General features: G+C 47.5%; 1 protein-coding gene across 1 annotated transcript; it reads left to right on the top strand.

Annotated features, from left to right (window-relative positions):
• The first annotated feature begins 43,842 nt into the window (after window positions 1-43,842).
• Window positions 43,843-824,560, top strand: CLINT1 (clathrin interactor 1). The gene is made up of 12 exons (XM_069653921.1): window positions 43,843-44,004; window positions 182,614-182,718; window positions 183,665-183,761; window positions 220,635-220,743; window positions 252,275-252,439; window positions 255,754-255,931; window positions 368,946-369,186; window positions 428,759-428,837; window positions 541,705-541,767; window positions 607,888-608,165; window positions 752,899-753,103; window positions 822,855-824,560. Exons 1-12 carry the CDS (start codon window positions 43,964-43,966, stop codon window positions 823,184-823,186), a joined length of 1,893 nt encoding a protein of 630 aa, XP_069510022.1. The 5' UTR covers window positions 43,843-43,963; the 3' UTR covers window positions 823,187-824,560.
• The last annotated feature ends 328,873 nt before the right edge of the window (window positions 824,561-1,153,433 follow it).

The raw sequence follows: 1,153,433 nt of genomic DNA on the forward strand, positions 1-1,153,433 counted from the left end.
GAATTGATCCCTCGACTTCCATAGTTGCTACCTTCCTTTAATTCTTAATAGACCTTAATGATCCTTTCTCCAATGCTTCCTGCATCAAAGTTTTCTTCTTCCAATACTACTCTAGATGCCCCTGATGTAGCTTCTTTTATCGGAAAGAACTCTTCTGTTCTATCCCATCGTATTGCTGGGCTTGGCCCTACTGGTTCCTTAAGAACGACACTGGTATCGAGACCCCACTGTCTTCTCCTTTGTTCTATTTCTTCATCTTATTCTCATTGCTTTCTCAACTCCCTTCTAAATCTTTCTTTCTCTGGTCTTCGTTCTTCTCTCCTTGCTCCTTCCCTTCTTTCCTCTTCTTCCCTTCATCTCTGTATTCTTTTGTCCCTTAATTTGTGTGCTTCCTCCTTTGCTCTCTGTCTATTGTTGTACTTTCTTTGTTCTTCTGACTGTTCTTCTTTTCTCTCCTTCTCCTCTTGATACATCTGCTCTCATCGTTCCATATTCTTCCTTTTCTGCTCATCTTCTTTCAATCTCTTCTCTCGTTCTTTGCCCCTTCTTTCTTGTTCATCCTTATCTTCTCTTTGCCTAATTTCCTTGGTGCTTTTCCCATCAATTTTAAGTAATATCTGTCCTCCCATCCATTTGTTCTACACGAGCGCTATCTCATCAGCTTTATCCTTCTCTCCTTTCCATATTTTAATCTCTCTTTCTATTTCTGTCGATATATTGGACAGCTCACTCTTTTCTTCATTGTCTTGTATGATCTTACAGATCTCTTCTTTTCTCTTATTCTCCTCTGGACTATCATCGCTAGTTTAAGCAGGAGGATCATATATTGGGTTACTATACCCCGTCACCACTTTCAATTCATTTAGAGGATACAACCCTATGTCTTTCGTACTTGTGCCTTTTTCTTCAGGCGAGGGAAGGGGAGCTGAGGGCTCGACACCTTCCTGCTTTCTCTGACTAAGTATCCACTCCTCAGGTGGCTGATCTTCCCTCTCTTCCTGGTACATTTTCCAGAGCTCTAGAATTGCTAATCTCTTCTCTAATTTCTTCCCTGTGTACGCAGCCTGCATGTATGTGGTCATGTGTTGCAATACCGCCTTTGACAGCGATCCCCCTTGTGGACACGGCATGGACATCTTATCTGCTGTGCCTTTCACCCATTCCGCACTATATTGTTTTAGCTTGGGCATGTGCTTTGGCCATGTCTAGAACTCAGCAAACCACAAGCATCAACCATGGAAGGAGCAGATCTAGACAAAAAAGTTGCCCTACTTCATACCTGGATCGCAACAACCCTAGACGACATCGCCAAAGAAAAGCCCTTCACCCCATCACGTAAGAAAACCACAGCAAAGTGGTTCACCCCACTACTCAATGCCATGAAAAGAAAAAAACGAAAACTAGAAACTGAATGGAGGACCAGCAACACCTCCGCAAACAAATTGAAATTCCTACAACAGATCCGCTCATATAAAAAGGAAATACAAAAAGCGAAGTGGAAACATTATGACAACCGAATCCTCAGAGCACCAAACGCCCAGAAAGAACTATTCAAAATCATAAACGAAATAAAAAACCCACCGGGCTGCAACAACACGCCAATTCCATCGATGAAACTCTGCGAGGACCTTGGAGACCACTTCAAAAACAAAATAACCTCCATCCAACACACCATTCAAAACAGACCAAGCGATCACAGCGCAAACCCCACCGACACCGACGAGGAACACGCAAACAAGCTACGAAACTTCCCAGAAATATCAGTTCAGTTGAGGCTTTCGTCAAACTGGTAAACCAAAGCAACAAATCAGGCTCTCCTGAAGACCCCTGCCCCCCGGACATATACAAAACAATTCTCAAACAAGGAACCCCCATGGAATACCACAGGAACCTCCTCAACCTCTCAATCTCAACAGGTAAAGTACCACAGGCCTCCAAATCAGCCTACATCAAGCCGCTACTCAAAGACACAACAGGAAACGTAGAGAACTTATCCAACTATAGACCCATCTCCAACATACCTTACATAGCCAGACTGCTAGAAACGTACGTCTACCAAACAACCCAAGAATTCATAGAAGAGCATTGCCTACTAGACCAGGCACAAGTTGGTTCAGACCCATGAGAGGAACAGAATTAGCTCTCCTCTCAATATGGGACGACCTAGAAACAAATGCAGACTCGGACAACAGTACCGCCCCGATTCTCCTTGATCTGTCTGCAGTATTCGACACTTTCAACCACACCATCCTCATAAAGAGATTACAAGGACTAGGGATAACAGACACTGCCCTACTATGGATCAAATCCTTCCTAACAAACAGAACAGAAACAGCGGGAGCGGAGTACCACAAGATTCATCCTTCTCCCCGCTGCTATTCAACATCTACATGTACCTACTAATCAAACTCATCAAAAAACACGGCCTCACATGCTACAACTACGCTGACAATACTCAAATAATCTTCAACATACCAGAGAAGAAAACACCACACAAGAATTGCCTTCGTGACATATTCAACTGGATGAACCTCAACCATCTCAAAATCAACCCAGGCAAAACAGAGATAATGCTCATTTCAAAAAGGGAGGAGACAAACTACATCCCCTGGCCAAGAGAGCTCGGCACCACACCAGAACCATCATCAACTGTAAAAAACCTAGGGGTCCTGATGGATAACGATCTCACCCTAGAGCCACAAGTAAACTCGGTAATCAAGAAATGTTTCTTCCTCCTGCGAGCAGCAAAAAGGATCCTACCGTTCCTGTCGTTCACCAACAACACACTTACCATCATCGCTCTGATCATGTCCAGAGTAGACTATGCCAACAGCCTATACCTGGGCATGCCCGAATGACTTCTAAAAAAAACTGCAACGCATACAAAATGCAGCAGCCAGACTCCTCCTCAAGCTACCCCGAAGAGAACACATCACACCCGCGCTAAAAATACTACACTGGCTACCACAAAAACAACAAATAAAGTTCAAGTCCATGTGCATCACGCACAGAGCAATACACAAACAAGGCGCAGAATTCCTAAGCGACAAACTACGCCTACATCAACCGACAAGAACACTAAAATCAAGCACCGACATACGTCTGGAACCAAAACCCTACAACAGAAAAAAACTCGGAGGATCCTCTTTCTCCCACCAGGCACCCAAAACTTGGAATGACCTACCTATGAATATACGGAACACAAACCACCTAGCATTCAGGAAACTCCTCAAATCATGGCTCTTCACAGGGTAACCACAACGGAGACGCACCAGAATGCGCAGACATTAAAACGACGATGAAAATAACTCCAATCCCGGCCACTCTCAATCTGGACAAACACTCAAACCAAAGAACTAACCATCCGACAGAGCATAAGATATCATGAAAAATAGCCACAAAAGGAAGGCTCCAGAGACTGAACACATAACTAGACACAGACGAAAGCCCTCAAGTGACTCGCCCACTCGCACGTACCGGACGCACCATATCCAGACCGGCAGACGCATTTAGACAGAATTGAGAATATTAGCATGGCCACACTTGGATGGAGTTGTGGACATTGGCCTGCGTCGCATCTAGAGGGGACTTTGAATGCTAGCATGCCCGCCCTTAGATGGAGTTGTGAATATTAGCGTGTCTACATTTGGACAGAATTGAGAAGGTCAGCCTGCACCGCATCTAGATAGGACCATGAGTATTGGCATGCCCGAACCTAAGTGAAAGCTGAATGCCAACATACCCACACCTAGATAGATTTGTGAAATATTAGCATGCGTCGCATCTAGATAGGACTTCGAGCGTTAGCATGCCCACACCTATGCGAAACCTGAAGACTAGCACAGGCCACACATAGAATTGTGGACATTGGCCTGTGTCACATCTAGATGGGATTGATTGAAGGATAGCAAGCCCGCGCCTAGATGAAACTTGAATATTGGCGTGTGCCACACTTGGAATTGTGAACACCAGCCTGTGCAGCATCCAGATAGGGTTGCGAATGATAGCATGCCCACACCTGGACAGATTTCTAGACGCTAGCTTGCGCCGCATCTGGACGGGACTGTGAATGTTGGCTTGCCCACACCCAGATAGAATTCTAGACATTGGCCCGCGCCGCATCCAGATAGAGTTGTGGGGGTCAACTGGTGCAACACTGGGACAGAACTGCAAATGCTAGCATGCCAAAGGTCAGGTAACCCACTAACCAATATAAGCGCAAACTCTGCATACTTATCTCACTCAAACTCACACAACCATCTCTCGCACAACAAGCCGCACGCACTTCACAACACTGCAACAACACATAAGCCGGACCAACAGCACACGCGGCCTATCACAGACCCGATACCCGCACCAAAGCTCAGCATCTGGTGAATACCGAGTTGAAGCTGCCAACAGAACACCACTCCTCTCACCATCCTAACTCCCTCTTCACCTTACTAACCCACCCCACCTTATCATTTACAGATCCGCCAGAGCACCAGGGGACCAATTCCGTTGGTGACGGTGCGCGGTACAAATACCTTTAACATTTAACATTTAACATGTCTTACATAAGTGCATCAAAGGAGTATCTCCCATAATGACAAGTCTCAATTGACTGTCAATACTTGCCAGACTTGTAAAATAACCTATATACTTTTGCATAAATCACCACTTTTTCAACGCCTTAAAACAACAAATATGAGCGTGCCTCTAATTTATCAATGAGCTACCTCTACCTTTAGATTGTACCAACTACTTTGCTAGGGTAGTCACTAAAGCTTCTCAACTTATTCTCAATGACTTCACAACTTTTATCACTCTTCGATTTTCTACTAAACAGACAATATATATACTAGTTGACTGTAAACAATAATAAACACTGATCACCTTTTTTTTCTGTCGCCTTTACTTAATACCATATACAGGGTTTGAGACGTCACCTTACGTAAACATGTTTACGCGTTATGTATTTCACTATACTCCTATTGGAGTTTGAGACGTCTCCTTCTGAACTCCCTTGAGTTAGGACTCTAGGCACCATTTTTCTTCACACAATATTTCCTGTTACTCAAAAATTATCACAACCCCATCCCCTTAATTTGCCATTCCCCTTAGTCTAATCACCATTTGTTTGTTAATCGACTCAAGGCCTTCGGTATCGACTCCTCCTCCAAACGACCACTTCGCCTTCCATCCGCAGAGCACCCGTGGAAACCGGGCATGGATTTCATCAAATGGGGACCTGCCCGCCGTCTCGGTTCTTCTTGAAAGTTTATTTCTATCGGCCCCTCTCCACAGGAAACCCTGCGACCTTCTGGCTAATGGCAGAGGATACTCGATCATCCGAAACTCTGGAGACAAACCAGTTTGGATATTGAACCATCCATATTGCTACCACGTGAGTTTAGAGCCTTTGGGTACGTGCATGCAATGGATGGGGATGCAGAATAGCTCTGACACCAAATAATCGAACCAACTCAGGAAGATGTTTTAATATCAATTGTCTAAAACAGGGAGTTACAACGGACATCAACCGAGGTTCACTCGAGTTCCATGCATTATCTTCAGCCAGTATCCTCATTGCGTCACATTCATCTCTTCTGACGTCTGCAGCTCTTTTTTTCACTCTTTTAATATTCCTTTGGGGAGTTCCTCCCTCAGATTGTCATCTCTTCGGGAATACATTTGATAAAGTTTTCTCAGAGGGTACCTTTATTTGAATATTCGTTGTGGTATGGTCACAACCGCTAGTTGCAAGCATGGCACAATCTCAGGCTTCCAAGATCCAGGAGGTAGGGGGGCAGGATTTCCAGCAGAGGCATGCAGCTGCCCATCTATAGGAACCCGGACCAATAAACAGTGTGGGGAGAGCATAAGGCCACAGACAGACTAAGTGAGGACAAGGGTCAAGGATCACAGAAGTGTAGGAACAGCTTGCAAAGCGCAGACAACGTTACTCCATACACGCAAAGGCTCAGGGACCTCCCGGCACGAAGGAAGGGAGAGCTGGCGAGGGCGTTTACAGCTACCAAAGACACAGGGAGACAGGACAGAAAGACTGGACTGACTCAATGCCCATTATTAGAGAAGGGAGGGGGTGACCTCAATACATACAATGGCAACAGACAAGGACATCCTGAGGTGTGAGTTACCCTTGTTGACCGTGGGTGCAGGAAAGTGGATATATGAAATAGACTAACGGCAGGCACGTCATTAGTGGTGGGTGACATGAAAAGCGTACTTTCGGCTATTCTTGGGGAGGTTGCCGACAGCGTATGGAAAAGGTCCAGCTAACCAGGAGTAACCGCACAAAATACGGCACACAATGGCTCACCGTTTAACAACTGTCGAGCAGCCGTGTGGCACGCTCTGCGGGTACAGTACCCAGACACCTCAGACATTAGTGAGATTATGGCATGCAAAATAGGGGAAGACGAAGACCCCTTGCAGTATATTGAACGAAGGTCCATTGTCTCTAGATCGATCCGGACGTCGGAAGGGGCTGTCAGGAGGCAGTGTGGCTTGATGTTCCATTCTGTTAGGACTTTGAGTCCTTTCCTCTAAACTAAAATGTGTGCTGGAGGCCACTGCACAGAGAGCGCGCAGAGCTGGGGCCGATGACGACGGGGGCTGCAGCGGCCCACCAACTGGGTGTGACTGGCTGTGCCTCGCGCCGCCTTTGGTGCACCTGGTATTTGGGAAGAGGCTGTGAGTCTCTGACTCGGAGGTGCTCGCCCAGCAGCTGTGGGATGCTGAGTCCCTTGAGGTACTGTCCTTGTGGATAGCGAGGTCTTATTGTTACATTTTGCACACAGTGTGCGCTGCTCCTTGGATACTATGCCATCCACAAAAAGGAAAGCTACTCATAAAAAGTCATTTACCTCCCAGGTAATGACTAAACATGTTCTGATTTCTCCTAAGCATGGCTGTGAAAACTCAGCCACTTCTCCTGTGGCCACTCCTCCAGTTCTTACTGGGGACTGAATAGTCGAGCTTGTTGAGCTCATGCAGGAGGCAGAGATCACGCTCTAAGAGAACAAAGACTTTCCCCCTAATACCACTGACATGCACAATGGATTTAAAGATCTGGCCTGCCAAATGCATGTCTTGTTAAACACAGGGGCTGTCAACCTCGACAATCTTTCAATATATAAAATGGTATAATGACATCCCCCACCCTCTATAGTACCATCTGCTCCTTTTCGTGACATAGGTGTTAGGTCTAATCCTGAACTACATTCACCTACAAAAGCAAAGCTTCTACCCGAATCTGAGATTAACCCTCAGCATCACTTTACCCCGAACAATGGTCACAAGTAAAGGCCAGTATGTCCTAGGAGTTAAACATGTTCAACAACTTCACCGATTTTGTACATGGATGGATTCATTGGCTAAATGTATGTAGGAACCCAGTCTGCTAAAAATAGATAACTCTTCTCAAACAGACTTCCTACATTTGCCCATGGAAGTCCAATATTTGGATAAAATGGACAGTGGTTGCCAAACTGATCGTCAACTAGGGAAAGTGATCCTGCCCCCACAATCCATACAGAAAACATCTCACAGGTTGGGCCTTGAAATCGCTCCCATTTCTAGGGTCATGTCTTTGTCTTCACCTTCTGAAGTAAGCAAGCGATTGCTGGTGCCTAATACGTTACCCCCAACTACCGTAAATAAATCTAGTTCCATCAGGGGCTCATAGATCTGCAAACGCTCGTACACTCCTGGCTATGTCTAGAAGTTTGCGAGTAAGAAAATCCCTAATGCCGGCTCCTGAGGAGAAGAATACTAGAGACTTTGGGCCTCATTCTGAGTGTGGTGGAAAAAATCTGGTCTTACCGTGATGGCGGTGGCACCGGTTCCGCCACCGCGGGGCACCAGAAACAAGGTAGGATTATGCCTTGTCAGCTGCACGCATCCCCTATCTGCAGAACCAGTGCTACCGTCATCACGGTAACACCGGTGGAGATGGATGTACCACCACCAATGTTGGCAGTGCATCCGCCTCCGATGTGTGGCACCACAGACACGGAGCCGGAAACACCAGAACCGGAAATAAAGTGATCACTGGAACTGGAAAGGCAGCCATTACAAAAATCACAATCCACTGCAATCTAGCTGTGCCTGAAGCCATCCACCCCTTCGGAGTGCCTGAACCTATCTAGGGATATGTCAGCCAGGATTCCCCAAACCCGCCAGCGAAAGCCACGCTTTGGTGAGGCTGAGCTGAACATGCTGGTAGACCACATTGTTCAAATTCCTGAGGAGCTTTTCTCAGCTGCCAAGCGTGCAGCACGCAGTTCCCAGAGGAAGGCAATTTGGGCGGAAGCTGCCCGTCACGTGACTGCTGTGGGGGTGACACCACCCAGTGTTAAAGACTGCCATAAGCAGTGGGACGACCTGCACCTGAGGGTGCGCTACTTTCTTGCTGCACACCGCAGGCACTGCACAACTACAGGTGGCGGACCACACTCACCCATTAAGTTGCTGCCCTGGGAGGTGAAGTGCAACAGTGTGCTGCATTTGGAAGGAATAGAGGGAGTCAGTGCAGTGGAGGCGGGAGCTGTGACACCTGTTGATGCTGGTGAGTACAGAAACCCAGCACTCACATGCGCCCCCCCATAGTGAATGTTGTGCAAAGCAAATCACATACCCTGCCTCCCATGCATGCCCCATACCCAACCACATGACAAGGCACCACACATGACTGTATGTACTGAAACAAGTGTGTCTGTAAGTTCACCGGAACACATGTCACTGGACTGGCACACACATGATGATGCCCCATTACAATGGATGCCAGGGCTGGAGCACCCAACATGCCTTTCCCTGGCAGTTGCGGCAGCCCTTCCATGTGGAGTTGCCAGGGAAGCACCGGCACCATCAACAACTTTGCTGCTGCTTCCGTCTACCCACTCCCATAAATTCCTATGGGATTCCATGGCAATGTGGATCACGAACATTTCCGGCAACTGACTTCCCGGCCCCTGGACCTGTAATAGGCCAGTGGCACCGGGAAGTCAGGCACTGGTAATTGTTAATGGGTCCGGTAGCAACCCGCCGGTAGCACTGGCAGGGTTAACACCAGATCCATAATGAGGCCCAGTGTCACCTGCACGCTGCATCACACACCCCCTGCAGGGACACCCATACACACCTGCATGTACAACATGGGTACGGCGTTGAGCACGCACCCAGGCCCCCCCAATAACCCACCCAATAACCAGCACCTGAGAACACTGATGAACAACTCATACTCAGCCTCTACTGACAATTGAAAAAGAGTGAATTCACGACGCAGACACTGTGAATCCTGGCCACGAGTACTGCATGTGTGTCTGCTGTGCTGCAACTGCCACCCCTTCACAACACTGCTAGGCCCTCACCTGCACGTACACATAGGCACCCACCCAATGGGGAGTGCATGTCCCTTACATGACCCTGCCAGCCCTACCACAAAACCCCACACACTTCCTGGCCATGCAACCAGGTCACACATCGACTCCAGGCACGCACCCCCAAACACACCCACAACACATCCCAACTACCTACACACGGGCGGACCGGCATTCCACTACCCACAGCCAAACGCGGTTGTACATGTCAGAAGTCCCAGCAAAGCTGTGTTTCATGTGCTGCCTGCACAGTGCCTGCAGCTGTGGCTACACAACACATGCATGAGTTAGACATACCATGCAGCACTGCATGCCCCCACAATGTAATTGTGCACGATCACCATGTTGCATGTAACTGTACAATTGTTAGCAAGGCAGCTCACTGACATCATGCCATTCAGAGACTGACAGGAACATCATCGGACACGGACAGAGGCCACCCTGAGCCATCGAGGGCCACCGGATGTGCAAGGGGTATGTCACAACACCTGACAACATCCCATGCCAGCACATCTGGCAGGGTGCAAGTGACAACTGCCACTGTGCACCAGGCAGCCCTGGCTGATACCCCAGCTGCCCCTGTGACCCAGGCAGCCCCGTCCGATGCCCCAGCTAGACCTGTGACCCATGCAGCCCTGGCGGATACTCCAGCTGCCCCTGTGACCCAGGCAGCTCCTGTGGCAGCTACCCTAGCTGCTCCTGTGACCCAGGCAGCCCCAGTGGATACACCAGCTGCCCCTGTGACCCATTCAGCCCCTGCATATACACCAGCTGCCCTGTGACCTAGGCAGCCCCTGTGGCAGCTACCCCTGTACCCAGGTAGCCCCGGCGGATACACCAGCTGCCCCTGTGACCCAGGCAGCCCCGGCAGATACACCAGCTGCCCCTGTGACCCAGGCAGTGCCTGCCCCCCAGCTGTGCAGACTACCTGGCAGTATCTGCAGTGCCACAGGTACACACAAGTGGAATGCCATTGGGACGTGCACCACCCCCACCCCAGCAGTCCCACTCCCATGTCACTGCCACCAGTGATGGGGATGCAGCTTGAGAGGCTGGTCTTAACACCAGGGACGACACAGATCACACCCCGGATATGTTAGGCACATTCAACCCCATGCCTAACAAATCCACAGCGCTCACCCTACCCCTCTGTACGAGAGATGAATCCACGTTTCAGACGCATGGAGGAGCGTCATGACACCCTCACTGCCCTGGTGCAGCAGCACTTGGAAGAGTCCCGTCTCATGAGGGACAGTAACCAGGCAATTGAACGGCGGGTTGCCCGTGCTATTGGGCGGTCAGCTGGGGTTACAGTACCTTTGGGTAGGAGGGTTTGTGAGGGAAATAGCATACAGTCCACTGTTGCCGAGACAATGGCACTGGCCCTCCAGACATGTATGTCCCAAATCACCAGCAAAAAACACACCGTTGGCCTCCACCAGCTCCACGCCTGCGAGCTCCCAGACAGCCAGCCCTAGGAGGAGATCCATGCGTCTGTCTGGCTCCTCACACAAGCACACACATGCCGCCAAGTGTAGCCGCAAGTATGGCGAATCCATGGACACTTGCTCCACGTGTGACTAGTTAGGGATGGGGAGGGTAAGTTGGGGAGGGGGATTTATAGTTGGGAGTGGGAGGGGGAGGGTAAGTTGGGGAGGGTGAGGGGGGTTCATAGTCGGGAGTGATAGTTGGGGAGTGGGAGGGTAAATTGGGGAGTGGGAGGGGGGAAAGTAAATTGGCGAGGGTATCGATGGTGCACCTGTTTTTCAAATGCTTAATTAACAATACACTTGGTTCTGGATACAAATCACGACTGGACATTCTATTTCTGCTTGAGTATTGAGTGTTTAATAGAAGTGCTAAATAATACCTGCCACCAGTGGTGCACCATGTGCTTGTGAGTAGCGTTCAAAAGAAGTTCTGTATCAGTGCATCCCAGAGGCGTTGCTAGTGGGGTGGAGGCTGAGGGGGCTATAGCCCCGGGTCTTTTGGTTGTAGCCCCGTATAGAAGCTGAGGGGTTACAACCAAAATGGCTAGCTAGCCCCCAGTCCCGACAGTCCCAAAATGAGCTTAGCCCCGGATCTTTTCCAGACCTAGCAACTGCCCTGGTGCATCCCGTGCATGTTGCCCATCCATGGCCTCCCGCCGGGGTTGCAATGCCATCCCGTCATCGTCGTCATCCCCATCGTCCTCCTCAGCAGGGTCCATGTCCGCGGGCAGTGCACTGTTGCGTTGAATACACATATTGTGCAACATTGCACAGGCCAGGACAATCTTGGCACCCTTGATGGGGCTATACATACGTGCACCGCGCATCTGCTGGATCTGCGGAACTTGGCCTTGAGTAGTCCAAATGTCAGTTCAAAAGTGCCCCGTGTACGGATATGTGCACGGTTGTAGGCCTCTTCATGCATGTTATGTGGCCGTCTAACGGGTGTCATCAGACATGGCGTGAGGGGGGATCCGGCATCACCTGCATGGGAGTGACAGAATGGGGATTGAATCATTGTGGTGTCAATCTCACGTCAGTGAGGTGTGCATGTACACATTTCCCACATTTAACTAGCACAAGACAAAGCACATGCCACAGATGACCCTAGTGATTTTTGAAATGTCACATGTAATGCCATGACCATATTCAAATGTTTGGTCACTCATTTGATCTGAGACTGTTTGGCGTGCTCACTGTCTGCAGTCATACTATGATATGGCCTTCAATGCTTCTACATTTTTTTTGGGAGCCTTGTATCTTGCATGGTGCTAACAATCTGCCTACCGCACCTGCAGCGCCCAAGAGGCATGACAATACTGTGCGCAGCTGGCCCAGTAGGCAGTGTGCTCAGGGGAGCACCAGCTACTTTTTCAACTGTGACAATCCTCCGATGTACATATCCCCATTGCATACTCTGGCACTCCATGGTTAGGGGACTTGCAATTTACCGGCACCTGGCTTCCTGTGCCCCAGACACCTGTAATGGCCCTGTGGCTCCGGTAAGCCAGGTGCATGTAAGGTGTGTGGTATACGGCACAACCCCAGCAGGGGCAAGTTGGAGCTTTCCACAGGCCTACGGATGTGGCCCATGTGTGTTTTGGCTTTGATGTCTCTCACATATTGATGCACAATCCCACTGCATTGTTCTTGAATTCTGTATGTTTTGCCTGCTTCACCATGCTACTCAACATCTTCTGAGTACTCTTATGTTAATTTTTATGTATGCAATCACAGGTCCAACTTGTATCATGATGGCACACAGATGTGCATCGATTTGTGATATATTTGTGCTGTGATACGTTTATCGTTCCTCACACATAATGCAGCATGGGTGTGGTTGTCATTCATTGTCACAATTGTGTACTGTTTGAGGTGGGTGTATGCACTGTAATGAGAACTTGGTGCTTGCTTAACAGTTGTGTAGGCACTGGATACCTGCTGTGGTGTTCACTGATGATGGTGTGCAGGTTTGCATTAATTTGACTTGTCTGTGAAGCAGGCGGTGGAGGATGTGCACAGTTTTTTAGCAGGCACCTTTGTAGGTTGTTTGATGCATTCTGGTGCATGTGGTACTTTTGTGTTGCCTCATTTGACTTATAATTGATAGGTATTTCGGTGTGATCCATATGCCCGTTTCGTACATGTGTTCCATGCCTTTGGAATAAGGGAATCAATGTATTTGTGTTAGATTGCATGTGCCATATGCACTGCTGAGTGTGCTTCAACCCCCCCCCAACTAGAAAGAGGTCATTCATTGGTCATTCTACTCACCCAACAGCTAGGTGTGCTCTCCGATGTGCCGTGCTATGTACCCTGGCAACGTAGAGTTCTGCAAGATCATTGAGTCATGGGTGGATCCCGGAAACCGTGCGCAACAATGGGTGATGAGGTGTTCAGCGTCACAGACCATCTGCAAATTGAGGGAGTGGAATTGTTTCGGTTTATATACACTGCATCAATGGCATGTCTGGCCACCAACTCCACATGGGTGCAATCCAACGCACCAATGCAATTGGGCATGCATGCCAGGGCACGGAAGGCCACTTTGGTGGCATTAACGAGGGCAAGCGATTGTGGTAGGGTGATGTGGTCTGACACATAGCGCAGCAGTGCATCCAGTACCTGGAACAGGACCCTGGATAAACAGGGTTGTGATAGCCTGTGCAGCTCACTCACGGTGTGTTGGTATGTTCTGGTTGCAAGGAAGTGCAGTACAGACACTACCTTAAGCAAGGGGGGGGGGGGAATTGCAGTCCAGATATTTATCAGGCTGCTGATGTTGTCATGAATGAGGGTGACTATATTGATGTTATGGTCTCCCTGTCAAGCCGGTACAAGGTGTGGATTTGGCTTGAGGTCAGGTTCCAGGGTGAGGCCATGATGCAGGGTATTGGTGGAAGCCTGCAGGGTTCTACCTGCTGGACATTGATGTTAGACATGGCCAACTAGTTCCACATTCGTCTCCTGCGCTTATGCCACCTCCTCTGCCTCTCAGCTGCTTCCTCCTCAATCCCTCCTTGCAGGTTCCCCAGCCCAATTGCTGCTACAGCGACTGCCAGCATGGTTGTGTTGGGAGGTGGGTTGGGTGTGGTCAGTGTTCAATGGTGTGCAGCTAGGCAAATTTTGTACACCTGTGGCCTGTTTGCCAGCATGGTTGTGTGGGGAGGGGTGTTTGGTGTGGTCCTTGTGTGCATTCACAGTGCTCAATGGTGTGCAACTGTGCTGTTTTTTGACACCTCGTGCCTGTTGCTGCTCACCTGGCACTGTTTAACGCCTGGTCTGCGGTGCCGGTATCACAGTGCGGTGTTCATGGTGCCACCAGCATTTTTACGGCAGTGTTTCCATGTAGGCTGGACACTGAATGTGTCTGTACTACCACCGTGAAGGTAATTCAGGCACGTCCGACGAGACTTTCCGCAGTTTACGGTCATGGTGCTACCGGGTGCGGTAGCACCATGGGTGTCACTTTGCAGTGACAGTGTTTCCACACTTGCGACTCTGAATGTGCCAGTCTGGAAAACGGTGCCGGTACGGTGCTACCGGCTCTGCTCTTTCCGGACTGGCATACTTGTAATGAGGCCCTTCGTCATGGACCATAGATATTTCATTATTACCCATATTGAGAAACCTGGTGGAAGAGAGAGGAGAGAAGCCTTATGGAAAAAAGCATTGGCTTGGCTTTGCCAAAGAAATAGGCCTGGAGTGGTTAGAAGCTCTAATTTACTCATCCTACGTAGACTCGAGATAGACTATTGGTGTGCTCAGGAGAATAGAGACTGTGGGCCTCATTACGACCCTGGCGGTAGGGGGTTAACAGCGCCGGTAGAGCTGCTGGCGCTGTTCACCTCGTACACACACACAAGAATACCAGCCTATGATGCAGATAGTCCATGTACAGGGGCCCGCACAGCCATACTCGCAGGTACCACCTGCCCTGCAGATGCACAACAATACTCAGTCACTATACACGACAGAACACTGACACACACAGACTCAATGGGAATGACTCCCATTCCAAAGTTGAGAGGGTGACTGTGGTGGGGGGCAACCCGTTCACAGGGAATGGAATGTCATTGTACCCACAATAGGACAGCCCACAGACAGACCTGAGGTGTTCCATCCTATCGATTACAATCAACTCGGCAGCAGAACCACGTATAGGTGACAATACTATTTCCTTTCTCGTAGACAAAAGGCAACTAGGTCCTTCATCAGGGAGGGAATGTATCCAATATCAGGCAAAACCATGAATGTGCAGGGATTTTCTGTGGCAACAGATTTGGTTCCTTTTACTGACAATCTTACACTTTCCATAGGGGAGCGTGACTTAGCTCTAACACTGTTGTATTTCCGACAGACACCAGTAAACATAATGGGGAGAGACATCATGAGCAAACTCAACATTCACTGTCTAAGGAATAGTGTGATCCACACGTGGGATTCACCTTCTAAATGTGAGAGAAATTATTCAAGCATATTGCAGACGTACAGTACAGAGGGGGGTCTCCCAGCAGATGAAGAACTGTTCCAATATGGAGTTGAAGTAATAATAGCATGGCTCTCAGGGATTCAGGGAAAATTGTGGTGGCTTCCAAATTAGTACATATGTAGACCAGAGCTACCATTGGACGAGCCAGACAGTGAACCTGCTAGAGCTAGAGGCAGTAATAGTGGGGGAAGACAGTATACCCGTGCACGGGACAGATGACACCGGACGAGCATGGAGGACAATGATTGCAGTGGGAGAAGGGTACAGGTTGACCACTGTGACTGATAGAGAATTGTTCAAAGACAGCCGCTCGGATCACAAGATGGTGTTCGACATTAGCATTACCTACTGGGTGAAAATACACTACAGAGAAGTACCACAGAGAATGGCGATGATGGTACAAGCACCGCCGTCATTTCTCAAAAAAGACTTGCCCAAGGTCCCCACGGTTTTATGGACGGTTTTATGGACCACAAGTCCCTATGGCGTGGGGCTTTTGAAAGGAATAGGAGCAGTGAAGATAAAGCTTAAGCCAGGAGCAATTTTACAGAGAGTAAAGCAATACCCCCTATTGAGGTAGGCAGATGAGGGCTTTTATGAGCCCATTGTGGCCCTAGTTAAACAAGGCATTTTAATCCCATCAGAATCACTGGGCAACATGGCTGTGTGCCCTGTGAAAAAGGCAACAGGGGGTTTGTGGCATTTTATACAGGATTTACACCCTTTGAACCATATTGTCAAGGCAGAATTTCCTCTAGTTCCAAATCCAGTGACAATTCTGTGTAGCATGCCTACAGAAGCTACCCACTTCACGGTTATAGACTTGAAGAATGCCTTCTTCTCTATACCATTCCACCCAGACTCACAGGATTTGACTTCATTCCTATATAGAAATAAAAAGTGGAAACACACACGGCATCCACAAGGGCACTGCGAGTACTGTTCCATTGTCAACAGAGTACTGCAGATGGAATTAGTCAATGTGCAATTGGAAAGTACTGTAGACATCTTGATTTGCAGCAAAACAGAAATACAGTGCAAATATGACTCAGTAAACATGTTAACTGCGCTTGCAGAAAAGGGGTATGAGGTAGACGGAGTATGGGTTTTCACCGAATCCACTTCATCTAAATGTGAACTCTTCACCAGCAAAATTCTTCAAAAAAAATGTTCTTCACATTTTTTTTTAATTATACAGGTGGGGCATTTGAGAAGCTGAAGTTAGCAATATGCACAGCTCCAGTGTTAGGGATCCCAGACTATCAAAATGAATTTTACTTATTCTCACACTCCAATGGAATAGTAATGACCGCAGTACTGACACAGAAGACAACCATGGGTCACAAGCCATTAGCAAGTATTACTATGGGATGCAGCACTACTCTTTTTGTGGAACATGCTCTCTTCACAATACTAGAATGACCCAAAAGTACACTGACTACATAAAGGGCTTTAGGGTATGAGGTGATACTATGGTATTTATGGACCTTAAGGTTTAGTCAGTTGTATGGGCTATAACTCGTCGTTGCCTGGGGATGGGCCGGGTCATGCTTTGGCCAATGTAAGATAACATGCACATCAGGTGCAGGTCTGTGACGACAGCCTTGTAGGGCACATTCCTCTAGAGTAAAAAACATATCTTTGCAACACTGTTAGAACAATGAATAGGCATTGTGGCTGTTGGGGGTGTGGACTGTCCTCATGGGAGTTTGGTCATGGCTAGAGATTTCCCTTGTTTCGCAATTTGGTGCTAGTGCATACAATACTGCATTCGCTGTGCAGGCCTTCCCTTCTACCTATGGTTGACAATATCTATGCAAAATACAATGCTGCTCGTGCCCTACGCTACACTATGTGCGTTCATTATATTTGATTATATTGAAGTGGGGTCCTTTGTATTCGGAGGTGGTCCTTTCACCATCCCACCTGCCCCCTGGCCCATCATAGTGCTGTGAATGCATCCTGCCTCACTCTAAAGCCCTTAGGAGGTGAGACGTGCTGTCCCCTTCCCGACATTCCCCCTTTCATTACTTCAACAGTAACAAACTCTGGGATACCTCTGCGCTCCCGCTTCCTCCTCTCTGCTTCCACATATGACTGGATTCCCTTTATTGGCACCCAGGCCCTACACACTGACCGCAAACTCCCCCCTATGCGCGTACTCTTCAGGTGAGCAAGTCATATAGATGCATCCCTCCTCCCCCACCAGGTCCACCCAAACCTCTGTGTAATTTTCTAGATCGGGGTGGAGAAATGAGTGTGCGATGGGGAGCATTTCATACTCAGGGCCACTTTGTGGGATATCAGTCTGTACTTCAATATCTTTTGTGTCGCAAGGTGCTTTTGAAACCCCAATTGGTACTATCATTCTTGTGCTGTTAGGTGCCACATTGGCACAACATCGAAGACCCAGTTGACAGGTGCAGAAAACAACAAGGATGAACACAATGATGGGCAACAACATCTTCATGATTGCTCCAAGCCATGACTGGGCCCAAACGAATGCCAAAGTAAACCCATCAATGTGCTGTACTCCTCCCTCCTTCTTCGTACTGTTCCTATCTTCATGTCTGTGATCAGGAGAGTCTTATTACAACGTTCGTTCTAACCGACAAAGACTGTTCCCTTGCTGTGGAAACAGAGTCTATATTCTTCTTCCTTGTGCACTCGCACCAGCATTTCCATTGTTGCAATCCACGTCAGCTTTGTGATATGGTTTGTCCAGATTTGTGCACAGAAATTGTCCACCCGTGCTATCCTTTCCTTGCTGTGTGTTACCAGTCCTTCTGCCAAGCAAGGTAGTGTGGTGTCCTGCCAGTTGTTATTGACATGTTTACGCCCTTTCACCGTCAGATAGGGTAACTCCACACACTTGATGTTTTTTTCATCACTGCTGCATTGTACAGGATCTGGACCCACCATTTGCAGTTGCACACTATGTGCCTGGACTATTCCTTTTATTCTGCATAGAGCAAGATGAACTAGGCATTGTGCCTCTATAATTGGGCTGCTTGCAGAACCAACAGCCTGGGATCCCCTGACACGTGCAGAATGAGTGAACACACATAACAGCTTCTCATGTCAGAATACCAGGAGTTGGTAAACTCGGGATGATGGATATCCTTAATCACATCCAAACCTAGCCCTTGATACGTATCATATTTTCTTTGTACTTCTCTTTTCATTATTCTATACACGCTCTCAGGGATGGCAGCTTTAACGGTACTATCGAAAATAAAATTTGTATTTTTTCAAATTGGTAGACAATCCCCTAATTACTGAGAAAAACCTTTTCACTGTTTCCCCCACTGTCATATTGTATCTGTTATAATCATCAATAACACTTGTATCAGCACTATTGCTACTCCTATATTCATTTCCATTTTTATTATTAGTATTCACACTATTACTAATATATGTATTAACATGTATATGTACTGTCCCATTTGGATAATATACAATTCCATTCGCCCCCAAACTAATTACCACTTTTAAATCGTCAAACTGTTTGATCATGTCTGCCATCCACTGTAACTTATGGTCCTTTCTTTTTTGTGCTTCCGTAAGGGCCTGCAAAAGTGGCCTTGTGCATGGCACCTGATCTAAGATCCATGCCGTACAGTAATTGCACAGGCCCAAAAACGTATGCATTTCTTTAACTGAGGCAAGTCTGAGGGTGGCTCGTACTAACGCTGCCCTATCTGGTAGTATCCTTTTACCATTTGCTGATATAAACTGTCCCAGATAGAGAGCCTCCTGTTGGCAGTATTGCAACTTAGCCTTGTCAACCTTGTGCCCCTTATAGGCCAGCAATTGTAAGGGTGCAATAGAATCCCTTTGGCAGTGCTGTTTACTATCACTGCATACTAACAGGTTGTCTACGTACTGAATAATCATGCTACGCATCTGAATATTCCCTAAATCAGCATGCAGTATTCTGTTCAATATGCTCAGGCTCTCGCACTACCCCTGAGGTAACCTAGTATGTTCAAATTGCATCTGGCCCTGTGTAAATGCTGTGAGGTACCTCAACTCAGGATGGAGTGGAATCGAGAAGAATGCATTTTTCAAGTCCACTACAGTGAAGTATGTGCCTTCTTTGTGAATGCTGCATAAAAAGGTTGCAGGATTTGGGATGCATTCTCCAATTGCCTGATGTGGATTTCTCAACAGGGTATATCGCTCTGTTATATGGAGATGTTGATGGCACAATGATCCCCTGGTTCAGTAGGGCCTGTATTGTCTTTCTAATATCCTCCTTTGTCTCCCTCGAGAATGGATATTGTCTTACCCTGGGCAGGACTGCACCTGGCGTCTTTCAGTAATCCTACATCATGCGGATTTGTATTCTACAACTGTGAAGGCACGTGTTGTAAATCTTCGTCAAGAAATAGGGGTGGGGTTAATACTGCCATCAGGGGACACTGCACCCTTCGGTACTGTATCATGTCACAGGGGATACAAATCTGTAATATTATCTCCCCATCTTTGTCATTGTTCTCAATCAACTCGTCATCCGTCACTTCATGTAGCTGTACTGTTGGATCTATACAGAGCACTGTGCGCCACTCACACCTGTCCCTGTCAATTCCTAACACTACAACCCTTTTGTCAGAGACCAACAATCCCTGTAAATCCAGTGACAATATCGTTCCCGTGACCCCCTCAGGTGACACAGCTGGACGAAAGATGAAATCTGTGGGCATTCGCCAACACTGTTCAGCAATCTGAGGCACTGCCTCCACGAGCACAGTAATACCATAAATGAACATGTCAGGATCCACGGGAGTCCCGCGGACCACCACCTCCCGTGTCATTGTGTGTCTGATCAACATTGCTCTTATAGCGCACATCCTAGGCGTGGAGAAAACTATACCACGATCTGTAAATGACGTTGTCATGTTTAATTTGCTAGCAGGTCCCTGCCCAGTAAATTAACTGGGGAACTTTCAGAATATAGTAAGGGCACTCGTATTACCTTCTCTCCCACCTTTACGTCCAGCTCCTCAATGTATAGAACCTTGGAAATAGCCCCAGTGAATTGCTGCGCGTCAAGATATTTTCCTGATAAGGAAAATTTCCCTACATGATACATGGCTTATTTGCACCTGAGTCCACCATAAATATGAACTTTTTGTTTCCTATCTCTGCCCCCACCAAAGGTTCCTCTTCAGGGTAGATGGTCGTTGACGAGACCGGACATGCGAGCGCTCTCTGTGGGCTGTCCTAATCAGGATATGTGTTCATTCCAGGGAACGAGAAGGTGTTACCCTCATCACTGCTGCTCCTCCAAAGGGAGCGGTAGCCCCACTCGGTACCCTGCTAACTGAGGCAGCACCGCCGTACTGTTGCTGTGGAAGATGCCGCACTTGCATGTAAGCTGCCTGACGCTGCTGATTATATGTTTGGTGTTGCCCCTGTCGACACCCTTGATTATAATATCCTTGACCCTGTTGCGGATGCCCTTGTCCTTGGGGCCCTTGGCCCTGCTGCTGTAACCCATAATTTCATCCATTGCAGACCTGCTCCTGCATTCCCTTGCAAAATGCCCCCACCTTAAACATTACCAACATTGGGATGGTCCAAACCCACCACCTATCCCGCTCTTGCTCCTCGAAACCCCCTTCTTCCTCGCTGTGCTCCTCCTTGTTGCAACTGTGGGCCGGGATACTGATGTCCCCTGCCCCACTGTCCTTGTCCCCCTACACCCCAGAGTGCAGTAATAGCTCACAAATTGTTGGGTACTCTCTGTCACCTCCACCTGAAAAGGCGTTGACACAGGACCCACACGTCCCCAGTCTGGTCCCCAATTATAGCAACCATCAAGCTCTTGATATCCCCTATTGCAAGGGGCACCCCTGCTGTTTGCTTTTCAAATTCGTAAATCCACTTGTTCCCCCCTGCTGTGAGCTGTGGGAGGGCCTTAATTAAATCATTATTCATCTAGGGCCCGAGCACATACTGTGTTTTCCCCACCACCGTATGCATCAGGGACATCTGCATCTTTACCCCACTTCCCATACCCTTCTTCACACTTCCACTTTTTCTTACTAACGCCATCCGGCCGGTCCTACTCCTCAACCTGCCCCTCCCCACGTGTCTGCTGCTTGGGGGTACTCTCAGCCGTCTCTTCACCCCTTCCATAGTCTTCACCCTGTTCCTGAGCGAACAAGTCACTATCGTCCTCCCTCTCGACATCTCCCACCACCGTATCTAATCCAAAGAGTGTCCACTTACCCCGCCTCCTTCCTTTTCGTCACGTACATTTTTTATTCCTCCCTTATCCATTCTAAACAAAACATCTCCTGATCTCCATTCTCCTGATCCATCTTTCGGTGCCCCTACATCCCTCACCTCTCTTGAGGATGCTTGTATCCTGTTCAGTTCTGCTAACAACTCTGACAACCTGTCTTCGAACTCTCTTGACCTGACAACCGCGGATGCGAAACTTCAGGCAGGTTTGCATATGGGGGTCAGGGGAGTGGTAACCTGTGGTGTTACTGGTGCTGAAGGGGTCCCTACAACAGCAGAAGGGTTCCCTGTCACGACGGGTATATAAGTCGGATCTGCATATCCTTCTGTGGGACACGCTGTCAAGGGATATACTCCCCACGCTCTGTTGGCACCCCGCCCTCTCCTTCTCCCTTCCTGCACTTTCCATCTTTCTGTCTCTGTGCCCCTACTCTGTCTCCTTGGTCTTCTGTGTCTTCAAACATGCGCCAGAGGTCTAAGATTTCTTTTCTCTTTTGTAGCTGCTTCCCCTTATACTTGGCTACTAAAAATGTGGACATGTGTTCCAAGACGCTCTTAATGTGTGAGCTCTGCTCTGGCCACGGGCAGGGCCCCCCCTCCTCCTGTCTCCACGATCCACTGCTTATGGTATTTCTCCACCCTGTCACGATACAGTGGCAGGGCCTTGTACATGTACTCCATTAGTGGTCCTCTCCCATGCTAGTGATGTCCATCTCTTAGTGACCCTGCAAAGTCCTGCTAACGTGCAGCGCCGTGTATGCTGCCGCTTGTTTGTGAAAAAAAAGAAAATCAACCCCCACCTTTTTCTGTCCCCCTTCCTTGCACACATACACCACTCCACAAAACCATCCAATGCCAAACCAGACAGCGGCACACACAATTACCGCCCCTCCTAGGGCCAGTTCTTTATCGTATTTAACACAAATACAATACACTAAAATAAGCTAAAATAACAACCACTACTTATTCGAGGCCTATTATGAGAACACTACTTTTATTTCTGTATTCCTCCTTTAAATAATATACTTTATTGTGATACCACCTTCTTTCACCTTCAGAGGAGGGGCTCCCTGCCTTACCTTTGCCCTACCTTATAATGCCTTACCAAAATAATCTCTTCACAGTACAAACACCAACAAGAAATAACATAAACCTCACCCACGTCACATCAACGACCTCGCTCTCCACGCAACACCTCTCAAACTTCCCCATGCATCTGTCCCCTACTTGTTATCACTTGCAAAAGTCTACTCACATGTGCATGCTCACCGAACTCCTCTGTCATGGGGTTTCAAAACCGGTCTGCACACTCCTCAGAGCCACGCCCGCTTCAAAAAGCAGAGAGGACTTCTTTTAAAATGGATCCTTCTAAACCACTCGGAACATGTGTTTTTTCAGGACCAGTCGATGTAGGTGTGCACGGCTCCTTCTGGAGAAGCGGCCTGGAAGCCTCCGCAAATACGGGGGTGCTGGGATCACCTAGGGGTCACCAATTGAAGGCACACCCCTAAACACTCACACCAGAGAGAATATAATGCGCTAGGGAAGAATGGCCCAAGTCAATCTTGTAAGGATGACAAGTTTTAATGTCACACGCAGATGAGAGCAACAGCAAAGAACTCTGCTGCTAAGAACGTTCTGCTGAAAAGTAGTACAAGCAGAATCTTATCAAGGGAAACATTGTCATAGATGGCGCAATACATACAGTAAAAACCTGCACGGCTGGTTGGTGTGCGCCTATACATGATCTGCCTGCTCCGTAAGAGATGTCATTGGTTCCAGCCCAGTCTGTCCGTCTTACATCACGTGGGTGCTGCAGTGATCATTTTCTTCTCACGTCGAAGGTCAAAGAACAAATTAATTGCACATAATGCTATTTTATCACTATACTGTGCACCTGGCAGGCCTTAAGACAGGCACAAAGGAGGTTCTGGCAGACTCTAACCTTCACACAAACAGTTCACTCACTCCCTTCCACGCCATCCGGCTCCTGTCCATCCTCTTTGAAAATGTCAGGACTTGTTACTTTGGGGTTGGTGGTCAAAAGGCACCTGGTGCCATGGAATTCAGGGATTTTAAGGTTTAGTCAGTTATATGGGCTATAACTGGTGATCGCCTGGGGATGGGTCGGGTCATGCTTTGGCCAGGGTGAGATAACATACACACCAGGTGCCGGTCAGTGATCACGGCCTTGTAGGGCACATTCCTCTTGAGTAAAAAACACATCTTTGCAACACTGTTAGAACAATGAATAGGCATTGTGGCGGTTGGGGGCTGCCCTCATGGGAGCTCGGGGATGGCTGGAGATGTCCATCGTCTCGCAATTTGGGCCTAGTGCATACAATGCTGCATTCGCTGCGCAGGCCTTACCTCCTACCTATGCTTGCTAATATACACGCAAATTAGCAATACTGCTTGTGCCGTGCACTACACTATGTGGGTTGATTATATTGAAGTGTGGTCCTTTGTATTGGGAGGTGGTCTTTTCACTGTCTCCTTGCCTCCTGGCCCATCATAGTGCTTTGAATGCAACTCGCCTCACTCTAAAGAGCTTAGGGGGTGGGACAGGGCTGCCCCCTTCCCAACAGTACTAATGCCCTTATCATTGTTGAACACAGCACTGACACAACTACACCATCCTACCCATATAGGGAAGGATGTACTTACTGCTCATATTGGAGAAGATTGGTTCTGCCCAACCTGGTGGAGCACGTAGCAAAATGTATGACTAACTGCCTTGTATGCAGGCAATTTATATCAGGCCATACACTAAGGGTAGTGAAAGGAGCCATACATCACCCACTGGGTCGATTCCAACACCTTCATGTCGGTTATGTAGACATGCTCCAAGTATTATGTCAGGCCTACCGCTATAGGATAGTGGTTGTATGCTTGTTCTCCCGATGGATCGAAACTGGTCCTGTTTCTATCATGATGCCCTTCGAGTGCCGAAATTCCTGGTTAGAGAAATGTTCAGAAGCTGGGGCGTATGTGAGGTCCTGCGGTCTGACAACAGCCCTCACTTCGCCAATGAGATGTTCCATCACATTACTGCTTTGCTAGGAATTCAACACAAATTCTCCTGTATGTACCACTCGCAGGGGAATGGGATAGCCAAACGCCTCAACGGCTGCTCAAAGAGTGCATTGCCAAGTTAAAAGTGACCTTAAATAAAAGTTGGCTCCACTGTCTGCCTTTAGCATTGTTCACACTCCGCAACAAACCAGGGTGCGACCACCACTTAACCCTGCACGAGGTGGTAACCTGGGGGTGCATGCAACTTCCCTGGCTCCTCCCATTAGGGCTTTGACAGATGTAGAAACAATGTCTAATGGAATGGGACAAGAAATGTATGATTACACTGCTGCCTTGATGGCTAGTGCCTCTTATTTCTCACCAACTGCAGGCACGACGGGAGAGGCCCAAAGGAAAGGAAAGAGGTAATGCTACAGAAACCAACAAAGAACGTCTCAAACCATCAAAAACGCTACCCTGCGGATACTGTACTCCTCCGGGAATACAGCAGGACCTGGTTCAAGCCCATATTCACGGGTCCACATGAAATTGAACAAGTAACAGATAGAGCAGTGAAGATAAAGGGCAAGAAGGCTTGGAATTTCCTCAGTGACATCAAGCCCTGTCGAGCAGCGACCTCTCCCAGCAATGACAGCAAAAGGGCCAAATTCCTGCAAGGAGAAGAACAAAATGATCGACAAGGAGCATTAAAGCCCATCAGAGGCGAGCCTATGATTACTCATTCCCGAGCTAGAGAGACACAGAAAGGACTTACTATACAACCAGAGTGAGGATACACTGTTTATTATTTTCCTTTTCGCAAACTGACAGCATTTATCATGAAAGCAGCGACTGTGATTTCTCCATTGTCCCATGCTTCCACAAGACCCTCAACCCATGACCTTTCAAAGCCAATTTGTCCATTTCATTAGGAGATCCACTGTGTAAGAAGGCCCTCTCAAACTTTATTCTTTCATACTTTCTGTGTCTATTTGTCCCAAACATACCCAACACTGCTTCGAGGAAGTCCCTCAGTGATTGAAGTTCTTTGTGACACTAGAATACGGATTGTGTGGGAACAATTATTCCTTATTGCAGTAGAACAACAGCGCGCCCGTGGAGCTTAAACTAATATGTACTAACACCATAATAATGCATTTCTAGTGCACTGCAGGTGGTTCATCAGTATCTTCAGTGCTACACAAGGTTCTGAAGCGGAGTAAGTGATGAATGCCATTATTAAAAGTGTGATAATGTTGACTGGTGTTCTTTTTTCACTTGCCATCTTTGCCCTCATTTTTTGGCGAATGTCTTTCGTTGTAGAAAACAAAGCTGTGACCCCTACTAACATAACCCCAATACCAGCAGGTGTGGCTACCATGTCAGGTTGGGAGGTAGGCACTGACAGACCAGTAAGGAGAGATAAACACAGTGTTGATGGAGATGTACAAGGTGTTGATTCCTATCTTACCAATAGTGTTAGAGTATTCAATAACAGGTGGTACAAGCATGGGAATAAAGTAGGTAAACAGAACACTGGAGAGAGCTGCTATGTCTGCTCTCTCATCCCCTATGTCATGAGTGCCTCCAGAACATTTGTGGCAACTGGAATACCAGCAGCAAGAGCACAGTGCCTCATGTACCTATCAATGTGTACCACCCGAGGAAGATTCCAAGGGAACACGGCAACCATGAGATGGATGTCCAAGACAACTTTTCCCTATGAAGATAGCTATATAAAAACACTAGACATGACGGACAGTTATTGGAAAAAGAGCCAAGCTATACAATATATCACTGACAGCCCGCAGAAAGGAGAGACAAAAACAATAACATTCAAAGAATGACCTTGTCCCAAGAAAGGACCAGTAGAAATAGGACGAGAACCAGGATGCTGGGAAAGACCACAAATGCTTGTATATGGCCAAGTATACACAACTGAAGGATAGAAAGAAGGAGTGGTAGGGAGCAGAGCACATACGCTCCTAATCGTTCCAGTTTGTAGAGTGCAAGAATGACAAATGCCTAAAAGAATGGGAAGCAAGTGCAAAGGCACTAACATGAGTACACAAGGAGGATGGTCCCATCCCATAGTGCCACTGAAAGGAGCAGCATTATGTTTCCAGAATGACGGAGCAGTAGAAGTTGGAGAAAACAAGGTATGCAAGCAGATAGTGAAAGCTCCAAGCATGAAAGTTGGAACGGCAGTACTAATGGATCACTATTGGGCTTGCGTTTCCAAGGCCTATAAGAAACTACCACCGAACTGGGAAGGAGTATGCTCACTGGTACACATTAACACACCAGCATTAGTATAGCCACAGAAAAACATCAAGAATTTTCTAAAATGGACTCTACCAGAAGAAATAAGAGGTCTGTCGATTTAACAAGCGTGAAAAGAGAAACTACATATCGTCACCAATGGAAGACTCTCTAGACGACATACCACCCGAGCATCGATTGTTCAGCAGGACAGAAATGCTCTTTTCACGCATTGTTTCAACAGTCCAGGTATACACAAATGCAAAATGGCTTCAGATAACGAGATGGGAGCTGATGCAAACAATAAACTCAACCGTTTACAGCTTCAACGCCATAATAGAAGAGCTCCGAGCAGTGAGTTTAATGGCCCTTCAGAATAGATATTTTCTGGATCGCCTCACAGCAATGTAAGGAGTGTGCGCCAACATCAGATCTTCTTGCTGTATGTTCGTTCCAGCAAATGATGAAGCCAACAGGACACTCAGTGAGGCAGTTACCAAGTTATCAGAAATGCATGCCAAAATAGAGGAAGAAGCAAAGGGTGCAGAGAAAGATGAAGGTTGGTTATCATACATCTTCTCATGGGTACCTACATGGATGGCCAACGGACTGAGGGTGTTGCTTGCAGCATTAGTTCTAGTGCTGTTGCGCATATGTGTGATCAGAATATGCATCACACAATGCCGAAAGACGACGGAGAATACTGCAGGAATGAAAATACTAGTAGAAACAACTTCTGAGGAAGACAACATAATAGAAGCTCCAGATACCCTAACAACAAAAATCAAAGGGTGTCCTTTGTTCCTGACCAGAGTCTTGTTTGAGTACCCCAACGATTACAAAGAATATTGGCGAAAATAGATGTAGTGTAACCCTGACGGAGATTGTTGTAACGTAATATTAAGACGGATTTCTGAAATCTGACCTGGTGGGCAGAGGTTCAGAAGGCCAGCCTAATTTCTTGGAACAGGGTAACATTCTGGACAGGCCAGACCAATCAAGGTAGCATTGGCGGCGGTCAACACTAGGTCTCAGGTGGCGTGAGGGTGACTGAAAGACCTCAATGAGGACACTTACAAATCACCCCCAGTCAGCTGTATATATATTAAAAATACAAATTCATGTATTCAAGGCCTTTGAGTTTCAACACAATAGTTATTAACAGGAACACTTTTAAACCAACACAATCCTACTAAAATACATACATAGTTATTAACAGGAACACTTTTAAACCAACACAATCTTACTAAAATACATATATACAAGACCAAGTGGCCTAAAGGGTTAATGCATGAAATGGGTCCACAACCTAGAACGGGAAGGCAGCAGGTAGTGCTTTAGGCAGTTCTGCAGTAATCACAATCCTATCTGAAAGGCAGTCCAGTCCCTAAGAAGAGTGGAGCCTATTGCTCAAATGTACTTGCAATGCTGGCGCACGCGGTAGTGCCGATGGGCGAAAACAGGGTCTCTTGTAGGGTCTGTAGCAGTTAAGGAAGGTGGGTGAGGTGATGCAGAATATGTTCCCACTATTCGTAGAGGGTCTACCCAAAGAGGCAGAGCAGGTTTCAGAAGTTGGCCCTCGGGGGCCACTTGTGCATAAAAATGGATGGATGTGCTAGGGGCCACTGGTAAGGGTTGCAAGTACTCACCAACCCCTGGCGCACTCCGGACCAAACTTCGGCAGTCAAGTCCACTTCGGTTGCAGGTTCAAATGCGCCAATTGTGCGGCTCTGCGGCTTTCAGCTGCGAAGTTACAGCGATGATTCCCAAACGGGACAGTGGCCATTTCTCCGCTACTGGTGGATGGATTTCTCTGCTCCTGGTGGATGGATCAGGCCAGTTTCACTGGAGCAGGCTTCAGGGCACAGGGGGGCACAGCAGCAAGGCACCTGCAAAGTTTCTCACCATGGCTGGGCGACACAGTAACCGCGTGCACTCGGGTTTGGGCGCTCTCTTTTTACTTCACATCTGGGAGCGCCAAGTGTACGAAATTCGGTGTGAGAGTGCCGTGAACACAGAGCTTGCGATCTACCAAGTTTCAAGGGTCTCCTCGAAACGTCAGCGGTGTCAGAGCAAAGGTCCTGCGCAAGCTAGTCAGTCCACTGGTTGGCCCAGGGACACTTCCGAGAAGGCTTACTTGCAGGATTTGATGAAGGTGCTGCGACTAGTTAGTCCCACTATTCCAATGGGTCGAAGCGTCTTCGCAGACCTTCTAGTTCGATCAGCTGCAGAGGGGTCCAGCGGGATGACAGCAGGCCCAGGGTGCCAAACTTTCCAGCTGGTCACCAGCAGTTCCTCGACTAAGCTTCTTTGTTTCAGGATACTTGGATCCTATCCTTCGTTCAGTGAGAACTCAAGAGATCGACATTCAGAATCTGCTTTGCGCCAAAACGAAGAGGACCCAATGGGAGATCTGCTCACATACAGGCACACCTTAACGTACCAATCACGGACCATAGTGGTCCCAGGCATTCACAGCACACCAGACTCTCTGCCACCCAGGATGTGTATTGGAACCAGACAGTCCAACCCACATCCTGGAAGCACATGCAGAAGCCAGCAAAAGCTTGGCGTTTTGCGGGAGAATGCATGCCCAAATAAGGACTGACCCGGGTCGGATCGACCTGGGGAAGTTGAAGGGGACAAAGAACCTCGTGGCATGGCCATTTTGGAGCCAGGCCACCTATTCACGGTAAATGCGGTTTACCTGGCAGGAAAGGGTTAAAAATATATGAAAACATAAGCTGCCACCAACCCTGTCCAAGGCACATCTGCATTTCTCCCAAAAAATTCTTTAGAAATTACAGAAAGACGCAAGTGCACTGTACTGTAAGGTGTGCGCTTGCAACATGTTGCAGAAAAGTTGCACCATTGACAACGACTAAGGGAAACAGAGTCTCCGATTACTGACTGTCTTTAAGGGCATGTCAGTTTCCCCCATAACAAAGTGAGCAAAAAGCCCAGAGGAGTGCGGCAGAAGGCTGTGCTCCACTGGCAAAGTCAGACTATGGTATAAAACAGCAGCAAAACGTTGGAGGGTACACAACTGGAGGGAAAACTTCACATAAATGGGAATCTTCCCTAACACGTAACATGGAGTTTGGATGACCATGGAAGATTTTATGGGTACTTAGGAGCAGTAACAAAGATTTGGCTGCCGAAGATGAAGGTGAATACATTTGGAGGAGAGGTCAACAAGCGCCCAGAGGGGGGACTGAAGCGAGTGTCCCCGGAATGGCCCTCATGTCCCCAAGGCACATATCAGCCAGAAGGATAAGAAACAAGAGAGGCCACTCGCTGTTTGCCCAACCACTAGGTGAACCAGTGTATCCCATGTATGATATGATTGGTTTTATTTTATTTTTTATTTTAAGAACAGATATTGGGCCTCATTATAAGTTTGCTGGTCCGGTAACAACGGTACTGGTAAGCTTGCCAGTACAGATGTTACCGGACCACACTACAAGTTCCGCGAGCAGAGCATGTTGGGTGCACCGGCACCATTCTGAATGGTGCCGGTGCATCCAACCTCCCCATTCTGGGCTCCCCACTCTGGGCTCAATGGGAATGGGGAGCATTTCTTCCTCATCACTGGATCAGGTTGATAATAACAACCAGCCATGCTGACGTCACTAGTGACAACACGACATAGCAATGTTAGCCACAAAGTAAATTTGCACGCCGGCACAAAGTTACGCAGACACAAACACGATGAACATGCTTACACTGTTCTATAAATAGAGGACAGACACATAATACATACTGTCAAGAGCTTTTCCTTTTCACTAGCCAAATGCAGAAATCCAAGACAGCAAAGCATACATGAAGCCCGCTTGCAGTTGCTTCATCACAACTAACCATAAGGAGCTACGGGGCCATATAAGGAACCTATAAGGGCTTGATCAACACTCAAGTCTAAAAAGGAAGTTCTAGAACGTAAAGGGAAAAAATAGAAAGACTGTATTGAATTTGCATGAAGCCACAGGCCTCAAAATAGGGAATAAGAGATGCAGATGCTGCAGCGCAAAGCACAGCGCCAGTGTTCGCTGCCAAGGACAATGGAAGGTGGAAAATTCCTGATTTCTGAGGCAGTGAGCCACCTGCGAAATGCAGAATAAAATTCCCAATAATTGCAGACCAAAAGGCTCCGGTTTGTGGTCCTTACCCACGTGAAACAGCTGAGCCGAACAATGGCCATATACTCATGGTGGGAAGAGGAGCTGTTCCCAGCGTAACAGACAAGACTGATGTATGTGTTGTCCAAAGAACATTGCAACCTGCAGGCACTCTGCCAGGCTAGGTGGCTATATCAGTGGCAACAATGGGGACACACAGTCTTTCCAATTACCATGAAAAGGTATACCGAGCGCTGTGAACAGAACAGGGTCCCAGGCCTGGGGAGACCCGCTCCATCCAATCCAGACACTCCAACCCGGGGCTGTTGTATAATGTTGCAGGGGCCAATGGTCATTGTGCGACCCTGAAACAAAGTAGTAGATCATTTTTGGGGATGTCTCAGGTGAACCCACCCCACATGGGAAGACCAATGGAACAACTCACATAGGGGATTTCCATAGGTGGTATCACCCAAGCTACCCAGCTGATACGGGCCTTAGGTTTTTGGGATGGGTTGCTGGTTGTGACATCACTAAGAAACAAACCCAAGTGACGCGGGCTCAGGAGCTGTGATCGCCAGAGATTTTAAGACGGTTTATTTGCCGCATGGCAGAGTTCTCCATTATTATTTCTGGGGGGAAGAGTTCGGATGGGCCCCAAATACTCTGCTAACTCATGCAATTATTGGTACGAAAATCCCCCGTCCTCTGTTTTAATGTTACACTGTCTATTCACTTAATTTCTAAGCCACCGTAACTTCACTTCCTCTTCCTCCGCTATCCTCAGCGTGCTTCTTTCAATTTCTTCTGCTCCTGTGTCTCTACTAGCATTTGCAGCATATCCTAGCAGTAAAAAGAATAGTCTCCACTTTTGCACTAATTATCAATCCTTCATCTGCTCTTCTGACTGCCGGCCTCACTCTCTGTCATTCCTCCACTCTCAATCTCTCTGCTAACCTAGCAGTCGGGGGAATTAGTCCCTTTCCACTCTCCATGCTCAACCTTTCTCCAGCCCTAACCATTGAAGGAGTTCAAGGCTCAAAATTAAGATTTGATAAGTAGAAGCTACAACCAGCTTCTGGGTATCCAGCATAACCCAGTGACCAGGAGCTACCACTGGGAAACAAGGAGCTAGTACATAGCGTTGCACAAATCTAGCTTCCACATAAGAAGCAAACTTACAATTGTGCTCATTATTTATGACCCCTTGTGCTTTCAATGTCATATAGATTTGTCCTACTGTTTATTTATAGATTGTCCCAAAGGCACTGCGTTAATTCACATAGTTGGGTTTGTCCAGCATCAGTTGGCCTAGGGAGACAAAGGTAGCTCCTGGTAGCTGTTGGCGTCAAGCTGACCAGGCTCTTCTAGACTCCAAGCAGGAGCTAAATAGCTCCCAGCTCCCCTCAATTTCGATCACTGGAGTTATCCTTCCACTTTCCTCAATAGCCAATTTTCTAGGAATCGTAGCTGATGGAGGCGTTACCTGTGGCTGTCTCGCAACCACGGGAGTGGCCACTGGAGAAAATGGAGGTTCGAACTCAGGGTCCGTATACTCTTCTGCGTGCGACACATATGGGGGCGGTGCAGTAGGAATTCCTGCACCCTCCTTTTTCGCCCCTTCCTCTGAGACTTTAACATTATGGGCCGTGCCGCCTTTTTCATACATCTTCCATAGCTGTAAGACATTTAACCGCTTCTCTAACTTGAACCCTTGTGCCATGTAGTTAAAAAAGTATGCAGGTTTTCCAATATACCCTTATTATAGGTCCCCTCAGCAGCCCAAGAATTAAGACTTTTACCCTTAGTTTCCCGCAGCCATTTGCAATGATATTTTAAAATCTTTACCATATAGCCAGGAAGTACCTGACACAAATGATTCAGAGGAGTCTCCATACTCCAACCCAATTTACCCAAAATAATGTCACCAAAAATAACACCGAAGACGAACCTGCGGCACAAAACGTCCACCCAAACAATCCCACTTTTTACTCCTTCCCGGTTTCTTAGTCTTTCTCCACAATCACTCACCTTACTTGCTTTGACCGCAATCACCTCGCTTAACTATTTGCTTTAATTATGCTTCTCAATCTTACACAAAAGACAGCATATTTATCGTAAAAACACATGCTGGTCAATATCTCTGAGATATCGCCTTCACTCGAGCATAGGAGCACAATGTTTTTCACAACAACACTGCTGCGCTCGCTCTCTTTATCGCTCGTACTGTAATCTCTACTACTACACCGTCTTTCCTAACTACAGGAAGATACCCTTCAATACTTCGACTAACCAAGAAAAGCAAGGTGAGGGCTCTGTCCGCACAGTCAATACAAAATGAAGGGTGCCATGGGTATACTTCAGGAATGTATATATGGCTGGACTTACCATAAAATGGCACCTCACCCTTAGGTGAGGGCTCCAGCCAACCAGACAGGCAACCTGAAGGGTATCTGGACAAACCTCCCAATGGACGTGCTGGGTGGGATACCACCTCACACCTTTAACATAACAAACTAGGTAAAAATATATACAAAGGACTAACAACACAAAACAGTTCACTCACACCTTCAAAGCACTCACTCTTTCAATCCCTGTGACCTCTGCTAACTCCATGCCCTCACTCCGATTCCACCCTTACCAAACCCCTTCAATCAAAGAAATAACCCTTGTTTCCCCTATTTCCTCTCTTGCTTTACACCCCAAAAGTGCACTCACGTGAACCCTGAAGCAATCTGAAGTGGTGCTCCTTCAATTCGCCCTCATAGCTGGACCACGGAATCATGTCTCTGGGGAACAGACACACCTTTAACCAATAAGGTGTCCGTAAACCTCTCTTTTTCACTGTGCACGGAAGACTGATCCCCGCTGAAAGGCGCCACAGACGAGTTCTGTGTACAGGAGACCACCAATTTACCAGAAAGCCTGGGTTCCCTACATGGTCCCCAAATGTGGGGATAGGCTTCTAATCACCTTAACCCAAAGCAGGCCCATCACTTAATAAGCAAGTGCATGTTTGTACGTAATACAAGTTTATGGTACAATCATCAGCGGAGGGGCTAGATGACGCTGTAGAGTCCAACTGACCTGAGTCTCTCCGAACCACATACGTTGACACATTATATACATTTTTGCAACAGTTAAAACACTCCCATGCATTTTATTACAATCCGCCCCCCCCACATGTGATTGGACAAGACCTATACAAAAGAAATCCAATCTTTCTCCAACTCTCCCACTCTCATTGGTTGCAGTTATCTTAATTGCCATTATCAGATCTTGTGCACAACAAGCCCTCTTTTAAAATGTGTCTGTTGTAGGTCATGACATCATCACATGGTTACACATTCACATACGACCATAATTCATTGCAAGTCCCAGCTGGCCTGAGACCATTTAACCGTAAATATAACTCACATGCCGTGCACAAATACTTCAAACATGAGGAGGAGAATAAACAGGTCCCCTTTGAACTGACGCTAACCATCTCAATCACCCCAACTTAGTGGCGTGTACGGAACATTCTAATCTATACAACTACCATTTCAGCATGCATGGCACATCCTGAGAAAACAATCAAAACCCATGAGCATCGGTCACTCTGGCCTCGAGCGTCACTTCACCCCATGTTTATTGTTGGTCAAAAGCAAATGGCCGGATCCCTCTGAACAATAAATAACAAACTCCCATGCACTTAAAAAAGATTACATCTGACTTCTGTGAATCTTCCAGGACATAAAACTCCTGGCTGGTTTGTTAGATGACCATCTGCTAAGGTCGTAGTTACTCATTACCTGTCCTCTGGCCTCTTAAACGCTGCAAAACTAGTTGTTCCTAGACACTCAGAATTCACATGGCATACTCCTGACTGCAGAGTTTAATCAACTTATAAAAAAGCACCCTACATGCAGATTAAAAAAATTCCCTGTGCATGCATATCAGTCTGTATGTATGTTTAATAACTACCGTCTCTTTTTTACAGTGGGTTCTTCATGACAAGTCCCCTTCCTTGCATGCACATTATGAAACCCCCTTGTGGCCCAGCTTCTAGGCTCTTTGTAACACACCAATCTGGATAGTGTTTATATTTCATCTGGCGATTTTTACATTTATCTTGCTGCGTGTGTGCAAATCTAATATCTATCAACTTGAACACAAAGTAAAACTTGAAGTAATGCATCCCATTCACACTTAACTTCACTGGATACATATAAAATTGCAACATCGCACCAACTTCGCCACACCCCCAGTCACAAATATGGCGCATGGAACATTAACCCCACCAGGTACCACAGTGGTGTGGAATTATCGAGATATTGGCAATCACCCCACTACCTGAGAGGCTGTCATTGGCAGGTGCACTGGCCACAGGAGTATGAATGGAGAATAAGGGGAGCTATGAGAGAGCATGTTAGAGGCGGGGGCTAGAGGAGTAAGGAACCTGTATGCCAGTCGGACCCAGATCAGGACAGAGCCGCATCAAGGGAGACTACGCAAGCCGAGCGCATCAATTCAGGCTAAAGATGCAAACTAACCAACCCTACTAACAATTTCCTTTTCTGCATGCACCTCTCAAACTCCAAACCAAACACAACCAAAACCTACAGCACAACAAACCGCACAAACTTCACTACATCGCAACAACAAAACAAAAACACACATAGCCTTGCACAACAGTAAACGACGACTACCGGCCGCAAACAACCCAGGCCCATCCAACGGACCCACCGGGCTGAGGCCGCCGACAGCACATCACTGCTCTCTTGCACTTTTCCTGCTTCCGCCCACTAAGTCAACCTCCCCTTCTCTTTCAGAGCCGCCAGAGTGCCAGGGGACCACTCTGGTGGTGATAGTGTGCGGTACAAATGTCCTTTAACGTTAACATTAACATCATTGGGATCTTTCCTGGCCAGCTCAACACGGGTTTGAAAACAGGAACAAATACAAACTCTCTCAAGCTACTGGGAAACTGACCATCCTCATAGGCCTCTTCAAATATCTCTAGGAGTCTAGGCACCAGCGCCACTGCATATGTCTTATAAAACTCTCCCGGGAATTCATCCAGTCTGGGGGTTTTGCCTGATGGAAAGGACATAACTAACCTGCTTTCATTCAAGGTGGGCAGAGCATCCTACATGTCTACCTGCTCCCTGTCAAGCCTGTGCAGTTTAATCTGAGCCAAGGCCTCCCTAATGTTGGCCTCATCTCCCTCCAACCCCTCCGAGTACAGGTGTTTGAAGTATTTGGAAAAAACATAATCCCACTCTTGTCACAGCAATGCCTTCCATATCTTTGATGTTGCAGATCCTCTCACAAGGTTTCTCCCACTGCACAGCCATGCCGGCAGTCTGCCCAGCCTGTCCCTCTCTGTGTGCACACGCTACATGTATTTAGCAAAGTCAAATTTGCCTTGTCATTCCGATTCGGCCAAGCATTTTTGGCGCACACAGGTTAAGCCTTCAGCTTCCTCTCCTGCCCCTTCCGCGCCTCGTTCTGCTCTCTCAATCGCTGCTTCCATATTTGTGAGAGCCTCTAGAATGTCCTTCCTGAGTCCACCCAACTTGCCTATCGCTTCCCCTCGCAATACAGTCTTAAAGGCATCCCATAGAATACTGGTTTTCTCTACAAAATACCCCTAAAAATACCCCTCTATCTTATCTTTACAGTAATCCCTAAACGTACCGTTGATCAAGGGATCCGCCCTTATTCGCGAGGTGGGGATAGGTGGTCTGGCGAGGTTCTCTGCCATGTTACCAGCGGGGCATGGTCTGAGAGGGCCCTAGCTTTGTATTCTATGGCTGCAAAATCCCACAATATCTCCTGCCACTGAAAAGGTAGTCAATGCGGGTATGCACCCTGTGTGGTACTGCATAGTGCAAATAGCACCGAGCTCTGCGTGTGTCTTCCGCCTACGTTCCTCAGCTGGGAGCCTAAGGCCTTGGTTGGGGATGCAGGTTTCCGATATTTATCATCCGATCTGTCCACCAGGGGAGTGTACAGTTGAGGTCCCCACCTAATTCCACATAGGCTCCCTGTACTCAAACAATCTAGTGTAGAGGGAATTTAAAAAGGCTGTGGTGTCATTGTTGGGAGCATAGTTATTAATAATACGCACTTCCCCGTTTTCAATAAACCCATGCACAAACAACATTCTGCCCTTGTCATTATGTTATACTCTATCAACTGGAAGGGGACCAATGGCGCAACCCATGTATGGACTCCTCCACCTTATGCCGAAAATGGAGAGCTGTACAGTTTCCCACCCCTATTCCTGGCGATCATCTTTTGCCTGTCCGCCATGAGATGCGTCTCCTGTAGTAGTGCGATTCGTACACACAGAATCTCTTTAGGTAGCTATTGAGGCCCCAGACATTCCAGGTGACCACTTTCCAGTTACTAGCCAGCCGTCAGCCCACCCGTGGTCCCGTCTGTCACAGCAGACCCGCCACACCGCCCATTAATGACACTCGGGTCCTCAGCCCCACCATAACCGTAACCAGCCATAGCCTGCACATACTGCCATTGCATATCTAACAAGCGCGTTGTAGCCATATGGGAGAAGCCACTGCCTGCCAAAGTGGTACCCGTCAGTCAACATGGGTAACATTCAAACTCTCCAATAAACAAGGCAACTTTACCCAACAAAAGGTGTTGGATAAACGTAACAAAAGAAAACAATAAGGTGGAGAAAAACCAAAAACTGTCCCCCAAACCATAACCCAATAGCCCAGCAACATATCTAGTGCTCGGGCCAGCTGCCTTTCCTGCCCCCTTTGCTTCCCCCCTAGGGTGGCGTACAGCAGCGTGATGCCTTAAAACAGGCATCCTAAAATACAGTGTCAATTGGGGTGCTGCAGCCGTCGATGGAGACAGCCGCCCAAACTCCTGCTCTTGCTGAAATGTCTCTACGTGTCCTGTTCCCACATTCTGCTACTCCAACAGTGCCCTCTGATGCTTGTGTGAGGAAAGGTTTAGGACCCTGCTTGTCATTCGGATGCTACGGTGCGTAGTTCCCTTTCGGGAGCTGCGCAATTCCTAGCGTAGCCATCCAAACAGGCGCCTATGCTGTGTCATCGAAGAAGTGCAACCTCCCGTTTGAAGCACTTTGAGCCGTGCAGGGTAAATTAGCATGTATCTGATGTTTGCTCGGCGCAATTGTTCCTTGGTAGGACCAAACATCTCCCTTCGCCTCTGCACTAATACTGTATAGTATGGGTATATCGGCATCTTCACCAATGCGTGCACATAACTCCCTCAGTTCCTGGGAAAGGCTAAGATCCTCTCTCTGTCTTTATAATTCATGATTCGCGCAATCAAAGGCCTTGGTGGGGTTCCCAGCGGAGGCCTTCTTGCCAGTGATCTATGTGCCCGTTCAAACGGGTAGCCCAGCATCAGCGTGCCAGGGCCCACTTCCTGCAGGAGTAGATTTTCAATGTACGACATTGGGTCATTGCCATCTTCACCTTCAGTTAAGCCAAGGATGCTGATGTTATAACTCTTAGCTTTTCCTTCCGAGTCCTCAACTCGATTATCCAGTACTCGCACTTTGTCGATTAAATCTGTCACCTGTGATTGAGTGCTGGCGATATTAGTCGTGTTTTCCCTCACTTAGGTTTCTGCAGTGCCTACCTGATCTGACAGTGCGTGCACATCCTGACTCAAGAGGCCAACGTCCACAATGACTGCATCGATTTTCTGTTCCAAAGATGTCTTCAATGCTGCAATTGCTGATAGAATATGGCTTTTCCGCTTCCCCTGCTGACTCATGGGTGGTGAGGAGGATGCCTATGCAGTGGTTGTGGATGGCTGTATTGTGCTTGCACCGTCTTTTCTAGTGAAGGCCTCCATGATCGTTTGCTTGGCCATGCCCCTGTGGTGTCTATCAGGCATTTACCTAAAGACGGGAGCACAATCTGTGGGTGAGCAAGTCTGGACCGTGCGGTGACAGCTGTATATCTGTGAGCTGTATTATGAGGGAAGCATGAACTTTTGGATTGGGGGTTGTCTGAATCTCACCACAGGTGGCACCTCGTCTTCCCTGTGAATCCACCTTGAGGTCCACCCCTATCAATATCACTGTTGCAAAGTGGTGCTTGCTACTCAGTTTAGTCCTACGGTAGACAGCCAGGGGTCACGCCAACACAGTGCCATGCTAGACCACCGGGGTCAGAGGCAGTGACAGCACTGACACAAGGGAGCTCTCAATCACCAGCCAGCAGCATGTAGCCCTTTCCACTGCCACCTCCTCAGGGACTGCCACTGTCCCAAGGCCCGATCTGCTGCCCACCACCACGACGGAGCATCGGGGCTTGCCCCAGGCCCATGTGCCCAGCGGGCAATTGGGTGAAGTATAGGGGCACTCACTGTTGTTTAGCGTGCGGCTGATATTCTTGTCCCGATGGGACTGTGCACTCCAGATCCGTCCAAACAAGCTCTTGGCGAAGCAGCTTCTGTGGGATCTTCTAGCTTGCTCTCAATGCACTTTCAGGACCGCGCTGCCATCCAGGGGACAGCACACCCTACCCTATGGCGGTACACAGTGTGCGGCACTACCAGCCCCACGACCTGGGATCCAGCTCACTGCCCCATGCCTTCACTCCTTCTTGCCTATTAAGGCCTCCCTGCCATGCTCCTATAATCAGGTCTCAGCCATGCTGTCAGCAGAGCAAAGTGGGCGAGAGGGAGAGTAGAAAGAGAGGAGAGAGGAAAGGTAGGATGGAGCGAGACCATAGAGAGATTTAAAGACTAGACAGAGGAAGTTGAATTTAAGTTAGGAATTAAAGGAGAGCCAGCCCAGTGAGAGAAGTGAGGAGGAGATGTAATCGTGAGGAGAGAGAAGGCAGAGAGAGCAGATGGCCGAGTAGTAGATGGATTTCCCTGGTGTACCACTGTAATTCTGCTCCCTGGTGCACAGTGCAATTAGTGCCTTACTGTGATTTTGTTTCCCTATACCCAATGTAATTCACATGTGTGGCTTCTACATATCCAGTTTTGTTTTCTAAGAATACTGAGCTGTTCTCTGAGAACTCACCATGACTATCTGCCCTCACTAGAATCCTTACTATGAACTGCCCTTGGGAACTATTCCCGCCCACTGTTTAATTGGTTCCCACTGTTGCATGTTATGTCTTCAACTCCTCTGTGTCCTCACACTCTCATCCACGAGCAGTTGCTGCACATTGTCCACTACCAAAAATACCATCCCACACACCAGGGTGCCGGATGACATCTTCAAGTAAGTACCGTACCGGAAGGGCACCCCTACCAAGAAATTGCCCAAGGAGCACCCCTTCCAAGACATCACCATATAGAATGGATCCTCCCATTTGTTTAGGATGGCTGATCCAATTTGCCCAACAAGCCCTCCGCCCACCTACTTGCACTAACATTTGAAATCTCTATGCTCAAGCACAATATAATGTACCACCTAAGCCACTCACACGTAACAGCAGAATAACCCTCCCAAAACACATAACACAACAGAAAGTTACACCTGTAAAATCAACTTGCATATCAGTCTAAGGCCATGCATTCAAGCACCAAGCTCACACGAAACAACCCCCGCACACAAATTACTCCAAGCTTTTTACTCAGAATGCCTAGAAACAGACCTACAGGCAGAGATCAGGGTACTTTTGCCCTGAACGCATCAATCAACACAACAGCAGAGCTTTCTTTTGTTTTCCCTCTCTCCATTAACCCAACCCCTCTCTTTCAGATCCAACAGAGCACCTGGAAAACATTCCAATGGCAATGGTGTGTAGTAGAAATTCCAGTAACCTGACATGACATTATATAGTGCTTTAAGTGTGATGTGAAATCAAGGGAGGGCTTTAACATTGCGTGTGCGGCCTACGTGCTGATGGGGGCTGTCGGCCTCAAACAATACATCATGGGACCCTGAAAACATGTGTTTGGATAACTTAAGCATGGCCTCAGGTGGTCTTCTTTGCATCCAGTCTGCATATTGCAAATACACATCTCTTGCACAATTTGAAAATAAAAAAACTCACTAATTATAAACAATCCAGACAATGTGTAAATCACCCTGTCTGTCAATACATCACCAATGAGAAAGCTGAGTGACAAAAAGCAAAAAAATTGGTTCATGGCTGCTTTGCATAAAATCAAAGAGCATTTTAGGAATATAACAATAGCCACTGATTTTTATATTTGACCAATATGTCCAGGATTTACCATGCAATCTTTCGGAGCATGTAAGACACACTTGGCTTTGTGCTCATTTCGTTTGTCAAAACATTCACTGCAACAGTAAAATGCCTGAAATCCATGAGCCAAATACAATCCTTTGAACAGCTTCATAGGAGTGTATTTTTGAATTTGTATTTATTTTATTTATATAGCGCACCAGGCCCGAGGACAACCGGGCGCATCACTTAGTTACAGGCATGGTACAGATAAAGCATTTGAATAGAATATACATAATATACAAGTTATACAGGAAATATACAATGTACAAGAACAAGTAATAACAGTAAGTCATTGACGCTATTGTTATGACTCTGGGGGCCATAGGATAGGAGTCACGGCAAGTCTTGGGCAGACAGCCAAGCTGAGACTTTGCGCTTGAAGGCCGGGAAGGAGGATTCAACTCTAAGAGGATTAGGTCGTGAATACTAAAGCTTCGCTGCTAGGACTGGGAAGCTGCGTCCGCCAGATCTCTGAAGGTTGAAGCGCGGGATAGAGAGGCAGTTGGTTTGGGCACTTCGGAGTGGTCTCGCAGTGGTGTGTAGTGAAAATCTGCTGGCTAGGTAGCTAGGGGCTTGGTTGGCAAGGCTTCTGTGTGTGAGCGTGAGTGCTTTGAGAGAGACTCTTTGGAAGATTGAGAGCCAGCGAAGACTTCGTCTAGAGTCAGAAATGTGGAGGTTCCTGGGAATATTAAGCACCGCTCTAATGGCGTTATTTTGGATGATTTGAAGTTTTTTAATATTGCATTGGTTAGTACCCAGATAGAGGGGATTGCAATAATCAATTTTGGATAGGACCAATGTCCTGGCTAGTGTGGTGTAGTTGGCTGGTGAGAGGAAGGGGTGGCATGCTGTGATAAGCTTGCAGGTGTATGATGCCGCCGATCATACTGCATTTGTTTGCCTGGATAGTGAGAGAGTGCAATCGATGTCGATACCAAGCGTTTTTGTATCCTTGGCCACTTTGATGGTGTTGCCATCAATGGTGAAGGATTTAAACGATGAGTCAAGTTTGCCAAGTCGTTGGTGGGAGCCAAGGATGATGAGCTCTGTCTTTTTTCGGAGTGAGGCTTTTCAGAGTGAGGCTTGGGCTACCCGAGGACGAAGGCTCAATTCTCTAAATGGATTACTTTCAAAGCTTGTCAATGGATTGCTGCATGCTGGGCCCTACAAAATAAATTACCAGTCTCCTGAAGCATGTCTTCAGATGCACACACAGGAAAAACAGTCTTGGATGCTTGATAGAGGATGACGGGAGCCCTGGCAAAAATGCCAAGAAATAACATATATGAGAACCTGGCCCTAGCTTCCATGAACATAGAACCAGAGGTCAAAGTGGGACAGAATTAAAGGGTATGAGGTTCCCTTACTTCTGAAGCAAATCTGTCATAGTTCTCTTACTTTATGTGACCTGGTGTACAGTGCTCTGCCGGTAACACTCCTGTGTCAAACCTCATAGTACTATCTCAAGTGCTAGCTAGGCTTTGATTATTTCAATGGATTGCTTGTGTATGACACCCGTTCCCAAGCAGTCCGGCAGCCATCTGAGAATTGCTGCTGTACTGCGTGTGTAGGCACAGAGGTGTTTGCAGGTAATGGGAGAGGTGTGTGTGTGTGGCTGCAGTCAGGGGCATGTCCCTTAAGAGCTGCTAATGGTGGGTGATTGGAAGGGGAGGCTGCATAAAGATACATGCTAAGGGGGGAAATGACACAGTAATGGTGGTCATTTAATGCATATTTTTTCACCATGTTTTGCTCAGTCTTAGGAGAACTGTTGTAGAACAGTGTTGTGGAATGGAGGAAAGGAAGGACCCAGGTGGAGGGTGGGAAGTTGGAAGATGATGGTATGGAAGAGTGAAGGGAGCAGAAAAGGGGGCAGGGCAGAGGGAACGTCGTTCCACTGCAAATAAGTTACATTACAAAACGATGTTTATTTTTTACTCCCGAATTCTAAAAATAGGTAGTACAATATACTCCCAACTCAAAATCTTATCTGGAGACCTGGGTACGAAAAATGGGAGCGATAGGAAGGGGGAGAGCTGAAAAATCGCAGAGGGATAGAAAAGCAAGAGGGCCAAAAGAGGGCACAGGGTGAGCGGCGGCGACAGAAATAAGAATGTTAGAAAACGCGAGATGTAGAAGAGGAAAGAAGCAGCATCTCTGCATCTCCATAGTTCCCAACCTTTTTGTCACCAAGGCGGGTGAAAACACACGATTTTCTTTTTGGCAGGTGAGAGGCCCATAGAACTGAATGGGCGTTTGAGGGACTTAGCGGGTGATCCATCTGCTTTCAAGGCGGGTGACACCCGCCAAAAGCGGGTGAGTTGAGAGCTAGGCATCTCATTTAAATGTATTATTTGTTACCGATCCCACTTCTCTAACAATAGATGGAAGGACGAAGACCCGTAGGGCTCCGGAGGGTTTCACCGCAGGAGATAGGATTTTTTTTCTGCAAACGTAGGCAGCACCAAGAAGATCCGTTAAGGAATATGATTGCCCATTAGTCAACTCACAGTGACCCAATGCGCTGAGAGAGAGCGAGTGAGGCCACTCCCTATTCCAATGCCTCGCCCACAGAGCACGCCGCCGCGTGGCGTACCTGACGCACACACGTAGAACGTCACGCGGTGTTTCCGTGACCCGGCTCTGAGTGAGCGGGTGCGCGCGCAGCACTGGAGGCCAATAGATAGCAACTGGGACGTAGTCCGTGCTTTTGAGGAGCCCCTCTGTGGTCACATCTGTCACCATGCTCAACATGTGGAAGGTGCGCGAGCTGGTGGACAAAGCGTGAGTACCGACAGTGACGTCACCGGGGAGTGGGCAAGGGGCGCAATACTATGGGAGGGGCATCCTCCACATACATTGAAGGAGAGAGAACAGAGGTTTAACCCCGAAAAAGTCCCTCCACGCATTCCTAGGAACACCCCTCTACTTGGGGCGCACATACCTTCGAGATCGTGACGAAAGCAATCACACCCCGAATATCAAGGTTCTCTTTCTACACCTTGAGATTAGAGACCCTAGTTCCCCTGAGAGAGACTGTTCACCCATACCTGTGATCTAGATGAGCAAGGGGGAGTTTCCATATGCCCACAGGAGGTACATCAATAGAGACATACTGTGATAAGGGGTCCGGAAAAGACAACCGCACACACTGAAGGAGGACAGATGCAGGGAACAACCCAAGCTGAGACCCTAATTTGAGTAATGCATGTAATTTGAATTTTTTTTTTTAATGTTGGCTAATATGCACCAAATTTTTTGTTGTTGCAATAATGCATTCTTAGCTGGCCGCACCTTTTCTATTTCATGGCCCAGTAAACCGTCTCCATCCTCCCTCATATCTATGGGCTCAGGGTTCTGTTCCTTGTCCTCTTTTCGCTATTCCTCTCCTGTCACTTGTATGATTCTCCTGTCGCTTTTATCCCGATGATCCCAAATCTTCTTCAATTGCTTTCCTTAACTGACTCGCCCCATTTCACTCACTATCGGTCTTCTCACTGTACGGTCTTGGATGCATTCTCCCTATTTCCAGCTTAATGCATCTGAAACGGAGGTTGTTTTCAATCCCACTGTAAGTTTATCCTTATACTATTTTCTTTCACCTCACTTTGCTTTCTCCCTTCCTCTACCTGTAATCTTTGCGGATCATCGTTGATCAGTGTTGGACTGACATCCAAAAGAGGCCCAGGAAATGGTCCCATCTAACGCATTTTCAGAAAGCCCAACTCTATTTCTATGAGAACATTTGGGAATAAAATGGGTTACCACACAAGAGCACCAGGGTGCAGAGGCCTACTAGAAAAATCTCCAGAGTTCCTTGTGCGCCACTCCACCCACCTTTGATACTTCTCATTGTTCTCTTAACATTTCCAATATTGCTAATGCTTGTTGCTATGAATATATACTCTTTGCTTCCTTCTAATATGTGCTAAATTAGGTGTTTTCTCTCCTTTCATGCTACAAAACGATTTCTTCTCGTGCTTTCCATTTTTGACTACTGTACTGCCCTTCAGAGCAGCCTTCCAGCTTGCTCCAGTGCACTCGATTTTCAAACATGCTAACTGCACTCTTTTCCCACGTGTACAACAATATCTTCTCTTCTTTCTATTTTGACTCCTTTTTAAAATTTCAGTTCCATTATTTTTCAATGTATCCATAGCCTTGTGTCTCTTATTTTGATCTGTTCACTCGCATTCCTGGATCCTACACTCTCAAAACCAGTCCCTTCTTGCTGTTCCCAAACCACCATGTGCCACCGTAATTTGTGTCCTTCTGTGGTAGCTAAAAGAAATTGGGGATGACTACATTCAAATCATGTACAATACAAAAACATTTAAAAAAGGGTAACACACAAACATATATCACAAGAGGGGGATGTTGTGTCTTGTTTTCCATGCCTTGGTCCTGCATGAATGCTTGCTTAAGAGAATGCCTGGTGGAATGTATGCCTGTGAATATTGTGGTTTGAGTGCCCCCGGTAAGTTTCATGAATTGTCAGTTGGCGTGAAGCAGCCTGTGAGAGTGGAGGCCGGTGGATGTCTACTTACCTGATGTATATACCTGGTCACTGGAACTTAGTAAAGAAGTTCACTTCCCTTACTGCCTTACGCTGGCGACGAGCTGACTTTAGGGAAGGGCCAAGAACCTGCAGCGGTCCAGACTGAGCAGTGCCTAGAAGCCAGGAAGGAAACAGTTGAGACAACAGGAGGGCACATCCACCGGCCCCCAGACCGCAGAGGTGAGCTGACCCCTGTCCCTTAGCCCAACTGCTGTTGCATGGCAGGAAGGAGGCAGCTGGGTCTGGGAGTTGACTGCAAGTAGCAGTTGGAGCATCAGTGGGGCCACCTTACAGTTTTTGGCCCCTGGAGCAGCACTTCCCAGTGGGGCCACATTACAGCATTTGGCCACTGGAGCCATCTGGCAATTGCAGCCTGGGAGATATTAACGAGTTGGAGCACCAGTTACCAGTGGGGCTGCTTTGTAGCTTTTGGCCACTGGAGGCGGCTGGTAATTCTAGCCTGGGAGAGAGCAATTGGCGGCCAAAGGGGCCTGGGAGAGAACTGTGAGGGCTCTGTGATGACAATGGGCAGTCCTGCAGTGGTAGGACAACGAACAGGGCTGCTACAGAACCGGTGTTGCAAGATTGTGAGAAATATGCTGAGGGGATTTGAGAACGCAGGAAAGACAAGTGGTGGAGTATGTTGCAGAGACTGCCTGCTAGAGCCTGGGGGCATTCAAGAAGTTGGGAGAGCATGGAAGGAGTGCTGGGAAGGGGACCACCTACCCAGCAGTTGTCTGCAAAGGGGGGGTGCTCAGATGGGTCTGCTGTGCTCAGTCCTGTGTGGCACACAACTGTTGGAGATCAGTTTGTCCGCCATTGGGAGCAGCGGTGGAGCTCTGTACCCCCTGCAGGCTCAACAATGATGACGTCAGGAGAGCTCTGTGTGATGATGGTGATGCCGGCGAGTGTTAAGACGTTCCGAGCTCGCAAGAGATTTCATTGGCAGTAACTGTTTGTATTCTGCAAATACTTCTCTGGATTTAGAAAAGATAACCCTGCAAAGTGCTGCCAACGTTACTACGTCGTTCAGGGTTCATTAGCTCTTCTTCCCGCTACAAGGTGTTTGGCAGCGTTAATTTGCAGTGGCTGGCAGAGGTGATGAGGAGCAACAAGGACTGGCGATGCTGGTGTTGCTTTGGTTAGAAGATTAACTTAAAAAAGATATATTTTTTAATGTGTCACTGTAAAAAATGCATTTTATCGTGTGGCCTGTAATGCAGATGTTGGATGGGAGCACCGGTACAAATGTTTGGTTTGGATCCATGGCTGTTGAAGGAGAAAAACGCATGGGGTGGCCTCTGTCAATAGTGTTGGCCTGAATTTTAGTATGTGATTCATTAATGGCTAATTTATGTGTTATGTACATTTTTGTATAACTAAATTTTGCCTCCACAGGACCTGGCTTTTGCCCTTGCTGAAATGCTCATAACTTCAATTCCAAAATAGAGCATTACTGGGGACACACCGTTGTGGACTCACAGTATTTCCTCACATTAGTGTTTTCCAATATTCGAAGAAGAGTACAGTTTGTAGCCTAAAACATTTAACTTCCACTGAGAAGGAAACGGCCCAGCATCAAACACTCTCATGCAGGGCATCAGCAGATGGCCCCATAACGTTTCTTAGCATTTAGTGGTTTCCAACTGGCCGCAAAGAGTAGCCGTAGATGGGGCCAAACCTTCACATCTTCAATAACTACCTTTCTAGCTGTCGTTCAGACATGTTTGCTGTACCCATGGTGCACTATTTCTGGTTTTTTGAAAGATGTTAATTAAGCCTATGTGCTTCAGAAAAGCTATTTGCCTGATTAACCACTCGGGGTCGGATCCAAAAGGGCAGTTTCATCAGCATACAGCAGTGGTCTAACTAATACCTTTGATGACGAGTTAGTCACTGAGTGTGAAATATCCTTCTGAAAGTCCCCTCGAAATAGAGTAACGAATAATGGAGCTAGAGCATACATAGCCCTGCCTTACCCCCTTGTTTGTACTGCGTGGCCTAGTACACATTCCATCGATATTGTAGACCTTACCCATTGTCCCTGAGTAAATCTGCTCTAGAAGTTCTAATGAACATCCTGCTACCCACAGCATATAAAGAGAAGCATGCTATGGGCAAATATCTATGGACTCAAACGCCTTTGCCTAGCTGAGAAAGGCAACAGGTGAACTCCCCTGATTTTGCCATATTTTTCAATTCACATCCTCAAAACCACGCAATGGTCAATTGTGCTGAATCCTTCTCTAAATCCCTCGTGGTTCACTGCGATAATATTGTTCACTGATTCCAAATCGTCGAGCTTGATCTTTGTGGCAGATATCTTGGATGTTATATCAAGTACCGTACTGAACGATGGCAGGGGGGCGTGCGGGATTGTTGCAGGTCCCTTTTTTAAAAAAAAAAAAAAAAAAAATGTAAACTGGGCTACTACTGAATGCCACAATGAAAGTGGCGTCTTCCTTTCAGAAATAATCTCCACAGCCGCCTTTGCACTAAGTCTCACTACCATTTGGGATTCCTACCAAATTCCGATTGAAGGCTATCCAGACAGGCAACATTTCCCGCATAATGTATTTGGCATTTTACTGACTGGATTAGACTCAAGTGCAACTGCTTGAGGATTAAATTGTGTCTTGAAAGTGAGAGTTCCATTTGCTCGATGGTATAATACCCCCACTCCAACTGGTACATAGCTACTTGTATCTCTGGCCACCAGCCTCCAGAACACACTTGTTCAAGATTTGCTGCTGATGTCCCACTACAACTTTCTCACTGTTGTAGGTCCCACTGTTACCTTACTCCCCGGTGTCCCACTGAGATTTTGCCCCACGGTGCCCAGCATAATTAATGCTTTTCAATGTTTTCCTTCATGCTGCTGGCTCCTATGTAACACATTAATCTTGTATCCTATTGAGTTGTCCATAGAAACCCCACTATGACTTGGTACTCTCTGGAATTTCTCAACCACTGTCTAGTTGGTAACCGCTGCTGCATGTTTCCCATGTCCCCCCTACTTTTATCTAGGACCAGCAGCTTAACACTGTCCAATGAGAGACATATCAGCCTAGACAAGAGTCCCTTGGGAAGTCCCCTCGTAAGTTTGTTTATTAATTTAAATAGCGCGCCTAGTCCGTAGGTATTTGGTGCATATGCAAGGCTACATTTGTAATACAATACAGTTACATTTATGTTATAATAAGACATCAAGATGAGCAATCACTTATTTACATTACATTAGTATGCGGAGCACCAGCACTCTATATTACAAGATTACAAGTATATACAAGAATAATCTGGGGGTGCAGCAATTGGGCTTCCCGTGAGAAGAGCTGTATATTTTTTATTTTTTCTGAAACCATGGAAGGAGGATTCAGATCAGTGTGTGGCTGGCAAAGAATTCCACAATTTAGCTGCCTGTACCCGAAAGCTACTACCCCCCTGCTTTCATGAGCTTGTATCTGGGTACCCTAAGGCAAGGTTCTGGTCGGCCGAACCAATGTTTTTTTTAGAGAATTTGTCTGCTAAGTATTTCGGGGCGGAGTTGGTGAGGCATTTATAGGTAATGGTTAGTGATTTGAAGTTGATTCTATCCTTCACAGATAACCATTTGGTCGAACGTCTGATGTCTGAGATGTGTTGTGTTCTGGGAATGTTTAATGCTGTTCTTAATGCATTGTTTAGCAAGATTTGCAGTTTGTTAACATTGTGGTTACTCGAGCCTAGCTATAAGGCTTTGCAATAGTCTATTTTAGACATAATCAGTGCCGTGGCTAAGGTAATGCAACTAGTTGTAGAGGGAAATGGTTTGCATGCATTGATTAGCTTGCAGGTGTAGGCTGTGGATGAAGCTGTGGCATTGACTTGTCTTTTTAAGCTTAATGCCGAGTCAAGATAAAAACCCAAGGTTTTCACCTTAGATTCTTTGATGTTGTTCCCGTCGTTATTGAAAGATGAAAATTTGTTGCTAGTTTGTTTAGTCTTGCTGTAAATCCAATGAGCAGGAGCTCTGTCTTATCATTAAGACAGAGCCCATGAATGGCCATCCATGCTTGGGTAGTAAAATGCATTTTGTTGAGTAGGGTGGAGTCAACGTTATGATCACCAGTGATCGGGATGAGAATCTGGGTGTTGTCAGCATAATTGGTGTAGGAGACACCCAGATTTTCAAGGTCATCGAAAAGAGGCTTGGTGAAAATATTGTGCATCGTGGGGGAGACACACGATCTGTGCGGTACTCTGCAGATGGTGAATACAGGATCGGCTGATGCAGTGGGAGAGAAGACCCACGTGGTGCGATTTATCCAGGAAGGATTGTATACAAGCAGAGCCTTAGCAGAGAGATGGGCAGCTGAGTTTAGGTGATTGCATAAGACATTGTGATCCACTAGGTCATATGCTGCTGAAAGATCTAAAAGGAGGAGGGCAAGTTTTCCTTTATCCATTATGTTGTCCATTTGGTTTTTCAGGTTAATTAAAGCCGAATCAGTTCAGTGTTTTGGTTTGAAACCAGTCGCAGTCCAAGGAGGTCATTAGTTTCAAGGAAGGCTTGTATCTGTAGATAAGCCGCCCTGTTTAGTTTTTTTCAGGAGAAATGGAACAGTCGTTATTGGTCTGTAGTTAGTTGGAGTGTTTGGGTCCAGGTTAGGTTTTTTTCAAAAGTGGGAGGACCCAAGCATCTTTTAGATTTGTCGGGACAGTACATGTATCAAAGGAAGAGTTTATTAATATACCAATGAATGGCGCTAGATCCCTAGCTGCCCCTTTGACTATTGGTACCGGGCAGGTGTCACCCTGGCATCTAGAAGGTTTGAGAGAGGCTATTATGCCCTCAACTTCTTGGATAGTGACCTGGGAGAATTTGTAGTGGTTACAAGGTTTTGTTAGGGTCATCTGTGTCTTCGGCAAAGGAAAGTCCCCTGATAGATTACGTTTTTTTTTCTTTTCAATTTTCTTTTCAAGGAGATCAATTTTGTTGGAGAGCGCTGCTTGAATATTTGTAAACCAGGATTTGTCCTTAGTGCAAACCTCTGGGGGACGATTGGAGGACTCTAGTTCTCTTAATATGATGAAGAGTTCTCTGGTATTTGAGTTGGCTTTGTTGATTCGATCGTAGCTGCCTCTTTTGGTTTGAATGATCTCTGATTTATATCTAGTGGCGATTTTGGAGAGTTTTTCCTTATGGTCCATTGTGGTGTTATTTTTCATTAAGAATACCTTGTCCATGTGGCCCCACTATTAAGATGTTGTCAGAGGGGCACCCCTACTGAGATGTTACCATGGGCACACTGGATGGATGCTGAACATTTCCCACCGGGCACTCCACTAACCTTCATGTAAACGCAATTTAATAATCTTGCTGGGAGGCTACACCAACAACCATCTTACCTAAAAGTCCCGGCCAATGTATCCTTGCACCACAGGCTCCCATCTGAACACGTAGAAACAGGCCTGCACCTGGAGATCCAATATATCCGAGCTAGCTATCTGACATTTTCCTCCTCTCTTCCCACTAACTTGATTTCCCACCTTCTCCAGAGTGCTGGGAGACAATGTAAATTGCAAATTGCAGTGATGTGCGGTATACATTCCAGTTACATAACACATGACAATAGTACTATGTGCATTACCAAGGTGTAGTAATGTTTTGGCAGCACTTACTGCATTTTGCCTTTTTTGTACAGGCCCTTTCAAATGTATTTTTGTTATTGTTTAGACCTAGATCAAGAGCAGCAGTGTGTGTGAGTAACCAGTGTTTGGGATGGCGTCTTTTACAGTAGCCCAGTACTGTCTTGTAGTTTGTGCATCCATTGACATTAGTTGTTGGTCAGGGGGTGTTGAAAAAGTAATGTTTTTAGAGATTTGTGAAACTAGCGATTTGAGGAGACATTCTGAGCCAATACCGCAATAGAGTTCCTGAGGCGGGGGGTGTGTGACACCAGAGGGATTGTTTGCGGGTTCTCTTTGCGGACGAGTTGTGATTCCGGCTGTTTGGCTGATTTGCTGCTTGAGAAGAGTGGGCCATCAGATATGTGGAGATTAACCGCCAGGTATGCTGCTATTTGTGACTGCCTCGTAAATGATACACACAGTCTTGAATGGTATCCTAGCCTGCCGAGAAAGCCAATGTAGTACACAGTGATGTGGTAAAATTTCTGCACACCTGTAATAAGACGTGCTGCAGCGTGGTGCACTGCTTTTAAGGGAGCCAAGTGAGCCGCTAGGAGCCCAGTCAGAAGAGCATTTCCCTCATCGATGTGTGAGACCACGAGAGCCTGAACTATGGTCTGAAAGTCTTGCAGCGGGATGAAGTTTCATTGTGTGAAGGGTGGAGATTTGGTGCGAGGCTGTTTGGGCATTCTTGGCTGTGTGGTTCTGAAAAGACACACTACTGTTAATGGTGAGGCCTAAGGATTTTGCTGAATACAAGAGCTTCTCAGCGCATACCATTGAGCCATTGTTGGACATGTTGTTTAGCGCCGGGACCGATAAGGTCTTGGATGGGTTAAGTTTGAGGTAGGCAGTCAACATCCAGGAGTGGATGATGACTAGGTAATCAAACACACTGATAGCCGGGGGGCTTTTTACTCTCATGTACAACTAATTATTGTCCACGTATTGGTGGATGGCTATATCTGGAGCTTTGAGGAGTGTACCCATAGGCTCCATGTACAGGTTCAAAGTGATCCCTGAGAGGGTGGAGCCTTGGGGGACTCCACATGAGACTGGTAGTCGGATAAAACGCAACATCTTCATCTGGACGGCCTGGTGCCTGCCTGAAAGGTAGGAGGTAAAACAATTCAGCTCAATGCTGGGGAAGCCCATCCTGGCGTCGAGTAGGTTGCAGTGGTTGACTGTGTTAAATGCAGCCAATGGATCAAGGAGGATGAGAAGGCATGAGTCACCCTTAACCATGATTTGGAAGACATCATTCACCACCTGGAAGGCAGTGGCTGTCTTGATGCTGCACCTGGGGGCAGAACCCCAGAATGAAAGTCGTTTAGGTGGGGTAATTGTATGATTCTGAGGAATAGTTGTGTAGCGACACATTTTTCTAGTATTTTGCCAATAACCTGGAGGGTCTAAATGGGCCAGTAGTTGCACAGGTCGTCTGGGTTTAGATTGTTTATTTTCGAAGGAGGTCATATGAGACCAGTCTTGAGGGTGTCTGGGAATGACCTTTCTGTAAAGGAGGAATTAATAATGCTGTGGTGTGTGTGTTGAGCGCCGGACCCAATAATTGTTTATTGATGGAGGTTGGGATGATCTCTTCAGAATAGGAAGTAGGCTTGAGGGAGGTGATTGTTTTTAGGTGGTCTGTGGGAGACGTGGAGAAAATTCGGGTCCAGAGGGGCAGCGCGCGTGCTGCAGTGCAAGGGTACTGGGGAGGGGTGGGGGGGTGCTAATGCTGTGGGAGGTTGATTTGTTTATTCTTCGGATTTTATTTATTGTTTTTTTTTTCAATTTATAAAAAGGTATTGATTCTATTGAATTTTTCCTGAGTTGCTAGCACCTTGACTGCCGCTAACCTTTAAATCCTGTACTTGTGTTGTTGGGCAGCAGAGATAGTATGTGTAAAATGTCTCGCAGTGAAAGCGCCGTCAATTATTTATACTGTGAGGGTACACCCTCCTCTTTCCTGCCTCCGAGCATGCACATCCCAACCCTCCATACTGTGTGATTCCATTTGCAATGTTTAGTTTGTATATGTTAGGATGTACACATCATGACATGTCTGGAGTGTAGTGATTTCCAGCCAATCTCTTCAGCCATCTATCATGTGCACGACAATGGCAGTTGCATCCCTGACCAGCTAAAATGAATACATTAGTTAGCTTTGTCTGGTTTTTCACAGGCCAGTGGTTGTTGTAGATTATAGACATACCTCTACTTTGAGCATGGTCGGGTGTCCTCTCATCATCTTGTGGCTTTGTCCACAACATAGTTTAAACGTGCCAAGGCCAGAGGGACACGTTTCCCAATCATTGCCACTAAACATTGGAACTCCCTCCCTCTTGCAATTGGAGCAGAGGAATCCTACTCGGCCTTCCGCAGAGCCCTCAAAACTTGGGAATCCTACTCGGCCTTCCGCAGAGCCCTCAAAACTTGGGAATCCTACTTGGCCTTCCGCAGAGCCCTCAAAACCTGGGAATCCTACTTGGCCTTCCGCAGAGCCCTCAAGACTTGCCTGTTTGCCTAAACCTGCTCAACGTGTAGCTTCTGCTGAATGATGCCACGATGCACAGCATATTCTTTATGTAATCATTATGTATGTAACTTCGTGATACTTGAATATTCATCGCATTGACTGCCTATCCTGTATGTAATTACTAAGTATGTAACTTGGTGTACCTGATGTGCCTCTGGGCTTCAAGCAACAGCGTCTCTCCAGCGCTCTGATGCCTTATTGTTTTTGCGTGCTATACAAACGTAAATAAATAAAGTCCATTGAATGTCCGTCAACCCCCTATCCAGAGTGATGTAGGGCATAAACCCCCTCTCATCCAAACCAGGTGAGCAACTGATTCCCACTTCTTCCAGACTCCATAATTTCAGCTCTGCCCATTGTTTTTATTTTATTTTAAAATCAAACAAACACACTACAACTGTTTCAAAACATAGGAAGCATCATATTGCAGCACATTTTCATCAGAACTCCCCAACTCCCCCCCACCCTTAAACTAGAGCCGGTTCTCTCACATGCCGTTTACGGGAGCATCATATTGGGTAGCACAATACTTAGGCAGTCATCATCCGGGTCCTCTGTTTCGTTGTCACCCTGGTGAGGGTTTGCCAATGAGGCCACCAGTTGCCGCCAGGCCAGCAAGGGCCCTACTTCCTCCTCACCCCCCCTGGTGACCGCTTCAAACCAGACTACAGATTCAGCTTCCGCCCACCTCAAGGGGTCCGTCCACCATAACTCCACCCTAGGTCTGTGGGCCGCCTTCCAGCCCATGGCAATCCTATGTTTGGCCAAAACATAAGCCAGGTCCTTCATCTTGCTTATGTGTTTCAAATGCCGGGGTCTAGGAAAAAGCCCAAGCATGCATGCCCAGGCCGATTCCACATCCAGCACCACCCCCCCACCAGCCAGTTTCGTCTTGGACCTCGTCCCAAAATCTATGCACCTCCGGGCAATCCCAAAACATGTGTAGCAGTGCCGCATTCACCTCTCCACACCTGGGGCATTGCTGCATAGCTGGTCCCCCAAACTTTGCAATCTTCACGGGGGTTAAATAAGCCCTGTGGGTAACATACAATTGAAGCTGTTGGAATCTCGCGTTTCGGGACACCTTTTTGTGGTACCTCTGGGCCCACTGCCCATCCGTCATGGGTCCTCCCACCTCCTCCTCCTCCTCCCAATCTTGTCTCAATTGGAGCAACTCCTTCCCTGCCCTTACTCGCAGGAGCTCATATATCCTCGATATTTCGTGCCCGCCCTCTGATACATCATACATGGTTTCCAGGGAGGCGTCTGGGTCTTCTGCTAGCACTGTCTCAGGCCATCTTTCTCTAGTCTTTCTCACAAGCCTAGTGTAGGTTATATATTGGCCACCATGTACTCCTGTCTCTTCCTGCAACCTCTGAAAGTCCACTGCCTCCCCTTCCTGCCATATGTCCCCGAGGGTGGCTAAGCCTACCTGTTCCCAGTATCTGCAGACCGATTCAAGTAGTTGAGGGTCGCTCCCGCACAGCGCCGCCAAAGGGGCCTGCTGGGAGTATGGCTCAGAGTCCCCCCCCAAATCTTCCATGTCCTGTGCCAGATCTCCCAGCCCAGCCTCAGTAGCCGCCCCTTGCCCACCAGTTTGTCTCTGCACAACCACACCACTTCCATCAGAAAGTATGGGGCTGTGTCTCCACGCAGGAGCCTGGCTTCCACCGAGTCTTCAGCCGAGAGCCACCTGGCCACGTACTGCAGCTGCCCCGCCAGGTAATAGAGTTCAAAATTAGGCAGGCCTATCCCCCCCCCCTGTCACATGGGTTCTGGAGCTTCCACAGAGCAACCCTATTCCTAGAGCTTTAGTTTTACAAAGGTAGCGGGCGCGCCTCTCTCGCAAGAACAGACATGATAACCTGTTCGGTGGTTATTAACCACTTGAGAGTTCGCAGCCACTGCTTTTACTCACTGTGCCTTTCACAGATGGGAAATATCCATTTGCATATCAGTCTTTGTCCCGCCCAGGGGCAGTCCAGCACCGAAATACAATGGCAATTCCAATCTGAACGAGAGTACCACCAGCAACCCCATACACGTGTTTCACCCTTGTTGGGGATCATCAGTGAGGTGAAGCTGATGCCTCTCTAAGCACAGTGAGAGGGAGACCACGTCTGGTTGCCCCCAGGAGACCTAGGATTACCAATCCCAGGTTCCTTAACAAATAGTTATACAAAGGTAGCGGGCGCCCCTCTCTCGCAAGAACAGACATGATAACCTGTTCGGTGGTTATTAACCACTTGAGAGTTCGCAGCCACTGCTTTTACTCACTGTGCCTTTCACAGATGGGAAATATCCATTTGCATATCAGTCTTTGTCCCGCCCAGGGGCAGTCCAGCACCGAAATACAATGGCAATTCCAATCTGAACGAGAGTACCGCCAGCAACCCCATACACGTGTTTCACCCTTGTTGGGGATCATCAGTGAGGTGAAGCTGATGCCTCTCTAAGCACAGTGAGAGGGAGACCACGTCTGGTTGCCCCCAGACTGATATGCAAATGGATATTTCCCATCTGTGAAAGGCACAGTGGGTAAAAGCAGTGGCTGCGAACTCTCAAGTGGTTAATAACCACTGAACAGGTTATCAGGCCTTGTTCTGTCGAGAGAGGGGCGCCCGCTACCTTTGCAAACTATTCCTAGAGCTGCCCCACACGAAACCCCTGCACACGCTATGAAGTTTCACGAATAGGCTCCTAGGTATCAGAAACAGGACTTTTACGAAGAAGTGCAAAAGTCTAGGCAGGACCACCATCTTGAGCAAGGCCGCCCTCCCCATCATGGTCCGGGGCAATCTGGACCAAAATACCATGCTGTTCTTGATCCCCTCTATCGCCTTTTCCGTGTTGTGCTTGTGTTCTGCCTCGACCTTGTGGTAAATGTTTATTCCCAAATACAAATGTCACGGGCTGCCATGGTATTGGCAGGACAGGCAGCCTCTGCACCGGGACATTCGTATATCTGCCCAAAGGGAACAGACTGGACTTTCCACTGTTCACCGATATGCCCGAGAGGATAGCGTACCGTTCTATTACCTCTAGCACGTACTGTAGGTTTTCCTCTGGGTAACGCAAATAAAGGAGCATATCATCCGCATATAATGATATCAGATGCTCTCCACTGGCAGTGCTTATACCCACCTCCCCATATTGTTGTCGCAGGCATATTGCCAGCGGCTCTAATGCCAGTATATATAGCATGGGTGACCAGGGGCATCCTTGTCTGGTCCCCCTGCAAAGTTGCCAAGAATCTGAGACTGTGGACCCTGTCTTGACCCTCGCCATCGGGGTGCTATAAAACAACTGGACCCATCTGAGGTATCCAGGTCCCATTCCGTACCGCTTTCAGCCAGGGCCATCGTACCGAGTCGAAGGCCTTGACCGCGTCTAACGACACTATAGCCAGCTCGCCCGTGTCTTCCTCAGTTTGGTCTATGACATGGTGTAGCCTCCTGTGGTTATCGGTGATGTTCCTACCTGGAACATATCCCGTCTGATCTGGGTGTATCAGTTTCTTGATCACCCTCTTCAGTCTATTAGCCAGCACCACCGTGAGTATTTTGCTGTCCTGGTTGAGCATGGACAACGGTCTGTAAGACCCGTACTCCATGGCTGGCTTGCCTGGTTTCAGGAGTGGGATGATTACAGCCTCACGGAGGGACAATGGGAGTTCTCCCTGCTCATAGGCCTCGTTGAAAGTGGCAAGCAGTGGCTGAAGCAACTCTTGCTGGTATGTTTTGTAGAACTCGCTGGGCAGCCCATCCGAACCCGGCGCCTTGCAAGTGGGCAAGTTCCGAATCACTACCTCCAGCTCATCCGAGGTGACGGGTGCATCTGACTCAGTGCGCTCTAGATCATCCAAGGTGGGCAGCTCAATGTCCCCCAATGTGTCCAGTATGTCTTGACACATATCCTCCCCGTGTCCTCATACAAGTGTCTGTAAAACTTAAGGAATTCCTCATTTACCTCTTTCTGGGTGTTGCATATGCAACCTCTCTCGTCCTGGATCTCACTTTTCACCGAGCGGGGGGGTCTCACTCTTATACAGCGCGGCCAGCAGCCTGCCTGGCTTGTCGCCCCCTGCGTGTTTCCTCTCCGTATGTTTCCTGTAGTTGAGCCTGCACAGTCTATCCCAGAGTGCGCTGCAGGACAACTGTAGCTCCTCTACTTTGGTTCTATTACCATGAGCGGTGCTCTCGCAACGCGTGAGATCCTCTAGCTCCCTTTCCACCTCCTGAAGTTCCCTTTTGACCCCCCCCCTGTAGCCTCTTAGCTTGGGAAATAGCTTCCCCAAGCACCACCACCTTAAACGCTTCCCACAGTGTGCCCACAGAGCTTACGCTTCCCGTATTTATATAAAAAGTACTCTTCGATGGCATCCCTCAGGCCCTCCCGAAACCCCTCGTCCTGCAGAGCTTCGGTCCTAAGTCTCCATGTAGGGATCCGCGGTCGTGGGGGCTGGTGTCTCCAGTCTACCACCAAGGGCGAGTGGTCCGATAGTACTCGGGCCTTGTATTCCGCCCCTTCTATGTCTCTCAGTATCTCGGCTGTTACAAACATGTAATCTAACCTTGTGTGCAAATCATGTGGCGCTGCGTAGTGTGAGTACGGTCTATCCGTGGGATGCAGCCTTCTCCACGCATCCTCTAGGCCTAGGTCTTTCAGTAAGGTACTCAGCGCTTTAGCCGCCGGTGCCGTTTTTCCTGACCTGTCCATTCTGGGATCTACGGTACAGTTGAAGGTCCCCCCCCCCCCCACACACTACCATACTCCCTGCCAGGGAGCCAAGTTTACCATAGACGGTCCTAAAGTAAGCCGCTGTATCAATATTGGGGGCGTACAAATTTATGATGTGTACTTCCCTGTTTTCCAAGAGACCCGTTACCACCACCATTCTACCCTCCGGGTCCACCGTAGAATCAAGCACCCGAAACGGTACATGGGGCGCCACCCAAGTAATAACCCCTCTAGCATACGCCGAGTACGCCGCCCCCACAACAGTGCCCTTCCATTTCCTCCTGACCACCTCCAGCCTTTCCGAGGTGGGTCTCTTGCAGCAGGGCTATGTCTACGCGCATCCTCTTTAAATACAACATCACTTTGTTACATTTAAGGTAGCTGTTGAGGCCCCGTACATTCCAGGTCACAATTCTGAGATTACCCGATGCCATCTGGTCGGGGTATCTCCATCCCATCGCTTCCCATAATGCTCCCTGCGTAGGGTCGTTCCCTGGCTCTTTCCCTTCTATTCACGAACGGTGCCCTCCTCCCCCTTCCCCAACTTCACACAACTCCCCCACCCCATACCCCGCCAACCCCCAACAATAGCCCAGCTTCATCCGTGGATCTCAGGCCTACCCACTTCTGGACCCGTCTCGTGCCTGAGAACGAGGACCCTGCGGGGTGTCACCAATCTAACAGTGACCAACTAAATATACTACTATTGGGTGCAGAGGTTGCTCCCCAGGAGCTCCCAGTCGTCTGTTTAGGAGAAGTGAATTCAACGGGACCCGCCGGCAGATACCGTGACTCCCCCCCCCCCCCCCCCCCACACAAGCACAATATCATACTATATTCCAGTCCCAATGTCATAACTATGGCCTCACGGGCGCCTCTGCAACGTGCTACTTATCTCCAGCCGCTTCTGTCTGGGCATCCGATTCCTGAGGTCGACCTTGCATGTCCAACCATTCCATCGCTTCAGTCAGCGTCTCAAAGAAGAGGGATCGGTTCTTATGAAACACCTTTAACCTGGCAGGGTAGAGCAACATGTAGCGGTGGCCTGCTTCTCTAAGCCTCCTCTTCACCGTTCCAAAGTTCATTCGACTCCATTGTACGAGCAGCGTATAATCCAGATACGCCGTTATATTCGCTGACCCCCTTTCTATCGTGCCTCCTTTCCGGAAAAATTCGAGAATCTTCTCGCGGTCACGATAGTTCAGGATCTTCGCGATCAACGGCCACGGGGGGGGGGGCTCCTGGGGCCGGTCTCCTGGTCAGGGCCCTATGCGCCCTTTTGACCGCGAACCCCTGGGTCAGCTCCCCGCCTGTAATCTCCTGCAAGAGCATAGTTTCAACGAAATCCGTGGGGTTCGATCCTTCCATTCCCTCCGGAACCCCCACTATGCGAATGTTGTTGCGCCTGGCGCGCCCCTCTGCCTGCTCTGCTCTGTCCTCCAAATTGCCCACTCGTTGCACGAGGGCATGAAGCTCCTTGGCGTGAGTATTGCACACCTTCGTGGTCGGGGCCAACTCCTTCTCCAGTTCCCCAGTGCGCTCCGCGATCGTTCGCACGTCCTGGCGCAACAGGTTCACTTCTTCTCGGACCGCTCTGATCTTAAGGTTTAGGCCCTCTTGCAGCTCTTTCATGGCCAGGCCCAGCTTCGTCTCCCAGGCCACCTTCAAGTCAGCAATTGCCGCCAGCACCTCCTGGATAGTACCCGGTGGGTCTATCGCCGCCGCGGGGGTGTCTTTGCTCTTGCCCCCTTCCGCGCCCGAGGGCGACCTAGCATAGGCCTCCGTCGTGGGCTGTTTGATCTGGGGTCGCACCACCTTGGAGGACATCCTGCTGCGTCGGTTGGGCCCACGCGCCCAGCTGTATCCTCGGCGCTGCAGAGTACCCCACGAGGTTCACTCACCGGCCCCTTCACAGCGAGGTTCTGCTGGACCCGGGTTCACTTTGCTAGCCTGCCACGATCCAGGGCCTCCTTAGTGGGGGCTCGCCCTTATGTTCTTGCCTTCAGCCGGAGGCGCATGCGACACGTCTATCTGGTTGGGCTCGCCCACGTTCCGACCAACTTTGTCTTCCTCAGCTCCATGGATCATTTATGGCCCTTTGTCCGCAGGCGGCCATCTTGGGTGCTGCCCTTCCATTGCCCGACCACCACCTTCTTCGAAGTCTAGTTCCGTAGATATGCAGTCTCGCTAGTGGGGAGGGCACTCACCATGTGCCCCCCACTTTCATGCGCCCTTGGATGCACCGTGTACTCGAAAGTCCGCCAATAACCATCACTTCTTCTCAGGATCGGATCATCGGGAGCTCCTCCAAGGAACGTCCTCTCACGTAGCCATCAAGCCACGCCCCCTCAGCTCTGCCCATTGTTATGGACCAAATGATCACTCTAAAATAACACAGGCCAACTTCCTATGGCCCCGGCTAATATTTTCTGGTTATTTTTGTAAACTCTTTTTGACCTTCCCTGCAGATACGGGGGCTTAAGCTGTCATGTCTTCTGCTCCGTGTGTTTGGTTTTACAGCTTTGGTTTTCGTTCCACAATCACATGTGCTTTTAAGTAGTTGGATATTTCACTGTTCTTGACTTTCTTCATGTCTGGTAGATTGTTTCTAATATCATGCTCAAATGTGCTTTTTGAGGAGCACCATTCCTGTACTTGATGCTAAAAACCAGGACTCCTTTGCAAAAAAAAGCATGAAAACATTCCTCTGGCTTCTGGAATTTCATGTTTAAACCGTCGGGAATAATCTATTATAATACATGTCTGTTCTTGCTGACGAATTACATTTATACGGTCCCTTTTTCTTACAGTAAGCAATAAAGGCATATATATCTCGTGCACAGTAGCTAATTTTGTAGGTATTAACATTTTCACACTCTGATAAGTTTTCAGAAGTGGATTGCAGTCCTGGGTCTGCCCGTGCTTTTTTCGTTTACTCCACCTCTTGAAAACGACACTATTTTAGCACTATGCCAGGGCAAAGTCTGGAAGTCTGAGTGGATTACCCATTAAGGGGATTTGATACCACGCTCCCCAGTTTGTGCTGATTCAAATGACTCTTGGGTTGCGTCTGTTAGGCGATACCTATACCAGTTTAGGACAATGTGCCCTGAACTTCACATGGAGTCCTTTGTGTTTCATGTTGCTCTCCACGGGGCATATGCATCTGAGATAGCTGACCAGGTGAGGTGCTAATATTTCATTTTGTACTCTTTAAAGATATGTTGCAGTGTCGAGGTCATGGGTGAAGCTCGATTTTCTGCATTAGAAATTCTTTACCCCAAATGTCTTTGATTAAACAAGTATTCATAGTTTTTCGCTTAATATCTTAAGCAATTTACTGTTCAAAATACAAGTATTAAACTACTCATTGGCTTACATAGGACATGTCTGTGCTCTCATATTGGTAGCTCTTAATAAGTGTAAAGGTTAATGAGTGTAAAGGTTAACTAATTGGTGGGGTTAAGGTTTGGAAGCTTTTGCAGATTCAGAAGTTACATTTGGTTGTGTAGGTGTAATAGAAGAGTTGCAGTGATAATGCGGTAGGGCCCAAAGTACTGGGGTATGCTGTTGAGCACCTACAGACCCCATACAGCAGTATTCGGAAGCTCCTATCATTTAAAAGGTTACACAGGGAAGTTTAGAGATGTTGTATGCTGGTTTCAAGATAACGTGGCCAAGTGAATGAATGGTCAATAGGTAGCAAAAGGGTGATGTTCCAAGGTCGTCATAGTGGACACCCGACGTGTTGTTGATTCAGTATTCAGTTTCCTTCTAGTGTTACATCCATAGTATGCTATACACAATCCCATGATAGCAGTGAAGTTGGACCCTGTATATTTAGAGCCTTTTTTACTGCTAGGCATGGAGCACATGACTGCTTTTGAGAAGATGATTATGACCTAGTCCAGGGGGCAAAAAGTCAAGCTGCTAGCCAGCCATAAATGGTCACTTGTCCCCTCCATTCTACATTCACACATAGCACACCATTTCTTACTAGCCAATGGCTAGTGGCGAGTACACATTTTGAACCCAGATAGTCTTAACACGGCGCAGGGATATAAACTTCATGTTGCAACCTACTCTCAGGCATTAAGTAAATTGCTCACCCCCTGAATTCTCCACATGCACACAGTGCACCATTTTATACTTGGTATGAGTCAATTATCACTCGCTATAGCTAGTGGTGAGTGTACATTTTGAGCCCCGCATGGAGGTTTGCATGAAAGACACAACGAGATGCATGTTTCTAGATGAGCAGTTTCAGAAAGGAGTGATTGTCGCATATACCCATTCTGTCTAAATATTCAGCCCATTGAGGGAAGATCAACGGGCACAACCTTCAGAGGTTGGTCTGGTGGGTCATCTCAAAGACTGCAATGACCCAAGATAGAGATCCTCAGTTAACTTTGCATATTGATCAAAAGACACTAGAGCGGACATTAAGAAGGGTTTCCTGCTTTACCAAAAGAGGTTCGTATGTCTTGCCCTCGTTTCTTTCAAAAGAGCCCTGCTTAGTATTTTCTTGGAGCTACATAGTTTGGTGTGGTAATATGGAAACATAAGTTCTTAAACTTCATCTCATCTGTTGCGCACACACACAAGAACCTGGATCAATACTCCCTCCAGGGCACATTTTGAGAAGAGCTGCAATTGACAACTGTCTTGCATCAGGTGTTCATAGATCAGGTTTGCAACCCTTATAAGTTCCGTCATTTTTCCCAATCAAAATCGTTCTCTATAAAGTCGCTCATACTCTTTTTGTTATAAAAAGCGTGTTCATGTTAATCATCTGGGCCTTACGCCTTTGGATGGGAAGAGCCTCTTCCAGTAGCAGTATGATCTCTCAAGGAAAAGAACGGGTTGCTTCCCTTATGATACCGCTGGAAGCATTGAGAGGCCAAATGTGGTTTCTCCTTTGCAGACTTCGTGAAAACCATTGTGGTCCATAGATACTTAGGCCATATTGATTCGTAAATTCGAAAGAGCCTTCACTACAGTCTCCTTCATGGATTTGTCTCCAAACATGGCTTGGGCTGTGGCCAGCCACAGGTTTTCCATCATCTCCTCCAGTTTTGGGACAAATTTGTTCCAATGCTATGGCATAGTTTGTATTGCCTAACTCACGAAAGAACCGAGCCCTGAAGAAGCTCCTGACAGTGTTTTTAATATCCGGGTACTCCACTGTGTGAAACACTGTTGGCCAGGCTGTATTTGCACATATTGGTTAAAACTGTTTTAAATACATAACATTACATTTTTTGACAATATAAGGATTTTGCCTAAATTTTAAAGCATTTGGATTTAATGATGCAATTTTCTGAATTGTATGTAAAAGATACTTTTGCACCCCAGGAGATCTATATGGCTCTGTCCCAGGACTCTTCGTCCCTTAAAATTACCTTACAAAAGTGATAGAAATCATCACACATTTTAAATGCGTACATGAATAAGCTTATCACGGTTTCCCCAATAATTACACCTATTTAAATGATCTCACATTTAGTATAAACATGATTTAATGTCAACAAGTGTTCATTCAAAAAAAGCCACAAACGCTTAAACGTATCCAGTTTAAGAGCAAATACATCTTGATTGTTATGTAGGTATGGGTACATTAATCGGAGTTGTATATTCCTACCCGAACTAGAAACTTAAAATTACTGCCAGCTCAATCTGTCTACATTGCTTACATGTGTGCAGAGAACTCCTATGCTTTGGGTCCCTTCTCTAATGTATTGTCCGTGTTTTCTGCGGGGTCCTGTGCAGGTGTGGGCACACAGATATCCTTGGTTTTAGTACGAGAGAATGACCTGTTTAAGGTTGCACGTGGTCTCCTTGGACCTGAGCGGTACTGGCCACTGAACGTCCGTCTTCCCCTTTCAGCAATAGCCAAGATCCCTGAGGGACCACTGCTCCTGGGCAATGGCTGTTGAGAGTATTCAGAGGCTTGACTTGCTACTAACGGCCAACTGGCCCTTGCTTTGTGCTGGAATTGCTTAGTCTCTAAGCCGTTTGGTGAATAGCTGATGAAGACGTCTAAAATTGTGTAATGATGCTCGTCTGGTATTCTTTACGTCTTGTCATGAATGTACCTCCAGGTGCGTTGACGGTCGTCCCTCTCCCAATGTCAAGCTCTATAGTGTAGTTGGTAGTAGCACTTCAGTTTCTAATGCCAAGCAGCCCTCATCAGAATTGTTGCACTACAGTTTACTGTAAGGTTTTCCACGAATCTAAAATGAGCTATAGCTATGGTTCTCTATCTATTTGCATTTACTTGGTAACCAGGTCGATCACGTTTCTAATGGATCTCTACCTGCCCTCCGTGTGCACAAACTTCCACTGTGCAGCGAGGGTTGGGCTTCCAAGAGTGACTGGTGTATGTGCTGCAGTTCCCACAGGCTTGGTCCTTGTGCTAAAACCACACCGTTCTCCCTTGAAGCACAGGATCACCACCACTGCTTTGTGAAAGATGTCAAACCCATGAAGTGCTTTGTCAGACACAGGGTGAAGGAATGAGCAGAAATCCTTGGGAGAATAGCTCAGCGGCAACATGCTCGCCTTGGAAGCAAGACGACACGGAGCACCACAGGTTCGATCCCGGGTCTGCGCTTGGAAACCTCTGGGTATTAAGCACGATATTAATAACCTATCATATCATATGCCAAACCCAGGAAGAATGCACCAGTGTGCTCCACCATTTCTTGGTAGCTGAGGTGCTGTAGCACAAGTACTCCTATCGGTAATCCCGTACTAACCTGACTGATCTCCAGCGCTCATCTGCCAGAAATGGCTTTGTGTTGTTGACAGCAAAGAAGCCGGTTGTAATGTCAGTGGGTGGTGCTGATGTATTTTTGTTTATTATGCAGATATTTGCTGATAGTAGAAATAAAGGCAGATTTCTGTACTAGGAAGCCTCCGTTCTTGACATTTCATTATTGTTTTCTAAAGGGTGCTTCGCTGTCTATGAGATTTAGATCTCATGTGTTGAAGCCCACCATACCCAACTTCTCAGGTTATGCATGGAGTTTTATAGAGCTCATGTACCCCAACGGATGGCTTCCTGGCGCACTATATGGGGTTAGCATGTAGAACAGTTGTGCGGCTATCCCTGGCTAGCTAGTGTGTACTTCACGAATATATGGGGTGGAAAGATGACTTCCAGTAAAAAAAAAAAAAAGAAAATATATATGTATATATGTACATTTTTAACACTTTTTAATGTTTTTGGTTCCCTGAGAAAGGAAGGCAGTATATTCTGCAGACAAGGGGCAGAGTAGCGAAAGGCCCTGCGACCTGAAAGATCTGCTATCCAACCTTGACTCTAACATCCCCTCTGTCCTCCTCCTACTCGATCTCTCTTCTGCCTTCATTGTCTCCAGTGGATGCAAAGATTCAATTCAAGACCCCCTGCATTGTCCACAATGCTTTCTGGGGCATGGGTCCCAATACCTTCAACTCTAACTCCGTAAATACCTTCCTACTCGAGCTCTTCGATCCTCCAACTCCCTCAGGGTCAGTCACTTCTCCAAGCAACGAGTTGGGGGTAGATCTTTCCTCGGTCTGGGCCTCCCTCTGGAACAGCCTCCCTGTCTCTCTGAAACATGCTGAGAACCATCTTCGGTTCCGGAAGCACCTAAAGACCTTCCTCTTTGCTTCTGCCTTCGCTCTTCCTCTCCCCTGCTGATCTGTCTGCTTTGGCACCGGGCACTTGGTTACCCTCTTATTTTCGGGCCCAGGTCCCTGCCCACCCAGCCACTCACCCACATTTCCTCCTGGCAACTCCTGGCAACCCTGCTGGCTCGATCCAGAAAAGGAAAATATGTTTCAAGGAATAGAGGGAAGTGAAAGCGTGTGACTGATGACATTGGGCATTTAGAGTGAGTGTCACATCAAACATTACTTCTATCTTTCTTCCTGCACTGACGATGGGTAGCATCCCAGTTCTGGAAGATATCTGTAATTTCGCAGATGAATGTCCTGACCGATAACTAACAGTTTAGACTTTTAAAAAGTTAAGCTTTAGTGAATTATCACGCATTATCAATTGATTAACGCCTAGTCGGCATGGTTGAAATGTTGTAATGGGTGCTTCGGTGTTTAGTGAATTTTAAAAGCAACTGCATGTCTTCCCGATAACTAACTAATGGACAATTCCAAAGCTTTTAATTCTCATCATGAGTGTGTGTAAAGCAATAGGGACATGGTCGAGCCCTATGGAACTGCACATTTTTCAGTCGAAATGATTAATAAAAATGGGCTAAACGGATAATCGCAGATCCGATGAAGAGGCTTCCCATTCAAGTGCGCTTACAGAGATGCCAATATCCTTTAGTCTGTGCAGCAGAATAGCAATCCACTTTGTCAAAATAGCAATCCACTTTGTCAAAGGCTGATATATCCAGCAGCACTACTGCAGTAGTCTGGCCTTTATCTGTTATTTAAAATGAACAGTAGCGCATATTCCGCACCACAAACCAGTTTCTGTGATCCAAAATGATGATCGCGCCATGCTCCTGGATCTGAGCAACAACGTGGCCAACAATGACCCTCTCCAACAACTTGGCCATGAAAGGCAAGTTTAACATGGGCCTGTTTGCTTGTTTTCTGAGGTTTAGGGTACCAAACCCTCAAGTAGTTGTCACCATATTTGTTAGGCTTTGAGAGGCAATGCCTGATAGTAGTGAGCAGTTTATAGCATCATGTAAAATTATTGCTAATGAAGTTGGCAAATTCTTTGAAGGTAGGTGGACATGGATCTGGACTGAATCAAGAGTTCTTACTTTTTGTTCATTTACTGAAGCCTTCAATTCTGAGAAAGTTACTCTGAGCTTCAAGTGTTTGGGGGTCACGTTATTGTCTGCAAGATCCGAAGGAGCCACTACACTGGAATTGACTTTAATTCCATTCCATTGTATTTTTTTGTAAAGATTAGTTATGTTGCCTCGATCACCCACGACCCTTTATGGGTCAGTTTTGGAAGACTGCACGGTCATTGATTATGGCCGATTGCTAGATTATTGTGCTAAATAGGCTACAGAACATTTTACACAATTCATGTCGATGTTTTGTGTCTCCTTTTATTTGCTACTTTAAGTCAGAGGTCCTGGGTAAACGACTTTTCTTTTTGCTTTTTGCTTTTTCCACAAGTATGTAAAACTGATGTGCAAATAGAAATTTGAATTGTACCCATGCTTTTCTTTTTAGGCACGATAATGTGAGAGCAGGTTTACTAATTAATCTCCTATGGCAATCGTACAATAAAGTGCCCACTAAATACTATATATTGCACTGATGCCTGGAGAAAAATAGAATCGTGAATGTACATTAGATTTTTGGGTTCTCTCCGTAGAGAAGTGATTTTCTCTTGTGTGGCTATTAAATATGATTAGAGGAAGGGCCATCAACCTGCTGCCACCCACATGTCGCTTTAAAAAAATAAATAAGTTATTTGTATTTTTGTCTGAGATGACATTGATATTTTACATTAAGGTACTAGCTGCAATTTGCTTATGGCATACGTTTCTCACTGTCTTGTCCTTCTCAGTGCCATTCGCAACAATCAAAGGCCTGTTAAGCATATCCCAAACATGGCCAACATAAACAAGTAAACTCTAACCTTCACTTTGCCTTGGCGGCACAGGATGTTTCCAGCCGTGTTGGCTGGTGCACCGTTTTTCAGTGCTTGTAATCCTTTTACCCCCCCTCACACACATCCTCTTTTTGTCCAAAGAAAGTGTCCCATGTCCCAATAGCGTGCCGTCTTTCTCTCTATGGCATACTTAATCCTTACTACTTTTGGCTGGCTCCTCTGATTGTCTGACATATACAATGTTATGCAGCAATTATACCTGTAATAAATAGGCTGCGATTGGGGTATCCTGTTCCAAAAACCTCACCTGATTGTAGTGCTGTGCCATGACGGGATCTCATGTACTGCGTGCATATATACAGTGCTTTTCTACCCAGCCCATTCAATAATAGTCACTGAAAGGGCGTGTTAAACGTCCATTCTGCATTGTACACTGCTTGAGTGTGTGGTGGCCCAGGGGGAAGTGGTGTGGAGGGCAGTGGCAAAGGAGGCAAATTTGTGGTGGTTGGGGAGCAAAGTCAGAGAGAAGATAGAGCTTGTTTGCCAGTGGTGCCCCCTCTATGAGGGGCGAGGAGAGTGACTGGTTGATGTCCAGTGGGTGTCTTCGGATTAGGGGAATGTGTTCAAGGTGCTAGTTCAGCACCAGATAGGATCATTATCTTAATGGGTATCGTGTGAATGTCCCCTTTCCCACCAGCCGCAGGGTGTCTTGTGTCCCGTTCTCAATGGTGCTGACCAATGGCAGTGTATTAAAGTTCCGACTGTCACCACAAACGTTGCTTCCTTAATGTTCTGCGGTGGCTAATGAATAAAATGTGGTACCAACAAATGGGGCGGTAAGATGATGGGGAAACAAATGAACTGTTTGCTATAATGACGCTTTCACTATTTAATGCAACCATCGAGGAGGAGCAGATTGCAAACCAATCAAATCCCTGGAAGCTAATCCACTGTTCTGTTTGATTTGTGCTCACCCAGCTGTAATAAACAGCTTTGCTTCTTGCCCGGTTTGTGCTCTAGTTTTTGGATTATGTGGTTTTTATTATGCACTAACTAGCGGACCCCGACCACAGGGCAAAGGATTCTTTTGCAGCGTTTCCTTTCCGCAGAATCATTGGTGAAAAGTCCAAACACCAATGCTCCTAGCAAACAGTACCATAAGCACATGCATCTTAGCCAATCCCTTTTACTAGGGCAGTGTCCTTGGACCTTTGTTTTTGCCCCTGAAGGTGGCACATTCTTTGTTGGTTTCTCTTAACAGTGGGTGTCCTGCAAATCTTCCACCAACAAAATTTCCCACAAGCCATGAAATTGCGACATGTCATTACTTTGATGCACTTGCATCAAGGCGCTTTTACATCCATATTACTAATTTTCCTGGAAAAAGAACAATCATAGGAATGGGAATAGTTTTTATAAAATTAAGGGGGACTGGTTATTGGTCTCTGGCCCCACTTTTAGAAACAAAAAAGGCATATTTACATTGGGGTTTCCAGGGAACAAGCACAACAGATGTAAAAAATAAAGTCGGGCTATAGGGGGGAAAAAGGTAGTGTGGAAGTGGATAGAGTTTATTAAAGGGTGGATTTCAGTAGAAAATACAATGCTAAAACATTGGTGCACGTGTATAACAATGCACATGTTATGTTATACTTGTATACTTTTACTCTGCATGGAATAGCCACCGAAGTAGTATCAGAGCGCCTAGGCTTGTCATTGAATGGTGTACTGTGCCACCGCCTGGGGTATCCAGGCTTAAGACTGCTGGAGGAAATAAAATGAGCAAGGGGAAGATGGGAGGATGTGAAATAGAAGCTGCGAACACAGGGAGGGAGGAAGACGGCGTGAGAAGAATGTTTTGTGATAGCATGGGTGCATGTCAGTCCTGTTGGATGGACCATGGTTCTTTAAGAGTATGCAGATGTGTTGTGAGAATTGGGTCGTCATATTTCCAAAGCCAATTTGGCGAATGGTGAGTTGGTACACAATGTCAATCATCAAACTAAAGACCGAGAACCCTCTCAAATATGTCTTACTGTATTACAAAGTATGGGCACACTGGGAAAAGAAGTGTAACCGTAGCTCAATGGCTAGTGAAACCCATAATCATTGCCCAGCCAAAGAGCAATAATGAGATTGGGCCAGGTTAGCAAGAAAAATGCTTTTGGAAATGGAATAAGGGCGTTATGCACAATTTGAAATATTGATCAGCAAGCAAGAGATCAGCAATCTGGACTTGCGTGTAATGTTACCAATAGTGGTGAGGGCATGGGATTTTAAAGCATGATAAACTGACAGTTTATTAGAAAAAAAAAGAACAGAGGTTATTAGCAATCTAGGCCTTGTGCAGTATTAAAGCACTAACCCTAAGGCAGAGAGTGTGGGAGCGTTCCTGGTCAGTAACGCCCCAGGGACCATGTTACGTGGTCACTGGTGCTGTTATCAGCAGGTAAAGCCACAACCCCCTCTTCCCCTTTTGAGGCGTTACAGCTACTACGATGGCTGTTTTCACAGGTTAAAAAAAACTATGAAGGAAGATGGCCATCAAACAGACTGAAGGGTGGGAAATCCCAGTCACTTTCCTTGATGGCATTTGCAAGGGGAGATGGGCACTGGATAGAGCGACGGGAGGCTTGTTGGCTGGATGGAAGTTATGTTAATGGTGGCACGTGTGTGGGGAAGGGGTGAGGGGAAACTAACATCCCAGGGAGACGAAACGCTGGCATTGGGCTGATCAGTGGGATTGTATTGGAGGCCTTATCATGATTGGTGAGGACGCCACTCACTTCACTGAGCCTGCATTATTAAAGGCCACCTGATTGAATTAGGAACCTTAATCTCATGGAGGATTAGCAATAATTAAATATCAGACAGCGTGTTCATTGTATTGCTCGGGTACCCAGCCCACCCTGATCCTCAGACATGACTACACTCGCTGGCACATCCCCACCCTCCTTCAACAACCCCACATCTCTGCATGCTTTCCAAATCACCGCTGCATGAACACATTCTAACAGTGCAACCACTTCTCTGCTCGTGCATGCAGTTCCTCAATATCCTGGCCGAGGGGGAGCCCAGGAGACTGAAAGCTGAAGCCACTGCAATCATCAATACAACATTGTATGTATGATTTCTGTTGTTTTCTACAATCATAAATGCAACAACGTTGTATTTATAATTGCAGCGTCTTTGCTTGTAAGCAAGTCCAGGCAATTGTAAGTACTTCGCCGGCATCCGCCAGAGTTTTCATAATTGCTGCGATTTCTTTTCTAGTTTCCCGAAAAGAAAGTGGCAGCAATTATGAAAACTCTGCCGCCAGCCGGCAAAGTATTTATAATTGCTCTGACTTATATTTTACATTTTCTGTGCTTCCCTGGGCTTGGGGAGCACCGAAAACGTAAAATGAAAGTGAAGCCAGCCTCCTCTCCATGTTCAGCTCTGCTCTGGCTGCAGTAAGCAAAAGCTCCCAGTAGGGGGCTTTTTCTGCATGATTAGTGCCGCAAGAGCAGAGCTTAAAGTAATAGTTCACCCTAAAATGTTATTGGCTAAAAAGATGGCCCATAATCAAAAATATATGTAAAAATATTTTTAAGCTAAGTTCCTATGTAAAGTTTTGAGCAAATGAGGCTCAAACTCATAAATGTCAAACACTAGGAGGCATCCATTTTGTTACCGTTGTATTTATGACTGCCGTGGTTTCTTTCTTTTCCTGGGCTCCCCGACCCGGGGAAGCCTGGGAGACTTGAAGCTGAAGCCACCGCAATCATAAATACGACGCGTTTGTATTTATAATTGCCATGGTTTTCTTTCTAAGTTTCACGGGCTCCTCCGGCCAGGGGGGGCCTGGGAAACTTAGAAAACCAAGCTGTAACACAGGCCAGCCAGAGCTCCAGGATGGTCAGGGGTGACGTCCCGGCCTTGGGCGGCTGTCTCCCATGTGGGTCGACTGTCCCCAAGTCCAGCGGCAGTCCCAGGTTGCCCCGCCAAGGTCCCCATGCTCCCTGGGCATTACCTCCACACCACTGACACTTCATCTAAAGTCCTGCCAACCACACTAACAATCCGCCCACCAACTATAAAATATAATCACAAAAGGACATTTCGTACTACTTACATAAGCCAGCAAAATCTTCAGCCTGCCACAACTGTAAACAAAACCAAAAACATTCTTTATCTGTGGTAAGTCAGCAAAAACAAATGCAAACTATCATGCTCCTATCGCCACCCACCCCTTTCATACAAGCCATCCCTGGTGGTCTAGTGACCACCCCCCCCCCAGAGCACAATATACCCCTTCCTAGGGAAGATTGCACTGCTAATCTGCCCCCCAGGGAGGGCTAAATCACACACCCTCCATTTAGGGTAGGATGGGGAGAGGGACACCCCTCTCTCCTGTGCTCTAGTAACCCCCCCCGATCAGTAACCATACATACATATTTTTTAAAAATGTTTGTTTGCCCCTTTCCTAGGGGCAGATGGGCAGATTAGTGTGTCTATCTGCCCCCAGGGTGGGCAAACCGTCATGCCCCACCCTTTGGGGTCCAAAGGGGGAGAGAGCTGCTTATAAACTAAACGGCCCTTTAAATCCCCCCCACACTTCAAAACAGATCCCTGGTGATCTAGTGGTGTTGCTGGCCGTGGATCGCGCGATCCTCGGTCAGTAATGCTTCAAGGTAGGAGCTGTTGGAAAGGGAAGAGTCGCCCCTTTCCAACGACACCTCGCTCGATCAAAACGGCATGGAAATACCAGAGATCGAAGGAGGAACCTACCTTCCTGTTCGCCGCCGCAAATTACATTCAGTCTCATGTCCGCGCGCTAGGGTGGTGGGTGTACCCCAGGCAGTCAACCCAGTGATAAACTATGTTCCACTTCAAGAGTCAACGACATATGTTAAACAAAGTGTGCATTGAACGTATGCCTGGTACGAGTGCCCAATTATAGCCGTGCAGTGAGCATTGTTTCATTGCTACTAATTATGTGATTAATCTTGGTGTGTTTGCTTAATGTTATCTAACTGTTTAAACTATCGTTCATGTCCAACGTGCCATAAACACTTGAAACGAACATGCCGGCAATGGTGCCATTTGCGGCTGTGAGACCCAGTCCTCATACATTAAGGAAAGTGTCTAAAAAAGGCATTACTCTAACACCTGCGAGTCAGAAAGCGCTCGCCATGGCCGACATCCGAGAATACTGTTATTCCGAGTCAGAATAAAAGGACTCTAAAACCGAATGCAAAAGTGGCTGCTGAAAGTCAGCAAACACATGGTGGAGTGGGCGAAGATGGCGATCGGAAGCTAACTCCAACAGATGTAGAACGGATGGCATGTGACAATGAATTAGAAAAGGGAAAAGACCTTGCACCAAGAACGCCAAGTCCACCAACCAACCATCCTAGGAAAAGAGGAGAAAAACATAAGAGAGCACAAACAGATAAATCTGGAATATCTTTGTGAACCTTACTCAGTTGACGAAACTACAGAGGTTACTTCACCAATGGGCAAAAAAGTGCCTCCTATGCTTGACCTAACCCAGACTACATACTCTGACCTGTCGTTACACGCAAGTTTTTCAGAAGCATTGCATGAGCAGGATCTACTAAGCTCATTGCGAATCTCGCAGCAGAGGGAGCCTCAATCACCCTCAGTATCTGTTTCATTTGTTGCCCCCACTCCGAGGTGACCAATATCATTACCGCCGGCTACGGAGAACAGCCCCCAACAACCTTTGCTGGAAATTACACTCTCTGCGATCAATATGGCGTTAGTGAGTTTGGGGCGGCTGTTTGAAACCTTGGATGCAAAGATCACTCAACAATCCATGCAAATAAATCAAATCATTGAATGGATGCAAAGAGAAAAACATTTTTTTTTAATACTAATCACGACCAGTGCCAACAGAAAAGAGTCTCGGAGAACGCCCACTGCGCAAGCTCCGGCGTCGAGCAGTGAGATAACCTTGGTTCCATATTTACCGATCTTTGACAAGGTGATTTGCCCAATTGAAGAGTGGACCATCTAAGCTGACAATGAAAAAGAAAGTTCCATTGTTGTGGTCGAAAATGAAACCCATCAAAAATCTTTTGCCATTTTTCAAACAGATCAACAAGCAAAATATACCTCCAAAAGGACGAAGAGCAATTCAGAAGCTGAAATGAAGAAAAAAAACACAAGAACATAAAAACCGTGAGTCCATCATCTACGAAACAGTTCATCAACATCGTACTAGTTCAAAAGCAGAAGGCCAGTTTGGGAGTTATAAATAAATATAAAACCATGCGAAAAAACAACAAGGAATTCGAACCAGAAGATTCAGCCTTGAGTCAAGTTCCTAGCTACGAACCGTTAGACAAACTGGTTGACGAAATAACCAAACAAAAACTTTGGCCAGTACAGGAATCCAGAAGTGAGTCGCAGCATGCACAAAAGGAGCACAGAGATGGAAGCAACAGTAAGGAACTGGAAAAACTAGTGACAGAATCCCGTAGGAAAGAAATTTGTGAGGCGGTTGATGCTTACCTAGACTCCCAAATAAATGAAAACATTCAAGAGAGGACTCAATCTCTTGAACGTAATACACCAGTCTGTGCTACTACTTCCCGGACTTCGGAATGTAGCTGCAAAGTTACAAGTCAGTCGAACCAAATATGTAGCCAGCAGCTGCAGGGAGATAGAAATAACATGCTGCTCATAATTCCGGCGATTCAGCCCAACAGTGGGCTTCAAATTATCAGTGCTTGTAATGCACCACCCTGTGTCGGCATCCCGCAGACTTCGAAATGCAGTTGCAAACTTTCAAACCAGCCAGGCCAATCATATAACCAACTGCAGCAGGAAGGAAGAAATAACATACTGCGTAAAACAACGGCGAACTTGTACAACAAGAAGCAAGGAACCACCAGCAGCCTTGCTGGAAACTATAAAAACACAAATCATATAAACGCTAAAACCAAACCAGCTCAACACACATTATGAAATGTTGTCCATCTCCATATAAACCGTTCACGCTGTGCCGTGCAAATGTCTTGAACATCTTTAAGGACACTTCTGTATTGAGCAGCATCACTACAGTTGCTATTGCACAGGTAGAATTTCCCAATTTATATGAGCCAGAGACTGTTAGATTGTGGATTCCATCAGGAAATGGTGGCCCAGGCGATTTGGAATGCAAACCCAGAGCTGTTCGAGCTGGGCTTCATCCTTCTGCAAGACAATCAAGTCCATGAATCCTCAAATGTGGTGAGACTATCAACAGAAAAATATGTCAGTGTTGGACAATACACATGTACACGGCGTGGAACTTACCTAGCATAACTTCAGTCTCATAACCCAAACGACCGAGACAACAACAATAGGTCGTAACCGACCAGCTTGGTTAGCTGATTCCAGGTATTCACCCACAGACATTCTCATTTTACAAGCTAATTGGGAAACCAACTGGAAGACTTTGATATACTTGCATTTCAAGCAACCTGGCTACTAAATGCTGCAGTGTGGAATGACCATGGCATTCTGTTACTCCCTGCAATTGCTGCTACCAAAGGCCGACCAACAACCGGATTAATGGTAGCGACTAAAATCAGTGCCGGGTGTACTTTGCGACCATGGATAACACCTAATAACTACATACAGCTAGTAAAGGTTTTTCATCGTGATAGTATTATTAAACATCTATAGAAATCCTGGCGGTATTTCTGAATCTAAGTTCTACCAAGATTTGACAAACATGCTAGATGAAATCGCCCTTGACACACAAGTCACTAATACCATTCTGGTGGGAGATTTAAATCTACGCTGTCTTGATGAAGCCACTCAAAAAAGAGCAGATGTGTCTAAGTGGACCGCTTTAATGGTAGAACGATGATTTATCACGATCAATGGATCGCTCCCTGGAGTTCTACATCCACGATCTACGTGGTCCAGGGGACAGTCAAACAGCATAATTGACTTTATATACACCGACAGAGCTTTGTACAACTGGACCGACAGATTTCAAGTGGTAGAGCAGTCATTCTGTGACCACAACATGCTAACGATGTTTTTGAATTCGAACTTTAAGAACGCCTACACATACGGTTTGGAGGTTAATAGTGCAAAAATCAGATTTCAATGGAATGAGCACAAGTTGCGGCAATTCAACGAAATATTATTACAGAATCTATTGCACTATGCGAACACGCCCTATACCACAGCGCTTCTCTCATTTAGATTTAACAGGCGGGCTAGTGATCAAAAGTTGTAAAAGCCAATTGTTTTGATTTGGATCAAAAGAACAAGAAGGCCCAAATGCGAATAGACAAAAAAGCGACTAGCCTACTACCTGAGGCTGATAGAACCGCTTTAGGCTCTATAAAGTGTCGATATTTCAACGCACTTCTCTCGCGTGTCCAGTTTCTATATCAGCGAGATGGTGAAATCCTGCTGCGAATGTGGACATTGAAACATACAGCTTGTATGTGGTCAATTCTTAGCAAGACCGTGAGAAATAAAAGGCTGGTTCAAATCAATGGAGTTACGGAAGACCGATGGCTACAACATTTTCATGAGTTATATAATATAACTAAATGGAACATAATACAATCTCCAATCACGACATGTATTGTTTGGCAGTTAAACATCTCTGTAGACGATATAGAGGTCTTTTATTAAAAAGTCCTCCAGTTCTCGGGCCCTGGGCCCTGACGGCTTAAGCAATACTATGCTCAAGTCATACCCTCACAGCTGGGCGAGGATTTTACATATCTTTGTCAATGTCCTGAAAACCTCATTCCGAGCTTGTGGCGTAAGGCGGTTGTAGTCCCGATTTACATAAGCGGTGATCGCCTGCTTGAACGCAACTACAGACCGATATCGTTGCTTGATGTCGCAGGAAAAGTCTTCTCACGTTTTGTACTGAGAGATCTCAATCTGTGAACCGCTCAACATCCTAAGCAAGACTCGCACCAAACCAGATTTGTCCCTGGGATGGGAACAAGCATTAACTTAATGTCATTATTTGCCATTAAGCAACGGGCCCATACCTCAAAACAACCGCTGTATCTTGCATATATAGATTTCCATGCAGCGTTCGATTCCGTGTCCCGTGAGCTGTTGATTTTGAAACTGCAGAGGGCAGAATGCCCAAACACTATTGTGGACATTATACACACCGAGACCTCCCTTCAGGTGAGATTGAATATGAAGGAACTGTTATCAACTCCATTGTGAACCAAAAGAGGGCTGAGGCAGGGATGTATCCTTGCCTCTGCCCTCTTTTATTTCTTTATTCTTGATTTGCCGGAGATCTTTCAGAATCTAACTTCAGATGCTCCAAGCTTGAGTCAGGAGAAATTGCTGTCGTTATTATACGCCGACGATTTGCTTCTGATCTCCAAGACACCTACCGGCTTACAAAACCTATTACATGCTTTGCCCACTTACATCAATGCTAATCGGCTTACAGTGAATGGTAAGAAGACTAAAATCATGGTCTGTAATGCTCGAGAGAAGAGTTCCAACAGATACAAGTGGGTTCTGCAAGTCTCCGAGATAGAGGTCGTTACCCAGTACAGATTTAGGAATGCAAATTGATAATCGGCAACTCAACAGAGCGTACTTGGAAACACTGGAACAACGATTATCAACCTCAATTTTGCATTCGAAACTGATATTGCGTAAATATGGTAGATTTTCTATAAAAGCGGTCATCACCTATTACCAGTACTTCTGTATGGCCTAGAAACATGGTCGAGAGTGGACAAAACCATTCTACAGAAATTAGAAGGGAGATATTGGAGGAAAGTCCTTAATCTTCCCCAGTGTACGCCAATCGTACTCATACGGCATGAAATTGGTCTACTATCATTGTCCATTAGATACCAGTGGCAGCACTGTGCTCTGTTGAGAAAATGTGTTCTGGCAGATAACCCTAACACTTTACTGTTCTCTTTTGCGTCATACATGTTGAAATCGGTACATTGTTTTCCGTCTTAACTGGTGTAAAACTGTTTATGATGAGCGCAACCAAAAAACGATATCTGTAAGACTGGATTCAAACTAGAGAATCATTGGCCTCATATAAAGACCTTAGGGATAATCCATTTGTGGTAAAAAATGTTGGCCAATGTGAACCTTATCTAATTCGATCTCCCTCTGTTTCACTTCTTCGCTCAGCCATATTGAGATTCCGATTTAATTTATGGCCCACTCGATCGTTAATGGCTAAGCGAAAATGAATTACAAAGTCATTAGACTTCTGTCGCTTTTGTGGAAATCCAGAATTGAAAGAAACTCTTCGACATGCCTTCATAGTGTGTCCAGGGGTGTTGAGAGAGCAAGAACTATTCCTATACAAATACTGTCAGCAATATCGAACCCTTGACCAAGAAGACAGATGGAATTTATTCTTTTCCACAAATCAACATCTGTGCACGTGACAATAAAAATATTCTTAGAGGCGTTGTTCACGGTTGATGTAATGTAAGATGTTTGAAATATTTCATTTCTGCTTCCCATTCTCTCATGATTGATAGATGTAACTATGTTCTTTTTTTTAAGCTTAAGGATTCTGTATATTGCTGTGTAAAAGTTTCAAAAGAATTCTTTTTTTTTATTCGGTTGTGATATTCCTTAAATGTGTACTTTTGTGTATTCCAATTCTCTAATACTCAAGGTAATGTGACACACATGTTTGTATGGTACCAGTTGGTCCGGGGAACCAAATGTAGCTGCGGGTGTGAAGCTAACTAGGCTTTAATAGGTCTCAGCAGTTTCAAACACTGGATTATCGGTAATTGATGCACACCCAGGCTCTATGAAAGCCTTAATAGATTACTACCGTCATTTGAAGGAGTTGCCACAGTAAGACCCTTCCAAAAGACATTCTCAGCTGATTCCACTGCGAATACCCGAGCAAATGTGATTCCCTTAGAATGGAAGGAACTTAAAAAAATCGAAATGTCTCACTTCATGTGAAAACTATACCCTAGCAAAGTCTTTCAATGATGCAGAAGAGATCAATTCTCTTGTATAGTTTGGCTTGCATACTATTTCTGTCCACACAGGATTCTATCCCAAGAGATACAGAAATTGCATCTTGCAGAAATTATGCAACTGAGCAGGAACAAGTTGCCAATTTTCAAGCACAATAAATAACCTATCATATCATTTGGGAGCAACCACACTTTTTCCTCTCCCCTCACTAGCCATATCTTGATCATCCCATCAGTAATGATTAGAAAAAGAGGGAAGAAGAAAGGCAATCTTTTGGGCCATTTGGGAGTCTAAGCTTCTCATCCCAAAGTCAGACTATGTAGAAACCTTGTACAACATCTGCTCAGATGAAGTTTCCCAAAACTGCAGCCAGATCCAGCAATGGCTCTCCAAGACTCTTTAGGCCAGAGCTTTTTTAAAGCTGCAAAAGTCCTGCTCAATTAGTCTGCTCTGACATGGTTAGCACGCTTTTGTTTCAAACTCTTTCAGGGATACCAAGTTTATTGCAAGTTTTTCCAATCTTTTTAATCTGGTGCCCCCTTTGCAGTTGACATGGGACATTGCTACTGTTTTGCCTGTGTGTAGTCTGTCTTTATTAGCGAAGTGAAGGCCATCATGGCTCAGAACATTCCTTCCATTGTTCGGCCTACTGGAAGGAGATGGGATTCCTCAGTCTTCATTTTTCCACCTGCCTCCTGGTCATCCAATGAGACTTCACACCCTTGACTACTCACATCATGAGCAAATGAGGTAGGAAGATTTAAGAAATTATTTTCTTCACGATCCGGTCTTTGCCATCACAAAAGAGCGAACTTGTTTTTCCTCTGATACCACTAGAGATGCTTCAAAGTCCTGCAGGATCGTAACCCAGTGCGCTTGTAGGTGAGCCACCAAAGGCTGCAGATGTTTTATTTATTGTTTTTATTGTTTGTCTTGGTTTGTTTTAAACCTTTACAAAATAGTTTTATCAAACAGAATACAAATTTTAAAAATTTAAGAACATATCAATTTAGACATCAACATATAATTAATACATATTAAAATTACAATTTCATAGATAAGATTTTCATTCTATGATCATCCTGTCTGAGTCCAACATAAAATCACAAAACAATTCCAGTAAAACAGTACAGTGTGATGAAAAATGGATTTCTAATGGTTGTGATAAATCACAGAATTTATTTTGAAAGGCAGTGACTTATTTTTAAGATAGTAGAATTGCTATGCCTTATTTGATGCCACAGCTATTCTCGGTTTACACAGTGTAAATGATGAACAAATTGCTGAAAATAAAAAACGTTGAAGTAATGCAGGACTTAAAAGTAAAATATGTTGTAAGGTTTCTTCAGTACCTTGTTTTTTACAATATCTGCACCAACCCCATGTATCGTCATTAAGCATATTCCATTTTTTCAGAATATAATTTATTTTCAAAACATTTAGCCTGAATCTCATGAATGTGTTTCGTAAATTACATGAAGGATATTTGTCAAGACAATTCCTACCGTCTGCTGCCAATCGTCAAAATCTTTTTTACCTTTAGCGGATACCACAAGTGTCTCAATTGAGATACCTAAATTATCCAGAGTTTCTTTAATTCCAGATTTCAATTGTTTACAATAGTTATTAGCACAATCCATCCCTGCAACCATATAAAGAGACTCAGGTGGGTTTATCAGACATTTTCTCCATAATAACATTTTCTTCCATAGTACGAAATTTCAGTGATTGAAGGCCAAGTTCATATCTGATTTGCCTCAATCGGTACGCATTTAGGTATGAAGAATAATAATACCCTTCCATATCACACTTTCTAAACTTTTTATGAAATCTGTGTTCTCGAAGTTGTAAAACTCCAAACCATACATAAGATTCGGGATTCCTTTCATAAGATAAACATTTCTCAGTGGTATCATTGTAAATTTACAAAATCTGGACTCTATTCTACGCATCTGCCTCAAAATCGTCTCAGCTTTTGTTCTCAATTGATTTTTTTTGTAGCTATCGTGGAGCCCTTTCATGTAAAATAGTAACCTAGATACTTAAATGCATCTTGACATTTTATACGTTTCCCCTCGCAAAGCCATGTAAGATTAGATTGTTTGTTTATTTTTTCACAGTCGTATAATTGTTGTTTTGGATGCATTCATTTTTAAATGTATTCCAGAAATGAAAGAGGTAAAAGCATTTATCATTCGCTGTAGACAAATTTACAGTCTAGTAGTAAAAAATCGTCAGCGTATGCCAACCATTCAATGGAAGTATCTCCTAATATAGGGGTAACCATTCCTTTATTCTTCAACTACGTGCCTGCTCTGCAAACATATAAATTAAACAGAGTAGCTGCCAACTTACAGCCTTGTCGCAATCCATTAGATATCATGATCTCGGATGTAAGTCAGCCCTTTGTTCAACCTCACCTTTATCTTTGAATCAGAATAGAGTTCCATAATTATCTCTAATATATATGTTTAGGCATGTTTAATTCTCTCACAGTTAACCAGAATGTAGGTTGATCAACTAAATCAAACGCCTTACTAAGGTCCATTGAGGCAACAAAAATAGAAGACCCTTCTTTAGATAATGCTTTTGCTTGTAGGCTTTTCAATATTAGTCTGCCACAATCCGTACCTGTGCCCTTTTTAAACCAAATCTGTTTGCAATCTAATATATAACGACAGCTAAGCCAGTTTTCTATTTCTTCTAATACAATAGACGCAAAGATCTTAGACTCTGGGTCGGAAATGGCAATGGGTCTGTAGCTTTCCGGTAAGATCCTTGGTCCTTTTTTATATATCGGAATAACAAGCGCGACTCTCCATGACACTGGTATATTCTTGGTTATTTGGTTATTAATATATCTTTAATATATTTAGAATTTTTGCCCACAATATTGTGTCGATTTTCAGTATTAGATTTGATAAGTTATTGGGTTCTGGTGCAGCTGAGTTTTTTGCTTTCCTAATCATGCGAAAGATGTTACTAACAGAAATGTCTAGATACCGTGATCCATCTTTACTATATTGACCCATATAGTTGATATTTTTACTGACATACTTTTTAGTAAAGTGTTCCTTCCATGATCTTTCGCTAATTTGAGTAAACGGGATCTCTTTTTGCATCAGCTCAACATTATTAATCATTTGCCAAAAGTTAAAGAGATTTTTTCCTTTGATGGCATTAAGCATTGTTTCACCATCTAATTTTTATAATGTTTAATCTTTTTGATCATTTTTATTGAGTCATCTTCAACATGTCGAGACTTCAGAATAGCATGGATATCTCGCTGCATTTGTTTTTTCTGATTAAGTGTCTCTATATCAAAAGCATGCACATGTTTACAGCTACATTTGGTGGTATCATTCTTACCCTTAACTATTTTCAATCTTATGCCATTAAGATATTTAGAAAAGGGAGTTGTAAAAAGTTTGGATATACGTTCTTCTTTGGACATCGCATCAAAATCCTTTAATAACACAGATGTAAACCTCTTTGTTTTGGGGAAGGTCCATCGTATTCTGTTACCGCTAGCATTGACCATCACTCCTTCATTATACCTTGATGTTTTTTTCTGTTAGTTTTGTGTATATAATATCAATATGCAAAAGGTTGTGGTCACTAGTAGGCATTTCTACAACAATGAGTTTATGAATATATTTATCCAATCTATCAGTCACAAAGATGTAGTCTAGAATTGAACTACTTCCTCTAGCGTTCCATGTATGGGTAGAATTTGCAATTTTAACCAGCCCCATAATTTCGCAAAAAATGTAACCATATTGCTCCCCTTAGTTTGGCACTAGCGCCACATTTCGTGCACTGCATTTACCAGATTCAATATTTCCCATTAAGGCATCAGCCTCTATAAGATCAATCTAACAATCTGCATTTAGATCGCCTGCTATAATAATCAGGCTGTTTGCATGAATTCCTCGCCATACATCGATTTTTAGAGTTGCATTATTCAATTCTTTGACCAACTGCATATCTTGTATTTTAGAGGATTCCAATAAACATTAACAATGCAGAAGTACAAGTCAATATCGCCAGTTTTGATCTTATATGATACAGATAACGTAGAATACAGACTTGACCATTAATTTATTTTGACCGCTTGCAAGGTCTGTTTACATGCTATCAGCAAACCTCCCATTGGTCTGCCTTTGGCACCTTTGATGGCTGGCAGTTGCAAGATATCAAAATGTTCCCATAATAGACTCGTAGTCGCCCATGTTTCTTGTACTAATACCAAATCGTATGATTGTAAAGTATTCTTGGTCAGATGTAAATATCCTCTCGAATTCCAACTTACTGTGGCCAGTTTCCCAGTCTTGCTGGAGGGGTTTTCCTAGATCTCCCAATGTGTTAATGGATTCTCTAAGGGAAAGAGCCAACCATCTCCATTCTTTATCAATATTATCATTTGTCACAACGTTAGAATCCACCTTGTATGACTCAACGGCTTCTTTTTCTACAATATTAAGCGATGGATATTTTGCATTACTTTTTTTGTCAGGCGGTATGTATTGGTCAGGTGGTATGTATTGGTAAATATCGAAACCTCTACACTGTAGTAATTCTGCCTCTTAACAAATTTCTAACCAGAGGCGATGGAATCACCAACCGCACATATTCTATCCTCTGTGTATGTATAAAGTCAATAAGGGTAATGTCAGCAGATGTAATCAATGAAAGTTCAGGTCTGGCTGCAAATAATGAAAGGATATATGGCCGATTCATGGGTATTTGCTTACTATCCCTGAATAAGGTTGTCAATATCAGTATAGGAAGTTAAATCAAAGCTGGTTTTCTCAGCTCTTGAGTAATTTCGACCCACCCAGGACGTTCATGTATGTTTTGGTTATTTGTTTGTGTCTCTATATATTTTATGGCTGTTTATTCAATGCTTGCCATTCATTCCCTTTAGATGAAAATTTCTCTTCCAGAATTTTCTTAACAATATTCACTATGTCATCTTTCTTAGTAGTCATATTTGTATCATTTGCAGTGTTATTATATGATGTTTGTAGTTCCACTACTTCAGCAACTGCAAACTCAATCTCTTTTGCATCCAATAATGTGTCTCCCATATGCATCATATTTTGCTCAGACCTGGGCAGATCTTTAGTAACTAGGACTGGCAACTCAGTCTCTGAGAGAACAGTAGAGAAACATCCCGCATAAGATATATTGACCATATGTTCTTTGTTGCATCGTTATCACCCAACCCGACATTCACCATCTTTATCTTTGGTCTTTTATCTTGACAGGGGACATGTTTAGTTGTCTGTGTGTTCCTACATATTTTATCTTCGATATTTTTTGCCTTAGGTTCTTCTAAATTAGTTGACTCTTTAGCAGCTATATCAACCACAAAGTTATTATTGAATTTGCTTTAAAGATCTCAAACATGTCCACTATCCCAGATTTCAGTGATAACTGTGAGGCACTATCTAAAGTCATTTTTCTTTTTCATCACTTCAGAAATAGTGTGTTCAGCTTCACGGTAGCCTTCTTGTGTGGACTGGACCACAGGTCCAATTTCCTTGTTTTCTTATTTTTTTCGCCATTATGGTTGTGTCCCTTCTGGATCGTCATTACTCGCCATACCTTCTCTGGCTTCTGTAATTATGTTTTTGTATGACACATCTCTTAGATACTTACGAGATAATTTGGCCAGATTTTTCTCTTTGTTCAAATTTGTCTGTTGCCCTTTTTTCTTTTTTCCCTTTTTATTATTTAAGTTAGTATTTATTTTGGGTACAGTCATTGCTTATCGTACAATTACTTGAAGTTCATGTTGCTCTGGGTTTTCAACAATGTCAACTATATCATCTCTCCTTATGTCACTCTTTTACGTGATTTTGGGAGTCGAATAGTAATTATCTCCTTACTGTGCTGAGATTCATTAATCTCAATTGTATCTTTGGGGTTCAGGGCTGCTGCACCGGTTTCTTCTAATGTTGTTATTTTCAGCCTAGTAAGTGGACTCAATATCATATCATTCACTTGCATTGGAATCTGCTGAACAGAGGAGTTGATTTGCGTCAAAATCTCTGTTTGGAGTCTTAATTCATTAAGAATTAATCTATTAAAAATCCCCATCAGGGTACATATATCTGTGTTGGTCGAGTTATCTACGTCAGTATCTTTCAGTGTTTCACCATTCAAATTAGGTTGTGGCTCAAGATTATTGACTAATTGCAAACATTTCATATCAGCAGTGTGAAAAACACTAGGGGTATCTGCAAAAGAGTGGTTACCAATGTGTATGTCTCTCTGGATATCCGTCATCTTTCCCCATTGTTGTTTCAACTCTTCTTTCTCTGGCTGAATAATATCTTCAGCATAGAGTGATTGGGAAAATTCATTGGGTTCTGTGTCAATATTCGATCTCAATTGGTTTGAATGGATTTGGGCGCATTGCAGTAGCTCCTCCTCCTCAATACATTGAGGTGGAAGAGGTAGGGCAGCTGCCCTTGCCAAACTTGCTCTACGTGTAGTTACCGCGGAAAAGAAATCTGCACGCGGATCCTTTATCATATTTGGAATTTTGGTACTTTTACCCATTGTAGTGGAGCGTCGCACAACAAATTACGATAGGAAATTACGGGTGTTATCACATCCACTAATAATAGTTGTTTACAATAAAGACCAGGTTTCACTTACTGACATGTCACAAGAAACTTGCTTTAGTACCTATCTATCCATAAACGTACACAACGGTGGATAGGTATCACCCACCTCTCACACCCCACAGGCTAACAGCTCAATAGCGTGCACTTCCGGATGCGCGCGCGTGATGTGCGTGCCCCGGATAGATGTACTGGTGTCAGGTCAATAGGCTGTGGCTGGAGGTGGGTCTCAAATTGGGTCTGACGGGAGAAACGGAATTCACAGGTTGGTAACTTGATTTCCCATCATGCACGAAATACTTGTATTCGCGCGCCCGACCTTTGTTTCACAGATATTTACTTGTGAGTTTGCTTGTGTTGATTCCACAAGTTTCAGAGACGTCGTGCTTCACCTTGCCTATTAGTGATCTTGTCGCAAGAAAGTAACAGTATTCATGGGTCTGGTTGTTTCCATATACAACTGAGTAGAGACGCAGCGACCAGCCCAACAGCGTGCACTTGCGGATGCAGATGTAGTTGTGCCCATGGAGCAACAAAGATTGAGGCTGCCATCTTCCCCTGAACTTTCAACCTGTGGCAGAGCTGTGTGCCCTCTCCTCTGATAGGAATGTACACCTCTCTTTGAGCAGGACCTTGCTCAAATAAATTTTAAATCCCCTGTGACTTGTTTGGTTGCTTAATAGAACATGCTGTTGCTCGTGCACACCACCTTCCACATTCTTCCTTGTCTGCACATGCAGTAGCCAATTGTCCAGATGGGGTAGATTGCTATCCCCTCTGATGGAAGCCTTGCGATAATGAGAATTCCTTTCTTTGTAAAAGAAAAAACACTTGGGGCTGACTTCTTAACAATGAACTGTAATAACGCTTCCATGTGCGTTCATTATCGGGTAATGCAGAGAAGCTCAAGGATGCCATTAAGACCACCTTCTGCTCTCTGTGGGGCTGTCTGTTTTCTGTTGCCTACTGCCCCAGCTTGCTACCAATATTTAAAAACCTTATGTATCTCTTCCTCCAATTCGTCTCTCAATAGCATAGTCCCTTGAAACCGGATTTTGAAGGATGCATTCTATTGTAATTCGTCCATGTTCCAGTACCTCACATGGATTGGTCATCTTGCCAATATGTTGGCTCCGAAAGACCCAAATGCTGCTCTAACTCCATCAAAGGTTTTGTCAGAAAGGACTTACTTTTACATTCCTTCCACCAAAACTGCATGTTCATATCCATCAAAGTGTTTCTTTGGTCCATGGAAACCCCCCAGAAGTGACTGAGCAGTGTAAGGGGCACTTGCCCCCAAATTACTGTGGGTCTCGACTAAGTACTATTCATAATTTGTCTGTTGCATCTCTTCAGATGGAATCCTCAGTGGACATGGGTGGCTTGCCTGACAAGCTATGCAAGTGCGACTTGATTTATAGCATATATGGCAAACACATTTTGACAAGAAGCAGGGTATTTATTTTTAGGTACTAGCCACATCACCTTTTTTCCACTTCGTTTAGAGCAGTTTCATTAAATTGTTCCAGGTGTTGAGCCTGTGTTTGCTCCAACATCAGAGGAAAGTCCATCCAGAGAAACTGGAATCCAGACAATGTCAATGGGAGGATTGCTTTTCTCCATCCATGCCTCCTGCATGTCCCAATTAACAATATCTCTGGACCAAAAAGGGGACCTCTGCGTCCCGAGCATGTTTTGCCAGTTCTTTGTCTCTCTTTGTGACCTCCTAGTCAGATGGGGAATAGCAGGAGGAAGGAGGTCTTCTTGTTGCATGAGCCAGTTCTCAGGCAGAGGTCCTGCCCATATTGCTGAAATCCACCAAGCACATTTTTCATTAGGGCCAAGAAGCCACATACGCCTTAATACCTGCTTGGAAGCGGCCCAAATACCAATTTGGAACCCATTTGCCATCACCATGCTCTTGATGCAGAGCACCTGCCCCACTTGGCAGACCCGCCCAATTTCTTCGGCAGTATCAGGCGCTGTTCGTTCGAACCTGACCTTAGGGGACTGTGCGTTACTTGCTTTCCACACCAATCTGTATGCTACACCGTTCAACAAGCACTATTCCTGCTTTTTGGGCTGTGCCTGCCTTGTGGCTGCTCAATTGGGACTTTCACCCAGCAAGGTCACGGGAGCCATCAAACCAACCTCCACATGCCAACCCCTTGACATGCAGGTTGAGGTTTAAATCTTGGCACTGCAGACTAAATCGCCATATCTGGGCTCTTCTTTACCTCGCGACAGGAAAGCAAGAAGAGGTGGATTATGGTGTGAGGTGGAGTTTATATCAGGAAGGTTAGTGTATTTTCACTTTATTTGCACACTGGGAAGGGCATCCAGTCAATCGGGTGGTTGAAAACACAGGTGGATACTCTCAGTGACTGCATTGTGCAAGCCATCCGCGCCAGTTCCCCAGGTGCTGCCTTCTTTTTTTTTCGGTGCCTCGTGCCCCCATGCCTCCCCAAGCCCCTTTCTTCCTGCCGCCCTTGCACTTTCCCACATAATCATTGTAGCACTCCACTGCCCCTCTGCACGGCTCCGGCTGCTGCGCTCCTTCCCCTGTCAGCGATGGGCTACTGCAATAGAAACATAAAGGGGACTTGGTCCCTTTTCTATATACTATGGTGGCGCTCATCTTGTTTTTTGTATGGGAGACTGGGCATGTCGAAGACAGCCCATCTCCTGTAAACAAAAATGTAAACTATTTGCAGCCTGGGGTGCGAAAAGCAATCACCCCTGTCAGGGTCGGTCTGGGACAGGAAATGGGCCCTTGACCTCCTGAAGACATCACCGGAAGTGATGTCATTTGACCCCACCCCAAAGTGACATCCCAGGAAGCAATGAAACATGACCTTTCACCCCTTGACAAAACAAAAAGTGACATCAAATAGATTTGTTCCTAAGTCCACTACGAAAAATATGGTTATGATTTCACTAATGTGATATACATTTCAGAAAAAATGGATCGCCATATTTATCATTAATATCTGTATGTATAGATCCATATTGTCAAATTACTGTGAATGCAAGCAGACGTCCAAGGCCAAATGATATGTTATTTTATAGCACTTATTTATTTAGATTTATAAAGCGCCCAGTGGCTGAGGCATCGTGGCGCGGTTACAGTATATTCACTTAAACAGATACTTCAGAAGGCAGAATTACAGGTACAGGACAATGTTGTGGAGGTGTTCCATGGTTACAGAGGAACAACCATAGAAACAATCAGGTACAGTCTAGTTGAATAGCTTGGTTTTTAGCGCCTTTCTGAACGCTGTGAGGGAGTCTTCGTTTCTTAGGCTGAGTGAGTGGGCGTTCCAGGCTTTTGGGGCTAGCACTTCAGATCTTAAGCTCTTTTTTATAGAACAAATATGCATACAATATCTCCCAGACTGTGTTGGAACTAATCGACCTAAGAAGGATGAAAGGCTGAGATGGCCTTGCTGGGATTGAAACCTGCAGATTTACACACATCGCAGCAGTGAGCGCGCAAACCGTTGAGCTATCAGATCAGTCGGCTATAGTAAAATTAGCAATTCTGTAGTGGATACCATTTAACTGGTACCTGAGATTTAACAGCAGACCAGTTAAGTCTGGTGCAAAGTTGGCCGTATGCCAAGCCTGCATGCATCTACTTTCAGGCTTCAGAGGTTGGCAAAATGGGGAAATCGGCGAACTCTCTGGACATCCCATACCCTGAGCACACGTTACCTCATATATGCAAACAAACATCCTGAAAAGCATGCTAGGGAGATGGGAACGATAGATGCGTTGGGCCTCAGTACAAGTTTGGCGGTAGCCTTGGTGGTAAAACAGGCAGGCTGCCTCCAAATGTGTGAATGATTCCGGTGCCCGGGAATGGGCAATTACTGGGGTATTACAACCCTGGCGGACCCAGTAATTGCCCATTCTTCCCCATTCCCATTTGTGCCACATAGGGCTCAATCGGAATGGGGAGGCCGGAGGCACCATCACCATTCTTGAATGGTGCCGGTGCATCCGACATGCTGTGCTTGCGGGTGGCGGTCCACCGCCAGGTCAGACCCGGCGGGCAAAAAGGCACCTGTGAGCAGAACTTGTAGTTTTCCGGTACAGTAACAACGGTTCCGGCAAGCTTACTGGCAGCATTGTTACTGTACCGACAAACTTGTAATGAAGCCCATTACAACAACACATTAATTGTGGCACAATCAAGTCAATGGCCACTTGATGTGCTATGGTTGAATATTTCTACACTGTACAGAAGCTTTTAGGCGCAAGGATTTTGTCAAGTGACCGAGGACACCGAGATGGAATGTCTTGTGGTGATCGTATCCGACAACGGCAGAAAAAAACATGCTATTACTGCAACTTGCGAAAGGCAAAATAGTCCGAAATGGATGCTTATTCTACAAAAAAATTGGTAGTTTACCCTAATATCACTAATACATATTTATCACTAATACAACCGCACAGCAACTCCAGGGGGTACTTTGCCCCCTGGCGTGGCGGCACGGGGGACAGCGGCGTCCCCAACCCCTCAACTTTGCATGCTGCAGCAGCATGTGAATGGTGCATGCATCCTAATGTATGATGCACACATCATGCATGCAAATAAATCATCAAAGCAAGGTAACGTGTTACCTCGCTTTGTTGAATTATGCCGTTTCAGGTGTTAATAGAAAAATAGAATTAGTTATTTATACTTTTTTTTTTTTTTTTTTTTTTTTTTTAAACTGGCCCAGGCGTGGGCAGAAACCGGCCCCCACTCCCCAGGGACGATTTCGGCCCGAGGGTCCAATCCGACCCTGGCCCCTGTCTGGGGGCGTACAGGGCAGGTAACGGTTCTGAACCCATGACGAGGCAGAGGTGCCATGTACACGCCAGACGCAGGGGTGATGGCTCTATTGGTTGGAGTTCCTGTTGTGAAATGGATAACTAATTTTTACGGATTGGGTGAGGAAAAGTGATGTTGAGTTAATCTGCAGTGAGATCTGTAAGTAAATGAAGCGAAAGGCTATAAAGATTGGCATTCACAGGTCTTAGAAATGACCTGGTTAGCCCTGCCACACATTAGCACCCGGGGAAGTGGTGCCAGCCAACCAGGATGCTAAGAATGTGTGCTATATATGTTGTTCCATCCTTCCACCTGAGCTACTACCCCAGTATTCTTTTTTTTTTTTTTTTATTTTCTTCCCCAGCTTTCGACCGGTACCTGCAGTTCACCCCTGCCAAATTATGTGCTACGTCAGGCGTTGTACTCTTGATCTTTTAAATTGTCCACATCTTTTCTTTATCTAATGTTGGTGATACTAGGAAAGCAGTTTTATAGTTGAGTACAAAATGGCTAAGCATACCTACCTCATTTCTCAAACCGCATTCACTGGAGTATGTCAGTTCAGTGTCTTGGGAAATTCCATTTCGCTCTCATGAAGCCCCAATTGTACGAGCCGAACTAGGTCATTGCTCAGGTAACCTGTTCCAGGCCAGTACTTTGAACTATGTAGCACAGCAAGTAATTTCAAATTCGGAGGTGTGGCAGTCCCACCCAGTTTCTGTTGAATTGAACAATGATGGTGTAATATAGCCTCGTCTGCTCCACTGTTTTCACATCCAGATTGATTTCACCGGCACTGAACGCTTGCACCTAAAATCCATTTAGTTTTTCGAATTCGCAGAGCGTTCTTGTATGTATTCTATCTAGTGTAATGACTGGGATTGATTTCTATAAGGAGCTTTTTTCATTTAGTGGTCCTTTCACTGATCTTCGTGGAACTCTGTGCGGGGTGTGACTCCTGCCTCCCCATGCCATTTTTCTTTAACACAAACTCCAGAATGTTAATTCTGGAACTACCACGAGTGTCGTTGTCCAGAATAGACTGTGTAAAGGTGAATGTTGGCAATAAAAGCTGTCATGGAAAAGATGCCCAGAGATGAGGAAGAAAAGAAAGGAGTGGTCAAACTTGTACAGTAAAATCGAAACATGCCTGTAACCTTCACGTCAAAAAGTATTAGGTTGTTCCAGTGCAATTTCATGCTTTGTGATGAGACCGTGTTGTGGCTTGCTTGTGAGTAGTTTGTCTTAGTACAGTAATGCAGTTATCCATAGTGAAAATATATATCCTGAGTTCTATTGTTTAACATATTTATTTTATATTCATATTCAGGAAAGAAAGCTCTTTTGATCACAATAAAATGTTCTTTTGTACTCAAAGACGTTTGCAGAATCGAGTTTTTCTTTTTTATAAGGCTGTATGGTACTTGTAATCTTCCATTCAAGATCGGTAAAATAAAACTGCCATTACTCTTTTCGACTTACATATTTCTGTCAAGATGTTTTCGTATGCGAGATGAACACTTCAAGTCATCTCTATTAAACGGAGTATTGTTGAAAGGCAAACATTAACCCGGGTTTCCACCATCTAGATCTGAGAAGATATGTAGTCCAGCGCCTAAATTTTAGACTACTCATTGACTTTGAAACTTAACTAACGTGTGTGATCATGTGCATATCTCACTGTGCCTTACTGTCCACAATTGAAAGTATTCTGAAATGATTTAGTTAACAAAGTAATTTGCTTCTTGGCATTCTGGTGGCAATTTCTTGTGATGTAACATCCTACAATACACTCGAATATCATGTACTGATGTCTCTCACTGTAACCGTTTTTTATGGCATCACCTACAGGGATGTAAAAAAAAATGGAAATTAGAGGCTCAAGTCTTATTTTGCCATACGTTGCCTCTCATCCCTGGGGTTTGTGTTGTGTGGTTGGTAGGCAAGGAACCATAGTCCTTTTTTTTTTTTTTGTTTTGTCGTTGTTGTGGGCAACTAGGACGCCAGTTAGTGGATTTTGTGGGAGTGGCAGACACCTATTTTTGTTTTCAATTTTTCTTTGGTGTTACCCCCTATAGTTCTTAAAGAGTATGTTGCTGTTTTTAGGGAGAAAAAAGTGGCTTGTCCAGTGCGTACCTGTAGTTGCGCATGTTCTGCCATGTGAACACCTCTACCTAGGAATCTTCTCGTCTGGTCAATGAAGACTGATAACCAAAGGACAATTTAGACCTTTTAGATCTGTGCCCCTGTTAGCCAAGGCGAGTGCTGATTAAAATTATCAAAGAAAGGTGGGAGTGAATAGCGGAATTGGTGGCTATTCTGCCTTCTGCGCGGGTGTATTGTTTTTTTATTTTTTTTATTCTGGGCTGAAGTCTTCCCTTTTTAAAAGCGAAAATCCCAGTGGATTTTTGCTCCGAAATATGGTAAAACACACGGCATTGTGAAATTCATGCGTCTGCATGAAGCGCACACAAATATTTCAGTATCTGTGCCACCAGTTTTGGCTTCGGACTTCAATTTTTACTACGAAAAGGCCTAGTGGAGGGTTGCCCAGAGCGTTGCCAGTGGTTAAGATTAATTCTAAACCTTCCAGCCATCACCGCTTTGTTTTTGCTATGTCACCCCGAGTGGGACGGGTATGCCCAGACGTGGGTCCCGTGCCTGCTGGGCCTAGAGACCCAAGCTACTCCTCACTGATGAGCCCCAACAAGGGCGAAACATGTTTGGGGATGCTTGTGGTCTCGTGCAGAAGGGATGTGGCCTAGCAGTTCGGGCTGGACTGCCCCTTTTGGGGTGGGGCCAAGCCTGATTTGCATATGGTCTTTCCCTTCTGTAATGGCTTGGCAGGCGAAGAATGGTGGTCTGGAGGGTTGCCCAGAGCGTTGCCAGTGGTTAAGATTAATTCTAAACCTTCCAGCCATCACCTCTTTGTTTTTGCTAGTGAAATAGGCAGAGCAGTGCACCTATTTTGTTTGCTTTGCCTGCGTTAATTTCGCCTAGACTTGGTGTGCCCCTATAAACTATTATAAACTTATAAATTGGATCTAGCCCTTTGCCTTGTAAGTGATCAGGCACCTTTGCGCTAGGGAGATGTACTGAAGCTGTTCAGTTCATGGAGCATCCATTATCATGTAAGGTGCCTGTTGGTAGGAGAGCAGTCCTTGCCTAGAGATTCTACAAACCAGAAAGGTTCGTTTATTTTTGAAATTCATATGTCACTTTCGCCAAAGTTATGCACATAAAATTTACAATAGTAGCGGTAACATATTAATGAGTGAAGAAGTGGATATCTAACATGAAGTCAAATTTACTTGAAACAGTTCAGAGGCAAAAGTAGAGACCGAACATATAGAGAAATGAAGAGCATTCCAAAGTTCAGGGGCAAGAAGCACAAGGGAACACAAACGAGATTGTCAACACTGGACACAGAGGAAGAGCTACCAGTGCAAATGGGAGTATAAACCAACACCAAGGCAGAAAGATGAGGGAATGGGATCATGAACACACTACATAAGTAACGGAACTGGAACAGAGTAGGAAAAGAACCCAATTGAAATGAGATGGACAAAATGTGGGAACAGCAGAATTAAAACCCGACCCAAGAGGAGTACGAGCCCAGATAGGGAAGAAGAGAACAGTAATCAAGTCTGGAAAAAAAACCAAAGTAATCAAGAAAGTAAAACCTGGACATGTACAAATATTCTAAAGATTAGAACGAAAAGATACTAGCTTGAGAGAGACTACTAAGGGAAAGTGAGTAATCCAAAATAATGCCAAGATTACACGAGGACGTGAAGGAGATAAAATAAAGGCAATCGTAAAGAGGTAAAGTATGAAATATGTGAATGTCAGTTTTGAAAGGGTGAAGATGGAAGAAATGAGAGCATTGATAGCCTGGCAGTAGGAGATCGTCAAAAGAATGACGGTAATCAGAAAAGGGGAAACATCAGGGGAAAATCGACATGCACATTTCAGTGAAAGCAAAAAGACTTGGACACAAAAAAAATAGTATACACCGAAACGAGCAGAGGGCCATGCGCAAAGGAAGACTCAGCTGAAGAAACCAAATACGTGTGATCTGGGAAGTAAGATGAAAACCAGATATAGGTCAAGAAGGGAGGTGGGGTCATTTTGTAGAGGTAACGTTTCTGGGACAGTAAATGGTATGCTAACTCCAGTTGTGATGCTTTAAACACTCCAAACGAAGATTGAAAAATAGTGTCGAGTGAACGGCATCAGTGGAAGACTTTTGTCATGGTATTATTTGCGACTTTCTATGCTTTGACGACCTCTTTAACTCCGTATCTGCTACCCCTGTGGTGTGCTCTCCTGCCCCCACCCTCCGCGTTGCATATTCGCATGACGAAGTTTTTTTACTTCCTTGTACCTGTGAGTTCAATTGTGTTCTCAAATAGCTAGTGTGCGTTTTTCTTTTGCTCGCTCCTCTCTAATTGCCACCATCGCAGAGTTCACTGGTTGTATTCCTCAAATTACCCTGCTACCGCCTTTCACGTTGTAGCTGCAAGTAACCTGAACAATGTACTGGTATTTCCAGTTTATCGAAGTTTTGCTTGTTTTAAGCACTTGTTGCCAAGCCGTGCTTATCGCTAAGAGCGATTAAATGCGTGGACGTGGCTCTCGGCATGCAGTTGATTATCCGGGGCTCAAAATCTACTACTAACTCTACGAGAAACGCCAGTAATGTTGTGGACCCAAAAGCTTTTGTCGTAATCAAAGGGCTCGACCAATGTGGTTCACTTCCGACTCTGCGATTAGTTGAACATTCTTTGCCTTCACGAATCTTTTACTCGTGGCTCATATCACCCGAGGCTGGTGTTTGATGACGTGGGAGAAAGGGCCGTGTCCTTTGTCGCCTTATATTTCTTGTTGTGCTATGCGCCGCGCCCGTTGTGGAAAAAGGACTTTGGTTCACTGTGCTACTTTCCTGGACCCACTTTTATGGATATGAGGTGTATACTTTTTGGAGCCTCTGCCTTTCTGCTATGTGTGCTCGATGGGCGGCCTGACTGCGAAGAACTCCGGCGTAGCAGTTTGATGGCACTGTATGGTTATTCTAGCTTCGCGGACACTAATGCCACCACACCAGTGAAAAGAACCAATTGGCGAAATGTTGTGTTCGGGACATTGCTTAAGCTCGAAGCACATCCCGGTGACGCAGAGAATTGAATTGTACTATAATAACCTTGACAGCAGAAAGGGCACCAGTACACGAGGTTTGCCTTCCCAGGCTGTGCTAGGAGTGGCCGTGCTGTAACATTTTTTTATGTAGCTTAAAGTAAGGGTTCTAAATGCATTTTTTGAAACAATATTAATTCTCGATACCAAAAAACACTTCCCATGTATTCTACGTCTTGTCTAATTTATGAATCTGTCCGGTCCTTATATATTTCGGGAATTAGCTGGATGGTGTGCGGAAAGCAACCAAGAAATCAATATAGTTTCAAAAATGTTATTTATTCCAGCAATTTCCCTTTGTACCCCCATCTCAGCTAGCCACTTGAGCTTATCAACCCCAGAAGGAGGAAGGGCTGAGTGGATGGCCGGAATTGAAACCTGTGACCCCGAGGTCAATCACAAATCCATGTAGGGGATGTTAGGCCACAGATCAGCGCTGCATTGGGTACTCTTGATGGTTCCATCCTGCACAATTCGCTGCCCCACCCTGCACTTAAGATTGGCCCATTTTCTACAAACCAACGGTTGTGCCTTCTGCACCCTTCTTTCACCTAGCCGCCTTTTCTGTTCCCTCTTACCAAAGGCTGCACGCCCTTCCGTTGTAATAGATTAAATACGTTATGTGATTCACCTGGATAAAAACTAGCCTCTGCTGTTGGGCCCGACTTTGGAAGCTGTTGGAAAGATTAATGTACTTTGTGCTGATTTCAACGAGGCTGTGGTGAGCATTTCAGGAGGGGAATTAATTGTGCCTTGCGTCAACTTTCTGTGCATAGATAGTGAGCCAATTATGCCATTCTCCGCACATAAATGCATCGTTCCCTGTACTGTGGATTTGTCAAATGATTTGACAAATACACTATTACATTTTTTTTTCATGCAAATTCCAAGATATTTAGGGCAACTTTGAGAGATATTGTGGGTAAAACACTGCTTTGGCAATCTGTCACCCCAGTAACTTAACCGCTTGAACATGTCTCTTAAAACGTGGGTTGTACATTTTCTTTAATATTGCAATGCCTGAATTTGTACGATGTAAAAGCAATCAAACCCGAATTAGAAAAAGAAATACAACTACTTTCTGATCTATTGGATACTGTGACAAACCTTGTTTAATGATGGCGCTGGCGGGTGGTTCTTAACCATTGGTTGTAACCCTGAGTTAATTAAGTTGCTGGATATTTGAAATAATGGAGAAACTCCGAACTTGTCATCAGTAGAGGCTTAATGTTGTAACATACATAGATCACAGGCCTAACACCGAACCATGGAGCTGTTTTCGCCAAGATACAGATTGGCTAACCAGCACACCTAAGTACTGGGAGGTTCTCTCCAGAAGCTGCAATCCTATACAGGATCACCTACCACTGTCCTGCCTTGATGTAGACTATAGGGCTGATTCATGGAATTATTTGTGCCGAAAAACGGGGATTTTTGCGCCATTCTGCCGCAAATCCCCATTTGTTTAACAGGGATTTGCGGGCAGAATGGCGCACAAATCCCCGTTTTTTTCCCGGCGCGAATAATTCCATGAATCGGCCCCTATGGTCGAAGCGCGCGTTGGCTTCTTTTTTTTTTCACCTGTACCTAGCATGCCTTCCTAGGCCTGTGATCTATCTGGGTTTATGGTCATTCCATCGAAGTTTTACCATCGAATGACCATTCCATCTAAAAAAATGCATAAAAAAATTACCATTGAATGCATGTTTTTTTTTTTTTTAAGTGGGGGTTCCCCTCAACTCCCGTCTTTTTACCCTTTAAAACCCATTATAAATAACACTAAACCCTTTACCTTGAAAAAACATGCATTCAATGCATATTTTATTCGATGGAATGGCATTTGATGGTAATGCTTTAGATAAAATAACCAGATACCATCTATGTGTGTTACAACATTAAAACGGCACTGATGACAACAAGTCCAAGAGTTTTTCTACCTTATTTAAATAGCCAGCAACTTGAGTAACTAGGAGTTACAACCAATGGTTAAGAACCACCTGCCAGCGCCATCATTAAACGAGGTTTGTCACAGTATCCAATAACTAACCCACTGGGAACGTTGGAGTTTTGGTTCCCTGACAAACCATGTGCCAGGTTATTATAGCAACCAATTAATTCTCTCCGTTAGCGCAGGGGACCGCTATCCTTCCAACTGAACCTACTTTTAATCTATGCAGTACCCAGTCCCCTTGAACCCTCCATTTTTGCTGAATTTGTATACACTAGTATGGAACGAGTTTGCCAATGGTGATAGATGAATAATTCCTGCACATGTTACAGAGACTCTCTCGATTTATGTACACGCAAGGGTCTTCGATCCTTATAAAACTAGTTATCTTGTATTCAAGAAACGATTAAAAAAACACAATACTCCTACGTCCTGTCCCCTTTCCTCCATACTTATGGGACATTCCTCCATCCTGTGGGACGGGACCGGAGCACTTTGTAAAAAGCATCACTTTTTCAAAAATGTGTCCTTGAAGTACCGCACGCGGCCGTAACCCTGCCCTTCTCAGCTCCGCCCAGCGCATCGCCCATCAGTCCTTTTCTCCTCTCGCTCAGGACTGGACGCACTTGCATCTTTGGAAGATTTTTTTTCTTTCCAGTTCCTCCTCTCTTGCTCTGGCTTAGCGGTCGCGTGGTAGTCCGTCTATGCTGTTTCAGCTAGACTTTCCTAATTGTTGTTCTTGTCAGCAACGCTTCGCTAGGGTGGATCCCCATCCCCTGTGCTTAAGAGTGTTTGGGTCCGGACCACCGGTGGGACTCGTGCTTTTATTGCGACTCCCTTTCGGTCTGGGCACTTCAACGTCGTTTAGAGTGGTGGGAGGAGGTGTTTCAATGTACTCCCCTGGCGCACTTTCAAACTTTCATCGACTAAAAAAAGAAACGCCCAGTGAGTTCTTTACTTTTTAGGGTACCCCGGCCGGAGGACTCCTTCCCGGGATCTTCCTGGTTCGGGAGGAGCATCAAAAGCTCTATTAACGGGGCTAGCCCTGAGGTGCCTTCCAGGCCAAAAAATTCTACTGGAGTTTTCTCCGAGGGCATCCGTAAGGGGCCTATTGATACCAGATTACATTCCGAGGCCCCTCCTGTGGGGGCTGTTTGTGGGCCCAGTTCAACTGAGGCATCGAGTACCGGAGCTTGCTTGAACGTCTCCTTACTTGGAGCTTCCTGTAAAATCACCGGGGTATGCCCTGAGACCTCAGTTGAGGTTGTTGACACCGAACGAAAGTTTGAGGCCCCTTGTGAGGGTTTTTCACCAGACTCTGGTCCGAGGCCCGTTATTTAGAGGCTAAGGTGACCAACAGTTCTGAGAGACCGGTTAAGGTCTTGCAGGTGATAGGTGTTCATCATCGTTCCCGCTCTTCGGAGACCCCAGTTCTGTTGAGGGGGCACAAAGTGAGGTCTTAGACCCTAATCCCTCCGCTATCGGCAGTGCTGAGGTCCTTCCTTTTGAAGGCTAGTTTGGCTGTTACGATGTCACAGAAACATTCTAGGCCACACAGTACCGGCTCGGCTGAGGTTCCTTGTGTTAAGGCTAAAATGAAGATCCCTGACCCACCTGTGGGGACCCCTGTTTCACTTCCACACGTGTCGCAGTTCTCCTCAGGTGCAGACAAAATGGCGACTGTTCCCGCTAAGACCACGGTGGCCATTTTGGATACAACCCTTACAACTACGCCATCGGCCCTAGGTGTAGCGGGTACTTTTTCAGGTGAACGTTTCCTTGTGCACATCTGTTTCGTCTAGTTTATGACTGGAACGCTCGGATGCCTCTACCCCACAATGTCTCGCTGCCGGCGGCATCAGCGCCCTTGTTGTATGTGAACAGTTGGGAAGGGCCCTCTTGGCAACCCTCTCCCTTACGCCCCTGGAATTACTCCCCTCATGAGAGGCCTCCTCCTGTCACGCCTAAGTCATCGGCGGAGGACGCCTTTTTCGGCAAGTTTCAAAAACTGATGCATTCTGACCCCATGAAGGAGTACTTTCGGGGCTTGTTCAGGGAGATATGCCCACCTGCGCCAACGGTCCCGGCTGCAGTGCCTGTGCCTCTGCCGGTGCCGCCTTTAACGGCTGGGCCTCCTCCTACTCTTCCACCCCCGCCTCCGTTGTCCCCAGTGGACAAGGCTGTTGTGGTGCCTGATGTGACTCAACCTGATCCGGACCTGTCGGACGATCTACAGGAAGATCAGGACATCGAAGACCAGCCCCGCTCTGTTAGAGCTTTTCATGACCGGGTGCTGGACATGTGTATGTTGGATGTTCCAGTACCTGAGGCACCTGCTCCGCAGGAGGGCGTGCTTTCGGGGGCGTTCACCTTATCTCCTTAGGAGCGTACCGGCTTGTTCTTGCAGAAGGACGTTTTGGGCGAGGTCCGTAAAGTTTGGGAGAAGCCACACTCTGGACTGTTTGTCAACAAGAAGATTTACACGCGCTACAGGCTCCATTCTTCAGAAGAAGTGGCCTTGGCGTCGTGTCCGCCCCCTCTCCTCCACGGTAGCGGCGGCACCCACTTTGCAATCCAGACCTGCGTCATCCTCCTCTTCGACGGCTACACAGGTTCTGGCCAAGGAAGATGATTCCCTTGGGAGGAAGATTTTCACTAACTCAGCTTTGCAGCTGCATCAAGCCAATGCAGAACTGGTTTTAGCGGGGGCGAATATGAAAATGTGGAAAGGTCTGTTGGAGTTTGAGGAGTTTATTCCCGCTGAAAAGTTGGAAGATTTCAAAGCGGGGTTGTCAGATGCCAGAGTCTTGGCGCAGGATCTCCTGGAGGCTGCGGCGCACCATGTCGACACCTCGGCCCGAGGCCTTATGCTTGGTGTGCATGCCACCAAGTTCTCTAAGGAGGTGCAAGATGAGGTTGTGGACCTGCCCTTCGATGGAAAGGAGCTCTTTCACTCCTCAACAGACGTGGAGCTGACCAAAACTAAGGACAGCACTCAGACTGCCAAGTCCTTGTCTGTCCTGGTTAAACCTTCCTTCAGGACACGGAGGTCGTTGGCAAACCCTCGCCCTTCCTCTGGTTCCTGGGTTTTTTTAGATCTGAAATCCCGCAGGGTTGACACTCCTTCGGGAAACTCCCACCGAAGGCAGCAGCGAAGTCCGGTTTTTCTCCCGCTCTTCAGCCGCCTCCTCAGGTTTAGGTGGTGCTTCCACCGACAAACCAGCAAAATGAGGGTTTTCTGCGCTCGCACGAGTCCCCGGTCAGAGGACTCATTGGGAGGCGTGGCAGACTTTCCCCGAGGACCGGTGGTCTTGTCGCTCGGGCGGGCTTCCGCTTACCCCTTCTCCCTACCCCGCCCTTCAATCCTCCCTTTCAGCAGTCTGCATCGCCCTCCCTCAGAGCCGAGATTCAGAAGTTGCTGGAACTCTGGGCGGTGGAACCCATTTCTCTAGGGGAGCGAGGGGAGGGCTTCTATTCCCGACTGTTTACGGTGCCCAAACCCAACCAGGCTGGCCTGCGCACCATCCTAGACATTTCCCAGTTCAATCTCTCCCTCTACCCCAAGAGGAATTCAAGATGATCACGCCTGGTCAGATGAAGTCCTTTTTACAAAAAGGAGATTGGCTCAGCGTGGTGGACCTCCAGGATGTGTATATGCATATCCTGATCTGGAATCCGCATCGGAAATACCTACGGTTTTCTGTGGGGGAGGAGCACTTCCAGTTCTGAGTGCTCCCTTTTGGCATCAACTCGGCACCGCGTGTCTTTACAAAGATGATGTCGGTTATCGCAGCTTATCTTAGGCTACAGGGTATACATGTGTATCCGTATTTGGACGATTGGCTGCTGCGCAGTCCTTGTCCGCTGACCGCCTCGAGCAATCTTCAGTCTCTCCTCCAGCTCCTGTTTCGCTTCGGGCTGTCGGTGAACTGGCAGAAATCTTCCATGATGGTCTCTCAGGACCTGACTTTCCTGGGTTTTAGTTGGAACACGATCGACTGCAGAGTTTACCTGACCGGGGACAGAATGGCGGATCTGTTGGCCACGTGTCAGATGTTTGCGCAGTCGGAGAGCATGTCGGCCTGGTGGTCCCAGAGGCTTCTGGGCCTCATGGGCTTGTGTGTATTGGCTCTTCCCCTTGCTCGACTCAAGATGAGGCAGACGCAGATGGCTCTTCGGAGTTCTTGGCGTCAGGCTGTGGATCCGGACTCCAAGATGATATCGTTTCCGGCTTTCATGAGAATGGACCTGGTGTGGTGGTCATCTCTCAGCAACCTGTCGCTGGGTGGGGGTTTCCAGGACCCCGCTCTGATGTTCAGGCCAGTCATTGCCAACAAAGTGGTTTGTGTCCGCACGGACAATGTGGTGTCCATGTTTTACATCAACAAGCAGAGGGGGCGCCAAGTCTCCTCCTCTTGTGGATCTGGCCATTCAGATTTGGGAATGGGCGGTTCAGCATGGTGTCTGGCTGGTGGCAGTACACATCCCGACTGAACGTCAAAGCAGATGCCCTCAGCCGACAAACAATGGTCAGTTACGAGTGGGAATTGAAAGCGGAGGTCCTCTTGCAGATATTCCTGTGTTGGGGCACTCCGGAAGTGTACCTCTTTGGGACATCGGAAAACAAACGTCCTCTGTATGCCTCCAGAAACGGGCTGGGAGCTTCCTCTCTGGGAGATGGTACAACATGAGGGCCTATGCTTGCCCTCCTCTGCCTCTGATTCATCAGACGATTTGCAAGCTGAAGAACATGGTCAATTGTTCTCTTCTCCTCATAGCTCCATAGTGGCCAGACAGGTTCTGGTTTTCAGAGCTTCAACATCTGTCGGTGTGTGCACCGATCAGGCTTCCGCTAGTTCCCGATCTGCTTCACCAGAGAGATCGACAGCTGTGGCACCCCTCCCCACAATCGTTCAGCTTGGCGGCATGGTGCCTGAGTTCAGATCTTTAGAACATCTCAACCTGTCTGCTGACATGCGCATAATTCAGGCAGCCAGGAAGCCTTCGACGAGGTCGCAGTATAAGAGCAAGTGGCTTCGGTTCTGTCACTGGTGCTTAGCCAAACAGCTGGACCCCAGGGTGCCTACGATTGACACAGTGTTGTCTTATCTTGCAGAGTCGGGCATTCATGTTCTGTCATGCAGGACTTATCTTTCGGCTGTGGCCGCTTACGTATCCACGGACCAGTGCTCTTTCTCACTGTCGAACCCAGTGATTAAACAGCAGTTTGCGGGTTTTATGCGTCTTTTTCCTCCTGTTCGCAAACCGCATCCGACGGGGGATCTGAACGTGGTTCTTACAGCCTTGTGCCATAAGCCTTTTGAACCAAGGGCTACGGTAGATCTTAAGTACCATTCATGGAAGGAGGCTTTTTTGGTCGCAGTGACCTCGGCAAGGCGAGTGAGTGAGCTCCAAGCTTTGTCGGTGGAGCATCCCTTCTTGGTTTTCCACAAGGATAAGTCCTTAGGACAAATCCTTCTTTCTTGCCAAAGGTGGTTTCTGATTTGCATCTAAATCAGTCAATCTCGCTGCCTGTCTTCTTTCCAAACCCGGCTTCGGAAGTCGAGAGGGTTTTGCATTGCTTGGATGTGAGGAGCTCTGAAGTTCTATCTAGACAGAAGTTCCTCTCAACTTTTGGTAACCCGCAGGGCAAGCAGGCCTCCAAAGCTACGATCTCCAGATGGATTGCTGCCTGTATTACGGAGTCTTACATTTTCCAAGGTCTACAGCCTCCTAAGGGATTCATGCTCATCTGGTGCGGGGCAAGGCAGCTGCTGCTGCCTTTCAAAAGTATGTCCCCTGGGAGACCATTGCGAAAGCGGCTACTTTGGCCTCCCCACCGGCTTTTTGTAAACATTACTGGTTGGACTTGAGCTCCAGATCTGATGCTCAGTTTGGGCAGGCTGTGCTGAAAAAACTTTTTCAGTAAGGGGGTTTCCATCCACCCGTAGTTCCTGTAAGGAGTGCTTGGGGAAACTCCCATAAGTATGCAGGAAAGGGGACGGGACGTAGGAGTATTACCAGGTTACTCACCGTAGTGACCACCTTACTCCTAGTCCATAGTCCTCTTTCCTCCATACGCCCGCCCGCCGTACCCTCTAAGGTTCCTCTATTATTGCTTAAAGGTCTCTGACCTGGCGATAGAAAAGGACTGATGGGCAATGCACTGGGCGGAGCTGAGAAGGGCAGGGGTACCCCGTGTAAAAAGAGAGGAAGGACACATTTTTGAAAAATTTGATGCTTTTTACAAAGTGCTCCGGTCCCGTCCCACAGGACGGAGGAATGTCCTATAACTATGGACTAGGAGTAAGGTGGTCACTACGGTGAGTAACCTGGTAAATGTTGTCAACTCGGTCTGTGCTTTTTTTGTGATCTAAAATGCACATAACATTAAAAAAAAATTGTCTAAATAAAGGTTTACTATTCAGATTTTTTTATATCTGGATTCAGTGGAACTCACTTTGAATCTGAAGGCTAGCAGTCTGCTCAGGAATATAGATGGCAGAGGAGATGCATAGCATGTGCCCTAAAATTGCAGCTAGTCAGCCTTTCCGCTAACCCCACTGAACCTACTTTTTCACCCGACATTTGAACATGCAGCTCATTTGTTCCACCGATGTAAGACTTGTGAAAAAACTCATTCGAGCACACATGGACATTTGAAATCTTTAAGTCATCTGGTCCTTTGTCCAGACAAGGAAGTTGTGCATCAGTTCTTCAATATTGAAACTTTCCTGTGGCACCCATTCCCACCCGCTTTGATAAAATTCCTCCTGCAAACCTTTGGGCTTTGCCTGGGTTAAACTTTGCTGCAACATGTGGTACGGGTCTTCTGGAATAAGGGGAGGAAATGCACTACTCAAGCTAAGGTTGAGATTGTAGTATTTGCTTTTCATATTTATATTCCAGTGAAAATATCTAGACATTTGTAATGCTTTAGTTGAACATTTAGTATGTTCAGCTGCCAATTCACTACTTTTATCATTGCACTATAAAAACGCTCCTCGGGAAGCAATGTTATTTCTGGCCTGCACATACGAGGAGGAAAGGGTTTGGTCAATAATTCTTAATCTATCCTTGCGCCACCTTCAATCAATCTGTGTCCATACCAAGGTACTTTGCAGTGTATCCATGCTAACGATGCAATACACACCATAGTTGACGTTTTCAGATTTCAGTAATTCCTGAAGAAAATGAAACCAGGGCTGGGGACACTTGTGCCAAGGAGGTATTAGAATAAGCTGTGATAAGAGATTGGTTTGGAGCAGAGGTGCCCGAGAATGTATACTCTGGAGTAACATGAACGTTTTCAACTGTAATGTGTTAAATATGGGGACGTGCATGCCAAGTAGTTCCAGATGCAAAACCTAACACCCAAACAAGTTGAACAGACTTGCTCGAGCAGAACAATTCCCCCCCTGTATTGGCAAGTTGGATTCCACTACTAGACAAAAGGATAATATAGTTTTACCTGATTTTGTAAAAGCCATAGTTTAGGGGGTTCTGTTAATTGGGTTCACCCGTCTTTGCTTGTTCCTTCACCTTTTGTAAATTTGTTATGTACTAGTGCCCGATGATTCCGTTGCACTGACCGAAGGTTTTGTAGGCCTCCCCAGAGGCACTAGCAACTGAAAACTCAAATATGATGGTGAATTATGACTCATTTAGTTTCTACTATTCACCGTACATGGCTTGCTGCATTTGTCTTATATTGTACCAGTTGGTTCCCCATGTCTGCCCGTGTAGGTGTGCTTTTTCTTTTTAATTGAATAGAATAGCCGTGGAAGAAAATCTGTTGAACAGCTTCTACTCCCTTATTGCTGACTGCTACTTTATTGGTTTTGTGATGCCAACCATGGTGCTGCATGACTTTGTTTCCCTCCTATGTAGAGGGAGTCCAAAGTTGCAGAAAATTGGGAAAATATTCGCATGGGGGAGACGTTGGGAAAATATTCTGCAAGGGGGAGACGTTGGGGAAAATATTCTGCATGGGGGGGATGCAGGGACTACAATTTTCTGCAGAAATGACTGAATATGCTTATTCCTATTTCTCAATTTATTTTTAAAAATGACATGAGCTGCAGAAGTGCTGTCTCCTTGTTTTTGTTCTAGCGTTCCTAAATGATAACCCTGGTACAATCTCAGCAATTAAGCTATCAAATTGAGGCCTTCTGTGTTGCTAGCTTGTATCTATATCGTCTGTCGGTCCTGTCCCACCTTCTTGGCTCTGGTAATGCTGCCTTTCTTTATTTTGCAGTCTGATCATCAAATGTCCATAATCCATAGACAGAGAGCCTGCAGGAGATTACCTAAAATTTCCATATTTGCTGAGACTTAAAGTTGTGTACTGATTATGGAATGTGTATTTTCCACAAAGGTATTTGCTACAAATACAGATTCTCTACTTGTGTCACATTGGAGCCCCCTTTCCTTTTTAGGAGTATTCCTTTGAGTTCAGTGTATAGGGCTTACTTGGTCGAAGGGAGGGTCTTTAGAACGGGCCTTGCAAAATTCTGATTTCCCTAGGATCTGTAAAGCCCACATTTGCCTCTAGCTGCCTGTGGGCCTTCACAAGCCTGGGACAGGTTTGGACAGACTGACCCAGAATGTTTGAAGAGTTTTTTTTTTTTTCCTGGTCACACCTTAGATGTGACCGGACTAACTACTTTGAAAACCAGAACTGGCATTGCCCCTTGGTGCTGGGAAGGGCTTCTTTTCACTCGGTCTTGCAGCACAGTTTGATATGAGCCATGCCGCGTGGCTCTACATGGAGCCTTTCATCTCTCAGCTATTTCCTTTTCATGAACATGAAGCCTTTGTTAGCAGAGAACACTTGCACAATTTAATGAAAGTGCACCAAGCATAAGGAAAGTGTTCTCTTAAGAGGGCAGGCCTTCTCTAAGTGGTAGAAGGTGGAAAGGCAGTGTAAGTGAAATTGGAGCAAGGGGCAAAGTGTGCCTGCACTCTGGAGTTGGGCATTCAGTTAACTTGATATTAACATTTCGCCCCAAAAGGGCGTTTTAAAAGGCCTAACTGCAGGAATTGCTGTGCTCGGAGAATCCGTTCGAGAAGCCTTTTAGAACCCACCACAGATTAAGGGAGGCACTCGGGCCTGGCAGAGCAGTTGGGCTAATGAAGATTATCAGAAAGTAATTGAAGATTTACAATCCTTGTATGTCTTCCTCGCAACAGTCCTTTCTGTATATGGAGATAGGAAGCTGTTACACATTGGTTGACGCATTAGTAAACCTCGTCCTGTTTAAAGACACGCAATATAAGTGCACACCAATGCATTTATTTGCTTCACCACAAATACAAGCTAGTGAGAAAAATGATCCCCCAAGACCGCATTTATCATGTCACTGAGAAGACCGAGATGGCAGTGTGACTGCCAGGCCGAAGAACGCACACTTTCTGGTTGGATGCGCGATTTAAACATGATTCCTGGTTGAAGTGCAGTGAAATTAGAATATGCACTCTTTCTAAAAGCGTCACTTCAGACTATTTTAGGCATATTATGCTGGACATTTATGAGAATTGGTTGCGGCATTATCAAGTGGGAGTTACAATTGATTTCTTCTAACCCATGCGACTCCACCCCCCCCCATTGACACTTCACAGATACCACATTGCAGGCATATATATTTTTCTATGCCCATGGAAGCAGCAGCTGATTTCTTGGTATACTATTTAGGATTCCCTGATGAAGACGCAGAGTAGATTATTCCAATACGGCGAAACCGCGAAACCGGTCGGAAACTGAAGACTGTTGGAGATGTGATCAAATGAATTGCAAAAATTATTTTTGGATCCATTCCAATATTTGATGACATGTTCTTAAACTGTTGAAACGTTATGAAATTTTCTTCATGTGGTCATTTAAATGTTTTTTTTACATATAAAACAAACGTTTGTGAATGTATTTTTGTATGTAGATGTGTGTATGAGAATGTATGTTGATGAATGATGGAATTGTTCATTGCAAATGACCAACCTCAATTCTGCAATGTTTTAAATCTTGTTCTTCCCGCAACTTAAATGTGATTTAGAGTGTTGATTTATACATGATTGATTCATCTTTGCAAATTCTGGATCAAGTGAAATCCTTATTTTTGATACGTTATATCTGAATAGAGTCCTGGATATTTTTTCAGTTCACACTGAGAAGACCATGCCACATTTGACACATTTCCCTAAGGGGAGGCCCTTGTACATTAGACTGAATGCACACATTCCCTGTGTAGATCTTGCTTAATTTAATCTCTGGAATGTCATTATTTGAGTGCTCAAACACTAGGTTGCTAGCTAGCCCGAGGTTTGCTGTCAATGGTAATTTACAGAGTTTTATATATGAACTTTTCTGCGCAAAATATTTTTTCATAGGTCCGAACCATTCAGGTGGCAGAAAATCTCTTCCTGAGATGAAGATTGCAAAGGAAAACTAGACTGGAGAAAAGTGCCCTGATTTTTGTGCGAAAAGGTGGATAAGAAGGTCCCTTTTTCCCAGCCTCGGGTGAAGTCATGGCTACTAGGAAACTGACCATAGTCAACAAGTGGTGTTGGGAAACCACACCCAAATATGTTTTTTAATTTTAAATGATATAGTTTATACATAAACCTTTCATTTGGGTTTATAAGAATATATCTCATGATCGGCTGAATATTTCTGTCTGTTGTTTTCTCATACAAGGAAAGTTCATCACATGTTACAACGGCAAATTCATTGAATATAACAAAAGGGAGTAGGGAACGGCAAAGAGAGAAGAATAAAGAGAAGAAAAGAAAAATAAAAAATAATTTTCTTCTATGTATCATCTATGGGTTTGGTTCTTTTGTATAGTCCAGAATGTCAGTGGGAAATTGAACAACTGTATATATCAATTTCTTGTCCTCTTAGTATCTTTGTCCACCTGGAGTCCCCTTGGTATTGTACCCAGGTATTTGTAATGGAGCACTAGAGGGCTTGAAGTTGAACATTCCTGGGGGTGGGGCAGAGTGGTCAGGAAGGTTCTACAGTGACCTAACCAGTTTCAAGCATAACCCAAAGGGTCTTTCAAAGCTTTCCTGGTCAACAACTGAACACTTTATGGTGACACACCCAGCAAAAACCTAAACTGATGGATCAAGAATGAATCCCCTCTAATTAGTCTAGTGTATTGGAGTCCTAAGTGAGTGAGCAGAGTGTGTTTGCTGCTCACTAGTTCGTTTCTACTGTGGAATTGCTGCCGTGCCGTGAAGTGTCAGACTGGAGTCTGTCTTCAGTGGCCCTTGAACTCACCAGGCGGAGCCATAAATCCTCACCTCTCGGCAGAGCCGAGGCGGAGTGAGCAGAGTGTGTTTGCTGTGTTCGCTGGGGGAGCACTAAGCAACACACTCCCGATATGTGGCCGACCTCTGCGCTTTCCAATGTGCGTTCCGTCACCTCACAGCGTTCCAAATCTGAGACGGTAATATCACGATTGCAAGTCCATGTGAGTCCCTGCTCGCTACACATAAGTGAAACTGGGGGAGTGGGTTTGCCTATATTTACCCAATGCAAACTATGTCATGTGCTTTCTGATAAGCCCGCAAATCCAGACGTACAATCCACTCAGGCAGACCTAAGTAACGAGATAAACACAATAATTGGAATGCCTTTGACTGTATTACACACTTCCAAAACCCCACATGTTGCCTTATGTATTTGCTTTGATGAACCTGGTGTTTGTTCGAGTGAACCAACCTGCAAAAACATCACGGACTCAAAACAAATCTGTTAGTAGCGCCTGTGGCCAAATAAGCTTACTCCACGAACTGGCTCAAAACGTCTTATTGGATAAAGCAAAAACAAAGTCAGTGGACTTGGAAATCATTGATCACCTTGAGGCTTATTATTATAACCCCAAGCATCTTACAAGCGTTCGAAAATCAAACGATCAGTTGCCACAGGAGGTACAGATATTAGCGCAAACAAATGAGGAGGTTTTTGAGGATGAAATACAAAATATCTCTGAAGGACCAATGTGGCCTACAAACACCACCATACATCTCTCTGATGTACAAACTCAGAAACCTGAGGATTCTTCAAAAAAACGTTGTGATTCACCGACTGTAGCAGATAAACTGATTGAAGATCTAAGATTAATGAATCGGACAATGGCGGCTGCGCAAACTAGACAAAAACAAAATATATCACAAGTGCTGGAAAACTTGGATTCACAGACCCCCGCAACCACTGATCAAAACATATTGCCAGTCCAAACTGAAATGTCAAACCGTGACCATGGGTCTCAGATAAACTTGTTTCAGCAACCGAAACGTAGTCGAATGGGCTATAGCTTTCACGAGATAATCCCTCTATCCCAAAAACGTCTGTGTACAGACGTTGGACAAACAGGAAACTCACTACCAAAAATCACAGAGAGACCCCAGACAAAGTTCTCCATCTAGTTCTGATACAAGTTCCTCTGACTCTCAAGGTTTTACGAACCAAAAAGCAAATGGATGGATGACTCAACAAAACACTTACAGACCCAGCAATCGTGCTGTGGCTGACAAAAATGGGCAACAATGCTTTAATTTGATTGAACAAGTCATCAACGAACTTCAACCTAACCTCGGCCCTGACAATCACAGTCGCACCCCTAATCAAACTCTAGGAACAGTTGAGCGAAACGTGCCGAGATCAAAATGTGTTGTTGGCTTTGTTAAATTCAAAGATGATAAATTGTGAAGACGAAATCAAAGGATTAAAAAGTCATATGAAAAATGACACTAAGGCATGTGGCTCATTTATGGAGATAATTAGAGAGCAGTTAAAAACAAATGCAGACGATAAACACCTGTTGGCGGAGGTGGCAAAAGAAAGTCTCAATGATAAAAAACTATCAAACAACAAATCTTACCTTACATCAAAATAGAGATGACCAAATGCAAAAAGTTGGCTCGCAAGTAAGTAATGATCCTATATGCTCCAAAAAACAAAGGCAAGGTGTATCGGGTGATGTTGTATCCTCAAACATAGAGGACGTTGTGGACATAGTCACTACTTCAGAAGTTTCATCGAACATGTCAGCAACAACTCCAGACAAACCTCCTAATAACACAGCTGTAACAAATGATACCTCCCATCTAAATTCTCAATCGAACCCTGATGTGCTAACGGTACCTTCCTATGAAAGTTTGCCTTCAACCTCCGCTCAAACACTTGGGCCCTCCCTGCAGCCAAAAGAGATTGAGACCCAAGTAGAATCTTGCCTCGACAAATCAATAGAGAAAAGTCAACTTACCTTTCCAATCTTTCAAAAACTGTCTCAAAGTGCAACGGACGTAAATGAGTCAAGAGGGGCTAAAGTCTGCCAAAAACAACGCAAAACTAAAAACATTACAAAACGAAAAAATCCTCAGACTCGAGGCTCTTGTAAATTCCTAAGGAATGTGAAGACCCTAAATGCCTTGTTACAGACGAGACTAGAAACGGAATCCGTCAACACCCCAAAATCTAATGTTCTTTTGGAAGTGGGTGAACAAACTGGTACATCTGGAGAAGGTGACGTCCCCGTTGCAGACCCAATCGAAATTATAGACGATGAACCTACAGAAGAGGATGATATCGCTGTACTGGCAAATTTATCCACATATGAAGACGATCGGGTCGAACCAGTTGAAATACGGCCAGCTTTGATCCAACCGGATTGAGATCAATTGCCTCCGAAGACATCAAGACCGTAGAATTCGTTAATGAGAATCTAATGGATGTTGTAAAACTTCATATCCACTCGAGAATTGTGAGAGACCTGCTGCTGTCGAACAGCTCTGACTTGAATTGCCTAGGCTTCGATCTGTACGAATCCTATGACTGGGATAAGGACCGATCGTATATTCCTAGTGTGAGTTCTGAAAATGACTGTCCAAAAAAGTCTAATGATCTAGCTCAGACGTTTCGGCAATGCAATACTCATGGTCAACAGGGGAAACCGGAACCTTCTGATAACTTAATGTCTTTGAATGAAAGCCAAACCCTTTACGAGATGCGTCACAGACCAGAGGAACGTGATGTAATTAAAATCACTTTTGCACCCGAATTGACCACTGAGATGAAAATCATAGATGCAAACAAACTAGATGTCCCCATGGAGAAAGACTCCTGGTCTTGGCTAGCAGGTGCGCTAAATACCAATCTTGACACATAATGCCGGAAGCAGCGTCCAGAACAGACCCTAGGGATTGGATCTTGGAACACCCGAGGGTTTGCTCACCTCTTTAACACATTCCCAAATGAACTTAAACATCTGGATGTAATTTGTATCCAGGAAACATGGGTGATGGAATGCCCAGTTGTTACAAATTACGAAATTGCCTTTAATCCTGCAGTGAAACTACCAAAAGGACGACCAAAAGCAGGCTTAATCACACTAACCAAGAGCGGAACACATTTGATTGAGATCTTCGAAAATCATTTCACTGTATATCCAAGTCACTACGATTGAGGTAGGACCCGAAGAAAATTGTAAAAAAGAGCAATTTGCCATTATAAACCTTTATTGGCAACATGACGCCTCAGACGAATCAGACTTCCTTGATCAAATATGTGATCTGATCGACTCCTTACAAAGTGATGAAGCAAAACTCCATATAATATTATGTGGTGATTTAAATATGACCTCCCTTCACCTTGCTGACGCCAATCAAACTGCCATTAAAGCAGCTGTGACAAAAGATGTACACATGATAAAAATCTCATGGGTTGAAGAAATGGACATAAGGAGAATGTCTCTCTTGAATGGAAACATAAGTGGGCACATACCTCCGCAATTTACATGGAGCAACGGAAAGCACCATTCAATCGACTACTTCTATGTGGCAGAATAAATCCTGACAGATCACCTTTTTTAACATCGTTTAACTGAAACAAAGCGATCATAATCTGGTGATAGCCACTATAGATGGAATTGACCGAAACATCAGAGATCATTGGCGAGTTCCAATTACTGTTGAACCAGGTAGAAACAGAATTCGATGGAATAAAGGAAAAATCACAAACCTGTCTAAAACCCTGGAAAACATGTATAAAGAAGGCATGGACACAAACGAAGAATACACCACATTGTTTGATCAATATTCAGAGAACATGCACGGTCCAACAAAGGCCAAGCTTATCTACAAACATAAGCATGATCCAAAGATAGTTCTAAAGAAACGAGAGCTGCGAAAAATCCAACGACAACTAAAAATAGAAGGGAAGCCAGAATTGTGGATTGAATTTAATAAAATCAAAAAATCCTATAAAAATTGGCTAAAATTACACAAACAGAACATGCTACAAGAAGATGCTGAAGCAATCTTAAATCTTATGACAAACGGAAATCTAGCCCAATATTGGGAGGCTATAGTTTAGTACCAGAGGCTCTATGGATAAAACATTTCTCAGACTTGTTCGCAAAACAAAGTAACAGCTACGAACTAGCAGAAGCTAAAAAAGATTGGGAGCTTCAAATTACCGAACAAGAGCCCCAGGTCCTGATGGGCTTACCAACTACCTCCTAAAAGAATACCCTGAAGCTTGGTCAAAGTTCTGTTTTAATCTGTTCCAGAACCTACAAATGAAAAAAAAGAGTTCAAACTTTGTGGAAGATGAGCATCATAGTGCCCATATTTAAAAAAGCAGATAGAAGCCACCCAGGAAACTTCAGACCAATTGCTCTCCTGGACGTACTAGGTAAAACCCTTGCAACTCAGATTTTAAATCATTTAATTAAATGGATAAATGATTCAAAGAATTTTGATATCAGACAAACAGGGTTTGTGAAAGGAGTCGGTTGCTCCTTAAATCTGCTGATGCTTAACATTTTGAAAATGGAAGCAATTAAGAACAACAAGAAGGTGTATGTAGCATTTGTTGACTTGGCCTGTGCCTTTGACAGTGTGGATCGACAGATCCTATGGAGAAAACTCGAGCACCAAGACTGTCCAGGAAATCTTTTAACACCAATACACGAACTACACTCAAACATCAATTCGCATAAGGCTAAATCAGGCCGGGTTGCTCTCCTCTCCAATCTTAACATCACGAGGGGTTAAGCAGGGTTGTCCGCTGGGGGCAACTCTGTTCAATTTCTTAATTTCCGACGTAGACGAAGCTTTGTCAGAAGGCCGATCCTTTCCTCCTAAGATAAATGAAAGAGCTCTTCACTATATGGCCTATGCTGATGATATGGTTATCTTAGACCAAACACCGATTGGACTGCAGCGAAAGCTAATAGCATTAGAAATCTACATGGAAAGAAACAGGCTAACAATTAACCCAAATAAAACCGAGATCTTGACCTTCCAAAACCTAAGGACAAAGACGAGGAAAAAAGAACCTAAATGGTATATTGGAAACAAGTTAATAGCCCGAGCAACCCAGGTCCAGTACTTGGGAGTATCAATCAACTCAAACATAAATGACGATCCAATGACCCAAAGGGTAAGGCGAAAATGTAGAATGCCAACAGCCCAAGGAGCTGTGATTAACAACATATATGGGAAGTTTAGTCAGAAACCTGTCATGGACTTTTATCGAGCCAAAGTAATACCGTCGCTAATATTTGGAGCCGAAACCATGCTTGGATGCTCGCATACAGTCTGGCCAAGGTGCGAAAATACTTTCTGGTCTAAGATTTTGCGATTACCGAAAGGGGCACCAGCTGCGTGCCTTCGCTATGAACTTGGCATGATCTCAATAAACGCTCAAATCCAATGGAGCACTCTAACCCTATACTGGAAAATCATGGGAGCGGATAACTTTTGTCAGTTCCAAATCTTAAATTCTGGACGTTTGGAGCAGAGAAAGTCTATACTTGGTATGTGGAAGGAATCATGTGCAAAAATACTAAGCGATTTGGCATCGGACCTTCATACATTAATCCACAACCCAAACATAAAAAAAAAAAGCTATGGGACCAGGACTGGTTTGAAACTGGTTTGAAACATCACAACAGCGAACAGCTCACCGCTGCATGAAGAATGCTCCTATAGAAGCACGAGAATGCCAGAAACTTCCTAAATATCTTGAAATTTTCCCTTCCAACTATAAAAGATCATTTATGATGTTCTGTCTAAATCTGTATCGAACCAAGGAAAAAATAAACATCTGGAACAAATCTGTAATAACGGATGATCAGTGCCGTTTCTGCAAAAAAGATAAAGAAACACTAAAACACCTTGTCCTGACTTGCCCAAAGTTTAACGAAATAAGACAAAACATCCTTAAGAGTAAACGTCTTAACAACATGCCGAAGCATCGAGAAGGCTTGGAGCTTATTCCATGAAGGAGACTTCAAACAAGTAACTTTTGCCCTAACATTCTTCTTGGAGGCTATGGAAAAGTCCTTAATCAGTGAAGAAAAATATGTGATACTGGAAGGAGGGTTCCCTTTCCATTTTTATTCCATTTTCTTCCTTTTTTCTTTCATTTTTTATTATCTTTGTCTCCATAGATGATAGAGACTGATGTCTGAGAAACCCTTGTGATTCCTTTTTTTTGTTTTGTTTCATTCTTCCTGACTTGTTTGTCTCCTTTTCTCTTGGAAAAATTGTATTTTAAAAGTTTGTAATGAAATAATACAAAAAAATAAATAAATAAAAATTGGAGTCCTAATGAGACCAAAACATGCCTACTGCGGCCCATAAGGGCAGCACGTACACAGTAAGGGTCCACAACCTGTAAAGAAAGGGAGCATACCGTGCAAATATCGTTCAGGCAGTCCTTCAAACCCTAACTGAGAAGCAGTCCAATCCCTAAAATGAGTGGAGCCCTGTGCTCAAAAGTACTGGTGCATGCAATTGTGCATTTTAGCCAACACCGGGTCTCTTGCAGGGTCTGTAGCGACTCGGGAAGGTGGGTGAGGCAGTGAAGAATAAGTTCCCACTGTTCAAGGAGGGTCTCCGCAAGAGGGCAGAACAGGATTCAAGAGTTGGGAATAGCTTGGTAGCACAGGCTACCTCTGTAAAAATGGATGGATGCGCCAGGGGCCACTGGTAAGGGTTGCAAGTACTCGTACCTCGGCGCACTCCAGACCAATCGAGTCCATCTCGGTTAGAGGTTCATATCCTGCAATTGCGCGGCTCTGTGGCTTTCAGGGGCTGCGTTTCAGGGATGATTCCCATGCTGGACAGCGGCGATTTCTCCGCTCCTGATGAAGGGATCAGGCCAATTCCGCTGCAACGTGTCTGAGGACAGAGGGGGGCACAGGGGGGCACAGAAGCAAGGCACCTAATGAAGTTTGTGACCACAGCTGGGCAACAGTGTCATCGTATGCTCTGGTTCAGGCGTACTCTTAATTCCAGACCTAGGAATGCTAGGTGTTCAAAACCCGGCGGGAGTGTGCCTTCTACCCAGAGTTACAGTCTCCAAATGCTCAAGTGTCAACTTGAGAGGCGGCAGATCCAGGGCAAAGGTTCTGTGCAAGCTAGTCAGTTCACTGGGTGGTCCAGGAACACTTCAGAGAAGGCTCGCTTGCAGGATAAGTTGGAGGTGCCGAGAAAAGTTAGTCCCACTATTCCAATGGGTTGAAGTGCCTTTGCAGACCTTCTAGGTTCGATTGGAAACGGGGGGTCCAATGGGCTGACAGCAGCCTCAGGGTGCCAAAACTGCCAGCGGTTCCTCGGCTCTGCTTCTTGGTTTCAGGATACTTGTCTCCTTTCCTACGTTTGGTGCAAACTCAAGAGATCGACCTGGAGTGGGTGTAAGATTCCTTCTCTTATCCAGAATCTCCTTTGCTGCAAAATGAAGAGGACCCAATTGAGATTTGCTCACATACAGCCATCCCAGATGTGGCCAATCACTGACCACAGTGGTCCGTCGTGCCTAGCACACACACACACACGCGCACACACACACGCTCTGTGCAAGGCACATTTGTACATCCTTTGAGGATGTCCAGGGCCTTGTAAATGAAAAGGGGACCCCAGCGCACTGTACTGTAAGGTACTTTGTGCACTGATAAAATGTTGCTAAAGAATGGCAACTAAGGGAAACGCAGTCTCCCAGTACTGACTGTCTTTAAGGGCATATCAATTTCCCCATTGACCAAAAGCCTAGCAGAGTACAGCAGAAGGCTGGGCTCCACTGGCAAAAGTCAGGCTAGGATGGTCAGACGGCAGCAAAAAGTTGGGTTCACAACTGGAGTGAAAATTGCACATAAATGGAAATCCTTTCCTAACAATTGGTGACCAGGGCCGTTATGTATCCTTCGGGGTCCTGGCCTCCGACACCCAATCGCCCCAGTCTCTGCCTATCTCGCAGCACCTGCCTCGGCATCCACCGGCCTTCGCCCTGCAGGCTTGCACTATCCACCCAATTTGGCTCCAGTCTGCATAGCACTTACCATACTATGCGATTCATCTGCTGCTCACCCACGAGCACGGACATTCCAGCATCCCCACCCGACTCCCCTCTTCTTGCTGCACTTGCACGTTCTGAATACTCACAAGGCATAGTAGGTTCGTCTTTATCTTCCGCTGTATTGTTTTCAATCCCAGGTTCCCTTCCTGTTGCCTTGTTAGCGTTTTGAAACAGAATTAATTTACTGTATAAATGCCTAACAAATGCACAATAAAAATAAAAAAATAGTTCATTAAGCAGCTGTACATGTGCTGCACAGTGCAGATTGCCAGTTGAGACCAGGCCCATGCATAAAGGGCAAAAATATGCACATTATAAAATGCAAGACTGAATACTGCTGTGAAACTTAATTAATGGCTGCGACGGAAAGCTCCACGAGTCATAAAAGATATACCCTTGAATAATCAATGGATACATGAATTATACAGACCCCACTAGGTTCACAGCAATAGATGATTTACTGGTGCATATGGAACCTACAAGGAATCGAAAACAAATGCCACCAAAATTTAAATTAAACCAGCCCTAATAAAATATAAATGAAAATAAACACCAAAGAAGACATGTAACTCCCCAGAGTGCATATACATGTACATCATAATTTCGAAACCCAACACAAACTAAGACTTGTGGAATCTGCTTAGATCACATCCTATGCAGAGGCCGACATCTAGTGGAGGCTACAGATTATTAGTTGTTTTCTAAACTAAAGGGATGTCGACCGGGCGTGCCAGTAATACCATCCCTAGTGTGACCCATGATGCTTCACGCTTCGAGGTCCCTCAGATTATTTTTTTTTTCTACCATCATAGTTGGTCGCATATTGCGGAGTGTCTTCTGGTTATTGCCTTTGCTTAGAAAAATGAAATGTAGTATATTCTTTCTGTCCTTTGTTAGCCGTTCTCCCGTAAGATCTTCAGTGACAGCATCGAGGACGAACTACAATCGTCAACGATTGCAACAATTCGTCTCGACAAACCTTTCATACAACCTCGGAAGGCCTTTCCTCACAGTAAACAGTGGGGGTGGGGGGGTCGTGGTTCATTCTTTAGTCTCCCTAAGAGCATGCATATTCCCTTCTCCACCCACTTATTTCACCAGGCTGCCTTCCCCATACACAATGGAGAATACACCGTTTAAGTTTTGCCTATCCTGTAATCATAAATCCCCTTGGAAAGACTTGCACCAGGTGTGCAATCTGTCTCCCAAGGGATCACGTCGAGGGACAGTGCAAGTCTTGCAAACTGTTCAAGCCCAAAACACTTAAGGACCGCAAAACGAAACAAAACGCTGGGCCCACCAGCCATGCAGGACGAGGCCGCCATGGACGTCGAGGGAGCATCCAGCGATGGCAGCATCGATGTCTGCAGTGACGTTGACGGTGAACCGGATTCCTTCGGATACCCATGTGCAAGGCCCGGACCCCAACAGCCAGGCCGGCGGTTCTGCTACGGGGCTAGCACGTCCAAAGCACACCTCCCCCGGCCGAAATCAACCTCGACTGGAAAGCCACACACAGCGTCAAGGGGGAGGTCCGAAAGTTCCCTGTCCTCTGGACCATCATGCTCGTTGTCGCCTCGCAACAGGCCACTGAAACCGACAGGTAAGTCTGTTGCTTACACTCTGTCTAAAGTCACAAGCTCCTCTCGCGCTGACGACCAGGCGTTGAAAGACGCGTCGATTGTCCCCTCGCATGACAAAAGAAGTCTGTCGAAGGACACGTCAAAGTCCTCTTCGAAAACTACACCGAGCTCGAAGATGAGCGAGCTTGTTAAGAAACACGTCCCAGACACGCTATTGAAAAGCCAGACGCTGAAGAACCGTACGTCTTTTATAACTGTTATATGAGGACAAAGACAGTGAATATGGCAAGGGAAATGTACACAAGATCACACAGTGAATAGCTTTAAGTCAAACAACATGCACACAGGAACCAAGACAAATGTACACTAAAACCCAGGAGTGCAAGTAGAGTGTGATAACAATACAAATATATGAAAAGGGATGTGGGGTAAGCACTTGGCTCCTTATGATTACAAGGAAAGTCGGCAAGCTCCTTACCCACAATTGCTGTTACAGGTCCTGACAGCGCTAAGCCCACGTACAGGGCAAGCAACAACAGCTAACATTGTGAGCTAACATTGAGGGTATTGAATAAGGCAACTTAAAAACAGTACTCACGAGGACGAGAAATACCACTTGAATGTCAGCGAAGCCCACGAACCCCGTTGATCAAACAGGGACCCAGAAAGGCTATAACGGCAATGGGAGGATAACTAAATACATAAGACTCAAGACAAGGGGCAAGTAGGACTAGTGATTACAGAATAGCGCGACAAACATAGGTATTCACACAGGAGCCAGCTACAACTGCACACCACACCTAATAATCTATGGGAAATAATTGCAGAATTGCAAGGGAAAACCTGGAATAGATTCCAAGAGAAGGTAAGGGAACAGGAGCAGAGAAAACGAAATTACAAAGGCAAACCTCCCCCAGCCATCCAAGGAAAAAAGGCAGGAAGCTAAATCTATAGAGGAAAGACTAAAACATCAAGGTTTACAGCAGCAAAGGGCAAAGTCAAAGAAATATAGAACACAGGCAAACTGGGCTGCACCAAAAAGGAAAGCACTGAGAAATGCTGCCTGCAAACTGAGGAAGACACAGAAAGGGAATCTAGGAAGCAGAAATAACAATTAAGCACATTAAATTCGAAATCCAGGGATAAGGAACAAGAAATAGAAACTAAGAACTAGGCACAAAGCTAAGAACAAGGGACCAGTCACAAACAGGAACACTGCATCAATGACCAGTGCTGTACTTAAGCAAACTGAGGCTTTTAAAGCTGCTTAACGAGCACACGCCTCAGGTGTGCTGCTTGCTTCACCTGCAACCACAGGTGTTGCCCATCTTCCACCCAACCTTGTCCTGCAAGGGTGGAGATGAAGCAGTTGGCCAGGCATTCTGGGAAGCATAGTCATTTGATCAAAGCAGCATGCTGGCTGCCAAAAACCTGGAATGGATCCGGAAGGTAAGTAGCTTGGAAAATAAGGATTTGGAGCTCCCAATTCACCTTGGTACTGTAGCATAAGGTTCTGAAAGAAGGTCCAGTAAGGAATAAATCCCAAATCATGCCCCCCAAGTGGTGGGATTGGGAGCAAAGGGAGTGAATCGTGACACACGGGGAGAGGGCTCTATTTTTGGGACTATGACCCAGACGGAGGGCACATTTCGTGGCCTATGCGTCATTAAAAAAAAAAAAAGAATATACCAGAACCAACACCCACCCCACCTGCCTCTGTTTCCCCATGATCCCAAGTTCATCACAATGGACCGCAGAAATGACTGATGGTCATGAGACAAATGTCTTTCCTAGCTAATTTCTTTGATGTCCACCCCGAGGTCTTAGTAAATCTTCAGGGAGACCCACAAATCGGGCCAGCTACTACTAAAAACGGGGCAGCAGTTACCCAGCCCCCCTCCAAGAGAGCCTGCACAGACCCCACACAAGCTTCCACCTCGCAGCAGGACTTAGGACAGCTTGCTTATTGTGACACCATGCAAGACTTCCAGGACCCTGGAACTTGCACTGACCCAGAAGATCAAGGGGACATAGGTGATGTTGACCAATTTTATGACGACGACGAGGATGTCCTACATTCACCAGATCACTCAGACCCACCAGTAGATAAGCAAATACAGTAGAATAACCTGCTCCTAAAAGCGGCAGAACATTTTAAAATCGATACACAAGAGACACAGGTGGACAAGGACTTTGTTGAGGGCATATACTAGGTGATACAAAGTCTGCTACCCAATTCATTCCCCTAGTGTCAGTACAGAGGTGCATCCAACCCTCTTGGATTACTCCAAATTTAACACAGGCAGTTAACCTGCACACTGAGAATGTTTTCTGGCCAGCTCCCTCTGACCCCCTTTACATTAGGGGACAATTAAAACCAGACATTTTGGTGGTAACAACTACTAGAAAAAGAGCAGGAACACCTCTGGCCTTTTCCAAAGACCCTCCTGATAAGACCCTACTGATAAGGGGAGTAAAAAGATTTACACTTTTGGAAGAAAGGTAGCCTCTTCAGCAGCTTGCCAGGCTAGAATAAGTAAATAACACCATCTTGGTGGCTAGTTACAACTGTCACAAGTGGGATGACATGGCTGAGCAAATGGATTCAGTCCCAGAGCCCCTGAAAACACAACCGTCACTCTCCATTGCAGAGGGTAAACAAATGGCAAACTGCGTCCTCAAGAACAACTTGGATGCAGCAGACAATGCAGGAAGAATAATAACAGAGGGCACGTTGATAAAATGCCACGCGTGGCTATGCCATTCTGGCTTCGAGACTCAGGCTAACCTCCTTAATATGCCCATAGACCCCAACTTGTTTGGCAAAGCGGTGGAAGATGCGTGAAAGAAGAGCGACACCCGAAAATCATTAGGGCAACTCGCCAATATAAACCCTCCGGACAAAGAGGGGGGCTACAATTTTTGCTGTTTTCGAGGGCAAAACTCTCAACATGCATCAGGTTACAACCAGGACCAAAGCTCGTCCTGGGGTTCATCAGTGACAGCCCTTGTAACAAGGGTTTGAAAGAGGCCAAAGAAGGTCTCACAGTAGGGGTAGATCCTCCAGAGGCGGCTCAACACCCCCCAAGCAATGACCACCCGCTACACGTTCCATCCCATGCTACTCCATTCATACTTTACCCACGTATGGGAGGGAATCACCTCGGACAAGTGGGTACTTTCGACTGTGGTGGGCGGTTAATGTATAAAATTGTTACAACAACCCACCAAGACAACAGAACACTTCCAAGGAAGAACAGCGTATCCTGTTGGAAAAGGTGATGGCGCTGCTCTTAAAGGACGCCATAGAAATCGTCCCGGCGAGCCAGGTCAACAAGGGTATTTATTCACTGTACTTCCTTGTGCCAAAAAAATACCTCGCAGTGTGCCATGTCTTAGACCTGTGCCCTGCAAACACCTATGTCAAGCCACAGAAATTCTGCATGACAACGCTACTGGAAGTAATCCCGCTGCTAAAGTGGGGAGAACTAAATGGCATCCTTGGATATGAAAGATACATACTTTCATATTTCAATGGTCCCAGCACACAGAAGATTCTTGTTTCAAAATGGCAAACCAGCACTACCAATTCAAGGTGCTGCCCTTCGGCATAGCATCCACTCCAAGGGTATTCACCAAGGTACTGGCGGTGGCGCATCTACGCAGGGAGTCCATCCCAGTGTACCCTTACCTGGACGATTGGCTGATCACAGGGGAAAATCCCCAAAGAACAATCTACTTTTTCAATTGGGTTTCTCAATCAACTAGAAAAAGTCAAGCCTTGTACCAAACAAGACCAAACAGTTTGTAGGAGCTGTCATAAAAACAGAAGAGGGTCTAGTCTTTCCGTCAAATGAAAGGGTGCAAAACATACTGCTGCAAATACCTCAGTATCTAGCCGGTCGCCAGATAACCATATGCAAAGCAATGTGCCTGCTCGGGATGATGGCGTCATGCATTTACCTGGTCCCACACGCATGATTGCGCATGCGCCCAATGCAAGAGTGTTTGGCGAAACAGTGGTCTCAGGCAAGCGGTCAGTGGGATGATCTAGTGGTCGTTCAGCCAACCCTAGTACAAGCTCTATGCTGGTGTACAAAGGAAAACCTGTTAAAGGGGAAAGAACTTTCCACGACCCGGCGGTGCAAGCGGTTGTTATAACGGACGCATCACTCACCGGGTGGGGAGGCCGATTACCTTCATCTCACATGGCATGGTCTGTGGACTTAAATCACAGCCCAGAATCACATCAACCTTCTGGAACTTCTAGCAGTGCTCAAGGCATTACAAACCGTCCAACCACACCTGACGAATCAAACCGTTCAAATACTCGGACAGCATCACTGCAATGTTTTACATAAACACGCAGGGGGGCACACATTCTCCCAAGTCTGTCGAGACTAGCACAAAAAATATGGAAGTGGGCACTCAAGCGGGGCATGTTCCTAACATCGCAGCATGTTTCTGAGGAACGCCATACTCTAGCGGATTCACTAAACCGAGATCTTCTACCAGAAGAGCACGAGTGGCAACTCCACAGAGCAATCATAGACTACATTCTCACACAATGGGGCTACCCCCCCCGTTAGACTTGTTCGCAACAAGAGGAAACAAACAATGCCCAGACTTTGCATCCAGGTTTCCCCAACACGACTCAAGGGGAATGCCCTGTGGATGAACTGGTCATGGACATTTGCCTACGCTTTTCCCTCCAACTCCTCTAGTGAACAACGTGGTGAACAAGATGCACAAAGAACAAGTGACATTCATCCTAGTTGCTCCTATGTGGGCGAGACAACCTTGGTATACACATCTCCGCAAACTGCTGATGTGCGACCCCGATCAAACTCATGTGCCCCTTCAACATACTCACATTGCACGGAGGACCACATTAAACTTCAGTCTGTGAATTTGGCAGCTTGGCTCCTGAAGTCATAGTTTGGCCATTTAAATCTACCTCGAAGGTGTATGGAAATCATCAGAGGCATGTAAAAAAAGTGGAAGAGATTTGAAATTTGGTGGCAGTGAAAATGAGCACAATAGAATGTACTCCCATCACACATTCTTCATTACATGCTTCACTTCAGGGCTAGTATTTAACTCATCAAAGCTCACCTAGCGGCTCTATCCACGTACACCACTTCTCAAAGTAAGTTGTCCTGGTGGAAAGTCCTGGTCATTAAGGCATTCATGGAGGGAATAAAAAGACTCCACCCTCCTAATTCAAACCCGACGCCAGTGTAGGACCTAAATGTTGTACTTGCAAAGCTCATAGGACCCCCTTTGAGCCTATGCATAAGTCTAGCCTTAAACACCTCACATACAAGACTGCTTTTCTGGTGGCTATAACCTCCATAAGGAGAGTCGCTGAATTGCAAGCTTTGTTAGTGCAAAACACCTTCTTTGTTATCCACAAAGACAAATTGGTATTAAGAACGCACCCTAGGTGTCATGATCTCTGCTTCCAAAAGGTCAGGGTTTTCCCAACTCCCTTGGAAGCAGATCCATAACCCAGGTTCCGAGTGCCAACCAGTCCCAATTGGGACCTTTTGGACCCAGTCCTGGCGCCAGTGGCACCAGGCTCATAAATATGCCCAGTCCCAGAGCTGGAAGCGCCGGGCTCATAATGCTTGGGTGGATTTACCTGCAGCAGACCATGCTGCTTACTTGCCTGCCAGTTGAGCCTCTGATCCTCTTCTGTTTGGAACTACTTTTCCTGTTGGGTGGGGCAGGAGCCACTCCCTAGATTCAGAACACTGGAACTCTTCTGGAAAGCAGGAACTCTTTTCTTACCTAGGCGTGGCTGTGGAAGGAGACACCTAAGCACTACAGGAGGCTATTTAAACCACACCCGATGGATGAATCTTGCTTTGCGTTATTCTGCATCCTCTGCAGCAGAACGCTCATCGTGTCTTCTGCATCTGATCCTGGGCCTAAGGAAAAAGGCTTACCATCCTGAATCCAGTCTTCAGCAACACCTATAAAGACAAGAAAGAACAGGTTAGCATTACGGTCTTCAGTGACAGCTCTTCACTTACCTGGTCCATCGGCTGTCACCAACGCCTCGCGCTGCATTCCGGCATCTGAAAGACAAAGGCTTACCTACTCTTCGTGCGCTCCGGAGGTCTTCACACTGCATTCCGGCATCTGAAAGACAAAAGCTTACCAACTCTTCGCACGCTCCGGAGGCCTTCGGCGCTGCATCCCGCATCTGAAAGACAAAACAAGGTGCGTTTAAAGACATTGGGGCACTTTAATACTCACGTGCCATTACTCCTTTCCACATCTAACCCAGTGGGTATTCCGGCACCCTGCAGCAGCTCCGAACTTGTACCTGCAAAATAAAAAGACAGTTAGAGCGCATCGTGAAGCAGGCAACAAGCGCTTACTTACGTGCTTCCAGGCGCTTCTATTCATCACACGGGCTCCATCTTCAACTCACTTCAGCCCGTCATCCGCCATCGCCGGAACCCTGCAAAACAAGAAACATCATTACTAAAGACTTTAAAGACATTAGAATTACTCGAAACTTACCGTTCGTGCAGTAAACGACGGACAGCAGTCCTCTGAAGTCAAGAGGCCTGCTCCCCTTATCCAGTGAAGAAACTGGTTACAGCACCCTGCCCCGAGGCAGATGGAGGGCACGGCGTTCACTTACCTAAGGTGAGAGCGTTGACCTTTGGGGTTCTACAGGAGAAGAGAAAGGGAAGAAGAGAGAGACATTCAATAACCCAGTTCCTTAATCCCATATTTTCTATCTGCAGACATCTTACCCTTCAAGTCAGACATACAGTGCACAGAGGTCCAGCCCAAAGAGCCAGCCGTGTGTTACACATCACCTTTGCAGATACGGTATACGCCCAGTCAAGACCGGCGCCTCTACGGGAATCAGGTGAGCGTTACAGAACGCAAAGCCTACCACAAAACTCCCGTCCAGGCGCTATGGAAACCTCGGATACCGACCAGCTAGCCCAGTTACTTGGGGAACTAAGGGCAGAAGTGCATGCAGCCCGTCAGGAAACGAACGCTCTAAGAAGGGAACTGATTATTTCCAAGGAGCGAACAGATGATCTCGCTAGACAATTGCTACAGTCACAAGCCGGACAGACCCCGTTACCCGCATCTGGGGGAAATCTTCCTTCTACATCCTCTATGAATCCAGTGCAGATCAACCTACCTGGGAATGTACCTCTGGCTCCGCCCGAACGATTTTCTGGTGACCCAAAGAGGTTTGCAGTATTTATCAATCAGTGCCGGTTGCATTTCTTATGCCGGCCAGCAGCCTTTCCAACTGATCAAGCTAAAGTAGCTTTCGTGCTTTCGTACCTTAGTGGCAATGCGGCAGACTGGTCGATCCCTCTAGTAAATCAAGATGATCCGGTCCTCCATGATTTTCAAGCTTTTCAGCTCAGTATGGAAAAACTGTTCGCAAGACATTCACAGGGGCAGGCCTTGGACAATGAGCTTCTTTCGTTGCGACAAGGTAATCAAGACCTTTTGGCTTATATTGCGTCTTTCAACAGACTGATAGTGGAAACTCAATGGCCTGAGGACAAAAGGATTACGCTGTTTTATAGAGGTCTACGTGGAGAGCTCAAAGATGTGTTAGCCCAAGTAGTGAATCCCCCACAAGATTGTTCGGACTATATAGACTTAGTCGTTCAAATAGATCACAGACTGCAGAACAGGAAGGCCGATCGTTCCAAGTTTGATGCTTGAGTATTTTCCAAACCGCCAACTCCTTCCAAAGGAGTAGACTCCGGGGAACCCATGCAAATAGGGGGTCTGAAAGGTCCTCTAACACAAAAGGAGCAGGAAAGGAGAAAACAGTTGCAATTATGCCTCTATTGCGGAAACTCGGGGCACTTTCTTCGAGACTGTCCGGTGAAACCTGCCAAGAAGGCAGTAGGAGCTGCAGTTACCAAAGTTACAAACTCTGAGCAGGGAAACGACCTCGCCCAACAAGAATAGAGGTCCTCTTGCCGAACGTGAAAACCAGTTCCGTGACCTCGCATTTCGTGATACCTATGGTCCTCATTAGCCCTGATAATCCGGATCGATTACATGCAATTGAAGCTTATGTCGACAGCGGTGCCATCGGCAATTATGTGGATCATGAAATGGTTTTGAGGATGAATCTAACTTTGTCCCAAGGCTGTAAAGGACGTCATTACTACAGTGGATGGTACGGAGATAGCCTCCGGGCCAGTAACGCATACCACTCAAGAGGTGACGCTAGTAAGTCAAGATGGACACCATGAGAAGATCGTGTTCGATGTGATCAAGGCCCCTCAGTTTCAGATTATTCTAGGAATACCTTGGTTAGAGAAACACAATCCTCTGATCGATTGGCGAGCAAGAACGGTCCAGTTTCCAGAATGTGTCTCTACTTGTCACCCTCCACCTGGTGTTGCACTGGCAGCAATTTCTTCAGAGACTCCCCAGTTACCTCCCGAATACCTAGAATACCAAGATGTTTTCCGGAAGGATCAGGCTAACTCTACCTCCTCATAGGTCTTATGACTGCCAGATAGACCTGATACCTGGATCTACTACTCCTTGTAGTAGAATTTATGCCCTCACCGAGCCTGAGAACCTTCACCTTCGACAATACCTGGATCAATACCTGGCAAATGGGTTTATTCGTCCTTCCAAGTCCCCTGCTTCTTCAGCTTTGTTCTTCGTTCCAAAAAAGGAAGGAGACCTTAGAACTTGTATAGATTATCGCTCCCTGAACCAGATCACCGTTAAGAATAGATATCTGTTACCTTTGATCCCTGAACTCCTGGACCAAGTCAGAAAAGCATGCATATATACAAAGCTGGATCTTAGAGGAGCGTACCACTTGGTACGAGTAAAAGAGGGCGATGAATGGAAGACGGCCTTCCGCACCAAGTATGGACTATTTGAATATCAGGTCATGCCCTTCGGACTTTGCAATGCCCCGGCCGCCTTTCAATATTTTATGAACGATGTCCTCAGAGAGCTCATAGATGTGTGTGTTGTTGTTTACATTGACGACATCCTCGTTTATTCTTCATCGGAATCTGAACATCGGAAACACGTGAAAATGGTCCTCGAAAGATTGCGTCAACACAAACTTTTCGCTAAGTTGGAAAAATGTGTTTTCAACGTGACTGAAGTTGAATTCTTGGGATTCATATTATCACCTGGCGGAGTGCGTATGGATTCAAAGAAGGTCGATGCAGTTCTCAAATGGCCATCACCATCCTCTGTAAAAGGTGTGCAAAGCATGTTAGGCTTCGCTAACTTTTACCGCAGGTTTATCCCCGAATTCTCTCGAATAGTCCAGCCCATCACTGCCTTGTTAAAGAAAAACAAACGTTTTGAATGGTCTACTGAGGCGGAACAAGCTTTCCAGGATTTGAAGACTAAATTTATTTCTGCACCAATCTTAAAACACCCTCGCCCCGAACTCCCCTACATCGTGGAAACTGATGCTTCAAGCCTTGCCATGGGGGCAGTTCTATCACAAAAGGACCCGGTAACCAATCAGTTGCATCCCGTGGCATTTTGGTCCCGCAAATTCTCGCCTCCTGAAATCAATTACACGATTACTGACAAGGAACTTCTGGCTATCAAGTCTGCCTTTAAGGCTTGGCGGCATTATCTGCTGGGGGCCCGACACACCGTTACTGTGATTACGGATCACCGAAACCTGCAATATTCTAAAACCGCAAAAGCCCAATCCTCTAGACAACTCCGTTGGGCATTATTCTTTGCCGAGTTTGACTTCATAATTACCTATCGACCTGGTACAAAGAACGGTAAAGCTGATGCCCTTTCTCGGATGGGAGTGGAAGAACACTTGATCAACCCTAAACCTGTACCAATCATTCCCGAACAAAGAATTCTGGGTGTAATCGCCACATAATCCATAGAGGAAGTTAAGCATAAGGCCAGGCAACTTGTAACTCCAGCAGACATACAGAATTGGCATCTGCAGGGAAAGAACTTTGCAGTAAAGGACAACTTATTGTATTTCCAAGAACGATTATACCTACCCAGCACAGATTTACAGAAAAAAGTAATCTCTTGTTATCACGATTCTTTAATGGAAGGACATCCCGGTATGGCCAAGACCTCAGAAAAGATCAAGCGCTACTTCTGGTGGCCGTCTTGGAAAAAAGATATCAGAGACTTTATAATGTCCTGTGGAGTATGCGCCCAAAACAAGAGTCAAAAGGAAAGACCAGCAGGCCTCTTACGCCCTATTGACATCCCACCTCGCCCTTGGCATACGCTTTCTATGGACTTCATCATCGATCTACCTCCATGCTCCGGATACAATACGATTCTAGTAATCGTGGACTTATTCTCCAAGATGGCGCATTTCATTCCGCTCAAAGGCTTGCCAACAGCAGCAACTCTGGCCTGAGAATTTCTCGAAAACATTGTCCGACTGCACGGTTTTCCTTCGGTTCTAATTTCGGATCGAGGTAGTCAATTTATTTCTCATTTTTGGCGAAGTTGCTGTCGGTCGGCTCAAATTGATGTGAGACTATCGACCAGTCACCACCCTCAGACCGACGGACAAACCGAGAGGACCAATCAAACTCTGGAACAGTATTTACGCTGCATGCTGCAACAAACTGAAAAAACTTGGAAAGACATCCTTTGGATAGCCGAATATGCCTACAATAACTCAGTCCATTCGGGAACTGGGAAAACCCCGTTTTTTCTTTTGTACGGCAGTCACCCTCGAACCTCGGAGTTGGATCCCCTCCAAGATCTTGAAACACCAGCAGTAGACTACCTGCATTCTACAATCACCCAAGCCTTTAAGGAAGCTGTTTCTCACCTTCAAAGGGCTAAAGAACAATACAAGAAAGGAGCAGATCAACATCGGAAGGAAGCCCCTCAATATCAAGTAGGGGATCAAGTCTGGTTATCCACCAAATATCTACCTCTAAAAGGGCCACGCACATTCAACCCAAGATACCTTGGTCCCTATTCCATCACTACCATAGTAAACCCAGTAGCGGTCAAGTTGGACTTGCCCCCGCACATGAAGATACATCCGGTCTTCCACGTCTCTCTATTAAAACCCGTGCAACCTCAAACCCGACTAACTAATTCTCCAAAACCTATCCTAGTTGATGGAGAACTCGAGTTTGAAGTCAAAAGCATTCTGGACTCCCAAGATCTCCAAATCTAAACTATTTTACCTAATTGACTGGAAAGGCTACTGCCCCCAAGAGAGATCCTGGGAACCTGCTGAATATGTCCACGCTCCTCGCCTAATCAAAAGATTTCACCGAACATTTCTTGACAAGCCAAAACCCCCGGAGAAGCCCGGTTTGGGAGGGGCCTTGAGGGGGGTACTGTCATGATCTCTGCTTCCAAAAGGGTCAGGGTTTTCCCAACTCCCTTGGAAGCAGATCCATAACCCAGGTTCCGAGTGCCAACCAGTCCCAATTGGGACCTTTTGGACCCAGTCCTGGCGCCAGTGGCACCAGGCTCATAAATATGCCCAGTCCCAGCGCTGGAAGCGCCGGGCTCATAATGCTTGGGTGGACTTACCTGCAGCAGACCATGCTGCTTACTTGCCTGCCAGTTGAGCCTCTGATCCTCTTCTGTTTGGAACTACTTTTCCTGTTGGGTGGGGCAGGAGCCACTCCCTAGATTCAGAACACTGGAACTCTTCTGGAAAGCAGGAACTCTTTTCTTACCTAGGCGTGGCTGTGGAAGGAGACACCTAAGCACTACAGGAGGCTATTTAAACCACACCCGATGGATGAATCTTGCTTTGCGTTATTCTGCATCCTCTGCAGCAGAACGCTCATCGTGTCTTCTGCATCTGATCCTGGGCCTAAGGAAAAAGGCTTACCATCCTGAATCCAGTCTTCAGCAACACCTATAAAGACAAGAAAGAACAGGTTAGCATTACGGTCTTCAGTGACAGCTCTTCACTTACCTGGTCCATCGGCTGTCACCAACGCCTCGCACTGCATCCCGCATCTGAAAGACAAAACAAGGTGCGTTTAAAGACATTGGGGAACTTTAATACTCACGTGCCATTACTCCTTTCCACATCTAACCCAGTGGGTATTCCGGCACCCTGCAGCAGCTCCGAACTTGTACCTGCAAAATAAAAAGACAGAGCGCATCGTGAAGCAGGCAACAAGCGCTTACTTACGTGCTTCCAGGCGCTTCTATTCATCACACGGGCTCCATCTTCAACTCACTTCAGCCCGTCATCCGCCATCGCCGGAACCCTGCAAAACAAGAAACATCATTACTAAAGACTTTAAAGACATTAGAATTACTCGAAACTTACCGTTCGTGCAGTAAACGACGGACAGCAGGCCTCTGAAGTCAAGAGGCCTGCTCCCCTTATCCAGTGAAGAAACTGGTTACAGCACCCTGCCCCGAGGCAGATGGAGGGCACAGCGTTCACTTACCTAAGGTGAGAGCGTTAACCTTTGTGGTTCTACAGGAGAAGAGAAAAGGAAGAAGAGAGAGACATTCAATAACCCAGTTCCTTAATCCCATATTTTCTATCTGCAGACATCTTACCCTTCAAGTCAGACATACAGTGCACAGAGGTCCAGCCCAAAGAGCCAGCCGTGTGTTACACATCACCTTTGCAGATACGGTATACGCCCAGTCAAGACCGGCGCCTCTACGGGAATCAGGTGAGCGTTACACTAGGTCTTCAGCTAAATTCATTTCAAAGTTCCATTTCGATTAGGCCATCGAACTACCAGATTTCTTCCAAAATCCGTCAAGCTCGGCTGAGAAAAAACCCTATACACTAGATTTAAGGAGGGCGGTCCTTTACTATATAAACAAGACGAGACCGATAACAAAAACAGACTAGCTTTTCTTCTCCATAGCTCAAGGCAGGGAAGGAAACGTGTGTCCAAAAACGCCATCTCCAGATGGATAGCCACATGCATACAGCTCTGCTAGTCTCCATCAAATAAAACGCTGCCTTTCACACCAGAAGCTGACTCCACCAGGGGTACCGGAGCTACCTTGGCTTTTATCGCGAACATCCCGCTGGACGCCATTTGCAAAGCAGCTACATGGATCTCTATCCACACTTTTACTCGGCACTACTGCATTGACCCTCACTCTAAAGCAGATTCCCAGGTGGGACAAGCAGTGCTAAAACATCTATTTGCTGCTGTACCTTCTCACAACCCACCACCTTCTCCAAACACTGTTCGCTAATCTATCCATAGCATGTGATCCAAACAGATTCCACAAGCCTCAGAAGGGACACATTATTCACCATAATCGTATTTCTGATGCTTGTATCTGGTTAGATTCACATGCGCCCACCCTTCCTACCCTTGTAGTACCAGTTGCATAGATGTTTTCTGGGCTTTATCTGATACCTAATCTGCTTTACTACACCTGTACTCGCGCTACACTTCATGCAACCTCATGTCCGAAACAAAACAATCTGAGGGACCACGACGCGTGAAGCACCATGTGTACAGTAGATGTCACACGAGGGATAATATTACTGGCACGCCCTGTCGACGTCCCTTTTCGAGTTTCGAAAATCAACTGTAATGCTCTGACAGCTTCCACTAGATGTCGGCCTATGCATAGCATGTGAATCTAAGCAGATACAAGCATCAGAAATACAATTACGGTGAGTAAGGTATCCTATATTGGTGAGATAACTGAGGATTATTACAGAGTCCTGTATGATGGAAGGAATTGGCAAATGAACTGTGAAATGTCCCTCATGGTTGAACACCAATGAACGTATAAAGCTCTTCATCAATATTGTGTCCTGAAGGATATTTAGTTTGAAAATCAATAATCATTTTGGTCTGCAGCTGTCTGAGTCTTAATGTCCTGTCACTTCCTCTGGCATATTTCCTGATATGTGCAATTTCTCAAAAGGAAAATGCGTTCATCTGTCCTTTGTGATGTTCAGGAAAATGTTTGGCAATTGGATATGAAAAATCCCTATTTTTAATCGCCCAGACATTTTGCAAAATCCTGAGTTTCAATTTACATGTGGTACTCCCGACATACTATTTGGAACAGGAGCAGCTGAGGACATAAACAACAAAATCAGTGTTAAAATTAATGTTGCCCAGAATAGAAAATGTAGTCCCAATAAAAGGATGTTTAAAAGATGACACGGACGTAGCAAACTCGCACACCTTGCACTTGGTGTACTTGACAAACCCTATTGTATTCTGTGCCAGCCATGCATCTGATTTGAGTGGAACCAGAAAGCTGGAGACAAGTTTATCCTTTAAGGACACTGCTCTGCGGAAAGTGAGGCAGGGGCAGAGTGGAAGGACTCCTTTTAAAAGTCTGCTCCATTTACATCGGCACTATGCACTTTCTAGCTTGCTTTTATCTTAAATTTGCATTCTGCATTTTATATCTGCATGATCGGCTTATAGATGTGTCCAGCATGCCGATTTTAAAACCTTTGTTTTAAAATTAACTATTTTGATTACTATGTTCTGGAATATAGTGTGGGATACGTGCTAACATGTATGCTTTTATATATTGCTAATCTCTTCATAGCTTTTACTGCATTGAATTTTACCCAGGGGGCAGATTTTAAAGTGTCGCTGCTTGTTCTATCGTGCTGCATTCACACTAGTTCCCCCTTTGAGTCATTGTTCAATTTTGCATTCTGTCTATCATTTGTAAACCAGATCGGGACACATATTCCCCCATTACCTTGGACCCAGTTGCAATTTTATCATATTACTCGGCACGGAAGCAGTAATATGTACACTTATCTGTATATATGAACATGTGTATGATACTTGTAATTTGGGACCGTTTACATCATGTTCAATATTTATTGTATTGTGCGATCGATTGATTTACCCATTTCCCAGCTTTGGGATAGGGTATGTTTCACTTTAAGATGGCCGTCCTATTTTTTCAAACATTTTTACTAGGTGGTCACAAAAACCAGAGTTATAGTGTGTTCTACTCTTGTTAAACACGGCAGGTGCATTGCGTTACTCTGTGTGAACAAGTGCCCAGTGGAGACACGAAACCCGTTTTTGTGCTCCTTTTATCGTTTGGACATTGGTCCTCATTAAACACGTTTTTCACATTCCACGGGTCGGTCTGGTGCTTTACATGTGCGTACAGTGCGACCCATGCCTCCTTTTGGATGCTGTTTGTTTATTTTGGTTCTGTATATATATTATAAGGGCGGCGTCCCAATCTACACATTAGCGCAGAGATCAGTCACACAGTGAGAAGATACTGTCAAGCGAACGGACATGGCGAAAGTACAGCTGAGAAACAGATGCGCATTCGGATTAATAGATAATGTTGCAATCATTTCTCACTGTTTATGTAAATGTACGATTAGACGGTTTCCACTGCCAGTTGGAGCAACTGTGGAATTATCACCTTAGTAAATTTGAGGGCAATTTTCGAATTTTCTAGTTTGTCTCCTTTTACATAGTGCTCTTCATGATCGTGATGACGTTGTGAATGAGATCTGCGCATGACTATTAGCACTGTGACCGTTACTTTCATTTTACTTTATTTATGGCGAAGGTAGCTATATATATATATATATATATATATATATATATATTTTTTAGTGAACCATGATTTCACGGGTGCCATTATAACATAAGCATTTTTATTAAAGAATGTTGTTGCACCCAAAATGGTGGGAGCACTTTCTATACAACATAGCTTGAAATTGGCAATTTCATTTTTGAAAATACAGACCTGGAGAAATCCAATGAATCTAAAGATCTAATTGTGTCAGCCCCAGTTTTTCTTAGATAAACTAAAATTGTTGGAAAAGTTACAAAGATGTGAACTTTAAAAATGGTTGAAATCCACCACATTACAGAAATATATTGATTCCAAATTGATTGCCAAAGGCTTGTGCATATTAACATTTCCAAGCTACGAGGAGAAAAATCGGGAACTGTTACATGAATGGAAGATTGGTTTTACAGATTGTTCTTTTAATATGGTTCATACTTTGATTAAATATGTGAAAATTAGCCATGCACAATTTGAAGGGGAGATTAAATCTCTTTTAAAGAACTACTTCAGGGTAAAGATTCTGATCAGTTTGTTTTATGAAACAATTTATCCGAAGTTACACAACTTTCAAGATGAAATATGTCAACGAAAAATAAGGAAATTGCAGAGGGACAAGGATGAGTATAACAATTGTAGAATATATACCTTTGCCAATAAGTATGATTCACCATATACAACCAGAACATATGTTGGTCTTCTAAATCTCCTTACAAAACACCAGAACTGTTATTAATAAAAAGATTATTTTAGGAGAAATCTGAATTTTGTACTCTGAAAGAAACAACTCATTTATCGATCAACGAAGGCATTAACAAAAAGAGTGGTGGCAAGAGGAAGAAACCGAGCTAGATGGAGGAGTTCCCAAAGACTGGGCTAACACACAACCTTAATATTGACCCGGTATCAGATGGGCCAATCTAACAGTCAGAATTGAGTGTTAACATCTCTGAAACATCGGCATCCCAAGAAGTAATCAATCTACTCCAAAAAGGACGATAATTTGTGCTGGTACCAATCTTGACTTGTGTGATGTGGATATTGACCTCTTTGTTTTGTAGAAAACGTAATCACACAAATACTTTTCTAACGCCCATTCTAAAGAACAACATACAGCCCTTACAATAGAGAGCGTACGCATTAGGTAAGCAGAAGCCTTACAATGTTTAGTTGTATTAAAACATGAATCATTAGATTAGGATGTTGATGTACGCCGAGAGAACAGGATTAACCGGACCTATAGTAGTCATAGTAATTTTAAACCCAAATCCATTGTCATTCCTTCAATAATGGATGATGGCTATATTTCCCAATTCGAACATGCAGTCAAATCTGCAAAGAATTGAGATGGCATAATACCTCCAACATGACATCTTTAGAACAAAGTACTTTGAAACAACTTCACAAAAATAACCATTGGGTAATTAAACTCGTAGGTAATGGTGGCAATTTTCTTCTGTGGGGAAATCAATTTTAGTTTCAGTAGGTACAAAAACAACGTTCAAATCACAATTGCTATGTAGAATGGGAACAATAATGTGAGCCCGTAGGCCCTTTAAGATGAGGTAGCGCTTTCTGGGATGTAGATCTTACTCTGACGCCAATAATCAGACCGACTCAGGAAGTTGGCAAAACGCAACAGTTTTAATTGCAATTGTCTAAAACGGGGAGTACAGCGATCATCAACTGACGCTGCACAAGCATTCTCAATGTTTCATATGAGAAATCACATATTTATAACAAAAACATGTCGTAAGCGAAGTCATACTACCTGGCAAAATAAAACCTTCTGGGGGATGTGATAGGCTTAAGGGGAACATCCAAGTATACTTCCTATGGAGGACTGGACTGTGACTCTAAGGTCAGCTGGACAGCTATGCCCACCCCTAATGCAAGTCATCTTCCATGTCATAAAAGTACACAACGTTTCATTGGCTTTCAAACTATAGGGCTCTTTGCTACGTGGCCCTCTACAATTGGGTAGCACGCTTGTACCCAAATTCCACTTGTTAGCAGCATGCAAGCTGGTACCCCAGGTACTGGAGGGTTGGACTTGACCATACCTCCCCACCCAATTAGCCCAACATCCATCATCACTCATACTGTTTGCCATTCAATTAGTCCTTTAAACTCAGCCTTGCAAGTGTCGCTCTGCCTGAGAATAAAAGGGAGTGTGACCATGGTTTTATCTTCTGGTCTTGGTTTAGCTCGCCCCAAGTCTACTTCTAACTTGACCGTGTTTTGAGCTCCTTCATTTCATTTAATACTATTAAATGAATAAAACTTGGCACTTGTAGTATTTTTCCATTACACCTCAACAAGAGCCTGTCTTGCTTCTCACGTTCATTGTATATTCTCAAATAGATAACCAGTTTCTTGGCTGCCCCAACCCTTGACAGCGAGTCAGACCAGCCTTCTCGAATAGTCCTTCGCCGTCAGCTGTTTTATTCTACTGCGTCACACTTGCAGCCCTTCTATTCATGGGGTCCTAGTTTGCTAAAATGCGTTGTGGAACATCCAGATTCTATACATATATATATTGGCAGCGCCGCCTGCAGTCTATTCCCTACATATAGCCAACGTTATGATTACTTAGTCTACTTGCGTTTCAGGATGTGTACAATTATAAAACTACTTTGCACTTGCGGAGAGCACTGAAGAAAATGCAATCTTCATTTTGCTCATGAAATGATGCTCAATTCTTTACTTCGCAATCAGATTCTATAAGGTCTATTCACCTTCATTGGCATCTCTTCTGGGTGTGTCATTTCTGCTTCATGTAACCTCACCAGTCTTCTCTTTCACTCATCTTCACACTTCTTCCGTACTTCCTTCAGAACACTGCCATTTCTTCGCGGATACATCATATAGGGGTTTTTCAATGGATACCTTGTTTCAAGGACTCTTCGCGGTATACTGGCGTTGCGCATGTTGCAATTTCCAGTTTCCAATATATAGGCAACTATATATAAGGGACTTTCCATAGAGGCACTTGGCTCCTCCTCTACAAAGGTACAGTTCCTTGTTAAAAGTGAAGCTATGCCATTGGAAAAATCCAGGCTTACTGAATAAGGATGATTTTATTTGTTAAACATCGTACTGTACCGACCTTTATATTTATTGCCTAAAATACATAAAGATGAGGAAATCAACTAGGTAGCCTGTAGTTTGTATAGGTTCAACAACAGTGCCTATTTCAATTTTTGTAGATTTTTATTACCAAATCGTAATTGGGTTTTCTCTCATATGTAAAATATATGTTCGCAATAGATTATGCACTATTCCTTGGGAGCTAATATGGATTTTAGTAACTTTAGATGTTTCATCACTATACTCCTGAATCTCCCATACTGATGGTTCAAAAGTCTCTGAATATTGTTTGGGATCTGACAAGCTGTCCATAAGGAACCTACAATTCTCCAGCATGGGGTCTGGCATGGATTCACATGCTCATGAATATTCCCCGTCGTCAGGCTGGGAATCCTTGGTAAAGAAAAAATCTGTTTCAGTTTCATTTCTGAACTGTCTTTCTACTAGTAACCAATCACTGGTCTCTGGGTCATACTGCCCTCAGCCAATGACTGCCCTCTACCTAAGCCCCTCCTCTGGCAGCCATCTTCAGATTTTTACCGCACGTTCAAGTGTTGGGAGTCCTTGTGCTTTAGCTTTCGAGCTTTTACTGCGTTTTGCATTTTTTCGAAGAGTTTACTCTTATATTTTCAGTCAATTGAGCCTCAAGCTCTGCCGATTCTACCGTTTTCGGAACTTCCTATACCCCTCAAGGGCATCCTTTTGAATTTCCACTTTTCGGAGGATTCCAGAAGATCTTTGAGGCCTACCCTGCGGCGTCATGGCCCAGGACAAAGGAAGCATGACGCCAGTTGGACCCAAGCTGTTCAGGAGTTGCCCTGGATGCGGGCTACAGAACGTCTTTAAGGAGGATGAGCACTCTCGGTGCTCTGGCGACTGGGGCCCAACAAAAGGCAAAGCACAGCGAGTCCGCGGGCACCGGGAGTGCTGATCGGTCAGGCTCCTTGGCTGCCAGGCAGGGCGCATTATCACTGACGCCATCAACCACGAGCCAACGCTCTGGCTCGGGGAAGAGGAAATCGGAGAACCCGGGTAAGCTTTGGGAGAAGTCCTGGTCTATCCCGACAGACAGCCGAGGGGGAACGAGGCGGTGACCCCCCTCCCCCCCCCAAGGTGAAGGCCTCAGGCTCGCCCAAAGTCGCAAAGGCCCTGATTCACCCGGCTAAGGCTTCGATCGAGGGAGTCGTGGCGGCCCTGGTGAAGCCTGCGGCCAACGACCTCTCGATTGTGGCATGCTACGACAAGGAGCTGTGGTTTAAGATCGCTCCCCTGTTGGACTTCCTCCTGGACGACAAGAGGGCTGAGGCCCTGGAAATTCTACAGGAAGGCGAGGTGGCTTCGGACCACAGCATTAAGGTGGCCACGGACATCACTGACACTGGCTTCAGCCAGATGGGCAACGGCGTTTGCCTTCGGCGCGGCTGGCTCAAGGCAACCGACTTCCGCCAGGACTTGCAGACCAGGGTTCTGGACATGCCCTTCAACGGGTACAACCTGTTCGGCAAGACAGTGGATGAGTCACTGCAGGCCATCAAGGCGGACACAGAGATGGCTCGGGCCTTGGGTGTTCTTAAACGACGACGGCCGTCCTTTCGGAACTCCGGAGGCAAGCAAGGTGCCTCCAAAGGATTCGGTGGCGGTTCCTCGTCGTACCACCAAGCGGCCCGCTCCTCATTGCAGGAAGCCTACAGAGGACGCTGCAAGACAGGAGGATCTCATCGTCGCCAAGGCAGCAAGGCCGCTGTCAAGCAAGACTGAACCGGCCATGGCGTCGGGCCCCCACCCAAGCACCCCGGTGGGAGGCTGCCTGGCGAAATTCGTCAGCGTGTGGGAGTCCATATCCATCGACCGTTGGGTGCTAGATGCCCTGGCCCGCGGGCACGCCCTGGAATTTCAGAGAAGGTGTCCCCATATACCACCCATGGCCAGGAAGGAAAACCACGTCCCACAACTCCTTCTGGAGGTATGAGTGATGCTAAAGAAGGGAGCAATAGAACTCGTCCCTCGTCCGGAAGAAAACCGGCGGTTGGCGACCCATCCTGGACCTTCATCGTCTGCACAAGTACATCAAGTCTCAAATTCCGGATGATCACCCTCCAGCACGTGCTGGGACAGCTGGAGGGAGGCGATTTCCTATCGTCGCTGGACTTGGAGGATGCCTACTTCCATATCCCCATTCTAAAGGGACATCTCAAATTACTATGATTCGTGGTCCAGGGGCAGCACTACCAGTTCAAAGCCCTTCCCTTCGGATTGATGTCGGTGCCCAGGGCATTCACCAAGTGCCTGGCACCAGTGGCGGCGCGGCTGCGCCTGCAGGGATTCACGTCTACCCCTACCTGGACGACAGGCTCATCCGAGCAAAGTCAAAGGAACTCGCCGTCGATCACACAGCAAAGACCGTCCAACTGCTCATGGATCTGGGATTCTCGATCAACTTTGTGAAATCCCACTTGGTACTGTTGCAAGTCACCCTGTTCCTGGGAGCCAGACTCGGCACAGTGGCGCAATTGGCCTCCCCATCGGAGGAAAGGACGAAGGCCATCCTGGGCAAGGTGCAAAGGCTGTCGACCATGGAGGTGGCCAGGGTGAGGTCCATCAAGTCCCTACTCGGCATGATGTTGTGGTGCATCTATCTCGTGCGCCTATGCAGGCTGCGGATGCGACCACTGCAGGAGTTCCTCGACGCCAGTTGGATGCAAGAGGCGGGCAGTTTCGAGGACAGGATATCACTCGAGATTTTCCGCCAAGCGATCCGGTGGTGGGCACCCGAGCGCATCTAGCGGCGGGCATGGACTTCCAGACCCCGGCACATCAGAAAACTGTGACGGACGCTTCACTGGAGGGATGGGGAGCGCACACCGAATATCTCCACGCAAGTGGCCTTTGGCTTCCGCAGGAGACGTCCCTGCACATCAATGTCCTGGAGCTCCGAGCCGTGTGCTGGGCCCTCGGGTCATTCCTTCTGTCCCTCAAGGGCAAGGTGATAAGGATCTTCACCGACAAAACACCACCGCAATGTTTTACATCCGGAAGCAGGGGGGCACCAGACCCCCAGCCCTATCCAAGGAAGCACAGGATCTGTGGCACTGGGCCGTCACCCAAGGGATGTTTCTGGTGCCCTTCCATCTGGCAGGAATGAAGAACACCATCGCCAACTCACTCAGCAGGGAGCTGCGCTCGTGCCACGAGTGGGAGCTGTGGCAGGATCAAGTGGATCTCCTATTTCAACGATGGGGCAATCCCCAGATTGACCTGTTCGCGACGGCGACGAGCGCCAAGTGCTGGAGGTTCGCCAGCCATCAAGTTTCCCCAGCCGGGGAGCATGGGCGATGCCTTCTGATTCCCCTGGGACGGCCTATTCCTGTATGCGTTCCCGCCGGTGCCATTGCTGCTGCGACTCATCAGTCAACTCGGACGGTCCCGGTGCAGGATGATCCTCGTCGCACCAGCGTGGCCGAGGCAGATTTGGTTCCTGGACCTTCTGGACATGTCGGCGTCCCCCCCCCCCCCGCCCCCTCAGTCAAACTGCCGACGGACGCAGATCTTCTCGCCAGAGAAGGTGGCGCCATCCTCCACCACGACCCGGCGTCGCTGAACCTGCAGGCCTGGCTCCTGCAGCACTAGAGTTAGGAGCGTATGATATCCCGGCGAACTGCAAGGAGGTGCTTGCAAAGGCCAGGGCGTCCGCGACTCTCGTGCTATGGACACAAATGGAAGAGGTTCTCTGTCTGGTGCCGTGCACAGAAGATTAACCCTCTGCGAATTACGGCCCCTCAAGTGCTGCCGTACTTGCTATCGCTGGCCAAGGCGGGGCTGGCGTATGCCTCCATCAAGATCCATCTGGCGGCTATCCCGCGGTACACCAGAACTCCTGGGTGCTCGTCGTTATGGTCCCATCGCCTGGTGAAGGAGTTCATGAAAGGACTGTTCTGATCGTTCCCGCTGGTGAAGGCTCCGGCCCCGGCGTGGGAGCTCAACGTGGTGCTGACCAGGCTCCTGGGGCCGCCATTCGAGCCGCTGCATTCGGCACCATTGAAGTTCCTGACGTGGAAGACAGCGTTTCGTGTGGCCATCACCTCCGCACAACGAGTGGAAGAGATCCAGGCCCTCTCATGTAAACCTCCATACCTGACTTTCCACGAGACGAGGGTGGTGCTGAGGACGCACCCCTCCTTCATGCCCAAGGTGCCGTTGGACTTCCATCTCAACGAGCCCTTGGTGTTGCCTGTTTTCTTCCAGTCGCCTTCGTCGCCTTCTGAGAGGACTTTGCACTCGCTGGATGTAGCTAGAGTGCTGAAGTTCTACGTGGACTGCACAAAGAGCCTTTGGAAGACAACACAACTGTTTGTGAACTTTGGACCTGTGAACCAAGGGAAGGCCCTCTCGAAGGCTTCCATTTCCAGATGGCTCTCCGGCTGCATCATGCACTGTCACCAGTTGGCAAACCGACTGTTGCCCGGACGTCCGAGAGCCCATTCAACCAGCGCGATCGCTGCTACCACAGCGTTCTTGTCTGGTGTGCCCCTGCTGGACATCTGCAGGGCTGCTGCGTGGAGGTCTACTCACACCTTTACGAGATTCTACTGCATCGACCGGGATTCCAGGGAGGAGTCCAGGGTCGGCCAGGCAGTGCTGCGCAACCTGTTCGCCTGAAGGTGGGCAAGGTAAGAGTTGCTTAATGTTGAGTTGATGAAATGCTTAATGTTGAGCCTTGCCACCTCCCGTGGTTGTGCATGTGTGTACTGCTATGTATTCTTATATTCATGAGCATGTGAATCCATGCCAGACCCCATGCTGGAGAAGGAACAAGTTACTTACCTGTAACTGTTGTTCTCCAGCATGGGTCTGGCATGGATTCACATGCGAACCCTCCCTCCTACCCCTCTGCGGCTCTTCTCTTGGTCCTACTGCCACTTTACGTGCTACCAAATCTGAAGATGGCTGCCAGAGGAGGGGCTTAGGTAAAGGACAGTCATTGGCTGGGGGCAGTATGACTCAGAGAGCAGTGATTGGTTACTAGTAGAAGACAGTTCAGAAATGAAACTGATTTTTTCTTTAGCAAGGATTCCCAGCCTGACGGGGAATATTCACGAGCATGTGAATCAATGCCAGACTCATGCTGGAGAACAGTTACCGGTAAGTAACTTGTTCCATGTGCTTTTAGAAATGCTAGAATTCGTACTTCAACATAGCTATTGTTTATTTAACAAAGCATATTTTTTAGAGACCATGGGGACGACCTTTTCCCCATCATATTCCAGTGGGCTATTGGTATTTATTTATCCTGTGGAAAGGTCATCTTAAATTTGACCATGAACTGTAGTACTAAACCCATTGCATTTTTCCGACTTCATTAAAGTGGAAGTTAATTCTGTTACTGCTACAATGCCTCGAAAAAAAATAATAAAAAAAAATAAAAAAAATGGCAGTTCATACTATGTTGCATGCCTCCTCCGAGTTACTCAGAGGAAGATGAAATTGCTCTATAGAAAGTGAGTTTGTCCAAGTGTGTGAGCAAATGGGTAAATGTTTTCTGCAAAGAGGTTAATCTAAAAAAATATATATATATTGTTGCAGGCATATGACCAAGCCAAAACTAAAACTAGACCGACTTTGCTTGAACCTAAAGTAAAAAACAAACAAACAAAAAAAACATGAATACGGTTACATTAATAATCACTTGGGGAATACAATCATTGGTATAGTTGGAAATCATTGGCATTTGTAGTTAAAAGATCAAACAATTGTTCCCATAGTTGGGCAAATCCCAACAATAAATTAGCTAAGGGAAAAATCTGGCACATCTGGTCACTTAACAGTCTCTGTTCACCATCCAGTAGAACACATTGGCGACACACACACACGCTGCTGTTTATTATTTGTAGAGTGCACCTAACCCTAGGGTTCATGGGCAACTAAGCTGAGGAACATGTTACAGTACATCCATAAGACAGTTTTGGACATGTTTGTGAGCAAGGGTTACACGCAGGACAACAAATAACCATCAATGATAGTTTTGTTGACGGGGGTTACAAGTTAGTCAACGTACCAATCAAAAAGAATTACCAAATTGTTAAGAGGTTACAGGTTAGACAGCATACCCGACTCGGCGTATAGCAGGGCTGTAGCAAAGTTAGAGCGTTTCTCAGAGGTCAGTGGAGATTACAATAGGTGAGCGTTTTTTTGTGAAGCTGTGCAAAGAGCCAAGTTTTCACTTTAGCTCTGAAGGTCCAAAAAGAGGGTTCGGCCCTGACGGCAGTGGGTAGAGATTTCCAACATTTGGCAGCTAGCACTGGGAAGCTGGATCAACCTGCTGTTTTCAGTTTGTACTTGGGGTTGTTAAGACAATGAGAGTAGCAAGAGATTGTGGGTCTAGATGGTTGGTTCTAGTATTTAGGAGCTGTGTTTGTCAGACATTTGTGTGTGATGACGAAAGTGCGCAGCGTAATCGTGCCGTGCACTGGGAGCCAGTGCGCGTCCCGTCTGAAGGCAGAGATGTGAGATGAACGTGGAATATTTAGTGCAGCTCTGAGGGCGTTGTTCTGAAGAAATTATTTGTTCAAGTTGCGTTCAGAGCAGCCTAAGAGTAATGTGTTACAATAGTCCAGTTTAGGTAAGATCAATGCCCTAGCCAGCGTAAGGCAGCTGTTGGTGGACAAGAATGGTTTGCAGGCGTTGATCAGTTTGTTAGTGTAAGCTGTAGTTGAAGCTGTTAACTTGTTTTTGTAGGGAAAGCACAGAGTTTAGGTAGACGCCTAAAGTTTTGACTTCGTTATCCACTTTAATGTTTCCATCAATGTTGACATTTTTGTATCATGCGTCCAGTTTGTTTATATGAGTGATTGATCCAATGATAAGAAGCTCCTTCTTATCGTCGTTTAAGCAAAGGCTATGTGTAGCCATCTACGCCTGGATTTCAAGGTAAATGTAATTTAGCATTTTTGAGTCTTCTTCATAGCAACCAGTGAGCTTAATGAGGACCTGGGTGTCGTTTGTGTAGGTGACACCCAAGTTATCAAGACGATCAAAGTGGAGCTTTGTGAAGATGTTGTACAGTGTAGGAGATACACCTGAACCCTGTGGAACTCCACATGAGATTGGTATTGGATCCGCAGACGCCGAAGGTGCAAAGACACTAGTTGTTCTGTTTGAGAGAAAGGAATGGATCCAACTAGCTGGATTTGGTGAGAATGATGCAGCAGTGGTCGGATGTTTAGTGAGGATCTGATGGTCAACCAGGTCAAAAGCCGCTGAGAGGTCCAGCAGTAGGAGAATGGCCAGGTTGCCTTTGACTTCATCCATCTGAATTGTCAGATCCAGGAGGGCCGTTTCTGTGCCGTGCCCAGGGTCTGAAACCAGACTGACACAGGACCAAGAGATTGTTGACCTGTGTTTGTATTTGCAGATAAGCCGCTCTATGTAAGGTTTTTAGGAGGAATGGAACAGTTGTAATGGGTCTATAATTAGTAGGTACGTTTGGATCTAGAGTAGTTTTTTTTAGTAGAAGCATAACCCATGCTTCTTCGAGGTTGTTAGGGACTGTGCAACTTTTGAAAGAAGCGTTAATCAAAGCGGTGATAAAAGGAGCCAGATCATATGCTCCTTCCTTGATAACTGACGCTGGGCATGTATCTCCCTGGCATCTTGAAGGTTTTAAAATAGTGATGATGTTTTCTACTTCTTTTATGGTGACTGGCCCAAAGTGGAATGGGTGGCACGGATGAGAACGGAGGTCAGGCAGTTTGGGCAAGTGGGAATTTGTAGTAAGGCTGTTCTTTTTGGTCTCTATTTTGGCTTGCAGTAGGGCAAATTATTCAGTAAGGGCTTTCTGAATATTGGAGCAGGAGGTCACGTCTTTAATGCAAGCTTCTGTGGACGGTGCCAGCGCTTCCAACTCCCTTAGTATAGAAAAAAGCTCTTTAGTGCCAGATTTGGCATTTTGGATTCTGACATTGTAGATCTCCCTTTACGTGTTAAGTATAGCTGCTTTATAAGTGGAAGCGGCCATCATGAATTTTTCCTTATTAACGGTAGGTTTTTTTCTCCAGATGGCTTCAGAAGATTTTTTTATATAAGGTTTTTAGGTCCGCCGTGAACAATTTAAGTGGGCTGAAGGTTTGGCCTTTCTTAATTTGAGAAGGGCAATTTTGTTTAGAGTTTCTTCTAGGATGCAGTTGTGGATGGATTGTTATCTAGGTTGTTATAGGGTACAGTAATCAGTTGTAGCAAGGGTGATAAGTTATCAAGTGTTATATTGCGAGAATTTCTGGACAGTGTTTTCGGGATGATCGCTGTATTGGTATCAGGTCGGGTGCTTTCCTGAATACTGGAGGTAATGCAGTGATGGTCTGACCAGGCACAAGGTTAATTGTTGAGTATAATAGTGGTACAGTTTAGGACAGCCAACCAATCCAGTGTTCTGCCTTTGTTGTGTGTAAGCTCATTGACGCAATGCTTGAACCCCAGTTGAGATATAGTTTTCTAAGGCAGTGGCATTGATGTCATTAGGGTCATGAAGCTCTAAGTTAAGGTCACCCAACAATGTCATTTGGGAACCAGGTTTGGTGTTTTGGGTCATGAGCAGGGTGATGTCTTTCTCGAAGGAGGAAATGGCACCAGAGGGTTGGTTAATGAGATGGAATAGGAGTGTGCGGGTGGCTGAGAGGGAGTTTAACCGACAGAGGTTCAGCCGATGGGAAGTTAGCCTTTGCTGTTAGCTCTGTCTGCTCTGATGATTGTGTAATTATCTGAGAGGGCTAAGCACATTTTGGGTCCTGCCGCTGGGTATAGCCAGGTTTTTGCAATGGCCAGAAAGTAAAGTTGGTTAGCTGTGATGAAGCAGGCTATTTCAAGGGTGTGAGCTGGTAGAGATCATGCATTGAGAGCCCCTTTGATTTCTGGCACCCCAGGCACTCCAAGTACTGGTACACACGTGATCTTATTGAAGTCTAAGGGCATAGTAGTAGTAGGTAAAGGCTTGACAGGTAAATTGGCTGGCAGTGAAGCATGGGGTCTGGTTGACATCTAAAAGCCTAGAATATGGGGGCCCAGTACAGCATTCCTAAGACTTACAGGACACAGGATCAGCGGTGTAGGTGAGGATGCGAATCGATTGATCCATTAACCCATTTAAAAAAAAAAATTATAATTTTATTTGTATTTGGCAAAAAAACCTTTACAAATATTACAACATAGTTTATGTTCTTATAAAAAATACAATCTAACATCCATTGTTTCTTAAAATCATTAACACAACAAAACGCATGACAAAACAATTTGTATATTTACATATTTACATTGAAGCATAACCTTGTCATCTTCATAAGTCTATCAACCACAAACTAATACAATGGAAATTCATTTAACACTATACTGTGAATAACAAAATTATAATCCCTACTATCTTATTTCATTCGCTTTGCTATCGTAAACCTCTTACAATATTCACATCATGGTTTCGATTCCATTTCATCTGCAAATTATTCAAGAAGTGAGTTAGTGATAGAATCGGGGCTTGCCTTGCGCCCCACATACATTGTGCCCATAACATTTCTCTTGACAAGTAGAGTTCTGCGTTATAATACGGAGTGAAGTGCATCAAACGAAGACCTTCAAAGAATTCACAATAGATCACCAGATGTTTCAGTGTTTCTTGTTTTGTCTCTATTTCACAGAATCTACAACCTTCGGAACGTATCACATTGATACTCTTAATCCAGTGCTTGGTCCTTTCGTTAGTGTGAAAGAGGTCTAACTTGAATCTTAAATATACTTTTGTTGCTTTACTGCACGGAAAGATCAACAAATATTGCATCCTTGGAGTGTGAAAGAGGTCTAACTTGAATCTTAAATATACTTTTGTTGCTTTACTGCACGGAAAGATCAACAAATATTGCATCCTTGGATATTATTTGTGACAGAAACCTGTAATATCTGAGTAAGATATATAATAATCATTGCGCTCAATAATTTTATCCAATCGTTCTGCATCCATCTCTTTTTTTACCTTGTTTACTCGTTCATGTAACTTTTTGGGTTCATTAGCAATCAATTTTAAGGTAAGTGTTCATTTTATTAACACTCTTTAATGAAGGGGGATATTTTTTTCCAAGCAATTTCGCAACATCGTCATAAAAAGCAGGTGGACTAATCATTTTCCCATAATTCACTAACATTCTCCACACACATTTAGCTGATAAAGAATTTAACCCCAGTTCGTGTAGAATCATGGTATTGGGCAATGCTTTTGGTAATCCCAGCACCTCTTTCCAGATTCTTCCTTGTATTTTGTTTAACATTGTTATAGATCTAATAAGCAAAGATCTAAACCATACAAGATGATGGGCTCTATTTTAAGAATGTAGAAGTCTAAAACCGGGATTAATGAAACTTTTGCATGTCTGATGTAAATTATTTTCATTTGAGAAATTGGGTGAATTATTTTTGTATTCAGGGTTCTGTTCCACATTGGAAGGGAGTTTACATCCGTTAGATTGTATCCCACGTATCTTATTTGCAAAACCCGTTGTATCATTGCTCCCTCCAAATTCCAGTTGAATTTACACATTCTTTTTATTCGATCTGATTGATCCATTTAGTAGAGGTGAAGGGGCAGTGGTCATAGTTAGATGGTACTGAGTTGGTGTCAAACTGCCACTGTGTGGATGGATGGATGGGTGGATGGATGGATGGATGGATGGATGGATGGATGAAGGGAGGGCAAGAACCTGGTGGGTGCTATTGTATGAAACGAGGGCGGAAGAGTAGCCATAGTAAGTGTGACTCTTCATAGGGAGGCCATGTGTGTGGTGAGGGTGGCTAGTATGGGAGATCTGGCGTTATCTGGACAGGTAATGAAGGGTTTGGTGCCGAAGTAAATGTATAGTCGCAAAAATGTGGAGCTATTCTCTAAGATGTGTCGCAAGTAAAAGGAGTTGGTAAGTGTGACTATCGGTAGAAGCTGTAAGCACGGTATCCATGAAGTTACCAAATCCGGTAAGAGCCACAGAATACGGTAGGCATCAGGGTGCGACTTTTTTAAAAAAGTGCGACTTTCAGTAAATGCAGCAGACTAAGGATCAACAAAATGCAGATTTCAGTAAATGCATCAGATATGAGTAACCACAAGGTGAAACTTTCAGTAAATGCAGCAGAAAAAGGGCAACAGATATGGGCAGCATCAGGGTGCGACTTTCAGTAAATGCAGCAGAATCAGGATCAACAGAAAATGCAGTGTTTAGTGGGTGCAGCATTGATATATGGGTGCAGCCTTGTAAGTTCAGTACATGCATACTATAAGAAGTAATCACACAAGGTTGTGCAGTAGAGATCTAAAGTCAATACGACCGATACGATCAGCGACGCAATACAACTGTTCGAGTCGTCACAAAACCCTTATGATGTTGAGATCAGACTACAGCATACTGTGATTGATCTTTTACGGCTAGGCGATGTACGATGGAACATCAAGTGAGATTAATGCGTACGTCGTTAAGGAATGAAAGTAACAAGCATGGGCTCTGGGGACAGTGGAGTAGATGTACTGAATTAAGATACCAACAGAACTTGCCGGGAATGTTTTGATGACCAAAAGGTCACAATTGCAAAGTTTGCGGTCGACTATGGTAATGTCAGTTGGCCTGAGGAGATGGACGATTGGACGATGCACACAGCAATGTTTCAAGTCCTTTAGTGAAAGGGGAGTAAGCATGCCAGATGGCGCTTACCTGGGCTGTGAGTACTTTCTTCTAGGCTCCACTGCACAACGCTAACCGGTGCAAACGGGGCCTTGAGTGCAGGCCTTGAGTGCGGGCCTTGGGTGTGGAGCCCGCTATGCCTGCCGGCTTCATGATTGGGCAGCTGTGATCAGCTGTTGCCCAATCTGGTTCACTCGTCTAGAAACGAAGAGTAGCTTGGTGGACATGAAACTAGTATAGAGCTATGCCCTACCACGGTGCTGCACTTTCAGGATAGTGCTCTGTTGCATTACTGATACAGTGTAATAGATAAGGCAGCAATCAAATAAAGCAGAAAATAAATGTTGAGCCGGGTCGCTGGAGAAAGCTGCGCTATTTCAAAGGATTTTGCCCACGAGGGCTTACCTTTCTTTTGGAAATGAGCAAAGGTGCCCTGGCTCCTGCCAGGGGCTCCGCGCCTGGAATCAGGTTGCTTCTTTCTTGGAGGTCCGCGTCCCTGTGATTACCACCAATACATTTGAATCCATGCTAGCCAATTGGACCCATTACATTAAAGACAGAATTGACTGTAATACACCTTTTGTTATTGATGCTCATGCTCCAAGTTATACATCAGCAGTACCAGCCGTAAAGTTAAGAATATTGGAAGGTATCTGGGCCAAAAATGCAGATACCAATTACCCTATTGCCACACACTTTTTTCAGAAAGTCATGGTAGAAACATTTATCTTCTCAAATGGGTAGGATTAAGTAAGGTGACTTAACATCCGAGATGAGGAAATGGAGAATTGATTCTGAGAAATGGAAACCAAACTTATCATTAGGTTCAACAGTATTACTCCTAATGGATTGAATTCTGTGGAGGGTTACCATGCATTTTGGTAGTTATTCCATGGCGTTCAAGATTGCTAACTTTTACTAAACCTACTGGTCTCTTAGAAGCATATACTCTAATATCGTGATATACTGATAATGAGGATTCTGTTCTCGTGACACCCTCTTGCCTGCCTTTATTACATAGAATAACATACTGTGCACTTTAAAGGATAACGGGCATAGTTTTTTGCCTCTGCCATTTTTACCTGTGTGTAGAGTATGATTGCAGTATACTTCTTGATATCCTAGGAATTACTTGTCATATGGTTACTATTTATCAGTGTTATTGGACACAAATACCAACTTGGAATTACTGTAATTACCTATGTTTTTGGTAAATTATTATGGTTATGGGCAGTTTACTGGTGTAATTTGAATAATTCATGAAATATGTGGAATTTGTACAATGCACTTAAAAGGACAATGTAGGTTTCTTGTTGATGTCGCATCACATTAATCTTCCCTTTATGATTATATCTGACTGGTGGCATGTACACATTAAGGTCTCCTTGTTTAGGTCTTTAAGTCCAGGATGATGCTTAATTAGAAGCTCTGGAATATTCTACTAGGCAATGCAGATGTGATTTTAAGCACTATGCACTTAATGGGAGCGGATGTGTTTGTATGTGTGACATCGCATCAGTCCTCTTATTACTATGATTCACTTTAAGATATGTATAAAGTTTCCTTTTTTATCTCTACATAACCATGATTAAGCCGCAGCTTTTTTGTTTTTTTTTGCATATGCATGGTTATAATGGCTTTTCTGTCTAGCGGTCTTGGATGCTTGCAGATCACAGGGTCCATTACGCTAGAGCCGATTTCTATTTTTTATTAAGACTGTCAATGGTGCAATGGTAGAAAATATAGAATAGTGTGGCAGTTGCTGAACCATAGTTGAGTATCGAGCTACATAGGAAACCGAAAAATGAATTTCTTATAACTTCTGACTCGCTTTATGGTTTTGGCTAACATGTTGCATATCACACCCCTCCTCCGACCCCATACTGGACATTTTGGGAAAGATCAGTAAAAAAAATAAGTTATTAAGAAAGCAAGCACACACCTAAAACCGCTGGACAAAATTGGCCAAGGTACGAAACAAACACAAAGCGTTGACTCGATTTCTGGGAAGGGGGCTGGTCAAGGGGAGAAGTGAAGGGGTGGGGGGGCTCTTGGGCTATTGCATCCAGTAACTTTCAGTGTTATACGGATGACCCGCAGCTATCTTTCAGGATACCCTCTGCCTTGTCCTCGCTCATCCCCCGTCTATCCGCTATTCAGGATTGGTGCACCTCTAACGTTCCCTCCCTTAATTCCAGTACGACTAAGATCCTTTTCATTGGGACCCTTGCTGCCACTTTTCCGCCCTCACTCTGGCTACCCTGCTTGGGCCCTCTACCCTGACCCTCTCGTGAGGCAAAAAACCTTGGGGTCATCTTCGACTCCACTCTCTCCTCACATCAGACCTTGCCAAGAAGGCCCATTTTCAGCTGCACCTCCTGAGAGGTATTTTCTCCCTTTTCTCACCTTCCCCAGAACTCATGTTCTCTCTAGATTGGACTACTGCAACAGCCTCTTTCTCAGTCTGCCTAACTATTCGCCCTCTTCAACTCATGCAGAACAGGACTGCAAGACTTATCCTTGACCGCAAGTCCAGGGACTGCATCTCCGGCCCTGAAATCACTCCACTAGCTACCAGTGGTTGGAATGATCAAGTTCAAGACCCTTTGCATCGTCCACAAGGCTTTCTGGGGCTGCGGCCCTCACTATCTTCAACTATCTCCTTCCTAAATAACTTCCTTCTAGACCCCCCCCCACTCATCTACTCGAATTCTCTGCAGGTCAGTCGTTTCTCCAAGCATAGAATGGGGGATAGATCTTTCGCCTCTGCAGGTGCCTCCCTATGGAATGGCCTTCCTGCCTCTCCGTCATGAGCCGGATCTCCTTAAGTTCCAGAAGCTCCTCAAGCCCTTATTTTACTCCTCCTATTGCTCACTCCTTCTCCCCTGCTAACCTACCCTTGCTCCTCATCTGTCTGCTGACTGGCTGCTTGGTATCCTCCAAGTCTTACAGGGCATCACCCCCCCCCCAACACACCAGTCCCCATGCACTTGCCCCTTGGCCCACCTTGCACTGCCGACTGGCTTCCTTGTATTACCGGGCTGCTCCCTGTAGTCCCAGCCTTCCTTGCACTTAGATGCTCTGGGTGAACATATATATATATATATATATATATATATCTCCCCCCCCCTCCCCCCACGCCCCCAGCCACACCATCTGGGGATCGCTCCTGAAAGACTGTAGTTTCTGCCTTGAGGCATGCTTGCATGATTGTATTGTTTTGCTTTAGCGTCCTCAAAATACTGTTAGGTTAATTTTGACATATATGCCTTTAGTACTGCCTGGTGCATAGGGCAGTTTTGTAAATGTTCTAGCTTGTGAATATAGAGGTTATTGTGTCTGAGTGGTGCCACGTTCTATACTTAATTTCCTCAGACTTGGTTTTAATGTGCTTCCTCAAAAGCCAGGTCCTTAGTTGACTGTTGTGTATCAGGGATCCATTTCTGCATAATACACTCTGCACCACGTCATTGCCTTATTCAAGCGCAAATGTTGCCTTGTAGATCTGTTGACTGGTAGTATACGACTCCAATCCAGACAGGTGTTGGGACCTTCAAGGTGCCATCCTAAAAATTCAACTACACCAGTTTCCTTCCTTATGACTGCAGGAAATACAGAAAATTGCAACTGTTTTACAAGGCTAAGGACACTGCAAAGCACACTCAGGAGGGCTCGGCCCCATCTAAAACAAAGTCTAATAAGAATATCTGACTTTGAGGTTCTGTGCTGAAAATCTTGATTTGTGGTGCCCATCTTGTATTATTTCTGTCTGCCTGCTTTTTTTCTCAGGGACAGTATCCAAGATTACCAAAGTGTCAGACCTTCTGAAAGACACTGGAGTTTGCTAGTTTTTCCTGGTTCTGCATAGTCTGTGCATAAACCTCCAGTGAAAAGAGATTACAGGACCAAAGACTGCAAAGGAAGTGTCTATAGTGATGAACTGCCGTAGGAAGCCCAGACCATATTGGCTTTTTTAAAAATTCCTTTTATTACAAAGCTTACATAGGGCTTTTATCCAAAGCGCTCAACACTAACATTCAGTACATTTAATGCAGAAAGTGATGGCATGAACCAAGCAACACACCTTACAACACAAGTCTTCAAAATCAAACATTGTTTACATGACATGGACTGTTACAAATTACATTTTAGATGTTTCTTAAACTAGTTGGGCATAGGAATTAATCTCAAAGGGTAAAGCATTTCAAAGATGGGGGCAAGAGGTTGGTAGGAACAAAATTGAGAAGCAGCACAGCGTGCGCATGGAACAGAAAGGAGGAACTGAGTAGCAGATTGGCGTTCTAGAGTGGGGATACAAAGAGATCAAGCAGCTTAAATAAAGGCTGGGGGGATGGAGCAAGACATGGATATTCTTAAAAAATAAACTAAGAGAATTAAACCCAAACATTTTGTTTAATCTGACGCAAGCGAAGACGTGCCAAGTAAGAAGAAATGCTACATGGATAGATTGCATTCAATTCTACATCCTGCTGTGAGAATTTTGTTTAGAGGAAGAATAGCATGATTGGGAGGAATGACCTATAAAGAGCAGCAGTAATAAAATTCAGAATCTCCTTGATATTCAAGAGATGGAACCTGCAAGATTTAACAACCTTTGAAATGTGAGTTTGAAGATGAAAGGAAGAGCCGAAGACCAAGCCAAGATTGAACACTTGATGACCGATAGGAAGCTCAAAGCATAAGAAATGGAAGAAGCAGGAAGTTAAGATTTTTTTTAATGATTTATGCAGAAAAACCAATAAATGTATCCATGACATCCATTTAATGGTAGTGAGACTAGAAGAAAGAAGTTGATGAATAGAATCGTGAAACAACGGAAAGTCTGTGTACAAACTCATCTGAAATCCCAAATCAAGACTAAGGGTAGCCAAAGGAGAGTGAAAATGAGGGGACCTAGGGCAAAACCCTGTACAACACCAAAAAGAGGATGTGACTGAGCAGTGTAGCCTTTCTGAGAAACTTTGAGTGATCGGACAGATAAGATGAAAAAATGCTTGGAGGGTAGTGTTTGAAAATCCAAGGGATGAAAGTGTAGAAAGAAGTGTTGAATGTTCCATCTTGTCAAAGGCTACTCCAAGATAAAGCGGAACAAGAATAGAGTAGAAGAGTTTACCGTGGCATGCATGAAGGATAGAGTTTGAAACAGGAAAAAAAGCAGTTTTAGTGGAAAAACTTTAACAAACACCAGATTGGTGTGATAGGAGATGGTTTTGCAAGTTAAAACCGGAGCTAAGTTGAAATAAACAAGTCGCTGACGCATTTTTGAAAGTTAAGAAAGGAGGATGATTGGCAGGAAATTAGTGTTTGGCAGGATCCAGAGAAGGTTCTTTAAGAGGAACTACAGTGGCTGCTTTGAAGGGAAAGGGGAAATCACCAGAGGTCAAAGAGTAATTGGAAAGCACAACTAAGGAAGAATAGGTTTAATAAGCTGGGTAGAAAGAAGATCGGAAGGAGCAGCAGAAGGAGGAGGAGATGGAGGTAACCTTTGACATTATCTGAAATGCAATTAAAAGAGCATGATCAAAAACTAAATTGGTAATTGACTTAGAAAGGTCCACCACCAAAGCGAAGGAAAACCGTGGAGTGAACACTCTGCTATTCTCAATTTAGAAAGAAAAGTTGGTAAGGGAAGAGGAGACGGAGGGAGGGATCAGGAGAAGGGGGAATGAGAAGTTTAAGGTAGAGTGAAGAAATTTAGAACAACTCTGAAACCGAATTAGAGCTTGAAAGTAATTGGCCTTTGTTTAAGAGGGAATGAGCGCTGCAGTGTGAAAAATGATTGATAGTTACAGTATTTATACAGTTCAACCATTTGCGCTTGGCTGTATGACTTTGAACCCTCAGCTGTTTAAGAGAATCGGAAGGGCAAAGAGGTTTACCTTTTTGTTGTAAATTTTGACAGTGGGCAGAAAGTGTCAAGAGACCCAGAAATGGCACACAGAAAGGGAAGATGTGAGTAAGTGGAGTATGAAAGCAGAGTGATCGAGATTCCGAATATCATGTTGCAAAAAGGAAGAGTTTGATGTTTGGCCATTGGAGAAGCAGATGGAGTGAGATTAAAGGAAAAGGAGATCATAAAATGATCAGCAGAGGGGATAACATGAGCCTGAATAGGATGAAGGACAGTATAGTAAGCAGAAATAAAGACCCAGTCTAAAACCCTGACTTTGATGGGAGCAATTGAACAAGAACACAGTTTAACGTAATAGAAAAGAGTAGAATGCAAATCAAAGGACAGGATATAGTCATCTTGAAGGTGAAGTCTCCAAGGACAATGAAAGGGGAAACTGGGACCGAGACTAAAGATAGTAGGGAGCCCAAGTTGTTGTAAAAAGCCTCAACAGGGCCTACAGGACGCTAAGATTACCAATAAATTAAGATGAAAAGGGGCAGAGAACAAAAGAATGGTTGAGAAAAAGTAAGAAGAGCAGTACTCCAGAGAGGAGGAAATAACTGACCAGTCCCACCTCCAGAACTAATGGTTTGCGCAAATGGAAAAAGGAAGAACGGGAGGAGGTTAAAGCCACTTGTGTGACAGAGTAAAGCTGACAAGTTTCTGTGATGTAAGGAAAACTAAAAGAAACCAATCCAAAACTAAATTAGTAACAATTGAATGAGCATTCCAAAGTCCTAGACTAATGGGCAGAGGAATTGAATCAAGAAGTTGGGATATATGAGATTAGAATGACACAGGACGCAAGGCATGTTCTAGCAATCGAGATGACCGCAGTGTTCATGGTAAAGAAACATGCAACAAAACAAATTAATTACATGTCGAATAAGATGAAAACCATGCAGGCAACCGGACTAACTGATGCAAATGGAGTAATGCTGCCCTTAGGAAAGACCACTCTTGGATGAGGATGCCTGGGCGATGGACACTCTGCCAAGTGATCTTATCAAGAGGAGGGCGACTAGCTTTCTGCTCACTAAGGCACAGGGTGGGGGAGGGAGCTACATGCCGCAAGATGCCAATGGCACCTGCCATGGTGCTCTGAGGAACACAGAGTCCACACCACCCAAGAATGCAGTGCTTCTATTGTTGCCCCTGCTTTTTACGTTCCAGCTTCTCCTTGGAGCAGGCAATACAAATGGTGTCCTCCTGTGACACTTCATTACTAGGACCAATGATTCCAACTGATCAGTATCAGTTAAGATGTGTGAGTAGAAGAAGGGGTTCAGGACCAAATGTATGCATTTCTTTTTTTTTTTTTTAAATGTTGGGAGTATTTTTAGTACATATTTTGTGGCAGTATATCTGTTTTTATGGAGTCAAAGTGGCTGGTGTGCCACATGCCTCTGGGGCTAGTTCAAGGTATTCTTTCGAGAATTGTGATCTGGATTTCCTCTGCAGGTGTATTTCGTTTCTGCGTTTTGACGCATCTGGTAATTTCTTGTGCTTTAAACTATTTTTAAATTATTCTTGCTGTATGCTGGCGTTAAAAGATTGTTGGGAATTACTTCTTTCTGGGGTTTTCATATTCTGTCCTCCTTGACTCGACACCATCGTTCCATCCTCAAGTACCAAACAGTCTGCTGTGTGCAAGTAATCCAGTACCTCAAGATTTAATAACTTTAAACAATTCATGGTACTCTGTCCTATCTGATTCCTAAGGAATGACTCGCTGAAGGGTTTGTGGAAGATGCCGGGACTAGGAATGGTATTTTACTGATGGTTTTACCTCTGACTGCAACACTGAATCGCAAACCTGCCAACTGCGACACTGAGATTCAGTGTCGCCGTTGGGAGGTTTGCGTCTGCTATCACTTGACTTCATAATGAATAATCTGTCTGTTGGGGAGAATTCGCAAAATGTGCTCATTTCCCTTACCTTTTGAAATCCCCAGCAACTTTGCTGGATTTCTAGGATTTGATTTGTGTCTTTCTGACTCCCCAAGGTTTAAATGTCTTCTCTCGGGACTGAGTACTGTCTCCCAGAGCATGTAAAGTTAAATTGGCTTAACTAGTCTTTTTAAATTTACTGACCCAGCACACCCTATCTTCCTATAGAGTGCTGGAGGGGTTGCCTAGTTTCATGTAACAGTCAAATGTTACCTTTTCCTACTTTAAATGGATGGTTGCAGTGGTTTAGGACAACTACCGTTTTTCCCGACCGCTAACAATGGTGGCTAAAAATCGGGTCAGCCATGTATTTCAATATGGCGGCCAAGACCTATCTGTAAAAACAGACTTCGGTCATCTTCTTTCACCATTTCTTTTAGGAAAAGTCCTTCTTGTGTTTGTCTTTGCGTGCCAAGCCAGGTTTGGTCCCTTTGTTCGTTGGCCTTTGGCGGGCTTCAGTGCTGAAGCCCTCTTCTGGCGTCTGAGTGTCTGGGGTGGACAGGATGTGAGGGAGGTGCACGAAACTTCCTGTGCTTCGTCTCCTAGGAGACCTGAATGCACTCTGGCATGATTGGCCGGCTGCCTGTCCGGCAAGGACAGCCACCCTGCTGTGCGAGTGACACCCAAGGCTGGAATGAATGGGGGAAAACTGTTTAAAAGCATGTCTCTGGGACTTGGAAAGCAGAATCGACCAATGGAACGAAAGAACCGAAGACGAGCTGAAGGAAGAGGACTGCTGCAACTCCTGGACGACCGGTGAAGCCCTGCTGCAGGTCCGAATTGCCTGAAACTCCATCGACAGAGGAGCCCTTCAAGGTTAACTTCTTCCCTTGAGTTTGGTGGGAACAACCAACTCGCAAGCCAAATGGACACTGTCCCCATCTGGTCGAATTTTGATCAGAGTGCTGTTGAAAACTGGATAGCCAGAGGGAAGGAAACCAGCTCGTGGACTTTAAGGCACTCGCACCTTAAACCAACATCTTGCTAAGCTTTTGGCCTCATCCCTGTGCAGTGCAAGAACCTCCCGACGTCATCCTTGTCCTCACGACTGAAGCTCAGGAACAGCGAGATCTTCTCCAACTGCCTCAGCTGCAGCTTTTCTTCACTAACAGGTTACTGTGCAAACGCGGTCCAGAAATCTTTCCGGCCACCGAGAAAGTGCGTGAAACTTTCCCTACTTCGAAGGCTTGTCCTTCCCTAAACATTCGTCAAACTTTTCACCTAGCAAAATTCTAAAAACCGTGGCAAAGACCTTACCGTTACTGCCAGAACTGTGCTATCCAATAAAAAAGAGAATGAACCATTTGACTTTGGCCCAGGCCTATGAGATGAATTGCTGGTTGTAGTTTACTGAAACCCTGTGTCCTCCCTTTGAATACATTTGTGCTGTTGATTCTTATAACCTTGTCTTTTTACCCCTTTTTAAAAGTATATGAAGTGCCATTTTGCTCCTGTGATGCTGGAAATGCATTGGAGGGACGGGGCCTCCCTGTCCTTGTCCTGTAGTCCTTTTTCATTTGTGTTCTGTATTGTCTGACCAGGAGTCCATGTGGGACTTCTGGCAGTGCAGCTCTTCCTGTTTTTGGTTTGGTGTACAGACCCATGGGATACCCTTATGGCACCCATGGGTGGGGGTGCAAACCTGTGCCCCTAGTGTATGTTTTTGGGCACCTGTGTGTGGCCCGCAGGGCATGGGCTGGTGGCAGCTCCATGCTGAATTTGACAGGTGCTCTTGAGTATCCTCCATTTTGGGATACCCAGGCCCTTCCATTGGAATCAGTTGATTCCTGATGGGGAAACAAGGTGGCCCCTGTGGCCTCTTGCTTTCTATTGCCTGTTACCTTGTTTTCCCAAAGTCCTGGGAAGCCCTGACTCTGTCCCTTCCCCCTGACTGGCTGTTGGGTGGAAGTTCCATATATGGTGGTGTTGTGAAGCCCAGGCCAGACTGGCTGGAGCCGTCCCAGTGACTGTATGTTGTGGGTACACCCTGTGGGTGGGACCTGGGTGAATGGAGTGTGTGACCAATATGCACTTCTTATTGGTGATGTCTGGTTTCTGGTATGAGAGACAAAGACTGAGACAGTCCTGCCCAAAACTGGCATGAATGCAGTGTGTAGTGTTGAATGGCTGGGTACTTGTCCCAATCCACATTACTTGTTGTGAGTGTCTGAAAGGGAGGAGTATGGCCTGAATGCACTGTATGCCTGATTGGCTGACTGACTGCATGAATGGCCTTCTGTATGATTGGCTGCTGAGTGTGACCCAGCAGTGTGGATGAGAGACAGAATAGTATACCTGGGGACCTCTTACCACTGGAAATTGTTCAGAAGCTGAGTCAACACTTGACGAGTAACTGGAACTGCTTTTCCTCGATGCCCAGCTGGAAGAAGACCTGCTGCTGCATTTGCTTCGACCCGATCCGAAAGCTGCTGAGTTCGTCGAGGACTGATCCGAGAGAAGACCTAGCTAGGCGCCCTCTTCCCGTGCTCTGAGGGACCATCGAGCACCGCTAACCTTCGCCGAAACTCCCTGGAAGTCAGACCCTCGAAAGGCTGCTGACGGGGACCGCCGAGGAGAACGAAGTGAAGCACCCGGACATCAACGCCGTCTAAGTCCATTGCCGTCGACCAGGGTTCGGGGTATCGCCGTAACTGCTGGAGGCCCGTCGAAGCCGTGTTGCCCAGAAGAGGGGGCCACTTGACGCCATGCTGCTGACAACCGGAGCCACCCGCTCCTTTGCCTAAGACTGTTGAATCAAAGGACTCCCTTGTCTGCACCGTCGACCGCTTTATCCCGCCGGAGAGTCGGACGCTGAGGCGCTGAGGAGAATCCGCCGATGGGTTTCCCGCCACCTGAAGACCACAAAGACTTCGACTCAATGCACTTGTCGGGCCACAGTTCTTCAGAAATTCTTTGCGCTCCTGAACTATCAATCGCCAAGGTGCCCCGCACACCTCATCCTCGCAGGACGTCACTGATGAGCACCGCCTGGATCGACGCTGTGGTCTCTGCACCCTCAAACTTTCCATCATCGACGCCAAGTTCACCTTCTTCGACGTCTCTCGATGATCCGTGGCTTCTGCTTTAATGGGAGTCACTCGAGAAGGATCCATCAACGCCTCTTCGAAGAACTCTGCTCTACAAGGTACATTGGAGGGGGGCTAGACACATTCTAGAAGGAAAGACGACTTATAGAACAATATATGGACTGGGCTCTTTACTTTACCGGTTGCCCAGGTTGGGGGCGGGGGAGATCTCCACACAGACCTGTGTCTAGGTAACGGGGCCAGTATTCTGCCAATTGTTCTAACCAACGGCTTTCCTCCTATGTCTATTGTTGGTTGCCTTTATTAAGTGATCTGTGTGATGTTTGACCAGAGATGCATTTTAATGAGATCTGATCATAATTGTGGTACCACTTTAGAACTGAATATATTTACCATTGTTGATTTTCTAAGCACAAAGTGAGTTATTGTCATAGTGTACATAACCTTGAATATTATATAAAGACTGTGTTTTAACTAATCTAGTGTGTGGACATTCCTTTGTGGGGGCTTGGACTACACTGTACTTAAGAACCAGCCTGCATCACCTCCTGAGAAGCTAGGCCTTGATTGCCCGACCAGCGCTACCCTATAGAGAATCTTGGCTGGGGTCCTCTGTGTCTCTCCTCTGCCATATAGAGAGCAGAAGTACAGACATCCCCCTCCAGTCTTTACAGCTCCCACTTCAGGAGAGCTTAAATGAACAAGTTTCTTACCGGTTGTGTTTGTGTGGTTTATTAGAGTGTGATATTGAGCTACTCTTGCTAGTGTAATGTTTTCAAACTGACTGAGTAAATAAATGTATATTCTTTTACCTAATATAAATATAATATATATATAATGGCAAGAAACCTTCACTAAGTGTTTGTTTGAATTACTGTATTAGTTGGTCCTTTGTGTAACTTGTTCTACTGCTCACTTAAACTCTTGAGATAAGTCTGGCTGCTCAGCCATTGCTACCACTTTACTGTGTAGAACAGGCTTGTACCAAAGGTGAAATTGTGCTTACACTTGTAGTCTTAATTGCATGTTGTGTTCCCAAAGGGTACTGCATGTGATTCTGCCTAACACTGTCTACTGCAGTATTAGAACACTCCCTTGCAGCGTGCTGTTGAAATTCATGCACAGCTAATGCACAACTTAAACAGAAGGATGCTCTTGAGTGCGGTGGTATGATACATGATATGATATGGCATTTATAACGCACCTATACACAAGTGTTTCAAGGCGCGACAAGGCAGGGGAGGGGGAACAGAGGGGAGACCGACCGTGATCCTACTAGGCCAGGTGTCATTCAGATTTCGCATGGGATGGGGGAAGGGGGAAAGTGCAGAGGGTAAGGGGGACAGTGCAGTACATGGGGATAATAGAATAAATAACAATAAGTAAAAAGTATGGCCAGCAGGTGGCAAGTGCAGACATCCGGTGTCAAGTGCTGGTAGTGGGACTGTAGGGAAACAGAAAACAGTCCCCAAGTGCGGGGATTGCCAGGAAGGCAGTGCAGGTGTGAGTGACTGGCAGGGGAGGGACCAGGGCCCGAGATCAGAGGGTGGCCAGGTAACCAGTGCAGTTTCAGCCAGGAAGAAAGGAGGAGGAGGAGGAGGAGGAGGAGGAGGAGCCAGCCAGCCAGAGAGTGACAGGAAAGGAAGGAGCAGGTGTGCCGATGAGGACAATCTGTGTTACTGGCATTAAGGCAGAGATCATTGGCAGCACACCACTCCTGGATAGCAGACAGTCAGAGATGAGAGAGGGCAAAGAGGTGGCTGAGGATAGCCTGAAAATAAGCGGAGTGTCATCTGCATAGCACTGGAAGTTGGGGCAGAGAGTGGCAACGTGGTGGGCAAGAAGTACCAGATATTGGTTGAACAGCCAGGGAAGGAGGTTAGACCCCTGGGGAACACCACAGATAGAGATGGAGGAGAGGAAAGACCCAAGTTGCAGGCACTGTGCAAGCAGCAACAGATACCTTTCTGCCGCAAACAAATCATTGATTCAAGCTAGGCTATAATGGCACCCCAACCCTCGCCCTAGACAGGAAGCTGCTGGAAGACAAATAATGGAGCTTAGAAAAAAGAAACATGTTCCAATTTCTTCAGGTTTTTCATATGACCGGGAAGTCCCCATTCCCTGTAGTTGGCTGAAGCCAGCGCACAGAGGTGCATGTGCTTTGCCAAGATGCTATCTGCTATAGAAGGCCACATTCGCAGGGCACTGTTTTTATCTGCCGGAGTTTCCAAGTGTTCTTTCTGTTCACACCACATGGAAGATTCGCCATGATTCCCCTCTGTACAGTATTGTTTCATGGCACAGGGAGAGCAAGTAGACCTACTTTAAACAAAAAAAAAAAAGGGAAGGGTGGATTCCTTTCCTTTCTTGAAGAAATTTGGTTTATGCAGCAAGCCATGCTTTAATTGTAATAAGGTACATGTGCAAGTTGTCAGCTGCTAGCCAGGCGCAAGACTAGTCATATGCCCCCTGACATGAATGGCAGTTCTTTTCTTGCACCCAGTATTCCATTCTTTACTCACTTGCCAGTCTAATTAAGCAAACACTGCAGTGATCGTTCTTTTTGGGTGTAAACTGTTTTCGGGTGCCCTAAGGAATCACAATTCAGAAACTGCGTGGTTATATTTGGAAGATTCTGATGTGAACTCTTGCTGTTGTCTAAGTGTACTATGTAAAACCATAACTGGTTTGGTCATGGAAAATCTTTAATATGAAATTCAGATAACCAGTTTTCAATTCACATGACTGCATAAGGTGTGGGAATGCTCTACGAAGTCCATTCGGCAATTGGTAGAACTTAAAACTGGCCTAACTCTCCAGTATATCCAGTTGTGACCCTGACCCAGCACAAACTTGCCCAGAAGTGTAACTGTCCACCCAGAAGCAATTGACGCTTCTCAGTGTTGCGAATCGGCATGCTTTATTATAAATATAATTGCTGAATATGGCTGGATCGCATGTAAAAAACACCGGAAATTAATAAACGCCTGCTGCCTTTTAATATCCCTGCAACAATGTTTTCATCCTCCTTTTATTTGCGTTGTTTTCTATTGTTTAGAATGGTTAGTTTTGGGGTTGCCACTGCTAAACAGTCCCCTCTCATCAAACACATAATGATCACATTGATGAGGAACAGGGCCTTATAAAGCATGTTTTCTTTTTGCTTAATGAATACATCTTTCTTAAATTGGACTCCACATTTTCAGATTATCTTGCAAAAGATCATAGCGAGCACAACCCCCTCCCCCCCACAACCCAACCCGCCTCTTCGGGTTATAAGACATCATGCAATGGTTACACATGCCTAGAATCACAAGGTCACATTTATTGGAGTCATAAAAATGTTTGGGGGGGGTGCGGTCCCAGCCCTCAGTAAAGTTACATCTCCTTTTGACTTGTAAGGTAGCCCATTGGTTTTCCGGGCTTGTCATTATCTTATTGTTTCCAGCGACACTTGCCACTTCCGGTTTGGAGGGTAGCGGACGGCTCCACTGATTATAAACTGCCAAGCAGTAATTCTTCGTTACCACTGAATCTCGTTGACTAGGAGTCTCAACTGTCCCCAAGGACTCGGTGCCTGTCATCAGAATTTGGCTCTAGTGTGGCCATCGGGAAACCACCCACTGCCAAAAACGCAGCGCCAAACTCGCTCCTCCCCGGCTAGGATTGCCCCGTAACTCTGCCACATGTTGGGGGTGATCCCCTCGACGCCCCCAATACCCCTACAACTTACCGACCTGCATCTACACTCCTCGTCTCTTATAAGCACATCCTGCCCATTTTGGAGCTGTGAACACAACCCAGCGGAAACATTTGCCTTATGCTGCCCGACTGCCAGGTCGGCCATTCCAATTACCTTTGTATGGATCACTCGGTGGCTGTTCTTGTGCAAAGCCTGAAAACAATGATTTGGTTATAACGAGCTTATGCTTTTTGTCCGTGTACCTTCCAGACCTATGTCCTGTTATTTTAATTCCTTATGACTGGACGCAAGGTATTTCACCCTGGCTTTGCTTGGCCTACTGTATTTCATACTTCTAATTATGCATATGCCATATTTTGATTACCATCCAATCTTACTGCTGAGCCTGTAACCCGGGTGAGTCTCACACACCTTACCAAACTTTTGGGTCCTTCTGCAGTGCCCAAGGCCATACTGTAGAGACAAACCTGAGGCGATCCTCGTCGTCCTCCGATATCTCCATCCTTATGACAGCATGTAAACAGTCTTCAAACCACAAAAATGCAGGACAAAAAACATTTAAACAGTAACTCACTCTTTTGTCCTTTGGATACAACTTAAAAATATTCTTGCTGCACCTTTTTTCCTACTGGGGAGTCATTTTCCCACATTGATCTATTCAGTCCCTTCGTGTTGGAATTCAAGGATCTTGCAACTGGGTGACTCCTCCCACTCCTGCGCCCCAACTGCACAACCCCTTGTTAAACTAACTGCAGGCCTGTCTGGAACCAAAACCCCTGTGTACCTGATCCTTTCGCCTCTGTGCTGAGGGCCTTGTTGAAAGGGCCGCCAGTCAGCACCCTGGTTGGGCTCATCCTTACTGTACCACGGCTTCTGCGTCTCCTTTGACACATCAACAGTTGCCTTACTGGCCCTGTCCCTACCCTTCATAAATGAAACCCAGCCCTCTGTGTCCTTCTGGTCCCATGTCATATCTGGCACCATTGACATCTTGGATCTAAAATCCCTGTCGTAATCTATCCATCCTGTGGAGCCATACATCCTTACTCATTCCCAATAGTATCCCTGTACTTCCATAAAGCTGGACCCTGCACTGGGTATCTCACCATAACTGCTGCTGTGAACAAAGAGAATGCCTTGTTCCCGTTTCCTATGTTCTCCTCGGGCCTAGTTCTTTTTTGCCTCTTCTTGTCCTCCTGTCTCTACCGCCAATAATGATATGTCGAAATATTCCCTTTCCCAAATCCTCTTTCACATGCCTGGGAATATGCCTTGCTAAGGTCGACCTGCCAGATAACAAAGGTATGATAGTTGTTAAGGAGGTGCCAAACACCTCAGGTGCACGTCCCACTCATGGCAGCAGCTGCTATCCCTGAACGTCCATCTGGTTGCTGCAGAGTGGGTACCTCCAAAGCCAATGTTGAAGGTGCTACCCCTTTCCCACCTTAGCGCTGCACAATCAAGTCCCCCAGAACTGTAACCCCCTGCTGGCATACAGGTGCTGCAGACCCTGGTGTGACAACCACTCCTCCTAAACCAAAAAGCCTGTGCCCCCAAAACCCCCATGATAGTAGCAGGCTCGGAGGGGCCCTCCCAAACTCTTCTAGCGGTCTCTTGGGGCCCCTTCCCTAGGTACCCGCACCACTTCCCGTGGTAATCTTAGTATTTCTTCTAAAGCTTTACACATTATTTCCTTTTCACATTCTTTAACTGTCGACTGCTTACCAACTGCCCCACTATCGGTCATTAACCGTTTGTGGGATCCCCGCCCCACATATCTCTTCTCTCTCCAACTGCTGGAAGAACCACCTTCTGCACTTCGACAGATTGCCCGGCGGTATTAACTGCCACCTATACCAACAAAGGTTCCTGTGACGTGACCGTTGCAACCTTACCCCTCGGGTTAATGCACTGGCTGCTTCCTTTTCGGTGGTGGTTTGGTAGGCAGTTCACTTTCCAGGGGTGTCTACAGCTGCAGTGGAGGGGGGAAATGTGGGCCTGAACAACCTGCTGGTGTGTGGGCACCTCTATCTCGTCCTCCACGTCTCTCCCTTTTCTGCGCAATTGTCAATTTTATTTATAGCACAGAGTACAGTGCCTTACATCAGACACATTTACATGCATTACCATGACGACCCGGTCTGAATTGCTACTTATTTATTGACCTCGAAAGTGGACCCTGCTGGTATCCAAACCTGTGACTTGCCGAGGTTAATAGCCACCAATTTTCATGAGGCGGCCAGCCAGCCGGGAGCGAAAACACTAAATGGCCACTGAAAAGCTACAAATAAAATGTTTGTCAGCAGGTGGCTGTCGTAGAGGAACTTGCTGTTAAAATGCAAAAATGTGGATGGTAAAATTGGTATACATAAGCACAGCGGCCCTCTGAAGCGGGTTTGTACCAAATTAGAATGCAGCCAACAACCGCCGGTACATTTAAGCATGATCCCTCTGCAGGGATTCTTCTGTGTTTGTCCTGGAACCTTCTCCCTTGTGTACATACAGGTAAATTAAATCAGTTGTCACCGCTGTTAAGTACCTGGCTGGTTGGCTGAATTAACTGTATTGCTTGCTCAACTTTAATTAAAAGTGGCCTCCTGTTACAAATGGCTATTGATCCCTTTTCAGCATCACCCACTCTGGACGCCTAAACTTTCTCGCAACCTTCTCCCTAGGCGCATCTGGCTATATGGCTGAACGTACTGCAACGCTTGTTCAACATTGTCCATGCCAGTTTACCACACAACTTAAATATCAAATTGCGACCCTTAAATTCAGCCCCTAAATATGAGTGCCACTCGACATTGCCGTATTTATTCGTCACCTTTTGAATACGCAAAAGATTCATAATGTTGAGCTCATTAAATTCGCTGCAGGAACTCTCCATTTTGAAATTGTAATTGGCGCGAAAGGCGCCATGGCACTTACAAATTAAACGCTCCTAGCGCGACAAGAGATCCGCTCAGCAAATGCGTACAACTCGGCTCCCCAAATTGGGAAGCCATAATTTCGAGACAAATGCTCAGAGTTATGGTTCTCGGGCGGGGCCTCGTTTAACACACCTCTGTTGTCACCATATGGCCAGTTAGTAACATTATAGCACTGCCTGGAAAACACGTATCCCATGCCTTCACAAAAGCCCAAACTCTTGGTTTTGCCAATGCTTATTTTAATCGCTCCCAATTATGCCTGACAAGGTAAAGGGTAAGGGATAGAGTGACTTGCCCAGGATCATATATTTGTAATTATTTCACATCTGTTTTCGCCTGAACATAAAACAGTAAACCTGTTGATTAAAACATCAGCACACTACTTAGCAGTTTGGATAAGAAGCGAAGCTGGGAATAGAACTCATGTCTGCGGGTCCCACAGTGAAAACCTACATAACGAACTACATCAAAAAACAGTGCTTTCTGTTTTAGTTCCCCTGACAAGAATACAAAGTGATGCAAAACACAGAACATTACCATGCATTCTGTAAAAACCAATGTGGCCTAATTATAGACCCGCCTGCGGTACAGGCAGGTGCATCACTTGCAGTGAGGGCCCTTGTGATCGCGACACGGGCTGAAACAACCATGTTTGCACTGAGGAGCCCTCACATCGAATTCTTTGTTCGGATGTTATGTCTTTGGTTCAAGTGTCTCACTCGAGGTTAAACCAGCCCTCTGCACACCTCTCGGACAACCCAAGAAAAGCTGTCCCTCCAAAAAATGGCAAAATCGAAGCATGGCGCAACAAAAGTAAAGAGCTGCGAGAAGCACACGGGCCAGCGGAATCGGCTGTTTTTAGATAAGCCAATTGCCGTACAACCTTCAGAAAGAAAAAAGCCCCATAAGGTCCTTTAATCTAGAATAATGGCTGCATGGCAACATTTGTTTCATGAATTCAGTGAAACTTTAAAACCATGTTCACCAAGAGAACATGTACTAGCTTCAATAGTTGATACATAGGAACGGCTCCTAGGCGAGTCCGTCCTCTAACACATACAGAAAAGCACCCCCAGAGTGACAAACCCTGTATGTAAATAGTACTTCAAGATATCATTAACGCATTTTTGATGGGGACTGCATATAGTTTAGTTTGTGCGTCAAGTATTCATACATGAGGGCGCCAAGTCCGCTACTCCTCTTTGTGGGTGAGTATCGAAAATACTACGATGAAATTCCAGCACTCTCTTAGGCACCATGCAAAGCGGATTCCGCGAAAAGCATGTCTCTGCGTTGGAGCTAGTCAAAGTAGAATTAAATGTGAATAAAAAAGCATTCTAACCTTGCCGTTCGTTCTGTTCGTAACGGTGCATGCATCAGCGTGCAGCGTCCCGGCTGGCATTCATAAACATTGCCTGGGGCGTTCATCGAATTATAGATGCGTAATGCTCCGTGACTGAGTCACATGAGAGCTCCAAAGAGGGAGCATACGTGTATTCCCGAGTTTAGCTGGGTAATGTAGTCCTATTTACGAAGTAGTGCATCAAAAATACACACCAACATGTTTCCACAGCAGAGCCTGAGACAACGATCAATAAATTACTCCACAACTGAACATTACATGGAAGATCAGAGACGGAAGTGGCGAGATACGGCAAAGTTCAGGATGTAACAAAATGTAATGTGATATAATGTACCGGTACATTATATTATATTACATTTTGTTACATCCTGAACTTTGCTGTATAGCTGTAATATAAATGTCTTCTCTCCATAGAAACTGAATAAAGAATAAAAGAATGTTTCATTTGGAAGGCAGTCTTCATATGGTATAAAGGCAACAAACGAAAATCAAATATTGATCCTCCAAAAACTACTAAGTAAATGAAATCATCTGAATCAGAATGTGGGACTATTATGAATGAGGGAAGATTCGGGTGTCAGACTACCCTCAAGGTCCAACACGTGGACACATGAAATAACAAACTACACACACATCAAAGGATGCAGAGAGAAACAACCAATGGAACAATGACTCAGCCACATACTGACCGCACAGGGAGCACAACATTTAAATCGTGCCCCAACTGCGGCTCGGTGCGAGACTGCACACACACTGGGAACAAATACCATGCAGAGCAGCCCAACCAATAATAACGCACAATTCGTGGCACAGCGACCGCCAAGGGGAATCTTCACAAATTTGTTCAGAGCAATCTTGCTAAACCCCGCAGACCTGCAGCCCGCCGCTCCATTCCCTGCCCAGCAAAATGTTCGCCCTCCATTTGCAACACGCATACCAGGCCGGTCCTGCTCGCTCTGAAATACTGAGGACGAGTACCACCATACCACAGAATATTTACCTGGATATCCCACGATTATTTCAAGAAAGCTTCATCACACGAACTAACTCTGAACTACTTCAGGCTGGGGGCTGCAAAAAGAGGATGTGCTGAGCAGCCCCATGCCTTATAACTGCTTCCTGGAGCCAGGCTAGATGTGGCTGGGCCCGGGGATGCCCTTTCCTCCCACGGCGGATGCGAGGTGAGTACCCTGGGGGTGGGCCTGCTATGCAGGCTGCCCCTCTAGTGCCCAGTCCGGGGTCTGGACAGTCTGAGCTATTTGCCTGCAGGCATTCCCAAAGTGTTGCTGAAACTAAGAGTGGTGCTGTTGATTAAGTAGCAATGATTAATCCCCCTCACTAACGTGAGAGGGGGGTTTAGATTCTATTAGACATGAGGCGAATATTGTGCAAAACAGTTTTTACTACTGACACATAGCAGTAAAGACATTTTTTGTTGTAAAACAAATAGCTTCAAACAAGTAAAACAGGAAAAACACAGTATTCCATTAGAACCAAAGGGAGGAATCCCAGTCCACGATGGGGCTCAGGTCAAGCCCTGCCAGTAACCAATAAGCAGAAACCCACCCCATATAAGTACCTTTCTCTAATAGCAACTCTTCTTCTGAAGCTGCTCTATGATGCCATCCTTAAGAGAAACAGTAACACGAACACTCCAATGGATGACAAGCTCGGCGATCCTCATATGCCACACCATGCGGAGGCTCTCGAGAAACTTCCTTGTCTGAATCTTCTTAATCCGAAGCAGCATGTAAAACAAAACCCAATAGGATGGGTGGGTGTTCTAATACTCGCCTCCTTGTCTTTAATAGAATCTAAATCCCCCTTAATCATTCTATGTCAAGACAGGAGGCTTCATATTATGTAAGTTTAAAGTCCTTGCATTACATTAAGAGCCACATGGTCAATACGCTTGATAAAATGTCTTGAATGTGGACTCTCAGGAAGAAATGTCAATCCCAGCTTCCTTCATTACCCGCCTAATCCATCTAGCCAAAGTGGCGGGGAAAAATGGCTTATAGGGTTTCCTATAGGAAATAAGCAGCTGAGAGGTAACGGGGGTTCTAAGCCCCTCCTAATTGAAAACATTTTAAACATTGTAAAACAGTTAAATGTTTTCTGGAAGTGCTGGATATGAAATGGAAGAAATCATACATTTAGTTCTTCTAGACATAAAGAAAGTCACCCCTTGTGGGGGAGAAAACCTTATTGTCAACATCCAGAGCTCTGATATCCGACACTTTTTTAATTGAAATGAGATACAGAAGCATGGTCAACTTTGTGAAAAGTTGTTGCAAGGATAGATCGCCGTTATGGGGCCAAGAGTGAAACAAATCCTGGACCCTATTGATATGCCATAGAACTGAATATCTGGCTTCAGGGTGAACTTTAACGTCGGTAGACTTAAGAGCCTTACTCACCAAGAAGTGCCTGCCCACTTTTAACTAGGACGTGGCCAGCTGAAATGGCTGATCTGAACCTATGAATAGTTCTATAAGCCTTGCCCTCCAACAGCTCACCTAAAAAATTAACTACCTCTACAGGAGGAGCAGAAATGGGATTAAGGTGCCGCGCCAAACACCAGCCCACCCAGCGGCTACATGCTGTGGAATAGCCTGACTTGGTGGAGGCTGCCCAGGAATCCTTGATGACACTGATGAGTCCTGTGAAAGCCCTCGAAAGCCCTTGGAAGCACCAGGAAGAGCTGAAATCTTCCAAGCCTTAAGTGAGAGATGCCCTGAAGGACCAGGTCGTGAGGGTGACCCGTCAGGTCCGTTAGGAGCCGAGGGTGGAGGAGAAGACGAGGGACATCCACCGCTAACTCTAGGAGAGCGGGAAACCACACCTGAGAGGGCCAAAAGGAGGTTACTATTATCAATGTCGCAAACTGTCTGCGTACCTCCACCCGGACTCTGGCAATCCTGGTGAACGGAGGAAAGGCATAGGACAGGGAACCTGCCCAATTTTGGAGAAAGGCGTTGGTCGCTAAAGCCAAGGGATCGGGTCTCCAACTGTAAAAGAGAGGGACTTGACAGTTGAGATGAGAGGCAAAAAGGTCTACTTGAATTGGACCCCAGAGAGACAGGATATTGGCAAAGACCGTCCTGTCCCGCATCCAATCGCTCCTGTCCTGGAGGTACCGGGAATTCCAGTATGCCACAGCATTGCTGGCACCTGGAAATATTTTACCTTTAAGAGGATGTTCCTGTCTAAACAAAAGGGCCAAAACTCCCTTGCTAGACCTGCTAGGGCCTTCAAGCAGGTTCCCCCCTAGGTGGTTTATGTTTCGTACCACTGATATATTGTCTATCCAAAGAAGGACACAACAATTCCCTTGGTTCTTGAGGAGGCTCTTGACTGCAAAGGAGCCCACCAGTAACTCCAGACAATTTATATGAAGAAACGTCTCTTGAACTGACCATTTCCCTCCAGTGGAAACCTGTCCTATCTTGGCTCCCCAACCTGCCCTGCTGGCATCGGATTCTAGAACTACATCGGGAGACGAACCAAAGATCGCCTTGCCATTCCAGGCGGTCATATGTTTGAGCCACCATAGGAGCGCCAACCTGGCATCAGGGGACAACACCACCATTTGAGAATACGACAGATTCTTGCAAAGATGTTTCCCATTTAGGCGTTGTAACGCTCTGTAATGTAAGGGAGCAGGAAAGATGGCTTGAATGGAGGCGGATAGCATCCCCACCACTCTTGCTAACTGTCTGATAGATGTCATCCCTTTTTTTAGGAGGAGGCAGATTTCCTTCCGAATCCTTAAGTCTGCGGTCTGGTAGAAGGATGCATTGCCTGGAATCTATATTGAAGCACAGAACCTGGATGCACTGAGTAGGTTGGAATATGGACGACTTCACATTTATTACAAATCCTAGGGCTTGCAACAGGGAAATTGTCAAATGTAAGTGGCCTAGGTGAACCTGGAGATCCTGTGCCAGGGGCATGTCGTCCAGATAAATGATGCCCTCCATCTTGAAATGTTGGTAGACTACAAAAGAGTTGAGGGCTCGTAGATTTATGACAGGTTCCCTCCTCAGGTTTTGGTACCAGGAAAATCGTGCTGATGAATTGAGTGGCCCTGAAGGTGGCTGGGACCACTGCACCCTTGAAGATGAGATCCCGGACCTCTGCATTCACTAACTTCTGTTTGCCCTTGTAGAACAAGAGGAGAGGGGAAGGAGAGAGTTAACAGGGAGGGGGAGTAAAACTCAATTTGAAATCCCTGAACTGTTTGTAATACCCATGGATCTTAGGTGAGCTCCTCCCACCGATGGAAGAACCTTGCCAGCCTGCCCCCCCAAACCTCTCTGGGAAGAAACCTTGTGGTCATATCTGGAGCGGATCTTGCTCTACCCGCACCACTGCAGGCACGTCCTCTCCATTGAAATCCCCTCTGGGGGTAGAAGGCAGCTTAGGATCCTCTAGCAGAAGAAGAATGATGTGCTCCTCGAGAAGCATACTGCTGTGGGCGGGTAGAACTCCGGAAGGAACGGCCGGAAGAACGGGCTCTACCTCGTCCGGCCTTATCAAAAATTGTAAGTTGAAAAACCTTCCTGATGTTGGTTTGGGCCTCATCTAGGGCAATGAAGATGTGCAGATAGGTAGAAAGATCTTTAATAAACCTGTCGTCGAACAGGTTGCCTTGGTCCTTAGGGCCCACCTCCCTTCCGCATATCCTGCAGCTTCTAGTCAGTGCGCTTGAGAAGGGATTTGTGCCTTTCCCTGTAAATGCTTGCATTGGCATTGCCGAGCAGGCACACTGTCCTCTGTACCCAGCCTCTGAGAGCTTGGACATCAACTGGGGTATTGGTGAGCACAGCGTCTTTGGCCAATTCAAATACTTGAGTCAAGGGTCCCAACATGTCTAGCAATTTATCCTAACAACTGCGAAGGGCCTTGTCAACCCCTTTTTGGGGTCCTTTCCTCTTTGAGAGAAAAAGGACACCATTGATTGATCCATATCCGGGGTAAAGGCCACCTTATCCGGAATAACTGGTCTAGGGCATTCGGAATGTAACTTGTTCATGTCCTCCTTGGGAAGCGGTCTTCTGACCCAATGATGTATGAAAGAAGAAACAGCCTCCGAGGGGTGCCATTCCGCAGACCTCGTATGTTGGAGAGGGGGCTAAAAAAAATGGTACCCCACTATCATCCAACAGTGGACCCTTAGCTCCCTGGGATAAATTCACAGGGGTCCCCTTCTTCTTACGCCTCTTAGGTGGGGCGTCTGAATCATCCGAAGTATTCGGAGAGGATAAGGGAGTTGAAGTGGAGAGAGCCGGAAGAATTGGCTGAGAGAATACCCCCCCCCCCCCCTGCTTATGCTTCAGGACCCTACTAGGGGAATTAGTTGGAGAGTGGGAACTAGACACAGGACTTAGTTGTCTTTTTAAATGCTTAGATTTCGCTGTTCACTTCTTAGGGGCTAAAGAAGGACCCGGGTCAGAGCTTGGGTGAAAAATCAGAAATTATATTCCGCCTATCAAAAGCCGAGGCTAGGGTTGAGTTCAGATTTAGCAGGGCAGATTCCATGGAATCCTGAATAGTTCTAGTGACTTAAGGGGGGGTGGCTCCCTCCGCCCCCCCAACACCACATTATTCCCCAGACCTAATTTTTCTACGAAGGCCTAACTTGGGTACTGAGTAGAGAACAAAATGGGGGAGGGGGCTCGAACCACATGTCAAATGCTTAAACTCTAACCTTATTTGGAGTGTTTACTGTGCTGTAACAGTTTATCATTTTCAATTAGTGCTTCAAAAGTAAGCTGAGTATCCAAATAGTAGGGTTATTTTACTCTGGATTTAGGTTTCATACACATATCCTGAGACATTGCTTTCATGCTCAAAAAGGGCTGCTTTTATTCAGCAGGTCCAGTCCTCTGACTGGATTTACATCTAACATATTCATATTTCAACAAATGAACAGAGTATGGATATTGTAGTGTTCAAAACAGTACTAGACCACATCACAGCATATAAATCAAGGGTGTGTTCATACTGCTTTGTGAGGTATATATTACATCATATTCACATTTTTGTAGAACAATGACCAAAAGACAAAGTAACAGTGTTTACACATAAAGGTAGTGTTCTGCATAGCTTCTACAGTATTACTATACTCCTATTCCCTTGTATTAATCCAAAGTGGGGATGTGCTCATGCACTTTGTCTTCAGGAAGAGAAAAATAAATGAGTAAGGAATACAAGCTAGTCTAATATTTCTAGGTTAGCTGTAGAGCTGGGGCTAGTTCAAGTAGCCAGTTCTGAAGTGGGTTAAAAATATTTCCAGAGTACCAAACAGACACTGCAGTAAGCTAGTAGGGGCTTTTTGTTCCCTGCCAATGTTCTGGGTCCTTCAGGGCTGCTGACCCATTACTTTGTTGTTCTTTACTTGGTTGTTCTTATTCCTGGTCGTTCTTATTCCTGGTCTGCTGGGATAACCGCCCTCGGCAGTCCTGTCCATCCTGCCAGTGGTGTACTTAGTAGTGGTAGCTCTTCCCTCGCTCTCAGCCGTGTTCAGCAGCTGTTGGCGTCCGCCCACTGCTGTCTCGTGTGATCACTGCTCCCTCCCAGGGTTGCTCTGTTGGTCAGTCCATCACACTCTGCTTTGTGTTGGTTTTGTAGTATCAGCCTTTGATGAACCACCTGTTAAACACTCCTCTTACATTGCACATTGCTTTATTTCTCTGTGGAGTTCAAAACTGATCAGTAGGAGCTGCATTTTGTGGATTTGATTGGGCTTTACAGGAACCAACCCCGTGAAATCCTGCAGTTTCCCACCCACAGCAATAAGTGTCTGGAAAGAACAAGAAGCTTGGGGGTTCAAAGGTAGGCGTGTGGCAGCCCCCTGAGATCTCTTGCATATATTGGGCTTGGGTTAGCTAAGAAAAAGTCTCTGAAATATTCTCTTGAACCAAGTAAATAAGATTGAAGCATGCTTTTTCCTTAGGTTCCCTGTGATAAGTGAGCAACATTGGTGGCTGAACAGTACCTTCTGTCCACACCAAGAAAATAGCAAGATCTTCATTAGAGTAGCTGAAGTGGCGGATGATGGGTTGATGCTGTAGTAGTGTCCGAAATGGCACATTCCGTGGAGCCTATTATGGAGCCTCGAGCTGCTAGTTCAGATGCCTCTTTCTAAGGAGCTGGCTTGGGTTGTCTTCTGAGATTTGCATTTTAACCTTGCAGGACTTTAATTTTCTGAAACACTTGGTTCAACACCTTACGCTCACTCTGTAATTCTTCTGGAGAGGATTGATGGGTTGGTGGAAGTCTAGCTATGTTTTTCAGTTCTAAGCAGTCACTTGGGTCTGGTAAGGAAACAAATTGGGTGGTAGGCAGTGTCGCTGTGTTTTACAAAGGTGCTGATTCTACCATTGGATCTGCATGCCTCCTGTAGTAAATCGATTGTATTTTGTTCCCAAATGCATAGTTTTTATCCTATTGTGAGTAATGTGTTCCTTCAGTTAAAGACCCACAAAGTAATACTTGATTATCACAGAGTGACGAAATTGGGCCTCATCCTGAATTTGGCAGTGCAGGAAATAGTGGCAGTAATTCCGTTACCGCCAAAAAAGTGGCGGCATCTGAAATTAACTCAATTTTTCCCACACCGCCAAGCTACATGTTTTTTGTGGAATTGCCACTCACGGAATTACAGAGTGGTAGAATGCTAGAGGTAAATCCTCCACTTTTCCCCCAAAAATCAGCAGAATTACCACTCTGTAATTCCACCGGTAGTAATTCCGCCAAAAACTCCAGATTTCTTAAATGGGGACTAACACTGCCCTATCACCACTTGTAATCCCGTGGGAGCAAGTGGTGGTAATAGATTTTGGTGGTAATTCGGAAGAATAACTGTCTGAATGAGGCCCATTGTCTAGAAGACCTAAGGTTTTCAAGTAAAACAGCGAGGGCGAACCAAGAAGCTGTTACTTTGACTTTAGCACTCAGTGAGTGACTCAACACCATTCCTCCTTACCCCAGCCACAAGCATGGCGATTAAAGAAAGCATCATCCTATTACCCATACATGTAAGCCACAGTGCTAGTTAATCAGCATTGAGTCCATCATATTCAAAACTACCTGGCTTACAATTAACAGATGGAACTTCAATCTGTGCTGGTTGTATTTCAAATTATTTGTTCTACACCTAGTCATTATATTTGATAATGCTGTATTGTCATAGCTGTCCAGCTATTCTCTTGAGGACCTGGGCAATCGGGATAACATTGTTCAATGTTGAACGTTGTGGAGTTGCTGAATGACCAGATTTTCTTTTTCTTCTGCAATTCTTAGAATTTCCCCCCCAAAAAAATAAATAATAATTCTCATTCTTGCACGATCCTTTCGCGTTAGTTGGTCTCACCTGCTCCACAGGTCATTGCGTTTTAGTAATCTCGTCTCCTTGGATATGGAAAACGGCCCGTAGTTAAAATCATAGGCACGAAAATACCTTATATAGATCTCTTTTTGAATAACCTTCAAGTGTAACTAAAGCATGAAGGCCTGATGCACCAACACAAACAATGCCCACAAAAGTGCACCATGATCTGCCTTCATATGAGGACTCTTATAAGGACTCCACCCTTATCATGCAGTTGCTATGGGACAACCTTACACTCTGGACGAGTGACCAACAGGATGAAGTGGGAGAAGGCAACAATTAAGTGGCTTTGCCTTGCACCACTTTCCTTTGTCCAATTCATGATCGCCCTTCCCATCACCACCAATACCTTCTTGTCAAACACAAAATGTAATAGTGTTAAATATATCCTTCTCGCTCCGGAATTTTTCAGCTGATGCCCATCCTCCTACAGTGACTTTTCTTGTCCTGTGTTATGGCTGGCTACTGTAGAAGGAAGCAGCGATTCCCTAGTTGTACCCACTGTGGTTGTGCTCCTGCAGCAGGTGAATGCACACTGGAACCACTCGTAAACCTCTTACCACGATTACTGTTTTCTATCCCAGCATTTGGTGATTCCTGGGATAGCTTCCAGTAAGGACTAGTGAGAGTGCTCCCACTGGCCACAGATGGTGTCCAATCCTATTAAACCCCTATCAATCACAGGAAATTGGCAGTCGGGCTACAAAAATAAATCTTTTCACATTTGGCTGTAAATTATTTTTCTGCTTAGAGGTCACAGGAACCCTGGGGTAGGTTGTTGAAAGAGGGCTGGAAAACATGGAAAGGGAAGAAGGAAGCTAGCCCAATTGGCTGGAGTCTTGCCAACCTTTTTCTAAAGTTAACATTGGTTGGAATAATGTTGGTATTGGTCTGTCAGTTTGCATCATCTGATCCGTTATGGATATATGCGAGGATCTACTTGTTTCGGTTCCCTGAGACCTCTTTTACTTGGTGATGCAGGCTGTGTCCTGTTGTCGGCGTGTGGGAGTGGTGTGGATCTAGTGTGTTGTTCTGTTGTGCACTGCTGGAATGTCTGGTATGAATGCTGCTCCATGTTTACCCATAGCAGTTTTCTGAAAGCCAACTAGGTTGGACTTCTCAACTTTACTACCAGCTGGTTCCGAATAAGTCTGTATTTTGGAAGCACACTAATGCAGCTATGACAGGGAAGCGAAGGTGCAGTACAGTAACTATAGTAAAGGCATACCTATATTGCCTTATAGCAGACCCACCTAGTTCATATTTGCTTTTTCGTATCCCTGCTTTGCACAGTTTGAGCGATACTTTGTTGGGATATATTGATGCTAAAGCCTCACAATGCAGTTTGTGTTGTTGAATGGAGTAAAGCCTACAATGTGTCTAATGTGTGACAGTGCCATGTTGTTTAGGCGTGTGGTAATGTCTCTTGACAACATTGTAATCACCATGGTGCAGTAACTGCATTGCAGAGTTAAAGCAAATCTAAGCATTCTAATGGATCCATAGAGCTGTATGTTGTGCCCCATTTCCCCTCCTCCTTCAGGCCTGCTACTGCTCACCTTGCAGCCCCTCTTGGCACCAATCTGCTTCTTGCTCACTACCCTCGTCTCCCCTAAAAAAAAAAGGTGGTGGTGCTAGTCTTATTTTCTGCAAGGACACATTGGTACCTCGTCCCCATTTGACTCCAATGATATCTCAGTCCAGCTGCTTGTGCCGATGTGCCACATTTTGCAATACAGTAGGCTTGTGTTGTGTGGAGTCGCTGTTTCCAGCTGAGCTCAGGGAGCATCCAGTATGTATTTTGTTGGAAATGTTTGTCAGGGCTGTTGATGGGAGGCCTTGTGGATGAAGCAGAGGATAATGTGACAAGGGTGTTTAACAGAGAACCTGTGATTTCAAAATTTTGGGACATAGATTCCTCTGGCTTTATTCCACCTAATTATCTTTGAACAGCGCTGAGAACAATCTGGAGAAGGGAAAAATTAACAATTTGGTTTGCTACCATGGCAGAAGTTTGCAAAATCTTTTTTGGAAGGGATATTTCTGGGGTTTCCCTTTATGAAGCTGGTAAGGGGGGGGGGCAGGATTTTCATGAAGGAAAGCAAACCACAACAGAAGGGGGGCATGATGTTTGACTCTACGGCCTATACATTTGGCACCCCTCTGTCTCCTGCTGGGGATTTTCTATGGGTTCCCTGATCTACCACTTCCCTGGATTCTGAAAACCGGAATGAATTGCGGATGTGCCATATTGGACACACCCTGCTTCATCCTCTCCCTCAATTGTTCCCTTTCTCTCATTTTGCTGGTCTTCAGATCTCCTCTGTTGTACTCTCGCCTGTCCTATCATTCCCTCCGATATTCTTCCCACTCTCTTCTGTCCCTCCATGGTCCACTCTTCCTTCTCCCCTCTGCCCTCCTCTCTACTCAGCATTACTTTTATTTTCCTCTACCTTACTCGCCTCACCCTTTTCCCCTCGCCCCTTTCCCCCGCTGCCCTTTCCTCCTCATCCTCAAACCCCCCCCCCCCCCCCCAGCACTGCCGTTCCATCCCCCTTGCCTTGCCTCACTGTTCTCACCTGTCCCGGCCCTGACCCCACCCCTACCCCCCCAGCCCCCCCTCCGCTTCCCAGCCTGAATTGTTAGACCCCCCCTCTTCCCAGACCCGGTCCCCATGTCTCCTCCCAGCCCCCTTTTCAACCCTGTGGCCCAGCCCCCTTTTACCCTGGTCCAGACCTTCCCCGATGCCTGGGCACCTTTTCTCCTGAGGTGCTTGTAAAGACTGGAGGGGGTGTCTGTACTCCTGCTCTCTATATGGCAGAGTAGAGGCACAGAACACCACAGCCAAGATTCTCTATTTGGTAATGTTGGACGAGCCATCAAGGCTTCAGCTCTCAGGAGGTGATGCAGGCTGGTTCTTAAGTACAGTGTAGTCCCCAAGCACCCACAGAGGAATGTCCACACACTGTTACTGAAAACACAGTTCTTTATATAAATAGGCTCAAGTTATGTACACAATCACAATAACACACTTTGTGCTCAAGTTAATCTAAAATGGTAAATTATATACAGTTTCTATGTGGTACCACAATTACTCTTTGATTCTATTTAACATGCATCAACTGTACTCAGTTCAAATGTCATACAAATCAGTTAATAAAGTGAACCAACAATAGACATAGGAGGAAAGCAGGTTGGTTAAAACAATAGGCAGAATACTGGCCCCTACCAATAGACACAGTTCTGTGTGAGTATTCCCCCCCCAAACCTGGGCAACTTGTAAATAAAGATATAATACAAGCCCAGTCCATATATTGTTTATACGGGTCTTATTTCCCTCTAGAAAGGTTCTACTACCTCCATGTACCTGGAATAGCAGAGTTAGACGTTGGGTTGTCGACAGATCCTTCTTAAGCGGCTCCCTTTAAGGCAGGAGCCACGGATCGTCGAGATCCCTCGAAGAAATGGTGAATAACGGCGTTGAGGCAGCAGCTTCCATCCTGGCGGTGCTCTTCGACGTTCAGCCGTGGGTGTCCTGCGAAGATCAGCACCTCGGATGATAATTTGTTGCCGCAAAGAGAGTCACTGAAGAACTTTGGCCCAGCAAGGGCGTCGAGTCGTTGGCGTCATCTGCGGTCTTCGGGTGGCGGGAAACCCACCGGCGGTTACTCCTCGGTGCGTCAGCGGCCGTGACTTTCTCCGGCGGGACAAGGCGGTAGATGGTGCTGCCGAGAGCGTCCCTGAGTTCAAAGGATCTTAATCAATGGAGCGTTGTGGCTCCGGTCGTCGGCAGCTCGCCTTCAAGCGGTTCCGCTTCTGGATAACACAGCTTTGACGTGCCTCCAGCGGTTATAGCAAGCCTGCAAACCCTGGTCGTCGACGGTGGATGGACTGTCTGGTGCTTCTCTTCGTTCTCCTCGGCGGTCCCTGTCTCTGGTAGACAGTCTTTTGAAGGCTGGCTTCCAGGGCGTTTCGGCGAAGGTTAGTTGGGGCACGATGGTCCCTCATAGCTCGGGGAGAGGTCTCCTAGCCAGGTCCTCTCTTGGACCAGTTCCTTGAAGGCACAGCAGATTTCAGATTGGCAAAGGACAGCAACAACAACTCTTCTTCTTCCAGTTCTTCCTGGCCCAAGGTTAAGCATCAAGTATCAAATTCAGCTTCTGAACGATTTCTATCAGTGAGAGGCCCCCAGATATACTGTGGATCTCCCATTCACTATGCTGGGTCACACTCGGGCAACCAATCATTCAGAAGGGCATTCAGCAGGCAGGCAGCCAATCGGGCTCACAATCCATTCAGGCCATTCTCCTCCCTCTGACACTCTCAACAAGGAATGTGTATTGGGACAAGTACCCAGCCATTCAGCACTCCACACTGCATTCATACCAGTTTTGGGCAGGGCTGTCTCAGTCTGTGTCACATACCAGAAACTAGACACCCATAACATGAAGTGCATATTGGTCACACACTCCATTCACCCAGGTCCCACCCCAAGGCTGTACCCACATCATACAGTCACTGGGAAGGCTCCAGCCAGTCTGGCCTGAACTTCCCCACAATACCATATCTGGAACTTCCACCCAACAGCCAGTCAGGGGGAAGGGACAGAGCCAGGGCTTCCCAGGACTTTGGGAAAAACAAGGTAACAGGCAATAGAAGGCAAGAGGCCACAGGGGTCATCTTGTCTTCTATCGGGGAATCAACTGATTCCAATGGCAGGGCCTGGGTATCCCAAAATGGAGGATACTCGTAGCACCTGTCAAATTCAGCATGGAGCTGCCACCAGCCGATACCCTGCTCTGTGGGCCACACACAGATGCACAAAAACATACACTAGGGGCACAGGGTTGTACCCCCTACCCATGGGTGCCATAAGGGTATCCCAAGGGTCTGTACACCAAACCAAAAATAGGTAGAGCTGCACTGCCAGGAGTCCCACATGGACTTCTGGGCAGAAAATAACACAGAGCTTACATGAAAAAGGACTACAGAACAAGAACGGGGAGGCCCTGTTCCTCCAATGCATTTCCAGCATCACAGTGCCTGCCTTTTCTCCCTCCGCCCCAGCCCCCTTTCTTTGCCCCTGGCCCCCTTTTCCACCCTGGCCCAGAACTGAAAATTATGGAAATTATATAAATAAGATCTTTAAAATATCCATCAATCCATGGTGTTGTCTTTGGCTTCCAGTGGCACATTAGATACCATGTAGCAGTGGCCGCTTTTTGTCTCGTCACAGCACCAAAAGCTTATTTTTTGTGCTTTTCCTTCTGTAGCCTTTTGAAACAGCAGACAGCACAACATTCTTTACTGGTGTTTCGCATGACGTATCGTTAAAGGATTTTTGGCAGAATGGGGTGGGCTAAGAATCGTGGCAAGAAAGGACAGTCTACAAGACTATCACCAAAGTAGTCAACAATATAAGAATGCCATTGAAACTAGAGTGTTAGCAGAGGGGCACCAGTCTGTCCTGCAGGCTACATGGTTTCTGATGCGTCGTAATGAGACTTGCCCAGTCACAGACTGTGAATATACTCTTCCTTGAGGCAGGTTTTTGGAAGCATTGCCGATCTTACCCGAACATTTACCAACTACCTCATTTTACGTCCGCTTCTGACCCTTGCACCCAACATTTCTGACGCCTCGCAAATGATGCGCCATCTGTCAGGTGGTAAGACATGGCAAAAGATGACAATTGCTGAAATATGGTGGGTGTGTAATGGCAACGGCTTGTGAATGTTCAAATGTTGCAGTATATGATGGCAATAAAACGTACGTGCATCCATACTTTTCCAATAAAAAAGCCACAACTATTAGGTTTAACACTTGTTCTTAATTGATGAGCTTCATATAATATATTGCCACAATTTTTAATAAATACACTTCAAAGATCTCACTGTCAGGCTAGTGCTGTCACCCAGGCATACTGTGCAGTAGTGAAAAAGTGGATTGATGGGAAGCATGAATTGACTAGATGGGCGTAGGATAAAGGTTAAGAAAAATGTATTGTCTTTGTGGGTGTTTGAAGTGGGTACAGTTGTGCTCTTGCAGCCATGGCTTGTGCAGTACCAGAGGGTTTTGTACATGGCGAAATGTTTTTCATGCACCCTGCTTTGATTCTCAACTGGTGTTTCTTTTCCCCTTCCAGCACCAATGTAGTCATGAATTATTCAGAGATCGAATCAAAGGTTCGAGAAGCAACAAATGATGATCCCTGGGGACCTTCAGGGCAGCTCATGGCTGAGATTGCCAAGTACGTATATAGACTGTGATTTTGATTCGAACTGTGTTTGGGGGGGGAGAGGGGTGTAAGTGTGTGCCTGTGTTTGTAAGCAAGTGATCCTAAATGATCAGCCCAGTGCCTCAAATGGTCAACTGTCAAATTCACACAGGGGAGCCAGCAGCCCTATTTCCTCTGGGCTAATATTTCTCCTGTTATTTTCATGGACCCGGCAGCCCAGTTCCTTGGGGGGTGCAAGGGGGGGGGGCATTCTCATTGAATAGTAGCTCGTTTCTAGACCGGTTCTATTTGAGGGAAATTTGCATTACACATTAGCAGAACAATTATTGATTGTACATGTGCTTATGAGCTATTGATAGCAATATTGACATAAAAGGAATTTGCTAAACCCAGCATTCATTGCTTTATTCTATGACTTTGTTGATTTGCTGTTGTAATTCCTGTCCAAGCATATTTGTTAACAAGTACTTGATTTCGGGTTTGGCCAAATTATTTCAGGTTGATGTAGCAGTGCGCAGATATTGAGTGCATGAGCAGATTCGTGTAGAGTACTGTTCAGTCGCCTGCTGCCTTACGGGCATATTCCCCATGCTGCTGTAGACTCCTTATTCTTATTATATGCACTCTGTGCTGAACTGTGTTGACAGAACAGTTTGATACAGAGTCCATTTGTGTGCATCAATTTTAAGGGAAGAGGGGCGGGGGCAAAAACGACAGTGTTACTTGATCTCTATCCACATTCATACTTTCATAATCAGAAATGGAGCACTTGTTTTGTGATTGGCTTGTGCGAGTTCTGATAAGTTGAAAACATTATTTAATGGTGGCTTTGTGTTACTCTATAGTGTATTCTGGCCATGAGGCGGTGTTGGTTACCATTTCTCATTGTACGTCCCAGCCTGCCATCTAGTGTTGAGTTGCCATCACATTACTTCATGTCTCTGCTTTTCGTTCCCAGGGCAACCTTCATGTACGAGCAGTTTCCTGAGCTGATGAATATGCTCTGGACAAGGATGTTAAAAGACAATCGGAAGAACTGGCGAAGAGTGTACAAGGTGAGTGGCACATGATAGGTATTTGAACATTTACATGATATGATATGGTATTTGTAACGCGCCTATACACAGGTGTTGTCAAGGCGCGAGTATGTGGATTTTTGGATTGCAACAGGAGCAGCTTCCATGTATTTTTGGCATCAAAGACTTAAAGATTAAAACCCTGATGTCAGCCCCCCGAAACCCCCACCCCCTAAACATTTTGATCTAGGAATGATGGAGCGAAAGAAAGCTGCGCTCTGCTCCGTGATCCGCATTTCATGTAAAACCGCATGATGGGCCCATTGCACCATTAATAATTGGTAGTGTGCTCGTGGAAATTACTTGCATTAATTGGAAACGACATCCTTGTGATCACGAGGACCATATGTGGAACACCTGTGAAGTTTGACATGCCCTGACCATGCTTAATTAAGGCGGGCAGTCCAATTTTGGAAGAATTGTCACTACATATTGGATTTCTCCATTTTAGGAGTGTCTGCAATAGATTGTTGTGCGGCATGCCATTTGTAACATTTCCAGTGAATAGAAAGTCCATTAAGGGGATTCATTTAAAAATAAAAAATCCTCTTAAGAGTGTTCTAACTTGGCACAGAAATATGTCTGGGCTTAAAAGCTTTGAGAAGTAGATGATAGGCAGCAAAATATCTGCCAATAGTTTTTTTTATTAATTCACATAAAGGTATGGTATATTTTTGCTAATAATGGTTGATTATTTTTGATTGAGGATATATATATATATATATATATATATATATATATATATATATATATATCCCAGTTCCTTATGCACTGAGCTACTCCAGCTAATTTTCAGGCACACATCTCCCAAATGCCCCATGTGTTTTTCTATTATTTCTTGGATCTTTGTTTGGATTGAAATTGCTGGGTTCTTATGTTGCGAATGGCTGGGTGATTACTCTTGCATGGTAAACCTTATAGTGGAAGTGGTCTGTAGGTGCTGATGTAATCCCACTGCTCCACTAAATAGTTTGTCTGAAGTGCAAGACCGGAGTTGTGATCAAGATCTCATGAGGAAGCAAATTCCAAGTTTTGGCTTGTGAAACAGTAGTCTTCTAACTAGTAGCCCAGTGTAAAACTCTGAAATATGTGGAAATGTGTATAGCGCTTCAAAGTTGGTGTTACATGCAGATTTCTTTAGGTGAGGAGCTAGGGTTAAGGCATTTTAGCATTTGAAAGCAGAGCAGGCACTCACTGACAACCAGTTTAGAGATTCCTTGCTTCCTGTCAATTGCATCCTTTTTTACAGATCAGACCAAGAATTTTGGATCAGTTGTGGTATATGAAGGACCGAAGCAAGACAAGCAACTTAATGAAGACTTGATTTTATTACTACACTAACCAAAGTTGTACTTCGGTTTAGAGTAAGCATTGCCATACCACTTTGAGGGTGTAAATCTGAAAAAAAGGAGCTTGTGACACTGGCTTAATCTGGAGGTAGCAGTGCGGAGCAGTCTGGTGTGTCGCAAGACTTCTATGGAACTCCCTGAGCTATGTGCTTTTCCATTCCTTCCTGTTTAATCCTCCCGCTTTATTAGTTTCCGATGTACTGCCGGCTCCTTCTTTTATCCTTCCTTGATCTCTGCTCTGGATCCTTCCTCCCTTGTCTCTGTTCACTTTCATCCTTTGATATTCCATTCAACTTGACCTCTTACATCCGCCACTTTCCCATTTCCACCTGCCAGATCCAGTGTTGTCCACTTATAATAGCACTACGTTTTTCTTTACTTTTGCATTCTTTACAAAAAAAGACCTCTGTATTACCTCCCAGACATGTTTTACTCTCAGGCAGCTGATCAAGAGATGACTAATCTTCCATATAGCCCAAAGAATCTTAATTTAAACATTTCTACCATTGAGTTTCAGGCAAATGGGCTGTGTTCAGAACTGCTAAAGATCAAGAAAGTAGATTTGCAGGTCAGATACCAGCCTGTGTTGTAACTTGTAGGTATAGCTGACATTTGTGCTGTCCATAAACCTGTACTTGCCAGCCAAGCTCCCTGCAGTGAGATTGTAAGCGAAGGACTCTTTGTAGTGGAGCCCCTGGAGTGTTACCCTCAGCAACTGCAGAACCAAGAAGGGACCAGTGGCTCTCCCTGCATCTCTGAACTACCTTGTCGCTTGTTTGGGCTCCTTTGGCCCTCCAAGTTGCTGCATGCAAAGCAGCAGAGTACTCTTTGACCTCAACACCCAACTATCTCTGCATCTCAAAGTTCGCTCAATGCCAAATCTCTGCCGTCTGCGCATCTGAGACTCGCTGATCTTCTAGCGACCCCAATATGACCAGGCTGCCTGGTCTTTGTACTTGTAGCCAATGCTGCTGCAATACCCTGATCCAGTGTTGAGCCAGCCGAGCCCGATGGCTGCTGAAGACCAGTCCCTCCTCTGCACTGGAGGCCATAAGCCTTCCAGTGCCACAGACCCGACATCGCCCACTGTCATTAGCACCTGCAAAAAGATGGAGCTACTGCACCCTGACTCTACAGCAGCCCTTCCTTCCTGATTGAATGCTGAAAGTCCTGGCTCAATGCTGTTCACTCCTAGGATGAAAAATAAGGTTCTGTGACAACGCCCTGTCCCCCTATGTCTGCTTTTGGGACCATTGTGACTTTTAAGCCCCCTTCTGTACGTTGTTCTGCCAAGCCATGATCTTGGACATTGACATTGTGTCAATGAAATTCCTCAACACGCCTGCTTATCTACAAAGTACAATTCTATAACAGTCTGAATTTTGTGTTCTCTTTACAGAGGTGGCATATTTGCTAGTGTTTTAGTAGACTGATTGCATCTTATTGTTTACCATATTTTTAGACAACCTTGATTGGAAGTTCTTTTGTTTCAGAATTTTACTCAAGTTATTTGGTTTGCTTCTGTCATTAGCTCACACCCCTCATGAAGAATACAGCCTGCTATCTGCCTGCGCTGCCACAAAAGGCAAAGGAGTTATACTTCTTGAGCTGTGTTTGTTTAATCTTTGATTGGCATCACTTCTGGTTAAGGTGTTAGTAGTGTTAGTAGTGTTGGGAGGATTATGAGGTTTAACCACTATTATCCCTGTACTCCTGCCGAGCATGCACTTGCACCCACTTGATTGAAGGCCTGTGGAAACATGGAGGGGGTATCGGGGGGGGGGTCTTAATAGGCCAATGCTGCCTCAATTTCTGCTGATGCACAATTGCTTATTGAACCAGTTCACTTTAAAGGCTGCATTTTTTTTTATAGCAATCCCTTCTAAAGGGTAAGCAAGTTACTAGCCTGCTCAGTAAGGAAGCCTTTCCTTTTGATGGAGATAAGGTGGTAGATCCTAGATTCTCATGGCACTTCATATCAAAGTGCTGTTATAATAGAGTTCCATTTATTGTTTTCAAACAGTAGCTATCTACTGGGGGGAGAAAGCCTACTCATCCTAGATGTGTGCAGAACCGTTATTTTAGGCTGGCAGAACAAATTGAATCGGAAAACATGTCCGTTCTTTGTGCCTTTCAACATCGTTCAAAAGGCTAATCCTATTAACAAGGAGGGAATTACAAAATGGATTTCATACGTTCTACAGGAATGCGGTCAGTTAGCAAACAATTGTCAAACACGCACAGAGAAAATTGTAGAAGATCAATAGGTACAGCACTTGCTTCCCTGTCGAATGGGCCACTTGACTCCATATGTAAGCATTAGCATGGAGCTCACTGTACACTTTCACAAACCATTGCTGCATGCACAACGAGGCAAGGGTAGTCTCCCAGGTCTGACGAGAAGTACTGAGTAATCTGTTTTCCACTGTCCCTATGACATCTCCTCCTCCAGGAAGGAAAAGCTGCTCACTGATCTACGAACAACATCTGAATCGAAAACTGATTGCAGACCCCAGCTGCTGTGAGGGATGACCGGAGGACGGGGGGGGGGGGATAACTTGATGTGTGCAATACGTGTGTTCAATATGTGAGCTCGACATTCAGTGTAAGGCTTATAGATGTGAAATGGGTATTGTGCTTTTAAATGTCAAAATAACATCAAACAAGAAAAAAACGATTGTAGTTTACTTTAGCACATGTTGACACAGGGGTAAACAAACGTAGTGTGTCTACTGTAAAATAATTTCTAGTAGCAGACTTCTCTCCTTCTGTTCCTTTTTTCAAGAGCAGAACAGGCTGCAGAAATACTATTACTGATGAGTACGATTTGTATTATGTGGGGGACCAGCAACTTGAAAGCATATACTACCTTTGACCTTAACATACTTTGTAGGACTGAGATTTGTGGCACCTTCAATGTCCATTTGATGAGAGCCTAGCCACAGGCACCCATCTGCTGGTCTTATGATGGACCATATGCAGCGTCCGAAGATGCTTCCTACAAAACAGCTCCACCTTGGTTTCCTTGAAACGGGAGAGTCTCCAGAGAGAACACCTGTGCACACAAGGGCACGGTCTGAGGAAAAACTGCCCTCTGGGATGGAAGAATGTGTGAAAGGCTCAGTCCTGGCCCCCGGGTACCTGATACTGCTCCTTTAGAACAGTCCCTGTCATTTGGAGACACATTTGCTAATCTTGTCCACAGCACAGGTTTTCTCTGACAGCACATCATTGTGTGTACGGATTGTGTAGAATAAGCTGCTAGCTAACAAGTCGTCAAAGACCTGGCATGAGGACCACTTGTCCACAAAGACATCACCCATACACCAGTCTAAGACCCCCATCTACCGGTATCTCGCATACAGCCTTCAGTGACGTCCTCCCTCTGCCACCTGCACCGTTAACACTGACCATGGCCACACCAGCAGCTTTGTCAATGATGGCACAGTCTGCAACAGCCAGAACTGTCAATGGTAGAAATTGCCTAATCTGACAAATGGGCTAAGAAAAAGGCTGAAATGTTGGTCCTAGAGCCTTCTAAGGTGCTGGCAGCTTCAAGCTCTTCATATGCGTGACGTGTCCCTGCCCAAAGTCTTGAGAGCCTCCCAGAGTAGATCCTACAGCACTGTATTGATGCAAACCTAGAAAGAGTGCAAGAAGTTTCTGAATCTGGCCATACTTTGTTAGGTGATTTTGATCTGGGCATTACAACAAGTTCTTGAAAGTCTATTGCAATTAGGGCCTCAGTCTCAGCTGGCCTCTCAACATAAGCCCGGCGCTCTGGCTCTACAGATCATGTAATTGCAGAAGAATTGTCACACAGTTGGACAGCAGACCACCTCCCTGAAGGCCTCTAACACTTGATGAGCCATCTGCTCCTTGTGATCAGGTCAGCAGCCTGACCCAGTTAAGAAGGGGGTGGGGGAACCTCTCCCCCTGAGGTGGGATGCCTACCATGGTGGAAGCCAGAGGCAGCCCTACCCCAGAGGGGGGAGGTGAAAGTTTGGGATACAGTGCTACCGTCAATCACCCCATGTCTTTCTAGCATGATACTGGCCAGTCTTTTTCTGTTTTCCAGAAAACTTTATATCCCAACATCCCCACAAAAGAGAATCCCTACCAGCCATACTGCAGCTACCCCGAGTGACCGGGAACCTGTGGACTGCAACAGGCCATGCTTTGAAGAGGTTGCTACACAAACCAGCGAACTGCAGTTGGCAACCTATTGAAGAGAGGCCTTTGCGCGATGCAGAGGCACGGTCAATAACTGAGGACCGTGCACACAATGAACACTCCAGCAACACGACTGAGTTGCGGAAAGCCCCTCTGCCCCCCTCCCTGTCAAATGAGTGGAGTGACGGGCCTATGAGTCCCTTGCACAAACTGGGACTTGGATTCCATAACTAGCCACCGCGGCCACCATTGCAAAACACTGGCAGACCTGCACCTGGTAAAGGGCCAGGGCATAGACCCTTTTATGCATTTTTGATGTTTGCACCACCTCCTGGGAGGGAAGAACAGGGCAATAATGGCCTGGGGAACCATTGAGGAGGGATAGCCAATGGGAAGGAGGGAAGTATACATTGAGACCTGGGAGTGGTGGGAAAGAGTAGGGAGTGAATGAGAATGTGAGTGGGGTATAGAATAAGTGAGTTTAAGAGAGTAGGTGGGAGGAGTAGTGCTGTGGAGAGGAGCGGTGGAGAGCATGGTGGAGCTGTGGGAGGGGAGGGTTGTGGAGTAGTGGGGAAGGCAGTGGAGGTGTGGCAAGGTTGTAGAGAGCAGTAAAGAGAGAGGTCAATTGAAGAGGCAGTAGAGAGGGTGATGGGAAAGACCGTTGGAGTACTGGGACAGAACATAAGAGGGTTAGTGGTAGAGCGATTTAGGTAGAGGATATAATGGCGTGGAAGGGACTGCAAGGGTCAATACTTAGGTGACTGTAAGGCACACCGCAAGGGTCAATACTTTGGTGGCTGTAAGGCACAAAACCATACATCTTTCCTGTGGGGGGGGAAACCGTAAGACTAGGAAACCGTAGACTGTTCCCTCAGGAAGCTTGGATCCAAAAGGCATTCGCTTTTAGGCCATCACCAAATGACAGGTTTATTTTTTGTTGTTGTTGAAGAAAGTATGTGTTCCCCATTTCTAGTTACCACTTCAAGACTCTAGTTAGCAGTACAGGATCAAGGGACACCTGAGTTAGTGTGGGACTGCCCCTTCCTAGGTGAGGGAAGGATGGGCAACTAGGCCCATTGCTGAGTTGAAAATAAAAACCCTTGAACCATCTCTGGGAAGTGGCGTTACATTCTTCATTGGGACCCAGTGCTCTATATGCACACTCACAAGGGCGCCCACTCTCTGGCATACAATTGTACATGCCGCCACACTTGTCTGTTTGTCTACATGCCCATTGACCCACACCCGCTCACTCAAAGGTGCAAGAGTGAGTGTGTGCATGCTCTTACACACACAATTGTTTTCAAGTATTTCTTTCTTGTTCATGTCCTGTCCTCTTTTCCTCCTGTCTAGCTCTCATTGTGGCAGGTGATAGCATAAAAGGATGATGGGATTCAGATGCTTCTGTTCAACATTCTGACTCCAAGGCAATCAGATTGGCAGTGAAAGGGAGTGGCGATTACCTTTTTTTAAAAAAAAGATGTATTTTTATTTTTTTGTCCAGCAGGGCTGTCATTTTTAACTACCAATTTTACTCCATGAAGATTGAGGTTGCAACTCTGTCACTTTGCTCTGTATAGCAAATGCGACACTTACTCCTTGTTGCAGCGGACATTTAGTCTTACAGGACCTGCCAGGTGATGAAAAGGGGAAGGTTGGTACCCTGCTTCCCACCATATAGCAGCCACCCCTGCAACTAATGGGAATATTGGAAATCTGTGGATCTGAGAACGATACATAATACAGCTGGTGGAGTTTGTGATGAGCACACTATTTATTGCTCTGGTTTATAGAAACTGATATTCAAAAATTAGTTTGTTTTGCTTGAAACTGGATTTGTGGCATTTTTTTTGTTGTCTTGGAGTGAGGGTCACTTTCTGTTTTGACGTTTTCTATTGTGTTCTGCAAATAAACACGTGTATTTGTAATTAAAGCAAATGTTCCCTTTAGAAAGATGCCCAGGAATAAAAATCCTTAATTTGGGGCAGTGACCTGGACTAATCGCGGCTAAAGCCTGTACACAGTGGCGTCTGCTTGTATATATGTCAATTAAGGGTTGACTGGCTCTGCTATCCTTGGCCTACTTGTCCTCGCGCTTACATGGCAAACACTGGGTTCATACTGCGTGCAAAGACACTATTGGCAGGAAATAAATATTTTGTAATGACGTTGTCTGGGGTCATGTAATCACCCCAGAACTGCTACTGCTTATCGTGTTGAGACAGCACCAAGCAATTCCTACAGGAGTGACTTTTATTCATTGGCTTAAGGAAACGAAACTTTCTTCCACAAGGCCACTTGCCAAGAACAATAATCTTTGGAAGTGTTTGTTTCTGCACACCATGCTTGCTTGCAGTTTGCTTCTTCTGCAAAGCCCTTCTCTCCATGTACGTGTCATTTTCAGAAACGACCTTTTTATACAGTATGAAGTTGGGCATGTTGGTAGCTCGGTCAGTTAAGTGATTTCAGGTAGTTAATGTGTACCACCTGCTGTTCATCACGGATTTGAATCATCACGCTGGGGCTGACTCAACCCTTTTTTCATGTTACCCAAAGTAATGGTACTCAAGAGCTGTTATTTACAGAGATTCAAAATGTAAACATTTTGTTAGTAAGGACTATATAGAAAGCAAGACAATAAATCTTACTCGTTTTACCCAAAATGTTCAATAAAGATGTTATGTTTTCAAGTTTATTTTAGAAAGTAGTTTAGTGTTTTGTACAACCACTTTATGCATAAATTACCTGTTCTGCTAATGAAAGAAGATAGAAGACAACTTAGTATGGTAGTGTAAGCTTAAAGGTGGGATTGCAGTAGATGTGTTCTGCTGGGTGAAAGGGAGACTGAAACTAGGGCACCTGGCTTGAAATCCCAGCTTCTCCACTTGACTAAATTGTGTGTCCTATTCAAATCACTATAATTTATTTGTCATTTGCACATTTTACATAATAAACACAAAGCAAAGGAACAAAAACAAAGAAAACAGTCCCCATCCCCCAACCCCCGACTTGCCGGGACATCCTTCTTTACTTGCTTGATATTGTCCACACGACTAAGGAACGTCCCGCCCTCTACATTATGTCCAAGATTCTCAGGTTCTGAGAGCACCACTGTATCGTATAGTCACCTTTAAGATAGATCATTCCCCAATCTGTCCAGAGCCTACTGCCTCCCCTTGTATTCTATATGTAATCCACTCCATTGCCAATATTCCCTACAGTTTATGCAGCCATTCTATGTTCGTGGGTGGTGCTTTCTGTTTCCATTTTGTTTGCTATTACTGGCCAGGCTGCTTTTATCTGTATAATAGCTTTACCTTTTTGGTTTCACAGGGAACTGTTTCTCAGGGTCAAACATCCCACACATCCATTCCTGTGGCGTACACACTGCTGAACCATCCACCATCAGGGGTATCTGTCTTATGATTTCATCCCAAAATGTCTTCAGTTTTGGGCAATCCTACCAGATATGTCTCCAGCCTCCCCTACCTGAGCATTCCCGCCAACATTCTTGTGATGTGGTGGGAAATGTGGTGAAGTCTTTCATGGTTTATACCACGCTTCCCTGATCTGGATATCTCGTCAGCTTTGGTATATTTGCCCAGAGGTTTCCCCAATAACATTCCGAGATATTCTCCCCCAGGATGCTTTCCCATCTCTGGATGTAAGACCACTTACTATCCGGCTGCAGATCTATTACGATATAATAGAGTTTTGATACCAACTGTTTGTCCCCTTGTGTGTGGTAATAAAATGCTCAAATGACTTCGGGGCCCTCTGAGCTGCTTTTTTATTATCACATGGTTTCAACCAGTGACACAGTTGATGGTATTCCATTCTGTCTCTGTCTAGCCTATGACCGTTTTGCAATCTTCAAAAGTTCTGACCTCCCCTTCTGATATCATATCTCCCATTTTCTTACGTTCCTTTCCCCTCCACTTCTTAAGAGCCCTTTGCCATCCCTAGTGTAAAGTGTGGGTTTCTAAATAAATGGGTGAATAGACATGGGTGGCAAGAATATCACAGCAATTATAAACCTAGATCTGGCACTCCGGGACCACCCAGGAAACCAACCCCGAACAATAACATGAACAGTAGTGAGGTAACCAGCGGTGAATTAGAGGAACATCCAAGTAAGAGTTCAAACATTGAAACCATCCCAGCAGCCATTGATTTACAAATGGACCAACCAAGGATTACCAGTGAAACACAACCTACAGCCCTACCTTTTTCAGGAGGAAGCAAACCGGACGAGGGCAAAAGAAAACCCAGGCAAAAGAACAAATAACATTGCCTTTAATTACCAGCATTTCATCGAAAGTATTATCTAAAGCCCAATTGGACACACTCAACCTTGGAATCTCATTTATTCCGACTAATGCCTACATCATTGTTTGAAGAAGAAGTGAATCTGTTTAAATTAATCTGCTAAATGGAACTTAAGATTTTTTTTTGACAATTTAGATCTTGCACCTGGCAAACCACATGACTACCCGGAGATGAAAAACAAAAGCAATTTTCACCCACAAGTCAACAACCCCTTGGTAAACCTGTTTGGTAGTTTTGGTTTTAAAGACCTAAGGAGAATTAAATATGAGACATCACGGAAACGGAACATCCGGAGACATCAACCGAAGATTATCAAAGATTTAGCAGAAGATATTTCACTGACCATTAAACAAGCCAATAAGGGCGGTGCCCTGGTCATCATGGACACAACCTTGTATAATGCTGGGTGCTTGAAACTTTTGGATGACAGACAGCCTCACCTCCTATTGGATAATGATCCTACCAATATGATCATGGACTTAATCAAAAAAGTGGTTGACCAGGCAAATACTTCGGATTGGATTTCCGACAGCACAGAATAATTTTTGAGCACCAAATTCCCAGTAATTCCTGTGTTTTACGGGTTACCAAAAATTCATAAGACCCACCATTCAGACCTATTGTTGCTGGAACAAATAGTATTTTTCAACCACTGGCAGTGTACTTTGATGGTTTGTAGAAAATGCGTAGTATCTTTAAGGTAGGTTGGTATTTTTTTGAACCAGTGGTTGCAAGGCTGTATCCAAGCATTAGACATTAACTAGTCTAATCTACTCTTATTCTCCATGTATGTAAGCAGTTTATATACATTCATCCTGCATGACGAAGGCATATCGGTATTCGAATGATTTCTACTGAGACATGAGGAAATTTCAATACACAAAACCTTCGTAATTGAACTAATCGACATCCTCTTGTACAACAATTACTTAAGATTCAATGATTCTACCTCCAAACATCTGGCACCTCTATGGGCTCTGCGGTTGCCCAATCGTACTCCAGTATTTTCATGTTCCACTTTGAGAATACCTTTGTCCTAGCGCATCCCCAATGGAACAACAAGGTCTATTGCTGGTTGAGATATATAGACAACATATTTGGCATCTGGGATGGAACAGAACAAGAATTACTTGAATTCTTTAATTATATCAACTAATGTCATGCAAGGATAAAATTCATAATCAAAATTGGCAAACCAAAATCTAACTTCTTAGACGTCACAGTGGAATTGAACAGCACTGGTTTCAACACATCAAGCTTTAGAAAACCAACGGATGTCAATAGCTCTCTCCACTTTAACAGCCTCCATCCCAGGCACTTAAAAGATCATTTGCCTTACCGCCAGTTACTACGAATGAAACGTATTACCTCGAATGCATCGAATCTACAAACTAATATGAGACCATGAGATCAAGATTTGTCGATAGAGGATTTCCGGAAGAGGTTGTGATATATTAACAACTGACGCACAGACACGTGAAAGCCTACTGGGAGAGAAAACCAAGAAAGACAAAACAAATCTGATCTACACGTTGAAATATTCAGCCCAAAGTTTTCAGATCAAGAAAATCATCCCCAAAAATGTGATTTGATAAAATCTGACCCTAACATGCATCCTCTGTTCCCACAGCCGTCTATGTGGGCATACAAAAGAGGTAAAAACATACGAGACAAATTGATCAAAGCTGAGAGATCTAAAAGATCTGCACAAAGGAGCCTAACTAAACAAAAATGTGGCACTTTCCTGTGTCTTAACTGCTAGCACTGTTCGCACATTATTAAAGGAGATCATATTCGGCACCCTAATACAGGAAAGAAGATTCTACTGACGAACTATGCCACCTGTGAAACCAAGAATGTTATTTATGCAATAAGGTGCCCATGTGGTAAATACGTGGGAAAAACTGCCAGACATGCCAAAGAGCGCTGGACTAAACATAAATTGCAAATTAGAACCTGCAATGCCAAATCTCCAGTGTTTCGACACTTTAGAGATAAGCACAACATTTCCCAAATGAGGTTTGCCATACTTGAAGTAGTACACCCTCTACCAAGAGGTGGCAACCCTGCTAAACTACTTTCTCAGAATTCTTATGGATAGACAGATTGGATGCCATGGCACCCTTGGGCCTGAATGAAGATTTCTATCTAGGACCATTCCTTTAAATACACACATGCAAAAACTTTTGCCTCTTACTACATAAAAAACAGGGCTAAATATGAGTAAACCGTAGACTTGATCAGAATGTGAACCCTTGTAGGGACAGATGGTGTCATACAATTATGTTGAATGCTAAACATCATTTCTGCACAATATTATTTTTGTATGTTCAGTAACAACCCACAGTAGATTGTTGGGCCGAACCATGGTTAATATCAATGTGGCAAACAAGATCTTTGTACCTATACATAGATTGTATACTTGGGATGCCCTAGAAAACTTCTTCGGAGTATGATTCTGCTTAACAACATTTTATCTTGCCGATAGCACACCCAAGTTGGTTGACAATCCCCATCTTACTAAGATGCTTAATGTTTAATTTAACCGACTATCCAATATCCCAGTGATAGTGCATCAACATGAGTAAATGATTAGTTCTTACCGACTAAACACTACCACTATTGGACTATGATTAGACCTAGATGACCTGTGGATCTCCTCTACAAACCATACCTAGATGCATTTCTTGCACATTTATAACTATTGTTAATATCACGCGCGAAGCGCATAATGAAACCATCACGTGAGTTAATTGTCCAATACCAGCTTCCTATGGACAGATGTTTCACTTTAGGAGCAGCCACAACTAAGAGTATTCCTCTTACTGTATTGCCATGAGATAGACTTACCCACTTTTTTGATCTCACACAACACATGCTGTGGTCGCTGCCTCGTGCTCTTGTAATTACCACCACACATGTTCGGGGGTGGTGCATCGGTGTGGGTAGGTGACTTTGATGAGTTACTAATTACACACTACCACTTTTGGATTAGGATTGGACCCAGTTATCCTGGTGACCTCCTTTTCAAACCATACTTGGATGCATTTTTTGCACACTCATAACTACTGTTGACATCACACGCTCTAGCGCATAATGAAACCACCATGTTAGCTATTTATCCAATACCAGTTCCTTTTGGACAAATGTTTCACTTGCGTAACAGCCATAAGTAAGATTTATCCTCCTACTGGATTGTCATGAGATAGCTTTACCCACTTTAGTGATTTCCTACAACACCTGATGATGACGTCATTCGCGCATGTGCACGATGTCATCTCACACGAAATATGAAGACGTTCCGAGCCTCGATTTACACCAAGCTCATTGGCCCTATCCTAGTTAACAAAATCCAGGAGCAGCAATAAACAAGAGTATTTCTCTGAATTTTTTGTCTGATCACCCTGAACTTTCCGACAGAAGATGTGATTCGCGCATGCGCGCGATGGCGTCATCACGGCTGCAAACGGAATATATGTTTGAGCCCGTAATGGCGTCCACAACAACGTTGGATTAACCCGGCGGGACAGCAATCCTGGTAGCTCACAGCAAAGCCTAATAGGTAAGTTTCTACCGTAGCACTCAAGCCACATTTTTTGCTATACTACTAGCATGCTATTCGTTATTACAGCTAGTAAACGAGACCGTTTTTATAACTCCCACCCCTTCCCCGCCCCCTCCCCCTGACTAGTCGCTCATATGTTCTGATGTCGGTCAAGATTCGCCATAGTTGGAACAAATATCTACTGCCTGCTGCACGAAATTTGCTGCAGTAAGTTCATTTGTTATACCTTTTTCAACAAGTTTGCGTTGCTAGAATGTGCTATTGGTTCTTTCTGAGCAGTTCCTTTTCTTTGTACTTCCCTGAATGCACCCAGCAGGAGTCCGCCTATGGACTGAGACTAACCATTAAACAGTGATCGGGCTCACGCCTATACTCCAGCACCCACTTAGCTGGTAAGATCTGAAGTCTTTAAACCTATAAGTCCCCATTCCCTTGTTTTATTACATTGCTAACGACAGTGAGGCTTTCTAAATCCCCTACAGCTTATGCAGACTAACAAGACTAGGCTGCTGTTCAGTAAGAAGAACTCCAACCCATACCCCCTTTGCGGGTTTGTGTCCCCTGAAAATAACACAAGGTTAGCAATGTATCCTATTCTTTCAAACCACTGGTCCCTTAGATTGTTCAGACATTTAGAAACTTGGACTTACCTTGAGTAGACTACAGGAAGTTTAGGTTATATTTAAATAGGAATTGTGACCATTTGATTTCTAACCATGAACCCACCTCAAAGAAAGCGGAATTCTGAGTATATACATGTAATGTATGTTGGTACTACAAAGTTGCAGCATTTTATTTCCAGCTAAAGATTTTCTCGAGATATTGTATACGGACATGTAATGTTAGTTTTAATTACAGTGCTACATATATGAGCTCTACTAAAAGATATTTCATATGTACTTTTTCTATAGCATCACATATGATTCACCCTGGTGAAGAGTGACTTTCACTCGAAACACGTTGGGCCCTCTCTGCATCATCACCATGAATAAAAAAGAAGATTCTTGTGATAATTAACTGCTATATTGTCATTTTTGATTTATGTAATTTCAAAAAGACCACATGTCTTATTGTGAATGTTTATTTAAGACCATGTAAATATGACCAAAACTATACCCTAAATTACTAGTCTGGCTACCCAGACAACAGATAGTGTGCAGGGGACGCGAGTTCCCGAAATGGGAACTTTTCCTTTGTTCATATATGTGGTACAACCTAGATGTCAAGGTTGTCTTTCTCTCCTCTGCACCTCAAACTACACTTAAATTGACTCTACTCTAAATATTAAACACTAACCTACATCTATATATAATAAATACAATTGAACAGGGAGGGCATAGTGTTCGAATCACTTCAGTTTGTAAATCGGATCACCAGCCATTTTCTTACTACCCGCCATTGGGCGGCTTCATAATATTTGGAGATGTTGCTGAGTCCATCCCACCCCTGTCTAGGTGCCTCAATGTTGCCAGTGCAACCCTTGGCCGTTTATTCTGCCACACAAAAAGTGATATGATCTTATTTATATTCTTGAAAAATGATGGGGGTAACCATACTGGGAGTGCCTGGAAGTAATGCAAATGTCTGTGTAGCATGACAATTTTGACTGTAGCTATCCTGTCCAGACTCGATATACACATTGGGGTCCATTTATTTAAGTCAATTTTTATTGTTTTTATTAATGTTGGGTAATTTGCCTCATAAAGGTTTGAAATCGAATTACTGATCAGTACCCCCAGATACCCAATGGTCCCTTTTGGCCAAACCAGCGACAAATTGAGTATGTCAGCCCTATGCACAACAACTCTTATTTAGACACATGTATCCTCAACCCCGCCACATTTTCCATCTTTAATTCCTTACTTGGAGCCGGGATAGAAATCTCAGGGACGGTGAAGGTCATCATGTCATCAGCAAAGGCTGTTATTTTATACTCTTCCACCCCAGCCATATTCCCCTTATCTCCTGGTTCTGTCCAATTGTAGCTAGCAAGGGTTCCAGGTATATGGCATAACGGAGTGGGGATAGCGGGCAACCCTGTCGCGTCCCTCTTGTAATCTGGATTTTTTCTGATAAATGAGAGTTAATAAACAGCCGAATTGAGGGATTGGCATAATTGGCCTGGACCATTCCAATAAACCTGGGACCAACCCCCATTTGCTCCATAGACCTAAATAAAAACCGCCACTCGACGTGGTCAGACGCTTGTTCCGCATCAGGCAAACCCAATATCAAAGGGACCTGTCGAATGGCCGTTTTCTCAATTTTGTGTGCCAGCTTCCTAGTATTCTCCAGCATGGGGTCTGGCATGGATTCGCATGCTCATGAATATTCCCTTTTGTCAGGCTGGGAGTCCTCGGTAAAGGAAAAAGCTGTTTTCATTTTCACTTAAACTGTATTTCTCCTCTAAACCAATCACTGTCCTCTGGGTCATACTACCCCCATCCAATGACAGTCCCCTCCCTGAACCCCTCCTCTGGCAACCATCTTCAGATTTTTGCTGCTCGCTTCTGTGTTGGGAGTCCTCGAGTTTGCTCTCCGAGCTATTTGTATGTTTTTTCGTGTTTTTGATGGGAAAAGTTGTATTTTTGCTCCAAAGGAGCACTTGTGCTCTTTTCTTCATCTGCAGACAATGGAGATCCATTGTCAGTTAAGTTTTGCGCCCCTCAAGGATGAAGATCGTTGAAGATTCTACAAGGCCTTTGGGCCTACTTCGTGCCCTCTGACCATGACTGAAGAGGAGGCGGGAAGATCCCTCTTCAGGCCTTGCACCAAATGCGGGCTTCGGAATGTATTTGTGGAGGACAAGCACCTGCAATTCCTCTACTCCCTGCAACGTGAACCAAGGATGGGTTCCCAACATGTATGTGCAAGTTCCAGTAGATGGAACGTGCTTCCGAAGCAAAACTTAGGCTGAGATGTAAAACTCCACCATCCTCCGCCTCAAAAAAAGTGAAAAACTAGAGACACTAAGGACCTGTATTCTAATTCGGTCCTAGAAAGCATTCTTACAAATATACAATTTGTCTAGAAGATAGTTGCTGAAATGAAAACAAGACTACATCATTGCAATCTTTACAAAAAATTTTTTTTCACAGATATGTTGTATATCATTGAACATGATTCATATATCAATGCATAGTCAATTATGATACTAAAAACATACGAAAACATCAAATATTTATATTTTACACAAAAATGTGAATAAGTCAAACAACCATGTGAATCAAACCAAAACTTGTATGTTATAAAACAAACCTAGATTCATAGCATAATTTGCATGACATAGGTACTCTGTGTATGGTTGAGGCTGTGCAGACAGGGAGGCTGTAGACCACTATTTGCCAGCTCAACTTTAACATAAATCTATGTGTGGGTCTACGTCAGGAAGACCAAAAATTGTCTGCAATATTTAATGTTTTGCAAGTCCTTGTACGGTGTCACAGTGATGAAACAGTGTAGTGGGTGCCTATTGTAGAAATGAGGTAGGCTCTACGTATGGTAAATTGACGTTTCGGCTGATGTTTTAACTTCTGTGACCATAGCCTTCTTCAGGACCCATAATTGCTTTGTGGGAACCCTCTGCACATCTCTGGGCTAGTCTGTAGATAAAAGAAGATACAGATGGGATGTTGACAGGGTAGGTACCTGCAGCCGAACTGTAATCCAAAAACTCAAGGGATAGCGAAGGAGAATCTGAAGGTGGATTGCTGCTCACAGAGGTAGTTGTGGTCATGTTCGCGGGCGTGCCTCTGTCCATTCCCCACCTGGGTACCAGGCCTGCACAGTGGAGGGCGGGGAACTCGGTCTGTTGGGCAAAGCGTGACAGAACTACACTAGTAAAGCTGGATGGACGATGTCCCAGGACTCGGATGGAACTTGGCATGCAAAGTAACTGCCGCAATGGCCAAATGAATGGCGTGCTGTCAGCATGAAAGTCGGACAGAAAAGCAACGCGAAAAAGCAGAGCAGCCTGCACCTGGACCACAAGGAGGTAGAGTGCGAGATATGCCTCGGTTTATCCAAGAAAAAAAACGAAGGACAGGCTTAGTAGGCTGACTGCGTGGCTTAACACCAAGGCCCTGACCTGTGCTCCGAGCAGGCTCATGCCCCACTCAGGAGCTGCCGGTCCGAGGTGCACTCTTCCAAGTCGTTTGAGGGCGCCTCATCCGTGGGGGCCCAAGATAAGGACAAGAGCCGCAAGTCCACGTCCACCGGGTTTGCCGCGGAAGCAGGTCTCAAGTGGATAGGGCGCAATCAGCATCATCTTCCACCTCCATTGCCATCCTACAACTGAGCTCCTCTTCGAAGAGGAAGTCATCTACCCTGGCTAAGCTATGTGAGAAATCTGAGCAGCTGCGGACGGAGGAGACTAAGTCGAACAGCCCAAGCAGACTCAACCGGCACAGCCTAAGATCTCGTCAGTAACTCAGTCGACGACTGCTACTGCAATGACAGCTAAGGGTGCTGATCCTGCGAGGGTAGCTCCCACAGATTGGGTGACCCTGCCACCACGGCGCGACACTGCCACAGTGACGTTGGCAGTCACGCCAGTAGGGGTGAAACCTGCTCAGACCCTAGTTCAAGAACCTCGGGGGGGGGGGGGGGACGGAGGGGAGGCAAAGAGGCCCCGAAACAGCCCTCCCAGGCCGTCGCCCAAACCATGGAGGCCTCATTCACGGACAATGAAGATCTGGAGTCCTTGCATAAGGTCCACAAGGATGTTGAATAGGACGATGGCGACAGGCCTAGTTTTCCTGTTCTGCCTTCTCAGCCGAGACATTTCCTTGGATATTCTGTCAACTCTACACACCTTGGTGTCAGAGATCCAGATGAGGATGCCTCCGGCTCTGGTACCTGTTGTCCCCCAGGTCCCTGATCAGCCTCCAGCGAAGAGGTAGCGTTATCCAACACCCCCATTTCAGCCTCCGCCACCACGTCGGGTCCCTTCTCCTGCAGCAGACATGGGTACGGGAACGGATACAGCCACGACGACGCATGATGCCGAGGATATCGTCGAGCGAACGGTGAATGGCCACATTTGGATGCTCCACATAGGATGTGCCCACTGGATGAGGTGGGATCGTTCCACTCCATGATCTCCTGAGCCTCCGAGCTCTTCCAGGTGGTGCCCGAGGAAACCAAGGAGGGCTTCTTGTACCAGAGGCATAAGGCCAAGAGGAAGATGATCTTGGCGGTGCCCCTTCTGGACGATGTTTGGGAAGAGGGCCTGGCCCTCATTAAGAACCCTTGCACGGCTCCAGCCAAACGGGATAGGCTGGAGAAGAAATATAGGGTGCCGGACTGCGCACCCAAGTGCCTGAGGCAGCCATCACCAGATTCAGTAGTATCAGTCGGCCAACCTGTTCTAGTCTTCGGTCCTGCCAGACAGCGAGGGGGAAAAGGATGGACGCCATGGGAAAGAAGGTGATTTACACTGTGGTGTCCACTATCAAGGGGGCCAACGCACTGACAAACCTTGCCCGGTACGACAGGGAGTTGTGGTACAAACTGGGGCCGATTCTGGAGTTCATCCCTGACGATAAGAAGATGGAGGCAATCGCTCTCTTCGGGGAAGTGGCGTCTGACCACACCATCACAGTGGCATTGGACGTCGCCGACACAGGCTTCCGGAAAATAAATGGAACAGTGTCTGCCTTTGGCACCAAGGTTTGATGAAAGCCACACATTTCCATTGGGAGGTCCAAGCGAAGGTGCTGGACATGCCCTATGACGGAGAGAATCTGTTTGGGAAGGTCGTCGACGAGTCCCTCCAGGCCATCAAATGGCACTATCCAGGAGCACCGCTCTTCTTTTCACTCCTTCAGGGGAAAGTCGAGCAGGTCTTCAAAAGGTTTCTCCACATCGTACCGACAGCCTTCCAGATCCACAACACAGGAAGCCGACAGAGGCCATTCTCAGGCCTACGGTAGCGGAGGACAGTGTTGCCATTGTCCGCAGGGCGCTGAATCGACCGGGACGTCGGGCCCCCACTCGTGCACCCCAGTGGGAGGCCGGCTGACTAGGTTAGTCAACGAGTGGAGAAAGATCTCCACTGACAGATGGGTGCTGGATGCTCTTGCCCAAGGACACACCCTGGATTTTCAACGCAGGTCTCTGCGGATCCCTCCGGTTACCCATCAGGAGCTGCACATCCCTCAGCTCCTGGAAGAGGTACGGCCCATGCTGCGAAAAGGTGCGATGGAGCCAGTTCCCCAACGGCTCTGTGGTTCCAGAGTCTATTCCAGATACTTTCTTGTCAGAAAGACCAGGGGGGGGGAAGAGAAAGAGAGGGAGGGGAGGAGCAGGAGGCCCATCCTAGACCTACGACGCTTGAACAAATACTTAAAGTCCCAAAGGTTCAGGATGGTCACATTGCAGCACGTGCTCGGCCAACTGACGTCGTTGGGCCTGGAGGACCCCTACTTCCACGTCCCCATTAACAAGAAACATCAGAAGTTTCTACGCTTCGTGGTGCAAGGACAGGATTGCCAGTGCAAGGTTCTTACTTTCAGCTTGAAGTCGGCCCCCAGAGTGTTCACGAAATGCATGGCACCAGTGGCAGCCCATCTACATCTACAGGGCATGCTGTCATGGCCCCTGCCCCTGGCCTTATCAGACAGGCCATCTGGGCTGCACCACGGTCTTCCATCATGGCCTCAAGGGCCTCATCATCTCGCCCAAGACTCTCTTGGAGTCAGTCCTGGCGCCTTTGGTGCCAGGCTCATATGGGAAGTCGGGGAACTGGGACTTAAAATATCTTTTGCACAACATGGATGCCCCCTCATAGCTCCGTTCCAAAACTGAGCTATGCGGTCTAGCATTTTAGGTGTGGTCAGGCCTGGGGGCACCTGGGATACCTGCAGGCTGTATAAGCCACGCCCAAGCTCTGGAACACGCTTTGCGTTACTCTGCTGGTTGCAGCGTGACGCTCATCACGTTCTATTGGGATCCTCCTCTGCATTCCTGGCCCGGTTACCTGCAAGAACAAGAACACCATTAGTATTCACTTACCTGCGAGTGAGCCTTGCTTCTGTCCCCTGCTCCTGAATCCCGAACATCCAGCATCTCGGCAAACGATCTCTTGATCGGAAATCCGCAACCTGGGAAGAAAGAGAACGGAAAAGCAGCAGTAGTAAGTGTTCTTCAATCTTGAAAAACAACCAAAATAAGCGCACGCTTACCTGGATTTGACTTGCCCTTGGCCCACTTCCATCCTAGGACGTTTAACGCCCTGCAAGAAGAAAGAAAAAGCTGATTAACACGCAGAAGTTTAAGAAGGCGGCACATGCAACGCTTTACTCACCATCTTCTCGGCAGCATACATCCAGGGACAACGCGGCGACCTGCAAGAAAGGGAGAACAAACCGGTCAGCACAAGAAAGGCACATAGCGCCGCACTTCGCGCTTTCGATTACCTCCTCGTCCTTAGCCGAACAAGAGTCCAAGGGAGTGGTTTCAAGGTCAGAAGCAGTACAGCCAGACCGAGTGGCGTCCCCGTGGATATCAGGTGAGCGTTGCAGAACGCGAAGGCTCACAAACTACAATCCACCTGGGCGTTATGGAAACCTCAAACTGATCAGTTAGCTCAGATGCTGGGACAGTTATGTGCTAAGGTGCCTTCAGCCAGGCAGGAGACAAACGCCTTGCGGAGGGAATAGATGGTGGCTAAGGAATGCACTGACGACTTGAGTAGACGGCTCCTCCAGTCACAGGCCGGACAAGCCCCATTGCCTGGGAACGTTTCATCAATGTCTGCGCTGCCAACCAATCCGGTACAGATAACTATTCCAGGAGCAGTTCCTTTTAGCCCCTCCTGAGCATTTCATGGGAGATCCTAGCAAGTATGCAACATTCATGAACCAATGTCGCCTCTGTTTTCTTTGCAGGTCTGGGGCCTTTCCTAACAACCAGTTGCGGGTTGCCTTCGCATTGTCTCATCCGAGTGGCAGTGCTGCAGACTGGTCAGTACCTTTCGTTAGTCGGGATGATCCACTGCTACGTGACTTCGGGGGCTTCCAGCAGGAGATGGAAAAGCTCTTCGCCCGTCGTACCCATGGACAGGCACTAGACGACAAACTCTTGTCCCTCCGTCAAGGAAACCAAGACGTATTAACATATATAGCGACCTTCAACAGGCTCATGGTCGAGGAAGGGTGGCCAGAGGAGAAGAGAACCACACTATTCCACCGGGATTAACATATATAGCGACCTTCAACAGGCTCGTGGTCGAGGCAGGGTGGCCAGAGGAGAAGAGAACCACACTATTCCACCGGGTCTACGGGGGGAGCTATCTACCAAAAGACTGTGCAGAGTTTATTAACCTTGTGGTTCAACTAGATCACAGGTTTCAAGACCGAAGGGCAGATCGGAGCAGACTAGACACTCGCCCTATGTTCGTGCGGTCGAGGGACAATGCCCCACGGGTGGCAGACAATTTGGTGGAACCAATGCAACTGGGAGGGTTAAGGCCCCCTTTAACCAAAGCTGAAAGAGACAAGAGAAGGGAACAGCAGCTATGCCTATACGGCGGAAGGGCTGGTCATTTCCTCAGAGTGTCCAGTAAAACCACCGAGGATAACAGTAGGAGCCACGGAAAAGGAAAATACAAATGAAGAGTCGGAAAATGACCAAGCCCGGCAAATGTAGGGGTCCGTTTGTCGAGCGATGAGTCAATTACAGACCTCCCATTTTGCATTGCCCTTGATCCTGATCAATCGCCAGCAGCCGTCTAGGATGCATACCGTGGAAGCATACATCGACAACGGAGCAGTTTGGAATCCCACTGGGGTGCACGAGTGTGGGCCTGACGTCCCGGTCGATTCAGCGCCCTGCGGACAATGGCAACGGTGTCCTCCGCTACCGTAGGCCTGGGAATGGCCTCTGTAGGCTTCCTGTGTTGTGGATCTGAAAGGCTGTCGGTACAATGTGGAGAAACCTTTTGAAGACCTGCTTGACTTTCGCCTGAAGGAGTGAAAAGAAGAGCGGTGCTCCTGGATAGTGCCATTTGATGGCCTTGAGGGACTCGTCGACGACCTTCCCAAACAGATTCTCTCCATCATAGGGCATGTCCAGCACCTTCGCTTGGACCTCCCATTGGAAATGTGTGGCTTTCATCGAATCGGAGCAGGATCTTGCAGCAGAGATGGGGCTCTCTCTGTGCCCTAACTGGACCACCGAGCTAGTCACCACCGTTAATGGTACGGAAATAGCTTCCGGTCCAGTATCCAGATGCACAACCGTCTTTAACCTTTCTGTGTCAGGATGGTCACCGGGATCTATTGCTTTCGACCTCATCAAGGCGCCTCAGTTCCGGTTGATCTTAGGGATGCCGTGGTTGGTCGCGCACAATCCGCATATTGATTGGCGTGCAAGGGAATTGGTCTTTTCCAAAGGCTGTACTCACACTTGCTACTATAAAGGAAGGAGATCGACGAATACAAACCCATCTGTCCATGGAACAGCAGCAATAACCCTGGGTGTGATCGGTATCCTACCAAGTGAATACTAGGACTTTCAAGATGTGTTTCAGAAAGAACAAGCTAATACCTTGCCGCCACACAGGCCCTATGATTGCCAGATTGATCTGGTACCTGGTGCACAAGTCCCTTGGTCGAATCTATGTGTTTACAGAACCAACATTTGAAATCCTACTTAGATCAATACCTGGCTAATTGTTTTATCCACCCCTCGAAGTCACCAGCAGCATCTCCCCTATTCTTCGTGCCGAAGAAGGAAGGCGATTTGAGGACTTGCATAGACTATCGCTCATTGAACCAAATCACCATTAAAAATCGCTACCCCCTGCCACTTATCCCAGAGCTGTTAAACCAAGTCAAAGATGCACAAATCCACACTAAATTGGACCTTAGAGGAGCATACCATCTTGTTAGGATTAAAAAGGGGGATGATTGGAAGACCGCGTTTCGTACCAAATATGGCCTATACGAATACCAGGTAATGCTGTTTGGACTTTGCAACGCCCCCGCTGCATTCCAGTATTTGCATTCCAATATTTCATGAACAATGTCTTGAGAGAGCTGATTAACGACTGTGCCCTACTCTATTTAGACGATATCCTAGTATACTCGGCTTCAAAACAGGACCACCTTAAGCATGTTCGTTCTGTTCTTATGAAACTCCGCCAACATCACCTCTATGCCAAACTCAAAAAATGTTAATTTCACGTCACTGAGGTAGAGTTCCTCGGCTTCATCCTCACCCCAAAAGGAATCTGAATGGATTTGTACAAGGTCGACGCCATTCTAAACTGGCCAGCCCCAAGTCCATTCAAAGGGATCCAGGGCATGTTGGGTTTTGCAAATTTTTACCACCGATTTTATTCCGGGATTTTCTCATTGCATCCACATCACTATTGTGGAAGTGCAACAAGAAATTCCATTGGACACAGGAGGCAGAAAACGCCTTCCAAGAACTCAAGGTGTGAGGTTCACTTCTGCCCCGATCATTCGACACCCTCGCCCAGATCTTCCATATGTGGTGGAAACAGACGCCTCCAGCATGGCGATGGGTGCTGTTCTCTCGCAAAGGAACCAACAAACCGGTCGGTTACATCCTGTAGCCTTCTGGTCGCGCAAGTTTTCACCACCTGAACTCAGTTACGCTGTCATGGACAAGGAGCTCCTAGCCATCAAATCTGTCTTCAAGGCCTGGCGACACCTTCTTCTAGGTGCCAGGCACACTATCACCCTGATAACTAACCATCGAAATCTACAATATCTAAAAACAGCGAAGGCTCAATCCTCATGACAGCTACGCTGGGCCCTTTTCTTTGCGGAATATGATTATGTGGTCACTTTTCGACCCGGGGTCAAAAACGGAAAAGCTGATGCCCTTTCCTGCATGGGTATTGATGAACTGGTGTACACAACCCCCGACCTGTGGCCATCATCCTGAGTGACAAGCTCCTGGGCATTACAATCACAATGACTCAGGATGAACTACAGCAAGAGATCCGACACGTGATGAATCCCGAGTTGTTACAAGAATGGAATACACGGGGAGAACACTATAGAATCAAGGATCAACTACCATATTTCAGGAACCGTCTATTCTTGCCCAAAAAGGAGCTTTAGGAACAAGTCATCTCAGGGTACCATGACTCCCTAATTGAAGGCCACCCTGGAATTGCTAACACTCTAGCCAAGGTAAAACAAAGTTACTGGTGGCCCACGTGGCATAAGGACGTCATTCAATTCATCCTCTCTTGCGGCGTATGTGCTCAAAATAAGTAATCTAAGCAGAAACCAGCTGGACTTCTTAGACCACTGGAAATTCCGACGCCCTGGCATACATTATCTCTTGATTTGATCACCGACCTACCGCCCAGTTAAGGATACAATACCATTCTAGTGGTCGTAGACTTGTTTTCTAAAATGGCTCACTTCCTGCCGTTTAAAGGTCTCCCAAATGCATCTAGCTGGGCAAAGGTATTCCTCGAACACATCATACAACTTCACTGGTTCCCTTCAGTCCTGATCTCCGATCGTGGTACTCAATTTGTATCCAACTTCTGGAGACAATTCTGTTCTATGGCTCAAATCAATATCAGACTATCCACTAGCCACCACCCCCAAATGGATGGCCAAACTGAGAGGACGAATCAAACGCTCGAACAGTACCTGCGCTGTATGCTACATCAAGTGAAAGGAAATTGGAAAGACTTGCTGTGGATAGCTGAATATGCTTATAATAATTCCCTGCACAGCATTACGGGACAAACCCCATTTTACACAATATATGGCAGACATCCATGCACCTCCGAACTGGACGTTCCCACTACTCTGGAAATGCTGGCTATAAAAACCTTGCACACGATAATTTCCCAGGCCTTCACAAGAGCAGTCGAACATTTACGTCAGGCTAAAGACCGCCAAACGAAATACGCAGAACAGCGTCGTGAAAGGGCTCCCAACTACCAGGTTGGAGACGAAGTTTGGTTAACGTCAAAACATGTGCCTATAAAAGGAACCCGGACATTTCGCCCACGATATTTAGGACCTTTCACCATCAAATCTATTATAAAACCAGCAGCAGTTAAACTGGCCTTGCCTGCCAACATGCATCTTCATCCTGTGTTCCATGTGTCTCTCTTGAAACCAGTCCAACCTGTCTATACTATACCACCCGAACCAGTCATGGTCGATGGAAAACTGGAATTCGAGGTCAAGAACAAGAACAGTGGACTGGAAGGGGTATGGCCCGCAGGACAGGACATGGGAACCCTGTGATTATATCCATGCACCACGTTTGATACAGCGTTTCCATCACGATTATCCAACCAAGCCAAGCCAAGACCAGATGGGAGTACCACCCTGAGATGGGCCTGGGGGGAGTGTTGTCATGACCCCTGCCCCTGGCCTTATCAGACAGGCCATCTGGGCTGCACCACGTTCTTCCATCATGGCCTCAAGGGCCTCATCATCTCGCCCAAGAATCTCTTCAAGTCAGGCTCTTATGGGAAGTCAGGGAACTGGGACTTGCAATAACCTTTGCACAAAATGGATGCCCCCGCATAGCTCATTTCCACAACTGAGCTATGCGGTCTAGCATTTTAGGTGTGGTCAGGCCTGGGGGCACCTGGTATTCCTGCAGGCTATATAAGCCACGCCCAAGCTCTAGAACACGCTTTGCGTTACTCTGCTGGTTGCAGCGTGACGCTCAACACGTTCTATTGGGATCCTCCTTTGCATTCCTGGCCCGGTTACCTGCAAGAACAAGAACACCATTAGTATTCACTTAGCTGCGAATGAGCCCTGCTTCTGTCCTCCGCTCCTGAATCTCGTACATCCAGCATCTCGCTGAACGCTCTCTCGATCAGAAAGCCGCAACCTAGGAAGAAAGAGAACGGAAAAGCAGCATTAGTAAGTGTTTATTCTTCAATCTTGGAAAAACAACCAAAATAGGTGCACGCTTACCTGGATTTGACTTGCTCTTGGACCACTTCCATCCCGGGCCATTTAACGACCTGCAAGAAGAAAGAAAAAGCCAATTAACACGCATAAGTTTAAGATGGAGGCACGTGCAAAGCTTTACTCAACGCTCACCATCTTCTCGGTAGCATACATCCAGAGACATTGTGGCGACCTACAAGACAGGGGAAACAGGTCAGCATAAGAAAGGCACATAGCGCCGCGCTTCGCGCTTTCGCTTAACACCTCATGCACAGCCCCAAGCAGCACGGCATCACCAGAACTCCTTTGCACCTAAGAAAGGAGGAGACACATTAATAGGGGCAATTGCAAATAAAGGACAAACTGCCAAAACATCAGACTTACCTGACGAACGGAGTCGCAGCAGGTCTGGACTCTGAGGGGCACGTACCAGTGAAGCAACTGGGTTGAGACGCGACCATTCCTCAACGCGCCCCTGCACAGAACAGCAGGACTGAGAGCTCACCATACCAAAAAGCAAGGTGAGGAGAGCACTAAGGGGGTTGTGGGGCCACAAGGGAGGTGGCCTCCGAGCTAGAAGAGACAATAAAGCTCAACCCAAACTCCTGTTTTCAGACCTGGTCCTCAGCCGAACAAGAGTCCAAGGGAGTGGGTTCAAGGTCTGAAGCAGTCCAGCCAGACCGAGTGGCGTCCCCGTGGATATCAAGTGAGCGTTGCACATACACGTATCTGGACGACTGGCTGATTCGCGCCCACTCGTGGGAGATGGCAGACACATGACCGTCCGGCTACTGATTGGATCTTGGATTCTCTGTCGACTATCCAAAGTCCTCCTTAACACCATCAGTGAATGCGCTGTTCGCAGGTGCTAGACTCAATATGGTCTCTTGACTAGCGTCTCCCTCTGAGGAGAGAATAGCAGCCATTCATGGAACGCTGCAACGGCTGTTATCGACGAAGACGGCCAAGGTGTGGTCCATCAAGTCGTTACTGTGCATGATGTACTGCATCTACCTTGTCCGACTCTGCAGGTTGAAAGTGCCTGGACACCCGCTGGATGCAAGTGTCCGGAAGCTCCACTGATGAGATCTCGCAACGACTAGTACCGTCGAGGGATAGGATGCTGGGGCATCGGCTCCAACATCGACCAACTCACAGGATTTCAAACCCCCCCCCCCCCCCCTTAACAGGAGACAGCCACAATGAACGCCTCCCTGGAAGGCTGGGGAGCGCACACCGGACGCATGTACGCCAGAGGCCAGTGGCTGACGGAAGAGAAGGAGCTTCATATCAACATCCTGGAGCTATGGGCAGTGGGCCTTCAAGTCGTTCCTACCGTTTCTGAAAGGCAAGGTGGTGAGGATCTTCACGGACATCACCAAGCAGGGGGGCACTCTATCCTCGGTGCTTTCCAAAGAAGCGCAGGACTTGTGGTGCTGGGCTCTCGGGCAGGGGATGTTCCTCGTCCCTCTCCACTGGGCATGAGTAAATAACACCATTGCAAACTCGCTCAGCGGGGAACTGCGCTCCTGCCACAAGTGGGAGCTTCGTCTTGATCAGGTGGACCGCCTATTCGTCAAATGGGGCAGGCCCGAGAACAATCTATTTGAGAAGGCGGCAAACTCCAGTGCCGGAGGTTTGCCAGCATATTTCATCAGCCCAGGTGCCTGAGGGGATGCATACTCTTTCCCGTAGGAAGGGCTGTTCCTGTACGCGTTCCCTCGTTTTCTCTCCTGCTACGAGTCATCAACACACTCAGTGTGCATTCAAAATGATACTCCATGCCGCGGCGTGGCCGAGACAGATTTGTTATCCGGACCTTCTCAGCAGAGAAGGAGGTGCAATCCTTCATCACTACCCAGGATCACTGAACCAGAGGGCTTTGTTCCTGCAGCCCTAGAGTTTGGAGGATATGATTTGCCTGCTGACTGCAGGGAGGTCCTCAAAGGCCAGGGCGTTGCTGCGGTCACAAGTGGAAGCCTTTTGCTATGTGGTGCTGGTCTCAGATGATTACCCCTCTGAAGGTCACAGCCCTGCCAATTCTTCAATACTTGATATCCTTGGCCAAGTCCACACTGGGTTACACCTCTCAAGGTAAATCTGGCTGCGATATCCCGCTACACCAGGCCTCAAGGAAGATCTTCACCTGGTCCCACAGACTCGTCAAGGAATTTCTCACAGGACTTTTTTGATCTTTCCCGCCGGTGGAGGCGCCTGCCCCTGTGTGGAAACTCAACATGGTTCCGACTAGGCTCATGGGGGGAGGGGCCCCTTCAAGCATATGCATCGGCCCCTCTCAAGTACCTCTCATGTATAACGGCCTCTGCTAGAAAGGTAGGTGAGATCCAGGCCCTATCCTGCAAGCAACCATACCTGACTTTCCACGAATCGTGGGTGGTCCTGCCTACGCACCCCTCTTTTAATGCCAAAGGTTTAGTCGGAATTCCACCTCAACGAGCCTTTGGTGTTACTCGTTTTTTTCATGTAACCTTTGTTACTGGCCGGAAAGGGCCTTGCATTCGCTGGACGTTGCTCGTGCCCTGAAGTTCTACATCACACTCACAAGGAGTTTTCGGAAGACCTCACAACTGTTGTGAACTTTGGTTCTGTGAACCATGGGAAGGCCTTGTCCAAGGATTCCATTTCAAGGTGGCTCTCCGGCTGCATCACGCATTGTCATCGGTTGGTGAACCGACCGCTGACCGGCCGTCCGACAGTCCACTCCACTAGAGTGATCTCTGTGACGACGGCGTTCTGTCTGGTGTACCACTGCAAGATAGACAGGGCTGCCACGTGGAGGTCCAAGCACACCTTCACAAAGTTCTACTGTGTCGACTGGGAATCCAGGGAGGAGTGCAGAGTGTGCCAAGCAGTGCTACGCGACCTGTTCGCTTGAGGTGAGAATGTTCCGGAGGTAAGCGTTGCTTCTTTTTTAGCCTTTGCCACCTCCCGTGGTTGTGTAATGTTGTACTGCCATGTATTCGTTATTCATGAGCATGTGAATCCTTGCCAGACCCCATGGAAAAGGTATATTATTATTATCATTGAAATATTGATCCACTGCCTGTCGTCCTGGATCATCTGATATTTAAAGAGTCCCATAAAATTCTTCAAAGGAGCGCAGTATTGATTCTGAATCTGTCACTATTGTACCATCTTGTTGCTTAATGCCCCCAATTACACGTTTCGCTTTCGCCATTCTAATATGTCTGGCCAACAGCCTATCTGCTTTCTTGGCACTTACATAATACTGCTGCCTCATATTTAGCAGTGCCCTTTCTGTGTTTTGCGTTCACAATAATTCCAGTTGGGCTCTTAACTTTTATTTTTACGGAACTCTATGCTCTTTCGCTACACTAGATCTCGCTGGGTCACCATCAATTGGTCTAGTTTCCAGTGCTAGCCTTATTTTCCTTTTTTGCACCTGGGTCACTATAATCGCTCCCCTAATAACCGCTTTGAATGCCTCTCTACACCCTTCAGTTATTTCCGCGCTTTCATTATTTGAGAAATAAACATCTATTTTGCTAACCACCAGTTCCGCCGCCAATGAATCTAACAGTACTTCCTGAGGACATATCCATCCCCAAAACCTCCTAGGACTTCCACGCCCCTTCACTTCCACCATTAGCGGGGCCTAGTCAGAAGTCAATATTACCCCTAAGTTCACATTATCTACCTCCCCCATCAAGGTGGCCGTCATCCATATGTAGTCTGTCCTTGACAATGTTTGGAATATGTGGGAAAAACATGTGAAACCACTCGTCGCCCTTCTTTGAGCGCCATACATCCTTAAAGGCTAGGTGTACAAAATGTTCCTTTAGATGCTTAGAAGGGGTACCCCCGCTGTCGATTGTGCATGCTCCTATTTAGGTTTGGGTCCCATGCCAAGTGAAAATCTCCAGTCAACATGATCTCCCCTTCCTGCAAATCTCCCCAATTTCAACAAAATCCCCCTCAGAAATGCCTCCTGACCAGAGTTGGGTGTGTAGAAAAGTCACCTTAATGTGTCCCAAGAGAATCTGTAAGAAAAGATATATGCCGTGTTTATCCACCATTTGCTCTATTTTAGCTTAGAGAGCGTCCTTTAAACCTATCAATACCCCCGCCATCCTCCCCGGAGCATTAGCTTGATAAAGATGTGTAAATTGATGGAAGTGGAATATTGATCTCTCGGTCCTCTTTATGTGGGTTTTGTGTAACATTATTATGTCAGCCTGGAAATGTCTAATTTGCGCCTTCACTTTTCAGCATTTAACAGGGGAATTCATTTCCCTAACTATATGTGAGTAAATTGTTAGACATCATTTATTACATCTATACAACCATTAATTATTAAAATGTCTAGATGATGAAGCACTCCTATTTCCTGAATAATAGCATAGTCAGTTCCCCCTCCCTCCTCCCGTTTCACTCGTCTCCAAACTACCCCCTTCCCCAAACAAACTGGACCTGGTCCCTACCTACATCCGCCCCCACCCCACATATTTTCCCCCCACACACACCCTCTCCTAGTCAGAACCAAAGATCCTACAAAAACCCTGAGATACCATCCTGGGGCTCTGATCCTGACACAACCCTGAGAACTTCCCTAGCGAGGGCAAACTCCCCCACCCCCTCCCCCCCAGTGATTCTTCAATGCCCTCCCCTTACCCCTACCTCCAGTGAGCCCGTCATCTTGTCACACACTCCACTCGCTTCACCGCCGCTCTCCCAACCCCAACGTTTCTTTCCTGTAACTGCAGTTGTTTAGGTAGATCATATGTAGGGCCAACTTGATCTGCACTCAAATCCCTCTTGCCGGCCTTGGCCTGCCTGTTTTTCCTGAGGGTCCTCTGAGTTTTGTAGCTTTGCTGCCTTGCCTACCACGGGCCGCTGACCATTCCGATGGACGATTACTGTTCGAAAGGGGTAGAGTCTTGTGGTTGCCCACTGGGTCGTTCTTCCTCAGATGGATAATCCCTCCTCGCACGTCGTGGCCCTCTGTCTGCCTTGTCAAGTAAATGATCCAAAAGGAAATGTCAGTTTGTAGGAATCTTCTTAGCAATTAATTCCTTGGTCACTGCACTCCTGGCCCTCCTTTGTTGCAGTGTTGATAATGCCAGATATTGAAAGAGGTGTATTTGGGTTCCATTAACTCTCAGAGTAGGCTGTGCCCTAGGTGCATAAAAGAATGTCCTCTTTCATTGCATATGACCAGAGGGCCATCAGCACGTCCCTTGGCCTTGGACCTGATCTCTTGGGGCCCATCCTGTGGACACGATCAATCCTCACATTTTAAGGGGCCATTTCTGAGAGAAGGCTCCCAAACCACTTCTGGGTTGTAGTCTTCAAGTCTGCATCCCCTATGTCCTCTGTAAGGCCTTTCACCCTTATGTTTGATCTCCAGGGCCGGTTTTCCAAATCTAATTATGGGTGACCCTTGCTAGTTGTTCCAGGGGCTCGCTATTACCGTTAGACCATGTTACGTGATATGAACCCTGGCCCCAGTTTCATCAACCTCCTTACGCACTTGTGTCAGCGAGCTCTGTATGTCTTCTTTCACCTTTTCAAGCTGAACCTGGAAGGTGTTCGCCATCGTCTCTTCCATAACTTTAACGCATTCCTGGAGATTTTCATTGATTAGGCCATTTTGACTGGCTCAGATTCTTTTTCCCCTATGACTTGCTGTGATGTTTCATCTCCCTTCGCGGTTTCCCCGGTGCGAGGTCGCCAACAGCGTTCCTGCTGACCTCCGTGTGTATTGATGTTTTAGATTTCGAGGGGGCAGCTTTCCCTTTAAGCCCTGGCATCCGGAAGTGCACACTTTAAGCCAGCTTGGGGGTTACCGTTAACCTATAACCAGTGTTACTGTTAGGCCAGTTCCCCGTTACGCCAAAGCCATACAGTTCTTGGCCACTTCCCACTCTTCTTAGCACATATTGCTCTCGTGCTTCACACCGCCTTTCAGCCTTTTATTGTTATCTTGCGGATGAATATTCAAGGAGTGGCACCAGCATTTCCCCTTATTCACTTTTAAGTCTCACTTCCTCTGGACTCCAACCGTGTCTCCACTTCGAGACCAGCAACCTCCTTTGCCTTCACATATAACCAAGCAATGTCACTCCACACACCGATGGTTGAACCTACTCCTTGTGCCCCATCAATGTTTTCAATATCTGGGAACAGCACCTTTTTATTTCCCCTCCCAGATCTTCAATCTTACTCAGCACAGCCTCCCAATTACATCCAGCCAATACTGCTTCAAGGTACACGCTGCACTTACTACTGGCTGCCTCGTGCCCCTTTTACAGTCTCCATGCACTCCGCGGTGTAATATATCTAGCTTCGGGTCCCCGTCTCTCTGGGAGCGTTGCAACTTCCAGATGCATGGAGGTAGCTATCAGTCTATTCCGTTTGCAATCCAACAATCGGGGGCTCCAGCCAGTTCTCTGTTAGGGAGAATTCTCTGTATAGGCTAATTTCCCAAACCTAGTGAGTCTCCCAGCAGCTTTGCTGGATTTTTGGGGTTTATTTTTTTCTCCTGCTAAAAGAGACTTTTTTTCTCCCACTCTTAGGCATGATTTGATAATGTCCTTTGACTTTGTAATGTGTTTGATGGGCTATGGGGTCTTTTACTTCATAGGGCTTCATGTGTTTTTGGTAAGTGTGTTACACTGCACTGAGGGTGCTGTGTAACACAGGGGTGTCGTAGTGACCCCCAAACATAGACTCCATACCCTGGGACTGACTACTGTCTCCCAGGGCATGTAAAGTCACCATTGGGTTTGCTAGTCTCATATTGTGAACAGAACCAGTACAAACCATCATTTCTGGCTGGTGGCAGTGGATACCACGCGAAATATTCCACCGGAATATTTCCTATGGGATTTTCCCATTCATTTTAAACGCACCACTTTTTTGGTGCAATGGTAAAGATACCGTTGGGTTATTTATTTAATATTTATTCCCCGGTTGGGTCTTTTTTGCCAGGACTCGGTTTTAAAATGGCGTTTTTGTTCGCCTCTGTAACTCCAACCCAAGTCGAGCCTTTTGTTCCACTTTTGGTGGGCTTCTGCACAGAAGCCTCCAAAGGTGGTGCCACTCTGTCTGGGTCTACAGGATGTGTGGGAGGGGGGGAATAGGCACCCTGGACTGAGTTGCCTCGGCAACTCATGTCGCACTCTTGTGTGATCGGCCCAGTGGTGAGCCGCCCGGCTCACCACTTAGCATGTTTGAGTGACAGCTAGGACTGATGAATGGGGGTTTTCTGCATAAAAGCAGGGCTTTGAGGACTGGAACTTCAGAAGTCGCCACAGGACCTAAAGAATCCAAAGAGGGAGAAGCTGAGCCGACCTGCAACTACGACACCACCGGTGGAGCCCTGCTGAACCGAACTCACCACTTCCCAACGACAGAGAAGATCTTCCAGGAGAGTCTTCTTCCTTTGAACTGGTGGGGTTAACCAGTTCGCCCTTTTCCGCCTTCCTGGATCGTCTCGTGGTCGAATCGCCCGTGCCAAGCACCCCGGCGGCCGGATAGCCACGCTTCACCACTACTCCGAATAAAAGGATAGTACCTTTTTAACCGGGAAACTCCGTGGCTGGTTTCTTCCCTGGCAGTGCAACGAACCCCAGCTTTCCTCCACGTCGAGATCTTGTATTCTTCCCCTGGACGAAGCACCGACTTGCACCCGCTGCCAGGAACTGGCGCCCCCGCTGGAGCCTTCTCACCATTTCAGGTACTGTGTCCCGCCTGGTCTCCCTTGCAACAGACTGTTCAAGGTGTCCCGTAAATCCTTGACTCTCTATCCTGGGGTGACCTCGGACCTGTTAACTAACTTTTGTGACCTGGTCTAACTCCTTTTTGAACTATCTGCAAAGACTTTTAAAGTGTACTTCAACTGTGTGATCTTGGGCACATTCCGCCTTGCTCTCTCAAAGAGTGGGACTGGCCTATAAACTTTTTGCTCTACAGTAGACCCTGCCTTTCTTGACTTGCTGTGGTTCTTTAAAAGTGTTGGTATTGTGTGTTTTCCTATTTCTGCCTTTTCTCTCCCTTTTTAAATAATTATTGGAGTGCCATCTTGGTTAAGCGCTCACCTCGGTGTTGATAATAAGTGTTGTTCTTTTCCTAAGACTTGTCGAATAATTAATCGGGGAGGTGTATATATTTCTAGTGACTGTGTTTGAACTTGCTTGAGATATTCGTGCCAGTGTATTTTTACAAGTGTGTTTTTAAATAAATAATTATATATTTTTATACCAAAGCTCTGGTCAGTGTTTGGCTTGTGCTACTGTATTTTTGTACCTAATGTGTATACTCTATATACTGCCTAACTCTTATTGAGAGAGGTGTGACTGCTCAGCCACAGCTACCAGGTAAATCTTGGTGGTGCAGACTGCTACCAATTGGGTTTACTGCTAACACCTGTAGTCTTAAACTTTTTGCAGTGGTCCCTAAGGGAACTGCACAGGTTTCTGCTTAACATTCTTCAGCTACAAGCGCACTGTGGGTGGCGCCCCTCCAGTCAGCGTGCCAGCCTGTATCCTCCGCTCCTCCCTCCAACGCGCCTCCTGCTGCTCTTTTTGCAGTGGGTGTGCCGCCGTTTTGTCCCTCCAAGGTTCGTTGCGGCGAAGGCTTAGCCCTTCGAATCTGGAGCCACTCTCCACAGGGTCACGCCCCTTCGTATGCTAGCTAATTTTTAAACACTCTTCTGCGTTGGGCGGAGGCGATCCGTAATCATCGTCCTTTACTCTCTACAGTCTACATACATTATTTCGCAGTGTACAGCAAGGCTATAGCTCTTCTTTCCAGTCGGCCCGCAGGCCTGCTACATGCAGGCCACGCCGGAGCACGGGACCCTTACACCACTGTGGCCATCTTGGAATCCCAAATCACTTTATCTTGATGTCTCTTGCATAATTGCATTGAGATGATCTGGAAGTGATTTAGTTCAGCTTTCAGTATTAAAAAAAGCAAATCATTAACAATTAACGTTGCACAAATCCATCCATCACAAATTGCAAATGTCACTCTGAGCCCTTTTTTTTGACGTTGACTAGTCAATTTCGCTGCCACTGCATATATTTGCACACATCCGCATGCCCATACTACATACACTTGCATCTGTGTGTGTGTGTATATATATATATATATCACACGCCGCAACCGCCACGAAGCAGGGTTGGGGGAGGTCTTGGGGGCGGGGTCATCGTTCTGAAACCAGCCTAAGAGCTGCAGAAGGAGGAAGATGTGAATAGGCACGTATTGTCCTCGGTGGGATGGACTTTCCAGCACCCATTGAGGAGAATGAATGCTGTGACATTAGGCCGGTGTCCCAATTGCCTTTCATAGCGCTCTGTGAGTCGGCCTGGGCACTGATATAACCTGGCTCTGGCTCATGTGCAACGATGCGCATGCAGGGCGTTGGGAACACCACGGGTCTTTAGATTCCCTAGACTGCAATAGCATTATGCAGTGGAGTTTGATGCCAAGACAATCTGGGTCCCAAAAATAGGAGGGATGGCACCCTAGCGCCCCCTATTGGCAAGCTGCTGCTGGTTTAATAAAAACATATCTTCTAAATCTTGCAGCAGTGACAATTCAATACATTGGCGATACTGGTAGAGGGGATTTGCAGGCTTTACCAGTGTTGGGGTTATCGATTTATTCGATGTATCCATGTAACGGAACGCGTTTGTTTACAGACAAATCCCTATCTTGAGTTCAGTCTTTAATATGTTCAGTAGACTTGTTACTGCAATGGAAAGCATGAATTCCGAGGGAAGAAAGTGTCTACTTTCTGGACTAATAGTTCATCTGGGGCTTCCCATCTGTCAATATTTCAAAATGCAGTGCTGAAGCCTTTCTAGAAATTACTTTCGGGGTTCACAGCACATTTTCCCTTTGCTTTCCCACATTCACTGCTTGTGAAGGGTTTGTCTGTCTATTTGAAGTAGTTAATGGAGGATTGGGCTTCCGATCCCCGTGGGCATGTTTGGTATTTATGTTTTGATTGTAATGTGCTTCAGATTGAAGCCTCGTTGTTGGCATTGCAGCCCAAAAATTATACATTTGTGCGTATTCGGCGAGTGTTTGGGGCAAAAAGAGATGGATCATCTGTGTAGAATAGGTCAGTCCCTCAGAGTACATGGATGCTCACAATGGAAAAGCTGTATTACGAGTCATGCATGAGCTGTTCTGTGACGAAGAAAGTACATTTTGTAGATTGGAAGGAACGAGTCCTATCATGTATTGACATTAAGGCCTAATGATAAATACTTAGTAACCAGAGTCTTGAAGCTTCCTGTAACCTACGCAGTGATACCTCTGGGTGTATAACAAATGTATAAATAAATGAAAATGGTCTAGTGTGGAATATTCGGTATTTGGCTCCCAAAACCCTGTTTTGGTATTGAAAAGTCCTGAATTGTTTGTGTGCTTCAGTCTGAACAGTGTCTATGCAAAGTTTCTACATTTGTAAACAATGCTTTCTCATGTTCCATACCATTGTCTTTGCCCACCCATTTTCTCTTTGCAGTCGTTGCTGCTCCTGGCTTACCTCATCAGGAACGGATCGGAGCGTGTAGTCACCAGCGCCCGGGAGCATATCTACGACTTGAGATCCTTGGAAAATTACCACTTTGTAGGTGAGCATCAGGCTTTCCATCAGCCAATGAAAGCTGGAGCTGCGGCCACAGCTTGTCAGTCACCAGCAGAGGCCCTGGGAGCCTCCATGTGCTCATTAGGAGGCGGCTACATTTCTCCACGAGTACCGTGAAGATGCCAGCACCGTTTGCCCCAGAGTATTAATTAGCACAGGCAAGACCTTTCGGAGCTGCCTAGTTAGCGGAGCCCAAGTAGCATGAGTACAGGCCTTGTATCAAAATATGCACTGATCTGGACCTCCTGGGGCACATAGAGGATGCCTTTAATTATACAGGAGGCTCTAAAACCTAAACACACATTGCTTTCAAGACGCTATAAAGTGGCAATGGAGGCTGGTCAGCATGGCTGCTGAATTGTGGGGTGTGCTGAATGTTGATAGACTTGGTATGGGCATTAAGCAGTCGTGTGTTGAATGCGGTGCTACAGGGCTTGTGGAACAAGTAATGGTGAAGTGCCACCTTGTATCCAAATGCTGCCTCGTTGCGAAGAATTGAGCACGGCCTTAGAGTTCTGTTTTGTAGCAATAGTTGATCCTTAGTTATTAGGTTAGGTCGTTTTTACATGTGTAACTTTTTTAATTATGCCACCTAGTATAGTTGCCTTGACGTTTAAAAAAAAAAAAAAAAATCAATGGATTGTGAATTGGATGTGTGTTCACTGTTTTGCTGTGATTGGGCCTCATTCCTTAATTAGTACTTAACCTGTTCATCCCGAGAGTGGGAATAAAACGAATAATTTCTGAAAATGTCAACTAAAGATGATTCTGTTACAACGCCCACATGCTTAGGCCTTGCTTTTATGCACACGATCGTTTCATGTAATATAAGCCCCAGAGTATGTTCCTAGAGCTCAGCTGAACAGTGAGAAGGGGCCAGTGCAAGGCTGAATTGGAGTGGGGGCTATGGTGTCGGAGTATGGGTGAAAAGCTGGAATATGGTGCACTGAATTTTTGGTGTTTTTGCCAGTAGTAATTCCCTTGAAGGCTGACTTTGGAGTTGTGAAGAATATACCGTAAGCAAGGTTGGTGTATTGAATGTTAGGGGATCGAGTGTAATGCTGAAACGGGCTAGGGTGTGTTGAATGTGGATGCCCGGGAGCCATCCTAGAGTGTGTGCTGACTGTGGTATGTTACCATTCTAACTGCACTTGTCCTGAGTTTAGCTTCTTTTCTACATTATTTCGTTTTAGTCCTGCTGCACGTGGCAGACTTAATTCTTGTATAATTAGCACTTCCAAAAACGGAGGCCTGGGAGCTGACAAAGCAGGGCTACTTAAAAAAATGTGTTAATTTAGGTAAATGTGTGGGCTCCTTAGTGTGTGAAAGTGATGTCTTAACGAGGAGGCAGCAGCGGGTTGGGATAGGCTGGCAAGTCCTTGCCATTATTATGCTTAATTGTATGAACAGAGCATTTATGGATGCTTCAAAAAGCAAAATGATCCCTTGGTGCGAAATTACCAGAATGTGTTTGGGAGTAAGTGGCCTTTTTTAACAACTCTGCTCTTATTCATTTGCTTTCTGGACCTAGACGTGCAGTGCACCTTTCTCTGGGGACCCTGGTAATGTGCTGGGCTAAAACAGGATCTCCGTTTGCAGGGATTTTAAAGACGATCTTGTGGCAAGATGTTTTTCTGCTGCAGAGATCTTCAAGAGGATATTGGAGAATTGACAGAAGTTAATATATTGGTTAAGATATTTCGCCCCCCTTTAAGGACGGAGGGTCTGTGTGGGACTTTAGATCCTCCAGTTAAGTTCAGTGTCTAGTTCAAAGTGCTCTCTGCTGAGTCTACACTAAATTCAAGTTGCCAAGCTGATCAATGCAAAAACAAATATGCACAAAAGCATTCAGTTGGTTGGTGAGTTAGCAGATGTTTTATGCTGTCCTGTTCATTCTACAAGGTGCAAGCTACTAAAGAGCAGTTTCCACGTGTTTGGAATTAGAGAGGAGGATTTTACTTTCATTTGGGCGAATAACAATTGGGCTCAGTTTGCAAGTTCCTATGCATTGCATGAAGGGAACTTCAATTTGCACTTCCATGCAAGCTGGGTCCTTAATACACGTATAGTTATTTACACTTTGACGTGCAAAACAAAGGTGTAAACGCAGTGTAATCGCTTATATGACTTGGTTTTTGCACTTCAATTAATATGGCCAGTTAAGCATGGAACCAGCCTGCTTTACTGTAAGAATCAAAAGCATTTGTCCAGCTTGAAAATGCCTCGCTGGCGTAAATGATTGCACATTTGTATGGCAGAGTGGATGGTGTTGGTGGGAATGGGAGTTCCGCTCTGCGGCCCTGCTTTACCCTACAAATATTTTAAAATGTGGAGTAGAGTAAAAAATAGGCCTATGATTTTGCTCTACTCCTCGAACATGATCGCTGTATTTCATTGTTGATGAAAATAAATGAAAGCCGAAAATGGCTTCTTCAAGGGTAGGGGGGTGGGAAAAGAATGAAGTGATAGGGAAACAATCTTAATTTTTAATTATTAAAAAATCCTTGGAGATACCTTATCAATTTACAGTGCGAGAGGTTTTATGTGTGCGTGTTGGCAGGCTTTGTGCAGACTCTTGTTCTGTAAAGGTACTCAATTGTTCACTTAGCAAGGGCAAAGGGTCTGAATCCATTTAAGGGAAGTAGCTCAGGAGGTCCCCCATCCACCTCTAATATGTCAGCAATGTAGCCATTTAGAGTCTATACAGTATCCTGTGATATGTTGCAGTGGTGAAATTGTCATTGAACTAATGTTAAAAGTTTTGGCCATTGGTTGAACCCTAGAGGTGTAACAGAACCTTTCTCTCTGCTGACAAATGGGAGCACTGTCCATATGTGTTTAGCATCCTTATGTATCCAATAGGTCAGGAAGTAAAACTGTACCTCCTTTCCTGGGTAATCTTTAGCTGTCCGAAGTTCTCCATCTAGACCTGGACTCTTGCAGAATGTTTCAATTAGGAGCAGCTCTGGTAAACGTGTATTTGGTCTGCCCCATGATTGATAAATCTCAGCAGTTTTGTATTTGATGCACATTTACAGCGCCCAAAGCCAATTTGGGAGAATCCTAAATTATATGAATGCTCGCCTCTCTTCTGAGTCAATCATTGAAGCTTTTCAAGATGCTTGTTTATAGATTATCAGTGCATAGGGGTTCTAGCTTGATTTATTTATTTATTTTCCCCTTTGCCTCAATTATGTGTTTTAGGATTTTACGTGGTATTTCAGTATACTAAAACATGTAGGTAGCAAACCTATGTGGTTCCTACTTTTGTTCAGTAGATTGCTTTCTCATTTTCTCTGGGAGATTCTGACAGCCTTTTCGAGACATTTTGGTTGAGCATACTTGAGGATCTCAATGGTTTTGAGCTCTGCAAAAGATAGTCATGTGCCCTCTTCATATGTCCACTAAGGCATTGCCTTTGCAGTTGTGCTGGTTAAAGGGACACCCACACACACATTTTGTTTGGCTTTATTTCAAAGTGGTTCGACCATCAATGTAATTCAGTGACAAGCATTTGGTGTTGGTTCTTTCAGCGCTCTCTTCAATAAACACCAGTACCTGTATCCAATAGGCCAATGGTTCTTTCCATTGTGAACCATGCAGAATTCTAGATCATCCTAGCTCAACCAGTTGAGCTGCCTTAAAGGATTGGTGGTATAGTTTTATGTCCAAGTGGTTATTACCCCCTGCCTGAGTCTGAACTTGATACTTTACAATTTCGAATCTTGGCCTAGTGCCTTCCCAAACAAGTGATTTGATAGACTGGTAAATTGGGCTGCTGTCAAACATTTCTTTATGCGCAGCCGCAACATACTGATCATTAAAGCTTTGGGGTTGGATTTAGTTAAACTTCGTGATATTTGTGGCCTACCTCCTCGCTCAAGGGCCTGTGAGACTCTATCACAGAGTGCATCAACACTAACATTGACCTTGTCATTAAGGCCAGTCTTGATTTTCAAGCCTGGATAATTTAGATTCTTAGCCAACTGTTTGTATGCGTTTCTACCTCTACTAGGGTTAGTTGTGGTGTAAGAGATTGGTAGTGCTTCCTGTGTTAACTTGTTACCTTTTATCCCAAGATGAGGGAAATGCGGTCCACAATGCATATTGGCTCTTCCTAGCTATTTGAGTCTTTTATCTGCATAGAGCATGATTTTCTTACTGCCCAATGGGTTGCCAACACCTTCAATGCTGCCATTGCCTTTGATCAACACATAAAGTGATTCCAGAGCCAATTGGACTGGAGTTGGGGATGTGGTGGGGCCGTGGGGAAAGGGGGGTTCTCTGTGAATCTGGAAAACCGCCTGACCTTTGCAGATAACATTGGATACGGGGTTGCTGGATTGTTTTACAGTTTTAAAAGGGGAAGTACCACGGCAGGGTCATGAATAAGAACCCAATTTCAATCTGTAAAAGATATTCAGTGTCTAGTGACAATGGGCCATTATAGGTTTAGTTAAGTCTTTTTCCTGATAAGGCACATGTAGTAATATCCTACTGTTACTTCATTCATCTTGGCTAAAACCGTGCCTGCTTTTCTTGTATTTAATGTTAAATTAACTACTTGAGCCCATTCAGTAGAACTTTGACGAACATTGGTGTTTTATCGTTAGCAAGGATTTGTAAAAAGGATTAGCTGTTTTTCTTAATAGAACTACACCAGGGCCGAATGAAAGGGGGATACGATTTTGCTGAATTTAATACAGTGCAAAGTGGTCTTAAATAGAGCAACACCAGCCATATTGGTAGCCTCTTGGCGCCTGGTCGGAATCACGAGGAGGAGAGGCAGAGGCTGGTGCAAAATGAGTTGTTGATGATGCCTGTAGGCCGGTATTACTGGATTTCTGTATCCTGGTATGCTGTGGGGGTGGGAGGGGGGGGTTTGCCATTGAAACTATTGTGTCGGTCTATACAGAAGGCAAAGCCATTATCACATAGCTACTTGTACTGGTATATAAGGAGGGCTGCTGATGTGGAAGTATGTGTGATAGGTGGGTAGAGGTGTTGGGGACCTGTGATGAGGGCACTAAGTGGTGAAGAATAGTGATAATCGTTTAAAGTCAATGACCTGAGTTTATGGAATATGCAGTTCGCATCTCTACTTCAAGATGCTGCAAGAATGTTTCAGACTGCAACACTCTTGTTAACACCAGGTTTAATGATCTGTGTACTGAACCTCTTCACAAGCTCATCAATAAAATGTCTGTTTTGAAAAAGTGGAGAACAAAGCACACAAATTAATAGGTTCAAGAACACTGCGCTCATACAAAGGAACTCCCGCAGTTTTTTTATAAACTCTGCACTTGTTTAGAGAAGAAATTACTTTTACAAGTTAAATCATAGAGAGAAAAATCTCTCAGAATTTTTTTAATGTTAGAATTGTATGAGTCACAAACATAAAAGCACAATTCAAGGAGAAATCGGACATTAAAATGGTTTGTTGGACCACAACAGAAACAAACAAAGATATGTTTTCAACACACTGTACCAAAACATTTTTGGGACAATATCACAATAGTGTGCATGTAACAAACCGAACCTCTATGAGGGTTTGTCAAAGTTGCACCAATCAATAGTGTGAAGATTCAGAACAGGATTCTTCAGACAACATAGAACAACTGTAAGGACACAGAGAATTTTGCATGTGTGGACAGCAATGGATGTGCTATAGTTTCTTGGAAGTAGTGCGTCTACACCAGGTGTTTCGGCCGTTTGGAGTTGGGCTAGATGAGCCTCATCTTTAACACGGCCATCATCAGGACGGGGTTCTGTGTGAAATGACGTCTGTGCTATGTCGAACGCTTGGCCGACAGCTCTCTTCAGTGACTCAGCACCTTGAGGAGACGCTGCACGCTGCACGCTGCTCGCTGCAGGCAGACTGCCTCATTTTGGTGCACCATCTAAGCCGTGCATCTCATGGTTGATAGCTTTTTGACACCACATTGGACCTCTTCACCTAGATCCCTCCGGTGAGAGGATCACCTAGAGACCAGCCAATGTGGCTAGTGGATCTCTAATACAGTGCCTGTGAAATTACACAGACGACGTCATTTCACACAGAACCCCGTCCTGATGATGGCTGTGTTAAAGATGAGGGGGAGGGGTCTCTCTCTCTGCCTCAGCCTTACTCAGGCTTCTGATACAGTTAATCAACTGCTGGCGGGACGTTTCCCTTCCCTAGCTTTCCTTAGGTTTAAAACACAGTTCATCAGTTGGTGGGGGAATGTCTCCTTTTCACAACCAGTCTTTCTCATGCTTCCCCAAAAGCTAATGGGCCCCCAACCGTGGTTAGCAGACCTTGTTGCCTTCTACCAGGCACTGCGACGAAGAGGCGTTTGGATGCTTTTCCAAACTGTTGAGGCTCCCTGACCGTGGTTGGCAGACCTGGTTCCCTTCTCTCCCAGGACTCATAGGCTCTTTAAACACAAACTTGGTTTACCCTCCTGTCAAGCACTGTGTTCATATGTTTCAAGTTCATATTTCTCTCCAGTCCCTGGACCTTGCATACAGAATTGGTTTAATCTCCTGCCAAGTACTGTCTTCATGTATTCTCACGGTTCTCTTTGCCTTCTCCCTTCTTAATTGGCAACCCGTGGTTGTCTTCCCTCCATTTATTGCCACAAAGATGATTAGGTATTGTTACGTGATATGTCTTTTGCATGTAAGGGTCCCAGACCCTTTTCTTTTATATTGCTTTGCTTGTGCTTCTCTTAATGTCACATAGGGGTTATCCGCCTTTCCCCACTTTTCCTGTACTGTTGACTTTAGGGGACCCTAACCATAGAATACCTTTTTGGGTCTTGGCTGTAGCCTTCTGGTCGGTTGCAGGCTTCCCTGTTCCTTTCTTCAGCTCGCTGGCTCTCTTCTCATCCTACCGCAGCGTCTCTGCGGCTTCTGTCCCTGTTCACCGCACAACTTAGTTGTACTGCGTGATCCTGCAGTGTTGCGCTGCTGGTGCTCTCCCCATCCGGCTTTATGCTTCTCCGGCCATGTCCCTGCGACACAGTGCTTCTCGCCGTTGGGCGTCATGTTCTTCCCCTGATTTTCTCTGTGGTGACCATTCACCACGCCCTCTTCCTCCAGGGAGGATCTGACAGACTGGTAAATCTGTCTGTTTTTATGTAGGCATTCAGTATTGTCTGTAGTTGAAAACTAGACCGTTCACGTAAATTCCTCTGTCTGATCCTCGCAGATCTGCACTTCGTCACAGTCCTTTGGCTTGTACCTTCATAACGACTACCTCCACTCTTCCTTGTCTCAGTCCTTTCTACTTCCTGAGTTCTACAGAAGTATATTAGATAGTAGAATAGGGATGTAGAGAAAGGGGGGTTGAAGGGGAGGTGTAGGTGTTTTTGCAGTTACCGCCAGTGCTCCAGATAAGATTTTGAGGTGGGAGTATTTTCCGCATGATTTTTCAAATTGGAGCGTAAATGCAATTTCAAGAGAGTAAAAATAAGTTTTCTCCTCTGCAAGAGAGTAAAACTTATACAACACATACGTTATGGGTATGAACACATTTTAAAATGGTGCAGGCTTTATTGTGTTGCTCGCTTAGCTGTCACAGATTTGGTCTTTCAGTTGGAAATTCACCATCATGCATAAGAAGGCTATGCTGCTGACAAAAGAAATGCTACATTGCCATCTAGTGGTGGAAAGTATGTTTTTTTAATTAATAAATCAAAGCGTACACGGTACGCAGTACAAAATTAAATGGTCCGTATTTGCCATATTTACATGCGTAAAAGGGCAAGATACGCACGTTAACTGGTAGGCTGGTTACCGCCTTTTTCTAGAATGGTCATCATGGTCATCACTGGTCCCATCGGGGGTTCCCCTCCCATGGGATCCACCCGCTGAGTACCAGCGCCAGGGGGACTATCGGGTAGCGACCTCACCTCCCTGGCCTCATCAGAAGGGGCTCCCCCTATTGAAGCAGTGACAACATCCTGTGATTCTTCAGATGCTGTTTTAGGATAGTAAGTTGCTGGGTGCTCTGATGGGTTCACAACCCAACACTCCAGATTCAACCTGTGCCAGTGTAGCACTTAAAGGTGCTTCACAATCTCTCAGGACAGACACCATTGGCCAGTTAATTCAATCTCCTCCAACAACACCACTTACACCTCAAGCGTCCTGCAGCATTTTCACTCTCTGGTCCAGAACTTGGATGAGTGTTCCGGGCATAACCTGCACCTCCGTCGACCACAACTCTGCTCAGTCCGAGTCCTGTACAGTTTTGTGAAATGCTTTTCACCTCTGAGGTATCTTGGTACTGAATGAACTTGCTTTTCTACCTAGGAGGCTCAGCAGATACTTGATAACGTTGTTGGGGCCATTAGGCTGGGAACATGGGTGTTCTTTATAAGTTGGCGTCTTGCCTAATTCTCTGCTTCAGGATGAGCCTGGGTTTAATGTGAGACGTAATGTTCTTCATGCACTACTGAAGCAAAGCCCTGAGTATTTTTCTGATCTGTGTGGCCTGGTTTATCCATCTGTACCCGGTTGAATCAAGGACTCAAATACCGATTTGTGTGAAATTAATTTAAGTTTTTGGTCGAGGGTTAGCCCCACTACTTTCTTGATGTCCATTTCTTTGTGGTTGTCTCCTTGCACAACTGGCTGAATGAGCTATGCTGATCGGTGGCATCTTTGATTCTAGGAACCCTTGTGTCGATCCAATACCAAATCCAAAGTCCAGACATTGTTCCTACAACAGTGGCATACACCATATCATGCATACTGTGTGCCGTGAAGTGCGAGGGCTACAGTTGCCCAAAGCAGATATTTCCCATTTGTGAATGGTGTTTTGATTCAAGGCGCGAATTTAGAGAGTGCGCGCCGGAAGATGAAACCTGTGAAAGTTGAATGTGGTTGTCCCCAAGTTAATATGGAACCACCAAAACTTAATGCAACCTTAGTTTGGTAGCTGAGGTACCCCCAAATTTTGATGCTATAAGACATAGACTGTACCCCCACTGAAATACTTTATTTTTTCCCCTCTGATTTACCAACCGTTTTTCTCCAAGGCCTCAGTTCCCTTCAGGGGCATCGTCGGGGATGGCACCCTGTGATGTGCCCCTCAGAGACCATTGGCCTTTGTTTAGGATGTCTCCAGAACACCCTATAATGATCACACATTTGCAAGACGGCTCACTCAGTAAGCTATGTTTCACAGATGGCTCAAAGAACACTTCAACTCCCAGAGATGGTTCAAGGGTTTGCATTGACGTTTGTCAGAGCGCTACTGCTGTCCCTCTCCCTCATTCAAAAGCACCACCACTCCCACCCTAACCAAGGTTTCGCTACTGCCCAGGTTAGTACATACTGCTGCTTTTTCCCTACAGTCTAGGTTCAAACTACTTTAGAAGGGGCAACCTAAAGGCCAGTGCTTATCCGTCTAAACCTGCTAAACTAGCAGTGTTAGTTGACCAAAAGACGTTATAGGACGTGCCTTCCAGACTCTACCCGATGTGGTCTTTTGCCAACAAGGCCCACGTATTCCTCTCGCTACTCTCCAGCTCTCAACCCCATCAACCTTCACTCCTCCTTCGTCTGATCTCACTCCTCCTACCACTTGCAGCCACCATTTGATGTTATGGCTCCCTCCTTCACTCTCCTCCACACTACTACCACCATTCCACCTCCTCTCCAGTCACCCTTTTCACTCTCAGAACCACGTTTCACTCCTTCTGCTACTTGCACTCACCAGACTTGCATACACAATCACAACACAGTACCACTTGCACCCCCAACCAATATCTCGCCTTCGAAGGCTCCGCCACACTCCAATCCACCATTCTTCATTATGCTGGTCTGTCAGCCACCTCCTCCTCCTCCTTTGGCCTCACTTGTATAACTTACAAGTTCCTGCTGCCTTTTTATTTTTATTTTTTACCCCCCCTTTCCCATGCTTCTTCCTCTGATTGGTTTACTGTCCCTGGCCAATCTGGTCTTTTTTTCCCCACCCGGCAGGAGTTGCACACAGTTGTTTCAAATAGTGGGTAACGCCCTGCCCCTCTTCTCCTTGTGGGGCAGCCGTAAGGTAGCAATGGCAGCCCGTGCTGCACAGTGTCCAAGTTCATGTTAGGAGGCCTTGGTGTGGCTTCCCCAGGGAACGTACAGTCTTGTCTATGGTTTGCCGCTCTGAAAGTCCCTGTATTCTAGGATGACTTAATAGCTTTGCTGTTGCGCGCACCAGCGCTGGGGAGCAGAGTGCGGCCTGTCAGGCAGCCTCGTGAGCTCTCCTTTCTGCCTTCTGCTGCCCCTCTGTCTGCTTGCTGGTTCAGAGATTCCACCACTGAACTGTAAGTAGCATGTGGTGTTGATGGGTTGTGCTCCTAGCTGATCTCCCCATACTGCTGCACTGTTGGCTTTGGATCCAGAAAAAGACATCTTGGCCAGCATTGATATCAAGAGCCATGGGGTGACGTATGTGGATACTGCCCATGTATAAACTGCCACTTGGGAGGGACAGAAATTGGGGGGGTACCTTCAAATTCCACTGTCCCCCTCTGGAGTAGGACTGGCTCTGGCTTCCACGTTGGTAAACCTCCCACCCCAGGCTGAGTGGGGGTCGTATCTTCTCAAAACATGGGTAGGCTACTGGCCTTGTCAATTATGATTGACTTAGTTGAGGCTATGCAAGGGAAGCCCTAGAGGGTGCTTCTGAGTTTGAAGTCTAGTGAAATTCACAGCTAAACCATTTTGTGTGAAAGGAAAGTCATTAAGCTATGCGTTTTTCTTTTAATTCTATCTGCCCCTGAACAGTTGGGGAGGTAGAAGCTAACACTAGCTCAGGTTGTATACTTCAATGAGGTCTTGGATTCCTGAGTAGAATCCACATTTTGCATTTTGAGCTCTGTACCAGGAACAATATGATGTAATGACCACCAGTGGTTGTGTGCCCCAAAATATTTAATGGATATGCTCTCCTCTATTCCCCCAGTAGGAAGCAGAGTTAACACTCCAATCCCAAAAGTCCTTTTTTATTCTGGCAGCCTACTCCATTATTTTCTCAAACTCACTTAGCACGAAAATAATGCCAAACTGAAGATTATCGCAAGGACGCCTTACTACTGCAACTTGCCACAGCCAATCTCAGCCGCTATGCATGTATAGGACTTTGCAAGACATCTGGGGGAACTGTAAAATCTGTGCCCGATTCCTCTGATTTAGGAGAATTGGGGGGGGGGAGCGCTGGGTTGAAAGACGCAAAATACCCTTGTTCCCAAGGTAGCTTGCTGCTCGACCCTGCTAAGACGAATCTTGGAGTACTAGAAATCCCTAATCACCAATAAAAGATAACTTCAGAAAGAAAGGACTACATAGAGTTCTAGGTGTTTTGTTGGGACTCAAAAGATCACTTTTTGCTTAAGTGGTGACCTCTGGACACACTGTCCGGTAACCCAACAGTGCAGACTCTAAACACTACGGCTGCATTTTATTCTAGCTACATCACTTCACTTGTCCTATTCAGTGCATTCTCCAGTGAGCTTCGGTCATCCTGCTTCTCTGCAACACTTTGTTGCTGAGGAACTGGAGACCAGTGCTGCCACTAGTGAAGTCTGAATTTTCCAACTGTTTAGCAATTAGCATTAACCTATCCCAAATACCTGTCTAAGCAATTGACACATTGATAACAAAATTGATGTGTTGGGATGAAAGGCTTGTGTGAATCAGCGAGTTCTCAAGACAGTTTTGCTTTTCCCTGCTTGTTCACAACCTTTCTACTTCACCCCCCCGAGGATCTCATTCATGGCCTCACTGGCAATATAGCAGTGTCTTCTCCCTCTCACACTTCTGACTCGCTTGCTGGCCTAGTGCTCCCCCTCTTCCTTTAGGAGCCCCTAAGGCTCTGAGGTCAGACTTCCCCCAGAAGTTCCTGGTAATCAAATCCCTTGGTCTGTAGTCTTACTCGTCTCCTTATGCAACTCGCTCGCTGGTGGGAGCACTTTGTTTCAGAAAGCTGCACACTGCTGCAGCCATATTGTGATCCAAAAACCTATCCGCTGCACATTCCCATTAAAATAGGCACCTTGTGTTAGAAGTCAAGCCGGACCCCAAAAGAAGGCTCTGTTCACCTGGTAAGCCTGGAATCAAGAGTGTATCATTTATGGCCTGGTCTTCCTGAGTTGCCATGAACATTGTTGGCCAAATGTTTGAATGGAGTGTCTGAGTTTCTCTGCTGAATCCACAGCTTGAGTGTTTTCCTGGGCAAATTTGAATTTGGTTATCAAACCCCCAATTTGGTTGCTGCCAAATGTTTGAATGGTGCTGTGGGTCTGATTTGAAGCTGGGTGTGCACCTAGATTCCAAGTACTGTATATGAATCGTGATATCTGCACCTGTTACTATCCTCTATGACCCTGACTCTCCCGGAAAAGTACTGGCAGTAGGAAGTCTGTGAAGTACAACTGCATGTTGCCGCCTTTGGTTGCCAGAGCATCGCATACCATAGCCCAAAGCAGAAATGTCAGTACTGAAGAGGCTGCACTTTACCAGATCATCTGGCTCACCCTTTTGCACTCCAGCAATGTATTTCGGGTACTTGTTGGGGGGGATTTTCTTCTGTACCCTCATGAGGGTTTCGGAAAACAAACCTATAGTGTGGACCAGGGTAGGGTCTGATTCTCACCTTGGTACGTGATGGAACAGCCAGACTTCATTTCGCTCTTAGGAGGGGGAAGTAGGGTGGCCATAAAGTATAGTCGGCCAACTCACAATCGCACAATTGATATTTTCCACGCAATATGCTTACTGAAAAATATACTTAATCGGAGAAGTAACCGTTTTTCTGATGCTTGTTAATCTGCTTAGATTCACATGCTGTGCATATTGTCTGACATCCAGTGGTAACCGCAGAGTATTGCAGCTTGTCTTTCGAGAATCGAAAGGGGACGTTGACATGGGGGTACCTGTAACACTATCTCTATGTGACGTGTAGTGTACGCAAAATCCCTCCCGCATCGAGGTCCCTCAGATTGTTTTTTTTACGCCCAGCATAATACCGGTCGCCTTATGCGGTGCTCGTCCAGAGACATTGCTATGGTTATCCTCGACCGTTGGTCGTATATTTTAATTATCCTACCATCCATTCCATCGACGGCTGTTTCCTGATCTATGCTGAAGCTTGTTCGACGGTGAGTGTTCCGGTTGGCGCTGCCGACCACATTGCCCGGGCCTTCTGGCCGGCCTACACAGTAGGGAGAGTGGGGTCGGGATGGACATTTCCTTTTCCGAGAATGCCTTTCCCTTTCTTCATTGTTCCTTGGGTCTCTTCGTCACTATATTTTTCCTCAACTACAGAGAGGACTCCGTTTAGTTTTTGCCCTTCTTGCAAGGCCAAATTTCCTTGGAAGAACAAACACCGTAAGTGTAATAGGTGTTTGCCCCTGAATCACGACGAGACGGCGTGTTCGGCTTGCAAGCTCCTGCGTCCAAAGACACTAAAGGAGCATCGTGTTAAGTGGTGGGTGGCCTACGGAATGTCGCAGGCCGAGTCTAGTTCTCCCGCTGCCACAACTGCCGATTGTGACGAGGGGCTAAGTGACAAACAGGCCTCTGATTCGGTGGCCATTCGCGTCGTCCACCCCCAGCCCCATCAGGCAAGACTCAAGTCCTGCTATGGAGACTGTACACCCTGGCGACAAGGGCACACACACTCTACACACTAAAGACACAACCACTGGGACGTCTTCGACAAAACAGTCGAAACGACCTATCGCGCCAACAGGCACCCTGAATGTTTCGGTCGTGCACACTGGTTGTCGCGATCGGCAGCCCTCCCTGCAACCGCAGGTGTCGCTTGCGACCAGGCATTCTAAATCAAAGGGCGCAGCCCCCAATACTCAGGAGACCGTCGAGACTCATCGGAAGGAAGGCGTCCACGGTCGAAGGCCCCAGTTCTGCCAAAAACAACCGCAGGACCGTTCTAGATACCCTTCCGCCTCTGAAGAGGTTGCCGAAAGCATCGCTAGGATTATTTCGGCACATACTCTGAGGCGTCGATACCTAAGAACAAATCTAGGGATTTGTCCAAATCCAGGGATAGAACGAATGATTCATCGGAACCCACGGAGAAGCCTAAGGACAGACAAAAGGACTTGCATCAACCGTCGGTCCCCAGAAAGGGCTTTTCGCAAGGCACGGGAGGGATTTCTTCAACGTTAAAGGAGAAATCCGTTCTGCGGCGGGAAGATCCATTACAAGAGCCTTTTCCACCCCTAGACGACTCTGGTGCATCTATTTGGACCAGGGAGAAATTTGAGGGATGTATGGATAGGTTAGAGAGGTATGTACAACTCTGAGAAGTCCTCGCCCAAGAGGCCTCGGGAAGAGAGTCCCTTTCCTCCTTTGGCTAAACTTCAAAAAGTCTTTGATCCTTCTCAGGAAGAAGAAGAAATATATACTTATGATCTCATTGAAGATGAGGTTCCTGTGGACCAATGCAATCAGAATGAATATCCCTTTGCTGACACTGAGGATGCTCAGATCGACCCCACAGAGGGTTGGGGGGGGACAACCCCGACCTGGGTGATACTCAGCCTTGGCAGTCACCTACTCCAACACCGAACCTGATGCCTTGTGCTTGGATTCCCCTCAACCACCCACTCGACCGGCCTCCCCAGTTGACGACCAAATGGCATACAACGCCATATTAAGGAAAGCAGCAGAACATTTCCACATTGCTACCCAGGAAGCTGTACCAGAGACTGATTTTGTCGAGGACATTTTAAAAGAGAAACCAACGGCCAGCTAAGCTATTCCTCTGCTAAATTCGATCAAAAAGCAGTTGGCCCCTTCTTTATTGACACCTGCCCTAACTAGAGCAGTAAATCATAGAGTAGAAAAATAGTTTGACCCTCCCTCTGCGACCCCCTTTACATCAGGGGCCATGCTACTCCAGACTCACTGGTGGTAACTACAACCAGAAAGAGTGGAGGGTTCCCCTATCAACCGAGGAGGCACCCCCGGACAAGGAGTGCAAGAGGCTTTATGCTCTGGGGAAGAAGGTCACGGCCGCCGCAGCTTTTTCCACTCGCATCGCAACTAACACGACTATGTTGGATAGTTATGCCGACGCACAATGGACCATGCTACAGGAGGGCCTACAAGAAGTCCCTGAACCGCTGCGGGCTCGCTTGCTCTCCACGGTAGCAGAAGGCAGACAAGTTAATCAGAGTATTTTAAAGAATACTTTTGATGCGGCAGAGACGGTTGGCAGGTCCTTGGCTCAAGGTTCCCTTCTCGAGAGACACGCATGGTTACGAAACTCTGGTTTCAAACTAGAAACTCAAGCTTCACTAATAAATAAGCCAGTGAAAGACTAATCTATTTGGAAAAGCAGTAGACTAAGCGCTCGAGACTGCTGAAAAGAGCATGACACCCTCCAGATCCTGGATCAGATCACCCAGAGGCCTTCCCCCAAGGCGGGGGGGGGGGAGCGGATCGAGAGGTTCCTTTTTGTGGCCAACATTTCCCTTGGAACCAATACAGCTCGGGAAATAATTGGTCCTCTCCCCAAGGAACCACCAGTTACACCACACTGTATCCTCCAAGAGGTCAATGATGTGGAAAAGGAAGGGGCCGGAATTCTACCCATCGAGGCTCCCTGGCCTCGGGCTAAAAATGACCCCCCAGATCCGGGTCCCCTCCCAGGTCTGGGGCCGGCTAACATAATTTCCTCAAGCATGGGAGGGGATAACTACAGACCAGTGGGTACTAAAGACCGTTGCCCACGGGTACTGTATAGAATTCTGCCGGGCCCCCCAATTCAGACCTCCACGATCGAGATGCCTGACGCCAGAACATCTGCGCATCCTGCTACAAGAAGTCGAGACCCTGCAGGAAAAGGGGTGCCATTGAACTCGTACCTCTACCACAGGTGAACAAGGGTATTTATTCAGTGTACTTCTTGAACCCAAAAAGGATCTGACCATGCACCCTGTACTAGATTTGCGCCCAGCGAACAAATTTGTGAAACCTCAAAGGTTTTGTATGGTCACCCTGCAGGAGGTAACCCCCCCCCCCTTGCTCACAAAGGGGGCTTTCATGACAACAATGGACATGAAAGATGCATACTTTCATATTGCCGGCGCACAGAAAATACCTCCGGTTCATGATACAAGACAAGCACGATCAGTTCAAAGTACTACGCTTCGGCATAGCCTCAGCACCAAGTGGCAGCAGCACACCTGCGCAGGCTATCCATCCTTACCTCGACGACTGACTCATAACAGGGGACTCTAAAGAGACTTGCCTGTCCAATTCCTTTAAGGACTATAGACCTTTTATTCAGCCTAGGATTCTCCATCAAAAAGAAATCCAGCTTAAACCCCAGTCAAGTCAAGCAGTTCCTAGGGTCTCTAAATCGAGCAAGGGATGGCCTAGTCTTCCCCTCCAACGAGAGGGTCCAAAACATGTTTCAAATCCCTCACTATGTAGCCAGTTGAGAGGTGACGGTACGCAGGGCTATGCGACTGTCAAGAATGATGGCGTCATGCATTTATTTGGTCCCTCACGGGTGCTTGCGCCCAATGTAGGAGTGGCTCAACAGCCAGTGGTGTCAGGCCAGCCGACAATTGGAAGATCTAGTGGTTGTCTCACCAACCCTCGTTCTCTCGCTGCTGTGGTGGTCAAGAGAGAACCTCTTGAAGGGGAAAATCCTTCACCACCCCCGCAGTGGAGGCCACTCTCACTACAGACGCATCTCTCACAGGGTGGGGAGCTCACCTGCTTCAACAAACAGCGCACAGTTTGGTCGTCAGATATAGCATCCAACCACATAAATCTGTTGGAACTGTTGGCAGTTTTCAAGGCACTGAAAGGTTTCCAGACACAACTGCAAGGGAAGACGACGGTCCTGATCCTCGCAGACAGCACCACCGCTATGTATTATCTAAACAAACAGGGGGGGGCACTCTCCAGGGCTGTCCAAACTGTCCCAGAACATTTGGAAGTGGGCTCTCAATCACATGTTCTTGTTGTCTCAACATGTTCCATGGGAACTCCATCTTCTGGCAGACGTACTCGGCAGAGATTTCCCACTACCCATGGCATACGAACGGCGATTACATGAAGACATCGTCTCCAAACGTTTTTGCAGAATGGGGTTTCCCAGAGATTGACTTGTTCGCAACTCTGGAGAATGCTCAATGCCAAGACTGCGCCTCCAGGTACCCCCAGAACCGTCCAAGGGGAACAGGCTCTGGATCACATGGTCAGGGAAATTTGTTTACACCCCATCCCGACTCCCCTATTCAACAAGATGGTGCACAAGATGCACCAGGAACCAGTCACTATGTTATTGGTGGCCCCCATGTGGGTCTGCCAACCCTAGTTCGCTCATCTGATGGAAATGTCGAACTCCCCCAGTGAAGCTACCGTGCCCGTACAACATGTGGCAGGACAAGGGGCAGACACACTACCCATGCCCGCAAACATTGAATTTAGCGTCCTGGCTCCTGAGAGTTCAGACACCTGCAACTCCCATGGACATACTTAGGGAAGCAAGTAAACCTAACACCCGATATTGCTATTCCAGCAAATGGAAGCGCTTTATCTGGTGCAATTCCAAGGGCGTCAATCCCATTGACTGCTCCCCCACGCACATTATATTGTGCCTGACTCACTTACTAGACTCGGGCCTGGTTTTTAATTCCCTTAAGGTTCATTTAGCTGCTCTCTCAGCCTACATCACATCACAACAGAAGGTGTTGTGGTGTAAAATACCAGTTAAGGTTTTCATGGAAGGGGTCAAGAGAATTCATCCCCCCCCCCAATTTCTAATCCAACTCCCGGATGGGACCTGAATGTGGTATTAACCAGACTTATGGGGTCTCCATTTGTACCTATGCATAAAGCAAGTCTCAAGGGTCTTACCTAGAAGACAGCCTTCCTAGTGGCTATCACTTCTATTAGAAAGGTTTGTGAACTACATGCCCTCTCAATTCTAGACCCTTTCGTTACAGTTAAGAGATAAGGTGGTTCTGTGCACTCACTCTAGATTTGCGCCTAAATCTATCTCCAAATTTCATGTGAACCAATCAATAGAACTGCCTACTTTCTTCCAGAACCCTACCCACATGGCCAAAAGAAGCCTACATGTCCGTAGGGCAGTCATGTTTTACCTGGACAGAAATAAACCACTGAGCAAGACGAACCAATTTCTTTGTTTCAGTGGCAGTTGGTAGAGAAGGGGATCCTGTCTCTAAATCAGCAATCTCAAGGTGGATTGTCAAATGCATCACACTCTGTTACACTCTTGCTAAGAGAGAACTGCCCTTCAAGCCTACAGCGCATTCTGGGCTTCCATAGCATTCATTGCAAATGTTCCCTTAGAGTCCATTTGCAAAGCGGCAACCCGGAGTTCTGTACACACCTTTACAAAACACTATTGCCTAGACACTCATTCTAGGTCTGATTCTCAGGTGGGACAAGCAGTACTAGGACATCTTTTCAATACTGTTCCTTCTCACAACCCACCTCCAACTCCGGGTACTGCTCTCTAGTCTAATCGCAGCATGTGATTCTAAGCAGATTAACAAGCATCTGAAGCCATGCATTACTTACCGTAAAAGCATTTCTGATGATTGTATCTGCTTAGATTCACATGCGCCCACCCTTCCTCCCCGCTCGGATGGAAGGAACATAGACGTCTTACTACTTTCTCTCTTTTCTGTACTCACTCACGATAGTCATAGGCTGCCTCACGGCAGAAAAAATACAATCAGAGGGACCACGACGTGGGAGGGATTTTGGGTACACTACACATCATTTAGGGATAGTGTTATAGGCACGCCCATGTCGACGTCTCCTTTCGATTCTCGAAAGACAAGATGCAATACTCTGCGGTTACCACTTGATGTCGGACTATATGCACAGCATGTGAATCAAAGCAGATACAATAATCAGAAGCGCTTTTACGGCAAGTAATGCATGTCATCCAGAGCCTTGGCCGTTTCCCGCATATGAGGCGCCATGTTGAAAGGTCACTGAGGCTGCGAGAACTAGACTTCTGCTCTGCTTAGTGGCAGATGGTGTATTGGGCCCCCTGCAAAGCCCTGGTAGCAGGGAACCATGACATCTATTGAGCTGGAACAGACTGCACAGCTGGGACACATTTTTTTCATTGGACTCTGCTGTATTCTATGGGGGAGGAGCACTATGTGAGGAAAGGAAGAAGGTGCTACATAGACCTAGGGCAACTGTCTAGAATTGAAAACTCTGATATACTTTGCATGCAGTGTGCAAGCAGATGGTAGCAGCTGGGAGATTGCTGGACCGAACTTCTGTGGGTTTTCTGAGAAACCGGAGGGTATTTTCACTCCTTCGCCTCTATCCTTTGCTCAGGTGGCCAGGGAAAGGCCGTCTCTCATCTCTCTTGGATCCCGACCCTGGGGGTGAGAAAGCGAGGGAGGGTCACCCGGGTGGAGGGTCTTTGGGGATTGTGAGTGGGGTGCCCACAGGAGAGAGATGGCATCCCCTTTTCCTGTTTAGGGCCAACCTAACCATTCCCCGACCTTTATGGGTTCCTATAAAGCTGTTCTCCTCGTTTCCCCACATGTGACACTTGACAGTACTAGGAAAAAGTGACTGAACACACCATTTCACCACTTTAGTACTGGGACGAGGAAGATGCCTACAAAGTGCTTTGAGAGTCAGGCATGTCCATTTTAATTATGGCCAGGCAAGCCTAATTAGACATCCACACCTGCAGCCTGTCGGGGGTTGCAGGTGTGTAAAGGGAGACCAGAGGTGCCGAGAGAAGGAACAGGAATCCTGTGTGGGAGAAACCAACAGGGGACCTGGATTGAGAGGGGGCAGCTGTGTTGGGACTGGAGAAGGAGCCAGGACGCAGGGATATATCGTAGAGGACTTGCAGGCCCAGAGCAAGTGGCCCGTGGACTTGCCGCAGCTCTGGGATCCTCCATGACAGAGAGGGCAGCACGAGCTGCGAGACAGCCCGAATTGCCGGTGTGCAGAGGGAAACACCAGGCAGGCGAGTGGAGCTCAGAAAAGGAGAGGCAGAGAGACGTTACGTGTCGGGGAAGGCGCTTTAACACCGGGGCGCTCCTAGCGGATCTCAAATATGCAACGGTCCTCGAATGTAGGCAAAACACATGCATATTGAATACCGAATTGAATGGAAACTTAAAATTAAGCAAACTAAATCCATATTGAATAACAAATTGAACAGAAACTTTACATTAAGCAACATGAATGCCTATTGAATGTGACCCTAAAGTTTAGCAGGTTAGCTACTGAATGGAATAAAACTTTAGGGGCCAAAAAAATAGAGGACATTGTGAAAAATGCGGTGTGAGAAACGCCCCGCCCCCCTCAAAGTGAACACTTATGAGTGAATGCATTGCAGCAGGGCCAAAGACTGGCAAGAGTTGTGTGACGTGATGGCAGAGCCAAGAGGCTGACAAGGAAAAGCCAGAGGAGTGTAAATCTGTACATAAAAGCCAAGAAGCTGATAGAGGAACTAGGTGAATGTGACTTGGTACACAGGGGTAAATGCTGAAGAAACGTGTGGTTGGAGAGCCCAGCGATCCTGGTTGCATGACATGTGATGGGTGGACTGTGCTGTCGAACAACTGCGTCTAGACCAGTGAGCCCTGAATGCTGAAAACCAAGGACATTGTGAAATGAAATTAATGAAGAGCACTCTAATGAACTGGTGAGGCAGGCCAGAAAGCGGGTCGACCTGCAGCTTTGTTAAAACATTTTGAAAAGACTGAAACAAGTACAAGTGGCAAAGCTAAAGTCTTGGGGAAGGGAACCCTGAGGCTTAAAATTGCACACGTTGTCTTGAGGATGGAGCCTCAAGACACTTTTTGATTTTGAACTGTGTTGCTTGAAACCTGGGGAAGGGAACCCCGAGGAGTGTTTGAAACTGCATCACAGTGAACTTGAGAAAGGTAATCCTGAGAATTTTGTGTAACTTTTATTGGGGAAGGGGAGCTGGAAGAAGCTCAGAACTTTAAGTTGAACGCTATTTCTTTTATTATTGACATCCCTAAACATTCTTTAGCTTTAGTTGTGAGGCCAAGTAGGTTTTGGACACAGACCGACTTTGTTGAACTCTTTGACTCAGATTTTCCTTAGTTTCGTTCAGGCAGGGAAATCCCACCTTAGCAAAGGGCAAGTTAGGCCTTCTTCCATCCTGACATTTGATTTAATAAGATTTTATTTTGAACTTTAGGTCTTTTGTCTGTCTCTTGCTTCATGATGCCTTCAGTCTCCACAGCGTGTCAACAGTGTAGCACTAGAGGGAAGGAAGCTGGATGGCCTAGCCAATGAGTGGTAGACCACTAGAACTGGAGCGTGACCTTGGGAGAACAAACAAGGGTTGTAGTGACATGAGCTGTAAAGGAAATTGAATCCTGTAGCAACCGGGCGTTAGATGGGCGGGTCCTACAATCGCCAGCAGGCTGCAATTCAGGGCCTCTGCAAGGCTCGTACCCCTGAACCTGGGGTGACCCAGACAAGGCGGGCGTGGCGGCTCCTCTAACCCCCACCGATCAATAGGATCCGGCTGACTTAGTCTCCCCTCCCTTTATTTCTATACCCCCTCCCTTTATTTCTATACCGTGGCAGACTTCTTTAAGTGTAACTCTATACAATCTTCGCAAGGACAGGGGCAGGTCCAGGCCTTAAGAGCAGACACGAGTACCCATGAAACCCGGACACTAAGGTGTATTGGACTGAAATGCTATCAATCCTCTATGCAAAGCATTTGATTACCAATGCCTTTCCCATTGCAAAAGTAGCTAATGGGATTAAGTTTAGTTTAGTTTATTATTTGTATAGCGCCGCCTGGCCCTAGGGCATCCGGGCGCTTGCGATGAATACAACAAGAATAATGAATACAACAAGAATAATGCAGCAGAAATGTACAAATCGATTACATATTTACAAATTTACAGTCTTGGTGCATGCTAGTGCGGTAGGGCTAGGCAGTTTCTTTGGATAGAAGCCAAGTTTTGGTGTTGTGTCTAAATCTGTGAAAGGACGGTTCTGATCTCAGCTCGAGTGGAAGTGAGTTCCAAAGTTTGGAGGCAAGCACGGGGAAGCTGGAGCTACCTGCTTTTTGGAGCTTAAATCTTGGGATATTTAAGCAGTGTGTTTGAGCTGATCTGGTAGGGCGCGCTGGGGTGTGGTGCTTGAGGTTGTCGGATAGGTATCTGGGTGCTTGGTTAGCTAGGCATTTGTGTGTGAGTGAGATGGTTTTGTATTCAATTCTTTGTGGTATGGATAGCCAATGGCAGGTGCGTCTGGCGTCCGAGATGTGTTCTTGTTTGGGTATGTTCAGGGCTGCTCGCAAGGCGTTGTTTTGTATGACTTGTAGTTTGTTGATGTTTTTCTGACTGGTTCCCAAGTATAGCGCATTGCAGTAGTCAACTTTGGAAAGGACTAGCGCTCTGGCTAAGGTGATGCAGTTGGATGGTGAGAGGTAAGGTCTGCTGGCGTTGATAAGTTTACAAGTGTAAGCAGTGGCTGATGAGATGGAATTGATCTGTCTTGTCAGTGTGAGGGAGGAGTCGAGGTAGATTCCTAGGGTTTTGACGCTGTTAGAGACGGTGATGTTATTGCGGTCTATAGTGAATGCTTGATAGAGTTTGTCGAGTTTATTAAGTCTGGGTTGGGAACCTAGGAGAAGAAGCGCGGTCTTGTCGTCATTAAGGCATAGGCCATGCTTGGCCATCCATTCTTGGATAATGGAATAAATGTTGTTGAGAGCAGTGAGGTCAGTGGAGTAGTCGCCTGTTAAAGGGATCAGTATTTGGGTGTCATCTGCGTAGTTGGTGTAGATGACACCCAAGCGGTCCAGTATGTCAAAGAGGGGTTTCGTGAATACATTGTATAGAGTGGGGGAGACGCAGGAGCCCTGGGGGACACCGCAAGTGACTGGGGATGGGATGGCAGAGGCTGTGGGTGCGAAGACTCTCATGGATCTGTTGTTAAGGAAGGAATGGATCCATGCGTTGGCGTTATCTGAAAATTTGGCTGCTGAGGATAGATGTTTGCAGAGGATGTCGTGGTTGACCAGGTCGAAGGCGGCCGATAAGGACCCTAATTTCAACAAGTAACATTTTTGTGACAATTGGTAGGCACAGTACACACAAAAGGGCGATATAACAGAGGGAAAGGACCAAATGGCCTTTTTTTTACAAGTTTGACCAATTTATTGAAAAGGTGGATAACTATAAACTGCAGATCCTTCCTCCAAAGCTGGAACAACGTGTTCCCACCTTGCCCCAGTAGTAGAACGTTTGGGAAAAGAACTGGAAACAACTATTATGGAGAACAGATCCTTGCAGAACAAGTTTGAATATCTTTGAAACATGTTCCGAGCAAAGCAGTTTAGGATTATCGGCCTGCTTTCCGGTATAAAAGGGATGACCCGATTACATTCACTTCCTCCTGGATTCCAGTGGTGCTTGGTCTGGAAGCAGAGAAAGACCCTGTTTTTGTTGACGGATGTTATAGAATCAAGGCTTCTAGACCTGGCAAACCTCCATGATTGGTGTGAAGCCCAACATTTATTGTCAAATTTGCCCATGCTCAAGACAGGGAGAGAATGCTAAAAGCGGCTTCTACAAAAGGTTCTGTGTGTTTCAGCAACATATTATTTGCTTTTGCTAGATTTGCCACCTGTAACGGTGGATAAAAGGAGAAGACTGAATGCAATCAAGAAATCGTTTTTATATCGTGGGGTGAAAGCAGGGTAACTGCGACCTGGCAAACTTAGAATAACTTGGATATATTCTGGGATGCTGAGAAAGCAGAACTAATGAAAACAATCCCGGAAAGGGAATCAACTGATGGCGATCTAATCTGAGACAGGAGGAGTTTTTTTCCCAATAGGATGTTCGATGCTTGACTAGAGGAATACGAATGCTTAACTTTTGGATATGGAACCCAAATATTCTTCTTGGAGTAGGGGATCCATGAACACTATTGGTTATATGGGAAGCAACAATGGGGGCTGATATATGCTGTGAACCGTTTGTTTTAATAACACAAGTATTTTTGGGGTAATGAGTTGCTGTGCTTTACCATTTAATTCACATTGTCTGGTCAAAAGAAATAGGCAACAGGACTGCTTTGTTTAGTGTAGTTTTGTGTTGAGCCCTAGAACGGCAATGTTCACTCCGAAAGAGGGGGGGGGGTATTGATATTGGTATGATTACACATGGGCAGATTATGTGGATGATTAAGACCTAAAACGATTCTTCCTGGAATGGAGATTCTACCCTGATTCCATAAAGGTTTTGTATTTTATTGATGAAGAGAACTACCAGAATTGCCAATGGAGAGCACAACTGCATGGGAGGTTAGATTGCAAATGGATCTAATTAATCTTAAACCTTGAATATCATTGGGTAATATGCCACCAACCAGTTGGGACTACTCCCACAAGATGAAGCAGGGTGCTCTGTGTATTCTGACCCCCATAGACATAGGGTCTTTAAGGTGCACACCAACAGCATTTGTGTCTCTGCTGAGTCCTGGATTAAGACTCATCAGGGAAAAATTGAGAAATTACTCAGGATTGATATGAAAACCCACCATGCTCCCTCAGAGTCCCATTTTACGACTTTTGACCTAAATCAACAAGAACATATAATCCACCATTGCCAAGTGTTTGGCAAGATTTCCATTTTCATTACTTATTTAGCTTCACCTTGAGATCCCCCTTGTATTGTTTCTGGCTTTCCTAAATTTCTTTTGAGTAGGTGGTTCTTTTAAATGTCTCTTAACACTAGTTCATTTCTTATTCATTTTTCTTGTTGCTGGGTAAGCTCACTCAACTAGGCAATGTGTTTAGGACAGGCTATAGGCAGTTATTTCACATTTAAAAAAAAAAAGCTTTACATGATGGGACCTAACGTGCCTAATTTTTCTTCAAGGTTCCCCCCACACCCTTGTGCTGTGCAGTAGGCAAAATGGCGGCCCCATTTGTTTTAAGCCCTGCTCTTTGTACCACCATTGTTGCTGGTGTTAGTACTGGAGTGTGTGGACAGGAATGACCCTATATGTTCATTACCTTTCACAGGCTCTGCACAGATCCTATAAAAAAGGCAAAATGAACTAGGTCCAGTTTTAGCTTGATAGGGGTGTGCCAGATATAAGTTGACAACCTCCAGGTTTGGATTGTTTCAATTTTGCACAGCCAGTGATTGGCAGGCTGGTGTACACCCTAGTGTGTTCAATGAGAATTTAGAGCTATCTTTTAGTTGGCCACTGGATTTGATCCTACTGAAGCCAAGAGATCCTTGTGGGATACGGAGGACTCCGCAGACTGGTATGTGGCTGACTATTTCCTCCTTAAGGCAAAGCTCTGTCCCTCTTGGACCAGAGGAATCGTCTTGTAGGCGATTCCTCTCACTTGAACCAGTGGGTATTATCGACTCGCTGCCCTCTGCAGCTTGCTGGGGGCTCCCCTGAATCTTCTGGTACAGAGTTTGCTTATCCTGAGAAAGCGCTCCTGTACATGGACCAGACTTGACGTTGCATGTTGCTTGCCCTATGTGCCAACAACTTCAAGTAACCTCCTGTCCCATGGCCCTACTACTGCTCTTAGTCGTTGGACTGAGCCTTTTGCCTCATCCGGGACCTTGTCCCCTCCTCATCACCTTTTGGCCCTTTGCAAGCATCACCTGAAGACTTTTCAGCATTTTTATCTTCTTTGACGTTCAAGCCACTTGCGAGGAAGTCCATCACTGTGGATTTGGATGTGCCTGCCGTGTCTGTGATCTAGATATCGAAAACCAACACTTGGCAAGATCTTATCCTAATGCCAAAACTGACGCCTGCACCATTTCCCTTTATGGTTTCTCAGCAACCTTCCTTAAGTAGTCTACCCTGGGTTCTTGAACCTCCATCCTGTCATCAGTCTTTCTGAACTGGGCCTCTTGCGCTGTAGTTAATGTTAAGATAGAATTCAAATTCCTTTGTTAGGGAATTCTAGGGCTCCTCAACATTTTGCTTTTTCTGTTTTTTTTTCTCCATTACTGTCCTAATTTTGGTGGACCGAGGTATCTTCTGATATTCACATGTCATTGCATCTATTAGTGACTTAAGGTATATGGTGTTGGGTCGCCTCTAAAGCTCTGTGATGAATCAACATCGGGGCACCAGTGGTCCAGGGATGAATATCGGTTTCTAAACCATCAATCTGTCCCACACCTCTAGTACACCAGAAGGGAGCTGAACAGATTGGAATACGAGTCAATTATAAACCTCCTTATCCAATTTTTTTGGTAACGTGAACGGAATGGCAGGTTTATCTCTGCAGTCGTGGATCATTGCTTATTTGCAACACAGCGAAAATACAATTATTACCCAATGATAAAAGGGACTGTCCAGTCAAGGTTCTATACAAATATCTACTTTATTATTTCTACAACTGACAGTTCTAGCACACTACAAAATACAACCCACTCTTTGAAGCAACACAGAAGACAGTTTCACGAGGGGAAGAGATGCACTTTAGATACTGAATGGGTAGTCTGTAGTCTGTAAAGTAATCGGTCTTACTGTTCAAGGTTATTCGGTTCCAGCACTAAGGGTGCAAAGGGTCATAACTGTCTCTAGGGGCCTTCGGAGAAAGGACCATGGGACTAGAACCACAATGTACCTGGTGCTGAAAGTTATTGGTGCTCGACAGCATCGAAGCGGTTCCATGGCGCTTCACATCTCTTGGGACGGAGTTGGTGGCGGGAAACAGCTGCGGGTGCCAGGCGGCAAGCAAGGCCGGATGACTTTTGCAGGCTGGCCGGCGCGGTGGCTCTGGGCCAATAATCGTTATATCTGTGCTGGTTGATGGATCTGGAATGCTGGTTGAGTCGTTTTCGGACGGCTCTGGTGACTGCGGCGCGACAACAGTCAGTGGTGCAGCCGGATGCGGTTTAAGGATTCGACTGTCTCAAATGTCCTTAAAAGATGGACACTGAATGATGCTGGTGTGGAACTCCTCCTAGCTTTTTCGCAAGGCTTGTGCCCTTTCAAGGCAGATGGCCCAAAGCTCAGGAGAGTGACTACAGGCAACGTCCTGGTCCTTTGTTCAGAGACTCTCCGGCACTTCCCACCTAGGAGGCTTACTGGCAGCACCTAGCAGGGTATGCTGCGTGCTGGCTGGGTACTGGTTCTGGAGCTGCTGGACGGGTCCTCTGAGCCCGGTATCTCCCTCTGTTCCCTGGGAGATGTTTAGGGGACGGATCTTGCTTCCCTCTTGGAACACCTAGCTTTACTTCACTGGCGGAAGATGTAAGGTAGACTGTACCTTGAGCCCGGGTCCAAATGTGTCCTCCTTACTCCTTCTTACACCTTTCGAAGCCGTTGGATGATCTGTCAAGTGTGGGGTTCAGCCCTCTCTTAAAGCCAAATGGGCCCAGTGATTTCTGCAGGCTAAGGTCCTCCTAGATGTTATCCCTGAGCTGGGATCCTTTTCTGTGGGCTGCCACCCTTTGTCCTCTGACCCACTGGAATCTTCACTGGCTCCCTCGCCTTGCCACATACTTATTCTTCACTCCTGGCTTGAAGTGCATTGTCGTGTGACGACTGTTTGTTCTTCTTTTCCTTCGTGGGGGGTCTTCAGTGGAGGATGGTCGCAAGCCTGTGTGCCCTGAATTCTGTAAAATGCATCTAGGAAAGAAAAATAATTTGGAACTTATCTGCGTTGTTTCGTCGTGCTGAGCCATTTTGCCGAAACTGCAGCTGTGAGTAGTGTGTGTGTTTCCTATTGACTTACATGAGGGTCTTGCTTTTGTAAACCTCTGGATCTCTTCATTGAGATCTACTCTGGTCCTCCCTAAGGTTGTTTGTGACTGAATCTGCATCTGTGGGTTAAAACTGCCATAACTTCCATTTCCTCATACACTAATCTGGTCTATTGACTTTACCCCAACTCTGGGACTTTCTATCGGTCCTCAAGGTGTTATAAAGAGCCTTCGGGGGTACATAGCTGCCTTTGGCCTTTTGCAGGAGTTTTGGGAGTTCTAAGCCAAGAACTAGATTTTACCATCTATCTGGAAGTTTTATTAAATATTTAAAAGCCTACTCTTTCATGTACCTGTGTGTGAGGGCTTGCTACAACTATTTTTAGTAAATGTGACTATTTGTCTTGGGATTTTAACTGTACTGGTACTTGTTGATAATGCGTATCCTGATTATTGTGTGGAAACATTATACTGTGCAAGTATGCTTTTCCTTCTTCTAGCCTTGTTATTGATCAACATTTGTGCATTTAGATTATGTTAATACTTTGACCTAGGGGGCTAGAATTAATGTGGATTATTTGTGTTGACCTTGGGGCTCTTTTAAGACCATTTTCCCTGCTGGCTAAAATGACTGGTTCCCTTTTTTCCTACTCTTATGTGTGCTGGGGTTCTGACCACCTGGTCTAGGACCTACCACAGGGTTTGAAATTGCTACGAGCTGGGAGTCATTTAGCTCCTGCTTCCATCCTACTAGAGCCTGGTTAGTTTGAAACCACCACTAACTTTAGGCTACTTTTGAACCCCCAAGCCAACTGGTATCTTACAAACATATGTCCTATTAACCTTGAGTATTTGAGAATGATAATAAAGAGGAATTAGGACACATTTTATTGTAATACATAATGGACGAAAGGTTAAAATGTGTGTCTCCTTTTGAAGTTAGGTTTGCAGTGATTTGTGTACTCGCTCCTGATTTCGCACCAGTAGGTCATGTCTACTTGTGACACCCAGGAGCTGGTTTGGCTACTGCTCATGAAATCTTAATTTCAAACCCTGCTACTAAATATAAAATAGGTTTGGCTTCCCTTTTATGTTGCATGTTAGACCTCCATTAAGGTCCGTGGTTGTTGATTACTCAACAGAGATCTGCATAAAAACTGCCCTAATGGCTGTGTTCCATTTTTTGTGTGATCCCTTGACCGATGTTTTTTTAATAGGACTTGTGGTCGCCTCTGTGCAGCCATCCCTCTTAATTGTGGTATGTAGCATAGATTTGTCTCTTCAGTGGAGTCCTCCTGACTGCCCAGCTGGATGGATGCCTTTGTCTGTTGCAAACCTGTATTTGCCTATGGTGTCACAATAACTGTGACTTGATTGTTGCTTTGTCCCATTGGATCCTTCAGAGAAACGTTTCAAATTTTGTTTAACCTTTGAAATAAATAAAACGATTTTGAAATCTGTCCAGTGACTTTAGTTGGACGTTTGAAGAAATGTACTTGCTTTATACCACTTGACCTTTTTGTTTTCACTAGTTTGAAATACATTTCCCCACATTAAACAAGTAATTGTTAAGATAATGTTGTGAATATTGCAGCTGTTACCTTTTGATTTAAAGTATTGTTGGGTCCCTTTTAGACACCTTTATTTTTATATCTATTCTGTTTTTTAACGGAGTACTTCGTTTTCTGTACATACTGCTTGAACAATCTTTTATTTCACTTTACTGCATGTTATCTGTACCTTTTTACTAGTCTCCTGTTCCTTGTGTGAAAATTGACTACTTTCACATTTATCAGTGAGATTGGACTAACCTATTGAAAACCCATGGACACACAGAGACACACACACAGAGACACACACACAGAGACACACACACAGAGACACACACACACACAGAGACACACACACACAGAGACACACACACAGAGACACACACACACAGAGACACACACACACAGAGACACACACACACAGAGACACACACACACAGAGACACACACACAGAGACACACACACAGAGACACACACACAGAGACACACACACAGAGACACACACACACACACAGAGACGCACACACAGACGCACGCACACACAGAGACGCACACACAGAGACACACACACACACACACAGAGACACACAGGCACACACAGAGACACACAGGCACACACAGAGACACACAGGCACACACAGAGACACACAGGCACACACAGAGACACGCACGCACACACAGAGACACGCACGCACACACAGACACGCACGCACACACAGAGACACGCACGCACACACAGAGACACACACGCACGCACACACAGACAGACAGACAGACCTTGCTTCTGGTACATGGCAATAGTGACATCCCATCCTCTTTTTTTCTTTCTTTAATGTAGATGTTTTGATGCCACAGAGTTAGCTACTGTTGGTTCAGACTTCCACTTTAATCATTCATGTCCCTTTCTTTCTAATTCATCCCAATCTTGGATGGTAAGACTTTTGTGGCATATGTGTCTTTTATGGTAAATCATGTCTCCGAGCAAGTCATCGCCAAAATATTTTGGTCCTGTACACATTACATTTATTAGCTGTTTATTGCCCCTGCATCAGGTTTGGCTGGATTTACTTTATCTAGAGAAAATGCCCTAACCTGCCGGATTCTTGGCTAATAATCGAGCTATTTTCAAAGCGTCTAAATGGAGATTGATACATTTCTTATGTAAGCATTTGGCTTTGGACTCCAACTAAGGTGCTCTTCTCCAGCAGGGTCAAACCACATTTGTTTTTTTTTTCTGGATGATTTTATCATTAACCGGTGTTAGTGTTTCATGCCTTTTTAAAGATCTCATGCCAAAGAGGGAAAGGCTATTTAAATGTAAAAATAATTCTCGTACTTGCATACCTTTAAGATCACAGAACCACCTCCTCTTCCCATTTTCAGAAAAAAAGTAGTGTCCTGCTCTATATCAAATCTAAGATTGAGCTTTGTGGACAAGGGAATATTATCACAGGTTCAATATGATTGGGGACCTGAGCTGGCTACAGTTACTAAAAGAAGTCTAAAGTTGGAATTAAAATGCGTCTTCAGCATCTTCTAGCTCAAAGATCTGAAAACTCTTGTTGCAGACTAGCAGTTTTTCCTTTTTGCTGCTGTATACCAGTTACCAGAATACCACCAGTGTGATTCCTAGCTGCAGTTTTTGTGAAGAATTCCAAGTTCAAACTGTTGCTCAAAGGTAGCATCTCGGTAGTATTTAATTCCTCCACTTTGTACTTTTCCAGACAAAGCCAGTCCTAATTTGTATGTGAAACCTTAATCAGTTGAGGTTATTCAATGCTGCACCATTTCAGAATTGAACTCTAGCTTTGCATTTTTCAATACAGTTAACATGCTCTGCCGATTGGTTACCTCTCCAGGTACACTGACTAGCATTGCTAGTTTTGGCTGCAAGATCTAAATCTTTTAAGGTTTGTTTGACTGCGGTGGCAACTTCTTGTCAGTAGAACAGATTCATAGATTCATTATGGAAACGCTTGAGTGTAACCTCCTGTTTTTAATTCTGGAAAAAACCCTTTTCACAACCTAGCTATACAATGCTAGCACCTACCCCTTTCATTCCCTTGAGGTGATTTCTTTATATGAAGATGGTTTGGTGTTCTAGGGGATTTCTTCTCTGCAGAATGTTTATTGTGCCTGGATTGTTTAAATGTTTATATATTGTCGCTGATTATGACTGGCTGGATCATCTGTTGATTTCTTCCACAACCTAATTGTTTTTCTTTTCCTTTACAGATGAAGGTGGCAAGGACCAGGGAGTGAACATTCGTCAAAAGGTCAAGGAAATGGTTGAATTTGCCCAAGACGATGACAGATTGCGGGAAGAGAGGAAAAAGGCCAAAAAGAACAAAGACAAATACATAGGGGTGTCCTCAGACAGCGTTGGGGGGTTCAGATACAGTGAGTACTGTGTGTGTTGGACAGGGAGGTCAGAAGAATACTCGGCATGTGGTGATTCTGCTTCTGGGGCATCTGCAAGGAGAGGGTGCAGAGCATCCTCTGAGCCACCCATTTTATGGGTTGTGGGGACCTCATCCTCTTATTGCTAAGTGGATGTTGACCACTCTGATCATTTGAATGGTTAAATACGGCAAGCACACCTTTTGAAGTGATGTCAGTTTGTGCTGATTGACTTACCACCTGGAGGATATACATGAGTCCAAATAGCTGGTCACATTTTGTGATTGCCGTGCTTTGTGAGACCTGCTAGTTCAACCACTTAAATACTCATGGAATAGGTGAAATGATCCTTGAGCTTCTTTTGCATTGCTTTTGCACTACGTTTAGTTCATCTAGTTTTTAATACAGGATTGTTAAACATTCAGAGGGCAAACCTGATGAGTGACACTCATTTTCATTTGAACCTGGGACAGTGGCATTGTTTCATTGGCAAACCTTGCAATCGTTCCTGCTGGACCAGTGAATCCCATCTTCCTGATGGCCCCAATCTCAATCCATTTAGCTGTGGCCTTCTGTAAGCCAAACTGCCTAAAAGGGGTCACAGAGAAATCCATTTCTGGGGACCTCTCAGCCCTCCATGCTCCAGGTCAGACACGCCTTCTGTATTTAGACTGTGCACAAAGCTGCGCTCATGGTAAATCGGTGTATTCCAGCATACCAATGTCACTGCACTCCACGGTTGATGTAAAACAGACATTCAATCATGTGTAACAACTGTTCATGTAAGAGAAAAGCTTTTTCCTAGGGTGTACAATGTAGGCATTCACACTGTGCTCCTGGGAATAATGTAATACGAACATTCCCTTAGTGTCTGTACAGTACTCCTTATCACAGTAAAGCCACGGTGCAAGACTTGCACCTTTTTATCTTTTCTGGCATGGAGAATGCTCTACCTTGTAGACAACGATTTGCTTGATGAGGCCTTGTATCCATCTATCCTGCTCGTCTGGATGGTCTCTTCATTTAGGTTAAGTCATGTCAAAAGATGACTAATAAGATGCTCTTGCGCTATGAAATACTCTGGAATTTCATACTTTACAAGCATGAAATATATTATGGTCCAGGCATCTGGAAAGATTATGCTTGTATCTCTGATGCTTGCTGGCTGGTCTTACAGGGGGTGGTCTACAAGAAGAAATTTTCTTGGGCCCTGGATAAATGTAAGATTGGCTTGATGGTTTTTTTATACCAGAAGTAGTACTTTCTAATTGACACATTTCTCCTAGATGAGTTTTTCAATCTACCAAAACCCCAGCAAGGATCTTCCTTGTAGCGAATGCACCATGCCATGCAAGCGCCTATCTCCCCAAGTGTCATTGGCAGGTTCATATCTAAGTGCCAGACTGGATCCTTTTTTTTTTTTCATCTTTCCTTAATGATCTTGCATCTCTGGATGCCTTTGGGATGTTCTTACAAGACTACTCCTTGTCAGGTGAGCTAATTTTTCCAGGCATGGTGACCAGCTTGTATGTTCAACATGGCATTGCTTGGTTGTCCTTCTAGTCTCAGATCAAAGGAAGTTACTTCATTGTAGATGTTTCTGTGGGCATTCCTTTACATGTTACAATTCCTGGTCAGGTTTTTTCTTGTAGCACACTCAGCTACAGGATTTGCAATTCTCCACACCTTTAGAGGAGTAATCCTTCTACATCTTTACCCAGGACTGCTTTTTGTAGGCCTCAGCAGTTACCTCCTGGTGAAGGCTCCTCCCTTTTTTGTTTGGGGTCTTATTTCCCCAAGTTCACCAGGAAGCTTGATCTTAGGGATGTCTCATTGCTGGATAGGCTTTCATTTTTTTCAAGCGCCAGTCAGGGTTCCTCTTTGCCATCAATCAAAGGCTTGTTTTTTCCATGCACCTGCAGGGTTCCTTCTTTTTGAGGCTCCCCATTGACACATGCTCTAATTTCTCCAAGTTCCCAGCAGGTTTCCTTCTTTGGACCTCTAATTTCTTGGTGATTTGTGCCTCACTGAAGGCCTGAGGCCCGTTCCTTCCTGATGAACAACCTTGTGCATTCCTGCAAGCACCGAAGGCCCCTCCTTGCAGTGCCCCCATCTGCTTGTGCTCCCCCCAGTGCTGATGCTGCTTGTTCTTTTTGGGCTGCCTGTGTGGCACACACACGGGTCACCGCACTTGCACCTCCCGACGAGTGTCTGCTTCCTTCTGTGCATTGTTGACTTCTCATGCTCTGATGCTCTCTGAGTAGTAACTGTGGCTTCCTTAACACTCAATGGTGTGCTATTCATTCACATGTTTAACCAGACAATTGGTTCGGATGTCCAGGAAATATGGAACTCTTGGTTGCCTCCCGTCATGTCTTCTTTCACATGTCATCTTCAAACCTCCTTTGTCCTCTCCTCCCATGCCCCCAGTAGTCATAGGGTGACACGAAAGGCACAGTTGATGCAGAGCGAGCTTCTATCTGAAGTATGAGAAGCCAGCAATGCATTGATTCCTTTTTGGAGCTGGCCGTAATCATGTAATCAGCTTTGTGCTATTTGTGGTGCTTTTTTGTGATGTGCCATTATGCCGGTGCCCCTCTATTCTTTAGTGCTTTTTGATCATAGATTGGAAATGATGATACCCACCCCTTCAATGTATGTCCTACTTCCCCCAGGCTTTCAAGAAAGTCTTCCACCCCAGACTCTTTACCTTAGCAGTCCCCACTACCATGGCCTATCAAGTGTTGGTTTCCCACACCCAGTCCCCTCAGATGTTGGGCATTCTTCCCATTTCCCTCTTTTCTGTAACCCCTTTCCTATGAGTCTCTACATCCCCCCCTTTTAGCAATTGCCCCACATCCATCCTCCAGAGCTAGTCTTCAAGTATCTGCTATTTACTCTTGGGTGCTCTGTCCCCTACCTCCGGTGACAATTTGTCTCCCCTCCTTCACTCAAGTCTCCTGTTGGCTACATACACAATGTACTGTGAGCCTGAACCCACCTAAATGCCCTGTCCATTTGTTGGCCACCGTCCTCACCAGAGAGGTGGTGTAATACCCTTTCCTCCTGCCAATTAACCCATAACTCACCATGCACGTACCACTTTTTCCTACGAGATGCTTTAAATCACATAGGAATGTCTTTCCACAGAAGTTGTCCCTTGTCTCCTTTCCAGTTACCCACCCTGGCTTCTAGGCTATCCTTTTTTAGCTGGTCGACTCCTTCTACCCAACTTGCATAATGGCCTTAGAAAGGTTGGGCACTTTCCTACATTGTTTGTCATCAGTTTTAACGTTTTTTGCTGCCTACTGTAGGTGAACGATATGATTCAGAACCCAAGTCGAAGTGGGACGAAGAATGGGACAAGAGTAAGACTGGATTCCCCTTTAGCGACAAACTGGGGGAGCTAGGGGACAAAATAGGCAGCACCATCGACGATACCATCAACAAGTTTCGGAGGAAAGACCGTGAGGATTCCCCAGAAAGAGGCAGGTGCGTCCATGGAAAACCGGAATTGTAATATGCATTTTGTTTTACACAGACTAATTTTAATTTACAGTTGAACCCGTGCGTGTTCTCTCCCCGCATGTATGCCCCTGCATTGTGTGTGTGTGTGTGTGTGTGTGTGTGTGTGAGATGTTCCCCACCCCTTGCGCATACACCAGTGTGGCACCCCAGCACTGATGCATGCCCTCTTGTAGATGTGGTTAAGCCTGTGCCCGTGTGTGTACGCCATCTTACCTCATCTGGCTGAGGTGCAGTCTGGAGGGTGCCCAAAGTAATGGCAGAGGTTAGGATGAAATCGAAAACTAGCCATCAACCTTCTGTTTTCTCAAAACATATTCTCCATGAAAGGACCAGCATTGTTTATTACTCACACTACAGAAGTTGATGGGTAAAACCTCTCCAAGGTCAAGAAACTATGTAGTCCATCGGCTGTCCCTGAAAAGGCCAGAGTTTTTTTGTTGAAAATTAAGGGTGTGAAAGGCCACTTTCATGTACCTCATCTTTACCTTCCCATAGGAGAGCATGCCCATCAATGGGATTTGAATCTCTTTCTAGGCTTGCTAATGCTTAAGCACTTGTGGCGGTAACATTTATCTGGCAAATTGATGTTCTTTGTTCAATTCAGCCTTTTGATGCATTCCACAGCGTTTGGGAGGTTTTCCTTGCTGATGTTCTCTGGTGAGTGGTTCAAGGAAACCAAATTTGTACAGCCTGCACCAAGTCTGGCCATCCTATCTAAATGTTTAAACGTGATGGTGCAGTCTGGCTTCCTTCTTAGAAATGGAGATGGCTTGTACCAAGGTACTGTTGGGCTCACCCAAGCATACAGCAAAATCATTTGTACAGTATATACTGAAAAATATTTTCTAATGGATTGTGTCCTCTGACATATTCCTCATCTTACGATAAATATCTTTCCCGCTTCAGCTGCTTTGGAATTATTTTTCAACAGGGGGCACTGTGTGCCTTCTCGTCGATTCAGTGTCCCTCGAGGGCCTCCGTTCAACTGTCAACGTCATCATTAGTATAAGTAGCGCATGCAGCGCCCTTTGGCTACAGTTCATTTTTCGAGCAATCGCTTCGACAAATTCCGGCACGCTTCGGTTCTTTACTGAACTTCGCCACTAATTTTATGTACGAAAATGCCTGCACTGTTGGCTCCATCAACACCTAAAACGTGCTTCATGAAATGTCAAGACTGCAGTTCGAAGATGTCAATCATCCGACCCCCACCGCATATGCCTGTGCTGTCTCAGAACGGATCACCGTGCCTCAGAGTGCAACTCCTGTCAGGTGATGACCGAAAAGGCTCTGAGGGAGCGTAAAGGTAAATTGGTGGTGGGTAGATTACCTTTTGAAGAATTCAAAAAAATAAATAAAATGAAAATCTGAAGTCAAGAGATTCTCCTCGACGGAAAAGGTCTAAAAGATCTTGATCGAGAAGTTGGTCGCACCCATCTTCTTCTTCTCCTACTCCTCCTCCTCCTCCTCCTCCTCCTACTTCTCCTCCTCCTTCTTTTCCTCCTTCTCCAAGAAATGACATCACAGGTCACCCTTAGCCTCTAGTGATTCCTCACCCGAGGTAATCGAATGTCCAACCAAGTATGACTCCCCAACACAATGGGACGCATTTCGAATAGAAATGTTGCAAATCTTTGAGAATGCGGCCCGACCCCTTCAGAGAAGCAGGAAGTCCATGCCCCTGCCGATCTGCATCAAGACAGCAAAGGGAAGTCGAAGACTAAACCTTATAAATCTTCCGGTCCGAGGCATAAGACGGAACTACAAAATGGAGAGAAATCGACAAGCCAGGAATCAGTCCTTCGAAGAAACATAGAAAGTCGGCAACTCCAACCACGCAAATGCCATCGGAGCCGTCGCAGTCGACTCCAACTTTGAAGACGTTATCGACGAGTTCTTCGAAGTTGTCAAAGCCCGTGGTTACGCAGGAAAACGTTTTCAAACCATTACCAAAAAATGATTTTTTTAAATCTTCAATTTATGAAGACAGTGAACCCTCAGATAACAATACACCATTTGGCATACAATGTGGTACCCCAAATGTGCAGAGGAGTTCATTTCTGAAAAATCTAGGATACAAGACTTGTATGAAAACCTGAAAACAGCCAGTGGAATAGATACCTTTCCAGAATTGGAATTTGTGAAAACAGATCCTTCGGTCCACGCGGACTCCACATACAGACGACTAATGAGCAAGGTGGTTGAATGTTTGGGTTGGAGCAGTCCTGCACCTTCTTTCGAGCAGGATGACCTAACCGATATATTGGATCAGGTTCCCCAGAGATTCAATATTGCCCTTTTATACAAAAAGGGTCTCTTCTAATTGGGAAACACCAGAAACTGCAGCTGCAGTGAAGAAGAACTTCGCAAAAAAAAAAATATAGGCCATCCAGCAGTGACCATGAATATTTAACAAAGCGCCCAACACCAGAGAGTTTGGTGGTTCAGGCTGCTACGTCTACTAAACAAGCAGCATATCCTTCCAACCCCCCCAATAGGGATGACAAGCGAGTGGATGCTTGGGCTAGAATAATATGTACTGCTGGAAGTATAGTTTTAAAATCATCAAACAAAACATGTGCCTTGTCAAAATTCAAGTTTACCTTTTGGTACTGCGTTGCTATGGCGGTTGACCACATCCCAGAAGGAGAAGAAAGAGATGGCTTCCTGGATATCATCAAGGATGGTAAGGAGGCAATGTGTGAATGCCTCCAGTCGGGTCTGGATACTGCAGATAACATTAGCAGGTCCATGGCAACTAGAACCGTGCTGTGTACATTTGCGTGGTTGAGGAAGTCCGGATTTGCACCGTATGTGCAATGTAGACTCCTCAATATGCTTTTTGACGGCTCAAGGCTGTTTGAAAGCAAGGCTGATGAAAGTCTGTAAAAGCTGCAGACTTCAAAAGTGGCGGATAAATCTTAGTGCCGCCATTAGACGGCCTCAACAGTCCTACCACGGTACATCATCTTGGAAGGGTAGGTCCTTTCGATTCTACTCCTCAGTTGCTCAGTTGGAAGAGTACAAGCCAGACATAGAGGTCGGAGAAGATTCCCTCGAGGTGGACGAGGGAGAGGTGCCAAGTCAGCCCAAGCAGCAGCAGTTTTACCCTCAGCCGCTGCTTCAACCGCCTCAAAACCACTCTTGAGACCTTAACCCACAAGACCCCTTTGGGAGGCAGACTTTCACAGCACCTGAAAGAATGGTGGGGCATTACTTCAGATGCTTGGGCACTGGAAACGGTATCCCAGGGTTACTGCATTCCCTTTCTAAAAAGGCCCCTGGTTTATCCACTGGGGAACAGCTTTCAAAATTCCAGATCTGCTCCTTTTGCAGGAAACTTTGACCTTGCTAGAGAAAGGTGCTATAGAACCGGTACCTGTGGCGCAGAGGAACAATGGTTGGTAATTCCTGTAATTTCTAATGTCCAAGAAGGGCTGAGGATTGAGACCCATCTTGGACTGAAGAAACCTGAACAAATTCTTCAGGAAGGACAAGTTAAAATGGTTACTCTTTCCCAGATTCTTCAGGCCCTCCAACTCCAACATTGGATGTTATCATTGGACCTTTCGTGTGCCAATCCATCACAAGCACTGAAGGTAGCTCAGGTTCGTGGTTGGCGGCTCCCATTATCAATTTCGAGTTCTGCTATTCGGGGCTGACCTCCGCCCGAGTGTTTACACCAAGTTGATGGCAGTGGTGGCAGCGAGTCTCCAGAGAGGGGGGATTTGGTCTACCACTACCTGGACGATTGGCTGATCAGGGCACGTTGAGCCGAACAAGCCCGGTAACATCTCAGCGTAACCTGCCACTCTCTCCACAGACTGGGCTTCTCCCTAAATCACAAGAAGTCCCACATGATACCATCACAAAGACTACAATTCATTGGAGCAGTCCTGGATGCTTCCTAGGGAAAAGCCTCACTACCCTTCCCTAACAGATTCTACAGAGGGTCTACCCCTTATACAGAAAACTCTCCCCTTCTTTAGCAAATTAAGTCCATCTAATCGCAATCAATGCGTGACAATCCATGATCCAATGTTTTAACGTTTCCATAGTATTGTCAGTGTTACAGAAGTGACAGGTCAGAGACTGGTCATCTACAGGAAAAGAACTTTCCAAGTGTTTAATAAGTTCCTTGGACTTTATTTGATTTAACCCAAAACATAAATAGATCTTGCAAAACCTCTGACATGGAAAAAATTTGAGATAAACAGCGAGATTGCCAAACCTTGGAGTGAACATTGCATACTCACAAAAGGAAGAGTATAAATCCAGAGCTTCCAAAGTCCGTCTCCAATCATCCCTGAATAGTTTAGTTTTTACTGCTTCACAATTACCCAACAATTCCAACGACCCAATTCTATCAAGCAGATTACCCATCAACCCCTAAATTCAATGGATAATCCTTCCCATCGTAGGTCTCCGCATCCTGTCCACCATTCCCTACCTTCTTCTCGCATCTTGTCCCCTTTGCTCTCTGACCTATTCCGACACCCCGTGGCATGCTGTTTCCCTGGCCATTCCTTTGTTCCGTTTCACTGTACCTTTTGCATTGCCTGCATTCCTCTGCTTCTAAGTTCTTCAGTTGTGTACTGTGTGCCTTGGTGGGTTGGGTCTCTGTATTGTATCTTGACACTGCCACCATTTCTTCTCTACTTTATTGACATTGTGTTGTGCTCTACGGTTTTGGCATTACATTGCATTGCCTGCATTCTTTACTTCTAGGTTCCTGGTTGTGTATTCTGCCTTGTTGATGTTATTAACATTGTGGTGTTCTCTATGGTTTTGACATTGTGGTGTTTTCTGCGGTTTTGGTATTACCTTGCATTGTCTGCACTATTTACTTCTAGGTTCCTTGTTGCATATTGTGCTTTGTTGTTGGTTCGGTATTGCATCTGATTTCGTAGGTCCGGCATTCTTCTGTGTTGTGCCCCCTCCTCTCTGCCCCCAGCGCTACCCCTCCACCCCTAATTGGGATCGCCTCTACCTCCCCAACCCTCCCTCTTTCCGCACGCACCCTCTATGGTGCTCTGTCTCACCTATCTTCTCTAAGCTCAACAGGGACATCCTGGTCTCCAACCCAGGCCTCCCCATCGCTGATACCTACACCAGTGCTTCCTCCAGACAGACCCTTACCAACATCATCTTTGTTGTTCCCTCTCCAGGCCTATGGGACCCACCCCCCCCCCAATATGGTCTCTTCCCTCTCCCGGTGGGAGGCCCTACTAGCCCCCTTCCACTCCTCTAAGACCATCATTTATGTCTACTTAAATGGCACAGTCTTGGTCCAGGGCCCTCTTGCCAATCTCCTCCTTTTCGAAAGACGCTTCCGTGCCTTATCGACATCCTTTCTTCTCCTGCAATCCCTACTTACCCCTCTCTTGCTCCTCTGCCGTCTCCTTCCTCCGTCAACTCTCCGGCACCCTCTACTGCTTCTCTAGCCGCCCTGTTGCCTCCTTCCTCCGCCACCTCTCTGGCACTCTTCTTCCTCTGACTACCCTGCCTTGCCTTTCTTCTCCTCTCCCCATCCTCGGACACCTCCAACACTTCTGCAGGGCGTACCTCTGGCTTGTACTCCTCCACATAAATCCTTCAAAGGTGACAACCTGCTCCACATCGCTACTCAACTCTCGCTCTGTCAAATGTTCCTCTGACATCTGCCGTCTCCTGGAAGAGCTTGATTTGGATGTACTCTGTCTCATCAAGACTTGGTTCACGGCCAGCGCTGTCACAAGTGTTGACACACTCCTTCCCGATGGCTGCAAGATATTCCCCGAACCCATAACCAACAGTCCCGGCGGGGGTGTAGCCTTGATTTTGCCAGAGGATCTGCTTTCATTCCAATGCAGGACTACTCCTCCTTTGAATGACTGGTCTGCAGGCGCTCTCTCTGTCTCCTGGCCTCTTTCTCACTGTGGCCACTATCTACAGGCCACCTGGCCAGGTCGCCCCCTTCCTCTGAGTGGGGTGACCTCTCCTCCTCCCTCTTTGCCTCTACCTCTCAACCTCTGAGACCTGAACATCTACCTGGTTGCTACAAGTCCCTCTTCAGGGCTCTTTGGCAACCTCTCGCTCCCTCCCCTCTCCCTGCCTCTGTCTCCCCTGGCCCGACTCACTCTGCAGGGCACGCCCTGGATGTTCTCATGTCCGCAGGCTTCCCCCTCTCTAACCTTCTCACCGCTCCTCTCTTGGAGTGACCACTTTCTTCATTCCTCCCACCTTTCTCTCTCTACCCCTCGGGTCAAGCTGACTCCAGCACTGCCACCTAACTTCTCGGTCATCCGACCCATGAAGCTTGTGTCAGTTGAGGCTTTCGCCGCCACTTTCTCTCCTCCTCCTACACCTTTGGCTAACTCGCACTCTGACACAGCCCTCTCTAACCTTCATCTCTCTATCGCTAACACTTTTGATGTCCTTGCCCCTGTCATGAGGATCCGTCTGAAGCCCACATCCAAGTGCAACTTTTGGTACGATTCTGACCTCGTCAACCTTAAATGCAAGTGTAGGGCGGCTGAGCGGATGTGGAGGGCATCAGATGCACCCTCTGACAGACTGGCCTGCCGCCTGCTCCAAAGGCAGTACAGACTCTGTCCTCTGTAAGAAGAGAGCCTCTATCCAACCCTGTGTCACTGCCGCCGGACATTTCAAAATCTGCAAGGAGCTAGCCAATCCTGTTGCAGTCTCTACCTCTCCTGTTCCCTCCCAGGCCCTCTGCACGGCCTTAGCTTCTCATTTCACCACTAAAACTCAGGACATCTTGTCCTCTCTCTACCTCTACCACCCCGTGCCCGTCTTGGCCATTTCTCCTAATTTCTCCTCCTTTCCCCTGGTCACCCAGGACAATGTTTCTAGACTAGTCCGATCTATGAAGTCTCGTCAAAGCAGGTTCTCCCTTGCTCATCCAGAACCATCAAGGACCACATCGACACTCTTGCTCCAGCCTTTTCTGATTTCTGCAATCACTCCTTTTCCCCTGGAACCTATCCCTCCTCATTTAAGCACTTACTTGTGCACCATCTTCTAAAGAAGCCCTCTGCCGAACCTTCCTCTCTGGCCATCTATCACTCGATCTCCATCACTCCTTTCCTGGGCAAACGCCTGGAAAAGCTGGCCATCTCCCAGCTTAATCTGTATACTGAATCTGTTGGTTGTCTGCATGACCACCAGTCTGGCTTCAGAGCTGCCAGGTCAAACCGCTCTCCTGAACACCTGTGAAGACCTGCTCTCAATCTTGACTCTAATCTTCCTTCTGTCCTCATTCTCCTCGATCTATCCTCTTCTTTTGACATGGTCAACCATGCCATCCTGCTCAATCGCCTCTGTGACAACACAGGTATCACTGGTCAGGCCCTGGCCTGGTTGACCTCTTTTCTCACTGACCGACCCGTTCATGGCCAACTGGTGTCTTTGGTCTCTTAACACTTTCTCTACTTGTGGTGTTCCCCATGGGTCTAACCTCTCTCCCTGGCTTTTCAACCATTACTTGATACCTCTTGCCCACTGCATTGCTACTTTCTGCTACAGTTTTCAGTGTTATGTGGATGAAACCCAGCTCTCTTTCAGACTCCCCTCAGCCACCTCCTCTCCTTCTCTTATACCAGACTGTCTGGCCGCAATTCAGGAATGGTGTGCTACCAATGATCTCTGCCTTAATGCCAGTAAGACTGAGATCCTCCTCATCGGGACACCTGCTCCCTCCTTTCCTCTCTCTGGCTGCCCAACCTGGGCCATCTTCCTGGTCTTTCCTGTGAGGCTAAGAACCTTGGTGTCCTCTTTGACTCCGCCCTTTTCCTTCTCTCCTCACATCTCCATTGTCGCTAAGAATTAACACTATCAGCTGCATCCCCTCAGAGGTATTCTGGCCTTTCTCAGAAGAACACTGTTTCCAGAGCTCTGGACTACTGACAGTCTAAATCTGCCTGACCTATATCTCCAGCTCTACAATCTCTTCACTGGCTCCCTGTGACTGCAAGGATCAAGTTCAAGACCCTTTGCATCGTCTACAGGGATTTCTGGGGCCTGGGACTCACTACCTCAAACGTTCTCTGCCTAAACATCTTCCTTCTTGAACACTCCGCTCATCCACCTCCAACTCTCTGAGGTTCAAATGCTTCTCCAAGCAGAGCGTGTAGGGCAGATCTCTCCTCAGCTGGGGCCTCCCTCTGGAACACCCACCCACCCTCCCTCTCTCAAACTTGAGCAGAACCACCTTCCTTTTCGCTTCCACTTTCTCTCATCCTCTCCCCTGCTGATGTCCCAGACTGCTCCGTACACTGGTCACACGCACTTGCGGGGTCTGAATGACACAAGGCCTAGTAATATTGTTGTTTTGTCCTCCTTCTGTTCCCCCTCCTAGTCTTATTTCTCCTAGAAACACTTGTGTACAGGCGCATTATGAATGACTTATCATATCATGGTCACAAAATTCCAAATTGCCCAGCGTCTTCCGGCCTTCGACATTTTGAAGTTGTTCGTCCTCATGGAATCCTGCATTTTTCTGGTGCCAGAGGCTCACCTCAGAATGAGATCCCTCCAATGGGCTCTCAGGACCCAATTCTCAGGCAGAATGTCAGACACTCTTCAGGTTCCAAGCAGAGTCGTACAGGATCTTCTGTGGTGGGATTGCGAGGACAACAATCTGAAGGGAGAATCCTTTTGGCAGCCACGGCCAGAGATAACCGTAGTGACGGATGCCTCATTCATGGGATGGGGAGACTATACCAATGATCTGACAATCCGCGGTCGTTGGTATCCATCACAGTCCAAACTACATAGTAATCTTTTGGACCTGAGGGCAATCAGACTAGCGCTGAAGCCATCTCTGCCCTCTGTACAGGGAGAGCATGTCCTGATAATGACGGACAACACAGTGGCCATGTACTACCTCATCAACAGAGGTGGTGTAGGGTCACTACCACTGTGCACAGAGGCAAATCAGCTCTGGTTCTGGGCAATTCAAGAAGGAATCTCCCTATCAGCAGTTCACTTAACATGAGAGGAGAACACGGCAGGGGTGCTCTGAGCAGGCAGAGCACAGTCTCCCACGAGTGGGAACTAGCGCAGGAAGTCCTTCAAGAGATCTTCGCCCTTTGAGGAACATCTCAAGTGGATCTCTTCGAGACCAGTGTCAACAGTAAGTGCGAACTGTACTGCTCCAGGCAATTTCCCCCAAGAGGAGCTTTAGGGGACGCATTCGTAGTGGACTGGGAATTTTCTCTTATACATGTTTCCTCCAGTCTCCGTCATTCCTCATGTTATCAGGAAAGTTTGTGAAATCCATGAGCCTAATGTTTCTGGATTGGGCCAGGAGGACGTGTTACCCGGACCTTCTGGACATGTCCGTCTGCCCTCCAATACGTCTTCCACAAAGAGAGGGCCTTCTCTCACGAGAGGAGGGTGTGGTTCTCCATCCAGGGGTCAAGATACTCCACCTTCATGCATGGTTTCTGAGAGGTTGAGATGTAAGGATTGGGACCTCCCGGGTGACTTAATGGAGATCTTGCTTTTGGCCATAAGGCCAGCAACAAAATTGTTGTACTGCTGCCGTTGGAACAGGTTCAGCAGTTGGTGCATCGATAAAAATGTGAATCCTTTTCTTATGGTGCTTTCTTTACGTGGCGCTGCTGTCAATTTTCAAGCGGTTTTCAGAGGAGGATTCGGATTTTAAATTCCCTCTGATTCTTCAATTCCTAAAGGGTCTTGCTAATTTATTTCCAACAATTCCATTCCAAGACCCTATATGGGATCTTAAACTGGTGTTAAAATTTCTAACATGCGTCCTTCTTTGAGCCAATACACTCATGCCCATTGAGACTGTTAACTTTGAAAACAGTTTTGCTAGTGGCAATAACGTCAGCCTGCAGGGTAAGCGAGTTGCAGGCACTTTCCTGTAAACCCCCATGCACTGTATTCTATAAAAACAAGGTTGTTCTCAAGGTGAAACCTTAGTTTATTCCAATGGTAGTCTCCGACGTCTAATTGTTTGCAAAAGGTTATTTTGCCATCTTTCTACCCACCTCCTCATCCTGGAAGGGAGGTGTAAAGATTACATAGGCTGGACCCAAGAAGGGCTCTCAGCAAGAATGTGCAAAATTCGACAGAATGACACATTATTCATTAGCTATACAGGTCCTAAATTGGGTTTTAGCTGTGACAAAACAGACCCTATCCAGATGGATCATGCCGGAATGTTTGAGAGCACTTTCCACAAGGGGCATAGCCACCTCTGCTGCTCGTCCGGGAGGTGTTCCAGTAAAAGACCTGTGCAGCGGCCACTTGGTTTTTCACACTTTTGTAAAACATTACTGCTTGGATTCATCTTCCAATCGAGGACAATTTTGGAATGCTGTCCTTCATTCAGTCCATGATAACATTTAAGGACGAAGTAAAATTCATAATTCAACCACCAAATTATTGCTTTTGTCTATCATAAAATGAGGAATACATGGGAGGACGCAATCCATTTGAAGAACAAGTTTCTTATCCGTGGTAATGTTCTTTCAATTGGATGTTCCTCCCACGTATTCCTCATCACCCCTCCCAGCATACCCCAGCGTGGAATGTACAGGTCAACAATTTGTGCTTTCTTGGAGCCTGCGGTCCATGGTACGCCTGGTAATTCCTCTACAGGAGGGGAAAAACATAACTGAAGCAAACAACCACTGTGTGCGCTACTTATACTAATGATGACGTTGACAGTCGAACGGAGGCCCTCAAGGGAAATCGACGAGACGGCACACAGCGCCCCCTATCAGGAAAAAGAAAGCTGAAGCAGGAAAGATATTTATCATAAATTAAGGAATATGTGGGAGGAACATCCAATCGAAAGAATGTTAACACGGGTAACTGACTTGTTCATCTTTGGAAAGGTCATGTCCGAGCATCCTAACATCAAATTAGTTGGCTGCACTGGTTCGTCCCAAGCCCCCTGCCTATCCTTAAACAGCAGTAGCGCATTCAAAAGTGGTCAAGTGACCACTTACCTTCTAGACCTTGAGCCGGACACTTCTAGGTCTGCCACGCCTGTCCCCGACCCCTAAAGGCCTGCCGCAAGTCTCGCTTCAGGGACAACACCCTGCGACAGGGGTGTACAAAAACCACAACACACTAAGCACACAACCCCACCACCGATTTCGGCGGTTCCGTTGAACAAGGTGAAAGCGCCAACATGGCTGTCGAAAATTTCAGCAGATTCCTCTGATCGGGTAGATCAGCAGCATTCCCTGCATCCGCAGCAGCGTCTTGCGACTAGGCACTCCAAAAACAAGGGTGCGGCCCCTAAATCGGGTTTACACGTCGAAGCGCAGTCTTTTGATGCTCTGACGGTCCCTAAAGGCCCAAAACCTACTACTAGGCCTCCAGGTGAAAAATCTACTGCTAGGCCCTCTAACGCCGCGGTAGGCGGTAAATCTACTGTTGGGCCTTCGAACCCGTTAACTCACGCCGATTCGGCGGAGATTGAAGACCGTATTGAGAGAATTACTTCGGCAGTTGGGCTGGTACCTACACCGTCGAAAGGAATGGGGCAGGCCGCGGACAAGTCTAAAGACACGCCATGGTGCCCCGTTACTCGTGAAACCTACGAGGACGGTCGGGAGCCTCTGTCCAACACCCTTGGAGACAAATATTGATGCCAAAGGACGGAAAATGATGTTTTCAACCTTTTAGGTTGCTCTGTTTCCTCTAAGTGAATAAGGGAGAAATTCGAAGGGTGCATGGATCGTCTTGAAAGGATTGTCTCGCTTTCGGAGCATCAGTCTCCTAAGAGATCTCATGAGGACCCTCTTTTAAGATCAGCTTCACATTTCCAAGAGAATCTTGACTCTCGGCCCTTGGTTCCTGTCCACCATGAAGATGTGGTCCAGATGGGCACTTACCAAGACACCTACAGCGAAGAAGACCCTTTCTTCCTGGCGGACTACACTGAGGACCATGCGGATGCCATGGACAAATGGGAGGAAACCCCGCAAGTGGAAACCGAGCCATGGACGCTCCCAACGCAAGATCAGGACACTGATGCTCTATGCCTGGCCTCGCCTGTAGACGACCAAATGGCCTTCAATGCCATCTTGAGGAAGGCAGCAGATCACTTTCAGATTACTACTCAGGAGGCGGTACCCGAACAAGACTTTGTGGAGGACATTCTCAAGGAGAAACCCCCCCCCTCAAGCCAAGCCATTCCCCTCCTATCTTCTGTTAAAAGAAGATTGGCCCCCTCCCTGGTGACGCCAGCTCAGACCTGGGCAGTGAACCCAAGAGTGGAAACACTATTTCGGCCAGCTCCTTCGGACCCTCAGTATATTAAAGGCCACACCACCGCCGACTCATTGCTAGTTACTACCACCCGGAAACGGGCAGGAGGCACGTCCGGATGAGGAATCCAAGAGGTTGTACACCCTAGGTAAGCGTTTTACCTAGGCAGCTGCATAGCGAATAACGCCACGCTGCTGGCGAGTTATGCAGACGCACAATGGAACCTTGTACAAGAAGGTCTCGAAGAGGTTAATGAACCCGTTGGGTCCAGGCTTCTCACCATCGTGGCCGAGGGCAGGCAGGTAAATCGGAATGTAATCAAGAACTCTGGACACTTCTGAGACAGCAGGCAGGTCTCTGGCCCAGGGCACTCTACTCAAGTGGTACGCTTTTCTTTGCATCTCTCTGTTCAAGCCTGAAACACAGGCCGCTCTGATCAACAAGCCCTTAGAAGACACCAATCTATTTGGGAAAGCGGTCGACGATGACCTGGAGACGGCCAAGAAAGAGCATGAGACTCTTAAGTCCTTGCAACAAATAACTCGGAAACCTTCCCCCCCCAAAGGGGAGGTGGTTCACATCAGTCCTTTCGAAGGCAGTCCTGTGCATGTCAGAACTACTACATCACGGGGAAACTATAACTCTGGACAAACATCAGGAATCCCTGCCTACTACCCACCTAGGGGTCAGCGACGTAGCAGAGGTAGAGGCCACAATCCCAGAGGAGCCGCAGCCTATGGTCAGAAATGAGCAACAGATCCAGGTCCCCTCCCACGTCACCCCAGTCGAGGGGGGTTTAACATCTTTCCTCACTGCATGGGAGGGGATAACTTCAGACCAGTGGGTTATAAAGACGGTCGCCCACGGGTACTGCGTGGAATTTGCCCGACCACCACAGTTCAGACCACCACGCTCACAGCGCCTTTCACCGGACCATCTGCAGACCCTGAATCAAGAGGTGGAAACGCTGCTGGGAAAGGATGCCATAGAAACTGTCCCTATTCTTCAGGTAAACAAGGGTATTTATTCATTGTACTTGTACCCAAAAAGGACCTCACCATGTGCCCTGTTCTAGACCTGCGCCCAGCGAACACATTTATAAAAAATTTCAAGTGTTGTATGCTAACGCTACAAGAGGTGATCCCACTGCTAAAACGGGGACCAGATGGCAACATTGGACATGAAAGATGCATACTTTCATATTTCAATGTTGCCAGCGCACAGGAAATATCTAAGGTTCATGATAGAGGACAGGCGTTAGCAATTCAAAATGCTCCCCTTCGGCATCGCCTCGGCACCAAGGGTGTTTACAAAGGTCCTGGCAGTAGCGGCAGCACACCTGCGCAGACGGTCCGTCCCGGTTTACCCTTACCTCGATGACTGGCTCATAACAGGGAACTCTTACGACGAATGTTTTTTAAACACCCAGAAGACTGTAGACCTTCTGTTCAGTCTGGGATTCTCCATCAACGAGAAAAAATCCAGTCTAGTCCCTAGTCAAGTAAATCTATTTCGAGGGGATTGGGTCCTCCGACGTATTCCATATCTATGACATGTAATCACCACAGCTGTGCTGCTTCGGAAACTTTTTCGGCTCCTGCGTCGATGACGTCGATGCGCCGTCGTCGAGGACCTCCTCCGACGTCATCCGATGTGATAAGTAGGACGCACGACGCCCATAGCCTCAGTTCCGTTTTTTCCGCGAACGTGTTGCTTCGTGTTTCTCGGTTCTAAGCCTCGACTCTTTGGAGTTCTGTTCTTTCTGGTTCTTCGAACCTGTTCGTTTGTGAATTTCCTTCGCCGATGTCTTCCACTTCGTCTTCAACCCCGCGTCCGGGCTTTAAGAAGTGCGGGGAGTGTGGGTCCAAGATGTCGGTGACTGACTCGCACGACGCCTGCCTCTGGTGCCTCGGGGAGGCCCACGACACGGATGACTGTATCGACTGCTAGTCGCTCACGTCCAAAGCCTTACGCGAACGTAAGAAGAAGTTGTCGGTAGGTCGGGTGTCCAAGCCCCGGAAGTCGAAGTCGGCGGGGCTTTCGACGGATGATTCGAGGGGTGACTCTCCGCGTCATCGTCGGAAGTCTCGTCGGTCTTCTTCTAGGAGTGGGTCTCGCCACTGCTCAGCCTCTTCGAGGCATTCTCGGAAGCGCCGTCACCGGTCGCCTTCCAGGTCCTCTTCCGAGGATTCTGCACGGCACGTCGGTTACCCCACCAGCCGTGCGACACCGGAGGAATGGGCTTCCTTCGGGAAGAAAATGTTGGCGATTCTTGAGTCGCAGGGTACTCAGCCGTCCGCGCCCCCGAGTGGGGTCGGCCGTGTGAGGTCGAGAGACGCCGCTCGCAAGAGTGGTCGGCACGAGTCACGGGAGCGGTCCCGTTCGGACAAGGAGGCTTGTTCTCGCCGTACCCGTTCCAGGTCCCGGTCCTCGACGCGTTCGAGACCGTGTGCTCCTGTGAAGTCTTCGAGGAAGACATCGACGTCTGAGGCGTCGAGGGCGTCGACAGGCTTTCTCGAGGCTCCGGCTTCGAGGACGTCGTCGAAGCCGTCGACGATCAGGTCGTCGAGGGACACGCTCGGAGCTCCGGCTTCGAGGGCTGTGTCGACGCCGCCGATACTGGAGGCGCTGCATCTGACGTCGACGCCGATTTCCTCGACGCCGATTTCCTCGACGTCGACGCCGATCCTCTCGGCACCGTTGCCGGTTTTCTCGGCGTCGGCGCCGATTCGCTCGACGCCATCGACTCCTTTCGTGTCTGAGGTGCCCCGTGTCACGGGTGTACCCCCTAGGAAGGCTCTGGTTAAGAGCAAGCACTCTCGGGTGCCTTTTCGCCACCTGGAATATATTTCGGAGGCGGATGAGGATTCTGATGGCCTGGTTCCTAGTCAGGTGCCAGATGAAATTGTCTCGGGCCATAGTCAGTTTGACGATTTGAGGCAGTCACTGCATGATGCCAGTGGACTGGACACCTCTCCGGAGGTGGAATTTTGTAGGCCTGAGCCTGGCTCCCATGCCGATTCCTCGTACCGGCGCCTTATGGCTAGGGTGTCTGAGTATCTGGGATGGTCTGCTCCCCCAGGGGAGTTTGTGCAGGATGATCTGACGGACATCCTTGATGTTGGTCCCCCAACTGACCCGGTACTGCCGTTCCATATGGCTTTACAGAGAAGGGTGGCGGCGGCTTGGACTGCTCCGGAGAGTCTCCCGGCGGTGGGCAGATCCTTGTCGCGTAAATACCGTCCAGCCGGTAGCGACCCCTGCTACTTGACCAGGCACCCCACTCCGGAAAGTTTGGTGGTGCAGGCGGCCACGGCCCCGGCAAAGCAGGCGTCGTACCCTACCATCCCTCCTGATAGGGACGACAAACGTTTTGATGGCTGGGCGAAGAAAGTGTTTTCTTCTGGTGGTATGGCGCTTCAGGCGGCCAACTCCATTTGTGCCTTGTCACGTTTCACGCACACTCTGTGGAACTGTGTTGCGTTAGCGGCTGAACATATTCCCGAAGGGGATGAACGGGATGGTTTCCTTGCTATGGTCCAGGATGGTAAGGATGCCATGTGTGAGTCCGTTCAGTCGGGTCTGGACTTGGCTGAATGCGTCAGTAGGTCCATGGCGGCGAGCACCGTGATACGCAGGTTTGCGTGGTTGCGGAAGTCGGGGTTTGCTCCTGATGTGCAGTCCCGGCTCCTCAACATGCCCTTTGATGGTGAACACCTTTTTGGCAGCAAGGCTGACGAGAGCCTTGAGAGGTTGCAGACCTCAAAAGCTGCAGCGAAGTCGTTGGGCGCTGCGGTTCGCCAACCTCCGCCTTTTCGTCCTAGGGGACAGCAGTGGAGGGGTGGTTCCTTTCGCCATTACTCATCCTTCAGTAAAGCGAGAGGAGCTGGCAGTCAAAGAGGCCAACGCAGGGGTACCAGAGGTGGACGACAGGGTACCCGTGGTGCCAAGGCCGCTCGGGCAGTTGCCTCTTTGCCCTCAGGTAACGCCGCAGCCGCTCCCACTCAGTCGTGAGGCCATGTCCCATGGTTCGCCGGTTGGGGGAAGGCTGGCGCAGCATCTTGTAGAGTGGCAAGCCATTACTTCAGATGTGTGGGTTCTGAAGATCATAACCCACGGCTACTGTCTTCCTTTTCGGCACAGGCCTCGCGACAATCCACCGGGGATCCTCTCTTTGCAGAGTCCGGATTCGCTCCTTGCGCAGGAAATTCAAGCCCTGCTGTAGAAAGGCGCCATAGAACTGGTGCCTGTAGCGGAGAGGAACAAGGGATGGTATTCCCCTTATTTTTTGGTTTCGAAGAAAGACTGGGGATTGAGACCCATCATGGACTTGCGCGGTTTGAACAAACTCCTCAGGAAGGACAAGTTCAAGATGGTTACTCTCTCTCAAGTCCTCCAGGCCCTTCAGCTTCAGGACTGGTTGGTGTCACTCGACCTCAAGGATGCTTACTTCCATGTGCCGATCCATCCCAAGCACAAGAAGTACCTGAGGTTCGCGGTTGGCGACTCGCACTTTCAGTTTCGGGTCCTGCCGTTCGGATTGACCTCCGCCCCGAGGGTTTTCACCAAGCTCATGGTGGTGGTGGCAGCGCATCTCAGGCAAGGGGGGATTCACGTCTACCCCTACCTGGACGATTGGTTGATCAGGGGGAGCTCTCCCGAGCAAGTCCTGGATCATCTATCGATCACCTGTCGCTCCCTTCACAGGCTGGGCTTCTCCCTCAATTTAAAGAAGTCCCATTTGACGCCAACACAGCGGCTCCAGTACATCGGAGCAGTGCTCGACACTTCCCTGGGGCAGTGTTTTCCTCCCCGGGTGAGGGCTCTTCACATTCAGCAGATGGTGCACAAGTTTCAGCATGCCCAGACGCTCCCAGCGTTCGAGTTCTTGAGGTTGCTCGGCCTCATGGCATCCTGCATTCTTCTGGTGCCAGAGGCTCGCCTGCGGATGAGATCTTTGCAGTGGGCACTCAAGACGCAATGGTCGCAGTCCTCCGGCAGGATGTCGGACTCGATTCAGGTGCCGTCCTCGGTCGCCCGGGACCTTCTGTGGTGGGCCGTCGAAGGCAACTTGATGAAGGGGGCTCCATTTTGGCTTCCCTGGCCGGAGGTGACGATCGTGACGGATGCATCCCTCACGGGATGGGGAGCTCATGCCAACGGGCTGACAGTCAGCGGTCGTTGGTCTCCGTCGGAGTCCAGACTCCATATCAATCTGTTGGAGCTGAGGGCCGTCAGGCTAGCCCTGAAGGCTTTTCTGCCGACTGTGCGAGGAAAGAATGTCCTGATCCTGACGGACAACACAGTGGCCATGCACTACCTCAACAAAAAGGGGGGGGCAGGGTCACTTCCTCTGTGCAGAGAGGCGATGCAGCTCGAGTTCTGGGCCATCCAGCAGGAAGTTTCGATCTCGGCAGTTCATCTGGCCGGAGCCGAAAACGTGACGGCGGACGCTCTGAGCAGGCAGAGCGCGATCTCTCACGAGTGGGAGTTGGCTCAGGAGATTCTCCTGGAGATCTTCGCCCTTTGGGGGACCCCTCAAGTGGATCTCTTCGCCTCCAGTGTCAACCGGAAGTGCGAAAGGTTTTGCTCGCGGGAATTTCCTCCAGAAGGAGCCTTAGGAGACGCGTTCGTGGTGGAGTGGTCATTCCCGCTGCTGTACGCGTTTCCTCCAGTCCCCGTCATCCCGCAAGTGCTGCGGAGGTTACGGAAGTTCGGTTCCCGGATGATCCTCATTGCCCCGGCGTGGGCTCGGAGGACGTGGTACCCGGACCTTCTCGACTTATCCATCTGCCCTCCACGTCGTCTTCCCTACCGAGACGATCTGCTCTCACGGGAGGGGGGTCAGGTTCTCCATCCAGAGGTCAGATCCCTCAACCTTCACGCTTGGCTTCTGAAAGGTTGAGGTATAAGGATTGGGACCTCCCTGAGGACGTGATGGAGGTGTTGCTTTCGGCCCGAAGGCCGGCAACAAAGTCTCTGTACCGTTGCCGTTGGCGTAAGGTCTGCGACTGGTGCAGAGTTCAGAATGTGGATCCTTTTGCATGTGACATCCCCATGGTTCTGTCCTTTTTACTTTCTTTGGCCCACAGGGGCTTGCAAGTGGGTACCGTTAAGGGTTACCTGGCGGCGCTGTCCATCTTTAAGCGCTCGTCTGAAGAGTGTTCTTACTTTAAAATCCCTTTGATTTCACAGTTCCTGAAAGGGCTCACTAATGTGTTCCCTCCGTCACCTTTCCTGGTGCCCGGTTGGGATTTAAACCTGGTTCTTAAGTTTCTTATGGGTGCTCCGTTTGAGCCTTTACATTCTTGCCCTTTGAGGCTGTTAACTCTGAAAACTGTGTTTTTAGTTGCGGTTACTTCCGCTCGCAGAGTGAGTGAGTTACAGGCACTTTCAGTTAAGCCTCCCTTCAGTGTATTTCACAAGGACAGGGTTGTCCTTAGAGTTCGTCCTTCTTTTCTTCCGAAGGTAGTGACTGAATTTCATTTGGCCCAGAAGGTTGTTCTTCCGGCATTCTATCCTCCTCCGCATCCTGGTAAGGAAGAGGAGAGGCTCCATAGGCTTGATCCTAGGAGAGCTTTAAGCTTTTATGTTTCACGCATGTCCCGGGTCAGAGTGGATGATCAACTCTTTATTGGTTACGCTGGAAAGCGTTTGGGGCAAGCTGTGACGAAACAGACTTTGTCTCGCTGGATTATTTTGGCCATCTCGGAGTGCTACCGTTTGGCGGGTAAGGACCCACCGGCTGGCTTGCGGGCCCATTCTACCAGGGGTATGGCTGCGTCTACTGCCCTGCAGAAGGGTGTTCCTATTCGCAACATCTGTGATGCAGCCACCTGGGCTTCAGTACATACATTTGTACGTCACTATTCCCTTGATTCCATCCGAGCACAGGATCTGGCCTTTGGCAAGGCGGTCCTTTGCTCTGCTATTTGATTGGCTATTCTACATTTTGATTCTAAATTCTTTCCCTCCTCCTTGCTTTGGTACTGCTTTGGGAGTCTGTCATAGATATGGAATACGTCGGAGGACCCAATCCCCTCGAAGAACAAGTTACTTTCTTACCTGGTAACGTTCTTTCGATGGGATGGTCTGACGACGTATTCCATATCGCTCCCGCCCGGCCTTCCCCGCTGCAGAATTTCTTTTGCGATTGCAGCTTACTTTCCGCAAGGCTTTGTGTCTGACTGGCAGTTGACTTATGTCACACGTTCTGGGGGAAAAAACTACAACTACAACTGAGGCTATGGGCGTCGTGCGTCCTACTTATCACATCGGATGACGTCGGAGGAGGTCCTCGACGACGGCGCATCGACGTCATCGACGCAGGACGCAGACGCCGAAAAAGTTTCCGAAGCAGCACAGCTGTGGTGATTACATGTCATAGATATGGAATACGTCGTCGGACCATCCCATCGAAAGAACGTTACCAGGTAAGAAAGTAACTTGTTCTTCTGGGGCCTCGTCTTCCCCTCCGAGAGGGTTCAGAACATGCTTTTTCAGATCCCTCAATATGTGGCCATTCGGGAGGTGACGGTACGCGAAGCCATGCGCTTGCTGGGTATGATGGCGTCATGCATATACCTGGTTCCCCACGCGCGGCTGCGCATGCGTCTCATGCAAGAGTGGCTCAACAGCCTGTGGTGTCAGGCCTGCGGACAATGGGAATATCTGGTAGTTGTCTCGCCAGCCCTTGTTCTCTCTCTGCAGTGGTGGTCGTGGGAAAACCTCCTGAAGGGGAAACCTTCACCACCCCTGCAGTGGAAGCCACTCTCATGGCAGACGCATCTCTCACAGGATGGGAGGGGGGCGGGGTCTCACCTGCTTCAGACGACAGCACATGGAGTGTGGTCTCCACAAGCAGCATCCAACCATATCAATCTGCTAGAGCTGTTAGCGGTATTCAAAGCACTGAAAGCCTTTCAGACGCAACTATAAGGGAAGACAGTGCTGGTTCTGACAGCCAGACCTACAACCATGTATTACCTGAACAAACAAGGCGGTACACACTCTCTAGGTGTATCCAAGATGTCTGAAAACATCTGGATGTGGGCTCTCAAACACAAGATGTTGTTTTATTTAGTTTATATTGCGCCAAAGCCCGTAGGCATCCAGGCTCCGAGAGACAGGAGTACGAGGCACAAGGTACTAATAGAATCAATTGTACTAGTTGAAAAGCACTGTTTTTAGCTGCTTTCTAAATTCAAGACGATTTTCGTTTATTCTTACAAATAGTGGCAAAGCATTCCAGGCTCTTGCCCCCTGAACATGAAAAAGCCTGATCAAGGCCCCAGCACTTTTAACCTGGTGCTGTTTCAAGAAGAAGCTCTCAGCAGATCTTAAATTTCTTTGGGGATGATATATGCTTACTCTAGCTTTCCGGTACAATGGAGCATTCCCAAAAATACATTTATAGCAAATCGATAACAACTTAAATTGAATACCAGCTGTCAGTGTAGTCTTTTCCTTGCCGCAGTAGTTGGTTCAGACCGTTTCATCTGAAAGATGATGCGTGTAGCAGAGTTTTGAATTTTGTGCAGCTCTTGAACATCTGACCTGTTTGCACCTCACAGTAAGGCGTTACAGTAATCCACACGCAAGAGGATCTCTGCCCTCACCAGTTTGGTTTGATTTTCTATTGAAATCAGAGGCGCAACCTGTCGAAGCAACTTGAGGTGATCGTGTTTTTGTGATGGCAGCTACATGGGCATTAGTCTAACCTTTCCTCCATGTGAGTGAGTTTTGTCCAAACATAAACTCTGTCTTGGTCACGTTCAGACACAACCAATTGGTTGACATCCATCCTTTGATGGTAAAGTAGGTTATTTCCAGCAACAACTGATCCTTTTCGTTGTCCCCAGTGACTTCCAGGACAAGTTGGAAATCTGCATAGTTGCAGAAGAAAATATCTTTCAATTTCAAATCATTACACAATAGTTGGATGTAAATGTTGAATAACAAGGGGGAGAGGTAGGCCCCCGTGGCACTCAACATGTGATGGTTTCTACCTCGGAAGCATCGTCACCCCAATAAAATCGCGAGAGGCAGCCCTCCAACAAGAATTTGAGCCATGTAATTGCCTCTATCGAGAGTCCTCCAACCATAGCATACGTTCGAGAAGAATTTGATGGTCTAGCAAGATATTTCTGTTGTCCCAACACGTTCCAGGGAAACTCCATCTTCTGGCAGATGTGCTCGGCAGAGATTTCTCACTGCCCATAGAATACGAATGGCGTCTGCACAAAGACATCGTGTCAACCGTTTTCGCAGAATGGGGCTTCCCAGAGATCGACCTGTTTGCAGCTCAGGCGAATGCCCAATGTGAAGACTATGCCTCTAGGTACCCCAGAACCGCTCCAAGGGGAACAGACTATGGATAACATGGTCAGGGAAATTTGTTTACCCACGCCACCCATCCCCCCACCCGGACTCCCCTTCTCAACAAGATAGTGCACAAGATGTATCAGGAACCAGTCACCATATTGCCAGCCCCCATGTGGGCCCGCCAACCCTGGTTCGCTCATCTAATGGAAATGTCCCTCTCCCCACCAGTAAAACTACCCTGCCTGTACAACATTTTGTCTCAGGACCGGGGGGGGGGGGGGGAGACCCTACACCCATGCCCACAAACTCTGAACTTAGCAGCATGGCTCCCGAGGTCATAGTTTGGACACCTTGAGCTCCCTCAGAGATGTATTAACATTCTCAGGGAAACTAGGAAACCTAACACCTGCTATTGCTATTCCAGCAAATGGAAACGGTTTTTGTCATCTGGTGTAATACCAAGGGCGTCAATCCCATTGATTGCTCACCCACACACATTGTGCTGCACCTAACCCATTTGTTAGACACAGGGTTGGTCTTCAATTCTCTAAAGGGTCATCTTGCTGCTCTCTCAGCCTACACCACGTCACAACAGAAGGTGTTGTGGTGGAAGATACCTGTTATTAAGGTTTTTGTGGAAGGGGTTAAGGGGATTCATCCCCCCCCCCATTTCTCATCCTGGATGGGTTCTAAATGTGGTTTTAACCAGACTCCGGGGATCTCCTTTTGAGCCAATGCATAAAGCAAGTCTAAAAGACCTTACTTACAAGACGGCCTTCCTAGTGGCTATCACTTCTATTAGAAGGGTTAGCGAACTACAGGCCCTTTCTGTTCTAGACCCTTTTGTTACAGTCCACAGGGATAAGGTAGTTCTGCGCACTCATTCCAGATTTCTGCCTAAATTCATCTAGAAGTTCTATGTGAACCAATCGATCGAACTACCTACCTTTTTCCGGAATCCCTCTAGCCTGGCCGAAAGAAGCCTACACACACTAGATGTGCGCAGGGCAGTCATGTTTTACCTGGAAAGAACAAAATCACTGCGGATAAACAAACCAATTTTTCATTTCAGTGGCAGCTGGTAGAGAAGGGAATCCTGTCTCTAAATCGGCTATCTCAAGGTGGATTGTCAAATGCATCACACTGTGTTGCGCTCTTGCTAAGAAAACTTCCCTTCAAGCCTAGAGCACACTGTACTCGGGGCACTGGGGCATCCATAGCATTCATTACAAATGTTCCCCTAGAGTCCATTTGCAAAGCGGCAACCTGGAGTTCTGTACACACCTTTACCAAACACTATTGCCTAGACACCCATTCTAGGTCTGATTCTCAGGTGGGACAAGCAGTACCAAGACATATTTTCTCTGTTCCTTCTCACAACCCACTGCCAACTCCGGGTACTGCTCGCTAGTCTGTGCACAGCATGTGATGATTCTAAGCAGATTAACAACCATCAGAAGACATGCATTACTCACCGTAATGGCATTTCTGATTGTATCTGCTTGGACTCACATGTGCCCTCCCTACCTCCCCGCTCTGGGTGGAAGGAACATAGACGGCTTACTACTTTCTCTCTTCATGTACTCACTCACAATAGCCTTGGGCTTCCTCATGGCAGAAAAAATACAATCTGAGAGACCTCGGCGCATGAGGGATTTTGGGTACACTACACATCACGATGGGGATAGTGTTGGACATTTCTATGCCGACGTCCCCTTTCAGTCCCCGAAAGACGAGATGTAATACTCTGCGGTTACCACTGGATGTTGGACCAGAAGCACAGCATATGAATTTAAGCAGATACAATCATCATAAATGCTATTAAGGTGAGTAATGCATGTTATTTCTCGAGCATGGTATCTGGCATGGATTCACATGCTCATGAATATTCCCTGTCATCAGGCTGGGAATCCTCTGTAAAAGAAAAAATAGTTTCACTTTTGTTTATAAACTGTCTTTCTCCTATAAACCAATCACTGCCCCCAGCCAATGACTGCCTTCTCCCTAAGCCCCTCCTCTGGTAGCCAGCTTCAGATCTTTACCGCACGTTCAGGTGTTGGGAGTCCTTGTGTTTCACTCTTGGAGCTTTCTGAATGTTCGTGCTTTTTTTGGCTAGGAAAACCCTGTTTTTGTTCAATTGAGCCTGTGTGCTCCGTTTATTCATCCGATTAACGCAAATATGTTTTTCGGCAACTCATCGGCAAAATCACGGAGTGTTTCTTCTTGGAAGTTTCCAGAAGGCCATCAGGCCTACACTGTGCCGGATCATGTCGGAGGAGCAGGAGGAGGAGGAGGACGAGGCTTCCCTCTTCAAGCTCTGCACCAGTTGCGTTTTGTGAAATGTTTTCAGACAAGCATTCCCAGTGCCTTTGTCTTCATCCGACGCACAAGGAAGAAGATTGCAAGATCTGCCGTGGCTTTTCCAAGCGCATGATGAAGGATCGGCATGTTCGACGGGCGGCATGGCTCAAAGTCACGTACTCTACCCCGTGTGGTCCACCGGGGAATGCCTCATCTGGATCCAGCCTGCCAGAGTGGACCTCTTAGTCCTTTGAGGGCGCTCCATCCGTGGGGGCCCAAGACGAGGCCAAGCATCGCTAGTACTTCCGCTGGGGTCGCTGCACAAGCGGGTCCCGCGATGGTCAGGGTGCATTCATAGTCTCCATCAGCCTCGATCTCCAGCCATCGCTCCAGTTCTTCTTCAAAGAGGAAGTCAGCAACCCCGGGGAAGCTACGAGAGAAGCTGGAGAAGGCCAAGCAGGACAAGGTGTCCAGCCTGCCAGTTAGAGCCCAGGTGACCCAGGCCAGATCATCCTCTTCCATCGAGATGGTTGCTGCCGCCCTCAAAGGCGAAAGAGGCTGACCTGGCCAGGGTGGCTCTTCCTCCCAGACAGGAGGCTTCGGCCAGACCAGTGGAGAAGAGTCAGGAGAAGAGGATGCTGGACCCTGACCCAAATTTGACCCATCAGGACCCAAAGAGGGGGGGGGGGTCGTGATGAGCTCCAGGGTATGCATAGCTCTTTGTCTGACGAGGACGACATAGCTTACGTTCACACCATCCAGGAGGGGGGTGACGGCGAAGACGTTGGCGGTGACGACAACATGGGAAGGACACATTTACGTCCGACATCTTTCCGCCACCAAGGGCTTCTCCGCTGGACGAAGTGGGTTCCTTCCACTCCATGATCGCCCATGCATTTAACTCTTCCAACTCACCCCAGAAGAGAAGGAGGGCTTCCTATATCGAGGCTGGGAGGGCAAAAAGCAAGAACATTCTATCGGTACTGCTCCTGGACGACGTCTGGGATGAGGGGCTGGCGCTGTTCAAGAACCCCGCCTCAGCCCCGGCAAAGAGGGACCAGCTAGAAAAGAAATACTGGGTGCAGTGTCTGCGGTCACAACCATCGCCGGACTTGGTGGTCTCAGCTGCGGCTAGGAAGAAGTCCTCCAACCTGTCGTCGGTCTCTGCCCCACCCCCTAGACGGCGGGGGGGGGGAGAAATTGGACGACGTCTGACGGAAGGTCATTTACTCAGCGGCGACGACGGTAAAGTCTGCCAACGACCGGGAGAAATGGTTAACATGGCTGCAATCCTGGATTTCCTCACCCTGGACAAGCGGGTAGAGGCAATGGGGATCCTTTAGGATGGCGAGGTGGCGTCGGGCCACACCATCGCTGTGGCCATGGACATTGCGGACACTGGGTTCCACCAGATGGGAAACTGAGTTTGCCTCCGTTGTTGTGGCTGGCTGAAGGCCACCAAGTTCAGACAGTAGGTGCAGACGAGGTTCCTAGACATGCCGTTAGACAGGGACAGCCTTTTCGGCAAGGCTGTTGATGAATCTCTCCAGGCCATCAAGACCGACATGGAGACGGCCCGTGCCCTGGGTACACTGCAACAGCACTGTCCGTCCTTTCGTCCCTCGGGAGCGAAGTCAGTGAGCTCCTAGGGATTCGGCAGTGGATCATCCTCGTACCGCCATCTCTCCCGTTTCACAACCCAGGATGCAGACGGGGGTCCTTCCAAGGCCTTCAGAGGTGGCTGCAATCGTCCAGGCTCACAGGGCTGTGCGCCGGCCTCCAGGCAGGACTGAACTAGCCGGGACGTCGTGCCCCCACCCATGCATCCCAGTGGGAGGCCGGCTGGGGAACTACGTCAGCATGTGGGAAAACACCTTGACCGATTGATGGGTGCTGGACGCTCTCGCCTATGGACACACCTTGGAGTTTCAACGAAAGTGTCTTTGAATACCACTCGTGACCCGGCAGGAACAACAAATCCCACAGCTGCTGCTGGAGGTTCCGGCAGTGCTACGAAAAGGGGTGATAGAGCTGGTTCCGAAGCGACTCCGGGCCTCCGGAGTTTGCTTAATATACTTTCTAGTAAGAAAGAAGACTGGGGGCTGGAGGCCCATTCTCCTCGATCTACGACGACTCAACAAGTACATAAAGTCCCAGAAATTCCGGATGGTCAAGTTGCAGCACGTGCTCGGCCAACTGGAGGATGGAGACTTTGTCGTTGTTGGATCTAGATGCATACTTCCACGTCCCCATTCACGAAACACAGCAAGTTCCTGCACTGCATCGTACAAGGGAAGCACTACCAGTTCAAGGGTCTCCCCTTCGGACTGAAGTCGGCACCCAGAGTCTTTACGAATTTCCTGGCTCCGGTGGCGGCCCATCTACAACTACAGGGAATTCATGTTTACCTCTACCTCGACGACTGGCTCATCTGGGCCCGGTCAAGAGAAATTGCTGTCGATCACACGGAGAGGACCGTCCGGCTGCTGACGGATCTGGGGTTCTTGGTGAACTATGCAAAATCTAGCTTGACTCCATTGCAGAACGCGCTGTTCCTGGGGTCCAGGCTCAACACGGTATCCTGTCTGGCGGCTCCGCTGGAAGGAGGATAGTGGCCATTTTGGACAAGGTGCAATGGCTGTTAGCACTGAAGATTGCCACGGTAAGCACCATCAAGGCGCTACTCGGCAGAGCTGCGCTCTTGCCAAGAGTGGGTACTTCGGCAGGATCAAGTGGACAAACTCTTCAAGTGGGGCAGTCCCCAGATCGATCTGTTTGCAACAAACACCAAGTGTCGGAGGTTCGCCAGCAGGTTCCCCCAGCCAGGGTGCATGGGGGACACATTCTCCTTCCCTTGGGAAGGCCTGTCTCTGTACATGTTACATCTATTGCCGCTGCTACTACGAGTCATCAGTCAACTCGGACTGTGCCGGTGCAGGATGTTCCTCGTCGCACCAGCTTGGCCTAGGCAAATCTGGTACCCGGACCTTGACAGCGTACCCGCCTGTCAAGCTGCAAGTGCTCGCTGATCTTCTCTTCAGGGAAGGAGGTGCAATCTTGCACCATGAACCAGGATCGCTGAACCTGAAGGCCTGACTCTGCAACATTAGAGTTTGGTGGTTACGAGTTGCCTGCGGACTGCAGGAAGGTCCTCACCAAGGCTAGGCTGTCATCGACTCTGACACAAATGGAAGCGTTTCGCCAATTGGAGCTGGTCGCAGAAGATTAACCCTCTAAGGGTCACTATTCTCCTCCACCCCCCCCCCCCACCACCCTCCTTCAAGTCCTTCGTCCGTACTTGTCGTTGGCTAAGTCTGGGCTGGCGCACGCCTCCCTCAAGGTGCATCTGACGGCTATCTCCCACTACACCAGGTCTCCGGAACGGTCTTCTCTTTGGTCACACCATCTAGTGAAGGAGTTCATCAAAGGACAGTTCTGTTCATTCACGCTGGTGAAAGTGCCTGCACCGGCATGCGAACTCCACGTGGTGCTGACTGGGCTCATGGGGAGGGGGAGCCCATTTGAGCCGATGCATCAAGGTCTGCTTAAGTTCCTGTCTTAGAAGACGGCTTTCCTCGTGGCCATCACCTCTGCCAGGAGAGTATGTGAGATCCAGGCCCCGTCCTGCAAACAGCCTTATTTGACTTACCACGAGACGGGGTGGTGCTGCGGACGCACCCTTCCGTCATGCCCAGTATTACGTCGGAATTTCATCTCAACAAGCCCTTGGTGTTGCTTGTGTTTTTTCCGACACCTTCATTGCCGGCTGAAAGGACTTTGCATTTGCTGGATGTGGCTTGAGCGCTGAAGTTTTATGTGGCCTGCACAAAGAGTTTCCGTAAGTCTTCTCAGCTTTTTCTGATCTTTGGTCCGGTGAATTATGGGAAGGCCTTGTTTAAGGCTTCCATCTCCAGGCGCCTCTCCGGCTGCATCACTCATTGTCACCGGTTGGCAAAACGACTGCTGTCTGGCCATCAGAGAGCCCATTCTAGCAGACCGATCGCTGCAACGACGGTGTTCCTGTCTAGTGTGCCCCTGCTAGGCATCTGCAGGGCTGCTATGTGGAGGTCTACACACACCTTCACAAAATTATATTGCGTCAACAGGGATTCCAGTGAGGAGTCCAGAGAGCAGTTCTACGCAACCTGTTTGCTTGAAGGTGACCGTGGTGAGGAGGTAAGAGTAATTGCTTCTGGTGAGCCTTGCCGCCTCCTGTGGTTGTGTATGCATGTACTGCTATGTATTCTTTATTCATGAGCATGTGAATCCATGCCAGACCCCATTCTGCAGAAGGAACAAGTTACTTACCTGCAACTGTTGTTCATCAGCATGGGTCTGGCATGGATTCATGTGCGAACCCCCCTCTTGTCCTCTGTGGCTATTCTTGGTGATACTGCCACTTCACTTGCTACCAAATCTGAAGATGGCTGCCAGAGGAGGGGCTAAGGGAAAGGGCAGTCATTGGCTGGGTGCAGTATGACCCAGAGCTCAGTGATTGGTTTATAGGAGAAAGACAGTTTATAAATGAAAGTGAAACCGTTTTTTTCTTTTACTGAGGATTCCCAGCCTGACTGCGAATATTCAGGAGCATGTGAATCCATGCCAGAACCATGCTGGAGAACACCAGCTACAGGCAAGTAACTTGTTCAACATAAAACAAAGTTGTTTGTATATGGTGTTGATCTTGGGGACGTAACTCCTCATGAATGGCGAGGTCTGGAATCATGAATTTTATAAAAGTTACAAACATTGTTGCATAGCTTTATTTTTAAAACCATCTCAAAATTCCAATTCATTAGTATTTACCATTTTTAGTACATCCATTAAAGTGTTATTCACTGGAATGGAAATCGCTGCTTGGTTCACTCTCGTGCAAGGTTACCAAAAACAATGATTGCCATTTGATTCTATACCATATACAAATTGGTTAAAATAACTGTCTATTCTTTAAAAAAAAATCACAAGAGGTCAGCCATTAGTTTCCAGTTAATCGAACATAGTCTACAATGACAGTTCTCCTGTGCCAGCCTCAATCTTTATCCTATGACTTCCAAAGTAGGATGTCAGATGATCGCATATACACTGCCCTTAACAATGTTTTGGGAAACGTACAAGAATATAGGGAGCATGGATATAAAATAGAGGAAGTAAAATTCTGTTTGATGCATGTGAATATGCTTAGAATCGCATGCTGTGCATCTAGTGGTAATTGTGGAGTATTGCATCTTTTTTTTCCAAAGAGGTAAAAGGGACGTTGACATGGGTGGGACTGTTACACTATAGTGTAGCCAAGATCCCTCCAGCGTTGAGGTCCCCCCAGATTTTTTCGGCCAATCTGGTTGGTCACTTTATGCGTAGCTTGCGTTTTGAGAAATTGTTGCAGTTTCCTGTGTCTTTGGTGCATCCATCGACAAACCTCTAATGGCTGTTCCGGTTTTGCCATTCTGCAAACCGTTGCTGCCTCTGGTGACTCAACAGCTGTTGTTGGCCTTGGCCTTCAGCCTTAGAGTAGGGAGAGTGGGAACACATTTCTCTAGCCATTTATGAGAATGCCTATTTTTTCCTTTCCTCACTCTCTTCCTTTTCTCGTCTGACTGCTTTTACACACTATTATGGTGAGAACTCTTTTTGAGTTTTGCACTTCATGCAACGGCAAGTTTCCATGGAAAGACGCAAGTAGTGTAACCGTTGTCTACCTTGTGTGAGGAACTCATGGTGGCAAGAAGTAAGACAGACACAAGGGATCACAGTTCAAGGGTGCAGGTTGGAAAAACACCTAATCTAAATCTAAGACTGGAGCAAGCGTCGACCATCAAATGAAAAATAAGGCAGTCCTAGTGGCGTTGTCAAATAAAAAGGTCCTCTACTAAGAAACCTGCCAAACCTGACAACTAATTTAAAAAAAAGGGTGTTGGACGGTTTTCAAGATAAGAAAGAAATGTTCTCAAATAATATTTCAGGATGCAATCGTTTGAATCTCCCTTCCCCACATTTTGTGCACGGGGCAAGATGGGAGCTTGGCGCACAGTACAGTCTCGGACTTCTCTAGCACAAGACTACCGTTCCAATGGCAGCTCCCAGACTGTTGATGGCCAAGTCTCGTTTCTTTTGAAAGTCTCTCGCCTTAGAGGGCCTGACGTGTTCAAAATGTCTAGAACAAAACTTTAACCAAATGAATGTTGTTTAGAGTGATAATGGTTCATCCCTGGGTCCCCCTCTTTTGGGCGCTTAATCTTCACGTTTCGTATTCCTTAATTTATGTAACAGTTCATTTCTCAATTAACTTTTGGGTGATAGCTTCACCCGTGGATCTCCTTCGGTCGGGCTCGGACCCTCTTCTGCCAGTATTAGGGTGATGGCTTCACCCTTGGATCGGTTGGGCGCAGACCCCTCTTGACTTTCAGCCTCCCTACTCTGGATTCACTATGGCTTTTCCTTCGTTCACAAATCTTAATGTCCTTTTAAACTGTTCCAGTGGACATCCCTTGGCCGGGTTCACTCTTGTCAACGCACACTTCCTTGGGACTTTAGACTTGCCCCTCTTAATCAGCATACCTCGGTCGGGTTTACTCTTCCTAACTTCACATTCACTTTACTTTCAAGTGTTGCAGGTTTCACGTCCCTTACTTTCACACAGTTTGTAGATCAAAGGCTTCGATGTTATGGGGATTTTGCTAGACCTCCTGTAGAACCACTTTGACCTTTTGGCAGCTCTTCCACAGCCTTCTGGTACTTCTAGTTTTGCGCAGATGGGGGATCGAACAGATCCTCTCAAGATAGCACCCACGTGGTGCCGGCTTCCCTCTGGAACTGATCTCTTAACACTTTACACAGTTCATTGAACTTCGTTCAAACTTGCCACTTTGCAAGTCTCATTCAACACAGCCCGGTTCTTATTGGCTCTCCCCTCGAATCACCGGCTGGGATGAACCGCTTGGATTTCTGCTTCTCTGGAGTCAAGGCCCATGTTGCAGGAGATTCCCTCGCGCCTGCTTATCGGCGTAGGCTTGCCTCATGTACCGTTGACATCTGCTGCAAGACACTTGTGCTATTCAGTCTTAGGCTCTCTTCCAAAAAGGTTCTGCGGGCTGGTGACAAAAAGGGCAAAGTCACTTCTCTCCTCGCCACCCTCCCGATTCCCGACACCCTTCTGCTGCGCCTGCTTAGCTGTCTCGTTGTGATGTCTGCCATGCTCTTACTGTGTTCTCTTGCGCGACCTTTTGTCCCTATAGGGAGAGGAAAGGGCAGTTAGGTTGTGTGTTAAGTAAATTGCCTGACTTTGCCTGACCCTTAGACATGCCAGGTGAACAGTTCTATTGCAAGTCTGTTGGAGAGAGAGAATCGAGAGAGATCGAGTATCCTACGGGATAGGGAAGGGTTGTGAAATGGACGAGAATGACCAGGATGTAGAACAGAGGATTGTGCGAACGGTAGTGTTCTGCCAGGGTAAACCAAGTGTTCGGGACAAAATAACCAGGGGAATGTGAAAATGAATGTCCGGGGTTGTTTGGGTGGGATACAGGGATTCTGGGGTAGATGGTCCTTGGATGCATGCGGTTTAGAAATCATAGAGGATGGGTTCTGTATGAAGGGTTTATTGGATCTGGGTAGGAGAGATTTAATGGGAGGGGGAGGCAGATGTATTGTAACCTAGGAAGGCCTCAGGGATTTTGTCGTCCCCTTCCTCCTGGGTACTATACTGCCCCTCACCTTGGATATTCTCCCAAGCATAAACCTGTTCTCCCTGACCCGGGTGATCCTCCCTTGCTTGTCCACCCCCAGGAACTGGATCCAACAGAGATGGCCGTGTCCTGGCCACTTGGATAAGGGATTCCTGGATTTTACTTGGGTGAACACCCCCAGGTTTTTCATAGTGGTGACCACGATGAACAGCGTTGCAAGGCCTTTAAACTCTTTAGGCACAAAATATTTAAAGACAGGCGCACCAAGTAGTGGGTGGCCTACACCATGCAGGCTGAGAGTTACTCTCTCACCTGTGCCTCAGGCGAGGATTCCTCGAGCAGCCACGTCTTTGTTTCGAAGTCCGACGACGTTACTGTGGAGTCTGCTCATATTCGTGTGCCCGTCACCAGCCCCGCTAAGCACGCCGTTGGTAGTGTGATGGGGAAATCGCATCCTGGCGACAAGGGCACACATTCTCTTTCCAAGACCGAACACAACCCCTTGGCCTCCTTCGTACTCCTCAAAAAAGCCATTGGTGCCCATAGGCCCTTCAAAAGTTATGGCGGGGTCCTACTGAACCTACAGGTTCGGGCGCTGTGCCCCCACTATCGCGGCCTGCGCAGGGTCCCAAGGCTTCGGTCTCTCCGGGCACCATACCTAAAGTTTCAGCACATGTTTCTAAGGCATCAAAAGAGACAGTAAAATGTGCTTCCCTAGTGAAAACTCACCCCATACTCTGGGAAAAGCATTCCCAGGCCCCCTCCTATGGTTCTGGGCTCTCAAAGGTCACTTGTTTGCCTTTGGGGTAATCCCCAGCCTCTGCTCCCTTGCCAATTGCCTTACAGAAGGACTCTGTTCCTTCTGATTCATCTTTCCCTCTTCCAGAAGATTCCTCTTCCTCTGCCTGGACTAGAGAAAGATTTGATGACTGTATGAACAAAATGTCAGAATGTATTGATTTATGACCGAGATTTGACATCCTTAAGGGGCCATGTTCAACCCCCGCCCCCTTTCATGTATGCCCTAGACCTTTGAAGTCTCCTAGGCTTCACTCTCACGAGGCTGGTTCTTCTCCTAGACAACGATTACATGACCCCATTCTTAAAATATTTTTCAAGACTATCTAGTTGTGGTAAATTCTGGGGTCGGCAGAGCCGTGCCTAGGGTCTGCGGACCTCCAGCTCACGGAAGGCCCGAACTCCTTCCAATGTCCCAAAGAATTCGAGGTCCATACAAGGAGCAAGAGTTACTGCCGTTTTAGTATATCAAATGAGCAGGGACAACATATTAGGCATCAAATTCCATCCACGTACATCTCAACAATTTCAGACTCGCAGGCCCTTTTTGTACACTCGTGACATCACAATCGTCGTCACTTACCAAAATCCTTCCCCGAACCTAATGCCTCGCTGGGTTGGCTCCCAGAGTGGTAGGTCCAGTATGGAGACATGTAGGGTGTTTGGTTATTGGTGGTCGCGCTGTCAGGTGTTGTACTTGGTTCATCCCTAAAAATTGCTACCTGAGAAATGTTACATTAGAACCCCTGATGATTGGCTGGAGATTCCGGCCGCCAACCCCTGTCCCCCAGTGTACTGATTGGTCAGGCTGCGGGCCCCCAAGCCTGGGACCATCTTTGTTCCCAGCCTGCAAGACACCTGCTCTCGTATAATGTGTATCAACAGGATGGGACTATGATGTGACGGTGTGTAACAATGAGGTCTTTGCTAATGCCATGAGAGCAGTCCAGTGCCAGCGCATATTGTAGGTAAATTGTTGCAATTATGTGGCAAGGTTCAGTCTCTGACTGAGATGGCTGCATCTTCCTAGCTTCCAGGTATTGGCATCATGTCAGGTCGGCTGGATCACGTGTGAGGAGACCGCTAGGGAAGTCAAATTACTTCGATTTGTATTTTACCATGCGGTATCCTGCCCTGTAGCCGGACTTATCGTGGCACCGTAAGTGAGGAATGTCACTTCCAACATTGTGACCTTGGTGGTAGGGATGTCACGGTATTGATTTTTTGACGGTATGATAACCTGCATGCGAAATGACGGTATACCGTGGTTATCGCGGTATAGCACACACGCGTGTTTAACCATTATCTTAGATAATATTTTGCCAGGGAAAGTCACACATTTTCACCAAGACACAAAACACAAAGAAGAGTCTCCACCAAGAAGTTGCCTTAGTTCTTCTTACATAAATTTGTTACTTTAACTCAGCAGACGGGGATCCTGGTGGTCCAACTTAACTTGGTCATACAATATACAACCTTTTTAGAAGTTTAGAGAGGTAGGAGGTCAAGAAATGTGGAGTCATGCAAGTGTTGTAGTAGAAGTCACTTATGTCTAAGTCGCGCTAATGGTAATTAGACCATCAATATGAAGAAAAACAAATCTCAAATGATGTAAAATACTGTCATGCCATACAAAGTAGATTGTACACGATAACACTTGTACCTATAAGGTCATGCCACAGAAATAAATGACTAGACTGACTACCAAAATGCTATTCTAGTGACATTCACATAACACATATGCCGAAGAAAAAGCTATTGCACAGACCCTAACCTCTGGTGTGAAAAAGTACACATAATGTCATTATATGTTGGCTCGCATCCGTGGGGAGGGGGCTTATGTGAGCATTTGATTTTGCTGAGGCAGACGGGCATGGAAGTCTTGAAAATAGCAGCTTTCAAGTTTTACTGTGTTAGTGCAAGTACATTTTTCTGCATGTGCACAAACAGAGTAAAAGTTTAATGCTGCCGGTTTCAGGAAAGTCTTCCCTCCTCACCTCTCTGCCAACAGCAAGTGTGCATATCTGCTCCTTCCAGTGGTGCACCTAAGGTAACATTTCGGTGGGAGGGGGACGGGGGTGCTAAATGTTGGTGGAGGCGCTAACTTCAGAGAATGTGGGGGAGTGGCAAACATACTTGTGTGGGGGCATCTAACTTCTTTACACATTCCAATGAGGCTATTCTGGTCAAGCTTGAAGGCTAAAAGCTGTTAACTCTGCCCTATACCTCTGAAATCACCCACTTATTTATTACATTTGTTATACGCCCAAACCCGGAGGTATCACGGCGTAGGTTACATGAACAGGCTTAACTGGGTACAGGGGAAAGTACAGTACAGTGCAGTGAGGGTTAGGGTGGTTGATTAAGCCACCAGCGGCACAGTTCAAGGCATGGCATGGTTATAATACAATACAGGCAGTGCGGGGCTATAACATAGATATAGGTCAATATAGACAGAGGAAGATAGCCGGGTGAAGTGGGAGAATGAGGCTCTCAGAGTCAAGGCATGGCATGGTTATAGTGCAATACTGGAAGTGCAGTTCGGGGCATAACATAATTATAGAACAATGCAGGCAGAGGGAAATATCCTTGAAGGGTGAAGTGAAATAATGAGGATCTCATTGTCATGGATTGTTAAAACTTGTTGGAGCGCCAAGTTTTGATTAGGCTCTTGCACCGCTGGTGGGATGGCTTGTTTCTGATATGCATGGGGAGACAGTTCCAGATTTTTGGTGCAGCAACAGGAAAGCTGCCCCCCCCCCTCCCTGCTCTAGTGCTTTTGAACCTCGAGATGAGGATCTCTGGCCGCAGGAAAGGACCGAGACCCCTGAAGTCCTGTGCATGGCCAGTGTAGGCCATCCCCTGTTTAAAGAGGCGACCACCCTCCCCCTGGAGCGCTCACCTGCAGGAGAGCAACCACACGTCTCTGACACACCACCTAGCATTATTTTCCAGTGATCCCATTAGCCCTGCCCAAGTATTGGGGTTCCCCGCTTCCTATGCCACCCCCTCGCTGCATCATGGCTTCGGGTCAGATTGGCGGCCTGGTACCGGATCCCCCACGACCCTGGTTTCCCTTCCAGTTGGAGAGCTGCCACTCGCCCCTGCCAGCAGCAGCGCCGGGCACGGAATAAAGAGCCCTTTCACACCACCAGTGCCGATGACAGAAGAGGCCCAGGCCAACATCCTGCTCTCAGGAAGGAGGCGCTCTCCTCCAAGTGCCCATGGGGCTTTGTCAACAGTTCGAGTGTCCCCTACTGATAGGGAGCGGGCGAAAGATTGAATGTCAAAGCAGTGAGCGCCTTCTGGCCCTGGGGCAACAGGAGTAGAGCGTTTGGTGCCCAGGAGTGGTTTCTACAGCTGTTAACACCCCGCAGGCCACGTCTCCCCCGAAACCTAATTTGAATCGTGCGTTTCTTATCCCCCTTCTGAAGAACAAGTTCTCAGATCCACAGGACGGACATGCAGCCTTGCTGCCACAAAACATTCCTCCCCCCATTACAATGGCCCCTATCCACTCCTTCTCCTTTCACAGAGTACGGTCTGGATACCCCTGGCAAGGGGCGCACAATATGCCAACCTCCAGACCTGCCTGGATGCTCAGAGACTACTACGGTGGACACATGAAGGCACAACATGAAAGCTTTACAACACAACATAACAAAAGGCTGCAATACCCCACTATCAGATCCTGACAGCAGCAGGTGCATCACCGACCCCACAGAGTTTTCTTCCCAGCATACCATTTCTAGAACTGCCAGTTGCCTAGCCCTGTGTTAGTTGCGTACAGCCTCAGCCAGTCCTGTTTTTCTTAAACATCAGTAATTATGGTAGGAGCAATTAAACTACATGTCCCAGCATGCAACGTATTGGGTCTCCAAGGGTCAGTCATGCATTGCATATGGCCACACAACAGCAATACCTATACAGTGCCGGCGGGTGCAGGGGCCTGCTCTAGGGACATGGGCTGGCGTATCCTTTCCGAGACAGTCAGAAGACATGGAGAGAGGCTTGTCAGAAACTCTCGGATATATTATTTGCTTTTACTCTCGTCCCTCTTGGGCGGGCCCACTCTTATATTCGGGGCTAAACACTCAGTTGTGAAATTCTAGGAGCTGAAATTGGCTCTTGCCTCTGTCAGGGTAACATGGCCGTGTTCGCAGCTGGCAGGGGACACGAATCACGATGAGTCACATTGTTTTATTTGTTTCACAATTTCTCAACAGAAATGTGTTATCATAGTAGTGTTAGCCTGGGGAAAAAACTTCAGACAGCTCTGCAGGCCAAGCCACCAGAGGTGGCGATCTGTGCATGGCATAAATACAGGCCAAGCAAGAACAGATGGACCTCTGAGAGGCTAAAGGCAAGTACAGGGCAAGTCATTAGAGGACTTAAGAACTGCTGTGAGAATGAGCAGTCTCCTATGCTCCCTCTACACTTCCAATCACTCCCCTGGCGCGCATCTACACTTCCAATCACTCCCCTGGCACGCAGTGCTAACCCCACATCACGATTTCAATTGCCTAAAAATGTATGCATGCATTCGAATACAGGTGCTAACAGTGAAATGAGTTAAGTTAGTAATGCAGCCCCTTTGTCTGTTGGTCCGGCCACGGCTCTTTAGGTAAGCCAGGTCGAATCAATAGCCCAACATTTTGGTGGCCGGGGGGAGGGGGCGGGGGTCTGGGGTAGAGTCCGATCAGAACAATGGTTTTGCGCAACTGCAGAACATAACATACAGAGTAAACTGCTAGGGTACGACCAAAACATGCTTTGTACCACCATTCCCTAGTACATTCCAAGACTTAACTGGTTTTCTGGTAGAATGCACTATGCCACATATAGCATTCATAATAACCAAGCAATTGTACAATTAAAAGACAGTTCTAAGGCCACACAGTAAATGGCCACTTTCGATTTGCTCGGGTGAAGTGTGCTGTGCCGCTCTAAATGTTTGTCTTTTAGTTTTGCGAGGGGTTTCAAATAGTTTTGAAAGGGGGGGCGAGGGGGATAATAAAAACCGTGCAGGATCATTACGAAATGCATTTTCTTGGAGAGATACGTGCTTGCTAGTTTTTAAAACTGAGTCAGTACATGAGTGAGAACCCTGCGCATTTGCATAATGTGCCGCCACCATGTCCGTTCCTCTCATGCTGACTGGCATCAGAGAGAAGTGCAGTGCCCCATATTTTACCCCTCACCATGCCCCCTAAGACAGAAGAGACTACACACACACACGGGGCTTTGCAGGCGGAGTGCAGAAATTGATCCCAATTATTAATTTTCTGTCTAATGCGGCAGACTACAAGGGGAAAGCTGCATCCTGACTTTCTCTTCTCTCGGCTGAGGCTGCCTATGCCTGTCTCGTGCCCCCTTTCCCTCCCAATACCCTCCTCGAGCCTAGCCCTGTTTGAGCTGAGGATAGGAATTACAGTTACACCTGTGGCTGGTTTGTAACTGGGGTTGGCGAACAGGGCTGGGAAGGGGGAAAGGAAGGGTAGGTAGGGGTACCTTACCTGCTGCTGCACGTACGTAGGTATATAGGCTCCTGCAGGTGCTGCCATTGCACCCACGATCGTCAAGGAGCAGGCCACAACTCTGGCACTGAACAACCCTGCGCAGGTCCAGTGGTCCTCCATTCCAGAATCCAGGAGGGCACTGTCTGAAGTAAATCTGCTCCCTGCTCAGTCTAATAGCTGCCTGGCTTTTCAGAGTTCTTCTTGGCGACTGAAGTCATGCTGTGTTGATAGAAACTTCAGAAACTTATTTTTGTAACCTCCACTCTGCTGCAGATAGCATGGGCCGCCCGTGTCTGTCTTACACGTGCGTCAGGAATGTTCCAAGCAGCCTGGGCCCGGGCAAACTCCGCCTCCAGTCCCAGGCTCACTGAACAGAAGCCTGCCAGCCCAGCCCAGCGACTCATAGCCCTGCTTGCATTCATTGTAAAGTCTGGGCCCGGGCAAACTCCGCCTCCAGTCCCAGGCTCAGAACAGAAGCCAGCCAGCCCAGCGACTCACACCCCTGCTTGCATTCATTGTGAAGCCTGGGCCTGGGCAAAACTCCGCCTCCAGCCCCAGACTCGCTGAACAGGAGCCAGCCAGCCTAGCCCAGTGAGTCACACCCCTGCTTGCATTCATTGTAAAGTGCACTACAAAAACATCATTTATATCTGGATTCGGTATACCGTTACAAACAAGGTAACGGTTATTTAAAGATAATTAAATTGTTCAGTGTTTATACCGGTATACTGTTACAACCCTACTTGTTGGTGGCAGTCCCTGCCGGGGCGATTCTGCTCGCTCAGCAGTTTGCAGTGTCGAGATCTCTGTAGAAGGAGTTTAGTGTGCTGGATTGAACTGAGGCCTACCTAAATTCTGGTTATTCGTCCAATATGATTGCTCAAGGGTTAAAAGCATGCAATGAGTGGTTGGGTCCCTTGAGTGCTCCTGTCCATCCATAGAGTAAATAGCGAGTAGCATCTGCAAGCATATACACAAGTTCTTCTGGCATCTTGCATTTCTGCGGTGCAATAGTGTGCCTATATGAAAATTAACAAATGTGCAGACAGGATGTATGTCGCTGTTTTCTAGCTCATAGAACTATGCACAGATGTATTTCGTGTCGATTGTGCCTACTGCACGTGTGCTTCCTTTCTAACTCTGCTATGTCGTCATGAAGTCTCTAACGACCTGCAGCATTGCTTGCAGGGACGTCAATCGAGTTGGTCCATATAGTGGTCTCCAGCTTGGTCGTCGCTGGTTGTGTTGGCTAAGGCTCTTGCCATCGCCGGAATGATTGATCGGGCGGATGGTGGGATGTCTGTCATGATGTGAGCTTACTTTGGGAGCGGTGGGACCGGGTGCAATCTCGGATAGTCGATAGTTCTGTCAGGGGTGCTTCTTCCAGTTAGGGGCCCCATCAGGAGGGAAAAGACACCCAGATTTTTCCCTCTTCAGTCTCCCCTCTGACTGACTTGTTGACCACAAAATTGTCACTTCTCTTGCAATCTCTCAGGCGCCATACCTTCGTAATTCCCGCTAGATGTCCGTAGTGGTTCACATGATCTTCAAACGACCAGTACATAAACACACATCCTGCTTCTGGGCTTGCAATAAACCCATTTTCCGACTTAAATGTTGGGATTTCTTGGGTTTTCTAATTTCATTGATGGCTGGTACATGTCTGATTCCATTAGTTGTCTTAGCCTCTCTCGTTCCATATGTATTATGTCTCTTTGTTGCTCGTCTTCTACAGGTAGTAGCAGCTTCATCCCAATCCTTTCTTCTGCAGTTGTCTTTGATTTTGCCATGCACGCTTTTATTACTAGTAGAGAAGCCAATCCCAGGATCAGGCCCCCTGCTATTATTTTTAGGCCATCAGCGAGCCATGACGGCATCCATGACCAGAGATATGAGAACCAGCGGAGTGGTGCAGTCCTGCAGTTACTCCATAACTGACTATTCCTGTGCAGAGTCTTTTTGCTCTGTCTATCCTTCTGGCTGAGTTTGACCGCGGAGTGGTTGCTGAGTGGTGCAGTCCTGCAGTCATGACGGGCAGGACGGCGGTAGCTGAGGAGCCTGAGGAGCGCTGCTTTAGAAGTGCCCGACCTCGTCGAGATGGAGCTTCTTCACAAGAAAGAGAATGAGGACCCGGCTGGACCAGAAGAGCTGACTGAGCGAAGAGGTAAAAGGAAGACTGGCGTAGGTCTTGCACCTTCCTCCTAAACATCAAGAAGTAGACTACTGCATGTTCCGGTATTAAAGCCCCCAAATAATTCTAATAACCCCCACATACTCGCCTAACAAGCGAGCTGTTAGTGCCCCCCCCCCGACTTTTTCTAATACCCGAAATACCTCACTTCAGGTTCGTCCTGCATTTGATTTCGGGGGAGTCCTTATGTCGCCATCGCAGAGGGGGCTGAAGGAGGGTGATGGTGGAGGAGGGGCAGACGGACTATCGTCCCACAGAAGTAGACACCGAATTAGCAATAGCGCTGAAGGGCTCGGCAGCAGTAAACTGTGAAAGTAGCAATGGATCCGCCGAAAGTACGCGGGACAATTTATGCCAGCCGGCTTGGAAAATGAAAACGCATCACCCGGCTCCGCTTACCTTGCCGAGGGGGCCAACAGAGTGTCCTGGGGTGGCGATGGCTCAGGGACGGCCGGCTGTTTGCAGTTTCAGGAATGCTAGGGGAGCCATCGGTGGTGGACGAGCCTTCCCACGGTTTGCTGTTTGCTGCAGTGCCGCAGTCCCTCTCGGGGACAGTGGCAGTCCAGGTCCACGCGCCTGAAGGTGGCGCAGATCTGGGCGTGTTGGCGGTGAGAGGGGGCAAGCCCGGGCCGTCTCTGCAGATTGGCTTGGGTGAGGAGGAGCATTCCGGACCCGTCGCTGCCGGCATGAGCAACAAGGTGCCGGAGGAGGGGGAATCGCGGTCTGCTCTGCCGGCTGCGAGTGAAGAGACACCCGCAGAGGGGGTGAAGGGGAACGCAGCTTGCGAGGCCGCGGTGGAAAAGGGGGCAGTGACTAAAATACTTGAACTCGTAAGCGAAGAGACGGATCCCTGCTGGCAGCTTCGTAACACTGAGGGAAATAAACCATTAAAAAGGAAAGAATGTGCAACAGCAGTAACAAAACAAAAGAAAATGAAAGCTGGAAAACGCAAGATGAAACCTTATTACTGGGGCACAAGCCATAAGAACAAAGCAAACAAAATAAACACCCATAACCCTGCCGCAGACTTTTTCAAGAAAAAAGGAGCAAGCACAGCTTTGCCGCTGAAAGAAATTTCAGATGTTGAGCTGCTAGAGGGTTGGGTGGCGGTAGAAGAATCTATTCTGCCAGAGCCAACACCTAAGAGCCCTCAGGGTGTGGGGGCAGTGAAACCGGTGACATTGGACAAATCACCACTAGACACGCCAGTGAGATGGCATTTTGGGAAACCCCCTCCGGTCATGCCTTACCCCCCTCCATCTATACAGGTGACAGGTTTGGAGGTAAGGGATCTCAATCTGAACGTTGGAAAATTAAAAGGGAACCCCCCCCACCCCCTCCAGCCCCACCAGAGGGTGAGAGGGGGGAACCCAATTGTGGGCCAACTCCTGGCTACCCCCAAGGAGATGATTCAGCCTACACTCACCATGACCACCGGAAAGCTTCTAGGAGTCCCCCCATGTGCGAGGAAGCCCCGAACATTAAAAAGAAAAACATGACAAATTAACAATCACTTGAAAGCTACGGTAAACCAACATGTTTACTCGAGGCGTGTACCCCTCCTAGTTGGTCTAGAAGAGGAAGAGACTCATTACAAGGAGGCTCAAGGGAAACACCACAAAATAAACCAGACCTAATGGGAGTAATGTCAACGGTGACGATCACACTTGCTCCCTTTAGTAAACTGTATGAAGTCCTGAATGATTCAGTGAGAGATCAAGTAGCAGTTATGGTTTTAATGCACACCAAGTTAATATATCTAGAAAAGTACATTCTGATCAAAGCAGCGAGACAAGAGAACACAAGGGAGCAAGGTACATCGTGTGCAATGGACTTGGAGAGAAAAGCACAAGGAACCCAGACGAGTGACAACCGCCCAAACAAAAGCAGCGAGTTGGGTCTGTGAAAAAAAATTTGAGCACGCCGGATAACGGCTGCATCAATATGGATTGCTTAGACATAACCCCGGTCACAACCAAAAATGTGCCGGGCAAAAAATCCCAAGTGAATCCTCTAAACATAAAACATAGAACTTGAAAATTTCTTCACTAGGAAACCTAAACTCTTGGATAAGTCAGTATCAAAAGCAGGGCAGACTCCTGATAAAGGAGAAGTCAAGAGAGTGGTCTTAAAAATATTGACTCCAACAGAGCCGGCTAGACGCATTGCAGTAGCTAAGTGAAAAATCAGGGACAGTAGCATCGTTAAGGAAACGTCATCGAACAAAACAGTCGCGAAAAAGGAAATTCTCGGAGGAAGAGAAAGTGGAGGAAGAGGCCAATTCTATGGAGGCCCTATTGCACTTAAGTACATATACGGTTGAAGACTCTGAATCGGACATACCTTTGTCCAAGGTTAGAGCACAAAAAGCAAGCGTGCCAAGACGTGCCCGATTTAATAGATATAAATTTAAAGAACAAGAGAGAATGTGAACAACTAGGACCCGTACAGAACCTTGGAAGAAAAACAGATGGCACAGGAGCCCCGCTCTCTAAAGCCCTCAAAGAAAAGAATAGAGAGTAATCCTCCCCAAGTCAAACGTGGACATGGGCAAAGCCCCGGATGTTCCAGGCCTTTGCAGAGAAAGATCGAGGTCAAGAGGAAGCCTGAGAATCTTCCTAGTCAGTCGGCAAAGGTAAGCTAGAGAATGGAGCAGGGGTTGAGCAATGCTTGATACAAGCGAGGAACGGACAAGGAGCTGTACGAACAAACGCATTAAGAGCAACTCTTGTATCTTCAATATGGAGGGAACAAAAGAAAAAACAGATAGTTTCAGGCTAAGCAGGAACGTAACGCTTCATATTTTTGACCAAGTTCCAAACTTGCGACAATTGACCTCACAAGATCTAAAAATCGTTTAACCCTGTGAGAAAGGCTGGAAAGACCGGGCTTACCTACACATAGCATCTGCACTAGTGAGAAATATTTTAAAGAAAGAAATACACAATCTGTTATTTGGGCTACGATCTGAAGGAAATACAGGAAAGTACTAAGCTGAGGGGCCGGGAGACAAAAGTTGAAAGAGGGGGATCACCTGCCAACAAGAGATACTGGTACACAGACAAAAGTACGATTGAGATGAGGATAACCATCGGCAGAGTAGAAAGTATCTACCACTGGTCGAACAGCACGACCACCAGCTGCAGGGCAAACAAAAGTCCTATAAAAAGGAGTTGGGGGGGGGGGGGGGGAGGGGGGCGCTGGGGGTCACCTCTCAACAAGAAAACGAGAAACCCCTTGAGGCAAACTCATGAAGTAAAATGGAAAGATGGCCTAAAGGTCCAGGGGAATAAATAAGAATCACAATAGACCAAAGTCCTCGAAGAAACGCTAGAGATGAGTGGTAATGACAAAAGGAGTCTGGCCCCACAACAGAAACGAATGTGGGTATCCAAAACGCAACATTACACAAGTAAGATCTAGCAACTAGTGGACAGAAAACCCTCGATGAACCAGCCGGAGGAGCCGCACCATCTGACAATGGGCTCATGGAACACACAAGGGTTTTCCCGCCTGACGGCAAGATCAGACGTGAACCTGGGAACATTCGACATCCTGTGTCTACAGGAGACATGGTTGATGGCGAAGCCACAACTTGACGGTTATGTCCTGACCTTTACCCCAGCGCAGAAGGGAAGTGCAGGAAGGCCAAGGGCTGGCCTTTTGGCAGCAGTAAGATCGGGAAGTGGTCTAGAACGCCTGGCAGAACTATATCTTTCGCCCTTCATCCAGGCCACCAGACTAGGGTGGCAACTCGACAGCGGAGCAAGGGAAAAGAACCCTCAACCGAAAATTCGGATTATAATTACGTACTGGAATCCAGTAGAGATCGCTTCCGTCCAATACTTGAAGTGCATTGATAACCTGCTGGAAGAAGAGCGCGAAAACCAACAAACAAATTGCATCATAATAAATGGTGATTTAAACTGCACGGTGGAGGACAGTGATAATCCAACAAGTGTGACTACAGCTGCCGGGGAAAGAGGCAAGAGATGGGAAAATCTAATGGAGAAATGGGAGCTACACAATCTCCACTGGTTGAGATCCAAGAAGAACAAGGAGATTCCCACGTGGCAAATAAGTGACCAAAAAGGGACCATTAACCATACAATCGTATCTAGGGACCTATTGAGTATGATCAAATCTTTCAACGTGGTAGAAACTGATAATAGTGACCATAACATCTTGGTCACCACATGGCATCCACAAAGACCTGTGCAAGAACACATGATACAAGGGCTCGAAACAGGCCCCAGAGGAAATCTCCTAAAGTTAACGGCCAAAAGCATAAGCGAAATCACGAAGGCTTACAAAAACAACCTCAAGCAAGCATCTATAACTGTTGATTGTGCCGTTATTGGAAGCATACCGTACAACAAAGCGACAAGGGGGCTCAAATCACAAAGCACACAAACATTGCTATAACAAAGAGTTGGTTGTTCAAAGAGCCATCCTGAGAAAACTCCAACGAATGGCGAAAAACTCTAAATCAAGTTGAACAACAGATCCCATCAAGCACAATGCCAGTACAAAAACTGGGTGAGGCACTATTGAGCAAGCCTCCTTCAACAGGACGAGGAACAAATGTTGCAGACGCTTACGACGAAAAGTAGTAGAGAATACTGGTCACAACTCCAAAGATCAAGGATAATTTACAGAACAACGTGAGTGAAGAGCAATGGGTGGACTTCTTTGAGACACTGTACAAAAACCAAGAGGGCCAGACACTTAAAACTCTTTGGCAACGAGTGATGGGGTGGGAAATCCCCTGCTACCCTGAGTCAGTTACATTAAAAATCAACAAACTAAAAAACTCGAGAGAGTGCCAGGGCCGGGCGGTATCTCCAATATAGATTTGAAGGCTAACGTGGACACCTGCCCCCCCTCGTCCCCCCACCCCCCCTGATTGGACAGATTTGACAGAATTGCAATTCAAGTAATAAGGTTCCTCCCTCATGGAAGACCTCAAATGTTGTCCCCATTTTTCAAAAAGGATCCAAAGACCCAAGGAACTACCGCCCCATAGCGCTCCTGGAAGTTATTGGGAAGGTCTTCGGATCATGTGCGTTGGATGGCCTCAACAGCTGGCTAAAATAATCTAAATACACAGATCGGTTCCAGACAGGTTTTGTCAGAAACACCGGCACTACCGCAGATATCCTTTTACTATGCTCCCTCAAAGCAAAAGTTCAACAAGGAGCTCCCCGAATATTCATGGCCTTTGTAGACCCTGTGCAGGCCTTTGACCTAGTGAATTGAGTGCGGTTGTGGACTAAACTAATGTGCAAGAATTGCCCTGATAAAATACTAGCCCCAATCAGGGCCCTGTACGAGGACACTACCATGAGAGTTCGCCTGAATGGTGAAGGGGCCCTATCAAAGGAAATGTGTACTGCCCAGGGAGTAAAGCAGGGCTGCCCGCTAGCTCTGGCCCTATATAATGCGTATATAGCAGATCTGGAAGTGGAGTTCGTCACCACCAGGAGCTCCCCTCCCCCCCATTGTTAGGGGGAGCGAAAATCAGAGACTTCTATACGCGGATGACATCCTGTTAGACCAGACAGTGGTGGGGTTACAAAGACAACTGGGCAGCTTGCTTACATATTTGAAAAAAACACCTTGAACTAAACAAGAGCAACTAAGATCATGGCTTTCGAAACAACAACCCGAACAGCAAACAAATAGAAATGGAATGTGGAGAATGAGATCATCGAAATTTTGAAGAGCTTCAAATATCTGGGAGTTACGTTAAGCAAAAGCAGCACAGAACTACGAATGCAGGAGTCGCTACTAGCCAAAATAAAGACCTTGGCATTTCAAGCAAGGGTGATCGACAGGAAGTTTGGGAAATAGTCCATTATCCCAGTCCTGTCTTTCTTTAAGGCCAAGGTAGTCCCATGCATAACGTATGGAACAGAAGCTATGCCACAAATCCCGAGCCAGTTTTGGGACAGACTGGAAGGTCAATTTTGGAAGAAAGTGTTGGGGCTTCCACTGTCGGTTCCAATCTGCCTAATTAGACAAGAATTATGCTAGTCTTCTTTGAAGGGGACTGTGACGAGGAACACCATGATGCTCTTTAGAAAAGTGATCATTGAACCCACTGTACCGGTCTTCGAGATCTTGAGCAATGAACTAAGCAGTGGGAAAAACAAAATCCTAGTAACTTGGGGTGAAGGTTGTGTAAACCTCCTAGATGAGGTAGCCCTGACGAGAGCCACATTAATACAAAATCCAACGAAGGTAGCGAAAAAACTGGTCGAACTGGATTGGATTAGAACTCAAGACAAAGCTACTTTGTCCAAATCAACCAAAAACTTCCCCACAGTCCCAAAAAGAATCAGCAAGGTCAGAGGTTACCTGAAAAAATTCCCTGATAAGCACCTGCGTCACACCTTCTTTAGAATGAGACTTAATCTCCTAAAGACCAACAAGATCTTGTCTAGAAGAGGCGTGTCCCTATCAGACAAGTGCCGATATTGTGATACCCCCAAGGTGGAATCAATCCAACACCTTTTGTTGGTGTGTAAGGGTGCCCAAGAAGCAAGGGAAACTTATCTAATGAAATTCTTGGGTAACTCAACAATAGTCGAGGAAGAAGAATGGTGGACACGTTTGATGGGCGGGGAGGGAACAGAATGGGCATTGGCTGTGACTCTATTATTCAAACAATTTGGACTTGTACAGGAGTACAAAATGGGCACTAGAGACACCTTAGGACAACTATGGATACTGAGAACACCTGAGCCCCAAAACATTTCAAGACATTGGAAGTAACGAAAGGGAAATTTAAACTTTGACGAGTGAATTTTTGTAAAAATTGTATTTAAATAAAATTTTAAAAAAATTAAAAAAAACAGCCTGCATCCTTCTTCGTGCCTTTTGATTCTTCTTCCATTTTAGCGTGCATTTTTGCCAATTGCGATACTGCTTCTGATAACGTTCCGTTATCTTCGTCGTTTGCTGGTATGAACGTGCTGCAGGAGCTCCCTATTTTTGCGCATATTCCTCCTTCAGTGGCTGTGAGCAGGTCCAGCAGGTGCCTGTTCTGTAGGGCCACTAATTGAATAGCTCGGAGCTCTTCTTTTGCGTTAAATCAGTTAACTGTTGAGTTTATCGTCATCATTGGCTCCCACCGTGTAATCTGGAGCCACTTTGCATTTGCGTATGTCTGGAAACCCTGGGTGTATTATTGCCGAGAAAAACATGGCAGCCCTGCTGAACAGCCTATGTGACGCTGGTACTTCGTCCAGTGCAGCTTCTGATTTGCCCCATAGGTAGTTTCCCTGCCGCTTCACTCTTTGTAATTGTCTCTCTTGTGATGTCATTGCCAGATGCTAGTGTGGTAAGTGATGGCGATCGCTTCCTTCGCTTATTGCCTTCATCCATTTTTGGGAAGTCGTCCATTTTGACATGTTTTTGAGGTACTACTATCGAGGGTACATTAACATGTGCGAGGGAGCAGATCTCTTCCCAGTTAGGTGGAAGTTTGTCGTATGCTTCTGTCCCACATGCCCAATAGTGGTCCATCAGTACCGCTGTGCCTGATCCCATGTCTCCTAGCTTCTCTATTCTCCTGCATCCCTCGTTTGTCCCTTCTTCGATATCTTCGTCATGTTGGTAACATAGTGTTGTAAGAGGAATGATTGTCAGTGGGCCATCTTCTTTATCCAGCCACGTCTGCAAACTTGCACTCTTAGCCCATTCTTTGAGGCACTGATCGTTTTCTTGCTGGACCTTGTTCACTGCAGCCTTTGTTAATGGTTTGCTTCCCACCCCTCCATCCACCCATCCTTCCTTTTGTGTATACTTTTCCGAACACCAACATCTGGGGGCGTTCCCAGCAACCAGGTTCTCCACATGTTTCTCTGGCTCTCAGTTTGCATGGCAGATAGTCTAACGTCACCTCCTTCTGCGTTCCTTTTTCTTGCCTGTCAGTTATGTACTGGAGTGCATGTGTGTGCTGCCAGTAGTTGTCAAACATAGGTAATGTATTTGTGAAATTATCCTCTACGGGTATGTTGCTTTTGATCTCCACCGGAGGGTTGCCGTTTTCCCTTGGAATCTCCTGTGTGTTTGGAACAATGCAAGGTATAGGAGGCATTGTGCCGTTGTTGCTGGTACTTCTGTAGCTACAAAGGTTCTGGAAGCGCTCGTGGCATACGGGATCAATGAGCAGACATAGCAGCTGTCCCGTGTTGTCTTTACCAATTTTTGACATGTGCTTGTACCACATGTTTGTGATGTGTGCTGTACCAGTGAGATGTGTCAACCCCATTAACATCAGTACCACTGCTACGCTTACCTCTCCTTACCCCCTCGTTTGTGCTTGTCGTACCACCTGACACTGTGCTCTTTGTAGCTTGGGTGGGAGAAATTTTAGTATGGGGTTTTGCAGATACATGCAAAGCTGTGTACGTTTGGCAAACAACGGCAGCTACCAATCCGGTAGACAAAATTACCCACATTATTTTTATTACAATCTTTATTAAGCTGGACATTATTAGCACTTAACTTGCAGTCCTGTAGTCGTTGAGATGATCTAGTTGCCCGCCTGAAAATCGTAGTAAACCAGCATTAATGTATTAGTATTTGTAATTATTTTAAGCCCGATGAACTAAGTAGTAATTTAATGCCCAGGAGAAAAGCTCCTCCCAGATCCTCCTCATTGCTCTATTTATGGGTATGGTGTGGTGAAGTTGTGGGTCGGATTGTGCTATATACTCAAACGCGTTATAATACACGTGTGGTGGTCTTGGTCTGGAATGGGTAGGTCTTCTCAGGGCGTGAATATACTGGTGGGAGAGTGCGTCGCAGTGTGCAAGGGGGCAACATCTGAATCAAATTAATTTTTCAATCTATCTTCAACATTTATTCACATGCATTTGTCAGACTCAGAACCCTGCATGTGCGAGACAAAAAGGGAGACAAGAGCATGCAAAGACTGTAACAGTGTATTCCTAATAGGTGAGTGCGTTCTGAATAGCCCTATCTATATTGTAGTGTTCTTTATTTGTACAACCAGAATTTCTATTATAATTTTACGTATTTCGATAGTGTCCAGTTTATTCTAAATATCCACTAATATTGCTGTGGGAACGTCGGATGTCTGCGAGTGCCTGATCATTGAGTGACCTGTGCGCTCTTGTTCACTCGTGTCCTTAGAAATATCTAAACTGGTAGGTACTGATAGTGGGACGCTGCTGTTGTCTGATGTATCCGTTGCTGAAGCGTTGACCCTGTCGATGCTGAGGTGGGGTGAGGTTGATGCTTTGTAGGGCTTGATGTCATGTAAATGCGACCAAACAGTTTTGTTTATCAACTTTACTGTCCTATCTGCAACCCTGTTCACTATGTGAGGGCCTGTAAATCTGGGTGAGTTCCATTTGCGGCTAAAATTGCATGGGAGAACCTGGTCTCCTTCCTTGATCGTTGAGTCTTTTGCTTGTCCTTGAGTGTCGTTGGCTTCTTGTTGATCGTTTTCTGACCTCCCCTTTGTCTGTTGGATCTGTTGAGAGATAAATGAAGCACTAGTAACCAGTGAAGTGACATATTCATGCATTTCCTTCTCCAATACTTCCGCTACCCCATCACAGTTATACATGGCTCTTGTGGGTGGAGCTAGCGGGAGGTGTATTTGGCAGCCGGTCACCACCTTGTGGGGCGTGAGATGGTGTTCCGACCCAGGTTTGTTCCGTAGCTGAAAAAGAGCCAGAGGAAGGCAATACAGCCAATTCTTTTTGGTTGACTGTTGTGTTTTCGCAATTCTTTCTTTTAGAAGGCTGTTGAGGCATTCACAGGCGTTCGCAAACTTGTGCTTTATCCCCAGCAACGTGGTGATGTGTTGGAATAGTTTGTTGGCGAATTGGGGGCCGTTGTCTGACCTTAGAACCTCAAACGCTCCACCTTGGGAAGACTTCTCTAACCAAGAAGTTTGCCACCCTTAATGCATCAGCATTTGAGCACGGACCTGCTTCTATCCACCTCGAAAAGGAGCAAACTACCTCAATCATGTAGTGGTAGCCTTGGCATACGTTTATCATATCGACATAGTCGATGTGGAGATGCAGGAAGGGACTCTGGTCGTGGTATTATTGCTTTGATCACCTTAAGTGTATGGCCAGCCGTGAATTGCTGGCAGGTGGGGCAATTACTGATGAAGTTTGCTATGTGGGCATTTCATTCAGGGCAGACCCAATATTCTCCAATCCATGCTGCTATCCCCTCCTTCCCAGTATGTGCAGGATGGTGTAGTTGTGTTAATGCGGTTTGTAATAATGCGAGGGGCATGACTTATTTTCTGGTGTTATTTTGTCTTCACTGGGCGTCTGTAGGGAACATTGAGCACCCTCTTTATCCAGATTTCTTTTTCTGTCATTGATGCAGCTACCTTTAATTCCATAATTTGAGTCTCTGGTAGATGATTGTAACCTTCCTTCATTAGCATCTGTCTTGCCCGTCACCTCTTTTTGTTTTTCTAGGAGGTCCCATAACTCCCCAAAATATGATGCGTGTTTTGTATAAATGTCTGCTGCTTCATTTCCTTTTGATATTGGGTTTCCCCATTAGTGTGTGCTTGGCACTTTACCAATGCGAGTTCTATTGGGTATGTTACCTCAATTAGTTCCCCCTAGGAGGAGTGCATGTTGTACTGGTGTGCCACCTGCCCGTCTGAACCCTCTTCTTAACCATCTTGCTAGACCAGAGTGCAGTGTTGATGTTACATAGGCACTATGTGAATAGATGGTGACCTGTTTCCCTTCACTCTCTCTAAGGGCTATTATCAGGGCTACTAATTCAGCTGCTTGTGCTGAATAATGGGGAGGCAACCTAACACATCTTACTGCCTCGCTTGTCCAGGCTTCTCTTAATCTTACCACCGCTGCCCCCGTTATTCTCACCCCCTCAACTTGGTCAATTGTTGAAGACCCCTCAATATATAGTACATCTCCCCCCTCAAGTGCATCTTCCTCTACTTTACGTGAGGACTGTTCAATAGCTTTTATACAATCATGGACATTTTCGCCCTCTCATACTTCTGCTAGGAATTGTGCTGGGATAACATTTTTTACACACTACTATTTTTAGTTCTGGTCGGGAGAGAATTATTTCATAGCCTGTTGCTCTTTGTGTAGTTGGGGTGCTTTTTGGCTTGTGTAAAATCGCAAAAAGGGCGTGTTCCACATAGTGTTGTGCCAAGTGTTCGCGCAGGAACTGTCCTGTCATTACTGGGTCTAACTGGCCGCTGTAATATGCAATTGATTTGTGGCCCTTGCTTGTCTTTTGTGTTAGTACCGCTTTCATTACCACCCCATCAGAGTATGATAATATATAAAACTCCTTATAATTAGGGGTACCTAGGTCCAGTGCTGTTGATATCGCCTCTTTTAATTCACTAAATGCATCTGTCATTTCCCATGTCCATTTCAGCGCTTTCTGTCCCCTTTGTGCATCCCTGAGGGCTATAAGTAAGCGACCTCTGTATTTACTGTAATCAAACACCCATCCCCTGAAATAGTTGCATAGACCGATGAACTGTTGTAATTCTCATACTGTCTGTGGTTGTGTTGTGTTCAGTATCGTCTGTGCCCTCTGTTGAGCTGTCTGCCTTTTTGGGATATCATTGGCCCTATGTATAGAACCTCTTCCTGACAATGTTGTAATTTTGCCTTGGCTACCTTGTATCCTTTTCTGCTAATACTGTAATCATTTTGACCAAGTCCTTCCTGCACTCAACTTCTGTTGTGCTGCAGATGAGGATGTCATCCATATATTGCAAAATTGTACTCTATATTCCCTAGGTCCATCTGGATCACTCTGTTGAAAATCGATGACGACTCGCAGTATCCTTGGGGTAGTCTTGTGTGCTTCCACTTTGTGTTGCGATACATGAAACTTGTTAAGTATTGGGAATCTGGGTGTAGTGGTATCGAGAAAAGGGTGTTTTTGAGGTCAATCACAGTGAACCGTGTAGCCTCTGCTGGAATGCCGCAAAGTATTGTAGCTGGGTTAGCTGCTACTGGATATTCTGCTTCCACAATGTGGTTTAGGCATCTCAAATCTTGTATGAAACGCCATGAACCTACGTTTGCCTTGCGGACGGGGTACATATCAGTGTTGTAAGGTGATTCTGATGTTACCAGAATGCCTAGTTCAATTAGGGCATTTATCGTCTCATAAATGCCCTCATCTGCTTCTTTTGACAGTGGGTATTGTTGGGTAGAATTTCTCCTTTCTTTAGTTTTATTTGTACTCCCCCCTATGCTTTTTTTGCACCCCACATCATAGGGGCTTGTTGTCCATAATAAAGCTGGTACCTTTGCTAAGTCCTCCTAGTAGAATTGGGGTGGTGCTTCTAGTGGTATTGCCATTTTCTGGGCCACCTCTGTGTGTTAACCGTATCCAAAAAAATATACACATTCTCAGCATCATCTCCCTTGTTCCCTTTTTTTGTGAGCGAGTTCTTCATCAGACACTTGAGTCAATCTTCACCCTTCTGCTAGCGCTAATGCTGCCCTCCAGGCCTTCCCTTCATTGTCTAGGGCGTGTACTGCAACCCAGTCCTCCCATGCCACTATCCCTTCAATGTCTATTGACACAAACGTTCCTTCTTTCTCATCTGTGGGTGTTTCTGGCCTGAAAAGCTACTAACCCGGTCTTTTCCATACTTTCCCTGCTATTCCTGGTAACCAGGCCATTGGCATGTCTGTCCCGTATTGAAATACTTCTGGGTCTACCGGCTGTTCACTCTGCACGCTCTTTCCACAATATGCCTGGAGTATTTGCCCTGCTGTGAGCATGTGTATGCCTGGTGTGGAGCACACTATTCCCTTGTCCGTGAAGGAGATGGTCATGTTCAGTCTACTCATTATGTCCCGTTCCAAAATATTTACTGGTGCACGTTTAGAGTATAGTAAGGGCAGTGACCAGTCATGATTCCCAATAGATGAGATGTTATCAGTAAATGGAACCACTTCTCGAGACCCAGAGAATCCTTGAGTGTTCATCGCCTGACGATGTGTAGTTCCCTTCACGTACGCATGACCTTGTGGCTCCCATATCAACCAGAAAGGAAAACGTCTTGTCACCTATCGCCACCTTTATGCGAGGTTCCTGCGCAGGATTAGGTGTTACTGATAGGATGGGACACAGCAAGGTAGTCTGTGGGCTGTCCTATTGTGGGTACAGGGATTGTCCGTTGCCAGTGTAAGGGTTGTGTCCCATTATAGTCACCCCTCCCATTCACGTTACCGGTACTACCGCCGTCGTGTCCATTGGCTGTTGTATGTCGTCCTGTAATTGTCAGTTGTTGTACTGTCTGGATGTGTTTTTGCTGTTGTGGTTGTAATGTCCTTTGTACTTGTTGATGTTGTATCTGTGGCTGGGGCATGCCTTGCTGTTGTACTGTGGGTGGTTGTCCTGCCTGCTGATAATACCCATTCTGGCCCCCTTGGTAGCTTTGCTGCCCTTGCTCACCCCACCCTTGTTGTGCTGCTCTGTATCTGCACGTGCGGGAGATGTGACCTACTAGTCTGCATGTCCAACATTGGGGTGGTTCTCGCGCTTGCCATGGAAATCCTCCTCCCTCTCCTTGGCCTTGTCATCCCTGTTGTGGGTAACCCCGGAACCCTCCTCCTGGGTAGTGTGCTGGTGGCCCAAATCCCTGCCCACTATTTCCCCCTCCTCTTCCTCTAAAGTTCTGTTGGTACCCGCCCATACCCATGTATTCCCCTTCACCCCCATCTGCGGTTGGTAATGCTAGGCTCTGTTGTATTGTGGCAACTGCACACCACGTGCCTACAGTTCTCAAATGGAGATCCGTCATGTGTAGTGTTTTGTGTTGTTACCCCTGGGAACCCTGCCCTCTTCCAGATGTCATCTGCTGCGTCTCCCAGTATGGATACTAATAGCCCCTTCACGTCCCCCACTCCCAGCCTGTGCCCCGCTGTCTGTTTTTCCATTTCGTATATCCACTTCCCTGCCCCTTCAGAAAGTGATGGCAACGTACATTCTGCCTGTCTGCGTGCTTCCAGGGTATATATTGCGGGCTACTCCCCCCCCCCCCGCCTCCCTCCCACCCCCTTTTCTAATAATGGATCTGTGAGTATTCAGCCTTTTCCTCTGGTGTTCGTCTGTACTGTTTTATCTGTATTGGATCTCTCATCTTCGATGTCTACCCCGATGTCTGCGATATCTATATTGGATGTTGTGCGTGATGCTTCCTGAGATTGTGTGTCCCCCCCGCTGACGTGTGCCCCCTGTTGTGTGTAAACTGCTGCCCCGTCTCTTCTGCGTCCGGCGAGGTCTCTGAGCCTGTGCGTGTAGTGTTTGTCGTGCCACTGTTGCTGCCACACCCTCTATAGTCGTGCCAGTGTGCTGTCCCCCGTTCTTTTCATCTTGAGTCCTACACTCCCATGACATTCCTGTACCTGTTCGTTCAATGTACAATTTACTCAGCCCTTACTTTCCCATATCATTGCTATCTTCATCTTCCTCGCTGCAGAATCCGTCTTAGAAGGTCAATTTACATGGTATTGGGTACTGTACTGTTAGCTTTCGAGATCAATGTTTGTAAAATTTGCTGCATCTTCTCTTCCTGTTGTGCTCTGTTGTACGGACTCCGTCTTATGCACCCCGGCCATTCCCACGCTACTGTGTCCCGTCGCCATCCGTCTGGGCTGGTGCTCTTCTTTCTTCTCTGCCTGCCCTTGTCCTATCTATTTCTTACATTATTTCTTTGTGTACCTTCCGTAGCGCTTCCTCTGTCAATGCTAACCTTAACTCCTTCAGCCTGCTTTCCTCGTACTTTCGTATGCTGTCCAGCAATATCTTCCATCTCCAGAATGCCATTTCTTGTTCAGCTTCAACCCTTTCTTTCTCTAGTGTTCTACGCCCCTTTGCTTGAGAACTTAGCTTACCCCCGTTATTAACCTCCCCATCACTTCTCTCCATTCTTTCTCTAGCAGCGACTCCTGTTCCCTCCTTTCGTGCTCCGCCATTTCTCTCCTTTTGCGCTTCCTGTTCCTTCTACTCTAACTGGTTCACTTACGCATTCCTCTTCAGTTTCGCGATCCTCGCTTCCAGCCTTGCCTCCTCCTCCTTCTCCTGTAATTGCTCTTTTTCCGTGTCGTTCATTTTTGTCCTTACCTTTCCCCAACCCTAATTCCTTCATTGCTTCTGTTGCCCCTTCTATTTCTCCAGTGGTGGTTCCTTGTAACTTCAATAGCACTTGTGCCGCTATCCACTCATCTGGGCCTATCCCTGTAAATTCGCTCTTAACCCATGTCTCAGCCCTTCCTCTCCAACATCTGTGCTACCTACCTCTGCCCGTGTGGCGTGCGCTTTCGGGATGTACCAGGGTGGTTTGTACGTTGGGTTTGAGTAGCCATCGGCTGCAGTTAATTCCCGGGGTTCTGTAGTTTTTTAGTTCTCTAATCGGGATAATCCCTGTTCCTCCTCCTCGTCCGCATCATCCGATGCGATGCTGGGAGGTGCAGGAGGTGGAGCGCATGTGTCCCCTCCCTCTTTCTTTACCTCCTGTAGGTTCAACATTCCATGGTAATGCCCCTGGAACATTCGCCATAGTTCAAATATTTCCAGGCGGCTTGCTAATTTCTTTGCCTTGTATGTGTTGTGTACATATGTGAGTTGTGATTGTAAGGTATCCCTCGAGAAACTGCTGCTACGCGGCCATGGTATCGATGCTTTTCCTTCCGTACCCTTAGTCCATTCTACACTATATTTCACTATTTTATCTCGATTATTAGGCAAGGTTTTGCAGATGTGTTTGATTGGGGTTAATACCATCCCAGGCACCCCATATGATGCTCCTCCCCCTCGGTACATCATTGTCTTTCACTCGTGTGTTTTACGTGACCTCAGATTGAGGGTTTCGACTTTCTGCTGTTAGAACACGGGTGGACATTTTTTTTCATTATTCAGTTCAGTGTTCAATTAGTGCTACGTGTGGCTTTAACAGCCACACCTCTTGCGAGGCGTACTTTCGTACTGCCCTCTTTTTTAAGGAGCTGTCGCTATCGGGCACACTCCCCCAAAGTCTAAGGCCCCCTGCGGCCGTATACCTTATGAGGTATCCACTTTCAAGCCCCTTCAATTTGTCTGGCCCCCTGCGACCGTACACCAGTGCAGCGTTCTCTGGTACCGTACCGCCCCGCCTTTATTGGGCTGCTGCTGCTCGATGCAACCCTCAACCACGTGCCGGAGCTGTCCGCACGCGGTAGTTAATCCACCTGTTCTGTAATTTAAGTGCTGTGTCGTGAGCTCTGCACCTGTTGATCACGCAATGCCCTATAGGTAATGTCACCAACTAAATCTTCAGACTAACAGTCCGTGCACATATCATACACATACCCCCACCTTTTTAAATTCACATATAAAATCCACAATCCCCACAGCGGTCTTCCCACCTCCCCTGGAGTGGAGTATATATCACCAACTACCTCTTCTCCTTTTTGTAGGTGTACTGCACCCGTCACGTCGCCTGACGTGTGATACGCTTCCTATACCGGAAACCTAACCAGTCACCTACATTCCACAATCTTAAGATAGTCGCAGCTAACTTATACGGGAATCCGACATCTATTGACCGAGCTAAAATACTCAATTAATAGGAAAACCACATCTATTCACTGAACTACGTCGATTGATAGGGAAGCCAGACTTCTCCCCCCACACATGTGTTCACTGTCCAGACCTGTCGGCGCAACAACCTTTGTTTCCTGGGGACCCATTGTCCCACCCCAAGACGCTAGCCTGCACAAGAAGGGACTACCTTCGCTCCCTTTACTTGTACAAATGCTGATCACCACCTTGTTTCCGAACTTTATGATAATGTGATTCCACCCTACGCACACATCCCCCCCCTCCCCACCCACACAATATGTTGCTTGTTGTGCGGACCACACTTACATTTAGTTGCACGTCAGCAGGCGCCGCTCAGCTGCTGGCTCGCCTCGCCTCTTTTGGACCACGTGGCTCCAGACGGCAAATATCTGGTTGCGCTGTCCGGTTGGGTCTTAATTACGCAAGGGTCCTGCAGTCCTACGAGGTTCGACGGCGAGGGGGCCGCACCTTGCCGGGCTGACATCACGAGCGATCTTGCCAGGGTCTCAGTAGCGCATCTCAGCAGTGCCTCCAACTTGTTAGGGTAAATTCTGGGGTAGGCAGAGCCGTACCTAGGGTCTGTGGACCTACAGCTCACTGAAGGCCCAAACTCCTTCCAATGTTCCATAGAAGTCGAGGTCCACACAAGGCGCAAGGGTAACTGATGTTTTATTATATCAAACGAGCAGGGGCAACATACTAGGCATCAAGTTCCATCCACATACATCTCAACAATTTCAGGCTTGCAGGCCCTTTTTGTACACTTGAGACATCACAATCGTCGTCATTTACCAAAATACTTCTCTGAACCGAACACCATGCTGGGTTGGCTCCCAGAGTGGTAGGTCCAGTATGGAGACATATAGGGTGTTTGGTTATTGGTGGTCGCGGTGTCAGGTGGTACTTGGTTCATCCCTAAGAATATTTACCTGAGAAGTTTTACATTAGAACCCCTGATGATTGTCTGGAGATTCCGGCCGCCAGCCTCTGTCCCCCCAGTGTACTGATTGGTCAGGCTGCGGGCCCCCAATCCTGGGACCATCATTGTTCCCAGCCTGCAAGACACCTGCTCTCGTATAATGTGTATCAACAGGATGCGAAAGTGTGTAACAATGAGGTCTTTGCTAATGCCATGAGAGAAGTCCAGTCCCAGCACATATTGTAGGTAAATTGTTGCAATTATGTGGCAAGGTTCAGTCTGAGACGTGAGATGGCTGCATCTTCCCAGCTTCCAGGTCTTGGCATCATGTCAGGTCGGCCGAATCACATGCAGGTGCAGGTGAGTGCCTCCCGAGCCCTGCCATCGTGTAAATTACGGCCAAAACCTGAGAAAATCGTCCGTGTAGGCCCCTTCCCTCGCCAGTATCCCGCTTCCTGACTCCTTCTCCCAGCCCTCCCCTGTGCCCGCCCACCTCCCCTGATTGGCCACTGTGTGTTAGGCCCTCGAGCCTAGCTTCGGCTGCACAGGCCTGCCCCTTCTTTTCCATCACCACTGCAGGTGCAGGTGAGTGCCTCCCGAGCCCTGCCATCGTGTAAATTACGGCCAAAACCTGAGAAAATCGTCCGTGTAGGCCCCTTCCCTCGCCAGTATCCCGCTTCCTGACTCCTTCTCCCAGCCCTCCCCTGTGCCCGCCCACCTCCCCTGATTGGCCACTATGTGTTAGGCCCTCGAGCCTAGCTTCGGCTGCACAGGCCTGCCCCTTCTTTTCCATCACCACTGCAGGTGCAGGTGAGTGCCTCCCGAGCCCTGCCATCGTGTAAATTACGGCCAAAACCTGAGAAAATCGTCCGTGTAGGCCCCTTCCCTCGCCAGTATCCCGCTTCCTGACTCCTTCTCCCAGCCCTCCCCTGTGCCCGCCCACCTCCCCTGATTGGCCACTGTGTGTTAGGCCCTCGAGCCTAGCTTCGACTGCACAGGCCTGCCCCTTCTTTTCCATCTCCACTGCAGGTGCAGGTGAGTGCCTCCCGAGCCCTGCCATCGTGTAAATTACGGCCAAAACCTGAGAAAATCGTCCGTGTAGGCCCCTTCCCTCGCCAGTATCCCGCTTCCTGACTCCTTCTCCCAGCCCTCCCCTGTGCCCGCCCACCTCCCCTGATTGGCCACTGTGTGTTAGGCCCTCGAGCCTAGCTCCGGCTGCACAGGCCTGCCCCTTCTTTTCCATCTCCACTGCAGGTGCAGGTGAGTGCCTCCCGAGCCCTGCCATCGTGTAAATTACGGCCAAAACCTGAGAAAATCGTCCGTGTAGGCCCCTTCCCTCGCCAGTATCCCGCTTCCTGACTCCTTCTCCCAGCCCTCCCCTGTGCCCGCCCACCTCCCCTGATTGGCCACTGTGTGTTAGGCCCTCGAGCCTAGCTTCGGCTGCACAGGCCTGCCCCTTCTTTTCCATCACCACTGCAGGTGCAGGTGAGTGCCTCCCGAGCCCTGCCATCGTGTAAATTACGGCCAAAACCTGAGAAAATCGTCCGTGTAGGCCCCTTCCCTCGCCAGTATCCCGCTTCCTGACTCCTTCTCCCAGCCCTCCCCTGTGCCCGCCCACCTCCCCTGATTGGCCACTGTGTGTTAGGCCCTCGAGCCTAGCTTCGGCTGCACAGGCCTGCCCCTTCTTTTCCATCTCCACTGCAGGTGCAGGTGAGTGCCTCCCGAGCCCTGCCATCGTGTAAATTACGGCCAAAACCTGAGGAAATCGTCCGTGTAGGCCCCTTCCCTCGCGATTGGCCAGCAGGCCGTGTGTTTCCCATCTAGTGTACCACTTGATCCACCAAGGCCCCATTTCAGCAGAGATCCCTTGCGGTGAGTGTTACCTGAACTTGCAGGCCATTGTGATATATATTTAGAGCCATCCGCCTGGCTTTATCCCCAACACCCCCTGTTTTCGCTCCCCAGCCCGTGCCCACTCCCTGCTTCCTGGTCCCTCCAACCCCACCTCTTGTCCCGCCCCCGTGCACCGATTGGTCCCTGCACCATCCTACCTTGGCCATTAACGACCCTCCCAGGGCAGCCCTCTGCCCGGGCAGCCCCTAGGCTAAGGACCACGAGGCAAAGGACGGCTCCTACGGTGGCGGCTCCAGATCGTATCCGCAGGAGAAGCAAGAAGCCAACAATAAGTAAGTGTGGCAAGGACGGGGCAGAAGCAATTACTTCTCGCCATACTACCCTAGTAGTTGAATTAGAAGTGTTCCCAATTGCATTCAGAAACTGCGCCCAATAGCCTCTCTGAGAAAAGTTGAATTAGAAGTGTTCCCAATTGCATTCAGAAACTGCGCCCAGTAGCCTCCCTGTGAAAAGTTGAATTAGAAGTGTTCCCAATTGCATTCAGAAACTGCGCCCAATAGCCTCTCTGAGAAAAGTTGAATTCGAAGTGTTCCCAATTGCATTCAGAAACTGCGCCCAGTAGCCTCCCTGTGAAAAGTTGAATTAGAAGTGTTCCCAATTGCATTCAGAAACTGCGCCCAGTAGCCTCCCTGTGAAAAGTTGAATTAGAAGTGTTCCCAATTGCATTCAGAAACTGCGCCCAGTAGCCTCCCTGTGAAAAGTTGAATTAGAAGTGTTCCCAATTGCATTCAGAAACGGCGCCCAATAGCCTCTCTGAGAAAAGTTGAATTAGAAGTGTTCCCAATTGCATTCAGAAACTGCGCCCAATAGCCTCTCTGAGAAAAGTTGAATTAGAAGTGTTCCCAATTGCATTCAGAAACTGCGCCCAATAGCCTCTCTGAGAAAAGTTGAATTAGAAGTGTTCCCAATTGCATTCAGAAACTGCGCCCAATAGCCTCTCTGAGAAAAGTTGAATCTGATGTGTAAATGATTGCCTTTTGAAGCTGCGCCCAATAGCCTCCCTGAGAAAAGTTGAATTAGAAGTGTTCCCAATTGCATTCAGAAACTGCACCCAACAGCCTCTCTGAGAAAAGTTGAATTAGAAGTGTTCCCAATTGCATTCAGAAACTACGCCCAACAGCCTCTCTGAGAAAAGTTGAATCTGATGTGTAAATGATTGCTTTTTGAAGCTGCGCCCAATAGCCTCCCTGAGAAAAGTTGAATCTAGAAGTCTTCCCAATTGCATTCAGAAACTGCGCCCAATAGCCTCTCTGAGAAAAGTTGAATCTGATGTGTACATGATTACATTTTTGAAACTGCGCCCAATAGCCTCCCCGTGAAAAGTTGAATTAGAAGTGTTCCCAATTGCTTTCAGAAACTGCGCCCAACAGCCTCTCTGAGAAAAGTTGAATCCGATGTGTACATGATTACATTTTGAAGTTGCGCCCAACAGCCTCTCTGAAAAAAGTTGAATCTGATCTGTAAATGATTGCTTTTTGAAGCTACGCCCAATAGCCTCTCTGAGAAAAGTTGAATCTGATGTATACATGATTACATTTTGAAGTTGCGCCCATTAACCTCTCTGAGAAAAGCTGAATTTGATGAGTTCATGATTGCATTTGAAGTTACGCCCAATAGCCTCTCTGAGAAAGTTGAATCTGATGTGTACATGATTGCATTTAGAAGTTGCGCCCAATAGCCTCTCTGAGAATTGCTGAATTTAGAAGCGTACACGATTGCTCTTAGAAGTTACGCCCAATAGCCTCTCTAAGAAAGTTGAATTAGAAGTGTCAAAATTGCACCCAGACATTTTTCCCAACTGCATTTGAAGCTGCGCCCAATAACCTCTCTGAGAAAGGTTGAATCTGACGTGTACATGATTGCATTTTGAAGTCGTGCCCAATAGCCTCCCTGGGAAAAGTTGTATTAGAAGTGTTCCTAACTGCATCTACAAGTGCTCCCAATTGCATCTAGAATCTGCGCCCAATAGCCTCTCTGAGAAAAGCTGAATTAGAAGTATACATAATTGCATTTAGAAGTTGCGCCCAAATAGCCTGTCTGAAAAAGTTAAACTATAAATGTCCTAACTGCATCTACAAGTGCATTTAAAATCTGCGCCCAATCGCCTCTCTGAGAAAGTTGAACTTGGAAGTGTACATAATTGCATTTAGTAGTTGCGTCCAATAACCTGTCTGAAAAAGTTGAATTATATGTATCCCTAACTGCATCTACAAGTGTTCCCAATCGCATCTTGAAGCTGCGCACAATAACCCCTCTAAGAAAAGTTCAACTTAGAAGTGTACATGATTTCATTTAGAAGTTGCGCCCAATAGCCTCTCTGAGAAAGTTGAATCTAGAAGTGTACATGATTGCTTTCAGAAGTTGCGCCCATTAGCCTCTGTGAGAAAAGCTGAATCTAGAAGTGTTCTAAACTGCATTTAGAAACTGCGCCCAATAGCCTCTCTGAGAAAAGTTGAATCTAGACGTGTACATGATTGCTTTTAGAAGTTGCGCCCAATAACCTCTCTAAGAAAAGTTGAATTTAGAAGTGTACACGATTGCTTTTAGAAGTTGCACCCAATAGCCTCTCTAAGAAAGTTGCATTAGAAGGTCCTAACTGCACCTAGATGTCTCTCGCAATTGCATCTTGAAACTGCGCCCAATAGCGAATTAGAAGTGTTCCTAATTGCACCCTGAAGTTTCTCCCAATTGCATTTAAAAGTTGTGCCCAATAGCCTCTCTGGGAAAAGTTGAATTAGAAGTGTTCCTAACTGCATCTAGAAGTGTTCCAAACTACATTTATAAACTGCGCCCATTAGCCTCTATGATAAGTGGAAATTAGAAGTGTACCTGACTGCACTTAGAAGTTGCGCCCAATAGCCTGAAAAAGTTGAATTTGAAGTAATCCCAATTACATCTCGAAGCTGCTCCCAACAGCTCTCTAAGAAAAGTTGCATTAGAAGTATTCCCAATTGTATCCAGAAAGCACCAAATAAGTCGTCGATCAGTTGAACCCGAAAGTCTCCCAAAAAAGCGTTAATCATCAACCCTTGAACTACAATCAGAAACCCTCCTAAATCAACCCAAAGCTCGCACCGATCATGAGTGCAGTCACTCCCCCCACTCCTGTCAGAAATGACTCCCGTAGACCACCTCCATTCTCCGATCCGCCTTCCCTCCCGCCCCCCCCTTCCCATATCAGCCCACCCTCGTCCGCAATCCTTGCCACCACCCTCTCCAAACACCAAGCCAGGGGTGCACGATGGCGAGCAACACACCCTAAGACCACGCATCCCATGAACCCCACCGCCGACCTGCCAGCAGTGCCCACTGTGCCCACTCCCGCCCTCCTTACTATCATATCTAGCACACCCGACCCTCCATTCGCCCAACTCCCTCCTTGCCCCCATACCCCTACCACTTTCACCGGCCGACTGCACCATTTCCCATCCCTAAAAACTGCACGCCTTGCACTAGCAAGAACCGAAGCCGCTTCCCTCTCCCCCTCTGACCCCCCTACCCTCTCTCACACACCAGTTGCAGCAAAGAAACTAAAGAGGAAACGTTCCTGGTCCCCCTCAACCTCTCAGCTCTCGTCGCCTCCCCTATCTCGACCCTGCACCTCTCTCCCACACTCTCCTCCTTCCCCTGTGGCCTCTCCTTTCCTGAAACCCCTCTCCCTCGATTTCTCCCCGACTGCAACTGAAACTCCCAACCGCCCACCCCCCTTCCTCAAATCCCCCACCCTGAACCCGATCAACCTATCACAAGCAACCACCCAACCACGCCCGAAGCCTAAATACTTCTTTGCTCGCCCACTTTTCCCTAGCATCACCAACCTTAACCCCCTCCCTCCAGCCTCTCCGCCCCCCCCCACCCAAGCACCAAACCCAACCCTGCCTGCAGATGTAAACTGTATCCTTTTTAACGCGCGATCTGTAGCTAAAAACAGACACTGCATCTTTGACTTCCTCACCTCTGTCAAACCGGACCTAGTTTTCATCACTGAAACCTGGTTCTCTGATGACTTCGGCCCAATCGCTAATGAAGCCTTTCCACCCGACTATTGCCTCATCCCACTGAACCGTCCATCCAGAGGAGGGGGGATAGCATTCGTCTTCAAATCTCACTTCCGTGCCACAATCATGGACAACCAAACCTCCATTCCATCCTGTGAATCGCTCCTCGTTAAACTATCCCTCTCCCCGTCGCTCTCACACAGCTTCCTAATAATCTACAGGCCTCCTGGCTACGATAGACATTTCGCAAACAACCTTTGTGACTCCATCGCCTCCCTCCAAATCAATCATCCCAACCTCACCCTCCTTGGAGACTTCAACATATGGCTCGACAACCCCACCAACCCTATGACCCACGCCCTGGTTGACGGTCTAGATGCAATTAACCTCCAACCCCACATAAACGGCCCGACTCATTTTAAAGGACACACTCTCGATGCCATCTTTAGCTCCAATACCCTGATTCACCTAAAACCCCCCACCCCGATCATCTGGTCCGATCATTTTATACTCTCGTTCACCATCCACTCTCCCAGCCCCCTTCCCATACGCACATCTAAGCCTCCGAACCTACGCAAGTGCTGGAAAAAACTAAAAATCACCCCAGACCTAGCCGAGGCACTCCTCCAGTCTCGACCACCTACCTACCGTCCCCACAACCATCTAACGCCTGAAGCCTTTGACTCATGGCTCAATGCATCTCTGACACGACTCACTCCCCTGTGCAAACCATCATCCCGCCTTGGCCCTTTTCCCAGATGGTTCACTCCTGAGTTAAAAACCACTAAACAGCATTACAAATACCTTGAACGCAATTGGCGGAAAGAGAAAACCCAAGAGAGCAAGACCACCTTGGCCCGACAATTGTATCAGTACAAGGCCGAAATCCGGAAAGCAAAAAAAGCCCACTACAACACCCGAATCCTAAACTCCAAAAACCCAAGCAAAGAACTCCACAAAATCATCTCAGAATTCACCAATCCAGCTTGTAACACAACCATCCCGACCCCGTCACAATCACTGTGTGATTCACTCTCCCTCCACTTTTACACCACGGCTATTGAAAGGACTAAAACTCTAAACACCAAATTGGCTCTCCTACAACCAACTGACACTCCACCGCCCGCACCGGCCAGCCCCTCACCTGCGACCTCAACGCAACCAACGTTCGAATCCTTTAGTCCATTATCACCAGAGCAATTTCTCAAACTTCTATCTGCCCGCAAACCATCTGGATCACCACTAGACCCTTGCCCAGCCAAAACTCTTAAAGGAATTTTTGCCTCCACCTGCGCAGGGGAGCACGCAAGATCTATCATAAACGACTCCCTTTCCTCCGGTATATTTCCCGAGGCATTCAAAATGGTATACGTCAAACCTCTAATAAAAAAATCTTCGCTCGACCCTCTCGAGGTCAAAAACTACCGCCCAATCTCAAACACCAGGTTCCTTGCCAAACTCATTGACCGAACCGTCTACTCCCAACTAAATGCCTTTGTCGAAGCCAATAACCTCCTAGACCCTGCTCAATCAGGTTTCAGATCACGTCACGGAACCGAAACCACCCTAACGTCGATCTGGGATGACCTCAAAATGACAGCAGACGCCGCAGGATGCGCAGCACTAATCCTCCTTGACCTATCCGCTGCCTTTGACACGATCAATCACTCAATCCTCCTAGACCGCCTCCACTCCCTAGGAATCCGTGGAACCGCTCTTAAATGGATAGCCTCTTTCCTCAAAGACAGGCACCAAATAACTACACTCTCCGGCTTTACCTCCCAAGCTCGACCAGTCGACACGGGAGTCCCTCAAGGAGCATGTCTATCTGCCCTGCTGTTCAATCTCTACCTGACCACCCTCCCGCCAATAATTCGCTCACACAACATCATATGTTACAACTACGCCGACGACACCCAACTAATCATAAAATTCCTGAACTCGAAACCCAACTCCCGACCCGACCTGGCAGCCTGCCTCCTTAACATTGACCGCTGGATGACCCAAAGCCACCTCCTCCTAAACCCCGCCAAAACAGAAATCATGGTGTGCGGCAACTCCGATCTTCTTCCGCACCCTCTTCCCTGGCCACCCGCCATGGGCAACTCACCGACACCCTCCAACACAGTGAAAAATCTTGGATGCACCCTAGACTCCGGCCTAACACTCTCGCGCCAAGTCAATAATGTCTCAAAATCCTGCCACTACCACCTTAAAACCCTCAGGCGCATCTTTCCATACCTCTCATTTCCGAACAGAGTCTCTGCCGTCCAATCAATCGTTATATCCAGACTGGACTACGGAAACCCCCTATACCTCGGAATCCATGCCTACCAGCTGAATAAACTCCAAAGAGCACAAAACGCGGCAGCCAAAATGCTACTTGCGCTAGGTCCAAGAGACCACGTATCCCCAGCCCTCAAGACACTGCACTGGCTTCCAGTAGCCCGTAGGGTGGCTTTCAAAACCTTATGCCTCACCCATCGAGCACTGCATAAAACTGGACCTCAATATCTTCAAGAAAAACTAATACCATATCATCCCTCTCGCACCCTAAGATCAAGCTCAGCTGGCCTCCTAACTATTCCTAAGACAAACTCAATCAGGATAGGCGGAACATCATTCTCAGCCCAAGCTCCAACCCTGTGGAACTCGCTCCCACCCCACATCCGCCTAACTGAGGACTTAACGTCCTTCCGCAAACTACTGAAAACCTGGCTCTTCCCCTAAAACCAACCGGCTTCCAAACTAGCACCATCACACCGACCTATCGAGGGGAAGAGTGTTGAGGGCGGATGTGTGTTGAGGGCGGATGTGTGTTGAGGGCGGATGTGTGTTGAGGGCGGATGTGTGTTGAGGGCGGATGTGTGTTGAGGGCGGATGTGTGTTGAGGGCGGATGTGTGTTGAGGGCGGATGTGTGTTGAGGGCGGATGTGTGTTGAGGGCGGATGTGTGTTGAGGGCGGATGTGTGTTGAGGGCGGATGTGTGTTGAGGGCGGATGTGTGTTGAGGGCGGATGTGTGTTGAGGGCGGATGTGTGTTGAGGGCGGATGTGTGTTGAGGGCGGATGTGTGTTGAGGGCGGATGAGTGTTGAGGACGGATGAGTGTTGAGGACGGATGAGTGTTGAGGACGGATGAGTGTTGAGGACGGATGAGTGTTGAGGACGGATGAGTGTTGAGGGCGGATGAATGTCGAGGGCGGATGAGCGTTGAGAGCGGATGAGCGTTGGGAGCGGACGAGTGTTGGGAGCGGACGAGTGTGGAGGGCGGACGAGTGTGGAGGGCGGACGAGTGTGGAGGGCGGACGAGTGTGGAGGGCGGACGAGTGTGGAGGGCGGACGAGTGTGGAGGGCGGACGAGTGTGGAGGGCGGACGAGTGTGGAGGGCGAATGCCTGTTGAGGGCGCATGAGTGTTGAGGACGGATGAATGTGGAGGACGGCCGGGTGTGGAGGGCGGCCGGGTGTGGAGGGCGGCCGGGTGTGGAGGGCGGCCGGGTGTGGAGGGCGGCCGGGTGTGGAGGGCGGCCGGGTGTGGAGGGCGGCCGGGTGTGGAGGGCGGCCGGATGTGCAGGGCGGCCGGGTGTAGAGAGCGGCCTGGTGTGGAGGGCGGCCGGGTGTAGTGAGTGAAGACATGAGTGGAGAGAGGAGACGTGTGTGGAGAGAAGACGTGTGTGGAGAGAAGACGTGTGTGGAGAGAAGACGTGTGTGGAATGAAGACGTGTTGTGGCGAGAGGACGTGTTGTGGCGAGAGGACGTGTTGTGGCGAGAGGACGTATGTGGCGAGAGGACGTGTGTGTGGCGTGAGGACGTGTGTGGCGAAACGAAATGTGTAGCGAGAGGACTTGTATGGCGAGAGGACAGGTGGAGGCCCGACGAATGTGCATGGATCCTTTAAAAAGATCATACCTCATATCACACCCCACGCTTACTCTCTCCTTACACCACCACCCAACTAGAACACAGAGATACTATGACACCATTCGGTATAACTGTTCTCATATCAACATCTGACGCTGCTCACTCCACATCACTCTATGTAAGCACTGCTGGTCTCGCACCCCCAGCCAGGCGTTCTCCTCAGGCCTTACGCTGCCACTCTCGGTCTGGATAATTTCCTGCCAGATTCGAACACATACTCCAGACCTCTCAGCCACCACACCTACCGCTATGAAGCAGCTTCCACAGGAATTCTCGCACCAGCTGCACACATACCAGATGCGCACTCGCACCTATTGGACCCTCTCTCCTCCCTCTACTGACAAGAACTTCGGTTCCCAAGGGCGTTCAACCTACCAGCGCCTTCAGACCATACCAATGGTATATAAGGCGCTATATAAGTGCAAAATAACATAACATAACATAACATGTGAGGAGACCGCTAGGGAAGTCGAACTACTTTGATTTAATTTGTATTTTAGCGCGCGGTATCCTGCCCTGTAGCCGGGCTTATCGTGGCACCTTAAGTATGTCACTTGCAACATTGTGGCCTTGGCGGTGGCAGTCCCTGCCAGGGCGATTCTGCTCGCTCAGCAGTTTGTAGCGTCGATCTCTGTAGAAGGAGTTTAGTGTGCTGAATTGATCTGAGGCCTACCTAAATGCTGGTTATTCGTCCAATATGATTGCTCAAGGGTTAAAAGCATGCAATGCATGGTCAGGTCCCTTGAGTGCTCCTGGCCATCCATAGAGAAAACGGTGAGTAGCTTCTGCAAGCATATTCACGAATTCTTCTGACATCTTGCGTTTCTGCGGTGCAATAGTGGGCCTATATGAAAAATAACAAACGTGCAGACAGAATGTATGTCACTGTCCTCTAGCTCATAGAACTCTACGCAGATGTTCTTCGTAAGGATTAGTGTGGGAGTGTCCCGATTGTGCCTACTGCACGTGTGCTTCCAGTCTAACGCGGCTATGTCATCATTAAGTCCCGAGTGACCTGCAGCATGGCTTGCGGAGACATCAATCGAGTTGGTCCCTATAGTCGTCTCCTGCTCGGTCTTGGTAGTCGTTGTTTGTGTTGGTTAAGGCTCTTGCCATCGCGGGATTGATCGGGCGTATGGCTGGATGTCTGTCATGATGTGAGTTTACATTGGGAGATGTGGGACTGGGTGCAATCTCGGATAGTCGATAGTTGTTCTGTCAGGAGTGCTTCATCCGGTTGGGGCCCCATCAGGAGGGAAGGGACGCTCAGATTTTCCCTCTTCAATCTGTATTATCTGGACGATGTCGAATATGTCCCGGATCAGGACGATGGCTCCCAGGAACCTGTTGCTCAAGATCCAGATGCTTGGACCCCTGCATGTGGCCTGGGGAATTGGATCACTACCCCTGCTTATGAAGCTGAGCCAGATAATCTATTTTTGGACGTTCCTGTATCTCAATCCAGGGAGGCTTCCCCGACAGATGATCAAATGCTGTTTAACATTATCCTTAGGAAAGCAGCTGACCATTTTAAGATTGCCATGCAGGAGGCGGTGCCTGATTCAGACTTCGTTGAGGATATCCTCAAGGAAAAGGTTCCCGTCAGCCAAGCCTTCCCGCCTCTTAATTCTATTAAAAAGTGCATTGCCCCCCTTCTTGCTCACGCCCTCCCTTACATGGAAGGTCAAACCACAGGTCGAGAAGATGTTTTGCCCCCTTCTCATCCACTCTACATGCAGGACATTCCATCCCAGATTTCGTAGTCGTTACCACCACTAGAAAATGTGTGGGGGTTCCATTGTCTTCATCTGAATTTTCCCCCGATAATGACTGCAAAAAAGTTAAGCCCTGTGCAAACGCCTCACTTCTAGTGCTGCCTACAGTACCAGCATATCTAACAATAAAACTCTTTGCTAACTAAAGTGATGTCCAGTGGGGACTGATGCAGGAAGGTCTGCAGAAAATACCAGAGCCTACTAGGTCACAGCTTCTGGCAGTGGTGCACGAGGGTTGTCGAGGGACACAGAAAATATTGAGAAACACCCTGGACTCTGCAGAGACTGCGATTAGGGTTTTGACTGAAGGCAGTCTTTTGAAACTCCTTGCATGGCTTACAAATTCTGGGTTTAAACCTAAGACGCATGCCTCGCTCTTTAATATCAAGTACTCTGCCCTCTTCGGCAAGGCGATAGACTACCCCCCCCCCTTGAAACCACAAAAGAGAAAATCACTTTGAAGTCTCTTAATCAGATCTTGGCCAAGCCATATGTATAACACAGGGTCTTCAATTCCCGCCGGTCCTTTTCTCTGGGCACCCTTTTCCCCACTCCGCTTAAGGTGCCCATGGGGCTGGAGGATCTCCCTGGTATTCCCGGGAACATCTGGCAACTTTCAGATCCCTCAACGACGAGTATTTCAGTGTGGCAAAGGTAGGGAGAGAAATGCAGCAGCCAGAGGCTCCACTGCCCCTGCCAGCAAATTACTCGATGATTCAGGTTGCCTCCCATGCTTCCCCAGTAGGGGGACGATTAACATGCTTCACCCACACATGGGAGGGGAGAACCTCGGACCAGAGGCTGCTCAAGACTGTAAGTGGCGGCTATTGTATGGAGTTTCTCCATCTAGCTCGATGCCACCTGCCGAAAAGCAGAATATCCAACTCGGAGGACCCGTCCAGCAGAACATCTCGACATCCTCCTGGAAGATGTACAGGCCCTGCTGCAGAAGGGAGCGATGGAGATCGTCCCAGCTCTTCAGGTAAACAAGGGTATTTATTCAATATACTTCTTGTACCCAAAAAGGATCTAATCATGGACACCCTGTATTAGGCCCGTGTCCCCTGCGAACAAGTATGTTAAACCTCAAAAGTTTAGAATGAAAACTCAGCAGGAAGTAATCCAGTTGCTAAAGCTAGGGGATTACATGGCCAGCTTGGATATGAAAGATGCATCCTTTCATATTTCAATGTTGCCAGTGCACAGAAAGTACCTCGGGTTCAAGATAGAGAACACTCACTAACAGTTCAAAGTACTGCCCTTTGGCATTGCCTCAGCCCCGAGGGTGTTCCAAGGTACTGGTAGTGGCATCAGCTCACCTACGTAGGCAGTAAGTTCTAGTGTACCCTTATCTAGACGACTTGATCATAACTGGAGACTTCCACCAGGCGTGTCTGGAGAACTCCAAAAGACAATACATTTTCTTTTCAGCCTGGTGTTCTCCATGAATTAGAAAAAGTAAAGTCTGGTTCCCAGTCAAGTCCAACAATTTCTGGGGGCCCTAATTCGGATAGAAGACTGGCTCATCTTTCCCTCCAATGAGAAGGTTCAAAACATGTTGTTCCAGGTCTTTCAATATGTGGCCAGTCATCGGGCAACCGTACGGGAACCATGCAGCTGCTAGGGATGATGGTGCCCTTAATCTTCCTGGTCCCACACGCTTATCTGTGCATGTATCCTATGCAGGAGTGGTGCTCAAGCCAATGGTGTCAGGCACGCGGTCAGAGGGCCGATCTAGTGGTTGTCTTGACAGCCCTTGAGTCTCTGCAGTGGTTGTCGAAGGAGCACCTTCTAAAGGGAAAATCTTTTACCACCCCTGCAGTAGAAGCCACTCCCACGATGGACGCTGTGAGGAATTCGACCATCCGCACATGGAGTGGGCACGCACCGTGGCTTTTTTTGATAATGAAAATTAATGCTGGGAGCTCAACCTCTGAAAATGTGTGAGGCCATTCCGCAAACCTTTTCTCTGCGCACCCCACAACACATAGTCCTGTGTACTCCGGGAGGACACAGCCTACAGGCGCTGTCCTCCCCTGTCATGTTCAGATGGAATGTGCCAGCCATGGGTACATCAAATCATCTCAAGAAGGGGTAAGGCACTTAAAATATCAAAGGCTCCATGGATCTGCTTTCCTATTTAGTTCGGCTGGTGGCAGTGCATACTAATGAGATAATTGAGGCAAGCCTGAAAGGGGCTTGGTTGCCGGACAAACAGGAAAGCAGGACCAACACCCATTTGGTATTGAAGCTAGTTCCCACACCTCTGTATGAAAGGCAGTGAATGGCATGTCTGGGTCCATCAGTTACCGTAGGTACTCCTGCAGAGCGGACCCCTTTCAGAAGGAGAGAGCATGTGATTTGAGGGGGACAGGAAGTCTGCTCTCATCACACACCTCAAGGGAGACCAGCGCTTTAATGAAGAGTCACAGAGGGCTCACTTAACCAGAGAGACACTTTGATCAACAGACAGGAAGATGGGTGGGACTTGGGTATATGTTCTCACCCCTTACCTTTCCTGTTGCAGAGCACTCTGGTCCTGACCTCATGCATAACAGAAGATTGTTGGTGGGGACCAAGAATTGGTTCATTAAGGTAGGCTTAGGCTTCACCAATAACTGGGGCCCATTTTGTTTTAAAAGAGGGATGAACCCCTCACTTAGCAGATCATCCAATGACTTTGAAAGGAGTAAGGACTCATTTGGACCCTGGCTGAAGGTACAGTCTACCTTGCACCTTCAGCCAGTGAAGGAAGGCCAGGATTTGCAATAGGGAAGCAATATCCTTCCCCTAAACATCTCCCAGGGAACAATGGGAGCTACTGGACTCGGAGGACCCATCCAGCAGCTCCAGAACCTGCTAGGTTCTGCCAGCAAGCTTCCTAGGTGGGAAGTGCCAGAGTATCTGAATTAACGACAAGGCTGTTGCCTGCAAAAACTCTCCTAAGCTTTGGCCTGTCTGCCTTGAAAGGCCAACACAAGCCCTGTGAAGAAACAAGGAGTGCCACACAAACCTCAGCCAGTGTCCATCTTTTAAGGAAATTTTCGAGACCATCTTGTCCTCGAACCGCAACCGGCTGCTCCGCTGACTGTTGTCATGCTGCAGTTGCCAGAGCCGTTGGAGACTCCTCGACAAGCGTTCCTGATCCACCAACCAGCACAGAGACGACTATTCTTGGCCCTGAGCCACCATGTAGGCCAGCCTGCAGCCGTTCCGTACAGCCTCGCCTGCCGCCGGATACCTGTAGCTGTCTCCTGACTCAAACTCTGTCTCCAGAGCTGCAAAGCGCCCTGGAACCACCTCGACGCTGTTGTGCATCAAAAACCTCCTAAGCACCGGGCACATTGTGGTTCTGCCCCCCTGGTCCTTCATCAAAGGCCCCTAGAGACAGTTACGACCCTTTGCCCCTTGGTGCTGAAACCAAATAACCTTGAACAGTAAGACTGATTGCTTTACCAACTACCCTCCTGTCAGTACCCAGAGTGCTTCCCTTTCTTTGTGAAACTGTCTCCTCTGTTCCTTTACAGCAGTGGTCTTCAAACTGTGGGGCGCGCCCCCCCAGGGGGTCACAGCCGCATCCCAGTGGGTGAGGGCGGGGGGCGCGCCCAGCATGAAATGTAAAAAAAAAAAGTTTTTTTTTTTTTAATTTATTTTTTTAGATTGGAGGAAATGGGAAGGGGCAGCTCACATGGTCAGACTGGGCCATAAAACGGTTTTAGGCACCAATGAAAAAATGGCCAGCAGTTGCACATGGATATTCAGTGTTTAGTCAGACTGTTTGAATAGTACCCAAGGGGTTGTTTTTTTGTTCAAATGTAAACAAATGGTGATATTTAAAGAATATTTATTCAGCAACAATGGTCAAAACTACCAGCTGCATAGTGAAGTAACTCCTCAAACTGGCCCACATTGGCCAAAAAAGTGGCCCATTTTTACTGGCCTACACTAGCATATTGCGTTTTTGGTACGGTCATCGCCCTATTGCCCTATCGGCCTGTCCAAGACTGCCGGCTCATCCATAATGGGTGAGGGGGCGTCCACCCACTGGCCACCTCACCCATTATGGAGGAGCAGAGGAGCTAGCCCAATGAAATACTGAGCACTCCCTCAGCTGCTTTTTCCAACTGAGGGAGTGCTCCTGGGCTGGCTGAACTGTCAAAGGGAAACTGTTTGCCTTTGACAGTTCATTTCCCCAGCCGCACATGATCACTGAGCCATGCAACGCGGGGGGTGTTTTGCTTCGCCAACCTTGCATAGCTCATTGGAAATGCTGGCTGGGGCACTGTATGTATGTATGTATGTGCGAGGGGGTGCTCCTGCGCCTCCTCGCACACATGGGCAGAGCAACCTGGAGCGGGGCATTTTAGCAACCACGCGAGGTATGTTTATGACGATTTATTTTTATTTAAATTTGTATGGATGTGTGTATGCTTGTGTTATGGGACTGTGGTGGGAGCAGGATGGGCGGCAGCACTGGGATAGTGGTGGGAGTAGGGTGGGAAGAGCCCAGGGTCTGTACTGGGAGTAGGGTGCGGTGACGGCACGCAAGAGTTCATAGCGATTTCTACATACCGTCCATTTGGCACTTTTGGGAGGGCCCAGCCTGCCCAAACTTTGCTCAGGGGGGCTCAGGCCAAAAAAGTTTGAAGACCACTGCTTTACAGTGTGGGTTGCAATTTGTAGTGTGCTAGAACTGTCTGTTGTACTAATAATAAAGTAGATATTTTTAATGCAACCTTGACTGGACAGTCCCTTTTATCATTGGGTAATTGTATTTTCGTTGTATTGCAACTAACCAACGATCCACGACCTTGCGAAGATGAGCCTGCTGTTTCATCCACGTTACCAAAATTGGACAAGGAGGTTTATAATTGACTTGTGTTCCAATCTGTTCGCATCCCTTCTGGTATACTAGAGGTGTGGGGCTGATTGATGGTTTAGAAACAGATATTCATCCCTGGACCACTGGTGCCTCCGGAAGTTGATTTGTTAGACGCATCCCTGTCAGGATGGGGAGCACACCTCGTACACCAGACTGCTCATGGCATGTGGTCACAATCAGTAGCAAATAAACATATCAATCTGTTGGAACTACTTGATGTATTGAAAGCACTGAATACTTTTTGGACTACTAGGCAAGACCGTTCTGGTCCTTGAAGGCAGCATTATGGCCAGGTATTACCTGAACAAATAGGGGGGGGGCACGCCCTCTGCGGGTTGTCCAAACTGTCATAGAGCATTTGGCAATGTGCACTCAAACATTGCATGTTCCTCCTGTCATAACATGTTCAAGGGGAACACAGTCTTCTGGCATACGTGGTCAGCAGAGACTTGCAGCTAATCGTAGAACACGTGTGGCGCTTGAAGAGCACATTTTCACAAGGTCTTTGCAGAATGGGGTCATCCAGACAACCTTTTGCAACACCTGCGATGCCCAGACTACGCCTCCAGAGAAAGTCCAAGGGGAACAGTCTCTGGATAACATGGTACGGCAGATTTGCTTACGCTTACTCCCATTTCCCATGCTCAACAGGTCGGTGCACAAGCTGCGCCAAGAACAATGAACTCTAACCCTGATAGCATCAATGTGGGCTTGTCAGCCGTGGTTCTCACATCTCATGAGACGATCACTTTCCCCTACAATGAAACTGCTTTGCCCGTACAACATGCTGTCCCTAGACCAAGGGACAACACTACACTCAAGCTCGCAAATGCTCAATTTAGCAGTATGGCTCGGTATCTCCAACTACCTCCAAGGTGTATGGACATTCTTAAGGCACGGAAACCTAACACTAGACACTGTTATTCTAGTAAATGGAAATGTTTTGTCATTTGGTGCAGTACTAGGAATATCAACCCTTTTGACTGTTCACACAGTCTTAGACTCCGGACTTGTTTTCAACTCTCTAAAGGTCCACTTTTCTGCCCTGTCTGCTTACACTACATCTCAGAGCAAAGATTCCTGGTGGAAAAAGTCCCTTTTGATTAAGGCGTTCTTGGAAGGGGTAAAACGACTTCACCCTCCTATTTCTAATCCAACGTCCAGATGGGGTTTGAATGTTCTTACACGACTAATGGGGCCTCCTTTTGAGCCAATGCACCAAGCTAGTCTTAAGGCTCTCACCTGTAAGATCGCTTTTCTGGTGGCTATTAACTCTATTAGGAGAGTTGGTGAACTGCAAGCTCTCTCAGTTCAAGACCCATTTGTTACCGTTCTGAAAGACTAATTTGTAAGTTCCATGTGAATCAATCCATCGAACTTCAAACTTTCTTTGAGAATCCAACTAACTTGCTGAAAAAAGTATCCATACACTAGATGTTAGGAGAGCAGTGGTGTATTACCTTGATAAAACAAAACCACTACAAAAAACAAACCCATTCTTTGTCTCTGTTGCCGCTGGTAGAGAAGCGGACCCTGTCTCTAAATCGGCAATCTCTAGATGGATTGTTAAATGCATCCAAATGTGTTACTCTCTAGCTAAGAGAGATTTACCCTTTACACCTAGAGCAAATTCTACTCTAGGCATAGGAGCTACTATAGCTTTTATTGCAATTGTTCCTCTGAATTCTATTTGCAAAGCAGCTACATGAGTTCTGTTCACATTTTCACTCAACATTCCTGCTTTGATGGACACTGATTCTGAGGTGGGTCAGGCTATTGTTCCTTCACACATCCCACCACCGTCTACTGGTACTGCTCGCTAGTCTAAGCAGAATTATGAGCATCAGAAGACCTATATTTTTACTCACTAATCGTATTTCTGGTGCATGTATCAGCTTCGATTCAGAAGCGCCCACCCTTCCTCCCCTCTTGGAGTTGATGGAACATAGATATCTTACACCTTCTTTTCTTTTGTACTCACATATTCCATCATGGCAGAGCAAAAACAACCAGGGGGACCTCGACACATGAAGGATCCTGGGTACACTACACATCACGTTAGGGATAGTGTTACAGCCTCGCCCATGTCGAAATCCCTTTTCGGTCTTCAATAAAAAGATGCACTACTCTGCGATTACCACTAGGTGTCAGACTATATGCACAGCATGTAAATCTAGGCAGATACACGCACCAGACATACGATTAGGGTGAGTAATGTATGTCGTACCTAACATTACGTTCCCATTCCAATACCACAATTGGGCCTTCATCTTCATTTCTTGAATAGACTCAAATCGGCATTAGTGAAGGTCAAAATGGGATCTCTACTAAAATCAATGTTTCCCAAAAATGTTTTGCATGATCTCTATACTTCTGAAGAGGACCTGAAACCTCCGCCTCCAACACATTTCTTTTACCCAATATAGCAGAGATTAATTATTAGCCATTAACATTTTGTTAAGATAATCAGGCTTGATGCATCTCCATCCTTGTACGTAGAGACGGGAGACAGAATTCCAAGCAAACGAAGTCTGTCGAAAAACAATTGTGTGCACTCAAAATTTACTTCCACAACGTACTTTTAACTCCAGCTCTAGCCCCTTATGTGGCCATGAGCACAATTTTCCTCTTATAAATCATCTTTATTTTTTCATTTATAAAGCACGCAAAACTCAAGGGCATCAAGGCGCTAATTTAAAGGAAAGAAAAAAGCACAGTTATGAGCATTTTCTTTAAGGCGTCAAAGGTCTTACATTTTTATCAAGATTCACTTCACAGGAAATAGATGTGTTCCTTCTTTTATAAAACTTAATTCGTAGGTATGTGTATTCTGATACCACCTTCACTGACTCCAAACCTAATTTCCATACATAATTACTTTTCCAATGTTTACGTGTTGAGATAACCATGATTTTTTTAATTTTCCAGTATTGATCATAAGCCAAGTGTTTAAAGCGCATTGAAGCCTGATTTGTGTATGATCAAGTAACAGATCACCATATCACAGCCACTGTAAATGAAGACTGCCTGTTTTAGGAGGAAATGTATTGACAAAACATACGATCACCTCTGCATCAGAGAGATAAATTAAACCAGGCCGGTGCAAGCATCCAGCCCGGTTTAATTCCTACCTCTCTATGAATATCCATAGAACAGTGGCTCTCAAGGTGAACCCGCACTGATTTAGAGGCGTGAAGAGTCCTAATTAATGTCAAATGATCATGGTTCATTCCTCTAACCCTGCGCTTCCCACAAAGACTGTCTCTCTTCACTTTGGCAGATCAACGCATTTAATATAAAGAGACAATTGACTTGGACCATTCACCTTGCTGACCAAAGATTTCAGTATCAAAATATTATTTGTGGAAATTAGAAACCAAACTGTTTTGCAGAGAGTTTTTTTCAACCAAGAGGATAGATGCAATGATCTTGGTACTAGCAGCTATCAAGGTGACTAAATGATCATTCTCAAGTTTTAAACAGTTTCCTTCTTTATATATAGGAACTACCACACTCTCATGCCATGTAGAAGGAATTTGGAATTCTTCTAGTTTCAATGATCGCCTGAAATAAAACAGTGCAAATATGTAATCATAGACTTGGATTATCTTTCAATTTGGACATTGACAGTCCATCATGGCCTGCCGCTTGGGGTGGGTTAGCTTTTGACAGAGTCCTTAATGTTTCCTCCTGAGCAAAGTCGTTTTGATTTATTACAAATGGTAGTCACTCCTATCTGGCTTCGGGTCCTTTGTCTCCTTTTAAAAACAGAGGCCATAATATATTTCTAATCTATCTAACTCTGTTGACATTATTTTATTGTTATTTATCAAAGATCTGAATTTTCTGGAGGCTTTTTGTTCAAGACCTTAAGTATTTCTTGCCCTTTGAGTAATTCCTGCTCTCTAATGTTTTAGCCGATTTTGTTTAAAATTACAATATTGCTTTACCATTAGCAGAGAGATACAGAACATTGTAGAAGTGAGGAAGCGCTCTTAGCATTCTCAATTTGGCATGCAATATCCTTTTCCTATATTGTCTGAGCCTGTCATAGTTGATTTTTGGCCCTTCTCAGACCCCCTTTAAATGACCTTCAACAGATTTGAATCTTCTCATAAGCCCAACCAGCATTTATCTACCATGTTGACTCCAGTTTGGACTCGTTGGTACTGACCAGGCAGCATTCCTGGGCGCATTACCACTACACCTGACCTCATGCCAATCTTCATTACTAGCTTTGCGCATACACTTTTCCATCTTTTTCTGACACAATTCTTCCCATATCTTGCTGTTGACCCTGTTTTCTCCTTGCTTTTTCTAAGTGATATGAATATGCATATTCCCATTCCTGTACTTCCCTCTTAGAGATCTTCTTTTCCTTTAGTCTTTTCCTGCAATCTATGTAATCTTACTTACCCTGCCATTTTCTCTTCTGTAGCCTCAGTTGGACTATGAAATGCACATTGAGTGTGTAACACCCCATTCAACTCTGCATCCCTTCCTTCAACTTGGTCTACTCTTTATTTGTTATTTTATGCTGTGTTGATTTACACCACTGACTACTGCTATTTCTTTATAGTCACCAGGCACTCTCCTTGTTCTGAAAGGCGGAGTGGCGAGGGTTGATTAGCGTAGAAGGGGGGGAATGGCAGGCATTGTGCTCAGCTGTTAGTGTGTGTAGAACCAGGTGTCTATGCGTGTGTTTTGTTTGCAGGGTTAAAAATTGGGATTTCATGATGAGGATCTAAAACCAGCTACTTTGTGTCGGTAATCACCCAGTAGTCAAGAGCTACCACTGGGGAACCAGGAGCGAGTACACAATGCACCACAAATTAACTTCAACAGATGAGGCACACTTTACCTTTTTGCCCATTATGTTTGAAAGTGTCATAATTCTTCTTACATTCTTAAATATCCAAGCTTAACTTGACATATGCTGTTTATAGAAGGTACCAGTTGGTCTGGGGAGCCAAAAGTAGATCCTGGTAGCTGCATGTTTCAAGCTAACCACGCTCTCCTACACTTGAAGCATGAGCTAAATAGCTCCAAGCAATTTTGAATCCTGGTTTGGTACACTGAGGCGTATTGTTTCCAGATGGGAACCATCCATTGTTTGAATTGGCGGGTGTTTGAAGTTAGTAGGGGGTTTGTGAGCTTGTTTGAAAAGGTGTGCGTGTTAGGGCTGTTGAGCGAGCAGGGTTTCTGTAGCCATCTGGCGTGTGTATGGCCAGAGTTTGGTGAGTGAGGGTGTTTGAGAAAAGAGATTGTTGGTAGGTTTTGGGTGTCGTGTTGTGGATTGCCCCTGAGCACAGTGCCGCTATGCAATTAGTCTTTCTTAGAGCACACAACTTCGCACACAGGCTTGGAGTGTGCTGCTTGCTTCACAAATGTGTGCAATAGTATTGGGCTTATCTAGGTGTGGAGAAAGGAGTACAGGAGAGATGGTCTTGTAGTTGATGGAGTTTGCAATCTTCTCGGGTGTATGCAGGCATGGAGTATCCAGTATGGCATACTAGGTTATTTGCGTCCTTTAAATCCACTGACCTAGGTTTACAAAAGTATTTTAAGTGTGGCGTGGATGTTTGAAAAAGATCTAACATGTTTTTATTGATACTGGGGTCAGCAATTTGGCACTGAATCCACAAAATTAGGGACTTGTGCCTTGAATGCGTTTTTGGGTTTGGCTTGGGCATTGTATGGCAAAGATATGACACCCCAAAAGGGGTGATCAGTATTTGGTTATTGGTCTTCTTCCCTCCTGGATAGTTGAATAACCCGGTTTTAGCTGTTTAAGTCAAGGGGTCCTCTATCGTCCTGATTTCCTTAGGGATAGAGTTCCATAGTTTGGCTATGAGGATGGAGAAAGCTGTTCCTCTGAAATGTAGTTTTCTCATGGTGCCCTTTTCCTATGCAGAGGTCAGTGCTTTTAAGAGTTCCTGTCGGTTGAGACCCAGTGATTTTGGTTTGGATGAATTTGGCTCCTTTCCCGTGTAGTGCTCTGCAAGGGTTTTTGAAGTTGATTCTTTTCTTTTACCATAATTAGGAAAGATTCTCTTTTTGTAACTTTCCCTCTCTTTTTGGTCGCTTTTTGCACCTGTCCTGTTAGTTGAAGAGAAGTAAAGCCTTCAGCTTCACTTCCCTTTTGCTCACCTGTTATATGGAAAACGTCTAGAGCGCAACTTACACCCTAGGGCATCATGTTGCTGTGAGGGAGGATCCCAAGAGAGAAAGGCGCAGCAGACACATATATAGAGTATAAAAATAAAAATGATCAGCGGTCATTCACATGGAACGAGGCAAATTGTTCCATAGATGGGTGGCCGCAACAGGAAAAGCACGGCTGCCAGTTCCGGATCGAAAAACTCTGGGAACCTGAACTAAAATGTCGAAACTAAAAAGTTGAACACTGCTGGAAGCAATCTAGAAGGACCTTAACAGAAAAACCTTGCCTAGAGATAGCCGCCCACACAGCCATAAAAAGCATGATGAACGACAGTGACTTAAGTCAGTGCATCGTACCACTGGGAGCCAAGGCAAATTGCGTAAAGTTGGAGAAATATGTTCACAGGGCTCGTAGGCCAAAAATGCTTCAGACAGCTGAATTTTGTAAAACTTGCAGCCTGTCTTAAGAGGTAGGCAGGTTGAGCTAGATATATAGTGCATTGCAATAATCCAAGGATACCCAAAATCAGAGAAGCAACGACAGGCACTCGAAGAGCAGGCAAAATAAAAGTAAGAATTTTACGCAAAACCTTGAGTCTAAAATGGCCCCGCTGACGCACACAGCTGACTTGCTCTTCCGTCAAAAGAGAAGCAGATATTTCTAATCCCAGATCTTTAACCACTGCAATTGGCTGAGGAAAAGGGCCAAGAGATACAGGGCCAAAAATGAGGTGTCCAGAGGGATGTGGCTGATGGAGAGGCAATTACCAAAACATCTGTTTTGTTACCATTGAGTTTAAGCCAGTTCAGGCACATCCAGGTGCAACAGATTTCAAACAGTTGTTAAGGTTGGCAGTAAGCACCAGCCATTCAAGATTGAGAGAGGGGGCACGATCTGAGTGTCGTCAGCATTTGTGTTGCAGCGAAAGCCAAAGGATTGAATCTGTTTTGGAAGTGGCTGAACATGAATATTAACAAGGATAGGTGAAGGAGCAGAAACTTGGGGAACACCAGACGTGACAGATTGTGATGAAGATGTGAAAGGGGGCAAAGAAAGAGTTTGAGAGCGATCATTAAGAAAGGGGCCAAACCAGGCCAGCACCGAGCCGGAAATATCAGCCTCTGCTAATCTGTGCACTAACATGGAATGATCTATGTTAACAAAGGCGACCGATTGATCTAATAAAATCAGCGTGTCAGTGCAGTGCCACCACCATCGGAGTCTCAAAAGATCGTCCACAACAGAGATTAGGACCGAATCGGTGCCGGCCAGATCTGAAGTCTGACCAAAAGGAGTAAAAAAAAGAATTTTCAAGAAAAGAACTAAGCATAAGTGTGACTAAAGATTCTAAGAGTTTCATCAAAAAAGGGAGCAAAGAAATAGGCCAATAGTTGGAAGAGAGCTTAGGGTCCAGAGAATCCTTTACAAAAGTGAGATAACCAGTGCATATTTAAGAGTAGGAGGAATACAACTGGAGATCAATGAGGGATTTACAGCAGAGGTAACTAAAGGAGCAATATCGGATATAATCGGTTTCAAAACGCCAAGGATAGGGTCAAGGGTAGAGGAATATTTCAATTCATTTGTAGCCTGAATAATATCAGAACAAACAGAATGTAAAATAGACCAAGAGGAACACAGATTAATAGTGACAGTTTGTGGGGCCGAACTGCACATGGGGAGACTAGAGAGAGAATAAATAATGTTCTGGCGGATAAGATCAATTGTATCAATAAAGACAAGAAATCACACAGCGTTTGTGAGGACAAAACTGAAGTAGACTAGGTAGGTCTAACCGAAAGAGCGTGAACAATTTTAAATATTTCTCTCGGCTGGTTAAGAGCTTGTTCATTCTGACCAGACAAATAGACGCTTCGCCTCAAATATGGCTAGCTGATATGTTCTTGTTTTAAGAAAAAAAAGGTTTGAGCCAAGGGACAATAGTCGATGCACCATTTTCTTTCTGCTTGGGCTCGGCAAGATGGCAAGAAAACCATGGCTCAGATGGCCGAGCCCGAGGCTTAGATGATCTTAGGGTACTAGTTGATCAGCTATATTAAATGCCTGAGACAACTGGGATAAATTCTCCATAGGGCAGAATTTATTTAGTTCACAAGAAATGGTGGAAGTGCAAATAAGGCGCCAGCTAAGCATATGCGCTCTAAATTTTGCTGTAGGGACATGGGGAGCAGAAAGATTGATAAATAACAAAAGGGAGGACAAATGATCAGTCCTTATGACACTGAATGATGAGTCATAACAAGCGCAGCAGGGGAAAAATTGCATCTAACCTATTGCCCTACCTATGGGTTGGGTCATGAATGTTTTGAAAGAGATCAACATCAGTTCATCGATTGCAAAAAAACTGTAAGGAGAGGAGAAACCTAAATAGAATGCAAATTAAAATAGCCAAGAATAATCCGATCTGAATAGACACATTTCTCCAGCATGGAGTCTGGCATGGATTCACATGCTCATGAATATTCCCGTCATCAGGCTGGGAATCCTTGGTAAAGAAAAAATCAGTTTCAGTTTCACTTCTGAGCTGTCTTTCTCCTAACCAACCAACCACTGGCCTCATACTGCCCCCAGCCAATGACAGCCCATCTTCAGATTTTTACCGCACGTTCAAGTGTTGGGAGTCCTCGTGCTATAGCTCTCGTGCTTTTACTGCGTTTTGCGATTCTTCTAAGTTTTGCTCTATTTTTTCAGTCCATCAAGCTTCAAGCTCCATCGATCAACCCTCCGATTAACGGGGACCTGTTTTTCGTATTCTTCAGCGCCCCTCAAGGGTGGATTTTCGCGAGTTCCTTCTTGGAGGATTTCCTGAAGCTTCTTCAAGGCCTACACCGCGTGGACATGGCAGAGGAGAAGGACTCTGCGCCTCTCCAAGGTTTGCCCCGGCTGCAACCTACAGAATGTCTTTTCGGACGATTGACATACCCAGTGCATCTACTGCCTGCATTCGGACCGAACGCATGTGGAGGACTGTGTGGCTTGTAGGGAGATGGTGCCGCGCACGTGGACCGATCAATTCAAGCGCCTCAACGAGTGGCTGCAGGCCAAGGCCCATGCTCTGGGTAAGTCCCGGCAGCATGCCTCCCCTGCCCCAAAGAAGAAAACTGAGCGGTCTGCTAAGAACTTTGAGGGTGCCCCTCCTGCGGGGGCCCAACATAAGGCTAAGCACTGCGAGTCCACTGCCTCCGGGAGCGCCATTGCGACTGGCTCCTCGGAGGCCAGGGCGAATTCGGCGTCTCCAGCACCTTCGATCACGAGCCAACGCTCGGGATCTTCAAAGTGGAGGAAGTTGGACCATCTGGGCAAGCTCTTAAAGAAGACCCAGACCAGCCCTGCAGAAGGCCAAGGGGGAGCGGGGGTTCTGACTCTCCCCATAAGGTGAAGGCAGCGGACTCGGCCAAGGCTGTGAAGGCCCAGGTGCATCAGACAAAGACACATGCTTCCATCGAAGTGGTGGCAGCAGCGTTCCTCGCGTGGGCCGCTGTGGCAGATCCGCAGGGCACAGCCCCAAAGCCGAGAGTATCCTTGCCTGCCAGGAGAGAATCCTTTTTCCAGCCTATCGAAAAGACGCCGGCGAAGATGATGCCCATCATTTCCCCGAAACCGTAGCCCTTGGTCGCAGAGAAGGGGGGGGCATGGTGGCCCTCCAGGGCACAGACATCTCGGAGGAGGAGGAGCTCACCAACCTCCCTATCCTCCAAGAGGGACATTGAGCGGGCCCCACGGGAGGGATCCTGATGAAGGGGACGACTAAGGGCACGACGAAGGGGACAACGAAGAGCAGCAGGGCGGTGACGACGCGGAGGAGCAACCTAAGCCGGAATTGCCTTTGTCTCCGTCGCCTCCACCACCTCAACAACCACCTGGGGATATCTCGGTGGATATTCTTACGGCCCTGCATACCCTGTGCTCGGCGATCCGGACAAAGATGCCTCTTACGCCAGTGACCCCAACCCCATCGGAGGAACCACCATCAAAGCGAAGGAGAGTCCACCCCCCTCCGCTGTTCCACCCTTCCCCCCTTCCCACCCAAAGCGTTGGTTCAAGATGGCCCCCCTCCTGGACTTCCTTCCCAACGAGGGCGGAGACATTGGAGATCCTACAGGAAGGCGAGGTGGCTTTGAACCACGCCATTATAGTGGCCACGGACATTGCCGACACAGGATTCCGCCAAATGGGCAACAGCGTTTTCCTTCTTCGGCGGGGCTGGCTGAGGTCCACTAATTTCCGCCAGGATGTTCAGTCGAGAGTGTTGGACATGCCCTTCGACAGGGACAATTTGTTTGGGAAGAATGTGGACGAGTTCCTTCAGGCCATCAAGGCGGACACTGAGACGGCTCGTGCTTTGGGCATGCTCCAGCAACGACGGCCGTCCTTTTGGACTTCTGGAGGAAAATCCCAAGGTTCTTCTAAAGGATTAGAAGGAGATGCTTCGTCCTACCGTCAACCTTCCCGCTCGTCGGCCCAGGAGAACTACAGGGGCCCTGCCAAGTCTGGAGGTGGATGTTGCTCCCAAGGCGGCGCTTCGAAGTCAAAACAGGACTGGATCGGCCGTGGAGTCGGGCCCTCCCCGTGCACCAAGGTGGGAGGCCAGTAGGCGAAGTTCACACGGCGTAGGCCTCAAAAGATCTTCCGGAATCATCCAAGAAGAGAAACTTGACAAATTCACCCTGGAGGGGCGTGGAAAAATTCCGAAACGGGTACCCATTGATCGGAAGAAGAATCGGTGGAGCGTGAGGCTCATATTGACCAAAAAATTAGAGAAAAATCTTAGGAAAGGGCAAAACACAGTAAAAGCTCGAGAGCTATAGCATGAGGACTCCCAACACTTGAACGTGCGGTAAAAATCTGAAGATGGGTGCCAGAGAAGGGGCTTAGGTAGAGGGCAGTCATTGGCTGGGGGCAGTATGACCCAGAGACCAGTGATTGGTTATTAGTAGAAAGACGGTTCAGAAAGGAAACAAACTAATTTTTTCTTTACCGAGGATTCCCAGCCTGACGGCGAATATTCATGAGCATGTGAATCCATGCCAGACCCATGCTGGAGAACAGTTACAGGTAAGTAACTTGTTCCTTACAGAACTTGGCAGCACAAGGTGTGATGCAACTGTTAGCTCAGAGTTCCTAGCAGGATGTGTTGTGGCCAGGGAGAGGGGTAGGTAGTGGGTGGGAATGACCCATTGGGATTAGCATGGTCATAGGCAGTTAATTGGTTGGTATATAACGAGCCCCCACCCACACGCCTGTGTGCCCCTCCCAATCTCCCTCATATCTGTAGTCCAGTGCAATAGTTTCAGCTTATAGATTGTGCCTGAGCACACCAAATAGCCCAAACTAAAAATAGTTAAATTGCTAGATTATCCTTTTCTTCTCTGTATAGCCACGGGCCAAATCTTGCCATTTTGACTTTGAAAGTGCTAAACTCACTCTCTGCCAAAAGAGCCTTCTAATGTTTGCATTTACTCTGAATGGCTACTCTTCTTTTCCATGATGAGTACTAATCGGTGCCCTCAACAGGGATGCAAACAGATTGATGTGCCTCTGAGAGACTATGAGCATGTTTTGTCCATGAGCGTTCTTGCACCGCTCACTGATAACAGTACTGATTGGGTGCAGATATCAGATTGTAGTTTGCGTACACCTGGAAACCCCAGAGGTGGCTGTACATAAAACATCTGGTGTGTTGTACTGAAGGGAGAACTGGTCACTCACGTCAGAGTTATTGTGAACCCAATGGATGCTACAGTGAATCTCGAGACGCTCCAACCCAAATCCTGTCCTTCTCGATTGCCCATAAATATTTTTTGGGTAAAAGTAAGTCTCCTGTCTTGTGGAGAATCGGCGATCCATTTAAGGCTCTTTTTTAGATCGGGCTACTACCTTATTCTTTTAAAACCTGCCGTAGTTACAGCTTTGCTTAAACAATGATCCCTAGTCCTGGGCGACTCTAGTCATTTTAAGCCCACCTTTCTTTTGTCTTTTCCTATGAAAAAGTTAAAAGCAACAATCTAATTGCATGAATATATAGAATTCCACAAGAATTTGGACACCCACCGGCTGGTTTTAGGTTGGCCTACAGCACTGAAAATGTGGTGAAGACACAGTGAAATGAGGCAGTAAGTAGGTGATAATGGTGCAAAAGTCCTTATTTTGAAAGCTCTTTTGGCTACCTTTGACACAGTATACACACAATCCTACTAGGGTGATTGTGTAACAAAGGGACGCCAATGGAATGGATCCCAGTCTTCCAAGGCAACAAGTCATGACGCTTCCTCCATATGACTTTACTGAAGAATGTGGACTGTGGCATCCTTCAGGGAGTGTCAACTCACATGCCTTATTTACCAATGTATGTATGCAATCTCTTGTTAAACTCCTTACAAAGCATGAGATGCATTTGTGCACATATGCAGACACCACAGGCAGACTTGGACATAACTAATATGTTTTCCATGTATACAAATGTTTTCACCTGGATGCATAGAAATATGTGAAAATGTAATCCCTTCACAAGTGTTATGTGGATTAGCATCAACAAATAGTAATTGTACATTCTGGGCACATATCCTAGGCATTTGCTCTGTCCTTGCAAAAGAGTTTTTAAAAAATGGGCGTTTCTGAACATAGAATTGTCAGTCTTCCGATTAAGCATATTTTGATGATGGATTTTGAGCTGTTTTTTAAAGTAAGTTTTTATTGGCATTTTCAGTAGAACAATCATTGTGAACACTCGCGCCCCCCCCCTAATCTATCCCCTCCTCCCCCCATCCTCCAAACGAAGCCCTGTTCCCATACCAAACCTTGTCCTCTACCCGCCCCTCCCAATTCCCCCGTGCCCCTTGCCCCTCTAGTGGCCTCTAAGTGAGACCCGTGAAACTGCAAAGTTCCTTGGGCATGGCCTCTGCAGTCCAGGCCCTCGTGATACCCTCATGACTTCTGCGGTCAGAACACCCCTAACAGTTTGATTCTCCTCGGGCACTGCACTCCTTTTGTGTCCTTTTGGGGGAATTTCAATATTACGTCCCATTCGGTGAGAAAGTGTTGGTGCTCCCCGGGAGGGAGTATGTTACCCACTCTAGTCCTACAAAGGACCACACTTTCCCCATCCATTAGTGCTCAGCAGGGGGGGGTTCCATCCTTTTCCATATCTTGGCTTTCACCAATGCCGCTGCAGTCATCAATATTACAAACGCCTTTCTTTGTACTCTTGACGGCAGCTCTTCCAGAATCCCTCCTTGTCCCAGGATGGCCATTCCCCAAAACCCCGCCCATTGTACCCCAAAGATTTCTTCCATTAGACGGACTGGATAGACGGACACACCCACCAAAAATGCTCTTGGGTCCCCACCCCACCACAAACCCTCCAACCCCCCCAGCCCCCCCCCCTCACCCCCCCGGGACGCTTGAGGAGAATGTGTGCAAATTCTCTGGGGTGTGGTGCCATTGGACTATCGGCTTTGTCCACATTTCTTGTATTTAAATTGCACTTGCCCGCTTGTGGATTAGTCCGAAAAGCGTGGCCCTGTGCTCCCTCTCTATCTGATGCCCCACTGCTTTCTCCCACTTCTTGATTTTCCAAAGGGGGGGGGGGGTAAGGTCCCTGGCAGCAGCCCTGTTGACCGTGGGATGAAGCAGCCAGTGTCTCAGTTGGAGATAACAAATCCCTCTCCCAACCTGCTTGCACTGATTAAAGGATTTCACTTCCTGTCCGTTAAACATGTCCCTCAGTTTTCTGCAGCCACCTTCATGCCACTTATCAAAGTCCTCGCCCATCATACCCAGTGTAAATTGAGGGTTTCTAAATATAGGTGACAACGAGGAGGGGAAAGAAGTTAAACCCGCCTGTCTGACCACCTTTTTCCAAGCTTCTCCTGCCAGAGCCCCAATGTCACTACCTCTCATGCCCTTAGGTCTATCATAAGTCTGTCTCCATAGAACAACATCTTCCAGCGGGGCTCCCACCACTTCCCTGTCCATGGGTCTCCATATCTTTGCCTGGTCATCCCTAAACCAATCTCTGGTCACTTTGAGTTGTGCAGCAAGCTAAGTCTGGTTCCCCTAGGCCTCCATTGCACCTCACTGTTCTCATAACAAGTCTCTTTTTTGTGCTTCTATATGAAGGACCCTGTATGATTTTGCAGTGCCCGGAAGAAGGTATTGGGTACACGTATTGGAGTACCATAAAATATACAATATTTTCAAAAAGATTACCATTGTCAAGACATTGATCCTACCCAGCCATGAAATTGCTCCCCAATCATTAAGCATCTTCCGGATTGACTCCAGCAGGGGGCTGGTAATTGGCTCTATAAAACAGGTCTAATTTGTGGGTGACCATTACCCCTAGATATTTTATGGCTGGATCTGTCCATCTGTACAAGAGAGCATCCTGCAATGCCTTGATCTTAACTCGCGGGACCGTTAAATTCAGCACCTCCGATTATGGAAATGTATTTCCAAACCTGCCATTCTCCAGCATGGGGTCTGGCATGGATCCACATGTTCATGAATATTCCCCGTCGTCAGGCCGGGAATCCTCGGTGAAAGAAACAGTTTCACTTACAAACTCTTTCCTATAAACCAATCACTGAGCTCTGGGTCATACTGCCCCCAACCAATGGCTGCCCTCTCCCTAGGCCCCTCCTTTGGTAGCCATCTTCAGATTTTTACTGCACGTTCAAGTGTTGGGAGTCCTCGCGTTTTGACCCAGGTTTTTTTTTTTTTTTGCTCTTTTTCAATAAAAAAGTACCTATTTGTCAAATAGCGCCTGTGTGCGCTTTCGCTCCTTTGCCCGGTAAGCGGGTATCCCTTTGACTGCATCTTTCAACGCCCCTCAAGGGCAAAAATTGTAGAGTTTTTCATCGAAGATTCCAGAAGGCCATCTGGCCTACACCACACGCCGGACCATGTCAGAGGAGACAGACGGAGCTCTGCTCCAGCTGCGGATTGAGGAATGTGTTTGTGGGGGACAAACACTCCCAGTGCCTTTGTCTCCATCCGGACCACAAATAAGCGGATTGTGAAATCTGCCTTGGTTTCCCCAAGTGCACAGTCCAGGATCGTCACAGTAGGTTGGCAGCATGGCTCACCGCCAAGGCCTCTACCCTGTGTGGCAAGCAGGGGAATGCCTCACCCAGGACCGGCTGGTCCGAATAACGAGCTCCTAAATCCACTGAGGGCGCTCCCTCCCTGGGGGCCCAAGACAAGTCCAAGCACTGTGAGAACATTTCCGTTAGGGCCGCTGCACAAGCGGTTCACACGACGAGCAGCACCTGCTCATTTTCAGTCTTCCTCCATCTCCAGTCATCGCTCCAGCTCCTCCTCCAAGAGAAAATTGGCTAACCCAGGGAAGCTGCGGGAGAAACCAGAGAAGACTAAGGCGCAGGGTAAGGTGTCAGACCTGCCCCTGAAAGGTCAGGTGCTCCAGGCGAAGTCATCCTCTGATCGAGCAGGTGGCGGTCACCCTCTCGAAGTTGAAAGGGGCTCACCCTGTCCAGGGGACCCCAGTCGTGCCCAGAGTGGCCCTTCCCCCGAGGCGGGAGGCTTCGGCCAAGCCCGGTGGAGACCACGCCGGAGAAGAGGATGCCATTCCTGAACCTGAGGCTGGGAAAGGATGGGGGGGGGGCTGAGAGTAGAGGCCTCTACCGTGCTCCAGGGCACATATATTTCTTCTTTGGACGAAGAGGATCTGGTGCCTGTTCACACGGTCCAGGAAGAAGTGGGGAACGACGACGGCGGAAACGCTGAGGGGGACGACTACGGCGGCAATGCAGATGACATGGGCGCAGGGCCCAGCAAGCTTACCTCGAACCCCTCCCTCCCCCCACCGACACCTCCCAGGGATGTATCGCTGGACATACTTTCAACTCTGCACACGCTGGTGTCGGAGAACCGTCGGCATCCCCTTCTGGAACACCTGGCACCTCCCCCCCCCCCCCCCCCCACTGGGACATACACGGCGACTACGGACACGGACAACAGCAGCGTTTCCCCACAGTTTAGGGCTTCTTCCCCTGGACGGAGTGGGGTCTTTTCACGCCATGGTTGCCCACGCATCTGAGCTCATCCTGCTGATGCCAGAAGAGACCCAGAACAAATGGTTTCCTTTACCAGCGCCGTGAGTCCAAAAGGAAGACCATTCTGGCGGTGCCTCTCCTGGACGACGTTTGAAGTGTTATGGGCACAATTGGAAACATTGCGCAATGTGATGCCGGACGCAGAAGATCAGCCCTCTGAGGGTCACAGCCCTGCAGATTATTCTGTACTTGTTGTCCTTGGCCAAGGCGGGACTGGCGCACGCCTCCACCACGGTGCATCTGGCGGCTATCTCGCGCTACACCAAATCTCCAGGACAGTCTTCTCTTTGAGCCCACCAAGGAGTTCCTCAAAGGACTATTTCGATTGTTCCCGGCAGGGAAGGCACCTGCCCCGACATGGGAACTCAACGTGGTACTGACAAGGCTCATGGGAGCTCCCTTCGAGCCTATGCATTAGGCCCCTCAAGTTCCTTTTGTGGAAGACTGCTTTTCTCGGGGCCCTCACCTCTGCCAGGAGGGTAGGTGAGATCCAGGCCCTTTCCTGCAAACAGCCTTATTTGACTTTTCATGACCCGAAGGTGGTGCTGTGGACGCACCCCTCTTTCAAGCCAAAGGTTCCATCTGAATTCCACCCCAACGAGCCTTTGGTGTTGGCTCTGTTTTTTCTAAAACCTTTGTCGCTGACTGAAGACTTTGTACTTGCTGGATGTGGCTCGTGCGCGGAGGTTCTGTGGCATGCACAGAGAGTTTCCGGAAGACATCTCAACGTTTCGTGAAATTTGGTCCGGTAAACCATGGGAAGGCCTTGTCCAAGGCTTCCATCTCCAGGTGGCTCTCCGGCTTCATCACTCACTGTCACCGGTTGGCAAACCGACCGCTGCCCGGCCATCCAAGACCATGCCACCAGAGCGATCGCTGCAACAACGGTGTTACTGTCTAGTGTGCCCCTGCTGCCAATATGCAGGGCTGCTACGTGGAGGTCCACACACACCTTCACAAGATTCTACTGCGTCGACGGGGATTCCAGAGAGGAGTCCAGCGACGCCCAAGTAGTGCTACACAACCTGTTTGCTTGAAGGTCAGCCTGTTCCGGAGGTAAGAGTAATTGCTTCTTTTGAGCCTTGCTACCTCCTTTGGTTGTGTAATGTTGTACTGCTATGTATTCTTTATTCATGAGCATGTGAATGCATACCAGACCCCTGGCTGGAGAAGGAACAAGTTACTTACCTGTAACTGCTGTTCTCCAGCATGGGTCTTGCATGCATTCACACGCGAACCCTCCCTACTGCCCCTCTGGGGATCTTCTTGGTCATACTGCCCCTTTTACGTGCTACCAAATCAGAAGATGGCTGCTGTTAGGAAAGATTTCCATTTCAGGTGTCATTTTCCCTCCAGTTGTGTACCCCCCGCCCCAACTTTTTGCTTTGTTCAAACGCCATAGTCTGACTTTACCAGAGGAGCACAGCCTTTTGTTGCACTCCCCTGGGCTTTTCGCTCACCTCTTATGGAGAAACTGACATGCTCTTAAAGGCGGTCAGTACTGGGAGACTTTGTTTCCCTTAGTCCTTGTCAATGTTGCAACTTTTCTGCAACATGTTGCAAGTGCACAAGTACCTTACAGTACAGTGCACTTAGGTCTACCTGTCATTTGTAAAGGCCCTAGTTACGCTCGAAGGATTTTTTTAGGAGAAGTGCTGGTTTTTCCTGGGACAGGGTCTGGTGGCAACTTATCTTTTCGGATATTTTTTTAACCCTTTCTTGCCAGGTAAACCGAGCAGCCATCCTCAGATTTTTACCGCACGTTCAAGTCTTGGGAGTCCTGGTGCTGTAGCTCACGAGCTTTTGCTGCGTTTTCGTGCTTTTTCAGGAGATTTTTCTCATTTTTCGGTTAAAAAGAGCCTCAAGCTCCACAGTTTCTACATCCGATCAACGGGGATCAGTTTCGGAGTTTTCTACGCCCCTCAAGGGTGAAGTTTTAGTCGAGTTACGCTTTTGGAGGATTCCAGAAGTTCCGAGGCCTACCCTGGACATGGCCCAGGAGAAAGGAAGCTCGACGCCCGGGAAGCTGCTCAGGACCTGCCCTGGATGCCAGCTTCAGAATGTTTTCAAGGAGGACGAGCATTCGTTATGCCTCTACTGTCTCCATGAGGACAAGACGCACACGGAGAAGGACTGTGCGTTTTGTGGGAACCTGTCGGAGCGGACCATGAAGGATCGCCACCTCCGTCTCGCCAACTGGCTGGAAGGGAAGAGCGCGTCAGGCGAGAAGAAAAATAAGTCAGAGCGGTCTTCTAAGTCCTGTGAGGGCGCCCCGGCGATGGGGGCCCAACAAAAGACGAAGCACTGCGAGTCCACGGGCACCGGGAGCGCTGAACGGTCGGGCTCCTTGGCTGCCAGGCAGGGGGCATCCTCCCCTGCGCCATCAACCACGAGCCAACGCTCTGGCTCGGGTAAGAGGAAGTCCGAGAACCCGGCGAAGCTTCTGGAGAGGCCCCGGTCGATCTCGAAGATTCTGGCAGAGGGGGAGCGAGGCTCGGACCCTCCGCCCAAGGTGAAGGCCCCAGGCATCCAGAAGGTGACGCTGGCCTTAATTCACCCTGCTAAGACCTCGATTGAGGATGTCGCCGCGGCCCTGGCTCAGCCTGTGGAGGCTACACCAGTGGAGGCGCACTCGGGACCCAGTCTCCCTGCCACCGCGGAGGGAGTCGTCTTTCAGGCCCATTGAGAAGACCCCCACAAAGTCCTCGTTGGAAAAGGTGGGGGAGGGGCTGGTGGCCATCGTGGATACGGACACAACCTCTGAAGAAGAGCTCATCGAAGTCGTGGAAGAGGCCCAGCCCATCGGGAGGGATCCCGACGAGGGCGACGACAAGAGCGACGGTGTCTCCGACAAGGCTCCTCAAGAGGCCTCGCGCCTGTTGTTTCCGGCGCCGCAGGACACTTCGGCGGCCATTTTGTCAGCGATTCAGTCCTTATGCTCGGAGATAAGGACAAGGTTGCCCCTTCCCCCGACAGAGGTACCTGAGCCAGACCCGATGGGGAACCGGAGCCAGGACCTTCGGAAAGTCCACTGCATAAGAGGACGCATCCTACACCACCTCTCCCACCTCTGCGGCCTGCTCTGCCTTCCCCCCCGGTCTACTACCCACAGGGATGATACAGGCACAGACACGGCTACGACGGGTACAGATGACGACTGAGGCGATGACTGGGATGTGTCCCCCCGTCGCCCCCTGCTCGGGCGTCCCCGCCCGACGAGATTGGATCCTTTCATGCCTTGATTTCCAGGGCATCCAAGCTTTTCCAGCTCTGCCCAGAAGAGAAGAAGAAAGAAGGGTTCCTTTACCAACGGCGCGAGGCTAAAAGGAAGACGGTCCTCGCCATACCGCTTCTTGATGACATCTGGGATGAGGGGCTCGCCCTCCTCAAGAACCCTGCCACGGCGCCGGCAAAGAGGGACCGGTATGAGAAGAAGTACCGGGTCCCTGACGCTGCCCCCTTGTGCCTTCGGGCACAACCTACCCCGGATTCAGTTGTCTCGGCGGCGGCAAAGAAGAAAGCTGGGGGGGCATCGGCCTCAACATCAACTTCCCCGCCGGACGGTGAGGGCAGGAAGTTGGACAGGATGGGACGACTGATCATCTCATCCGCAGCGACGACTATCAAGGCGGCCAACGCCCTGGCTATCATAGCCCGCTACGACAGGGAGTTGTGGTTCAAAATCGCCCCTATGTTAGACTTCCTTCCGGGCGCCAAAAGGGCTGAGGCCCTTGAAATCCTACAGGAGGGTGAGATTGCTTCAGACCACACTATCACGGTGGCAACGGACATTGCCGACACCAGTTTCCGTCAGTTGGGCAACGGCGTTTGCTTGAGACGACGAGGATGGCTCAAGGCCACGGATTTCCGCCAGGATATACAAACCAAGGTTTTGGACATGTCCTTCGACGGGAACAACCTGTTTGGGAAGGCGGTTGATGAGTCCCTTCAGGCCATCAAGATAGACAGAGACTGCCCGGGCACTGGGAGTGCTCCAACGACGACAGCCGTCTTTTCGGAGCTCCGAAGGCAGACAAGGTGCCTCCAAGGAATCCGGCAGTGGCTCCTCCACGTACCGCCAAGCGGCAAGATCTTTGTCCCAGGAAGCCTACAGGGGACGCGGCAAGTCAGGTGGTGCCTGTCGTCGACAGGGAGGTCAAGGAGGCAGGGCGGCCTTCAAACAAGATTGAACCGACAGTGGGGTCGGGCCCCCGCCGAAACACCCCCGTGGGAGGCCGGCTGGCGAGGTTCGTCAGCGTGTGGGAGTCCATCCCCACCGACCGTTGGGTGCTGGACGCCCTGGCCCAAGGGCACGCCCTCGAGTTTCAGAAGTGCCCTCGCGTTCCACCCGTGGCCAGGAAGGAAAATCACGTCCCTCAACTACTGTTGGAAGTAAGGGCGATGCTCAAGAAGGGTGCCATCGAGCTCGTCCCAAAGAGGCTTCGGGGCTCCGGAGTTTGCTCAAGGTACTTCCTCGTAAAAGACAGGAGGATGGCGCCCCATCCTGGACCTACGACGACTGAACAAGTACATCAAGGCTCAGAAGTTCCGTATGGTCACCCTCCAGCACGTGCTGGGACAGCTGGAGGAGGGAGATTTCCTGTCGTCGTTGGACTTGGAGGATGCGTATTTCCACATCCCCATTCTAAAAAGACACCGAAAGTTCCTCAGGTTCGTGGGCCAAGGGCGGCACTACCAGTTCAAGGCCCTCCCGTTCGGATTGAAGTCGGCACCCAGGGTGCGCCTACAGGGGATCCACGTCTACCCCTACCTGATCAACTGGCTCATCCGGGCAAGGACGGGGGAGCTTTCCGTGGAGCACACTGCGAAGACCGTCCAGCTGCTCACGGACCTGGGATTCTCCAACTTTCCAAAATCCCACCTGGTTCCGTCGCAAGTCGCCCTGTTTCTGGGAGCCAAGCTCGACACAGTGGCGCGGCTGGCCTCGCCGTCGGAGGAAAGGACCAGGACCATTCTGGGCAAGGTGCAGCGTCTGCTGGCCACGGACATGGCCAGGGTAAGATCTATCAAGTCCCTCCTCGGGATGATGTCCTCCTGCATTTATCTGGTGCGCCTTTGCAGGCTTCGGATGCGCCCCTTACAAGAGTTCCTCGATGCCCGCTGGGTCCAGTCGACGGGCAGCTTCGAGGACAGGATCCCTCTCAACGAGACGTTCCGTCAGGCGATCCGGTGGTGGGGTACCCGCTCCCATCTGTCGGCAGGCACGGACTTTCAGATCCCAGCTCACCAAGTGACGGTGACGACGGATGCCTCCCTGGAAGGTTGGGGAGCGCACTCCGGAGATCTTCACGCGAGAGGCCTTTGGCTCCCGGAGGAGAAGTCACTCCACATCAACATTTTGGAGCTCCCCGCAGTGTTCTGGGCCCTCGGGTCCTTTCTCCCGTCCCTCAAGGGCAAGGTGGTGAGGATCTTCACCGACAACACCACCACGATGTTCTACATCCGGAAGCAGGGCGGAACCAGGTCCCCTATCCAAGGAAGCCCAGGATCTGTGGCATTGGGCCGTCGCCCAACGGATGTTTCTGGTGCCTCTTCATCTGGCAGGAATAAAAAACACGATCGCCGACTCACTCAGCAGGGAGCTGCGCTCGTGCCACAAGTGGGAACTACGCCAGGATCAAGTGGATGGACTCTTCCGATGATGGGGCGAACCCCAAATCGATCTCTTCGCGACGGCGAAGAATTCCAAGTGCCGGAGGTTCGCCAGCAGGTTCCCCCAGCCGAGGAGCATGGGCGATGCTTTCTCGTTCCCCTGGGACGGCCTATTTCTTTATGAATTCCCTCCGCTGCTGTTGCTGCTCCGGCTCCTCAACCAGCTCAAGAGGTCCCGGTGCAGGATGATCCTCGTCGCACCGCCGTGGCCGAGACAGATTTGGTTCCCGGACCTTCTGGACTTGTCAACGTCCACACCAGTCAAGCTGCCGACGGACGCAGACCTTCTCTCCAGAGAAGGAGGCGCCATTCTTCACCACAACCCGGAGTCGCTGAACTTGCAGGCCTGGCTCCTGCAGCACTAGAGTTCGGAGGGTACGACATCCCGGCCGACTGCAGAGAGGTTCTTGCAAAGGTCAGGGCGTCCTCAACTCTCAAGTGCTACGGACATAAATGGAAGAGGTTCTCTGTCTGGTGCCGTGCACAGAAGATTAACCCTCTGCGGATTACGGCCCCTCAAGTACTGCTGTACCTACTGTCGCTGGCCAAAGCTGGACTGGCTCACCCCTTCATCAAAATACATCTGGCTGCAATCTCCCGATATACCAGGACTACGGGACGGGCGTCCTTGTGGTCTCATCGCCTGGTGAAAGAATTCATGAAGGGACTATTCCGATCATTCCCGCCGGTGAAGGCTCCTGCCCCGGCGTGGGAGCTTAATGTGGTGCTGACCAGGCTCATGGGGGGGCCCCATTCGAGCCTATGCATTCGGCACCTCTGAAGTTCCTGTCATGGAAGACAGCTTTCCTTGTGGCCATCACCTCCGCACGACGAGTAGGAGAGATCCAGGCCCTATCTTGCAAGCCTCCATACTTGACTTTTCATGACACGAGGGTGGTGCTGAGGACGCACCCCTCCTTTATGCCCAAGGTGCCGTCGGACTTCCACCTAAACGAGCCCTCGGTGTTGCCAGGTTTCTTCCCGTCGCCTTCGTCGCCGGCCGAGAGGACTTTGCACTCGCTGGATGTAGCTAGAGCGCTGAAGTTCTACGTGGACCGCACGAAGAGTTTTCGGAAGACGTCACAGCTGTTTGTGAACTTTGGGACTGTGAATCAAGGGAAGGCTCTCTCGAAGACTTCCATTTCCAGATGGCTCTCCGGCTGCATCATGCACTGTCACCGGTTGGCAAACCAACTGCTGCCCGGCCGTCCGAGAGCCCATTCGACCAGAGCGATCGCTGCTACCATGGCGGTCCTGTCTGGTGTGCCCCTGCTAGACATCTGCAGGGCTGCGACATGGAGGTCGACGCACACCTTCACAAGATTCTACTGCGTCGATAGGACTCCAGGGAGGAGTCCAGGGTCGGCCAAGCAGTGCTGCGCAACCTGTTCGCCTAAGGTGAGCCTGGTGAGGAGGTAAGAGATGCTTAATGTTGAGTTGTTGTATTGCTTAATGTTGAGCCTGTTGCCACCTCCCGTGGTTGTGCATGTGTACTGCTATGTATTCTCTTATTCATGAGCATGTGAATCCATGCCAGACCCCATGCTGGAGAAGGAACAAGTTACTTACCTGTAACTGTTGTTCTCCAGCATGGGTCTGGCATGGATTCACATGCAAACCCTCCCGCTTACCCCTCTGTGGCTCTTCACTTGGTCATACTGCCACTTTACGTGCTACCAAATCTGAGGATGGCTGCCAGAGGCGGGGCTTAGGGAGAGGGTAGTCATTGGCTGGGGGCAGTATGACCCAGAGACCAGTGATTGGTTACTACTAAGAAAGACAGATCAGAAACTAAACTGATTTTTTTCTATACCGAGGATTCCCGCCCTGACGACGGGGAATATTCATGAGCATGTGAATCCATGCCAGACCCATGCTGGAGAACAGTTACAGGTAAGTAACTTGTTCCTTACCATATTTGGCACGGTTAGGTGGCCTGACTCCTAAATGGCCATGCCACAAGGTTCTTTGTCCTTTCCTTTGGCCATCTTGCCCCTTCACCTTCCCCAGGTCCAGCCGACCCGGGTCAGTCCTTATTTGGGCATGCATTTTCCTACGAAGGGCCAAGCTTTCGCGGGCTTCTGCATGCCTTGTGTGCGCTCCCAGTATGTGGGATAGACTGTCTAGTTCCAATACACATCCTGGGTGCCACAGTCTGGTGACCTGGGACCACTGTAGTCCACGATTGGTCCACGTATGGTATGCCTGTATGTGAGCAGATCTCCCATTGGGTACTCTTCGTTTTGGCGCAATGGCGATTTTGGATAAGAGAAGGCTCCAAACACCCATACCATGTCGATCATTGGAGTTCTCACTGAACAAAGGATAGGATCCAAGTATCCTGAAACTAAGAAGACTAGTTGAGAACCGCTGGTGACCCACTGGAAGGTTTGGCACCTTGAGCCTGCTGTAGTCCCGTGGGACTCCTCTGCATCTGGTCGTCCTAGAAGGTCTGCAATGACGCTTTGACCCATTGGAATAGTGGGACCAACTTTTCTCGGCACCTTAATCAAAACCTGCAAGTAAGCCTTTCTTAGAAGCGTCCCTGGGTCAACCAGTGGGCTGACCAGCTTGTGCAGGGGTTTTGCCCTGATACTGGCGCTGTTTGGAGGAGGCCCTTGAGAAACTTGGTACATCGCAAGCTCTGTGTTCACGGCACTCTCTCACCGAATTAAGTACACTTGGCGTTCCCAGGTCTGGAGTTAAGTGAGCGTGCCCGAACCGGAGTATACGCGGTTACTGTGTCGCCCAGAAGTGGTGATAAACTTTGCAAGTTCATTGCAGCTGTGGTCCTCTGTGCCCTGAAGCCTGTGACAGCAGAACTGGCCTGATCCATCCACCAGGAGCGTAGAAATCGCCACTGTCCCATTTGGGAATAAACGCTGTATCTTCATCGCTGAAAGCCGCACAGCCGTGAGATTGCCGCATTTGAACCTGCAACCGAAGTGGATTCGACTGCCTAAGTTTGATCCGGAGAGCGCCGGGGGTCGGTGAGTAATTGCAACTCCATCCATTTTTACGCACGAGGGGCCCCTGAGGGCCTCTCTCCTTTCTACTGCTAGTGTGAACTAGCAAACTATTCCCGAACTCTGGGACATGCTCTGCCCTGTTGGGGAGACCCTGCACGAATAGTGGGAACTTATTCTGCATCACCTCACCCACCTTTCTGAGCTGTTACAGACCCTTGAAGAGACCCCGTTTTGCCCATCTGCATTACCGCGTTCGCCAGCATTACAAGTACACTTGAGCAATAGGATCCACTCTTCTTAGGGATTCGACTGCCTTTCAGTTAGGATTGTGTTTGATGCAGAAGGGACTATTTGCGCTGCCTCATTCCTTCCCCGTTTTAGGTTGTGGACCCATTTTGTGCATTAACCCGTTAGACCCCATTGGTCTTGTATATATGTGTATAGATAGGATTGTATTGGTTTAATACTGCTCAGATTTTCTTACTGTGCGTTGAATTGCAAAGGCCTTGGAATAAATGTATTTGTATTTTTGATATATATACACCTGACTGGGAGGGATTTGTAAGTGTCCTTTACTCTGTGTGCTCATTGAGGTCTTTCAGTCACCCTCACCCCTCCTGAGACCTTGTCTTGACTGCCGCCAAGCTACCTTGATTGGTCTGGCTTGTCCAGAAGGTTACCCTGTTCCGAGAAATTAGGCTGGCATTCTGAACCTCTGCCCACCTGGTCAGAATTCAGAAATCCATCTGAACAGCTGTCAGAGGAGGGGCTTTGGGAGAGGGCAGTCATTGGCTGGGGGCAGTATGACCCAGAGCTCGGTGATTGGTTTATAGGAGGAAGACAGTTTGTAAGTGAAAGTGAAACAGTTTTTTACATAGGATTCCCAGCCTGATGGGTAATATTCATGAGCATGTGAATCCATGCCAGATCCATGCTGGAGAACAATAACTAGTTCCTTTCCCCAAATTGCTGCAATACCCGGTCTATCGTCCTGAGAGTTGTTTCTGGGTCTATGACCATTAGCAGTACCTCATCTGCAAATGCTGTGGATTAATGTTCAGCCCAGCAAACGGGATCCCCTTTTATTTCACTAGAGGACCGAATATTGGCCAGGAGGTTCCCTAGGTGAATAGTGTAGAGGAGCAGGGATAGAGTGCACCCCTGCTTCGTACCCCTTGAAACCAAGACCTTCTCAGAAAGCTTGCCATTGATTGCCACGCACAAGCTGGGCTTGCGATAGTTAGCTTTTATCATGGTTAAGAATTTAGCCCCAAATCTCATCCTCACCATAGTGTGAAAGAGGAATTTCCATTCAACTCTCAATGCTTTTTCAGCATCAAGAGCCAATATAAGGGCCGAGATCCCTGTCTTGCTGACCTTTTCTATAAGATGGCTGACCCTTTTGGTTTTGTCACAGGTCTGCCTGCCTCTAATTATCTGGAATGGTCTGGGTCAATGATACTTGAGGGGGGGGGGGAAGCTTCTCTAAGCGATTGGCCAGTATCTTCGTGTAGATCTTTGCATCAATATTTATAAGTGCGATTGGTCGATGGGACCCCCAGAGGGTACAATCTTTCCCCGGTTTTGGTAGTAGCACCACCTTTGCTTCTTCCATAGAAGGAGCCAGTCCTCCCTTGCCCCCGAAGGAATTAAAGAGCAGGATCATGTATGGGATTAGTACCTCCCTATATGTTTTGTAGAAGTCTGCTGAGTATCTGTCTGGGCCGGTGCCCTTCCCTTTGGCAGGCTTTTTATGGCTGCCTTAACTTCTTCTGGTGTTATGTCACTTTCCAATTCCTCCCTCTCCCAACTTGTGATTTTTTTCTTTTCTTTTCTTTTTTAGTGGGCATGCCTCTAGGTACTCCTTTTGGGCCTGGTCTGACTGGGCATCAGATTTGTATAAGGATGAGTAATGGCCTGTAAATGCCTTTTTAATGTTTGGCTTCGCAGAACATTCCTCACCCCCCTCTGCCCTTATTTTTAGTATGGTTCTAGACAATTCTTTCTTCCTTAACATCTGGGCCAAGATGCGAAGGGCCCCGTTGGCCTTTATGTAATATCTCTGCTGGAGGTATGACAGCAAGCGCTCAGCTGATTTAGTTTGTAGGACCTCAAGCTGGCCCTTAATCTTCAGATATTCCCTCCTGACCGCCCCACCTGCACCTTCCGCCATACGAGTCATTATTTGCTTTAGCTTACCCTCAAGATCAATTTCCAACGGTCTCATTTGCCTATTCCTCGGAGCTTTCAATGATATAAGCGACCCCCTGAAGGTGGCCTTGAATCCGTCCCAAATCATTTGTTGGCTTGTCCCTCCTGATTTATTGTTTTGGAAGTACTCCTTTTTCGTCCCTCACCTCCCCCTTTTGGATCTCGTCTTTGAGACTATGAGCCGGGTACCACCATCTCCATAGTCCTGGTGTGCCCAAACCCAAGGCCAGAGTTAAAGTTATAGGAGCGTGGTCGGCAAGAGAGATTGCACCCACCTCAATGTCAGATACCATTCCCAGCAGGGACCTCGACACCCAGGGGTCAATCGGAGAGAAGGTTCTATGCACATGGGAGTAGAAAGTGTATCCCCTTGTGGTCCCACATTTTTCCCTCCACCAACTCCATTAGTGATGTTTTTTCTTTTAGCTCCGTCGAGGGCTTGACCCGACTATTGAATACCCTTGTACTCCTGTCCTTATCGGGCTCCCAGGCCATGTTGAAATCTCCAACTCGTAGTATGTGGCCTTTTGTTAAGACCTCCAGCTTTTTTCGAGTTTGCAGTATAAACTTATCCTGTCCCACGTTGGGGGCATATATGGCTGCCAGCGTGTATGTCCTCCCCCTCCCTTGAAAGACTACAGCTAGCCATCAACCCTCTGAGTTTCTCTCTCTGGCAGTGATTTAACAACCCAAGGTATCTCCTATTGCAATCTGGACCCCCTCCCCTCCGCTTTAGCTGTAGCCCCTTATCTTTACCTTGTTCCTATCTTGGTGTTGATGTGTTTCTTGGAGGGCTACTATACCCAGGCCCTCCCTCCCGAAGAAGCTTTCTAATTTCAGCCCCTAATGTTTAGGGATACAAGCTTGAGCTTGTTATTCCTGGCCATGGTCATGAGGTATCTTCCACTGTAGGCTGATTACGAGCAACAGATTATAGGTAGGACCCCCCCTTATTTTGTATCCCCCCCACCCCCTCACACAGGGTGGGCTGAACCAGCCTCTAGTCGTACCCCCTACAACCGATTTTCTCCCCCCCCCCCCCCTGAACTTCCATCTCAGGAATTGAGCCCCTGCACCCTCGCAGTGAATTCTTGTGCGGTTCTCCACAGACCCATGCTAGATTCCAATCTAGCCAATAGCCCCTTCCCCGGTACCTTCTGTCAGTCTCTCTTCCCAGGGCAGCCCTTGGGATCATATTTATCGATTTAAGGAGCCTGTGGTCTCTGGGCTCCCTCCTGCCTCAGCTCTCTTCAGGGGACCTTGGTGGGCCGTTCAGCGCTTTTTATCTTGGGATTTTTCAAAGTGTATTTGTACCATTACCACAATTTCCTCTTTACCGGTTCTTTTGGCGGCTTTTGGGACCCCCCCATGATCCTCTTCCTGCTCAAGGTCCAAGATCCTCAAACCACCTTGCATGTAACAATCGTGCATTTCCATCCCTCCCACTCAAAGCACAGTTCGAAAGCGAAGTTCTATCTGTACCGTATTTCTCTCTTCGTTAGGCTCCTGACCACCGGGCCCATCATTCGCCTCTTCACCAAGGTGGTCTGCCAGGTCCTGGTAGAGTGACAAGGCGGACCCATTATGCGTGACTGCCCTTGCTTTTCTCGCCGCCACCAGCACACACTCCTTCTGCTCGTAATTGTGTAGGGCGACAAATACGTCTCTGGGTCTGGCTCCTGGTTCATTCCTCTTTGGTCTGACTCTGTGCCTCTAGGTTGATCAAGTTTGTAAACACATGTTTGACCATCAGGCCTAGGTCCTTGTCGCCCACCTGCTCCCCCAGACCTTTTATTCGTATGTTCAATCGCCGTGAACGATTCTCCAGGTCTTCACTTTGGAGTTCTACGTTTTGCGTGCCTCTAGACCGGTGTTCCACCATTTGCCGATTTTCCTCGTATCATCCACCACCTCCTGAATTGCATTTTCCACGGCATCCACTTTCTTCCAATTGGTTAATGTACCCCTTTACCTATGGCAGGGCTAGCGACACGTTCTCTCTCATTTTAGACATTTGCGTTTGTATGGTGTTCCGATTTTGTCCCCAAAATCCTGGACGCACTGGTTCAGGACCTCCTGTGTGACCACCTGATAGTTCCCCACCTTTCCATGAAGTCCTTCCTCATCTGCCCTCTTAGGGTCGCGCTCCCCGTTCGTCTGGGCACCCGCATCTTTGCGCCACAGTTTTTGAATATTGCCCTCTTGGGACTTCTTTGCAGATTTCATGGGGTTTTGGACCTCTTTTCCTTTTGCTTTAGAGATTGTGCCCCTTCTATCCCATAGGTGGTACGAAAAAGAACCCCAGCTCCGGTGGGACCAGTGCCTTCCACACCCCCTAGTCTTCCCGTTGTTCCCGGCTTGACTGTAGATTCGTGCTATATTCCCTGGATGTCAGCATGGCGGTTCCTCCTTCAATGAGGGTCGTAGGCGTATGCTCGGCCCAAGCCAAGGCTTAAGCTATTACTTGCCTGCCTGGCCCTTCTCTTGGGGGCCCCCTGTGCCTCGTGGACGTCCTCGCTGCTTTGCTGTCAGGCCACGCCCCTTCTCAGGCCACTGTTTGTTATAGCATGGCTTTGTACCAGCTTCCTGTGGTGCCAGGTGATGGACTGATGCTGGGGTAGAGGCCGCCTCCTTACTATGCCATAAGAAGCAGCTCTCGGAGTCTGAGCTGTCAGGGGCCTGCCTAGGGAGGGACCCAGCTCCCTCTTGCCAATATAATTTCCTCCAACGTGCAAGTTTTCCCCCCTCTGCGCTTCCAGGCCTCAGATCCTTACTGTAGGTTCAGGACCCAGCTCAGGCCCTTCTTTTAATTAGGTCTGTAGTATCCTCCCGGCACCGCCTGATGGAGCTTTTCCGAGGCCTCTGAAGACCTGACCTCTCCCTCGGGGACAGGCCTCAAGTGAGGCTCTGCGGCCTTCTCAGCTAGACACCAGGAGGCGGCAGAGGGGGGCCGGCCACCCACGCCTCTCGTCTCGCCTATCCCCCTCACACTCACTGTTAATTTCTGGGGTGCATAGGCCAATAGACAAGCCCCACTCCCTACTCCTTGCTCTTCCTGCTGCTTCACTCCCAGGCTTGTTGCACTACCTCCCTCGCTGTCGAGGAGCCTCTGCGGGTAACGTTCCCTGCTGTTGCTGTGCCCCTGCTATCTCTCTCTTCAGCCTCGATTGACAGGGGATGGGGGATCTGCTCGTCCCCCTCAGTGCAGGGTCACCGCCAGCCCTAGGGGTTCACTGGCTGTGCTGCCTCTGATGCGGAACAGAGACCGCTGGGGTTGCCATTCTCCCCAGGCCCTGGCTTCTCCGGCCCACTGGTTCTTATTCACTGCCGTGCCTATTTTCTCTTGATCTCTACCAGCAGACTACTCTGCGCCACCTTGTCTCCCGCACCTGGGAAAGATTTACTTCATTTAAACATAACAATTAGGGCCAGGGCTGGGGGAGGAGAGCACTTACGTGGTTTTCCTCACAGCGGCCATCTTGGAATCCTTTCAGCTGTATTTTTAAAAGCAGATGATAAATCTGTGTTCCTTTCCTAATGGTGTATGTAGTGTTCAGTGCTTTCATATCCTCCAGGCTTGTCTAATGCAACACTATATCTTGCCTTATGTTAACACCACAGAAGGCCAGTTCATTTATTTGAAAATGCTGTAGCTTGATTCGTCTTGCAGCTTTAAAAATAAAAAAACATGATCACGTGTTAGCCCTCTGACATCTCCATGGGAATTCAGTGGACTTGCTTTTCATTCCAGGAGCCTCACTTTTTATACAGTTACAGCCCTCGTTCCTCTGCAATCTTCTTCAACAGTTTACAGAAGGGGGTGTTTGACTGTCCAGTCAAGACAGATAGACCCCCAGTGGGAGCTGGTACCATTCAGGCACTCTGGCAGACAAAGTACAGGGGGGTGAAAAACTCCTGCCCCTCACTGGCTCCCCAGACACTGGAGCCTAGGCGAGGACACCCAGGGGTTCCTACCAAAGGCAAAACACACTCGCCTGTCTCCCCTTAACAGAATGGTAGAAGGGCTAATTAAGAACCACCACGCTAGTAATGGCCGTCAAGCCACGCTTTTAGAGGACTCCAGAAGTTTCTCAGGCCCATCTCGGACATGGCCCAGGAGAAGGGAAGCGCGACGCCCGGAAAGCTGTTCAGGGTCTGCCCTGGAGGCCAGCTTCAGAATGTCTTTAAGGAGGACGAACACTCCCTTTGCCTTTACTGCCTACATGAGGACAAGACGCACATGGAGAAGGACTGTGCGTTTTGCGGCAATATGTTGGAGCGGACCATGAAGGACCGCCATCAACGTCTCGCCAACTGGCTGGAAGGAAAGAGCCGAAGTCCGCGGGCGAGAAGAAGTCCGAGCGGTCTTCTAAGACCTTTTGAGGGCGCCCCGGCGACGGGGCTCCAACAGAAGGCCAAGCACCGCGAGTCCACTGGCACCGGGAGCGCCGAACGGTTGGGCTCTACGGGCGCCAGGCAGGGCGCATCCTCCCCAGCGCCATCAACCACGAGGCAACGCTCTGGCTCGGGTAAGAGGAAGGCCGAGCACCCGGCGAAGCTCCTGGAGAGACCCCGATCGAGCTCGAAGGCCCCATCGGAGGGGGAGCGAGGCAGTGACCCTACCCCCAAGGAGAAGGCGGTGAGTGCACCTAAGGTGGTGAAAGCCTTAATCCATCCGGCCAAGGCCTTTATCGAGACAGTCGCGGCGGCCCTGGCTCAGCCTGTGGAGGCTACACCAGTGGTGGCGACCTCGGGGCCCAGAGTCTCCCTGCCACCGCAGAGGGAATCCTCTTTCATGCCCATCGACAGGACCCCCGTGAAACCTCCGACGGAGAAGAAAAAGGGGGGGCAGGAGGTCGTCGTGGATTCGGCCTCAACCTCTGAGGAAGAGCTGATCGAAGTCTTAAGCCACGGCGTTGGCGTGGAAGAAGACCAGCCCGTCTGGAGGGACCCTGACGTAGGAGACGACGAGAACGTCGAGGGTGCCGACGGGCTCCTGACCTCCCGTCGGACTCCCCTCAACCAGTGCCGCAAGACAACTCGGCAGCCATTTTGTTGGCTATACAGTCCTTATGCTTGGAGATGAGGACGAGACTGCCGTTACCACCAACGGAGGAACCGCTCCCGACGGGGCACCCGGAGCCAGGCCCTTCTGGGAGCCCTCCCCCTAAGAGAAGAAGGATTCATCCTCCACCTCCTTTTCAGCCATTGCGCCCTGTCCAGCCCTCCTCCCCGTCCACCACACGTGGGGATGATACGGGGACTGACACGGCCGCGACGGGTACAGACGACGAGGTTTACGACGAGGATCTCCCGTCGTCACCTCCCACCTGGGCTTCCCCGCCCGACGAGATTGGGTCGTTTCACTCCATGATCGCCAGGGCATCCGAGCTTTTCCAGCTCTGCCCGGAAGAGAAGAAGGAAAGAAGGTTTCCTTTATCAACGGCGCGAGTCCAAGAGGAAGACGGTCCTCGCTGTACCTCTACTGGACGATATTTGGGATGAGGGCCTCGCCCTCCTCAAGAACCCATCCACGACACCGGCTAGAAGGGATCGGTACGAGAAGAAGTACCGGGTCCCGGACGCGGCCCCCTTGTGCCTTTGGGCACAGCCGACCCCGGACTCTGTCGTCTCCGCAGCAGCCAGGAAGAAAGCAGGGGGGGCGCGGCCTCTACGTCGACCTCCCCGCCGGATGGCGAGGGAAAGAAATTAGACACGATGGGACACAGAGTCATCTCGTCGGCAGCGACGACGATTAAGGCGGCCAATGCCTTGGCTATCATAGCACGCTACGACAGGGAGTTGTGGTACAAACTGGCCCCCCTGCTGGACTTCCTACCAGACAAGAGGGCGGAAGCCCTAGAGATCTTGCAGGAAGGAGAGGTGGCGTCGGACCACGCCATTACGATTGCGACGGACATCGCCGACACTGGATTTCGCCAGTTGGGCAACGGCGTGTGCCTTAGGCGGCGTGGATGGCTCAAGGCTACTGACTTCCGTCAGGACGTGCAGACCAGAGTCTTGGACATGCCGTTCGACGGAAACAACCTGTTTGGGAAAACAGTGGACGATTCCCTTCAAGCCATCAAGGCGGACACAGAGACGGCCCGGGCTCTTGGGGTTCTCCAGCAACGGCGGCCGCCCTTTCGGAGCGGCGGAGGCAAACAGGGTGCCTCCAAAGGTTCCAGCGGCGGATTTTCCACCTACCGTCAAGCGGCCCGTTCGTCGTCACAGGAAGCGTACAGGGGACGAGGCAAGTCAGGCGACCCCGCCGTCGTCGCCAAGGAGGACAAGGCGGCAAAGCCTCGTCGAAGCAGGACTGAACCGGCCGTGGGGTCGGGCCCCCACCAAAGCACCCCGGTGGGAGGCCGGCTGGCGAGCTTCGTCAGCGTGTGGGAGTCCATCTCCACCGACCGTTGGGTGCTGGACGCCCTAGCTCAGGGTCACGCGCTCGAGTTTCTAAAGAGGTGCCTGCGCGTCCCCCCTGTGGCCAGGAAAGAACGTCACGTCCCTCAACTTCTCTTGGAGGTAAAGGCGATGCTCAAGAAGGGCGCCATCGAGCTCGTCCCAAAGAGGCTTCGGGGCTCCGGAGTTTACTCAAGATACTTCCGCGTCAAGAAGAAGACGGGAGGATGGCGTCCCATCCTGGACCTACGACGACTGAACAAATTCATCAAGGCACAGAAGTTCCGGATGGTCACCCTCCAACACGTCCTGGGTCAACTGGAGGAGGGCGATTTCCTGTCGTTGTTGGATTTGGAGGATGCCTACTTCCATATTCCCATCCTAAAGGGACACTGAAAGTTTCTCAGGTTGGTGTTCCAAGGGCGTCACTACCAGTTCAGAGCCCTTCCCTTCGGATTGAGGTCGGCACCCAGGGTGTTCACCAAGTGCCTTGCACCGGTGGCGGCGCAGCTGCGCCGAGAGGGGATCCACGTCTACCCCTACCTGGAGTGGATGCTGGTTGCGGACGCGGCCAGGGTGAGGTCCATCAAGTCCCTCCTCGGAATGATGTCTTCTTGCATTTATCTCATCTGCCTGTGCAGGCTCCGGATGCGCCCGTTGCAGGAGTTCCTGGACGCGCGCTGGATCCAGACGACGGGCAGCTTCGAGGAGAGGATCACACTCGAGAGTTTCCGACGAGCGATCCGGTGGTGGGGCACCCGCGCGCATCTGACGGCGGGCATGGACTTCCAGACCCCCGGCCACTAGGAGACAGTGACCACGGATGCCTCCCTGGAGGGGTGGGGAGCGCACACCGAAAATCTGCTCGCGAGAGGCCTTTGGCTTCCGACGGAGAAGTCCCTCCATATCAACGTCCTGGAACTCCGTGCAGTGTTTTGGGCCCTCAGGTCCTTTCTTCCGTCCCTCAAGGGCAAGGTGGTGAGGATCTTCACCGACAACACCACCACCATGTTCTACATCAGGAAGCAGGGCGGAACCAGGTCCCCAGCCCTGTCCAAGGAGGCGCAGGATCTGTGGCATTGGGCCGTCGCCCAAGGGATGTTTCTGGTGCCGTTTCATCTGGCAGGGATAAAAAACACCATCGCCGACTCGCTCAGCAGAGAGCTGCGCTCGTGCCACGAGTGGGAACTACGACAGGATCTAGTGGACCGCCTCTTCCGACGGTGGGGCACACCCCAGATCGATCTGTTCGCGACGGCGACGAACTCCAAGTGCCGGAGGTTCGCCAGCAGGTTTCCCCAGCCGAGGAGCATGGGCGATGCTTTCTCGTTCCCCTGGGAGGGCCTTTTTCTATACGCGTTCCCTCCATTGCCGATCCGGCTCATCAACCAGCTCAAGAGGTCACGGTGCAGGATGATCCTCGTCGCACCTGCGTGGCCGAGGCAGATATGGTTCCCGGACCTTCTGGACTTGTCAGCATCCCCGTCAATCAAGCTGCCAGTGGACGCGGATCTTCTCTCCAGGGAAGGAGGCGCCATCCTACATCACGACCCGAAGTCGCTGAACTTGCAGGCCTGGCTCCTGCAGCGTTAGAGTTTGGAGGATACGACATACATGTTCGGATGGCCAGGCAGCGGTCAGTTTGCCAACCGATGACAGTACATGATACAGCCGGAGAGCCATCTGGAAATGGAGGCCTTTGAGAGAGCCTTCCCCTGATTGACAGGTCCAAAGTTCACAAAAAGTTGTGACGTCTTCCGAAAACACTTTGTGCGGTCCACGTAAAACTTCAGCGCTCTAGCCACATCCAGCGAGTGCAAAGTCCTTTCGGCCGGCGACGAAGGCGACGGGAAGAAAACAGGCAACACCAAGGGTTCGTTGAGGTGGAAGTCCGAAGGTACCTTGGGCATGAAGGAGGGGTGCGTCCTGAGCACTACCCTTGTGTCGTGAAAAGTCAAGTACGGGGGCTTGCAGGAAAGGGCCTGGATCTCTCCCGCCCTTCGTGCGGAGGTGATGGCCACAAGAAACGCTGTTTTCCACGACAAGAACTTCAACGGAGCCGAGAGTCCATTCCACCAGAGCGATCGCAGCTACCACGGCGTTCCTATCTGGTGTGCCCTTGCTGGACATCTGCAGGGCTGCTACGTGGAGGTCGACGCACACCTTCACGAAATTCTATTGCGTCGATCGGGATTCCAGGGAGGAGTCCATGGTCGGCCAAGCAGTGCTGCACAATCTGTTCGCCTAAGGTGAGCCTGGTGAGGAGGTAAGAATTGCTTAATGTTGAGTTTGATGTAATGCTTAATGTTGAGCCTTTGCCACCTCCCGTGGTTGTGCATGTGTGTACTGCTATGTATTCTTTATTCATGAGCATGTGAATCCATGCCAGACCCCATGCTGGAGAAGGAACAAGTTACTTACCTGTAACTGTTGTTCTCCAGCATGGGTCTGGCATGGATTCACATGCGAACCCTCCCGCCTACCCCTCTGCGGCTCTTCACTTGGTCATACTGCCACTTCACGTGCTACCAAATCTGAAGATGGCTGCCAGAGGCGGGGCTTAGGTAGAGGGCAGTCATTGGCTGTGGTCAGTATGACTCAGAGATCAGTAATTGGTTACTACTACGGAAGGACAGATCAGAAACGAAACTGATACTGATTTTTTCTTTACCGAGGATTCCCAGCCTGACGACGGGGAATATTCATGAGCATGTGAATCCATGCCAGACCCATGTTGGAGAACAACAGTTAAAGGTAAGTAACTTGTTCCTTCTCTAGAGAGCTGGTCAGCTCATTAGACCCCACTCAGCTGTTTCCAATGAAAATGCATTGGAAGCTTCAACAGAAAACATGACCTGGCAGCGTCTCTGCAGCATGCCAAAACTGAACTTCAAAGCTGTCACATAACGGTTCTGTATAATCATTTCATGCTGAGTGTAGTTGTCTGAAAATAATCTTATGAGATATGTATTTGCACACAGTGTTAGGAATATGTTCTCTCTTTAGCAAGTTTCTGTTCATTTCTGTAGTTCTCCACACGTTTTGCTGTTGTACTCAGTCTTTACTTTTTCCAGTAAAGTGAAGTCTTCAGCTCCACTGCACTTTTACTCATTGTTATGGGGAAACTGACCAGTCCTTCAGACTGTCAGTACTGGGAAACTTTTTACTTTTTTTCTTTTCTCATGTTATCTATTTTTTTGGGGTATCTTTTTATCATTGCACAATGCATCTTACAATGCAGTGCAGTGGGGTCTCTTTCATATGACTAGTCTACTCTCAAAGGGATTTTTCGGTTACTTTACATATGCCTAAAGACAAGCTGGTGGCAGCAGTTGCATTTTCACAATTTTGCATTTTCACTTTTTTTGCAATACTTTGTTAGTCTTACTGCGTTTGGCTACTAACTGTGGCTAATGTCCTAAAATGGCCATGCCATGAGATTTTTGCTTGTTCTTTTTGCGTTTGTTTCTTCCTTTTCCTTCCTTGCCAGGTCAGGAAATATCTTTTATGGTCATGCACAGCCTGGGAAAGCCTTGGTTTTCGCATGGTAGTGCAGGACCATGCGTGCTTGTTCCCAGGAAGTGGGTTGGACTGTCTGGTCCCAATCCACAAATTGTTTTCTGTATGTCTAGAGAATATGCACAACAATCACCATCATTGGTCCTGATTGGACCACTGCCGGGGTGTGTCAGGGGCAGCTTTTCCCTTGGGTGGACTGAGTTTGTCTCAACTGAGTTTCTGGATAAGAAGAGTCCTGCAGCCATTCCCCAGCGATCATGCAAGGAGCCAAGTATCCTTCCCAGCTGTGAAGACGCACCAGACCCGTGGACCGGTGCTAAGAAAGCCTGGCGGCCGACCAACTTTTACTATAGTCCCGGTGTAGCCCGGTCTGTGGTCTTTAGAAATCCTTGGGTGGAGCTTTGATCCTTGGAGTGGTGGGACCAACTTTTCCTGACGTCTGATCGGTGCCCTGCCATCTGGAGTCTTCCGAGGTGTTTCTGGAACCATCCTTTGGACTTTCGTGGTAGAGGCATCACAGTTCTGTGTCTTCGGCTTGGTACTTCAGGTATCCTCTGCTTGTTTTGCGTTCCAGCATCAACGAGACCCGAGGTTTTGACCACAACAGCTGTCCCCTCCTGTTGCTGTGCATCTGTGTGAATCATCAAAACCGGCTTTCCTGTGTCTGGTAGTGTGCCTAGAGGAGGCCTGCATTGGTGCGAGTTGCATTCATCAACAGGAACAGATTGCACCAGCTTCTGAATCCAACCGGGCCATTTTTCACACCCGCAACTCCTGGGCTCTGGTCACCGGAACCAATGGTGGGAAAACAGACCTCTGACGACCCTCCAACCACCTGCCAAGTCTGAGGAGAAATCGGAGTATGGGGGGTGAGTTAGAGCAATACTTACCTGCAACCCTATGTCCGCCTGTAAAAGATTTGAATACATTTGAAATGTTTTACAATTGTTTGGCTTCGGCAAAACATTTTGCCGAAAGCTGGGAACAGTCTTATTCACTAGAATACGGCCTCTTCTGACTTTTGGAACCATTGTTCCCATCCACAAGACCCTCCTAACCTTTTCACAGCTCCCAAAACGTTGAACTGAATTATTTGGGCCCCAGGCCGCAGTCAACTTAGGGTTAGACTTTCTAAAATTAGGGTTGTATTCTTGTGGACTGCTGTTTCAAATACCCACTGCCTTCTCTTTCATTATTGAGGGGTAGGGGAGATTATGATTTTATTGCACTGATTAGAGGGGATGTATGTGTATTTTTATTATTGGTGTTGTGATAGTATTACTTTTTTTATAGGCATCTTCATAGTGTTCTTTGGCCATAAATATAGTATTTTTATAACGATCTGTCTAAGTGTAATCCTTGATTACTTTTATTTTATTGAACATTTGTAGGGCGCTTATACATCAAGAAAATTGTGTTGTAAAGGGAAGGGAAAACGGCAAGACCCAAAAAAAACTTCACAAAAACTTGCTTTGTGAACTCATTGTGGACCCTCTACCAGGCTCACTCACTCTTGAGACTTAGTCTTGACCACTCTCCATGCTACCTTGATTGGTTTTACTACTGCTCCCAGAGTTCTGTGTCCACCAGGCCAGAGTGCAGAAATCCAGTCTAACACACTGCATTACAGACACCTGTTAACACCTTTGTAAGAGTTCTACATTCACATGTAGACTAGAGTGTGCTCAATTCAAATGTGTAGATTAGGAATGCATGGATAATGCACAACATATTTATTAGAAATGTAGATCAAAATGCACACACTATCAATAGGTTCACTTTTTTTTCGGTTCACTTATTTCCTTTTTTTGTACTTATTGAACATTGATTTGTTATTTTGACAGTGACAGTGATGAGGAGAAAAAGGCCAGAAAAGCCAAATCTGCTAAAGGTGAATTTAAGGATGAGGAGGAAACTGTGACGACAAAGCATATCCATATCACACAGGCAACAGAGACGACGACCACCAGGCACAAACGCACAGGGAACCCAACTAAGATTGACCTGGGAGCTGCAGCACACTATACTGGAGAGAATGGCAGCCCAGAGCTGACCTCAGCAGCACACCAACAGCCAGCTAACAAAGTAAGAAAAACTATTTTCCATTGACGATTTTTGATTATCTCTCTGCTGCTTCTGTGTTCACCTCAGCTCCTGCATCAATCATTTTCTGCAGTGCCATGGCTCTCAGCAATCCAACACCCCACCTGCGAACCGTACAGTTGACCCTGTTCCACTTTCTGGTGCCTTGTCTCTGTTTTCTCTCCCGCGATCTTGCCACTATTAGTCCAACCCACCCCCTTGCTTCCTTGAGGTTGACTTTTCACCATGGTCTCAGTGCTAGTTCTCCAGCATGGGATCTGGCCTGGATTAATATGCTCAGGAATATTCCCTGTCAGGCTGGGAATCCTCGGTAAAAGAAAGTTTCACTTTCACTTTAATACTGTATTTCTCCTCTAAACCAATCACTGTTAGGCATAAACCTGTGCAGTTCTCTTTGGGAACACTGCAAAAGATTTAGGACTACAGGTGTTAGCAGTAAACCCACTTGGTAGCAGTCTGTACCACCCAGATTTACCTGGTAGCTGTGGCTGAGCAGTCAGACTTCCCTCAAGAAGAGTTAGGCAGTATGCAAAGTATACACAATAGGCACTCAGATACAATAATACAAGCAAACACTGACCAGAGCTTTGGTATCAAAGTATATAATTATTTATTTAAAGACACACGGTTTGAAACACTCCAGCACTCTTATTATAAAACACTATAAACGCAGTTACTATTATAATATATACAACCCTTATTCCTTATCAGATAAGTCTTAGTTAACACCACTTATTTCCAGACAGAGGTGAGCGCTTAACTATAGATGGCACTCCAATACATACATTCATGAAGAAGGGAGGGGAAAAGACAGAATATTGAAAGATACACCACTCTAAGATTTAGGAATACTATTAGCAAGGCAGAAGAGCAAAAGTCACTTGTGAGCCAAAGTCCATAGGCTGGGCCCACTCTTAGAGAGAGCAGAGCACAAATGCGCCATAGATCATACAGTTACACTAGGCTTAGAAAGTTTTGCGGAGAGTTCGAAAAGAGTTTAGAGAGGCTCAGAAAAGTTTAGCCAGGGTGTCCCAGGCTAACCCAGGTTCGAAAGCCGGGGGCTAAATCTACCCCGTACAGTCGGTGGCAAGGGAAGCCAGGCGAAACACAGTACCTTAAGTGGGAAGGATCCTCCAGCGGTGGCAGTTGTTCCTGGCAGCGGGTGCAAGTCTCGGCATCGTCCAGGGGAAGAGACTATCTCGACTTGGAGGAAAGCTGAAGGTCGTTGCACTGCCAGGGAAGAAACCAGCCGCAGAGTTTTCCGGTTAAAGGTATTACCCTTTAATTCGCGGTCGTGGTAAAACGTGGTAGCCCGGTTGCCGGGGTGCTTGGCTCAGGCAAGGCGGTCACGAGATACGTCAGGAAGGCGAAAAGACGGTGAAACTGGTTATCCCCTCCAGTCAAAGGAAGAAGACTCTCCGGCGGGAGATCTCCTCTGTCGTTGGGAAAAGTGGTGAGACGGTCCAGCAGGGCTCCACCGGTGGTGTCGTCGTGGCAGGTCGGCTCAGCTTCTCCCTCGTCTGATTCCTGTGGCGACTTCTGAAGTTCCAGTCCCCAAAGCCCTGCTTTTATGCAGAAAACCCCCATTCACTGAGCCTAGCTGTCACTCAGCCTAGCTGTCACTCAAACATGCTAAGTGGTGAGCCGGCCGGCTCACCACTTGGGCCAATCAGGACGGAGTGCGACTTGAGTTGCCTAGGCAACTCAGTCCAGGGTGCCCAAATCCCCCTCCACCCCTCCTACGTACCCCAGACAGAGTGGCACCACTTTGGAGGGCTTCTGTGGAGAAGCCCGCCAAAAAGTGGAACAAAGGGCTCGACTTGGGTTGGAGTCACACAAGAGAACACAAACGCCATTTTAGAACAGAGTTTTGGCAGAAAATACCAACCGGAGAATTAATAATAATTAAATAAACCGGCGGTATGTTCGAGGCTATCGTAATTGGTGTTGCCTGTCTTCTTTCCAAATGCGTTGTCGCCGGCGGAGAGCTCCTTGCATTCACTAAACGTTGCTCGGGCTTTTAAATTCTACGTGGTGCATACAAAGGACTTTCGGAAGACTTCATTTGTTCATCAACTTTGGACCTGTGAATCAGGGAAAGGCCTTGTCAGAGGCTTCAATCTCCAGGTGGCTCTCTGGCTGCATCATGCACTGTCATCGACTGGCTAGCAGGTTGCTGCCAGGCTGTCCAAGAGCTGACTGCATCAGAGCTGTTGCAGCTACGACAGTGTTACCCTATGGTGTGCCCCTGCTTGATCTCTTCAGGGCTACTACTTGTAGGTTCATACTCGACAAAGACAAAAGTTCTACTCAGTCGTCGAGGATTCCAGGGTGGAGTCCCGAGTCGGCCAAGCAGTGCTACGCAACCTGTTCTCACACCTTCACGAGGTTCTACGGGTCTATGTGAATAGACCTCTTTTTAACGGTCTCAATAGAGACAGATTTACACTGACGGATTTTCTTTTGATCGCAAAACCGGTATTGTAAAGGTTTTTCTCTTGAGACCTTTTAAAATGCGGTTTTCGTTTTTTTTTTTTTTTTCTTCAAATATTCGTAGGGGGGGTTTCGCCCCAACTCCCTAATTCCTCCCCCCGCCTTCCTCCACCCCCCCGACTCCCGAGTACCCTGTTCCTCCGCGCCCCCACCCCCCAAACCAAAACACACACAATACACACAGACCCACACACTTACCTGTTCTCCTGGTCCTGCACTTCAGGGTCCCGACCTGCCTGTCAGCCTCTGCATGCACTTGTGTGGCAGGGGCGTGACAGTTCGATTTACAAAGACCCCTCAGTACGGTCATTCTAATTCAGTCTTTTAGTGAAAAGATCTTTTTAAAAAGATCTTTTCACTTGGGACTGGTTCTACTGCATTGACAGGGATTCCAGGGAGGAATCCTGAGTCATCCAAGCGGTGCTATGCAACCTGTTTGTTTGAGGTGAGTCTGTTCCAGAGGTGGGTGTTGATTGCTTCTGTTGAGTCTTGCCACCTCCTATGGGTGTGTATATGTACTGCTGTGTAATCGTTATTCATGAGCATGTGAATCAATGCCAGACCCCATGCTGGAGAAGGTTTAAGTTACTTACCTGGAACTATTGTTCTCCCGCATGGTCCTGGCATGGCTTCACTTGCTAACCCTGCTGCCTTCCCTCTGTGGCGCTTTTGGTTCATACTGCCACTTTACGTGCTTACCAAATCTGAAGATAGCTACCAGGGCTGGAGCTTAGGGAAAAGAATGCCATTGGATGGGGCGTTATGACCCAGAGGACAATGATTGGTTTAGAGGAGAAATAGTTTTAAAGTGAAAGTGAAACTGGTTTTTCTTTTACTGAAGATTGCCAACCTTTCGACAGGGAAGATTCATGAGCATGTGAATCCACGCCAGACCCCATTCTGGAGAATAATAGTTAAAGGTAATTAATTTAAAACTTCTTTCTTCCCCTGTTTTACATGCCTTCCTTGAGACTTCTTCCTCTTCTACCTTTAAGCTGTCGTAGTCCTAGCTTTGATGCTGCTGTTCCTGGCTCTGCCCTATTCCAATTCAGACGCTCCTCCTTCAGCTACCTTGAGCCCTATCAACAATGAAAGACCCTCCTTTTTCTGCCCTTAACTAGTCCAAGCAGTAGTGGTCCTGCTCTCCTGCTCCTTAGCATAGCCTTCTTGCTGTCCACTCCCACCAATGATTTCCCCTTCTGGCGAGCTCCTCCAGCAAGCGCTGTGCTAATCCTGCCACACCCTGATCTTGATCTTTCGACTGCCTCCAGAATTTCTCACTCCTGGTGATCAGTAAGCATGCCCTCTCCTGCCCGGTTTCTGTGACAGAATGACATTTGGTGAGGGTGGGAAAACGAGAGCTTTTTTTAATATTTTATTTTTAGTAAAACATGTGGGTGATTCTCTTTCTGAAAGTGGTCTCTGCCAATCAGACCCCACTTTCATGATGATCAATGTCAAAAAAGCATGCGTAGTGCAACTTTGTACCTTTTCAGTGCCTGGCTACTTACATCTCCAGCAGCTGCCCTGCAGTGGCGGCAGGGCAGGTTCAGAGGTCGCAAACTTTCATGTACAAAACTGCTTTAACCGACCAACATGCGAAAGTGGCTTTTTACCTGTAAGCAGTTCTGGTTAAAAATGTCATTGTGTTCCAGCTGCCGGTTGGCAGTTAGTATAAACTAAACTTAGTCATGCCCATCTTAGACACGGTTGCTAATGGGATTACACAATGTCTAACCACAATCAATTGATGTAATTTTATTGTCTGCTTGGTGAAGACTAATTTATGACAGGACCTGATGTATATTAAGCGGTCTGGGTTGGCTAAACCTGCTAAACCTGCAACAACCATGTGGGTCTAATTCAGGCAGCCCTCCCTTTGATCCCTGTGAGAAACCTGAAGGTGTCTCACCCGCTAGTCCCCGGGGATCTGTCATCCAGGTGGCCTGGACACGGCCATTGCTTTTGGATCCAGTTCCTGGGGGTGGACCAGTGCAGGAGGGTCACCTGGTTGAGGGGTCTTCGGGGAGTGGAAGTGGGACACCGGATGGCGAGACGTGGTATGCCCTTCACTGTAACACCTTTTCCCCATCCTTCCAGGTAGTATACTTAGGAACTCCATCCCCCTCACCCCCTTTCCAACACACACTTTCTCACTGACAGCTAACTGTGAGAGAAAACAGACACCTGAGCCATATACCAGATATTTCCCAATACAGTGGTCGGGCAGGGTCAGGCAATTACTGATCATTACACACGCATGCGGTTTCGGAAGCTGCTGCTTTGTCTGATTGTTCATGTAGCAGTGCGGCTTGACGCTGTAACTCTGACGTTACTGACAATTGTGGGTGCTTTCCTCTAACTAGTTTCCATGTCGGGCTTGGTCCTGCAGAGCCGCTTGGAGCTATATACGATAACCACGAAAGTCAGCAGCAGTGATGGTGCCTTGAACAACATCCTGAGCAGAGGTGAGGGCAGGTGTGCGGGAGTCCCTGTGGAGCCCGCTGGGGCCCCAGAAGGGCTGTGGACTGAGGGGACGAGTTAGTAGTGTGCGTTGACCCGGGTTGGAGTGCACTAGTGCCGTGTGTGCACTGTGTGCCACGGGCATGATCACACTACCATTAGAAGAGCCCAGTGCATGAACTATAAGAGGCTCTCAACAGCTCTGTTTTTTGAGCAAACAACGTTTTAACACTGAGGACTCCTCCCTTTGGAGCCCCCTGTAGTGAGCCCATTATTTGGTTTGAACACACACCCCGTACTAAGCGGTAACTGCGGGCTGTGCCTTTGAACTGCTTCTGCCCCGCTTTCACCTTAAGCCTTCCTTGTATAGCCTGTTCCTGGACTATTCTGGGTGGCTCTTCATTGGTGGTATACCTTTTAAGGACTCTATAAATGTTCCTCTTCTGGTTAGGAAACTGTGAACACTGCTTCCAGTAATCGTTTTCTTCCTGCCTTGTTATCCTGGTACAGCGCCTTTTAACAAAATCTACATTACACCAAACGAGGTGCAGAGCGCCTGCGCAGAGTCCTGCAGTGAGGCCAGTCAATCGCCAGTCGTGCGCTGGCAGGCGTTGGGCGAGTGACTCAGTAAACATGGAAAACGACTGCCCCTCCCTCCCCCTATTTGGAGGATACCTTGGAAAAACAGAAGACGGGAAGTTCAGGCCCTGGGACCCTCTTACAAAGAGCCAGACTCTTTTGCTCGTTCAAAATCGTTGGGAAGTGCTACAGCCTCGAGCCCGGCTTCCAGGGCTCCTCTGCTCCCTATACTGCAGGAGCTGTACAAGACGCAGGACCAGGTCATCAAAGACAACAGAAAGCCTCTGCTATATTCCCCGGTAACCTAAAGGCTGTCTGCCGAGAGTACGGCCTTATCATCCACTAGATTTGTTTTCCCGGAAATCACAACCAAGTCAGTTGTGGCTATGGCGGCAGACATGGAGGTGGTTGAAATAAACAAGCTCACCACGTCTTACAACCCACTAGGAGAATGTGAATGTGTCATTGAAAACTCTGTGGAGGGGGCCGTCAACCGCCTGAGGACGCCACTACATCATAGTACCCCCTCCTCTACTTGACTCGTTCCCCAAAGGTTGCTAATCTAAAGTCCTTGTCCAGCCTCAAAAGAGAGAATGGTCTCCTGAAAACCTTGATGCCCAATCCCTTACCATCTTCAATACCTCGCAGCAAAGATCACTAAAACGGCTAAATTGCAGAAGGGCACATGAAGTGCTCACCTCGCACACAGCGGAATCCCTCGCTGGTGCCAAATATTATAGTTTACATCTATAACAAATCAGTCGGAGGCTAACATTAGTCAAAGTAATGTCTCCAACGGCACAAGACTTGCCTGGAAATAATTTAACTGAAGAGGAAAGTTTAGCTCCTCCCTGTCGCCCTCTGGAGATGGCTTACTTCAAGAACTTTTCCTTTAGAACTGTCAAGCTCTCCGATAATACCAAAGTCATCCCTCACGGTGACCCTGTGTCAAACCCGTCCCTCTCCGTCAGCATGGGCAAAAAATGTAATTGGGTGGGCGCCCATAGCCATAACAAATTAAAAAGACCCAGGGGGTTTAATGGAAACCTGCCAAATAAAAGCAAGGTTGATGAGCGGAAGGAACTTTCGGATGCTGAAAGGCTAGCGATTCTAGCAAACGACAGACCACACAGCCTTAGTAGGAGCTTCAAACGCTAGCCTTGAAACGCCACTGAAAGTTCTGCCACCGGCCCATAAACGATTGCGTGTAGACTCATCACCTTCCATCAATGTAGCAACTGAATAGCGGACCATACTGACCTCAGCTCAGCCAAAATTTTACAAGCGAAAAGATGGAACTCTGCAAATTGAGGAGTTGCCACTAATGGTAAGCTTTCCACCAGCTGAAAAGCCTTTATTATCTCCATTTTTATCTCAGACAGAGTATTGAAAAACGTGCTACGACACAAGGATACTTGGATCCACCAACTAAGCCTTCAGGACTCGAGTTCCGTTCCGTTAGGAACTAAATGGGGGAAATCAGCCCTAGCAGAACGGCGGACACCCTCGGCACTGTAACTCTGCAGTCTGAGAAAGGAGACTCCAGTAAAGATGGCCTACCTTTTACTACTCCAGTTAATCAGACGACTCATAGAAATGAACACCAAGACCAGACCGACCATTGGGAAAGAGTGAATACTAACCGAAAAACTCCTGGGAAATCATCCCAAGATCACTTTGCTCAGTTATCTGTTGTAACAATAGCAATGGCCCATTTATGAAGCTTTGAGGCTCTAAATGACACCCTGAAAGACGATGCATCTCTACTAGCTATGTTACACTCAAAATTGATTTTTATGGAAGGATTTGTGACAGCAAGCATTCAAAATAAAACCAGCAAAATCAAATCGGTGAACTCTTCATCTGTTTTGCCTTGTAAGGACATTACCGTGGGTGATCAAGGGAAAGTAACCCCCAACACTATAACTCCCCTATTCGGGTCATATACAGAGCAAAGTAAATCAGTGCTGGAATCCTGCCTAAACCTGGAGCAGTCTCAGATGGGTAACAGTCTACATTTCCCTGCCCCTCAGGAGCAAGCTGAGCTGACTCACCTACAGCACAACGGACCATTCCATAAACGCCACGAAACTTGCAGGTAAACACACTTTTCTAACCAAATACCAGGAACATCCCAGCCCATTAAGCCACCATCAGAAATGCCTAATCCCCAAACAAGAGAAACAAGTTCCTCTAAAAAGGGGAAACCTAAATCTTCAATTTTGATGCTGGATCGAGGCCCAGCCAAAGGGGCAAAAATATCTCCTAAATCTTCCTAAAAAATTGTTGATTCCCAGCAAAAAAACTCCACAAATAGATCAGCAAACCATGAGCATTATAGACAAACTACCCCCTGAAAGCTAGGCAGCGATCATCCCCTACCACAGACTCTGGCCAGCAAGACCAGTAATCGGAAAATGAAGCCAGTAGATCGGCCTTCGAATACAAGCGTAAACTCCTCCTCCCTTGAAGAGACCTCTGATCAAGCACTAACTACTCGGACAGGAGAAACTGTGGAGGGTGAGGTAATTACCTACAAAGAAGATACCTCAGTAGGGGATCGCTCAGAGGACAAAGATATCATTTCACTATCAAACCTGTCAATCTACTCCACAGACGAGGAAATCGAGGACCAAATTGAAGTTCGAACCTCCAACAAGTCTAACAAAACTGAGTTATCTGAAGACTGCCACAGGCCCGCAAAATCAGTTGAGAAACAGAGGAGCCCTTTTAGGCCTCTGGTGCAAAGCAGAGAGAGAGAGAGCGAGCTATAAAAAAATCCAGTCAAAAGAAAATTATCAAACAATCTGGACTCGGCACCTCTCCAACGAGCTGAGCCTACTCGAAGTACAAGTCAAGATGACCAGCCTAGTCCAAAGGCAAGGTTGGTCAAGGCCCTCGCACTTCCCGCGTGAACGCATGCAAGACAAATTAAGATCTCCAAGCTTCTTTAAAACTAACGAGCGAAGGAATAAGAAGAGACCTGTCTCATGATCAAGGATTGTCTCTGGTTCACATAAGGCCCGTTTTGAGTCGGCCAAAGATGATATCAATTTTTTAAGAGTGGAGAGAGTACTAAATGTAGGTTGCAAATGTCTTCTGCTTAGATACAATATCTTAATTGTGTACCATCGCTTAGACAAATCACCTTAGGCAACCTATTAGTAATCAGATTTCCGAATGAAGACCGTACAGACCTTGTTTTACTCCACCTCCTCTGCCCAGAGGTTAAAAATACACTACTGAAGGCCACAACTAATCTGCTAATCTTCGTTTTTTGATACACATGGAACTGCAGGAGAAGTTACCTCAGATGAAAAAAAAAAAAAACTCTGAACAGGCTCCCTTACAAACTAGGAGTGGGGTTCCCAGGAGACCTATACCACTGTAAGTAAAGGTAGACATGGATGTAGAACCGGCCACTCCGATGGGACAGGAGAGATTTCCTAAAGGACCTATAGTGGGTGATCACCCAGGAAAATTAAGACCAATATTAAACGTAACAATTAAGATGGATAGCTCTTCTGGAGGAAGGGCAGTTACCTATCAATCAAGTCTCAAACCTTGAGCACTGAACATCAGAGGATAGCAAAGGTGTCATCAATCAATCCACCATGTCTAGCAACCAACAGAGTAACTTTCACAACTTGTATGTCATTGGTATAATGGAATACGAGAGGCTTCTCCCACTTGACAGAAAAAGGCTGTACTAAATGGGAGGGGCCAACCTCATCTGTTTACAAGAGGTATGGATATTGAGAAATCCAACTCTAGATAGTTTTGTCATTTCTCAACCCAGCAATTGCCCACACAGATGGTCGCCCTTCCGGTGGGTTGTTGAATTTTGAACCCCAGATTTCAATTAACTATGCAACCTTCATAAACTCACTGTACTTAAACACTTTCCTCGACGAGGACACATCAGACATTAAAACATCTTGGTCTGATAAATCAATACTGGAACCCAAAGGCAACTGAGGAAGATTGTATATTAAAAACCACAAAAAAGGCTATCCATGATGCCTACTGCTGGGAGAATGTAGCCATCTTCCTATGTGGGGACCTAAATTAATCGATTAAAGAAGTGTTGAGTAGCTGGAAATGAAATGCGTCTCACTACGGCAGCAAAACTAAAAAGAGACTCTGCTCGGAATAACCTAATGCAATCAAGCAATCTATACTGTCTAAATGGTGCCTTTGAAAAAAGTAAGGAACGCACTCCAACTTGGCACTGTGGCTCGCAAGCAACGGTAATAGATTACATCTTTGCTTCCAGAAACCTGATTGAAACAATCGATATCCTGGAGGTCCATCAAAGAAACTAAAGTGACCATAACCCCTTAAAGGTTGCCTGGTCTGCAGATGTTCCCCTAATCATCGCTCTTCTATAGTAGCCCCTTAGAACTGAAAAAACGGCTAGACAAATTAAGGAGGAAGGATGTGTCTAAAATGGGCACATTTCTATAAGCACAGTCAACCCAGAGAGAGTTTCACCTATTTCTTCATTAAACTACACAACCCTGTTGATGGTACACCAACAAACTAATAGGAATATGCAGAGTAGGCAAACCCTGCATAGACATAACTCCAACCTCCTATTTGCCACAAAAAAGTTCACGTTGAGAAAAGAAATTAAAATGCTCAAAAAGGTGGATGAGGAAGATGCAGAACAGGCCATCGCAAAACTAAAGAAACCATACCAAAAATGGGTCAAAAACCATAAGATTGAACTAATCAGAATAGATGCTCAAATAATGCTAAAAACGACCGACCAAAGGAACACAAGAGGGTTGAGGTCAATCATCCACTCAACTGGCCCTAACCAAAAACTCCCTTTCGATCAAAGGAGTGGCAGAAGGTAGTTGGACGAATTATCTTGGACTCTTTTCTGAGACTCGATCGACAATTGCTAAGTTCATGAACCCCAACACACGTGGATCCTGAACTACAATCAAGAGGATTGTATACATTTAATCTAAAAAATGAAGTCCTGGAGGGCCCCAGGTCCGGATGGCTTATCAAACGTGATTCTAAAAGAGAACCCAGAAGAATGGACTGGAGTTTTAAACAACATTGTCCAGATCATCATCATTGCCACCAAGAAAATTCTGCCATCCTGGAAGGGTGCCATTGTGATCCCTGTTTATAAAAGCAGAGACAGAGTAGACCCAGGAAATTATCGCCCAATAGTCCTCCTGGTCGTCCTTGGCAAATTGTACACGTCACTTCCCTTAAATCGACTGAAAGAACGGGCAGCAGCCAATGGTCATTTTGACCATCTCCAATTTGGCTTTGCTAAAGGCCTTGGAATCTCTACACCCCTCTTCCTACTGTTGCTCCTAAAATACAGGTCTCTGAACTCTTCACAAAATCTATTTTTGGCGGTTAAAGATTTCTCGAAAGCTTTTAACAGTATCTGCAGATCTAAGCTGTGGGGAAAAACAGATCCTGGAACTGCCCAAAAGACCTACTGGATCAGATCGTGAACTTCTTACAGATGCATTCATCAGGGTATGCCTAAATTCAGCTCGTGGTCTCATTGATAATTGCAACCGCCAGACGTTTAAAACAGGGTTGCTGTTTGGCGCTGTACACTTTTAACCTCTTCATTTCCTACCTAGCAGCTTTCATGAGCACCTGCAGATCTTTCCTACCAAAAATTAGGAGGGCTGGAAATTTATCATCTCCTGTATGCAGATGATCTTGTTTTACTGCAGAACACTTAAATCGGTCTTCAAAGACCGCTCCCAAGACTAGAAGTGTACACAAAGCAGAACAATTTAGCAATCAACATTAACAAAACAAAGATTGTCCAGTTCCGAAAACACACAAAGAAGCACCAAACCTCCAGTTGGTTTATTGCCAAAAAAAACCTGGATTGCCTACCAAGCATCAAGTATCTGGGAGTCCAGATCTCATCAAAAGCCACAAAGAAAATCATCTTGCTTTGAAAGGGAAAATTAAGACCCTGTCCAATGAAGCAACAATTCTGAAAAGAAGATTGTAACTTTACGTTATAACCAGTGATTGAATTTTATCTACCCAAATTGGTTCCTATCATAATCTAAGGTTCAGAAGCGATGCCCCAAACTCAAGACAAGCTGTTGCCTCTGTTAGAAGGTAATTTCTGGAAGAGGGTGCTCAGGCTACCCAGATCCACCCCCCGATTTCAATATTAAGAAGAGAAACTTGGCCTCCAATCTTTAAAGGCAGCGGTGGACTGGAAAGAGACTGTTTCTATCGGAAATATGTAAACCCTGAGGCTATAATCAAAACACAAATATCAAAAGTACAAAAAAATTAAATGGGGGGGGCGGGTGGGGGAAATGGGACCAATCATGCAAAACCCTCCTAAAAGATCTTGGGAGTATCTGCTGATGAGCTTATTCGAAATTCAGCTCGTATCAAGAAAATTCTTTGGGAAAAAGATTGGATTAACACCGGGGAACTGGCAAATACAAACTTTTTCGTCAACTTGCTAAGGAAATCAGACCTTACATGTTGAAATTTCCTGATCCTGGGTTTAGAGCAAATTTTATTAGATTAAGGTTTAATTTATTTCGAACAATGGAGGTCCTAACGGCAACATCGAAGGAAAAATCTATACTGCCGAGGTGCAGGTTCTGCAGATCAAAAGACCCTGGAGAGACCTTACGTCACCTTTTCACCCTTTGCCCAGGTCTCACAGAAATGAGATTGAAATACTTTACTGAGTCAGTAAAATCTACTTCATCTCTACCTGAATAGTGGTCGATGATGTTGAGAGGGGATTGTGTGGGCCTGACGGTAGCAGTAATACGTTTTCCAAAAGCGTGTTTGAGCTTGGAGGTTGCTAAGTAAATCTCTGCCCCAAATTATAAACCCAGACTTTCTGCTCAATCACTATCTTAAACCCTGACTTTCTTAAAGACCTGCAATGGTAATATGTATAGCAAGCCTGCTGAGCGGCTACTGGATCTGAAAGAAACTTGCCACATGAGGACTTTCTTCTCTTTTTCCGTGAAAACATTTTTGCTTAGTTTTGTTTTAAACTAAAGCTTCAATAAAAAATTAAATTACGCACATCTGACTTCCATCACACTCCCCCACACGGATAAATGGCGGAGTACGAAAGCACACTCTGAGAAAGGCAAAGCACACGAAGAAGCAGCAGTTACAAGATGGCAGTTTAATACAAGAAGAAAGACAGCAAGAACGGAGAGGGTTGCAAGGAGGGAAGTGCCCTTGACCTTTTCAGAGAAAGACTGTTATTTTTCTTTTTCTCAAAGGCTCATGAAAGTGAGACCCGGAATCAAAGCTGAGGAATCCTGCATTTTGTCAGGTTACCCGCGTCAATAGCCAAGGCGAGGAGGAGCGTTTGCCGCTGTGGTACTGTTGTTGGCTCCTACAACAAAGCAGCACCAGTAAAGTCTGCACAGCCACTGAGTTGGGGAGACTGATACCAGACCGATCTGTGTTAAAGCCAAGGTTGCAAGGAAACTGAAGAGAACAGCGTATGTGACTAGCGACACGAATATAATTAAAAAGTCAGATGAGTGACTGAACCTTTGAAGCCAAGACAGATACCGCAAAACGAGTGGTACGGGGCCACGTGGGTGCTCATTCGAAGTTCTGTTAGGTATCCAACTGAAAGGTGGCAAATGTAAAAAGGAATTGTGAAATCAAAGTGGCCCTGTAACGGGTCAAGCCAAATCCTCTGCACATTCGAATGTCTTTGATAGTTGATGCGAACTGAAATTGGTCAGAGCCCGGCTAAGGGAGACTAATTATGTGTAATAGAAAGGATCTGAGCCCGGCTGAGTGGCATCCGGGGTGAACCGTGAGTCACCCTAGGGAAAATATTCTATGAACATTGTGAAAGAGGATCTGATCCCGGCTGAGGGGGATCCAGGGTGAATAGTGAATCGCCTGAATTTGAGTACTTGTAAGAGGAAAATAACCTTTTGTTTGTTTTGTTGCATCAGGCCTTCTGAATCAAGAAACTGATGGGTAGAGAGACTTGGGCACAGAAGTCTTGATGCTAGTGATTGAACTGTATCCTCGTGCCAAAGTAGCCAGAGATGGTACTATGCTCGAGTGAACCGCCTTGTACCGTGCTGAAAACGTGGTGAAGGGAGGCCAATGGCCTGAACATCCTGACATATCATTTTGTGAACACGTCTTTCTTTTTTATAAACTCGCCCCACACTATTTGTATTTAGAGTGAAGATTAGCAATAGTGTTTTTTAGTATAGGCCCTTTTATTTTGACAAGACACCACTAGGACTGTTACTTTTTGATGGTCGTAGCTTGCTCCCATCTGTAAATTTAGGATTAGATAGGCATTTATCATACCCTTGTTAAAGTTCAATAAACACCCTTGAACTGTGGTCAGCTGTCTGTTTTACTGTTGATACCGTGCCTTCCTTGCATCCCCCTGAGAACTCTCTAGGAGTTCTGCTGGGAACTTGTACTTCGAAGGCAGTCATGCCATCACAATGGTTACCTCTTACCAGGGTGTTGATTTACTTGAGCCCTTTTAATGTCAACATACAAACAATGCAGGGAGTTAGAGTAGTCTAGGAGCGGGATTCAGTCCACAGAGGGTTCCCGACATGTTTAATTTTGCAGAGCCTCCTAAACGTCCTGTCCCCCACCCCATTTCCTGCAGACAAAGCACCCGCAGTCTGACATCAGAAGGAAAAGGGCGCTTGCACCAGATGAATCATTTAAGTGTTTCATGAATCAACAAAATGTAGGTCCCTGCCAAATGTATTATCTACATTTGAGATAATAGTTAAGAAAGTAATTCAAGTTTGGCACCACATTGTAGTGAAGCCATCACAAGCATTTAATTTAATTTGCTATAACTATAATAAGATCCAATCAGAGCTGTATGTGTTTTTACTGTACAGGATAACACAATGATATAAGGAATGTGCAACATTGACTGCTGTACATTACCTAAATGAGGTTTTGAAAATACGAGAGAAGTGAACACAGATAGAAAATCCCCTGTTGAAGTTCCTATAAAATTGCATTATGTTTGGGAAAGGAGCGAAACATATTGGTTGGACTATTAGTCTTGAATTGAATAACTAAATGCAATAAATCAAATGATTATTTCCAGCACTTTATTTAAACTATTTGATAGACTTGCTCACTAAATAAAAATAATTATGTGCAGTACTGTCTCTGCCTTGATGTATTTTATGTTTTAGATGTACTTGATGTGTTACTCATTGTTATAGTGTTTGAGCAGGTATGAATTATAGGAATCACTTTTTGACTTGCCTATACTTTTAACCGACATTTGTCTGTTTCTTACAAGAACATTAATACATTGTTTACTATTTGTTCTAAGTAAGAGTGCATTTTCTTTTCCCATCCTCTGTTCCATTTTGTGGTCTCCTATATCGTATAGATTGAAGCACAAGGTCCCCCATGATACTGTTAGTATTGTTCATACCAAGATTGACCTATATGCATTTTTGCTTTTGGTGTCCGTACTTATTTATATTAAAGGACATTCCAACCGTCCATATAGGATCTTTGATGTTTTCTAACTTCAAGTATGATACAGGTAACAGAGACTGGGGGGGGGTTGATTCTTGTTCCTGTATGCTTGCATGTGCCAATGTGCCAACGCCCTCTCCTTTATTGCACAGCTACCGAGGAACGGCAGTTATGTTCATCATACCTTTTGCCCTATTTGTTTCCCAGAGAGTACACTTTGCTTCTTTTCCTTGGCTGATCCATAGGGAAGAAGTCCTCTTGGTTAACTTGGGACACCAACCACGACAGACTGAGAAGACAGTGTGTTCCACCTGAACTAACATGGATGCCGCCGATGACCTGGTGTCAGCCTTGTCGCTACACTTTGGGCAGATAGGTCTACCGCCAATTTGACCCTTCATCAGCGTTTGGCTGCTTTCCAAGGTGGCAGTCATCCCTCTCTGCCAGACGATGAGTTTGGTGATGTAAGGGCTGCTGCTCCACCACCGCAAAGGGGTGCTCCGGCCCCTGTGTGTGGTCCTTGAAGTTGGCCCCCTCTGGAGAGTTTTTTGGGATATACATGTACGTTTCTGAGCTTTCTGAACCAGTCCAAGTTGCGCTTTGTAGGCCTTGTGGATTCCATCACAAAGGGTGTGTTCACATCGTCACATTTAGGGGGCATAGCAGCTACGTCGGCAACCCCTTACACAAAGGAAATGACCCGTTACCGTATAGACAGACCACTGCAATATACGGCACATGGCCTCCCTCAAGTGTGCCAATAGTCGCCAAGTGCCGTATATTGCAGTGGTCGGTCTATACGGTAACGGGTCATTTCCTTTGTGTAAGGGGTTAGCCGAGGTAGCTGCTATGCCCCCTAAATGTGACAATGTGAACGCACCCTAGTTTTTTTCCAGATAAGATTTCACATTCAAACATCTCCCAGGCTTGCAACATAGTAAGGTGGATTATTTGTCACGTTATTCTGGTGGGGAGGTGTTGCCTGTATAGCTTATGTTTTTTTAAATAATCGCTTAATACCCGAGTTTGCTTTCTAATCGTGCATACAGGATTCAAACCTCTGTTGCTCTGCGTGGTCTTTCTGCCAAGAGCAGAACCTTGCCCCTGTGCTATTCTCCGTGGAGTTCTACTGACCCATTTTGTCTGCCTTTGGACCTCCCCACCTGCATTGACAACCACCATAAAGGATTGGGTTATGAAGCATCCTACTGACTTATACAAGTGGAACGTTGTGTATCATGAAGGGTTGCTATTCATTCATCGACGTGTGTGTCTAACAACTGCCTACACCGGGCATCGGGGCTCTGCAGTGGTCGCATGATGCCAAAATCAATGGCCATTCTGTTCAAGGTAAGACCTTGGCCATCCTGTAACGTTGGTGTCCCAAAATGAGATGCAATACCATTGACTATGTCTTAAACTGTGCCATATGCACCCTCGGCAAAAATGTCAGAGGGAACCCTATGATCTGTTGCAACCCATGCCAATTCTACGCAAATCATGGTACATAACCATGGATTTCATCACAGAGCTTCCCATGGTTCACAACTGAAACACCATATGGTTAATAGTAAACAGCTTCACAAAGCTGGCCTGATTCGTTCCTTGTTGTGGTATTCCTTTGGCTCCTGTACCAGCCGATCTATATTTCCGACATGTATTCTGTCTCTTTGGACTCTCTTCTATCATGAATTTACTTCTTGGTTTTGGAAAGCCCGGACTTCACTCATGGACATCAATCCACAGTTTTCTGCAGCATATCATCCCAAAATGGATGGTCCGACTGAGCGGGTGAACCAGACACTAGAGCAATTTCTTCGCAGTTCCCGTTTGGAACACCTGGACATCTGGCTCAGCCAGTTATGTACAGCTGAATTTTCCTATAAGAATGCCCCACATTCGGCCAGTCACTCTTCTCCCTTCTGCATCTTACATGGTCAGCTTCCATGTTCTTTGCCTCTTGTTAAACCCCCTGTTACTATACCTGCAGCCAAAACCTGTTTTAGAGATCTTCAAGCGGTTAATGCGTGTAATCTTACAAATCTACAGGAAGCTCAATTGCGTGTAAGTCGTAATGCTAATCGACACCGCCGTCCAGCTCCTAACTTTCAACAGGGTGATAAGGTCTGGTTGTCCACCCGCTATCTGCATATCCCTGGATGCCATAAACTCCTGCTTAGTTTTAGGAGTCCCTACAAGATACAAGTTATTAACAGAGTATCGTTTTGACTGTATCTGCATGTGTTGTAGTGGATCCATACTATTCTCCAGCATGGGGTCTGGCATGGATTCACATGCTAATGAATATTCCCCGTCGTCGGGCTGGGAATCCTCAGTAAAAGTTTCACTTTCAAACTGTATTTCTCCCATAAACCAATCGCTGTCCTCTGGGTCATACTGCCCCCAGCCAATGACAGTCCTCTCCCTAAGCCCCTCCTCTGGCAGCCATCTTTAGAGTTCTACTGCACGCTTCAGTGTTGAGTCCTCGAGATTGCTCTGTGAGCTACTGCTACATTTTTCTTGTTTTTTCGTGGGAAAAAGGTTCTATTTTTGTTCCAAAGGAGCCTGCATACTCTTCTCTCCATCTGCCGATAGTGGGGATCCATTTGTCGGTGAAGTTCTGCGCCCCTCAAGGGTGAAGATCGTCAGTTTCCAGAATGCCATGGGGCCTACTTCGTGTCCTGCGACCATGACGGAGGCGAAGAAAGAAGGAAGATCCCTCTTCAAGTCCTACACCAAGTGTGTTGTAAGGAACACATGGTGGCAACAATAAAGACAGACACAAGTGATCACAGTTCAAGGGCGTTTATAAAACTGGATGAATGGGTAAGAACAACGCCTAATTTAAGCCTAAATCTAAGATGGGATTAAGCTACGACCATCAGACAATAAGGCAGTCAAATTGGCGTCTTGTCAAATAAAAAGGGTCTATACTAAAAAACTATTGCCAATCCTTACCGCTAAGTTACAAAATAATGCGAGATAATGTTCACCAGAAAAGAAAAGTGTTCACCAAATAAGTCGTGATGGTATAGCTGGGGTCTCCCTTCCCCGCGTTTTTAGCACGGGACAAGGCAGGACTCTTGAGCACAAGGTTATAGTTCCTTTCAATGTTGCCAGATCCTTCTGGGGCCAAGTCTCATTCCTGCAAAGTCTCTTGCATTAGAAGGCCTGATGGACCATGAACAACAAACACAAAGTATCTTCATTAAATCTTCACGTTGGGCGATTTCTCTTCGCCCTTCCATCCCCATTAACCGGGCTCTGATCCTTCTTGCAACATTAGCCTCCCTCAGTCGGGTTCACTACGGCCTTTCTCTCAAAAATGTAACATTCAAAAGTCTCAATGTCTTTTTAAACACCTATTCGCCGTGGACATCCCTCAGCCTGGTTCACACTTGTCGCCACAATGTTTACAGGTAAATCCCTGTTTACCCCCAATTCGCAGGCATCCCTCAGTCGGGTTCACATTTGCCAATTCCACAGTTCACTCAGTTTTCCTCAACATGTCAAAGACTTTGGAGTGTACGACGGGTTTTGCTCGACCCTCGTATGACCGCTTTGACACAGTCCGCTGACCTCCCCTTGGCCCTCATAGTTCTCGTTTCAACAAAACAAAGCAAAAAGGCTCCAGTCAGTCCTTCAAATGAGTGCCCCCGCGGCGCCGGACCACTCTGCCTCTGGACCTTTACTGGGGTTTCTTTTAAAGTTCAAATACGCAAGTTCTTTGTTCAACAATGTTGCCGCCTGCAACCTAGGGCCCAGCAGTTCGGTTTACTATCAGTCCTCTCTGACTCACCGGCTGTACTGAACTGTTGAGTGTCTTGTCTCGGGAGTCAAGGACGGCACCACGGTACCAAGCGCTTCTCCCCGCTTTGGCTATCAGCGCGGGAGGGCCCCCACGTGCCGTTGACACATGTCTCACCACAAGCCAGCCGGACTTCACAGTCCGTAGGCTTCGAGTCTGAGTTGAAAAGGGCTGGGGCAGTTCCCTCCTAGTCCCTCCAGGTCTTGCCGCCTTTCTCCTCTGTTTGAACTGCTCGTTCGAAATAGCTGATTCCTCGTGCATTCGGCCTTGCTCAAAGTGTGCTCTCGTGCTCCGCCGTCAGGTGTGCGTAGTTGTCAACTGCCAGGGAAACGGCTCTAGTGTTAGTCCCTTGTCTTTCACAGTGTAAGAACGTGTTTGCTATGGAAAGGGGGGGGGGGCAGAGCTTTTGATGGGCAGGGGGAAGCTGTTATAAGGAAGGGGGTAACTCATCTCACCCGTTGGTGCCCCACTTACACTCCACAAGGACACCCCCCAAGCCAGGTGATCCTACCGCACTGGTCCACCCTCAGGAACTGGATCCAATAGTGATGGCCGTGTCCTGGCCCCCTGGATGACAGATCCCCAGGGACTAGCAGGTGAGACACCTTCAGGTTTGTCACAGCGGGCTCTAAAAGGTTTGTGGAGAACAAGCACCTGCACAATGCCTCTACTGCCTGCATCCGGACCACAGGGAAGGAGATTGTGGATATGCAGCAGATTCACCAAGAAGACGACAAAGGACAGCAACAGTAAGCTGGTGGCGTGGCGGAACGCCAATGCTTCTGCCCTGTGCCCTAGGCAGGGCCATGCCTCACCCAAGGCCGGTCAGTCTGAGGAGCAGGCTTCTAAGTCCTGTGGGGGCCCAAGGTAAGGCCAAGCACTGCAAGTCTGAGTCGCCGTGGAAGTGGGTCCCACGGCAGAAAGGGTGTGGTCGACATCCTCCTCTGCCTCCATTTGCCAGCTGGCAATCGAGCTCCTCCTCAAAGAGAAAATTGTCCAACCCGGATAAGCCGCGGGAGAATTCTGAGAAGAAACTGACGTAGGGGCAGAAGGCCGAGCTGCCCAAGAAGACCCAGGCGCCACAGAAAGTCTTTCTCGACAATGGAGCTGGTGGCGGCTGCTCTCTTGAAAGCTAAAGGGGCTGACCTTGAGATCGTAGCCCCCACAGCCTGAAGGTATCCCTCCCTCCGAGGCCGCCGTGGTGACTTTGACAAGGTGTACCGGAGAAGGGGACACCTCCTCAGAACCCGGTTCCAGCACCTCAGGATGGAGAAAGGGGGTGGGGGGCAAGGAGGCCCCGGATCAGTCCGAAGCCCAAGCCATGGAAATTTCGTCCACGGATGACTAGGCCTGGAGTCCCTAAACGCGGTCCACGAGGATGTGTAAGAGGGCGACAATGGCGCGGGGCCTAGTGTTCTGATCACGCCAGTTCTGCCAAAGGATGTGTCTCTGGACATCCTATCAACTGCCCGCACCTTGGTGTCTGAGATCCAGAAGAGGATTCCACAAACCCTGTTCCAATGGTCCCCCGACCAACCGACAAAGAAAAGAAAGCGCCATCTTCCGACTACATTTCAGCCTCCACATCTGCATCGGGTCCCATCCCAGGTACGGGACGGATACGATGGACGCCGATATCGTCGGAGTGGGCAGCGGGTCCCCACAGCCTAGAGCATCTCCACCAGAAGAGGTGGGATTTTTCCACTCTGCTAGTCAGAGCCTCTGAGCTGTGCCAGCTCATGCCTGAAGAAACCAGGAAGGAGTTTCCTGTACCAGAGGCGCGGCCAAGAGGAAGACCAGGGCAGTGCCCCTCCTGGATGATGAAGAACCCTTGCATGGCACCAGCCAAGCGGTATAGGCTGGAGACCTACTGGGTACCGGAATCGACACCCAAGTGCCTGAGGTCGCAACCATTGCCGGATTCAGTGATTTCGGTGACCACGAGGAATCTCATCTAACCTGTCCTCGTCTTCAGTCCTACCGGACAGCGAGGGTAAGAAGTTGACGCCATGGAGAGGAAGGCGATTTACACTGCGGCGTCCACAATCAAGGCGGCCAACGCACTGGCGATCCTAGCCAGGTACGACAGAAAGCTGTGGTACAAGCTGGGTCTGATTCTGGAGTTCCTCCCCAACGACAAGAGGATGGAAGCGATCTCCCTCTTAGAGGAGGGAGAGGTAGTGTCGGATCACACCATCACAGTGGCGCTGGACATTGCCGACACGGGGTTCCGGCAGATGGGGAACAGTGTCTGCCTTCGTCGTCAAGGCTGGAAGAAGTCCACAAATTTCTGCCAGGAGGTCCAAACGAAGGTACTGGACATGCCGTTCGACAGATAATCTTTTCGGGAAGGTCGTTGACGAGTCCCTGCAGGTCATCAGGTGGGCGTCTCCGTATCCACCTTGGACACCCTCCAACAGCACCGCTCTTTCTTTTGTACCTCCAGAGGAAAGTCATGCAGGTCTTTCGAAAGGCTTCTCCTCCTCGTACTGTCAACCTTCCAGATCCACGACGCCCACAGAGGCCGTTCCCAGGCCTACCGGGGAGGAGGATAGCGTCCTTGTCGCCAGCAGAGTAGGGCGCCGAAGCAAGCCTGAACGGGCCAAGACGTCTGGCCCCCACCCGTGCACCCCGGTGGGAGGCCGGCTGACTAGGTTCTTCAGTTAGTGGGAAAAGATAACCACTGACAGATGGGTGCTGGAAGCTCTCGCCCAAAGACATGCCCTGGAATTTCAGCACGGGTGTCCGCGGATCCCGCCGGTGGCCTGTCGGGAGCAGCAGGTCCCTAAGCTCTTGGAGGAAGTACAGGTCATGCTACGAAAAGAGGCGATGAAGCTGATTCTCCAGCGACTCCGAGGCTCTGGAGTCTACTTCAGATACTTCTTGGTAAGAAAGAAGACTAAGGGGCTGGATGCCCATGCTAGACCTGCGACATCTGAACAAGTACCTAAATTCTCAGATTCAGTATAGTCACGTCGCAGCACGTGCTCTGCCAACTGGAAAGGGGGGGGGGGGCAAATTTCCCGGTGTCGCTGGACCTAGTGAACCCCTACTTCCATGTCCCCATTCACAGGAAACACCAGCAGTTTCTACGCTTCGTAGTGCAGGGACAGCACTACCAGTTCAAGGCCCTACCCTTCAGCTTGAATTTGGCCCCCAGGGGATTCACGTTTATCCGTACCTCGACGACTGGCTCATTCGGGCCCGCTCATGAGTCGGCCGCGGATACACAGATGGCCATCAAGCTGCTGGCGTATCTGGGATTTATTTTAATTTTATTACATTTATTATACGCCCAGACCCTGGGGGTATCACGGCGTGGTTACATTGGCAATGGAATATACATAGTTACATTTGCATGGCTATTAAGAGACATTGTTATGAGATGGAAATTGGATATAGTTACATGGAGTGAGAAGTACGAGAAGGTTGCAGGATGTAAGAAATAGATAGGGGAGAATGTACATATAGAGCGATATCGCTCCAAGGCTGAGGCTAAATAGGACTGGGGAATAAGATATGTCCATATTCAGACTAAAATGTGTCAAAGAGCCTGGATTTTAAGCTTTATTTTGAATTTGGGGAAATAATCTTCCTTTTTAATGAGTAGGGAGTGAGCTCCAGTGTTTAAGGCTGAGGACTTGGAAGCTACTTCCTCCTGCTCTGGCATATTTAAAGCAGGGGATTTCCAGGATTTTGTCGTTATTGGATCTTAGCACCCGGGTGGGTTTCTTTTTTTTTTAAAGGCACTGTTGAGGTAGATGGGGGCAGAGGGGGCTTTGCTGGCAAGGCATTTGTGAGTAACACGCAGTATTTTGAATAACAGTCTTGCCTTGATGGGCAGCCAATGTGCTACTCTCCTAATGTTAGTGATGTGATCAGCTTTTTTTATGCCTAAGGCAGTACGTAGTGCTTTGTTTTGCATAAGGTGGAGTTTGACGAGATTGTTGTTTGAAGTTCCTAACAGTAGCGTGTTGCAATAATCCAACTTCGAGAGTATTGGTGCTCTTGATCGTGATGCAGTTAGTAGGTGTTAGAAATTGGCGACTTAATGTGATAAGTTTAGATGTGTACGACGTGGATGAGGAGAGTGCTGAGATATGTTTGGTCATAGAGAGGTTGGCATCTAGGTGGACTCCAAGTGTTTTGACATGTTTGAGGACTGGGATCATAGAGCCATCTATGTTGATTGCTGAGTAGTCTGCCTGGAGAGAGGCTATTTTAGAGGCAGAGCCCACAATGAGAATTTCAGTGTTCTCATCGTTGAGACAGACTGTTTAGGGCCATCCAATTTTGAATAACAGAATAGACTGTTAATTGTTGGGGTATCTTGGTCATAGATCCCGGTAATTGGGACGAGGCTCTGGGTGGCATCTGCGATGTTTGTGTAGATGACACCCATTTCATCTAGTGCTGCAAAAAGGAGTTTGGTGTAGGCATTGTATAATGTTGGCGAGAGGCAGGAGCCGTGTGGTACCCCGATAGGTACTGCTATAGGATCTGCTGCTACTTTAGACTCCAGAGGTGCGTTCAGAGAGGAATGACTTGACCCAGAAGGTGGCGTTGTTTGAGAAGTTAAAATAGTTGGTTAGAGAGGTGCAGAGTTTGTCATGGTCTACAAGATCCAACGCGGCCGACAGGTCAAGTAACAGTAGCATGCATAGCTTCCCTGAATCCCTAATGGTATCCATTTGAGATTTCAAGTCTAGGAGTGCCGTTTCTGTACTATGGTTAGGTCTGAAGCCCGATTGGTGAGCTCCTATGAGTTGGTGCTGTTCGATGAGTGTTTGAATTTGTGAGTAGGCCATTTTATCAATAATCTTGAGTAGAAATGGAACAGTGGTTATTGGGCGATAATTAGTGGATATAGTGGGGTACAGGGTAGTTTATTTGATCAGTGGTGTGACCCAGGCTTCTTTGATGCCGGATGGGACTAGTTTGGTGCTGAAGGCAGCGTTGAAGTTGGTGATGATGGGGGTGAGAGAGGTAGTGCACTCTTTGACTAGATGTGCTGGGAAATTGTCACCCTTACAGTTAGACGCTTTCAGATTGGCAATGGTAGAGCTCACTTGTTCTTGAATTACTGGTGTGAAGTCGAACAAGGGTATAGTAGGGTCATAAGGTACTCGAGGTGTGGTGGGTTCATTGTTTTTGCTGGTGATTATTTCTCTTAGTGGTTATTTTCTTTTGCAGCAATTGGATTTTGGCGGATAGGGCATCTTGAATGGTAGTGCACCATTCTTTAGTGGTGTTAGTTGGGCTGGGTGAAGGAATAGGGTTCTCCAGTTCTCCTAGGATAGAGAACAGTTCTTTGGAGTCTGAGGCTGCGTTGCAGATACAGAGATTAAATGTATTTGCTTTGTGCAATATGATGGCTGTTTTGTACGCTTTATTTACTACGTTGAAAGCAGTGTCTGTGGAGGGGGATTTTTTGTATGCGTGTTCGAGGGCACGTTTGGTTCTTCTGAGTGTTACTAATTCATCTTTAAACCAGAAGGATGATTTTTTTATTTGGGCGGCGTGATTTGGTTATAATGGGTGCTAGTGAGTCGATTGCTTCTGTGAGGCAATTGTGATAGGTCTTTGCTAAAGTACTTGGGTTATCACTGGTGATCATTGAGGTTGTGAGGGTTCTGCTTAAGAGGGGGTTCAAATGATCAGAGGTGAGCTTAAGATTGTTCCTGGTTCCGTATGTGTCTATGGCTGTGATCGTAGGAGTATGGATCTCCTTACAATTGAGAGTGAAGTTTACGCTGTGATGGTCTGACAAGACTACTGGTGTGATGGAGTCAATAGTTATGTCGGTGTTGAGTGATAATATCCAATCCAATGTTCTCCCTTTTATATCCATTATATTCTCCATCAACTATCCAAAATCCTGATCGACACTATTGCAGAACATGCTATTCCTGGGGGCCAGAACCGATAGTGTCCTGCCGCGCATCACCCTCCGAGGAGAGGGTAGCGGCCATTCAGGCGAAAGCTGCAGCGGCTGTTGTCGATGAAGACGGCCACGTGCGGACTATGAAGTCGTTGCTCGGCCTGACGTTGTCCTGTATCAGGCTCTGCAGGTTAGAGACAACCTCTTCAGGAATTCGAGGACAAGATCACCTTCGACACCATTGACCATGCTCTTCTTATTTCCCGGCTCTCTGAGGCTGGGATTGCTGGCCGAGTGCTGCTCTGGTTTACTGCTTTCCTTGCGGATCGTTCTCAGTCTCTCTTCCTCCTTTTCGCTCCGCTCCTCCTTTTCTATCTTGTGGAGTCCCATAGGGGTCGGCATTATCCCCCATCTTATTTAATATATATATATAAGGTATCTCCTGCTCCTTATTGCGGCTCATGGGTTCCGCTTCTGTTCTTACGCGGACGACACGCAGATCTGGGTTTGCCTCGATCTACTAAATCAGAAAGGGCGTCTCATCTCAAACTCTGCCTTGAGGAATTGGGTATATGTATGTCTCAGAATTGGCTGAAACTAAATGGAAGTAAAACTGAGGTCCTTGTTGTGGTCACTTCCAGTCCGCAACTATTTTGGACATCTGATTTTAGGCCCTCATACCTCTGTCCTCTTCCCATACCTGTATTGTCCGTACCGAACCTTGATGTGCGGTTTTCGGCCACACTGACAATGGATGAACAGGTCAGTGCAGTATGTAAATCCGGTCATTTTAAACTCTGGATCCTCTGGAAGGTTCTCCCTTTTATTCCAGCTGTAAACCAAGCACCTGTGGTTGTGGCGTTGGTCCCGAGTGTGTTGGATTATGTAACTCACTTTATCTGGCCCAACCTGCCCACCTGACACGGCGGCTGCAATTACTTCAGAATGCCGCCGCCAGATCTATTATCCACCCTCCTTTTGGCACAAACATGACTCCTCTGCTACGTCAACTGCATTGGCTTCCTGTTGCTCAGCGGATTATGTTCAAATCCATGTGCTTGGTGCACAGGGCCTTCTATGGCACTGGAGCTGAATACCTGCAAGCCAAATTCTGCCGTTACCTGCTTACTCGCAGCCTCCATTCTCAAGGGACGTGTCTGGTGGCGGTACCTCGCTTTAGACTCTCTCACAAAGGTGGTCGTGCGTTTTCGGTAGCGGCCTCTAACGGGTGGAACAATCTGCCTCTTCCCCTCCGTGAGATGACAAATCATCTCATTTTCCAGCATAAGTTGAAAACTCTGCTGTTTTAATAGTGGCATCTCTTGTTGTTTTTACAGTCACTCCCTCTCTGTAGCGCCATGATGTCCTCGGGTGAATGTGCGCTGGATAAGTAACCATAACAGAACACTCTGGACAATGAGTTCCATTCGGTGATAAGGTGGTGGGGCGACAGCTCCAACATCGCCCGTGGGACGGGGTTTCAGAACCCTCCATTCCAGGAAACTGTTACTACGGACGCTTCCCTGAAAGGCTGGGGAGCCCACACCGGAACCGCACGCCAGCAGCCTGTGGCTGCCGGAGGAGAAGATCTCCATAGCAACATCCTGGAGCTACGGGCAGTCTTCTGGGCCCTTAAGTCGTTCCTCGGTCTTTGAATAGCAAGGTGGTGAGGATCTTCACGAACAACACCACGATGTTCTACATCAGGAAACAAGGTGGCACTCGATCCCCGGCGCTCTCCAGGCAAGCGCAGGAATTGTGGCGCTGGGCTGTCGGACAAGAAATGTTCCTCGTCCCCCTTCACCTAGCGGGGGGTCAAGAACACCATTGCGGACTCCCTCAGCAGGGAGTTGCGCTTCTACCACAAGTGGGAACTTCGGCAGGACCAGGTGGACTGCATCTTGGCCAAGTGGGGCAGGCCCGAGATCGTTCTATTTGCGACAGTGGCAAACTCCAAATGCCAGAAGCTTGCCAGCAGATTCCTCCATCCGAGGAGCCTGGGGGACACGTTCTCCTTCCCGTGGGAAGGGATGTTTCTGTATGCGTTGCCTCTCCTGCTAAGAGGCCTCAACACACTCAGACAATGTCAGTGCAGGATGATACCCATCGCCCCGGCGTGGCAGAGGCAGATTTGGTACCCGGACCATCTCAGCCTGTCTGTGTGGCCCCCGGTCAAGTTACCAGCGGTCCTGGATCTTCTCACCAGAGAAGGAGGCGCAATCCTGCATCACATACAGGATTGCTCAACCTGAGGGCTTGGCTCCTGCAGCCCTAGAGTTCGGTGTATAGTAGTTGCCGGCGGACTGCAGGGAGGTCCTTGCCAAGGCCAGGGCATCGTCGACTCTGAAATGCTACGGTCACAAGTAGAAGTGTTTCGCTACGTGGTGCCCCTCTGAGTTTCACGGCCCCGCAGATTCTTCCATACTTGCTATCCTTGGCCAAGGCTGGACTTGCGCACGCCTCAAAGTACATCTGGCGGCCATCTCCCGCTACACCAGGTCTCCAGGAAGGTCTTCACTTTGGTCTCATCGACTCGTCAAGGAATTCCTCAATTGACTTTTCTGATCTTTCCCGTCGGTGAAGGCGCCTGCCCTGGCATGGGAACACAATGTAGTTCTGACTAGGATCACGGGGGGGGGGGGGCCTTCGAGCCTATGCATCAGGCCCCTCAAGCTCCTGTCGTGGATAACGGCTTTCCTCGTGGCCATCACCTCCGTCGGGAGGGTGTTAGATACAGGGCCTATCCTGCAAACAGCCAGACCTGACTTTCCACGAATTGAGGGTGGTGCTGCTGATGCACCCCTCTTTCATGCCGAAGGTTCTGTCGGAATTCCACCTCAACGAACCTTTAACTTATTGTTTTTTTCCCCAAAACATTTGTCTCTGGCTGAGGGGGCCTTGCACTCACTGGACTTTGCTCGTGCCCTGAAGTTCTGCGTGGCACACACTGAGTTTTCAGAAGACTTCACAGCTGTTTGTGAACTTTGTTCCTGTGTACCATGGGAAGGCCTTGTCCAAGGCTTCCATCTCAAGGTGGCTCTCCGGGTGCATTATGCACTGTCATCATTTGGAGAACCATCCGTCTGAGAGCCCACTCCACCAGTGCGATTGCTGCGACGACGGCATTCCTGGCTGGTGTGCCCCTGCTGGACATCTGCTGGTCTCCTGCGTGGACATCCACGCACACCTTCACAAAGTTCTACTGCGTCAAAAGGGATTCCAGGGAGGAATCCAGAGTTGTCCAAGCAGTGCTACGCAACCTGTTCGCTTGAGGTGAGTCTGTTCCAGAGGTAAGAGTGAATGGCTTCTGTTGAGCCTTGCCACCTCCCGTGGTTGTGTAATGTTATACTGCTGTGCATTATTCATGAGCATGTGAATCCATGCCAGACCCCATGCTGGAGAAGGAACAAGTTACTTACCTGTCTGGCATGGATTCACATGCCAACCCTCCCTCCTTCCCCTCTGCGGCTTTTCTTGCTCATACTGCCACTTTACGTGCCTACCAAATTTGAATATGGCTGCCAGAGTAGGGGCTTAGGGAGCGGACTGTCATTGGCTGGGGGCAGTATGACCCAGAGGACAGTGATTGGTATATGGGAGAAATACAGTTGGTAAGTGAATGTTACCGAGGATTCCCAGCCTGACGATAAGTAATATTCATGAGCATGTGAATCCATGCCAGACACATGCTGGAGTACAATAGTTACAGGTAAGTAACTTGTTTGTTATTCACCTTATCAATCTCATGTGGCCCATGTTTCAGAGGTGCTCCGTAGATTATGACCGCATGCGTTATATGCTAAAGCCGAAAAATAAAGGTTAGGGTGTTAGCACCTGCAAGTATATAGCAGGTTGAAAATGTTGAACAGATGGACAGAAGAGGAGAAAGGGACTATGCACGTGCGGAACGAGGGCGCTATATAGTGGATTAGCTATACCCGAGCGGCACGAGGGCGCAGCTAAAGGTGCCAATACCAAGGGTAAATCCAAAAGCGGTTCAAGAATCCAAAGTCAGAGTTTCAAGAGTCTGAATCCAATAATCACCAAATCCGATAGGGTCTTTCCAAAGGCAGTCCGATTATACAAGATATCCATAGATCCAAAAGTCTAAAGAACAAAGAAGCAACCATATGTAATAGATCCACAACCTGCTGCTCACCAACGCAGCTGAGAAGCACTGAGTGGTCATCTGGAGGGGTTTAAATAACAGACTTCACTTCCTGATGTGCACGTCATCGCTCATCACTTGCTGCTTTCAGTCACATGATTTCGGAACTCTGTCGTCCTACATCATAAGCGCTGCACTCGTCTTGGAGTGCCGGTGAGGCACCATGGGAGCCGCCAAGAACACTGTTGGATCCAGGTGTGGCGAGGAGCAGGCAGAAGCACTGGGAAGCAACCCTGTCTCCTTGCGGTAGACAAGTGCGTGACAGTAATGTAAAAAGCCTGTACTCGTCTTCAAAAGTCAGGACTGAAAAAAGTTGGGTTGCTCCATATATCTATGGAGGGTGTGACAAATCCTTGGATGTCGTCCCTTCTCCCATAGGGGGGTGCCCCTTCTCTTGAGCCCATTAAGGTGAGTCTGCTACTGGATAGTCCCCCTGGGGTTGTACTCTGCGCATGGATCTCATGGGGAGGATCCCCTGTGGGACTATACAGGATGAATGCAGAACACCCGGGACCTATTCCCACCTCACTCAACTTCCTACCCCACACACGGAGTTGCACAATCACATACCCTTCCATGCATCTTTGTAAAGCAGATGAACTGACCTCCCTAGAAGGTACTGTGATGAGGAAGAGTAGGCATTACCTCAGAAACTGGAACAAAGGTGAACACACGAAACCCAATTGGGAAAAGTAATAGCAAAACTGAGCGACCCGCGGAACCAACATGAGCGGTCCAGACAATACGAATCAGACCGGTCCACTCCAAGAATAAAAAGGGAAGGATGACGTTGCAGATTATCCGATCCTTCCTGGAGGTGCCGGGAAATACTAATGCGGCTGTGGAAGCAGAGACGCAAGGAGTGCAGGAGGAGATACTCTGGACTCCAGGCTGAATTGTCCTCGCTAGACCTGCAGCAGATGGACTAGAGCAGGAGGTGGAAAGGACAACCAGCTGGTGACAGGAGCTGGTGTGCATTGGGAGCAGGGAGCACACGTCCAAGGAGAGAGGAACATGACTAGGGCGCTTGGTTCCTGAAGCGGCCGCGAGATACCCGAAAAGGGGTAGAGGCCCACGGACAACCAGAGGTTGCCAGTTAGGAGCCTGGAGAGGTCCAGATAATATGGGTGGATAGGCTGCAAAGAAGGGGTCTGGTACCCACAGCATGCAACCTACTGCCTCCAGAGCCATCTTCATAGTCACAGTACCTGTCAGGTGGAGTATATCCGGTTAAGAGAAGAGAATCTTATGAGCACCCAATTAATATGAACAACCCCCAAAGCCAGCCTCATAGTCCCAGTACCTGGCACGATAGTGAACCAGTTGGGCTGTGAATGCTGAGAAAGGCCAGGGAAGGAACCATACCCCAATGGCATTTTGATCTTTGAAAAGCCTGAGAGAAATCGGGGAAAGTTTGCATATACGCTCCTCGTCCCCAGGACCCATCGTAACGCCCAACAAACGTTAAACTTCTGACTTAAAAAGTGACACTTAAGAAACTACAACTTCTTTCCCTCCCGATATATTTCTCCTGACCAGGTCTGCTAAAAGTCTTGACCTCCAAGACATTTTTTACCCAATCAACTCACCAGAAACGTGGGAAATCGTTGTTCCCTGGCCTTGTCAAGAGGGGATTGTAACCCCCCCTCAGCCGGCATTGGGAGGCTTACCAGTGAGAAATCTAGAGCCAGTCCTACCCTTGAGGTAGACTATGGCAGTTGAGCAGTCCCCAATTAATGTGCCCATTCCAACCTCTCCCATGTGCCAGCCTGAACCTCAGCGATATATCGTTCTCATGCCATCACGTCTATATGAGCTGCTTACCAGTGTTTCTAGGTTTGTTTTAGAGACTCGTCACTAAAGTGGTAAACACCAAATGAACAGTTCTCCAGCGCCCCACTTTTGCAAGCATAGAATCAAGATCTGACCAATAACAGACACTGCAGCAGTCGGGAAGCCACACCTGAAGCAGACAGACCAGCGAAAAGAGAGGATGACTCTATCTCCCATGCGAACCAATATCTGTGGGTTTGCTGAACCGCAGTACGGAAAGAGATCATTGGGGAGAGAGGGAAGCTGTGGTACCTGTGTATAGCTGGCCAGAGACTGTGTGATGCTGCCAAGAGGAGTGGTGAGCATATGCAACGGCCTGTTATACCCCTAGACCACCAGTGACTAAAGGATAAGAAGCTTAGCCCCACCACCATGGAAATTATCTTGGAGGCACAAGGCCCAGTCCCCAGCCATTGAGTTTCCGAGGCGGACGCAAGTGGGCCGGACTTAGTTGCTTCTTTTAACTTGTGATTGATGTAACACGTGCAGAGCGAGGAAGACCCGTTGTGATTGGAGTAGGACAGATGCCCAATCCAGGCAGGAGGATTGGGATCAAAGCCCCCCCTCCCTAACCCCGGTCCCGCACCACCAGCCCGGCAATCAGCAAGCTGGAAATTGGGTTATTCGGGTGAGATCAGAGGTGGCGGGAGGAAGGAGCAGTTAAAGTTGGAGATTTCTTGAGAAGGTGTTATTGGCTAAGGAGAGAAAGTTGTACTGCAGTATGAGTGTGTGGTATTGTATTTGGCCGAGTTGAGTCTAGAGTGCTTGTGATATTGGAGACTCTGTGAAAGAATGGTGACGGAGTAGAAATTGGTTGGAAGGGGGAGTAGCAGAGGCTTAACCTGTGTAGGGCCTGAGTGGGCAAGGCCCACCCAAAATCTGTAAAGTGCCCACTCAGCAATGCTGAGTGAGCATTTAGAGATGCCACTGTGTTGCCTGAGAGGCAGGGGTCGCTCTCCCGATGTGCTGTGTGCATGTCAGGAACCTGGAAGCTCTTCCTGCCTGTGCGGGAGGCAAAACCTACAGAGCAGCTTATGTGGCGGTGTAGGCAAACTGGTAAGAAATGAAAGGTGTGTGTGTGTGTGTAAATGCAAGGGGCTATGTACGTGTATGTATGCAGGTGGGGCTCTAAGTGCACGCAAATGAATGAATGCAGTGTGAATGGTGTACATGGGTCAGAGAGCGTGTGTGAATTAGAATGCAGTGTGAATGTATGGTTGCGACCCAGGGAGGGGGCAATGGTGCATGAAACCATTTTGAAAGGGGCATGTCATATTTTACTGGCATTTATAGGCATGGCAAAGCCAACTTGAGTGTTATTATGTGAAGGAGGGGGTGAGGGGGAAGGTACTACAATGGGGCTGGCTGGGTACTACTGTGGCAAGGAATTGTGTACTTGCATTAAAGGCAAAGCCAACAGGACTGTTCTTACTGTAGATCGAAACAACTGGGACGATTTAATTCCCTCTGCTCTGTTTGCTGTACGGAAGGCCCCATAACCATCAATTGCCCCCCCCCCCCCCCCCCCCCCCCAGACCCGATGGATGGCCATAGTCCTAGCAGTGTTTTGAATATCCTACAAAGAGAATGGGAAGGTTCCAACACTCTACAAACCAGTGATCGGAAACACCAGAGAATATATGGATAAGGTCCAGCAGTTGGTGAAAACCCATCTACAGGAAGCTGATAATTGCCAGCAGAGCATGCAATCGAGAAGCCTGGGTAACTACTTTCCAAGTGGGGGGCCAATTGATAGTCCTGATGTGTACCTCACACCTGTTGGCACAGAACATATACAATCACTGAAGTAGTCTCAGCACTAAGCTTAAGGACATGAGGGAAATTAGCAAACCCCAGTTGCTTTTATTACACCTGGAAGAGCCCTTTAAATGGGGAGTGACCATCCTGGTGGGTCTAACCACCACAGACCATCCAGAACTATCCCGATGCGTTGAAGGCTATGCTGACATGTTATCATTAAGGTCTTAATTAGTACAGGAGGTCCACAAGATACACACCACTACCATAAGAGTAATAACCCACCTCAAGCAAGAACCGAATCGCCTCTTTTTCTATTCCACTGTAATGCGCCCTGATAAATGCCTGGTCGCTCCCAGCTCATGCTACAGAGATACATGACCTGATGACTAACCTGTATCTTGATGATCTCGCCATTACGGAAAAATGGCTCCATGAAGCCTCAGGTCCAGCAATCTCTCTAGCCCTCACACGAGGCGACACACTTTTCCGACAAGACAGACATTTTGCAAAGGGTCTGGTTGTTGGCCTGGTAGTTAAGGAATCCCTTCCAGCTAGACAAACACACTAATTGCTAGGAGAGAATGCTGACGCACTATCAGTGAACCTTTCCCTCTCACCTAACTTCACAATTGCTATACACCTCATCTACCGGCCTCCAGGCCCTCTACTTAGCTTCCAATCATATCTACTCCACTGCTGAAGAGAACCTATAAAACACCACTCAAGCCATCCTCCTCAGGGATTTTAACTTGGATTTTAATGATCCTAAAGATAAAGCTAGTAAGTCCCTGGCCAAAGCACTTCAGGATATGTGCTTTCTTCAAAGAGTCATGAACCCTACACACACACCAAAGGACGTATCCTAGATTGGGTAGCTGACCACAACTGCGCTGCAGACATCCGCTCTAACACCCATTGCCCCTGGACGGACCATCACCTTATACACTGCTACATCCCCACCACTACCAACCCTGCCAAACCCTTTTACACCTGCACCTTCAGCACTAGCCAGATGCTCACGCCTCCTTACTAGAGACAGGATCCTTCCCTTTCTAGATGTTCCATCCCTAAAGCCTCTGTTCACCAATGTTTTGCGCCCGGATGCCTCTGGGCCTGGCACGCGTTACAAATAAAACAAATACAAATAAATGACCCCCTTGCATTGCATTGGCAGAACTTTATAACACCACTATCAGATCTGCGGTGGACACCATTACCTCTAAGCTCTTCTGTTAGCCCCACCTTTGAAAATAAAACAATCTGTTTGGTTCCCCTGTAACCCTGAAACCTGTGTATGATTAACCTACTTATTTTGTCTTGTCCGTATTCATTGTATTCATTCATGTATCTTTTCTGACTGTACTGTTTTTTACTTATGCAACTAAGAAAGCCTTCTTTTAACAGCGCCACGATATCGCAGGGCACCGAACCTGTGTGCTTTATAAATGTGAATAAATAAATAAAATAGATTTCCAACATCTGACCCGGATATCTCCATCTGATGCTTACCCCATTCTGAGAATAGACGAGCTGGGACTGATCAAATTAATTTCAATGCTGGACCTGATGAACAGCTAATGGCAAGTACCTTTTGGGTAAGAAGGCTAAAGCCAAGCCTCCTTCAGTTCACCGTCCTACCTTTAGGGCTACATGTAGCACATTCAGCTTTTAAGAGGTTCATGGCCCATGTGCTTTGTCCCTGCTATGGCTTTTCCAGTGCTTACCTTGATGACGTTGTGGTATACAATTCTAGCTGGAAACAACATTTACAACATCTCGCGTATGTCTGCAATCAGCTGAGGAAAGCGCACCTGACTGCCAACCCAGCTAAATGTCATCTCACCCAGTCATCAGTCAGATATCTGTGATTTCAAGTCAGAAACGGTCATGTACTTCACCAGAAGGTAAAAATTGAAGCAATCCTGCAGGTACAGCCAACCTGATACAAAGGACATAGATGCTTTTTGGGTTGGTGGGATACTATTGCTGTTTCATCCCCAACTTCTCCGGAACAGCAGAACCCCTAACTGACAAATGGAAGAAGATGCATCCTAATATCTTGGAGTCGGATGACGAGGCCCATACAGTCTTCGATGAACTCAAGAAATGTGTCTGTGAATCCCTGTTAAAACTATACCCGATTTCTCCAAAGAATGTATTCTGCATGGATACTTCGACTTTTGGGTTAGGAGCAGTGTTTTAGTAGCTGGGGAAGGGAGAAGAGAAACCTGCGATGTAAATCAGCCGCAAGCTACACCCCAGAATAATTAACTACCCCATCATTGAATTAGAAACCCTTCAAGTGGGCAGCTTACAGCCTGCTGTACTACCTACCGGCTGAAAATTGCATACTGGTGACTGATCATGCTCCACTTCTCTGGCTGGCCAGAAATGGAGAAATAGACACAATCCCTCGCATCCTGAGATGGTTCTTGGCATTGCAACCATTCTCATTTACCGTTTAACACTGAGCAGGCAATAAAACAAGCAAAAGTAGATTTTCTTTCCTGATATCCACTGTCAGTTAGCTGACAGGAAGAGGGGGGAAGAGAAGTTAGGAGAAAGGGTGGCGGTGTGGGACTGTCAAGAGGGGATGGGAACCCCTCTCAGTTGGGGGTGGAACGCCTACCAGGGAGAAACCCAGAGCCAGCCCTATCGCTGAGGTGGACATTGGCAGTTGAGAGGGATCCAATTCCTTTCCTGGCCCCAGGTGTTAGCCTCTACCACAGCAATATGCCTGTCTCAAGCTGTGCCTCTTATACAAGCTGCTTGCCAGCGTTTCTCTACTTCTTTTAGAAACCGTGACTAGAGTAGTAGACCGGTAAGCAATGCCAAAAGAACAGTTCGCCAGCGCCCCAGTTCCCTGACCAGAGAATGAAGACCCGACCTAGACCAGACAAAGCTTTCAGGAAGCCAAAGCAGACAGACCAGTGGAGGGAGGACAACACGGTAGCACCTATGCAAACCAGCACGGGTGTTCTTTGATCAGCAGTACTTAAGAAGTGATCCGCAGTGAGCGAGGGATGCTGCAGCGCATGTGCGGCAGGCCGCAGAAGAGCTGAGAGCACACAGCGGCCAGTAATCCAGAAAACCAGACACTAAAAGAGAAGAACCCCAATCCCACCACCAAAGAGTTCAACTTTCCAGCACTAGGCACCATCCCCAAAACACACAAACATCAACAGTTATTTCTTGGCGCTGCCATTGTGGTTCTGCGGCAGACCTGCGTGGGAAATGTGGGCAGGTCTTAGCCTGCTATGTGTAACTTATGTTTCGAATGATTTGTGTCCTCCCACGTATTCCTCATCTTAGATATATTCGCCGGCTTGCTGCTTCTTTTCGGAAATTTTTCGCCAGAGGGCGCTGTGCTCAAGGCCGCGTAGCTTGGTCCCTCGAAGGCCGCCGCCGAGCGTCAACGTCATCCGTCGTATATAGGGCATGAGCCGCGCCCGTTGGATTCAGTTCCGTTTTTCCGAGCTTCTGCTTCGTGTTTCGAAACGGCACGTCAGTTATCTCATTTAAAATGTCTTTATCCTCCACACCGACAACACCCAAGACGGGTTTTAAAAAGTGTCTGAAGTGCGGAAAAAATATGTCCATTACGGATCCTCACCGCAACTGCCTTAGGTGCCTTAGTTATAGAAATTATATCTGCTGGTGGTAGATTTGGGACAAGAACAGTCCCTGAGGTGCTAGTAGATCCTAGTTCAACAATGGCAGACCTTTATGACTGCATACAATCGGCCAGTGGCCTAGGTACCTCACCTGAGATAGAATTTAAAAGGCCTGACCCCACTGACCAGGCAGAACCGGGGGTATTGGAACCTCATGGGAAGAGTGATGGATTTTATGGGGTGGAAGTCAGTGTCTACAATGTATGACCAGGACGACATGACTGATATTATTGATGAAGGACCTCAGAAAGACCCAATCATTCCTTTCCACAAAGCTCTTCACAAGAGAGTTATGACAAATTGGGAGACCCCGGAGTCTTTACCAGCTGTAAATAAGAAATTTGTGGGAAAGTACAGACCACCTCCTTCTGATCCAGAGTATCTGTCTAAACACCCTTCACCTGAAAGGTTGGTGATTCAGGCTGCGACTGCAAAAAGGCAATCGGCTTATCCCTCCATGCCCCCTGACGGGGACGACAAAATGATTGATGCCTGGGTGAGGAAAGTTTTCACTTCGGGTAGTATGGCCCTTAAATCGACTAATGTGAATTGTACATTAGCTAGATTAAGTAAAACTCTGTGGGACTGCTTAAATGTAGCAGCTGATCACATCCCGGAGGGTGAGGAAAGGGATGGTTTCCTGGCGATAGTAAGGGATGGAAAAGAGGCTATGGAGGAGTGCCTCAAGTCAGGACTGGACACGGCAGAGAGTATTAGCAGGTCCATGGCATCTAGTGCGGTCTTGCGTAGATTTGCATGGCTAAGGAAATCTGGCTTTGCATCTGATGTACAGTCCAGATTACTTAATATGCCTTTTGATGGCTTGAGGTTGTTTGGCAGCAAGGCGGACCAGAGTTTGGAGAAGCTGCAGACCTCGAAAGCGGCACCTAAATCACTCTGCGCCGCTATAAGGCAACCTCAGCAACACTTACGCAGGGTCATCTTCCTGGAAGAGTCGCCCTTTTCGCTTCTATTCCTCTTTTGGAAAAGGGAGGGGGCAGGCCAGTCAGAGGCCAACAGAGGAAACCCTTTAGTGGTGGAAAACGGAGAGGCGCTAGCCACAGCAGTGGCTACTGCCTCCTCAGCCACTGCTACAGCCAATACAAAGCCACTTTGAGGTCTTAACTCACAAAACGCCAGTGGGAGGCAGAATCACTTGGTATCTGGACGACAGTGGGAGGCAGAATCGCTCGGTATCTGGACGAATGGCGGGGCATTACATCCGATGCCCGGGCACTAGAACTAGTGAACCCATAGTTACTGTCTTCCTTTTCATCAAAGACCTCAAGATCATCCACTGGGAGCCAACTCTGTAAAAATTCCAGACCCGCTCCTTGTGCAGGAGATTTTAACCCTGCTAGAGAAAGGTGCAATAGAACATGTGCCTGTAGCGGAGAGAAACAAGGGCTGGTACTCCCCCCTATTTTCTCATCCCCAAAAAAGACAGAGGATTGAGACCCATCTTGGACTTGAGAAATTTGAACAAATTCCTCAGGAAGGACAAGTTCAAGATGGTGACCCTTTCTCAGTTCCTTCAGGCTCTTCAGCTTCAGGACTGGCTGGTTTCATTAGACCTTCAGGGTGCTTACTTTCATGTGCCAATCCATCTCAAACACAAAGTACTGAGGTTTGCAATTAGCGGATCTCACTATCCGTTTCGAGTTCTGCCATTTGGGCTGACCTCCGCCCTGAGGATCTTCACCAAGCTAATGGCAGTGAGTCTCAGGAGGGAGGGGATTTACATCTACCCTTACCTGGACGACTGGCTAATCAGGGCAGGTTCACTCGAACGAGCCCAGGAACATCTAGCCATGACCTGTCACTTCCTGCACAAGCTGGGCTTCTCCCTCAATTACAAGAAGTCGCAAATGATTCCGAGCCAAAGACTCCAATTCATCAGAGCTGTCCTGGACACTACCCAGGGAAAGCCTCGCCTCCCAAGGAGAGAGCTCACCACATTCTGCAGATGGTAGCAACTTTTCAAAACGCCCAACATCTACCAGCGTTCGACTTCCTAAGGTTGCTAGGCCTCATGGCATCCTGCATTTTTCTGGTGCCAGAGGCTCGACTGAGGACGAGACCCCTGCTATAGACCCTCAGCACTCAATGGTTCCAGTTTTCGGGGGAGATGTCAGATCTTCAAGTCCCGTCCAAGGTGGCTCAAGATCTCCTATGGTGGGCTCGCAAGGAGAATATCCTCAAGGGGGAACCTTTTTGACAACCATGGCCGGAGATAACTGTAGTGACGGACGCCTCACTCACAGGGTGGGGAGCCCACATCAACGATCTGACAATAAGTGGTCGTTGGTCTCCATCCGAGTCCAAACTACACATCAGCCTTTTGGAGCTGAGAGCAATCAGACTAGCACTGAAGGCTTTTCTGCCCTCTGTACAGGGAAAGAATGTCCTGATAATGACGGACAATATGGTGGCCATGTACTACCTCGACAAATGAAGAGGCGTAGGATCACTTCCACTGTGCAGAGAGGCAATGCAGCTCTGGTTCTCGGCAATGCAAGAAGGAATCGCTCTATCGGCAGTTCATCTGGCCGGAGTGCTGAGCACGGCGGCGGACGCTCTGAGCAGGCAGAGCACAATCTCCCACGAGTGGGAGCTAGCTCAGGAAGTCCTTCAAGAGATCTTCGCCCTTTGGGGAACCCCTCAAGTAGATCTGTTCACGACTGGGGTAAACCGGAAGTGCGAACTGTATTGCTCAAGGGAATTTCACCTGAGAGGAGCTCTAGGAGACGCGTTCGTAGTGGACTGGGAATTTCCACTCCTTTATGCGTTTCCTCCAGTCCCAGTGATTCCTCATATAATCAGGAGGTTGAGAAAGTTCAGGAGAACCATGATCCTAATTGCCCCGGATTGGGCCAGGAAGACGTGGTACCCGGACCTTCTGGACATGTCCATCTGCCCTCCCAATATCTGTTCCACAAAGAAAGGATCTTCCCGCGCAAGAGGAAGGTTGGGTTCTCCATTGAGGTCAAGACACTCAAACTTCACGCTTGGATTCTGAGAGGTTGAGATATAATGATTGGGACCTCCCGGATGACGTTATGGAGATTTTGCTTTCGGCCAGAAGGCCAGCAACAAAATCTTTATACCGGTGTCGTTGGAAGAAATTCAGTTACTGGTCCAGGGATAAGAATATGGATCCTTTTCAATGTACCACTCCCATGGTGCTGTCCTTTCTATTACATTTGGCCAACTCGGGCCTCCAAGAGTTCCCATTTGGGATTTAAATTTAGTTTTAAAGTTTGTGTGCCCCTTTTGAGCCTTTACATTCTTGCCCTTTAAAGTTCCTAACTTTAAAAACTGTTTTACTAGTGGCTTTAACTTCAGCCCGCAGGGTGAGTGAGTTGCAGGCGCTCTCTTGTAAGCCTCCTCACACTATCTATTTTCCACAAGTATAGTTATTTTGAAGGTCAAGCCTTTTTTCCTACCTAAAATAGTTTGATTTCCATCTATCACAGAAGATTACTTTACTTACCTTTTATCCTCCTCCGCACGCTATTAAAGAGGATGAAGGGTTCCACAGACTAGACCCTAAAAGGGCTCTCAGCTTCTACATCTCTAGACTTGAAAGATTTAGACAAACTGATCAGTTATTTGTCAGTTACACTGGACACAAATTGGGCCTTGGTGTGTCCAAACAAACCTTATCCAGATGGATAATTCTAGCAATATCTGAATGTTACAAGTTGGCTGGGAAAGAGCCTCCAGATGGTTTAAGGGCTCATTCAACTAGGGGTGTAGCAACTCCCACAGCTCTTCAGAGGGGTGTCCCAGTGCAGGACATTTGTGCTGCCGCCACTTGGTCATCCATGCACACCTTTGTAAAACATTGTTTAGACTCCACTTCTTACCAAGGATGCCTTTTGCAAAAGCCGTCCTTCATTCAGTACATAATTTAAAACTCTGGTACTCCCTCCTCCAAATTACTACTGCTGTGGGAGTCTATCGAAGATGGGGAATACGTGGGAGGACACAATCCATTCGAAGAACAAGTTACTTACCAACTGTAACGTTCTTTCGACTGGATGTTCCCCCCACGTATTCCTCATCGACCCTCCCAACCTACCCCTCCGTACAGTTTTTACGCTTTTTGCACTTGTACTTCCTTAAGAGCCTGACATCTGTCGAAACCTGATACAACTGATGCAGCCTTTAACATCGAAAAAACATAACTGAATCAAACGGGTGTGGCTTGAGCCCTTTATACGACAGATGACGTTGATGCTCGACGGCGGCCTTCGAGGGACCAAGCTACACGCCCTCTGGCGAAAATTTCCAAAAGAAGCTGCAAGCTGGCGAATATATCTAAGATGAGGAACATCCAGTGGAAAGAAAGTTACAGTTGGTAAGTAACTTGTTCTTCTGATGCTTGTTAATCTGCTTAGAATCACATGCTGTACATATGGTTCGACATCCAGTGGTAACCGCAGAGTATTGCATCTTGCCTTTCGGGGACCAAAAGGGGGCGTCAGCATAGGCGTGTCTCTAACACTATCCCCATTGTGACGTGTATTCTACCCAAAATCCCTCACGCGCCAAGGTCCTTCAGATTTTCTTCCGCTCAGATAACTGGTCGCTCTATAGCGGAACTCTTACATAAGAGACATTATCTTTATACCGACTTTGTCGGTTATTCCCCCTTAAGTCACTTCGACGGCGATTGAGAACTTGGAAGACTACGGGAAGTTTCTACGTCAGTGGATTTCGGCGCCTAAGATCCAGCGGCTGAGGCATCCACGTGGCTGGGCCCTCTGGCTGGTCTCACAGTAGGGAGAGTGGGGTGGGGGTGGCCATATCTTTCGTTATGTCTTTCCTCTTTCTCCCTCTTTACCCTCTAGGTCTGGTCATCTTTGTTTATACCTTTCGCTATTGAAAGGACTCCATTGAAGTTCTGCCCTAAGTGTAGGGTCAGATACCCGTGGAAAGACTAGCACAGAAGACTAATTCTTGTCTCCCCTTAGAACACGAGGAGAAGCGGTGTGCGGCTTGTAAGCTCCTTCGGCCAAAGACCCTTAAGTGCTGTGTAAAGCGGTGGGCCGCGTACGGTATGTCGGTGGGGGAAGAGGCTGAACCCTCTTCCCCCACCGCCACACCCGCCGAAAGTGACGAGGGCACCTCCCATGACCAGACATCCGTATTGGATGTTATAGACCTTGAGGCGGACACTTCTAGGTCCGCCAAGCCCGTCCCTGACCCCTCAAGGCCTGACGCAAGTCTCGCTTTAGGGACAACACCCGGCGACGGGGGCGTACAAAAACCACAACACACTAAGCACACAACCCCATCACCGATTTCGACGGTTCCGTCGAAAAAGGTGAAAGCGCCAACAGGGCCGTCGAAAATGTTGCCGGATTCCTCTGATCAGGTAGATCAGCAGCCTTCCCCTCATCTGCAGCAGCTTCTTGCGACTGGGCACTCCAAATACAAGGGCGCTACCCCTAAATCGGGTTTACACATCGAAGCGCGGTCTGTCGACGCTCCGACGATACCAAAACCTACTACTAGGCCTCCAGGCGAGAAAATCTACGAGGGCTTCTAAAGCTGCGGTAGGCAGTAAATCTACCGATAGGCCTTCAAACCCATTAACTCACGCCGATTCGGTGGAGATTGAAGACAGTATCGCGAGAATTACTTCGGCAGTTGGGCTGGTACCTACACCGTCGAAACGAATGGGGCAGGCTGCGGACAAGTCTAAAGGCACGCCATGGTGCCCCGATACTCGCGAGACCTACTAGGACAGTCAGGAGACTCTGTCCGACACCCTTGGAGAAAAATGTCGACACCAAAGGGCGGAAAACTAAGTTTTTCCACCTTTAGGCCCCTCTGGTTCCTCTAAGTGGACAAGGGAGAAATCTGAACGGTGCATGGATCGTCTTGAAAGGATTCTCGCTTTCTGAGCATCCTTCTCCTCAGAGATCTCGTGATGACACTCTTTTAAGGTCTGCTTCACGTTTCCAAGAGAATCTTGACTCTCGGCCCTCGGTTCCTGTCCACCATGAAGTTGTGGTCCAGATGGCACTTACCAGGACATCTACAGCGAAGAAGACTACCCTTTCTTCCTGCAGGACTACACCGTGTACCAGGCGGATGCCATGGACAACTGGGAGGAAACCCAGCAAGTGGAAACGGAGCCATGGACGCTCGCCACGCAAGATCAGGACACTTTTGTTCTATGCCTGGATTCTCCTCCATCCACCCCGGCTCGCCAGGTCTTGCCTGTAGACGACCAAATGGCCTTCAATGCCATCTTAAAGAAGGCAGCAGATCACTTTCAGATCACTAATCAGGAGGTGGTACCCGAACAAGACTTTGTGGAGGACATTCTCAAGGAGAAACCCCCCTCAAGCCAAGCCATTCCCCTCCTGTTAAAAGAAGATTGGCCCCTCCCTGATGACGCCAGCTCAGACCCAGGCAGTGAACCCAAGAGTGGAAACACTATTTCGGCCAGCTCTTTCGGACCCTCAGTATATTAAAGGCCATGCCACCCCCGACTCCTTGGTAGTCACTACCACCCGGAAACGGGCAGGAGTACCCCTTGCTATGGGGGAGGCACCTCCGGATAAGGAATCCAAGAGGTTGTATGCCCTAGGTGTAAGCGTGTTACCTCAGCAGCTGCATACACCACACGCATAGCGACTAACACCACGCTGCTGGCCAGTTATGCAGACGCACAATGGAACCTTGTACAAGAAGGTCTCCAAGAGGTTCCTGAACCCGTTAGGTCCAGGCTTCTCACCATCGTGGCTGAGGGCAGACAGGTAAATCAGAATGTGACCAAGAACACTCTGGACACGGCTGAGACAGCAGGCAGGTCTCTGGCCCAGGCCACTCTACTCAAGCGGCACGCTTGGCTTCGTAACTCGGGGTTCAAGCCTGAAACAGGCCGCGCTTATCAACAAGCCCATAGGAGAGACCAATCTCTTTGGGAAAGCGGTCGACGATGCTCTGGAGATGGCCAAGAAAGAGCATGAGACTCTTAAGTCCTTGCAACAAATGACTCAGAAACCTTCCCCCCCCCCCCCCAAAGGGGAGGTGGTTATCGTTGGTCCTTTCGAGGGGAGTCCCATGCAAGTCAGAACTACAGCACGGGAAACTATAACTCTGGACAAACATCAGGAAGCCCCACCTACTACCCACCTAGGGGTCAGCGACGCAGCAGAGGTAGAGGCCCCAATCCCAGAGGAGCCGCAGCTTCTGGTCAGAAATGACCAACGGATCCAGGTCCCCTCCCATGTCACCCCAGTCAGGGGGCATTTAACATCTTTCCTCACAGCATGGGAGGGGATAACTTCAGACCAGTGGGTTATAAAAATGGTCGCCCACGGGTACTGCGTGGAATTCACCCGACCACCACAGTTCAGACCGCCACGCTCACAGCGCCTCTCACTTAACCATCTACAGATCCTGAATCAAGAGGTGGAAGCGCTGCTGGGAAAGGACGCCATAGAAGCCATCCCTATTCTTCAGGTAAACTAGGGTATTTATTCAGTGTACTGCCTTGTACCCAAAAAGGACCTCACCATGCGCCCTGTCCTAGACCTGTGCCCAGTGAACAAATTTATAAAACCTCAAAAGTTTTGTATGGTAACGCTACAGGAGGTGATCCCACTGTTGAAACAGGGGTCCATATGGCAACATTGCACATGAAAGATGCATACTTTCATATTTCAATGTTGCCAGCGCACAGAAAATAGCTAAGGTTCATGATGGAGGACCGGCATTACCAATTCAAAGTGCTCCCCTTCGGCATCGCCTCGGTGCCAAGGGTGTTTACAAAGGTCCTGGCAGTAGCGGCAGCACACCTGCGCAAACTCTGTCCTGGTTTACCCTTACCTCGGCGACTGGCTCATAACAGGGGACTCTTACGACAGATGTTTTTTAAACACCCAGAAGACTGTAGACCACCTGTTCAGTCTGGGATTCTCCAACGTCTTGTCCCCAGTAAAGTAAAACAATTTTTGGGGGCTGTAATCCGGACAAAGGAAGGCCTCATCTTCCCCTCCAACTAGAGGGTTCAGAACATGCTTTTTCAGATCCCTCAATATGTAGCCAGTCGGGAGGTGACGGTACTCAAAGCCATGCACTTGCTAGGTATGATGGCGTCATGCATATACTTGGTTCCCCGTGCGAGACAGCGCATGCGTCCCATGCAAGAGTGGCTCAACAGCCAGTGGTGTCAGGCCAGGGGACAATGGGAAGATCTGGTAGTTGTCTCGCCAGCCCTCTTTCTCTCTCTGCAGTGGTGGTCAAGGGAAAACCTATTGAAGGGGAAAACATTCATCACCCCTGCAGTGGAAGCCACTCTTCACGACACTCCTCTCTCACAGGGTGGGGGGGGGCTCACCTGCTTCAGCAGATGGCGCATGGAGTGTGGTCCCCACAAGTAGCATCCAACCATATAATTCTACTGGAGCTATTAGCGGTGTTCAAGGCATTGAAAGCCTTTCAAACGCTGCTACAAGGGAAGTCCGTGCTGGTTCTGACAGACAGCACCACAGCCATGTATTACCTGAACAAACAAGGGGGCACACACTCTCCAGGGCTATCCAAGCGGTCCCAAAACATTGGGTTGTGGGCTCTCGAATACTAGATGTTTCTGTTGTCCCAACACATTCCAGGGGAACTCATCTTCTGGCAGACGTGCTCAGCAGAGATTTCCCACTGCCCATAGAATACGAATGGCGTCTGCATGAAGACATTGTGTCCAACGTCTCCGCAGAATGGAGCTTCCCAGAGATCAACCTGTTCGCAACTCAGGAGAACGCCCAATGCCAAGACTATGCTTCCAGGTACCCCCAGAACTGCTCAGAGGGGAACGGTCTCTGAATAACATGGTCGGGGAAATTTATTTAGACCATCCGACCGCCCCCCCCACCCCCCAGAATCCCCAACTCAACAAGATAGTGCACAAGATGCACAAGGAACCAGTCACCATGATATTGGTAGCCCCCATGTGGGCCCGCCAAACCTGGTTCGCTCATCTAATAGAAATGTCCCTCTCCCCACCAGTAAAACTACCCTGCCCGTACAACATGTCTCAGGACAGGGGGAGGTGGGGGGAGACCCTACACCCATGCCCACAAACTCTGAATTTAGCAGCCTGGCTCCTGAGGTCATATAGTTTGGACACGTTCAGCTCCCTCAGAGATGCATGGACATTCTCAGGGAAGCTATGCTTCCCTGAAGCTATTGCTATTCCAGCAAATGGAAACAGTTTGTCATCTGATGTAATACCAAGGGCGTCAATCCCATTGATTGCTCACCCACACACATTGTGCTGTACCTAACCCATTTGTTAGACACAGGGTTGGTCTTCAATTCCCTAAAAGTTCATCTTGCTGCTCTCTCAGCCTACACCACGTCACAATAGAAGGTGTTGTGGTGGAAAATACTGGTGATTAAAGCTTTTATGGAAGGGGTTAAGAGGATTCATCCCCCCTTTTCTCACCCAGCTCCTGAATGGGATCTAAATGTGGGTTTAACCAAAGTCATGGGATCTCCCTTTGAGCCAATGCATAAAGCAAGTCTAAAACACCTCATTTACAAAACGGCCTTCCTAGTGGCCATCACTTCTATTAGAGTGGTTAGCGAGCTACAGGCTCTTTCTGTTCTAGACCCTTTTGTTACAGTCCACAGGGATAAGGTAGTTCTGCGCACTCATCCCAGATTTGCGCCTCAATTCATCAAGTTCCATGTGAATCGATCGAGCTACCTACCGTTTTCCAGAATCCCACTAGCATGGCCGAAAGAAGCCTACACACACTAGATGTGCGCAGGGCAGTCATGTTTTACCTGGAAAGAACGAAACCACTGAGGAAAACAAACCAATTTTTCGTTTCAGTGGCAGCTGGTAGAGAAGGGGTTCCTGGCTTTAAATCAGCTATCTCAAGGTGGATTGTCAAATGCATCACACTGTTTCTCTCTTGCTAAGAGAGAACTGCCCTTCAAGCCTAGAGCACACTGTAGTCAGGGCACTGGGTCTTCCATATCATTCATTGCAAATCTTCCCCTAGAGTCCATTTGCAAAGCGGCAACCTGGAGTTATGTACACACCTTTACAAAACACTATTGCCTAGACACCTATTCTAGGTCTGATTCTCAGGTGGGACAAGCAGTACTAAGATATCTTTTCTCTACTGTTCCTTCTCACAACCCACCTCCAACTCTGGGTACTGCTGCTAGTCTATGCACAGCATGTGATTCTAAGAAGATTAACAAGCATCAGAAGACATACATTACTCACCGTAATAGCATTTCTGATGATTGCGTCTGCTTAGATTCACATGCGCCCTCCAGACCGCCCCGCTCAGGGTGGAAGGAACATAAACGTCTTACTACTTTCTCTCTTCATGTACTCACTCACCAATAGCCTTGGGCTCCCTCATGGCATGAAAAATACAATCGGAGGGACCTTTGCGCGTGAGGGATTTTGGGTACACTACACGTCACGATAGGGATAGTGTTAGACACGCCTATGCCAACGTTCCCTGTTGGTCCCCGAAAGTCTAGATGCAATACTCTAAGGTTACCACTGGATGTCGGACCATATGCACAGCATGTGAATCTAAGCAGATACCACCATCGGAAATGCTATTACAGTGAGTAATGCATGTCTTTCTGTAACACACCAAGACCGTGGAAGAGGAGGTTTGATAGGAGAGGGACAGAGGCCCAATCCAGAAAGGAAGAGCATGATAAAAGACCCACAAAGGGCACTGGAATATTCGAGTGAGGTCATTTGCGGAGGAGGTGAGCAACCAAGAGATCAGTAGCAAGGGGGGGGGGGGGCATAGCAGCGATGCATGGAAGCGATTTCTGGAGAAAGTGCAGTATTGGCTTAGGAGTGGAAGTGGTACTGCAGTGTGAGAATCTGTGCTGGTATGGTTAGGGGGGTTGAGGATAGGGAGTGCTTGTGAAGTGTATGATACTGAGTGAAAGGAGTGTGAATGAGTAGAAGTTGGGTGGTGGAGGGAGTGGTAGCAAGGAGGAAGTTGGAGCAACATCAAAGGATGGAGGTGAGGCTTAGAAGGAGTGAGCGACATTGGAGGGACAGTAGAGAATAAAAGTGGGTGCAGCTAGAAAGTTGTTAGAGGTATGGAGAGTAGAGCATGGAGAGTGAGAGATTTAAGAGCGAATCTGCCAGGGTGTCTGCAAGGCCCATTCCCTATCCTTGTAGAACACTAACCACTGGGTTGAGTAGGAACAGTCTTAGAAAGTCCCGGAGGCATCTGGCCTTTAGATCCTCCCTTCAAGTAGAAGTTAGAGATTATACTGTATGGGGCTAACAATCACTATCTACTAAACAAGGGCTAGGGACACCCGAGTTGGGGATAAGCTGCATTTGAAGATGAGTGAACCGAACGGCTGTAGGGCTAAGTGAAAACTCCATACAGACCCTTGAACTGAGTGATTCCTGTGCCATCTATGACTTTAGTGAAACTGATTTGATGCTCCTAGCAACCAACATAGTAAACAGTATTGCAGTTAAAATAGATCAACCCTCGGTTCAGGAATATTGACCAATTAAACAAAAATAAGCCCACCTTAAGTACTTTATCACAGCTGTTTGTTGGGCAGCCTCTTACAAATGACCATTTGCAAAATGGTATTCATACCCCATGCCCCTGCATCCAGCCTGGTCATGCAAGCAGTAGTTTAGTATGTTCAGTATGTTCCAAAGGATCCATGCCATCGATAAATCATCAAAATTGCATGATTTAATAAAGGACCTACGAAACATTTTTACGAACGTCCTCCCTACAAGATGGGAATCTGAGAGGGCCTTCAAAATACTGCCCTGGATGAATGCTTCTGCATGATCAGTCCCTCATTCAAAGGCAGGTTGGTGCTGGTTTGTCCTGTCTATCACATCGGGGGAAACACAGATGCAGAACCTGTGTCATAAAGAACCAGCACTCTTACAGTGCCAACACAGCCTGAGATTTAACAGGCCAATCCAGAACATTCTTGCTGCCTTCCAATGGTACCTAGATATGACATGCCGGTGCGTTTGTCTCAATCACTGATCGAGTTTCGAGCTCTGTGGATTGCCACAGAGCCTTTTCCATTGAGTAACAGAGCTCCATATAGCAAGATCCTCGCACCATCTGTCCATAATCTTCGTCCCCTCATTCTGTCCGGACAGGGTCTTCAAGCAATCTTAAGAGTGATAAAGTTGAAATGGGGATTGAGCAGAGCACCACAAAATGGCTGGCACACCATTGAGCTGTCTGACATCTGCAACAGCCTAGGCTGCAGCAAGTCTCTCAATTTTCCACTGCTGATTTACTCTGAGCTCCAATTTTATACTTACACCGATTGTTGTGCTGCATCCCTCACTGCCCTTTAGCACCTGTTATCCAGGGCTCAGGCAATCTGTTGTCTCCACAATGACACAATCCCTGTCTGGTCAGGTTGACAAGCAGTGAGGTAGGGCCCCTACTCTCCCCTGGTCAAGACTGAAATTGATCAGGAAGGACAGAACTCGTCCCAACACCACAAAGAATGTGCCACCCCTGATTAATGTGGTGTCAGGACAGTGCAAGCACTGACAGGGGTTGCACTCCGGCAGTAGCTGGTAATACAGGGCTGGTAAACTATGGCAGATAAAGTTAGGTGAACAATAGGGAACACTGAGGAGCCACATGGTAAAGAGGAGGAAACCAACAGAGAAGCAAAGCAGGAGGCTGTTGCACAAGAGGCAAGGAACATCTGGGCTAGGGGACGGCAAGGCAGGCAGGAAAAGGAAAGGAGTAGGGCAGCACCACCTAAAGGGGTCAGAGTATTGCGACGTGACCGAGCAGCCCGGTGCTTTTCTTTATACCACCCAGCATGAGGCACAGAGGCCCATCGTCACCATGGTCTTTGCCCCAGGCAATGACCCGCGCTGTGCGTACCATCCACTGGTCCCCCTCGCATGTGCAAAGTGCCCAACATGGTGTCCCCCATGACGGCAGTGTGGCGAGGGCCATGGAGTCCTGGGAGCAGTCTCTTCTGCCAAGCTGCCAGCGCGCATTGACCCTTAAGCCACGTTGTTGGATGCTTTTGCAGCAAGTTAATGGGGCGTGCGTGAGCCGCGACACTTAAGGCTTTTGAAGTGCAACATGCATTGGCATTTCCGCACAACACTAAGATGGAGGATGCCTACTCTTATACAGTAATACTTCATGTTCTGCCCCAGACTGTAGAGGCAACCTAAGAGTTCCGGGGCTGGTGGATGAGGGACTGACACCTCTCCGTAGATCACCTTGAAGAGCCTGATTTCTGCATTGATCACCTGACCTGCAATAACCAAGTTCACGTTCCTTGCTTGGATTGTTTCTATGCATCATTCCCCATGTTACCCTGAAAGGTTTCTGGCCAATAGCTTCAAGACCTATCGCCATGATCACAATATTGCTGATGGGTGTAAAAAAACGGCCTTTTCGGAATGCAAATGAGGTCTGCTTTATCCATCAACCAGACAGTTTTTCTCTGTTCTTTCCAACCTAGGACATAGGAAATCTCTGCTCTTCATCCTTTACCATTTGGTCTTCCATCTAGATCTGCCTAGGCAGGAGGCACAACTAATAGGTTCACCTCTCCAAAAATGGCTTCAGTACAACTAAAACCACCCGAATGCTGACTGAGACCTCATTCTCTCCAAAGAACTGCTTTGCTTTCTATAAAATCTGCTCAACCTTGTGCAATCTGTGATAAAAAATTAAAGGAACAATGACCTTGTACTCTCCTTCAGATCGCCCTCACCAGGCATTGCCAAGCATAGGTTAGCATGCTCCTAGATAAATATCCATGCTTTGCCCAAAATTAATAAAATCCTAGAAAAAAGATGTAGTTCATTCTAGAGGATGAACCACTTGCTGCAGAATAGAATGTTAGGAAATGTTCTTTTGCTGCTTTCCTCACATTGAGCTTTATGGGACACCCTTTCTTTTTGCTTTGTTTTGACTGGTGAACTGACTAGAGGTATGTAAAGCCTTAACATTTACGTCAATTGATTTGTGCACATTATGTGAAACTTATCAGTATGTGGAGAAATCGGAGTTAAGGGGGTAAGTTAACATGTGTTCCCCTCTCTCTTCCCCCCAATTCTCCACAGGGTTGCATGGGCGTAAAGTCCTGTTCCCATCTCTTTCCTGACTTAGATCGGTGGTGATCTAGTCAAGGATCCCCTCCTGGACCTACCCTAGTATAGTTGGATTGAGAGAGTTACTTACTTGACCTTTCCTTAACTTTTTGGAACGAGGAGTCCCAACCACTGGCATCGTCCAATCACAAACCTACCTCCAAAGTATATATTTTGGAGCGGATTACTTTAGGGGAGTAGGCTCCAATCGTCTCACGGCTGGATTTACAAAGTATTGGGGAACTATTCTAGAGTTCCTTCTAAGTGTTACTGTTTTTTCTGCACCGGACTACTTACCTGTATTGTGCTGTGTTTGAATAAAATGCTTTTCTATCTAGTCACAAGAGTGATTGTATAGATCTATTTTATAGTAGTTTTGGGATGATACTTACCTAGAGACTTCATTGCTTATTTGTGTTTTAATGGCCTAATAAATCATTGTATATGTGTGTTCTTCTCTGCCTATCTGAAATTATTGGAATGCTCTGTTTGTCTAATTGTAGCCCTAAACCACTCTCACACCCCCCCTGAGTCTAAGACTTGCTGCTCTGCTACCTTCTGTAAATCAAGTCAGAATCAGGAGACAAGCAGCTCCTTGTGTTTTGTACTGAAAGGCTTTTATTTTGGTGCAACACCTTGGTCTAATCCTACCACTCTGGTCCCCATTGTGAAAGAAAGCAGAGAAAAGGGTGCACGGCAGAATGTCTTACAAAAGTAAAGATGTCCTCGGTCTAGAAATCTAACTGGCCTGATCCTAACTCTACCACTGCAAAGTAAGGAGAACTGTAAATGAAAATACTTGAAAGCCTCTTTCCCTATTGGCTGGTATCTGACCAGCACTGTATTGTCCCAGCTTGTCACCAACCAATGTCTTTGGGGCTTCTGCTAGTCTTAAAATTCCAGCACATAGGTTTCCTTAGGGCCTCCTGCCCGTGGCATAAGGGAAACATGAATGTCTCTAGGCCTTCAGGCCTGTTGCTCAGTTCTAAAGTGTCCTTGGATAGAATGGCCTCTTGCCTTGGCTCGGAACCCCTTTGGTTACTACCCATTCTTGCTGTCTCTGGTTTCACACGCCCTAATGGGGAATCCACTTTCTCAGCACTGCTGGTGCTGTTTGCTCTCTTGGGCTCTTCAGGCACTCTGCCCCTCTCGTTCTTTCTAATCTCTCACCTTGGCCTAGGGTTTTCAGATTCTCACTCTGTCTCAGGAAGCCTGTTGCCTCCTTGTCTCTTCGCCTTCTCAACCTGGCGTAGGGTGCAAGAATTCTCACTGCCTCTTTTGGGCCTGTCACTTTCTCACCCCATCTTGATGTATGTCTGGATCGATCTACCCTCCTCCAGAATCCTTGAACTTGCCACATACCAGGCTCATTGTGGTGACGTTCCTCTGTGGAGGTGGCAGCGCGGTTCCGACTTCTCTGGTCTTTGGTGTCGGTCTGCAGATCTGTGTTTCCTGCCTTTTCCTGGCAGGATTTCAGCGTTGGATCCACTGGGTGGTAGTCAACCAAGTTTCAGGTGGTCACATCTTTTCTTAGTGCGGCTGACTGAGCTACTCCAGATCTCGGCCTCGTTGTAGGGAGCAGCTCACTGGGGGTTTCCTCGCTCCTCTGCATTCCACCCAGTCAGTGTGGGACTGTTTCCTGACTCCACCTCAAATGTGGATGGACCCCTCTGCATCTTGGCTCTGCAGTCTTACATACTGACCTCTAGCTCACTTTCTGGCTCTCCTTCGTGTCGGTTTTACAGTACCTATATATCAGTCTCTGAAAGGCGATGGAATACTCAATTGCTTTTGTGATTGCAACAGTCCAGGCTCAGAAACCAAATCGGGTAAAACATTCCCACAGTGATTTGGCACAACTCCCAAATAACTAATGATGGCGTTGGCTTCCTGAGCCAAGGGGTTCACACACATCTCTGCTAATGGAGTCGGGGGGGGGGGGGTAGGTGGGATCTCCCCCATTGGATTTTTGTTTCCCCTGTTCTGTAGGGGCTGTTAGATATAGCAGGTTCACTTCTTTAGTCCCAAAAGGGGTGGTTCCCTCTTGGAGAGAAGGGACGAATTCCCTAGTTCTCCAGCATGGGGTCTGGCATGGATTCACATGCTCATGAATATTCCCCGTGTGGTTGGGAATTCTCGGTAAAAGAAAAAAGTTTTACTTTGACTTAAACATTGTATTTCTCTTCTAAACCAATCGCTGTCCCCTGGGTCATACTGCCACCATCCAATGACAGTCCTAGGTTTTTTGTGTTTTTGATAGAAAATGTTCTATTTTTGTTTCAAAGAAGCCAGTGTGCTCTTTTCTTCATCTGCCGACAGCGGGGAACCGTTGTTGAAGTTCTGCATCTCTCAAGGGGCGAAGATTCTACAAGGCCTTTGGGCCTACTTCGCGCCCTTCGACCATGACTGAGGAGGAGGGATGGTGCCTCTTCAGGCCCTGCGCCAAATGCGGGCTGCGGAATGTGTTTGTGGAGGTCATGCACCTGCAATGCCTCTACAGCCTCCACCCGGACCACAAGGAGACAGAGTCCAAGATATGCCTTGGTATCTCCAAGAAGACGACAAAGGACAGGCGTAGTAGGCTGGCAGCATGGCTTAACACCAAGGCCTCTGACACGTGCTCCGAGCAGGGTAATGCCTCACCCAGGGCTGGCCGGTCCGCAGAGCGGTCTTCTAAGTCCTTTGAGGGCGCCTCATCCGTGGGGGCCTAAAATAAGGCCAAGAGCTGCAAGTCGAGTCCACCGGGTTCACAGCGGAAGTGAGTCCCAAAGTGGATAGGGCGCGATCAGCATCACCTTCCGCCTCGATTGCCAGCCGACGGTGAAGCTCCTCTTTGAAGAGTAAGTCCTCTACCCCGGCTAAACTAGGTGAGAAATCTGAGAAGCCGTGGACGGGGGAGAAGGCCGAACAGACCAAGCAAGCTAAAGCGGCACAGGCTAAAACCTTACTGGCGACTCTGTCAACGACTGCTACTGCCACGGCAACTAAGGGCGCTGATCCTGCGTCCGTAGCCCCCATGGCTCAGAAGATGTCCCTACCCGCGAGGCGCCACACCGCCGCAGTGACTTTGGCAAAGTCTGCAGGCACGCCAGAAGGGGTGAAACCAGCTCAGGCTTTGGTTCAAGACCCTTAAGGGGGAAAAAGTGGAGGGCTGAAAGAGCCCTCCCAGGTAATCGCCTAGACCATGGAGGTCTCGCCCTGACGATGATCAGGAGTCCTTGCATACGGTCCACGAGAACATTAAAGAGGACGACAGCGATGCATGGCCAAGTTTTCCTGTTCTGCCTTCTCAGCCGGGGGACATTTCCTTGGATATTCTGTTGGCTCAACACACTTGGGTGTCAGGGATCCAGATGAGGATGCCTCTGGCTCTGGTACCTGTGGTCCCTGATCAGCCTCCAGTGAAGAAGAGGAAGCATCATCCGACTGCTGCATTTCACCCTCTGTCACCATGTCGGGTCCATTCTCTCCCAGCATACCCAGGTACGGGGACGGATGCGGACATGACGGATGATGAGGATATCATCGTAGTGGACAGTGAATTGCCACATTTGGATGCTCCACTTAGGGTGTCCCCACCGGATGAGGTGGCATCGTTCCACTCCATGATCTCCAGAGCCTCCGAGCTATTCCAGCTGGTGCCCGAGGAAACCAAGAAGGAGGGCTTCTTGTACCAGAGCTGTGAGGACAAGAGAAAGACTATCATGTCGGTGGCCCTTCTGGACGATGTTTGGGAAGAGGGCCTGGCTGTCATGAAGAACACTTGCACGGCTCCAGCCAAACAGGATAGGTTGGAGAAGAAATCTAGATTGCCGGACTCCACACCCAAGTGCCTGAGGTCGCAGCCATCACTGGATTCGGTAGTATCGGCAGCCATGAGGAAACATTCGCCCAACCCGTCCTAGTCATCTTTGGTCCCTCTGGACAGAGAGGGGAAAAGGATGGACGCCGTGGGAAAGGTGATTTACACTGCAGCGTCCATTATCAAGGCGGCCAACGCACTCGAGATCCTAGCCAGGTACAACATGTAGTTGTGGTATAAACTGGGGCTGATTCTGGAGTTCCTCCCCAACGATAAGATGATTTAGGCAATCACTCTATTCCAGGAAGGGGAAGTGGCATTTGAAGTCGCCGACACAGGGTTCTAGCAAATTGGGAACAGTGTCTTCCTTGGTCGCCAAGGTTGGATGAAAGCCACGAATTTCCATCAGGAGGTCAAAGTGAAGGCGCTGGGCATGCCCTTCGATGGAGAGGATCTGTTTGGGAAGGTCGTCCAGTCGCTCCAGGCCATCAAGACGTATACAGAGATGGCCTGTTCCCTGTGCACTCTCCAGCAGCACTTCTCGTCCTTTCTCTCCTCCAGGGGAAAGTCAAGCAGGTCTTCAAAAGGTTTGTCCACATCGTACCGACAGCCTTCCAGATCCACAACGCAGAAAGCCTGTAGAGGCCATTCAAAGGCCTACAGTAGCAGAGGACAGTGTCGTCCGCAGGGCAGGACGCCGTCGCAAGGCTGAACAGACCAAGACGTTGGGCCCTGACTCGTGCACCCCGGTGGGAGGTGGCTGACTAGGTTCGTCAGCGAGTGGAGAAAGATAATCACTGACAGATGGGTGCTGGATGCTCTTGCTCAAGGACGCACCCTTGAGTTTCAATGCAGGTGTCTGCGGATCCCTGTGGTTACCCGTCGGGAGCAGCACATCCCTCCGGTCCTGGGAGAGGTACGGGCCATGCTGTGAAAAGGGGCGATGGAGCTAGTTCCCCAATAGCTCCGGGGCTCCAGATGTCTATTGCAAATAGGGGGCTGGAGGCCCATCCTAGACCTATGACATCTGAATAAATACCTAAACTCCCAAAAGGTCAGTATGGTCACCTTGCAGCACGTACTTGGCCACCTGGAAAAAGGAGACTTCTTGACGTTGTTGGAACGGGAGGATGCCTTCTTCCATGTCCCACAAGAAACATCAGAAGTTTCTACGTTTCGTGGTGCACGGATAGCACTACCAATTCAAGGCTCTACCTTTCGGCTTGAAGTTTGCCCCCAGAGTGCTCATGAAATGCCTGCAAACAATGGCGGCCAATCTACGTCTACAGGGCATCCTCTTTATCCGTACCTGTACTGGCTGATTCGTGCCCGCTAGCAGGAGCTGGCGGTTGGACACACGGAGGCGACCGTCCGGCTACTGACGGATCTGGGATTCTCTGTCCACTATCCAAAGATCTGCTTAATTCCATCACAGAACGCACTGTTCCTAGGTGCAACACTCAATACGGTGGCTTGCCTGGCTTCGCCCTCTGAGGAGAGGATAGCAGCCATTCAAGGAAAGGTGCAATGGCTGTCGTCGACGAAGACAGCCACAGTGCGGGCCATCAAGTAGTTACTGGGCATGATGTCCTCCGGCATCTACCTAGTCCGGCCTTGCAGTAAATGAGACCCTTATAGGAATTCCTGGACGCCCGCTGGATACAGGTGTCCGGAGGATTCACGGACAAGATCACTCAACGAGTTTCAAAACCCCCCCATACCAGGTGACTTTCACCACGGTTGCCTCCATGGAAGGCTGGGGAGTGCACACCAGAGGCCTGTGGCTGCCGGAGGAGAAGGATCTTCATATCAACATTCTGGAGCTACGGGCAGTATTCTGGGTCCTCAAGTCGTTCCTATGTCTCTGAAAAGCAAGGTGGTGAGGATCTTCACGGACAACAACACCACCATCATGTTTTACATCGGGCAGCAGGGAGGCACTAGATCCCCAAAGCTATCCAAAGCGTAGGACTTGTGGCGCTGGGCCGTCGGACAGGGGGATGTTCCCCGTCCCTCTCCACCTTGTGGGAGTCATGAACACCATTGCAGACTCCCTCAGCAGAGAACTGTGCTCCTGCCACGAGTGGGAGCTTTGCTAGGATCAGCTGGACCGCCTATTCATCAAATGGTGCAGGCCCCCAGATCGATCTGTTTGCGGTGGCGAACTCCAAGTGCCAGACGTTTGACAGCCGATTGGACAACCGAGGAGCCTGGGGGGTGCATCCTGTATGAGTTATCCATTGCCGTCCCTGCTACGAGACGTCAACACACTCAGCATCAGTGCAGGATGATACCCATCGCCCCAGTATGGCAGAGGCAGGCTTGGTACCCGGACCTTCTGAGCCCGTCGGTGTCTCCTCCGGTAAAGTTGCCAGTAGTTCTGGATCTTTTTACCCGAGGAGGTGGTGCAATCCTTCATCACGACCCAGGATCGCTGAACCTGAGGGCTTGGCTCCTGCAGCCCTAGAGTTTGGAGGATATGAGTTGCTTGTGGACTGCAAGGTGGTTCTCGCCAAGGCCGGGCGTCGAAGTGCTACGGTCACAAGTGGAAGCGTTTCGCTATGTGGTGCCGGTCTCAGATTACCCCTCTAAGGGCTACGGCCCCGCAGATCCTTCCATACTTGCTATCCTGGGCTAAGGCCGGACTGGCGCACGCCTCTATCAAGGTACAACTGACAGCTATCTCCCGCTACCCCAGGTCTCCTGGAAGATATTCACTTTGGTCACACAGACTCGTTAAGGAATTTTTCAATCTTTCCCGCCGGTGAAGGCTCCTGTTCCCGCGTAGGAACTCAACGTGGTTCTGATGAGGCTCATGGGGGCCCCTTTCGAACCTATCCATCAGGCCCCTCTCGTTCTTATCATGTAAACCTGCTTTCCTTGTGGCCATCACCTCTACCAGAAGGATAGGTTAGATCCAGGCCCTATCCTGCAAGCATACTGACTTTCCACTAATCGAGTGTGGTGCTGCGTACGCACCCCTCTTTCATGCCGAAGGTTACATCCGAATTCCACCTCAACAAGCCTTTGGTGTTACCTGTTTTCCCAAAACCATAGTCACCAGCCAAGAAGGCTTTGCACTCGTTGGATGTTGCGCGTGCCCTGAAGTTCTACATGACACGCACAAAGAGTTTTTGGAAGACTTCACAAGTGTTGGTGAACTTTGGTCCTGTGAACCGTGGGAAGGCCCAAGTCCAAGTCTTCCATTTCAAGGTGGCACTCCGGCTGCATCATGAACTGTCATCGGTTGGTGAACCGACCGCTACCCGGCTGTCCGAGAGCCCACTCCACCAGAGCGATTGATGCAATGAAGGGATTCCTGTCTGATCTGCAGGGCTGCTAGGTGGAGGTCCACGCACACCTTCACAAAGTTCTGATGCATAGACAGAGATTCCAGGGAGGAGTCCCGAGTCGGCCAAGCATTGCTACGCAACTGGTTTGCTTGCGGTGAGCCTGTTGCAGAGGTAAGTTAATTGCTTCTGTTGAGCCTTGCCACCTCGCGTTGTTGTGTAATGTTGTACTGCTATGTATTTGTTATTCATAAGCATGTGAATCCATGCCATCCCAGACCCCATGCTGGAGAAGGTTTAAGTTACTTACCTGTAACTATGGTTCTCCAGGGTGGTTCTGGCATGGATTCACATGCAAACCCTCCCTCTGGCCCCTCTTCATGGTCATACTGCCACTTTACGTGTTTACCACATATGTAGATGGCCGCCAGAGGAGGGGCTTGGGCAGAGGACTGTCATTGGATGGGGCCAGTATAACCCAGAGGACAGTGATTGGTTTAGAGGAGAAATAGTTTTTAAGTGAAAGTATTTTCTTTTACCAAGGATTCCCAGCCTGACGGGGAATATTCATGAGCATGTGAATCCATGCCAGACTCCTGCTGGAGAACAATTGTTACAGGTAAGTAACTTAAACCATTCGTCACACTTCCCTAATTGGGTTTGGCTAGACTTCAGTGTCTTTCCTGTTCTCCCAAAATCCACCCCCATGCTTAATTTTGGAAATTCATCTTAACGTGTCACATAAGCAGAATATTTCGAGAACCCCAACGAAAAGGTAAACCTCCCCCAGCTTCTCGCATAGATCACTGTGGGAGTGATCTGCTGTACAGTCCAACATCAGATTGAAATCTTGGCCCAAAATCACATTTGGCCAGCCCTGAAACATCAGAAGCCCATTTTCTATAAAAGGTCTTTAAACCCAGGTTAGGGGCTTATCCGCAACATAAGGCCCACACCAATCCAGTCAGCTGAACCAGAACATATCTGCCCTCACTGTCACACACAACCCTCACTGTGCGTCGCAGACCACTCACAAGAAGGATGACGCCCCTAAATCCGAAACAGAAGCACTATAGATTGTCTTTTGAGAACATAACCTTTATTGACCTCAAGTAGATGTTTTCTAAAGCAAAACGGTCTGCCTTGGTCCTATATAAGTATGTCTGCGCTGTCCTCCTTTTAACTGGGTAGTTTAGCGCCTTGGCATTCCAATAGACCACTGATTGAGATCAGTCAGTAGAATTTTTCAATCTCAATCTGTTTTTATCATCATGAACAATACTTAAGATAACTTGAAACAATAATTACATATTCAGAATCTTTAAAATGTCAATATTTAATATGAAAAAAATGAAATGTTCAAATAAAACAAAGCACAACACTGAGAATTCGGTTTAACAAATCGAGGTTTGATTTATTATGACTTGCTGATGTCAGGAACATTAAAAATGTCATGTCTGGAGTCTTTGTATTTATTTTATTTATTTTTATATTTGTTTGCACATGCAGAAAGAAACAGATTATTTCTGCACAATGTAGCCGTTTCAATCATAGAAGAAAATAAAGAATATTGCTAGTTGAAAAGCATCTGTTACTTCCAATCATTCAAAATATTTCTAAACTCCAATAAATGTCTTGAAAGATGCGGATTCATGATTTCTTGTTTTCAATTAACTGAATATTAGGACACAAACTCAGTTGAACGTGAACTGCTGATTGCCTAGCATAGTATAGAAACAGGATCTGGTGAGTTGTTCGGAGATAAACCAAAAATGCTACATGGGTAATTGGCAGTATACCTCGGATCCATGTAATTTGCTGGGTAAGGTGTTCAACGTGTTCAGTCTGTTATTGCCCAAACTGCAAAGTTGAGCAGACAATATTGAATAGTAGAGACTGTGAAGACTGTCATGGTTGCAGGCCCCACATTTTACCTTGAGGCATCTTTGCTGCCTCTTGATTAGTAATTGCCTGCCCGGTTCTAAAACTACAGGTGCTTGTGTCCATATGGGGGATATAGACACGCACTCTCCCAAACATTTGTGCTTAAGCTAAGGCCTGAGCCTGCTCATCTCTGACCGACTGCACCCATTTGTCGAATTCCCACTTTGCTAGCAAAGGTTTTATTGTGGGTTTTTAATGCTGTTTATTGGTTTCTTCTCAGGCCTCTGGAGCACCCAGTAGCAGCAAGGCCGGCAGTGACCTAGTAGATCTCTTGTTTGACAATTCAGGGCATTCGGCAGGTATGTGTGCTCGAAGACCCGATTCTATGTAATTCTGCTATTTTTCAAATGCTTTCCGGCAATATATTTAAAGAGACTGAAATTACTCTGTCAAACTTGGTGGGGTATGAACTATACAAGTGTGCTTGTGTGTATTCTTTATATGTATGTTTCATGGCGCTTCATAGCATTGTAGTAAGCATCAACAATGAATCCATCTATAGGCATTGGAGGATAGCATCGCAATCATGGGCCATGATTGGCAAGTGCAGGGGGTTGAGGGCAATTTGGGCAGTATAGGGCCCGACAAAACACAGCATACAGGTGACACGGAGGGGGGGGGACTGAGGGAGTATATACATGGTGCAGGGAGTCTGAAGCAAGGGGGAGTAGTCACACAAGTGCATGCGACTGAGCCGGAGGCCTGACAAGGAAGTTCGAGGACACCCCACCCAAAGAGCATACACGGAATGTGCAAAGATGAAAACCGAATAGTAGGAGAGCACAGAGGGGGGTCGCTGATGCAGAAGAAAGTGAAGAGTGCAAGCTATGTGCAATCTGACTTCAACTGAGTATCAGTCCAAATTATTGTCCTCCTTGATTGAGGAGTCGCTTCATCGCCAATGTTGTAGCATCACCATAGAAGCAGTACCACCACTCTAAATGTGGGGGCCTGAGAGTTGTCAGGCAGTGGCCCGAAATATTCAATGATACCCAATCTGTGAGGTTCCTAACAATTGAATTGTCTTCAGAAATGTACCACAATGTTTTTAAAGCAAAAACCTATTTTTAACTTTGGGCCTGTCTTTAAAATTGATCCTTATATCTAAATAGTCATTTATATTGTGCCAGCTATCAACCCAGTGGTCTCCCAGTGGTTGGCTTGTTTGGGCTGCTTTTCTTAGGAAATGGCTTTTGTTATGGTCATTTTCGCAGATTCCTCTGGTGAGTGCTGTGATGATTCACAGAAACTCGTCACTTCTCCCGAGGGGGGGGGGGAGCACTTCCCTGTGAGGCTAGGGAGGTGCGGCCGCTTCCCAATATTCGCCCCTAGGGGTAGTGGAAAGCAGAACCTCACTTGGAGAGACTCCCTTTAGGGGGATAAAGACTCCCGTTCCATGAAATAACTACCTAACCCATTTCCCCTTGAGACCAAGTCCTTGTTAACACTACTGTCTATTATGGTAATTTTTCTTCTGCCTTTGATTCACAAATTAATATGGCCGAGACGAAGAAGAGCCAAAGAAACCTGTAGAGTAATAGGTTACCTTACCACAGTACTGAGAAGAGTTGGTCCCAAGGAGGCATAACGATTATCTCAACAACAGTAAGGAAGGACTTTGACTTTCTCCAGCATGGGGTCTGGCATGGATTCACATGCTCATGAATATTCCCCGTCGTCAGGCTGGGAATCCTCGGTAAAGAAAAAATCAGTATCAGTTTCGTTTCTGATCTGTCTTTCTTAGTAGTAACCAATCACTGATCTCTGGGTCATACTGCCCCCAGCCAATGACTGCCCTCTTCCTAAGCCCCGCCTCTGGCAGCCATCCTTAGATTTTTACCGCACGCTCAAGTGTTGGGAGTCCTCGTGCTTTAGCTCTCAAGTTTTTGCTGCGTTTTCGTGCTTTTTCAGATTTTCTCATTTGTTTGGTATAATCGAGCCTCAAGCTCCACCGTTTCTACTTGCGATAACGGGGACCTGTTTCGGAATTCTTCTACGCCCCTCAAGGGTGAAGTTTTTGTCGAGTTTACGCTTCTTGAAGGATTCAGGAAGATCTGCGGCCTACCTCAACGGACGTGGCCCAGGACAAGGGAAGCTCGACGCCCGGATCCAAGCTATTCAGGCACTGCCCTGGATGCGGATTACAAAACGTTTTCAAGGAGGACGAGCATTCGCAATGTCTCTACTGCCTTCATGAGGACAAGACGCACGTGGAGAAGGACTGTGCGTTCTGCAAGAACCTTTCGGAACGGACCAAACAAGATCATTGTTCCCGCCTCGCCGCCTGGCTGGAGACGGGCACAGCAGGTGAGAAGGCGAAGAAAAAGTCTGAGCGGGCTTCTAAGTCCTGTGAGGGCGCCCCAGTGACGGGGGCCCAACAGAAGGCCAAGCACCACGAGACCGGGAGCGCCGAAAGGTCAGGCTCTTCGGCTGCCAGGCAGGGCGCGACGTCCCCGGCACGTTCAACCACGAGCCAGCGCTCTGGTTCGGGGAAGAGGAATTCCAAGAACCCGGGTAAGCTGCTGGAGCGGCCCCGGTCGATCTCGAAGGGGGAGCGAGGCGCTGACCCTCCCCCCAAGGCGAAGGCCCAGGACGCACCTGAGGTGGTGAGGGCTTTGATTCAGCCTGCAAAGGCCTCTATCGAAGTGGTCGCTGCGACCCTGGCGAAGCCAGCTGAGACTACGCCAGTGGAAACGGCCTCTGGGCCCAGAGTATCCCTGCCTCCGCGGAGGGAATCATCTTTCCAGCCCATCGTTAAGACCCCCGTGAAGTCCCCGGCGGAAAAAGAGAGGGGGGGGGCGGTGGCCATTAGAGACTCGGAATCAGCCTCTGAGGAGGAGCTGGTGGAAACCGAGAAGGGCCTCAAGGAGAGGTTCATAGGCCTCAACGAGAGGTTCGATCCCAGGGGCGGTTCCTGCTGACGTGATCGAAGAGGTGAGGACAATGGACATCCTGTCTCCCGCCCCGCGGGCTTCTCCAGCCGACGAAATTGGCTCCTTTCACGCCATGATAACCAGGGCATCCGAGCTCTTCCAGCTCTGCCCTGAAGAACAAAAAAAGGAAGGGTTTCTTTACCAACGACGAGAGGCCAAGAGGAAGATGGCCCTCGCGGTGCCTTTGCTTGACGACGTCTGGGACGAGGGGCTTGCTGTCCTCCAGAACCCTTCCACGACACCTGCCAAGAGGGACAGGTACGAGAAGAAGTACCAAGTCCCCGATGCCGCCCCCTTGTGCCTCAGGGCCCAGCCCACGCCGGACTCTCATCTTGGCAGCGGCTAAGAAGAAAGCAGCGGGTGCAGCGGCCTCAACTTGCACTTCCCCGCTAGACAGCGAGAGCAAGAAGTTGGACTCCATGGGATGACAAGTCATCTCGTTGGCGGCGGCGACGATTAAGGCGGTCAATACCTTAGCGATCGTGGCCCGCTACGACAGGGAGCTCTGGTTCAAGATAGCTCCCCTGCTAGACTTCCTACCTGACGACAAGAGGGCGGAGGCCCTACAAATTCTGCAGGAAGTCGAGGTGGCGTTGGATCACACCATAACGGTGGCAACGGACATTGCCGTTAACAGATTTCGCCAACTGGGCAACAGAGTTTGCCTCCGGCGACGAGGATGGCTCAAGGCGACAGACTTTCGCCAGGACGTCCAGACCAGAGTTTTGGATATGCCGTTCGACGGCAACATCCTCTTTGGTAAGGTGGTGGACGAGTCTCTCCAGGCCATCAAGACCGACTCGGAGACGGCCCGGGCCTTAGGGGTACTTCAACAACGACGGCCCTTTCGGAGCTCCGGAGGCAGACAGGGTGCCTCCAAAGGATCCTGCGGTGGCTCTTCCACATACCGCCAGGCGGCTCGCTCCTCTTCCCAGGAAGCCTACAGAGGTCGCGGCAAGCAAGGGGGGGATCCCGCCGTCATCGCCAAGGAGGCCAAGTCGCAAAGGCCGCCTCCAAGCAAGACTGACCCGGTCGTGTCGTCGGGACCCCACCTAAGCACCCGGTGGGAGGCCGGCTGACGAAGTTCGTCAGCATGTGGGAGTCCATCTCCACCGACTGTTGGGTGCTGGACACCCTGGCCAACGGGCACTCGCTGGAATTCCAAAAGAAGTGCCCTCGCATTCCTCCCGTGGCCAGGAAGGAGAATCACGTCCCTCAACTGCTGTTGGAGGTAAGGGCGATGCTCAAGAAGGGTGCCATCGAGCTCATCCCCAAGAGGCTCCGGGGCTCCGGAGTATACTCAAGATACTTCCTCGTCAGAAAGAAGACAGGCGGTTTGCGCCCCATCCTGGACCTGCGTCGGTTGAACAGGTACATCAAGGCACAGAAATTCAGGATGGTCACCCTCCGGCACGTGCTGGGACAGCTGGAGGAGGGCGACTTCCTGTCGTCGTTGGACTTGGAGGATGCTTACTTCCACATCCCCATTCTAAAAGGGCACAGGAAGTTTCTCAGGTTCGTGGTTCAGGGACGCCAATACCAATTCAGAGCCCTACCCTTCGGATTAAAGTCGGCACCCAGGGTATTCACCAAGTGCCTGGCACCAGTAGCAGCGCGGCTGCGCCTGCAGGGGATCCACGTCTACCCCTACCTGGACGACTGGCTAATCCGGGCAAGGACAAGAGAACTCGCCGTCGAGCACACAGCGAGGACCGTCCGGCTGCTCACGGAACTGGAACTGGGGTTCGCCATCAACTACCCCAAATCCCACCTGGTTCCGTCGCAAGTAGCACGGTTTCTGGGAGCGAAGCTCGATACAGTGGGGCAATTGGCCTCCCCGTCAGAGGAGAGGACGAAGACCATCCTGGGCAAGGTGCGGCGCCTGCTAGCTACGGACGTGGCCGGGGTGAGGTCCATCGAGTTCATCCTCGGGATGTCCTCATGCATCTATCTGGTACCCCTTTGCAGACTTCGGATGCGTCCGCTACAGGAGTTCCTCGACGCCCGCTGGTTTCAGGCGACGGGCTGCTTCGAGGACAGGATCCCTCTCGACGAGGAGTTCCGTCGGGCGAACCTATGGTGGAGTACCCGTGCTCACCTCACTACAGGCACGGACTTTCAAACCCCGGCGTTTCAGGAGACGGCGGATGCCTCTCTGGAGGGTTGGGGGGGGACCCACACCGGAGATCTCCACACAAGAGGCCTTTGGCTCCCGAAGGAGAGGTCTCTCCACATCAACATTTTGGAGCTCCAAGCAGTGTCCTGGGCGCTCAAGTCGTTCCTTCCGTCCCTCAAGGACAAAGTGGTGAGGATCTTCACCGACAACACCACCACGATGTTCTACATACGGAAGCAGGGGGGCACCAGATCCCCAGCCCTATCCAAGGAGGCCCAGAATCTGTGGCACTGGGCCGTCGCCCAGGGGATGTTTCTGGTTCCCTTCCACTTGGCAGGAATAAAAAACACCATCGCTGACTCACTCAGCAGGGAGCTGCGCTCGTGCCACGAGTGGGAACTACGTCAAGACCAGGTGGATCGGCTCTTTCGACGATGGGGCAAAACCGGGATCGACCTTTTCGCGACAGCGACAAACTCCAAGTGCCAGAGGTTCGCCAGTAGGTTCCCGCAGCCGAGGAGCATGGGCGATGCTTTCTAGTTCCCCTGGGACAGCCTGTTTCTATACGCGTTCCCTCCGTTGCCGTTGCTGCTCCGCTTCATCAACCAGCTCAAGAAGTCCAGGTGCAGCATGATCCTTGTCGCATTGGCGTGGCCGAGGCAGATCTGGTTCCCGGACCTTCTGGACTTGTCAACGTCCCCACCAGTCAAGCTGCCGGCGGACGCGGATCTTCTCTCCAGAGAAGGAGGCACCATTCTCCATCACGACCCACAGTTGCTGAACTTGCAGGCCTGGCTCCTGCATCACTAGAGTTTCGAGGGTACGCTATCCCGGCTGACTGCAGAGAGGTTCTTGCAAAAGCCAGGGCGTCCTCAACTCTCAAGTGTTACGGACATAAATGGAAGAGGTTCTCTGTCTGGTGCCGTGAACAGAAGATTAACCCTCTGCGGATTACGGCCCCTCAAGTACTGCTGTACCTACTGTCGCTGGCCAAAGCTGGACTAGCTCACGCCTCCATCAAAATACATCTGGCTGCCATCTCCCGATATACCAGGACTACGGGACGGGCGTCCTTGTGGTCTCATCGCCTGGTGAAGGAATTTATGAAGGGACTATTCCGATCGTTCCTGCCTGTGAAGGCTCCTGCACAGGCGTGGGAGCTTAATGTGGTGCTGACCAGGCTCATGGGGGCCCCATTCGAGCCTATGCATTCGGCGACTTTGAAGTTCCTGTCATGGAAGACAGCGTTCCTCGTGCCCATCACCTCCGCACGACGAGTGGGAGAGATCCAGGACCTATCTTGCAAGCCTCCATACTTGACTTTTCATGACACGAGGGTGGTGCTGAGGACGCATCCCTCCTTCATGCCCAAGGTGCCGTCTGACTTCCACCTCAACGAGCCCTTGGTGTTACCAGTTTTCTTCCCGTCGCCTTCGACGCCGGCCGAGAGGACTTTGCACTCGCTGGATGTAGCTAGAGCGCTGAAGTTCTACGTGGATCGCACAAAGAGTTTTCGGAAGACGTCACAACCGTTTGTGAACTTTGGGTCTATGAATCAAGGGAAGGCTCTCTCGAAGACTTCCATTTCCAAATGGCTCTCCGGCTGCATCATGCACTGTCACCGGTTGGCAAACCGACCGCTGCCCGGCCGTCCGAGAGGCCATTCGACCAGAGCGATCGCTGCTACCACGGCGTTCCTGTCTTTTGTGCCCCTGCTGGACATCTGCAGGGCTGCTACGTGGAGGTCGACGCACACCTTCACAAGATTCTACTGCGTCGATCGGGACTCCAGGGAGGAGTCCAGGGTCGGCCAAGCAGTGCTGCGCAACCTGTTCGCCTAAGGTGAGCCTGGTGAGGAGGTAAGAATTACTTATGTTAAGTTTTGGATGTAATGCCTAATGTTGAGCCTTTGCCACCTCCCGTGGTTGTGCATGTGTATACTGCTATGTATTCTTTTATTCATGAGCATGTGAATCCATGCCAGACCCCATGCTGGAGAAGGAACAAGTTATTTACCTGTAACTGTTGTTCTCCAGCATGGATTCACATGCGAACCCTCCCGCCTACCCCTCTGCGGCTCTTCACTTGGTCATACTGCCACTTTGCGTGCTACCAAATCTGAGGATGGCTGTCAGAGGCGGGGCTTAGGGAGAGGGCAGTCATTGGCTGGGGGCAGTATGACCCAGAGATCATTGATTGGTTACTACTAAGAAAGACAGATCAGAAACGAAACTGATGCTGATTTTTTTCTTTACCGAGGATTCCCAGCCTGACGACGGGGAATATTCATGAGCATGTGAATCCATGCCAGACCCATGCTGGAGAACAACAGTTACAGGTTAAGTAACTTGTCCCTTACGCTGGGGAGGATCCAGCCACATTGAATAAAGAGCGAGAAAGGACTGGGAAATGAGGAGAGCAGCCGGTCTGAGGCCAGTCCAGCCCAAGAATGTTGAACCTGGGAACACGAAGCTGCGAGAAGGCTGATCCACCCCCCCCCACTGGCGGGGACATCAAAGAACAGTCGGCGGAGTGCTGTGGAGTAAGCCAAGCTCCTGACCAGTGGGAAAGAAGCCAGCGGTGGCGTGACCGCAGGCTGGTGAACCATGTAGTCCTGCAACTGCGCTGGAGCAGTGTGGCCCAAGTCTCTGCAGAGCTGCAAGTATGAAGCAGGGGGCAGAGTTAAGGAAGCAAAAAGCGCTGAAGCAACTTGAGTCAGCCCAGCACCACAGGAAGAACCGGCTACGCTATCCTGACATGCAACAGGACTAGCGGAAGACCCGGTAGGGTCTTGGTGCAGCTCAAAAGTCAAGAGAATCTCGGGAGTAATCCCCCTCGTCACAGTAGTAACACCCAGATAAGCAGGAGAACCTCAGGAGTAATCTCTCTAGTCACAGTAGTGACAGCCAGAGAATCAAGAGAACTGTTTGGGAGTTCAGTCCACCTATGGTACGACTGAAGAAGACTCACACTTAGGTGTACAGGGTTCCAAGTATTAGATTTGGCCTGAACAATCCACAAGGTTTGATAGCAATGGCTGAGCAGCCCAGGCTTAGTCAAGGAGGGAGAAAGGCTGTAGGGCACTCCTACAGTCAACCATGCACTTATACACTTTAAAAAATATAATTTATTATAAATACTAAGGCATCTAACATGTTAGAATTACCGGTGAGTGATTGTATTTAAATGTATACAGTAAGACATCTAAGCAATACTCAAGGTAATAGTAAACTTTAGAAATCACAGGTAAGTTATCAGAGTAACAAATAGTTTCTTACAACCAGCATTTAAAGTAAGCAACATAGATACTGGTAAGTACTTTTAGGCAACCTGTACATTAGAAAGTCAAGCACCATCTGAATGAGTTTCAAAGTCAGTTGGGACACTGGGTGAACTGTGCCCCCTGGGCGGAAGAATAAAGAAAGGCAGACACTATCAAAAATAGCAGGTTTCTTCTATGTTGCAGGTAGGTAAAATGTTTAGGTGAAAGCTGGTCATGGAGGTCAGGCAGACCTCCCTGGAGGATTGTAGACCAAAGGGCCAGTGTCCTTGGACCTGAGAGAAAAGTCTGATTGTCCACCCCAATGTGTCTCAAAGCTCTGGGGGAGTGTGAGTCAACACAGCAAGCACCCAGGTAAATACCTAGGAGCCGGACAGTACCTTTTCATGAAGAAAGAAGACTAGATCACCAGCGGGTCCCCAGGTGAGACGCCAAAATTCCTGTTTGGGTTCTTGGCCTGAAGAAAGAACTTTTGGCAGGGGAAGACAATCCTCTTCTTGCGATTGGACACCCAACAGACCATCTTCAGCATACTGGTTCGTTGGGACTCGACAGGCTTCTGTTCAGCGAGGATTGTCACACGGCAGGCTTCTCTCTGTTTCTCAGTGCCCGACTTGAAATGGGAGACGTCTCAGAGCGGGAAAGGGTCACTGTAGGTCTAGAAGGATGCCCATGAAGTTCCAGCCGAAAATGCGTTTCAGGAGACAGTGCACAGCCAATTGGTTCAGGTCACAGGGTATTGCAGCCTAGGATGATCGTACCTCCTAAAGGGACGGCTCAAAATGCAGCTCGTCTCGAGACTGGTTAGGCCCACCAGTCCAGGGGAGGAAGTCGTACGGTCCGGATCTTTGCTGTCGGGAGGTTGGAGCAGCAGTGGTCATTTTGCAGTCACTGGAGGTGGCTGCAGACGTCGTCGTCCTTCTCGGAATCTTCGTTCCAACGGTCGACTCTCGTTCTGCTCCCGGGCTCTCGCCTTTATGCAGGAACCCAGCCAATTCGCAGTCATGCCACATTCAAACTTTGAATCAGAACTGGATTCATGCAGGGAGGACAAAGAGAGTTTCGGTGTAATCCCAGCTTCCTGTCCTCCAGACCTGCTGGCGCACTGAGGTGGGCTTCCCAATGGGAAAAAAAGGGGGGGAGAGAATGTCCGTTGAAGAGGTAGCTCGCAGGTAGGGTGGATGTTTATTCCAAAGAGTGGGTGCGCGCAGACTGGAAAGCTGGCCCCCCAACATCTTTTCCAGTTGTATCTTGGTGTGATAAGTCGATGTTTGTAGGCTGATCTTATAGGTCTTGTCGAGGAATCTTTTTGACTTTTTATTTTCAGCCACCTATTCGGGGGCGTTGGAGAGGCATTTTTGGGTGATGGACAGGATCTTAAACTTGATTCTGTCCTTGACCGGGAGCCAGTAGGCAACCTTTCTGGCCTCCAAAATGTGGTCATGCTTGCAAATGTCTACAGCGACCCAGAGGGCTTTATTTTGAATTGTTGCAGTTTGTGCATGTTTTTTTCCGAGGTGCCGCACAGTAGTGAATTACAGTAATCCAGTTTAGATCCTATAAATACACTGGCAACTTTGAGGTGTTTTTTGGCGGTGAGGAAGGATTTTCTAGCGGTAATGAGTTTGGTGGCATAGCCCACTGGTGAGGCAATGTGGTTGACCTGGCGGGTTATTCTAAGGGAGGAGTCGAGGTACACACCTAGAGTCTTAACGGAGGAAGCAACCGGAATGTTGTGACCATCTATGATGAAGGCTTTGTATGCCTGGTGGAGGTTTGACAGGCGGGCAGGGATGCCAATGAGGAGAAGCTGTTTTTTCATCTTTGAGGCAGAGGCTGTGTGAGGCCATCCAGGATTGGATGGTTTCGTAGATAGATTTGTGTTTGCTCAGCGCTCCACTTAAGGTGGGTGTTATGACCACTCCTTAGTCATGGGGTTCACCCATGAAGAATACTCGGGGGATACTCAGGCCAGGTACTCTTAGTGGTTAGTTTATAAGGCTTCTTAGTTACAGGATCAGATGTCATCAGGTAATTGAGAGATCATAGGAACAAGGGACAAGAGCCCACTGGCTCCCACCACCCAGGCTCACATATTCTAACTGCCTGGGTTAGAACCAATTCGACTCACAACATTCCAACATCACACTCCACACTCACAGCCTTCATTCTGAAGATGACATCAGTCCTAGCACCTCACACATTCAGGAAGAGGACCAACCCTAACAGTGGGGTGTGCCAACTTCACAAAATAAAGTTTAATGTGATAGAAAGTGTCCCATTGTCCTTGAAAACTGTAGTTATCACAAGGAAAAGAAAAAGGGCTGTTGAAAGAGCTCCTAGCAACACTACACCGAAAGTGCTGTGTACTGCAACAATACATAGCAGATGGCTTAAAAGTTGGAGTGAAGCAAGAGGGTCTCACTAACTCAGGAACACCTGATTTAAAAAAATCCAAGAGTCCAGCAAACGGTGCTGGGGGTGGATCTCACAAGTGGGAGAATATTGCACTACAATGAAACTCTACCTAACAAGAACCTCAGGAGTGTAATCTCCCTAGTCACAGTAGCGACACCCAGAGAATCGAAACCTCTGGAGTAATCTCCCTCGTCACAGTAGTGATACCCACAGAACCACGAGTCGAGAGCCTCTGGAGTAGTCTCCCTTGTCTCAGTAGTGAGATCCAAAGATTTAAGTCAATAGTGCATCGGGAGGAATCTCCCTCGTCACAGTGGTAATCCAAGTAAGTAAAGAGGATATGAGACCAGAGCGGTCTGAAAGTAATCTTCATAATGTTATAAAACTGGCAAGAATTGCTAGAACTCTAAAGCAAACTTTCAGGATCCCTTGAGAAGAAGTGAAGAGACTTTTGAAGACTATTGCAAAAGACTATTCTAAGGCAACCCTCAAGTCTGTGCAAGGTGCGTCAGGAGAAGGGAATCATTCTCCTGAACCTATTCTTTGTTGAATGAGAAACTAAAGCAAAGGATTGTTGGGAAAGGGATAAAGACTGAGCCTGTTCACCAGAGGGAGTCATTCTCCTAGTATTAGTTTCATTTGGATGCTGAACCCGTTTGTAGATTAGTGGTGGAGTTAGAGTAGGTTTTTGGACAGAGGACGGACACTTTTTATTTGGACAAACATCCTGACGACAAGTTGATATTTGTGTAGGTAGGGATAACCCTTTAGAGATGGGTAGAGGTAGGTTATTTTCTTTATTTTTTACATAAAACCTATTGAAACATGACACCCTTTTGTCAGACTCCCTACTCCACCACACTGCAGTGCTGTACAACCACTAACAATCAGGTGGGGCAGAGCCACCCAGTCCAAATAGGAAGCCAACACTCTCGTAAATTGGGAACGTGACAACGCTGTCGGGCTTAGCTCCAGGAAAGTGATGCAGACTTATACAAAGGTAAGATAAGTTCACACCACATTGGTATACTGAAAATTATAGACCTTTATTATGCAGGTGCCAAAATCAATATTGGATAAGCAGCTCCTGGATATCCAGCATTGACCAGTGACCAGGAGCTACCACTGGGCAAAGAGGAGCTAGTACATAGTGTTCTGCAACTCTATCTTGACCACATAAGATGCATCCTTTTGTACATTTATGACCACTAATGTGGCACAGATGTTTCTTAATGTTTATAGATTGTCCCAAATGCACAGAGGTAAATTCACATGGTGTGTTTGTTCAGCTTCAGTTTGCCCGCGGAGCCAAAAGTAGCCCCTGGTATCTGTTGGTGTCAGGCGATCCATGCTCTTCTAGTCTACAAGCAGGAGCTAAATGGCTCCCAGCTTCCCTCAATTTTGAACCCTACGTTACATGCACACACACTTCTTTATATATTTCTGATGCTTGTGCCCAAAACCCTTTACGCATCGAGGTCCCCCCAGATTGTTTTTTTCTGCCTTTCTGGTTGGTCGCTTAATGTGGAGCTCATCTTTCAAAATATGGCTATTTCCTGCATCTTTGGCGCACCCATCGGCAGACATTCTCGCTGACTGTTTGTCCTTCTTCGACGGCTTTGCTCCCTCAGGTGACTCGACACCTGTTTCTCTGCCTTGGTCCTCAGCCCCAGCCTTACCGTAAGGAAAGTGGGGACATAATTATATTGACACTGCTCTTCTGAGAATGCCTTTTTCCTTCTACTACTCGTCTCTTCCTTTTCTCATCTCGCTGCATTTCCAGGCTGTGTTATAAAGCAAACTCCTGTTAAGTTTTGCCCTTCCGTGTAACAGCAAATTTCTTCGGAAAGACAATTGTTGGCAGTGTAACCAGTGTCTCCCTTGTGACCACGACAAGCATCTTTGCAATGTCTGTAAGCTCTGTCAGTCTAAGACCCCTAAGGACAGGCGTACCAAGCAGTGGGCAGCCTACGCCATGCAGGCCGATAGTCACTCTCCCGACGGTGCCTGCGATGAGCAGTCCATAAGCAGCCACAGATCTATTTCGGAGTCAGTAGACGTAACCGTAGAGTCTACCGACTGCTGAGTGTCTGTCCCCACCAACTATGCCGTCACTTGTGCAATGGGTAAATCGCACCCTGGCGAGAAAGCACACACGCTACTCATAATGCCAAACGCACAACCCCTCAGACTCCTTTGACGGATTAGTCGAGAAAGCCATCAGCGCCCGTAGGACTGTCAAAGGTTTCGATGTGGCCTACTGAACCTTCTGGTTCAGGGCATGCTGCACCCCCACAATCGCGGCCGGCACAGGGTCCCAAGGCTTCGGCATCACAGGGCACTGTACCTAAAACTTCAGTGCAGGAGGCGAGGTGAGGCGTCAAAAGACTTGCTGAAATGCGCTTCCTTGCTAAAATGCTTACCAATCTCCAGGAGATGCTTTCCCAGGCCCCTTCTCATGGCTCTGTCCCAAAGAAGGCATCCCTTTTGCCTCCAGGATATTCTCCAGCCTCTCCACCTCTTGCTTGAGTTTGGCTAGACCAGTCTTTTCCCTGTTCACTACAATATGGTGGACTCTCAAAGCCCCACCCTCATGGCTGGTTCTAAAAATCTATCCTAACATGGGTCCACTATCCAAGGATAGTAGAGACAAAAAGGGAAGAAGACATTAAAACACAGCTAATATACGTACTCCCTGTACAAATGCAGTACATTGTCACAAAAGACATAACCCATGCCTGTGATATTTTGTATATCCACTCTGGTGATGGGCACACAACATATAAAGATAAGGAGTGGAAGAAAAGAGGACCAGAGATTAAACCTAATTAAAAATAGTCAATGATTCTTATTCCAACAGTCACAGTATTGCTATCCCTTTGGAACATGGTATTATGGAAATACACATGAACACTTCATAATTAATGAAGGTTCCGTAGGGGAAAGAATTTCAAAACCCAGCCAGAGGCCACCAAATATCCATATGCACTTTAACAACAGTTGCAATGCAGTAGACATTTTATGGGACAATAATTGTTACCAAAAATAGTTAGTGTCAATATATATTCAAAGTATAACTGTAGAGCATGACTTTAAAAATGTATTAATTATAGATAAGCACTAAAATTCCAGTTTTTGGCCTAAAACTCACTGAACCCAAACAAGACAGAGGAAGAAAATACCAGGGGCAAATCACTTTTGCAGAGTTTCAGCTGAGAATGTTCAATATGTTTTACAAGAAAGTGTCTGTTGGCAATCAGCGTTTATGGGGCAAAAGGCAGGTAAGTGACACTACTAACCCACATGCGTGAATTTGCTGGTAAACAAGCCAAGGGCAGACCAGAAGAGACCCCAATGAAATTATCAAGTAGTCCTTTTGAGAACCAGAAGCCCCAGAAGACGATGCAGCACAGTAGGCTGGTGCCCAATGTTAACCAGTGGGAAAATGTGGTTGAAACCCTCTTCTGGAAAGTTTCGACCCCGGACCAGAGGTATCCGGTGCCAAGAAGTAAGTTCTCACGTTGTTTGCTTCCAGAAAGAGTTCCTAAAGGCAAAACAAATGGTATGTGCAGCCCTTCCTCCTTTGAAATTTACAAGATGCGACTCCCCTGGGAATGGAACCCCGGCCAACGACTACCCCAACAGAATAAAAAATAAGCAGAGCACCAGAAACAAAAGCATCTGTGAGGAAGACTCGATGATGGTAGTGGAAGCCAGCTTGAAGGACAAAAGGGTGACGAGCTGGGAAGAGGTTTCCGCGAAGATTGTAGAGGTCCCAGGACAGTCCTGACGTGCAGATGAGTTGGGGGTGTTGGAGTATCAGTACCCCCCAAACCCCAGGCAGTGGCAGCTTCTAGCACAAAAGCCGGATGACCTTGTCAATAAAACGGGAAGGCAGCAGAAAAAGGGCACAGGGACAGTCCCAGAATTGTTGAGATGGATTTCTAGAATCTGGCCTGTGGACATATTTTATGAGGCCACCCTAGTTGAGATGAACATGGAGCTCTGAAAGGTTAGCCAAAACCCATTCAAGGTACGTGAATCAGCAGTCATGGCTTATTCTGAGTGAGTGGGGTTGTGACGTATTGAGGGAATTCGTCCCTTCTCCCCCAGGGGAAGCCTCCCCCTTTGAGCATAGGGAGGTGGGCCAGCTCTGCAAGACCCTCTCTATGGGTCTGGGCAAGTGGGACGTCACTGGAAAGAGACTTGCCCCCGCCCCTGTAGGGGACAAGGACTCCCATTCCACTGAGGAACTCCTTAAGCCATTCGCAATGATGGAATATATCAGACGATCTGATATGCAAAGCACAACCACATCCCAAAGATTTGCAGAATACAAGAATAAAGTATGTCCTTTTTATTGAGAGAGGCTCTGTCGCTTGCAGATCAAGCCTCCAATTAACTGTGACGAGGAGGTTGGAGAGAGCAGACATGCCGAATGAGGGATAACGAGGGGAACGCATACCCCAGAAGGAGGGCCCTGTAAGCATAACACCTGATGTAGGCGGAGCCGAGCAGAGCCCGCAAAGTTCAGATTCACTCTGAGCGTGAGAGACAGACGCTGGAAAACCAGCGTGTGTCAGCGGAGAGGAGCAAAGAAAAGGAGAACCCTGGTACCAGTAGTGGCGTGACCACAGCGACTCTGGTGGGCAGACTGCCGGATCAACAACGCAGACACCACCCGCTTGAGAGTGCAGCAACCTGTCCTGGTAGCAGAAGGAATACTTGGACGTCAAGTGGAATGCAATAGATGCTGGCGAGAGAGAGCCGACAAAGAAGTGGAAGGAAGAGAACGGTCTGAGTGACGGCATACCCTGGAGCTGTTCCCCCCCACCCCGTAAGGTTAGAGTTAATGGGGAGAATGGGAGGACCGGGAGGCCGCAGGGGACTCGTTATGGATGGAAACATACTCATCCCAGTGAAATTGATAAAACCTTGAATATAAAACTGAAGGCAACTCATCCCAGTAAGGTTGGCGAAATGCTGAATATAAAATGTATGAACTTTGAACTAGAATGATCGGAGGAGAACCAGAGTACACTGGGGAATAAGTACATTAACTCTGGGGTAACTCTAACATTGGAGGAGAGCAAATACCACAAAGTAATGGCAAGAGAAGCCTATAAAATAAAAGGTACGCAGGAGATAACACTGCTGAGAAGAGGGAACATTAGTTATCAAAGAGATACCCCATCCGTGAGAGTATAACTTTCAAGAATACCCAAGGGCCAGTAGTGTGGACCGAAGGACCAAACAAAGTTCAAGAAAGGACTTGTGGAGAACAGTTCACAAAAATGGGGGGGGGGGGGGGGGAAACCCTTGTGAGAGTTGATACAAAAGGTGACCAGAGACTATCTGAAAATTGGACAGTAAGGGGAACTCTATAAATGCCAGTACACCATCAGGAAAAGGGAGTCATTGTCCTGACCTTAGTTTGTTAGATAAGTGGTAGGGTCAGTTAGAATTTTGGACAGTAGACTTTTTCATTTGGACATTTCCTCACAACCGACGTGCACATTAGTTATTCATATAGGTAGAGAGCACCCCAAAGAAAGAAAGATGTGCCGTATGCCTATTATTCAATAAATATGTGTTGGAAATGTCATCCGCATCCTCATCCTGACACATCACACCTAGTGTCAAAAGTGGGATGCTCGCCAAAGTTGGGACCCGTGCCGTTCACTAGGTTGCGTCCCAAGGCCAAAGCCCCCTACGGTAAGGGTTTGACTTGACAAAGCACAGAAGACATTTTAATACCACCTGGGGAAAGTCGGCTAATCACCAAGGTTCTCTATATCAGACTAGCTTCAAAGTCAGGCTTACCTTGGAGAAATGGGCTAGATGTCATGGCAGGAGTCATTGATCCTGATTTCCGAGGGGGACATTAAAATTCTCCTACACAACCACGGAAACAACCCGTATACACTAAAGGAGGGGGAGAAAGTAGCCAAAAGGATCCTTGTAAAACCATTGTTACCCAGTGTTAGGGAGAATTCTCTGTAAAGGCTAATTTCCCAAACCTAGTGAGTCCCCCAGCAGCTTTGCTGGATTTTTGGGGTTTATTTTTTCTCCTGCTAAGAGTGAGACTCTTTTTCTCCCACTCTTAGACATGATTTGAGGTGTTCCTTTGACTTTGTATGTGTTCTATGGGGTCCTTTACCCCCTAGGGCTTCATGTGTTTTAGATATGTGGGTTACACAGCACCCTCCGTGCAGTAACCCAGGGCTGTCGTCGTGACCCCCAAACATAGACTCCATACCCTGGGACTGACTGTCTCCCAGGGCATGTAAAGTCACCATCGGCTTTACATGCCTCAAATTGTGAACAGAACCAGTACAAAACATCATATTGTGGACGTACTGGTCGGGGCAATTCGATTGCCCCTGGGTCTGTTGTTCGAGGGGGCACTGTCCAGTCCCCCCCCCAACCGAGTTTTGGCTGGTGGCAGTGGATACTACTTTTTATATTCAACCGTGAATATATTCCTATGGGATTTTCCCATTGTTCGAGGCTACCACCTTTTAATATAGCCTCGAACATACCGCCGGTTTATTAAATTAATATAAATTCACCGGTTGGTATTTTTTGCCGAAACTTGGTTCCAAAATGGCGTTTGTTCGCTTCTGTGACTCCAACCCAAGTCGAGCCCTTTGTTTCACTTTTTGGCGGGCTTCTCCACAGAAGCCTCCAAAAGTGGTGCCACTCTGTCTGGGTACCACAGGGGGTGTGGGAGGGGATTTAGGCACCCTGGACTGAGTTGCCTTGGCAACTCAAGTCGCACTCTTGTGTGGTTGGCCCAAGTGGTGAGCCGCCCGGCTCACCACTTAGCATGTTTGAGTGACAGCTAGGCTGAATGAATGGGGGTTTTCTGCATAAAAGCAGGGCTTTGGGGACTGGAACTTCAGACGTCGCACAGGACCTAAAGAATCCGAGGAGGGAGAAGCCGAGCCGACCGGCAATGACGACCCCACCGGTGGAGCCCTGCTGAACCGTCTCACCACTTTTCCCGACGACAGAGGAGATCTCCAGTCCGGAGAGTCTTCTTCCTTTGACTGGTGGGGATAAACAGTTTGCCAGTCTTTTCGCCTTCCTGGACCATCTCGTGGCCGCCTTGCCAAGCACCCCGGCAACCGGAATACCACAGTTTACCACCACCGCGAAGAAAAGGGTAGTGCCTTGTAACCGGGAAACTCGGCGGCTGGTTTCTTCCCTGGCAGTGCAACAACCTTCATCTTTCCTCCACGTCGAGACCTCCTCTTCCTCTGGAGGAAACACTGACTTGCACCCGCTGCCAGGAACAACTGCCCCCGCTGGAGCGTTCTTCCCATTTTCAGGTACTGTGTCCCGCCTGGCTTCCCTTGCGACAGATCGTTTGGGGTGACAGTAAATCCTCGACTTTCTAACCTGGGTTAGCCTGGGGCCTGTTAACTAACTTGTCCTGACTTGATCTCAATCTTTTGTGAACTATCTACAAAGACTCTTTGGGCATAACCCCACTGTGTGATCCTGGACACATTTCGCTTGATCTCTCTAAGACTGGGCCTGGCATTTGAACTTCCTTGCTCTCCGGTAGACTTTGCCTAACCTGCCTCACTGTGGTTCTTTGAAAGGTATTGAAATTGTGTGCTTCCATAACTTTGCCTTTTCCCTCCCTTTTTTTTATAACTTATTAGAGTGCCATTTTATGTCAAGCGCTCACCTCTGTCTCAAAATAAGTGGTGTTTCTCACTAAGACTTGTCTAATAAAGTAATTAGGGTTGTATATACATAATGGTGACTGTGTGTTGAATTTACTTACCTCTTTTTATGCTAGTGTAATTTACAAGTTTGTCTTTAAATAAATAATTATATACTTTTACACCAAAGCTCTAGTCAGTGTTTGCTTGTGCTACTGTATCTCTGTACCTATTGTGTATACTCCGCATACTGCCTAACTCATCTTGAGAGAAGTCTGACTGCTCAGCCACAGCTACCAGGTAAATCTGGGTGGTACAGACTGCTACCAATTGGGTTTACTGCCAACCACCTGTAGTCCTAAATCTTTTGCAGTGGTCCCTAAGGGAACTGCACAGGGTTCTGCCTAACACCCATACCCGAGGAGGTAGGGAGTCTAAAAAAAATGGAAAGATCAAAAGGCTTTGAGGAAGCAGGGCCTACCCATAGTAGAGGCTCGTGCGAGGAAACAGAAGAGGTTGCTCCCTTACCTGATCTGTCCTTAGCATAAAGAAACAGCCCAGTTCTCAGAGGCCTTCAGCAGATTAGTGAATAAAGAAGCTGGACGCAGCAAAGCAATTGTCTTTTGAAAACATTTTTTAAAAAATAGTTTTGTGGAGATTTAAGCACATGAGCATCCCCAGCGCAGCTAGTGATTCCCCAAAGCCATAGACCATTCGTTGTAGAACTAGCTCACTCCCATTTTACCACAGACCATCAAGGAGTAGGGAAGACCCAAAGCCAGAGACACCTAGGTTTCATTGGCCCGGAGTATTTGCTGCTGATAAGAATTTTGTGCTGACTTGTGAGATCTGTCAGAAAACTGCAACCACTCCAATTCCAGCAGCCCCATTGCAACCATTTCTTATCATCAATATCCTGTTTTCAAGGATAGCAATGGAGATAGTGGGCCCACTAGAAACCTCCAAACTGGAAAATCGATTTATCTTTGGGATCATGGACTATGCCACTCGCTTCAGGGGCCTTTCACCTACTAGCGACACTATGCAGCAAATGGTAAAGCGTCTTACCATTCTTATCGTGGGTAGGATTTCTGAACAAAGATTTTCTGAAAATTCTAAAATTTTGCTTTCTCTGCCTTGTTTTCAAATCCCTACATGGTCTTGCTCCTCCTTATCTCTCTTCCCTTCTCACCTTTTACTCCCCCTCTCGCTCACTTCGTTCTGCTGACCATTTCCTCCTCACTGTCCCTCTTTCCCCCTGTGCTTCCTCCCGGTTCCGCTTCTTCCAACTCCTTGCTCCTCTTCACTGGAACTCACTCCCCTTCTCAATCTGCTCTTCCACGACCCTCCCCTCATTTCGCACTTCCCTTAAATCCCTTCTCCTCCATTCTCTACCTTGAAGGCCTCTCCTGTCCTCTCTTCCTCCCCCCTTCTTTCCCTCTTCTAACTCCTCTCTCCCCACTCCTATTTCACTCTCTCCCTTCCATTTTTCACTCGTTCTATCCTTCTCTTGACCCCCCCTCAGTTAATTGCTCTTTGCACTGTTTTGTTGTCGAATAATTCATGATGTAATTTTTGCTCCCAATGTTTGTTGTTCTCTGTATTAGTTGTTCCATTGTACAGTGCCTTGGTGTAAGGCGCTCTATAAATAAACAAATCAATCAATCAACAAAGATCCTTATGGACTAGGGTACCTTCTTGTCTCAATTGATGGAAGAGGTAAAATAATTGCTCAATATTAAGTCCTTGAGAACCTCACTCTATCATCCCCAGACTGATGGCTTGGTAGAGCTTTTCAATCAAACCTTGAAAAGAATACTTCATGCGTTTAAAAAAAATAAAAAAAAACTTAAATTAAACTTTTTAACATAGTGCAAACCAGTGAAGCATAGATCTGAGCAATTACATAACATAGCATGGGCGGCAGTACATCATTGTCATTTCCGTATTCTTCTCTGGACAGAGCAGCATTTATACAGTTTCAAGATAAAGTCTGAGAGGGTTCCCAATTTGAGGTTAACAGTCACAAAACATTGCCATGAGTTCAAGGGTACCTAAGCCCAATTTGGGCATACCCATGCATGTTCCCCATCCCGGTTCCTTCACTCTCACATACACCCTGTTTAACTGTTCCTGCATCACCGCTCCTCCCTTCAGGCACCTTCCCTCCCCAGTTCAGCAGTCATCTCTTCCCCTCTTAACAGGGGCTTCAAGTCTTTTGAGGAGTGTAACTCATTTAACAGCTGACTCCAATCTACCACCACCCCGACTTCCAACATCTGGTCTCGGGTCCTCTGTAGGATCTCTAGTTCCACCATCCCCCACATATGGATGTCTTCCATCCACTGTCTTAAGGATGGATCCTGTTTTTTTCCATGCTATAGCCACTCTCCTTTTGGCCAGTACTAGCATAAATTGGGCTAGCCGCCTCCACGTTTTATGGCGTTTCCTACTCAGCAGAAATCCCCAAAAAACATACTGTTGGGACACATTCAAAACTGGAGTGCAGTAGCCCATTGATTCTTGATACTACTTCTTGCCAGAAGTCTGCAACCACTGAGCACCCCCACAACATGTGTCAGATCCCTACTTTCCCTGCCGCACATTGTGGGCAATCTGCACTCAAAGTATTCATTGTGTGTAGTTCACAGGGGTTACATATACTCTATGTAGGACATTACATTGTATCAATTCAAATCTAGCATTTCTCGAGGTCTTCCAGATCTGTTCCCACATTGTCGCCCAGTCTGTTTCTGGGATCTGTTCCCCTGCACCTCTCTTGGCCTTAAGAGCTAGCACCTCCCCGGGAACAGCAAGCTCACCTATTGACTGATAAATCCTGGAGATTCTGGCTTGTCCCTCCCCCCGCGTCAGTAGTACTTCTATTAATGAATTTGTAGCAGGTTCCTCTGGGACGTCCTCCCATATTGTTGCTAAGCTCTTAACTATTGACCCATAAACTAGAAACTGCCCCCTAGAAATCCCATATCGATGTCTCCATTCCTCAAATGGCATCACTTCGCTCCTTCAAACAAGGTCCATAACGTAGTGCACCCCTTCTCTACCAGTCCTGAGAACCTCATTCTCCATACTGCCGACCAAAGCCGTGAGTCTGCGCTCCACAGTAGGTTTTCACTATAGAGTCCCAGTGCCTGTTTACTTCTCAAAAGTTTCTTCCAGATCTCCCGTACCACTTGGAAAACGTTTGTGTTCCCCTTCCCCCGATGGCTCCCCACAGTAATTCCATTCCACTTCGATGAGCCAGGAGACTCCCCAGCAGCCCCCACCCCTCAGAATTCGGCCACCTTAACACCGCCTGCAGCTGGGTGCCGTAAGATATTGCTCATAGTTTGGTAGGTTGAGACCCCCTTCTTGACATGGACGTCGTAGCATTGCCAGCGAGACCCTTCTCCTCCCCAAATAACACAATGGCTCCCCAACTCATTCTTCTCACATCTTAAAGAAGACTTAATGGTTTATGGGATATTGGTTAAATAATAGGAGTCTTGGGAGAATTCTCAAAAATATGCTACTTCCCTTCAAGTTAGAGACCCCAGCAACTTTGCTGGTTTGTGAGGACTTCGTTTTTTTTACCTGGAGAGAGTGTGACACTTTTTTCCCACTCTCTCGTATTTTGATGTGTTTTACTCTTGTGTTGTTTGATTATGGAGTTTTAGACAACTCCATAGGCATCATCTTTTCATGTGTCACACAGCACCCTCAGTGCAGTGGCACAGGGAAGCCTTTCAGGCTTTCCCAAGGTTTAAATACCTTCTCTAGGATAAACTACTGTTTCCCAGAGAAAGTAAAGTGAAATTGACTTTACTAGTCTTTTCAAATTCCTAGACCCAGCACACCCTATCTTACTATGGAGTGCTGGAGGCGTAACCTAGTATCCCCTATGTCTAGATACTCATGTAGCAGTCAAATGCTACCCTTTTCTGTGGAAATTGCTGGTGGCAGTGATTTTACAACGAACTACCATGATTTTTCCCGACCTCGAACACCGGTATAGTTAAATCGCGAGAGCCATGTTTTTCAAGATGGTGTCTGAGCCCCCTTTGTTTAAACAGGTCCCGGTCTTCTTTTTTCGCCATTTCTGTATGGAAAGGTCCTTCTAAAGTTTCTCTGCACGCCAAACCAGGTTTGGCCCCTTTGTTTCATCGCCTTTGGCGGGCTTCAGGATTGAAGACCGCCTCTGGCACCCAAGTGTCTGGGATGGCAAGAAGGGAGGGAGGTTCCCGAAACTCCCTGTGCTTAGTCTCCTAGGAGACCCAAATGCACTCTGGGGTGATTGGCTGGCTGACTGTGTGGCAAAGACAGCCACCCTGCTGGGTGAATGGCAGCTAGGCTGGAATGAATGGGAGGAAACTGCATAAAAGGCGAGTCTCTTGGCTTGGAAGGCAGAGTCGACCACTGGAACCAAAGAACCGAGGAGGAGGTGGAAGAGGACGGCTGCTGCAACTTGTGGACCGTTGGTTTTCCTGGTGAAGCCCTGCTGCAGGTCCGAATCGCCAAGTTCATCTCGACAGAGCAGCCTTTCAAGGATGACTTCTCCCTTTGAGTTGCTGGGACCAATCCACTCGTAAGCCACCTGGATACCATTCTCTGAGCTGGTTGTATTTTCCTCGGAGTGCTGCTGGAAACAGAAAAGCCAGGGAGAAGGACACCAGTTTGTGTGCTTGACTACAGCTACCGGAATTAAAGATTTGTCAAGTGCCAGCTTTGACCAGTCCCAGTGCAGTGCAGGAGTCCCCCGACGTCCTCCCTCTTGTACCCACGACTGAGGCTTAGGATCAGCAAGATCTGCAGGAACTGCTAGTAACAGAAGTCTTCAGCTGCATCTTTTTCTTCATTGTAAGGTACTGTGAAAACCTGACGAAGAGAATTTACCACTCGCTGCGGAAGTGCTCGAAACTTTGGCTACTTGCAGGCCTAGTCAGCTTGTGACCCAACAAATGAACCTTTCTTTTACGAACTACTTCTGAGAACTTTGGAAAAGACTTTTCCGTTTAACTACCAGAACTACTTTATCCTATACAAGACAGTAGCCCATTGACTTTGGCCTAACCAATCCCAAACCAATCCCCAGAAATGTCATCTGGCTCAATCCGCAGTGAAGTACCTCATGTTTTTGTTTGGAAATGGCATGATACAACCTCAGGCAGAGAAGTAAGAGCAGTCCAACAAACACATACCCCAAAGACAAAAAGAGAACTACGTGCCTTCCTGGACTTAACCGGCTATTGTAGAAGGTTCATACGTCGTTACTCCACCATAGCCGCCAAGCTAACAAATTTAAAGCTGAACCCTAAAAGCTATAAAGATCAAACCGTTTTCAACCAACTGAAACGCAGTAAAGAATTCCTGTCGCAAACTGATGCATCAAAGGTGGGCATAGGGGGAAACGTACCATTACTGCAACTTAAAAATGCTGACTGCACATTTACTGCGCAGTCTGCATTTTAAAACCATTCTGACTCATTTCTGCAGAGCTGGGGTGTCGCCCACGGCCCCTTGACCGCTGTAATGGGAGTTGCGTTTTGCGGGGGGTGTCCCCTGCATACCGCTGTGGTAAGCGGGGGACAAGAAAGTAAAAAATAAAGATAAAGGACCCGGCAGTGTCAGCTCAGACCCACGTAAGTGGGAGGAACTGACGCCGAAGGGATAGTGGGGAGTCGACGCCGTACACAGAAGTGTGCCCACATAAAGATAAGTGGGGGCGGGAATGGGTAAGGCAATGTGGGCCAGGGGATGCACTTGTGTGAGTCGATATTTTCGTCGTCTGCATTACGGGCGGCACATTGATCCTAGATCCAGCTTAGGGGCAGTGCTCTCATGAGAACATAATGGCATTGAGTACCCTGTGCTTGTTTACCAGTAGGAAGCCCTTTCCAAGAGAACATTCTTATGCTACAGTCGAAGCACTAGCAATAAAGTGAGCTGTCCTACACTTTAAGATATTCTCTAACCAGTAGAAGATTTGGGTTAATTACTGACCTCTCACCGTTCACCTGGATGAGCTTACAGTAGGACACCAGTGCCAAAGTAATGAGGTGGTTCTTGTATTTACAACGCTTTTGTTTCATGGTTAAGCATTGAGAGGGAAAGGAACAAGGAAATGTTGATTTCTTAAGCGGGTTGCCTGTCAATCGAGAAGGGGAAGCCACGAACATGAGGAGAAAGATATTTGACTGATCGAGGGATTTCATCCCTTCTCCCCAAGTGGGAGATTCCCCCTTTGAGACTAGTGAGGTGAGCCTGCTCTGCAAGATTCTCCCTAGGGGTCTGGGCTTGTGAGACCTCAACGGGATAGACTCTCCCTTAGGGGACAAGGACTCTGTTATTGTGAGGAACTTCCTAAGCCATTCCCTGGTACTGGCAGCTTACAAGGACTGTGTCCCTCAACACAAATCTACGACTATACAATTTAAAGTTTAAATCACCCCCATTAGACCCCTAGAAAAAAGTGGCAAAATTCACCCAAAGCAGTATGGCCAGGTGCCCAAAATGCCAGGCTCCAGATGCGGACTCATTCCATATGTACTGGGCATGCCCACCCATGCAGGAGTTCTGGGTAAAAGTAGCACACACACTCAGTGATATATTGGACATCCCTATACCTCCCATTCCACTGAAATACCTGCTAGGTGACATTGGAAAGGTATCCATTAAGCTGAGAAGGCTGTGTAATAGCGAAACCTAACATTTGAGGGAATGGAAAGCTAAAACCACCCCCACTGGGCAGATGTGGCTTAGAGACCTAATCTGTTAATGAATGTGAAGAGGGTTTTGTCACGCTGGTCACACCTACAAGCGGGCCAAAGGATATTTGGGCCCCTTTACGTACATATTTACACAGGATGCGTGAAACACCTGTCCCCTCCGGGTACCCAGTAGAGATAGGGTCTGTAACGCTGTTTGATATCAGAATGTTATGTAATTGTGCAGTGAACCATAAGATAAATGTAATATGCGAGTATACATGATTGTAACCGTCAAGTAAACCAAGTTTGGGAGAAAAAAAGTTCTGAATGGCCTTTCTTAGCTTGTTTGATTTGTATCGCGCCCCAGGTACCCGAAGGCTTAAGGGCGCAAGCGACATGACATAACACAGAATGGACAGGCGTAACATAGACTGGGGGGGGTGAAGCCATGCAGAAGAGTAGGGGGCTATGTTAACAGAACAATAGCGTCTTTAATTTCTTCTTGAACACATCGGTCAACTCAATGGTTCTGAGGGCCAGAAGCAAGGCATTCAATGACAGAGGAGCTGCTATGTTGAAGGCTCCATTGCAGGCTTTATTGGTTTTGCAGCAGGAGGTTTTTATAAGGTTCGTATTGTCAGATCTTAGGGCTCTAGTACTTTGCTTTTTTACTGTGGCTTCCACTAGGTATGTTGGCATGGTACCCAAAATGCATTTATGAGAAGCATCCTAAAGTGTACTCTGGCCTGGATAGGGAGCCAATGCAGGCTCAGTCCTGCATCAGACACATGGTTCCTATGATTGAGGCATTTCACAACCCTTACTGCCCCATTCTGGATGACCTGTAGACGATGAAAATCAGCTTGACTAGTGCCGATGAGGAGCCTGCAACAATAATCTTATTTTAGATCCAATGATGGCTCTAGCTAACGTTTCTGAGTTTTCCTCTGATATCGGAGGGCGAAGATGGCGCAGCGGCTTGATGAACTAAGGTGACAGACCAAGCTGCTCACTTGCGCCTTCATATTCAGGTTTTTATCCAGAATAACACCCAGGGTCTTCACTTTGTTTTGGGCCTTGATGTTGCAGTTATCTATGTCAAAACTGATGTACATCGGATCCAGTTTGGCAAGCCTGGTATCGGAGCCAACAACCATGAGCTCAGTTTTAGCACTATTCAATGCCAGACAGTTCAGGACCATCCAGCTTTGTATGGCGTGATATACTTTGTTGATGATTATTTCATCAACGCTGTGTGATCCAGAGATGGGAATGACAGACACATTGTGTGTCCTCAGCATAGTTGGCGAATATGATCCCTTCTTGTTCTAGCATATGGAAGAATGGCAACATAAATATATTTATAGAAATATGGTGACACACAAGCTCCCTGAGGGACTCCATAGAGCAACGGTGTTGGTGTTGCTTCTGCTACCTCACTTGCCACTCACCAATCTACCACGCAGGAATGATGTAACCCATTGGATAGCCTGAGCTGAGAAGTGGACAGTATCCCTTAACCTGGTGGTCAAGATGGAAAGATCCACCAGGTCAAAGGCTGCCGAGAGGTTTAAAATCATAAGTAGGGATATTTGACCGCCATCCAAAGCTTGAAGCAGCTGGGATTTTAAAGCTAAAAGGGCAGTCTGTGTCATGATTTTGACAAAAACCTGATTGATATTTATGGAGGATCTGAGCGCTAAAATAGTGTGAAATCTGATTGTACGTGACCCTCTCCACAATTTTCAGCAGAAAAGGAGTATTGGAGATAGGTCTGGAATTAGTGTGTGTCAGAGAGCAAAGATTTGTTTTTTTCAATAATGGAGTGATCCAGGCATTCTTAAGATCATTTAGGACACTGTTCTGGGCAAAAGAGATATTGACAAATTTTGTAAGAGCTGTGATGAGTATGGGAGAACATTCCTATAATCATGGCAGAGAAAGGATCCCCCTTGCAACTTGTGATTTTAAGTTGTGCAGTGATTCTGGATAGGGCCTGTTTCTGAGACGGGAGAAAAGTTAAATGTGTGAAGCTCTTCATCCCTTTGGGGTGGCATGATAAAATTCACTTCGAGATCATTTTTGTTGAAGGATAATTTTTTCTCTTCGATATTCTCTTTAATCTTTTCTAATTTATTGAACTTAGCTGACTGAATTGTTCTGGACCCTTTGGTAGTTCCTGTTCTTTTAAAATTTTGAAAATCTCTTTCCTATCTGTGGCATTTATTATTCTACAATTGAGTGATTCCTTTTTTGCTGCGAAAATGAAGATTGCCAAAGCGCACAGCGCAGGAAGTCTTGATTCTATTAAAGACACAGAGGTCGAGCATTATGATTTTCTTCTTTATTACTGCCAAACACAGCAATTCAAATATAACAATTTTTCTTTCATGAAACTTTTTTTTTTTTGTTTAAATGAACTTTTTTGAAAAACATCTGAGTGTAAATAGTCCCAAACTGGATCAACACTACAACTCCCATGAGGCTTTCTGCTATCAGTAGTCCCTGCCTCAGTCTCACCCTCCAAAGAGAGCCCTCACATTAGTATAAACTGCTCTTGACAACGGGTGCCTTCCTCTTCTATTTTGATGATTTAACCTTCATGCGTCTTGGTGTAGGTCTTAGTCTGTTGAGTACTCCGCTGCCTGTCTTTTTTCTTCTTTGCTATGCAGCCATGTCTCGCCTTCATATTAATCTCGCAAGTTTTTCTGCTCTTCCCCTTAAATAAAAGAGAGATGCTACATTAGGGAGGGGAACTCGTTTATCTCGTATCATCTGCATCTGGAAGAAATATGTTAGATATTCACATCTTTCATTACATCTTGTAACGCAATTCCCTCATGGAGGGATAATGCTCACCTCCGTGTCTTTAATAGAATCAAGACTTCCTGCGCTGTGCGCTTTGGCAATCTTCATTCTATGACTAGACCGGAGGCAAGCATTATGCTTGTTCAAAGCTCTGCATCACTGCCACGTCAATATTTTCCACGGGCTTAAAGTAGAAAGTTCTGAAGACTGAGTCACTAGACCAATCTGCTGCCTTCGGAATCTCCTGCAGCGGAACTCCGGCTGCAAAAGCTCCCGAAGCCATAGATTCTCTCGTCGAGTGTGCTCCGAAGACAGAAATGTCTATGCCTGCTTGCTCCATGACCACCTTCACCCATCTAGCCATGGCGGCTGAGGCTACAGGCTTAAAAGGTTTTCTGTGCACTATAAGCAATTGCTTCACTCCGCTTGGCCTATCTGCTGCTGTTGCTGTTTCATAACATTTAATACATTTCGCAACGCTTAGAGTTGTCAGGAAAGTAAGGGTAGGATATGACCTTGGAATTTGTTTTAGTTCGCTGCGCAATGGTAAATGCTATTCCCTCGGGGTAGAAGATCTTTCTATCTATTTCTAGCGCCTTTACGTCCGATACTCTTCTGCATGACACTAGACAGAGTAGGATAGCTAGCTTCCCTGATAACTCTCTCTTTGACAACAGGTCGTTCCTTGGCCACTGCTCGAATAGGTGTAACACCTTGTTAACGTCCCACAGTACTGAATACCTTGGCTCTGGAGGTTTTGTCATCTTAACACCCTTGATCACCTGGACTACTGCTGGATGCTCCCCTACTGGTTTCCCATCCACTAGCTCGTGCCCTGCCGAATTAACAGATCTATTATTTACCCCAATAGTCCTGAAAGCTTTCCCGCTTGTCGATAGCGACGCTAGGAAATTTAGTATGTACTCTATAGGAGCTGAAAAAGGGAGGAATACTCCCCCTCCCTCTCCCTGCACCATCTCTCCCAGGCTTGCCAAGCGGCCCTAGAGCTCCGGATCGTGGGTGGTGCCCACGATACCTTGATGACCTCTGTAGCTTCTTCTGAAAGGCCTGACGAGCACCATCTGCGCCTGAAACTTTGCACGCTATTAGGCTGAGGTTGTTGTCCTGAATCAGGGGATGAGGCATGCCTTTCGGATCCACTAGGGCTGTTCTGTGAGAAATCTTCTGCGGGAAATCCGTGGAAACTTCCATCAGGACTGGAAACCAGGCTTGCGATCTCCATTCTGGTGTCGCCAGAACTATCTCCGCCTTGTCTCTGCGGACCTTTGCTAGTGCCCTCACCAGCATCGCGAAGGGGGCAAAGGCATAATGAGTGTGCCCCTTCCAGCAATGCAGGAAGGCATCTGTCCCGGATTTTCCCGGATCCAGTCTCCAGCTGAAGTACTTTGGAAGGTGGGAGTTTAGTCTTGACGCAAAAAGATCTGTATTGAACGGACCCCACTTCAGCTGTAACTTCTCGAAGACCGATGTGTGAAGCATCCAGTCGCTCGAGTCTGTTAGGTACCGGGAGTTCCAGTCCGCTACTGCGTTCTTCGTCCCCGGAAGATATTCCGCCTTGACAGCTATCTCTTTTTACAGACAACAGTGCCAGAACATTTCGCTCTCTTTCGAAAATGGCCGAATTGCGAAGGAACCTGCTGGAAGTTCCAGGCAATTGATATGTAGGGCTAGCTCTTCTTGTGACCATTTTCCCCCAGTCTCTACTAGACCACATCTTGCTCCCCAGCCTGACCTGCTTGTGTCTGATTCTATAATCATTTCTGGTATTTCCCCAAAAATGGATCGACCGTTCCAGGCCTCCATGTTGCTGAGCCACCATTGGATCTCTGATCTGCTCTCCTGGTCTAATGTAACTACCTGATGATATCTCCACCCTTTGCGTAGATACTTTATCTTGAGCCTCTATAGAGCTCGATAGTGAAGAGGACCTGGAAAAATCGCCTGGATGGAAGCCGCTAGTAGTCCAACTACTCTGGCTGGATTCCGAAGTGATATAACAGTCTTCCTCAGGGTCGATCTTGGGTCCTTCTCTATCGATCTGATATTTGCCATGGGCAACTCCGGGGTGGCTTTCCTTGTGTCTATCATAAAGCCTAGAAATTCTATTCTTTTGCATGGAGACATCTCTGATTTTTCGTAATTTATTAGGAATCCTAGACCTGATATCAACAATATCGCCCATTGTACTTGTTGCTGCAGTCTCTGCTTGTCTTCGGCCATGAATAATGTATCATCTAGATATATTATGAGCTGCAGACCCTCGTCTCAGTGCCGCCACGAGGGTCTCATCAGTTTGGTGAACGCCCAGGGGGCTGAGGCAAGGCCGAATGGCAGCGTTCTGAACTGCCACGTCTGCTCTCTCCACGTAAACTGGAGGAAGTGACGATACTGTGGCGAAATGGGAATAGTCAGATACGCATCTTTCAGATCTAGGCGCATCAGCCAATCCTCCTTTTGGAGCACGTCGGCCAGAAGATGGATTCCTTCCATCTTGAAGTGCTTGTAAACAAGCCAGTTTTTCAACTCCTTTAAATTGATTACTGGCCGTACTTTCCCCTTTCTGCGCACTAAAAACATGTTGCTTAAGAAGCCTAGAGAGTGAGTCTGTGCTCTTTCCATCACTTGCTTCGAGGGGATTGGGTCCTCCGACGTATTCCATATCTATGACAGGTAATGTCCACATCTGTGCTGCTTTGGAAAATCTTCGGCATCTGCGTCCTGCGTCGATCACGTCGATGCGCCGTCCCCGAGGACCTCCTCCGACGGCCGACGTCACCCAATGTGATAAGTAGGACGCTTAACGCCCATAGCCTCAGTTCCGTTTTTTCCGCGAACGTGTTCGCTTTGTGAATCTCGGTATGCCTCGACTCTTTGGAGTTTGCTGTTTTCTTCTCGGTTTGTTGAACTTGTTCGGTTTTTTGTGAAGACCTGTTCGTGGCGATGTCTACTTCGTCTTCAACCCCGCGTCCTGGCTTCAAGAAATGCGGGGACTGTGGGTCAAAGATGTCGGTTACGGACTCCCACGACGCCTGCCTCTGGTGCCTCGGGGAGGCCCATGATACTGACGACTGTGTCGACTGCCAGTCGCTCACGGCCAAGGCCTTACAGGAACGCAAGAAGAAGCTGTCGGTAGGTCGGGTGTCTAAGCCCCGGAAGTCGAGGTCTACGGGGCTTTCGACGAATGACTCGAGAGGCGACTCTCCGCGTCATCATCAGAAGTCCAGTGGGTCTCCTTCCAGGAGTCGGTCTCGCCACTCCTCCGCCTTTTCGAGGCATTCCCGGAAGCGCCGGCATCGGTCGCCTTCCCCGTCCTCTTCTGAGGACTCGACCCGTCGGCGGGTCGCTTATCCCACCATGCAAGCGACACCGGAGGAATGGGCTTCCTTCGGGAAGCAGATGTTAGCGATTCTTGAATCGCAGGGCACCGGTCCGTCCGCGCCTCCGAGTGGGGTCGGTCGGCACCGGTCGAGAGACACTGCTCGTACGCTTTCGGGCTCGGGTGGTCGGCACGGCTCGCGGGAAAGGTCCGGCTAGGACAAGGGTAGCCGTTCTCGCCATGCCCGTTCCAGGTCCCGGTCCTCAACGCGCTCGAGACCACGTGATCCTGTGCCGTCTTCGAAGAAGTCGTCGACGCCTGTGGCGCAGAGGTCGTCGATGGTTTCTCTCGAGGCTCCGGCTCCGAGGGGGTTGTCGACGCTGTCGGCGCCTAGGTTGTGGAGAGACACGCTCGGAGCTCCGGCTTCGAGGCCTGTGTCGACACAGTTGATGCTGGCGGCGCTGCAGCTGACGTCGATGCCGATTCTCTCGATGCCGGCGCCGACTCGTTCGGCGCCCTCGACGCCTTTCGAGGCGGTGGTGTTGGAGGGGCCCCGTGGCACGGGGTTGGCCCCTAGAAAGGCTCTGGCTAAGGTCAGGCACAGCTTTGGTCTCCAGGGGTCTTCCTCTCACCGCCTGGAGTACATTTCAGAGGGTGATGAAGGCTCTGATGACGGCTTGGTTCCGGTGATGGTACCAGATGAGCTTCTCTCGGGCCATAGTCAGTTTGATGACCTGAGGCAGTCACTGCATGATGCCAGTGGACTTATATCGGCGCCTTATGTTTCGAGTCACAGAGTACTTGGGTTGGTTGGCTCCCCCAGGGGAGTTCGTTCAGGATGATCTCACGGACATCCTTGATCTTGGTCCCCCCACTGACCCGGTACTGCCGTTTCATATGGCTCTGCAGAGAAGGGTGGCGGCGGCTTGGACTGCTCCGGAGAGTCTCCCGGCAGTGGGCAAGTCTTTGTCGCGAAAATACCGTCCAGCCAATAGCGACCCCTGCTACTTGTCCAGGCACCCCACTCTGGAGAGTTTGGTGTTGCAGGCGGCTACGGCCCCGGCAAAGCAGGTGTCGTATCCTACCATGCCTCTGGATAGGGACGACAAACGTTTTGACGGCTGGGCGAAGAAAGTGTTTTCTTCAGGGGGTATGGCGCTTCAGGCGGCCAACTCCATATGTACCTTGTCTCGTTTCACACACTCTGTGGAACTGTGTTGCATTAGCGGCTGAACATATTCCCGAAGGGGACGAACGGGATGGTTTCCTTGCTATGGTTCAGGATGGCAAGGATACCATGTCTGAGGCCGTTCAGTCGGGTTTGGACATGGCAGATTGTGTCAGCCGGTCCATGGCGGCGAGCACCGTAATACGCAGGTTTGCGTGGTTGCGGAAGTCTGGGTTCGCTCCTGATGTGCAGTCCCGGCTCCTCAACATGCCCTTTGACGGTGAACATCTTTTTGGCAGCAAGGCTGACAAGAGCCTTGAGAGGTTGCAGACCTCCAAAGCTGCAGCGAAGTCGTTGGGCGCTGCAGTTCGACAACCTCCGCCTTTTCGTTTTAGGGGACAGCAATGGAGGGGAGGTTCCTTTCGCTATTACTCGTCCTTCAGTAAAGCGAGAGGAGCTAGCAGTCAGAGGCCACCGTAAGAGTGCCAGAGGTGGGAAACAGGGTACTCGAGCTGCCAAGGCCACTCGGGCAGTTGCCTCTTTGCCATCAGGCGACGCCGCAGCCGCTACCACTCAGTCATGAGGCCAGGTCCCATGGTTCGCCGGTTGGGGGAAGGCTGGCGCAGCATCTTGTAGAGTGGCAAGCCATTACTTCAGATGTGTGGGTTCTGGAGATCATAACCCACGGCTACTGTCTTCCCTTTCGGCAGAGGCCTCACGACAATCCACCTGGGAACCTCTCTTTGAAGAGTCCGGATCCGCTCCTTGCGCAGGAAATTCAAGCCCTGCTGGAGAAAGGCACCATAGAACTGGTGCCTGTAGCGGGGAGGAACAAGGGATGGGATTCCCCTTATTTTTTGATTTCAAAGAAAGATGGGGGGGGTTTGAGACCCATCATGGACTTGCGCGGTTTGAACAAACTCCTCAGGAAGGACAAGTTCAAGATGGTTACTCTCTCTCTCTCTCTCAAGTCCTCCAAGCCCTTCAACTTCAGGACTGGTTGGTGTCTCTCGACCTCAAGGACGCTTACTTCCATGTGCCGATCCATCCCAAGCACAAGAAGCACCTGAGGTTTGCGGTTGGCGACACGCACTTTCAGTTTCGGGTCCTGCTGTTCGGATTGACCTCCGCACGAGGATTTTCACCAAGCTCATGGTGGTGGTAGCGCATCTCAGGAAAGGGGGATTCACGTCTACCCCTACCTGGACGATTGGTTGATCAGGGGGAGCTCTCCCGAGCAAGTCCTGGATCATCTGTCCGTCACCTGCCACTCCCTTCACAAGCTGGGCTTCTCCCTCAATTTAAAGAAGTCCCATTTGACACCCACACAGCGGCTCCAGTACATTGGAGCAGTGCTCGACACATCCCTGGGGCAGTGTTTTCCTCCCCAGGTGAGGGCTCTTCACATTCTGCAGATGGTGCACAAGTTTCAACTTGCCCAGAATCTCCCAGCGTCCAAGTTCTTGAGATTGCTCGGCCTCATGACATCCTGCATTCTTCTGGTGCCAGAGGCTCGTTGTCAGGATTCCATGGTATATTTCTAGAGTTTCAAGGGTCCACAACTTTAAAAGACACACTGTTACAATTCCAAGATAATTCTCATAGACATCAATTAATTACACATTTTAATTAAAAATCATCATTTAGCAATAAGACCTTTTGGAGGTAATTCTATTTAGAAGTGTGATGTTTGGGTTATGTTTTTTATTATAAAAAAAACTGTACAAAAATTCCTTAATGAGATTTCAGGAATCACTTCCTTCCCCAAAGCAAGATGGGTTAGTCCTGCAGCAGTGATTGGAGTAAACAATTGATGAGGTAGTTTGGAATGTTGATCAGAGTTCTAAACTGCCTTTCATTTTAGTAGCCATAGTGGCAGGTTGCAGTTTCCTTAGCTCCAGTGACTTATTTTTAAGTATATTTAATCCTTAGTAATCCTTTAAGAAAATTTTAGAAATTAATGGACAATTTTTATGAAGCTATCCGGGAATCTGTGAATTACTGAACAGATGAAGCAAGCTAAGTCATTTAAACTACAAAGTTTACATCGAGAAATGTATATTTGAAGTTATTGCTATAAAAGATAAAGACTGTGTGATATCTACGTTAACCTTTATTAATTTTTGGTTTTAAGAAAATTGTTCTGAGTTTATTTTTGAATTTCCATTGTTGTGGATATTTTTGAATCGAAGTTTACTTGCGCGCGTGTAATATTACTAACAATGCGCGCGTAATTCTTCTTTAGCGGTACGCTTGTTAGTTTATTTTGATATTCGCTCGTTTTCAGTTCTACCGCGAGCGTTTATTTTTCGTTTAGTAATACGCAGTGCATGGTTTAGAAGTTAGAGTAAGGAACCCTGCATACGTCTCTGTGCGCGTTATTACGTCGTGACGCTTTTCCAGGAAGTGATCGTAATCACAGGACAATTGCATTGCGTATGTGAAGCGTCGTGACGTCTCTTCAGGAAGCGATCGTTCCTTCAGGACAACTGTGTACGTGAAGCGTCGTGTCGTCTGAATCCTTCTGGAAACGAACTGTTCACGGTAATCGTTTCACTTGAGTCGATCTGTTAAGGAGTCTACAATTTTTCATCAGATGGACATTTCGAGTGTTACTAACTCAACTTATGCAATAAACTCTTCAGAATCAATAAATACTAGGATTAGTATTTATGGAGAAGTTATTTTTTATGTAAAATATTTTTTGTATAAATAAGGTTGAACTCACATAAGTCAGCTAAATACAAGTCAAGACATTTCCTAAGAAATCCTTCCACAGTAAAAGAATGCAGAGACTTTGATTACCGAATTCAATATTTCAATACTACAAACTGAATAAGACTATAGGCATCAGAGCATAGGCTACAGGTATTTAAAGAGAAGGGTGGTATTATAGTAATAATATTAGTAATGTGGATTTATAATATATATATATATATATATATATATATATATACTTATATATATATATATATATATATATATATATATATCTCTTAGATTTCACAGACGGAGAGACCTGAAGCGTCTACCAACTCCAGAGAACTCCAGTGTCAGCCAGTGAAGATCTGTCTTTTGCTATTTTATCCTCAATTCCCCTTTCTCCGTGGGTTTGCCAGCTAGGTAGTTTTATCTTGTAGGACTGTTTGGCGGGCAGACTTGGGGGTTCTGGTGGGCCAGCATCACTCCTGAAGGAAGATACAAGACTGGACCTGACACTCGTCTGCGGATGAGATCTTGGCAGTGGGCACTCAAGCTCCAGTGGTCTCAGTCCTCCGGCAGGCTGTCGGACCCTGTTCAGGTGCCGCCCTCGGTCGTCCAAGACCTTCTGTGGTGGGCCGTCGAAGGCAATCTGATGAAGGGGGCCCCATTTTCGCTGTCCTGGCCGGAGGTGACGATCGTGACAGACACATCCCTCATGGGATGGGGAGCTCATGCCAACGAGTTGACAGTCAGCGGTCGTTGGGCTCCATCGGAGTCCAGACTCCATATCAATTTGTTGGAGCTGAGTGCCGTCAGGCTTGCCCTGAAGGCTTTTCTGCTGACTGTGCGAGGAAAGAGTGTCCTGATTCTAACGGACAACATGGTGGCCATGCACTACCTCTGGGCCATCCAGCAGGACGTTTCGATCTGGGCTGTTCATCTGGCCGGAGACGACAACAAGACGGTGGATGCTCTGAGCAGGCAGAGCACGATCTCTCACGAGTGGGAGCTGGCTCAGGAGATTCTCCTGGAGATCTTTGGCCTTTGGGGGACCCCTCAAATGGATCACTTCGCCTCCATTGTCAACCGAAAGTGCGAAAGGTTCTGCTCGCGGGAATTTCCTCCAAAAGGAGCCTTAGAAGACGCGTTTGTGGTGGAGTGGTCATTCCCACTGCTGTACGCGTTCCCTCCAGTCCCCGTCATCCCGCAAGTACTGCGGAGGTTACAGAGGTTCGGTTCCCGGATGATCCTCATTGCTCCAGCGTGGGCCCGGAGGACGTGGTACCCAGACCTTCTCTACTTTTCCATCTGTCCTCCACGTCGTCTTCCCTACCGAGAAGATCTGCTCTCACGGAGCGGGGTCGAGTTCTCCATCCAGAGGTCAGATCCCTCAACTTTCATGCTTGGCTTCTGAAAGGTTGAGGTATAAGGATTGGGACTTCCCTGAAGACGTGATGGAGGTGTTGCTCTCGGCCAGGCGGCCGGCAACAAAGTCTCTGTACCGTTGCCGTTGGAGAAAGTTATGCGACTGGTGCAGAGTTAAGAATGTGGATCCTTTTGAATGTGACATTCCCATGGTTTGTCTTTTTTGCTTTCCTTGGCCCACAGGGGCTTGCAAGTGGGGACCATTAAAGGTTACCTGGCGGCACTGTCCATATTTAAGCGCTGGTTTGAAGAATGTTCCTATTTTAAGATTCCTTTAATTTCTCAGTTTTTGAAAGGGCTCACTAATGTGTTCCCTCCTTCACCTTTTCTGGTGCCCAGTTGGGATTTGAACCTTGTTCTAAAGTTTCTTATGGGTGCTCCGTTTGAGCCTTTGCATTCTTGCCCTTTGAGACTGTTAACTCTGAAAACTGTGTTTTTGGTTGCGGTTACTTCCGCTCGCAGAGTGAGTGAGTTACAGGCACTTTCAGTTAAGCCACCCTTCACTGTGTTTCATAAGGACAGGGTTGTCCTTAGAGTTCGTCCTTCTTTTCTTCCGAAGATGGTTTCGGAATTTCATTTGAGCCAGAAGGTTGTTCTTCCGGCGTTTTAGCCTCCTCCACATCCTGGTAAGGAAGAGGAGAGGCTCCATAGGCTTGATCCTAGGAGAGCTTTGAGCTTTTATATTTCGCGCATGTCCAGGGTCAGAGTGGACGATCAACTTTTCATTGGTTACCCTGGAAAGCGTTTGGGACAAGCTGTGACGAAACAGACTTTATCTCGTTGGATTATTTTAGCTATCTCCGAGTGTTACCGCTTGGCGGGTAAGGACCCTCCAGCTGGCTTGCTGGCCCATTCTACCAGGGGAGTGGCTGCGTCTACTGCCCTGCAGAGGGGTGTTCCTATTCATCACATCTGTGATGCAGCCACCTGGGCTTCAGTACATACTTTTGTACGGCACTACTCCCTCGATTCCATCCGAGGGCAGGATCTGGCCTTTGGCAAGGCAGTCCTTTATTCCGCAATTTGATTGGGCATGCTAAATATGTGTTCTAAATTCTTTTCCCACCTCCTTGCTTGGTAATGCTTTGGGAGTCTGTCATAGATATGGAATACGTCAGAGGACCCAATCCCCTCGAAGAACAAGTTACTTTCTTACCTGGTAACGTTCTTTCGATGGGATGGTCCAACGACGTATTCCATATCGCTCCCTCCCTACCTTCCCCGCTGCAGAATTTCTTTTGCGATTGCAGCTTGCGTTCCGCAATGCCTTGTGTGTCTGACTGGCAGAAAACTGGTGGCACACGTTCTGGGGGAAAAAACTACAACTGAGGCTATGGGCGTCGTGCGTCCTACTTATCACATCGAGCGCCGTCGGAGAAGGTCCTCGGGGACGGCGCATCGACGTCATCGACGCAGACGCCGAAGATTTTCCGAAGCAGCACAGCTGTGGACATTACCCGTCGTAGATATGGAATACGTCGTCGGACCATCCCATCGAAAGAAAGTTACCAGGTAAGAAAGTAACTTGTTCTTCTCTGCTAGCGCTTGAATCTCTGTCTAATAATTGCCTGTCTTCCTCCGAGCATGTAATGCGTGGCGGAGCCTTTTCCTGGGACGGCAAGCTCATGAAATCTAGCTGATATCCCTGCGCCGTCTGGAGGACCCAGGCGTCTGAGGAAAGCTCTCGCCAAGCGTGCATAAATAGCTGCGTCCTGCCCCCTACTGGTGGATATCTTGCTCTGCACTCTCACCTGGGTTTCTACCTTGATGCCTGAAATAGCCTCTTCCTCTACCCCGATTCGGGGAGAACGCATCTTGCTGGCGTGACTCCCAGTATTGGGCTTGTGGTCCCTGCAGCCTTTTGTTCGTTTTGAAGCGGCCGGTCGAACGGCCTCTGAATCGACCGGCCCCGGCAAAAACTCGTCCAGGGAATACTTTCTTGATTGAAGCCTGAGCTTTCTCTATAGCAGCGTAGGTCCCCAGAAACCTACTCATCTCCTTTACGAAGGTGTCACCAAAGAGGAGACCTTGCGAGCCCTCTCCTGCCTCATAAGAAGCTAGATTGCCTAACTTGGCATCTATCTTAAGTAGCATGGATTTTCTTCTCTGCAGAAATGGCTGAGTTAGCGTTGCCGAGCATACACACAGCGCTCTGCCCAGTTCCCCAAAATGTTGGGGTCGACTGGTTCTCCCTTATCCTTAGATCTTTCTGCCAGATCCATAATTCTGGCAATGGGGCCTGAGAGGTCGAGCACTTTGTCCTGGCAAGTTCTCCAGGCGCGGTCCATGCCCTTTCTAAGGTCCTTACTCGCTTTGGAGACGAAGTTGAGCATTTTGGGATCAAGCTCGGGAGTCTCTGATACCTTGCTGTTGAGCTCAGGTCTGGGGCACTCGGCTCTAAGTGTGAACCTTGTCTCCTTCTCTGATGGCTTCCTTATTTTTTGGGCCATGTAGATCCCCACTCTAGGTGACGGGGTCCACTCAGTGGACCGTGGATGACGGATAGTGTCTGGTTAAAAAATATCCGAAATATCGTCTTCTGGGGTACCTTCCACTATGCTGGCTTGGGTGGTACCTGCTACTCTGGGATGTTCTGGTACCTTATCCATGCTTTGAGTTTCGTCCTCTTCTTCCTCCTGTACGAACTCATCTGATGACGAAATAGCATCCCCAATATTTTCTTCCCCTGGGGTATGAGGTGGGAGGCTGGGCATAGCTAATCTGGCCATGAAAGCATATTTTAGTCTAAGGAACTTATCAGCTGCCTCCAGGGGCTTCTCTCTAGTTCCCTTGATGGAGCCTGCGGGGGTAGAAGAGTGTTTCCTCTTCCGGACAACCTTACACCCCCTATTAGTGTAATTCAGAGGCTTAGTGGAGGTACCCTCCTCAGGATCTTGTAAGCCAACGTTATTGCCCAAAATATTCTCGAGAGCAGATAATCTCTCCTGCAGGGGTTGTACTCCCTGAGCTACTGCTCTAGCAAGAGAGTCCCCTAGTACCTTCTTGAAACTGAGGGAGAGATCCCTCTCTTCCTCCTGCAGCTCCTCTTCCTGCTCCTCGTATTCCTCCCAGTATTCTTGGCTCCTGTCAGATGCCATTCTAGTTCCTATGTGTGACAAACACTAGGACTGGAGGTAACACCTGTAGACCCTAAGTCCAAAAGTCTGTTTAAATGGGTCTGATTGCAGCTCTTGTAGCATGCTTTTTTTAAAAAAAAAACATTTTTATAAAGCCTCTGATTAGGAGCAGGAGCTCATGCTGGGAAATCCCAAGTAATCGAGTGCTGCTGAGCAATCTTTCCGGAATGACAGCCGCCAAGGAAATGGAAATGGGCTGAATGTGCGCTATCGCGCATACGTGCGCATGCGCAAAGCCCGCAGCGAACAATGCCACAGCCGTGCTCGACTGTTGGCTTTCGTGGCGTATGATGGACACTGGAGGGTAAACGAGCCCAAACGCTAGCGTTAACGCTCGCGGGCCGTTCCCCTCAGTATATGAAAATAATGCTGTTTATTTTACTGCGTGCCTAATCGTGCGTGGGAAATGTAAAATAAAATAGTGACTGGCTGACATGAAATTACGCGCGCGCTTTCCTCAGAGAAATGCTGCGCTTACCGGAAACATAAAAGTCGCTTGCAATACTGTTATAAAGCTACCATAATTGTCTCTCACGCGCTTCCAGGAGCGCTGAAAAATCTAGCGTAAGGTCTATCCTTCTAATAGAAATAAAGAGTCACTTATCTCGTGTCCGGCAGCAAAAAAAGAAGAGGAAGGCACCCGTTGTCAAGAGCAGTTTATACTAATGGGAGGGCTCTCATTGGAGGGCGAGACTGAGGCAGGGACTACTGATAGCAGAAAGCCTCATGGGAGTTGTAGTGTTGATCCAGTTTGGGACTATTTACACTCAGATGTTTTTCAAAAAAGTTCATTTAAAAAAAAAAAACGTTTTATAAAAGAAAAATGGTTATATTTGAATTGTTGTGTTTGGCAGTAATAAAGAAGAAAAGTATGCTTGCCTCCGGTCTTGTCATAGAATCGCCGTTTTGTATAAGGTTTCTGCTTTTTTTTTTTTTTTTTTTTTTTTTATAGTATCCAGACTGTTTGAATCCCGGAACTGTCGCCATGCATGAAAAGATCTAAAATGTATGGCTTTTAGCTCCTTAAAATGACCAGGAGTTAGTTTTACGTTTCACCTGGCATTTTTCCTTCACCGGAGCTAAAGTCTCTGACAGCTCTTAGTGATTTGACTAGCTTGACGGTAATGTCCTCTAAGTTTCTTGTATTCAGAATTTCTTCATTCAGGGATGTTGCCGATGCTGTGAGATTCTCTAAAGTCAAATTCTTATGGCTTCTGACTGGAATAAAAGCCAAGAGATTGATGCCGGTCTGAAAATAAATACAAAAGTGATCCGACCAGGGGCATGGCATGACTTCACTGGCTGTGAGTTAAGATTATGGGCCGTAACTCAGTCCAGATTATGTCCCTTTATGTGAGTGGGCTCTCTAAAGAATTGAGAGAAGCCTAGCGAGTCGAGAGCAGTCTCCATGACCCCTGCCGTGGCATCTTTGTCACTGCCCAGCCAGAGATTAAAATCCGCAAGGAGGATTAATTTTGTGTTCGGGTTAAGAAGGGAAAAGAGTGTTACTCAGCTAAGTTGGGAAATTGGGTGCTGGAGTAGGTGCCGTATACAATAGCAGACTATTATGGGTAGTTTCTGCACTAATACCAACTTTGACCAGTAGGAGTTGTGTCCCTAGAATGACTTTGACCTTACTTTCCCACATTTTTAGGTCTGATTTAAGGATCAGAGCCACTACCCCCACACCCCGACTATCAACTCTATCTTGCCTTATCATGCAGTATTCTTCTGGGATAGCCAGTGCCGGAGGTGGACCTGCAACCTCGTGGCTCCATGTCTCTGTGAGGGCTCAAATGTCCAAGTTTCGCTCCTCAATATGCGTAGCTACATCAGTCGCATGTTGAAGGAGCGATCTTGTATTTAGCAGCATACATTTCAAAGTGCACGAAAGTGGTGTCGCTGGAGTGTTGTCATGTAAGGTACTGGATTGATTGGGCATTCCCCCCCCCCCCCTCCCCCCCCCCCGGTCTCTTAGACCTACCATGACGTCTGGTGGTGTTTGTGGGTTTGAGGATGGGATAATTGGCCCCTGTAGTGGGATCTGACATAAGTTGACCCACTAGAGCATCACTTCCAATTTCTCCTTAACATTTTCTATAGTGTTTGCAGAAAAAGCCAACTCTGCTCTTCATTCCCCTATTTTTCGGCTCATCCTTTGTGCAGTAGTTATTGTTAACCACATCGAGTCTACTGTGTTTTGTTGCTACCCCTGACAATTATACTTCACCTCATCGTCCAAAAAGAGATGGGGTTCATTGTGTATCTGTAAACCCACTGGTGTAATATTTCTCTTGAAATATTCAGTCAGTAAGTGACCATAAATTTGTTTTCTAAAAATGTTTCCCATTTTTTAAAATGGAATTGCTGTTCACATTAGGAATGCCACTTGGCTCGGCATTGGAATTTAAATTGTTGAAAAACAATGGAACTTTAATCGCCTATGCCAATTGATCGTCCCTAAATGATGAAGTATCAAAACCTGCCATTGTGAAATATAATTGCTCGTACTAACCCCACCCAAGAGTACATGCAAATAGCAACCACTAGTTAGGAATAAAACCACTTGGTAACGTGCTGCACATAACCTTATTTTATAGCCATACACTAATTCTATCACCAGATAATGTTTCTCCCTATGGAACTGCTTATGGCTGATGTACATTATAGGCTTCGAATGGATTGTGCCCTACAACGTATTCCACATCTTTGACATGTAATGTCCACAGCTGTGTTACTTCGGAAATGTTTTCGGCAGAGGGCGTCCTGCGTCAATGGCGTTTGGTCGTTGTCCCTCGAAGGCCTACGGCGACGTCACCGGATGTTATAAATAGGACGCACACACCCGTAGCCTCAGTTCCGTTTTTTCTGCAAACGTGTTTGCTTCGGAGACTCGGCGCACCTCGTGAATATGTCGTCTTCTTCGACCCCTCCGACTCTGCGGTCTGGCTTTAAAACTTGCCGGGACTGGAAGTCTAAGATGTCGATTACGGACCTGCATCGCATTTGTTTGTGGTGGTTGGGTGAGAGTCATGACACTGACGACTGTACCAAATGCCAGTCGCTCACTGCTAAGGCCTTGCGGGAGCATAGGGGAAAGTTACAGGTAGGTATGGGTTCTAAACGCAGTAAGTCCCATAAAGCTGCTAAGGGGATGGCCACTGACGATTCGAGGGGCGACTCGCCTTGTCGGAAGGAGTCCCGGGGATCTCGGTCCCGGAGTGGTTCCTGCCATTCTTCGTCCTCGTCTCGGCATTCTCTGAAGCGCCGTCACTGGTCGCCTTGGCCGTCCTTCTCGGAGGATGGTGCCGCAAGGAAAGTGGCTTGTCCCACTAAGTCCTCGACTCCGGAGGAGTGGGCAGCCTTCAGGGAGTAGATGCTGGCGATTTTCCAATCCCAGGGCACCGTTCCGTCCGCACCTTCGGAAGAAGCCATCTGGGAACGGGCTTGGTCCGTGGCTCGTGCGGCTTCGGGCTCGGGTGCTCGGCGAGATTCTCATCGGGAACCTTCGAGGTCCCGTTCGGACAAGGTTCAGGTTGATCGCCAGAGACATGCTGCTTCCAGATCTCGGTCTTCGTCCCTGGGCAAAACCGCAGAAATCTGGCAAGAGCCCGAGGTCAGTGTCCTCTCCGTCAGCGCCGTGTCCGTCAGATACGGATGTCAAAGTTTTCCTTCACACCAACCCTCGACGCCCAAGCTGGCGGTGCTCTCGACTTCTTTGGGGCCTTTTGGCCGGAATTTGCCGATGGAGGTCCCTGGTACTGTGGATCCTCAAAGGAAGGCTACTTCCAAGTCTGTGAGGCGGTTAAGGATTCCAGACCACCTTCTCTCCCAAGGCAGGTGTTTTATCTCCCTTTTTCTCCCTCTGGATGATATCTATGAGGATGAGGAGAGGTCAGAATTGGAATTTGACCCTCTTTTGCTTGATGTGGCTCCTGTCTGGTCCGGGGACAGTCAGTTGGAAGAGTTACGGCAATCTCTTCAATGATGCCAGTGGCTTGGACACTTCTCCAGAAGTGGGGTTTGCCAGACCTGAGCCTGGGGCTCATAAATTGTCATCCTAAAGGAGACTGATGGCTAGGGTCACTGAGTATCTGGGTTGGTCTAGTCCTACGGAAGCTTTTGTTCAGGATGATTTAACTGATATTTTGGATCAGGGTCCCTCCTCTGACCCAGTGTTACCTTTCTATTTGACGTTGCAGAAAAGGGTGGAGGCTGCCTGGCAGTCACAGGAATCTTTCGGCGGTTAACAAATCGTTAACTAAAAAAATACTGCCCTTCCAGTAGCGACCCCAGCTACCTTTCCTCTCACCGCACTCCCGAGAGCTTGTTGGTTCAGGTGGGTACGGCCATCTGGGGGCAGGCGGCATACCCTACCATCCCTCCTGATAGGGACGACAAACGCTTCGATGTTTGGGCACACAAGGTGTTTTCTGCGTGGAGTATGGTGCTGAAATCGGCCAACGCCACTTGTGCCGTGGCAAGATTTTCACACACTCTGTGGAATTGTTTCTATAGCGGCTGAGCATATTCCCGAAGGTGAAGAAAGGGATGGGGTCCTTGCTCTCGTACAAGATGGCAAAGATGCCATGTGTGAATCCCTTCAGTCGGGATTGGACATGGCTAACAGTGTTAGCCGGGCCATGGCTGTGGGCATCGTTGTACGCAGATTTGCGTGGTTGCGGAAGTTGGGTTTTGGTCCAGATGTGCAAGCCCGTTTTATGTACATCCCCTTTGATGGCGCGCATTTGCTTGGCAGCAAAGCTGATGAGAGCCTTGAGGTTGCAGATTTCAAAAGCTGCTGCTAAATCTTTGAGCGCAGCTGTGCGTCAACCTCTGCCTTTTAATCCTAGGGGACCGCAGTGGAGGGGAGGTTCCTTTTTAGTTTCTACTCCTCTTTTGGTAGGAAGAGATGAGCTGCCAGTCAAAGGGGTCAGCGTAAAAGTACCCCCGGTGGTCGGGGAAGTAGGGGTGCCAAAGCCGCTCAGGCAACCGCCTCTTTACCTTCAGGCGCTGCTGCAGCCGCTCCAAAACAACTATGAGGCCATGTTCCATTGTTCGCTGGTTGGGGGCAGACTGTCTCAGCATCTCAAAGAATGGGGAGCTATTACTTCGGATGCACAGGTTCTGGAAACGATAGCCCATGGCTACTGCTTTACCTTCCTCAAGCGGCCTCACGACAATCCACCGGGGAATCTCTTTGAAACTTCCAGATCTGCTCCTTGTGCAGGAGATCTTGACTCTGCTGGAGAAAGGCGCTATAGAACTGGTGCCTGGCGGAGAGCAACAAGGGATGGTATTCCCCATATTTCTTGATTCCAAAGAAAGACGGGGGTTTGAGACCCATCTTGGACTTCCGTTGGTTGAACAAACTTCTCAGGAAGGACAAGTTCAAGATGGTCACTCATTCTCAAGTCCTCCAGGCCCTTCAACTTCAGGATTGGTTGGTGTCTCTGGACCTACAGGATGCTTACTTTCATGTGCCAATTCAGCCAAAGCACAGAAAGTAACTGAGGATTGCGGCTGGCAGTTTGCACTTTCAGTTTCGGGTTCTGCCATTCGAATTGACCTCCACCCGAGGGTTTTCACCAAGCTAATGGTGGTGGTGGCTGCGCATCTCAGGTGAGGGGAGGATTCACGTCTACCCCTACCTGGACGACTGGCTGATCCGTGCGCGTTCTCCTGAGCAAACGATGGATCATCTCGGTCTCACCTGCCGCTCCCTCCACAAGCTGGGCTTCTCCCTCAATTTCAAGAAGTCGCATCTGACCACCTTCCCAACAGCTCCAGTTCATCAGGGTTGTGTTGGACAAGTCCTTGGGGAAGTTCTCGCCGCCCAAGGTGAGGGCTCAGCACATTGGACAGATGGTGGACAAATTTCAACATGCCCAGTGTCTCCTGGCTTTCGAGTTCTTAAGGTTACTCGGCCTCATGGTGCCCTGCAGAGGGGAGGGAGGGGGAATAGGGGAGGGTTCTCCATCCAGAGGTGAAGAGACTCAACCTTCACGCTTGGGATCTGAAAGGTTGAGATAGGATTGGGACCTCCCGGATGACATGATGGAGGTGTTTTTGGCCAGGCGGCCGGCAACCAAATCCCTGTACCGTTGGCGTAGGTTTCGCGACTGGTGCAGAGGACACGGCAGTCCTTTTCAGTGTTCCAGTCTCATGGTTCTGTCTTTCTTGCTTTCTTTGGCCCACAGGGGGCTTCAAGTGGGTACCATTAAAGGTTACCTGGCGGCGCTGTGTATCTTCAAGCGCTCGTTTGAAGAATGTTCTTATTTTAAATTCCATTGAATTCCCATTTTCTGTTTCAGGTGACGGTTTGGGATCTGAATTTGGTCTTGAAATTCCTGATGAGTGCTCCATTTGAGCCTTTGCACTCTTGTCCTTTGAGACTGTTGTCTTTCAAGACGTTTTTTTTTGGTTGCGGTTAAATCCGCTCGCAGAGTGAGTGAATTGCAGGCACTTTTATCTAAGCCACCCTTTACTGTGTTCCACAAGGATAGGGTTGTACTGTCCATCCTTTCTACCTAAGGTAGTGTCTAAGTTTCGTCTGAGCCAGAAAGTGGTACTTCCTGCTTTCTATCCTCCTGGTAAGGCAGAGGAGCGTCTCCATAGGTTGGACCCTAGTAGAGCTCTGAGCTTTTATATTTCTAGGATGTCCAGGGTCAGAGTGGATGATCAACTTTGTGGGGTATGCTGGACACCGATTGGGCCAGGCTGTTACCAAACACCTTGTCCAGGTGGATTATCCTCACCATTACAGAATGTTACAGATTGGCGGGCAAGGACCTTCCTGAAGGGTTGCAAGCTCATTCCACTAGGGGCTTCCTGTAAGAAATATTTGTGACGCAGCGACATGGGCTTCTATCCACACCTTTGTCAAACATTACTCCCTTGATACGCTCCATGGTCAAGATATGGCCTTTGGTAAAGCGGTTCTTCATTCGGCCATCTGATTGGGTGTTATAAATTCTTTTCCCTCCATTTTCTGGTACTGCTTTGGGAGTCTGTCAAAGATGGGGGGAATACGTTGGAGGACACAATCCATTCGAAGAACAAGTTACTTACCAATTGGTAATGTTCTTTTTCGACTGGATGTTCCTCCAACGTATTCCACATTGCCCTCCCAGCCTGCCCCTTTGGAGAATTTTCAATGCTGTTGCAACTTACGTTCCCTCAATCCTATATACAGTCAAGCAGGCATTGTGTACGAGCAGGTCACACGATATGGGGGGGAAAAACATAAACTGAGGCTACGGGCGCCGTGCGTCCTATTCAAAACATCCGGTGACACTGCCCTCGACTGAGGCCTTCGAAGGACATCGACCTGACGCCATCGACGCAGGACGCCCTCTGCTGAAAAATTTCTGAAGTAACACAGCTGTGGACATTACATGTCAAAGATGTGGAATACATTGGAGGAACATCCAGTCGAAAGAACGTTACCAGTTGGTAAGTAACTTGTGTGTCTTCTCTGTCTTGGACACACGATAGAACTGCCCCAACCCACCGAGGGAGCATCAGTCTGCAGTAGAAGTTCTCTTGGGAAGTTTGCAACTTTCCCTCCGTAGTCTATGGAACACCATTCTTTTTGCTCTTTGATCCTGTCCTGGACTTTTTAAAGGGAAGTAATGCCTCCAGCTTTTTTTCCCTTGCCCTTTGCTCACATGTTCTTCAGACTGTCCTTACTGGGAAACATTTTCTATTTTTGTCTTTCTTTTGTAACTTTTAAATGTTGCGCACAGCATCTTACAATGCAGTGCAATGGGGATACGTTTGTATCACCCTAGTCTTTTACACATGAGATTTTAGGTTGTTAGGACAGTTTTTCTGAAGTCCAACTAAGGGCTTAGTAAAACCATGCAACTGAGAGAGTACAAAACTCCTCTTAGTAGAAGGCTGCACCACCTGCGTATTTGGTAGTTTAGAGCAGCCAGGCTTATTTTAGGAGGGAGATGGGGCTGTAGGAAAGTAGAAAGAACCTGTATCACACAAATGGTTCAACAACAAAAAAAGTTTATTATAAATACAAATGAGCAAAGTTAAAACTTGGTGGTTAAGTACTTTGACATAGTATCATAAACACAATATATTAGATTACTTTACAGTAAGTCTATGGCAGTAGGCCCCGTCTGTCATGCAGTGACACTCAGTTAAGAAATCACTTAGTAAACCAACCCTGTTACCAGGATTCTCTGAATAGTGGAACACATTCATTGTATCCCCCCCAGCACTCCACTTAAGTTGGGGTGTGCTGGATCACTTATTCAAAATGTAAAGAGGATGAAAATCCCTCTACTACTTGGGAACAGTAGTTCACACAAGTATATATAAAAAGAGAAATTAACAGGGGAACCCAAAGGGGCAACGCAGCCTAAGCCAAAACGTTGTAGGAAACTATAACTTTAACCATACACTATGGCGAGACATAAAAAGGTAACCCATAAAAAGAGTAAAAGACTAGGAGAGAGGGAAAAAGATTCCCCTTCACCTAGGGACAAAGTAAAATAGTTACCAAGTACAAGCAAACATTTCTGGGGTTGACGCAAGTGAGGAGGATTTATCATAATCCTGAAAATCTTACCCAGCACTAGTTACTTTTATATGTGCGTAAAGACGAGCTGTTGGCAACAACTATATTTTTACCTTTTTTGTGTTATTTCTAGTGTGCACACTTGCTTTTACTGTGTATGGCTACTAAATGTGGCTAGTGCCCTAAATTGTCCATGGCACAAGATTTTCTCTTGTTCTTTTTCCATATTTTTTGGCCTTCTTCCTGACTTGCCAGGTCAGGAAATCCAATATCGGGCCATGCACTTGCCCCCTGGGAAAGCTGCAGCTTTCGCAGGCTAGTACTTGGAAACTTTGTTTCCCTTTTGAATTCTTGTATTTGTACAATTGCAGACAGCACCTTACATTGCAGTGGGGATACTTTGGTGTCACCTTACAGTCCAGATTTTTGGTTACTTTTATATGTGCTGTGATGAATGCTACGTATCCCTCACTAAAGCCCTGCCTAAAGTCTTCTCCCGGTTGGCCAGTGAAAGGCAGAATCTTTCTGATCCTGACCTTGGGGCTGGTGTACTGCGGGAGACCAGGCCCAGGGTGATGAGGAGATTCCATGGGATGGGATGAGATGCAGTGTTTGTCCTTTTGAAATGGAGAAACATTTAAAGTTGCCAAAGCATGTAATGGCCTATTGTCGTTATGTATCTGAACCACTTATAAAATCAGTGGCTATGGGCACAGTTGACATGACATCTGAACAAACCCCAAGGAACGAAAGACCATTTGATGACCCTAAGGATACATATTGCCCTTAACTCCCAAAGGTACAATGAAAGGGAATCTGCAAATGTTGCCTTAAATAAATGGTCTTCTTTACCAGTGAATTAAGAGGATTCATCCGTAAATATCTTAAAGGCAAATAAATATACCCTTAAAAATAAGTTGGTGCCAAAAAGACCTAATTTTGTTGTTGGGGACTACAAGTTCCGTACTCCTATGAGTAATGGGACGGGGAAGAAGGCTGAAGAGTAATGTTGCTGCAGTAGTCTGGCAATTAAGCCTGATGCCCCACACCGGAGGGAAGCTGAGAGGCTTAAAAGGCCCCCTCAGGTGCCGGCTATTAGGAGCTGGTACTGTGGTTGGAGTGTATGCAACAGCACTAGTAGAAGCAGGAAGAAGAAAGCATGGTGTTGGTAATCGAGGCAGAAGTGGGAGAACCGAAGGAATGCCAGGACTCTGATTCAGTAGATTTCACCTGCCTGCCCTGTGACGGGAGGGTCCTGTTCTCCCAATCTCTGATGTGCAGAGGTTGCACAGCAGAAGGCGTGAAGGAAAATTGCATTCCCCTAATTGCAGAAATTGTGCAGCAGGAAGCATACCGGAGACCGTGGCCAGAAGTTGCTGTGAAGCCGTGGGTCTCATGAGCGAGAGGGGCTCCTTAATTGCGTGGCTGGAACGCAGATGCCTTCAACAAAGAAGGGTGTGGGTCTAAATGGAAGCCAGAAGTCGTAGAATTCCTGCAGCCCGCAAAGGAAGAAATACAGAAGACGGTGAGTCTGACCGAGCGGTCTGATTCCTTGCTTGAGCACTGTCAGCAGCAGTACCCAGACATAGTATTACTTGCGTATGAGCAAAAGTGATGCTAAACGAACCGTTGATTAACAATGAAACACTGAATCGTAGCACTCGAGTATAAGCAAGTATGCTCTTTCACTCGCGTACAGAAGAAACACAGTGAAACTTTTATTGAACTTTAGCCTTGTGAAAACACATAAAGGAGTGTTGCGTGTTCCTAATGAAGATTCCAGGAGGACGAGTGATCTCCGAATCTTTACTAAAGTGATTAAACCAGTCTAACAATAAAAGATAAGTGTTTGAACATTTTTCATTACAAGTTGGAAAAAGTAAGCATTACCTAGGCCAAGAGTGAACAAAGTGTTTACCCAATTAGGATTGAAACCAGTCTTTCCCAGAGCCAAAGAATGGTGTAAGCATTACTGTGAGCCAAATAGAACACCAGCATTGCCCAAGCCAAGAGTGTGCATGCATTACCTGAAGCCAAGAGAGTGGCAACAAAGCTTCTGGGTAATTATCCTGGCTATCGGAATGCACAGGAATAAAGACAATGTTGGGGAAGGGATACTTGTAATTGTTCTTTGAAGTTGATACGACCTACATTGCCAAAGCCAGTAGGAAGAAGAGAAGTGTCCGAAAAGCAATTTTGGGTTGTCAGTGTTACAGACAAGAGTGGCAAAGAGGCTGCCCCTCTGAAAAGGGAATATTCAGAGGAAGAGTGCCTTGCTTACTTGAAGGTGTTGAAGTATCATAAAGTGAATCTTGTCATATATGAGAACTGTTTAAAGTCACAAAGTAAGTACTGAAGCTGTGGTGGTGTATTTGTTTGTCGGTAGATTTGATACTTCAGTAGCACAATTGAAGGTGGAATACTATGAGGCAGAGGAGTAGACCCTCATGGTGAAATCATGCAGAATTTGCTTGAAGTTGAGAGTTGCTAGGTGAAAGTAAAAGTGCTGTGAAGTCCTACTGAGAAAGATGCAAACCGTGGCTCCTAATCTTATAAAGAAAGATGTACTGAGTGTTAACCAAGAACTGTGTTTTAACAACGTTACCAGAAGTTGTGTTTACCTTAACCTAACAAAGAACTGTGGTATTACCTTTTGGACAACTGGAGGTTGTGGCAAAGCATCTTGGCTGGAAATGATTTTCATGCTATTTTGATAAAGTGCAAAGTCTTTATTTCACTAAGAGGAGAAACTTTTATGTTTGAACTTTCGTTAACAGAGCTTTGTTTTGGCATTGAAGGAGCCAAGAACTGAATTGAGACTGTATTACAAACCCGGATTTCCTGGTTTCTTTTTGTTGAACATTGGAACAGAATTTACCTTGAAACCTGGGTAATGGGAGTTCACCCAGGGTACCAAGAAAGACTGTGAATATCATTGTTGATGTTACTGTGAATTGCAATACATTTCTTCTTTATTTTATGTTTGAGGTCTAGATATCTTGTTAGTGTTTTCCTTTAGTTTTGATAGGCAGAGAAATCCTTGTCAGACTAGGGATAGTGAGGCGTTTGATAAAACTTATTACATAAAATGGCATATTTTGGGAAATAATCCAAAAGTGGTCCGCATCACATTTCTGACTCCTCACAGTGCCCAAAGACAAGCTGGTGGCAGCAGTTCAGTTTTTTTTTTTTTTTAAATATATTTTTATTATTGTTTTCTTATGTTTTTTGCATTTCAACAAGTTTCAAATAATGCATGTCAATCACAGTAATACTTGTATCTTAAGTCGTTCTTAGTGTTGATGAGCTTAAACAGGTAGAAAAAACAGACAACGAAAAGGATGACTTGCACATAGATACTAAATTAACACTTGTGCCCCCCCTCCCCCCCTTACCCTCCCCCCTCCCTCCCTCCCTTCCCCCTTTTCCCCCCCCTCCTTCCCTTGGTTTTGCTCAAATATAGATATGGTCGAGTCCTATCAAACAGTTTGTGTGGTGCTTCTTTTTTTTTTTTTTTTTTTTTTAACTTTACCAGATGAGATCTTTCGTGTTGGGTGTAGTGCTTAACTTCTCATTCTGTTGGCTATTCTGTGTGGGCTAGCTAGCTAGTGGGGGCAACTTTCTGTATGTTTCTTGCTGCTCATGTCAGTGTGTGTCTGTTGCTTCGTCTCATGGTATCCCTGTGCGCTGAGTAGAATTCTAAGAAGGGCAGCCATATCGTGTTTATGTTCCTCTTAGATTCCTGGATTGCTGCTGTGAGGCTTTCCATTTCAAAGATGGCGTGCGCTTTAGTGACCCAGTCGTTCTTTGTGGGCAGGGTTGGGGATTTCCATTTTATTGTCAGACAGACCCTTGCTGCTAACATTAAGTTGCGGGGCATGTGTGCAAGTATTGCATTGGAATCCTCTCCGTCTGGCTCTACTCCGAACAGGACTAGGATCGGAGTTAAGTCCCTGTGTATTCCATCTATGGCTTGTATCCAGCCCAAGACCTCCTTCCAGTACGTCTGCACTACTCGGCAGCTCCACCATTGATGCCAGTAATCACTGGTTTCACCACATCCTCTCCAACAGAGTGGAGACGTACCGGGAAACATCCTGGACAGTCTTTGGGGAGTATAATGCCATCTGACCAATAAGCGTGCATTGTGCATTTTGTATTGGACTGAGATGGATGACGTCCACACTGCTCTATAAATGGTGTCCCAGGTTTTCGGTTGTTCAGTGAGGCCTAACTCTCGTTCCCACCTGGCTTCAGATTGGGGGCGTTTCAGACAACCCCTCGTGAGCAAGGCTTTGTACATGCGTGAGATCAGGCCTTTCATTGTTTGGGGGACACTTATTATCTGCTCAAATGGAGTGAGGGGGCGTTTTAACTTTGTGCCCCACCTGGCATCGTTCAGGGCACTTCTTAGCTGCAGGTATAGCATAGGGGTCACCTCGTTTCCACGCATTGGTTCTCTCGCTTCTTCGTACGTAATAAAATTGCCTTCTTTCCACATTTGGCCCACCCGCGACAGCCCTGCATCGAGCCAAGGCTGAAAGTGCTGTACCTCTGCTATGAGATCACGGATGGGAGAAGCCCAGATGAGACTGAGAGGGGAGGGCCATGTTGTGACCCCTTCCATTTTTCGGGAAGGGCGCCATAGAGCCCATAAGACCTTCAGAATTGGGTGTTCTCTTATCCTACGGGTCATTGCTGGTAGAGGAACCCACATCCATTCTCCCAACGTGACTGGTGCAAAAATGTCGTTTTCTATGGCTACCCATTGTTTTTCGGGGTTTTCCCAGAGGTGGTCTGATAAGACTCTGAGCTGTGATGCCCTGTAGTACTCTTCTAAATCTGGGTATCCCATACCCCCTGCGTCTTTGGGTTGAATCATTGTAGAATACGGAATTCTTGACCTCTTGTCAGCCCAGAGATATTTTAGGAGCGCTCGTTTGACTTCCGCCATGAACGGCTCCGGTATTATTATGGGGAGGGATTGAAACAGGAACAATAAACGAGGTAGGATGTTCATTTTTATGGAGGTGAAGCGGGCTGCCCAAGATAACGGTAACCGCGTCCATCTACGTATGTCTGCTTGGATGGCTTCCCATAGTGGGACGTAGTTGGCTTCGAATAGGCCTGATATGGGAACCGTTATGTTTACACCCAGGTATTTTACAGAGTGGGACTGCACCAAGAATCCCCAGTCCGCCCTCAATCGCTCCAGAGCTGCGATGTCAGGTCTTAGTGGAACCGCAATGGTTTTTTGCAGGTTGGCTCTAAAGCCCGAGAGAGCCCCATAACGGAGTATCTCTTGAAAGAGGGCTGGTATGGATTCAACAGGTCGGGTGAGGTATAATAAGATGTCATCCGCAAACATAGCTAATTTGTATTCCTCTCCTCCACGTGGAATTCCGTGAATCAGGGGGCTTGATCTTATGACCTGGGCAAATGGTTCAATAACTAATGCGTATATTAAGGGGGATAGCGGACAACCCTGCCTCGTGCCCCGTGTTAGGGTGAATGACGTCGAGGCGACACCGTTAATGGATACTCTAGCTTGAGCAGAATGGTAGAGTGCTTTGGCCCCTTGGATCCATGTGTTTCCTAGGCCGACCCATCTTAGTACTGCCCGTAAAAAGGGCCACTCCACACGATCAAACGCTTTCTCGGCGTCGATCGATAGGAGCAGGGGGCCCTCTCCCGCCTCTCGCAGTGTCGCCATGAGATCCAGGGTCTTCCTGATGTTGTCCGCTCCCTGCCTTCCCCTTATGTACCCGACCTGGTCGGTGTGGATTTGCTGTGGCAAGACTACCGCCAACCGTGCCGCTAGGACGCTAGAATAGATTTTGGCGTCTACATTAATAAGGGAGATAGGGCGATATGATGAGCATTCCAGGGGGTCTTTATTTTCCTTTGGAATTACAATAATTATGGATTCAGTAAATGATTTAGGTGCCTGGCCCGTCTCCAAAATTGAGTTAAATAATTTAGTAAGGAATGGGGTCAAGGAGATACTGTTAGTTTTATAGAAGGCTGGTGTGTAGCCGTCTTGTCCCGGCGCTGAGCCCGCTTTTAGGTTAGAAATCGCTCCCTGAACTTCAAAGGTGGTGATTGGATTATTTAGTACTCCTAGGTGTTCTTCTGTTATTGTTGGTCGGGGGAGAGCGGATAAATATGGATGTATAGCCGGAGCATGCTCATCTCCTTCTGTTGTGTATAGTTCTGAGTAGAACTTAGCAAATCGGTTGACTATGTCCTGTGGACCAGTGAGAAGGGAGCCTGATTCATCGTTAATCTTATGGACTGCCCTTTCCGCTCTTTGCTTTCTAAGTCGGTTCGCTAGCATTGTGTGGGCCTTATCCCCCTTTTCGAAGAACTTCTGCTTTAGGTACTTAAGCTGCGTGAGTGCCTTGCCCTGCCATATGTCTCTCAATTCTCCCCTAAGTCCCTTGATTTGGTCAATTAAGTCTACCTCGTGAGTTGGATTCTGCCTCAGAGTTTTCTCTAGAGATGTTATCTCTGTTCTCAATTCCCTCTCTTTGAGCTGCCTAAGCCTTTTTTTGGCGGCACCCTCTGCTATGAGGAGTCCCCTAATCGTGGCTTTTCCTGCCTCCCATACTATGTTTAGTGGCATGTCATTAACATCATTATCTTCAAAATAATTAGTGATGGCATCTGCCAGGGTTTCTTTAAATATTGGGTCTCTGCACAAGAAGTCATTACAAATCCATCTGCGCTCGGGTGTGGGCGATGGGCCGAGGTCTAGCTCTACAGTGCATAAGTCATGATCTGACCATGCTACAATCTCTATGGTGGATTTCAAGATAGCACTCTCCTCCTCTGCTCCCAATAGTATATAATCTATTCTCGAGAACGTTTGATGCGGGGGTGAGTAGAAGGTGTATTCCTTGTCCTCTGGGTGTGTTGTGCGCCAGGAGTCAATTAGGTGATGTTCTCTTAACATGCTTCGAAATCTATCGCCTTGTAAGTGGCTGGGGGGATGGACATTCTGTGCCACTGAGAGCCAATCCTTTTCTCTTTCTGCCACTACATTGAAATCTCCCCCGCAAATCAGGATGCCCTCTCGCCAGTTCTCTAGGAAATCGAGCAATGGTTCGATAAAGGCGGACTGGGCCTGATTCGGGGCATATACTGAGCAAAGAGTAACCTTACGTGTTCTCATCCTGCCTTTCAGAGCTACGAACCTGCCCTCTTTATCTCTATGTATGTGGTCTATTTGGAGGCTCAGGGATTTCCTATATAGTATTCCCACCCCTCCTTTCTTGCGCGGGCCTGATGCCCATATTGAGTCTTCCATGTCCCTGCCCACAATTTTACGTTCTTCCCCTTGGGTGTATTTCGTCTCTTGGATGAAAAGAATATCTACTCCGGATTGTTTAAATTGACGAGTTAACATTGATCTTTTTTGAGGGGAGTTGAGGCCCTTAACATTAAGGGAACCGAAGACGATTCCATAAGTCCTAGCCATACTGACCAGTGTAAATCTTGTGTTGTGCCCCTTTTATCCGTAGCTTTTGAGGTAGCTTTATTTCCCACACCAGTTTTTGGTTATTGCCATATTGAGGAGGTACCCCCCTTTGTAAAGTATTGTAACGTTTCGATTTTTCTGTTCTATAGGATTGCTTGTTCCCCCCTCCCTCCCTTCCCTCCCCTCCCCTGCGAGATGCTCTCGGGAGCATCCCATTTGTGTGGGAATGAGACGCCCTTTTCATAGAAGGGCCACACTAAAGGGGCCCCTCTCCAGCGATATTGCATATTTTCAACCTAAAACTTGAACAATTAATGCGGCCTGCTTAGTGCAACTATTAACTTATATGGGTCCATGGCCTTAACTTTAACATGACAAATGTCCAATCAACTATTAGCTTGTGGTGCTGAGGTGGGTAAGATCGAAGCCGGCTTTCCCTCGTGGGCCTTGAGAGTTGCTGTGCTTATGCATTCCGTCAGTGTTTCTCAAGGAGTGTTAAGTTTCTTGAATTTCCATTTGGATTGCGCCCGTCCTCGTCGTGGTGGCTTTGGTGCTGAATCTCGCAATGGGCCTGTTGGTTCTCTTCTGGGCTCGGAATTTGCATCGCCCCCCGAGACCTGCAGGTGTTTTAGAGCTCTTTCTGCTTCCTCAACCGACGTGAGCCTGAACTCCTCACCATCGTATTCGAAAGAGAGCGAGAAAGGGTGTCCCCAGCGATAACGAACTCCCTTTTCCTGCAACCACCCCGTTAGGGGCCGACATCCTCTTCTTTTAGCCAGGGTCATTGCGGATAGGTCCTGAAAAAGTTTAACCTTTGAGCCTTCGAAGTTTATGGTGTCCTTGTTTCTTGCCTTTGCTAGGATTTCTTGCCTTTGCGTGTAATAGTGGCATTTAACAAGGACTGAGCGGGGTCCACGCGGTGGGCCACCCGCTCTGTGTACCCTGTCGAATTGCATTGCTGGAGGGTCTTCGCCCTCATAGAGAGATAGAATCAGGGATTTTATTTTGCTTTCCAAGCTGGTTGGGGTTTCCCCCTGCGTTTCCTCGAGGCCCATGATTCTTATATTGGTTCTCCGCTCCCGGTTTTCCAGATCGTCTATTTTGGACTCTGCGTCTCGTTCCTTCTGCTCTAGGTCTTGGAGCCGAGCTTCGTACTGCATGGTGATAATGTCCCCTGATTGCTGGACATTCTCCACGGCGTCCAGCCTATCTTCTACCTTGGCCATTTTTGATTGGAGGTCTGTTACAGTTTCTGTGAGGCTTGTCTTTATTGACCTGATCTCCCCGAGCAGGAGGCGAATGTCAGATTTTGTGGCACTATCACGGTCGTTACCTGGTATCTCCGAGGTGCTTTGCGCTTCATTCTGCTCCATTGCCCCGTTTGAGCGACTGAACCTGCGCAGCGTTGCCAGGGTGGCTGGATCCAGTTTGTGCGTGGAGTTTGGCAGGTGTTTGGTGTTATCTTGGAATGGGTAGCTTTTCAAAGTATATCTCTATATTTTGTGCACACGTGTCGCAGTGGGTTGAGATAACTCAAGGTTCTCTGGGCGTTGGGGCTTTGCGCCTCTGTATGAGAGCGCTAGTGCTCTGTCCATGCGTGTCGCTGGGGGTCTCCGCCCAGCTTGTCGAAAGATTTGGAGCCTGAATGGAGCCAGGTGCCAATTTGGGATGTGATGGCCACCGGTGCTTTATTATTTAAGTGCGTGAGAGTGTCCACACGCTTTCAGCAATCTGTGGTGGCTGTGCAACGAGTTAATGTGTGGCTCTCATGCTGGCGTGCACCTGGGCTATGAGTATTTGGGGGCTCGAGTTTTGATATTCTGTGGAGAGCTCTTCCCTGTGTCCTGCGCTCGCTGAACCGGCCCTGCAGGGTTCCCCCAGGTAACGCGGAACCACCAGTCTCTCGCTACGTGTGTCGCCCCTGACCTGAGCCGGGAATCCGGGTACGATGGGATGCGTGCCTCCGGCGGATCCGTGGGGGGAGGGGCGGATGGAGCTACGGGAGCCCGTTCCTCACTTTTATGGGCTTTCAATCGCGCCCTCCCGCACTCCTTACCGGGAATCCCTTGCGTTTCTTCTGCTGCCGCCGGTTTGTGGCTCGTGGCCGCAGGGCACTTCGCTCTCGCCCGCCTCGGGATGTCCTGAATCCTCGGCTTCGATTAGTCGGCCGCCATCTTTGTTGTTGGTGTGACGGCTTCGAGCGTTCTTCTTCCGGGACCGCGTTTACCGGGAAGACGCTTACGATTCTTCTCCAGACTTCCTCCGCTTCGTCCCTAAATGTTCATGTTTGGTCCCGTACACTTTTCGCGTTGCGTTGGGTCTTTCTTGGACAATTTTGTTCAGCATTCGTTGTCGCTGGAGAGGGAGACACGGGCTTAGGCTGCCTGCATGTCTGCGCCCCCTGGTGGTCTCCCAGCAGTTCAGTTTTTACAGTATTTTTGTTGTGCACATTTGCGTTTTCCGCATAAGGCTGATAAATGTGGTTTGTGCCCTAAAATTGCAATGCCACAAGATGTTTGCTTGTTCTTTGCCCATTTTGTAGTTTGGCCTTCTTCTCGGGTCAGGGAAGCAGCTGGTTTCACAGGCTAGTGGTTGTGTCTCTCTGTCTCTCTCTCTGTCCCCCATAAAGGGGGATGGAACTGTCTAGTTCACATCTTTTGTGCCAGAAAGTCTGCTTCTGGGGTGGATGTGAAACCAGTAGCTGTAACTGATTGGACAACTACTGGCTGTCTGAATGGTGCAGATCCTTGCCATTGGTGGGCTTGGATTTGCTTCAAGCCCAAATTTTGGATAAAAGGAGAACCTCTGCAGCTATTCAGATCTACATATGAGCCAATAATCCCCTGGAAAGCAGACCACTGAAGAGCCAAAGACAGCTCCTGAGGTGGCCTTGCATCCCTTCCAGTGTCTGGCCCGGTGAAGCCCTGGTACTCTGCTTGATCTCCAAAGACCCTGGTCAGTGCTTCAATTCAGCCCTTGGATTAGTAGGACCAAATAGTCAGAATGCCTTTGCTAGGATTCAGCCCTTCAGAGCCTTGGGAAGAGTCCCTGGACTGACAAGCTGTCTCATGGGCCAGTAGCATCGCCCTTCGCGATGGAGGCCGGAACTTTGGTGGTGGTCGTCAGCTTTTCCACAAATCACATTCTCGCCTAATTCCAGCTTCCTATTTTCAAGGGAACCTGTCCTGGAGCTGCTCTTGTGACCATGACTGGACAGACATCTGTCGTATCCAGCAAACTGTGGTAGTTGTTGGCACTCACCTGCCTCCATCCTGTGAAGTGTCCCAAGGAGGCCCCCATCATTGGATTCTGCATTTGTTCGCCAATTGGGGTTGCATTTGTGCCTAATTGGAAGCATCCTCGAATCTGCAACTCTTGGGTGCCTCTCACTGGAACAAGGGCAGAAGATATAGCCCCCAGCGACCCATGACATCTGTAAAAATGGGTAGGAGGCTGCATTGGTATGCCTGGTGCCTTTTCTCCCCCCACTGCCTCCTATTCTCCAGAGGATCACATTGGAATAAGTCCCTTTGTCTCATGTCTCCCCCTCGACTCACATTTGGGGGTCGAACCTGGGTTGAGTATCCGTTTTCTAGGTTAGCCTTGGGTCTGGAAGTAAGGAAAGATCTTACCTGTCTTCTGGTAAATTGTGTAGAACTTTTAAATAGTTGGAAACTAATTGCCACCGGAAGCCCATTGCATCCCAGTTAAAAGAAAAGTTATTACCTGTGACGTTTGGGCACAAAGCCCCATTCATCTTAAGGTTTGGACTTCTAAAGCTAGGATATTCAACTTGTGACTGATTCCAATCAAATTAATGTGTCTCTAGTACTTACCTGCTTTGCCTGATAAGTTGAGTATTGTGTGATAGTACTGCCTGCTGCTTTGATTTCTGAGTAGGTTCGAACAGCCTAAAATAAACTATTTTCATAACTGTCTAAATTGAATGGTGTGGTATCATGTGCACTCATTGGGGGGTCACTGACCCCACTCATACACTCCACTCTCCTGAGACTAAGCCTTGACTGCTCTCTGTTGCTACCTTGATTGTTTTTAGGCTAACCCCTCAGAGCTCCCTGTTCGTAACAAGGGTGGCCTCCTAAAAATTTTACTAGGCCAGATTCTAGAAATCCATCTTAAAATCTCACATGGCCAACAGGCTTTTACAAAGTTAGGCCTTTAATTTTTCAAAAGCTGTTTGAGCCTCTTGGTCCAAGCACACTGTGTTTGGATGGGTCTTGGAAGTTTGTCCGTCAGTTGTGTTGCTAGTTACAAGAAGTTGGGGATGGCCCTTTGGTGCAGTATCCTTCCAGCACAAGAAAATCCTGAGTGTTCTTTTTGGTAATTGACCCTGCGACACTCCCAACGGTCATCCACCTTATTGTGATGAGGCCGCACCAGTCCATTCCCATCCTGGAACCAGAGATATTTCAGACTATTGCCCATATCGCAGAAGACTGGGATAAGTGGCATTTGCTAGGTTGGCTGTGAAGTGTGACTGGCTCAGTTGATCAGACAGCTGCCAGGTGTCTTAGATGATCCTCCCAGATCTTGCAACGCCACCCCCTCGATAGGCCCCAGGGAAGGTCAGACGGGGAGTAAAGATGCAGTCTATTATACCTTGGAACATAGTGTGAGATGAATAGAGGCCACATGGAAGAACTGTGAATTGGAACAGTGCTTTGGTGGTTGAAAAGGCAGTCTTTCTCTTGGCATCTTTGTCAAGGGGCACCTGCCAATACCATATTGTGTTCCACCATTGAAATTAACTTTGCATCACATAAGGTTTGCACTAGTTTGTCTATCCAGGGCATAGCTTAGTCATCGAACTTTAAAATGTCATTCAAACTTCAAAAATCGATGCAAAAACTTCAGCGGTTATTAGGTTTTAGAACCAATACAGTAGGTGAGATCCCCTCATTGTAGAATCTTTTGATTATGAGGGCTGGCATTTATTTTTTCAGCTGTTCTGCTACACTCTTCTTGATGGTCTCAGATAGATGGCACTGTTTCAATCTGATCACTCTTATGGGTGGGGTTTGAAAGTAGGGAGACCTGGTGGCCTTGTGATTCTATGAACTTGTTTTGGCAACTGAGCCTGTCTGGTATTCACTTAGACAGCCAGGAGCTGTGGGTTGCTGTTTTCTCACTAGGCTTTAAACTTATTGATGTGTTATTTCTGGGATGGTTTTCTTCTATTGGTCTGTTGGACTTTATATGTGAGGTGGGACACGTCTTCCTTGATGACATATCGGCTATGCCATTCGGGCAGTAATTTATTCTTGGTGGTTGGGAGTAGCACCATAACCTTGTCCCCTAGTTGAAAGGTGCATGTGTTTACTTCTCCATGGTAGGCTTTCTCATAGTCAGCTGTGTCTATTTGAAAATTGGTTTTTGTACCTTTTCTATGTATTCCAGGGTAGGGTGGGTGATTGCTGGTCTTCAGACTCCTATATCCTTACCATTCTTCTCATGATATTTAGAGATCCTGGAGGTTAAGACCATACACCAGCTTTACTTTGTTACTTTCATTCTTAGAACGCGCCAGATCACCCAAATGTCTCAAGGCGCACAACAGACACAAGACGCACAACCACAAAACAGGAGGATAATTAAGAACCTTCTCTTATCTACACCTCAATTGAAAGAGAATATCTTCATTGCCCTCCTGAAAGAAGCTAGGCGGGAAATTTCTCTAATTGACAAATGGAGCTCCTCCCAAATCTCAGTGGCCCGGTAGTCCAAACTGGTTCCACCAAATCTCTTAAGATTGTCTGAGAGTGAATTAGATGGTGAAGATCGTTGGACCGAAGGGTCCTTCTAATGTGGGGCCTCCTTAAGGCCATCATAAAGGTAGTGTGGTGCTAAACCATGCAGAAATGTGTAAGTCATAGTAGCCACTTTATGTTGAGCTATGTCTCACCGGCAGCCAGTGCAATTCACACCTGCGAATACATGCTGTTGCTTCCGTAGACCAGCCCCTGCTCTAACTGAACCAATCTGAACATTCTGTAGTTTATTAACATTAGCAGTAGACCTGCCATCTATAAGAATATTGCAGTAGTCAAGCTTTGAATTTAAGCCGCAATGGAGGCGCTGCTTTCAACTGCAAGTTAAGGACGTATTTGCCAAAGAAGGTTATTCAGATAGGCGCATGATGATTGTAAATGAACTACGTGCTTATCAAGAGGAATTGGCATCAACATGGACTCCCAAGGTCTTAAAATGGGGAGAAACCTGAATGGGACATCCAGCTATGGTAAATGGACAGTATTGTGGGTCCATTTATTTTTTATCATCTGGGGGAAGAACCCAATATCAGTAACTCTTACCATTGTTAAGGGCCAGAGAATTCGAAGCCATCCATTATTGGATGGCAGAATAGATATTGATTTGTATGGAGTCAAGATGGTAATCTGCAGACATTTCCAGCAAGACCTGAGTGTCCTCCGGCATAATTTGTGTAATTTACCCCATGCTATCAAGCAAGTCAAATAGATGTCTGGCATAAATGTTAAAAAGCATGGGGGACATGCAAGAGCCCTGTGTGGGAAAGGTGAGGCCTTCAAATGTCCAACTGCCATCTTGGCCGTACGAGGTCTTAAAAAGAATGGCTCCGGTCTGCTGAATATTGAGAGCAGCTTCCCAGCTCAATCAATCTCTTCACAAGTGAAGTAGCTGATGATCAACTAAGTCAAAAGATGCAGAGAAGTACAGTAGCATATCCCCAGGCCCCCACATTTATAGGCTACCTTGGTTATGTGCTTATTTATGAAGAAGACTTTTTAAATTCTGCCCCTTCTGCAACTGAGTGACCTTGGTAGGACACACAAAGGGTTTGTAACTGTTGCCTTCCAATGTGCCACGCCGAGGACCAGTGTTCATTGTGCAAACAATTTAATGTGAAGACCCTCAAAGAGGATTGAGCTAAACATCACACTGCCTCCTATATGCAGGCAGAGACTAAGCACTGACTTCAAAGCGGACTTTGAAGTCAAGGAACTGAGGAAAGGGGTTGAAGCAGACCTTTAGCACCCATTGAAAGAGAGGCCCCAGCTCCAATGGGCCCGCTCATAGCTGGCTTAGGCAGAATACTTCTGGCAACCACAGGACTGCTTCATTTTGATACAAAGAATACAATTATTTGTGGAATTCTCCATGTTTTTTTTTTTTATTTATTTATTGTTTGGCTGTATGAAACAACCTTTCAATAATTACAAAGATGAATAAAAACATATCATAACATATTTCAATTCATCAATATATAACATGTTTCAATATTTTACGCCTGGCACCCAATGTATATAAAACCTTAATAGCAGCATTTTTTTTCTTTTTCCTTCCCTTTTCCTTCCTTTTCCTTTCTTTCCTTCCCTTCCATCACCGTCCCTTCATAAAAGCATTCACAATTACTTTGGGTATAATTCATTTAAAAAACCTGTTGTTGCTAATCTAATTGACATTCTCTTTGCACCAAAAATCAGTAGCCATAATTCTTCCATATCGGTTACAATTTGCGCTCTAAAGCAATGGAGATAGTATTTACGACGTATAGCATATAATGCAGGACAGTAGGCGATGACATGTTTCAACGTTTCTGCGGTTTCAGGATCCTTACAAAATCGACAGATGTTCTCACTGGCATCTATTAGTTTTCGCCTAAATAAAATATCCTTTGTATGCCACAAATTTAGACGAAAACGAATATAGTCATCTCTAAATTTTGGAGATGGATATTTTAAGATATAAGATTCTACAACTCTAAATTTTTTGTGGCCAAACTGGGCAGTGTTCCAGTCTTTAGATTGGGAACATTTTTCCAAGGTATATATCCAATCTTGCCGATAGTTTAATTTTAGCTTGCGTTGGATTATGGATTAAAGTATCTAAAGAAATGTCCGCATCAGAAAGGATATTTATAGCTGTATTTAACCAGCATTTTGGGTATTGATGATCTGAATATAGTAAATATTTACCCAAGATACAGGATATATCTACACATTGTAATCACAGGATGCATTTTCTCAACAGAGCTATCAATTTCCATGCAATAGTACTGCATAACGATAGCAGCCCTAATTCAAAATGAATCATTACAATGGGGACACAGGTAGGCAAATTAAGAATTGAGCGCCAGTATTTACCCTCTAATCGATCCCATACTAAACGGGGCAACTTCGATACAGCTTCAGAGCCATACGAGATAATGGGTTTTGCTTTCATGGAATAAAATGATATTATATGATTGCACGTAAACTTTCCAAACTTATATAAAATAACCCTAGATTGGGAGATTAGGATTTGCCGTTTCAATTCAAGTTCTTTTTGAAACACTTTATCACTGTTACCCTGGCTGATCATAATACCCAAGTATCTATATATTGAAGTTGAGAAAATTTGCTCCTTTTTTATATACCACTTGAATTGAGAGTATTTTGTCATTTTACGATTTTGGCACATCATAATTTGAGTTTTCGTTAAGTTTATAGTCATGGCATTTTCTACAGTATACTCCGATAACCCATTAATCAAACGTTGCAAACCTGCCGGAGTTTTTGACAATAGAACAAGATCGTCTGCATAAAGGATCCATGGTATCTGTTCTTGGTCTAGTTTGGGAGCATCAGAGTTAACATTCTGAAATTTTTCACCCATATCAAGGATAAATAGGTTAAATAGAGTAGCTGCCAGGATGCATCCCTGCTTCAGTCCTCGATATGTTAAGATGGGAGGAGTTAGCATCCCATCGCGAGTAAGACGGATCTGAACTGATGTATTTTCATGAAAGATAGAGATTAACTTGACCAATGAATAAGGGCAGCCCAATAGCAGCAGTTTATGCAGCATTAGATTGCGGTCTATAGAATCGAATGCTTCCTTGAAGTCTACAAAGGCAATGAATAACGGTTGCCTTTGCTGACAGCAGAGAGCCTTGATTGCAGTCAAGGAGACAATATTTATAGCCGTTCCCTTACCAGCCACAAATCCTGTCTGAAACCTATCTCTCATGTTCGATGAGTTGATCCATTGTTGGAGATCTCTTAGAATTAGTGAAGCAAAGATTTTCCCTGGAACATCTAATAAGGCGATTGGCCTATAATTTGCGGGGTTTTGTCTATCGCCTTTTTTATAAATGGGTATGATCAGTGAAGTACACCACGAGTTAGTGATCTTTTGGGTAATTAAAACTTGAGAGAAGATTTCAAACAGGATGGGAGCCCATAAATCCGGAAATTCTTTTAGCATGGCATTAGAAAGCCCATCAGGGCCTGGAGCGCGGGATCTACTAGCTTTGTGGATAAGATAAAGAATATCGTCCATTGTAAAATCTATTGAGAAGGATCCCTCAAGTTTTACAGAAGGTATGCAATTAGTAGAAGGGAGAAGAGCATAAAGACCAGCAAAATGGGAAATCCATATGGAAGAAGCAACATCATTAGTCTGCATTTGACATTGAGTGGTGTTATATGTGTCTGTTATTAATGACCAACATCCTGCAGAGTTTTTTGTCAACACTTTAACCAACATTGCCTCACCATCTTTTTGATATAATAGTGAACGATAAGTTCTTCTCCAATTCCTATGTTTGGTTTTAATTGCTTTAAGAGCAGCCTAGCGCTGATCAACTGGTAGAGATTGGACCGCTTTCTTATTTTTTCGGAATAGAGCTTCCGCTTTCTGCATATCTTGATTATAAGAATGTGCTGCAACTGAAGATCTTGTTATCTTAGTAGAACCGGCAAATTGATACATTAGTTTTGTGTATCAATGTCAGAATTCCAATAATTTAGCGAGGTTTTACATGATATTTTAAGACAATCTGTAAAATGCAATAGTTTGGTACTGGTCCATCGTAAGCGGTTTCGACCAGGATTTACATCAATAGTACCTTCCATTGTTATAGAAGACACAAGTGGAGCAGTTCCTTGGTCACCAGAGTTCAGTGGCCAGTGGAGATGTAGCACTGTATGATCACTAACCAAAGATGGCAGAACCTGAAACCCCTTTAGCGGCTAACATAAATGAAGTCAATAGTAGCCACAGAACTACCCCTTGTCCATGTCGGGTGGGGAGGAGAGTCCTCAGGAAATGATACATTTACCATGAACATATCTTTCGACTGTATAAACGCATTCCAGCTTCGTACTCGATCGTCAGATAATACTTTACTATTATTTAAACAATGGAGATTTAAATCTCCCGCTAAAATTATGTGCATTTGTTTCTTGTATCGGTATATTTTTTCCCATAAGCGCTCAAGAGAGCGCAAGTAGGAATCGGTGGAGAAAGCAGCTGGATTCCAATATGTATTAATCAAAGAATACTGACAATCGTCAATAGATAGATAGTTGAGCTAACTGGATATACGGGGTCAAGATTTCATGTGAGATAACACTCATGGATGGAGTTGTTTTTAACATCATCAACAGACCAGACATTGGGCTACCTTTAATAGCAGAAATAGCAGGATTTAGGATGGGATAATAACCATCCCACGACGGGCAGTTAGTTAGCCATGTTTCCTGTAATAATATAAAGTTGTATTCTCTTAGTTTAATGGCAGCATCAGAAAGAAGATGTTTGAAGCCTCTAGTATTCCAGCTTAATAATGAAAGTTGCTTACTAGGGCAAACGTTAAGCTTGAGAGGTAAAACACCGACATTTACACTGTTTGCATTGTGAACCACTCAAATCCGCTTTAGTGGAGGCGCCCAATGTTACTTGTGCATCTTTACATGGAACTGAGATAGCAGAGCTTCTTTGATGGTCAATAGCTAGCTCAAAACCCAGATCCCACAAGGCTGCACGAGCGGCCCAAAGAGTATTTAAAACCACTCTTGAGCGGAGCCAGAGTCGCACTAAAGACAGGTCGTTATTATTTAAGAATTCAACTTGTTCAATATCACCCGAATTAATATCTTCCAATGCATATATATCACCAAAAATGGCTAAAAGGCTAGCACGATTCAAATCATATGAATGATACGGCAAAGGCCTACATTTAATAATTAGTGAATGGAGATTTTTTTTTTGCATCTGGTTTTTTCTGTCTATTTTGAGTACTTTCTGAATTCGTAGTGGGTATCGCATGGGAGCTTACCTGTTCAGTAAGGCCAAACGGAATTTGCTTTACATTAGAAGCAGCAAATACAGTTTGGTTTAGATTCGCAGTAAGCAATAGATGAAGGTAATTTCTGCCCGCCTTCATCACATGTAACAGCACTATTACCAGAAGTCTGGTGATATTTTAACATGTATTGTTCAATGGCTGAAGCTATGATACAATCTAAGGTTGGAGGCATGGAGGATAAATTACATCGATCCATTTTATTCGCAACTGCCAAGGAAGGAAGGGAAGGCAGCTGTGATACAGATTTTATTGTAGAAGGTAATCTAAGTTGAAATGGCTTATTTGCTCCAATTTGAGAAAGAGAACTATCTTTAATTTTAGATCCATCAATGATATTAGATTCAGCTAGAGGAAGGTTAAGGCTTTTAGCATCTAGATAAAGGTCTATTTCTTTGCGTAGCTCTGAACTTTTTAAACACAATTCAGTATCCAATAGATCCTTCACTCTGGGAGCAGTAATTAATATCGGGTGATTATCAATTACAGCAGATTCATTGTCAATCAAGGCCACAATGTTATTTAAGGGCGAGTGTTCAACTGAAAGTTGTACATTTGCAAGCCCTTTTAGGCTTTTCTCGGCAGCGATTTTTGCATATTTATCCCGTACTACTTTAGCAGCTATGGTCATTTTATTTTTGGCAGGTAGCTTTAGCCCTTTCAAGAATGATTTAGCGATCGAGGAGGGAATATGCTGCTTTGGTCGATTTTTTGTTTTCTTTCTTAAGGGGCTTGTATGAGTCTGTTTAGCAGAGGTAACACCCGAAAAAATTGTGAATAGTTCTTTAGAAGATTGTAATACATTCACTGATGGTGAAGGCAACACAGTATTAGTTAATGGACATACAGGAGCACACTTCTCAACAGGGGAATGAAGTTCTCGAATAATATGTGGGAATGTAGGTAGGGTAAATTGGGCAGATGTAGCTGTATTTTCCATGGCCAATTTCGGTTTCTCTAATTGATTAAATGGAGAATCCTTGGTTGCTTTCTGCTGTAATAATTTAGCAGGAGATAACTTTGATTTTTTAGGAGAAATGAGAGCAATGTCATTTAATGATTTCAACTGTTGTAGGTGTAACTGTGATTGCCATCTAATTAATTTAGAAAGTTGTTTATCCTGGATTTTAAGTTTTTCATCCAAGGTCTCACATAATTTAAACAATGATGATATAGCCAGATTCATAGCATGCAAGGTGGTTTCAATTAGTATTGTGGAAGACAAACATGCAGTAGATGGAGGGGGCAAAGAAGGCAGGGGCATGGAAGGAGAAAGGATGGATTTCGGTATATGAGACCGTCTGGGAGTAGGCGCGATATATGAGGATACTGACATATGTTTCTCGTCATCAGAATAAATGTGGGAGATTTCTGGTAATTCGTAGTTTGCCTCAGGCGCCACATTATTATCAATAAAGGATGAATTAGAACAGTGATCAAGTTCGTCTTGATCCTTTTTAAACTCGTCCGCCAATACTATAACCGTAGGATTAAAAGATGTACCACACATAGAAGGAATACACGAAGCAGCAGGAGTAAAACTATTTGACCCAGGTATAACTAAAGGCTTGCTAGTGGACATAAAATTATCACTCCGTGGCAACAGTGTGCTCACTTCTTTTGTAGCCTGTGTATCTTTGTCACATGGTAATTTTCTCAGATCAGTATTGGAATCCGGCAAAAGAGATTGCCGGATTGGAATTTCGCTATCCTTCAACATTGTTATATCTGAAATAGAGCACTTGGATTTAGGCTGCATTATGGTAGATGGAATATCAGGAATAGCACAATTACCGGGCAAATCACTGTTACATACCCTTTTGTCTTTGCCCATAGTGGCGAGCATCTCCTGTATATCGCGCGACACTACTGTTGCTTTAGATCTTGCGATTTTAGGCACTCGGGAAGCTGAAGCCGCTTGCGAACGCGGCGTACTGCCTATTACTTTTCTTTTCTGAGGAGCAAGAGGTGGGGAAGTAGATGGAGCTGCTGCCAGTTTGCTTGATCTAAGATAGTAAAAGCGTCGGCGCATTTAATACGCCACCCAAAAAAGCACTTGGATTAATATTTCAGTTAGGAAGTGTGGATTTAATAATACATTTTCTTTTTCTTTTTTTTCTTCTTTTAAAGGAAGATAGAGTGAAAATAAAAAAAAGGCAAACTTTGGCGCCACACGCAAAGGGCTACACAGACTAATACCAGATGTATTAAAAGCTTAAATTAATAGTATTCTTTAGTCAATACGCAGTTATGTAAATTCCTTTTTTTTTTTAGAAGTGGTGTCATTCATCCGAATAGTCTAAGACAGCTGTTCAGTTTTCAGGGAAGGGAACGCCCGACAGCTTGTGGAGCTGCCAGAGTCCGACTCTCCACCCCAAACCCTGAGAGCTAATAGAATACGTGTAAGTAAAGTTAGCAGCGGAAGGCTTCAATCCAGATTACTCACAGAACACAGCCAAACAGCATAACAGCGGCTCCAGCCCTTACTTCCTCCAGGGATTAACGCCGCAAGGGTGGATATACCGGCAATTTATGCTGGGATAGAGTCACGTGACCACTCAGGTCTGCACGATAGGCCCCGCCTCCTCCAGGAAGCAGGGAAGGCAGCAAGAGCCCGGCTCGCAGTGCTGCTAGGCTCAGAGTCAATTGCAGGCAAATTCAAACGCTCAGTACATAAAGCGCACCTTCCAGTTAAACAAACACACCATGTTCAACACATTCTCCATGTTTTGATCTGAGAAGGTTCATTTTTAATGCAATGTTTGCAAATCTTCCTCCTGATTTATCGAAGTATATAATGCACTGACATAAATAATAACCAACATATCTGTAGCCTGACTGTTAATGTGTTTTTGTACAACGGTGAGGGCTGCACAACCACTAATCCTAAGAGGGATAACACACCTGACAAGAAAGGGAAACCAGACCTCTCTTAAAAGGAAAAGGCTGTTTGGGTTTTCAGACCTGTAAAGCTGCGCCACTTCAAAGTAACGTACTACTCGAAAGTAAATGTAGAGCTTCTGGCTGCGGGGATATAAGCACACAACCAAGTGCTATTCCAAAGTAAATCAGAGAATAAAGTTAATCCCCGGTGCAGGCGCTCTTTGAAGACATTTACTCAGTTCACTTGTTTACTGTTAGCAATCATGAGCAAATCAAATCCACATGATACATGAAATATGTTCTCAATGAGTTGTAACAATATCCTAATGAGTCTACAAAAAGGCCTTCGCCGACTACATGGCCATGAATTTCACCCGTAAGGGCTTTATCAAGGCAATAATAGGGCTTTAGCAACCATTCAAAACATTGCAAATTAGTGTTGCATTCCTAAATTCTATAGTATCATTACAATTGTGCTCATCAAATATCTGTTATTCTAATATGTTTGTGTTCATCCAATCCAGTTGCTGCTTAATGCACGAGAGTCCACTAATATGTGCTAATGACGGCTAATCAGGATGCTCATAGTTACTGAAAAGTTCTATGTGCAGAGTAATCTCTCAAAAGCTGTGTACACCTATAGATCGGCATAAGCAACATGGGGAGAGTGTCGAGACATTTGCGATAGGGGTAGCAGGCTGACATAAAGGCACTGCTAAACAGGCCAAGCCCAAAGCACATTTGAAATCGAAAAGCAGGCTCTTAAAACAGCTGCTGAAATTACAGGATCAACATTTAAATAATCAGAACCCAACCAGTGGAAGACCCTGTTCAAACACGGTTTTGAAGTGTCTGTAAAGATTTAGACCCATAACAAGCACTCTGCCCATATGCATAAGGCCTCACTAACTTGCAATAGATACTCAGCCTTAATCCAAAAAACCCTCTCTCCCAGGAGGCACCGAAAAGTAAGACCACACACAAACATGTATTCGAAGACCATAACTTTGATGCCAAAATCAGTCGAAGACCACCCAAGTCCAAAACAGCTGATAGTTAGCCTCAGCCCTGCACAGCCAGGGACTCCTGGAGTTCTTGTCCTTCAAATGTGCTACTCTTCTTGCTGCTTTTCTCAGGATGAGGTTGATATCCATATGGACACACCTCCCAAGCCTTAAAATCCCCTTTGGAGAAATTACTACTTTAACGTCAGAATAACTAGGATTGCAGATTTCTTGCAATCTAGGGAAGAAAGATTGCAGATAAATAAGTACCTTAATGCTTCAGGCCCTAGTGTCACCCCAGTGAAAGCCCTGAGGGTGGACTTCATCCTTCCTGCAGAGCTGGAGGAAAAAGGAAGAGGAAGGTAGTTCACCCCAGGGAAGAAGGTTTAGAAGAGCCATTGGGTTACCCCATGGATCCACCAGAGGTTACAGTGGCCCTTTAACTAATTCACCCAAGGAAGACCAATGTGGGTACACAGTCTTGCCAAAGAGATCAGCAGCTTGATTTGGGATTACAACTCAGGAATCTGGTGAGTAAATCAATTTTATTGAATATATTTTGGATACGCACAACTTATGCTCATTGCATTACTTAACTAAATTCTATGATGAAACAAATCACCACTTCACTGTTAAAACCAGTGTTCACTGGTGCAGTGAATGTGCAGATAGTAAAGGAATATAAGCCTACACCCACAGATTATGGATGCATCCAGACCCATTCCACACAAGACTCTGGTTTAACCAATGCCATAAAGGACACAGCAACACACACACCTTCCGAACAACCTCCCGCAAAAAAGCAAAATAACGTATACCTTAGTACGTAAGATGGTGACTTCAGCTGTCCCTGCAGCATACGGCTGGCTAATAAACCAGCATTGTTAAACAGAGATAAGGGACACATTGGGAGGACCTCAGTGCTCTTATGAAGGGCGTGCCTGATGCCATGCAAGAACGAATGCAGACCATAGTACAGGTTAGCATTCTGCTAATGCTGTCATAGAAAATGCACTGGATATAGAATAAACTGCACGGCATCAGGTGGCAGGAGCTGCGTTTGTCGACATGCATGGGTAAGGGGCATTGATTTTTGCCCAAGGCTCCTCTAATAGATAACTCTAGAAGGTTCATTACTTTTCAGGACAGCTTTTGATGTTGCTTTTGCAAAACTTACCAAAGCAGAGGGGCTCCTTCGGCTAGTCGTGATGTTTGTTTCACCTTCATCCCCACTTATTGGTCCCAGCCATCCATTGAAGGATGGGGGGGGGGGAAGCACCTCAGGGGGACAGGAAAACTCCTACACTTCACCATAAAGGTACAATTGACATAGAACATGCAGAGGCACATCCTCTTACACAACTGTGACTCTCCTATCCAGGTCATCGATCATGTAACTCATGTAGGACAAATAACTTAATTCACCAAATCATGGGAGGGGGATCACAACAAACAAGAGGGGTCCAAGTACTGTTGAAGCAGGATACTGCATCAAACTGACATCTGAACCGCACAATCTCCCACCATGTCACAGATAACTTGCACATCCCCACTAGCAATGTTTACAAGCAGAAGTGGATACATTATTGCAAAAAGGGACCATGAGACAAGACCTCATGCACGAGGAAAATACATGCATTTCCTTGATTTTTCCTAGTTCCAAAAAAAATCCAACAATGAGACCAGTGTTAGACTTGGACCTGGCAAACAAGTTTGTCAAACCTCTAAGACTCTAATCACTCTGCGAAAGCAGGGGGACTACATGGTGACACTGAACAGGAGATGCTTACTTCCATATTTTCTAGTTCGCAGGCCATTACAAATTCCTTAGGTTCAAAGTGGACAAATGTAATTTTCAGTTCATTGTCCTTCCTTTTGGGATTGTATCGGCACCGTGCGTATTTACAAAGCTGCTAGCTTTAGTGGCTGCACAACTGGGCCACCAAGAAATGTGTTTATCCTTACCTCAATAACCGGCTAATAACGGGGGATAGTGGCTCAAAGTGACGGACAACCCCCAAATGGCCACCAATTAATTACCTTCATCCTCTGGGGTGGTCAAATTCGCAAAAGTCAAGCCTCGTCCAAAGCCAAACCAAAAAATTCCTCAGAGCAATTCTACACACACAAATGCAACTTCGTCCCTCGCTCAGGTAAGGTCACATGCACTTCTTGGGGAAATTCCTTTTTTTTATTTTCTTTTTAAAGCAAAATATTGCATAACAGTTTGAACAATGGGACTAGTGTGAAAGATTGTATCATGTGTATCTTATTCCATTTGCATGTTACACATGCACCCTCTTCGGGGGTGTCAGGCAACTCAATGTCCGCAAACCGGAGGACAAATGGACAATCCAATGGTTGTTTCTGAAAAGGGGGTAAAAAGTTGTTGAGACTTGTAATCATGTTCAAAGGAAAACCTTTTGTGAATTTGCCAGTGACACAGATGCATCCATGTTTGGATGCAGAGCTCACTGTCCGTCACTGCACAAGCCGTGGGGACACCTTAGCAGGCATCCTTCCACATAAAATTCTTAGAACTGCTGGCAGTCAGACAAGCCTTATACAATTTTAGAGCGCTGCTACATCACAAAAACGTACTCCAATGCAGACAACTTGACACCCATGTTCTACATAAACTAGGCTAAATAAACTCACCAACACTGTTTCTACTTGCTTAGCAGATATGACCATGGTACGTGCGCAGACAAGTGTTAGTCCAAATCCAACATATGCTGGTGGACAACCTCAGCAGGCTGTTAGTTTAGCAGCACAAATGGGAAATCCGCACAGATCTACTAAAACAAATCTTCAAGACGTGGGGATTTACAGACATACCCATTTGGAACAAGTACAAATGCAAAATGCCCAGACTTTATATACAGAGACAATGCTCTATTTAAAGAATTAGTTGGCAAGCAAAGAAATTCACAAGTTTCTCCAGGGGATCGTGAAAATTATCCTCATTGCTCAAGTGTGCATGACAAGTGTGGTATCCTCACCTTCTATACTTTTGCTTCAACCACTAATCAAGTTGCATCCAGTATACAATGTGTTGTCGTAGCAGAATCAACAGATAAAACAATTAATGTTCTGTGAACTTGGCAACCTGCCTCCTGAGTTCATAGTTTAGTCTTAAACCTGCTTTAACCTTGCATGGACGTACTTAGTGAGGTCTGAAAATCAAACACAAGACATTGCTATTTCAATAAAGGGAAGAGTTTGGTTATCTGGTGTAAAAAGCATATCAATCCTATTAATTGCTCACCTGCAGCTATTTTCACCTACCTTCTGTTCCTTTTAAACGCAGGGTTGATTTACATCTTACTCTAAGTGTATTTAGCAGCTCTTACAGCATTACACCTCCTATGAACATACAGTAATTTGGTGAAGGGTGTACCCATGGTGGAATGCTTTTATGAAAGGCGTAAAATCCATGAATCCATCCATTGTGCACCCACCACCAGGCTGGGATCTAAAGATTGTGCTATATGGGCTTATGTGGCCCACTTTTGAGCTAATGCACGAAACATCTCTCCGGCACCTTGCAAACAGGCTTTCCGCATAGTGATAACATCAATAAGATGATTAAGAACTTCAAGCACTCTGCAGGCAAACCTTTTGTACCTACACACAAAAATAAGGCTGTACCTGGGACCCAGCCCCATTTTTTACCAAAATATATGTAAACATTTCTTGTGAACAAGTTTTCTTCAAGATCGAAAACAGAAGGTGACGTATTTGTATTTGTATTTTATTTATTTATAACGCGCGAACCAACAGGCCCGGAGGCATCAGGGCGCAATTTGTACAAGGTTACAGATATGCAGGTATAACAGAGAATCATTACACATGGGTTCCGATATGCAAGTCTAGCAAAGAATCATTATATACATTTGCAAGAGGATATTATATACATATGTACAGTAGTTTCAGTGCCGATAGGTGATAGTAGCGGTCGGCAAGTCAGGGTAGGTCGGGAAGAGGCGCGAAGCCGGCCTTAAAGCTGGTTGAAAAGCCAAGATCTAGTATTGGCTTTGAAGGTATTGAAAGAGTCTTCCGCTCTAATTGAAACAGGGAGGGAGTTCCATAACTTGGAAGCTAAGACGGGGAAACTTGAGTCCCCTGCTTTTTGCAATTTAAATCTGGGGATCGCTAGACAGTGGGATTGGGCTGTTCTTAGAGGTCGTGAGGTAGAGTGGCGCGATAGTCGACTACCAAGGTAGATCGGGGCTTTGTTGGCTAGGCATTTGTGCGTAAGGGCGAGTGTTTTGAGTGAGATTCTCTGTTTGACAGGTAGCCAATTTAACTTACTTCTGGTTTCTGTGATGTGGTGGTGTCGGGGAATGTTTAAAGCAGCACGAATGGCGTTGTTTTGTGTCGTTTGAAGTCTGTTCAGGTTCTCTTGGCTGGTGCCAAGATAAAGAGCACTGCAATAATCAATTTTAGCCATAATGAGGGTTCTCGCTAGCGTAACGCTGTTAGACGTAGTGAGGAATGGTCTGCAAGCTGCGATAAGTTTGCATGTTTATGCAGACGCAGATCTGACAGCATTAGTTTGTCGGGTTAATGAGAGTGTGGCATCAAGGTAGAAGCCTAGCGTTTTGGTATCTTTTGAGACACGAATGATATTACCATCTATGTTGAATGACTGATAGGACGGCTCTAGTCTGCTCAGGCGTTGTGCAGTGCCCAAGATCAGGAGCTCCGTCTTGTCATCATTCAAGCACAACTGATGTTGGGCCATCCAGGCTTGGATGACCAAGTAGACGTCGTTAAGGGCCTTGGTGTCACCTAGATAATCACCAGTGATGGGGATGAGTATCTGGGTGTCGTCCGCATAGTTGGTATAGGAGACACCCAGATAGTCAAGCACATCAAAGAGTGGTTTCGTGAAAATGTTGTAAAGTGTAGGTGACGCACAAGATCCCTGAGGAACGCCGCAGTGAATCGGGGAAGGGTCCGCGGCTGCGGATGGGGCAAAGACTCTCATGGATCTGTTGCTCAGGAAAGATTTGATCCAAGCCGCAGCTGAGGAAGAGAAGTTGGCAGCTGAATGGAGGTGCTCGCACAGGATCTGATGGTTGACCAGATCGAATGCGGCTGAAAGGTCGAGAAGTAGTAGCAATGCTAGTTTGCCTTGATCCTTTAGAACCTCGATTTGAGTTTTAAGGTCTAATAATGCGGTCTCTGTCCCGTGTCTGGGGCGGAAACCAGATTGTCGTAGACCTAGCAAGTTATTAGTTTCCAAGTAATTTTGGATCTGAAAGTATGCGGCACGGTCTAGGATCTTGAGCAGAAATGGTACAGTGGTGATAGGTCGAAAGTTAGTGGGAATGTTAGGGTCTAGGGAAGGTTTTTTAAGCAGTGGGATAACCCAAGCGTCCTTCAGATTGTCTGGGACAATACCTGTTTGAAAGGAGGAGTTGATGAAGGCCGTGATGAATGGGGCCAACTCATGCGCTGAGTCCTTGATAGTAGGGGCTGGGCACGGGTCACCTTGGCAGTTAGTTGGCTTAATTCTAAGAATTATATTTTCTACCTCTGCCACGGTAAGTGGAGAGAATGCGAATGGTGTGATATTGGAAGAGTCTGGCAAGGGGGCCTTAGTGAGGGAATGAACGTGGTTGTCGCGCTTCAGGCTGTCCTGTTTATCTTTGATTTTGTCTTGTAGTGTGGAGATTTTATTTAGTAAGGCTGCTTGGATGTTGGCACACCATTTACTATCTTTCACGCATGTGACAGGGGGGGCGACTGGAGTTTCAAGCTCTCTTAGGATTTTAAAGAGTTCCTTGGTGTTTGAGTCGGCTTGAATAATGCGGTTGTTGAAAGATTCCTTTTTAGCCGTGATGATGGCATCTTTGTAGGAGAGTGAGGCTAGAAGGAAACTGTCTTTATGCTCGTCTGAGGGGTGGCTTTTCCATCGATTTTCGGCACAGCGTTTGGCTTTGCGGAGCAATCTTAACTGTGGTGTGAACCATGAGTTAAGATAAGCTTGAGGTTTAGCCTTTCTAAGTTTGAGAGGTGCTATACAGTCAATGGCAGTTCGCATTGTTTGGTTGTAGGTGTGTGCTAGTGAGGTTGGATCAGAGTAAGAGTTGGTGGCTGTGTTAAGGGACGGGAGTAACAATGGGAGGAGTTTCTCCTTGGTTATATCTTTTTTGCTTCGAGTTGGGAGAGCTGGGGCTAATGGTGAGGGGATTCGTGGTGTGGCTTCAATGTTGAAAGTTATAATGTGATGGTCAGACCATAGACAGGGGGTATTGTTAAGGACCTTGATATTGCAATTGGAGCCAGCTACCCAGTCAAGTGTTCTACCTTTAATATGGGTAGGCTCTTGGATGTATAAGGTAAGGCCGAGGTCAGATAGTGCGATCTCCAGGTCAGAGGCCACAGGATCTTTTGAGTCACCAAGACCTAAGTTAAGGTCGCCTAGGATGATTGTTTGCGAATTGATCTTTGTATTGTTGAGGAGGAGAGTGGAGATTTCACTGACAAAGGTTGGTGCGGGTCCTGGGGGTCTATAGATTAGGTGCATGGTGGCTGTTTGGTTAGGTGTGAGTGCTAGTTTAACAGACAGCAATTCGGCTGATGTGAGTTTGGAATCAGGTAACACTCTTAGGTCAAGAGAATTTTTATGGATGAAGGCCACACCGCCGCCTTTGGAAGAGGCGGTGGAGCGGTCACATCGTGTGATGCCGTAGTTTGGCGGTAGGGCTAACGCTAGTAAGGGGCCAGATGCGGCATGAAGCCATGTTTCGGAGATAGCTAAGAAGTCAAGGTCGGACGTGGTGATGAGGTCAGCTATGTCAAGTGCGTGTGCAGTGAGGGATCTGGCATTAATGAGGGCACCTTTGAACATGGGCAGTTTAACCTCGGTGGTGGTGGGTTTGCATGTGGAGGCAATTGACAGAGATCCAGGAGAGAGGGGGGTTTGTTTCCTGGTGGTGTGGCGGGTGTGGCGTAGGCGGAATCTGGTGCCTAGTCTCTTATTTCTAAGAGAAAGGGGGCAGGGTTGGTTAGGTGTAGGTTTCATAGCAAAGTGATCCAGCCATAAAGCAGGGTTGTTGAGGTATTGGTTGGTATGGCCTACAGTGGGTGCTGCCGGGCTTATTCTAGGTGATGCGAGAGGTCGTGGGGATGACGTGCTGGTGGAAGGCTGGTCCATTTTAATCCAGAGTGTGGAGGTTGTTACTGTAGGTAGCTGGAGAGCTTGGGCAAGTCGAAGGGATAGTGTGTACAGTAATGGGAGGAGTACACTGATGTGCATGATGAACGTCCTGGTTACCAGGGTGAAAGATAAGAGCTGGGTGGCACAACAACCATGTACATAGACAGGGGCCACCTAAGATCAGATTGGCAGTGAGAGGCAAGGGCCAAAGACTAAAGGCGCAACATAAATCAGGGCAGAACACAATCCGTTGTGGTCTATTTGCGACCATAAGGCACAGAGACTAAAGGCGCAACATAAATCAGGGCGGAACACAATCAGTTGTGGTCTATTTGTGTAATGTAAGCAAGCAATGTAAGAGGCAGCTTCAGGGGACAACTTCATAATCTAATCCCAAAGTTCGTATATATCTGCAGTCCATAAAAACTAATTTGAATTGGCATTACCTTCTAATTGTGAAGAACCTGGAGTGGAAAGGGCAGAGGTCCTGGCCCCTGGCTCCTACGGCTCCAAACAGGCACCCAACAGGCCTTAGTATGGCCTTCGTGTGGCCGCCGGCGTCCGTAGCGATGTTCTATTTAGACAGAATATAGTCTAAGAGGAAACTAGTTGGCTTTTTGTTTCTTTTGCAACGGGGAGGGGTGCCCCATCACTAAATCTACCATTGCAAGGTCTATTGTACCGGGTATTCAACACTTAGACTGGCACATCAACCTCTTCCTTTCACTTAATGTTCAAGCCACTATTCTGGGGCAACTTGAGCTTTTATTGCAAACAACCCATTAGGCACATTTTGCAAAGCAACCACTTGGAGCTGAATACATATGTGTTGATGTAGAAGCACAATCCAAGACGCATAGGTGAAGCAGTCTGAACTTAAGCATTTATTTTCAACTACTCTTTCCGTTGACCCACATCTTCTGGCTCTGCATGATAGTCTATGCAACACGTGCAAGTCTAAACAGATTCACAAGCTTCAGAAGGTAGCCTTTATTTACCCAGTACTAGCCTTTCTTTGGCTTCAATCTGTTTAATTGCTCGTGCCTACACTCCCTCCATATAAAGGTGCTGAAGTACACTGTTTGGCAAGATTGTATACAGTACCCTTTGGGTGCACTACAACAACCCTGACCTCCTGGCAATAGGAACCCAACCTTTGGTATAAGTCTGTACTACACAGGTTGGTAGTGTGCTTGAGTAGCCAGGTTTATCTCAAGAGGGGTCAATGTGAGCTGTAGGGGAGTTGCACAGAGATTTAGTGACGAGTATTCAAATAAACTCTTACACACAAGGTTTCTTGATTAAACAATTATTAATTTATTTACCAGTCAGTAATAGTAAGCCTTCTTCAGAAGGGAGCAATATAAGGCAACACACAAATTTACTTCGAAAATACACTCTTAGTTTTCTTAGGAGAGTGTCAAAAAAAGGGGGGATCAGAATAAAACAAGTATTCACACACTGATTCTAAAGCAGGTAAGTACTTTCAATAACCCCCCAATGCAAAGTCGGTTAACCCGTTCCTTTAAGGAAGGCAAACACACTTTAACAGAGGAGTGAAGAGTCATTCAGGGAGCCAGGCCAGCCAATGTTTAAGTTGGAAAAAGTGAAGGTAAACTGAAACACTTCTTGCAGGTAAGTAGAAAGTCTTTCACAATGTTTTAAAAGTCTTGGTAGAATAGAAGATATCAAAGTAGGGCCACAAGCTGATAGGAACTCTACAAATGCAACCAAGCAAGTCTCCAACGAGGACAAGTGGCTACACCACAAGAGGTAAGTTCTTAGACTTTACAGTACATTTAGGTTGAAGAAGTGCAGCAGATGACTTCTGTTCCTGTGCAGCTCTGCAGATCTCGCTGTTCCTGGGCCTCAGTCGTGGGGACAAGAGGGAGGACGTCTGGGAACTCCTGCACTGCAATGGGACAGTCGCCCCTCGCAACCGGCAATCTTCAAACAAATGACACTTCAGTGTTTCAGCTCCTCGTGTCTAACGCAAATATCACCACTGTGGTTCCTGGCTGTCGCGATGGGCTTTCCTTGCGCCTGGGGTCCTGCTTGGTCATTCCTGCTTACTGGGAGTCCGGTGGATCTTCCTGAAGCTCTTGGCCAACTTAAAAGCAACGAACACAAACTAGTGTTCCTCTCCCTGGCTATCCGGTTCCAGCAGCGACTGCAGTGGAAACTCAATCAGCTTTGAGAGGATGTCCAGGTGGCTTACTTTGGAGTTGATTGGTCCCACCAGCTCAAAGGGAGAAGTAGTCCTTGCAGGAGCTTCTCTGTCGATATGAATTTGGAGTTTCAGCACAGCAGCAGGGCTTCACCGGGCAAAGCAACGGTCCAGGAGTTGCAGCAGGCATCCTCTTAAAGTTCTTCTTCGGATTCCTTCGTCCAGTGGTCGACTCTGCCTTCCAAGCCAAAAAGCCTCGCCTTTTATGCAGCTTGCTCCCATTCATTCCAGCCTAGCTGTCAGTCGCCCAGCAGGGTTGCTGTCCTTGCGGGACAGCCAGCCGGCCAATCACCTAAGAGTGCATTTCTGTCTCGTAGTAGACTAAGCACAGGGAGTTTCTGGCACCGCTCTTGCTTCCTGCCCCCGCCAGACACCCTGGACTTCACTCGTGAATCCTGCAAAAGGCAAAATGAACAAAGGGACCGAACCTGGTTTGGGGCGCAGAGTAAATTTCAAGAAGGACCTTTCCACAAGGAAATGGCGAAAAAAGAAGACTGCAGCGATTTTGACAAAAATGGCACCCATGGGTGCTTTACCCTGGCTGCAAAAGGCAGCCTGTTGTAAAATCCATAATGGTAGTAAAAATAAACCACTGCCACCAGCCATTCAGTAAGGAAAGGGTAACCTAAGAATGTTACATGAGAAGCTAGACAACGGGCGTACTAAGTAACCCCTCCAGCACCCTATTGTAAAATAGTGTGTGCTGGGTCTAGAAAGTTACAAATGTAAGTAAAGTTAATTTCACTTCACTTTACTGTTCTGGGAAACAGTAATTTATCCCAGACAGGTATGTAAACTTTTGGGAAATCTGAAAGACTTGCGTGTGCCACTACACTGAAGACAATGTAAAAGATGATGCCTATGGAGTTTGACAGACTCCACAACCAAAAGAAACAGAGTACTAAATCACATTAAAACACATGAGAGAGTGGGAAAAAGGGTCTCACTCTCTCCCGGTTAAAAAAAAAATCAAGTCCTCAAAATACAGCAAAGTTGCTGGGGGTCTCTAAGGTAGAGGGAATTAGCACATTTCTGAGAATTCTCCCCAACATACACACCCTCTTAAACTGCTCTGGTCACACTGTTCGCATCATGTCAGAAAAAAAATCTGAAAACATAGACGCGTGAAAAATGAATACCTGTGCACGCAGGGTAGATGTTGGAACTCTTATTGTAGGCTGCCTCAATATGCTGTTTTCTTAGACCCTACCCAAATATTGCGAATTCATTTTTTCTGCCTGTATCTGAAAGTCTTAATCCTCGCTTCAGCGCATCGTACACTGCAGCAATTCTCCTGTAGGAATACCTGAATGGTGGGACGAGGGTGAGTAGACTTTGCTTGAAGTTTAAAATTCTCTGTAGTGGATTTTCTATATAGCAATGTTTGAAGGGTAGCCCCTGATTTTAGAATTGCAAGGACCAAATGGTCTTAGTGACAGAGTATACTACGGAAAAAATGATAGTACTGATATTGTTTAGGGCTCATATTTAATCAGTTATGAAACTTCATCAGTCCAAATCAAGGGAACATCATTTATAGAACTATGCCATTCAGCAATATTGTTTTGAAACTTTAGAACATTCAATGTTTTCGTAAAGAAATCCTCATTCCACCCCGTTATGTTTGCATGCAGGGAGAGGTCAAATGGTGCCCTCATCGCCGTACCCCTACACTGTTGAAAGATGTAATATGTCTACACATTTTGATACACAGAATACAATTAATTATTTGTAGAATGAATTCTCCATGTTTTGGCCTGAGAAGGTTAAGGTTTAATGTAATGCTTGCAAATCGTCCTCCTGATTTATCAGTCTATAATGCAGCGACATTAAGAATAACCAACATTTCGAATGGATTGTGTCCTCCCACGTATTCCTCATCTTTGATATTTGATATCCAGCTCTAGCTGCTTCAGATTTTTTTTTTCGGCAGTGGACGCTGTGCCTCAATGGTATTGGCTCAATGTCCCTAGAGGGCCTCCGTCTCGAGAATGTCATCGAAGGTATAGATAGCAAGCGCAGCGCCCGTTGGCTTCAGTTCTGTTTTTCCGCAAATGCTATTTCTTCGAGACATACGGCACGCTTCTTTACTTCACAACTTCATTGCTGCGAGAAATCGAGTGTTTTCTTCGTCAACACTGACAACCCCGAAGACTAGCACAGGACGAAGGCCTGATCCTCACTGGGAGCCATCAAGGCTTCGAGTCGATGATGTATCGTCGAATGATCCATCGAGCCAAAAGCATAAGTCGAGGTCATCGACGCCAGCCAAGCCTTCGGCTTTGACGCCAAAGGCATCAACGCCAGCTGCACCATCATTGCCAGCAGCGCCTTCGATGCAGAGTGCCCCATCAAAATCTATGGTGCTGGTGAAAAGTTTTGGCGGCTCCTCCAGAGTCACATCCAGACGATCCGACCTTTGGATTCAGATCTCAACGAATGGCCAGGTATGTAGTGAGATGTTTTCCTTCCGATCGGCAGGGGCTGACCATTTAGACATCGGTGGACTATGGTCATAGCCTTGAACGTAATCTGCTCCTTGATTGTTAGCCAGTGCAGCGCTCTTCTATCTGATGTAATATGCTCCCTTCTGGTTTTTTTCCCCGACAGTTCTCATTGCACTGTTCTGAATAATCTGACATCTTGCAATGCACCCTTTTTTTGCTCCTAATAGTGCATTTCCATAGTCCAACCTAGATAGAATAGTAGCCCTGGCTATAGTAGCACTGCTCTTTTTGCTCAAGAATGGTCTGATATGATTGAGCAGATGTAGATTGTATTGGCAACTTCTGTTATTACTCACATAAGACTGTCTTTAGCTATGCCTCCAGGGTAATACCCAGATTCTTCACCTTTTCTTGGACCTGGATGGTGAAATTCCTGATCTGAAAAGTGTCATATTTCTTGCTTAGTTTGGCGCGTGCTTGTCGTGAACCAAGCATCAGTAAAACTGTTTTGTTCCTGTTCAAACGCATCCAGTTGGATGTCATCCAGGCCTCTATAATGTTGTAAATTATCTCTAGATTACGAGATTCGAGGGGATTGGGGTCCTCCGACGTATTCCATATCTATGACATGTAATCACCACAGCTGTGCTGCTTCGGAAAATCTTCGGCTCCTGCTTCGATGACGTCGATACGCCGCCCTCGAGGACCTCCTCCTCCGATGGCCAACGTCACTGGATGTTCTAAGTAGGACGCATGACGCGCGTAGCCTCAGTTCTGTTTTTTCCCCCGAACGTGTTCGCTTCGGAGATCTCGGCGCACCTCGACTCTTTGGAGTTTGTTCTTTCTCGGTTCTTCGAACTATTCGTATTGTGCAGTTATATTCTTTGTGAAGATGTCTACCTAGTCTTCTACCCCGCGTCCGGGCTTTAAGAAGTGCGGGGACTGTGGGTCCAAGATGTCGGTGACGGACTTGCACGCCGCCTGCCTTTGGTGCCTCGGGAGGCCCATGACACGGATGACTGTGTCGACTGCCAGTCGCTCACGTCCAAAGCCTTGCGAAAGCACAAGAAGTTATTGGTAGGTAAGGTGTCCAAGCCACGGAAGTCGAGGTCTGCGGGGCTTTCGACGGACGATTCGAGGGGCAACTCTCTGCATCGTCGTCGGAAGTCCGGTGGGTCTCGGTCCCAGAGTCGGTCTCGCCACTTCCGCAAGCGCCGTCATCGGTCGCCTTCCCGTCCTCTTCCGAGGACTCTGCCCCGTCGGCAGGTCGCTTATCCCACCAAGCATGCAAGGTTGGAGGAATGGGCTTCCTTCGGGAAGAAGATGTTAGCGACTCTCGAATCGCAGGGCACTGGTCCATCCGCTCCTCCGAGTAGGGTCGGCAGTGATCGGTCGAGAGACACCGCTCGCACGCCTTCGGGTGGTCAACACGGTTCGCGGGAGAGGTCCCGCTCGGACAAGGGGAATCGTTCTCGTCATACCCGGTCCAGGTCCCGGTCCTCGACGCGCTCGAGACCGTGTGCACCTGTGGTGTCTTCGAGGAAGACGTCGATGCCGGTGGCGCCGAGGTCGTCGACGGACTCTTTCGAGGCCCCGCCTCTGAAGAAGTCGACGCCGCCGCCATCGGCACCCAGGCTGTCGAGGGACACACTCGGGGCTCTGGCCTCAGACTGTCGGCATCATTGATGCTGTCGGCGCCGCGTTCGGGGTCAACGCCGATTCACTCGACGCCCTTGATGCCTTTCGAGGCTGTTTTGACGGGGTTTCCCCGGGGCTTGGTGGAACCACCTAGAAAGGCTCTGGCAAAGGTCAAGCATGGCTTTGTTCCACATTCTGTGCCTTCTTACCGCCATCTTGAGTTTATTTCAGAGGTGGATGAGGGCTCTGATGATGGCATGGTTCCGGATACGGTGCCGGACGAGATTCTCTCGGGCCATAGCCAAATTGAGGACCTGCGGCAGTCCCTGCACGATGCCAGTGGGCTGGACACCTCTCCAGAGGTGGGGTTTTGTAGGCCGGAGCCTGGCACTCATGCCGACTTCTCGTACCGGCGCCTTATGTCCAGGGTCACCGAGTACTTGGAATGGTCTGCTCCCCCAGGGGATTTTCTTCAGGATGACCTTACGGATATCCTCGACCAAGGTCCACCAACTAACCCGGTACTGCCGTTCCATATGGCTCTACAGAGGAGGGTGGCGGCGGCTTGGACTGCCCCGGAGAGTCTCTCGGCGGTGGGCAAGTCTTTGCCACGAAAATACCACCCAGCCAGTAGCGACCCCTGCTACTTGACCAAGCACCCCACTCCGGAGAGTTTGGTGGTGCAGGCGGCTATGGCCCCGGAAAAGCAGGCATCGTATCCTACCATCCCTCCTGATGGGGACGACAAGCGTTTTGACGGCTGGGCGAAGAAAGTGTTTTCTTCAGCGGGTATGGTGCTTCAGGCGGCCAACTCTGTATGTGCCTTGTCACGTTTCACGCACACTCTGTGGAACTGTATTTCCTTAGCGGCTGAGCATATTCCCGAAGGGGACGAACGGGATGGTTTCCTTGCCATGGTTCAGGAGGGCAAGGATGCCATTGTGTGAGGCCGTTCAGTCGGGTTTGGACATGGCAGATTGTGTCAGCCGGTCCATGGCGGCAAGCACCGTAAAACGCAGGTTTGCGTCGTTGCGGAAGTCTGGTTTTGCTCCTGATGTGCAGGCCCGGCTCCTCAACATGCCCTTTCACTGGGAACATCTTTTTGGCAGCAAGGCTGACGAGAGCCTTGAGAGGTTGCAGACCTACAAAGCTACAGCAAAGTCGTTGGGCGTTGCAGTTCGCCAACCTCTGCCTTTTCGTCCTGGGAGACAGCAATGGAGGGGAGGTTCCTTTCGTTATTACTCATCCTTTGGTAAAGCAAGAGGAGCTGCCAGTCAAAGGAGCCACCGTAGGAGTGCCAGAGGTGGAAAACAAGGTACTCGAGGTGCCAAGGCCGCTCGGGCTGTTGCCTCTTTGCCCTCGGGCAACGCTGCAGCCGCTTCAGCTCAGTCATAAGGCCATGTCCCATGGTTCGCCGGTTGGGGGAAGGCTGACGCAGCATCTTGCAGAGTGGCGCGCCATTACTTCAAATGTATGGGTTCTGGAGATCATAACCCACGGCTACTGTCTTCCTTTCCGGCAGAGGCCTCAAGACAATCCACCGGGGAATCTCTTTGAAGAGTCCGGATCCGTTCCTTGCACAGGAAATTCAGTCCCTGCTGGAGAAAGGCGCCATAGAACTGATGCCTGTAGCGGAGAGGAACAAGGGATGGTATTCCCCTTATTTTTTGATTTCCAAGAAAGACTGGGGATTGAGACCCATCATGGACTTGCGCAGTTTGAACGAACTCCTCAGGAAGGACAAGTTCAAGATGGTTACTCTCTCTCAAGTCCTTCAATTTCAGGACTGGTTGGTGTCTCTCGACCTCAAGGACGCTTATTTTCATGTGCCGATACATCCAAAGCACAAGAAGTACCTGAGGTTCGCAGTTGGCGACTCGCACTTTCAGTTTTGGGTCCTGCCGTTAGGATTGACCTCCGCCCCGAGGGTCTTCACCAAGCTCATGGTTGTAGTGGCAGCGCACCTCAGCAAAGGGGGATTCAAGTCTACACCTACCTGGACGATTGGTTGATCGGGGGCGCTCTCCCGAGCAAGTCCTGGATCATCTGTCAGTCACCTGCCACTCCCTCCACATGCTGGGCTTCTCCCTCAACTTGAAGTCCCATTTGACACCAACTCAGAGGCTCCAGTACATCGGAGCTGTGCTCGACACGTCCCTAGGGCAGTGTTTTCCTCCCCAGGTGAGGGCTCATCACATTCAGCAGATGGTGCACAAGTTTCAGCTTGCCCAAAGTCTCCCAGCGTTTGAGTTCTTGAGGTTGCTCGGCCTCATGGCATCCTGCATTCTTCTGGTGCCAGAGGCCAGGTTGCGGATGAGATCTTTGCAATGGGCACTCAAGCTCCAGTGGTCGCAGTCCTCCGGCAGGTTGTCGGACCCTGTTCAGGTGCCGTCCTCGGTCGCCCAGGACGTTCTGTGGTGGGCTGTCGAAGACAATCTAATGAAGGGGGCTCCATTTTGGCTACCCTGGCTGGAGGTGATGATCGTGACGGACGCATCCATCATGGGATGGGGAGCTCATGCCAATGAGTTGACAGTCAGCGGTCGTTGGTCTCCGGAGTCCAGACTCAATATCAATCTGTTGGAGCTGAGGGCCGTCGTCAGGCTAGCCCTCAAGGCTTTTCTGCCGACTGTGCGAGGGAAGAATGTCCTGATTCTGACAGACAACAGTGGCCATGCACTACCTCAACAAAAAGGGGGGGCAGGGTCACTTCCTCTGTGCTGGGAGGCGATGCAGCTCTGGTTCTGGGCAATCCAGCAGGAAGTTTCGATCTCGGCAGTTCATCTGGCCGGAGACTAAAACGAGATGGCGGACGCTCTGAGCAGGCAGAGCGTGATCTCTCACTAGTGGGAGTTGGCTCGGGAGATTCTCCTGGAGATCTTCGCCCTTTGGGGGACCCCTCAAGTGGATCTCTTCGCCTCCAGTGTCAACCGGAAGTGCAAGAGGTTCTGCTTGCGGGAATTTCCTCCAAGAGAAGCCTTAGGAGACGCGTTCGTGGTGGAGTGGTCATTCCCACTGCTGTAAGCGTTTCCTCCAGTCCCCGTCATCCCGCAAGTACTGCAGAGTTTACGGAGGTTTGGTTCCCCGATGATCCTCATTCCCCCCGGCGTGGGCCCGGAGGATGTGGTACCCGAACCTTCTCGACTTTTCCATCTGCCCTCCACGTCGTCTTCCCTACCGAGACGATCTGCTCTCACGGGAGGGAGGTCAGGTTCTCCATCCAGAGTTCAGATCCCTCAACCTTCACGCTTGGTTTCTGAAAGGTTGAAGTATAAGGATTGCGACCTCCCTGAGGACGTGATGGAGGTGTTGTTCTCGGCCAGACGGCCCGCACCAAAGTCCCTGTACCGTTGCCGTAAATTCTGCGACTGGTGCAGGGTTAAGAATGTGGATCCTTTCGCATGTGACATTCCCATGGTTCTGTCTTTTTAGCTTTCTTTGGCCCACAGGCGCTTGAAAGTGGGTACAGTTAAAGGTTACCTGGTGGCGCTGTCCATATTTAATCGCTCGTCTCAAGAGTGTTCCTATTTTAAAATTCCTTTAATTTCTCCGTTTCTGAAAGGGCTCGCTAATGTGTTCCCTCCGTCACCTTTCCAGGTGCCCGGTTGGGATTTGAACCTTGTTCTCAAGTTTCTGATGGGTGCTTCGTTTGAGCCTTTGCATTCATGCCCTTTGAGACTGTTAACCCTTAAAACTATTTTTGGTTGCGGTCACTTCTGCTCGCAGAGGGAGTGAGTTACAGGCACTTTCAGTTAAGCCACCCTTCACTGTGTTTCATAAGGACAGGGTTGTCCTTAGAGTTCGTCCTTCCTTTCTTCCGAAGGTGGTGTCGGAATTTCATTTAGGCCAGAAGGTTGTTCTTCCGGCGTTTTATCCTCCTCCACATCCTGGTAAGGAAGAGGAGAGGCTCCATAGGCTTGATCCTAGGAGAGCGTTGAGCTTTTATATTTCACGCATTTCCCGGGTCAAAGTGGACGATCAACTCTTCATTGGTTACGCTGGAAAGCGTTTGGGACAAGCTGTGATGAAACAGACTTTGTCTCGCTGGATTATTTTGGCTGTCTGAGTGTTACTGCTTGGCGGGTAAGGACCCACCGGTCGGCTTGCGGGCCCATTCTACCAGGGGCATGGCTCCCTCTACTGCCCTACAGAGGGGTGTTCCTATTCGTAATATCTGTGATGCAGCCACCTCGGCTTCGGTACATACTTCTGTACGTCACTACTCACTCGATTCTATCCGTGGGCAGGATCTGGCCTTTGGCAAGGCAGTCCTTTACTCCACAATTTGATTGGGCAGTCTAAATTTCTGTTTTCTAAATTCTTTTCCCACTTCCTTGCATTGGTACTGCTTTTGGAATCTGTCATAGATATGGAATACGTCGGAGGACCCAATCCCCTCGAAGAACAAGTTAATCTCTTACCTGGTAACGTTCTTTCGATGGGATGGTCCGACGACGTATTCCATATCGCTCCCTCCCTGCCTTCCACCGCTACTGAATTTCTTATGCGATTGCAGCTTACGTTTCCGCAAGGCTTTGTGTGTCAGACTGGCAGAAGACTGGTGCCACACGTTCTGGGAAAAAACTACAACTGAGGCTACGGGCGTCGTGCATCCTACTTATAACATCCAGTGACGTCGGCCATCGGAGGAGTTCCTCGAGGGCGGCGTATCAACGTCATCGATGTAGATGCCGAAGATTTTCCGAAGCAGCACAGCTGTGGTGATTACATATCATAGATATGGAATACCTCGTTGCACCATCCCATCGAAAGAACGTTACCAGGTAAGAGAGTAACTTGTTCATCTATCTCATAGTCGCTGCTCAACTCCATAACCAGCTGAGTATAGTCAACATAGTTTGTGAAAAACACTCCAGTGTCTTCGAGAGCTGTACAAAGTAATCTGAGATAGAGATTAAAAAGTAATGGAGACAGACTAGGCCCCTGTGGAACTCCACAATTGATGGGTGTTATGGTTGAAAAGGCTCCCCCCCAACCCCCCCAATTCCCCCCCCAATGAAGTTTTGGTTTTCTGGCCAGAAAAGATAGTACCCATCTGGTTGCTTTTACAGAGCAGCCACCCATGTGTTCCAAGGACCAGAGGAGTAGTTCATGGTCTAGCAGGTCAAAAGCGTGGACAGGTCGAGCAGCACCAGCATACCCGACCAGCCTTTATCCATAATGCTAAGAATATGGGTTTGGAGATCGACCATGTCTGTTTCAGTGCTATGGACCGGTCTGAAATCTGATTTTTGCATGTGCAAGATGTTATTAGCTTTCACAGCGGATTTTAACTGCAGCGTAGCTGCTTTATCGATCCTCAATAGGAAGTTGCAATTAGTGATAGGTTGTAACTTACTAGGATCCCTGTGGTCCAAACCTAGCTTTTTTACTTGCCGGGTTACTATAACAATTTTGATAGCTTCTGGTATATGGCTATCACAAAATGATGCATTTACCAGACGTGTGAATAAAAGTATGAAAATGTCCCTATGTTCTAATATAATCCTTGGAGGTAGGATATTCTCCGCGCAGGACGTGGGTCTCATTGAGGCTAGAAGAGACCGTATGTCCTCTGTTGTAACAGTTTGAAAATCAAATCTCTGTGCCTCCCCTTGCTCCAGCAATTTAGTCGATGGATTTTGCTGGTGGGGCACGGAGGCACGGGTAGTCATAATAACTTCTCTAGTCTTCAAGATCTTAGCATTGAAAGTCTCCTGTATTTTTTGCCAGTCGTCCTGAGAGGGTTGGGCCAGGGGGGCCGGTGCTTTGAGCTTTTCTAGGGATCTCAACATTTCAAAGAGCTTTCTCGTAGAGTTTGACACTATGTTGATTTGCTCATTGTAGAAATTCGTGGTTGACTCGGTTTTGTTTATACCGTGATTCTGCTTTCTTCCACTTATTCTTATTCTCAGTGGTCGACTGTTTTACCCATCTTAGTTCCAATTTTCTCTTCTCTCTTTTTAAGCTAGCAAGTTGGGTAGTGAACAATTTCTGATGTTGAATGTTTGCCCTGACCAATTTCCATTTGGCTGGAGCCATCCGATCGAATATACACCCTTACATCAATGTACGAGGAGAATGAACCCTCAGATAACGAGCCACCGTTTGGTAAGCCAAATGTACCACAATGTTTTATTTCTGAGGAATCATGGTTGAGAGACCTTTATGACCTGCAGGCGGCCAGTGGGGTGGACACCTCTTCTGAGTTAGTTTGGAAGACCCAGAGGCAGGGAAGCATACTGATGCATCATATAGACCGCTCATGTCCAAGGTAGTGGACTACATGGGGTGGAGTAGGCCTCTGTTACCATTCAAACTGGCTGATCTGACAGACATCCTAGATAAGGGTCCTCGGTCAGATCCTATATTACCTCTTCATATTGCTCTGCAAAAAAGGGTGGCAGAGAATTGGGAAGCACCAGAAACCCAATCCGCTGTAAATAAAAACTTGACCAAAAAGTACTGCCCTTGCAGTAGTGACACCGACTGTCAAACCACCCCACTCCAGAGAGTCTGGTGGTACAGGCAGCTTAAGCAACTTCTAAGCTAGCAGTTTACCCTACCATCCCTTCAGATAGGGATAACAAAAGAGTAGATGGATGGGCAAGGACGGTAGTTTCTGCAGGGAGAATGGCTCTTAAATCAGCCAACTCTACATGTGCCCTTAGAAAATGTACATTCGCTCTGTGGGACTGCATTTCCATGGCGGCAGAGCACATTCCCGAGGAGGATGAAAGAGGTGGGTTCTTTGCCATAATTGGAGACAGCAAAGAAGCCATGCGAGTCTCTTCAGTCGGGTCTGGATTCTGCTGACAGCATCAGCAGAGCCATGGCTACTAGCACCGTTATACGCAGATTTGCGTGGTTGAGGAAGTCTGCTTTGCACCGGATGTGCAATCTAGACTCCTCAACATGCCCTTTGACAGGTCTCACCTTTTTGGCAACAAGGCTGACGAGAGCCTTGAGAAGTAGCAGACCTCAAAGGCGGCAGCCAAATCTTTAGGTGCCGCTATTAGGCAGCCTCAGCCTTTTTGACCTAGTGGACAGCTTTGGAGGTGTAGATCTTTTCATTACTACTCCTCATTTGGAAGAGCGAGGGGAATGACTGGTCAAAGAGGCCAAAGAAAGTTCCCTCGTGGTGGACGAGGGAGAGGTGCGAAGCCAGCTCAAGCAGGGGCGTCTTTACCATCTGCCACTGCATCAGCCGCCTCAAAACCTCTGAGTCACAACTCACCAGTGGGGGGGGGGGGGAGACTGTCTCAGCATCTAGAAGAATGCAGAGTCATTACTTCAGATGCTTGGGCATTGGAAACCATAGCCCATGGATACTACCTTCCTTTCATACAGAGACCTCCAAGCAATCCACTGGATAGCCTCCCTTTGAGGATTCCAGATCCACTCCTTGAGCAGGAACCTTTAACCCTGCTAGAGAAAGGTGCTATAAAACCAGTGCCTGTAGCGCAGAGGAACAAGGGATGGTATTCCCCTTATTTTCTAATACTTAAGTAAGACGGAAGACTGAGTCCCACCTTGGACTTGAGACACTTGAACAAGTTCCTCAGGAAGGACAAGTTCAAGATGGTCACACTTTCTCAGATCCTTCAGGCCCTCCAACTCCAGGACTGAATGGTGTCATTGAACCTTCAGGATGATTTTGATGTGCCTATCCATTTCAAGCACAGAAAATACCTGAAGTTTACAGTTGCTGATTTTCATTATCAATTTCAAGTTCTGCCATTCGAGCTGACCTCCGCCCAAGGGTTTTCACCAAACTGAAGGCGATGGTGGCAGTGAGTCTCAGGAGGGGCAAGTCCATCACGTCTAACCATACCTGGACGATTGGCTGATAAGGGCGCGTTCTCCCGAACAAGTCCTCGATTAACTCAACATCACCTGTCACTCTCTTCAGACTGGGCTTCTCCCTCAATTACAAGAAGTCCCATATGACACCTTCTCAAAAGCTCTGGTTCATCAGAGCTGTACTGGATACATCATTTGGAAAGAGCTCTCCACCTGAGGCGAGGGCTCCAGACATTCTACAGATGGTCACCAAATTTCAAAGTGCCCAGCGTCTCCGGGCCTTTTTTTTTTTTTTTTTTGAGGTTGCACAGCCTCATGGCATCCTGCATCTTTCTGGTGCCAGAGGCCTGCCTGAGAAACGAGATGCCTTCAATGGACTCTCAGAACTCAATGGTCCCAGTTCTCAGGAAAGATGTCGGACCTACTTCAGGTTCCAAGCAGGGTCGCACAGGATCTTCTGTGGTGGGCCTGCAAGGACAACATTCTGAACGGAGAACCCTTTTGGCAACCATGGCCGGAGATAACAATAGTGACGGACGCCTCGCTCACGGGGTGGGGAGCCTACACCAACGATCTGACAATTAGCAGTCGTTGGAGTCCAAATCACTTATCAATCTTTTGGAGCTGAGGGCAATCGGACTAGCGCTGAATGACTTTTTGCCCTCTGTATGGAGAAAGAATGTCCTGATAATGACGGACAACAAAGTGGCCATGTACTAAGTCAACAAGAGAGGAGGTGTAGGGCCACTAACACTGTGCAGAGAGGCAATGCTGCTCTGGTACTGGGTAATTCAAGAGGGAATCTCCATCAGCAGTTCACTTAGCTGGAGAAGAGAACACGGCAGCGGACTGTCTGAGCAGGCAGAGCACAAACTAGCTCAGGGAACCCCTCAAGTGGATGTTTGTGACCGGTGTCAACCGGAAGTGCGAACTGTAATACTCCAGGGGATTTCCTCCAAGAGTAGCTCTAGTGGACGCGTTCGTAGTGGACTGGGATTTTCCACTCCTGTACGCGTTTCCTCCAGTTCCTGTCATCCTCACGTGATCAGGAGGTTGAGAAAGTTCGGAACACACATGATCCTTATTGCCCTGGATTGGGCCAGGAGGATGTGATACCCGGACCTTCTGGGCCTGTCCATCTGTCCTCCAATGTGTCTAGCACTAAGAGGACCTTATCTCACGAGAGGAGGGTCATGTTCTCCATCTGTAGGTCAAGACTCTAGCCCTCCACGCATGGTTTCTGAGAGGCTGAGATAGAAGGATTGGGACCTCCCGGGTGACGTAATGGAGGTTTTGCTTTCAGCCAGAAGGCCTTGTACCGTTGCTGTTGGAACAAATTCTGCAACTGGTGCAAGGACAAGAATGTAGATCCTTTTCTGTGCAAAACACCTGAGGTCTTATCTTTTCTACTATCCTTAGCCAATCTGGGACCCCAGGAAGGAACTATTAAAGGCTTTTTGGCTGCGCTATTCATCTTGAAGTGCTCGTTTGAAGAATGTTCATATTTCAAAAATCCACTGGTGACACAATTTCTAAAGGGGCTCACCAATGTGTGTCCTCCCCCCATCTCCTTTCCAGGTTCCAGTTTAGGACTGTATGCTGGTGCTACAATTTGTAATGTGTGCACCCTTTGAACCTTTACACTCGTGTCCCTTAAGTTTGTTAACCTTTAAAACCATTCTCTTGGTAGCTCTAACTTTAGCCCGTAGAGTGAGTTGCAGGCACTTTCGTCCAAGCCACCCTTTACTATCTTACATAGGGATAGGGCTGTTCTGTGGGTTAAACCTTCATTTTTACCCAAAATCATTTGATTTCATGTAGTACAGAAAATTGTTTTCCCTTCTTTCTATCCTCCACCTCATCCTGGCAAGGAGGAGGGGATTAAATAGATTGGATCCTCGCAGAGCTCTGAGCTTTTATATATCCAGACTGTCAAAACTCTGCATTGATGATCAACTTTTTATTGGCTATACGGGTCACAAACTGGGTCAGGCTGTTACTAAACAGACCTGATCCAGATGGATCATTCTTGCAATCTCAGAATGTTGCAGGCTTGCCGGGAAGGATCCTCCTTGAGGATTAACAGCCCATTCCACTAGGGGCATGGCTACATCTACAGCCCTGCAAAGGGGTGTACCAATAAAGTATTTGTGAAGCAGCAACGTGGTCTACTATTCACATGTTCACAAACTATTACTGCCTGGAGTCTTCCCTCAGGATGAGAGCTTTGGAAAGGCAGTCCTGCCCTTGGTACATGAAAAGCTATAAGAAACTGAAATTCTACTCCACCAAATCAAATACTGCTTTGGGAGTCTATCAAAGATGAGGAATACATGGGAGGACACAATCCATTCGAAAAACAAGTTACTTACTCCTGTTAACGTTCTTTCGACTGGATGTTCTGCCAAAACTTTTTTTTCCTCATGCAGCTAGCGATGGATATCCAATATCAAAGATCGGGAATACGTGCGAGGAACATCCAGTCGAATAAACGTTACCAGGTGTAAGTAACTTGTTCATCTGTAGCTTGACTGTTAATGCGGTTTTGTAAAACTGAAGGCTGTCACTCATTCTAAGGGGATAACACACCTGGCAAAAAAGAGAAGCCAGACCTTTCTTCTAAGTAAGCAGTGTGGGCATAGTGGCCAGGCTTAACTTTCAGATGGGGGTAGCAGGCTGACCATAAAGGTGCAATTTGTCCACACACCTATACATAGATGCATACACCGCCCAGCATACCTTTTTATTATGTTGCATATGTAGATCTCTATTCAACTTAGTGCATAAGCCCATAATAAACAATGTTAAAAAATAAACTGTATATGTATATAAACCGCAATATCTTCGAGGACATTCCTCACGCCAATATTTTGAACTGGGTCCACTATCAGATATAGATACACAACCTAAATGACAAGGTCGGGAGAAAAGAGGAAAGACATTTCAACACTACAATGCAAATTCCTAGTGTCTGCCCAATACATGGTACATTGTCCTTAATATGCAAACTGTTTTTGCTACATATTGTAGGCACTAGTCCTGGTGGTAAACTTGCAACACCTATAGTCATGGTGTGGGAAGAAAAGAGAACGAGACATGTTACTACACAGTAATAAAGGCCTCTAAGGCCCGCACTGATACTCAGCATTGATTTTTGGGCCACTAGAGCATACTAAATGAATAACGTAAACGCACACATTTGTTAAAGGGTGAAAAGTGTTCTTTAACATAGCTGAAGGTCTCCAAGAAATCGAAATACACTTTTAGATGCAATCCAGTGCAATACACTTACAGGAAAAATACTTACACAATCACCAAAATTAGCTTCAGTTTAAAAATACATTCACAGGGAGAGAAGTGGGGAGCCAAACTTTAAAACTATATTAAAATATTCCTTGCAAATACTAAAAAATACAGTTCTTGCTTTAGAACTCCCTGAACATCTTGTGGGTTCAGGTAAAGTGGCCAGACACAGGTACATACCCCAAATTTTCCTTTAGGCGTTCCAGGTAATTAGAATGTTCCATAGAAGTTATACACTTGTATGGGAAAAATGAAGGTAAACTCCAGAGGTTGGTTGAAGAACTGGAAAATGATGCAGTAAAGCAGGAAGCCCCCAATGCTAGTGTATGGCAGTGGTCTGCAACCTGCTGGTCTCCATATGTTTTAACTACCACTCCTGTGATCTTTTGCCATTATGTTGCCTGGGACTGATGGGAGGTGTAGTCCAAAACATCTGGAGAGCCAAAGGTTGCGGAACCCTGCTCTGAGAAATGTGGTAGAGATTTGCTTTCAAAGCCTCTCAACCCGGGCCAAATGGACCCCTGAGGGTGAATATCAAATAATCACCTGCATGAGGGCCTAACGGCAAGTAAAACATTATGGTGTTTCTGCAAACAAACTGCTCCAGCACGGCAATATAACCCAGGTAAGTACTGGTGCCTTTCTGTAGGCATTTTACAGGGACCCAGTGCCAAGGGACATGATCCCTCCATGTCCCGGACAAGCAAATGAAAGAATAACCAGCCTTCCCATGACACAGCCTTTTAACAGTGTTTGTACCAACCTCTGGAGGCACTACAACCACTAACTCTAATGGGACGCTAACACACCTGATTCTGTACAGTGTCCTAAAGTCACAACCCATCTGTGGTATATGTTGAAGGTCCTAGACCTGGTGGTCAGCACCAAACACATGTGGGTAGGGGTGGCCATTTGTCACAGTGAGCAAAAATATGCTAACAATCCCTAAGGCCTACAACTGTACTCAATATTAATGTAGGCCTCTTAGAACAGACTATTTAAAATAATGTAGAAGCACACATGAAAATAAGTCCAAGCCATTGAGTCCAAACAATCCAGAAAACTGTTCCACAAGGAGGGCGCAACCCAGCAGTTGTGGGGAGCCAGCTGGTGTCTTCAAGAAGCCTGTACTATACTTCAGAGGTAAACAGTTCAAACTGGGATGTGCCCAAGCCACTGCAATCAGTAATGTCTGCCAAGTGAGGGCTTTAAAAAATGGTAGGAATTGCAGAAAGAATCTTTGGCAAAGGGTCAGATGACCAACCTTTCTCTTTGGTCACTGGAACCGCCGTTAGCTAAAGCCATCCCCACAGGAAGTGAGAGGGAGAGTCCAGGGACCTATACTTGCCTAAACCAGTTAAGACCAATTTGGAGGATGCCATTGTGGGCTCGCAAAGATACCACATGATCAACACAACCATTTTAAGGTCACCCTGAACAAAGGAAGCCCTGAAATACAAAATGGCTAAGAGAAGCATTTATTTAAAAATAAAAAAAACTTGCCACACCATTGGCTACCAGAAAGGTACATTTGGCTTCTAATGTGGTAAAATAACTTGCACCCTTGCTGAAGCCAACACTAAGGTCTAGCTGCAGCCAGCCCTTAAATCTGTATAAGGTGATAGAATCATCCTATGGAGATCCAATGCCATATACCTTAAGTGAAACATTATTGTAATGGCAAGGTGACTTTAGGAGAAATCCCTCTGGTCACCAAAAAGAATCCAATGATCCAAGAAAAACAAGGGGTGAAAAACGAAATTGTTGAGGGGCCCAGAGAGTGTTGCCAGAATCCCCAAAAATGTGAATTCTGCCTTAACCACAGCCCCTTGAGCCAGCAGTGAAAACACCACAGAGGAAGACTTCGGGAAGACTAAGGAACCTCTGAAGATGGATTCCGGCATCTCTGTGGACAAAAGGAGGGTGGCCCAACCACAGAAGACAATCCCATGATGAGGACTGGGGTGGAGTTGACCAAGCATAACCCTAAAGGCAGTGTGGCAGGGTAGTGGTTTCCCACTCCCCTTGCAGGTAACTGCAGTTACTCACTGCAAGGCGGGAGACCCTGGTATAAAATGGTGAGCTGTGATGGTAAAACGGCATGGTGACTGTTTCAGCATGGAATGCTTGACCAAGCACCAAAGTGGAATCTGAAGAAGGATTTATAAAGCCAGGCCTAGACTTCCAGATGCCAAGCCCCTTCCCCACCTAAAAAAAACAGAGTATGCCCAAGAAACTACAAGTACTCTGTATAGCCAGATGTGAGATACATTCACAAAACTGGGCAACTCCTCCAGCAGTCTTGTGTCTTCCAATTTCCAGCAACTAGAGTAAATGGTGAGAGTAGTGACTGTTAAATACCACCACTTCCCAGAGGGGCAATCACTAAAGGGGTCTAGGGATGAAGGAGTCCGGTCGCCAACTGTTCTGATTTGCCATTTCGATGGCCATTAAACCCAGATCACCCCACAGTAAGTGATCACAAGAGCAGACTGGCCGAAACCATGTAGGGTCAATAGGGGAGGCTACCATGTGGGCTCGGAGCCCATGTGATCAGAATGGCCATTTTAGGCCTACTTTGTGGTTGCCCTGAAAAAAGAAGCCCTAAAATGCAAAATGATTGAGAGCAGGACTTTAAAGAAATACCTTGGTATCCCAAGGGCGAACGAAAAGGTACATTTGGGTGCCAATGTGGTAAAATGGCATGCACCCTTAGTAAAGCTAAAATAAAACTACAGCTGACGCCATCCTACTCACTAAAACCAATCTAGGGTGATCTAATCACCAGAGGGCAAAAATGGTGTGCCTTATGCTCAACCCAATACCGTATACCTTTAGTCGGGCAAAAAGGCTTGCAATAGCAGGAGGACTTCTTCTCAAATCTCTCTGGACATCCAAAATAGGTCAGTGAGTCAAAACATAGAGGGGCCCTAGGTAAATGCCTACATCCCCAAAATAGACATTCTGTCTTCATACTGAGCGTCCAAATTATCCTTTGGCGGGTTGGAAACTGTTAAAGAACTTACTCGCTGTTCATGTTGACGCAGGAAATTGAAAGTTTGTTTGTCTTTTGGAACACGAGAGGTCACTCACTTTATGCAAGATGGCCCCTCTCTAGTTTTCTTATGTAACCATTCTGTATTTTGTTTGCAGGAGATCTGGTTGACTGTTCCCTTCATGTTGGATGGCTTTGTAGTGTACCAGTGTATGGCTAAATAGGGCACTAAATGTCGTCCGTTTGGTGGGCTAATGATAGGGTGAATACAGCAAAATTGTGAGTGTCCTGGTTAATGTCAGCGCTCTCCTTGTATGGTAGAATGCAAAAAATATATACAATTTACATCACTAGTTCACATGTCCATACAGAATGTTTTTAATTATTTGATTCAAAATAGCCGACACGTGTTCGACCAACACTTGGACGTCCTCAAGGCAGTTGATGATCATTTGACACAATAAAAAAATAACAGTAGAAACAAAATGTATCATGTTGTAGACACAGATTATAAGCAAAGGAAAAAAATATATAATCATGTAAAAATTAAACAAAGTTGCCATGGCACCCGAAAATACAGTAATAATTGTAACAAATTGAAAAATGGTATAAATACCAATGCGTTTTTTGAAAGATAACATACCCATAGTTGACAAGATGGGGGATGGCGGTAAGGTAGCGTGAAAACAAAGTAAAGGCCTTAAATTACATAACTGAATATAACAAAACCATGCCTAAATATATGAACATGGTTTGTGTTGACAGTGTGCCACAATGACCCAACCAGGTGCAACCCTCAATCAATGTTACACATAATAATAAATCCAAAAGCAGTGATGGGTAGTATTCGAATTGTAGAGATGTAATTGTTTAAAAGAAATAATACTCGAAATAACAGTGAAATAAGCCTCTAAGCCGTAATGCAGGATGCTGGGCAAAAAACACCCAAACAGTGAAATATAATTCCCATGATAACTAAACATGCTGCAGCTTACTGCAGAAGCAGATTGCTAAGTCTATAGGAGAAAGAAAAATTGCCAGTATCAGTAGATAAACGTTAAAAGCAATACACATACAACTGGATATTTTACTGAGTACAAAATAATCCCCTCATTAAAGAACAAACATACCGAATATTGAGTATTTCAAATGTAGAAAATAACGCAAATCAGCTCTTGAAATGCAAAGGTCTTGAAATACGCCACAGGCATCAATCAAAAAGGTAAATAAACCTGAGAAACAACCATATTTAGAATGATACTCGGTGGATACAAAACTCAATAAATCCTCGCACAATGTGAAATAGAAAGGAAGAGCTTGTAATCTTACCTAAAAGGGGTTAAATACCACAATAATGGAAATACCATGATCAATCTCACAAGCGTGATACTATAAATCTATTCCGCATATACAATGGGCAAACTGCCCGTGAAAAAATATATTATAACTTCGCCAAATACTGAAAAATAACCATTTACCTTCTCGGAATCCAGATAACGGACAATAACATGAGCCGCGAGTGCGCATAATCGTAAAAAATATATAAACACACCATTGGTTGTTGCCGTAACACAAACGTGTGACATCCAGTGCACGCAACGTCACACGCTCTTAGTGTGTAATGATAATTCTATTGGGCACGAAGCATTGGTATTATGTTTAGAATGTAAAAGGGTTCCCAGCCCTCATTACTGTTGTAAACAAAGAATTAACACCACTAATTGCATGAACGTTATGACCTCGCACGCACTTCACAATCAATGCGCGTCACGCCACATGCTCCTCATATGTCTTATAAATTCTACTCAACACAAAGTGCCTCAAATAGAAGTTATTAGCAAGGTTAAAAAACCTGGTTAGCTAAACTGAGATCCAAACAATTGCTTTCTAACGGTGGTTAAATCCAAGTGAAAAGTAAAAAGGACCACACTGATGGTCCCAAATCATTTGGAAATTACAGGTTATGGAGCAAGCAAATAAGAGAAGAGTGAAAATGATGGTGGGTGAACCCGGTGGGTGAAAATAGCACCAGAAAGCATTACAAGCAAAGTGATACATTAGAGTAGTCCAACATTGTAGTAAAAAACGACCATGTAGTAAACAGAAAACCTTATTATAATTTAACCAATTATTTAAAAAAAACATACATTTCATGGTCTGTGTTTAGACCCCTTTCTATGCAACGGAAGAACCAAATGGTTTTGCACTCCATTTTTATGAGTAATAATTATAAGTGACCACCTCCCTTGCCCAGTTTTGCTTTTTTCAAGCCCACAAATCTAATATCCGCTTTATTAGCTAGCTGGTGCTGTTTGCTAATGCACTGCCAAAGAGACCTGCTGGTCCTGGCTATTAAGGCTTGAGAGGTGTTCCCTGATCCTAAGTTGCCGGATTGTGCTGCCAACATAGATCAAACCACAGACACAAATTAACGCATACACTACGTAAGTTGATCTGCAATTTATGAAGTCACTCACTTTCATCAAGCCAAAGGAATCAGTGAAAACTGCAACATTTGTGATAACCAATTGGTGGTGTAAGCCAGTGGGTACTGCTTGGAGGGACCTGTTTGTTGGTATCCAAATGCAATGGGCAAAGATCATTTTTAATAGTTCTTGCCCTGGTATAAACAAATGTAGGTTTGTCGGACAGAAATGGGGAGAGATCTTTGTCCAAGAGTAGACTATGCCAGTGTTTGTGAACTAGCTTATATAGTGCGCTTGTATCTGATGAGTATTTGGTAATAATACTCACATTCTGATCTTGTTGCTTCTTGGATGATGTAGTGTCAATAATCTAGCTCTGTCTGTGCTTCTGTATTTATGCAAGGCTGCATTAATTACCTTACGTTGATCTTCTGTTGAGTACCAAACATTCATGATTGAAGTCCTCTGCCAGACTGCAATTGCATCTAGCTCGATAAAATTCCCCACAGGGGATATTGTCAATGGTTGATCTTATGTGGCAGCTCTTAGCATGCAGAACGGAGTTGACCTCCGTAGGTTTGCTGAAAGTGTTAGTCTCAATTGTTTTATTCTTAATGAAGCTATGTAAGTCAAGAAAGTTGACGCTAACGGGGTCACAATGGCCTTGTAGCTGAATGCCAAAGGTATTATTTTTCACACAAGTTACAAATTGCTCAAGAGTCTAGAGTCCCCTTTCAAATAATGAGTACATCTATGAAACGTTTCCAAGACGCAACATAATGGTAGGGTGAAGCAAGAGTTAAACTCAAATCTAGTGACGCATATAGAGGAAATGAAAAGAAAATTTAACATGTTTGCTTTAGAAATACTGAAGGTCAAGCTTCTCTATCGTAAAGAACTTGGGGACCTAAAAACGAAATCTCTCGCAAATTATGCACATAAAGGAGGCCAGGTGTTTAAAAAAAGCAGTATAACTGGTGAAAGAGAAAACACTGTCAGGGTTTATCAGTAAACTGGCAGAAGATGCTGAAGGCAGTAACCTGTGGAGATTACAGGCAGATGTGGAGAGCATTATGTGGGGTAAGAGGTACTGTAGAGCAAGATACATTGAATCCTATCACTGAGGAAACTGGGTCAATTTTATGGAGGAGCGGCTGTTCGACTCTGGTTTGGAAATAGGGTCAGTGATCAGGGAACATATGGATGGCATTTGCACTTCTGTATAGAAAATGTGAGGCAGCACATAATGAACCTGAAGAATTCTGGGGCCAAATGGGTTGGCGGCTGCTGTACTAAAAGGGGACGTCCATTCATGGCCAAATGTACTGTGTAGATTATTGTATGTGCAGACTGCATGATTCCCGGGTCATAGAAAAAATCTATTTTCGTTCCGGTTTTTAGCTCTGGTGATCGTTTGGCACATGGTAATTATCGATTACTTTCTCTCCTGGATGTCACGTGTAAAGTCTTTTCCACATTTGTTTTAAAACACCTACAAAAGTGTGTTACCATGAATAACATTCTACACCAATTGCAAACATGTTTTAGTGCGGGGTCGAGTAGCATCAATAACATAAAGGTACTAGATACAATAATCACTCAGGTTACCAAGGGTGATGCCCCTTCCGTATATATCACATTTGTAGACTTTAGGTCTGCTTTTGAATAAGTGAATCGCTCAATCCTTTCGGAAAAAATGGAAATGGGCCAGGCTGGCTGTTAGAGATTGTGGTAGCTCTACATAATAACACTACAGCTCAGATCCGTCTTGACAATTCTCCAGCATGGGGTCTGGCATGGATTCCATGCTCATGAATATTCCCCGTCAGGCTGGGAATCCTCGGTAAAGAAAAAATCAGTATCAGTTTAGTTTCTGATCTGTCTTTCTTAGTAGTAACCAATCACTGATCTCTGGGTCATACTGCCCCCAGCCAATGACTGCCCTCTCCCTAAGCCCCTCCCCTGGCAGCCATCCTCAGATTTTTACCGCACGTTCAAGTGCTGGGAGTCCTCGTGCTTTAGCTCTCGAGCTTTTACTGCGTTTTCGTGCTTTTTCAGGGGATTTTCTCATTTTTTCGGTTTAATCGAGCCTCAAGCTCCACCGTTTCTACTTCCGATCAACGGGGACCCGTTTCTGAATTCTTCTACGCCCCTCAAGTGTGACGTTTTTGTCGAGTTACGCTTCTTGGAGGATTCCGGAAGATCTGAGGCCTACCTCAACGGACATGGCCCAGGACAAGGGAAGCTCGACTCCCGGATCCAAGCTGTTCAGGAGCTGCCCGGGATGCGGATTGCAAAATGTTTTCAAGGAGGACGAGCATTCGAGATGTCTCTAGTGCCTTCACGAGGACAAGACGCACGTGAAGGACTGTGCGTTCTGCAAGAACCTGTCGGAACGGACCAAGCAAGATCGTCGTTCCCGCCTCGCCGCCTGGCTGGAGAAGGGCACAACAGGTGAGAAGGCGAAGAAAAAGTCTGAGCGGTCTTCTAAGTCCTGTGAGGGCGCCCCGACGACGGGGGCCCAACAGAAGGCCAAGCACCGCGAGTCCACAGGCACCAGGAGCACCGAAAGGTCGGTCTCTTCGGCTGCCAAGCAGGGCGCGACTTCCCCGGCACGATCAACCACGAGCCAGCAATCTGGTTCGGGGAAGAGGAAGTCCGAGAACCCGGGTAAGCTTCTGGAGAGGCCCCAGTCGATCTCGAAGGAGCCGAGGGGGAGCGAGGCGATGACCCTCCCCGCAAAGCAAAGGCCCAGGACTCACCTAAGGTGGTAAGGGCCTTGATCCAACCAGCAAAGGCCTCTATCGAGGTTGTCGCAGCGGCCCTGGCGAAGTCGGCAGAGACTACGCCAGTGGAGGCGGCCTCGGGGCCCAGAGTTTTCCTGCCACCGCGGAGGGAATCCTCATTCCAGCCCATCGTTAAGACCCCCATGAAGACCCCGGTGGAAAAAGAGGGGGGGGGGCCGGTTGCCATTACGGACTCAGATTCAGACTCCGAGGAGGATCTGGTGGAAACCGTGAAAGGCCTCAACGAGAGGTTCGAGAAGGTTCGATCCCAGGGGAAGGATCCTGCTGATGTGATCGAAGATAGCGATGACGAAGGCCCAGTGGAGCAGCCATCCCGCCCGTCGCAGCCATTGCCCGAGCCCCCGGATAGCTCGGCGGCCATTTTGTTGGCGATCCAATCCTTATGTACTGAAATAAGGACAAGGTTACCACGGACCCCGACGGAGGATCCAGAACCAGGACTGTCGGGAAGCCCTCCGAACAAGCGGAGGAGAGTCCACCCCCCACCGCCCTTCGTGCCCACAAGGCCTGTGGACCCCTCATCCCCCTCGCCAGACCCTCGGGATGATACGGGGACGGATGACGACGGTGGCGATGATGCAACAGACATTCCTTCGTCACCCCCCCCCCCCCCTCCCCCCTTGGCCTCTCCGCCCGACGAAATTGGCTCTTTCCACCCCATGATAGCCAGGGCATCCGAGCTCTTCCAGCTCTGCCCTGAGGAACAGAAAAAGGAAGGCTTTCTTTACCACCGGTGGGAGGCCAAGAGAAAGACGGTCCTCGCGGTACCGTTGCTCGACGACATCTGGGACGAAGGGCTGGCTATCCTGAAGAACCCTTCCTCGATACCCGCCAAAAGGGACAGGTACGAGAAAAAATACCGGGTCCCTGACGCCGGACCCTTGTGCCTCAGGCCCCATCCCCGACGCCGCCCCCTTGTGCCTCGGCCCAGCCTACGCCGGACTCGCTCGTCTCGGCAGCGGCCAAGAAGAAAGCGGCAGGTGCGGCGGCTTCAACTTCCCCGCCGGACAGCGAGGGCAAGAATTTGGACTCCATGGGACGAGTCATCTCGGCGGCGACGACAATTAAGGCGGCCAATGCCTTAGCGATTGTGGCCTGTTACGACACGGAGCTTTGGTTCAAGATAGCTCCCCTGTTAGACTTCCTACCGGACGACAAGAGGGCATAGGCGCTACAGATTCTGCAGGAAGGTGAGGTGGCGTCGGATCACGCCATAACGGTGGCAACGGACATTGCTGATACCGGATGTCGCCAGCTGGACAACAGGGTTTGCCTTCGACGACAAGGATGGCTCAAGGCGACGGACTTTCGCTAGGACGTCCAGACCAGAGTGTTGGATATGCCTTTCGACGGCAACAACCTGTTTGGGAAGACGGTGGATGAGTCCCTCCAGGCCATCAAGACCGACACAGAGACAGCCCGAGCCCTATGAGTCCTTCAGCAACAGTGGCCCTTTTGGAGCTCCGGAGGCAGACGGGGAGCCTCCAAGGGGTCCAGCGGTGGCTCTTCTACGTACCGCCAGGCGGCCTGGTCCTCGTCCCAGGAAGGCCTACAGAGGTCGCGGCAAGCAAGGAGGGTCTCGCCGCCGCCGTCAAGGAGGCCAAGGCGGCAAGGCCTCTTCCAAGCAGGACTGAACCGGCCGTAGTGTCGGGCCCCCACCGAAGCACCCTGGTGGGAGGCCGGCTGACGAAGTTCGTCATTGTGTGGGAGTCCATCTCCACCGACCGTTGGGTGCTGGACACCCTGGCCCGCAGGCACTCGCTAGAATTTCAAAAGAAGTGTCCTCGCATTCCTCTCGTGGCCAGGAAGGAGAATCGCGTCCCTCAACGGCTGTTGGAGTTAAGGGCGATGCTCAAGAAGGGTGCCATCGAGCTCGTCCCCAAGAGGCTACGGGGCACCGGAGTATACTCAAGGTACTTCCTCGTCAGAAAGAAGACAGGCGGTTGGCACCCCATCCTGGACCTGCGTCAGTAAAACAAGTACATCAAGGCACAGAAATTCAGGATGGTCACCCTCCAACACGTGCTGGGACAGCTGGAGGAGGGCGACTTCCTATCGTCCTTGCACCTGGAGGATGCTTACTTCCACATCCCCATTCTAAAAGGACGCAAAGTTCCTCAGATTCGTAGTCCAGGGGCGTCACTACCAGTTTAGAGCCCTGCCGTTTGGATTAAAGTCGGCACCCAGGGTGTTCACCAAGTGCCTCGCACCATTGGCGGCGCAGCTGCGCCTGCAAGGGATCCACGTCTATCCATACCTAGACGACTGGCTAATCCGTGCAAGGTCAAGAGAACTCACCGTCGAACACACAGCAAGGACCGTCCGCCTGCTCACGGAACTCGGATTCACCATCAACTACCCCAAATCCCACCTTGTTCCGTCGCAGGTGGCACTGTTTCTGGGAGCGAAGCTCGATACAGTGAAGCGGTTGGCATCTCCGTCGGAAGAAAGGACGAAGGCCATTTTGGGCAAGGTGCAGCGCCTGTTAGCCACAGATGTGGCCAGGGTGAGGTCCATCAAGTCCCTCCTCGGGATGATGTCCTCATGCATCTACCTTGTGCCCCTTTGCAGACTTCGGATGCGTCCGCAACAAGAGTTCCTCGACGCCCGCTGGATTCAAGCAGCTAGCAGCTTCAAAGACAGGATCCCGCTCGACGAGGAGTTCCGTCGGGCGATTCTATGGTGGGGGACCCGTGCGCACCTCACGGCAGGCACGGACTTTCAGACCCCGGCGTATCAGGTGACGACGGACGCCTCCCTGGAGGGATGGGGGGCCCACACCGGAGATCTCCACGCAAGAGGCCTCTGGCTCCCTGAGGAGAGGTCTCACCACATCAACATCCTGGAGCTACGAGCTGTGTTCTGGGCGCTCAAATCGTTACTTCCGTCCCTCAAGGACAAAGTGGTGAGGATATTCACCGACAACACCACCACGATGTTCTACATCCGGAAGCAGGGAGGCACCAGATCCCCAGCCCTGTCCAAGGAGGCCCAGGATCTTTGACACTGGGCCGTCGCCCAGGGGATGTTTCTGGTTCCCTTCAACCTGGCGGGAATAAAAAACACCATAGCCGACTCACTCAGCAGGGAGCTGCGCTCGTGCCACGAGTGGGAACTACGCCAGGACCAGGTGGATCGGCTCTTTCAACGATGGGGCAAACCCCAGATCGACCTGTTCACGACGGCGACGAACTCCAAGTGCCAGAGGTTCGCCAGCGGGTTCACACAGCCGAGGAGCATGGGTGATGCTTTCTCGTTCACTTGGGACGGCCTGTTCCTGTACGCGTTCCCTCCGTTGCCGTTGCTGCTCCATCTCATCAACCAGCTCAAGAGGTCCAGGTGCAGGATGATCCTCGTTGCACCGGCGTGGCAGAGACAGATCTGGTTCCCGGACCTTCTGGACTTGTCAGCGTCCCCATCAGTCAAGCTGGTGACGGACGCGGATATTCTCTCCAGAGAAGGAGGCGCCATTCTTCATCACGACCCGGAGTTGCTGAACTTGCAGGCTTGGCTCCTGCAGCACTAGTTTGGAGGATACGATAAACCGGCTGACTGCAGAGAGGTTCTTGCAAAAGCCAGGGCGTCCTCAACTCTCAAATGCTATGGACATAAGTGGAAGAGGTTCTCTGTCTGGTGCCGTGCACAGAAGATTAACCCTCTGCGGATTACGGCCCCTCAAGTATTGCCGTACCTACTGTCGCTGGCCAAAGCTGGACTGGATCACGCCTCCATCAAGATACATCTGGCTGCCATCTCCCGATACACCAGAACTATGTTCTTTGTAGTCTCATCGCCTGGTGAAGGAATTTATGAAGGGACTATTCCGATCGTTCCCGCCGGTGAAGGCCCCTGCCCCGGCGTGGAAGCTCAACGTGGTGCTGACCAGGCTCATGGGGGCCCCATTCGAGCCTATGCATTCGGCGCCGTTGAAGTTCCTGTCGTGGAAGACAGCATTTCTCATGGCCATCACCTCCGCACGACGAGTGGGAGAGATCCAGGCCCTATCTTGCAAGCCTCCATACTTGACTTTTCACGACACGAGGGTGGTGCTGAGGACGCACCCCTCCTTTATGCCCAAGGTGCCATCGGACTTCCACCTCAACGAGCCCTTGGTGTTGCCAGTTTTCTTCCTGTCGCCTTCGTCACAGGCCGAGAGGACTTTGCACTCGCTGGACGTAGCTAGAGCGCTGAAGTTCTACGTGGACCGCACGAAGAGTTTTCGGAAGACATCACAGCTGTTTGTGAACTTTGGACCTGTGAATCAAGGGAAGGCTCTCTTGAAGGCTTCCATTTCCAGGTGGCTCTCCGGCTGCATCATGCACTGTCACCGGTTGGCAAACCGACCGCTGCCCGGCCGTCCGAGAGCCCATTCGACCAGAGCGATCGCTGCTACCACGGCGTTCCTGTCTGGTGTGCCCCTGCTGGACATCTGCAGGGCTGCTACGTGGAGGTCGACGCACACCTTCACAAGATTCTACTGAGTCGATCGGGACTCCAGGGAGGAGTCCTGGGTCGGCCAAGCAGTGCTGCGCACCCTGTTCGCTTAAGGTGAGCCTGGTGAGGAGGTAAGAGATGCTTAATGTTGAGTTGTTGTATTGCTTAATGTTGAGCCTGTTGCCACCTCACGTGGTTGTGCATGTGTATACTGCTATGTATTCTTATATTCATGAGCATGTGAATCCATGCCAGACCCCATGCTGGAGAAGGCGCAAGTTACTTACCTGTAACTGTTGTTCTCCAGCATGGGTCTGGCATGGATTCACATGCGAACCCTCCCTCCTTCCCCTCTGCGGCTCTTCACTTGGTCATACTGCCACGTTACGTGCTACCAAATCTGAGGATGGCTGCCATGGGAGGGGCTTAGGGAGAGGGCAGTCATTGGCTGGGGGCAGTATGACCCAGAGATCAGTGATTGGTTACTACTAAGAAAGACAGATCAGAAACGAAACTGATACTGATTTTTTCTTTACCGAGGAATCCCAGCCTGACGACGGGGAATATTCATGAGCATGTGAATCCATGCCAGACCCATGCTTACATGTAAGTAACTTGTTCCTTATGCAAACTTGTCGAGACCATTACGAATTAATGGGGGGGGTGAAGCAGGGTTGTATGCTGTCCCCCCTGTTAACATCTATATATCAGAGCTGCTGACCTGGCTGGCCAAATTTGCAAAATGCCCTCCCAAGACAGGTGAAATCACAGTTGATGCGATGCTGTATGCGGACGACTTGGTGTTATTTGATCATCTGCTAAGTGGAATGCAGGCTGTATTAAATGAACGTGGTTGGTACGCTGTGCAGCACGATTTAACTGTGAACCCTGGCAAAACAAAAGCAATGTTGGTATCGAGGAAAAAGGTAAACCAATATAAATTGATCACTGAGTACACACATACTTACAGGACAATTCCAGGCCCAAGTATTTGTAATTGAGACTATAATGTCATTGAGTCCAAACGCAGAAGAGCCAAGCAAATCGCCCATTTGATTCGCAAACATGTAAATGACCATGCATGCTTCTCTTTAAGGGGGGGCGCTTACTCTTTACAAACAGTGGTTTTGTCCATCTATTCTGTATGGTCTTGAGGCATTGACCCATGGTGAGCTAAAGTGGTTAGATCTAGTAGAAGGATACTTTTGGCGTTCTGTTTTGACTCTACCTTGGAACAGCCTGGTTGAATATATATGACTAGAGGTAGGATTAGCATCACTGAAGGCTCTATTGCTCAAACGTAAAGCTGAATTATTTGTCAGGGCTTCAATGTCACATTCTTGCCCTCCACTGATACTAGGTGAAAAACGGGCTAAATGTGTGAACAAACCCAGGACTGATCCATTTGTGGAGCAGGTCAATAACTTGTTTTCATTGTTAAATTGGTATCCTGACCCTAAAATATGCTCTAAATTTGACAATGTAAAAGGCCATTGGGACTGGTTAAATAACTATAATCAACTGTCAGTTACATGTGTACCCTATGGTGGCTCAGGTGTCCTATAAATATCTGCGACCCCAACAATATTTGTTACTCTGCCCTGGTCCCAGCTGTCCTCAGATTTTGCCTAGGGATGCGCACAAACCCTGTGCGTACAACCTATTGGGGTGGGGGGGGGTCGTATTTGCCCCCGGAAGATCGATTCTGTTGCATCTGTAATATACCAAGTAATGGGGAGTCGGTGAAGCATATACTGACTGAATGCCCACGGTTGGGACCACATTATATGACCATGTTGGGCACATTTGTTCATAATCTAAATACGATTAAGTCCAATTAATTCTGGGTCATTTGTCTGAATACGGAGCTGGTAACGTTGCAGTTAGCACTTTATAGAGTTTGGACGGGGGCTCTAAAATACCTCTGGGTTTGTTGAACAGTACAAGACTCCATTGTTAGGCCGGTTTAGGATACTAACTCCTTAGGTTTGGAAAAAGAAAATCCATTGATTGGGTATGTTTTAAATGTTTTATATTGGCCTAGAGTGTCAAAAATGACCCATGGAAAATTATTTATACAATGATATGCTATTTGTAAATGTACTTTTACTTTGTAATGTTGTATGTATCTATAGTCAAATGAAAGTTTGATTGAATTGTACATTTTTAGTTAAATGTGATACATTGTAAATGAAATTTGATATGAATATGAACTTGTAGATGTGAGATTTAGAATTGGATTTGTCAATTGTAAAGTTTTTGATAGAACTATATACAATAAATAAATATATAAAAAGTGTCATGAAATGTTAGAGGGAAGTTTCACAATGAAGGTTTCTAGAAATTGGATGCTCACTCACCTTATCAAAGAAATGATTGGTCTTCCGAGAGGTAGGAACTCTTGTGAATGAATTTTATGCAACACATACAGAAATGTATTCCCAAAGTACTCCTGTCCCACCAATAACATGAGCTTGTCTTATGCCCCCAAGTGGAGTTGATATTTAAAATGCTGGTGTTTCATTCATGGCATTATAGAGCACTATAACATAATTGTCAGTGTTTCAGAACTGACATACAATGTTCTCATAATCCAATGTTTTAAGGATGACTTCACCTCTCTGCCCCCCTCAGCCCCCCCCCCCACACACACACACACACGCACACAAGAGTAATCCTACCCACCAATCCACACCTATGCACTATTCAAATTCTGGCAGCCATCCTATCTGGATCTGCCAGCTAAATGCCATACACTTGGGCACCCGCCCAGATTTCAATTGAGGTGTCTAGGAGTACCTCATCCATTCAAAACTGTAATTCATTCATTCACACACAGGGGGCCTCGGTATGTTCTCTTCAGAGCCTGCCTAGGCAGACTGGCCCATTTCGCTTGGTCCCCACAAAGACTACAAAACAAAAGGGCTAAGATATGGGATTAAAAAAAAATGCATTGGGCTAACAACAAGGTAAAAAGGCTGCTGTTTGGTGTAACAAAAAAATAAAACTTGCAACTGTCGCCAGGCTTTTCTCAACACACTTTCTGGGTGAGGGTAGCCTCTCCCTACCCCCCCATATGGGATACTAGGGGCAGCAGACAAAAAGGAGTTGCAGGGGGATTTCAGTATTAGTCTATCTGGCAGCTAAAAATCCAGAAAACCAGCAAAAAATGTTGGGACTCCGAATTAGCAAAGAGGGTCTAAATGTAATTCTGACTTAAGAGTAACAAAGGTGGTGTTACTCTACACACCTATTAAGGTACATATAGCTGCTTAAGCAGCCTTTCTAAAAAAAAAAAAGAATTTATTAAAATATTTTTTAGAGAGAATTAAAAGGGATTGCACCTTGAAACATACTACCAGGCCTTGGCCAATCGTGTTTTAAATGTTGTCCGAAGCTGGAGGGTTACCACAATTTGAACCAGAAACATCACAGGACTTGCATCTTCTGTTAGGAGAGGCATGCAGGCATTACATTGTAAGGTACAAGTAGTGTTTAGGACACACCTGTGTTTCCTGCCAAAGGTCATCTCGATGTTACCAGCACAGTGAGCTGCAGGGCCCCTCCACTCTTTCCACCTTGTGGCCATGGTCTGGTCCCCATGCGGCCCCAGGCCCCCTCGTGTTGCTCCGTTATCCCCGGCTTCCCCCTTCCCCTCCCTCCGCCCGCCTCCCGGACCTCCCTCTGCCCATGATTGGCTGACTGTCTGGTCTTAACTGAACCAGCCATGGCAGTCCTGCAGCTGAGGGCCCCAAGGCAAAGGGCGGCTCATGCACTGGAGCCTCCAAGATGTGTCTACGGGTGTCCGCAGGGGAAGCAAAGGAATCCAGCAACCAACAGACACCAACAGAACTGTAAGTGTGGCATGGGTGGGGTGTAGAGCAATTACTCTACTCCGGAAAGCCCTTGCCACTCTACCTTACCTTCCATAATGTAGACTGCCATAGATTTACACCATGCATACTTTGAGAGATTTGTGACCACCAACCTAAGTCCACCCTTGGGTGAACTGTAAATGTTGTATTCCATTACATACTAACATATTAGCCAGTGTTAGTTAGTGCCACACCTATATAGAATGATCAGGATTGGCCTGCATCACATTTGGACAGGTGTAACAATGTTAGCATATGCCATACTTGGATGTCACCTATAACTTTAACGTCCGTCACATCTAGATAGAGATGTGAATGTTAGCATGTGCCACACTCGGATGTCATCCTCAACTTTAGCTTCCTTCACATCCGGATAGAAATGTGAATGTTAGCATGTGCCACACTTAGATGTCATCCTCAACTCCGCCCTCGACGCATCTAGATGGAGGCATGGACGGGATTGTGAGTGTTCGCATGTGCTATATTTGGATGAAGCTGTGAGTGATGGCGGGTGCCACGCTTGGATGGAGTAGTGAATGATAGCTGGCCTCACACCTAGACACAGTTGCAAGGACAGCAATGCCAACTAACCAATCCACTAACGTCTTCATCCCTCTGCATACACCTCTCAAACTCTAACCACGCACAACCACAAGCCTAAACACAGCAATCCACGCAAACTTCACTACACTGCAACAACAAAACAAACCACACATAGACTTGCACAACAGCACACGACTACCGGCCGTAAAACACCCCAATGCCAGCCAACGGACCCACCGGGCTCAGGCTGCCAACAGCACATCACTTCTCTCTTGCACTTTTCCAGTTTATTCCCACTAACTAACCCCCCCTTCTCCCTTTTTCAGAGCCGCCAGAGCGCATGGGGACCACACCGGTGGTAATAGTGCGCGGTACAAATATCCTTTAACATTAACATCTCTCCATTTCATGTAAATCAAAATATTAAATCACAATGAAAAAAGAAGACATTTCAAGGTGACTGATAATAAAATACAATTTAAAATAATAATGTAAACCTAGAAACCTGCACCATTTTAGGTAAATGACCCTTGTGACAGAAGCTTAAACTAGAATTGAGTAAATAGGCATGGTTGTCTGCTTTGTAGAAGACGGTGAAGAACAAGACTTGGGTCCTTCACTTCCTTGCCTTTTAAGTGTGCAATAAACAGATGCCACTGTTGCATGTGACAAGAAGTGTCTTGTATTTGTATGTCTTGCCTCTGAAAATCTTCTTTAGACTGCCGTTTCTCATAAGTGCTTTTTCTCATGGGTTCTAGGTCACGCAGCGGAGCCATTTGGAAACTTTGCAGATTTTTCTTCTGCTCCTACAGCTTCATCGGGTAAGTATGCTAATCTCTTTCTTTAAAAACAAAAAGTTATGAGGGGCATTGCAGTGTGCAGCCGTGTAGGCCCTGATAGGGATGGCAGTGTTGGAGTTGTTGAGCATTCATTGCCTTACTGTGGGATTCAGTGTGTGTGTGTGTGTGTGTGTGTGTGTGTGTGTGTGTGTGTGTGTGTGTGTCTCTCTATGGCTGGCAGGGGATAAGCTTGCTTGCAGTTTTCAGTTTCTAAACTGATGACATGGCGCTTTGTGTGTTAAGTAGTCTGGTACAAGGTGTCTACTCTTGGACGTCTGGGGAAGTAGAGGATACGTCTCTCATGCAGTTTAACAACTTCTCCACCGTGGTGTCCTCGACCTGCAGTTATTTTCTCTCCTGTCCATTTACTTATGTTGAATACCTGTGCGTGGTTAATGATCTCCAGCTCTGATATTCTTGGCTGACCTGTGTCGTGAATTAAATCGTTATTAGGCAAGATTGTATGTAATAACCCCGTGGGAGACTACACCAGCCTTGTCCTCTTGGCTATAGATACCCAACTATTGGTATAGATATGTACTACAAAAGTTGGTAGAGTGACTGAACAGCCAGACTTCTCTCAAGAGGGGTAATTGTAACCTGTAGAGATGGAACATAGAGATTCACAATGACGAGTATTCAAATAACACTGAAGGTTTTATAGTAAAATAATTTATTAATTTAACAGTCAGTTTTATAATAAGCGTTCTTTAGAAAGCACAATATGCAACAATAACAAACTTCAAAAACACTTCCTCAGATTTAAGTTAAGCAAGTAGATACCCTTTTGGGATGTGTCTCTCACACACACTTCCTACACCCTGAGGTGACTTCAATTGCTAGGACACTGGACATTGATATATCACTTATTTATTTTTTATTATTTGGTTTTATTGATTTTTGTGCAGAACAGTTCACATTACATAGTATATAATTACAAGCTCATGGTTACATAACGAGATTGGAGCTTTTAGCTTGGTCATACTTGCAAACGTGATTTTACATGCTCCCATTCTCTGGCAGTAACAGTTAACATAACTTTCCCCTCGTCCACCCTCCTCCCCCCTTGGTCGAGCAAACATCCTACGAACTTTGTGTGAGTATCAAAAGGTAGTTACAGTTCTACTTTTATGGAGATTTCCCATCGGGCAGGTCTTAAATGTCTTGGTGCTTCATCTTTGTGTTCCTTCGAGTTACATTATGTCCCTGGGGATTCGTCGGGTTGGCCCATTGAAGTATTTGAAAGATGTTTATTTATAAAGTCCATCCATAGGGCCTCACATTGCGATGCTTTAATATGCAGTGATGCTGTAATCATTTCCATTGTGCATATGTTGGATGCTACATTGATCCATTCATTTTTACTCGGGAACGTTGTGGATTTCCATTTTGTTACCAGTAAGGCCCGAGCAGCTAGCATTAGTTGGAGGGCCAGTCCTTTAATCCTGGTCCAATTGTCTTCATTTTTCTCTAGTCCGAATAGAATCAAGTGAGGGTCGGCAACCCTTTGTATACCATCTATTTCTTTGATCCAGCCTAGGACTTCATCCCAGAATACTTTTATGTGTGGGCAACCGCACCACATGTGCCAGTAGTCGGCCACCTCCCCACATTCCCTCCAGCATCTTGGGCTCGCTGTTTGAACATTTTTGGAGAGCCTGAGTGGGTTGTATTGCCATCTATGTAGAAGCTTAATAGCGTGTAGTTTATACTGGCTTGATATGGATGTTTTAGATGCCGCTTTACACATTGTTTCCCACAAGTCCGGGCTTATCTCGTCCCTTATGTCTCTTTCCCATCTACCTTAGGAGTTCCGTGGTCACGTCTCCTGCTTCTATTAGTTCTTTATACATTGCTGATATCGGGCCCTTCATTTCCGTCCTGGAGTCTAAAAGTTTTTCAAAGGTGGTAAGGTCTCTTTTCAGCTTCTTTCTATTCAGGTTTCGCTAAGACACCTTTTATCTGTATGTATTGGAAGGTGGACAGTGAGCCTATTCCCAGGGCCTCAGTCAGTTCTCGGAGTGGGATGAGTCTTTTTTTCTGCAATTGCCCCACCCTTTCCAGGCCCGCCTCATACCACGATTGGAATCTTCCTACGTTGGGGATGTGGTCATTTATGCCGGGGGACCATAGATGGCTCAGCGGGGATGGCCAGGTGGTTATCTTGTGCATCCCTTTACCTGTACGCCATATGCTCCATATGGTGCTCAGTATTGGATGGCCTTTGAGTCTGCGTTGAAGCTTTTTTTGTGGGGCCCATAGTCAGGCTGATACCGTAGCTGGTGATAAGTAATGATTGTCCATGTGGATCCATTGAGGGGTTTTGTGGTCACGTAGGGGAGGTATTAGGATGCGTAATTGGGTGGCTTGGTAATATTTTTTTAGGTCAGGGAGCCACCACTCCGCCTTTGTCCTTGGGAAGAGTTAGTGTTGTATGAAATTCTCGCCTTCTTCCCCTGTCAAACGAAACGCACTATAATGTTTTTGGCCTCTGCTACCCGTTGGTATCTCAACGGGTAGCATTTTAAAGGGGTACAGCAACCGGGGGAGACATACCATTTTAATAGCGTTAATTCGTCCTAACCAGGGGATCGTGAGCTTGTTCCACCTGCTCAGGTCAGCAGAGAATCGTTGGAGGAGAGGGAAGTTGGCTTCATAAAGGTCTGCCAGGGTTTTGGTGATCTGTATGCTTAAGTATTTCATTGTGGAATGCTCGATCTTGAGGCCGAGTGTTAGGAACTTGGTTTCGTTTTCCTCTTTCGATCCCTGTAGGGGGAATAGTATAGATTTAGTCCTGTTCACCTTAAACCCAGAGAGTTGACCATATTCTTCTAGTAGATGAAGGGCTCGGGGAATGGATACTAAAGGATTAGTTATGTGTAGCAATAGATCATCTGCGTAAAAAGTGCCACATTATATTCCGTTGCTCCTAGCCATATACTCTCCATCATGGGGTCGGTTCTCATTTTCTGGGCCAGGGGTTCTAGAGAAAGTGTAAAGAAAATTGCAGAGAGGGGGCATCCCTGCCCGGTTCCGCGTTCTAATTCGAACCATCTGGAGTATTCTCCATTTACGAATATTGACACTTTGAGGGAGGTGTATACCGCCTGTATTCCTTTCCTAAACCTCAGCCCTATCCCTACCTTATACAGGACCGTCCTCAAGAATCCCCACTCTACTCTGTCAAAAGCTTTCTCTGCGTCTATCGACAGAAGGGCAGAATCATTGGACAGGGTATGAGATGTATGGACGAGGTGAAGTGTTTTGCGCATAGTGTCCACCCCCCGCCTCCCCAATATGAACCCGACTTGGTCAGTGTATGAGATGGGGCATTAATGTGTCTAATCTGGCGGCTAATACTCTCGTATAAATTTTAGCATCAAGGTTGAGTTGGGAGATGGGGCGGTATGATCCACAATATTTGGGGTTTCTCCTTTCTTTGGGAATTACCGTGATCAGTGCCCTTGTAAAGGAGTCTGGGGCTTTCCCCGTCTCTAATATTTTGTTAAATAGTTTCATCATAAATGGTGTTAGCTGTGTGCTGAAGGTTTTGTAAAACCCAGCCATGTACCCATCTTCCCCCGGTGATTTGCCTATGGTTAATCTCTTTATTGCATTTTGGACGTCTTGTTCCGATATTGGGGATTCTAACAGCTCAGATTCTGGGCTTGATATTTTGGGCATGTCGATTGAGGATAGGTAGAGTTCTGAGTCCGACTGATCAAGGTTCGTTTCAGAGGTATATAGGGTTTCAAAGAAGTTGGCAAAACACTCTGGGATGGTGTGGGGAGTGTGCATCATGTCGGGGATGTCTTCAATTATTTCTACTACTTTTCGCTCTGCCCTCTGTTCTCCAAGTCTGGTGGCTAGTAGTGCGCCGGCCTTGTCCCCTTTTTCATAAAATTTCTGTTTAGAAGTCGAAGCTTGCGCACTATTTGTTCGTGTTCCAACAGTCTTAATTCCTCCCTTTTCCGCTGTGCTTTGTTCATTTTATCGGGGTCTACCTCCGGGTTCCTCCTGACGTCCCACTCCAGCTGACATATTTCAGTTCCGAGTCTGTGTTCAATGATCTTTCGCTCCCTTTTCTTAGAGGACCCTTCTCTTATTAAAATACTCCTCCAAGTGGCTTTCCTGGCTTCCGAGACTATTTGCTTGGATACCTCACCGTTATTGTTCAGTTTGAGGTTTTCATTAATTTCATCCTCAATTTCTGTCTTAAAAACTGCATCTTTCCAGAAACTCACGTTACACCGCCACTTCCCTCCCATGACTGGTAAGTTTTCCCATCTAATGTCTACCAGGACCGTTTTGTGATCTGACCATGTTATTGGGATTATTTCTGAGTGGGTCGCGATATCGAGGAGGTCCTTTGTTGGGTATATGTAGTCAATTTGGGTAAATGTGTTGTGCGGGCTAGAGTAAAAAGTGTAACCTCTATCGTTTGGATGCATGATCCTCCACACATCCTTCCTTTTGTAAGTATCCATCATGTCTAATAATTCAGTACGGTCACCTCTGATCTGGGTTCTCGTTTCGGGGTTGCCAGGTTTCCAGTCTTTGGCAGGGTCGGCCCACTGGTTAAAGTCCCCTCCTAAAATGACGTGTCCTGAGTGTTCTAACATTATTTTAGGAATCGTTTTCGCAATAAATCTAGCCTCTCCGTTATCAATAGGGTGCGCCCTCCTACATCGGACCATATCTTGTCCACCTCAAAGTTAATTCCAGTCCTAATCAGGATCCCCACGCCTCCCTTCCTGAGTGGCCCAGAGCCCCAGAACTCCTTTCCTACCCGTTTCCCAAGGATTTGTCGTTCCTCTCCCTTAGCATACTTTGTCTCCTGTACTCCTGTAGAAGGAGGATATCAATTTTGGATCGTCGGAACTCTCTAGCTACCAGTGACCCCTTGGTTGGCGAGTTCAGGCCTTTTACATTAAGTGTCCCTACCCTAAGGGAGTCCCTTCCCCCTCGGATCGTCAGATGATGCCATCATTTGTTCTTGTTGGGTGATAATTTATATTACATGACCAGTAGATTGTTTGCCCATTGAGTCCCACAGTGTTTTGAGTGATTTGAACTATCACAGATGTTGCTGCAACCTTTTTCCATCGTCTGTCCCCCCTCCCTCCCCATTCCCCTCCCTTCCCAAGTTGGTGGCGTTCGATCAAACCCGGGTGGTAACACTGGTCCTGCATCGAACCACCTGTGGGGACCGTTACTTCACGGCCCTTGACTTAATGACATCTCCGTCTTAATTGAGCCCCTTCTGTCCTCCCCCCCTCATGTCCGTGCCCTGACCATGTTGTGGTTCTAAACAAGCTTCTCCAATCGGGCCACTTTCTTTTACGTTGGAATAATTGCCATCTTAACATATTTGTGGATGATCAGTTGTCTCCCTCCGGGGAGACATTACCTCTTCGGTATTTCCTCTAGCCTTTCACATGTTTTCTTTCTTTGTCCAATCTCAATTTAATTTTGTTCTCCTCGTATTCAAAGGAGAGGGAGAAGGGATAGCCCCACCTGTATCAAATATTCTTTTCTTTCAGGTGCTTTGTAAGAGGTCAGCACATCCGCCGGAGTGCAAGTGTCATAGATGATAAATCTTGGTATTTTGAGATCTGGGCACCTCCTAGAACAGTGGTCTTCAAACATTTTTGGCCTGGTGCCCCCCTGAGCAAAATTTGTGCAGGCCGGGCCCCCCCAAATGTGCCAGATGAACTTTTGGCGTTGTCACTGCACTCTACTCCCAGTACAGACCCTGGCCTCTCCCCATCCTGCTCCCACCACAGTCCCATAACGCAATCATACACGCATCCATACATATATTTAAATAAAAAATAAATCACCATAAACGTACCTTCTGCAGCGGCCTGCGCGTGGTTGCTTAAATGCCTCGCTCCAGCTTGCTCTGCCCGTATGTGCGAGGAGGCGCAGGAGTACCCTCTCGCACATACATACACACATGCAGTGCCCCAGCCAACATTTCCAATGAACTATGCAAGGCTGGCGAAGCAAAACGCCCCCCCCAGCGTTGCATGGCTCAGTGATCGTGTGCAGCTGGGGAACTGAACTGTCAAAGGCAAACAGTGTTTCCCTTTGACAGTTCAGCCTGCCCAGGAGTACTCCCTCAGCAGTGTTCTACTGGGCTGGCTCCTGGGCTCCTCCATAACGGGTGAGGGGGCCAGTGGGTGGACGCCCCCTCACCCATTATGGGCGAGCCGCCAGACTGGGGGGTGGAGGGGGTCCTTCCGAGATTGGAGGCAGCCATGGTGCAAATAACACCATGGCTACCTCCCAATACCGGGTCCGGTCTGGCTGAATGGGGACTTACCGGGTCATTCCGACCCTGGAGGACCAGGTAAGTCCCCATTCAGTAAACCATGCCCCATTCGCATTTGAGCCACCATAGGTGGCCCTGAAATGTTGAAACGTGGACAGGGTACCCAGCACCGTTGGAGTTCAGACTGATGCCAGATGGTTGCAAAAAAAGACTAATGTTGCCTGAATATCTGCCCAGACGCAAGATGTTTGTGCTTTATGTGCGTGGCTGTTGTGGCAGTTGGACAGCAAGGCCTCGAACAACTATGCTGCAAACATATACGAAAAGAATAACTACCGATTATTTAATGTCCACGTTGCAGTTGCTGATATTAAGCACAAAATGGCAGAGGAAGTCTACGCGAGTCTCTCAGCTTAAAATGCAAGCAACTCACACTCGTCTATTGCCTTTCGTACACAATACGTTAAAGAACATAATGTGCATTCATACTTAAAGGGCTAATGCATCTGAACAGTGGCAGCAAAACATCAATTAACACATGTCTAATGTTAGTAAGAATTATTCGGCAAATCAATTTTTGAATCGCTGTACAATGAAGGATGCCATTCTGAAGTATCTTGTGTAATGGCGCAGATGCTGGAAAACCTTCCATTTTAGACCCTTAAGAGAAAATGAGTATAGGGCAAAAGTAAACTCGTCAGGATGGTGAATGCATAATCAGGCCTAAGCAATGCCCTAATCTAACCCGAGGGCTAGTACAGTGATCTGTCTGTGTTGAGGAAAGTGTGTCCATTTTGTGCATACACCCCTCTCTGGCCATGCCCCAGAGGCCCTGATCGTTGATTCTGGTGATAGATCGATTCCCGCAGGTAGAGGGTAGGCTCTGCTAGGAGCGAAGTCCGTTAGGCTCCACCCTTCTCCCCCGTTCATGAAGGCGGTAAACCCCTAGCCCCAAAGCTGGTGCTAGTGCTCTTTGCGGAAGATTTGCCTGTCAGGCTACACATGCTCTAACCATTAGAGCCTGACGGCTTTGGTGGTTACTCTAGGCACAGAAACCTTGTGTGATGAGGGCATTTCGCAGACAAAATGTCAGCAGAGAATCACAAGACTGGCTACCCTCGTCCTTGACAAAAAAGCTCCAATTACCTGTCGGGGAATGCTGGGCTCTTATGCCCTTCCCTTAATCCTTGCATCTTCGCTGAAGCAGCCTAACAACGCCGCGCACAAAGCGTGTTTTAATGGTAGATACTTTGTTGGAATCTTAATCTACTAATCGACTCTCCTTGGCGCCCCCTACTACGGATGAGCAAGTTCTGGTAAGAGACAACATATCACTGCCCCAAATTGTAAATATCCGCTTAGACGTCCGAGGGGGTGTCCTTTGAAAGTCATCAAAGCTCCCCCTTAAGAGAAAAGGACACAACCCAACTATGACATTTCCAAATGTTTTCAGGTTCGAGAGGAGACCCTTACTGAAGCTGCTTCTCCACTTGAAGGGTACCTTACTAGATCTCTTGCGTGTTTAGACACTAAAATGACAGAAAATATTTTGTATTCCATCTCGTTGGATCCAATTTCACCATGCTCCATGCCTAAAAGTGCTTCTTAAGCATCAAAAGACTCAACCGCTGGATGTTCAACTATCGGCGCGAACACGCACACCTCAAACATGCACACCTCAGATCCTCTTGGGTATATGGCTGGGCCTTTGGGTAGATCTGGCATTAGGCACCATAATTCCCAGGAAATGACCATTGAAGCTTTCGATTTACACCTGCCTCATGGTTCTGACAAATCTGTAACCTCTACCTCTCTTTTTTAATATTGCCCCTTTTACATTGGAGGAGCCGCTAGGAATTGATCATGTTGAGTCCCAGCCTAATATCACTAACAAAAGTGCTACTGGTGATGGTAGTTACTCCTCTACACCCAGTTTCAAGCTTTAGAATGCCTCTTGACCACCTTGGTAGCCTTGTGTGCGGCCTTACAGCAAAGCCAGGAAAATCATACTCTCCTATTAAACTGTTATCCTTAAGTTGGCTGCTCCCGGGCCCTTTACAACTGTAGCTTGGATTATCGGCAGCTCCTGTATTGAAACTTGTAATTAAACAAAAATGGATATCTTGATGATTACATATGCTCTTATTTCTCACCTAAGCCTCCAGCTTATACCTCCTCTCATTCTGTATAAATAATTGACCTAGTCATCCATTTGCGAAATCCTCTTTTCTCTGAACTTCAAATGGTACATACTGAAACGCAAAATAATTGTATGAAAAAAAGCCAACTGATTACTATGGGTACAAATAAAGGGGGAAAAAAAGACTGAGCAAGAATCCCAAGCCCTCCTATATATTAGCAGCCTCTGCCTCATCGGAACTTGTTGGGAGGTCATACTGACCTGTTCCATTCTTATCAGCTCAAGACCAGCGGAATAGTGCCAGGGAAGCGTGGTCTGGGTAGTGCAAGGAGAACAAGGGACTGTAGCGTTACAGCCCCTAAGTGCGTGGTAGGCCCGGAGGCAGTGCAAAGGTGACTGATCAAGAAAGAGCTTGGTACCCAGCAGGGGTCAAGTCCTAAAAATTAAAGTGGAGGGACTCGTCAACAAATGCATTGGGATGTGAAGTCACCAGAAATTAGCATATCAAGGTGAAATATATACATTTCTTTAAATTGCCTTTGCATAGCCATCCAAATTGCACAGGACGAATGGCATTTGCCATTCATAAAGACACACCCATAAAACCAAGAGGATATTTTCTTCTAATAGTGTTTTTGAAAACGTTACAAAATGTGCATGTTTTAAACTCCAAGAACCAATACAAATGTTTTCCCTGGGAGTTGCCATACCGAAATGGCACAATTTATCTTTAGTTTTATTTTCATCAAATTAAATAGTACAGTGGTGAAGTGTCCGGCCTACAAACCTGACTACTGTGGTTTGATCCTTGTGGTCAGCTTTAATACATAGATTTAAAGAGGACATTCAATGTTTCTCATTTTAGCTAGGGGGGACTGAGTCCACCCTCTGAAAAAAGTGGGTGGACTGAGCCCCCCCCCACATGTACCCTCGACTTGAGCCCTGGTACCCAGTGAGACTCTGAGGGTAACCAAGCAACCAGTCAGTACAGCGGTCAGGTAGGTCTGCAGGGGAGGGAGAGAGAAAGCAGAAGAGAAGAGGAACCTTTTGAGGTGCTTCCAGAACTTCAGGTGGTCCGGCTCAAATTTGAGAGGGGCAGGGAGGCTGTTCCAGAGGGAGGCACCTGCAGAGGAAAGAGTGATCTACCCCCCACACTCTTCGTGGAGTAGCATCTAACCCTTATGACAGTTGGAGGTAGCTGAGCAAAGGGCTCGAGAAGGAAGGCGTTTTGGCAGAGATCATTGGATGTAGTGCATGCTCCAGCCCCAGAAAACCTTTTGGACAATGCAAAGGGTCTTGACCTTGATCCTTGCAGTCACTCAGAGCCAGTGGAGCGATTTCAGAGCTGGGGAGATATGGTCCCTGGGCTTGAGGCCAAGGATAAGTCTTGCAGTCCTGTTCTGGATTAGTTGCAGAGGGCGGAGAGTAGAGGAAGGCAGATTGAGAAAGAGGCTGTTGCAGTAGTCCACCGTACAGAGAACCAGGGTTCGGGAGACCTGTGAGTTTCTTGGGGTGGCGGAGGGGGTGGGGAGGAGAGGGTCCCTTTTGAGGAGGTGCAGCTGGTAGTGGGACTTCTTGGTGACGTCCGAGATGTGAAGAGAGAATAGAGTCGAAAATGACACAAAGGTTTTTGCCTCGCAGGTGTCATGATCTCTGCTTCCAAAAGGTCAGGGTTTTCCCAACTCCCTTGGAAGCAGATCCATAACCCAGGTTCCGAGTGCCAACCAGTCCCAATTGGGACCTTTTGGACCCAGTCCTGGCGCCAGTGGCACCAGGCTCATAAATATGCCCAGTCCCAGCGCTGGAAGCGCCGGGCTCATAATGCTTGGGTGGACTTACCTTCAGCAGACCATGCTGCTTACTTGCCTGCCAGTTGAGCCTCTGATCCTCTTCTGTTTGGAACTACTTTTCCTGTTGGGTGGGGCTGGAGCCACTCCCTAGATTCAGAACACTGGAACTCTTCTGGAAGGCAGGAACTCTTTTCTTACCAGGAACTCTTTTCTTACTTAGGCGTGGCTGTGGAAGGAGACACCTAAGCACTACAGGAGGCTATTTAAACCACACCCGGTGGATGAATCTTGCTTTGCGTTATTCTGCAACCTCTGCAGCAGAACGCTCATCGTGTCTTCTGCATCCGGTCCTGGGCCTAAGGAAAAAGGCTTACCATCCTGAATCCAGTCTTCAGCAACACCTATAAAGACAAGAAAGAACAGGTTAGCATTCCGGCATCTGAAAGGCAAAGGCTTACCATCCTGAATCCAGTCTTCAGCAACACCTATAAAGACAAGAAAGAACAGGTTAGCATTCCGGCATCTGAAAGGCAAAGGCTTACCTACTCTTCGTGCGCTCCGGAGGTCTTCACACTGCATTCCGGCATCTGAAAGACAAAACAAGGTGCGTTTAAAGACATTGGGGAACTTTAATACTCACGTGCCATTACTCCTTTCCACATCTAATCCAGTGGGTATTCCGGCACCCTGCAGCCGCTCCGAACTCGTACCTGCAAAATAAAAAGACAGTTAGAGCGCATAGTGAAGCAGGCAACAAGCGCTTACTTACGTGCTTCCAGGCGCTTCTATTCATCACACGGGCTCCATCTTCAACTCACTTCAGCCCGTCATCCGCCATCGCCGGAACCCTGCAAAACAAGAGACATCTTTACTAAAGACTTTAAAGACATTTGAATGACTCGAAACTTACCGTTCGTGCAGTAAACGACGGACAGCAGTCCTCTGAAGTCAAGAGGCCTGCGCTACCTATCCAGTGAAGAAACTGGTTACAGCACCCTGCCCCGAGGCAGATGGAGAGCTCGGCATTCACTTACCTAAGGTGAGAGCGTTAACCTTTGGGGTCTACAGGAGAGGAGAAGAGGAAAGAGATAGGGACACCCCAATAACCCCAGTTCATTAACCCCATATTTTCTATCTGCAGATATCTTACTCTACACGTCAGGCATACAGTGCACAGAGGTCCAGCCCAAAGAGCCAACCGGGTGCTACACATCACCTTTGAAGATACGGTAGTCGCCCAGTCAAGACCGGCGCCTCTGCGAGAATCAGGTGAGCGTTACAGCAGGAACGCGAAGGAAGAGGCCCCAAGGCGGGCGGCCAGAGTGAGAGGGAAATCGGGGGCAGGGGTCCCTTCGATGTAATACCTCCAAATCTTACCTTGTGGTTTTACAAGTAGCCCTCAGTAATGCAGTTGGAGCAGTTTGTGGCCTTACTCGAAGCAACCATATTAATAACACTTGTAGGTCTTTGCACTGGCTCCCTGTTAAACAACGTATTATGTACAAGTTGCTAACTCTGACGCACAATTGTTTGGCGACTAAGGCCCCTTGTTACTTTATCAAAGGGATCATGTATGCTCCTTCTAACCGCTCTTCGTTCTAACTGCTCTAGTAAACTTTAGCAACCAAGCTATATACTGGAAGGTTTTTGCGGTACAAGTTTTGAGGTTGTTGCTCCAAGGCTCTGGAATGTAATTCCTAGTGAACTCGGTCATTTTTTGGATCCTTCCCATTTTAAGAAATCTTTGAAGACCTTCATTTTAATTCCAATGATTAGTTTTGGTCCTGTCCACGCTCCTCTGGTCTGACTTGTCTTTGAGTGATCTCTCTGATTTTGTTGTGATTCTTGTCTGATTCATTAAAGACTTTCATTCCTTCTTGATTTCTTTGTGTCTCATCAGTGCACTCCTGGCTTGATTTGTTTTCCTCCCTCCCACATTTCCCTTCCTGCGCACTGAGGCCCTTGGCCATGTTGTGCTTTATAAAACGTAATAATAATATTAAAATGCCCTAATCAAGTTATTTTTTTAAACCATTATTTAACTTACTTGACATTACAACAGGGAGCAACGAGCGTTGCATAGATCATCAACAGCCGACAATAAGAGTACAAACTCAGGAGATGCCATCCATAAGGGTCTCTACAGAGGAACACATGAACATTACATCATGAAGGTGGGTAATTAAATATAGCTGCAGATGTATTAACAGACATTAGTCAGGGGAGGGTGGACGGTCACTAAAGCTGTCATCTGCAGTAGTCAAGGAGTATACGTAGGATCGGAAAGGAGCCCAAATGTTCCTGCGTCTGCTCAAAACCGGCTGCATGGTGGAACAGCACTCCTCCACATCTGAGGCCCACGTGACAGCCTGGAGCCATTGGTTGAAGCCGAGGCACAACCACTGCAACAGAATACAGAGGGCTGTGAACAACCTACATAGACCGGCCAGCCTATTGGGGCCGCGACCGGTGCAGGGAAACTCGTGGAATCGGCAGGACATTGGGGTTGACGTAATAGTATCAGCATTTGAGACACTGCATCACATACCTCCCCCCAGAATGAAGTGAGTTTTGGGCAGGACCAAAGCATATGTATATAATCAGTATTGTATCTTCTGCATGCAAGGCGTTCTAGAGGAACGATCTCTAGACATTCGATGCAGCCTAGCTGGGGGTGTAATGGAATCTGTGGAGTATTTTAAACTGGATCAGTTTGAACCCAGAATTACAGGAGGCTTCCTTGGTACGGGTGCTCATAATCTGGTCGGTTATAGCTATCCCCAGGTCCCTACTCCACGCCTCCCGGAGACCATCCCACGAGCGGGGCCTCCTTACCTGAAGGAGCCTAGCGACCATCCCACTCGTTGTCATGCCCATCATAATTTCAGATAAGAGTGAATCATCCGGTGTAATCGTAGGGAATTCATGCCACCTACCCCTGAGTGCTTGGCGTAGGCCAGCATATTGTAGCCAACGGGAGGGACGCCCCCTCAGGGACTCCGGGACTCCGGTAAGTCCTGCCATTCTGTGAAGGAGCCCATAGTGAAAACATCCCATATGTTGTCAAATTCTGTCCCGACCAGTGGCGGACAGACGCTTCATCCACAGCAGTAGTCTCGGGAAGGCAGTTCCACAGGGGTAAATCTGTTTCACAGTGAAGTGGTGTCTACCTGTTTCCAGAGTCTGCTCCACGCCGTCGTCATGACCCCAGCGTGATCGGTGGGCTCTGGTTTCAGACCTGGAGAGGAGAGAACCAGGGAGCTAACATCCAGGTTACCAGCTGCCAGGCACTCCAATTTGACGTGGGGAGGAGATGCGCCAGGGCCAAACCAGTAAGCTGCGAACTGGGCTTGAGCCGCAGTCCAGTAGCACTTGAAATCGGCGTCAGCAAACCATCCTTGTGCAAAAGGAGTAGCCAACTTGTCTAACTTCAGGCGGACAACACCCGAGTGCCACAAGAATGCATTGACTGTCCGGGTTAGTAATTTGAAAAAGATGTATTCCAGGCCAAAGCAGGACGTTCTGGAATCGGTATAGAAGTTGAGAGTATCACCATTTTGAGAACTGCCAATGTGATAGGCAATTTAGCCCAGCTGTCAGTCTTGCAAATAAGAGAAGTGAGATTTTTATAGTTGTGATTGTATAGTGAGGTCCTGTGGCGCTTGACTACTACTCCAAGATAGTTAATCTGTGATTGAGACCAGGTAAACCCACCAAGGTCCCGAGGGCCGTGGTGGTGTCCGTAAAGTGAAAAGTGTGGATTTAGTGCAGTTGACTTTTAGCCCAGATAACTTGCCAAACAGAATAACGTCATCTATTATTGGTGCCAAATTTACTTAGGGTGAGCGGATGTACAATAATGCATCATCTGCATAGAGTGAGGTGATCTCAGGGTCTCCGGCAAGTCTTATACCCCTCTGAGAATGTCACTGACGGATTCTGTCTAAGGGCTCAATGGTTAAGGCGAATATCAGCCTCGAGAAGGGGCAGCCCTGTCTGGTACCCCTGGCTATCTTAAATTGAGCAGAGCATCGATCCTTCGTACGGACCCTGGCAACCGGGGACGCATGTTGTTTCACCCAGGACAGGAAGCGGGTGCCAAAATTGCACTTCTCTAGCACCAACCACAGAAAACTCCAAGAAACCAAATTGATTGCCTTTTGTATATCTTACGTGGCTGCCACTGCCTGTGTTTCTGGATCGATTCGGGCCAGAATGTCAAATAGACGGCGCAGGTTCAGGGCAGTAGAGTGCCCTGGAATGAATCCTGACTAATCTGGATGAACGATGGATGATATATATGGTGCTAGCCGGAGGGCTAACACCTTCGCAAATATTTTGACGTCACAATTGATGAGAGAAAGGGGCCAGTATGAGCCGCACTGCGTGGCTGGCTTATCAGGTTTTAGCAATACAGAGATGATCGCCTGGCGGAGCGAGGGGGGATGTTTACCAACCACAAACGCCTCCTCCCACACCTCCGCCAACTGGTGAACAAGACATTGAGTGGAATATGTAGTATAATAGCGTTGGGGGCCCCATAACCTAGCAAACCCGTCAGAAGCCTTAGCCACTGCGTGGGTTTCCTGCAAGAAAAGTTGCTTGGCCCTATGTCGTTCAACCAACAGTTGAAGTTTGACCATTTTGAGATGGTTGCCCAATTCTCGAACATTCCAGCTCATACAAACTATGTCTCTGCTATGTAAAGGGTAGGGAGGTGTCAGTGGAGACATGCCTCGATGACTGTGTGACCAGGCCGGAATGGGTCGTTTCATAATGTACTCAAACCAAAGGTAAACAGAAGCTCGTTCCCTCAATCGCAAGCCAAGAAATGTTCCAAACAGTTGGCCCTCCCCTCCACCCCACGCCCTCCCAATTAGAAGGGTGAAACCCAAATAGAACAGCAAACCAAAACAGTCGCAGCACTGCATCGGGGCTGTGCGCTGGCCAAGTGCAACGACTGCTCTGACGTAGGGCATAAGGAAACATCTGGCGGTGCACATTTCAGAGAATGACAAGAAAGAAAGCACAATATGGGACTCGAGCAACGCTAGTGCGGACTCGCATCTGTGCTAAAAGAATGGATTCGTATCAGGTAAAGACAGGAGGAGATCGCCCAGGCGGACATCAGGCCGATCTCCCAGGTTTGCACAGGGGTCCATATATCGCAAGAAGATAGAAAGGACCCGAAAAGGTAACGGGAGTCCACTGCTAGCCGGGAAAGTGTTCATCAATGAACTAGGAGGCCTCCACCGGGATGGTAAAAAAGAAGACCCTGTCTACATGTTCAGTCCTCAATTTAGCTGGGTAAAGCATATTGTATTTAACACCCAGCTCACGAAGAAGTTTCTTAGCTGCTAAGAACGTTTTGCCCTCCTGCTGAATAGCCACTGAGAAGTCTGGGTACAGATGAATCCTGGCGGAGCCAAGAAGTAACTTGCCTTTGGCGCTTGCCGCATGTAACAGTGTCCTTGTCACGGTAGTTCAGCACTCTGGCAATGATGGGGCGAGGAGGGGCACCAGGCTTGGGTCTCGCGGCCAGTTAGCAGTGGGCACGCCCAATAGCAAATTGTGGTGAGAGTTTAGGGGAATCCAGCATGGAGAGAAGGATGCGTTACACCTAATCCTCCATGGAGCCGTCAATTTTATCTTCAGGGACCCCGATAATGGGCAGGTTATTGCGCCTGGGCCTAGACTCTTAAGTCATTCTTTTTATTAACCACATGAACTTGTCCGGACAGGGTGGCTACCTCTGACCTAAGTGTATTAATGTTATCCTCTGCCAGGCTGACTCTAGACTCCACCACTGTCACCTGAGTATCCGTCTTTTCCATTCAGGCTTTGATAGAGCTAATCGTCCCACTCATCATCGAGTTTTGTGTGAAGTGTAGTAAACCCCTCCCGCATATACTCCATCTTTTGAAGTTCAGTGGGTTCCGCAGTCCCTGCAGGGGGTGCTTCGGCCTCTGACTGGGGCTCACTTGGCTTTGGTGTCGCCTTGGTGAACATATTGATCGAGCTCTGTTTCATGCCAGCCCCTTTAGTCATGACCGCAGCAGAGTATATGTGATGGTGCTGTGGGATCCTGGAATAGATGGGTGATGTTGGAAAGGTGACGACCGAAGGTGATCTGATCCGCCCCTTTGGTGTCAGAGCAAAGATTCTAGCCAACAGGATAGGACAGCTCAATAGCGCAGGGGATCAGGCACTACAGGAGGGGGGGGGGGGGAAATCAGGTATCACATGGGAGTGTTGCACTCGCTCGGTGGTAGGGACCCATAGAGCAACCAACCCGGGGGTTCAGAGAGGCAGGGGGAGGGCCGCCCCATCTCCATTCCTAAGCCCACTAGTAGGGGTTGGATCCAATTGTTCCAGTTGCCTTGATGGATTGGACAGAGCCAGCAGTCAAGCAATGCGGTTGTTTTTTTTTTTTTCCCTAGTGATGACAACAGAAATCCGTGGAGTACTGCTATCAGAGTTCTGTTTGTGATTGGTGATGAAGCTATTGCAGTGACGGTCTAGGTTGGTGGATATTGCTTGTAGAGCCGGTCCCTCCCCTCTAGGCCGGATTGTAAATTGCGGGGGTGAAACGGCGGGGTTCACAACAGTGCTGAGGCTTCAGGGGCCGTTAATTGCCAATTTCATCCACCACTTCAAGCAGTATCACAGCAGTCCCACAGTGGTGTCTTGGCGGCTCACCTTGTAAGGGTTGGCGTGGAATGCAGCCTCCCTCGCAGTTAGAGCGGCTTGTTAAATTTGTAGCTCCCTGAGCTAAGTAGTGACTCGCCCAATAATGGCGTGCTGCCTACCTCGCTGGGGAGAGCCAGGTGGCAGTGTAAGTCTGGCAACACCAACGCACCGCCTCAACTTGAACACGGCTCCCCTGTCACGCTTCATGGTCACAGGGAAGGTTGTAGCAGTCAGTAAACGGAGGTTTTCAACTTTGTGCATCTGGCGTGATCCGTCTGCTCCCCCTCCTACCTCTTATGTTGTTGCGGTCTGCGCAGCAATTGTGGGGTTTAGGACCTCACGGGGCCTTCTCTGGATCCACTCACTGTCACCAGAGCACAACAGGTCCACTTCAGCAGCCTTCAGGATCTGGTAAACCCCCTCTAGATCAGTGTCAATTGTACAGTTGGGGCGGGGGGGGAGGGGCAGAGAACTCCACCACTGCAGACATATGATGCAAAGTCCCGTCTGGAGAAAGCGCGGGGTAAACCCCACGAACTTCGGATCAGGGGGGAGCCCATCACTGCGACTGTCTGCTGCTGTGTTTTGCAGGCTGCCACACACTCCTCCAGCGGAGCAGGGTGGCCACTGCAGTATAGGCCTAGGTTTTCAAAGTGGTCCTGGGTCTCCCCTCTCGGGGTCGACTCTGTAGTCATAGGAGTAGAACAGGGAGAGTAACCACACCACACAGTCACCCAGACCGGGCCCGAGGGCCCTGCGGTCGTAAGTTGCCTGGGCCGCCATGTCGATGACAGTGCTGCGGTCGCTGGAGGGGCCAGGAGGACGTAAGCTATCCAGGACTTGTCCGGCCTCCTCACTGTTGACTCTGTAAGCCTGGGGACATCGGGAAAGGGTATAACACATTCCGGTGCAGCATTGTTTAGGTAGCTCCTCCCTCCGCCGCGGCCTCTGGAGCCACGCTCTCTCCCCTGCAGGTGGGCCACGCAGCACGGAAGTCGCAGGTGGATCGCGAGCCGATTATTAGCCAACGATCTGAAAAATGCTGGTTTTGTGGCTACAGCACCTACAAGGTGTAGGGCAGCAAGACAGCCTCTGCACCAGACTCTGGACACCAATCATGCTGCTTTCAGTAAATTGAAATGGCACCAAAAAGGATTTTTAGTTCTTTAGAGTGATGCCCACGACAGAGATGCTTAATCAAACAGCCATTCCTCAGCTGCGCAACAGCGCCCCCTCCTAATCAATATTTGACTCTTTGCTCCTAGAACACTAGAGGATTTGCACTTAACACGGCAGAGGATGGACCGCTAGAAAATATTGGTAATTTTCGCTTTTTGCTTGGCAGGAGTCCTGGATGGTGGTCATTCTTGAAATAGATGGAAGACTCATTATTCACTCCGGCCACCAAAGGCTCGAGACGTAGACCTAAAGCTGGTCTTTTAATTAGTGTACTTAACTCATTTGAAATCAATAAACTTGACCAAAGCCCAGGTTGTGATCTTGCCGGGCTCCTTAAATGCAACAATCTTAATGTTTTGTTTAAATCTATACTTATTGTTCATGTATATGACCCTCACCCTCCCTCTTATGAATTTCACAAGACCCTGGAAACTGTTGAGTTACTACTGAAAAACTACTTTGTCGACTCAGATTGTGATTTGTGGTAACTTTCATGCCTAAATTCCTCCATGAACAGCTTTTCGCACTGATTTATCTTACGCTTTTACGAAACATCTCAACGACCGCAAGGGCATCTTGTGGGCTAATCTTTGACATCAGTTTAATTTCGAGATGTTGAATGGCTTTTGCCCAGGTGATTTTCTAAGCAGATTTCTCTAGAGTCCGCGGTAAGAGCACTTCTGTTATTGATTGTCTTTGTTAACTAATTCTTCTACTAGTTCTAGACATAATTATTACTCAAGAGGAAAGCGGTCATTTTCCACTATGCTCCATATTTAACTTTGAATTCTTTCACCATGGACAAAGCTCCACTGGCATCTTGACCGCGAGCATTGTCCTAAACCCTAATAGCTGCAATCCCTCTAACCTGCTCAAAGTTAACTCTCTTGCATTCGAAATATTAAGAGAATTAATTCACTCTACTGCTCTTATTATCCCTGATAGAGAAGCTAGCCCTGATTGTAAGAAAATTATCTCCAGATATGAGTCAGCTATAATTAAAATAATTTCTCATGTTAATGTGAATAGAAGCAATATGATTATTACTACAGCTTTCAGTTATTCATGCACAAGTGGGCATACCTACGATAGTTGTCTTTTAGCAAGTTGCACAGCTCGAAGGCATGACCTTAAATCTCTGGCCCTTTTAATTGGCAATGGAGATGTTATTCCCACTATAATCAAAACGAGAAAAGCTACTTACCAAAAATGGATAAGAGCTCATTTTAGACAAAAACATAGAGAACTATGGCTTCCTTTGCCAACTGTGCTATTACTAGACCTCAACCAACTTTCTGAAATATATTAAATGGCACCATGTCCAACTCTTCGTTATTAAATGGTGCCTCTCAAGAAGATTGGGTCAGTCACATGGCTAATACCATTGGGATAAATCCTGAAGAGGATACCACAGTGATAGAAATATCCAAGAAATTGACCTATTCGTATTGTAAGGGTGCAGAAGTAAAACTCTGACACGGAAGGGCCATGGTGGTTGATAGACATTTAATCAAGTGCAAAAACGAAAAGAAAACCCTATTTTGCCTGTATCGAAGAGGGGTTTCCCTGCCTCAACCAAACTACTATTGTCATAGTCAGGATGTCCAAAAGCGCTATGTCAGAATCCTATCTGTGTCCCTCAAATTTAATGCTAAACTAAATCAATAAGGATATCTTCCTGGTCCAGAGGAATGGCTCCCATCCCCTGGATAAAAGACGGTTCTTGGTCTGAAAGTTCTCAAAATTCAGTCTCCACTGGTGGGGGAATGTCTCCCTTCTCCCAACATTCCTTTCCCTGGCTCCTCTACTGTCTGGGGGTCTCAGACCCCGGATAGCAACCCTGATTTCTTTTGCTTCCAGGTACTGCAATGAAGAGTGGGTTGGATGCTTCTCCAAACTGTGGTTGTTCCCTGACCATGATTGGCAGACCTGGTTCCCTTCTGCCAGGCACTTAATCTGAAACACGGACTTGGTTTACTTTCCTGTCAAGTACTGCGTTCAAAAGAATCACTCTCAGAGCTTTCTTCGCACTCTCGTCTGATATTTGACAGCCCTGGGTCCCCTTCTCTCCAAGTATTTTCATGAACAAGACATGTTAACTTTACTTGATATGTCCTCCTCCTGTAAGGGTTCCAGACTCTATTCTTTGGTATAGTGTCTCAGTGATATTCTTTTTAATGTCCCGTAGGGGTTATCCTCTGTCGGTTCCATATCATTTCATCGTGGGATGTTTTTTTGCTGGGTTTTTTACTGCAGATTTATTTTTAAAAAGAAATTGAATTTTGTTTTTAACGTATCCAAGAGGTTTTGTCATCTAGAGTAAATGCGGCGCGCATAGGGACCTTCTCTCCTTCCTTGACCCCCTGGACTTATGCTCGGGACCTTGTGATTGTTTGGAAACCCCGCCAGAAATAACATCTTGGTGGTACCCCTCTCTCCCCAACGTGATTTTTGCTGACTTCTGTTCCACCAGCCATGGCTGCAGAAGCTTTTGATAGCTTGGGGAAGTTATCTTGCCTAGCTACAAGAGTGTTGAACTTGTTTTTCCTGATGAAAACGTTAAGCGACTCAAAAACGTCAAAACCGGTCGAGAAATTGGGGATGTGGTCATGTTTTTCATCTAACTGACCCACCCCAGAGATGGACCACTTTTGTGACAACCAGAGTGGCCATGTACATTGAATGCATCAACTCAGATGGAACTGCTTCACCTTCAAGGGTGCATGCACATTACCACTTGTTCCCAGGACCTCTATTCCGGCCCATAGCCCACCCAATCCACAAAGTACCACAAATCTCTTCCTCGCCGTTGTGAATCCAAAATGCGCTGTACTTCATATTTATCTTGTTCCTCTGTCACATGCCGGTGGTGCTTGTGTCTTGACCTCTGCTCCAGCTTGTTTCAGTAAAGAAAGATGAAACACTGGATGTATTTTCATTCCTTTGGTTTACTGTAAACTCACCACATTAGGTTTTAACACTTCTAACACTGAAAATGGCCCCACATACTGTGGTTGCTATTTACGTGCTCCTTTCAATTTAAGATTCTTGGATGACAACCATGCGTTGTCCCCTACTTTGTACTCTGAAGGAGCTCTCCTCTTCAAATCTGCATATTATTTAAACATTTCCTTAGCTTTTTCCAAATTCTGATGAGCCTTCTTCCAACCCACTCCAGACTCTTGTCCTGTACCGCTGGCACTGTTGTCGCAACCAACAAATTATCAGACAATACCTGTGGGTGCCGACCATGCAATCAAAGGAATGGTGACATACGCAGAGACCCAGGATCTGTATTGTTGTAACAAAGCTCGGCAATCCATAATACTTATAATGAATTACTCTCTTGTTGAGCGACAAGATAGCACTAGTACTGCTCCATAAACTGGTTTACTCGTTCCATTTGCCCATTCATCTGGGGATAACTAGTGGACAACTTGATCTGAATACTAAATAAGTTGCAAGTGGCTTTCCAAAACCTCCAAATAAACTGTGAAACCCTGTCTGACACCAGCAAAGTAGGCAAGCCATGCAATTTCACAACCTTCTGTACAAACCCCTCTGCCAACTTCCCTACCGTAGGTATTCCTTTACAAGGCACAAAATGCACCATCTTAGTTACAGTCCACCACCACCGGAATGGTATCATGCCCTCTTATTTTGGGTAATTCTATCAAGTAATCCATTGAAATATCCCATCAACGCTGAATTGGAGAAGGTAACGGCTCAAGAAACCCCACCTATGATTGGTGTGTTGCTTTGTTTCGTGCGCATAGCTCACAATTCAATACATATTGATGCACTATTTGTCTCAATTGTGGCCACCAAAAGTACCTTTTTATATTCTGTGTCATTTTCACTTCTCCACAATGACCTGCTTAACGGCCCCTCGTGAAACCAATAAATTACCTGTCTCTGAAGTTCTACCGTGGGAACAAATACTTGTGATTCTTGGTATGGTGGGCCTTCCCTAATATATCGAGTAGCATCTGGAGTACACATTCTTTTTTTTCTCTGAGTCTTGCTCTGCCTGTTTTCTTCCAATAACCCATCTGATAAAGCTCCTGTGACCCGCCCGGGTGGCACTGTAGGACGTATATATTTAACCCTGTGCTCTTCCTCATGATAACGCGACAATGCGTCGGTCTTGCCATTACATCAACCTGAATGATATGTGATAATGTAATCAAATCCCACAAAATACAATGATCAACGTAACTGCCTGGCACTCAGTGTTTTTGCTGTCTTCAAACATTTGAGCTTCTTGTGATCATTATAAATAGTGGTGGTGTGCCTTGCTACCATGAGATAATGTTGCCACTCACTCAGTGCTTCCTCGATTGCCAATAACTCTCTGCCACTGCATAATACCTTTCACTAGAAGACAATTTCCTAGAACAATATGCCACTGGATGCATCACACCATCTTGTTGTGGCAATATAGCTCCCACTGCATCGCTGGAAGCATCTGTTTCCACTTGAAACGGTAGAGTAATATCAGGATGGTGTAGTATCAGAGCCGTTTTAAAGGCTTTCTTCAGCTTATCAAACGCCTGCTCTGCTTGTTCTCTCCACTTGAATTGGACCCTTTCTTGAACAATCTCATAATCGAAGTTACTGTTTCCGAAAAACAAGGAATGAATCTCAGAGAAAAATTAGCAACTCTAAAAAGGATTGCAAATCTTTCGTCTTCTGAGGCACTGGCCACTCAACTATTGCCCTGACTTTAGTTTGATCCATAGCACCATCCAGTGTCAACACATATCCCAAAAAGGATACTGTGGTTGCCCGGAACACACCTTTCCGATTTAGCATACAATTGGTTGTCTCTCAACCGCTACAGTACTGTTCATGCATGTTGTTGATGGGCTTCCAGTGATTCTGAATCTATCACAGTGTCATCTATGTAAACAATAACAAAAACATCCACCAACCCTCTCAATACTTCCTGCATAAAAAACTGAAAGGCTGCGGGGGCTTTACACAGGCCAAAGGGCATTACCAAATACGGAAACAGGCCACACTTGGTGTGAAATGCGGTCTTCCACTCATCCACCCTCTTTTAATCTCATCACATAATATGTTAGGGAGAATTCTCATTTCTGTGCTAATTCCCTTCTACCTTAGAGACCCCCAGCTCTTTTGCTGGACTTTAGGACTTTTAATTTTTATTCTAGAGTGAGTGAGACCTTTTTCTCACTCCCTCATGTATTTTTATCTGATTTGGACTGTGTTTCTCTTTTGGTTTTGGAGTCTGACAAACTCCATAGCCATCACCTTTTGTATTATGACACACAGCACCTTCGGTGCAGTGTCACAGAGATGTCCTTTGGATTTCTCAAGGTTTAAATACCTTCTCTTGGATAAACTACTGTTTCCAAGACTAGTAAAGTGAAATTGATTTTGCTTACTCTTTTCTCTTTGTAGACCCAGCACACACCAGTACTGGGGGGGAGGGGGTTACTTAGTATATCCCATTTTGTCCTTTCTCATGTAATATTTTTATGTTACCCTCCCTACAATTAATGGCTGGTGGCAGTGGTTTAATTTTCCTACCATTGTGAGTTTTTACCGGTCGTCTTTTTTCACCATGTCTTGCTTGCGAGTTCTTTCTTGGGTTTTACTCTGTGCGCTAAACCAGGTTTGGTCCCTTTGTTTTGTCTTAGGCGGGATTCAAGGGTGAAGCCCGCCTCTGGCTCCAGCGTGTCTGGCAGGGCAGGAAGCGAGGGAGGGTCCCGAAACGCCCTGTGCTTAGTCTCCTTGGTTACAGGAATGCACCCAAAGGAGATTGTCTGGCTGGCTGTCCTTGAAGGACAGCCACCCTGCTGTGTGACTGACGGCTAGACTGCGAATGAGACTTGCATAAAAGGCGAGGTCTTTTGCAAGAAATGCAGTCGCCCACTGGACAAAGGAACCAGAAGAAAAACTGGCAGAGGATCTTGCTGCACCCACCTGGACCGTTGGGTTGCCCGGTGAAGCCCTGCTGCAGTGCTGAAGCTCCAATTTTCGTATCGACTAGAGAAGCCTGGAACGGACTTCTTCTTCCCTTGGGTTGGTGGGACCCATTGACCCCAAGACAAATTTGACCGGAACCCCTTTCCCTGCTGGCTGTACTTGTTTGCTGCTGTAACCGAGTGCCAGGGCACAGGAACACCAGGAATGAGTGCATCGTCTTTAAGCCGGACCCGAGCTCCAGGAAGATCCCAAGGACCCTCCCAAAGGAGGGTGGCCCAAGCTTGAAGGTCCTCAACAGTGCTGGACCCCAGAAGCAAGGGGAACCCACAAGGTGTCCAAGAACCGCAGTGGTGCTATTTGCCAGTAGCTGAAACCGCGAAGCGCCGCTAATCTGGAGTAAGGCCATTGCTGCCGCCGACCTTCAACCGCAGTGCCGGAGTCTCCACACGTCCTCCCTCTTGTCCCCATGACTGAGGCCCAGGAGCACAGGATCTGCAGGACTGCAACAGGAACAGAAGCCAGCTGGACCCTTTTCTTCAGACCGAAGGTACTGTCTAACTAGGGATACTTATCTCTTGTTATGTGCAACTTGCTTGCTCTCACAAGAGACTTGCATTTGCTGCCTTTTGTAGAGTTGGTTGCAGCTTTGCTTTTCACAAACCTCCCAGCTGATTTTCTTCTACAAACTCTCTGTATAACATTGTGCAAGACATTTGTTTTATCTTGGCATTGGCTGTCCTTGTGTTTATATGTCCCTCAAAAAGTCATATATAAGCTACTTGTATAGCTGGGAAAGGGTTAACCTATACTTCATTGGGGGATTGTAAAGTACTTACCTGTTCACAGAACCTGTTATCTACTTAACTGAACTGAAGTAGTGTATTTTATTGTTGTATATAGCCCTTTCTAAAGAAGGCTTATTTTAAAACTGACTGTTAAATTAATGAATAATTATTTTATTAAGAAACCTTAAGTATAAGTGTTATTTGAATACTTGTCACTGTGAATCTCTATGTTGCACTTCTACAGCTCACATTGACACCTCTTGAGATATATCTGGCTGCTAAATCACTCTACCAACTTGTGTAATATAGACATATACCAAAGGTTGGGTTCCCTATTGCCAAGAGGGCAAGGCTGGTGTAGTCTCCCACCTGGTTACTACATACATTCTTTGCTTACCACTGGTGGCAGGCGGTGAGGAATTGTGTAGAGTTGTTACATTGAGCATTTTGCTTTGATTGTGTTCAACTAAACCCCACAAGGCTAAGCTCCATCAGAAAGTTAAAAAGCAATTCTAACATGCCAAATATGGATAACTTCAGCCAGGAAACCCTGATCATTCTTACAGTAGATCAGCTGAAAGAAATGTGTAAAGTCAGGAATCTTACTGTAAAAAATAAAATGAATTGATTACAAGGTTCTCGAATCACCAAAGTTTGTTTAGTAGACCGGCAACAACTACTAACCCAAGAAATGTGGAAAATGAGGGGGGATGGCGTTTAGAGTAACTCCATCCAGAGGTTCCCTTCTAATTCCAGGCCAAAGTAAGAGACAGAGGGAAAACCCAAAGTCTCAGGAAAAAAGAAAGGTATAAAACCTAAATCTGTTCTAAGGACATCCCCCGAGAGGACAGTCCAAGGTCACCCCATTGACCCCTTCACCAGTTTAGGATAAGTGGAAGGATGAACCAAACTCAGAAGAGTCAGCTACTGGTGAAACAGAGCTGGAGGAGAACCTTCCCTATGTTGAAGAGCTGGATCCTAAAGACCATCCTGAGTTGCAAACTTTACTTGCAGAAGGTGTGGACCCTCTAGGGTAGACGTCAGTAGAGGTCAAAGGGAGGTGTCCTACTCTTGAAGGTCTGCGTTAACAGGCAGCTTCCCAGCTGGAAAGGCAAGAGCCAGGGAAGCATAGGCTTTACTGGGAGGATGGCCTCCTCTAAAGTGGACCTATTGAGTCTACCCCAGCAGACTACAGAAGACTTGTAGTGCCCCAGGAGGTGAGACACCTTTTCTTAGTTAGCCCATGGGATACCTCTGGCTGGTCACTTGAGCTTCAAGAAGACCAAAGAGAGGATATCTCTGTATTTCTACTGGCCCTAGATGGGGCCTGATGTAGATAGATTATGTAGGTACTGTCACACTTGTCAGACTTCTGGCAAGAGTGGAGCCAAGAACGTGGCACCCTTGGTGCCTCTCCCAGTGGTGGGAGTTCCTTTTGAGAGGGTAGGGATTGACATTGTTGGTCCCCTAGACACTCCAACTTTTTCAGGCAACAGATTTATATTGGTTGTGGTAGACCATGCTACCAGGTATCCTGAAGCCATACCTATGAGGACTGTTGCTGCTCAGGCAGTGGCTAAGGCCCTCCTTGGTATCTTTACCAGGGTTGGTTTTACTAAGGAGGTCATCTCTGACAGGGCGTCAAATGTTATGTCCCACTACATGCAGACCATGTGGAAAAACTGTGGAGTGACCTGCAAGTTCTCAACAGCCTACAATCCCCAAACCAAAGGGTTGGTGGAGAGGTTTAACAGCACTATGAAGATCATGATAGTTGCTTTAGAGGAACCCCTTTGTAGAAGGTGGGACCTTCTACTGCCATGCCTTCTCTTTGCTTGTAGCCAAGTCCCTCAGGAAGGGGTTGGTTTCAGCCCCTTTGAGCTGCTCTATGGTCATCCGGTTAGATGTCCATTGGCCCTAATCAATGAAGGGCTGGGGAGTGCTCCTTCCCTCAAGCCAATGTGAGTCACCGACTATGTGCTAGGTCTCCGGAGGAGAATGGCACTGATTATGACAGAAGCTTCTGGTAACTTGAAAGCAGGTCAGGCTCTGGTCAAACATTGGCATGACCAGAAGGCCAATATGGTGGAGTTCACTCCAGACCAACATGTTCTAGTTATGGTACCTACATTGCAGAGGGCCTTACAGGACAAATGAATTGGACCCTTCAAGGTTGTGGGCAAACTTGGAGATGTCAATTATCTAGTGGACTTTGCCAATCCCAAGGAGGCCCCTAGGGTCTATCACACTAACCGTCTGAAAGTGTCACAGCCATCAGTCCAGTGCCGCCCACACACGCTCAATCCCTGGCTTGCTGCTCCTGTACCGCTGAAAGACTGCCCTGAGTTTTCTCGGATTTGCAAACTTTTATTGCCGTTTCATTCCTGGTTTTTCCCAGATTGTCCACTCAATCACATCTCTACTGCAGAAAAACAAACATTTCAACTGGTCCGCAGAGGCTAAAGGAGCCTTTCAGGTCCTGAAACAAATGTTTACTTCAGCCCCGATTTTAAGGCACCCTACACCAGACCTCCCATATGTGGTTGAAACTGACGCTTCCAGCATAGCCATGGGAGCTGTCCTCTCGCAGAGAAGCCCAGAAACCGGTCAATTACATCCTGTGGCGTTCTGGTCCTGCAAATCCTCAGCGCCTGAATTGAACTATGCTGTCACAGATAAAGAATGCCTTGCTATCAAGACAGCATTCAAGGTATGGAGGCACTACCTCTTGGGAGCCAAGCATACGGTCACGGTAATCACTGACCATCGTAATCTGCAAAACCTGAAGTCAGCTAGGGCACAATCATCCCGCCAACTCCAATGGGCCTTATTCTTCGCCGAATGCGACTGTCATCATGTACCGCCCAGGAGTACGCAATGGCAAGGCTGAAGCCTTATCCTGCCTGGGTGGAGGTGAAGATGCATACGCAACACCAGACCCGGTAGCCATCATTCCAGAAGACAAATTCCTGGACTGACTTACAGCGACCTCCCCCTTGGATGACTTAAAGACCAAAGTCCGATGTCATATGGACAAAGAAGAACTGCAAACCTTGACCACGAGGGGCATTAAACACACGGTTGCCGACGGGTTACCATATTACCAGGGAAGCCTTTACCTTCCGATTAAGAGCTTACTGGAACATGTTGTTAAGTTACCACAACGCATTAGTAGAGGGACACCCAGGAGTAGCCAAGACGCTGGCTAAGGTCAAAAGGAACTACGTGCAACCTGGTGGAGGAATGTAACCAAATTTGTACTGTCATGCGGGATCTGTGCACAAAACAAATCCCAGAAACAGAAACCTGCACAGGTTCCTGTCGAACTTGATTTCGGACCGGAGCAGTCAGTTTATCTCGAAGTTCTGGAAAAAGAGTTGTGAGCGCACACAAATTGATGTTAGTTTGTCCACAAGCCACTACCCTCAAACTGATTGCCAAACTGAACAAACCAGACACTAGAACAGTATTTGAGGTGCATGCTTCACCAGACAGAGAGTACTTGGAAAGACATTTAATGGATAGCAGAATATGCATAACAATTCGAACCATACCAGTACTGGACAAAGTCCATTCTATGTCTTTATATGGACAGCACCCACGAACTTCCATCTTTGACCCACCTGAAACACTGGAAATCCCTGCGGTAAGAACCTTTCACACCACAATTAGCCAGGTTCTCAAGAACACAACGGAACAACTCGTAAGAGCCAAGGAAATGCATAAGAAGTTTGCAGACCAACATCGGGGAAAAGCTCCAATTTACCAGGTTGGTGATGCAGTGTGGTTAGCTTCGAAACATGTTCCTCTAAAAGGATCCTGAACATTTCACCCCAGATATCTAGGTCCTTACACCATTGAGGCAGTAGTCAATCCTGTCGCCATGAAGCTCCCTGCCTTCAAACATGCGGATTCATCCGGTATTCCATGTCTCCCTCTTGAAACCAGTTCAACCCGCACCCGAATCATAACACTACCGGCTCCAATCTTAGTATGCGGTGAACCTGAATATGTGGTTAAGGACATCCTGGACTCCAAAACAGTTAGATCCAAGTTATACTATCTTTTGGACTGGAAAGGATACGGACCACAAGACAGAACATGGGAGCCCAGTGATCACATCCACGCTCCTCACCTGGTAAAGAAATTCCATTGCAATCATCCATCCAAACCAGGACCAGAGGGGTGCCCATCCTTGAGGGGGTGCGGGGGGTAGGTGGGGATCGTGGGGGGAGTACTGTCACAGCCATCAGTCCAGCGTCGCCCACACGCGCAATCCCTAGCTTGCTGCTCCCGTACCGCTGAAAGACTGCCACCCAGAAGGCCTACCCCTGCCAACCCCCATGGAATGCAAGGAAGACACCCTTGGACTCAGTCCTGGCGCCTCTGGCACTAGAAACATAGGGTGGATGGAAAGGACTAGCAACTTCCTGTCCCTCCAATATGGCTGGTTGATGGGCCATGGACGTTCTCTACACGCGATCCAGTGTTTGGGTGTGGCTGACTATATAAGCCACACCCTTGCCATTGGACATTGCTTTGCGTTGCTCTGCTTCTCGCAGCGTGACGCTCACTGTGTCCCAGCAACCTTGAGTACAAGAAGAAGAAACCGTCAGGTCAAAATTAGCACGAGCAACTCCAGTGAACAGCATAGCACTTACCTGAAATTCCTCTGTCATCTCGGCTCGAGCATTCTTCTTGTCATCCACAGTGCAGAGTCAGCTACTCATCTCCGTTCGAACCCCAACATCTTCATTGATCAGGACCTGCAGAAACAAGAGAACAAGTGAGTGAACTGACATACAAACATTGCATCAAAGGCACCGCAAGTCACAGACTACAATATTATAATACCGCACATCAAAGGCAGCGGGAGTCAGGGATTTCTCACCATTAGCCTGCAAAACTCATGCGAATTCACAGCAGCAGAGTAAGGAAAATAAGTAAGAACGGCGCTCACAACCTTACCTGCTGTACTGCAACGGCGCTGCAGAACCCAGGAGAAACACAGAGAAGGACCTCCAAGCGAGAGTAGTCAAGAAGGACAATCAAACAAACACGATAGACTATTCTACAGCCAATGCCACAGCTGGACTGGGCTTGGACTTGCACACTCCCACAAGCCAGTGACTTCACTGGTTACACTAAACAAAGGAGCACAGACATTGGGCCCCTACTGAGAAGGAGCAGGATGGAGAGCTTGCCTGCAAAAATCACAAGGCGAGCAAGACCCAAGGGCGCGGGGGGGGGGGACCAGAGACACTGAGAGGAGGAGAAAGTGGACAATCATTAACCCAATTTCCTTGTTGTAGGAATTGTCCCTTGGTGAGTGCTGACCCAGGGACCAGCTATCCAGCACACGTATCGCTAGTACTGTGCCGAGGCTTCAGACATCCCCGCAGAGATAAGGTGAGCATAACAGAAAGCTTATGTTTCCAGAACAGAACTAGGAGCTTTGCTTTTAGCCCCTGATCAAGAGGAGGGGGGAGAGTAAACATCTACCCGACCTCCTCAGGGGACAACCTTCAGATGAGAAGATTGAAGGAGTAAAAACTCTCTTCAGATATGAATCTGCAACAGGGGGAGTGCAAAGCTCTGTTAAATCAGTCTGCCTCCCTGTTTTCACTGACACCAAGCTTGACCCTGTGGGGCCAGCATGATATTCTCACTGGTGACAGTCTCCCTGTCAAAAGCAGGAGTTACAGAATGTCAGGCAAAGTAAGAACCCACATAAAGGAAGAGGTCACGAAGATTCTTGTTCTTGGGGTCATAGAGCCATCTACAAGTCCATGGACTAGTCCATTTGTACTAGTGCCAAAGGTAGGATCCAAAGAGTTGAGATTCTGTGGGGACTATAGAGCTCTTAATGCAGTCACCATGACTGATGCCCATCCTTTACCAACGACAGATGAACTGGTGGACAAACTTGGTTCAGCCAAGCTCCTCAATGCATTTGACCTAACTTTAGTCTATTGGCAAATAACTCTGTGATACCGTGCCAAGGAGAACACTGCATTTTTTACCACAGGATTCCTCTACCAGTTTAAGGTTATGCCTTTTGGACTAAAAAATGCACCTGCTGCATTCCAGAGGATGGTGAATCAAGTTCTGAATGGTATGGAGGACTTCTGCATGGCATACTTATGGCATTGCAGTGTTCAGCCCCACTTGGGAAGAACATCTTGACCACCTTAGATATATTTTGCAGGCTCTTGAACAGGCCCATCTGACGATGCAGGCTAGTAAATCTCAAATTGGTCAGAGCAAAGTGGTCTACCTTGGACAAGAGGTAGGAGAAAGAGGCCATTGCCTAGCGAAGTACAAGCTGTACAAGACTGTGCCACCCCTACTACTCAAACCCAGGTGAGAGCCTTTCTAGGTCTCACTGGTTACTATAGGAACTTCATTGAGAACTATAGGACCTTAGCTTCTCCCTTGAATGTGATATCCTCCCCCAAATTCCCCAAGAAGGTCAGGTGGAATGAGGAGTGCACTCAAGCCTTTGATGGGCTTAAAGTCCTTTGTCAAGCTCCAGTCTTGAGAGCTCCTGACTACAACTAGTCCTTTATTGTACAGACAGATGCTTCTAATACAGCGATAGCTGCAGTTCTGAGCCAGCTGTATGAGAAAGGCAGGGAACGCCCGATCTGCTTCATCAGTAGGAAATTGAAGGACTGAGACAAGGTGGGCAACTATTGAATGATATGGCATTTATATCGCACCTATACACAGTGTTTCAAGGCGCGATGAGGCAAGGGAGGGGGAAAAGAGGGAAGACAGACAGCGATCTTACTAGGCCAGGTGTCATTCAGATCACCCAAGTGCATGGGAACGGGGGGGGGGGAAGTGCCGGGGGAAGGGGCAGGGGACAGTGCAGTACATGGGATAATAGAATAAATAACAAGTAAAAATAAGACCAGCAGGTGGCAAGGGTAAGTGCAGGCATCAGGAGTCAAGTGCTGGTAAAGGGACTGTAGGGATACAGAAAACAGTCCCCAAGTGCAGTGGTTGCCAGGAAGGCAGTGCAGGTGTGCGACTGGCGGGGGAGGGGATCTGGGCCCGAGATTCGAGGGTGGCCAGGTAACCAGTGCAGTTTCAGTTTCAGCCAGCAAGTCAGCAGGGTAGAAGAGGAGAAAAGGCAGAAGCAGAGAGAGGTTTTTAGGTGCTTCTGGAACCGGAGGTGGTTCGCCTCAAGTTTCAGGGAGGCTGTTCCAGAGGGAAGCCCCAGCTGAAGAAAGAGATCTACCACCAACTCGTTGCTTGGAGAAGCGACTGACCCTGAGAGAGTTGGAGGTGGATGAGTAAAGAGCTAGAGAAGGAATGTATTTAGGAAGAGGGGGTTGAAGGTATTGAGGCCCCAAGCCTTAGAAGGCCTTGTGGACAATGCAGAGGGTTTTGTATTTAATCCTTGCAGCCACTGGGAGCCAGTGCAGAGAGTTCAGTCCTGGAGAGATACGATCCCTGGGCTTGAGGCCAAGGACAAGTCTCAGTCTTGTTCTGGATGAGTTGCAGAGGGCGGAGAGTAGAAGCAGGCAGATTTAGAAAGAGGCTGTTGCAATAGTTCAGCCTAGAGAGAACCAGAGCTCTGGAGACGGTGAGCGTCTGGGGGAAGGAGAGGAAAGGAAGAATACCTCTAAGGTGGTGCAGCTGGTAATGTGACTTCTTAGAGAGTGTGAGTGCTTTGCCATTGTGTGGTGTCTGAAGAAGTTTAGACCATACTTGTATGGATCTACCTTTGTAATTCAGCCAGACCACCAACCCTTGAGATGGCTAATGCAGATGAAGGGGGAGAATCCTAAATTGTTAAGGTGGTCAATCGGCCTCCAGGGGTTTGATTTCACCATAGAACACAGGCCAGGTGTAATTACCAAAAAGCTGATTGTCTCTCCAGAAAGTATGACTGACTGGATTAGGAGATTCATCCAGGAGTAGATTAAATCCTCCTCTCCCTTAGTCTGAGGGGGGTGGGGTGCGAATGTTTGGGAGCTCTTTTGCTGGACTTTAAGACTTTTAATTTTTATCCTGGAGTGAGTGAGACCTTTTTCTCACTCTCTTGTGTATTTTTATCTGATCGGGACACTTGGTTTTGGAGTCTGACAAACTCCATAGGCATCACCTTTTGTATTATGATGCACAGCACCTTCAGTGCAGTGTCACAGAAAGTCCTGCGGTTTTCTCTTAAGGTTTAAATACCTTCCCTTGGATAAACTACTGTTTCTAAGAGTAGTAAAGTGAAATTGACTTTAATTACCTTTTTTCTCTTTGTAGACCCAGCACACACCATCTTATGTGGAGTACTGGGGGGTTACTTAGTATCCCCTTTTGTCTACTTTCTCATGTAACATGTTTGTTACCCTCACTTCAATTAATGGCTGATGGCAGTGGTTTAATTTTCCTACCATTGTGCGTTTTTACCGCAGGCTAAATCCTCAGCTGCAGTATTACACCCATGGGTTCCCATTTTGTAAAAATGGCCCGGTCTTCTTTTTTCACCATTTCTTGCTTGTGAGGTCTTTCTTGGGGTTTACTCTGCGCGCCAAACCAGGTTTGGTCCCTTTGTTCATTTTGTCTTTGGGGGGATTCACGGGTGAAGGCCGCCTCTGGTTCCAGCGTGTCTGGCAGGGCAGAAAGTGAGGGAGGTTCCCAAAACTCCCTGTGCTTAGTCGCCTTGGTTACAGGAATGTGCCCAAATGTGATTGGCCGGCCGGCTGTCCTTGGAGGACAGCCACTCTGCTGTTTGAGTGACAGCTAGGCTGCAAATGAATGGGAGAGACCTGCATAAAAGGCAAGGTCTTTTGCAAGGAAGGCAGAGTCGACCACTGGACGAAGGAACCGAAGAAGAAACTGGAAGAGAAGCTTGCTGCACCCTTCTGGACCATTGGTTTGCCCGGTGAAGCCCTGCTGCAGTGCTGAAGCTCCAATATTCGTATCGACTAAAGAAGACCGGAAACTGACGACTTCTTCCCTTGGGTTGTTGGGACCAACTAACACCAAGACGAACTTGACTGGAGCCCCTCTCCCTGCTGGCTGTACTTGTTTGCTGCTGCTAGAACCGAGTGCCAGGGGACAGGAACATGTGCATCATCTTTAAGCCGGACTCAATCTCCAGGAAGATCCTAAGGACCCTCCTGAAGCAGGGTGACCCAAGCCTGAGCCACCTCAGAGTACTGGACCCAAGAAGCAAGCGGGAGCCCACAAGGTGTCCAAGAACCGCAGTGGTGCTATTTGCCAGAAGCTTAAACCTCGAAGTGCCGCTGATCTGGAGTATGGCAATTGCTGCCGCTGACCTTCAAACTGCAGTGCAGGAGTCCCCAGACGTCCTCCCTCTTGTCCCCACGACTGAGGCCCAGAAAAACAGGATCTGCAGGAATGCAACAGGAGCAGAAGTCTGCTGGACCCTTTTCTTCAGACCTAAGGTACTGTCTGTCTAAGGGTACTTGCTGCTTGTGTGTAGCTTGCTTGCTCTCACTGGAGACTTACATCTGCTGCCTTTTGCAGAGTTGCTTGCATCTTTGATTTTCACAAGCATCCCAGTTTGTGGCCCAACAGTGATTATTTTCTACAAACTCTCTATTTAACATTGTGCAAGACTTTTGTGCTATCTTCCAGAAGTGCGCGTTGAGTATCCGCCGGTATATGAAGAACATTGTGAAGCAAGCAGCCATCTTGGTTGTACATTAGTCTGTTGCAGAAGATGAGAAAACAACGTGACTGAACACTCCTAGCTCCTGGTTTAGTTGGAGCGCAATGATGGGTTTGGCACCCTCTGCGCCTCGATGGCACAGTGACCAACGGTCGCTGTGACAGTGAGTCCCTGTGAATCCAGAAGCAGCAGAATTTGTTCCTGAAGTCGTGGTTGTTGTGCGACCAGCAGAACAAGGATTACAGAAGCTGTTGAGTCAAAGCTGGCATTCTGATTCCTTGCGTGAGCACTGCTGGCAACAATATACAGTCCTATCTTTACTCTTGGAGCTGAAGTTGTTCATTAAAACCTTTGACAATGGAACAATGAGAAGCACTTGCATGTGATCAGTAATCTCTCTTGTCACTCGCGTGAAGAGCAAACGCTACAGAAACCCATTGTCAAGTAATTTAAACGTGATAAACTATATGAAGAAGTGGTCTTTTCCAAGGAAAGAGTGACCTTTTACATCTTTATTCACGCAAACCTTAAATGCTTAGTAAAGAAGTAAAGCATTTAAACTTTGTATCTACAATTGAAGAGAGAACAAGCATTGTCCCAGGCATAAGTATTCCTCTATTGAGCCTGAGCGTAGCTTTTTTAAAGCCAGAAAACCATCTATTTAAAACTGTGAGCCAAGAGAAAGTCGAACACTGGTTGAGATACATTTGTGCAAGCATTACCTGGAGCCAAGACAGTGGCATCCAGGCTTCTGCGTAAGTATTTCGGCTAACTGTTGGCAGAGAGATGAAGGCGAAGTTGGGTAAGGAGCACTTGCTGCTCATGAATACTATTTGAAGCTGACTCAATCTAACTCACTTGTTGATGAAAACTATTTGAAGTTGAATTCGTCAAGAGAGGCAAAGAGGCTGCCCCTGTTAGGTGCTGAAGTACTTTAACCCAAATCTTGGTGGAACTAAAAACTGTTATTATGAAATACTGAAGCTGTGATCGCAGTTAGGAATGCTGAGCCTGTGCTGGTATATTGAAATGTCAGTAGATGCAACATTGTAGAAGCCTAAAGGAAGTGAAGTTATGCGCTCATGGTAAACTTGAGTAGAAGTGAAGTTGTTGAAGTTGACACATCAGCATTGTGAAGTCAGCCTGACCAATATAGATATTATAAATCCTTATCTTGTGACCAATGACGCACTGTTAACCAAGACCTGTGTTTCACTGGCAATTGTTGGACTTGCATTTCTTTTGAACTGTGGCAAAGCATTGTGGCAGGGAATCCCATTGCTGCTGTTCTGAGGAAGTGGATATTTCATCAAGGAGAAAAGAGTTGCTATTGTTGGAGCTTTGGTTAACAAACTTTTACGTTGACTTTGAAACATCCAGAACTGATTTGAGACGATCATATCTAAAAGCAGTTCCTTGTTTCTTTTGTTGAACCTCAGGGTAGAACTCCTTGTGAATCCTGAGGAAGGGAGCTCGCCTAGGTTATTAAGATCAAGAAACTGTGAATGTTGTTGCTATTTTGAATTGCTTTTTTTGTATTCTATGTTTGGTGTGATAGCCAGACATCCTGTGAATTGAATTGATATTTTATTTCTATCGCTCTCGTACACAAATGTTTCAGAGTGCGACAAGGCAAGGGAGGGGAAATGGGGGAGAACAAAATAACGATCTTACTAGGCCCAGTGACATTGAGAACGCGCAAGTGCATGGGAGCAGGGCAGTGGAAAAGTGCATGGGAGGGGGGAGAAGTGGAAAGTGCGGAGCAGAGGAGAAACATAAATAATAAATAATGAAGGCAACAAACGGTGGTAGTGCAGCCCGCAAGTGGCAAGTGCTGCGTTAAAGGCAGCTGACAGGTTAGGTCTGATAAGTGCAGGAGGAAAAAGGGGTGGGGAGCTGTATGGGTACCGATAGAGACCCTTGTGCAGGGGGTGGCACGGAGGCAGTGCGGGAGGGTGGCAGGGTGAGCAGGTACCTGGGCCCGGAGGACAGAGCGTGGTCAGGTGCACAGTGCCAACATAGCAACAGATCAGCAGGGGACAGGGGGGAGCGAAGGCAGAAGCAAAGCGGAAGGTCTTGAGGTGCTTCCGGAACTAGAGATGGTTCTCAAGTTTTAGAGTGGCAGGGAGGCTGTTCTAGAGGGAGCCCACATCCGAAGTCTGAGATCTACCCCCACCTTGTTTCTTTGAAAAACGACTGAACCTGAGGGAGTTGGAGGTAGAGGAAAGAAGAGCCCGAGAGGGGATCTATTTGCGGATGGATAGCTGAAGGTATTGTGGACCCAGGCCCCAGAAAGGGTTTTGAATGTAATCCTTGCATCCACTGGGAGCCAATGGAAAGATTTCAGAGCTTTCCCTTTAGTTTTGGTTAGGCAAGGAAATCCTCTGCAGAGTAGGGATAGTGAGGCATTTAATATTGTTTATACTTCAAAAAAAATAACATATTTTGAACAATCCTCAAACAGTGGTCCGCCTCGCATTACTTCCCCCTCACAGTATGCAGGTGCCTGTCCTTTTCCCCTTGCACCAGACTCCGTCCCTCCAGTACCACTTTTCTTCCCTATGTATCCTGATTTCTTAAACTGCCCTCCGGGTATTGAGACAGTCCTGTATGAAATGTCCTGGTGTCCCACAGTAAAAATACTGATTGTTCCTTCTCCGTCCATCTTTTTCTTCTGAACTCTGAGGTCCTCGTATGCTGCCTATCTGCATGGGCGCTAAATAATTTTCTCTCTGCTCCCGTGCCTTAGTCAATCTTACAACCGGACAAAACTCCTTCCGTTTGTTACCCTTTCGCTCCCCCAACCAATGATCCAACCCAGGGCCGGTCTTACAACAGATTGCACCCCAGGCGGGAAGCATCGTTGGCGCCCCCCCTCCCCAGACCTGTGATCTCATGCATGTGTCATGGGCAGAGCAGCGGGAGTGGGGACTATTAGTTAACAAAATTGTCAATGCTGGCATCTGCTGAATTTCATGAACCTCAGAAAACAGCAATAAGAGGGTCAAACCCGAACACACCTGGTTATGTTAGTCTGCTTTTGCTCTTCATTTTTCGTAATAATGACCAGTGTGCTGCTGTGACTCAGGTCAGAGAATCGACAATTTCAGATCTACACTAATGTCATTCGTATGACCTCAAACATTTAGCCACTCTTAAAATGTGATGAACTGGTCTTGAACAGTGTTACTCGAACCTCCAAGAACAAGCACCAGCAACATACCCACCGTTAGCTGTACAAGCATGTCTGTCTCAGTATTAAAATACAAGCATTTATGCAATATGTATTGCATCAAATATTTCACGGGAAGTTAAATATATTTAGGAGGGACACACGTAAACAATATCACTACTCCATGCGAGTGGTAAAGTCTACTTAAAACATATGCAGAGAGTTGACATGTATGTACAATTCAACATAGCTCCCAATGTTAATGTTGGAGAGGTGGCGTTCTAAAATTCTGACATTACAATGTGGACTTTACATTGAAACAGAATACAGTGCATTACCGCGGCAGAGAAATGGCAGTTCGAGTATTGGGGTTTGTTTCGCTCATGCTCGTGAACTCTCAAAATTCTTAAATATTTCCTTCGTGATCACTCATTTTAGCTCCCGACAGCACCATGAAACTAAGATCGCAAAGAAAATCGATGTCTACCATCCCAAAATAAAAACATAAACAATCAAATTCTTAAAGGGTGGAAGATGACTTTTTCTTGGGACTCGTTAAGTTTACTTTTTTGCAAATTACTAGTCGCGTGCTGCTTGAATAACAGCGGCCCTTGCACATTGTGCAGTGTATAGACGAATTTCATTTCAAGGGACTTGGAGTACTGCGGTTGTCAGGGGAAGCATCTCCAGTGTACACCAAGCATAGTGCGCTTTCCCTCCACCTTCGCACCCCAGCCTTGCAGCCCTGTGCTTTTTCACATTCTCCATTATGGTAAAGAACATTATGCCGAGCTTGAGATCGGAAGCTCTACCGTGCGGGGTATTTTAAAGGCCATGAATTGATGCTACAGCATGTTGCCCCCAATGGAACAAAGAAAGTGAACCATGCATCCTGCAAGTCTGGGTATTTGCATTATACGGAATACGGGCCCACAGAGACGGTTTCTACTGTATTTGCTGAGTCACTTTCCCAAGCCACCTGCTGTGCAGACTTTGCTCAGCTTTTGGTCCAGCGCCTGCATCCATCCTTCGCGCCATCATTCACAAGGCGTGTTTGTGTAGATGTTTATCTCGTTAGACTAGCGTGATTGCTATTCCAAATAAAAGAAGCACAACGACAAAGAATAGTATAAAACAAGTCTGAGCGAACAGTGAAATGTATGAAACTCTTGCACTAAAATAGTCAGCAGTGCATGCCCAGGGAAGAGGGAACAACGAACAATATGCTCAGGAGCGGGAACTAGGGGGGTTGTAGTAACCCCCAAACTGGCCCAAGCGTGGTACTGGCACCCAGGGCCTCGCCCTCAAAGTGATTTTGGCCCAGCCACGGCCCGAATGGCCGACAGACGGACCAATCCAACCGCGCTGGAACATGCAACTGTCTAGGACCTGCTGGCGGTGACACTCTGCCCAGGTCTTCCGAGAACCGGCCTTTTGATCTCCTGAGGAGATTCCACCACCAGTGCTCGCTTCCTTTTTCATGACTACTTGAGCCTTGACAAAAGTGTCTAGCTTTGTGGCCTTCAGAGGCTGTTCTTGGATGGCCCAGTCATCTCCGCAATACCATTTTAAAATGAATAAAACGCCTATGCAGCAATAGGCATCACCTGCGAGGACGGGAGCAGGAGGAAAGAAGTGTGCTTGCCTCGGCCGGCTGTAGTTACTGCCGGGTGTCCTGAAACAAGGCCAATCAGCGAGGGCAGGATGCGGCAACTGTTTGTATTTGCTGATTGTGCTGCTGCTTGGCAGTGTGTGCTTGTGATGGGAACAACTTCAGGATTTAGTGACCCACTCGCTCCTCTTTTCCGTAATGGCTGGGCATGCCCAGGAAAGAGGGAATGACGAACAATATGTTCGGGAGTGGGAACTAGGGGGCCATAGTAACCTCCAAGAACGGCCCACGTGTCGTACTGCCCCCCAGGGCCTCACCCTCGAAGTGATTTTGGCCTGCCGAATGGCCGAAGAACGGACCAATACAACCCCGCTGGAACGTGCAACTGACTAAGATCTGCTGACGGTGACACTCTGCCCAGGTCTTCTGAGAACCGGCCTTTTGATCTCCTGAGGAGATTCCACCACCAGTGCTCGCTTCCTTTTTCATGACTACTTGAGCCTTGACAAAAGTGTCTAGCTTTGTGGCCTTCAGAGGCTGTTCTTGGATGGCCCAGTCATCTCCGCAATACCATTTTAAAATGAATAAAACGCCTATGCAGCAATAGGCATCACCTGCGAGGACGGGAGCAGGAGGAAAGAAGTGTGCTTGCCTCGGCCGGCTGTAGTTACTGCCGGGTGTCCTGAAACAAGGCCAATCAGCGAGGGCAGGATGCGGCAACTGTTTGTATTTGCTGATTGTGCTGCTGCTTGGCAGTGTGTGCTTGTGATGGGAACAACTTCAGGATTTAGTGACCCACTCGCTCCTCTTTTCCGTAATGGCTGGGCATGCCCAGGAAAGAGGGAATGACGAACAATATGTTCGGGAGTGGGAACTAGGGGGCCATAGTAACCTCCAAAAACGGCCCACGTGTCGTACTGCCCCCCAGGGCCTCACCCTCGAAGTGATTTTGGCCTGCCGCGGGCCGAATGGCCGAAGAACGGACCAATACAACCCCGCTGGAACGTGCAACTGACTAAGATCTGCTGACGGTGACACTCTGCCCAGGTCTTCTGAGAACCGGCCTTTTGATCTCCTGAGGAGAGTCCACCACCAGTGCTCGCTTCCTTTTTCATGACTACTTGAGCCTTGACAAAAGTGTCTAGCTTTGTGGCCTCCAGAGGCCGTTCTGGTTGGCCCAGTCATCTCCGCAATACCATTTTAAAATAAATAAAACACCTATGCAGCAATAGGCCTCACCTGCGAGGACGGGAGCAGGAGGAAAGTGGTGTGCTTGCCTCGGCAGGCTGTAGTTACTGCCTGGTGTCCTGAAACAAGGCCAATCAGCGAGGGCAGGATGCAGCAACGGTTTGTATTTGCTGATTGTGCTGCTGCTTGGCAGTGTGTGCTTGTGATGGGAACAACTTCAGGATTTAGTGACTCAATCGCTCCTCTTTTCTGTAATGGCCGGGGCCGTCAACACCAGCCAGCACCAATCGATCCACACTTCAGTGTCAGTGCACTCCCATAGCCTGGAGGAGGGCACACCGCACGTGCGCCCATGGGCCTGGCTGGCGCCAGCGGTGCCGGCGCCACCCTGGGCCGGGGGAAGGTAAAGTAACAAATGTTGCTAATTTATTTGCCAATTGCCCTTCCCTGCTGAGGGCCAAGGCCAGGCCTGTTTCTTGGCCCGGGCGAGGCGGGCAACTGCCCGGGGCGCAATAGCCCTGGGGGGGGCGCAATTGCCCTGGTCCCTGGAGCCTCTGGAGGGGATGGAATTCCCCAGTTTGTGCGGCGGCGCACTGATGTGGGGAAAGTTCTGCATGTCAGGTGCTGGCGCTGCTCCTTCCGACTGTAATGTCACATAGTACAAAGGTACTACGTGACATTACAGAAGTCAGAGGCTCCCTCTGACCACTTTCGCACCACTTGGGGTGGGGGACATAAGCACACCAATAAAAGACTTGATGTCCCCCTGCAGTTTAGACCAGCCCCTTCCATCACAATGCCGGCAGGAAACTGCTAATGGTGGCCCATTAGTCACTAAATGGTTTCGTGCTGGCATTGGGATGGGAGGGGAGGTGCTGTGGGGAGTGGGCGTGCCTTACAGGGACGCACCGTGTGCCCCGACACGGTACAAACAGAGACCCGTTTGGGCCCATGGTGCGTCCCTGCAAGCCCAGAAAATGGCCAAAATAATAGTTTAAAGCAGTGCTATTTCTTTCATGCCGCTTCTTTTCCAAACTATATATCAATTACACTTGAAACCACTTCCATGGCACTGGTGATGAGTTACTTCACTATGCGGATAATAGTTTTGACCAGTGTTGCCGAGTAAATATTCTTTAAGCCACGAACCGGTTTATTTATTTATGAAATGTTTGTCAGGTAAATGGAGATGGATAATTTATTTATGCAATGTGTGTCGGATACCTGTATCCGACACACATTGCATAAATAAATAAATAATCCTGGTCCATGTATCCTTACAATAGTCAAGACTTTACTGTATCAAAGCATACACTTGATCCCATTCAAAGAATGTTAGTGATTGTTTATTGGGTTCAGGTGTCTGCTTGTCATTACCCTTTTGGCTTAGGTTGCCTCCAAACCCCCTTAATAATCTTGTGTTCTTTGTTGGTTTTATAAACTGCATCCTATGCCATATTCATGGTCTATTGGTGTGCCCAGTCCTCATTATCTGCAGCCTAAGTGGGACTGGGGCATACAATTGTCTTTGGCACCAGTGGAAAAGTGGCCCACCGTTGCAAATGGCAATTCATTCCTTTTGTGACGGACTGTTTGACTTTGGGTAGGAGTTTCTTAATGGTGTAGTTTGGAAATGGCACGCAGGGTGCGGTGGGAGTGCGGTGGGAGTGGTGCGCGGGGTGCAGCGGGAGTGGCGCATGGGATGGTGTGCGGGGGGGGCGCATTCCTAGTGTTTCGCCCTGGGCACCAAATGGACTAGAAACTGCCCTGGCTGAGGCCACAGCATGCAGCAGTGCCAGTGCTAGAATACACGTGTAACACGTTCGTTTCCTAACATTATAAAAATGAACAGGCACATTCATTTTTATAATGTTAAGAAACAAACGTGTTACACGTGTATTCTAGCACTGGCACTGTGGACTGCTGGCCCAGAGCCTGACTGACGTCAGGCAGCCGCCTGGGCTGCCTGATGCAAAGACCGGCCCTGATCCAACCTTAAGGTCAAATCAATGAGTTCTGTACAGAACTGTAGCTCCACCTGAAAAATTGCATCCTTTAACTCATCCTTTAATCCTTAATAAAATAGTACCTGCCTCTTCTCTATAGGCGATTCTGCTTCAATCACTAAACGGTTAAACTGGGTAACATATGTAATCAAATCCTTGGTTCCTTATTTCAATAATTGTTTTTCTGCCGCTAATGAAATGGTGGTTCTATCAAACAATTCATAAAATGACTGTTTGAACTGCCCCCAATCGTATAGCAACGGATCATCTTTGTTAACAAATGAATCGCACATGCTGCTACATCTACCACCAAATAACAAAAGCAGTCCTCTTTCATCAATTGAAATTCCAACGGTTTACTAGGGAAATGCAATTGGCATTGTCATTAACATCTATAATTTACGTGAATCCCCTGAAAACATTTCGGGGGCTGCGAAAGGTACTTGACCTGATGGGGCGACAACTACCGTTGGTGCTGTCCTGTCCACCACCCCACCTGATGCCTATGATACCCCACTTCCTGCCTGTATGGGGGGGTCGCCTGTTGTGTTGATGTTTTAACCGGCAGAGCCGCAGTTACCGTTTGAGACTGATCCAATCCCCTCTGTACATCTTGTAAAACATTCATCAGATCTGCCAAGGTGGAGGTCGTCGGGTCCATGCTGCTCTGGTGGTGGTATACTGTGGGCTTGTAATTTTTTTGTCATGCGTGCAACCCGCACCCTCAAGCTAAACACAGAAGCCACATGTACATGACCCTCCCACCTTGGTTGGCATAAGATGCCTTTTTGCCGTCCACAGGCTACCTCAAGGCAGCCAATGGGGTTTTGTGGGGGGGGGGGGGTGGTAAGAGAACCAGAAAGAGGTTAAGGATGGGACACAGGAGTTAGGAGCACCGGAAAGAAGGTTAGCAACATGTATTGGATGAGTAGGGGGACAAGGGGGAAACGCACAATACTCTGTACTCTCCACCATTGACTACCCTCTGCACATGGAACTTTCCCTGACATTCAGAAAATGCTGGACTATTTCACTGACATTTTAAAATGCATAGAACATGTCCTGCCTGTTTCATACCTTTTAACCAGTTACCTAATTACCCCACTCTGTACATATCCTGACTTTCTCATCACACACCTTGTACCTACTTCAGGTTCTTGCTTCATAATCTTGTGCACTGTTCACTGATCTGGGCCACAATTATTATACTAAATTCCATTCCAACCCACATCATATCCACATCTCCCAGTAATCCAATGAAACACCATTGCAGTGAAAAAAAAGTCTCATACCCCAGTCGACTTCTACTGAAAAAAACAACGCAATTTCTTGTTACCTCACATACTAGCATGTTACTTCAAACGGCTAATATTCATGACAATATGTGTTTGAGCTTATCTGATGCGTCTATACCCACATGCGAGTCTAGAGGCTGCAGGTCATCCAGCTTGTAAGGTGAACTGCACCCGCCGAGTTTAGCCACACTTACCCCAGCCCCAACTCTCTGACCTGTCACAGCAAGATAAATGCTCCACTGACCACTGTCTCTCCAGCTCATGGCCCAGCCTAGCCTGAACTAACTTATTCCTCCTGCGAAGTCCGGAAAGCGCAATCATAAACACCTGTGAAAAGCTGTTACACCCTTTTAACTGCATGTGAACGTGCGTGCACTCTAATGCAGCTGGGACTTGAGTCTGGCGTCGGAGTTGGATCTTCCCTTTACTCATCCTGGCTTTCCCCCTAGAATTCTGAACATCCTTTTCCTCCACTGTCAATGCTCTTTTGTCTTCAGGGCTTCTTCTACCCCCTGGGAGCCCTCGCTCCCCCCAAGCACACCCAAGCCATTTGGTCAGTCTCTGGCTTTCCTGTCTCTCTCTCCTGCTTGCCGGCACTGCAGCGGCGCTGTGGCTTCTGACTAGGGGTGTACGAACTTCGGCTTCAAGTAAGTATTTGGCCGTAATTCGGCTGGAATCTAGGTCTTCGGCTTCGGATTAAATTTTGCTCAAATCCTTACTCGAAGCCGAAGTTGCACACCTACTACCAAGGGACTTAATTGCACATACGCGGACACTGTTCACTGCATTTCATCCTACTGCACTGAGCTGCCTTTCCCTTTGTCAGATGGAGTGCGCCTCCACTGTGATGGGAGACATCTCAAGGACATCCAAAGCAGCTTGTCTTTGTGCCATTGCAAGTTCTGTGGACAAACGTGACATATTCCATCTGGGAGCACCAGACACTGCCACGCGCATGCTCGTTGATTTTATGGAATGCAGACTAAATTCCCCAGTGTATGTCTTTCAACACCAAAGCTCGGGCATCGCGCTCCCCAAGGGAGTGCAGGGTGGCCTCAGGGATGCATGCACTGCACTTTGTATGACTAGGTGCGTGAAGCACGATAGCTGGGCACCAAGGGGAGTAATGCTGCAAAAACACCCATTAAAAAAACATTGTAATTACATTTTCCATATGAGCCCGTTTTGAAACCTGATGCATAGCCGCTCGCGAATCTGCCACAGGCACAGGGAATTAGCAGACCTGCATGCAAGGTTGGATTGTGGGTAAGGCACACGTCTGCGGTGAAGAGCTTTGTGGCGAAAATCCGTGGGTACACGGAAAATGGCATCACTCTTATTAAGTATGCAGGGCACAGCTGAAAAACATGGGGAAACACATCAAGCCGACCGAAAACGAGAAATGACCTCCGCGCCATAAAGCTGGGGGCCTGCCACTATTTCATTCCACACTGCACCATGGGAGCAGTAGCTCATTATATTGTCATTAACAAATTACCAAATGCCCAAACTTGTAGTGGTCACTGCTGAACATGGAGGGGAGCTGGGGTCACTTAGATGGAAGCAGCCTAGACGGCGAACAAGTCACTTTGTGCCATCTGCAGCACCTCACATCATTCTCCCAGGACTGAGCTATACACGGAACGCGTGCAATGCTAATCTTTCCAGACTTGCAGAATACACAGTCAGCAGTGCAGAGACAGCATAATAGCTCTGGCAATTAACCCATTTCCCGATCTGCGCCATTCATCGTTATCCCAGTACTGCCAAAATAAGCATGACGTTAAGCAGTGTCTTTTTTTGTGATTTGTGGCTGGATTGCAGTTGCGAAGTACTTTGGCTGGGGGGATATGAATACTTTATTTGTGATAAGTATAGCATTGTGCAAGTGAAAAGAGCAGCGGGATCCCCGCCTTGAGAAGTGGCTGTAATTCTCACTCCCTCCTGGCAGGGTTGCCATTGTTTTCAGTGTTGAACAATGGGTAAAACCTCTTGAAATTCCAGGGAGGCTTCTTCAGCAGCCACATGCCACCTCCAGTTAATGCAATTAAAAAGTGTCCTGTGTGAACCTAATTGACTGCTAGTAGCCGTGAAAACACAGCACCATAAATCTCCAGTGGCTGATGAGTCATACTTCACAGGCAGCAAAGTTGCTGCCTCCACGCTGCTCGTGATTTGCATGTAAGGCAGTTGGGCTGGGCCAGGGCCTGGGCCAAGGCATTGTTGGGCCCTCTGCCCCGTCACTAGTCGGTTTCATGTGGAGATTGAGGCTATGGAGGGTGGGGGCTGGCTGGGAAAGGGGCTTCACCCCGAGAGCCTGGTAGTTCTGATAGCAAGTCTCAAATTCCTCAGAAGCACCCTGGACGCATCAGCTGACTCGAAGGATAGAATTGTAGAAATAGATGCCAGGCAGCCAGGGCAGCAGGGAGGATCCATCGACGGAACACAGTGCTCCGAAGACTCATTGTATATTGTGCCATCTTCCTTGACGTGATCAAATACCCTGCCCTGGGGCAAACAAGTGCTTGTTAAAGACCAAAACTACAACATTGTCCAAAGGGAAAACCCAGCTGCATTTGCTAGGAACTACTTTCCATTGCAAATAAGTCTCTATATAATCAATTTACCCAAACTGAATTGTGCATTTTCTGTGGAAAGGAGTTTCATCTCAGTAGCCGGATGTATGTATACCACCCTGCCATACATGCTATCATGCTGTCATGCCGCTTATGTTTCTCACAGCACAAACATGCCAACTTGCCCTTTTTGTGGGAAACTTTAATAGTTCTCAACTTTTGCCTGTCTTTCTTTCAATCTAAAATATACAGCACTCCCTCTAAACATCTCCCAGTCCCTCTTTAGAAATCTGCAATTGGTTGTTCCCTCCACACCTGACCATGTGGTGTCCAAACGTACCTGTGAGTTTATTTGCTAGTTATTGTTGTATATAATAGTCTGTGGCTTTAGACTGAAAACTCCCACACAGCTCCAGTTCTCTACCGAATTTCTGATCAGGCAATGAAATCAAGCAATTATAAAACTCCCCTTAAGCTTATTTAGAGCTATGATCTATTTATAAGCACTATGCATGTCCTTCACTGACATCCTGTTAAAACAAGCATTGGCAAAGCCAACAGTTTTGGCTTGTTATGTGTATATATTGACACATTTCTAGTAATAAACTACTATTCGGCTCACTATTGGTTCCCGGCCGAATACTTTGGCCAACAATTCGGTATTCGGCCGACTAGTAAATTTACTTTTCGGTACACCCCTACTTCTGACCCTGATCGTCGTGTCTCTCTGCAAGACCGCATGGTCCTGCTGCACTGCTGGCGTTCTCCCCAGCCAACCTCTTGGTTCCCTGTATGTTCTTGTGGCCCCTGGACAACATGCTTCTCCCCTTCTGGCATTCCGGTCATCCCCTGCCGGCCTCCGCGGGGAGCATCTGCCATGCTCTTGGTACCTCCAGGGAGGCTCTCGCCGCCAGGTGAGTCCTTTGTCAGTCATGTCGCTATCCAGTACGGTATGTAGTTGGAGACTAGACCATTCATGCAAGTGCCTTTGATCCCTACGGATGTGCACCTCTTCTTCCTCATCAGTTTCTTGGCTTGGATCTGCATGATAGCTACTCCTATTCTTCCTTGGCTCAGTTCTTTCTGCTTCTTGCATGTTATAGAAGCATATGTAATAGGAGGGTAAGGGTGGAGAGCGTGGTGGTGAAGGAGAGGTGTAGGGGTTCGGTGGATAATGTTCTCCCACAATAGTCAACGGTCCCTTAGGGGGTTTCCCCCTCTCATGAGATTCACCCGTGAGTACCGCCTCCAGGGGGACTATCAGGTTGCGGCATCACCTCCCTGGCCTCCTGGGAAAGAGCTCCCCCTACAGAAGCAATAACAACATCCTGGGATTCATCACATATCCTTCCCCTCGTGCTATTGGCTACCTTATCCCCTAGAGAATCTGGATAGGAAATCCACATTCCACTGTTCCACACTAAAACGAAATTGCTGTAGGTCGAGGAACCAGCGTATAATCCGATGGTTGGTGTCTTTTCTTAAACTGAGCCACAGGAGAGGGGAGTGGGCAGTAACTAGGGTGAGCTTCCTCTGGTGAGGTAATAACGGAGATGTCCTATTACCCATTTTCTTGCCAAGGCCTCTAGTTCTATTGTGTCATAGTTTCTTTAGGGAATAGCTTCCGGCTGATAAACAGCACAGGATGTTCTATTCCATCATAGTCTGGAGACAGTACTGCTCCTAGACACACCTTCGAGGCATCCGTTTGGAGTACAAACTCCTTGTTGGCACTTTTAGGACGGGTTCACTATACAAGATAGACTTAAGAGAGTTAAAGTAGGCCTGATCTTCCTTTCTCTATTTCATCTTTTGTGGTTCTGCGTTTTTCAGCTTGTCAGTTAGGCATGAAGTAATAGATGAATATTTGGGAATTAACCTACAACAGCCTACTAGCCCTAAGAAAGCCCTCCAGTCCCTTTTGGTCTTGGGTATTGGAGTTTTTCTCAGCTTAAACTTTCTCTAAATGGGGCTGGACCATCCCATTAACCACAACGAAACCCAGGTACATTACAGCCGACTGGGCAAGGTCGCATTTCTTTGGATTGGTGGTTAGCCCGGCCTGTTGTAAGGCCTTTGTGATCTGGTAGAAAAGGAAAAAGTGTCAAGCTCCGGTCCCCTGCACACTGTCTCTGGCCGAAGTACAGACAAACTATTAAATCAAAAGTTTAAGAAACAATTTATACAATTGTATGCCCACAATGTCATATTAGGTTATAAAACGTAAAATCAACAAATCTCATAACTGTAATTAATCGGTAAACTTGGACAAATTCTTTTGTTTCAATTGATTTTTCTTAATGTGGTACCCAACGTGTTTCGAGCAGGAACGCTCTTCACCAGGGGTTACTGTATACAGAATTCAAAACTCTTTTTCAAGGAAAAAATAATTTCAATGTACTGTTACTGATACCAGTACTCAGTTCAATAGTTAAATACATACTAGTGCAAGTCATCCAAAGCCTGTTAAGTCACCTCATGTCTCAGACGATTTCAGCACGTGCCGTGATGGGGTGTCCCAGATTACCTTTCTATGTTTGTTCCTCCGTTAATCATCCAAACTGCAAAAATGTAGACAAATTCCCAATTAGGAAACTAACCTCTATTGTGATGGGTTAAGGAATAAAGTATACCAACTATGGGAGAAGTCTCACATCAATTACCTTGAAGGAGAATTTCATATCAAGGGTAGAGGGTTTCCAGCTCATCATCCATGGATTCTAAGAGCCGCTATTCTGTCGAGTACAGAAATAACTGAGTTTTAGCTGTTAGTAACATTAAAGTGGAGAACTATATGGTTGGAGGACTCAAAGCTACGTACCGCAGCATTCACGGTCTGACATCTGTCCCGAGTGTTTGATGTCTGCAAAAATTCTGGGCTAGTAGGATCTACAAAGTGGGCATGGCCAATCTCCAGAACCACACAGCAATGACTTTTTGGGAAAACCATTTTGGACCGAGCTACTGCCTCATTGGTATTGTCTTCCTCTGTACAATAACCCTTGTTGATCTTCCTGCCTTCTCTGATATTACCTGGAGGATCGTTCAGAGAGGTCTGGTATTATTTGTCTCTTCATGGTTAGTCCTAGAGCTTGGGGCTTTTGAATCTGGAATTTGGTCAGCCTCACCAAATCCTTTTGTTCTTCTCCGAAAAGGTCAAGGGCACTTCCCTCCTTACAACCCTCTGTGGTCTTGCCGTCTTCTCGTATTAAACTGCCATCTTGAAACTGCTACTTCCTTGTGTGTTCTGCCTTGCTCAGTGTGCTTTCATGTTCACACTTTAATCCGTGTGGGGAAGTGTGATGGAAGTCGGGTGTGTGTAATTATCAGTAATTGCCTTACTCTGCCTGACACTCGTGTTGGGACAAGTCAGGTATACAGCTCAGGTGTTAGTCGTTTTCTCTCACAGTGAGCTGTTCATGTCAGGAAAGGGGGATGTGGGGGCTTGAGTTCCTAGTATCCTACCTGGTAGGATGGGGAAAAGGTAGTAGAGAAAAGGGGATACTGCGTCTCTCTGTCCGGTCTCCCACTCCCTGAAGACCACTCATCCAGGTGATCCTTCCGCATTGGTCCACCCCCAGGAACTTGATCCAAAAGCGATTGCTGTGTCCTGGCCACCTGATGACACATCCCAGGGACTAGTGGGTGAGACACCGTCTGGTTTCTCACACACCATTAAGGCAGCAAATTCCTTGACCATTCTCTCCAGATACGACAGGGAATCATGATAAAAGATGGGTCCCACCTTGGACTTCCTGCCTGATGATAAACCGAATGAAGCTCTCACTTTGCTGCACAGGTTGGAAGCGGACTCTGCTCATGCCATCACTGTGGCTCTGGACATTGCTGACACAGGCTTCCGTCAGATGGGCAACGGAGTAGTCCTAAGGCACTGGGGTGGTTAAAAGCCACAAACGTTCACCCTGATGTGCAGTCAAAGGTTATGGATATGCCATTTGATTGGATGGACCGGTTCGGGTGGGGATGGGGGTTGAGGGGAGGTCGACCAGACACTGTTAGCCATCAAAGCGGAAACCTACTGCTTGGTTCCTGGGTACCCTGCTACAGAGAAGACTGTCTTTTCGGTCCAGGAAGGGCAGGTTCTCGAGGACCTCCAGAGATTATTGGCCTACCTATCCACCATCCTACACCAACTCGCAGGAGGCCTACAGAGGAACATTGTATAAAACAAATGCCCACATCTGCTACTCCTCTACAAGAGGTTCAGTCCCTGCTATGAAAAGGGGTCATAGAAGCCGTTCCAGCGCAACTCTGGGGCTCCGGAGTGTACTCCAGATACTTTCTGGTGAGAAAGTCCGGTGGGTGGAGACCCATCTTGTAACTCAGGGGAACTGAACGAGTTTCTAAAACCAAGTTCTGCATGGTCACACTTCAGCGCGTGCTTGAACAGGGGATTTCCTCTCGTCCCAGGATTTAGAGGATGCATATACATACCAATCTGTGAGATGGACAGAAAGACACCACTCCATATGTATGTCAAGCGTTCTGTTTATTAATTTTGTTTACGGAGGTGTAATCCAAACAGCGAGGTTACTTCACCTTCCTGAGTAGTTTTAGTCTCCTCTGTTCCCTCTGGTTGGAAAAGGGGCTGCTTATTCTCTTTTTCTAATTGGAATAGGCCCACCAGTCCTCTTCTGCTGTCAGTCCTCCTGCAGGGCAACACATGGAACACTGTAGCAAACTTCCTGTAGCCTTTTATACTATTTCCCCTGGCCATCCCCCAATCAGGAGCCTCCTTGCTCACAGAGTCCTTCGCCCTATTCCTCGACCCAGCTCCGCCCCCTGCCATGGTTTCCGTTCATCCTCCGAATGCATGCCGGAGCGGACTGACAACTTTAACCCTCCTTGGGGCTTAGGCATCCAGTATGTATAAACTCTTGTGGCTCTTGTATGGTTTTCATTGTTTTTCTCATGGTACATTGTTTTACTGTGTCCGTATCGTAAATGTATTTTGGTGTTTGAGTGTTCGCCCTGCCGGTGCCCATTGCTGCGTTTCTGAATCCTGTACTAGGAGTTCCTGGCTTCCCATCATCAGCCTTTGGCAGCGACATGCAGGACGTAATATAGGCGCGTATCATGTTCTGAATTAAACTGGCATCTCTGAAGTCAGGTGTCCCTCTGGTGATTGCTTCCTGTCTCCCCCCGGTGTCTTTGTCTGGTGTGTGGTACACCTGTACCCGGTTTCACACTGGCATATGTCGGATCCTTATGAACATTCAATAAGACAAGAGGGAACAGGGTCAGACGCCTAGAAGACGCTCCCCTCAGACATACAATGAATGCCTCAGTATTTGTTGGTTGTACTCGGGTTTTACTATACATCATAGCAGGGTGCTCAGTGTTTATACAGAACGAACAACAAAAGAAACCTTTAGTACAAAGCCAGAGTCAAGTATCATCTGGTTAATTTACACGTACAAACCCGGAAAAACTCAAAAGGAGCACTGGGACTCAGTCATATGACTCCGAGTACCAGTGCTCCTTTCACACTGGTTTCATTTTTATTGCACTTAAGCACTATGTACTGTTTGGTTTTATTGTATTTCCCATGTGACCGTTTTGAGTTTTTTAGGGTTTGTACTTGTAAATTAGCCAGATGATACTTGACTCTGGCTTTGTACTAAATTATTCTTTTGTTGTTCGTTCTGTATAAACACTGAGCACCCTGCTATGATGTATAGTAAAACCTGAGTATAACCAACAAATACTGAGGTATTCATGTTATGTCTGAGGGAAGTGTGTCTTCTAGATGTCTCTGACCCTATTCACTTTTGTCTTATTGAATGTTAAACCTACCTGGTAAGAACAGGGGCATAACCAAGAGCCCGATTTAATTACTAGGATCCTTATGAACGTCATCCTTGCAAACATCCATCGGAAACCCAAGCGTTTCCTTCGCTTCTAGGTGCAGGGGGAAGCACTATCAATTCAAGACGTTGCCGTTCAGATTAAAGTTGGCACCAAAGGGTATTCACCAAGTGCCTAGCACCAGTAGCTGAACGACTAGTTAATCCATGCAAAGTCTCGACCACTAGCCCTGAAACACACAGAGCAAACTATCCAATACAAGACTTTGCTGGGATTCTCCATGAACTTTTCAAAGTCATGCGTGTTGCCATCTCAGAAAGCACTGTTGTTGGGCTCACAACTCAACATGTTGCAATGTCTAGCTACCCCGTCGGAGAGGATGTTCAAGGACATGCTTTGCAAAATTCATCATCTGTCCTCTCTCCAACTGACAACGGTTCGCTCAATCAGTTCACTACTCTGGATGATGTCCTAATGCCATACCTAGTACCTCACTGCAGACTGCTTATGAGATCTGCAGGTGGAAACAGCTGTCGGGCTCCTGGAACGACAAGATCTCATTAAACCTGGAGTTTCGCCAGAGTCTGAATTGGTGGACTCATAGACAGAACCTTGCGCAAGGTGTGTGCTCCCTTTCACCCACCTGCACATCAGGCCACGGTGACAACGGACTCCTCCCTGGAAGGTTTGGGAGCACACACTGGAATGTTCCATGCCAGAGGACTCTGGCAGCTGGAAGAGAAGATACTACATATCAATGTGTTGGAGCTCTGAGCTGTGTTCTAGGCTCTCAAGTCTTTCCAACCTCAGCTCCAAGGCAAGGTGGTTTGCATTTTCAAAGACACCACCACAATGTTCTACATCAGGAAGCAGGGAGGTGCTTGCTCTCACGTTCTGTCCAAGGAGGTACAGACACTGGCACTGGGCGCTATCCCAGGACGTGTTCCTCATTCCCTTTCACCTAGCAGAGATCCACAACACAATCTCAGATCCCCCTGTGATCCTTCCACGAATGGGAACTTCATCAGGATCAAATTCTTAATCTTTTCTCAAGGAGGTTCACCCACAGATCGACTTGTTTGCCACAGCGGCCAAGTGAAAGTGCGACCAGTTTGCCAGCAGTTACCCGCAAGGGAGGACTCTGAAGACGTTTTCTCAATGCCCTGGGAGGGCCTGTTCCCAAACGCATTCCCTCCGATCCTGCTTCTTCTATGAGTAATCAATGCACTGAAACAGAGCCGATGCAAGATGAACCTCATTGCTCCAGCTTGGCCATGACAAATGTGGCATTCCGGCCTACATCTGTCAGTAGCACCTTGCATCAGACTGCCTCCTCATCTGGACGTGCTCTCCGGAGCAGGGTGTGTGCTGCACCACAATTTGGTGTCCCTGAAGTTGACCGCTTGTCTCCTGCAGCCCTAGAATTTGGACACTTAACATTGCCTTTGGAATGCAGAACAATTCTAGCAAAGGCTAGAGCCTGTCCACTCTTCTGCTAGAAGCACAAGTGGAAACGTTTCACTATATGGTGTCATTCACAATATTTCAACCTTCTTTGAATCAAGGCTAATCTAATACTGCCATATCTTCTATCATTGGCAAAGGCAGGGCTGGCACATGTATCCAATAAAGGTCCATCTCGTGGCTATCTCTCGCTATACTCGCACAGTGGGCAAGCCTTCCCTGTGGTCTCATAGGCTGGTTAAGGAGTTCCTCAAGGGTCTGTTCTGAACATTCCCTTCAGTAAAAGCACCAGCTCCAGCGTGGGAGCTCAATTTGGTTCTCTCCAAGCTCATGGGCCCGCCTTCTGAGCCTCTACATAGAGCCCCTCTAAAGTTTCTCTCATGGAAGACTGTTTTTCTGGTGGCTGTTACATCTGCCAGAAGTGTTGGGGAGTTCCAGGGTGGTGCTGCACACTCTTCCCTCATTTATGCTAAATGTTCCATCGACTTTTCACCTGAATGGGCCGCAGATCCTTTCTGTGCTCTTTGCCTCTCCACTCTCTCCGGTGGAGAGGGCATTGCATTCACTGGACATTGCCAATGCTTTAAAGTTTTATATCGCACGCACAAAAGACTTTCGCAAAACGTACCAACTTTTTGTAACGTTTGGACCTGTTCAACAAGTGATGCCCCTGTAAAATACTTCCATTTCCTGGTGGCTATCTGGCTGCTTCTCCTATTGTCACTAGCTGGCAAACGGACCACTGCCAGGTAGACCAATGGCGCAGTCTCTGAGAGCCGTGGCTTCTACTACTACAGCGTTCCTGTCTGAAGTTCCCATGCTTGAGATCTGCAGGGCTGCTAGGTGGAGAGGTCTGCCCACACCTTTGTAAAATTCGACTTTGTTGACAGGTATTCCAGGGAGGAGTCCCATATCGGCCAAGCGGTGCTTCGAAACCTTTTTGCTGGAGTGTTCCAGGGTGAGTTTTTCCATTGCTTCTGTTGAGTACTCTACCGCCACCCATTTTGTTTTGTATGTACTGCTATATAATCGTATTCATGAGCATTTGAATCCATGAAAGATCGAATGCTGGAAAAGGAACAAGTTACTTACCTGTAACTCCTGTTCTCCAGCATTGCTATCTTACATGGATTCACATGCGACCCTCCCGCCTTCCACTCTCTATGGTTCTTCATTGGTTTCTACTGCCACATTAGGTACGCTTTTAAATCTGAAGATGGCCACAAGGGCTGGAGCTAAGGAGGACCACTGTCGTTGGCTGGGGCAGTGTGACCCAAAGTGACAGCAACAGGCGCTACAAGTACCAAGCAGTTTTTAAGTTGAAAACAAAACTGATTTATTATTACCAAGGATTCCCAGTCTGACAACGCAGAATATTCATGAGCATGTGAATCCATGAAAGATAACCGAGCTGGAGAACAGGGATTACAGGTAAGTAACTTTTAGGTAAGATTTCCATAGCAATGATAAATCTTCCTGACCTGTGTCAACCCCAGAACATTTTTCTTTACTGGTGGATTGTTTCCCTATACCTCAGTGAGTGGGAACCTTTTTCCACACTCACATAATCTTTTACTCTTTTTAAAAACATTTTTTATGGGTGTCATTTTTAAGACTCTCCATAGTGTCTTTTTAATTGTATCCTCTTTGACAACCTTTTGCACATACTGCCTTACAGTTGCCCTTGGGGCTCCCCTTTTAACTTTCTCTGGCTAATCTTGTGAGAACTACAGTTCCAAGGGTAGAAAGGATTTTTTGATCCCTTTCACATTTTATTAGGTGAGACCAGCACCCCCCTCCCCACCTTATGTGTAGTGTTGGGGGAGATACTGTGTATCCCCTTTCTAATTTTAAATGTAACATGTATGTTACAAGGACAAACATACCTTTAATGGCTGGTGGCAGTGAACATTTTAACTAATTCGGTGCACCTTTAACGCTGGCTGTTTCCACGCTCGTTTTTCCAAAATGGCCCAGATCTTCTTTTTTTCACCATGTCAGTGTTCCTTGTCCTTTCTCGTTCTTTCCCCTGACCTCCAGGGCGGGAAAATTCTGTGTGTTAAATGTATCTTCGGCAGGAGTCCAGCCTCCAGATGGTCTGTGAAAGCAGGAAGGGAGGGCGGAGGCCAAAACTTCGTACTCCTTTCTCTTCCAGCCTGACTGTGAGAATCCAGTCCAAACTGGGAGGCTGGCTGTCCTGAAAGGACTTCCAACACCCCCTCCCACCCCGCCCCCCCAAGATTGAAAGTTGCATGACTGTTTGAATGGCTGGGTTCCTGCATAAAAGTCTGATCCCGGAAGCTGAAGAGGTAGTCGACCACTGGAACCAAAACCAAAGAGGATGATGAAGAAAACACGGCGGAGACGATTTCCAGCGACCGGAGAGCCTGCTGTGTAACCAGAGCCTACTGTTACCCTTCCTTCCAATCGAACTGGGGACTCCAAAAATGGCGACCTCGAGCCAGGAGAGACCCACTAGACTCAAGAAGACCTGCATTTTGAGCCATCCCACATCGTGCTACGACCTTGCAGGGCTGCAATACCCCAATACCCTGGGACCTCGAGCCATTGTGTATGCACAGTCTCCGGAATTCAAAATCTTACTGAAACTTTGTAGGCATCCTTCTGGACCTACAGATACGTGAACCGAGTATGAAATGTCCCCTCATCAGAGTGCTGGACCTTGCCAACGATGAGAATCCAACCAGCGATATTCAGTCTTCTTCCTCCTTCTGTGCTGAGGTACTGTGTTGGCTGGGGTATTTTACCTACCTTAAGCATTTGTGATTTCTGTATAGTTTTGGGGTGTTTTCTGTGATTGGGAGGCCACTCATCCAGTTCACCCAGGCCCACTGCGGAATCCTCCTAGGGTGTCTTCTATGAAGACCCTGGACCCTCAACTAACTATAAAGTGAAATACTTGCTTGTTTGAACAGTCTTCCTCTGGCACTCTTACTTTGCCTGCAGCTGAGCCCTATCTCACCCTACCTCCAGCTGGCACCTAGATCTCTAGGGTCCTTCTACTGCCTGAGTGAACTCATGCTATAGAATAAGTGAAGGACTGGATAAGAAAAAGGTTCTGGCTTCAAAAGAATAACTAGTGTTCAAAAGTTACTTGCTTGTAAAAGAAGTTGGTTGGTAAATGTAACTCTGAGAGCAAACAGTTGCAAAAGTTCTTACTTAATGTGTTCCACTATTCTGAAAAGTATATATAAGGTTAATTTAAGCACCTGTGAATTGCTTGTGCCGCTTCCCCAAAAGTAATGCTGTTGGTTCCACTTTACTATTCCTGTTAGGATAAAGTGTCCCCAACTGGGTGTTGCTTCCCCTATCTTGCTATAAAGCCTGTTTAGTATGTCTGCCTTATGTTTTTAATTTTTTAATGTTTTATTATGCTTGGTTTATTTCAAACCTTTCATACATCCAATTCAAAGACAGAAAATAAAGCAATCATTTCCTGGCCAATTAATACAAAAGCAATAATTAAAATAAACATTTCTAAAGAAAATCCACCAGCAGAAGAACAGACATGGAGAGCTGCAAACGATTTGCATCCCGAGAGTTTCTAGAAGATAATCACATTGCATTACTCTAGATTACTCTAGGGGCCACTGTTCTTCCAAACATCTTTTTTTTTTTTTTTGTTTTTTGCAAGCTCCATCACCTACTCTATGAATTGTCACCTGTATAATCGAAGATTTATTACCCCCTGTTAGAAACATATTCCACCATTCCTTAACCGAAAGCATTTGACAGTCTTTAGTAATCTCATTCATGTACTTTACTCTCAGTTCATTTAGGGCATTAGTCTGTTAGTAGATGCTTGAATGACACAATCATTGTCTTCTGGCCGCAGAATCTGAAGTCAAAACTTACCTAGTTGGCAAGATGATCAGCCTTAATCTTAAATAGAGGTTTCGATAAAATGGACAGGGTAATTTCGTCAAGTACATTGGTAACCTTCTAGTCACAGATCTAATATTAGCTTGTATCTTGATCTCTGTGTAAGATTTGCTGTTTAACTTTAACCAGATTTCTCAAGAGTGTGTTGTAACTGATTTTATGACACGGCACACTCCAGCCAGGGACTTCTGACACTGAAGGTGGCGCACAATAAAAAACGCCTTTTTTATTTGAACCTTCGGTTCTTTCTTGAGAAGGCACCCAACCCGTCTCACATCCACCTTAACAAATACCCCGTGTCGCAATGGACCATGAACCAGGCCAGTGTGTAACAATTAAATATTTATTTATTTTTAGAATTCAAATGAAAAATCGGAGCACAACTAAATTTGGAGCAGCGGCCACCACGGTTTGGCAATACAAATGCCAAACCTTATAACAGTTAATTCAACTTCTAACACAAGATACATACACCTTCAATAGAAATGGAAGTAAAATCACTTTTATCACAATCACAGATGGCACATAGGTTATGCACTCCCCCTGCAACACTTCGTCCAAACACCTGCTGACTAAATTGTGTGGATGGAAAGAAGTGGCAAGGAGTCAGAAAGAAGAGGGAAACATCGATTTCTAAATTCAACCCACCACCACAGAATGGGAGGCCAAAAACGAAAAATGAAAATCCTCAAAATGAGCAAAATGGCATACTCAGATTTACTGGTTACTTATAGATCAGTTTACACTTGCGGTACGATAGCTATAACTGAAATTTGTGTGGCTGCACTAAAGCGACAAGGAAGCTTACAGGCTACTGAGCAGGGCACTAAAGCACTGTGAACACAGGTGAGAAAATCGATTTTTGGGGGGAAAACAATGCAGCAGAAATCACACGCGGCAGAATTGCAATACCTTATTTCACACAGTCTTTAAATTAGCAAACAGCTAAGAAAATGGGCTTAGCCGTCCGGATTGGAAATCGGTTTTTGGGATGAGGGACAAAGATGCAGAACATACACAGTACTGATGGAAAGGGATGACTCTTTATAGGATGATGGTGTAGGTTTTTCTAGGGGAAATGCAAATCAGATTTCAAAGGAAAGTTAAATTCATGGGCAAATTCGGTTTCGGTTGCACAATGACAGTTCTACTGAGTCCATATTTTAATTACTATATTCTTAAGGAAAGACACTGCACGCAAGGGGGTTAATTCACTTTAACCATCTTGCGCTACGCACCTCCTTATAGGGGAATTAATTAATTTGTCTCAAAATGGTACTAAGGATTTACACAGATCTGAAATAAAATACTAAAAGAAATACTGTGATGCTCGACATGCATTGGAGGGGACAGGGCCTCCCTTGTTCTGTAGTCATTTGTCGTGTATGTTCTGTGTTATTTCCTGCCCAGGAGTTCATGTGGGACTCCTGGCAGTGCAGCTCTTCCTGATTTGTTGTACAGACCAATGTGATACCCGTGTGGCACCCATGGGTGGGGGTACAGCCCTCCCCTAGTGTATTTTTTTGGGCACCTGTGTGTGTGGCCCGCAGGGCATGGGCTAGTGGCAGATCCATGCTGAATTTGACAGGTGCTCTGAGTATCCTCCATTTTGGGATACCCAGGCCCTGCCATTTGGAATCAGTTGATTCCTGATAGGAGACAAGATGGCACCTGTGGCCTCTTGCTTTCTATTGCCTGTTAAATTGTTTTTCCCAAAGTCCTGGGAAGCCTGGATTCTGTCCCTTCCCCCTGACTGGCTGTTGGGTGGAAGTTCCATATATGGTATTGTGGGGAAGTCCAGGCCAGACTGGCTGGAGCCTTCCCAGGGACTGTATGTTGTGGGTACACCCTTGGGGTGGGACCTGGGTAAATGAAGTGTGTGACCAATATGCACTTCTTGTTAGGGGTGTCTGGTTTCTGGTATGTGACACAAAGACTGAGACAGGCCTGCCCGAAACTGGTATGAATGCATGCAGTGTGGAGTGCTGAATGGATGGGTACTTGTCCCAAAAACACATTCCTTGTTGTGAGTGTCTGGAGGGAGGAGAATGGCCTGAATGCACTGTGAGACTGATTGGCTGCCTGCTTGAAAGCCCTTCTGGATGATTGGTTGCCGGAGTGGGAGCCAGCAAAGTGAATGAGACCAAACAGTATATATGGGGACCTCTCACTGATGGAAATCGTTCAGAAGCTGAAGTTGATACTTGATGCTTAACCTTGAAGCCCACTGGAAGAATTGCGCCAATCTGAAAGCTGCTGTGCCTTCAAGGAACTGATCCAAGAGGTCCTGGCAAGGAGACCTCTCCCCGAGCTACGAGGGACCATCGTGCACCAGCTAACTTTTTCCGAAGTGCCCTTGAAGTCAGTCCTCGAAAGGCTGCCGACCGTAGGCTGGGACCGCCGCGGAATCGCAAACCACCCAGACATTGAAGTCCATCACCATCGACGATGATCATCCTCGGCCGGAGCCGCAACACTCCATTGATTAAGACGCTTTGAATTCAAGGACACTCTCGCCAGCACCACCGACCGCTTTGTCCTGGCAGAGAAAGTCAAGGCTCCCGTCGCGCCAAGGAGAATCCACCAGTGGGTTTCCCGCCACCCGAAGACCACAAAGACGTTGACTCGATGCCCTTGCTGGGCCAAAGTTCTTAAGTAACACTTTGTGGCGATGAACTACTGTCGTCGAGGTGCACCACACGCCTCCTCTTCGCAGGACGCCCAAGACCGATCAGCGACGAGCACCGCCAGGACCTGAGTTGCTGCCTCAACGCCATTTCCTCTTTATCTCGTATATCTTGTATTATTTCCTCTTTACCTCTTTATATCTTGTATTATATCTTTATTTACCGGTTGCCCAGGTGGGGGGGATCCTCACACAGAACTGTGTCTAGGTAACGGGGCCAGTATTCTGCAAATTGTTTTAACCAACCTGCTTTCCACCTATGTCTATTGTTGGTTCATCTTATTAACTGATTTGAATGGCATTCGAACTGAGTACAGTTGATGCATTTTAATGGAATCAAGGAGTAATTGTGGTACCACATAGAAACTGTATATATTTACCATTTTAGATTAACTTGAGCACAAAGTGTGTTATTGTGATTGTGTACATTACTTGACCCTATTTATATAAAGAACTGTGTTTTCACTAACATAGTGTGTGGACATTCCTTTGTGGGTGCTTGGGGACTACAGTGTACTTAAGAACCAGCCTGCATCACCTGAAAGCTTAAGCCTTGATTGCTCATCCATAGCTACCTTATAGAGAATCTTAACTGGGGTGCTCTGTGCGTCTACTCTGCCATATAGAGGGCAGGAGTACAGATACCCCCCTCCAGTCTTTACAAACACGCTAACAGATCTGGACTAACACAGATTCCTCTAGGGAAAGGGTGAACAGAGGATACTGGCACTTTGGGATATGAGTGGGATTTTAATGGGATTGTTATAGGATTTGAACAGGATGCAAGTTAAGAGCGGAATATGCAGTTTTTTGGTACTGGGTGATGTGATACTTAGAAGGTACACATGAGTTTGGTAATTTGGACAGCCGAGAGGGCCTCTGGGCAGCGGGCCAAGGATCTGGTCACTGGGCCGTGGGGGTCAAGAGATCTGGTAACTGGGTCAGCTTGGGCTCACCTGTATGGGAACAGCTAGGCAAGGTCTGGTCACTGGACAGCAGGATGGGTCAGCTGGGGAAAGGGTCTGGTCACTGGATTAGGGGATCAGCGGCCTCTCCTCTTTTCTCCCTGGATAGAGTAGCCTGGATCTAGAGTGACATCATAGAATTTTACAATATGGGGGGGGGGGGAGTACTCTGGACTTACCCCTCAAATGGGATAGGCCAGGCTACAGATGTCCCCTCCTCCTTCCGGGCTGAGTGGTTCAGGGGAAGTGACATCACCTTATGTGTGTGCATTTTATGACCTCCTTTGTCTCACAAGTCTATTCTTTTTACCAAAATGAGTTATGGAACAAATCTTCATATTTACACTACTTACCATCATAAAAAGCAGATATGCAGATCCCACATTTCACAAGGAATTGGCCAGTCCGAACGCCAATTCTGTGTGATGTTGCATCGCCCTTTGGCACAATTTCGCTGTTTTCAGGAGAAACATCTAAAGTTGTGCAAATGGCTACACTTATGCCTACTAGCATTTGGCATATTTCCCTAAGTTTAATGTCTGTGCCATTTATGCTTCACCCAGAAATGCATTTTTCCTGCCTTAAGTTCACCACATATCAGAAAGATGCACATGGTCTCATTGTGCTTGTGCAAAAATCCTACAAAATACTAGCATAATATTGAATTCTTGCTTATTTAGGGTGCTGGGCAAATGTCTTAACGTACAACAGTTTTTAAAATCAATTGGCCAGATTAGTCCCTTGTGTGGGTGGTCCTTCCTCTCCCCCAGCCAAACTGTCGTCCTCCTATGTCAGCCTAAACAAAGGGTTTCCATGACTCCCCTTTGAAGCGATCCAGTGGGTGCTGGGAATGAATGTAGAGGAAATCACTGTTGGCAGTCTGGTCGAACCTGTAATTATCACACTATCCGCCCCATAAGAACAGAGCACATGCCCTTGCAGCATCAGTTCACTGCTAGGTGCGAAATTAGCCTTTATACCAAACTGGTATGACAGGAATTCCTGTGCCTCAGCCAGGCTGCTTGGTCTTTTTTTGGGGGGGGGGGGAGCATAATATACATAGCTTTGCAGCCCCTCTACCCACATATACCATTGTGTTTCTGTGCGAACCACACTATTATTTCACATTTAGTTTTCAAAATGTAATTTTCCTGCTGGTCAGTTTCTGGACACAGAGATATGTTTGAAAAGAGTTTCTTGGTAATTTACACGAGGCAAGAGAGAGAGGCAAGCTATAGCTTTCTTTTGCAGTAATTGGCGTGTGCTGGTTCATTTCAAAATTAATCCTAGGCGTGCAGACTTGAAACAGAATTCTTTGCTCTTCATGGACTTTATTAAGGAAAACAATGCCGTTCTGGGAGGGATTGCCTTATTTTATGGCAATTAAATTTAATACAAATGCAGGGCTGTGTTTTAATGGTGCAAAACTGTATGTTTAACATGAAAGGAGGCACAAGTGCGATGCAGTCTTGAATGCATGTCATTTTCTTGTGCAGCCTTGAATCTTTAAATGACAGATCAGTAATGCAGAGCCATTCTGAATTTAGGTTATTTTCTCCTTGGATTCACGTGAAGGAAAACAAAATGTAACCATTCTTGGGTGGCTGTTCAAATCTCGCCACATGTGCTAAGCGGACAAAAGCACAGCCATTTTTGGGTGAATGTTGAAATGTGGTTTTGCGACGAAGGGAATTTCTGCTGGGGCTGGTAAATGTACCCCAAAGTGTCTTCTTGGAGATCTTAATCCTTTAACCAAGAAGCACAACCTTTTTTCCAAGAATTTAAACAAGAATCCATCTCCTTTGCAGGATCGCATTTGAATATGTCGAAGTGGTGTGGAGGGGTCTCATTGTCAATCCATTTCCCATAAAAGGCCAATGTCTGCCATTTGATCACTCAGTGCATCGATTGAAGCCCCAACTCGAATCGGATCATTACGTTTGGAAGGGAGTGGGGAAGTCGCAGCACTCGCTTTCAAAAGTATCCCTCTATACTCACCCATAAATGAACGGGCCAAGACCATCTAATCCCTGCACCATAACTCAGAATTGGCACCACCTTATGTTTAGAAAAAAGATGATTACTGGGACGAGGGAACATTTTATGGAGGATGATCCCATGGGTTGTGAACCTTTACATTTTAATCTAATGTTCTCCGTCCAGCCACTGCTTTTCACTCACATTGCGATTTACAGTAACACCCAGATAGGGTAGTGAATCTACATGCTCCAGGGAATCTTTGCCCACCATCCATTTAAATCTCACTTTTTTTTCTCCTTTCCAGGTCGGACCTGGCGGGCAGAGCGGCACCCGCGAGCACAGCATGTCGGATGCACCGGCACCATTTATAACTGTGCCGGTGCATCCAACCTCCCCATTCGAGCCCTTTGGGGCTCAAATGGGAATGGGGGGAGCATTCTGTTCAGGCGCTCGCGAATGGGCAATTACCGGGTCACCACTCTGATTCCATTTGAGCTCCAACAAGTGATGATCACTGTTCCCCATGGGGATAATCACCAATTTAGAGACCCATCACCTACCTAGAATAACATTGAGTAATTCATAAAGTGTAACATTGGGTCTTGCTTCCCCTGACTTGCTGTTACCTGTCCAGAAAAAGTCTGTCTAAGGTTATACTTAACATTTAGTTGCCGATGGCCCCTTTAAAATGTATATAGATTTTACTTCCCTTGTGTTAGCTGTGTGCCATCCTAAAACAAGTTAGTTATTGCTTACCTTAATCTGTGTTGAAGTGATCCGAAAAGCAAACTGTAATAGTAAATTACAACATTAGGTCCTACCTGCCTAGAATAGCTGTGTGCCTTTCTTGAAAAGTGTTCTTGGGTGTAGCTAACCTTGGTCTGCCTTGAGCTATCCAAAATAGTGCAATAGGTTCTTACTGATCTTAGACTGTGTTTCACTGAGCTAAAAGGTTAAGTGTAATTGTTTTACACAAGGGTCCAACTCCCCTAGAATAACTGTTATCCTGCACCAGAATTGTAGGTTTTTACTGTTCCTGGAATAAGTATTCCACTATTCTGAAAAGTATATTGTCCAGTTGACTTAGTATACGATTTCTTGCTGAGGGTCACAGTACGACAACTAGGGTCTGCTACCCTGTGTTACTGTAAGTAATCCAAAAGTAACTATTAATAAGGTTGTATGCTTTGGTCTGTGTACCTGCAAGGATAGTGCAGTGTTTTTATAATTGTGGTTATCTGGTCTACTTGTATTTAAATTAATGCTTTATTTTTACAATACATAGTGTTTGTGTTTCTTTGGACCATATATCTACTACAAATTCTTTGTACTGATTTTATAGCCCTCTCTACCTCATAAGATAATCTTGGCTGCTCTGTCTGTGCTACCATATACTCTAGTGGTACAGCTTTATACTAAGTGTGGAGTCTTCTCAGTTTAATGGTTTTACTAAGCCCTTAGTTGGACTTCGGAAAAACTGTCCTAACAGTAACTTGTTTCTGCGAATACTGAGACACCTTAAGAAATGAAAGCTGAATGTTAGGAATAAGTACAATCGTTTTTGTCCATTTTGTTTTTGAATGAGAACACTTCCCCGGCAGAAACACAAGATGAAGGTCCATATTGCCTGTAGTAGACTGTTGCGACAATAGTAAATAGTGTTTAAATGTGAACGTAGTGCGTCACACTGTTCCTGCAAATACTGTAAATGAGGGATAGACAAAATATTTTCCCAATTTTATTGGGAGTCTACTTTTGCAGTGAAAAATCTTAAAACATGGCAACCTCCAAAACCCACAAAGGTTAGGCATGTATTTTTAAAGAAAAATAGTCCATACCACCCATCATGATGTAAGGTATTGGCTATAGATTGTCTTCCTGGATTTTTGGCTTGTGCCCAGTTCTATTTTGACTCTTATTACTTAAGCTACAATTGATCAAAACACATTACCCACACTTGTTTTCTATACCTCTATCCTTCTAAGGCTGAAGTGCTGTTTTTTCTGGCTGCAACTATTTTGTCTAATCTTCCTCCTCCTTTTTTTTTCCTCCTTCCTCCTTTCTGCCCCTTTCTTCTGCATGCAATTTGGGGGTTGTCTTTGATCCCTCGCTTTCCTTTAAACTGCATCTCTCTTCCATTGCTCGCTCCTGCCGTTATGCCCTTTTAACATTTGTCATGCTCGCCCCATCTCTCATTTCATGCTACTGAACGTCATCTGTTCTGCCTGGTCTTGTCTTGTATTGATTACTGCTGTTCTCTTCTTCTTGGCCTTCCTGCCTCACATGATCTTCCTCTCCTATCTGTTTATAATTCTTGGGTTTGCCTTCTCTTTACCTTTTTCTCTCCTCTATCACATCTTCTTTACTGTCTGTTTCACTACTTCCCTTTGAATCACGTCTTCTCTACCACTTTCTCCTGTTTTTGAATGTACTCACAGCTTGGCTCCTCCTTATCTATCTTCACTAATCTCCTATTCTCCCTCTCTGACTCTTTGATCACAGAATCATCTTCTCACTGTCCCTAAACCCCCCTCTCCTTCTTCCGGTTTCCGACCTTTTGTCCTCTTAGCCTCAAACACTGCAATTCTCTCCCTCTCTATCCGCTCTTCGTCATCTCTTCGTATTTTTCAATCTAACCTAAAAGCTCATATTCTCTCCCTTCTTTCTACTTAGTTACTTTCTGTTTCTGTCCACTCCTTCTGTTTTGTTTTTTGCATTATGTAAATTGTAAAATTGTTCTAATATTTTGTAAAGACACTTTCTAAATTCAATAAATGAAATCCATGTTCTCCATGGAAAATAAGTCCAGTGATGTAACCAACTGTCTTTGCTTTTGATGCTTGTGTGTAACATTCATGCACACCATCTTCAGGAGCGCACATGTTGGACTTCCTATATTGCTTCACCTGGTGTGTTTATATAGTATATCCATTGCTTGTTCTTGGTCATAACTTTACTTATCTTCAGTTCCAGGGACAGTAGCTAGTGGAAATGGAGAATTTGGAGACTGGAGCACCTTTTCCCAAGTGTCCCCTGGTCCGATCGCACCTTCAGTGGAACTGTTCAGCGGCACGCCCCAACCGGACCTGTTCTCTAGCTCTCTGCCTCAACCATCTTCCAGTCACCCTGACCTATTTGACGTTATGGGCCCCGCCCACGGCACCATGACCACCTCGCACAGCATGAACCTATCTATGATGAGCTCCAGTGCAGTGGGCATCACTCTCCCCATGTCACGTTCACAGGTAAGGACTCTTCCCTCACCCATTTTTCCGTATGTCACTCTGGTTACAATGTCTCAGTGCTATCACAGTGTAATGTGGTAGGCATCGCTTAGTCTTGTTTACCAAGTAAGGACTCACTAGACGTTTTTCTGAATGTAGGGTCATCCGCCTTGCCCCATGTCTTGTTAAAATGCGAGGGTGCATCTCTTTATTGGCCCTGCTTGCAACGTCCAAGTGCCATACAGAAGTCAGGAATGTAGAAAACCAGCGCATCTATGTCAGTCATTTAAACCTGTGAGACTGAGCACTCCTGCTCCTTTAGGTTGTACAGGGAGAACATTACTATACGAAGCAACAGACCTCCCTTATTGGGTTCATTGGAGAAAGCAAGGTCATTTGGTGCCAAAAGCATCTTGCACTGAAGAAAATCCGCACTGGGTGAGGTGTTAAGCATAGATTGTTCGTTGTTCATGCAACTGCCAGATGATAATTGTTATATAACGCGCTTACAACCAGAGATTGGTTTCTAAGCGTGGGGTCAGTATTCAAACCTGTGTTGCGCTGCGTTGTCTTGCTTCCAAGACACACTTGTTGCCCCTGATCTATCCCCCATGTGACTGTTGCGGCAGAATTTCATATTTGGAGATTGTTATCCCATTTTATGGGACCTCTGAACTTTTTGAACTTTGGTTTCTTTGTATCTCTAACTTATTTTTGTGGTAATAGACTTCTACTGAAGTCCTCCTGCTACTGCAACCCTTTTTACTGTGTTGTCCTAAGGTAGGCCTTCTGGCTTGCAACCCTTTTTTTTCCCGAACACCCTCCCCTGGTTTTGTGGAGTAAACTGCTTTTAATTTAGTTTTGGCTTCTCCTGGGCCGCAGCCTCTTTTACCATATTAGTAGCCCAATGTACCTTTACAGGTAGCAATTGGGGTAATGTATTTTCTTGAAAATTCTACTCTTGGTCATTTATTTTTGGGCTATACCTTTATTTAGGAAAATCACATGGTGGGCCTAAAATTGCTGTTTTGTAAACATGGCCTCATTCTGAGCAAGCCTGCACCTGCTGTAGTTGTTTGGACCGGTTTAGACTGGTCGCTAGCATTAACCCAATACAGTGTAGGCAGGTGGGAGGAGTGTTTTCTCAGTTTTTAGTCCAGCTTGATTGGCTAATATCCAAAATCTGTGTTTGTGATTAAAGGCCAGGTTACGCAACCCCATGAGTGAAGAACCTGATGCATGAGCAGAGACCCTGACCCCTCCTTTTATTACTTGCTTATGGCTGTATTCAAATCTTTTGCATTACACATAATTGTAACATAAACCGAATAGTATTACAAAAGAAATTACAGACCTATAATCTGCAGTACTGAATACAAAATAAACCATTTACATTACAATTAGAAAAGTAATATGTTAAAATGGTTAAAATTAATGTTAAGTTCAAACTCAGGAGTTCATGACTTTACCGAAACCAACACATCTACACTACAATACAGCAAATTTCAGTAGTACTGATTTCTAAACATGATATACTGCTCCAGTAATTACTATTGAGTCTGCAGAGTATATTATGGACCAAAATTGACCTGTATTCACATTTTCAAAATTATGGCAAAAATGCTCATATCCTCCTCAATATTCATTGGTAAGACTAGAGCAATCACTGTATGTCTAGCCGTCGCTACACAAGTGTTACAAAGGCAGCACTTCCTTTGTTCTGATAGTATCTTCAGCCAAGCTTCCGTATATTCATATACTGGCAAAAAATTAAATCGTAAATACAAAATGAAGTGTTTTATATTGTAGTTGCTTGTAACTTTGCGGTTGGTTTATTAAATGACCCTGTGTCGAGTATGTTAAATATCTTTTCTTAGCAGCAAGGTTCACTATGGATTTTATACAATCAAAATCCATAGTTTTTTGTTTAAGCTCTCAATAAAATCTTCCAGAGTCCAATTCAGATGGCACAATTAATTCTATTTAAATTAAATGAGACTCCACCGGGCTTATCAAGTCTACCTACACAAAGTTCATATATTTATAGGCAATATGCTTCACAAAAAGCCAGCATGGAGTTTTGTTTGTCTTCCCGAAAATGTAATCCCAAGGAGAAACTTGCAACAGGCAATCATCTATAATGATGACAGTCAGACAACAAAGTTCTTAGCAAATTGCCTCTACAGGAACCGATTTTGGGAGGTCAAGTAAGGAATGCAATATCTTTCTTCGAATGCATCCAAGCCATGTTACATATTTTTGGTTGGGACCTTTCCAAACCGTACATGATGCTAGGGACTAAGCCTTTTTTTTGTATATGCTTTTAACTTGCCCTCAATAGAACCACCAAACCTATGATTCATGTAGTTATTTACCATTTGCCATTTGGTATATATTCTGCCACTAAAGTAGGCCTTGTAATACGTGTTTCGACCGAAGCCTTTGTCAAGGCAGATGTGTGATGGTTGTGGATCCTTACTAGGGATGTAGGCGGCCTGGAGATTGTTGGAAGTACTGGCTCCGCATAGGATCGGCTGTGTGTAGCCACTGTGGTTCCGGATAACGGTGAGTATTTTGCCCGATGGCAGCGATCATCGAGATCACTGCCATCGGGCAAAATAACACTCCATTAATCGGATCCACAGTGGCTACACAGCCGATCCTATGCGAATCCAGTACCTAAAACAATCTCCAGGCCGCCTCCATCCCTAGTAAAGGATCCACAACCATCGCACATCTGCCTTTACAAAGACTTCGGTCGAAACACGTGTTGACTTTACTCAAATGCACCTAGCACGCTGTGTGCCAGGACAATGGTTACAAGAATCAATAAAGTGTGAACCACGAATAAGATCTATTGACGTTCTTCAACAAACAATCCCATTAATGGTTACCACTGTAATCTAGCGCCACCATCCACACGGTTTGCCCACCGATCAGTTTACTTTCCTAACATTGGGCTCATCAGAGTTTGTTCAATATGCCGGGTGAATGGTTTTTTACTAGATCTTTTGCATCCTATAACCATGACCTTAGTTTTAGAGATCGCTGTAGACGTATGGGTGTTAAATCAATAAGTATCATGTCATTTGCATAGCAGATCCGTGATATATGGTCGCCTGCTGGCCACGTAAAGGTGAGGGGTGAGCACACAGCCGATGTGTGGAAAAAGGTTTAGTGAGTACCGGTTTGCAATGGCCTTACTTGGACGGTTGTATCAGTGTATAATAATTTTATGTAATATAACAAAGTTGGATATGCCCAATTTTTCTAATTTGCTCCATAGTCTAGATCTATTAACACGATTGAAGGTGGCTGTGTAGCTTATGGAGCAAAAATATAGATGGGTCCCAGAAGATACTCAAGTTAGATAGCTGTTAATAATTGCAAAGACCACATTCCAAATGTATTACAACCATTACAGAAGCCCATCTGTTGCCACTTTATAAGCGCCTGTGATTCTGCCCATTAAGACAACCGTTGGAATAAAAAGGAAGTGTGAAGGCTTCATGAAGTACGATACAGACAACGAATTCAAGATTCAAAACTAGTAATTTATTTGGTAGGCCTAACTTGCCCTATACTAAGGTGGGATATCCCTACTTGAACAAAAATATGGAAAGTCTGAGTCAAAGAGTTCATCTTTAGTCTGTCTGTGTCCAAAACCTATGCTTGCCCTCACAACTAAAGCTAAACAATGTGTAAGGATGTCAATAATCAAAAGAAATGGTGTTCAACATAAAGTTCCAAGCTTCTTCCAGCTCTTAGCTTCTGTTTCAGCTCCTCTTCCCCAAGTTCAACAAACTTCTACAAAACTCTCAGAATTAGCTCTCTCCCACTCAAGGTAGTACAGTTCCACACAATCCTCAGGATTCCCTTCCCCAAGTTCCAAGCAGCACAGTTCAAAGTGAAAGTGGTCTTGAGGCTTCTTTTCGAGACAAGTGTAACTCCTCACGGCTCCCTTCCCCAAGACTTCAGCTCCAAGTATGCTGCTTTCAGACAAAAAGATTTAATACAACATAAGGTCAGCTTGACCATGTTCCTGGATTGCCTCATCCATTCATTGGCAGTGCCCCTTCTTGGTTCTCAAATTTCAGGGCTCACTGGTCTAGGCACAATTGTCAGACCACACAGTTCACCCATCACAGGTCATGCAACCAGTATCCCCCTCTTTGTTGGCTCTTGGTTTTGTGGACAATATTCTCACTTTGCAGTGGTCTTGCTCCTGTCCCACCTTTATGTGACACTCTTTCACTCTGTGCCCTTTTCTTGTGTTGTGTCATCTGGGCACTTTCCCTTTTGCTGTCTTTGATTGCTTGCTTTTCCCAAAAAAGCTGTGCTTAATTTTATGTTTAAGAAGCTGCATTGCGAGATTTGTTCTGTTCGGTATTCACCAGATATTCAATGTATTAAATTTCAAGTTTCATTCAGTTAGGGGTTTAACAAATGCTCAATATACTCAATTTCAAGTTCCCGTTTGGTATTAAATATGTATTTAGTGCGTTTAATTTCAGGTTTTTCTTTCAATTTGATAAAATATTACCTCTCCGCCACCCGCTAGGAACGCCCCTGGTTGCAGAGTGCCTCTCCCAACACTCAACAGTATTCATCGTGGGTCCTCGGTAGCTTCTGCTGCTTCTCCCAGCCTCACCAGGTGGCAGGCCAGCTGCTGTGAGTCCCGCTCGTACTTCATGGCTTGTCTTCGCCTCACTGGTTGCTCTGCTTCCTTCTAGACGCGGACAGCACCCCACTCTCTCCCGCAGCTCCAGTTGCTGGTTTCTTCGCCACAGAGGCTCCTACCACTGCAAAAGCCCAACAGCCCGACTCACCTTAGGTTGGGCAGGCTTTCTGGGTTTCGTGATGGCATCCTGGCTCCTCCACAGGTCCCACCATGGCTGCCTCCTCTGAACACGGATCCCCTGGTGTTCTCCTCTCCACAGGCCTCAGTTTCTCCTCCCGGTGCCAATTATGTCTCCCTTTATACAACTGCAACCGTTTTATAGGTTACATGTGTGTACTTCGAATTGGATTCGCCTGACCATGATTAAAAGGAAATGGCTGACCTTTACTACACTTTGCAAGCATCTTCCTTGTCCCACTGCTAAAATGGTGACATGGCCTAGTGTGCATTACTGTCTCCTCTTCCTCATCTCAGTACCATCAAGTGTCACATGTGGGGATGAGGGGAGCTGGATTAAAATGGCCCATAAAGGTCGGGGGAGGATTAGGTTGGTTGTCAATGGGGAAAATGGGGATACCATATCTTGCCTAAGGTCGCACCACTCCAATCCTCAAGGACCCTCCACCAAGGTTATCATCTGTACTTCTCCGCCCCCAGGGTCAGGATCCAAAAGCGATGGCCTTTCCCTGGCCACCTGCATAGAGGATCCGAGGGGAGTAGGAGTGAGAATACTCTGGTTTCTCACAGAAGTAAAGATCTTACCATTTGTGTCTGTCATAGCGAAAAGACAGAAATGTGTTGGTTCAGCAAAGCTCCCCTGCTTATGATATGATAAGTTATTTATAACGCGCTTAATACCCAGAGGTTTCGAAGTGCGGACCAAACCTGTGTGGCTCCATGTCTTGCTTCCAAGGCGAGCACGTTGCCGCTGAGCTATCCTCCTGAGACGCATGAATTAGTATCTGGATCGAAGTACGCCAGCTATCTGGAATCTTTGCAGTACTCCTCCTCAGAAATAGGACGTGTAGAAGCTCAGCCCATAATTAGTTTTTCTCCTTATAAACAATATTTTCCAACCATTGGTCCCTGGTGCCCTTGATGATTTCAGTTTAGGAATCTTACCCAGTATTTCTTCTATATCAAAGATAATTGCATCTTTATCATTAATAGGGCTGGCGATGGTAAAAACTTGTTCAGCGGGAGATTCCACCCTGAAATAAATAATGTACTCACACCATACTTCTGAGATGCAACAAGCTTTTTTGGGCTTCTGGTCAGAGAAATAGTTTCGATACCAAAACCAGAATAATTTCGAGTCATGAGCTTTTAGCATTGTATATAAAGCTCTCTCCAGTTTGTTCTGTGTACAAAGTGGTTTTGTAATTCTGTAGGCAATTTTTCTAAACATTTCTTCTTTGCGTGCATATTACTGTCGTATGGTACTCTATTTTTACAAACCCAAGTATGTATCTCATGTGGGTGTTCTAAAAGAACATTTTGTAGAGTCTGAGCCACATCCCGACCACTTTTCTGTAACACGGTTATAGGGTGAGTATGACTTTGAACCAAAAATGAGTTACCCCCAAGTACATTTTTCTGTGACCATGTAACACGATTTCCTTGCACATCGCATGTTGCTTCCCCTGACCTCCTGCTAGTAGCGAAGCTTTTGTAATAAGATAAAAATACATTAAATGTGGCATGGTCACTCATATTGAGAAGTTTAATGTTATAGGCTTTTACCAGTGAACGCAAATCATGAGTTGCAAAAACACAGTTCAAATTTGCCAAATCTGAAAACCAATTCCCATTTCGCCAAGTCTTGCCCATTTCTAAGGAAGTTCTTCAGGATGAATGGCAGAAGATCGAAGGCTAGTAGCATATCTGTCCACACTCTGCCCTTATATAGCAATTTTTGCTGAAATTTCTCCTGCGGAGTGATAGTGGTCAAACCAAAGTCTGGTCATCAGGGAAACGTTCCTCGTCGCCAGGACTTAAACAGTGAGCAATAAAGTCACCAGCTAGGAGAATATAGCCATTTTGATATTTGTCTCACCAGCATTGTACAATATCTTTAATCTTTTTGTACAAGGCGGAAGTATGCATACCTTCAGGTGGATCGTATAAAGTGATCAGAGTTTGATTTTTTTTTTATGGGGAAAATGTTTTACAGTTGCGCATAGATAGTTTGAATCTTCAGCACCATTATTTGAATATTGTTCAAGATTGAATTTTTTTTTCCTTTTTTTTGCTATGATTAAAAACAAAAACCTTGCACAGCTGGGGGTTCTAAAAGATTGGACATCGGGAGAGCCACATAAAATATGGGCCATACAGGCTAGGGCGGTGGCGGGCGCCCCATTGGCGGAAACCCCATGGAAAGGGAAACAATTCAGACAACCTGACGTCTGAATCTGTGAAATAATGACAACAATGTTGGGCACATGAGATGCGCTTGACAGAAATGGCATCCTCACAGATGACCAAGCCCCATTTAAACCCATGTTGGGGAACCCAGAGTTTCCCCTAGTAATGGAGAAGGTGGCCTTCACGAAATGGGAAGCATCGGGCTGTAATAAAGTAGGGGTATGTTTCATGAACAGACCATCAGATCGTTTGAGTAATGTAAATCCCTCCTATGCCTGGGAGACGCAGATGGATTTAAATATGAGCAGCTCAGGCACTGGCTAATGTCACCGCCCATAGCACAAGCTGCGACAAGAGCTCTTAAGCCCTTCAAAACATAAACACTGGCCATCACAGGTGCGTGAAACTGGTCTCAACACTATATAAATTTAAAAATATACAAAAAGAGGAGATCCAGTGGAGGTATATGGAAAAATGGGAAGAACTATTAGGGGGGCATAGCCCCAGGGATCAGTGGGTTAGGCCTATGGAAGAACATTCCCAAACTGACTCGAGCTATCCAGTGGTACAGTGACACTATACACCAGAGAGGCTAAAGACAATGTACCCGCAGGTGTCAAATCTGTGCTGGAGAGGCTGTAAAGGGGTAGGAACCTGAAGGCATATCTGGTGGGACTGTCAAGGGATAGAAGGCTCCTGGGATGGGGTCAGAACTCCGATACAGGGGATGATACTAGACACAGCCCTTCTGGAAGAAAAGGTTTGGCTGTGCGGGATGTGGGACCCGAAGGCAAAGACACACATGGAACCACTAAAAAGGTGCTTTATGGGCCTACTGATATCTGATTGGCTGGCGATAGCCCAGAACTGGAAGCAACGGGCCGCACCAACGATCCATGATTGGCTTCGGAAGGTATGGGCATTAGTTACAATGGAATGGTTAACGCATAAATTCAAAGGATCAACATGGTCATTCTCGAAGGAGTGGGGATCAGTTTTGGTGTATCTATAAACAGACTATATGGTCGAATGGTGCCCACACAAGATGAGAATTTTGGACCTATTATCAGCGTGAAAGCTATCCTGGGATGAGAAGGAGAATGTTAGTCTACAGGCCCGGGGGAGGAGATGGAGGGGTGGGAGTTGGAGATGGGGGTGGTTGTTGTTGACATGTCACACACAAGCTCAATAAAACTGTTTTAAAAAAAAAACCTTAAGCACCAAGAACAAGAAATGCATACCTTTTTGAATAAATAAAACATTACATTCATTGATTAAGACAACTGATTGATAAAATCCTAAAATATATAATTCATAGTTAATTGTTACTTGGAAACAGACAAATTCAAGAGGGGGCAATCGACAGATCATACTGCTATTGACAATCAACCTCAGTGCCCCTTTCCAAATATAAAAGGCTGCAGCCGTAAAAACAATTGACCTAGCACAGTATATGTTATGAAATGTGTTTTTGCCCCAATACATACACCTTCTTTTGACTTCCCACAACCATACCATAAAGCCTTTCGAGTCAATAATACATAACCATCTAGGGCTAGATCTTTTATTGACATTGTTTCTTGTAAAACGTGATTCTCTAAGTAAATGTGTTCCTTCCAAATGGTTTATTAAGGACTTATGGCCATATGTATTTCCAGGACACCATCTGCAAAGGGCAGAGAGACTCCGTTTCAATTTTGCATCATATGCCCAGATAATGGAACCCAATAATTGTAATTTTGTTTGACCTCTTCATGTGCCAGTCCAGCGTGTGTAGTTTGTGGGAAAACCCTGTTTCACTGCAACAGCCTCTTTTCTAAGTTGCCGCCCATTTGTCTGACTCCTATGCTATTCATATTAGAGTGAACCATTTCTATAGAAGAAGCCTGTTCCTCATATCTCAAATTCAAAATGGCTAGTGTAAAAAGTCTGATCTTGTCCGCAATCACTGTGGATATGAAATTGACAATTGACCAGTTAGCACTGCTGTCCAAGTTCAGCAGTTCGACACTTTCAAAGTCATTTGAGGGTATAATATCCAGTTCAGGGATCTGATGTAAAGCGTATAATATTCAAGCCCGGTTTAGGAAAGGGCTAGCCGCACTGGTGTTAACTGAATTTGTTTGCTGATCAAATTTCCCTGATGTGCAGACCTATTTGCAGAGGGAACAGAATGTGCCAAGTTGATTTGGTCAGCAACAATCATAGTAGAATGAGGTATGGAAACAATGTTTTTTTTTGTTTTGTTTGGACCGTTAAGTACACTCTGTTCATCAAAGTTGATAACTGACCTGTCAAGAAGGCTCCCCATCAGTCTGATTTGAGCCATTGTTCCAAGATGCAGTGTTATGAGAATCGCTGCATTGCGTTCCCTTGCTGGAGAGTTTCTCAGTAATAGCATGTGTGATGTCTTCCCTTGGACAATTTTGATAGTTTTTATGGAATTGAAGCCATTTATCTAGTGTGCCAACAGTTGACGGTCATTCGCTTTTATTTTTTATTTTTGGATTAGAAGCGTTTTGGTCGCACAACGTGAACCCCTTTTGAGACTCAACGCACACAGTTTCATTTTCTGGTGTCGGCAAAAGCATCAGCATTTTTTCTTATCAGTCGAATTTGTTTTCATCTACTTTTTAAGCTTGTTTTTTGTTGCGTTTAAGCCGCTTATTTTGTCCTTGTGATTTGCTAGTGGATAAAGAGTAAGGGCAGAGGGTAACTAGTTTACCAAATTTAATCTCCTCTGTCAAAGTTGTGTTTGTTTTTATTTGGCACTAAAGTTGCCGAGGTAGGGTGTGTCAGCTCAGCTTCATTTTGTGCTGATGTGGTATCCAAGTCCTCTATTTCACTGATAGATTAATTTGTTAATTGGCAAGGAGCTGTTGGTAAGAATGAGATAAACCACCCGAGCAAGTGTGTGCTTTATTGCTTGTTCATGAACAAGAGTGTATACCATAACAAATATAGCATCAGCAGTAGTTGCCAGCCCATTTATGCTGGCCGTGCAATTTACGTTTTCATCTTCAAATTGTATGTCACTAACCGTAGATATAAAGGATCTACTACTCAACAACTTCCTCCAGAGAGTGTGCCGCAATGCGAATCAAGTCAGGGCTTATTGAAAGATTTGTGCAGGGAATTAAGCATATATGGGAATCGATATTGGTCACGCTGGTAAGTGCAGTAATTCCAAAAGATTCCTTTTTCAGCCACAAACACAAATTTAAAAGGGAGTTATTGTTATCCAGCCCGGCTGTCGTCGAAGGTGAACTAGGAATAATGGGGACGGATGGAATGTGCTCTACATTTGTCCTGGGATCATTTTGAACAGGTGTAAAGAAACCAGTAAGGTTTGCTCGATTTCCCTGGACAAGCTTGGCATGATTTTCAATGTTCTCTTAGACTGTTACGGAGGCTTGCATGGTGTTAGTAGCCTCCTGCAATTTTGTATCTCTGATCTCGTATGTGAGTGCCTCCCAGACCAACAGCCTTGCTATTTAGTGTTAGTGTTGCATTAAGACCTGGGATGCTTCGGAGGTCATACAGGCTAGGTAATGGGGGTTTGGCAGTCTTTCCTCTTGCTTTTTGGCTACCTTTGCAGTAATTTTATAGTCCAATTTATAAAATAAGCCACTCATTGAAATTATGTATAAGGCAAAAGGAGCACCTGATGAGTTTATAAGTTGCCAGGAGCAAATATCTGTCACACACCGACGAACTGGCGTGTGTGGCCAAGTGGCGCTTGGGCGGCCATTGATCTCCCCATCACGTTTCCCACGTTGTTATCGTGACGGTCTAGCTTCTGCAGCCTCGGCCGCGAGAAGCCTTTTCCGTCTACCTCACCCGGAAGCCTACGCTTTGCAACCCATTTGCGTCAAGCTTCGGGTGAAACGCTGCTTTTCCTCGCTCCGTTTGGATCTTCGCTATGCCTTTGCTTTCCTTTCTGAGGGCATTCTATGCCTCGCTCTTCTGTCCGCCCTCTTCTCCCTCCCTGGCATTTTTCTTTACCCTTGTCAGCCGCATAGATCGTTTAGGCTTTTTCTCCTTTCTCTACTACTTTCCTTTACTTCCTTTTGGTCGTTCAATTCAGAACCTCCTCTACTGGGTTTATTTGGTCCTTGGTTATCTTCTTTGCCTCCGTTCCCTCTCTTTGTTCTTCAGTTTGGCTCTTCGTGACCGCTACCTCTGTAGACCTCTCCACTAGCTCGTGTTTTACTAGCATTTGGATATCTGGCCCCACCATCAGCATGGAAAGCAACAGCCTCTGGAAACCTTTTCTACCATTGCCCAGAGAGGATTTTTTTTTTGTGCTGTCTGGCTTAGCACCGACACACTCAGTGGGGGCTCGAATCCATCCGCTGCTCACACACACCCCAATTTGCCCACATTCATTAACCGCTACCCTCCGCCCTTGGAGCCCAACCCCCCCCCACAGCCTCCCCAATGAGAGGCATGACCAGTTGTCTGAGTGGGAGAAAAATTGCCACAGCAAACTTTATTACATACATAAAGTCAGGAGTTAGCTTACAGGTATTCCTTTTAAACTCAGGATTCTGCGCTGAGAGCAATAGCAACTTTGTCCCCCCCACCCCTTCGGGTCCTTGGGGGACCCGTCTCAGGCGCCCCGTCCCTCTCTACCCTTTGGCCATTTCTTTCTTTTGCAATTTTTCTTTTAATTTTCATTCCCCATCTCTATTTAAGTGCATTTTCTTTCCATGTCTTAATTTCGTTTCATTCTCCATTGTCCGCTTTGGCTCCTTTATTTAAGGATGCGTTTAGGTCTCCTTTGCCCCCCTCTTGCTTCCCATTACCCCTGGATTCCCTCATCCCCTTTCCCCTAGTTGGCTCTCTATTCCTTGCCAAATTATTTCTCTCCCCCAAAAGATCTTCCCCTTAGCCCGTCATGCCAGGGATCCCCCCCCCTTCCACCGAGAGTTGTCCCATCCGGCCCCTCCCTCCCCTTCGCACCCTCCTGTCCTCAAGAGCCCCATCCAGAGCTCCCTTCACCCCAGTGCAGCCCAACAGCTTTAATATCCCCATCATCTTCCCCTGCCTTTCGCTCAAGGGGGGGTCCTCCCCAACTATCCCCCCTGCTCCTCTTGGCACGTACCCACCGCATTCCAAGGACCCCCCCTCCCAAGTGTTTCTTCAACTCTGACAATTGTAAATGCCCCACTTCTCTTACTACCCCCCTCACCACCCCCTAATCCCACATGAACCCCCTCACCCCAGTTTCCAATCTACTTGCCAGAGCCCCGTTTACTGTACAATCTTAAATTCCACCCCCCCCTGCTGACTTCATTGTTGCTCTTCAATTTTTTATTTCCAACGTTGCACTCCCATTTCCCCCTCCACATTTGGAGTTGGAAGGTCTTCCAAGCCCCCAAACCCTCCCCTTTAACTTGGGCCTCCCCTGAGTCTAATACTCCTGGGCGCCGTTCATAATAAACTGATGGCTGTGCAGTTCCCCTTGTCGTATCCACCAGTACTTTCTAACGGGAACACCATGTATCATCCGCCGGGCTTGTCTGTCCGAAACCCATCACTGCGACCAGTGCCTCCACCACGTCACTGCGGGCAACCGGCGGCAGTGAGTTCCCCCTCAGGCACCTGGTCGCCTTGTGCTGTATGGACACTCTGCTTTACTCCAAACCCGGTTCATCTACCCTCATTCATTCCATTCGCACAGACACTCTGGCCCTCCGGACTCCACCGGTGACGTGATGATTTGTGTTAGGGATCGCCGTCCCCGACTGTCACCCGTGCGTGACGGCGTTCCTTGCAAGTTGCCGCTCCACTAGTTTGTACTCCCTTGCAGGAGGGCCAACTGTCCCTACAGCTGCGTGTCGGAAAAAGGTCTTCCCTTGACCATGTGGTTCCTTTTTAGGAAGTGTCTCCCCCCACCCCCGACAGGGGGGTGCGTGTTGAGTCTCTCTCGGCCATTGTGATCGCTTCCAGGAGGGCCCTGGCTTGAAAGCAATGGCGTAACTTCATTAATTTATTATTATTACTTTATTTTATTTATTCTTTATTGAATTTATGTATTTATTTTTAACCTTTCCATTATTCCATAAGTTTCCCCACACTACTCCTCCCCTTGTGCCCGAAGTCCCCCGCCCTCATCGTCCGGGTGTCATTTCTAACCAAAGTAAACTTAGTTTTTCTTCCATCTAATTTGTATTACTTAGCTCTCCATTTTACATACTGCTTACAATTTTTTAAACCTCTTCCTTTTTTAATAATCCTGCTGGCAAGCCAACACTTCTTTCTATATTCATCCCCCCATGTGTTTGCTCTTCTCCTCAACCACTGTCCTTTCCAGCCCCTTCCCTGAAACCCCCCCTTGGCCCCACCTTGTTACGCCAGCCAGAGCACCCCTCCCCTGCAGGAGGGAGAGGGGGATCCAGCCTGCGCACCCTACCTTAACCATAGCTTTCCCAGCCTAATTCAGTGCTGGCGTTGTCTAATGTAACAAACCTGCTTGCTCTGCTGTATCTGTTTTAGAGCGCTAATGTGTTAGAACCCAGAAGTTTCTATGGTCAGGCCCACGGATTGCGCCTGTGTTGCTCCGTGTCGCTTTGCTTCCAGGGCGGGCATGTTGCCCCTGAACTCATAATCCAGAAATGCTCTGTGATTGGATGCTAAGCATACAGGAAACCTCACTGGTGCCATTGGACACCTTTCCCAACTCTCATATAGGTATTTGAAAGAGTACCATAGGAGCATACCAGAGTGTCCATGTTGGAATGATGACTTAAACCGAAATTAATTTGTAAGGTTGGTCTAGTATTGTGATGTGATCGTAGCCGCGAGGGAAAGTAAGGGGTGGGTGCCCTTAAAAGTTGAGCCGGGAATACTCAGTTAATGCACCTTGCCATGACCAGATGGGGGTCTCTACTTTGAGCAATTACAGCGCACATTGATAGTATTTCAAGAGCAGGCGAAGAACTTTGCTTCCTCCTTCAGTAGCCTTGATTCCCTTCCCCTCTTGTGTTTCACCCCTTAGGCTGGGTACATGGGGTAAGTGTTCCCCTAATGCCAAGGTATATTGTCCAGTGGGTTTATTCTGTGAATGTATTGAGTCACTGTGCAACTGGTTCATACCACCCGTGATCCTTCCATGCTAGCCCTCGTCCTTTTGTATTGGTATTCTTGGCCAAACCTGTCAGTTATTAGCAGTGCCTCCATTAATGGTCCCATTGTCTGCTTCCAACCCCCCTTACTCCCGATTGCCTACGGCTTCTAAGACTGACACTGTTTTCTCCCATGTTCTAAGCACGGTGAAACATATTGTGTATAGGCACTATATAACAAACTATCATATCCTGTCATGTTCCCTCCCTGCTCGGTTGAGCTATGAAACACGTAGTCTATAGGCGCTATACAAATGAACCTTCAATTCAAAACCTTGCCAACATGCCTGCTATAATTACAACAGCTGCGGAGACCACCATGCGTTTGCCCAGGCTACTTAAGGCCCTTTGCATGCCTGGTAAATCGTGAAATTTGGAGCCCTTCCCCCGCATATAACCTCATGTCTTCCCAGTAACCGCGTTGCACCCCCTTCTCCTGCCTGCACCTTAAATATTTCAGCAACTGGGCAAAATGGCACACACTTGTGTAAAAGGCACATTATAAACCATAACTCAGAATAAACATGGGACATGGGCCCAACGGCCATATTGCGAACGAAGGGTTATGCCAGCAACGTTGTTACCACTGAACCAAGCACCCTGTACCTGCTTGCTTGCAACCTCGGAAGCCAATGGACCAAACTACAACAGCACTGCCCCCCCATTCCCTATGCTGCACCGCGTTATAAACAATACCTAGCGCCTGCACCTTTAACCGGTGTTTACAGCACCCGATCACAATCCAACCTTGCAGCAGTAGGAAACCATCTCCAACACTTTTGATTATGCACATTATAAAATCGTCGCATTTCAATTTACTCATGATATGTTGACCCCACCGCAGCACATAAGCCCACCTTCAACATCTGTTAACCCTATTTACCCCCATCCCAGAAAACCACCTTTGGCACCCTCGTGTCCGAGCCTTGCCCATGTATGGCCTCTCTGCTCGAGATCTCCTCCTCTTCGTCGTTGTAATGGCTGCGCCCGGTTCTGTTACTGGACAATCCTACTGTTGCAACTACATTCCAACGTACGGCGCCCTCCCCCACAAAGCGGTCTGTCCTCAGTGTCCTGTACCCCCGGTGCACCCCCTGTCCCCTAATCCCCAATGCGCATTGCCACTGCTGAATACTAGGGCTTGTCTGCCGCCCTCCTTCGTGGATAACGCCTCTGACGGTCACCTTGCTCGCCTGTGCCCGTTAACCTCACCCCCCCCTCAATCTTGTCTCCCATTAGCCATGCCAAACAACCCTACCCCGGTCCTTTCTCGTCGTGACCCCCCCCCCCTCGTCCCTGGCTGCACATAATGCTGTGAATCGTGACCTTTCAACAAATTCCCTGCGCTGTGGCTTCAGTCACTTTGCATAACTAGCTTACTCCTGGTTCCCCCCAATGTAAGCTTAACCACCCCGCCCATCCCCATCTCTTTGGTTCCTGTCCTACCCAAACCATCGCCTACTGGTGCAACCCGCAATCTCAATTTCAAACAAAATTATCCGGCAAAGTAATTTGCTTATAACTTTACGTATAAACCTTTGCAAATTGCCCACGCATTTCCCGTTGTGCCGAGCTGAGGGTAACGACAAAACGTGCTCCTGCCACATGTGCATATAACGCCCTACCGCCTTCAACCCCCATCATGTTGGGCATTCGGCCCCCACATTACTCATTCCCCGCCGCGCCCCCCACAAACTCATTTTACCAAGGCAAGGTCCGACCCATGTTCTCTGCGCTCGGAGTACTCACTTGGAAGAAAGGATACCGAGGCGTGAGAGGCGTGAGAAAACGATCATGAACTGCATTACAGAACTCGCACATATGTTTACGAAAACCTTGCAAACCAGCTTTGCCCAAAATAATGACGTTTTACCAAACGACGTTTCAGCAAGCACCCAAGCGCTGTTAATGTTCGAAGGACTGCACAGCCACCTTCCTTCAATCATCCTAGAACAGCAGCCTGTCCATTATTACATGTCCTAAGTTTACAGAAATGCAGCCGTCCAAATGAATTACAAGCCCCTTTGTGCTGCAATGCGCCATAAAGGAAATGAACCCCCGCACCCGGCATCCCCAACCTGATTTGCCCGTCAAACACCACCGGCCTCTTCCCCGTTACAACCCACTGAGCAATCCTCATCCAAAGCCTCACCCACATGTTGTCAGTAGCCCCATTTGTATCGTAGCTAGCGACATAACTAAACTAATACGAAATGCAATCGCGTTAGAGCATATTATCCCTGGATATGCAAAGTCGATGGCAAGCTTCCCGCGTTGGGCCCACAACCCCTTTAACCTGTATATCCGCAATCACCGTGGACGTGTAAGCATAAACATGTCCCCCCATTAGCGACCCGCGTTAACTTTCCAGAAATCTTATTATCAAACCTTTCATATGCATCACCGCCCAATGCCGCTTCTTACCCGCTGCATGCCGCAAATTAACAAAAGCACCACGACCCTGCCGCCACTTGAAATTACCACGCCCTTGCCCACCCCTCTCCCCTGTTCCTCTGAGTGCCAATACAAGGCTTGGCCTCTTTCATGTGCCTATTTCCCCCACCCGTCTCCCTGCCTGCTACATTGCTCCCTGTCCCGCCCCTCTCAGCTGTGCGTGCATTGGCCAGACATAACTTGCATTTGGGGCTTGTGGTCTGACTGGTAGCGTGGGTGGACCCAAGCAGCCACCGTTCACGGGCACGGAAAACCACCTTAGTGTACCCGTCCCCAGCTACTTCTAAAATCAGGTAATCCATGTGGAGGGTGGTAGTTTTTATCTATGGCCTCGTATGGGAGGGTTGCAATTCCCTTCCGGCAGCCGCCATTGCCCACGAGGCATCCAAATTCTTTGTCGCCCCCCCTTGTGACCCCTCCCCCTGTTCCCCACATTGACTCCCGACCATAGCATTTCCTACCCCATCTGCCACGTGCATTATGAACAAACACCAAGCCCGCGTTGCACCCATCCCCGCGCCGTTCCTCCACCGCCCCGCAACCGCCCGTCCCAGCCGTATTAATAATCAATCACCACCTTAAGCTTTCCGGCTTAACCCATATTTCCTATAAACTTTGACCATTACCCCCCGCAGAAACCCGCCGCCACCCCCCCACAACTTTGTATGTGTTATGTTGCACCCACGGGTGTTCCCGCGCACACTGCTCTCCCTACCCCACTCCCGCGGCCTGGTTGCTTGGCCTCATTCCACTGCGGGTGTAGTAATGGATACTTCATGCACTCCTTCCTCAACATCACTCCTCCGCCCCCATCCGGAGCCCTTTAATGTATTGCCGAGCCAATCACCACCTAAGCCCCCTCGCACCCACCTTGACTCGCCCCGATCTTTGCAAACCCCTTGGTTAGCTTCCGTTCCTGAAGCCTGACCCATGGTACCGCCATGAGACTGCGGCCACGCAATTGCGCCTGTGGGAACCTAGGAGCGACCCGCTGCAGGCTGCATTGTGCCCCCATTTCCTAACTGCTTCCCCCGTACCTGTCGGCCGCCCCTTAAACCCGCCCCGAACCAAAGCCGTACCCCTTCGCCCGACATGCATTAGCCTCCCGCATTCAAGCCCAGCACGACGAACCTTACAGCACCAGCTGTCCCAATTAAACCAGCACCTGTATTCAAGCGTACAACCTCATCTTACTTTCACCAGCTTGCACGACCCTTCTTCTGGAACAAGGGTTCTCCGGCCTCTCGAACACTGGAAACTCCTTCCTGCTCGAACCACAGCACCAAAACAGGAAGCAACAATAGTGGGAGCCGGCGGAGAATCGGGCTGTATTCATGCGCCCAGCCCTTTTTATAGGGTCACCGGCTAGAGCGCGCTTCCTTTGCGTCGGTCGCTGATGGGGTCACCCACCCCCGTTCTGGGCGGTAACCTGCGTGGCTCTTGCCCCCCTTGATTCTATTCAATGCCGTTCCCAATGAGGGCGTCGGCACGAACGGGGGGCGGGGGGGGCCGCCAAGAAGCCATTCTATGAATGGCACGGGAGCCGTAGTTTTCCCTGAATTTTGTTCCGGAAGAGGGGCCCCCCAGACCTCTGTACCTTAAGGTCAGGATGGCTTCCTTCCGGCAGACCTTACCTGCTAACCAAATAAAAGGCTCTGTGGAAGAAGAAATGTGTGCGCCCGGTGGACTCCCGAGACTTCAGGTGAGGAGGAGGAGGAGGGGGAGTGGTGTGACCAGGACCCGGGAACTACTACTGCAAGCTTTGACAGTTTGCAACGCCTAATAGAATCCATGGCTTCCCCAGAACAGTTCCAGGAGCTGGTAACAGCAGTTCAACGGATGAATGTGGAACTACAGAACATCAAGGCAGGAAATGCGGCTTTAAAGCAAATGGTATCTGCTCGAGAGCCCAGGGAGACGGATCTCCTCCCCTTCCCCCCCATGGCTTTATCTTCGGGCAAGTACGACGGATCTCCTAAACAACTGAGAGTTTTTGGAATCATGTGTAATATACTTTGCCTTTCGTCCCCACACCATTGCCAGCGGTCATACCAAAGTGGGATTCATGATCTCAAACATGACAGGAAATACTCTGGCTTGGACTACCCCGCTAGTGACCAGGACCACAGTGCCTTTTTGACCTTGCTTAAGCAAACATTCGAACAACCAGAGATCACTCATGTGGCCGCAGGAGAGCTTCTAGATGTTCAACAGGGGAGCAGCGATCTGCGCACCTATATCTCCACCTTTAAACCCCTTGTCACTGATGCAGGGTGGTCAGAACAAGCACAATATACAATCTTGTGCCGCGGCCTGAAAGAAGAGTTAAAGGATGAGTTGGCTCGCATAGCCCATCCAACAACCCTTACAGATCTGATGTCCATCGTACTCCAGATAGAGTATCGTTTGAGTGAACGACGAGCCAAAAGGCGGAAACATTGTATTCCGGTCACTCAGACTCCTACGACCCCTCCTCTCACCTCAACCTCCAGTCATCAATAAGAAAGAACCCATGCAGATTGAACGAGTTCCCGAGGTCTAACACCTAGTCCCTATGTTACCCTGGCCATAGCCCCCCCAATCTGAAACGATGGACTCTCGCCTAATGGTGTTATCAATTCAGTTGCAGGCACAGTTAAAACAGCTCACTACTCTTGCCCTCATCGCCTGCGGAGCAGCAGGGGTCTTCATGGACACTGCATGGGCAGGCAAACAAGGACTCGCACTTGTACAGCGTGAAGATTCCCAAAAGGTGGAGGGTGTTGATGGCTCCCCGCTGTCCTCCAGACCCATCACCCACACCACCGAACAATTGACCGTGAGGGTTCTGCAACACTCTGAGCTTTTGAGGTTCGATCTCATTCGAGCAGCCCACTTCCCTGTGATTTTGGGTATTCCCTGGTTGAGGAAGCACAACCCAATAATCGATTGGGCTAGAAACACCATGGCCTTTGAGTCTGTGTATTGCAAGAAGCATTGTCTGCCCCACCAACTTGCCGGAGCAACCAAATACTTGTGATGTCTGTTGTATCCCATCTGAGCTCAGTTCCAAGAGGTATTAGGTAACAAGACCATCCTGGACCTACCTCTGCACCGCCCAGAGGATTGCGCTATTGATCTCACACAGGATGCTTTGGTTCCTTTTGGGCACATGTTTCCCTTGTCCCTCACGGAAAAGAAGGCTCTACGGATTTATCTGGACTCTCATTTGGTTAATGGACTGATACAACCCTCAAGATCACCCGCGGGGGCTTCCTTGTTTTTCATACCGAAACATGACTCCTCAGAGTTGAGGCCGTGTATGGATTATAGGGGTCTCAACAAGGTCACCATACGAGATCGATACCCAATGCCCCTCATCGCAGACATCCTGGAGGCTGTACAGGGTGCTACCGTTTTTTCAAAATTGGACCTACGGAGTGCCTACCATCTCCTTTGCACATGCGAAGGAGATGAGTGGAAGACCGCATTCCGGACGCCCTTTGGTCTGTTTGAATACAAGGTTATGTCTTTTGGCCTCATCAACGCCCCAGCGATATTTCAAAATTTTATGGACCGTTTGTTCATTTGTTTGACATCTTGATTTTTTTCTCATACCCAACAAGAACACACCCAGCATCTCAGGACCGTCCTACATCGATTATAATCTAATAACCTCTTAGTGAAACCTGAAAAGGGTATCTTCAACACCGCTTCAGTTCCATACCTGGTGTATATTCTTTCGAAAGAAGGAATAACCATGGAACCAAAGAAGGTGTCTGCCATCCTAGAATGGCCCGCTCCCACCACGCTGAAGATTCTTAGGTTTAGCTAACTTCTATCGGAAATGTATCAATCACTTTTCCCAGATAGTGTTGCCCATCACTGCTCTGCTGAAAAAGGAAGCCAAACCCTTTCAATGGACTGACCAAGCCAACCATGCGTTTGTTCACTTGAAGATGTTCTGGTCTGCTCCTATTTTGTGCCAACCAGATCAAACCAAACCGTTTGTGGTCGAAGCTGATGCCTCTGACGAAGCACTGGGGGCAGTTCTACTTCAGGAAAGAGAAGGCAAAGAACACCCTGTAGCTTATCTCTCAAATCAAAGACTCTATCTGTGAGTCAAAAGAACTACTCCGTGATCGAGAAGGCGTTGCTTGCTCTTAAGACTGCCTGCGAAGAATGGAGACACTTATTACAAGGTAGCGCTCATCCATTCATTCTGCGCACTGATCACAAGAATCTGAAGATCCTCCGGAGTATGGAATGTGTAAATTCCAGACTGGCACGATGGGCGCACTTTTTCAGTCAGTACCACTTCACCATCACATACATTCCAGGCACTCAAAATGGCCTAGCAGATGCGTTGTGTCGACGAGACACTCCTGAAGTGCGTTCTATCCCCCTCACGGAATATCTCTTTCCACGCAACAGAATTGGGGGAACTGTCTCTACTTTCCTACAGGAAGTTAGGACTGCCACAACTCTGCAACTGGAGATGGAGGTACCTCGGAACAAACATAGTCTTCTCCAATGGGCAGGAGGCTTGTTGTTGGTTAGTCAGAGGCTGTTCGTTCCCACTCGAGCCCTACAGTTGAAGATTTTAGGGTGGTGTCAGGACCATGCCAGAGCCGGCCACCAGGGACAAAGGGGTACCTTGGAATTGGTCTCTTGTTCTTTTTTCTGGCCTACCCTAATAGCTGATGTGAAGAAGTAGTGTAAATCCTGTCCGGTATGTGCCAAGAGTAAGACTCTCACTAGAAAACCATAGGGCCTATTGGAACAACCAGAAATACCCGCCAGGCCTTGGTCCCAGGTTTCAATGGATTTCATTGTTGATTTACCCTTGTCCCAAGGTTTAACTTGTCTCATGGTTACGGTAGATTCATTTTCCAAATTAGCCCATTTTTCCCCGCTGCCAGGTGTCCCTTCTGCTTCCGAGATGGCCGATGTCTTTCTCAAAGACATTTTCCGTCTACATGGCCTTTCTGACAAGATTATTACTGATAGAGGTAGCCAGTTCACATCCCGGTTTTGGACGGCCTTGTGTCAGCGATTAGGGATAGAGAGAGCTTGCTCATCTGGATTCCATCCCCAGACCAACGGCCAGACAGAATGGCTCAACGCTACTCTAGAGCAATATCTTAGATGCTACATCAATCGTCATCAAGACAACTAGGTATCCCTCTTGCTCCCCCGCAGAATTCGCTTATAACACAGTACACTCTGCTACCAATCTCATCCCTTTTTTTGTACTTATGGTTTACATCCACGGGGTATCCTTCCAGTGTTCTGTTCCCCCTCCAATTTACCCACCATCGAGTCTACTCTTGACAGAAATAGCCACTGCCCATAAAACTGCCCAGCTCAGTTTGTCTGTAGCCAAGGATAGGTATAAGATTCAGGCTGATCACCATCGTCTGCCCTGCCCCCAGTGGAAAGAGGGAGACCGAGTCTGGTTATCCACCAAGTATTTACCTCGTTGGCTGCACCCTACTAAGCTATCGCCCTGTTATCTGGGGCCCTTTGAAATCACGCAAAAGATCAACCCAGTGGCGTTTAGACTTCGACTCCCGAAGAATTTGAGTCAAATACATCCTGTTTTTCACTCTTCCCTCCTCCGTTCTGTAGATCCAGACACCCCGATAAACAAGAGACACAGTTTACCTACTTATCCCGCCTCCGTCCCAGAAGAATATGAAGTATCCTGCATTCGGGATTCTAGATTTGGACAAGGTCGCCTGGAATACCTAGTGGCTTTGAAGGGCTATCCCCGTTCCGAGGATTCCTGGGAACCGAAGTCATATGTACACGCTCCTCTCTTAACCTGGAGGTTTCACTGCGCCCACCTGGCTAAACCAGGGGGTGTAGGGAATAGAAGGGGGCATACTGTCACACGCCAAAGGAACTGGCGTGTGTGGACCAATTGGCGCTTGGGCAGCCATTGATCTCCCCATCACGTTTCCCACGTTATCGTCACGGTCTAGCTTCTGCAGCCTCAGCCGCGAGAAGCCTTTTCAGTCTGCCTCACCTGGAAGCCTACGCGTTGCAACCCATTCGCGTCAGGCTTTGGGTGAAACGCTGCCATTGTTTTCCTTGCTCCATTTGGATCTTCGCTACGCCTTTGCTTTCCTTTCTGAGGGTATTCTGTGCCTCGCTCTTCTGTCCTCCCTGGGATTTTTCTTTACTCTTGTCAGCCGCATAGATCGTTTAGGCTTTTTCTCCTTCCTCTGCTACTTTCCTTTACTTCCTTTCGTTAGTTCAATTCGGTACCTCCTCTACTGCTATTTTATTTGGTCCTTGGTTATCTTTGTTTGCCTCCGTTCCCTCTTTGTTCTTCAGTTTGGCTCTTGGTGACTGCTACCTCTCTTGACCACTCCACTAGCTCGTGTTTTACTAGCATTTGGATATCTGGCCCCACCATCCGCATGGAAAGCAACAGCCTCTGGAAACCTTTTCTACCATTGCCCACAGAGGATTTTTTTGTGCCGTCAGGCTTTTTCCTCGAATTGTTTGTTCCGGAAGAGGGGCCCCCCAGACCTCTCTGCCTTAAGATCAGGGTGGCTTCCTTCCGGGGCAAACCTTACCTGCTAACCAAAAAAAGGCTCTGTGGAAGAAGAAATGTGTGCGCCCGGTGGACTCCAAGACTTCAGGTGAGGAGGAGGGGGGAGTGGTGTGACCAGGACCCGGGTGACAACATCGCCCAAAACGATCTAATGCAATCACCACTCAAGGACTGCAAAGACTGCTTCCACCTCTGCTTTGACACGCTCTCAGACAGATTTTAAAACGCCTTCTGCAGACCAGGTGAGTGGGTTACCAAATTGCCAGAAATAACAGTCAAGCGCCAGAAGGTAAGTCTCCTACAAAGACTGTTTCCAGCTCCGCTTTCACACAGATTTGAGCACATTTACTTTCCTTATGCTGAAGGATTTTTGCTTCAAAGCTGTGCTGCTGCTATTAAGGACCAGGTATGGCCAGACTGACTGGGCTTTTGTCCTTTCCCTTGGGGTCTAGTTTTTGGCTGCTGGGTGTCCTTTCTGGTCTGTCCTTCAAAATCGCTTGGTTGTCCTTGCTGGATGTCCTGTGCTGGGGCTGTTTCTGGCAAATGTTTTGCTGTCTTCCTGAATTATCCTTGTGGTCATAGTGTGGCAGGAAGGTAGAGGTAGGCAGCTGTCGTTGTCCAGAAGGGTGGTTGCACAACAGTACCCCAGATCTGCTCTTCATTTGGACCGCCTCCCATGTTGCACTCACTGTAGTACTGTTTTCTGCAGCTGCTCTGTTTTTCTCTCTAGCCCTTCAAATCTGCTTGGTTAGGTTCCTATGTCTTCTCAGTGTTTTATGTCGTTCTACTCCTGGCTGGTGGATCGCCTTTCGTGAAGGCCTGTTTTATTCATCATTCGGATTGTCTGGGTTGTCTTTGGTCCGGGGTACTGACTTCTGGGTCCTGGACTGGTAGGTTATTCTTAAAATGTACTCTCTACGGTATCCTGGGCCCATATTCATGGGGTACTGCAGGTCCTTGCATTGCTCTAAATCCTTATTTGCTACTCTTCCCAGGTCTTCTGGGTCTCGAATTGGAACTCTTCCAGAGGGTGCCGTTTGGCATCCCCTGGGGCTGATTGCACATTTCTTCACACCTGTGCCGTAGAACTCGCTTAACATTTCCCCATAACCACTGATCTGCATACACACTTCACCATTATTTCCTGTGGAACACTGATCTGCCTACATACTTTTCACCATTATTTCCTATGGGGAACTTTTACCCCCCTGGAAAGCTCCATGAACATGACTTTCTTATGGTAGTTGCCTGAAAATGTATATTTTATCTGCTCCTTCCCTCCACCAGGTCCCTAGAGTTTTGTAGAAGAGACTGGAATTTTAGCTTGCTCTTATTTTCTTTTTTTATTTTTATTTCAAATAACTTCATTATACTCCCGCCTCTGGAAATGTGCTAATTTAATTTACTTCAGGTAACACATCTAAATCGTCAGGTCCAGGTGTTTGACCAACTACCTCCGCCTCAGTGTTAGGTGAGTTAGGGGGAATGTTCTCTTTCCCTCTTTTCTTTCTTGACTCCTTTAGTCTTGGGTTTCCCCTTTGGCTTGGGCATGGCAGTGGTCTTGGCCAGGGCTGCCCTTGTTTGTGACCTTGTGCAGGGTCTTTCTGCTGTATCTCCCACAAGCCCTAAAGCTCTGAGATCATTTCCCAGCAAGACCTTTCCTGGGACATCTCTCTAAATGCTCACTGGAATCCTGACTACTGTACCATTTATAGTATGATTTACAGGTATAACTGGGAACTTGAAAGGTGGGCCCTCAGTCAACTTAGTGGGCATCAGAGGAGCTCTGGCAAGTTCCTCTGGGTGTATTGGGCAGGCGTCTTCCCAAACTTTAAGATGAGAGTTTGCTTTAACATTGCAAAATCTACTCTTTCAGCTTTTGACATCTCCATAATAGCACTGCAGCCAAAATGGGGTAGTCTGCTGAGCAACCATGCAATCTTATCAGCATTTACAACATCTTGAACTTCACATGCATACTCAAATGCATTCAACCAGTCCATAGTGTCATTCTTCTCATCGTACACACTGAGCAGATCTTTAGGAAATCTTGGATGAGAGGAGGACCCAGACCCATGTCCAGATCCCTTGGAGACATTTGAAACTTGAGGCTTGGCCAGTTCCAACTGGTGATCCCCATCTTAGTTTTTCTTCCTGCTCTACCTTCAGTTTAGCCGTGTGAAATTCAAGCTCCTTCTGTCTAAACAGCAGCTCTTGCTTCTTGAATTCCAGCATCAGAGCTTGCAGAAGAATCATTGGACATTACATCATGCACATCCTCATGGGCACAATGAATGAGGGCAGCGACAGAACTGTCAGTTCTGCCAGTGGGAGCAGCCCAACCTCCTTGTGCACCTTCATCAGAGTTGCAGCTCTTGCCATTCCATGACTCTGGATCATTTCCATTGTTGTACCTTGAGCAGGTAAACCCCTCTCAGTACACATCTTTCTCAACGTTTCTGATCTAGAAGCATTTAAGGTTATTAAGGTACTTGTTTCCATGACATTAGATAGGTTTATGGCCTTTACAGTTATCACTACAAAGTCAGTGTCCTGGGTAGGAATAACTTGAAATGCCTTCACTAGTGTGCAACACTGGATACCTTCAGTCCTATCCCACCGCTGTACACCAATTTGTTACAATGAATTTCTGAACTCTGACCTGCAGGGCAGAGGTTCAGGAGGCCAGCCTAGTTTCTTGGAACAGGGTAACCTTCTGGACAAGCAAGACCAATCAAGGTAGCTTGGCGGCGGTTAAGATTAGGTCTCAGGAGGAGTGAGGGTGACCGAAAGACCTCAATCAGCACACAGAGTAAAGGACACTTACAAATCACTCCCGGTCAGGTTTAGATATATTAAAAATACAAATACATTTATTTCAAGGCCTTTGAGTTCCAACACACAAATCAAATCACAGTAATACTATTAAGCCAACACAATCCTATCCAAATACATATACACAAGACCAATGGGGTCTAAAGGGTTAATGCACGAAATGGGTCCACAACCTAAAAGGGGAAGGAAACCGGCAGTGCAAATAGTCTTTAGTCCCTTCTGCATCCAACACACTCCTAACTAAGAGGCAGTCCAATCCCCAAGAATAGTGGAGCCTATTGCTCAAATGTACATGCAATGCTAGCGCACCCGGTAGTTCAAATGGGCAAAACGGGGTCTCTTCAGGGGTCTGTAGCAGGTCAGGAAGGTGGGTGAGGTGATGAAGAATAGGTTCCCACTATTCGAGGAGGGGCTCCACTTGAGGGCAGAGTCGATTCCAAGAGTTGGGAATAGTTTGCACTAGCAGTGGAAAGGATAGGGGCCCTCTGGGGCCACTCATGCGTAAAAATGGATGGCTGCGCTAGGGGCCCCCGGTTAGGGTTGCGATTACTCACCGACCCCCGGCGCACTCCAGACCAAACTTCAGCAGTCGAGCCCACTTCCGTTGCAGGTTCAAGTGCAGCAGTTTGTCAGCTTGGTGGCTTTCAGCGACGAAGATACAGCGATGATTCCCAAACAGGACCAATTTCGGTGCTGGACTGCCCTTGTGGGCGGGACAAAGACTGATCTGTGAAAGGTACAGTGAGCAAAAAGCAGATGGTTGCGAACTCTCAATGTGGTTAATAACCACTGAACAGGTTATCATGCCGTGTTCTTTCGAGAGAGGGACGCCTACTACCTTTTTTGTATTCCCAAACAGGACAGTGGCGGTTTCTCTGCTCCTAGTGGATGGATCAGGCCAGTTTCACTGCACCAGCTTCAGGGGCAAGAGGGGCATGAATGCAGCACTCCTGCAAAGTTTGTCCCAACGGCTGGGCATCACGACAACCGTGTATACTCCAGTTCGGGCGCACTCACTTTATTCCAGACCTGGGAACTTCAAGTGTACGAAATTCAGTTTGAGTGCCGTGAACACAGAGCTAGCGACGTATCAAGTTTCGAGGACCTCCTCGAAACGGCAGCGGGATCAGGGCAAAGAGTCTGCGTAAGCTGGTCAGCCCACTGGTTGGCCCAGGGACACTTCGGAGAGAGCTTACTTGTATGTATGTATGTATGTATGTATTTATTTTTTGTATAGCGCCGATAGCCCGTGGGCATCAGGGCGCTTAGGCAAACAACGAAAAACAAAACAATACAATAGGAACGTCTGCGCTAAGCCATGAGGTGGTCATAATCCCCCGTATCCCAGTTCATCATCTGAAAAGATGAGTCTTCAACCCTTTCCTAAAAACAGTAAGGTTGGTAACGGTTCTGAGTGTTTCTGGAACACTGTTCCACAAGCTGGGGGCCTGCACCAAAAAGGAACTGCCCAGCCCAGATTTCAATTTAAACTTGGGGACAATCAACAGGCATTTACCCTTTGAACGAAGATTCCTACTGGGGGTATGAAGCACTAAGCCCTTTTTCAGATACTCGGGAGCAGAGCCGTACAGGCATTTATGCACCAGGCAGAGAGCTTTGAATTTAATACTTGCAGGGGTTGATGAAGGTGCAGAGAATAGTTGGTCCCACTATTACAATTGTTTGAAGCGTCTTCGCAGACCTTCTAAGACGACCAGATGCAGAGGGGTCCCACGGGACGACAGCGGGCTCAGGGTGCCAAACCTTCCAGTGGGTCACCAGCGGTTCCTCGACTCGGCTTCTTAGTTTCAGGATACTTGGATCCTATCCTACATTCAGTGAAAGCTCTGATCAACATGGTATGGGTTTTTGGGGTTCTTCTCTTATCCAGAATCTCCTTTGCGCCAATGGGAGATCTGCTCACATACAGGCATACCATGCTTGGATCAATCACATACCACAGCACTCCAGAGTCTTTGGCACCCAGGATGTGTATTTGAACCAGATGTTCCAGCCCACATCCTGGTGGCCCACACCAGGCATGCAGAAGTCTGCGAAAGCTTGGCGTTTCGCAGGAAAATGCATGCCCAAATAAGGACTGACCAGGGTCGGCTCGACCTGGGGAATGTGAAGGGGTAAGATGGCCAAAGGACAGGACAAAGAACCTTGTGACATGGCCATTTTGGAGCCAGGCCACCTATTCGTGCCAAACACTGTAATCGTGGTTTACCTGGCAAGAGTTAAAAATATGCGACATAAGCTGCCACCAGCCCTGTCCAAGGCACATCTGCACTTCTCAAAAAAAAAAAAAAATCCTTTGAGAGTATCTAGGGCCTTTGGAAATGACTAATAGACCCAAGTGCACTGTACTGGAAGGTACATTGTACACTTGTTACATGTTGCAGAAAAGTTGTAACATTGGAAAGGACTAAGGGAAACAAAGTCTCCCAATATTGACTGGTTTAAGGGCATGTCAGTTTCCCCATACAAAGTGAGCGAAAAAGCCCAGAGGAGTGTAACAGAAGGCTGGGCTCCTCTGGTAAAGTCAGACTATTGTACATCAGCAAAAAATTGGGGGGTACACAACTGGAGGGAAAATTACACATAGATGGTATTCTTTCCTAACAAATATGTGTCTGTTGAAGCAGCCCTAATGGAGGAATTTGAGAGGCCACCTTACTATAGCGAACAGGGATTAAACGCTTAGGTGTAGTATACTCTTTGAAGGTAGCAAGCTGAGCAGTAAGGCTTAGATTTCAGGAATAGTAGTGGTGGTGAAGTGGTGCAGTCAGACACACACAGAATGCTCAAAATTAAACCGTGCAAAAATACACTATTAGGCCGGAATACACGCAATACAATGACACCAATAGATTAGTATTCCTACCACACTGTTGCATACATACATATATACATTTACCATCAGGGTTCTTACCAGAGAACCTGACACTTTGGTTTTTAGACAGTCAGGGTAATTAAGAATATAGACAAAAGTAGGTGTTGGCCTTCAATTTTCCAGAAACAAGTCATTTCCTGCTAAAGTGAGTGGGTGTAGTGCCCTGGAGGTCCATAAGTCCCAAGTATAACACTTTGCAAAGAGTAAGTAGTCTCTTGAAGTGACGAAACAGGTTTTGGAAAAGCGAACGGGTAGGTAAAATGTTTCCAGAATGCTTGAAACAATGGTAAGAACAAAAGATTAGGGTTCCTCTCCCAAACCCACTACACTAGGGAAAACCCTGGAAGGCAATTCTCGGCCAGAACTCAATCAATCGCAACCAGGCAAGAGAGGGTTTGTGGTCAGTGTTAAGATGGATTTCAAGAATCTGGCCTGGTGGACAGATTTTAGGAGGCCACCATGGTTCTGATTAACAGGGAGCTCTGAGAGTTTTGCCAAAACCCAATTAAGGTACGTGGGTGAAAATTCAAGGCTTAGTCTCGCGTGAGAGTGGGGTCTGGTGCCCTCAATGAGTCCACACAGGATAGCACACAATAATTCAATTTAGGCAGTCAGTTCTAAAAATAGTTCTTTATTTAGGCCTTAAGAGCACACAGAAAAAAATTGAACTAGCAAGAAGAAATATCACACAATACTCTTAACACAAATTTTTGATGTTTGTTAATCTGCTTAGAATCACATGCTGTGCATAGTCCGACATCCAGGGTTCACTGCGGAGTATTGCATTTTGTTTTTCGTAGTCGAAAAGGGGACGTCGACAAGGCGTGTCTGTAACACTATCCCTATAGTGACGTGCAGTGTACCCACAATCCCTCACGCATCGAGGTCCCTCAGATTGTTTTTTTCCGCCCAGATATTGGTCGCCTATACGCGGAGCTCCTCGAGAGACATTGCAAAAAACTTTATTCGACCTTTGGTCGCCCTTAACTTATATTATTACTTACATCCCTCCTTTGGCGTTGTAGCTGCAAAGCTGTTCACCGCCGATCAAGATCTCCGGCGGTGCCTTCGACGGAGGAGGTTGTTCGGCGTTCGCCGAACACGTGGCCTGGCCTTGACGGCCAAATACAGTAGGAAGAGTGGGGTCGTGGGACATTTATTGTTTCTCTTTGAGAATGCCTTTCCCTTTCCCCTCCCTTTCCTTCGGGGTTGTTGCCAGATGCAATCTGTTCCTCAGCTGTGGAGAGGACACCCTTTAGGTTTTGCCCGCGTTGCAAAGGCAAATTTACCTGGAAAGACTAGCATAAACGGTGTAATCGTTGCTTGCCCCCCGACCACAAAGAAGACGGCTGTGCGGCCTGTCGGCTCCTTAAGCAGAAGACTTTGAAAAACCGTAGGGTCAAGAGGTGGGCAGCCTACACCATGTCTAGGTCTGATTCATCACCCTCTGCTGCCGAAAGTGACGAGGAATGTGACAACCCGACGTCCGTTTCGGAAGTCGTAGACCTCTCTAAGGAGCGTTCACGCTCCTCCTCGTCTGTCCCTGGCCCCCACAAGCTCGGCTCACGCCCTGCTTATGGGGATGAACACCCCGGCGACAAGGACGCACGCAGAAAACACTCCCATAAACACACAACCCACGGCTCTTCCTCGTCGAAGACGAAGAGAGCATTAGCGCCAACGGAGAAGCAGGTCCTACCGGCGGCCTCCTCAGACTGTAAGAGTCTGAAGCCCCCCTCGCAAACGCGACTAGCGACTGGGCTACCCCCAGATAAGGGTGCTATCACTAAACCGCCAGATGACGCACACCGGCAGAGATCGCCCGTCGGCGTAGAGCAAGCGATGCCTGGAACGTCGACGCCGGAGGTACTCTCGACAGACAGTTTAGTTGTCGAGAGCCTAGCGTGGATTATTTCCACCGATAGCCAGAGACGGACGGCGAAAGAGACGTCGGTTACCGCTCATAAGGCCCGGGAGATGCTGAAAAGGTCAGAAAGAAGGCAGGAACCGCCCGCTCCGTCGAGAGAGACTCCTAGCCTACCAGAAGGCTTTTCAGAAGACTAGGGGAACCTCTCTTCGACGTTATGGGATAGGTCGAAGCGTTTTCTAATGGAAGGCCCTCCCTTTTCTCCCCCCTGACCGCTCCGGGGTACCTCAAGAAACCCTAGAGACTCCAGTTCTGTATGGACAAAATGGAGAGGTTTATGGAGACCCAGAACCTTCCAACACCCAAGAGATCAAGAGAGGGACCGCAGGCAGATCCCAGGGCCAAGTACCCCAGGCTGTTTGATTCCCCCCCACCCCCAAGAGGATGTAGATTTATGACCTCACTGGAGAGGACCCCCACTTTCAGGAGGATGATGAATTCTTAGGCAATGAAGGGGAACAAAACCTAGAGGAGGAAGGTTTTGAAGACAACCCGGATATGGGTGATGGGGGGCGGGGGGGCTTCGGAGAAGACCCAGAAGAAGGCGCTTCACAGCACTGGCAGTCCCCATCAGCGTTTTCAGACCCTGAAGCCATAAACCTGTCCCAACCCAAAGACTCACCTATTAGGAATACATCTCCTATAGACGATCAACCTACCTTTAATGCACTCCTACGCAAGGCAGCAGCGCATTTCGAGATCGAGACCGGGGAAACTTCTCCTGACATCGACTTTGTAGAAAAGATCATTAAGGAGAAACCCCCTGTCAGCCAAACCATTCCCCTCCCCGCCTCAGTAAAGAGACAAATTATTCCTTCACTATCCACTCCCGCGTTGATCAGAGGGGTCAACCCGAGGATAGAAAAATTATTTAGTCCTTCTCCATCAGACCTGTTATATATCAGGGGCCACTCTGTACCAGACTCCTTAGTGGTGACAAATACCAGGAAGAGTGCAGGGGTCTCGCTGTCAACTAGCGAGGCACCACCAGATAAAGAGGGTAAAAAATGGTATTCCCTAGGAAAGAGGATTACAGACTCAGCTGCCTTTTCCGCAAGAATTGCCAACAACAACTCTTTGCTGGCAAGTTACGCAGATGCACAATGGAGCAAACTACGTAAGGACATTGAGGAGGTACTGGAACCCCTACGTACTCGCCTTCTAGCCACGGTGACTGAAGGGACCTTAGTCAACCAAAGCATCATTAAAAATACTCTGGATGCTGCAGAGACCGCTGGGCAGTTCCCTAGTCCAAGGAATCCTACTCAAACGTCATGTATGGCTACGTAATTCAGGCTTCAAACCTGAAACACAAGCATCTCTTATTAACAAACCTATAGAAGATGCAAACCTCTTAAGGCGGTGGATGAGGCACTAGAGATCGCAAAGAAGGAATTTGACACAATCAAGACACTTTACAAATTTCAAGGCCTCCCAACAAACGTGGTTATGGCAACAAACGTTTTTTTCGAGCCCAACGCCAGCAGCAACAACAGCAGCAATACTCTGCAGGTAACTGGTCCTCTAACCAAGGCACCAGTGGACAATATAACCAAAGAGGACAACATTGTGGCAAGGGAAGAGGTCAGGGTTCCACCCCTAGAGGTTCCCAAGCCACCAACACCAAATGACTCGGGTCCCCTCCCATGCTTCGCCGGTCGGGGGCCGGTTAACATCCTTTCTTCCAGCATGAGAGGGTATAACATCAGACCGCTGGGTACTATCAACCATAGCCTGTGGCTACTGTATAGAATTCAACAGTTCCCCTACGCACAGACCCCCAAGGGGACGACGCATGACGCCAGAACACCTCACCCTCCTTCAAGAAGTGGACCAACTACTAGAAAAAGTAGCTATAGAGGTCGTGCCTCTATCCCAGGTAACGGAAGGTATTTATTCAGTGTACTTCTTTGTACCCAAAAAGGAGTTAACCATCCGCACTGTACTAGATTTGCGCCCAGCGAACAAATTTGTCAAACCTCAAAAGTTTAGTATGGTGACTCTACAGGAGGTAATCCCTCTGCTTTCACAGGGTGATTACATGACAACACTGGACATGAAAGATGCATACTTTCATATTTTAATGTTGCCAGCGCACAGGAAATGCCTCAGATTCATGATAGAGGGTAAACACTACCAGTTCAGAGTGCTACCCTTTGGCATAGCATCAGCGCCGAGAGTATTCACGAAGGCAGTGGCAGCGGACCACCTGCGCAGGTTGTCCATCCCAGTATACCCTTACCTCGACGATTGGCTCATAACGGGATTCTTACGAAACATGCTTCTCAAATACCCAAAAGACTGTAGACCTTTTGTTTCAACTGGGCTTCTCCATCAACGAGAAGAAGTCCAGTTTAGACCCCAGCCAGATCAAAGAATTCCTAGGGGCTCCAATTCGAACAAAGGACTGCCTCGTCTTTCCCTCCGAGAGGGTCCAAAACATGCTGTTTCAAATCCCTCAATATGTAGCCGGTCGAGAGGTGATGGTACGCAAAGCAATGCGCTTACTAGGAATGATGGCGTCATGTATTTATTTGGTACCTCACGCGCGCCTGTGCCCAATGCAAGAGTGGCTCAACAGCCAGTGGTGTCAGGCCAGCGGACAATGGGACGATCTAGTGGTGGTCTCGCAGGCCTTGGTTCTCTCGCTACGGTGGTGCTCGAAGGAAAACCTGGTAATAGGGAAACCATTTGCCACCCCCACAGTGGAAGCCACTCTAACCACAGACTCATCCCTCACAGGATGGGGGGGCTCACCTATCCATCAGACTGCTCACAGAGTTTGGACTCCGAGCGTAGCATCCAAGCACATAAACTTACTGGAGCTACTAGCGGTGTTCAAGTCACTGAAAGCCTTCCGGGCACACCTGCAAGGGAAGACAATGATGGTCCTCACGGACAGCACCACAGCCATGTACTTCCTCAACAAGCAGGGGGGCACTCACTCTCCAGGATTGTCCAAGCTGTCCCAGAACATCTGGAAGTGGGCTCTCAAACACATGTTCCTACTGTCACAACATGTACCAGGGGAACTCAATCTGCTAGCAGACGAACTCATCAGAGACTTCCCTCTGCCCTCAGAGTACGAATGGCGGTTACACGAAGACATCGTCTTCGTCTTCACACAATGGGGATTCCCAGAAATACATCTGTTCGCAACTCTGGAGAACTCACATTGCCAAGATTACGCCTCCAGATACCCCCAGAACCAATCCAAGGGGAACGGTTTATCGATACCATGGTGAGGGAAATTTGTTTACACTTTTCCCCCCCGACTCCCCTTCTCAACAAGATAGTGCACAAGATGCACCAGGAACAAGTTACCATGATACTGGTGGCCCCTGTGGGCCAGACCGCCTTGGTTCGCTCACTTGATGGAGATGTCCCTATCTCCTCAAGTGAAACTTTCCTGCTCGTACAACATGCTGTCACAGGACAAGGGCAGGACACTACTTCTCCAGCATGGGGTCTGGCATGGATTCACATGCTCATGAATATTCCCCGTCGTCAGGCTGGGAATCCTCGGTAAAGAAAAAACCAGTATCAGTTTCGTTTCTGATCTGTCTTTCGTAGTAATAACCAATCACTGGTCTCTGCGTCATACTGACCACAGCCAATGACTGCCCTCTACCTAAGCACCGCCTCTGGCAGCCATCTTCAGATTTTTACCGCACGTTCATGTGTTGGGATCCTCGTGCTATTGCTCTCGAGCGTTAGTGCTATTTTTTCACGTTTTTTCTCAAAAAACTTCGTTTTTTCGGTCAAAAGACCCTCAAGCTCCACCGACTCTCCATCCGATCAACGGGGACCCGTGTCGGATTCGTCTGCGCCCCTCAAGGGTGAAGATTTCGTCGAGCTACGCTTTTGGAGGACTCCAGAAGTTTCTCAGGCCCGGACATGGCCCAGGAGAAGGGATGCTCGACGCCCGGAAAGCTGTTCAGGGTCTGCCCTGGATGCCAGCTGCAGAACGTCTTTAAGGAGGGCGAACACTCCTTTTGTCTCTACTGCTTACATGAGGACAAGACGCACGTGGAGAAGGACTGTGCGTTTTGCGGCAACATGTCGGAGCGGACCATGAAGGACCGCCATCAACGTCTCGCCAACTGGCTGGAAGGGAAGAGCCCGTCAGGCGAGAAGAAGAGGAAGAAATCCGAGCGGTCTTCTAAGACCTTTGAGGACGCCCCGGCGACGGGGGTCCAACACAAGGCAAAGCACCGCGAGTCCGCTGGCACCGGGAGCGCCGAACGGTCGGGCTCTACGGGCGCCAGGCAGGGCGCACCCTCCCCGGCACCATCAACCACGAGCCAACGCTCTGGGTCGGGTAAGCGGAAGGCCGAGCACCCGGCGAAGCTCCTGGAGAGGCCCCGGTCGAGCTCGAAGGCCCCATCGGAGGGGGAGCGAGGCAGTGTCCCCCCCCTCAAGGATAAGGCGGTGAGCGCACCTAAGGTGGTGAAGGCCTTAATCCATCCGGCCAAGCCCTCTATCGAAACTGTCGCGGCGGCCCTGGCTCAGCCTGTGGGGGCTACGCCAGTGGTGGCGACCTCGGGGCTCAGAGTCTCCCTGCCACCTCGGAGGGAGTCCTCTTTTGTGCCCATCGATAGGACCCCCGTGAAATCCCCCGTGGGGAAGAAAAAGGGGGGGCAGGGCGTCGTCGTAGATTCGGCCTCAACCTCGGAGGAGGAGCTGGTCGAAGTCTTAAGCCACGGCCTCGACGTGGAAGAAGACCGGCCCGTCGGGATGGATCCCGACGCAGGTGACGACGACATCGAGGGTACCGACGGGGCACCTGATCGCCCGTCGGATTCCCCTCTGCCAGCGCCGCGAGACAACTCGGCGGCCATTTTGTTGGCTATACAGTCCTTATGCTCAGAGTTAAGGACGAGACTACCGTTGCCGACGGAACCTCTCCCATCGGGGGACCCAGAACCGGGACCTTCTGGTGTTCCCCCTACCAAGAAAAGAAGGATCCACCCTCCGCCTCCTTTTCAGCCGTCGCGCCCATTCCAGCCCTCCTCCCCGTCCACCCGAGGGGATGATACGGGGACTGACACGGCAGCGACGGATACGGACGACGAGGTATACGACGAGGATGTACCGTTGTCGCCTCCCACCAGGGCTTCTCCGCCCGACGAGATTGGATCGTTCCACTCCATGATCACCAGGGCATCCGAGCTTTTCCAACTCTGCCCTGAGGAGAAGAAGAAGGAAGGTTTCCTTTATCAGCGGCGCGAGGCCAAGAGGAAGACGGTCCTCTCAGTGCCTCTATTGGACGACATTTGGGATGAGGGCCTCACCCTCCTCAAGAACCCTTCCACGACGCCAGCTAGAAGAGACCGGTACGAGAAGAAGTACCGGGTCCCGGACACGGCCCCCCTGTGCCTCTGGGCGCAGCCATTAAAGCGGCCAACGCCTTGGCTATCGTGGCCAAACTGGCTCCCCTACTGGATTTCTTGCCGGACGACAAGAGGGCAGAGGCCCTGGAGATCCTGCAGGAAGGTGAAGTGGCTTCGGACCACGCCATTACCGTTGCGACGGACATCGCCGACACTGGGTTCCGCCAGTTGGGCAACGGCGTTTGCCTTAGGCGGCGTGGATGGCTCAAGGCTACGGACTTCCGTCAAGACGTTCAGACCAGAGTCCTGGACATGCCCTTCGATGGGAACAACCTGTTTAGGAAAACAGTGGACGATTCCCTTCAGGCCATTAAAGCGGACACCGAGACGGCCCGGGCCCTTGGAGTTCTGCAACAACGACGGACGCCCTTTCGGAGCAGCGGAGGCAAGGGCGCCTCCAAAAGTTCAGGCGGCGGTTTCTCCACCTACCGTCAAGCGGCCCGCTCGTCGGCTCAGGAGGCCTACAGAGGACGAGGCAAGTCTGGCGGACCCCGCCGTCGTCGCCAAGGAGGTCAAGGCGGCAAAGCCTCGTGGAAGCAGGATTGAACCGACCGTGGGGTCGGGCCCCCACCGAAGCACCCCGGTGGGAGGCCGGCTGGCGAGCTTCGTCAGCGTGTGGGAGTCCATCTCCACCGACCGTTGGGTGCTGGACGCCTTGGCCCGGGGCCACGCGCTCGAGTTTCAAAGAAGGTGTCCGCGCGTCCCCCCTGTGGCCAGGAAAGAACTTCACGTCCCTCAACTTCTCCTGGAGGTAAAGGCGATGCTGAGGAAGGGCGCCATCGAACTCGTCCCAAAGAGACTTCGGGGCTCCGGAGTTTACTCGAGATACTTCCTCGTGAAGAAGAAGACGGGGGGGATGGCGCCCCATCCTGGACCTGCGACGTCTGAACAAGTTCATCAAGGCGCAAAAGTTCCGGATGGTCACCCTCCAGCACGTCCTGGGTCAGCTGGAGGAAGGAGACTTCCTGTCGTCGTTGGATTTGGAGGATGCCTACTTCCATATTCCCATCCTAAAGGGGCACCGAAAATTCCTCAGGTTTGTGGTCCAAGGGCGTCACTACCAGTTCAAAGCCCTCCCCTTCGGACTACGGTCGGCCCCCAGGGTATTCACCAAGTGCCTTGCACCGGTGGCGGCGCAGCTGCGCCGCGAGGGGATCCACGTCTACCCCTACCTGGACGACTGGCTCATCCGAGCCAAGACGAGGGAGCTCGCCCTGGATCACACGGCAAGGACCGTCCGACTTCTCACGGACCTGGGATTCTCCGTGAACTACGCCAAGTCTCACCTGGTACCCGCGCAAAACGCACTGTTTCTGGGAGCGAAGCTCGACACAGTGTCTCTTCTGGCCTCCCCGTCGGAGGAAAGGACCAGGTCCATCCTGGGCAAGGTACATCGGATGTTGGTTTCCGACGCGGCCAAGGTGAGGTCCATCAAGTCCCTCCTCGGAATGATGTCTTCCTGCATCTACCTCATTCCCATGTGCAGGCTCCGGATGCTCCCGTTGCAGGAGTTCTGGACGCGCGCTGGATCCAAACGACGGGCAGCTTCGAGGAGAGGATCACACTCGACGAGAGTTTCCGCCGAGCGGTCCGGTGGTGGGGCAACCGCACGCATCTGACGGCGGGCATGGACTTCCAGACCACCAGGAGACAGTGACCACCGATGCCTCCCTGGAGGGGTGGGGAGCGCACACCGAAAATCTGCACGCGAGAGGCCTTTGGCTCCGACGGAGAAGTCCCTCCATATCAACGTCCTGGAGCTCCGTGCAGTGTTCTGGGCCCTCAGGTCCTTCCTTCCGTCCCTCAAGGGCAATGTGGTGAGGATCTTCACCGACAACACCACCACCATGTTTTACATCAGGAAACAGGGCGGAACCAGGTCCCCAGCGCTGTCCAAGGAGGCGCAGGACCTGTGGTATTGGGCCGTCGCCCAAAGGATGTTTCTGGTGCCGTTTCATCTGGCAGGGATAAAAAACACCATCGCCGACTCACTCAGCAGGGAGCTGCGCTCGTGCCACGAGTGGGAACTACGGCAGGATCTAGTGGATCGCCTCTTCCGACGGTGGGGCACACCCCAGATCGACCTGTTCGCGACGGCGACGAACTCAAAGTGCCGGAGTTTCGCCAGCAGGTTTCCCCAGGCGAAGAGCATGGGCGATGCCTTCTCGTTCCCCTGGGAGGGCCTGTTCCTCTACGCGTTCCCTCCTTTGCCACTGCTAATCCGGCTCGTCAACCAGCTCAAGAGGTCACGGTGCAGGATGATCCTCGTCGCACCTGCGTGGCCGAGGCAGATATGGTTCCCGGACCTTCTGGACTTGTCAACGTCCCCGCCAATCAAGCTGCCGGTGGACGCGGATCTTCTCTCCAGGGAAGGAGGCGCCATCCTCCACCACGACCCGAAATCGCTGAACTTGCAGGCCTGGCCCCTGCAGCGCTAGAGTTTGGAGGATACGACATACCGGCCGACTGCAGAGAGGTTCTTGCAAAGGCCAGGGCGTCCTCGACTCTTAAATGCTACGGACACAAATGGAAGAGGTTCTCTGTCAGGTGCCACGCATAGAAGATTAACCCTCTACGGATTACGGCTCCCCAGGTACTGCCGTACCAGCTGACGCTGGCCAAAGCTGGACTGGCACACGCGTCCATCAAGATTCATCTTGCTGCGATCTCCCGATACACCAGAACCACGGGCCGGACGTCCTTGTGGTCTCATCGTCTGGTGAAAGAGTTCATGAAGGGACTGTTCAGATCGTTCCCGCCGGTGAAGGCTCCGGCCCCGGCGTGGGAGCTCAACGTGGTGCTGACCAAGCTCATGGGACCTCCGTTCGAGCCTCTGCACTCGGCCCCGTTGAAGTTTCTGTCGTGGAAAACAGCGTTTCTTGTGGCCATCACCTCCGCACGACGGGTGGGAGAGATCCAGGCCCTTTCCTGCAAGGCCCCGTACTTGACTTTTCACGACACGAGGGTAGTGCTCAGGACGCACCCCTCATTCATGCCCAAGGTACCGTCGGACTTCCATCTCAACGAACCCTTGGTGTTGCCTGTGTTCTTCCCGTCGCCTTCGTCGCCGGCTGAGAGGACTTTGCACTCGCTGGATGTGGCTAGAGCGCTGAAGTTCTACGTGGACCGCACGAAGTGTTTTCGGAAGACGTCACAACTCTTTGTGAACTTTGGACCTGTCAATCAGGGGAAGGCTCTCTCGAAGGCTTCCATTTCCAGATGGCTCTCCGGCTGTATCATGTACTGTCATCGGTTGGCAAACCGACCGCTGCCTGGCCGTCCGAGAGCCCATTCCACCAGAGCGATCGCAGCTACCACGGCGTTCCTTTCTGGTGTGCCCCTGCTGGACATATGCAGGGCTGCTACGTGGAGGTCGACGCACACCTTCACGAAATTCTACTGCGTCGATCGGGACTCCAGGGAGGAGTCCAGGGTCGGCCAAGCAGTGCTGCGCAACCTGTTCGCCTGAGGTGAGACTGGTGAGGAGGTAAGATGCTTAATGTTGTGTTTGATGTAATGCTTAATGTTGAGCCTTTGCCACCTCCCGTGGTTGTGCATGTGTGTACTGCTATGTATTCTTTATTCATGAGCATGTGAATCCATGCCAGACCCCATGCTGAAGAAGGAACAAGTTACTTACCTGTAACTGTTGTTCTCCAGCATGGGTCTGGCATGGATTCACATGCGAACCCTCCCGCCTACCCCTCTGCGGCTCTTCACTTGGTCATACTGCCACTTCACGTGCTTCCAAATCTGAAGATGGCTGCCAGAGGCGGTGCTTAGGTAGAGGGCAGTCATTGGCTGTGGTCAGTATGACGCAGAGACCAGTGATTGGTTATTACTACGAAAGACAGATCAGAAACGAAACTGATACTGGTTTTTTCTTTACCGAGGATTCCCAGCCTGACGACGGGGAATATTCATGAGCATGTGAATCCATGCCAGACCCATGCTGGAGAACAACAGTTACAGGTAAGTAACTTGTTCCATCCATGCCCTCGGACTTAAATTTAGCAGCCTGGCTCCTGAGATCATAGAATTTGGACATTTACAACTCCCGCAGAGATGCATGGACATTCTCAGGGAGGCTAGAAAGCCTAACACTTGTCACTGTTATTCTAGCAAATGGAAAAGATTTGTCATCTGGTGTAGGGGAAGGAGCATCAACCCAGTTGACTGCTCTCCCACACACATTGTTCTGTACCTGACTCACCTACTGGACTCAGGCTTGGTGGTTAACTCTATTAAAGTCAATTTAGCTGCACTTTCCGCATACACCACTTCCCAACTTAAAGTGTCATGGCGGAAAGTCCCAGTTATTAAAGCCTTCATGGAAGGAGTGAAGAGGATCCACCCTCCCATAGCTAACCCCGCTCCTGGATGGGACCTAAATGTGGTAATAACCAGGCTCATGGGGTCACCCTTTGAACTCATGCACAAAGCAACACTTAGACCTCACTCTTAAGACTGCTTTTCTAATAGCGATCACCTCCATTAGGAGAGTAAGTGAACTACAAGCGCTCTCTGTACTAGACCCCTTTGTAACAGTTCACAAGGATAAGGTGGTTCTATGCACACATCATAGGTTTGCACCAAAATGTATCTCTAAATTCCATGTCAACCAGTCAATAGAACTACCAACGTTCTTTCAAAATCCTTCAAACTTAGGTGAGAAGAGCCTGCATACACTGGATGTTCGCAGAGCAGTGATGTTTTATATGGAAAGAACTAGACCATTGAGAAAGACTAATCAGTTCTTTGTCTCGGTGGCAGCAGGAAGAGAAGGAGATGCAGTTTCGAAATCCACTATTTCTAGATGGATTGTACAGTGCATCACTGTTACACTCTTGCTAAGAGAGAACTACCCTTCAAGCCAAGTGCACACTCCACTCGAGGCACCGGGGCTTCCATAGCTTTCATTGCAAATGTCCCTCTTTAGTCCATTTGCAAAGGGGCAACCTGAAGTTCTGTTCACACCTTTACAAAACACTACTGTCTAGATGCCCACTCTAGATCTGATTCCCAGGTGGGACAAGCAGTATTAAGACATCTTTTCTCTACTGTTCCTTCTCACAACCCACCCCCAACTCCGGGTACTGCTCGCTAGTCTATGCACAGCATGTGATTCTAAGCAGATTAACAAACATCAGAAGACAATGCATTACTTACCGTAAAAGTATTTCTTATGGTTGTATCTGCTTAGATTCACATGCGCCCACCCTTCCTCCCCGCTCGGATGGAAGGAACATAGACTTTCTTCTATATCTCTTTTCTGTACTCATCCACGTCGAATAGGCTCCCTCAGGGCAGAAAAAATACAAACAGAGGGACCTCGACGCGTGAGGGCTTGTGGGTACACTGCACGTCACTATAGGGATAGTGTTACAGACACGCCTTGTCGACGTCCCCTTTTTGACTACTAAAAACAAAATGCAATACTCCGCAGTGACCACTGGATGTCGGACTATGCACAGCATGTGAATCTAAGCAGATACAACCATAAGAAATGCTTTTACGGTAAGTAATGCATTGTCATATACTATCACTGGTATGTTCACTTATTATACTTCATCAAACCACTCAACCAAACAATGCAGATAAGTAATGCAGATGCAGAAGTATGATGGGAACCAACTACATAAGATATACTAACTTTAGAAATCCAAACCCTAAGATGGTGGGGGGCCTTGTGCCCAAACGTTACAGGGTCCAACATAATGTCTCTTTCAAAAGGATGCAATGGGCTTGGGGTGGTGATTAGTTTCAAACGAATTTAAAGTTCTACAACTTAACCACGAATCAGTGAGTTCTCTCCTTTTTTTTCCAGACCCAAGTCTAACCCAGGGGCAGGATAACCGATCCAGGTTTGACGACCATAGGTCAGGAGAGACTGGAGACAAAGGGAAGGGATTTGCTCCCAATGTAATCCTATGGAGGACAGCAGGTGGGCTGGTGCATGTATGCTTGCGTATCCCCCCTGACTGTTTCCCAGAGGTCTTGATTGATCGCCTGGGGTCTCAATCCTTCCGTCTTTTGTTCCGGTGAGAGGTGCGCAGTGGTTGTGGGTTCAAAGATTCTTCCAGTCTAGTGCAACTGTGAGATATAATCTGTCGGTGAAGAAATGCCTATTCCAATGATGCATACATCTTCAGGACACTGCACAGGATGGAGCATGGTGAGTTCTAGCAACGATCAGTTTGCAAGCGACGACATGCGTCCTTCCATACGCAGTCACAGAAGCTGCTCTGCGACCGGTTCCCTTAAAGATGGAATTTGCAGAGAAGGACGACTTGTGGCATAAGCTGGTGACCACCACATTTCTAGTCTTGAACACAGAATGGTGACGGTTCTGGCAAGGTAGCTCATGAGATAGCTGGTCAGTGCAATGGGCAGTCCATGGACACTTCCAAAGGCGTCAAGATTAGTTGGTCTCACTAGTCCAAGGGCAGAAGCAACGTTCAGGGTCTTTGGAGACCAAGCAGAGGAGCAGGGCTTCACCGGGCTGGACACTGGAGAGGATGCAGGGCCACTTCAGGAGTCTTCTTTCTGTCATCAGCAATCCGCTCTTCAAGGTGTTTTTGGCTGCAATGTATAGCTGATCAATAGCTGAAGGAAGTCCTCCTCTTATCCAAAATCTGTGCTAGAAGCTAGTCCAAGCCTACCAATGGTAAGGATCTGCACCATTCAAACAGCCAGTAGTTGTCCATTTTAAATCCGCCCCTTTAGCATTCTTTCTGGCGGGACTATCCCTTCCTGGGCACCACACACACCCTACACCCCATCACTCCTTAACTTCCCGGGTAAGCGCATAAACTCCATAAGGACTTTCCTAGAGCAGAGCACACAGGAAGAAGGCCAAAATCCAATATGGCCAAGGAACAAGCGAAAATCTCGTGGCACGGCCATTTTAGAGCACTAGCCACTTTTAGTAGGCTTATATGGTAAACATGAATGTGCACACCAAATATAATGCACAAACAGTACAAATGTAACTACTGCCACCAGCTTTCATTTGGGCACATTTAAAAGTAACCAAAAATCTCATGTGTAAAAAGCTACGGTGATACAAAAGTATCCCTATTGTACTTCACTGTAAGGTTCTGTATGCAATTGTAAAAATACAAGAATTCAAAAGGGAAACCTATAGGACTGATCAGTTTCCCTTTGACCAAAAGACAGGAGAAAAGGCCCGACAGGATCAAAAACGGCTAAAAGAATGGGGTTCCATACGAAGCTATGGAGGAAAAGAAAGTCTTTCCTAACAGTCAGCATTTTGCGAACGTACAACGCTATGGTGTGAGGAAGGGAAAACAGCTATGCATCCCCTTTACTCAGATTGTTTTGAACCATCCACATGGTTCCTAATGTCACTGGGCCCACTTCTATCGAAGGCTCTATTGTAGGGTGTCCAGGGATAGTGGATGCATTGGTTGCTTTCGGTGTTAGATTCGGTGTTCGATTCGGTGTGGTCAAGCGGTGGGTCCAAATTCAGATGAGACGGTTTCTGACAGCTGGATGACTCATGCATCCCGAGAGGCAGACCACCATGAGTCCCATAACAACAGGGGTCTCAGAGGACATGATGTAAGCAGGTAGCATTGAAAATCCCTGCACTCAAGCAGTGGCAGAAGACCGACGTGGTGAGCACAAAGAAACTTTTCCTGTGAGGCCTCTCCTTGAGTTGGAGAGCAGCAACTCAGGATGATTATGCTAGACCTACAAGCTGGCGACCTGCAGAGTTATAAGGCGAAACTTGGAACAGCCACAGCTGCACAGGAGAGGCCTTGACTGAGCTAGTCAGTCCACAAGGACACTGCCAAAGGCACCACAGGATAGGATCTTTGTGCAGAGGTCTGGATTGATTGTTCCCGCCAGCCCAAGGCTCCAAGCATGGATTAGGGTCTTCAGGTCATCATTCCAGATGAACAGGGCTTCACCGGGACTTGGCTGCAGGCAATGCTGGAAGCCTTCAATGGTTGTCCACAGGTCTTCAGCTGGCAGCAATTCTTCCTCGTGTTATTGGCTCCAGCAACGATCTTCAGAAGGATTACAGGAGCCCTCATTTTTATCGTAGATTTGAGCCAGGGCGCCCTCCAATGGAAAATAATTGTACCATTTAGAATGGCAAGGGCTGTCCAGTCATGGACCGCTTCTTGACACCCATCTGCCCAGCAACAGACATCCCTCTGGTTTAACTGGCTTGGAACTAGACGGTCCTTGCCCTCACATCCATCCCGATGCACACAGCCACTTTGTAGGGATTTCCTTATATAGTATTTTCTGACCTGAGAAGCCAGGAAGAAAGCAAAGGACAAGATAGCCTAAGGGCAGAGTAAAAAACGTGTGGTACAACAAGTTTCAGTATATTGTACTGAAAAGGGCATTATGCAGTACAATGCAAACGTGCATGCTTGAAAAATATCTGCTGCCATCAGCCGGTCTTGGGCACTGTGTAAGTAACAAAATTGTTATTAAAAGAAAAAGGAATTCAAAGGACCCCTGCCGCACTTCACTTTAAACTGATGTGGGATGCCTAAAAACAACAAAGAATTTCATATAGGGATATTGGGTGCCCTTGCATTGCTACCTTTGGCGACTGACCAGTGCCCCCAAAACAGATGACGTGACGCAAAAAGGCTTTACTTACCTTCAAAAAGTCAGGTCAGAAGTCCATAGCAAAGGTTTGTGAGTTACATTTGATGTCAATGGAGGAAAAGCTGTAAAAAGAAAATCTTTCCTAGCAGTATCACTGGTTACTTTTGCATTTATTTTCTAGGCGCATGTGGTTTTATGGGTCTGGTACTGTGAGCCTAATTGTATCCTAACTTTTGGTGGCCCTGCTCGCTTGGTTGCTAAAGTAGTAATTCCTTTCTCTCCCTTTGTGCCATATGTAACTGCACAGAGGATACAGTACTGTTTTCACAACATATCTGTGGACATTACCTATTTTACACTATATCTTGACCATTCCCATTTCACTTGGAAGAGTTTCTCTTGACTACTAAACCATGTCTATCACTAGGTGAGCCAGGAAAGCTTGCTGCCAAACGCTGTTGCCCATATGAGTTAACACATGGAAGAGAGAAGCTGTCCTAAACAAAAGGCATTTTTTCGAGGGGACTGGGTCCTCCAACATATTCCATATCTATGACCGTAATCGCCACAGCTGTGCTGCTTCTGAAAATCTTTCTGCGTCCTGCGTCAATGACGTCGAAACGCCATCCTCGAGGGTCTCCGTCGAGCCAATGTCACCGGACGTTATAAGTAGGACGCACAACGCCTGTAGCCTCAGATCCGTTTTTTCCACAAACATGTTCGCTTCGGAGATCCGGCACGCCTCGATTCTACTGAATCCTGTTCTTTCGGTTCTTTGAACCTGTTGCTTTATTGCTATCGAATATGTCGTCATCGGCTTCTTCCACCCCGCGGTCCAGGTTTAAGAAGTGTCGGGTATGCGGGTCCAAGATGTCCCTGACGGATACGCACAACGCTTGCCTCTGGTGCCTCGGGGAGGACCATGATACGGATGACTGTGTCGACTGCCAATCGCTCACTTCGAAGGCCTTGCGGTAGCATAAGAAGAAGCTGTCGGTCGATAAGGTGACCAAGCCCCGGAAGTTGCGTTCCACTGGTCTCTTGACGGACGATTCGAGGGGCGACTCTCCGCATCGTCGTCGTGTGTCTGGGGGTTCTCGATCTGGGCGTCGGTCCCGCCATTCCTCTGCCTCTTCGAGGCACTTGAGGAAGCGCGGTCACAGGTCGCCTTCCTCTTCCGAGGACTCCACCCGTCGGCGGGTAGCTTGTCCCAACAAGCATTCCACTCCTGAGAAATGGGATTAGTTCCAAAAGGAGATGTTGGCGATTTTTCAATCGCAGGGGTCCGGCCGCGCCGTCTGAGGACGCCGGTCAGACAAGGGTGGTCGCTCTAAGCATGACCGGTCCAGGTCCCGGTCCTCGACGCCATCGAGACCGTGCGACTCTGTGAAGTCTCCGAAGAAGACATCGACGCCGGCGGCGCCGAGGTCGTCGCGGACTCTATCGAGGTCCCGCCTCCGAGGAAGTCGTCATCGACGCCCAGGCTGTTGAAAGACACGTTCGGGGCTCCGCCCTCGAGGCCTGTGTTGACGCCATCGAAGCTGTCGCTCCGCGCTCAACGTCGACGCCCATTCCATCGACGCCTTTCGAGGCAGCCTTGTCGGAGGTACGCCGTGGCACCCCCCAGAAAGGCGATGGCTAAGGCTAAACATGTCTTTGTGCCTTTTTCTGTACCCTCTTTCCAGCCTCTGGATTATATTTCTGAGGTGGATGAGGGGTCTGAGGAAGGTGAGGTTCCTGATGACATTGTTTCTGGTCACAGTCAACTTTAGGACCTGCGTCAGTCACTGCACGACGCCAGTGGTCTTGACACCTCTCCGGAGGTGGAGTTTGGTAGGCTGGAGCCTGGCACGCATGCCGAATCTTAATATAGGCGCCTCATGTCGAGGGTCACTGAATACCTGGTTTGTTCTGCCTCCCCCCATCCCCCCCTGTGGATTTTCAGCAGGATGACCTGACTGATATCTTGGACCAAGGTCCTCCAACTGAACCGGTGCTGCCATTCCATATGGCCTTGCAGAGAAGGGTGGCTGCGGCTTGGACTTCTCCGGAGAGTCTCCCGGCAGTGAGCAAGTCCTTGCCGAAGAAATATCACCCAGCCAGTGGCGACCCCTGCTACTTGACAACGCACCCTACTCCGGAGAGTTTGTTGGTGCAGGCGGCTACGGCCCCGGCAAAGCAGGCGTCGTATCCTACCATCCCTCCTGATAGGGACGACAAACATTTTGACGGCTGGGCGAAGAAAGTATTTTCTTCTGGGGGTATGGCGCTTCAGGCTGCCAACTCCGTTTGTGCCTTGTCTCGTTTCACGCACACTCTGTGGAACTGCATTTCCTTATCAGCTGATCATATCCCCGAAGGGGAGGAACGGAATGGTTTCCTTGCTATCGTGCAGGATGGCAAGGACGCCATGTGTGAATCCGTTCAGTCGGGTCTGGACATGGTTGATTGCGTCAGCCGGTCCATGGCGGCGAGCACAGTCATGCGCAGGTTTGCGTGGTTGCGGAAGTAGAGTTTTGCTCCGGATGTGCAAAGCCGGCTCCTCAACATGCCCTTTCATGGTGAACATCTCTTTGGCAGCAAGGCTGACGAGAGCCTTGAGAGGTTGCAGACCTCCAAAGCTGCAGCAAAATCGTTGGGTGCTGCAGTCCGCCAACCTCCGCCTTTTTGTCCTACGGGACAGCAATGGAGGTGAGGTTCCTTTCGTTATTACTCATCCTTTAGTAGAACGAGAGGAGCTAGCAGTCAGAGGCCATCGTAAGAGTGCCAGAGGTGGAAACAAAGATACTCGAGGTGCCAAGGCCGCTCGGGCAGTTGCCTCTTTGCCCCTCAGGCAACGCTGCAGCCGCTACCACTCAGTCATGAGGCTAGGTCCCATGGTTCACCGGTTGGGGGAAGGCTGGCGCAATCCACCAGGGAATCTCTCTTTGAAGAATCCGGATCTGCTCCTTGTGCAGGAAATTCAATCCCTGCTGGAGAAAGGCGCCATAGAACAGGTGCATGTAGCGGAGAGGAACAAGGGATGGTATTCCCCTTATTTTTTGATTTCGAAGAAAGACGGGGGATTCAGACTCATCATGGACTTACGCGGTTTGAACAAGCTCCTTCGGAAGGACAAGTTCAAGATGGTTACTCTTTCTCAAGTCCTCCAGGCCCTTCAACTTCAGGACTGGTTGGTGTCTCTAGACCTCAAGGACGCTTATTTTCATGTGCCGATCCATCCTAAGCACAAGAACTACCTGAGGTTCGTGGTTGGCGACTCGCACTTTCAGTTTTGGGACCTGCTGTTCGGATTGACCTCCTCGACCCCCCCCCCCCCCCCCGAGGGTCTTCACCAAGCTCATGGTGGTGGTGGCAGCATATCTCGGGAAAGGGGGGGGGGGGATTCACGTCTACCCCTACCTGGACAATTGGCTGATCAGGGCGCTCTCCCAAGCAAGTCCTGGATCATCTGTCCGTCACCTGCCACTACCTTCACAAGCTGGGCTTCTCCCTCAACTTAAAGAAGTCCCGCTTGACGCCAACTCAGAGGCTTCAGTACATCGGAGCAGTGCTCGACACGTCCCTGGGGCATTGTTTTCCTCCCCAGGTGAGGGCTCATCACATTCAGCAGATGGTGCACAAGTTTCAACATGCACAGAGTATCCCTGCGTTCAAGTTCTTGAGCTTGCTCGGCCTTATGGCATCCTGCATTCTTCTGGTGCCAGAGGCCAGGTTGCGCATGAGATCTTTGCAATGGGCACTCAAGCTCCAGTGGTCTCAATCCTCCCGCAGGATGTCGGACCCCGTTCAGGTGCCGCCCTCTGTCGTCCAGGACCTTCTGTGGTGGGCCGTCAAAAGCAATCTGATGAAGGGGGCTCCATTTTGACTGCCCTGGCCGGAGGTGACGATCGTGACGGATGGGGAGCTCATGCCAATGAGCTGACAGTCAGCGGTCGTTGGTCTCCGTCGGAGTCCAGACTCCATATCAATCTGTTGGAGCTGAGGGCCGTCAGGCTAGCCCTGAAGGCTTTTCTGACGACTGTGCGCGGAAAGAGTGTCCTGATTCTAACGGACAACACGGTGGCCATGCACTACCTCAACAAAAAGGGGGGGGGGGCAGGGTCACTTCGGCTGTGCAGGGAGCCGATGCAGCTCGAGTTCTGGGCCATCCAGCAGGATGTTTCGATCTCGGCGGTTCATCTGGCCGGAGACGACAACGAGACGGTGGACGCTCTGAGCAGGTAGAGCAAGATCTCTCATGAGTGGGAGTAGGCTCAGGAGATTCTCCTGGAGATCTTCGCCCTTTGGGGGACCCCTCAAGTGGATCTCTTCACCTCCAGTGTCAACCGGAAGTGCGAGAGGTTTTGCTCGCGGGAATTTCCTGCAAAAGGAGCCTTAGGAGACGCGCTTGTGGTGGAGTGGTCATTCCCACTGCTGTACGCGTTTCCTCCAGTCCCCGTCAAGTGCTGCGGAGGTTACGGAGGTTCGGTTCCCGGATTATCCTCATTGCTCCGGCGTGGGCCCGGAGGACGTGGTACCCGGACCTTCTAGACTTGTCCATCTGATCTCCACGTCGTCTTCCCTACCGAGACGATCTGCTCTTACGGGAGGGGGGGTCAGGTTCTCCATCCAGAGGTCAGATCCCTCAATCTTCACGCTTGGCTTCTGAAAGGTTGAGGTATAAGGATTGGGACCTCCCTGAAGACGTGATGGAGGTGTTGCTCTCGGCCAGGCGGCCGGCAACAAAGTCTCTGTACCGTTGCCGTTGGAGAAAGTTATGCGACTGGTGCAGAGTTCAGAATGTGGATCCTTTTGAATGCGGCATTCCCATGGTTTTGTCTTTTTTGCTTTCTTTGGCCCACAGGGGCTTGCAAGTGGGGACCATTAAAGGTTACCTGGCGGCGCTGTCCATATTTAAGCGCTCGTCTGAAGAGTGTTCCTATTTTAAGATTCCTTTTAATTTCACAGTTTTTGAAAGGGCTCACTAATGTGTTCCCTCCGTCACCTTTTTTGGTGCCAGGTTGGGATTTGAACCTTGTTAAGTTTTTTTTATGGGTGCTCCGTTTGAGCCTTTGCATTCTTGCCATTTGAGACTGTTAACTCTGAAAACTGTGTTTTTGGTTGCGGTTACTTCCGCTCGCAGAGTGAGTGAGTTACAGGCACTTTCAGTTAAGCTACCCTTCACTGTGTTTCACAAGGACAGGGTTGTCCTTAGAGTTTGTCCTCCTTTTCTTCCGAAGGTGGTTTCGGATTTTCATTTGAGCAAGAAGGTTGTTCTTCCGACGTTCTATCCTCCTCCACATCCTGGTAAGGAAGAGGAGAGGCTCCATAGGCTTGATCCTCGGAGAGCGTTGAGCTTTTATATTTCGCGCATGTCCCGGGTCAGAGTGGACGATCAACTTTTCATTGGTTACGCTGGAAAGCGTTTGGGACAAGCTGTGACGAAACACTTTGTCTCGTTGGAGTATTTTAGCTATCTCCGAGTGTTACCGCTTGGCGGGTAAGGACCCTCCGGCTGGCTTGCGGGACCATTCTACCAGAGGAGTGGCTGCGTCTACTGCCCTGCAGAGGGGAGTTCCTATTCGTCACATCTGTGATGCAGCCACCTGGGCTTCAGTACATACTTTTGTACGTCACTATTCCCTTGATTCCATCAGAGGGCAAGATCTGGCCTTTGGCAAGGCAGTTCTCTATTCCGCATTTTGATTGGGCATGCTAAATTTGTATTCTAAATTCTTTCCCACCTCCTTGCTTGGTACTGCTTTGGGAGTCTGTCATAGATATGGAATACGTCGGAGGACCCAATCCCCTCGAAGAACAAGTTACTTTCTTACCTGGTAACGTTCTTTCGATGGGATGGTCCGACGACTTATTCCATATCGCTCCCTCCCTGCCTTCCCCGCTGCAGAATTTCTTTTGCGATCGCAGCTTGCGTTCCGCAAGGCCTTGTGTGTCTGACTGGCAAAAAACTGGTGCACACATTCTGGGAAAAAACTATAACTGAGGCTATGGGCGTCGGGCGTCCTACTTATTGCATCGGGTGACGTCGGCCGTCGGAGGAGGTCCTCTGGGACGGCGCATCGACGTCATCGACGCAGGACGCAGACGCCAAAGATTTTCCGAAGCAGCACAGCTGTGGACATTACCTGTCATAGATATGGAATACGTCGTCGGACCATCCCATCGAAAGAACGTTACCATGTAAGAAAGTAACTTGTTCTTTTTTTGCAGCTTTCCTCCCATCGTCTTCTCTGGGAGACCCTTTCTTTTTGTTTTGACTCCTGCCCGGACTCTTTGGAGGCAAGTAAAGCCTTGTGCTTTACCTCCCTTGTCGTTTTGCTCTTTCTTATGGGGAACCCGATCAGTCCATAAGACTCAGTACTTTGAGACTGCTTCTCTCTTAGTGAATTTCTTGTATTGTTACAATTGCACAAATCACCCTAAAGGGAAGTTTGTTTAGGATACTGTGTATCCTTATGCCTTTTTCTGTAGTGGCTTTTTGATTACAATTACAGTGTGCCTCGGATGAGATGGTGGCGGCATATATTTATGTACCGTGTTTTAAACCTTTTACACATGTGCTTTTACTGCATAGGGCTACTGAAGGTGACTTGCGTCCTAAGATGACCGTGCCACAAGGCTTGTTTGTCCTTTGGTGGTCATATTTTTCTTGGGCATTCTTCCTGCCCCTTCAGGTCAGGAATTGTCATATATGGGATCCCTGCTACTTCCCAGTGCAGAGTGGCGTTCTTTCTGTGATCCTGAATGTAGGGGCTGGGCTTGCCTGGTCCCAGTACACATCCTATTCATGTATGTCTGTAGCTGGGCATATGTTGTGGTCAGTGGCTATCCATGATTGAATAGCCACTTCGAGTTTGAATGTTGCAGATCCTTAACATTGGTGAACCTGGGCGAGATTCCAGCCCAGATCTTAGATAAAAGGACTCCTCCTGCCGTCATTCTTCAGATCATCATAGGAGCCGCAACCTCTATGAAGAAGAGCTGCCCATTGATAACCAGAGGACCAGTCCTGCAGCCCACCAGCATAAACCCTAGTGAAGCCCTGTCCCTGTGCTTAATATCAAGAAGACCCTTGTTTGTGCTCCATCCCTTGGACCGGTGGGAACAACCAATCCCGACCACTCCTCGAGGTTCCATGCTTTCTGAGCCTTCAAATGTGTCCCTGAACCTACCGGTGGACTGACCAGCTGTCTCCTGGTCTACCTCACTGTTAACATTCCGAGTGCATCCTTGGAACTAGGAGGATCCTCAACACGTACTATAAGAAGCCTGCTCCTGCATATTCAGCCTTCTTGCATCAATGGAAGCAGTCCAGGACCTACTCCTTTGTTTGTCCCTGAAAGATTGCCTTTGCCTGCCTGATTGTGGTAACTCTTTTCTTTGTTTGGCTCTTCAGCTGGAAGGTACCTGGAGCCGAGATCTAAATACCCTGACCGGCCCATATTAAAGCCTGCCTCCAAAAGAGAGCTCTGCACCCGCAGCCACTGCGCCATCCTCGATTGGACCAAGCACAGAAGACTGTGTCCCTTACATATTCTGGAATTTCATCAGTGGTCTCTGGAAAAATCTCAGTTAGGGGGGGTAAGTTAGCATACCTGTCCCTCTTCCTTCTCCCTCATTCGTCTGGATTGTGTCCTCAGACTTATTCCTTATCTTGATAGATTTCTTCCAGCTTGCTGGCATCGGAAAATGTTTTCAGTAGAGGGCGCTGCGCATCGACGTCCCTCGAGTTGGTGTCCCCCAACAGCCTCCGTATCGGTGCCGACATCATCATGCATATAAATAGACTCACGCAGCGTCCGTTGCTCAGTTCTGTTTTTCCGCACTTCGTGGGCCTCAATCGTGTTGCTCAGTTCATTCATGTAGATTCTACTTATTCCTCGAAGATATACTTTATTCAATGGCTTCCTCATCCGAAATGTTGACCCCACGGTCCGGCTTCAAAAAGTGTTGTGATTGTGGAAAGAAAATGTCGTTGACGGATCCTCACAGGATCTGTTTGTGGTGCCTGGGATCGGAGCACCATTGTTCAGAATGCGAGGACTGCATGTCTATGACGGCGAAAGCCTTGAAGGAGCGTAAAGGGAAGCTCGAAAGAGGTAAGGCTCTTAAAACTTCTACTCCTTCGAAAGTTTCCTCGGCAGAGTTGAGACATTCGTCTCCTCGCCGTCACAGGAAATATTCCCGTTCGAGGTCTCGAAGCGGTTCCCATCAGTCTTCGAGATCCAAACACTCGAAAAAGAGGCGTCGTAGATCACCCTCTTCTTCGTCTTCTGTTTCCCTGGAAAGGGTCACCTGCCCCACGAAACACAGCTCTCCAGCTAAGTGGGAGGAATTCCGTAAAAAGATGCTTAGCGTCTTCGAGAAAGCGGCCTCGACCCCCTCGGAGACGGCTAAAGGTGATACCCTGGGTGAAGGACCCGAAAAATCAAAACGCTGCGAGTTGTTGCACCCGGCGAAAGAAACTGCCAGAGCGCGTCATGGACCCTCGAGCAAAGGCAGTAAGACCGTGTCATCGGCGTTGTCAAATGTCCCTTTGACTCATAAATCTGCGTCATCGATGCCATTATCGAAGGGCCCATCGACGCACAGATCGGTCGAATCGACGCAGTCTTTGACACCGATGTCGACGCCGATTAAGGACAAAACTACTACTGTGACTACTTCTCAGTCAGTAGACGTACCGAGGGCTTCGACCATGACCTTGAATGTCGTCGATAACCTCGACGACTCAGAGTAGGATTCCGATCCTCTCGAGTTCTTCGGGGTCTCTTCATACCTTTTCGATGCCTTTTTCGGTTTCATCGAAGCCTTTGACTTCCGCGTTGACAACTTCGACTTTTTATCAACAGTTTACTACAAGCTTGGCCCCTTCTGCTCTAGAAATGGGTTTTAAGCCATTCCCAAGGTCAGATTATTTCAGAGCCTTGTCCAATATTTATAAGGAAGGGGAGGATTCTGATCATGAAAGACCTTTTGGGTTGCAGAGGGCTACAACACCTGTACCAGAGGAATTTATCTCTGAAGAGAATAGATTGAAGGACCTTCAAGAATCCTTGCATGATGCAAGTGGTTTAGATACTTCCCCAGAAGTAGAATTTGCTAACCCAGACCCAGGGGAACATGCTGAGACCCCTAGAATTCATGGGTTGGTCTACACCTTCACCACCTTTTCAACAAGATGATCTTACAGACATTTTAATTAAAGGCCCACAGGAAGATTCTGTGGTTCCCTTTCATACTGCATTGCAGAGGAAAATATCGGCCAACTGGGAAACTCCTGAGGTTATCCCGGCAGTTAACAAAAAACTATTTTCCAAACATAGGGTATCTTCTTCTGACCCTGAATATTTGTCCAAACATCCAACTCCAGAGAGTCTGGTTGTACAGGCAGCAACTTCATCGAACAGTAGATCTGCATACCCTACAGTTCCACAAGACAGGGATGATGAGAGATTTAACGCTATGTCAAAAAAGGTCTTTTCTGTGTGTAGCATGGCGCTTAAATCCATTAATGCTACTTGTATGCTCGCAAGATTCAGCCATACACTTGGGAGTGTGCTTCATCTGCGGCTGACTGTCTCCAGGAAGGAGAAGAAAAGGAAGCTTTTCTGAACATCATTAAAGATGGTAAAGACGCAATGTGTGAATCCCTTCAAACTGGCATTGATTCTGCTGACAGTATCAGCAGGGCCATGGCGGCAAGTACTACAATCCGCAAATTTGCATGGTTGCGAAAGTCTGGTTTTGCTCCAGATGTACAGGCCAGACTTTTGAATATGCCCTTTGACTGCTCTTCTTTATTTGGTAAGAAGGCTGATGACAGCCTAGAGAGGTTACAAACATCCAAGGCAGCAGCGAAATCCCTTGGAGCTGCAATCCGTCAAACTCCCTATCGTCCCTCAGGAACCTCTTGGAGAGGTAGGTCCTTTCGTTTTTATTCCGCATTCGGAAAAAGGCAGAGGCCAAAAACGATTCACCCGAGGTGGACGGGTTAAAAGTACAAAAGCCGCAGCAGGTGCCTCTTTACCCTCGGCATCTGCGTCAGCCGCCTCTAAACCACTCTGAGGACTCTCCTCACAAGACACCAGTAGGGGGCAGGTTAACTCAACATCTGACGGAATGACAGGCTATTACGTCAGATGCTTGGGCATTGGAGACAGTTGCCCAAGGTTACTGCCTGCCTTTTCTACGCACCCCTCAGTCATCCACCAGGGAACAACTCTTTGATGTTTCCAGATCCGCTCCTTTTGCAGGAGATTCTAGATCTGCTAGAGAAAGGTGCCATAGAACCGGTACCTGTAGCGGAGAGGAACAAGGGTTGGTACTCTCCCTACTTTCTAATACCGAAGAAGGACGGAGGACTGAGACTTAACTTGGATTTACGAGACTTAAACAAGTTTCTCAGGAAGGGCAAGTTCAAGATGGTAACTCTCTCAGATCCTTCAGGCCCTCCAGCTTCAGGACTGGCTGGTATCTCTGGACCTTCAGGATGCTTATTTCCATGTGCCAATCCATTTCAAACACAGGAAATACCTTAGTTTTGCAATTGGCAACTCTCTATCAATTTCGAGTTCTGCCATTTGGGCTGACCTCTGCCCCAAGGGTATTGACCAAGCTAATGTCGGTAGTGGCTGCAAGTCTAAGGAGGGGAAGGGATCCACGTCTACCCCTACCTAGACGATTGGTTGATCAGAGCTGTATCTCCGGAACAAGCTCAGATCGAACTAGATTGTCTGCCACTTCCTTCACAAACAGGGCTTCTCCCTCAATTTAAAGAAGTCACAGATGATACCATCAGAGACTCCAGTTCGTCGGAGCGGTCCTGGACACTTCCCTGGGGAAAGCCTCGCCACCAGAGGTAAGGGCTCAAGATATTCTGCAGATGGTCACCAAGTTTCAAAATGCCCAACGTCTCCCAGCCTTTGACTTTTTGAGGTTGCTAGACCTCATGGCATCCTACATCTTCCTTGTGCCTGAGGCTCGCCTGAGAATGAGATCTCTCCAGTGGGCACTAAGAACTCAGTGGTCGCAATTGTCAGGAAGAATGACGGATCTCCTTCAGGTTCCGGACAAAGTGGCTCGAGACTGTCAGTGGTGGGCCTGTCGGGAGAACATTTTGAAAGGAGAACTGTTTTGGAAACCATGGCCGGAGATAACAGTAGTCATGGATGCCTCACTCACGGGGTGGGGAGCCCATGCCAACGACTTGACCATCAGCGGTCGCTGGTCTCCATCGGAGTCCAGGCTGCATATCAACCTGCCGGAGCTGAGAGCTATCAGACTAGCGCTGAAGGCTTTTCTGCCATCTGTACAAGGGAAAAATGGCCTAATAATGACGGACAACACAGTGGCCATGCACTACCTCAACAAAAGAGGAGGCGTAGGATCACTGCCACTGTGCAGAGAGGCGATGCAGCTTTGGTTTTGGGCAATTCAAGAAGGAATCTCTGTATCGGCAGTTCACTTAGCCGGAGAGAAGAACTTGACAGCGGACGCTCAGAGCAGGAAGAGCACAGTCTCTCACGAGTGGGAGATAGCTCAGGAAGTTCTTCAAGAGATCTTTGCCCTTTGGGGAAACCCTCAAGTGGATCTGTTCGCCACCAGGATCAACAGGAAGTGCGATCAGTTTTGTTCAAGGGAATTTCCCCCCGAGAGGAGCTCTAGGGGACGCGTTTGTAGTGGACTGGGAGTTTCCACTTCTGTACGCGTTTCCTCCAGTCCCTGTCATTCCTCAGATGATCAGGAAGGTGAGAAGATTCCGGAAGACTATGATCCTAATAGCCCCAGACTGGTCCAGGAGAATGTGGTAGCCAGACCTTCTGGACATGTCCATCTTCCCTCCTATTCGTCTTCCACACAGGGAGGATCTTCTCTCGCCGGAGGGAGGTCAGGTTCTTCATCCAGACATCAGAACCTTCACGCTTGGTTTCTGAAAGGTTGAGATACAGGGATTGGGACCTCCCAGATGACTTCATGGAGGTGTTGCTTTCGGCTAGAAGGCCAGCAACAAAGACTTTATACCGCTGTCGTTGGAACAAGTTTTGCTGCTGGTGTAGATAAAAGAATATCGAACCCTTCTCATGCGGTACACCAATGGTGTTATCTTTTCTACTCTATTTGGCGAATTCAGGTCTTCAAGTTGGTACGATCAAGGGCTACCTCGCAGCGCTATCGATCTTCAAGCGCACTGCGGAGGAGCCATCATATTTCAAATGACCCCTAGTAATAAAATTACTGAAGGGGTTAACTAATGTCTATCCCCGAGACCATTCCAAGTTCCCTTGTGGGACTTACATTTAGTCTTACATTTCCTGATGGGCACTCCTTTTGAACCACTCCACGTTTAAGATTTCTTACCCTTAAAACTGTCTTATTAGTGGCTTTGACATCTGCCAGGAGGGTGAGTGAATTACAAGCTCTATCTTGTTAAACCCCTCATACAAGTTGTCCTACAAGTGTCCTACAATTGAAGCCTAATTTCCTCCCAAAGGTAGTCTCTGAATTCCACATCACTCAGAAGATAACCTTACCTTCATTCTATCCTCCTCCCCATCATGGGAAAGAGGAAGAGAGGCTACATAGGCTGGATCCAAGGTGAGCCTTGAGTTTTTATATCAGCAGAGGTGCTAGAATTAGGCAAGCAGACCAACTGTTCATAGGTTACACAGGGCACAAATTAGGATTGCCAATCACAAAACAGACCATTTCCAGGTGGATTATTTTAGCCATTCTAGAATGCTACAAATTGGCAGGGAAAGAGCCCCCTCAAAATCTTAGGGCTCATTCAACCAGGGGTATCGCAGCCTCTTCGGCCCTCCAATTCGAGACATATGTGCGGCTGCCACATGGTCGTCAGCACATACCTTTACAAAATTCTACAATCTGGATTCCTCCTCTAGCCAAGAGACTAGATTTGGCAAAGCTGTGTTACTCTGTTCATTCTTAAAGGGGAATATGGCAATTTTACTCCCACCTCCGTTTACACACCACTGCTATGGGAGTCTCAAGATAAGGAATACATCAGAAGACACAATCCCTTCGAAGAAAAAGTTACTTCTTACCTTGTAACATTCTTTCGGTGGGATGTTCCTCCGAGGTATTCCTTATCGCCCCTCCCATCCATCCCCTCAGTAAAACTTCCCTTGTAGTTACAGCTTAGGCTCTTTCAAGGTCAATAACCAACTCATGCACAGCTATTCTTAAACTTCAAAATGGAACTGAGCAACAGACGCTGCACGAGTCTATTTATATGCATGATGACATTGGCTCCGATACGGAGGCTGTCGAGGGACACCAACTCGTGGAACATCGACGCGCAGCGCCCTCTACTGAAAAACATTTCCGAGGCCAGCAAGCTGGAAGAAATCTATCGAGATGAGGAATACGTCAGAGGAACATCCCATTGAAAGAACGTTACAAGGTAAGAAGTAACTTGTTCTTCTTGACTTTGGTCAGTGGAGGCCTGGTTCCCTTCCTAGGCCTCACCTAGTCTTAGTGCGATTACTTACCTGAATTTTGCTTAACTTTCATAACCACTGTCATCCAGTCTCTTAGTAAACCTACCTGAAAAGTATAACTTTGGAATGGATGACTTTAGGGCACAAGGCCCCAGACTATCTTAGTACTGAACTCACTAAGAGTTAGTCAAACTGTGCTGTAGTTTATCTAATGTGTCTTTACTGAATTTCATGCATCCGACTACTTACCTGTTTTGCACTGGTTATTTGATCATAGGCTCTCCTTTCTTCTCCTAAGGGTAAATGTATAGCTCTGATTTATAATAAGTGTGTGATATTTGCCTAGATGTTTTACTTGCATAGTGTTTTATTTTAAAGGCGTAATACATCCTTGTATGTTTTTATGTTTGCCTGTCTAACTGGAGTTATTGGTGCTGTTCTGTGTGGACTCAATGTGGCCCTATACCACTCTGACAGACCCTCTGAGACTAAGCATTGCCCCTCTATCTTACCTGTATTGCAGTGGTCTTCAAACATTTTTGGCTGGGGCCGCCTGAGCAAATTTTGGGCAGGTCTATACCCCCCCTGACCCCACCCCCGAAATGCCAAATGGTCAGTATATATTGCGCAACGTCACCTGCTCCCATCAGTCGCTGAGCTCCCTCATCCCACTCCTACCCAGTCCCTGGTTTCTTCCCACCCCATCATACACCCTGGGCTCTCCCCATTCTGCTCCCACCACTATCCCATGGTTAACACCCATTGTGCTCCCACCATAGTCCCTGGGTTCCCCCCATCCCGTTCCCAACACAGTCTGAGGGCCAGTGGCGGCTGGTGATTTTTTTTTTAAGTGGAGGGGCATAACTATTTCCCCCAAAAATGCCATAGTGACCGAGCATAGTGAGGGAGTCTGAACCAATAAAGAGGGGGTTGGGTGGGAGGGGTTTCCCCCCTGTGAATTTCTTTTAATTAATGGGTTAAAATGTTGCATTGTAGAGCATACTTTCAACAAAAAAATGGGTAAATAGCCAAACAGTTAGCAATTGGTGCTGGGGGGGCCCAGGGGGCAAGCGTGACATTTTTTACAAGACAGCTATGATAGATGTCCAGTAAAATGATACCATCCCTGTCCCCAGGGCCCCACTGGGCCTAACACAATCAAACATGATTATGTGTGTATGCAAGGGGCTGCACATTCATACAGCAAACACTCTATCATTCGCACGAGCATCCATCACCATACACTCACTCATAACATAAGCATACACGCATCCATACACATGTTTAAATAAAAACAATGAACCATAAACATACCTTCTGCATTGGCCTGCGTGTGGGTGCTGAAATGCCCTGCTCCAGGCTGCTCTGTCCGTATGTGCGAGGAGGCGCAGGAGCTCCCCCTCGGACATGCATACATGCAGTACCCCAGCCAGCATTTCCAATGAGCTATGCAATGCTGGCAAAGCAAAATGCCACAGCACTTGCATGGCTCAGTGAGCATGTGCGGCTGGGGAACCAAACAGTGTTTCCCTTTGACAGTTCAGCCAGCCCAGGAGCACTCCATCAGCTGGAAAAAGCAGCTGAGGGGGTGCTCACTGTTTCACTGGGCTGGCTCCTTAGCTCCTCCATAATGGGCGAGGGGCCACTGGGTGGGCGCCCCCTCGACATTATGGATGAGCCGCCAGGCTCGGACTGGCCTATAGGGCAATGCCTGTACCAAAAATGTAAAATGCTAGTGTGGACCAGTTTGAGTTAATTAACTATGCAGTTAGTAATTTTGACCATTGTTGCTGAATATATCACAATTTACTTACATTTTAACACAAAGCACCCCCTTGGGTACTATTGAAACAGTGGGCCACATTACAATCCTGGCGGTAGCTGTGCCGGTAAAACCGTCCAGGCTGCCGCCGGAGTTGCATCCGGGTCCGGCACCCACGAATGGGCAATTACCGGGTCATGCCGAGTTAGGCGGACCTGATAATTGCCCTTTCGCGGGTGCCGGTACCGGTAGATCCCCATTCCCATTGAGCCCCAATGGGAATGCGGAGCTCGGATGCACCAGCATCGTACATAACAGTGCTGGTGCATCCGACAAGCTCTGCTCGCGGGTGCTGCACGGCCTGCCAGGTCAGACCTGGCGGGCTGTCGGGCACCCGCGAGCACAACTCTTACTATGGCGGTACAGTAGCAATGGTGTCGGTAGCTTACTGGCACCGTTGTTACCGTACCGCCATAGTTGTAATGAGGCCCAGTCTGTGACTAAAGGAATGAATATCCCTAAAAAAAATTAACAAAAAAAATTTGAATACTGCTGCTATTGGGTTTGGCTAGATCTGTCTTCCTGTTCACCATACTAGGATGGCCTCCCAATATCCACCCCATGGTTGATTTTGGAAATCCATTTTAACACAGCCCACTGCACCCTGGAAACTGGCTAGGACAGCATCTTGCCCCACATATGACCAGCAAACCTACCCCTGGCAGAAATGTGGATTGAGACTGGATAGTCCCAACCCCCCATTCCTGGCCTGATGCTCACAATGCTGCTTTGCCTGTGAAACAAGGTTTTGTCAAGGAAAGGACTGACTTTGTATGCATTTTCGTGCCTGGAGAGGGCTGGAAGAAGGCCAAAGGACAAGATGGGCAAAGGACAGTGCAAAAAATAAGTGTCATCGCCATCTTGAGCATGTGGTACTCAAAATGGCATTATGCAGTACAATGCAAAAATGCACGCAACAAAAATGAAAAACGCAGTAGAAAAATGTCCAGTGCCACCAGCCTGTCCTGGATACATCACAAATTTAACAGAAATGTTACTAAAAATAAAAGGATACAAAGTACCCCTGCAGATTTTAATTGTAAGGTGATGTGTGCTGCATCAAAGGAATCTTGCAAAAGGAGACCGGGCCCCCTGCACTGGAAGGCTTGGGGACTGACCAGTGCCCCCAAAAGACATATGCTAAGCAGGGAAAGTGAAGCATGAAAGGCTTTACTTCTCTCCAAAAGTCAGGACTGGAATCAAATTATAGCAAGAAGCTAGGGGTTCCATTGAAGTCAAAAGAGGAAAATATGCAAAAAGAAAATCTTTCCTGACAGGAGTGAGTCTGTGGCACCTACAAATACACGACCAGTGGCAAGAAGAGGAATCGGCAGAGCACATAAACGTCCTGGAGCTAAAGGCATTGTACCGAGTGCTCAAGGCATTTCTGCCAAATGTTAAATGATTCCAGCATATTGATCCTGACAGTCAATGTGGCCGCCATATTCTAAATATGCAGTATGCCTCTGTGAATGAGCCCTGCAGAGCATCGCCTTAAAGGTGGCACATCTAGCAGGGACAGACAACAAAGAGGCAGAAACGCTGATCAGGACGACTCACTCCAGTCACGAATGGGAAGTGCAGAGGGATCTCTGATGTGTTCAGCAATTTGGGAACCCCCAGGGCGATCTCTGTCAGAAAAGAACAGCAAGTGCCTGCTTTATGCCTCCTAGAAGAGCATGGGTGATGTCTGTCTTAGGACAGTCGGTTTGTTTTTGCATTCCCACCTCGGTTTGATTCCCAGGGTTATCCAGAAGTTCTGCACTTTCAGGATCTTTGCAATTCTCCTGATAGCACTCCACTGGCCAAAGAGGCACTGGTCTTCTAGCCAACTGCTTATGGCACACGGACAACCTCTTCTTGTCCCTCTTCTTCCAGATCTCCTTCACCGATAGGGGGGTGGTGGGATGATGGTGTTATGACCGTGGGGGAAGTTTGGAATTGAAAATCGGATGTACTCCCCTTGCATATTAATGCATTATAATTTTGTGGAGATACTGCAAACTGCCATGTTTAAACAATGGTTTATTGATGGTGTGAGGCTTTCGCCTTTACTACGCATGACATTGCGATGAAGGCTGGTTGTGTAATGTGTAGCTATGCTTGCGTTCACATCTATCACTTCTGACTCGTTTCCCTTTTGGCATATGTAACCTTGTTTAAGGCTCCTGTTTTCTTGTAAAAGCGTTGTTCGCAGACGGTAGTCATCGTACTATAAGTGTTCTCGCCTGGCTCAGAACGTGTGAGAATCTTTGACGAGTATATTCAACTTCACTAAATGTATCACATTATGCTGTCCTCCCTGATAACTTTTTAATATGTAAGAACGAAGCTGACATCAAAGACTGGTATAGTGGGGCTTTGTTCCCGGCTTGAAACATTGTATCTGTATGATTCCTTGCCCTGTCTGGACCACCCCTTCCATTAAAATGCATGTGTTCCTTTGGGTATAAGGGAAAGGTGCACGGAGGGAGGCGGGTTCTCACTTGCGCCGAAGTCTTGCACTGTCATTTTTTTGTTTTTTCCGGTTTGCTTTTTACTAATAAATTGTTCACCAATCCAGCAGAATAGTTGGTCCCTACACATCCTTCCCCACAATCTTTACTTGGATGTGTGGCACCTGAAAAGATGTCATTTGGGCATATGGACTTATTGGAGGATAACCTGCTGGTTATGGTGCCCCCTAAAAAGGATTTCTTGTGGTCTCCGTATAAATGCAAGTTTCAAAGATTTTATCTTTCCTGGCAAGTCTGGTTCACTTAGGAATGCAGGTATCCTCCTATAGGACTAATCTGGTGGCTCTTGGAACCTACTTCTCAAACCAGGACAGTGATTTCTTGATCTAACGCTGTCATTAAACACAATATTTTGGTGTTCTTGCATTCGTTTAATCCTATGTGCGCCTTTTCCGATGTGGGTCTTGAATTTGGTATTGTCTGCCCTGGTGCACAAACCATTTGAACCCTTGGCTCAGCAGATCTCAAACTGGTGTCTTGAAAATGACTTTCTTGGTGGCCATTACTGTGCCTGCCAGATGAGTGTCAGATCTTTATTTCTTTTCACAAAGATGAGGTGGTTCTTTTGACCCGCCTGTCCTGATTGAAGAAATTGTTATCAAGTTCCACATGAATCAAGGAATTGTATTGCCAGTCTTTTTCCTGCTATCTCCCCAATCACAAGCATATGGCGTCTAACACTGTCTGGAAGTCCGCATGGCCTTAAGATTCTGTCTTGAGAGAACTAAACCTCAAAGGTCCTCGCACAGACTCACTTTTTGCAATGCCCAACAAGAGAGACCTGATGCATACGAGACAGCCAGATGGATTGTGTCCTGCATCACTCATTGCTATGCATTGCACTTTACAGTTCTGCCTACGGGTCTTCATGCACATTTAACAAGAACTAAAAGCATTGCAGTATTTTATTGAGGCACGTGCCATGGGGGGTGATTTGCAAAGCAGATATATTGGCCTCTTTTTCAGCTTTCTGAAGCTATTGCTCTCTTGACGGACACTCCAGAGTTGATGCTCAATTTGAAGAAGTCCCTTGGAACCTTTTTGCAACCGTGTAGGTTCCTCCTCCCTCGAGTAAAGTGGTGCCTGGTGCTCTCCCATAAGCATGGAGGAAAAGGGACCAGATGTAGAAATAAGGGAAACTTGCTCACCGTAGTGATTACTGTACTCCTTGTCTGAAGTCCCCTTTCCTCCTTACACTGTGGTGGGTCAAAATAAGTCGTCTAACTCTTGAGGAAATTTCTAAATTACTTTTACTAAATAAGAAAATGGTCTAGGTTCCCCTATTCTAAAACGATTTCCCTACCTATCTTAAGGAACTAAAGGTACTAGTCTGTCAGGAAGTCTATACAGACCCTACCACTAAAACTAAATTGATTTCAGGCAATTTACTTGGTTCTCCTGATGCATCAGTCTTTCCATCTGGTTAGTATTCATCTTGTAGGACCTTCATTTATAGCCTCTTCACTTCTTTGATTAGTAATTGTAGTTCCTTCACAATACTTTGGAGTTTGATAGTCTCTTTGGTGAAGTGTTTATGGCAACCTTCCTCGAGTTACTTCCTCACTTGTTGGTTGGGATTTTTAGGACTCTATTGAGCCAGGGTGTGTTTCCATTTTGTATTTCCCCACTTATAGGTTCTTGCTTGCTTTCCACTTTCTGCACTGGTCTTTGCAGCTTCTTGACCACATTTGTTCCCTTTTGTTATTAGGTTTTGATTTGGAATTTTCATAGGTTTTTAAGCCAGGGTTACTCAGTGCCCTCTTTTTCACCTTTATACAGTTAAAATGACATCAGAAACCTGTGCAGTTCCCTCTGGGACCACTGCAAAAGATTTAGGACTACAGGTGTTTGGCAGTAAACCCACTTGGTAGCAGTCTGTACCACACAGATTCACTTGGTAGCTGTGGCTGAGCAGTCAGACTTCCCTCAAGAAGAGTTAGGCAGTATGTGGAGTATACAAAATAGGGCAATCTACACAGTAGAACAAGTAGACACGGAACAAGGCTTCGGTGTAAAGATATAAAGGTATTTATTTATAACGACACACATCTATGGAAAACACTCTGGCACTAATACGGCAAACAACTTCAATCACAATTACTAATACGAAGAAAAAGATCAATCCCCCCTAACAATAGTTCGACAAGTCTAGGTTCACCGGCATCACTTATTTGCAGACAGAGGTGTATGCTTTAACCTAGATGGCACTCTAGTATTCGTTAGGACGGGAGAGAAAAATAAGGCAGGTTATGAAATCAACTCGGTACCAATACTTTACGGACAAATGCAAGGCAAGTAAGGCAGGGTCTACTGCAGATCACAAAGTTCAGAGGCCAGGCCCACTCGGAGAGAGGCAAGGCGATATGTCCCAAAAAGTGTCTCAATGGACATGCGCTTCAAGTCTTTATCGCAAAATGTTATGGAAAGATTGGACCAGTTCAGAACAGTAAGTTAAAGAGAGCTTGGAGGCGACCCAATGGACAAGTGAGGATTAAGACACCTCACTCTTTCCGGCAGAAAGGGAAGCCAGGCGGACACGGTACCTTGTTTGTGGGGAGACAGCTCCGGCGGGGGCAGTTGTTCCTGGTTGTGGATGCACGTCGGGTCTTTGCCAAGAGTAGAGATGATCTCGTCATCGAAGAAAAGTGAAGTCCGGTGCACCACCAGGGAAGAGACCAGCCGCGGAGTGCTCCGTCACAAGGCACCACCTTTTGGTCGCGGTACAGGGGTAGTGGCTATCCGGTTGCCGGGGTGCTCTGCACGGGCAATTCGACCACTGCGTCCTGGAGCGAAGAAAAAGCAAAGGAGACTGGTTGTTCCCACCAGTCGGGGGAAGAGACTCTCCGGCAGGGAGATCTCCTCTGTCGTCGGGAAGTGGTGAGTCGGTTCAGCAGGGCTCCACCGGAGGTGTCGTCGTTGCAGGTCGGCTCAGCTTTACCCTCGTCGGATTCTTAGGTCCTGTGGCGTTTTCTGAAGATCCGGGTCCCAAAAGCCCTGCTTTTATGCAGAAAACCCCCATTCATTCAGCCTAGCTGTCAATCAAAACACGCTAAGTGGTGAGCGGGGAGGCTCACCACTTGGGCCAATCACACTAGAGTGCGACCGGAGTTGGCAAAGCAACTCGGTCCAGGGTGCCTAAACCCACTCCCACACCCCTGTGGTAACCCAGACAGAATGGCCCCACTTTGGAGGGTCTCTGTACAGAAGCCCGCCAAAAGTGGAACAAAGGGCTCAACCTTTGGTTTAGCAGTCACAGAGACGAACACAGATGCCATTTTAAAAACCGAGTTCTGGCAGAAAATACCATCCGATAGACTTATTTAAGATAAGTAGAGATTAACGAGAAAAAGTATCAATCTCCAACAATGGGAAGAATCCCATAGGGTTATATTCGGGGTCGAACATAAGTAGTTTCCACTCCCACCAGCCAAAACTCGACGAGGGGGGACGGGACAGTGCCCCCTCGAATAACAGACCCAGAAGTAATCGAATTACCGCTACTAGTACGTCCACAATAGGATGGTTTGTACTAGTTCTGTTAGTAAATTTAGGTCTAGTAAAGCCAATGGTGACTTTACATGCCCGGGGAGACAGTAGTCAGTCCCCGGGTATGGAGTCTATGATGGAGGTCCGCTAGGATGCCCCAGTGCTACGGCACGGAGGGTGCAGTGTAACACACATAGCAAAACATATGAGACCCTATGGAGTAAAAGACCCCATAGAACACATTGACATTCAAAGGAATTACACACATTCATGTCCAAGAGTGGGAGAAAGAGTCTCACTCTTGGCAGGATGAAAAAAACAAACTCCAGAAATCCAGCAAAGCTGCTGGAGGACTCATCAGGTTAGGAAATTCAGCCTAAACAGAGAATTCTCCCTAACAGTTTATAATACGGACATCTTCATAAATACTGGGACGAGTGCCTCGTCTCATCATTCGTTGCTCTGGCAAACTCCTATTCTCAGTTACCTCTCCGCCGGTTGGAGAAGATTGTGGGCTCTTGTGAATTCGCATGATCTTCTCCGGTACTTGGCCTTTCCTCCTTTCGTTATGTCTCGCCCTCATCCTTGGCTGTCCTTCTGCCGTGCGTGGACCGTGTTGCCAGGAAGCTTCTCGCCTTCCCATGCCTCTCGCCTTCTGTGTTAGTTGGTCTCCCGCTCTCAGCTTCCCTTGTGCCGTATACGTTTTTCACTGTTCTGAATCTGCTCATCCTTCCAGTTGCCTTCCTGGATGGTCTTGGCATGTTCTTTTAGGCTCCCTGCTCACAACGTTCAGAACGTGGTATCGCCACAACCTGCTGCAGGACTCTGCTTTCCTTACGCCAGGCTTCCAGCGTCTCACTTTGGCCTTCAGGCGCTCTTCGAAAGTCTCAGGCTTGGCGACTACTATCTGATCCACCTCTTCTAGGCATTCTCACGTCAGGGGGTTTCTCCCGGCGTAGGATACTGTTTTTCCAGCATCCTCTACTCATCCCAGTCAAGTATGCATTTTCTTAGTCATATTCTCATTTCCCTCTTCAGGCTTGTATGTTCCTGCATTACCTTGAGCCAAACTGTAACGCTCACCTGGTTCCCTCGGAGGCGCGGGTCTTGACTGGGCGGTGAAACCGTCTTCAATGTCAGGCGTAGGATTCGTTGGGCTCCCGGATTTGGCCCCTTTCTCACCGAAAGTTTGACCTGAAGGGTGAGGTGTCTGCAAGTGGAAAATCAAGGTATTAGTGCCTGGAAGATTGGGAGAAGTTCCAAGCCCCTCTCTCCCAGTGGTACTCGGTCGATGGTTGTGCTCACCTTAAATAGGTGAATGCTGGGCTCTCCATCCTGCGTCTCATGCAGGGGCGCTGGGTCCAGTTACTTCACTGGATATGAGTTCAGCCTCTTAATTGCAGAGGGTAAGTTGAGAGCGATGCCGCCGTGTGCTGCACGAGCGTGACTTGTAAGTATAAAAGTTCCCTTTAGATTGCTCCCTTCAAATGTCTTATCTCCTTAATGTCTGTCTTTTCCCTTTCAGATGCTGTCTGTGCCGAAGAAGATGCTCCCCCCAGGTTCGTGGCAGAGAGCGTAACAAGAAGATGGTGCATACGAAGGCACGTAAGTAGAAAGGCTGCTCTAGGGCTGTAGAATGCACCTTAATGTCTCTTTTGTCTTTACAGGTGCCGGAATGCAGCGCGAGCAGAGTTGGAGCGAGCGTAACACAGGTAAGCAGTTTTGTAACTAAGCGTGACTAACCAATGTTCTTTGTCTTTGCAGGCCTGATGCCGTACGAGATGTGCAGAAAAAACGCCTTGAATGCTGCCGATGGATCGGGTAAGTTGAACCGCTAACTTTGCCTTTGCCTAACCTGTGCCTTTTGTTTTGCAGGAGCTGCTGAAGACTGAGGATTGGTTCCCAGCAGGTAATTTTCGTATTCACAGGATCCGGAACTGAAGATTCACTGGAGCTGACACGGTGAGCGTCCTGATGCAGAATAACGCGAAGCACCTTGCATCAATCGGGTGTGGTTTAAATAGTCCATAGGAGTGCTTAGGTGTCTTCTTCCACAGCCTCGCCCAGACAAAAGAGTTCCTGCTTCCAGAAGGGGTCCAGCATCAATGATCCAGGGAGTGGTGCCTGCCCCACCCAGAAGGAAAAGTAGTCCCTGCCAGAAGAGAGTGAAACCTCATCTTGCTGGTAAGTAAGCAGCATGGTCTGCTGCAGGTAGGTCCACCCAAGCACTCTCACACTTGTTATGAGCCCGGCGCTTCCTGTGCCGGGACGGGTCCATGCTATGAGCCTGGCACCACCGGTGCCAGGACAAGGTCCAAAAGGTCCCTATTGGGACTTGCTGGTGCCGATAGTATATGTTATGAGCCTGCTTCCAAGGATGTTGGGTAGGTCCTGACTCTTTGGAAGCAGTGGTCATGACAGCACCCCCCCTCAAGGCCCCTCCCAAATTCGTCTTCTCCGGGGGTTTCGGTTTATCAGGAAAAGTTCGATGAAACTTCTTAACCAGACGGGGTGCATGAACATGTTCCGACGGTTCCCAAGATCGTTCCTGGGGGCGATAACCTTTCCAGTCAATCAGATAGTATAATTTTGATTTGGAAATCTTGGAGTCTAAGATGTCTTGTATTTCGAATTCCAGTTCTCCGTCCACAAGAATAGGGTCTGGAGATTTTGTCAAACGGGTTCCAGGTTGCAAGGGTTCTAGTAGAGAAACGTGGAAAACTGGATGTATTTTCAGATGGGCAGGTAGGCCCAATTTAACTGCCACTGGATTAATTATGGCAGTGATTGGGTAAGGTCCCAGGTATCGCGGATTGAAAGTACGCGGTCCTTTTAGCGGTACATGTTTGGTAGATAGCCAGACTTGATCTCCCACAAGATATTGAGGAGCTTCCTTTCGATGTATGTCCGCACACTTCTTGTATTGTTCCTTGGCCCGCTTAAGGTGAGACGTGGCCTCTTTAAAGGCTTGAGTGATTGTAGAATGCAGATGATCTACAGCGGGTGTCCCAAGATTTTGAGGTGGATCAAGATTTGAAGTGCGAGGGTGGAGTCCATATAAAAGAAAAAAAGGAGTTTTTCCGGTTCCGGCATGGACTGAATTATTATAAGCGTACTCCGCAATCCAGAGAATGTCTTTCCAAGTGTCCTCCGACTGGTGTAACATGCAGCGCAGATACTGTTCCAGAGTTTGGTTGGTCCTCTCGGTCTGCCCGTCGGTCTGGGGATGATGGCTGGTTGAAAGCCTTACGTCAATTTGGGCTAGGCGACAACAACTCCGCCAGAAGTGGGAAATAAATTGACTTCCTCTATCTGAGATTAAAACTGAAGGAAAGCCGTGCAACCGAACGATGTTTTCGAGGAACTCTCGAGCCAGAATTGAAGCTGTAGGTAACCCTTTCAATGGGATAAAATGGGCCATCTTCGAGAATAGGTCCACAATCACTAAGATTGTATTAAATCCGGAGCATGGTGGTAAATCCGTGATGAAGTCCATGGAGAGAGTATGCCATGGGTGTGGAGGAATGTCTATTGGATGTAAGAGACCTGCTGGCTTCTCCTTCTGGCTTTTGCTTTGAGCGCACACACCACAGGAATTTATGAAATCTTTAATGTCCTTTCTCCAAGATGGCCACCAGAAATGTCTTTTTATCTTTTCCGACGTTTTGGCAATGCTGGGATGTCCTTCCATTAAGGAGTCATGGTAACAAGAGATCACCTGTCTTTGTAAATCGGTGCATGGTAGATATAATCTTCCTCGAAAGTATAGTAAGTTCTTATCCATTGTGAAATCTTTTCCCTTGAGTTGCCAGTCTTGCACTTCTGCTGGAGTCAGAAGTTGTTTAACTTTAGCTTCAAGGTCTTCAATGGGTTGTGCACTTATCAAACCCAGGATTCTCTGTTCCGGAATTATGGGTACTGGTTCAGGATTGGTCGTGAGTTCACCTACTCCAATTCGGGAGAGAGCATCTGCTTTACCATTCTTGTTGCCTGGTCGGTAAGTTATCACAAAGTCGAACTCGGCAAAAAATAATGCCCAGCGAAGTTGTCTAGATGATTGAGCTTTGGCTGATTTAAGGTACTGTAAATTACTATGATCCGTGATGACGATGACTGTGTGTCGGGCTCCCAGGAGATAATGCCGCCAGGCTTTAAAGGCGGACTTAATAGCCAAAAGTTCCTTATCTGTAATAGTGTAGTTGATTTCGGGAGCCGAAAATTTGCGGGACCAGAATGCTACTGGGTGTAACTGGTTTGTTTCTGGGTCTCTTTGCGAGAGCACTGCTCCCATTGCGAGACTGGAAGCATCAGTCTCCACGATATAGGGAAGTTCCGGGCGAGGATGTTTTAAAACTGGAGCGGAGGTGAATTTTGTTTTTAGTTCCTGAAAAGCTTGTTCCGCCTCCGTAGACCACTCGAAACGTTTATTCTTTCTGAGAAGGGCAGTAATGGGTTGGACTACTTGAGAAAAATCAGGAATAAATCTACGATAAAAGTTGGCGAAGCCCAACATGCTTTGAACTCCTTTCACAGACATTGGTGAGGGCCACTTAATGATAGCGTCCACTTTTCTTGAGTCCATGTGGACTCCATTAGGTGACAAAATAAATCGCAAAAATTCGACCTCCATGACATGAAAAACGCATTTCTCCAGCTTTGCAAAAAGTCTGTGTTTTCGGAGCCTCTCCAGTACTGCTGTGACGTGTTTTCGATGATCCGCCTCAGAGGACGAGTAGACCAGAATGTCATCAATATAGACAACTACACATACGTCGATGAGCTCTCTGAGGACGTCATTCATAAAATACTGAAAAGCAGCCGGTGCGTTGCATAACCCAAAGGGCATTACTTGATACTCGAACAGTCCATATTTAGTACGAAAGGCCGTCTTCCATTCGTCGCCCTTTTATTCGTACTAAATGGTAAGCTCCTCGAGGTCCAGCTTTGTGTAGATACAGGCACTTTTAACTTGGTCAAGAAGTTCAGGGATCAATGGTAACGGATATCTGTTCTTAATCGTAATCTGGTTCAGGGCACGGTAATCTATACATGTTCTCAGGTCTCCTTCCTTTTTTGGAACGAAGAACAAAGCTGAAGAGGCTGGGGACTTCGAAGGACGGATAAATCCATTAGCCAGGTACTGGTCCAAATACTGCCTCAGGTGAAGATTTTCAGGTTCTGTGAGGGCATAAATTCGACTGCACGGAGGAGTGGATCCCGGAACCAAGTCTATCTGGCAGTCGTATGATCTGTGAGGAGGCAGCGAATTAGCTTGATCTTTTCGAAAGACATCCTGAAATTCCCGGTATTCAGGAGGCAGGTGATGACTCTCAGAAGTAGTTGCTACAAGCTTAGTGGTAGGCTGAGGATAACAGGTAGGAGCGCATTCTGGAAACCGGATTGTCTTTGCTCGCCAATCGATCTGGGGATTGTGTTTCTCCAACCAAGGGATTCCCAGGATAACTTGAAACTGCGGAGCCTTGATCACATCAAACACGATCTTCTCTTGATGTCCATCTTGGCTTACCAACGTCACTTCCATAGTGGTGTGAGTTACTGGTCCGGAGGCTATTTCCGTACCGTCCACGGTGGTGATGACGTCTTTCACCGTCTTAGGACAAAGAGATAGATTCATCCTGGCGGCCAATTCACAGTCCACGTAATTGCCGATTGCGCCACTATCAATGTATGCTTTAATGGCATGCATACGATTGGGTTGTTCTGGACACACGAGGACCATGGGCATGATGAAATGCGAGGTCAAAGAACTGGTTTTAACGCTCGGCAAGCGGACCTCTACACTTGTCGGGCAAGGTCGTTTTCCGACTCTGAACCTTTGGCACCTTTATCGGAAGCTCCTACTATCTTCTTTCTTGGTTTCACGGGGAAATCTTGAAGGAAATGCCCTGAGTTTCCACAATAGAGGCACAATTGCAGTTGTCTTCTCCTTTCCCTTTCCTTTTGAGTTAGAGGTCCTTTCACAACCCCAATCTGCATGGGTTCCACGGTATCATTTCCTTTAGCTGAACTCTGTGGTCTTGAAAAAGTTCGAGTCTCAATTCTGGAACGATCGGCTTTTCGATTTTGTATTCTATGATCCAATTGAACCACCAGATCGATGTATTCGGAACAGTCTTGTGGAGGATTCACCACCTGAGCCAGAATGTCTTTGAGTTCTCCATGCAGACCTCTGTAGAAAAGGGTGATCCTCTTATCCTCAGGCCATCCGGTTTCAACCACTAGTCTGTTGAATGATGCAATGTAGGCCAGAAGATCTTGATTGCCCTGTCGTAGTGAAAGAAGTTCATTGTCCAGGGCCTGTCCCTGAGAATGTCTTGCGAACAATCTTTCCATACTAGCTTAGAAGTCCTGGAAATTGTAAAGAATTGGGTTATCCCGAGTCACTAAAGGAATAGACCAATCTGCGGCACTGCCACTAAGATATGAGAGCACGAAGGCCACCTTAGCCCGGTCCGTTGGGAAAGCGGCAGGTCTACACAAAAAGTGCAAACGACACTGATTGATGAACACAGCATATCTTTTCGGATCACCTGAAAAGCGCTCGGGCGGGGCCAGAGGTACATTTCCTGGTAGATTAATTTGCACCGGATTAGAGGAAGTCGTTGGAGCATGGCTCCCCCCAGGGGTAGGCAGAGGAGTTTGTCCCGCTTGGGCTTGCAACAATTGTCTAGCCAAATCATCTGTTCGTTCCTTAGAAACCACTAACTCTCTCCTTAGGGCATTTGTTTCCTGGCGCGCTGCGTGTACTTCTGCTCTCAACTCCCCGAGCAACTGGGCCAATTGGTCCGTGTCTGAAGTTTCCATTGCGCCTGGGCGGGAAATATGTGGTAAGGCTTCGCGTTCTGTAACGCTCACCTGCTTCCCTCGGAGGCGCGGGTCTTGACTGGGCGGTGAAACCGTCTTCAATGTCAGGCGTAGGATTCGTTGGGCTCCCGGATTTGGCCCCTTTCTCACCGAAAGTTTGACCTGAAGGGTGAGGTGTCTGCAAGTGGAAAATCAAGGTATTAGTGCCTGGAAGATTGGGAGAAGTTCCAAGCCCCTCTCTCCCTCTCTCCCAGTGGTACTCGGTCGATGGTTGTGCTCACCTTAAATAGGTGAATGCTGGGCTCTCCATCCTGCGTCTCATGCAGGGGCGCTGGGTCCAGTTACTTCACTGGATATGAGTTCAGCCTCTTAATTGCAGAGGGTAAGTTGAGAGCGATGCCGCCGTGTGCTGCACGAGCGTGACTTGTAAGTATAAAAGTTCCCTTTAGATTGCTCCCTTCAAATGTCTTATCTCCTTAATGTCTGTCTTTTCCCTTTCAGATGCTGTCGGTGCCGAAGAAGATGCTCCCCCCAGGTTCGTGGCAGAGAGCGTAACAAGAAGATGGTGCATACGAAGGCACGTAAGTAGAAAGGCTGCTCTAGGGCTGTAGAATGCACCTTAATGTCTCTTTTGTCTTTACAGGTGCCGGAATGCAGCGCGAGCAGAGTTGGAGCGAGCGTAACACAGGTAAGCAGTTTTGTAACTAAGCGTGACTAACCAATGTTCTTTGTCTTTGCAGGCCCGATGCCGTACGAGATGTGCAGAAAAAACGCCTTGAATGCTGCCGATGGATCGGGTAAGTTGAACCGCTAACTTTGCCTTTGCCTAACCTGTGCCTTTTGTTTTGCAGGAGCTGCTGAAGACTGAGGATTGGTTCCCAGCAGGTAATTTTCGTATTCACAGGATCCGGAACTGAAGATTCACTGGAGCTGACACGGTGAGCGTCCTGCTGCAGATGCAGAATAACGTGAAGCACCTTGCATCAATCGGGTGTGGTTTAAATAGTCCATAGGAGTGCTTAGGTGTCTTCTTCCACAGCCTCGCCCAGACAAAAGAGTTCCTGCTTCCAGAAGGGGTCCAGCATCAATGATCCAGGGAGTGGTGCCTGCCCCACCCAGAAGGAAAAGTAGTCCCTGCCAGAAGAGAGTGAAACCTCATCTTGCTGGTAAGTAAGCAGCATGGTCTGCTGCAGGTAGGTCCACCCAAGCACTCTCACACTTGTTATGAGCCCGGCGCTTCCTGTGCCGGGACGGGTCCATGCTATGAGCCTGGCACCACCGGTGCCAGGACAAGGTCCAAAAGGTCCCTATTGGGACTTGCTGGTGCCGATAGTATATGTTATGAGCCTGCTTCCAAGGATGTTGGGTAGGTCCTGACTCTTTGGAAGCAGTGGTCATGACACAAACAGGTATGTGGTACATTAGCCTTTACAGCAATTAGTCCCATGTAGTGTATGCTGTTTGTTTTACGGAGTTCCTCAAAGGAACCAGAGTCCTTGTCCCCTAAAGGGGACTCTCTACCTCTGAATTCCCACTTGCCCAGACCCCTAGGGAGTCTTGCGGAGCGGCTCACCTCCCTAGCTAAACGGGGGAGGCTCTCCCCTGCGGGACAAGAGGCGAATACATGCGATTCGTCACAACACCCTCCCCCTGTCCCCAGTACTGCAGGTAGTCCTTCCAGTCTCTTGGCGATAAAGAGACTGAGGGGAAGGAGCATGCAGGCACATTTCACACATGCAGCAAGCCCCTTGTGTTCATATTCCTAAATGGGAAGTGTGTATTGCTTTGCACAAGCTCTCGAGTCTCATTCCTGCATGGCTAGGATTTTTAGTCAGGCAAACCGTTTATTCGATTTTCACCATTACAATTGCATACAAAATCAGTTAAAACCTAAAGTAAAACAATGAGGCATCAACGTTTGACCTATCTACAATTAATAAGAAGTGGCGGTCCTAATTGCAATATCCACCTTTTTCAATAAATGCATAGCTCCCTCCCCTCTGATTGTTTAACGAACCAGAAAATATCAAATCTAAAATCTTCATCTGTCAAATGCATTATTAAAAACATGGCCTCCGCACATCTGCTAATGTTCTTGAAAAAGGGTAGCCTCAATCATCTTGGTTTCCATGCTTTCCTAACCCACATGGGCATACCCTATCCAGTCGCAGCCAAGGGGTTCTTGTGTGCACCGGAAAAACATTTAACCTAATCATTAAAATTATTTTCCTACACTCATGAGAATTTATCTTTGCAATGAGATTGCAGTGAACTTTAACACAGTGCTTCATTTACATTTTTATTGGGAGTCTCGAAATATCCTTCTCGATATTAGCCCATTCTTCATCAGCCTTCTCTGAAATCAGCCTTCTCCGCTGCCCATATGGAAGGGGGCAAGGGGACTCAAGACTAGGAGTACAGTAGTCACTACGGTGAGACATTGTCCTTATATTTTAGATTGGTTAGCTGCTTGTGAGGTGCAAAAGATCAATTGATGAAAATCTGGTTGCATAGTTAATTAGTAGACTTCCCCCAGAGTGAATGTAATGCCCTTATGGAGCTGAGTGCTACCTTGAACAATAGACTTGCATTTGGGAAGACATCTTTACAAGATGTAAAATGATTTGGAAATCATGTGAAGGATGCAGTGACTTGGGTGAAAGTCTGAAAACGTTTTTGATCATGGTATAATGGGTATAATGGTATCATTGTTCATTTTTTGGTGCTGCTTTCCCAAAGCACTTAGCTGATTCCACGAAGATTGATCCGTATGTGGCTGTAAGGAAGGCATGGTATCAAACAGTAAGACAGACACAAGTGATCACAGTTCAAGGGTGTTTATTGAACTTTAATTGGGTTTGAAAAACGCCCATCTAATCCTAAATCTAAAGATGGGAGCAATCTACGACCATCAAATAACGCCGTCCTAAGGGTGTCTTGTGAAATAAAAGGGCCTATACTAATAAACCTATTGCCAATCCTTCCTTCTAAATACAAATAGTGTGGGAAGTAATGTTATGCAAAAGAAAAATATTCAAGAAAATATGTCAGGATATTCAAGCAGCTGGCTTCTCTTCCCCAAGTTTTCAGCACGGGACAAGGCAGCACACTCGAGCTTAGCACAGTCTCTTGCTTCTCTAGCATGAGGGTAGAGTTAAAAACTTTCAACATCATGGCCTTTTATTTCAAAGTCACTTTGCCATTCAAAGTCACTTTTTCAGAGGGCCTGATGCAACACGACAAACATTCCTTTCTTCTTAGGATTTTACATGTACACATTCTCAGGTGATTTTCTGTTCACTCCGAGTCCCCTTCTACCAGACTCAGACCCACTTTAACACAACCTTTTTGGGTGATTTTCGCTTCACCCCGGGTGCCCCGGCTGGGCTCGAACCCACTTTAACACAAAGCTTTCAGTTGATCTCCCTCTGCCGGGCTCAGACCAACTTTATCTACTTTTCCACAAACTTTCTTTACTGTATCAACATCGAAGACTTTCAACTGTGCACAGGATTTAGCTTGACCCGTTGCAGGACCACTTTGATTCCCAATTCTCTATAACTCTTTCACTTTTCAGTTGGATACCACAGAGAGCTTCGATTGAGCACACAAGCAGTGCCGGACCACACTGTCAAAGTTATTGTATCTTGGTTTGAAAGTTCAATTACTCCTCAGCAGTTCAACTTGTGTCTTTTATCATACGTATTTCCAACAATGTTCGTTCCAGCGCTCGCCATACAATGTTACTGTTTGCAACTTTGGCTTCAACACAGACCGGTCTTGTATCGTTCTCCCCAACTCACCAGCTGTGTTGATTTCACTGACGCTGCTTTGTTCTTGGAGCCAAGGACGGTACCACAGCGGCTGGCGATTCTCCCTGCCTTGATTAGTTAAGCTGGAGGGCCCTGTGTGTATCCGACACACAATGAAGGATTATTCACCCCCTTTTCCTGGTTTTATGCTTTCCAATCTCGAGGGCTCATGAAAGCAACGGTTCCTTGTCGAAAAGGTCAAGGGAACTTTTCTCCTTGCGATCCCCTTCTATTTTGCCATCTTGCTTCTCTCGTCAAACTGCCATCTTGGAACTGATATTTCCTCATGTGTTTTGCCTTGCTCAGAGTGTGCTCTTGTGCTCCACCTTTTATCCGTGTGGGGAAGCTTAATGGAAGTCGGGTGTGTGTGTGATGGTCCGTAATTGCCTGACCTTGCATGGCCATTGTATTGGGACTTGTTTGGTGTACAGCTCGTGTGTTGGTTCATTTTCTCTCATAGCAGGCTATCCGTAATAAAGTGTTTGTGTTGTAAAGTGGGGCCTGGGGGTAGAGTTCCCGGTTTCTCACACTGCTGACTTGTGGGTGTCCCACAGAGTATTCCACAAGGACAAAGGGTTCCTCAGATGCAAGAGGAGGGCAAGAATCATAAGTTAAACTGAAAAACGTTCTCCCACACACGCCTACGAACATTAGAGGGGTAAGTCACATGGGCATCCCAAGAAGTGTATTGGAACTCTTGGTCCCAAATAGGAGTCTGGTACGAGTAAGCCCCTCAGAGGGTTTCCAAAGGCATTATACACAAGCCAAACAAAGTGGCCTATTTGCACCTTCAGAAGTATGTAGAAGAGAATACAATCTTAAGTATCCACCAATCTGTGTTCAGAGCCCAGCATGGAACTGAGACAACACTATTGGATCTAAAATCAAACATCACAGGGATCATAGAACCGGGTCACCCAGCGCTGCTCGCGTTGTTGGACCTCTCTGTAGCATTTGATCTCATTGACCAGAACATGCTGCATGAGAGGCTGAAGAACATCTCCAACTGTTCAGAGATGGTCACCCAATGGATTACATCTTTTTCTGGGCCCCAGAACATATAGAGTGGCTGTCGAGAATGCCCAGGCACCTACCAGTCTGTCAACTTGCAGAGTGCCACAGGGAATCATGCCCATCTCCAATCTTATTTAATATCTATGTAAGGACTCTTCTCGACCCTTTACAGACTGGGCGTCAAATACACGAACTACGCAGATGATACCTAGGCACTATTCAAACTTACTGGGTCACATGCGGCAGGTACCAATGTTCTGAATAGTCTACTCAGAAATTCAATCCTGGATGGTGCTTAACTCTCTGGCTTTGAACAATGAGAAGACAGCTTCTCATTATTGCCTGTGGTCCTCGTATGAAAAAACTTGACTTGCTGTATTTGCGCAGCTCCATTGCTGGCATCCAGAGCCCAGTTAGCAAATCTCTAAAAACCTTGGGTGTTATTTTTGACTACGAATTGCCCATGAAACATGTCTCTCAAATTCACTCTTCATGTGGTTGTGGTGAAACTACTCCATCAAATTTGACCTTATATTTCCATAAACAGATTCTTATTGGCCACAGCACTAGTCAACTCTCGGTTAAACTACTGCAATGGCCTGCTCACTGGTACATTGCAAGCAAATTTGCAATGTTTGCAGACCACCCAGAATGGCAGTTAGGGCCATTTATGGTCTTCACAAATGTGACTATATCTCTTCTTTCAGTGGAAAACTTAATTGGCTACCTGTTAAGCAAAGAATTAGGCACAAAATGTTCTCTTATTGACAAATGTCAGAACCAGGCAGCTCCTCTGTATTTAATTGACACTATCTTCTCGGACACTGTTCTCCAATGAGAACCATGCCTTGATTGAACCACGATAACGACTGGAACATTTGGGGGTACATGTTTTGAAACCCATGCACCTAGGGAATGGAATGCTCTTCCACCCAATGTAAGATCCTCATCTTCGCTGGCGATCTTTAAGATCACTATCTCTGTCCTTCTTTCCTCATGCGCTCTGTGGCCCAAGGGCATGCAGTGCTTAGTAACAATTAAAATAAATAAATAAGCAAGGACTTCACCTATTGCACCTTTCCCTCCATAGATACCTACGGGACCTCCCGTCCTTTTTCTTATTTTTCAAATCTCTCGTAACTTTTGGAGGTCAGAAAAGCCTTCTGCGCTACTTTTCTCACATGTTTGCTGATTATTATGAGGAAACTGACTACCCTAAGAATTATAAGCACATAAAAGAAATTAAAAAAAATAGAAAATCCTGGATTCTCAGTCAGCTTAGGTTAGAGCGTTTTAGTCTTGTTTGTTACTTATATGTTTTATGTCATGCGCCCTGATGCCTGTGGGCTTTCGGTGCTTTATAAGCACATAAAATAAATAAATGTCACTGCTGACAGACTCTCTTTTGCAAATCTTGTATTTTTACAATTGCACACAGCACCTTACAGTGACGTGCCATTAAGATATTTTGTATCCTTGTACCTTTTTACCTAATGGCTTTTTGGTTACTTTGATGATGTGCCTAATGCAAGCTTGGTGGCAGCTGTGATTTTGTTTTTTTGTTTTTTTACAGTTTTTGTGATCTTTTCTTGTACACTTTTTCACTTACCGCAAATGGCCACTGAAGGTGACTAGCACCCTAAAATGGCAGTGCCATGAGATTTACACCCGTCATCTTGTCTTTTGGCCTTCTTCCTGCCTTTCAAGGTCAGGACATGCCATATATGGTAATCCTTTTACAATTGAAAGCTACTGCTTTCGCGGGAAAGTGGGCTTAGTGTTTGAGAGCCAGAGGAGGGTGCTGGGACTGTTTGGTCCCAGTTCACATATCTAGTGCCCAAAGGTCTGTTGCTGGATTAATGTGATGACCAGAGGTTGTTTAGGATTGAATAACCTTCGGTTGTTTGAATGGTACAGATCCTTACTATTGGTGGGCTTCAGCTTGCTCCCATCCTGAATCTTGGATAAAAGTGCTCTTGCAGTTATTCGACAGATCATTGTTGGAACCAAGATTTCTACGAAGACGAGAAGCCCGCTGACGACCCAAAGACAACTCCTGCAGATGACCAACATCGACTACAGGGATTGGCCCGTTGAAGCCCTGTTCCTGCTTGATTTTAGAAGACCTGTGTTGGTGCTTCGACCCTTGGTCCAGTGGGTGCAACCAGCCCCAACCACTGCTCAAGAATCCACGCCTTGAAAGCTTTAGGAAGTGTCCCTGAACCACCCGGTGGATAGACAAGCTCCCTTTTGGGCTACCTCCTGTGCAGCCATCGCCGTTCTGAGCAGAGTCTTGGGACTTGCAAGATCTTCAATTTATGCCTTATATCAGCTTACACAATAAGTGGCCAGTCCTCGCATTTTTAGCCACCTCACAACAAAGATACTGGCCTGGTACTGCTTTTGTGTTCACCTCTGAAAGATCGCCGGTCGCCGCAACACTGACCTCTGCTGGACACATTTTCTCTGCCATTCTGTGAGGTGTCATGAAGTCTGCAACTTTTTTCAATTTGGGGTCTTATTCAAGAAGTTGCCTGAAACAGTCTAAAGAGAACCACAACAGCTCCTGACACAAAAAGTGACCTCTGCACCTGCGACCGACTGCCTTCCCTCACCTGAATCAAGGACGGAAAATTGTGACCCCAGCTAATTCCAGAAGACCTGCAGCGTCACCTGGAAAAATCGGATTGTGGGGTGTAAGTGAGCATACCTGTTTTTGCGCTGGACTCGTCATAGGGTAATATTGGGTGTAGAGCCCTTGTCCCTTTAATCCCTCTGGCCTGGCCTTTAGTTGTCAAATCTGGGCTAAGATCCTTTCTTGGGACCTACCTTGGGAATAGGATAGAGAGGAGTACTTGACTGACTTGAAGTAAATACCTTACTTTAAAGAACGTTCAAAGCACCACTGCAGCCCACTGCATTAATTCTGAAATACCTTCCCTGAAGAAATCATAGTTGGGAACTTGTGACCTTTTGGACACAAGGCCCCATACAACTTAGGGCTGGACGTCATAAAACAGGTGGAAATGGGGTTCTGCTTATTCTAACTAATAGAACTGTTGTTCCTGCATCCGATTGCTCACCTATTGAATACTGGTATTTAATGCATATGCAGTCTTATTTCTTAGTGTGACTGTATATATGTGTATTATATGGTTTTTGATTACATCAGTTACCTGTGATTGGTTTTTTTAATGTTCAGTGTGTTCATAAAGGGCTAATGAAAACAGGTATTTTCATATACTTACTAACTTGAATTACTGGTGGTGTTCTGTGTGGACTTGTAACCCCAGACTATTCATACGTTTTCTCAGACTAAACCCTGACTGCTCTAATACTCTGGTTGGGTTTTGGCTAAACTCTGTCTCTTCCCTGTTTTCCATTTACCATAAATAGGGTGGCCTCCTTAAATCCCCCTGCCCCAGGGGCTGATTTTTATAGATTCATCTCAACATCCCGCAACTCCAGCAGAGGATGGAGAAGAGGGAAGAAGAAAGATGATTCCCTGCGGAAAAGGTATCTACAGATCCATGGGTGTCACATGGTTATTGCATAGAGTTCCAAACTACTCTGCAATATATCACCATGGAGCAAAAGCACAAAGGCGGTACATCAAATTCTGCTGCAAACCAGGGTGCAAGTTGATATTATAGGGTGCTGTTCAAATGGTCCCAGTGAGAGAACACAACACAGGTCGTCACTAAAGATATTTCCTAGTGCCCAAGAAAAACAAGAAGATGCAACCAGTGCTAGACCTACTGCCTATGAAGAAGTTTAAGCTGCAAAATTTCCAGATTACCACTTTACACATGTAATTCCACGTAATCAGTGGGAAGATTACATGGCCATGCCTGATATGAAAGATTCATGCTTTTATATTTCTGTATTTCAAAAGCATTTCAAATATTTCTGGTCCAAATTAGACACCTTGCACTACCATTGTAAGGTGCTTCCTTTTGGAAAAACATTTGGCTACCTGTATTAACACAGGCAGACCTCCAGATAAAGGTTGTACCAGACCTTTTTACTCATTAAAATATTGCAAATACAACACCTTTCGCTGCATCCCATATATGCACTAGTTGAGAGCATAGGGCAGTGCAAAGGTTGGGTCACTTGACTGAAGCCAGAACATCTTGATTTATATATGCCTGGATGAAATTGCATGCCAGAGAAGCAACAGGGATCAGTTTGTGGGCATCTTTCATCCCCTCTCAAGGGCAGAATCGTTGAGTGTTTTTTATTCGAAGATTCCAGAAGGCCATCAGGCCTACACCACACGCCGGACCATGTCGGAGGAGAAGGACGGGAGTTCCCTCTTCAGGCTCTGCACCAGCTGCAGTTTGAGGAATGTTTTCGTGGAGGACAAGAATTCCCAGTGCCTGTATTGTCTTCATCCGACGCACAAGGAGGAGGATTGCAAGATCTGCCATGGCTTTACCAAGTGTACCATCAAAGATCGGCACAGCAGATTGATGGAGCGGCTCACTGCCAAGGCCTCTACCCTGTGTGGTTCACAGGGGCATGCCTCACCGAGATCCGGCCAGTCTGAGTGGGCTTCTAAGTACTTTGAGGACGCTCCATCTGTGGGGACCAAAGACAAGGCCAAGCACTGCAAGTCCGTTTCCGTCGGGGTCTCTGCGCAAGCGGGTCCCGCGATGTGCAGGGCATGCTCATCTTCTTCAGCCTCCGTCTCCAGCCATTGCTCCAGTTCTTCGTCGAAGTCGAAAGTCAGCTACTCCGGGGAAGCTGCGGGAGAAACCGGAGAAGGCCAAGCCGCAGGGTAAGGCTCCCGACCTACCCAAGAAGGCTCAGGTGATCCAAGCTAAATCGTCCTCTATCAAGTGGGTGGCGGCTGCCCTTTCCAAGGCGAAAGGGGCTGACCCGGCCCAGGGTGGCCTGGTGGCGTCCAGAGTGGCTCTTCCTCCCATGAGGGAGGCTTTGGCCAAGCCACTGGAAAAGACCCCAGAGAAGAGTATGCCTTCCCTGAGCCCGAGGCCGACCCCTCAGGATGCCAAAAGGGAGGTGGGGGGATGATGAGGGGGAGTACTGCAGGGCACGAATATTTCTTCTTCTGACAAAGTGGACATAGTTTCCATCCACACGGTCCAGGAAGACGTTTGGGACGACAGTAACGTCGAGGAGGAAATCGTCGAAGGGGCAACGATGCAGGCGCTGGGCCCAGCAAGCCTGCTCCCCCAACACCTCCCAGGGATTTGCCTCAGGACATTCTTACGACTCTCCACACGCTTGTTGGAAATACAGAAGATGATGTCGACGGCACCACCAGCACTGGCCCTGTTAACAGCGGGCCCACCACTGCCGAAGAAAAGGAAGCAGCACCCTACGCCGCCGCACCAACCGCCACACGTACCTTTCCCCCCCTTAGGGATATGGTGACACACTGTGACGGCGGCATCTCTCTGCCACCAATGGCTCTCTCCCCACACCCCCGGACGAGGTGGGTTAATTCCACTGTATGGTCGCCCGTGCATCGTAACTATTCAGGCTCACGCTGGAGGAGATGGAGGGTTTCCTTTTATCAACACAGAGTGGCGAAATGGAAGACCATCCTGGCGGTGCCTCTCCTAGGTGACATCTGGGATGAGGGCCTGGCGCTGCTGAAAAACCCCACCTCAGCCCCAGCGGAGAGAGACTGGCTGGAGAGGACATACTGGGTGCCTGAGTCTGCACCCGCACCCAAGTGTCTACGGTCCCAGACATCACTGGACTCAGTGGTCTCGGTTGGCTGCTCGAAGAAGTCATTCAACCCGTCCTCCTCAGCCTCCATTCCACCGGGCAGCGAGGGGAAGAAGTTAGACGCCGTTGGTAGAAAGGTCATCTACACAGCCGCTACGACGGTCAATGCGGCAAATGCTTCAGCGATCCTGGCCAGGTATGACCAGGAGTTATGGTACAAGATCGCCCCGCTCCTGAAATTCCTCACCGAGGACAAACTGGTCGAGGCGTTAGAGATCCTACAGGAGGGCGAGGTGGCGTCGGACCACGGCATCACTGTGACCCTGGATATTGCGGACACAGGGTTCCACCAAATGGGGAACGGGGTTTGCCTCCATCATCGTGGCTGGGTGAAGGACACCAACTTTAGGCAGGATGTTCAGACGAGGGTCCTGGACATGCCGTTCGACAATCTCTTTGGAAAGGATAAATCACTACAGGCCATCAAGACTGACCGAGAAGGCCTATGCCATGGGCACTCTGCAGCTCCGTCCTTTCGTTCCTCTGAAGGGAAGTCTGGCAGATCATCGAAAGGTTTTGGCCGAGGAACATCCTTGTACTGCCAACCCTCCTGTTCCTCGACCCAGGAGGCCTACAGGGGTCGTTCCAAGGCCTTCAGAGGTAGCCACCGCTGTCAAGGTCCCCAAGGTGGCGCACCGGCCTCCAAGCAGGATTGAAACGGCTGAGATTTCGGGCCCCCACCCATGCACCCTGGTGGGAGGCCAGCTGGCGAACTTAATCAGCGTGTGGGAAAACCATCTCCACCGATCGATGGGTGCTGGACGCTCTCGCCCACGGACACACTTTGGAGTTTCAGCGAAGTGTCTGCAGCTACCAGTGGTGGCTTGACTGGAACAACACATCCCCCAGCTGCGGCTGGAGGTTCGGGCCATGTTAAAAAAGGGGGCGAGGGAGCTTGTTCCAAAGCGACTCTGAGGCTCAAGTTTACTCCAGATACTTCTTAGTAAGAAAGAAAGCCGGGGGCTGGAGGCCCTTTCTCAATCTACGACTCAACAAGTACATCAAATTCAGGATGTTCCTATTGCAGCTTGGGCTCGGCTAACTGGAGGAGAGAGAGTTCCTGTTGTTGCTGGATCTGGAGAACGTGTACTTCTACATCCCCATTCACGAAAAACATTGCAAGTTCCTGCGCTTCGTGGTACAAGGGAAGCACTACCAGTTCAAGGCCCTCCCCTTCAGACTGAAGTCAGCACCCCGTGTCTTTACGAAGTTCCTGGCACCAGTGGCGGCCCATCTGCAAATAGTAGGGATACTTGTGTACCCATACCTCGACTACTGACTCATCAGTGCCAAGTCAAGGGAGATCCCCGTTGATCACACGGAGAGGACCGTCCGACTGCTCACGGATCTGGGGGTTCTTCGTAAACTTTCCAAAGTGCTGCTTGATGCCATTGCAAGATGCTGTGTTCCTGGGGTCCAGGCTCAACACGGTCTCCTGCCTGGCGGCTCCCTCGGAGGACAGGATAGCGACCATCCTGGGCAAGGTGCGACGGCTGTTAGCACTGAAGAGCGCCACAGTGAGGACCATCAAATCGCTTCTCGGCATGATGCCATTGTGCATCCACCTGATCGGTTGCGACCTCTTCAGGAGTTCCTGAACACTCGTTGGATCCAGGTGTCCGGAAGCTTCGCTGACAAGATTGTCCTCAACTAGGAGTTCCGTTGAGCGATAAGGTGTTTGACGTGCACGCCAACATCACTGGGGGCACAGATTTCCAGAAGCCCCCCTTACCAGGAGACGGTCACCATGGACGCTTCCCAGGAGTGCTGGGAAGCTCATACCAGACATCTCCACGCCAGAGGCCTGTGGCTGTCGGAGGAGCAGGACCTCCACATCAACGTCCTGGAGCTGCGGGCTGCGGGCTGGGCCCTCAAGTCGTTCCTCCCGTCCCTCAATGGCAATGTGGTGAGTGTCTTCACGGACAATACCACACAAGGTTCTACATCTGGAAGCAGGGGGGAACCAGGTCCCTGGCACCCAGGAGAGGCGCAGGATTTGTGGCACTGGGCCATCTCCCAGGGGATGTTCCTCATTCCTTTTCACCTGGCGGTGTTAGGGAGAATTCTCTGTATAGGCTAATTTCCCAAACCTAGTGAGTCCCCCAGCAGCTTTGCTGAATTTTTGGGGTTTATTTTTTTCTCCTGCTAAGAGTGAGACTCTTTCTCCCACTCTTAGGCATGATTTGAGAATGTCCTTTGACTTTGTAATGTGTTTTATGGGCTATGGGGTCTTTTACTCCATAGGGTTTCATGTGTTTTTGGTAAGTGTGTACACAGCACCCTCAGTGCAGTAACACAGGGGTGTCATAGTGACTCCCAAACATAGACTCCATACCCTGGGGCTGATTACTGTCTCCCAGGGCATGTAAAGTCACCATTGACTTTACTAGTCTTAAATTGTGAAAAGAACCAGTACAAACCATCATATTGTGGAAGTACTGGTAGGGGTAATTAGATTGCCCCTGGGTCTGTTTTTCGAGGGGGCACTGTGCAGTCCCCCCTCGTCGAGTTTCTGGCTGGTGGCAGTGGTTACCACGCGAAATATTCCCCCTGAATATTTCCTATGGGATTTTCCCATTCATTTTAAACGCACCACTTTTTTGGTGCAATGTTAAAGATACCGCTGGGTTATTTATTTAATATTTATTCCCCGGTTGGGTCTTTTTGCCAGGACTCAGTTTTAAAATGGCGTTTGTGTTTGCCTCTGTAACTCCAACCCAAGTCGAGCCCTTTGTTCCACTTTTGGCAGGCTTCTGCACAGAATCCTCCAAAGGTCTGGGTCTACAGGATGTGTGGGAGGGGGGAAATAGGCACCCTGGACTGAGTTGCCTCGGCAACTCAAGTCGCACTCTTGTGTGATTGGCCCAGTGGTGAGCCGCCCGGCTCACCACTTAGCATGTTTGAGTGACAGCTAGGACTGATGAATGGGGGTTTTCTGCATAAAAGCAGGGCTTTGGGGACTGGAACTTCAGGAGTCGCCACAGGACCTAAAGAATCCGAAGAGGGAGAAGCTGAGCCGACCTGCAACGACGACACCACCGGTGGAGCCCTGCTGAACCGACTCGCCACTTCCCGACGACAGAGAAGATCTTCATCCTGGAGAGTCTTCTTCCTTTGAACTTGTGGGGTTAACCAGTTCGCCCTCTTTTAGCCTTCCTGGATCGTCTTGTGGTCGAATCGCCCGTGCCAAGCACCCCGGCCGCCGGATAGCCACGCTTCACCACTACCACAAATAAAAGGGTAGTACCTTTTAACTGAGCAACTCAGTGGCTGGTTTCTTCCCTGGCAGTGCAACGACCTCCAGCTTTCCTCCACGTCGAGACCTTCTCTTCCCCTGGACGAAGCAGCGACTTGCACCCGCTGCCAGGAACAACTGCCCCCGCTGGAGCTTCCTCACCATTTCAGGTACTGTGTCCCGCCTGGTCTCCCTTGCAACAGATTGTTCAAGGTGTCCCGTAAATCCTTGACTCTCTATCCTGGGGTGACCTGGGACCTGTTAACTAACATTTCTGAACTGATCCAACTCCTTTTGAACTATCTGCAAAGACTTTTAAAGTGTACTTCAACTGTGTGATCTTGGGCACATTCCACCTTGCTTTCTCCAAGAGTGGGCCTGGCCTATGAACTTTCTTGCTCTACAGTAGACTCTGCCTTCTTGACTTGCTGTGGTTCTTTTAAAAGTGTTGGTATTGTGTGCTTTCCTAATTCTGCCTTTTCCCTCCCTTTTTAAATAATTATTGGAGTGCCGACTTGGTTAAGCGCTCGCCCCTGTTTTGATAAGTGGTGTTCTTTTCCTAAGACTTGTCGAATAATTAATCAGGGAGGTGTATATATTTCTATTGACTGTTTGAACTTGCTTGACATATTAGTGCCAGTGTATTTTTACACGTGTTTTTAAATAAATAATTATATACTTTTATACCAAAGCTCTGGTCAGTGTTTGCTTGTGATACTGTATTTTTGTACCTAATGCGTATACTCTATATACTGCCTAACTCTTCTTGAGAGAAGTCTGACTGCTCAGCCACAGCTACCAGGTAAATCTAGGTGGTGTAGACTGCTACCAATTGGGGTTACTGCCAACACCTGTAGTCTTAAGCCTTTTGCAGTGGTCCCTAAGGGAACTGCACAGGTTTCTGCCTAACAGGCGGGAGTCGAGAACACAATCGCCGACTCCCTCAGCAGGGAACTACACTCTTGCCATGAGTGGGAGCTTCGGCAGGATCAAGTGGACAGTAATGGGGCAGGCCCCGGATCGGCCTGTTTGCAACAGCAACGAACTCCAGGTTCGCCAGCAGGTTCCACCAGCCGAAGAGCATGGGGGACGCCTTCTCCTTCCCATGGGAAGGCCTGTTCCTGTACATTTTTTCTCTGTTGCCCCTCCTGCTGCGAGTCATCAATCGACTCAAACGGTGCTGGTGCGGGATGATCCTCATCGCCCCGGTGTGGCCGAGGCAGCTTTGGTACTCAGACCTTCTCAACCTGTCACCGCCAGTAAAGCTGCCAGCGGTCGCGGATCTTCTCACCAGAGAAGGAAGTGCAATCCTACATCACAACCCATGGTCTCTGAACCTGAAGGCTTGGCTCCTGCAGCATTAGTACGAGCTCCCGGCCGACTGCAGGGATGTCCTTGCCAGGGCCAGAACATCGACTTTTAAGTGCTATGGGTACAAGTGGAAGCGCTACACGACGTGGTGCCGGACACAGAAGATCAACCCTCTGAGGATCACGGCCCTGCAAGTCCTTCCATACTTATTGTCTTTGGCCAGGGCAGGGCTGGCTCACGCCTCCATTAAAGTGCATCTGGCAGTTATCTCCCGCTACACCAGGTCCCCGGCACGGTCTTCGCTTTGGTCACACCGTTTGGTCACGGAGTTACTTAAAGGCCTATTCTAATTGTTCCCGTCGGTGAAGGTGCCTGTCCCAGCGTGGGAACTCTGTGTGGTGCCGACGAGGCTCATGGTGGGGCCCCTCCTTCGAGCCTATGCATCAAGCCCCTCAAGTACCTTTCGTGGAAGACTGCTTTCCTCGTGGCTATTACCTATGCCAGATGAGTGGGTCAAATCCAGGCCCTGTCCTGCAAGCAGCCTTATCTGACTTTCCACGATAGAAGGGTGGTTATATGGATGCACCCCTCCTTCATGCTGAAGGTTCCGTCAGAATTCCATCTCAACTAACCTTTGGTGTTGCCTGTGCTTTTTCCGACTCCTTCATCACCGGCAGATAGGACTCTGCACTCGCTGGATGTGGCACGTGCTTTGAAGTTCTATGTGGCTCGCACAAGTTTCCTGAAGATTTCTAAACTTTTTGTGAACTTTGGTCCTGTGACACCTGGGAAGGCCTTGTCTAAGGCTTCCATCTCCAGGTGGCTCTCCAGTTGCATCACTCATTGTCATCGGTTGGCAAACTGACCGCTGCTTGGCCGTCCAGGAGCCCATTCTACCAGAGCGGTCGCCGCAACGACTGCGTTCCTGTAAGGCGTGCCCCTGCTGGACATCTGCAGGGCTGCTACATGGAGCTCTACGCACACCTTCATGAGATTCTACTGCGTCGACAGGGATTCCAGAGGAGAGTGCAGGGTCGGCCAAGCAGTGTTATGCAACCTGTTCGCTTAAAGGTGAGCCTGGTGAGGAGGTAAGAGTAATTGCTCCTGTTGAGCCTTTCCACCGCTCGTAGTTGTGTATGTATCTACTACTATGTATTCTTTATTCTTGAGCATGTGAATCCATGCCAGACCCCATGCTGGTGGAGGAACAAGTTACTTAACCTGTAACTGTTGTTCTCCAGCATGGGTCTGGCATGGATTCACATGCAAACCCTCCCTCCTGGCCCTCTGCTACCAAATCTGAAGATGGCTGCCAGAGGAGGGACTTAGGGAGAGGGCAGTCATTGATTGGGGGCAGTATGACCCAGAGCTCAGTGGTTGGTTTATAGGGGAAAGACATTTTTGTAAGTGAAAGTTTCTTCTTTTACCGAAGATTTCCGGCCTGACGGGGAATATTCACGAGCATGTGAATCCATGCCAGACCAATGCTGGAGAACAACAGTTACAGGTAAGTAACTTGTTCCTTTACTCCCTTGAAATTGCATTTGCTCTCAGGTTAAAAATATGGAGTAAAATACTCCCACCTCAAAATCTTATCTGGAGCACTGCGCACACAGGTTTTGGCAGTGGTGACAGCCCCTGTATGTGCAGGCAAAGGTGTGCATCTGTTCCTACCAAGACTACTGCTTTATAACGGAACAGTGCAAGGCAGTACTTTAATCGCACTCAGAACACAGTTCATCTGCTGCAACAATGGAGCATCTTGCATCAACAGTCCCAAATCAAGCCTAATGCCCACACAGGTCCAGCAGTTCTTTGGGGCATTCGTAAATACCAAAAAGGCAAAAGCATACCCTTCCCATGAGAGGATTTTCACCTTCCAGACATTGGTTCCACTCTATCAGCCATCTCACAGGCTAACTTTCCAAAATGTTATGCGATTTATGGGAATTACATTGATGTAATCCCACTTGTTCAGTTTATGAGACCGTTTATTGATTTCTTTTTTTTTTGTAAGGCGCTTTATAAGAGTTGTCTTTCAAAGCGCCACAAGGCTAAATGGGTAGGGAACAAGAGTGATAATAACAGTGGTAAGAAACAAAAAGCAACAATAATATACATGCAGTTGTAGACCTACTAGGCCTGGTCATTCGGCCATAAATGTGCATTGATTAGAAGTGCAGGGGAGGGAGATGGAAAGTGGGAGTAGAGGAGTGGAAAAGTACTCTGAGGAGGGCCCAAGAAGAAAGTGTAAGGTGAGCCAGGGGGAGCACCTCAGGCTAAGTGCTAGTACAAGCAGCTCTCAAGTGTGGTAATGCAACACAAGAATGGCTCAAAGCGCAATGGTCATAGGCAGAGGGAGGAACTGGGAAGATAAGTGGGACTGTCGAACAAGGTTTTGAAAGCTATGCAGTGGTGGAGTCAAGCAAATATGTTAAAACAGCAATCTTTCTCAATCCCCTGGGTGCAGTTGACCATTGCAACAGACGCATCCAAGGGCCGTTGGGGCATTCATTTACAGAAGCTCAAAGCGCAAAGGGAAAATGGACAGCCCCACTGAAGTGTTTTTATTTGTGCTAGAACCCATAGCAATCCAAAAAGCAGTACTGTTTTCAAACACTGCTATTACAGCAATCATGTCTTTATAAAAACGGACTGTGCAGCTAGATTGTTTGACCTGAAGGAGCAGGCAGATACACACTTGCTGGCATTGTGACACAAGTGGCTCATCTGATTTGGCAATGATGCAGCCAAAGGAACATTTGGTTAGTAAGCTAGCATGTGCCTGGGGTGCAAAATGACCTAGCGTATATGCTCAGCATGCAGATAAATCAGGAATGCGAGTGGGAAGTCTCCACAAAGGCATTGAACACATCTTTAAGTGGAAAAGGCAGTGTTGATGCCATGGTTGGGTTTATTTGCTTACACTTTTCCACCAACACCATTACTGCACAAGGTGGCTTACAAGATGTTAAAGGAACATGCAACAGTGATATTTGTTGTGCCAACTTGGGCACATCAAACATGGTAACATTGCCTACCGTACTAGATCAGCAACAGCAGCAGATAACATAACCAAGTCCATGAACTATGAACTTGGCAGCATGGCTCCTTAAGATCCTAGGGTGTTCAGACAATTGAATTGACCTTCTAGATGTATGGATATTTTAAGGGAGGCACGCAAGCCAAACACTAGCTTGCTACAACAATAAATTAAAGCGTTTTAGTTTGGTGCAGCAACCAGTCAGTTCAGTATACTGCACACCACAGGACGTTGTTACATATTCACTTTATTCACAGACTTACTGTATAACTCCTTAAAAGTTAATCTAGCAGCATACACCACATCTCAACACAAGGGTTCATGGTGGCAGGTGCCAGTGGTGAAGGCCTTCATGGCAGAGGTCAAAAGAGTGTATCCAATGGCAGGAATGGTTCCTAGTTATGATGTAACCTACAAGGTTGCTTTCCTCATTGCAATTCCATCTGTAAGAAGTTTCAGTGTGCTACAAGCTTTGTCTGTAGAAGAACCATTTGTAGCCCTGCATAAGGACAAGCTGGTGTTCAGAGCACACCCTGGTTCCTCAATAAAGCACATTGATAAATTTCACATAACTCAATTGAATTGACGGCTTTCTTTTAAAAGCCAAGTGGAAATGGCATTACCCTCACTGTTTGCAGACCGGTAATGTTTTACATGGGCAGAACAAAAACCAGACGGAAAACAAGTACATTTTTACATGTCATTCTCTGGGTTCCATGTGATAATGTCCCTGCAAAAATGTCAGTAGGACAATGAATGGAATGTGCATTGCCTGGAATGCTACAGCCTATCCAATAAAGCACTGCAACACAAACCAAGGGTAGGGTGTTCTCTTTCAGAGGCAATCCTAGTGTGTATGGCTAACATTCCCCTAGACACCATCTGCAAAGCAGCAACATGGCCATCTTTAAATACTTTTTGAAGGACCTACTCTTTAAGGACTCCGACAAGAGCAGATACACGGGTGGGACAGGTGGTTTATTTACAGTAGTGCCATGCTGTAACTGTGAAAATAGGGAAAAGTTGTTCAAATATTTAAAGCGTCCGCCTTGCATGTCTAAGGTAGCTCGAATAGTGTAGCGAACTTCAGAAGTACAGACACTATATTCAGAGTCTTGGGACAAGGCATACATTTTCAAAAATTCATAAGCAGAGTTTGCTAATAAACATGTTTTTGATTAGCAAATAAACATATTTGATTTAGCAATATTTTACTAACATTTTTAATGTCACCAGAAGGTATTTGTACCAAAGACATAACATGAGCAACAATACAGCATTTTTGTGTACCACTGAAGTGAGACATTAGCGAGATGAGCGTCAGTAAAGTGTAAAGGTTAACTGCATTAATGGACACAAATAAATGGATATGATAAGGATGTGGAAACGTTTGCAGTGTAAGGTTCTGTGCAGATGGGTGCAGTCGGTGTGGCACAGCAGTGTCCTGTATACTGTATGCTTGACCCATCATTTGCTGTGCAAGGACAGAAGTTTCATAAATCAAAATGTTGACAATGTTAAGTGAAAGTCATAGCCTCAAACGAAGTATGTAGTATGGTGCTGCAGCAGGCATTGTATTTGTCAACTTCAGGTGTACAAGATGGCCCTTGCTGATAATTGATATCAATTGTTTTCAATATAGCGTTCAATACCACTTCTGTGGGAGGGCAGGGCCGATAAAGGTCTTTAAGCCCAAGCCATGCAAGCCCAAGCACAGCATTCCCACCCTCGGCAACCATGAAAGCAGCATTTATTGCTATTAGCACTCAGAGCTGCTATCTGGGGTGTTGATACTTTTTTAGTTCATGTTTTAGAGAACCCGGCTTTGTCCAATTCATCCTTCCCTTAAAGAATTTACACACGTCTGTGACTGGAAATAACTATATCCAAGACCCGTAGGTGAGCCAGGATATGTGCAGATGGGAAGGGGTCAAGGGGGGGTTTGAGGTTGGCACTCTGGTCGATACTTTTCCTTGGGCACTGGTTCCAAGGCTTGCATTCCAAGCCTCTGCATTGGCCAGCTCTCTCCTGCGGGTGGTAATATATAATTCGAAGGGATTGTGTCCTCTGACATAGTCCCTGTCTTTGATGTTAACCATCCCAGCTTACTGGCCTCGGACATTTTTTCAGTAGAGGGCGCTGCGCGTCGACGTCCCTCGAGTTGATGTCCCTCGACAGCCTCTGTCTCGGTGCCGACGTCACCATGCGTATAAATAGACCCGCGCAGCGTCTGTTGCTCAGTTCCGTTTTGCCGCGCTTCGTGGGCCTCGGAAACGTGTTGCTCAGTTCTTTCTTCAAGAAGATTCAGATTTATTCTTGGAAGATATCATCTTAATTCGATGACTTCTTCATCCGAACCATCGACCCCTCGGTCCGGCTTCAAAAAGTTTTGTGACTGTGGGAAGAAAATGTTGACGGATCCTCACAGGATCCGTTTGTGGTGCCTGGGATCGGAGCATCACTGTTCAGAATGCAAGGACTATATGTCCATGACGGCGAAAGCCTTGAAGGAGCGTAAAGGGGAAGCTAGAAAGAGGTAAGACTCTCTTAAATCTCTTACTCCCTCAAAAGTTTCTTCGGCAGAGTCGAGACATTCATCTCCTAGTCATAAGAAACATTCCCGTTCAAGATCTCGAAGCGGTTCCCATCAGTCTTCGAGATCGAGACACTCTAAGAAGAGGCGGCGTATATATCCCTCTTCTTAGACTTCTTTTGTTCCGGAAAGGGTCACCTGCCCCACAAAACACAGCTCTCCAGCTAAGTGGGAGGAATTCCGTAAGAAAAAGCTCAGCGTCTTCGAGAAAGCTGCCTCGACCCCCTCAGAGACGTCTAAAGGTGATACCCCGGATGAAAGACCCAAAAAATCAAAACGCAGCGAGTCGTTGCACCCGGTGAGAGAAACTACCCGAGAGCGTCATGAACCCTCGAGTAAAGGCAGTAAAACCGTTTCATCGACGCCGTCGTCGAAGGTTTCTTCGACTCATAAATCCGCGTCATCGACGCCTTTGTCGAAGGGCCCGTCGACGCATAAATCGGTTGCATCAACGCCATCTTCGACGCCACTGTTGCCTCTGATAAAAGACAGACCTACAACTGTCACTACATCTCACAGAAGAGGTGTCGAGGACCTCGACCATGACGTCGAGAATGCCATTGACTATTTTGACGACACAGAGCAGGATTCCGATCCTCTCGAGTACATTGAGGTCTCTTCAAACTTTTTCGACGCCCTTTTCGAGTTTGTCGAAGCCTGTGACTTCCACGTCGACAACATCGACGTTTTCTCAACCAGTGACAACAAATTTGGCTCCTTCTGCTCTAGAAATGGGTTTTAAACCACATCCTAGGTCTGACTATTTTAGAGTCTTGTCCTCTATATATGAGGAAGGGGAGGATTCCGACCATGAGAGACCTTTTTGGTTTACAAAGGACCACTACACCCATACCAGAGGAATTTATCTCTGAAGAGAACAGGTTAAAGGACCTTCAAGACTCCTTACATGAGGCAAGTGGTTTAGATACTTCTCCAGAAGTAGAGTTTGCTAAAAACAGACCCTGGGAAGTATGCTGAGACCCGCTATAGGATTCTGATGGCCAGAATAATCGAATTCATGGGGTTTTCTACACCTACACCTTCTTTTCAGCAGGATAACCTTACTGATATTTTAGATAAAGGTCCACAGGAGGATCCTGTTGTTCCCTTTCATTCTGCTCTGCAAAGAAAAATGTCTGCAAATTGGGAAACTCCTGAAGTTATCCCTGCAGTTAAGAGACTGTCTGCTAAATACAGGGTATCTGCTACAGATCCTGAATATTTGAGAAAACATCCAACTCCAGAGAGTTTGGTTGTACAAGCAGCAACTTCATCAAACAGTAGATCTGCATACCCTACTATTCCACAGGACAGGAATGATAAAAGATTTGATGCTAAGTTAAGTCTTTTCGGCATGTATCATGGTGCTTACACATTAAAGCCACTTGCACGCTTGCAAGATTCAGCCATAAACTTTGTGAGTGTGCTTCATCAGCGGCTGACTGTCTCCCAGAAGGAGAAGAAAGGGAAGCATTTTTAAACATCAAGGATGGAAAAGATGCAATGTGCGAGTCCCTTCAAACAGGCATTGATGCTTCTGACAGTATCAGCAGGGCCATGGCGGCAAGTAGCACAATCCGCAGATTTGCAAGCCAGACTTTTGAACATGCCCTTTGACGGCACTTCTTTGTTTGGTAAGAAGGCTGATGACAGCCTAGAGAGGTTACAAACATCCAAGGCAGCAGCAAAATCTCTTGGGGCTGCAATCCGATCTCCGGATCGCCCCTCGCGAACCTCCTGGAGGGGTAGGTCCTTTCGCTTTTACTCCGCATTCGGAAAAGGTAGAGGACAGCCAGCTCAAAGGGGCCAAAAACTATTCACCCGTGGTGGACGGGTCAAAGGTACAAAAACCGCAGCAGCAGGTGCCACTTTACCCTCGGCATCTGCGTCAGCCGCTTCTAAACCCCTCCAAGGTCTTTCCTCACAAGACACCAGTAGGGGGCAGGTTAACTCAACATCTGGCAGAATGTCACGCTATTACGTCAGATGCTTGGGCATTGGAGACAGTTGTCCAAGGTTACTGCCTGCCCTTCCTACACACGCTCAGTCATCCACCGGGAACAACTCTTTGAAGTTTCCAGATCCACTCCTTATGCAGGAGATTGTAGACCTGCTAGAGAAAGGTGCCATAGAACCAGTACCTGTAGCGGAGAGGAACAAGGGTTGGTGTTCCCCCTACTTCCTAGTACCAAAGAAGGACGGAGGACTGAGGACCATCTTGGACTTAGGAGAATTGAACAAATTCCTCGGGAAAGACAAGTTCAAGATGGTAACTTTCTCAGATCCTTCAGGCCCTCCAGCTTCAGGACTGGTTGGTATCTCTAGACCTTCAGGATGCTCATTTCCATTTGCCAATCCATCTCAAACACAGGAAATACCTGAGGTTTGCAATTGGCAACTGTCACTATCAATTTCGAGTTCTGCCATTTGGGCTGACCTCCGCCCGAGGGTCTTCACCAAGCTAATGTCGGTAGTGGCTGCAAGTCTAAGGAGGGAAGAGGGGCGTGGCTAACTAGCCATGGACTAGGTTGTGCTTCCGTGCAGAGCTCCTGATGATTCGACTCTTATCTGGGCATTTACGCTATAAATACGCTTTTTGAGGCTTGCAAAGGAAGGAGAGGTGGTCAGAATACATGGGTAACAGGAATCCTGAAGGGCAAGTCAACCGTGTCTGCGGATCGGCAGATAATTGACTTTCTTCGTGGCGGCCGTGTTGATACGTTGTTGCCAAAATGGTGGACAACAAAGGGAGCGACATTGCAGCCTTGCAGATGCCGGATTGTTGCTGAAATACACGGTCGGCGGGTGAGGCGGCCGCCTGCAGCACCGAAGGGCAAGCTCCGCCGCGGGCTGCATTAATGGGAAAGCGCCCTGGGCCCGTATACATGTAGCAGCTCGGGAGTGCTACATTGTCTGTGAAGAGGCACCGTGGACTGAGCCGACTCTTCACGAATTGGGGAGACGGAGTGCAGAGACGCCGGCTGTGTGTGAAAGTGCCGAGCATCGCCTTGCACTGCGAGGCGTAGAAGCAGTGCCCCTGGCTGAACACTGAAGAAGCGCCCGTGGGTGGGTACATTGCGTTGAGCGCTTGCAGCAGCGCGGCCCCCACCCACAAGGAAGTGTGTGAAGACTGCTGGGTGCTGAGTGGAAACGAGAGGCCCGCGGCTGTGAAAGCGGGCGACAGAAGCAAGAAGAGTCGTGTGCTGCAAATAGTGTGGTCCCGTGTGTTATGGGCAGCAACGTTACGCCTACGCACGGGACACATGGATCAGCGTGCGAGCCAATAATAAACATAATTGAGTAACGAATTATAGTTTCCATAATGGAGACTGGGCATTGAGTGTGCGCACGGATTGCATAGGCATCAGACTGCAATCAGGGCTGCCTGGCAGAGTAACAGCAGCAAATCACAGTACAGTGGTAGCCGGACTGATCACACGCCCGAGGGTTAACCCCATCCAGGGCCTAGACATTAAGTGGACATTGGAGTTGGAGCGGTGTGGGGACACTGTGATTACCGGGCAGACCGCGTGCCATAGTGCGCAATAAGCATCAAAGGTGGCCTATCACCACTTGCATACACAGGGATACTTGGCACGGAACATAAGTGCGAAAGGGGCGGATTATAAGGCATGCAACATAATTAAAAGACCACGCCCGGAATCTTTTCTGCGCGGACGTTGTGCCAACGAGAACTATGTGCGGACAGTAATATGTGGGAGGCTACAATCCGCCTGAATAATAGCTGCATGTGCTATAGTGAATGGAAGAAAGAAGATGGAGACCCTAATGACTGAAAGAACTGGAGGAGCCTCAACGATAGCACTATGTTGCTGAAAGGACTAAGAGCCAAGACTAAACAACCCACAATGGAGGTCTTTGCGAAAACGCAGAAAACCCCTACAACATCGGCGCAAAACACAGACGTGACTCCTGCAGGAGAGGCCCCAGAAGGAGCCAAGCAGCAGATCCTGGATGCCATAGCAGAGCTGAGTACTAAATGGGGCTTGGCAATGGCGGATCTGCGAACAGCCCTAGAGAACAAGATTGATGTGGTGGGATCTGAACTTACCTTTTTACGACAGGATGTTAGAGCGCTGGCAGAACGAACGAGCAGGTCTGGAAAGCACAGTCAAGACCAATACAGATGTCAGCACGAATAATGCAAAGGAGGTTCATGTCCTAAAACAGCAAGTTGCCAATCTCGAAAATCGGGTGGAAGAAGCGGAAGGAAGGGCGAGAAGAAACATATGGGTGGTTGGCCTGCCGGAGGGGGAAGAGGGCCAGGACCCCACAAACTACATAGAGAACATGATCCTCCAGGAGATTGGAGCAGACAAGCTTTCGCAAGGGTTCACGGTGGAGCGAGCGCACCGCGCCTTAATGAGGAAACCACGACCTGGGGCTCCACCGAGACCGATCATCGCGAGGATCTTGAACTACAGAGACAGAGAAGATCCTAGAATTTTTTCGTAAAGGCGGAACGATAGAAAGAGCATCCACCAGCATCACGGCATACCCGGATTATACGATACTGGTACAGAGGCAGAGATACAGCTATGTGGCCGTCAAGAGGAGGCTGCGTGCAGTAGGCATCAAGTACATGCTTCTCTGCCCGGCAAAGTTGAAGGTGTTACACAAGAGCAGAGCGTTCTTTTTTGACACTCCGGAGGAGGTGGTGACATGGCTGGACCTACAGGGTTGCCCAGAACAAGAAGCGGATCGCGACCGGCAGGAACATGACAACTGAAGATCTTGTGCCACGGACATTGAAGGGGGTAAGTGGGAGGGTGATCCTGGTTATACTGGGAAAGTTCAATCGGCTGAACATTGGATAGTATTCGGGCCTGGTGCTAGACATGGACTGGAATATAGTGGGTAAAATGTAATTGGTATCTGTATGGTATTAACGTAAAGCGTAGTAAATCAGAAATAGGAGCGACCGGATGGAGACAACCTACCCCGGAAACTAATAGTTAAGCGGCCATTAGGGCGGCTTCACCCTACTGAGCCCTGAGCATAGGCTTGTACTAGACAGGGCTAAATGTGGGGGTGCCTGAGATCCAGGAATGGAGCTGGGCAACAGTTGGGGAGGGTGTTGTTGGGCAAGGGACGGGTGGGGGGAGGGGAGGGAGGTGGGGAGCTTGGTGTGTACATAGTTATGATTGTGGTGTACATAATTTTGGAGAGTTTTCGTTTGTATAAGAGCCTACATGGAAATGTCGAATAAATCAATGGCATCGGGTAACCTCAGACTTGTGACCTGGAATGTGCGGGGCCTTGACTATCTCAAACGTAACAAGGTGATGTACCTTGAGAGGATGCGGATTGATATAGCCCTGCTACAGGAAAACCATCTCACCAAGGAGAAGTTGGAGGTGGTTAGGAGAAAATGGAGGGGTAATGTCATAGGGGCCACATACTCGGCATATGCAAGAGGGGTGATTACATGGGTGGCACCGCATGTGCCATTTCAGCTGCTCAGCTCAACTATAGACCCAGAAGGCAGAATGGTGGTGGTGGCAGGACTCCTGGAGAACAGAGAAGTGAATATTATAAATTTGTATGCCCCTAACCATGACACAACGGCATACACTAGGTCTTTATATAGTAAAATTAGCCCCCTGGTGGGTGGCGCGATGGTGTGGGGAGGGGACTTTAATTGCACTCTGAACCCCAGGTTAGATAGGTCAGGTGATAAATTAGAAAAGCCGGCGCCGGCAGCTAAAGCGCTGAGGACACTGTTGATGAACCTCGGCCTAGAGGATGTGTGGAGAAGGCTACTCCCAGGGGATAGGCAATACTCGCATTATGCAGCGCCACATGACCTGCATACGAGGCTCGATTATGCGTTTGCATCTGCCGGGATAGTGGGAGAAATGGTAGGGGCGGAATATAAGGCCCGAGTACTCTCTGACCATTCGCCTTTGGTCATAGAGTGGCGACATCAACCCCCCAGAGCGCGGATCCCGACGTGGAGGCTCAGAACTGAGGCTCTACAGGATGTGGGCTTTCGAGAGGACTTCAGGGAGGCCATCGAGGAATACTTTGAAATTAACACGGGCAGTGTGCGTTCTGTGGGGACAGTTTGGGAGGCATTTAAGGTAGTGGTGCGGGGAGTAGCTATATCTAAATTCAAAGGGCTCCAAGGGGGTATCGAGCGGGAACTGCAAGAAACGGAGAGAGAGCTTAGAGGGCTTGATACAAAATGAGGGAACCACCTGTGTGAACAGCGTTAAAATAAAAGGCTTACAGCTAGCTTGTAGTGAACTTTGGGACAGATTTTGCAAACTAAACTATAAGAAATATACAGAGAGGCTGCACGCAGGGGGGGATAAGCCATGTAGGTTATTGGCCTGGTTATACAAGAATGAGACCCCCTGCTCAGTGATCAGAGCGGTCAGGGACGCAGAAGGACAAATCCATAATACCCAGGAGAGGGTAAATGGTGAGTTCCTCAAGTATTACAGACGATTATGTGAAGACACAGGAGAGGATATGAGTCAAGAAATTGTGGATACGATAGATGATATAGGACTGCCCACCTTAGATGATCGAGAACGAGCAGACCTAGACGCCCCCATCACCGCAGACGAACTGGGGGCGGTGATCCAACACCTGCCTACATGTAAAGCGCCCGGGTCGGACGGGTTACCCAGCAAGTTTTATAAAACGTATAAGCAGGAGCTACTCCAGCCGCTGCTGGCCATTTTTAATGAAGCCTATGAACGGAGGGAACTGCCGGCGTCCCTCCGTGAGGCAGTGATCATCCCGCTCCTAAAACCAGGCAAACCAGATGCGGAATGCGGATCTTATAGGCCCTTGTCTGTGCTCAATCAGGATAGCAAGATACTCACGGCTGTGCTGGCCAATAGGTTAAAGAGGGTAATTGGTAAGTTGATACACCCAGATCAAACGGGTTATGTTCCCGGTAGAAATATCAGACAACCACAGGAGGCTACACCATATCATTGATCAAACTGAGAGAGACTCGGGCGAGCTGGCTATCGTGTCGCTGGACGCGGTCAAAGCTTTTGATTCAGTGCGGTGGCCGTGCTTGAAAGCGACTCTGAAAGGATACGGGATGGGACCAGGATATATTAGATGGGTCCAGATGCTATATAGTACCCCGATGGCGAGAGTTAAAACCGGAACCACTATATCAGATAAATGGCAACTTAGCAGGGGGACCAGACAGGGATGCCCCTGGTCACTCATGTTATACATCTTGGCATTAGAGCCGCTGGCAATATCCCTGCGGCAACAATACGGGGAGGTGGGGATCCGCACGACAGGAGGCACACACCTGATATCATTGTATGCGGATGATGTGCTCCTCTACTTGCGCTACCCGGAGGAGAACCTGCAATATGTGTTGGAGGTGATGGATCGCTACGACACCCTCTCGGGCATATCGGTGAACCTCGGGAAGTCTGTTGCCCCGCTGCCCGTCTTGCAGATACCTTGGCAGACCGTGACATTTAGGTATCTGGGTGTGAATGTTAACCACAAAATAGAGACAGAACACAAACATAACACAGAGAAAGCGATGGAGGGAGTTTAGAATAGCATGGTGTTCTGGTCCCGATTACCCCTAGCCATGATGGGGAGAGCAGCTTTACTTAAAATGGTGGTCCTGCCCAGACTCTTGCACTTTTTTGTGAATGTCCCGTACTTGATCCCCAAACGCTTTTTTGTGAAACTTAATAGCGTGTGCAGGGGCTTCATATGGGGTAACTCCAGGAACAGGGTGGCCCTGTGGAAACTACAGAATACATGTGATAAGGGGGGCATAAACCTACCGAATTTCGAGCTGTATTACCTAGCAGGACAGCTGTTGTATGTGTCTAGGTGGTTGTCTGCGGAAGACTCGGCAGAAGCTAGGCTATTGCAAGGGGAATTGGCTCCTTACTTTTTGAGGGAGACAGTGTGGCTGCAGAAAACTAAAATAGCAAGGATGGGTAGACTATTGAGGCTGGGTTGGGAAGTCTGGCGCAGGACATGGAAAACGGTGGTTGACCCAGATCCGCTTTCTCAGCAGGTCCCGCTTGCAGTGCTATGCAGGGACGACTCCCAATTGTTTGAAGCAATCCGCAGATACTGGGAACCAGTGGGATTGGCCACCCTTGGAGATATATGGCAGGAGGGGGAGGCGTTGGGATTCCAGAGGCTGCAGGAGGAGACAGGGGTGCATAGAGGTCAATTCATTACTTACACCAGGCTCATGAAACGGGTGAGAGAGAGGTGGCCCGAGACTGTGCTAGAGGAAGAACATGATGCCTCCCTAGAAATGATGTATGATGTCTCGGAGGGTGGACACAAAATATCTAGGCTATATGAGCTCCTGAGGGCGTAGAAGGGGAAGGAGCTGTTCCGTTTGAGGCATGACTGGGAGGAAGAGGTGGGGGGACCCATGACAGAGGGACAGTGGGATAGAGCCCAGAGGTATAAAGTGTCCCGGAATGTGAGACTCCAGCAGATCCAGTTGTATGTCACCCATAGAGCTTATCTGACTCCCGGTAGAATAGCTAGGTTTGGAGGCCCGGCTGTACAAAAATGCCCCAGGTGTTGAGAGGAGGAGGCAGGACTATTGCACATGTTCTGGGCTTGCCCTGAGGTGCATAGATTTTGGGAGGAAATAAAGATAAAAATGGCAGGTGGGGGTGTGGTACTGGACGTAGGGTCTGCCTGGGCTTGCATGCTTGGGATCTTTCCCAGACCACGTCATTCAAAGCATATCAGTAAGATGAAGGACCTGGCCTATATTTTGGACAAACGCAGAATCGCAATGTGTTGGAAAGCGGCCCACAGGCCTAGAGTGGAGATATGGTGGGCGGACCTCTTGAGATGGGCGGAAGCAGAAACTGCGGTATGGTTTGAAGCTGTACCAAGGGGGGGAGAGGAGGAAGTGGGCCCCCTGATAGCCTGGAGGCAGCTGGTGACCTCGATGGCTAACCCCCACCAGGTCAATCGTGATACAGAAGACTCTGATGAGGCGACAAGCACTGAGATTCCTGAAAATGCTCATGTAGATGATGTGGCTGAGATGGCTCGAGTTCGGGGGGAGGGAAGGGGAAGGACGGAAAACGACACTGTAAAACGTGATGATTTGATATTGATCATGTATGTCCTAAAACGTTATTATGTTTGGTGTGTTGTAAAAATATATATTTTTTTAAAGTCTAAGGAGGGAAGGGATCCACATCTACCCCTACCTGGACGATTGGTTGATCAGAGCAGTATCTTCCGAACAAGCTCAGATCCATCTGGATTATGTCTGCCACTTCCTTCACAAGCTGGGCTTCTCCCTCAACTTGAAGTCACAGATGATACCATCACAGAGACTCCAGTTCATTGGAGCAGTCCTGGACACTTCCCTGGGAAAAGCCTTGCCACCAGAAGTGAGGGCTCAAGATATTCTGCAGATGGTCACCAAGTTTCAAAATGCCCAACGTCTTCCAGCCTTTGAGGTTGCTAGGCCTCATGGCATCCTGCATTTTCCTAGTGCCAGAGGCTCGCCTGAGAATGAGATCCCTCCAGTGGGCACTAAGAACCCAATGGTCGCAATTCTCAGGAAGAATGTCAGATCTCCTTCAAGTCCCGGACAGAGTGGCTCGAGACCTTCAGTGGTGGGCCTGTCGGGAGAACATTTTGAAAGGAGAACTGTTTTGGCCACCATGGCCGGATATAACGGTAGTCACGGATGCGGTTGCCAGTGAATTCGTCGAAAAAAATTGGTCGACCAGACAAATGGTCGAATCAAATTGGTCGAAAACCATTTCGTCGAATTTTTTTTTTTTTCTATTTTAACCCTTTTTTTTTTTTTTGGGGGGGGGTCCCCCCTCCAACCCCCTTTTTTTCTCTAAAAACCCATTTTTTTAACAAAACGAAAACCCAAAAATAAATATATAAATAAAAAAAAAATTTCGACGAAATGGTTTTCGACCAAATTGCGTCGACCAAATTGCAGTCGACCAGTTTTTTTTCGACGAGTTGACTGGACACCCACGGATGCCTCACTCACGGGGTGGGGAGCTCATGCCAACGACTTGACCATCAGCGGTCGTTGGTCTCCATTGGAGTCCAGACTACATATCAACCTGTTGGAGCTGAGAGCAATCAGACTAGCGCTGAAGGCTTTTCTGCCATCAGTACAGGGGAAAAATGTCCTGATGACGACGGACAACACAGTGGCCATGCACTACCTCAACAAAAGAGGAGGCGTATGATCACTGCCACTGTGCAGAGAGGCAATGCAGCTCTGGTTTTGGGCAATTCAGGAAGGAATCTCTCTATCGGCAGTTCACTTAGCCAGAGAGAAGAATCTGGCGGTGGACATTCTGAGCAGGCAGAGCACAGTCTCCCACGAGTGGGAGCTAGCTCAGGAAGTCCTTCAAGAGATCTTCGCCCTTTGGGGAACCCCTCAAGTGGATCTGTTCGCCACCAGTAACAAATGGAAGTGCGATCAGTTCTGTTGAAGGGAATTTCCCCGGAGGAGCTCTAGGGGACGCGCTCGTAGTGGACTGGGTGTTTCCACTTCTGTACGCATTTCCTCCAGTCCCTGTCATTCCTCAAATGATCAGGAGGTTGAGAAGATTCCGGAAAACTATGATCCTAATTGCCCCGGATTGGGCCAGGAGAACGTGGTACCCGGACCTTCTGGACATGTCCATCTGACCTCCGATTCGTCTTCCGCAAAGAGAGGATCTTCTCTCGCAGAAGGGAGGTCAGGTTCTCCATCCATACATCAGAACCCTCAACTTTCACGCTTGGTTTCTGAAAGGTTGAGATACAAGGATTGGGATCTCCCGGATGACGTCATGGAGGTGTTGCTTTCGGCTAGAAGGCCGGCAACAAAGACTTTATACTGCTGCCGTTGGAACACATTTTGCAGCTGGTGTAGAGAAAAGAATATTGAACCCTTTTCATGCAGTACACCTATGGTGTTATCTTTCTTACTGTATTTAGCAAATTCAGGTCTTCAAGTTGGTACGATCAAGGGCTACCTCGCAGCGCCATTAATCTTTTAAGCGCACTACAGAGGAGCCTTCATATTTCAAATTACCCCTGGTAGTCCAATTTCTGAAAGGGTTAACTAATGTTTATCCCCCAAAGCCCTTCCAAGTTCCATTGTGGGACCTAAATCTATTCCTAAATTTTCTGATGGGTACTCCTTTTGAACCACTCCATCCTTGATCATTAAGATTTGTCACTCTTAAAACAGTCTTTCTAGTGGCTCTAACATCTGCCAGAAGAGTAAGCGAATTTACAAGCTCTATCTTGCAAACCTCCTCATACAATCTTTCATAAAGACAAGGTTGTCTTATAAGTGAAGCCTAATTTTCTCCCAAAGGTGGTCTCTGAATTCCACATTACTCAGAAAATAACTTTAACTTCATTCTATCCTCCTCCCCACCCAGGGAAAGAGGAAGAGAGGTTACATAGGCTGGATCCAAGGCGTGCCTTGAGTTTTTATATCAGCAGACTTGCTAGAATAGGACAAGCAGACCAACTGTTTGTAGGTTATACAGGACACAAATTAGGGATGCCAATCATGAAACAGACCATTTCAAGATGGATTATTCTAACCATTCTAGAATGCTACAAATTTGCAGGGAAAGAGCCCCCTCAACATTTTATGGCTCATTCAACCAGGGGTATCGCAGCCTCTTCGGCTCTCCAGAGAGGGGTTCCGATTCGGGACATATGTGCGGCTGCCACATAGTTGTCCGCACATACATTTACAAACTTTTACAGCCTGGATTCCTCCTCTAGCCAGGAGACAAGATTTGGCAAAGCTGTGTTACATTCTTAAAGGGAAGTATTCAATTTTACTCCCACCTCCTCTTTTACACCACTGCTATGGGAGTCTATGAAAGATGAGGAATACGTCGGAGGGCATAATCCCTTCGTAGAACAAGTTACTTCTTACCTTGTAACGTTCTTTCGATGGGATGTTCCTCCGACGTATTCCTTATTGCCCCTCCATCCATCCCCGCAGTAACCAATTCATGCACAGCTAATTTCAAGCTTCAAAACGGAACTGAGCAACGGACGCTGCGCAAGTCTATTTATATGCATGGTGACGTGGGCGCCGAGACTGAGGCTGTCGAGGGACATCAACTCTACTGAAAAAGTTTCTGAGGCCAGACAGCTGGGATGGGTAACCTCAAAGATGAGCAATACGTCGGAGGAACATCCCATCAAAAGAACGTTACAAGGTAAGAAGTAACTTGTTCTTCTAGCATAATCATAGAGCAAAGCGAGCTTTGGAGGCTAACTACACTGTATGGTATTGAAGTAGATCTGTAGATGTACAGACTGGATGGAAGTATTGAGCACTACTTTGTGTAAACATCTGGTTAGCTTTATGTATTCGTTATATAATTGATAGCTGGAAGCATGCAAACTATATCCATAGTTTATCAACCCAGATGTTTTTTAGAATTTTGCTGAAAATACCAATTTTAGGCTATATTTGATTTTAACCAATGCATTTTTCCTCAGGCACTCTGCTTTTGGAATTGGCCAAAGGCGCGGCCACTCCCCTGCACGCATCTGCTTTCACATGCCACTCAAATGACACTTTGCACAACACTTTGTAAGGCAGTTCTCTTCTTCTGCCAATAATGGTACGCCAAGAGCCAAAAAATGCAATGCACAGGATACAAGAACAATCAAAAATGTATTACAAACTGCCTAGGAAGGGGAAATCTCCACTTCCTAGGCAGTGTGAGAAATTCTCACCCGCTAGTCCCCAGGGATCTGTCATCCAGGTGGCCAGAACACGGCCATCACTTTTTGATCTAGTTCCTGGGGGTGGATCAGTGCGGGAGGATCACCTGGATGAGGGGTATTCGGGAGTGGAAGTGGCACACAGTAGGGTGACACGCGGTATCCCCGTCCTAACACCTTTTCCTCATCTTACCAGGTAGGATACCTTGGAACTGCACTCACCCCCTCCCCCACCATGCACCCTTTCCCAAAATGCACGGCCAGTTCACCGTGAAGGACAACGGACTACCACCAGAGCAGTATACTTGACATGTCCCACTACAGTGGTCGGGCAATTACTGATCATTACACACACCTGACTTCCATTACTTTTCCCCACACGGATAAAAGGCGGAGAACGAAGGCGCACTCTGAGCGAGGCAGCGCACACTAGGAAACAGTAGTTGCAAGATGGCGGTTTAATACAAGGAGAAAGATGGGGCGACCAGAGAGGTTTGCAAGGAGGGAAGTACCCATGACCTTTAAAGACTGTTACTTTCGTGAGCCTTGGAAAGTGAGAAACCTAAGACCAGAAACTAAGGCTGATCAAACCTGCACAGTGTGTCGTAGGTGCCTGGGGCTCTGGGGCTCTCCTGCATCGATAACCAAGGTGGGGGGACCGATTGCCGCCATGGTACTGTCCTTGGCTCCTACAACAAAACGGCATCTGTAAAGACAGCAAAGCCGGTGAGTCGGAGAGACTGATACCAAATCAGCTTGTGTTTTGAACCAAGGTTGAAAGCAGTAACATTGTATGAAGAAAACAAAAGTGGTTGAACTTTATAATTGAACTTTGGGTGACCAAGAAAAGATGCTGTAGACTGAGTAGTCTGGCGCGGTGTCCAGTTAAAGTTTAGAAAACAAAGGGGTCGAATGCAAAAGGGTAGAGTCAATTTGACTGAAAAAAAGGCTTTTGCCACAGAAAAGGGTGTTTAGCGCCCTGCCCCCAGCCCCCAAAAACAAATAAAAAAAAAAATTCAACCCTTTGGTTTTCGGTCCTTTTGATTCAACCCTTTTGTCATTCGACCCTTTTTTTTCTATCCTTTGACCTACAACCGTCCGGCGCCACGTGGGTGCTCATGCGAAAGTCTGTTTGGTATCCAACTAATGCCGAGTGTGAGAAAAAGGAATATTGAGATCAAAGTGGTCATGAAATGGGTCAAGCTAAACCATGTGCACATTCGAAAGTCTTCGATAGTTAAAAGTCCATCACAATTGGTCCGGCTGAGGGAGACTAATTGAAAGAAAGGGATCTGAGCTCAGCTGAGGGGGATCCAGGCAAAACACCTGAATTGAATACTGGTAAAAGGAAACAAACGTTTTCATGTTGTTTTGTACACCAGGCCCTTTGAGTTAAGAGACTTGCAAGAAATAAAGAGGCTTGGACACAGATGGTCCAGAACTGTATCCTCATGCCGCAGAAGCCTGAGTGTGTGCTTTGCTCGAGTGATCCGCTTTGCCCCGTGCTGAAAACATGGGGATGGGAGGCCAATGGCCCGAACATCCTGATATATCATTTTGTGAACACTTCTTTCTTTTTCATGAACATTACCCCACATTATTTGTGAATTAGTGTTAAGGAGTGGCAATAGTTTCTCTTTTTAGCATAGGCCCTTTTTTATTTTGATAAGACTCAACTAGGACTGCATTATTATTATTGGATGGTCGTAGCTTGCTCCCATCTGTAGATTTGGGCTTAGATAGGCGTTTATCACACCCTTGGGAAAGTTCAATAAACACCCTTGAACTGTGGTCACTTGTCTGTTGATACCATGCCTTCCTTACAGCAGTGAAATATCCACAGACATTGTTTGTAATGGTGTAAGTGCATGCTTGTGTTAAGATTTAGAGAAAGCAAAAAACAGATTTGAGCTACTTCTCCTTGATTGGCTAATATAAGTAACAATGTTCAAGATTCCATTCAGTATGCTTTTTCATTGGCCTGTTCTAAACATGTGGTACGATGACAGATAATACAGCTGGCTCATCTCTAATGAAGTCATTTTAATTCACACACATTATGATTGGTCAAGAATATTAGACACATGTAGCTAGCTAAATTACAATGACTATTCGTTGCTTCAGTAGGTGTAAGAGTGGAGTGAAATGAGTACTATTGTTAGAGCCAATTATCTTTGTGAGATGTGAACGTGACACACATAAAATATAACTTTTTAGTTGTGTCCGGACTACTTTGCGATCTTGGCACCAGAACACCATTCTGCACCATTAAGATTTATGTTATCAGTACATATTTGCAACTCTGCTCTGAGAAATTTTACTTGCATGCCCTTTCCTATTCCCATGAGTAATCTTGCCCTGTCTCTGACCTTCCATGTTGGGCTTAGCTGCTAGCAAATTTAGCACATTCATACATGTGTGATGTGTTCATTCAGTTCAAATAGTCATAAAATTGGCTTTTATTTTCCTAGTGCATTCAAGCAATCTGACACAGATGTGAATTACTGTACTGACCTCAGGCTCCTCGTTAATGCTTTGATATAAGTAATATTTGTTTATGTATGGTCTGGCTACACAAGTCTTTTTATTAATGCAGCATTCATGTGGAAATGTTTGTTTTCACTGCTTCTTAAAAAGGACTGAGCTGTGAGTAATCGTTTCTGTGTAACAATTTGCTTGCAAAAAGAAAGCTCTGCACATACCTATTTAGTCCACAGGTGGCAGTGCAGTACTGTACTCATCCTATCTCTATGTACATGTCTGGCTGTTCACTTTCTGCCAAAGCGTGATCTTCATTGCTTCTAGCCTAAGAACACAATTATTTTTCATCTGAAATATGGCTGTGTGAGCTTGATAAGCTTGCATGATCTTAAAGTTGCCTTATACCGCTCACTGCTGGAAGCTACACAGTGGGTATAGGCTGTTATTTCATCATTGTCACGCTGCCGATCTCTGCACGACATTAGGCTTTTGACTGTGCCATGTTGCAAACTCTGGAATCAACTGTCTGATATTCTGATCTGACATAAGGATTTTGCGCTTTGAGAAAAGTTGACTAAATTCTGGCCTATGTGTGTTGCACTTCGCTAAAGTAAAATAATGAGCACTTTTCCTATGGACTTTGCTAAACAATGCTAATCTATCTGTAAAGCACATGATTATATTTTATTTGTAATATATAAAATGTATATGCTTCCATAAGAGCCTGACTGCTATTTTATGCTCAGAAGTGAGGGAAGGCTTTCTCTTTGAAAGAGAAATGATGACTGCAAATGTGTTCGCATGTGATGTGTTTAGCTATTCATTGAAAAATCTTCGTTAAATGGACGTTATGGTTAAGTTGCACTAACACACACCTATGAAATTCAATGAAAAAACGTTGTTAAAGCGACATTATGGTTACAAGTAAAACCAAAAAACCTTTGAAATTCGCCAGTTATGGTATGCTAAGCAACCATAACTCGTGTCATCACCGGGCACTGCTAAGACTAACACCCAGGACATCAGAGATGACACCACAAATGTCATTGATGACATCACTGAAAACATCACATTATTCTCATGAACAGTCCCTACAAGGGGTAGGTGTTTGTAATGTTGGTAACAAGATGTCAGGGGTGATCGGGCGATCGATCATAAACTACTTAATGTATTTAAGAATTTTCTCATCTAAAGAAAACATATTTGAGTGTTGTTAATGCAGGAACCTAATCATACATGCACATGGGCAATGGCTGCAGCATGTTCCAAAAAAGTAAAATATTTATCTGGTAATTTCTGATAGTAAACTAAGAAATGCTACCTTAACAAAGTTTTGCGTAATATTAAACATGGAATAAATGGCTAAACATTAAAAACGTACGACATACTTGTGTTAGTACAAAAAATACATATACAAACCCAGAATGCATACAAATTAGAGCCACATACAGGGAAACTAAAGTAAGGAAGAAAGAAACAGCACCAAAAAATTACATTAGAGTTGATTATCATGTGCACAAATAAATTCTGTGTTGGGGGCCTGCCTATTGTCTCATATATGAGCACTAGGAGGTCAAATCAAATTCTATGCAAAGTACTTTAAGAAGATATGAGACAGTTAATGTGTGTGTGTGTGTGTGTGTGTGTGTGTATATGTATATGTGTATATATATATATATATATATATATATATATATATATATATATATATATATATATATATATATATATATATATATATATACACATATACAACAAATAAAACTTTGAGTGGACTTTATGGTTAAATTGCCCTAACAAAAAAAAAGCCTCCAGCGTAGTCACTTCACAGAAACTCGGCAGCCTGGAAAATCAGTGGACGGACGCAGTAGGACGAAGGGAGATTACACAAAAGAGTGAGTTCAGGTCATTTTTTTTATATGGGTGTAGTTTTTATTTTTTGGTATGTGGTGCAGAAATAATTTCTTACTGTTTTTACTCAGAAATGGCTAGTACTTTGGAGTGGCTGGAGGAGTATTTCCCGCATGGGGAAATGTCTGAAGACAACGACAATAATGGTACACATTGCTCTGCATATGGAAAATAGTGACCAGTATTTTATAGGCATTTAACTTGTGTCACTTTTTTTTTCAACAGACCAGGAAAAAAAAAAGAGGGAAGGGCAACAAACAAGACAGAAGACAGGATAAAAAGGATAGAGCAGAAAATGGACATATGGAACGATTTTTTTTTTAAAGTTTACGGGAGTTTGTGGAGGACTGTGTGAGAGGAAAAGTTTGTTACCATTGCCCCACCTGCCCTGCTTCTCCATTCCTTGTGACCTATCCCCAAACCTTCAAGAAGAAAATAGATGTTTTGATGAAATATACATCCCTTCTTCCCCTCACAAATCTTCTCCTCATAACCAGCCCGTGTTGAATCCCAATACCCCCATCTTTGTTTCAGTGTCCGCTTCCCCTGCTATTTCTTTAGTGTGTGTGTGTGTGTGTGTGTGTGTGTGTGTGTGTGTGTGTGTGTGTGTGTGTGTGTGTGTTAAATGTTTTTGTACAGTAGTTGTAGAGAAAGAGTTTCATTTTTTTTTTTTTTTAAAGACGTAAAATGTTCGCGAACAGCGCGCCTGTTCGACCTATCCGCAAGGAATGGAATGTGGGTGCTGTAAAGGCAGTACACCTACCCTTACTAATGTCAAGTAAGATGGATTTGATGTTTCACTGCACCATCTGTTGAAATTGTGTGTACATAAACAGAAAGGGGTGTTGAAAGGATATTATATCTCACCATACCGCTTGGAAACGGGATGATACATGTTCGTAGAACACACCAGATGTCCAGAACGGGTGTAAATGAGCAAAATGGGAGTGTGTGAAGGACAGTATAGCTGTCTGTATCGGGCGCACCAAAATGGTGCCATCAGTAGAACAGGCGCAGTGGCCGGCAAGTTCGTAGGCAAACAGAATGGAGTTGTCCTAAGGACACTGGAACTGTCTGTACAGTGAACATAGCATGCATGCACATGCACAGTACAAACGTAAGTATAGCGAACATCGCGCCTGTCCCTAACTGTCCGTCTCACTTGTGTCACACTTTGAATTACTTTGAGAACCCGAACACTGTCCGTAGGACACTTGTGCGCATGCACACGTTTGATTCTTTGCATTTGCTGTCCAGGGGACTTTCATTACTGGCGCGGCTGTGTTGAGGACGTCATCATGTGACCGCACCCACGCTGAGCGTGGACCAATTTGCGCAGTTGGTGTTCTTCCGCAACAGTACAAAAGAACTTGTAGACACAAGGCAAAGTATTGTAGCGTGTAAAAATGTAATTTCACATATTCCAGACAATAGCTGACCTCAGGACTTACTGTGTAAAATTTGTGTACCACTGTGTAGGGATGAAGACGGTCACGAGGCACACCCCTCCACCCCTACAAATGGCCACACCCCCAAGCGCATATTCATTGTCCTTCTAGCTATAGCAGATTGAGATGTACTGCCTTTACTGCCTTTACTGCTGTAGTGACCAAAAGGAAACTAATCGGTATAGCTTCCATGGCTGCTGTTGGGTCATTAGCCTCTGCACCACCCCCAAACCCGCCACCACCCCCCCCCCCAGGGCCTGCAGAGAGATATATGGGTGAGGATGGAGAGAGCGAGGAAGAAGAGGAGGAAGAGCATGAAGTGGAGGAACTCCGCACTAGGAGCACTCGGCGGGAGTCATGGGTGTGGCGGTTGTTTTCCGTTTATGGGAACGTACCAAAAGCATGTGCGAACCTGGTGAAGTGTAACCAGTGTGAGGTGGTGCTGAGTCGTGGGAGATTTGGTGCGTACATTTTTGGTACGACAACCATGAAGCGACACCTCACTTCGTTCCACGCTGCAGACGTTCACAAGGTGGTGCCATGTGAAGAGCGTAGTCGATTGAGTTCCTCCACAGCATCCTCAGTGTCCGATCCTCCCACCACAAGAGACACTCCTGTGGGGGAGCGCCTTCCTCCAGCTGCCTCACAAGCCATTCGCAATGCTGTTGACCCTTACCTTTCAAAGGTGACAGTAGTGTGCACGTATTGTGATGCAGTACTCTGCAGGGGGGAGAGTTTTTGAAGTGCTTTTGAGGCTGCAGTCACAGAGCACCAGAAGATCTGCTCCTTACCTAAATAAAGCTCACCCTAAATATTTTGCTGTTCATTTGCCCTTTCTTATCCCCGTGGCTGGTGTCCCTTCCTTACCCTCTTTTGGCCTCTTCTCCTAGTGTGGCGTGTGCTATTAAGCAATAAATGTAAAAACAACAAAAATTACAGAAAAGGCTCTTTTCAGAGCCGCCTTTCTCAGTATAACAATAGAGCTATGAAGTGACGGTCGTAGACCCCCGCGGAGTTCTGAAAAAGTTTGCGGACAGTCGTAGGGGAAAAAAGGGAGGGTGCAAGCAGAGCAAACACAATGAAGTGTATGCTGGGAGTAAGTGGCGGCTCTAAAGAGCCTTTCGGTGGTGTGTTGTGTGGGTCAAAAACTGGATTCGTGAAAACGGATAGTCAGGTTAGTGTGGTTGCAAAAGAGGTCGCAATGCATTTTGTACATTGCGAAGAAAAATCTGATTGCCAGCATATGTGAGGTGGACTCCATCTCTGCGGAAAATGAAAGTGCTGCGAAACAAAATGTTTTCATTGTGGAAAGAGGACATGCCAACATCTCTTAAAAATGCACACACAGCCTTATTCACATTGCGTCTCGCTTTCTCAATTTGTGGACCAAATGCAGAAGAACGCAGCCATATTTGTCTTTGGGCAATACGGTAAAAAAGTATTTGACAATTTGGAAACATGTCCATGAGCTTCGCAAGTCCTTCCTTCATTGCAAATTGCAAAGAAATTCCAGATACATAGCCTAAACTGTTTCCTCCACAATGAATGATCAGTATATCTGGAGGACGCTCTGTCAGTAAAGTAACACAGAGCGGTACCAAGTCCAGTGCACTTCCACATGAGGAAATCCGAGATTTGTAGATGAACTGCAGCTTTCTGCATGCACCTACAACCAATGTATCCATGAGTCTCCCAAAATCCAGATAATCTGCTTTCGAGCATGGAAAGCCATGGCTGTGTGGTCTCTGTTAGGCAGAAACCTGTGCAGTTCCCTTGGGAACCACTGCAAAAGATTTAAGACTACAGGTGTTTGGCAGTAAACCCACTTGGTAGCAGTCTGTACCACACAGATTCACTTGGTAGCTGTGGCTGAGCAGTCACTCTTCCCTCAAGGAGAGTTAGGCAGTATACAGAGCATACAAAATAGGTACAGAAATACAGTAGCACAAGCAAACACTGACCAGAGCTTGGGTGTAAAAGTATATAATTATTTATTTAACACACACTTATAAAACACACTAGCACTAAATTGGTGAGATAAGTTAAAAACACAATCACTATTTATCATATGTACATCCCCGATTACTTGTTGGACAAGTCTTGGTTAACACCACTTATTTCCAGACAGAGGTGAGCGCTTAACGTTCGATGGCACGATGGAAAAGCAGAATTATGGAAGCATACACACTAAACACTTTTTAAAGAACCACAGTTGGGGAGGCACAGTCTACTGGTGAGCAAGGAAGTTTAGGTGCCAGGCCCACTTTCAAGGGAGCCAGGCAAAAGATGCCCAAGATCAGACAGTTACACAGAGTCTTCGAAGTTTGTGGAGGTAGTTCGAAAAAGGTTTAGTTCAGTTCAGAAAAGTTAGCTAAGGTGTCCCAGGCTAACCCAGGTTTGAGAGACGAGGATTTAATACACCCCGTTCAATCGGTTGCAAGGGAAGCCAGGCGGAACACGGTACCTTAAATGGAGAGGATCCTCCAGCGGGGGCAGTTGTTCCTGGCAGCGGGTGCAAGTCGCAGCGTCGTCCAGAGGAAGAGAAGATCTCGTCGTGGAGGAAAGATGAAGGTCGTTGCACTGCCAGGGAAGAAACCAGCCGCGGAGTCCTCCGGTACCAAGGTACTATCCTTTCGGTTCGCGGTGATGGTGAAAATTGGTATCCCGGTTGCCGGGGTGCTTGGCACAGGCAAGGCGGCCACGAGATGCTCCAGGAAGGCGAAAAGAAGGTAGACTGGTTATCCCCACCAGTCGAAGGAAGAAGACTCTCCGGGCTGGAGATCTCCTCTGTCGTTGGGAAAGTGGTGAGATGGTTCAGCAGGGCTCCACCGGTGGTGTCGTTGTTTCAGGCCGGCTCAGCTTCTCCCTCCTCGGATTCTTTAGGTCCAGTGGTGACGTCTGAAGTTCCAGTCCCCAAAGCCCTGCTTTTATGCAGCACACCCCCATTCACTCAGCCTAGCTGTCAATCAAACCACTTTTGGCTCACCACTTGGGCCAATCACACAAGAGTGTGACTTGAGTTACCAAGGTAACTCAGTCCAGGGTGCCTAAAACCCCTCCCACACCCCCTGTGGTACCCAGAAAGAGTGGCACCACTTTTGGAGGCTTCTGTGGAGAAGCCCGCCAAAAAGTGGAACAAAGGGCTCGACTTGGGTTGGAGTCACAGAAGAGAACACAAACGCCATTTTAGAATCGAGTTCTGGCAAAAAATACCAACCGGCAAATTAATATTAAATAAATAAACCAGCGGTATGTTCGAGGCTATAAGAATTAAATAATTAAAGTTGGTAGCCTCGAACAATGGGAAAATCCCATAGAGATATATTCGCGGTCGAATATAAAAAGTAGTATCCACTGCCACCAGCCAAAAACTCGATCGGGGGGGACGGAGACGTGCCCCCCTCGAACAGACCCCGGGGCAATCGAATTGCCCCAACCAGTACGTCCACAATATGATGGTTTGTACTGGTTTCTGTTCATAATTTGGGACTAGCAAAGCCAATGGTGACTTTACATGCCCTGGGAGACAGTAGTCAGTCCCAGGGTATGGAGTCTATGTTGGGGGGTCGCTACGACAACCCTGGGTTACGGCACAGAGGGTGCTGTGTAACCCACATCAAAAAAACACAAGAGACCCTATGGAGTAAAAGACCCCATAGCCCATAAAACACATGGAAAGTTAAAGGAACACCTCAAATCATGTCTAAGAGTGGGAGCAAAAATAATCTCACTCTTAGCAGGAGAGAAAAAAATAAACCCCAAAAATCCAGCAAAGCTGCTGGGGGACTCACTAGGTTTGGGAAATTAGCCTTACAGAGAATTCTCCCTAACAGTCTCCTGTGAGGGAGAAGACAGTTTTACTAAAGTACGTCGGTCAGAACACACCTACTGAACTTTATGGACCAATCCCTAGCTCCGCTCATTCTCATTTACATGCATCTCCACCCCTGAATCCCCGTTGGTGATATGTGCTGGCTGCAAACTACCGCCATGTTTGCGGACATGTACAGGATCAGAGCGTGACGACGGTACATTAAAGTACTATTCCCCTTTTTCCCCTTTAAGGTAGGCTCTGAAAAGAGCCGTTTTTTTTAATTTTTGGCCAGATACCGTACAGAAATCTGGTATTTTATGTATTTCTTTGTATTTTTTGTCCTTTTACTCTTGCAAACATTACAGAACCTTCTCTAAAGCAAGCCTTACGTTCCAAAAGAACATCACATTTCCCAAAGAAGATAGCGCAACACCATCTCCTTCAAAGTAATCCGCATTGCTTGGAGCAATGTTATAGTGGCAGCAAAAAAGATTGATACACCTCCCGATGCTTTGATCTGGACATAAAACAGAATTGTTGTTCCATTGCACTCTAGGGAGTAAAGCAAAAAAAATTATTTTCGTTGTTGGGAAGATGGTCATGAGTGCTTCAACCAACTGTGCCAAATCTGCCAACAAAGTACGTGAAGTCACGTATCCCAAATGGCAAGCATTGTAGTGCAAAATTACCACATGAGTGGTCATTGTACGTATGTCTCTACAAACTTGCAGAATTGCCGCAGCATTGGCATCAGTGTCAGCACTCCACACCGCCTCCACTCCTCTCACATCGAAATGGTTTGCTACATGCCTACTCTCGGCATAATGTTGTAAGCCTTGCACAAAAATGTCTCCAAGCATCAAAACCCTGACCCTCTCCACCTCTGCCATCTTTAGTGTGCGCACCGTCTTTCGACACGAGTAATGTGAACATCTGATTGGCTGATGCCTACAGTCGCCTTTCCATGCAGGATTTGCTGTAGAAACCCGTATGTGACACGCCCTACCAGCGGACAAGGGTTGCCTACGTGCGGCACGTAACTCTTACCCAGTCCTTCCACCCTTTCTACAGCGGTACCAAAGCGAGTCCCTCATCGGACACAACTAAGCAGTCGCACAATCATCCACCAATCACATTGAACATCGCTAATTTTAACTCTGTCATCAACATTGCACTCTTCAACATTACTGTCTGATTCTGAATGGAAGTCGCATATCATTGCAAAGCACCTACTTCACAAGCTACTGTGCAACTATTGCACATTTCTACGTACAGCTCCATGCATGTGCACATGCAGGAGTATAGAGAACAGGTATGTATATTTTAATCAGAGAGCATGTGGAACCCTTATGATTTAATTTAGACAAAATAATGCCGCTAAATGTCCATAGGCAATACATAACGCTCCTCCTTTAAAGTCCAAGATGTCCGATTTGTGATTCACAAATATCGGACGACTGCTTACTGTCGTCCGCATGACCTATACATACGTTGCAAGCATGCCTATTTAGGGCAGAACTCAATTTTGTATGTGAAAATGTCGGAGTTGTGTACTCTGTACGGCCTACAGTAATGCTACTTGCAATGTGATCGTATGAGAATAGAAAGCGCTCCTGATTGCGGTGGTGACATTTCCTTCTGAGGGTCTCCCGTTTTTTCGGCATCGTGCTTTTAATTTACAAGTAGAAAATGTTTCCCCATCTAGTACAATGCCCTATTGCTTACAAACCTCTCTCCTATGCATAGCACACTTTGTAAACAACAAGGCATTTCCATACCCTTAGGTTTTAGCTATTTTTAAGGACTTTCAAGTACCATATTGCAAGTGCCATGCAAAGACTGCACAGAGTGAAGTGAAATGTACACGTGCACTGGGTTGAAATATGAAAGTTGAATGCTCTGAAAGAAGCACAATTAATGTGTGCAGTATCATCACTGCTGCAAATGCACAAAGTAATTGAGTTTGTTTTTTTGAATCGCAGTGAATACTACTCTCCTTTGAATCAACAGCATCTGCACTGCAGACGACATATCCGAAGAAACATGCTCATCTTGCACAAAAAAGTAAGTACAGTACAACCTTTATATTGTAACTACTCATCAAAGAGGCTGCGTGGGTTTTTTTTTTTGGGCACCAAAGCAAGCATTGATTTGTAAACCATTCTACCTACAAATATCCATTTGTTGAACATAGAATAACGGGCAGAATGGCTGACAAATCCCTGTGTGTTTGGTACTCAAATAACATACGTAATCCTTAGAAGGTTAGATTGTGAAAAGAAGTTGCTGTAGCAAGTTTTTGGCATTTTGGTTATTAATAATGGTTCTCGTCACAAGTAGAAACAAAGAGAAAATAAGGTAATCGTACCTTATTTAAAACTGGTGCTCAGTTGACCCTTGTCAGGGTTGCACGAATAGTTCAATTTGCTAATCAGTTATTAGTGTTCACCACATTTTATATTGTGTCTGTGGATTTTTTTGATTTTAACAATGCATGTCTCCTTCCACTACTAGATACCATATTGCCTAATCACCACTGTCGCTCGTAGGATAATTTTGGAGAGAACCCCGGTCCTTTCTGATCTGGTGTACAAGCAGGAACCAAGCATTGTTTCCTCCAATTACACTGCTGCAAGTCTAGATCAGACCCCCCCCCCTTTAATCTTATTTTTATTTTGGTTTCCTTCTGATCCACACAATTTTGCGTGCATCTCGACGCACACGCCTAGATGGCATTCTAACATACATAAACACGAGTATCGAGACGTAAATATACTTATCGTGTGAATATTATGGAAACAGCACGATTGTGATCGCGCGGTTAGAATAGGAGTTTTACTAATATGCACGCACTCGATACCTCGAGCACTAATCGTTTCCATGGCGACAGCCCCGCCTCTTTGTGTACCCACACGTAGAGGTGGGACCAGAGACATACGTGCGTTCGCGCGGCTCCCCGTCACCCCGCCCCCGTTGCCATGGACTTTTTAGTCAAGCGTCGGTGCCTGCACGCATTTCGCTTTCACACGCGAATGCGCCCAGGTCCAGACTGCTGCCACTAGACTCACAGGTAAGCGATCCAGACACAACGTAGAGATTATACCGCCCGTGTACTCCACAGCACATTGACAGTCTTTCTCTCTCGCATTTAACAGCGGCACTGGACGATATGAGAAATATATACATTTTCCAGGAGAATATTAACAGCACACAAGGTACAAGATGTGAATGACATAGTATTATGGGTTGTCTATTTTGAACGGAATTGTTATAATTCTGGCTCCTGTCTTTCTTTTCTTTTTATTATCAAAAATTCCGGATCTACTTGGGCTATGTGTTTCATATTTACATCTGTACATTTTTAATTTAAATGTGGTGTGTTATCCTACTTGACATAATTATACAGAGTTGAGAGATTACATATTAGTACAGCCCTGAAGATGGTCATAGACCGAAATGCATAGGCATATGTACTAACTCACTAATAGTCCCACGTATTCATGGGATTCCTCACTTAAATAGAGTGAAGTCAAGATATGAGAATTGAAATGTGAATTAAACATTTCTCTTGAGAAACTTTGGGTGACCTGTTTATTGACTGTTTGGTGAATAAATAACTGATTAGCAAATTGAACTATTCATGCAACCCTGACAAGGGTCAACTGTGAGCACCAGTTTTAAATAAGGTACGATTACCTTATTTTCTCTTTGTTTCTATATTGTGAGGTCCGGATGCCAAAGGACCTTTTCTAAACTGGTAGCTCTAGGATAAGGTAACTTTAAGATTCATATCTACATAAATTGAACTTTTCTACAGTACCTATTCCGTAGTGCCCACCTATACGCCGTTTCTCGTCACAAGTAGGCCACTTTGCACTCTCATCTGAAGCACATTGTAGTAGTATACAAACAGTAAAGTAGCCTTACGAAATAATTGCAAGAGTTCAGTGCACGTTGACACACCATGACAGAGCTTCCCCATCAGACTCATGCACACTGCACACATACATTGGACAACAGACCATAGTATATTTTTTTTCTGAACAGACACCAAAGAATGCCTACCAATAAGCAACTCCGTAGAAAGGAACGCAGAAGTATAGCAAATAAAAATAAAGGTGTCCAATGTAAGCATCCACCTGTTGTAGAGTTTGTAGAGAATGTTGCTACAAACCAGCTAATGCAGTTGGGTAATAAAACAAAGGAAGTCTCAACTAACGAGACTGTACCTCCTCCATCAAAAAGTGTCACAAAACACACAAATGGCGTCAAACGCCTACCAGTACAGCTAACAATGTTCCTAATAATCCTGATAGTGTAAGAAGAACCCATAGTAAAAAAAAGTATTTTAACAAAAATGTTTTGCCACAGAGTCCTTCAGAATCTACTAAGAAGAGGACCGAAATCATCCTCACCCCTTAAAGCCTACCTTATAAAGTTAATCCTACAAGCTCTCGTGGACAGTGCATTCCTTCTCAAAAGGAAGTTGTTCATATTAGTGTTAAATAGGATGAAAGCACTAACAAAACTAAGTACCAAACTACAAAAGAAACTCGGCAATAAACGAAATGTGAACAAAAATAATTTCTTACATGTTTGTGGTGGTGAATGGAGTCACACAACCACAGAGCCATATTTTAATGAAGAAGCATACAAACAAAATCAAACAAACACAATTGCCATCCATAGCAGTGGACGAGAGTATGTGAAAATCAATACTACACTTATGGAACAAGAAACACTGCTTACAAAACTATCCCCTGAAAACTCAGAATTACCTCTCGATTCAGCAGAACCACACCGTCCAGTATACAAATGGCCGTGCACATCAATGTGTGCCATTCTAAACAAAGCTTTTAAATCTTTACGTCAGTTCCTCAATCAATATGTAAAAGGTAAAGACAAAAGTAAAATGAAAGTGCTGCAAAATATGGATATTTATCCAGTGCGGAAAGACACAGGACTAAAAGGACATTCATTAGCCTGCATTTCTGGGCCTATTTGCAAAAGTACCTTCCATGATATCAAAAGAATATCAATACATCACTCCAATGTAAGAAATTTAGTGTATAAAATATACTATGCAAAATGTCCAGCTTCAAAATTGTGCAATTTAAATACCACTCTTCTGCATGGTACACCCGAATGCTTACAAGAAGAAATTGACCGTATTCAGAAAAAGTATTTTGGAAGTGAGAGCCACTTACAAAATGCAACAGTTTTAGAACATAGTAGCAACCATTGTGCACATAGCAACCTTCTATTACAAACATACAGAAAAGAAATAGTAACATTTAAAAGGTCATCGGCTGAAGTACCAAACTGTGTGTGTGTTTGTGTGTTGCTGCAGAACGTTTTACAAAAGGAACACAAAAAATGTGGACATATCATACAAAATAGAAGACAATGAAGACTCTAAATGGTTTGAATTAGCTTTGTACCTTTTAGCTGAAAACAAATTTGAACTAACTGAACGCCTAATATGTTGCAGTTAATGTACTGCAAAATTAGACAACCACACTCCTTTACATGCTATTACAAATAATTTGGAATTGTTTCCATTACCAAAAATCCTGCAACAGCTCAATTTGTATGAGAGCACAATAATTCAAACAGTTCACCCATGTCAAGCAATTATACGCCTTCATCCAAAAACAGCAAAATTACCTTCCTCTGAATTGGTGAAAGGCATTCGTGACAAAGTAGTTTATTTGCCATTAGATCTAACGGAAAATGTACACACTCTAGGAGTGGAACGTTCAATAGAGCATTCTTTAATAGTCTTGGTAAATGCAGTACCAACAAAGGACAAAAGAATTTGGCAATAATTGGTGGACTTACACAAAGTTAGACAAGCATTGCAATATCTAAAAGACAATGAGTACTACAAGGAAATAAATATTGATGAAAGTTTAAGGGAAACAACTGAAATAATTCAAGAGCCATCAGAAACTGGACAATTCGAACTTCTGGATCCAGCTACAGTATCCACTCTTTTGGACCATTACACAATTCATCCATTGCATTCTAATGAAAGCATAGATGATGCACTAGAAACTTACCAAATGCGACAAACCAAAGGGTCACCAATGAGTATTGGGGGAAAAAGTATAGACGCACGTGCTTTTCCACTGCTATTTCCTACTGGCAAAGGTGGAAGATACGATGATAGACCCACTCAGATTGGGGCATCACAATACCTCTCATTACAAATGTATTCGCAAGATCCCAGATTTAGACAAAATGTGGAATACATTACTCTATGAAAGTGAATTAGAAACACTATGTTATGGAGTTGCACATATTCTTAAATCTGGAACCCACTTTCAAAATATGTCAGCTACATAGAAACAGTTAATACAAAAAGTACAGGAAAAAGATGAGGTTTTACAATCCAGTATAACAAATTTGTTTGCAAACATGCTTGGTACAAAGGAATACTGGTTCAGACGGCACGGAGATGTGCGTTGCATGATCAGAAACCTTGGACCACCGACTTGGTTTGTTACGCTAAGTTGTGCAGTATATGCATGGGAATATTTACAGGCGTTCCTACGCATAGCAAACAGCAACAAAAACAACATAGATATATTAACACCTGGAGAACTTTGCTCTCCAGAGCCAGTTAATGTCTCAAGATATTTCCATCATCGTTTCATTGCCATGCTACACTTTATTTGCAATAAAACTGTTCCTCCTCCTGGAGAAGTGCAGCACTTCTTTTGAGAAAAGAATATCAACCGAGAGGAGCACCACATATTCACATGCTGTTATGGATCAAAGGTGCTCCGAAGTTTGGGCACGACAGTGATAGCACTGTTTTGCAGTTTATCCCAAAATGTGTCACATGTGAAATCCCTTCACAACAGACACATAGTGAGCTGCATGGGCGGATTTTACAATTTCAAAGACACAAATGTGGCAAATATTGTCGCTGCAAATACAAAAACAAAGGTAAATACTACACCAAATGCCGCTTTTGTTTCCCTAGACCAGTTACAGAAACAGAAGAAGTAAACAACTTCATGTCTTCAGTTCGACATAGTGTTAAAGGTAAATCACCTAAAAACACGTATTACATAAAAAGAAGGAAAGAATCAAAATATATCAATGATTACAATGCAATCATTGCCCTCTTATGGAATGTTACAGCCTACTTAACAAAAGCAGAAAAAACAGAGCTTCAAGACCTCTCGAATGACCTAGCATCAGACAAAACATTATCTTAGAAATTGTACAGCTTATTCATAAAAATGCTCTCTCATAGAGAATGTGGTGCCTCTGAAGCAGCAGAGCATTTAACCGGCACTGCTTTGTATGGAAAATCAGACAACATAGTGTGGCTCAGTCTTGGTCCTGCAAAATCTAGAAAAAGAGTGCTAAAATTATATGAGGACATAGAAACAATTGCCAGAAATGAGCCCAACAGCCAAGACATTCTAAAAAACAATTTACTGGACACAACTATCCGAACAGGAGTACCACTCTACCACTCTGGAAAGCATGTGTCTATACCACATAGCTCAAAACTTTGCATACAAAAATAATGTAAAACCCGATGAAAGCAAATGTAGATATAGAGTGACAGATTGTGAAGGGAGCTTAGTGAAACTTACCAAACGAAGCTTAATTAATCATGTAAAATTGTCATTAAAAACTCCTCAACAGAAATAACTATATTACATGTCTCTGGTACAACTTTTCAAACCATGGAAAAAAGAGGAATACATAATAAATAATTATGACTGCTATGAAGATGCTTTCAAAGCAAATTAAAGCACCATCACCGATGTGAACTTTACGCAGTACAAAACAATGTTACACAATGAGCAGCAACAGGAAGAACTACTTCACGCCCAACTAGATAAGGACTCTTCCGACAGTAGTCAACCTTCTGTAACAGGAAGTCAAGAACCACTAGGACAACCACTAATGGCAAATGAGGCTGAAGTAGCTATGGCAGAAGTAGAAAACACCATGTATCAGTATCAAGAAGATACAGACGTCTTAACTGTACAACAAGCAAAACTAAACAACGATCAGCGCACCATTTTTGAAGACGTAACAAAACAAATTGGACATGGTGTACAACACGAAAATAAAGAATATACCTGTCAAAATTACAAACCTATACTGCTGTACGTCAGTGGTGAAGCTGGATCCGGGAAAACATTCTTAATCAAAATCAGCAAGTTCCTTAAACAATTAAACAACAAACTGTCAGCTGTTGTAACAGCCCCCACAGGTTTAGCTGCCTACAACATAGGCGGTGTGACCTTACACAGATTACTACTGCTTCCAGTAGAGCAGCAAAATAAATTAGACTACTACAAACTTTCTGCAGAAGCTACAATGGAATTACGTAGAGTACTGAAACAAATGAAAATGCTACTAATAGATGAAGTGAGCATGGTCTCCAACCTAATATTGGCTTTGATTCATCTAAGATTGCAAGAAGTACTTAAAAATAATAACGAAGAACTCTTTGCAGGGAAATACATTATCGTTTTCGGAGATCTTCTACAATTTACACCAGTGAAAGGTGAACCGATTTTTAAAACCTTAGGCCATAAACTATGCTGGAAAACTGTTGGTAGCATAGGTAATGTTAACCTTTAGCAACATTTCCAATACAGAGAATTAACTGAGAACATGTGGCAATCTGCAGATCTCACTTATGCCAACATTTTAAAAAGTATTAGCGTTGGTGTATTATCGCAAGAAGCACAAGTTGTATTGAAAAACCGGCATATACATACACTTTATGGCATGTGCAACTGATGTTATGGAACAAATAGCGCACAAAAATGTCAATTGTATGGCCTTAATGCCAACTCTTGCAAGCTGTTTCAAATTCAATGAAACTATGTTAAAGAAAGAAATGCAAACAATAATAGAAATTAGCGCCACAGACAAATTTAGACGTACATGGTATGACAGTACCCATGTGTGAGCAAGCCACAACAAGACTAAATAGTTTTGAAAATTCAATCTCCAACACAGCTGGGTTGGAAAAAATATCGAAATTATCCTTAAATTGTAGAGTAATGCTTAAACGTAACCGTGACGTAGAGCAAGGGCTAGTTAATGGAGCACTGGGCACAGTTGTTGGCTTTCAATCAAACGCGCGTGATAGCAACATTCAGTTTGTAAATATTCGCTTTGATAAAGTTTCAGCAGTGAAAAGGATAGGGCGCTCAATTGCTCGATTCCTTCTCTTCGAAGACATTTATGTATGTAGAGAGCAATTTTCTCTAACTCTTGCATATGCAGTTACCATTCATAAATCCCAAGGTCTTACCGTAGACAAAGCATTGATAGATATTGGAAACAGTGTTTAAGGAAGGCATGTGCTACGTAGCATTATCACGCTTACGTACACTTGACTGTCTATTGCTAATAAACTTTGATTCAAGTAAAGTCAAAACTGATATTCCTTGCATTCTAGAATACAATAGATTGCGTTCAATGTACACCCCTCATCTGAAACAATACCCTGTTCCAGATAAAGTTAAACTTGGTAAAAGAAAAGTAAATGAAACAGAAATGCAACAGAATTCAACAGCAAATTCTGCAAAGAAAAGAAAAGAAGCTAAAGTTTCATCAATTGCCGCAAACATAGAACAACCTATTAGGGAATGTAAACCAGGGACGTCGGCAAAGAAGCAACAGAAAAACCGAAAAATGCACTCAGATACAGAACTTGCTTGCGCATTTAAATTTGCAAATTAAAGTGGGGTAAGTTGCTATGCAAATGTAGCAATGAATATTCTATTTCAATTGCCACCAATTGTTAACAATAGTTACCTGCACAGTACAGACCAATTGTGTTTGCAAATGTTAGTGCTGCATAGAAATGCAACAAGCAATCCTGACAACACAGTCTTCATAGAGTAAGGCAACAATTGGACGACTGTGCTGGAATGGTGAGATTCACTATGAACTCACAAGAAGATCCACAAGAATTTCTAATGTACATACTATTAGTATTGGAAAACAAAAGCATACCTGTAAATGAAATCTTCCAAATTTCGTACCTGTGGAAACATACATGCACTCTCTGTAGCAAAGTGATACAGGAGGAAATCCCAAATGAGCGATTTGTGTATGTTTCCATACCAAATTGTGAGAGCGTTCTATTTCAGCAACTTGTACAAAATGCAAACCATGGCAGATTATGTAGTATTTGCAATTCAGACAATCGCTCCACCTTACTGATAAAATCACATAGTGCCTACATAATACGTATGCTTCTACATTATAATGCAGATGGCACCAAAAACAACTGCAAACTGACTGGATTCACAAACAGTCAAGTGTCACTTGGAAAGAAACCCTTTACAATAGTAGGAATAATCTACCATGCAGGAGCTACAACCAATTCAGGTCACTACACTGCATACATTAAAAAGAATTCTGGATGGTTCGAATGTAATGATAGCACCATTACTCTAAAGCAGAGATTGCCAGCTAACCTAACAAATGCGTATTTAATGTTCTTAAAGCCAAAATTTACGAAATAATGTGTACTTCAAGATTGTCAACACATTATGTGAAAGACTACAAACAGTTAGAATACGCCCACAGGTATCTAACTACCCAACAGGATGGAAGAATGACACAAATGATTATCGCAGATCGTTGGAAACAAATGCACAGTTAGAATACGCCTACAGCTATCTAACTGTTAAAAATGGGCAGGAAGGCAACAAACATAACATTGATCAGAAAGTTGAAGGAAACACTCAAAGGAAAAAAGGAAGTAGTTAGTACCATAGGAAACAAAGGTTTTTTTTTAATCCGACAAGGATTTTTTTTTTCCAGACCCAAGGATTAGAAAAGCAAACACAGAAACTGAGCGCAGTGCAAAGTACACTGGTTTGTAAACTAAATGAGGGTAAAAAAAGGTTAACTGTCTATTATGCAATGTAGTACATTTTCAAAAAATGCAAACACTAATGCACCTTTTTCTTTCATCACAGAAATGGAAAAAGTGATACTTCCGCCAAGTACGATACCCACTTAAAAAATGTATGTGGATTCTGAACAAAGTAAGGAGTAAGTATATTGGCAGTCATTTTCTACACATGGGAATCTACACATCTAATCTATGGTACTAATATGCTGCAGTGCCTGTAGGCTGGCGCTTGCATCTTCGGTGAGTACCTTACCGCCTACGCCTTACGACCAAGGTACAAGGAGTATAGTTCCTATCCACAACCATCCCTGCATATCCCTCAAAACCATGGTCCTTGTAAATTAGCTACTTATAAATTTACTTTTCTGACCATCGTCTGCAGCCATGAAGCTAAGACAATAGGACGTCAACACAACTAACGCATTACACCACACCCATATTGACTTGTAACTCCACTGCTTATGACTTCAGTCTTGGGTGCATGGGCTGTGGACATGCACCCAAGAGTGCATGGTCTCTCCACAATCACCTCAGTGATGTGTGGTAGTGGTGGTTTGTCTATAGGTGTGATATCCTTCAGTGCTTCTGGCCAGAGGCTTCACTCCTAGCTGTATGTCCATAGATCTTACATGGGATGGGTGTGCAGTGGCTTGCACGTCTAGTACTTATAACTTTGTTCCCCAAGACTGGACGTACTCCCCACTACTTGCCAATTGAAACGCAATACTACGGGTGTATGCATGGGTGGCACATGCAACGGTGGTTGTGGCCAGGGCCTAGAGTTTTGGAAGAAAGGCCTTCGGCTGACGGCCATGCATCCAAGACTCTAGGCCCTGGCCACAACCACCGTAGCATGTGCGACCCATGGCGGCGTACTGATGAATTCAATAACCTTAGGAAAAAGTATAGCAATTATGGCATGCTGTCAATTTCAATGTTCCGTAACACCACACGTGTCCTTACAACTGTAACAACTCCCCCGTGCACTGCACGGGCTGAAATACTGGCCTTATTGGACCCCTCATTTTCTGTGCGTACAAGGAGGCCATAGAACATACGTCATTAAGAAGGTATAAGTGTATTATTGGGTGCATGGCCTTCGGCAGGTTGTGGGGAGACCCAAGAGTGCAGGGTCTCCCCACAACCACCTCAGTGATGTGTGGTAGTGGGGGGGTTATTCTATAGGTGTTATCCTTCAGTGCTTCTGCCCAGAGGCTTCACTCCTAGCTGTATGTCTGTAGATCTTACATGGGATGGGTGTGCAGTGGCTTCCACGTCTAGTACTTATCACTTTGTTCTTGGGTGCATGGCCTTTGGCCATGCACCCAAGACTGCACGCACTCCCCACAACTTGACAATCAAACCTCAACACTACGGGTGTATGCATGGGTGGCACATGCGGCGGTGGTTGTGGCCAGGACCTACAGTCTTGGAAGTAAGGTCTTCGGCCGACGGCCATGCATCCAAGACTCTAGGCCCTGGCCACAACCACTGTAGCATTTGACACCCATGGCGGCGTACTAATGAATATAATAGCCATCGGGAAAAATAATGCATTCACTGCATGTTGTCAATTTCAATGTTGCCTACCAATACGCGTGTGCTTTCAACAGTTACAAGTTTCCTGTCCACTGCATGGACTGAAGTGCTATCGTTATTACACCGGACATTTACTGTGCGTACAAGATGTCCATAGAAATTACATCATAAAGACCGACCCCCAGAACAAATGCATTGATCACCTATGTCTTACTGTCTGAACCTTTCTCAATGCTCTGTGACACAGCAAAAGAGTTTCATGAATAGAGCATGTGTATGTTGGTTGTTGCTCTGCTTTCGGCGGATCCAAGATGTCGGGCGCATCCAAACAATCTGACGCAGAACACGTCTTGTAGCAACCAATGGGCAGTGATGTTGCGTGTCCGCGGTCATGACGCCAGCCCCTTAGCCAATCGGTATCTTGTTCGTGGACCGAACAGGGAAGTGTGACCGCGGAGCGGACATAGATATCACTAATTTTTTCAGACCTACTTTTTGATAATTATAAAGAAAAATACTACACGGATGGTCACCAATTTCCAAAAAGCAAGCTTTTTGGACCAACCCCTGTACCTGCCGCAGATTTCGTCAAATTTTCCCCCATTCAGTCTATGGGAAAAGACATTTTGGGACCCCCCTATAACTTTTGTCCCCCTGCACCAATCATCTCCAAACTTTGCAAAAAAAAATGAGTGGCCCATATACTTTTTTTGCAAAGTTTGGTGAGGATTCGTCCAGGGGGAGCGAAGATACAAGCTGCCCAAAAAGTGCTCTTCCTATGGAAACAGCAACTTAACCATAACTACACGGCCACTAATGTGGCCGTGTAATATAAATATAATATATATTTCTGAGGCTTGTCACATCTGCTTAGATCACATGCTGTGCATAGGCCAACATCTGGTGTAAGCTGCAGAGTATTACAATTTGTTTTTCGAAATTCAAAGGGGCATTGAACTAAGGCGTGCCAATAATACTATCCCTAGTGTGACGTCCACTGTACCCATGATCCCTCACGCGTGTAGGACCCTCAGATTGTTTTTTCCGCCATACTAGTCGGACGCATGTTGCAGAGTTCTCTTGGCATTAGCCAATTATACTAAAATTATTGTTCAAACTTCCCCATTCTTTCCACCCTACGCCGAAGATCGACGCTGGTGAAGATCGAGGAAATCAGCCGTCGAAACTCCACGACGGACCTTGGGCCTCGGAATGCCTCTGCCTTGGCCCTGTACAAGTAGGGAGAGTGGTGGGTGGTCATACAGGCTCCCACATTTATTTCCTACGTATACCCGCCCTCTGCCAAATTGATACATATGGAGAGTACTCCTTGCAAATTCTGCCCCAAGTGTAACAGGAAGTTCCCCTGGGTAGATGAGCACAATACGTGCAATTTGTGTCTCCCACGAGACCATCCCGAGGCTACCTGTCGCGCGTGCAAGCTCTTCAAGACGAAAACACTTAAGGACCACTCCACTAAATGCTGGGCCCACTACGCCAGGCAACGAGAGGCCATGGACGCCGAAGGGTCTTTTAGCGATGGCAGCAACGCCACCATATCAGACGGCGAGGGCAGAGGGGTGACTTCAGACACCCGCGCGCAAGCCCCTGACCCCGGAGGACTGGCCGGTGGCTGTTATGGGGACAATAACCGGTGGCAGAAGCGTGACACACACCACTTCCCCTAAGCACATCAGCCCCAGCCGCGACTCGACACGCGTGTCGAGCAATCGGCAACCGAAGACACCGAGAGAGCGGTCCAACGTTTGTGTGTCCTCTGGGCGTTCTCGTTCCAGATCGCCTCATGACAAAGACCAACTGTCCGCGGTTGAAAAAGGTGTCACACTCCCAATACTTCCAGAGGCCTGATCATCTGAAGACGATTCCGACCTCTATCCCCAGTCAAGATGCGTGGCGTCTACTCCCGAGATACAGCGCCCTTCCTCCAAGACCACCTTCGATTCTCGACCTGAGTCGGATACCACTTCCGAATCTCGACGTAGGTGTCTGGTTCCTCAGAGGCCCCTAAAAGCACTGGGAAACATTCCTCTAGTCATGGGAAGGGGGAGAAACACAAAAAGCCTTCAGAACTCCATGTTCATAAGGAAAAACAAAAGGCCCCTAAATCAGTAGAAAGGTCCAAAGTCCCTGTCCCTCCCACTAAGGGGAAGATCATCCCTCCCACTGCTCAAGACATGAGTATGGAAGACGAAACAGAACAGGTTGTGGCTATCCCTAGCTCCAAGGATTGGAGCTCTGCTGATATCGACAAGGTTATGAGAAGAATGTCATTTATTTAAGACCCTGATTATTTTCATAGTTATGCTAACGCACCAGGTACTTCGGCCCCTTCTGGGTCCAATGATTCTCAACCCCCTAATAAAAGACCATGCTCTGATACCCAGGCGCAGGATTTGGGCACAGATCGTTTGGTCATTGAATCTTACCATCCCGAGTCATATTGTGATGAAACAGTCCCACAAATGATAGAGGACCAAACAGGGGTCTCTTATTATGGGGATGATGAGGACCAGGAGGAGGATGAGGCTGAAGGCTACTATCTTCACCCCCTATTCCTAAAGCACCTCCGGTGCATAACTCACAGGTTGATAATCAACCACTCCTCAACGAAATACTGGCTAAAGCAGCAGCCCATTTTCAGATTGACACTCAAGGTGTCCAAGAGGTCCAGGATTTTGCGGAAGAGATCCTGGGTGACAAGAGCCATTGCTCAGGCTATCCCTGTACTAAAATCTGTCCAGCGTAGAATTGACCCCTCACTGGTAACTCCAAATCTTACTTGTGCAGTGAATCCACGAGTTGAAAAATTATTCCGTGCCGCACCTTCTGATCCCCTATACATCACGAGCCAATTAAAACCCGACTCCCTGGTAGTAACAACCACCAGAAAGGGGGCAGGTACACCACTCGCTTCTTCAGAAGCACCTCCCGAAAAGGAGAGCAAGAGCCTACATGCTATCGGCAGGAAGGTTGCCATCACTTCCGCCTATCGGGCATGAATTGCAAACACCACTACCCTTTTGGCAAGCTACAATTGCCACCAGTGGGAACAAGTAGCTGCTTTGGTATCTTCTGCACCTGAACCACTGAAGAGCCAGTTGGCTCAGCTGGCAGCAGATGGAAGGTCGGTTTCAGGATGTATTCTGAAAACAAACTTTGATGCAGCAGATAATGCTGGAAGACTAATTGCCGAAGGCACTGTGATAAAATGTCACGCTTGGTTAAGACAATCCAGGTTCAAACCCGAGACTCAAGCCACGTTTATAGACATGTGGGATGAACCGGACATACTATTCGGCAAGGCAGTGGAGGAAGCCTTAAAGACATGAAGGAAGAGTACAAGACCCTAAAATCTCTCGGACAACTCACAAACCTCCAGGACAGAGGGGGAAACTCTAATTTCTGTCGCTTTCGGGGCCAAAGCTCCCAGAAGGGTTCAAACTATTATCAAAATCAAGGAACCTCATAGGGCAACAATCTGTTACAATCATCACAAGCCTTTCCCAGAGGGTAGTGCAGAGGCCGCACTAGCGGGTAGAGGCAGCCCCGCCAGAGGTGGTACGCCACCCAGTAAACAGTGACATTCCGCTTCGGGTCCCCTCCCATGCATCCCCAGTAGGGGGGTGCATTTCCACCTTCACCCACGCATGGGAGGGGATCACTTCGGACAGATGGGTGCTGTCCACAGTGTCCGCAGGATACTGTCTAGAACTACTAGAGTGCCCCCACGACCATCCTCCAAGACGGAAGGTACACTCGTTGGAGCACCACAAAATCCTCCTCGAGGAGATCACCATTCTACTTGCAAAGGACACCATAGAATTTGTCCCGGGCAACCAGGTAAACGGGGGTATTTATTCATCCTACTTCCTTTTGCCAAAGAAAGATCTAACAATGCGCCCCGTATTAGATTTGCGCCCTGCAAACAAGTATGTCCAGCCATAAAAGTTCCGCATGACTACACTCCAGGAGGTAATCCCCCTACTAAAAAAGGGGATTACATGGCAACATTGGATATGAAAGATGCCTATTTTCAAATTTCAATGTTCCCAGCTCACAGAAGGTTCTTGCGGTTCAAAATAGACAACCAGCACTACCAGTTCAAGGTGCTGCCCTTGGGAATAGCCTTGGCTCCAAGAGTATTCACCAAGGTACTGGCGGTGGTGGTGGCGCACCTACGCAGGGAGGCAATCCCTGTGTACCCTTTGCTGGACGACTGGCTCATCACAGGGGAAACCCCCTTAATTTGCAGACTAAACATCCAAAAAACTATCAACCTCCTCTTCCAATTGGGCTTCTCAATCAATGAGAAAAAATCAAGGCTGGTGCCAATCACCTCAAAACAGTTCCTAGGAGCTGTACTAGACCCCCAAGAGGGGCTAGCCTTTCCATCAGAAGAAAGAATTTGGAATATGTTGCTGCAAATTCCTCACTATCGGGCCGGTCGCCAAATAAGGGTACGCAAAGCGATGCGTTTGCTAGGCATGATGGCATCTTGCATTTACCTGGTCCCTCACGCGCGCCTGCACATGCGACCCATGCAGGAATGGGTGGCAAAACAGTGGTCTCAGGCAAGTGGTCAGTGGGACGATCTAGTGGTTGTTTCGCCAACCCTAGTACAGAGTCTTCACTGTTGGCCAAGAGAGAATCTTACGACGGGGAAACCCTTCTACGATCCAGAGATACAGGCCATTATCACAACAGACTCCTCCCTAGTAGGGTGGAGAGCCCACTACCTGCACCATACAGCTCAGGGTCTCTGGTCTCACACAGTGGCTCAGAACCACATCAACCTGCTAGAACTTCTGGCAGTCTTCAGAGCGCTTCGGGCATACGAACCCCTTCTATCCAACCTGTGAGTGCACATCCTAACAGACAGCACAACAGCAATGTTTTACTTAAACAAGGGGGCACTCATTCGCCAAATCTGTCCAAGCTTGCCCAGAAAATTTGGAGATGGGCACTCAAACGGAAGATTTACCTGTCATCCCAACATGTTCCAGGGGATCTCAACTCGCTAGCATCTGCTCTGAGATGCTCTGGGATGCTCACAATTCAAGACTTACTACACTTTTGCTAGTACAAGCAATACATATGAAGAATCACAATGCATACAAATCAAAGGCACATACAGGGAAACTAAATTAAGGAAGAAAGAAACACGAGTGCACACTACACAAAGTCGTCGTAGGAGAACTCTTCTCTCAGTGGGGTTTCCCCACTATAGACCTATTTGCCACAAGCGAAAACAGGCAGTGTCCAAACTTCGCATCCAGGTTCCCCGAGCCAGGCTCCAAGGGGAACGCCCTATGGATGAATTGGTCAGGGATGTTTGCCTACGCTTTTCCACCAACCCCTCTGATGAGGAAGGTGGTGAATAAGATCCACAAGGAACCGATGAGGCTCATCCTAGTTGCTTCTATGTGGGCGAGACAACCATCGTACCCACACCTACACAAATTGGCAGTGTGCAACCCCATCAAACTCCTGTGCCGGTACAACCTACTCTCCCAGCGCGAGGGGCTAACAGTGCATACTCAGCCCAACTCAATGAACTTGTCTTCATGGCTCCTGAAGTCAGAGTTCGGACATCTCAATTTACCCCAGAGATGTATGATAACTTGAAAGAGTCAAGAAAACCTAACAAAAGGCACTGTTTACTATGACAAATTGAAGCGATTTGTTATTTGGTGCCCGAGTAAGCAAATCAACCCAGTTGATTGTACTCCTTGTCACCTATATGCTCCACTTATTGGATGCAGGGTTAGTGTTTAACTCACTTAAAGGGCACCTGGCAGCTTTATCAGCCTACACCACTTCCCATAACAAGGTGTCATGGTGGAAAGTACCAGTTGTCAAAACATTTATGGAAGGGGTAAAGGGACTCCACCCTCCTATTTCTAACCCACCCCCAGGTTGGGAGCTTAATGTGGTACTTGCTAAGCTCATAGGACCCCCCCTTTGAGCCCATGCACAAATCTAGTCTCAAGCATTTGACTTATAAAACTGCCTTCTTAGTAGCCATCGCCTCCATAAGAAGGGTCAGTGAAATTCAAGCTTTGTCAGTGCAGGATCCTTTCTTTACTGTTCATAAGGATAAACTGGTTTTACGCACTCACCTTAGGGTCTCACCTAAATTAATTTCCAAATTCCATATTAACCAGTCTATTGAGTTACCGGCCTTCTTCCAGGAACCCAAAAGCTCTGCTGAGGTGAAACTCCACACACTAGATGTGTGGAGTGTGGTCCTCTACTACGTAGACAAGACCAGACCGCTAAGAAAGACAGATGAACAGTTCGTGTCCATAGCTCGAGGCAGAGAGGGAGATCGCGTCTCTAATAATGCCATCTCTAAGTGGATAGTCTGATGTATCCAACTGTACTATTCCCTTTCAGATAAAACACTATCTTTTACGCCGAGGGCCCACTCTACAAGAGGTACTGGAGCCACTCTGGCTTTCATTGCAAATGTACCCCTTGAAACCATTTGCAAAGCAGCTACATGGAGCTCTATTCACACCTTTACTCAGCACTACTGCATTGACACTCATTCCAAGACACATACTCAAGTGGGACAAGCTGTTCTAAGACATTTGTTCGCTCATGACCCTTCTCACATCCCACCTCCTTCTTATAACACTGCTCGCTAATCTATGCACAGCATGTGATCTAAGCAGATCCCACAAGCCTCAGAAGGGATACATTACTCACCATAATCGTATTTCTGATGCTTGTATCTGCTTAGATTCACATGCGCCCGCCGTTCCTCCCCTCTGAGAGAAGGCGCATGGATGCTTGTAGTCTTATCTATCTTATCTGCTTGGATACTCTGTACTCGCGCTACTCCTCATGCTACCTCATGTCAGAAGAAATACAACCTGAGGGTCCTATACGCGTGAAGGATCATGGGTACAGTGGACGTCACACTAGGGATAGTATTACTGGCACGGCCTAGTTCGATGCCGCTTTTCGAGTTTCGAAAAACAAACTGTAATACTCTGCAGCTTCCACTAGATGTCAGCCTATGCACAGCATGTGAATCTAAGCAGATACAAGCATCAGAAATATGAATACAGTGATGCTAAACCCATAGGAAGAGCACTTTTTGGGCGGCTTATAACTTCGCTCCCCCTGGACGAATGCTCACCAAACTTTGCAAAACATTTATATGGCCCACTCTGAATTGTTTTGTGTGAGGTTTGGTCGGGGGGCAGGGGGGAGTTTTAGGTGGGGTCCCAAAATGTTTTTCCCATAGACATAATGGGGAAAAAACTTTCTCCACGCCTGCAGCCCAAACCGCTGGATGGATTTTCACCAAATTTGCGGCAGGAGCGGCGGCTTGGTCCCGAAGGCGTGCTTTTGTTAATTTGGTGTAAACCCGTTCAGTAGTTTTTTTTAAACGACCAAAACCTAAGGCAAAAAAATTAGTGTCATCTATATCCGGTCCGCAGACATACTTCCCTGTTCGCGGACTTCTGCGTGGTCCGCGGACATCGGGACGCAGCTGCTGATTTGCACTTGTCAAACTCAACAATCAATCTTTGGGGAGGTGGGGGGATGAGGATGGGATGGGATATGGCCATAAGAAGCCAAAGAATGGGTTGTTTCACCCCCGACAGTCCGCAAACACTCCAGATGTCCTTGGGCAGTCCTGTGGGGTCCGCGTACACTTCAGATGTCCTAGGACATCTGTACCTATTTCTGCATTACAGGGTTGGGGAAAAGCAGTTCTTGGATGGTTTATAACTTTAGCGCCACTCGATGAAACGGCATGTAATTTTGCAATTTCATTCTAGACCTAATCATGAATGGTTATCCAAAGTTTTGTGGGATTCTGTCAAGAGGGGGCAAAATTAGAGGGGGGGGGGCAAAATATTGTAAAGGCATATAAATGTGGTGTCATTTGACGAATCTGCACAACATTTGGCAAAACGATTTTGGATCTAGATATAAATGGTTTTCTAAAGTTTGGTGGGATTTTCTCAAGAGGGGGTGAAATTAGAGGGGAGGTGTCAACATTTTTAGATGGCTTAAAACTTTATTGCTATTTGACGAATGTGGACAAAAGTTTTGAGAGAGATTGTAGACCCAACCTTCAATGTTTGTGTAAAGACTGAATGGATTTTGTCAAGTGGGGGCTAAGTTATGACTATTGTATGTACATACATTTTGACACTTTTGAAAAAATAAAACATGGTTTGAGCAAACTCGTGAGGAGCATTGGCAAGGACATTAAAGAATGGTTTTGCAAATGAGTCTGTGATTTATTTTTTGACACGTGTCATAATGTAGGTACAAAAAAAAGTCCTATACCTTTGCTGACTGAGGTATAACCTGTGGCCATGGGCAGTAGCCAGATTGTCTTGGTCATGGCATAAGGTCATGACGCGGACAATCTGGCTACTGGCCATGACCGCGAGGGACGTAAAATGGTGTTAAAGTGGCCATGTCCACCTGGGACCAGCTGTGTGGTAAAGTTATTCAAAAGTAGGATAGGTTTGAAAGGGAAAGAAAATGTGCTTGTGGTAATATGGTCATAGGGTTATGCAGGCTGCAATAGAAAGCGAAGAGTGGCACTGTACGGAGCCCTGCCTTCTCTTTCCATGGTGGCCATCTTGGAAAAGGATTGTCCTTCCTACAGCGGGACGCCAGAGGCATCCCGCTGTAGGAAGGAAAATCCTTCCTTCCTACTGTAGGAAGAGAAATCTATTTTTTAGCGCCCCGGCCTCCCGCTTTGGGAACTAGGGTTGCTAAGGGCCTTTATCCCCCCTTGCAGGGGCTGCAATGGAAGATAATGGTCCAGAGTCGTCGTTATTTATGTATTTATTTATAACACGCTAAAGGTCGCAGACATCAGGGCGCGCACAGACACACATCACTTGGGCCGATAACTTGGACTGCCGGACTGTTCTCCCCTGTTGTGGACGAAAAAAGGTGTTAAAGTGGCCATGTCCACCTGGAACACAGGCTCTGTGGTAAAGTTATTTGAAAGTAGGATAGGTTTGAAAGAGAAAACAAATGTGCTCGTGGTAATATGTTAATAGGGTTCTGCAGGCTGCCATAGAAAGGGAAGAGGGACCTGTACGGAGCACTACCTTCTCTTTCCATGGTGGCAATCTTGGAAAAGGATTGTCCTTCCTTCAGTGGGATGCCGCAGGCGTCCCGCTGTAGGAAGAAATGTTTTTAGCACCCCCGCTTCCGCCTTTGTGCATTTCACTTTGGTATCTTAAGCCTTTGGTACACTACCAACAATGGTAAAGAACTGCCACACCCATGATTCTCTCTGGGTGCTAGAGGTAGGCACGTCCTCTACCTCATCTTCTTGGTCCTCTTCATTGTCTTTGGAAGTACTGCGCTTTTTCTGTTGTGTAGGTCCTCCAGCTGGTGGTGGTGGCTCTTGGGGAGGAGGAAGGGCAATATCTGATGCTATTTTTAAAAGAAATAGCAGTTTTACTAATATTCTTCCAAGTATGTGCTTTGCACTAGATTGTTAATGGATAATGAGTAAGTATAGGTGTAGGAGCTGTGCAACGGTACATTTTGAGATTGAAAGTTCCTAGATCAGTCGAAAAATGCAGTTCCAAACAGTCTTCCAAGCATGGACCCAATTCCGAAGTGCAAGTCATCATGCTGCGTGCGAGCACATGGTCACATGGCACTGTCCGGAAGGTCTGTGATGATATCAGACGTTTGCGGATGTCGACAAATGCAAAAACAGTGGAGAAAGTTGCAAAAAGTGTATAGAAGAGTTAAAAATGATGCTAGAAGGTGGGAAATGGCAGAGTTTTAAGGTGAAACATTGTAAATTGGACAAAGTGTTGCTACATTGAGGTAAGTATGATAATTAGTAAGTTGTAGGAAAATGGCATGCACTGGTAAAAACCCATGAAATTCAGTGAAAAAACTTGGTGAAAGCAACGTTACGGTTACAAGTAAAACCGAAAAACCTCAGAAATTCGCGAGTTATGGTAAACTAAGCAACCATAACTCGTGCCACCACCGTGGACATCAAATATGACATCACAAATGTCATTGATAACCTCACTGATGACATCACATGTGAAATTAATTTTGATGAAAAGTCCTTTCAAAGGATTGTGTTTATAATGTTGGTAACAAGATGTCAGGGGTGATCGGGAGACCTATCGTGAACTACTTAATTGATTAAAGGGATAGTCCAGTAAAAAGTTGTATTTTAAAAATAGATAGGCAACATTAAAAAAATAATACTAGCACTTTTTTTTTTAAACTTCCTATGTAAAATGTTGAGCTATTGAAGCTCAAAATTCGCAAAAGCAAGCACATGGGCGCATCCATTTTGTGAAATGGATGCCCGCCTGTGCTGGCTTTTGCTTTTGCGGCACTAATGAAGGAAAAGCCAGCCAGCTGTAGTAAACAAAAGCTACCGCTGGGTGGCTTTTCCTTCATTGGTGCTGTACGCGGAGGACGGGGACCGGAGACCAGAGCAGGAAAGCTGTAGTTGAATCTCGGTAAGTGCTATTTTTTTTTTTTTTAAATGAGCACTAGCTGCGTTTTTTTTTCTAAGTTGTCCGGGCTGGAGGAGCCCGGAAAACTTAGAAATAAAACCGCAGCTTTAAAAACATTGTATTTATGTTTGCGGTCGCTTTTGAAGCGACCACAAACATAAATACAACGTTGGAGGAGCCTGAGAAACTCGGAAAGAAAAACCGCAGCGTTTTCAAACACAACGTTGTATTTATGTTTGTGGTCGCTTCAAAAGCGACCGCAAACATAAATACAACGTTTTTAAAGCTGCGGTTTTATTTCTATTTATGTTTGCGGTCGCTTTTGAAGCGACCACAAACATAAATACAACATTGTGTTTGAAAACGCTGCGGTTTTTCTTTCCAAGTTTCTCAGGCTCCACCGGCTCGGAGGAGCCTGAGAAACTCGGAAAGAAAAACCGCAGCGTTTTCAAACACAACCGCTTTGTGTGTCTGCCTGCTGTGGCTTTCACTTTGGGTCTCCGGAGAGTTAGTGTAGGTGATACCAAGATTGTCCAGATCATCAAACAGAGGTTTGGTGAATATGTTGTATAGAGTCTGGGAGACGCAGGATCCCTGAGGGACTCCACAGGTGATGGGTATAGGGTCTGCTGCTGCCGATGGGGAAAAAACTCTCATAGTTCTCTCACTCAGAAAGGATTCTATCCAACTGATAGCTTGGGTGGAGAAGTAAGCGGCAGAGTCCAAGTGTCTGCAGAGGACCTTGTGGTCCACAAGGTCAAATGCAGCTGAGAGATCTAGTAGGAGGAGGAGGGCTGTCTTGCCTTGATCTCTCAATTCGTCTATTTGGGTCTTTAGGTCGATAAGGGCTGTTTCCGTTCCATGTAGTGGGCGGAAGCCAGATTGTCTAGATCCAAGTAGTTTATGCAGTTCAAGGTATTTTTGAATCTGTATATAGGCCACTTTGTCCAGGATTTTCAACAGAAATGGAACTGTAGTGATTGGACGGTAGTTAGTCGGGATGAGAGGGTCAAGAGTTTGCTTTTTGAGCAACGGGAGCACCCAGGATTGTTTTAAATTAGCTGGGATGATGCCTGTGGCGAAGGATGCGTTGACAAGTTTGGAAATAAACGGTGATAAATCTCTGGCAGCGTCTTTTCTTAGCTGTGCTGGGCAGGTGTCACCTTTGCAATTCGATGGTTTGAGGGTGAGGATGATTTTTTCTATCTCTAGTGTGGTGGTTTTGGTGAAAGAGAATTTGCTAGACTGGGGCTTGTTGGTAGCCTTGGGTGGTGGCAGAGTAGGAAGGTTGAGCAAATCTTTTTTCAGTTGAATTTTATTTTGGAGGGTGTTAATTTTGTTGGTTAGAGCATGTTGGATATCTGTGCACCAGGTCTGATCTTTGGTACAGGTGTCTGGTATGGCAATGGGTGACTCAAGTTCCTTCAGTATGGAGAAGAGTTCCTCCATGCTTGAATTAGAGTTGGCGATACGATCATTGTATGAATTCCTCTTAGCCAGACAAACTGCATTTTTGTATTGTCGGGAAATAGATGTTAGGTTGGCCTTGTTCTCAGCAGTTGGGCATAGTTTCCAGTTAGATTCATATTTTCTCTTGGTGAGGTGTAGGGCCATGAGTTCAGGAGTAAACCATTTATTTAGATGGGCTTTAGGTTTGCTTGTACGCATTTTAAGTGGGGCAATTTTGTCCATAGTATCAGTCATGATTTTGTTATACTCGTGCACTAATATGCTGGGGTCTAGGTTGTCAGGCAGTGCATTTAATGTTGGAAGAATAGCGGGTATGACATTGTCCATTGTCATGTTCTTTTTATTTCTTGTTGGGCATGGAAAAGCCATGGGGACGACTGTAGAGGATGGTTGGGAGGTAAGGAGGTTGAAGGACACTAGTGAATGGTCAGTCCATGATAATGCCGAGATGGATGAGATAACTGCTGTACAGTTTGAGTCAGCGACCCAGTCTAGTATTCTGCCTTTCGTATGGGTTGGGTTGTTGACTTTTTGGGAGAATCCTAGGGAGTTAATAGCGTGGGCAATGGTCACGGCGTGCACATCTGCTTGGTCATTAAATCCTAGGTTAAAATCCCCTAGTACCAGCAATTGTGAGGTGGTTTTGGCATTTAAGGTTAGTAGCTTGTGCAGATCCTCTTCGAAAGTCCCAAGTGGACCTGGAGGTCTATAGATTAGGTGAATGGTTAGGGTTTGATTGTTTGAGGAGTTTTGCAGTGAGGGCTTCACAAGATTGTAGAGTTTGGGCAGGGGCTAGCCTTGGCGAGAGACTCGATTTGGAAATGATGGCAATTCCGCCTCCGCGGGTGCCCTCTCGGTCTTGCCTACATATAGTGTAACCGTCAGGGATGGCTAGCATAAGTGATGGTCCTGCTGCCTTGTGTAGCCAGGTTTCGGTTATTGCAATAAAGTCCAAGTTCGCCTCAGTGATTAGATCAGCTATATCAAGGGCATGTGCAACTAATGACCTGGCATTGAGAAGCGCTCCTTTGTAGGAGTGATCCTTTGTTTCCTCTTTGGGATGTGTAAGATTAGGAGTACTTTTCGCGCTGGATTTTATCTTAGATTCGGATGTTTGTATGTACATTGAAGCTGGGGTGATATTGGATATTTTTTTCATGTTGCCTATCTATTTTTAAAATATTTTTTTTACTAGACTAACCCTTTAAACAATGTACTCATCTAAACATTGTATTTGAGTGTTAATACAGGAACCTAATCATATATAAACATAGGTAATGGCTGCAGCATGCATCATAGAAGTACAATATTTATAATCTTGTAATTTTGGAAAGTACAATAATGAATGCTACCTTATGCGAGTTTGAGTAATGTTAAACATGTAATAACTAGCTAACAATTCAAGACTTACTACACTTTTGCTAGTACAAACAATACATATGAAGAACCACAATGCATACAAATCAAAGGCACATACAGGGAAACTAAAGTAAGGAAGAAAGAAACGGCATCATCAGAAAATGTTTATCAGGTCCCAGCGCCGAAATCCGTCCTGCCATCTAGTTGTTTGGGCATTTCTTTCTAGGAAAACACCATGGCAACCCTAATATGGCTTTTGCGCATGCATTGGCTCACTTTGAGCCCAGCCATGCTGCCTACAGTTGTTTGAAATGGTCTAGATAGGTTACTGGCTCTGGGCTTTCCATTGGACATCCTGTGTGGATGCTCCATGGTATTTCGCACTTTCTGGGGCCAACAGGATTGACTGTCCTCCTAAACCTTTGTTTGCAGGCCCTTTGTGTGATTGGTTGGATGGCTTAGGATAGCCCGTGTTCAAATGTTCAGGATGGCAGGACATTTACATATCTGGTGGAGGATTTTTTGCCATTAGGTATTTGCTGCGTTTTAGTACTATATCTGGCCATATTGGCTGGACCCTGTCTGCTTGTCTTCTCTGGTTTTGATTTTTGGCTGCTGGAGGTCCTTTGTGGGCCTTTCCATACCTCCCTCTAGTCCTCCACTGACTGGGTCAGGTTTCCCATGATGGAACCCTCTTCTGGGCCGTTTTACTGCCACTCCCCTTTTTTTCACCAGGGGTCCTGCCGGGGTGTTGCAAGTTTGTCACCTGGAATGGTATTGTGATCATAGTACCCTCCCCATCTGCTTGTCTGGGCCATTCTGGTGGGCTGCCTTCCTGTTAGAGCTTCAAGAACATGCTGGTCTAGGTCCTTACATCGTCCTGAAGCCACCTCTGTTCCTTTCACTTCTGTCTGGTGGGCCCCAAATCAGGGGCAGACGATTGTTCTTTTTTGGCCATTGGGATCGTTGTTGATCCTGGGTGACTGATCACTTAATTTGCCCTGCAAAAGAAGAGCTGGGTTGTTCACTGTCTTTTCGGGAGATATGAACTTGAGTACTTCTCTCTGGGTTGGTGAATTATTCTCGATACTTCCTCACAGGTCCTCCTGTTGAAGATTTGTGCATACAAGCTTCAACTATGTTTTCCTATTGTATTGTATTGGGTGCAGAATCTCGTTAGGCAGCATCTCCTCCTAGAGCTGCTGATTCGAGAACCTGGCCTCGAACCACGTCAAGGGCTTCTCTGGTGTTGCATGGTGTGGGTTGCTGCCATCTCTGCGCCTGTGGGGATAGAACTGGTGCTTCACTCACTTTTCACTACAACTGAAGAACTGCCTATCTCCTGCTGCACTTTGAAAACTTACCAGAAACGGTTCCAAAAAGTGATTTTTTTACTGGTATTTACTCAGGAAGGGATGTATTTGGGTCTATGGAATTTTAGCATGTGCCCTTGATTTAATGTATTTGTGAAGTCGTATATTTGAGGTTTGGCTTCGCTTTTGGTTGGATGTGTTGCCATCGGCACTAGGTTAGATTGTTATTCATCCCTCACCAGAGGGTGTGTAAAAATCCCCCTAACAGGAGAACTTTGACCAACTGTTAAACTGCCAAAGAGTATCCAAAACTTGGATATTCGCTTGTAGCTTGGTTGAACATATGTTTCTAATTTAGGGTTCGACTAGTTGCGTTGTGCTGGATTTGCCTTATTTTAGAAAGCCTGTTCAATATACCTTAACAGCCTTTTCCTCCAATTAAACACTTGCAACAGTATAGAATTGAACTGGAATAATTCTGAAGCTTGGTAGGTATCCCAAGAAGAAAACTTAACTGCAGTTGTATGTATATTTGTATTTAATTTAAGCTTTAATATGGCACTTGTCCTAACAATCGGGTCTCGAATCGCCTTGTAAAGTTCGAAAGGGACGAGGTGAAAAAGAAGTTTGCAATATTTTCAGAGCTGCGCGTGTGTGTTTTACTTATTTTGTGATATCCTGAAAGGTAATGCACTTGTCTTAGTAATTAATGAGAATACTTACCTGTGTAGACAATCTATTGTTTGACAACCAATGTGTGTGCTAACTGCACTTTACACCAATCATCCTGATTTTCATAGTCTTAAACCTTGTTGCTTATTCACCTACTAGTGAGAGTTTGGTTAGACCTTGTGTTGAGTACTATAGGTCCACCCGCACCAGCCCCCGCCCCCCATTTGGTCTTCCCATAACGCTACACATGGAGGGGTTTTGAAACACCCTAACACGCCTCAAGGTCGACACCCACAGGGTGAACTTTCCAGATCACCCACTAGATGACAGCATGTAAGTGTATAACCAATGTCAAGGTATAGAAGTATTGTTACAGTAAGTAAACACCTGTGTGCGATCACCGCTGTATTCCTTGTTGGTGTAGTGATCTCTTCTACTTCTGAATAAAGGTACAATATCCTAAAAGCCCTCTGAAAAGGCACAATTTCCTAAATTGCTGCATGCTCTGGCAAACCTGAAAGCAAAGTGTAGGTCATAAAAATGTGTGGTTGAAAAGATGAGATGCATGATTTCATTCCACTTTATGTACGACGTCAAATGTGCAAATAGGGGCGATGGGGAAAAGCCAGGAAACCACCTTTAACCAGGTCAGCAAGTCCTTTTGGCTATGCAGGACAGCCAAGGCTGTACTTTGTCTGGATCCTGTACTGGCGTAACAGCATTTTCTTATAAAATCCAGTTTTAATTTCCTTTCTAGATTGGGCAATTGATGTACACAGATGAGGTGTTAAGAGGCTCTCGGGTAGATTGTAACTGTTAATACAGAAACGTTTTTGAAAATGTCTTTGCTATTCAGTATCCTGAAACTCTTCCATTTCTGACAGCCTCTACAGAACATTAACACTGCTCTACAGAAACCTAATCCTTTGTCCACCCATGGCCTGGAAATGATGAACAAACATGGAGGGAAAACGCTGCCAGCCACCTGGTCTGATCCGAGTGTAAATATCAGCCTGGATAATCTTGTGCCTGGAATGCAGCCCTGCAAACCTCAGCAGCCGTCCCTCAACACCATGATCCAGCAGCAAAGTAAGTGACCTCTGCAACCAAACTGCTTGACTACAGTCTGAGTGGTGAAGGTGTGTCGCTGTCCTATGTGCAGCCTCAAGCATGTCTCATTTGTGACCACAGCTCAAGGAAACCTTCCTTTCTGAAAGTGTTGGGAGGTTTGTGGGCTGCAGAGGGGATAGTGTATGATCTCCCCTTGCTAGTTGTGTGCCATGCATTCATGACTGCAACCTGGGCAACAATCTCCTTGATGGCCATAACCTGGTGGCTCACCTCCTTCGTTACTGCAACAAACTATGCACCCCTTTTTTGGATGGAAGCCTCTGGTTGTGTTCAGAAAACAGAATATTTGCTTGTGTGACTGCAGATGGGGCAGCTTTTCTTTGAGTCAACCGTACTGCAGCCTTCCTACATTTCCTTTTTACATGTAAAGATTCTCCAGCATACAGTATGGGTTAGTTACATGATGTCCTTATCTAACTTAATCTGGCAGAACTAATACTATTTTAAGAGTAGATATTGCTTTTGTAGACCGTTATTGGAGAAACTGTTTTGTTCCTGGGTCTTTTAACTTAACTTTAAATCTTTTTTCCGGTCACCATTTTGCTACCACTGGCTGCATATTTGACTTATGTATTTTTTGGGGCATTTTATGTTCTTAACTGTTGACATGCATTTTGTCTCTGCCGCATTTGCGTCTTGTCAACTCCAATTTTATGTTTTAAGAGGTCTGCCAACCTTTTATATCTTGAGTGTTCTTTTTATTCAGTGGATTTTTTTTTCTTCATAATAGCACAAATGCTCCACATGATTTGAGCTTTATGGCAGGACATTAGAGAGAAAAAGGGGAAGTAAAGCCTATGCTTTAAAAAACGGGCTATTCATTGATTAGACATGTTTAAATACTTTGCATACAGAGAAAAGGTAGGGAGCAGATATGAGCCTGAAAAGAGGAGCAAACCAGTCTGAGACCCCCAGAAGAAGCAAGCGCTGAATACGCCACATACCTTCCCTTTCCATCATAAGTTGCATATTAGGGCCACTGGATTTGGAGCCAGACAATTTTTTGTAGAAAAGTACAAATGTTTTCAAATGCAGAGCTTGGTGTGCATCGCAATGCGCTCCTCGTATGCTGATTTCTGTAACTGCCCCAAGTCCTTTCCACTTTGCTCGATGTGTTTGCCTCAAAGATTATGACACTTGGCTATTGTTACACTGCTGCATTGACTTGCATGGAAGACTTTTCATTTTAGAATAAACCATACCATTGGGACATGGTAACCCTAAATTGTTGAACTTTGGTGCTTGGAGGCTCCTTTGACCCTGAACTTTTCCGGTGACTCAAACTTTGCGGGGGTCCTGCTCAACACTTGGTGTACCCATTTTACAGCGTTTCTCATCTTTAGTTCTGCTTTCCCTTTTCCCAGCACAATACATGGACATTTGAGTGTAATGCGTTGTGTGGACGTTCTCTGGTTCTTCTGCCTTTTGTCTTGCATCCAAGGCTCCTCTTCATTGTTCCACCAAAAGTTCAGTCTTCCAAGGTGAGCTCCAGCTCCCCTGTCTCTCTTCAAAGATGCATACCAAATTGTGCGCAAAATAAACTGAGCAGCGCCACAGGAGGCTGCAAAGGACGCAATTGGGGGACACATCTATACTGACTGTCCGATCACAAAATCGGATCAGTGACTGCTGAACAGGGGCACTCTGTTCCACACCAGTCGCTATGCTTAACTGACAGGCTCCTTTTCTAGATAGAACATAATGGATTACGTTGGCGACCATGCATCTGCACTGAGCTGCTTCTTCTCTCGACTCACCATGAGGCTCCACCAGTTGCACCGACTCCTCCAGATAGATGTTAAGGGCGTTTTTGCACCATCTTCTGATGAGGGATGTATAACCAATGCCCTAATGAGGGAGCTAACGCATGTGACAAAGAGAAGTCAAACCTAAGTTAAGTAACATAGACAGAGTGACAAGGCTCAACTCTTGGGTAGAGATAACAGGCGGACACCCAGGTACAATTAGTCCACACTCTCCTCGCTGGTAAAAACACCATACTGATATGCTAAAAAATGAATACTTTGTTATTATTGGGTAAGAATTTCTCTTTTGCTGGTTTCCTCCCATAGACTTCTATGGTTAATCCTTTCTTTTTGCACCCTGGCTTTTCAGGAGCAAGTCTGCTTTCTCCCTTGTCTTTTTGACTATTCTTATGGGGAAACTGATCAGTCCATAATATCCATCTATCATTATTGTGAGGGTAGGTCTCTTGGTGAATTTCTTGGATTTTTACAATTGCACACGTCACCCTTAAGTGAATTTAGGATATTTTGCATAATTCTTAATTGTTCTATAATGGCTTTTTGGTTACATGTATAATGTGCTTAGGATGAGCTGGTTGCAGCTGATATTTTTCTGTCCTGTTTTAAACTTTTCACTCATGCACTTTTACATTTACCGCAAAGGGCTACTAACGGTGGCTATCACCCTAAAATGGCCATGCCACAAGGTTTTTGGTTGTGCTTTGGACATATTGTTCTTTGGGCTACTTCCTGCCCTCTTGGGTCCCGAATTGCCATATATAGGATGCTCTTTACCTGGCAAAAGCTTTTGTTTTCCTGGGCATAGAGGCGATTTGTGTGAGACCCTTAATGTGGGGGCTGGAACTGTCTGATCCAAGTACACATTCTGGCGTCTGTGCTGGGCAGATGTTGTGGCTATCCATTATTGGATAGCCAGTTCCAGTTTGAATGGTGCAGATCCTTGCCCACTAGTGGACATGGCCAAGCTGGCAGTCCAGAGCTTTGATAAAAAGAACGATTCCTACAGCCATTATTCAGATCATCGTTGGATCCAAGTCCTCTATGAAGAACAGCCCACTGATGGCCCCTGCAGCTAACCAACTCGAGTGAAGCCCTGCTCCTCTGCCAGAGCTCAAGAAGGCCCTCGTTTGTGATTCGACCACTGGACCTGTGAGAACAAACAGTCTTGACCCCTGCTCTGAGGATCTGTGCTTTCTGAGCCTACGGAAATGTCCCGGGACTAACCGATAGACTGACCAGCTCTCTCCTGGGTTATCTTGCTGCAGCCGTCACCGTTCTGAGTGCATCCTTGGAACTTGGGGGATTTTCGACGTATACAGGAAGACGCCAGCTCCTGCAATTTCAGCCTCCTTGCATCAACAAACTGTGCAGGGCTGCTTTGTTTGCTCCTGGAAAATTGCCTGTCCCCACCTGATCGTGGTGACTTCCGTTGCAGTAGGTCTTCACATCCTAGACATGTCCTGAGGTATTCTCCTTTTCCTCATTTAGATAGGCACTGTGACCAACCGAAACTAAATCCCTTGTACGAAAGTGATGTCTGCACCCTTCTTGACCAAGCACAGAAGATGCTGCCCCCAAAGGATTCTGGAACCTCGGCAGCAGTCTATGGAGAAATATTGATTCATGGAGGTAAGTTAACATGCATGTTCTCCACCTCCCCCACCCCCCGAACCCCCTGTGCTCCAAAATTGAGGGGGGACAAGGGAACCACACAATCTAGCAAGGGCAACAGGACCTCTTACCCATATAGTCAAGGAGCAGGCAGAAAGGGGAATAGGATGTTTCAACTTAACAGTAAAATCCCTAATGCACACATCAATACTCCATGTAAATGCTGAAGGTTGTCCAACTCCAAGCCTCGAGGGCCGGATCCATGTCGGGTTTTCAGGATACCCTTCATGAATATTCATGATACATTTGCATACAATGATTCTAAATATATGCAAATCTTTCCTCATAAATATTGAGGGATATCCTGAAAACCCGTCAGGATCCTGGCCCTGGAGTTGGACAACCCTCTAGAGAATAGTGCTAAGAATAATACAAATGCACACATGATATAAATTGAGGCTAGCAAACATTTCAGAACCACAGCTGTTAAGCCTCCAGAATACGTTTTAGAAACTGTTACCTTTGCAATACACTAAGGAAAAATATTGAGTCAGCAAAATTATTTAAAGTGTAATAATACATTTACAATGAGACGTGCAGAGCACGACTTTAAAAATCAGTGGTAAGTCCTGAAATTCCAGTTATTGGTTTGGAGCTCACAGGACCCCTTGTTGGTATAAGAGAAATGTCCTGGGGCAGTTAAGTACCACCAGAGTCACTTTTCAGAGAGTTCCAGGACAGGTAGAATGTTCCATAAGACTCAATGGGACAAAGTCCATAGGTACGGATTTGACGACCCCAGGGATGACCAAAGGATACCTCAATTAAGAGATCCAGAGGTTGCTTGTATAACTAGTAGCAGCAGGAAAAGATGCAGCAAAGCAGGATTACCCCAATATAGGTCGGTGGTAAAAGCAGTTGATAAACTCATCCAAGCAACCTCAACCCCGGATTAGAGCGACCCCTGCGGTTGAGTGTCCAGAATAATCACCCACCCCAGGACTCCGAAGTAAGTACTCTGTTAAAGTTGCAGCGGAAACATCTCCAGCACAGCGAAACAGCCTAGGTAAACACAGGCTTCTTTCCCATGTGTGGTTTACAGGATATGGTGCCCAAATCCTGAACCATCGAAGACCCCCATGTCCATGGAAGTGAACAAACCACCTTCCAACAATGACTATCTTCAAGCCAAGAGTGAAGAATACAGTGGGCAAGAAAAGGGAACCTGCAGAGGATTCCGGAGGCTTGATGGATTAAGAAGGATACTAGATGAGCAGAAAACGGTCCCAGGATGGGGTTAATGGCTGGAGACATCCTTGGACATCCCAAGCAGCAGATCAGCCATTGTGCTGGTGTCCAAGCACCCTTCTAGGCAACAGCAGCGACCCACAGTCAAGTGAAAGATTCTGCTGGTAAAAGGCTGGAAGCAGCTGTCAACAGCCTAGAAAATGGTTCCAGCTTGGAATGCTCAACCCAGTAGTTGTGTGGAAGCAGCAGGAAATTTGCAAAGCCTAGCCTACACCTCCAGGATCAGAACACCCAAACCGGATATGACCAAACAACTATACCCGGCCAGTAAAGCCATACAGGGTTTAAATAGCTGGAATCGCATAGATCTGCTTCTTCTTGTTGCAGAGCAAAAGTAGTAAGAGAAACTAGGAACACTAGTGGGGGGAAGAGTTAAATCTGGATGGACAAACGCCTTACAAAAATCTTGAAAAGGGAATCCTAGAACGCATGGGCCAAGATCGGTAGCACTACCGAATGCACTTAAGACATCTGCATCTACGACAAGCCTTCACCGCGAGGCAGATGTCAAACTGGGTGCGTGATCTAATAGATGAGTGGCTTGCCAAAAAGAAACTAGAAGAAGCTAAGGAAATGCTTATTCTAGAGCAGTTTTTCAACTCACTTCTCCCTTATCTTCAGAATGTTTTAACGGCAATTACATGATCCCCTTTTGGCAGAGGCCAAACAAACAGTGAATGCCCATCAACAAGCTATGCCCCTTTAGAGACCTGGGAACGGCTACTAAGGAACACACTGCAACCTGACTGACTCTTTGACCAGAAGATTACTCCTTTCTGCAGAAACTGGCCCCATTGTTGCCAAGCTCACCTGGGCCCCGGCCCAAACCGCTGACAGTCATAAATACCCATCCTAAAGGAGCTACTGCCACAGAGGTGCAGTCAGTAGCTTCTCCAGTGAGACCAGAACCCATCTGATTCTACTTCTGTGGAAGAATTGGTGACGTAGCTTGCTTCTGTTCTGAGAAGCCACGAGAGGTGCCCATGGAGATTGGGCTTCTTTTCGAGGGTCTCAGCCAGGAGGTCACTGGAGCAGAGGTCTCACCGATAACTTTGGATGAGCCTCATCCCAAATATGTTGCCCGAGACAGAAGCCTGGGCTATCTATGCCACTGGGGAGAGTATCCCGCAGTTCCACATACGTGTGAATATCAATGGGCGAAAGGCAAATTGAGCCGATCCTCACTCATTGTGATGTTCATCACAAGACGAGGCTGCCTTAAATACACGGACGCGGGGCACCCAATCGGGTTAGCCTGTCTACTGCCTCGCTGTCAGTGGAGTTGTCAACTTTAAACAATAAGTAGTGTAAAATTAGAGGTAGTTACAGACAAGCCTATATAACTGAGTGCAACATTGTTGCATGTTTTGTTCAACATTGTTGCAGAGGTGTTTGTGTAACCATAAGTATTAATGGAATACCTGCAGCGCTCTAAGTATTTTTACCTGACTGAACTGAGTGAGTGTTTTCTTACTTTTATACGGTTTATGTATTGAATGAAAGTCCTGTCAGCATACCTGTGACGGCTATTTTATTTACAACAGAATTCTACTTGTTTTAGGCACTGATAAAGGGTGACTCGGGGGTGGAGGGGGAAAGAAAAGGTTAGTAATACAAATGAATATATCTTTGTAGTATGAAGTATACATTAGTACAACATAATAATACAATACTATTTTGGTAGGTATATTGAGAGAATTCCAGTTCCCAAAAGAACAATAAAGGACAGCTTTAGAACCCTGAAGATGAACTTTATCCGAAACACATTGGGAAAGTGGAGAGTCAATTGTTTTGTGTTCTCCTTTGACTCAAAATACTTAAGCTGTTCTATGTGTAAAGACTGAGTTGAGTTATTTATGTGAAATAACAAATCGGATGGTCTTTGTATTTTGAAAAACCTTTAAGTGAATTTTGAATTAGCATTAGTTGGAATTAGCAAATTAAATGTTTGTTATGAAATTTCTTTATTTCAAGTCAATAAATTGTCATGAAACACAATAATTGAATTTGAAGGACAGTGTCCTATAGGAGTGCACTTGGGTTACCTGTTGGCAACAACAGGCTGTTTTTCATTTATTATGCCGGGACTCCCAGAACAGGTCTTGATCAGGACGGGCCTCCCCTTTTTTCTCTGAGTACCTCTGCATCAGGAAGAAAAATCCAAGGCATATTGTATTGCTCCAGACCTTCCAAACCCCACAGTAAGGCAGATAACGAGTAGGGACAGGAGACCCAGCAGATAATCTACAAAGCAAGGGTGGAGGTATGTGACGAGGCCTGGGACCAGGCCTTGTCCAGGGGGAGCGAACCTTGCCCTTCTCAGACCCCTCCCGAGTGCCGGAGTTACGGCAGGCCCCATCCCAGCCCCCCCCCCTTACCTGGAGAAACTGTGATGTGGAAGACTGATGCCGAAAAAGAGTCCAGGCTGCTCCCTCCAGCTTGGCGAGAATGATAATGATGTGTTATTTATATAGTGCCTTAATCCAAAGCGAGAAGACCTGTAGGGTGCTGCGGGTGGCACAACACCGGCCAAATAGGCCTCACCAGCCTGGCGCCACAACCACGAGGAGCGCGACTCCAGTAGTCTGCTGGAACCTATGCATGAGGTTGGGCCAGCATCAGGAAGGCGTGGTGATTCCATTCTTAGGCAGTGGGGCTCCAGTTGGCTCTGCCAGCTGGAGACTGTGCATATAGAGACCCCACTAGCACAATAGGACATCCCTTTTGAACAGGGCCCCTCTAGGCCACCAGGGATGGGCTTAATGAAAAGACGCCTCCAGAGAGACCATACTCGCCCACTAAATCACCAGGGATATTTTCTAATAGGAGACCTGGACATAGGAGCCAGTACAGGTTCTATGTTACAAATGGGGCCAGCTCGCATGAAGTGGCAGGGCTTACAAGGCTGCTTAAGCCCCTCCCATGGCCTGCCCCCCACCCCCCGTCAGACACATTCAAGGCAGGAAGGTGTTTGCTAAGGGAAGTTGGCCGATCCTCGGAGGGGGTGGGGTATTTAAGTAGGTGTGGGTTAGTTGGGAGAGGACAGAAGTTGGTGGAGGACGTACGAGAGACAAGAGCAGGTGATGGTGAATGGAGTCTGGAAGCTATTGGAGAGTGGGGGAATCTGTAAAGTATTTGTATGCGAGTGCTGAGGATGGGTAGAGGTAGAGTAGGAGTAGCAGGGGGGTAGTGTTAGCAGAGGTGGTAGTTGTAATAGTAGTAGAGTGGTGGTGGGAGTCAGAGGTGGTAGTGGATGTTAGTAAGCCTTAGTGAGTGGTAGTCACAATAGAGCCAGAGTAGTGGAGGCAGAGATAGTGTTAGTAGAGTGGGAGTAGTGATGGAGAGTGGGAGAATAGGAGTAGTGGTGGAAGAAGCAGTAAGGAAGAAGAGGCAGCAGCAGCAGTAGTAGTAGTGGAAAAGCCGGGAGGCATCATAAGAGGGAGGAAAGTAGAACAGCGAAGGTATCAGCAGATTGGTAGTTGGATGTTTGATATTAAGAGCAGAAGTAAGAAGGGAAGTAAGATCAACGGGTGGAGTTGGAAATGCAGGTGATATTGGAGGGATAGCAACGTGGTGGGTGGAGAAGTTCTTAGGAGGCCAGTGTAGTGAAGGGTCAGGTAAAGAACACGTTTGGAAGAAGGGAGAGTGATACCGGGTGAAAGAAGGCACTATCCCAAATAACTCCCTTAGAGTACTAAGTGGGATAGGTTGGGGAAAATCTGGAAAAACCACAGGGACTTAGTTAGCCAGCACTTTATGGAAAGCACATAGTGTTAGTCAGACCAGAATAATAGAGAACAGAAATGCTGAATGCGTTTTCACTGCGCATTCGGCTGGGAAAACAAATCAAAGCCCATAAGGGCTAAAATGGGGAGCGCTTCCATGACATTGGAAGGGGGGGACAATAAAGAAGAAAAAACAGAAAAAGGGACCCTGCGCGCCAGCTCCCTCCCACTAACGTGGGTCGGAACTGAAGCTGCAGAGATGGTCGGCGGCACACTTCTGTATGCCACCAAAAAGGTAAGTGGGGGGGCAGAGAGCTGCAGGATTCCGGGAAAGTGATCTATATGATCACTGCGCCCCACGATTTTGGAATTCAATATTTTTCAGATAAGCAATTTCCCAATGCATATTAATCACGTAGATCATGCTAATGTATGCTAGTTTTCCCCAGGTAAAAACAATTGTTAATTTTACCCTTACAGCACTAATGTCATGGAAATATGTCCGTGCTTCCTCAGCAGGTGGCCGGGGATAAAATGCATGACCTATAAGGTACGCCCGCTCTAACTAGTGGTGTGAGTTGCTCACAAAAATAGCAACACCTGACCACACTTTACAAAAATGTGTCCAAGCAGCCTTAGCCCAGTCCAGTCATTGTGTGGTGCTTGGAGCATCCCTCAGAACAAAATAACTTGTTACTGAAAATGTTAGAAAGAGGCATCACTTCAGAATGATGAAAGGCAGAGTCATTTCTACTGGGATTAATTGTCACCGGCAATTGGAATAAAGATCACAGAACCGAGCACATGCTTTTCTCAACTCTCCTACATTAATGCTAATCCTGGCTCACACACTCACTTGCATTTGTGTCTTTGGAGAAATCGTCTTGCATACCCTTAGCTTTTTCCATATCTATCAAAACCAGGCATCTTCAAATTATGCTCCTATTGAAAGCTAGACATTTCTAGATAAGTGGTCAGGGGGTCGCTCAGTGCATGGAGGAGGGGCGGGACAAAAGGCTAAGCTTTGCTGATGCACGATGGGATCAAAGGACGAGACGAGAGTATGTAATTGTGTTCACCAGGGGAGACTACCACCAGCATCCTCTATTTAAAAGGAAATGTTTGGTTTGTGATAAATGAATTCATGTTTTAAATAGCCTTTTTTTCAGACTACTTCTGCCAAGGAAGCCTCTGATGTGAACTGGCTGCGATGACAACCACACTCAGATGGTGATGATTAACCTGACACATAATTTGTGTGTGTAAATGTATGACCTTTTTCTCCAAGCGGTCTGCTCTCTCCTCTTTCTGTGGCAGCCCAGTGGATGTGAGTGTAACTGCAGTTGCAGAGAGCGGGGGAATCTGTGTTGCAGTAGTCTGATTCAACCTGAGCTGTTGAAGTTTAATTAACTACCTTCAGCATAAAGCAAGGAGCTCCTTCAATTAAAGCACACAAAGAGCTTATCAGTGAAAGTTAGCCTGAATGGGATGGAAGAGGTAGAATCACATTCACAGACCATTAGCTCCCTGTGCAGCAGTGTTCTTGGAGTTGGGGGAGAAATAACCCTGGCTCTACGGTGCATAAGAAGCCCATCCAAAGCGGGCCATGCACCTCGTTTTCCCCCTCGTCCTCGCACCTCTGTAGTCACCATCCCTCCAAGCACGCAGACGCCTTGCATGTACACACTACAATTAAAATGACGGACGCATGCTGTCTTTCAGGCTATATCCATTCTCATATACAAACATTCGCTCGCATGCACACACATTCACATGTTTACACTCAAGACAAAACATCCCTTCCAATGCATACATTAACGTTTTCTACACTTACCTCCTCATAGTCTGTGCTGGCTCAGCCCTGGATTTTAGTGCCTCACACCACACGCAGGCCTGGCTGTCCACCTCAGTATTTCATTGGCCCATGTCTCCTGTCAAAAGTCTCAAGATAGTTGCGCAGCGGTAGCAAGGACAGACTGCTGAAGTCCCGCCGGCCTCCTAATGGAAATATTTAAGATATAACCCAAGAGCCCTGTGGGCTCCATATGTAAAACTGCAAAACAAACAAAATGTCTAAGGAGGACACGCTCCTGCGCTTCTATATTCGCTGCCTGGCTCCTGCCTCCAAGCAATGTCACCAAGTCTCTGACTGCCTGCAGCAGGCAGCAGTGCTATACGATAAGTGGAAAAAGATGTTTGTTTTGAACTTTGTTAGGAAAGATTTAATTTATGTGCAATTTTCTCTCCATTGATGTGTGTGTGCGCCCTGGGACTGTGTAGTCCAAATCCACACTACTGGTGCCAGTATGTCTGGAGTGCCTGAATGACTGAGACAACCGTCGACCGTAATTGGTCCACGTCTGGGATGCCTGCAAGAGAGCAGATCTTCAATTGGAAGTCATTGATTTTGGCGTGAAACTAATCTTGAATAAGAGATGGGGCTCTGCATCTATTCCAGGTTGATCACCTGTGTTCTCACCGCACTACAGCAGGAGACAAGCCAATCGCCATGACAAATACGGATTCACGACTGAGACTGGCATCCACATAACACCCGTTGATATGGGACCATGAACGCGTGGAGTATCCTTACGAGAAACATTTACAGTTTTGAAAGCTCTGTGGACTATTGACATTTCATTTTGTTCGGCTCGGCATACCCTCCACAATTCACATACGATCAAGACCAGGACTAAAGACTGGTGACGCACTAGTATTGTCTGCGGACGACTTTACGAAGTGAAAACCATTGCGATTCAGCAGCTATGATACATATGGGTTAAGTGATGACTTGGGAGTGCGAAATCCAAGGTACATGATAACGGTGTACAGCAATTGTAAAGCATTGCCACCACTTGAAGATTTTTATGTCACCCTACCCCTGACGAATTTCCATATAATTGAAAAAGAGGCCAAAGATGGAAAGAAACATGTTGGGTTTTCGAGTTTGATTTTAGCATTTCTGATTCAATAATAACTTTTACTGACTTGCATTGTCTAGTCATATGAATCATTGTATTTAACTGTGCTATGCTCTTTTTGAGCATTTTTTTAATTGGCTTTAGTTAACAATCATATTTACAGTCTACGCTTGAATTTCATTTTTCAATCGCCAATTACTTTATTTAATTTGTAATTTGATTTAGGTGCTTGTTTGGTATGGATATGCCGTGTGAGTCTTTTTTTGGGGTGTTTGCAGTGTTTTTTCCTTTTTGTACACTTGTGACATTTATTGTATTACATTTATTGTTCACAATTGATGTCTGCTGGATATTTACTTTTATATTTGACAAATTACATTTGAAGTATGAACATTTTAAGATTCCAAGAATGGATTTTTTTTAAATGAAAATACATTTTTTGTACCAATTGTTCACATAATGTGAATTGAATTTTTTCTTGTTCTATCCAACCAGCACCTGGTTCCTGATTAGACACTTGACCATGTGCTATTAATAGTTTTGTTACCTTTCATTTCACCTCAACTCCAGCCTCTTTTGTGCCCCTATATATACCTGTGCTAACCAGGTGTGTCTGGAGTTTGATACACCTGGTGTCCCCGTTCTTTTGTTTCTTGTGGAGCCAAGCCTCCTACACGAAGAAACGGACTCGTGAAACCACCGGAGATGTTTTGGAGGAGATTAGCACCCTTACCCCTCTGCTGTCCCATCGGGCCCCTGCTTTCTTCTTCGACCAAGAAGCCCTGCCAAGGTGCTTCGCCCCTTTTGGAGTAGTGGTAACTAGTACTCTCAGCGCCCCCTGCTTAGCCACCTAACGAGACCCTTTGGAAATGTTTCTGGGCCATCCAGCGAACTGTCCAGCTGTACCTCAGGGTAAACCTGCAGCACTGCCACCGTCTGGATTGTAAACCCGAGAGGACATCGCTTGTTAGTGGTCCTGTGCAGTCGCCTGGCAAATTTCAGACCTAGTTCCTCTGGGTCCCGAATTAGGAGAGTGCGTAACTCTGCCTGCATCCACAATCCCTGCATCACTACCTGGTGGTGACGGTCGCGATCGTTCCCTTGCTGTTCTGCTCTCCTGTGCCCTGAAGCCTGCTGCACCGGAATTTTCTTCATTCCTCCTTGGGAAGATGAGAAAAGGCAACTGTCCTGTCGGGGACGATCGTTCTCCACAGCAGCCGCCGAGAGCCGAATTGTCGCAAAACTGCAGGACTCGAACCTACTAGCGACCTTCACAAAAGCAGCAAAATTTAGTCTGGACTGTGCCGAGGGTCAGTGAGTACTTGCATCACTTACCAGTGGCCCCCTGGCACAACGGATCCCTTTTTTACGCACCAGTATCCCTTAAAGGTATTCAAACCTGGCTGGCTTAGCCTGCGCTCCCTAGCTATTCGCGCCATTTGAACACTGCTTTACCGCCAAGGGCAGGGCCTACTTGAATAGTGGGAACCAATTATTCATCGCCTCAAGCCCCTTCCTGACTTGCCACAGCCCCTCCAAGAAGGCCCGCTTTTTGTTTCACCTGCATGATAGTGGGTTTTTATGCACAACTGTGCTGTTGAGCACAAGGCTCCACTCTTCGTAGGGTTGAACTTGGAAGTTAGGGAGCAAACTGCAAAGAATTGCCTAATGCCATTTGTGTGCTAACTCAACCCCTTCAACCCCTCCTTTTGCAGGTTGTGGCTGTGTTTTTCCACTGGATAGCATTGGGAAACATAATATATATGTATGTATATATGTATGTATATATATATATATATATATATATATATTTTTTTTTTTTTTTTAAAACTACTGGACAGATTTACACCAAATTTACAAAAGCACGCTTTTGGGACCAGGCCGCCGCTCCTGCCGCAAATTTGGTGGAAATCCGTCCAGCAGTTCGGGCAGTAGCCGTGCGCAAAGTTTTTTCCCATTCAGTCTATGGGGAAAAAAAAAAAAGTTTTGGGACCCCCCTTATATCTTTTCCCCCCCTGGACGAATCCTCACCAAACTTTGCAAAGAAATTCAGAGTGACCCAACTACTTTTTTTGCAAAGTTTGGTGAGGATCCGTCCAGGGAGAGCGAAGTTATAAGCCGCCCAAAAAGTGCTCTTCCTATGGAAACAGCAACTTAACCATAACTACATGGCCACTACTGTGGCCATGTAAATATATATATATATATATATATATATATATATATATATATATATATATATATATATATATACCCACAATATGGTTTGCTTCACTTCTCATTTCTCTGCCAAAAGGAAACGTCAGACTGACTTTTCGTAGCCACCCAAATCACCCACGTATATTATGTCAATGTCAACGGACCTGTCATTGCTTCGCACACTAGGAACCATCCGTCAGTCTGCCTGCCCCTGAAAAGACCACTTCACTGCTGCCCACACAAATCAGATGAAGATAGCCCACGCTGCCGCACTCTGGCTGCCTCACCCTAAATGTTGATAGGCTGTAGCAGCGCATGTAGAGTCACTCACTGCTACAGCTTATCATTTTCAAAGATGATGTGCATGGCATCTGATTGACTGTGCACAGCAAGTAGCTGAATGAATGGTGAACACATGCTGTGCCCTGCGCTGTGAATTTAGAAACATGCACAACCATATTTAATCTAAAGTGTGCAGACGTGCACCTAACTGGGAAAATTGGTTGTAGGTGAATGCTCTGGAGATAAGTAGGTGAGGTTGACCAGGAGGGATTTGCAGTCTTCGGTCTGTCTGAAGGTAAACATTTAGAGATAATGTAGTTTGTGTACCAGATGATGCCTCCTTCTCTTCTGCCTTCGCTGTTACATTGTAATGTTTGTAGTTTGCTTTTTTCGGCAGTGTGTGGATCGTTTCATATGTTTGTGTGCATCTGGTTATGCAGAGGATCATCTGCATCTTCATTGAGGAGTTCTAGTAGATTGTGTGATGGTCTCTGTTTTTGTTTTGTTGTAGCTGTGTGAATTTTGAGGTGTTTCAGCAAGACTGGTCTGACTTTCAATTTGAATGGGATCCAATTATACTTGCTGTGATTCTCGGAGTCCTGTATTTCTCAACTGTTTCTGCTGGGTACACAGGAAAAAAGGCAGTACAAGAGATTTTAACCAAGTTACAGAGCAAGTCGCAGCAAGCACTACCTCAACTCACTGTACACAACGCACATTACTCAACCTTTCAGTTTTACCCAGATATTTACCGAAGAGCAGATACCTTACTCTTCACTGTTGATTTCAAGCAAGCGGTTTAAGCATGTGTATTGCCATGATTGTCTTTAGAAACCGATCTTTACAGCACACATTCAATCTTCCTTGCTAAATCTGAAAACAGCTGGATGTTGGAAAACTAAAAAATGACCAGTAGAAATGTATGAGAAAATGCATCTTAGCTACTAGGAATTTCCTCGATTTGAAAGGTGGCCAATCATTCCAGAACCTAGGTTCAAGGACCAAATAATGTATGCCTCAATTAGAGACTTAGACAGACTGGTTCCGGAGAAGAGTTGAGAGCTTGTGAGTTGCAACATGGTGACAGACTAGAAGCAGGAAGTGAGGCCCTGGCCTTCACAGGCATGATTATTTATATTTATATATTTCTGAGGCTTGTGGAATCTGCTTAGATCACATGCTGTGCATAGGCCGACATCTAGTGGAAGCTGCAGAGTATGAATTTGTTGTTCGAAACTCGAAAATGGCCGTCGACACAGGGCGTGCCAGTAAAACTATCCCTAGTGTGACGTCCACTGTACCCATGATCACTCACGCGTCTAGGACCCTCAGATTGTTTTTTTCCGCCATACTGGTCGGAAGCATTCCGCAGAGTTCCCTGGCTTTTAGCCATAATTTTGCAAATAGTATATTATTTCCTCGTTTCTTCCATCCCCATGTCGAGTTACCGAAGCTCGACGCTGGTCCGGAGCAGAAAACAACCGTCGAGAGCTGCACGACGGACTTTGGGCCTCAGAAGGCCTCTGGCCTCGGCCCTACAAGTAGGGAGAGTGGGGGGTGGTACATACTCTACACTCATATATTTATATATATATTCCTACACACACTAGCCTGCTGCCACAGGGTGCGTATGGAGGGTACCCCTTTCCCATTTTGCCCCAAGTGCAACCGCAAGTACCCGTGGGTTGACACACGCCACCTGTAACCTCTGCTTGCCAAGGGACCACCCCGAGGTGAACTGCACAGCATGTAGCCGGTTCAAGGCTAAGACTCTAAAGGACCGTTCGACCAAACGTTGGGCCCACCACGCCAGACAACGAGAGGCCATGGAAGCGGAGGGCACCTTCACTGATGGCAGCGACGCCGTACTATCGGACAGCGAGGGCAATGTGGCGTCGAAAGATAGCCAAGAGCAAGTCCCCGACCTCGGAAGGTTGTCCGGCAGGGCAGCTATGGGGAGCACACCCGGCGACGCGAGCGCTACCCACACCACTTCCACTAAACACTCGAAGTCCAACTGAGACTCGACGCGCGTGTCGAGTTCTCGGAAAGAGGCACGCAAAGAACGGTCCACCGAATCGGTGTCCTCTGGGCGTTCTCGATCAAGATCGCCGCATGACACCAGGCAACCATCCACTGTTGCCAAGAGTGCCTCACTCTCCAAAGTAATGGAGGTACGATCGTTGGAAGACGAGGCCGACCTCCATCCCCAGGCCGCATTCCAGGAGTCGGCGTCAGCAGACCGCTCGACAGCGGTTCCCGTTTCCCAATGTCCTCACTCTAAGGAAGGGGACACTACACCTGAATCTCGACGCCAGACGTTGAAAACCCCTGAGAAAGTGAAAACACCAGGGAAGCACTCTTCCACTCATGGGGAGGGGGGAAAACAGCAGAAGAAACCTTCTCAGACTTCTTCTACTCCTCTGGTACATCAAGACAGTGCTAGGTCTTCTGATAAACAGCTAACCAAGACCCTTGCACAAGCCCATAGGTCCAGTCAGGTCATAGCAGGGAAACACTCCCAGGAAAGGGTAATCCCCAGCTCCAAAGAATGGTCCAGTGAGGATATAGACAGTTATATGTCTAGAATGTCATCCCTAGCGGACTTCTATGTCAAGAACCCAGATCACTTCCTCTCCTGTACCCCTGACGGGGCTACTCCCTCAGGCTCTAGGGACCCGCTACCCCCTGGTAAGAAAACTCGAGTTGAGGCACCAACGCAAGGTCGGTCTTCTAACCCTTTCTACGTACAGCCATGCACTCAGTATAGTCAGGATCCACTACAAGATGAGGATCCAGAATTGGTACCTTTGGACGACCAAACTGGGGTGGACTACTATAGGGATGACGAGGACCAAGAGGAAGATGACCCAGAAGTCTACAGAGTAGACTCCGCGATAGGCAAAGAACCTCAGGTTACCGACTCTCCAGTCGACAACCAACTTCTCCTAAATGAGGTTTAGTCTAGAGCGGCTGAACACTTCCGCATAGACACCAGGGAGCACAGGAGGAGAGGATCTTTGCCGAGGAACTTGTAGGGGAAAAGAGAGCCATTGCTCAGGCCATCCCTATTCTCAATTCGATACAAAGAATTGATCCTTCCCTTATCAATCCTAACTTCACCAGGGCGGTAAACCCCAGAATCGAAAAACTGTTCAGGGCAGCCCAATCAGACCCACTTTACATAAAGGGGCAACTGAAACCGGACTCCCTGGTAGTAACTAATACCCGGAAGAGGGCGGGAACGCCCCTATCTTCGTCTGAGGCTCCCCCCGACAAAGAGAGCAAGAAGATCTACGGTTTGGGAAGGAAGGTAGCCTCCACTTCCGCCTACCAGGCAAGGATTGCCAACTCCACCACTCTGATGGCTAGTTACAACTGCCACCAGTGTGGAAGCAAGTTGCTGCACTTAGACTCCGCAATGGAACCTTTAAAGGGCCAGTTGGCACAGGTTGCGTCGGAGGGGAGAGCCGTGTCCGGTTGCATCCTTAAGGCAACCTTTGGTGCCGCGGATAACGCCGGCAGGCTAATAGCAGAGAGCACTGTCATTAAGAGGCATGCTTGGTTAAGACAGTCAGGGTTTAAACCCGAGACACAAGCATCCTTAATCGACATGTGGGTGGAGCCTAATCTACTGTTTGGCAAGGCGGTAGAGGACGCATTAAAAAATGCCAAAGACGAGTATGAGACTCTGAAATCCCTGGGACAGTTGACCAACAAGCCCCCCGATCAAAGAGGGAATGGCAATTTTCGTCGCCCATGCGGCCAAAATTCACAAAGAGGCTCCAACTATTCTCAGGGGCAGTGTACATCATGGGGTAACAACCAGCAGTCTACCCAAAGTTATAACAGGGGAAACAAGGGGGGCCGTGGTAAGGGAAGAGGCAGCCCCAGCAGAGATGTCACGCCTCCCGCAAAACAGTGACGCTGAGATCAGGGTCCCTTCCCACGCATCTCCAGTAGGGGGACGCATTACCAACTTCACCCAAGCTTGGGAAGGGATTACATCAGACAGATGGGTGCTGTCCACAGTGTCTGCAGGATACTGCATAGAACTGCTTGAGCGTCCCCGAAACCACCCCCCACGACAAAAACTACATTCCTTGGACCACCAGAAGATCCTCCTCGAGGAGATCGTCAATCTTCTAGAAAAGGACGCAATAGAACTCGTCCTGGGCAAACAGGTAAACAAGGGTATTTATTCAACTTACTTCCTTGTGCCAAAAAAAGATCTAACAATGCGCCCAGTCTTAGACTTAAGCCCTGCAAACAAGTATGTCAAGCCCCAAATGTTTCGCATGACTACTCTCCAAGAGGTAATCCCCCTCCTAAAAAAGGGGATTAGATGGCAACATTGGACATGAAAGATGCCTGTTTTCATATTTCCATGTTCCCAGCGCACAGAAGATTCTTGCGCTTCAAGGTAGACATCTACTTCTGTAGCACGTTTGACGTCTGCTTCCGAGCTTCAACGCCCATCTTCCAAGACTCCCGAATCTCGTGATACCATCTCCGAATCTCGACGCCAGGCATCGAAAAATTAAGAAAACCCTAAAGGGCCAGGAAAACATTCCTCTAGTCATGGGAAGGGGGAAAAACAACAAACGAACCTCAGAACACCAGGTTCAAAAGGGAAAACAAAAAGACCCTAAATCTTTAGGAAAAACCAAGGTCCCTAACCCTGTCACCAAGCCAAAGACTGTTCCTCCCACTGCTCAGGATTTGGGCATGTAGGAAGAGGGTGAAGATCCTGTAGTCATCCCTAGTTCAAAAAATTGGAGTTCGGTAGACATTGATAGGGTAATGAGAAGAATGTCATTTATCTATGAGAAGGACCCTCATTATTTCCAGAGCTACACCAACACTCCAGCTACCTCTGCTCCTTCAGGATCCAATGACCCTCAACCTCCTGCTAAGAGGCCCCGTTCTGAGACGCCAGCTCACGGTCTGTATTCCGATCCTTCTATAAATCAGCCTTACCAACTATATGGTGAGGAGTCAGATATACAAATGCTGGAAGAACAGACAAGGGTAGATTACTATGGGGACGATGAGGACCAGGATGAGGAAGACTAGGCAGAGACCTATAGTCTTGACTACCCTATTCCCAAGGATACCCCAGTGAATGACTCACCGGTTGACAATCAACCTTTACTAAATGAGGTATTATCTAAAGCAGCAGCCCATTTCCAAATTGACACACAGGGTGTCCTAGAAGAGAGATTTTGCAGAAGAAATTCTAGGGGACAGGAAATCCGTTGTCCAAACTGTCCCCATTTTAAAATCGATCCAACGCAGAATCGATCCTTCTCTGGTAACCCCTAATCTTACTCGGGCAGTCAATCCACGAGTCGAAAAATTGTTTAAAGCCGCTCCCTCTGATCAATTATATATACGGGGTCAGTTAAAACTCGACTCATTGGTGGTAACAACCACCAGAAAAAGGGCGGGAACACCACGAGCTTCTTCTGAAGCACGCCCAAAGAGCAAGAGAATATATTCTCTGGGGAGGAAGGTGGCCTCCACGTCAGCATACCAAGCACGCATTGCCAACACCACTACTCTGTTAGCAAGCTACAACTGCCACCAATGGGAACAGGTAGCTGCCCTCACTGCCTCTGCACCCGAGCCTCTAAAGAGCCAGTTGGCTCAAATTGCATCAGACGGTAGATCAGTGTCTGGATGCATTCTTAAAGCAAACTTCGATGCAGCAGATAATACAGGGAGACTAATAGCAGAGGGGCACAGTGATTAAACGCCATGCTTGGCTACGACAATCGGGGGTTTAAGCCCGAGACCCAAGCCACCCTCATAGACATGCCAATAGAACCAAACGTCCTATTTGGGAAAGCAGTGGAAGAAGCACTGAAAACGGCCAAGGACGAATACAAAACCATAAAGTCCCTCGGCCAACTGACAAGCCCCCAGGTCAGAGGGGAAATAACAATTTTCGTTGCTTTCGCGGCCAAAACTCCCAAAGAGGGTCCAATTACCATCAGGGTCAAGGAACCTCGTGGGGCAGCAACCAACAGGCTACCTAAGGTTTCTCCAGAGATCAAAAGAGGGGTCGCGATAGGGGGGGAGGCAGCCCAGGTAGAGGTGCTATGCCTCCCAATAAACAGCAGTGACGTTCCGCTCCGGGTCCCTTCCATGCATCCCCAGTAGGAGGGCGCATTTCCATCTTCACCCACGCATGGGAAGGGAATCGCCTCGGACAGATGGATGCTGTCCACCGTGTCTGCGGGATACTGTATAGAGCTACTGGAACGCCCCAGAAACCACCCTCCAAGACAGAAGATCCACTCCCCGGAGCACCAAAGAATCCTCCTCGAGGAGATCGTAGTAGTTCTTGCAAAGTATGCAATAGAACTCGTCCTGGGCAACCAGGTCAACAAGGGTATTTATTCAACCTACTTCCTTGTGCCAAAAAAAGATCCAACGATACGCCCAGTATTAGACTTGCGCCCTGCAAACAAGTATGTCAAGCCACACAAATTCTGCATGCCTGCACTCCAGGAAGTAATCCCCCTACTAAAAAGAGGAGATTACATGGCAACATTGGATATGAAAGATGCTTATTTTCATATTTCCATGTTCCCAGCGCACAGAAAATTCTTGCATTTCAAGGTAGACAGCCAGCACTACCAGTTCAAGGTGCTGCCCTTTGGTATAGCCTCTGCTCCAAGGGTATTCACCAAGGTACTGGCAGTGGTGGTGGCGGCACACCTATGCAGGGAGGCAATCCCAGTGTACCCTTACCTGGACGACTGGCTCATCACGGGGGAAACCCCCTTAATTTGCAGACCAACATTCAAAGAACAATCAACCTCCTCTTCCAATTGGGCTTTTCAATCGAGAAAACAATCAAGCCTGGTGCCAAGCACCTCCAAACAGTTCCTAGGAGCTGTCCTAGACACCAAAGAGGGGTTGGCCTTTCCATCAGAGGAAAGAATTTGGAATCTGTTACTGAAAATTTCTCTGTCCGGTCACCAGATAAGGGTGCGCAAAGCGATGCGTTTGCTAGGCACGATGGCATGATGCATTTACCTGGTTCCCCATGCACGCCTGCGACCCATGCAGGAATGGTTGGCGAAACAGTGGTCTCAGGCAAGTGGTCAGTGGGACGATCTAGTGGTCGTTTCGCCAACACTAGTACAGAGTCTTCGCTGGTGGACAAGATAGAATCTTTCAAATGGGAAACCCTTTTATGATCCAGAAATATAGGCCGTAGTCACAACAGACGCGCCCCTGTCAGGGTGGGGAGCACACCTCCTTCACCACACAGCTCAGGGTCTCTGGTGTCACACACTGGCTCAGAATCACATCAGCCTGCTAGAGCTTTTGGCAGTATTCAGAGCGCCTCCAGCGTTCGAGCCCCACCTGTTAAACCTGTCAGTGCAGATCTTAACAGACAGCACAACAGCGATGTTCTACCTAAACAAGCAGGGAGGGACTCGTTCGCCAAATATGTCCAAGATTGCCCAAAAAATTTGGATATGGGCACTCAGACGGAACATTTACCTGTCATCTCAACATGTTCCAGGGGATCTCAATTCTCTAGCAGACGCCTTAAGCAGAGATCCTCTCACAAGAGAACACGAGTGATCTCTACACAGAGAAGTCGTAGAAGACATCTTCTCACAGTGGGGTTTCCCCACTATAGACCTATTCGCCACAAGCAAAAACAGACAATGCCCAGACTTCGCATCCAGGTTTCCCCAGCCAGGCGCCAAGGAGAACGCCCTGTGGACGAACTGGTCAGGGATGTTTGCTTGCGCTTTTCCATCAACTCCTCTGATGAGGAAGGTGGTCAACAAGATGCACAGGGAATCGATGACGATCATCCTAGTTGCTCCCATGTGGGCGAGACAACCGTGGTTCCCACACCTGCGCAGGCTAGCAACGTGCAAACTAATCAGACTCACGTGCTGGTACAACCTACTATCCCAGCACCAAGGTCAAACAGTGCATCCTCAACCCAGCTCAATGAACTTGGCAGCATGGCTCCTGAAGTCATAGTTTGGACACCTCAACTTACCACAGAGGTGCATGGCATCCTAAAGGAATCTAGGGAGCCCAACACTAGGCACTGTTATTTTGACAAATGGAAAAGATTTGTTATCTGGTGCCAGAATAAGCAAATCAACCCAGTTGATTCCACTCATTCCACTATTGTCACCTACATGCTCCACCTGCTGGGCGCAGGGTTTGTATTTAATTCACTAAAGGTACAACTGGCAGGTCTGTCAGCATACACCACCTCCCATAACAAGGTATCGTGGTGGAAAGTACCAGTGGTTAAAGCCTTCATGGAAAGGGTAAAGAGACTCCACCCTCCAATTTCTAACCCACCACCAGGATGGGACCTTAATGTGGTGTTGGCTAAACTCATGGGCCCCCCCATTTGAACCCATGCATAAAGCTAGTCTCAAACACCTGACCTATAAGACTGCCTTCTTAGTAGCCATCACATCCATAAGAAGGGTCAGTGAAATTCAAGCTCTGTCAGTGCAGGATCCTTTCTTTACTGTCCATAAGGATAAACTGGTTCTATGAACTCACCCTAGGTTTTCACCTACGTTTATTTCAGAATTCCAAGTTAACCAGTCCATTGAGCTACCGGCCTTTTTCCAAGTACCCAAGAGCTCTGCTGAGGTGAAACTCCACACACTAGATGTGAGAAGAGCGGTCCTCTACTACATAGACAAGACCAGACCGCTAAGAAAGACAGATCAACTGTTCGCCTCTGTAGCTACAGGCAGAGAAGGAGATCACGTCTCTAAAGGTGTGTTACTCCCTTTCAGAAAAGACACTGGGCTTCATTACAAGGTTGGAGGTAAGGGAAAAACGATGCCGGTAACGATTACCGGCATTGCTTACCGCTCCGGGCTATTCCGACCTGCCATCCCGCTATTAGCGGCACCGTAAATAACGGTGCCTCTAATAGCGGCATGGGCGCGGGCACACGACTCTTCATGGCGGCAATAACGGCATGCCATAAACAGGTGGAGATCACAAGTCAGGCGGACATGCAATTACCGGCATGAAGGCACTAAAAGTGGATACCGACATACGTAACCACCCGTAAACTGCCATGTGCAGTGTTCTGAACTGCCACAGGTGCACACAATCAGCACAGGGGGAGGCAATGGGGACTGGGCCAGCACAAAAGGAGCACACCACACCCCTTCCCACACCAAAATGATTCCAATACTAGTAGCAATACTGGGGCTGGAGGACATGCTTCCATTGCTACACCGGCAACAACAGGCAGCACAGAGGAGATGCAGGAGGAGGAGGGTGAGACGGGCACAGCATGCCCCACCAGTGCAGGCAGTTGTACCACGCAGGCAGCCTCCAATCCCTCGCGTCAGAGCCAGACCTAACCCCTGAGCAGATCACACCCTGGACCGGGACACCATCACCACCATTGTGGACATGATACACGACATTGCCAGCCTCATAGACATCCGTATCGCCATCCCCCCCTCTACTGAAGGTGGTGTCTGTGTTCCACTTCCTGGCCACAGGCACCTACCAGCACACGGTAGGGCAGATGCATGGCATATCACAACCATTATTCTCACGCACTGAACCAAGTGCTCGATGCCCTCCTGAAGCGCACAAGCGACCACATATCCCTACCACGGACTGCCCAGGAGATCTCCAACACCAAAATTGGCTTCCATGCACTGGCAGGCATCCCAAATTGCATTGGTGCCCTCGACTGCACCCATGTGGAATTAGTGGTCCCACATGCCATGGAGGTTGTGTACCGCAACCGTAAGCTATACCACTCCATCAACGTGGAAATGGTATGTGACTCAAACAAGATAATCACACATTGTTGTGCCCGATTTCCCGGATCAACCCATGATTCAATGGTCCTGCGGAACTCCACGCTACATGGAGCGACATGCCGGACAACGTTCTTGGCTACTTGGTGGGTCGCATGGCAAGCACATGGCAGTGTGATGGGGGGAGATGCATACTTCACCTGGGTGAGATGGGGTGGCGGGAGATGCATACTTCACCTGGGTGGTGGTATTTGAGAGACTGAACAATGCCCATACTGTAAGACACTGTGCCCCAAAGCACCCCAGACTGAACCTGACACCTGAAACAATATGCAAGACATTAGCTGCACAACAATGACAACATGCCAGTACTGCAACCATACCATATCCATCGACATGTACACTGCACATCATCAGACGGTACCCTCTGCAACACAATGCAGCAACATGCTGTCAGTATGCCCAATGCAAATGACTGCTGAACAGCATCACACCGGACATGCATCGATGAGTGCGTACAAAGGAATCACATGAAGGCAATCTACAGAATGTCACTGGCACACCACCAGCAGCGTGCTAGCATGAGGACATCAAGCGTGGAATGGCAGATCATTGAGTCTGGTTCCAATGGTGACAGGATCAAAGCATACGATTAACTACACTTCACCTAGATCATGGCAACAACTGCCGTAGGCAACCACAGTGCATGAATACTAGCAAGGAATAGGACACCCTGCATCAACTAGACGATGCTACGCACACCTGTGGACCATGTGACTTCACACATTGTGGTTACTTTGAATATCTCCATTCATGCAGGGATATGTGGATGTGAGCAACAAATTACTGCAGGCTTGTGTGTGATAGGTACAGGTTCCAGTTGATGAAATCACTTGCACATAACCAATGTTGCACCCATGCAGGTGATGCTGGCTATCCCTTGAAGAGGTGGCTCCTTACCCCTGTCCGGAACCCGCAGAACAGGCACGAAGAGGACTACAATCGTGCACATACCCGTACCCGTGTGGTGATCGAGCAGACCTTTGGCCTTATGAAGGCACGGTTTCGCTGCCCAGCAGGTCGGGTGGGGCACTCCTGTACGGGCATGAGAAGGTGGCCAAGATAATCATGGCATGTGTCATGCTGCACAACATGTGCATCAGACGGAACGTGCCTCTGCCCCCTGACATTGAACTGCAACTGCCTGATGAGGCTGAGGGGGAGGAAGAAGATGGGGTTGCACGTCAGGCAGGTGGGCATGCACAGGAGGGACGTGCTGTGCGCCAGAATCTGATAGACCAATATTTCTAATAAACATGGATGCGAAGGGTGCAATGGATGTGGGGCTCAGGGCACTGGGTGTTGGGGGTACATGGACACTGTGCACTGTTCACCAATAAAGCACACATACACAATAACCAATGTCCAGTCATGTGATACACAACAGGTGTATTAACCATAAAGTGAATAGAAAGTGCCTAAACCCTCCACCCCAAGCACTCTATCCCCCCTCCCCTCACAACTCCCCCAAACACCTTCTCCCCCCCACAACTCGGTCCCACACATGGTGTGAACTTCGGTGCAGCATTAGTCCGCAAGAGTCAACAATAACAGGCTGCCCTACTTCCCATGTTCTCTACCAGCATTGGGTGGCTGCATGTCTGGTCGCCGCAAGGTCCACGTGGACCTGCGCAGGGGGCTGGTCTGCCTGGAGCTGTCGGAGGAGGAGGTGCCTGGTTGCTCCAATCCCTGTGCGGGAGGCTTGCTCTCCATGGCATCCACGATGCGGCTGAGGAACTGCCTCACAGCTGCCAACGGTGGATGTTGACGCAGTGTGCGGCATGGGTCTGCCATCAGGTGAGCTCTCCCTGGGGCTCCATCTCCCTGGCAATGACTTACCACCAGACAGCTCATGGCTGCTGGCATTGGATGTGGGGCGTGGGGTGACAGCTGCGGGCTGCGTGTGCCCTGTCCTATGGTGTTTGGCATTGTCCTTCTTCATCTGACAGGGGTGCCGTGGCTCCTGTGTGGTGGTAGCGGCAGGTGTGGGTGCTATCGTGGTGTCAATGCCCCTTTCACGCCTTGGTGACGTAGCATCCTGAGTGGCTTTGGGCTTCCGCGGCAGTCCTGGTTTGCCAGAGCCCCTTGATTTGGTGGGCCTGTTGCCTCCTTCCATGCCCCTGGCCTTCTTCATTGGTGGTGTGGCCTGCGCCGCGGAGTCCTGGTCCTCACTGTCAGATTGTGAGCCTGTGGGGGACCAAGAGAGGGACAGCATCGGTGATGGTTCTACGTGTAGCATGCATATATTGGTATTGTTGCAGTTCTTTTCATTTGAGGCTATTTGGACTTTGAGTTGTGACATACAGGTTGCTTGCCATATAGGTGGGTCATGCAGGCACACATCTGGGTGACACATGTATGAGTTGCTCCATGAATGGGGATGTGATGGTGCTCTGGACAGCCTATAGGCAGGGTTGTGAACGTGTGTGTGTGTGTGATGCCTCATGCATTGGCTCATTTCACTGTCACATTTGGGGGACATCGTCCTGCTTTGCATTACAGTGGTTTGTGTGGACACTCGCCTCCATCAGCCGATGACTGCTCTCCACGCTGCATTTCCCCCACTCCCTCAATTGTCTCTATGCCAATTGTGCTTGCATATGTCTCCTCCCAGTGTGTCATCTTGATCGGGAGCCTCCTCCGCCACCTGTTCCCATGCCCTGGCTCCGATTTGCTGCAAGAATGCTTCTGACACGGAAGCGCAAGTCATCCCAGCACTTGCGCACATCCTTTGCAGTGTGGGGGGTGGTACCCACCGCACTGACTTTGCGTGCCACCTCCTCCCAGATCTCCTTCTTTCTTATCTGGGCGGCACGCCGCATGTCTTGTACAAACACGACCTCCGCATTTGCAGCAAGTGTGTCGGCGAGCATATTTAGCTCCTCCACTGAGAAAAGGACCTTGCGCTGGCGCACAGCATCTTTCTCCAGGGCCTTGGGCATTCTGATGGTGTGTTAGGTGAATTTGGTGCTGCTGATGTGCTGATGCAGGGCTGGGTGCTGAGGATGGCAATGGATTGTGTTTTTAAAGATGGCCGCCGTGCTCGTCCCCGTGCGATGACGCTACTTCCGGTTCCGTTTAATTACAGTCACCGCTATTAGCGGTCACCGCTACGCCGGATCCATCGATGGCAGTAGTGCTATCGGCGTATTCCTTGATGCTGTTATGGGCCATTTTTGGGACTTTACCGGCAAGGCGCAAAGCTTGTGCCTGTGAACTCGTAATGGCCCGCTTTTAGCGGCTGTTTACTACACGGACACAGTAATTGCTCCATGCCGGTAAGGACAGTTACTTACCTCCAACCTCGTAATGAGGCCCACTGCCTTTTACGCCAAGAGCCCATTCTACAAGAGGTACTGGACCCACTCTGGCTTTCATTGCAAATGTAGCCCTTGACACCATTTGTTCACTCATTACCCTTCTCACATCCCACCTCCTTCTAACACTGCTCGCTAATCTATGCACATCATGTGATCTAAGCAGATTCCACAAGCCTCAGAAGGGATACATTGCGCACCGTAATCGTATTTCTGATGCTTGCATCTGCTTAGATTCACATGCGCCCGCCCTTCCTCCCCTCTGAGAGATAGAAAGATAAGACTACAAGCATCCATGCGCCTTCTATCTGCTTGGATACTCTGTACTCGCGCTACTCCTCATGCTACCTCATGTCAGAAGAAATACAATCTGAGGGTCCTACACGCGTGAGGGATCATGGGTACAGTGGACGTCACACTAGGGATACTATTACTGGCACGCCCTAGTTCGCTCCTTTTCGAGTTTCGAAAAACAAACTGTAATACTCCGCAACTTCCACTAGATGTCGGCCTATGTACAGCATGTCAATCTAAGCAGATACAAGTGTCAGAAATACGATTACGGTGAGTATTGTATCCCATATAATGCTTGTGAATCTGCTTAGAATCGCATGCTGTGCATATAGACTGACATCTAGCAGTAAGCAATATTAACTCTTGTAAGCTCCGCATAAGGCGACCAACTAGGTGGGCTGAAAAAACAATCAGAGGGACCTCGACGCGCGAGAGATTTTGGGTACACTGCACGTCACTTAGGGATAGTGTTAGTCACGCCCATGTCGACGTCCCCTTTTGATCTTCGAAAAAAAGATGCAATACTCTGCATTTACCACTAGATGTCAAACTATATGCACAGCATGTGAATCTAAGCAGATACAATCATCAGAAATGCTATAACGGTGAGTAATGCATGTCATATTTCTGAGGCTTGTGGATCTGCTTAGAATCACCTGCTTTGCATAGACCAAGATCTAGTGGAAGTTGCAGAGTATTGCACATGAAGTTTTCGATGTTCAAAAAGGGACATTGACAGGGTGTGACTCTAATACTGTATCTGTGTGGCATACCCTGTACCCATAATCCCTCGCATGTCGAAGTCCCTCAGATTCTTTTTTTCTGCCATCGTGGCAAATTGTTTATCCGTAGCTTTAGCTACTTTGTGAGTTAAAACTCATCCAAACCTCCTCCTGTCGTTTGCGTTTCGACGCACTAATTCGACAGCTGTTTCCTTTGAACATCTCAACGGCTGATCCCGGATTCAGAAACAGACGTTCTGTTCAGGCGGGCTTTGGCCTACACCAGGTTTCGGCCTAACCTGTAGGGAGAGTTGGGGGAACTGATCCTACTTTGTTAAAGAATGTATACCCCCTTCTCCTGCCCCTACTACTTTTGTCTTGCTGCCTCTGTGTCCGCCTTCCACTATGGAGCGCACCTCTTTTAAATTCTGTCCCAAGTGCAACAGAAAATTCCCATCGGTCGACAGTTTGCAACCACTGCCTCCCATGTGCCTCAAATCCCGTTGAGCAGCGTGCAAGCTCTTTAGGCCCAAGACCCTAAAGGAGCACCGGACCAAGCAGTGGGCGGCATATGCCATGTCGGCGGAGTCGGAAAAAGCAGCTGGTATTTTTGAGCCGAGCCACGAAGGCCAAGACAGCCAAGACTCTGATTCGAAACTCGAGGACACTACCGATTTGTCTACCTTCTCATGTAACAATTGTATGTTACCCTTTCTACAATTAATGGCTGGTGGCAGTGGTCTACTTTTTCCTACCATTGTGCGTTTTTTACCGCAGTCTGCATTCGCAGCTGCAGTATTGCACCCATAGGTGCCCATTTTCTCAAAATGGCCCTTGTCTTCTTTATTCACCATTTCTTGTTGGAAAGATCCTTCTTGATATTTACTCTGCATGTCAAACCAGGTTTGGCCCCTTTGTTAGTTTTGTCTTTGGGATTCACTGGTGAAGCCCGCCTCTGGCACCAGCATGTCTGGCAGGGGCAGGAAGCAAGGGAGGTGCCCGAAACTCCCTGTGCTTAGTCTCCTTGGTTACAGGAATCCACCCACAGGTGATTGGCCGGCTGGCTATCCTTGGAGGACGGCCACCCTGCTGTGTGAGTGACAGCTAAACTGGGGAGACTTGCTTAAAAGGCAAGGTCTTTTGCAAGGAAGGAAGAGTTGACCACATGACGAAGGAACTGAAGAAGAAAACTGGAAGAGAAGCTTGCTGCACCCTCCTGGACCGTTGGTTTGCCCAGTGAAGCCCTGCTGCAGTGCTGAAGCTCTGAATTTCTAATCGACTAGAGAAGCCCGGAAAAGAAGACTTCTCCCCTTGGGATGTTGGGACCAATCAGCCCCAAGACGAACTTGACAGGAACCCCTCTGTCTGCTGGCTGTACTTCATTGCTGCTGTAGGAACAGAGTGCCAGGGGACAGGAACACCAGATTCGAGTGCATCGCCTTTAAGCTAGACCCGAGCTCCTGGAAGATCCACTGGACTCCCTTGAAGCAGGACTAATCAAGCCTGCCCCACCTCAACAGGGTGCTGGACCCCAGAAGCAAGGAAAGTCCACAAGGTGTCCAACAACCGCAGTGGTGCTATTTGTGAGTAGTTGAAACCGCAAAGTGCTGCTGATCTGAATTGTGCCATTGCTGCCGCCGACCTTCAAACCGTAGTGCAGGAGTCCCCAGACGTCCTCCCTTTTGTCCCCACGTCTGAGGCCCAGGAACAACAGGATCTGCAGGATTACAACAGGAACAGAAGCCAGCTGGAAACTTTTTCTTCAGACTCAAGGTACTGTAACTAGGGGTACTTGTTATGTGTAGCTTGTTTTCTCTCACTGGAGACTTGCTTTTGCTGCCCTTTGCAGAGTTGCTTGCAGCTTTGCCCTTCGCAAGCCTCCCAGCTTGTGGTCCAACAGTGGTTTCTTGTTGCAACAAAACTCTCTTTAACATTGTGCAAGACCTTTGCCTATCTTCAAGAAGTGCCCCAGCTCCCCTAGACTTTGCTCAATTGACATTGGATGTCCTGGCTCCCTGCAGACTCTTCTTACCCTCTGACTTTGTGTTCAACTGTCCCTCTAAGTCATAAATACCTTATTTGTATAGCTGGAAAAGGGTTAATATAAAAGGGTTGCATTGGGGGATTCTAAAGTGCTTACCTGTTTGAGAAACGTGTTAACCATTGTTTGCTTCCCTAATCCTTTCCTTTTTGGAATAACCTCAGTATTACCTTTTAAGTATGAAAAGTGATATATCAATGTGCACAGTACTGTTGAAGTCATCTCAGGGTGTAGGAAGTGTCTGTGTGCCATCCCAAAAGGGTATCTGCTTATTTAATTGAATTGAAGTATATATTTTTAAGTGTATTTAAGTGTTGCATATTGCTCCCTTCTAAAGAAGTCTTATTTTAAAACTGTTAAATTAATAAATAATTATTCAAATCAAGGAACCTTGTGTATATGTTATTTGAATACCTGTCACTGTGAAACTTTGTTACAACCCTACAGCGCACATTGGCCCCTCTTGAAATAAGCCTTGCTGCTCAGTCTCACTACCAACTTGTGTAGTACAGGCTTATACCAAAGGTTAGGTTACCTATTGCCAAGAGGACAAGGCTGGTGCAGTCTCCCACAGGGTTTCTACATACAATCTTGCTTAACGCTGCACGCCTGTCCTCAGCCTCGAAAGGCTATCTCAGCGTTCTGATATGTGGAAGGCTTCTGGTGATGCCGGGGAACACGCACACACTTCCCATGAACACATACCCCGTAGCTGTCCCTCGACTGGTCCGTCAACAGGGGGGTGCACGCTGTCTGTTGATGCCTCCAAGCCCACCGACTTAATGCTGACCGCGTCCACTGTTGTGCTGCCTACGTGCCTACCACAAGGCGATCACGCAGACACTTCGGCAAAGGCGTGCACAAAAACCGCGCTGAGGTGAACACGCCTAAACAGCTGCTGAAAAAGCAAAGATCACATTTTTGCCCAGAAACACAACCACAAACGGCACAAAGAGCTTTCAGCTCAAGACAAACGAACCTTTCGTTATGAGTAGTCCTCCTCACCTTTGTCTTCTGTCCTCCACAAGAAGCGCCGTGGGGAACCTGTGGACACCCTTGGAGTGGATTGTTTGGTGGAAGCATCTCCTGTGACCCTTAAGGTCACACCAGAGCTGCCAAGATCCATCTTGTCTGCTGCCCCCTGGACCCAGTCAGTTTGAGGACACTACGGGCATAATGTCAATCTTTGTAGACTTCATGAGTAAGCTGCCCACTCAGTCCAGGCCTATTGAGCAGCCTCCTATACTCCCCCAGTGTCAACGCCTTCTCTCCTGGCCCCAGCCCTGCCACCCGGGGAGACTTCACAGGGATCTTTTCAGGAGAACATGCAGTCCACACAGGGTGACTAGGATATGCGGGTGGATGTCCACGATAACATCGGCTAGGTGGATGAGGACTACTTTCTCCAGCATGGGGTCTGGCATGGATTCACATGCTCATGAATATTCCCCGTCGTCAGGCTGGGAATCCTCGGTAAAGAAAAATCAGTATCAGTTTCGTTTCTGGTCTGTCTTTTGTAGTAGTAACCAATCACTGATCGCTGCGTCATACTGACCACAGCCAATGACTGCCATCTCCCTAAGCCCCGCCTCTGGCAGCCATCTTCAGATTTTTACCGCACGTTCAAGTGTTGGGATCCTCGTGCTATTGCTCTTGAGCTTTAGTGCTTGTTTCGTGTTTTTCATAGGAAAATTTTCTCTCTTTCGGTCAAAAGAGCCTCAAGCTCCACCGTTTCTTTATCCGATCAACGGGGACCCGTGTCGGATTCTTCTACGCCCCTCAAGGGTGAAGATTTCGTCGAGCCACGCTTTTGGAGGATTCCAGAAGTTTCTCAGGCCCATCTCGGACATGGCCCAGGAGAAGGCAAGCTCGACGCCCGGAAAGCTGTTCAGGGTCTGCCCTGGATGCCAGCTTCAGAATGTCTTTAAGGAGGACGAACACTCCCTTTGTCTCTACTGCCTGCATGAGGACAAGACGCACGTGGAGAAGGACTGTGCGTTTTGCGGCAATATGTCGGAGCGGACCATGAAGGACCGCCATCTGCGTCTCGTCAACTGGCTGGAAGGGAAGAGGCCGTCAGGCGAGACAAAGAAGTCCGAGCGGGCTTCTAAGACCTTTGAGGGCGCCCCGGCGACGGGGGCCCAACAGAAGGCCAAGCACCGCGAGTCCGCTGGCACCGGGAGCGCCGAACGGTCAGGCTCTACGGGTGCCAGGCAGGGCGCATCCTCCCCGGCGCCATCAACCACGAGCCAACGCTCTGGCTCGGGTAAGAGGAAGGCTGAGCACCCGGCGAAGCTCCTGGAGAGACCCCGGTCGAGCTCGAAGGCCCCATCAGAGGGGGAGCAAGGCGGTGACCCTCCCCCCAAGGAGATGGCGGTGAGCGCACCTAAGGTGGTGAAAGCCTTGATCCACCCTGCCAAGGCCTCTATCGAGACAGTCGCGGCGGCCCTGGCTCAGCCTGTGGAGGCTACACCAGTGGAGGCGACCTCGGGGCCCAGAGTCTCCCTGCCACCGTGGAGGGAGTCCTCTTTCATGCCCATCGACAGGACCCCCGTGAAACCTCCTACGGAGAAGAAAAAGGGGGGCCAGGGGGTCGTCGTGGATTCGGCCTCAACCTCTGAAGAGGAGCTGATCGAAGTCTTAAGCCACAGCGTTGGCGTGGAAGACCAGCCCGTCGTGAGGGGCTCCGACGTCTGAGACGACGATAACGTCGAGGGTGCCGACGAGGCTCCTGACCGCCCGTCGGAATCCCCTCAACCAGTGCCGCAAGACAATCCGGCAGCCATTTTGTTGGCTATACAGTCCTTATGCTCGGAGATAAGGACGAGATTGCCGTTACCACCAACGGAAGAACCGCTCCCGACGGGGGACCCGTAGCCAGGCCCTTCTGGGAGCCCTCCTCCTAAGAGAAGGTGGTTTCATCCTCCACCTCCTTTTCAACCATCGCGCCCTGCTCAGCCCTCCTCCCTGTCCACGACCCGTGGGGATGATACGGGGATGGACACGGCCGCGACGGGTACAAACAACGAGGTTTACGACGAGGATCTCCCGTCACCTCCCCGGGCTTCCCCGCCCGACGAGATTGGATCGTTTCATGCCATGATCGCCAGGGCATCTGAGCTTTTCCAGCTCTGCCCGGAAGAGAAGAAGGAAGGTTTCCTTTATCAACGGCGCGAGACCAAGAGGAAGACGGTCCTCGCTGTACCTCTACTGGACGATATCTGGGATGAGGGTCTCGTCCTCCTCAAGAACCCATCCACAACGCCTGCGAGAAGGGATCGGCACGAGAAGTAGTACCGGGTCCCGGACGCGGCCCCCTTGTGCCTTCGGGCACAGCCGACCCTAGACTCGGTCGTCTCCGCGGCAGCCAGGAAGAAAGCGGGGGGGGCTTCGGCCTCTACGTCAACCTCCCCGCCGGACGGCGAGGGAAAGAAATTGGACACGATGGGACGCAGAGTCATCTCATCGGCAGCGACGACGATTAAGGCTGCCAACGCCTTGGCTATCGTAGCCCGCTACGACAGGGAGTTGTAGTACAAAATCGCCCCCCTGCTGGACTTCCTACCAGACGACAAGAGGGCGGAGGCCCTAGAGATCTTGCAGGAAGGAGAAGTGGCATCAGACCACGCCATTACGATAGCGACTGACATCGCTGACACTGGGTTTCGCCAGTTGGGCAACGGCGTGTGCCTTAGACGGCGTGGATGGCTCAAGGCAACGGACTTCGGGCAGGACGTGCAGACCAGAGTCTTGGACATGCCGTTCGACGGGAGCAACCTGTTTGGGAAAACAGTGGACGATTCCCTACAAGCCATGAAGACGGACACGGAGACGGCCCGGGCTCTTGGTGTTCTCCAGCAACGACGGCCGCCCTTTCGGAGCGCCGGAGGCAAGCAGGGTGCCTCCAAAGGTTCCGGCGGCGGATTTTCCACCTATTGTCAAGCGGCCCGTTCGTCGTCACAGGACGCCTACAGGGGACGAGGCAAGTCGGGCGGACCCCGCCGTCGTCGCCAGGGAGGACAAGGCGGCAAAGCCTCGTCGAAGCAGGACTGAACCGGCCGTGGGTTCGGGCCCCCACCGAAGCACCCCGGTGGGAGGCCGGCTGGCGAACTTCATCAGCGTGTGGGAGTCCATCTCCACCGACCGCTGGGTGCTGGACGCCCTGGCCCAGGGTCACGCGCTCGAGTTTCTAAAGAAGTGCCCGCGCGTCTCCACCCCCCCCCCCCCCGTGGCCAGGAAGGAACATCACGTCCCTCAACTTCTCTTGGAGGTAAAGGCGATGCTCAAGAAAGGTGCCATCGAGCTCGTCCCAAAGAGGCTTCGGGGCTCCGGAGTTTACTCAAGATACTTCCTCGTGAAGAAGAAGACGGGAGGATGGCGTCCCATCCTGGACCTATGACGACTGAACAAATTCATCAAGGCACAGAAGTTCCGGATGGTCACCCTCCAGCACGTCCTGGGTCAGCTGGAGGAGGGCGTTTTCCTGTCGTCGTTGGATTAGGAGGATGCTTACTTCCATATCCCCATCCTAAAGGGACACCGAAAGTTTCTCAGATTCGTGGTCCAAGGGCGTCACTACCAGTTCAGAGCCCTTCCCTTCGGATTGAGGTCTACACCCAGGGTGTTCACCAAGTGCCTCGTACCGGTGGCTGCGCCTGGAGGGGATCCACGTCTACCCCTACCTGGACGACTGGCTCATCCGAGCAAAGACAAGGGAACGCGCCGCGGAGCACACGGCGAGGACCGTCCAACTATTCACGGACCTGGGATTCTCCATAAACTACGCCAAGTCCCACCTTGTGCCTGCGCCAGACGCACTGTTTCTGGGAGCGAAACTCGACACAGTGGCGCTTCTGGCCTCTCCAGTCGGAGGAAAGGACGAGGGCCATCTTGGGCAAGATGCTGGTTGCGGACGAGGCCAGGGTGAGGTCCATCAAATCCCTCCTCGGAATGATGTCTTCTTGCATTTATCTCATCCGCCTGTGCAAGCTTCGGATGCGACCGTTACAGGAGTTCCTGGACGCTCGCTGGATTCAGACGACGGGCAGCTTCGAGGACAGGATCACACTCGACGAGCGCTTCCGACAAGCGATCCGGTGGTGGGGCACCCGCGTGCATCGGACGGCGGGCATGGACTTCCAGACCCCGGGCCACCAGAAGACAGTGACCACGGATGCCTCCCTGGAAGGGTGGGGAGCGCACACCGAAAATCTGCACGCGAGAGGCCTTTGGCTTCCGACGGAGAAGTCCCTCCATATCAGCGTCCTGGAGCTCCGGGCAGTGTTTTGGGCCCTCAGGTCCTTTCTTCCATCCCTCAAGGGCAAGGTGGTGAGGATCTTCACCGACAACACCACCATGTTCTACATCAGGAAGCAGGGCGGTACCGGATCCCCAGCCCTGTCCAAGGAGGCGCAGGATCTGTGGCATTGGGCCGTCGCCCAAGGGATGTTTCTGGTGCCGTTTCATCTGGCAGGAATAAAAAACACCATCGCCGACTCGCTCAGCAGAGAGCTGCGCTCGTGCCACGAGTGGGAACTACGACAGGATCTAGTGGACCGCCTCTTCCGACAGTGGGGCACTCCCCAGATCGATCTGTTCGCGACGGCGACGAACTCCAAGTGCCAGAGGTTCGCCAGCAGGTTTCCCCAGCCGAGGAGCATGGGCGATGCTTTCTCGTTCCCCTGGGAGGGCCTGTTTCTATACGCGTTCCCTCCATTGCCGTTGCTGATCCGGCTCATCAACCAGCTCAAGAGGTCACGGTGCAGGATGATCCTCGTCGCACCTGCGTGGCCGAGGGAGATATGGTTCCCGGACCTTCTGGACTTGTCAGCATCCCCGTCAATCAAGCTGCCAGTGGACGCGGATCTTCTCTCCAGGGAAGGAGGCGCCATCCTCAATCACGACCCGAAGTCGCTGAACTTGCAGGCCTGGCTCCTGCAGCGTTGGAGTTTGGAGGTTACGACATACCGGCCGACTGCAGAGAGGTTCTTGCAAAGCCCTGGGCGTCCTCAACTCTTAAATGCTACGGACACAAATGGAAGAGGTTCTCTGTCTGGTGCCATGCACAGAAGATTAACCCTCATTGGATTACGGCTCCTCAAGTACTGCCGTACCTACTGACGCTGGCCAAGGCTGGACTGGCGCACGCTTCCATCAAGATTCATCTTGCCGCGATCTCCCGATACACCAGAACCACGGGACGGACGTCTTTGTGGTCTTGTCTGGTGAAAGAATTCATGAAGGGACTGTTCAGATCGTTCCCGCCGGTGAAGGCTCAGGCCCCGGCGTGGGAGCTCAACGTGGTGCTGACCAAGCTCATGGGACCTCCGTTCGAGCCTCTGCACTCAGCTCCGTTGAAGTTCTTGTCATGGAAAACAGTGTTTCTTGTGGCCATCACCTCCGCACGACGAGTGGGAGAGATCCAGGCTCTTTCCTGCAAGCCCCCGTACTTGACTTTTCACGACACGAGGGTAGTGCTCAGGACGCACCCCTCCTTCATGCCCAAGGTGCCGTCGGACTTCCACCTCGACGAACCCTTGGTGTTGCCTGTTTTCTTCCTGTCGCCTTCGTCGCCGGCTGAAAGGACTTTGCACTCGCTGGATGTGGCTAGAGCACTGAAGTTCTACGTGGACCGTACGAAGAGTTTTCGGAAGACGTCACAACTTTTTGTGAACTTTGGACCTGTCAATCAGGGGAAGGCTCTCTCAAAGGCTTCCACTTCCAGATGGCTCTCCGGCTGTATCATGTACTGTCATCGGTTGGCATACCGACCGCTGCCCGGCCGTCCGAGAGCCCATTCCACCAGAGCGATCGCAGCTACCACGGCGTTCCTATCTGTTGTGCCCCTGCTGGACATCTGCAGGGCTGCTACGTGGAAGTCGACGCACACCTTCACGAAATTCTACTGCGTCAACCGGGAGTCCAGGGAGGAGTCCAGGGTCGGCCAAGCAGTGCTGCGCAACCTGTTCGCCTAAGGTGAGCCTGGTGAGAAGGTAAGAGATGCTTAATGTTGAGTTGTTGTATTGCTTAATGTTGAGCCTGTTGCCACCTCCCGTGGTTGTGCATGTGTGTACTGCTACGTATTCTTTTATTCATGAGCATGTGAATCTATGCCAGGCCCCATGCTGGAGAAGGAACAAGTTACTTAACTGTAACTGTTGTTCTCCAGCATGGGTCTGGCATGGATTCACATGCAAACCCTCCCGCCTACCCCTCTGCGGCTCTTCACTTGGTCATACTGCCACTTCACGTGCTACCAAATCTGAAGATGGCTGCCAGAGGGGGGGCTTAGGGAGATGGCAGTCATTGGCTGTGGTCAGTATGACGCAGAGATCAGTGATTGGTTACTACTACGAAAGACAGATCAGAAACGAAACTGATATTGATTTTTTTTTTTACCGAGGATTCCCAGCCTGACGGGGAATATTCATGAGCATGTCCCAAAGATACTTCCTCGTGAAGAAGAAGACGGGAGGATGGCGTCCCATCCTGGACCTACGACGACTGAACAAATTCATCAAGGCACAGAAGTTCCGGATGGTCTCCCTCCAACACGTCCTGGGTCAACTGGAGGAGGGCAATTTCCTGTCGTCGTTGGATTTGGAGGATGCCTACTTCCATATCCCCATCCTAAAGGGACACCGAAAGTTTCTCAGGTTCGTGGTCCAAGGGCGTCACTACCAGTTCAGAGCCCTTCCCTTCGGATTGAGGTCGGCACCCAGGGTGTTCACCAAGTGCCTCGCACCGGTGGCGGCGCAGCTGCGCCGAGAGGGGATCCACGTCTACCCCTAGCTGGACGACTGGCTCATCTGAGCGAAGACGAAGGAGCGCGCCGCAGAGCACACGGCAAGGACCGTCCAACTACTCACGGACCTGGGATTCTCCATAAACTACGCCAAGTCCCACCTTGTGCCTGCGCAAGACGCACTGTTTCTGGGAGCGAGGCTCGACACAGTGTCGCTTCTGGCCTCTCCGTCGGAGGAAAGGACGAGGGCCATCTTGGGCAAGGTGCAGCATTGCGGACGCGGCCAGGGTGAGGTCCATCATCCGCCTGTGCAGGCTTCGGATGCGCCCGTTGCAGGAGTTCCAGGACGCTTGCTGGATCCAGACGACGGGCGGCTTTGAGGACAGGATCACACTCGACGAGAGTTTCCGACGAGCGATCCAGTGGTGGGGCACCCGCGCGCATCTGACGGCAGGCATGGACTTCCAGACCCCGGGCCACCAGAAGACAGTGACCACGGATGCCTCCCTGGAAGGGTAGGGAGCGCACACCGAAAACCTGCACGCGAGGGGTCTTTGGCTGCCGGCGGAGAGGTCCCTCCATATCAACGTCCTGGAACTCCGTGCAGTGTTTTGGGCCCTCAGGTCTTTTCTTGCATCCCTCAAGGGCAAGGTGGTGAGGATCTTCACCGACAACACCACCACCATGTTCTACATCAGGAAGCAGGGCGGTACCAGATCCCCAGCCCTGTCCAAGGAGGCACAGGACCAGTGGCATTGGGTCGTCGCCCAAGGGATGTTTCTGGTGCCGTTTCATCTGGCAGGAATAAAGAACACCATCGCCGACTCGCTCAGCAGAGAGCTGCGCTCGTGCCACGAGTGGGAACTACGACAGGATCTAGTGGACCGCCTCTTCCGATGGTGGGGCACACCCCAGATCGGCCTGTTCGCGACGGTGGCGAACTCCAAGTGCCGGAGGTTCGCCAGCAGGTTTCCCCAGCCGAGGAGCATGGGCGATGCTTTCTCGTTCCCCTGGGAGGGCCTGTCCCTATATGTGTTCCCTCCTTTGCCGCTGCTGATCCGGCTCATCAACCAGCTCAAGAGGTCACGGTGCAGGATGATCCTCGTCGCACCTGCGTGGCCGAGACAGATATGGTTCCCGGACCTTCTGGACTTGTCAGCGTCCCCGTCAAGCTGCCAGTGGACGCGGATCTTCTCTCCAGGGAAGGAGGCGCCATCCTCCATCACAACCCGAAGTCGCTGAACTTGCAGGCCTGGCTCCTGCAGCGTTAGAGTTTGGAGGTTACGACATACCGGCCGACTGCAGAGAGGTTCTTGCAAAGGCCAGGGCGTCCTCAACTCTTAAATGCTACGGACACAAATGGAAGAGGTTCTCTGTCTGGTGCCACGCACAGAAGATTTAACCCTCTACGAATCACGGCTCCTCAAATACTGCCATACCTGCTGACGCTGGCAAAGGCTGGACTGGCGCACGCTTCCATCAAGATTCATCTTGCTGCGATCTCCCGATACACCAGAACCACGGGGCGGACGTCTTTGTGGTCTCATCGCCTGGTGAAGGAATTCATGAAGGGACTGTTCAGATCGTTCCCGCCGGTGAAGGCTCCGGCCCCGGTGTGGGAGCTCAACGTGGTGCTGACCAAGCTCATGGGACATCCGTTCGAGCCTCTGCACTCAGCTCCGTTGAAGTTCTTGTCGTGGAAAACAGCGTTTCTTGTGGCCATCACCTCCGCACGACGGGTGGGAGAGATCCAGGCCCTTTCCTGCAAGCCCCCCGTTCTTGACTTTTCACGACACGAGGGTAGTGCTCAGGACGCACCCCTCCTTCATGCCCAAGGTGCCGTCGGACTTCCACCTCAACAAACCCTTGGTGTTGCCTGTTTTCTTCCCGGCGCCTTCGTCGCCGGCTGAAGGGACTTTGCACTCGCTGGATGTGGCTAGAGCGCTGAAGTTCTACGTGGACCGCACAAAGAGTTTTCGGAAGACGTCACAACCTTTTGTGAACTTTGGACCTGTCAATCAGGGGAAGGCTCTCTCGAAGACTTCCATTTCCAGATGGCTCTCCGGCTGTATCATGTACTGTCATCGGTTGGCAAACCGACCGCTGCCTGGCCGTCCGAGAGCCCATTCCACCAGAGCGATCGCAGCTACCACGGCGTTCCTGTCTGGTGTGCCCTTGCTGGACATCTGCAGGGCTGCTACGTGGAGGTCGACGCACACCTTCACGAAATTCTACTGCGTCGACCAGGGATTCCAGGGAGGAGTCCAGGGTCGGCCAAGCAGTGCTGCGCAACCTGTTCGCCTAGGCCCTAAGGTGAGCCTGGTGAGGAGGTAAGAATTGCTTAATGTTGAGTTTTGGATGTACTGCTTAATGTTGAGCCTTTGCCACCTCCCGTGGTTGTGCATGTGGGTACTGCTATGCATTCTTTTATTCATGAGCATGTGAATCCATGCCAGACCCCATGCTGGAGAAGGAACAAGTTACTTACCTGTAACTGTTGTTCTCCAGCATGGGTCTGGCATGGATTCACATGCGAACCCTCCCGCCTACCCCTCTGCGGCTCTTCACTTGGTCATACTGCCACTTCGCGTGCTACCAAATCTAAAGATGGCTGCCAGAGGCGGGGCTTAGGGAGATGGCAGTCATTGGCTGTGGTCAGTATGACGCAGAGATCAGTGATTGGTTACTACTACGAAAGACAGATCAGAAACGAAACTGATACTGATTTTTTCTTTACCGAGGATTCCCAGCCTGACGGGGAATATTCATGAGCATGTGAATCCATGCCAGACCCATGCTGGAGAACAACAGTTACAGGTAAGTAACTTGTTCCTTTTGGCATCGAAACTGAGGAATCCAATCACACTGGGACTGACTTTGTTGAAAATATTCTCAACGAGAAAAAAAAACCTGTAAGCCAGGCTATTCCTCTCCTAAAGTCCATCAAAAAACCGGTCTACTCCCTCCCTTACTAGGTCAGTTAACCAGCAAGTGGAGACATCTTGTAGGCCCTCTCCTTCAGATTTCCCCTACATTAGAGGTCACATCAAGCCTGATTCTCTGGTGATGACCACTACCAGAAAGAGCTGGTGTTCCACTCCCAACCTCTGAGGCACCCCCCAACAAGGTGTGCAAGAAACTTTATACGCTGGGAAAGTGTATTACGACCTCTGCTACATACCTCACCAGGATAGCACATAACACAACCTTGCTTGCCAGCTACAGAAGCACCCAGTGGGGTGTGGTCTCTCAGCATCTGGACCCCAACAGTAGAACCAGCTCGCTCCCACCTTCTCAAGATCACCACCGAAGGCAAACAGGTTTCCCAAAACATCCTTAAAAATGTCTTGGATTCTGCAGACATCTTTAGAAGGGTTATTGCAGAGGGTACTCTCTTATAAAGACATTCCTGGCTCAGACTCTGGATTTAAGCCAGAGACACAGTCAGCCTTGATCAACATACCCATCGAATAGGGTCTCCTCTTTGGCAAAGCTGACAGCCAGCTAGAGACAGCAAAAAAGGAGCATGAGACAATCAAGACCGTTGGTCAAATTTCCAACAAGCCCTTTGTTCCTAGAGGAGCGTTTGACAAATGCTGTAACTTTTGGGCGCAAGGCTCAGGAAAGCAAGGCCAAGCCGAAGCAAGCACGTCTGGTGCCTCCTTTTGCAGCCATTGTGGTCAGTCATTCTACCAGTACCAGCAGCGTGGGAAAGGAGGAGACGGAGCTGCAGCTTCTAGGATCGCAGCAGCCCCTGCCTCCAAAAAACATGCCAGTCCACGTTCCTCCTCCCCCATTTGTCCCCATTTGGAAGTCGCATAACACTCTTCGCTCAGCAATGGGAGGGGATAACATCAGACCGCTAGGTCCTCGATACTGTGGCCAAAAAATACTCTGGAGTTCCTCGAAACACCTCGCCACCATCCACTGCGTGTAGGACGAATGTCCTCGGAGCACCTTCCCATCCTTGAGGTAGAATTCCCAATACTAATACAGAGAGGAGCCATCAAACGTGTGCCCTTCATGGAACAAAATCAAGGTATTTATTCAATGTATTTCCTTGTTTCAAAGAAAGATCTAACAATGCACCCAGTGTTGGACTTGCGCCCTGCAGGAATGTATGTCAAACCTCGAAAATTCAGGATGCAATGCTGCAGGAAGTCATCCTACTATTGAAAATAGAGGATTAGATGGCAACATTGGACATGAAAGATGCATACTTGCATATTTCAATGTTGCCAGCACACAAAAAATACCTCTGATTCAAATTGGGAAACGAGCACTAGCAATTCAAGATGCTACCATTCGGCATACCATCATGCCCAAGGGTATTCACAAAGGTCCTAGCAGTGGTGGCCATCACTTGCGAAGGCAGTCCATTCCAGTGTACCCTTACATAGACTGGGTAATTACTGGGGATTCTCCCCAGATGTGCCTTCAAAACAGGCAGGCAGCAAACTGTCAATCTGCTCTTCCAATTGGGCTTCTCCATAAACGAAATTAAGTCAAGTCTAGTGCCCAGCCAAGTAAAGCAATTTCCCGGGCACTAATCAAAACAGACGTCCGACTAGTTTATCCCTCTGAAGAGAAGGTCCGAAATATGCTGTTTCAAACACCTCAGTACATAGCCGGTCGTCGAGTGACGGTATAAAAGGCAATGCACCTGCTGGGAATGATGGCTAGTGCCTCACTCCAGGCTGCACATGCATCCAATCCAAGAGTGGCTAGTGAAACAATCATCGCAAGCATTCGGATTGTGGGACAATTTAGTGGTTGTTTTTTCGCAACCTCTATTCAATTGATTCTGTGGTGGAACAGACAAAATCTGCTAAAGGCACAGCCTTTCCACACACCAGCGATCGAGGCCACTCTCACGACAGACGCATCCATGACTGGGTGGGGTGCTCACTTCCTGCATCACACTGCTCGCGGCCTGTGGACAGGAGCGCTAACCAGGAAGCACATCAACCTTTTCGAACTACTAGCGATTCTCAAAGCACTTTAAGCCTCAGCTAGCGCACAAGACAGTCCTAGTCATGATGGACAGTACCAAGGCCATGTTTAATGGAAACAAACAGGGGGGTACACGATCTCCAAAGCTGTCCAGGCTTGCCCAGAACATTGGCGATGGGGCACTACATCACATGTTCCTAGTGGCACAACATGTTCCACGGGAACTCAATTCTCTGGCAGACTTACGAAGCAGGAGTACAATGCTACCCTCAGAGCATGAATGGCAACTAAACACAGGTGTGCTAAATGACATCTTCTCAAACCGGGAGTTACCAGAAATAGATCTTTTCGCAACCCTGGAAAACACGCAATGACAAGGTTATGCATCAGGTTTTCCCAGAAAGGATCCAAGGGAATGCACTTCTGATGAACTGGTCAGGGAAATGTGCATACACCCCCTAAAAATCTGCTCAACAAAACACTACTCCTGGAACAAGTAACACTGATCCTAATAGCTCCAATGTGGGGCCGCCAAACCTGTTTCTCACACCTACAAATGATGTCAATTTGTCCTCCCATGAAACTACCCTGCATGGACAGCCTTTTGGCCCAGGGTCAGGGAACAACGCTGCACCTGTGCCCTCAGAAGCTGACCTTCGCAGCTTGGCTCCTGAGGTGATATAGTTTGGTCACCTTAGCCTAGACCAGAGGTGCATGGAAATACTCAAGGAGGCACACAAGCCTAACACAAGGCTCTGCTTTTTTAACAAATGGAAATGCTTTGTGCTTTGGTGAAGGCGCAGTCTCTCAATCCAACTGACTTTTCACCCACTAATATAGTCAACTACCTGCTCTATCTACTTGACTCCGGAGTATTAGTCTTTAACTCAAACAAAGTACACCTAGCGGCTCTCTCCACTTACACCACGTCTCAGAACTAAATTTTGTTGTGGAAGGTGGCCGTAGTTTAGTCTTTCATGGAGGGCGTCAAATAACTGTACCCTCCCATCTCTAATCCTACTCCCGGTTGGTACCTCAATGTCGTACTTGCAAGGCTCGTGGGGGGCCCCCTTCAAGTCTATGCACAAAGCCAGCCTTAAATATCTTGCATACAAAACGGCCTTCCTAATAGCCGTTACATCTATTGGAAGGGTTAGTGAATTACAAGTTTTGTCAATACAAGTCCCCTTCGTTGTTATACACAAGGACAAGGTGGTGCCACACACACACACACACACACCCACACCCCTTGCTTCTCACCCAAATTCATATCAAAATTCGATGTCAAAGTATAGAGCTTCCTGCGTTTTTCAAAAACCCAACAAACACAGCAGAGAAAAGTCTACATGCTCTGGATATATGCAGAGCTGTCATGTTCTACCTTCAAATGACAAATCCGATCAGAAAGACATATTGTTTCTTTGTATCTGTAGCCGCTGGGAGCGAAGGGGACACTATCTCTAGAGCAGCGATTTCGAAATGATTGTCCACTGCATCCAACTCTGATACTCTCTTGCCAAGAGAGCATTGCCCTTTAAGCCCAAAGCACACTAGCCTTCATAGCAAATGTGCCTTTAGATGCCATTTGCAAGGCTGCCACTTGGAGTTCAGTACACACCTTCACCCAACATTACTGTCTGGACACACATTCTAGGGGCGATACACAGGTAGGACAAGCGGTAATGAGACATCTCTTTGCAGCACTACCTTCTAATAACCCACCTCCTTCTATTACCACTGCTTGCTAATCTATGCAAAGCATGTGATTGTAAGCCGATGCACAAGCCTCAGAAGGGATACATTACTCGCTGTAATTGTATTTCTGATGCTTGTATCTGCTTCAATTCACATGTGCCCGCCCTTCCTCCCCTCTTGTAGTAGGTGGCTGAGAAAAAAAGAAAGCATAGTTGTCCAGCATTGTCCAGCAAATCTTTCAAAGATTCACATGCTGGGAATATTCCGTATTGGGCTGAGAATCCTCGGTAACCTAAAGCAGTTTAAACTTAAACTGAAAACTTTGAGTCCCTTTTATGCTTTATTGGTCATTTTTGGGTCATACTACCCAAAGCCAATAGGAACATTACCTTAGCTCATCCCGTCTGCCATATTCCGATGTACTGCATGTTAGTCTAGGCAGTCCTCAAAAATCATCTCCATCTTCCCAACAATAAAAATTTAAATGTTACTTATTTTTCACAAAAAATATATATTTTTCAACGTCTACTCGACGACCGGCTTTGGCAGCGACCGTGGAGCTACTGTTGCCCATCCCGCCTCCGGTATCCTTTGATGAAGCTTTGGCTGCGTAGTTGGGCCTACCTCATGATGGAATCCACGGGGAAAAGCCTGTTCAAGGCCTGTGCCAACTGTGGACAGAAGAATGTCTACATAGAGGATCACTACGACGACTGCCTACACTGCCTTCATCCACACCATGCCATCCAGGACTAAGAAATTTGGTAGTTTTTCTCGAACAAGACTGGGGGATTGCCATCGCCGTCTCATCGCTTGGCCTCCGACTCTGCTTCAGTGCGGAGTCTTGCTTCTTTAGGCCGGCGCAGGTTGGCCCATTGACCCACCTCTAGCAAGAGGTCTAGGTTGCACGCAGTCCAGGCCTCCAAGAAGAGTCACAAGGATGCCTCAGCCACCGAGCCCAGATCCTCGCACGAGGACTGGTCTTCAACAAAGGTCAGTGCCCAACGGGATCAACAGGGGATGAGGGCCAAAGCCCCTTCCATCGCCCCAAGGACGTAACATTCCCCAAGTCCACGTCCAAATCTGGGGGCCACTCTTTGGTTTCCAAGGCTAACTCCTCGTTGTCTAAATCTGTCGAAGACATCATCGTCGACAACCAAGCCTCACTCCAGATCGTCTACCCCAAGGCCGTAGACAGTCCACGACTGCAAATCTCTCATAGCAACCGTCAACGACCACAACTATCTCCTAAAAATCGTCAACGACCTCCTCACAACCATGACTAACTCGTCAGCAAAACAGTCATCGGCAACAACTATCGTGTTGTCAACGACCATGAGGATTTCATCAACATCTCCGTCCACGGCTGTCGCACCCTCGTCGGCCCAGTTGACTTACAAATATGACCACCACGCCATAGTAACCACAGCCATCGTCACTGGCGTTCTGCATTGACTGCCTGTCCAAGAGCATCTTTCCCTAACATTGGGGTGGCCTTGCTGCCGGGTGGCATTGTCAGTCAGCTCTCTCCCAATCGGTGGAAGAGGAAGTGGCCATCATATCACTGCCATCCTCGCCAGAGCAGAGGACATTGCCTCCCAGAAGGCAGGGTGAGGTAAGCCAAATTAGGCTACTGCCTTTACCCCCTCTGCATGCACATCAAGCCATCACTCCTCCCACACAAAGGGATGTCTGTGGACATTTTATCTACTCTTACCACTCTGGTGGCAACCCTGCAATGATGTCGGCCTACACCCTCCCCGGTTACAGCACCGGTCAGACAACATCGCACGGACAACCTTAGCCTTGCCAGGGAGATGGACGACACCCTCTTACCCCCCAAAGAGGGATAAACACCAAAGGGGTAAGCACCAGTGAGCGCCACAGAGGCTGTCTGATACTGGGATGGACACAGACTTCACACATGACACAGACTGGTGAATTTGGCGATTTCATTGCAGCTGATGGGGAGCCAGATAACATTCCACTCAGGGACTCACCCCCTGATGAGGTAGGAGCCTTTCACGCTCTCATGTCCAGGGCGGCCACGATGTTTGGCCTTGCTCTGGAGGAAGAACGGCAAAAAGAAATGGTACTTTACAAGCGCAGAGAACAGCGCAGGAAATGCGTCATGTCTATCCCGCTGTTGGAAGACATCTGGACGATGTCCTAATCTCTTTAGACCTGTTCAACAAAAAGAGCCCCAAAGAGCTTCGCCTCCGTACTCCACCCACACCAGACTCTGTTGTCTTCGCTGCACCCAGGAAAATGTTGGCTAATCCATCTTCATCCTGCTCTGCCCCCCTCAGACAAGGAAGGAAAACGCCTTTATACCAGAAAATGGTCACCACCGCAGCCACGACTACCAGTGCAGCAAAGCAAGCTGTGTTAAAAAATTGGGTTCTTTGCTGGTGTTCCTACCAGACAGCAAGAAGCCTTAAACATCTTCCATGAAGGTGAGTTAGCTTCCGACCATGCCATTATGGTCTCTATGGACATCAGAGACACTGTTTGCGCCAACTGGGGAACCGAGTGGTCCTGCACCGGCAGGGTTGGCTCAAGGCTACAGACATTCGACCAGACGTCCAGTCCAGTGTTGTAGATATTCCCTTTGATGGATCCGCCCTCTTTGGAAAAAAGGTGGACGAGGCCCTGCAGTCCATAAAAACAGGCTTGGAAACTGCTCCTTGAGCACATTTCAGCAAAGGCACCAGGCCTTTCATTCAGGAAAATGTCGCTATGGCAAGACTTTGCGGGATAACTGCACCACGTACCAGTCTTCCTCCTCTTACAAGACCCCATATTCATCAGGGGTATAATACAGGAAAATATCCCAGTCTTACAGGGGCTTACAGCAACACTGTGGCTCAAATCAATCAAGGGGCCAGTCAGGCAAGCAGACATGACCAGCCCAGGGTCAGGCCATCCCACTTCTGCACCCCAGTGGGAGGACGCCTGTCAGTTCGTCGACGAATGGGCACTATTGACAACCAATGAATGGGTGCCTTCCTCCAGCATTCGTGGACTATCCACCAGACATTCCTCCCAAGCACAAGCCAGAATGACTGACACCTCTGGCTGCTGGAAGTGCATGCTCTGCAGCATAAGGGCGCAGTGGAGAAGGTGTTGAGAAACTAGCTGAGCACAGGAGTTTACTCTTGCTACTTCCTGGTAAGGAAAAATTCTCTGCACAACAAGTCAGGGGGTTGGAGACCCATCGTAGACCTAATGGTGCTCAACAGGTTCCTAAAAGCGTAAACGTTCAGCATGGTCACACTACAGCAGGTGGTGTCGCAGCTACAAGCATCAGATTTTCTGACGTCCCTTGACCTAGACGAAGCCTACTTCCACATCCCTATTCGCCTCTCACACTGGCGATACCTACGCTTCGTGGTGTCGGGAGTATATTATAATTTCAAAGCCCTTCCATTGGGCCTGCGTTCTGCTCGCCGAGTGTTTACAAAGTGCCTGGCACCAGTGGTGGCTCACCTGCAGCAGAGGGGCATCCTCGTCTACCCATACCTAGATGACTGGCTTGTGAGGGTCCCCTCTTTTCCGCTGGCAGAAACCAACACCTCCATCACCATCGGATGTCTACAGCAACTGGAGTTTTCCATCAACTTCCCAAAGTCATGCCGGGATCTGTCGCAACAGGCACTCTATTCTATCTCTGATCAACACTCGACACTTGACACCCAGAGCTGCACTACCAGACCCTCAGACGAAAGGGTGGCAGTGCTTTTATACAAGGTGCGCTACCTCAGCAACACCCAGGTGACGCCATTCCGCATCTACAAATCCCTGCTGGCGATGTCATCATGCATCCCGTTAGTCTCCAACTGCCGATTACACATGAGGCCGGTTCAGAAATTCCTCGATGCCCGCTGGGTCCAGTCCTCTGGGTCCTGGGATGACCGCATTACCCGAACACCCGGTTTCAAACAAGGCCTTCACTGGTGGTTGTTAAGGGAGCACCTGGTACAAGGTGCCCCCTTCAGACTGCCGGACCATCAGACAACCGTCACGACGGATGCTTCACGACGGATGCTTCATGCCCTTATTTGGTAGACAATGCTGACCATCTGTCTTAAAAGACTATTTTATTAAAAAACTTTAAAGACTTTTATCTCTGCATCAGGACTTCGCAGGAATGTAAAAGTTTAACAGTTTAAATGTAATTTTTGGGGCTTTTAAACAAGACGTCGTAGCCTTCACTGGCATATTGTGGGCAGAAATGGCAGAGAATTGGATATTCTGAGGAAAGTGTATATGATGCCACTTTGAAATTCAATACTTACATGGCTTGTGATAATATATACACATGTATAAAGTTAAAGAATTTTAGGTAAAGTAATTTCATTGAAAAACCGCAAAAAACTATTAGACGGACCAAACAAAGTCCTACAAATGTGAGAATTGGACTGCCATGCTGTGTGTGAAATATGTAACCTGCCTATGTAATTTGCCAAAAGGTCACGACTGTACAAATGTGTGGTTTATTTCAAGATAGATCTTTGGCAAAAAGGACTGTGGGATGGCTTTTCACCTCATAAAATACAACCTGAGTCTCCTCCTTGAGGAGGCGATTAACTTGGGCTGCCCCATCAGGTTCTTGTGGGTAGGTCTAGCTACTTCTGCTCAACAATTTACCCGGTGATGTCACCCGCTTTATAAAAGGGGTGGGAGCTCACAGGGACAGGGCACACTCTCCTGAATTTCCAGCGCCTGCGTATCCAGACATTCCAGATCCACCTTTGCAAGATTCCAGACTCTACTGTCAGGCCGAAGCATAGCTGGCCCTATCCCAGCAATGCCATTGATCCAGAAACCCCACTAAAATCCCAATAACACGGGGGGAAAAGCTGTGGTACCCTTTTGGGAGCATCCTGTGACCAAACCAGCTTTTTGTCCACTACCTGCATGCCCGCTGTACCCTTGCCATCCAGTGACCAGACTTGCCCAGCTGTTTGCTGTGAGGGGCGCCGGCCGTGTTTGGACCAGACTTTTTGAGTCCAGAACACGGTTGACTGTCCCAAATCCCAAACTCAAGAGCAGATTGCGAGTATTTCTGCATCCCATAGCGACACATAGCCTATCCCATCTTGGCCCTTTTTCTTTGTCCTACTCTCTAAGTAATTCTATCCATATCCTGATAACTTGTTTAAAACTGTTAGAATTCTCTGTGCACCCTGTCCTTGATCTCCAAGCGTTAGCACCACTTTTCTTTGTTTCTGTCTTGCATAGATGAAAAATCCTTACCAATATTTGATAGCGCTATTTGATTAAATTAAATTTCCATAAAGAAAAGGGGTACTCTGCGTGAAGGGTTACAACTGCACCATAACTTTTATATTCACAATAGGCATTCCCCTTTTCTAGCCATTAAATCTAATGTTGATAAAATTTGTCTTTTCTTTAGAACCAATTTTCTCTCCTAAATTGCTTTATTTTTACCAAAACCGAACATCCTTTCATCTTGAAAATCTCATCCAATTATCCCGCTATAGTCTTTCACTTCTATATTGTCACTGTGATGTGCATCTATCAAACCGCATTCCGATTCTATGTATTTCACCCGTTTTCTTTTTAAAACCGTTTTGACATTTAAAACTGCAAATGTGTAAATTGCTACTTTTGAACGTGTGAATTTGGCTGCACTGTTTTAATTTCAAGTTGTTTTTTTTTTTTTTAACTGTATGCCTTTTGTGATACCTTACCTTATAGTTGCTAGCGATATAACATCCCTGATACTGTGATAAAACATATGTACATCATTATTTAAACACATATAATTATTTGTCAAACTCCGAGTGTCATTTATGCCATTGCAGAAGGTTTTAAAATCCTCTTATTTTATGAGGGAAGGTAGGATTTTGATTCTGTTTGCTGCCTCATATCCCTTGATTCCCTACTGATTCTTTCTATCCACTCAGAATTCGATTAATTGGGGTTTGAGGGAACATTGCAGGGGGAAAATCTTAACTCGGGTGCTATCTATCCTAATTGAAAAAGTGCTCCCCTTCATTTGTGCTTTGGATATGTTCTTGTAGGTTACCCAAGTGCATTTCAGTAGTTTTCATTGTAATTATCACCCCGTTGGTTATTGCTGCCCAAAATAAAAATTGTATGATTACCTTTGAAATTAAAATAAATAAATACTGTATTCCCACCAAACGGCCTGGTTCATGGTCCGTTGTGACCGGGGGTATTTGTAAACGGAGGTGAGAGACGGGTTGGGTATTGGCTCAATTTGAATTTATAGAAAATAAAGAGAAAGTATTCTAATTGAGCGCTACATCTTAGGCTAAGGGCTAGAGTCCTGATCTGGTGTGTGACGCCCGGTTAGAATCCTTCACATTAAGTCTCCAGTGGCAAGTTATGCTGGGAGCTTGCCTCTGCCCATGGGTATTGTTGTAATACTGCTTTGTAATCTCTTCACAGCATGTGAATCTATGAAAGATCCAATGCTGGAGAATGAATAAGTTACTTACCTGTTGCTCCTGTTCTCCAGCATTGGTGTCTTTCATAGATTCACATGCAACCCTCCCACCTACACTGTATGGCTCCTCTTTTGGCTCTTACTGCCACTTCAGGTGCGCTGCCAAATCTGAAGATTGCCAGTAGGGGAGGAGCTAAGAGAGGTGTCCTATTGTCTGTGGGTAGTATGACCCAAAAATGACTATAATAGTGCATAAAAGTGACTGAAAGTTTTCAGTTTAAGTTCAAACTGCTGTTACTGTGGATTCCCAGCCTGATGACGTGGAATATTCACAGCATGTGAATCTATGAAAGATCCAATACTGGAGAACAGGAGTTACAGGTAAGTAACTTATTCCATGTTCACACCTCATGGTATCTACTTACACTTCACACTTACAACTTAAACTCCCTCTTGTCAGAAACAAATAATCTGAGGGACCAAAGGTTGACTAGGTCAGAAGCCACAGATAGATTGCACATTACTGTTGTAAATATTAGGCTCGAATTGCAACAAGAAGGTTGAATACTCCTCCTATTAGGGATAACTATGTATCCTACATGTGAAATATTTTGATTTTGTCAATTGATTTTCTCTTTTGTAATTGGGTTCTGAAAGGAGGAATGAATGAAGAGTTGATTGTATATGGCAATTCGTAATATTTTGTTTTAGATCAAAATATAGTACTTTCATAAATAACATTCTTTTCAGTGTTTGCTGGTTAAGAGGAGTTGGTTTGTATGTTTGTGCTCACGAAACGGTAAATTATTTTTAAACATTCTTTTGTTTAATGAACATACTTGAGACCAATTACCTTTAGGGAAAGTGCATTGAGAGAGGAAACCGCTGCTATGCTTGGGTCCTAACGGGCTAATTCCCAATTGAAGGTCAAATCTTTGCCTAGGGCAGGTGTCTGTAACCTTGGGCTTGCCACCTAAAGCGTTTGTGAATGAAGCCAGTTCCTTGGTAGTTTAACGTGCCCCAACTCGCTGCATGTTCATATGACATGGCATTGGGATTAGCATTACTGTAATCCACATAGTTTGCATATAGATTACACACTTATCTGATGCCCGGGCAAACCCTCCCGGGAGTCACCAGGCGCTGAAGAGTGGGGTGAAATGATGCCTGGCCGCTCAGCACCCACCGCGACTGACGCTGGAGTTGCAGAAACCCTGTAGGGCAGCCGAGCAATGTAGAGCAGGAATACTACCGTCCTAGTTAACAGCTCCTCTGCATGCTCAGTGTCCCTCCTGCTACTGGCGTGGTCCTGCTTGTGCACGCGTCCATACATAATCAACAGCAAGCGGCACAGGCTGAGCCGGAGCTAATAAGCTCTTCCGCATGACATTTGCGCCCATGTGAACTTCTGGCACGCCGAAAAGGAGCCTGGCGAGTGGTCCAAAAGCAGTTCATGGTCTCAACACACCAACTCTCCAGGGCATATTAGCCTGTGTGTTGTGGCTCTGGTCGCAAACACCCCCACAACACACCCCTGCTCCCATTTTCTGTATACCTAGGGAGAATCCATGGCAATAGATTCCTCAAAGATCTGCATGGAATGTAATATCCTTCTCGAGTAGTTTGGCAAGAACATGGGACAGGAATTAACTGGATCCCCAGAACTAAGGATTTTCTTTTAAGTAAATAAGTGGTGTTGGCCACAGTTAAAACCCCACAACACATATATAATTTCAGGACATGCTGAAGAGTAACCAGTTGTCCCAGATAAGTACAGATGTAGTTTAGCTGCACACTAATAAATAAATGCACAAACCAGATTAAAGTCTGAACAAAGACCCTTGATCTTCAAGGGTGAAAAGAACAAAAGAATACATTGAGGCTTAGAAGCAGTGCTGGTGTCAGTAATAAAGGATTGTTTGGAGGTATTTTCAGTACCAGTCTTCTGGGAGGTTTCTGAGAGGCCAACCTAGTCTGTTAGACAGAATTATATGCAGTACCCTTTGGGAACACCACACACAAGACTACAAGTGATAGCCCAAATTCACCTTTGGTACAAGCCTGTACTACACAGTTAAAGTGGTAGCGATGGCTGAGCAGCCAGACTTATCTCAAGAGTTAAGTGAGCAGTATCAAATAGTTACACAAAGGACAGCAATTACTATGATTCAGGCAAACACTGACTCAAGGTTTTCAAGTAAAAGAATATACATTTATTTCACTCTTCAGTTGTATAACATTACACTATTATAAGCAGTTTAAAAATCACACTCTTAATACACCACACCCAATAAGTTCCAGACAAGTTAAGGTCACAAAATGAAGTGGGCGCAAAATGCGACTCCAGCAATCTAAAAGGGAGGGAAAAACAAAGTTACTAGCAATTGAACCACACCAACAGGTAAGTACTCCGGGCAATTGAGCAAGAGGAACTACAGTGATAGAATCGGGTAGAAAAGGCTTGGGGCCAAAGTCAATGGGTCAAAAGTCTTTTGCTCAAGATCACACAGTTCAGGGTAGTTTGCGGTAAAGTTCGTGCCACGGATTCCGGACGAGGTTGGTTGGCAGAGAAGTTAGTTCGAAGAGAAGGACAAGCCCTCGGTTTGGAGAAAAATTTCAAACACTTTCACCGCGGCCGAACGAAACGAACAAGACTGGAGGGTCCTGCACTACCCAGGGAAGAAACCAGCAGCAGAGCAAAGCTACAAATAAAAGGTGCGTTCCTTAAAACCCAAGCATGATCCGACCTTCCTGGCTCTCTGACCCCCTGTAGCTCTGTACAGCGAATTCGACCAGAGGAGGGATCTTGGCTTGAAGTTTGGGCGAACTGGTTAGTCCCACCAGCTCAAGGGAAGAAGTTTCCTGGAGGATCTTCTCTGTCAGATTCTGAAGATTCGGACCTGCAGCAGGGCTTCACCGGGCGATTCAGTCGTAGGGGTCCTCTTCCATCAGCTCCTCGTTGGCTCTTTCGTTCCAGTGGCGAGACTGCCTTTCCAGGCCCAGAGACATGCTTTTTATGCAGTTTTCCCCCATTCATACAGCCTGGCTGTCAATCACACAGCAGGGTGGCTGTCCTGGCAAGGATAGTCACCCAGCCAATCAAACAGGAGTGCGACTTGGATTACCAAGGGAACCCATGGCAGGGGTCCTTAGACCCCTCCCTCACATCCTGCCTACCCAGACTTTCAGGCGCCTTAAGGAGGGCTTCTGTGCAGAAACCTGCGAAAAGACGGCGAACAAAGGGACCAAACCTGGTTTGGCGCGTAGAGTAAAACACAAGAAAGATTTTAACTAGAAGAAATGGTGACTAAACCAAGCCAGAGCCGAAATAAAATATATTTGGTCAAGCAGGTTTATGTTCAAGGCTAATATAATAGCCTAAAACAATACCATGGTTATATAAGATAACCGCGGTATGAAAAATAGGGTAGTTACCACTGCCACCAGCCAAGTCTTGATGAAAAAGGAGCAAAACAGTGCTCCAAGAGACAAACCCGTGTCACTGCCCTAGTGTAACGCACATAAAAATGATGCTCATGGAGTAGGTGAGGCTCCAGAGCCCAAGATCACACAAATGGTACAAACCCACACGGCTAAACACATGCAAGAGTGGGGAAAAAAGGCTCACACTCTTACCAGGTGAAAAAAATAAACCCTAGAAATCCAGCAAAGCTGCTGAGGGACTCATTAGGGAAGGGAAATCAGCCGTTTATGAGAATTCTCCCTAACAGTCTTTGAACAGTTCTACATGGTTACGACCTTTACAAAGTAAAGGTCATTGTAACCACATCATACCATTGGTGAACACGGTTGTTGACACACTCCAAACTCACAGGTAACCTATGTAGAGCAATAAGGCAGACTTCAAGAGCTAAGGGGGTGATGGGAAACTAAAGTTAACAGCAGAAACAGACCAGTAATAAGGTAGGCCATAGAAATACAAAACAAAATGTTCTTAGGCCTTAGAAATACATGCAGCGAAATCTTAACTAAAAGGGGTGTGGGAGCCCCTCTACTGAGAACGAACATGGGTCACATTCCCAGTTCTATGCAATTTCTTCCACTCAGGAGGGTCTACAACCACGTTTTAGCTCACTGCATCCTTCACAGAGGAGAAATAGGTATTTGCATATCATTTTGTCCCATGGTTGTAGACCCTCCTGTGTGAAAGAAATTCCATACTACAGGGTATTTGACCCATGTTCATTCTCGGTACAGCCCCCCCGCCCCCACACTCCTTTTCAGTTTTGTAAAATTTGGGGTTTCACCCTAAGTAACGGAGTAATCCTGATGTGGACCCCTTGCTCACTGTGCCTTAGAGAGGCTCAGCTTCACCTCACTGAGGAGGCCCAACAAGGCAGAAACGCGTGTCTGGGGTTGCTGATGGTAATCTTGTTCAGAGGAGAATTGCCTAGCATTTTGGTGCTGGACTGCCCTGGTGGGTGGGACAAAGACTGATATGCAAATGGATATTTCTCCCCTCTGAAGGGTGCAGTGAGCTAAAACATGATTGTAGACCCTCCTGTGTGGAAGAAATTCCATAGAACAGGTTATTTGACCCATGTTTGTTCTCAGTAGAGGTGCTCCTACACTCCTTTTAAATCTTAAGTATACTACACACTACAAAACACTTGTATGTACATATATGTAATGTAATATGGCATTTGTATAACGCCTATTCCCATTGGTATGGCATCAAAGACCACCATTAGGGGACCGAAATTCGTGGTATGGGAGGTTCATCAGAGGCGATTAGAATGCTTGTGTACCTTTGGCCAATATGAAAGTAGTTAGGGTGGCCAAGTCCCTGGAAGTGACCCATGTTGAGCTGGCTTGTGGAGGGTGCTGTGAGGTTGTCGCAAGAGTATGCTAGTCCAGGAGACTGGTTGTGTCCAAGAAGACCGAATTTTTGTTGTGGGACTTAGCTGCATTCTGATGGCAGAGGTGTGGAGATGCGTCTTCAAGTAGCGTTTGATTGCTGATGCGTACAGGTGGGTGGCCGTGCCTGTGGCTATTTTCCATCGACATGGAATGTGATGCATACCCGTGAGTCCTGGTTGGTTTCTTGTTTTGTTGATGTGGTGCAGATTCTGCTCGGTACATTCTCGGTACATTCTCTAAGAGACTCATTGATGCAACAAACTATCTGGCAGAGGCTTATATGTATTTTTTATATGTACAACTCAACCTTTCATCCTTCTGAGGTCGATAAATGAGCACCACAAACTGTGGGTAATAATAAGCAGCGCTCAGATACCTGAGGGTTCGTAGCACTATATAAATGCTAAATAATAATAATAATTATTATTAATAATTATTTATTATTTTAAGGCGGCGGTTGACCTTTAGTAAAGGTGAAACCTGTTGATATAGGCTTTTCCCAAAATACGATTGCTAATAACTTTTGGCTTGCTGGACGGATTTGAAAAACTTTCAAAAAGTGTTGCCCCTCACTGGAAAATGCATTACAAGGTGGCAAAGCTATTAAGAAAACAAGCAGTTTTTGGCCTAGTCCAATTCATTTTCCTATAGAGAAATGCTGCTTAGATTGAACACCCATAGTGCAAAAATTGCTGGACTGATTTGTACAAATTAACAGGCGGAGTGAGGCAGTAGAGTGTTGCTGCAGACATTGGCAGACCTATCCTTGGACCCAGAACCCGAGTCTCTCTACTGTTGCCATACCTGGAAGGCAGAGCCTGTTGCCTGTTTTCATTTGGACACCTTCAAAAGGCTATTGTGGCCACGGAGTGAGGCAGCAGAGTGTTGCTTCAGACATTGGCAGACTGTGGCAGGCAGTGTGGCTCAGGCGTTTGTTCCAAGTAAAGAGATAAAGGCTCCCGAACTAAGGTAACGTGGTGTGCGCGCTCTGTACTGTATATGTCCTTGGGCGGGGCTGGAATCGCGCCTGCCGCGAACATTTCACCTCAAGAGGATTTGATATATTACGGACATTAGCAACATTAATCCTGTGCGCTTGGCCCTTGTATTGAACCTAGCCGTATGGCTGTGTGCCTCATTGAAGTGTACATTTGGAGTGGATTCAGATCTTTTTTTTTTCCTGCTTCCACTGTTAGCCGCTGATAGCTACTGCGGCGCATGTTGGGAGACGGCACCGTGATACGGCTGCGCATATCGGGTGGGGACTGTGGGTAACTAACCTTTGACCCACCCGACGTGTGTTGGGTTCATAGCGGTCCCATTGTGAAGTCAGCTTTGTGCAAAGTAAAACTGGCAATACCAGTCAGAGGGGTGCGGGGCCTCTGAGTTAGCCCTCCCTCGGTGCAACGGGCTGTCTACTTCAAATTCCCTCGCAAACTCTGTGTACGGTGATGAAGTCTCCTTTCTCCTGTTTGGGGAGAGGTTAAAGGAACTAATAGAAAGCAAGTGAAGTAGGGAAAGGGAAGTAACACGAACATTTTTATTTTGTGACTGAATGAAGACCTATAATTTGAGAAGTGCCTCGGCTGGCCCAGATACTCGCACTCCTGAACCCTCCTATTACATTAAAAATTAATAGGTCTATATAAATCTCCACCCGGAACAAAAATATGATGCCTTTTTTTGGGAAGCAGAGCATTTTCCCTGTCGATGGCAAAACGACATCGTGTTCAGGACTCTCACAAGTCTCCGCACGATTACAAAGGGAAGCTGAGGCGTCTACGCCAAAAGGGCCCCCTCTCTCCCATGTTATTCCTTTAAACAATGACAGTATCTCGATGGCGCTATCTACAAAATATACAATATACTACTTTTCCCCGGGATTTGGGCCATATAAAGATCTGTAGGGCCGAGTACAATACCAAAGGGAGGCATATGCCAGCTATGTCGCCATCACTGGCTGTGACTGGTGAGGCGGGGAGAATCTATCTTCCTGAGGATGATTTGCTAAATTCGGATATTCTCCCGAATTTGGACTCATCTTTTGAGCTGAACGCGATCTCTGCTCTCTTGGAGGTATCGAGAGTAGCTAGTGAATATCAGGAAAGAATAGCTGACAAAGAACAGCCTGTTCCGGATGAAGAAAAGAAGGAAAACTCCCAGCAGGATGGACTTCTCAATTCTCAGTCTATGGCAGCTCTTAGTTTTGTCTTGGGCTCACTCGTAAAACTCTGTGAAGACAAGAAGAACGAAATTCAAATAAACTCTAAACCTATGAGAGACACAGCCATACGTCTAGGTTGAATACACGGGCCAAATAAAAAAGGACCAGGAAATATGATTCCTCTTTGGTTGCCCTAAAATCGGCCATAAATGACCTTACCAAAGAAATACGGTTGGATCTGAGTCAACAAACCAAAAACAATCAGAGATTTGACCTCATACTCTCAAAATGGCAAGAGATGAGAGATGATATGGTCCAGTCTCATTAGCATTGGGTAGAGGGTGAAACCTCTAAAGTTAAGTCATAAATGCTGCAAATGTATCTACCAAAAGACGATTAACCTGGAGTTGGATGATACTCCTCTAGCTACATCTACGATGGAGGAATTTGTCCGCCTGGCCCAACTGATCGAGCTAGAAGAGGCTCCAAGACCACAGGTTGATGAGGCAGACATGGAAAAAGTCTCTTGGAATCACAGCAACTCGCAAACCACGTAAAAGGCAAAAAAGTAAAAAGGAAGCGTAAAAGACAACTACAAGGCACCGCTATATCTATAGACTCCCAAGACTCCATAGGCGACTCAGAAATTTAGGTGCATTCATTGAGGAAGAACAAGAACAAATCAAGATCTTCTACTCGATTTATACGAAATTTGAAAATAAAACAAACTGTTTTGCTAGAGAAGGAGAAGAAAAAGAAAAGTAAAATGGTTGCGGTGGAAGAAGCATGTACAAAGGGAGTGTCCATGTGAAGCAAGAATGTTAACAGTGGGGTTTCAAACTGATCCACTCAAACCTCTGCTAAAGATTGCTCCAATCTTTTTTCCAAAAACAAAGCCATCCTTAAGAATTGCACCGATATTCTTCAAAAGAAAGGAGGTAGATAAGAAAGTATTGCCACTGGTAGCAATGGAAGGTAATATGGACCCACCTAACCAAAATGAGATACCATGCCAAGAAGTAAAAGACAAGTGAAATCTACACCACCAATTGAACCTCCTAAATGAGAAGTCCTGTGGTTTGGTCTTTGAAGCTGGTGATAATAGACAGAGAACATTGTCTTCTGGAACGCCCAAAAGCTCGAAATGCTAACCATAAGGAGAATCGGATGAAAAATTCTGGCCATGCTCTGGCTCTATATCTGTCCTGTCTCTTGTCAACATCAAAGGGAAAAGCCCAGCTGAATCGTTCAGCCATCGTGGCCGAAATAAGGGAAATCCCCTGTTTCAAATTTTTTACCTCGGCTGAGGTTGTTGGCGTCCCCTGTTCTCCCAATATGAACATCGCCATGCTTACGCTTAAATCTAAGCTGGGGTGGTCGTCTCTATTGGGGACGAGTGCCGAGTGGTCTCGCAGGGTTCGAAGTATCTCAGAAATCCAGCCAAAAGAATCCAATGAAAACATCTCTTCCAATCGAAGTCTGGCCCAGTCCCGGTTTGATGGCAGGCTATTGAAAGCAACCAACTCTTCAGTAACAGCATTGGATATGGTGCCGGAGATTGTAGCTCAGATCCTTCTCAAATTGGGGCTTGCAGATCAGCATCTCTAACTACAATGATGGTTCGAGCCTTGTCTTGGAAGTCTATGGGCCCTAATTCACTCTGCAATGATAGTACGAAGCAATATATTTTTGGTTCATATGATTTGATTCAAGAAACATGGCTATCTAAGCCCTTCGATGTAGATGGTTTTTCATCCTTCCATCAACTGTCTAGGAAGGGGGTAGCTGGGCGCCCTATGGAAGGCTTAGCCATATTTTGTAGTAACAAGATTTTTGGGAGTTCCTATGTTCTTGTCAATGAATCCTCTGGGATTATTGTTAGAGCGATGCTGAAGGACATGAAAGGGGACAGAAGTTGGCTAATGGTAAATGTTTACTGGAATCCTGCCTGGTTCCCAATCATAGCTTTTGTGCAGAATTTGTGGGATCTTTTGCCTTTTTTACGATGCAATACCCAACAGATGATATATTAATTATGGGAGACTTTAATTCATATTGTTTGGTGGATAACATGTCATTTCTGGGTCAAAGAAAGCAAAGGAGATCGGATGGTAGAGTGTGGTTCGAATTCATGAAATAATGGGAATTGTTGGCCTGTAATGGAATTCTGGAGACGAACACTGGTGGTGTCCCGACTTGGAGAAGGGGTTTGTCCCACTTAACCATCGATTTATATTTTTGTGTCTCAGGGTTTGTTTGAGAAGTGTAGCTATTTTATGATCATAGAAGAAAAGTTCAGTGATCATGCTATGCTGACTGCCACCTTTTGTATTACTTCGAGTCCGAAAACTACCTATATGAAACAGAATCTCTTCCAATGTAGCTGGTAATAGGTTGGTTAAATTTGAGAAGGGGGGGGGTCAGAATCTGAATGACAGGTTAAACACAATGACCTCGGTTTGGAATGACCGGGAGCTTTTGCTCCATCTTGAACCGAATAATTTTGTAAAACTGTTATGGAATCTCTCTCCCGCACAAGTGGGGTTTGCTAAAAAGAAAACATCTCATACCCATTGATTCGATATTGGAATTCTAGAAAAAAAGAGAGAAAGTAGAAGGCAGCGTTATCTTGTAAAAATATCTAATAAGACTAAAACCCAATCTTCCCTAGAGGCTAGCCAAATAAACAATACATTTGGAAATTGGATGAGATCGCACCGAGCAATAATAGTACAGAGAGACGGAGAAAATATGTTAAACTGTCTCATAAATTCTCATAGTTTCTGGTCATTAATTAATACAAAAAATATACAAGGACAAGAAACCATTATACAGGACCACATCTGGGTTGAGCATTTTACTAAGATCTATGGCTCACCAGAGAGCAATGCTCCGATGAATATACTGTCTGAGAATTGGTTCTTGTCCTATTCTGTGGAAGAGATCAGATCATTAATAATTAAATCATCGGTGTCACGTGCCATAGGGCCGAACAGACTCTCCAATGCAATCTTAAAATCAAACCCAGACCTGTGGTCAAGGGTGTTTAAAGGCATTATTTGATAACATCATTAGATCATTTACTATTCCTAATTCCTGGAGAAGTTCTGTGATTATTCCAATTTTTAAGCATGGGGATAGCCTTGCGGCGTCTAATTATTGCCCAATATCTCTCCTGGACGCTGATAGCAACATATTTGCTGGCCTCGTCCTTAGAGATCTTGAAGACTGGGCTACGGCTAAGGGAATTCTCTCTAAATTCCAGACTGGATTCCGTAGAGGTCTATATACCACACTGAACAACCTTATCCTCACGTGTTTGAGTTCTGGGACTACAGTTAAAGGGGGAGGGAGACCCCTCTTTGGGGCCTGGGTGGACTTATTCCAGGCCTTTGATACTGTAAATAGAGAGCGCTTGTGGTGGAAACTGAAGAGCTGGGGGATTCCGGAGTCCTTATAGGCTATTCTCATAGAACTGCATCATAATTCCACCCTAAGAGTGAGGCTATAAAGTGCTGGTGGTCTTTTTTTATTATTTTTATTTAGATTTTATGAACAAAACAAATTAAGAGAATATGAAGAAAACAGGACACATCATAAACATAAAATATAGCAATGTAACTCGTCATGTACGAGAGAACAGGAAATAACACAAATCAATAATCAACAGATTACATCACCCCAAAACCGAAATACATTTTTTTTTTTAAAAACCCACATTACATTAAATCATTAAATTTACCCCAAATTTTGTCATACACGGACAGTTGGTTCTTCAATTTATAAATCATCCTTTCTATTTTTGAAAGAATGAGCATCTCCTCGACCCAATCGTCAAATGAAGGAGCAATCTTAGTTTTCCATCCACGAAGAACTAGGCGTTTACCTACAATTGCTCCACTGAATAGCCATTTTTTATGAGCAGAACTGAGTTCAATTAACTCAGTCATCCCCCAGTATCACTGTTTTGAAACCTAAAATCAGATTCAAACCAGTAATTTTCACACATGTCTCACACATGTCTGACCAAAAACCAAAGACACATACACAACTACGCAACATGTGCTCCAAGGAGCCAATATCTTGTACACAGCCACAGCACTCATCCAATTTGAAAGATCTTTTTCTTTTTTCAATCTCTCTGGACACCAATAACCTCGGTTCAGTATTTTAATTTGTCGAGACCTCTCACCCAAGTTCACCGAGCAAAAAGCTACATTTCTGCATATATTATGCCAATTATCAGGAGAGATATCAAAATCAATTCTCCTACTCCTCTTCCCTCAACTTATCATTTCTATGAAAATTTGTCACAAGCAGTTTACCCTCACCCTCTTTAGGTTTAGCGAGAAAGATGTCCAACTCCAGAGTATTGGTCCAATCAACTTCACTAATTGCTATCTTCAAACGCCTGTAGGCAGAATCCTACAAGCCATCAAAGTTCCATTTTTCCCTCATCTAATTCGCTGTCAGCCATCGACCATCCTTACCAAGATCAACCATATTGAAGCCCCTTGAAACTTAAATGGATCTTTGCCTAATCGTTCCAACAACTCGCACCATGCAACGTGAAGAGAACCTGTCACGAATGATCTATCATCATGATCTTTCGTATTTATAGTAAGTAAAGCCTCCGGACCAAGCGTGCCAAAAGCATTTGATTCCGCAATCGCCGAAGGGTCTGAAACCGCATTCAGAAATGGGATGAATGATTTGGAAGAAAAGGCCAAGTGATGAGCTTTAAAATTTGGGACCCCCAATCCACCTTCATCAACCGGGAGTTGACATTTCCAAATTCTTATTCTGAGGTTTCCTGTCCCATAAAAATTCCTTCATCGTGCGGTCCAGCTCTCCCCAGTATTTATTTTTGATTTTCAAAGGTAACATACCAGTAATATAATTAACTTTGGGAGCCAAATTCATTTTAATGACGTTAACCTTGCCCCAGAGCGACAGATTAAGGAGTTACTCCCTATCTAGATCAATTTTGCATTCTTTACAGATATCACACACATTTTCCTCCACAATATTAAAAAAAGAAGACGTTAACCAAATGCCCAGATAACGCAGTCTTGCATCACACCATCTAAAACCCAGTCCGGTGAATAGGGTTTTATCACATCAATGAGTAAGTGGTAAGACCTCTGATTTTTGCCAATTAATGTTATAACCTGCTGTCTTGTGAAAATTAGATAAAATCTGCATCAGGCACGGGAGAGAGACATCTAGAACAGGTCACCAGCATAAAACAAATTTTCTGCATAACTCCCCAGCACTTGACACCAAACAACCCAGGATCTGCTTTAAGAGCAATAGCCAATGGCTCAATCGCAAGAATAAACAAGAGCGGAGAGCAAGGACATCCCTGTCTGGTACCACGCTCTAAACAAAATGCCTCTGACCTGGTTACATTTGTTTTAACATCAGCTGTTGGATTGGTATACAACAGCTGCACCCATGAGATAAACTCATCACCAAGATTAATTTCCCTCATAACTCCATACAGGTAGTCCCAGTTCACTCTATCGAATGCCTTTTTGGCATCAAGTGAAAAGACCGCAGCATCTAGATCACCCTTATAGTATGTAATAGTTCTCCAGCATGGGGTCTGGCATGGAGTCACATGCTCATGAATATTCCCCGTCGGGCTGGGAATCCTCTGTATAGAAAAAATCAGTATCAGTTTCGTTTCTGATCTGTCTTTCTCAGTAGTAACCAATCATTGGTCTCTGGGTTATACTGCCACCAGCCAATGACTGCCCTCTCCCTAAGCCCCTCCCCTGGCATCCATCCTCAGATTTTTACCGCACGTTCAAGTGTTGGGAGTCCTCGTGCTTTAGCTCTCGTGCTTTTACTGCGTTTTTTGCGATTTTTCAGAGTTTAATCTCATTTTTTCGGTCATTCGAGCCTCAGGCTCCACTGTTTCTACGGGGACCAGTTTCGGAATTTTCTATGCCCCTCAAGGGTGAAGTTCTCGTCGAGTTACGCTTCTTGGAGGATTCCAGAAGATCTGAGGTCTACCTTGTGGACATGGCCCAGGACAAGGGAAGCTCGACGCCCGGATCCAAGCTGTTTAGGAACTGCCCTGGATGTGGATTACAGAATGTTTTCAAGGAGGATGAGCATTCGAGATGTCTCTACTGCCTTCATGAGGACGAAACGCACATGGAAAAGGACCGTGCGTTTTGCAAGAATCTGTCGGAACGGACCATGAGGGATCGCTGGATCTGCTTCGGCAGCTGGCTGGAAAAGGGCCCAGCAGGTGAGAAGAAGTAGTCTGAGCAGTCCTGTGAGGGCGCCCGGCAACGGGGGTCCATCAGAAGGCCAAGCACTGTGAGTCTGCGGGCACCGGGAGCGCCGAAGGGTCGGGCTCTTTGGCTGCCAGGCAGGGCGCACCTTCACCGACGCCATCAACCGCGAGCCAACGCTATGGCTCGGGGAAGAGAAAATTCGAGAACCCAGGTAAGCTTCTCGAGAGGCCCTGGTCGATCTCGAAGGGATCAGCCGAGGGGGAGCGAGGCGGTGAACCTCCCACCAAGGTGAAGGCCTCAAGCGTGCCCAAGGTGGTAAAGGCCTTGATTTACCCGGCTAAGGCCTCTATCGAGGGAGTCGTGGCGACCCTGGCGAAGCCTTTGGAGGCTACCCCAGTGGAGGCGACCTCGGGGCCTAGAGTTTCCTTAATATCCCCATTTTCGAAGAATCATTTGGATCATTCATCAAATCACGAGATATCTCTGATTCTCTGTTCCAGTGCCTGTCTAACTTTATTTTCTTTTTTCTGTTTACCACTAGACAAACCAATACAAATTCCTCGCATAGAACATTTGAAAGCTTCCCAGACATTTCCTAGACTAACATCACCTGTACGATTCTCCTCAACGAAAAAATTGGCTTCAGAAATTATTCTCTCATATATATCATCCATGGTAGAAAATATAGGGCGCCTGGCGGATTCCTGATTTACCCAGGTGGGTATATGTACAAAAAAAAGGAATAATCAGGATGAAGAAGATCCTACAAGTAAGCCAGTTGTGCCGTGCATGTATGTTTATTTTACATTGACAGTCCTTTTTTAGTTCATTCAACAATTTATTTTACAGGTCTTTCGATAAGCACGAAAGTTTTTTGGCATCAAACGGACAAAAGTGATTGTGAACGGTGGTAACACGGATTAAGTGTCAACCTCTGATGTATTGAGGTTAAAACTCCACACTGAAGTACATTCCCTGTATAGATGTGATAGAGAAAGAACTATCAAGCAGGGAAAGTATACCTGAGGCTTGAAAATGGCCCCAGGGTTGTGCCTCAGGTATACTTTCCCTGCTTGATAGTTCTTTCTCTATCACATCTATACAGGGAATGTACTTCAGTGTGGAGTTTTAACCTCAATACATCAGAGGTTGACACTTAATCCGTGTTACTACCGTTCACAATCACTTTTGTCCGTTTGATGCCAAAAAACTTTCGTGCTTATCGAAAGACCTGTAAAATAAATTGTTGAATGAACTAAAAAAGGACTGTGTCAATGTAAAATAAACATACATGCACGGCATAACTGGCTTACTTGTAGGATCTTCTTCATCCTGATTATTCCTTTTTTTTGTTCATATATCATCCATCAATATAGATGTATTCAATTTCCATGAGAAAGTTCTGCAACATTCAAACCCTGAGCTGTTCTACCTACCTACCTACCTACCTACAAAAAATTTGTGATCCTAAGGCCAGGATGAATTTCCTTCGATTTAAACTAAATGTGTTGCCGACCTTGGAAATCGTACATATTCGGGACAGGATTGGCTTCCCGTCTGACATATGCCAGGATGTGATATGAACATTAAACATACCACAAAACATCTTTTGTTATCCTGTCCTGGGGTAAGGGATTTAAGGTAGGGGAGACTGCAGAGGTTCTTTGATAGGGAGAAATGGCCGGACTCTGACGATTTGTGGGAGAGAATTATTTCAGGCAATGACGTTTTTCTGACAATGGAAGTGGTCAAACGCCTCAATGATTTAAAATTGGCTGATCATGTTGTCATTTAAATTGGTGAGGTGAACCAATGTTCGGCACTTCTTTGTTGAAAATATAGAGAATTTTCTTTTTATTTTAATCATAATTGTTTCTTACCTTTATTTTATTTCTTTGTGGCACAGCTGAGTACAGTTTTATGTAGTTATTGTCTTTAGTATTTTATATGATATAATTTAGTCTCCATATGTTTTTACGATTTTTGTATTTGGTGTAAAAAGTCGAAATTTGTTTTGGCTAATCTGCACAATAAAAAAATAAAAAAAATTAACAGATTGTGCACAATGCACCACAGATGTGCCTTTTGCTGGTTTGAGGTAACTCTGTAACTCTGTCCAATAATTAAAATATTTGGAGAAGGGGGTGCCGCCTACACCCAAAAAATATGTATATAGCTCCCATGGTGCTTTGCAGCAAAGAGGCTTTTTCCTCATGTTTGCACCGGATGCTAGCAAATTACACAGTATAATACCAAGGGAAGCCAAAAATGCTCCAGAAGGTATTAGGAGGAGGACAAAGGGTCTATTAATTTCAGGCTACTCGTAGGGATTGTGAAAAAAGAGCACATGTGAAGTGGGGGAGTTTGAGGTGGACTGGGGTACCCGTTTGGGCCTTAATGGGGCATGCAGCAGGAAACTCTTAACAGTGGTAACGCTGTAAGACCCAGCAGGGGGGAGGGAAGCATCTCATTAACTGGATATTCAAAGGGGGCAGTGGCAGAGGGTTAGGGAAAATATACGTGGAAGGGGTATTGGGGACAAGAAAAGATTAGGGGAGCACATGGTGAGTGCCAGTGAAGATATTTACATTTTCAAGCATTTTCCTATTACTGCATTAACCTGCAAATGTTATTGTGGGAGTGATTACTGGAAATGATTTCCGATCATCGCATACTCCATTTTCCTACTCAACCGTTGGCTTTTACTTAAAACAAAGTCCCAGCCCCCCGCTCCTGGTGTAGGTGTCACCACAGAGCTTTCCTTCTCCTACAGGTGAGTAAACTATTCAGTGTTAGAAGAGTAAATGTTCAGGTAAGTACCTGGTTGGGGAGGGTGTTCGGAGGTCCAAATTCCACTGGACTGGTGTTGGCAAAGCCATGTAATCGGTAACATCTTTTAAAAGCACTTCTCGCAGATAAGAGCCAAGTAAAACTAGGGGTACACTCCCGTTACCACCCCTCTCGAGCCTGCTCAGTGGGTTTGGTGGGTCAGAAAGGCCCGGATCATGGTGGCATCAAGCAACCAGTTTCAGGAAGGCCCCTTTTCGCAGTAGCGGGCTCTAACTGCAGTAGCAATGTTCCTGGGCCACAAGTCAAGAATCTGTACAGAGCCAAGCTCCACCTGAAAGTGGCAATCACAGCAGCACTCTGAGGCCTTAGCAGTGGATGCGCACCCCAGGATGGTCCTGGCACACTTCCTCCGATAGCCACTCACGGCAGGCTTTTGGAGCAAGATGCAGGATCATTTGTGCCCACCAGTCCGGGGGAAGAAGGCCATGACAAGGGTCTTTGGTTGCAGAGCGAGAGCTAGATTTTGTCTTGCCCATTGCTTGTTTTCCATAGCATTCGTCTTACGGCTCTTAAGGTTCGTCTTCTGTCTTTGTTCCAGTGGGTGACCTCCAGAATGGCGGCAAAGATCCTATTCGAATGGATTGTGTCCTCCAACGTATTTCACATCTTTGACATGTAATGTCCATAGCTGTGCACATTACATGTCAAAGATGTGGAATACGTTGGAGGAACATCCAGTCTAAAGAAAGTTACCAGTTGGTAAGTAACTTGTTCTTCTCAACCGAAATCCAGACTGGTGGTTATCCCAGCCCACCAATGGCAAGGATCTGTACCATTCAGAGGTAAGGGATGTCCAATCGCGGGCAGCCGCACACCCACATCTGCCAGGCAAAAACACTTTCTGGGTCGGAAGTGCTGCATACCCTTATATTATATTTCCTGAGTGGGAAGGAAGCCTGCCTAAAAACAAGATGGCCAAAAGGACAGGTCTTGCTCCACATAGCAAAGCCATTTTGAGTATTTGGTACACACAATGGCATTAAGTGTTAAAAAACCTGAGTGCACTGAAATCCATCGAAAAAAGATGGTTCACTGCCGCCAGCCTGTCATAGGCACATCAAAAAGGCACAAAGTACGTTGCAAAACAAAAGGGATACAAAGTAACCCTGCTGCCCACTCCGCTGTAAGGTTCTGTGTGCTACATTAAAATAGAAATCAAGACTGGTGGGAGCACTCCACCTGCAGAGGGAGATTTAGGGGCTCACCAATGCCGCAATATAAATGAGCTGAGCAGGTAAGTGAAAAAGGCTTTACTTGCCTCAAAACTCGGGGAAAGGCTCACAACAAATACGAATCTTCTGGGGTGCCATTGCAATCTGTGGTGGGAAAATGCAAAAATTAAAATCTTTGCTTCAAAGACCTTTACGTGTGCATGAAGATACCACACTGAATGGGCACGTGTGTAGTTCCTTCTACAGTCACGTCACATCCTAAACACATTGCTGTTATTAACTTTATGCAGTAGCAAGTACATCCTGGTAGATAACCGATAACAGGCCTGTATTGTGTTGCCCATACTGAATTGACCTACATCCTGTATGTAAGCCCCCATAACATGAGGTGAGGCCTGTATTGTGTTGCCCTACAAGCACTTCTGTAACCAAGTAAGCCTTTTTAACAGCGCCACGATGCCTCATAACACTGTTTGACTTTATTTCCAGCCTATTTTGCAATGCCTGCATTTGAAGGGGGTAGTTGTGTGTCCTTTGCTCTATGGTCTTCATTTGCTTTGAACTTTTGACTGTTATTTTGAAAATGTAGTCTTAGCACATGTCTTGTTTATTATAGTTTTATAATTTAACTCACTCCAGAACTGAAAAGTATTTTCTTTTCACCTTGGAAGGATGAATTGCCTTATATATGTGATACGCAGATTGCTCGAATCTGTAGTAGCTTAACCTGTCAGCAGTTTACCTTGTCTGCGCGTGTCCACGCATGTATTGTTTACATGTCTGTAATTGTCCTTTTTACCCCTCTTTTTTTTGTCATTTATTTTTAATCATTTTTCTTTGTAGTTTTTTGTTACTTTTAAACGTTTTGAAAAGCAGTAGATTGCATTTGTCATAAGTGTAAAATGTTTAATTGATGTTGTACAAGTTATACTTTTTATTTGGTATGTTATTCATGTCAGTTAACAGACAAGTGAATAATGTATTTTTGTCGTCAATAAAGCTAGTTCACTGGCATAGCCAGTTCCATTTTATTTCAGTTTTGGAATTGGGCTGGGGTTAACTAAAATGCAGATTTCTGCAAAGGGGAAATGAGATTCGAAGAACATTATCTTTAGTTCAGTAGATTTCTTAAGGCAGTAGTATTTTTTTCCTTGCTACTTAATTTAGTGATCCTGGGGCAGTACTCTTGGGCAACATACCTCTACCCTGTGTTGCTTTACCTTTTGGTGTCCCTCCTTTCAACATATTTGTTGATATAACACGGATCTAGATTTCACAGATCTAGATTTCACATATTAGCCACTTCCCCCTCTTAGACTTAAGTGAGTTAATCAGGACATGAACAAATGGCCACTTAAAATGCTATTAAAGAGGTACCTAAACTGAACATTTCACTATAAAGAAATTATCCTTCATTCGCAAACTTCTTTTTTTAAATGTAACTTTCTTTTTCGTCTCCCACACACGTTTGTATCTTTTCCACAATTCACCCTTGTCTTTTCTCTTTTGCTTTCTAGATGTCCAACAGCCAATGAGTATAATGGCACAGAACTTTGCTGGTATCAGCCTGAATGCCTCACCTGGCATGAATCCTGGAAGGCCCCTGGCAGCTAGTCCCCTAATTGCTTCGCCCATGCCCATGGGAGTGGGCATGCCCAACATGGTGACTGGAACAATGGGACTGTCCTCTGTGGGAGCGTCACCTATGATGAACCCAGGAATGATGGGAGTGAACGTGTCTATGGGGATGCCAAGTGCTGGCATGGGCATTCACAACATGGCCATAAACACTGGTACCATGCAGCCGAAACAGGATGCCTTTGCTAACTTTGCCAACTTCAGCAAATAGACCTGAGACCTCATTGGGCGAGAACAGAAGGTGATTTAGCCACACAAGTGGCTTGTGTGGTGGGTTCCGAAGAGAAAGGTGGTGGAAATCCTTGTGAACAAACTCTTTCTATCTCCCCGCCCCCTTTCAATTGAAGGACTTTGTACTGAGAACCAAAAAGGCTATTTTGAGGCGTTCTGGTATGCTGCCGGTTGTTTGCCCTGTCATGCCAGGAACCATGCACTTGGCCTGACTGCATATGTGCCCTCCTGTTATCGGATCTGTGGATTTGGAAATCTGTGTGGGCTGTAGTTCTGTAAAATATTCCAGTCTGCGGCTGGCACATTCCTTTTTCTTAAACCACAGGTTCAGCTCTGGGTGCACTGCTCTGTCAACCTGTTTTTTATAAAAAAAAATCTATTTTTGTCCAGCGTGGTCCACATACTATGAAATGTGGCTATTCTCTAAGCAGGTGTATGTCACCTCTTATTCGTCTGACCATAGCTTGCACACTTTAAGATCTGTCAATATGCTTGGACTTCCTCTTCCTCTATATCTGACTGGGATCCAAGGCCTGATCTGGCAATTCCATCCAGCTTGTTTGTTGAGAGAGTCGCTAGTCATCAGTACATATAAGCCCACTTGAAGCAAGTTCACATGATCTCTACCTGTGTAGAATTCACATGTTGAGTGTGGTCAGTTCTTTTGGTCTTTCAGACACAAACGAAATGCTAGGGGAGAATTCAACAGTGGGCAATAGAATATTTTAAAGAATGGAGGTAGCCACAGAACCCATTTCCACAAACTCGTTCCTCCACCTCAACCGCAAAAAAAATACTCTTTACTTCCACTTTTTCATATTTTCAAAAATGGAATCGTAAACAATCTTTTAATTTAAAGGAGGTGGGCAGAGACCAGTACTCTCCCTCCAAAGCTGCAGGATTTTAGATTTTATACAAATTTTGCTGACTTTCTTCTGTGTATATACAGCTGTGGCAGATGTAGAGTACTGTCAATGAACTCTTTGTCCATGTATATGTGCATACAGATATATATATGTATATTATTACAGAAAAGCTGAGGGCATTAAAGAATGTATTGACAAATTGAAAATAATGGAGAATTCTTAAAAAGGGGAGGGTGATGGGAATCCAAAACATGTGTCTACTGCCTGTAATGCTAACCTTCATTTACCAAATCATGATGCAAGAACTCAAAAGCCAAGACTGAAGAACTACTAAGGCTCAGTAGCTGTTAATGATCCAATTCCCTCCCTATATTTGATATTTTATTTTTAAGACAATTCAAATTACTATTAAATTGTTAATGTTTGCTTCCACTGTACACAGAATGTTCTTTTCATCATAACATTAAACCTGATCAAAGTAGGCCTTACATCAGTTTGTTTTATTCTAGTCTTTGTGGTCATGACAATGTTCACCACACACACCCATTGCTAAAGTATCCTATTTCCAAATCGCAACAGCGAAGTTAAACTTCAGCACAGTTGACCAAATCATAGTTGGACAGACCTGTGACGATTTTAGGTGATCTACAGATATGTCAAGATTTTGTTGGAATTAATGAAAGATGATGATAGGATGGGGTTTTGATGTGAGCTTGTTGATTTGCCCCAAAGAGTGCGTCGTGGTCCATAACGTTTGAAAGTGCTTCATTATGTGGTAAAAAAGCTTCCTTTGCTTGGCCCATTTCCTTTGCCGGTGCAATTGTTCTGTCTTCAGGAGTACATCTTTTAGGAGTTTCTGCAAGATGAAAAATGTGTGGTCATATTTGCATTGCCATGCACATGTTCTCTCTGCACTCATTGCATGTGTGCGACTGAGTAATCTGGGGTGGGCAAAGCCCAGATCAAACCAAAGCATCAAATACTAATGAAGCAAATGTATCTCGTTTGTCTTGCATTCAAGCTCCCAGATCACCACTCTGTTCAAAACAAGCTTGCAGTACTTTCTTGGTGTCCTTTGCCCACCTAGGGCATCTATGGCCGAGCAACCATGGCACATTTATTTAGAAGAATGTGGGCAATGGGAAAACTAAACAACAAGATGTTGGTTCAAATAAAAGAATGCCAATACACTTTTTCAGTCCATGTACCTTAGTTACTGCTGCAGGTAAGGAAGAATCTACCTACACATTGGGAGGTATGTCACATTTACAGGTCTATTTTAGTGATGGAACAGTTATTTGCATTTCCAGTGTTGTTTCTAGTGACCCAGATATGGCATTTTAACCCATCCAGGGCTAAAATATCTAAAGTTTTACTTTTTTGGTAAGCCCCATGTCCTGTTTTCCCTCAACTGTGACTGTTATTTATAATAGAGGAACTTATAATAGAGGAATAAAGATTGCAGCAGATTACTTGTGCGGGATACTGGTCCTCCTTCTGCTTATTGTCCCAGAGCTAAACATAGGCCAATGTTAATATAAGGTTTTGGCTTGTTCTTAGTTTTCAGTCCTCCAGGTCCAATCCTTTCAGTTCTTTGGATTCTGTGGCATTGCCAGCAGCAATGAGGGTATGCAGATGCTGCAGGAAACTGTCCCCCCGCCCCCTCTGAAGAAGGTTGTTAAAGGGATAGTCCAGTAAAAAATGTTATTTTAAAAATAGATAGGCAACATTAAAAGAATACTAGCACTTTTTTTTTTTAACTTCCTATGTAAAATTTTGAGCTATTCAAGCTCAAAATTCGCAAAAGCAAGCACATGGGCGCATCCATTTTGTGAAATGGATGCCCGCCTGTGCTGGCTTTTGCTTTTGCGGCACTAATGAAGGAAAAGCCAGCCAGCTGTAGTAAACAAAAGCTACCGTTGGGTGGCTTTTCCTTCATTGGTGCTGTACGGGGAGGACGGGGACCGGAGACCAGAGCAGGGAAGCTGTAGCTGAATCTCGGTAAGTGCCATTTATTTTTTTTTAAAAATAAGCACTAGCTGTGTTTTTTTTTTTCCTACGTTTTCCGGCTTGGAGGAGCCGGGAAAACTTAGAAATAAAACTGCAGCTTTAAAAACGTTGTATTTATGTTTGCGGTCGCTTTTGAAGGGACCGCAAACATAAATACAACGTTGTGTTTGAAAACGCTGCGTTTTTTCTTTCCAAGGCAGCGGACCATTTTAAATTTGTCACTCAGGAGACCGTGCCCGATTTCGACTTTGTGGAAGATATCCTCAAGGAGAAAGTTCTGGTGAGCCAGGCTATCTCACTTCTCAACTCCCTTGAGAAGCTCATTGCCCCTCTTTGCTTACGCCCACCCTTAACATTTTTCGAACCACGCCCTCTGATCCACTTTATATCCGGGGACACTCCATCCCAGACTCCCTGGTAATCACCATGACTAGAATAGGTACAGGCGTTCCCCTGTCTTCATCCGAGTCTCCTCCTGATAAAGACTGGACAAGAGAATTACTTCTTCTATGGCCTACAATACCCGCATTGCCAACAATACCACTATGCTTGCCAGCTTCCGTGATGTCCAGTGGGGCATGGTATACAACGGTCTTCAAAATGTTCCTGAACCAACTAAATCGCAATTACTTGCAGTTGTGCAAGAATGAAGTCAGGTCACACAAAACATCTTTAAAAAACGCACTTTGCACCGCAGAGGCGGCTGGCAGAGTAGTAGCATAGGGAACTTTTGTGAAACGCCATGCCTGGCTTAAAAATTCATGGTTTAAACCTAAGACGCAGCCCTCACTCATCAACAAACCTATCGAAGCGTTGTCTCTTTTCAAACAAATTTTGAAACTAAAGGATGAGGTATTGTGCAGAGACATCAGTACCTCTCACATATGTTATGTGACAACACCTATAAAACGTGTTGTGGCCCTGAAGAAAGTGGGTTAACAAACATCACCACTGAAACCGGTAGGCCAGATGTGGCCCCTCTCTTTCTAAAATAAAAAAAAAACATTAAAAGAGAATGGGTCAACAGAATGAAGCAATCGTGCAAAGTATCTCAGCACAAATAACACCCAGATATGGTGATGAGCACAATTCCTGTCAGAACAATTGTGCACTCACCAACAAGTTGAACAAAGGATGTTTTCCTTGTTCGTTTTTCCTTTTGTTTTAAAATACCCGAGTTTGGGGTCTTAAACAAATCAAAACTTTGTCTTGTACACAGTAAAAAGCTTTTACATTTCTAAGTCTGACAATACTGGCAGATAAAAAGAATAGAGAGAACATTTCAACAGCAATGTACTTGTCACACATCTGCTAGGTTTTTGAAGAAGTTATTGGTGACTAGCATAAGATGGGGCCAGTTTTCTCTCCCTATCCCCTAACCCTAGATAAGCGGCTCGTCAGCGCAACCTACGGATAGTAATATCACAAGGGTTTAGGAAGATATGTTGGAGGGCAAGTTAGTTGTAGGCTACATCGTTGGTAGAAATATATGAATAACTCTCTAAATTGCTTAAAACCTGTGACTTCCATTGTGTAATAAATTTACTGGGGAAATTCACAGGAGTACCCCCCTTTGTGAGTCCAATAAGTGTGTTTGAGGTCTGAGGCGTACCAGGAATTGCACTTGGGGGTCAGAAAATGGCAGCGAAAGACTCAACTGACAAGCTTTATGGACAGATAACCGAGAAGGTGGGTGGCAGTGCTGGAGTTGGCTTGGCCTGAGGGGTAGAGAGGGTGAGCTGGGAGGAAAGGAGAAAGTGATCTCTCCAGGAGAGAGGAGTGGTGAAAGGGGAAGGTCTGAAGAGATCAGAACATCCAGAGTGTGCCCTGAAGAGTGAGCCGGGCCAGAGGGGAGAATAGAGAGAGAAAGAGAATCACAGAGGTTGCGAAAGAGTCCAGAGGAAGGACAGTAATCATCCAGGTGGATGTTAGTCTCCAAGAAGGAGTTGAGTGGTCGAGACCAGGAGAGAAGAGAAGAGGTCCGACCATTCGGAGAGGAAGGAGGAGATCTGACCAGGTGGCCGATAGATGGTAACCACAGCAAGGGAATGGCTAGGTGAGAGAGAGAGAGAGAGAGAGCCTGCAGACGAGGCATTCGAAAGAGGAGTAGGCCTGCATAGGAAAGACCGAGGCAGGAATCCACTCGGGAAAGATAAAGGCTACACCCCCTCTGGAACAGTTGGATCTGGGCACAGAGAGGATCTTGTAGCCATCAAGGAGGAGTGTGTCAAAGCTCGTGACGGAGCTGGACGTGAACCATGTCTCGGTGAGACCGAGGACATCGAGGTGAAGTTCCTCCAGGAGACTACAGATGTCAGTGTTTGACAGCTGAGCGAGAGTTAAGCGGGCAATATGAAGATGGTTGCCGTCCTTGAAAGAGTTCCGGGGAGGGATACAAATCGGAGGTATACCCTGTGGAGGTGTAGAGGAGGCCCGGGCGCGTCAGAAGTAAGGAGGAGAGGGCAAGGTTGCCAAGGCGGAGACAGTGGAGGGAAGATCGGGGACAGCAGGATAGGGAAGGAAATTGATGAGGCGTGGGAAGTGTCCTTCAAAGAGCAGATTGGTCTGATGGCCTTGGACCAAGAGGGTAACATTCAAGTAAACATTAATGATGACCTTAGAGGAGTGGAAGGGGGACAGGAGGGCCTCCCACCGGGTGCCACCATTAATGGGAGAAGAAGAGAAAGAGAGCACAGAGACCGTATGTAGGGTCCATAGGTCTGGCAAGGGAACGACAAAGAGGATGTCGGTGAGGGTTTGCCTAGAGGAGGCACTAGTATAGGTGTCAGCAATAGGGAGGCCTGGGCTGGGGACCAGGATGTCCTTTTTAAACTTCTTCCTCCCATATTTAGTGAGGAGAGCAGGCTAGTCGGTAGAGTAGCAGTTAGAAAAGATAGGAGAGACAGAGAGCACCATAGAATAGGTGGGGAGAGGAGAGAAGAGGAAGGGGGGTAGGGGTGGGGAGAACACTAGGGAAGGATGCAGGGAGGGGCAGAAGCAGACAAGGCAATAGTAGACAACTGGACAAGACGACAGACGCTCAGACAATGGTAGAAAGTTTGCTAGATGAATGCTTTGCTAAGAAGTAAAAAAATCGCAGAATGGCACTACTTTCAAAATGTCGTTTAGATATTGGAAAAAACACACCCAAGTCTGAGATTCCTGTATAAGGGGCCTAGGTTTCACAATGCAATTTTTCGAACACACTGAAGTCTGAGAATCTATGTGGCAGGGTTGACGGGTAGAGTGCAGGCTCTATTACTAACCCGGGCCACTCCTACCTTGCTTAGTCGCTGCTGGTAGACGGCTGGCCACTGGATTCCCCTGCTGACACCTGCATACATGAGAGGGAGCAGCCTCTGTGGCAGCCGCCCTTTGCCTAGGGGCCCTTCGTCGCAGGGGCTGCCGGGAAGACGGCTGCCCTGGGAAGTAGCGTTAAGGCACCAAGAAGAACAATCGGGGGGAGCAGGGAGGCGGGGGGAAGAATCAGGAAGTTGGAAACAGGGTTGGGAAGCGGGCACATGGCAAGGGGACACCAGAATCAACAATTGGACAGATGCAGAGGGCTAGAAGGGATCTGTAGTGAGTCAAGATGGAAATGCTGAGCACGGTTGAGCAGGCGGAGAATAGTCACGGCAGAAGAGAAAACAAAGGTCAATCAGGGGAAGGGGGAGGGCAGGAGTGACAGGGAAGTATCAGGAAGTTGGAAACAGGGTCGGGAAGCGGGCGCATGGCAAGGGGGGGACACCACAATCAACAATTGGCCAGATGAAGAGGCCAATCCTCTCACCTAAGACTGCTTTTCTGGTGGATATTACTTCTGTTAGGAGAGTTTGTGAACTGCAAGCTCTCTCAGTTCAAGACCCATTAGTTACTATTCACAAGGACAAAGTGGTTTTGCGCACACACCCACACTTTGCACCCAGATTAATTTCAAAGTTCCATGTAAACCAGTCCATTGAACTTCCAACTTTCTTTCAGCATCCCACTAACTCGGCTGAAAGAAGCCTCCATGCACAAGATGGAGAGCAGTGGTGTATTACCTTGATAAGACAAAACCACTTTGAAAGACAGATCACATGTTGCTGCTGCTATAGAAAGGGACCCTGTCTAAGTCGGCAATCTCTAGATTGATAAATGCATCCGAATGTGTCTCTCTGGTTAAGTGAGATTTACCTTTCACGCCTAGAGCACATTCTACTCTGGGAACAGGAGCTACCATAGTTTCATTGCAAATGTTCCTCTTGATTCTATTTGCAAAGCAGCTACCTGGAGTTCTGTTCACAACTTAATTCAACATTACTGCTTAGCTACACATTCCAAGACTGATTCTCAGGTGGGACAGACGGTGTTAAAACATGTCTTTGCTGCTGTTCCTTCACACATCCCACCACAATCTCCTGGCACTGCTCGCTAGTCTATGCACAGCATGTGATTCAAGTGTGACAAGCCTTAAAACCCCAATTGTAGGTAATGACCAGAATAAGGTTTTGGACCACAAGGTCTCAAAACTATATATCACCACAGATAAAAGGAACTGAAGTCTTAGGGAAACACTAATCTATAGCATGCAGAAGAGTGTTCTTGCTTTCAATCCATGGATGAGCATATGGCCCCTGAGATGCATGCGAATTATTAAAGACATCAATAGTTAAAGCAAACCCCAAGATAAGAAAACATGATTGACCTACTTTCAAACAGTTTATAGTGTGCTGCAATCTGAAGTATTTTGTAATCTTAAGGCAGGATTTCTGGTGCAGTTCTGAAGTGTACTACATCTGGAAAGGCTTTCAAAAGGATGGTATGCTGCATGCAAGCCTAAGAGGATAAAGAACAGCAATACTAACCATAAACATATTGCCCTGTTCCTCTACTGACACATCCAGATTATATTCAGTAATCTCTTGCATCATTAAAAATTGCCGTAAATGCATGGGAAAATCAGGACACAACTTTGAACAAGAATTACCTTGTGGAACAATTCTAGAGAGGGATATAGACATTCCTCATGTAAGAGTTCCTTATAGCTTTGTCTGTGATTTCTCACTCATCCTCAACCTGCTCAGAGTACTCTTATGCCACATCCCCTTTCCGTCATAACCTTGAGTCGCCCCATGGAACTGGGACAGGACGGGAGTCTTTCCTGATGCAAAATGGCATCTCTTGGAACTTTCTATTAAGTACCAGTGCAGGAGCACTAGCCATGCCTGTGTGACATCTCCCCCGCAAACCCTGCCCAACAGTCTGTCCTTTCTCTGCCGTCTGTGCCATTTTGTGCCCATATTTTACGAATAGACTCTGCTTCCCAAGCCCAATGGTTTCAGACGCTGTCCAAGTTGTCCCTGGAGGCTTCCTTCTGCCAACCTGCAGTTTCTGGCAGACCTGTTTGGGGTAATTTCATGCATGGCATACCTGCATCACAGATAAGTGAACTCTTATTTGTAAGGGGTCCTCAGGTGGTGGACATCCTTGTGGATCTCACCAACACCCTGACCACCCACAAGCTGGTCACCTCCAGACAAAGGTCCAAGGTACCTCTGGAAACTGGGTAACCAGACCAGGTGGGAGATTTCAATAACTACATAGAGGCCTCACTCACTGTTATGAAATGAGCACACCAGGTCAGCGCCAGTATGTTTATTGACCATGTAAAGGTGTACAGGAAAGTGCCTTTGCTAGGTCAGCAGTACCTCTCGCCACTGCCACCTACCGCCAGTCGTTCTAGAATTTCCCAACACTACCTTCACCACACAACTAGAGTTCTCCTGCATGGCATCCATAAGACTTCCCAATACATCCCCTCTTTCACTGCATCATGGGTACGGGCACGCTCACTTTAATCACCCTATTAATCTTCCACATCTGCTAACCTTCTATGCGTACCACATCTGTCCTCACTTTTTCAACCCTCATAGGATCGCTTAATAGTATGTACCCTTTCTCCAGCATTTGATCTTTCATGGATTCACATGCTGTGAATATTTCCTGTCGTCCAGCTGGGAATCCCTGGTTACCTTGATTTAGCCATTTTCCTATGGAAAAAACGTGACCCCTTGGGTGTCCCATTGACGTAGTTGTGGGTACTTTTGGTCCCCACCAATAAGACATCAAGTGTATCCTTCCACCACAGCAGCTTCCCCTCAGATTTCAACCGTCTTTCGAGCTGGTGGGATTCCTGGTGATCTTCTCTCCTGAGTGAAAATTACGTTCTTCAAAAAATGTATATTTCTTCAACATCCTCCATCTGGAGCAACTAACGTCTACATACATGGTTCTGCTGATGACCACAGAGACCCCAGGACCAAAAAACAACTTATTTAGGCCTTGTGACACTTGTAGCCTAAAAAAAGGTGTATGGGGGCGATAAACCTGCAGAATGTCTTTACCCTAACCATTCTGCAGAAGGATGTGACATCTGCAAGGGTTTCTCACAATAAACCCTTTAAGACAGAAACTGTCGCCTAATCTGTTGGCTCAATTAGGGAGCGTACCCAGCATCAGAAGTGGGGTCGTCGCGGAGTGGGATAGCTACCACCACATCTGAGATCCAGGTCTGAAGAGCCAGTAGCAAAAAAAACCAACAAACCGGTGAGACAGTCGTCCAAGGGACACGATAAGGCAAAACATTCCTTTCCTGTTAAAAAACCACCAGGTACTGGTGAGGGGTTCCATACTAGGTCTAAGCACTCGGCCAAGGTCCCGTGGATGAAGACACATCAGAAAAAACAAGGGATAAAGGTTCATGCCTGTCGACAAAACCCACATCCGACCTGTCCAGGAGATCCCCTACGACGACGGACAAACACAGATCCAAATCGACTAGGAGGACCTCCTCTTTGTCTTCGATGAAAAAGAAAACCCTATTAGTCATCGACTCTCGCAGTTCCTCCGCCGGGCATGAATTGTCCATGAGACACCTTTCGACAAACAAATAGTCATTGAAATCCACTCCAACGTCCACTTCGTAGACGTCAACAGGCCATCTCATCGACGATCAACCACCTTGTCGACAACTAAAAAACATATCAATCGGAGAAAAACCTACACAACCGTCGACCACCACTCGACAGACGTCGGGATCACCTATACAAGACAGTATATTGTCCCCAAAGGTATTCAGAAAACCCCAAGAGACACGGTAGAGCATGACCGGGTTCCTCTAGGAATGTCTCCTATAAGTTACTCAGACATCATGCCAGAAGAGATTTTGCAGCATGACATCACGTCAGATTTTGAGCCTCCCACAGAAGAATATCCAGGTGTCACCGACTCTGATCCTGATGAAGGAACTTTCCATCCTCCTCTACAAGAACCATCAAGAGGTGAAGACATATCTCTAGGAATTCAGACACCTACTCTACCATCAACACCTGCGGGAATGGGAGGTATGAATCCACAATACCCCCTTATAAACACGCAATCCCTGTGATCCTTGCAAGTGCTTACAACACTACAATCACTGTTGGGAGAGCAGCTTGATGCCAGGCTTCCACTCCCACAGACAATTATGACATATGGAAAAGACCAAGTAACACCGCAGTGTCAAAGTGACTCGGGCCATCCCTTTAGAGACCAAGACAAACTTTCTAGAATTCAAACACCTTCTAGACATACACGAGAGCAAAAGGAGGGAGAATTGGTGGACACAGACCAGATACAAGCTCCACCACCTCTTCGTCTCCTTGCAAAGCTGACACGTGGGACACAGATGATCCTGACCAAGATATGCAGACTAGGCCTGCTCAGCCCTTGCCTCCAAATGACATTGGGGCTTTTCATTCCATGTCTAAAGCATGCCAAGAATTAGGTTTAAAGGAATGGTTCGGTCAAAATGTTGTATTGCCCTTACGGGTCGGCCATGTGTTTTTAAGCCGAAGTCGCTCGATTTTAGAAAAATTTCCTATGGACCTTACCAGAGTTTTCGTCCATTAAACGCACGCGAAAACAGGCATCAGGGAGCTGCCATTTTGTGATAATCCTATCATTTCCCCCATCGCCCTGGCTGACCTGCTTTTGCGGCACCAAATCATATCCCCTGAGCCTGACATTATCAAAACATTCATATTCCCCGCCTCTCTCCGTGACGTTTATGTGCTGCGTAGGAAAACGCGCCCAGTCGTCTTCTACGCGACTTCACACAGAACCCGGAAACCAACACAGATCAACTCAAAACACAGCGCGCCACAATTCGGAATATGAAACTGTACTTTAAAATGAAACAGCAACACGGTACATTTGGTAAAGTACATTTATTTGACATTAAATGTTTATAGAATATTCAGCAATTGCCATATGAACTCCGAAAGCCATTTATTTTCTTTTATCTCTATCCGCAAATCCGTAAAAGTTTATCGTGAGTCACGCGCTGTTCCTTTATGGTACACAGGGTGTTGGTTTTCGTTAAGAAGCACACTTGTCGCACGTTGCACCGCAAGGCTGTTCCATCAAGTAGGCACTAGGCCAGCGTAAAGGTTGATATGTTGCTTCTAGCCGCTAGTACCACGTAAGGGCATATGGGCCCTTGGTGATCGTCCCATAAAATCATCAGAATTGTGCAGTTGTTTACATTAAGCTGCAGCTGGCGGTTAAAAAAAAAAACATCTGCCAGTGTCTGAAACTGGTGGCAGTAGCAAAAGGGAAGGATATACCTGTTTTGAAAACATAAAATGTATAATTAGTCTCGCCAGCCGATCTTTATTATTCATTTTATTACGGCCGAGCTGAAACTATTTGCTTTCAATGAGAGTGCAATGGAGTATGTTCGGCTCTAAAATCAATGCGAAAAGTAACGAATTAAATCGAGGTTAGTACACAATGAGAAACAACTTTTTGTCTACATGCGTGTGGAATGTGGACCTGCATGCCCATGTGTCCGCTACAAGGACGATCCCAAAAATGTTTTATAAGCTCTTCATTCATTAATTTATTCATGCATCCATTCATTAATTCTTCATTCCGGTATAAAAGCATCTAAAGAGTTACTTACATTATATTTGCAATTTCCATTGTGTCTCTCCGTAATGCAGTCCGTAAATCCCACTGTGCTCTTGACGACGATTTTTTCGTATACTGAACTAACATGAAACTCGGTCTAGTTTCAGAATGTTCTGCCTTATCGTCTTACGTTATTGCACTTCCCCCCACCCCACCTTCAAATGAAGTTCTTTCGGCATAGTCCCTGTCTCTTAAGGTAAAAAAACAATAGAACCTTATACTGCCAGTGCGAGTTCTGGGCCTCTTCAGGGCGCGAGCTGAAAATCAAAGCCGCTGACCTTCACTAGAAATGAGCATACATTCTTTCTTTGCAACATCCCGTAGTAAAGCCATCTGTGAACTTGAAGTTTCAAATCCATCTATGTAGTGCGCCTCAATGTGCAAATGCAAACTGGCTTCTCTCCCATCTGCAACAGCTCGCTTGGCGCATTCTAAGGCCCCCAATTTTGTCCTCGTTGTCTGTGAGCTTTGAAGCCCCAAAGAACCATAACCATTGAGACTTTTAATTTTTGGAAAAGGTCAGGGAACGTATAAAGTACCAGAGGAGTTCAGTTGAAAGTGAGATTTATTGTTTTTTTATTATTTGCAATACGCAAGCCTCCCCTCGGTTAACAGTGCGCAGCATTTACAAGAGATTGCAAAAATTAGTTACATCAACAAAAATATATACATACACACATAGACAAGGTCAGCAATATGAGGTGAATAGAGAGAGAATTCAAAGATGACACCCAGGTTGTTCGGCACCCAGGATGGTGAAGGTAGGGGTTAGGGTTAGCGTACTTTGTATGCACACTGTACAATAACATTTATTTACAAAATGACAATCGTATTACAATTATTTAAACCGGGATTTGTACTTCACAACCAGCTCTCCTTTGGGTGGACATGGCACAGTGGCAATGTTGGGTGGCAATGGATCAGTGCTCTGCACAGAAACGTTCAAAATTCCATATCTGTGTTTCTCTAATACAGCAACAATAAGGCTTTTGACAAAGTCGAACTCCATTTCCTCATAGATTGGTTTGATCACCCATTGCTTATTTCTTTTTGAAAAGGCCTTAGTGTAGCGAGGCATACTTACATTACCCTTAGTCCTAGATTGTTCACGGCCGAGATTCTCGTTATGGGCCAAGACCGCTAGTAGAGTCCTATGTCTCATGCCCTGTATGCTGAAATGCAAGCGCTTTGGCCTGTACTTTAGGCACAAATTGTGGAACACCTCCAAACCTCCTGTGTGACAGAATTCTGTCAGTCCCCTCAAATCCCTTGAGAGTTTTATCGAAAACAATCTTCTCAATGGCTTTGTGTGTCGGTGAAGATGGATTCAACCACTTCTTCCGTGCCTCCACTGGGGAGAAAGGGCCATGTTCACATTGGTGGAAATGTAGGTTTTCTGACCAGCGGTGCACGTTGGTACAGTGGTGCATCAGTGACCGCCATTTTTCAAGTAGTATTTCCACTGACCCTTCACAAGTTTTGGAGCTCCACCAAAGATGGTTGCTGATAGACTGGGATCACTCTGAAATACTTTCCAAACTTTTTTTTTCCCTGCAGCCGAGATTTTCTTATTGATTGATTTAGCAAGATGCCATACGTCAAATTGATGTTTAATATGTGGGAACTGCTCTCTCATTGTCTTGGCAATTGAAACATGTCTGTCCGTGGCTATGAGGTCGATGTGCATTCCCCTCGATTGCAGATATTCCACTGATTTTATAAATCCTAGTTTCTCCATGGCCACTGAGGATGTACATTGTGTTACCTGCACGACCACCGAACTCACAATTTTCTTACTATCCATGTCCTGAAAGTGGTAGGTGCAGTACTTGGCAGAAAATCCAGGGCTGTCGCACTGTCCATCGCCGGCTAGCCTGAATCGTTTGCCTTCGAATGTACTTGCTAGGGACAATTGTTCAATTTTCCAAGCGTCACTAATGGCCGGAAACAGATAATCACGTTGGTATTTGTAGTACTGCGTTTTTGAAATGAAATGGAGTCCCACAAACTGAAAGAAAGACTCTAACTTTCTAAAACTAGAGCCACTAAAAAGTAATGCAGCTGCACACAGTAGATTGCCTGCTGGCCGTTTCCACAGCATCGGTAGTGCAGACCATGAAAACGTATGATGTAATGTACAGGCGGCATGTATTGTGACGTTACTGCCTTGTTTTTGACGAGTCACATGAATCAATGGCTTCCCACATACTTTCCATCTGACGGAATGCCCACATTTCAGCATACTTATAATATCCATCAAACAACTGTTGAATACTATGTATTTGTACTCTTTCATTAGACTGTCATCCGGTGTCACACTTGTTTCGGACTGCATTGTTGAGGACATTTCACCACAACTGAAAGAAATCTTGCCGATATCAGGTTCTGATGCGTCAGTGAATGCTGCTGCTGGTTCATTCTTTCATTTCAACATCTGTTACTTCAACATTGATGGGAGAACACAACATTGTCGACAGCTTTTTTGGTGGCAATTTTTTGGCGGGTGTAGATTGTGTGAATTGATCTGCGACTACTTCCGAGCTATCCTCAATACATTCAGTATCATCATCTTGTGGTGGTGCAGTCGCACTGTAGCAATGGTCCATTACAACTTTACTGGATTCTCCGGACACATTAATTTCATGTTCTGGCCATTGAATATGAGCATCTCTAGTTTCAATACGCGGCGTCTGAATTGATAGTTCCTCCATAGTGTAAATGGTCTGGCAAGCAACATTTCTCATTCGCTTCACTGTCTGTGTATGTATAGTTTGTAGACCCACTGGAAACTACAGGACAGATTGGAAAAGGGATGTTCAGTTTAAACACAAGATAAAGTATAGTACAATTGACTGGAAAAAAACATAAAATAGTCCCCAGCACAAATACATTTCTAAAGTTATGAACTGTTTTTAACTAACCTTATTTTTGTTTCTTTTCTTTGCAACTTTTTTGACTCGACCTTCAACATCTGCACGCTGTTGCTCCGATACGTATCCACATGTCTCCCCTTCCTCTTGCGCTGCAACGACTATATTTTCTCTATCCGCATAGACAGCACGGAATGAGGCTCCATCGACTCCCTGAAACAAAGTATTTTCATTTCTGTGTATCAAAACATGTTAGCATAAAACACACGTGAGGACGAACACACATGTACATCTCAATAGCCAAACACGATGTAAACATTCTGTGGAACAATCAAACGACAAGTATTCGAGCTCTGATGACCTAGTTCGATGGAGCTGTCAGTATCCATACCTCTGACTCCGCATGGACTGCCACGAATGATTGTATTGAAGAGGAGGCATCAGCAACTCCCTGAAACACAGTACTTGCGTTAGTATGGTTTTCAATATTGTAAACATAACACACACTTGGGGTCGACGGCACAGGTACATATAAAGAGATAACCACAAATGTTGCATTGTCTAAAAGAATCAAGGAATATTTAAATATGATCAGATTTAATTGACTTATTTTTCTGATTTCTTTACATCTGCATCATCTAAATGGGATCTTGTGATTGTAGTGGAAGCTCCATCGTCTCCCTGAAACACAGTACTTGCGTTAATAGGGAAGAAAGTATAGCAAATGGAATCATGTTATATGATCACGCTCGATGGAGCTGTCAGTATCCATACCTCGTGCTGCTGAAGAATATCTAGGGCTGTTGTCAATGTGGTGCGCACTTCCGAAAGCTGTTGCGCCGATTCGTATCCGCATGGCCCCGCTACCCCTGGAATTACTTGAATGTCAGGCTCTGCATCAAGTGCGTATGTTGACGATTCAACAAATGCCTGAAACATAGTATTTGCATTAGTAAGGATTACAATATTGAAAACACAACACACGCTTGGGGTCGACCGCACTGGTACATATCAATGGCTAACCACGAATGAAACATGGTGTAGAACAATCAAAGGACAAGTGTTCAAGTCCTGATGATCACGGTCGATTGAGCTGTCAGTATCCATACCTCGTGCTGCTGAAGAACATCTAGGGCTGTTGTCAATGTGGTGGACGCTTCAGCATCTCCCTGAAAGACAGTACTTGCATTAGTATGGATAACACTAATTATAACTGAAAACAAACACCAGGGGACGACAACTAAGGTGTATATCAATTGGAAAGCACTAACCAAACAATTGGTAAAATAATCACACGATACATTAAAAACTATTACTTGACATGCATAAAACAAGTCTGTAGCGGAATAGCCAAGTATGATTACCTGATACGCGTTAGAAGTGGTGGATAACTGCGAGCACGTCACGGAAGTAGAATGTTCTTGCTTCAGATTCAAGGGATAGTCAAGAAGTTGTAAAGGTAAATTATTGTTTGATAATGAAATGCCAATATTTAAAATTGCCATGTAAGGAGACAGAATACTTGAGTAATGCGCAATATAGCACAGTTCCCTGTGCCCATATATAGATTTTGTTTGTGGGTTATGAAATCTAAAAATAATATATTGATAAATGTCATTATTCAAAAAGCTATACCCTCATATCAATGTCGAACGTATTACAAATTGGAAACAACACCTAAAATATCAATGAATCCATTCGGCTACCTACACACTACCGCAAGGCCTAAAGCTAAAAACGGACACTTGACTCACCAGTGGCGGAATGTGGACGAATAGAGTGGGAATAGCGTTTGCGAGCAATTTTCGTGTCGATCGCCGTTTATTCTTCTTTGTTACCCAAGATGTGGTGTACATGTTCTAGGGAAAGTGCCGGCTGCAGATGCGGTATTGATCACCCCTCTTGTCCTCAAAGATTTGTTGGACTCTACTTTCCAGCTCATCCAGTGGATATCCGCAATGTCTGACCCATTCTCTTATTCGATCAACAGTTTTCGGGAATACATGCATTGGAGTGCCTTCAGATTTAGCATGGGTCTTCGAAGGTCAACCGCTAATCGAACAGGCAGGCATTGTTGAAAATTCTGAAAAGTAAATATCAAGATTATTATAAAACCTTGGTGAATAAAAATGTCATAAAGTAAATGAACCATACCATGCTCAATGCAAGGTTTGTTTTGGTCGCCGGAACTATACCAGTTCATCATGTGCGGCTTAGTAGTTGCATAAATTACAGAATTTTTTTAAATTATGTGACTAAACTCTGAACATGTGACTCGTCCCTTGGATGTTCTGTCTTGCACGAAAAGGAAACATGCTTACATTATAGACTGGAACCCCGAAGGATGCAATTCGATGACAATTGACACAGATGAAAATAAATAGATCTATTGATAGCATAACAATTGAAACTAAAGTCAATAGCAATGAGACCAATGACCATAGCTCTATTGGGTACTGTAATCGCAAATAGAAATGTAAAAATGACCGAAATATGACTAGGATACATGGCCTTACCTTGACCAACAAACAGTTGGATTCAGCAGGCCGAGCAAGTTTGTTGCAGGAGAACAGGTAGATGGCCACAGGTAGCACACTGACGAGTTTGCTCGAAGCGGTCACAGATAGCACGACGACAAGCAGATTAGCATAGATCTCAGTGCTTCTCAGGTAGAAGGTTCAGGAGTTGACTTGCAAAGCACAAAGATGTTCTCATGAGACCTATCAAGTGGTTTATAAAGTATTAGAAACAGGGGTGTGTTTGTGAATGAATGACGTGTGTATGTCGTGGTATTATGTGGATTGCAGGGGAGACATGCCTGGAGACACGGGGTCTGAGGAGGCCATGTGAGCAATGGCCCCTGGGCGTGGGATACCTTTTAAAGTGTACATGCTGTTTGGCACCTTGGCCGTTTGCGCCCGTGACAGCCCCCCATGCCGGCGCTCGTCCCCGGGTGCGAACCGCCTTTGATAGAGGGGGGTGGGATGGATGGGCCTGGGGCGTGCAGATAAGGCACAGGAAGACTGCTGAATGGAGACGCACTTATGTGGATTGCAGGGGGGCTGCCTGCCTCATGGGAGGCCTGCCTGGAGACATGGGGTCTGAGGAGGCCATGTGAGCGATGGCCCCTGGGCGTAGGATACCTCTTGAAGTGTACATGCTGTTTGGCACCTTGGACGTTTGCGCCCGTGACCCCCTTCCCCCATGCCAGCGCTCATCCCCGGGTGCAAACCGCCTTTGATAGAGGGGGGTGGGATGGATGGGCCTGGGGCGTGCAGGCAAGTGTGTGGGAGCGAGGGGCCATCAGGCCACTCTCATCCTTTACTTCTCAGTAGAAACTCATACCAAGTGCCTCCAGTAGTGGGTTCGCCCCTTGCCCTTATGTGATAACTTTGGATGACATTCGTGTAGATGGAAACACTGAGCAGAACACGGGGCATCCATTTTTGTACCCCCTTTCCACTCCATCTTGGTGACCAGGCCTCACTGCGGTAGTACAGCGCGTAGAGCACATGGCCCACACCCTCATAACACATCCCTCTTCCTCTGAGATCACGGTCCTGCATGTGAACCAGCCTGAACTAAGCACATAGCTCGTTCATCTCCACAAACGTGTCCTTGCCCACGCACCCTTGCCAGTGGAAACTTACTGCCATTCTGACTCTGTGTCCGTGCAAGGTATTCTCTTCACGTGCCAGACCACTGACCACGCCATGATGCCCTCGTAGCAGATCCCCAACTAACATTAGATCCCTACTGCAGTATATCGCTGCCTATCAATAACAAATGCCACATACCGGAGATTCTTGTGAGCACAGACCCACACTTCAAACAGTGTATTATAGTGGTCAAGAACCTTGACGTAGGGCCTGTATAATCCAATGTTAATTGATAGTATAGACATATGTGTGACTTTTATAGAGACATAACCGACTGAAAGACTTTGAACAAGTGTTATTTAGTGCATGGATTATTGATAATATATTATGTTAGCTTAGATAGTGACCACCCTGCTTCACAGCGACCTGACCTTCACCCATTCCGAGCACAGATGTCTGACGTCCATCCTTGAATGGAGACACACTTGATTCATTTAAAAAAATCGAAACAACTGTTGTTAAAATATGTAGTGTTTTATTTTGTATCTTATTTTGATGACACAAAAATACAAGACTTTAAACATTGTAAAGCTCAGGTTGCAGCACAGCGAGAGAAAAACCCCTGTACTGCTGTCACTCGGGAACGTTTCTCTTATAGCCCGAACGGCACAGGCGGGTATCACTCTTCGAACGCGGTGTCCAAGCCCCCCGTGGAGCCACCATGTAAAGGAACGATAGGCCACCAGCCTGTACCACCTGTGAAAAGGAATTAAACAAACTGTTTTTAAATGACCAAGATAAGTTTAATAAACGTTTGTTGTCAATGACAATTCTTGTAACTAATGGCATTCTGCTCGGACAAATGCTATCTAGACACTGCACACTATTGAACGACTTTCATGCGTTACAATGATATATATATGTAATTTTGGATATAGTAGAAGACCATGAAATAGGAGTGGCATGACAAGCAGAGTATACTTACTCGGACTACGAGGACGAACAGTTGCGCGAAGTTCGTGCATAAACACCATCATTATCCTCAACACGGACCGTGTAAGGCAGGCTGCCATGAAGTCTGTCAGCTCGGTGATGCATTGCGGTCGTGGCTCGCCTTCCGAAATGTAGGCCGCGCATCCCGAGTTTTCACAGCAGCAGCAGTTCTTGTCCTCGGTTGGCATTAGCTCGGACCGATTGCATGTGCACCAGGTGGAAACACCGTCCATGTGACTAGGTCCAGGCTCTTCAGCTGTTGAATCGGCCTCCCAACTGCCGTCCGAAGACCCATCGTTTTCGCGTGTTTCACCTTTCCAGTAGTTCCTCCTCGGTATACTCGGGCTCGTACATGTAGGGCATTATTGTAGCCATTGTGTGTTAAACTAAAATAATTTATAGCAGTGGTACTGGTACCTCTTCACACGGGCTACAAGCAACGAAGGTAGCTGACCAGAGCACAGAAACAAGTCACAGAATACTCAAAGTAACAGAGAGAGAGGAATGGAATCGAAAATCTGCTGCTGTGTGTTGTGAAACGGTCTGTTTATACTTATTGAGGAAATAGGCGTCCTGCCATTTCCATGGCGACACGTCATTAGCTGAAGCGCAGCGAATGTTGACACGAGACGTGCTTTGGCGTTGTGAAATAGGCGGTACGCGTCTGCTGATGACAGGCTCAGGGGCGGGTGATATGATTTAGTGCCGCAAAAGCAGGTCAGCCAGGGCGATGGGGCAACTGATAGGATTATCACAAAATGGCAGCGCCCTGATGCCTGTTTTCACGTGTGTTTAATGGACGAAAACTCGGGTAAGGTCCATAAGACATTTTTCTAAAATCAAGCGACTTAGGCTTAAAAACACATGGCCGACCCGTAGGGCCAATAAAGAATTTTGACCGAACCATTCCTTTTAATTCTTGAAGAGGAAAAGGACTGTTTCCTCTTTGACCACATGGGTAAACACAGGAAGGCAGTGTTTTCCATACCCAACCTCGATCATGTTTGGCAGGAGGGTCGCTGTACTCTTGCAATTAAAGGTAGACTGGATAAAAAGTTTAAGGCACCAGACGAAACACCAAAATGCCTCATCTCACAACCCGCTCCAGAGTCGCTAGTATCAGCAGCAGCAAGTCACAAGGCTCGTACGCAGCATAAATGTGCCACTCCCCCAGACAATGAAAACAGAAAAATGGAGGTCTTCAGAAAAAAGGTACTCACCATTAGGCCAACAACTGTCAAAGCAGCAAATGCCCTTGCAATAGTTGCTTGATACGCTCGATTTGTGGCATCGGTTGGCTCCTATATTGGAACACTTGCTGGAGCAGCAGAGGAAGGAAGCGATGACACTAGTGCATGAAGGGGAGGAAGCCTCGAATCACAGTATTAACATAGCTGTAGACCTCGCTGAAATGGGGTTCAAACAGATTGGCAATGTGGTAGTCCTTCGGCAGGTATGGTTACGTTGCACCAATTTTCGGCAGGAGGTACAGCACAAAGTCATCGATATGCCATGTGAAGGGGAAAATCTGTTTGGGGACAAGATTGATGCGGCCCTTAAAACCATGAAAGCAGACTCAGACACTGCTAGATCTCTTACTACCCTCCAGGGCAGGCAGTCCTTTCGCTCCTTTCGAGGAGCCTCGGGTAACTCGAGGGGCAAGAAAAACGAAAGTAGACCTGGATACTACTCTCAGGGCTACAAGAGAAATTACCAATCCTCACAGTGCAACAGGGAGTACCATCAAGGGCAGCGAAAGCGCGGATCAGCCACCTCTTAGAGGTAGGCAAAATAAGGCACAACAATGACAGCCTCGGGTAGACAGGTGGGGGAAATGTGGCGTTCTACCTCAGCGAGTGGCAAACAAAGGACAGGTGGGTGCTAGATGCCATCCAGTACGGCCACTTGTTGGAGTTCAAACGCACCAATACCTCCTGTTAAGGTATTGCCCCCGTACCTTCACATTTTACAACAGGAGGTGCGTCAAATGCTAAGGAAACAAGCAATTCCTCCTTTGGCAAGAGGAAAAGGAGTATACTCCAGGTACTTTGTCATCAAGAAACCAGATGGGATGTAGTGGCCTATCTTGGATTTGCGAAGGCTGAACAAAAGCATCAAACAGCAGAAGTTGAAGATAGTAAATCTACAGGATGTCATGAAGGTCATACAGCCCCGCGAATATCTGGTGGCATTAGATCTCAAGGATATGATATGGCATTTGTAACGCGCCTATACACAGGTGTTTCAAGGCGCGATGCATACTTATACATTCCAATACATCCAAGGCCCCAAAAGTCCTTCAGATTCGTGGTCGGCGAAAGCCATTACCAGTTTTCGGGTACTCCCATTCAGCCTAAAATCATCAATAAGGACGTTCACAAAATGCCTGGCACCAGTAGCAGCCTTTCTCTGAAAACCGGGCCACCCCATCTACCCATGTTTAGACGACTGGTTGGTTCGAGGTTCAACATATCAACAAACCATGTTGTCTCTCAGACAAATTCTTCTCCAACAATTGGGATTTGCAATAAATTACACCAAATCTTGCACAGTTCCCTCAAATTTGGTGTTCCTGGGCGCTCAATTCCTCACGGACCAAAGTCTTGTCAGACCCGCATCAGACAGGATGAAAAAATTGATAATCCTAGCGAACTCTTGCACTCCAAACCAGCTGGTCACGGTTTGTACATACATGGCTCTCCTAGGCACCATGTCTTCCTGCATCCCTCTAATTACCCACTGCAGGCTACATATGCAAAGGTTTCTGGCTACCAGATGCTCCCAAATCCGGAGTTCCTGGTCAGGCAAAGTTACCATCACTCAGACTCTCTCAAACACACTGAAATGGTGGACATATGCCTGCAACATCGCAAAGGGAATGCCTCTTGTGGAACCCAACTACCATCTCACGATTGTGACGGATGCCTCCCTGGTGGAATGGCATGCTCATTTGGACAAGCACCAAGTCAAAGGCCTTTGGACTACCGAAGAATCCATCCTCGACATAAATGTGCTGGAACTGCAGGTAGTACATTGGGCTCTAAAATCCTTCCTCCCGCTAATCAATAATTTGGTGGTTCGAGTCCTCACGGACAACACAACCACAATGTTTTATCTGTGCAAACAAGGCAGAACTCAAACACCCTGTCCCAAAGAAGCATAGACCATTTGTCATTAGGCCATCGAACACAACATTCTGCTTCAAATCTTCCACGTCCGGGGTACAGATCAAGCAAGCAGACCCCCTCGGCAGGGATTTGTCGCAGTGACACGAATGGCAACTGCACAACATCCAGATACCCAAGATTTTCTCGACATGGGGTCATCCTCCTCTAGACCTCTTTGCCACTCACAACAAGCAGTGCAAGAAATGTGCAAGCAGGATCCCACATGGCGACTCTCGGGGATGCATTCACGTTCCCATGGAACGCATGTTCGCATATGCGTTTCCCCCATTCCCTCATCAGGAAAACTATACAGATATGCAAAGGTCACTGCAAAATAATTCTGGTGGCACCATACTGGCCCAGGCAGACCTGGTTCTCGGACCTCCTGCAGCTGGCAGCAGACAATCCAATCCATATAGAATCTCACGCCAATCTCCTATGCCAGAACGATGCGATGATTCTTCATCACGATCCGGGCTCTCTCAAATTAACAGCGTGGCTCCTGACCATGCTGAATTCGGCCACTTGAACATCCCTCAAGACTGTCAGCATATTCTAGCAGCAGCTAGAGCCCCTTCTACTAACCTTTCCTAGAACCACAAATGGAAACGTTTCTGTACATGGTGTGCACAACAGCCCGTGGAGGAGGGTGGAAGAAACATGCGTGTGGGAAGTACGAGTCTCTGCAAAGCAAAGACAGCGTGAGCGCACCTGCACATAGGCAGTGTGCCTCAGTAAGGCCAGACTAGCACAAGCTGCTGACTGTGTGCGCAAGGATTGAGAAGGACAAGGCCAGTGCAAGCACCTAGCAGTGTGTGCAAGGGTTGAGAAGAAAGGGCCCAAGTGCGTGAGGCGTACGGATACCTCCTGAGGTTGCCAAGGTGACACGCTTCACCTGGGAAGCTAGAAACTTGGATGGATCGATGCGCTATGGATTCTTAACCAAAGAAAAAGAAGCAAGCTGGACACAGCGCACCCATGCCATCAAAGGCTTCCATAGGCAACGCGTACCTGCCTGAAAGCTAAATCACGCATGCGCTGTAACTTGCAAAAAAAGAGATCGAGGCGAGCGCATCCACTTCAGCACAGCTGAATATTAATCTGTGGAAAAGAAACAATATACTGTTTTATCTTGTCAATATCAGAAGGATTATTGACATATAACTCTGAAGTAAAAAGAAAATGGAAGAACAAAAGTGTAATTAAACACACTGTACTGGAAACATCCAACAAAGTGGGACATTTTAGGTGACAACTTGATTCCAACTTTCCAGCAGTTCTCATTTCTACTTGATCTCTTCTCTGCATTTGATACAGTCAACCACTCCATCCTCATAAAACAGCTCCATGATACCGTAGGTATCTCGGAGCGGGCACTGGATTGGCTGACCACCTTCCTCAGTGACAGCCAGTCCCAGGTTATTATGGGCTCTTTCTCCTCCCCCACCTCGTTCTCCACCTGCGGTGTCCGCCAGGGCTCCAACCTTTCTCCCTGGCTCTTTAACAACTACCTTGCCCCGCTTGCACACCTCATTTCCACCTTCTCCCCAAACTTCCAGTGTTATGCAGATGACACACAACTCTTCAAACGTCCCTCTGACCCTCCTCTTACTTCGTCCATCATTCCTGACTGCCTAGCTGCCATCCAGTCTTGGTGTACTTCCAATGATCTCTGCCTCAACGCCAGCAAGACTGAGATCCTTCCTTTTGGGACTTGTGCTTCCTCTTTCTGTTCCTCACTCTGGCCATCGTCTATGGGCTCTCCCCCCTTCATCAGAAGCCAGTCATCTTCAACTCCTCTTTCCTTCATCCCTCACATTCAGGACCTTGCCAAGAAGTCCCACTTTCAACTGCACCTCCTCAAAGGAATTCTTTTCCTCACTTCCCCCCAGAAGCTCAATGTCTCTAGAGCTCTGGTTCTCTATAGGCTAGGCTACTGCAATAACCTTTTTCTTAATCTACCCTCTTCTTCTCTTTGACCCTTCCAGCTAATCCAGAATAGCGCTGCGTGACTTCTCCTTGGCCTCAAGCCCAGGGACCGCCTCTCTCCAGCCCTAAATATCTACAATGGGTCCCGGTTCCTGCAAGGATCAAATTCAAATCCCTCTGCATCATCCACAAGGCTGTCTGGGGCTGGGGACCCCATGATCTACAACTTGCTAACCCTAAATACTCTCCCTCAAAATCTTTACTTTCCTCTGGCACCATCTCACTAAACAGCGAGCAGGCGGCCAATCTTTCGTCAGGAGGCTCCCGCCTATGGAACAGCCTCCTCCTTCCTCTTCAGCCTGATCTCCTAAAATTCTGTAAACTCCTCAATACTTTCCTTTTTACCTCCTCCTTCCCTTCCTCCCCCCCTCTAAATCCCACAGTTGCTGAGATTGGTGACCAGGGCCCTTATGTGTCCTGGGTTCTGGCCTCCCACACCCAATCACTTACAGCTTCCACCCCTCCCAGCACTTGCCTTGGCACCCTCTGGCCTATGCCACCACAAGCCTGCACTTATTTATTGGTGGCTGACCACTCCACCTAGGCATTTACAGCTGCTCACTCCCTAGCACTTCCCTCTTGATACACCTAGTACTTACGCCCCCCACTCCCTCATCACTTCTCACTCTGTACTTGCACGTTATGAATGCTCACAAGGCCTAGTAGGTCCGCCTCTATCATTCATTGTTATATTTGACTTTCACTCCCATGTTTCCTCCCTGTTGTCCTGTGAGCGCTTTGAAACACAATTTCCTTGATGTATAAGCACCTTACAAATGCACCATAAAATAAAAATGAAAACAAACTAGCAAGAGTTGCACCCACACAAGTTCATTGGATAACGGTAAATATTCCTGGCCCGGCTTTTCTTCTCCCTCTCTCATGTGGTGAACCCCTTGTCAGATTGAAGGATTGGAAGGAGGACTTCCTAAAATTTGTTCTGGCAGTATATGGTGCCAATTACTCTTTAGAAAGAAAAGATGCCTTATTATACCACTGCCTGCGACATGGAGGACAGGAAGTGCTGAAGGCTTCCTGATCCTACAACTGAAGAGGGATTAAATTTAAGCTCATTTGACCAAAGTATCTTAAAGCTAGGTAAACACTATGAGGTAAAAGAAAACGTACTTGCAAGATATAGATTTGCCAGCAGGGATCAGCACAATGGGGAAAACATTGAAGAATTCCTCACGGTCCTAAGAGGCTTGGCTGTTAAGTGTCAATTCAGACCGTGTTGTCATGAGGAACAGCTCAGGGATCAGCTGGTTATCAAGTGTGCTGATAAGGTGAGAGAGGAACTCTGGAAGGAAAAGTATACCACCTTGGACAGAGACATAGAAATAGCGAAGAATGTGGCACGTGCGGCTTCATGCATCAAGAAACTAGTAAAGGAAAACAAGGTAGGATTGGATAGTTCCAAGAATGCAATTGAGCACGCTGAATCTAGTGTACTAAAGAGACAAATGAGGTAACAGAACTGCAGCGAAGGGAGAGATGACATATTATAAACACAATGATTGGTGATACAGGGGCAGAGACCGGAACAGTGGAAGAGGTTCTCCAAGCAACAGAAGAGAAGTATTTGGTCGTGGACAACCAAAATTGTTTAGGGGTTGCTATAGATGTGGGAATCCTAATTACTTTACGAGAGACAGAGTGCACTGTTCTGCATGTTGAATGTAGGTGATGTGGAAAAAGGAGAAACTTATCCAAATGTGTTTTTTGGAGTGGGAATGTAGGAATGATTAAAGAGGAGTGTGAAGATGTGCATGAAAGGTTGAGTATTATACAAATAGTGAACGGTGGGTGAGATAAAGGTAAAAAAAAATGTTCATTGGAGTAAATGGCACACCCATCGAGATGTTGGTTGACAGTGGGGCCGACTACACCTTCATTAGCAGGAAATCCAGGGAAGAGTCTCTAGATAAATGCACATTGAAGGAGCCAGGGTCAAAGCCAATGCATATGGGGAAAATCCAATCACTATAATTGGTGTGCTGGATGCCACATCGTTTAAGAATGGTGTTGGGGGCAATCTGTTGTCATGGAGCTGCCATGCCGCACTCAAAATGAAACTAGATCCTAATGGCCAGGAACAGGTTTAAAATGGGTGTAACAAAGTCACTTTGACCTCATTGGGATGTGTTAAAGGGGAATACGACAAGTTGTGTGAGGATGAAATGGTTAAATGGTCCCCAAATGTTTTCAGACCAGATGTTGGCTGCCTGAAAGGGTTTATTCACAATCAGGCTCAAAAAGAATTCTGTTCCATTTGTTGCCAGACTTAGGCCTGTTCCTATAGCATGCAAGAGGGAAGTTGAGTTTGAAACTAACAGAATGTTGAAGGAAGGAGTCATTGAGGTTGGAGGCATCAGAATGGGTTAGTCCCATAGGGGTTGCAAAGAAGCCCAATGGATCCATAAGGTTATGCATTTATCTCGGACAAGTCAATAAGAGTGTTGTGACTAAGAGATTCCCTTTGCCCAAGATAGACGAGATGATCGCAAATTTGAGTGGGGCCAAGGTCACCTTTGTTGGACCTAAAATCTGCATATCATCAGATTAGGATGCATCCTGCCTCTCATGATCTCCTTACCTTCCTTACAAATGTTGAACTATTTAAAATGTGTCAGAATGCTGTTTGGCTTGATTTCAGCGGCCAGCGTTTTCAAACGGGTAATGCACAATATTTTAGGAGGCCTAATTGGTATGAAATATTATATAGATTACATTTTGGTTTGGGGCAAGGACAGATGTGAACATGACAACAGATTATGATGAGTGCTAAAGAAATTGGAAGAGGCTGGAATGACCCTGACCCTCAAAATGTAAATATGGCGCTCCGCAAGTAGACTATTTGGGGTACAGCTTGTCTGGAGATGGTGCGTCTCTGTTTGAATCAATGATGGGTTGCAAATCCCAATAAATTGCTAATACCAGGATGTACCGGTCACTGCAAATTAGATGTGGATCTAATTCATGAAAGAATTAGATTGGGTGGAGAGAAATCTAAGGAAAGGTTTGACTTGAAGAAAAGATGTGGGTTGGTGAGGTTGAGGAGAGGTGATGAGGTAAGGATTAGACTTCCGAGGTGGAGTAGGAAGGTTGACTCAAAGTTTTCAGGGGTAAGGACTTTGTGGAAGGATTATGACAATGCGGTTCTGTTGGAAGCTGTGAAGTATGGAATAAGGAGTGCATTGCCAAAAGTTCATAGCTTAAGGAGCACCCACTCTGCCTCTTGCTCCCCCCTCAACCTGTTTCTTTGAACAGGCTCAGCTGTAACTGTAGATGTTGCTTAATATGTTTTGCTTTGCTGTAAATGTTATGTTACTTGCTTTATGGACAGAGTTCCAATCTTCCTTTTACTCTCTGCTGTTCTGAAGGGAAGGAAGTGTTATATAGTGTACATTGTTAAAGTGTAATTTATGTACATAGTTGCTTACCTGATGTGTAGAATCCTACATCACCTGTTGATGTCCTAGAGAACTCCAGAATGGCCACGAGCTCAAGGAATGTTATACTTGAAACAAGAGAAGTTGGAACCTGCCCGAAGTGGAGGGGAGTCTGCAGCCCTGTAACTCTGATGTAAGCAAAGTCTTTCTCCCACTTCAATATCCCTGGTTGGCAATTACTTCACATTCCTCTTTCCATGCTTATTTCCTCCATTGTCTCCCAGTAGCTCCTGTGGCTCCCCCAAACCAACCCTTTGTTTGGCCACTGTTTCAGTAAGTAATTACCACCATTACATCCTCATCATCTTACACTCCGTCCATCCCCTCTGCTTGTCCAAACACCCCATCATAAGTTACAAATACTTGCACAGTCTGTGGTACTGTTGCTACCTCCTCCCCCCCTCACCAGGAACCATGAAAGATGATCTGCAAAACAATTATCCAGTCCCGGTAGCACTTCGACAATGAAATCGTGGCATTGCATCCGTGCCACCCAACTTGCCATCCTACAGAACACCTTATGTACATTTTTGAATTCAACGAAGGCCTTCAGTGACTTATGGTCTGTCTTCAAAATGAAGCTGTCCCCACACAAACTTAAAGAATTTCTCAGTTGCCCCATAACACCAACCCTCTATCAATTACTGAGCTACCTGTGTTCAGGCCCCTTAAGAACTCTTGATGTATTTGCGGTCACTATTTTTTTTTTAACCACATTCCCCCTTCTGCCCTGCACCTAACCCAACGTCACTTGCATCAGAGGTTATAATTCTCTGCTGTCTACCATCAAATTGTCCCAATGGTAACAAGTCTGTGCTTCATCCTTTCAAATTCTTTTACATGTTTCAACCCACTGGAAGTCGACCACCTTTTTTAAAAGATATCTCGCACCATATACCTTCTCCACAAAATTCTTTACAAACCTCTGGTAAAGCTCGATCATGCCCAAAAAGAGATTGTAACTCCCTTTTTGTTTTTGGGCAGTCCGATCCCTTTTATTGCCTCCCAACTCCTATTTTGGACTTCATGTTCAAGATATTCTATGGCCTCTTTAAGAAAAGTGGATTTCTCACCTATGTAAGTCCTCTCAATGCTAGCATCTTTAACACTTCATTCAATGCCACATATTGTGCCTCCATCCTCTCTCCATGGACCAATATATAATCCTGGAAGTAGCGTACCCCTTTCATGCTCCCAAAAGTCTTCCTGTTGCCTTCTGAAAGACCAGTGATGCAGAAACTAACCCCAAAGCCATTCTTCTAAATTGGAAAAACTCCTTCAAAAGAGATGTAGGCAGTGCAGGAATGTGACTCAGACTGCAGTTCTATCTGGTGGTGCACAGACATCAGATCCAACTTGGTAAACACCTTGCAACGCCCAATGGAGCACATCATCTCAATTATATTGGGCATAGGGTGAGGCTCCACCACCACGCACTTATTCAACTGCCTGTGTCACCATTTTATGTTTGCCCATCTCCAATGGCAACATCCACTCGATTGCCTCTGCTTTCTAAATTATTCCACTTCACACAATTACCTCAGCTCCTCCTTCACTCCTTCTCTCCTTTAAGCCGGGCCACTTGCATAAGACTTGGCACACTGACATAATCTCCTCTGTCATGATGATTTGATGAATAACACTCTTTCATCTTCCCCAGGGAAGCACTGCTTTAACTTGTGCTTCTTGCTCTTCTGTGTTGGGATTCAACCTTATGTGGGGTTTGTTCCTTGTCCGTATACACCTTTCCCAAAGACCGCTTACATTTGAATTCAAAGTTCCCTACCAAGGACCCCAAAGATATTTTGCATCCATATTGAATCTGCACAGTTTCATATCCGATGACTTTAGGTCTCTCTGGTCCCCTCCCACGACTTTCTCGTAAACCTCTTTTAATAGGCGTGTAGGTTTCACTCCAGAGTCTGCCAACATTCTTAACTCACCCCCATTAACACACATCTCAGCCATTGGGCTGTCACACCACCATCGCACATGTATCACCAATACGACCAGTTTGTCTAAAGACATCAGTGCATCTCCATCAACCAGCCTCACCTCCTCGAGAAGCAGTCCAAGAAGAACATTTCGACAATAGTTGCCAAAACACTCAAACAGGACTGTACACATGGGCACAGTTCTGTTCCCTTCCTGTTACACAGCACGCACTTTATGCACTGGGCGCTGGAGTCCCTTTGTGGTCGCCAAAAGTATTAATGCACGCAAAATAAGTCCATTAACAAAAATAAGGAAATGCGCTAGGTGCAAGAAAAAAACGCTTTATTCACTTTATTAACAAAGTGTCCGCCAGGAGTCCAGCATGATAAAAAAAAACTCAATGAGCCCCCATCGGGCTGAGGAGAAGGTGTGAAAAGCACAATTTGCATAGTTACAAAAAAAGTGACATTTTGTAACATAATTGGCTATGCTGATCAAGATCCCTCTACATTGGTGTCTACCATCGGCTAGTACATTATCTACAATCCCACCCAGGTCCAACCCCTCAAACATAGACGTCATTACACTAACATCCCTACCGAATGATCTGGTTGGTTGGCACACTTCATACTGACAGTGATCAGAATACTTATAATGGATTGTGTCCTCCCACAAATTTCTCATCTTTGATATATTTGTAAGTCTGCTTGCAGCTTCGTAAACATTTTTCATTTTATTGGGTGCTGTGCATCATCGAGATGTGGACCTCAATGGCCTCCATCCTGTCCTCGCCTGTGACGTTGAAGCTCGTATAAGTATCTTGTGCAGCGATTGTTGCCACAGTTCCATTTTTGTGCTTTCTCAGCATGCTTCGGACGGTTCATTGTCTCAGCAATTTTCTAATTGCGAATTGTGCTTCTCAGTTCATGTCTACACCGAAGACCGGTTTTAAACGGTGCTCCGATTGTGGTGCTAAAATGTACATTACGGTCCCACATTGGATCTACCTGTGGTGCTTGGGTGTGGACCATGAAGTTGACTAGTTCCTGTCAGTCGCTGAAGGTGGATGCCTTGAGCGAAAGGAAAGGAAAACTCATCACAGGTAGGCCCCTTTCTAAATCCCCTTCCAGGAGGAGGTTGTCAGACGAATTCAGGGAAGTTACCCCTGTTGAGCGCTCAAAGCACTCGAAGCAAATCCAGGTCTCGCCATTCGTCCTCATCTTCATCACACAAAGTCAAAGAAACACCACCATTGGTCATGGTCATCTTCATCAGACTCCTTACCTGACAAGCGTGTTAACTTTCCCAGCAAGTCAGCATCTACAGCTGACTGGGAGAAATTCCGACTCCAAATGATGGATAGGTTCCATAAGGCGGCTCCAGGTCCCACTTCCAAAAAGCCCAGGACGGCTTCAGACCCCAACGCGTCTGGTAAGACCGGCAGCGTGTCTTCTGAGACCACCTCTTGCATGCCTAGGAGCTTGGGTGGTAATCTGCTTGATGTTCAGCAAAGGATTCTTAATCTCTACACAAGTCGAAGCCAAAATCTTCCTCCTCAATTTATGTTAAGGAACAGACACCTAGTCCATCGAAGCCAGTGTTGTCGAAGCCATTAAAGCTGTCAATTCTATCAAAGCCGTTGATTCCTCAAAGACTTTTAGGCCCTTGCCTAAGATGGACTTTTTTTTTAGAGCCATGGGGCCAATTTTCAAGGAGGACCGAGATGTGAGATTTGGTTTGGAGTGTGCTACTCCTAATGTGCCTGATGAGCTCATCTTAGAGGAGTCCAGGATGCAGAATCTAGGGGACGCTCTGAGGGATGCTAGTGGTTTGGACATCTCCACATGGACTGATTTTGCCACCCCAGGCTCTGCTGGTCAGACAGACCCTTCATATAGGTCGGTGATGGCCCCAGTCAGAGTACCTCGGTTGGGGTAAACCTGTGGCTATTCTAGAGAAAGAGGATCTTGCTGACATCTTGGATAAAGGACCCAAAGGGAGCCTGTGTTGCACTTTCACACTGCTCTGAGAACCAGGGAATTGGAGAACTGGTTAAAACCAGATACAGCTCCAGTAGTCAACATGGACCGTCCCAAAAAATACACGCCTTCCTCAATAGATCCAAGCTTTCTATCAAAACAACTTACTCCTGAAAGCTTAGTGGTTCACTTCTACTCTAAAGCTGTAACCTACCTGACCATGCCCCAGATGGGGATGATAAAAGGTTTGATGCCTTAGGAAATGGTATGTTTTCCACAGGCAGCATGCCTCTGAAAGCCATTAATGTGACTTGTGCCCTAACCAAATATACACCTACCTTGTGGGACCTAATATCTTTTGGCTGTGGAGCACATCCCAGAGGGGGAGGAGGGAGACTTATTTCTAAACCTGGTACAGGATGGCAAAGATGTAATTTGCCAGTCATGTCTAGACTCTGTAAGCAGAGCAATGACGGCAAGTACTGTTGCCAAGAGATTTGCTTGTCTGAGGAAGTCTCGTTTTGCACCTGATGTTCAAGCAAGGCTCTTGAACATGTCTTTTCATGGCACCCAACCTTTTGGCTCAAAGGCTGGTGAGTCTAGAGATGTTACAGTTGTCCAAAGCGGATGCTAAGTCGCTGGGAGCAGCGATAAATCAGCCTCAACAGACACAAGGGTCTTCCCACTGTGGAAGATGCCAGCATTTTCATTTCTACTCTTCTATTGCAAGAGGAATAGGCTTGTTTGCGCAGAGGGGGTTAGAGAAGGTGCTCCCTGTGGTTCACAAGGGCGAAGAGGAAAAGCTCCTCTCTGAGCAGTTACGATTTTTCCCTCTGCAACAGCAACCCTTTGACTCCTTGGTTCACAGACTGCGGTGGGGGGCAGTCTGACTCAGCATCGGGAGAGTTTGCAGAGCATAACCTCTGATGCTTGGGCACTCCAAACAGTGTCTGACAGCTACTGCCTCCCTTTCTTAAAACGACCTGTAGATTGTCCTCCAAGAGGCCAAGCCTTGGAAGCTCCAGACCCACTCCTCCTACAGGAGATCTTCAGCCTATTGGAGAAAGGTGCGATAGTCAGTACCTTATAGCGGAGAGGGATCAATGTTGGTAGGCTCCTTATTTTCTAATCCCCAAGAAGGACTGAGGACTGTGATCCATCTTGGACTTGCGATGCTTGAACAAGTTCCTCAGGAAGGACAAGTTAAAGATGTTCACTCTTTCATAGATTCTTCGGGCCCTTCGACTCAAGATTTGTTGGTGTCATTGGACCTTCAAGATGCTTGCTTTCATGTGCCAATTCATCCCAAGCACAGAAAGTGCCTGAGGTTCGCCATTGATGGTCCTCGCCATCAGTTTCGGGTTCTGCCATTCGGGTTCACCTCGGCCCGAGGGTTTTCACCAAATTCATGGCGGAGGTGGCGGCAAATGAAAGGAGGGAGAGGATTCACATCTACTCCTACCTGGATGATTTGCTGATCAGAGCTTGTTCTCCCAAACAGGCTCAGGAACATCTCAGTCAGACTTGCCACTTCCTCCACAGGTTGGGCTTCTCCCTGAATTTCAAGAAGTACACTTGACACCTTCTCGGACGCTTCAGATTATTGGAGCGTTCCTGGATTCATCCTTGTGGAAAGCCTCTCTCCCTGAGTTGAGGGCCCAACATCTTTTGCAGATGGTCCAAAAGTTTCAAAGTGCCCAATATCTTCCGGCCTTCGATTTCCTGAGGTTGCTCGGCATCCTGCATTTTCCTGGTGCCAGAAGCCCGTTTGAGAATGAGGTCCCTTCAGTGGGTCCTCAGATCCCAGTGGTCCGTTTCTTCAGCAGAATGACAGGCCTGCTTCAGGTCCTTAACAAGGTCGCACAGGATCTCCTGTGGTGGGCTTGTCGGGAGAAGGTGATGAAAGGGAACCTTTTTGGCAACCCTGCCCGGAGATGACAATTGTGACGGATGCCTTCCTCACAGCCTGGGGAGCACACATAAACAACCTTGCAATCAGCAAACTTGACATCAACCTTTTAGAGCTGGGAGCAATCAGAGCGCTGATGGCTTTTCTGCCTTCTGTACGGGCAAAGACTGTCCTGATAATGACTGCCACACAGTAGCCATGTATTACCTCAACAAAAGAGGGGGGTGCAGGGTCACTACCATTGTGCAGAGAGGCAATGCAGCTCTGGGTCTGAGCACTACAAGGAGGAGTCTCTGCTGGCAGTTCACCTAGCCGAAGAAGAAAAGGTAGCAGCGGACACTGTAAGCAGGCAAAGCACTGTCACTCACGAGTGGGAGTTGGCTCAGGAAGTCCCTCTGGTGATATTTGCCCTTTGGTGACCCCCTCAAGTGTATCTGTTTGTGTCCAGTGTCAACAGGAAGTGAGACCTATTCTGCTCCAGGGAATTTCTTCAGAGAGGAGCTCTAGGGGATGAGGGTGAAGTGGACTGGGAATTTCCACTCCTGTATGCGTTACCGCCAGTCCCCATCATTTCTCATGTCATCAGGAGTTTAAGGGAGTTCAGGAACTCTATGATCCCGATTGCTCTGGATTGGGTCAGGCAAAAGTGGTACAAGGACCTTCTAGAGATGGCCATCTGCCCTCCAATTAGTCTTCCCCTAAGAGAGCATCTGCTCTCACAAGAGGAAAGTCGCATTCTTCACCCAGAACTCAGCACTGAACCTTCACGCCTGGTTTCTGAAAGGGTACGATACAAAGATTGGAACCTTCACAGAGATGTAATGGAGGTGTTGCTTTCAGCCACAAGGCCAGCAACAAAATCTCTGTACAGCTGCCGTTGAAACACATTTTGCTGCTGATGCAAGGATAAGAGTATTGACCCTTTTACTTGTAAAATGTCTTCTGTTTTGTCATTCTTAGTTCATCTGTCCTATTCGGGGTTTCAGGTTTCCACAGTAATGGTTTATTAGGCAGCGCTTTCTCTGTTTGTGTTTGCCCGTTCAGGGTTCCTATTTGAAAGTCCCTATTGTGATTCATTTCTTGAAAGGACTGACTAAAATCTTTCCCCCAGTCCCATTTATTGTACCGTTATGGGACTTGACTTTGTTGTTCAGGTTTTTATTGGGAGCACCTTTTGAACCATTACATTCTTGTCCAGTCAGGAAGTTGACCTGTATAACCGCTTTTCTAACAGCGGTTTACATATGCCCGTAGAGTCAGTGAGCTTCAGACTCTTCCTTCTAAGCCACCCTTTACTGCCTTTTTTATGGATAAGGTGGTTCTGAGGGTGCGTCCTTTCTTGCCAAAGGTAGTGTTGAAGTTCCATTTGGCTCAAAAGATTGTGTTGCCTGCTTTTTACCCACCTCCTCATCCTTCTAAGGGGGAGAGGTTACCTTGTTTAGGCCCAAAGAGGGGCCTAAGCGCATGTATTTCTAGAATGGCCAGAATTGGGCAAGACGACTAGCTCTTCGTGGGCTATTCGGTTCACAAATTGGGGCAAGCTATCACCAAACAAACCATCTCTCGTAGGATAATTTAGTGCATCCCGGAATGCTATAGCTTGCCTGCCAAAGATCCACCCGATGGTGTAAGAGCACATTCCACATGAGGAGTGGCTACTTCTTTGGCTCTTGAGAGAATGGTGCCAGTACAAGACATTTGTAGTGCAGCAACTTGGTCCTCTTTGCACACGTTCAGCAAATTCTTTTGCTTGGATGCTATGTCAGAAGGCAAATTTGGCGAGGCTGTGCCTCACAGCATTAATTAGGCAATGAACCCTGAGCCTGGGGGGGCGGGTGAGGGGAGCATTACCGTGTGAGGTAATGCCCGAGGGCCCATATTTACAGGCTCGAGCCTAGAAGAGAATTCTAATTTTGCATGAATTTTCCATTAGGTTATTCATTTGCAAACTGACAAGGTTGTCAGTTAATGAAACCTAGATTGGTACCTTCACCGTAGGGTAGGTGAGCGGAAGTCCTTCATGATACTTTTAATAGTTTTTGTGGATAGTTGGAGAAGGTGGACTTGATAATTGGAATAATATATTTGTTTTTAATCCTTTTGAATTGTTTTTGTCTGTCTCTCTTACTCTGGTATTGGCAGGAATAATGGAATGTATTAATGGTTGATAGGAATTTAATGATACTTGTTCTGGAATGTATTAAGATTGGATGGAACATTGTTTGGGTAACTGAACGGAAGAATGTGTATGAAAGAAAACAGTTGCCTTTGTAAAGCCTTGAAAAGAACCATAATTGGTCAAAAAGCGTGTCGGCTAAGACAAAGAGTTTGGTTAGGGAGAAGACTTATTGTTTGCGAATATTAAATTATGTAACAGAATAATTTCTTTATGAAGGCAGAGTGACTACAAAAAGAAACTTTCTTTTTGAAGTCTGAGGGCTCCCCCACCCCATGCATGGAAGACCCCCACGCTGGAGGCATCCATGTCATGGGGTGGGGGGAGCACTATGACTTCAAAAATAAATGGTTTATTTTTGAACTCACTGCCTTCATAAAGAAATTATTTCTGTTATGTTCAGTCCTTAATGGAAATAATTTCTTTATGAAGTAATAGGGCTCACCTCAACCCCATGACGTGTGCATGTGAGTGTATGGTGAAAGGGTGAACACAAATGTATGGGAGGCTGGGTGTGCATGTGTGTATATGGTGAATGGTGTGTGTGCTTGTGTTCAGGGGCACAACAAAACCTACATTTCGGGGGGCTAATCCTTCAAATGTTGGGAGAGGCGCAAACTTCACGGGCGGTGGGGGAGGGGCAAACTTATTTGTTTGGGAGCATCTAACTTCTTTACACATTTTATTGAGACTATTCTAGTGCAGCTTCAATGTTACAAGCAGTTTACTCTATCCTTTAAGTCCGAAAGCATCCACTTATGGACTGCTGTGAGAATGATCGGTCTCCTGTTCCCTCTCTAACCTTCCAATCACTCCCTTGGCATGCAAGTACTAAACCCATATCACGATTGAAATTGCCTAAATAATTTGTCATTTGAATGCAGGTTCTAACAGTGAAATGCTTTACGTTAGTAATTGCAGGCCCTTATTAACAGCGAAACCCAGGTACCGTTTAACATCTGTGTCCTGTTCTGCTCGGCAACTGCTCTGAAGGTCAGCCAGGTTGAGTCAACATAGCCCAAAATTTCAGGATGGGAGTGAGAAGCCCAGTCAACTTAATGGTGTTACGCCGCTACTTGTGTTTAATGCCTTGCTTACTTATTGGTTATCATCATTACTCCTAGCCCTATTCTTCCTCATACCTGTACTTGTGTATGAGGCAGTACATGGAGGTAATGCCTGACTTAGCTACCTCTATTCTTCATTACTCCTAGTCCTACTATTCCTCATCCTAGTACTTACCTATGAGGCAAGGAGCCTCATAATTAAGCTCTGGGAATCAAGGAAGGTGGACGTGAAGGTAATTCTGGGCCAAGGAGCTGATTTTAGAGCTTGGTGTAGGGGTGGGAGCGAGAGGGGATGTGTGGGGGCGGGATTGTGCGATTAATCATAATGGTTGCCCATGTCCAGGCTAAGCAGGCATGATATGTGGTATTAGTGGCTAGAGAGGCATTTTGGTGCAGCCAGTCTAGTCATTCCTCAGTTTGGTATGACTTTTTCTTAACTGTGCATTTCTGATAAAGCAGTCCTGCTAAGTGTAATTATCTGTCTAGACTGGCATTTGGGTGCTGTCAGTATAGCCGTTTCTTACTGCGGCAATGTATATTTTTCTGAGCATCTGTGATACGATATGTCATTTATAACACATGTGTACAGCACACAAGTGTTTCTAGGCGCGACAAGGGAGGGAAGATGGAGGGAGGACACGCACAATCTGAATGACGCAATGCCTAGTAAGATCGTTTGTCAAGTGCGAGAACGAGAAGTGCAAGGGGAAAGGGAGGGTGGAAGTGCAAGGAAGAGAGACGGGGAAAACAGGGCAGTTATGCTCTGAATAAGTGCAGTGGCAGCTCTGGGTAGTGCAAGGAGAACAAGGGACTTTAGGGTTACAGTTACAGCCCCTAAGTGTGTGGTAGGCCCGGAGGAAGTGCAAGGGTGACTGATCAAGAAAGAGCCTGGACTCAGTGAGTTTCTGAGGGTAGCCAATCAAAGAGTGGGCACTGCACACAGGTAGGTAAGCAGGGGAGGGATAGAGAGAAAGCAGAGGAGAAGAGGAAAGTTTGGATCTGCTTCCGGAATTTCAGGTGGTACGCTCAAGTTTGAGAGGGGCAGGGAGGCCATTGAAGAGGGAGGCACCTGCAGAGGAGAGAGAGATCTACCTCCACTCTCTGCTTGGAGAAGCATCTAACCCTTGGAGAGTTCGAGGTAGTTGCTGGAAGGACTCAAAGGAATGTATTTTGTAGGAGAGCGTTGGATATAGTGTGGGCCCGAACCAAGAAAGCCTTGTGGACAATGCAAAGGGTCTTGAACTTGATCCTTGCAGCCACCGGGAGCCAGTGGAGAGATTTCAGGACTACAGAGATACGATCCCTGGGCTTGAGGCCAGGAATAAGTCTCTGAGTCCTGTTCTGGATTAGTTGCAGAGGGCTGAGAGTAGAGGAAGACAGATTGAGAAAAAGGCTGTTGCAGTAGTCCAGCCTAGAGAGAAACAGGGCTCTGGAAACAGTGAGCTTCTGGGGAAAGTTTGAAAGGGAAGGGTCCCTTGGAGGAGGAGCAGCTGGTAGTGGAACCTCTTTGTGACGTCCCAGATGTGAGGATAGAAAGAGAGTGGAGTCGAAGATGACACCAAGGTTTTTTGCCTCGCAGGGAATGCAAAGGAAGAGGGCCCAAGGTGGGTGGCCAGAGTGGGAGAGGGAAAGCAGGGGTAGGGGTCCCAATGAGAAGGATCTCTGTGCATTAAGGCAGAGATTGTTGGAGGCACACCAATCCTGAATCACAAATAAACAGTCGGGAATGAGCGAGAGAGTTGAGGAGCCTGAAGGAAAGCGAAGTGTCATCTGCATAACACTGAAAGTTAGAGGAGAAGGTTGAGATCAGGTGGGCCAAAGGGGCCAAGTAGAGGTTGAAAAACCAGGATGAGGATAGAGCCCTGGGGAACACCACAGGTAGAGAGAGAGGTGGCAGAGAGAAAGGGAGGTCAGCTACTCCAGGGCCTGATCCGTGATGCCCAGGTTCTCACGTAGTCGATTGATCAGAATGGCATGGTTGATTGTGTCAAAAGTAGAGGAAAGATCAAGGAGGATTAGGACAGAAGGAATGCTGGAATCAAGGTTAGGGAGCATATCTTCACAGGTGTTCAGGAGAGCAGTTTCTGTGCCTCCGGCAGCTCTGAAGCCAGACCGATGGTCATGGAGACAACAAACAGATTCAATGTGGAGAGTAAGCTTAAAGATGGACAGCTTTTCCAAGAGTTTGCCCAGGAAAGGGGTGATGGAGATTGGGCGATAGTTTGCCGGGCAGGTAGAATCGGCAGTTGGCTTCTTGAGTACTGGGTGCCCAAGGGAGTGCTTAAGGGGAGAGGCAATGTTCCAGTGGCAAGAGTGATTACAGAAATCGCCCAAGGCTGGATCGAGGGTGTCAATATGGTCCTTTATGGTTCTGGAGCAGCAGGGAAGCACCTGTTTGGATGACACTTTCATAGATCAGACTTTTCTAGAAACCTCATAAGGTGTTGTCAGAGAGAAAGAGGAGAACGGTGGAGGAGAGGTAGAGATGGCCAAAGGGGGGCTGAGAGAAGAAGAGGGAGAGGATGAGGAGATAGAGGACAGGATGTCCTGAGTTTTAGTGGAGAAGTGGGAGGCCAGAGCCATACAGAGGGCTTGGGGGGGAGGGGGGAACAGGAGAGGTAGAGACCACAACATGATTGACCAGTTCTTTGCAGATTTGAAAGAGTTTGGCCGTGTTGTTAGAGGCAGCAGAGACCCAGGCTTGAATGTGTGCTCTCTTCTTGATGAGTGTTATTTCTTCAACTGGCATTTTGGTGCAACCAGTCTAGGTATGTTTAAATGTGTCCTGGCATGCTTTGTTGTAATGTTATTATTACGTGCCTACACTGGTCTACATTGTGCAGCCAGTGGGCCATGTTTTCAATGTGGCATGGCATTTTTAATAGCATGGCATGAATGTTCCTGTGCACTGTTGGTGACTTGCATGTACTGGATTGGTGTTGCCCTACAAAACAATTGCAAACACTCTGGCTTTTTAGCCAATTTTTCTCAAAAAGTGTGCTGTATATTGCATTAAAACACATGTTTATATCTTTCTCCTATCACAGTGTGCGGCATACCCCTTCAGCAGCACGTTTGTGCATATTGTGCAAGCATGATAATCTAGGTCGACCCAGAGTGTGGCACAACCTGTGATTTGTTGCCGAGTTGGTGGTGGGTAGGCCTCAGCATTGGAGGGGCCCCCTCAGCATGGCTCGCAGGGGGGCCCCGAAGGTTTGTGTTACGCCACTGTAGGGTGGCCAACTGTCCTGTAATTTGTGGGAGTGTCCCGTAATTGGGGACTGTGTCCCACAGTTTGCTGAGTGGCTCTGCGGGACGTGGGTTGTCCCAACTTGCTCTGTTCGAGCACAATTTGTGTTCAAACAGAGCAAGTCAGGAGTCACAATTCGGCATGCTGGGGGCTGGGGCCGGCCACTTCAGGGTGCTTTCTCACAGACTAGCTGCCACTTGCCAGCCACTATTATTCCCATTTGTGGGAAATGTATGTATATGACCCCCTCCCCGCTCCTATAATAGGATGTATACATATACATACATTTCCCACAAATGGGAATAACAGTGGCTGGCAAGTGGCAGCTAGTCTCTGAATAAGAGTCCTATTGCACTGCATTGCATATCACCCGCAGCTGCGGGTGCAATGCATTGATTCTGCCCGGTGAATGATGCGGTGACGTCATCACAGCCTTGTGTCCCGCAAAAGGATCTCACAAAGTTGGCCACCCTATCTCCCGATGCTCCCTACACTGTGTTTTCCATGACCCCCCCCTTCATGAATCTCTGAACCCCAAATGCCCATGAACCTACAGCAGCCCACTGACATGGTCTAAGAAGTGAGTCAGTACACTGCACTCCGTTAAGAGTCTTCAGTGAGAGAATGTCTGAGTTCTTGGAGCGTTCCCTCCTGTGTGGTCCCTTTGTACAAAGAGGGTTGCTGGCAGAGATCCCCACCAAGAAGCTAGCCATGACGGGAATCCCACTGCAGCCAGACCCCCTGACAGATCCCAAAAATATTATGCAAAAGCGTGGAGTGTGGCCACGACATACAAATGGCAGAATGCACGGCAAAGGTTGATCCCTAACGAAACACTGCAGCTCAAATTCACCAGCTCAGTCTGCGGTGATTTCGGCCACCCTAGCACAAGGAAAAGCAGCCTCTTCCTCTGGGTCAGGCACCCCCTCCCTTATCCTCTTGCGCAAATAGGAGAAAGCACTGCACACTGTGGGTAAAAGAATATACCGGCACTACACCTTCATGCAAATAGCGAAGCTGTGTTGGCAGCATATAAAACACTTTGGTGGGAACTGAAGGAGTTTGCGGAAGACCTTGCCGCAGTTCCTGGGTGAGGCTGGCCTGTGTGAAACAAGGATGGTGGCCCAGGACATGCTGGAATCTGCAGCAGGTTACCTGGACATGGCAGCCAGGAGAAATGTGCATGGGGATAGACCGCCACAGACTGCCATGGCTAAAGAGCTCAAAGCTGTTGCCAGAGATGCATTAGGTGGTCTGGGCTCTGCACTTTAATGGCATCAGCATCCTCCACTCCAGTACAGATGAGGAACTTGCAAAGGAAAAAGCTATGGCCAACTTCAGGCCCATTACAAAACTTGCCTTTTTGAGTTATCCGAGCGGCCAAAGACTTTCAGGAGGTTTTCAGAGGCTTTCTGATCGGTTCCCAAGTAAGGTTAGACTGAGCTATAGCGCCAGACCGCAGGTAAGGAAACGAGCCAGAATGTCCAATGTGTCATGACCACTGCACCGAGCCAGCCTGAAAAGCCTAGTATGTGACGTTCCCATGGACCTGCAACAAACACTGGTGAGAGGACAGGTCTCCCTTCACCTACCATCTTGGTGGGAAATAGCTACAGACCCCCTAGGCTTTATTGGTATTGAGTACCAGAGTTTGACTTCACTTCCCCACCCACCACTCTTCCCCTCCCCCCAACAATTTTCATCAAGCCTGTTAGGACTTCAGAAACTGCTGACTTTGGAAGCCATAGATTCAGATGAAGAGTCTGCCCCACGGCTTCTTCTCATGTTTTGCCTTCCCAAGGTGGACAAAGTGGGCTGTGGGCGATCTTCGATCTGTCCAACTTCAGCTATTACCTTCCTATGGAGAAGTTGAAGATGGCCACCATGAGTAGTTTCCGTGTCCTTTGATGGAGGATTGGTTGTGTGCTCTAGGTCTGCAGGATGCTCACATGCACATTCCAATCTGAATCCCCAAAGGAGGTTTTTCTGCTTTTCTATCCCGAACACTCACCACCAGCACAAATGTCTTCCCTTATCTTTTGTGTTCTGCATCAAGGGTGTCTAACAAGGTAATAAACGCACAATGTCACACCAGCACCTCCAGGGGATCCATACATACCTGTTCCTACAGGACTGGCTGAGTAACGCTCGTAGGTTCGGTCAACTTTGTCATCCGCCTGTCGTTTGTGCTGGGCCTCATCATCTTGGATAAATCGATGCTCAACTCCAGACAGAATACATTACATTGGCCTGCTCTGGGAATGTGCTCAGGGGGTCTACCCCACAACCAAATGATGCACATGCTCTGAGTGCAAGGAATTCCTCCCAGTTCAGCGTGTGTTGGCTTTTTGGCATCTTCGTTGTCCCAATGTCAGGCTGCACGAAGCTAGCACCGCTTCACCTCGCAGTGACTTGGTCTGAGAAGACAGTCGCAAACGGATCTAGTACAAATCCCGGTGTCCTTGCACCTGGACTGGCAGTAGTGGATGCAGGAAGACTAACTCATGTTCGTTCTCGCAGAAGGGTGCCCATGACTATTTTTTTTTTAATTGTTTAAGGGACATATGTTTAGTCAGCCTAAGTTTCCTAGAGTCATCCAGACATGGACCCCTTGCTCACTGTGCTCAGAGAGGCACAGCTCCACCTCACTGATGAGGCCCAACGAGTCTGACACGTGTCTCTGGTTGCTGTTGGTACTCTTGTTCCAAAGATAATTGCCATAGCATTTCGGTGCTGGACTGCGTATGTGGGCGGAACAAAGACTGATATGCAAATAGATATTTCTCCTCTGTGAAAGGTAAAGTGAGCTAAAGTGTGGCTCCAGATTCTCGAGTGGGTACCTTCCCAAAGAACGGGTAGTTTAGCCGTGTTTGTTCTTGCAGAGGGGCGCCCATGACTATTCTTTTATTATCTCTCATAAGGAGTGCCCTTCTTCCCACGCCCCCCTACCAAGACCCTCTCAACAGACTGAATTATTTCAGGTTAGGGCACAGTCATGGACTAGTGTGAAAACCACAGCCTCTGGAGCTTTGAATAGGGGCTTCTCCATATGAATCTTCTAGAATCTAAAGTTATCTTCCTGGCTATGAAGGCCATCGGCCTGTATCTATGTCAATGTATGCTTATCTACACAGAAAGCAGCCATGTTTTACCTTAACAAGCAGGGTGACATAAGATTGCCCCCCAACCCTCTCCCTCCTTGTCCTGGACATTTGGGACTGGTGTCTACAATACTCCATTTTCCCAGGAGTTTCCCACCGGGCTGGGTAGGAGCATATCAGTGTCGATGACTAAGATGACAGTCTTATGCCCCGCATGAGTGGGAGCTGCACAGGGAGCAGTGGATCCCAATTTTTCATGTTATGGGGACACCATTTCTTGGCCTCTATGCCAGACAGCAAAACAACAAATGCATCATGTTTGCCCTCTGCAAGGGGAGGGAATAACTTCACAAAGAGACTAATTTCTCCATCCATGGGACATACAGGCGCTTTATGCATTCCCTTTGATCCCATTAGTGTTGAAGGATTTACACAAGTTAAAACGAACAAGGAATTTACACCTTATCTTAATAGCGCCAAATTGGGCTAAGAGGATTTGTACTCAGACCTCAAGACACTCAAGAGCAAAGGGGGCAGAGGGTGACTACCCCCCAACCCACCATCACGCTAAATAGTGGATTAGTCCCGGAGGACCTAATGTTTGGTCACCAGGGGTTCTCTGATGGTAAACATGGAGATTATTAGAGCTGCAAAGAAAAGCTCCAACAGACCGCAATATGCGAGCAAGTCGATACGCTTGTGCCACTAGTGCCTAGAAGACAACAAAAACCCACTTGAGGCGCGTATGGATGATGTGCACTCCTTTGTCACGCACATTTTATTGTTTAAAGCATGGGCCTAGCTTGGGAGTAATGGAGTGCTATACAGAGTCTGGGTAGCCGGCATTTGGGCATGCATCTTTTAACAGTAGCGCAGTACTGTGAGGTCCGTGCGTCGATATGTGCGTCCATTGGAATTAGTCCTTGCTCAGGTGTTGTTGAAAGAGACGTATTTTGAGAGATATGCACAATTGGATAATTGTGGGAGCATTCCCGAGCCGACACGGGATAGAGTTCCAAAGGGTGGGTGCATGACAAGAGAAGGATTGTTTGTAGGTCCTCTTTGCGGATGAGTTGTGATTAAAGCCGGTTGGTCAATTGGCTGTGCAAGGAGCGTGGATCCGAGCCACCAAATACTCTGGTGTACTACTCGTGACTGCTTTGTAGATGATACATGCAGTCTTGAATGGCATCCTGGCTTGGAGTGGAAGCCAATGGAGTTCACATAGGATGGGGGTAATTCGGTCAAATGTCCATGCTCCCATAATAAGCTGTGCTGCAGTGTGATGGACTGCTTTTAGGAGATAATTTCCCCCATTGATGTGCAAGATCACAAGAGCCTGCACTACGTTGCAGAAGTCCTGCGGCAGGATGAAGGGCTTGATTTTTCAAAGGGTAGAGATTCTGAGCCATCCTATTTGGGCCTTCTTGGCTGTGTTTCACAGATTGCATACAGCGAAATGTAGTGTTGGTGGGCTCGTGCATGTCCTACCTCGCAGGAATAGGGCCTATTTGAATGCAAGGCTGAGGACAGTCACCACAGCACATCCCATCATAAAGACATTGTAACAGTTAATTGAGACTTTATGCACCCTCAAGGAGCCCATATACTATTTGTGATGTAAATGTGGTTATTTCGGTTCCCGTGCAGAGGCCATTTGAACACATGGCTTCAGTGGATCTACACTGGGTAACACTGAAGACATCCTTCTTATTCACCATTATCACTGCACACCGGATCAGTGAGCTACCGGCTCTGAGCATAGAAGAACCTTACATTGGTCGTCCTCTGAACTAATCCCAAATTCCTCCTGAAGGCGTTCTTTAGTTTTCACATCGAGGAAATTGCACTGCTAATTTTCTTCCCAGCACAAGCTTGGAAGCAAAGAGGACATTTCGCACCCTGGATTTGACAAAGTCCCTTAAATTCAACCTGCAAAGGACAAAAGCTCAGAAAGGGAGTGCACCATGTTGTAACCTTTGGGGGAGTAATGTCGGGCACAGCAGGGTGGGAAGCCACTCTTGAGATTGCTGGTCTCTACAATTTCGGAGGCCTGCAAATAAAAAGAGAAGAGCCTACCTGATGGCCTCCATGCTGACCTTTTGAGAGCAGGTTCTGCTTTGGTTGCCTTCCATAGGCATGTCCCCCTGAAGGTGGTTTGCTGGTCAGCCTACTGGACACTCCCATTTGTTCTGCAAGCATTTCCCACTTGATTTCAGTTCTAGAAATGAAGCGGCTTTCGGGCAAGTGATTCTGAAGAACTTTTTTGCAAAGTAATAAAAAAATAAGTGACTCACTCCAACCGCCCTCTCCTTTCTACAGATACATTTGAATCTCCCAACAGTATGAGGAAAGGGGGCAGGGCATCAGCATGTGGAAATGGAGTGACTGTTGGGCGGTGCATGTGGGGGAGGTGCATGCAGGGGCTTGGCTAGTGCGCCCATTATGGTACTTAAACTTCCAAGATATGCTGCCTTGCATCAGGTTCTGGTCATATTGCCATTCTGCGGGAGCTCTCAAGAGTATGGAGGAAAGGGGACTTTAGGCTATAACAGTAGGGCTGTCACTACACAGTAATCTTTTTGTATCCTAGTATACAGCAGTAGGGGTATTCAGTTTTGTGATTGTCTGCAATTAGTTATGTTCAGTAAATCACTGCCCAGTCCTCTGCATGGACGGAAATGATGCTTGGACTGAAATGAAGGTTCAGAACCTTGGAGAGCAGAAGTAGGCTTTGTCAGCACTTTATATGCTTCTGTGTAAGTGCACAGTGATCTTGCTGCATTGTGGACGGAACTTGACCAGTCTACGATGCTGAGCATGTGTTGAAGTCGAGACACTTATCATGGCACTCATCGCAGTCAAGTCTCTTGCATGTGTATGAACCCGATGACACAATCTCTCCTGAAATGAGTGAAGCAGAGATCCCTGGAGGCAACGTGGTCTATTCTAATGCTTCAGATGGAAGTTGAACCTTCTGGCAGTTGGAGACATGTGGCAGGTCGGATCCTCTCACATTTGATGGTGGTCAGGGTTGTAGGTATAAAAAGATTTGGCCCCTGTCAACATGGCTTCAGTGATGATTTATTCGGGTGCTTTTGCAGGTAAACCCAGTTACTGGGCTTAAGAGAATGGCAGGTTCAGACATTTCTTCCTTGACCTGCTGATTGAAAGATCGAACCGCCTTAACAAGGGACCTAAAATAGTTCAATATTGCATTGTCTTCCAAATGAAGATTCAAACTACTTGCTGGCAGAGGAGGGTTCCGTATTAATGATAATGAGTTGTAATGTATATAGCGTCATACCAACCAAAGTTGGTACTCATTTATTGAAAGTCTGAGTTGGCCTTGCCAGGATTCGAACCTTCAGTTCACACACAGATCGCAGCAGTGAATGCTCAATCCACTCAGCTACCTTACCAGCACCCACTCAGGATCTCATGGGTTGACAGTACATGCTTTCTTTTTTTTCAAATGTATTTCTTTAGTCTGTTCAAACCCATGAAAACAATTGTACACAATTGATAAACCTCCCCTTTTACCTTCCTCAGCTTCAACAATAGTTTTCAACCACTCTTCTGCTTATGGGAAATGACCCTTCATGTCTTACTGATTGTTTCTGTGCACTCTTCTCTCCCCCGCCCCCAATCAAATATTCCCCCGCTCAAAATAGAGTAAGCTTGTCATAATTCTGATCTTACACCCTCCTTGTTATACCACATTGAGTAAGTGGTAGGTCGTCTGTGTTCCAGCAGAATGTTGGCCTGTCAAGTTCTGTAAGCCCCAGGACTCGCCCCTGACAATATTCTCAAACTCTACCCACTTCTCCATATTTTACTCGGTGCACCATTTAGTTTGTCTGAATCCCATTCCAGGCTTTCTCGTAGGATTACTTTGAATATGAAGCAAATCCGTTGGTAGGGCATCAAGGCTACTTGAGGCTGGTCTCCTTACATGTGTTAAACCTATTTTTATAATCTCCATTCCAGCATTCTCCTCCATTTTGATTGTGGGTGATGAGCACAATGCAAATGTTAGGAAATATGCAAAGCCTTACAAATATCTCCAACCACTTCACCAGTGAAATGTGTGCATCGGTCAGTGCCTAAAACCCCAGGAATAAATTCCATGAAAAGTTTCTTTGCAACCGTCATAAGTGATGACCTTCTACCCACCCAGAAAATGTTGGTGATGACGAAACAAAATTCAAAGCAAAGACACTTGGGTACTTGAATGCAGTCTGCTTGAATATTCAAGAATGGACCTTCTGGAGCTGGGGTGTGCAGAATGCAAAGTTATTGCAGCTTGTCCCACATTTGTGGGCCAGGCATACAGGACGCATGCTGCAGTAGTTCTGTGCAACAGTAGGAAAATACATTTCAAACCAGTCTCTATTAACCTCAGCAATCATTGCACCCTTTCTAGAATCGGCCACTGAATGGCCCAGCCTGGCTAGGTAAGGTGGAAGTGAGCTAGGTTCAACCAGACAGCCATCTGGTAAACACCACAGTGCGTCAGGATACAACTTAATTTTTCTGGGAGCAGTTTTGTTTTCTCGTTTTCAAGTGCTGCGTCTTGCAGTCTGCCAGGCTAGAAAGAACTGCGATCAGTGACTGATCCACTGCAGAACGGGTAAAGAACATCATTAGAAACCAGTGGTTTCTATGACTGAGATACAAGCTGAATGATCAGTTCCTGAATTACCTATGGATGCCATTAATCAGAACACATTGTGTGCACTTTATTGTAGTCCATGCGGAAGGCTTAAAGTAAAGCAGCAACATAAACACGGTTACATATAGGAGCACGGGTTGACATCGGAAAACCACAATTTTGCCTCGTTATGCCGAAATCATGAGCACATCAGGAGTCAGTGTAGATTGTGGTGGACTTTTCGTTCCACAGAACATAAGCACGAGTGAGAACAATGAGTTCAGCAACCTGGGTGGAATACAAATTTGGCAACTACGCTTCTAAAACCACAAACTGTACAACCCGAAGTAATTCAGAATCCTCAAGGTTCTGCAGTGGTACATCCTTTAAATTAATTCTGGATGTCGGGAGATTTTCAGTTATCAATGCGCAATCCTGGGTCTCACCATCAGCCAGGAGCAGAGAATGTCACGACCCTCGCCCAAAACCCCCTCTGGCAAACCCATTGGCCAGGTGGAGTCAGGACTCGGGCCTCTAGAGCCTGGCATCCTCTTCAAAAGCCCTCATGGGGCCAGTCCTGGCACCAGGCTCATACACCATGAACAACAATGTGCTTGGGAACTACTTTATTGTATTGTCAGCCAACATGGAGGCATCCACATAGCTTGGTTCCTGAGAACCAAGCTATGCGGTCTAGTGTTTTGTGTCTGGCAGGCCTGGAACTACTTTCCCTGGTACTACGTTACCTGGGCTATATAAACGACACCCTGACTGCAGAACATGCTTCGTGTTATTTTGCAGCTTGCAACGTGACCCTCACCGTGTCCAGCTATTCCCTCGAACCTCGGAGAAACAGAACCTGCAAGGAGACAAAAGGAACATCATTAGCAGCAGCATCTTACCTGCAGTCTTCATCTTTAAACACTCGCAGCTACTAAGAACAGCTTCCTCGAATCTGCACGCCTCCCGGACAGAACGACCTGAAAGAGGAAGATAGAGGCAACATTAAAGAAAGCTGTAGAGACATTTACAAATTACGAACTGCTCAAAAGGCTTACCTGGCTGGTCGCCTCTCGGCTGGCACCACTCCGGAAATTCCACTCGCGCTGAAGAACACCGCGACCTACAAGGAAGGAAAACACAGGTTAGGCAAAGGCAAGACTTTGCAGCGCTGCGCATAGCGCTTACTTACCGCATCATAGCGCTCTTAATGCACCCTCATTTACCAGCAGGGCTCAACCAAGCCAGTTCGCCGCGCTGAAGCTCTGCATACCTAAGGGAAAAAAGAGACATTTTAAACAAAGAAGGGCATGCAGGATAGCAACAAAATTAAAGAACAGCAATAAGACCTACCTGAACAATATCAAACAGGCCGGCATCAGTGAAGTAACTGGACTGCACTCGCCCATGAAAGACAACGCGCCCCTGCAAAGAAGGCAGGACGGAGAGCACGCATAATTCTACCACAAGGTAAGGAGAAGGCGCCAGAGGGACTGAAAGCATACGGAGGTGGAGGGAGGATACCTACCCCAGTCGGTCAGTCTTGAACACAGTCCTCCTGTATTTTCAGGCAGAACCTTCCCCGCAGACCACATCAGGGCAAAGCTGAGAAGCATACCAGCGAGTAACCCAGCTGGGTGGCGTCCCTGTGGATACAAGGTGAGCGTAACAGAGAAGCAGGGTTCAGAATATAAGGCCTGATTTATATTTCAAAGGGATTGGGTCCTCCGACGTATTCCATATCTATGACAGGTAATGTCCACAGCTGTGCTGCTTCGGAAAATCTTCGGCGTCTGCGTCCTGCGTCGATGATGTCGATGCGCCATCCCCGAGGACCTCCTCCGACGGCCGACGTCACCCGATGTGATAAGTAGGATGCACGATGCCTGTAGCCTCAGTTCCGTTTTTTCCACAAACGTGTTTGCTTTGTGAATCTCGGTACGCCTTGACTCTTTGGAGTTTGCTGTATTCTTCTCGGTTCGTTGAACCTATTCGGTTTTTGTGAAGACCTGTTTGTGGCGATGTCTACTTCGTCTTCAACCCTGCGTCCGGGCTTCAAGAAATGCGGGGACTGTGGGTCCAAGATGTCGGTCACAGACTCGCACAACGCCTGCCTCTGGTGCCTCGGGGAGGCCCACGATACGGACGACTGTGTCGACTGCCAGTCGCTCACGGCCAAGGCCTTGCGGGAACGCATGAAGAAGCTGTCTGTAGGTCGGGTGTCTAAGCCCCGGAAGTCGAGGTCTATGGGGCTTTCCGGGAGTCGGTCTCGCCACTCCTCCGCCTCTTCGAGGCATTCCAGGAAGCGCCGGCATCGGTCACCTTCCCAGTCCTCTTCCGAGGACTCCGCCCGTCGGCGGGTCGCTTATCCCACCATGCAAGCGACACCGGAGGAATGGGCTTCCTTCGGAAAGCAGATGTTAGCGATTCTTGAATCGTAGGGCACCAGTCCATCCGCGCCGCCGAGTGGGGTCGGTCGGCACCGGTCGAGACCGTGTGATCCTGTGCCGTCTTCGAAGAAGACGTTGACGCCTGTGGCGCCGAGGTCGTCGACGATTTCTCTTGAGGCTCTGCCTCCGAGTGGGTCATCGACGCTGTCGGTGCCTAGGTCGTCGAGAGACACGCTTGGAGCTCCGGCTTCGAGGCCTGTGTCGACGCCGTCGATGCTGGCGGCGCTGCAGCTGACGTCGACGCCGATTCGCTCGACGCAGTTTCTGTCGACGCCGGCGCCGACTCGTTCGGCGCCCTCAACGCCTTTCGAGGCGGTGGTGTCGGAAGGGCCCCGTGGCACGGGGTTAGCCCCTAGAAAGGCTCTGGCTAAGGTCAGGCATAGCTTTGGTCCCCAGGTGTCTTCCTCTCACTGCCTGGAGTACATTTCAGAGGGTGATGAAGGCTCTGATGAAGGCTTGGTTCCGGTTACGGTACCAGATGAGCTTCTCTCGGGCCATAGCCAGTTTGATGCCCTGAGGCAGTCACTGCATGATGCCAGTGGACTGGACACCTCTCCGGAGGTGGAGTTTTGTAGGCCAGAGCCTGGCACTCATGCCGATTCTTCATACCGGCGCCTTATGTCTCGGGTCACTGAGTACATGGGATGGTCGGCTCGCCCAGGGGAGTTCGTTCAGGATGACCTCACGGACATCCTTGATCTTGGTCCCCCCACTGACCCGGTACTTCCGTTTCATATGGCTCTGCAGAGAAGGGTGGCAGTTGCTTGGACTGCTCCGGAGAGTCTCCCGGCAGTGACCAAGTCTTTGTCGCGAAACTACCGTCCAGCCAGTAGTGACCCCTGCTACTTGTCCAGGCACCCCACTCCGGAGAGTTTGGTGGTGCAGGCGGTTACGGCCCCGGCAAAGCAGGCGTCGTATCCTATCATCCCTCTGGATAGGGACGACAAACGTTTTGACGGCTGGGCGAAGAAAGTGTTTTCTTCAGGAGGTATGGCGCTTCAGGCGGCCAACTCCATATGTGCCTTGTCTTGTTTCACACACACTCTGTGGAACTATGTTGCATTAGCGGCAGAACATATTCCCGAAGGGGAGGAACGGGATGGTTTCCTTGCTATGGTTCAGGTTGGCAAGGATGCCATGTGGGAGGCCGTTCAGTCGGGTTTGGACATGGCAGATTGTGTCAGCCGGTTCATGGCGGCGAGCACCGTAATATGCAGGTTTGCGTGGTTGCGGAAGTCTGGGTTTGTTCCTGATGTGCAGTCCCGGCTCCTCAACATGCCCTTTGCCGGTGAACATCTTTTTGGCAGCAAGGCTGACGAGAGCCTTGAGAGGTTGCAGACGTCCAAAGCTGCAGTGAAGTCGTTGGGCGCTGCAGTTAGACAACCTCTGCCTTTTCGTCCTAGGGGACAACAATGGAGGGGAGGTTCCTTTCGCTATTACTCATCCTTCAGTAAAGCAAGAGGAGCTAGCAGTCAAAGAGGCCACCGTAAGAGTGCCAGAGGTGGAAAAGAGGGTACTCGAGGTGCCAAGGCCGCTCGGGCAGTTGCCTCTTTGCCCCCAGGCAACACCGCAGCCGCTACCACTCAGTCATGAGGCCAGGTCCCATGGTTCGCCGGTTGGGGGAAGGCTGGCGCAGCATCTTGTAGAGTGGCGTGCCATTACTTCAGATGTATCGGTTCTGGAGATCATAACCCACGGCTACTGTCTTCCCTTTCGGCAGAGGCCTCACGACAATCCACTTGGGAACCTCTCTTTGAAGAGTCCGGATCCACTCCTTGCGCAGGAAATTCAAGCCCTGCTGGAGAAAGGCGCCATAGAACTGGTGCCTGTAGCGGAGAGGTACAAGGGATGGTATTCCCCTTATTTTTTGATTTCGAAGAAAGACGGGGGGTTGAGACCCATCATGGACTTGCGCGGTTTGAACAAACTCCTCAGGAAGGACAAGTTCAAGATGGTTACTCTCTCTCAAGTCCTCCAGGCCCTTCAACTTCAGGATTGGTTGGTGTCTCTCGACCGCAAGGATGCATCCCAAGCACAAGAAGTACCTGAGGTTCGCGGTTGGCGACTCGCACTTTCAGTTTCGGGTCCTGCCGTTCGGATTGATCTCCACCCCGAGGGTTTTCACCAAGCTCATGGTGGTGGTGGCAGCGCATCTCAGGAAAGGGGGGATTCACGTCTACCCCTACCTGGACGATTGGTTGATCAGGGGGAGCTCTCCCGAGCAAGTCCTGGATCATCTGTCCGTCACCTGCCACTCCCTTCACAAGCTGGGCTTCTCCCTCAATTTAAAGAAGTCCCATTTGACACCAACACAGCGGCTCCAGTACATCGGAGCAGCGCTCGACACATCACTGGGGCAGTGTTTTCCTCCCCAGGTGAGGGCTCTTCACATTCAGCAGATGGTGCACAAGTTTCAACTTGCCCAGAATCTCCCAGCGTCCGAGTTCTTGAGACTGCTCGGCCTCATGGCATCCTGCATTCTTCTGGTGCCAGAGGCTCGTCTGCGGATGAGATCTTTGCAGTGGGCACTCAAGCTCCAGTGGTCGTGGTCTCAGTCCTCCGGCAGGCTGTCGGATCCTGTTCAGGTGCCGCCCTCGGTCGCCCAGGACCTTCTGTGGTGGGCCGTCGAAGGCAATCTGATGAAGGGGGCCCCATTTTGGCTGCCTTGGCCAGAGGTGACGATCGTGACGGACGCATCCCTCACGGGATGGGGAGCTCATGCCAACGAGTTGACAGTCAACAGTCGTTGGTCTCCGTCGGAGTCCAGACTCCATATCAATCTGTTGGAGCTGAGGGCTGTCAGGCTTGCCCTGAAGGCTTTTCTGCCGACTGTGCGAGGAAAGAGTGTCCTGATTCGAACGGACAACACGGTGGCCATGCACTACCTCAACAAAAAGGGGGGGGCAGGGTCACTTCCTCTGTGCAGGGAGGCGATGCAGCTAGTTCTGGGCCATCCAGCAGGAAGTTTCGATCTCGGCTGTTCATCTGGCCAGAGACGACAACGAGACGGCGGACGCTCTGAGCAGGCAGAGCACGATCTCTCACGAGTGGGAGCTGGCTCAGGAGATTCTCCTGGAGATCTTCGCCCTTTGGGGGACCCCTCAAGTGGATCTCTTCGCCTCCAGTGTCAACCGGAAATGTGAAAGTTTCTGCTCGCGGGAATTTCCTCCAAAAGGAGCCTTAGGAGACGCGTTTGTGGTGGAGTGGTCATTCCCACTGCTGTACGCGTTTCCTCCAGTCCCCGTCATCCTGCAAGTACTGCGGAGGTTACGGAGGTTCGGTTCCCGGATGATCCTCATTGCTCCGGCGTGGGCCCGGAGGACTGGTACCCGGACCTTCTCGACTTGTCCATCTGTCCTCCACGTCGTCTTCCCTACCGAGACGATCTGCTCCCACGGGAGGGGGGTCAGGTTCTCCATCCAGAGGTCAGATCCCTCAACCTTCACGCTTGGCTTCTGAAAGGTTGAGGTATAATGATTGGGACCTCCCTGAAGACGTGATGGAGGTGTTGCTCTCGGCCAGGCGGCCGGCAACAAAGTCTCTGTACCCTTGCCTTTGGAGAAAGTTCTGCGACTGGTGCAGAGTTAAGAATGTGGATCCTTTTGAGTGTGACATTCCCATGGTTCTGTCTTTTTTGCTTTCCTTGGCCCACAGGGGTTTGCAAGTGGGGCCCATTAAAGGTTACCTGGCGGCGCTGTCCATCTTTGAGCGCTCGTCTGAAGAATGTTCCTATTTTAAGATTCCTTTAATTTCTCAGTTTTTGAAAGGGCTCACTAATGTGTTTCCTCCGTCACCTTTTCTGGTGCCCGGTTGGGATTTGAACCTTGTTAAGTTTCTTATGGGTGCTCCGTTTGAGCCTTTGCATTCTTGCCCTTTGAGACTGTTAACTCTGAAAACTGTGTTTTTGGTTGCGGTTACTTCCGCTCGCAGAGTGAGTGAGTGAGTTACAGGCACTTTCAGTTAAGCCACCCTTCACTGTGTTTCATAAGGACAGGGTTGTCCTTGGGGTTCGTCCTTCCTTTCTTCCGAAGGTGGTTTCGGAATTTCATTTGAGCCAGAAGGTTGTTCTTCCGGCGTTCTATCCTCCTCCACATCCTGGTAAGGAAGAGGAGAGGCTCCATAGGCTTGATCCTAGTAGAGCGTTGAGCTTTTATATTTCGTGCATGTCCCGGGTCAGAGTGGACGATCAACTTTTCATTGGTTACGCTGGAAAGCGTTTGGGACAAGCTGTGACGAAACAGACTTTGTCACGTTGGATTATTTTAGCTATCTCCGAGTGTTACCGCTTGGCGGGTAAGGACCCTCCGGCTGGCTTGTGGGCCCATTCTACCAGGGGAGTGGCTGCATCTACTGCCCTGCAGAGGGGTGTTCCTATTTGTTACATCTCTGATACAACCACCTGGGCTCAGTACATACTTTTGTACGTCGCTACTCCCTCGATTCCATCAGAGGGCAGGATCTGGCCTTTGGCAAGGCAGTCCTTTATTCCGCAATTTGATTGGGCATGCTAAATTTGTGTTCTAAATTCTTTTCCCACCTCCTTGCTTGGTACTGCTTTGGGAGTCTGCCATAGATATGGAATACGTCGGAGGACCCAATCCCCTCGAAAAACAAGTTACTTTCTTACCTGGTAACGTTCTTTCGATGGGATGGTCCGACGACGTATTCCATATCGCTCCCTCCCTACCTTCCCCGCTGCAGAATTTCTTTTGCGACTGCAGCTTGCGTTCCGCAAGGCCTTGTGTGCCTGACTGGCAGAAAACTGGTGGCACACGTTCAGGGGGAAAAAACTACAACTGAGGCTACGGGTGTCGTGCGTCCTAGTTATCACATCGGGTGACGTCGGCCGTCGGAGGAGGTCCTCGGGGACGGCGCATCGACGCAGGATGCAGACGCTGAAGATTTTCCAAAGCAGCACAGCTGTGGACATTACCTGCCATAGATATGGAATACGTCGTCGGACCATCCCATCGAAAGAACGTTACCAGGTAAAAAAGTAACTTGTTCTTTTTCATGTTTTGTTAGATACGAATTAGAAATGTACTGCATCTTTCCTTTCAAAAGCATGTGAAAACAGCTTGTGACACTGCCACAGTAACTGGGTGGCTCTGGACTAAAGGGTCCGCTTTTTCTACTAACAGAGAAGTCACTGCCACTGCACACACAGAGCATGGTAAACCGCCAGCCTCAAGTTCTAAGGCTGCACTATAATAGGCAATCGGTTGGTGTTTATCACCATGCAATTGAGTTTAAACTTCGAGAGCAAAGCCTGCATGTTCATATCAATAAAGAGTGAAACATTTCTTAATGTGGTCAACCGAGAGTCTGAGTCTTTGACAGCTCAGTTTAAATGCTTCATTTGCTTCAGAACAAGGGAGAGGTTCAGGGGTCAAATCAAGAGAGTGTTGCTCTGCAAATGTTTCATAATTAAAGCTTTGCCCATTATCTACTAGCAGCAGTAACCGGCCCTTCCAAAAATCATGTCATTCGGTTGGATGTTTGGTTACTTGTAAAATTGCATTAATTTGATATTTCCCTGCTGGAGATATCGTAACCAAGATAAGGGACTTTGGTTGGACTAAATCAAAACTGACCCCTTTTGAGCACCAGTGAACCAAGATCTTTTATAATTTAAGGGTCAGACTTTCTACATACCCCTGTTGTAAATGAGGTAATTGATACTGAAAGTTTTTTAAATGAAGATGAATAAATATTGACTGGCAGGATGTGCAGGTATAGAAACGCATACAGATGCTAAATCGACCACTGTAAAATATTCAGCCCCACTGCAAAATATTCAGCCAAGGAAGTGCAAAATGTAGTTGTGATGGGTTTGGGCACAACCGGAAAATCAGGCAGAACTGCTGTATTGACAGTCAAGAGGTCTTGCACAAATTAATATCTTCCTTTTGCCAGTTTCTTCACAATGGAAATAGTTGTGATGCTAGGGCTACGAGTAGGCACAGTAATTCATTGCTGAAGCAAGAATTCAATTAACGGTTGTATTGCCAACCGCTCAACCCACTGTGCTATTTTACCGGCTATAGCTATTTATCCAGCTATAGTAATATGAGCGATTGCATGTCTGAATGTTCTCAGTGTCAGAAAGCAATTTACACTCTGTAGTGGATACCATTAAACTGGTAACGGAGATTTAAAAGCAGGTCTGGTGCAAAGTTGGTCACATGTGAAGCCTGCATGGATCTACTTTTCAGGCTTCAAAGGTTGGCAAAATACATAACATTGGGAGGGTTCATGACTGTATTAAAGAGTTTAGAGGAGCACAGGGAAAACAGCACACTCACTTCGGCATCCCATACTCTGGGCACTCATTACCTCATACATGCAAACAAACATTATGAACAGCATGCCAGGGAGATGGGTAAGTTAGACACATTATAGCAAAGCATTTAGGGCCTGATTCACAGTGTTTTCCTATAGGACTGTTCCATTATAAAAACACTTCTGTGAATCAGTGCCTTATTGTGGCACAATTAAATCAATTGCCACTTTATTTGTAGTGGTGAAACATTTCCACACTGTACACAAGCTTTTAGGCACAAGGAGTTTGTCAAGTGACCGAGGACACCAAGATGGAATGTCTTATGATGATCATAACGGAGACAACGGCAGAAAAAAACATGCTAGAACTGCAACTTGCAAAAAGCAAAATACACAGTCTGAAATGGATGCTTATTCTACTCTAAATGCTTTTTGGAAGTTTTTGAATGCATTGTGAATTTTAGGTTTTTAAGAACAGACTAAATCAGTGACTCACCCCCTAAAGTATGCTTGAAATAAACCTTTAATGAGTCTAGCAATTATTGTATAGAATGCCAGAAAGACGAATGATTTGTTATTCATATTGTTTCTTATTTTGGGTCCCTGCTCAAAGTGTTATACTTGTGGCACCCCCTGTTTTATTAAGAGGCCTGAACAAGAGAGCCAGCCACTCCAGAAACAAAGAGCCACATGGCACTGGCCACAGCCCAGGAGCTTCTAATAAAAAAACAAGGGAGACCACAGGGGTCGAAGCTGCGACCGCAAATGACATCCCTGATACTATAGTCTTAAATGAAGATATCTGTGTGTAATGAAAAACTAGTTGGACAAATTCAAAAAGTGGTACCTGTGTCTCCAGTGGCATGGTCCGAAAAATGCTGTGTAACAAAGTGAAATTAGAATAAAATGGACAATGTTGGATACAGAGGACCTAGAGTATTGATCCAGACATATCCTAAAAAAGTAACTTCCAAATGCTAAATTGCATTTGTACTGCTCTCCTTTGTCATGTTCCGAAAATATTTGGAAAGCTATCTATTATGTAACACAGGAAATGGCATTGATAGTGAGTCGGTCGCAAACATGTTGGAGCCACCCCGCCAGCAAACAAGACTTGATGGCATCCTCGCACAATGAGTATGTGAAAAATGCATATTAAAACTGGAAAGCAAAAAGGGAAGAGTCAAAGTATTAATGAGGATAAGATGACGTTTTGTATGATTAACATTGCTTGCATACTTAATGTAGTAGAATGGCATAACTTTAACATCCATGAAAATAGCGAGATGAACATTTTTTTCTCAAGTACCACTATATAAGCCATGTATTTGCCCAAACGTATCAATAAGAAAATCTCTCAACAAATGTTGCTGTCGTCCACATAAAAAATGCTGTCCATAATAAAAAAGTATTGTAGTGTTAGTAAACACAGGGGTAACGTGACATTCTCGAGGCTTATCGTCCAAAATGGGGTTACTATGTAAACCGCGGCTAGCATGGCCTTCTGCTAAAAGATCAATGCACAAATGTAAAAGCAAGAAGGTGGTGCAGTATACTCATGATGGTAGCCCAGAAAACACAAAATATATATTATAGCGGGGTAAACTGCATTCATCATTCGTACCTCTTGGGACAACAGAATTTAATCTATACAATATACCTTTCCTCGATCAAATTGTTTCCTGTAAATCTAGGAATGGTATCGAAGTATCAATAGTTTCTAAAACATATATGGTGTATATTATCATGGAAATGTTCAGCTGCAGTTGACTGAGGATTGTTTGTTCTAATATTGGACTGGTGTTCATTCCATCGTACTTCTGCCTTGCAAGTTGTTATCCCCTCATATTTGCCACATGGGCAAGGAATATAATAATATTTCTTGTATGCCATGTTGCAAATTGTCTCCAAATAGATTTTTTCTCCAATACTAGCTTGGAGCACAGTGTTCCCTTTGGTCACATAATTACAATTGGTGCAATTCAAGCATGGAAATGTACCTGTTCGTGTAATGTTGTGCAAGGCCCCATAAAAAAATATGGAAGGGGGCAGGGCCTGTTAATGGGATACAGTGAGAGACCAATACGAAAACTGTGGTGTGGTGTTGGGTGCAGGTAGGAAGTACATCATTCCCGAGTGCCACTCTGTGTTTGGCAGGGGAAACTTTGGGAATGTGTTTATCTAAAGAGGAAAGCCCACGATCCGACAAATGACAGCACTCTGTCTAGGTTAGCTGCTGATTTGGTGGGAGAGGAGCTGGGGTAGAGAAAAGGGGTGAACTGCTCAATTTCGATGTGCTAGCTGATGTCTGTAAGGTTGCTACGTTGGGGAGAATGTATATGTGAAGTGTAAGGTGTTCGGACCGTTTTGAGGGGAATACATTGGACAAACCAGGGATGCATATAGTGGGGCTGGCTTTGGGAGCAGTCCTGGCGCAAATTAGTTTGCACTCTCCTGGGATAGGTTAGGATTTTCTATTCGTTCTTTATGGTAGCATTTGTCCAACACAAATTAGTCAATTATCCAATGGGATTTGTTGGAAGGTTGCATGTCCGTTCCCGTTGAGTTCATATACATTTAGGCGTGCCTTCCATTGTGTCAAAGCTGCAAGTATGTGTATTGTGTAAGGATTTGATGCTGGTTTCGACTAGTGCGATTTGAATGATCAGATTTGTTGTTGTTTTCTGAAGATGAGGTAGTTGTCTTCTGTGTGGATGTGCTTGGAAAAAGATCTCCAGAGACTGGATGATGGGAAGGTGATAGAAGATAGTCTGTGGCGTTTCTCCATTTCTGGTTACAAGTAGGCACTGTTACTAAGGAATTGTTGCTGAATCAAAATGTTCTGATGGTTGGTAATGTGTGAATTGCCTTGTTGTGGATTCAGTGCCCCTTCAATGGAAGATGGGTTGGGGGGAGGGATGGTGTGTTGAAGTGAATTCTTTGTTGGATTGGAGCCAATGACTTCTATGTTGGGCCTTTCTGATGTTTGCATCTTTTCAGTCTCTGGTGCCTTTTTGACTCTGTATTCTATTGGGTAGGTATTCAGGGGGTCCAAGTTAAAGCCCATTTGCGTGATATCATCTTGAGTACACGTTCCATGACTGGTAGAGCATAATGGCTCTGAGATTACAGCGCTGGAAGAAACGGCTTCTTATGATGGCTTTAATTTGTAGTTCCAGTGTTAGATCACTATAAATGACTGAGATTTTTGACAGTTTTCGTTGGTGGAAGGCAGGGACCAATTGAATCTTTCCCCTTGAGCTTTGTTTTGGTTGGGTGGAGATGAAGTCTGTAGGCATCCAAGAATGTGTGTGTGCATGGCATATGCTGAGATCTGGTGGGGGTTGTTATGAAGTAGTTTGTGTGCTTGTACATTATTTGCCTGTCATCTGCATTGTTGAAGCCTGAGTTAAGTTCTAGGAGTGGGGTTGAATAGTTGAGACACTGGATTCTTGGGGTTCCCCCATCTGCTAACCTGGAAGGAACTGATCTGAAAGAGGCCATGTGTGTTGTTTTGGTCGTCTTCGTCATCAACGATGCAATCCAGCACAGAGTGATTCCTGTTACAGTAATGTCCTCTAGTCTTTTTAGTAGGATCTTGTGGCATACAGTGTTTCCGATGTCCGAAATGCCCAAAAGAATGAGTTGACTGGGTGGGTTGGTGTCTGTTTTTGGGATGTCCCATGTTGAGCTCTAAATGGATTCTGCTCCTCTTGTGGACCTGAATCTTTATTACTTGTGGAGGAACCTGTTTTGAAGGTGTGAGGAAAGACCTCTTGCTCCATAGATCGGTGCTAGTTGGAGTTGCTTTGCTATTGCTTTGTAAATGTTGGTGGATGAGCATGGGTCTTGTATAACTAGAGTTATTCATGGTGAAGAAGCCGTGGTTGAAGAAGGAATGCCAAATAGTTAGAGGGTTGGAGGTTTTGTCTGTGTGCTTTGGTCCTTTCCTGTCCAGGAGCTGTTGGATTTGAAGAATTGTGGGCATGGTTCAACCTCCCACAAGTGGTAGAGATTTGAAACAAATGGGGTGAAATAACAATCTATGCATGTTTATGCAATCTGAAAAGAAGCAAATCCTTGCTGCACAGAGTCCTGCTGTGCCCAAGATACGATGACATTAGAAGGACTTTACTGACAATAATGAAAGACGTGTGTATCTGAAACATGACAGATTATAACAGTTTGTTTTCTTACATAGTACATCATGCTGGATTCTGCATTATTCTAAGCCCTGTAATAGCAGGTGCTTTCATCCCACTTTCTGATGCTCGATTTATCAACCTTGGAATGATGAAAGGCTAAATCGGCCTTGCAATGAGATTCGAACTTGTGAAGGGCAGGCTGCCTCATGCCAGATCTGCGCTTTACTCGTGAGCTGACCCACCCACTTGTGATTTATTTTAATGGATCAAACCCTTAATATGACCTCATGTGTAGCCGAGATTCTAAAAGAGGCATGTTGCCTATGAACAAAAGATACCACTCATTCATCTGGGAAATTCAGGAGCTGTGAAGATGGAAAAGGCAATGGGAATGCGACCCAACTACAACTACAGAAGACCACTCCCCTACCTGCTTATTTTTGTCTTAATAAATATTTGAACACTATTTTGTTTGTTAAATTTAGCTGATGCATATTGCTACTGATGGTGGTTAAAAATATGTTCTCTGGTATTTTATAAAATATGCAAGCTCTCACTCAGGAAAATCGTTGCTAATCAAGCATGTACTGCATCCTGCAATTCCTGGCCCTGAATTAAAGTTTTTTTTAGATTCTGGTAAAGAAATTAAATTATGATTGTGGTGAGAGAACAGAAGGCAGATTATTCCCTGAAGATGGATTCTTGATCCCAAATGTATTGGAGGTAATTTTCTGTAGCAGAATGTGAATAAACTATGAACTGGGCTAATAAAATATGTAAGCGAAGAACGAAAGCTATTGTGGCATCTGTCCAGAAAAAAACAAGATTGTTGTGAATTGAGTAACACTAGGTAGCGCCCATAGCTAAGGACGTTTTTCTCTATTCCTATTTGAATGAGATTTGTTCCCTCATGGGGCAAAGAGAATTCTGGTGCTCCTCAGCATCGTTTTGTAATTTGTGGAAAGGTGTATACTGAATGCGAGTGGTGCCCACTCCTGTAATGGTGTTCTCCAGCATTGGATTTTTAATACATTCACATGCTGTTTGTATGTATTCCCTGCCATCAGGTTGGGAAACCTCAGTAACATTAAGCAGTTTCATGGAAGTACAAAAAACTGCTTTCACTTTTAGAGTTCTCTTAGTGTTGTTTTGGGTCATTTACCATGTAGTCAATAGTATGTTTTTGTACTCTGACACAAAAAGCCTTGAGACCAAAGTTTAATAAAAATTGAATTGATGACGGTCCTTATTGAAGGGATTGTGTCCTCCGACGTATTCCTTATCTTGATAGATCATCTCCAGCTTGCTGGCCTCGGAAATGTTTTTTCAGTAGAGGGCGCTGCGCGTCGATGTCCCTCGAGCCGATGTCCCTCGACAGCCTCCGTATCGGCACCAACGTCCTCATGCGTATAAATAGACTTGCGCAGCGTCCGTTGCTCAGTTCTGTTTTTCCGCGCTTCATGGGCCTCGGAATCGCGTTGCTCAGTTTGTTAGTCAGAGAATATATATTCTTCATTATTCCTCGAGAATACCAACTCTTAATCGATGGCTTCCTCATCCAAACCGACGACTCCACGGACCGGCTTCAAAAAATGTCGAGACTGTGTAAAGAAAATGTCATTGACAGATCCTCACAGGATCTGCTTGTGGTGCCTGGGATCGGAGCACCAATGTTCGGAGTGCGAGGATTGCATGTCCACGACGGCGAAAGCCTTGAAGGAGCGTAAGGTGAAGCTTGAGAGAGGTAAGACAGTTAAAATTACTTCAAAAGTTTCCTCGGCAGAGTCGAGACATTCGTCTCCTCGCCGACACAGGAAACATTCTCGTTCTAGGTCTCGAAGCAGTTCCCACCACTCTTCGAGATCCAAGCATTCAAGTAAGAGACGTCGAAGATCCCCTTCCTCGTCTTCTTCTTCTGTTTCTCCGGAAAGAGTCACCTTCCCCACAAAACATAGCTCTCAGGCTGAGTGGGAGGAATTCCGTAAAAGGATGCTTAGAGTCTTCGAGAAAGCGGCCTCGACCCCCTCGAAGACAGCTAAGGGTGATACCCTGGGAGAAAGACCCGAAAAATCTAAACGCTGCGAGTCGTTGCACCCGGCGAAAGAAACTACTCGAACGTCACGAACCCTCGAGCAAAGGCACTGTGCCATCGACGCCATCGTCCAAGGTCCCTTCGACGCATAAATCTGCATCATCGATGCCCTTATTGAAGGGCTCATCGACGCATAGGTCGATCGAATCGACGCCGTCTTCGACGCCGATAAAGAACAAACCCACGGCCGTCACCACCTCACAGCCGGTGGTCATACCCAGGGCCTCGGTCATGACTTCGAGGTCATCGACAACCTCGAGTAGAATCCCGATCCTCTTGAGTTCTTCGAGGCCTCTTCCAATCTTCTCGACGCCTTTTTCGGTGTTTTCGAAGCCTTTAACGTCCGCGTCGATGACGTCAACGTTTTCCCAACCAATTATGACAAATTTAGCCCTTCTGCTCTGGAAATGGGATTTAAGCCATTTCCAAGGTCTGATCATTTCAGACCTGTGTCTTCAATTTATGAGGAAGGGGAGGATTCGGATCAAGAAAGAACCTTTGGGTTGCAGAGATCTGCAACACCAGAACCAGAGGAATTTACCTCTGAGGAAAATAGGTTGAAGGACCTTCGAGAATCCTTACATGAGGCAAGTGGGTTAGATACTTCCCCAGAAATAGAATTTGCCAAACCAGACCCAGGGGAACATGCTGAGACCCCTTACAGAATTTTAGGATGACCTTACAGACATTTTAGTTAAAGGCCCACAGGAGGATCCTGTGGTTCCATTTCACGCTGCATTACGAAGAAAAATATTGGCTAACTGGGAAACTCCTGAGGTTATCCCGGCGGTTAACAAGAAGTTATCAGCCAAATATAGGGTATCTACCACTGACCCTGACTTTTTGTCTAAACATCCAACCCCAGAGAGTCTGGTTGTTCAAGCAGCAACTGCATCAGGCAGTAGATCGGCATACCCTACTGTTCAACAGGACAGGGATGACAAAAGATGCAAGTTTTTTCTGCATGTAGCATGGCGTTGAAATCTATTAACGCTACTTGTACGCTCGCAAGGTTCAGCCATACACTTTGGGAGTGTTCTTCATCAGCGGCTGACTGCCTCCCAGAGGGAGAAGAAAGGGAAGCGTTTCTAAACATCAATAAGGATGGTAAAGACGCAATGTGCGAATCCCTTCAAACTGGCATTGATTCTGCTGACAGCATCAGTAGGGCCATGGCGGCAAGTACTACAACCCGCAGATTTGCGTGGTTGCGAAAGTCTGGGTTTGCTCCAGATGTACAAGGCAGACTTTTAAATATGCCCTTTGACGGCTCTTCTTTGTTTGGTAAGAAGGCGGATGACAGCCTAGAAAAGTTAGACATCCAAAGCAGCAGCAAAATCCCTGGAAGCTACAATCCGTCAAACGCCATATCGCCCCTCAGGAGCCTCTTGGAGAGGTAAGTCCTTTCGCTTTTATTCCGCATTCGGAAAAGGCAGAGGTCAGTCGGTTCAAAGAGGTCAAAAAAAGATTCACCCGAGGTGGACGGGGCAAAAATACAAAAGCCGCAGCAGCAGGTGCCTCTTTACCCTCGGCACCTGCATCAGCCGCCTCTAAATCACTCTGAGGACTCTCCTCACAAGACACCAGTAGGGGGCAGACTAATTCAACATCTGACGGAATGGCAGGCTATTACGTCAGATGCTTGGGCATTGGAGACAGTTGCCCAAGGTTACTGCCTACCTTTTCTACGCATTCCTCAGAGTCATCCACCGGGGAACAGCTCTCGGAAAGTTCCAGATCCGCTCCTCTTGCAGGAAATTGTAGACCTGCTGGAGAAAGGTGCCATAGAACCGGTACCTGTGGCGGAGAGGAACAAGGGCTGGTACTCCCCCTACTTCCTTATACCGAAGAAGGACGGAGGACTGGACTTACGAGAATTGAACAAGTTCCTCAGGAAGGACAAGTTCAAGATGGTAACTCTTTCTCAGATCCTTCAGGCCCTCCAGCTCCAGGACTGGCTGGTATCTCTGGACCTTCAGGATGCTTATTTCCATGTGCCAATCCATCTGAAATACAGGAAATACCTGAGGTTCGCAATTGGCGACTCTCATTATCAATTTCGAGTTCTGCCATTTGGGCTGACCTCCGCCCCGAGGATTTTCACCAAGCTAATGTTGGTAGTGGCTGCAAGTCTAAGGAGGGAAGGGATTCACGTCTACCCCTACCTGGACGATTGGCTGATCAGAGCTGTATCTCTGGAACAAGCTCAGATCCAGCTAGATTATGTCTGCCATTTCCTTCACAAACTGGGCTTCTCCCTCAATTTAAAGAAGTCACAGATGATACCATCACAGAGACTCCAGTTCATTGGAGCTGTCCTGGACACTTCCCTGGGAAAAGCCTCACCACCAGAGGTGAGGGCTCAAGATATTCTGCAGATGGTCACCAAGTTTCAAAATGTCCAACGTCTCCCAGCCTTCCACTTTTTGAGGTTGCTAGGCCTCATGGCATCCTGCATCTTCCTTGTGCCAGAGGCTCGCCTGAGAATGAGATCTCTTCAGTGGGCACTAAGAACACAGTGGTCGCAATTCTCAGGGAGAATGACAGATCTCCTTCAGGTTCTGGACAAGGTGGCTCGAGACCTTCAGTGGTGGGCCTGCCAGGAGAACATCTTGAAAGGAGAACTGTTTTGGCAACCATGGCCGGAGATAACAGTAGGCACAGATGCCTCACTCACAGGGTGGGGAGCCCATGCCAACGACTTGACCATCAGCAGTCGTTGGTCTCCATCGGAGTCCAGACTACGTATCAACCTGTTGGAGCTGAGAGAAATCAGACTAGCGCTGAAGGCTTTTCTGCCAGCTGTACAGTGAAATAATTTCCTGATAATGACGGACAACACAGTGGCCATGCACTACATCAATAAAAGAGGAGGCGTAGGATCACTGCCTCTGTGCAGAGAGGCGATGCAGCTCTGGTTTTGGGCAATCCAAGAAGGAATCTCTCTATTGGCAGTTCACTTAGCCGGAGAGAAAAACATGACAGCAGACGCTCTGAGCAGGCAGAGTACAGTCTCCCACGAGTGGGAACTAGCTCAGGAAGTCCTTCAACAGATCTTCACCCTTTGGGGAACCCCTCAAGTGAATCTGTTCGCCACCAGCATCAATAGGAAGTGTGATCAGTTTTGTTCAAAGGAATTTCCCCCGAGAGGAGCTCTAGAGGACGCGTTCGTAGTGGACTGGGACTTTCCACTTACGCATTTCCTCCAGTCCCTGTCATTCCTCAAATGATCAGGAGGTTGAGAAGGTTCTGGAAAGCCATGATCCTAATTGCCCGGGACTGGGCCAGGAGAACGTGGTACCCGGACCTTCTGGACATGTCCATATGCCCTCCAATTCATCTTCCACTCAAGGAGAATCTTCTCTCGCAGAAGGGAGTTCAGGTTCTCCATCCAGACATCAGAACCCTCAACCTTCACGCTTGGTATCTGAAAGGTTGAGATACAAGGATTGGGACCTCCCAGATGACGTCATGGAGGTGTTGCTTTCGGCAAGAAGGCCAGCAACAAAGACTTTATACCGCTGCCGTTGAAACAAATTTTGCAGCTGGTGTAGAGAAAAGAATATTGACCCCTTTTCATGTGGTACACCAACGGTGTTATCTTTTCTACTCTATTTGGCAAATTCGGGCCTTCAGGTTGGCACTATCAAGGGCTATCTCGCAGCACTATCGATCTTCAAGTGCACTGCAGAGGAACCATCGTATTTCAAGTTACCCTTAGTAATACAATTTCTGAAGGGATTAACCAATGTCTATCCTCCAAGACCATTCCAAGTTCCCTTATGGGACTTAAATTTAGTCTTAAATTTCCTGATGGGTACTCCTTTTGAACCACTCCACTCTTGTTCACTAAGGTTTCTCACCCTTAAAACTGTCTTATTAGTGGCATTGACATCTGCTAGGCGGGTGAGCGAATTACAAGCTCTATCTTGTAAACCCCCTCATACAATTTTTCATAAAGAGAAAGTTGTCCTACAAGTGAAGCCTAATTTTCTCCCAAAGGTGGTTTCTGAATTCCACATCACTCAGAAGATTACCTTACCTTCATTTTATCCCCCTCCCCATCCGGGGAAAGAGGAAGAAAGGCTGCATAGGCTGGACCCAAGGCGGGCTTTGAGCTTTTACATCAGCAGACTTGCTAGGATTAGACAAGCAGACCAACTGTTCGTAGTAAAACTTCCCTTGTGGTTACAGCGTACGCTCCTTCTGGGTCACTAACCAGTTCATGTAAATCAACTGTTCAGTTCTCAAAACAGAACTGAGCAACGGACGCTGCGCGAGTCTATTTATAAGCATGATGACGTCGGCGCCGATACGGAGGCCGTCGAGGGACATCGGCTCGAGGGACATCGACGCGCAGCGCCCTCTACTGAAAAAAAAATTCCAAGGCCAGCAAGCTGGAGATGATCTATCAAGATAAGGAATACGTCGGAGGAACATTCGATCGAAAGAACGTTACCAGGTAAGAAGTAACTTGTTCTTCTCTCTTAGGAGAAAACACTATCTAAAATGAGGAGTTAGCAAACCTAAAGTTTTGAAGCCTGGTACCTATGCAGAGGGATAGAATCTGAAGCCCTGTAGGTGCTAGAAATGAGCACATTTCCTCCGCAGAAAGGACAGGATCATGTTTTGAGAAAAAACGTAGAGACTTTAACCAATGAAGCAATCCCCCCAGAATGGCACACAAGTAATACTGAATTCAATTTGAAGGAGGGTATCGCTGTTTATTCAAAGTACAGGTTTAGGAAAATATATGCCATGATGTGCATGAAGTCAGTTCAGACAGTTAATGCCGAGATGCAGGAACCTTACACATATTGGCACATGGGAATAGAGTGATTGAAAATGCAGCTCACATCAGTGAGAACTGTGCACCCAGTGTCATAAAGAGGAAATATTTGAGCGGATATTGCAAAGGTAAGTGATATTATATAGTGCCCTTTTGTCATGTTGGCCTCGCTGCGCATGGCTTTGTTAGAAAGGGGGGAGGTGTTAGTCGGCTACCAGAAAAGGCAGATGCAGAAAGCATGTAGTGTAGGTCAGAAGTGATCATTACCTGTGTGCTGATATGAAAACTCTTCTTTGTGATGTGTGTAGATGGGCTCAGGTTAACCGTAAGGGCAGGCTCCAGGTTGACAAGCATTGATTGCAAGAGCGGTTGTTGATGGCAGATTCCTACGCTACCCATCTTCTAAGTACACTTGACCTTGTGGGTTGTCTGAAGGAGTGATTGAAGTGTAAAGTTGCAAGATTCTTGGCAATGAGAAGGGTTAGTTGTTGTGGGGTGTGGTGGGAGGGAGGATTGTGGTATTGTTGCTTCCTGGTTCTTAGTTGTAGATGTATTCAATCAATTCTGGTGTGGTTCAGTGTGCTACATCTAGGGTCCACAAATCGGCGCTGTATTGCAGGAATGGTAGTCAAGAGGTAGTCTGGATTCTAAGAGTATTCGGATGTGACGGTCCAAGTGAATATTTCATCGAGGGGTTATTATTCCACTTAGCAATTAAACATATTGAGCAGTGAGGTGTTGAGTGTGAATGTGCCTTGCTGCCTGCAGCTCTCACAAGACCAATTGTGCATTTGTCTGGTGCAGTGCTGAGTTATGGGCGGATATTTGTTGCACAGATTTTGGTAGGTTGTTTTATTTCACATCTTTCACGTTGGTAGTTGAAGAGCCAAGTCTTGAGCTGTATTCTGAGTGCCTGGTGGTTACTTGCACATGGAGATGATTAGGTAGTGTGTTCCTGCATCTCGTGGCCCCAAAATGAGGATGAGGATTCTCACTGTCATGTATTATTGAAGTTCGACACAAGGGACTAGTGCAGCATTGCTGGACCCTGGTGTTCGAAAAGGAGCATACTGATGGAAAACCCTTCACAATGCACACAGTTTTACAATTGTTTTCTTCGCATGCAGCCCGTGCAGAATATGTAGTGTTGGCATGATATGTTTGAATCTAATTCTAATTCTGAATAGTCGTCCCGCTGCTGCATTTTGGACTCCTAGTCGCGAGTCTGAGGTGGAGCCTGTTAACAAAGTAAAGTGTGGTGAGTTCTAGTGAAATCACAGGCATGGTTCTGTGGGTGAATGTTAAGTAAGATGAGATGTGGCATAGAGTGTGAAGTTGGAAAAAGCGTCCGACCATGGCTCTGAACTGCAGTTCAAATGTGACTGCGCTATCCTTTGTTGTTCCAAGGTTCCTAACTGTGGAGGACAGGACTGGGCATGGGCCTATCTTGTCGGGGAAACAGGTTGTGGTGGTGATGGAAGTTTATGGATTGGAGACAATTCAATTTTGGTAGTGGTTGAATGTTCGCCTCTGTGTGGTCATACATGTGTGCAGGTGGTGCCATATCTGTTGATGAGGTCTAGTAGGGCTGTCATGTAGATGTTGAATAGAAGTGGTGAAAGTGTGGATCCCTGTGGTACTCCACAGGTTGGCGGGCAAGACTGGTATTTGCAGGGTCCCATGTTGGTGGCTTTGCCTGCAAGGTAAGAGATAATGCAGTGTGGACCTGTTTCTTCCATTCCAATATCTTCTAGCATGTTTAGGGGGTTGGGGGGAGGGGAATCTTGTGACTAAAGGTGTCAAAGGCAGGTGAAATGTCCAGTAGGATGAGAGTTCTCTTACTTTTCATCAGTGTTGCTTTGATGCTCAAAGCTAATTCTGGTTTATATAGGAGGATTTTGAGGTAGCCCCAGAGTATATTCAGTAGTTTTCTGATGAAAGGAGCGTTTGAGGTTAGGCGGTAGCTTGCTGGATCATTTGGGTCCGCTTTGGGCATTTTGAGCACAGCTCTGATGTAACCTGATTTCAGCTGAGCTGGGACTCTTCTGGTTCTGATGGAGCCATTAGAGAAGGATGGAGAAATAGCAGTTAGACCAAGATACTTTATAATGGATTTGTAATAATTGGAAGGGCCCGGATCTGCTGTTGGGGTTGCCTGAGTAGGTTTTCTGCAGAGAGAAAGCAAAATAAGGTTAGAGATGTTGGTGAGGATTCAGAAGTGGGGGCCAGAGTGATGTATTTGAGCCAGTGTCCTTTTTGTCCCTGTATTCTTGGATGTCGGATGCTGTTGTTGAAATGTTCAGAAATCTGCTGCTCAGAGTTCTTGAGTAAGAGTTGTGTTGCAGGCGGTTGGGTTTTTGAATCTTTGGATACTCTTATACATGACCCCTTGGCTGTGTCAATGCGTTTAGAGTACTGGGCTTTCTTTGACTTTTGCCCCAAAGAAGTGTTAATAGGTGAATTTGCTAGTTTGTTTTTCCTACAGTTCACCCTTTTCAGGAGAATTAGTTCGGAGGGCAGGGGGGCATTTAGCTCTGTTCTTTGTGAGTTTTTGAAAGGTTTCCTAGGGGCGATGCTTTTGAAGGCTGAAATAATCCAGTTAAGAAGGTTGAGTTTCGCATTCAGTGTTAGTCCATCTGAACGATGAACAAGCTTTCTACAGACTGCTGTCTGCTGCATGGTAACGGAAGCAGTTGAAGAATCTTTCTTACTTTGCGGTGGACAGAGATTGGATATATGTTTGCTGCAGAGAAAATCGCTTCAGTTGGGAATGAGCATTTGCATGAGTACTGCTCGGAGGCCCGATACAAGGTCTTTCCCCTTCTGTAATTGCTTGGCAGGCAAAGAACGATGGTCTGGAGGGTTGCCCAGATTAATGCCACAGGTAAAGATTCATTCTAAACCTTCCAGCCATCACCTCTTTATTTTTGCTATGCCCCCCCGAGTAGGACGGGCATGCCCAGACGTGGGTCCCGTGCCTGCTCGGCCCAGAGACCTAAGCTACTCCTCACTGATGAGGCCCAACAAGGCCGAAACATGTTTGGGGATGATTGTGGTCTCCTGCATAAGGGTTGTGACCTAGCAGTTCGGGCTGGACTGCCTCTTTTGGGGTGGGGCCAAGCCTGATTTCCATATGGTCTTTCCCCTTCTGTAATGGCTTGGCAGGCGAAGAGCGATGGTCTGGAGGGTTGCCCAGATCAATGCCAGAGGTAAAGATTCATTCGAAACCTTCCAGCCATCGCCTCTTTGTTTTTGCTATGTCACCCCGAGTCGGACGGGTATGCCCAGACGTGGGTCCTCTGCCTGCTCGGCCTAGAGACCCAAGCTACTCCTCACTGATGAGGCCCAACAAGGCCAAAACATGTTTGGGGATGCTTGTGGTCTCATGCAGAAGGGATGTGACCTAGCTGTTCGGGCTGGACTGCCCCTTTTGGGGTGGGGCCAAGCCTGATTTGCATATGGTCTTTCCCCTTCTGTAATGGCTTGGTAGGCGAAGAACGATGGTCTGGAGGGTTGCCAGAGCAATGCCAGAGTTTAAGATTCATTCTAAACCTTCCAGCTATCACTTCTTGGTTTTTCTGATACATAATCCATACAGGAACCTCCGGCAACAAAGCCTTTATTCAAGAGATTTTCAAGTTAACTATGTAAAGGCTTTCACGTGGCATTGGCTTGGTTTTTTTTACACTCATGGACTGAGAATCGTGGATTTCTGAGCTGCTCGCTCGACTTTTGAGACATGGAGCAGCAAGTTGGAATGAGAGAGCGGCTAACGCAGGGGTGCTTCATCCAGCTACTCGCCATTATTTCATTCATCTTGGTTGTGTAGGCATTCTCAGTGCAGTGGTGAACTTTGACACTTTACTGAACATAGCCCTCACATAATCTAGCAGAAGAGGTGGCGGAGGAGGGGAGAGTGAAGGGCGTTGAAGATGTAAACAAAAAGGATTTCTTTGGGTGGGGAGAATGGATGAATAGGTTGCAATTTTGTACTGGTTTGCAATCATTTGTTCTCTCCGTGTCCTGAATAAAATGTTTATATTTAAATAAAATAATGTAGCTGATTTGGGTTTTTGCTTTGAGATTTGGCTGAAGAGGGGAGGGGCAACTGAAAGGTTTTGACCATTGGACTCTGCAAGAATTTGTAGTTTAGTATGAAGATCATGTTATTTTATATAGTATTTGTATAGTGCCTACAGCCGTATGGCCTCGAAGCGCTGTGGGGATGAACGCCCTTCAGAGGACCGTGGTCCGAGATGTCAGATGTGAGGGAGGGTTCTAAAATGCGTGTGTGCATTTTTAGTCAGCACTAAAGTAGGTAGATATGGGAGGGAGTGGCTAGGTCCCTGATAGAAGCCTATGGACATCGGCATAGTGGATGGATGCTTTGACAGACTATCCGGAGACTAGGAGAGTCAAGGAGACCGATTATGTGCACAGCCAAGCTGAATATATTTTTTGTGGGACTCAGCTGCTGGCTATTACAAGTAGTGATGTGCGTTTGGGGGAGTGTAGTTAGGGAGTATTTGGTGCAGATGTAGGTGGGTGGGTGGCTGTACCCCTGGAGGGATACAGCTATGTTCCATTGTGATGGAGTTCTAAATTTACCAGTGAATAAGGCCTTACTGGAAACCTTTCTGTGTGGTTTAGTTACCACTTTGTTGTCTCATCAGTGACTCATCAGGTGACCCGGCCTTCCTGTCTGGGGGCAGTGATCGTTCACCCACAAGGTGGAATAGAATAGTCAGGATGCAGAAGGGAAGAGTCAGGTCTTGAGAGCCTTTTGTAAAGCAAGGTGATCCTCTATGCCAGAGGTCTTCAAACTGTGGGGTGCGCCACCTCAGGGGGGCGCGGCCACCTCCCACAGGGTTGGAGGAAATGGGAAGGGGCAGCTCATATGATCAGACTGGACCATAAAACTGCCTTAGGCACCAATGAAAAAATGGCCAGCAGTTGCAAATGGATATTCAGTCCCTTAGTCACAGACTGTTTGAATACTACCCAAGGGGTTGTTTTTTGTACAAATGTAAACAAATGGTGATATTTTTCAACAACAATGGTCAAAATTACTAGCTGCATAGTGAAGTAACTCCTCAAACTGGCCTACATTGACCAAAAAAGTGGCCCATTTTGGCTGGCCTACACTAGCATTTTGCATTTTTGGTACGGTCATCGCCCTATAGGCCAGTCCAAGCCTGCCGGCTCATCCATAATGGTTGAGGGGGCGTCTACTCACTGGCCACCTCACCCATTATGGAGGAGCCAAGGAGCCAGCCCAGTGAAACACTGAGCATTCCCTGAGCTGCTTTTTCCAGCTGAGGGAGTGCTCCGGGGCTGGCTGAACTGTCAAAGGGAAACACTGTTTGCCTTTGACAGTTCATTTCCCCAGCCGCACATGATCACTGAGCCATGAAACGCTGGGGGTGTTTTGCTTCGCCAGCCTTGCATAGCTCATTGGAAATGCTGGCTGGGGCACTGCATGTATGTATGTGCGAGCGAGTGCTCCTGCGCCTCCTCGCACATATGGGCAGAGCAACCTGGAGCGGGGCATTTTAGAAACCACGCGCAGGCCGCTGCAGAAGGTACGTTTATGGCGATTTATTTTTTATTTAAATGTGTTGGGAGGTGTGTTTGCTTGTGTTATGGGACTGTGGTGGGAGCAGGATGGGCGGCAGCACTGGGATAGTGGTGGGAGTAGGCTGGGGAGAGCCCAGGGTCTGTACTGGGAGTAGGGTGCAGTGACGGCACGCAAAGGTTCATAGCGATTTCTACATACTATCCATCTGGCACTTTTGGGGGAGCCCGGCCTGCGCAAACTTTGCTCAGGGTGGGCCCAGGCCAAAAAAGTTTGAAGACTACTGCTCTATGCAGCGGATGATAAATGGAAGTGATTTCCAGATAGTGGGAACTTTGACAGAAGAAGAAGCCTCACTGCAGTGCTTTGTACCCGTTTGTTTGCTAAGTTGCAATGCGAGGGACCCCAGGTATACGGTTTTGGCATAGTCAGCGTGAGAGGACAATAGCAGCGATCACAGCAACTCTATGTGGGAAGGTCAGGTAGGGGTAAATGCATCAGAGAATGTGTATTTGTAGGTATCAGATTTTTGACAGTGAATTGATGTGATAGTGTCAGGTCTGAGTCCATAGTGTATCCAAGGTTTTTTTCTGTGTTGGGGCCCGGGTGGGGCTAGAGAGGGCAGCCACAGGGTTCCGTGAGGGTAAATGGCCATCTTCACGCAGATCATGATGTCGTTTTTTCCGGGGTTGAGAAGGAGATGGTAAGCAGTCATCCAGTTGTCGATTTCTGGGAGGCATGATGTGAGATTTTGAAGACGATTTGGGTGTCATCTGTGTAGTTGTAGCAAGATAGGCCATGGAATTGGATCAGTGCGGGGAGGAGGGGTTCAGGTAGAGGTTAAAGAACAGTGGGGAAAGAGAGAGGTACCCTGTGGTAATCTGTGGGCAACTGGGTGGGGAATCGAGGCGAAAGGAGGCATGTGTATTATTTGGGATCTGTTGGAAAAGAAGGCGAATATCGACTTGAGAGCTGTGCCCCTCATGCCGAGAGCATGGTGTCTGTGAGGGTGCAGTGATCAATGGTGGCAAAGGCTGCAGAGAGGCTGAGTACAATTAGTGCGGCACAACCTTCCGAGTCTTTTAAGATCATCCCAGATTGAGACAAGGTACGATTCAGTTCCTCTTAGGGGTCTGAAGCCAGATTGTGTGGGGTCGAGTAGATGATTGAATTCTGTGATCCAACCCCAAAAGTCAGAGTCCAACACAATGTTTCTCACCAGTAGAAGTTCTCTTAGAAAGGATGCAATGGGCTTGTAATGGTGATTAGTTTCAAACTATTTTAAAGTTAATCAACAATTTACCAAAAGAAAGTTAAGAGTTCTCTCTGCCACACTCTAGGCTAACCATCTTTATGGCTGACCATACTAACACCCCAGTTGGTGGCGTCGCCTTGATTGCGAAATCCTCCCTGCACATTAGAATTACCCCCATTCTGCTATTGTCTGGCTACGAAACACTGCTTCTCAAACTCTTGATTAACTCCCTGACAACATACAACATCCTTCTTCTCTACCGTCAACCCAACTCCCACAGCTCCCCGGAGTCTGATAGCCCCCTTCCGATCACTCCCCACATATAACCAGCCACAAAATGTATTGTGCTAGGTGACTTCAACATGGTTTTCAATGACCCAGCAGACCCAAAGCTACCACACTTATGCACTCACTACAGGATATGAACTTTGCGCAACTCGTATTCTCCCATAGTGGATACTCACCTCTAACACCACTCATCAACCCAGTATCCTGGTCTCATCATTACCTCATCATTTTTAGGATTCTCAAACTTAAGTGTGTTTATTCTCCTGTTTTAAATGTGCACTGTGAGAGTATTTAAAATTGCATTGTGAAACCTAGGCCTTTTTCCCCTTTTTAGGATTCTCAGACTTAGGTGTGTTTTTCTCCTGTTTTAGAGTTGCACTGTAAGACTATTTAAAATATGATTGTCTGTCGTCCTGTCCTATTGTTCAACTTGTGTCGCCTCACTGTCTCCTCTGCTTGCACCCTGCCCTTGTCCTTCCCTAGTGTTCTCCCCTCCCTCTCCATTCCCTTCTCTCCTTACCTACTCAATGGTGCTCTGTCTCTCCTATTTTTTCTAACTGCTCCTCTATTGACTATCGTGCTTTCCTCACTAAATCTGGTAGGAAGAAGTTTAAAAAGGACATTCTGGTCTCCAACCCAGGCCTCCCTATCGCTGACACCTATACCAGTGCCTCCTCTAGGCAAACCTTCACCGACATCCTCTTTGTCTTTCCCTCACCAGACCAATGGACCCTACAAATGTTCTCTGTGCTCTCTCCTTTCTCTTCTTCTTCCATTAATGGTGGCACCCGGTGGGATGCCCTCCTGGCCTCCTTCCACTCCACCAAGTTCATAATTCATATTTATGTGAATGGCACCGTCTTGGTCCAAGACCCTCAGGCCAGGGCCGGTCTTACAACAGATTGCACCCCAGGCAGGAAGCATCGTTGGCACCCCCACTCCCCCGACCTGTGATCTCATGCATATGTCATGGGCTGAGCAGCGGGAGTGGGGACTATGAGTTAACAAAATTGTCAATGCTGGCATCTGCTGAGTTTCATGAACCTCAGAAAACAGCAATAAGAGGGTCAAACCCGAACAGGCCTGGTTATGTTAGTCTGCTTTTGCTCTTCATTTTTAGTAACAATTACCAGTTTGCTGCTGTGACTCAGGTCAGAGAATCGACAATTTCAGATCCACACTAATGTCATTCGTATGACCTCAAACATTTAGCCACTCTTAAAAGACGATGAACTGGTCTTGAACAGTGTTACTCAAACCTCCAAGAACAAGCACCAGCAACATACCAACCAATAGCTGTACAAGCCCGTCTATATCAGCATTAAAATACATGCATTTATGCAATATGTATTGTATCAAATATTTCACGGGAAGTTAAATATATTTAGGAGGGACACACGTAAACAATATCACTACTCCATGAGAGTGGTAAAGTCTACTTTATACATATGCAGAGAGTTGACATGCATGTACAATTCAGCATAGCTCCCATTGTTAATGTTGGAGAGGTGGCGTTCTAAAATTATGACATTACAATGTGGACTTTACATTGAAACACACTGCAGTGCATTACCGCGGCAGAGAAATGGCAGTTCGAGTATTGGGGTTTGTTTCGCTCATGCTTGTGAACTCTCAAAATTCTTAAATGTTTCCTTCGTGATCACTCATTTTAGCTCCCGACAGCACCATGAAATTGTAAGATCGCAAAGAAAAACGATGTCTACCATCCCAACATAAAAACAAAAACAATCAAATTCTTAAAGGGTGGAAGATGACCTTTTCTTGGGACTCGTTAAGTTTACTTTTTGCAAATTACTAGTCGCGTGCTGCTTGAATAACAGCAGCCCTTGCACATTGTGCAGTGTATAGCCGAATTTCATTTCAAGGGACTTGGAGTACTGCGGGTATCAGGGAAAGCATCTCCAGTGTACCCCAAGTGTAGTGCGCTTTGCCCTCCACCCTCACCCCCCAGCCCTGCAGCCCTGCGCTTTTTCACATTCTCCATTATGGTAAAGAACATTGTCCGGAGCTTGGGAGAGAAATGGACTATGCAGAAGGAGCTGCCTCCCCAGGGTGTGTTTAGCTGCTGGTGTATCAAATGCAGAAATGGGTGGCATCAACAGCCCCACGCGGTTTATAGTGATAAAGTCGAATCACAAAATGTCGAAAGTCAAAATGTCGAAAAAAAATGTCCAAATATTTTTTTTTCGAATGTCCCTTTTTTATTTTCTGTTCGAAACCCCCTTTTTTAAAAAAAAAAAAACACTTTTTTTAAACGCACGAAAGCAAAAAAAAAAACATGTAAAATAAAAAATGACATATTTGAAAAATAAATGTCACTGCCTACTGCCCCACGCTCTGAAACATCTTTTGCGCACTGGTGAGTAGGTGATTCCCCAACACTTGAACCATTCTTTAGAGACCTGGCTTTGATTAATGTGGCCATTTCCCAACGTTTGTGTTAAATCAGATCGGAAGCTGCACCGTGCAGGTTATTTTAAAGGCCATAAATTGATGCTACAGCATGTCGCCCCCAATGGAACAAAGAAAGTGAAGCATGCATCCTGCAAGTCTGGGTATTTACATTATACGGAAGACGGGCCAACCGTCCACGGAAACGGTTTTTAATGTAGTTGCTGAGTCGCTTTCCCAAGCCAGCTGTTGTGCAGACCTAGCTCAGCTTTTGGTCCAGAACCTGCATCCATCCTTCACACCATCATTCATAAGGCACGTTCGTGTAGGTGTTTATCTCGTTAGACTAGCGTGATTGCTATTCCAAACGAAAGAAGCACAACGACAAAGAAGAGTATAAAACAAGTCTGTGCGAACAGTGAAATGTATGAAACTCTTGCACTAAAATAAAGTCAGCAGTGCAACTGTCTAAGATCTGCTGACGGTGACACTCTGCCCAGGTCTTCCGAGAACCAGCCTTTTGATCTCTTGAAGAGAGTCCACCACCAGTGCTCGCTTCCTTTTTCATGACTACTTGAGCCTTGACAAATGTGTCTAGCTTTGTGGCCTCCAGAGGCTGTTCTTGGTGGCCCAGTCATCTCCGCAATACCATTTTAAAATAAATAAAACGCCTATGCAGCAATAGGCCTCACCTGCGAGGACTGGAGCAGAATGAAAGAAGTGTGCTTGCCTCGGCAGGCTGTAGTTACTGCCGGGTTTCCTGAAACAAGGCTAATCAGCGAGGGCAGGATGCAGCAACTGTTTGTATTTGCTGATTATGCTGCTGCTTGTCAGTGTGTGTTTGTGATGGGAACAACTTTAGGATTTAGTGACCCACTCGCTCCTCTTTTCTGTAATGGCCGGGGCCGACAACACCAGTCAGCCCCAATTGATCCACACTTCAGTGTCAGTGCACGCGCATAGCCTGGAGGAGGGCACACCACACGTGCGCCCATGGGCCTGGCTGGCGCCAGCAGCGCCGGTGCCACCCGAGGTTGGGGGAAGGGAATAAAGCAACAAATGTTGCTAATTTATTTGCCAATTGCCCTGCCCTGCCTGAGGGCCGAGGCCAGGCCCGTTTCTTGGCCCGGACGAGGCGGGCAACTGCCCGGGGCACAATAGCCCCGGGGTGCGCAACTGCCCCGGGGGGCGCAATTGCCCCAGTCCCTGGAGCCTCTGGAGGGGATGGAATTCCCCAGTTTGTGGGGCGGCGCATTGACGTGGGGAAAGTTCCGCAGGTCAAGTGCTGGCGCTGCCCCTTCCGACTGTAATGTCACGTAGTACAAAGGTGTCATCACAGAAGTCAGAGGCTCCCTCTGACCACTTTCACGCCACTTGGGGTGGGGGACATAAGCACACCAATAAAAACACTTTAGGCCCCCCTGCAGCTAAGACCAGCCCCTTCCATCACAATGCCGGCAGGAAACTGCTAATGGTGGCCCATTAGTCACTAAATGGTTTCGTGCTGGCATTGAAATGGGAGGGGAGATGCAGTGGGCTGTGGGGAGTGGGCGTGCCTTGCAGGAACGCACCGTGGGCCCCGACACGGTACAAATGCAGACCCGTTTGGGCCCATGGTGCGTCCCTGAAAGCCCAGAAAATGGCCAAAATAATAGTTTAAAGCAGTGCTATTTCTTTCATGCCGCTTCTTTTCCAAACTATATATCAATTACACTTTAAACCGCTTCCATGGCACTGGTGATGAGTTACTTCACTATGCGGATAGTAGTTTTAACCAGTGTTGCTGAGTAAATATTCTTTAAGCTACGAACCGGTTTATTTATTTATGCAATGTTTGTCGGATACCTGTACCCGATACACACTGCATAAATAAATAAATATGCAGGTACCCGACAAACAGTGCATGAATAAATAAATAATCCTGGTCCATGTATCCTTACAATAGTCAAGACTTTACTGTATCAAAGCATAACCCTTGATTCCCATTCAAAGAATGTTAAAGTGATTGATTATTGGGTTCAGGTGTCTCCTTGTCATTGCCCTTTTGGCTTTGGTTGCCTCCAAACCCCCTTCAGCATCTTGTGTTCTTTGTTGGTTGTATATACTGCATCCTGTGCCATATTCATGGTCTCTTGGTTGGTGTGCCCAGTCCTCATTATCTGCAGCCTAAGTGGGACCGGGGCATCAAATTGTCTTGGGCACCAATGAAAAAGTGGCCCACTGTTGCAAATGGCAATTCATTCCTTGTGTGACAGACTGTTTGACTTTGGAAAGGAGTTCCTTAACGGTGTAGATTGGGAATGGCGTGCAGTGGGAGTGGTGCGTGGGGTGTGGCGGGAGTGGAGCGCGGGGTGCGGTAGGAGTGGCGCATGGGATGGGGTCCGGGGGGGGGCGCATTCCTAGTGTTTTGCCCTGGGCACCAAATGGACTAGAAACTGCCCAGGCCGAGGCCACATCCTGCAGCAGTGCCAGTGGTAGAATACACGTGTAACACGTTTGTTTCCTAACATTTTAAAAATGAACAGGCACATTCATTTTTATAATGTTAGGAAACAAACGTGTTACACGTGTATTCTAACACTGTGGACTGCTGGTACAGCGCCCCCTAGAGGCTGACTGACGCCAGGCAGCCGCCTGGGCTGTCTGATGCAAAGACCGGCCCTGCCTCAGGCCAATCTTCTCCTCTTCGATAGACGCTTCCCACGCCTCATCAATTTCCTTTTTTCTCCTGCCATCCCCTCTCCCCCCTCCACGGCTTCCTCGCCTCTCTCTGCTGCCTCCTTCTTGGCTACCTTGCCCTTTCCTCCTCCCCTTTCTGCCCCCCCCCTCGATCTTCTTCTACACCTCTGCAGGGCGTACCTCTGATTTGTACCCCTCCCCGGAAGTCTTTCAAGAATGGCCACCTTCTCCAGATTGCCACTCTTAACTCTCGCTTAACTCTCGCTTAACTCTCGCTCAGCTGTCAAACACTCCTCCGCCATCTGCCACCTTCTGGAGGAACGTGACCTCAATGTCCTCGGTCTCACCGAGACATGGTTCACGGCCAGCTCTGTCACGAGCTTTAACACTCTCCTCCCTGATGGCTACAAGATCCTCTCCGTGCCCAGGTCCAATCAATCCGGTGGGAGTGTAGCCCTAATCTTCCCTGAGTGGATTCCTGCCTCTGTTATTCCTACGCTGGACTACTCCTCTATCGAATGCCTCATCTGCAGGCTCTCTCCTAACCATTCCCTTACTGTGGCTACTATCTACCGGCCACCTGGTCAGATCACTTCCTTCCTCTCCGAGTGGGCGGACCTCTCCTCTTCCCTTCTGGTCTCGACCACTCAACTCCTCCTTCTTGGAGACTTCAACATCCACCTGGATGCTTCCTGTCCTTCCTGTCCTTCCTCTGGACTCTTTTGTGACCTTTGTGACTCTCTCTCACTCGCTATTCTCCCCTCTGGCCCGACTCACTCTGCAGGGCATACCCTGGATGTTCTGATCTCCTCAGACCTTCCCCTTTCTATCCCTCACACCACTCCTCTCGCTTGGAGTGATCACTTTCTCCTTTCCTCCCAGCGCACCCTCTACACCTCAGGCAAAGCCAGCTCCATCACTTCCACCCATCTTCTCGGTCATTCGACCCATGAAGCGGATGTCAGTTGAGGCTTTCGCTGCCACTTTCTCACTCCCCTCTTCCCCTTTGGCTGACTCACACCCTGACACAGCCCTCTCCATGCTCCACTCTGCTATATCTGATACTCTCGATGTTCTTGCCCCCGTCATGAGGATCCGCCTGAAGCCCAAATCTAAATGCAACTCCTGGTACGACTCAGACCTCGTCACCCTTAAACGCAAGTGCAGGGTGGCTGAGAGGAAATAGCGTGCTTCATGTACATCCTCTGACAAACTGTCCTGCCGCCTGCTCCAAAGGCAATACCGGCTCTCTGTCCTCACCAAGAAGAGAGCTTGCATACAAGCCTGCATCTCTGCGGCATCTAAGAACTTCGCTGAACTCTTTAAAATCTGCAAGGAACTGGCCAATCCTTCTGCAGTCTCTACCTCTCCTGTCCCCCCTCCCAGACACTCTGTACGGCACTGGCATCTCATTTTGTTGCTAAAAATCAGGACAATCCTGTCCTCACTTTCCTCCTCTCCCCTTGCTCCCTGCTCTTCCTCTTACCCTTCCTCAGCCACCTTTCCTCCCTCCTTCTCTGACTTTCCCCTGTTATCCCCAGACAAGGTTTCTAGACAAGTGCGATCTATGAAAGTCTTGTCAAAACAGGTTCATCGCTGTTCCTCCAAAACCATCACGGACCACATTGACTCCCTGGCTCCTGCCCCGGCCAACTTCTGCAACCACTCCTTCGCCACTGGAGTCTTCCCGTCCCCTCTGAAGCCCTCCCTTGTGCACCCTCTTCTTAAGAAACCCTTCCTGCCTGGCTAACTATCGCCCAATCGCCATCACGTCTTTCCTGGGCAAACTCTTGGAAAAACTGGCCATCTCCCAGCTCAATCTTCACACTGAATCTGTTGGTTGTCTCCATGATCATCAGTCTGGCTTCAGAGCTGCCAGAAGCACGGAAACTGCTCTCCTGAACATCCGTGAAGACCTGCTCTCCAACCTTGATTCCAACACCCCCTGTGTCCTCATCTTACTTGATCTCTCTTCTGCCTTTGACAGTCAACCATGCCATCCTGCTCAACTGTCTCCGTGATAACCTGGGGATCACCGGTCAGGCCCTAGCATGGCTGACTTCTTTCCTCTCTGATCGACCCTCCCAGGTTCAACTTATGTCCTTCCTCTCCTCTATCTCCAGCTATGGTGTTCCCCAGGGGTCTAATCTCTCTTCCTGGCTGTTCAACCAATACCTGACACTCCTTGCCCTCCGCATTGCAGCGCTGTGCCTCAACTTCCAGTGCTATGCGGATGACACTCAGCTCATTTTCAGGCTACCCTGAGGCGCCTCTTATTCTTCTCTCCTTTCTGACTGTCCGCCATCCAGGAGTGGTGTACCGCCAATGATCTCTGCCTTAATGCCAGTAAGACCGAGATTCTCCTCATCGGCACACCCGCTCCCACCTTTCCTGTCACTCTCGGGCCGGCCTCTCTTGGCCCTCTTCCTGCTCCCACCTATGAGGCAAAAAAACTCGGGGTCATCTTCGACTCTACACTCTCCTTCTCTCCTCACATCTTTGATGTCTCTAAGAAGTCCCACTACCAGCTGCACCTCCTCAGAGGTATTCTTCCTTTCCTCTCCTTCCCCCAGAAGCTCACTGTCTGCAGAGCTCTGGTTCTCTCTAAGATGGACTATTGCAACAGCCTCTTTTTAAATCTGCCTGCTTCTACTCTTCGCCCACTGCAACTCATCCAAAACAAGACTGCGAGACTTGTCCTTGGCCTCAAGCCCAGGGAACATATCTCTCCAGGACTGTAATCTCTGCACTGACTCCCAGTGGTTGCGAGGATTAAGTTCAAAACCCTCGGCATTCTCCACAATGCCTTCTGGGCTTTGGGGCCTCAATACCTTCAACTCTCTCTTCCAAAATATCTCCCTTCTCGAGCTCTTCGCTCTTCAACTCCCTTGGGGTCAGTCGCTTGTCTAAGCAACAAGTTGGTGGGAGATCTTTCCTCAGCTGGGGCCTCCCTGTGGAACAGCCTCCCTGCCTACCTGAAACTTGATGAGAATCATCTCTGGTTCCGGAAACACCTCAAAACCTTTCTCTTTGCTTCTGATGTTTCTCCTCCTCTCCCCTGCTGACCTCCTGGCTGAAACTGCACTGGTCACCTGGCCACCCTCTGAACTCTGTGCCCAGGACCCCCCCCCGCCCTGGCCAGTCGCACACCTGCACTGCCTTCCTGACAACCCCCAAACTTGGGGACTGTTTTCTGTATCCCTACAGTCCCACTACCAGCACTTGACACCTGATGCCTGCACTTACCCCTGCACTTGCCACCTGCTGGCCTTACTGTTACTTATTGTTATTTATTCTTTTTCCCATGTACTGCACTGCTCCCTCTCCCTTCCCACACACTTGTGCGATCTGAATGACACCTGGCCTAGTAGGATCGTTGTCTGTCTTCCCTCTGTTCCCCCTCCATTGCCTTGTGGTGCCTTGAAACACTTGTTTATAGGCGCGTTATAAATGCCATATCATATCATACCTAATAGAATTTGCCCTCTCCTATTTCCAACCACTCCTGACCCCGCACCACCACCCTGCCCTATTCTGGTCAGAAATACACACAAACTCATGCATGAGACTCTCATGCCTACCCTCCAGACGTCACTTACTTCCATATCCCCAGAAACAACAAGCCCAGAAGGCCTTGCTGAATTCTACCACATAAGCCTCCTCTACCCCATGGATCTGCATTCACCACTAAAACTCAAAAAACTTAAACCGCACAAGACTGCTAACATCTGATTTGAAGAGAGCAGCCGAACACGTGTATAGGAAACGCACCACTCCCGTGAACTGCACAAACTTTGCTAATGCCACCAAGGCATAAAAAAAAGCTGTAGTCGCCCACAAAGCAAAATCCTACAACACCAGAATCTCTAATGCAAGCTCGAACGCTAAGAAACTATTCTCCATCTTAAGAGAATTGGAAAACCCAACCCCCCCATCGCCCCCACACCCTCCCAGTCGAGGTCCGACTGTGCCTGGTGCTCCATTATCCAAGCTGCGCTGGCCAACAAAATGGACCTCCTATGGAATAAAATGAACGCAAAAAAAACACAACTAGTTTTCAAGTCCCTACCACCCGCTGCCTTGAGGCCCACAGCCCCCTTGAATACCACTTTGCCTACCATTTTCTCCTTTATCCAAGTGACCCAAGCCACTGTTCTGGACACTACCTTCACATTGCAATGGAGAATCTTGCCATGCACACATTGTTAAGCTCTGTGCTCCCACTGTAACCCCCATCATTGCTGACTTTGTAAACGCCACCTTCAAGACCAATACTGTGCCTATTAGCATCAAAATAGCCACACCTCTCCTCAAAAAAGCCATTGCTGGACCCTTCACAGCCCACAAACTACTGCCTCATCACTACTGTTCCCTTCTTGCTGAACATTCTAGACTGCATTGCTTACTCCCAAGTACAACAATTCCTCGAACACTGCCATTTCCTTGGAGCAAGACACTCGGACCCAAAACACAGCACTGAAAGAGCACTACTTGACCTCAAAATGCTGCTCGACAGCATCTGTGATTCTGGCAACATAGCCATCCTCCTCCTTGATCTTTCATCAGCCTTTGACCTGGTTTACCACGATACGCTATGCCAGCATCTTAGCTCACACTTCCACTTTGCCACAGATGCTGGTTGCCTGAGTAAAATCACTTCTTAGCGAACGCACCTCGAGAATCTTTATCGATATTTCAACTGCTGACCTGATCTCAGTACCCCTATATGTTCCCCAAGGATCCTGCCTATCACCCACCCTTTACAACACCTACACTAAACCCCTATACGACATCCTGGACTCCCTTGGTATCTACACCAACTTTGCGGATGACACCCAGATTCTCATCCCTATATCTGGCAACCACACTGATGACACTGCTACCATTGATAGTGTGTACAGCACTATTCAAATTTAGATGGCCAGCTACAACCTCTGCCTAAACGATGACAAAACCTAGATACTCATTGTTGGCTCGCCCTACCGCCTCAAAAACCTCGACTCGGCCTATTCCTAATTTTCCATTGATGACACTGCAATTCCAGTCCTCAAACAGATCAAAACTTTAGGGGTTTATTTGGACTCAGAGCTATCTGTGACTAAACATATTAATGCCCTGGCCTCATCCATAGCCTATACCTCCAAACTCATCTCTTTGAGCAGACAATTCCTTTCAACTAGCATCTGTTTCACACACACTCCAGAGCAATTATACTTAGCACATTGGACTACTCTAATACTCTCCCCATGGGCATTTCGGCAACTAACTTGGCCAGGCTCCAGCTCCTCCAAAATAAAGCCCTGTGCACAGTATTGGGTCTTCATCGCTCTGACCACATCACAACTACTCTGCAAGTGGCCCACTGGCTCCCTATCAAAGCCCGCATTGACTTTGAAACTTTGGCAATTGCTCACTTGAGCACCTGGAGACCAACTCAGTTGGTGACGGTGCGCTATATAAATATCTTTAACATTAACTACTGCATCTGTAAAGAAGCCCCCCTCTATCTGAACAACGATATTGCCACGAGACAGCCGGTGCGGCCACTCCGATCTTCCCACCACCTCCCTCTTCACACCTTGATTCAAACAAGCTAGAGCAGGAGGCATCAGCTTCTGTGTCACAGCCCCCACCCTCTGAAACTCACTACCTCCTACCATCAAAAATTAGAGCTCCTAGCCGGCCTTCAAGAGACTTGTTAAAACTTAGCTTTTTTGACAAATACGACTAAAACTTATTTGATGCTGCTACATGTCTCCCTTTTTACTCACTGGTATAAACGCTGTGATACCTACAGGTCTGGGCATTACACAGGGGGATAAATAGTGCCCCTCAGCCCATGGTCGGGGGGAGAATGTTGGGTCATGCTGCTGAGCCGAAGCTCTGCTGGATTTTTGTCCCATTTCATCTCTCGCTCTTCCCTCTCTTGCATCTCTCTGCCTTCGCTCCCCTCCCTCTTTCCCCCGTGAATGCATCAGCTTCACTGCTCCACTGGCACCCTGAGATCCCAAGCTCCCAAACTAGCCAGAGACCCGGAGTAACCCCTCGGACCCAGTACACCCTGGGAACCCAGCGGCCCTTGTGGAACCCAGCGTCCCGGAGTAAGCCAGCACACCCTGAAACTACATACACCCTGAAGCCTTGCGTACGCAGAGACCCTGTCCGTTATGAGACCCGGTATACCCTGAGAAGCCGGTCACCCTGAAATATCCTGTTTGTAACCTGCGAGCACCTGTAACCCTGAGGCCACCTGAATAAACCTGAAACTGTAACTGACCCATATACAAGGACTCAGTGCTTCCTTCTCGCACGCGTACTGACGCACTGCTTGCTAGAGTGGAACACAACACAAGGGAGTACTACATGTGGCTCGGCTTCTGTGACATGGTCTGTGTCTTCCATCATGGCCACCCGCTCCTGGCATATTTCCTGGTCCACAGTACTGGCGCTGTGACTTGGATCAAGTACCAAGGACCACCTTCATCCGCCTGCCTGCATCTCGCTGACTGCCCTGCACCCAGCTGACCACCTGCTGCGTCCTGCTGACTGCCGCTCTCTCCTGCCACCACATGCAACCTCTGGATCAGGTGGCAAGAATCGCTCCACCAATCAGAGCCCCAGCCTGCTCACCTATTTTAACGCCTTGAGGGGGTGGGGGGGGACACTGCACACCCCGTCTCGGGTTAGACACTGACACCCACTTAGCTTGTTAAGGAAAGTTGTTCTGATTAATCTGTTTGACCTCTTTCAACATGCTAGTTATTGTAGATATTTTAATTGACTTCTGGAGTGTGGCATGGCTGTGCTCATGTAGAGTAAGATTATAAGGTGCATCTGCAATGCCAATTTAAACACCCAGTGTGAGGACACCTGATTAGTTCTTCTGAGGAAATCTAGGATGTAGCACCTTCTGTTCTGTGAACTGGATAATGTATAAAACTGTGCCTTTGGAAACCTGCCCAGCGTACCGTCTTCTTTGCCTAAGTGTATGTGTGAAGGTTTATTTGTGTGCGCTACTGTGACTGACTGCTACCATGAAACCCCTGCTTAACTCCTGATGTCCAGCTGGTTGACTGCTCCCATAGCGGGTTGACAGTATTTTCCAAGGCATAGTTTATTTTTGTAGAATAGTTTTAGTTGAATCTGTCTGACAGAATGGGAAATTCGGCCGGGTGCTGCAGTGAGGTAGAGGGCTTCTCCCTCAATTTGCCAGCTTCTGTCATGGCTGCTCTGCATGGCCTTGAGATTAACGGCTGGTCGCCATCGTGATGAAAAATGACAAAGTGTAAGAACAAGTTAGTGTGGCCCCTAGATGGTTTTGATCCAGACAGTATCGAATCTGTCCACTGGTCTGAAACTGAAGAGCAGTGGCAAGTCCATAGTGAAGAAATGGGAGGACTTTTTCTTATAGTCTCAACAAAGAGCCACTGAAGCGAAACAGAGAATGCTTAAAACTCAGAAGAACTTGAGAAAAAGTTAGAATCGAATAATGTAGAGATAAAGAAACTTAGGGAAACACTCCCTAAATCAGCAGTTCGCCTGTACCCCGTACTGCCCTACGCTCCTACAGAAGATGCGTTAGGTTTCCCCTCTCCTAGTTACACCCCTATATTATTCTGCACCCTTTGCAGCAACAGTCCCCACGGCAACCCTAGCTCCTGCCCCTGTCCTCCCTGCAAGACAACCTGAAGTTTCTTCCAGAAGTCTGCCCCCCCTACATGCCTGTCCACTGACTCTGCCCCAGCCCATCCTGCTCCATCTGCTTCAGCTGCCCCTACTGCTCCTGAGTCACCTGCCCCCCCACTCCTAAGCAAGTGCAAGCCCTTCAGCACCTACATGCCCATATGCCAGACCCGCTCCCTGCAAGCACCACCCAGGGTAGGATCAAGGTTGCCACCAAGAAATATGGGATTGATGATCCCATTGTAGAACAATATTCTAAAAAGGCTGAAGATATGAGGTGGGCAAATGATTTCATAGTCCAGACCCTGTCCTGTTGCAAGCTCAGAGAAGCTGATGTTTTGAATTATCTCTATGATCAGGCTCACTCCCATGACCCAGATAGTGATCTGTCCTCTGGTGAGGAAAGTGACACAGAGATCGGAATAGTGGCAGCCCTTCACATGAATGCAGCCCTAATCCATTCACTATGGCTAAGGTGCACCAGCCCTGGACGTCAGCAGAAGTGATGAGCCTGAAAAGTCAGTTCCCCAGTGTCAGGAAGAGCCCACAGTGAAATGTGGTGTTCCTGCGAGATGTAATTGCTACTTATGCCCCAACCCTAGCAGACATGAGACACTTACTCAGGAGTCTGCTGACCATCTTGCCACTGTCATGGCTAAAGCAAACTAGACTACGGAGAAGGACCTTAAGAACATATCAGAAGGGAAAAATGGCAATGATGTAGTCCATGCTAACCCTGCCCTGTCTGCCAAGCTTGAGGAAATAGCCACTGCCACCACCTGAACCCGCCTCTAAGACTTTGAACGAATAAAAGCTTGTAAACAAATGAGATCAGAGGATGTGGCAGATTACTTAGAAAGGGGATAAACACGCATTCCAGTCGTATTTTTGCATGACTGGTCCTGTCCAGTCTGCCGTACCCCTGATTGTGACCCGGTTTGTTGAGGTCTTGACCCAAAGGCTAGTGCAGATATTAAAATATTGTATGTTGGTTGAGATAGCATGTCATATTCTGCAATCATAGCTCAGGCAAGACATTATTGCAATCTGCACAAGAAGGAGAACCCAAGAAACTAAGGATAGACTGATGTACCTACAGGTCACCAGTCTTGAACAGCAGACTGAAGCAAATGCTGCTGCCCTGCGAGCTCCAGTAGACTTTGGTGACCCTGCCCTGCAGAGGATATACGTGTCCCCTCAAATGCAGTATGGTAGGTCAGTCGAGGTGGTTGCATCAGAGCCAGGGGCCTTGCGGCCCACCAGTCTATACCAGCCTTTTGTGTCCCAGTCAGGTCCCGAGCTTCAGACAGAACCAGTGTGCCTATTATAAGGGAATGTGCCAATGGAAATAAGTGACCCCAGAGACTGATACCAGGAGGTCAGGCTTATTCCGGTGCCAGGTAACTCTGTACCACCTACTGCCCCAGCCCAGTACCATCCCTTCGTGCTGCATCCTGCCAGTTATGGACCCTCAAACCAGCGACCCGGCCCTAGTACAGCCCACCCCCCTGGTTGTTGTCAGTCCACTTGGCATCCGGTATCCTAGCCAAGTCTGCCTACCCCCCTGATGTTATGCTGTCCTGCCAGAATGCCCCACCTAGCTGTGCCCTGCAGCCTTGGTGCCCTCGGTCAGGTCAAGAGCTATTCCATTTTCCCCAGGCATTACAGGACCCAGACTCTGATCCGGCACCCGATTTCCTGGCCTTGACCATCCCCTCTCCTGAATGTGGTCCCTACGTTACCGTCAGAGTAGCACAACGAACCACTGAGCTGTTGGTGCACACAGGAGCAACCTCCAGTACTCCGAGATTGAGGGACTTCCTGGATGCACCACTGTCTGGTCGTACTGCAACTGTTCAAGGTGCGGAAGGTAGGCCTTCGGGGGTGCCTACTATCACTGTCCCAGCCCAGGTCAACCAGGTTCCCCTGATGAGATCCCAAACATTCCTTTTGAGTACTTCTTCCCTGGAAAATGTGCTGGGTATGGATTTTTTGGGAAAGGTGTAGTTGCTGTGATCTTTTGCCAAGAAGGTCCAGGTAAACTGTACATCCCATATAAGCCTAATGTGTTAAATGTGCAAATGCCTACGCCCATGGACAGGTGACATGCTTTCAGGGACCTCTGTCCTGTCCTGATTGCTACTTCCCTGACTGTAGAGGACTTGAGCACCTACCTGCCTATGGGCCACCCAGAACACTGAAGCTGGTCTGATCCAGTCTGCCTATGCATGTCCGGATTTGTCCAGGAACAGTTTTCCCCAGAATCCACCAGCACTGCGTGAATCCAGAAGCAGAGAAAGGACTTGTCCCCGTTATCAATTCTCTGTTGTACCAGGACATTTTAGCAGTAGTTCATTCACCCGCCAACACTATCAGGGCTGCCCAAAAACCCTCTTTAATGTGTACCGTCTGGTACATATCCTTAGGCCATTAATGCCATTGTTGAGCCCCTAGCTGCTGTAATTCCTAACCCAACCACGATAATGTCACCCATCCCCATTGATGCTACTTGCTTCAGTGTGATTGATCTGTGTAGTGCCTTTTTCAGCGTCCCCTGTACCCTTATTACTGGCCTTTGTTCACCTTCAACTTCAAAGGAGTGCAAATGTGTTGGACGAGAATGCCAATGGGGTATGTGCATGCAACAACCATTTTTCCACAGACTTTACATCAGGATCTGTCAGAAATAGTGTTGCCTCGCAACAGTGAGCTACTGATTTATGTGGATGACCTGCTAGTGTGTTCAAAGACAGAAGAGCTGTCTGTCCTGGACACTGTGCACCTGCTCACTGCACTGGCTGAGAAAGGCGCCACAAGGCATCCAAAGCGAAGCTGCAGTTCTGTCAGTCTGAGGTCAAGTACTTGGGGCATATCATTAAAGAAGGCAGTCGATCCCTTGACGCTGACTGAGTGAAAGCAATAGCTGCCCTGCCTTCCCCAATGACCCAGAGTGAATTGAGATCTTTCTTGGGATTAGTAGGATATTGCAGAAAGTGGATCTGTGACTATGCCCTGGCAGTGAGACCCTTGCAAGGAGCAGTACTGACTGGAAAACCAGATATCGTTGCCTGGACCCCTGGTCACAAGTTGGCTTTTCAGATGGTAAAGGCAGCATTCTGTAGCGCATCTGCATTGGGGTTCCCAGGCTATGTTATGTTATGTTGATTTATACCGTGCACTGCTACTTTGTCCTGTACTGCCATGAAAGGAAATTAATTGCTTCAGGTGTCCTGTTGCAGGACCACAGTGGAGCTTTGTGTCCCCTTGCATACTTCAGTACCCCTTTAGACCTTGTTGCTTTAGCCCTGCCCTCCGGTCTACAGGCGATTGCCAGTTCTGTGTTAGTCAAGAAAAGCTGCAATATTCTGCTTGACAGTAAGCTGATTGTTAAAGTGCCCCATTCAGGCCATGCCCTTCTAATCCAAAGCAGAAGCCAGCACCTGTCCCCTGCAAGAAAGTTGACGTATGAGGAAGTTCTGTTTAACAATGGGAAAGAGCCCCTGACTTTAATGTAGCATCTAAACTGCCTGTCTTTGATGAATACCTGAATATGCATGACTATTGGCAAGTAGTACACTCCCAGACCACTGTCCTCCCAGACCTTATTGACACCATTATCACTGGAGCCCCCCAGTGTTTGTGAATGGTTCAGCCCAGAGACAGGTAGAAGATGGTTCCTTGGTCTCTGCCTATGCTGTTGTATCCTGGGAAGAAAGTAAAAATGTCTTCTCTGTAGTTGAAACAACCCCCTTTGTACCGCTATGTTCTGCCCAGGTAGTCAAACTGATTGCCCTGACCCGTGTCTGCCCCCTCATGACTGGGAAAGAAGTCACAATTCTGACTGATAGCTGGTTTGCCCTAGGGGTCTGCCAAGATTTTGGCATGAACCGGAAGGAAAGGGGATACCTGATATCAACAAGGACCTCAATCTGTAATGCCTCTCATGTAGCTGCCTTCCTTCTCCCCCTGAAAGTATCAGTCGTGCACTGCATGGCATATCATACGTGTGTGTCCTAGTAGGTAAAAGGAAAAGATATGGCAGACAATGCAGCTAAACAGGCAGCACAGACTGTCCCTGACTTTCCTCAGAATAATGCCCTGGTGGTGTTGTAGAGGAGCAGCTGTATACCTCTGCAGGAGACCCCGCCCCCTTCCTCCCATATGTTGGGGAAATAAGACCGTACAGTGTTCGACACCTGCCGTTGTGCCAATACAGCAGAGTGTGTTTGAAAGAAGATACCCGTTGAGACAACCTTACCGAATGTATCCCCGAAGTGATGACAACCTAAGGGAGCAACTCCCTGAAGGAATATTAGAAAGAACAACGAAAAGAAGCTGGCGATGCCATAAGAGGCATAACACGACGTCCCGAGATACTGCCTGAAGAGGATGTATGGATCCTACAGAACCTAATGAGGAAGTAGAGAATCAAGTAAACTTTTGAATATGAAGAAGATTACACATGCACAAAGTGCTGCAGAAAATCAACTGTTCAATAATTGTACAGATGCTGAAACGCAGGGTAAACTAAGTCATCATAGAAGCTGGCCATACGTAGTAAATAGAATGCAGGCTAAGCTGCCATTGTATAGAAGCTGGACATTGGTATCATGAATTCAGTAAACCAGAACCCAGGAAAGCTGTGGCGTGGCTAAAATAAGCAGAATCGTGAAGCCGTATGTTGAGGTTGTCTGGCCTGGAGTCAAGACTGAAGCAGCCAAGGCCAGCTATCTATTCTGGAATTTATTTTAAAATGTTTTTATTAGCATTTCAAACATACATTAGACAAGATCAAATTGAGGATATCTTCCTCTGAGGGGGGAGAAAGAGGAAAATATAAGGGGGGAATGGAGTAGGGAGGGAAGGAGTAGGAAGGGGAGTAAGAGTAAGGAGGGGGGCAATGGGGGAAAAATAACAATTGTTAACATAACTTTAACGTACAACAAAGGTCATAACTGGTCCAGGTCTTCTGTTGGAGTTGATCAGGAGGCAGAGTGGGGCAGGTGCATCACCCATCACGGGGGAAGCTGCAATTGGGGGAGGTGAGAACGGCTCGTTGTGGGGTTTATTTCCAAGTCAACTTTGTGGATAGGGTGGTGCGTTCACGGGGGTTTGTCGTCAGACGGGTGGAACATGTCCCATAGCAAAGATTTCCAGGCTTCATAGGTCATGATCGGGCCCTCCCCAGTCTTGATTATTCCTTCACCCCATAGTCTGGTTTCCGCCTTTGCCAGTGTTCTAACTCCTTAAGCCATTTGGCGTAGTGGGGACCGGGTGATGTTTTCCATGTCATAGCAATTGCCCGTTGGCCAGTATGCAGGCCATGTCCATGAGTTTAACAATATGCCTAATCTTGCTTATCCATGGATCGGACCCCAGCAGGCATTCCTTAGGTGTCCATTCGTAGCAGGTCAGGCCCGCTCTCCTGCACGCTTGTTTAATTTTGATCCAGAAATGCTGTAAATTTGGGCAGCTCCAGAACATATGTGCCATGCCTGCGTTTTCTGAGTTGCATCTGGGGCATAGTGGGGTTGGGGGCCCGCTGAATTTTGTTCTGTGGAGAACATTTAATTGAATTAATCTGAATCTTGCATTTCTGGAAACTTCCCTAGGGCATTTTAGGATCCTGTCCCATTCTTGTTCCGTGATGCTTGTACCTAGGTCTGTTTCCCACAAGCTCTTCAGAGCGCCACTTTTGGGGTTGGGCCTGTCCGTCAGCTGGGCGTATATCCGAGAGGTCGGTTTCCAGTTAACCCCCAGATTGTGCAGCAGGGTCAGGGTTGGGTCTGGTTCTGGCTCCTCCGGCCACGTGCTCCATTTTAGTTTCGCCACCTCTCGAATTTTACGGTAGTGGAGATACTGGCCTCTGGGGAGTCCGTCATTAGATACTAGGGAGTCGAACTCCCGAAAGGAGCCTTCTTCGAACATGTCCCCCCAGCTATAGATGCTGTGCCTTTCCCATAGGCGTATGAGCACCAATCCGTCCTTGTTAGAGCAGGCGTCGGCGGACAGTGGCATCTCTGGGGAATAGGGATTCTCCATTTTTTGCAACTTCAGTGTTCTGTCCCATACTTTGTGGCCCAGCTGCACGAGCAGGGGGACTTTTGCTGAGTGTTTCCATCGGACCCAGAGAATTTCCTTCATTTGCACCAGCGCTATTCGGTGGCTCAAGAGGTCATTCTCCGAAGTAGGTTAGTCTGCGAGCCATTTATCCACAAAGGTATGTTGAGCTGCCAAGAAGTATCTCTCCAGATTGGGGAGCTGGACTCCGCCCGCCTTATACGGTAGCGTTAGTGTGCCAAGGGCGAGTTTATGTCTGGAGCTTCCCCACACCAGGTCCTTCAGGAGCACGCCACGCTGACGAAAGAAGGTGGCCGATAGGTAGTAGTGAATATTTTGAAAAAAGTACAAGAAGCGTGGACGCACTATCATTTTGGCTATGGCCACGCGGCCCATCATCGACAAAGGGAGTCTAGTCCAGAAGCCTACTGATTTCTTGAGTTTATGCATTGCCACCAAGGTGTTACCCCGTGTGTCTGCTCGGGGGTGTGCCAAATGTTGATGCCCAGATATCTAAACCTGTGTGGTTCCCATTTTAACCCAACCTCTGGGAGTGCTGGTGTTTGAGCCCCAACCAACCCCGCAAGTGGGAATATAAGGGACTTCTCTGGGTTGAATGATATCCCAGATACTCTTGCAAAGTTTCTCAATATTTCCAGAATCGTGGGTATGTTGAGTTGAGGATCTCTTAAGTAAAGTAGGACATAGTCCGCACACAGCGCGATCACGTGGTATAGGCCCCCAATTTTTATGGCTGCGTCGAAGAATTGTTTCCTGATAAATATGACCAGCGGTTCAAGGCCAAGGATATACAACATTGGGGAAAGGGGGCATCCTTGTCTGGTGCCCCTCTGTATGTCCCATGGCTCTCTGTGTTTTGTACAGAATCTCGATCCAACGGATTAAATATCCGCCCAAGCCGTATTGTTTCAGGGTAGCTAGGAGCCACTCCCAGTATATGGAGTCAAATGCTTTGATGGCGTATAGGGAGACTACAGCACAAGGTTCTTGCGAGCCTGTTGTTTGTGCTATGATGTGCTGTAGTCTGCGTATGTTCGCTGTTGTGCTACGGCCGGGAACAAACCCATTTTGATCCTTATGTACTAGGGACCCAATAACTTTTGATAGTCTATTAGCAAGTATGGTGGTGAGGATATTTATGTTGTAAGGAAGGATGACAATTGGTCTATAGGAGCCACATTCGATGGTTGGTTTCCCAGGTTTAGGTATGGGGATCACCAGGGTCTCGTTCATGCTTTTTGGTAACACCCCCGGTTCGAAGGCTTTCTTATAGACCTCATTTAGGATAGGGGTTAGTTTGACTGTAAAAGTTTTGTAGCACTCCGGGGGTAGCCCGTCGCTCCCGGGGGTTTTGCATGTGGACAGGGCCCTGATCGCCTCCTGTAGGCATTCGTTATGAGATCTTGGTTCAATGTGTCCCTCCATGCTTCTTCGAGTGTGGGAAGGCCTATTTCTTCCAGAGTATCATAAATGTTCTTCTGCGGAATGATGGATTCATGGCCATATAGGTGGGAGTAAAAGCTCCTGAATGCTTCGTTGATCCCTGTTTTTGTAGTGTGTTTAGTACCTGACTGATCCTGAATTTTGAGGATTGAGGTTTTCGGGTTCTCCTTTTTGCACAGCCACGAGAGTAGCCTGCCTGGTTTGTCACCCTCCGAGTGGGCCCTAGTGGTTTTAGTAATATAGTCTAATTTGGCCAATCTGGCCCAGACCTCTTGGCAATCCTTCCTCGCTGTGAGCAGCTCTTCTTCAAGATCTTTCGATTTATTGGCCGCGGCCTCCAGTTGTTCTTTTCTTCACCGGCCTCTAACTTTTCCTTGAGTGTCCTCCAGATCCCACCAGCGCTGGATATGACCTGCCCCCTTACGACTACCTTCAAAGCTTCCCAGACGGTGCTCCACCTGTCCAGGCTACCCACGTTATTGTCCGTGAATTCTATTATTTTATCTCAGAGCTCTTCTTTGAATGTTCCATCTGAAAGGGCGTCCGTTGGCATCCGCCACATTGGTATGGGTGGTCTAGGGCCCTCCGGTTTCCATACCATTAGGAGCGGGGAGTGGTCCGATATAGTTCTACCTAGATGAGATGCAGATTCTGTTTGGGGGAGGTACATCCTGTCTATCATTAAATAGTCTATACGGGTGTATACCCTGTGTGGGGCTGAATAGAATGAGAATTCCCTACCTTCAGGGTGTAGGTCTCTCCACACTTCCGATAGGTCCAGCTCTTGTATGGTTTTCCGTAGGGCTGAGGAAGATTGGTTGGGTGGTTGTGTTGGAGAGGTAGATCTGTCCTAGACAGGGTTGTGGACGCAGTTAAAGTCGCCTCCCCATATAAAAAAACAGTTTCTGTAGGGTGTGAGCTTCTGTTGTAGTTTTGTAAGATAGGCTGCAGTTCCGCAATTGGGGAGGTACGTGTTTACTAAGCATACTTCATTCTGCTCAATGCTTCCTTGAAGTATTAGGTATCTTCCCTCAGGGTCCACCTCCTTAGACCAAAGTTTGAAGGGTACGTTGCCATTTATCCATGTGTGGACTCTGCGGGTGTATTTGGAGTATGGTGCTCTAAAGCTCTGTCCCCCCCCACCAGTCCGAGATTCGGGAGTCGACTTCCGCAATGAGGTGTGTTTCTTTAAGCATCGCAATGGATATATGTTTTCTTCTGAGGAAGGATTTTATCCTGTTGCAGCACATGAATGTCCCCATCCCACTGACGTTCCATGTCAGTACTTTAATGTCAGTTGGTAAATTAAGCGTTTCGAGCTAGAAAAGTCCTCTTTTTTAGGGGGCTGTGTGGCAGAGGACCGAATGCAAACGTTAGTACAAGTGTGATATTAACATTTCTGTTAATATCACACTTGTAACCCCACAACACTGTTTAAAAATGACGATTGCAGTTGTTGTCTTCCTGGTTAGGAAAAATACTGTTTTTCACAATATGTTTTTATGTTTTGTGTAAACGAAATGCATTGTTGTTGTTTAACTTGTCGAGTTTTCTTATGTACTAATTAAAATATGTTTATCTCTATTCTTTTTTCCTGTTTGGATCTATAGACCAACATGATTTGTTAACACTTGGTGCAACTAGTCACACCTAGCATGTGTGTAGGCGGGTAGCTGTATTCAGTGGCATTCCTGTTTATACACCTTTAATGTCAGTTGCCATAATTGTAGCATTGGACCCCCGGTTCGTTGTAGTGTGCCCCAAGACTCCAGGAGAGGATGATCTTGAGGGCCCTGAGACCTTTAAACCTTAAATAACAAAAAAGAACAAACCAAACTTGTCCAAATGGACGAACTGCACCCAGCAGACATGCAGTTTCTGCGTTGCTCGGGTGTGGCTGCTCCGTCAAGGCCCTTCCAGGTCATCTTGAGCGGGTGTGGGGCAGCAGCAGAATGCTGATGCGAGTCCTTTCGCTGAGGGGTGTCTTGGGTCGGTCTGGTGGGCCGATTCCTCCTGCCTTGTATTATGCAATCCGTGAGCCAATCCTTGTCTTACACTCGTAGTTGGGTGGTCCTGTCTGGTGAGCTCAGCGCCATATCATGATGCCTTCTCCTCTCCGTCCACCAAATCATTGGGTTCTAGCCACATGGTAGCTGCCGCCGGCGATTCCAGAAAGATTGCTCTGCCTTTTTATATTATTTTGAGCCTCGAGGGGTACATTAGCATATACTTAATGTTTAGCTGGCGCAGTCTGGCCTTCATTGGAACAAACAAGTTCCTTGCCCTTTGCACTAGGGGCGTGTAGTCTGGGTAGATAGCGATCCTGGCGTTGCCTCTCCTGATCTCACCCCCTTCTTGTGAGAAGCGTAAAATGACTTCCCTGTCCTGGAAATTCAAGATTCTGGCAATCATTGGTCTCGGATGGGATCCCGGAGGTGGTTTTTTCTGTAGGGACCGGTGTGCTCGTTCGACCGCAAAGCCTTGTGAAAGGTGAGAGGTGCCTACTTCCTGTTGTAGAAGGGTTTCTATAAAGTTGGTGGGGTTGGAGCCTTCCAATCCCTCGGGAATTCCGAGTAGGCGCACGTTTTTGCGTCTGGAGCGCCCCTCTGCATCTTCTGCCCTCTCTTCTAGGAACCTGTTGCGCTTCTCGAGTTCTTGAACTCTACTTTGTATATCTTTGAGGGCCTCGGTTTACTCCTTTGGCGCAGCCTCCGTGGTGGACACTCTGTAAGATTGCATAAATCTTGGGGCATCAGCATCACATCTGCTTTCACTTCTCCAATTCTGGTGTCTATGAAAGAGGGCAGCCCGCTGATGGCCTCTAAGATCTGATTGTCATTGTCCATCCCCTCAGGTATGTTGGATCCTGAGCTGGGCTCCCTAGGCTGTTGTTCCTGGTCTTTGGGCTTGCATGCCGTGAATAACTCCATAATGGTGTTCTTAACTTTGCCCTTGGTGTTCGGCATGGTTGCACGTGGTGAGCCGGGGTATCCGCAGGGTAGGGCAATGCCGTCTGTTGCCTGGGGTGCGGTTGGGGGTGTGAGTTCTATGCGCCAGTCCCAGGTGACTACCCAAGGAAGGATTCTTGTGTGCCCCAAGGAGTGGACCGCAGGCAATTGTAGGGCCCATGGCAGGAAGCTGCTGGTAAGTGTAGGTGATTGTTGGAGAACGCAACTCCAAGTAGCGTAGTGGCTACACGCTTTGTGCTGGTATACCTCTTGGGGGTGGAGTATTTGTGTGCGTTTGGGTTGGCCCCTAGGCTGCGATGAGGAGTCCCTTTACCTTCTCAGAAGTGCCCTGTGGCCCCTGTGCGGAGGAGGTTGAGCGTCCGAGCTGCTCAGTGGCTCGAGGTAAGTGGATAGTTCTGGCCGCTTCCAGGTGCTCCGGCAAATCTAGTGAGGTGTGGACCCCTCAGTCTCTGGGGGCCTCTGCCCGGTGATGCCGGGGTCAGGTCATCTGCAGGTGTCCCTGCTAGTGCTTGTGTTGTGGAGGCAGGGGCCACCCTGCCCTTTTATAAGTAGATGGCAGGACGGTGATTACAAAGACCAGGTGCTGCTCCTATACGGCGGTGGTGTCGTGTGTTGGTGCTGTCCTGCGGTTGGGGTCAGGGGTGGCTGCTATCGCCAATGTGGGCGTCTCAACGGGAAGAAGATTGCCTGCCAGGGGGGTCCGTGCCTCCTTGTCTAACAGTGCGGGAAAATCCTCTCTCAGAGGCTAGGCTCTCCGGGGCAGAGCGCCGCCCGGCTCATGTTCGGTGCCATAGGCGCCAGCTGCAGACCTCGGGGTCCGCCAGCTGTAACATGGACCTCATGATGGGGCTCAATCGGCCCGCGTATTACTGCGTCCTAGTTGCAGCCACTTAAGCGCTTTGAAACACATTGTGTATAGGCGCTATATAAATAAACATATATCATATCAGGATGCCGCGGACCGAACGTTCCACTGAAGGTGTGTGCTGCTGTGGCCGGGGACTGGGGCAACAGGTGCTGGGTGGTCTGCTGTCCGTTCGGCTGCACGGGGGTGCAGGAGGCCACCCATCGGGTCAGCTGGGCCGCCCCGGGGGGCCGTGATGGTCCGAGCCATAGGCTCCTCCTCCCCTGAAGCACGATATGATGGCTGCGGGTGCTGATTACCACGGAACTCCAGGTGGTGGGGAGGTGGTGTTGCTGGGGCACTGGGGGCTGGTGCGAGGGTGCCGCTGATGCCCTTTGCTTAAGTTCGTAGCGGCCGCCTCGCTCTGTGCGTGGCACCTCTCGGTCCCAGTGCTCAGAGCGGAGTCCCAGCCACCATCTTTGGTCCCGGGGGGCTCGGCTTCGCAGGCCGCATTTTCTGGGTGCCGGCTCCGTTCATCCACACAAATGCCATGTTGTCAATCAAGATATGGAAAGGAGAAAAAGACCAAGCTGACGAGGTAGCGCTCGTGCAAAATGAATGGATGGGAGGGCAGATATTACTCAAGATAGATGTGAAAAGTATCGAGGAAGTTAGGCAAAGAGATAATAATGACGAACCAGAAAGAAAGCAAGGATAAGGAACGAGAGAAGAGATTAAAGGAGGATGAACAGAGAAGGAAAAGTAGAGAGCGACAGGAACAGATATATCAAAAAGAGCAAGTGAAAGTTGAAAACAGGCAGAAGAACAGAGAAAGTATGCAATAGACAGAGTGATAGAACAAAAGGATAGAAAGGAAAGGAAAAGAGAGTAGGAGGAAGTACAAAGATTAAGGGACAAAACACTACAGAGACGAAGGGACGAAGAGGAAAGAAGGAAAGTAGTAAGGAGATAAGAACGAAGGTAAGAGGAAGAAAGAGTTAGAAGGGATGCGAGAAAGCCAAGGGAAATGGATGAAGAAATAGAACAAAGCAGAAGGCAGCGAGGTTTCAATGCCAGTCTCATCCGAAAGGAACAAATGAGGCCGAGCCCGGAAATACGATGGGACAGAGCAGAATAGATTGCCACAATGACACAGGTAGTGCCAGTAGCATCTAGAGTAGTGCTAGGAGAAGGAAGAGATGATGCAGAAAGCGTTGGAGAAAGGATCGATAGGGTCTGTGGACAATTAAGACGAGGTAGCGAGTATGAAACTCAAGGGAATGGTGATCGATTCCCCAGTGCCTAAATCACAAAGTGAGGAGGCAAACCTGTTCAGTGATGAACGCCAAGCATTACATTTGAGCAGACTAAACCAAGATAAGGGTGAAGGGGATGATAGTCACACTAGTTGGGGCCTAGACCTATCAGACGAAGAAAGAGAGTCTGGTCTTGGGGCAGAAGAAGGAAGCGCGTGCGCCCCTGAAGGGACCCTGCAAATGCATAAGGAAGTGAGATGGTCGGATCTGGAACAGCCTAAAGATAGAATGCCAGATCCCATAGCATATCCTGAGCGCCCCCAAGGGAAAGTCGCCACCATTTGTAAACGGGTTAATGTCACTACCGACAAGGAGACGGACAGGGACGATCATCCCTGCCATGGATAGACTAATAATGGGATCAGACTATGGAATGGGGTTTACGCAGTTCCCCTTGTTAGAGAAAAGGAGGAGGGGCAAGACCACAGTATATTCCATGGCCATAGATGGACAAAGATAACTTAAAATGTAAGTTCCCTAATTTGACTTGAGGAGCTGTGAAATGGATATACAAATTAGAGAAAATGCCAGGAGGAAATAAGCTGGCCAAAGGGGACATAAAAGGTCTCCTGACAGCCATTCTTGGAGAGAGGGGTGATGACGTATGGAGGAAAGCGGGATATTCAAGTGTGACTGCACAAAACACAGTACACAATGGATATGGGTGCAATTACGACACGCGAAATGAAAGAAAATGAAGACCCTATTGCTTACATTCGTGAAATTCAGGAGAAATGGCAGCTTGAAACTCGTGAAGCGTGGGAAAAGACAGTGGCATTGTTTTACCATATCTTTATGTCTGGGGTTGCCAGAACCAGTACAGAGGCAGATGAAACAACAAGTGGGGATGGCAGAAAAACCATGGGCTGAGATACAGTTTACAATAGTGAACCGTTGTCGATTGCTACAAAAGAAAAACAAGAAGAAAGATGAGAATAGGAAGATCGGGGAAGCCAAGTTGGTTCAGAAAAAGTTGTCAAGATTCGCCATAGAAGGGGCGTTATTGACAAGCAGAGAAGGATTGAGAATGCAGGAAGCAATGGGTGCATCACAGGCGAATAATTTGCACCTGATGGACCAAGGTGGTTATGGATTCAGAGCTATGGGTTGCATGGGAAGAGGAGGCGGATTTCAGAATAATCAAGGTGGGTTTCAAAACGCACAAAACGAGAACTATAATGCTCAGGGAGGCTATGAGCAAGGAGGGATTAACAGAAGGGTTCCCGCAGTATGTTGGAATTGTGGAATGACAGGACATATTGCGCGCATATGCGAGAGCCGAGGGAATGTACGAAATGACCAGTTTTCCAGAGGGGGGACAGTTTATCCTCCACCATACAGCACACGGACTAAAGAGGGCTTCGCCCATGATCACATGTCTTATCAGGCACAAGCACCACAAATGCAGCAAGTGCCACAGCATGGACAGGCACACATTAATCCACCTCAGGGGCAGTCACAGCAAGCCCCTATGCAGACACAGCAGTATGCGGACACAGGACAAGTGTGAACACCTAGAATAGGAGGTGTCACTGTGGTAGGAGGAAATCATTTTACAGGGACAGGGATGAATATTATCTTTGACACCAGACCCCCAGGAGGAACCAAGTGTTGATGTGATCATAGGAGACACATCTTTTTCTTTTCTTGAAGACACTGTGGCAACTAGTTCATGTATACGAGAGGGAAAGTATCCAATGTCAGGTATTGTCATGAATGCTCAAGGATTCTCTGGAGCTACGAGTCTAGTTCCTTTTACTGATAAATAACCGGTCTCAATAGGAGAATATGACATGTCTGTCCCTTTGTTAGATTCACGACAGACACCAGTTAACATTTTAGGAAGAGGTTTAATGGCAAAACTTAACATGACAATTTCATGTACTGATCAAGGAATTATGTGCTCCACTCCAGGAAAACACTATTTTAACGTAGGAGAGTTCATACTGGTGTTCACTGGACAAGTGGCTCTGTGGGGCATTCCAGTAGATCCAGAGATTATTCTATATGGGGTAAGCATTTTGTTGACATGAGTACCTGGTCTGGTAGGAAAGATTGTGAGGAATCATGACCATTTTTTATTCAGACCGCAAATACCTATGGATGAGGAGGGTGGACATACTATTCCTATAGAGCTGGAAGAAGCTATAGTACGAAAAGAGATGGCAATGCTTGAAGGGATAGACGATGAGGGTAGATAATGCAGAACAGTGATAGCTCTTGAAGAGGGGTATAGATTGACTGACATAACCGATGATGACATGTTCAGGGACGACTGAACAGATGACAAAGTGGTGTTCTTCGTGAGCATCACATACTGGATAAGGATAGAGAAAAGGGAAGTCCCACAGAAAATGGCGATAATGCGGCAGCGACCAGCATTTCTTCAGGAGGATCTTGAAAAGGTGCCGAGTGCCCTATGGACCACAGGCCCCAATGACGTAGGTTTATTGAAGGGGATAGGGGAGGTTAAAATAAAGCTAAAGCCAGGAGCAATTCTACCCCGAGCAAAACAATACCCCATGTCTCCAGAAGCAGATGAAGGTATATTTCAGATTATTTCAGCACTAATTAATCAGGGGATTCTGGTGCCATCAGAATCATCATGCAATACCGCTGTGTATCCAATAAAAAAATCTAAAGGTGGGTTGTGGAGATTTTTTCAGGATATGAGACTTCTTAACCAGATTGTAGATGTGCAGTATCCGGGTAGAAGCTCGATATTTTACAGTGATCGATTTGATAAATGCATTTTTCTCAATTCCGTTGCATAAAGACTCTCAAGACTTGACTTAATTTACATTTCACCAAAAGAGACTAAAACATACTAAGCTGCCTCAAGGGTCCCCATCGATCTCTAACAGGGTCCTACAGATGGACCTAGGCAATATCAATCTTAAAAGCGCAGTGATACAGTACGTAGATGACATATTGATTTGCACCACCACAGACGATGAGTCTATGCAAGATTCTGTCCAACAGATGACCATTCTAGCAAACAAGGGATATAAAGAGAAATTACGGTATTTTCAGGAGGAAGTGTTGTACATAGGTCAGTTTTCACACAAAGAAAAGAAAGTGACACCTAAAAGGGCTGAGGCAGTTATAAAGACACCAAAGCCAAACACAGTGAGACAAATGCAACAGTTTCTAGGTTTTTGTATTTGGTTATTAGATTATAGAACGTACACAAAGCCACTTCTGTAAGCATTAACCCTTTAACTGCCATGGGTATTTCCCCCCAGTGCCAAGGCCTTTTTTGGTGATTTCGGTATGTGGCCATTCAAAGCCTTGTAACTTTTTTGTTACATGAGGTATCTTGGCCAAATTTGGCTCCTTTTTTTCCCACAGGAATCCTAGGTTGCTGTAGGGGGTGAGAGAAAATAACCAAAAAGGGCGAAGATTTTGTGTTTTTTCAAAAAATGCGAATAAAATGATGTACAAAGAAGTCTGTGGTTTTTTCCTTGTAAGTGCTAGGAACAAATGGTCTGCTGTGCTGGATTCCCCAATTTCCTGACTTTCAAGAACAGGTTGAGTGGAATGAAAAAACATTATTTTGATGTGGTTATCAACCGATTTGTGAGAGGTAGGCGATTTTGGCCATTTTTGCCAATTGCACAAGCATGGACGGAATGGAAGAAAAAGGGTAGGGAAGCCGAATTGGAGGACTGAAAGGCATATATTTCTGAAAAGTAGACAAAATTCCACGTTTATAAAGGGGTGATTTGTGTAGGTCGGGCAACAACTAGGTAGGGGAAAATGCCATATAGTGGGGGAAAAGCGGGAAAATGACCGAAAAAAAATGTATGTGTTGGACATGGTTGGCTTGGTACGGCAATGGCTTCTATGAATTTTGAGAAAAGCAATGCTCTGCTAATTTCCCCGGCTCTTGCAGTTAGGAAAGCACACATTTTTTGTAGTGTTTTACAAAACAAGCAATACCACAAGCCAAACACTGAGCCATGGTACACAGGAGTGTTATGCTCACGGCCTGAACAGACGCACTTAGCATGTGTAAATCGTGAAAACCAATGTGGTGAGGAACAGCAAGCATTCATTTTTCGAAAGAGCATAGGCAGACCTTTTCATGGGTAGGTGACTTGTGAAGGTTACAAAAGTGTATGGTTCCTAAAGCAGCGACTAAATGTAGGTCACATTTGGGAAATGAAAGGGTTGTGTGACAAAGGGCACCAGAAAATTGGTCAAAACGTTATGAAAACCACACAAACACAACAAATGTTCTACCTTCCCACGTTTCCACAGGTGTCCCGATGCAAACGGTACCTCACATGTGTGGGTACACCTACCATGGGCGCCAAGGGGAAAGCCTAAAACACAAGTAACCACAAGTCTGTTTTCACACCTGAATTTCACACTCTCAGCAGACGGGCACACCATACAGACAAGGGCCTCGGGTGTCCAAGCCACCAAGGAAAACAGGGAACCCCATGCATTTCCGAAAAGAGGACACCCGTGGGAATCCACAGAGGTATGATTTGCGCAAATCGTCCCAGAATTTATTACCCAGACACCCACCCAAAGTCCGAAATGTGGGGAAAAAAATGCATTTTCTGCACATTTCACTTGGCTCAACCATCGAAACACACCGCCAACAACACATGGCCTACCGTCCCGCTTTCCCACAGCTGTCCCTATGAAAACGGTACCTCACATGTGTGGGTGCACCTACCTGGGTGCCAAGGGGAAAGCCTAAAACTCAACCGTACCTTTACTATCCATGTGATCTATAGACCACCTGGACCACTAGGATCCTTTGAGGACGATTTAACTAGCATCCTGTCTAACAACACCAAGGACCACGCACAAATCCTTCTACTGGGAGACTTTAACCTTGGCTTTAATGACTGTAACGATAAACATGCCCTATCCTTAGCCTCACTACTGAATGATTATGGCCTGACACAAAAAGTCGCTACTCCTACACACTCTAAAGGAAGGACCCTAGACTGGATTGCTGACCTGAACTGCAACATCAGTATCACCAACATAATACCTCAATCATGGACGGATCACCACTTAATCTAATTTTCTGCCTCACTTGATCTTATCCGCCCTAAACCTATACTCATGGCCCCGCCACTTCCTACTAGGAGTAAAAAAAGACATTTTAGCTGAACATCTCGTACCACACCTCCTTCCCACTCTCAACAACCTAGACAACATCACAGACCCGACCTTACTTGTGGAAGTCTTCAACAATACCATGATCAAGGCACTTGACACAATCGCCCGATCAAAATCCATAAAGGCAGACAACTTTCTCATCTGAACAACTGGTTCACACCACAGCTGAAAGAGCTAAGAATTCAAAGAAGAAAGCTGCAATCAATCTGGCGCCATTCGGCCACAGAGGAGAATAAAACTAAGTTAACGACTCATTCGAATCAGTACAAAAAGGAAATCATTAGTACTAAAAAGAACACCTATAACGATAGAATATCTAAGATACTAATTAACTATTCTCCATCCTTCGCGAAATGGAATCACCCATATCTCAGATTGACAACACTCCTAAAGATAAGCCCTGGTGTACTAATATACAAAATGCCCTAGTGGGAAAAATTAGCTCTCTCCAAATCAAAATTGCCAACAAGAAAGCTTCCCTGCTCTTGCCGGCGGAGCCCCCATCCCAATCACAACCGCCACTTAACCTGCCTAAAAATACCACCCAGCCTTTCAGCTTCAAACAAATAACTATACGAGAGACAGAATAAATGATACTCTCATTAAAACCCTCTAACTGTAAAGGAGGCAACTGCCCAGCCCAAATCATAAAAGATGCAGCTAGAGATCTAGCTCCCTTTATCTCTAAGCTTATCAACGCTTCTTTTAAGTCAAACCTAGTGCCCAATAACCTTAAACAATCTTGGGTGCTTCCCCTGCTTAAAAAACAAACACTTGACCCCTCTATACCGACAAACTATAGAACCATCACCACCGTCCCATTCTTACTCAAAATCATTGACAGAGTAGCCTACTTGCAAATTCAGGAGTTTCTAGAAATCAACAACCTATTAGGCTCAAGTCAATCTGACTTTTGCCCCCTTCATGGCACCGAAACGGCCTTCATTGACCTCAAGACCCAAATTGACGAGTTGAAGGATAATGGTAAATCAGCTATGCTACTCCTCCTTGACCTATCGCAGCTTTTGTTTTGGTAGATCATGCAGTCTTATGCAATCATCTTAGTTTGGCCGCACATTTCTCAAGTGATGCCATAACCTGGGTGCAATCCTTCCTTGCGAACCATACAATGAGAGTCTTGTCCCCCCCTAGAGGCTGCTGATCCGATACAAGTTTCCTGCGGTGTCCCCCAAGGATCTTGTGTATCTCCCACAATGTACAACATCTTTACTAAGCCCTTGTTTGACAAGTTGGACAGATTGGGCGTCATCTACACTAACTACGCAGATGACACTCAGATCCTCATCCCCCTTTCGGGCAACTTCTTGGAAGACTCGGCCCTAGTAAACGAGATATACCTCCTCATTCAGGAATGGATGGCATCCCACGGCCTCTGCCTGAACGACGACAAAACAGAGCTACTGATCCTTGTCACAGAGACGGCAATTAAAAAACGTGACCCTAATTATGCCTCATTCAACATGATGCCTGCAGTCAAAACCCTTGGGGTTTTCCTTGACTCAGCACTTACCTTTAAGAAACAAATTAATACCCTAGCATCCTCCACAGCATATACCTGCAAATTGATCCGAGTTTATAGACCATTCCTATCTGAGACTAGCTGCATCACTCTAGCGAATGCACTGATCATATCCAGATTGGATTATTGCAATGCTTTATACGCGGGATCTAACAAGTACATTCTTGATAAACTACAAACACTCCAAAATAACGCTCTCAGAGCAGCTTTAAACATCCTGACCAGAGATCATGTCTCGGCCTCCAGAAGAAAAATCCACTGGCTAAAAATTAAGGACAGGATTGCCATTAAAACCCTCTGTCTCACCTTTAAATGTCTTAACAATATAGCTCCTCCTTACCTGACAGATAGAGTCAATAAGAGAACCTCAAACCGACCCACAAGAATGTCTAACGCTTACACCTTAGTGGTGCCCAGATACAAAAAAAGTACAGCTGGTGGTTCTAGCTTTCCGGTCATAGCTGCCCAAACTTGGAACAGACGCCCTTTAGATCTCAGAACTGACCAACCCTACCCCAGTTTCAGGCGGAAGGTCCTTACCTGGATATGTTCTAATGACACCTAACTTGACCGCTTCTCCTCCCAGGACCCCTCGCTTTTCCACCGTCTGCCCCTGGATTATCCCGCCCCTACCGAACACACTATGGCATCTGGTGTTAGCATCTAGGTAGGTGCACCCACACATGTGAGGCACTGTTTTCATCGGGACACCTATGGGAACGCGGGACGGTAGGCCATGTGTTGTTGGCAGCGTGTTTCGATGGGTGAGCCGATTGAAATGTGCGGAAAATGCTTTTTTTCCACATTTCGGACTTTGCGGGGGTGTCTGGGTAATAAATTCTGGGCCAATTTGCGCAAATCATACCTCTGTGGATTCCCACGGGTGTCCTCTTTTCGGAGATGCATGGGGTTCCCTGTTTTCCTTGGTGGCTTGGACACCCGAGGCCCATAACTGTATGGTGTGCCCGTCTGCAGAGTGTGTGAAATTCAGGTGTGAAAACAGACTTGGGGTTAATTCTGTTTTAGGCTTTCCCCTTGGCGCCTAGGTAGGTGCACCCACACATGTGAGGTACCGTTTTCATCGGGACACCTGTGGGAACGTGGGACAGTAGGCCATGTGTTGTTGACAGCGTGTTTCGATGGGTGAGCCGAGTGAAAGGTGCGGAAAATGCATTTTTTTCTCCCACATTTCGGAATTTGCAGGGGTGTCTGGGTAATAATTCTGAGCCGATTTGCGCAAATCATACCTCTGCGGATTCCCACGGGTGTCCTCTTTTCGGAAATTCATGGGGTTCCCTGTTTTCCTTGGTGGCTTGGACACCCGAGGCCCATATCTGTAGGTTCACCATATGAACAAAATGGGCAGTGGCGAAAGGCTTGGGGTTACCAGTGGGTTACCCTTTTCCTTTTGCGCCCCCGGTAGGTGTACCATCACATGTGAGGTACCGTTTTCATCGGGACACCTGTGGGAATGCAAGAAGGTATGACATCTGTTGTTAGCGACGTGTTTCGGTGAGTGGACACAGGGAAATATCTCTGAAATTGGCTGGAAATGTAGACAATTCTCAGACATTTCACTCTGGTCACCCCTCGAAATAGGCCGCCAACAACACATGTCCTACCTTCCTGCATTCCCACAGGTGTCCCAAAGAGAGGCAGACCTCTCATGCGTGGGTGTCGTTCCTCAGTGACAATGAGAACATCATTTGTACAGTAAGTTCTCTTTAGTATGTTCAGGAAACAGTAAAGTACTGTCAGTAAACCATTTCACATGCACCTTTCCTCACACTTCTCATACATACGAGTCACAATGCTATTGGACATGCAAGGTGGGATTTAGCACAAAGACGAACCTCCTTGTGTAGCACAAGGAGGATTGTTGTTGTGAGTAGTGATGCCACGACAAGGCACCCACCGGATCACTAGCCATTCGTACCCCTTTCGTGTCTGCAGTCAGTAGGCATCCATTTCAGCAGTTGCACTTCTACCAAATCACTTGCGCCAGAGCACGCGTATCTACACTTGAGTATATCTACACACTTACAGCACATGCACATCTACTCACAATGTGCAACTGTGTCTCTAGCAATACCTTGAACATCATTTGTCAACAATTGCATAGCAACTGTGTCTGCATTCAATCTCTATGTGCCTGCAATGGTATGTGGACACTGATAGCAAGTGCATATTGGCTCACTTGGCTACCTGCCCTACAGGCGCTGTCTTCCACACCAACTTCAAGTATGCCCTTAGTCACTCTGTAAAACATTCATATGTTCAACGGTACCCACACAAAACACACACCCTGAAACATGGCAATCATTTCTGCAGTTGTGGGAAAGAGCATTCACAGAAATGACATCTGCATGGTCTACCTAGCTTTACCTCATTCACACACCAATCATATTCAATTAATTCCTACAGGAGACATGTCACTTACACCACACATAACATTACTTACAGTAAAACAATAAACAAGGCAGGATGTTACAAGGTATGCAAGACACCGCCGCCATACAGTTTGTGTCCAAGTACCACTTTCATGACACTTAGACCTCAAGGGAGGGAGCCAAAGTGGCATGTACTATTTTCAAAAGACACCCCTTGAGTGGAGGGAACCTGAATGGTGTTCTGGTCTTCCCCAAAGCACCCCTCGAGTGGAGGGAGCGGGACTGGCGTTTCTTTGCATGCCAAACCTTAGGTGGAAGGAGCCGGAATCCGGTTCCTTTCCAATGTATGCCGGAAGCAAAGGGGGCTTCCCTGACGTTTTTTTCTATGGTAATCCCGAAGTGCAGCAAGCTGCACTAGCGTGCCTTGCCAAGACACCCCAAAGGGAAGTGACCCAGAGTTCTGTTGCCTTCTTCTCCAAGGCCCGCCTCAAGTGGAGGGAGCTGGAGTGGCATTCCTTTCCAAGATGCACCTGAAGTGGAAGGAGACTGAATGGCGTTACTTTGCAAGTCACACCTCGCGCAGAGGGAGCTAGACTGACGTTTCTTTCCTTCTAGGGCAGACCTGGAGTGAAAGCTACCGGGATGGAATGCCTTTCCAAAGCAGGCCTCAAGTGGAGGGAGCAGGACTAGCATTGCTTGCCAAAGCATAGCGAAGGGGAATGAACCACAATGGAGTTCCTTTCTTCTTCATGGCACGCCTCAAGTGGAGGGATCCGTAATGAATGTTCTTTAAGAGGCAGGCCTATAATGGAAGGAGCCTGATTTGCATTCCTTTGCAAGTCACGCCTTGAGCTGAGGGAGCTGGACTGATGTTTATTTCGTAGGCACGGCTCAAGGGAAAGCTACGGCAGTGGTGTGCCTTTCCAAGGCAGGCCTCAAGTAGAGGGAGCAGGACTATCAATGCTCTTGAAGCACGCTAAAACTAGTGAAGTGAGTTGAAATCCTGTTGCATTTGTATTGAAGGTACACCTCCAGTCAAGGGAGCAGGAGTGCCATTCCTTTATAAGACATGCACAAATTCAGAGCCTAAGGGTCCCCTTCAAGGAATCATGGGCATTTTCAGAAATCAGTCGATCTCCCAATATTTTTCCTTTGTATGATACAAAAGGAAACAAAGCTGAAAGCAGAGGGCTGGGTGGGAAGGGCATTGGGGACAGTACACCCGAGTATCCTTCCTCTTTCCTTGTTTTGTACACACCTTACATTTTCTGTAAGGTTGTGACTTTGTGGCTGTGGGAGGAACATAATCACCAAAGTGTCGCTCTTGCAATCTGGCCATATCTTCTACCTCTTGAAAGGAGGGAATTTCTACATGGCCCATAGTCAGAGAATTAACAACTTCTGTTTCAAAGTTCAGAAAAGAAAGTTTGTTTTGTGGAGTAGCTGCTCGGTACACCACATCCGTATTGTACGTTGCAATATGCACAATGTGTGTGGCCAACTTTTTGTTCCAGAAGCGCGACTTGTGCTATGCTTAGCGGTACGACTCAAGCAGTTGGTCGGTTTTATCTACTCCACCCATGTACTTGTTGTAGTCCAGAATGCAGTTGGGCTTCCACACTTGCCGGGTCTGCCTGCACGGAGTGACTGCTGAAGTACTTTCATCATGAATAGTACTTAGCATGTACACATCCCTTTTGTCACAGAATTTCACTGCTAACAGTTCATCCCGCCGCAATGCCATACATTCTCCCTTGGCCAACTTCTTACACATAAGTTGTCTGGGGAAGCCTTTCCGGTTACTGTGGATTGTACTGCATGCCAGTGTGCCCACATTCAACAATTCCTTGAACAGTGGAATTCCAGTGTAGAAATTGTCTACATACAAATGGTGACCCTTGTTGAGCAATGGTCTGAGAAGATCCCAAACTATCTTCTCACATGTCCCTAAATGGGCTGGGCAGACCGGAGGGTTTAGGGTGGAGTCTTTGCTAGTGTAGACTCTCATGCTGCTAACATACCCAGTGGTACTTTCACACAACATGTACATTTTAATCCCGTATCGTGCTCTCTTGCTAGGAATGTATTGCCTGAGCACTAGGCGACCTTTGAACAACACCAACGATTCATCAATGGATATGTTCAGGCTAGGAACATACACCTTCACAAATCGCTGACTGAAGTGCTCCAGAAATGGCTGGAGTTTGAAGAGCCTATCAAAGTTTGGGTCAGTTCTGGGTAATGCTACCGAGTTGTCATTGAAATGCAACATACGGTGCAGTGCTTGAAACCGATTTCTACTCATTATAGCTGGAAAAAAGGGGCTAGAATGTGTCGCTATAGTAGACCAGTACATTGAGACAGTCGGCTTCTGCAATATTCCCATGAGCAGAACGAGAGCCCAACATTTTCTCAACTCAACATCGGTTGTGGGAACCCATGCATCTGTTCTGGACTGGGGTTTCAGAGTGGGACCCCTTGACCTCAAGAACTGTGCAGCGTATAAATTGGTTTGCTCAACCACATCTGCAATGAACCCATCATCAACAAAAAGGTTGAAAACATCAATAGGCTGAAACCCATCTGTATTCACTGTGCACCCAGATATACCAGTAAAAGGGGGCACAACAGGCTGAGCCATTACTGGAGGCACCCACTGCGACTCTTCAGCCATGTCAGGAACTGGCACATTGCGTGGACGTCCTGCACGTCCCCTCCCCCTTCCAGATCCCTTGCGTGTGGGAAGTGTGTGCAAAGGTACATGTACTCTGCCATCCTCTTCGTCATCAGATGATGATGAGGAGGAGGAGGAGGAGGAGGAGGTGGCGGCGCCGGAACCTTCATACATTGAAAACTCACTTCCCCAATGGCTTTCCTGCTGACCCTCAAAAGCACGATCTGTTTCAGATTACATATTCACCTCTGTGCCCTAGGCAGACTCCATCACTGCAGCTAAAGCCTTTTCACCAGACATTGATCGACGAGAAGCCATGAGTAATGTCGCTATGGAACCCTTCACTGCCCAAAGACCAGATGAAGACTGAAACAATAAGTATGTGTGCTTCTCAAAGTATGGAACGTAGCACAGTTAGTGGTATTCAGTGCCACAAACCTATACCACACAAGTACGCCAAACGGTCCAGACTTTGCTCAGAAACTGTAGCAGCCCTCTGCAATATGAGGTACTCTCAACACGCTACAAGAAATGGAGTACAATTTTGCAAACACTCACGTGAAATGCTAAGAACCGGCTGACTGCTTTCCTACAAGTGGGTAGACAGCTACAACACACCTGCACCTAAAACAAAGACAACAAAAAAGCTACGGACGATGTACTCTTGCACTATACATTACACAAATACAAGTGTAGGGACGAAGATTGCACCCACACTACCAATGCACAAACAGCCAACGTGCGTTGCACCATGCCCTCCTCCATGGGATGCTGGTGGATGGGAAATGGAGGTGAGAAGCAACCATGCAACATATAAGTGATTTGGTGAGTTGAAAAGCCAGAGGCAATCAAGACACAGACAGGGAAGATAAGAAAATTACATGGCAGGCCCTTCCAGACAATTGCTAGCACACTTTTGACAAAAAAACCTGCACATTCATATAGGGTTCTGTGTTGGAAAGGGGAAGGTCACAAGGACGAAATTAATGCAAGAGCAAGCAAGTGGAATTAGGTTGATGAAAGTGATGATGGGTAACAAAGAAATAAGCAGCATCGACATATACAAAATACATTGACATGCCATGCACAGAAATCAATTGTGAGGAAGTGGGAGTCTCGCAGTCAACATACTTACTGACATTTTTAGTCCATCTGTTACTGGCCTCCCCACGCACAATAGCATCTGGGCAAAAGTCAAAATGTCTTCAATTAAAAGGTCCATGCCTCTTTTTGAAAGGTGGACCCCATCTCTGTGAAACATCACTTCCCTTTTGATGAAGCCATGGTGTATAGTTCGAATTCTGTCATTCCCCTTGGTCAGTCTGGCAAGCTCCCCATTGAGTTTCCTTACCGAGGAGTTGATAGCCCTTGCATTCCCTGGAGTTCTCCAATCCCTCCTGGGAATCATCTGGGACCAGGCCACCACAGTGTTTGCAAACCTCTGTGCGATCCATTCCAGTTCTGCCATGAGCTGCTCCCGTACCCCCTTTCATCCCACAGACGCCAAATAATTTCCTCTGAGGTGCACCACTATAAGGTCAGGGGGGGGACATCTCCTTTGGCCTCGGCATCGCTGATGGCTCCTCGGAGCTGATGAAGGCGCATCCCCCCGAACCCAAACCAATATACTGCGAGGGTATCCCTTCCAGACCCAGATGTGGTTGGCCCATGGACAAGTCGTCCGGCCCTTTTGATGAAAGAGTGGCCGAAAATCCATACAACCCTCATCCTCACTAGGAAATGGAAACAGGAAAACCCCCATTAATATGGCCAGACATACAGTTTACCAATTAGCACAACAATTGCGTCAACACATGGCTCTTGTAACAATCCCAGACACACACTTCACCCAATCGGACATGCACCTCTCATGTGAGATAACAGTAGGTCGATAAGTAATTGGCAGTATGTCACCTTGTGCCAATAACACAGTTGTGCTGGCGCAATTGTAATCAGTGAAGGTTTCTACTGCTGTGGGCCACCAACTGCACTGAACGGTGGTAAGGTGACTTGCACATGCTACACCACTATACTTTGGCAGGGTGACTACTCTGCCAGAGGAAGTCCACAGCAAGTGTGCTTTGTACGCTCTCTGAATATAGGTACCTAGACAGAATGTGCCCCATTTACCACAAATGGATGCAACTTTAGACACTTTGATTGGGAGTGCTTCGCCACAGCTCCAGGACCACTGGTGAACTTGGGGGCACTCGACTACCAAGGCAGAGAGGCGGCCAAGGTCACACACATCAACCACCACCACCCTACATCTCTGCCTGGCCAGCACTACAGCTTTCCCCTCCAGGAAGGGATAGGGACCCTGCCGGGGCACCCTGCACCCACTGCTGAATTTGGGGGACAAAATATCTACCTGGGAGACGGACGCCCAAGACATGGACGCTCAATGACATCACCCCCCCAACGTCCTGCCCCTCTAGCTACCCTGCGTTACAGCTTTTCCCTCTGCAAAAGGATGGGGACCATGGTGGGGCTCCCTGGGACCACTGCTTGAATTGGACCACAGAAATGGTGACCATTGCAGTAAAAGGAATGCGCTCTGTACCAAGTGTGCATAGCATGCTAAGAAAAAATTACCATCTGCATAACTACCAGAACATTTTTTGAAAGTTTGCTGCTACTTATGTTGGCCAAACTTTTCCTTCTGCACATCAGCCACCTTCCTCAATGCAAGGCTCACCCATCACTGGCCCCGAACCTCCCCACTACCCTTTCCCACCCATACCACTGACACTGCAGCCAGAGTTCCTCCAACCACAGTAGCCCTCCACCCCCACATTACCAAGTAATATATGTAGTACGTACATAAGTCAGCAATAGCTTTTCAGTAGCTGCAACTGCAAAGGAAACATAAAAAAATTACATTCAGTATTTTGCCTACCAATAACACATCCAAACTGTCTGGCAGCTATCTGTACATTTTTCAGTTTCTTCCACCAGATACATGACACTTCTCAGTCATCTACCACCATGGAAGGCTGGACTGCACACTGAATGGAAATGGAAATAAGACCAGTGGGTGTATGGCATCCCCCAGCACAAAAACAAACCTCCTGGAAATCATCTGGGACCATGCCACCATTGTTTGGAAACCTCTGTGCAATCCATTCCAGTTCCTCCATGAGCAGCTCCTGTATCCCTTCCCCTCCCACAGATGCCAAATCATTTCCTGCCAGTTGCACCACTGTAAAGTCAGGAGGGGTGCATCTCCTTTTGGCTGGACATCGCTTATGTCTCCTCTGAGCTGGTGAAAGCGCTTCCCCCTGACTCCAAACTAATGCACCGAGAGGTCATCCCTTTGAGAACCAGATGTGTTTGGCCCTCGGAAACATCATGCAGCCCTTTGGATGAAAGAGTATCGAATTATCTACACAGCCCTCATCCTCACTAGGAAAAGGAAACAAGTAAACCCCCATGAATATGGCCAGACCTACAGTTTATCAAATAGCACAACTATTGTGTCAACAAATGGCCCTTGTAACATTCCCAGACACACACTTCCCCCATTCTGACATGCACCTCTCAGTAGGTCGATACATAAATGGAACATTCTTCTTAGGGGGAACGAGGTGCAGAACACAGTATGTTACCTTGTGCCAATGACACAGTTGTACTGGCGCAATTGTCATCACAGAAGGTTCGTGCTCCTGTGCGCCACTGTTTGCACTGCACGGTTGTATGTGAACGGCACATGCAGCATCGTTACACTTCGGCAGGGTAAGTATTCTGACTGAGGAAAAGCACTCCACAGCAAGTGTGCTTTGTTTGCTCTCTGAATATAGGCACCCTGACAGAATGTGCGCCATTCACCACAAATGGATGCAATTTTCGACAGTTTTGTTGTGAGACCTTCGGACACAGCTCCAGGACCACTGCTGACCTTGGGGGCACTGAACTAAAAAGGCAGAGAGGCACCCAAGGGCACACACATCAACCACAATCCTCCTATCTCTCTGCCTTTGCCAGCGCTACAGCTTTCCCCTCCAGGAAGGGATGGGGACCCTGCCGGGGCACCCTGCACCTACTGCTGAACTTGGGGGAGAAAACACCCACATGGGAGACGGGCGGCCAAGGCCAGTGACATCACCCCCCCGACTGTCCTGCCCCTCTAGCTACCCTGCGTTACTGCTTTGTCCCCTGCAAAAGAATGGGGACCCTGGCGGGGCTCACTGGGACCACTGTTGGAATTGGACCACAGAAACGATGACCGTTGCTAAAAAAGGAATGAGCTCTGTATCAAGTGTGCATTGCATGCTCAGAAGAAATGACCGTCTGCATTACTACCAGACAGCAAAATTGTTGCTAATTATGTTTAGCAAACTCTTTTTTCTGCAAAGCAGCCACCTTCCTCAATGCAAGGCACACCCATCACTGCCCCCAGGACCTCCCCACTACCCATTCCCACCCACACCACTGACACTGCAGCCACAGATGCTCCCCCCACAGTAACCATCCACCCCCACTTTACCATAGCTATCCACAAAAGTAACATATGGAGTACTTACATAAACCGGCAAAAGCTTTCCAGTAGCCACAACTGCAAAGGAAACTAAAAAGAATTACATTCAGTACTTAGCCTACCAATAACACATTCACACTGTCTGCACGCTATCTGTAAACTTTTCGATTCCTTCCACCAGATACATAGCATATTCGTGTCATCTACCACCATGGAAGGCTAGACTGCACACTGATAGGAAATGGGAATAAGACCAATGAGCGTATGGCAATCCCCAGCACAAACAAAAGTTAGTACGGATGGCTTGGTGGCAAACTGCCCTCCAAGGGGAACAGCACTGTTCAGCTGGTCTGGGGCAATTTGTGCACTACCCCAGCAAGTGTGTCCCTGGCCACCCCAATACCTCCCCCAAGCACCCACTCCTGTTCACTCCACCAACACTACAGGCCCAGTTCCCACCCACCCCGTATACTATACAATGTTGAAATGACCAAAAGTCCATACGTAAGTAACAAGGGAGAAGCTTGAACTGCACAAGACCTGTAAAGGGAAGAAAAAAACATAAATTATCTGTGTCAGCCCAGTCAAATACCAAACCACCCAAACAGGCCCTCCATTGAATTGGGCAGTAGGTTGTAGGCACCCTGGGGCCAGATTGATATGATATGGCATTTATAATGCGCCTATACACAAGTGTTTCAAGGCGTACCGAGCCAAGGGAGGGGGAACAAAGGGAGAACAGACAACAATCATTCTAGGCGAGGTATCATTCAGATGGCCCACTAATGTGCCCATCTGCGTCAAGCGAAGTTTGGTAAACAAAGAAAACAATTGAAAATGGTAGCCTGCACTTTGGGGGGGCTGAGGGGCACCCTACACTTCTGGGTAATTTTATAATGTAAAGGGGGGTGCCTCTCTCCACCCCCACCCCAATTGGCGGGTGGCGCATCTCATGTAGCCCTCCCCGAGGGCAGATCAGGGGGGGCTGTCCTGCACTCCTCCCTGGGGTCAGGCGTCCCTTCCTAGGAGCAGATATCTGGTGCCAGGGAGGGCTGCATGACATGGCACCCACTCCATTGCGGGTGGTGGGGGAGGGGTCCAACGCCCCATCCCATTAGAAAATTCCCCAACCCTTTGGGGTGCCCCCCCTAAAAAGCGTTTGACAATTTTCACTTTTTTCCTTTGGTAACCCAACTCCCCTTGTTGCAGAGAGGCACATTGATGTGCCTTACTGCCCCACCCACTGGGGGGCCTGTCCCACCATTTTTTGGGGGCCAGCTCCCTCCTCGCCCAAAATGGGTGGCGGAGGCACCTCATGCAGGCCTCCCTGGGCCTCCTACAAACGGCTGCGTGAGGTACACCCCCCCTCCATTTGGGGTGGGGCGGAGACAGCCCCAAAAATGGTGGGACAGGCCCCCCAGTGGGTGGAGCAGTAAGGTTTGGGCACCCCGGCGCCAGATTGGCACACCAATGTGCCCCTCTGCGCCAAGGCAGGTATAGTAAACAAAGAAAATAATTCAAAATGGCAGGCTGCCCTTTAGCGGGGGCGGAGTGGTCCCTACACCGCTGTGGAATTTTCTAATGTGAAGGGGGGTGCACCTCTCCACCCCCACCCCAATTGGAGGGGCGGCCCATCTCATGTAGCCCTCCCCGGGGGCAGATAAGGGGGGCGGGGGCTGTCCTGCACTCCTCCTTGGACTCAGGCGTCCGTTCCTAGGAGCAGATATCTGGTCCCACGGAGGGCTGCATGACATGGCACCCACTCCATTGTCGATGGGGGAGGGGGCAATGCCCCATCCTATTAGAAAATTCCCTGACCCTTTGGGGGGCCCCACAGCTCCCCTAAAAAGCATTCCACCAGTTTCACTTTTTTCCTTTGGTAACCAAACTCCCCTTGGTGCAGAGAGGCACATTGATGTGCCAATCTGGCCCCAGGGTGCCCAAACCTTACTTCCCCACCATTTTTGGAGGCCCTCTCCCCCCTCGCCCCAAATGGATGGTGGGGGCACCTCATGCAGGCCTCCCTGGGCCTCCTACAAACGGCTGCGTGAGGTACACCCCCCACTCCATTTGGGGTGGGGGGGAGAGGGCCCCCAATAATTGTGGGACAGGCCCCCCCCGTGGGTGGGGCAGTAAGGTTTGGGCACCCCGGCACCAGATTGGCACACCAATGTGCCCCTCTGCGCCAAGGCAGGCATAGTAAACAAAGAAAATAATTCAAAATTGCAGGCTGCCCTTTAGCAGGGGCAGAGGGGCCCCCTACACCGCTGTGGGATTTTCTAATGTGAAAGGGGGTGCACCTCTCCACCCCCACCACAATTGGAGGGCTGGTCCATCTCATGTAGCCCTCCCCGGGGGCAGATAAGGGGGGGTTGTCCTGCACTCCTCCTTGGGCTCAGGCGTCCGTTCCTAGGAGCAGGTATCTGGTCCCAGGGAGGGCTGCATGACATGGCACCCACTCCATTACGCATTAGAAAATTCCCCAACCCTTTGGGGTGCCTTACAGCCCCCCTAAAAAGCGTTCCACCAGTTTCACTTTTTTCCTTTGGTAACCCAACTCCCCTTGGTGCAGAGAGGCCCATTGATGTGCCAATCTGGCCCCGGGTGCCCATACCTTACTGCCCCAACCATTGGGGTGGCTGTCCCACCATTTTTGGGGGCCCTCTCCCCCCTTGCCCCAAATGGGTGGCGGGGGCACCTCATGCAGGCCTCCGTGGGCCTCCTACAAACGGCTGTGTGAGGTACACCCCCCACTCCATTAGGGGTGGGGGGAGAGGGCCACCAAAAATTGTGGGACAGGCCCCCCAGTGGGTGGGGCAGTAAGGTTTGGGCACCCGGCATCAGATTGGCACACCAATGTGCCCCTCTGCGCCAAGGCAGGTATAGTAAGTAAAGAAAATAATTCAAAATGGCAGGCTGCCATTTAGCGGGGCAGAGGGGCCCCCTACACTGCTGTGGAATTTTCTAATGTGAAGGGGGGGGCATCTCTCCACCCCCACCCGAATTGGAGGGGTGGCCCATCTCATGTAGCCCTCCCCGGGGTCAGATAAGGTGGGGGGGGGCTGTCCTGCACTCCTCCCTGGGTTCAGGCGTCCGTTCCTAGGAGCAGATATCTGGTCCCAGGGAGGGCTGCATGACATGGCACCCACTCCATTGCAGGTGGCATGGCCGGGGGTCAACACCCCATCCCATTAGAAAATTCCCCGACCCTCTGGGGTGACCCACAGCCCCCCCTAAAAAGCATTCCACCATTTTCACTTTTTTCCTTTGGTAACCCAACTCCCCTTGGTGCCCATACCTTACTGTCCCAACCACTGGGGTTCCTGTCCCACCATTTTTGGGGGCCCTCTCCCCCCTCGCCCCAAATGGGTGGCGGGGGCACCTCATGCAGGCCTCCCTGGGCCTCCTACAAACGGCTGCGTGAGGTACACCCCCCACTCCATTTGGGGTGGGGGGGAGAGGGCCCCCAATAATTGTGGGACAGGCCCCCCCATGGGTGGGGCAGTAAGGTTTGGGCACCCCAGCACCAGATTGGCACACCAATGTGCCCCTCTGCGCCAAGGCAGGTATAGTAAACAAAGAAAATAATTCAAAATTGCAGGCTGCCCTTTAGCGGGGGCAGAGGGGCCCCCTAGACCGCTGTGGAATTTTCTAATGTGAAAGGGGGTGCACCTCTCCACCCCCACCACAATTGGAGGGCTGGCCCATCTCATGTAGCCCTCCCCGGGGGCAGATAAGGGGGGTGTTGTCCTGCACTCCTCCTTGGGCTCAGGCGTCTGTTCCTAGGAGCAGATATCTGGTCCCAGGGAGGGCTGCATGACATGGCACCCACTCCATTACGGAAATGCCCCCTCCCATTAGAAAATTCCCCGACCCTTTGGGGTGCCTCACAGCCCCCCTAAAAAGCGTTCCACCAGTTTCACTTTTTTCCTTTGGTAACCCAACTCCCCTTGGTGCAGAGAGGCCCATTGATGTGCCAATCTGGCCCCGAGGTGCCCATACCTTACTGCCCCAACCATTGGGGTGCCTGTCCCACCATTTTTGGGGACCCTCTCCCCCCTTGCCCCAAATGGGTGGCCGGGGCACCTCATGCAAGCCTCCGTGGGCCTCCTGCAAACGGCTGCGTGAGGTACACCCCCCACTCCATTAGGGGTGGGGGGAGAGGGCCCCCAGAAATTGTGGGACAGGCCCCCCAGTGGGTGGGGCAGTAAGGTTTGGGCACCCGGCACCAGATTGGCACACCAACGTGCCCCTCTGCGCCAAGGCAGGTATAGTAAACAAAGAAAATAATTCAAAATCGCAGGCTGCCCTTTAGCGGGGGCAGAGGGGCCCCCTACACCGCTGTGGAATTTTCTAATGTGAAGGGGGGTGCACCTCTCTACCCCCACCCGAATTGGAGGAGTGGCCCATCTCTTGTAGCCCTCCCCGGGGGCAAATAAGGGGGGGGCTGTCCTGCACTCCTCCCTGGGCTCAGGCGTCCGTTCCTAGGAGCAGATATCTGGACCCAGGGAGGGCTGCATGACATGGCACCCACTCCATTGCGGGTGGCATGGCCGGGGTTCAACACCCCATCCCATTAGAAAATTCCCCGACCCTCTGGGGTGACCCACAGCCCCCCCTAAAAAGCATTCCACCATTTTCACTTTTTTCCTTTGGTAACCCAACTCCCCTTGGTGCCCATACCTTACTGTCCCAACCACTGAGGTTCCTGTCCCACCATTTTTGGGGGCCCTCTCCCCCCTCGCCCCAAATGGGTGGCGGGGGCACCTCATGCAGGCCTCCCTGGGCCTCCTACAAACGGCTGCGTGAGGTACACCCCCCACTCCATTTGGGGTGGGGGGGAGAGGGCCCCCAATAATTGTGGGACAGGCCCCCCCATGGGTGGGGCAGTAATGTTTGGGCACCCCGGCACCAGATTGGCACACCAATGTGCCCCTCTGTGCCAAGGCAGGTATAGTAAACAAAGAAAATAATTCAAAATGGCAGGCTGCCCTTTAGCGGGGGCAGAGGGGCCCCCTACACCGCTGTGGAATTTTCTAATGTGAAAGGGGGTGCACCTCTCCACCCCCACCACAATTGGAGGGCTGGCCCATCTCATGTAGCCCTCCCCGGGGGCAGATAAGGGGGGTGTTGTCCTGCACTCCTCCTTGGGCTCAGGCGTCCGTTCCTAGGAGCAGATATCTGGTCCCAGGGAGGGCTGCATGACATGGCACCCACTCCATTACGGATGGGGGGAGGGGGAAATGCCCCCTCCCATTAGAAAATTCCCCGACCCTTTGGGGTGCCTCACAGCCCCCCTAAAAAGCGTTCCACCAGTTTCACTTTTTTTCTTTGGTAACCCAACTCCCCTTGGTGCAGAGAGGCCCATTGATGTGCCAATCTGGCCCCGAGGTGCCCATACCTTACTGCCCCAACCACTGGGGTAGCTGTCCCACCATTTTTGTGGGCCCTCTCCCCCCTCGCCCCAAATGGGTGGCGGGGGTACCTCATGCAGGCCTCCCTGGGCCTCCTACAAACGGCTGCGTGAGGTACACCCCCCACTCCATTAGGGGTGGGGGGAGAGGGCCCCCAGAAATTGTGGGACAGGCCCCCCAGTGGGTGGGGCAGTAAGGTTTGGGCACCCGGCACCAGATTGGCACACCAACGTGCCCCTCTGCGCCAAGGCAGGTATAGTAAACAAAGAAAATAATTCAAAATGGCAGGCTGCCCTTTAGCGGGGGCAGAGGGGCCCCCTACACCGCTGTGGAATTTTCTAATGTGAAGGGGGGTGCACCTCTCTACCCCCACCCGAATTGGAGGGGTGGCCCATCTCTTGTAGCCCTCCCCGGGGGCAGATAAGGGGGGGCTGTCCTGCAATCCTCTCTGGGCTCAGGTGTCCGTCCCTAGGAGCAGATATCTGGTGCCAGGGAGGGCTGCATGACATGGCACCCACTCCATTGCGGGTGGCGGGGCAGGGAGTCCACACCCCATCCCATTAGAAAATTCCCGACCCTCTGGGGTGCCCCACAGCCCCCCCTAAAAAGCATACCACCATTTCCACTTTTTTACTTTGGTAACCCAACTCCCCTTGGTGCAGAGAGGCACATTGATGTGCCAATCTGGCCCCGGGGTGCCCATACCTTACTGCCCCAACCACTGGGGTAGCTGTCCCACCATTTTTGTGGGCCCTCTCCCCCCTCGCCCCAAATGGGTGGCGGGGGTCCCTCATGCAGGCCTCCCTGGGCCTCCTACAAACGGCTGCGTGAGGTACACCCCCCACTCCATTTGGGGTGGGGGGAGAGGGCCCCCAAAAATTAATTGTGGGACAGGACCCCCAGTGGGTGGGGCAGTAAGGTTTGGGCACCCGGCACCAGATTGGCACACCAATGTGCGCCTCTGCGCCAAGGCAGGTATAGTAAACAAAGAAAATAATTCAAAATGGCAGGCTGCCCTTTAGCGGGGGCAGAGGGGCCCCCTACACCGCTGTGGAATTTTCTAATGTGAAGGGGGGTGCACCTCTCCACTCCCACCCCAATTGGAGGGATGGCCCATCTCATGTAGCCCTCCCCGGGGGCAGGTAAGGGGGGGGGTTGTCCTGCACTCCTCCTTGGGCTCAGGCGTCCGTTCCTAGGAGCAGATATCTGGTGCCAGGGAGGGCTGCATGACATGGCACCCACTCCATTGCGGGTGGCGGGGCAGGGAGTCCACACCCCATCCCATTAGAAAATTCCCGACCCTCTGGGGTGCCCCACAGCCCCCCCTAAAAAGCGTTCCACTAGTTTCACTTTTTTCCTTTGGTAACCCAACTCCCCTTGGATCTGGCCCCCGGGTGCCCAAACCTTACAGCCCCACCCACTGGGGGGGCTTGTCCCACCATTTTTGGGGGACCTCTCCGCCCTCACCCCAAACGGGTGGCGGGGGCACCTCATGCAGGCCTCCCTGGGCCTCCTACAAACAGCTGCGTGAGGTGCACCCCCCTCCATTTGGGGTGGGGATGAGAGGGCCCCCAAAAATGGTGGGACAGGCCCCCCAGTGGGGGGGGGCAGTAAGATTTGGGCACCCCGGCACCAGATTGGCACACCAATATGCCCCTCTGCACCAAGGCAAGTTTTGTAAACAAAGAAAAAAATGGAAAATGGTACACTACACTTTAAGGCGGGCTGAGGGGCACCCTAAACCGCCAGGTAATTTTCTAATGTAATGGGGGGTGACCCTCTACCCCCCACACCAAATGCAGGGGGGCATCTCATTCAGCCCTCCCTGGTGGCAGATAAGAGGGGGGCATCTCATGCAGCCCTCCCTGGGGTCAGATGCACATTTCTAGGAGCAGATATCTACCCCCAGGGAGGGTGCCCCCATTTCCTCTTGGGGCGAGGGGGAGAGGCCCACCCCCCATTTCTGTAAAAGAAATCTCTGGTGGCTAGTGGCCCACCCCCCCCCCCCACTCCCACCCAAAAGTCCCTTTTTTTTTGCCCCCTTGATTAACCATCTGCCCCCAGGGTTTATTGTATATGTGCCCCCATGCGTTGCTTACTATAAGCAGCCGCCCTCCCCCCTCACATCACAAACGTATCCCTGGTGGTTCGTGACTAGCAATGCGTCATACATGGTGTCGTTGGAAAGGGGAGAATCCAACGACACAATTTTTGCCAGAATCCGTGGTGGCTAGTGGGCCCCAGGGTTCCAAAACCCCTCCCAACTCCCTTCGATTTTTTTTAAAAATGTCTTTAATTTTGCCCCCTTGCCTGGGGGCAGATGATGAGCCATCTGCCACCAGGGTTTATTAGATATGTGCCCCATGCTTTGGGGGTCGGGGGGGAGAAGACTGCTTACTGTAAGCAGCCTCCCCATCCCCCCACATCACAAACGTATCCCTGGGGGTCCAGTGGCCATTGCTGGTCACGGATCGAGCGCTCTGCGCCGATCCGTGACCAGCAATGCGTCAAAAATGGTGTCTTTGGAAAGGGGAGAATCTCCCCTTTCCAACAACACCATTTTTTCAAATATTCATGGTGGCCTAGTGGGCCCCAGGGCCCCAAACCCCCTACCACTTCCCCCCTTCCCTCGATTTCTTTTTTTTTTTCATCCTCACCCCTGGGGGCAGATGCTCACTGCCCGTAGGGGTCTCCTGCGCTGTGACGCCATGCTTTGGGGGCTTGGAGGAGAGGGGGCCGCTTACCTAGTAAACAGCCCCCCTCCCCCTGCTCCCAAAACAAATCCCTGGTGGTCTAGTGCGCATTGCTGGCCACGGATTGAGCTCTGCGCCCGATCTGTGACCAGCAATGCTGTCTCACAAGGTATCGCTGGAAAGGGGAGAATCTCGCCTTTCCAGCTATACCTGCCTCAATCTCCGGCTTGAAATACAGCCGGAGATCGAGGGAGAGGGGCTCTTACCTTCTCTCTTCAACGCAGCAGTCGAAAATGGCTGCCGCAGTGAATTTACTTTCAATTTCATGTCAGCGTGCGTCACGCACGCCGACGTGAAATTGAAAGTAATCCAGCCCCCTGGCAGTGAGTGGGAACCTCCCCCTCACATAGCCCGGGGGTTGGATTACAGTTTTGTGCGATCCCTGCTTTGCAGGGATCGCACAAAAAAGAGTGCCTGAAAGGACGAGGTATCTCGTCCTTGACAACAGGGAGGGAATCCCAAGGACGAGATACCTTGTCCTTGGCACTAATGAGGTTAAAGAAAGCACAAGCTGGTTAGACAAAAATAGAATGGACTGAATAAATGGAGAAAGGGTTTGAGGAGTTGAAAAGAGAAATTTACACAGCCCCCGTTTTAGGGATTCCCAATTATGCTGAGTAATTTTATTTATTTTCACATTCAAATGGGACAGTCATGATAGCAGTGCTTACACAAAGAACCACATTGGGGTATAAACCTCTGGCGTATTACAGTGGGATTCTAGACCGGGTTATGAGAGGACACTACCCTTGCAAACAATCTTTTGCGGCTGCTGTGTTTGCAATTCAGAAGTCCACAAGTATAGTCATGGGCTGCTCTATGACCCTTTATGTGGAGCATGCCTTGTTTGCCATTTTAGAGAAACCCAAAGGCACATTGACATCCCAAAGAGCGTCAGCTTACCAAGTAATGATTTCTAACCCAACGATTAAAATTGTAAGATGTAAAATAGTGAACCCAGCCACGTTCATAGCTCAGCCCGTAGAAGAAGGTGATCATGTGCATGACTGTGCCAATTATGTTGAATTTTGATGATATACCCCGTGTGAAGGAGAATGCTTTGGCAGCAGAGGAGATTCTCTTTATTGATGGTTCTTTGAAAATTGAGATGATGTACCCCGTGTGAAGGAGAATGCTTTGGCAGCAGGGGAGATTCTCGATGGTTGTTTGAAAATTGATCAGACTAGTTGGGAAAGGCATTCAAGCTCTGCAGTAGTAAGACACAGATTAAATGGCGAATTTGAAGTGGTGGCGAGCGCAGGGCTACCATCTAATTTTTCAGCGCAAGCAGCAGAATTGGTGGCGCTTATTGTGGTGCTTGAGAAACATGAAAGGCAGGAAGTGACGGTGTACAGTAACTCCACCTATGTGACATCAACTGTACATGCAGGATTGTCACGTTGGGAAAGGAGGGGCTACCTGCGCTCAGACGTCTCTCCAGTGCAGCATACGTCCTTATTGGACAGGCTCATTAAGGCACTACAACTCCAAGTGGCCATAGCGGTTGTTAAATGTGCAGCGCATACTAAGCAAACAGACTTTATTTCACTCAGAAACGTAGCCTCAGCCATAGAAGCCAAAAGGGTTGCATATTCTCCAGAATTTTCGAGTTTTGAACTGAGAAAGTTAAGGAAGGTTCAGGTACAATCATGTTAGTACAGGAGGGGTTTAATAAGTTGTCAATTGAGGTTCAGGGAAATGTACCGCACGAAGAACAAGAATTATGGAAGAGAAGGGGATGTTCTTTATCTCCCACAGAAGTTTTATGGCGACAGGGCAGCACTGGAAAGCCAGTGATTCCAGTAACCTTGTTCAAAATCACTCTTGAACAGCTGCATTATCCCGCGCATGTAACTAGAGAAAGTCTTGCTGCCAATATTGCAGAAGACTGGTTAATTCCTAATTGGTTGGAACACCTTGCAGTATTTATGGTGAATTGCATGGGTGTCAAAAGTTTACTGCTTGGCATACAGTGAGAACGATTAGAGGAGTAATACCTCGACCTAATTGGTCCATTTCAGCATTTACATATCGACTATGTTGATATGCTGCAGACATGTAATGGATATAGGTATCTATTAGTGGTGGCGTGTCCCTTCTCTAGGTGGATCGAGGAAGGATTGTGTGCATACCCTGATGCCACTTGCGCTGCAAAGTTTTTAGTGCGTGAAGTTTACCCGACGTGGGGTGTGTGCGAGGTACTGAGATCTGATAATGGGCCGCATTTTGTCAATGAGCTGTTTGAACAGATAAGGCTTCTATTAAGTATAAAACACAAGTTTTCTTCTACTTATCACCCACAAGCAAACAGAATATGTGAGAGAGTCAATGACCTCCTCAAAGAAAGAATCGACAAGATTCAATTGACTTTGAAAAAAAGGGGTGGCTGTACTGCCTTCCCCTGGCCTTATATGCCGTTTGGAATCAGCCAGGGTCGGACCACCCCCCGCATGAACTAGTCACAGGACGTCGAATGGGAACGCCCCTTACACCTCTGTCTAGGATTAGTAGTGATGCCCAGAGTGTAGCTAAAACTTTAGGTGATGAGATGCATGATTATTTGACATGTGTGGCTGACTACCAGTATTTCTTTCATTTCACATCAAGTCAAGCGTCAAGGGGGACGGTCTAAAAACATGGAAGAAGATAATTCGGCAACCAATCTAAGTGAACTATTACCGCCACGTAAGTTATATTTTCAGGGCTTGATTCTAGTTAGGGATTTCACCCGAAAGTGGCACGAGCCTCGTTTCAGTGGCCCCTTTGTTGTTGAGGAAGTGTCCCCTTCCGCTGTCAAAATATCAGGAAGAAGAGCTTGGGTGCAACTGAATGTCGTGAAAGTTTATAAAAGCGAGACCTTCACTCCCACTGTTGCCGATCCAGAAGCAAGACAAGAAGAATTTCTGCATGTGGAGACTCGATCGATGAATAAGAAGAAGGGCGATAAAGCAGCAAGTGACTAACACATACTTTATTTGGACTGGAATTCAATTGACCCTCCTTATAGATATTGTAGCAGAGAGTGCGAGGACTTGCAGAGAAATTCAAGAGTTTTAAAAGAACTTTAGAAATATATTGAAGTAGTGACCAATGCATCAGAATTATGCCTAAATGTCAGTTCTTGATCAGAAACTGGATAAGAGTCCAGTATCCAGATTCATTTTGTGGAGTGCATCTGTTTTAAAGTAATAAAAACACATGGTACCTGTTAATAGTGACGTTCATGGGCTTATGGTTGCTTTCTTTATGTTCATACTTCAATCCTGCCCTGCTTTTGTCAGAAGAGATGTTAATATTCACACTTTCTTGCAGGATCCCAAAAATGGTCCAGTGATGAGGAGACTCCTCATTGCTATAATTGAGCAAATTGTGCAATTACAAAATAAAAAAGGAACTCAATGATTGTATTAAAAATGATGAATGAAGACAATGGCATGATCCTAGAGAATGAAAAAGTTCATCAAGCAGTAGGATGGAGCGAGAGATGGATGCTGAGATTTCTATGCATTAAATATATTTGCATGATCGTTCTTGTTGTCTTTTTGTCCCTATTTTTCACAGTCTTTATCATCTTAATGCTTCTGCTGAAGAAGGAATTCCTATGTTTCTGCCCACTATGATTGTGAATGATGGTAAATACCTGGATCTCTAGGAGTATGTTAAGCGACACAATAGAGATGCAGAGGAAGATAATGAAGGGATAAATACCTATCTAGATAATACAGCTCACCTGGGGAATAACATGTGGTACCAACACATAAAAAAGGTGGGGGAAAGAGCATCTGATGAGGGTTGGTATGTCTGCTCTATCATCCCCTATGCCATGAATACAGTAAGGACTTTCATTTCAAAGGAGGTTTCGGCACACGATCTCAAGTGCCTCAGCCATCTTGCAATATGTACCACTCGAGGACAGTTCCTAGGAAGTTGGGTGACCATGCAATGGAGATCAAAATGGTTGTTTCCATACCAAGATGACTATATCCAAACCCTACAGATGGAAAAGGAGCCCGGATGGAAAAGCAAGTTGCTTGTGTATCCTGCTGCAGGACAGGATGAGGTGATCATTGAAGAAATTAAGACAATGAACTGTCCAGATGGAAATAGCTGTATCTCCTGGATGTTGGGAACAAACTCAACTCTTGATATATGGACGAGTGCATACCAGGAAAGGATGGAAAGAAGGATTGATGTCCTACAAGCTCATTTGCTGAAGACAGACTATGTACAATAAGTGTAGAAAGTGAATGACGGGCTCTTAAAGTCATGGGCCAAGCACTCCAAACTACTGAGATGGGTAGAAGACAAATCGGGGCCAGTAGTTGTAATCCCAAATGCCAAATGTTTACAGATCACTAGGTGGGAGTTCCTGCAGACAATCAGTGCTACCATAAAGGGATTCAATGCTATTAAAGAAGAGCTGAGAACCATACGATTGATGACCCTCCAGAATAGGTATGTCCTTGATATGATCACAGAAATGGAAGGAGGAGTTTGTGCCAAAATCGGGCCCTCATGTTCCACGTTCATACCTTCTCACGATGGCCAGAATGGAACCTTGACCGAGGCCATAACGATGTTGACAGACCTGCATAACCAGATGGAAGAAAAGATAGGTGACATTGAAGATGACAGTTGGTTTGGCTCCTTGTTTTCATGGATTCCTCAATGGTTGGTTAATCTATTCACAGTCCTTGGAGTAATACTGGTGCTAGTAATGTTTGGATTCTGTGTAGTCAGGACAATGATTGCCCAATGTAAGAAAACAGCAAAAAAAGCAGTAGGATTGAAAGTCAAGATCTATGTCAACATTGAACCAGATGCCAAGGAGCTGGCTAATAATGCTGTCAGAAAATATATAGAGGCTAGCATTGTGGCACCTGAGGGAACGAAGTGTCTGTATCCAAAGAATCACAAGAAGTACGTGGGACAATGGGTCTATTATACCCCAAATGGACAATGTTACTACATGACCTGGAGTGTAGATGAACGTATCAAATCAGCAGGCACCATTAGGGGGTAATGAAGATATGGACACCAAGGAAGCATTTCTTCAAGAGAAAATATCAAGATGTAGAAAACCTTGAGGAGGTTTTTTACTATTTGCCACATAGTTTGATGTCCCTGACATTTATTTGATATAAAAGTTGTTGTTTGTGTAAAAATCGCTGAGAGAACCTGAGCGTCCGTCCGTTGATGTTCGTTGTAAACTCCCCGTTTTAGATAATTGTTAATAAAACAGTACTTTGCCATCTTCCTGAGTTGGTTCGGTTATTTGGACTCAGTTATTCCGTGGGAACGCATCCATTACATGCACGTTCTTAAAGGGCCCTAAACTCATTACCGTCCCAACCCGTGCCAGACCCAGGGACAGAAATTGCCCCACTGCTCTGCACCTTGCAGGTCACACATGAAGCCCTTGAGCCAGAGAAATAGAAAGAGAAGGGTTGTACCCAGGATTCAGAAAGGGTTTGGTCTAGTGTACATGGGAAACCAGTCAACATTTGCTCAGGAATACTTGATCTGCCTTGCACACAACACTGCACACATAGGAGGGGATGCCGTGACCAGTTAGATCCAAAACACTTGGTTTGTCCCTGGAATGGGAGAAAGAGCACAGAGATTTGCTCAGCAGTGCCACATTCGTCAGCTACACCATGTGGGTAAAGTGGTTAGTGTAGCCCTAGGTTCTGCCCATGTTCCCCCACCAGGACCATTTTTCGAAATTTAGCTTGACTTTGTCCATATGCAAGCTGTGGCCAAGTACAGGTACATCCCGGTGATCGTCAACATCTACAGTGGGTACATTGAAGCATTTCTCTGCATTGATGATGATGCTATCAATGTAGCAAGGAGACTTCTTAAAGACATTTGGCCTTGATGGGGGGGTGGTTTCTGTTATCTCTAGTGATAGGGAAGTACATTTTAACAAGCAAGTAATGCCACTGATGTGTGAGGCACTAGGCATTGATTAGAAACTGCATGACCCCTACTGGCCACAGACCTCTGGAATAATAGAGAGAAAGAATGGGGATCTAAAGGGAAAGCTAGCAAAGATGTGTGCCCAGACAGTCTTAATATGCCAGATGCAATGCCTCTTGCCTTGATGTACACAAGAGAAATTCCCAGTCGATTTGCAGGTCTCTTTCCCTTTGAAATCATTATGGCTAGACCTATGTCTCTCCCAGCTGCATCTCCGCCCACAATCAATAGGTTACCCCTGGCTCTGACTGATGAAATGGTTCTTGCTTATTTTAAACACTTGACCTTGATCATGTGGAAATTACATTTGCAGGTTGGTGAGGCTCAGCCTGTCCCAGGTCAGAAGAAATTGCACAATGTCCAAGAAGGAGATAAGGCATACTTGAAAGTCTTCACCCATGACTCCTTCCTGAAAACCTGCTGGAAAGGAAAACTGTCTTGCTGATGACACTGCTCTCAAAGTACTGGGTGGTAAGACTTGGGTACATGCATCATATGCTAAAAATGTGAAGTCTGCCCCAGATCCTCAAGTTGAACGAGCTCTACTGACTGTTTGGTCCCTGTGTACCCCTGCACCTAGCCCTGAAAAGTCAAGATCTGGATCACCATGAACCCAGATACAACCTCCAACCACAATAAAGGTGTTGTGCCAGAGACTCAGGCCCTGCTCTGGAAGATTGAACTGTGCCTTGATCCTGAACTGTTCTGACACTCAAAACCGGCTCCGAAAATAGAACTGTACTGTGACCCTGCGCAGGTCCCATCTCTGATAATTGCACTTTGCTCTGAACTTGACTGTTCTGAATTCACAGCTGAACGTGGCCTAAACCTAAGGCCGCTTTGACCAACTGTGCTTGCTCTGAAAGTGAAAATTGTTCTGAGAAGCGGAATGGTGCCCTGCACTCGCATTTGTCCTGAAAGGAATTGCTCTGCAGCTGAAACTGCTCTGAAACGGTAGCATCCTAAACTTGTTATTGTTCTCTGAAAGCAACTGGTTCCTTGAAACTGATTTGCTGACTGAACTTGAATAGCAGGAAGAATTGGAAGAATAAAGAATCGGTACAATGTCAAGAGAGGTGTGCCTCCACACCACTGGCAGAAGCATCGCCGTACCAGTTACACTGTGGAACTGAGAGTACCAGAGCACCACTGCAAGCAAAGGGGAAGACTGGCTGTTTCACACCCATGCTTGCTCGCCCTGTGCCTGGATATCACCCTGATGCTGAAGGCATCTGCCAGCTACCAAGAGAACACCTTTGTGTAAACCTGTCACCTCACAAAACAAGGCCTGAATCAGACCAACTGCTTGGGTGTACGCGAACTTGCCGACCCACCATAGAGAAGAATTCCAGTTCCAGGCAGTGCCCAGCAATGTGTCACTGCTCATGCAAGCTTCCAGTGCACCGTTGCCTGCCCGCCAAGACACTGCTGTCATGAAAGTTAGGCACCTTGCCTTATTCCCAGTATGTTTTGCCCAGCAAGGAGAAGGTGCTGGGAACATGGCACCACCACACAGTGCAACTCTACTGTGCACTGGTCCCAGGACCATGCTATGATCCTCAAGGTGACTACAAGGAAGAACGATTGTCGGGAATGATGGTCCCAGGCCGGACTGTCAGAGCATGACAGTCCTGATGAAAGCCTTACTGTCACCAGCAACCCGTTGTACGCGCCTTGCGGGTTTGTCTACTCTCCATCAGCAACCACCCACAGCACCAAGCCTCTGGACCACCTGCTACTGACCGTGTACTTCAGCATCTGGGGACTGCCTTGCCTGGATGCCAGCCAGTCGATACTTGGCTAGCCAAGAAGGTCTCTACTGGGTATGTTGCAACACTGCCTACAAGCAATTACCCAAAATCTGGACAGGAGTCTGCGCCCTTGGCCATGCCATCCATGCCATCAGAGTGACAAAGGGGATACTGCTTGGCCGCATCAGGAACACCAGAGACCTGGCCCAGTCCATTGACATTGTGAACACTTACCTGCCCTTGACCAATGGTGATCTCTACAGTAGTGCCGTTGTGTTCCCCCAGGTGGGAGTTGTCTGAGTAGGCTGGGCCATCTACAGATTGCAAGCCCTCATAGATCTACTGGCTAATGAGACTGTTGTCATCTTCAAGTCCCTGGCAACTGAGCAATACAAGCTAGGTAAGTTGGCTTTGCAGAACCGCCTCTCATTGGACATCTAGCTTGCTTCACTCAGAGGTGCATGGCTCTGCCCCTCCAGATAATTCCATGTCCTAGGTCCAGAATATCAGACACTTCATGGGATCTGTGGGATTGAAAATAGTGTCATATATACTGCGTGGTGTGTTAATTTTGGTTGTGGGTTTGGTAGCTTTCAGAATTGTTATGTGTATTATTATTAGATGCTGTCGGGCCAAGAAGAAATCGCTGATCATGACCCACGTACCCCTAACAGCAAGGAACTAGACTTCTGCTGGCCTGGATTTTGAATATGAACTTCATAGACTGAACAAGATAGAGCTGTAATATGGTCCCTCTTAGTATCAGAGGGGGGATTGTGGAAATGCCTGACACTCTGTGTCTACATATGTATTTGCATTTACCTTGGTATGCACAATGTTTAGGCCTGGTAGTATGTAATGTTCCTGTCTTCACCAGACGTATGGCTTAGTCATTGCCATATTGCTATGATTGTCTGTATCACAGTATGATCCATGTACAGTCTGGCATGTTCAGGTCACCACTGCCCCGTTTGTCCCCTTCCTCACCTTCAGTAGAGATTCCAGAGCCCCCTCTCCGAGAACCAGTGGGTTTGGGATGTCCACCACAACTGCTTCCTGCCCAAACATCGCACAAGCCCCGCCTGGAGATCCCGGGGAGCCCTGATCTTTGATCCTGTGGCTGCGGCACCCCTCATAAACGTTATATAGCTAACCAAAGGGGTAATTTAACTGTAGCGATGAGAATCACTCCCAATGTGACACCTCATCTGGAAATGTACTTCCAGCAGTGGGTGCAGGGCAGAAAGGGGAATAAATAGTGACCCTCAGCTCGTGGTTAGGGCGAGACATCTGGGCCGTGCTGCCTGGGCAAAGCTCTGCTGGATCTTTCTCCCATTTCATCTCTCTCTTTTCCCCATCAAACACATCAGCCTCACTGCTCCACTGGCACCCAGACACCCGCTGCCCCACCCTCAGATTCCCAGGTAGTCTGAGACCTTGAGTAAGCCCTCAGACCTGGTGCACCCTGTGAACCCAGTGGCCTCGGAGGAACCCAGCTTCCCAGAGTTAACCAGCACACCCTAAATCTATGTACAGCCTGAAGCCCCACAAACCCAGAGACCCTGTCTGTTCTGAGACCGGTATACCCTGAGAAGCTGGTCACCTTGAAATTTCCTGTTTGTAACCTGCGAACATCTGCAACCCTGAGATCACCTGAATAAACCTGAAACTGCAGCTGACCCAAATACAAGGACTCTGGGCTTCCTTCACACGTGCTCGCAGGTGCACTCCCTGCTAGAGGGCGGGAGACTATAGAACACAATGTAAGAGAATAGTATCTGTTGCTAGATTACTGTGGCACAGTCCACGTCTCCCATCATGGCCACCGTATTTCAAAGTCCACAACATTAATAAGTAAATGTAAAGTTGTGCTGACCAAAATGCACTAGAAAATATTCATTAGTAATATCTACCACTACAATTCCATATGTTGCAGAGAACTATAACTATATTATGTGCCTTATGGTCTTTATTGGCTAATACAGTTTCAAAGTAATCCCAATTAACCACAACTACGATCAGTATTTATTTTACCTTCTAACAAGAATGTTTCACGAAAGAGAAGGAAACAGAAGGAATTCCTGGAGCAGGCCAACTTGATCAGCTATATCCTTTTAACCATCCGGTTACAAACCGAGATCAGTGAGCAGTGCCTAAGCCCCTTCATGATCTTCAAGCATTCACTTCCTGGAGTAAGGCAGTTTCTGCTTTGCTGAAAGTGACAACATCCTGCAGCACTCTACCGATTTTGGTTTATCAAGTTACCAGTTCCTCAGTACCTGCTTCTTGACCACAATCAAAGTTCAGTAAACATTTCTTTAAATTTGTTGGCAAGCATACATTGACACAGAAATTGCCACTGGATGCAGAATAAAGGGTTTATATGAGTTTGTGTGCATGTGACCGGCTCAGTGCTCCCTCCAGAAGAGATAAACCTTTTTGCATTCCCAGAACGTTAGCAGATGTGTCATCCAGGTGGCCAGGACACGGCAATAGCTTTTGGATCCAGTTCCTGGGGGTGGACCAGTGCAGAAGGATCACCTGGAGGAGAAGTCTTCGGGGAGTGGAAGTGGGACACCGGAAGGTGAGACGCGGTATCCCGTTCCCTGTAACACCTTTTCCCCATCCTACCAGGTAGGATATCTAGGAGCTCAACCCCACCACCCCCTTTCCCGATGCAAACACTTTCTCACGGACAGCTCACCATGAGAGAAAATGGACTAACACCAGAGCCGTTTACCTGACATGTCCCAATACAATGGTCAGGCAACGTCGGGCAATTACTGATCATTACACACCACCTGACTTCATCCCACCTCCCCACACGAATAAAAGGCAGAGCACGAAAGCACACTCTGAGCGAGGCAAAGCACACAAGGAAACAGCAGTTCCAAGATGGCAGTTTAATACAAGGAGAAAGACGGTAAGACCAGAGAGGGTTGCAAGGAGGGAAGTGCCCTTGACTTTTTCAGACTGTTACTTTTGCAAATCTTAGAAAGTAAAAAACCTAAGACCGGGAACTGAAGCTGAACAAACCTGCATTGTGTGTCAGAGGTACCCGGGGCTTTCCTGCATCTATAACCAAGGCGGGGAGGAGCGGCTGCCACAGTGGTACTGACCTTGGCTCCTACAACAAAGCAGCACCAGTAAAGACAGCACAGCCAGTGTGTCGGAGAGACTGATAACAAACCAGACTGTGTAAGAACCAAGCTTGCAAGAGGCAACATTGTAAGACGAAATCTAAAGAGAATAGCATGTGAAACTTATTGTCAACCCTGTGCGGCTGATCCTCCCGGAATTCCCGACTTCCCTCCTCCTCCTCCTCACCTGACAGGCTGGAGACGGAACTGGCAGGTATCGGGGGTCTACGGGCTCGATAATCCTTTTATTTTGTGTAGACTGGGTCTCACTCGAGAGGAAGCCACAGTGAAGGCTAGACCACAGCACAACCTAGGACTCCTCTCCCGAGAGGGACTGTTTGGGGAAAAAGCCTAGATTAGGCACAAAAAGCCCCAACGGACACTGAAGTTGCTGTGATGATCTGACTTCCCACAGTGTCAGGTGGAAGATGGGCTCTGCAGGCCCCAGGAAGCAGGAAACGAAATGCACAAGCAGGAGAGCCTAAAGAGGCTCGAAGAGTGAAAGCTCCAAACAGAGGTAAGCAATCTGTAGTAACAACAGGAAATAGATCCCCGCCTGCTGGACTGGGGAGAACGGGCGCCAGGGACCCGGATGTTAGGCCATTTTCCCGGGTTGGAGCACGGCAGCGGGGGAAAAGGAAAAGAAAGAGTGAGTGAGTGGCATGAATAGTACACAGCAGAGGAAAACGAGCGGAAAGAAAAAGCAGAAGGTAGGCACGGCGAACCAGCAAAGGGACGGCGTGGGGGGGACAGAAAAGGAGAGAGCAAAAGGTGAGAGAGGGTGTCCCGAAAAGAGCAACGGAACAGGGAAGAAAACTAGCGTTGGTGACCACAGGAAAAACACACAGCAGCAAGGCTGACTAAGGAAGGATGCAATGCGCAAGGCTCTGGGGAGGTGTGGCTGATAAGCCTTCCCAGAAGCTGCGGCTGAACGACTGGACCGCTGCTAGGAGTGGTGTCTAGTACGTGGTGGAACTAAGAATGGCCACCTAACTGTACAAGGGGCCACAGGCACCACGGTGCGTGGCGCATGACAGTATGCCCCACCCCGGTGTTCGTGGAACAAGAGGCCCTCTCGATTGAAAAGTTTCTTCTCCTCTTTGTGTGATCCTTGCAAGACCAATGCCTCTTTGACATGTTGTATAAAGGTTGTCACCTGGCCGATGAGTTTGTTTCTCAGAAAAAAACGCTCTGGAGGAGGAAGGTGTGGAGCTGGAAACCCTGTCTTGTGCAACAGAGCGTCTGCCAAAGTGTTTTGACTGCCTGGGATATATGTAATGCGAAACTCATACTGTGCGAAGAAGTGAGCCCATCGAGCCTGACGTGAACTAACACAGTCCATGGTTTGAAGCACCTGAAGGTTCATATGGTCGGTCCTGATGGTAAAAGGGTGTATGCTTCCTTGTAGCAAATGCATCCACTCCTCACAAGCTAGATTCATGGCTAACAGCTCTTTCAATCACCAAATAGTTCCGTTGACTATCCGTGAGTGTGCATGATAGATAAGCAATGGGGTGTTCCTCCTGATCTTGTTCTTGCAGAAGTACCGCTCCAATGGCGGCTGCTGAGGCGTCGGTCTCCAGCATGAAGTGTTTCTTTTGGTCCGGGTGGAGCAATATGGGAGCAGTACAGAATAGTCCTTTAAGGTGTTTGAAGCTTTCCTCTGCTTGAAAGCCCCAGCTGAAGGGCGTTGAGGATTTCTTAAGTAGGTATGTGATGGGCAACACCACTTCAAAGAACTTTGGGATAAAACGCTTGTAAAAGTTGACTAATCCTAGAAATCTCTGGACTTCTTTCACTAAGGTGGGCGCAGGCCAACGTAAGATTGCCTCCTTCTTCTTGCTGTCCATCTGGATACCATGCAGAGATAAGATGAATCCCAGGTAAGGCACAGTACTAGCCCCAAAAAGGCATTTTTCTTTTTTTGCGACGAGATGTTGTTTCTTTAGACGGTTCAGAACTTCCGTCAGATGGAGTTTATGTTCCTCTAAACTTTGTGAAAACACCAGTATATCGTCCAGATACACAATAACTGACATGAACATGAGGTCTGAGAATATGCGGTCCATGAACCGTTGGAACACGGCAGGGGCGTTCACCAGCCTGAACGGCATTACATGGTATTCAAATAACCCAAAAGGCGTTCTAAATGCTGTTTTCTACTCATGGCCCGAGCGGATTCTCAACAAATGATAGGCACTGCGCAGATCCAATTTGGAGAACATTTTAGCTCCCTGCACCACCTCCAGTATGTCCGGGATAAGGGGCATTGGCTAGCGGTCCCGAACTGTGACTTTGTTTAACCCTCGAAAGTCTATGCAGGGTCGGAGATCAAGAGAATCCTGTTTAGGAATGAAGAACAGTGGAGCCCCGGCAGGGGATATAGATGGTCTGATAAGTCCATTACGTACGTTGTCATCCAGGTAAGTTCATAGTGCCTTCTTTTCAACCTGGGATAATGCAAACATCCTACTAAAAGGCCCCAAAGCATTGGGAAGCAGGTCTATTGAATAGTCTTCGGGTTGATGAGGTGCTTGCTCCAGCAGGGTTTTTTCCGCGAAGACTGCATCAAAGTCAGTGAGGTCTAAAGGAATGTAATGAACCCCAACAGTATTGTCTGTAGAGATGGAAAGAGCCTGCGCCTCCTGGTAGAAGAGGCAGTGGAGACAATTCTTCTGACAGAACAGAGAATCAAATCCCAACTGGTTGGTGGTCCAGTCGATCCGGGGGTTGTGCTTTGGCAGCCAAGTGATTCCCAGAATCAATGGAAATTGTGCAGTGCGTATTATATCAAACTGGACCTCTTCAGTATGCTGTTGAATAGTTAGTCGCAAGGTTTCTGTTGGGGGATTGGTCTGGAACTAAGAGAACTTCCGTCGACCCCTTTGACCTTCTGGTCCTCTTTGCGATTGATTCTACGCAGACCCACCTTATCAGCCCAGATGGTGTCGACGAAATTTCCCGCCGCACCACAGTCCAATAAAGCCAAGTCCTCCACCTGGCATGGATCCACGTCGAGCAAAACCTTAAGTACCATGAGTCTGGAATCATCAGGTGTATTGGTAGGACCGGTGGATAGTGACACGTAGGGACTGGATAAGACCCCTCGATAACCCGTCCCTCCTAGGACCGAGGGCTCTCGTTTCCCGAGTGCCGAGGAGGGATTTCTGTACAATTCCGGATCTGATGCCGGTCTGATTCACAATAGGCACACAGTCCCTTCTCTCTCCTTCGTTTCCGCTCTTCAGGAGTGAGAGAGGGTCAGGCAGTGCCTATATACATAGGTTTGTCTGTCCTTGTGGGACCAGGTGACAATGGAGGAGGAGAATCTGAGGTGAGCATTGGATGTCGGAAGCGCTGCTTCTCATGTCATCTTTCTTCTATTCTGAATTCGATCTGAAGAGACGCTGCCAATAGTTCGGCAAAGGAGGCCGGCCGAGGAGATCTGGCCAACTCGTCTTTTATGTCTTCACGGAGTCCGCACCTGAATATGAAAAACTGTGATTGTTCATGCCATCCCGTCTCTGTTGCTAACCTCTTGAAAGTTGAGATGTAGGTAAGAACATCTGTCTGGCCCTGGCGAACATTCAGAAGGTCTTCGCAGGCAGAGAAAGTGATCTCGGGTCTTTCGAATGTACGCTTCAACTGGGCCACAAAGGCCCCATAGTCCTGAAACACCGGGCTAGCACTCAGTACCAAAGGGGTTGCCCATGCCAAAGCGTTTCCCGACATGTTAGAGATTACAAACCCCACTCGGGCATGATCAGTGGCGTAGGCGTTTGCCCAGAAAGTGAACTAGATTCTACAGGCATCCAAAACTCCTTCAACTTTTTTGGAATACCGTCAAATTTGCCTGAAGGAAGAGCCATGGGAGGCAGTTCAGTTTGTCTGGGATCCCTGGCTGATACCATTTGCTTCAACATGTTGTTCTCCGTCTTCAAGTTCTGTACCTCAATGGAGAGGTTCTGTACAGCAGCTACTAATTCTTGCAGTTGCTCTGCAGTAGCCATCTCGGAATTGGTTGTTGCAATCTGTCAACCCTGTGTGGCTGATCCTTCAGAAATTCCCGACTTCCCTCCTCCTCCTCCTCACCTGACAGGCTGGAGTCCGAACAGGCAGGTATCAGGGGTCTGCAGACTCGATAATCCTTCTTTTTTTTTGTGTAGACTGGGTCTCACTCGAGAGGAAGCCACAGTGAAGGCTAGACCACAGCACAACCTCGGACTCCTCTCCCGAGAGGGACTGTTTGGGAGAGAAAGCATAGATTAGGCACAAAAAACCCCAACGGACACTGAAGTTGGTGTGATGAACCAACTTCCCACGGTGTCAGGTGGAAGATGGGCTCTGCAGGCTCCAGGAAGCAGGAAATCAAATACACAAGCAGGAGAGCCTAAATAGGCTCGAAGAGCAAAAGCTCCAAACTGAAGTAAGCAATCCGTAGTAACAACAGGAAAAAGATCCCCGCCTGCCAGACCAGGGAGAACGGGCACCGGGGACCCGGATGTTAGGCAATCCCAGGGTTGGAACACGGCAGTGGGGGAAAAGCAAAAGAAAGAGAGGGAGAGCAGAAAGAAAAAGCAGAAGGTAGGCATGGCGAACCAGCAAAGGGACGCCGTGGGGGACAGAAAAGGAGAGAGCAAAAGGCGAGAGACGGTGTCCCGAAAAGAGCAACGGAACAGGGAAGAAAACTAGCGTTGGTGGCCACAGGAAAAACTCACAGCAGCAACGCTGACTGAGGAAGGATGCAACGCGCAGGGCTCTGAGGATGCGTGGTTGATAAGTGTAAAGACCGGAGGGGGGTGGTCTGTACTTCTGCTCTCTATATGGTAGAGGAGAGGCACAGAGGACCCCAGCCAAGATTCTCTTTTGTGGTAGCAATGGACGAGCAATCAAGGCCTAGCTTCTCGTGAAGTGATGCGGGCTGGTTCTTAAGTACAGTGTAGTCCCCAAGCACCCACAAAGGAATGTCCACACACTGGATCGGTTAAAACACAGTCTTTATATAATCAATATTCAAAGTTATGTACAGTATCACAATAACTCACTTTGTACTTGGAAAATCAACAATGGTAAATATATACAGTTCTAAAGTGGTACCACGAACGTTATTAGATCTCATTAAAGTGCATACTGTCAGAACGACACACAGATCAAAATAAAGAGAAAACCAGCAGTAGAGAGGAAGGAAAGCAAGATGGTAGAACAATTGGCAGAGTACTGGTCACTGCCGTTAAACACAGTTCTGTGTGGAGATCCCCCCACCAGGGCAACCTGTAGAATAAAGATACAAGCCCAGTCCATATATTGTTCACCCTAGACTTCCCAATAGTTCTGAAACCTCAAAGTACCTGGCGTTGTAGCGTTCCTCGTCGGGGAATCGACAACCCTTCTTGAGTGCCCTCCCTTTAAGGCAGGAGTCACGGGTGGTCAAATGTCCGACGGAGAACAGGTCGAGCTACGACGGTAAAGTGGCCGCGTCGTTCCTAGCGGTGCTCGTTGGCGGGGAAGCGCAAACGTCCTGCGAGGAAGAGGCGTGCGGGGCACCTCAGTGTCGATAGTTCTGGGCCGCAAATAGGTGATGAAGAACTGTGTCCCAGCAAGGGCGTCGAGTCGTCAGCGTCTCTGTGGTCTTTGGATGGTGGGAAACCCACCGGTAGATGCTCCTCGGCACGTCAGAGGTAAGGCCTTCTCCAGCAGGATACAGCGGCGACGATGCAGGCGAGAGCATCCTTGGATTTGAATGAAGTTCTTAGGCAAACGGGAGCACAGCGGCTCCAGTCGGCGACGGCAGTCGTCGACAGTGGCGGACAACAGTCCGGGCGCTTCTCCTTAGAGTTCCGCAGCAGTCCCCATATCAGGTCGGCAGCCTGTCGAAGGTCTGTCTACCAGGGATGCTAGGAAAGATCAGCTGTGCACGATGGTCCCTCGTAGCTCGGGAAGAGGGTGCCTTACCAGGTCCTCTCTGGGTCAGTCCGTGAAGGCACAGCAGCTTTCAGATTGTGAAGGAGAGCAACAGCAATTCTTCTCATCCAGCAGGGCTTCAAGGTCAAACTTCAGTTACTCGTCGTAGTGGACTTCGGCTTCTGAACACGATTCCGAGCAGTGAGAGGTCCCCAGATATACTGTTGATCTCCCATTCATTCTGCTAGGTCACACACAAGCATCCAATTACAAGTAAGGACATTCAGGCAGGCAGGCAGCCAATCAGGCACACAGTGCATTCAGGCCATTCACTTCTCTCCAGACACTCATAACAAGTTATGTGTATTGGGACAAGTACCAAGCCATTCAACACTCCATACTGCATTCATACCGGTTTCGGGTAGGGCTGTCTCAGTCATTGTGTCAAACACCAGATACTAGACACCCACAACATAGAATGCGTATTCGTCACACACTCCATTCACCCAGGTCCCACCCACAGGCGTACCCACAACATACGGTCGTTGAGAAGGCTCCAGCCAGTCTGGTCGGCACTTCCCCACACTACCATATATGGAACTTCCACCCAACAGCCAGTCAGGGGGAAGGGACAGAGTCAGGGCTTCCCGGGACTTCGTGAAGATCAAAGTAACAGGCGATGGAGGGCGAGAGGCCACGAGGGCCATCTTGTCTCCATCAGGAATCTACCGATTCCAATGACAGGGCCTGGGCATCCCAAAATGGAGGACACTCAGGGCACCAGTCATTTCAGCACGGAGCTGCCACCAGCCCGTACCCTGCTCTGTGGGTCACACACAGGTGCCCAAAAACATACACGAGGGGCACAGGGTTGTACCCCACCCATGGGTGCCATACGGGTATCCCATGGGTCTGTTCGCCAAACCAAAAGAGAGAGCTGCACTGCCAGGAGTCTTCATGAACTCCTGCGCGGAAAACACAACAGAACACATGATAAAAAGCAGTAAAGGACAAGGATATGGAGGCCCTGTCCCTCTGATGCATTTCCAGCATTACAATAAGCCTCCCCAGAAGCTGCGGCTGAAACACTAGATCGCTGCTTGGAGTGGCGTGTAGTATGTGGTGGAACTAAGAATGGCCGCCTAACCGTACACGGGGCCACAGGTACCACGGTACGTGGCGCATGACACGTATGTGACGAACAACGTGAAAATTGAAAACCAGAGGAGTGATTGAACTTTGGGAGGCCAAATAACATACCCTAGACAGAGTGATCCAGTGCCACGTGGGTGCTCACTCGAAGGTCTCTGTCAAGTATCCAACTAATTGGCAACTTTTGAAAGGGGAATTTTGAGATCAAAGGGTTCCTGCAACAGGTCAAGCTATATTCTGTGCACATTCAAAAGTCTTCGATAGTTGAATGCGTGCTACAATTGGTCCAAGCCCAGCTGAGGGAGACTAATTGTGACGGAAAAGGGATCTGAGCCCGGACGAAGGGGATCTGGGGTGAACCATGAGTCGCCCAAGAAAGAGTATTCTCTGAACATTATAAAAGGGGCATCTGAGCCCATAAGAGGGGGAGCCACGATGTTGACTGTGATATAAGAAGGGCTCTGAGCCCGGCTGAGGGGGATCCAGGGTGAGACACCTGAATTGAACACTCGAAAGAGAAAAGGAACTTGGTGTTTATTTTGTTCTTGTACATCAGGCCCTCTAAGTCCAGAGACTGTTGGAAAGCAAAGAGACTTGCATCACAGAAGGCCCTGATTCTGGTAATGGAACTGTGTTCTCGTGCCGAAGAAGCCAGAGTGTGTGCTTTGCTCTAGTGAACTGCCTTGTCCCGTGCTGAAAACGTGGGGAAGGGAGACCAACGGCCTGAACATCCTGACATATCATTTTGTGAACACTTCTTTCTTTTTCATTAACACTACCCCTCACTATGTATGTTTAGCAGTAAGGATTGCCAAAATGTTTTTTTAGTATAGGCCCTTTTATTTTGACGGGACTCCACTACTATTGCATTATTAATATGTGAAGCTCGTAGCTTGCTCCCATCTGTAGATTTAGGTTTAGATAGGGGTTTATCACACCCCTGTTAAAGTTCAATAAACGCCCTTGAGCTGTGGTGACTTGTGTCTGTCTTACTGTTGCTACCAGGCCTCCCCTACACCCAGCATACATTGGAGAGTAGAAGTTGCTCTTCCACATCTTCCTCTGAGTCCAATACAGGCAGTGCACAATGCTCTATTGGCTATGACCTAGGTCTATGTGCACCTTTGTTTTACCCATGTTGGTACCTACCTGCAACAAGTCTGGATATGGTGGAGTGATTCAAGACAGCCTCCAATTCTTCCTGGGTATGGCTGGGACACACTGTTTGGTGAGAGCAATCAGTACTTTTGATGCAGACAGAGGGAGTGACAGAGAGCTGGTAGAGCCCAGGGACTTTCATGTATGTGCGAGTTCAAAGTCAAAAGTGACCAAAGTCCTTCAAGGATCCCTCACCAAGGACGTTGCTGCATTTTACCATGATCTCCAGTTCAGATTTCGGTGTTACACATAATGGCTGATTTTTCCACAAAAAAACATTACTCTTTAGAAAGTAGATTTTTCTTTTCTGCATGTTTCCAATTTTCCATTCTGAGCTGATATGAAGAGTCAAAGGCATTGTCATAGAAGTCAGAGGTGATGTGTGCAATGTAATCAAGGAGATGAGACTGACCGATTAATTCTCGACAACTACCCATTTTGGTGAATGGCCCTGAATTCCTTCAAAACAAACTCACACGCTACCACCCCACCAGACTACTCAGATCAGGTTCAGCACACCTCCTGGTAGTTCCCGCTTTCAAGTTCTCCAGACTAGGAAGAGTCTCCTACTCTGTCCTTGCACCCACCTTCTGGAACTCCCTCCACCCACTCTGTCTCATAGAGGATCGCCTGGCTTTCAGGAAGGCACTCAAAACCTAGCTCTTCCCTCCCGCATCCTGAACCCCTCCCGCTTCCCCCTCACACACACAAGCACTCACCAGCAATAAACCCCCCTCCACTGCCCACCTTCTCCTGCCTTTTCCCACAGTTGCCTTGCTCCATCTTTCTTGCATCTTTTGAGCTCTGCCTGTCGCCGTTCTCCCCCTGAGCCACCGCACCCCTACCCCCAGGAATGCAGCCAGCATGTGGTGCCCCGAGGAGTCAAGAGGGCATCCAGTAACTTGCGCTTGATACGAATTTTTAGAGTGGGCCGGGTAATTGCCTTCAAACGATTTCTGAGGGTGGGCAATGTATCGCACTCAAGCGTACCTTTAGGACAATCAATTGGATCGATGTGGAGGAGGATAAGTAGTTGCTTTTGAATCATTTGGAGTTTGGCAGATACTCTGATGCATATGACGGTGGGCATTGTCGCTGCACCTGGACATTTAAGGTGGGAATTATATGGCACTTGAAGGACCTGGGGATGTGCAATGTATCACTAAGATCCACACAGAGGGTGTGTATTGTATGGCACTTAGCTCATATTTGAGATTAAGTATTGCTCTTTGCACCTGGTTGGAGGGGTAGACCATGTTTAATGTATAGATAACCATGTTATTCCTTTCGCACTCCACACCTTCAGAACTTAGCAGAAGGCTCTGGCTCACTCCCACACACATATGCTCTCACATATCACTCAAACACTGTTGCACAACACCCCTGTCATAAGAATGCAGCTACCTTTCACGACAACAATGTGAACTGTAACTACTTACATAATTTTTTTTTTTAACTTTTGTTTATTCAGCTTGGTACAACAGGCACAGGCAAGTTACAGTAAGGCATGTAAAATCAACATAAACGCAAAGGGGATCGTGTACATCAGAGATCAATACGGTACAATTGAAGAAATCACATAAGGCAATACAGGGAACAACGTACACCCATGGGGGGAACATGCGAGGACAAAACGAAGACAGTTAGGAGAGAATCAAGAGTCAACTGGAGCTGGGGTTAGAGCAGGGACCGGTGATGCAGGGCCAGAGACGGAGACGGTGGAGGACATGTATGAGCGGAATTTTTGCCATATATTCCTAGGTCTGGAGTGGGCGGGCTGTTGCATCGTCCAGGACTCCTCGGTGTCAGAAGCCCAAGTGGCTGCCCTGAGCCACTGTGTGTGAGTAGGAGCGTTTGGCCGAAGCCAGCAGAGTAGGATTGTACGCACAGCTAGTAGCATACAGAGGCTAGCTAGTTTCCTGGAATCCCGGTGAGGTTCAGGGAAATCATGAAATAGACACTGCATTGGGGATGGGGAGATGGGGCACTCGAGAATAGATGAGATAGTGGAGCACACTGAGGTCCAAAATTGGGTGAGTCGGGGGCAAGACCAGATCATGTGTATATACCCCGCTTCTTCACCGCCACATCTAGGGCACCTAGGGGAGGAGTCACTTGACATACGGTGCAACCTAGCCGGGGTATAATGATATCTGTGGAGCACCTTAAATTGAATTAATTTGAATCGGGAGTTAAAGGAGATCAACTGGGTGCGTGCACACATATGGGACCACAGCTCGTCAGATATTTCGGTGCCGAGATCTGACTCCCAGGCGTGCCTCAGTTTGGAGAATGCGGGAGGTGATCTGGTTTGAAGCAGGGTGTATAGCCTGGAGATTTTTCCCCTCATAGGAGAAGGCGAGGATAGTTCGGTAATTACAGGTTCATCTGGTGACAATGCCGGAAAACTTATGTATTTGCGCTTGAGTACCCCCCGGAGAGATGAGTATTGGAGCCAAACGGAGGGTTTCTGCCTAAGTGAGGCCGGGAGGTCGGGCCATTCGATAAAGTTTCCCTGTTCGAATATGTCGCGAAGTAGTTCGTATCCAGCCTCAGCCCATGTGCGGACCACCGAGGGAGGGACATGTGGGACTTCTGGGAGGAAGTTCCAAATCGGAAAGTTGCCGTGAAAGGGATGAATGGTACCCAGTATTTGCCAAGATTTGTGTAAGGCTAGGGATGTGCAAGCCGTAGGATCCAGCGAATCCGACACCACCGGCATGGGCGTGACCACTAGGGATCGGATATCACGGTCACTGATCGATAACCTTTCTAATCTGACGTGGGGGGGGGGATCCGATACATTGAACCAGTGTGCAGAGTGTTGGAGTTGTGCCGCCAGCCAATAATTAAGGAAATCCGGAGCTCCAAATCCTCCAGCCTCCATGGGGGTGGCAAGGGTCTTGAGCTTTAGACGGACCGCACCTGAGTGCCAAAGGAAGGAGTTGAGGATACGTGTCAGTGATCGAAAGAATTCGGTTCCCGGCCATAGCGGGACATTAGCAAATCTATACAGGAGTTGGGGAAGTACCACCATCTTCAGCACCCCTATCCTGCCTGCCAGCGAAATCGGCAACCTGGCCCAGCCCTGTAGTTTTGTGATGAGGTTTGTGAGATATGTCTGATAATTCTCCTCGTGGACCCGTTCGGTGTGACGAGCCACCACTATACCTAAGTAAGTAATTGTAAATTGGGCCCAAGCGAACCCCATGGTATCAGGGGGGGGAAGTGTGCTGGGAGTAAGCGGGAAAAGGGATGATTTAGAGCAGTTTACCGTTAGTCCGGAGATGTGCCCGAATAAGGCAATATCCTTTAGTATTGGGGCCAGGTTGGTCTCGGGGTAACGGATGAAGAGAAGCGCATCATCAGCGTATAGGGAAACTATGTCCGAGATACCGGAGGTACGTAGACCCCTATGCGCATGGTTTTGACGAAGCATATCCGCAAATGGCTCCATTGCTACAGCAAATATTAAGGGGGAGAAGGGGCATCCCTGTCTAGTGCCCCTGGCTATATGGAAAAGAGGGGAGCAGCGGTCCTCCGTGCGGACTCTGGCAACAGGGTTGGAATAAAGTAGTCTGACCCAGGAGACAAAGGTGGGACCGAATTTACATTTATCAAGTACCCGCCAGAGATATCTCCACGACACTGAATCAAATGCCTTTTGCATGTCAAGTGTTGCGGCCACCGCATGTACACTCGGGCTCACCCTACTTATAATGTTGAATAGACGTCTCAAATTCAAGGATGTGGAACGGCCTGGGATAAATCCAGCTTGGTCTGGGTGAATAATATGTGGCATGAAAGGGGCAAGTCGAAGAGCAAGTGCTTTGGCGTAGATCTTGGCATCGCAATTGATCAGAGAGAGTGGACGGTACGAACCGCATTGAGTAGGAGGTTTATTGGGTTTTAGTAGGACTGTTATGGTGGCTTCGCGTAACGAGGGGGGAAATTGGCCCAGCTCCACCGATTCGTCCCATAGCGCAATTAGACGAGGGAGTAGGAGTGATTTGAAGTGTTTATAGAACTCCACAGGTATACCGTCTGCTCCCGGGGATTTGCCTGAAGAAAGTGAATCTATAGCCTCCGAGAACTCGTCAGGGGTGAATGGGCTCTCAAGAGATCCGGCGGTCTCAGGAGAGAGAACCGAGATGGGAAGATTATCGAGATAGGCATCAATTTCTGCCTCAGTGGTTTTATCTGATTGTGTATATAGAGATTGATAAAAGGAGAGGAATTCAGAATTGACATCTCCAGGCGAAGTGGCCAGGGAGCCATCAGGTCTCTCAATTCCAGGAATGGGTGGGGCGCCAAGCTCACAGCGGAGAAGTCTAGCCAGCAGGCGGCCCGGGCGTTCACCCTCCCCATATCTCCTCGCATGTCCAGGGTTATCCAGAAACTTCAGCTCACGGTCCGCGAGCGAGCGGAATATATCCAGCTCCGAGCCAATTAACGCGAGGGTTTCTGGAGCTTGGACCAACGTGTATTGGGTCTCCAACGCTGACAATTTGGCTCCGCTCGCTGCAATCTCCCTCCGAATAGTTTTAAGGATACCATTTTCCTTGGAGAGGGCGATGCCTCTGATGTAGGCCTTAAAGGACTCCCAGAGGGTGGCTTGGGAGGGAACGGAATTGGTGTTAATTTCAAAGAACTCCTCGATGGCCGACTCCAACTCAGAGCTGAAGACCGGGTCGAGGAGAGAGAGTGGTTTCATCCTCCAGTGCCTGGTCCGGCCGCTGTCCGGGCCCCAGAGTAGGGTGACTGTCACCGGGGAATGATCGGAGAGGGTACTGGGGAGGATGGTCAGTCCAGACACGCTCCTCATCAGCACACCAGATACCAGCCACCTGTCTATTCGAGAGAAGGAATCGTGAACCGAGGAATAGAAGGAGTAAGATCGGGAGTCAGGGTAAAGAAACCTCCATGCGTCATATAGGGCTAATCGAGGAAGAGAGGACAGTGCAGCATATGCAGCTCTGGAAAGCTGACGGGGTCTGGATCCAGATCTATCTAGGTTCACGTCGAATATTGTATTAAAATCGCCTCCCCAGAGAATCGGTATCAGCGGGAAGCCCTCCAAGATGGTCACCAATTGTAGATAGAATTCGGGATCATCGATGTTGGGGCCATAAATGTTTAGGAGGACCACTTCCCTATTCTGCAGGACGCCATGAAGTAGAACATATCTGCCCAGAGGATCAATTAACGTAGCGATGGGATTGAATTTGAGGGTTCTGTGGATCAGGGTCATAACTCCGCGGCTCTGGGTGGAGTAGGTGGTGAAGTACCTTTGGGGGCCCCATGATTTCGCAAATTTTTCACAATACTCGGAAGATGCATGTGTCTCCTGAAGAAATAGGATTTTAGTCCCATGTCTCTCGGCCTGAAGCTGTAACAGTCTCATTTTTTTGTGATTACCCAGACCCCGCACATTCCAACTCATGAATGTCAATGCCTCCTCACCCCGCACCCCAGGGTTGGCCATAGAAGAATACGGGTGGATGGAAGTGTGCTCCCCATGGATGTTGAACAATATGGTTAGGTCCACGATGCCCCTGGGGCCATAATGTTCCAAACTCTACCCCACCTGCTGTCTCCAAGCCTTTTTAAACATTTAACCCCTTACCCCCCTCCCCCTCCCACATCCCTCCCCCAACCAGAGGGATGAAGACCCTAAAACCAAACAACCAGAACCAGAACAGTGGCATCGACGCCTGGGGGGTCTGCGAGTTGGCCCGGCAGCAATACTCCGAACCGTGAGGCAATTTTAGGATAAACATTATGCCTGACATTATTGTCGTTTCCCGTCCAGGGGAGAACCCGTGGAGGGGAAGGGAAAAGGCGGGCATGGTCAGTAGATAATGAACCAATGAACAAGGGCTGCAAGGACGTGAATTCCCGATCAACCGGACCGGGGTGGTGTATGCCCCCGGCCACTGATGCCCCAGGGGGTGTCACAGTGACGGGGGGGGGAACCGGGACATGAGCCCGAGAGGGCGCGAGAAGGAGGAAACATGACCCAACCGCCCAACAGGAGTCTGACAGGTGTACATCATAGACACTCGAAGGGGCAACAATCGTGTTCAATCTGTTAACGGGGTCTAGCTGAACAGAAGGATCACCCTGACAAGAATGATCGCATGTAGGCCCATGTCTTGAACAATCCAACAATGGAGGACAGTTAGCATGCAGAGTAGTGCTGTCCAATAACAACATGTCGTGGTGGAATCCAGAGGGTTATCCCCGGACTCCCGGGCGACCAGGAATGCAAGGAGTATGTGTGGCAAGCCTCTGGGGTGCAATGGTAGGAAGCAGATCATAACATAGCCTGCCCATAGACCCATTCAATTCCTGCCATAACAGTGGGTCCCCGAACATAGCAATCATGAGGGACGATAAGAACAATCACACAAACTATCAACAGTGTGGCCTGGTCGCCTTCAATAAAAGGGGGCCCCCTCCAGCACTGGGAGATCACAATGGGACACAGCGGTATCCATTTCAATGAATTGACAATGCCTTGGGTAGCCAGTGTCACATCAACTGCTCCGACGCGCCTGCGGGGGGAGCCCACAGCGGTGCCTGATGAAGGTACAGTTCAGCCGGGAAAGTATTCATCTATGAACCTGGAAGCCTCCTCAGGCAACGTGAAAAAATAGACTCGGTTTGCATGTTCAATCCGAAGTTTGGCGGGGTATAGCATGGCATATTTGACCTGATGGTCACGTAGTCTTCTCTTGACCGCCAGAAAGGTCTTGCGATCCCGTTGTACCGCCACAGAAATGTCCGGATATAAATGGATCCTGGCCGCGCCCAGGAGAAGGTCTCCCTTGAGTCTCGCCGCCCTAAGAAGGGCATCTCGATCGCGAAAATTTAAGACCCTTGCTATAATGGGCCGTGGGGGTGCCCCGGGTTTGGGCTTCGCCGTGAGCGCACGGTGGGCCCTTTCAATCGCGAACTGAGGTGAGAGTTTGGGGGAATCCAGGATTTGGTTCAGTAGGTCCTCGACGTATTCCTCCATAGGCTCGCGTATCCCATCCTCCGGTACCCCAATAATGCGGAGATTATTACGCCTCGAGCGAGACTCAAGGTCCTCGTTTTTCTTTTCCACCTCAGTGACACGGGCGGATAGTGTAGAGACCTCCGCCCGGAGGGAGCCCAGGCCGTCCTCAGTGGAGCTCACACGCGCCTCAACCTCAGCCACCCGGCCATCCGTTCTCTCCATATGTGCCTTGATGGAGGATATCGTGCCATTCATGTCGTCCAATTTACTATGAATTGTGGTAAATCCATCCCGGATAAACTCCATCATTTTTTGAGGGTCGAACGGTTCCAGTGCCACTGGGGCAGAAGGCTCCTGTGTGGACGTCTCCGGACCATTGCTTCCTGAGGGCTTGGTGAAGATGTTGATGGAGGATTGTTTCTTGCCAGTGCGTGTCGACATGATGTCGATGGAAGGGTGAACTTAAGATCAACGGATCTACCCAGGAATTGGGTGAAGACAGAGGGGGAGGCACCAGGATCCACCGAGGTTCGCAGGCGAGGATCGAGCCGCGCGCCAGAAGAGCACACGCCGACTCCGCTCCAAGCGGGAGGGCCCAGAGAGGGGCGACGCCGGCCAGTTAATGTATGCAGGGATCAGTGAGCAGTAATCGGACCCAAGAAACCCTATTAAGGGGGGGGGGGGCAACCCAGTATCGAGAGTGAAGTGAGAGACACTTGATCCGAATGGCGGGGGACGTTGGGAGAGAAGGCGTAGGCAGTTCAGGTTGCCCCCGTGCCCGTCACCAGGGTAGTAAGGTGGCCGTATCGCCCTCCGCAGTTATGTCCAGGAAGGAGCTGGTCGTAGGATCTAGGTAGGGTTCCCTGTTGAGCTCAAAATATAAACGGTGGGCGCCACGGCCTGAGATGAGAGCCCAGTGTCAGCCGTCCCCAATGAAGGGGCAACAGGAGCACCAGGACCCGATAGATCCACACGTGGTACCCCCAACCAACCAGGGGGACAGAGGATCAATGAGCGGGGCACCCCCAGGCTCCACCGTGTGTCCAAAGACCAATCTCTCACAAGGGTGGGAAGTCCGGTAGTGGATGGGCAGGGTCCGCCACCGAGGGGCGGACGTGAGGGCGAACGGGGTCCGGATCACTCACCACGCAGGGGTCGGGTGTCGGTTGACGCTTCCCTCCATGTGGTCAGCACACCGCCCAGGAGGGGGCGGCGGAGCCTGGCGCTCTGGGGTCCAGCACCGATCCCGGCCCCCGCGGTGCAGGAAGAGGGCAGGTAACCGAGCCAGGGCCGCCCGGCATCCGGGGCCGGACGGGCAATCACTAGAAAGTGGTCAGCACACCGCCCAAGACGGGGCAGCGGAGCAGGTCGCTCTGGAGTCCTCTGTGGCAGAGAAAAAGGAGACTGGGGGCCAGGGCCGACCCCCCCCAAAGTCCGCCGAGGTGAGGTGGCACCAAAAGCTCACAGAAGGCGTCGGGTCGGCGCGAACAGCACACCGCCCAGGACGGGGCAGCGGAGCAGTCCGCTCTAGGATCCCGGGCTCCTGTGGTGACAAGGAGAATAGAGCAGGAGTAACATAGGCAGGGCCTCCAACACGTCGCAGGCGATGCCGCCGCGCCTGCAGGGCAGGACACCCTTCCCCCACAGCAGGCCACGCGCCGCGGGGCTCAGGCAAGATCGTCTGGAGCCGGGAGCCGGGTCGGACTGGCACCCGCTCCCGCCCCACTCGCAGCAGGATGTAACTTGGCCTCTGGGGCAGCCCGGAAGGCGGCACTCGGCACACAGACGCCCGGTCCCGTCAGCCGTCCGAGCAGCGGGTCCGCAATATGTGGTGTCGAAGGCAACCGGCGAGTTCAGGAGATCGTATGCCTCACGGGACGGAGCTGGAGCTCAAGCGGCCATCTTCCACGAGCGCAACAGCGCCCCCCAACTACTTACATAATTGTCTATCCTCTTACACACCCCATCCTGCTTAACTCCTAGTATACCTCTCTCCATCCATCCACATGCCATTTAGACATAGCAGGCTCTTGGCTACCCTCTTATATAACTTGAATGGCCGAAATGCAAACATGCATAAATAGCACCTCTCACTTTTCCCATAGTATGGGCTTTGGTCCCTCCGAGGGCGTTCAGCCACCAGCGCGTTGGGGCCATAGTTATAGTGAAAGGCGCTATACAAATGACGAAAATGAATGAATGGTCTGTGTTTTCATTGATCCAATAATGTAAACAACATAAAGAATATGCCCTGTAATATTTTTGTATATTGGGGAAACTGAAGTGCACACCGCCCCAAGTTGTCGCACAAAACATTCACTGAATCCTAGACCTAGCCCCCAGAAGAAAACATTCAGTACCATATAGTTTTTTTATTTTAAAATATTTATGGGGAGAGGAAGTGGGAACATAATTGGTTTTTAGCCTGAGCAACAGTGTTATCTTAATTGTACCTATTTTACTCCATAACTTGTTATATGCTGCCCATCTCTGACACAACCTAACTACTTTATAGGGCACAAACCCCAGTAGCAAGCTTGGGAGATTTGAAAGATTTCATTTTTGGATGGGTTTACATTAAAATGGGATCATTCATCATACTGCTTTGAAAGCATGAACAATTGTGAGGAGGATTGTCAGACGTGTGGACACGTAGGCCCTCTGCATAAGACGGACTGCTGGAAGGTGCATTCACAGTGAATGATACTCTTATGTTCTGTACTGCGCCGGATGGAAGGATTCTGTCAAAAGGTTAGAAAGCAATGTTGACTTCTGCCCTGGGGTTCAAGTGGTGCAGAGCCACTGGGTCCACCAAGAGCAGCGCTTTTGCTTTGACTGAAATAACGTCTAAAAAATAGCCTAAGCCAATGTTTCTGTAGAACCACGCAGGGCTACTTTCAGCAAAAACGATAAAAAGGCTTTTTCTATATCAATGCTCGTTGTCATAGCCACCTCTGCATGATGATTGTGGAGATGGATTCCATTTGTGTTCATCAATCAGGAAATTCTTTCCCAGGTGAAGTGCAAAATTGGGCGAAAAGTGCTTTCCAAGATTTGGGAATACGGGTGATAAGTGCCAACTACATAGACTCTGGTATCTTGCTTTTTTTTTTACCTACTGCAGGGGGAGGCCCCCCGAAATCCCTGCTCACGCCCCCCGACTTTCGCCACACCTCAACCTATTCCCTTGCCCCACAACTATTTTTTTTATTAAAGTGTACCATTTGACCTACTGAATTAGGTCAAACAGATGTGGTCAAATGGGAGTAGGTCAAGTTGGCATTAGGTCACATTGGACAATACCTCTTTGCAGCCTTCCCTCGCAACTGAATGTGCATGTCCTATGTGAGGGATACCAGTTCTTTTGGGCAGGTTGGTGAGCATGGCGTTTCCTCTAATGGGTAGGCTTGGAGATAGGGAGGCTGATCGTGATGTGTGGGTTGGTGGTGATGAGAGTGTTGGAACGTTGCAGGGTGAGGGCGCATGGAGGGTCGTGTGGAATGGTGAGTGCAGGGGCCGTGTTGGGAGAGCTTGTAAGACATATGCGGTGGGGAAGGTAGGAACAGAGGACAGAAGAGGTCTGGGATGTGTTGAGTGTGAGTTATGAGAAGGATTTTGATGAATGTTAGGGAAATTGGGGAGATTAGAAGGTGATTAAGTTTGATATGGAATTAGGACGAGATGGGTTTGGGGGAAATGGGGATGGCAGGTCGTGTGGGTGGGTGTGGTAAGGTCCGTAGTTTGGGGTTGGTTAGGGTATGATGACAGGTTGGTGGGAGTGAGGTGGCTGGGGTGTGAAGTGAATGGAGGGGTTGAGATGCACGGATTGGCAGGAAAGAAGTGGGGGGGCTGTTATGATGTGGAAAGGGCTTCCAGTTGGTAACACAGGGTTGGGGAAGTGTTAAAGGAGAGGAAGCGTTGAGTGAATGAATTGGTTGTTTTAGGGGTGCACCACCACATGTACCTGGGTCTCCAACATACCGCAGTCTTTCACCCCGAGGTTAAGGGATAGCATGTGGGACAGTCCATGATGTGAGGGGTTCATGCTGAGTGGCAGGCAAGCCACTTATTGCGTTGCTGCCTTGAGCGCAATTGCTGCAGACGCACCTGCCCCCGGGACCTAATGAAGAATCTAGACATGCCAGACACTGACCGACTGGAGGGATGTAGGACCTGGGTCAACCACTGCCATATAATGCCTCTGAGCCACTCTTGTGCACTCCCTGGCAGCACTTCCACAGGGGCATGCACATATTTGACGTGTATCACATGCTCCTTGCACATCTCTGTAGAATGTGTGATGCACAGTAGGTACTTTTGTGCCCTGCTGTTCGTTCTTCCAAACTGGTCGGCAATGCCTCCACCGCAGGGCAACTATTTAAGCAATATGTCCTGAGCGGCGGTAGCATTACCAACTCAGGTAATGCCCCGGGGCCCATAATATAACGAAGGCCCCGGGGCATTACCAGAATGGTCCTTTCATTCTGATTGTGCCCTCGTCGGGTACTAATTAAAATTAAAACATGCTATCATTTCAAGAAATGTGTTTGGCACTCAGCGTATCTTATCATACCCGCTACCAAGCCTATGCATCACCAACAGTCCACTCCCAGTCTGTTTTATCCACTAATTAGCTGGCTAGCCATCTCCTGGTGCTTCCCACCTATTTGGACAGTGTCCTGGGTTGCTGGCCTTCTTTCATGGAAGTGATCTATTCTTTCCTGTTTTCCGGTTTAGGTATCTTTCTTTGGTTTCCTCCCTTGCTCCTGCATACAATGTTGTAGTCAATTTTCCTGCAGCTCACTCACCTTCACATAGCCTGCACTTTGGAGGTACCTGCAGCTGGCAGTTATGTGCTAGGGTTCAACAGAGTTTGCTGTTCTAAATGCACAAGCAGGGCAAGGACCTGTAGGGAAGATTAGATTTTGCTGCGATACCATTGCTTCTCTACAGGAAATCTGACCTGTCTGTGTGTCAGTAACGCCTACCTGTACCAGTAAGAAGGTTGCCTCCTGGAGCCACTCAGAAGTAAGGAGAATCAGACAGAGACACCAGCAAATTCCTCCTGCCGGGCACGCTCCCAGTTGCAATGCCTATGCTGTGGTACCAGAAAACCTATTCATTCTTCATGAGGCCCAAATGTTACTTCCAAAGTGACCCATGTCCTCTGTAGCACCCAGAACAGGTTCCAAACACCCTGAGGTAGGCCATGCCCACTGGGCTAAATCTACTCCCAAGCTTGAGTAAGATCGAAGTAATCTGGATGGGGTGGTGTTTGCCTATTTTTGTACTGGCTTGTTTGCACCAAACAATTTTGCAGACTAACATTTTTATATTGCTTGTTTTTAACCCCCAACTTTCTTCTTCATCGAATCGCATGTTTATTTTATTTAGGGTTTTATGTTCACTCTTTTTCAACTTAAGTTTGCCCCCAACTCAACGACTTCGGTTCTCTCGCTCAGTTTTCTTGCACCCTTTGCATGTCATTTTTTGGTTTCCACAGCTCTGCTCGTTCTTTGCAGACCGTCATCTGCGGTCTATTTTGATACCTGTGGAGTCGCCCTCTCCCACCTTCATTCCTCGCTTTGTTTTGTACCTCTTCCCCTCCCCCTTTTGGTCACCTTGTCAATCCCTCCCGTGTTTGCCCTCGTCTCTTGCCTCTTTGTCGCACATGTTCTGACCCGACCCTCTTCTTTCTTTCGTCTGCTGCTCTCAGCGCTGGAAGTCTCACTCTGTAGAAAGCAGAGAGTTCTGTGAAAGTAGACCTGAGCTTCCAGCATGAAATCTGTGGCCTTTTTCTCAAGGTCAGGGAACTGGGATTTCAATTTCCCATGTGCAATCTTAGCACACTTCTTTTCATTCTCAGAGTATTAGAAGAACTTGCACTGCAGCACTGCAGTTACCAGTATGTGTTTGTGTTGTGCTCCATCTTCCACAGTGTTTTGGGATCATGTTCCTAAATAAATAAATACATAAAATAAAAATAAGTTGTAGCTCTGTTGTAAGCACACTCATCTTTTTGCTTGGCTTTTTATTAAACCTCGTTTTTATTGTGGTTTTTCAATGGGAAAATTACAGAAGTAAATTAAATAATCCGATATAACAATGCAAACATGGGAATAAGGGAAAAGATAAAACAACCATGAGTCTTCCACAATCATAAACCTCTAGTGAGTTAGGGACCAAAGCTTATGAGAGTTCACATTGAGCAGCATTTAGTTCTAGCACTAAATTCATGATATGATATGATATGATTGTTTATTTATATAGCGCCTATACACAGAAGTGTTTCAAAGCGCTTCAAGGAGGGAGCAAAGGAAAATACAGTACATTCAGTAAAAAGTCCTTGAAACAATACAGAATGTGAAAAAAAACTATCGTAATAGGCCTGACGACATTTCTGATAGTGCAAGTGCAAAATAACAAGTAAGGTAGGAGGTAAGGGGGAAGGAAAACAAAGCAAGCAGTAACATTACTATGTCTGACGACAATTTACGCAGTGCAGGTGGAATACAAGAGGAGGGTTGGGAAGGGGGGGGCTGAGGGATAGAGGGGTGAGGAGGAACAGAACAACTGCTGAGCAAATTCATCGGGAAAAATTAAAGCAGGGGAGGGGGAGAGGAGAACAGAGGGGGAGGAGGGAGAGAGAGAAGAGACTATTATCAGTCATGGAACAAGTTATAGGAGTAAGTGCTAGGAGGGGAAGACATGGAACGAGGGGGAGCAAGCAGAGGTGCGTGCACACCTTACCTTTGCGCCGTGACCCTGCATTAAGGTGTTGTACTGAATGCTGGGTGAACCAGGAGGGTAGGCTGCAGGCAGGTCCATAGGTAAAGTCCATGGAAAGGACAGGGAAAAGACAGGAAGGAGCCCTTAAGCGCTGCCCTTAAATGCGCGGACCCGGCTTCGCCTCATGGCTAGGCCGGGTCTCTGCATTTGATGAGGGCAGGGGCCAATCAGCAGGCAGGAAACAAGGACGTGCTTCCAAGCACCGAGGATGGTGCAGACAAAGAAGGAAGCTCGGCGGCCATCTTGGCATGGCCTCGTCCGATGCTGCAGGAGATGTAGTGGCAGCAATTCCGGGTCCCACGGTGGACAGGGGGGGACATCCTTCTCGGTGGAGGTGACAGGGAAAAGACCTATAGTCTACGGAGTAGGGTAATATTCTACATACAGTACTATTTTTGCATTTGTATATATAAAGACAAAGAAAAGGATTTTCATTGATGGGGGATTTCAGAGCGATGTTCTTCGAAATTAGCGTAAGAGATGAATGCACCCCATATTGACATACACTTGACTAAAGTATTGGTGAGTGTGGTGGTGATCTTCTCCATGGTGCCCACATGCCAAATTGTGGCCCACCACATATGATATGATAGTTTATTTATATAGCGCCTATGCACAATGTGTTTCAAAGCGCTTCAAGGCAAGGGAGGAAACAACGGAAAATACAATGATATTCTTACAGGCCATGAACAGTAAGGATGTGAAATTAACTATCGTACTAGGCTTGACGATATTTCTGGTAGAGCCAGAGAAAACAAAAGGTGAGGGAGAGGGGTGCAGAAAGGGAGGGGAGGAACAAAACCAGCGACTATCGTACTAGGCCTGAAGACATTTCAGATAGTGCTGGCTGGGTGGAGAGGAGGGAGGAAAAAAACAAGGAAGGGGAGGGGGGAGGAGACAGATAAGGTTGCTATCATACTAGGTTCAGGGACAATTCTGATAGAGTAAGTGCATAGAAGAAAGTAAGTGGAGGAGGGGAGGCAAAAGGGAGAGGAGGAGAGAACAGAGAGTAATCAGTCAAAAAGAGTGGAGAAGCAAGAGGGGAGAGTGAATACAATTACAGAAGTCAGTAGTAACACATAATGTTGCAAGCCTGGATACAAGATGAACATGGGAACAGCATGATTCAGGGCCACCATGAGAAAGGGTGACGCACCGTGAATCACGAAAGTCCATAAAAGTCAAATCCAGCATTGCCCACAAGACGGTGATCATGAAACAAGAATGTATCAGGACAGACTCCTGCAGAAGTAGGCTGGAGAGGGGGAGGGGGAGCAGGGTAGAAGAATCAAGCAAAACAGGCTACACCTGTGTGCGAGAAGAGGGAGCACAAGGGAACATCACAGGGGGACCGGAGGGGTGAGGATAGCCTATGGGGACATGGGGAGTAAACTCATGTTGGTGCATGCTTACCTGCTGTCTGAGTAGGGGTTCGGGCCCTGGATCCTCTTGGTCTGGGCAGGTCCAAGCAGAAATTGCCCTTTTCTTCGACTGTCCTTCACTTCGGACGCCCGGGCGAGAGAAGCCCTTGATCTAAGAGTTAAGAACAGGAAGGAAGAGGCAGGGCTAAGAAGGTGGACAGTGCTTAGGCCAGGTTACCTAGATCCACTTGCACCTGCTCACCATCTGCAAAGGAAAAGAGGCTGGAGGGCTGGAGGCTCCTTAAGTAGGGAATGCAGGGAAAGCAGCAAAGCAGTCAGTTATGGGCTATAGTTAAACATGCTCCAGTTAGAATATGGTTGGCCAATTTATCCATCTAACACTACCGATGGGCCATTATACATGGAAGCAAATGAATTTTCCTAAAAGTGTCTCAATGCATTATGAAGTGGATTATAATGATCATTTATGGATTCCTTAAGTTTCAGCTATAGTTATAATCAGTACTGTTAGATGGATATAAATCTAACACCACAGTAACATCATGTGATGTATTGCCTTATGTTCAAAATAAAGATTGCATGACTATGAAAAGGGATATCTAATATTCAGACATATTGCTATTTGACTTGGAAGAAAATGGAGAAAAAGTCATGGATTCTATTTATGATGTACTTAGGATTCTTCAAAATGGAGAGACAAAACAATGGACAATAACTGTGCCTTACCTTGCAAAAGCTGTTGTGGTCCCAAAATGGCAGATTTACATCAAATTATATAAATTACGCACAGATATCACGCTCCATGCTGTGAGGCACCATCTTGCTATAAAAGAAACATTCAAACCACAATGCAGATTTCGTCAGCGTTGAAGTAGTTTGAAGGAGCAGTAAATTGAATTCATCAACAGGGTGAGTTAAAGTACAAATATTTTCTTCACCATGAATTGATATTAGAAGTTTTGTATTTAGGAGTATAATATAACATTTTGACTTACATGTAATGTTCGATTTGAAATAGAAGCGGTTCCTAATATAACTACAAGAGACAGGTTAGCTCCTAATGGGTAAGAACAATCCTTACACAAATTACTAAGAGAATATTCATATCAATTCACAAAGAGAATATTTTCAATTAGTTTGTGTTATAGATGATTGAAGCTAAATTTGGATGATTAACAATAGGCATATTCAATTGGAGGTTGTGGGCACTGAATGATTACTATTAAAGGGCTTTCAACATGTGATTAATTTGAAATACTAACAGCTTTTTCTGTAATCACCTCTGAGGAAGGCAGTTTTACACATCCTCTAAAGAAGAATATAAAATATCCAGAAAACATTGGGAAAGAGCAGTCAAAAGAAATAAAAAGGGATTTTGCCAAGCATGTGCTCGTTTAAAATTGTTGGTTATGAACAAAGTTCTCCTATACACATGGAGAATGTATTTAACAGATTGCTGAGTAAATGTATAATGCCCATTTGAACTAACACTCTGATTTATATATCAATTTGATGAAACTAATTAAAATAGATTTTCATTTAACCTATGCAATTGTATTTAATTTAAGGAAGGTTTATCTGAGCTAGAGTGCCATTGGGGTAAGCATTAGCAATAACGGACGATCCATACATTCATTTATGAAGATTGTTCTAACCAGGGATCTTACACAGCACACCAGACATTTTAAAGCAAATTGAAAGTTACGTACAAATTCAAAAATAATAGTACTTCAGAGAAAGAAATTACAGTGCTTCCCATGTAGTTTGTTTCCAAGGGTGAGTGTTAAGCCAGAATTCCTATTTTGATGATTCTAGGGTCACCTTTTGGAGCACCTCAACCTTTTCGCTCCCTTCCGCCGCTGCCTTTATTTGTTCCATGGTCTGTTTCATTGTGTACAGAGAGACTTCTCCTGAGGTCCTACTGCCATTATGTCCCTTTTTACCTTTTATTTAATTTTGTCATTTGTTTGTTGAAAGCCCTTGGAGGTTCCTAAGTTTCGGAAAGTTAGGAGGTGCTAGTATGCGTGTGTGCGTAATGACCATTAATGGTTATGAGGGCTTGGTTGAGTCCCTGCTATCGGGTATATGGTATTGGGTTGCCTCTACGGTGACCAGTGCAATGGGTGCCACACATGCTCTCCATTTTTGCCTTGCAGTAATTGTATCACTCTACACAGGTTGCAGGAAGAAGGTTGGTGGCAGCTATACTTTGTTTTTGACTTCACAAAAGGTGCAAACCATTTTACCGTATGGGTAGCATAATTTACCATTTTGGCATTTTGGTTGCAATTGGGGTACAAATGGGTATTTTTATATTCTGTGTTATTAAACATCTTTTTAAAGAAAGTTCCTATGTAAACTTTTGAGCGAACAAGGCCCAAAGTGTTTACATGGGAGCATCCATTTTGTCATTTGAAGCAGCAGCCTCTGTTCATGTTAAGCTCTGCCCTAGCGGCACTAATCAAGCAGCAAAAGCCCCCTATTGGGAACTTTTGCTTACTGCAGCCAGAGCAGAGCTGAACATGGAGGAGGCAGCCTTCACTTTTATTTTATGTTTTCGGTGCGCCCCTATCCCAGGGAAGCACAGAAAACGTCAAATGAAAGGCAGAGCAATTATAAATACTTAACCGGCTGCCGGTGGAATTTTCATAATTGCTGCGACTTTCTTTTCTAGTTTTCTGCACGGGATGCCGGATACCGGCGAAATATTCATAATTGCCTGGACTTGCCTACAAGAAAAGGCGCAGCATTTATTAATACGTTGTATTTATGATTGCAGTGGCTTCAGCTTTGAGTCTCCTGGGCTCCCGCAGTCTGGAGGAGCCCGGGAATCTTAGAAAGAAAACCACTGCATTTATAACCTTGTATTTATGTTTGCGGTGGCTGCAGTTTTGAGTCTCCTAGGCTCCCCATGTCGGGGAGCCCAGGAGACTCAAAGCTTAAGCCACTGCAATCATAAATACAACAACGTTGTATTTATAAATGACCCAGTTATCTTTTCTAAGTTTCCTGGGCCCCTCCGGCTCGGAGGAGCCTGGGAAACCTAGAAAGAAAACCACAGCATTTATAAATACAACAGCATTGTATTTATGTTTGCGGTGGCTTCAGAATTGAGTCTCCTGGGCTTCCCTGACCCTGGGGAGCCTAGGAGACTCAAAGCTGCAGCCACCGCAAACATAAATACAAGGTTATAAATGCAGTGGTTTTCTTTCTAAGAATCCCGTGCTCCTCCAGACTGCGGGAGCCCGGGAAACTTAGAAAGAAAACCACTGCAATCATAAATACAACCCGCTTGTATTTATAATTGCAGTGATTTGTTAAGAAAAAAGAAATAAGCACTTACATGCATGCAGCCTTCCTGCCTGCATTCTGTGCTCTCCGGCAATAATGAAGTAAAAGCCACCGAGTGGTAGCTTTTGTTTATTACAGCTGGCTGGGTTTTGCTTCATTAGTGCTGCAAGGGCAGAGCTTAACAGAAGCACAGGCGGCTCATCCATTTCACAAAATGGATGCCTCCTAGTGCTTGAAATGTGTGACTTTGAGCCTAATTTGCCAAAAGATTACATAGGAACTTTCTTCAACATATTTTTTATATATATTTTTGATCATGGCCCATCTTTTGGGCCAATACAATTTTAGAGTGAACTATCCCTTTAAGGTGGCCTGAAAATGGCAATTCTAACCAGGTGGGCTCGCTGTGAGTTCATCATGGCAGATTCCATATTGGTCCTAACTGGGTTAGGCCATTTTAGGCCCCTGAACTATCCCTCTCCCTTATTGTGGGGGCAGGGGGGCATCTAAAGCTGAGTGACTGTCTTACTGGCCAACCAGTGTAGTTGGCGAATGAACCATTTGGCCCGAGGCCCTTTTAGTGATTGGCTGGCATTCGGCCAGCCCCTTTTTGCAAAGGTATTTAGGCTTTGTCCTGGACCCTGTTGCAATTTCTTGCTTGCCTCAATATGGAGGCGACAGATCTGCCGACCTGCTGAAGGATTTTTTCAACCAGTTGGTGCAGTTTTTGCCATTTGTAGAGCCGTCACTTGGAAACTTGCTACGTGAATGTCTTGGGCATATTCCAGTTTGGGTGTTTTTGCCACAAGAGTTCCAGTCCAGTCTTTTTCAAGACTCCTGGTGACTCCTCACATCTGCTGGGTAGAGCGCCTCACTACGGAACCCTTTTTTTCTGGTCCGTTTACCACCAAACCCTGCAGTTTACCACCAGATCATCTCCTTGGCTGAGCGTTACTGCATGTGTCCAGAGCGATCGTGAAACTTCATTACTTCACCAACTTGGGACATCTGACGTGCCTTCCGCTGTTGCTTCTGCCCTGGGACCGTTTGCTGTTGTCTTCTCATGTTCGTCAAGCTTCTGGGAGCTGTTTATGCAGGCTCCCTCATCTTCCTTGGGTCGACCTCGCTAAAGGCTTGAGGGTACAGGTCCTGAGAAGATCCTTTTATTTCCTTTTCTCGGTAGCTGGGATATTCGATAGCCAAAGATTCAAGTGAATCCTGAAAGCCACACCTGTGGAAAAGAGTTTTTGTGTGTCCGTGGTAGTGATTCCTTGGAAGCAAGTCTTTACCACATTTCCCATAGACTTCTATTGGGGGGTCTTCCTGTTCTGCTACTTTGTGGGTCCATCTTCTAACCACAGGAACACTTCCTGGGGGGCTCTTCTGGCCATTCCTGTGGTTGCCCATCACAAACTCCACACCTGTAGGGTAGATCAGACTTACCTCCACTAAAGTGCATGGCACCTAGGCAGATTTCCTGGATCTCATGTTCACTGAGCTCTGGACCAAGTTTCATAATGTTTGCACTTACCTCTGATTTTATATTTATTTTTAAATGCCTAGCCTGCATTTCTGTTTTCTTTAATGTACTTTCAACATTGTAACTAATTCAGACACCAAAGGTGCATATTTGTCACTGACATTTTTAAGGAAGGTAACTGTTTCGTACTCTTATGCTATAATGTATTTTATGAACATGTACATGTGCATTAATACTCATATAATGCCATGGGAAACCAAATGATTGTGGAGTCATGTTCTAGTCCAGAGGGATTTTTCAACATTTCTTTTCTGCTGGTAAAATTGTGTTTCCCTCTTTATCCCATACCTACCATATGAGTTAGGTGGGGACCATCGGGACTTACCTGCTTGCTAGGTTACCTGTTTTTTCACTTGGATAGTGTGCTTGCTCTCACCCCCAGGATGGCCCTTGCCATTCTCTGAGTCCAGGTTATCAGTCCTTCCTACCTTTTTGTAGATATTGCAACCATCCAAGGACTCAGAAGTAAAAGTTATAATTTGTACGACTTGGGGGGCCTCCCTGTAAGTGTGGGCAACAATTATCTTGTCAACACTATTGTGCATTTTAAAACCAATAAAGCCACTGAGGAGGAGTCTGAAGGAGCTCCTCCAACCCCACCTACTGCTGTTCCTCTCTGCCTACTGGACTTGAGGAAGGCCTAGGTGACTCTTGATGCAGAGGCCGGAGACCTTGAAGTATAGGGACTGGAACTAGAACACAAAATACTCCAGATGGACATTATAGAAAGGTAGGGCACACCTTCTATAAATGAAATGGTTAAACTTAGAAACCATGAATGTGACTGGTTCTCATCGTTCTAGGTCTGGTAATGGCCCTGCCATCACCCCTGAAGAGCCCTAAACACCTGATGAGTATGCGTGTGGGAAATACATTTGATCTAGGTTAAGTGCATTTGGAATGGATTGTGATTTGCATGGAGTGACCGGTATAAGTCTGGCCGCATCTCTGGTCAGTGCATTTCCCCGAGCGGTCTCTGAAGCCATTTTGGAATTTGATTGGTCTGAGCAAGGAAACAAAGGCTGCTACAACTCTCAAATTGGGTAAAACTCCTGGTTGGATTCTGAGACGTTTTAGGGAGCAAGAGAGGGGTCGTATCAGTAGGATGACTTGGGTGAATGATTCCTTGAAATACTTCTTTGGTTGGGAGAAGTGTCACAAGAGGAACTTTTGAGGTTATGCCCAGTTTGTGTGTGCTAGAGCCCATTATGGATTCTTGTGCATCTGAGTTAAGCCATTATGTAACTCATTGTAAGCTTTTAAGCAGCGTTCTGTCTCTGCTGACATGTAGGTGACTTACATAGTGCAGACAGTAAAGCACAAGCCCCAGGGGGCTGTCTGGAAAGCCGAGGAGCGTAGGAAGGTAGGCGAGGTGAAATGCTATTGAATTGTACTAAGTGTGTACGAACCCTTCATTGTGTTTGTCTGTCTGTGAGGGGAGGGAGTGATGGGGTGGAAATATGTCTGTATCCTTATGATGTGAATGCTGAAGCACACTGAACTGAACCCCATTCATGTTTTGGTGACGCCAGTGCTCTCCTTGCAGCCTCTGCGGCATCGTGCCCTTTCTAGAAAGACAGTAATGCAATAGTCATTTATACTGTGCCAGTTACCACGGCAGTGGCATCGCTGTCCAGAGTGTGTATTGTGCCCGTACCTGGGGCCATTAGCCCCTGGCTGTGGAAGCCAACCGAGAACTGGGGAGAGTGGGAGAAGGGAGGGAACACAAGAAGCAGATACCTTGGGGATTATAGAAGACGCTATGTTAATAGATGTGTATATTGTGCCATATCACCACCATATTGGTTTGAGTGCCTAGCTTGCCTGAGGAGTAGCATAATGTGCCCCTGCCAAGGTTATCCATACCTGAGTCTGCTGGAAGAACGACAGTGCGCAAGAGGAAGGTAAATACCAAGAAAATGCAACGGAGAGAGGGAGGGAGGGAGGGATGCAGCGGCAGCGTTTTGTGATAGCAATGGGTGCATGTTAATCCTGTTAAGGGAGCCTTGGTTCCGCAAAGGTGGGAGCTATGTGCCCCTGGGTTTTGTGATTGTAAGGTTGTGTTTTCAGGGCAGAGTTGGAGAATCGAAAGTTAGTAAATAATATTGATGTTGGATACTTGTGGAGCTTCACAGCATGCTGGGGAAAGTGTGGAACATTGGTGGCTTACCCCAGAATCTTAATTCTGGGATTCCCGAGCCAAGAGTGCTACAATCAAGAGTAGGCTGTGTTTAAAGGTAAACGTTGTTTACACAAGGGTAGGGAATGGAATGGTCAAATAAATGCAATACAATAGAATTGAGAAAGGCTGCCACCCTGATGTCAAAAGGTTATTATTAAGAGTTTGTTCCATGTCATGTCATGTCAGACTACATTTTAGTTCATGTTGAGGCAGGGAGGTCCCTCACATGGAAGTAGGCTATACAAGTATAGGAATGTGTACCCATCTATATTGAGAAAATGTACCCTGAGCAACCTGTGTTCACTAGACTGTGAACGTCAGATGTTTAAATGCAATGAACAGGGATACAAGTGTCTTCTTGTATGCAGGGATAGTTTGGCACCATTGTCATGATGTATGTCTTTAGCTCTGGGGCATTAAGGTTTTGCCTTCCACAACGCCCGATTTTCAAGGTGAGCCTGGTTTGTTGAACGCACCCTTCTCCTTGCTCTGTAGCCCCTGGACAGCCAGGTTCTGAAGTTTGGAGAGACAACTTGAATTATGGGCGCTTTTGCAATAATGGTGGGGTTTGAACTGTGGCTCCTTTGGGAGCGAAGCCCTGGCTGGGCTTCCTGAGGCCTGCCAGAAACATCGTGGGGATGGTTTTAGTTGCGTGGGAGGCAGGGTTCCTCGTGGGCTGAGGCGGGGCTGTTTTAGAAGTTAATCTGGATAATCCATCCTAGACTGCCGTTCTCAGTTTGGGGTGCCAGTGTCTTGTCCTGTTAAGAGGTCCGCATGGGGCTCTTAGGCCAGCATGGGGCTCTTAGGCCCAACAGTGTCGTAGCGTCTACTTTCCCTGAACGGGAAGGCGCTCGTGTGTATTTGTTTGAGTGTTTTGCTGAGTGCTACCTGCCACCTTATGTAAAGTGCTTGAAATGATGTAACCTGCCATAACATGAACTAATTAGGTAGTAAAACAAAACTGGGACCGGTCTTAAAAAAATAAAATGAAAGGGTGAATAGAAAGGCTCTAGAAAGAACATGGCATGATAACCTGTTCTGTGTTTTTTTTCCCACTTTGCGAGGACTGGTACTCGGTACACTGCCCGACCCTTGCTGTGGGAGTAGCACCCGGCTAGGAGGATTTTCGCGTTGTGATCACCTGGCAGGAGCTGGTGTCAGCCGAGGCCAGGTGGGCACCCTGCTACTTGGATGTTGAGAAGAACCCGGAGTCTGCAGCAGTGAGTGTGGAAGTGCACGAACTTCAATCAGCTTCAATCAGCCCAAATACTGCCTGGGCCAGTGTTTTAACTCGTACCAGTGGTCAAGCTACAGACTCTGGGAGGGGGTTACACAGTGGATCGTTCACTGTCTCCTTCCCAGCCAAACAGTCATTCACTCTTGCGGATTCCTACCTGCTGTTGCAGTGATGTGCCCCTTTGGCCACCAGTCTGGGGGTCTGACGCATTTGCCTGTCTTGAGGGCCCGATCTGGCTGGTCTCCCTTTGTACCTTCACCATGGCGAAATCATGGAAGTCGCAGAAAACAGGAGACACCATTTTGCGCCTTCACATTCAAGATAGGGGATAGAAGGACCTAACCACTGTTGCAGAAGTCCATGGTGGAGGTCCCTCGCCCTCAGAACAGCAGTGGGCCACGAAAAGCGACCTTCAATCTTGGCTTGCCGAAATTAAGTCAGAGATCCAGTGAAGCCTGGCAGAGATGTTGTGTAAAGTCGCAGTGATGTATAAACGAGTGGATACCGCTGAGCGGTGTATTGGAGAGGTCGAAACTCCTCTGTGTGAGCAATCTTATGGTTAATGAGGCAAACAGACTGACAGGGGGTAGCTAGTGGGCTAGTGGGCTTAAAAAGTGGTGGGGCATAATTTAATTATACAATCGAGCGAGCGCAACAATCGAGCTGAACTTGACCAAGAGGGTATGGGGGGGTCTCCCCTGTGAGAATATTTTTGGAAAAACCCTGTCAAAATCACACAGCAGGATTTTTCCAAAATAACCCGAAAAGTACACATATTTCTTATTGATCTATAGGGCTACCAAATACTGTACCGCTAATAAGCTGTGGCCATCGGGATACAAATAACATAACATAACTACCAAATGAAAAGCATTTCCAATTCCAACATAGCTTTTTAAACAATGAAATGTGTGGATTTATTCAATTTACCGTGTGAGTTTAGTCGAAATGCCTATGGCTGTCGAGTGACCATGTTCCATGCGGGACACCTCAAGGCAATTCGCTTTTTTTGTTTCATGCGCTGCATGTCTGGGAGCTGACCAGGTGATTTAGCAGGCCCTGCTGAAGAAGTCCTGTGTGCACGTTGTTTCACGTCACTCGGGGAAGCACCGGTATTGGGTCATTGGTGCAGGCATGTGTCCACTGTGTTGGTTGCTTACATGTGTCTTGGCCTGAGGTGAGCAGGTCCAGCAGCAATGGTGCGGAGGGTGGGATGATGAGTTTGGGGAGTGGCAGGTGAAACCTTTTCTCAGATGGCCACAAGAAACTTTACAGCTGTGTGGAAAATATTGCTCTAGTGCACACAAAAAAGAAAAAAAGATTGCAGAAGTGTGATGTTTGTCTGGGGGCAGCTCATTGTGCTTGCACATATATAAAGTTTCTGTAATACTACCCTAGAAGTTCACTTCTAGGCGTCCCCACTTCGGCAAATCTAGAGACGTGGTGAGGTAGGAGACTACTGCAATCCATAGCGCCCAACTGATGCACAGATGGGCTTCACCCCGCAGGGCCGTGTTTTGCTGTAAACAGAGCACATTGGCACCACCCAATTCCGCCAAACCCCTAGCCTAAACAAGCACAATTCAACTTTTGAAATATTCTGCATATGTAACATCAACGTGCTTCATTGTTCATGTAGTATTGTCTGTCTCATAGCAACCCGGGCCTGGAGTCTCTGTACATGGCTCTTTACAACAGATTACCCGGGCAAGTGTACATACTATCAGTGTCGGATTGGCCCGTCGGCCGATCGGCCCATGGCCGATATGAAATCCTTAGAGGCTTGCGAGGTGCCACTTTTCATGCCCATGCCTGGGCCGGTCTCGCGCTGGCTCAGGGCTGCCTGCAGTGCTGATCTGCTCTGCATGATCAGGGCCTGCGGGCAGCAAGTCGGCGCGAGACTGACACCATGGCGCTACCACTCTAGGCGATTGTGAAGGAAGTGTTAATTTTTTTACAAAACACTGGTAGTGGGTCGGGCTGGACTCAGCCCGGTCCGCTACCAGTGTTTTGTAAAAAAGTAACATATTCCTGCAACTGCTCACCCTTGAAGGACCTGGGGCAGCAGCAGGCTGTCTGATGGAGGAGCCTGGAGGCCGCCTAGGGCTGGGCTTGGCCAGAGGCGCAAAAAGTTGCTTTCAACTTTGCAGGAAGCAAGCAACACATTTGTTGCACGCCACTTTGCAAAGTTGAAAGCAACTAATATTGGCCATGGCCAATGAAAATGCGGCGAGACTCCGTGCCGCCACCAGCCCTCACTCCCAGCCCCAGGTCAGGACTGGAGCTGCAGACTGCAGGAAGCCGTGCACAAAGGAGGACCTGACCAGTGCCATGGGCGAGGTCGACGAGGCCCCTGTCTCCACACCACAGCAAGTCCGTCGACTCGTCTCCAGCAGTGCAGCAGAGGCCAGCACAGGAGGGCACACAGGCACTCGGGCACGGGCGACCCCCTGCCCCCTACCCACACAGTCACCAGCCCACAGTGGCAGCGGAGATGGAGAGACGCCCCTGGCTGAGCTGAGGAGGTAAGAGTCACCGGCCGTAAATGCGGTTATGGCCGTTAAGATAGCTCAGCGGGTTGAGCGCTCGCTGCTGCGATCTGAGCGTGATCTGCGGCGTTGGTTGGATGTCCCGGGTATTCCGTGCAAGGAAATACCTCATTCACACCAGGGATTTACATGCAGGTGGAGGACTTGCTGCGAGGGCCTGTGACCCACAAGAAGCCCACCTATGCAATCCCATGATGTGTCTTATACATTCCTGGCACCTAAGTATGCGGAGGCTTGCTGCCCCCATCTGCGTGTGAGCAGGTGTCACCCTGCAACCATGTGGTTTCAGGAAGTACATTTGCAGTGATGGGTTTTAAAGAGCTTATCACGGTGGATTTTAGTTTTATATTTCCTCAAGTTAGACTGAAGTTAATGTGAAAAATATTTAGAAATGCTCATGCCAACCATGGACATGTCTGTTTTGGTCAGACAGTTCAGATTACTGTTATCGAAAACGACCTCTTGCAGAGTTGCATGTTCCCATGAGTCTTCCCACTGTGCAGATGAGCCACATGGGAGGGAGGCACCGAGATGCCCCGATCAAAGCGCCTTCCCATTTCAGCCCAGGATGCACTTTGATCTTCAGCCGCAGCTCCGACGGCATCCCACCTGCACACATTCTTTGGGGAGACTGACTCAAATATGTCTATGCGGCCATACAAAGCCTTTGCTTGTGCACTTTTGGACCACCTGAATTTGACACAATTTTTGTTGTTTGTTATGGGAGGTCCCCCAATGCCCCTTCACTACCCTCGCCCCGACCACCCCACCCTCATACCCCCCTTCCCCCACATACACATATATGTGTATATGTAATTGGTCGATTCGACCAAAAGTGCACAACCAAACTGAGACTTGTAAAAGGTCATTTAAAACATGGGATACATTTTGCATACACTTTTCTGAATCAGCAGGTCGCAGGTTTGAATCCGGGCAAGGCCAACTCAGCCTTTCATACTTCCGAGGTCGATAAATGAGTACCAATTTCGGTTGGGTGATATTGTATGTAAATATGTGCTCTGTAGCGTTTTGGATTAAGGCGCTATATAAATAAGACATCATTATCATTAATGTCCCCCCACCTGTCTTACTTTGTCTCTCTTAGCTCCACACCCTAATAACCAAAGCTCCATTCTTTGTTGCCCTTTCATTTTCTCCCACTGCCTCCCCTTCACCCTTTTTGCTCACTACTCTTACAACTCCCTCTCCACCAGTGCCCACCACAGCATCATTAGATCCCAGCAGCAGCAAGCTATGCTGTTGGGGTGAAAGAGGAACATTCCTGCCATGCATGTGGGGCAAAACATGAGATAGCGACCCCGCAGGGGGCTCTCCTACTCACTGCTTGCCAGTGGCAAGCCAGTGGCTTGCTTGCCACAGCGATTGGGCGTTGCTGTGGAGAGTTGTGACTGGCAGCTAGGAGCAAGGAAAGACTACTATGGTTGGCCTCTAAATCTGGTTAATGGACAGTGCAGATGAAATCGGATGTTTTTTGTTGTTGATGATTTAGGCACATTGAAGTCTATGGAGGGGTCTTGGGTTTGACGTGAGGGTGTACATTGTCCAGGGCTGGTGACACCCACCCAAAGAGAGTGAATTGAGGTATGCACCACAGGGCATCGCAACTCTGCGTGATAAGTAGAGCGACAGACTGTGGCATGTTTTCCACACTGCATTCCACACTGCGCTCCGCATGATTGTGGAGACGGGCACTTCCTTTTTTTATGCTCAGACTTGAGCCCCATGTATCTGCAGTGCTGGATGGCAGCAGCTGCCGGTCTACGAGTTGGCTCATAAACTTCGCAGACCCCTCCACTTGATGATGGCCTGCAATGGAAAAACATCTAGCGTGGTCTACATCATACACACAAGGGAATGCTTGGGATAATTAGCAGTGGACTGGGGGTGGGGCCATTTACATCTCAAAGCAAATGTTCCACGTTGCTTTGGCACACCTTTGCTTGCTCATGTTGACTGTTTAGTAGTTTATTAAAAAAATACTCTTCTCACAAATTTCGCCGCATTTGGAAAGCGCCTGTGTGTGAACTCATTTCCAGAAAATGTTTTGGGTCAATGGCTGTCAGACTGTCCCATAAAAGGCCGAAGCTGACATGACCACTGCGGTCACATGCATTCATGTTTGTTGTTCGACGAATCGACGGGGTGGATGAGCACCGCGCAGGCACAAAGGGGGCCTGTGTGTTGCTGTTGGGTGGAGGGAGGGGGCTGCCCTATGCTCTAGTCTGAATGTAACATTAGGAGACACGCCTGGATTTTCCTTACTGGGGGTTGTTGTGTTCGAAGCCTAAGGTGCCCTTCATTGTTACTTTTTGCAACACCATGGCAGCACTGCCTTCTTCGGTGTTTGTTCGCTCGCCGGGGTGGTCGGTCAGTGGGTTAGTGTGTGTCATCCATAAAAAGCGTGATTTATTACAAAGGCTCCTGAGTCCTCACCCTTTCTCCTCCCTGTTGCTTAGACAGACGAGCTCCAGTTTCCTGATTTTTACATCCTCTTAACACTAACACGAGACGCACAGAGGAGTTGCTGAATGAATCATTGAGGGCACACATGTGTCCAACAGATGAGATCTTCATGTATGTGGTTTGTGAACTATAAATAGTAAACACGCTCCAGTATAATTGGGCCCAAGCAAGAAACATACCTTGGAAAAACGGCTCACATTTTTGCAAAAAACATGCATTTTACATATTTTAAATTAGCGAATGTAATGATAACTGATGACATACAGTATACACCATACGGACTACATGAGGGCCTGCTGCAGTCTTACGGATTGCTGCCCAACTGCCACTGCTAAAATGTGCCGATTTTTCAGAAATCATGCCATGTGTAGCTATTAGCTAACCAACAAAAGTTCCACCCCAGTCAGTGTGGGGGATGGGCATGGAAGTAGCACATCTTATTATTTAGAATAATGCACAGTCAGATGTGTAATGCAGTATTACCACAAACCATATTCCCCGGAATAGCCTATGAGGGGAATACCTGATGCTCGCTAATCAAGCAGTCCACTGCCTCTTTAGCTGTAGTCCCGTGAAGCCAGGATGCCCGAGTTCATACTCCAGCTTACATGTCAGTGTGATTGAACCTATGCAAAACACTTTGCTTCCATTGCCCCATTACTGAAAGAATTTTAAAAAAAGGTGCAAGGTATGCACCTTCTTCAAATGCTGCCTGCCTCTTGGAAATGTGGAAATCCTTGTGCCTAAAAGCTTGTGCTCAGTGTAGAAATATTTGACCATGCACATCAAGTGGCCATTGACTAGTCTTCATTGTGCCGCAATGAATGCCTTGTTGTAATGTGTCTATTTTTCCCCATCTCACTGGCATGCTGTTCAGGATGTTTGTTTGCATGTATGAGGTAACGAGTGCTCAGAGTATGAAATGTCCTGTGAGTGCGCTGCTTTCCCTATTTTGCCAACCTCTGATCCGAAGCCTGAAAAGTAGATGCACGCAGTCTTGAAATGCGGCCAAATTTGCACAGACCTGCAGATGAACTTAACTGGTCTGCTGTTAAATCTCAGTTACCAGTTTAATGGTATCCACTACATAATAATTGCTCAGTTTACTATTGCTGATTTGATAGCTCAGTGGGTTGAGCGCTTGCTACTGCGATGTAGGACATCTCAGCCTTTCATCCTTCTGAGGTCGATAAATGAATACCAACACAGGTTGGGTGATATTGTGTGCATGTTTGTTCTATAAAAAAAGAGCTTAAGAGTAAGTGCTATGCAATAACATATTATCATTTGGCCTTGGACGTCTGCTTGCATTGATGATGAGGATGGTTTAGGGCCACTTTTCTTGATGCAAAGGGTGGGCCACTTTTTGACGTGACCTTGAAGGCTGGGCCACTTTTTTGAGGCGAGGGTGGGACACTTTTTTTGGGTGTCCGGGCCTATTTCTTGTCCCAGTCTGACCCTGCATACTATAGGTGCGCGCGCGCGCGCGCACGCCCTTAAGTGCACATCTTGTTTGATAAACACTAGTGTATGTGTGCATCGCCTGCGCTCACAGGGTGAACGGACCCCACACCCACCCCAACCACCCTCACGTGTTTCGGTCTGCCTTCATTGCTCGGTGGTCTCACAATAAGACGCCGTCAATCCCAACTGGCAAACACTGAAAACCAGCACGGACAGCATGCACACTCCACCACAGCGGATAGCGGACGAGAATCCACGTTATTTCCAGCAGGTTCTCTCTCCCGGATGTCTAGCAGCGCTCCAACCTCCAGCAGCAGAGCCTGAACCCCTCGCCGCTACACCAGCACTCCTGTGTCGAGTTTAGTCTGACGGCCCTTGAAAAATGCCTGGAAACCGCTCTCCTCACTAATCGATTCCTTACGGAGAGGAAACCGCAGTAAGACCTCTAACAAGTTTGGGATTCTGGGCTAGCCTTTTGGTTGGAGTTCCTTAGCTTTTATCCGGGGCTACTACCAAAAGACCCGGGGCCATAGCCCCTTCAGCCCCCCTACCTCGCCCAGCGACGCCCCTGCAGGGTTACCTCCACATGTGGTGGCTGTGCCCTAAGGCCCAGCACTTTTGGAAGGAAGTGCTCTCTCACATGAAAGCCTTGCTTAAGGTATCCCTACCTCTGGGCCCCTTAGTGGTTCTCCTGGGTGAGCGTGGAGGTGGGATTTCCCCACTTACTGGGAAGAGCTCAAACTACTCATCCCCTTGTGCCTGCTAAGATCTCTCTTGCTCATAATTGGAAGCGACCAGAGGGCCCACTTATTCCAATGTGGTGCGGGGCAGGGGGCGGGGGGGGGGGGGTGGGGTGGTGGGGGGCGGGGGGGGGTTCATATGGGAGATTCTTGCAGTGTAAAAAATGACAGCGCTAGCTAGTCAGGGGGAAATATACATGCTATGTTGCAACGTGGCTCCCCTTGTATTAACCATGTAGAGCTCGCTTACTTTGGGGTGCATAAGCCGCAACTGTATAGGTACCTAGCATTGTTGTGAGCCCTGAGTGGGTTGGGATGGGACGCGGTCACAGTTGGGGGGGGGTGGGGTGAGCTGTGCTCATGTGAATTACGACTGGCTGTGTTGTGTTGTGATATTGGTACTGTAATCAAACGCATCGTCTTCATTTAATGATTTGTCTCTGCCCAATATCTGTCTCTAATAATAAACTTTTTAAAAAAATAAAATCAAGACAAAAATTTGGAAAAATGCCCACATAAACCAAAACTTGTCAAGGTTGGTTTCAGGATCACAATTAGGAAGGGAGAATTAAGAAAGGGAAAGCACAAGGGAGGAACATGGCTAGGTTTAGATTCGAGTGAGGAAGACCGAACAGGGTTGTGTGTTGTAGGCACCGACCTAAAAGCAAAGGGAAGTGTACATCAAAAGCACACATTCAAATGAACCTTTCCAGCAAAAGAGCATTTGGAAACAAACACATGGCACTTTGTGCAAACATTTTCCTTGCAGTGTAAACATCACATGTTCTAGCGGTATCCGGTCATATTTTCGAAACACCATTATGCCGAAAACATTTTGCCGAAATGTTTTTTTCTCGAATATATATTTTTTTATTTTATGTTTTTTTTTGTTTGGGAAGTAACAAAAAAGTGTTAAAAAAATGGGGATTTGGAGGGACCCCCCATTTTAAACATAAAATTAAAAAAAGAAAAAGTCGAAAAAAAATGTTCCGTGCAAAATTGCGTCGACATAATGGCACTTGAAAATATGCCATTCGAAAACATCACTATAAACCGTTCTAGCATAAGCAACGCAACAGTGGAGAGCATAGTGGGGTCACAAAGCAACGCAAAGCAAAGCAATAATAATGTCACCCAGCTTAACAGCAGTGCACAAAGGTAGCAAGCCCTGAATAAGATGTTAGAGTGGGTGCTTGGCATGCACGCTCACCCATACCCTGCTCCCGCCTCCCCACACCCTCCTTCCCGCCACTGCTTCTGGATTTGGGGCCTGTTCCTCTGGAGGTCGAGTCGACTGGCACATTGATGATAGATCAGGCAGATCGGGAACATTCCTGTTAATGCAGTACTCCCAAGAATTCACTAGCAGTGCACCGACACGCACTCCAAAGACCAGGCCACTACCATAACATACCCTATGTTCTCACACACTCTTCCACCATTGTCTCGGGAGGATAGCTCAGGGCCAACTTGCTCGCCTTGGAAGCAAGACAACACGGACGGAGCAACTCCAGGTTCGATTCCCCAGGTCCGCACTTAGAAACCTCGGGGTAATAAGCGCGTTAAAAATAACCTATCGTATCATAGAGCCTCGTGTGTTCAGAACCCCTTATGATCTATTTCTTTTCATAAAAGCTTTCTACAGATCACAGCTAGTGACCTGTCCATGGACTGCCTTGTTTGTGTGTTTGCTCATCGTCCCTGTGCTCTCCTCTTGTATTGGCTACTGCACCCTGAATCTTCAGGCGCATAGCAAGTTGGACTATAGACAAATCTGTAACGATGAATTAAAAAAATACTTATACCTCTGTGCCTTTATATTTGATGGCCGTTTTCACACATTTAAATCTTTAAAAAAAAAAGAACAGTTGCCAAACGGCTGAATGAAAGTGCCCGGAGAGTAGTTCTTTGATTTTTGAACAATGGCCTAATTACTTTTGGCATATTATGGGTAAAGTGCATTTCAAAGCCCGGTGCCGTGCATCTGGGATTTTCAGAACAGCTGGTGGCTAATGTGTATGCATCTGTTTCAGAGGATACGCTTCATAAATATACCAGTGGATGCCAATCAGAGCGAGCCCTCGTCATGCAGGCCCCCTGTGGCATCCCGTCAGGTTGAGCGGTAGCAGGCCTCTGATGATGGCATCGCCCCCTCCCTCTGGACAGGGCGCAATCACCTCCAGCATCTCAGGGCTACTCCCTCCGTGGTTCTGTAGGCCGCCCCTGTGCCTACTTAACATCCTTGACACTCACTGCCCTCCATGCCTCGCCCATATCACCCCTAGTTAGGCTTGCTACTGTCTCACCTCCATTTTTAGTCCTCTCATTTCTCTTGCCCTGGGTCCTGTTTCACTGACCAGAAAAAAAAGAGAAGTCTTTTGCAGGTCAGGCCCTTTCTGCAAACGCTGCCAGCGTAGAAACTGACGTGGTGGTTGTGTTCTTCCCAGGTGACTATATGCATTATACAATTCAGGAACACGCACATACATTGACACTCAACATGGCACATCTGGAGGATGACACCCCTTCTTTTATTCCCTTTACAACCAGCACCTCCCAATTCCTATGCAACCTGTCCTATACGTGTGGTGATGCATGTTGATCTCATACATGCCGTGGCACCAGGAAATAACATCCCTATAAAAACCTGCATAAAAAGAACCCAACTCCTAACTGGAATTTGTTTCACTCCACAGCGAAATCATTCCACTTATCTGCAGACTTCTTGGTGCAGGCGATTCATCACAGAGTCATTTAACTTGGCTGGTGGTCTCCAGGTAATTCTGGTGGGGGTATTGCTGAGTTACTAGAGTTGCCTGTTTCCACAGTTGTGTCTGGTTCTGTGACCCCATTATGGCCCACACCGGGTGGACCCCAGGGTTCTGCTTGATCAGTCACTCTTGTGCAGCACTCCTCTTCGTTTGAACTGTATAGATGTGTTGATGCAGTGTGCGTAGGTCAAGGAGGTGGTGTTTCTATGATTCACTGGAACCAACTTTCGTTTCTTGTAATGTACTAGGATCTTCTCAAGGCTGTAATCATGGATCCTTTTATCTGGGTTACTTTCCAGGGTGTTTGGCAATGTGGCAAGTCCACCCTACTACTACCAAACCATTATCCCTGTTACAAGCCCACCGCTTACTTTGGAGGGTAGGTACTGCTGCCTGACTTCAGTACCGCGGCCAAGAGCAAGGTAGGAAGCAACACTCTGTGCCTTCCTCTAATTTGTGGGCAACACTCTATACGACCACCTGGTTGAGTACTTTCTTTTAACTGCTAGTCGCGTACTGCGCTGCAGATGCCGGTTCTCCTTGCAATTCCTCATAAAAGAGGAACGATACGAGAGAAGCTGTTCTTGCTAAAGTCTTGTTTCCCTCCATCCGTGGGGAAGCTCTATGAAGATCTGTCCTTTGGTTATTCCAAGATTAGGTCATTAGCAAGCCCCTGTCCTTTAGTTTGAAGCCTACTGGTTTGCCTCTTCAGTCTTATATGACGTATACATGTGTTGAGGCAGTGTGCGTAGGTCAAGGAGGTGGTGTTTCTATGATTCACTGGAACCAACTTTCGTTTCTTGTAATGTACTAGGATCTCCTCAAGGCAGTAATCATGGATCCTTTTATCTGGGTTACTTTCCAGGGTGTTTGGCAATGTGGCAAGTCCAATTTGTGTGATGAAGTTTTATTTTGAACTATCTGTGTCACCCAATTGAAAATGATGATGGGATAGCCCTCGATGACCGCTTTCTTTATAACCGGCTCCTGCTTGCTTTTGGTGAATTTGAGCTGGGTTCACAATGGTGAGCAGCCATTGAGGGTTATCTGGAATGATTGTTAGGATTTTTGCGATTTCCAAAAGCTTCCACTAGGGAGAGGAGTCTTGTGAATGCAAATAAGAATTCAGAGAACTGATCTGCCTTGATCATATGCGATCCGAACAAGTGTTTTTAGAGTTCAAATGATGCATTCTGGTAGTGTCAGGTTTCCTCTCCCCGGGGCAGGCCACGCCAACCTACCACCAAACCACTATCCTTGTGACAAGTCCACCGCCTACTTTGGAGGGTATGTCCTGCTGCCTGACTTGGGTACCGCTGCCAGGAGTGAGGTAGGAAGCAACACTAGGTTCCTTCCTCTAATTTGTCAGCAACACTCTATTTAACCATACGGTAGGGTTCTTTCTTTTAGCTGCTAGTCGCATACTGCGCTGACGGTTCTCTATGCAATTCCTCATAAAAGAGGAACGATACGAGAGAAGCTGTTCTTGCTAAAGTCTTGTTTCCCTCCATCCGTGGGGAACCTCTATGAAGGTCTGTCCTTTGGTTATTCCAAGATTAGGTAATTAGCAAGCCCCTGTCCTTTACTTTGAAGCCTAATGGTTTGCCTCTTCAGTCTTTCGTTTGTTCTCATCTTTAGTGGATCCAGGATTACTCCTCCTGTTAAGCTGGTTTGACAACAGGTATTTACCCAAACCTAAATAGACCCCTAATCTTATTAATGCTTTATAAATCCTGTTATTAACTTGTTGGTTATTCTCACCCAATACAGCTCCTGTGTGCATTGTCTCCAGTTGTTGGGGGGGGGGCTGGTCGCATAGCCTACCTCGGGGGAATTGTTCTATCGAGTTGTCTGTCATCAGCCAATGGGACTTTTCCTTTTGGGTTTGGTGGGTACTGCTTCCAGAGGCCTCTGAGATTCCTGCATCCCTCTTCACGCAACAGAAGCTGACCGGTAGCTCTCGGCCAGTAAGGTGTGCAGACATGTTGAATGCCCGGGCTTCCATTAAATTGTATGACTTCTGTACCTTGAAATGATGGTTCATTATCCCACTTCAAAACTATCAGAATGCCATGGGCGGCAAATATCTTCAGAAACATCGGGATCACTGCTTATGCTGCCATAGAAGGTAGGAATTCTACTACTGCACAGCTGGATTAATCATCAATAATCACCAGGAAATGTTGATCTCTCAGTATTATTCCAAAATCCACACTGAATATTTGGCCATGCATAATTGCGTAAAATAGGGGACAGAATATTGGCTCGCTGGTTTCTTGTTGCCATGGATTGGAACCATGAGCAGTTTTGCATCCAGGTGTCCACTATCCTTTCCAGATGACAAAACCAAACTTTCACCCTCATTCTGGCTTTGATCTTTACAGCCCCTTGATGACCAATGCGGGCCAGCTGTAGCACCTTTTTCTAGTAGAGCTGCTGGAAATACATACCTTCATATGCCCTCGCGAGTGCAGAACATCTCAGTGTGCACCCTCCACAGATCATGCAGCCTGTCCTGAGCTTCCGTCATACGGTGTGAGTCTCTGCTAGCAGTTCTTTCCATTTTTCAGAGCATACAGATTAAATCGCTCCTCTATGCAATCATTCCTCAACGAGGCAATAGGAATGTGTTCTTTGGACATGGATTTGGGCAATGTTGTTTCTGTGATCATCTTGACATAATGCCTGGCCCAAGTTTTTTTCCCGTTTTTTTGTCCTGACAAAGAACCCGGATGTCTGGAGAGATAGTCAGCTGGGTTGTCAATATCCTTGTGAAATTCAATAAAGATACCATATTCTTGCAGTTGGTGCAACAACCAATCAATTCTGGCAAAGAAGCTGATGTTATGTTATTAACATTTGTAAAGCGCACGTTCGCCCAAAGGCATCATGGCGCTGGAAAGGAAGCTACCCAATCGAAGAAGACCAATGGAGTGGTCGGGCTTAGAACAGATTAGTTTTCAACGCTCTTCTGAATCCAAGATGGTTAACAATGGCCCTAAGAGATACAGGGAGGCTGTTCCAAAGTTTGGCCGCGGTGACAGAAAAGGCTCTACCTCCGAGCCTTGCCCGGTTATACCTAGGGTCAGTAAGCAGGTTAGAAGTAGCAGAGCGGAGGCCCCTGTCCGGACGGTATCGGGTAAATTTAAGCTGCAAAAATTCGGCTCCCTGACCCTGAATTGCCCGATGAACAATGCACAGAGATTTAAAATGAATTTGCTGGTTCACCGGGAGCCAATGCAGTTGGCGAAGCACTGGCGTGATGTGGGCACCATAAGGGGAGCCAGTGGCCAGCCTAGCAGCAAGGTTTTGCATACGCTGAAGGCGGTGTATAAGGCCGATAGGTTGAGACAGATAGAGCAAATTGCAATAGTCCAGTCGTGTGAGGACTAACGCGGCCACCACAGGGGGGCGGAGGGCTACCTGGATCAAGGGCATGACCCTCTTGAGGATTTGAATCTGGTGGTGGGTGGACTGGCACACGGCAATGACCTGGTTAGACATCGACAAAGAAGCGGAAAGGATAACTCCTAAGTTCTTTACTTTACTAACTGGATTGGGTAACGGGCCCAAGGCAGAGAGCCAAAAAGCAGGGGTCCACAAGGAGGGGTTAGGGGGGCAGCCTACCAACAGTACCTCCGTCTTATCACCATTTAACTTTAGCCAATTCTGATCCATCCAAATCCTGACTGCCTTAAGGCAATCGTGGAGGCAAACAGAGGCCTCAGACTGATCCTGATCCAGGCGGATCAGGATTTGAGTATCATCCGCATATGAGTAACAATTAAGCCCATAAGAGCGGATGAGACAGATCAGGGCCCAGATGTAAATGTTAAACAGAATTGGCGATCTGTTCATGATGGGGTAGCAATGGTGTGTGGTCCATCACAACAATCACTGAGTATCCATAAAGATACAAATGGAAATGCTTACAACCCCAAAGAACTGCAAGAGCTTTTCTCTCAAACTGGAAGTATCTCTGTTCAGTGGCAGTGAGACCTCTTCTTTCAAATGCTACTGATACTCCCTGGTCAGACTCATTTATTGGTACCAGACCAGCAAACAACCCAACAAGATTTTCATCTACAGCAACGTTTGTCTCTCTAGAAGGGTGAAAAAACATCACAGTGGTGTCTGCTCTTAAAGGCTGCTTCATGTGATCAAAAGCACTCTGTTCTTTGGCCAACGTACACCATGCATAGCCTTATGAATGAGGTTCCTCAAACTTTGAAGTGAAACGGCCACAGGAATTGACCGTGTCCAAGAATCTGTGAACCGATGGCAAAGTTAGTGGAAGTGCTGATTTTACATCATTTACTGTTTTGGGATACAATGACAGGCCAGTGTTTTGAAATATATAGCCAAAGAATCTGATATGTGGCTTCAGGAACACACATATAGATGTATTGAATATGAGAGCATTTGCTTTGGAAAACTTCCTCTAATCTTTCCAGATGTTCACTCTTCGTTGGTGCATATATTAGAATGTTGTCACTGACATTGATGACACCTTGCAATCCCCTCAGTGCACCGTGTACTGTGTTTTGGAATACTTCAGCAGTGGATGGAATGGTATAGGCTGATTTGACCGACATAAAATGGTCGCAATGACCAAAGGTTCTAAAAATGCTACCACCAAAGGTTTGAATGCCAAAAGGGAACTGGTGCTGTAGAAACCCAGCATGAAGATGAAGGTAAGTGGGGTTTGTTTATGTTGGGGGTGTGGGTGGGGGTGTGCTGAGGGTGTGGACGGGGGGGTGTTATGGGTGTGTTGTGGGTGTGAGTATGTATGTGTGTTCGCATGAGAAAGGTGCAAACGTTTGGTAGTTCGCACCTTTCTCATGCAAACGTTTCGGCCGTGGTAGTTTCTGCCGTGGCCAAATCACTTAGATTTGATGGAATACCACTATTGAGGCATTTGTATTGGAAGAGACCAATGTGTGATGAAAAAGTTGTGATATATCTGGATTCCTCGTGCATTGGAATCTGGTGATGACTGGATGTGAGATCGAACTTTGAGAACCCTGAAGCCCCTTGGAGATTGTGTACAGTGTCATCAATAGTTGGTGTTGGATGCCTTTCTATTTTCATCACCCTCTTTGGGAGGTGAATGTCCACACATATTCTTACTGCATTAGGTTGTTTTGGTTTCTTTACCAACTCAATTGAGGAAACCCAAGGTTTAAGCCATATGGTTTTCTCGATGATGCCTTCAGCTTGGAGTTTGACTATCTCCACCTCAACTTTTTGTTGCAGTTGAAAAGGTATATGCAAGTGTCACAGGGCCACGGGTTGTGATGTTTGATCAGTGTGAAGGCGAACTGAAAGATCCCTTAGGCAGCCTATCCGTTAGAAATAAATGTCATGAGGTTTGAAGCAGGGTTATGTCATGCGTATATATCTGAAAGCAATGTACACCCAATTGGGGACGTCTGCTGTCTCACAACCTAAAAGGCTCTTCTTGACCTCGCCGGCCAAATAGTAGGTGGAGGGAACAGTCATGTGTTCATGTTCAACATCCGTCGTAAACATGTCCTCTAGTGGTAACGGATTAACTCTGCAATAAGTGCACATTTTAGCTCCTGGGTTTCGAGAAAGATGGGTGGGGTGTAAAGTGACGAAATGCAATTGGGCCATAACATTCACAGACCCCCCTGTCTCCCATTAGTACTGCAATTATTGCATTTTTCTGTGGGAACAATGCATGGGCGTTCGGCCACTGGAGGACCCGCAAGCAGATCGTGGAAACAAAGAAAACTTCATCTTCATTGTCATCCATGGTGGGAGGACCGTAAGGTGACTGGGATGATGACTCTAGGGCCCCAATCCAAGAAGACGTTGGTTTCATGTAATTTGCAGATGTCTTGTGAAATGCGACTGGCACTGATGTGCATAACTTGGCAAAATGGCGAATATTTTGCTTCAGCAGTATGTTATGCCAACTGCTGAACATCCATCTGCATGTGGGAGAGACCACCCACAGTAGTTTCGGGCAGTGGTCGAAGTGAGCGGGAGCGGTGCTCCTCTACTTTTTTTAATTACGTTTTACTGTTCCTATACTTTTATTTTAAAAAGTCACTGTTCCAGAATGGTTTCGTTTTGAAATAAAAGTTTAGGAAGAAGTTAAAACTTGCACTTTCAGTGCACTGCACTGAACGTTCCCTTTAACAGCAAGCACATGTGGCGGCTTGTATTGTGCGTAGCGATGGGGTTTGTGGGGAGCGAAGGCAGGCTAGAAGGGAACATAGTTCCACTACTTTTTTTCGTACACTTCGACGACTGGTTTCGGGGTTATTTCCTTGTGTCTTGCTGGGAAAGACTTGAGTATGGCGGGCCCATTCAGCATCTAGAATGTTGTCTTGTTGGAAAACCAGTGCACACAGCTTTCAGCCCTTCCAGGTACAGTGATTGGAAGGCACCTGCCATGCTTTTAGCCCGTCTGGCTGCAGGTGCATGGGATTGGCCCATTTCTAGAATGTGAACGAGAGATTGGCCGGGCTCGTGCAGTATCTCTCTGCAAAGTCTTGGGGAATTTTGGATTAAGTTTGTTTTAATTTCGTTGAGTTAATTTTGCACCAGGTGCCTCAGATAGATGCGATAAGAGTCAATAGATGTGTGGGTTTTCTGCTGTGCCTGTCGTTGTTGAAAAGTGTTCTTAGTTTGTGCTGACTAATGGAGTGAAGTGGTTATGATCATTGTAAGTGTCATCTGCGGGGCGAAATGGCTTGAATAGTGTAGGGATGGCTGTCCTTGCATAAAAGAGGAGCATACGTTTACATGCAAAGTCTTCCATTTCTGGGGAGACCGCCAAAAGCATCTCCGGGTTCTCTATGGTCAATGCTATGTCAAATTCTAAGAGCTTGAACGGGGCGTTTCATGGGGGCCATGGCTTTTCACCTTCAGACTGACAGAGTGGCAGCCATCAACTGGCCTGCAAAGGATGTGGCTGATGGTGGTGGCGGTGTTCTGGCCTTCTCGGCATCCGACGTGACCATCAAGGTTGAAGATGCGGTACCAAATTAGCTGATAAATACTGAAAAGCGGATAACGTGCCCCCTGAGCAGGTATAAAGGTGGGATTTTAAATCGCCAGACGATGGCAACAGGAGCTCATCAATTGAGGAAGAAGTCTTTAGAATCAAAGAAGTAAAAGTTATGGTTTGGCGGGGGCACAGCAAAAGCTAATGACTCCGAGCAGAGTACTAAGGTCGACACACTTGTCACAAACCTGTTGTGTGCTTACCAGGTGACCATATGAATTAGGCAATCCATGAAACACAGATAAATTGGCAGACACACACTAGAGTATAGATCTGTCGAATGTGGCCCATTGGGTGTGACCCTCCTTTTATTTTCTGTTAGCACCCACCATGCCCAGGTGACCTCGATGGGTGGGGCTGCGCCAGGAGATGACTGACGGAAGAGCCAGCTGTACTAAGATTATAACTCTAAAAGAAATGCCAGGGGGTTCTGTCTCATTACCTTTGATGCTCCCTACTTGTCCGATTCCTCCTTACCCTGGGCGCTTTCAAACGACATGGTCAGCAATTTAATGATGCACACACAAATCGGAAACACAGAATAACTGCAGAGATAATAGTGGATCTACAGCCTTACTGAATGGCGAAGCCACGGAAAAAGAGCACCTTATTTTGGTACCACGTGACTTGGCTCCTCTGGGTCCAGGAGAGTGTAATGTACCTTCACACTCAGGCTTGTCAAGTTGACATAAGTGTGAGAACCTGACGATACTGTCCTAAGTGTTTAATACCACCTAGGTGGAGGGTCAGTACGCAGGCGGGCGGCACCTGCTCCTCTGCAGCGCTGCAAAATAAACTCCAGTTCAAAGTCCGGATACACTTTATGGGTTATGATGTCACTGTTGCAACAGCAGCACAGTAAATGTGACTGGTACTGTTCCTTGTCTGTATCAACACAATATTTGCCAGAGAAACGAAATTGAGTTTTGGCACCTATTTGCTTGGGGTGCACCAATATTTCAGTTAATTGGCAGAGTCAAACATTGCAGGGCTCTTCCCTTCCCTGAAGGAGCCGGAATATCGGCACGCATAAGCAACAAAAAAAAAGGCGCCATTTGAGATGTTACATAGAAGAAACAGCATGGATTGATTTCGCTCCTTGCACAAAACAGGCACATTTTACCCAACATGTGCCATTGATTCCAGAGAGCAAATTTTCACCCTGCACCAGATCTAGAAACCACTGCCGCCCCTACAGGCGGATCTATGGCACGTGCCATAACCTGCGGGTGAGGTACAATGTGACGGGGAGGCCTGCAGCTGATTCCATTACCCAGAAGAGCAGGGAAAGCACTGATTGCACGGGCCACTTCAAAAACGAAGGCCACTCCCTGATGTACACAGTTGCAATTCGGATGCTTTCTGTCTGGCTGGCCTTGACCGTGGGCGCGCATGCTGTTGGTTATCCGTTTTGTTGTGTTTCTTTTCAGCGCTCTGGTGCCTCCAGGCTGGCTTGTCTTTAGTGCTATATAAATAATAAATAAAGATTACTAAGAGTGGGCTTTACATTTTGGATTTCATTCTGCTTGCCCAGTAAAAAGCAGCCGGTAGAGAGGAAAAGGCATCGGGGAGCTCTCCAAAACATGTCGTTTTCACCTGTATATGCTCAAACGCAGCCTGCCTTGCTTGATGTTGAACCAAAAGATGGAGCTGACAAGGGCCACAGCCTTAGCTGGGCTATTGCAACAGCCTACACCTGGGTCCCACAAAAAAACCACACCCTCCAACCTATCCAGAATAAAGCGGCCCGGCCGATCCTAAACCTTAAAGCACAGGGCCCACATCAGACCGGGCTAGAAGAGCCTGGCTTTGACGGGAAACAATAATTGACTTTGAACCCTTGTGCCTGATTCATAAAGCATTGCACGGCACGCCGTCAAAGTACTCGGCTGCTCCAATCAAGAGATCTCATTCCTCAGAAACCGTAAGATCCTCAGCTGCAAAAAAAGCGTTTGCCTGGACCCGCCCGAGACGACACTGTCGGCGGCGCAGGTGGCGCCTGCCGGTGAGACGTCCTTCCTGGGTTTTTTAAATAATACATTTCATGCCAGAGTACAGACTCTAAGCGCGGGTCCGGGTATCCAACCTGTGCTGCTCATCGCAGTCTTGTTTCCAGGAGGAGTGTGTTGCCCCGAGCTATCCTTCCTGCGGATGCTGCAAGAAGAGAGCTTTGTATAATTCAGAAAAAACACAAATCTCACCTTTGTGTACCCCTCGTGGCTGCCCTTCTTGAATGGCCTCCTACCACTGTCGATTTATGAGCAGGTGCAACGCTCCACTTTTCTATTGACTCTTGCTCTAGGCCACTGGGCTCTCTCCCCGGGTCTGCCTTGGCTGCTCTATCTTTCTCCTTCGAAATGCCCTTCCAGCACTTACTTTGTAATTGCCCCATGCTACCCGCCCCTCTGGCTACCACACATATCTCAATCTGCCAAGACCTACAAGTGATCAGGGAATTGGGTCCTCCTTGTCTTGTTTCTGCCCCCCCCTCCTTCTTGGGGTGCCATGAAATTATTTTATTTTGCAGTTGGCGTTGTAAAATAAGTAAACAATAAATACATTTACATAAATGATATTGGTGATCCATCCAGGGGTGCACATTGTAATTAGGGTGATCAAGCGCGTGGAGTGTGTGAGAACTGCCCTGGGCGTCATTAGTAGCGGCTAACACCCAAGGATGCATGGGCCTCGTGCTAGTACAAGCGAGAGATGCCTGGCAGAATTCTGGGAATCTGGGGCAACATGCCATCTACAGCAGTGGGACATTCACCACCCCCACTTCCATCATAGCGTGCCTCTTTAAATTGGGGATGCCACAGATCCGGCGGTGGCAAATTGCAAAGGACAGCTCTACGATCGGATCCCACACATCTCCACATTGGAGAAAACACAACTGCCCGCTCTACTGGGTGGCACCCAAAGAGGGAACGGTGCCTTAACTGATGTCATGGTGTCCCCTTTATTCTGATATCCGCATCGGGCATTTCATTCTGTTGGCAGATCATGTCGCCTAATCAAAATGTTGCAGCAAATGCCTGAGCTTCTAAATGGTGTCCCAAGACGTGGCAGCCTCTGCCTACAGACTCAGTGGCCTAGGGATCCGTGGCAACACCTGCTGACTCCAAACCCCTCCGGGGTAGTTATGCATTTGTTGACGCAGATCCTGCCATAGCTGGACATGCACCACAAAGCCGGGACAAATGGGTCAATGATCTTTTCAAGTTTACACTATCTGAACAGGTTGTGCCTTGGCCTCCTAAAAACCCTCACTCACCTCTTGCAGCGGATTCAAAACAGGCCGCCAGATTCCTCCTGAATTTGAACTGGCACAACCACATTGTACCTATGTATGGGACTTACACTATACTTGAAGTCCCTGCACTGGCACCCCCTGGAAAAATGAGTTTAATTCAAAACCTTAGAAGGCTTGCCAAGGGAGCGGCCCAGCTTACCTAAACAGGTTCCTTAAGAGATCCACCCCCACCAGATCTCTAGGATCCTCAAAAGCCAGGAGAGTATGAGTGATGTTCTTCAAGAAAAATCAAATTTGTCAGCTAGTGGCGCCTACCTCTGGAAGCTCTTGCCATCAAAAATTATACTGGAGCAAAACTATCAAAACTGTTCAAAAACCTCTCAATCCGTCTCTATTCAGACAAGTGTTCCTGCCTGAATGAGCAGCCATACTGCTGTTCCTTCCTTGTTCCCTGGGCTGGTTCGCTTCACCCCTTTTTAAGAACCCATGAACTCCCTTAATGGACTTCCTTAGGCAGTGTACCCAGATTCTTGAAGTCAAATGGGCTTGGCCCGCAGCTAACATAGGGCCTCATTACGACCCTGGCGTTAAGGGTTTAACAGCGCCGTTAAACCCTTAACGCCTGATTACGCGGCCCCTTTGCGGGACCCGATCTTAACGGCTGGTTTTTCCAGCCGTTAAAGTAGGGACCCGCAAAGGGACTTTGGTGCTAATAACGGTATCGCAATTTGCGGTACCGTTATTAGCGCCTTCCCCATTCCCATTGAGCCCTATGGGGCAGAAATGGGAATGGGGAAGGGCCATGGAGGAAGGGGGAATTACCGCCCCCCAACCTTGTAATGGGGTGGTAATTCCCCCATTCCGCCATGGTGGACCCCGGCATGCACCATGGTGCTAAGAGCACCTGGGTCGTAATGAGGCCCATGGGCCTCATTACACGGTAGGCGGAGAACCATGGCGCTATTAGCGCCATGGTTCATGACGGTAAAATACCGGCACCGCCTTGGTGGAAAGGGGAATTACCGCCCCATTCCAAGGTTGGCGGGGCGGTAATTCCCCCTTCCACCATTGCCCTTCCCCATTCCCATTTTTGCCCCATAGGGCATAATGGGAATGGGGAAGGCGCTAATTACGGCACCGCAAATTGCGGTACCGTAATTAGCTCCCTGGTCCCTTTGCAGGTTGGTTTTTAACGCCTGCAAAAAGCAGGCGTTAAATACCCCAACCCGCAAAGGGACCTCGTAGTAAGGCGGTAAGGTTTTACCGGTAATATAATAAATTACCGCCTACCGTGTAATGAGGCCCAAAATGTTGTTAGAAAATTGAATATTACAAAAACACACTGATAGCACAAAGTCTGTATGCCACTTAATACCTCTTCAGAGCAGGACATTTGATACAAAACACTTAAAACGTGTGAGCTAATTATCAGTAGGGCGTTTGTATTATATCAGTATCTACTCACACCAAAATCTAAGTATTAGCAAAGATGATAACCTGCATACTATGAGACCACCTTGGCCTATATCCAAGCCCCGGTGAGATAATCCCCAGAATGCACTGCAAAGCTGAAGAGCAGCACAGAATCCTGGCTTGAGATGTAGTTCTAACAGACCTCACGTTGAGCAAAGGTTTTAGAGAACTCCTTCTCAAGTCTAAATAACAAGGGCAGATCCACATACAATGGGCAGCGTTTTCAGTATGATTAGCACAGAGGGGACGCATTTCTGTAACATGGGAGTTCAACTTGTGGCACAGACATGCCACAGGCAGAATGCTCATGCATAGCTTGATGTACAGGGATCTCATTGACTCTGGGTGTGCCTTGTCTCAGCCCTCCTCATATACAAAGTCTTGTTTAAGATCCCAGTACCTAGCATTGTAGTTTGCCTTACAATTCTCAAGACTTCTGTTGGCACCTTAGTGTCATAGGCTTTCTTAAGAAAGCAGCTTTGACTTGGTAGTCATGGCATGGTCCAGAATACGCCCAGCCATAGGCTTGGCATCACTCTCTTAATGTGAGAGAACCAGAGCAATGATGTACTACCTTCTTGGGTCAGTATATATAGAAGAGCTTCTCTATATCTTTCCAACCTTGCAGTGGTCCAGACCCTTACCTAAAAAAGTACGTGCAAAGAGAGTCGATTCTTTGCAGGTTTGCTTCCAGGTAAACCAGCAAATTAGGTGCACTGTTTGGAAGGCCTAGGATGTTCTCCTTAAATTTGTTTCAATGACCCCCCCAACTATTACAGTTGCTGCTCCCCAGAATTCAGCTCCATAAACAGCTGCCTGCCTGGCCTGGAATGTATATGCTTCAATGCAGACCCTGAGTGCCCCGCTGCCATATTCTCTGTGAAATCTTGCTAATGCATTATTAACCCTTAACCTCCTAAGTAATCCATACGCGTCCACCTGTCCAATCAGCTCTCCATTCAATTCTAACTTGATGACCAGGGATGTCATTTCACCAAAATGGCAGTGGTAGCAAAAGTGACATCACATGACCATTGACGACATCACTGGAAGTGATGTTATTTGACCACGTTCTCAAGTGGCATCACAGGAAGTAATGGCACATGACCTTTCACCCTTTGACTAAACTGGAAGTGGCATCACACAGCATTGTTCCTTAGTGCAGGAAGAAAAATATGATTACGATATCAGTGCAATGTGATATACATTTCATACAAGAATGGATCACCATATGTAGTGTAAATATCAGTGTGTATAGATCCATATTACCAAATGACTGTGAATGCAAGCAGACGTCCAACACAACAACCTGGACTATTGTACATCACTCGGGCTAAACTGTAAACAGACAGAGCATCACAAAGAGGCCTATACACCAAAGCACAGGCATCCAGTGCCTGCCAAATGTCTGGCCACAGACTGGAAACAGCAACTGACCAACACAAGTCCAACCAGAAGACAATCAAGGGCTGTACCACCTCATGCTTTTACACTTGGACAATACGTGCAGGGAATTTCTTATCAATAGTGCACTTTGAACCATTGCACAGCAACCCACTCTCGTCAGTCACCCAGAGCCAGAATATCCCCCAACCATTTTCACCACAGGCACCCCACCATGTACTGTGGGTCACTAAGGGCCATCCGTCAACAGCCTTAAATGTCTGGCACCAACTCCAGCCCTCCAACACCTTACACCTGCAATGCCTTGCTCCAACACCTTCATTTTTAACCAGTGCCACCCTCCAGCAACTTAAATCTCCAGCATTCCCCAACACCATCAACCTCAAGCAAACTAGCAACTTAAGTCTCCAGTACCCTCCTTCAACACCCCAACAGTGTGAGTCTCAATTACCCTCCTCAAACATCGTATATCTGCATTCAATGCATTTCAACTCTCTTACAGCACATTAAGTCTCAGACACTCTCTCCCAACATCTGTAAGTCACTAATACATCATAAGTCTCCAGTACCAGCCCCATTAGGATTAAATAGATAGAGGGGAAGGATGTGTTGCAGGTCCAGCAATTGCATTTTTTTCTCAATTTAAAATGTTAACAGCAGCTCCATCATATCACCCCTAGAAAATACCCATGTTATTATTTTCTTTGGTCCTTTACATCTTGCTTAATGCAAGCCTCCCCCAGCTTCTAAGCACTGTAACAGGAACTGAACCCATTTGGCACAGCATCATCTTGTTCCCAAAGCAAGTGCATTGCTTCTGAGCTATCATTCCAAATATATATTTATTTTATTTATTTTGCTTAAGGAAGCAACAGATGGTTTACAGAGGGCAACTTCATGTAAATTAATTATCTCAACTTGTATCTACCTAGAGTGTGCCTGTGATGCAAGTCTGGCAGATCTGGGTCAGGTGACACAGTGCCCACGCAGATTTGGTGGCAGAAGCCACTGGGGCACACCCCTCAACACAAGCCCAGTGGTTGCAGCTGCTACCCTTGGCAACTGCGAAAATTACATCCCTGCATGGTGGCCTACTGTAAACAACAGATTCAGACATGACAGTTTACTGCCATCTATACTGAGAGGAAGGAGCTGGCTTCAGGTTGACATAGTTACATATGAAAGATTGTTGGGTTTCCTGTCTCCTTTGTTAACCTCTGCAGCAAGGCCCCATGGGGGCCTGTTTGAAGGACCCTCTATTGGTATGTTAATTGCTGCCACCAGCTGCAGGGCCTAACAAAAGAACAGGGGGCCGTTCCATGGAGCCTTTGTCAGTTAACTAGGTTGACCATGGCAGGAGGAAGGTTGGTCCTCCCCCTTCCTGCAGATGGCATTTTGCACGCCTGGCAGTCACATTCCAACTAAATATGACAGGGGCAGACTGCGCTTGTGTCCACATCAGAGTACAGAGGTCTATGCTTTTGTCGTGGTGTGAGCATAGGAAAATGTGTGTGGATTAGTCACACCCATTTTCCTGAGGTTGGTCTACCATCATTCCATTTAATTAAAACTTTCAAAAAAGCTTGTCTGAGTGCACACCCACCATACGGATGGTCTAATTCGTCATACCAGGTGTAAACCGTCCGAAGCATACCAGGTGTAAACCGTCCGAAGGCATACTAAAAGACAACAGTCTCCTTTTCACACTCAACATACTGCTTTCAAGTGCCTTCTGATAGTGCCACTGTCATAGGTACAGCAAGGATCAGGGGATGTCAGAAAGGTGGGGCTTCCTTGGACCTCCATTACAAATGAAATAGCACATCCCAGGGAAATGTACAGCATGTGGCTCCTTGATATGTAGGAGAGTAGGCTGTGCATGGTATTGCACAGCATGTTGGGCAGGTGCTGGTCCCTTGTGGGGCCTCCGACTACCGTTGCCTATTGTTCAAATATTGTTTCTCAGGTGATCTGAAAACGCATTAGAATCTCTGGTAGCTAGTTGCAGAAATCTGCCACAGTGGCTCCAACAAACCACAAGCTCAAAAGGCATACTGTAATGCATCCTGCTCACCTAATGCTCAGTGACTTCTATTTCAGAATGATGTCAAACCCCACAGAGGGCTCTTCACACAAACAAACGTTGAACATCAAAGGGTTCGCAGGAAATAGGCTGGGTTATTACTGTGCCTAGCTTTTCAAATGCAGAGGTCGACAGTTTGCTACCTTGCACTGGGTAGAATGAGAAGTCCTACAGCTCTGCAATCTCTAGGCCAAAGCATTCGCGCACAAATGATTGTGGTGGCTCTGCACTGCAAAGAGCTAACCACCTAATGTGGCAGGGATCCATTGACTTCAACAGCACAGGAAGTCACAGGTAACTTCATAGCGCTTCGTTGAAGCAGGATTCGCAATGAATAGTGACGTCATTGGAAATATACGTATTCCACCTAGATGTTCATATGATGGTATTGGCGGGAAGGAACTATTTCTATGTGTTAGATTCTTCCCAGGGTTCCTGACTTGAATCCATGGATCCAAACGAGTCTTCTTTTATCAGCAGTCCTGAGCGGGTTCAGGGTTGAGAGTCTGCAGGGTAGCGCTGTTGGAGGGCTTATCCCAGTACAAGGTGTGAACGATGCACACAGGCTGTCCTGTTGTCTGGAAGGAGCCAACTTGTGCATGAGTACTTGTTTATGATACTAATGGGAAGGCTTTCCTTTCAGAAACTGAGCTGATCCCTTGTCCTGGTGGGCTTTTACCAGACGCTATAGCTTGCCTGAGGAATCATGATTACCATTGTGTAAGGTCCTTCTTGTCACTTATTCACGTTTTTTTTTTCTTCTGCCTTTTGAACAACCCTACATGATTGCCACAAACCAAGGCTTGCCAAGTTGTGGCTGCCCATGCCAACCACACTTCTAGGTATCCAGTGTGGTCCTGCCTGACCTGGAAGCTTGTTAACACAATTCCCTGCATGTTCACTTGGAGCGTCAATAGGGCGATTAATCTTCAGCGACTCACTTGGAGCGTCAATAGGGCGATTAACCTGGAGCGTCAATAGGGCGATTAATCTTCAGCGACTCACTTGGAGCGTCAATAGGGCGATTAATCTTCAGCGACTCACTTGGAGCGTCAATAGGGCGACTAATCTTAAACGAATCCTGAAGAAAGGAGGTTTTATTGGCCGGAAGTTTGATTTCACATCAAAAGTAGAGTTGGGTGTGAATTGCAGGGGTCTGTTTAACCTCTTTCAGAAATATTTGAAAATGCATGAAAATGGTGGCCGAAACATTGAGATAGTGCTTAGTCAAAGTGAAAATCCTGTGATTATGGTTTTGATCAATGTGTAAATGCCTAACATCAGGCAGGCTAGATGTCTGTCGCCATAAAGTAGAAACTACTCTTAAACTCAGGCAATAAAGTAAACCTGGTGGTGAAGTAATTGCTCGACAGACATTAATGATTTAAAAAAAACACTACGAGGAGCATCACTGCTCTCACACTGTTCTGATCCTTTCCCCTGCAATTCTACTCTCCTCAATGCAACACCTTTTGATTGCTTCCCTCTTTGCCCTCCATTGTGACACCCCCTTCCCCGCCCCTCCCCATCGCCTATTTTAGTTCGGGTGTACATGGGGAAATATTTTGATGTGTCAATTTTCTTTCTATGTAGTTTAATTGTGACATGCCACCCCGGCCTCCATACACATTTCTCATCACAACGACAGTGTGGTCATTTTAGGGGTTACAAGAAAACATATGTGTATCTAAGGATGTGTTCTTTTCGACTTACACCTAGGATCTAATGTTTAACATGGACAGGCCAGGCTGTATGGAAGGGGTGTGTTTATGTGCTCAAAACAGCTGGACCTGTGTCCATAAGGAGTGGGGGCATGTGGTCAGGCTTCAAAATGAGGGTTTGTGGTTATAACCCAAAACATGTGTCCAGACAGGGCATTTCCACATGTCTCGAATTAAGCAACCCATGTATTTGATGAAATATATTTGTATGTTGTACTGATGTGTGAACAATTACAGTCCTTTTGAGGCAGTCTAAATGGTGGAAAATGTATTGACGATATATGATAATTGTCAATGAAGATGTTTGGTGGAGGAAACCAGTGTCCATCGGTGCCGTGCACCGTTCCTTGTACACGTCTCCCTCCACTGTCAGGGAGGCTGCTGCCTATTCTCTTCCATGCCTCTCGCTTCACAGTGAGACACTGTTTGCTGCTCTGCTTTAGTTCATAAAGATGGCCGCAGCCAAGGAGCTTTCGTTAAAAAACAAAAGGGGGTGGGGTTTCTTTTTTTATGTAAGGGTAGCAGGCCAGACAGCAGGGGAGACCACATGGGTCGCAGCTGCACCCCCTGGCGACGCCCAAATGACGTCCCTGCTGATGGCCGGTCTCTATTTCATCTTAGAACTCCTAAATACCAATGCCTTCATTTTTGATGCATTGATTGACAACACATTAGATCTACAGAAGTGCACAAATACTCTGAACTTTAAGCCCTGCAGATGTGAGGGACAAAAGGACAACATTGTCTGCAAACATGAGGACTGGGTTTTCGCTCCTGCCAGTATAGTGGCATCAAAGGAAGAGCGTATTATTGATAAATAAACAGAATCATTTCCGGGCTAAAAACGCAGCCCTGGCATACGCCCATCTCAATGCCCACCGTTATGGTGGTGCTCCTATTGATATTCCAATGGATTACCGCCTCATTATTATTATCATAGAGAATTTGAATTGCTCTCAATAATGAGGCGGGAATGCCAAGATTCAATAAAACGCTCCACATCCTAGATCTTGCTACCCTATTGAAAGCTGCTTGTACATCAATAAACAATGAGTAAATGCATATCTTTCTCAGGATCGTGTATTTGTCGCACAAGAGCCGTAGTTCTTTGATTGACGGTGCTAGTAGTGCTCTGAAATTTTTTACAGCCAAAATAGCCGAACGATTATGCCATTCATTCCCATTACAGGAAACAAGGATAGCAGGGGTTGTGGGGGTGTCTACCGCACCCTTGTTCGCTATAATGGAATTGGGGGTTGCGGGGGTGTCCCCGGCTTTGTGTGAAATACAAATATTTGGAAAACAAAGGACCCTGCGGTGCCGGTTAACGTCCATGTAAGTGGATTGAACTGGCATCGCAGGGAGACAGGGGAGTCGGCGGCACAAAACGAAGTGCGTCGCCGTAAAGTTAAGTGGGGGAGGGGGTCATGCTATTTAATGCGGGTGAGGGACATATGTGAAAATGTTGAAAGGGAAATGCATTTAAATAAACATCGGTTGGAGATCGCCAGGGGGCGCAGACGAGATGGTCGAGTGATCCATCGTCTCCTTCTTCAGGGCCGAAAAATGACAGTTTTTAAAGGTGTGCAGGGAGGAATAAACGTTCGAAGTAGTGGTGTATGACTACAGGAGGCGACCGGGCACCTGAAGGCGAAGCGGCGAAGAAAATTGAGTGAGGGGAGCATCAGAATTTTCCCCACCGTGAATTGAATCCCCCCACTGCTGTTGGAGCAGAGACCGCAGGCCAGGGAAATAAAATGGCGACCGCTGCAATCACCGCGTATCTTTGATACTACGGGGGCACGCCATTCCACAGATACCTGCGACACACTGTCAGAAGACGCAGCGGGAGACGAGTGGGCAGCGGGGAACGGACCCAACCCCAGAGGAGACGGAGGAGTGCTCAGGAGGGCGCCAGTAGACGGGATCAGCTGGCTGTGTCGCCCCTTACATCTGCCGAGAAGAGCTCCAGTCGCGGGTGCCGGAGAGGTTGGCGCTGGGGCGGACGGCCCAGCGGAGATAGGCTGCAACTTACACCAGTAGCGATACACCTTCTCCCCCCTCCGGTGCGGCCGCTCGAAGCTTTCGCAGCAAGGGTTACTGTGTTCTTCATGCTGGCCTCACCCGAGCGCGGGGACCGGCCCCTTCACCATCATCGGCTCCCGGCCTCGAGAAATCGTGCAACGAGGCCCGCCGTCACCCGGGGTGAAGCGCAGCAGCCCCCTGCCTCCGGGGAACGGTGCTAGCGCGGCGACAGCGGCGCAGTGAGCCCCCGAGGGGGAGAATAAGGACGAAACAATAATAGGCGGAAAAAAAAAGAAGAAGAAGGGGACAACGGCACTTTTGGAAACGAATCTGCACAAGATGGCGGCCTGCGCACACTTCATCTGCTAACCAGGGCCCGAGCAGCACTGGCACCTCTCCGGGCCGGAGGTACATAAGAGGACCCTACTTGGGAGTAGGGGAGCACCGCTTCAAGTGCAGCACATAACAGGAAGCACAGCTATAGAAACCCGAGGTCTGTATTCTACACCAGCCCCCCAAAGATAATCGCTGGCCTATCCCCCCTCTCCACCTCAGCAACCAACTGCAGCCCCCAACATAGAATCTACCACACGAAACGAGGGTGCTCTGTTCTCCCCTTGAAGGCACAATTTTATCCTCGTCGAGGCTGGGTGGGCTGCCTTCTCACGCTCCGGTCTTTTCATACCTGGTCCCCAAGGCACAGGAATCACCAGCTCCCTATCATATCTAAGGGGAACAATACATTTTAAGAGCAGGTGCGCAATAAGTCAAGCCCTACAAGGAGATATAGTGCAGCAACACGAGTAGGGAGGACAGCGGCCGCTGGGTCTGCTGGTTTCTGTCGCAGTACCGGTGGCCTGCATGCTCTGCCAGGGACAAGGCTGGACCCACGAACCCTTACAGCCTTGCGGAAGTTTAGACGTACAAACACAACCATGGAAACGGAAGAAGCCCAGAGCTCTTCGGATATCCCAGGTAATGACTGCGATAATGCCACCAAAGCAGAGATTCGCCTTCTACTCAGGGAAATCAGGTCAATGAAAAATAGCCTCACCGAAACGGTCTCGGACTTACAAACAAAGATGGCAAAAGTGGAAGACTGGTTAGAAGCGGTTGAGAGCAATCAGCAATCGGGGGATATTGCTACCATGCAATATGAAGCCAGACTCCTAGACCTAGAACAGAAAGAACGCGGCATGGAATCCAAAGTCGCCGATCTGGAAAATCGAGAGCGGCGATCCAACATTCGCATGATGGGCCTAGAGGAGGAACAGGGAGAAACCACCTCTGACTTGGAAAATAAAGTAAAATCTTTAATCTTGACCCTGTATAGCGAAACTGATCCTCGTGAGCTAGAGTTCGACAGAGTGCATAGGGCAGTTGGTCCTCTGAAGGTTCCTCGCTGAGTCCTCATCAAATGCCATTATAATGCACAAAGGCAAGATATTCTGCAGAAAGCAAGATTAAAAGACTCAATAGAATACAGAGGGTCAAAAGTGAAGTTATACCAGGACCTTTCAGCAATGACACTGGCGAAAACAAGAGGATGCCGACCTCTTACGGGTTGGCTTCAGGAAAAGGGGGTGAGATATCAGTGGGGCCATCCTTTTTCCCTTAAATTCGAGTATAACAGTGAAGATTTCAGGATCACTTCAGTGTAAGAGGCGGACGATGCTCTCTGTCACCTTCAAGGCCCCATCGCAGGTTCAGACACGGAGAGTCGGAGGGAACTAACGGGCCCGCACTGAGAGTCGGCCAATAAGCCACCAAGGAGAGGCCGAGCTCAACTAAAATGGAAATATAAACGCTTAAATACTCCTTAGAGGATCTCTGCGGTCCCTGCTATGGGGGGCTCCGTCCTCTGCTAAAACTGCCACTGCAATGTTCCAGTGATGTCTGACAGCTATTGTTGATTGGAATGTGTCGCATGTTGTGTTCATTTCCGAATGCTCACTACATACTGTTCCCCGCTTACGTTAATGTTTATGCACATGTTGTCCCCTCCTTGCACAAATGTTACAGTTTCGGTTAAGGCCCAGAGAGGGGTCCCACCAGAGTGGCCCTTTTTGAACTAGGGCTTCTCTTTTTTCTTTTTCAAGTGAGAATGCGCCGGTAGCTTCTCATACAGAGGGAGGGGGGGGGGGGGGAAATCCACTCATCCACTCAAGACAGTTGGCTTAAAGCACATTAAGGTTCTGCACATACATCCTGCTGCACGGCGGCTAACTTACCACCTCGCCGCAAAGGGTAGGGGTTTGGCAGGCACTGGGACAGTAATCACTAATCTCCTTGGTAGGGATGGCTTGCACTAACGGCATAGTCTTTGGTTCCCTAAATGTGAAGGGCCTGAAATCTCTGCAGAAAAGGTCAATGCTAGCACGACAGTTTGAACAGTCTAAACTCGATGTCCTCTTCATAAGAGTCGAAATATATTAATGGGGGAGAGAAGAAAATCACTGGTAGAGGTATCAAGGACGTGCTCTGGGCATCTGGGCCACGGAAGAAGGGTGGAGTGGGTATTCTGTTAAGAAGATCCTTGGGGGTCCAAATAGAGCAGGTATATAAAGATACTCAACGGCTATACGTGGCACTCAAGGGTAAATTGAGGACACTTCCCGTCACACTGTGCTGGGCTTACACCCCAAATCAAGGATAATCTAGCTTCTTTGAACCCCTGTTTGATTTTCTAGAAAATTGGAGGGAGGGCACACTGATTTGTGGAAGGGACTTTAATGTAGTGGCTGATCAAGAGTCTGATTGGCACCCTGTACAACAAAGCACCCTTCCCCCAAGCAGTCTCCAAGGAAACAGATTCCTGAGTTAGCTGAGAGAACAGCGCCTTATAGACACCTGGCGCACAACACACCCGGAGGGAAGGTCTTTCATCATTTTTTCACCTCCACACCATACTTTTTCGAGAACTGATTACCTTTTGTTGGGGGATGAAAACGAAAGTGACATCCTAGGCCTAGGAACATCCATCCAAGTGGTCGCCTGGACCGACCATGACCTATGCACACTAGAATTAGATCTAGGCCCCCTTCCAACTGTTGATCGGAGGTGGCGATGTAACAACTTTTTGTGCAGAGACCCAATATTCAAAGAAACCCTCTCCGATCCCATTAGAGAACACTTCAAAATTAATGATACAGACGGAATGTCGCTGAATGCGGTTTGGGAAGCTGGGAAGGCCACTATAACAGTAATATCAATATCAGAGGGGGCAGTCAAGAAGAGGCTCCAGTTGCTTAGGGAGGGAGAGTTAAGAGATGGCATCACCCGATTGGAGCATACCCTGAGAGATCACCCCACTAACGAGGAAGATACAGTTATGAGAATTAAACAGATGAGGGAAGAACTAAGGGATATATGGAATTGCAAAGCACTTACACAATTTAAATATCTCAAGCAGAAATTCTTTGAGAAGGGGGACAAAGCCCACACAATGTTGGCCAACAGACTCCAAAAGCAGAGAGCAGACAGAGCAGTGTTCAAAATTAAAGACGAGTCAGGTGTCCCTTCCGTGAAATCACATGAAATAGTAGTGGTTTTCCAGATACTATTCGAGTGAGGAGTATTTACCTGCCCTTTCCCACCCACCCATAGCTGAAGACCACCTTAACATGCTCAATGCCCCAATTACCGCTATAGAAGTGCAGGGAGCCATTTCAGCTCTTAAGGCCGGCTCGACGCCAGGGCAAGACGGATACACGCCAGCCTTTTATAAAGCCAATTCTAGTACACTCTCCCCATTCCTCACCAAATTGTTTAATTCAATCTTAGAGACCGGACAGGCCCCCAGGTCCTTCACTGAATCTATAATCATCGTCATCCCCAAAGAGGGCAAAGATTCCACAGAATGTACATCATATCGGCCAATCTCCCTGATAAATGTTGATGCTAAAATTTATTCTAGCATCATCGCTGCCCGTCTAGCACTAGTCTTCCCCCAACAAGTCCACACTGACCAAGTCAGATATGTGAGAGGTCGACAGGGAGCAGATAACATCAGAAAAACCCTAGACCTTATGGCAACACTCTGAGAAGCAGGAGAAGACCCTCTCCTACTGTCAGTAGATGCCAAAAAGGCGTTCGACCGGGTAGAAGGGCCATTTTTTAGGGCTGTCTTGAAATGGGTCGGGTTAGGGGCTACGTGAACGCAAGGTGTGAGAGCGTTATATCAATCGGCCCAAGTCTCCATCAACAGAGTCTCCTTACATTTTTTTAACTTCACCCGCGGTACAAGGCAGGGCTACCCGCTTTCGCCCCTTTTCTATGCCCTAATAGTGGAACCTTTTGCTCAAGCCATCCTGTCAAACTCTATGATCAGGGATATCCCCCGGGGGGTAAAGAATACAAGTTGGCCATGTTTGCCGACGATATCCTCCTGTACCTCACCAGGCTATCGATCTCTATCCCCACCTTCTTTCAAGAATTATCACGATATGGCACCCTGTATATATGTCCTGTATAGTCCTCAGTACTAGTTCTGGGAACCTTCCGGGGTGGAAACCTGCTTGAGAAGGAGATCGTGGGATATTTGCAATGGGGATGACCGTTAGCAGACTTGTCTAGGTTTAGGCAGGCTTTTTTCAATTGCTGCGTTATGACTGGGTATGTTAAGGTCTGCTGGGGAGTGCCCTTCTTAAGGGCTATATTCATAGTCTTCCCAAACGCTTATGTTAATTTAAGTCGCTTTGAAGCCGGGCAGGGCTGAGAAGGGGAACCAGAATGCTTAGCTTTAATAATACTTTACTTTTTACTTTAATTTATTTGTAACGCCCATCCATTTACTTTTCAAATTCCTAGACCCAGCACACCCTATCTTACAATAAAGTGCTGGAGGGGTTACCTAGTAGCCCCTATGTCTAGATACTCATGTAGTACTCAAATGCTACCCTTTCCCCTCGAAATCGCTGGTGGCAGTGGTTTTACAACAAACTACCATGATTTTTCCCGACCGCGAACACCGGTAGCGTTAAATCATGGGAGCCATGTTTTTCCAGATGGCGTCTGAGCCCCCTTTGTTTAAACAGGTCCCGGTCTTCTTTTTTTGCCATTTCTTTATGGAAAGGTCCTTCTAGAGTTTTGCTCTGCGCGCCAAACCAAGTTTGGTTCCTTTGTTCATTCTCCTTCGGCGGGCTTCAGGATTGAAGACCGCCTCTGGCGTTGGGTGTCTGGGGTGGCTAGGAAGTGAGGGAGGTGCCCGAAACTCCCTGTGCTTAGTTTCCTAGGAGACCCAAATGCACTCTGGTATGATTGGCTAGCTGACTGTCCAGCAAGGACAGCCACCCTCCTGGGTGAGTTACAGCTAGGCTGGAATGAATGGGAGAGAACTGAATAAAAGGCGAGTCTCTTGGCTTGGAAGGCAGAGTCGACCACTGGAACGAAAGACAAGCTTGAAGAGGACGGCTGCTGCAACTTCTGGACCGTTGGTTTGCCCGGTGAAGCCCTGCTGCAGGTCAAATTGCTAAGTTCACCTCGACAGAGAAGCCCTGCAAGGACGACTTTTCCCTTTGAGTTGGTGGGACCAATCAACTCAACACTAAGCCACCTGGATACCAGCTGGTTGTATTTTCCTCAGAGTGCTGCAGGAAACTGAATAACCAGGGAGAGGGACACCAGTTTGTGTGCTTTACTACAGCTACTGGAATTGAAGATTTGCCAAGTGCCAGCTTTGACCAGTCCCAGCGCAGTGCAGGAGTCCCCCGATGTCCTCCCTCTTGTGCCCACGACTGAGGCTCAGGAACAGAAGTCTTCAGCTGCATCTTTTTCTTCATTTGGAAGGTACTGTGAAACGAGACTGAGAGTACTTACCTCTTGCTGTGAAAGTGCGTGAAACTTTTGCAACTAGCAGGCCTAATCAGCTTGTGACCCATCATATAATTCTTCGCTTTACAAACTACTTCTGAGAACTTCTACAGAGACTTTACCGTTTACTTACCAGAACCGCTTTATCCTATCCAAAACTTTAAGCTCATTGACTTTGGCCTAGCCTATTGAATTGAATTGACTCTTCTGGTGAACTCAAAGTATCTGCTCTGTTTATGAAATTGTAATTCTTTTATGTTCTGAACCCATTCCTTTTTACTTGTCCTTCAAAGTATTCTGAATGCCATTTTGCTCCTCCTTCAAAGTAGTTTGAATGCCTCAGAAACTTAACGAGTATAGTACTGAAGTTTATTTGTGTGTGATATTTAACTTCCTCCTTCTAGTGAATGTTTTATAACTTACTGTTGAATAAATTAATACGTGTTTAACCAAGAAACCTTGAGTGTAAGAGTTTGTTTCAACACCTGTGATTGTAGACCTCTATGTAACATCATTACAGCTCACATTCCCTCTTGAGATAAGCCCGGCTGCTCAGCTCCGCTACCAAAAACTGTGTAGTACAGACTTATACCAAAGATTGGTTTTGCTTACACCTGTAGTCATAGTTGTGTGTAGTGGGCCCAAAGGGTACTGCATAAAAACTCTGCCTAACAACCACACCTTCTGTCTTTGTATCCCATTGATATCTCCATCTAACCCATTCCTTATCCCACACCTTTAATCCTTTAGGGTGAAGCATCTTGTTATCCAAACACCATTTTTATTTTTTGGCTTATTCGTGTTTTCATCCAACTCCCTCTTTAGCCTACCATTGTTTCCGCTCCTTCATTTCATTCCAGTACTGATGTGTACCTAGCTTGTTGGTTCCATTCCCGCCCCCCTTTTGTCTTTCTTGACTCAACAGGATCCTGGCCTCTCTACTTTAATCTCTTCACTCCAGCTCTGATCTTGTCTCTCATATTACTTCAGTCTCACACTATGGTAAGCCATCCACCGATGGTGCTGTAACCATTTTCAGAGTTGGGGTGTGGGCCATTTGATATCACATCACAAAAACGTGTGTGGGCATGAAGTGGCCTGATCTTACTGAATAGAAACTTTTTGTGGGTTAGGAAATTGGCGACAATGGCCCTCATTACGACCCTGGCGGAAAGCGAAAAACGATGGCGGAAATGCAATACCGCCATCGAATAGCGCTCGGTGCGACTATGACCCGTCACCGTAAAGTACGATGCCATTAGCGACACCGTAGTGAACGCCAACGCTAACTGCACCAAGTACGCGCGCGCGCGCCATGCCAAACCGTAATTAGCACCATGGCGCAAGGGTACGCGAATTCCGACCCTAGCGGACATGTACCTAACGCCATCAAGCACGGCGGAAAGTACCATTCCGCCATGGTGAGAAGTACGGCATCGCGAATCAACCGTAAACGGCCCCACTGAGTGCCTGTACACCGCTCCCTGGCCACATAGTACAACTCCCCGTAGGTGCAACGAAGTCACAATGCAACCAGTGAAATGTACAAGTCACCCATGCATGCCAACGAACAAAAGAACCACAAGAGGGGCCAATGGGAGCTGCAGGGCACAGATGGCACGAATACAGAAGCTATACCAATGGACATGACCTCAGTCTCCCACCAAGAAACGCACGCAAACACAGGCAGCATAATTCCGATAATCACGGCATCTGTTACACAAAACCTACCCCCCGCCCCTGAGCATGACATCATCCAAACAGTCATATTGGCAGCCCTCACCCCTGACCTCACTGGGCTTCGTAGGCAAACGCGCCCAGCACAGTACCACGCAACTATACTCCGAAGCTGGAACCCAATGCAGATCTCCTCACAATACATCGCTCCCCAAATAGGAATATGCCACATCACTTGCAAAGAAGAACGCTACACGGCCCATATCAGAATAGAAATTTAATGCACAACAGATTCACCAAGCCCATACAGCCATTAGGCCATGAACTCCAAAACACATTTCACCATTGTGGGCTGCATCCGCAAGAAATGACCAGCTACTTCCTGTGTGACGCCCTGTTCCCTCATGGTACACAGGGGCTACATTCCGTACGAAAAGGCAACATGGAAGCGCCTAGAACCGCAGGGCCGTCCCAATAGGGAGGCACTAGTCCAGCTGAAAGGCCGAAATGTTGCTCCGAGCCACTAGTACTGCGTAAGGGCATGTGGCCCATTGGCGATCGTCCCATAAGATCGTAATGCTGCTCCACTGATTAACACGAAGCAGCAGGTGTCGGGAGTAAAACCCATCTGCAGGAGTGGCATACAGATGGCAGTGGCAAAAGGGGAGGAGATACCTGTCAACCAAAAGAAAAGAAAAAGAAAAGAATGGCCATCAGAACTACATTCGAACAACTCACTTCAATGATCACACTAGATCCACAGCCACATGCATGCTAGCCCACTCCAAAGGATCATCACCACCCCAAAACCACTTGCGACTCATAACTATCCATATCGAGGTGAAAACACCATCACAAACAAGTGTACCTGTGCATGCGACTGTGAAAACAGAATCCATCAGATGGGATTGGTAACGTGCATGGACACAAGTGTCTGAAGGCGCGTCGAGACAGGGAGGGCTCAACAAGGCCAGATAGACGATGGTCCCACTATGGCAGCCCTGCATCACATAGCGCAGGGGAGGCGGACAGATTCCAAGAAGCCCTGTACATGGCAAACACCGTATCAAATCATCTGCCCATGCATCCATTCATCATTCCCTCATCCCGTAATGATAACGCCTGTTTCCATACTCACATAACATGTGAGAATTCCATTGAGTCTGTGCGTTATGCAGCCTGCAAAATCCACTGTGCCCCAGCCCGTAATTCCAGTGTTGTGAAGTAACATGTATTTGGGAACGTCCGGCCTCATCATCCACTTCGCTATTGCGCATCCCAAACTATTCATATCAATCATTGCATCCTCGCCATGGCCCCTGTCCCAAGGACACTGAACAATAGAACGTTATATTTGCAGTCAGACCTGTGGGCATCTCCTCGCCGCTAGCTGAAGACCGAAAGCGCCGCCCTTCGAATTCCTCATTTGCAACATCACGTCGAAAAGGCATCTGTGGCCGCTTGAAATCACAAATTAATCCATCTAGTGCGGCTGTGTGTGAAAATGGCAACTGCCTTCACCCACAAATGGGACGCCCCGCCCGTCGGTGCAACTCGGTACAGTGATGCATGGGGGCCCACCGTTACTCGAGTACTACGTTCCACTGACCCTTCACAAGTCTGTTCGCGACTGCAAAGAATGCATGTGAAACAATGGGACCATAGCCGAATGAACATATCAACCAATGTTACACGGCCATCGGGTACTAATACATGATTGTAATAGCAAGATGCCATTCCTCGAATTGCAGCGTTGTGTGCGGGACGTGCTCGCCCAAAGGGGAGAGCAGCTTGCACAGGTGGAATGAATCACCACAGGTGGAGGCCATACAGCCTGAAAACACATAAATTGCACGCCCAGTCTCCTCCCACAACCACTCCGAAATGCTACCGGCCAGACTCGCGATGTTGGCCCTGGGGGACCTGATAGCACTGCAAGTACTCCAACTCCAAGAAGAAGACGAACACCAACTACAACCGGCCGCACGGAGGAGACGCAGGAGGAGGAGGAGGGCAAGGCAGGGCCTGCAAGGGCTGCCAGCACAGCCACTACCACCACGCAGGCAGCCCGCTATCCCACGCCTCCGAGCACATCCGTTCAACCTCACTGATGAGCAGATCCACACCCTCTACCGTTTGGACCGGGACACCATAGCCGCCATTGTGGACATGACACAGGCTGACCTTGTCAGCATGATAGATAGCCCAACCGCCATCCCACCCCTACTGAAGGTGGTGTCTGTACTCCACTTCCTGGCCACAGGCACCTACCAGCACACAGTCGGACAGTTGCATGGCATTTCTCAGCCACTGTTCTCACGGACACTATTGCAAGTGCTCGATGCCCTCCTGCAGCACGCAGACGACTACATCTCTCTACCACGCTCGGAGCAGGAAATTACCAACACAAAAGTGGGATTCCATGCACTTGGCGGCATACCGGGTTGCATTGGTGCCATCGACTGCACCCATGTGGAATTGGTCGTCCCACATGCCATGGAGGCCCAGTACCACAACCGAAAACAATTTCATTCACTGAATGTACAAATGGTGTGTGACTCCAACAGGATCATTACACATTGTTGTGCCCGATTCCCTGGATCAACCCATGATTCTATGGTCTTGAGGAACTCTACAATACCACGCTACATGGAGCGACACGCAGGGAACAGATCCTGGCTACTCGGTGAGTCTCATTTCATGCATGATGATGTGGGGTATGTGATGCGGCAATGACCTGGCAGGAAGGGGGGGGGTGCGTACGTAGCAATGGCATTCCACATAATTCGTTTATCGTCCACATACAGGTGATGCCGGATATCCACTGAAGAGATGGCTCCTCACACCAGTCCGGAACCCACGGGACCAGCATGAGGAGGACTACAACCATGCCCACTCACGTACCCGTGTAGTCATTGAACAGGCATTCGGCCTACTGAAGACCCGTTTCCGGTGCCTCAGCAGGTCTGGCGGCGCACTCCTGTACCGCCATGAGAAGGTTGCAAAGATGGTGATGGCATGTGTCATGCTCCACAACATGTTTGTACGTAGAAATGTGCCCATGCCCCCTGACGCAGAACTGCAAGCACCTGAAGATGGTCATGATGAGGGTGGGGATGTGGCAGCACCTCAAGGAGTCTGCGAGGCACAGGAGGGCCGTGAAATTCGTCAGCATCTCATAGATGCATGCTTCTAGCACTCACGCCTGGTGGCTGATACATGGACACGGGACTCGTGGCACTGTGTGTGTCTGGTACATGCACAATATGGACTGTACGCCTATGATGGCCTAGTACACAAAGATCATTGTCCACACATCTCATTGTTTGATCGTGCATTGTTTATGGCATATGTGATATCATGTGGAACACCCTATCGACCCGCCACCCAAGTGAGCCCAACACACCCCCTCCACCCTCCCACCTCCCCCCCGAACACCAGTGTCCAAAGATGCTCATTGTCAGTGGGCAGTCGCTATTGCAAGCCCCCTCTGCGGGTATCAGGGGCACCCCTGCCTGTGGAGCGCAGGTTCCTCCCAGATCTACGTTGGGGGCTGCCCTGGACGGAACTTGCAACGGATGATGTCTCTGCCTGCTCGCGTCCATGCATGTCCCTAAGGGTTTGTGAGAGCTCAGTGAGCACACGGCGCACTGCGGCAAGTTCGGCACATACGTCTTTGGACGTCGCATGCAGTTCCCCCCTGAGGCTCTCGGTGCTTCTCTCCATTTGGACTCTCAGGCTCTCGGTGCTATTCTCCATTTGGACTCTCAGGCTCTCGGTGCTACTCTCGATTTGTGCCCTAAGTGTCTCAGTTGATGTTTCTATGTCTGCCTTAGTGCCCCCACATCCATCGGCATGGTCCTTGAGGAGCGTGGCCAGTTGCTGCTGTTGCACGATTAACTGGTCGAGGGACTGTTGCCTCTGCTGGGCCATGGCCATTTGCGGTGGTGTCACAGAGGGGCTGTTCGCCTCATGTTGCCCTGCCACAGGGCTTGTGGGGGATGGCCAGTCGTCGTCTTGTGGGTGCCCCTGCGTGGTATCCTCATGGTGTACGGGATGGAACAGACAGGGGGATTGGGACAGGTCATGGATGGATCTGACTTCGACATCCCCGTCTTCTGTGTCGGAGCATGCTGCCATTAATGGGGTGTCACCTATGGTGCTGCTGCCACCAGAGGCAGTACCTTCTGTGGCATCCATTGGGGGGACCTGTGGTGGTGCTGTTGTGGGCATGCTGGCTGCTGGGGTGCCTGTTGATGTTCCCTCCTGTGTGCTGCCACTTGATATGTGCTGCTGCCGTGTCTTGATGCGTGCAGCTGAGGTGGAGGGTCTTTGGCCGTCGGTCTTGGCCCTCTTTGCAGGTGTGCTGGTAGGGGTGTCCTGAAGCTCGTCGTTTGGATCGGACCCTGTGGTGGAGTAAAGGAGGGCGAGCGTTATTAATGGGTCTGTGGGAATTGGAATGGCAATGTATCACATGCATTGGGGTGGTACCTGAGGGTGATTTGGGTCGGGGCCTTGGAGGTGCTTTCATTTGTGTGTGGAGTGAGGGTGCAGTTGTTTGGCAGCCTGCAGTTAGGGTGTGCCTGCTGCACGTGTAGTGGGTGTTTTTTGGGTTTTTAATTATTTATGTATTTATTGTGGTTTTAAAGTGCGCTATCAGGCCAATGTGTGTGGACGTTCTCCTGGCCATGTGTTTCTGTTGCACTATGTGGGCACGTGGTACTTCACATGATTGTACATTGTGGTTTTGGCATTGTTTTATTTGGGCCACCTACCTGATTCTCCGGATGTCTGCACTCCTTTCTCCATCCCTCCGACTCCCTCTATGCTCTCCATTCCAATGGTGGAGGCACAGATTTCTTCCCAGGGGGTCAGCTTGATGGGTGATTCCGACCCTCCCCCGGTGGCTGTGGCAATGTTGCGGTTGGCAGAAAGTATGCTACGGACGCGTATCCGCAGGTCGTCCCACCGCTTCCTGCATTGCTGTGGGTTGCGGGGTGCGGTCCCCACCGCACTTACCCGCTGTGCCACCAGAGCCCATATGGCCTTCTTGTTCGCAAGTGCCGTCCTGGTCATTTGCGTGGAGAAGACGGCGGCGGCATTCTCCTGGAGGGTCTCTGTTAGCACGGTGAGTTCCTCACGGGAGAAGTGGACCTGCCGCTTGCGGTCGCACGCTTTCTTCGCTACTTTTCCCATTTTTCTTGGTTTCACTAGGGTGGATGACGGGTTGGGATGTGTCTCAGGGTGGTGTTTTTAGTGGTTGTGTGTATTTTGTGGTTTTATAGGTGTACAGGGTGTTGTTTCCCGTTCCGGGCCCATGTTTTTACTTCCGTTTCCGTATATTTACGGTCGCCGTACTTTCCGGTTGGCGCTCACTGCGGTGTCCGCTATGATGGGTGGCGGTATTGCACCTAGGGCGCCGTACGGCGGCGGTGTGGGCCGTTTTGGGGTCATTTCCGCCATCGCGGACTTTGCACTTCCGCCATGGCGTGGTGCTCGTGCCCGATGGGTCGGAATGGGCCGCACTTTGCTCCATCGTGCAATGGCGGAAACGCTATTTACGCTGTGGCGGTCCGGTCAGTCACTTTCCGCCAGGGTCGTAATGAGGGCCAATGTGTTTTTTGAAAATATATGGGCCAATTGTGCATTTAAAACACATTTTACCAAATGTGCAGATAACATATGCGATGCTAGCGGCTGGCCCTTTTTAAAGATCAGTTCACCCCGGGCATGGCCTCTTAGGAACTCTATGTGGTTGTGGCAGAGTGTCTCTGGGAAAAGCCCACCATCAAGGAGACTGCCCATCCTGATCTGTCTCCAGCTACGAAGGAGACAGATGTGTGCTTCTCTGCCTGCATGCATGCAGTGAATCCGGTGTGATCTCTACCATCCACACATGCCCTTGGCAGACACCGGGTCCCCTCCGCCAATACCGTCTAATGCAATGTTTTAATTTTATTATTTATTTATTAAAAAATTCTTGTATGCCGCGCCACATGCCTGAGGGCCTCAGGGCGCGCAATTGCATTGGTTGCACATGGTAGTTGCTTGGAGGGATAAACTGGACACAACCCACGCTTTCAGAGATACTGCACATCATGGGGTCACTCAGAGCTCTGCCCAAAACCACTAGGACACCTGCTCTAGACTTTAAAGGACATCCATCAATGTTGCAAGGTCTTTCTGAAAAGAGCATGAACTGTCCGAGGTAAAAGCACATGCAATAAATCGGTGTTAAGGGTTCCACTTTGCATATCCATGATAGAGAGCACATGCGCACTATCAATCCTGCTGGTGACATAGGACTATTAACCAGTCCATGAAAATGTACTGGTGTTTAACCCGTGTTCCTCCCCTAAACACCTTAATAGTGCTGGTCAATGCTAAATGGTGTAGGTTTTGGGAATGGAGCACCTAGTAAAGGCAGAGACATGACATTTGATACCAATCCATATTAAGTAATTCTACATTATTGGATGAAACATATGTTCCTCATGTATTTTAAACGCATTTCCTCAGCAGGCACACTAACCCACCAAGCTATCTCACCAGGAGTTAAACCTGGGTGTTACACCTAGACCTCTGCATGAAGGGCATTAACAGACTAAGGTATATTTTGCACTCAGATGGGGCCAGTGGAAGGCCTGTAGGTCTTGGCCTGTGTTATTTGCATTTAACAATGGCCTGATACAAAACAGCTGGTGGCATTGCCATCATTCACAATCATCAACCCCACCCACCTTGCACATCCTTTGAAGGCTTCTCTATCACTTGCCCTCCGCCATCACACCACACATTCGCCACGTCCTTTACCACCCCCCAGCAAAACAAATCCCAACTTCCTCACTGAATGGACAGTCTTCACTACTAACAATAATAGCTACCCCTGTACCAATATCTAGCTCCGTGAGTTCAACCCAGATAGTTCCCACACAGACAACAGCCCCATACTGAACAGTATATTCACTCCACTCTCCCATACGACCTTGCCCAACACGTCACCTAACCGCACAATAGCTGACAACACTCTTGACCTTCTGACTTCCAGCACGAAAAACAGTTTCTGTGCAAAATTGAGGCTAGAGATTGTGGTCAGACCAGTTTGACATTATCTTCACGCTCACTCTGTCACACAACACCCCCCAACCGGCACCACCTGCCTACTGCCCCAAGCCAGGTAAATCAAATACAACATAAACACAGTTCTGCCACCACTCATTTTTATCCCCCTTCCCCTCTTAGCTACCCCACTTTACTCCTCAATAATTAAAAACCCACAATCTCGCAGGCACTCCATCAAATTGCCCTTTTCAAAATACAGAACCCTCTCAACCACCACCACAAACCATGGCTGAACAATTCCCTCCTCATCATCAAACTACCCACCTAGAAAGAGCCTGGCAGAAGAACCACATGCCCCTCCACCAGGGCACACCTCGAAGACAGCTACTCCGAATACAAGATGGCCATATGCAACATCAAAACTGCCCACTATCTCAAGAGCTCCAATCTGCCCTACACCACACACACACAAGCCTTTGACATGAAGCAACTCTCTGAACCACCATCCACCCTTACCATGCCCCCCATCCACACCAGTATGCAACTCCCCCACGGTCTACTTCAACTACAAGATGCACATCTGAGCAGACCACCTCTCCAACGTCCCTCTGCCACATGCCAACCGTGCACCCTCCAACACAGGGGACACATTCCACCCCTTCAGCCAAGACACCCTCACAGCCAAAAAAAGATCTGCACCCTTTCTGGATGATGCATGTCCTGCTCAGGCGCATCTAAATGCATGGCTCAACATCATCAACTCCTGTCTCTCACATGACACCATCCCCTTCGCATTCAAAACACGACAAATCTCCCTCCCCTGTTCCCCCTTCCCGGAGAAACTAACACACCACAAAGTCCCTTCCTATCTCCCCTCCTGACCAACCTAAATGTTGAATCTCCCTGACAGATTCTAGCATCCACAACATCTGAAATGCCAACAAATGGTCAGTACAGGGCCATTACAAGAATAGCAACACTTGCGCGAAGTATAGGTACTTTTTCAATAAGAAAAAGTATGTCGGTCCTGCTGGGAAATGCTGACCCTGTAATGAATGAAAAATGAGCGGGCACTGCTGTCAGTAACCAATAGTGTAGACCTTTTACAAAAACGGTCGGATAATGTGAGTGGGGGTGCAAACCCTCGAAACGTGCCTCCACACCAGGCACCTATGTCAATCAAGAAGAAAGGACCATGGCTAAGAAAGCCTGTGGTGAGGGCTGCATATCCTAAAGTCAGTCGATCAGTTCTGCTGATGTCATCAACTATTCAATTGATCACCTCATGCCTTTACACATAAGAATTGCATAACATGTCAAAATGTCGCCACAAATTCAATTGTACAACTGTTGAACTGCTCGACTGACTTAAGGGTGTGCAGCCCTCAGCAGAGGCTTTCGTAGCCTAAATGCTGAAACTTTGACACTAAGCATGGCATTTAGTTCAAAAACATATTGTTACTGGCTCATTTAGAAACACTGAAAGAGTAACCGATCTGTACTATTAGATTTCTACTGGAAACCATGGGTGCTGGGGGGCCATGAATAGTATACCTACCCTACAAATGCTGGCGGAATCTGTGAATGCCTACGAAAGATCAATGTATTGCATGCCAGGCAGTCATTGCCCTCTCTGATGAGAGTACCAACTACTGCCCGTTACACACATTCTTGTAATCCTCCTTCACTATTAAGAAAAACACGGACAACTGCTAGCAGGCCATCATTAAAATTCCACACATCCAAAATATCAAGTCATTAAATGCTGTTCCAAAACAAGCTGAAATACAAAGGCAACTTAGCGCCATAAACAATGTTTTTGTGAGCCAATTTGGTCTGAGTTAATAACTCAGTTCACAATGCAGCTAGTGATTTGTATCAATGTAATTGGCCTAAACAGCTTTAAAATGCACCATATGCCATTAAACCTCCCATAAAGATGTACATATGGGGCATATTTATTTGGTGACTTACATGATATGATAGTTTATTTATATAGCGCCTACACACAGTGGCCCTCATTACGACCCTGGCGGAAAGGGGTTTACGCCGGCGTAAACCATGGCGCCCCTTTCCGCCTGAGTACGAGTTCCCGTAGCGCCATGGTGATTTTTACGCCTGCTTTTTGCAGGCGGAAAAATCCATGGCGCTACGGGACTTGTTGTTAATTACGCCACCGTAATTTACGGTGGCGTAATTAACGCCTTCCCCACTCCCATTATACCCTATGGGGCAAAAATGGGAATGGGGAAGGGTAAATGGGGATTGGGGACTTACCGCCCCGCCAAGGTCGGAATGGGGCGGTAAGTCCGCCAACCACCATGGCGGAGTTGGCAGCTTAGCGCCATGGACCATGGTGCAAATTGCACCATGGTTCTCCGCCAGGGTCGTAATGAGGGCCAGTGTGTTTCAAAGCGCTTCAAGGCAAGGGAGAGAACAAGGTAAAATACAATGACATTCTTACAGGCCATGAACAGTAAGGATGTGAAATTAACTATCCTACCCGACCTGATGACATTTCAGATAGTGCAAGAGCTAAGACATAGACAAGTAAGGGAAGGGGAGAGTGGGAAGGAAATGGAAACAGACAGGCAACTACTGTACTGGGCCTGACAACCTTTCTGGTAAAGCCAGAGAAAAACAAAAGGTGAGGGAGAGGAGTGCAGAAAGGGAAGGGAGGAACAAAACAAGCGACTATCATACTAGGCCTGACGACATTTCAAATAGTTCTGGAGAGGGGGGGGGGTGGTGTGACGGGGTTGGGGAAGCGACAGACGAGGTTGCTATCATATAAGGTCCAGGGACAATTCTGATAGGGTAAGTGCATAGAAGAAAGTAAGGGGAGGAGGGGAGGAGATAGGAAAAGGGAGAAGGGAAAGGAGGAGAGAACCGAGAGTAAGCAGTCAAAAAGAGTGGAGAAGCAAGAGGGGAGAGTGAATACAATTGCAGAAGTCAGTAGTAACACATAATGTTGCGAGCCAGGATCCATGATGAAGATGGGAACAGCATGATTCAGGGCCACCATTAGTACAAAATGCAAAGGAAGTCCAGCATGAGAGTTGAGAAAGGGTGACTCACCGTGAAACAATGAAGTCCATAAAAGTCAAGTCCAGCATTGGCCACAATACGGTGATGGTCAAACCAGAATGTATCAGGACAGACTCCTGCAGAAGTAGGCAGGTGGGGCGGTGAGGGGGGAGAGCAGGGTAGAAGAATCAAGCAAAACAGGCATCACCTTTGTGCGGGAAGGGTGAGGGCACAAGGGAACATCACGGCGGGACCAGAGGGGCTGGGGATGGGCTGTGGGGACAGAGGGAGTAAACACATGGGCCTATCACTTTGTCCCAGCCCAACCAGGATTTCAAAACCTGGCGGAAAAACACAGTTTCACCTTCATTACAGATGATGAGAACAAAAGAAAGGAGAAATGAACCCCATCAATTTCTACACAATGTCACCAAATACCAACGTTTTTCGCATTAGACTCATGTACAAAAATGCTTTAAAATATCATCTTTAGTATCATAAAAATATGCTAACAACATTACACAAGGAAGAGAAAGCTAGTGATTCACGAGCGATTCCAGAGAGCTCCTAAATCTACTAGTCTTTTGTGACCCAGCAGATAAGGACCACTTCACAGTTGTCTGGAGTGATCTCCTTCACTATTGTGGCAGGTTTAACGAAGCACCTGTGCACCTGATCTACCACGTGCTCCCATCAAGGAACTGATCTTCTGCCTGCATCCTTTACATAGTTACAAAATTGTGGTGTCTGAAATGTGTGTAGACCTTGCTGTCAGCAGTACAAGTCTTTGAAGATTTATGGGGGTGCTGCAGCATCTCTTGCACCCCTACCTCCAGTGCCACTGCCATCAACCGGCTTCTGTGTTTTGCGATTGTCTTGTTCCCTCTCTATAGGGGTGTGTGTAGTGGTGTACATATGCAAATGACCGGACTGTGCGGGTCATGTGACCACTTCACAGAACTTCGTCCAAATAAAGTAAACATTCTGCCCTAGATTTCTGGTTTCTGTAATAACAAATGACCTAAATATAGGTTTGAAATACTTAGACAAACGAATGAGGGTTGGGCATCTTCTGATTTCTGATCTAGTAGGTTATACAACTAGGCAGCCCAGGCTAATCCTATCAAATTGTTTTTGGGTTTATCAGTGAACTTCCCCTTTTTATAACAATTCTCATTTGTAGATGACAGATAAAGGGTGCTCAAAATTTTGGCAAGATGCATTTTTGTATGAATAGTTCGAATGAAAGATTTTGCCTGGTAATATGGCAGACTCTAGAAGTTTATCGAATTAATGGGAATACTAGTATTTGGTCTAATCAAGGGCTTCCGGAGGTATTCTCTGACGAAGCGGGCCGGCTATCGGAAAGTAAGGCCCGGGTTTCGTTTGGTCCGTTTTTTGAGGATGAGATGCTGTGCTTATTTGAACTCCAAACTAACCACCAACTCTTGCGGCTGCACTCCATTATAAAGGATTAGAATGGTCCACCCTACAGATGTGGCTGTCAAGAGACTCTAAATCAATTTTATGTGAAAACAAATTGATTGATAAGGAGCGATTGTAACATATTGCCTTCATTGTGTTCAGCCAATACATTTTTAGTCCTTACCCATTGCTCAGAAAATGGGAGAATGTTTTTTTCCTGGGCTGACCTAGGTGACGGTAAATGCCAACCTGAGCTTGTGTTGGAAAGCCTGTATTCCTATAGAAGGAAGATGTGTCGTTATAATAGCGCTTCTTACTGCCCATAGATCTATTAGAATAGTTCGTGTGTTTTTAATATGTGCTGATTTCATGGAATGCTGGGAGCTTTTATCAAGATATCTGCTGTTCTAAGGCAGGCTTTGAGTTCTACCTACACCTCGTCCTTTCTTGTCGAGCACCTAAACTAGGGAAGTGTCGCTTTCTGGATCTTGCTTATATTAAAAGCTACTGTTCTAGCCGTCTTCAGGTAGGCGGAAGTCCAGAACCCCACAGGGGCCAGCTGCATGGAATGGGGGGCTCTTGGAAAATGTGTTTCCATGAACAACGCATCTTCATGACACAAGAGACATCTAAGCATGGTAGAGCAACGTCCAGGATATTTACCAATTACCTGAGGAAAGAACTGTGATGATCTGAAGTCCAATCCTTGCAGCGTTTTCTTTTACCAGTGTTCACTCTACAATGTTCAATTGGCCTTTGTGCCATGACGCTAAATGGATCTTGTGGGGTGAAGGAGATGGCTCCACAGCTAACAGGCCCCTGAAGAAACCATCCTTTTATGGCCCCTCGTGAAAATGTGACAAAGAGCTGTCTGGTGGCTCACACCAGTGTTTCAGCATGTGATCATTGATAGTCTGAAGGACCCAAGAGAGAGTCCAAACATATCAGCAAGGGCAATCCCTGCCGGCTACCCCCCTCTTTATACCCTATGCCATTAGTCTTGCCTCTGAATCTGAAGCATGGTACTCACAGCTTTTTACTCAACAGTGCATGAATGGTATCTGCTTTTGCCGAAACGCAACACACACAAAAATCCTCCTTTAACAGTCCAGCCCAAGCTTCAGACATGCCTAGATTCTGGCCAACCACTTCAGGCCCTTGCTCACGGCCAACAACTTTCCTTCATCATCCTGTAGTCGCCACATCCAACGGCGTGCACTAGCCCTTGACGTGCAAAACATCCATGATCCAGCCACTAGTGCTAGCACAACTGGATTTCTGCACTGCATTGTGCGCCGGCCTTCCAAAAGAAAGAGATTTCAAAATTGCAGACCATCAGAAAAAGCCACACGCATGATCCTCGGCCTTAATGGTCAACACCACATCTCTGCAGCTCTTCTTAATCTCGACTGGTTGCGCGTCCCTAGCACATTGAATCCAAGGCTCTACGCATCACCTGGAAAGCTGTAACTATACCCAATCCACAATCCCGCCATTGATTCCGCAAATAAGCTCATCCAACCCACCTACTGACCAAAAACGTTAGGAAGTAAAACACTGGTCCCCAAGCGGCCTCAAGTATGGCAGCACCTCACAGGGAAGAAAGTCTGTAACACAACCACCTGAAGTTCAGGTACGTGCGAAAAACCCATCTTTTGTGGTAGGCTTTCACCTAGGATCAACACACTGTTCTATAGTTGTCGCCATTGGACCTGCTACTCAAGGGCCTTCTGATCCTTCAACATGCCTGACTAAAATGATGATTACAATGCGTGCCCCCATCCATGATAGTGTTGTGAATGCTTCCGTTCTTGCTAAACCTGTGTGTTTGGGTACATTCTATTTCTCCCAACTCTGTACCCTCTCCGTTTTCCCTTATAATTCAACCACAGCGCTCCGAGGGATTTTGTTTGCATGCGACACAGTGCAAAATATCAAATAAAGAGGGATATAAAAGGCCTGTGAGATGGGGAAATAAGGGCAGGAGAACATCCTGCATGGGGGAGCATTACTGCCTGATTCATGGAATTATTTGCGTGAAAAACGCAGATTTGTGGGCCTTTCTGCCCGAAAATCCCTGTTTGAAATATGGGGATTTTCGGGCAGAAAGGCACGCAAATCTGCGTTTTTCACGCAAATAATTCCATGGACCAGGCAGTTAGTGTTGTGTAAGGGAATGTAAAGAGATGCTATCCGCGCCAGTTTAAAAATGTTCTTTAATTATCTAGTCAGGGTTCTTGACTCAAAAATGCTTAAACATAACAGGTGACCAGTGCGTTTGACAGGTGTTTCGGCCTGTGGCCTTCTTCGGAACTGGATTAATGTACACAAATTGATTGTTAATACACTTAATACACTCTGGTTGTTAAAGGAACCACCTTCGATCGACAGCACAATCGTTCAATTTTCGGGTGTAAATCACCTTGTCTCGTCCATAGAGTTCCGTTCTCCTCACCCGCATTCGGTGAAATAAAAATGTGTAAGGGAGTGATTTGGTCTTGCGGTGTGTAGAAAGTGTTCGGTCCCCAGAAAATGGTGCCATAGGCATTATACAAGTTGGGGGCTGTGACTGAGTAGGCTTGGAAGGAGAGGCCACCCCCTGTTGGGTGTTATGGAACAGGCCTGTGCAGTCGAAGTCTTCAGGGCAGGTCTGCAGGTGGGAGGGGGACCCAGAGGAGAAATAGATTGACCTGGTATCAGACGAAGGGCCTCATACCGAGATTGGAGGTAGCCATGGCGCTATTTGTGCCGTGGCTGCCTCAAATACCGGGTCTGGCACCTGTCTGGTTCAATGGGGATTTACCGGTGCATTCCGACCCTGTAGGGACTGGTAAGACCCCATTGAACCAACCATTCCCCATTCCCATTGAGCCCCCATAGAGCTCAATGGGAATGGGGAGGGCGCTAATAACAGGATCGCGAATAGCCGGCCCGTTATTAGCGCCCTGGTCCCTTAGCGGGACTCGTAAAGGACGCGTGGTCAGACCACACGTCCTTTACGGTTCCTGCTAAGGGACCTCGGAATTGGGTGGTAAGAGATTACCGGCACCGGTCTCCTTACCGGTGCCCGGTATCCCTTACCACCCAACTTGTAATGACCCCCGAAATTAGCCTAGTGTGAGGGAAGATGTATGCAAGGGCCATGACGCATTACAGGAGGGAAAAGGCCAAACATGAGGCAGACAATGAATCTTCTGTGAGGGAAGGGGACCTGTGTGAGGTTAGCAACTGAATACAAGCCAAATAAGAAATGAAGCAGGTGCGAGCCAAGAAATAGTTCTAGAATGCAGCAATTTGCTTTATTTAAGGCATACTTCCGCTATTGTCTTGCAGCGCCGGGAGGTGGAACAGTGCCCCCATGCTTGCAGCCCCTGATCTGCAATGTCTGATGCTAGCCAGTCTGCTTGGGGCACAGGCAGAGCTGCAGTAGGTACCAAACTGCCACCCCTCCCCCATGAGCTTTCGCATGAAGTGACCTAATTAGCTCAAAACGTGATTAAATATTTAAAAGCATGTGGTGATTAAATTTTAAAAGCCTTCAAAACGTTATTGACGCTATAAATCTCATGGCTGTCTAATTGGCAGTGCCCGGACTTACGAAGTGTCGTGCCACCGTCACTCAACAATTACTCGACCACTGACGAAGATGTACCATTTGGGGGTTTTGTGCTTAAGAAAGAAGGCATCTTCTCTAGACAGGCCTGGCATCACCATTCCATACTTTTAAGGAGATCATTATTCCGGTCTTAAATCAGTAGAAAGGGATCATGCAAGGATGCATAGTGCGGACCAGGAACATACTTAGTTAAGGAGCACACAGCCTCTACCCACATCCATGCCCATATCATTTAGAGTATGACCCACAGGGGAACAAACCTCCTTCAATGGTTGGCGGGTTTACAGATCATGTGGGTTTAGCCCAGTTGCTAGGACCCACACAAGAGCCTCAATCCACCTTTTTATTTTCGTCCCGTTAGCTAGTTCCACTTCTGTGCCCCACATTAGACTTCACCACTTTGATGCATCTGCCATCTATATGGGGGTGGGGGCTTCACTGTCAATCTGTTTTTTTGAAGGGCCTCCAGTCTCCTGGGCAGCAAAACCGAGGGCTAAGTTTCATAATACTATACCAAAAAGTTGAATGAGGATATGTTTGTCACACAACAGTTCTTTATTTATTTAGTAATTGTGTAACTTAATAAAGCCGCCAATGCTGGCAAATAGGTTTGTTGGACATACATATTACAGAATGACAATGTCATAATTTAAAATGCATTACACTATACATGCATATAAAAAGTCATAAAGTACAGTGTGGAATGTGCAAAATGCAAAAAAGAAAACACTGCAAACCGACCCTGCGGATGTGTCACGGAGCACACTCTGTGCAACACTGGATCCACAACATTTGTAAATCCTAAGAAACAAAACCTTGAGCGTAGGCATCCTCCTCGATGTGAAACAAACATCATCAATACATGGAAACAACCATACTCTACTAGGGGAGACAGCCACACCACTGTCTTCCAAACTTCAACTGCGCTTTTCCAGAGTCTACTTATTTTCCCTCGTCCTAGTTTCAACAACTGGTTTCATCAGGACAGCTGTGTCCATTTCTAAACAAAAATGAGGAAAAACAAATATGGTTCAATCATAATCTGTTTTCTCATAAAACATGTCAGCCAACATGATAAATGGTTCACTGCACTTACAGAATTCATCACGGCAAGTACATGGGTCAACTCCGTTCTTGTGCAATCATCAACCAGACCCGAAAACACACAGACAGGAAGCAACCCGTTAATGGTGTTTTCTAAACTGCTAGGTTTAAACATCCACTGCAGAATTTAAAAGACCAGAAAGAAACGTACAGTAACTGCGGTTTATCATGGAGTGTTCTAATTCTGGATATTTCAAATGAATACCATTCAGTCACCAAGCAGACAACTGTGACCTCCAGGCAGTACGCTGTAGTGGTCGTCAATCGCTGGAGGAAAGGGAGAGAGAGAGAAAAAGAAAAAGGAAAAGCAATCAGTGGTCAGGGCGGTTCATGCACTGCACAATATATAATAACCCTGTGTATTTCTGTTTCTAACTAGCCACGTAGTGAATGCACCAGGTAACCTATCCTAATGGGTCCCACATCCAGAATTCCGAAAACATGTGGTATATACATTGAATACTACCAGAGAGGCGGTTTACCTATAATGCATCCTTGGTATGCGTGGGCCGATGTCAGTTCCATACACGGCACTGTGGACATCAAGTCCATAAAAAACACCAGAAATGCTCTGTCGTGCTCTCGGTTAAATGAAGGAGCACAGATATTGCATCCGGGTCATTGCAGTATCATATCTGCACAGCCACTGATTGCCATACGCTGCCCCCTGGTTTGTGTCAGCAGCAAGGCCCTGGTTGCCATGGGTGATCCTGCAGCTCACATTGCTGATTTCCAACACGTGAGCCTACCGCTGCGCACATGATCAGCAGACCGCAATGACAACGTGCCCCGAACTAAAAAAGTACAGTACCCAATAACTGTCCGCCCCAGTTGTGGAAAACAGCGCCATACGTCATCCAAGCCACATATGTGATTCTGAGATGGGGTATATTATGGAGACTCAATATCCAAATGCTAAACATGGATCCCACATGGGGGCATCCCATAGTCAACCCACACTGGAGTCAACATCTGTTCATGACCCATGTCCCAAGGAGTGGGAAAGGACCCGAGCAATGTCACTGCTATACAGATAACATAACATTAGCCGCCCGGATGGAGTAATATCACTGACAAACTACATTAACCCCATGGGGCTCCACTCATCTTGTTGATTGAGTCCAGATCTATATGTATCCAGGCTATATAACCAATGTTGTTCTCAAAGCGCTAGCCTGCAGTCTGTGTTGTGCTGGTCTATGCCAACAATCCTATCAATCACCCATCACTTTGTCATTTTCATCATGTCCATTCAGTACATAATGTTCAACGAAAGGTGCTGTCATGGTTTTGGTTCTAATTTTAGACCGATGTTCAGTAATCCTAGTTCTTATCTGTCTCAATGTTTTCACCAGATAATGTTTCAGGCAGCGACATTGGATGACATAGATGACATTTGTACTCTTCATGTGCTATGAAAATTCAAAAAAGAATCCTTGTCTTGAATCTTTCTTTTTGATCTCAGAGAATGTACAGGTCGCACAACCCCCAAAGGGGTAGTGCCCCATCACTGCAGGAAGACCATGAATTATCCTATATTGGCAGGTGGTTTCTTGAAGGCAAACAGCAGCAGTTCCAGATCTCAATGGGTCAATTGGAATACATGCCAATTCTTTTGGATTTGTTTTTTGATCTCATTGCTGTGATGGCTAAAGGATGTTACAGAGACCATTCTCGAGGATTTCGCTTTAGCGCCAGTTTTCTCTAAAAGAGTGGATCTGTTCAGGTTTCTCACCCTCTTCCTGCTTTGTCTCAAAGTATGATCAAGTTAACCCGTGTCAGAAAATCTGTCAAAGGCCAAGTCTGCCTCCCTTTTGAAATCTTTAATAAAGGTACAGTTTCTCCTAATCTGGAGAAACTGTCCAAAGGGCACATTGTCACTGAATGATTTGGATGATCACTGTTATAGTGCAAAATGGTGCTACAGTCTGTCGATTTTCAGTACCTACCTACCCCTAGTATCTCATCACATACTGTAATGTCCAAATCCAAAAATGGAATGCGCTCAACACTTTTCTCAAGGGTGAAATTGAGGTTGTAATTCAAACCATTGATCCACTTGTGAAAATCCTCAATGTCCGCATGGCATTATGAGGATATTATCGATATATACCTTTTAATATAGGCGTATTGCAGGGAGGAAAGGGTTGGTGTCACCGAGAATAGATAGCACCTCGAATTTTGCCATATACAGAATTGCCAGGTTAGGGGCAAAAGAGGCACCCATGGCTGTACCTTTTTCTTTGGACGTAAAACATTTTTTTAAACCAGAAGTCCTTTTTGTTGAGTGAGATTTCCAAAAGTTGCAATATAAAGTCAGTGGGACCAGCATGTGGTTCTGTTCTGCTGTTTAAGTAATCCTTGCAAACTCAAACTGCCTAATTAATATAGACATTAAATAGAATGGGGCAATAACTCACCCTTGATGAAAGCAGGAGTCGTTTCCCCGAATGGTGATATCTTGCACAGACAGTGTGGCTTCGATGAGTACCCATCAATAGTTCAAGCAAAGCAGGGGGGATACACCTATCAGCTAATTTATACCATGCCCACAATAGAATGTGATGACAAATTCATGCCAAATAAATTGACAATATGGTGGTCAATTTACATGAATCCTAGATTCCACTGGAGGGGACTGTGTCCATTTGCACTTGGGTACAGAAGGTTCCATTCATGACATTTTTGTCATTTCCAAAATTTGGAAATGCAGAATAAAGAGGAGGCACAATTGCCTTTGCTCTTCACTTTTCCAACTGTTTTCCAGAAAGTGTAAATGCCACATGGAAATTGCTTTGCAGGCAGCATTTACAATGAATTCCCACTATGGAATCTGCTTACTTTCACCAGGTGGTAAAGACAGGCGGATGCCAGAGCAATCCATTAATTTTCCCCCATTGTGAAACATGCATGCAGGTGGAACATCATGGTGCTATTTGAAGGTGGAGGTGGAAGCCACAGTGGAATTGTATTGCCATGATCACCTCAAGGGTCAGAGGGCTGGGACATTTAATGCAGGCTAGCAAGGGTTCTTTGTGCAGACATGCGGAGGCTAGATGGTTATTAGCATGGCGTGCAAAGCATTCCTCATACTCCTTAGCACCAGAACCACAGTGGGACCCATAGAGACTTAAAAGGTTGAGGGGTTCCCTTAAGATGCCGCCTTGGGGGTCACAGACTGAATTGCTTGAGGGAACTAGTAGTTGGGCATGGAGGACTATATAAGCCCGACAATGCATACCCACTTGCGTTGGCTCCACTGTAAGCGGCACAACGCTTACCGGCGCTCTGTTCATAGACCTGTAAAAGCAAGAGAAAATTCATGTTATAAACTTATCGAGTTACCAGAAAATCCACAGACTAAAGATTCAACCAACCTGACACGAATTCCGAAGCTGCCGACTTCAAGTAAGTGGAGCTGTTCTCAGAGTTCCGCGATGCAGACCCACTACATACTTCTACAGCCGTGGCCTGCTTCCGAGGTGCCTCAGACCTCCGACTCTTCGACAACCAGAAAACGCCTGTCTTTCCCTGTGCGTGGTTCTTTCCCGCTGCAAACATGCGAGGGAAAGAGAGACTTAGACATTAATGAAGAGAATCAATCTCCACAGACAATAGTGTCCCCCAGAGATGACAATACAAACCTGAAGCAGCAAAGCTCAAGCATCAAGATACTTACCATCTCGAGGCGCTTCCGAACTCCTCAGTCAGGAGATTCCTTTTCGCCTCATTACCAATGCACCCCTGCATGACAGCAGGTCAGAGAGCTTCACGATCTAAAATCACAGGGGGAACATCTTTTCCACCAACTAGCCAGACCAGAGAGTATTCAGGCAACTTACACTCCTGTAGAGATAAGGTAAGCTTTACCTGTATATCCTGTACCATGTCTCCAAATTGTCATGGAAATCCTCCAGATTGTAGAAGCAGCATGAACATCATTTATGCCACACTTTGCATTTACAATACAGGGGTATAGAAAATGCCCCCCTATTTGGCTCCTGTACATATTAAAAAGGAAATAAGTGTAGATTTAGGCTCGGCAAGACTGTGAAGAGTCTCTCGCTGAATCAATGTAGTGCATCTGAGATAGTTTCAGCAGAATCGTGCCACTTAACTGCTTTGCTGTATACAGCGCACCCCAGAACTCTATTGCACATGATAAAGGTGGACTCCCTGTTTTTTCCATAGCATGAATCTAATCAGACCTCTTTATCAGCCTCCTGGTCCAGAATTGTTTGGCAGGATTTAGTGAACAGTACGTAAACTGTGCTCTTGCAACTCATAGCTGATGACTCGATGAAGCTTCCTTTTCGGCTAAGATGCATAGGTGGCAGAAGCCACCTGATGATCCATACATTAAGGTATCGGTTTTCAAAGAGCTAATGGAGATGGCCTGAAGAGAAGTAGCTGGCGTGTGGATGTGCATAGGCATAGTTTGAACCGACAGCCATAGCCAATTGCAAACCACACCACACAGGGATCTCGGACATCTGTAGATTCAAAGGGGAATGGGCTGAGCAGAAGTCATTTTAGAACAAGCATGAGCATTCACACATAGAGGGCCCATTGGGCTTGTTGGTATGTACAAACAGGGTCACTCATGCACCTGTGTGTCACCTCTGCTGGACAGTGCTGTGTGTGCTGCCAGTTGAATACATTCTTCTCAGGGACATGTTGCATCTCCCCTTCCAACTGCCTGCCAACACAGGTCTATTGGTTCTCCTAAATTTTCAGCTCAAGCGGCAACAAAGGGTCAGCAGAGCTTGCCATATTACCAATACTACATTGCTTGCTGGGCCGCAATCCACTACAGCTCAGGAATTCAACATGGCCCTTTACCCCCTCTAGCCCTCTTAACTCCTCCAGCCAGTTACAATGGGTGGCAGGAAGGCCACACGTATATGCCCCCTTTGTCCCAAGGCACAACACTGGTAATAGACCTGGGGGGGGGGAATGTCTGTACACTGCAGTGGCTATAGGAACAAGTTACTTACCAACTGGTAACATTCTTTCGACTGGATGTTCCTCCAACGTATTCCTCATCTTTGACATGTAATGTCCACAGGTCGGCTACTTCGGAAATCTTTCGGCAGAGGGCGCCCTGCATCAATGGCATCGGGTCGATGTCTCTCAAAGGCCTCCGTCGAGGGTGACGTCATTGGATGTTATAAGTAGCATGCACAGCGCCCTTAGCCTCAGTTCATGTTTTTTCCCTCCACTCGGAGTGTAGGCCAAGTGCCAACAACTAGCGTTGACTGCCTTCAGCCTTGTTGGAACGAAAACTGCAACATCACAGGAAATTCTTCACAGGGGTAAGCTGGGACGGCGATGAGGAATACGTTGGAGGAACATACAGTCGAAAGAACATTATCAGTTGGTAAGTAACTTGTTCTTTGAATGGATTGTGTCCTCCAACGTATTCCTCATCTTTGACAGACTACCAAAGCAGTAGCCAAGACAGGAAGAGGGAGAAGAATTTAGATATACTGAATTTAAATGACAGAATAAAGTAGAGCCTTCCCAAAGGCCACATCCTGAAAATGTGAAGTGTTCAGGGAATAATGCTTAACAAATGTGTGTATGGAAGACCACGTCGTTCCATCACACATGTTCATTACAAGAACACCCCCCTTCCCCCCTTTGGGCTGTCGATGTAGCTATGCCCAAGGTGGAGTGAGACTGCAAGCCCTCAGGCGGATATTTGCCAGCTAGCCTACAGCATTCAGAAATAGTGAGGATGATCCACCAAGACAAGGTCTGTTTAGAAATAGCCTGACCCAATCCGTGACTAGTGTACCCCACAAAGAGCTGGTTGTCCACTCTGACCTTGGACAGCTTGGAAAGATAGAAGCTTAACGCTCTCCTTGGGTCCAACCTATGTTGCCATTCCTCTTCCTTACTAAGATGTGGAAGAGGATAGAAGGCGGGTAGCACAACCTTCTGACTTAAGTGAAAGTCAGAGACTACCTTAGGGAGGAAGAAAGGACATACTCTCAATGCAACTCTGTCCTTGTGGAACAAAGTAAAAGGTGGCTTAGAAGAAAGTGCCTGCAAATCGCTCTTCTAGCAGCTGTTATCGCAACCAAGAAAACAGTCTTACGGGTTAACCACCTCAATGGACAGGAGTGCAAAGGTTCATACAGAGCACCCAGCAAAAACTTTAAGACCAGGTTAAGGTCCCAGACCGGCACCTGAAAAAGCAATGGCGGGAACACATCTGTGAGTCCTTTTAGAAACTGAGTGATCAGTGGAATCTTAAAATAAGAGCATTTTTCGGATGAGCACTTAAATATGGACAGCGCTGCTAGGTAACCTTTAACGGTTCCCGCCTGAAGACCCCTGTGTGCTAAAGAAAGCAAGAAGGAGAGAACCTCCGGAATTGAACACTGAAAAGGATCAAGATTCTTTCCTCTGCACTAGTCGCAAAACTTACGCCAACGGCAGCGGTACATGGACTTTGTTGCTGGATGCCTGGCCGAAAGCAACACCTCCATTACGTCATCCATAAGGTCCCAATACTTATATCTCAACCTGTCAGAAACCATGCGTGAAGGTTGAGATTCTTGACCTCTGGATGGAGAACTTGACCTTCCTCTGGCGAGAGAAGATCCACTCTTTGGGGAAGACGCATTGGAGGACAGATGCACATGTCTAGAAGTTCCGGGTACCACGCTCTCCTGGCCCAATCCAGAGCAATGAGGATCATGTTGGACCCGAACCTCCACAACCTCCTTAGAACTTGAGGAATGACGGGGATCAGAGGAAATGCTTACAGAAGTGGGAAAGATCAATTCACAATGAACGCATCTCCTAGAGCTCCTCTCGGGGAAAATTCCCTTGAGCAGTACCTCTCGCACTTCCGGTTCCCACTCGTCACAAACAGATCCACCTGCAGGGTTCCCTTAAGGGTGAAGATCTACTGGATGACTTCCTGAGCTATCTCCCACTCGTGGGAGACCCCGCTCTGCTGGCTCAGAGCGTCGCCACCGTGTTCTCCTCTCCGGCTAGATGCACTGCTGTTAGAGAGATTCCCTCTTGAATTGCCCAGAACCAGAGCTGCATCACCTCTCTGCATAGGGGCAGTGACCGTACACCTCCTCGTTTGTTGAGGTAATTAATGCATGGGCACCGAGTTGTCTGTCATTATTAGGACAGTCTTCCCCTGTACAGACGGCAGGAAAGCCTTCAGTGCTAGGCTGATTGCTCTCAGCTCCAAAAGATTGCTGTGTAGTTTGGACTCTGATGGAGACCAACGACCACTGATGGTGAGATTGTTGTCGTGAGCCCCCCACCCCGTCAGGGAAGCATCCACCACTACGGTTCCCTCTGACCACGGTTGCCAAAAAAGCTCTCCTTTCATGAGATTTCCTTTGGAGGTCCATCACAGAAGATCCTGTTAGTCCCGGAATGGATTGCAAAGAAGATCTGACATCCTGCCTGAGAGCCCATTGAAGGGATCTCATTCTCAGTCGGGCCTCTGGCACCAGAAAAATGTAGGACGCCATGAGGCCAAGCAACCTTAAGAATTCGAATGGTGACCATATGTAGAATGTGTTGAGCCCTCACCTTGGGTGGGGAGCACTTCCCCAAGGACGTGTCCAACACAGCCCCGATGTACTGGAGCTGTTGGGAAGGTGTCATATGTGACTTCTTGAAATTGAGGGAGAAGCCCAGTGTGTGAAGGGAGTGGCAGGTGACGCTGAGATCCAAGGTCTGTTCAGGAGAACATGGCATGATCAGTCAATTGTCCAGGTAGGGGTAGACGTGAACCGTCCCGCTCCTGAGATGTGCTGCCACCATGAGCTTGGTAAAGACCCTCGGCCAGAGGTCAACCCGAATGGCAGGACCCGAAACTGATAGTGCGTGCCGCCAAATGCAAGCCTCAGGTATTTCCTGTGCTTCAGATAGATCGCAACATGAAAATAAGCATCCTGCAGGTCCAATGACAACAACCAATCCTGAAGCTGAAGGGCCTGAAGGATCTGAGAAAGAGTGACCATCTTGAACTTGTCCTTCCTGAGGAACTTGTTCAAGCACCGTAAGTCCAAGATGGGTCTATGTCCTCCGTCCTTCTTGGGAATCAAAAAATATGGGGAATACCAACCCATGTTCCTCTCCGCCACAGGCACTGGTTCTATAGCGCCTTTCTCCAGTAGGGTCAATATTTCCTGCACAAGGAGCAGATCCGGAATCTTCAAAGAGTGCTTCCCCGGAGGATTGTAGTGAGGCCGTCGTAAAAAAGGAAGGCAGTAGCCATGGGCTATTGTTTCCAGAGCCCACACATCTGAAGTAATGGCTTGTCACTCTTCTGGATGCTGAGACAGACTGCCCCCTACCGGCTAACAGTGACTCAAGGTCTCAGAGCAGCTTTGAAGCAGCTGCTGCAGTGCCTGATGGCAAAGAGGCTGCTGCTTGAGCAACTTTGGCACCCCTACCTCATCCACCACGAGGAAACTTACGTTGGCCCCTTTGACTGGCCATTCCTCTCGCCGTTCCAAATGAGAAGTAGAAGCAAAAGGATCCACCCCTCCATTGGTGTCCTCTAGGACAGAAAGGGTGAGCTTACCTAACAGCAGCGCCCAAAGATTTGCCAGCTGCTTTCGAGGCCTGCAACTTCTCAAGCCTCTCGTCAGCCTTGCTGCCAAACAGATGAGAGCTGTCAAAGGGCATGTTGAGAAGACGAGCTTGCACATCTTGGGCAAAACCCGACTTCCTCAACCACACAAACCTGCGCATCACAGTGCTCGTAGCCATGGACCTGCTTACACTATCTGCAGTATCCAACCCAGACTGAAGGGATACACACATGGCATCCTTGACATCCTTAAGAATACCCAGAAAGCCATCCCTGTCTTCCCCTTCGGGAATATGCTCAGCCGCTAACGAAATGCAATTCCATAGAGTGTGTGGAAACTTTGCTTAGGCACAAGTAGAATTGGCTGATTTAAATGCCATACTCCCAACAGAAAACCCCTTGCGTGCCCATCCATCTATACGATTATCGTCCCCATCAGGAGGGCTTGTAGGGTACGCCGCCTGCTTCAAGATAGCCGTAGCTGCCTGGACCACCAAACTCTCTGAAGTGGGGTGAGTGGACAGGTAGCCGGGGTTGGTACTGGATGGGCATTATTTCTTCATCAGAGACTTGTTCACCGCTGGAGTAGCCTCCGGGGTGTCCCAATTTGCAGCCACCCTTTTCTACAGAGCCATATGAAACGGCAACACGGGGTCGTTAGACAGACCCTGAACCAAAATATTCGTAAGATCATCTCCCTCAAAGTGCACAGGAGGACTGGACCAGCCCAGATACTCGACAACTCTACACACGAGCCTTCGATATGAGGAGTCGGCATGCTCCCCTGGGTCCGGCTTGCCGAACTCCAGCTCAGGGGTAGTGCCAATACCACTGGCATTGTGCAAGGTTTGACAAAGATCCTCCATCCGACTCGCCTTTAAAATGAGGCAATCAGGAGCATTAGGGGTCCCAAACTGGAAACCAAAAGGGACAACATCCTCATCGGATTGTTCCTCCTCCTCATAAATGTCAGTGAGGGATCTAAAAAAAACTTTTCCACAGGAGAGGAGTGAACCTCTTATCAGCTACAGGCCTCAAAGACATAGCAGTAGCCTTTCTCGGAGGGTCCACTTACACAGGGACATTCACTGGCAGAATTGGCACCGATGGCTCTGACGGCGTCAGCATTGGCGGCATCGAGGGCCCGAACGGGGTTGAAGACCCGACAGGTGCACCCGACAGGCATGGCATTGATGACGTCGATGCCTTCAAGGGGTTTGAGGGTGTCGAAGGTTTTGCCGGTTTTGCTGGAGACGAAGACCTTGACTTGACACGTCTCGAGTGATCTTTCGATTGCCTTGTCTGAACAGGTCCAGGAAGGCTCCCAGTGTTTATCACGCTGTTTACCCAGGCCCGCAGGCACGCGAGTATCCGGCCGAGAATATTCCTTGCCGGCTTCGACAGAAGGCACGGGTGGAACAGTGCCATGTTTATCAAACATTTTCATCATCGCAACCCGGAAAGCATCCCACTCCACCGGGGTCGATGACTTGGACAGGCATACCATCCCACGAAGACGACGAGGAAGGCGACTGATGGTGCTGTTTCCTGTAACGCCTCGACAAGGATGACGAGTGGTGGGAACCACTCCCAGAGCATGACCGCTTGGACTTCTTCCATCGAGGAGAGTCACCTCTCACTCATTTGTCGAAAGTCCAGTAGGCTGGGATTTACGGGGCATGGATACCTTTCCTACCTTCAATTTCTCCTTACAATCCAACAATCCAACAAGACCTTAGCACACAACGACTGACACTTTGAGCAGTCATCCGTATCTGTAATGATTTTTGACTTCACAGGGGTAACTTGATCCTTCAATGTGACCAAATGTTTTCTGTAGGAAGCCACTAGAGCACACAGAGTATCCAAATCCATGGCAGAGTCCATAAGTAACTTGTCTAGGTCCTCTGATTTTACCTTGTTCAGATTCATACTGATGACTCTTCTAGGATCATTGGGCCCCATTACAAATGTGGCGGTCCGGTAGCAACGGTGCTGGTAAGCTTACCAGAACCAGTGTTACCGGACCGGCACAGTACAACTCTGCGGGTGGATGCCATCCCACCCGCCAGGGTCAGACCTGCCGGGTGGGACGGCACCCGCTCGCAGAGTTTTCACGGGTGCACCAGGTGCTGTTAACGGTGTCGGTGCTTCCGTGTCCCCATTCCCATGGAGTCCTAGTGGACTCCATGGGAATGGGGACTAACAAAATTACTGGCGCCTGACTTCCTTGGCACCGGACTTGGAATAGCCCGGTGGCACCGGGAAGTCACGCACCAGTAATTCATTACGGGTCCGGCACCTACCTGCCGGGTTTGCCGGCATGGCTACTGCCGAACCCGTAATGAGGCCCATTGACTTTTGTTCTGGTTTCTCATGTAGCTGAAGGTGGAACTCTACAAAAAGGTGGTCTGACCAGATACAGGGGTTAGTGTTTATAGTCTCAGCATTGGCTTTCATGCTCTCCCCTTGTTCCCACACCTGCCTATGCCACTGTTCTCGTTTGACATTTGGTAAATTTCATACCACAGCCCGACCATCACCAGTTTCTTAGTTTTTGTCTCTGACTCTTCCTGTGCACGTGCAAGCTCGCTTCACAACTATCCATGTTCTCAAATTCCAAAGAAAGAAAGATCTTCACAATGGACACTGCTGTGAGTCATTTCTCCCACCTACCTTCCCATAAGTCTTCCCTTCCCCTCTTTTTAGCATTCTAACTCCAGGTGGTTGGTTTACATCCTGGGTATAACGTGGGCACCTGAAATCTAAGGCTGCATTTTCAGTCAGTTAGGAGGGTGACAAACCATTTTTTATATTTATCGTTTAAAGCGCTGACCTAGCACAAGAGCAGTGGAGCGCTGTACCGGGTGTGTGTAGCCAGCATTTGGGCTGGCATCTTTTTTCACCGTAGCACAGTATTGTGAGTTGCTCTTTATGCGTCCATTGGGATTAACCCATGGTCAGGTGCTGTTGAAAATGCCTTGTTTTGAGACATTTGTGAAACTAGAGAATTGTGGGGGCATTCCAAGACAATACTGCGATAAAGTTCCAAAGGGTGGGTGGATTGTTTGCAGGTCCTTTCTTTACAGGATAGTTGTGATTCACGCCAGTTGGACCATTTTCTGGGCGAGCAGTGTGTGCCACTAGATATGTGGAGCTTAGCTGCCAGGTGTGCTGCTGTGCTACTCGTGACTTCTATGTGGAGATACATACAGTCTTGAACAGTATCCTGGCCTTGAGAGGAAGCCGATGTAGTTTGCGTAGAATGGGGGTGATTCGATCAAACTTCTGTGCACCGGTTACAAGACGTGCTGCAGCGTGCCAGACTATTTTTGGGGAGCGATTGCAGGCCCTGTTAGGGGGGCATTTCCACCATCAGTGTGCCTGACCACAAAGGCCTGCACTACAGTCCAACAGTCCTGAGTCAGGATAAAGGGTTTGATTCTGTGAAGGGTGGTGATTATGAGTCAAGCTGTTTGGAACTTCTTGGCTATGTGTTTCTGGAAGGACAGGCTGCTGCTAATGGTGAAGCCTTAGTATTTTGATGAATCAGAGTTGCGGATAAAATCCTTCTAGGCACAACTGCAAATACATCTGTACTGAAATAAAAGGACAGCTGCAGACAGAATTTCACAAGGAGAAGGAACATATATTTAAGTGATTAAATCCACACCAGCTAAAAATATATAGCATAATAAGGGAATTCCCACAGGCCCAGGCACTGTAAAGCAAGATTTATAAGCAGTTGGATTATGGGGACTATTACTTAGCATATGTGCAAGCAGTAAAGTAAAAAAGAAAAGGGTGACAAAAATAGATTTCAGTCAATGGAAATAATGAAGACCAATCACAGTAAACAGATTTACAATGTCTTATTGCCCTATGGACCAATCGCATACCAGAAAAACATAAGAATGTCCCCAGAAGAGGCTGGGTGGGCTGTGGAGAGGACGGCAGAAAGGGCTTGTGCAGCGTCTTTCAGCAGTAACTGAGATATTAGGGCACTCTTATTGGAAGCTTTTCAGAATAGGCAGAATCTTTAGTCACAGAAGCAAGGATAGGGTGTTCACTTCAGGCGGACCTCCTGTATCTAGGTGCTTCTGCTGCTTGACCAAACGCACTCACTGGCCTCGACACAGAGAGGGCAAGGAGCTGCACTGAAAAGGGAAATCTCGTTAGCAGAATAAGTTTAGCAGAACAAGTTGCAGACCAGCATATCCTTGTTAGAGGCAGAGGCCAGGCGAGGTTCGGTCTTCCTCAGGCTCTCGTCTTCTTAGAGAGGAATGGAGTCCAATCTTTCCCAGCCTCACACACTGATCCTCTTCCTCTCTCAGGGGCAGACACTGGCAGCAAATAGCATGCAGCTTTTCCTTGTAGCGTGATAATCCAAGAGGGCCGGAGGTAGGGGCGAAGTGGGCACATAGCTATTTATGTGTATCTCCAGCAGAGGCATAATATGAGTCTGTGAAGCACCTCGCTTATTTTAAAGGAAAGGCTGGAGTAAGGAATAGTCCTGCACAAGGGGTGCTTCAACCCCAATACTAGGCCATAAAAACGAAAGGCAATTCCCTCTAAGAGTATGCCGGGCATTCTCGGGGGACTGATGGGGAGTAGTAGGAGGGATACCTTTCATCAAGCGTTTCAGTTGATAGGTGGCCCCGTCCCTTTCCACACCCCAATAAGTGTGAGTGCACCCCAAAAATATGAGTACCCCCAAAAATGTTTATATGCATTTTATATACAATTAATAATGACCCCAATAATTTGTATATACATTTTAAAAGAACCCCAATAAATTTGATTGCACCCCAAAACATTGTATATACATTATAAATAAACGCAATAAAAATTCCAATTAATTTGATAGAACTGTATCCAAACTCCTGTACATCTTAATTGAACCCACCAAAAAATGTAATGACCCGCAAAAAAATGTTATATACATTTCATATAAATTGGATAAGAATACCAATGTGTTTGATATAAATAGGTATATGTCTATGGGCGATTTTAAGGCTAGTATGCTTTTAGGGGTGTGTTTTACAACACAGATATATAGCCGTTATTATAGACCTAGACAATACATGCGCTCTTCAGACTTTTCGGGGCTATCCAGCCTGGTGTCAAGCAAACTGTAATCATGAACAGCTACAGTTACGAGGAGAAAGCAGCCCCTGTTAGCTCCAGCAAATCCAATGATAGTTGTACATTTTACTCTCTTATGGGCAGATACAGCATTCTTGCTGCAATGGAGGACTCTCAGGATTCGATGACAGACTAACGCTGGGGAGCTCAGCAAGAAAATGACTACACTTTCTCTCAGCAGTCAGCCGCCTCTCATCGCCACTGTCATGGGTCGGTCTGTTGGAGATGCCATTGAAAACACTGAGGCAAGTGCAGCTGAAGAGATGGCTAATTTGGAAAGGTGAACCTGCGGCGACACTGTGGTTCTGGAGCTGCCCCTGAGCTTAGAGCCACTGCAATCATGTTAATGCAAAATAGAGCCTGAAGACAAAGGATACAAATCCATAGTCATGCAGATTGATGCAGTTATGGTGACGGAGACCCTGGATATCAGACATTTTGACACCAGAGGTTATATTTTTAAAGCAAACATTTGTATCTTCTATGGAGGGGGGCGACGCCTAATCTGGTGTTAAAACCATGTGTTTTTGTTTTGTTTACAGCCTCTAACTGCTAAGATGGATGGCAATGAAGAGAGCTAAACTGTAGCAGACACAAGGCCTCATTAGGAGTCTGGTGGTAACCGTGCCGGAAAAACCAGCAGGCTACCGCCGGACCCGTATTACCATTCTGCCTCCGTGATTCCCGGAATCACCGTGGCATTACGACCCCGGTGACCCGGGAATTCCGGAGGCGGAATTCTGTAAGTCCCCATTACCATTGAGTCCCATAGGACTCCATGGGGATGGGGACAATGGAAACACTGGTTCCGTCTATGACGGAGCCGGTTTTCCCATTTGCGCCTGCAGGCGGGTGGCGTTACTCCCGCCAGGTCAGACCTGTCGGGAGTTGTACCTCCCGCCTGCAGGACTCTGAATCAGCTGGTCTGGAAAGAACGGTGGCAGCATTTTACCACCACCGTTCTTTCCATACCGGCAGGGTCGTAATGAGGCCCATTGTCAATATTTATTGTGTTTGCTGCGCAAATCAAATTGAAAACCCATGGAATTACGACAATAGCCTATGAAAGAAATGTGATCCAACAATGGACACAGATTATGTTAAAGATGATGCAGACACAACAGCTCTGAACTGGGTTGATATCCTAGCCATTCAGGGCTTCACAGGTATGGTGGTGAAAGCGCTTTTAAAACAACTTTTCACAGATAGAGGGCCGGGCATAAAATGGACGATCCGGAGAATGATGCTCATGAATGTTTGGAAATATCCTATACAGATGAATCGTTATGTAAAATATGCCAAATGTTGAGCCCCAAATGTCTTGTAACAATGATGCGTCGAATACAGCCGTCAACCCAGCTAAAGTTTGGGAAAGGGAAGGAACAATGTGTGTCTATAACATTGTGGGCTATACAAGTGGCGTATAAGCCCCTCTTGAAAGTGAAGCAGTTTAGACATGGGTGCCAGATGTGTGTTAGAAGTATAACTAAGAAAATGGTTCTCAAGTGGGGGGGCGGTGAAGTTTATCTAAGCCAGTACAGCAGAGCAATGTCCATGGTGCCCTGTAAACTGACCTATGAAGATTGATAATATAGATAATTTCCATTTATTTATGCTTATTTGCAGGAAATTAAAAATGAACACCTGTTGCAAAGCTGTCAATTTATTGTAAAAGCCCCCAGTGGATGTGTACAGAAATTACTGTTGTCTTTAGTTAAAGAACATCTAGGCAGCATATCTCCAAAGATGTTGTGTTATCTGGAAACAACACTGCAGGTATACAGACAAGAATGTAACAATGTTCTATATATCATGAGCATATGTTCCACCAGATGCCACCCTACATTGGACCCCTACTGCAGGACTTTCATTGAGACTGAAGGTGTACAACAAGCAACATCTTTTCCTAGCGGTTAAATTACATTGGTTGTTTTATAGGGAGCTTTATGAGTTTCATTCAGCCATTGCTATGCTGTGCATGTTTTCTTATTGAAGCGCTGAACGATAATGTGTATATCAAATAACTGCGTATACTGCAGAATTTGTAGCCCGTTTCAACAGCAGGAGTTGTCAGCTCCTTTATAGTTTTTAATGTGAAACAAAGAGCCTCATTACAAATTCGGTGGTAGCCATGTCAGTAAAACTGCCAGGCTGCCGCCGGACTCATGAAGAATTACCACCACCTGACTTGCCGGAATAACCGGGGCATTACAGCCCCGGTGGTCCGGTAAGTCAGGCGACAGCAGTTGTTACTCCCAATACTCTTTCGAATCTGATAGGACTCAATGGGAATGGGGAGGACAGAAGCCCCAGCACTGTTGCGCACAGTCTGTGCACTTTCGTCAAAGTCTGCTGGCAGGTGCCGTTCTGCACGCCAGGGTCAGACCTGGCAGGCGAAACGGCACCCGCCAGCAGACTCGTAGTTTGCCGGTCCGGAAACAACAGTGCCGGTAGTCTTACCGGCACTGTTGTTTCCTGGACTGGCAAACTTGTAATGAGGCCCAAAATCTGATAGTGTAAATGCTGATACAAATCTGTTGGTAAAATGTAGTTTTTATGTCTTGATGTCTAGCAACTATGTGGTGAACTTGGTCCACGTAAAACTGTCCAAAACATATTACAATGAAGGGGGTGTTGGGAATTGTGGCGTGTTGAAGGGTTGTATTGTAAACTGAGAACTGATGGTGAGAATTTGGCAAGGATCGTTGTCAAGGCGTGGCTTTCTACGCAAGCTGGTCCGAAAACCTTTTAAACACCAATTGACCGTGGTATCTGATATCGATCAACAATGGCAGGCAGAACTTATGGCTATAAGCCAGTTCCAGGGGCACAATGATGGCTTCTGCAATATTCAAGCCATCATTGATGTCCTATCAAAATACACGTATGTTGAGACCTTAAAAGACAGGAGGAGGAGGCCCAATGTAACAATGATTTTTAAATGCATAATTAACACTGTGGGGAGTACCCTTTAAATTACAGACGGAAGCCGGCATAAACTGCTACAGACCCTTCTAAAACAGCAAGAGGGGCATAATTTCATAACACACTCCAAAGTTAAAGCCGCTATTGTAGAACATTTTATACAAACTTAAAAAGCACAGATATGGCATTTCTTCACAGCTCAAAACACCCATAGATATGTGGACATGTCGCCCACATGTTACGCTCACCTGGTCCCTGCCGAGGCGTTGGAGCACGGTTGCAGTCCTCTCTGAACTTGAATCACCCCCTTCAGACCTCTCCCTCAGTAGAAAAGCTGTGAGTGGTGGTATGTGGTGATAGTGCTCCTGCGTGGAGATAAGAGTGTGTGAGTGCACCAATCTGTGATTGTTGTACCTCTCGGACCCTTCACCCCAAAGTATGGTTTCTGTGAGCATACGCCAGCCCATAAAGCTCACCTGTGAATTATGGAAGATAAGCTCTCCAACCTGCTACTTCTGGCAGTGGCGTGTCAAATGGGATCTAGTTCCTTCACTGATCCCTGATAAGGATTAGTCCAGTCCAGCTGTGACTATGCTTCTCCTTATGATTGGTAAGTCTTTCTTGAGCTCTTGTGATGCTGTTTGTTCTCTTTAATGTGTTTATATGTTGCTCCTATTTATGCCTGCAATAATGCCTCTCTTCTGTTTTCTTCCCTTAGATGGAAATGTGGCCTCAATGCAGCTGTGAGACGCGAGACGCGACCGGATGCAAGCTGGTTGCTACCGCAATGTTCGAAGCGCAACCTTAAACTGACTGTTTTTTTTCGATCTCTAACCTTGTCTTCTGTTTTTCCTTGCAGGCGCTGCTGTCGACGATGGAGCGTGTCGTGCTGCGGTGCCAAGATGAAGATTATGGCATTCCGAAAAGTGTAAAGATGAATACTTGGTTTGCCGAACAGATGTACAGGTAAGAACAACTTCCCCCAGTTGGTAAGTATGCTGGCAGGAAGCAGGATTTCCAGGGAGCAGGATATTCAAAGGTAAGTCTGACCTCAGGCGATGGTCAGCGTTACGCTGCTTGCAAGTGCAGAATAACGTGAAGCGTCTGTCTTGAGGATCGGGGCAGCTTGTATAACTGAGATAATGGGCACGCCCATTAGGGCCGGCTTACCAGCCACACCCTGCCACTCCTAGAGAGTGAGCATGTGCAAAGGCATCCCATTAGCAGCCACACCCAAGAATACACTTGGGGATGCTTAATGGATGGAATGTTCAAGGTTAATGCATCTGAAGTGCTATGTCCATAGTAAAAGCTTTTTGGTTTTAAATGGATGTTCTTGTTTACTTTTGTTCATGAGCCTGGTGCCAAAGGCGCCAGGACAGTGTCCACCCAGGTCGCCTGTGCATGCGACCCCTGACTTCATGACCATGACAGCACTCCCCCTCAAGACCTCTCCCAAGGGTGGTTCTCCTCCCGTTCCTGGTTTGGTGGCATTATTGCAATGGAACTGTCTGATTAAACGCAGAGCATGGACGTGTTCACTGGGTTCCCAAGTTCGGTCTTGAGGTCCCTAACCTTTCCAGTCAATTAGGTAATAAAATTTTGATCGAACCACCTTGGAGACGAGGATGTATTTGGTTCTGGTTCTCCATCTATTACTTCGGGCTCTGGCGGAGAACTAAGCCGTGTATTGGATTTCATTGGTTTGAGGAGAGAGACATGAAATACGGGGTGAATTTTCATGTGAGATGGTAACTCCAATTTCATGGCGACAGGATTGATTATGGACTTTATAGTATAGGGGCCTAGGTAGCTTGGGCGGAAAGCTCTTGGCCCCTTCAGGGGAATATATTTGGATGCTAACCACACCTTTTCTCCAATTTGGTAGGCGGGAGCTTCCTTCTGATGTCGATCAGCAAACAGTTTTTGTCTTTCCTTAGCTTGGGTCAGATGCTCTTTCGCCTCCGTAAGAACCTGTGTGATGGTTTTATGCAAGTTTTTATAGCTGGCATTTCCAGGGTATCGGGTGGATCAAATACTGATGTCCTCGTATGTCTTCCGTGCACAGCGTAGAATGGAGTTTGCCCTGTGCTTGTGTGAACTGAGTTGTTGTATGCATACTCAGATATCCAGAGTATATTTTTCCAAGAATCCTCGGACTGTTGCAACATACACCTGAGATATTGCTCTAAAGTTTGGTTGGTTTGTTCAGTTTGCCCATCAGTTTGAGGGTGATGGCTTGTGGACAACTGGAGATCAATTTTGGCAATCGTACAACACTTTCTCCAAAAGGCAGAAACAAATTGCATTCTGCGATCAGATACTAATATTGATGGAAATCCATGCAATCAAACAATTTGCTCCAGGAACACAGAAGCGAGAGTTGACGCAGTTGGGAGTCCCTTCAGAGGGATGAAATGGGCCATTTTGGAGAATAAATCCACAATGAATAATATGGTGCTGTAGCCGTTGCAGGGTGGAAGATTTGTGATGAAGTCCATCAACAGGGAATGCCAAGGTGCTGGCGGTACTGTTAGGGGATCTTCTAAGTCAGCAGGGTTCTGTTTCTGAGACTTGTGTTGTGCACAGACATAGCAGGTTTCAATAAATTGGGCAATGTCTTTTCACCAGGTTGGCCACCAGTAGTTTTGTTTTACTTTAGCCTGAGTTTTGGTTATTCCTGGGTGTCCTTCCACTAATGAATCATGCTAATTTGTGATTATTTGCTTTTGCAGTTCTTGGTCTTGGACATATAATCATCCTTGGAGATAAGGTAGATTGTCTTCAATGGTGTACTGGTCACCTTTTAACAGCCATTCCTGTTGTGTTGATTGATCCATCAGGGATTGCAAACTGGTTCTTTGGTCATCCACACACGTGGTGGCAGCTATTCTGGTTTAAATTCTTTTCTCAGGAATTATGGCCACGGGGTCGGATGCTGTAAAAGCCTATTTTTCTTCACTCTTGCGTGATAGAGCATCTGCTTTCCCATTGCGTACTCCAGGTCTATAAGTGATAATAAAATCGTATTCCGTGAAAAAGAGAGCCCAACGAAGTTGACGCGAGGATTGTGCTTTGGCGGTTTTCAAGTACTGCAAGTTACGGTGGTCTGTGATGACAGTGAACGTAGCCTTGCCCCAAGAAGGTAATGTCTCCAGGCCTTGAATGCTGCTTTAATCGCCAGTAATTCCTCATCTGTGATTGCATAGTTCAACTCAGGGGCTGAGAATTTGCGGGACCAGAATGTGATGGGGTGTAGTTGTCCTGTTTCAGTGTCTCTTTGTGACAATACTGCTCCCATAGCTATTTTTTAAGCATCCGTCTCAACTATGTAAGGTAGGTCTGGTCGTGGGTGTCAAAGGACTGGTATTGTTGTGAATGCTAGTTTCAACTTCTGGAAGGCTTCTTCAGCTTCTGTCGACCAATGGAACTTTAGATTTTTCTTTAACAAGGAGGTAATTGGATGTACAATTTGTGAAAACCCAGATATAAACCCATGGTAAAAGTTGGCGAATCCGAGCAGACTTTGCACTCCTTTCGTGGATGTTGGTGAGGGCCATTGGAGGATTGCATCCACCTTTCGTGTATCCATATGTATGCCTTGTGGTGCGAAAATGCATGAAACCGGGAAAACTCGACCTCGGTTACATGGAAAAAACATTTTTCCAACTTGGCATACAATTGGTGTTGTGGAAGCTTCTCTAAGACTGCCCGGATATGGCTTACATGTTCTTCCATGGCAATTGAGTTGATAAGAATGTCGTCAATGTAAACAAGAGCGCAAGCATCCAGTAGTTCACAGAGTACATCATTCATGAAGAATTGAAAAAGCGGGGGCATTGCATAGGCCGAAGGGCATGACCTGGCATTCAAAGAGGCCGTACTTTGTGCAGAAGGCCGTTTTCCATTTGTCTCCCTCTTTTACTATTACAAGATGGTATGCTCCTCTTAAATCCAGTTTTGTGTAGATCTGAGCATGTTTCAGTTGGTCCAGGAGCTCTGGTATAAGTGTTAAAGGATATTGATTTTTTACTGTGATTTGATTGATGGCTCTATAGTCAATGCAAGTTCTTAAGTGCCCCTCCTTTTTAGGCATGAAGAATAAGGGCGAGGGGGCAGGTGACTTGGACGGGCGAATGAAACCGTTTGCCAGGTACTGATCCAGGTAAGTTCTAAGATGTTGATTTTCCTGTTCTGTCAGAGCGTAAATTCAGCTGCAAGGGATCTGGACTGTGGGTACAATATCTATTTGACAATCGTAGGGTCTGTGCTGGGGCAGAACGTTGGCTTTCTCTTTTTTGAAGACATCCTGGTAATCTTGGTATTCAAGCGGTAAGGAGCTGATGAGGTCCAACACAATTTCTTTCTTTGGTTTCAGATTGGTCTCATCTTTTTTGTAACACGTGTCGGCACAATCATGAGGAAATGTCAGAACTCATTGTCGCCAGTTGATCCTAGGATTGTGGGTCTCCAGGCAGGGCATTCCCAATATCATATGGAACTAAGGAGCACCAATGAGATCGAAAGTAATGACCTCTTGATGCCCGTCCCGACACAGAAGCTTGACTTTCTCGGTGTATTGTGTCACCGGGCCGGATGATAGCTGAAAACCATCCACAGCAGTGACGTTTTCCGATTTCTGCTTCTGTCGGAGAGGAAGGCCTATTCGGAGAGCCAAATCTTGGTCAATGTAGTTACCCACAGCTCCACAATCAATACATCCCTCCAATGCATGTATTTTTGATGGCTGCTTGTGATTCACCAATAGCACTGGAAGGACTAGATGTGAGGTCTGTACGGATTCCTTTTTCATGCTCGACAAGTGGACCCCTACACTTGCCGGGCATTGGTGTTTCCAGAGTTCTGTTCTTCTTCTTCATCAGTTTTGTCTGTTGGCCCAACCATTTTCTTGGGTGGTTTTACCGGGCAGTCATGGAGGAAGTGACCTGCTTGTCCACAATATAAGCAAAGCTGTTGTTGTCCTCTTTTTTCCCTTTCTGCTTTGGTAAGGGGACTTCATAATCCACCAATTTGCATTGGCTCAGACTGTTCATGTGGTTTAGTCTGATTCTCACGAAGTCGTATGTAAACTGACCGTACCTCTGATCTAGCTCAATCCATTTTCCGATTCTGCAACCTATGATTGAGTTGCACCGTTAGGTCTATGTAGTCTGCTCACCTCTCACGGGAATTCTCCACTTGTGCCATCACATCCTTAACACGTAACCCTCGGTAAAAGAGTGTAGTCCTCTTCTCTTCTGGCCAGTTGGTCTGGGCTATGAGACGATTCAAGGTTGCAATATAGGTTAATTGATCTTGACTCCCTTGTCTGAGTGACAACAACTCATTGTCCAGAGCTTGTCCTTGAGTATGACGGGCAAACAATTTCTCCATCTCATGTTGGAAATTCCCAAAGTTCCACAGTAAAGGGTCATCTTGATTTACCAATGCTACAGACCAGTCTGCCGCACTATCTCCTAAATATGAGAGTACAAACGCCACTTTGGCTTGGTCATTAGGAAAGGCTCCTGGTCTGCACAAGAAATGATGGCGACATTGCTTCATAAATATAGCAAACTTGTTTGGGTCGCTGATGAAGCGTTCAGGAGGGGCTAGAGGTACTGCTCCTGGAAGAACCACCTGAACCGGTGTTGATTTTTGTGGTGTTGAAGAATGAGAGAATGGGTCACTACAGGCAGTGGAACCTGTCCTGCTTGTGCTTGTAGCATTTGTCTTGCCAATTCGTCAGTTCTTTCTCGAGTTACAAAAAGATCCCTCCGTAATGCATTGGTTTCCTGTCTTGAAGCATGTACTTCAGCCCGTAATTCCCCTAGTAAGAGGGCTAACTGATCTGTTTCTGAAGTTTCCATAACACCCAGGCAGCGAGTATTAGAGGCTTCACGTTCTGTTACGCTCACCTGGTCTCTGTGGAGGCATTGGGGAATGGTTGCAGCCGTCCCTGAACTTGAATCACCCCCTGTTACGCTCACCTGGTAAACACAGGGACGCCACCCAGCCAGGTTACTCGCTGGTATGCTTCTCAGCTTTTCCCTGATGTGGTCTGCAGGGAAGGTTCTGCCTGAAAATACAGGAGGACTGTGTTCAAGACTGACTGACTGGGGTAAGTATCCTCCCTCCACCCGCGTATGATTTCAGTCCCTCTGGCGGCCTCTCCTCACCTTGTGGTAGAATTAGGCGTGCTCTCCGTTCTGCCTTCTTTGCAGGGGTGCGTTGTCTTTCATGGGCGAGTGCGGTCCAGTTACTTCACTGACGCCGGCCCGTTTGGTCTTATTGCTGTTCTTTAGTTTTGTTGCGATCCTGCATGCCTTTCTTTGTTTGAAATGTCTCTTTTTTCTCCCTTAGGTATGTGGAGCTTCAGCGTGGCGAACTGGCTCTGGTTGAGCCCCGCTGGTAAATGATGGCGCATTAAGAGCGCTATGATGCGGTAAGTAAGCTCTATGCGCAGCGCTGCGAAGTCTTGCCTTTGCTAACCTGTGTTTTCCTTCCTTGTAGGTCGCAGTGTTCTTCAGCGCGAGTGGAATGTCCGGAGTGGTGCCAGCCGAGAGGCGACCAGTCAGGTAAGCCTTTTGAGCAGTTCGTAATTTGTAAATGTCTGCTTTCTTTAATGTTGCCTCTATCTTCCTCTTTCAGGTCGTTCTGTCCGGGAGGCGTGCAGATTCGAGGAAGCTGTTCTCAGTAGCTGCAAGTGTTTAAAGATGAGGACTGCAGGTAAGATGCTGCTGCTAATGATGTTCCTTTTGTCTCCTTGCAGGTTCTGCTTCTCCGAGGTTCGAGGGAATAGCTGGACACGGTGAGCGTCACGTTGCAAACTGCAAAATAACGCGAAGCGGGTTGTCTTGCTCTGGTGTGGTTTAAATAGCCCCAACAAAATAGTCCAGGTAAAGTAGTCCCTAGGCTACCACACCCAAAACACTAGACCGCATAGCTTGGTTCTTAGGAACCAAGCTATGTGGATGCCTCCATGTTGGCTGACAATACAATAAAGTAATTCCCAAGCACATTGTTTTTCATGGTGTATGAGCCTGGTGCCATAGGCGCCAGGACTGGCCCCATGAGGGCTTTTGAAGAGGATGCCAGGCTCTAGAGGCCCGAGTCCTGACTCCACGTGGCCAATGGGTTTGCCAGAGGGGGTTTTGGGCGAGGGTGGTGACACCCCCTCAGGCCTCTGCCTCAGTAGTAAAGCTGTGAGCGGTTGTATGTGTGATTGTTGTACCTCTAAAACCCTTCATCACAAAGTACGATTTCTGTGAGCATACGCCGCCCCATAAAGCTCACCTGTGAAATATGGAACATAACTTCTCCGTCCTGCTACTTCTTGCAGGGGCGCGTCGAATGGGATCTAGTTCCTTCACTGATCCCGGATAAGGATTAGTCCAATCCAGCTGCGACTATGCTTCTACTTATGATTGTTAAGTCTTTCTTGAGCTCTTGTGATGATGTTTGTTGTGTTTAATGTCTTTATATGTTGCTCCTATTTATGCCTGCATATTGTCTCTTGTCTCTCTTCTGTTTTCTTCCCTTAGATGGAAATGCGGCCTCAATGTAGCTGTGAGACGCGAGACACGGCCGGATGGAAGATGGATGGTACCGCAATGTTTGACAGCAGGTAAGTGATGGTTTAAGGAAAGCGCGAAGTATGGCGAAGCGCAACCTTAAACTGACTGGGTTTTTTTCGATGTCTAACCTTGTCTAACCGATGTCTAACGACGATGGAGCGTGTTGTGCTGCGGTGCCAAGATGAAGATTTCGGCGTTCTGGAAAGTGTAAAGATGACAACTTGGTTCGCCGAAGAGTTGTACAGGTAAGAACAGCTTCCCCCAGATGGTAAGTATGCTGGCAGGAAGCAGGATGTCCAGGAAGCAGGATCTTCAAAGGTAAGTCTGGCCTCAGGCGACGGTGAGCGTTACGCTGCTTGCAAGTACAGAATGATGCGAAGCGTCTGTCTTGAGGATCAGGCAGCTTATATAGCTGAGATCGTGGGCACACCAATCAGGGCCGGCTTACCAGCCACACCCTGCCACTCCTAGAGAGTGACCACGTGCAAAGGCAATCCATTAGCAGCCGCAACCAAGAATACACTTGGCGCTGCTTAATGGATGGAATGTTCAAGGTTAATGCATCCTGCTTAATGGATGGAATGTTCAAGGTTAATGCATCTGAAGTGCTATGTCCATAATAAAAGCTTTTCGGTGTTAAATGGATGTTCTTGTTTACTTTTGTTCATGAGCCTGGTACCAAAGGCGCCAGGACAGTGTCCACCCAGGTCTCCTGTGCATGCGACCCCTGCATGCCTGTGCTCCTGACTTCATGACCATGACACTACATTTATAAATGTGCATAACAACACACATCAAAGATCGATTAAAATTACCCCGGTAGCTGTAACACCCCCAGATTTCTTGGCAGTCTGGAAAAACCTTTTTGCCACATTTCTTTTTTAAAAGGAGACCCCTTAAAAATGGCAATTGCTCAGAGGCAACATGTTTGTCTTGGAAGCAAGACAATGCAGCGCAACACATGTTCGAATACAGAGGCCGTACTTAGAAACTACTCGTTGGTATTAAGGGTGTTCTAGAAGAACAATTATAATGTTTGGATCTCCAAACTCAAGGCCGTCTTTACAAAGGGGTTTGAGCAGAACTACAGTCATGAGATTTTTTATCATAGATGGCTCTTCGGGAAGGTCTTTATATATACAGACTAATCAACTACTGAGGGGATTCTGTTCAAGGTGTTTTTTATAGGGAGGAGATTCAGAAAGTCAGCAAAGACAAACACAGAGTTTATAGAAAAGAAAAAGTCATAATTAGTAAAGGCAGAGGAACTAAGAAGCAATATCTAGTGAAATGGTTGGGGAGGCCTGTGACATTCAAACAGCTGGGTGGACGCCGATTCTCTAGAGGCCACGGGTGTATGGCGGGGAAAATCATGGAGTCTTCAACTTTTTACATTATGCTCCCCAGCAACGCATCAGCAGATACATTCTCAGAGAACAAAATATCCAACTTCACTGTGAACCTGGGGAAACCTGTACATTTGAAAGGACAGTGGACTGTGGTGCTCACTGAAGTTCAATATGTCAGTTTGTGGGATACTTTAGGCAGTGGACACACCATGTTTATCATTAAAAAAAAAACACTGAGGCTTTCATCATTTTGGTTTGTCTTGGGGCACTGCCCAAATACATACAAGCTTGTCAGAGTCATCAACAAAAGCTTATCCACCATACCAGAGTATGGTGACACAGTGTTAATTCTAGACTCTAATCGGAGAAATGTTTTCTTCAAGGGTCGGACACTTCGGTAAGCTTTTCAACAATACAGACGCTGTGCAACATACTGGAAACCATGCAGTACGTTGGAAGTAATGAACTGCGGCACAATACCCAAGCTGATATTAACTTTTTTTTATATATAGTTTACTGATTTACAGTGATATACTGGAGTATCAAAGGGTGGGGGATAGCTATGCACCATTACTTAGAAACATGGAGATCAGAGGAAACAACAATGATATTGTGAACATTCAATTCAATAATTCTGACTACGTCCCTGTGTGCAAGGAGCGTGCTGGCTCTAAAAGCCACAACGGCGGTGATATCTTCAGAAGAACAATGGCCTTCTTACACGGATCCTCCGGGGAGTGTGTGAAATCGGCACTTGACCTCTTCAGCGTACCCAAACTAGCATTGAGAAGTTTTTTCATTGAGGTGTCACCTCCGGCGGCGCTATCGCTGCTAGTCCAATAGAATTTCTTGTATCAGGGTCACCAAAATGTATCTGGATTTGAATGACGCACTGTTATATCTAACCTGAAAAATAACAAAAGCTGACGGCAACAGCATTGCAACTGAAGCACGCGTGGCTATGATCACATACCCCACAGCCACAATGTTCAACCGGGTGGATGTAACACTGGCAATCGAATGATAACACAGAGTGATAATATGTATGCATACAGGGCCTATATAGAGACCATATTAAATTATGGCCCTGATTCCCTTTCACAGAGACACTGTGGGACAGTTCGACTGCACTGCTGTGGATGGTGAAAAAACAGGGTTTGTGAAGAGAGCCCGACACGCCACGCAAAGTACAACATTTGATTTAATAGGTAATCTACATTGCAATTGTTTTGTAATTGTTTATTTATACAGCGTTCATACACAGGTGGAGTGCTTCAAAGCACTTCAAGGCGGGAAGGGAACAAGGGTATTCAGTAATCATTCTTAGGCCTTGAAGTTTCCGAATGATCCAACAGAAAACTAGCATACTAGGCCTGATGGAATTTCTCCTAGTGCTAGAGTTTCCAGAACTTAATGGGCCTGATTCATGGAAGTGTTTTATAATGGCACAATCCCATAGGAAAACGTTCCATGAATCAGACACAATGTGTTCCGGCTCAAGACAGAGGCAGGGAGGCTATTCCAGAGGAAGGCCCCTGCAGAGGATAAAGATCTACCCCCAAATCTCTGTTTGTGAAAACGGCTCACACGCAGAGAGTTGGAGAACGAGCAGAGGACTCTAGACGGAGAGTATTTAGGATGAGAGCGTTGTATATAGTGCAGGCCCCGGCCCCAGAAAGCCTTGTGGATTATGCAGAGTGTCTTGAACTTGATCCTTGCAGCCACGTGGGAGCCAGCGCAGGGTTTTCTGCTCCAGAAAGATGCAGTCTCTGGGCTTGAGGCCAAGGAAAAGTCTGACGGTTCTACATTCTGAGCTTTTCTTCCAGGACAAACTAATGATTAACAGCATCAACTTTAAAGTGATACCATCCAGAAACATGAACGCTTTCTGTCTAATCAGCAGGGATGCCAAACTATACAAGCTAGTCATCATATCAGCTAGTTTGTTTGTTAAAAGTGTGTGTCTCCCTAACCATTAAACTAGCACATGCAGAGGTTTTGTAATATCTAACGTGAAGTGCCCGGTTGAGAGGGTAGCCCTTAAAGCGTTCAACAGTCGTACCTATAGCTGGGGTACCAGTCAAGACAACCCGTTCCTGGGGAAGCTCCCAAAGATAATCATCAGGGGGATTTTTGAAACAGCGTTGCGCACAGACACATACACTCTAGACTCCTTTGACTTTGAACACTAACATGAACTATGCAGCGTTGCATAAGGATGGTGTCTTGTTCCCAGCCATACGCACCTAACTTTGGACTTCCAAACATAATCAAGGAGTACATGGAGCTATTGTCTATTACAATGAAGCACATGCCTGATGCAACAGTTGCAAATCACACACACTGACTATGCCAACAGCAACATACTACTGGCCTTCGATCCAAGACCTGACTATGCATCTTCAAGACATTTCAACTTATTGAGGAGTGGGAACCTACGAGTTGATATAAAGTTTGAAGGAAACCTAGCAGCTGCGCCCTCGCTTCTAGTGTGGACCGTTTTCAATAGTGTTCTCGATCAATGAGTAACACAACATACTTTGTGATTTAATGGATAGTCTACAGATTAAAGGATTCCTGCATAACCATAGACACGCCAGGAAAACATTTCACGGTGTGCATGCCAGCGATGAATGCCCGATGCAACTACCATGCGGTCGCCCAGTTAGAATGGTGGTGATCACTGATCTGCGGACCCGGGTTGGAACACATTGGATAGCTCTAGAGTTGGAGGGGATATGCTAACAGTGTTTGACAGTGTTTGACAGTTTGGCACACTTCCCACAACACCCCATATACACTGGAGTTTTAACAGATTATGTGAAAAACATTGTTAAGTATTTACGCTATACCACCATGCCGGTCCAATAATCTGAAGCTATTATGTGGATACCACTGTATATTTCTTATCAGTCAAATGTCAGAATGGGGATCGCCGTCGGCTGTTTTGAAAATATACTCAAGCATTCGCAAGCAAACCGATCAAATGGTGACAACATTCGTTAATAAGACATTACACAACATGTATAGATCTTTTTATCCTGTGTCAGATATGCAGATGTGCATGTTCTATTTAGTGTTATCTTGTATGATTAAAATAACTTTTTCAAAGTCAACAGGTGATGTGTTATTATACATAGATACTGCAAAGTAAAAAACAATGAGTCCATTTTACTAATTGTAAAAATATGTATTTATAAAAGACATTTAATATAGAAAAGAGAAAAGATTATACTTACACAATCATAATGCAGAAAGGAAAAAGACACTGGTTATAAAGCAAACAACCATTTTTAAAATATACACAGACAATGGATTGTTCGCATTAATTGGACAACCAACTCAGGCATATATACGTCTTCTGTGGGGGCCAAGGCGCTTCAGAGATATAGACTGCGGGGTCATTGTAGTAGTGTGATGTGGTGGGTAAAGAGTCTTTAAAACCCCAGGTAGGCCACCTCACTTCAGGACTGGGCGATTGAGTTCTGTTAATAGGGATGGTTGCCCTGGGTGTATTTATAGGACTGTGTTGTTGTTGTGGGGTAGTGAGGTGAACAGTTTTTAACCTCTCGAGAAGGTGTTGTTTGGTAACATTACCTACAACGGATGTCGGGATATTTAAATCAGGAACTGCCTGCATAAACTCGTTCTAACTACTGGGGGCATTTTTTTTTTATAGAAGTTGGCTGTCAACTGGTACTATACTATATTGTGCAGGTTCGAGCCCCTTACAACCTGACCTCCACATTCTTTTCAAGCTCCATTTTATATAGCAAGGGTTCCGCATTAGTTCTTTAATGATGTTAATATCTTATTCACAGAAATGAAAGGCTTACTGGATGACATTGCATGCCCTCTTAAAAATAAGGTAGTGGAGCCTATTTTAAGGAATTATGTGGCAATAATGAAGGAGCCTGAAATCCTTTTTGAAAGTGCTGCCCCCATTTTAAAACCCATTTTACAAGCACCGGGCTAACTCTTTATAAAATGGGAGAAGCTGAAGGATTACCAGGGGGCATTTAAGATCAGCCCCTTTGAAGGTCAGGAGGAGGGAGAAATGTTGTCCTTCCAGTTATAGGCCAAGGGGAGGAGGGGCCCCAGGTGATTGTATTACATTCCTCCTCTAAAGATTTGCTAGATGTATCTAGCCCACACCATTCACTTAAGAGTGGAAGTGTGTTAAACTCCCCAGAGACCAGAAGCGGGGAAAAGGTGTGTACACCTAAGACGAAAGATCATATAGGGAATACCGAAATATTGGTTCCCACTTTTAATTATTATCAAGTCCTAGAAGTGAAATCCCTGGGGGTTGAGGGGATGAAATCATTGAAACAAACAGCTGGAGAAAAAACCTCCTTCAGGGCAGGGTGTCATGAACACAGGGGTCATTGGTGGTGGAATTGAAGTGGGAACACAAACTGACTTTCCCCCTTGCAGTGACTTACATATTCTTGAACCCAAACCGGCGGATGTTGACTTACCTCTACCAATGTCCACTGAGGGACTGGATCTTGTTCTGAAGGAAGCCCTAAAGGGGGAGCTGCACCCTATGGAACTTGCACTTGAGAAAATGGGAGATACTATCAGGGAGTTGCTCCAGATCCTAATAAAGGCTTGAGCTCCAATTAAAGAAATGGTGGCAGCGTTACTCGGTGTGAGGAGCCCGGAGACGATAACATCCGTTACTTAAACTGCACTCAGCAGAACCCCCTCTAAAGCGGATTGCCGCCCCCTGCCCCCTCCGCAATCGTCACCCCCTTAGTTGAGATATACTGGGGGATAAACGGGACAGGGGTTTTGGTGAGAGCGGGCCCTCGGCATCCGAATGGTCCAGCACTACTGTCGGCCTGTAATAGGCATGGATGTGGGAAATCCCAAGTTGGGCTCTCAGGACCTATGCTGGCTTCTAATTTGGTTCATAATGGATTGTGGACACTCCAGCGTGTCTCTCTAACCCTAATGCTTGCCCTATGGGTGCCCCTGGGCGGGAGAGAGCTGGTCACATATGGGGTGGGCAAGCGAATTTCCAACAGACCACAGATGCTCATGCCGATAATATGTGTGCCCCAGTATTGGAAAGACAGGACCATAGGTGGGGTAGACAACCATGCCTTAGTGCTTTGAACCCCCGTGGGCCACCGAGACAACTAACAAGGCCCTCTGTGACACTGCATAACGTGGGCAACCTACAAGGACCTCCAGAATAGCAGGAATTCCTTGCTAATAAAGTGATCCACTTTTGTAGAGAAGTAAAATCCATAATCAGGCACAATATAGCGTGGTGTGAAAGGCCTCAAATGAGTACTCCGGGTGATGAGATTGTGGCCTACCTTAAAAGTGAATGGCTGGTTGATGGTCTGTCACAAAAGGGATTCTGGTCACAATATTGTCCCCCTATCCGTGGGGTGTCCCCTTCTTCCCACAGCATGTGACCCTGTGTAACAACCAGACCCACAGGGATCGCGGGGCAATAGATTGACATGATGTTGGTTCAGCCCAAATGCGCCAACCCGAAAGAAGATAGATCAGTATTATCTCCTGGAATATAGCGGGCCTTAGGACAAATTTTGTGGACCCGATCTGGTGTGACTTTATCGGGGGTCACAACATCATCTGCTTCCAGGAAACCTGGGATACGCAGCCAACTACCTTTCAGGGCTATGAGGTTTTTCGTCTACGAACTGGAGAGGGCCCAAAGGGCAGGCGTTTTGGGGGCATAGCCACTTGGATCAATACCACTCTTGATAACAAGGTTGTGGATATACAATCTGGCTCCCCTGATCTCTAATGTATAACTTTAATGACTGGGGGTGCTAAGCCTGTCTCTCTCTCTTCAGTGTGTATAATCGAGTAGTTAGGAAACCCCCAATGAATATTATTGATGTGGCTGGGCAATTGTTGGAGTCAAGAATAAATGGAGCAATATGGATCGCCAAATCCTGTTGGTGGATGATTTAAACCTTCAGGTTGAACCCGTAGTGGATTTTGAGGGTGTGTGGGATATGATATGATATGGCATTTATAATTCACCTATATACAAGTGTTTCATATAGATGAGGCCTCGAATATCCCACCCTTGATACCACCCACAAAGTCTGGGGCACATCCAATGGCCCTTAACCATGCTACTTCACTACTGTGAATGGGACGTACGGTGTGTAATGGGTGCTTTAAGGAAAATCAACCGCCCAGACCGACGTTCGAGGGGCAAAAATGCTCCTTGTTTATGGATTTACATTTTTCTCTCATTGAACTTATGGAGTAATGCACTTGGGTTTGAGGTCATGAATATGCATGGGAGCGACCACAGGCCTTTGTTGCTGAAATTAGCTGAGATGAAGGGCCGGCCAGATAGAGAAGGGACCCCTAGGTTGCGCCTGGAGATCTTTGTACAGGGTCTCTCCAGGCAACGCATTAAATAGATCGATCTCAACCAGGGGGAAGTAGAGCAACTCATTTATGTGGCTAACATGCCAGCCTTAGAGGATCTCACAGGTATGGCACTGGAGGACCCCGGAGTCCTCACAGTGTATGATGATCTTGTCCAGCTCGCCCAACCATTTGTAACAAAAGCTAGCAAAAGTATCAAAAAGTGTGCCATAAAAACAAACTTGTGGTACGATAGGGAATGTAGATGGGCACAGAGTGGTATACAGATGTGTTTGGAAAAGGGAAAGGATGTGGATAAGCCTCTGCTGAGATCCCGAAGGCTAGCTTACATGTAACTGATTAAGACAAAAATTGAGGCCTATGTCTGGGCCGAATGGGATAAAATTCTTGTGGCCTCCGGTGATTGCCATACATTTTGGAGGTTAGTGAGTGGCAATACCAATGGCCAAGTGAGGGAATTGGGAACAGAGATACCTGCCAATGCCTGGATAAATCATTTCCATGAACTTTATAGCTTGGGCCCAATAATACGGGACCTGGATGTCTTGTATGACCACCACGAGACCGTGAATGGATATGAACCAATACAATTGGAATTGGGGGAGTTTTGTAATGCCATACTCTCACAGAAGGAAGGAAAGGGCCCTGATCTGTTGCCTGTTGATTTGTTCCGATTTGAGGTTAGGGTTTGGGCCCCAATCTTGTGCCTCCTCTTTAATACCTGTCTGAAACAGAATAGGGTCTAAGTCTTGTTTAGGCCTAGAGCACACCGTCCCAGTAAATTATTATGATGTTTTCAAGACATGTAATGGGGTGCCAGGGAGAAAACCAACCCAGACACTGGGTTGTATGAACAAATGAAGAAGATAACAGGAGTCCACACACTTGTGGGACTCTCCCGTCCTCTGCACACCCAAATTATGTTGTAATTACAACCAAAATTTCAATAATTTGTGTGTTTACTTCAAATGAACACTTCTCATACCAAAAGTTTTTTTTCACAAAAAGTGTTTTATATAGTTATAGAAATAAAAAATGGTTATGAGAAACACCTTATGAATTATTCATAATACAGTATTCTCAATTATTATCAGAATTCAGTTTATAACTCAAACAAAATGATTATGTCAAATTTTCAACAATATTCAAATTTCAATTTTGACATTGGTAGACAGTTTCTACTTCAAGGAGTTATATCCATTCCTCTAAGCATCTGGTTGCATAGATAACTGTTTGTAGAGATAGAAAAAAAATCAATCCTTTAATATTTCCTCTAAGCGTTTCAGGGTCCTTGCCCCCCTTCTTCAGGATTTGTCTACTCAATTTCCTGATATCTAAAATGAATAATCAATAATAATTCACACTGTTAGTTCTACTAACATTCTGTCAATGATTATGCACTTTACGATCACCTGTATGCGCTTCACCCATATGTCTGTTCCACTGATATAACTCTTCTGGTCTCTATCTCCACAGGAGATAGTTAATTCTCCCTAAAAAAAGATCCAAAAGATCGAAAGTAGATCTTAATACCTCTCTAGCCCATGACTAGGGCCAATAAACAATACTCTAACTGTTCTTGTTTTGCTCCTGCAGTAACATTTTAAATGTAGCGAGTGCATTTTTTACCTGCATAAATACTCAAGGAATTCTTCCCTTCTTAATTCCGCTGAGTCATGAGTGATCCCACTCCTTTCTATGTCATCAACACTTTCGGATTATCACTTTTATAGTGTGTCTGCGCCTGTAGGCATAAATTAATGTTCTGTAATCCCAAACAGTATATTCCTCTCTATGTGGTATAATGCCATTATCAAAGGTTAAGCTCTTACCTTTGTAAGGTGTAGATGGTAAGTATCCCAACCGGAGAGTGTATTAAGGAATTCTAAGCAGGTTTTTCCTCATGATGTGAATGCCTGTTGGTTTGGCAAAAAAATTGGGCTTTGTCAAAAATGTATATATATATGAGTCTTGTTTTCTAAATGTATACACTGTATGCAATTCCGCAATTCTTTAAGGTGAGCTGTTTGATCTTTTAAACCTCTCAATAAAATTGGGGTGGTCATTATCCCTATTCCCCCCAACATTTCATTCTGCTGCAGACGTGTGCCTACCTCCCAGACATCCCAATTCATAAGCCAAGCTCATTAGGATTTGGGCCCCAGGAAGGGGGAATACCCTAGTGGCAAAAGGAGGACAATGGACAATGTGCCGGAGAGTGTAGCCCCCCCCAATTGCTAGGGACTGACATAGCGCACCCAGGGTAAAGTGACCGCAGAGACAAGTGAGGGCAGGAGGTACCGACTGCTTGGGAGCATTGGAACCCACGATGAGTTGACTGAAAGAGACCCATTTGAATGCTGGCCAACCCATAGGACACAAGAGGCCTCCCGTCTAATTAACTTGGGAGCGGGTTGACCCGCTGCAGTGGGGCCCCCACATACAAAGGACAACATGCCCGGAAGTGAGGGATATCACATGGACGTGAGATCTAAATAAGTTGGCTTTGGTTGCACTTGAAGCGAGAACCAGGGAGAGACAGTGCTCCCCTCTGCCATGGCGACCGGGGGTGAGGAAGCGACGGCAAAAATGTTGCAGCTCTGACGGAGGAGATCTGGAGCATGTGGGCTGACATCGGGTGAAGGGTCGCCAAGATAACCCAGAGAATCGACAAGATTAAAGACATACTTGAAGTGGAGCACAACCAACCATCTTGGGATGCCATGGAGATTCAAATCGATGTAAGAATGGCGGAAATGGAACGGAGAGAGGGGGAGATCATGCTGAAAATGGATGACATTGAAAACAGAGAGAGGTGGAACAACCTGGGGATCTTCGGGATCCCGGACAAGGAAGGGGAGACTAAAAGGATTTGAGGAGAATCCCCCATGAAGTCACCATACTCATTTTCGAGGATGACATCATCAATGAGGCCAAAATCGAAAGGCTCCACAGGGTGGGAGGTCTAACAGGGGTTCCCAGATCGATTCTGGCCCATTTTCATAACTACTCAGACAAACAAAAGATCCCGGAGAAGGCAAAAAAGAAGGGCCCAGTGATGTATGGTAACTCGAGAGATACTATTTTCCAAGACTTGTCCTCGCCCCTAAGGAAGTGGATGAATGAGAAGGGAATCCAATATAGATGGGGTTTCCCGTTCTACAAGTTTTTCGTAGTTGATGAAACTAAATCCAAACTGTCCAATGAGGAGGAGATACGGAGGGCCACAAGGGAGTTACTAGGTGACGCTGCAGGCCCACAGGGGGCAAAGGAGTAGGAGACCGACGCGAAACGATGGAGAATTAAGGGGCCTAAAAGACAAAGAATGCGAGGATCTCGAAAATGTAGGAAGTTGAACACGTCCCCAGCAGCAGACACAGGATGACGAAGATGCTGCATCTTTTTTCACTGAGCATGATATTGGGTTTTGGGGGCGTCCCGGGGGCGGAGAGGGATTTGACTGGTGTTAAATGGCACACAGCCATCCACCTGGTAATGGGTGGCCACTGCAACCAGGGATATTGATGGGAAGAGGTTAAGGGGTGTTAAATGAAGGAGGGGATGGGTGGAAAGGGGCTCTGAAAGGAAGGTGTTTAAAGGGCTGTGACCTGTGTTGAGGGGTCAATTTGGTGGTTCGGTTACACCCTAGTTATAACTGGGGCGAACCGGGCGCTGTTCGGGGACAGAGGAGGGGAGATGGTGTGGAGGGAGGGAACACGGGGGAGAGGGGAAAATGGTACTAGAGACCTTGTTTAGTGTTGCATTATTTCCCAGTTACTTGGTTCAAGTTGAACAGTTAAGGCTAACCAGAGGTGAAAGACTTGTAGTGGGGTAACATGATGGCAACCACAAGCGATCATGCTCAAGGGAGCCGCCTAAGGATTGGGACACTTAATGTCAAGGGTCTGAACTCCCCTACTAAAAGGTCACTGGTGGCAAGGGAATTTGGCAGGGTAGAGCTGTATGTCATGTTCCTACAGGAGACCAAATATTGTAAGGGGAAAGAAGAATTCTAGGTGGATTGGCAGACCAGGTAAGGAGGTTGGGGGTGGGCATTCTACTTAACAGAGCCCTTAATATAGAAGTGTCTAAGGTGTGGTCAGATGTGGAGGGGAGGGCTTTGTTGGTTTGAGATACCATTATAAAGTGTGCTTCACATTTGCCACAATGTATGCACCCAACCAGGGCCAACAGAGATTCTTGAAGAATATCCTCCCTAAAATAACAGTAGAGAGAGCAGAAACACCTCATCATTGGAGGTGACTTCAATATATGGGCATACGTGAACTTGGAGATGCAGGGGATCCAGGACGGCCCAGGAAGTGGGGAGGTAAGGCCATGGTGAGATACAGGAGACTCTGGAAAGATATGGGCTGCGGGACACCTGGTGGTACTTTTACCCACAAGACAGGGGGTATACCTTTTACTCACCACCCCACATAACATTTACTAGAATAGACTATGTGTATACTTCAAGGGGCCTGTGGGAGGAGGCACTGAATGCAGAGATTCAGCCGACCTCTTGGTCGGACCACGATATGGTGACACTGGACTTGGGCTGGGCAGGCATGAACCCAGGGGGTACCAAATGGAGATGCAACGAGTCCCTATGGAAGGACCCGGTGTTCTGACAGGAGATGGCCAGGGAAATTGAGGAATTCTTTACCACTAAACACACATGGGAGGTGGACATAGGGATGGTGGGGGAGGCAGGGAAAGCAACTTGGAGGGGGCTACTGATTAGGGAAGGAGCTCGGAAGAAAAGGGAGTGGGATCTGATTGAGAACAGACTATGGGAAGAGATACAGACCCTGGACAAGCGAGTGCAGGGGGAGGGGAGGGATGAGAATATTAAGGAGGCTAGGGGGAAACAGGAGGAACTGCGGCTCCTTGAGGAGGGGAAGATAATACATAACCTGCAATTCCTTAAAAATAAATTTTACGAAAAAAGGTGATTAAGCAGACGTACTTCTGGCAGCCAGATTAAGAGGGAAGAGAGCAAAAAGATGCGTGTCTGAAATAGAGGGTGGGGAGAGGCAACTGAGACATCCACAGAGTGGATCCAGGAGGCTTTTGCCTCCTTCTACGAGACTTTATATAAATCAGAGCATACTCCAGGCGCGGAAGGGATTGCGGGCTACTTGGCTAATACTCACCTTCCCAGATTGAAAGGAGAGGAAGCGGCCATTTTGGAAGCACCCATAACAACAGAAGAGATTCGGAAGGCGGTGGGGAGACTGCCTGTGGGGAAAGCCTGCGGGATTTTACAAAAGCTTTCTCAATGTCTTATTACCATTCATGACTGAACTCTTTACAGACATGATAAAGACGGGTAAAGCCGTGGAGTCTTTCTCAAGGGCATTAATCTCATTGATACCAAAGGAGGGGAGGGACCCCAAGAAATGTGGTGCATATCGCCTGATCTCCCTCCTAAACCTAGATGCCAAAATGTACACCCGGGTACTGACGGCAAGACTCAAGGACAACATGCCAAGTTGGATTCATCCGGATCAGGTGGGCTTTATTAAGGGCAGATAGGGCATGGATAGATTGAGGAAGACCTTGCACCTGACGCACAAAGCCTGCACTGGCGGAAGGGATTCAGCCCTTCTCTCGGTCGATGGCGAAAAAGCATTTGATCTGGTGGAATGGGAATTTCTGGAAGCAGTTCTTGTCAAATGCGAAATAAGGGGTGGCTTTCTCTGCGGTATAATGGCATTGTACACGTCCCCAAGGGCCTGTGTAGCGGTGAATGGGGGATACTTCCCATCGTTCAACCTGGGAAGAGGGACAAGAGAGGGCTGTCCTCTCTCTCCTTTTTTGGACGCACTCTCCCTGGAGCCTCTCGCACAGAGGATTAGGGAGAACAACAGAGTGGAGGGAATATGTGCAGGAGGGGTAGAATATAAACTTGCTCTATACGTAGATGATATGTTGCTGCACATAGTGAACCCTCTGACTTCCATTCTGGCTGGAAAACCACCAGAATCCTATGGAGCACTCGCCGACTGAAGATAAATAAATCCAAATCTATTATCTTTCCACTGGACAGGAATAGAGAAGGTGACACAGAAAGATTTGCACCCCTGGGAGTGCAGGTTAGTGGGGGGAAGTTAAGATACTTGGGCATTAATCTTACGTTAGACCTAGGGGAGCTCCTTGAAGCCAATTTCAATCTACTGAAGTCAACGATTGAACAGGACCTGGCAAAATGGAGTAAGCTCACAGTGTAATCGCTGCGCGACTTAACACAATAAAAATGGTTGTCCTCCCAAGCCTTTTGTATCTATTTCAGATACTCCCTATCGGTGTCCCGGACTCATTCTTCTGGGAGATTAAGCATTCCCTATCGAGATTTGTGTGGCAAGGAAAGGAGGCCAGGATAGCAGGGAAGGTACTTGTGCTCCCCAAGGGAAAAGGTGGGGTGAGACTACCAGATGTGAAAAGGTACTACATGGCAGCCCAACTCAGGGTTCTTATGCCACACCTCAGGGCCCAGGGGGACATCCAATGGATCACACTGGACAAACGTCACCAGCGACCAGCCACAGAAGGGAAATGGTTATGGGTACCAAGCGACAGAATCCCCCGTAGAATTGCCGAACATCCCCTTTTGGGGACCATATGGAACATTTGGAGGAAAAGGGTGGAAATGAGGGGTTTCACAATGTGGCCTTCCCCACTGGGACATCTATGGGTCCCAGGAGTCAGAGACGCGATTCCTAACCCTGGAAAGATTCCAGGCATGGTTTGAGGCCGTCTTGGAGAGGGTAGGCCAGCTTTTGAAAGGGGACAAGTTCATAGATATACATGAATTGGAGTAGGCACTGGGTATAGGGAAACTATCTGTCTTCCTGTATCTAACTTAAGGGGGTTCTTACTGATAGGGCATGGAGCGAACAAATACAGCAGGACCTGACCCCCTTTGAAAGAATCCTGGATAATAGGACAGAGACGAAGGGACTGATCTCAGTAATGTATGGGGCCCTCGTAGAATCCGCAGGGAGGTCAACAGAGAAACTGAGGGCGAGGTGGGAAAGGGATCTGAAGGGGGGGTATAGATACTGCAATATGGGGACGTCTCTGTAGGAGTGCCTACCAGACCTCGATATCAATTCAATATACACAACACAGCATCAAGCTTCTACATAGGTGGCAACTCAACCCAGTTAGACTTGCAAAAATGTACCAAGAGGTCATCCCACTTTGTTGGTGGGAATGTGGAACGAAGGCCGATAATTGGCACATGTGATGGGGCTGCCCAAGGGTGCAGTCTTAATGGGAGGAAGCCTTGGGATGGATTAAGGAGGTGGAGAGGATCAACCGAGCCAAATCTCCTCTGTTAGTCTTGTTTGGAGTGGGGGAGCAGGAGGGGGAATACTGCAGGATGTCTGGGATGGCTTCGGGCCTACTAATAGCAGCGAGAGCATGTCTCGCCACAAAATGGAAAAACCCCCGTACCCCAGATAAAAAGGAATGGTTAAATGTTTCGAAGAACCTGTATGTGATGGAACAGATAACAGCAGGACTGCACGGCTGGGCGGGCCCCTCTGGTGATGGAGTGATATGATATTTTATTTTATGATATTTTATTTGTATTGTGCCCATACACAAGTGTTTCAGAGCGCGACAAGGAAAAGGAGGGGAAACAAGGGAGGACAAAAACAACAATCGTACTAGGCCCTGTGACATTGAGAACGTGCAAGTGCAAGGGAGAGGGAAGGGGGAATGTGCAAGGGGTAGGGGGGAGTAGAAAGTGCTGAACACTTGATAGAACAACAGGTAGTGCGGCCAGCAGGAGGTAAGTGCAAGAATAAGGTGTAGACAACGGGTGTATGATAAGTGATGCAAGGGAAATGTAGGGCTGCAGTTACAGACCCAAGTGCAGGGGTCACCAGCCAACTCGATAAAGTGTTTCGCGATGGGTCGTTTGAATGATCCCATCCCTAAACAAATGACATGCCTGTCTTAAAATGTTGACATATTTACAGTAAACCCTTAACTTCGGGCCAAAGTCAAATACAGTGTGTTCATTTGCCTTATACCACATCATAAACTGGTCTTTCTCGCTAGGCATCATATACTGAACACCATATTGATCGGGGGTTAGGAACGGTCTATGTAGTTTTGATTAGCCGCTGTGTTGAAAAAGATGTGTAAAGAAGCGCTTTGAACTGGGGAAATTAAAAACATTTTGGAGTTTTATGGGTAGGAAATTCAAGGAGTTGATAAAACATATCAGTAACATTAGCACAAACCTCCATGGTATACCCAATATAATCCTTTTCTTGAGGTTGTAGGTCAAATGATCGAATCTAAATGGCCGACAGGACAAATGGTCGACACCAAAAGGTCGACAGGTCAAATGATAGAATTTTTTTTTTTTGTTTTTTCACATTTTATTTTTGGGGGGGGGTCCCCCCCAACCCTCTTTTTTTTGCTTAAACGAAAACCTAGACACCCTACCAGGCATATGACACAGGTGCTCAGCCATGTCAACAACAGGCACTTTGCATAACCTGCAGATTAACCCATTACACTTGTGATTCTCAGAATTACATTTCCCACACATGGGGCAATGAAAACGTGGCTCACACAACAGAGCCCCTGTGGCCGCTTTCTCAATGTGAATATTGGACAAGCACATGACCTCGCAAAGGTGTGACATTGCAGACATTTTGAAGGTCTCTCACGCGCTTTGCACTCCTCTTTTAAACACAAGCAACAGTGATACTGGCAGCTGTTTATTTTTGTTGTTGAAAATATGACAATGCTTACAGAGGTTTATAGCCCCCAAAATGTTTTGTAGATGCGTTATAACATAAATGGTAATTGTGATGAAACACATGTGTTTTTTGCTTGTTTTAATCGTTAGCGTGAAATATCGCCACACACCTCTGTTGAAGTACAGTATCTTGATGGATCTATTGAAATACCCCACAAAGAGACCCAGATGTCCAAAACGTACAGGGGTATCCATTGGAATACCGAGCTCTTTACAGGCTTTCAATTGTTTGTCACGTATATCCACATCTGTATAGCTCTGCGGTTTGATTAAACCTATGAGAGCAGATGCCAGACACTGATTGAATGGCCTGTGATTGAAATTTAATAGCCATCTGATTTTAGATTTTATAATGTAGTTTCAAATGACTTCGTTGAAAGGTTAGTAAACTTCTCTAGAGAGGGTTCTGACGAATAGGGCAATGATTCTTAAGGGTGCAAAACACATAATTTCGGTCTTACTCTGCAGGTGCCGCCTCAGGTTTTCCAACAATTGTAAAATGCAGAAGACATTCGCATGAATAGTCTTGGAAATAAGGGTCTGGTGAAACCATCAGCATCCATGCGTATCTGGATGAAATTGTTGGGTCCAACAGTTTCCAATATATGCCAAACCAGTGTTATCACTGCTTCTGTTATAACAGCTAGCCTGCATACCAAGGACCGTAACTGGACCAAGTTTACAAATCTGAATTCCTCAATGCTCAACGGCTGGAAATGTTTTATACGCTCGCTGATATGTCTGCCACCTTTCAAAGTACAGAGGAGCATCAGGCTGTGGGGTTTGGGGTGTGATGCATTAGGCTGATCTCGTCTGGATATAACCAGCATGGCCTTTTCGAAGACTTTAAATAACCGACATCACTGGGCTCGGATCTACACCATGTTAAGGATTGTTCAGTGCATTTAGGGCCCTCTGAACTGGGTAGCCACTGCTGCTCTGTAGAGACTTAACAACTATAACAGTGGCTGTGTTTTTAACTTCTCATGTTGTTATTACCTCTGTTACAGAGGGCGCTGATTATATGCAAGTGTGCTCTAGCGGTTTGCTGTCTGTTTAAAAGATGCAGGCGTGGCTTGGAGCGCCATCGATGTGGCAGCTCCACTAAATGCCTCTGTGCAGAGCTGGGGGCCCAAAACAGGATTTCGCCGGCCTATTACTGACCCAGGAACAGTTGGATGAAGGTGGTATTGGCGGGAGGTGGATAAGGGGTGGACAAGATGGAGGTTCCTGGCCTGCATCAGTGACACACCACAGCAATGAAGGCGGTCCGGCCCAGCAGTGAAATAGACTGCCCAGGGAGGCACATCTCCTGTCACCCGCTCTGGCGGCACCATCCAGCAACTCGCCGCGGGCTGCACCTGGGGGAAGGTGGCGGCCCGGCAGTAAGCCCCAGGGAGCTCCCTCTTCAAGGGAGCCGGAGTCCGACCACCAGGGGGTCAACAATGTACTCTTACGAGCGTTTGTAAGAAGGTGGAACAGGGAATCCTCTGTACGGATCCCCAGGCAACAGCGGGAGAAGAGCTCCGAGCCTCAGCCGGTCTGGGAGTCAGTCAGGCTATTGACAGGCAGCAACATGAGGAGCAACATCTGGCACTCCCTGGGCCCTAGTAATTGCATTGCTGCACAGGAGAGCAGAAGTGGAGCCTTGAGGGTGGGTGTCACAGTGAGCCAGCTCTCAACCCCATCCCACCACAACACGCACACCACAAGTTGGTCCGGATCTCCCTGCTCCTATGGGAGGCTCCAAGCATTACGGAGGTGCCTTCAGGGGAGTAGCTACAAATCCTTTCCCTCCCCCAGTGCCTGAGCAAGTTGGCAACCTGTGTGTGTGGAGGGATCAAACGTACCTCGTGGCAGCAATTTGGACCTCCAGTCGCCCCCCGGCAGCGGCGGTGAGTGCGCCTGGGTTGAAGCAGCAGAAGACTCTGGCATAAAATGTTAAAAAAAGTTGAAAGCCCTGTGCAGTGCGGGTTTCCAGCAGCTCGCCTCGATCTGCATCATCTTGAGACCCTAGGTTACAGGTGCCGGCAGACTACGCGGTCCCTGGTGACTCACACAAGATAGGAGCCCCCCAGCTGCAGCCTCCACCTCTACGCTACAAGTAGGGACTCCCTTGGCACACGCCCCTTTGGAGGCCCACTATGCTAAACAGAAGAAGAGCAGCAAATTCACCGATATTGCTACCATGCTACAATCTCAGGAGAAGGGGCAGAAGATGCAGACGGTAAGAGTCATGGTCCATTCCGCCGAGAGTCCCAAAGGCCCCCAGCCAGCTAGCCATGAAGGAGGACATCCAGGCCTGCATGACAGACATTAAGGTGGAATTCCGAAACTGCATGTCAGAGTTAACATCAAAGCTGGAGCACCTGGATGGCTGCAAAGTGGAGGCGGAACAGAAGCCAGGGCAGGTGGAGGACCGGACTTCAGAGCAGGTAGGGGTGCTGGCTGACTTGCAGCACTGGATACAGCCTCTTGAGGGGGAGAGTGCAGCGGTGGTCCTGAAGCAGGAGGACACATAGAGAACAGGACGCAGAGAAATAACTTGCACATCAAAGGGGTCCCTTCATCAATTCCGGACCAGGCCCTGGGTGAATATGTGAGAAAGCCACCCTGCTATTGGACCATACACAGACTGCAGGGAAGGTAAAACTGGGGATCGTCAGACCCCCCGGCCGATGTCATTATAGGAGTCTACTTTAACACCACTAAGCAAGATATTGTGGCTGCGGCCCGCTTGCAAGGAGATATTATGTACCAAGTGGCATCCTTGCAGGTCTTCCAGGACTTGGCGATGGTGACTGCGCAGAAAAGAAGGGCCCTGAAGCTGCTGACTACCATTCTTCAAGATAAATAAATATGCTACAGGTGGATTTTCCTTGACACCCCCCAGTTCTCCATTGCAGACACTGTCAGTTCAAGGAGGCAGAAGATCTGTGGAGAGACTTGCAGCAGGGGGCCAATGACAACACCCTTCCATAGAGCTCAACGACCCGAAAGGGGGAAAATCCAAAGTCCCAGCGCACTCCATGGTCGGTGGTAGGGAAGTCCTGCAAACCTGGAACTCGTTTGAAGTGCAAATGACCCCATACTCTATGCCTACCCCATTATTTTCCACCTGCTGAGCAACGCCTCACAATGTGTGGTAGCATCTTCAGAGTTAGCATGGCCCAGGCTCTGCATGGTCATGACCAGACCTCTAAGTAATGTTTCTCGCTGGTCACATGGGCTGTGAGCCCAACTCAGTTAGGGCACGGTTGGCACAGGTTCACTTTCAGTTTGTTATAGTTAAAAAATGTTGTTGCATCAGTCGTGCATAGGAGCTGCAGTCCCAGATGGCGGATGAACCCCACCCGGCTCCTCCCTCCGTGCCAGAGAAATCGACATTGCAGCAGCCCCCCCACTGCAAGCTGAAATTCACAACTCTTAACGTTAAGGGCCTGAACTCTCCGTCTAAGCGCATTTCCATTCTGCAGCGCCTAGTGGACCTCCTGTATAGTATTTCTTCAAGAGACCCATCTGGTCCCCCAAGACATTCCCAGGTTGCGGAGTAAGCCTTTCCCTAAGCAGTTTTTGGCTCCAGTGGCACCAATAAGTGGGGTTCTGCGATCCTCTTTGCAAAAGGAGTTCCATTTCAGCAACTGGAAACCCAACAAGGCCTGGAAGGTAGATACCTGGGAGCTAGAGGCCTGCTGTTTAGACAGTTACACACTCTGTGGCCATCTATTGCCTGAACAAAAGACAGGAATCATCCTTGCAGGACCTGGAGGTAGAGCTGCCTCCCTTTGTAGAGGGCAAGAAGTACTGGGAGGGGACTTCAATGGGGTGCTGGACCCGCTGGTAGACAAGAGCCACCGGCCAGCCCTGAGGGACTCGAAGATTGTGCTGGGGCTGCTGCATCTGTTCAAGACCCTGGTGGTGGTGGACACTTAGAGGTTGTGGCACGCCACACCTCTTCCCGCATAGACGTACTCCTGGTGAGCCCCCAGGTGATGCCATTCATGGATGACGTTGAGATCGGGACAAGAACCCTATCGGTCTAGGCTCCAGTCTGGCTAACCATTTGGATCCACGACCCAGCCACTGCTCCCAAGCCTGCATGAAGGCTATACAATCCTTAGTGACATGGCCCTCTGGGATGGGATATCGCGAGCCATTAGGGACTACTTCTGGGAGAATGTAGAGGGGCACAAGCACTCATCAAGACGAAGCAGGGTTACTATGCAAAGGGCAACAAGTAAGGCAGCGGAATTGGGTGGTCGGATTTAGGGATACTGAAGGCACAATAAAATATGGAGAGGCTAAATTGCAACTTGCAGAGGCACACCTGATAGACACAATGCCCCCGATCTCTGGCAGAGCAGACGCAATGTATTGCAGAGGAAGCTCTCCTCCCACTTTACTTGGACGGATTGGGAGGACCTAGACAGGCCTATTGCTGCAGAGGAGGTAGATGCAGCGATTAAATTCCAAAGGTTAGAGCAACAGGCCCAGGTGGCTTTAGAGGCTGGATGCCACTCCTGACACCCTTAACAAACCTCTTCAACTCCTTTAGGCAGACTGGATGACCATGACATCCATGCAGGAATCGTCCACCATCCTGTTGCTGAAGCCTGGGAAAAGAAGCCAGAGATTAAATATCTTATAGGCCGACATCATTGTTAAATATTGATGCCAACATATACTCAAAGGTTTTGGCCAATCGGCTGGCAGGGATCCTGCCCAGAATAGATGGCGCAGACCAAACTTGGTTAATTCGCGACAGGACAGTGGGGAACAATATTCTTCGGACCCTGAACTTTATGGCTTCGGAGCGTAACAAAGTGGCGCTCCTGGCTTTAGACCACACCAAGGCCTTTGACAAGGTTGACTGGGCCTTCATGATTTTGACCCTCGAGGAATTTTATTTTGGGCCCCTGTTTTAGATGATGGTTCTGGCCAATTACCACTTGTCCAGAACATTCCTAAAGGTTAACCAGAGGCGAACGGCCCCATCCCATTGACATGTGGTACTCATCTTTGCCCTTATCATGGAGCCCTTTGCTTAGCGCATTCGCAATAACCCTGCTATCGCGAAGGGTGGGGTGGTGGGCATTACAAGGTGTCCCTATATGCTAACTATGATGCTCATTCTGACTAACCCCCAGTTCTCCCTGCAGCATGCCCTTAAAGAACTAGATTCCTGTAGGCGTACTGTGACATTCAGTTCATTTCATCAAATCTGGAGCATTGGGGTTGAGATTGACATCCGGAGAAATCGAGGCCCTACACCCCCTATTGCGCTATTAAATTGGAAAGCAAAGCAGTTATTTAGGGGATCCAAATTCCATCGAACCCGCAAGAGATCTATGGCGTTAACTTCCCACCACTTTTCAAAGCCCTAGAGGCGGACTTAGTGCGGTGGAAATCCCAAGAAATGTCCCTAATGTGCCGCATTATAGCCTGCAAGTGGAACTTACTCCCAAGATTCCTCTACCGGTGCACATCGCTCCTGCTGGAGATCCTCAGTGCGCCCTTGCTCCGCTTACAATGCAAAGTCTTTCGATTCATCTGGCGTGGTAAGAAAGCTTGAATCATCAAGGCAGTGATGATGGGTGGTGTACGTCTAGGAGGGATGGGTTACCCAACCTATGAAATTACCATGCAACGACACATCTGGAGCGTGTCCATGCTTGGTTGGCAACAAATGGCCTCCCCCCCAAATGTATAAACATAGAACAGTCCAGGTTTTTGTTGCCCCTCTCCTACTTGCTGCATATCTCTCCGGCAGCACAGAGGTACTGGCCTGTGCTTCTCTCAGCCTCCAGAACCACTGCAAAGACATGGGATTGTGCGATGAAGCCAGGGGGTATTCCAAGGGGGCAGGTCCGCACACCCCAATCTTACATGACCTGGATTTTGTCCGGGGCCTTTAGCCCACAGAGTTCAGTAGATGGATGCATGGTGGCTTACACTACCTCTCCCAACTCTTTAATAATGTGGTCCCATTAATGCTGACTGTAAGGAAAGGTTTGCAGTATTGGAAGCTGACAGGTATGGGTATGCCCAAATCGGGCATTGGATAGTTTATCCTCAAGGTACCATAAGGGGCAACCCGAGAGCAGGGGGCTATGGAGCAACTTCTACTGGAGGAGGCACAGGTGTTCGCCATCTCGAAACTAGCAATTCATGCAGACCGATATGTGGGCCCTGTGGCCACGTTACATGGACCAATAGGAAGCAGACTTGGGTCACCCTATCAAAGTCCAGACATGGGTGTCACGATCCCATTACGGGCTCAAGGTGGTCAGGCCCAAGGGGGAAGGTGGTGGGAAGATATGGTGGCTGGCTGGCGTAAGCGGGTAGAATGGAGCAAGGCCGCAATTTGCACCAGCGTGCCTACCAAGAGAAAGGGAACACCCGGCATGTGCGAGGAACCAATGCCCCTGGCAGTCTAACGCTGACAGGGGGTGGCCCATGACTATAAAACCACGCCCTAGACTGCACTGTGTGCTTAGCGTTTCTTCTGCTCTTTGCAAGAACAGTGTCTCGCTTACCGCTCCTGCTCTCAGTGCATCTACTGACAAATTTACGTGGATGGGAAGCAGTGGAAAGTCACCTGAAGAAACTAACCTGAAACGAGTATCCACGCCCTCGCTTAAAGGCTCAGTCTCTGTGTTCATTTTTGTTTCTTCCGAACAGCACACAGAGTCTACCGGAGGGGCTGCTCATCTTGGATATTAGTTCTTCATCTCCTGCTCATCTTGGACATCGGTTCTTCATCGCCAGCTCATCTTGGTTCTTCCTCGTTTCTCCGACTGTGGTCTTTCCCGCAGCATCCAAGGATCTGAAAGGCAAAGCAACTGCGTGAGAGATCCCATTCCGTTTTTCGACCACCGCCCGTCCCAGTGCCTAGTGTGCTCACATGCGCATTGAGTCCAACTCGGTTCCGTCAGCATCTCATTGCGGAGTCGGCCTTCAGTCGCTCAGCTCCTGTGAAGAAGAAAGACAAAGACATTGTGAAAGTAAGCTCAGACCAAGTTTGCAAGCACAGCAAGTTGGATATTCGTTTTTAACCAAGACTTTCCTGTTCACTGCTGTATCCTGTGTGTCGCAGCCGGCCCGGACCACGCACCTTTAGTGAAGTAACTGGACGATGATATGGACCTGAGGACTGCGACAGGGTCTGGAGGGGAGGGGCAGAAGGGAAGGTACTGCGCTTATACTTACTCTGTACTTACCTTTAGGTCACCCTGACCCCCAGAACGATACAGCCCCAAAGTCCTGAAACCACCCAGGTCCCTCTCAACCTCACGTTCCCCTGGGAGTTAATCCCCAGTCGGCCAGTGGGGGAAGGAGTGGCTGGGGTGAGCGTAAGGGTGAAGGCAGCCAGTGAGTACAGACCGGACCAGGCACTCCTGCAGGGCACCAGAGGTAAGCGTAAGTGGATATCTGGTCACTGAACTCCTCCTCCAAATTTGTGAACAACAAATAATGTGCTTTCAAGCCGACGTACCGCTGGTACTACCCCCCAGTGAGGCTTCACCATATCGAGAATTCCCTGGGCCCGGGGTGCTGGCGTCAATGTGGTGGGCAAGGGACCTACTTTCACATGTGGTGGGGATGCACACATGTCCAGACTTCTTGGGGCAAACTAACATCCATAATTGAGGCCATAACGCAGACAAAGCTTCCCTTAGAACCTGAGGTGCTGCTCTTGAGGGCGCCGGTTCCAGGGATCTATCCCAGATTGGAGACGACAGCCAGGCTGTTGACACACCTCTTGGTGGTGGTGCAGCTTTCCATCGCATGGGTCGGTTGGACCCCTGATGGCCCGCTTATCCCCCCAGTGGTGGGCCAAGATAGGTCATTAATCGTCATTAATCGCAACTGCCCTACTCCCGCACCAATATCGTAAAATAGAGAAACGCTATGCATTAAGGCGATCATACGGTCCGTATGCCAAATCAAGTGATATAAGTAGTCTACTTACGAAGAAACGCAACAGTAAAAAGCTGCCATCTTTGTTAAAATGGAAGTCGTCACACACATTGAAATGAATAGAGGTCTTGACGCTCTATGAAAAACTCAAACTGCTGATTCCACTGAAGCACAGATTCATGCGGGTGCGAACAGTGACTGCGCTGCCCCTCTTCGAGGTTACGGATGAATTAAGGGAGGGCTTGAACAGTCCAGAAGAGAACATGAGATAAGGATTCCCAAGACACAAAACATATTGATGAGATATGATTAAAAGATTAAAAAACAACCAGCCTTTGAATACCAGGTGCAGACTAATTATACATTAAAATGTACTAAATAATGAATAGACCAAGTCCCGAGTGGTTGGAAAATTAATAACACCCGCGTTTATATTACCTAAAATCTCAAATGATACAGCACAGAATAATTCACAACATTATCTCCTCACACATGACCCGATAGCTCATAAACAGTATCTATTCATTAGGGCCAGACACGACCCAGCACAGCCTCGACTATTTCTGGGTCATGGCCAAGGGATAAGGGATAGCGTCTTATTTAATTGGAACAGAGGTCTTGGACTTCTCAAACCCTCTCTCCCATTTTTAGTTCATGTGCTGATGACCTGTCATTGCCAAGGTTGGTGAGCAAGGTACCGACCAATGAAAACTCACTAATATTGTGCCGCACAGTACATGTTGCAGTAACCAATAGTCAACTTTAAAGATGACATATACTCTCCACTATCAAATTAGAGGTGGTGCCATCAGATATCAGTACACCCAATGGAAGGACTAACCCATATATTTTCTATATGTAGGCAATTCCCTTAACCAACAGCCGTACCCAAGAGTGTAGTAAGTTGTCAATGGTGGCATATTTTCTGTTTTTAATCCGTTGTCATGCTTGAAAAGAGCTCAACTATTTTGTTTGTATGCTGTCCCTGCTTTATGTGGATTGTTAATAAAGCAGGCTTTTTCCATTTACATTGACTATTTCTGTTATTGGATGCAGGATTTCCCAGCCTATCTGTTCTGCTTAGACTGGGCTTCTACAGTATACCTTTATATACGGTAGCAGAGGATGGTTAGCCAGTGCATTAGGATTGTCGAAATTCCCTGCCATAGCCCGAAGACTAAGAGTGACCTGTGGAGACTGGTGAATCACACATGAACTGAAATGGTCGACAGGAGCCCCCTTGGAGAAAGTCCTGCCTGAGTCCCGCGGGGCACGCCACAGAGGCGAAGAAGAATGGCTGATTGAGGGAAGATGGATACTGAAGACCTTGGCTGACCACAGATGTAAGTATAGTATTGATGTGGCAAAACGAAAAGTGGAACTGTTTGTATATTGAGGAATTATGAGATGATAAAGGATTGATTTATTAGAAAATAACTGTAAAGAGGTTGCAGAAGGTGACACACTACACCTCGTGATGAAGTATTAATGATAAAGAGATTGCCCAAGACACAGTCATGTAAGAGTGCGTCACAAACCCCCTTACGGCGCATGATTAAGAGGCTGACAAGAAGGTGGCTGTGTTGTAGTACATTGGGGTACACCTACATGCGTAGTGATTGCAGGCACCAGCAGTGGGGTGTGAAGTCGTTTGGGTTGGTGGAGAGTAAGGAGGACTTGTGGATATTGGTGTAGATCGTAGAGCACGTGGAGTTGTGGTTTGGACCAAAAGGGCATCGTCTAGAGCATGGGCGGCATTTGTGGTGCCTGCCTGAATAGTTGTAGCGAAGAACGTTTTGGGAGGAGACATAGAAGGGTGGAAATAGAGGGAAATCATTGTTGGAAGAAGAGTGTGGAGGAGTGGAGAGGTAGTACGTTTGGATGTACATTAAGGTCCAGTAAGTATCGGCAGACTAAATTGTGACATATGATATAATATGGCATTTATAACGTGCCTATACACAAGTGTTTCAAGGTGCGACGAGGCAAGGGAGGGAGAACAAAGGGAGGACAGACAACGATCCTAGTAGGCCAGGTGTCATTCAGATCGCGCAAGTGCATGCGAAGGGGGAAGTGCGGGGGGAAGGGAGAGTGCAGTACACAGGAATAGAGTAATAACAATAAGTAAAGTAACGGCCAGCAGGTGGCAAGTGCAAAGGTAAGTGCAGACATCAGGTGTCAAGTGCAGGTAGTGGGACTGCAGGGACACAGAAACAGTCCCCAAGTGCGGGGGTTGCCAGGCAGGCAGTGCAGGTGTGTGTGACTGGCGGGGGAGGGACCTGGGCCCGGAATCAGAGGGTGACCAGGACCAGTGTAGTATCAGTTCAGCCAGGAGGTCAGCAGGGCAGAGGAGGAGAAAAAGCAGAAGCGAAGAGAAAGGTTTTGAGGTGCTTCCGGAACCAGAGATGGTTCTCCTCAAGTTTCAGGGAGGCTGTTCCAGAGGGAGGCCCAAGCCGAAGAGATCTACCACCAACTTGTTGCTTGGAAAAGCGACTGACCCTGAGGGAGTTGGAGGCAGATGAGCGAAGAGCTCGAGAAGGAAGATATTTGGGAAGAGAGAGTTGAAGGTATTGAGGTCCCAGGCCCCAGAAGGCCCTGTGGACAATGCAGAGGGGTTTCAACTTAATCCTCGCAGCCACTGGGAGCCAGTGCAGAAATTTCAGTCCTGGAGAGATACGATCCCTGGGCTTGAGGCCAAGGACAAGTCTCGCAGTCCTGTTCTGGATGAGTTGTAGAGGGCGGAGAGTAGAGGCAGGCATATTTAGAAAGAGGCTACTGCAATAGTCCAGCCTAGAGAGAACCAGAGCTCTGGAGACAGTGAGCTTCTGGGGGAAGGAGAGGAAAGGAGGAATACCTCTGAGGGAGTGAAGCTGGTAGTGTGACTTCTTAGAGACGTCAGAGGTGTGAGGAGAGAAGGAGAGTGTGGAGTCGAAGATGACCCCGAGGTTTTTAGCCTCACAGGTGGGAGCAGGAAGAGGGCCAAGAGAGGCTGGCCAGAGAGTGACAGGAAAGGAGGGAGCGGGTGTGCCAATGAGGAGAATCTCAGTCTTACTGGCATTAAGGCAGAGGTCATTGGCAGCACACCACTCCTGGATAGCAGACAGACAGTCGTGATGAGAGACGGAGAAGAGGTGGCCGAAGGTAGCCTGAAAATAAGCCGAGTGTCATCTGCATAGCATTGAAAGTCGGGGCAGAGAGCGGTAAGGGGGTGGGGAAGAAGTGCCAGGTATTGGATGAACAGCCAGGGAGAGAGGTTAGACCCCTGGGGGACACCGCAGGTAGAGAAAAAGATATTGGAGAGGAACGACCCAAGTTGGACCTGGGTGGGTCGGTCTGAGAGAAAGGAAGTCAGCCAAGCCAGTGCCCGAACGGTGATACCCAGGTTTTCATGGAGACATTTGAGCAGGATGGCATGGTTGACCGTGTCAAAGGCAGAAGAGAGATCAAGCAAGATGAGGACACAGGGGGGGTTAGAATACAGGTTGGAGAGCAGGTCTTCATGGATGTTCAGGAGAGCAGTTTCCATGCTTCTGGCAGCCCCGAAGCCAGACTGATGGTCATGAAGACAACCAACAGATTCAGTGTGGAGATTAAGCAGGGAGATGGCCATCTTTTCTAGGAGTTTGCCCAGGAAGGGAGTGATGGAGATTGGGCGATAGTTAGCCGGCCAGGAGGGGTCGGCAGAGGGTTCCTTAAGAAGAGGGTGCACAAGGGAGTGCTTCAGGGGGGATGGGAAGACTCCAGTGGCGAAGAAGTGGTTGCAGAAGTGAGCCAGGGCAGGAGCCAGAACATCCATGTGGTCCTTGATGGTTTTGGAGGAACAGGGTGAACCAGTTTTGACAAGACTTTCATAGATCGGACTTGTCTAGAAACCTTGTCAGCGGAGAACAGGGCAAAGGCAGAGAAGGAGTGAGGAGAGGTGGCTGCAAAAGGGCCAGAGGAAGAGCAGGGAGTAGAGGGGAGGGAGGGGAGAGGAGGAGAGTGCGGACAGGATGTCCTGAGTTTTAGAAATGAAGTGAGAAGCCAGTGTCATGCAGAGGGCCTGGGAAGGGACAGGAGTGGAGAGGTAGAGACTACAGCAGGATTGGCCAGTTCCTTGCAGATTTTAAAGAGTTCAGCCGAGTTGTTAGATGCCGCGGAGATGCAAGCTTGGATATGAGCTCTCTTCTTGGTGAGGACAGAGAGCCGGTATTGCCTTTGGAACAGGTGACAGGCCAGTTTGTCAGAGGATTACATGAAGTGTGTCATTTCCTCTCGGCCACCCTGCGCTTGCGTTTAAGGGTGATGAGGTCTGAGTCGTACCAGGAGTTGCACTTGGCTTTGGGCTTCAAGCGTATTCTCATGACAGGGGCAAGAATATCAAGAGTATCAGATATAGCAGAGTGGAGCATGGAAAGGGCTATATCAGGGTGAGAGTCAGCCCAAGGGGGAGGGGCGTCATGGGAGACACTCCCCTTTTGCATTTGTGCAAGGCAGTGCCCCGGTACAAAGACAAAATACTCAAGTGCCACTTGCAGTGGGGTTGTGATACTGCGAGTAAACTGCTCATGCCCTTGCCACAGGAGGGAACCCTAATGAGATTTGTGCTGCAACACATGACAACATATCTGCATGCTGCACACAAAGGGAAAAAGTTGCAAAAATGATTAGCCATTCTAGAACTGTGGAATATGTATGGGGATGAGACGGAGGAGCCACCCGTGACAGAGTGGATGCCTAATCAGCATGAAGGGGATGTCACAACGCCCTCGGCTCCTCCTCACAGCATCAATCCACCTTCCAAAATACAAGGATTATATCCATTGAAAGAATTAGAGGCAGGGTATACTCACCCCACATATGCACCCCCGCCTACAGTAGTGAAGATGTTACAAATGGAGCTAAAATAAATAAACAAAAGCCAGTGTCCACGCGCAATGAGTATAATGAATGCTGCACGCTGCTGGCAAAACTGATTGAAGAGATTCAGCGACAGAGAGACAGGTAGGGCAATAGGGAAGAGGTAGCGATTGCTCTGAATGAGTGGGTAGCAGGACAAATATTGCTTAAATTAGACGGTAGAAATGTGGAGGACTCTAAAGACAGAGAAAGGGAAGCTAGAGTAAGACAGGGGAAAGAAGAGGAAGAGGAAAGAAGACAGGAACAAGAGAAATGACAGAAGAGAACAGGAAAAGAAAAAGAATGAGAATGAAGGTATGATAAAGAGAAATAAAAGGAAAGGTAACGGGATGCAGATAGAGAGTAGAAGAGGAAACGAAAAGCAGAGATGGGAATAACAAGAAAAGGATAAAGACAAAAAGAAGAAAGGGAAAGGGTGAAAAGAGAGGAGAAGAAGAAAGACAAAGGGATGTAGAGAGAGCGCAAAGTAAGCAGAGGAAGAAAGAGATAGGGAGATAGAATGAGAAATGAAGATAAGCAGAGGAAAGAGCCGAAAAGAAAATCATGAGATTGTGAAGGGGTGCATGCTCCAGGATAAAGAGAAAAGCAAGGTACTGGAGCCGAAAGAGAGAGGCGTTTAGAAAGGCGTAATGGGGAAGTGGAGGAGATACTCAGAAACTGTACCCTTCCAGAAGAAGATAAGGGAGAGGCCATGCGAGGAAGACTTGGCAAATTTCATAGCATCAAGATGGAACGTGGTGTGCGCAGTGTAAAGAGGAGTGTAGCAGGGTCTCCGCAGAGGGGGGAAGAAAGTGTATTAGAGAAAGCAATGAGTGGATTGTATGGGAGGAGTCTCCTGAAGAGATTAGTTTGAGGACAGAGAAGATGAAGGAGGTGATGACAGTTGACATATCATGTTTATGGAGGACTAAAGGGAAGAGGATTTAGAAGAGGAGGAGGAAGGAGCCGCACAAACCCCTTCTACAGGCTTAAAACAGGGAAAGAGAGAACATAGAAGAATCAGGACCAATTCCATGCTTGGTAGAAGCTCTGTGGGCCCGAAAATGTGATCAAAACGTTTGGCAGAAAGCACATCTTATGTGAATATGTTGAGGAATCTACCGGGGAGAAGAAAATTTACTTGACAGACGTCACTCTCAAGACACAGGGACTGTCTGGGATTAGACAGAACATGGAGTTCACACAATTCCCATTGTTCGAAAAGGGGGGGGGGAGACCAGACGTATTATATCCAATGCCCCCAAATGGACAAGAATAATTGTGTATGTAAACTACTGATCATCGGAGGCAGGCAACATGGATTTATGAGATAGAGAGAATAACAGCAGGGATGACGTTAGCGTTGGGTGACAAATCTTTCTTGCTGCAATCATAGTGGAGAGGGCTGACTATATCTGGAAGCGAGTGGGGTATCCCGGCGTAACAGCTCAGAATCCTTCTCATAATGGAGCACCGTTTAACAATTGCAGGGCAGCTGTATGGAGAGCACTCCGAGTACAATATCCCGATTCGTCAGACATGAGCGCAATCATGATGCACAAAATGGGTGATGATGCGGATCCAGTTGCTTATATTTAAGAAATTCAAGAAAAAGTGTTGTGGGATAAAACTATATTTATTTTTCATCACATATTATGTCAGGGATTTCCTGAGCCAGTGGAGAGACAATTGAAAACAATAGAGGGAATGGAAAAAAATTGTGGTCAGAGATTCAGTTGACTATAGTTCATCATGATCAGCTAAGAAAGCGAGGAAGAAACTCAAGAAAAGAAAGTTGGAGGAAGCAAAGCTAATTCAGAAAGAAATATCCACATTTTCAATGGAAGGAGCAGTATTGACCAGTAGAGAGGGGATAAATGCATCGGATGTACAGCAGGCAACGCGGGAACGTGGGAACTGTGCATGAAGAGGAGAATACAATGACTGGCCGCGGGGAAGAGGTGGTGCACACAGAGGCAGGGGATTCGGATTTCAGGCTCCACAGGGAGGAGTATTCAATAGGGGGAACAACCTCAGGTTGGAGGACAAACTCAACAGTGTTGGACAGGTGAGACGATGGGACACATTTCCTGAGCATGTAGAAGCAGGGTAGGGATGCAGAAACAGTAGCAGTATCTAAGGGAGGGACCACATATCCTCCACCGTATAGTGCAGAGCCACATGAATATTATGTCCAGGATCACACGCAGTATCAGACACATGCTCCACAAATGCAACCTGCACAACAGGGAAGGCCAATGCCAATGCAACAAGCACTGATGCAAACACAACAAGCCCCCATGCAGACACAGCAAATACAGATGCAACCACAAGCACCTGTACAACAGAACATGATGATATAATTGAATGCAAATGCGGGGCCCCAGGTGCGTACACCCAGGACAGTGTGTGTGACTGTGGGTTGAGGGAATCCTTTCACTGGTACAGGGATGAACTTTTAGCCACAATAGTACAGCCCACAGAGAGACTTGATGTGTTTGATCCTATCAGTTACACTGGACCCACAAGAGGAACCGAGGGTCGGGTGACCATAGGTGACAAGTCATTTTCCTTCCTTATCGATACAGGGTCGACATAGGTCCTTTGTTAGGGAGGGGATGTACCCAATGTCAGGCATTGCCATGAATACATAAGGTTTTTTTGGGGTGACAAGTACGGTTCCTTTTATGGATGACTTACCTATCACTATAGGAGAACATGAACTTTCCATGCCACTATTGTACTCCCATAAACATCAGTTAACATATTGGGTAGGGATTTAATGAGCAAACTCAACATGACAATTTCCTTCACCAACCAGGGGATAATATGTTCAGCTCCAGGGATTCACTATGTAAATGCACAATCATTTATATCAGCATTCTATGGCCAGAAAGCACAGTAGGGCAGACCGCTAGACCCAAAGGAATTCCTTTATGGAGTACACATAGTGGCATGCCTTTCCCGAATAAAGTGCAAAACATTGTAGCTACCCCCAGAACTTTTTTTCAGACCAGAAGTGCCCATGGATAACGAAGAAGGGCAAGTGATTCCAATAGAGCTAGAAGCAGCAATAATGAGAGAAGACAGGGTGATTCTTCACGGGGCTGATAACTAGGGAAAGAACTCTTGATGAGGGACCAACTTGACGGATAAGACTTGTTTACAGATGATGACGAGGTAGTATTTTGTATAAGCCTTACCTATTGGTTGAAATTGAGAACCGAGAAGTGCTGCAGAGACTGTCATTAATAAAGAAGACACCGCCCTTTCTCCAGAAAGGTTTGGCACACGTGCCGAGCATTTTGTGGACCAGTAGTCCATATGATGTGGGACTATTAAAAGGAGTATGTGCAGTCAAAATTAAACTAAAGCCAGGAGCTATTTCTATCCCTATTTCTATCCCATGTCACAATGATACTATTTTAGCTTTGGTTCAACAAACAATACTAGTACCATCAGAAACCCCATGTAACACAGCGGTGTACACAGTGAAAAAATAATGAGGGGCGGTTGTGGAGAGTTATTCAGGATTTATGCACCCTAAACAACATTGTTGAAGTAGAATTCCCATTGGTTCAAAATCTAGCCACCATACTGTGCAATATTCTGTTCAAAGCTAAATATTTCACTGTGATTGATTTAAAGAATGCCTTTTTTCAAATCCCCTTCACGGGGAGTCACAGGACTTGACTTTGTTTTCCTATTGCCGAAAAAAGTAGAAACATACAAGATTACAACGGAGGTACTGCGAGTCCCCCTCAATCTTCAACTGAGTACTCTAGAGAAACCTAGGAAATATCCATCTTGATAGCATAGTGATACAATATGTAGATGATATTTTGGTGTGCAGTGAGACAGAAGAACATTGCAGAAAAGACTCAATACAGTTGATGACAGTTTTGGCAAAGAAGGGATATAAAGCAGACAAGGAGAAATTACAATATTGCCAGGAAGAAGTCCTGTACATAGGTCAGTTAATATCTCAGGAAAGAAGAAAAGTGACCCCTGAGAGAGCAGAAGCAATCATGAAAACAACCAGACCAGAAACAGTGAGGGGAAATGCAACAATTTGTAGATCTTTACAATTATTGCAGAGCACGGGTCTTTGACTACATTACATATGTCAGACCCCTTTTAAGAGGGCTCAAAGAAGCACAGAAGGATGACATAGCCTAGATGGGTGAAATGATAGAAGCCTTTGATGAGTTGAAAACAGCAATATGCACAGCATCTGTGTTAGGAATGCATGTTTATAGTGCAGAATTCTTTACATTTTCCAATTCAAATGAAGTAGTAATGGCATCAGTCCTCACACAGAAAATTACCCTAGGACACAAGCCACTGGCATTTTACAGCAGGATCCTAGATCGGGTAATGAGAGGTCATTATGCATGTGAACAATAATTGGTGGCAGTAGCTTTTGCCATTGAAAAGTCTGCAAGTATTGCAATGGGCTGTTCAGTAACGTTATATGTTGAACATGCCCGGTTTGCTGTGCTTGAAAAGCCTAAAAGCACATTAACCACACACAGAGCATCAGGGTATGAGGTGGTTATATTGAATCCAGCGATTAAGATAGTTTGGTGTAGAGTAGTGAACCCAGCATGATTCATAGCAGAGTCAGTAGAGGAAGGGGACTACATGCACGATTGCACCAAGTATACTGAATATCGGGTCATCCTCAATTAACCAGAGCACAGGTGAAAGGCACATGGGAACCGCAGTGTTAAAAGTAAAACAAAATGGCAACTCTGAGACAGTGGCACTTGTAAGATTACCTGTGCATTTTTCAGCACAAGCCGCAGAACTGGTAGCGCTTATTTTGGCACTTAAAACACATGAGGAAGTAACAGTGTATTCTGATTCTTCCTATGTGACGTCAACAGTACACGCAGGACTGTCACATTGGAAATGGTGGGGTTTCTTACGTGCAGACATCACAGCAGTGCAATATGGGCCACTATTGGACAGGCTCATAAGCGCACTACATCTCTCATCAGCCATAATTTACAGATGAACAAAACAGCATATTTTCCTGAAATATCCAAATTTGACACTGGTCCAAACAAACGCACACTGGCATGAAACATGGTAATGAAGGAAGGCTTTAATGTACTGCCCATAGCCCAAATTATTGAGCTGCAGGGACGGGCCCTGTTAGAGGAGCAAGAATTGTGGGAGAGAAGGGGATGCTCATTGTCCCGCACAGATGCAATGTGGTGGCAAGACAGCACTGGGAAACCAGTTATGCGCCTTGGGTTAACTAATGTAGCATTAGATCAACTACACCACCCGGCACATACAACACAAGAGTGTCTTACAGCTTTGTACTTGGAAGAATGGTTCATACCTAATCTGGCAGAGTATGTTGCTGCCTTTATTGTAAATTGTTTGGTCTGTCTACAGTACAGTGCAGGGCACACGTTGCGAACGGTGAGAGGAGCAATAACATGTCCTACTGGATCCAACCAGCATCTGCATATCAACAATGTAGATATGCTCCAAGTTTGTAACGGCTATAGATATATTCTAGTAGTCATATGTCCTTTCTCTTGATGGATCGGGCCGGTCCATGCACACATCCTGATACCACATGTGCTGCGAAGTTCCTCGTACATGAAGTCTTCCTGGGGTGGAGAGTGTGCAAAGTCCTCCGGTTTGACAATGGATCACATTTTGTAAACAAAGTCTTTGAGCACATCACAATTGCTCTTCTGCTTATCACCCACAGGCAAACTGTGTTTGTGAGCGTCTCAAAGGCCTCCTCAAGTAATGCACTGCCAAGCTGAAGGTGGCTCTGAAAAAAGGATGGCTCCATTGCCAACCCATAGCCCCATTTACATTGCACAACTGGCTCAGACCATCACCTGACTCCTCACGAAATGGTGACGGGACACTGTATGTGCATACCTCTTTCTCCTCCCACTCAAGCACAAACTGATGTACTTGGAAGTGAAATGCATGAATACTTGACTTTGAGTTGTGATTTTATGTCTCAAAATCTTTGTGCCCAGCAGGGGAGGTCAAAGAAGAGTGAGGAAGACCACGAACAAATTGATTCTGAAACATTGCTGAAGCTCATGCATTATATATCCTGGAGACAGAGTGCTCATTAGGAGCTTCATGCTGCGCTGGCACAAGCCATGTTTTGAAGGACCACATATCGTAGAGGAGGTCACACCCATGGCAGTGATGATGCAAGGAAGAAGATCCTGGCTGCACCTTGGTGACATCAAAACCTACAAAGGAGAGACCCCACTGCTGTAAATCCCTGAATCTGAAGGCAACAAAGAGACAGCACCAGTCCAAATGAGGTCGGCTACCAAAACCAAGCAGCAACTTTAGGACTGAAACAGATAATAGTTGATTCCTCATAACCAGCAAATGGAAAGAATCTAGTGTACACTTTTTCTAAAGACCTTACAAAATAAAGAAAAGCATATTTTACAAGGAAAGAAATACAGACACTGAGGGGGTAATTGATAGAATTCAGCGCACAAGTGGCGCACGCGGCTGGCGCATAGTGTGCGTGTGCGAATCCCTGCGCCAGCCGCGTGCGCCAAAATACATTTCCGCGCACAGCGTATTCATGGATTCCAGCCACCAAAACCAGCCATGGCGCACAGTGGCGCAGCGACCCTGTAGCAGCGAAAGTTACGCCCCCAAGAACGCCCCTTGCGCAGGGAAAAGGCATCAAAATCCCCAATCCAGCGCAAAGGGCTGCGCTAACCCTGTACCAGCACGGCAAGCGGGGTACGTGTATCACTGGGGTCCGTGGGAAGTTCCTCACGTTATTTCAGCTGGGTACGTGTATTTCAGGGGTGCGCGGGAAGTTCCACACGCGATTCCATTAGGGTACGTGTACATCAGGGGTGCGCAGGAAGTTTCACATGTGAATTCAGCAGGGTACATGTATATCAGGGGTGCGCTGGAAGTTCCACACGCGAATGTCCTGGGTACGTGTATTTCGGGGTGCGCAGAAACTTACACACGTGAATTCAGCAGGGTACCTGTATTACTGGGGTGCGCGGGAAGTTTCACACGCGAATGTCCTGGGTACGTGTATCTTGGGGTGCGCGGGAAGTTTCACACGCGATATCAGCAGGGTACGTGTATTTCAGGGGTTCCGTGGAGTACTACACGTGAATTGGCCGTATGGGTCCTCCCAGATGTTCGCTCCACAACCTCCACGGCCCCTGCAGGCAGCCCACACCACGGGGGACTAGCCTGCACCCCCACTCATGCCCCCAGCACCCCCACCCCCCAGCACTGTGTGGCACCCTCCACCAGGCCCCCAACTCATGTCCCCCTGCACCCCCACCCCCCAGCACTGTGGGGCACCCTCCACCAGGCCCCAACTCATGTCCCCCTGCACCCCCATCCCCTAGCACTGTGGGGCACCTGCCAGCAGGCCCCCAACTCATGTTCCCCTGCACCCCCACCCACCAGCACTGTGGGGCACCTGCCAGCAGGCCCCCACTCATGTCCAACTCATGTTCCCCTGCACCCCCACCCCCCAGCACTGTGGGGCACCCTCCACCAGGCCCCCAACTCATGTTCCCCTGCACCCCCACCCCCAGCACTGTGGGGCACCTGCCAGCAGGCCCCCAACTCATGTCCCCCTGTACCCCCACCCCCCAGCACTGTGGGGCACCTGCCAGCAGGCCCCCAACTCATGTTCCCCTGCACCCCCACCCCCGAGCACTGTGGGGCACCTGCCAGCAGGCCCCCACTCATGTCCAACTCATGTTCCCCTGCACCCCAACCCCCCAGCACTGTGGGGCACCTGCCAGCAGGCCCCCACTCATGTCCAACTCATGTTCCCCTGCACCCCCACCCCCCAGCACTGTGGGGCACCTGCCAGCAGGCCCCCAACTCATGTCCCCCTGCACCCCCACTCCCAGCACTGTGGGGCACCCTCCACCAGGCTCCAACTCATGTGCCCCTGCACCCCCACCCCCCAGCACTGTGGGGCACCTGCCAGCAGGCCCCCAACTCATGTCCCCCTGCACCCCCACCCCCCAGCACTGTGGGTCACCTGCCAGCAGGCCCCCAACTCATGTCAACCTGCACCCCCACCCCCCAGCACTGTGGGGCACCCTCCACCAGGCCCCAACTTATGTTCCCCTGCACCCCCACCCCCCAGCACTGTGGGGCACCTGCCAGCAGGCCCCCACTCATGTCCCCCTGCACCCCCACCCACCAGCACTGTGGGGCACCTGCCAGCAGGCCCCCAACTCATGTCCCCCTGCACCCCACCCCCCAGCACGGTGGGGCACCCTCCACCAGGCCCCAACTCATGTTCCCCTGCACCCCAACCCCCCAGCACTGTGGGGCACCTGCCAGCAGGCCCCCAACTCATGTTCCCCTGCACCCCCACCCCCTAGCACCGTGGGGCACCTGCCAGCAGGCCCCAACTCATGTTCCCCTGCACCCCCACCCTCCAGCACTGTGGGACACCTGCCAGCAGGCCCCCAACTCATGTTCCCCTGCACCCCCACGCCCCAGCACTGTGGGGCACCTGCCAGCAGGCCCCCACTCATGTCCATCTCATGTTCCCCTGCACCCCTACCCCCCAGCACTGTGGGGCACCTGCCAGCAGGCCCCCAACTCATGTTCCCCTGCACCCCCACCCCCAAGCACTGTGGGGCACCCTCCACCAGGCCCCAACTCATGTTCCCCAGCCAACATGTCATCACAATCTAGTTCCCTGGTCCCTATGGTCAGCCTCCAAATGCCAAACACCCACCCGAGTATTGCATCCACCCACTTAGAAATGGCAATAACATGATAGAACTCCAATTGCAAGTTTGGAAATGAACACATGTCCCTCACATACACCCAATGGGTGTCAGTGAATCTCAAAACCCATATCATGATATGCATGAAACCAATGAGATGATACTACACATTGAAGTTTGAACAAAAAATATGTATTAAAGGAAACATAAATTGAATCAAAAATAAACAAACAGAAATGGGAATTCAAAAAAATTAAAAGCAGCATGTCCGTGAAATAATGCAAAACCAAAAATCATAATCCAAAGGAATGGTGTCCAAAGTCACAGTCCACAAAAGAAAATCCAATGGAAAATTATAATTAAAAGCCATTGCTCCATGGGTAAATTGTAAAAAAAAAAACGAAAATCCAACAGTCAACTATATACAGATGAACAAGCCAGGGTCCATGATCCCAAAAGAAGAAATTAAACCTATCTAATAACACTACCTAATAAAAAAAAACTATATACAAAAATGTGGCCCATTGTCCAAAAGGTCCAAAAAAAATCCAAAACCAAAGGAAACCTAACACTAACTACAGAACTATTTAGAAGGGCAGCGGGCTAGTCCGACGGCTCACTTTTGGATGTCCCGGGCCAGGGCATCATCGAACTCCTGCTCAATGTCCCGGAGGCGGTCCTCCTCCATGGCCCAGAGGGTCCGCAGGGCCGTTGACATGTCCACCTCCAACCCCCTGCGGATTGCCTCGAGGCACGCGGCCCGCCTCAGGGCCCTCCGCATGGAGTTCTCTGCCCTGACAATCGTGAGCCGTGCCTCTTCCGCCCGCTGCCGCTCCGCATCTATGGTGTGGCCCAACCGCTGCCACACGGAAGACACTTTCTGTCCTGGGTCCTGCTGCCCTCCGGCCGATGACTGCCCCTCCGATGTCGTGGTGGGAGCCATCATGGCTCCCACCACGTTGCTGCTGCTGCTGTGCCTCTGCCCGTGCACTGCCTCCTGCTGCCTGCACATCCTCCGCTGGCTGGGGTGCAGTCGTTGATGTGGCTACCCCTGCTGGATGTCCGACTCCCGACTGTGGCAGGGATGCCTCCTCCACCAGCCTGGCCGCACCGTCAGAGGCAGCTCCACAGGGCACCCAGGTGACTGATGGGTGGGAAGATGGCACGGAGGACGACTGGCGCATAGGGGGTTCAGTTGAGGAGGGGGTCGCAGCAAGCCCCATCAAACGGAGGAATCCGGCCTGGGTGACCTGTCCCAGTAGGCCGACGCGGTCAACGAGCCATTCGAGATGACGTGCAGTCTCCTCATGAAAAGACTGCAGGTCACCTCGCATGGCCCGTTGACGCAACGCCACACCAGTCAGGACAGGCTCAACCCGGACCCGGATAGCCACGTCCGCAGGCAGAGGAAGGCCAGTTGTCGTGAGCTCATCCCCTGCCTGAAAACGGGTCTGCACGTAGGCATCCCTGCTGGTGCAAGATGATGCAGGGACAGGATTGCACACAGGCACCTCCGCGGCGGCCTGTGCTGCCTCCTGTCCCTGGTCCTGCACTGCACCACTAGCACCAGTGGAATCCCCACCTCCAGACCCCGTCTCTGTTGCTTGTACGGACTCCTCCTCCACCAAACCCCCCACCAACCTGGATGACTCCGTGCCATATTCCCCTGTTGGGCCCTGTGGGGTCCCAGCTGCCCCTTCTGCTGCCGAGGAGTCCAACTCCAACATCTGCCTCTTGGTCCTCCCCCCGGCAGCTGCGGCCTGGGACGCGGCACCGGACTCCTCACTCCCCGACGAGATCGCAACCTGGGAGGGGAGCCGGGCCTTGCGTCTCCGGCTGGCGGTGGGATCCCCGCCGCTGTGCTCCACAGCACCTTCTCCGCCCTCTTCATCAGTTGACGCTGCAGACAGGGAGAAAGAAAACACAGGCATCAGGGCACTGTACAATGGAAACATACACACATGACAGTTGTACATCAGTGGCATTGGCAAACCTCAGACATGCCATCACAATCCCCAACACACGTGTCATTTCAACTTGCACACATGAGCCATACCACAGCCATATCGCAACTGCCAGCACCATCCATACACATACAACAGCATGAGCAGGCAATGGTGAGCCAGACATCACATGCAACACAGGGAGTGCACTACACATGTACACACACCACCACACTTGCATGCATGTGTACACCTCTGCCAAGTGTTGCAGTGTTCAGATGGGCATCCATGTCACATCTGCCAATCAGGCTTCCACATCCCGCTGTCACATGCATCCATGTTGCATCACTGTTGCACCCTTGTCAAATACACACACATGCACATGTACACAGTGCTGATACATGCAGCTGAAAACAACATACATGCGTGACATCACGAACATGTCTACTTACATACACATTCATCCAAACATGTGTGCCCACACAACTGCATTTGGCATGCAAGCCTACACACACAAGCACCATCCATGTCTCACACATTACAGCCCTCGCATGTGTTAGCCTCACGGACCTGTACACCCCCACCCATACACGACCCCATACAAACAGATGTGCAACCTGCACACTACTGAAACATCACCACACGCACAGCTCACAATCAGGATGCATGTACACTTACCGCTCGACTCCAGACGGGTCTGCCTCTCAAGGACCTGGACGTGGAGCGCTGGGGATATGCGTTCCAGGACCCTCATCTGATCTTCCGACAAGTGGCCCCGGCGCCCCTTAGCATCCGCTGCCTTCAAGAGGCGCCAGGCCTTGTTCAGGGTCCTGGACCTGAAGTCCTCCCAGCGCTTCTTGACATGTTGGAAGTCGCGGACTGCCCCCCCCTCTGCGTTGATGGCAGTCACGATGTCCGTCCAGATCCGAGTCCGTCCTTCCTTGTCGGCGCGGGAACTTCCGAAGAGGGCATCATACTGCCCCAGGACTTGCTCCACCAGGACACCAACTTCCCTGGCACTGAAGCTGGTGCCCCTCTGCCTCTCTGGCCGGGGGTTGTCAGTGGTGCCAGATGTTGCAGTGCCGACATGACAACCCCAGAGGCAGGAGTGGGTGGGCAACTGGGTCCTGGGGCTGGGCTGTGGAGCGATGGAATCCCAGTCGGGAGTCTTCGGTTCCAGCAGGGGTGGTCACAGCAACAGCACTCCTGGCTGATGTGCAGGCAACAAATGGCAGGGCACGTGAGCAGCAGGCAGTCAGGCAGCAGCAGATGGCAGGTGGGAGCGTGCTCGGGGCTCTGGGGGGCAGTAATTCGGCCTTCTGGGCAGGAGCGTGGTCTTCCGTGTGCTTACGCGTGGCCAGCTTGATACGGAGTGATTTGGCACGTGAAAATTCTGCACGTCAGCGTGTAATTCGAGGAAAGGCCCTTAGCGCGTAAGCACGTCTGCACGCATATGCAATTTCATTGGACAGAAGGCCCCTCAAGCGCAAGCGCCCCTGTGATGTGACGCGCGCAGGCGTGCATGGGCATTTCAGCGCGCGTGAAAAAATGCATGCCCGCGTGTAATCCGAGGAAAGGGCCCATGCGCGTAAGTGACATGACACGCGCGGGCGTTTCCCTCAGCACGGGTTAAAGGTGAGCGGGGCCAGCAGTTCGCTGTATGTGCCTTTCGTGGAGACCGACGTGTGTTGCTGCTTCCTGTTGTTTCGCGCGCCAGCACAACTTCACAGCTATCAAGGACGTATCTCTTCTTTTGGCGGGGGTATTGGCTACGCGTGTTTTTCTGCATCGCGCTAGTCAGACGGTGAGTCGCACACGCTCTTTTTCCCACTGCGGGTGCCCCTGTGTATCGCACCCATTTTCGATGTCATAGTAGCCTGCGTGTCCCACGCGTACGCGTTATTCGTGTTACTGGGTGCCACCGCGTACTGCGGGAGATTGAATCCACGCACGTAGGCTGCAGGGTTGCGTGCACGGTTTTACTGCAGTTTTGGGGTGCCTGAGCGTTGCGTGACCCGTCACTACATCACCGGGGTCACATACAGCCTTGCAGGTGCAGGGGGGCTGTTAACATCTTGCTTCCCACCCCCTTCACCCCAATTGCCCAGGTCAATTGTGGTGTACACCTCCCATTGGCACCACTCCATCTGTGCCGGCACTACTACATCTGTGCCATGGTTGGGAGGCCACCAAAGGTGAGGGGCGCCTCAGCTGGGCATACTCCTCGTGGTGGGCGTGGTCGGGGACGTGGCCGTGGTGACCAGGGAGTAGGGGGACTCCAGGGTGTCCAGGGCGGCCACAGAGGGGGAAGAGGCAGGGGCGTGCCACTTGAGCACAATGTTGTGCCATGTGTCGGTGCAGTCATGCCACCACCCCCTGTGGTTCCGGGGGATGCAGCTTCTGCATCTGGCACTGGCGCCAGTGTGACCCGGCAGTCCGTTCCATCGACTGCCACGGGCCCAAGGGTAGTGGTAGCTGCAGGTGCAGCTGTGGACATCGCCACCCAGGCTCAGGGTCTGCCAGCGCAGGCTGCGTTGGCACTTGAGGAGCCCTTGGTAGATCTCCAACAGGCCAGGAGGGAAACCATAGGGGCAGACCGGGCTGCTCAGACCAAGACACATGTCCCTGGGGCAGTCATATCATCTGCTGCCCCGAACAGCCGGGTGTTGGCAAGTGCAGGGGCAGATGCACCCAACAACACCCCAGTTATGAGTCTGCCAACCAGGACTGTTGCGGTCAATGAACCTGCCACAGCTGATTTTGCTGCGCAGGGTCCATTAGAGGGCACCCAGCTGCCACTGACACAAGTCAGGCCTTTGGTCGTCCCTCCACCTGCCACTCCCTCGGCTCAATCCACCAAACCCACTGGCCATACTGGTCAGGGCGGCATTAGCCAGCCAGGGTCTGCGCCACAGTCCAAGAGGAGGAAGGTTGCACCTGCAGCACAGGCTGGGACCCCACACACAGCCACAACCTCCTGCACGTCGAGGAAGAAGCCTTTCTGCAAGCAGGAACTGGACTTCCTCGTGGACTACGTGCGGGGCCACAGCCATGACGTGCTAGTGGGTGTCAATAGTCAGACTACGGCTGCACAACGTGACACCCACTGAAAGCATGTTGCGGAACATGTCAGTTCATTCGGCCATGAGGTGCGCACGGCGCAAGAGTGCAAAAAGCGTTGGAATGACATCAAACGCAGCACTAAGGCTAAGCGTGCCTCTAATTACAACTTGACTCTGGTGACTGGCGGTGGGCCTGCACCAGAGGAGGAAGAGCTCACTCCGCATGAGGCACTCGTTGCGGAGTTCATACCACCTGAATTGGTCGAAGGAGTGGGAGAGATGCTGGATTTTGATGCCCAGTCCAGTGAGTGCTGATGCGTGTTTGTTGAGGACGTGTGTGTTTCACTTGTGGGATGTGTTGTGCATGATTGCCACTACATGTGACGTGTACATGGTTCTGATGTGAAAGTAATGCAATACTTCCGTGATGCATGTCTCCTCTGCCTGCATGCGGGGACTCCATGTAGGCATGCTCCCTTGCCCCTCCTCCGCCACTCTGCACCCCAGTTCCACCTTTGCACTGGTCTGCTTCAATCTTGTCAATGTGTACTTTCTTGTTCATGCATCCTGTGTAGATGCTAACTTCCAGCGCAGAATCTGCCAGAAATATGCCGTGTGGTACAGCCTTAGTACTTGATGCAGGGTATCTCACTTGTACTGTGCATAGGTCAGATGTCGCGCAGGGACATGAGTGCCCATTCATGCTGCATGTGCATTGCACGCATGCCCCTATGTGTCCTTGACTGGATGATCACTGTAATACAAGTCCTTGGTTACATACATTGCATGGCATCTCATCAGCCTTCCCATGTCAACTGTGGCTCAGTACTGCGTTGCACACATGTTTAGGGTCTGACAATCTGTGTGGCTCACAGGCCTCAGCCTGTTCAATGGCCAATGACCCTGTCCAAGTGTTGTTGTGACTTCTTCACACATGGGCGGCATCCAGAGTTTTCATCATGTGTCCTGCTTACTGTCCCATCATCATTTGCAGTGTTGTCACTTGAATCACATTAAGCTGTTGATGCCAGTCAACACTGCCTGTCAATACACAGGTGTATGGTCAGCCTTTTGATACCATGCTAGGCATCCCTGCTTTGGTACTGGGGTGGAGGGGTGCTTGGCTTCTAGATATGGTACACATTGAATGCACAATGCACGTGATGCCTGAATTTGACCTTGCACTGCCTTCACATTTCCTGGCACACACCATGGAGTCCTTGAACATGTAGGTAGTGAGTGGCGTACACATTTTCTGCACTGCATAGACCCACTTCCATGGAAACTGCCACCTTTCAACAGGTCTGATCACAGAAGCAATTCAAAGTTGACCCAGCATGCATGCCAGGTTATATGTTGTGTGTCACATGTCTGCCTGATGCGTTTGCTGTCGGTGTGTGTGTTGTGTGCTTCTGACATGTGTAGTGACCTTTTTTCTCTCTATTTTTCAGGTGATGACGCAATGGAGGCGGAGGATGGTGTTGTCATGCCAGACACAGGGTTGTTACCACTATATCAACCCGGCACTAGTGGGGGTCGTGGGGTGGTAGGCCACGAAAACCCCCAAGTGCTACAGTCCATCTTGTCTCTGGCTGCCTATGAGTCCAGCCTTGATGACGACTCTGACGTCCATGTTGAGTTGGATGAGCATCAAGTCCATGTGTCAGGGGTGAGTGATTCTGATGTGGACACTCCTCTGTCTGCGACACCTGCACTGAGGGATCAGACAGTCTTGGTTCCTCCGCCCGTGGTGGATTGGGACACAGGGTCATCCTCCACACCAGTCACTGATGTGCCTGGGACATCACGTCGACGGGGGCATGTAGTCGTGCAGCCGCAGGCGGTGCCAACACAGCGAGGACCCCCGGTCCTTGGGTCCCACAGCGGTCAAGCCCGGCAACGCGGTTGCCGCGTGCAACCGCAGTATACTGAGTGGGAGCAAGACATGACTGCCAATTCCGAATGGCAGGGGGCAGCAATGGAGAACATCGCTGAGAACATGGACCGTGTGGCCCAATCTGTGCTCCCCCCTGCTAGGCAGGTGCTTCTCCAGCAGCAGGCGGCATGGTCCACGGCCCGCTCGCTCAGGCTGGGCATGGCGGCCTCAGACAGGGCACGCCAGGCTGAAATGTCGTCTCTGCGTCAAGCAATTGCTGCTCACGCAGAGGCGCACATGGATGCCCTGGGGGAGGAGTATGCTTCCCTCATATCCACTCTGGGTGTCCTTATGATGTCCCAGAGGCAGCGGGCAGAGGAGAGGTTTGCACAGCTTGAGCGTACCATCTCGGCTGAGCTACAGGCTTGCCGGGAGGTGCAGCGGTTGTCCAGCCAGGCCTTGCAGGAGGAACTCCGTGTTACACGTGCTACCTTGCAAGAGGAAGCACGGGTATCACGTGAGGTTCTGCATGCAGACCTACGTCACATCGCCACACAGAACCAGGCTCACCCGTCCGGCAGACTTGCTGCCGACGAGGGGCAAGCTGCGGCTAGGCGTGGCCAGGCTACTGTGCCACGTCCTCCTTTCCAGGATGAGCCAGACTCGGATGACCATCTATCTCCCACATAGGTCGGGCTGTGCAGGCGTTGAGCCCATGGAGGTTTTTTTTTTGGCTCAGCATCATCGCATGTGGATGTTGAGCAGCACCCTGTACCTCCTCCCTCCTGGGTGCCTCCCCTCCCCCCCGGGTCGTATGTGGCCATTTTTGATTTTTCTTTCAGTTTAGTTAGTTAGGTTTCTGTTTGATAGTTAGTTTAATTAGGTAATGTAGGTTTTCGATAGTTCGTGTAATTAGTTAATATAGTTTAAAATTGCTTGTCTATTGTGCTTTCATGTGACGCTGCGGTGCTTTGTGGCTTTTGAAGGCATCCACTGTCTGTTCCAGCTGGGCCCTTCAGGCTTGTCTTGTGTATGTGTTTGCTGCTTGGGGTCCTTGACTCACATATGCCACCCCTGCCTGCCTTATCCATGGGCTCGCAAGGATGGTTCGGTGTCACAACCTATTACACAAGGGCTTTGGACTGTCATATCTGTGGCATGTCTGGGGCTGTGTGACTTGTGTTGACACCCCTAGTGGGGATGATTTCGGTGTTATTGTCCACTGTTCAGCTTTTGCTAGATGGGGTGTTTCATGATTAATGTGTACATTCATTGCTATGCATTGTGTAGTATGTTTCTTATCTTTACTGTACACGTGCTTGTTGCAATTCATGCAGTAGATAGTGTTCCACACTTTGGATGTGAAAGACGGACTGATGGTGTGATTTCTGATGTAACTCTCTGACATGGTCAAGTAATGAGATGCCTGAAGAGACACACACAGATGACTTTAAAGCATTAATCATGTGTTTCATGCCCTTTCTGCAGGGGGATGAGCCTCCAGAGCACCTTTGCCAGCAGACATGGCCCATTGGACGTCGGAATTCTGGACACGTTTGTTGGTGCCCACATGCACATGTGTGCACAAGCAGAGGCACAGGGATTGCAGACCTACATCCTAGAACTTCTGACGTGTTCCAAGGAACTCCAGGCAAGGTGAGCAGCACAGGGGGGGCACAGCACAGCAAAGCTTGCACCAGGCGAGTTGCACATGCAGGCTTAGTCACAGCACTGAGGGTGAGCTTGGACGAATATTGGTGTTGAAGCACACAATGCAGCTCAGATGTGTTGGTGGACTGATGGCTGTTGATTGTAAGGTTGTCTGGGACACCTGCAGGGGCAGTGGCACATACCCTAAGGTACACCAAGGTCCATTGAGGCACTTGTATCAACCATGTAGCCTTCCGAGACATGGAAAGGGGCAGCTCATAGGGACATACAGCAAGGGACATACTCGGGTGCAGTGCATTTAATTTCCATGTACATTTTGATAAATGCACTGCCAACTTTGTTTCGGTCATGGTGGTACACAACTTGCTCTGAAGTCATGCCTTGCTATATGGGTCTGTCTGCTTACCCAGGGAACATTGCATGTTGTGTGAATTGTGACACATTGGTGTTCCATTTGAGACGCACCCACCGGCGGCTGACTTACTGCATTGACTGTGTGTGACCCATCACAGGGGTAATGTTATATATGGGTACGAAGCATCTACACCAGATTGTCTGTTTGTAGAGTAGTTTGTTGCTATGGGGCATGTTTGGTGGTGTGTTTTTGTGTAATGGGCACGTACAGGTTGTTGACTGTGGCTCTCTTTGCAGCATTGCAGTGCTCCTGTAACCAGACCTGAGAGTGCGCAGGCAGGAGGCCATCACTCAAAACCAGAGCTAAGTGTCTTGTTGTTTTTCTTTCAAACTGCTCTGCATAGGCTTGCTGGGGGGTGCACTAATGCATGGATGAATGTGTAATTCAATTTGGTATGTTTTTTTCCCCCTAATCACCCGGAATCCTATCCAATTTTGAACCCTGTACCCTCTACCCAGTGTTCCTGCTTCCCGTACCTATCCAAGCAACGTTCCCTAACCCCCTTTCCCCGCTGGGGTTGTGGATGCCTGTGTAAGCCCCAAACTTGCAGGCCCCAAAACCCTAGAGGGGGTGGTTGGTTCGTGCCGCTCCTAAGCCTGGACTACAGAAGGCCATGACAATGATGTCCAAGTTTGTTTGGATTGTGTATGTGTTCATGCAGGTAGTACATTTTCTGTGCATTCCCTACTTTCATGTGTCATTCCTCCTCCCCTCTCCTGCCACTCATTCCAGTTATCCAGTGTGCCAACACCTGTCCCGACTGCATATCCCTGACCCTCCTTCCCCACCAGGGTCTCAGAGGCCTGTGTGAGTTTGACCTTGCAGGCACCCGGGACACGGTGGGGGTGGTTGTTTCGTGACACTCCCGCGCCTGTACACGGGACCTGTGACAGTACACATCCGTTCATGGTGCATCATTCTATGTTATGTAACACACATGGTTCACATCCTGTTGTGACATTGTTTTACTGTGCTACCTTGGTTGTTACATCATTGTGGTAGTACTTGGCCTTTGTGAGGTACTGCTACGTCAAGTCATCTACTGGAGGGTGTTCTGGTTCGTTTTTCTGGCTTGGATTTTGTGATTTTGTAAATGAGTGTGGACTCTGAGGGTGCAGGCACCTTTTTACACACAAGGTGGGAGATGGTGACGAAGGGGAAAGGTGATCCTGTGGCCAGGTGGAATTGAGGGTTGAAGGCTCCATGACCCAGGTGCAGTTGTTCAGTGGGTCATGGTCATTTGTGAGGGAGGGGGGGGGGGGTTGTTGTTGATAGTTGCCTTGCCCTGCAGTGTGATGGGAACCCTGACATTGTAATGGTGGTATCCTATGTACATGTTGTGTTCTGCTGATCAATGCCTGTTCATGTGTTGTGTTTACCTTTCAGGTGCGAGGGGATAGTTGTGGTTTGACATGCTGGCATGTACACATGGTGAATGTTCACATGTGATGTGTAGAGGACACTGATGGTCACTTGATTGCACATGCATATGTTGAGTGCATGTCCTTACTGACCCACACACTTGCACTCTGATGCACTACATGTACAACCACCCTTGCATATCCACGTGTACACTGTTTGCCTTCTGGTGCCCACTGTGTCCCTGCAGCACATGTTCTGTGACCAATTATGGATCCTGTACATGCCTAATTTGCTTTTTGATGTGGTCTGTCGCTTAGATGTGATGCTCAGGGTGTGCATCACACACAATGGCTGTTCACTGTGCTGTGCGCTGAGCAGTGTGTTGCAGGAGTTGGACACAGCACACAGAAGCTGCAGTGTTGATTTTGCAATGCACAATGTGCATGTAGACAGGCATTCATTGTTATGTTACGTCTTTAACTCTTGGAATGCATTTGGAAATTACTTATTTTGGGTGGGAGGTTGTTGGTCAGTCATTTCATCTGATTCCATGTCAGGCATCATTGTCTGATGCCACTGTACATTTTGGACATGGCAATGTGTACCTTATTGTTACTGTGTTGGTGTATGGGTATTGCTTGCCATGTCATGTTGTGGTTTGGGAGGGTTTGAGTGACATAACAGTAATGGCCATGGCCTGTTTTGCAGGTGTGTGTGATTCACACCTTGCATGTCAGGGTCATCCGCTTCTCAAAGCAACTAGCTGGGGGTAGATCTCTCTCCGCGGCAGGGGCCTCCCTCTGGAACAGCCTTCCTGCCTCACTGGAACTTGAGGAGAACCATCTCCGGTTCGGGAAGCACCTCAAGACCTTCCTCTTTGCTTCTGCTTTCTCTCTGCCTCTCCCTTGCAAAATTCTTCACTGGAACTGCACTGGATCTGCAGCTGGGCCACTCTCACCGACCTCGGTCCCTGGCCCAGCCAGTCTCCACTTGCACTGCCTCCGTGGCAACCCCTGCACTGCGGGACTGTCTCTCTATCCCTACAGCCCCCCCTTCCCAGCACTTGTCTGCACTTACCTTTGCAGTTGCCACCAGCTGGCCTATGTATTTGTTTTTTAGTCTACTTACCCTGTACTGCACTCCCCCCCTCCCCTTCCCCTTGCACTTTTCCCTTCCCCCCTACCCCTGCACTTGCACAATCTAAATGACACCAGGCCTAGTAGTATTGTTGTCTGTTTTCCCTTGTTCCCCCCTCCCTGCCTCATCGCACCTTGAAATACTTGTAATAGGCCATATCATGTCATGTCATATGTGTGCCTTTTGGTCACACAGGATAGCTTGTGTTTAAGTAGCTAGGGATGCAGACAATGTGGCACTTCCATGGCAACTATCTCAGGGTGGTAGGGTTGTGACAGTTGACTGTCTCTTTGTCATCATCGATTGTCACCTGGTATGTGCCAGGCCTGTGTGCACTCCGCAGGGGTGGGAGTTTAGGTGAAAAATGTGGCCACAAGCTGGGTCCGGGCTTCCTCGCCACGTGCCCTGTCCCCTCCCATGGGCAGCGCCTGTGCCTGTGGTTGGGGATGTGGGGGGACCACCATGTCCACCGGTACGCCCTGCCGTGTTGCAACATTGTGCAGGACACATGCTGCCACAATGATCCTGCACACTACTGGGGGTGCATAGAGTAGCTGCCCGCCAGAGCGGTTGTCATGCCACATTGGAGACCGGGGTCCGCCGCGCCCGCGCGTCCCTTCACCTCCTGGCGAGTCTACCCGCGCTTCTGTACTTGGAGGCTCGCCAGGGGGAGAGTGCTGGGTGTCGGGGCCGGAGGGTTAGGGCGCATGCGCGGAAGACCTCTGTCTCGGTTCCGCGCATGCGCCGTGGACTGGGCTCGAGTCCTAGGAAGGGCTTGCCTTCCAGGACTCGCTTTGGGTACGCCGGCGCCCGGAGGTGAAGCGGCTTGCGTTCCAAGCCTCACGGGTGCCGGCGACACATAAAAGGAGGTCGCAGTTCGAGGCAAGCCGCGCCTCAACGCGGTTTGTTTCGTTCTGCGAGCTTCCAACCTGGGCCGCCTGTTACTCACCTGAGCCCGCCCTGGGCTGCCTGATACCTTACCTGAGTTCCTTCCTGGGCCTGCCTGATTCCTTACCTAAGTTCCACCCTGGGCCTGCCTGATTCCTTACCTGAGTTCCACCCTGGGCCTGCCTGATTCCTTACCTGAGTTCCACCCTGGGCCTGCCTGATACCTTACCTGAGTTCCTTTTTAGGCCTGCCTGATTCCTTTCCTGGGTTCCTTCCTGGGCCTGTCTGATTCCTTACCTTAGTTGTTCCCTGGGCCTTCAGCATACCTTTCCAGTGTTCCTCCTTGGGCCATCCAGCTACCATACCTGGGTTCCCCCTGAGCTTGCCAGCTTTCCATATCTGGGTTCCCCAGGCTCTGCCAGTAACTTACCAGAATACTCAGGTTCTGCCGGCATACTTTACCCTGGACCATCCTGGGTCCGCCTACATCCACTAACCAAGGTCCCCCAGCCTTTGCTGCCCTAGAGTACCTTTCGGGCTCCATCTGGTTGTTAGCCTGCTCAGTCTTGGTTTCTTCCTTTCCTGTCCGGCCTTACTTTCTTCATCCTTTCCTGTGGACCAAGAAGATACCTGCCTCACCGGAATCTAAGACCTACGCCTCAGTTCACGTACTTTGGACTTTATTCCTACAGACTTCATTCCGGCCCGTAATCTGTTTCAAGACCGCTGCCTCTCCTGCCTGTGCTTGCACAGTCCCTTCGTCACGTTAATCAGGAGAGTGCCTTCCGTGACATTGGGAATCGGCCCATCCTCCACCCAGTATCAGCTTTTGGGTGGGGGAGAGGCTGGTCTCTCGTGCCACAAGCTCATCTTTCAACTGAATACAGACTGGCGACTCCGGCAAAATCCAAGACCAAGAAACCAGGTACGCAGCCCTCTCGTGCTTCCCAACTTGACAGATTGAGACGCCTGCCTTCAGACATGGAGATGGAGGATTCGCAAGACCTGCGGAACGAGTTACAAGCACTCAGGGCTGAGATGGCCGTCATGCGTCAGGAGAATCAGACGCTACGTCAAATGATAACCCAAGGAGCAATAAGTACTTCACAGGCAGAGGGTTCCTTGGCTCATACAACACCCATCAAGTTTAATGGAGACCCTAGATGGGTTTGGGAGTTTTGTAACCACTGCCGAATTCATTTTCTTTTCAGATCGACTCATTTCAACAATGATAAGGCCAAGATCGGGTACATCTTGGGGAACCTAACTGGGAATGCCTTAGCCTGGGTAACCCCTTTTGTGGTTTCAAACAGTCCTATTTTGAATGACTTCGCAGCCTTTGAAAAGGCATTCCTGGAGGTGTTCCAAACGCCAAATCTGGCCTCTGCGGCACAGAATCAACTAATGGATCTCAAACAGGGAAGCACCGACATCATAACCTATATCAGTCGCTTCCGTCTATTAGCAACTGATTCTCAGTGGCCTGAGATCACGCAGAAGACCCTGTTTCGTCGAGGCTTGAGAGAGGAGTACAAGGACGAGTTACTCCATATCCCTGAACCAGAGAGTCTCCAACATATGATTGATCAGGTGCTCCGCATTGATCAGAGGCTAGCCGAGCGGAAAACTGAAAGACGCCGGCTCGAAAGAAACAATCCCAGAATGACCAGTTTACCCGCCAGATCATTTGGTCCTACAGAATCAGGATCAGAGCCAATGCAGTTGGGAGCCATGAAAGGTCCATTGTCTGAGGAAGAAAAGAAACGGAGAAGAACATTACGCCTATGTCTTTATTGTGGAGCTGCCGGGCATTATCTGGGTACGTGTCCTTTCCGACCACAGAAGAAGAAGGCGGGAAACTAAAAGATCTGTCGTGTAATGGAAGGGCAGCGACAGGTCCTATTCCATCTTCAGACCTTTCCACATTTTGTTCTATACTTCTTCCCATGCAACCTGCGGTATTACAGATTCTGAAAATCCGAATTAAGTTGCCTGATAAGAATTTGGAAGTGTTTGGACTGTTGGACAGCGGAGCTTCTGGTAATTACATTGATGAGGCCTTTGCTTCCAGTCACAAGATTCCGCTCTTGTCTAGACTCACCGCCCTACCAGTAGAGGTCATTGACGGGACTCCTTTGTCCTCCGGGCCTGTCCGACAGTTTACTGTGGGCCTAATCCTCCAGATCGCCGGTCATTCTGAGGAACTCGCCTTGGATGTTATCAAGTCTCCTACCTATAAGGTGGTCCTGGGGTTACCTTGGCTACAACACCATAACCCGGTTATAGACTGGAGAACACAGACCTTGACCTTTTCCTCCGCAGTTTGCGCCCAGAAGTGCAAATTATCAGCTCATAACCAGGTTTTCTCAACCACTCTAGAAACATATGGCAGTGGGGTCCGTCTTTGTGCTACTTCTCTGATCCCACAGGAGTACGCTGACTTCGAACAGGTATTCTCTGAACCAGGCAACATACCTCTTCCGCCACACCGTTCATTCGACTGCTCCATCGAGTTGTTACCGGACTGTGTTATTCCACATGGGAAGCTGTATGCTTTAACCCGGGATGAAAGACAAGTTCTGCAGGATTATTTGTCAGATTGCTTGCAGAAAGGTTACATTGTTCCGTCCAAGTCGCCCGCAGGATTTCCCTTGTTCTTTGTGAAGAAGAAGGAAGGCACCTTGAGACCCTGTGTGGATTACCGGCAACTAAATGACATAATTGCAAAGGACCGTTATCCATTACCATTGATTCGCAGTATCCTGGAAACCTTACACACAGCTCGGATCTTCACCAAACTAGACTTACGCGGGGCCTACCACTTGGTTCGCATAAAGAGTGGAGATGAATGGAAAACGGCTTTCAAGACTCCTTTTGGGAATTATGAATATAGGGTTATGCCATTCGGCCTATGCAATGCCCCCGCTATTTTCCAACGGTTTATGGATAACATCTTTGGTGATCTAATTGGTTTGTCAGTCTGGGTGTATTTGGATGATATCCTGGTTTTCTCCAAATCCTTTGAAGAGCATGTGGAACACGTTCGGGAGGTCCTTCGCCGGTTGTCCTGTAATCATCTATTCGCAAAGGCGGAAAAATGCTGCTTTCATCAACCTAGTATCGAGTTTTTAGGATTCGTGATTAACCAGGATGGGATAGAGATGGATCCTAAGAAGGTGCAAGCAATACAAGAGTGGAAACCACCCCACGAGGTGAAATCTCTTCAACGCTTTCTGGGATTTGCCAATTTCTACAGGCGCTTTATTCCACAGTTTTCTCAGATCTCAGCGCCCCTTACCAGGTTGACCAGTAGTAAAGTGATTTTCAAGTGGGATTCCCCTGCTTCTCAGGCTTTTGACACCTTGAAGTCGGCTTTTATGGCAGCACCGATTCTGCGCCATCCAAAGGATGATCTACCCTACATTGTGGAGACCGACGCTTCCAACTTCGCCGTCGGAGCTGTTCTCCTGCAGAAAGATCCTGCAACGTCAGTAGAACACCCAGTAGCCTATTTTTCTCGCAAATTGAATCCCAGCGAGAGAAACTACGCGGTTATTGAAAAAGAACTGTTGGCTATTAAGATCGCTTTTGAGGAATGGAGACATCATTTACTCGGAGCTTGTTTTTCAGTGGAGGTTCGAACGGATCATCGCAATTTGCAATACCTACGCTCCTTACAATGTCGAACGCCTCGTCAAGCCAGGTGGGCCTTCTTTTTCTCTCCGTTTGTGTTTCATGTCACGTACGTTCCGGGAACCTCCAACCTGAAAGCAGATGCTCTCTCCCGATCCCTGGAGAAAGAGGTAGAGACGGCTAGTCTGAATCAACCACTGATTTCCCCTCAGCATTTTTTACTGACCTTGTCACCTCACCTTGAGTCAATCGCTGACGCCACCCGGTCGGATCCTGAAAGGTCGTCCTTCTTAGACGTCGGTCAGTGTACGAACATGATGGGCTCTTGTTTTTCCGGAGACGGCTGTACATTCCTAAGGGAACTATTCGAGAAAGCATATTGCATGGATTCCACGATTCACCTATCGGAGGTCATCGAGGAATGAGAGCTACTCGAGAATTGATATCCCGACAGTTTTGGTGGCCTGGATGGGCTACCGAAGTTCAGAAATACGTCGAAATCTGTCCTGTTTGTGCCCAGTGCAAGATTCCGAGAAGACGGCCGTTGGGATTGCTGGTACCTACTGAAGTGGCACCCTACTCGTGGCATACCATCGCCACGGACTTCATTGTGGATCTGCCCCCTTCCGAAGGATTCACCTGTATAATGGTTGTTGTGGATGGTTTCACCAAATTAGCCCATTTCATTCCATTTAACAAGATTCCTACGGCGACCCAAATGGCTTCTGCATTTCTGCATGACATCTATCGATTACATGGCCTTCCGGAAAAGATCATTTCACACCGTGGCTCCCAGTTCATCTCATCCTTTTGGAGTAAGGGGTGTGGCCATCTAGGAATTCATAGAGCTCTAAGCTCGGGCTATCACCCACAGACCAATGGGCTCACCGAAAGGACTAATCAGACTTTGGAGGAGTACCTCCGCTGTTTTGCTAACGCTACTCAGTCCATCTGGAAGGCCGGATTAGACCTTGCTGAAGTATCCTATAACAATACTGTTCATGCCTCCATTGGGGTCAGTCCATTCTTCTGCTCAACTGGTCAACATCCCAAAGTGCTACCCTTCCATCCCGTACCCACCAGTACTGTTCCATCTGCTGATGCCCTGGTCTCAAGCATCCAACAGCAACAGGAGTTGGCACGCAAGGTCCTGAGCGAAACCAAGGATCGGATGAAGGTTCAGGCGGACAGGAAGAGGAGTGTAGAACCAGATTTTCAAGTCGGGGATAAGGTTTGGTTATCCTCTAGGAACCTGCCGCTTCGCAATTTGCCTGCCAAACTGGCTCCCCGTTATTTTGGTCCATTCACTATTACAAAGCGGCTGTCCTCAGTAGCATTCCGTCTCCAGTTACCCCCCTCTTGGCATGTACACTCAGTTTTCCATGTCTCCTTGTTAAAACCTTATGTAGTCGATACCTACGGCCGCTCCTGCTCTCGCCCAACCTCAGTCATGGTGCACGGCGTCCCGGAATTTGAGGTTCAAGAGATCTGCGATGCTCGTTATCGCAGGGGGGTGCTCCACTATTTGGTGGATTGGAAAGGGTACCCAGCTTGTGATCGTACTTGGGAACCACATCGGCATGTTCACGCTCCCCGCCTGGTGCGCGAGTTCTATAGACAGTTTCCTTGGAAACCTGGGGCCCCAGGCCTTCCTGGGAGGGGGCAGTGTCACGCCACATTGGAGACCGGGGTCCGCCGCGCCCGCGCGTCCCTTCACCTCCTGGCGAGTCTACCTGCGCTTCCTTACTTGGGGGCTCGCCAGGGGGAGAGCGATGGGTGTCGGGGCCGGAGGGTTACGGCGCATGCGCGGAAGACCTCTGTCTCGGTTCCGCGCATGCGCTGTGGACTGGGCTCGAGTCCTAGGAAGGGCTTGCCTTCCAGGATTCGCTTTGGGTACGCCGACCCATAAAAAGAGGTCACAGTTCAAGGCAAGCCGCGTCTCAACGCGGTTTGTTTCGTTCTGCGAGCTTCCAACCTGGGCCGCCTGTTACTCACCTGAGCCCGCCCTCGGCTACCTGATACCTTACCTGAGTTCCTTCCTGGGCCTGCCTGATTCCTTACCTAAGTTCCACCCTGGGCCTGCCTGATTCCTTACCTGAGTTCCACCCTGGGCCTGCCTGATTCCTTACCTGAGTTCCACCCTGGGCCTGCCTGATACCTTACCTGAGTTCCTTTTTAGGCCTGCCTGATTCCTTTCCTGAGTTCCTTCCTGGGCCTGTCTGATTCCTTACCTTAGTTGTTCCCTGGGCCTTCAGCATACCTTTCCAGTGTTCCTCCTTGGGCCATCCAGCTACCATACCTGGGTTCCCCCTGAGCTTGCCAGCTTTCCATTTCTGGGTTCCCCAGGCTATGCCAGTAACTCACCAGAATACTCAGGTTCTGCCAGCATACTTTACCCTGGACCATCCTGGGTCCTCCTACATCCACTAATCAAGGTCCCCCAGCCTTTGCTGCCCTAGAGTACCTTTCGGGCTCCATCTGGTTGTTAGCATGCTCAGTCTTGGTTTCTTCCTTTCCCGTCCGGCCTTACTTTCTTCATCCTTTCCTGTGGACCAAGAAGATACCTGCCTCACCGGAATTTAAGACCTACGCCTCAGTTCACGTACTTTGGACTTTATTCCTACGGACTTCATTCCGGCCCGTAATCTGTTTCAAGACCGCTGCCTCTCCTGCCTGTGCTTGCACAGTCCCTTCGTCACGTTAATCAGGAGAGTGCCTTCCGTGACATTGGGAATCGGCCCATCCTCCACCCAGTATCAGCTTTTGGGTGGGGGAGAGGCTGGTCTCTCGTGCCACAAGCTCATCTTTCAACTGAATACAGACTGGCGACTCAGGCTAAATCCAAGACCAAGAAACCAGGTATGCAGCCCTCTCGTGCTTCCCAACTTGACAGCGGTCAAGGGAGCGGAAACGTGACTTGAGCACTCCGAATGTGCGCTCCACTATGGCCCTGGTTGCAATATGGGCAGCGTTGTATCTTACCTGGGGTGGTGTTGTGGGGTTCCGGATTGGCGTCATCATGTGGTTGCTCAGAGGGTAGGCACTGTTCCCTGGGGATGTGTAAATGGTTGTGATTATTGGGGTTTGTGTATTTGTGTGTGTGTGTGTGTGACATGCATGCATGTGCAAGGGCATTTGTACTCACCTAGGAGCCATTTGTCGCCATGCTGCCCAGCTTCCAGGGCCCGGACATTCTGTATATGAAACTGTCATGGGTAGAGCCAGGGTAGTTTGCATAGACAGAGGTGATGATTCCCTTTGCATCGCATACCACCTGTACATTGATGGAATGCCAGTGCTTGCGGTTTCGGTAGATGTGCTCAGTGGCCCTAGGTGGACGTAGGGCCACATGGGTGCAATCTATGGCACCGAGCACTTTGGGGAAATGTGCCACCCTGAAAAAATCCAGGACAACGGCCTGCCTTTCTGCGGGTGTTCTGGGCATGTATATGTGCCTGCGGACTGAGGGGCGCGCTGTCATGATTGCCAGTACCTGGTGTAGGCAGCGTGACTGCGTGGCCTGTGAGACCCCCCCCCCCCCACTATGGCAGTAGTCCGCTGAAATGACCCAGTGGCCAAAAAATGCAGGACATTGAGCACCTTCTCCAAGGGGCTCAATGCTTGGGAGCAAAGGGTGGGGGATGTAAGGCCATCTTCCCAAACCCTGACCAGGTCTAGGATGATACAAGGTGGAAACCTATACCTGCCGTAGACCTGGTCGTCAGGCATCCCAAAAAGGCTTGTCCGTGGTGCGAAAATGTGTGCCCTGGCTATTCTCCTCCTCCTGCGGTGTCCCACGATCAGTGCTGCGACAAATGGGGCATTCATCGTAGCTGTATATACGTGTTTGTTGTTTGCGCGCACTTTTATACTGTGCGCGGGGACGCTTCCGCCTGCCTTCGTGTGGCGGACGTGTTGACGCCTGTGCGCGTCTTTTGCCGTGCGCGGGTTTCCCGTATTCGAATCCATGAATACGGGTTGTTGGCGTGCGTGTGGGCGTTCCGTGTAGTTCCCTGCAGTACTTCCCCAGTTACGCCTTCTTTTTCACACGTTATTCCCCATTCCGCGTGTTACGCCCACTGTTCCGCCCACTTTGGTTGTGTGCACCGCGCTATGTGCGCTTTTGCTGTGCGCGTAGCGCACGCCGTGTGTGCCTGCGTGCGCCATGGCAGGATTGGGCGCACGGACAGCGGGAAACACGCGCAGCGGCTTCCTTGAATCGCGCGTGCGCTGCGTTTCTCACGCTTGCGCTACCTTGCGCCTGCTTGCGCTGGGATTTTCGGCGCACGTTTGCTCCATGAATCGACCCCTAAATGCTTCCTCTGCAGACGCTACTGTTTATGTTTTTTTCTTATATAGTGGAGATGTATCCTGCTTTAAGAACAAGAAACAACTCTTGCTGCTCTTTTAGGGGATCCCAAAATGTGCTTCTTTTTTGACAGAATTTATATTGCCATATTACTCCAATTTTTCTGTAAGCATTAACGTTTTGCACAACTGGAAGAGACATTGTGAAGGAAGAGAATTGGACTTCTTAATTCTGTTAGGTACTCACTTCTAACTTTCCGATTAAATAATGCATATGATTACTTACAAAGAGCAGATACGCTTGCAATAATGCTTTTAGCAGCATTTTTTACATGTTGCAGTCTTTATTTCTTTCATTCTTATTGCATTACAAGAGTTGGTCCTGTATAATGTATCCAGACCCATTTATTGCAATGTCAAGAACACTATCACCATGACAAATGAAACAACCCCAACATTTCCCATGTTCACTAAAGCAGCGAAGAGGCATAAAAGAAGTGTGATGAATGACTTTGGGGACATGAACTCGTACAAAACAAATTCTGCCCAATTCAGTAACAATTTATGGTATCAGCACATGACACGAATGTGGAGGGAGACATCTGATGAGAGCTGCTATGTATACTGCCTTATCCCCTATGCCATGAATGCATCCAAAGTTTTTATAGCCACAGAAGTACCCACACACAAAGCGCATTGCCCAGCATCTCATGCTGTGCCCATCGAGGGGGGAAATTCCAAGGTCACACTACCTCACTTATATGGGTAAACAATGCAAAATCCACACAAGAAGACAACTATATACAAGAGATGTAAATGATGGTTGAAGACAAAACACAGCACATGATGTTAAGATATTTGCCGTCCAAAACAAATGGGGCAGGAATTAGAAGAGGTCCTCAGCCGCATCGCTGATGTTATGGAGGCAGAACCTCCGGCAACCCAGATGGAGCAGGCGGCCGCACCATCGTCCTACAGCTCAACTCTGTAGGTCATCGCGCTCCCTGCGCCAGCCGGACATGCCGCCATCAGGTCCAGGGAGTGCCAAAAGTAGACTGGCCAGCCTGATGAAGACATTAGACACTTGTTGGGACATGTGTGGGGGAGTTGTGGAGGGATTCGGAGGGGGGTGAGGGTTTGTGGGGGAGTTGTGGGGGGAGATGGGGGAGGGAGGGTGTGTGGGGGAGTTGTGGGGGGAGGGTGGGAGGGGGGCAGGGTGGTGAGAGTGGTGGAGGTTTGTGCACTTTTGTTTTCATTGTAAATTTCAATACACCCGTTGTGTTAAAAGAAAGACTTGAGTGGACATTCATCATTGCGCATGTGTCATTCATTCATATACAGTGCATAGTGTACATGTACCCCCACACCCAGTGCCCTCTATTCAACTATCATGTCCCCCTCTGCAGCCATGTGTGTCAGAAATATTGTGCAATCACTGACTGACGCATAGCACGTCCCTCCTGTGCATCGGCACTGCAATGATGTGCAGCCACTTCTTCTTCATCCCCTTCATCTTCACCAGGCGGTTGCAGTTCAATGTCAGGGGGCAGGGGCACTTGCGTCGGATACACATGTTGTGCAGCATGACACATGCTATGATGATCTTGGCCACCTTCTCATGCCTGTAGAGGAGAGCCCCACCCGACGGGCTAAGGCAGTGAAACCATGCCTTCAACAGGCCAAAGGTCTGCTCAATGACCGCACGGGTACGGGTGTGGGATCGATTGTAGTCCTCCTTGTGCCTGTTCTGTGGGTTTCGGACAGGGGTGAGAAGCCACGGCATCAAGGGATAGCCACTGTCACCTGCATGGGAGGCAAAAAAAGGTATATGTCAGTCGATTGATGATGGACAGCTGTACTAGTCACACATGCTGGCAGATTATCGTTGGTCATATGCACATGTCCCTGGTTGTATGCAACAGACCAGTTGAGTTTGGACGATCACGTTGCTTGTTACATGGGTGGGTAATGCAGGCATCCGTCAGTGGGCACTCATGTTGGGGCAGACGTATGGTATGTGACATGCATATTTCTTGGGGCCTGCATGCAGTGTGACTCATGCCATTGACATCTTAGTGTGGTTTGTGTACGGTATGACATTGCCTTGCTGCAGGCATCTGCATGTGTCTGTGCTGCGTACCACAACTTTGCTGGGAATGTGTGTATTGGGCCATGGCTTGCCTCTTTAGACACACATATTGGTGGACTATCATCAGACTCTGCATTACAGTGCTTTCTTAGGACACTCACCTCCGTCCGCCGATGACGTGGCGCCACACTCCATGTCTCCAACACCTTCTATTGACTCCATGCCAATCAGGCTAGCACATATGTCCTCCCACCGGGACAGCTTTATAGGGGAGCTTGCTCCTCCGCCAGTTGACATTGCCTGGCTCCTGTTGGCCAAGAGTATGTTGCGGACTCGCAGCCGCAAGTCGTCCCACAGCTTCCTGCAGTCCTTGATAGTGCAAGGAGGGTTACTGACCGCGCTTACTTTTTGAGCCACAAGTGCCCAGATCTCCTTCTTGCGTACTATGGCCTCCCTCTTCATGCTCTGGGCAAACACGACATCTGCATTTTGTTCTAGGGTCTCTGCGAGCATGGTCAGCTCATCTTCATTAAAGCTGGCGGGAGGCGCCGTTCTTCACAGCCTTGGGCATTGTGGTGTTGTAGTGTTTAGGATCTCACACACCGCAGTATCCAACAGGTCCTGGCTGCTGAGGATGGCAATGGATTGTGTTTTTAAAGATGGCCGCCGTGCCCTTTCCCGTTCCTGTGCGATGACGTACTTCCGGTTCCACTTATTTACGGTAATAGCGGTCACCGTTAATGCCGTCTTGATTCATGCCGGTAGTGCAATCTACGCTTTAGTTGATGGTGCTAAGGCCTTTTTTCGGGGCTTTAGCGGCATTCCAGTAATGTTGTTACCGGCATGGCGCAAAGCTTGTGCCTGCGAGGTCATAATGGCCCTCTATTAGCGGGCACTTACCTACACGGACACGTTATTTGCTCCATGATGCTAAAGACAGTTACTTACCTCCAACCTCAGAATGACCCCCAGTGTCTAGTCTTTAGGGTCAGATACGACCCAGCACCTGCCATGACTCTCCACATGTTCTCAGAGTCAAGGCGACTAGCAAGGTCCAATACAAAGGAATATTTCAGGCTCATGGCCTAGGGATAAGGAATAGAATCCAATTTAATTGGAAGAATGCAGGTCTTGGACTTCTCACCCCTCACTCGCATTTTTAGTTAATGTGCCGATGACCTGTGATAGCCAAGGTTGGTGGAGCAAGGTACTGACCAATGAAAACTCTAATGGTGTGCCACCCAGTACATGTTGCAGTGACCAATAGTCACCTTTGTTTACATATACTCTCCACTATAAAGTTAGAGGTGGCCCCAGGTGGAGCAATCAGATAGCAGTGTAACCAATGGAAGGACTAACGCATATATTTTCTATATGTAGCCAATTCCCTTAACCAATCTTCTTACCCTGTAGGTTTTTGTAACCAAGAGTGTAATACGACGTCAGTGGTGACGTATTTTCTGTTCTTAAACCGCTTTCATGCTTGAGAAGAGCGAGAGCTCACAACTGTCCCTGCTTTATGTGGATTGTTAATAAATCTTTTTTTTGCAATTTACTTTGACTATTTCTGTTATTGGGTGCAGGATTTCCCAGCCTATATGTTCTACTTAGATTGGCTTCTCCAGTATACCTTAACACTAGTCATAAGCGTTTGCTATAGCTATCCCCTGTTACATCTGATGATTGTGATATTTCTTGTGCAGGTATTGATGGTGTAACAACTGTACTAGGACTAGCTAATGCTACATCATGATTTTCAGTGGAGATTGGCGGGCTAGAAGCTGTTTTATAAAACCGACAGGGTCCCTGTGCCGCCAGTATGTTATGTTCAACGTCTCGAGCATCACATGCTGCGCTGTTAGGATAGTTGGATAGGCTGCCCATGGATGCCCCACAATGTCCCGCCGCTAAGGTTGTAGTACAATCAGCCAGTTGTTTTATTAATGTGGAAACTACCTGCTCCACATATTCAAAAGAACCACTGATAACAGGTTCCCCCAGTTTACTTTTACAATAGGGCTTTAAGGTTTTCACCACACCCAACATTCTTTTGTAGCTCTGTTTTAAAGTGGGGGTGTCTATGTGTTTTTTTCTGTTCTTTTTCGCTGAGGTTTTGAGGTTTCGCACTCTATTGGTGCCCGCACATATGACGGATGTATAACTGCATCATCGGCGGGGTCATCTATAGTGATGATACTATCGTTGGGGTAATTTTGAATGTTAACGGTGTCCACCTGACTTATCACACACCCACCCCACTCCATTGGCACTGCCCTTCTGAGTTTCAACATTGTGATCAATGCAAGAATTTGTGTTATTTACAATGGTACTATTGATAGCCCCATCATCCTGAATGTCAACTGGGCCCTCTTGGGGGTTATCACACATAATATGAAATATTAGTACAGTTCTTTTCAGTTCGAACATTCTGATCATTATGCGCGCTTGTACATGGTTCATCAACAAATGTTTCAGGGGTAATTTGAAAAAAGATTGTAGGCCATTTCACAAACCTCCTCAGTGGACATATTAATACAGTGTTGTAGTTGTAACTCATCAGCCCTCAGCGCATCAAACGCTACATCTGTGCAGTGAAACCGGCCACCCTCATTAACAGCCCTGTCACAAGCCCCCACAAATACATCATCATCCTCCTTATGTTTTCAAACTGAGGGGGCTCAGACTCACAGTGCTGAATAGATTGTATATTTACTGGCGAATGATCGCGCTAGTGTCTGATGGCGTCATGTGGGATGATTGGGACATTGATAACATTATCTGTAATATGGTCTTCACAGCAGCTATGTAATGTTCTAATTCAGAACTAATACCTGTTACACTTTCCCTTATTAGCTCACAGTGTAGATGGTGCTTCACCATCATCATCATGGATTAATGCTTGGGCTGTGTCATCGCCCTGTTGAACACGTATGTGTGCCAACCCGCTCTACCAATCGCCTGTTGTGGTTACCCCCGGAAATACTTGTACATCGGCATAGACCATAGTAATACCGTAAAACACCCCTGACCCACTATGAGGGGCTTGTTTATTTTTTTAAGGCTCAAGTGTGTCCCTCTAGACCTTATCCCTAGTTCAACATGTTCATTTGTAACATTTTGTACTAGGGGCTGAAGCTTTTGTCTTTTGTGAGAGCTGGCGTTCATATCTTCACACCCCAGCTTGCGCTTCAACTCCAGTCTCATCTGAGGTTGTTGAACGCTTTTAAAATAGCGTTTTAACCCCAAACCATCCGGCATCAGGCAGGGCGGCACAGGCATTGCACGTGGTCCCAACCCCATTCCCACACATTAATAGCGGGTTGCACATATAGAGGAACTGTCGATATTTTGATCTTAGGACACCGATCAGTCGCCATGGCAAGGGCCCTCTGACCTGATGGCTGGGGAGCCCCCCCACTCCACAGCCCACTGATGAAGCAAGACCGTACCCTGTAGCATCCCCATCTTGCATAACGAGGACCGTCTGACCTGATGGCTGGGAAAAGGCTCCAAGACCCATTGGTGCAGCAAAAAAAATATTCTGATCTAGTGTCACATTCTCCACACGGCCTGTGTGACCAAGAGGCGTCAAAGCCACCCAGCTGTTCCTTTTAAAAGATCTAGGATTGCTGTCCATGGGTGATCACCTCTCCATATTCCCAGCGCCAGTCCGTGGATCCCCCATTGATGGCTGTGCAGTCCTATAAATGGAGTCCTTCGTACCTTTAAAGAGAATACAAAAATGGATTTAAAATGCAATCACATGACAGTAAAATACATGTTTTTAAAAGGTTTAAAACAGTTATGTACACAAGGTAAGGCATCTGGTTATTTTTTTTTATAAAAAGGGATTTTCTCTTAGCCATTGCTTACAATACAATTATCCCACCATGGATGCCATACTAATGGTTTGCAGTTATCTCCCGCAACGTGGGGATCTTAGAAGCCTCCGCTACACATGGGATTCAAAGCTATAGGCCCGTCGCAGAATTGCTATCTCTTTAAAAAAACAAATGCCAGCTATCTCACTATGACATTTGCGAGGTCTAAACAGAGACACACGTTTTGCATTTTAAAAACAAACTCTCCACATGCCAATCAAGCGCAATGTTTAAAACAAATATATCCTCACAGACTATACTGACAAAGCATGCCATTTGGCTCATTTTGAAAAGGAATATTTACTTACCTTATTCTCAGTGAGAGATGTAAAGCCTGGACAGTCCCTGGTCCATTCGTTCAGCGATGTCCTGTTTTTTTTCCAAATGTGCTCAGCTGTAGGGGCTCCTGGCCTGCGCTCGAGGTGTTGTGCTTCAAAGGATCTACTCTGTGATATCCCAATGACACCGCTGCTGGGCTCTGACATTGTGCCACACAAGCCCTCTCACCCCCACCCCCCAATGTCTCTTTAAAGCCTACGTTACCCTCCTGCCAAGTCTTATCAGCTTGTGTCCACATGGCTTGCAAGGGGTGTCATTCTGCTATCGCATGCTACCCTTCGCTACCCTCCAGCCCTAGCTTCAGCACTTTTCTTAAGTGCCCCCCTCACCCACCCTGCAATGTTTTACAAGATAAGTGGAAAGAATCAAGGACTGGTAGGTGCAGTGAGCTCCTGTTGGGGGCTGCTCCGGGTCACCGGGCAGCCCCATACTCAGGTCGGGGAGCACCCGACAGTGCACACACTGGTGCAGCGATCACGCCGCTGACTCATGGGTGGGGGTTCGGCCCACCCGCTCCGGCTCACCGGAGCTCCGCACAAGGCCGGGTGGCAACCGGCTTACTGTGGCCCCGGCTCTGGGGGCACCCAGGCCAGGGTCCACATCCTGGCCCGACTCACATGGCCAGGGCGACACACATGGACGGCGTTGCCCGGCAGGGGCACCGTCTTAAAGCTGGGCCCCGTCCTTGGGCCCAGCACACGTGGTGAGGCACCAGCATGGTGCAGACACAAACACACACACACACACACGCGGAGTCCAGTTGGTCTGACTGACGAGCCGGAAGCAGCTCGTACATTTTATTAACTTGGTCACATGGGAAACCATGTGACCAAGGAACACACACTGGGAGATACCATGCCTCCCTACAGGTTGACATGCAACACTCCTCCTTTTCCATAACGAAATAAATGGAACACCATATTACACTTCACACACTAACTCTACAGACCCTAACTCCCACACACATGCACCCTTTATTAACCTTTCAAACATGGCCACAATATGCAGGATCACAGCTTCACATAGCCACTTGAATGGGCCATTTTAAGCAAGTCCAGGGTCTGCAGGATCCCAGTCTTCATGGGGATGGCTACTGAGTCCATATTAAGCAATTGCGGGTCTGCAGGATACCAGTCCAACATCCGTTGGCAGCTATTTCAGGCTACTTCAGTTCACAGCTCAGGGGCCGGCGAAGCCGCACCTGGGGAGGCCCAGGGGCCAACATCGGCCAAGTCCATATACATTGAGGGATCACCTGTGGCAGGGCGCTGGTGATGGACGAAGGACCTCCTGTCGCACTTCACTTTCCCTTGGGGCGGGTGTCAGGGAGACACTGGTGTAGAAGGGCGCACAAGCGCTTGTTTGAGCTGCAACCCTTCCTCTCTCCATTCCTTTTGACTCGAACCACGAGGCACACCTCTCCTTTCATATTATTATTAATATATTTTTTTCTTGGGGGCCGCGTGGGCGCTGTCAGTGTTTGGCCCCTGCCCCAGCTTTGCCTCACCAGGGATTGCAGGGCGCTGGCAACTTCACACGGCTGCATTCTTTGCTGTTGTCACCGCCGCAGCCCGGCACTTTCAGGCCACGCTCCCTCTTTCCATGCCGCTCGCATTGGGCCTCAACAAGCCCTCAGGCAGCCTGTGAGGCTGATCTTTGAGCCCAGCTCACCGTGTCACTGCTGCCTCTCCTACTGCCTTGCGGGCCCAGCTGGATTTGGGCCCACCTCATTTTCCTCATTGCGGGCCCCGTTGGATTTGGGCCCGCCACCTTTTTTTTTTTCTTGCTCCGGTTGCTGGAGCACGGTTCTGCCCTCGTGGGCCCTGATGGTGGGTGGGGGCGCCTTATGGTGGGGTTCCGTCTCCCTGCGTCCGCGGTCACCTCCACGTTTACAGTTCTCCTCACGGGGAGAGGGGCATCAGCTGGCGCCGCTCCTCTTCAGGCTGCGAATGCCGCTTATATGGCCATGGGGAGGGCCGCTCCCCCTTTGTTGCAGGTCGCCGGGGGCAGCGCCCTATTCTTTTATTCGCTCCACTCTGGAGCTCTCTCTGTTCTCGTGGGCCCAGGTAGTGGTGGGCCCGCCTCCTGTTTGGGGTGCGGGGGGAAGGCTCTACCTCCTCATAATTTTTCGCCGCCTGCCTTTGCTCCTGTGGGGGAGGGGCGCGTGCAGGGCACAGCAGCACACGCGGCCGATGCCGTTTCCATCTTCTTGGTGGTTCTGCCCGTCTCTTCCCCATCGTGGGCCCGACCCGTGTTCTTCTTGTTGCGGGTGGGGGCGCTCACGCGGCCGATGCCACTCTCCCTTGGCACTGCGGCGACACGGCCTTCCTCCACATGGGGGTCAGGGCGCATGCCCATCCTCCTTTCCACGCGGCAACTGTCGCCTGCATGTGCATTCTCTTGCGGCCGACGCCGCAGATCACCCTTCCCCCACATGGTTGGGGGCAGCGGCTCCAACCATCTCTCCTTCGCAGGCCCCGTTGGAGTCGGACCCGCAATGCTGATTGTTGGGCGATGTTTGCCGATCCTCCGCTCCGCAGCTTGCGGGTGGGGGAGGGGCAGCACCTCATTTGCGGTCGACGCCGTGGACACTCTCTCCCCCACGGGGGGGACACCTCATCCCCGCTCCTGCTGGTGATGGTGGGGGGAGATCCTCTTCCTCTTTGGCGGGCCCAGTTGGAGATGTGCCCGCATCCCTCTGTTATTTGTGGCAATGTTATCTGCACCTTGTCTGTGCGGCCGATGCCGCAGAGTACTCTCGCTCTCCATGGGGAGGGGAGAAAACAGTTTCCTCCCTCCTGGTGGTGGTGGGAGCAGACCTTCCTCCACATGTGGCCGACGCTGCTTCGCACGCGGGGTTCCAGCCCTCGTCGCCATTGTTGGGGGCTGCTCCGGGTCACCGGGCAGCCCCATACTCAGGTCGGGGAGCACCCGACAGTGCACACACTGGTGCGGCGATCACGCCGCTGACTCATGGGTGGGGGGCCAGCCCACCCGCTCCGGCTCACCAGAGCTCCGCACATGGCCGGGTGGCAACCGGCTTACCGCGGCCCCGGCCCTGGGGGCACCCAGGCCGGGGTCGCCATCCTGGCCCGACTCACATGGCCAATGCGACACACATGGACGGCATTGCCCGGCAGGGGCACCTTCCTGAAGCTGGGCCCCGTCCTTGGGCCCAGCACACGTGGTGAGGCACCAGCATGGTGCAGACACAAACACACACACACACGCGGAAGTCCAATTGGTCTGACTGACGAGCCGGAAGCAGCTCGTACATTTTATTAACTTGGTCACATGGGAAACCATGTGACCAAGGAACACACACTGGGAGATACCATGTCTCCCTACAGGGTGACATGCAACAGATCCCAGAAGCGGGCAACACAATTCAAATCTTTACTTTCATCTTAAGAATGTGCATGTGTGTGTTCCTATGCCTCGTGCTGCGTGCAAGCATTAGCAGGGAAGAGGTAGAGTTTCCTCAGGATAAAAAAGGGAACGACTGGACATTTTATGATATTAGGCATGATTTACAAAAGAGTATATGAATGGGAAACCCCATTACAAAACGCTTTGTGAATCAGACCCATTGTGTTCAAACAAAAGTTACACTCACATTGTTGCTGAATTTTACTGCTCCTCTGCCCACATTTTGGGAGCTCAGAAAACACATTTCTGTTAGGTACTCCTTTCGTGCTCTCATCACCGATATGGTGATTAAAAAATGACAAGATCCTAGGTGTAATGTGTTAGATGGGCCCTAACAAAGCGTTGATATGAGTCTAAGGTTGAAAATGGGAATTCATGGCTAACCTAGATCTAAAACAGCATTTAAGCTCCCATGCAGTGTGCTGAAATGCTGTTTGTAAAGATGATGCACTTTGTGTATCTTTTGAATGAAATCTGCTGCTTTGAAAAAATAGCTCGCAGGAGGAATGATGGGTTTTATGGGGCATGTAGGAACCTTTGTGTTCGGGTAGGGAGGTAGGGGCCAGCAAATGCGTTGGTACTCCAAAAAGAAAAGTCAAATAAAACGTCAAATGTTGTCTGTTGGAAGGGCAGGACTAGGTGCCTGGAAAGTGCTCAGCAGAGCCTCCCAACGTGTTGGCTGCTCTGGCGGATTTATGATTGGTGTTAGGAAAGATTTCCATTTATGTGTAATCGTCCCTCCAGTTCTGAACCCCCTAAATGTTTGCTGTTGTCAGACTATCCAAGCCTGACTTTTGCCAGTGGAGCCCAGCCTTCTGCTGTACTCCGCTGGGCTTTTGGTCATTTTGTTATGGGGAAACTGACATGACCTTAAGACAGTCAGTACTGGGAGACTTTCCCTTAGTCTTTCACTTTGTTGCTATTTCTTAGCAACATTTTATCTGTGCACAAAGTACAGTACAGTGCGCTGGGGTCCTCTTTTAATTTATAAGGCACTAGATACCCTCAAAGGATTTTTCAGTGAATGTACAAATGTGCCGTGGACAGAGCTGGTGGCAGCGGTTAATTTACATGTATGTTTAACCCTGTTCTACCGAGTTTGGCCCAGGACAGTGGCCAGTGACTAAAATGGCTATGCCACAAGGTCCTTTGTTCTGTCCTTTGGCCATCTCGTCCCTTTCCCTTCCCCAGGTTGAGCAGATCCAGGAAATTCCTTTATTTGGTCATGCAGACCCCCATTCACAGGCTTCTGCATGCCGTGTGTGTGTACGCCCAGGATGTGGACTGGACTGTCTAGTTCCAATACACATCCTGGGTGCCAAGATGTCTGGTGTGCTGGGAATGACTGGGACCACTGTGGTCCGTGATTGGTCCACATCTGGGATGGCTGTATGCGAGCAGATCTCACATTGGGTCCTCTTCGATTTGGCGCAAAGGAGATTCTGGATAAGAAAAGACATCTTGCACCCTTTCCAGGTTGATCTTCTGAGTTCACATCAAACTTAGTAAAGGAGCCAAGTATCCTGAAACCAAGAAGCAGAGCCGAGGAACCGCTGGTGACCCGCTGGAAGGTTTGGCACCCTGAGTCGGCTGTCGTCCCGTTGGACCCCATGTTTCTGCTCGAACCTAGAAGGTCTGCAAAAGCGATTCAACCCATTGGAATAGTGGGACTAACTATTCTCGGCACCTCCAACTTAACCTGTAAGCGAACCTTTTCGGAAGTGTTCCTGGACAGCCCAGTGAACAGACCAGCTCGTATAGGACCTTTGTCCTGTAACCGTCGCTGTCTCAAGTTGCAACGTGAGCATTTGGAGACTGTAAGCTCTGGGTATAAGGCACTTTCCCACCGAGTTTCGTACACCTAGCATTCTTAGGTCTGGAATTAGGAGATTACACCTGACCCAGGCATACTTGGTCACTGTTTCACCCAGTTGTGGTGACAAACTTTGTGGGTGCCTTGTTGCTGTGCCCGTCTGTGCCTTCAGACTCGCAGGAGTGTAATTGGCCTGATCCCTTCATCAGGAGTGGAGAAATCACCACTCCCACCACAGAATCATCCCTAGAACGCCGCAGTGCTGCGCAACTGCAGGATTTGAATCTGTGACTGAAGTGGACTAGACTGCCAAAGTTTGGTCCGGAGTCTGCCAAGGGTCAGAAAGTACTTGCAACCCTTACCGGTGGCCCCTGGCGCATCCATCCATTTTCACACATGAGTGCCCCCTGAGGGCTGCTCTTCTTTATCAAGGTAGCCTGGGCTACCAAGCTATTCCCAACTCTTGGATCCTGTTCTCCCCTCTTGGGGAGACTCTCCCTGAATAGTGGGAACTTATTCTTCACTGCCCCACTCACCTTCCTGAGTTGCCACAGCCCCTGCAGGAGACCCCATTTTGACTTAACCGCACGATCACGTGCACAAGCACCGAAAATACTTTTGAGCTCAAGGCTCCACTCATTTTTGGGACTGGACTGCCTCTCAGTTAGGGTTTGAATTGTGAAGGACTTCCTAAACGATATTTGCACTGTATGCTTCCTTTCTTTGCAGGATGTGGACCCATACTGTGTGCTATTCTTTTAGGCCATTGGTGACGATACATATGTTTAATAGTGTGGAGTTGGTTTGGTTATTACTACTGATATTTGCTTTGTGTTTGATTTAAAAGGTCTTTGATAAATGTATATGTATTTTTGATATATACACTTGACAGAGTAATTTGTAGTGCCATTTACTGTGTGTGCTCATTGTGGGCTTTCAATCACTCTCAGCCCTCCAGAGACCTAGTCTTGACCGCTGCCAATGCTACCTTAATTGGCCTGGCTTGCCCAGAAGGTTACCCTGTTCCAAGAAACTAGGCTGGCCTTCTGAACCTCTGCCCACCAGGTAAGAGTTCAGAAATCCATCTTAACAATCGGCCATAAAAGCGTAAATCAATTTTCCAGAGCAAGCAACAAGTTGGCAGGTTCTGCCAAGCACTACATTCCTCTCTCTTTGTAGGCCTCAGATTTGGTTTGAATTATAACAGATCCCTTGGATTAACACTGATCTGTTTTAATCCCGCTGCTAATTTCATTTTTTGTGTGGCTTTTCATGGTTTTGTGTTTTTCCCTGTGTTTAAGGAAGGTGCAGGTTTTGTTGTGGCGCATGGCTTTTTTATCCATGTTTGAAATCTTTTTAATGGCAGGGGTTCTTATCGATAAATAATGCCTCAATTGAATATTTTCGTGAAAAAGTCAAGGCAAAGTTGGGTCTTTTCAGGGGAACTCTGTGTAGTCATTTTGGCAGAGCTAGAAAGGGGCACATCGTCCGTTTGGATCTGTCATGTTTCTTAATTTATCTACATATTTATTAATTGAAATATGTCTCTAGCTGTAGCAATAACTGTATGGTTCTCATAAATAAAATGCCCCTGTAGCCATGTTTTCATGCTGTACAGCACATTACAGCTAAGAGAATGCCAATAAACTTAACAGCAGCAGAAGAAATTCGGTTTCCACTTAAGGGTGATAAACCTAAATTGTATATGAAATTCATAAAAATGTTTTTGGGGGACTGGAAGGTCATCACATTTATTGGGGTCCATTATTCTTAGGGGTTCAGATACATCTCTATCAAATCCATTGGGGGTCTTATCCATTTTATTTTAAATTCATATAAAATGTATATTAAAATGTTTGGAGTGAGATTCTATTTATTGGGGTTCTTATCAATTGTATGAAATGTATAATAACATTTTTGGGGTTCATAAAAAATTGTTGGGATGCAATCACATTTATAGGAGTTCAGGGGCACAGAAAGGGGAAGGCCACCTGTCAACTGATCCCCTTGATGAACGGTATCCCAACCTACTAAGGGAGAAGCAGTGGATGAAATGGAAGGGACTTGGTGCCTTTTTGGTAGTCTTGGAATAGGTATCAATCCAATCAAATTTTGGCTGACACATGCTCCCTCGTGGCTTCACAGAAGTTCCTGCACATTCCATCAGATTATAGTGTATAAGGATTATATTGTTCCATTGAAATCCAGCCACCTTCGCCTTCTTTGCTGAGGAGTCCCTGCCAGATATGTCCAACTGCATAACATGTCTACATGAAAATGTCTGTACATATCATTGCTCAAAAAACAAACCTTAGACCCATCTATACCAACTAAGTATAGGCCCATCACCACAGTCCCCTTCTTACTTAAAATCATTGACAGAGTAGCTTACCTACAAATTCAGGACTACTTAGAAACTAATAACCTACTAGGCTCAAGCCAGTCTGGCTTCCAAACCCTCCATGGCACAGAAACAGCCTTGATTGACCTCAAGAATCAAATTGACGAGTTGAAGGACAATGGTAAACCAGCTATGCTACTCCTCCTTGACCTATCGGCAGCCTTTGACCTATTGGATCACGCAGTATTATGCAACCATCTCAAGTCAGCTGCCCATTTCTCAAGTGATGCCATAACTTGGGTGCAATCCTTCCTTGCAAACTTCACAATGAGAGTCTTCTCCACCCTAGCAGCTGCTGACCCCATACAAGTCTCTTGCGGCGTTCCTCAAGGATCATGTGTATCTCCTACCATGTACAATATCTTTACTAATCCCTTGTTCGACAAGTTGGACAGATTGGGTGTCCCTTACACCAACTATGCTGATGACACTCAAATTCTTATCCCCTTTCGGGTAACTTATTGGAGGACTCGGCCTTAGTAAACAAGATATATCTCCTCATTCAGGCATGGATGACATCCCATGGCCTCTGCCTGAATGATGATAAAACAGAGCAACGGATCTTAGGCTCAGAGACGGTCATAAGAAAACTTAACCCCCGCCACGCCTCATTTAACATTGACAACAATGTCATCAAAGTGATGCCAGTCGTTAAAAACCTTGGTTTTTATCTCGACTCGGCACTTACCTTCAAGAAGCAAACTAACTCCCTAGCGTCTTCTACAGCTTATACGTGCAAATTGATCCGAGCCTGCAGACCATTCCTTTCTGAGACCAGCTGCATCACGCTAGCCAATGCACTTATTCTTTCCAGACTGGATTATTGCAATGCTTTATATGCTGGATCCAATAAGTACATCATTGATAAACTGCAAAGACTCCAAAACAATGCACTTAGAGCAGCCTTAAACATCCCGAACAGAGAGCATATCTCTGCATTCAGAAGACATGCTCACTGGCATAAAATTAAGGTCAGAATCTCCCTCAAAACCCTCTATCTCACATCCAAATGTCTTAATAATATAGCGCCACCCTACCTTGTAGAAAGAGTTAATAAAAGAACCTCTGACCGACCAACGAGAACGTCTAATGCCTACACTCTAGAGGTTCCTAGATACAAACGGATCACAGCCGGTGGTTCTAGCTTTCCAGTTTTGGCCGCTCAATCATGGAATGCACTCCCACTAGATCTTAGAATTGACCAACCTTACTTCGCATTTAGACGGAAACTCCTCACCCGGCTACGAACAAATGACTCCTAACACATTCTGACTATCGAAACTTGCTGACCCTCCAGGCCTCTTGCCCTACCGGCTCTTGAATGACATCTATGAACTGCTACGCTAATCACTGCTAACTGTACACCTTTGGCACCCACCTGCCTATACTTTGGTTTCTTATTGGGACCATTTGGTCATTGCTAACTCATGGTTGCACTTGAGCTATCGCTGTTTATAACTGCTTAAGGCACATTGTACGTACCTATCTACCTATGTAACTAAGTATCCTATGTATTCGTATGCTCTGTAGCTAAGCTTCCTAAGTATATGCTTGCGCCCAGCTACCTGAGGGTTTTGGTTTGCGCTATACTAAATAAACAAACAAACAAAACAAACCTAGGTATTTGGGGCAAAATGACAAACCCTTCAGACTCTACAAATGGGACATAGTCCATACTCTGACATCATCTTTATTGGCCCACAATGATGGCTAGCTAAAAAGGTTATTTTAAGTGGGATTTACATAGTGCACCACTGCCATTTTGGAAACCTTGGGGCGCGATAATCAGAATAAGCTGGAAGCAGTGCTCTTCTAATCATACAATCTCCAAATACCTTCCAGATGCTTTGCAATCCCGATCAATCTCAACAGGCAGGTAGTTTATGTTTTCAGCATATTATGAATAGTAGAGGGTATCCAGAACCGTTTTCCACCCTACCAATTGTATGTTGTGGGCATACTCGTTTTTTTTTTTTCCAAATTCTTAGTATTGAGTTTTGTACATACACGCTTAAGCATCAAGTATATCAAGGCATTTCTTGGAGCATGCATGGAAACAAAGAGTAGAAAAGAAAGAACCAACAAAACAAAGGAAACAGAACTTATGAACTACAAATAACCAAACATTTCTTTGGGGGAGGAGGTTGAGCAAGGAGAGGGCAGACAGGGAGAATTAGGGGTTCAACTTTCGTTTGGTTCGAGGGTAGCGTCACCACCCATGTCTGGGGGCAGCTTTGGACCAGAGTGAGAGACTATTGGGAGACAGAGACCGGGGGAGTGGGGTGCCCAGTGTCTTGGGGTGAGTGTCTTTCCGCTACTAACCGCTTCCTGGGCTGGTTCTTCAGTCTTGGTTCCCCATCCAGCGCTGAGTAGGCGGTTGTCTCGCCACTCCCGGGAATTGTTGCGTGTAGTCAAGGAAAGATGCCCATGTCTGGTTGAATTTAGGAGTGTTTCTGAATCTGACAGCTGTAATTTCTTCTGCCACCACTATTTCCCAGCACTTAGCCCACCACATTTGTGTGGCAGGGCCTTCAGGGTTTTTCCAGAGTCTGGCAATTGAGATGTCCACAGCCGTTAGGAGGTGTGAGCATAAGTCCGACATGTGTCCAGTTAGTGGGAATTGAACCTCCCCAGTGGATCCCAGGCAGACGATTCCCGGATCCCAAGGGATTGTGAGGCCAGTTATTGCCTTGATTTGCCCCAGGACCTCTTTCCAGAACTGAGCAGCTTTCGGGCAGGAACAGAGGAGATGAAATAAAGAGCCCCTATCAGGGCAACCTCTACAGCACCGTGGGGGAATGGTTGGGTTGTATTTGTTCATGATCTCTAGGGTGCGGTACCATCTGTAGCACACTTTATATGCACCTTCTTTGTTCATCGTGCATTTTGGGCTTTTGTGCGCCCAGGTGCAGATATGGCTCCATTCCTCTGGCTCGATGGGTCTGCCGGTGTCTTCTTCCCACTTTAGCATGTAGGGCTCTTTTTTGGTCGGGTCAGTTCTATCTAGTAGTTTGTAAAGTGTTGCTGTTTTCCCTTTTGGGGGGCTCGCTGTGAGTGTTCGTTCCAGGGCTGTTAGTTCCCAGCTGCAGGGTTTCTTGGCGGGCTCGCTGGACAGCCAGTGCCTAAATTGCATGTATCGGAATCTCTCCCTCTCTGGCACCTGGAATTTGGTTTTGCAGGCTTCGAAGTCCAACGGGGTGGCGTCCTTGAAGAAGTCCCCCATCGTTCTTAGTCCGCCCTCCCGCCATCTGGCGAAGTTGCTTGGAGTCATGCCAAGGGAGAAGTCTGGGTTGACCCAGATGGGCGCAAGGGGGCCTAATGCACTCCTGCATTTCCATAGGTGTGCTGCTTTTTTCCCACATAACACTGTGTTTGTTGTTGCAGGCACTGGACCCGAAGCTCGGGGGTGGCCGCCGTCTTTCATGTGTGGTAGCCCCACGATCTGACCTTTACACCAGTCTTCTTCTATTTTCAACCATCTGGGCCGGTTAGTGGTTGTCCTCCAGGTTAAGGCGTGGGAGATCTGAGCTGCGAGGCAGTACCTAGCCACGTCCGGGACCCCTAGGCCGCCCACCGCCAATCCCCAGAGCATAATACGCCTCGGTATACGTGCTTTCTTGCCTTCCCAGACATATTTTAGGAGGTCTCCCTGGAGTCTGTGTATATCTGTTTTCCTTGGGGTTATAGGCAGGGGCAGACAGCAGTAGAGAAATCTCGGATTAAGTTCCTTTTCAGTGCCGTGAACGGCCGAACCATGAGGTTTCTTGCTTGCGCCAGCGCACCAGGTCCCCCTTAGGTCTTTGAGCAGTGGGGGGAAGTTTGCTTTATATAATTTTTCAGAGTTGCTGGGGATCTGGACCCCAGGTATGTGATCTGACCCAAGGGATCGGTAGGTTGTTTGCAGGACCACCCTGAGCCTGTCTGGGATATTGATACCCATCGCTGAGGACTTTGCAGAGTTTACCGTAAACCCGGAGGCTTCTCTGAACTCCTTTAGCTCTTGCCATAGGGCCGCCATGGATTCTTCTGCGTGGGATAGCGTTAGTAGTAAGTCATCCGCGTATAGGGCCGTCTTGTAGGATTCTCCCTTCAGTTCAAAGCCACGGATGGCCAGGTTGCAGCGAATCCTGCTAGTGAACGGCTCCAAGGAGAGCGCGAATACCAGCGGGGAGAAAGGGCATCCTTGCCTGGTGCCTCTGGCGATGTTGATGTTGCTTGATCTGGCCCTGTTCAGTTATAGGTGGGTGTATGGATGCTGGTAGTTTGCTAGCACCCATTTTACAAAGTTCAGCCCGAATCCATAGTGGAGAAGGGTCTCTCTTATATATCCCCAGTGCAGCATATCGAACGCCTTGTGCGCGTCCAGAGAGAGGACCACCAACTTCGCGTCCATCCTGTTTGCCGACTCGATTATGTTTATGGTTCTTCGGGTGTTGTCCTGGGTGTTCCGGCCTGGGATAAACCCAGTTTGGTCAGAGTGGATGAGGTCAGGGAGGATCAGGGCTAATCTCTTTGCTAGGATTTTTGCAAATACTTTGGCGTCAATGTTTAATAGCGTGATGGGTCTATATGACAAACATTGTTCCCGGTCTTTTCCTGGTTTTGGGATCAAGATTGTTGCCAACCCCTCCATAGAGGCCGTAGTGGAGCCCGTCTCCAGGAATGAGTCGAATAGCTTCGCCAGGTGTGGTGCTAGGATATAGGCAAACTTTTTGTAGAATTGTGTTAAGAGCCTGTCCGACCATGGGGACGTGTTTATCAAGGAGCGGATTGTATCTCCTACCTCGTCCGCTGTGATTGGGCGTTCCAGGTCTTCCATTGCTGGATTTGGTGGTGGTTTCAGGATTGCGGCTAGGAATTTTAATATAGCCGTCGCCTCTGTAGAGGGACCGGACATGACCTCCTCATGGTGCTGTGTCATTACGTCCAGCTTCTCTGCCTCTGTGTGGTGCAGGTTCCCTGCCTTATCAGCAAGGGAAATCTGCTCTCCTTCTCCTCCTTGAACACACAGCCGCCTTCGATTTGGTGGACCATAGGGTACTATGTAACCATCTCGAATCAGTGGCACACTTTTCCAAAGAGGCCATAACATGGATTAGCTCATTCCTAAGTAACAGAACCATGAGGGTCTTCTTTGCTTCAGCAGCAGCAGACCCTATACACATCACCTGCGGGCTGCCACAGGGATCTTGTGTCTCGCCCACGTTGTACAACATCTTCACCAAGCCCCTTTTTGATGATCTGGACCATCTTGGTATCACCTACACTAACTATGCAGCTGATATTCAGATCCTCCTCCCACTTTCAGGGGTTTATGATAAGAATTTGGCCTTGCTGAATAGAGTGTACCTCATCATCCAGGCATGGATGGCCACACACGGTCTATGCCTGAATGATGACAAAACTGAACTCATCATCCTGGGCACCCCCACCAACTTAAAAAAGCTAGGTCCTGAATACTCATCCTTCACAATTGACGATAACCTTATCAAGGTGGCCAAGGAGGTAAAGACATTAGGATTCTACCACGACTCCACCTTGTCCTTCTCTAAACAAGTTAACACACTAGCGTCCACGTGTAAACTTATTAGAACCGACAAACCCTTTCTCCCTAACAACAGCTGCATCATCTTGGCTAGAGCCCTCATTCTGTCCCGCTTAGATTACTGCAATGCCCTTTACATAGGCTTGAACAAAACCATTATCAGGAGAATTCAAACGCTCCAAAATAATGTCTTAAGAGTGGCCTTAGGCATTGCCAGAAGAGATCACATCTGCGAGAGTAGGCGACAAAACAACTCTCTCTCGACCAATGATAAAATCCTTATCTCACTGAAAGATTCCACAAACAGACATCTTTAAGACCATCCAGACTAGCTAACCGGAATTGCCTGACCGTCCCCAGATTCAAACCATCCAAGATTGGCGGCTGTAGCTTCCCCGTAAAAGCGGCCCAACTTTGGAACTCTTTGCCCCCTTCACTTAGAGAAGACCAAGCCTACCCAAATTTCATATCAAATACTATCACATGGCTTAAATCCTCTGACCTGTAAAACTGAAGAGGTAATCTCTACCCTGTGACACTAGGCCTTTGCTATCGACTAATAACTCAGCACTACCCACTCCGGTTCCGGGGTCAAAAACAAAAATGTATATGTATGTATTGTGTGCAAGATTTGTAACATGCCCTAGTGATTCCAGTCCACATCGTTCCATGTATGTTCTGTATTTCACTCTGTAACTGCATTTCATGCCATGTAACACTGTAACTAAGCTTTGCATATTCCTGTAACTGCTGCGCCCTGATACCACTGGGTCTGGTGCACATTATAAATAATAAAACAAAGAAACAAACAAGGCTTTGGATGTAGTTCCTCGTGTGGAGCTTCTTCAGCTTATGTGCTAGGAGGCAATTTGCCTTATTGCTATTGAGGTAGTAGAACTGTTTGGTGTAGGTTAGGGCCCTGGCTGCACGGTCAACTTGGTGCATCTGCAGTGCCGTTTTTGCTCTTCTCAGCTCTCCAATGGTTTTGTTGGAGCGCTTCTTAAGACTGCTCTCCAGTTCCACCACTTTCTGCTCCAGCTTGGATTGCTGCAACTGGTTCAGCCGGCGGAGTCTAGCCATGGCGTCCATTGCCACTCCCCGGATAACCGGCTTCATTGAGTCCCACACGGTAGCTAAAGGGGTTCCATGGGTCAGGTTCTCGGTGAAATAGTTTGTGAGCGCTTCCTCTAGTTCTGCTCTGATAGCTATGTCTGTTAGGGTCTGGTCCTGGATTTTCCATTGATTTTGGAAGGGCTTCGGGAATCCTTGCGCACTCAGGCTCAGGGTGACTGGCGCGTGGTCTGAGATGGTGATGTGTCTGATTTCTTCCACACAGGGGGCTAGGGTGTTAGCCACTAATACCAGATCGATCCTCGAGTAGCCTTTGTGGACGTGCGAAAAGAATGTGTAGTCTCTCGCACCCTGGTTCCGGAATCTCCACATGTCAATGGTTTCCGTTTCTCTCAGGAATTCGGCCATTACCAGGGCTTTGGTGAAATCTTCTCTTGATGGCAGGAGAGTTTTGTCTGCATTTGGGTCCAGAGCAAGGTTAAAGTCGCCCCCTATCAATAGGTGACCTTTGGCGAATGCAGCAATAATTGGGAGTAGTTTGCAGAGAAACTGGCTTTGCTCTTTATTGGGACTGTAGATGGCGAGTAGGGTGATAGGCAATTCCACCAGGAGGCCCCTTAGGAGCAACTAGCACCCTTCGGGATCCCTTTTCACTATGACCTGAGTTAGCGGCAGGTTGCCAGACAGTAAGATGGCGACCCTTCTTTTCTTCTAATTTGTCGAGGCGAAGTCTAGTTTAGGGAAGCGTCGGAAGTTAATCCGCTTCTCATCCGGCACTATGAGTTGGGTTTCCTGGAGGCAAACTATGTCAGAGAGCGGGGCGAGTCTGTGTTCCACTAGTTTTTGTTCCTGGGGGCATTTAGACCTTGTACATTACAGGTCGTTATCGTGAGTGTTTTATCTTGGGAACCCATCAGGTTGCTCTACGGTAGCGTGCTCTGTTGACTCCCCTGTGGATGGCATGGCTTCACCTTGTCTGATTTTCCTTTGCTGCGTTTCGCCTCTTCCGAATTTCTCCCCTTCCTCCCAGTCCATTCCCCGCCCACCCCTCCTTCCCAAAGAATAACAAGCTTCCGGACAAGCCTTCAGCCAACCGGGCAGGCGGCTGGACCAACGCTCCAACTTGAAAGGAGGCAACAGTGCCTCTGATTTTTCCAGTGAAGTGGAAACGGGCTGTGTCTCGGGGTATACCAGCTTCCGAGGCCTCTTGAATGCCAAAGTGAGCGAGGACTCCTTGGACTCCTCCTGGAGTTGCTGTGGAGAAAGGTGCCTGTGACAGCAGACATTGCGGACTGCAGAGTTTTCTGCAATTTTAGTGTTCCCTCTTCAGTTCTGGAGCCACCCGTTTAGTGTATGTTGTAAGGTTGCAGGAGGCCACAGGGCTCAGTGGAGCTAGATGCACCGGAGAGCGGGTTCCTTACTCAGCGGTAGTTGTTTTTCTTGTTCTTGGCGGGGGCATGGAGTCTACAGCGCCTTTCAACTCGGGTCCAGGGATTCGAGGGCCTCCGCCGCCCCTCCTCCCTTTTGTGTGCGGATTAATCGGGTTCATTTGGCTCTTCATCTGGGTTCATAAAGCCTCCCGCTTCCTTTGGGGAGAAGATGTGTCTGGTTTTGCCTTCCCACTCGAAGGAGAGGCCTGTAGGGAAACCCCAGCGGTATGTGACCTTTCTTTCGCGGATCCTCTCAGTCAAGGGTTTTAGAGATTTTCTCTTTGCTAGGTCCTGGTACAGGGATATTGTGGCGTCTTGGAAGTGTATGCGGGCTGAACCTCTGGCCTCGCCATAATCTCTTCTTTGACTTTATGGAAGTGGATCCTAGCTAGGACGTCTGGTGGGGAGGCTGTGCTTGGCCCTTGCTTGGTGGACCCTGTCAAGTTCTAGTGGGGCACCGTCCGGCAGGGTTAGGATGAATCGTAAGAGATCATTGACGTAGGCCCACAGTTCTTCATCAGGGATGGTTGTGGGGATTCCTCGCAGGCGTATATTATTGCGCCTGGATCTGTTTTCTGCATCTTCTTGTTTGAGCTCCAGCATCTCGCATCTGGCTTCAAGTGCAGCCAGTCTGTCTGCCCCCTCCCTGATTTCAAAATTTTGTTCGAACAGGGTGGCTTCAATCTCTTCTGTTCTCGTTTCAATTTCCCCCACCCGCTTGTTGAAGGTCGAGATCTTGCCTTTTAATTCTTCGGTCCTTTATTGGTATTCCTTAGTGATGGCGGCTAGTAGGTCATTGAGGTCACCTTTCGTGACAGCTTGCATCAAATGTTCAGGGCTGGGTTCAGTATGCGGGCTCAGGGTTGTGTCTTCGTTGCGTTCTCCTCTCTTTGGTTTCTCCGCCATGGTGGCCGACAGCAGAGTGGTGATGTCAGTTTGGGGGCTCTGGAAATCCTGTGTAGCGGGTTATGGCCATGCCCCTGGGGAAGACTCAGGATGTAAGTAAGCTGGACTGGTCCAATGGAATGGGGCTCCAAGTTTCCCTTCTTATATACGCTTTTTGTAGGTCTCGCAGACTGCGACTGCACTAGTTTAGGCCAAAGCTGCATTTGGCTTCTGGCGCCAGATAATGTTTACAAGAGAGTGGGGCTGGCGGAGTCTCCCGACTCCAGAGAGAGGCAGGTGCCTCCAGGGGAGTGCAACGACCATCAGCCCACAAGCCCCTTCCGAGTGATCAGAGTTGGAGGAGCGCGTCGGGCCTCCTCGGTCTTACAGAGTCAATATGGTGCTATAGGAGAGCGCGGATCCGGCTTCGGTGGGGGGACCCCCCGTGGCCCCTGAGGATCTCAGCTGTAATTCGAGTGTCCCCCCCACTAGGAGGGACCTGGGGGAAGTGGTTCTTGTGGGGGAGGGCCGACTCCTCTGCAGTCGGGGACCCGGTTATATGGCCGGACTGAGAGAGGAGGGCCACCCCAGCACTTATGGGCGAGCTGTTGGGGGAACGGTAAGTGCCGCCCTACCTGGTTCTCTGCTTCTTCCTTGCGCTTGCGGGAGTATGCAGGCTTGATCAGGCGGCCCCCACTTCGTGGGTAAAGGTGCTTGTCCGGGCCTCCTTGTCTGGGTGTGGAGTTGGTGCCACTGGGGCTGCACCTGCTAGAAGGGGGGGCACCAGTATGGAAGCAGGGTTCCTTAGGGCAGATTTCTCACTCCGCAGCCTCTGGCAGGAGAAGGGGAGTCCTCGGGGTCCCAGATGGGTCTTCAGGTCCGCCCCCACCTGATTCGCTGCTTCTTCCTTGCACTTGCGGGGATATGCAGGCTCCCTCAGGCAGCCCCCACATTGCGTGTATGAGTGCTTGTCCGGGTGTGGAGTTGGTGCCACTGGGGGCTGCACCTGCTGGAAGGGGGGGGGGGGTAGTGCTGGTACAGAAGCAGGATTCCTGAGGGCTGATTTCGCGTTCTGCAGCCTCTGCCAGGAGAAGGGGAGTCCTGGGGGTCCCAGGTAGGTCTGCAGGTCCACCCCCACCTTGTTCCGGGCCGTTTATGGGCGGAGAGGCTGCTTGTCGGCTGAGATGTGGAACGGGTCCAGAGTGCCCCACCGAGGCACCACCAGCGGGTAAGTAAGAGGCAGATCACAGGAATGCTGGTTTTGGCTCTGATTCGCCGGGGCCAGGAGGTAGGACTGCTTCGGGGGGGTTCCGAGGGTCCAGGCACCCGGAACCGCTGCTGATTCTGCGGCCTAGAGGGGTGCTAGTATTAATCACACTGGCATCCACAGGTCACTATTCATGCAGGCCTCAGAGGATTTCGTTCCGAGGCACGCCCGCCATTTTGTGTGGTCGGCGGGCTGCAGAGCTCGCCTCGAGGAGGGCACCGGCACACACCACAAGTCCGATTTCCACGGTTATAACCAGGACATTCTGCGCCGCACCTCCTCCGCCGCCGGAATCACCTCCGAGAATTTGGTGAAATTTGCTCTCACTGGGTCTTAATCTGTTGGGCGTGTGGACACAGCCGAGAGCTCACATGGAGCCTGACCGACCATCATGGAGCCTAGCCACGCCCCTGACATATTAGGTTAAGATGACACCCACCCCCCAGTACTACTTATGTTATGCCACATAACACACACCCTCCAAAGCCAGCCATCAACAAGGCTCTTGTCAATCCTTGTCTGCGGCATACTGCGCCCCGGTCTACGATAACCAGAACATAGTCTGTTGGGATGAATAACATGAGCAAGGCTGAAGTCAGAGGGAGGGAAAGCAGTAAAAGTTTACAGATGAATAGAGGGAATTAGGCAGGCATAAATGTCTCTATTACTATGACTGTGTGTTAGTTCATTATATATGTACCATCTTTAAGAGTGATGCGACACTGAAGAGTGTGGGTTGAGCTAACTAATAAATGCACTGCGATTCCAGGGCACGTTTAGAGTATTGTAAAGGAGACTGATTAGTGTTTGGTGTGTGAGAGGATCGAGATCGTGGTCAGCAATCCTGGCAGATATTTTGTCTTCAAATACGTGCTGGTTCTATTTACGGTACTGCAGACAGATTCTTGAACAATAATTCTAGGGCTGCCAAGCCAACTCAGAAGGCAGCCTAATCTAAGAGTAGGACATGTGAGAAGTGAATGTTGCTGGTAACAAAAGACAAAGGAATGTGGTGGACACAATGAATAGAGTAAATATATTATGTCTAGCCCTAGATGTAAAGTAAACAATGTTTGTGTTCTGTATAGCACACTGTGTCACAGTTAAGCCATCTCACAGCACTAAGCGGTAAGAGGAAATCTTTCAGGACGCGAGTCAACTGTATAGCGTGACCGGGACTATCTAGGAGTAGCCCCAATTATTAGCAGAGAACACCCAGGCCCAACAGCGACTCACAGCCACAAGAACGGAAGACTCAGCTATGGGGTAAAGTTTATTGTCTTTTATTAGCAATACAAAAATAACAGGGATCACACCAGATTTACATGTATCTCGTGGAGCGCTCATCTTCCAAGCATGTGTCACCCGGTTTTATCTGGTTGTGATGTCACAAATTAAAGTACCAACCCAAAAATCTATCAGCCGATTACATTAGTCAGCTTGGGTAAGCTACATACAGAGAATATACAGGTTAGTTCTATGGTTGGAATAAGTTATCAACTATTGCAAGACTGTCTCTGTGCTTGGAACTAGTATTCTCAATCTGTAGTTAGTAACTATGTTATAATTCAGCACGTTGTTTGTTCAAATGATATAGTCCACACATTTAGATCCAGAATAGTATTTTCTTTATATTCTGGTCTTGTAGTAATGTAGTTGGGAATAGTTTCTTACCTGTAACTCCATTTCTCCAGCATTGGTATCTTTCATGGATTCACATGCTTAGAATATTCCCCGTCGTCAGACTGGGACCCCTCGGTATAGCCTTTTCCAAAGGAAAGCTTTCGACACTTTTGTGTCCTATCTACGTCCTTCTAGGACCCGCCTACGCATGCTCCGCAGGCCGTGCTAGTATAAGAGGCCCGCCCCCGCGGCTCCCCCTCAGATTTCGGCCCCTCCAAAGTAGGAAGGGTTAAATTTATCACATACATTACATACGGGGAGGTTGGCGGGCGCATGTGAATCCATGAAAGATACCAATGCTGGAGAAATGAAGTTACAGGTAAGAAACTATTCCCTTCTCCAGCATTGGATCTTTCATGGATTCACATGCTTAGAATAGATTGTATAGCAGTAACACTTGAGACGGCGGTGAGAATGTAATGTAACAATATATATCCTCACCCTACTACACAGTGCATATCTACCGTAGGGATAAGTTAAGTCATATAACGTTGCCCACATAAAGTATATCGCCCTTAAGAGGGTAGACAACAGAATCTCCACATGGAGGAGCTTACCTTACTGAAACAGATGGCGCAGGACAGCTCTTCCCATCTGCACCTCGTCTGCATGCTGCCTGGCAAGGCAGTAGTGGCGGGTAAACGTGTGGGGCACTGACCATGCCGCAGCTTGGCATATGTCCGTCAGCGGAATTCCAGCCCATAACGCTGTTGAGGAGGACATCGACCTTGTAGAATGAGCTCTAGGATGTCCTTGCAGTGGCCTTCCGGCCTTAGAGTGACAAAAAGCAATCGTCGACGAGACCCATCTAGCCAATCCCTGTTTAGAGATTGCTTTTCCTCTCGTCGACGGACCATATGCGACGAACAGTTGCCGAGTAGCCCTGATGTCTTGTGTACGATGTAGGTAGAATTTCAGAGCCCTCTTAACGTCCAGGCTATGAAGAGTTTTTTCTGCTGCCGATGATGGAGTGGCGAAGAAAGTAGGCAGAACCACGGATGAGTGTTTGTGATATGTTTCGGAACCTTCGGGACGAACATAGGGTTAGTTGCCAGGACTACCTTGTACTTAAAGAATCTTAGGTAGGGCGGGTCCACGACCAGCGCTTGTAGTTCCGAGATACGTCTGGCTGATGTGATAGCTATCAAGAATGCCAACTTCCACGAAATGAATTTTATGTCGGACGTGGCCATAGGCTCGAAAGGCGGTTTCATCAAGCCTGCCAACACTGTGTTGAGGCTCCACGTCGGGGGAAAACGTTTCACCGGGGGAAAAGCGCGAAATAAACCCCGCATGAAGTGTTTTACCAGTCTGTCACTGAATAGAGGAGACGACTGCCTCTTCCTTGTGAACCTCGAGATGGCTGCCAGGTGTACCTTTATCGATGAGGGGGACAATCCCTTTTCTGCCAAGAGGAGCAGGTAAGGTAGAACTCGTTCCGGCGTCACCAACAATGGGTGTAGGCCCCGTTGTCCTCTACACCATTCACAGAATCTCCACCACTTATAGGAGTAAGATTTGTTAGTAGAAGGGGCTCTAGCCGCCTGTAGAATTTTTTGGCAATCCTCTGAAATGTCTAAAGCGCCGAACTCCGAGAAGTCAGGAGCCAGGACGTAAGGTTGAGACTGTCCGGGTCGTGATACCACACCGTGCCTCTGTCCCGGGATAGAAGGTACGGGACCTTCGGAAACGCTATGGGATGTTCCAGAGATAGATGGAGGAGGTCTGAGAACCACGGTTGCCTCGGCCAGTATGGTGTCACTAGAATCACCCGGCAATTGTATCGGCGTATCCACTGTATTGTTTTCCATATGAGGGGAAACAGGGGAAAAGCATAGAGGAACATGTCTGTCCATGGGAAGGAG

This window comes from Ambystoma mexicanum, chromosome 3q (genome assembly GCF_040938575.1).
Source record: "Ambystoma mexicanum isolate Mex_15411 chromosome 3q, UKY_AmexF1_1, whole genome shotgun sequence".
NCBI classification, from domain to species: Eukaryota; Metazoa; Chordata; class Amphibia; order Caudata; family Ambystomatidae; genus Ambystoma; species Ambystoma mexicanum.

Bases quoted from the DNA above. Each gene is read 5' to 3' on its own strand.
- CLINT1 (XM_069653921.1), top strand. From the start codon at position 43,964: ATGCTCAACATGTGGAAGGTGCGCGAGCTGGTGGACAAAGC. The intron at 220,744-252,274 runs GTGAGCATCAGG...TTTCCTTTACAG, and splicing joins GGAAAATTACCACTTTGTAG to ATGAAGGTGGCAAGGACCAG. The intron at 428,838-541,704 runs GTATGTGTGCTC...CATGGGTTCTAG, and splicing joins CAATTCAGGGCATTCGGCAG to GTCACGCAGCGGAGCCATTT.